Source organism: Culex quinquefasciatus, chromosome 3, assembly GCF_015732765.1.
Source record: "Culex quinquefasciatus strain JHB chromosome 3, VPISU_Cqui_1.0_pri_paternal, whole genome shotgun sequence".
In the NCBI taxonomy this organism is placed as follows: Eukaryota; Metazoa; Arthropoda; class Insecta; order Diptera; family Culicidae; genus Culex; species Culex quinquefasciatus.
In genome coordinates this window covers 124,878,195-126,031,627 of record NC_051863.1, presented here as the reverse complement: position 1 = coordinate 126,031,627, position 1,153,433 = coordinate 124,878,195, and the positions used below count along the sequence as shown (strand labels likewise).

Genomic DNA, 1,153,433 nt, shown 5'->3' with positions numbered 1-1,153,433 from the left:
GGCGAAAAATGACCACCCCTGGTCACAACATAATTATGTCACTGACATTGGAATGTATTACCTGCATAACTATTGATTATAAAATTTGTACTATTAAGACAATGCAAATACCGTAAACCGGGGTGACTTTGATAGGATTTCAATTTGTTTTTGGAATATTTAGCAACATAAGATTTTTCTCAAGATTGATATTTTTAAAACATGTACTGGGGTAGGTCACACTAAGTCCATGCACTATTTTGGATAAAAAGTTTTTTCAATAGTGTTTCGAAACATAGTTATGTTAAAAATTCTTAGTTTAAATTCCGGGGTGACTTTGATAGTCATAGTTTTTCTTGTTTAAATCATGTTTAAGATGTTCAAACTTTATTTGTACGTTAAATGTCCATCACTGAAGAAGATGATACAGTTTTTAAGAAACAAATCAATGTTTATATTTAGTTAACTATGTTTATAACCTTTTTAACAAAAAACATATAAATTTAAGGTAAAATTGTTGGAAAGTCGGAATTTTGCCTGAAATTTGTTAAAGCTAGTTTTGTTTATAAAATTATCGATTTATATTGCATTTTATACTGAATTCGAAGCACGAATCACAAGTTTTCACATTTTACATGAAATTTGTTCAACTTAAATTGGCTATAAATTTGGAGATTTTTTTTAGTTGTGTTTCAAAAACACATGTTATTAATTATTTACAAATTTATTTAATCTTCTCCTTGTGGAAAATTGTCCAAAGAATTCGAAAATGCATTCTGTTTTCTGATTTAAAATCATGTTCATTGAAAAAATCATGACACTTTGAGAAGTTTAAAAATAATGACTTTTATCAACATTTTCTTAACTATAGTTAACTAACTTTTAGATTTTTTCAAAATTTTATGAAAAGTTCTTTTTGAGGTTCTTTGAACACTTCTCTTCCATGGTCAGAATTATTCTAAACAATTCCGTACGTATTTTAATTGTGCTCATCATTTTGCGGAAAAATCGCAAAGTACCCCGTTTTACGGTACTTACCTTCCAACTTGAAATCTTACTTATCAAGGGCTGTGATATTACTTTCTCTGGTGTCAACTCGCTACATGTATTGAATCTTGTCATATCTTTATTTCCACATCCTACACCATAATTTTCCCCTCTGTTTTTGCTCTCTTGTGATCACAACAAGTTGTCACACATGTCATACTGGTCTGGTCTTTGGTCTTTCCAGTGGATCACACGAATCGTGCACATCTGTTTCCGCTCGTACGCAATTTGTGTGCTTCCTTCTTGAAAAATTACAGACACGGGCAGTCAAATCTTTTGGTCAACATTTGAAAACGGTCCAAGAGGATTTCTGTGAGCCATTTAAAGGCAGAATAAGTTTCAAGATTTTAATATATCAGAAAATTACATGACGATACAGGACATATTGAAACCTACCATAATTTTTTTCAAGTAAATGAACCATTTTCAAATGTTAATTTCAAAGCTTCCTAGCTCACTTCGAAAACTTTGCGCAAAAAGTTTCAAGAGTACAACTTTGTGCCCTCTCACACCTGCTGCTCGTTTGCTACAACGAAGGCTTCAATGACGCAACGGTGTCGTGTCCTCTGCCAATTTTTAGCACTCTGTGACAACTCTTATCATCCTTCTGACATCTTGCTGTCCTGCGATGTTGGAGCCCTTAATTTGGTGTGCTTCATTCGCCGCTCGGGGTTGGAAAGATTGTTCACTTTGTACGTTCATAAACTTTATTATCATTACAACAGTGTTTATTTCCTTTGCTGAAACTTTGTATTCACATTGGGTTTTGTTTGGATTTGCTTTTTTCTGTTTGTTTTATAAATATATTTGAGTTTTAGCAATTGAATTGTTCTGTACAAATGAAATTCCTGCATCTAAAATTCGTTTTGTTCAGTTTATATAGTCCTGCTGCAAAATGAAGCATTTTACATCATAGTTAAGGTTCGAACGAAAACTTATCGCACTATTGTATCAACCGAAATCGAAGCACAATTATGTACAAAACATTGAAAACTTTAACAATGAGCTATATAAAAAGTATTTTTCGGTATAAAACTTTATCAGACAGTAACAACTATGCGCCTAAAATTATTGGGAGACTATTTTTCAAATAGCGCTCTAATTTTTGTAACATTTGTTCGCTGCTCCACTTTCATGTTTTTTGTTTAATTTTGAATTATACATTTCTTTTATATTTTTCATGTTTCGTTTGATTTTTGCATCCATTCACTATCGTTAACATTTATTAAACAAATCTTATAGTTAATATATATCATTTAATTACGTTTGATTGGAATGCATTACTTAGTTTACACTTTCATTAGTCTCTAAATTTCTTTGCTTGCCATTTAGAACAGTGCAGTTTGACTAAATGTATTTATTTAATCCTAACTCTTAAATTTTCATCTATCAAATCATTCGAGGCATTATAAGGCAATGTAGAGGACCATTTTTTTTCTCGTCGGTATATCGAATGTTTAGCAAACTGTCTGACAATGTAGCGTAATCGAAAATAACTTGCGTTTTACAAAATAACCCTACTAACGATGCGTTTGCTGCGCTTATTGAATAATTACTTCGAATAGTTTTCACTCTTGTTTGCTTGCTTTTTGTCTAGTTTTATATGAACGATAATGCTCAACAGTCACTTAAACTCATTAACTGCCCGAAGCGCTACTAAATACTGGTAATTTATTTAACTTTTTTCACCACATCAATAACACTCACCTCCCATGTCCAGATCACAAAAATGAAGACGGATTACAGTTTGCTCCTCGCTGGCGAATCGTTGTAAAAGCGCTTTTGCCACTTCTAGCTGACTTGGTTTAATTTATGCGTTCTAAACGTTTGCAAAGAATGCACGACGAATTCAACTTTCAGCTTGTCTGGTCTTTCGGGGTATATTCAGTAGCATTTTAAAACTGAAATAATATTTTGGAAAATGGCAGAAATTTCCCATGATTATCTGGAAAAATGGTGCATATTGAAACGCCGAAGCTTGTGTCAAGTTTATTTGAACGAATAATTATCGCCGTTAAAAATTGTCGAATTTTATAATATATAGTTATAAAGTTGATATTTATTTCAAAATAGAAGTGATGAACTTTCAAAAAGTACTTCAATGAGTAATGTTTTCAGGAACTTTTCTGTTTTTGTTTTTGCATTTCTTACTAAGGAATAAACAGTGGTCCAGATCACAAAATTAACTGGAAAATAAATTTTCCGAAAAATGGTCAAATTTTGGAGCTTTGGTGTCTTGAGAAGAGTTGTTGCAAATGAAAAGGGGCAGCTTTTGGTTTTCTTGAAAACTATGGTGGCTTATGCTTAGGGTGATTTTGAAAGCCTAACTTTTCAGGAATATTTTTTGGATTTTTTTGTCTTGTAGAAAGTTGTTGGGCTTGGTAATCCAAGCAACTTTGTAGAAGACATTAACATTGTATCTCGCAATCTACGCCTTCTACGATCAAACCTAGTGAAAGTATCTGAGCAAACCTTTAATAAATAGTTTTGAATCGTCAGAACTGAGCCAAAATGTCAAAAATTTTGGTCATATTTTAGGTTTCTTTGTAAAATTATTATATAAACCAAAATATGACCAAAAATAGACACTTTGGTTCAATGTTTGAGGACAAAATTACATGAAAAACCTTTATTTGAACAATTTTTGAATTTCGTAAGGGTGATTCCATACACTTTTCCCTTGAAAATTAGGCATTTTTAAATCAAGATAGATCAAGCTAGATCTCCTCTTTAAAATTAAATCTGGCGCTCAAAATTTGGCTTGCGTTTTTTGAGATATTTGAGTTTTAAATCGTTTTTACCTTAAATAATCTTGGCACTTAAGTTTAAATTAATTTGTCAAAAAAAGTTTGTTAGAGTTCAAAAAGTTACGTTCGGGCACTTTTCGCTAAAACTTAACCCTGAATTGCTACGTTCTAAAAATGGATTTTTGAAGGTTTGCTCAGATGTTTTCAGTAAATTTGATCGTAGTAGGCGTAGATTGCGAGATACAATTTTGGTGTCTTCTACGAAGTTTTCTAGAAGACAAAAAAAAATCTCAAAAATATTCCTGAAGGAAAGATTTTTAAAATCACCCAAATCGTGAACCACCCTGAGTCTTGTCGTTGCTCTCTGCGAGGCAAGGCCTGCGCTGATCCTTGTTTTGCCTGATGGGATTGGAAGTTTAAAGATAGTTTGAGGACCCATCTGGTTCTTGTTTTATGTTTAGGCGGGGCCAGACAATGCCCAATGACCACGGAATTGGGCCGCTATGATCTCTGCCATTCTGAACCCAAGCTCTAAAACTTCAACATTTATGGGGAAATTCAGTTTCCACTTAATTTTGCGGTCTGGAATCTTCGTATTCAGAATATTTCATCGAGAAAAATGCATCGGAAAAATCTCCTAAAATTCATGGAGAATTGTTTTCTCTATGTCATAGCCCAGACCATAGCCGAGATACTGAACAATTTTGACCTCGATTGGAATTTTTGATATTTTTTCAATAAATCTTGGATTTCGGATGTAGTTAAGCAGCAAGGCTAGATTGAAATTCCTCCCAAAAATTTTGAAATTGGTTTTGTTTTGAGCCTTAATCTATAGAAACATAATTTTCTAATTAAATTATTTTTTCGCAATTGAGTGTAGCTCAATTTCACCAGAGTTCTAGCAGCAACTAACTGTTGGAATGTTGTTTCCCCTTGCAGATGGCGATGTTATCTTTTATTTGGTGTCAGACTTGTGCCATAGCTGATGCTTGCCTTTGAGTGGGTGGAGGATGCCCTGAAAGAACAACCACTTTTCAGAGGGGGTGGGGCAGGGAAATCAGGGGTGGTTCCGAGAATTGGAGAAGATGAAAAGATTGCTTGTTTCGAGTTAATTTAACGCGCTGCGAAATTGTCGAATTGGGGCTGTGGGATTCGAATGATGTGGTAAATGTTGATTTCATGGATTTGTAGACACTGCGGAGGCTGTTATGTAAGCTTGACTTGTTTGTCTTTTTGGAAAAAGAAAGCTAGTTTTGAGCAAAGGAGGAATCGTTAATAGTTCAAAGTAAATCAACATGGCATAAAAATGGCTTGAAAATTATATGTAACATGAGTTGCTTTCAGCTTTTCATTAAAATGAATATCATCCTATGAAAAATAGCATGAGAAACAATGGTTTGATGCTAAATTTTACATTTTCGAACGTTCTTCTTATTTCAATCAGATCTGATATAAGTGATTGCTACTCATGTAGTAAACTGAACTCCATGAGAATCATTTAACACTTTTATAAGCCGATGCACTTAAAACCCCACATCCTGCAATTAACTCAGCATCAATCCCGCTCAAAACTAATGGTGCAGAACAAATTTAGCCCGCAACCATTTGCTCTTGACAAACGGATTTCAATTCCCCGTCGCAAACATGTTTTCCCCACCAGCAGTGCAGTTCGATTCCATTCGGGGGAAAACACTTTTCCACCGATGGCATCTGGCGCGCAATCCTCCCAGCGGAACTAACTTTGTTAATCGGTTTCCGGTTCCCCACAGACGGCGCTGGCTGGGACAAGGCACGCAAGGGGAACTATTTTCCGTGTCGATTGAATTTAATTAGGCTCTCTGTTGGCGTGTGATGATTGCCAATCGGAATACACAATGATAAAGTTCACTTGAATTTTGAGAATCTTTCACAAAAATCTTTTGTTCTAATTTAAAAAAAAAACATCTTCAAAACTAAGACTGGAAATTATTTTCGTCGATTAGTAAAAAAATGTCTGATTCCAAATGGGACAGCTAAGTGTTTTAATTGGGAGTTCTATTGATGGAAAACAAATAAAAAATTGGTACAAATCGTCCCATACAAAGTAAGTCGTAAGACACTAGATTAATCATGAACTTCAATGGGAAGCAAAAATGCATATTAGGGTAGAGTAGTCATCAATGAGACACGGGGAACAATGATAAAATGGCTCTCACAAGTCGTAGTTTCAACCAATCTGGCTCATATTTGGGGGAAAGGTGTGTCTACTGGATACACGTCTGCCATTATAGTGGCTTTGGTTACGGACGCTTCCTTGAAAAGTTATTCATAAATGTTTGATTCTGGGATGTAAAAGTAAATTATGGACAAAAATTACTTTTTCGCTCGTAGGCTGCCATTAACACCAAAACTAATATTTCTTCAAATTTCTTTCGACGTTCCATAGGGATTGAGTTGGGCTACAATGTCCTTCCATTAGGTTAGACCAGAATTTAGAATATACCCAGTATACAGGACTGTCTCATTGTTCCCCACTCATTGCAGCTCATGGGTAACAATGAGACACTTTGATTTTTCTTCATTAAACTTTTCAAAATCGATGGAAATCTTTCAAAACATGAATTAAAAGTGATTTTTGGCATATTTATTGAGTTTTAACTTCATTTAACCAAAAATACAAAGTTATTTGGTATAAATATACGGATTTTACAAAATTTAAATACTTTTCAGTATAACTTTTGTAAATTAAAGTTTCATGTTGGCAAAATTGCTCTAAAATGTTCAAGGCAAGTTACCTGCAATGGAACAATACAAAAACATGATGTTTTACTAGAAAAATCTTGATATTCGTAGTGTGTCTCATTGTTCCCCAGCTGTCTCATTGTTCCTGCCAAGTGCGTCTACAATGAGACAGTTGAATAACTCTGGCTGTAGATGTCGGATCGATCTCATATTTTGGTCAATGTTAGAACACATTAAAAGAAAGAAAATGCAACAAAAAGCTCATTAAAACATGTTGATGAAAAAATGAGAAAAATCTTTGAAAGTTGAAAACCAAAAGTGTCTCATTGATGACTACCCTACCCTATGCTCGAATAATTTTGATTTTTTTTTCTCAATTTGACAAATCTGCATTGAATTTTTGTTCACAATATTTGCCAAAATACTATCTTCTCGAGCGTTAAATTAGTTAAATACTTATAAAATATTGTATTGAAGTTTGTTAAATGAAATGTCGTACTTTCGTATACTTTATTCACATCTGGCTCCATATTCACTCGACCACGTTGTCACTCACGTTTCACGGCTGATCCCGCTGAAATTAGAATTTGCATATGCTCCGTTTACTATGCTCGTTGATGTAGCTTTTCCCCATACCACCATGGAGAGGTGCGTACCTTTAGCACCATCGCAACTTGCATCAACTTTCCAATCTACACTCACACTGGTGACCGCAACCTTGGCCTGGCATACTGAATGGGAAAGCTCACACCATCGTGCAATAAAGTTTTATTGTGAAGCCGCAGTTTTCCACTATGTTTCCACCAGCGTAGGTCGTTCTCATCCAAGCTAATGTGGGATTCGCTTGTGGAGACTTAATCCTCTGGCACTCTGCGCCCGATGGTGAAAACTCTCAATTCCAACTCAATGTTGATTCCAGTGCAAGAGAAAACTTCATTTCAAATGCCATCAGGAATTTGAGAGTACACTGCACTTTGATGTGGCACATGTGGGGCATACTCGTTGTGCAATGTTATGTGTAAAAGGGAGTGAATAAATGTGGTTTTAGAAATTGAAATGTTTCGAGAACAGTTGTACTGATTATCACGTAATATTTCATGTAGTTCAGACTCGATTTTCTGGAGCCTATGTTGTCCAGAAATTGTATGTACAAGGAGTATACCGCACTTATTCTTCATATAAACTTTAGAGAGAACCCATTCCACCCTGTCTAAATATTTTTGAAAAGTTCATAGTGTATGTGTCCCTGGGGATCCCAAAGTTCATGCTTTCTCTTGAAATGAGCATTGCAGAAATATTGCCAGTCGATGTTATCTGAAAATGTATCGAGATCTTCAATGAATCTTTAGATAATTGAATCATGAAAAAAATCGATTTCAGGAACCCCAAATTAGTAAATTTTAGTGGATGATTGCCTTTTAAATTATCAAATAGATAAAATCATAAGATTTTTTAGGGATCAAGTTGTACAGTTTTGATTTGTTCGACAATTTTTTATTTCGTTAATTTTCTATTACAATCTCACTTTTATTTGAACGGAAATAGCACCACCGGTTTAAAATTGTAGAAAACCTTGTATGTATCTGTGTTTTTCTTTCTTTCATATAACTTCACCCTCGAGTCTTATGGATCATTGTTGAAGAATGTTGCTCATGTATGCTGTATGCTCAACATAACTATCATTTGAATCTCTTTCATGTAGGATTTTCTTGTCAAATGCCAACACATCAAAGCAAGGCTGTATATCAAAGGTACTCGTCATCTTGCTTTGCATTAGTGTGAGTGCATGAATCCGTGCCACTAAAACCAAAACAATAACAAAAGAACAAAGGACCGTGCCAGGAAAACCAAAACATAAACAATGTCAATGTCAGTGGAGTGAGAGAGTCAGAGATAGCGATTTTGACAACCGCACTACTACACACTCAATCGCGAGTACCTTAGGTAGAAAGCCATGACATCAAAGTATGTTTACATGACAGCTGCGGGTTTGTTTTCATCAGATCTGCTTTCTCTTTCTAGCAAAAGTTTTTTTGTCATGTGACTTGTAGATGGGGTTTAAAGGCCTACCGCCCGATGACAGCTAACATGTTGACAAGACAGCTAGAGCTCGAACTTTGTTTGTATCCGGAAACTATTGTTGAGTTAAATTATTATCAAACAGGTGGTTATGTTACAGACATACCCAGTATGAAAAAGAAAATAGTTAGTTAATAAAAATACAAAAAAGGCCGCCTAACCGATTATGTCGAAATGTTGATACTTATAGGGAGAGTGGGGAGACTTGATCCCCCTTTTTTGTATCGACCATAACTTTGTCAATTTCTCACAAAACTTTGAACTTTTTGCATCAATTAAAAGCTTAAACATTTAATTGTGTTTGAATGATAAGGGTATTTCATCAGATGAATTCTTCGAATCATGCCAAGTGTCTAAAAAAATAAACCGGCATTTTCAAAATGTTAGGGGTATCTTGATCCCCTTTCAACATTTTAAAGAAATTTAAAGCAAAATGTTTCTTATTCATCCAAACTATTATTTATTCATAAGTTCCAGCAATTTCACATAAAACCTGTATGTTTGTGTTCAAAATATAACAAGTTTAGTATGTAAAATATTTAAAACCTTAAGGGTGCACAGCAACCAAAGAAGTTGTTGTCTTCTTATTCCAAAATTGCCAAACTTACGAACCTAATCTTGCAACAATTTGATTGTCAAAAAAGTCAAATTTTGTTGTAAATTGATTTGTACAGAGTACATTAGGGGATAAAAAAATGATATCGATAGTTCCTGTAGTTTGGAAGATACTAAAATATCAGTAACAAAATTATTGGTGCAAAAGCTCTGGTTTATGTGCACCGTTAAAATAATCTTTTTTAGACCAAAACTGAGCATGTTTTCAAAAACTGGTATTTTTTGTTTACATAATATTTGAAAAATGGTTCAAACTGTATGTTTTGTACATTGTACAACTATACTAAAGGAAACTATGTACGAAAACCCAGCCCAAAGGCTCCCTAAACGTACTTTTTTAAACAATTGATTGTAAAAAAATATGACGATAAATTTAACGTCAAATGCTTATGGGGTTTGGAGTTGATTAGTTTATCAAACAATTCGAGTATAAAAAAATATTTTTTTTTTGCATAAATTTTGAGTGTTTTCTATGCATTTCAAAACAAAGAAAAAAGATCTCTTGAAGGTTTTTGCAGCACTTTTTAGAAAAGTGAGTGTAACTCAATCTAAACATTTTTTTCTCTGTTTTCTCACAATGAGTTTTAGTTAATTGCGAATAACTTTCTAGAACAAAGCTAATTTTTTTAACCCCCATGATGATGAGATACAGGCTTGGGATCAAGTGTCTCCGGGGATCAAGTCTCCCCACTCTCCCCTACCCGGTATCATCGGCACTTGCAATTTAAAAATTACTCAGTTGTTTATCAGTCCTGCAACCTCTGCCTCTTGATGGGAATTTCATCTAAAAATTTACAAAAAACACATTTTCAACGTATTTTGCATCTTTAAGTATTTAAAAGAAGAAATAACACATGGGTAATTCTCCACCAACTCACACGAAATCGGGAAAAGTTGCCCCGACCCCTCTTCGATTTGCGCGAAACTTTGTCCTAAGGGGTAACTTTTGTCTCTGATCACGAATCCGAAATCCATTTTTTGATATCTCGTGACGGAGGAACGGTACGACCCCTTCCATTTTTGAACACGTGGAAATAGAGGTGTTTTTCAATAATTTGCAGCCTGAATTGGTGAGATAGAAAATTGGTGTCAAAGAGATTTTTATGTAAAATTAGACGCCCGATTTGATGGTGTGCTCAGAATTCCGAAAAAAACGTATTTTTTTATCGAAAAAAGCGCTCAAAAAGTTTTGAAAACACTGCCATTTTCCGTTACTCGACTGTAAAAAAATTTGGAACATGTCATTTTAAGGGAAATTTAATGTACTTTTCGATTATACATTGACCTAGAAGGGTCGTTTTTTCATCTTAAAAAAATATTTCAAAATTTCGTGTTTTTTTCTAACTTTGCATGGTTATTAAAAAATAGTAGTTTATGCAACAAGTTGCAAAAATAGGATTTTTTCAGCACGAGTTGTACATTTATCCAACGAGGTTCACCGAGTTGGATAAATACAAAGAGTGCTGAAAAATCAAGTTTTGCAACGAGTTCCATACAACATTTTTTGCAATTCCGAAAAACACCCATTGAGTGAAATTTTAAGTAAAATTTTAATGTATTTTGTCAATAAATCGTTTAAATCTAAAAAATGTTAAAAGTGTTGCTTTTCGAAACAAGTGCTTAAAAGTAGAACTTTTCAGCATTTATTGTGAAAAGTGTTGCTATTTGATTCTGTTATTTTTGGTACAGAAAAGCAGACTTTTTCGTCGTTCAAGAATGACAGGAAAAGTAAGTAGTTTCACGACGGAATTGCAAAAAGTTACTTTTTGCTTTTCTCTCTGTTACGTCGTCCGTGTCCATGAACGACCATGATCAAAGACGACCAACTTTTTCAAAACTTTTTTTCGTTAAGGTGAAGCCGTTGATCATTTTCGAAGAAAATTGATCATCACTATGAAATATTCTGTATTAAATTCAATTTAACGAATTCCAGCACCAAAAGGAATTAGCATGTGCCGGTTGTTGCCTTCTTGAAGCCACTGAAGGAATTTTTGATCTAAATCAATTGTGCTTCAAAATTTATATAATTTTGTGGCACTTTCATAGACGTCCTAGTTGGCAATCATTGATTAATGATAATTTTCATAACTTTACTAGGAATGGGATAATCGTTACCAAACGGAATCAGCATGTGTGGCACTATTCTAAACAACTTGTTGAATTTTTTTTGTCAAAATATTGAAAACGACGCAAATTTATATCTTTGAACGAAATATCATGACAATGATGGAAGTCTTCACGTTAAATTGCGATAACACATGATGTTTATAAGCAAACCCCTTATGTTTATATATCATTTTTTTTGTAATTGTCTGCTCTACAACTTTGTAGAACATTGTTATTTTCTAAAAAATAACCCTACAAAGTTAGAAAAAACACGAAGTTTTAAAATGAATATTTTTTTCTTGTTTTGAACCAAAAACTATGTGATCAGGCTGAATGAACAATATTTCAAAAAATCGATGGGATTTTTTTTACAGAAAAAATAAATTTTAAGTGGCTATATCTTGAAAAGGTTCCCTATGTAAAAAAAAACTGTACATTGTTTTTGGATTGCAAATTCAATTTTACATTAAAAACTGATCTCAAACATTTTATTGACAAAAATTTCTTTTTTTTTTCAACACACACATTCTTTCAAAGAATCATAACTTGGTGGCTTCACATTTCTCTAAGGCTCAAAAGTTGCAGTTTTTGTCTCGTAAAACAAACAAAAAAAAAATACGAATTTGGGAAATGATTTTTTGTGAAAACAGTTATACCCAAATCAATCGGAAAATTTCTTAAAAAGTTACAGACTTACAGATTACATTTTTGTATGAACAGTAGCCAAAATTGTATCGAGACTTGTATGGGTGAACCAATGCACGGATAGCAAATCCGGCAACTCTGTTATGTCGAATTTGTAAACGTTGATTTTTTTTCAAAATCGGCAACATTTGTGTCGATTTCGATGTAAATGTTTTCAAAATAGACAACATTTTTCCCAAAATAGACACAAATGTTGACGGTTTTGGAAACATATCAATGTTGTCAAATTCGAAAACACAGAGTTACAGGGTTTGCTAACATGATTTCTATCCGTGTGCAATGACACAAAATGGCTTATTTGGTCATAGGAAGGGCCCCATACAATGTTTAAGCTAAATTAAAAAATACAAAAAATAAAAATTGTAGGAATCGGTCGATTTCGTAGATAATTGCGCAATAGAGAACGCCTAGACCAAGTTGTTGAGCAAATAATTCAATTCAGGACCTCGATTCTTCTTTCCTCGATACCGATAACCTGTCAACGTCACGTTCGCAACTCGTTTGAAATCAGAAGATTACAGAATCATGATTCTACGAAATTTCCACCATATTGCACCAGTTGATGGAATTGCAGTCTTTCTGACTCAACTCATCACATTTCCCGAGCACGAAAATCGCATCCCGTCATCGACGACGCCGACGGAAGCGGAAATAATTGGAGCGGATGAATGTGTGGGAAACCGATTAAAAGCTTTTCACATTAGCATTTCGCTTGCCCTTCTGTGTGCATGCTTTCAACACAATGGGCTCTCCGAAAGCTTCGACAGATGTTATCTCTCTCTGCGTGGGGTGGTGGAGTGGGGATCCCTTCAACTGCCTCATTGGCATTTGGCCATAGAAAGAGTTCCATCAGTCCTTATTTAGCTTGCTGTAGGGGAGATTGGGGATAGAAACGGTGTATAGTTTCTGCGAATTCCTTCATCCCTTTTTCATTGGACTGCTATTAGTTCCACCAACGGACCAGAAGTTGCTCGGTTAGGGCTAATCACTAGAGAGCCTATATGGAGAGGCGAAATGTCACTCTCAGGGTTCCAATCGAACTGTCAAATTGGGGTTCCAATCGAGCAACAAGACTATGCAAGAACAAGGTTGGAATCAATTTAAAATAATTTTGGCCAAAAAAACGAGATTTTTAGCAATCACAAGCATTGTAAAACTGTTATTTATAATAATCTGGTAGTTTTTGTTATGTTTGTGCTTGTTCGGTACAAGAAACGAGCCAGCACCAAAGAAAACCCACAAGTTTTCCAACCTTAAATTTGAATGACTTTGGGAGTTTGAAATTTCTCTCGGAACATTTCATTTCCCTATGTAGGTCCCTACTAATCACACCAACACCAACACGGGTGCTCATGTTCACTCCAGTAATCAGGGAGTTATTCCACTAGAATAGACTTTGCCATTGCCTGGTTCGATTGCTTCCTGGAGGCGTATAAAAGGATACGGGCGGCTCTGGAAAAGAGTGGAGCCAATTGCATTAAAGGATCAGGACCAGGCCGGGGGAGTCTGCCTGTGTGTAGTGTATGTTGCTAATGGATGTGAAACAACCGGAAAATGATTGGAATACAGCTCTTGTGTTTTTGCAAGAAGTTTTTCACAAATGAAAATGAGGATAAGTTTAGAGATTAGATGAATTAAATCCTACCTGTTGAATCACCATTCTTGAAGCAATACATTTTCTTAATTCCAATCATGTCAAGCATTAGTGTAGCACTTTACGATCAATAAACCAATTTTTCTTCAACATTGAAGAGCGCATTCCAGTGAAATGATTACCATTTTACGACTCTGTACTCTTCATCCTCCTTCACCATCAAGAGAAAAAACGACGATGTTTCCACCACAAAAAAGAGTCAAAATGAAGCAAAATGCTCATAAAACTGTCATTTTTCTATCGTGCTATCTTGTCGCACCCGCCATTTCGACGATCCGAGAAAAACGCGTTTCAATGTTTGACCTTGAATAAACGAAAACGAAATCACGCAATGTAAACAATAACAAACGCGTTTTGTTTGGCTGACCATTATGTGCATTGTCCCGAAGTTTGGTTGAAGTTGTTTGCCGGAGTCCCGAGTTATAATTACAAATGTTTACGGAAGTCTAACTTGTACGTGCGTCAAACGCGTTCTGACCTGAAATCTCTTCGGCCAATTGTCGCACCTACTTAAATTTCCAGTGAGTGACAAGATAACACGATAAGATTGAAAAAAAATCTCAGGATTGAAATCGAATTTTGGGGATTTGTGAAGGTCAAAAGGTATTGTGAACTGCACAAAAAAGCGTTCTTAACTCAATTTGGCCCAAAATGCTCGTACGACAAGTTAGCACGCCGGCGACGATTTGCTATGCTGGGTGGGTTGCATTTTTCCGACTTGCCTTTTTAATATTCAACAGATTTGGGTTTTTTTTTCGAAGTTACGCGCCATTAAAAATTGAAAACTTTTCCCACCTCCCTACATTTCGTTATGGACCTGGCGGGGGCCTTATCGGTGTGAAACATGACAGCACCACAGATGGTTTATCGATACATAAATCAGTAGTGTGTGGAAAGGGGAGGATTTTCATGTGGGAGTTCATGGGCAGATTTTATAATTCACAATGGTGAACTGGTGCGCAATTCGGGAAAAAAAGGTTCTGGGGCTTTGTTTGACATTCTGATTATTTCATGGCAGGGGGTTTGACCCGTTTGTCCGGATATTTAGAGAACCTTCTGGGAAGGTCAGGAGCTTGTTTGTAAAAACCCACAAACTTGATTTGATATGATTGAAAAAGGGTCTGAAAATTGAGGTGGAACAACCTTTACGAAATATTTCCACCAAACAAAGCATTCTATAAATTCCATTCAGTTGTTCTAGAATAACTTAAACTTGAAATGAACCGTCAGTGTGGTTCAATCGTAATTATCTTTGAACACTAGTTGCAAAACTCGACTTTTTCAGCACTCTTCGTATTTATCTAACTCGGCTCGTACTAAAAAAAAAAAATATTTTAGGTCCTGAAATAACAACAGTAAATGGTCATTAGCCAACTTTTACTCGTGTCCTCACAGCTGGGTAGCAAGAATCACTATTGCTACAAATTCCCAACCAAAACCAAGCCCCGTCGGTCGGCACGGTCGTGCAATTTATTGCTTCCACAATCTTGTTACTTTTCCACACTAAGCCCTGCTACTCCCTCCCCCTCCTCACTTAAATGTATATTAAGTACCTGCAGCAACAAAAAAGTTGAACCTATCGCCGCCGAACTAATAAAGTTACAAACTATTGCAGCACACCTGCTACCGGTGTGCAAGTTTTGCGTTCAAATCCTCCTAGCCGGCGAACTCAAGTCGACGAATCCTTTGCACACCCACTCCAAAAGCTTTTCCGACGACCTACATTCGGTTCAATGCTTTCGAAATTGATTCGGTCTGCAGGTTGGTTGTACAAACGAATGTTAATAAAATGTTATGTTTGTACCACGGCGAGCAGCGTTAATCGAATTCAATTTAATTTTGTGGATTGTTGTTTCACAATTTCCAAAAAAGCCGGGTGTGGCGGTGGTGGTGGTTATAATCCCATGTTTTCATAAGCTTTCAAGAGGGGGAAAGGGGTTTGAAAAAACAAACCATCCAGATCCTAGCGGGGAATGCATTTCCAGCTTCCAGAAGCAAATTATGAAAACAATAACAAGCTCCACGGTTCGGCAATGACTGCGGTTGGGTTTGCTTATTCGCCAATGGCACCGGGGGAAATATATTGAATTACCAATTAAAATTAACACTGGCTCGCCCGACCAAAGTCAAATTGAAAACAACCATCCCGGAGGGTGGCGTAACGATCCGGGTGGTACGGGCGATACTGTAATTAAGAGCCACAAATGCAATGTTGCTTAATTGGGCGAAAGTCGTTGGGGCTCGATTAGATCTAAATTGTAACACCCATTACGTATGAGCACTTATATGCTGATGTCAGGAGACAAATATGCAATACATTTAACTGTAAAAAAAACTGTAATTACAGTATTAATATAAAGCAATCCCTGGAGTCTGTGGTTGTCTCTATCTCAATATTTCTTTAACTATCGTTAAGTTATTTCTTAAATTATTTCAATCGACATATAGCTGGGTATCTGCAGAAAATTATTTTAAAATAGTCGTTATTTTGCATCGGTCTTAGAAAACTGATGTTTCCCTCGATGGTCCCTTTGATATTGACAACCAGAGAGTCGACTGGAATTCAAACTATCAAAACCTTATGCTTTACAAATAAATCGATCATTTTTTAGGCACTCAGAAGTGTCAATGTGTTAATTAATGTTCGACTATTTGCGATTAAAAGCTCAAAAATTCCGACAGATGGCGCAAAGCATCGAAGAATGACGATTCAAATTTTCGCTGTTCGCAAATTTAAAATTGAATTTATAGCTCTTAGAACAACTTTTGAGAAAAAATTCAAGTAGTACGAGTGTAAACTTTTTGCCCTCTATAAATTACCGCAATAAAAAAAAATTGGAAAAAAATTATTTTGAAAAATTAATATTGTTCAAAATGATAGAGCATCAAAAGTTAACATAGCATCAGCTCAAATTTTTGCTCAAAAGTTGTTTTGAACGCTGGAATTTAACAAAACAGAATTCGCATACATAACCTCAAAGGGCGGAAATTTCAATCGACATTCTTCGCTCTGTTCTGCTACTCAACTCTAGGTGTCGCATGTCGTTTGGCTCTTGAACGGCAATAGAAAACCTTGTTTGATGACGTTTTTCAAAACTACTTAAGAAATAGTTTTTAAGTTACTTCAAGTTTCCTTTCGTACACAGTTGAAAAATTGTCTGTCTGTCATGTATGTCTTATAGAAATTGTCAAAAATAATTAAAAATAATTTTTTTCTACATTTTTATTTTGAAAACCGCTGTAACTTCACAAGTATTGGACTTAGGATAATAGTCAATATGGAGACTTTTAAGAAAAAAATGTCTGTAGAATCGATTCCCGTATTCGATTTTTGAACATTTTGACGTTTAGAGCACCTTTCAAAAAAACAGTTTCAGTAAATGATTTTTGTATTTTTTAAGGTGAGTTGCTCCATCCTGCATTTTTTGCAGTCTTTTTGTAACATCTTAGGTTATTTTCACAAATATTTTGAACGAAAAAAATCGTGGGCTCACCTTCAAACTTGACCTTTTAACTTAAAAATCGTAAAATGTCATAAAAGTTTCGTCAAATTTCGTACAAGTTTGTCTTTGACCAATTTTTGATAAGATGCAACGGCTTCTAGATAAAGCATTATTTAAAATATGAAATACAAAAACAATTAAAAAACTTAAGCCCTTCTCAAATGCAAAGCGTAGGATTACATGTCTACATAGTTTCATTCAAATCGGAGTGGGTCCGGTACAACCGATTCCCTATTTGACATGGAATTGTTCTGAATTTATTTCGCTTTGTTTACATACATTTTTCGACATGTAACGTTACACCTGGAAGCGTAGTACTGAAATCGATGTTCCGTCAAATAATTCAGATGATGATTTATGCCTTCCTCACCTCAATGAGAAAAGGCTATAAAATCACTCGAAAAATGAACTTCTTTATTCGACCTCGTAGACCCGCCTTCACGTATACCTATCGACTCAGAATCAAATTCTGAACAAATGTCTGTGCGTGTGTCTGGATGTGAGTCCGTGCACCGAAAAATATGCACACGATTATCTCCGGACTGGCTTAACCGATTTGGACCGTTTTGGTCTCATTCGATCCGTCTTAGGGTCCCACAAGACCCTAGTTAATATTATGAAGTTTAGTGAAGTACTTCAAAAGTTATGCTAAAAAAACGATTTTAGCTAAACTTCTGAAGATTGTAAAAAGGGTGGTTTTTGTAAGAAACCCCGTCATGCTACATATTGTTAGAAAGGTATTTGAAAGACCTTTCTACTGCATTCAAAAGATTTATGAGCACTTAAGTGTTATTTATACACTTTTTTGAGGCCGGATCTCAAATATTTTGATGAAAAAGCTGTCCGGATCTATCATGCGATCCATCGTTGGATAAGTAATAAAAAGAACTTTCCAATAAGCCCAAGAGATTGAGGATCTGACAACCCTATCAAAAGTTATAAGTACTTTAGTGTTTTATATACACTTTTTTTAGGCCGGATCTCAGATATTTTGATAAAAATAAGTGTAATTTTTGCATTCAAAAGTTATGAGCACTTAAGTGTTATTTATACACTTTTTTGAGGCCGGATCTCAAATATTTTGATGAAAAATCTGTCCGGATCTATCATGCGATCCATCGTTGGATAAGTAATAAAAAGACCTTTCCAATAAGCCCAAGAGATTGAGGATCTGACAACCCTATCAAAAGTTATAAGTACTTTAGTGTTTTATATACACTTTTTTTAGGCCGGATCTCAGATATTTTGATAAAAATAAGTGTTATTTTTACACTTTTTTGAGGCTGTGTAGGGTATTCATGTTTTATGTTTTATGAATGCAAGGAAGGCACCAACCACCTAAAGGTGGATTAAGTAACGTTTTTATGTTTCATTTTACCAACCTTTCGAGTGCAAGAGAGGAAAACACTGTCCGTTTTTTCTCTTGATGATCGTCAACAGATTTTCTTAAAGAAGTACCCATTCCCAGATGTAATATTACAATGATTTTTTTTTACTGTGTTACCAGCGATGGAAGAATCTTCATCAAAAGAAAAAAAATGACGCTCATCAAGAGAAAAAATAGGAAGGGAACATGGCTTTACTGTCTCGCGAACCAAAAAAAAAAACAAATCAAACATCATCTGAATTTTTCGGCGAAACACCGGTTTCACTACTACACTTGCAGCTACAACGTTACTATTCGAAAAATAACCTGTCACTTTTCGTAGTTGAACAATATTTGTAAACAAAACGAAATGAATGGATTTGAAAGGTGCTAACAATGAGATTCATAAAAACTCTTTTTATTGATTTTCTTCAAGAAGTTTGCGAGCGATTTTCTTTTGTCTGTTTCGCCTCCTCTCTCATTCAATTTTGAAGTTTGTGTACTGAAAAAATTGGACTTGTAATTACATAGTCAAAAATCATGGTAATATTACCTACATCTGGGAATGAATACATATTTTGTGTCAGAAACAATGTGGAATTTTACCTCTAAAAGTGTGCAAATTTACCAGTTTTTCGTTGTAAAGCCACTTTTTCAGAAAAAGGAGCGGCCGTGGCTGACTGGTTACGGTGTTCGCTTTGTAAGCGAATGGTTCTGGGTTCGATTCCCATCTGCTCCCAACGAGAATGTTAAGAACATAGAAATCTGAAATGATAAATATGAACGAAAAATCAAAGTCGCTCGAGACGGGGTTCGATCCTCCGTCCTTTGGATTGGTAAGCAAAAATGCTAACCACTAGGCCATGACGACTTGGTGAGCGTAGACTGAAATTAGGAATACTGTTACAGAGAGCGAGTTGTGGCGCTATAACCACGGCAAATAGTGTCCGGGGCATTCGTAGAAATACAATGTCCCATCCCAGAGGGTCCCGGAGTACCAAACCTTCTTAGCATAGGGGGATGGCGTCGCTATTTTTAGACCACGTTTTCCACTTTTTCTCATCGAAACCGACTACTTTATCGACTTTATTTTGCTGGGCAAGATAGGACGCCGTCTATTTTTAGACGATGACTCAGCACTTTTCCACTCTTGCGCTTAAAAAAACCAGATGGCAGCACGATGTAACGCCACGTCCCTATGGTGCTCCCAACGAATACAACCAAATCTCGGAGCGTATGGTGGTGTGTCCCCACGCTTCTTCCTCCACTGTCGATTCAGAATTGTATTGTTGTTCGAACACTCCGTGCTCAAACTCAACCCAATTACGAGTCATCTCTGCGATACGGCTTTACGCAGTAGGCCTGGCCGCTTTAACGCTTGTGATGTTTCAATGCATTCTAATGCAATGGCGCACTACAAATGTTAATAAATTACAAGAAGAGTGCTAGGCGTCATCTAACCTAAGGCACTCTCCAGGATCCCTTCGAAAGATTGGATGCGCTAGGGTCTGATTAGATTAGATTAGATTAGATTAGTAAAGCCACTTTTTCAGACAAAATTTAGATAATGTTACATCATTAAGAAATCATAGTATAACTCCCAATTTAACAACCTTCAAATTACAAAACATATTGCTATTTAAAGAGAAATTTACTGCACTTTTTGAATCTGAAATATTTTTTCATTTAGAACATATATAAATATTAGTGGTTGGCATGTATTCTCAGTTATCTGAATTTTACGAAAAAGTATGTTTCAAAAAGTATTTAATGGTTTTGATCAATTTGACCAGTTTTTCGAAGTTTTGATTCCTAACATAAATCTTGCGCAAAAATTACATCCGAAGCGGAGTAACAATAACAGAATTATTGGTAATATTTATTAAGTTTGGGGAATTTTACAGATTTTGTGTCAGAAAAAAGAGAAAAATTTCATTTTTAAACGTGTAATTTTACATATTACTCATCAACTTTGATGATTTTTTTTTCTTAAATAATGTAGTATACAACCATTCCAATATTGAACTTTTTTAACTGTGTAGCAATAAACTATATAACACATTATAGGTGTACCGGGACTTGTGGTGTAGGGGTAAGCGTGGTTGGCTCTCACCCAGCCGGCCTGGGTTCAATCCCAGAAGGTCCCGGTGGCATTTTTCGAGACGAGATTTGTCTGATCATGCCTGCCGTCGGACGGAGAAGTACATGTTGGCCCCGGTTTTACCTAGAGGTTAGGTCCATAGCTCAGTCAAGGCGTAGGATTCGTCTCCCTGGGTCCTGTCTCGGTCGAGTCGCTGGTAAGCAGTTCCAAGTATCCAAAGGTCGTCAGTTCGAATCCCGGGGTGGATGGAAGCTAAGGTGGAAAGGGATGTTTGCAATTGCCTCAACAATCAAGCAATTCTGTAGAGTGAATAATTTGATTTGATTTGACATTATAGGTGTACAAATGATATTTAAAATTTATTAGGATTGGTTAAACGAAATGTTGCACCAAATCTACTTTAAATAAAGCTGTTGCTGTTAGCAAAATTGTATAAACACAAAATGGTGAAATTAAACTCTGACCAAATCCTCAATCCAAACCACAGCACGAGTTGAAAGCTCAAATTGTTCATGCAAGAGCAAACATTGTGGACACTTTAACCTCACCTTTCGAAGGGACCTTTTCTGCATTTTCAAAAAAAGCTTGATGCCATTTCCCGACTCACCATCACTTCGCCCGTTCCCCTTCTAGGGTGTCCGGGGGTACGATGGTGTCGACTGGTTGGGCTGACAAAACGGAAAATATGCAGATTGCAGATATCTCATTGAATTAAAGCGATTTTGATTGAGTGCCAAGAACAACTGGTTTTCAATTTCGTCTCAACTGCACTCAACTACCACCCCGCAGGCCATTTCTCACAACAGCTGGGAAAAATGTGGCCAGAAAAAAAGCAGCAGCTCCGTTCATCCTTTTCATTGGCAAGCAAACAATACCCGTGCAACTTTTCGAGACGCTCGTTACTCGTTTGCATATTGCACATTTTCAACTGCCACACACTCTGGGACTCTGGTTTGTGCGATGCGATGCGCCAGGACTGGGACCCATGCAGCTCAGGGAGAATCCTTGCCCGGAATAAAGGTCAAGGTGGAGTGCCTCTTCACCACCTGATAGCTAGATTCAGGGTAACATAAACTTGGAGATCGTGTACTTTTACTAAAGTTTCTATGAAATTATTATTTACACTTTTTTTGATAAGCTAATAAATTAAATATTCAAATTAATTAAAAAATCGTGCAAAATTGCATATTTTAAACATGTTCTACGAAATAACACTTAAATTGCTATCTATGTTTTACAGCAACTATTCACCAGTGTAAACTAGCAGCACTGCACGAGAACTAATTCAATTGTTTGAACAATCAAGTCCCCTGTGTTCGCTGTGCATGCTGTTGTCCTTACACGTGGGAAGGTGACACGTGTTTGCTGTCGGTTTTGTTTGAACAAAAATGTATAAAACATAACACGGAAACGCACTGGTGCACGATGACGACGTGATGATTAACACGTTATGGACATGACAGCAAGAGAAAAATAATAAAAAATCTGCACTTTGTTTGAGCGACGTCGTTACAATCTGGCCCACGTTGCATGACTTGAGTTAATTGCTTAATTTGATTTCTGATGTTCAGTCTAAAAATAGCAGTGATGGACAGACGTTCTTCTCGAGGCATAATCAATTTATCATTTTAACGAACTTGCTCTCACACTTTTGAGGATGTCCTCAATGACGTCAGAATGAAAATTACATTGGCACCATTGTAGAGTTCATAAATGAATCAAATGAATCAAATGAATCAAATGAATCAAATGAATCAAATGAATCAAATGAATCAAATGAATCAAATGAATCAAATGAATCAAATGAATCAAATGAATCAAATGAATCAAATGAATCAAATGAATCAAATGAATCAAATGAATCAAATGAATCAAATGAATCAAATGAATCAAATGAATCAAATGAATCAAATGAATCAAATGAATCAAATGAATCAAATGAATCAAATGAATCAAATGAATCAAATGAATCAAATGAATCAAATGAATCAAATGAATCAAATGAATCAAATGAATCAAATGAATCAAATGAATCAAATGAATCAAATGAATCAAATGAATCAAATGAATCAAATGAATCAAATGAATCAAATGAATCAAATGAATCAAATGAATCAAATGAATCAAATGAATCAAATGAATCAAATGAATCAAATGAATCAAATGAATCAAATGAATCAAATGAATCAAATGAATCAAATGAATCAAATGAATCAAATGAATCAAATGAATCAAATGAATCAAATGAATCAAATGAATCAAATGAATCAAATGAATCAAATGAATCAAATGAATCAAATGAATCAAATGAATCAAATGAATCAAATGAATCAAATGAATCAAATGAATCAAATGAATCAAATGAATCAAATGAATCAAATGAATCAAATGAATCAAATGAATCAAATGAATCAAATGAATCAAATGAATCAAATGAATCAAATGAATCAAATGAATCAAATGAATCAAATGAATCAAATGAATCAAATGAATCAAATGAATCAAATGAATCAAATGAATCAAATGAATCAAATGAATCAAATGAATCAAATGAATCAAATGAATCAAATGAATCAAATGAATCAAATGAATCAAATGAATCAAATGAATCAAATGAATCAAATGAATCAAATGAATCAAATGAATCAAATGAATCAAATGAATCAAATGAATCACAAATCATGTGGAAAATTACATCGTTGCCATTATACTTTCTTTGCTGAAACAAAAACTGTCAGAATCACACACAACACGACACATTCATTTTCACAAGTTGGTACCTCACGGCGGGCCACTTTTCCGTCGATTTTCACCTTTTCCTCTTTTTTTGTTTTAGTTGTTTTCACGGCGAGACTATTTTTAGCACAACCCGGAGTCGGATTTACATTTATTCCGGTGATTTTCTTTTCCTTTTCTCGGGTGGGTGGCAAATTAATCGCTAACTGTGGGGGAGGGGTGGCAAATTTGTTTTAATGCTCTAGGACCCTCTGAAAGTTGAATTCGCGTTTCTTCGATGCTTTTGACGGCGTTGTTTGAATTTATTGTGTGTTGAATAAAAAAACGAATAACCAAACTGTCGAAAGCGTGGCGATAATAATAATCTTTGCCATGGTTCACTTTCTTCTTTTTTATGAGTTTTGTTTTTGTAATGTTGTTTTTTTCATGTTTTGCCATGGTGCGATGAATTGGATTTTTCTTAACTTTTTCACTTATAAATTACAGTGTGTTTTTCGTACGGCTAGTTCTAGTTTCGTTACAGTATAGTTAGGTATAAAAAACTCCCTCTCTCATACATTTCACAATCCTCTTCTCAGTTCTAACCGCTTAGTCTAATATCGCTAAATATTGATTACTAACTACTTCTGACCACTCTTCCACACTTGGTTCAATCTTAGAAAAACTTTGGGGGAGTTTGAAAACGGTGTCCAATTGCTTTCTCACGGTGGCAGGTGGCTAAACCCCAGGGGTGTCCGGGGGTTCGTCCGACCTCTGGGGATAGGTTATGGTAATGTGTTATAACTAACCTTCTTGTCATGCGATTTTACTGTTCTCTCTTTCTCTCTCTCTCGCTTGAAGTTTGCTGTCGAAAGATGCGTGCGTGTGTCAGGACAGGATTTAGCTCTTGCTGAGCTTTTCCCCGTTAACCTATGGTACTTTCGTTCTGTTCGTAGTGCTATTTTCTTAGAAAATAGATTGGGCTTAAAATTTGTCTAAAATATTCAATTGGAGTGCGTTTCGTTTACTTCGGGCTTTGAGTTGTCGATTGAATCCATTGCAGTTGGAGATTTTCATGTTAACTCAGTTTTTCTTTGGATGTGTTAGGAAAATCCCACTATTAAGTTTCATAAAACAACGGATTATCTTTGAAATGAATGTGTTTTTGATGACAACAAATTTTGTATTTTCAGCTGTAAGATAAATTTCACTTGGTTAGAGTCTTCACGTTTTTTTCTATAATTAATTTTTGATTGAAAAAATTGTTTGAATTTTATTATGATTTTTAATAAAAAAAATCAGTGTAATTAATTTCTGAAGCGTAACACACTTATTTAAATTTAAAAATATTATTATTATTACTTCCCGAACAAAAATCGATCTTGAAAATATGTTCTGATTGGTGTACTTTTTGTGTTCAATATAACTAATGTTATACGAACAGCTTTAAAAATGAAAAGTGAAATTTTGTTATATAATTAAAATATAACGAATAACATTTGGCTAATTGGCTGGATTTTCTAAACTGTGGGTTGTAGATTTTAAAATGTTGGGAATAAGTTATTGGAAATATCGAAAAATGTCCCATCATTTCCTGATTTTCTTAACAAATATTTGCAATTGATTTATGTGCTAAAAGCAACTGCAATTATTTGCTTTTATTGGTATATGTTTTCAATCCATTTTTAAAAAAATAAACTATAGAACAGGAAAAAATCATGAAAAAATCAGATTTCTATAAAATAAATTCACGTTAACATTTTTTCTTCTTGTTTTGTAAAACATGCATTTGTCTGGCTTTTTACGCTTAAAATATGATAGAATTAATAAATTTAACTTTTTAATAATCAAACCTCACTTCTAGATGGGCATCGATAGAAAAAATATGAAATTTTGCATTTTGAAAAAAAAAAACATGTCAAATTTTTTTAGATTATCTTGATGATGATTTTACTTGTTGAATGTAATTTTCCAAAAGTTTAAAAAAAATGTATTTTTCTTAATTCAACTTTGGCTGAACAAGACTAAGGCATATAGAAATAACTAAATTGCAGCAATCATTTGAAATATAACATTTTGAAAAAATTGTAGAAAAGATCGGGAAATTTTTCATTTTTTGTCGTTCGAAAAATTCTTCAATACATTGGAAATGTTAATTTTTTTGTCATTCGAAAAGTTCTTCATTACATTGGAAATGTTAAAGTTTTTGAAACAATTTTTAAATTTTCTGAACAAAATCATGCACAATAATCCCAAACTTCTTGTTAAATGTTTATTAAATTATTTCAGTAGAGAAAAGACGGAAAGGTAAAAAGCAAATAGATTGCGGCCATATTTTTTCGATATATTGCATTCTTTAAAACATCTGTTTGGCCCTCCCCCCTCAAAATTACTTAAAAAATCAGGGGGCGAAAACAAAATTTTAATCTTTATTGAAAAAAGAGTAAAATCGATTGTTAACTACTCAGAATAGGCAGTCGATTTATGAAATTACGCCTGTTAATGCCTTTTAAAATAATAAATTATTTTTTTAATATTTGGAACTTAATACCGGTAAAAGACGTTGGAAAAAATATATTTTCTAGAACTTATTGATATATTTTGCATAACCTCGACCACGACCAGAGCCGAGGGACAAAAACATTGTATAACATTTGTAGCAGCCTTAATTTCAAGAGCATACAAAAGAGGTCTCTAATAGTCACTTAAATTTAATTCAAATTTATGAAGTAATACGAAAATGTATGCAAATTATTCTGATATTCTTTTCTGTCTAATCGCAAACACTGAAAGAACATAACATATATTTTCTTCTGATACAGACTTTTAAGCTTTTGCAAGAGCTGAAATTATTTTCTGGTTAATGTTTTGAAATTGTCTTTTTAAGCTTATTAAAATGACGGTTGCAATTATCACTTCAAATTTTGCTTGCTCTAATATGTTCTTAACCGTTTTCAATTTACCTCGAAGACCAACAAATAGGTGATTTTCCTGACACATTCCGTATGCCCGCAAATTCTCACACTTCAATTTCGCTTGCATAATTTCGACTTAACTAAATCGCCTGAAGTGCTAATAATACCCTCTCGTCAAACGCTTTGTGCCACACAATTAGTAAACAATTAGTTTCCATCGGTACGGTAATTTCGGTTGATTTCTTATGTATTTTTTTTATGTTCTGTTACTTTTACGTTTTCACAACTGGAAGCAGTCTAATGAGTTTTAACGTGATTATAAATATTAATGCTTGCTGGTTTTTCTTATTGGTATGGTGTGTGTCGATTGTAGCTTTCCAAAATGTTATTCACGTTTTTATTAGCTATAGCTGCCTAATGCTAGTTCTTCTTTTGCTTTTTGGATTTTGAAAGATGTGAACTAAAACAAAAAAAAAAAACTGTGGAAAGACACGGTTACTTCTAAGCGAGGCTGTTTTCATTAGTTATATAGGTTTGCACGAGTATACAGCTTCTTCACTGTAGAAAGAGTTTTTTGTTCGAATGGTTTTACAGGGATGTTGTATAGCTGGTAAAAGGGTTCAAGCTCATGTGTTTTATTTTTCTCCTAGAGAACATCAACAGTAACATCACGAACAAAAACTGAAAAACAGACAGGACAGAGTGCGCAGCTCTACAACATCTGTACACGTGGCTTGTTGGTTAATAGTTTCTTTAAAAACGATGAAATCCATGGGGTTAGTCTGTGGCTTAGGAAGTATCTTATATGTTACATAATGGAACACCGTTTCTTATTTACTCAGTGGGAAGCACTCAGATTCTCCAGGTCCTTGCTGGAGGGTGGCCGCGACAGGTGCGGGTCGGCGTCGGTGGCCACGATCGGGGGCAGCACGTTCTGCCGGAACTCGCCCATCACGTTCCCCGCCGGGTAGTAGTACGACACCACGAACAGTTTGCCCGTTTTGGAGATGGACTTGCTAACGCCAAAGTACCGGCTCGCCCGCCAAACCATCTGGGAAAAGTGGCCCGTGTTGACGTTGGTGTGCAACAGGTGCGGCTCCTTGAAGTAGTCGTACCGCCGGTTGGTGCTGTACCAGTACGTGGCCACCTCTTGCCCTGTGGTGTTTGAACCCCCGGAAGAGGCCAATCGGCAATCATTTAGTTATCATCGAAATATCGTTAGTTAGGGGGACTTTGATCATTGTTTGTAATACCGATGATTCATAACCTAAATTACAACTTCAATTCAGACTTCTAGAACAACCCGTAGTTTCATTCTACCAAAAGTCAGGCCAAATTTACTAACCATCCGGTTATTTTAAGTATTAAAATTGTTCTCAGTGCGAATGACAAACCAATCGGTATTTAAAAAAAAACTTTACCAAATTGTTTGAGATTTCATTTTGAATGTCAATGTCAAAAATCTGAAAACTACTAACTTTGGTAATATCACAACCGATTTCGGTAAAATCCCAACCGATTTCGGTATAATCACAACTGACGTGGATTTCAGAGTTATTTAATGTTCTGTCAGGAGCACAACTTTCTTAATAGTTCGTAGATCGTGATCATAGTCCCCCTGGTTTTCCAGAAAAACTTACCGGACAAATCCGTCAGCAGCGAGTTGGCCGGACAGCAGAATATGTTCTGCCCGTAGTTGGAGCCGATTTGGTAGTACAGCTCGTTGGTGTTGGCCAGGTGGTTCGCCCACTGGTTTGCCATCTCGCACAGTTCCGCCGAAATGGACAGCGCCGGCGCCCCGTGCCTCATCCGGTACTCGTTGTGCCAGCACATGCACTCGAAGATAAAGTCCTTGTCCATCACGATCTTCACCTTGGGCGAGCCCTCACCGCCATCCTCCGTACCGACCGTAGTGATTCCGGTGCCGCCGTTCTTCTGGCGGTCCTTCCGGTCCAGGGTGGTCGAACTGGCTGGTTTGGGGAGTAGCGGGCGTTGGTCAAGCTGGTCCTGCGTTTGACCGGTGTCGTTGATGCTGATGTCGTCCAGGTTCGGCGCCGGTATGTTCCGGCGGCCGTTCTTGTTCAGGTCACAGGCGGCGACTCGCTTGCGCAGGTTGGCCATCACGATGGCTTCCTCCCTAGGGGGAAACAAGGGGGAAACAAAATGTTTGAAGTTAGACACGCAATGTAAACAATAACAAACACTATTGTTTGGCTGACATGGTTCAAACTGCAGTTAGTTATGTACAACTATACTAAAGGAAACTATGTACGAAAACCCAGCCCAATTATTTAATCTTGAGGCTGATTCCAGTGACTGTAAAAAATGCAGGGATCAAGCATAGACCTGGGTGCGGAATAGTTGTCCGCAAAGCGGCCTCAATTTAGAACTGTCAAAGCGGAACCAATTTACTGTTTGAAAAATGATGCCAAGAATTGGCAAGTATTGTAATCGATCTATAATTTATTTTGTCAGGAATAAAAAAGTGGAGGGCGTCGAGCTTTTGGGTCAGTATTAAGAAAAGGGATGAAATCGAGATTGTCTTAATTCGTTGCTAACATTTCCATAAGCGCTATGTCTCAGTCAAAACCTATGTTTACAAATTGTTTAAGACGAATTATCAGTAACTGTGAATGGCACCTGCCAAATAATATTGAATAATCTTACTCCTGTATTATCACTGCGCTTCAAAGATATATAATCTCGTAATTTCCATCCCGTTGCTCTTCTGATTCACAAAATTCCCCCACTTCTGACGCAATATTGCATCACGTTGAAAACAAAGAAGGACTCTTTTAACCGCCCATCGTTTAGTCTACGAACAAAAAAGCACGAAGAACTTAATTTTTCAGCGAAAACTTTAATATCATCAGATCCAAAATGTTTCAAAACGAGTCACTTCAGCAGCAAAAAATATGTCACGCTTGAGCTTGAACAAAGCCTTCTACTTTGTTTATGTTTACAGCTGTAGTGCAGTTGTATTAGTGAGGGGCAGTGGGGATCATTCTGAAATCACGTTACGCATTCTGTCTTTTCAGCACCCAGGCATAGACTAATAAAAGACTACACAGTAGGCTCTGAACCATGACTCAACCTTTTTATGACCCCTCGGCACGGCCGGTTCACTGTCAAAAATGACAGATCGAAATGTCATCAACTGGCAGCTCTGACGTTGACATGACATTTCACGCAATGTTATTGTTTTTGTTTTGTTTTGAATTAAACGGAAAATGTTCCAGATGCGGACGGTAATTACTAGAGTGAACCATCGTTCGGGGGGGATCCTGAGGGTGGTCGAATTTCTAGCGATTCCGTTTGTCTACTGAAAGATAGACACGCCTACGCCTGAAGGTCATTCCGGGATTCGAACGGCAACATGGGCCTCACCATCGAGGGCAAGAAGTGACTCCCGATCGAGATCATTTCGGGCTGTCAATCGTCATCCTCCCAGAAAACGACCACGTGAACACCGTCGGGTTTACCAAGCAAAGCGGCGTATCTAGTCGTGGCCCGCCTCCGGTTGATACTGCCGGGGCAAGACTGACCTTCTTCAAGCCGGGATCTTCATCCAGAAAGGCAAGAAAGTCCTTGCAGACGCCATCTGGGCCTCGACGTACTGAATCTACTTCAAAAACCTCAACAGGCCCAAGATCTTTGCCCCGAAGTGCCATTCCGAACCCGGGGGCATGAGCTCGAACCAGCAACTTGGAACTGGCAACGAGGAAGACGAACAACGCAACTTGTCAGCAAGCAGGTGCAGGGCATGCGCATCCTTAAAGTTACTAGCGGAGGTCAGCACAGTTTGTCCCATGTAGAGGGAGACTTAGAGGAAGCCACCCCGTCACGGAACCGAAACCCGCCGCCGCCGCTAAGTCCAAGAATGTAGAATGAGAATAAATTTTACTACAAAGAAAACAAATACGCGGATACTTTTTATCATGTACTTCAAATTTTATTTTCAATTGTTGGTTACAAATATTTTCAACTTGATCTAAAAATTCACTTCTTCTTGACCAACTCCTCGCCCTTCTGGATGTTTTTCTTCAGCTCCTGAATGGCCTTCTTGAGCAGCTCCTTCTCGTTGGCGTTCACCTTGGGCAGACCAAGGTTCTTCTCGAGACCGTTCTTGCCCAGCAGCAGCGGCGTGGAGAAGTAAGTGGCCTTGGTAATATCCGAGCGGAAAAGACCGGAATGTTGACCTCTTGTGGGTCGACTCCGGCACGGTCAATGTCCAGCATGGAAATGGCCAACACGCGCTTTGGGTCCAAAACTGCAGCCTTGGGCAGAGTGTCGCAGGCAATCGGGACCGTTGAGTTAACCGGATTCGAGATGAGGGCACGCATTGGCACATCCGGCGGCGAGGCCGCGGGCGATCAAGGTGTTCGTGTTGAATAGATTTGGCTCGCTAAACAATAATCCCTGCACTGCTGATTAACTTATTGCAAAGCAAAACAACACAAACAAGATGCGCGCGTAAATCAGCACAAAACGAAATTGAAAAAGCCAGCGCTGCCAGGTCGATCTGTCATACGAGGGGCGAGCCGATATGGGGTTCAACGTTGTACCCGCGGTTCACAGCTTATGAGTCATACTTTTTGGAAAATTTTGTTCGGAGTGAGTAGTCTTTAATTAGTCTATGGATCAAGTCTCCCTAAACGCACTTTTTTAAACAATTGATTGTAAAAATAGTATGACGATAAATTTAACGTCAAATGCGTAAGGGGTTTGAAGTTGAAATGTTTATCAAACAATTCATATATTAAAATATTTTTTTGAATAATTTTTGAGTGTTTTCTATACTTATCAAAAAAAGAAAAAAGATCTCTTGGAAGTTTTTTGCAGCACTTTTTAGAAAAATGTATGTAACTCAATGTCAACATTTTTTTTTCTTCGTTTTCTAAAATGAGTTTTAGTCAATTTCGCACAACTTTCTAGAACAAAGCTAATTGTTTTACCCACATGCTGACGAGATACAGTCTTGGGATCAAGTGTCCCCGGGGATCAAGTCTCCCCACTCTCCCCTACGTGTGACAAACGCGAAAATCCTTTTGGCCAGTTGTCGTACTTACAGCACTTATCAGGGCGTGTCAAGATAGCACAATCAGACCGAAACTGCTTTCATGTGATAAGTGACAACAATGCACGGAGTTTTTCAGTTGTAGTTGAATATCTCAGAATTGAGGGAGCGGCCGTGGCTGACTGCTTACGGTGTTCGCTTTGTAAGCGAATGGTTCTGGGTTCGATTCCCATCTGCTCTCAACGAGAAAGTTAAGAACACATAAATTTTAAATGATGAATATGAACGAAAAATCAAAATCGCTCGAGGCGGGGTTCGATCCTCCGTCATTTGGATTGGTAAGCAAAAATGCTAACCACAAGGGCATGACGACTTGGTAAGCTTAGACTGGAATTAGGAATACTGTTACAGAGAGCGAGTTGTGGCGCTATAACCACGGCAAATAGTGTTCGGGGCATTCGTAGAAATACAATGTCCCATCCCAGAGGGTCCCGGAGTACCAAACCTTCTTAGCATGGTGCTCCCAACGAATACAACCAAATCTCGGAGCGTATGGTGGTGTGTCCCCACGCTTTTTCCTCCCCTGTCTATTCAGAATTGTGTTGTTGTTCGAACACTCCGTGCTCAAACTCAATCCAATTACGAGTCATCTCTGCGATACGGGGTTCAATTCCCGGCTCGGACCAACACAACTGGTGATCTTTTCCCTTCTGGAAGGTAGTGTATCGTCACAAACTGGACCTTATCACGACACCTTAGGGAGGCGACCTATGGAATGTTAACATTAATCTTAACATGTTAACATTAAGTTGAGAATGAAACTGCCACTGAATCCGCTTTGTAAATGCCGGCCCCGATACTCTTCAAGGGTGTTCCCCTCAGGAACTGGGAAAGATTTACTTTTTACTTCTGCGATACGGCTTTACGCAGTAGGCCTGGCCGTATTAACGCTTGTGATGTTTCAATGCATTTCAATGCAATGGCGCACTACAAATGTTAATAAATGACAAGAAGAGTGCTAGGCGTAATCTAACCTAAGGCACTCTCCAGGATCCCTTCGAAAGATTGGCTGCGCTAGGGTCTGATTAGATTAGATTAGATTAGATGTAGTTGAACATCTCAGAATTGAAATATTAACTCAAGTTGTCTCAACATTGACGTGTGACAAGATAGCACAATCACGACGACATGACGAAGTCATGTACCACCGCGACAGTTATTGTCATTTCAATCTACAACTTTTCAAATCAAACCAAAATCTTATCAGCTCAAAGTTTTCATTTGTGCAAGTCAATATCGCCAGCCTTTTCCCCACCCAAAACGCGATGATTACAATCTCAATTGACCTTCATCATCCCGAACGTCATCTCATCACCATCAAAATCATACCAAGATGATAATGCTTTGCGTTTTGCTGCCTCCATTTCCCTCGCCGGCGAAAACTGAAGCCAAAACTTAGAAAAGATGGCTTGGCCACCCTGTCGACGGGAAACATGGATCCCCCCCCCCCCCGAGCGGGATGGCATCATCCGGGCAACCAATTTGCTGGCATTTTCCCTCAAAACTTTTCTTATTCTCGGCGGAAGATCTTCCGCCGACCAACCGTGAAGTGTCCCTTTTTAATATTCTCTACACTTGTTTGTTGGTAAATATTTTGGAAGGTTTTTGAAAGTGTTCCCAGCTTGTTATTTTTTGCGCGTTATAAAAGATAATGGCATTGTGTTTATATTTTCACGGTTGAATTAGGTCTACCTTCCATTTGATGCGAACGGTTAACGAGGTTGGATCGCAAAGTTGTTAGTTTATTTAGGTTTCAACAATTTACCGGCGAAAATTGGTGGTCAGAAAATTTGCTGCCAGCGTTAATTGAATTTGGAAAAAATGTTGGCCTTTTCTTTGTCCATACATCATGGCTGTAGGACAACTTTGGGGACCATAATTTATTTTTATGGTTCGCCACGAAAAAGTTGCTCCAATCCACGCAGATCGGATTTACACGTGGTCAGGAGCGATGGCAGCAGTGTAGATTCCTTAAAGGTCCAGGTCGGTGGCACACTTGAGCGCAGCAGAGTCCAAGGGCAGCGAGATTTATGGCATCTGCAGGACCATAAAGCAAGGGAGCATTATATTTCACTTCAACAGGCAGATATGCTAGGATCGACGAGGTAGAATTTGAAATCGGATAGACGACGGAATGGCACGCAATGGCGCGTTGACAATCTTTACAAAGATTGCTAAAAAAAGTCAAGAGATCCAAGTGAAGTAAGTCAAATCGTCTGGAAAGATTGACCATCACACTGACAGCGAAGGCAAACTATTGAGAATAAAATTAATTCTGTTTTTAACGCTGCAATGTAAGCTGACAAAAATCATACCGTATACACCGAGATTCGAACCCGATTGAAGTGATGAGTCTGTTGAGTAATTCTCTTCGTTTTTGCAAATCGACTTTTATTTTTTTTAATTGGGTAGTTTCTTTTCCATGCATTCTTGTACCAAAAATCCATTTTGCTTTGTTAGTTTTCTCATACAAGGCCCCATACGATTTGTCGGGCTGGTCAAACAAAATAAGCATGTGATATTTCGAAAAACTTTATTTTGAGATTTGATTTTCTGATCGATTTGGACTATTCGGCAAAATTTTAAATTATGATTTAGACCAAGGATGCCAGATATACAGATTTATCTGTGTTTCAAAGACATTTGAGCTTGTGCCAGACATTTTTTTGAGGAGTACAGACTTTTTAAAAACTTCATCAAATTAACATGTTGTAAAAATACCAACCGAAACTTATTTCGTTAGTCTTCAAATGCTTAAAAACTCAATTTCAGATGGATTTCCATCTAATCTAGTCTAATCTAATTTTATCTAATCAGACCTTAGCGCAGCCAATCTTTCGAAGGGATCCTGGAGAGTGCCTTAGGTTAGATTACGCCTAGCACTCTTCTTGTCATTTATTAACATTTGTAGTGCGCCATTGCATCGGGATGCATTGAAACATCATAAGTGTTAAAGCGGCCAGGCCTACTGCGTAAAGTCTTATCGCAGAGACATGATTCGTTTGAAGTGGGTTGAGTTTGAGCACAGAGTGTTCGTACAACAACACAATTCTGAATCGGCAGGGGAGGAAGAAGCGTGGGGACACACCACCATACGCTCCGAGATTTGGTTGTATTCGTTGGGAGCACCATGCTAAGAAGGTTTGGTACTCCCTGGTAATTCCCTGGACACTATAGCACCACAACTCGCTCTTTGTGACAGTAGTCCTAATTCCAGTCGAGGCTCACCAAGTCGTCATGACCCAGTGGTTAGCAATTTTGCTTACCAATTCCAAATGTTGCGTTACGTAATAAAAGAACGCTCCCTAGAATTCTTATACCAAAAAAATCGCATGCGGAAAAAATCCCGATCTTTTTATTTGACTAGTAATGTAAAGCAAAAATGCTAACCACTGGGCCATGACGACTTGGTGAGCCTCGACTGGAATTAGGACTACTGTCACAAAGAGCGAGTTGTGGCGTTATAGTGTCCAGGGAATTTCTATAAATAGGGGAGAGTGGGGAGACTTGATCCCCGGGGACACTTGATCCCAAGCCTGTATCTCGTCAGCATGTGGGTAAAACAATTAGCTTTGTTCTAGAAAGTTGTGCGAAATTGACTAAAACTCATTGTAGAAAACAAAGAAAAATAATAAAAAATGTTGAGATAGAGTTACACACATTTTTCTAAAAAGTGCTCCAAAAAACTTCCAAGAGATCTTTTTTCTTTGTTTTGATAAGTATAGAAAACACTCAAAAATTATTTAAAAAATATTTTTAATACATGAATTGTTTGATAAACATATCAACTCTAAAACCCTTACGCATTTGACGTTAAATTTATCGTCATACTATTTTTACAATCAATTGTTTAAAAAAGTGCGTTTAGGGAGACTTGATCCCTGCATTTTTACAGTCACTGGAATCAGCCTCAAGATTAAATAATTGGGCTGGGTTATCGTACATAGTTTCCTTTAGTATAGTTGTACATAACTTTCTGCAGTTTGAACCATTTTTCAAAAGTTTTGTAAACAAAAATTAGCAGCTTTTGTAAACATGCTCAATTTTGGTCTAAAAAAGAAAATTTTAAGTTTTTAAATATTTTGCATGCTATACGTGTTATATTTTGAACACAAACGTACAGGTTTAATGTGAAATTGCTGTAACTCATAGTTGAAAGGGGGATCAAATTACCCCCAACATTTCGAAAATGCCGGTTTGAAATATTTTTTTAAAACGCTTGCAATGATTCGAAGAGTTTATCTGATGAAATACCCTTATCAGCCAAACATAGTTGAATGTTTAAGCTTTCATTTCATGCAAAAAGATCGTAGTTTTGTGAGAAATTGACAGAGTTATGTGCGATACAAAAAAGGGGATCAAGTCTCCCCACTCTCCCCTACGTATTTCGATCAATCAACTGTGGCCTTGTGAACAAACTGTCAAGCAAGATCTAAAGTCTGTCAGGAAAGGACTGCGTTATCAGATTCTTGGGACAATTTTATTTACTTGGTTACAAGTTAAAGTGTTATTAGAACAGAAATCAAAAATATCTTTCGATTTATAAGCATTTACATTAGGATTTTTTTTCTAATCAAATTTGCAGACATTTTGAGTCGTGCTACAACGTTGGTTTTGGTGACAACAAAAATTATATTTTTATGAAAATATCAATCTCATAAATTTCTATCAAACCTGGACCTTTACACGGAGGAAAAAGAGTTTCCAAAATCGTGAACAAGCGTTCGTTTTCAAAAACGTACCATGGAATTTGAACACTTTGTTCGCGGTTCCGATTTTCATGAACGCTTGTTCACGATTTTGGGAACTCTTTTTTCTCCGTGTAGGTTTACATCAACCCAAATTTTACATAGTTTTTTCAAAGGCCAATAAACTTAGTTATAGAAACAATTCAAGCAAAAATAAATTCTTACGTCAGTGAATGCTTACATTAGGAACGAGCAGGATAGATTCTTTGTTTACACTTCGGCTTTGGCCGCTTTGGCTCATTTACAACACAGCAAAATTGTTTTGTTTTTTTTTGTGTTGAATTTGAGGTTATTAATCATCAACATTTATTAAGTTCTATGTATGATTGAACATGTTTTCTTAGGGACCACGTGGACACTTTTTCGAAGTCTCAAACCCTTCAGTGGACAAAATAAATCTGTTTTGTATGGATCGTGGACATTCGCTCATACAAATTATACAAACAACAATCAATGTGGCTACTGATTATTGAACTGAATTTCGGTAAACCTTGTGCAGAATTCTTGTCATTGATACCAAAATTTGGTAAATATTCAAAACATTCGAAAACCGGTAAAAAAATATCAGATTTTGGCAAAGTTGTTTTTTTATTATCGTTTTTTTCGGTGATACGGAACGAGTTTACCAACGTTTCGGTTAAATTTCAATTTGCCGATGAAATTGGTTGTTTTTGAAGATTTTTTAGTACCGATTTCGGAAAAATCTAATTGTGTACAAATGATCAAATCAGCGTATTTATTTAAATTTTTTAGCTTCTAGGCAGAAATTTGTAAGAAACAAAATAACTATCAAAGTCACCCCGGTTGTTTAAATAACAAATTTATACAAAACTATTTGTCAAGACACTATTGAAAAAAACCTCTTTGAAAACACATACATAGACATTGTGTGACCCAACTCAGTACATGCATTTGGAATACAAATCAGAGAAGAGGAAAGTCTTACTGGTTGAGTAATATTAAAAAAATAATTTGAAATTTTATCAATGTTACCACGGTTTACGGTAGTTCAAAACTTTGTAGACTTTAGATCGGTAGAATCTGTCAAAATTGTCAATTTTTGTGTAATAAATTTTACTCTTTTTAAATTAGTAAAATTTGATTTCTTCATGCCTCCTCAATAGGCTGTCCCAAAAAAAATGAAAAGTTGTCAAATCTTCGGTGCTCACCCCTAGAATGATAGATTAGGATGTCAGGAACAATGTTTTCATACAACAAAAAAATCCCAAAAATGGTTTACAACTCGCGCGCGGGGCTTGAATGAAAAAAGTGCATTTTTCGAGTATTTTTCAGAAATGCGCGTAACAATCATTCTAAAGTCATTTAAATTTGGTCGCCTTGGGCTTCAAGTTTTAGTTTAATGTCCCCTGAACAAATTCCTGTACAGACATAGTCCATAAAAGCTTGTGTTTGGGCATAGCAGGGTGTTTTAGAGAGAAAAATTTGTATTTTTTAGCCAAAGAATTTCAAAAATCACTCCCCAAAACGAGAGAAAAAAAATTTGCAGCCAAAACTAATGCATTCAGCTTATAGGAAATTTTACGGAGATCATTTTGCTTTTTAACATTCAATTTATGTCCACCCAAAGCCGAGATATGTGCATTTTAGTGAACAAAAAGTGACGAATTTTCAAAATTCTTGGTATATAACCGTTTTCAGCATAAAACATTGGCTACTATGATTACAAACGAGAAGGCACATATTTTGGATATACTCATTTTGTTTGCTCAAAAACGATATTTGTTAATAACATTTCATGAAAAAACATGAGATTTTCTCACAATGTAACGTAAACGACATATTTATAAGTACTGCTCTGTGCTCTTCTCGATATGAACAAATAAAGCTCTGATGGGTAACTTTTTTTGAAAAAGTAAGTTTTTTAATAAATGCATTTGTTTCATTCGAATGTACATAAATAAAAAAATCACGTTCACAGCTTGGAGATATGAACTTTATTAAAATTAATTTTGATTTATGATTATTTGTCGTTTACGTCACATCCCTAGTAACATTTTTAAACTTACAGGTTTTATCAGGGATCTGGAAACCCTCATACGGCCTAAATAGGCTTTTATGACCTACTTAAAACCTAAAATGTTACTAGGGATTGTGAGAAAATCTCATGTTTTTCATGAAATGTTATTAACAAATATCGTTTTTGAGCGAACAAAATGAGTATATCCAAAATATGTGCCTTCTCGTTTGTAATCATAGTAGCCAATGTTTTATGCTGAAAACGGTTATATACCAAGAATTTTGAAAATTCGTCACTTTTTGTTCACTAAAATGCACATATCTCGGCTTTGGGTGGACATAAATTGAATGTTAAAAAAAGCAAAATGATCTCCGTAAAATTTCCTATAAGCTGAATGCATTAGTTTTGGCTGCAATTTTTTTTGGCTCGTTTTGGGGAGTGATTTCGGGTGAGCACCGAAGATTTGACAACTTTTCATTTTTTTGGGACGGCCTACTCCTCAAGTTTCATACCAAATCATACCAAATAAATGGGGTCTTCATAGTGTTTTTCTGTGAAGCAGATGATAAGTTTCGAACAAACAACCTCAATTGGCTTGTGTTATAGCACCAGCAAATCTTGATCAGTAACAGAGAAGCAGACTGTTTTTTTTTATTCCAAGATGAATCAACCCAGTATTTTGTTCAATTCAATCGAATTAGAAGAGTAATTAGTAAAAGTGTAAGATATTCATTCCTGTTTTGAGCCCGACACAAGTTCTTTCAGTAAAGCCACCGTCCTGCGAGCCTACCTGGAAAACCTATAATTATCGTTAATTGTTCAATTAAAATCGCACTGTTAGAATCTCTAATAGCAGAACGCGACCAGTCCTAGTCGGGGTGAAATTGAGTGGGTATAATTCCTGTACCGTCTAGTGCCCACCCCACTCCACACCACTCCACCCACTGACCTTTCCGCCCCCTGTAGTCAGTCTCTAATTTATCGTGAAAAATTGGACGGCATATTTCGTTCGCAACTGGCCTCCGGTACAGTTCAGTGGCCAGGGTGTGTGTCGGGCTCCTCCAGCTGATAAGCACTCTTGGAATAGGGCTCCAAACTTCCCCCTTAATGAGAGCATATCACGCAAGCAGCCCAGAGTTAATCAAACCTAGTGACCTTCCTAGGTTTCACCAATGCTCTCAATGCTTTTGGGAGTTTCCCCTCCCCCGAGGGATGACTTGCTCGTTCCGTCGTCTATCACACTTGGGATACGCGGAAGCAGCGCTGATAAAACGGTAGATGGATTGGATCCGTCGTTTTTGGGACACGTCTGGCGCAACATTCGAGAAGGGCGCAGTCGGATGGAATCTTCTGGAAATGTGTGAATTCACCATTTTCACTGGGCCTTCTAGACATCGAGTCGAGCACGTGTGCAGGAAGGGATGTGTTGAACATCAAAGCATGATGGAATCCACTTTCTATGCGTCACTAAGGATGAACAAGACTAGTAGGAGGTTACTTCTAAGGACCTCAATCAGTGATGGTTTGTTCACATGAAGGAGATTTGATTAACTTGGTATGTGTTTTGTTGAGTAGAGGGAGGAGACACATCTCAGGTTGATGTAAATAAGGAACATCACAATGATATGTTGTTTTTTTTTTTTTCAACGGGATTATTTTAAGAAAATACTGAGCAAATATTCAATAAAGATAACATGTTTTCCTAAGACTTGAAAATAGTAACAGTATCTAAAAAAAAAAAACGTTTTTGTTGGCATCTTGAACTCAATAATTTCATGGCTGAATTTTTGCTCTATTTAATTGATTGAGAGGTCACCGCCACCGTCTGAACCAAAACCACAAACCACCTCAAGCAAAACTCGATGACGTCAACCGAGGCCTTACTTTCCCCAAATGAGGCTTTGTTTATAGGCTCATTTTTGTGAGCTCAAGGAAAAGTGCTCCTCGTCCTGGGTGTTATTCTTTGCCTTTCGAAAAAAATAAACGGGATGGCACACGTGGCCACATTTTGGGAGCTGGAGAGTGCCTACCGAGGCCACACTTTGACTGCACCAGCCTGGGCCATCATTTGTATTCATGAGGGAAATTGTTTACATAGGATCACAATCGAGAAACGTGCCTGCGAATGGCTATAGATTTTCATAGGAAATATATTCGGAGTTGGGAGGAGGGCGATATCAGAAGAAAGTTCTGGAAAGTGCCAGCTGAAGAGCGACGACATGTCAAACAACATCGAAAATCAATGGCCATCAGCCAGCGGTGGCTAGACACTTTGATTAATATAGCTATTGATTGGTTCTGGGCCAGGAAAGCCTTTTAGACCTTGTAAGGAACTCTAGACATATTTTCATTCCTCTGAGACTGATCAGCCATTTCCGCTTTCAGCTTTAGTAAACAGTGGATAAGAACAGTGCAAGAATTCTTTTGAGATTTGATGGAGAAGCAATAACTCAACTCAACTCAACTCAACTCAACTCAACTCAACTCAACTCAACTCAACTCAACTCAACTCAACTCAACTCAACTCAACTCAACTCAACTCAACTCAACTCAACTCAACTCAACTCAACTCAACTCAACTCAACTCAACTCAACTCAACTCAACTCAACTCAACTCAACTCAACTCAACTCAACTCAACTCAACTCAACTCAACTCAACTCAACTCAACTCAACTCAACTCAACTCAACTCAACTCAACTCAACTCAACTCAACTCAAATCAACTCAACTCAACTCAACTCAACTCAACTCAACTCAACTCAACTCAACTCAACTCAACTCAACTCAACTCAACTCAACTCAACTCAACTCAACTCAACTCAACTCAACTCAACTCAACTCAACTCAACTCAACTCAACTCAACTCAACTCAACTCAACTCAACTCAACTCAACTCAACTCAACTCAACTCAACTCAACTCAACTCAACTCAACTCAACTCAACTCAACTCAACTCAACTCAACTCAACTCAAGATTTTTTGTGACTTCAATTCAATTCATATCAACTGGATGTTTTCGATCAAACATTTTAACGTGTTTTCTTCATGAAAAGAAAACATGCTTTGCATGCTGATGTTTTTCTCAAACGCATCTCCCATTCATTCAAAACAAAAACAAAAAACTTATTCTCGTGCACGTCATTCAAAGCTTGAAATGCACGCTGGCAATCATCACACAGGCCGCTTAAACGCTTTTCCCCCTTTTAGAAAACGCATCCATTGAGCCCCGAACTCGTGTCGAAACTAGTTTCCGTTGAAACGGTGCCAAATTTGTTAGAAAAGAAAATAATTAAACATTTTCCATCGGCACTTTCGTGCAAGTTGGGGAGTACTTTTGCCGCGGTTTCATGACGCTGGGGGAAAAAGTTTATAATTGAACATTTTCTTTTCAAAACACTTAGAGAACTTAGTGTGTGCAGAAATACTCGCTGCAGGAAATTCCACTTTAAAGGACAAGCACACACATACACACATTCCTTAGTGTTTCTTTGACCAACATTTTAGTGACACCGACTAAAAGCGTAGTTTCGCTGCTGAGAGAGTGACAAAAACGATAAATTGTTTTTAACTAGCTTTTCCAATTCAATACTGAGATGCCAAATAGTGTGGTTTCATTTTCCGGGAATAAAAGTTTTCTGAGTGCTGAGTGCATCATGGTGATCAGTGTCACTTTTAGTGTGTTTTTTTGGTTTGCAAGATTTTTTTTGTTCAATTGTTTTCCAAGGAATTGCAATCTTAGTTTCAAGGATTTCGCTTTAACTTAAAATGTTGATTTTTTTTCACGGGTCTTGATGCTTGATTCAATGAGTACAGAACACTCACTTGTTTTTTGTTTAATCTAAAAATGTCTGTAAATTATTTAAATAATGCCAATTAAAACATTGCAAATGTCAAAATATTCATGAAAAATTTTATTGCGTAAGGCTTGAATAAATCAAAATTTACAAAACGATGATTTCAATGGGTAAAACAAAACTTAAAATATGAATAGAAAATCTTTCATGTCAACGCAATACTACATGCATTGTCCATGGAGTCAAATTCAAAGTTCAGTTTAATACGATTTTTACAATGAAAACAACCGGTCAATCATCAAATTATAAAGAACTGTTTTGATATCGCTACCAAAAAAAATGTTTTTACCTGAACCGTGGAAATCAACCAAAGATTTTGCACCATATTTGTGTATTTGTACACTGTCATAATTCTATTACTTACACAAACTTATAACTACAACTTTTTATGATGCCATAAGGGTTTCTTTTGTTGGACAAAAAATCATTCAAAAATGTACAAATAGGAAATCGCCATAAAAGACTGAAATCAAGAAGTTAACGGTGCACATCAATCAGAGCTTTTGCATTCAAATTTTTGTTACATTGTTTCGTTATATTTTTGCTTCATCCCCTAAGTTACTATTTCTTTAAGGATTTACAACAAAATTTGTCAATTTTTATAATCAAATTATTGTACGATTGAGTCCGAGTCAACAATTTTGGAATAAGAAGACAACAACTCCTTTGGTTGCTGTGTACCCTTAACGTGATTCAGTTTAAAAACAAATGTGCACCCTTAAATCAATCTTTTATGTTGTCTAAAAATGGCACATTGAGTGCTCGAATCACATTTATTTCAACCCAAACTGCAAGAAAATGGAAAAATTATATCTCGATTCGATTTCTTCCTCCGTCCATCTCGATATCCTTGTAAGTGCACAGAGCGCAATCGGTCAACAGATTGCGATACCCAGAAAAAAGAAGAAGTTTCCTTCAAACAGAGACTGAACACGAAAAATTGAACTGCGAAAATAAAGAAAAAAAGGTCGTCACAAAGAGTATTCTTCTGAGAAGAAGGATGCTGTCCTCCTTTTCTCTACGCTTCGATTTTCTTAGAATCACTTGGAAAACATTTCTCTGAGGAATTTATGTTACATGTTGCATTCGGAAAGTGGGTGGCAAGACCTCTCGGACGGGTGAATCTGATGGCAAATAACCGCACACACACACACACACACACACACAAACACACGGTTGATCAATCGGACGATTTGGTCGTTTCACATTTTCCAGTGGGCACTGGTGGGTGTTGGGAGGGAAAGCACTCTGGAGAGTAATGAGGTTATGTTTATTTATTTGTGCTTAATTCATCTTTCATACAGTTCCAGCACTGCCGCCTCCGATCGAATGTTGATGCTCTCGACAAATGGAATGAAGTCATTGCGATTCGAATTGGAAATTTTTGCAAGCTAGCTAGAAAGGGAGATGCACGACGATAAATTGCGAATTTGGATGGATTTTTATGAACATCATTTTCCATACGGTAACGAGCTCAAAGTGCTTTGGAGGTTGAGTATGTAGTACATTGTTGGTGCTTTTGCTTGCAAAGTAGTTTTATCTTGGTTTGGAGTTTTTTTTATTTTTTGTTCTACTTGATTTGTTTTGCTATTTGTTCTCCTTATTGCTCAGGGATGGGATAATCGCAAAAAAAAAATCTTTTTCTCTTGCAAACTTTCTTTACCCACGAAACAGAGATGAGTTGAAACAGGCAAGAGAAAATTGATCTCGAACTTTTCGGGGGAAATCAATCAATTGACTTGTACGAGAGCAAATGACCTATAAAGATAAAGTTTCCCTAATAAAATCAACAAAAAAAAAAATACAACAATCAGTTACCGATTTTTGTGAATATCATTGTGGGCAAAATTCAAATTAATTTATTTCGCTTAGTTTACAAATATTGTGCATCTACGAATAGTGACATTTAATTTTCGGACGTGTTACGTTACACCTAGACTTAGTGTAGTAGTGAAATCGATGATTAATCAAGATGATTTTTTTTGAGAGGAGAGCCACAGGAAGGTGCTGAACGCGCCCGAGCGGTTCAGGCTTTCAGGATTTTTTTGTGATAATCTTCTGGCATAGTTAAAACAGTTCAGTAAACTTCACATCTTTGTATATTACCTTTTCAAAGATAACATTTTTTTGTGGTTTTCCAACACTCTTCACATTTTTGCGGTAACACTCTCAACTTTTACGCGCACGATCACATCACATTGCATTAAGACCTTCGTCGAGCCAATTCTCTACGTTGAAGCCAGACTTGTCCTCCAGACCTCTGCGCCGAGCCATGCCAGACCCGAACTCTGCTACGGCCTTGGTTGACACCTCACGGCGGCTAAGTCCCGGCGGCTAATTCCCGGCGGACTGCGGCCTCCACCGCTAAGTCCGGCTGGACTGGGGCCTCTGCTACTGGTGGCTGCTGGCGGGTCCGGCTGGTCTGGGGCGTCTTCTGGAACTGGAACTGGACTGGAGTTGAGCTGGCTGGAACTGACTGGAACTAGAACCCGAACTAACTGCCCTCCTCAAGAATTTTTGGGTTTTTATAGTCAGTTCCCCCAGTGGCAGTGCGTGGCCGAATGGTTACGCTGTCCGCTTTGTAAGCGGATGATTCTGGGTTCGATTCCCATCTGCTGCAACCTTCCATCGGATGAGGAAGTAAAATGTCGGTCCCGGCCTTGGTTGTTAGTTCCTTGGAGTAAAAGAGGTTTGGGTGCTCTCTCCATTCAAGCCTTCGGACTCCTAGGTTCGAGCAGAAACTTGCAATAGAGACCACAAAAGACCCGGGGGTCGTTAATGTGGATGGTTTGATTTTTGATTTTTTGAGTCAGTCCCCGAAAACTCTACTAAGTTTTGTTCTGCTAAAAGTGGTCCGTTTCGATGAATAGCATCGATGAACCTCATGAATTAAATTATGCAGACCTCTGCAATTCTTCATGACTTTCCGTATGGTGTCGTGAGTACACCTCAAAATCGGAAGTCATGGGTTGGAACCATTGTCGTGAAACTTTAAATTATGTTATTGGAATATCAAAATTATTGTCCTCAAACATTCTCAAAAATGTAGGTCAATAGTGAGAAGGTCGAATTCTCCATTGAACAAACATGCCAAAGAATTTGGTTAAGCCACACCCTCAATTTCCCCTGTGGAATAACATCGCACATTCATAATTGAAAGCTTAACCATTTTGTTGATTGCCTAACAATTGGCGAAATTTAATAAAGGGCTTTTCAGGTGAGGATGACTCATGATCCACACCTGTACATAAGCTTAATTATTTGTCGCGCAACGCGAGTCGACGGGTAAAATTATTCATGCTTGCGTAAGCGCGCATGGTCAGAACTGTGGTGAGGTTCGAAAAATGGACAAATTCAATGATTTAAATTTGAGGTCGCTGCAGTGCTGAGTCCTATCCCTCGCCTAGACCAGACCAAAATCCACGATAAAGCTGTCAGACCAAATCTGTCAGACCAAGACTGTCAGACCAAAGAGCAAAAAGTAAACAATCTTGGTCTTCGACGTAGGTGCACACAAATCAAGAAAAGAAAATTTGAAAAAGAATTTTATTTTTTTAATTCAATGACTGGTTTTGGACTGCAAAATTGAATGTACGTCAGAAAATGATTAAACCGTGCGGCGACCTGTACACCGACAAGGAAATTAGCAGTTAAAAGCTTTATTCTTCCACTTTAATTTTTGATCGCGTTTTCGATTTACACCTGAACAATCTTGAAATTATTTAGGGGAACGGCATCTAATTCCAGCGTGCCTCTAATGTTGGCAGGTCAGAACTTTGACATTCAATTAAAGCTAATTAAAAGCGTTTTCAACTGAAATCGAGTGATACATAGCTCAATGAAAAGCGAGCAAGCAAGTTTCTATCGAAAGTTTTGCAAAATTAGTTGTTTAAATAGTGAAAATCAGCAAATTGGATGGAATTAGGAGCGAGTGCTTAACCTGCCAAACATACGAGAATTTCCCCTATACGGATTTGTGATTCCTCTCTTTCCATCATTCCCTTGGAGAGCCATGCCGATTTCCGATTTTCGCTCTTGATGTGCGTCAAAAGCTGAAGCAGCTGGTTGGCAAATACTCATGAAGATTTGAAGTTTTTTTTTGCAGAGATTTATACGATAAATCTCCCAACATAATGTTTGGTTTAGTAAAACATTTATTTTTTATTTGATGATTTGACATCAAAAATAATTAAAAAAGAGTCTGCTTCAGTCAAATCGGAGTAGGCTTCGTATGGGAGATGTTGGTTTAGTTGAATGCGATAGATTTGGACTTTTTAAAAGAGCTGGAGTCGTAGTCAAACATCTTTTGAAGTCAGACTCGTTAAAACGTTCAATGATGATCTTCCGATTCAAGTTCACGTGAACGTGGCTCTGAACCTACTTACTCTAGTAAGTCCAACCGAGTCAGTTTAAGTAATCCCTGTTGGCAATAAATCGTATCACGGTGAAAACTTTCCAGCCCGTATACATCAAGTTAAGTCCCTTTATGGCAACGGGTCGTTCGTCATCTTGAAACGAGAGCCCATCTATAGGTTTACGTAATCAAAACTTTGGCAGCCTCTTTTGCTCTGGAAAGGACACCGGTGAGGATATTGCCCAAATGAAAAATTACCACCGATTAACGTCCACCAGGGAGCAGACTGTTTACGGGGAAACTTTTTTCTTTTTGTTTTGAAAACAAATTTTCGATTTTTAGGTATCATTTTTAGGATGCAAAACCATCAAGTTAACATTTCATAACTCTTAATTATTAATTTTATATAACATTTTTCGTGATTTGCAAATTGACCGTCCTAAACGCCCTTCATCATCTTCGTCATCGTGAATTGAAATTTTGAATAAATTCCACCCATCTTCGTCGTCGCACTCAAATCATGAGCATGGCGGCACTTTCATTCAACTTTTCCCGCATATTTAGGAACAAAACTTGGCATCGATTTGATCTTGCCGAAAGCTCCCTGCCCTCCCCCTCATTCGCCACACTGGATGGGAAAACTTTTATGCTAGCTAGAAAGCTGCAAAGTCAAATACGCTGGCTCATCGAGCGACGCTAATTCTCGTACGAAAAGTTTTGCTGGACGGTGGTGGTTTTGATGGAAGTAAATTTTAAGTGATACAAACTTATTGAGATGTTTGAAATGATTGAAATTTGAACATTATTTACGAAGTAAAAATAATTTTCAAGATTATCTCATTTGCCAACATACATCATTGTTCTTTTTTTCTCTTTATCCAGAAACGTTCAGTTAAGTTAGATCCTTAACTTTGAGAAACGTCACATTCACGCTCCATTTGCTGATGTTTTGACTTGAAGAAGGACGTGAAAAACGAGCGTGGCATTTGGGCCCAATCCAATTCATTAATTTTACAGTTTTTTTCACTCCCAATATCAACAAAAAATAACAAACCCCTCTCTTGGGAGGTCAGTGAAAAACTAACATGTCAGAGCACACAGACCGGCATGAACCCAAAAACACACACATACACACATACATACGTTGCCAAGAGCAATTCAGGCTCGTCGAAGTAAAAAATAATTTGAAAAGGATATCGCTCTTAGTGGGGGAAAAAGTTGGGAAAACGAGATAAGGAAGGGGTTTCTCCATTTATCTTGCTCTGATTCAGTCATGAGAAACTGAGTGTTGCTTTTGGTCATTATTTTATTTTAGACGTTAAGGTTTCAGGTTCAGGATATTATTTGGTAGTCAGGCATTACCCAAGTAACATTTTTTTTCCAGGAGTTCTATAAGAGCTCTTCAAGATAGCTACAGCATAGCAGTTTGGACCGCGGTAGGATAAAATTCTCTTCAAAACTTCTTCAGGAGTTTGGAAGAGTACTTGAAGTGAGTTTTATCCTACTGCGGTCCAAACTGCTATGCTGTAGATATCTTGAAGAGCTCTTGTAGAACTCCTGGAAAAAAATGTTACTTGGGTAGTATCGAATATGAGAACCATTAGTTTTTTTTCACTTAAAAGTGAATTTTCTGTCAATAAAAAAATCGTGGGTGCGCATGGTTTTTTGAGTTGATTTCATTTCATTTAGTCCTGAAATAAACAATTTTGGAAGTGTTTTTTTCTTTTTATTCTTTTAATTAAAATTGCGTTGCGCACATTCAATCAAGTACATGCAACCTGGTAAGATTTATACCGATTACTGTCGCGCAAGGTCCTTGTTCTTGAAGTCAATGTAACGCAAACAAACCATTCATTCTGCAATTTTCTGCATGCGACCACGTGCAATGATCCACTCTTCAGAATCTCGCCGTGCGTTGAACACCGCTGTTCGTTCGTTCGCAGAATCTGGCCCGGATTTCAAGAAGGGAATAATTTATGTGCTGATTCACTTGCTGCACCGCACAAGAAGCAAACAAGTCAGAGCCCTGTCAGGACTGCTCTACTATATTCTGGGTGTGCAGAGTGTGCGACAGCCGATGATTATAATCGCACTCATAAATTTTGCTGCTTCGGTCATATTTCTAGCTTCCGAGAATTTCTGAAGCTGCTGTTTGATGCTCTCCTTGGCAGAACTCCAGCCAGCCATCTCCCTTTGTTGACTTTCGTTGACGACGGCGATGTACCCCAAGTTCATGGTGTGACACGTGTGAACGTCCTACCTGGCTGCCAGTCCTTTTAATCAAGTACCTACCGTTGTATGTGCGATGCCCTGATTTGACACCAGACAAGGTCTTAAGAGTAAGAATAATGCCTCCTAAGACGTTGAAAGCACCTCGATATGCCAAAGTCAAGTCCCAGAGGAAGAGACCCTTCATTTTAGACTCGAGATGGTCCTTCAAGATGGAACTTTTTAATTAAAGTTTTATCCCGTTCGAACCATTCGCAGCTCGTAATGGACTCTGCTGCTGCTTAGTTGGTTGGATCATTTTGCACTTACTTCTAGCCAGCATGAAAAAACGCGAACGAGTGAAAACATAAAGGAATGCTACTTTTTGCTGCCTTACAACATCGTTCACGTTTCTTACATCATACTCACCATCTTCCTTCCAACATAGATTCGGTTCAATGAAACGTTACGAGCATGCTCCCTTTTTTTTAGAATTGCTTTTCAATGCTCTTTAATGGTTGCGATGTAATAGAACAAGCTCTCGTTCTATGGGAGATAAATTCGACCATCCAAATGGTTTATTCATTAGCTTCAACGGAGCGGGGAGTTTATGCTGCTCGAATGCGATCTAATATTTATCAGCAAGAGCCATTTACAAAGTGGTCCCCAGCTGATGATGGAATCGATGCCGTCCGCTGTACTACTTTTACACCTCTCTTAGCGAAGGGTCAAAGGGTATTAAAAGTTGGTTTTGCTGAACTTCATCCTGATACGAATCCCTTTTTAAAAACGTTACTTAATCCACCTTTAGGTGGGTGGTGCCTTACTCTTATTTTTAGAGCGACCCCCCAAAAAAAAAGTTGTGTTTAAAAAATCAAACCACCTATAGATTTTTTATCAAGAATATACAGACTCCGCCTTTGAAGAAAATGGCACCCCTCTTCGCTTATCGTGGCCATCAGACCGAGCCTTTTAAACGACTACATGAAACTGTACTACTTTCAATACCAAGCTGAAGGACCTGAAAGTGAACCGAGTGGACCACATCCGGACAAAATTTGTTCAGCCAAAGTCGAAAAAACCGAGTGCATATTTTCGATCAACATTCTCACAAACGCACACACATTTGTTCAGAATTTCAGTCGATAAGTATAAATGAAGGTGGGTTTAGGAGGTCAAATTAAAAAGTTCATTTTCCGAGTGATTTTATAGCCTCTCTTCAGTGAATATATTACTCTCCGAAAACAGAAATATAACAAATTTACTATAAGACACATTCCTAATTCCAAACATTTATAACAGACAAAAAAAGAAAAAAAAATATATCAAAGAGCAATTCCAGCTCAAATCAGGATTTTTTCTGGTACTTTTGTACCCGACCCTCTCCGATTTCAATGAAACTTTGTAGACATGTTATCCTAGGCCTATATAAGTCATTTTTGTGTATATGGAGCCAATAGTACTCGAGAATAACATTTGAGAAGGGCGTAAGGTATTTAAATATTTGAGTATTTTGCAATTTAAAAATTACTGTATCTCGAAGCCGTTGCATCGTATCAAAAAGTGGTCAAAGACAAACTTGTAGGAAATTGGACGGGCTTTCTGATAAAAATACACTGAAACAAAATTACACGCCACTTTTATGTCATTTTTCAATTTTCAAGTTTAATAGTTAAATTTGAAGGTGGTTTTTTTTCGCTCAAAATTTTTGAGGAAATACCCTAAGATGTTACCAAAAGACTGACGAAAAATGCAGGATGGTATGTCTCTCCTAAAAAAATACCAAAATCATTTACTAAAACTTTTTTTTTGAAAAGTGGTCTAAACGTCAAAATTTTTAAAAACCGGTAGTGGGAATCGATTCCCCAGATAATTTTACATAAAAGTCTCGATATTGACCATTGTCCTATGTCCAATCCTTGGGAAGATACAGCAGTTTTAAAAATAAAAATGTTGAAAAAACGCGATTTTTGGTGGTTTTTTGGCATTTTCTATATGACAGACTTGGTTTTTCAGTCTCGTAAATATTTTTAACGGAAAGCTCGTCCAATTTCCCATAAGTTTGCCTTTGACAGCTTTTTGATTTATATCGTTTTTATATTTACGTAATCAAATTTACTATCCAGGTTTCTACCACACTGAAAAAAATATTCTATTTTCAGTTATAAGCAATGTAATTAAACTTATATCCTGTAAGCCCTTCAATCCAATTGAAATGCTGTCAAAGGCAAACTTATGGGAAATTGGACGAGCTTTCCGTTAAAAATATTTACGAGACTGAAAAACCAAGTCTGTCATATAGAAATTGTCAAAAACCACCAAAAATCCCGTTTTTTCAATATTTTTATTTTTAAAACCGCTGTATCTTCCCAAGGATTAGACATAGGACAATGGTCAATACGGAGACTTTTATGTAAAATTATCTGGGGAATCGATTCCCACTACCGGTATTTAAAAATTTTGATGTTTAGACCACTTTTCAAAAAAACAGTTTTAGTAAATGATTTTTGTATTTTTTTAGGAGAGACATACCATCCTGCATTTTTCGTCAGTCTTTTAGTAAGATTTTAGACTATTTTCTCAAAAATTTTGAACGAAAAAAAATCGTGACATCACCTTCAAATTTAAGTTTTTGACTTAAAAATCAAAAAATCTCATAGATATGGCGTGTATTTTTGTTCAGTGTATTTTTTTCAGAAAGCCCGTCCAATTTCCTACAAGTTTGTCTATGACCCCTTTTTGATACAACGCAACGGCTTCGAGATACAGTAATTTTTAAATTACAGAATACAAAAATATTTAAATACCTTACGCCCTTCTCAAATGTTATTTTCGAGTACTATTTGCTCCATATGCACAAAAATGGCTTATATAGGCCTAGGATAACATGTCTACAAAGTTTCATTGAAATCGGAGAGGGTCGGGTACAAAAGTACCAGAAAAAATCCTGATTTGAGCTGGAATTGCTCCAAAGTAGAAATTTTTAGGTAAATGAAACTATAGGTTAATACATCCAAAACTGAATGCATAATAGAGGATAAAGATAACTCGGGCTAGTGATTTTTCGTGATTTCGCGGAAGCTGCGTAATCCGCGAAATCTGCCTTGGACCGTGAAATTTGACCGATCCCGTAAAATGCCGTGAAAACAGGAAAATTCAAAGAAAATTCATGTAAGTAATTTAAAAATTATTTTTATGTTTTCCAAATTTAATTCATGAGTTTTAATACGGTAATGAGCAAGTATTTTTTTTTTGAGATTTTCGAAAATTCAGATGCCTTTTCAATAATTTTATTGCTTAAGATTGCTTAAATATGTTCGATATACACCCTGAACTGGACATCGGCATACGAGAGGATAACGAGCACGATTCGGTAGTAAAATGGTATAGTGTGCGGACTGAGAGGATAAATCCCGGAATAACCGAGAGTATTTACTCATGGGTTCATCTTCAAAAAAAAGTTCATCTATCAAAAAAAGTACCGGTACCGAGACTCGAACCCAAGACCTTCGGCATATTGAACCGTGTCTTTGCCGTATGGGCCACCATGGTTCGGTAATTAAGTGGCGGTCATTTGTCCATATAAGCCACTCAATAGGATGAACTGTTCCAATGAACGAATGAACACGCGAGAGGACTATACTCTCGCAAAATAGCACTTTCCTCACGTTTCTTTTCGTGAGGACTATCCCCTCGTTCTTTAACTTTGGGTGTATAGTAGTAGCAAAACACTGGTTTAGGTAGGTTATACTCTATAGATTTAAGTATAAAAAATATATATAATTATTTAGTTTATATATGACAGACCGATTTGTTTCACTTTAATTTCAAAAAAAAAATCTTCGTATGTTTCAGTATTGTTGAAATTTAGACTGTATTGTCAATCAGGACAATGCATATTAAATTTGTAGTTTTATGCCAATTATCTTAATTTTTTTGCCTGATACAATTAGGAGGGAAAATATACCTTTTCTTAACATATAAATGATTAAATTGACTATAAATCATTTAGAATACATTGCATATAAGGTTAATTTTTACGTTTATAATCAAACTTTAGGCATTTAATAAATTCACACTTTTGAGACCACAGATTGGAAAAGACGTCAAACCATGAGGAAGAAATAATGTCCTTAAACTTATTAAAAAGTTGCCAATTTTTGACAGTATCATTATTGTTATGTTTAAAGGGTATTGGGATGCCATTTGTTTTTATAAATTATGCTTAAAATACGCTATTTTTTATGTACCTTCCCCCTTGGACATCAACCAGGACCGACAAACAAAAACTTTAAATTATTTTTTTTACCATTTTTAGTTTTTTTTCAGTTTAGTTTAGTTTTTTTTACAGCCAGTGCATAAAACTCATTTTTTTCTTTTACAACAGTTTAAAGGGTGCAGTAAAGTTAGGATGTTTTGTGAAGGAGCTATCACACAATGGCAAACAAACAAACTCGCACTTTTTCGCGTTTGACAGTTTGTTAAATTCACAAGCATACAAAATGTATGCATGCTGACGTTTCTGCAAACAAATGTTTGCGAACAAAAAACGAAGACAAACTGTCAAAATATTCGAGTTTGTTTGACTTTACCATTTCGGTCACCATGGTTCGACGGGCATTTTCCATATAAGCCACTCAATGGGATGAACTGTTTCAATAAACGAATGAACACCATTTGTTCAATACAATTTCAATTTGGTAAGACTAAAAAAACAAATATTAAAAGAGATATTAATAATACTTGTTGTTGGTTTTAATTTGTGAAGCAATTATTTTGTGGAAAAATATGTACTGCTGGAGATAACAAAGGAGCGGTCGTGGCTGAATGGTCACGATGTTCGCTTTATAAGCGAATGGTTCTGGGTTCGATACCCATCTGCTCCCAACGAGAAAGTTCTGGACTCATTGAATTTGGAATTAATGAAAAACTTCAAGCTCACGGTGGGGTTCGATCCCCTGTCCTTAGGATTGGTAAGCAAAATGCTTTCCACTTAACCGTGGAGCATTGGTAGCTTGAGGAGGAATCAGACTCTGGTATAGTTGAATCCAAGAATCGGACTTAGAATCGCATTGAATGCAAGTTGAACATCAGAACTCAAACAAGATTGCATGCAAGATTTGCAAGCGCAGTTGAAATTGAATCTAAAAATACCTCGCTATAAATAGCCTGGGCGACTGATAGAATTCATCCAATAAGAGATGAGAAGAATTGAAAGCATTCCCATTAGAAATGAGAACACATAAAGAATTCGAACAACAATGCCAAAGGTCGTTACCACTCGCCTAGGGTGGCTCCTCAGACCATTCACCTTCCCAAAAACCGTCAAACTCCAAGCGAAACTTACTTGAGGATACCGTGGAGATTTTCCCTTAATACTCTTAAAAAAGTGGAGCATCAACACTTCCCGTCTTCCAATTCCCTTTCCTTGTCCCTGGTGCGCGGTGGAGATGGGAGCGACCGGCAATAGACAAATCCAGCGAAAGCTCAACGCTGCTTTTTGATGGTGAGAGATTTGACAGCTCCCATACTAAATGTCTCGATTTTCATACTTTTTGTTAATTATCTTTTAAAATAAAATACTTAACATATGAATTTTTGGTGCTTGCTGAATCGAATGGTGTACTTATCTCGATTGCAAATTTGTTGAGCAGTTTTCATTTTAATAATATTCTAGACACATTTTGTGCACCTAATCAATCAATACTTTTATCATAAATAATCATTTTATTGCTTAAAATTGAGTTTTCCTGAGCTCCCATATTCAAATACATGGAAGCTGTCATTTCTAACACCATTGGCCACCTAGCGGCCATTTCACACTGGATTCATCTATGGACGGCTGCCATGGTGGTGAGAATCTGGTTCAGGTGGAATGGAGCATTTCCATTCGAGCAGTTTTTGCTTTTTTCTACCATGTATTTCTTATGGAGCGAACTGTCAAAAACTGCTCGACTGCGGGTGCTCCATTGGTTCTATTCCCAATTATCGATTCCTAGGCAACTTGGGCTTAGACAATCATCACATCACATGGCGAAAATCCAGTCTGCAATCCGCTAAAATCACCGTCTCCTAGCGAAGCGAAATATGTACTGCTGGAGATAACCAAAGTTTGTTTACAAATTATATAAAAAAAAGTGTTCCGAATTTGTCGATTTCAAGAATCTTAGTCGTAAGCATTCAATTTCACTTGCAACAGGCACGAATGGCGAAATAAAAAAGTAACTTTTGCAAAACTTTGTTTCCGTGAAACCGCGATAACTCATGATGGTTAAAAACACACTCTTTATGTTTAATTATCAACAATTTTGTAATTGTCTACTCTGAAACTTGATAGAACATTACCACACTCTAAAAAATAGCCTTGTAATTTAGAAGAAAAAACACAAAATTTTAATATGAAAATTTTTGTTCCAAGCGAAAAAATTACCCTCCTGGGATAATGTAGACGAAAAGTACATTAAATGTTCCAATTTTTGTACAGTTGAGTAATGGAAAATGGCAGTGTTTTGAAAACTTTTGCAGTATTTTTAAACGTTTTATTTCGGAATGAACGCCATCAAATCGGACGTTCAATTTAACGTAGAAGTCCCTCTGACACCAAATTTCCATCCCAACACCTTCTCAGGCTACAAATTACACAGTCCAACAAGATTTTGTCTCTGAGACGAGTATATGTGTTCCTAGTAGAATTTTGCCTGCTGAATCCGAATCCGGGTCCAGAATTGCTCCAAATGGTCCCAATTTTGAGATACACCCGTTTGAAATGTTAGTTTAGGCCAAAATAAGCTACTTTGTAGATTATTTTACAAAAGAACTATTGAATAAACAACTAAACCAATACATGTATCTTATAGTTCACGTTTTCCCCTTTCTGAAACACTCCTGGTTTTTAGAATTTGATTGTTTCTACGCATATTTATAGCCATTTTAAAATTATATTTTCAGTTGGTTCTCATTAAAGTTTTTCCAACTTGCATGCAAGTCAAATTATGCTGGGATATCAATAATTAATAATAATTATTAGAAAACATGACTTTTATTTGCATGCTTAAAAATTAAAGGGGTGGTATTGCCCCTCCGTCACGAGATATCAAAAAATTACCTCGGATTCGTGATCAGGGACAAAAGTTTTCCCTTAGGACAATGTTTTACGCAAATCGAAGAGGGGTCGGAGCATCTTTTCCCGATTTCGTTGGAGTTGGTATAGAATTACCCAATCTTTTTCAACTGGTGAATCTATTTTATTTAAATTGATGAGATTTACTACAATGATCGTACTTTAAAATATGACGTTATATGACAAAATATATAATAATTAACAGAAAAAAAAACAAAAATTATAAATAAATTAATTTGTGGCGTGAATAACTACTCCAAACTGTGAATTTTGACAATCAATGAATTATTTGAAAGAGTTGATTTTGCGTTTAAAAGCTCAAAACATCAAGTTACATGATACCAACACAAAACACCACTTTTCAAAGTCATTCCCAAGGTCAGTTGCCCCAAGCAAACTCCATTTTCATCCCACCCTCTACCTCGTGAAACACTGACTGGGTGCCATGCTGCTTGCGAGTGTTGCGAGCTACTGTGTGCCACCAGGGAATGAAACATTTATCAATCTATCCAATGTTCCGCGATATCCAGACGCGCGAAGCTAACATTTCGCCCTGGGGGAGAGTCGTATTCTATCACCACCGCAGCAGAACTTGGTGGGGAGGTTCACGTCGCTTGAAATTAGGTCAAGACCATCAGGGAAGAAAGGCAAGCCTGATAAAGTGGGAGCTCGTTGCTCGGTCCGACACGTATAGCGAAACATTGAGAAGGAATACGAAGCATTCGCTGATGATGGTTTGTAGTTTTATAGTGAGATAGAGTTTTGTTTTGAATTGATGAGTAAAAGTTATTATATTTTGTCATAAAGACCAACCATTTTATTCTGTACGGAGCGAGAATGAAAATATTTATTGATCATTGCGTCAAGAAAGCATTCAACCATCAAAATGTATGTACGTTAACTTGAGTGGCGGGAACTTTTTACATTTTATGTTTCAGGTAGCCACAACCACGATGAGACGAAGCTTTTTATGTTTCTTTATCGTGAACCCGTGGAGCTGATTCTGTACCCCCAAGTTCAACCTTGTCGGCGGCGACGGTGCCGAGCCAGGTCCGGTCCCGTGTTTTCCTGGAAGAGTAACTTTTTCGTCTCACTTTGGAGGGGAAACCCTTCATGTGTGTGCTGCACGACCGAGCACAGCATCCTGTCGAGGGTGGAAGGTGTTTTTTTCCGGGGTTTTCCGAGTAACACAAGGAAGCACATAAAAACATAGCCTCACACAAATATACACTAGGGTGTAATATGGTTGTATGGAAAAAAATAAAGTTGTCCAAATTTAGCGAGCACAGCAATTTTTCAGTTCCTATTGGGGTCCTAAACAACTCCCCAAAGTTTGGGAACGATTGGTTTAGTCCTCACTTTGCGCAAAGCGATTCAATTTTCCATATAAATTTGTATGGGAAAAACCATTTTTTTGGATTTCGATATTTATAAAATCCACGTTTCACGCTGTACTAAAACCGGATTCATATTCGGATGCTCTGGAAGGTGCTCTACAACTTTCCCGAAGAGAGTATGGTGCTAACTTGCTCCTAAAAAAAGATACAGCGTGTTCAAAACTCGTCTAAAACGTGTTTTTTGCTCGAAAATCACGTTTTAGACGAGTTTTGAGGACGCTGTATCTTCTTTCAGGGACATGCTAGCACCATACTCTTTCGGGAAAGTTGTAGAGCACCTTTCAGAGCATCCGAATATGAATCCGGATTTAGTACAGCTTGAAACGTGGATTTTATAAATATCAAAATTCAAAAAAATGGTATTTCCCATACAAATTTATATGGAAAATTGAATCGCTTTGCGCAAAGTGAGGACTAAACCAATCATGCCCAAACTTTGGGGAGTTGTTTAGGACCCCAAAAGGAGCTGGAAAAGTGCTGTGCTGGAAAATCGATTTTGATATTACACCCTAATATACACACACACGGCTTCCAGTGCAGCGTGTGGGTGGTTTGTTGATGACCCATAAAATAAGGAAGGAATAAGGGGGGTTTTCTGCTACTATTTTTACGGGTTCTGGCAGTGACTTTTTACAAAGAAAAAATGCTGCGAACGCGATCCACGGTCAAGGATGACTGATTTTCCTACGACACAGATGGCGGGAGGGGGATCGTTTGGTTTTGGTTATGTGCGGGTGCCTGACGAAGTGGAAAAGTTGCTGCTGCTGGGGTTGGTTCGAGGGATGGTTTTGGTTCGTTTTCTGGTGGATAAAACTTGTTTTAGTGGTTTATATTTGCGGGAAATTTAATTTTCCCAAAAAGCCAATTTGCTGACCACTCTTGAAAGTTTATCTACAGAACCGAACCGGGCTGATATGAAAAGATTATAGATGGTCATCGTGTTATCTTAGGTAAAACAAAAATGATAAAATGTTTATAATGTGCTATATTTTCAAGGCTTTTATAAATTTTTGACAAGGGATCATCCATACACCACGTGGACACACACTTTAGTACAATTGTCCACGCTCCATACAAACAAGTTTTATTATTTCATAGTGTCCACGTGGTTGGTGTGTGGTCCCCAAGCAGTATTGTGAAACAATTTGTTTTAATTTAATGTTTCAATCTGTTATTTTATGTTTCCCAAAAATGTTGGGACTTGTCATTATATACTAAGTTTAATGAACCTTTCAAATTTGCAACAACCCACAAAGGTAATTTTTTCGATTAGAACAAAATTTTACATTTAAAAATTTCGGGTTTCTTCTAACTTTCCAGGGTTATTTTTCAGAGTTTAACAGTGGTCTGTTGTAGAGCAGACAATTACTAAGATTTTGATGTATAAACATAAAAGGTTTTCTTGTACCCATCACAAATTATCTAGTTTTTACGAAAAAAAAGTTTTAAAGAAGTTGATATTTTTTTGCTTTGTTTTGTCGTTAGTATCTGTTGCGGGTGACCTAGAATGGCCATGGTCAACAACGACCATCTTTTTACTAGCAAATTTTTTAAGCAATGATATTTTTTTTGTTATTGTCTGTTTTACAATTTTGTTGAACATTTTTACACTCTAAACAAAATAACCCTGCAAAATTACAAAAAAAAACTAACTTAATCCACCTATGTGGTTGATGCCTTCCTCACTTTTTACCAACACTGGGTAGTATGAGTGGTTTGGACACATATTTCAGCTATTTTTTTTAGGTCCAGAAAAATAAGTACACAGATATAACTTAAATTGTCATAACTTGAGACAGGGTTGCCAGATTTCCAATTATGTGGACTCGTTGGAAAGATCTCTCGATTACCTAACCAACGATGAGTCGGATGATGGATCAGGATATCGTTTACATGCATTTAAGTGAGATCCGACTTCAAAAAGTACATAAATATCACTTAAGTGGCCATAACTCGAGGCAGGGTTGCCAGATTTTCAATTATGTAGACTCGTTGGAAAGGTCTCTTGATTACCTAACCAACGATGGGTCGGATGATGGTTCCGGACATCGTTTACATACATTTCAGTGAGATCCGGCTTCAAAAAAGTACATAAATATCACTTAATTGGTCATAACTCGAGGCAGGGTTGCCAGATCTTCAATTTTGTGGACTCGTTGGAAAGATCTCTCGATTACCTAACCAACGATAGGTCGGATGATGGATTCGGACATCGTTTACATGCATTTAAGTGAGATCCGGCTTCAAAAAAGTACATAAATATCACTTAAGTGGTCATATCTCGAGACAGGGTTGCCAGATCTTCAATGTTTTGGACTCTTTGGAAAGGTCTCTTGATAACCTAACCAATGATGGGTCGGATGATGGATCCGGACATCGTTTACATGAATTAAAGTGAGATCCGGCTTCAAAAAAGTACATAAATATCACTTAGGTGGTCATAACTCGAGACAGGGTTGCCAGATTTTCAATTATGTAGACTCGTTGGAAAGGTCTCTTGATTACCTAACCAACGATGGGTCGGATGATGGTTCCGGACATCGTTTACATACATTTCAGTGAGATCCGGCTTCAAAAAAGTACATAAATATCACTTAATTGGTCATAACTCGAGGCAGGGTTGCCAGATCTTCAATTTTGTGGACTCGTTGGAAAGATCTCTCGATTACCTAACCAACGATAGGTCGGATGATGGATTCGGACATCGTTTACATGCATTTAAGTGAGATCCGGCTTCAAAAAAGTACATAAATATCACTTAAGTGGTCATATCTCGAGACAGGGTTGCCAGATCTTCAATGTTTTGGACTCTTTGGAAAGGTCTCTTGATAACCTAACCAATGATGGGTCGGATGATGGATCCGGACATCGTTTACATGAATTAAAGTGAGATCCGGCTTCAAAAAAGTACATAAATATCACTTAGGTGGTCATAACTCGAGACAGGGTTGCCAGATTTTCAATTATGTGGACTCATTGGAAAGGTCTCTCGATTACCTACCAACGATGGGTCGGATGATGGATCCGGACATCGTTTACATGCATTTAAGTGAGATCCGGCTTCAAAAAAGTACATAAATATCACTTAAGTGGTCATAACTCGAGACAGGGTTGCCAGATTTTCAATTATGTAGACTCGTTGGAAAGGTCTCTTGATTACCTAACCAACGATGGGTCGGATGATGGTTCCGGACATCGTTTACATACATTTCAGTGAGATCCGGCTTCAAAAAAGTACATAAATATCACTTAATTGGTCATAACTCGAGGCAGGGTTGCCAGATCTTCAATTTTGTGGACTCGTTGGAAAGATCTCTCGATTACCTAACCAACGATAGGTCGGATGATGGATTCGGACATCGTTTACATGCATTTAAGTGAGATCCGGCTTCAAAAAAGTACATAAATATCACTTAAGTGGTCATATCTCGAGACAGGGTTGCCAGATCTTCAATGTTTTGGACTCTTTGGAAAGGTCTCTTGATAACCTAACCAATGATGGGTCGGATGATGGATCCGGACATCGTTTACATGAATTAAAGTGAGATCCGGCTTCAAAAAAGTACATAAATATCACTTAGGTGGTCATAACTCGAGACAGGGTTGCCAGATTTTCAATTATGTAGACTCGTTGGAAAGGTCTCTTGATTACCTAACCAACGATGGGTCGGATGATGGATCCGGACATCGTTTACATGCATTTAAGTGAGATCCGGCTTCAAAAAAGTACATAAATATCACTTAAGTGGTCATAACTCGAGACAGGGTTGCCAAATCTACAATTATGTGGACTCGTTGGAAAGGTCTCTTGATTGCCTAATCAACGATGGGTCGGATGATGGATCCGGACATCGTTTACATACATTTAAGTGAGATCCGGCTTCAAAAAAGTACATAAATATCACTTAAGTGGTCATAACTCGAGACAGGGTTGCCAGATTTTCAATTATGTAGACTCGTTGGAAAGGTCTCTTGATTACCTAACCAACGATGGGTCGGATGATGGATCCGGACATCGTTTACATGCATTTAAGTGAGATCCGGCTTCAAAAAAGTACATAAATATCACTTAAGTGGTCATAACTCGAGACAGGGTTGCCAGATTTTTAATTATGTGGACTCGTTGGAAAGGTCTCTTGATTACCTAACCAACGATGGGTCGGATGATGGATCCGGACATCGTTTACATGCATTTAAGTGAGATCCGGCTTCAAAAAAGTACATAAATATCACTTAAGTGGTCATAACTCGAGACAGGGTTGCCAGATTTTCAATAATGTAAACTCGTTGGAAAGGTCTCTTGATAACCTAACCAATGATGGGTCGGATGATGGATCCGGACATCGTTTACATGCATTAAAGTGAGATCCGGCTTCAAAAAAGTACATAAATATCACATAAGTGGTCATAACTCGAGACAGGATTGCCAGATTTTCAATTATGTGAACTTGTTGGAAAGGTCTTTCGATTACCTAATCAACGATGGGTCGGATGATGGATCCGGACATCGTTTACATGCATTTAAGTGAGATCCGGCTTCAAAAAAGTACATAAATATCACTTAAGTGGTCATAACTCGAGACAGGGTTGCCAGATTTTCAATTATGTGAACTCGTTGGAAAGGTCTCTTGATAACCTAACCAATGATGGGTCGGATGATGGATCCGGACATCGTTTACATGCATTAAAGTGAGATCCGGCTTCAAAAAGGTACATAAATATCACTTAAGTGGTCATAACTCGAGACAGGGTTGCCAGATTTTTAATTATGTGGACTCGTTGGAAAGGTCTCTTGATTACCTAACCAACGATGGGTCGGATGATGGATCCGGACATCGTTTACATGCATTTAAGTGAGATCCGGCTTCAAAAAAGTACATAAATATCACTTAAGTGGTCATAACTCGAGACAGGGTTGCCAGATTTTCAATTATGTGAACTCGTTGGAAAGGTCTCTTGATAACCTAACCAATGATGGGTCGGATGATGGATCCGGACATCGTTTACATGCATTAAAGTGAGATCCGGCTTCAAAAAGGTACATAAATATCACTTAAGTGGTCATAACTCGAGACAGGGTTGCCAGATTTTTAATTATGTGGACTCGTTGGAAAGGTCTCTTGATTACCTAACCAACGATGGGTCGGATGATGGATCCGGACATCGTTTACATGCATTTAAGTGAGATCCGGCTTCAAAAAAGTACATAAATATCACTTAAGTGGTCATAACTCGAGACAGGGTTGCCAGATTTTCAATTATGTAAACTCGTTGGAAAGGTCTCTTGATAACCTAACCAATGATGGGTCGGATGATGGATCCGGACATCGTTTACATGCATTAAAGTGAGATCTGGCTTCAAAAAAGTACATAAATATCACATAAGTGGTCATAACTCGAGACAGGGTTGCCAGATTTTCAATTATGTGAACTTGTTGGAAAGGTCTTTCGATTACCTAACCAATGATGGGTCAGATGATGGATCCGGACTTCGTTTATATGCATTTAAGTGAGATCCGGATATATGTGAAAACACATTTTTATACATAACTTTTGAACTACTTATCGAAACTTCAAACAATTCAATAGCGATGTATGGGACCCTAAACCAAGTCGAATGCAACTGGTTCGATCAAAATCGGTTCAGCCAGTGCTGAGAAAACTTGGCAAGATTTTTGAACACATACATACATACACACACAAACACACACATATACACACACACAGACATTTGTTCAGTTTTCGATTCTGAGTCGATATGTATATATGAAGGTGGGTCTTCGAGCTTTTAATAAAAAGTTCATTTTTAGAGCAGGATTATAGCCTTACCTCAGTGAGGAAGGCAAAAAACACGAATTTCCCAAAAAATTACGTGTCCCAAAAAAAAAATCAGGCGAGTTACGAAAAATGGCAGAACTTTTAAACTATTTTTGTATTTTTAATGCTTAAACAAAAGTTTTTTTTCGGAATTCACAGTACGCCATCAAATCGTGCGTTCAATTTTACAAAAAAATGTTTTTAAATTTCCAAACCATCATAATTTCAGGCTGCAAATTATTAATAAACATGACTTTTTCGACTGTTCGAAATTCGCCCTACTGTCACGAGATATCGAAAAATGTTGCTCGGATTCGTGATCAGGGACAAAAATTACTCCTTAGGACAAAGTTTCACGAATATCGAAAAGGGGTCGAGGAAACTGCTGAGCCATATAGCATTAAAAATTAATAAATTTTGATGTGACTATAGTATATGAGCCATTCCATGTCTCCGATATCAATTAAACTTTGGAGACATGTTATCCTAGGCATATATAAGCCATTGTTGTGTATTTGGAGCCAGTTACACTTGATAATGACATTTGAGAAGGGCGTAAGTGTTTTAAATATTTTTGTATTTCGTAATTTAAATATTGCTGTATCTTGAAGCCGTTGCATCGTATCAAAAAGTGGTCAAAGACACACTTGTAGGAAATTTGATAGGCATTTCGAAAAAAAAAAACACTGAAAGAAAAAAAACTCCTTTTTTATGAGATTTTTAAATTTTTAAGTTTTAAAGTCAAATTTGAAGGTGTTCCCACGATTTTTTTTTCGTTAAATTTTTTTGTGAAAATAGCCTAAAATGTTACAAAAAGACTCACAAAAAGTGCAGGATGGAGCAACTCACCTAAAAAAATACAAAATTCATTTACTTAAACCTTTTTTTCAAAAGTGCTCTAAACATCATAATTTTCAAAAACCGAATACGAGAGTCGATTCTCTAGACAATTTTACATAAAAGTCTCAATATTGACATTTGTCCTAAGTCCAATACTTGTTAAGTTACTGTGGTTTTGAAAATAAATATGTTGAAAAAATAGGGTTTTTGATGGTTTTTGGCAATTTATATATGACAGACTTGATTTTTCAGTCTCGGAATATTTTTACCGGAAAGCTCGTCCAATTTCCCATAAGATTGTCTTTGATCACATTTCAATTGGATGTATGGGCTTACAGATATAAGCTAATTTACTATCCAGGTTACTATACTGTACTGAAAAAATATTATGTTTACAGTTATGAACAATGTAATTAGCATATATCTGTAAGCCCATACATCCAATCAAAGTGTGGTGAAAGACAAACTTATGGGAAATTGAACGAGCTTTCTGGTAAAAATATTTTCGAGACTGAAAAATCTAGTCTGTCCTATAGAAATTGCCAAAAACCATTAAAAAACATATTTTTACTACATTTTGATTTTTAAAACCGCTGTAACTTCACAAGGATTGGACTTAGGACAATGGTCAATATGGAGACTTTTATGTAAAATTATCTGGAAAATCGACTCTCGTATTTGGTTTTTGAAAATTATGATGTTTAGAGCACTTTTGAAAAAAACAGTTTCAGTAAATGATTTTTGTATTTTTTTGGTGAGTTGCTCCATCCTGCATTTTTCGTGAATCTTTTTGTAACATCTTAGGCTATTTTCACAAAAATTTTGAACGAAAAAAACCTTGTGGGCTCATCTTCAAATTTGACTTTTAAACATTAAAATTAAAATATCTCGTAAAAGTGGAGTGTTTTATTCTTTCAGTGTATTTTTTCAGAAAGCCCGTCAAATTTCCTACAAGTTTGTCTTTGACTGAATTGAAAATCTGCTTATTTACTTTGCAAAAAAAAAGCTTGGATTGCGATATAAAATATTGGTGTCTACAAAAAAAGTCCTCAAATTTTCATACCCAACAACATTTTGAAGAGGAAAAAAATCAGAAAGTATTTTTTAAAAGCTAGGTTTGCTTAAACACTATAATCAAGATCTATCCTTATTGATAATCAAGTTAAAAGTTGTGTTTTCTTATTTCACATAACTCTTCAAAAGCTTCAAACCTTCAATATTTTTCGGAAAATCCAATTTCCACTTAGTTTAGCGCTTACAAGATCAAGTCCAGGTGAGTTCAAATCAGAAAAAAATCTCATATGTTTTTTTTACTTTACTTAAAACCAATGCGATCAATTATAGGATTCTCAAATGTTTGATTCACTCCTATTTCAATCCAAATTGCTGTTTCTCACTATTAAATCAAATTAGTTTGCATTAATGGCTTGCTTCTTCCTTCTGATCTGTTTATAACTCGATTTTAGTTAAAACACCCTTTCAGAGCCCATTCAATAGTTTTCACCCTCTTCTCGTTTAAAAAAAAAACTTGTTTTGAAATCAAAATCTCAACATTCTCCAGGAAACCCACCAAAAAGCTTTCATGTTTCCCTTCTTACCTTCTCCGGTTCGGCGGCGGCTTCACTGCCTGGCCCGGAATCGCCTCGATCGGTGTGATGCTAAACTCGGGCGTGCTGAACTGTATCTTCTTGACGGGGACCTTTGCCCCGCTGTTGTTGTTGCTGTTGTTTCCGCTGCTGATTATCCCCGTGATTCCGTTTCCGTTTGGATCGTTGTTGGCGGTGCCGGAGCTGCTTCCAGCTTGACCACCCCCGCCACTGTTGTTGTTCATTTTGTTGATTGACGATAGCTCAAACTCGTTGGAAGAAAGCTTCTTCTGTAAGGCCATTTTTGCTAGATTTCGTTTTCTTCGATTTTCTGCTTTAACTTGGTAACAATCACTTAGAACTAATATTAGACTGCATTTATTTATATTTTTCTAAAACACATTTTCACTGCAAATTTTCTCAAAGTTTTACTTCATAACATTGTTTGTTTTTTCCTCTAAATTTTATTCACTAACACACGTTGATGTAATCCGCTGGGATTTGGGCTTTGGATTGTCTAGCGAGAAACGCCGCCGCCGGGTGTACAAAACATGAAAGACAGAACGTCGGCATCGGTGGAAAACACTCTGCAGTCGTCTTCCTTCGGCCATAAAGATAAGGATCTTCCGGAGCAACAGCTAGGGAAATGGAAAAGTCGAAGTCGTTTAGCAAGCGTCGATGGACGGGAAACACATTTGGCTTTTCCTTCTTCCAAAATGTGTGTATGTTACCGTTGTGCTGTCCTGCCACGTGAAGGTTTGAAAATTATATTTTTTTTAATAGCTTTGGTTGAGGTCAATAAAAAAATGACTTTTTAAATTAATTTGGATCAATATTCTGCTTTTTCCAAAAAAGTTGTTTATTTAGTTGCGTTTTCATAAAAGCACCACCAAAACTTAGTTATGCCTCATTATCTAAATCATTTCCTCAAACAATCTTTAAACCGCAAATCCTGGAGATTAAACCAGCTTTGGAATAATCTTTATCATTAGATTGAAAGTTATGTAAGAAATAAAGTAATAATTAAATAAACGATTTTTTGGAGGAATCAATCAATTTGCAAATCGATTTTTTTTTATTTTTGAAGCATCATTATTTTACAAATACAAAATTGATTTAGATTTATTTGAAGTCCACTAAAGCCAACTAAATTGTCATTTATCTATCATAAAAACCTGAAACCTAGATGTATGAATTTCTATTTTAATGGTATTATCAGTTAATCTATGTTAACCTCTCAAATTGTTGGTTAGAACGTGTAGAACAATGTTTTTGTAGGCCTGGATGAAGAAATTTTCTTCTTCTTTTCTTCTTCTTCCCTCTCTCCCATATGTCTTCCAAACATTTCCCACACCCCTGGCTACGGGCCTGTAGCTATCCCAATTTTACTGAGATATTAGAAATTTTGCTCCATTACGAAGCACATTCTAAATAACAGATTCACCAACAGTACACCTAGTAAAGGAAGTGAAAGAATATTGTGTTTGTTTGCATGGTTTTAACCATAATTCGAATATTTAAAAAAAAAGTTTAGGTAAACTTCAATAAAACATAAAACTTTACAATATGCCTAACCAATATACTAATTTACTCAATTTATTTCAAACCAATTTGAACAAACTTTTGTAACAAAAAAAATCATTCGGTTTTTATTTTCGTCACTTTATATTCCATTTTCTTCAACTTGCGTTATTTAAATAAATTTTAAAGAGTTTGTAAAATAAAATAGGTGAAAAGGCATTGCGATGTCTTTCATTGACATTCTTTTTAGAATGTTGTTTATAAAAAAATAAGTTCATGTGTTATGAACTGCCTTAAACTACAGATTTTTGACAATTTTCAAGCTCTTGCCACTGGAAATTAACAATCAATTATTTGCATTCTTAGTTGACAAAATAATTTCAAATTTCTTGGCAATTCACGGCACTTTTCTAATTTTGGCTTCTTTGAAATTGCGTAAAAATACTAGCCAAAGCTAGTAACTCTTGCTGAGCGATATTCCATATGGCCCCATACTATAACAAAATTGATTTACTGCTTGTTTGTTTTGTAAGGAATTAAAAAAAAAACAATTATTAATAATCAATTTTGAACTAAGGCAAACCTGGAAAAAGCATCCTTTTGAAATCAAATTGATAACTTTGGCTAAATAAAAAAAGCAGGTAATTAAAAAAAAGTTGCTATTGTCATCGATGAAATTCTGCACAAATCCGTGTTTTATGGAAAAATCCGTACAAAAATCCAACATTTAGTGTCGAAAATGAAATTGAAAATGTTATTTTTAAGTTTTTAAGTGTATAAATCACAAGAACTATTAAAACAGTAATTGGGATTAAAATGTAATATATTTTCGTTTGAATAAGTTTATATATTTATTTCATTAAATTTTCATAAAATTTAAACAAAAACGATTTCGTGGATGAATAAGTCAACACAGCAAAAAATCCGATGTAAAATCGCATGCAAAAGCATGCACATCACCTTCGTCAAAAAAGACTTTTAATATTACACACTGCATGTACATTTTCCCTACACAAAAAAAAATTGCAACCGACGGGAATCAAACCCAGCACCAACTTAAGGACAGGCGCCTTAGCCCGCTCGGCCGTCAGACCGATGAAGAATGGAAAGGATAAACGCATATTGACGTTTCGGTCAAGTAGGTTTCCCATAGTGATTGGCTACATATTTCAGGGTGTTATATAGGGACGTGGCGTTACATCGTGCTGCCACCTGGTTTTTTTAAGCGCAAGAGTGGAAAAGTGCTGAGTCATCGTCTAAAAATAGACGGCGTCCTATCTCGCCCAGCAAAATGAAGTCGATAAAGTAGTCGGTTTCGATGAGAAAAAGGTCTGGAAAATGTGGTCTAAAAATAGCGACGCCATCCCCCTATTACATAGAATTTCATAAAATAAAGCAAAATTAATTTTAAACCCAGGTCTTTTACACGCAGTTGGATTACTACTTTATTTGCTGTGAAGGATTGAGCGCTGTGACGATAACATTAACAGTTTCAAAGATTTTTTTTTAGTTTTTTTATCATTGCAAAAATTGGAACTCGATAAGTCAGTGATGGTTTCCATGTTTTATTTATTTTTAACAGTTTACTTGAAGGACTGTCCAAAGCCACGGGTAAATGCTTCTCAAGTTTAAAACTTTTTCATCTTTTGTTTTGTTGTAATTACATAATAGTAGTTTATGCAACAAGTTGCAAAAAGAGGATTTTTTCAGCACGAGTCGTACATTTATCCAACGAGGTTCACCGAGTTGGATAAATACGAAGAGTGCTGAAAAAATCAAGTTTTGCTACGAGTTCCATACAGCATTTTTTTAAATTCCAAAAAACACACGCTGAGTGAAATTTTATGTCAAATTTTCATGTATTTTGTCAATAAATCGTTTAAATCAAAAAAAAATGTTGAAAAGTGTTACTTTTCGAAACATGTGCTGAAAAGATCAACTTTTCAGCACCCATTTGAGTGCTGAAAAGTAGAACTTATCAGCATTTATTTTGAAAAGTGTTGCTATTTGATTCTGTTATTTTTGGTACAGAAAAATAGGCTATTTTGTCGTTTAAGAATGACAGGAAAAGTAAGTAGTTTCACGACGGAATTGCAAAAAAAAACAATTGTTTAATCATATTTGATAAATAATAGGAATCAAACAATATTATTTTTGTCAAAAATCAAATAATTATTTTTTTTTATAATTTTTTAAATTTAATTATGGAAAATGCATTTCACCAATGCCCCATTCAGTAAAACACAGAACTCTTTTCGAAATTTTGCTGTATTTGTGATTCCCTACATGGATTCAAAAAATATAAAATAATGTTCGGACCCGAATGACTCTTGAGTCACTTAGGTCCTTAAACGCAAATAAATAAATTTCAAAATAATGTAACATTTTTCGAAACATTTTTTGCCTGAAAATTTACTTCCGTTGAAAATGTTTTGTTTTAAAATGTTTCAACTTATATTTCCGATTTCAATCTAGTTACTGGTTGATATCGATTTGATTTAAAAATATGTTTGCAACAAATCAGACTGATTATAGTTTTTTTTAAATCAAATATGCTTTTTCATTCCAAACGACCTTGAACAATTTTAACTTATTGGTTTGTACACTCTATCATTGAAATTTGTCTCAAAACACTTCGGTAACTCCTGTGGCAAGTTAGCACAATCACAACACCTCATCCACTGTTTAAGCTTATTCTTTCTTTTCTGCCAACATAAGGATCTATCCCCAGATTGAGCCGACTTTTCTTCTTCGGGAGGAGCTTTTTGTTTTGTGAACCGTATCCTTCGCGAGCGAAATCATCACTGAAGCAGCACCACCAAAGGAAGCAGTGGCTTCCTTCCTTCCTTCCTTCCTTTCAGAGTGGTGCCAAAAATTGAATCCCTTCCAGCACTCTCGGCAGGGGCAAAACAAATATCCACACACACACTGGCATTGCTGTTTGAGGATTCTGCAGCTGGGTTTGAGGACCAAAATCGTTGGGATTTTGCTGGTAACTCTTGTTATTCACTCAAAAGTCATTATGAATTGACAATTTTTCTCTAAAAACTCACTCAATATCCACTAAAAACCCAAAAACACTTCTTCAAAATTTTCCCAAAAAAGCTCCCCGGGAGCGACCCCACAAATACCGACCGTCCACGGGAAAATCCTGTTCACAACTCAGAGTTGTCCTGCTGCGGCGAGCGCTCGCCACCAACCAAAACAGGTGTGAGTTTCCCTGAGTTACGGACCAGAAATTTCCCGTGAGAGCACACACTCTAGGAGAATGAGTTCCCGCGGCGGATGAGGTGCCAGGGCGCATGTACAAACAAACCCGTCAAGTGGTGATCCCCGCTGATATCTGCGTGGTTGGGTTGAGGGTGGCCAAGTGGGTGGTTTGTTTACATTTTGTTCAACGCGGCGCGGCGCGCAAAGCGTCGGTCGGAAAAGTGAGGTTATGTTTGAGCGGTTGGTTGGTGAATGGGTGGTGGAGGTCAAGGGGTTGTGATACTGACAGCTATTATCATGATTTACATGATGTTAGCTTTCGCTCTCTTTTTTAAGCGTGTAGTAACATAACAGATGTTTGTATGGTCAAGACTGGGCTTGGGCTTGGTATGTTGACGACGAGGGAGATTGATGGCTGAATGGGTCATGTCCCCAGCCAGGGAAAGTGATGTTAGGTCATCCATTTTTTATCAGGTCCACTTAGGGTTTGTGTGCACTAGGTAATTGATTACCGGCCATTCACTAGAAGGAAAGAGCAGTATATTGACTGAAGCGGGAGCTAATCGGGAAATATTTGGGAATCAAAACTAAAGATTTAGTAGTGGAGTAGTTCTCTAGATTTTCACAAATTATATTGCGATTTTTAAATTTGTTTATTTTTTATTTGGATGAAACTTTGCCCATGGGCACGAAATCGGGAAAAGTTGCCCAGACCCCTCTTTGATTTGCCTGAAACTTTGTCCTAAGGGGAAACTTTTGTCCCTGATCAAGAAGCCGAGGTCCGTTTTTTAATATCTTGTGACGGAGGGGCGGTACGATCTCTTTCATTTTTGAACATGCGAAAAAAGAGGTGTTTTCAATAATTTGCAGTCTAAAACGGTAATTAGATAGAAATTAGGAGTCAAAGGGATTTTTTGTTGAATTTTCGCTCGATTTGATGGCGTGGACCTCAGATTCGATCAGGGACCAAAATTACCCCTTGAAACAAAGGTTCACACAAATCGAAGAAGGGTCAAAGCAACTGCTGTGTGAGTTGGCGGAGAATGACCCAATTCTAAGGGCAATTCTTATAATTCCTGTAGAAACCAGATTGACATTATTTTTTAATGCAAAATTAAATTTGCAATCGAAAAGTATTTTACAGATTTTTTGATAAAGGGCTCCGTTTTCAAGATGTAGCCACCGAAAGTTTAATTTTAGCGAAATATTTGCAGTTTTTCAATTTTTAAAAATAGTGACCATGAGTGATCATTTCTAAAAATATATTTTGAGGAGTTCAGAAAATTTGGTATAAAAATGTCTAAGAGACATTGAAGATTGGACCTCGGGTTGCTGAGATAGAGCCGCTTTAAGAAAAAGAAACACGAAAATTGAAGTTTTCTTAATCTCACCAAAATAACCCACCATTTTCTAATGACTTTATCTCAGCAACAAATGGTCCGATTTTCAATGTTAATACATGAAACATTCGTGAAATTTTCCGATCTTTTCGAAAAAAAAATTCAATACTAACATTTTAAAAGGGCCAAATATTGAATATTACGCCCATTCAAAATGCTAGCCTTGATTTTTAAAAATTCAAAATATTTTTTTCGAAAAGATCGGAAAATTTCACGAATGTTTCATGTATTAACATTGAAAATCGGACCATTTGTTGCTGAGATAAAGTCATTAGAAAATGGTGGGTTATTTTGGTGAGATTAAGAAAACTTCAATTTTCGTGTTTCTTTTTCTTAAAGCGGCTTTATCGCAGCAACCCGAGGTCCAATCTTCAATGTCTCTTAGACAATTTTAGAGCAAATTTTCTGAACTCCTCAAAAAAAAATATTTTTAGAAATGGTCACTTACACACTCAGTTTTTTATGCCGAACTTCGGCAGAATTCTGCCGAAAACAGAACAACTGAGCGCTCGGCAGAGAGTTCGGCAGAAAATTCATCTGCCGAAGTCTCAGCAAAAGTAATTTTGACAGTCAGTTTGTTTATGCCGAAAATCTCGGCATTCCTGGAAACGAATTTAACCGATAATCTCGGCATTTTTCATAACAAAATCAAATCGAGATTCTCGCAATTAATTAAAAGCTGAAAAACATTATTTAACATATTTTAAAATGTTATGCATGCGTGATTCATATTTATTGGTCGTTTTAAGTATAATCTGATACAATCTGATATAATCTGAAACAATCAGAACCAAAATTAATCCTAAATTCCTTCCAAGCGCCATCGTCATGCATTTCCTTGGTAAGCTGCAAATGAAAGACCCTTTAGAATTATGCTTTCACTAACCGATTTTATTAAAAATATTTACCTAGCTTTCAAGTAGAAATCCTGTCAAAATTCAAGGAGCAATCCAGATTTAACCAAAGAACCAGAACTTAGCTTAGCGAGCACTTCTCATATCGAAAACAAATATGGCTACCTCAACATTTAACCGAACAGCTCGGCACCTTTTGCGAATTTGACAGTTGAATTGCCGAACTCGGTAGGTTTTGGACATGCCGAGATATTCGTTAAATTTTACTGACGAACTTCGGCATTTTGCTTAGATCTGCCGAACTATCGGTTAAATTTAACCGAGAATATTGGGACCACGAATTTTCTACCGAGATTTCGGCAGAATATTACCTTGCCGAGCACGGTCGGCAGATATTTCTGCCGAAGTCGAAAATCGATTCTGAGTGTTTCATTTTTTTTAAATTGAAAAACTTCAAATATTTCGCTAAAATCAAACTTTCGGTGGCTATATCTTGAAAACGGTGCCCTTTATCAAAAAATCTGTACAGTACTTTTCGTTTGCAAATTCAATTTTGCTTAAAAAAATAATGTCAAACTTGTTTTTGCATGAAACTTCGATTTTTTCCAAAAATCACTGTTTTTTCAAAAATTCATAACTCGGCGGCAGATTTTTTGACCATGTTTCTATATGGCTTAAAAGTTGCGGATTTTTGTCCCCTAAAACATTTATAAAAATCTCGAAAATAAAAAAATACGTACTTTGAGAAATTGATTTTTAGAAAAAAAAGTTGATTGAAAAATCTGCAATTTTTTTTCCGTGTACCTATTTTTTTCTCAAAAGTCCTCAACAATACCTACAACTTTGACGAAGACACCAATTTGATCAGAAAATTCACTCAAAAGTTACAGCTGTTTGAATATTTACATACCATTTCTGTATGGACAGCAGCCAAAATTGTATGGAGACTTGTATGGGTGAACCAATGTCGCAAAATAGCTGATTTGGTCATAGGCAAGGCCCCCACAAAGTTTAAGTCAAATAATAAAATACAAAAAATAAAAATGGTCGAAATCGGCAGATTTCGTATAGAGTTGCTCATGTGTCTTTCCTTTTGTTGACTTGTGTAATCACTCCCATTTAAGGGTTTTATTTAACCAGTAATCGCCCCTTTATTTCAAACAATAAACTATTCCAATCTATTATACTCTGTGTGATACCATCACGCCGATAACGCTCAATTGCCTCGCCATTGTATTTCTCACCGTTCCATTCTTGGCCCGGGGTGGCATCCTACTCATTGTCCAACTCGATTCACTCAAAAATGCACTCACCACACTCAGCCCACACTGGTTGCGTGTGCTGGGGGCACTCATTTCCCACACTTTCATTCACCACCGCTTCGCGGTCGTCACTCAGCAGTGCTCTCACGCCAAAAGTAGCCAACCTCCGACCGGATCTCCCGGTGTTTTCCCTTTTGGTCGCTTATGTAATTCCAAGTATCATTGCTGGGAAATGCACATTTTCGCACCTTCTGGAAGCTTTTCCAACCACTTTACTTCAGCGCTGCGGGGTAACTCACGAGTGTTAAGGGCTTTTATTGAGGAAAAAAAAGCCCTAAAAAGATACACAAAACATTCGCGTTCGCCTCCACTTGTTTACGAGCTTTTAAGCTGTCGTGCAAACTCTGGGAGGTGGTACACTTTCGAGAAGTCGACCACGTGGGATGAGCGTTCGCCATAGTTGATTGCTTTCAAGGCACACGCACACACGAACGTCCGCAAGGGCACGTGCACCGAAAAAGGGCTTTCGTTTCATTCAGAATTTTAGAGGTGCGTGTTGAAATTGAACGCACGTGTTCTATACGCTATGCGGTGGGTCGTAAAAATAGAGGTCACCTGGTTTGGACAAAAATAGTAATTAAATTGCAAGTGCAATATTTTGAGATAAATCAATTTTCACGATTTCGCAAACATTGCGAAATACATTTTAAAACACTTTTTGCACTCAATTGTTGAGACTATGGCTTGTTATTTAAATTAATTTATTTTTAGAAGTTTATTACATGTGAGATTAAATGAATAGTATTTTTGATCATCAAAGAACATGTCAGATTTTTGCTTAGTCTTATTTAATTTTTACGATATTTGTTTGTTTGGGTGGAAGTCGATATGGAATTCAATAAAATAAAAAGATAAAATTTATCCAAATAAGCGAAAACTTTTCAGCTGAGCAATTCTCTCAGATTTCGGTCATTCGATTTTTTTTTGTATTTTTTAATCCAGCTGGAAAGAAACTTTTTTGAAAATGGTCGCAGTTTTCCATTTTTTAAACTAGTGGGTTTTTTGGGGGAGACTTAGAAAACATCAATTTTCCTCTTTTAAAACCTTTGCATGGCAATAACTCAGCAACTAAAGGTCGTATCAACAAAGTTCAAAAAAGCAAAATATAGAGAATTTTCTCAGCTTTTCAAAAATATTGTTTTCAGTGGTTGGGCAAACATGTGCACCAATTTTTAAAAATGCAAAATTATTTTCAAAAATGTTACCTTAAAAATGGCTTTAACTTGAAAACGGTTTCAAAATTTCACTAAAGTACTTTTTGATTGCAAATTTGATTTTACATCGAATAAAGAAGTTGAAAAAATTTTGCGACCAATATTTCGTTTTTTTTTAAATAATACTGATACAAAAATTCATAACTCGGTCAAAGTTTTTTTGCACAACTTGGAAATTTCTAAAAAGTTGGCATTTTATGTTCTCTTAAACTTATCAGAAAAAATGAAAAAATAGTGTTTTTTTTGCAAATAAAGTTTTTGTGACAAAAAAGTAAATTAAAAAATCTTTTTTTACCGTGTATCATTTTTTTTCGTTTAGTCTATATCCATACCAACAACTTTACCGAAGACACCAAATCGATCAAAAAATTCCTTCAAAAGATACAGATTTTTAAATTTTCATACATTATTTTTGTATGGACAGCCGCCAAATTTGTATGGAAAATTATATGGACAAACTAGATGCAAAATGCCTTCTTTGGGCATACGAAAGGCACCAAAAAAGTTTCAGCCGAATTAAAAAATACAAAAAATAAAATTAAAAAAAAAAAAGATTGATTTCGTAGAGAACTGCTCAGCTATATTAGTTGTATTAAAAAAAAACATTAAAGATGGAACATTCGTTTTTTTTTGTGTGGAAATTCCGGATGTATCTCAGGGTTTTAATTTATTAATTTTATGAAACATATTAAGACTACATGGATAGTTGCTAAATTTGTGAAAGACAAGGAGAGGTGCATGCCCATTTTGTATGTCTGTCTGGAGCTCTGTAACGCATTACACGGAATATTCGTAATGAAATGGAGAGGTTTTCGTAACGTACATAATCATTTTATGACCGCCTCACGGTGTATTTTTTAGAACAAACAAATGATAAAAAATTCGGTATGTCTGATATTTGGCACCGTGAAAGAAGGGCTCTTTCCCGACATTTTGCGGGGTATACCGAAATATTTCGTCGGGGGTCTAGTGCAACTTTTTTTTTTTTGAAGATTCTTTTCGATTTTATGGGATATTTGTTCAAAAAAGTCACAGAAAATCGGTGCATTCATGTTGATATCACTCAAACTTCTTATGAATAAGCCTTACTCTAACTCTAACCAACTTTATTTGACCAATATTTGACCTCCAATAATAAAAAAAAATCGAACCAAATTTATCAGATTTCTAGCTTTCTTTGAAATAACCACAAAATCCAAGCTGGAAACTCCGATACTACCGAAAGTAAATCTTTTCTTTGTACAATTTGTCATTAAATAACAGCAAAATATTGCCCGGATACAAATTTGAGCATTAAACAATGCAAAACATAGATTGTTTATTTAATAAGCTGTTTATTACCCAATAGGATCCGAAAATTATTTTTTCAATCCTCTGCCACATAACGCCATTACATTTTAAAACATTTTCGAATCAATCACATTGTGGAGAACAGTCTTCTGAACAAGTTCCATGAAAAAGTATCAGTATTGATTCAATATAAGCAGAGATATGCCCAATTTCCTGAAATAAATAGTGCCTTTCTCCAAAATTTCTTAATTTAATTACCTTTCACACGATGGGCACAGCCTACTGAGTTTTGTAATGAATGCTATAGAATAATTTTCATGAATTTCGTCAAAACTTTTTAATTTTTTATGTTTTAATAACATATTATCATCATAAAAAATATCTTAGTAGGCAGTGCGCATCATGTGAAAGGTAATTAAATCAAGAAAATTTTGGAGAATGGCACTATTTATTTCAGGAAATCCAGGTTTTTAAGCGAAGATGGCGTTCGAATGTTGAACGTCCGATATGTCAAAATCGCGCAGTAGCACCAACATTAGACAAAAAATGTGGCTGTCATGCCATGGGACACTTTTTTCGCAATGTTGGTACCACTGCGCGATTTTGACATTTTGGGCGTTCATCATTCGAACGCCATTTTCGCTTAAAAAGCTGGATTGGGCATATCTCTGCTTATATTGAACCAATACTGATACTTTTTTATGGAACTTGTTCAGAAAACTATTTTCTACAATGTGATTGATTCTAAAATGTTTAAAAATGTAATGGTGTTATGTGGCAGAAGATTGAAAAAATGATTTTCGGATCCTATTTTTAACAGCTTATTAAATAAATAATCTATGTTTTGCATTGTTTAATGCTCAAATTTGTATCCGGGCAATATTTTGCTGTTATTTAATGACAAATTGTACAAAGAAAAGATTTACTTTCGATAGTATCGGGGTTTCCAGCTTGGATTTTGTGGTAATTTCAAAGAAAGCTAGAAATCTGGTAAATTTGGTTCGATTTTTTTATTATTGGAGGTCAAATATTGGTCAAATATAGTTGGTTAGAGTCTAAGGCTTATTCATAAGAAGTTTGAGTGATATCAACATGAATGCACCGATTTTCTGTGACTTTCTTGAACAAATATCCCATAAAATCGGAAAATAATATTCAAAAAAAAAAAAAAAAGTTGCACTAGACCCCCCGAAGAAATATTTCGGTATACCCCGCAAAATGTCGGGAAAGAGCCCTTCTTTCACGGTGCCAAATATCAGACATACCGAATTTTTTATCTTTGAGGTCTCGAAAAAATACACCGTGGCCTGATAAATAACTTCATGGTTATCTTTTCACGGTTTAGAGGGTGTCGATCCTATAATTACAAATTCCTAAAATTATATTATCTGGAAAAAAATCCGTGCTAAACATATTAAAGACATCAAAACACAGTAAAAATTGTCATTGCAAGTGCAAGTTGCTGCGAGATTAAAAAATATGTTTACAGAAAGCGTCTTCATTTCATTGCTAGTAACTCTAAACCAGGGGTGACCAAAGTATGGCCCGCGGGCCAAACGTGGCCCGCAAAGTGATTTTTTGTGGCCCGCGGACCAATTTTGAATGATCATGTAAAATGGCCCATTAATTGAAAATAAACCGTAATTGTATACTTCTCAAAATCAAGGGTTATTTTTAACTTATGTTTTTTTTTTAAATTTTATATTATTGTTAATTTTCATGAATCTTTCTAATTTAAAACAATTTCACACGTTACAATATGAATAAAATTAGTAAATATCAAAATTTTCAATAAATTTTTTTGGAAATGTATATGACATGTTTAAATTTGACTGAAGTAAAAAAAAATGTAATCATGGTTAAAAAATAAGTATTACATATTAATTAAGCAGTCTTAATGACCCTTTTTATGGACTGAGCCATTAACTTATTTAGCACTAAGAAATCTTCCATCTCGGGGTTTGAACTACTGACAGTTGGATAACGAATCTGATTGACTACCATCTCATTCAGGCAGACTAAATGTTAAAATCAGAGGAATAAGACTGTTGCAAATATTTTTCAAAGCCTTTTTCAATCCAACTCTTCCCCGGCTAGAAAAATCAGAGACAAAAATATTTTTTCAGGCAAACTTACAAATTTCAATTGAAAATAATGTGCAATCAGCTGAAATCAATTTAAAATTCATACCTCTGCGTTCAATTTGAGCATGTTCGGGTTTACTCAAAAATATCTAGAAATCTAGAGCGAAAGAAAATTCGCTTAAATTTTTATTTTCGTCCAATCTTACACTTTTTGAAAATAATACATTTTCTATTTTTTTTTTCATTGCAAAGTTGTTTAGGTATTTGAAAAATACAAAAAAGCAATAAAACTGATGGAAAACTGTCTTTTATTTTTTAAATAACGAAAATCTAGAATTTTTTTTGAAAAGGTCCTTTAAGCTATTGTGTTTCATATGTTTATAAGACCTAATCAAAAAAAAGTCTGGAAATGTTCAAAAAGTAACAGCAAATTCTCAAAACTTCAATTAATAGATGTAGTTTTTTGCCTTTTAAATTAAAATGAAGTTATTTATTTTTTTAAATTACCTTTTTTATACATTTGGCCCGCAAGCTCATTTGAGCATCAAATTTGGCCCGGCATCCAAAAACTTTGAGCACCCCTGCTCTAAACGCTTTAGAGGAAACCGCAATATCAACCGAAATTGTGTAGGTAAGAGGTTAGAATGTTTAATTTTAGAAATATTGTTTCGTTGCTTTGGATGCTATAAGATTTGTTGATTACTGAAATTTTAGTCAATATGTCCAGCTGAAATCCATTATCTATTACTTAAAAGAAAGAAATTCATCACTGAATGAAAACGTTTAATGAGTAGAATACTATGAAAGTAAATCTGCTCATTAAAACAGAGTCGATTAAGATTTTCTATAGATTATGAAGTCAATAAAAAAATTAACGACAACGAGTGCGATATGTGAACAAAGGTTGATAGTGATATCACTATATTCGTTCTTCGTAGTCCGAACAAATCCTCGATAATCACTGCTCTGGCCATTTCCTTAATTGAACCGTTCATAGAACTACGCTACGCTCAGCAGCAACCGGAGTCGGAGCCGGAAATCTCCCATTTCTCAACCTCCTACGGTGATATAAATTTGTTATGTTCTGTCCGATGTTTTCCCTCACTCTGCCAGTGGGGTCCCTCGCTCGGTAGGAATCTTCTCCTAGTATCTCGCGACGATGACGGTGATGACATTTTATGGTTCTCCAATATAGTGCCGATGACGTGGTCCCAGTGGGGAAAGCCCTAACTCATGCTGGATCCATTCAAAGGTGATTCTAGACTACTCTGAAAAGTTTTTTTTGTTTGTTATTGCTAGTTTAGTTTGCAGTATTCCTCAGCATGTTAATTGGTTATGTGAAATTTCTACTTTAAATACAATCACCCAATTTCCCCTTTTCACATCAGAGAAATTAAAGCAATAACACACAAAAAAAGTTCTTCCGACGTTAGTCGCCAAGAATGGAAGAGAGTCGCGGAGACAATGGGACAATAACCGTAAAACTAAATTTGTGGATCCCACCGGGGGTTTAAGCTCTATCTAGCAGCATCCAACGTAGTAGAACCCAAAACAAATGGTTAGTACAGCCTCGGCGCAAGGAATCAATATCCCAAATTGCCAGTCGACTCCCTCGAAGAAAAAAAAAAACACACTTCGATATGATCGAAAAAATCCGATTGGGTGGCGGAAAAGGGCGATAAATATTCGCCGAATGTCCGCTCCCAACTTTTGTCTGTTTTTCCTGCTGCTGTTCAAAATATGTGACTACTTGTTTGTGCGGACAGTTTTGCTTCAATAAAGTGATTAGACCTTTTCATGGTGAATAACATTCTGTAGTTGGAGCTGTTTGAAAAGTGATTTATGTCCCTTCTTAGGCATGCAGCAGACGTCACGTTTTCCGGCTGTCGCAGAGAAAATTTGACGGAAAAAATGAACCCATAAGAAATCGGGTCCATACTTTGGCGGAGTTTTCTCTACTGTTGGAGGGTCACATGTAAGGAAAGTGGAAGGGCTGAAATGGGCTTGATTCTTGATTTATGATAGAATTGCGTTATAGTTTTTTTGTGTGTCAAAATGTCAGTTATGTTTCGGATGTCTATTGTTTATTCGTCAAGCTTATGTTGGCTACTTACAATTTTCTTACATACTAGATATTATTTCTATTGTACAGATATGATCATAAAAACTAACTTAATTCACCTAAGTGGTTGGAGCCTTCCTCCCCGGGCAGACGGTAATAACAAAAATCATGACATTTCAATAACATTTTTTGTTAAAATAACAGAAACTGTTATTGAATATTCTTGTAAATAATTTTTGGAAGAAAAAATAATAACAGTTTCTGTTATTTTAACAAAAAATGTTATTGGGATGGTATTCAATTGGAAATGTGGAATAAGATAACAATAACAGTTTAAGTTATGTTTTTCCATTTAATTCCATAATAACAGGAACCGTTATTGGTTTGATATTCCATTTGAAATATGAAATAAGATGATAATAACAGTTTAAGTTATGTTTCTCTGTTTAATTGCATAATAACAGGAACTGTTATTGGTTTGATATTCCATTGGAAATGAGAAATAAGACGATAATAACAATTTTAGTTATTTTTTTCATATTCGACCGTAACAAAAATATTACATTTTGTTTTTGTAACAAAATAATTACTGAATCTGTTTAATAGATAAAATAATTAAGAAGCATCAGATTGAATTCTAGATTAAATTTTCAAAAGGTCCTATCTGCATAGGAAACCCATGACTCATAGGTTGTTTTGAAAATTTACTCTAGAATTAAATTAATGTAAAATTAAAATCATATTTTTTTGATATTCCTGGACTTTGCCAATTTGTTTAGTCCGCCTAGTTTAGCCAAATATTTTCGAATTATTTGGAGATTCCATTTTCAACCATTAGGTGCATTGAACATGATTTGCCCATGATTCACAAGTATTCTGTACAAAAACGTCCGTGCATTCTAAACCCTGTACACTGAAACCCCGTTGGTTTGACACCAATTGTTGTTAAAAGAAAGGGTCACTTTTTAGTCTGTCCCCCATTTTACATAAGCTTACACTTACTGCCAAACATTTGGTTTGAGTTCCGTGTTAAAAAGTGACAGTTCGTTACTGTTAACAGTGGCAAATTTAGTTTGACTTTGTCAAACCAACGCTGTAAATACTAAAAAGTGTCAAACGAAAAAGTGACCAACCACCGAGGGTACTCCCAGTTTTGAGGCAAGACAGTGGAAAAAAAAACGAACGAGTTTGAACACAAATAAAATTAAACAAAAGTTTATTACACTTAACTTGAGTTTGTTTGATTTGTCACAATACTTCAATAAAATATTAATTGGACTAAATTGAAAACTCGGAAATGAAGAAAATCGATTGTGCACGGAGAACTGCAGCGAACATAAATATAATTAAAGAAAAAAAGTATTGGTTTTGAAATTTTCTTTATTTATTTTCTTTATTCATAAAAAAACTGATATTTTCTTATATTATAAATTAAGGTATTTATGTTTTTTTCCTAAACCGACCGGTAATTGCCAGTGTGCATAACAAGTTTGGGCACTTTTTCCGAATTCGGTTCATCCGCCATAGTGGCCATAAGTTTCTGCAAGTTCACTGGTAATTTCCAAGGGAATGATGGAAAGAGAGGAATAACAAATCCGTATAAATAATTTCAAGATTGTTCAGGTGTAAACCGAAAACGCGATCAAAAATTAAATTAGAAGAATAAGTCTTTTAACTGCTTATTTAATTGTCGGTGTACAGGCCGCCGCACGGTTTAATCATTTTCTGACGTACATTCAATTTTGCAGTCCAAAACCAGTCACTGAAATGAAAAAATAAAATTGTTTTTCAAATTTTCTTTTCTTGATTTGTGTGCACCTACGTTGAAGACCAAGATTGTTTACTTTTTGCTCTTTGGTGTGACAGTCTTGGTCTGACAGATTTGGTCTGACAGCTTTATCATGGATTTTGGTCTGGTCTAGGCGTGGGATAGGAAACAGCACCTTCCTGGTAATTTCCCCCTAACTTGTCCATGTTTCAGCGGTGTATGCACTTCGGAAGGAATCGGTCAAGGAAAATTTCAAATGGGCAGCAGCGGCAGCGAAAGCAAGCCAGAGAGGGTGAAGAAAAGCCCCAAGAAATCGCTCCCTCTCATTTGTTCTGCTGTTCGTAAAGCTGTTTCTTGACCCCTTTCCTTCCGATCTGCGTACTAGCCCTTCGAAAGGACGTCATCCGGATTCTGCGGACAGTCACTATCTTGCTCCCCGACCAGTGTTGACACCTTCACAATTTTCTCCCGGATCGCGTTCCAGATTCTTGCAATCTTGGGTGGATTCCTAAACCGTGGATTCTGTCCTTGCTGTTGGCCACTTTCAAGTCGGTGATAGTTGCTCTCGGTGCTTGGACGGCTGCAGAAGAGAAATGCAGAGTTGTGAAATTAACCTTACTTTTAAATTTTATTACTTACCCATTTTCATAACTTGAGTGTAATGCCCATCGAACTGTCAATTCTTCACCCTTCAGATTGCTCGAAAACTGCCCAAGGCCCAAGGATTGACCACATCCGACAAAAATAGTTTCTGGTAGTCCTAATTTGTTCAGCATCAGCGTGTTCACGTCGATCTCTGACAGTCAGTCTGGACATTGGCCCGCGTCTCGGTGCTGGTAGGGTAACCGTATCAATCACGACCATCGTGTCCTCTCCGGGTCGACTTGTTTGAACAAGACACGTACACCAACACCATCAGCCTAGTCCGTGAACGCCAAAATCCGACCCATCGCGATTCCAATCTCACTCGCGATACGCGCTATACGGTTCATCGCAAACCACCGCGATCTTTGGCCACTGATGCTGATGGGAACTCTCGAGCAGTTAGCGATTTGGGCTGAGATCGTTCTTGCGGTCCGCCCCGAGGCCGTGATTTTCGCCAGCTGCTGGAACAGGCTGCACGAGCTGCGCAGAATCGAGGTAATCGCTAAACCAAGCTTAATCCGGCGGTACAACGTTGGTTCTGACGCGAGCACTTGTCGTTGCGGTACTTTTTTGCCGGACGAAATTGTTTGCCGTAGTAGGTCCAGCCGGCACGGAATCGTCTACCTTTCGTTGTTTACATCAGGACAGTGACAGTTGTGGTCGCGGGTGCCCGCTGAGAAATGTAACGCCCCGGTCGGCCTTCATCAGCTCCAGTTTTTCAACCTTCAGGCTTATCGGAGCGTTTTATTTCTCAGAGGGTGGAATAGTGGGACTGAGTAACGGGATCTTTCAAAATCGAAGTGACGCATTCGCAAATGACGTTGCGTTTTATGTTTCTTGCCGTTCTGTGATACTTGCATGCAAGTATTTCTAGCAAAACAATGTAAATGGGTCATTGTTTGGTCATTGCCGAAGTGTAATAGAGTCAATCCTGCTCATTCCTTATGTAAACATCAACTTACTTGAGCAGGATAGACTCTTTGTTTACACTTCGACATTGGCCCATTTACATTGTTTTGCTTGGTTTTTGGATTGATTGTTTCGCCCTTATTCACCCAATTAGCATAATTTCTACACTAAACCTCATTTAAATCTAGTCAAAGAAAAAAAAAAAAAACATAGTTCGAGTTTTAAAACAAGTTTGTAAAATAATTCCAATCAAAATAAAGAGAATCCAAAACTAAATAACTAATAAAATCATTTCAACACAATACTAACAATAACAAACTAAACACAATTTAAAAATATTTTTATTTTGACTAAACTTTGCGCAAACGTTATTTGTGAACGCCCCCTGAAACGTCAACAGCTGAGCGCAGTAGGCATTTGTTTTTGTCTAGTTTGCGTCGTCGCGGCAGACGTCCGGGAGTGAGGAGCACCGTTATGTGTTTTGTTTATTGTTCGTGGGTGTTATTTGTTGTGTTAATTTTGTTCTACCAATGCAATCGCAGAAGGTGGTCTTTTTGGCATTCCGGATTCTGATCCAAATGGAGCCACAGCAGGAAGGTGGTAAGAACCGTGGCAAAAGAAAGCCACAAGACAGTCAACAGCAGCAACAACACCATGAACCTGGTAGCGGCGGAGACCACTCCGGAGGTCCACAGCAGTAACAAGTGGTCAGCAGCAGCAGCATCCTCTACAAGTTCAAGGTCAACAGCAAGGACAAGTAAGAGTTTTTTTGTTTACCTTATTGTTTGCCTTAAATAAACTTACAAAAAATATTTTTATCTTCCAGGCAAATACAGCAGCAACAAATCCAGTCCAAACCACCATCGGAACCGGCTTCTGAATCCGGCGGGTCTCAACAGTGTGGGGATTTTCTCCAGAACATGCAACAGCAGCAGCAGCAGCAACAGGTGTCATAACCTGCTCCTGCACCGGTTCAAGCTGAGCCCCTGAAACAAGCTCAGGGCCAACAGCAGAAGGGAGGTAGTGGCAGTGGAATTTATAAGTAAGTAAATGTTTTCTAAATGTACTGCAACTTACTGTGCAATGATTGAAACTTTATTTTCTGACAGACAAAAATAACAGCATAAAAAACAGGAGCAGCAAGAGTTGGAAAAAACCGCACAGCAACCTCAGCAACCACTGGCAGCTGCCCACTTCCGTTCACCGTTCCCCATCCACCGTCAGGCCTCAGGCAGGCATCTGCCGACCCATGGCCTAATCCGTGGCGTCGAATAGGATCTGTCCGGCAGGAAGATCGACAAGGGAAGCGAAAAATTTGCTGCTGGTAGGTGAATTTCTTGGGCTGCTGGAGTTGAGTGTAAGTTGTTGATGGACCAAATGTGCGATTTGACGGCTGCCTAAATCATCCGGAACAGGACCACAACTCGTCAAACTACTTCGCGTCCAGAACCTTTCTACAGATAGTCCGCGATCAAGGCAACCAAATAACTGGAGAAAGCGCTGAATCCGCGAATGCTGTTCCAGAAAAGTAAGTCTTTTCAAAAGGGTAATCAATGAAAAATTCATAATTATTTTTGTTTTTTTTTTCAGAGATGCGATCATCGAAATGACGAAAGTTTCCCACCGATTGTTATCTGAATTTTTCTGTTGAGATGAATATCACCAGAACGACTACCGTCAGATAAGTGCCTTATTTGTATTTCTTTTAATAGAATGAGACACTTTGTGATATTTATATTTATTTTTAGGTTGAAATTCAACTATAACCAACAAGTGCAGCAAAAAAAACAGCCCAAAGGAAATAAGATGTTTGCCAGAGTAATGTGATACGAAGAGACGTAGTGATTTACGTAGTATTTTTTATTCGGAAACATTTTTCAGATAAGGTTGGATCTAATGGTACGTTCGTTTGCAGAGTCAGTGCGGAACTGAGTGCCGCACTCGTCGGTGCCAGTTTTGGTTTATTAGAGGAGAAAATCAACTCGCGACTAAATTTTTAGGCTAGGAATGTGATAAAATAATAACACTTTTTGTTATGCAATCAATCCTTATAAATAACAGTTTTTGTTATTTGGGTGCTCCCCATCTATTGCTCAGAATAACTAACCTTGTTATTCTATTGTTCTGGATTCTATGTTATTAGTATGTTATTGCAATAACAGAACAATAACAATTTGAGTTATTTTTCGAACAAATCTTTGTTATGGAAATTTGTTATTTTAACAACTAATCCGATCAACCCAATAACGGATTTTGATCTTCTCACAATATCAAAAACTGACCTTCCCAAGTTATTTCCGTCTGCTCGGGTCACTCTTTAACAACAATTGGTGATTCGATGGGTTTGGGCACAAATTTCATCCAGTTTTTCTTAAAATCCACAAAAAATACACAAATATCACTTAAGTGGTCATAACACAGGGTTACCAGATCTTTGATGTTTTGGACTCGTTGGAAAGGTTTTATGATTGCCTAACCAACAGTGGGTTGGATTATGGATCCGGATATAGTTTTAATACATTTAAGTGAGATTCGGCCTATATAAAGTATATAAATATCACATTAGTGGTCATAACTCGAGACAGGGTTACCAGATCTTCAATGCTTTGGACTCGTTGGAAAGGTCTTGCAATTACCTAACCAACGGTGGGTTGGGTGATGGATCCGGATATAGTTTTAAAACATGTAAGTGACATCCGGCCTCACAAAGTACATAAATATCACCTAAGTGGTCATAACTCGAGACAGGGTAGCCAGATCTTCAATTTTTTGGATTTGTTGGAAAGGTCTTGTGATTACCTATCCAACGATGTATAACATGACGATATTTGAATCGATTTCCGGTCACTTATCCAACATCCGGATAAATACAAAACCACATTTTTATACATAACTTTGAACTACACATCGAAACTTTCTAAATCAATAGGTACGTATGGGACCTTAAACCAAATCGAATGCAACTGGTTTGACCAAAATCGGTTCAGCCAGTGCTGAGAAAACTCAGTGAGAATTTTGGTCACATATATACACACACACATACACACACAGACATTTGTTCAGTTTTCGATTCTGAGTCGATAGGTATACATGAAGGTGGGTCCACGAGCTTTCTATTAAAAGTTCATTTTTAGAGCAGGATTATAGCCTTACCTCAGTGAGGAAGGCAAAATGATGACATTTGCATGACCCAATCTCACCCCCAGAGCCAATGTCAACCCTAATGACGGTATTTTTTCCATATATTCTTGTTGAGCACTGTAAACAAAAGAATCAACGCTACTCGCAAATAAAAAAAACGCAAATTCATTTTTGTGAGTGGCAGACAATAAATTAATGTCCATGACAAAATTTGTCATAATTGTAAAGTGTTTTAAGGGAAATGAAACAAATAATCTTCATCTCTTATTTTTCGCTGAAATTGGTAAAATTTTGATGAACTCAGAAACTTAATTTTCAGTAAATAATTTACTTAATTCATTGAATTGTCACATTGAAAGATGATTTATTGAAATTTCAGCATAAGAATTGTCTCTTTGTTTTGTGGAAAATTTAGTTATTTTATTTGCTCAGTTCGACAGATAGGGGAAATCTACCCTTTCCAATCAAACACCTATCTTCGTCATATGGAGAGTTTGATGCTCGATTAAAGCTCCAAAAATACTATTTGGGCTATAAACTTACCGGCAACAGCACCGCCTCGAGTAAGCATGCAAATGTATGCCACTTACTGGCCAAAAAGATCACATTTAATGCACTTTTGATCATAATTTGTATTTTGCGAGACCACTTCTCATCATTTTGTTGGCACACACAGTGACACACACGAGAATCCCTCAAACGCTTAATGAATATCGCCAAAATCAACTTTTCACTTTCGCTTACTTTTTCACGGCGCTTAAGATATGAAATTGCTACCAACTACCGGCAACATGTTCTTTTGATCATTAGTAAGGCACCCTTGGGAATTTTTTTTTGTTAAATGCTTGGTAAAGAAATAGAATAACTTTTAGTGAAAGTGAAAATAAACAGAAATGTTCACAAAAACTTGCTCTACTCGTTGGTGTACTTGGTTTTAGTAAAATTCAAGGGAGACTCTAGATTATCCAGCATCATTCAAACACGACCGCTTATTAGGATTAAAATGGGTAGATTTCCCCTAGTTGCTGGTTTTATAGCTAATGAGGTTTTGCAGCGCGACTGTGATTCAAATGTAGGTGGCGCCAAAATGAAGTTACTTACCCAAAATCGTATTCCTTTCTGCTGGATTGAAGAACAAAATCGCTTATTTCTCATGATTCGCTGCATCAATCATAATGAAACTTGTTGCAAAAGACGAGAAAAATTGTTTGCTTTAAAATAATGAACATCAATTTTTGGGCTCGCAAAAATTTGTGAACTTTTTCTTCAAAAAACATGTTTTGGAACACGAAAAAATGAGTTTCCCCGTATATATCAATGAAATATGAAATCAAATGTGTTATCGTATATTCCACAGTTTTTATTGATTTTTGACAGACTTTCTTGCCAAAAAGTCGAAATTACTATCTTTTTCTAAATTTATAGTTTTCTCATAGAAAAATCAAACAAATATTGGAAAGTTGTACACCAAATTTTTGGAAATATTTTTTCTCATCCGAATCCGGCATAAGTTTTATAAACTTATGAATTGTGAATTATGATTGATTATGAAAGAAAAAACACATTTTTCAAAAATCATAGGTTTACGCTATTTGTTCATAGGTGGCGACATGCGTCTTTTAGCATCGCTACAAATTCTCTATCTGGTTACGTTATGTAGATTTGTAATTCGTAACACAAACCCGGGTGCGGATTTATTAAATGCAATTCGAACTTGATTTAATTTATTATCTCAGCCATTCAACGTCAAACAGGAAGTCTCCAAATCAAAAGTGCTCCGATTTGGCTCAAATTTGAAGTGGAGGTTCTTTGGCCCAAATAATTAGACCCGTATTTTTTTGTTTGGCGATTAGTATGGTTCTATCCGAAATGGGGTGGCCCAAAAATTGCGTTTTTGTCGATTTTCGCAAAAACCACATTTAAAAAAAAATCATATCTCCGGAACGGCTGAACCAATTTTGGAGCGCCACAATTCAAAAGAAAGGTTATTAGTTGGGCTTTTAACGAAAAATATGTTGAGGTCCAAAAAAACTAGCTGAATATTTGAAAAGGTCCTATGAAAATTTCATTTGCCGATTTCAAGGTCTCGGGACCAAAGAGCCTATGTCTGAAAATATTTTTCCCTGATTCCTTGTAATATTTTACATAATATAACAAAAAATTGCGAATATCCATTAACACGTTTCGGAGATAAGATTTTTTGAACATAAAAACTGGGTTTTTCGACGCGCCGCGCGGAAAAACTGAAAAATGACGAAATCGCGTAAAAATCTACTTTTTTCACTAAAACTGTGATAACTTGAAAATTTCAGCGATGACCTATTCATGTTAGGGTACCAAAAGTTGCGTCTTTCAATTATGAAAATTTTGGTACCTAAACATGTATAGGTCATCGCTGTAATTTTTGAGTTATCACAGTTTTAGTGAAAAAAGTAGATTTGTACCCGTTTTCGTCATTTTTCAGTTTTTGCGCGCGGCGCGTCGAAAACCCCAGTTTTTATGTTCAAAAAATCATATCTCCGAAACGTGTTAATGGATATTCGCAATTTTTTGATATGTTAATGTAAAATATTACAAGGAATTAGGAAAAAATATTTTCAGACATGGGCTCTTTAGTCCCGAGACCTTGAAATCGGCAAATGAAATTTTCTTAGGACCTTTTCAAATATTTAGCTGGTTTTTTTGGACCTCAACATATTTTTCCGGAGATATGATTTTTTGAAAAATGTGGTTTTTGCGAAAATCGACGAAAAACGCTATTTTTTGGACCACCCTATTTCGGATGGAACTACCCTAATCACCAAACAAAAAATACGGGTCTAATTATTTGGGCCAAAGAACCTCAACTCCAAATTTGAGCCAAATCGGAGCACTTTTGATTTGGAGACTTCCTGTTTGACGTGGAATGGCTGATCTTGAATATTATTTTGACTGGAATGATGGACGCAAAAAAATTAAAGAGACATCTTTTTTATCGAATTCGTTGAAAGAAATTATTAAAAAAAAAATGCAGACTTTTACAGCCAATAAGAAAACTCATATTTCAGTTCCACTGATCCAATTCCATTCTTCATCTGCCGCGATTCCTAGCGCATAAAGCCACCATCAAAAAGGTTTAAACACGGAAGAGTGAGACACACTTTTATTGTGCCAGGACATTTATTCGAGATGAAATGGCTTTTGTACGAATCTTCTTTTTGCGCTGCTGGTTGAAGGAGGACATCTATCAAATTTTATGAGTCTTTCTTCTCAGGATAGTAGGGACGTTACCACATAGGGTAGGTCACGGGAAGACAGTTATGAATGACGCAACGGACAGATATCCGTGCTTCCTTTGGGGGAGGAAAGTCTCAATGGATAACGGGAGCTACCAGAATATTGTATTCCCATTCGGATTCTTATAGCTCTTTCGGCATGGTTCTGGGTGGAAGTTATTATGCCACGGTATTGACCTGTAACTGGTATACGATGGTCTTTCTCTCGGAAAGGTCATCGTGACAGACGAGTTTGCTGCGGGTTCTTTGTTTGAAATCGTTGACCAGGAAGTGCACAAAACGTGGTTCATTTTTATTTGCTAAACTAACTAACGCACAAAAAACGGGCGGGATAGCTTACAGAACTAACAAAGCAAGGAACAGAAGCAAATTAGTCCGGTGGTTTAACCAAGAAGTAAGCCAACCATTGAGCACAGTCCAGTCCAAGCAAACAAACCGAACAGAGCAAATATCACGAACAGGTCATGCGTAACACTCCTGCTGCTGGCTGGTGCTGATACTCATCACACAATGTTACGGCCAATGAGCCAAGTCATTGGTTTGGAGAAGATGGGGGTTAAATGGGCCAACCCTTTCTTTAAATCTTTCTAGTTTAATGAAACGAAAACGCTTAAAAATGTTTTACAAACTTTGAAGTTATTTTGGCCTTTTTTGCAAATTTTCTTATTTATGATTTACTTGGTTTCTAATATTGGTACCTTTCGATTTAAAGAAAGAAAAATTATATAGTCCATTTCACCACCAAATTCCCAATTGTAACTCGCCACCCTTTTGTTTCGGAATGTCAGAAAAACCAAACCAAAAGTCAGTTTCTTCTACGATTGTCCCCGTGGTCCGTTGTGGAGTAGGTCTGGACCAAGTTGTTCTTCCAAATACAGGACAAAACATTGTTGCCCAACTGGTAGAACCGAGGGTACGCGATAAGCATAAACCTTTCAACTTCACAACATTCGTCGAGGGCAGCTTTCTGTTGGTTTGCAAAAGCAGACTGCAAATATTTGTCCTGCTTACTTACTAGTCGGAACGCCTGAGACTTGGGTGCTTCTAAAGGCGGTACTCGAGAACGGTTCTTGTCATCGTAGGAAGAGAGGACGTTATCAAATAAACTGACACGTTTGGTGGCTTGGCTGCGTGTCGACCGTTTGAGTTTGCTGGTCGTGAGATCGTTAAAAGTAAACTCAGTATTGAAATGAAATTTTCGATTTTATTGTAAATAAGACGAATTTGAAGCTGCACATTTTTTTTAATTTGCGTCTTAAGATATATTATAAATTATCATCAAATTGTCAAATTAAACATAATTTGCTGAAGTAAATGTATGTTGATTCCAATTTTTATCACTGCTTTCTTAAAATTTACTCTTTTTTTTAAACATTGAGTGCACAAACCTCTGCAGAGGCTTCTCGTGAAGACCAGTGGACCAATCTTGTGGACGCACGAAATTGGAGAACATCACCACGGTCCAATTTGCCCTGGGATGGAACGACAATGAAATAGGAACGCAAATTAGAGCTTGGCGACGACGGCGACGACAACGTTTCGCAGGACCGTTAGTGTAGGTACTATTAGGTGAAGCATTTTCAGAATAAATTGCTGCCATGGTGAAAGCTGCATCGAAGATGAATTATGGGGTCCCATTTTTCATGTGCTTGATGTAATAGGTTTTATATTACAGTTGGAATAGATTTGATTGTGAATGAATGGTTTTTTTATTCACGGGTGGAATTCTTCAATTAAAATTGATTTTTTGTTTCATAGTATAAATAGAGTTATGCGCTTACACACTGCTAATCGTGTTAATAATATGTTCTTGCTCTTCTTCGAATTTAATTATTGTATTTCTTCAGCAAAATAATAAACTCAAGAATAACACCTTTCTTAGTTTGAACATAGACCTCATCGAACCAAATCTAAATCGATCCATAAATTATGATCCTTAAAACATGCCATCATTCCAATAATCATTATTCTTCTGAGTTCTTCATCTCAAGTAGTAATTTTCACATTAAAAAAAACAGCTCCCAAATGTGTGAGTCCTCATCCCAAAAAAACCTGTCAAACCCGCTACACACTCCAAAAAAAAAAACTCACTTCCATAAAACAAACACTTCACAGGACTGGCGAGCAACACAGCCACTAGAAAGTAGCATTATGTTTGTGCCTCTCATAAAACCAAAACGCTCCTCGGTGGCACGACTTAGGTCCTCTTTAACGCCTCTCAAATACCCCTCCCCCTCCCCATCCCAATAAACAAGAAAAAAAGCAGCAGCATTTTCACGAGCAAAAGTAGCGGTACTTTCGCGCCTCTAATGAGCGATAACGGGTGGCTAGTGAAAATAATGACGAGCCACTCATGTTGCATGCGTTTATAGTCGAAAGGAATGTTCCTTCTTACCCGGCCAGACGGTAATAACAGAATAACTGGTCTGATATTGGTTGAAATAAAAAAAAAATGGGAATAACATTTTTTGTTATGGAAGAATACCGCCAATTGTTATTGTGATGATCGGATTAGTTGTTAAAATAACAAAAAAATAATAACAGAGATTTGTTCGAAGAATAACTAAAAATGTTATTGATCTGTTATTACAATAACAATCCAATAACAAAAAAATCATAACGACAAATAACAAATCTTGTTATAAATATCGAAATATGTTATTGACCTAGTATTTTCAAAAATCAAAAAATGTTATTCCCAAGTTATTTGTGCTTAGAGGATATTTCAGAATTTCCAAGATTGACCACACCATTTAGAAAATGTGAAAATACTAAATTGCAATGCTTTATTAATTAGGTAAATAGAACATTAACGTTCTTAATCTGCAAATGTGTCATTCCCCTGCCGGAAAAAGTTGCTCTGAACCTTTCAATTTCTGTGAGACTTTGCCCATTACTCAACTTTCAAAAATTGAAAGATGCGTAATTTTATGGGAAATATAAGGTACTTTTCGAATCTGCAATAACACAGGGAGTTCAGTTTTCATTTAATACTTATTTTTTTGTCATTTTAAAATTATGTGTTTTTGTCACTTTGCAGGGTTAATTTTTAGAGTGTATCAATGTTTAAATAGTTGAAGAGAAGACTAAAACTAAAATTTTAATGCATATACATTATGGTGGTCCAAATCCGGGCTTCCAAAGCTTGACCCCAAAATATGTTGTCTTTTTTACAGTTTTTCCAAATTTAGTGAAGATTCAAGACTTCAAGCGATTAGAGGAAGGGCTACCGTGGTAAGAATAAGCTCAAATTTGGAATAAAGCCAGGTGATGGGCCAATCTTTGATTTCAGGGGGTAGCCTTGACGAAGCCTGAATGTTAGTCTTGATTTGAAAATTTTGAAAACATTGTTTTTGAAAAGATCGGAAAATTTCACGAATGTTTCATATTATAACATTGAAAATTGGACCATTAGTTGCTGAGATACCGACGTTAGAAAATGGTGGACTGTTTGGGTGAGACTTAGAAAACATAATTTTTTTCAACCATGGCAATATCTCAGCAACTAAAGGTCGTATCAACAAAGTTCAAAAAAGCAAAACATACAGAATTTTCTAAGCTTTTCAAAAATATTTTTTCGATAGCTAGCAAACATGTGCACTAAATTTAAAAAATGAAATACTGCGACTATTTTCAAAAAAGTTACCTAAAAATGGCTATAACTTGAAAACGGTGCATTCTATGTTACTTTTTGATTCCAAATTTTATTTTACATCGAAAATTGATTTAAAAATTTTTGGCGACCAATATTTCGATTTTTTGAAAAAAAAAACAATATTTATTACAAAAATCATAACAAGTTATAGTAACAAAAAGTTAAATAAAAAATCATCATCATTTTTTTAGTGTAGTCCTTATCCATACCTACAACTTTGCCGAAGACACCAAATCGATCAAAAAGATACAGATTTTTGAATTTTCATACACCATTTTTGTATGGAAAATTATATGGACAAATAAATGGCTTCTTTGGGCATACCGAAAGCACCATAAAAGTTTCAGCCAGATTGAAAAAAAAAATCAAAGATCGATTTCTTAGAGAACTGCTCAAATAGGCCTGTGCTTTTTTGTTTATAAGCTTAAATATCACGTGTAATGTAAATACTGTTCCTTGAGGTATGTTAGACATCAAAGTCAAGTGTGCCCAAAACCGATTGACATAAACCCATCGAGGGTGAAAGTTGTCTGGGAAAATCAGTTACTGTATACTAGGGTGGCTTGAAGTTGTATGGGAAAATTTTAAAATGAACTGATTTGATCAGAACAGGCATTTTCCGGGCCCATTTTGGCCCCCAAACAACCTCCCAAAATTTGGGTGTGATTGGATTTGACCAGGCTCTCCGCCAAGCGATTCAAATTTGTATGGAAATTTGTATGGGAAAACCCTCTTTTTTATATTTTGATTTTCATAATTTTCATTTTTCACTCAATTTAAAAACTAACACCGTAAAAGTATAGACCTGAATGTCCTCTAAAGCTTTCCCGAAGAAAGTATGGTCCTATCTTGCTTCTGGAAAATGATACAGAGTTTTTAAAAGAGGCATTTCAGAATAAGTGCTGAAAATTATATTTCTTGCCAACACTGCCAGTACTTCGGTAGATATTTAAAAATCTTATTTTTTAACGTAATAAGGAAGCAACCTAGCAAAATTCTGTCTGAGGAAAAGTTGTTGCATATGAATGTGGCTTTTATTTAAAATTATTGACATGCAGGGTAACACACCAACAGGGGGTCAACCAAGCCCTAACTTATACTGGTGATCTTTTAAAGCGTTGGTGTCTTAGAAAAAGTTGTTAAGCTATTTATTCCAAGAAATTTTGACATGGTTGGAAGTCAGGGTGGCACATCTACAGGGTGTGATTTTGTTATTTTGTTTATTATTCACTCTACAGCATTGCCTTGGCGTTCTCAATTGCGAGATTCCTACTCGAAACTAGGCGTCCGAAGGCTAGATTGTTGAGGCAATTGCAAACCTCTTTTTACACCTGAGTTTCCTTCCACCCCGGAATCCGAACTGACGACCTTTGGATTGTGAGTCCAACTGCCTACCAGCAACTCCACTGAGGCAGCTCCTAGGGAGACGACTCCTACACCTGGACAGAGCTAACGACCTAACCTCTAGGTTAGACCAAGGCCAACATTTAATTCCCCGTCCGACGGAAGGTGTGGTCAGACAAATCTCGTCTCGAAAAATGCCACCGGGACCGTCTGGGATCGAAACCAGGCTGACTGGGTAAGAGGTAATCACGCTTACCCCTACACAAGGGTTCCCGGCACAAAATGGGAACGTAAATTTATAAAATTCTGTACATATCTTGAGATGAGATTTTCTGATTGATTTGGTGTCTCCAACAATGTTTTAGATTATAATTAGGACATATCTCACTAAAAGTTGGATTATCATAATACGTTTTTTTTTTTATTTTCAAAATTTGTTGAAGGGACTCAAAATCTGATTCTAGCAGAGATATATTTTTTTAAAGTATTTAAAGAGCGATGAAAAAAAGTTTAAAGGCTTAATAAATGCATCGATAAGTACTTTACCGATTGTTTTTGATAAGGTTCACTGTTTTGTAGTTATAGAGTGGATATTTAGTAGAGTGGAAATTTGGTAAAGCCACCTATGAAAAAATATGTTTGAAAATGTGAAAAAATTTCCTACGATTTTATCTCAGAGACTTTGAAAATCAGATACGGCACTTGTTCGGAAACTGGGCTGAGAACGTAGTTCAGTCACCGAATGCTGCTCGCTAACTGGGCTGAACGAGTAATAGCGTGGGGAGCACCGATGTATTATATTTTCCTGATGAAATATAAAATAGTAGTTTATGCAACAAGTTGCAAAAAGAGGATTTTTTCATCACGAGTCGTACATTTATCTAACGAGGTTCACCGAGTTAGATAAATACGACGAGTGATGAAAAATCAAGTTTTGCAACGAGTTCCATACAAAGTTTTTTGCAATTCCGAAAAACACCCTTTGGACAGAATTAAAGGACAAATGTCCATGCATTGAGTCAATGAATCGTTCAAATCAAAAAAAATGTTGAAAAGTATAACTTTTCCTAACAAGTGCTGAAAAGTTCAACTTTTCAGCATCCATTTCAGTGCTGAAAAGTAGAACTTTTCAGCATTTGTTTTGAAAAGGGTTACTATTCGATTCTGTTATTTTTGGTACAGAAAAGTAGGCTGTTTCGTCCAGAGTTCGGAAAACCACTCACACTCACAAATCGAGTAGGCTTCCTCACAGCAAACACTCTCGTTACTCACTGTGAGTGTGAGGGCTGAGTAAAATGAGGGCGTGAGTAGGCCGTTTCCAACAGTTTGTTATTTATAGAATCAATGAACATATCAATCCAAAATCAATCGTCTTTATCAATCGGTTGTATATTCGAGGTAGCGTTAATGTCTATAAATCCGAAGGTTTTGTGTTGGTATTAATTAGGCATAAACTTTTTTTTTGTTGTCTGTCTGGAATATTTTTTTAATTGCTGAAAAGGAAACCTTGGATTGTCGAAGTCCAACGGCTGGCGGATGGGCAATTATTTTCATAATTTTAAGATGGGCGACCGGTCGAAATCTGTTGTGGATTGACCTACCGCGGGATGAATCGGAGGCCGCAGACGGGGGCAGCTTCTGCGGGTGGATGTTGGCAGCCATACCAAAAGAAGATGGCCGTGTTGTTGTAGGTAATGGTCACTCCTTTCGACAGTTATGCAACTGTGGCCATTCCCGGTCGCTGTCAGTTCTACCAATATGTCTTGCCTAAGAACCAGGACACGCCAGTGGAGCCTCAGCGGATGTCAGTGGCCCTAGCCTAAAGCTGTCCAAAGCACTAGATCGGCTTTTTTAAATTAACAGTGAACCTCCAAGCCAAAGCCACCGGCGGCTACTGCAACTTCTTCGGGATGTCCCGATTCTACACATTTATACAACTGTCGACGACTGGGAGTGGCCACTTACCTCAGCAACACGGCCATCCACTGCTGGTAAAGCTTTTAAAGTCCACCCGCAGATGCATTCCTAGTCTATACAACCTCTGACCTATCCGTCGGTAAGACAAAACTCGCTGAAAAAAAAAAACAGATAAAAATCAGGATTTGAACCACTGTGATAAAAAAAAACTTCTAATTGATAGCACTGCGCCTCTACCGTCAGGACTACTTTTCCGCTGTTGAGTTAGCAAGAAATTCACCAATGTAGAGTTTGACATCTCGAAATTTGTTTTCGAAAATAGCCCTCATGAGCCCTCATAGCCCTCTTTGTGAGTAAATTTGCAAAGCCCTCACACTCACCGAGAGTGTTGAGTAATTTACTCGCAGGTAACTAAGTTTTTCCTCATGGTTGAGTAACCCGTGAGTGAGTTTCCGAACTCTGGTTTCGTCGTTCTAGAATGACAGGAAAAGTATGTAGTTTCACCACGGAATTGCAAAAATTAAATTTTCTTAATTTAATTTACAATGATTACATTTCATATTTCTTTGAATGTGATTTAAATTAAATAAAAGTTTGAAAAAAGTTTTCTTCTTTATTGAACAGGTTTTTGGCATCCATTAACCCCTCGGTCATTTCGATTTGTTTTGGTTTTTTGTCGTTTGTCTGCTTTTTAATTGGACTATGGCCCAGTTATCGAGCGCCCAGTTACAAAGCTCCAAAAAACTTTTTTTATATTTTACAATTAACAAAAAAACTGGCTGCTCCTCAACTAATTTGATAAGTTACCCACAAGGTTGGACCTAAGAAAATTTCAATGCAGCAATAACAAACTCAGATTCTTACAGAGACAGTGTTGTAATTACGAAATTTACATGATGCGATTATGTTCGTTCTTTGTTACACCGATGCTAATCTCCTCGTGTTGACTGTTGCATGGTTAAGTAGAATAACACTCTCTACACGGTCATTATGATCATTTCCCGCAATTACTGTGCATAAATTCCCCATCCCCACGTGAAGTTCCATTCTACCTCGTGCATTATTGTGCTTCTCCAACAGGGAAAGACATCACGATGCATTCTAGCGTCTTCATCGCTGCTGTTGTTGTCACCAGGGCTGCGGAGTCGGGTCATATTTCAAACGACTCCGACTCCGACTCCGACTCCGGCATTCTCAGACTAGCCGACTCCGACTCCGGCTCCGGCTTTCAACAAATGGTTGTCTCCGACTCCGACTCCGACTCCGCATATTTTTAAATGTTTCAAAAGTTAGTCAACTATTATTAGTTAATTATTTTTAAAACATTGATAAATAAGATTATTTAAATACTCTCTAAGCGTCATGTTTTTCTCAAGAAAAATAAGTTCGAATCACAAAACGAAAAAAAAGTTTCTAGGTTATAAGTTTTATACGTTACACAGCTAAAAAAGTAGTAATCCAGCTACGTGTAAAAGTGCTGGGTGTAAAATAAAAATTGAATTATTTTATGCAATTTTATGTAATTTTACAACCAGAAATATGTAGCCCATCAGTATGGGAAACCTACTTGACCGAAATGTTAAACTCATATAAGCGTTTTACTTACAGATTTACATCGGTCTGATGGCCGAGTGGGCTAAGGCGCCAGTCCTTACTGTTGGTGCTGGGTTTGAATCCCATCGGTCGCAACTTTTTTTTGTGTTTGCAAAAATTGTACATGCATTGTGTAATATTAAATGTTTATTTTGACGAAGGTGATGTGCATGCTTTTGCATGCGATTTCACCATCGGATTTTTTGCTGTGTATGGAAACGGAAATCGAAAAATATCTTCAGTTTTAGAGGCATTTTGAGAAGAACAGTTTTGTTAATAAATTTGTAATTATTTGCTTAACCTCAAATTTGCAAATGATGTATTCAAAGCTAATAAGTTTGAACATTAAATTGTTACTTTTGAATGAATAATTAAAAGAAACCTGGCCTTAATGATCTATTGAACACTAAAATTCAATTTGCTCTTTTTCAGGCTGACAATTATAAGAAGCACAGTGACAGGCGCCTTGTTTTTAAATGACAATTTTAAACGAAACTTTTTTTTTGTTTTATTACATGGACATCACGCCATGGCGGAAGGAGATTATTATTGCAAATCAATGTATCTGAACAATTTCTTCGTGGAAAGGACGCTTAAGAGGTCCTTTTCAAATATCTGTGACATAGAAAATATTTTACCCTGGAATTTTTTAATTAATTTTAATTTTAAAATGTTATATACTTTAAAAAGGAGGCGCACGATACTTCGTGAATCTTCACCTAAAACGAAGCTTTATGGATGATCTTGCGCCTCCATCAAAATTTATGAAAAAACTTAAAATATAATAAATACAAATATCCACAAGTAAAATATTTTCTAGGTCACAAGTATTCCATTTTTTAAAAGTACATTGATTTGCAATGATAATCCCCTTCCGTCATATTGGCGTGGGACAGTATGAGAAAATTCTTACGGGTTGATAATATTTTGATATCGTTTTTTTAATAATATTTGAAAAATAATTTAAAATCCTACATTTTCTTCTATACTTTTTTTTACTAGTAAATTTTTGTACTGAAGTCTTGAGATTTGTTCAGCGATAATTTGCAACGATATCAAAAAAGTTTACCTAAAATCAACATCAACATTCAATGATTATTTCAAAATTAGTTACAATTTCTTTTGATATTTTTTGTTAGTTTCAATTATTTTGAATGCAACACTTTGATTTTCTTGTACTCAGTTGTAAACAAAATGCGCATGTTGAGTTCCAAGTAAGAAATTGTTATTATCGTTGATAATTTGTTACAATAGTTAAACTGTCAGTGACTCGTTTTAGATTTCCAAAAACAGTAATTACTATTTTTAATCTTTTTACGTACCTCGTAATTTTTTTCCTAAAAATGATTTAACTTAAAACCTCCAAGACATTCGCTATGGGGGTAAAAGATGACTGTGTATGTTCTTTTTTCAGAAAGAACTGGATGAAATTTGGCCAAATTTGAATTGGAAGGGCACATAAATATAGGCAAAAGGAAGCAGTCAAGAATCAATTAGATATGTCTGACTACTTAACCAATATTTTTTATATATTTTTTTAATTATGATACTACATATTTGGGTAAGAGGTTATCATTTAGTGATTATAGTGAAATAACACAATTAGAGCTTTCCAATAACAATAAAAACCTTCAAAAACATAATGGCATCTAATAAATCTCTTTTAAAAAATGAAAAAATGGCGACGCATTGCATGCGACGTAAAAAATAATTAAAAACCTAAGAAGTTTTGTAAATCAAGCTGTTGTATAGTAAATACTGAACAATAAAAAAACATATTTTTTGTTGAATTTAAGATAACTCCGACTCCGACTCCGACTCCGGGTTATCAGAAATCTTCGGCTCCGACTCCGACTCCGACTCCAGTTCTTAAAATTTAGCCGACTCCGGCTCCGACTCCGACTCCAGCTGTTCGAGTTTTGACGACTCCGACTCCGACTCCGACTCCAGGTCCCCAAAAAGACCCGACTCCACCGACTCCGGCTCCGACTCCGACTCCGACTCCACAGCCCTGGTTGTCACTTATGCAAATCACGCTTGACTAAAGGGGAGCATTTTGCATTTCTGAACCACATTTGTTAGCATGCTCATCGGTCGGTCATGCAAGCGTGAAATGTCAACTTTTAAGTTTTGTTTTTTGAAGAATCCTTCTGAACCGTTTCAAGGACACTTCACGGCGTGGCATTAAGTTTTATGCTTTCCTGTCTGAGCTTCCTTATTGAGACAGATTATCCGTTGATGTGATTTATTAATTTTTAATTCACCTCAAATTGCACCATCACACTGTATAATTATGACTGCCAGTAGCAGAGCATTGACAGTGCAATAATTCACCGGGCAACAATGAGCAATGTTTGCACACAGGAATTGTATCGATAAAAGCATAAATCGAATCTCGAGTAAGGGAGTTTGGAGAAGCCAGCTTGGCTTGCGGAGCACCACAACAAATTGTTAAGGCTTCTTCTGCGGTGGTTTCAGCAAATTGCATGCTCTGTTCTTGCAGTGAAGAACAAATACTGAAAGTGTGATAAATATTCAACAGCACGAACAGAATTGCTTTCGGCGTCCTGCACAAAGGGGATTCGCTAGTCGATAATCGCTTTATGGGTGCACTTGTGGTTGTGTTTTCGTGGGTGTTCTGTGACTTTACACAGTGTAAAATAATAGTTATTGATTTTGTAATTAGTCAATAACCGCAGCAATGAATTGTTACCATAAATATTCTAGCTATGTACATAATATAATATCTTTGAAAAAAATGTTAATGGCCCAAAACAAATTTCAAGTTTTCGTCAATAGTTCTGGAATTTATTCTTTCAACTTAGGTTAGATTACATAGAGTTGAAGTTTCCACTGTGCAAAGCAAATCCTGAAACAACAACATCATGAAAATAGCATAAATCTCATCGTTCTGTCCATTCCCGACATCCAAACCGTCAATCCTATTAAACCCTTTTCCCTTCAGCATCAATTTAGTCCCAGAAAAAGCTGCCGATAAGCAAAGAGGTCGACCACACCGAATGGCTCATGATCCCAACGTAGAAAAACACACACCTCTTGGTCTATAACTGAACCTCCATCCCAAGCAACACACTTTGTCAGATAAACGTATTTCCTAACTGTTTGTATAACCGAACGGCCTCGTTACCACAACTTATTCTACAACTCCTGTGCATTGGAAAAAGCGCACTTTTTTCTGTTGTATAACTTGCCAGAATAAGATGCAAGTTATCAGAGTAAGTTGTACAATTGTATCTGACAACACTGTGCTAGCTAACAAGAGATTCAACAAAAAAAAGGGGGCGTGGTTAACGGCTGTGCTGTCAAATCAAAGCGCACACTGAAAAGGAAAGATAGATTGAAAACAGTTGTCTAACCGTTACCCAACTTACATGTAAACAAACAGTTCTTATCAGAATTTCAATCAACGACGAAGGCAATATGATTAGTATCTCTGACTATTTTGGTACGCTTGTTTCTGCCTGATTTATTTAGAAAAAAATTGAAATTGCATGAAAAAAAAAATAATATTTTCGCGCTCTCTAACTGTGATTCATGTGAAACCCTCTTCATGGCGAACTTTTAGATTTTCATTTTTTTTGATGAACTTCGTCTTTCCCAAGCTTCGATCCGATGACTTCGACGACACGACTTGTTGTTATCTCCAGGCAGGTGTAGGCGCGCTTCCACATCTCTCCACGAGGCTTCATAGTAAACAAGCTGGCCTAAACGTCAATAAGAAGGCTGCTGTCAGCTTTGTTATACTGCAGTGAGCTATACAACTTAACTCCAGAAAAGGTTGTCATTGGAAATAAAGTTATATAAGTTTGTTTCAAGTCAGTTTTTATAACTCCATCATGTAACTTTGTTATAACAAACAGTTTCAACTGTCATTTCGATTATCGTACCACGGAGTAACATTGAAAATTGGTGTGATTTTAATTTGTTTTTTTTTTCTCTATCATGAATTCCGTAAGCTGATATTTTTTGTAGCTTTTACCGGCGATATTTTTATAAATAATCGTTCAACAATTAAAATCATTGCAATCTTCGATAAATAAACATTATTGAAACTCTAAATACCTCACGTACAAATTTACACCACCTAACAACACGCAATGTCAAGTTGAATATGTTTGTTGAATATCAGTTATATAACCTGTTCTCCGATAACATTTGTGTAACAAAGCGAGAAAACCTAAGGTTATTTATAGAATGGTTGGCCACGCCCATTTTTCAGAAGATGCTGTCACATGACAATGTTAGATAAGCAGTGAAATAAACAGTGCAATATTATTCTTATTCAACAAACTGTTTTCGAGGAAAACAATGCAGATGAGGGAACAGCATCATGGCATATCAGCATTTTGACGTTTAATTACAGCTCATAAAAAGCGTTTTCGACTGAAATCAAGTGATAAATACCTCAAACGGAAGTGAGCAAGCAAGTTTCTATCGAAGGTGTTCCAAAATAAGTTGTTTAAACAGTGTAAATCAGCAAAATGGATGGAACCCTCCAAATAGGTGAGAATTTTTCCTATGTTGTGTTTTGTTGGAAAAGAGTGAAGTTGACTGTGTTTTAACACTTTTGTGGCACAAAACACGATAGTTACACAAGTCAGTTATACAAGCAGTGAAACAAACTGTTATTTAAGTTATGTTCAGATTTTTTCTCGTATGTTTATCAAAAACAATTGTCTAACTATTATTCAACAGTCGACAAGTTATGAGTGCTACTTGGGATGACTCCATGAGCTTGCGGGGACATGATGGTCGACCCGGAGCACGTGTCAGGTGTGGACGGGTTGACAGCATGGTTTATCTCTTCAAGGCTACTGAACACACGCACCGTCCGTCCGTCCGTCCAACCTGGTCTGGGGACTATGTATTTATCGGTTCAGAAGCATCACTCCAACCAGACAACATGATGCCTGCCGCCGTTGGAACCAGCCAGAGGTAGTCCGTAAAGTGCAAGGAACTAATGATATCCCATAAAAGATCGATATTATTCAATTCCCGCAGGTTGGCTACAGCTGGATGCATGCCGGTTGGGAATCGCGTCCTCAGGGATTGAATCTGTGCGAGCAAGAGGACCGTGCCAATGCATGCGATGGAATGGAAGACTATTAGTCGTGGTGTTCCAGGTGCCATCGACCAGGTGTTTACTGTCAGCGTCACTTAACATGTATGGGCTTGGAACGAATGCTTGCCGTTAGGGTGATAAGATGAGAATGATACTCCGAATTTCAAATCACAGCATTTTTCAAGCATTATTTTTCTCATTTTGTGGAAATTTTGTGAGTGCACTTCATTGGACCAAAGAAACTTTTGTGATTTTTTTCTGAATTGTCGAAAAAATTAAGATTTCGTATATGGTACCACCCTAACTTTCCTTCACCAAAGAGGTGTTTAAAGACACACAGAGGTGTTTCCTCTTTAGCTACAGAGTCACGAGCGAAATTCAGTTCTTCTTCGGGCTCGCGAGGGGAGTTACCGTCGCTAATCACACTCTGTTCAGCAGGAGTTCCAAGGAAGGACGGAAGAGCTCGGAGGAAGATTTACACGATCTCAAGGTCGGACTTTTGCCTTAGGAGGAAGGACGGAAGAAAGGAAGGAAGGATGCGTGCAAAGACGAAGAAGAACGATGATGGGAGGCAAAACTTCGAAATATCACTTGCTCTACTCGTTTTTCCAGAAGAGAAGTTCTAAAAATACTTCCAGTCCAGGTCCAGGTCCTATTGGCGTTCGTTGGGCGGTGGTATCCAGAAAACCCTGTTTGTTTTTGTAGGTTTGGTCACTGAGTCCCATCCCGCAGGAAGTGTTGCGGAGCAATGATCTGAGCAACTCAGGCTAATGGTTGACCTTTAAAAAGAACACACGCGCGTCGCGCTTTCAACGGGAACGGGTTCGCTGCTTCTGACCACACCCCGTGAAGCAGGAGGGAATCTCTGTCCTTCGTGTCGGACGGTGGGCCAAAAAGAAATTTTATATTAAAAAAAAATAGAAATATTTTTGAAAAAAATATTATGCATATTTAAAAAAGTAATCGCAAAAGTACTAATGAATATAATTCAATTTATACTAAAGTAAAATTTGCTTTATAAATTATTCAAACTAATTTTGAAACACCGTGACTGTTGGATTACGACCTCGATCAATCGTTCCAGTCCGGTCCGTCCCTGCTGGCAAGAATGAATTATAAATCATCACCACCTTCACCCTAACCCCCCAAAAATCCAGAAAGCTCACTTCCAACCCTTCTTCCAGACCACACTTGTAGTCATGCGAGAATGTCCCAAGCCGAGCTATAGATACAGACTGTAATAGCTTAATTGAAATCAGCTGCTGCCAACAAGTTGAAATGAAGAAACCCGGCAACCAACCACTGTTGCCCGATTAGTCATTGGTCTAATAGTTCGGTAAGTCGTGTCGTGTTTATTGTTTATTGTTTATTGTTTATTGTTTATTGTTTATTGTTTATTGTTTATTGTTTATTGTTTATTGTTTATTGTTTATTGTTTATTGTTTATTGTTTATTGTTTATTGTTTATTGTTTATTGTTTATTGTTTATTGTTTATTGTTTATTGTTTATTGTTTATTGTTTATTGTTTATTGTTTATTGTTTATTGTTTCCAGCAAAATCACCCTGAACACTTTTATGAAACTATTTTTTAAGGATCAATTGGTTGTGGTAAAGCAAGTTATGTGTTAATGATTCGAAAAGAATGTTCCTATCTCAGTTCAAGTTTCTTTCTTTCTTTCTTCAGTCGGCGTTCTTTTAGCGTGAAAATAAAGTTGCAGGCTGGAATGTTGTCCGATAACCATAAATTTTAAATTAGTTTGTCAACCTCTGAAGTTTGTTGTTATCGCTGAATCGAAAGAATATTGTGTGTGTTTCCCACACGTGCTGTTTTTTGGAGTTTTTTTTTTTCAGCAAAACATGGAATTTACGTGTGATTCAGAATGTTGTTGTTGTATTCTACATCTATTCTAGGAAGTGGTTGGATGCGCTCACAATGGAACCGGGTTGATTCATAGTTTGAATGATTTGAAGCCAATGCTTATCGGTTGTGTCGTCACGAAAGTGTTACGTTAAAGGTTAAATAAAGCCTTCTTTTAAAGGCCCAAAGGAGCAGCCGAAATCAGGAGCAGTTCTGGTGGCTAATAAGAACGTTATTTTTCGAACGTAATCAGCAAAATGCCGCTGAATATTCATGAGCAAGCTTCCGCTCTGGCTGTGCTCTTGGCAAACAAACAAGCAAATTAAACTTTTTTTTCTGGTAGGATTTTTATTCTCGGAATCGTTTGTTTGCCTACCCGTGTGGAATATACTTCCCAAGGTGACTGGGCCCAGCCTCGAGATGACATCTAGAATGAGAGCCAAAAAATATTTGTGAAATTTTGTATTTGCAAGAGAGAATCAAAATTACCATACGTCAGAAGGAAGTACACCCAGAGCAATTACTGTAAGAAATATTTAAACAATGTGGTCGTAAATCATTCTCCAAAACCTTGAGGAAGAACTCGTTTCTGGAGGAAAGTCAGCTCAATGTCAGCTTGAAGAAACCGTTACATTGAGCCAAATCTGGTTGACAAACCAGAAAACCACAGAAAGTGATCCTCTTAACATCACAGCGAAAAAAGGTGTCAATCTCTCAGAGAGTCAAAATTTGGACTCATGCTCGATGAGGATGATTAAAAGCGGGATTGATGAAGAACACTCTGGGTACAAAGCCCAGGATAGACCACTCCATATACACATATCAGCTGTTTTGGCAGCTCATAAATCATGCTGCCGTGAATAACCAACTTGTTGCCAACTGGCCGACTACTGTTGAAGGAAAATTCAGTCACTGAAAAATGGTGAAATTTTGCCAAAGATTTCATATCGGAATGAAATCGACATAAAAAAACAATTAAGTTGAAGGTAGGTATGACATTGTGGACACCATTTGTTTTGTATCAGAATTGTTGTCAGGATTTGTCATTTCGACGTCGTCGTGCTATCTTGTCGCATCCGCCATTTTGACGTTCCGAGAAAAACGCGTTTTAATGTTTGACCTTGAATATTCAAAAACGAGAGCTCGCAATGTAAACAATAACAAACACGTTTTGTTTGGCTCACCATTCTGTGCATTGTCCCAAAGTTTGGTTGAAGTTGGTTGCTGGAGTCCCGAGTTATAATTACAAATGTTTACGGTAGTCTAGCTTGTACGTGCGACAAACGCATCCTGACTTTCCTGGCCTGAAATCCCTTTGGCCTTTTGTCGCACTTACATCAATTTTCATGGAGTGACAAGATAGCACGACAAGATTGAAACTACTTTCATATGAAGAGTGACAAAAATGCACGGAGTTTTTTCGGTTTTTGTTGAATATCTCAGGATTGAAATCGAATTTTGGGGATCTGTGAAGGTCAAAAGGTGAGTCATTGTGAGCTGCACAAAATGGCGTTCTTAACTCAATTTGGCCCAAAATGCACGTACGACAAGTTAGCACGATGGCGACGATTTATCAAATCGCTGAAAGTTTTTCTGACGAGAAATGGCTTGATAACAATTAATTTCTGTCCATTCTACCGACATCAATCTGTCCTTTGAGTCACCCGCAAATACCAATCATCTTTAAATTAGCTTGTTTACAAACTCTCAGCCGAAGATCACTAAACCTGTTGATCTTCCGCTGCTAAACCAAACAACATCTTCGCATGATTCAATCGCGTCGTCTCCAAATTCCAGGCGACAGGTTACCAAACCTTGTCACGCTCCCGAAGCTAGAACCGCGACGTCCAAATTGGGATCTCCCGCACCATCATCATCATCATCATTATTACCATTCGTTATTATTCGGGAACAATCGTCGTAACTCTTGACTCTTTGGAAGGTTTGGGACTAAAATTGAAATCAGTTTCTAATTAAGGACTGGATTTTATATACATGACGAGGGGTGTTTTATTGAATACCGTTAAGAAGAATCGTTAAAAAAATCTTGATTTGTACTTCACAAATTCACCTCTTTCATTATGTCTTTATGATATCAAAGCTTATGAAATAATATAAATTGAAAAACAAAAATCACTGAAAGGCCGCTTTACAGAATCATGCATCTTTGATACTGTCAATTTCTGTAGAACGCTATTCGACGAAATGACCCAGCCTTGATGCTCCAATTAAGGTGTCCTCCACCGAAGCCTTGCTATATCCCCGCCTTGCGTCTTCTTCGAAGTCATCCCGATTTTTCCAAAAGTTCAGCTCTACTGTGCAGTTACTTCTCCTTCTGCGTCCTAAAGATCGTGCAGACCTGAGCGAACGTTTGGTTGTTGAGGTTTCTTCAAACGATGACAACGGCGGTGACGACGACGACCACGACCATGACCACGAAGAAGATGTCTATATAAAAAGCCGCGTCCCGGACGGGCCGCCCAGTTATTGTTTTTTGAACCGGCGACCGGCGTGGAGGTCGTCCCTGTGATTGTGAAAAAAAGTCAGGTTGCGCAGTTATTCGCGAGCGCACGCGTTTCGGGATCACCGCGCGCAAGGACGGAAGACCTTGAACCTGAGCAGCATCAACCTTTGAGAAGAGGAGGAAGTGATTGAAAAAAAAAGACAGTGGTTTGGAAAACGATTCCAGAGCTTTTTGGAGTTAATTGCAGAACAGACACGAAACGAACAGAACTGTGGAGGAGTGGTGATTGAATTTTAATTAAAAGTGAAATTGGGTATTTTATTTCCCTTTCTTCAACGAGCGTGAATCGTGACCAAGTGGGGGAGAACGCGTGAATAATGATCAAAATTATACTGATGTTGGCGGTAAGTGATACTGTTGGATCGATTATAGTAACGAGATTAACCTAATTAAGCTTAATTCTTCCAAACGACATTTAAATTTTCCAATTTTAAAACTTTCAAGTTATTAAAGTATTGCTTTTCAAACTAACATAAAATTAAGTGCTTGGGCAGCAGAGTAATTTTTTATAAATTTTTAAACTGTAAAAACTATTACTTTTATTATTTATGTTTTTACTTACCGTCAATGGGGTGACTAGGGGTCAACAAACGAAATAAAACTCGTAATGCCTTAATAACAAAAACAATTTAAGTAACATCGACAATCTTTCCCGGGCAGACGGTAATAACAAAATTCATGCCATTTCAATAACAAATACTGTTAAAATAACAGAAAATGTTATGGAATCTTCTTGAAAAATCCATTTTTGCATAAGTGTTTAATAACAGTTTATGTTATCATAACAAAATTTGTTATTGGTCTGCTTTTGATTGAAATCCAAAACAACTTTGGAATAACATTTTTTGTTATGGAAGAATACCTCGAACTGTTATTGAGTTGATCGGATTAGTTGTTAAAATAACAAAAAATAATAACAAAGATTTGTTCGAAGAATAACTAAAAATGTTATTAGTCTGTTATTACAATAACAATCCAATAACAAAAAAATCATAACGGGGAATAACAAATTTTGTTATAAATAACATGAAATGTTATTGGCCTAATATTTTCAAATAACAAAAAATGTTATTCCCACGTTATTTCCGTCTGCTCGGGTTCACCGTAGAAATGTTCTTAGAATGTTTACTTACATTTTCCCAAAATATGATGCAGTTTGATGAACTCTACCTTAAATGTCAACCTTTTGAAAATTGACCCAAACTTAAATTTAGGTACTTTCCGAGCAACACAAATATTAAAAAGTTGATTTTTTGTGAGGTAATTTTTGGCCAAAAACGTACCTCAACATTAGACAGCTGCCAATATGACAGGATTTGTTCTAGGAATGAAATTTATTCAGCTGAGTCATCTCAAGATGTCCCCTACATAACCTGAGAAATGGTAAAATCCGTAAAAAATCACTTTGACCCAATCTCAACCCCCAGACTGAAGGTGTTTATCATGTGTTTGTTTGTCTTAGTTTATTTTTGACAGAATTCTGGTATATTATTAAACCTCCAATAATTTCTCCAGAGCATTAAAACTTTGAACTCGAATATCTCGGAACTGACACAACTCTTCATGGTACTTCAAGTTGCAGGTGATCATGTAGAATGTAAGCTTACATCTCCCCAAATTTCATCAAATTTGGTTAAGCACAAGCAAAGTTACAGTGCGAAATATAATCAAAAAATGGGCAAATTTTAGGGAATTAAATAAGACCTGTTTTCGAAAGTCCGTATAAATTAATATGAAACAAAAAATGTTTTGCTATCTTTAAACCTTGGACAAGAAGCCCTGTGAATAACATTGCAAACATTAAATATTCAGGAGTACTTTTTTCTTAATTACCGAAAAGTCTTATTTTAATCAAAACAAAAGTTTATTAACGTTATGACAATTCAAAAACAAGACAAAACATTGTTATTTGACCAATTTACTATTTTCCTAATTTTTAATATTTAATGAAAATGGTTGTTTGTAAGTTTTGAAAGAGCCTATCAAAGAAATCTGAAAATGCAGAGATATTAGAATTTGTAAGTCTTGCTTCAAAAATATTGTCTTGCAGAAAAGAATAAGTAGTTTTAAACTAATTTCAAAGTATTTTCATGCAACTGAACCAATAGATTTGAAGAAAACTGATGGTGCTCTGGTGCACCACTTTAAATTCAACTTTATGCACCAATTCGATGTTTGTGGATCAAAGTAAAGTATTTACTGCATCATTGTACCAAAATTCAACAATTTACTATTTTTACGATAAGCAAACAGCTCTGGGCGTTAGAGGGTTAATAACTATTTCGAAACATTACTTTATCAAAGATTTTTTGCCCATTTTGGAATTTTGTGGTAAGATGGAATTTTATGTTCCTTAATACACATGAAAAAAATTACCAATATAAAAATCAATTTTTAAGTAACAAAACGATATTCAATAAAAAAAAACTTGTAAATAACGTAAATATGGTCAAACTAATTTACAATATTTTTTATTTGGCTCAAACTTTGTGGGGGCCTTCCCAATCACCATAGAAGCCATTTTGTGCCATTGGTTTACCCAATGGCACAATGCGCTCTTTAGATTGAATTTTGGCCCGAAACCTGGAACTCAAAGCCTGTTTTTTTAGTGCTCTTTTTCTGAAATACTTTGGCGATGTCTGTATCCACTCTTAAAAATTTGTGTCTTCCATCATTGGAAAACCACTCGAAAAACCCACAATTTTTATATTTCAGATTTGTAACCGTGGGGTCGGAGACGAACATTTTATTTTTCGATTCACAATTTTCGACCAGTAAATGTGGTCAAAGCCATTTGCAGAGGTGTTTTTTGGACTATTTTACAGATAACACTATCAAATTACAAGAATTCTGTTTCAAACAAAAAGTCAAAAATTTTAAGCTTTTCCAAAATTTATTTCCAAAGATATAGCCATATTAGTGTTTTTCGTCTTATTTTTACCCTTTTTTCCTATTAAATTGTAGGTTTTATACAGAATCAGAGACTGAACATCAAATTCAAAGTCCCGGCTCGTTCTCGCTCGAAAGATCGACAAGTCGTCAAGTCGAAGCATAAATGCCAGCACATTTACGCTTCCGCGTTTTACGCTGCGCCTGAAAGTGTGATCTATTATAATAGATCGACAAAGTGCAATATCGATACATATTTTTTAAGTTAATCATAGACTTACATTAAAGACTGAGTGCCCTTAAATTTTTGTAATAATGTCAATCTAATATGTTTTTTTAAATTAAATATATGTTTACACACAAGACGATGATTCTAGTCAGAAACTTCTGTACTGTACTGTTTTCGTGTAGTTTTTGCCACAGTTTATGTTGTCTAGTTTTCGCACTCTACGTTACATGTAAACACACACATATTTGTAAATAACAGAACACAAACAGGACGAAAAGGTCAGTGAACTTGTCCTGACCGTACATTTTCTTGTAGGAAAACCACCTCAGAACAGTCCCATTCCCTGACAGACCTCAGAGCAGGTCAGAACAGTTAATTTACTGCAAAATAGATCCAAGTTGACGCGAATAAAGTCTTTTTGTTGTAACCAGTTTTGTTATCTGTAATCTTAGTGTTTAAATTTGTATTTACCGGGAAAGAAAGTGCGACAGGATCAACAGACGTTCTTATGTGCGCAAACAATATAATTATCTTGCGACCCATAACGTGCCTCTGAAATTAAAAAAAATATGCATTCGAGGTTTAGCCAAAAAAGATTCGAAGCTTTAGGTCAAATTCTCACTGGGTATCATTATGTTTCTGATAAATCAATTGCACCAATATATTTTTCGGAGTTTCATCATTTTGTTAGAAAGGCTCTTTTTCACCTCTGGTGGTATTAAATCGGGAATTCGAATTCGCAATTGAAAAGTTTTTTCCATTTTTTTTTATAAGGTGCGCTGTTTTCAAAATATAGTCATTCAAAGTTAAATTTAATTCAAAAAATTACGGTTTTTTATATTTGAAAACAATGTTCATGATTGTTTATTCCTTAAAATATTTTTTTCAAATAGTTCAAAAAACATTGAAGATTGGACTTCTGGTTGCTGATATACAGCGGATAAAAGAAACGATCTTTTAAATATATTTCTTTTAACTGATTTCTAGATAAACCTCCATTCTCTAAAAGTCTTTTTGAACGTTGAAAATCCGATTTGTTTGTCAAAAGATATTCCACTTTAAAAACATTCATTGAACATCTTGGACCATGTATGTCACTCAAAAAAAACAGCCCAAATATGGTTGGATTTAAATTGGAATATCTTTTGACAGTCCAAACGGATTTACAAAGTTCATAAGAGGTTTTATAGGTAAGAGATTTCTCTACAAATCCGGCAGAACATTTTTTTTTAAATCGATCCGGATAAAAAATCCGTAAAAAATTCGAAAACAAAAACTTAAAAAACACAACTTTCACCGAAAGAATATTTTTCTCTCTACAGATTCTAATTCAGGCCGGTAATTTTTTTACTTATTTCCGATGGGGTATCTCGGTTTATAATATTTTGCTTCAGTCGCTCGTGTGAACCTTTTTAGAATTTATTTAAACAAGAAGTCGTGTATTAGGAAATTAAACTTCCTGTTTCAATCGCTAAATGTTATCTTAGGCATAATATTTTGATAAAAATTCATCTTTATAAGAGTTTCAGTCTTCAAGAACTTGTTCTACATCCTTCAACCTTCCCAAACGATCAGCTATTGCTGTCCCTGGCAGTAATCCGCTCTGCCCATAAATCACCCGGAAATTCCATATGACCGAGAAGTTTTACACCCCAGAAAGCCCCCTGTCACGAAGTGTCATCACTCACCGCGCGATTAGTTCGAGACGACGCTTCTAAGCACTTGAAACTTATTTAAAAATGCCTATCAATTCTAACGCTTGCGTCAGACATTTTGAACATTTATTTGCCGAACGATGATCGAACAATGCTGACAATAATCATAAAGTGGTGAGTTTTTTTCTCAAAGAAACAAGTTGACGATCATCCCGCCCGGTAGGTGACAATCCGAATAAATTAGCTGGATCTTTTTATGATCCGGGACTTGCTCGACTTGGTTCGGGATACGTTCCAGGATAAGTTATAAAAACTAGCTTGAGTTGATACTAGGAAGAAACAGGAAAGTTCGTTGAACGAATTTGAAAAGCTTTCGAGAAAATCTTAAAAAATCACGAAAATTGCTTGAATCCAAATTTAATCCCCTTTCAAAAGTGTATCAAGTGGCCGTGATCTTGGCCGCGCAGAAACCCAACCAAACCTGCTCGACTTCCACCTGAACCGGGCCGTAAATTTATGCCAAAAAGAAAGGTGATCTTAGCGACTACAACCCCATAATCCAAACTTGTTTGGCCTGCGACGTTCGGGGAAGATCTTCCCCTAAAAAAACTTGTTCGCTCGCCAAAGAGCATCGCTCATTTGCATAAACTTCAAATATCAGCGCAGGAATTTTTTTTTTGGGACTGAAAATTTATTTGCTTTGCTCGCGATTTTTTTTTGGCAGAACGAATCAGAATGATATTTTGAATTTCGCATTAGGGTTACGACTAAATCGTGGACGTTGAACTTTCGTGGCCAACGCTAAACTTGTTTTTTTTTTAATGAAAAATGCTAATCCTGATGTAATAATTTGCTTGAAACAGATGAAAGCGATTTGCTTTGCATAATTTGAAGATTGGAATGTGATTGAGGGTTTGATAAATTTAAGAACGAATCTGGTTTTTGAGAAACTGGTCTCTAGTTTATTTCTTGTACAGTTATATAAATTAGCATTAACTAGATTCGGCAGTTTCAAAACATCGCAAAAACTGGCTTCTCGAATTTCTGAATTTTAATTAGGAAGCATGACCCACTGCAATAGTCTCATGCATTCCGTGACTCAAATATCAAGAGCTCAATAAACTAGAACATCACCAGCTTTATCCGCACCATAAATCGTTCATCGGTCACGAATCCATAGTTTGCAAAAAAAAAAAAAAAAAAACTAAATCTTTAGTTGGCATTTCTTCCCGAACTGATTATCCCCGCTAGTACACTACTACGTACTCTCTGACTTTGCCAAACGCCGCTTGAATTTCAAGTGGTTTGCAAACATTCGGTCGATTAATGAATGGAATAAATTTACCCCATATTTGACGAGCCCTCCTGGTTGGACGTGGCGAGTCATCAACCCGTTCTCAACGTTGCAGAATAATAGACTTCATTAAAAGGTCCAAATTTCGGCAACTAATTAACCTGAAATTATTGACAAGTTTCGATAAACCAAACGAGATATTTGAGAAACATCAACAAATTCACCCCAAACCACCCTACAATCTTGAAAAAAAAAAAATACAAACGCCAGCCGTGGCTCACTCACTTTGCAATTTCGATTGCGTACGTGGTTGGAATTAACCATGAGTTATCTGTTTTTGTCCCGGGATTCTACGCGCCAGGGCTCGGGCGGCAGCCGGTTGAAATTAGATTAAAATTGAATGTGTTATTATTTCTGCTGGGGCTGGAATGATTGGATCCCCCCGGGAACACGGAATGCAAATGGCAGTAGGAATTGCGCCGGGAAATATTAAAATTTTAAATTGAGGGAAAGTGATTGATTGGGGCTACGTTTTGCAACAAAAACTGGAATAATTGTATGTATAAATTTATTACGGTGGAAGTAACGCAATTACTTTTACAAGATCTATTTTTTTTTTTAATATCAGTAATTGAGAAATTCTCTAAAAATCGGCCGATTTCGTGAATTTTCATTGTTTTTTTTTTTTATTATGGCTTAAACTTTTTGTGGCCTTCCCTATGACTAAAGAAGCTATTTTGTGTCATTGGTTTACCCAGACAAGGCTCCATACAATTTGGTAGCTGTCCATAAAAAATGGCTCGTAAATATTCGAAAAACCTTTAACTTTTGAAGATTTTCTGATCGGTTATACCTAGATATTGATGAAGACTATTTTTCGATTATTTAAATAACCTTTTTTAGCGAAGTTCAATTTCCCAAAATCCATATTTTTACAGAATAACCTCCTTTTATGAGCTGCGTTTCGTTTTTTTCTAATTTGTTGGTTTTTCTGGAACCATAAAACATTTTTGCAACCATTTAATACTGACAGTGTGATTGGGTCTAAGTGATTTTTAACGGATTTTTCCATTTCAATGAAACTAAATTCTGTTAAAAGGATTGTGTAGGGGACATCTTAAGATGACTTCGCTGAAAAAATCTCGTTCCTAGAACATATCTTGTTATTTTGGCAGCTGAGCAGTTCTCTCAGATTACGGTCATTTGATTTTTTTGTATTTTTTAATCAGACTGAAATTTTTTTGGTGTCTTCGGTGTCCCCAAAGAAGCCATTTTGCATCATTAGTTTGTCCATATAATTTTCCATACAAATTTGGCAGCTGTCCATACAAAAATTATGTATGAAAATTTTTAAAATCTGTATTTTTTGAAGGAATTTTTTGATCGATTTGGTGGCTTCGGCAAAGTTGTAGGTATGTATACGGACTACACTGATACACGGTAATTTTTTTGTGATTTTTTATTTAACTTTTTGTCTTTAGAACTTGATTTGCAAAAAAACACTATTTTTATTTTTTTTATATGCTTTAGAAGACATTCACCAAATGCCAACTTTTTAGAAATTTCCAGGTTGTGCAAAAAATCTTTGACCGAGTTATGAATTTTTTAATCAATACTGGTTTTTCAAAAAATGGAAATATTGGTCGCAAAAACTTTTCAATTTAATTTTTCGATGTAAAATCAAATTTGCAATCAAAGTACTTTAGTGAAATTTTGTTAAAAGACACCGTTTTCAAGTTATAGCCATGTTTAGGTGACTTTTTTGAATATTGTCGCAGTTTTTCATTTATGTGATATTTATGTACATTTTTAGTCCAGATCTAAAAAATAGATGAAATTTGTGTTCACCCATTGTTGGTAATAAGTGAGGAACGCTCCAACCACATAAGTGGATTAAATTAGTATTTGGTTTAGTTTTTTATAAGAAAACATAAATTTTTCCTGTTTACAAAGTTTCTATGCTTTTTAACAATTTTTTTTTTTTTAATACCGAATTTCACACTTCCTAGCAAGCAGCTGGAAACATTCACCTACCTGGAAGAGGTTAGGCTCGGTGGTTGTTGCTGGTGGATTTTTTTTCCAGCTCGCTTAACTGTACAAATCCTCAGTGAGCAATTTTGCTCTTTTAAGAGGATTTTTTCGTCTTTTTTTATTTTTTTGCGATTCTTTTTTTTAATTTTTTTTTTAAGAGTTAGAGACTGGTGTTAGTGAATACAATTGATGGTGATGGGTGGTGGGGTGTGGGTGGTAAGCATTTGGCGGTTTTCGGTGGGCGGTGGGTGGTGGGCGATTGGCGATGGGCGGTTGATGGCTGGCGGTGGGCGTTTGGCGGTTGGCGGTGGGCGGTTGGTGGTGGGCGGTTGGCGGTTGGCGGTCTCGGCGGGCGGTGGCGGCATCGGAAAACGAGAGTTAGAGCAGATAGGGTGGCATTAGAGGCGAACATCGTTGGCAGCAAGAAAGCAACTGACAGTGGATTTCAATAAACTACGGAGTCTTTGCTTGAAAGATTGCTTCGAAGTCACTAGTTTTAGGGGAACGGGCAGAAGGTTGTGCAGTTTATAGCCAATGTACGTGAAGCGATTTTTTCCAAGCTCTGTGTTGGGGCGTGTTAATCTAAGGTCTCCAGTAGAGCTGGTGGGGCGTCCACTATTGAGTGTTGGAAGCTCAAGGTTGTGGTGGGTCTCAGGATCGTTGATCATGTTGTGCGTCAGTGTTATGTTCTGAATGGCATGGAGTCCTCGGATAGGTAAGGCGGAGTGCCTCGGGTCTTCGTACAGCATTTGGGTGGAATACAGCCGGGGAAGGTTGAACACCACTTTCAAACAGCGGTTTTGTAGCGATTGCAGTTCCCGAATTCGAACCTGGCGCGCTGAACCCCATACCGCTGTAAGATACTGGAGTCTCGAGTGAACCATTGTGTAGTACAACTTCAGCAGCCAGGTTCGAGGCACGAACGACGACATTTTCCATAGAGCTCCGCAAATGGGTGCAATCTTTTGTTTCAGATGATCGATATGCAACTCCCAGTTCAGCTTACTGTCCAGTATTAGACCAAGGTACTTGTATACTGAAACCCTCTGGATCTCAACATCTTCTACAAGTACCGCAGGCAAGACAGGCACGTTCCTCCATGCAGAGTGGAAAATCATGTAGTTTGTTTTTCCCAGGTTTAGTGATAACAGGTTTGACTTGAAGTACTCAAGAAGGCACTGTAGATCAGCTTTTATGTCCTCAGCAATCCTTGTACTGTCAGCGTTCCCATACAGAAGAACCGTATCATCAGCAAACAAACGAATTTGTCCACGCCAGGACTTTATTACAATTTACTTTAAAAGTTGTTGTAAAACTGTAAAATTGTAAAATATTGGCTGCCATTTCATCCAGTTTGTTAAAAAAATCGATTTAACTGAATTCGAATCACGAATCAAAAGTTGCAACATCTCATAAGATATTTGTTGTACTGAAAATATCTTTAAATTTGAAGATTAATTTCTAATTGTGTTTGAAAAACCCTTTACGAATATTGAAATAATCCTTTTCATCATCATTGTTTTACTTATAGTTAACTAACTGTATAAAATTTTCAAAATAATATGAAAACTTCTTCTTGGAGTACTTTGAACACGCCTGTACCACAGTTTTTTATGATCCCAATGCTGATGTTTTTTTTTTTTTGATGTCTTTGTCAAATTCAAATCAAAATTAATGTTCAAACTTATTTTTGAAATGACATCATAATATAACATCTAGGAAGGGGTACATCTTATATGCCTGAAAAAATGTGTTTGATTTTACCTCTGAAAATGTGTAATTTTTCCGCTTTTCTGATGTAATGTCACTTTTTCAGTCTAAATTGGGGTTAAATTACATCATGAAAGAGGTAATATTCAACCATCCCAAAATTACACCTTCCTAATTTACACATATTTTTAATGCGACAATTTTGCAATAATCTAGTCAATTTACTTGGTTTAAACCGGAATATGACAAGATATGAAGTACTTCTCGGATTTATTTTGGAACAAACTGGCCACTTCACTGAGAAAACGTTACTTAATCCACGCTTAGGTGGTTGATGCCTTCCTCACATTTAGAGGGTAATGCTATCCAAAATAGATACTTAAGGGCGGACCTTTCAGTGTTCTATCAACTTGATTCATTATTTATACCATCAGATTGGGTAGTCAGATCTTCATAATTCAGGGCACTTATGTGCTTACAACTTTTGATAGGGTTGTCAGATCTTCAATCTTTTGAACTCGTTGGAAAGGTCTTTTGATCCATTGACAGGTCGCATGATACATCCGGACAACGTTTTCATCGAAATATATGAGATCCGATCTCTAAAAAGTGCACTTTTGAATTCGTTGGAAAGGTCTTTTAAATACCTTTCTAACAATGTATAGGTGGGAAAAGTTATCCTACAGATGGTTATCCTAGGAATAATTTATAGCGCTATGGCGGCCATCTTTATGGCATGCGGGATAACTTGTCATGGTTATCCCAGGAACAATTTTTAAGAGAGATTCCAAAAATTCAAAAAAACGAACAATTAACATTACCTGGACATGTTTCTTGGCAAAACTAACTGCCCTACATTCCTGGAGTATGAAAATTTGGATGTGAATGAAAAAAAAAATCCAGAAATATTTGAACTTCGAATATTTTAATTCAAATGTTCAATAAATTTGAAAATCCTTCTAGGATGGGACTCTGGCTCATTTCCGGGACATGTATTTTGGTAAAACTTGTTGCCCTACATTCCTTGAGCATAAAAATACAACTTGGCATGAGGCCATGTGGAGGAAAACAATTCCAGAAATATTTGAACTTTAAATATTTTAATTCAAATATTTAAAAAATTTAAAAATCCTTCTAGGATGGGACTCTGGCTCATTTCTGGGACATTTATTTAGGCAAAACTTGTTGCCCTATATTCCTGGAGCATAAACATAAAACTAAGAATGAGGCCATTTGGAAAAAAAAAATTCCAGAAATATTTGAACTTCAAATATTTTAAAACAAATGTTCAATAAATTTGAAAATCCTTCTAGGATGGGACTCTGGCTCATTTCCTGAACATGTATTTAGGTAAAACTTGTTGCCCCACATTCCTTGAGCATAAAAATACAACTTTGCGTGAGGCCATGTGGAGGAAAATAATTCCAGAAATATTTGAACTTCAAATATTTTAATTCACAAATTGAATAAATTTAAAAATCCTTCTGGGATAGAAGTAGAAGTATTTTCAAATTTATTGAATTGTTGAATTAAAATATTTGAAGTTCAAATATTGTTGAAATTGTTTTTCCCCTTATGGCCTCATGCCAAGTTGTATTTTTATGCTCAAGGAATGTAGGGCAACAAGTTTTACCAAATTACATGTCCTGGAAGTGACTCAGAGTTCCATCCTAGAAGGATTTTCAAATTTATTGAATATTTGAATTAAAATATTTGAAGTTAAACATTTTTTGGAATGTTTTCCTCCACATGGCCTCACGCCAAGTAGTATTTTTATGCTCAAGGAATGTAGGGCAACAAGTTTTACCAAAATACATGTCCAGGAAATGAGCCAGAGTCCCATCCTAGAAGGATTTTTAAATTTATTGAATATTTGAATTAAAATATTTGAAGTTCAAATATTTCTGGAATTTTTTTCCTCCACGTGGCCTCATGCCAAGTTGTATTTTTATGCTCAAGGAATGTGGGGCAACAAGTTTTACCAAATTACATGTCCTGGAAGTGACCCAGAGTTCCATCCTAGAAGGATTTTTAAATTTATTGAATTTTTGAATTAAAATATTTGAAGTTCAAAAATTTCTGTAATTTTTTCCCTCTACATGGCCTCATGCCAAGTTGTATTTTTATGCTCAAGGAATGTAGGGCAACAAGTTTTACCAAATTACATGTCCTGGAAGTGACCCAGAGTCCCATCCTAGAAGGATTTTCAAATTTATTGAACATTTGAATTAAAATATTCGAAGTTCAAATATTTCTGGATTTTTTTTTCATTCACATCCAAATTTTCATACTCCAGGAATGAAGGTTAGTAAGTTTTTCCAAGAAACATGTCCAGGTAATGTTAATTGTTCATTTTTTTGAATTTTTGGAATCTCTCTTAAAAATTGTTCCTGGGATAACCATGACAAGTTATCCCGCATGCCATAAAGATGGCCGCCATAGCGCTATAAATTATTCCTAGGATAACCATCTGTAGGATAACTTTTCCCACCTACAATGTATATTATATCTTACAAAAACCACCCTTTTTACAATCTTCCGGACTTTTGTTAGAATCGTTTTTTTAGCATAACTTTTGAAGTACTTTACTAAACTTTATAATTTTTAATAGCGACTAATGGAACCCAAGACGGATCGAATGAGACCAATAAGGTCCAAATCGGTTCAGGCAGTGCCGGGATAATCCAGTGCATTTTTTTTATCAACATCCCACCACACAAATAGACATTTGCTCAGAATGTGATTCAGAGTCGATAAGTATACATGAAGGTGAGTCTAGGAGGTCCAATTTAGAATTTCGTTTTTCGAGTGATTTTATAGCCTTTGCTCAGTAAGGTGAGGAAGGCAAAAAAGAGTTCCCAAAATCGTGAGCAATCGTTCATGAAAATGGGAACCACAAAGTATTCAAATCCCATGATACGTTTTTGAAAAACGTTGCATTGGATTTGAACACTTTGTTCGTGAACACTTTGGTCGCTTTCAGATTCCCCGTTAGAACACGTAATATATCGAGTTAGGATGATATCTTCAAAATCTGTAACTGGAATTCAGAGTGTTTATGGATGATTTCGTTATTCATTACCGCGTTCTTGAATGATGATGTCACAAAACCCATACCCTCTCGAGAATCTCTCCTTGACTTACCATGTAATCAGCTGTGTAACCCGAGCTATAAATTCGATGTTACTGGTGGTGATTTTTTCCCTTGGCCAGCTCCAGCATCAGCCGATGGCGTCTTCTGGCTGCCTTCGGCACCAGTCACCAACAAACCGACTTTGACCGGTTGCCAAAAAAGTGGCACAGGATGCAGGCTGCCAGGTCCAACTGGTCGTCGTCTGTGCACATTGTAGATTCATTACGGTTCAGTAGTGCAAAACTTTTGCACACGTCCCTCCGGGGAACACTTAGTTCCCCTCAGCCTGGTGGCGATGACTTTGAACGAGTCCCGTTGGCTGCGACTAGTGAAGCCATAAAAATGATGTACTAGCGGTTTTCCTGGACTTTCGTCACTTCCGGGAGGAAAATATTCCACCGGCGAGGAAATTTTTATTACAATTGATATTTTCCCCTGTGACATACACAATTCATTATTGCACACTTTGCACCAAATTCTCCACGCTTGCAAATAAAAACTGCACACCAAATATTTGCACACTTGAATTCCTACCCCTTCCCCCCCCCCCCCCCCCGCTCGCCTAGAGTGGTGCGTGTCTCGGCTGAGCTTTGCTGCTTTCGAACACTTGAGAACAGTTTCAAACTAGGGTGTGTGTCTTAGACAGTTTTTTTTCTGCTGTAGTTTGGTGCGCTTTTGTATAGAGCTTTCCACATGTTGCACGATTGTCTAAAAATCGCTGCAATCTGCAATAATGTCATATTCTTTTTAGTAGCATTTTATTCTGTGGTTCCTCGAAAAAAATAAAAATATATTTTTCTTGAAAAAAAATATGTTTATCATACACAATACACGACTAAACCACATGCAGTCCAATTTCTTCAGGAGCCCAGTTTAGTACCGCCTCACAGAACGCAGAACTTAATTGCTTTTAAATATCACCCATTCCTCTCATTACTCACCCGTCCGCACAGCAAACACCGCATCTAGATTGACACTAATAACGTGGTGTGACATGACTTAATATCACCTCAGGACCGCACTTCCCCCAACTCTTCATCACCTTCCAATAACCCACGGGACAATAAAAACCGGTCATTAATTGTTTCTTAACTGCTGGTCAGCAACGCCACCGCACGTGCCAGAAGAACCTACACAAGTTGTCAACGCCGGGTTCACTCGACTGGAACTAGCAAAAGATCAAACCAAGAACCGACACATGATACAGGATCAATCGGACGGAACGTCGCCACCGGTGTTGGAACAATGATTTGTTGGGGAGGGTAGTTATTGGACGGGAAGGAAATAAGTTGAACTGTAGAAAAGAGTGATTCTGTACATTATGAAAGTATTCAATACTTGTATGTATTTATTTAAATCAGTGATTATTTGAAATTTGGAGCAATTTATATCTCCCCATTAAACAGTAAAATGCATGTTCTAACAATCCGTTGATCTAAATCTCTGAACGTGTCATAAATCAGACTCAGAAAGATTACCAGGTGGACATATAGCGTGGTTGAGGTGCACCCGCGTTGATTGACACTTTTGGCACGCGTGTTGCATTTGCATCCACAGGCTGACTGACAACTGGCGAGATGTGGATCTCTGATCTGAGATTGCCCGTCAATCGAGTTTATGTTCAGTTCTGTTTTAGATGCATTCAAATGAAGTGGGTGTTGAATGTGTTATGGTTCAACACTAGAAACACTGAAAATGATTGGAGAAAACAACTTTGATGAGAGAACTGCATTCAGGTAAATTAAGCGAAATAGATTAAATCCACACAAAATCAAAATATCCAATTCCATTCCAGTGAGTCCAATTCTCGGATTCGTTTCTATTTTAGTTTTCTCTAAAACAAATTAAATATTTAATTGTTTTTCAGTAAAAAAACATTGAAATGGCTTGCAGATAAACAACTTCAAACATTATTGATGCTAGTTATTCGTAAATTGAACGAGAATCGACCAAAAAACGGCTTTATTTACAGTTAACGCTCAGGACCTACTGAAAACTTATCCATGAATTATACTTAAAAAACTGCAGATGAATGATTTAGTAATTCAAACATTTTAGTATGTTTCAAATTCTTTGACTTTTTTCATAATGATTCAAATTAAATGCATTTGCAACAAAGTTAGACAAAGTAAGTGTTATATCAATATTGATTGAAAATTGAAAAGTTTAAAAATTGAATTGTTTTAAAGAGTGAAGTAAATTTTTGGCTTGATACAAAAACTTTAATCGTTTTCAAATGTTTGGCTTGCTTTAATTTTTTCAAAAAGAAAATATTCAAAAGAGCAAAAAATTTGCAAAATTTTGAAGAGTGAATCAATATTTTCTATGGGATTAGTTGGGTAACACTGACAAAAACTCACTTTGCATCATTTTTGAACTTCTAGAGGTTATATTTAAGCAGCCAGCAATCTGATCAACTCTAACTCACACAGATAAATTTAAGCTTTGATCAAATTTTTGAAAAATGAAAAATACGTGTACTGGTAACCGACTGAAACTTTTTTGGTGCCTTCGGTATGCCCAAAGAAGCCATTTTGCATCATTAGTTTGTCCATATAATTTTCCATACAAATTTGGCAGCTAGCCATACAAAAATGATGTATGAAAATTCAAAGATCTGTATAATTCGAAGGAATGTTTTGATCGATTTGGTGTCTTCGGCAAAATTGTAGGTATGGATATGGACTACACTGAAAAAAATGATACGCGGTGAAAAAAAATTTGGTGATTTTTTATTTAACTTTTTGTCACTAAAACTTGATTTGCAAATAGAAACACAATTTTTGTTGTGCAAAAAATTTTTGACCGAGTTATGAATTTTCGAATCAACACTAATTTAAAAAAAATCGAAATATTGGTCGCAAAAATTTTTCAACTTAATTTTTCGATGTAAAATCAAATTTGCAATCAAAAAGTACCATAGTGAAATGTTCATAAAGTGCACCGTTTTCAAGATATAGCCATTTTTAGGTAACTTTTTTGAAAATAGTCGCAGTATTCCATTTTTTTAAATTAGTACACATGTTTGCACACTTTTGAAAAAAAAATATTATAGTTTTTGGAAAGATCGGAAAATTTCACGAATGTTTCATATTTTAACATTGTAAATCGGACCATTAGTATTTTCTGTGAAATGCCCCATTAATAATGAAATTTTAGCTGATTGGAAATGTTTCATTGACTTATCATAAAATTCATATGCATTTTATTTAAAGTTCATTAAATAATTTCCACAATGTTTTTAAAGCACAAGCGAAAACAAACTATTTTGAAAAAACGTAAATGGACATTGTAAGGCCTACCTCAGGTCATGAAAAAAATTTTTTTTTGAGGAATCTGTACCGTATCAATGTATTTTTATTTAAATTGTTTTAGTTTATAGTTTAGATGTTTTCTTTTTTTTTTTTTTTTTTTTTTGATCAGTAGTGCGGTGCCTGTGTGGACGCGCAGTCCTGTTTTTTCGTGTTATTTTCCGTCTCTTTTATGTCGCTGTTCGAGTGCATGGGGTGATTGGTCATTATAATTAAATAATGGCATCAGTGGTGCGGTGCCTGTGTGGACGCGCAGTCCTGTTTTTCGTGTTATTTTCCGTCTCTTTTATGTCGCTGTTCGAGTGCATGAGGTGATTGGTCATTATAATTAAATAATGGCATCAGTGATGCGGTGCCTGTGTGGACGCGCAGTCCTGTTTTTTCGTGTTATTTTCCGTCTCTTTTATGTCGCTGTTCGAGTGCATGGGGTGATTGGTCATTATAATTAAATAATGGCATCAGTGATGCGGTGCCTGTGTGGACGCGCAGTCCTGTTTTTTCGTGTTATTTTCCGTCTCTTTTATGTCGCTGTTCGAGTGCATGAGGTGATTGGTCATTATAATTAAATAATGGCATCAGTGGTGCGGTGCCTGTGTGGACGCGCAGTCCTGTTTTTTCGTGTTATTTTCCGTCTCTTTTATGTCGCTGTTCGAGTGCATGGGGTGATTGGTCATTATAATTAAATAATGGCATCAGTGGTGCGGTGCCTGTGTGGACGCGCAGTCCTGTTTTTTCGTGTTATTTTCCGTCTCTTTTATGTCACTGTTCGAGTCCATGAGGTGATTGGTCATTATAATTAAATAATGGCATCAGTGGTGCGGTGCCTGTGTGGACGCGCAGTCCTGTTTTTTCGTGTTATTTTCCGTCTCTTTTATGTCGCTGTTCAAGTGCATGGGGTGATTGGTCATTATAATAAAATAATGGCATCAGTGGTGCGGTGCCTGTGTGGACGCGCAGTCCTGTTTTTTCGTGTTATTTTCCGTCTCTTTTATGTCGCTGTTCGAGTGCATGGGGTGATTGGTCTTTATAATTAAATAATGGCATCAGTGATGCGGTGCCTGTGTGGACGCGCAGTCCTGTTTTTTCGTGTTATTTTCCGTCTCTTTTATGTCGCTGTTCGAGTGCATGGGGTGATTGGTCTTTATAATTAAATAATGGCATCAGTGATGCGGTGCCTGTGTGGACGCGCAGTCCTGTTTTTTCGTGTTATTTTCCGTCTCTTTTATGTCGCTGTTCGAGTGCATGGGGTGATTGGTCATTATAATTAAATAATGGCATCAGTGATGCGGTGCCTGTGTGGACGCGCAGTCCTGTTTTTTCGTGTTATTTTCCGTCTCTTTTATGTCGCTGTTCGAGTGCATGGGGTGATTGGTCATTATAATTAAATAATGGCATCAGTAGTGCGGTGCCTGTGTGGACGCGCAGTCCTGTTTTTTTTCGTGTTATTTTCCGTCTCTTTTGTGTCGCTATTTGTGTTCATGGGGTGATTGGATTTCTTCTTCTTCTTTTTTCATTTATTTTTTGTTCGCGCGTTCGTTGGCCGATGAATTTTATTTTTGTTCTCTTTATATAGTTTTCGATAGAAACGATCCGATTTTTTTAGACAAGCAAGTCGTATTGCTGGATTAAGTCCTTTCCATTTCATCGAGGATCGGAAGGCACGTCGACGGATATGTTTTAAGGCTTATGATATGAAATAATTTTAATGAATGAAGCCCTTCCTACATCACCGTTGATCGGAAGGCACGCCGACGGAGAATTTCTGGAGAATCGCGGTCGAATTAATACTATATTTAAATCCCTAGATAGGTATCGAAAAAAGTGCAGTGCTTCTTGGGACGCGCAGTCCTTTTTTTTCTCTCTTTTGTGTCGCTCTTTGTTTGCATGAGGTGATTGGGCATAATAATTGAATAATGCCATCAAAAGTGCGGTGCTTCGGTGGACGCGTAGTCCTGTTTTTTCGTGATAATTTTCGTCTCTTTTGTGTTGCTATTTGTGTGCATGGGGAGATTGGTTTTATGTGAGTAGGTTTTTTATGTTATTATTTTTTTTTTCTTTCTCTTTATTTCCTCAGTTTGATTTGCGATTCCTTTCCGTCGGGTCGTGTTTTTTTTTTCGCGATCGTCGTCGGTGTGTTTTTCGTTTTTTTTTCGTTTGCGTGTATGTGTGTAAAGGTGCGGCTGGCTCTGGTTGTCATCGATGACAATTGAGTCAGTCTGATTTGCGATGCCTTTCGGTCGGGTCGCAGGGTTTTTTCGCATTCGTCGTCGGTGTGCAATAACAACAAAACCTTATCATACCATTTCAGCTCGATAAACATCGTAACTCGTCGTTCGCTTCGTTAATCAGTACCCCACTAAACATGAATCATGTAAAACTCTTAAAAACATCTCAATTAAAAAGTCAGACTGCTAAATCCTTCATCATTTAATTACAAATAATTTTGGTTCTATCTTTCCACAGCCGGCTGTCTAAGATTAAACCATTTCAATTAAAAGTTAACAGCCGATAAACGGGAAATGTCTCATCCGCAGCATCCGATTGCTTGCCTTGAGAATGAAACATAATACCTTCAACAAACACTATGATTTTGGGTCGCATCATCATCTTCTATGATGAATCCTGACCAAACACCCTATCCTACTAACAAATTTTCAGGTTCCTGGCGCTTGTGGGGTGTAAGCACAGAGTAAATCAGCTGCCCTAGTAGCAACCTGCGCTAACTAACATTCCCGTCCCTTAAAATCGAGATCTACAAACTGACATGGCGGGCGCCGTTGGTGGCCAATGACTGTTACCTATTCGCAACTGATCTAGCTTTAGCAATCATGGTGTTTTATCTTTTCAGCGCATTCATACATGCTGTTGATAAGGGAATCACCACTAGATCGTCGAAGCATATAATCAGTAGTGCTGAAAGGATATTACGGTTCTGTTCAGCAACGGAGGGGCAACCATGGGTGATCTCTCATGCTCATGCTCATGCTCATAGTTTAGATGTTTTCTTTTTTGGCCTTCAACCTTCAAAAACTTTAGGAAAATTTATAGGAAATAAGGCTGGTACAAATATTTTTAAAAGTTTTTGTCACCCTCCCCCCTTCAAAATTGGCCCGAAAAATCAGGGGGCAAAAAATACTTTTACAATAAACTTCAAAATTTCAATGAAAATTCAAGTGCAACCAGTTGAAATCAAATTAAAATACATTCTTATGCGTTTAAAATCATTTTTAGCATGTTTGGGTTTATTAAGATTTTTTTTGAAAATTTTCGATGCCAAATCTTTTTTTTCGATACAATTTTTGTTTTTGAAAACTCGATACAATTTTGTGTTTTTGACAACTAATGATTGTAAAACAACTGAACTAGTGTAAAATGCATTTTAAAACACTTTTTTCATTTAAATGTGAAGACTATGGCTTGTTATTTAAATTTTTATATTTTTTTATTTTTTTGCCCCCCGCCCCCTTGACCTCGGCCAGGGCCGAGGGACAATTTTTTTTCAAATATTTGCATCGGCCTAATGCGAACTTCTCAAAAAAGTATATTTTTAGAAATTAACACGCTTGACCATGACTTCTACATCTAAAAATTTCGCTTTTCATAATAAAATAATCACTCTTGGGTGGATTTAACTTGAAAAAATTGCACGTTGTAAAAAATATCAAATAAATATTTCTATTGCAAATTTAAATGTAAATGAAATTATTGCTTAGGAAACTCATGAGGGTAGGTTGTTTTGAAAAGAGATTTTACTATTTTTAAATTTATAACTTGGGCAAAACTATTTTGACCACTCTTTGTCAAAGCATAAATGATGGCATTTCGTCGTCGTCGTGCTAACTTGTCGTACTTGCAATTCGGGCCAAATTGAGTAAAGAACGCCATTTTGTGCAGCTCACAATGCCTCACCTTTTGAGCTTCACAGATTCCCAAAATTCGATTTCAATCCTGAGATATTCAACAAAATCCGAAAAAAAACTCCGTGCATTGTTGTAACTTTAGATATGAAAGTAGTTTCAATCATGTCGTGCTATCTTGTCACTCACTGAAAATTGATATAAGTGCGACAACTGGCCAAAGGGATTTCAGGTCAGAACGCGTTTGACGCACGTACAAGTTAGACTACCGTAAACATTTGTAATTATAACTCGGGACTCCAGCAACCAACTTCAGCCCAACTTCAGGACAATGCACACAATGGTCACTGACAAAACAAAACGTGTTTGTTATTGTTTACACTGCGTGCTCTCATTTTTGTTTATTCAAGGTCAAACATTGAAACGCGTTTTTCTCGGAACGTCGAAATGGCGGGTGCGTCAAGATAGCGCGACAACGTCGATTTTTGGACATCTGAATAAATTTAAATATCTAAATTTGCATGGAAATTTGTATCGACGAATGAATGATAAAAATGACCATTTGGGATGTGAGATATGTGTATGGCAAGTTTGAGACAAAAAATAGGAATATTCAGAACTCCCCGCAGTCTTCAAACATCTTTAAATACATTTTCAATGTAAACATGTGTTAATTTTGTGTCACGAATATTTTCATAAGATTATTTTTAAATTCACAAAGAAAACATTCTGTCCAATGCTCTTTGAGGGATATTTAAAGTCCTGCCGTAATTATACTTTTCATTACTTGTTTTTGTTGCGCATTACATTCACCCTTTCCCGCCCAGAGCAAAATCGAGATTTTTTACGTTTTTCTACATTACTCGTAAGTGGATCAACCAAATTGGATGAAATTTCAATGGTTATAAGTTAGCATTCTATACAAATTAATGTAGGTTGAACCAGATCGAAAAATTGCATGGTTGAGGAGAAATTCACTTTGGCGACAAAAGTGAGTGGTGCTCTGGAGTAACCATGAGCGTTAGAGGGTCAAAAAGATCTTGGTTCCATTTTATAGAAAACAACAGTTTATCTCTGGACTCAAATTCGAGAATCCGCTTTTAATCACTTCATGCGCCTTTGACGCCAAGACTGAAATCGATTCCTGTTTCTTCCTAACACCTTGTCTACCCATTTGATTGACAGCCCACCTCAAAACAAATCTCATGGCATAAAATTTGGTTTAATATCCGTTTGTTTGGCTTCCTTTCGGCTTAGCTAATTGTCATAGCGAGTTAATACACTTCAGCTTATAAATTCCACAAACACGTCTGACCTCATTTTCACCATCCATCATTTTTTTTTCTTTTCAACTCCGCAGATTTCCGCCCCTTCGCTGCTTCTGGCCGGCCGAATTCAGCGGGTGAACCTGTCTCCCGAGGAAGCCCAGTCGTACATCACCCAGCAGAGTTTGGACCTGCGCTACGCCAAGAAACTGGGCGAGCATCCGCTGGGTTACTTCCGCAACATTGAGGATCCCGAGAAGGCGAAATTCTTCCACAATGGCCGACTGATTGATAAGCCGGAAGACTATGTCGAGGAGGTGTACGAGGCGAACCAGTTCCATGGACAGGTAAGGCAAATGGTCATGTAACAATTTCCTAATTGAAAATTGACCATGACTGTTTCCATTTTACAGGACGGTTTGGGCCGCGCCATGTTCGGCTACACCGACTACAACCAGGCCCGACTGGAGGCTCGTAATGCCAACGGTGAAGTGCGCGGCTCGTACCAGTACATCGACCCGTTCGGCGAGGAAGTCATTGTACAGTATTGGTCCGACGGGCTCGGCTTCCACCAGGTTGACAACCGTCCGGAGGTGCGGCTGGAACCGGTCACGGAAACGCCCGAAGTGCGCGAAGCTAGAATTGCTCACTTGAAGGCTTGGGAGGAGGCGGCTAACCTGGCACGGTCTGGAGGCCCCTCGGGAGTGAACTACAACAAGCCTGTCCAGAACACGGTTGATGACGAAGAGGATGAGGTCGTTGGGGCTCTGTCGAATCAGCACCAGAGTTTGGTCCGTTACCCAACGCTGCCCTACTCGGACCACATCGCTCCCGAAGGTGCCGCTTCCGACGATGCCGTTGTGGTTGAAGCAGTCCGTAGTCTGAAGAAGCGTCAAAACGATGAAGTTGGCTCCGCTGACCAACAGGACGATGAGCCCCAGTACGACCCGAAGGGTTTCTTCTACAGCTTCGAGTACCCAGTTTACACGATCTCGGAAACGGAAGCCGCCAAGAGTCGCACCCAGAAGTTCAAGCGTTCCAACCCGCCTGCCGAACTCCAGGTCGAAAGTGAACCCCTCGTCAAGACCGTCGCCGTCGAGGAGCCCAAACCGGTGGTAAAGAGCGTCGTTGAACCGGTCGTCGAAGCGGAACCGGTTGAGCAGCAGCAAACCGAGGACAACCGGGTGTCGCTGAAGGCCATCCAAACCGGCGAACAGCTGGTGGCCGCGGTTCACGACGTGCAGATCTCGCCCAAGCAGAAGCTCAACAGTGAGCAGTGAATGACAAGAGATTTTGATAGCTCCCAGTAATGAGAGCGCGTTTCAAGAGAAAAAAAAATACAGCAAAAGATCTCCCCAGAAGTGTGCAACAGGACGAAATCTTGAAAAATAAAACGAAGTGATGACAAATGTACAAGCGAAGCAAATTGTAAAAAAAATGACGAATAAATACTCAAAACGACGAACAATAAAGGCAAAAACTGTGAAAAAATAAACACTAATCGAGTGAACTTCATTACCATAATAAATCAAGCAGTTATGCGGGGTTTTCGAGGGATCAACACTCCACATGAGCTACTCGTGTGGTGGTCAGTCGGAAATTGAGTGGATTTTTGCATTCTCGAAAATTGGCGTTTGCTTTGTGCTTGAACAAACTGCAGCGGTGCAAATGGTTAGAAATGAATCATTTTGGCATTTGATCGATGACGTGCTGCTTGGGTTTGAGGTTTTGGTACGAGAGTCGTGATGAGGTGTCGGAATGGAAACGTCTGATGAAGTGTCTTTCAACTCAACAGTGTGTCAGTTTTGAATATCCAAAATGTTGTATGGGAAGTATGGAGAAGCAGTGACGTTGGCTGAACAGTAATTGATTTAGAATTTTGGACGACATTGATTCTGCTGCGAAATTTCCTAGAGCCGATGCAAATTTGTTTTTGTCGCTTGTCTCTGGTCATTTTTTTTAAATTTAAAACATACCAAGCAAGTTCTAGAAAACTGCCTCTCTCTGTTTGGTTTATTCTAGAGGCCTTATCAAGGTGCCCCGATTAGGATGAAATTAAATTGTTCACACTTTCTTAAAACTTGATGAAATCTAGTTTTCTTTATTACATTTTAATGTTTTTCAAAGCTCTTCAAAAACGAGCCATAATGATTCTGGATTGGTTTTACTTTTTTTCATAGCATTTATCAAAATACTGTTAAAAATCGTTTTTTCGTGACTGCCTTAAATACACTTTCTAAGGTCAGAAGTGGGAACTTCGTGGGCTGTATATCTGTGCCACACTCTTCGAAGGGAACTGAAAAATTTGGAACCAGCGCCAACGTAGCCAGATAATTCCTGAATTGCATAGTGTGTGGTTAAAAAATGTTCTCGTTAATGCTCTGTGATTTGCCAAAATCAGAGTTCCACCAGATTTATCAAAAATGGTCTTGGATATTATAATTGAAGTGTACCCAAGTAGCACACTTTGTTCTGGACCGTCCTGGAATCATTTGGATGACACACAGGGATGATTTGTCTGTGTACACTTACTGAGGTTGCGACTCAGTACTTGTACACAGCCAAATTAGAAGGTTAAAAAACCTGATCACACACGTACGCTTTCTCATATGGCCCTTTCGCTGACTTAGTTTCCGTCCTTTTCAATCTTCTTCTAAGACACTAGTCATCTATCCACCTATCAGTTTCATTTCTTTTTTCTAATTTGTGAGTTTGATTTCACCGAAAACTACCGATAAAGCCCGTAAACTAATAAAGTAGTTGTTCGGTAACTGAGCCTTGTGTAACAAGGCATTCGATAACTGGGTCGTTATTTTGCCTGCGGAGTAGGGGAAATATACCCATTCTAAGCCTAATAAGCGGTCGTGTTTGAATGATGCTGGATAATCTGGAGTGTTCCTTGAAATTTACTAAAACCAGGTAAAAAAATATTTCCCAAATGCATTCTAATCAGTCGAGTGCATTGGGCCACGCCCATTTTTCTATTTTCAGCTTAGTTCTTTTTTTCTTCCAGCGCTCTTTTGGGTCAGCTTAGTGCTGCCAAAATTGATGAAATATTAAGCAAACACTCACGAAAAGTAGCATTTATAGAGAAAATTTCCTGGCATCACTGGTTCACTCCAACAGGCTCTGTGGTGGTGTTGGTGGTCACCCATTGTTCTTTACTTGCCTTCGCTTCTCGCTCGGTTTTCTTCAGCCTTCGATTGGAGTGGGTCGTCAAAATGTTTACGTCGAAAGACTTGGCGCGTTTGATGTTTTATGGCGCTTGCTTATTATTTACATGTTTCGGGATTATTTTTCAAGTGAGTGACTATTTAATGTGCAAAAGAACATGTTGGCGATATTTGGAAGCAATTTTATATCTTAAGAGCGAGTCCATGAGCAAAGCATACCCATCTCGCATCGACCTCACCAATCTGCCTGAAATTTTCAGGGGTTGTTTGTACATATAAAACTATCAACTGCAAATCGGGACACAAAGTTTGAACGTTCAAAAACGTCAAAAATATTAAAAAGGCTATAACTTAGGCAAAATTCAATTTAATTTCAAAATTCAAAATGCGTCTGAAAGGACTTGAAAAATGCAAAAAAATGCAGGGTAGAACATCCCAATTGGTTAAATTTAAAATGAGTTATTGGCATTTTAGTGAAAAAATAGCATAATTTTCAAACTCAAATAAAAAAGTGTTCCATCCAGATATCAACTCGGTTCGACCTGCAGCTTGTAGAGGACATCTGGGATTACCATCTGAGACTGAAACATGGATTAAAATGTTTATTTTCATCCATTTTAACCCTTTAAAAAATGAAAGTTAAAAAAAATCTTGAATTCACATTTATTGAAAATCAAGTTCGTTTCCAAGGATACTAGATAACACCAGAAAAAGCAGCTTCTTATTTTTTTTTAACATTCATTTGTTAAAGGGTGAATGCATGAAAATAAACATTTTTATTCATGTTTCTATTGTGAAATTGTCTCAGGAACACGAATATGATAAAATTATCACCAGAAAATGGGATCTAAGGGGTCCCCCGAGCAAAAATTTTTCAACTAAAAAATTCACTAAAAGTAAAAGTGTCAATTTAACATGTTGCACTGTCTTACCCAAAGCGTTTTAGTCTCAGATGGTAGTCCCAGATGTCCCCTACAAGCTGCAGGTCGAACCGAGTTGATATCTGGATGGAACACTTTTTTATTTGAGTTTGAAAATTATGCTATTTTTCCACTTAAATGCCAATAACTCCCTTTAAATTTAAACAATTGGGAAGCTCTACCCTGCATTTTGTTGAATTTTTTAAGTCCTATAAGATGCATTTTGAATTTTGAAATTGAATTGAATTTTGTCTAAGTTATAGCCTTTTTAAGATTTTTGACGTTTTTGAACGTTCAAACTTTGTGTCCCGATTTGCCCCACTTCCCGTTGACCTAGAGAGCTCATATTTTGGCTAGATGCTAGTTATATATGTATAAACAACCCCTGAAAATTTCAGGCATATTTGTGAGGTCCAAACGACATCCCATACAAAGGGGTATGCCCTGTTCGTGGACTTGCTCTTAAGCGCTTTGACATCGTTAGCGCAAGTGAAAAGATATTGATGGCGACTTTCGTCAAGCAGTTAACCTCTCATCTTGCGTGTGGATGTATGTGCTACCAAAATTATGAGAAATGGTCTCGCAAAATAGAAATTTTGATCAAAAGTGCATTAAATTTGATCTTTTTGGCCAATAAATGGCATAAATTTGCGTGCTTACTTGAGGCGGGGCTTTTGCTGGTAAGTTTATAGCCTAAATAGATTTTTTTTCTATCTTTAATTGAGCATCAAACTTTCATATGACGAAGATAGGTGTTTGATTAGAAAGGGTATATTTCCCCTAGGCCAAGATTCAACGCGCTACAAACGATCCCAGTCAAGTCAGTCCAAATTCTGAAACGGAATCTAATTAGAATCGTATACAAATTCCCAGTGCTGTTAAACGTTATTTAACGTTAACGCGTCCGTTAATCGTTAAAATTAACGTGGACGCGAACGGAGCCTACGTTGATCTTAACTTTAACGTGAACGGAGCACGTTAATTAACGCGTTGATAAACGCGGTAATCCCCAACTTTGAGGGCCTGTATCTCCCAAACGGTAAAATCTAGCGGGTTACTTCCAGTTGCATTTTACAGGCATTAACTGTGACTATGAGTTCCCGGTGAGGTAATTTGTCCAAAGTTGCCACCGGTTCCGGCAACCCGGAACATCCGTCACTTCTTCCGGTGCAACCGGTAACCGTCCGTTCACGTTAAAGTTAAGATCAACGTAGGCTCCGTTCGCGTTCACGTTTAGGTTAACGTTTAACGATTCCGTTAAGTTAAACGTCGTTAATTTAAACGTTTAACAGCTCTGCAAATTCCGTTTCAAACGCAGCATCCGGTTCGAACACGGAACCGTTTGTTGCGTTTGAAACGGAATTTGTATACGATTCTAATTAGATTCCGTTTCAGAATTCGGATTGATTTGACTGGGACACTGCTGCGATACTGATTCGACACTATGGCTCAGATTCAGCTGGCAAAATTACATGAAAAAAAACAAACAAATATTTCCGAAATTCATTAGGGTGGTCCCATATGATTTTCCCTTGAAAATTAGACTTTTTCAAACGAAGATATCTCGAGTTTAAACAAAAACACCTCGGAGATTTTTTCAGCGTTTGTAGTGCTGGATCTTTTCATTCAAATGCATTTTTTTATGTTTTATTTGAGGGAAAAGTCCGATTGAGTGGAACACCTACCGATGAGTCCTTCTCTGATAGGCACAAATCCAATTACTTTTTTTATTATCAACAGATTTTACAATCCAAATGACATGGAGGATATTTACAATCAAACTTAAACTAACAAACTTAACTAGCACAACATTAAAAAAATAAATGAAAAAATAAATAAATAAATAAAACTAACTAAAAATAACCGGTCTAAACCTTTGTCAAAACACATATGCTTCCCTGAGAAAATTTAAAATATCTTGCTTCAGACGGGGACGAGACAAATGGAAATCGAAAAAGGGGTAGCAACTTTCAAAAACCCTGCAATACTAGAAACAGGTCCATTGAAGGCATAATTTATACGGGCTCCAGGTATAACGAGAAAAGAGTGTGAGCGAAGCTATCGACTTTTATCGAAACCAATAAAAAATATCATATTAATAGACTTCAGCAATTTATGTTGTCCCGATTCACCCAAGTTGAAGGTATGTTTAGTGATAATGATTTCGATAAAATTTAAGCCAAATATATTATATTTTAGTGGATTGCTTTGCTTTTTCATATTATATCTTAAGAAATTCATTTTATATTCAACCCTATGCACTATTCCGCTTTTCACCCTGCTATTGAAAGTGACAGTCTCTGCCGTGGTTGCACCTCCTGATTTAATCATACTCACACCTTACTTTTCAAAACAAGCCCCGACACTCTTCAAAAGAGTCACTTTCATAGTGTCACGCCGCCCGGCCCACTCATCTAGTGACAACAATGCCAACTATGGCCGTGTCATATAACACCGCCGGTGACGGTGTAAATAAAACGCTTTAAAAAAAATGCAAGCTGAAAATTTAAGCATTATCTCACGCATAATTCGAGCCGCTCGACATAATTCATTGACCATTACTGCACACCACCCACCACCTTTTCCACCACCACACTGAAAGCAAAAGGTGCGGCATACGAAAATGATGCACGAGAAGTGATGATGCCTCTCTCACAGCATAATGTGAAAATTGCCTGAGCTTTAGTGTTTTCGTTTAATTTCGATGGCAACACTGTTGCAATTTCTAATCCAAATTATGTGTATTTTTGAGGTCAGGAAAAGAATTAAGGTTATTTTGGAATTTCTTCAGCCTAAATTCAAAAAAGTTTAAATTTCAGCAAAAAAAAAACAAAGTTTTTTACAGTGATTGAAAATTTACTCCAAATAAAAATAGCAGCCGGAAATATTTTCGCACACATTGCTCTCGATCTCTTCACATTTGACCGTTTGTCCACTCACGACTGAATATTTTGGCGGGAAAATGGAGTAACACACGTTACGGTGGTAGTGGAAGTGATGGCAAATAATGACCCCCCGCTGAATGAAGCTGGTCAAGCTCATGGGCGCCAGCAGAAAAGCCCAACTGGCAAGCGGCAATCGGTTACCGTGGTTGTGGCCAAATTTGCGCGCGCGCGTTAGTCATTTGCTGGGATCGGTTTGTGTTACGTCAAGGAATTTGGCGAAAAAAACCCGAGCCGAGTGAGATGACAATATTGATACCAAGAGTTTTTTTTAAAGAGGTCCAATAAGCTATTGTTTTTTTTTTTATATTTTTATAGGTCCTGTTTGTTTTTAAACTCTAGATATGGTATTTGAATTAAGATGTGGGTTCTCGGTCGGTTCTCTGCCAACTCACGCATAATTGGAAAAAGTTGTCTTTTGTTAAAATCGTTTTTCAGCATAACTTTTGAAGTACTTAACTAAACTTTATAATTTTCAATAGCAACTTATGGGACACTCAGACGGATCGAAAAAGACCAAAACAGACAAAATCGGTAATCCAGTGCAAATTTTTTTGATCAACTCCCATCACACACACAGACATTTGCTCAGAATTTGATTCTGAGTCGACATAAGGGGGGTTCAGGGGTCAAATTAAGAATTCATTTTTCGAGTGATTTTATGGCTTTTCCTCAGTGAGGTGAGGAAGGCAAAAAATGGTTTCAATATTATGCAATCATTAGTTTTCCAAAATTTAATTCAATTCCAAAATTCTTACGAATGACAATATTTTTGCAATGCCTTAACGTGAAGGAAAATGCATTTTAAAATGTTTCAGTATATTGCATCTCTATTTTTATTGAAAATTCGAAGTTTTGCCTTCCTTACTTTACTGAGGAAAGGTTATAAAACCACTCTAAATATGAACTTCTCAACATTCCAACGCCCAAGGCTCCAAAAAAGTTGGAACGGTAACTTCAACTCGCTGGTTCTCGGGCATAACTAAACCAATCAAGATGATTCTTCTTTCCAGTGATTTGATAGGATGTCTAGATGATTTTTGAACTTTGCAGAACTTAATTTAATCAAATCTGTAATTTTTGCAATCAAAAACATCGTTCCAACTTTTTTTCGCGTGTAAAAAAAAATCGCCGGAAATTCCTACTCCTTTGTATGGGACGTTGTTTGGACCACACCAATCTGCCTGAAATTTTCAGGGGTTGTTTGTACATATAACACTATCATTTGGCCAACATATGAGCACTCTACTGCCCATGTTCGCATAAATGTCCCATATGCAAAAACAGCAAGCTGAGAAAAACGCATTTGAAGTTTGTCCCATACATAAGACTACGTGTAAGGTTTTCGCGAAAAAACTGGATTTCCTCCTGATTTCTAGAACAAAGTACTGGATGTTATAAGCTCTTTTGAAAGAACATACGATTTTGAACCAAACAGCATCAATAACTCGAAATTGATGAAAATGCATATGGGACATTTATGCGATCAGGGGCAGTCTAGGTCAGCGAGAAATGGGTCAAATCGGAACACAAAGTTTGAAAGTTAAAAAAACATCAAAAATTAGAAAAAGGCTCTAGCTAAGGCAAAATTCAATTATTTTTAAAATTCAAAATGCGTTAGAAAGGCCTTAAAAATGCAAAAAAAATGCATCCCAATTGGTTAAATACACCCAAACGGCGTACGCATGATTGTGATGCATGGCGGCTTGAAAGTATATCAGAATCTGCATGAAAACTGTCCTCATGCATTTTTTGCGATGTAGGGGTATGACATTTTTGCCCGTTACCGACAATTATCGACATTACCGACGGCTTTTTGGTTGTATTGCACAAAAAAAACCTTGTTGATCCGACACGCTACCACCGTGCCATGGACGCTTGATGATTAGTGAAAGAAAGAGCACCAACATATTCTTCTCTTTAAAAAGTTGCTCGGGGACGCACCAGCATTATATGTGTTGGTGAGAACTGCAGATCGTTGATATGTTTACACGCGGGCAAAAATGAACTATGAGCTTGGTGCAAAAAATGTTATAAATTGTAACATTTTCTGCAGCAAATCCACTATTGCAGAATTTGATATATACTATTCCTTTGGGTAGATAAATTGAGCTTTTGGCATTTTAGTGAAAAAGCACAATTATCAAACATAAAACAGTGTTCCATGTAGATATCAACTCGATTCAACCTGGGTAAGGCAGTTTATTACAGAAAATAGAAACTTTTTCTTTCAGTTCATTTTTTGGTTGTAAATTTCTGCTCAAGGGACCCCTTAGATCCCATTTTGTGGCGACAATTTTATCAAATTCGTGTTCCTGAGTCATTTCACATTAGAAACATGCATAAAAAGGTTTATTTTCATCCATTTGAACTTTTTAAAAATTAAAGTAAATAAAAATAAAAAGCTGTTTTTTCTGGTGACATCTAGCATCCTCGGAAACGTACTTGATTTTCAATAAATGTGATTCGAAGATTTTTTTTACTTTTATTGAAACTCTTTTTCATGAAAGTTACCCGATGAAATTTTCTCAAATTAGAGATTTCTAATAGCATTAGAGTAGTAGAGATATCTAATAGTATTTACTCGGGAGAACAACTTTGTAAAACATTGCAAAACGCTAGAGATCAATCTCTGAAAGATAAAGGCAAATTTTAAGAGCACAATATATTTTTTTCCATACCCCAACAAATATCTTGTATCTTTCTGGGATTAATTTTTAGCATTTTGTAATGTTCTACAAAGTTGTTCCCCAGATCAAAACCTATAAGAAACACAAGAATAGGACAAATTGGCATGGTTTTGGGAAACATTCTCTTAGGCCAGGTAAAATGTTAAAATTCTCCATAGTAAATTTTAAGGAGTTCAAAACTAACTTCATGCTAACTTACGGTGATATCCCTTCGGTGATTTATACGTATAAAGCTGTGTTTAACTGGCCAGAATTAGAATCTGTATAAATTATCTTATAGGTGGATCGATTTAAAAAAATGTTTGTTACAACAGAGTTGTGACTACAATTTCACATTTTTAACCGATTTCAAAGTTTGTAAATCCGTTTTGATTGTCAAAAGAAATTCTTCTCTAAGACATCTATTTTTTCATGCAAACTTCCAGTGACCGAGCCACGTTGCCCAGTGATAACGCTTTCGCCTTGTAAGCGGTGGATCGGGGTTCAAATCCCGGCTCGGACCAACACAACTGGTGATCTTTTCCCTTTTGGATTCGATTGCTTAGAAAGGGAAGGTATCGTCACAAACTGGAACTTATCAAGACACTTTAGGAAGACAACCTATGGAATGTTAACATTAACCTTAACATGTTAACATTAAGATGATTAATATCTGTCACTGAGACCGCTTTGTAAATGCCGGCCCCAATACTCTTCACGAGTGTTCCTCTCACAACCAAAGGAAAAATATATATCAAAATGTGCAACAGTGGATTTGCTGCAAAAAATGTTACATTTTATAACATTTTTTGCAGCAAGCGATCTGCAGTTATCACCAACACATATAATGCTAGCGCGTCCCCGAGAAGAGAAGAATATGTTGGTGCTCTGTCCCTCACAATTCATCAAGCGTCCATGGCGCGGTGGTAGCGTGTCGGATCAACAACTAAGAAGTTAATGGTTCAATCCTCGTTCTGATAAAAAAAATTGCAATACAATCAATCAGCTTTCGGTAATGTCGATAATTGTCGGTAACGGGAAAAAAAATGTCAAACCCCTTTATCGCAACAAATGCATGAGGACAGATTTCATGCAGATTGTGATATAATTTCATGCCGCCATGCATCACAATCATGCGACCGCCGTTTTGGTGTCGATTGTAGATCATTGATTTTGAATAATTTCAGTACTCTCTACCATTCGAGTCATGTACCCATCGCGTTATTTGTTTTAATTACACTCGGCGGTGAGGAGGGAAAAAATTGCCACCAAATTTCATCCCTCCTCTCCAAAACCGTTGCGTTGCAACTCGTTCATCTCGTTTGACGACGCGGGGCAGGGTTGATCGCCGGCTCGTTCGGCGTTACTTCACCCACCCCAAAATTTTCGGCAGAGTAGCCGGGTCCAGCCGCGGAAGCTGATGACCACCTCCACCTTCTCCGGGGGCTATAAAGTATTGTTCCGTGCCGTGTATCTGGTTTAGTCGACGCCGAGTCGGTTGGCGAAGGTTTTCCGAAGAAGAAGAGTGATTTATTTTTTGTGGAAAGTGAGTTGTGACCTGCAAGATGAGGAGGTTCCAGGTGACGATTGGGGTTTGCCTGCTGGTGCTGGTGACCTGCATTTGGCCAGGAGATGGGGCCCCGGTCAACGGGATCTGGAGCGGAATGGCCAGCCGAGGGACGGCCGATCGCGGCTTCAGCGTGTACGATGTGTACGACGTGCAGAAGCAGATCGGTAGCATCGGGGACGACCTGAAGAAGATCATCACGAATCTGGTCGGAGCTACCCAGGTCGTGTACTGGAAGTACCCGAAGAGTCGGTACTCTTTCAAGAAGGCGAAACCTCCGGTTCAGCATCACAATGGGAAACGGAAGAAGAAGGCCCTCCACGAGGACTACGACGACTTTATCGCGATTGACACGTGGGGATTCTTCCGGTGAAAAGTTCTTGAAACGATAAGAAAATGCCAAACCCTTAAGTTATTTATTTATTAACCTAGTTGTTATGAAAATTCAAATGTAACGCCAACAGTATTCATGATAAATAGCGAAAGTGCTAGAAGAAATTAAAAGGAAAATCGCCTAACGTTAGGCAACACGTGGTTCACGCGTGTAACGCGTACACTCAAACGGCGATTTACGACGCCGATTATCGCAAATTAGCCCCAAAAGTGACCAAAAAGAAAGACCTCACACAGCCGTCGCTTAAGAAATTAAGTAGTTTTTTTTCCAATGGAGTGATAACGTGAAAACGCTCTGTGATTGTGTGCAGGAGGAAGTATTTCGCGAGGTTATAGAAAAAAGAAGAAAAAGAAGAAGCTGATTGCAATCGAAGCCGTTATTAGCGAAAATAAAAGCGCGTCTATTAAATAAAATGGCTGGCTTTTGTTATTCGAACACCTCACAAACACCTTTTTTTAGTGCAAATCTCCGCACCCCTCTCGTAGACGGGTCTTTCGTGGTCAGGTGATCAAGGCGTAACTTGGAACGGTGGATTTGTTTTTGGGTGGTTTTACGCGGTTTTGGGAGGTGGAAAAACAATTGCGCGAGGCGCGCTATTTGAGCGCGTAAATTTTTAATGATAATTGACACAGCCTCGCAGAAGACACAGCGGAAGACAAATTTGCAAAGTTACGTGCAATTGTATGTAACGCAGTGTTACGTGGAGTTTGTTTCGAGAAGATCTTGAGTTGATTGAATAGTGATATTGGATTTTTTTTCGCTAAGAAGTATATGTTTGAATGCATCAAAAATTAAGTAGGATAGGTATTAACATTTCAATCAAAACAGTTTTGTAAATGAATCGTTGTAGAATTAAAGTAACGTTATTCGACAGTGTTTAACTACAGTGAACACATTTAAAAGAAATAAACAAAAGCTTATCAACAATAGTCTGTGTGCTCAAAGCTTTAAAAACTGGCTTTTATAACTAAAATTATTTTTGGTTCCAGTTATGACACAAACAAGTTATAAAAATAGTAATGAAAACTTCACATGTAACATTAATGAGTTTTGATTAGAGTAAGTCACTAAGCTTAGTGTGCTAAATATTTTTGTATCTCTAGCAGCGTTGCCATATGTACAGATATTTTTGGCACAGACCAAACACTCAAACTAATTATTTGTACATTTAAAATACACTAGAGTAGTTTTTGTAAACTGCACTAAAAAGATAAACATTTTTTGCATCTTTTCACTTGTTTAGTTTTTGATAAAAATGTTTTTCTTTAAAGTTATACTTGATTGAGTGTTTGGTCTGTGCCAAAAATATCTGTACGTGTGGCAAGCCTGATCTCTAGATCTTTTGAAACAAGGATTAATATAGAGTATGTGTAAAGTAAATGTGAAGTCGATTAAGCTTATATTCATAGCAATTTCCTAAAGCAATTCATTTTAAATTATTATTTTAACGAAGTCACAATTAGTCTAATAAAAATATTATATTTTTGAACTTTTAAGACAACAAATTTTAAGGAATGAAATTTGATTTTTTTTTTCTTTTTATTAATACAGTAACACAAAAATGCAAACATTTAACTCCCTTGTAATGTTCGCACTTTTATATTAACTTTCACATTAGTATCTAGGTTACAACATAACATAGTATGTCGACAGAAAAAAAGGAGACATTACCAAAATTATAAAAAATATATTAATTTTGAAAAGGTTGGGGATATTAATTAAAATACAACCAAAGTTGACCCCAAAATTATGCAAATGTAACATCCTGTAACAAAACTGTTAAATTTCAATAAAACACTCATTGAAATGAAAAATTAATCAAATGCCTTTGACAGCATTTCAATTGGATGTAAGGGCTTACAGATATAAGCTTAATTACATTGCTTATAACTGAAAATAGAATATTTTTTTCAGTATGGTAGAAACCAGGATAGTAAATTTGATTACGTAAATATAAAAACGACATAAATCAAAAAGCTGTCGAAGGCAAACTTATGAGAAATTGGACGAGCTTTCCGGTAAAAATATTTACGAGACTTATAAAGACTTATAAAGTTTTTGCTTTTTTTTTGAATTTAGTAATATTTTGATTCGCTGTAATACAAATTTTACTGCTATCTATTTGAAAGGTATGGTTTCAAAATAAATAAATAAATAAATAAATAGAAGAATCATGCTTTGTTTTATTCAAAATGGAATGAAAAGTATTTTTTATTTTTGAAATCACCTTTGAAAAACATTTAATTTTTTTCTGAGTCCAGTTTAAGTTTAACAATATTTGTTTATTTGGGTGGATAATTCCCGTGAAAGTAAAAAAAAACTACTTTTTGTTATCATTTCTCATTTAGAATAAAAATTTCTATTTTGGTACAATTATATTAATTTTGCAAATTGATTTTAAAATTAGTGTTTGAAAAGTGAGATGAAAACTTTAAAAATATGTTTAATGGGCTAAATGTCGCAGAAAGTTCAATTTATTTCAGTAATTTTGGGTGGAAAAGATTGTTAAGTCTTGTTTTGATATGAAATTTAATAAATTATAAAATGATATAATAGAAGCAAATCAGCGAAAACTTTTTAGCTTTTTTTAGTGGAATATTAAAAAGCAGTTCAGTAAATATACACATGCCCTACATTTTGTTTCAAATAATACATAGAGCTCATCCTTTTTTGAAAATTAGGACAATTCTCGGGTGAGTTTTCAAAAAACCGTAAGAGCCAAAGTGACCTCCGACACTAATTTTCGTTTTTTTGCAACTATATTTCTTTTGTTTTTAGTTTAAGGCTCTTGAAGGCACATCTACACGTCAGATGAACAATCTAAAGCATTTTTGAAATTGGTTTAACGTCATGATTCGAAATCCGGACACTTAGTACCATATTATTTTTGTTATAGCTGGCAAAAAATCATGTAATAAGTTGGAAATGTAGAAATACCATCAGGATTTAGTATAAACAGTCAGTTTTAAGAGAATGCATACAAAATATGTCTTTTCTAACAATTTTTCATCAGAATTTGAAAATTAAAATGACTTGTTGTGCTTCGAATCCTGGACACTGTTAAAAGCTGATTCGAAATCCGGACACTTTTGCTTCGAATTCCGGACACTCGTTTTTGCTTATGAATCGCACAAATTTGGACTGAAATGTTAGTGAATGGCATTCTTTAGGTCTCAAATAAGCTGTTAACATCGAAACAATCGATAGTTTATATAAAAATGGCTAGAATTTAAGACAATCAAAAACATAAATTTCTGCTTTGCCTTCCCGGTGCTTCGGACGCCTATGAAATATTTCCGTTGAAATGTTTCACATTTTTGGTAAACTTATAATTTTAATTTATTTAATTGTTTTGGCATTAACTACAGCGTTCAAACAAACTGTAAATGATAGTTGACGTTATAATTCATCAAATAACATAGTTTGGACATTCACAATGTAAACTTATATCCAAACAATTGATAAAACAAGTTGAAGTGTCCGGGTTTCGAAGCGTCCGGGAATTCGAATCATGACGTTATCGTAATTAGGTCGAATACCGATGCAAAAAGGGCTTTGTATACTAATGGTTCTTACGCCTTTTTGAAAATTCATCCGAGAATTTTTTGTTGGTGTCACGTTTAAGTTTCGTAAAGTTTTTTGAAGAATAATATATAATGAAGCATAAAAAGTCGTCCCGAGCAGACGGTAATAACTTTGGAATAACATTTTTTGATATTTGAAAATACTAGGCCAATAACATTTTATGTTATTTATAACAAGTTTTGTTATTCGCCGTTATGATTTTTTTGTTATTGGAATGTTATTGTAATAACAGACTTATAACATTTTTAGTTATTCTTCGAACAAAACTTTGTTATTAATTTTTGTTATTTTAACAACTAATCCGATCATCCCAATAACATTTGGAGTTATTCTTTCATAACAAAAAATGTTATTCCCAAGTTGTGTTTGCTTTCAATCAATATCAGACCAATAACAAACTTTGTTATGATAACACAAACTGTTATTAAACTCTTATGCAAAAATGATTTTTTCAAGAAAAATCCATAACACTTTTTGTTATTTTAACAGAATTTGTGATTGAAATGGCATGAATTTTGTTATTACCGTCTGCCCGGGGTTTCAGTGATTTAAACGTAGGATTTTCAGAGCCATGTTAACAAAGTTGCGTGAAATTTTGGGTTTTGAAATTGAGGTCCCCGTGAAATTTGCAATTTTCGAGCATGAAAAATCACTAAGCCTTATAATAATCAAAATAATAAATTATGAGTCTTATTTTAGAATGCTTTTTGAAAATTGAAATTTGCTTTAATTTGGTCGAGATTTTTTTAGATCGAAGGGGATTAGGTTATAGAAAGTTAACGATTTGGACGATTTGGACTCCAACTCCTCAAGATTTCTCGAATTCGATGACCATTACGACCAGAAACGCGATTAAATCGCACCTTGTTATGCAAATTTTGCACTAATTTTCAGTCAATTTAAAGCGAGCTCCAAATGGAAAGAAAACAAATGTAACTCCAGGTAATGAGGAATCATCGCGAACGGAAAGGTAAAAGTGTGATGAGCATAACTTTTATTACTCTATTATGGTCTTTTATTTCCGCACTGAATTGTTCGCGGCGCGTGTTAGTCGGTGGACTGTGTGTAACACATCCAGAGGAGAGGCAGATTAGTCGCTAATTTGGTTTATTTTACTCCGGGGCTAATGGCAAACAAATGGTATGTATAACGGGTGTGAAATTAAGTTGTCTTCTATTGGGAGCAGTGGGTACGCCCATCGAGGAGGGTAGATCTGGTTCAGGTCTGAATGAGTAAGTGCTTCTGATTGGTAGTTTGCGATAAACGGGAAATATCTTCGTTAGAGGAGAATTGATTTTGATCTGTTTGTGTGAATTATGGGGTGATTTTTTATCACTCTTTAAATGATTAATTTCGAGGAACAATTAAAAGTGCTATGTTGTATATGAATCTAGGTAAAAGTGCCCAGAATATGAGACTTTTTTCTTAAAACCTAGCTCCATATGCTCCAACTCTTTTTTTTTTCCCTGGTATTCGGTGGAAATGTAAGCGGCTGTGGACGGCTGCCCTGATGCTAAAAATCTGCTTCAAGTGAAATTGGTTTGAATCTTAATAATCAATTTGTAGTTAAACTTTTATTAATAATCATCATATATACATGGCGAAATCCAGACTGCAATCCACAAAAATCGTCGTCTCGAAGCACAAAGAAGCGAAATGAAATAACTGAAGTTGTGTTTAGGATGCTAGGCTACATATTTTAAATTAATTATCAGTTAAGTACTTTTTTCATTCATCTGGATTATTTTTAATTAAAATCAAATAGTCAAATTTTTTCAATAACCATCTCAAAGTTGGAACTCTACCCATTTATTTATAACAAAAACAATGGATTTACAACAAAAGCACATTTTCCAAAATTATATTTTTCCAAACATATTTAATAAGCGGTGCACCTTTACATGAACAAGTTTGTAATTCATGTTCCGGATCGGAGTTATTTATAAGTGAGTTTTGAATAACCGATCATTTTCCATCCACCAACAATGTTGTTCGTTTACAACTTACAAGAATCCACTACGCGATCCGTTCGAACTTTTGTTTCGTCGGCGGAACGAAACTTGTTTTCGCACATTGCGCGGTACAAGTTCCGCGTGCCTGACCACCCTCACCAAGGAGGGGTCCCATTCGTTGACCCTCTCCGAAAACACCCAATCAACACCAAAACAGGTGAAAGAGGTGCTCTATCCAGTAAGACGATTGCAATTAGCTGGTGGTCGTGCAATTTAAGCTATGAGTACTTTTTAATTACCCCGTTAAAGCACAATAAAATGAGTTCGCATACCTAAGGCTAGTATTTCTCCTCCACCCACGCGTGTTTTGCGATAAGTCAGCTCGTGGCGGCAGACATCAACCCCCCTTGATGGAGTCAGTTTACATTTTTTTCGGGAGATTTTTGGGCGGCATCTCCAAATTGCAGCTCATTGTGCAGTACGGTCACACGGGTTTACAATCACAGATGAGATCAGCCGCATAATTGCACGAGGGGTCTTTTAATGCATCAAAAATCTTCATTTTTAACTATAACAAGCTGTAGGTTCGTCGCTGATCTCGCGGAAGCCACTCATTGAAGTCTCTCAGTTTAATATCACAAAACTCCCTCAAATTCTTGCCATTCGTGGACCCCCGGTAAGATATGCCTGATTCGGTCATTTTCACCGACCCTTGCTCGCTGTACGACACTGCAGGGTAATAAAATTGAGCAGCCCAAGAAAAAAAGGCGGTGGGAATTATTATTTAAATATAAAAAAAAACTTTCTTCCGGTTTGGCGTGATGGTGACGATGACGAGGTCTGGCACGAGCCCAGCCGAAATAATGCCGCGGGAATATGAATTTGCATTTTTGTTTAAGAGCAGCTCCGGTCCAATATATTTGTCCAATTCGCACTCGGAAAGGGTAAACCCGGGCAGACGGTAATAACAAAATTAATAATATTTCAATAACAAATCCTGTTAAAATAACAAAAAGTGTTATTATTTTATCCTGAAGTTCAACTTCAAGAAGAAAAAATAATAACAGTTTCTGATAAAATAACAAAATTTGGTATTGAATTGATATTATATTGAAAATGTTTAATAACACGCTGAGAAGAGGAAATGTTATACATTTCAAAAACTCTTCTAATAACAAAATTTGGTATTCGTTCGGTATACTGACTTAGAAATAAAATTACCATAAATCGCACAAATGGAAAAGTTTCTAAGTGTCCATAACACAATCTGTTATTATTTTTTCTTTTGTTAAATATGTTTGAATCTTTGGGATGATTTTGTCTAATTTCGTCGGGGTCATTATTTTGGCCATGAAATGGGGTCCTTAAGCTAAAATTATTCTGAAAAGTTGAAATTTTGAAAGTTGATTTTTTAAATTATTTGATATACCCCCTAGAGGACTTTCTTTAAAATTGGCTAGAACTATGGGATAATTTTGACCAATTTCGTTGGGGTCATTATTTTGGCCATGAAATGGGGTCCTTAAGCTAAAATTATTCTAAAAAGTTGAAATTTTGAAAATTGATTTTTTTTAATTATTTGATATACCCCCTAAGGGACTTTGCTAAAATTGGCTAGAACTATGGGATAATTTTGACCAATTTCGTCGGGGTCATTATTTTGGCCATGAAATGGGATCCTTAAGCTAAAATTATTCTAAAAAGTTGAAATTTTGAAAGTTGATTTTTTTTAATTATTTGATATACCCCCTAAGGGACTTTGCTAAAATTGGCTAAAACTATGGGATAATTTTGACCAATTTCGTCGGGGTCATTATTTTGGCCATGAAATGGGGTCCTTAAGCTAAAATTATTCTGAAAAGTTGACATTTTGAAAGTTGATTTTTTAAATTATTTGATATAACCCCTAAGGGACTTTGCTAAAATTGGCCAGAACTATGGGATAATTTTGACCAATTTTGTCGGGGTCATTATTTTGGCCATGAAATGGGGTCCTTAAACTAAAATTATTCTAAAAAGTTGAAATTTTGAAAATTGATTTTTTTTAATTATTTGATATACCCCCTAAGGGACTTTGCTAAAATTGGCTAGAACTATGGGATAATTTTGACCAATTTCGTCGGGGTCATTATTTTGGCCATGAAATGGGATCCTTAAGCTAAAATTATTCTAAAAAGTTGAAATTTTGAAAGTTGATTTTTTTTAATTATTTGATATACCCCCTAAGGGACTTTGCTAAAATTGGCTAGAACTATGGGATAATTTTGACCAATTTTGTCGGGGTCATTATTTTGGCCATGAAATGGCGTCCTTAGGCTAAAATTATTCTAAAAAGTTGAAATTTTGAAAGTTGATTTTTTTTAATTATTTGATATACCCCCTAAGGGACTTTGCTAAAATTGGCTAGAACTATGGGATAATTTTGACCAATTTCGTCGGGGTCATTATTTTGGCCATGTAATGGGGTCCTTAAGCTAAAATTATTCTGAAAAGTTGAAATTTTGAAAGTTGATTTTTTTTAATTATTTGATATACCCCCTAGAGGACTTTCTTTAAAATTGGCTAGAACTATGGGATAATTTTGACCAATTTCGTTGGGGTCATTATTTTGGCCATGAAATGGGGTCCTTAAGCTAAAATTATTCTAAAAAGTTGAAATTTTGAAAATTTATTTTTTTTAATTATTTGATATACCCCCTAGAGGACTTTCTTTAAAATTGGCTAGAACTATGGGATAATTTTGACCAATTTCGTCGGGGTCATTATTTTGGCCATGAAATGGGGTCCTTAATCTAAAATTATTCTAAAAAGTTGAAATTTTGAAAGTTGATTTTTTTTAATTATTTGATACACCCCCTAAGGGACTTTGCTAAAATTGGCTAGAACTATGGGATAATTTTGACCAATTTCGTCGGGGTCATTATTTTGGCCATGAAATGGGGTCCTTAAGCTAAAATTATTCTGAAAAGTTGAAATTATGAAAGTTGATTTTTTTTAATTATTTGATATACCCCCTAAGGGACTTTGCGAAAATTGGCTAGAACTATGAAATAATTTTGACCAATTTTATCGGGGTCATTTATTTCACCATGAAATGGGATTCCAATTTAAAATTAATCCGATAAAATTAACTTTTGAGAGTTCATTTTTTTTAATTTTATTTTATTCCCTAACGGAATTGATTTATTTAATGAGAATTTTTGATGTGTGAATAAAAAAAAACTGTTATTATTTTCACAGAGCCAGGAAGTCGGAGCTGACGTTGGAGTTCGAGCTGGAGTGAGACCTCGGAGACTGCATCGGATTCAGCAAATTTTCAGCAACTTTTACTTGGAGTCGGAATCCGTGAAGTCGGGTATTTGTGGAGAGCTGAAGTCGGCGTTGACGTCATATCCTGCATCCAGAGTCAGAGTTGTCTTCAAAGTATGGATTCAAAGTCGCTTGGAGGTATCCGATTCTGCAGCCCTGACTAGTACAGAGGAGTTATGGCAACTGCAGGTTTATTTGCAAATTACAAATAAACCAAAACAATAACTTTTTTTGTTATGGAGACATACCAGTTCAATAACATTTTTTGTTATTATGCTGCTCCACCTCTCCGCACAAAATAACAAATCTTGTTATTCCTTCATGATTCCTTCTGTGTTATTGGTTTGTTATTGCAATAACAACATAATAACAGTTTAAGTTATTCTTCGAACAAATCTTTGTTATTGATTTTTGTTATTTTAACAACTAATCCAATCATCCCAATAACATATTTCGATCTTCTCACAATATCAAAAACTGACCTTCCCAAGTTATTTCCGTCTGCTCGGGAAGCGTAAATTTAATGAGAAGAAAGCGCGCTTCGCGAAAATTTATCTTTTCTGGCGTTAAAATATTGCAGTGTAATGTGTCTTATTGGTGCAGGAAACCTACTTTGTGGGGCAATTAATCATTCAGAACTAAGTTCTGTTGAACGCTTTTCAAAATTACTCTACTTTGTCCTTTTTTTCTTATCTATTAAATTGTGTTTCAAAAATGGATGTTTGAATGAAAAAAAAAAGTGTGCTCGACTATTTAACCCTCTTGTACAAAAAAGTATTGTACAATTGAATCGTGAAAATCATGTATTTTATCAAGTGCGTACCTGTCAATTACAGACTCTACAGTTAATTTGTATTGCTTTTCAACTCAGTGGCTGCTCAATCTCCCGCGAAACCTGAGGACAAGAAGATTTCAAATCGAACGATTTTTTTTCCAAAATCGACCCAATAAAAAACAATATAAAAACTAACCTAATCAACCTATGCGGTTGATGCCTTCCTCACTTTTCACCAAAAATGGGTAATATGAGTGATTTGGACACACATTTCAGCTATTTTTAGTTCCAGAAAAAAACACAGATATAACTTATGTGGAAATAACTCGAGACATGGTTGCCAGATCTTCAATGTTTTGGACTCATTGGAAAGGCCTTTCAATTACCTAACCAACGATGGGTCGGATGATGGATCCGGACATCGTTTACGTGCATATAATTGAGATCCAGATATTTGCGAAAACACGTTTTTATACATAACTTTTGAACTACTTATCGAAACTTCAAACAATTCAATAGCGATGTATGGGACCTTAAACCAAGTCGAATGCAACTACAGTATGTAAAAAAAGTATTTACACCCCTTGGGCACTATGCACATTTTGTGATGAAACATGTAAAAAAATAAAAGTTTGACAGGAACCTAGTACTACGTTTTGTTCAGAAACTCATGCCAAACATTTTGCTACAAAAAGCTCATGAAAAGATGATTTCTATAAAAAGTTATATAACAAATACTATTAAGAAAGTTAAAAAGGTGCAAAAAAAGTTTGTACACCTTTCGAAAAATTAACATAAATAATGTTATTTGTTGACAAATCACCATAAATCCAGTCTCCCAACTTCAAATAGGCATCCTTGACTGATTAAAAAAATAATTTGGATTGAATATAAAGTTTACTAACTACTTAGTATAAAAGTTTATAAAACTCTGGAAATTCTATATAAAACTTATCTAAACTTAATTTTGCAAACTTGTAATTCAACTAAATGTCAATATATTACCATATAATTGCTAAATAAACATTTTGGAGTGGGTATAACACCGTTTTGGGGGTATTTGTATCGATAGAATAGATTTTTCGTTGGAATTTCGTACCAACCCGGAATTACGTCGTAGGAAAATCCGCCGGCATCCGAACCGGTCCACGATTCACAGGTCAACTTATGTGAAATCGGAAAGGGCATAAAATTTCCGATCTTTTGATACCCATACATCTAGGTTTTCTTTAAAACCTACGTTTTTAAATACCTGGGCAAAAAGTAAGTTTGATCCACGAGAACAAAAATTCCGAAATTCCATACATTTTTGCCAGGTTGCTCAAACGAAACCATAACAACGTTTTTGCTTAGGTATTTAAAAACGTGGGTTTTATAGAAAACCTAGATGTATGAGTATCAAAAGATCGGAAATTTTATGCCCTTTCTGATGCCACATAGGTTGACTTGTGAATTGGGGACCGGTTCAGATGCCGGCGGATTTTCCGACGACGTAATTCCAGGTTGGTACGAAATTCCAACGAAAAATCTATTCTATCGATACAAATACCCCCAAAACGGTTTTATACCCACTCCAAAATGTTTATTTAGCAATTATATGGTAATATATTGACATTTAGTTGAATTAAAAGTTTGCAAAATTAAGTTTAGATAAGTTTATATAGAATTTCCAGAGTTATATAAACTTTTATACTAAGTAGTTAGTAAACATTATATTCAATCCAAATTCTTCTTTTAATCAGTCAAGGATGCCTATTTGGAGTTGAGAGACTGGATTTATGGTGATTTGTCAACAAATAAAATTATTTATGTTAATTTTTCGAAAGGTGTACAAACTTTTTTTGCACCTTTTTTATTTTCGTAATAGTATTTGTTATAAAACTTTTTATAGAAATCATCTTTTCATGAGCATTTTGTAGCAAAATGTTTGGCATTAGTTTCTGAACAAAACGTAGTACTAGGTTCCTGTCAAACTTTTATTTTTTTACATGTTTCATCACAAAATGTGCATAGTGCCCAAGGGGTGTAAATACTTTTTTTACATACTGTAGTTCGATCAAAATCGGTTCAGCCAGTGCTGAGAAAACTCTGTGAGAATTTTGGTCACATACATACATACACACATACACACACACACACACACACACACACACACACACACACACACACACACACACACACACACACACACACACACACACACACACACACACACACACACACACACACACATACACACATACACACACACACACACACATACATTTGTTCAGTTTTCGGTTCTGAGTCGATATGTATACATGAAGGTGGGTCTAGGAGCTTTTAATAAAAAGTTCATTTTTAGAGCAGGATTATAGCCTTACCTCAGTGAGGAAGGCAAAAATATATTTAGCAGGGGTGACATTGGGCCCTGTATGAGATTGAACCATAAAAAATCACATAGACCTTGAAATAATTGGCAAATCAATAATTTTATCAAATTATTGGTTCTATTTATGGTGCCAAATATGTGCTATGTTTAAAGTTCTATTTATGAGCAATTCTCTGAGATTTCAGTCAGTCATTTTTTTTGTATTATTTAATCCAGCTGACACTTTTTTGATGCCTTCGATATGCCCAAAGAAGCCATTTTGCATCATTAGTTTGTCCATATAATTTTCCATACAAATTTGGCAGCTGTCCATACAAAAGTGATTGGTGAAAATTCAAAAATCTGCATCTTTTGAAGGAATTTTTTGATCGATTTGGTGTCTTCGGCAAAGTTGTAGGTAAGGATATAGACTACACTGAAAAAAAAATGATTCACGGTAAAAAATTTGGTGATTTTTAATTATACTTTTTATCACTAAAACTTGATTTGCAAAAAAGATTATTTTTGAGTTTTTTTATTTTTTGATATGTTTTTGAGAACATCAAATGCCAACTTCTCAGAAATTTCCAGAATGGACAAAAAATCTTTGACCGAGTTATGATTTTTTGAATCAATACAGATTTTTTTTTCAAAAAATCGAAATATTGGTTGCAAAAATTTCTCAACTTCATTTTTCGATGTAATGTCGAATTTGCAATCAAAAAGTACTTTAGTGAATTTTTGATGAATTTCATCGTTGTCAAGTTATAGCCATTTTTATGCATTTTTTTTCAAAATAGTCGCAGTTATTGATTTTTGAAAAATAGTGCCCATGTTTGCCTACTTTTGAAAAATATATTTTTGAAAAGCTGAGAAAATTCTCTATATTTTGCTTGTTCGGACTTTGTTGATACGACCCTTAGTTGCAAAGATATTGCCATGCAAAGGGTTAAAAACAAGAAAATTGATATTTTCTAAGTCTCACCCAAACAACCCACCATTTTCTTAAGTCAATATCTCAGCAACAGTATGGACAGCTGTCAAATTTGTACGGAAAAGTATATGGACAAACTAATGATGCAAACCGAAGGCACTAAAAGAGTTTCAACCAGATTGAAAATATACAAAAAAATAAAATTACATATAGTGCATATAGGCAGTTGAGATGACAAAAAACATGATTTCAGCACGATCCTTGTGTTTTACTTTTATGAAGTTGCACTGATTTTATGTTGAATGAGAAATTGAACAATCAGAATGAGAAATTGAACAATTTTTTGTTTGATTTGAAGAAATGGTTTTAAATATTTTACAATTGTTTTATGTCTTAAAATTCCAGAAATATAATATTTTACAGGAATTAGAAAAAGAAACAAGAAACTGACGGCTGGCTTTTATAATTCACTATAACTTTTTAAACATTGAAACATTTTAAAGGTTTATACCAACTCCTTCTCAGATAATGAAATCCTAACAAAATTCAAAAAAATGTCCGGCTCTAAAAGTGGCACTTGTCTCAAAAACTTAACCCTGAATTGTTAAGTTCAAAAAACTGATTTTGGATGGTTTGCTCAAATGCTTTATCTAAATGTGGTCGTAAAAGGCGCTGATTTTGAAAAAAAATTTGGCATCCTCGACAATATGCTTGGATTGGCAAGTTGAACAACTTTCTAGAAGACGAAAAAATCCTATAATAAATATTCCTGTAAAGTTTTACAGTCCAGACTTGATTATCCGAAGCCCGGATTATCCGATGTTCGTTTATCAGAAGTTTCAATTATGCGAAGTTTTAATTCTCCGAAGGTTTGAATTGATTTCGGTTATTCGAATCACGAACAAAAAATTTGTTTGGATGTTCTTTTTTTATTTTTTTGTTTTTAACAAAAGTTTTTTTTTAGTTTGAGCAAGTGTGACTTTGCATGTTATATGTTTAGGAAAAGCGTGGAAAAGGGGTGGAGAGGGGGGGGGGGCGGGTAAATTTTGGCTGATTTTTGCGTGACGTCAAAATAAAGACAGTGAAAAAAAATTATCGTGATTTGATTATCCGAAGATTTGATTACCCGAAGTGAAATTTTTCGGAGGCCTTCGGATAATCGAGTCTAGACTGTAATTCCAAAATCATCCTAATCGGATATCACTGTCATTTTTAACCAAACTAAAAGTTTCCCCTTTTTATTTGCAACAACTCTTCTGAAAACACAAAAGCTTCAAAACCTTCCATTTTTCGGAAATCCTTTCCTACTTAAATTTGCGATCTGGACCACTGTGCACTGGTGTACCAGCACAAAATTGTGGTTTTTTAATCATGAAAAATGCTTAAAAATTGCAAGTAAAATATCTCTTGCAATGTCTATTAATTGTAACGGACCATTCTTAATTTCAAATTCAAAAAAGATAGTATTGACGTAGTTTGTGGATGCCCGCCAATATTCATTTAAGTCTTAGGAAGACAAACGCTTTGGAAATTTTGTATGGTTTTATTACATCAAAAACCAATACAATTTAAATTTAACTTTTTTACATTAAAAAAAATCTGATTAATTTAATAATTTTTTTGACGCATATTTACAAAAAGCTAAGTGAGCATACTTTTCATCATGATTTACAAAACTCGATTCCGCAGAATTAATTTTCAATTAACGTATTGGCACAACCTACTTCTCGGCCTAATCACCCTCTGGGTACTCGAGGTCCGTCCATTCGAGAGACCTCAATAGCCATTCACGGCCATTAAATCAACACTCGGGGCTCGGTCGGCATGCTTGAGCTAATATTAGTTTTTTAGGGGGTTCCACTTGCTGCTGCTCAACCGGTGGTCTCATCAATCAACGCAAGCAGCTTAAGTAAGTGAATATGTTGGTCAATCTCCGATAGGTGGTAAAATTTAAGTGGTCATCGTGCGACATCACCTGGGAATCGTTAAAGAGCGAAAAAGAGAAAGAAGTTTACATAGCCTCAAAAAGTAGCTGAATGAATTCGTTTTAAGGCACTATAGCAGCCCTTGATGAGCCGCGAGCGGGCATTTTTATGGCTTGCTGGAGAAAACTACCGAAGAAATGTGCGCGCGGGTAATCGATCTTTTGCCGCAATTTTGGCCGATCGTGAAATGGCGCCGGCCATAACTCGGCCAAATTGGCCAAAACAAAACGAAAACCGTGTGATTTGATTGTAATTCCGTTCCGGGGCCTTATGTCACCACCGCCACAGATACTTAGGGATTGATTGACGCTGAATTGGGTGATATAATGCTGCGCATGTGTTAAGCCATTCTTTATTTTGTGAAACAATACAACTGCTCGAAAGTATGGGAAGAATCTGCACTGCATTGAAATTGATATTCGTTCCCCAAAAATAAAAATGACACAACTTATTATCTCCTCACTGAACCTGCAAATCAGACTTCATTACTCAATAAAATGGACTCAAAATAAACGCCGTGAAAAAATATTACTACAGTGGATTGTTCCCATCATTCGGTGATCGACTTTTTTTTCTGGGTGACGCAAACTAAGTCAGTGAGATTCCGCTTTTGCAACATTTTTTTTTCTCGTGCAAAAGTTAACTGTCAACAATAAAACAAACATTTTGGTAACTTTTCTTAAGTTTATTTTTTTACCTTTTTCTTGAATAAAGCTTTGTAAATTAGTTTTTCATTCAAGCCTCCGTACGGTTTTGGGGACTGTATGTAAATGAATCATTTACATATTTAAAATATTTAGTTTTTATTAGAGAGCCTGGATCTTATTAGAGAACGGACATCTCAAACCAAAAGTACCAATCGAAGCACGAGAACTGTCAAACGGAGGTACCTGAGTCGGGCGGAGAAGAATACACCTAGTTGTTAGTGTCAGCCACTTGCGAACTGTCAGTGAGAGCCGCCTTCATTTTTTGTTACTGTTCTTATTTGGTTGGAGCAGTATTGTATTTGATGGAAAATAAATTTGAAAAAGTATTTTAATTTGTAAATGTATTTTTGGACTGAGACCGTTCATTAAATGCAAAAGAGGCCAAAAATATGTAATAAACGTTCATTTATTTTTTGCATTTTTTTTATTAAAATTCTGTTTAAAATGTGTTTTCATGAGATATATTTCCTTATGACCATAATCAAACAATGTTATGTCATACATACATGTGCTTAAACTAAGACTTATTAAGTTGGTAGTAGTAGTAGTCAATGTGTTAAAATATATAAATCGTTCAGTAGAACCCGAGCTTTGAGGGAAGTGACGCAAATTCTCTGGGCAAAAATGAGAACAAAGAGGGGAACACGGCGAGCTGGAGGTTAACACGGATAGATAGGAAGCGGAACCGTTTTCGTAAGCCACCGTTTTTTTTTTCAAAAAATCACTCTGCAAAACCGGCATCTTGGAAGAATGATTACGTCACAACAAATTCGCTTAACTTCCTCCACAGCTCGGGTTTTGAATTTTATTGCAACCAGAATGGAAAAGATGGAAAACAAAGTTCGACAGTGTGTGAGTCTATAAACCCACTCGGGAAATCGCCCGCCGGGAGAATCGGTGCGGACTCACATCCGATCCGTCCGAGCGTCACACGAGTAAAGAGGACGGGAGCTGGACCTGCTTGGTCAGCTGTCACCGCACCGTTCGTGTGGCTGCGTCCATGCGCTGTCAGTGCATGGCTGCGTCAAGCCCGTCGAACGAGGAGCCTATTCGACTCGATTCAATGGATACATCGCAATAGGGTGTATCACTCCACACATCTCTTCTCTTCTCCATAAAAAAAAATATTGTTGAAACAATTGAACTATGAAATAAATGCCACGACTACATAACGGCATTCCTATGCAATCTGCAAAAGTTTTCATTAAATCCAAAAAACCAAATCCCCAGTAACCTTCGGATCCATTGCCAACATTGATGAAAGAAAAAAAGATACGTTAGAATGTCTAACAAGCATATCACTTAATGCATCGAACTAAACTGCAGCCCACTGTTAGTCCATCTCAGCTTTGACTAAATCACCATTTGAAATTAGCTAATTTTCTTTTTCTAAGTAATGATTGTTATTTTCGTGATTTTCTGTCTATCTCTCTCTCTCTCTCTCTCTCTCTCTCTCTCTCTCTATCTCTATCTATCTATCTATCTATATATATCTATATATCTCTCTTTCTATCTATCTCTATTTCTATCTATCTCTCTTTCTATCTATCTCTATTTCTATCTATCTCTCTTTCTGTCTATCTCTATTTCTATCTATCTCTCTTTCTATCTATCTCTCTTTCTATCTATCTCTATCTCTCTTTTTCTATCTTGGTTTCTGTAAACCATTCTGGCATATAACCTACTTTATCGTTATAAAGTTTCGGAGTTGCTTACATTACACTACCAAATGATTCAAGTTTTATTTTCCACTCTCTTTAATGCCCTACATTCTGGCAAACACAGCACTACATACAGAAATTCCTAAAATCCTTAAAACTTTTCAATATTTCTTGCATCTTTTTTATTAACTTAAATTTACCTTAAACAAATCATTATGCATCATCATCTGTGCACAGCTTTGTCACAAGATTCACTACGAGAGCATTCGTGACTATATTTTAATTATTTCCCAAAGCAATCTCTGTAACCTACACCTACACCTCTGGCCTTTTGCCCGTTTCAAACTTTTCATCCACAGAGAGTCAGTCTGAACCACCATTTTCTAAACTACGGCTAGACAGACTGACCTAATACATCTAGCGATTTCAGTATCGCAAATCGCAGCATTTGAAGCGAACGCGACCTTCCAGGTTATCTACCACGGCGGGCCAATCTGACCCACCGTGACAAAATGTTCCACCAATCGCGGCCTTCCAGGCTATTTTCCACGGGAGGCCCATTTGACCTCCGTGCCCATCGCGATTCATTTTTTCTTGGAACAATCGCGGCCTTCCAGGCTATTTACCACGGCGGGCCAATCTGACCCACCGTGCCCAACGCGACAAAATGTTCCTCCAATCGCGGCCTTCCAGGCTATTTCCCACGGCAGGCCCATTTGACCTCCGTGCCCAACGCGACACTTTTTTCTTGGAACAATCGCGGCCTTCCAGGCTATTTACCACGGCGGGCCAATCTGACCCACCGTGCCCAACGCGACAAAATGTTACTCCAATCGCGGCCTTCCAGGCTATTTCCCACGGCAGGCCCATTTGACCTCCGTGCCCAACGCGACTCTTTTTTTTTTTGGAACAATCGCGGCCTTCCAGGCTATTTACCACGGCGGGCCAATCTGACCCACCGTGCCCAACGCGACAAAATGTTCCTCCAATCGCGGCCTTCCAGGCTATTTCCCACGGCAGGCCCATTTGTCCTCCGTGCCCAACGCGACTCTTTTTTTCTTGGAACAATCGCGGCCTTCCAGGCTATTTACCACGGCGGGCCAATCTGACCCACCGTGCCCAACGCGACAAAATGTTCCTCCAATCGCGGCCTTCCAGGCTATTTCCCACGGCAGGCCCATTTGACCTCCATGCCCAACGCGACTCTTTTTTCCTTGGAACAATCGCGGCCTTCCAGGCTATTTACCACGGCGGGCCAATCTGACCCACCGTGCCCAACGCGACAAAATTTTCCTCCAATCGCGGCCTTCCAGGCTATTTCCCACGGCAGACCTCCGTGCCCAACGCGACACTTTTTTCTTGGAACAATCGCGGCCTTCCAGGCTATTTACCACGGCGGGCCAATCTGACCCACCGTGCCCAACGCGACAAAATGTTCCTCCAATCGCGGCCTTCCAGGCTATTTCCCACGGCAGGCCCATTTGACCTCCGTGCCCAACGCGACTCTTTTTTTTCTTGGAACAATCGCGGCCTTCCAGGCTATTTACCATGGCGGGCCAATCTGACCCACCGTGCCCAACGCGACAAAGTGTTCCTCCAATCGCGGCCTTCCAGGCTATTTCCCACGGCAGGCCCATTTGACCTCCGTGCCCAACGCGACTCTTTTTTCCTTGGAACAATCGCGGCCTTCCAGGCTATTTACCACGGCGGGCCAATCTGACCCACCGTGCCCAACGCGACAAAGTGTTCCTCCAATCGCGGCCTTCCAGGCTATTTCCCACGGCAGGCCCATTTGACCTCCGTGCCCAACGCGACTCTTTTTTCTTGGAACAATTGCGGCCTTCCAGGCTATTTACCATGGCGGGCCAATCTGACCCACCGTGCCCAAAGCGACAAAATGTTCCTCCAATCGCGGCCTTCCAGGCTATTTCCCACGGCAGGCCCATTTGACCTCCGTGCCCAACGCGACACTTTTTTCTTGGAACAATCGCGGCCTTCCAGGCTATTTACCACGGCGGGCCAATCTGACCCACCGTGCCCAACGCGACAAAGTGTTCCTCCAATCGCGGCCTTCCAGGCTATTTCCCACGGCAGGCCCATTTGACCTCCGTGCCCAACGCGACTCTTTTTTCCTTGGAACAATCGCGGCCTTCCAGGCTATTTACCACGGCGGGCCAATCTGACCCACCGTGCCCAACGCGACAAAATGTTCCTTCAATCGCGGCCTTCCAGGCTATTTCCCACGGCAGGCCCATTTGACCTCCGTGCCCAACGCGATTCAATCATATTCCTTTCTGTCAAACTCGGTTTCACTTTACTCACCTCACCGAGCACTCACACGCTCGCGCCTTTGCTGAGTCCCTTTCCTCACTTCAATACTTCCTCCAAAAGAAAAGTCTCTTTTTTTCCAATCACCAGCACCAAAACAAACAAACAAATCTGCACCAAAAAAAAAAAAACACGTCGGCAGGCGATTTCCCGACGGTTCTTAGAAGTTGAAAATAAAATTCCAACTCCGTCACGGTCGCCAATGTGTGAGTCTATAAACCCACTCGGGAAATCGCCCGCCGGGAGAATCGGTGCGGACTCACATCCGATCCGTCCGAGCGTCACACGAGTAAAGAGGACGGGAGCTGGACCTGCTTGGTCAGCTGTCACCGCACCGTTCGTGTGGCTGCGTCCATGCGCTGTCAGTGCATGGCTGCGTCAAGCCCGTCGAACGAGGAGCCTATTCGACTCGATTCAATGGATACATCGCAATAGGGTGTATCACTCCACACAGACAGTACCGGCGTTCATACCGACGTAGTTCCTCCGCTGTCGGGCGCGGTTCCGGATTAAAAACAGAAGAATCGCTCTCAAGAAGCAGGAAGCAGCAAAGAAAATACTAACCCCCCCCCCCCCTCCCCCCACGCCTGTGGAGTCACGAAGGAACAAGGCAAGGCGATACTCTACGTAATGATTCGAAATCCGGACACTTAGTACCATATGATTTTTGTAATAGCTGGCAAAAAATCATGTAATAAGTTGGAAATGTAGAAATATCATCAGGATATAGTATGAACAGTCAGTTTTAAGAGAATGCATGCAAAATATGTCTTTTCTAGCAATTTTTCATCAGAATTTGAAAATTAAAATGACTTGTTGTGCTTCGAATCCCGGACACTGTTAAAAGCTGTTTCGAAATCCGGACACTTTTGCTTCGAATTCCGGACACTCGATTTTGCTTATGAATTGCACAAATTTGGACTGAAATGTTAGTGAATGGGATTCTTTAGGTCTCAAATAAGCTGTTAACATCAAAACAATCGATAGTTTATATAAAAATTTGCTAGAATTTAAGGAAATCAAAAACATAAATTTCTACTTTGCCTTCTCGGTGCTTCGGACGCCTATGAAATATTTCCGTTGAAATGTTTCGCATTTTTGATAAACTTATATTTTTATTTTATTTAATTTGTTGGGCATTAACTATAGCGTTCAAACAAACTTTAAATGAAAGTTGATGTTAGAATTCGTCAAATAACACAGTTTTGACATTCATAATGCGAACTTATATCAAAATAATTGATAAAACAGGTTGAAGTGTCCGGGTTTCGAAGCGTCCGGGAATTCGAATCATGACGTTACTCTACAGTTCGGCTGAGCTGAGAAGGATCTTCAACGAGTTCAGCATCCAGTTGAAACTCAGCAAGACCCACTCAGATCAATTAAAAGGGATCGGTTTCATGTTGCTGTCATTTGTTTGAAAAAATATTATCATTATTTTTAATGTAACTTTCATAATTCCCGATCCAAACCTGGTCTCAGCACGGAAGAGGACCTTAAAAAAATATGTTATGAATGAAAAAAAAAATGTCAGAGAAAGTTGCATCACCTGAGTCATGCACGATCTTGAGCACTGTTTTGAAATGTGCTGCAAGAAAATTTGAATTGTCAAGAAAGGCAGATGGCGACTGACTGGAAATTTATATGGGAAGAGAAATTATCTTGCACAAAAAAACAAAAACAACAACAAGAATATTAATAAGAATAAGAAGTCCTCTTCGCTTCTCCCTCCCAGGGAGGTACCAATCGAGCGTAAGACAAAGGATTTTGCTCGATTGGTACCTCCGTTTGACAGTTCTCGTGCTTCGATTGGTACTTTTGGTTTGAGATGTCCGTTCTCTAATAAGATCCAGGCTCTCTAGTTTTTATAGGTGTATACAATTTGTATGGTAAACATCCCAAGAAACTCAAAGAGTTTTTGTAGAATTCTTAAGAAAATTCAAATGGATTAGTGCGCTGACCACGGGGACGCGCTGTCTTGTTTTTGCATGCTCATTTTCATTTCTTTTGTGTCGCTGTTTGTGTGCATGGGGTGATTGGTTATTATAATTGAATAATGACATCATAAGTGCAGTGCTTCTGGGGACGCGCAGTCCTATTTTTTTCGCGATAATTTTCGTCGTAAATGATCGTAAAAATTTATTCCAACTGGCAGTTTTAGTATTAACTCATCAAACTATCGATTTTATGAAGAATAAAACGTCATTTATTTACTTTTTTTGAAATTTGCTCGCGTTATCTAAATTGTAAAAACAGTAAAAATATACTGATAAGTCCAGCCCATAGCATAGCGCGTTCGATAAAAAAAAACTTTTTAAATGATCAATTATCTATCTTTCCGCAGCCGGCTGCCTAAGATTTAAAAATTTCAACCGATAAACAAAATGCTCATGGTCACATCACTGCCACTCGTGAATGTTGACCTCATACCCATCTACTAACCCCCTCAAAACCAGGGCTGTGGAGTCGGAGTCGGAGTCATGGCCGGAGTCGGTGGAGTCGGGTCTTTTCGGGGACCTGGAGTTGGAGTCGGAGTCGGAGTCGTCAAAACTCGAATAGCTGGAGTCGGAGTCGGAGTCGGAGTCGGCTAAATTTTATGAGCTGGAGTCGGAGTCGTAAATTTCTGATAGACCCGGAGTCGGAGCTGGAGTCAGAGTTATCAATATATTTTATATAATTTATGAACTTATTTATTGTTCAATATTTGTCATTATTCAGGTTTATTACCAATTTTTTTAATTTATTTATTGAATCGCGTGCACTGCGTTGCAATTTTTTTTAATCAATTTATTTTTTGGATCAAGATAATTATCAGATGTCATGTTGTTTTCGGAGCATTTTTATTGTGATTGGAAAGCTCTTATTGTGTTATTTCACTAAGATCACAGCATGATAATCTGTTAATCCTCTCTTGGCAATGTTTGTATACACTAAACTATAGTTTCATAACTCATACAATAGTAAACAATTGTGGCTGTGTAATCAAAAAATTAAAACATATTTAAGTAAATTTTTACTGTCTCTTTTTGCTTGTATTTAAAAAAAACAAAGTTGACTTTTTAGCTGTCAGCCACCATTGCTAGTACCAACCACTAGTGTCTTCCTTTTATCTACAAGGACTTCTCCGCCCTGGGCTCCTAGGTGTATGAAAGTATGGCACGGAGCGACGGCGCCGAATACCCATATTTACACAAAGAATTTTAGAGCGCCCGCCGCGGGATTCGAACCGGCGACCTCTGGATTGTGAGTCCAGTGCGCGGTCCGATTGATCCACACGGGTGGGTATTTACAGTATTTACAGTATTTAAAAAAAGTATTTACACCCCTTGGGCACTATGCACGGATAGAAATCCTGTCCGAAAAACCGAAAACTAATTGTTTTAAAATCGACAACATCGATTGTTTTCGATTTCGTTTACAATGTTTTCAAATATGAAAACATTTTCTTCGATTTCGAAAACTTTTGTTTTCGAAAGCGAAACTTTTTCCGTCACCCTTTTTGGGGAGCGTAACATCTGTCAAAACGCAGCCTAAATCAAAACTTCAACCCGAGGTTGATGACAGTTTGTTTGTTCAAAGTTTTGTTTTTAATGTTTGCGAGAAAAAAATCGTGACTGGTGGCCCGAAAGTAGCAGGTTCCGTTCCGAGGATGGTGGCCAAGTGGAAGACGTGTAGGTCGTCTGTGCTGTCCAGCTGTAGCTGCAGGTTTCGGAAGTGCTAAAATCACATGGCCGAGAGAAGTGAGCGAGGTCGAACCGCACCGCCAGCATCGATCCTGACGTGCAAGAGTGAAGGAAAGGACGAGCAGAGTGTCAGTTCCGGAGTGGGAATAGGGACCATTGCCCACGGACAAGCCCGAGAAGACGGACTGCGGAATAATCGCCGGAACCAAGAAGCAACATCGAGAGTTACGAAACTAGCGACGGGGACGAAACTGACGCTTTTGCCCTCCTCCTCCTCCTCCTCCTCCTCCTCCTCCTCCTCCTCCTCCTCCTCCTCCTCCTCCTCCTCCTCCTCCTCCTCCTCCTCCTCCTCCTCCTCCTCCTCCTCCTCCTCCTCCTCCTCCTCCTCCTCATCCTCTTCCTCCTCCTCCTCCTCCTCCTCCTCCTCCTCCTCCTCCTCCTCCTCCTCCTCCTCCTCCTCCTCCTCCTCCTCCTCCTCATCTTCCTCCTCCTCCTCCTCCTCCTCCTCCTCCTCCTCCTCCTCCTCCTCCTCCTCCTCCTCCTCCTCCTCATCCTCATCCTGCTGTAGGGGCCACTTTCACTGCATGACGAGTTGAAGAAAGTAGTCAACACTAGGCTAGCCACGCATCTGATGCAGGTACGTCCTTCGAAAGCTTGGTAAAATTATAATGAAAAAATCTCCTATTCGTAATCGACCGACCTAATTGACCTTCATTCCGCAACAGGCAGCGACGCCAACATCTTCACCAGATCTGCAGCCACTTCGAATTGAACCACGGCAATGAGGAAAGCGACCCGGTCAACGGTTCCACGACGAGACGAGACGCATCTACCGAACTCGAGCTCCGTCGGTATCCTGGAGGAGATCTCAGGCAAGCCCTTCCATTCACACACACAGCCCATCCACACACACACACTTTGTTACACCCTACTAACAATCTTCAATTCTGCATCAAAAATTATAATTCTAAAATTCCAAAATTCTAAAATTCTAAATTTCTAACATTCTAAAATTCCAAAATTCTAAAATTCTAAATTTCTAACATTCTAAAATTCTAAAATTCTAAAATTCTAAAATTCTAAAATTCTAAAATTCTAAAATTCTAAAATTCTAAAATTCTAAAATTCTAAAATTCTAAAATTCTAAAATTCTAAAATTCTAAAATTCTAAAATTCTAAAATTCTAAAATTTAAAATTCTAAAATTCTAAAATTCTAAAATTCTAAAATTCTAAAATTTAAAATTCTAAAATTTAAAATTCTAAAATTTAAAATTCTAAAATTCTAAAATTTAAAATTTAAAATTTAAAATTCTAAAATTCTAAAATTCTAAAATTCTAAAATTTAAAATTCTAAAATTTAAAATTCTAAAATTCTAAAATTCTAAAATTCTAAAACTCTAAATTCTAAAATTCTAAAATTCTAAAATTCTAAAATTCTAAAATTCTAAAATTCTAAAATTCTAAAATTCTAAAATTTCTAAAATTCTAAAATTTAAAATTTAAAATTCTAAAATTTAAAATTCTAAAATTCTAAAATTCTAAAATTCTAAAATTCTAAAATTCTAAAATTTAAAATTCTAAAATTCTAAAATTCTAAAATTCTAAAATTCTAAATTTAAAATTTAAAATTTAAAATTCTAAAATTCTAAAATTCTAAAATTCTAAAATTCTAAAATTCTAAAATTTAAAATTCTAAAATTCTAAAATTCTAAAATTCTAAAATTTAAAATTTAAAATTCTAAAATTCTAAAATTCTAAAATTTAAAATTCTAAAATTCTAAAATTCTAAAATTCTAAAATTCTAAAATTTAAAATTCTAAAATTCTAAAATTCTAAAATTTAAAATTTAAAATTCTAAAATTCTAAAATTCTAAAATTCTAAAATTCTAAAATTCTAAAATTCTAAAATTTAAAATTCTAAAATTCTAAAATTCTAAAATTCTAAAATTCTAAAATTCTAAAATTCTAAAATTCTAAAATTCTAAAATTCTAAAATTCTAAAATTCTAAAATTTAAAATTCTAAAATTCTAAAATTCTAAAATTCTAAAATTTAAAATTCTAAAATTCTAAAATTCTAAAATTCTAAAATTCTAAAATTTAAAATTTAAAATTCTAAAATTCTAAAATTCTAAAATTCTAAAATTCTAAAATTTAAAATTCTAAAATTCTAAAATTCTAAAATTCTAAAATTTAAAATTCTAAAATTCTAAAATTCTAAAATTCTAAAATTCAAAAATTCTAAAATTCTAAAATTCTAAAATTCTAAAATTCTAAAATTCTAAAATTCTAAAATTCTATAATTCTAAAATTCTAAAATTCTAAAATTCAAAAATTCAAAAATTCTAAAATTCTAAAATTCCAAAATTTCAAAATTTCAAAATTCCAAAGTTTTAAAATTTTAAAATTCAAAACTTCAAGAATTCAAAAATTCTAAAATTCCTGCATTTTTAAATTCCTAAATTCCTAAATTCCTTAATTACTTAATTTCTAAATTCCTGAATTCTGAAATTCCCGAATTCCCAAATTTACAAATTCACTTATTCACCGATTCCCAAATTCTTAAATTCCTAAATTCCCAAATTCAAAAAAATCCCAAATTCACACATTCCCAAATTAACAAATTCTTAAATTCCCAAATTAACAAATTCACTAATTCCCAAATTCTTAAATTCCCAAATTCACAAATTCCCAAATTCCGTAATTTTCAAATTCCAAAATTCCCAAATTCTTAAATTCCCAAATTAATAAATTCTTCAATTTTCAAATTCCCAAATTAACAAATTCTTCAATTCCCTAATTAACAAATTCACTAATTCCCAAATTCTCCAATTTACAAATTCCCAAATTCTTAAATTCCTAAATTCCTAAATTCCTTAATTCCCAAATCCCCAAATTCCCAAATTCACAAATTCTTATATTCCCAATTTTCTAAATTCCTAAATTCTCAAATTCCTAAATTTCTAGATTCCTAAATTCCTAAATTCCTAAATTCCTATATTCTTAAATTCCTAAATTCCTAAATTCCTTTATTCCTAAATTCCTAAATTCCCAAGTTCCTAAATTCCCAAATTCTCAAATTCCCAATTTCCAAAATTCCCAAATTCCCAAATTCTTAAATTCCCAAATTCCCAAATTCCTAAATTCCCAAATTCCCGAATTCCCAAATTCCTAAATTCCCAAATTCTCAAATTCCCCAATTCCCAAATTCCCTAATTCTTCAATTCCCAAATTCCCAAAATCTTAAATTCTCAAATCCCTAAATTCCTTAATTCCTAAATTCCCAAATTCCTAAATTCTCAAATTTCTAGATTCCAAAATTTCCAAATTCCCAAAATCCCAAATTCACAAATTCTTACATTCCCAAATTTCTAAATTCCTAAATTCTCAAATTCCTAAATTCCTAAATTCCTAAATTCCTAAATTCCTAAATTCCTAAATTCCTAAATTCCTAAATTCCTAAATTCCTAAATTCCTAAATTCCTAAATTCCTAAATTCCAAAATTCCAACATTCCTAAATTCCTAAATTCCTAAATTCCTAAATTCCCAAATTCCTGAATTCCTGAATTCCTAAATACCTAAATTCCTAAATTCATAAATTCCTTAATTCCTAAATTCCTAAATTCCTAAATTCCTAAATTCCAAAATTCCAAAATTCCAAAATTCCCAAGTTCCTAAATTCCCAAATTCTCAAATTCCCAATTTCCAAAATTCACAAATTCCCAAATTCTTAAATTCCCAAATTCCCAAATTCCTAAATTCCTATATTCCCAAATTCCCGAATTCCCAAATTCCTAAATTCCCAAATTCTCAAATTCCCAAATTCCCTAATTCTTCAATTCGCAAATTCCCAAATCCCCTAATTCTTCATTTCCCAAATTCCCAAATTCCTAAATTCTTAAATTTTCAATTCCCTAAATTCCTAAATTCTCAAATTCCTTAATTCCCAAATCCCCAAATTCACAAATTCTTAAATTCCCAAATTTCCAAATCCCTTAATTCTTCAATTCCCTAATTCCCAAATTCCTAAATTCTTAAATTCTCAAATCCTCAAATTCCTTAATTCCTAAATTCCCAAATTCCTAAATTCTCAGATTCCTAAATTCCCAAATATCCGAATTTCCAAAATCCCAAATTCCCCAATTCCCAAATTCACAAATTCCCAAATTCCTAAAATCCCAAATTCCCATATTCCCAAATTCCCAAATTCCCAAATTTCCATATTCCCAAATTCTCAAATTCCCAAAATCCCAAATTCCCATATTCCCAAATTCCCAAATTCCTAAATTCTCAAATTCCTAAATTCCTAAATTCCCATATTCCCAAATTCCTAAATTCCTAAATTTCTTGTATTCCCATATTCCAAACACACACACACACACACACACACACACACACACACACACACACACACACACACACACACACACACACACACACACACACACACACACACACACACACACACACACACACACACACACACGCACACACAAATAGTAGTTTTTTAATTAATGATGTATTTTTTGCCTCAATAAATAAAAAAAAGAATCAACTGTTTTACTGAACCAAAAGAAATATCCAACGGTCAATTCAAAAACCAAATCCAACGGTCAATTCAAAAACCGAATAAATCGTTCGGGATGGCTGCGTGCTTTCTGTTTTGCCAGGCGTCACCAACCGTGACGACTCAAAATCAACAACATTTTTCTCGATTTTGATGCAAATGTTACCGGACGACTGATCGACAACATTCTGAAACGAATTTCAGAACGAATTGAGAACAATGTTGTCGATTTCCCGGACAGGATTTCTATCCGTGTGCACATTTTGTGATGAAACATGTAAACAATTTGAAATTTTACAGGAACCTTATACTACGTTTTGTTCAGAAACTCATGCCAGCAAAAAAGTTTGTTCACCTTTCAAAAAATTAACATAAATAAAGTTATTTGTTGAAAAATCACCATAAATCCAGTCTCCCTACTCCAAATAGGCATCCTTGACTGATTAAAAAAATAATTGGGATTGAATATAAAATTTACTGACTACACGGAGAAAAAAGAGTTCCCAGAATCGTGAACAAGCGTTCATGAAAATGAGAACCTCGAACAAAGTGTTCAAATCCCATGGTACGATTTTGAAAAACGTACCATGAAATTTGAACACTTTGTTCGTGGTTCCCATTTTCATGAACGCTTGTGCACGATTTTGGGAACTCTTTTTTCTCCGTGTACTTAGTATAAAAGTTTATATAAAATCTGGAAATTCTATATAAAACTTATCTAAACTTAATTTTTCAAACTTTTAATTCAACTAAATGTAAACATATTACCATAGAATTGCTAAGATTTTAAGTAGATCCTTTTTTTAAGGAACATTTTTTGCTTCAACTTTTTTACAGAATATTGTCATAAATCTGAAAAGAAAACAGTTAGAGTCCCACTTGTTGCATTAGGTCTTGTAGAAATGTTATGCAAAGTTAACAAGATTTTTAACAAGTTTTTTTGCTTTTTGAAGAAACTATTGAAACAATCAGATCAGTTTAGGTCTTGTTAACTTTGCATAACTTTTCTACAGGACTTAATAATACAAAAAGTGGAACTTTAACTGTTTTCTATTCAGAATTATTACAATTTCAGTAAAAAATCGATGCAGACTGACATTTTAAAATGGCCAAACATTGAATATTACGCCCATTTAAAATGCTAGTCTTGATTTAAAATTTTTTCGAAAAGATCGGAAAATTTCACGAATGTTTCATACATTAACATTGAGAATCAGACCATTAGTTGCTGAGATATCGTCATTAGAAAATGGTGGGTTTTGTTTGGGGAGATTAAGAAAACTTCAATTTTTGTGTTTCTTTTTCTTAAAGCGGCTCTATCTCAGCAACTCGAGGTTCAATCTTCAATGTCTCTTAGACAATTTTATAGCAAATTTTCTGAACCTTTCAAAAAAATTTTTTTTAGAAATGGTCACTCATGGTTACTATTTTTAAAAATCGAAAAACAGCAAATATTTCGCTAAAATCAAACTTTTGGTGGCTATATCTTGAAAACGGAGCCGTTTATCAAAAAATCTGTAGAGTACTTTTCGATTGCAAATTCAATTTTGCATTAAAAAATAATGTCAAATTTGTTTTTGCATGAAACTTAGATTTTTTTCCAAAAATCACTATTTTTTCAAAAAATCATAACTCGGCGGCAGATTTTTGGACCATGTTTCTCTATGGCTCAAAAGTTGCGGATTTTTGTCCCTTGCAATTTTTTCCGTGTACCTATTTTTTTCTCAAAAGTCCTCAATAATACCTACAATTTTGCCGAAGACACCAAATTGATCAGAAAATTCACTCAAAAGTTACTGTTGTTTGAATATTTACATACCATTTTTGTATGGACAGCAGCCAAAATTGTATGGAGACTTGTATGGGTGAACCTAGATGTAAAATAGCTTATTTGGTCATAGGGAAGGCTCCCACAAAGTTTGAGCCAAATAAAAAAATACAAAAAATAAAAATGGTCGAAATCGGCCGGTTTCGTAGAGAGTACAATTAAAAATTAGTTAGCTAGCATAAATTTTAAAAAATGAAAGTAAATTTAAAATAATTAAATAAAAAGTTCAAATTTTACAAACAACACATTTTTTTTACAAAATTGTTGTGCTGAAAATGCGTTTAAATCTGAAGATATTTATGATTTTTGTTTTTATAACGCTGAAAACATGTAACATAGAACAACGAACACTTAACAATCAAGCTTAGTATGGTTCCATACTTTTGTATAAATAATTTCGGTTTACAGTATTCGCGCAAGTGTGAACTGAAATGTGAGTGATGTGATTAATTAAAAATTTTATAATATTTTAAATAAAGATTAGGTGTCGGAGTCGGAGTCGGAGCTGGATTCAACAATTTGTGGAAAGCTGAAGTCGGAGTCGGCTAGAGTTGAAAGGCCGGAGTCGGAGTTGGAGCCGGAGTCATCAATTTGTGGAAAATCGGGGCCGGAGTCGGAGTCGCTTGAAATATGACCCGACTCCGCAGCCCTGGTTCCAATGAACGAATGGACACGCGAGAGGACTATACTCTCGCAAAATAGCACTTTCCTCACGTTTCTTTTCGTGAGGACTATCCCCTCGTTCTTTAACTTTGGGTGAAATAAGTTTCCGTTCATGGTTATCGCCATCGACTACGTATGGTACGTATTAGGATTGATACTTAATAAATCAAAAAAAGCAACATAAATACAAAACAATCTGCTAAACTTATAGATAGAATGACCCTGCAAAATAACACAAAATTTATTGATATATTGAAGATTCAAAGAGTACATTATATTTCCCAAAAATTGACGGCCCAATTTTTTATAATAACTTTCTAAAAATTGGGCCGTCAACGAAAACTGGCAGAATATTTAATCTACTTTACTGCTCTAGAAGACATCTGCTGCAGCAGAAGGTTGACTAAGGTAGAACCATCCTGAACTTCGGTAGCATTCATAGAACCCAATTGTAAATCAGCTGAAACCAGTGTAATATTCATTGGTTAAAACTGACACAAATACGTTAAAAAGTATTGAAGACTTTTATCAACAGTGGAACGTAAACTACTTATCTACTTTTAAACTTTTTCATGCAATTCCTTGCAGTGATTCTTTGCCTTCTGCTGACTTTGCAAATAAAACTCATACATTTTTTTAGAACAGTTTGTACCATAAACCATTTGCTATTTGGTTCAAGCTTGACACAAAGAGGTCTGATTTTCATAGTCACTTCTATATCTCTTGGAAAAGGAGTATTGACAAGGTACTGATGGTTTCAAATTCACCCGCTTTGTGAATTGTATAAAGTTCCACCGATTTTCAGGCGTATCATCGTTCATTGAGTAAAATTATCAGATTCATTGATAAATAATATTTTGGCTTTATTTTCACTTACACTTACAATAAATAAGTTAAACAAGTATGCTAACTAGATCTTACGATCATATTCAGTCTATTTATGTACAACAATGCTAAGCAACTCACATTCTTCGCACTTCTCAGTCAAGTTCGCGCATCATATTAACCACTTCCATTTTTCCTCTTCTCTGTTCACTAATCTTCACTCAAAACCACCCTTCATCCATGGCAATCATCTCCCACTGGGCCGACAGGTCAATCTTCTTCCGCTTCTTCTTCGTTGTTGGCGTCCGCTTCCGATTCTTAATTTTGGTCTTGCGATGCATCGCCGGATGCCGCACGGGGTCATCGACCTCCACGGACACGGTCTTGACCGGTGACTTGTACTCCTCATCATCCGGAGCCAGCGGGACAGCCTGAAGTGCCGGAGAGGGAGTGAGCGGGGCCGGTGGGTCTTTGGCACCGACGATCTCCGTGGAACTTCCGAGGCCGAAGATCGACTGGAAACGACCCCAGATGAACCGGAACGACGAGAGGATCCCGTTGATCACGTCCGGAACGTTGATTTCGAGCGGGAAGAACACGCGGGGTTGTTGTTGGTGATGCTGGTGTTGCTGAAGGGTTGATGGGTACTGGATTCTTCGGGATGCCCGAGGATCAGGGCCTGGGGCTAATTGGTATTGGTAAGTTGGTACTACGGCGTTCAGCAACGCTAGGGTTGTGATCCCTAGGACGAAACACTTGCCGGTCATGATTCATTTGTGAGAAGATGTCTCGAAGAATGCGTTCTTAGCTGTTGTATCTCGTTGTTCATTAATCTTCTACCCTATTATTGCCCAATTATAGTTGCAGGTTTCACGTCGTAATCGGTCAGGAGATCATCACTGTGCACTGAACTGGTTAGCAGCTTCGTCACCGCACCACATATCGTTTGTCAAATTATGTAACTTTCAGCGGTTGACCGCGTCTGCGCAACAATCTTTTTAAACCAAAACAAAATTCCGGTTTTTTGGACAGTTTCGTTTTTTCCGCGTCGCGAGGCACCTGTTTTCGTAAAGATCTGGAGTCGGAGTCGGTTGGTGGTCGTGTGCCCGGCTTTTGCGTCCGAGCTTTTGAACGTGCGAATCGGAACTAAATTGAGATGACGAAAGTGGCCAACGCCGTACGGAGAGTGGTCGAGTGGTCGGAGTGTAACGGCAGTAGTTGTAGAGCAGCTCCGGAGACCTGGGAGTTGAATGGCTTGTTGGGAGAGAGCCTCCTGCAAGAAGTGAGGCAAGGCCGCATGGTCGGAGGGTAGTGCAAATTTTCCGCTCCGGCTGACCATACTGCATACGATCGACCAGCTGTTCGCTACCGGTAATCTGCATTTATTTTTTTGCTATCATTTCTATTCACGATCAACGGCACACAGGGGTGGAACATTGATTGGGTAGAGGAATTGAACGAGAGCAGCACAGCATAATCGATGCAAAAATCAGAGAAGTACTCACCCACAAATTATGCTGCGATGTGCTCGATTGAAATGTGGTATCAAATTTAACAAGAGTTGTCATGGCATGTAAATATACGCTTTTCGTAACAATTCATGACAATTGTTGCTTAAAAATAGTCGATTATTTGAAGGTAAGTCTCGGCTGAAACTCGGTTGACATTATTTTTAATCAAAGGTATTTATTTTTTCCAAGAATTTGGAACGGGCCCTTTTGGCATTTTTTTATTTTATGCCACAAAAAATACTTTCCAAAAATCAACTTTCCTTGCTGGTTTCTTGGAAGTTTTCATATTTTTGGCAGGTGCATGAAACTTTATTCAAACCAGGGCTACGAAGTTGAATTAACTTTTCAGCGACTCCGACGCTGACTCGGAACCCGTCTTCTAAAAATTTAGCGGTTTTCAAAAGTGTCTTCACGCAAAAGGGATCCATCGTGCCATCCATCGATCCAAGTTTGCTAAAACTAGTGAAAAAAGACGCCTGCAGAAAAATTACTTGAAATCGCTAAATTTTTCCGCTGGTTTGGCAACCGGTCAGAATGGACCGAACCGGTTAAAAAAAAACTACTGGTTTCATAAGAATTTTCGTTCTTTTGGGATCAGGTTCGCTAGAGTCAGCATTTTGTTTTTTCGCTGGGTCAGAAAGAGCTGCAGGTCTCCAAAATCCACCAGGAGATTTCTCGGCTGGTTTTTTTTGTCCCGAAAGAGATGGGTTTGCTGTCTTCGCAACTGTTTGTACGACTCCTTCTTCCCACGGGTGTTGTGCAGCAGCCACTTGTCCCGCGCTGCTTTCTTCTTGTCCCAAATCGCCTGACATTCCTCGTCGAACCAGCCGTTCCGTCGAACTCGGTCCACGTACTCGATGGCGCTCGATGCAGCTGCGTTGATGGCTGGTTCCATATGACTCCAGCAGGCCTCCAGAGGGGCTTCGGCGAGCTCACCCTCGTCAGGCAACGCAGCTTCGAGTTCCCGCGCGTACTGGGTAACGACCTCATGGTCCTTGAGTCGCTCCAGGTTATACCTCTGCGGGCGACGGTACCGGATCTTGTTGACCTCGGACAGGCGTTGGCGCAGCTTTGCCACCACCAGGTAGTGGTCCGAGTCGATGTCCGCACCACGGTAGGTTCTGACGTCGATTATGTCCGAGAAGTGCCGACCATCGATGAGAAAATGGTCGATTTGCGTCTCCGTGTTGTTTGGTGATCTCCAGGTGTACTTGTATAGGGGGGTGTGCTGGAAGAAGGTACTACGTATGGCCATGTTTCGTGAGGTAGCGAAATCATTGAGTCGTAGGCCGTTCTCGTTCGTCTGCTGGTGGGCGCTGAACCTCCCATTAACCGGTCTAAACTCTTCCTCCTGGCCAACTTGAGCGTTCAAGTCACCGATGACAATCTTGACGTCGTGTTTTGGACACTTCCTGTACTCGCGGTCAAGAAGCTCGTAGAAAGCGTCCTTGTCATCGGCGTCGCTTCCCATGTGCGGGCTGTGCACGTTGATGATGCTCAGCAGGAATGCCAGGTACACAGATTTGTCTGTTCTGAAGTTGTGTCCAGACATTTTGTGATGCACAGACAAACACAGACTTTTGAAATCTGACAAAGATAAAAACAGATTTTCCAAAAACGGAGCAAAAATTCGAATTTTGACAGTTAGGATGGTTTTGACAACACTCCCCCCCCCCTTAACCCAATCTTACTACTAATAATATCGGTCTAATTTTATAATTTAAAGCTTGAAAATCATAACAAAAAATCTCGGGATCCCGGGATTCAAAAAATATTTTCTCGTTTCCCGGGAAATTCCAACACCCCAAAATTGGACGTCCTATCTTTGTGTTACCTTATCTCAGAATAAATTGTTCAAAATGCAAAAATAAAATAATTTATTCGCTTCAAACTAACCGGTATTACTATTTTGAGCACATCATCCCTAGCTCATTCAGCACTAAGTTGCTGGAGGGAACTTTCAGGCAAGAGTCTACCATCTGAAACTCGAGCTTTTGAAGTTGCATGCAAGATGAGTTGCACAGTTCCATTCAAGTCTTCGCTGTCTGTCGGTGAGCAGGTGCCCTTAGGTGGGTTATGAAATTATGAATGAAAAGCTTTCACACCCTTCCTCGCCGCTTGTTGGTCGAGCTCTGTTTATTTTTCATGAAGGTCGTTTGAATTAGAAGTCGATGGTGAAGTATGTACTGTTGAGGTGATGTATTCTTGGGAAGTACAGTGGACTCTCTCGTTGTCGATATTTAAGGGACCATCGTGAGCGGTATCAAATTATAGAACGAAAATCAAAGCATGCTTTTTGAAGGTACTGAACAATTTATTGACAGATGGAGTAATATTGATACCGAGAAGATCGACAGTCAGAGAGTCCAGTGTATTACTGGTTTGAATTAGTTTTTATTTCTGGAAACCGAATTATCTTTTTTTGCGATTCAACCAATATTACCTAATTTAATTTACCACTACTGGTTCTCCCAATCCATCATCGTCCACGCCAATTACGGTAATTTAGCGTATCATTCTATTTTCGTCGTTTTAAACTGTTTGCTCAATCTCCAGCCAATTCCTTATTTTTTCGGTTGAGTATCATTCACACGCGCGTTTCGTTGCACAAATTTTGCCCAATCATGGTCTGTCCAGATCGGATGTTCTGCTGGAATAATCTTAAAAAAAAGCTCATGAAAAAATATCATATTGGGAAAACAATTTAACTTGCTCTGGGCAACACAATTGATTCACTTGAAGAACGTTCCAGCAGTTGATGGGATTGAAATTCAATTTTTGCCACAGACAAGAAAATGCATGATTTTTTTAGGTAAAGTATTAGTGAAATCCCTTTTTTTTCTTTCTTGAGAGTCCAACATTGCAACTTTTTCATTCAGATCCGTCATCATGACGTTATGTGACATGAATGACATAAATGTGATCAAATTAAAATTTCAGTCAACTTTCCCGTCGATTTCTCCGCAAAGCCCACACAAAATCCCACAAAATTCGCAAAATCTTACCAGCCATCTCCAGCCAGGCTGTCACCCGGCTTTTCGACGTCCTACGCCCAGCTAAAATTTGGTCCAGAAACTGGAAAAACTGGCTTTTCTGTTAACACCCGCAAAATTCTAATTCGCGAAACACAACTCTTTTTCGGTCAACTTTTCGTCGTGATGTTGCCAGGCTGAACCAGGAAACTCGTTTTGCACATCTGTTTGACTTCTTTCACTTGAAATCGATGGCGAGAGAGGTTGACAATTTGGGAGGCTTGTGTTTGAGTATCATCTTCAAACATCTATAGTGGGAGATATTGAATTCGATTTCTTCTTTTTGAATGGGATTCCCACACTGTGGTTGGTGTTAAATTTAAGTTAATTTACATCGATTTGTGATTTTTAACGAGTGCGTCATCAACCCTTTAGTTCGCTAACCCTTTGAGTACTAAATTGTAATTTAATTGTGAATTTTTGAAAAAAGTTAAGGCCGATGCAAATATTTAAAAAAGTTTTTGTCCCTCGGCCCTGGTCGAGGTCAAGGGGGGGGGCAAAAAAATAAAAAAATATAAAAATTTAAATAACAAGCCATAGTCTTCACATTTAAATGTAAAAAGTGTTTTAGAATACATTTTACACTAGTTCAGTTGTTTTGCAATCTCTAGTTTTCAAAAAATCTAAGATCTGACAAAAATAAAAATTGTATCGAAAAAAAAAGATTTTGCATCGAAAATTTTCAAAAAAATTTAAGATTTTTTAACAAACCCAAACATGCTGAAAATGATTTTAAACGCAGAAGAATGTATTTTAATTTGATTTCAGCTGGTTGCACTTGAATTTTCATTGAAATTTTGAAGTTTATTGTAAAAATATTTTTTTTGCCCCCTGATTTTTCGGGCCAATTTTGAAGGGGGGGGGGGGGTGACAAAAACTTTTAAAAATATTTGTACCAGCCTAAACTGGTAATTAAAAAATCATAAGTTATACAAATGTGTTCAAATTCAACTAAGTATATAACAAATGCGTTTTTAGTCACTTTCAGATAAAATTTAATCCAACCCATAACGTGAGTCCGGGTTCACAGTCTTGTCGTCATAAGCAGTTTCTAAAGACTCTACCACGCCCAAACCCCAATCGCTACGAGGCAGGTATTGCATAACAAATCAGCAAATTACCGTCCTAAATTTAAATTCTATCACGCATAAGCCCTGCGAGCCCTCGAAAGCAACGTGATTTAAATTCTATTTTTCTTTTTCTTTACAGACAGCATTCTTTTTGAAAAAAAAGAAGAACAGGTTTTTTGTTTGTTAGACGTTCAGAAGATTTCAAAGTTTTCGCAGCATTTTTATTGTTTTGTCTCATTTGCTATGCAAAATAGCTAGATTTTTAGAAACCGTTTCAGAACTGACCACCTGGCGAGTTTTGTGCTTCAAGTGTCTCGAAAATCCATTTGGACTGCTTTTGAGGAATATTTCACCTTGGTTGAGAAGTTCTAGCCTGAAGCGCATCTTCTCGGCTGCTGCGCAGATTTTTATGTCCAAATATAGAACTTCCTAAAAACTGGTTTGACCGACTATTGTAGTTTGCAGCACCTGCAATTTGGAACGGTTTGAAGGCTTGTTTTGAAAGGTGTTATCATTGATAGAGAAGAAGATTTCTATCTTCAGCATGATAAAGAATATTTGAAACAGGTTAGCAATTAGGTTTTTTTTCAGTATAACTGCGTTTCAAGAATCCATTTTGCAATTTTAAGTATCGATAAACATTTAATGTTTGTTTTTATTATTGATTCGTTTGCAATGTTTAAACTGGTTTTTCAACCCCTTCCCTTCAAAGAGTTAGGCAGCAAAAATTCTACTTTCAATAAAACATGCTTGAATAAACTATTGAATTATTTTGAATTTGAATTGAACTGAAAATATTTTAATAAAAATGTAATGTAATGTAATAATTTTTTATTAAAAATTTGACTCTCCTAGATTTTAAAAATCCACATAAGGCATCATTTAGATAAATCAATAATCAATAATGAATTGCTATCGGTGTTTAAGGCGATTGATAATATCATAACTATTATTGATTGCGATCTCACGCATTTTTTAACGAGAGATTAGAGATGGATTTATGATACATTTTTAGGTAGATTATATTTGAAGTTTTTGTAATTGAAAAACCTTTCCAACGAGCCCACAACATTAAAGATCTGGCATCCCTGTCTCGAGATATGACCACTTAAGTGATATATTTGTACTTTTTTTAAGCCGGATCTCACTTAAATGTATGTAAACAATGTTCGGATCCATCATCCGACCCACCGTTGGTTATGTAATCAATAGAACTTTCCAATGAGTCCAAAACATTGAAGAACTGGCAATCCTGTATCGAGTTATTACCACTTAAGGGGTTACATACATGTAAATTGTCAAAAATGACAGTGGTTGGTATAAGTACACATTTATTTTGTTTGTAAAATCTTTTTGCAGGGCATTTGAATATACATTTTGATCTATAAACAATATAAATATGAAGACATTTAAATGTACCATTGCCGAGATATAGCTATTTTAAGTTAGCAGTTTCAAAAAACGGGTGCCACGATATCTCAACACTGCTTTGACAAAATCGGCTCAAAATTTTGGTGAAGACTCGTTAAACCAGTCCTGTGTGCATGATGAAGGCTGATTTTCAAAAAGTTTATTTTTGAAATAAGATAAATTTTTTTTTGTATTTTTCATATAAAAAAATCGACTTTTTTTTATTTTTGTATTTTTTTCAAAAAGCAAAATTTCAAAATTGGACTTCGTCATGCACACGGGATATGTCTTGGGAGTCTTCACCACAAATTTCAGCCAATTTGGTCCATCTCATCTCGAGATATCGTGGCACCCGTAAAACAACTTGGTGTTTAGAGAAAAACATTCACAAAGTTTGACAGTTCGCTTTGCGCATGGCAAAATTGCGAACTTAAATCGTCTCTTACTCAGTTCACTCACGAAATATCTTCATGAAACTCTCAGGAGTGATTGAAAGTCATCTTTTTAGTGGATTTAGTGAATTTACTGTAATTTGAAATTTTGTGATTTTCTACATGTATGTAACCCCTTAAGTTATATTTGTGTACTTATTTTTCTGGATCTAAAAATATAGCTGAAGTATGTGTACAAACAACTTATATTACCCATTGTTGGTAAAAAATGAGGAAGGCATTAAGTTAGTTAGTTAAGTTAGTTTTTATAATTATGAATCGAAAATGTTTATGGAGTCGATGCGGTTGTATCCATCCGGAAGCTGTCTTTATTTATTGTTTTCGTTTGAAAACCTGGTTTAGTGAAAATCTTCTCTGTTTGTTGGATCAGCTTCGCTAGAATTAGTGATGTTTTACGCTGGACCATGAAGTGCTACAGGATTCAAAAAATCAGCAAGGGAATTTATCTGCGACTTCGCAGAATGACACTCTCACCGCAGTTCTTCGACACCCGTAAAAAAGAAAAATCTTTTCTAACCGATCGAATAGCGACAATTTTCCAGTAAAAAAAATGTCTACTTATTATAAAATAGCTCATTTACCAGTAAAAACTTTGTAGTTGTAAACAAAGTGGGATCATTCGAAAATCACGTTACGCATTCTCTCTTTTCAGCACCCAGATACAGAGTACTGCAAAGAGATTTTTATTTTTCGCTAAAATGTTTCTTTTCGTCAAATCTTTTTTTGCTCCCCCTTCCCCTCTTCGACTCCGGCCAGAGCCGAGGGACGAAAATATTTGCATCAGCCTTATTATTTTTTGAATGAAAGCATCCAATGGAAATCACAATAATTTAAATTGCATAATCTTGGCAATCTATGTGTCATTGTTGATTTAAATTAAAATGTCTGAAATATTGCAATTTTTCTAATTCTACAACTATACTCATCTTAATTGTTTTACTTTACACTAAAAAACATTAATTGTAATTATATTTTAAATCAATTATATAATCGTTTTTAATGTTGTGAAAAACTATCATTTTCGGCCGAATAATTTTTTTACTACAAATTTGCTAAATAGATGCTTGGTAGATGCTCGTTATAAGAACATGGAAAGTCATCCCAATAACTCATCAATTTCAGCAAAAAAAAACATCATATTTTGTATTTATGTTGACCTGAGTTATATTTATATATATTTTTCAAACATGAGTAATTTGATTGAACATAATGTCTGGATTGTCCTTGCAACACTTCTTTGCTTAGAAGTGAGGAAAGCATCAACCATACGTTAGAAAAATTAAGAAGCATTAAAAAAATAGTTAAAAATAACATAAAATATATTATGAAGTACCGTTGAAAAATAATAGCCAGGTTGTTTATGTTGAATAAAAATATGAAAAAAATAAATAAAAAAGTTTCAGACAAAAGTTTATTTTTTTAAAAGAGATTTAAACAGAATGCGTTTTCAACTTGAACCATGGAATAAATAGCTTAATCAGGAATTATTACACAATTTTGGCAAACAATGATTTTAGAATATATAGCAGCTGAATAGATTATGGATTGAATTCTTAACCTGCAATTTGTTCATGTTATGTACATTTTCATTTTACATTTTAAACGATAGGAAAATGAAATAGTATAGTCCCTCGTCAGTTTTGATAGAAATATATAAAGTCTTTCATGTTAACAACTTTTTTTGTTAACTGAATATTTGGATCTATAAAATTGGTAATTTCACATTTTTTCACTGTTATTTTAATTGTGTAGATTTAACTTCCAAAATGATGGCAATACAATAAAACACAAATCATCCGGCATGATTTTATCTCAAGCGTTTTTTATTGGCGTCACTCAAGTTCTTTGCATCACAGTATCGTCTCATGCAAAAAACAGATCTCACACAATCCTTTGTCTTAAACTTTGTTCAAAACTGTGGAGTTTGTACCACTAAAATTAACACTTTAAATAAATCGTTTCTTCCATCCCTCTTCCTCGTCGTGGTTCAAATCAGTCCATCTCTTTTTCTCTCTCGCACTTTATGCCATCACTTTACTCGTTGTCCTTTTGCAGCTCCCGGATGCTGACCAGATCGCTGTCCGAGTTGGAACGTCCAGACTCCTTGGGAGGCAAGTACTGAGATGAGGCCAAACTGTCACTATTGCTGCTACTGCTGCTGCTACTTCCAGCGGTGGACGCCGCATGGGTGGAAGATCCGGACGAGAAGCTGCCGTTAAATTCGAACGTCTTCTCGTGCTGGACCAGCGGGGCCATCTTCATCGGGATCGGCGGCTGGGTGATGACTTCGACGTCCACGTTGACGTCTTTGTTGCAGTCCTTGTTCGATTTCGCCGGGGCGGCGTTCGAGTTGATCGTGATGGTTTTCGTGAAGTACGGCTGGGCGTTGTAGTTGTAGTTGTAGCTTTGCGTCTTGGCGGACATGAACGAGTTCCAGAGGCTGTTCTTGAAGTCCATCTTTTGGCGCACCAGCCTCGACAGGATGTCCACAAAGTTGGGCCCGTCGTACTGCTTGTTGACGCTGATGTTGATGAACTTGCCCCATGGCTTGGCTTCGAGCGAGCAGACGCAAAGGGCCACCAGGACACACGCAAGTACGGTCTTCATGATGTTCCCTTGGTAGGAAGTAGAACTAAGCAAACAAAAATCGATCGCGGCACGATCGACGTTCAAAACACTTCTAAGCCGGACTAGCAACCGAACGCGAATGATGAGACTTTGCCGAACTTTCAGCAACTTGGCCGGGCCACGCAAGTCAATATTGAACCTCTGGGACGGACGAGCGGAAAAGATTAGAGACTCTCACACAACTCGTTTGGAATAGTAAATAAAAACGTTGGTCGGTTGGCGATTTGGCGATCGGCAGCGCGGCCTGGTGACCGGGAAGAGGATCTTCACTGCTGACCGCAAGAGAAGAGCCAACCAACGGCAGTCAAGGAGCGCTAATGAATATGCAACATAAGCGGCACAGACAAGTGGATGTAAATTGTGTGCTGAATTCAAACCGATTCTTATCAACCTAACGGTCAATTTTTTGTCATGCTTTGTTACAACTGAGCTCGTTTAAATCGTTTTGAAGGTTTTGAACGACAGAATTAAATTTCAGGAATTTTCAATAACAATAGCTCAAATTACTGGTAAAAATGCAACACCTTCATTCCTCTATTTGGATTGACTTTTGACATGTTGTTTGTATTATCAACGAAGAAGCTCGTCAACTTAATCACCAATATCTATTTGTCAATAGTTTATAAAAAATAATTTGGCAGATGTCATATTAGGTAATTGAATGATCATTTTTTATATGTTCTATTTATTTGATTTTAGCAAAAGTTTTCCTTGCCATTGTCTGTGATGATCAACCGATGGATTAGACTGCCTTTCCTTTCCCCCAAACTTACTGCAGAAACCACCTCCTGGGGACCACAGCTGAAGAAGTCTCAAGCACGGATGACGGCAAACCCGCGTCAAAAGTCGCGTGGTTGCATCCACTGTGTCGTCTTCCGCGTTTTATGTTCCATCTCAAAAATACCCCTTCATGTGCATAGAGAGTGGATGAGCAGCTAGGGCTAAATCATTATTTTTCTTCAAAAAGAGAGCCACACAAGAGACGTTTAAAAAAACCTGTGGTAATTTGTGCGATTAGTTCAAAGCCAAAATTACCGAGATTGACGAAGTTCGGTAAGAGCCCGTGCAAAAGTGAGAGGTTCGTGGACCAAACGGGCCAATCTGGTTGGTCATGTGCTTTGAAGATGGATTTTTTTTGCTGGTTTGCGTCAAATGTGGATCAGAACGACAGCAAACACGTTTAAACTTTATTTGCATTTGCGTCAAACGGTTAGAATTAAAGGTCAGCGTATGAGATATCGTGGGATTCTTGTGAAGCTTGTGTTTTCTTAAATCTTACGGAGATGTTTGCATATAAAATATCACAACCTAATGTGATTTTTGTGGAACTAACCCATCAAGATTGCTGAATTGATGTAAAATTAGGAATATAATCTGGAAACAATGTTCATTTTACAATCCGTAGATTTTTGTTGTCAATTTTAGTTAAGCTTGTAAATAAAAACTACTCATTCTTTCGAAACCTACTCTGGAGGATGTTTTTTATTATATATATTTATTGTATATATGGATCCTTCATTTTTTTCATCATTTCTAAACCCAAAGTTAAAGATCAAGCGAATAGTTCTCCCATAGAGAAACGAGAGGAAAGCACTATTTGGCGAGAGTATAGACCTCTCGTGTTCATTCGTTCATTGAAACAATTCATCCAATTGAGTTGTTTATATCGACAAATGCGCACTATCCGAGGTTTAACTGTATTAATTTTTCGTGTTACAGATTCTCTGGGCCATTTTGGTCGAGCTTTGGATTATAAACTTTGTCACGCTGACTAAAGCTTTTAACGCTGGGACAAAAAAGCCTTTATTTATGCAACCAACAAATATGAATGAACACTTAACAGGCCAATCTTCCAAAAATTTGGTGTTCTATAAATTGCTTATTTGGAGGAGGCAAAAAAACATAATTTGCAATATTTGTTGTAGAGTAGAGTGGGCAAAGGTGCGCACTGCGCACCTAATTTTTGATTCGTTTTAAATGCCAAATGGTACCCTTGTCCTTGCCTTCAAAACATAGAATTTACATCAAATCGCTTACATCTCGAGAACCAGGCAATTGCTCTGAAAAATGAAGTGCGCACCTTTGCCCCGTATGTGAGACTATAAACCTCTTTCAAAACTCAAAAGGACTTCCGCAAAAGGTTGTTACGGCCTATTTATGAAACCTTCATAGGAGGTCAAGGCTGTTCAACTGAATCTTAACAAGCTCCTCAAAACCCTAATAAAACCTTAGTTAAAACCTAGAGGAGTTATGGAAAAATGACATTTCATTCGTCTTTAAACGTCTTATGCGAAACAAGTTTTATTCTGGCAAAAAATAGATCTTTGTCTTGTCAAATGATAAAATGAAGATGATTTGCAAAACTGGCCACGATGGAATAAATTATATTGAAGGTTTTTAAATTAATTTGCGAGCTTATTATTCGCATTAGACGACCCAATTTCAGATGCGGTGGAATTTTATCGATGAATATGAGGAAAAAAGAGCCGAAAAAATTATCGGTGAACCTCGTTGGATAAATGTACGACTCGTGCTGAAAAAATCCTCTTTTTGCAACTTGTTGCATAAACTACTATTAAACTTCAATGGTCATGGTGAATAAAACCTTAAAATGTTAATCAAATTTAGGGTAGAGTAGTCATCAATGAGACACGGGGAACAATGATAAAATGGTTCTCACAAGTCGTAGTTTCAACCAATCAGGCTCATATTTGGGAGAAATGTGTATCTATTGGATACACGTCTGCTATCCTAGTGGCTTTGGTTATGGACGCTCCCTTGAAAAGTTATTCATAAATGTTTGATTCTGGGGTGTAAAAGTAAATTATGGACAAAAAATACTTTTGCGCTCGTAGGCTGCCATTTACACCAAAACTAATATTTCTTCAAATTTCTTTTCTTTCGACGTTCCATAGGGATTGAGTTGGGCTACAATGTCCTTTCATTAGGTTTGACCAAAATTTAGAATATACCCAGAATCCAGAGCTGTCTCATTGTTCCCCACTCATTATAGCCCCATTTTTCTTCATTAAACATTTCAAAATCTATGTAAATCTTTCAAAACATGAATGGAAAGTGATTTTTGGCATATTTATAGAGTTTTAACTTCATTTAACCAAACATACAATTTTATTTGGTATAAATATATGGATTTTACAAAATTTAAATACTTTTTAGCATAACTTTTGTTAATTAAAGTTTCATGTTGACAAAATTGCTTTAAAATGTTCAAGGCAAGTCACCTGTAATGTAACAATACAAAAATATGATGTTTTACTAGCAAAGTATTGATTTTCGTAGAGTGCCTCATTGTTCCCCAGCTGTCTCATTGTTCCTGCCAAGTGCGTCTACAATGAGACAGTTGAATAACTCTGGCTGTAGATGTCGGATCGATCTCATATTTTGGTCAATGTTAGAACACACTAAAAGAAAGATAATACAACAAAAAGCTCATTAAAACATGCTGAAGAAAAAATTAGAAAAATCGTTGAAAGTTGAAAACCAAAAGTGTCTCATTGATGACTACCCTACCCTACTGCTTTTTCTATTTTTTCTTCCAAGATGGCGGTTAATCACATTCAATCTCACCACGCATTTAGCGCCATATTTATGCATTGCTATTTGGCCGCGTTAAATGTTTTTTAGGAGCTTATGGTTTTAAGTAAGCTTTTTGCATGCCTAATGGCACTTGACAGCTACAACACCCTTGGTTTTAAAGAAGCGACCAATAAAACCGATTAGCATGACATGGCCATCGGATTTTCAAGACTCTGTTGAAACTTTACTAAAACTTTATTGAAAGAATTTTGGATTTTATTGGCACCAGGTTTTATGTCCGAGGCATAAAACTGTCTTTAATCTTGTAAATCAGGCCATGCTTATTGGTTGCTGTTAGCGAAGGAACAACCATCATCAAAAGAAAATCATTGGACGATCATCAAGAGAAAAAAATCCGAAGGGAGCATGGCTCTCCTCTCTCGCACACGAAAGATTGGTAAAAGGAATCTAAAAAATAATCATCTTGATTATTCGGCGGAACATTTTGTTCCCTACTACACTTGCAAGTGTAACGTCACAAGTCAAAAAATTTCCTGTCATTTTTTGTAGATGGGCAAACAAAGCGAAATAAATAATTTTAAGTGGTACAAACAAGGAAATTCACAAAAAATCATCAACAGATTGATTTTCTTGAATAAGTTCGGGAGTGATTTTCTTTTGCGTGATTTGCCTCCTCTCTCTTTCGCCTCCGAATATGATTTTTTTTTCGATTATTCCATCCCTGGTTGCTGTAAATGCCATCATAATACTTATAAGCAATTAAGATGCTTCCATAAAACCTCAATGGTGACCAGCTGGTTTAAAAATGGTACTTGGGCGTGCATTGTTTTCACTTTTTATATGGAAGAAGTTTCAATCTTGTCGTGCTATCATGACACAACCTGAAAATTGATGGAAGTGCGACAATTGACCAAAGGAATTTCACGACAGAACGCGTTTGAAACACGTACTTGCCCGACATACTGTAAGCATTTTTTACAGGGGGGCGACATCTATATCTCACTACAGGCAGCTCGCCCGTAGCCAACACAAGCTGTCAACTTCGGCACCAGAACAAAAGGTAAATGTCAACTTCGGCTCCAGCACAAAAGAACAGCTGTTCGCTACGGAATCAAAATAAAGCAACTGCGCACTGTAAAAAAAGTACAAAAACTGCAGGCATAAAATGGAAATAAAGTAATTATTGTTTTTATATAAAATTTCAACGCAAAGTACGTTTAAAAGTGAGTGTATGTTTGTGAGGTGATTTTTATCAATTTATTTGCAAAATAAACTACTAAAGTAGGGATTATTAAGCACACATCGGGCCGATGACCTCATTTAAAGTTGTACTTTTATCACATGAAACGTTTAACTTTACTACTGTGTAAACTGTGACTTTTACTACAGTAATTCTTATAACAAAAATTGAATTATTAAAAAAAGAAATATTTTTGTTTTCATTGTGCGCAATTTGAGCGCGTTATCAATCTCAATCACCCATGATGGTGGCCTTTAGCATCCCCCTGATTTTTTATTATAATTCGGGACTCCGGCAACCAAGAGTTCAATTTGTTGGGTGGTGACGCGCGGTCAATTATGTGGCATTGTGTGTGAAAAGAAAAGAATTTTATTTCGTGTTTCATCCTGATTGGCTTGCTCAAGCTCTTCCTACATCATAGTTGATCAGGAGGCACGACGTCGTGTGAATTGTTGCATTAAAATAAGTTTAAGTATTACTGCAAATGACTGTAAAAAAGTACTTCCTATATCATCAATGTCGTCTGGGTAATCAAGCGGTATCAACAAGTATATAGCGAAAAACTATGTGCTTGATGAGTCTGCAACTTCAACTATCGGACTAACATTCCTCCCTTTTGTTGAACTGCAGGCTTCTTGGGAGGGCGCCGGTATTGACTAATAAAGTCGGGGTCTTCAGGGGTTAAACAGTGAACGGATGGTTGGCTCCCACTGATCATTTTTGATTCATTGTTTAACTTCAGCTGATCTGTCAATAACTGAGTAGCAGCTCATTGGCAGTCAACCATGCTCATGCTCATGCTAATTCGGGACTCCGGCAACCAAAATCAACAAAACTTTGTGACAATGCAAAGAATGGTCAACAAAACAAAACGTGTTTGTTATTGTTTACATTGCGTCAAAATTTAAAATCATATATAAATTGTATAAAATGAATGCAGAAATTTTAGAAAGCTTGTGCTAACTGAAACAACAAAATCTGTTGAATTGATCAAACATATTAAAATAGAGGTAAAACACTTTTAAAACAGCTTACTAAATTCACCCCATGCGTCCCGATTCACCCAGGGTAGGATATTGATCTTACAGAATTCAGTATTGTGAGTTTGAATTAATTTTAAATCCAATTAAAATTCAATCTCATTCACTGTGCAAAATATTCGTGGTCAAGGTTATGCAACTGTGCAAGCTCCAGGACCGGTTCCGCATCATTTCCATTTCAGCCCCAGCACGAATGCAGGTCAACAGCTGCAGCATCACCGTCCACCACAGGCGAATGCACTTTTTCGCATCATGAAAGACTCTCGCAAAAGAGGACTCCGAAAAAAAGGAACCAGTTTTTCGGTTTTGGAAGGTGTTTGACATTCACTTCTCGACCGGCTTGTTTTCGGGCAAGATGCAACTTTGAGTCACTTCTTCCGTGCACTTGGAGGTAACCAGTGATGGCGACTTTTTCGCGATTGTTTTGTTGGATCTTCATTTTGATTGTGGCCAGCCAGGTTGCCCCGTCGGAGCAGAAGCGCAAACCGGATCGAAACAACTACGTGCTGGAGATCTCGGAAGCCGGCGAAGTCAAGCAGATTCCGGTGATTCAACCTGCACTGGACGCCATCTCCGGGCTGTGGACATCCCTGGCAGGGTCGGATCGTCCCGCAAAACCCGTTCCGGCGGTGAAGCCCACCAAGGTTGTGGTGGCCACGGTAAGGCCGTCCAAGGGCAAACATAAGTCAACGCCGGTGACGACCGTCGGAACAACGAGGATCGTCCCACCGCAAAGTACGCCAAGGAAGGTAGCGTCGGCTGTGAGGAGCAGCTCGGTTGTCAACGTGGTGACCGTCACGCCGAAGATGATTTCGGTGACGGAGGCTCCAATTACGACGACGACGACGACCACGGCAGTTCCATCGACTACGCAGACTACGACGACCACCAGCACTGGAAGGGCACTGGAGGATGGATCAGTTAAGCAGGCTATCCCGATTGAGTTCTTCCTGAGATTACAGCAGTTGCTACTTAAGATAAGGCAGTACAACAAAGAGATCGCTATTCCGGTGTTTGCCTTAAACTAGTATTTAAGGCAGCATAAATAAAATCTCTGTCTTATTGTGCTTCGTATCTTTTAAAAGTATACTAAATCTTCATTTTTTAAATCTAAAATTACACAATTGTTAAATAAAGTTGAACAGAAGGTTGGATACTTTCAATTTATTTTTTTATTGGCACATATTGTAAGTTTTACTATGGTTTATTTAAACTTTATTAGAATTAATAACTTTTCGATTTGTGTACAACCTGTCACAAAAGGGGCCTTAAGTAATACAATACAATTTATGCATAAAATAGAATATCGTCTTTGTCGTGCTAACTTGTCACGCGTCGCTCTTTGACGTTCCGAGTAAAACACGTTCAAATGATTGACCATTATAAAAAAATAAAAATTAAACACGCAATGTAAACAATAACCCCGTTTTTTTTGGTTGACTATTCTGTGCATTGTCTCGAAGTTTGGTTAAATTTGGTTGCCGGAGTCCCGAGTTGTAACAAAAAATGTTTACAGTAGTCGGGCAAGTACGTGTGTCAAACGCGTTCTGTCCTGAAATCTCTTTGGCCATTTGTCGTACTTACAGCAATTTTTAGGATTTGTCAAGATAACACGATAAGATTTAAACTTCGGAATTAAAATTTAAGAAATCTGCAAAGGTCAAAGGGTGATGCATTGAGAGTTTCAAAACATGGCGTTCATAATTAAATTTGGCATAAAATGCAAGTGCTACAAGAATGCACGAGAGGGTCGTTCTGCACAAGATCAACTCAAAGGGAAGTAAGAAGTTTGAGGTCCCCAAAAGCTCCAAAACTTTGTACGGAGAATCAGTGCTATTCGCTACTCCCATATATTGCATACAATTTTTAGTTGTATGCAAGAGCGACGAATCGTGCTTATTTTCCATACAAACTTCTGAGAAAAACCATTCGACCATTCGGTCTAATTATTTGAAAACAATCAAATTGCACGTGTTACTGGGGATCCAAAACTTCATGCTTCCCCTCAATTTGAGCATAAGCCTGTGCAGGATCAACTCGAATCGTTTTGAACCCTTCGACATAGTTGAAGGAAAATTATTTTCCTACTAGAATATCACACTTGGACCATTTTGGGCGAGACCTGCGCCACCTTGCAGAAAAACAATGAAATGATGTTTTTCTGCATACAGGCTTAAAATTGACGTCAAAGAGTATCCCTAACCTCGATTTTTTTTTTATTGTCATCCTAGGGTATTTTAACCATTAGTGGACCCCCTAGTAGAGCCTAAGCACATTTTTCACAAATTTTCAATATTTTAAGCACTTTTTCATAACCCTTTGTACAAAACAATTAAAACTGAAGTCTTTTGAACAATTTTGACTATTTGTTTCATCAGTTATTTGTTTTTGAGCAGAAAAATAGCCAATTGAAAAAAAAGTTTTTTTTTGCCTGTTGTGGACCCCTTTTTCCTATAGTGGACCCGGGTCCATAATCCGATTGTGGACCCGGGTCCATCATAGGCAAACTGTTATTTTTATACCAAATTTAACCGATATTTGATATTTTGATGCATGGTGTAGGTCTAATGATTGATATAATGAATAAAAGATGGATTTTGCTAACTTTTCATCATAAACAAATATTTTTTGTTAACAAATTTGGCATTAAACAACAAAAAACCAAACAGACATTTAAACACATTTATTTCCGAAAAAGATCAGAGAAAACGTCTCAAAAACCACTGTAAACATAAAAATAATTTAAAAAAAAGTAATCTTGATGCAAATTTTTCCATATTAATTACATAATTGGTTGACCGAAACTAAACAATAGAATTGTTTACAGTTGCTGATAAAACCACGCATGTTTATTGGAAAAAAATGTTTTGTTATTAATTTATTATTATAAAATATCATTTCAAACTGCAATTATGGTGCTTCAGTTAAGTACAATTAACTATAGTTTTGATTAATTATAAATTCTTACGGCTTCAGCATTATTGGTACTTTTAACATGAAAACCCCAAGTAACAAACGATTTGCCTAATACTCTTCACAAGTTTTATTAAAGCTTTGGAAAATGTTACCAAGTTTCATAACAACTTTGAATTATCCTATCAAGTTCTATCCTCGCTTTTCTTTCAAGATATCTTGAAAACTTTTCTAGTAGGTTTTCAAGACTGTCGAAACAGTTTTATTTATTAGTTTAAATAAGATTTTCAAGCATTCTTTTAGTGACTCAAATAAAACCATCTTAAAACCAATTGTGCTAGTAGTTGCATGTTCCAAAACCGTAGGACTTTAGCTGTCAAAAGCAACATTTCAATCATGGAGCAGCAGCAGCAGCGCAGTTGCAGGAGACATTTTGTGTGAATTTACAGATTATGAAATAAAAATTCCGTTACCATTATTGTTGCTATCTCTGTGAAAACCATTTAAAGCGAAAAGTGATTTGTTTGCGGTTAAAATTATTCAAGGAGCAGTCGAACCATGCCGTCCCTAGTTTGTGATTTTTTCTGAGGATTGAAGAAAATCAGTGTTGTGCAATGTCTATGCTGATTCGAAATCCATCATTGGATGAAAACTAACGAGGCAGCAAATGTGTTTTTTTTTAAATTATTAACTTGACTAGCGTTCAAATTAACTATTTCAACTTCCAAAACGGCATTTTCTTGTCCAAGAATAAGTTGATTTGTTCAAGAATGTTTTAAATTCACAACGGCTTCCTGAAGATAAGATTAAAACTCTTCAGTTTTAGAAATGGCTTAATTAAAACCATGAATATTTTGTTGCATGTATTGCTACGCTCAGTTTGTTCAGTGCAGTTTAGAGGTTAGGTGATCGATTAATAAGAGAATAAAAAGTGTTATTTGTGATTATTTTTTCTGTGGCGGATGAAGCCTATGACAAACGTTGTAAATGTGTATGTGAAATAAAGAAAAAGTGACGAAAACCATGATCATGTTCATGATAAAGTGAAATATAGAATATGTGACGAAATAAAGCCAAACCAAATAATTGACACTTTCGAATACGTTTTGTCATGTAGTATGTTTTTCCGAAGTATTGTTAATGTTATATGAATAAAAAACAGAGCTATTATTGTGTTTATTTATTTAGAGAGAAAATTATGATCAAATCTACAGCAACAATCAAAAAGGGCGCATGCAAATTTGGAACAATTATTATTAAAGTTCTTAGACAACAGGTAACTAAAAAAAAAAGCTGGAGAGGATTGCTGTTGTTTGAGTGTCCGAGTAATGTGAACCTGAAAATTAGCTACACAGTCGAAATTTTTGTCCACCCTTTTCCCGTGTTGGTCCAGAAATTTTCACTACCCGGATCTATTTTCCACCATCGATACAAGCATGCGCTACGGCCAGTGCAACGTGTGATTTAGCCTTGGTTAAAGCAATATCAAGTCTTTCACAAGTCCTACAGTTCTTCAGAAGTCCCCACCAAGAGCATGCTTAGAATAATTACATTTAACATGGTTTTAATCAAGAAAAGAATGGTTTAACGATTTTCGCCATATTGAGAGGCAAGAAATTGGGCAAAAAATCGCAGCCATGTTGAATATTTGAGAGATATCAGAAATTAAACGTATTTTGGCATGAAAATCTTGTAGGTTATTTAAAGATTCAACAAGGCGGCATCTTGAAAAATTATTCGATCATTTTTAATGGCATGAACTTTTTGGATATGTTCACTAAATTATGCATGTTTTATTTTTCAATATAGCATTTTCCTTGTAAATTTTTGTCTTGTATAATTTTCTAATACTTGTTTATCAAGTAGGGTACACCATAAGACAGAATGGTTTTGATGATAATATTTTGAATTCAATAAGATCTAGTTAAGGCACGTTTGGTTTTCTTCAAGAGCTGTTCCATTTATATCTTGATTTATTTCAGTCGCTAAGAAGTCTTCCAGGATACTCCAAAACCATTTATCATTTACACAAGATTTATTTAATTCAGCAAGAGTCTTTGAAGACATTGCTAAAACTTATCTGCTAGATTATATCGTTTTAAAACATCCTTGAAAATTGATCTTCATAACCTCCTAAAATAGTCCACTTTGCACTTAACTCAGCTCTCGTGTTTAATACAGCATGTAGGACTAAAATGTTTTATAACCATTTTTGGCCAACGACTCTTAATAATCTCTTCTAGATCGTTTTAAAACTTAAATTGTTACTTGGGATATGTATAGTATACTCATAATTGGAAAAATATGCGTTTAGGTTGATAACAACAAGCATTTATTGTATGTTTTAGAGAAACTTTTGCTTGAATACACATTTTTCATCATTTTTGAAGGTTTAATTAACAGGGGTCCACTTTTGGAAAAGTTTGGATTTTCGTTGTCCTATATTGGACCCCCATAATTTTTGCTAGAAAATTGCATTTCTTCGCATTATTTGAGTAAATATCCTTAAACTTACATTACTTCGACTTGCTGAAGTTAAATAATCAGTCAAAAAATGATTGAATGGTTAATTCAATCATAAAATATAAATGCAGTTTTGTTGTGAAAATGCTAGTGGCCATGGCTGATTTCAGATGTCGAACTCAAAACACTTATTTTGGTGAAAAGGACAATTCAATATCAGTCAACATTGCTTTAAAAGATGCTGAACATGCCAAATAAAAGATTTGTTGACAACAACACTCTTGAAATTGTGATTTTATTGAATTTTCCATTAAAAACCCTTCAGAGGGTCCACTATAGAAAAGGGGTCCACTAAAGGATAACGTACCCTAATGCACATTCATTTTTGTCAACTTTAGTAGGTCAGTGTAATTTGCAATGAATCAACTGTGGTCTCCTTTGAACGAGCTTTCAAGAAGGAGTTTTTCGGCTAAGAAGTATTTTTTTCAAAATTCATTTTAAAGTCTTCTTTTTATTTATAGCTTGTACGAAATATGCATGTGTTTTAAATCCCATGTGACTGAGCCACGTAGCCTAGTGGTAACGCTTCCGCCTTGTAAGCGGTAGATCGGGGTTCAAATCCCGGCTCGGACCAACACAACTGGTGATCTTTTCCCTTCTGGATTCGATTGCTTAGTAAAGGGAAGATGGTGTATCGTCACAAACTGGACCTTATCAACACACCTTAGGGAGACAACCTATGGAATGTTAACATTAACCTTAACATGTTAACATTAAGTTGAATAATGAACTGTCACTGAATCCGCTTTGTAAATGCCGGCCCCGATACTCTTCAAGGGTGTTCCCCTCAGGAACTGGGAAAGATTTACTTACTTTTAAATCCCATGTACCTAATACAGAGAAACCTCTTTTTACGCGGTTCGCTACGTTTTTTCTAATTTGTCGATTTCTCTGGAACGACGCCACAATTTTGCAATCTTTTAAATGCGATTTGTGGGTTTTGTTCAGATCTACAAAAAGCTTTTTGAAGCTTGCAAAAATGTTGTATGGTGTTAGAAAAATCGAGAAATCGTAAAAAGAGTTTTCTCTGTAGTAAATTTAAATTAATTTTTATTTATGATCAATAGTCTTTCAAATTTCGAAACTTAAAAATTTGATCTCAATAAAACTGCAAAATACTTATTGTAGTTATAGAGTACTTTTTCAAGAGGGTCTATGAGCCATGGGTTTCCAATATGTTGATAGGAAAAGGTTATCTTGAATTGTCCATTATGTCACCCATTTTGAACTTATAAAGGTGCCAAAGAGGAAGATTCCAATTTTGATCAGCATTATATTGAAAAGATTCAACATTTGAAAAATATTTCAAAACAATAACTACAAATACAGCTTTTGAAAATTAAAAACGAGAATTATTTTTCAAGAATAATTTCTTATTATCTGAATTTATTTTCCAAAAAAACTTTTGAATATTTAGCTGTTAATGATGAACTGATTTTTTGCCTAGAAAATCTTGACTTGATTGATTTTTGTTAATTTTGAAATTGAAATAAATCAAAGATTGACATTTTAGGAAAATATCACGTTTGTGGAGGTGTTATTTTTAAATTTGTTTTCAAAAATTACTGAAAACATTAATAGCGTTTTGTTTCCCATACAGAGCAAAAATGAATAGCTGTTGCTTTAAATATTACTCAATGTTCTAATAGGTTGTTGGTTAGAATTGAGACCATTTTGACAACTCTGATATTGATAAAATATGATATATTTGCCTACTTGTTGCATAGCTGAAGGATTTTAATTCGTTATCTGATTTAGAAAATTAACAAAAAAATTTAAAAAAAATTTCATGAAACACTATCCTGTGCTGAGATTTGAAACATAATAAATAATTAATACCACCCATACACATTTTTAAGAAACACTATTTGGCTCCTTTTAAATGTTTTTGATTAATTTTAATAATTTTCTATTAAATTCACTTTTGTTTAGTGATATTTTCGGCTTTGTGATAAATTTCAATAATAAAAACTCAAACCAATTCACACCATTTATTCATTTAAAGAGATGTTCAAAGTTTTTATTTCATCAAAAATTTAGCCATTTGTTTCGTTCCAAAAACAGCAAACAATTACGTCTGCACCTGCTGCTGGTTCAGCTGGTACTGCACTACCTTCTGGGTGGGATCGTCGTACGCCGCAACGCTGGGCACGTCCGGGCTGGCTAGCTGTTCCGTGTCCACCGTTGTGGGGATGGTTCCTTCGAGGGAGCGGCTTCCGCGCTTGTATCGGAAGGGATTTTCCTGGTACGAGCGGTAGTATCCGGACTCCGGTGGTGGTGGAGTGGTTCCGGTTGGGTTGATGGTTGGTCGCGTTGGTCGAGTCGGACGAGTTGGACGAGTTGGCTTGGGACGATGCGGACCGTAGTGCAGGTTGTAGTTGACCTGGCTGTGTGCAATTATGAGCTGCTCATCGACCTTGTCGTTCATTTTCACGATCAAGTCGTGGATTTCGATGAATTTGGACGCGATGTTCTTCACGTAGATCTCCAGCCTCTCGCGGGCAGCTTTAATTCGCAGCTGCTGCTCCCGGTAGTACTCCTCGTTCTCTGGCCCTCCCAAGCCATCATCACCATCAACCCAATCATCATCGTCCTCGTCTTCGTCAGCATCGTCGTCGCCACCGTTCGGAGGACCGTTGTCAACTCCACCGGACTGGATCTGGGCGCGGATCTTCAGCAGCGCCTTCCGGATGTCCTTCTGGGATTGCAGCATGCTCTTCACGATTCGGCGCTTGTCCTCCGGGCTGAGCTGGCCGGCCACTTGGGCATCGCAAAAGGAGCTGATGAGCATCAGGGCTCCCAGCAAGAGCAGAAAGCCTTTTACGTTTAACATTGTCACTAAAAAGGAATCAAAATGTTTTGTTATTTTGATTATCGGTACTCCTAGAATATGTTGATTTTTTTTTCTTTCCAATGCATTTTGATTGTTAAAGTTCATATTCAACAAGACATTGAAAACTGTTGCTGGCTAATTGTGGAGTGATTTTATTAGCTAGAATTCTAGCATGTTATTAAAATTTCAGGTTTGACATTATTTTTAAACCTACAAGTTTATGCTTGCAATTTTGAAATTAAATTAAGATATAAAACAATGATAACTGCTATTTTAAATCCGGCAGAAAAATGTTTTTTTTCTTTTATGAACTTTTGAAGTTGTGCTTAAACATAAATAATTGCATAAGCCTTGAAATTCGAAAATATTGTTCGATCATATAAAGAGACCACTGCTAAGAAACTGCGTCCTAAACCATCACTTACCTCCTTTCAACACAAGTGTTTACCCTTTCCTTCCAGAACAGAGAACCAGTAATGACGCGCTGCCGGTTGGGATGGTTCTGTTTTATACATTACATTTCAAAATCGGTGGGACCCGGCGCAACTTTTGGGAAAGGAAGCCAGTAATGCCTTTCACCGAAATTATGGTTGGGTTGGGTCGAATTGTTTTTTTTTGGTCAGATGGTTTTCGTTTTTCCTTTTCTTCGAAAGGGGAAATTGATCGAAGAGATGTAGAGAAGCAGTGATACCTTTATTACATATTTATTCAAAAACTAAATAGTGTTTGTTCCATAATGACTTAATTTTTGAAATAAAAAAAATCATATATTTGCAGTGCCAAAAATTTTGGAATTGGATATCGGTAAATTAGAAATCTAGAGTTTTTTTTAATAGGTCCTGAGCAATTCCAGCTCAAATCAGGAATTTTTCTGGTACTTTTGTACCCTCTCCGATTTCAATGAAACTTTTTAGACATGTTATCCTAGGCCTATATAAGCCATTTTTGTGCATATGGAGCCAATTGTACTCGAAAATGACATTTGAGAAGGGCGTAAGTAATTTAAATATTTTTGTATTTTGTAATTTAAAAATTACTGTAACTCAAAGCCGTTTTACTGAAAGAAAAATGCACGCCACTTCCATGAGATTTTTCAATTTTTAAGTTGAAAAGTCAAATTTGAAGGTGATGTCACGATTTTTTTTCGTTCAAAATTTTTGTGAAAATAGCCTAAAATGTGTCAAAAGACTCCCGAAAAATGCAGGATGGAATGTCTCTCCTAAAAAAATACAAAAATCATTTTCTAAAACTGTTTTTTGAAAAGTGGTCTAAACGTAAAATTTTTCAAAAACCGATAATGGGAATCAATTCTTCAGACAATTTTACATAAAAGTCTCCATATTGACCATTGTCCTTTGTCCAATCCTTGTGAAGATGCAGCGGTTTTAAAATTAAAAATGTTGAAAAAATATGTTTTTGATGGTTTATTGCAATTCCTTAATGACAGACTTGATTTTTCAGTCTCGGAAATATTTTTACTGGAAAGCTCGTCCAATTTACCATAAGTTTGCCTTTAACAGCTTTTTAATTTGACTTGTTTTAATATTTACTTTAGCTCATTTACTATCCAATTTTCTACAACACTGAAAAAAATATAATATTCTCAGTTATGAGCAATGTAATTAAGGTCATATCTGTAAGCCCATATATCCAATTGAAATCCTGCCAAAGACAAACTTATGGGAAATCGGACAAGCTTTCCGGTAAAAATATTTTCGAGACTGAAAAATCAAGTCTGTCATTAAAGAATTGCAAAAAACCATCAAAAAACCTTTTTTTTCAACATTATTTTATTTTTAAAACCTCAAGGATTGGAAATAGGACAATGGTCAATATGGAGACTTTTATGTAAAATTGTCTGAAGAATTGATTCCCATTATCAGTTTTTGAAAACTTTTACGTTAAGACCATTTTCTTTTGTATTTTTTAGGAGAGACATACTATCCTGCATTTTTCTGGAGTCATTTTGACACATTTTAGGTTATTTTCACAAAAATTTTGAACGAAAAAAAATCGTGACATCACTTTAAAATTTGACTATTAAACTTAAAAATTGAAAAATCTCATGGAAGTAGCGTGTATTTTTCTTTCTGTGTATTTTTTCGGAAAGCTCGTCCAATTTCCTTCAAGTTTGGCTTTGAGTTACAGTTATTTTTAAATTACAAAATACAAAAATATTTAAATACCTTACGCCCTTCTCAAATGTAATTTTCGAGTACAATTGGTTCCATATACACAAAAATGGCTTATATAGGCCTAGGATAACATGTCTAAAAAGTTTCATTGATATCGGAGAGGGTCGGGTACAGAAGTACCAGAAAAATTCCTGATTAGAGCTGGAATTGCTCTCCTATAAACTTATGAAACACAATAGTTTATTGGAACTTTTTTTTTAAAAAAAGAAGTAGTAGAGTAATTTTTAGCATCTTAGATTTGTCTAAAACTTTGTGAGTACTTTTCCAATGACCTGAGCAGACATGCATCGGCACGAAACGCTCTTCTTAACATCACTCTGCTTGTTCTAAATGGCATTTTCGTTTAAAATAATGTTATGTTTGTTACCGTTGTAAACGACTTGTTTTTAGCATGATCAGTGTTGCAAAAGAGTGATAGAAAAGCTATCAATAGATTATCTCTGCACCAAAAATATCCGAGAGTATAGCGGCCGTCACTATAGCTTGTGAGATCTCTTCTTATGTCTCGTGATTCCCAGCGATGCCATTCTCTCTCTATCACTCCTTCCCTTTTCCTCGACTATGCGCTCTCACCGCTGAGTCTCTCAATCTCTCCGAAAACTGCAATGAGAGAACGCGAGATGGCGATTAGGAGCCGACCACGCATGACGCCCCTTCAAACTGCGTTTGCAAAATTGGTTTTGTGGCGGCTTTTGTGGTTAAACGCTGTTGCGGTAGGATGTTCGTGGAAGCGAGAATGAGAGAGAAAAGGAAAATGTCAATCGCGAGTGGGTAAACACGAAAACGTATTTTAACAACCCTGAGCATGATTAATGTGTAGAAAACATTGGTTCATTGAAAATCCCGATTTTAGATATATTTTTATGAGATCTCGAGATGAACTTGCTGATATGTTTGTTAGATGCGATTTTATTGACACTCAGAAAACATAAAATGTATATTTTTTTCTATTAGAGGCTTTGAGTCAGTAAAAGCAAGTTCAACGTTTTTTAAACCTCTTTCATCAAAAATTATTATTTTTTGAATATTTTCATTTTTCTCGAGCAAGTTTAAGCATTTTTTAGCATCTTTTGTTCTACGAAAAACTTTCTTTTCTTGTCTAATTTAAGTATTTAATTTGAATTTATCTTGTTTAGTTTATGTATGTTTCTGATAGTATTTGGCTTATTTTATCACATTCTTTTAATACCTTTTGCCTTTTTAGTTTTTTCAAGTTTGAACAGATTTTTTTTTTCAATATTTTGCTTGTTTTTACTTTTTTTGGGACACTACAAACATTACTGCATAATTAATTTTACAATAAATATAGAAAAAAGTTAGTGAAAAACACAGTAAAACTTGATCCCAGAACAAAATTACACTTTTGAAAACATTGGCAATGTCGCATAAAACAAGTTAAACTTCCATCCCTAAATTTTTTTATAACTTCAAATTTTGCACCAGGAGTTTTGTCACAGACATTTCATTATCTTCAAAACTACGGAAACTATCGATGTATTTAATGGTTCATCCCTTAAAGAACTGTTAGCAACGTTATTTATAACAAAGTTTGACTCTTTTTACAATCAGATTGTTGGGTTGGGTACGTAAGTTTGATAATTTTGTAATATGATAACAACAATTTCCTTGGTTGCTGTGCAACCTTAAAAGATCATAATTGTTTGAAGAATTGATTTTTGGCTAATTTTCAGATCAAAGCCCTTTTGGAGGCGGGATTGGATTGTAGAGGGTTAAAGCTAAGCTATAGAAATTAAACTGGTTTTGTCAGTTGCATAAATATGTCTTAACGATGATCTAAAAAATGACGATATTGCCCAATGAATTTTGAACAACTTCTGTAAATCGATCATAGGATAGAAAATCCGTTCTCAAGCTGCAGAAGATTTGAGCAGAAAATTCACTGATTGGACACTCAATAATATTAAAACTGAATGGAATTATTGAAACAAATAAATTAAGATTTGTATGGACGAACCAATTATACCACATTGCATGTTTGGTTATTGAGAGACTTTACAAAAAATATCAGTAAAATCAAGATAAAAACTAACTTAATCCACCTACCAACCACCAACCACCTTCCTCACTCTTTTCCAACAATGGGTGATATGTGATATGATGGGTTTGGACACAAATTTCGTCTAATTTCAATAAGTTCCGGAATACAAAAAAAACAGACATATCACTCAAGGCCTCATAAGTTGCATCATAAGTGGTCAGAACTCGAGATAGGGTTGCCAGGTCTTCAATGTTTTAGACTCGGCTTTTCAATTACCTTACCAACGATGGGTCGAATGATGGATCCAGATATTGTTTACATACATTTAAGTGAGATCCGGCTACAAAAAAAGTGCATAAATATCACTTAAGTGGTCAGAACTCGAGACAGGGTTGCCAGATTATCAATGTTTTAGGCTCGTTGGAAAAGTCTTTTGACAACCTAACCAACGATTGGTCGGATGATGGATCCGGACATTGTTTACATACATTTAAGTGAGATCCGGCTACAAAAAAAGTGCATAAATATCACTTAAGTGGTCAGAACTCGAGACAGGGTTGCCAGATCTCCAATGTTTTAGGCTCGTTGGAAAGGTCTTTTGACTACCTAACCAACGATGGGTCGGATGATGGACCCGGACATTGTTTACATACATTTAAGTGAGATCCGGCTACAAAAAAGTGCATAAATATCACTTAAGTGGTCAGAACTCGAGACAGGGTTGCCAGATTATCAATATTTTAGGCTCGTTGGAAAAGTCTTTTGACTACCTAACCAACGATGGGTCGGATGATGGATCCGGACATTGTTTACATACATTTAAGTGAGATCCGGCTACAAAAAAAGTGCATAAATATCACTTAAGTGGTCAGAACTCGAGACAGGGTTGCCAGATTATCAATGTTTTAGGCTCGTTGGAAAAGTCTTTTGACAACCTAACCAACGATGGGTCGGATGATGGATCCGGACATTGTTTACATACATTTAAGTGAGATCCGGCTACAAAAAAATGAATAAATATCACTTAAGTGGTCAGAACTCGAGACAGGGTTGCCAGATTATCATTGTTTTAGGCTCGTTGGAAAAGTCTTTTGACTACCTAACCAACGATGGGTCGGATGATGGACCCGGACATTGTTTACATACATTTAAGTGAGATCCGGCTACAAAAAAATGAATAAATATCACTTAAGTGGTCAGAACTCCAGACAAGGTTGCCAGATCTTCAATATTTTAGACTCCTTGAAAAGGTTTTTCGATTACCCAACCAACGATGGGTCAGATGATGGATCCGGACATTGTTTACATACATTTAAGTGAGATCCGGCTACAAAAAAAGTGCATAAATATCACTTAAGTGGTCAGAACTCGAGACAGGGTTGCCAGATCTCCAATGTTTTAGGCTCGTTGGAAAGGTCTTTTGACTACCTAACCAACGATGGGTCGGATGATGGACCCGGACATTGTTTACATACATTTAAGTGAGATCCGGCTACCAAAAAAGTGCATAAATATCACTTAAGTGGTCAGAACTCGAGACAAGGTTGCCAGATCTTCAATATTTTAGACTCCTTGAAAAGGTCTTTTGATTACCCAACCAACGATGGGTCGGATGATGGATCCGGACATTGTTTACATACATTCAAGTGAGATCCGGCTACAAAAAAATTGCATAAATATCACTTAAGTGGTCAGAACTCGAGACAGGGTTGCCAGATTATCAATGTTTTAGGCTCGTTGGAAAAGTCTTTTGACAACCTAACCAACGATTGGTCGGATGATGGATCCGGACATTGTTTACATACATTTAAGTGAGATCCGGCTACAAAAAAAGTGCATAAATATCACTTAAGTGGTCAGAACTCGAGACAGGGTTGCCAGATCTCCAATGTTTTAGGCTCGTTGGAAAGGTCTTTTGACTACCTAACCAACGATGGGTCGGATGATGGACCCGGACATTGTTTACATACATTTAAGTGAGATCCGGCTACAAAAAAGTGCATAAATATCACTTAAGTGGTCAGAACTCGAGACAGGGTTGCCAGATTATCAATATTTTAGGCTCGTTGGAAAAGTCTTTTGACTACCTAACCAACGATGGGTCGGATGATGGATCCGGACATTGTTTACATACATTTAAGTGAGATCCGGCTACAAAAAAAGTGCATAAATATCACTTAAGTGGTCAGAACTCGAGACAGGGTTGCCAGATTATCAATGTTTTAGGCTCGTTAGAAAAGTCTTTTGACAACCTAACCAACGATGGGTCGGATGATGGATCCGGACATTGTTTACATACATTTAAGTGAGATCCGGCTACAAAAAAATGAATAAATATCACTTAAGTGGTCAGAACTCGAGACAGGGTTGCCAGATCTCCAATGTTTTAGGCTCGTTGGAAAGGTCTTTTGACTACCTAACCAACGATGGGTTGGATGATGGACCCGGACATTGTTTACATACATTTAAGTGAGATCCGGCTACAAAAAAGTGCATAAATATCACTTAAGTGGTCAGAACTCGAGACAGGGTTGCCAGATTATCATTGTTTTAGGCTCGTTGGAAAAGTCTTTTGACTACCTAACCAACGATGGGTCGGATGATGGACCCGGACATTGTTTACATACATTTAAGTGAGATCCGGCTACAAAAAAATGAATAAATATCACTTAAGTGGTCAGAACTCGAGACAGGGTTGCCAGATTATCATTGTTTTAGGCTCGTTGGAAAAGTCTTTTGACTACCTAACCAACGATGGGTCGGATGATGGACCCGGACATTGTTTACATACATTTAAGTGAGATCCGGCTACAAAAAAATGAATAAATATCACTTAAGTGGTCAGAACTCCAGACAAGGTTGCCAGATCTTCAATATTTTAGACTCCTTGAAAAGGTTTTTCGATTACCCAACCAACGATGGGTCAGATGATGGATCCGGACATTGTTTACATACATTTAAGTGAGATCCGGCTACAAAAAAAGTGCATAAATATCACTTAAGTGGTCAGAACTCGAGACAGGGTTGCCAGATCTCCAATGTTTTAGGCTCGTTGGAAAGGTCTTTTGACTACCTAACCAACGATGGGTCGGATGATGGATCCGGACATTGTTTACATACATTCAAGTGAGATCCGGCTACTAAAAAATTGCATAAATATCACTTAAGTGGTCAGAACTCGAGACAGGGTTGTCAGATTATCAATGTTGTAGACTCGTTGGAAAGGTCTTTTGACTACCTAACCAACGATGGGTCGGATGATGGACCCGGACATTGTTTACATACATTTAAGTGAGATCCGGCTACAAAAAAGTGCATAAATATCACTTAAGTGGTCAGAACTCGAGACAGGGTTGCCAGATTATCATTGTTTTAGGCTCGTTGGAAAAGTCTTTTGACTACCTAACCAACGATGGGTCGGATGATGGACCCGGACATTGTTTACATACATTTAAGTGAGATCCGGCTACAAAAAAATGAATAAATATCACTTAAGTGGTCAGAACTCCAGACAAGGTTGCCAGATCTTCAATATTTTAGACTCCTTGAAAAGGTTTTTCGATTACCCAACCAACGATGGGTCAGATGATGGATCCGGACATTGTTTACATACATTTAAGTGAGATCCGGCTACAAAAAAAGTGCATAAATATCACTTAAGTGGTCAGAACTCGAGACAGGGTTGCCAGATCTCCAATGTTTTAGGCTCGTTGGAAAGGTCTTTTGACTACCTAACCAACGATGGGTCGGATGATGGATCCGGACATTGTTTACATACATTTAAGTGAGATCCGGCTACCAAAAAAGTGCATAAATATCACTTAAGTGGTCAGAACTCGAGACAAGGTTGCCAGATCTTCAATATTTTAGACTCCTTGAAAAGGTCTTTTGATTACCCAACCAACGATGGGTCGGATGATGGATCCGGACATTGTTTACATACATTTAAGTGAGATCCGGCTACAAAAAAATTGCATAAATATCACTTAAGTGGTCAGAACTCGAGACAGGGTTGTCAGATTATCAATGTTGTAGACTCGTTGGAAAGGTCTTTCGATTACCTTACCAACGATGGGTCGGATGATGGATCCGGACATTGTTTACATACATTTAAGTGAGTTCCAGCTACAAAAAAGTACATAAATGTCACTTAAGTGGTCAGAACTCGAGACAGGGTTGCCAGATTATCAATGTTTTATACTCGTTGGAAAGGTCTTCTGATTACCTAACCAACTATGGGTTGGATAATGGATTCGGACATTGTGTACATACATTTAAGCGAGATCCGGCTACAAAAATAGTGCATAAATATCACTTAAGTGGTCAGAACTCGAGACAGGGTTGCCAGATTACCAATGTTGTAGACTCGTTGGAAAGGTCTTTCGATTACCTAACCAACGATGGGTCGGATGATGGATTTGGACATTGTTTACATACATTTAAGTGAGATCCGGCTACAAAAAATTACATAAATATCACTTAAGTGGTTATAACTCGAGACAGGGTTGCCAGATTATCAATGTTGTAGACTCGTTGGAAAGGTCTTTCGATTACCTAACCAACGATGGGTCGGATGATGGATCTGGACATTGTTTACATACATTTAAGTGAGATCCGGCTACAAAAAATTACATAAATACAGTCGACTCTCTGGCTGTCGATCTTCACGATATCAATATTGCTCCATGTACCGATGAATTCTTCAGTCCCTTCAAACTGCATACTTCGATTGTCCTTATTCCTCGATATTTTCCCTTGCTTGAAGGATCTCTTCCTCGACGGTCCGTTGGATTCTATTTGCTCTAAAAATCTATTCCGGTTGTCAATAATTTCATTTTCTCATGGCTTGCATAGACATTTTTCTTTGAAAAACGAAGCTTTGAAGGTTGTTTGACATTTCTTTGTTTTTGTTTGCTGGACGTTGCCATGATTCTCTCCCATAGCTGGTTAGCAAGAAAAAAACAATTTCAATCGAGTCTTCATTTTGCATCGTTCTGTAAAGTGATGCTTCTCTTCCTCGACGGTCCCTTGGATATTGACAACCAGAGAGTCGACTGTATCACTTAAGTGGTTATAACTCGAGACAGGGTTGCCAGATTATCAATTTTTTGGACTCTTTGGAAAGGTCTTTCAATTACCTAACTAACGATGTATAGCATGATGATTTTTTTTTCAGTTTACTGCCATTTATTCACCTTCTGAAAATATGCGAAAACACATTTTTATACATAACTTTTGAACTACTTATCGAAACTTCAAACAATTCAATAGCACGGTATGGGACCCTAAACCAAGTCGAATGCGACTGGTTTGGTCAAAATCGGTTCAGCCAGTGCTGAGAAAACTGCGTGACATTATTGGTCACATACACACACACATACACACACACATACACACTAGCGTGGTTCACGTTTCTATGAAAAAGACAAAAGTTGTTATTTTTTCTTGCATCAACCGGAATTTCGTTCTTTTATGTCCCCAGAAGCACTCCTGAAAATTTGAGCCCATTTGGTAAGGTCTAGGAGCTCCAGTTTTAATTTGAAATTTATATGGGATTTTGATTTATTTTCCATGGGAAACTATCTTTTTTTACTTTGTATTAGGAATTTTTTTTTATAAATCGATGAAATGACTTGATTCTTATAGTAGGAGATAGGTTTTGAACTGGGGAACAACTTTGTAGAACATACCAACATGCTAGGAAGTGACCCTTTAAAGATACAGATACTTTTAGATGGTGGCTTTTGAAGGGGCTTTACTGTGTGGGGTGAAATGGGCTAGCTGGCGTAAGTTCAAGATATCTTTGGTTTTTAATCGATGGTGCTTTGACTTTTTCTAGTCATATTTACAAAGTTATTTTTAGAACATTTATTTATAGACAAGCATGGGCTACGGTTTTGGCCAGCAGTGAGTTTTCAACGATAGCAAAATCTTTTCCTTGGACAATCTGGCCACCGTTGTTGTTCCAGGTTATCAAATAGATGATGAGACAGTTCGGACACCGGCACTGTTCCGGGTTGGCGGTTTGCTGTTTGTTTCGAGAAGTTTGAAAAGATGGGAGGACGGAGAGGGGCTGGTCACGCTGCTTTGCGTCCGCCCGACGCGTAGGATATTGTTGCGCGTACGGTGTTGGCACGCACTCCGCTCTGCGTCCACGTGATGCGCCCGATTTTCGAGCACCCAGGTTGTTGTTCCAGGTTTTCAAATGGATTATGAGATAGTTCGGACACCGGCATTGTTCCGGGTTGGCGGTTGGCGGGTTATCAAAGACTGTTCTTGTTAGGGGATCTGTTTATTTGTTGTTTTGATCAAAAAAGTGTCCACGTGTTTTATAAATGGTCACATTCTAGGATAGTTGAAACTTCACTTAAGTTGGCCATTATGTTTGAATTCTTGTTCATTGCATCCTAATATTTCGATGACCATGTTTTGAGGGACGATATGGCCAAGTCTGTTTGTTTTCGTTGCACAGCAACCTAAATAATTTAATTAAGCAACTCGGAACTGTTACCGTCATCATTCCTCAAAGTTTTTCCAATCAGAGAAGATGGTGAAGACACGGAACGAGTCGTCCGTATTTCTCGTCGGTACGTTGGAACCTGATTCCTTGGTCCGGCAGACCAAGCTACCGACTATCAGGGAAGTAATGAAGAGGTTATTATTTTTGCTGAGCGGATTAAATTCGATAATTTATGCGGTCAATCAAACGGCCACTGAATTGGTGCAAGTATGGAAAAAAACTACAATTAAGCACCAACTGAAACAGAACGTGGAGCGAACTGTCCGCAAGCTTTATTTCGAACTCAAAAAGGCTCAAAAGGAAAAGAAAAATAACTCAAAAAGAAAGCAGGTGTGGAACTCAAAAATTGACGATCTTTTGGACATTTCACAAAGAAAAATTGAGATTTCTGACCCGGAAGCAGCGCAATTCCTAGAGGATCAAAGAACGAAACGGTTGTTCTCATTATCTGCATTGAACAAACCAGTGATTGTAGTTGAACCTGAACATCTAGAAGAAGACAAAAATGAAGAATCTGCAGGTACTTTTGCGCTATTTTTGCTAAATATTTTTTTATATCAGTTTAACTTTTTTAAAGATGCTGAAAGCGATTACGAACCTCCATCAAAGAAAAAACCAAAACATCAAACTACAGATAGTGAAGAGACTAATTTGCAAATTATCACAAATGATGTAGTAGAAGCATTGGATCGAGCCAAAATTTCAGACAGACAAGCCTTTAAGATCATGATGCCGGTGTTGAAGGCAGTCGGTCAAGATGCGTCCAGTGTGGCTATATCACGAAGCACAATTAGCCGGAAGCGTAAACAAGCTCGTCAGGAAATCGCGAAAAAACCAATGATTGTTCACTTTGATGGGAAGATGTTGGACAAACCGAACGGCTCCGGGAAAGAAGAGCGACTGCCAACATTAGTATCTTTTGACGGCAACGAGAAACTACTGGGAGCGCCAGCTCTCAAAAAAGGCACAGGTAATTGTAAAAGGCTACTTTTTTTTTTTTTTTTTTTTTTTGATTTTGCTTTATTATCTAAATTTTGAGTTACAAAATAAATAAAGATGCCAAGAAAGCCTTCTGTTCACTTCTTCTTCTGCAACTTTGCTTGTTCTTCAGTGACTCGTACTGATCGTGGAACCTTTGTCTTCTCCGGGGATGAATCGGAACCTTTCTCGTTTTGTTTCTTTGCGTCTTTGACCATGGATCGGAGACGTTTTTGAAATCGATCTTCCCTGAACTGTCAAATCCAGAGAGTCATCAATTTCCTTGGGTACCGGTGCGTCGGGAATTTCGGGACTTGAGCTGAAGGGCAGCTCCTCCAATGAACCTCCGTCCTCGATTGTGGGCTCTTTGGTATCCCTTGCACAACCGGGGGATTGCACATCAGCTGGGACTGGGGTTACCACGGGTTCGACGGCTGTCTGATTTTGCTGAATGGCTGGGAACTGATTTTTGTCCGAGAATTGCATCGCTTCTGCATAAGTGCTAGGTCGACCGCCTGCCGATTTCCGTTTTGGACAATCAACCTTGATATGCTCGGCACTGCCACATGAGTAGCATTTGTTGATTATTCCATCATAAAACACCCTCAGCTGAAAGTGCTGTACGTGGAGCTGGCACGGAATCTCTTTCGAGATCTCCATGTGCACCCCACGCACACCGTTCAGGATTGGGTATCCTGTGTCAGGACCGTACCGCTCACGCACTGTCTGATGAATCCTTCCGTATTTTTCCAGCACGTTGACCACGTGCTTATTGTCCATCTCAACTGGCAGTCCGAACAATCGAACATACCGGAAGTTGCCTCGGCCCGTTGAGAAAGAGACTTGAACCGTTTCGCCACTGTCATACAAAAATGCCTCGCTGGATGGACATTCCAGCAATGCAGCCGTCATGAGCTCCTCTGTTTTAAATTTTACATAGACACAGTGCTCGCGGGGTGCCCGGAACATGGCCACTAATGATTCTGCGAGCCATCGACGCTTCTGGAGGAAGCCGAAGATTTCACTGTCCGTTGGCATTTTTGAAGTTGCTGTAAACTGCAATTTAATGCAGTTTGTGTGTACACTGGATGAGTCCATTGTGTGTGATCACTCAAGGCCACACAAAACAAAGCACTTGTGAGCAATAGAAATCTGGATCTTTTTGACGAGAGCAGACACAAAACACGTCTACCACCGAAGACTTGAGAAGGCGAACTGTGCTTTCTGATTCTTTTTTTCATATCATTCATGTAAATATCAGGCGAAGAAGCATCGAAAACAGTGTATGGTTTGCTGCGTAAATGGAATTGCGAAAAACTCATTCAAGGGTTGTGTTTCGATACAACAAGTGTCAACACTGGACGATCAAATGGTAATTCTATCTTATTTAATTTTTTTTAAGTTAAATAACCATCCACAACGGTTAGGTGCATGCGCTTATCTCGAAAAAATGTTAGGGCGAGAGCTGATTTGGCTCGCATGTCGGCACCATGTGTTGGAGTTGCTGCTCTCAAAGGCATTCTGCATATGTTTTGGACCCACTACCTCGCCGGAAACTAACCTTTTCAAAGTGTTCAGGGAAAAATGGTCATTATTCAAGAAAAAATCTCCAAAACCGCTCCGAATCAAAAAACAACTCGAAACATTCCGAGATTCCACGTTGAAAACACTCCAGGCTGTTCGTGAATGACCTAGGAACGACTACCGCGAATTATTTGATTTGACTTTGCTTGTCCTGGGCAGCAAACCGGAAACCTTCTCTTGGAAAGCACCGGGAGCCGTTCACCACGCACGTTGGATGAGTAAGCTTATCTACGCTACGAAAATATTTCTTCTTCGAGGAGAAGGAAAACTGATTGATTTATCCAAAGAAGATGAGAAAAAACTGGAGCGGTTTGTACAATTTGGTACCCTTCTGTATACGCAAGCGTGGGCAGAGGCTCCGTTGGCAACGGAGGCTGCATTGAACGATTTGATGCTGTGGACAAAACTTAAATCCTACCGTAAAACTGATTCCGAGCTAAGCGACGCCGTATGTACAGTTTTAAGTCGTCACTTGTGGTATTTATCTGAAGATCTCGTAGGAATGGCACTCTTCTCTGCAAAGGTAATGTAAATTTTATTTTTTTTCTACTTGTTATTAATATTCCGTATATGCTAGCTATCTGACCTTGAAAAAGAAGACATCGTTAGGGCCATAAAAGAAAACCCCGAAAGCGAAGAAAGATCCGTTACCGGCTGCAAAAGTACCTTGAACACCATAAACCCTACTTTGGCAGACTTTGCAACACAGCGATCCCTGAAATTTTTTGGCAAGATGAAGATTGAAGCGTCATTTTTGGAGTATCCGGCAGCGACATGGCCTCAAAATGAGCAGTACCGAGAAGGCGAGAAGCGTGTCAAACTATTGAAGATAGTCAACGATTTGGCCGAGCGAGGAGTAAAATTATGCGAGGAGTATTGCAAAATTCTGACGAAAAACGACGAAGAAAGGGAATTTATATTGCAAGTAGTAGAAAAAAACCGCAAGGCCATAGGGACAGATTGTACCAAAACGCAACTTCAGCTTACTTTGAAGAGTTAAAGATCTCAGACATTTGTTGTTTTGTTATTTAATGCTGTGTTGCGTTTGAGATGATTTTGAGCCTAAAATTTAGTTTTTGCTGTTATTGTTAAGTCCATGATAAACTAGTTTAAGAACGAACACGTGTGGAACATCGTTCGATTGCGTCTCGGATTCTTAAGCAGCATGTGAACGACGCAACGATGACTTCCCAGAAGACGACCGCTCACTCCGGATCGGTAAGAGTTAGTTCCACTATAGCTGCCAAAGTGTATATGCATCACATTACCCGCAGATATCACAGCTCTCTGAGCCGGACCGACCATTAGCGCTCTGTAGAGGTGGACCAGGTGAAGAGCACGAGGCCAAACAGAAAAAATCAGCACGTCGCAAATCCCGACGACATCCAACGAGTACTTCGGGAAGGTCAAAGCGGAGAACAACGAGAACCTCGCCCTGTATGAAGCGCCGAGAACGACGTTTCTGAACACAGCTGTTAAAATGAGTTATTGCGTTGATTGTTTTAATTATTTGTTATAAAAAAACTGAAATACACAAACAATCGAAACAGTGTTGTTTACTTTAGGTTCTGTCCCGAAATGCAATTCCCAATCTGAAACTAACCCCTGATTAAATCGACTCCCAAACTATATCCTTCAATCCCGACCAATTTCGTAAGCGTGACCAGCCCCTCCCCGTCCTCCCATCTTTTCAAACTTCTTAACTGATCGACAGACAATCGTGTCGATCCCCTAACAAGAACAGTCTTTGATAACCCGCCAACCGCCAACCCGGAACAATGCCGGTGTCGAAACAAACAGCAAACCGCCAACCCGGAACAGTGCCGGTGTCCGAACTGTCTCATCATCTATTTGATAACCTGGAACAACAACGGTGGCCAGATTGTCCAAGGAAAAGATTTTGCTATCGTTGAAAACTCACTGCTGGCCAAAACCGTAGCCCATGCTTGTCTATAAATAAATGTTCTAAAAATAACTTTGTAAATATGACTAGAAAAAGTCAAAGCACCATCGATTAAAAACCAAAGATATCTTGAACTTACGCCAGCTAGCCCATTTCACCCCACACAGTAAAGCCCCTTCAAAAGCCACCATCTAAAAGTATCTGTATCTTTAAAGGGTCACTTCCTAGCATGTTGGTATGTTCTACAAAGTTGTTCCCCAGTTCAAAACCTATCTCCTACTATAAGAATCAAGTCATTTCATCGATTTATAAAAAAAAATCCTAATACAAAGTAAAAAAAGATAGTTTCCCATGGAAAATAAATCAAAATCCCATATAAATTTCAAATTAAAACTGGAGCTCCTAGACCTTACCAAATGGGCTCAAATTTTCAGGAGTGCTTCTGGGGACATAAAAGAACGAAATTCCGGTTGATGCAAGAAAAAATAACAACTTTTGTCTTTTTCATAGAAACGTGAACCACGCTAATACACACACACATACACACAGACATTTGTTCAGTTTTCAATTCTGAGTCGATATGTATACATCAAGGTGGGTTTTCGAGCTTAAAATAAAAAAGTTCAATTTTGGAGCAGGATTATAGCCTTACCTCGGTGAGGAAGGCAAAAATGTGTGTAAGAATGGCCCTACAAGAGAATTTCATCAAGTTGGATTGATATCTGGTAACAATGAAGTTAAGAAATGAAATTTCATCCGTTTTTTATTTACTATAGTTTAAGAAAAAAATATGTGTCTAATTTGAAACTGCTTACATAGATTCATTTCAATGTTCAACAACATGGGCGCAAAATTATTTCACTAGGTTCTGGATTTCCCGGTAGCGATGGACCACTACCTCCTGACTTCCGAATTTCCTCCTCAACTTTCCGTTTGATTTGTTCAATCAACGCCGCGATTTCAACAAAGCTAACAGCGATTTCATTCACACGTTTGGCCATTTTCCTCCTAACATGCTGTATTTCCCACTGCTCCTCCCGGTGGTATTCTGCGCTTTCCTCGCTGGAACCATCTTCACCCCCGCCTGTGAGGGGTCGTCCATCGTTGATGATTTGTTGACGAATCCTCAGCAGGGCCTTTCGGATGTCCTTTTGAGATTTAAGCAAATGCTTGATGATTTGATGCTTTTTCTTGGGATCCAGTTGATTTTCTTCAGCATTTGAAAAGTTGACGAGCAGCACCACACCGAAGAAGACGAGCAGCAGTTTGGAAGAGATCATTATTGAACATCTGTAAAAATTGAAGGACTTGAGAATAATCAGGTTAAGGATTTATTAATGATAATGATTTCATAACAATATTCACCAGAAACCCAATGATTAACCGTTGCAAGCTTTAGAACTTACATAAGCGTGTCTCTCTTCCTCAAGCTAAAAAACCCAACTCTTAGTTGCCTGTGAAAATTCTTGGATTTTATACCTTTCATCTTCACACATTGCTAGCAAGTAATAACTTGGCTTTCACCACAAAAAAACCTAAATGATTAAAGAACAAATAATGCGAGGGAATGTTGCTAATTTTAGAGAACTGATATCAAAATAAAATTGCAGCATGGTTAAAATCAGCGTTGCAAAATTATTATTATTGTTCGGAAAAGTCTTGAAACAAGCAGTAACATTTTATAATCTGTTGAATGAAGTCCTTAAAATATAACAATAAGAAGATATTTTCTTGTGAATATATAATGTGTCAATATTGAAAAAAATAATGATGTCAGAATTACTTGCTAAAATCCTAAATTACCGTTAGTAGAGGTGAATTCGGGTCTGGGAGGTGAGATTGAGTGATTTTAATTTATGTAAATTAGTTTGACCTATTTTCAATCCCTTAGACCCGACGGCAACCCCACAGACGGTATTATAAAAAAATACTGAAAAGTATCAAAAATATATCGGGGAGTAAACAATCACAAGGGCATTGTCATCAACCAGAAAAGAGACCAAAATATGAAGAGTTTGTAGGTGTATTATTCAAAACTTTCGATTTTTTTTTATCTTTTTAAAACAGTTTTGTTATCTTAATGTATAAAGTATAGTTTTATCATTTAATTGAGCAGTTTCAAAATGATTCTCCTCAGTGAACCACTTCTTCGGCAGCACCAAAAGCTTCCCAGGCTCTACTTGTGCGGTAGTTGTTCCGGGAGGGCCTTTTCCTACGGCGACCATCGTTTTGCAGGACATTTGCCGGCATTGGAGGATGCGTTGGTAACCACTGGTCTATTGGAGGAACTGTAGGTGGCATTCCCGTAGTAGACATGGGTGGATCTGGACCTCCGTTTTGCATTTCATCACTTTCTTCGGAAGATGGCTTTGGTTTTGGACGACGATCTGGTCGGTAGTGCAGATTGAAGCTCACATCGCGTTTACCCATGTTCACGATTTCTTCGTCAACTTTGCGTTCGATTTTCGCAATCAACTCGTGAATTTCTTCAAAATCCTCCGCGATTTCCCTCACGTGTTTGTTAATTCTTTCACGAGCTTCGCGAATTTCCCTCTGCCTTTCTCGGTAGCTTTCCTGACTATCTTCGCTGGATTCCTCGTATTTTTCCTCGTTACTGTCCTGTTCGCCTTCGGGAGCTTGCCCGTCGTTGATAATCTGCTGACGAATCCTTAGCAAAGCTCTGTGAATGTCCTTTTGAGACTTGAGCAACCTCTTGATGATCTTGTACCGTTCCTTCGGGTCAAGTTGCCCATCTTCACCTCGAGTGTAGCTAACGAGCAAAAGTGCTCCAAACAGCAGGAGCAATGCTTTTGTACCAATCATTGTTTAAATCTGAAAATCAATCAATATTGTTGAAAATAACAAAATTAAAACAAAAAATCTCAAAACTCACCCGGTGACGTCTTCGCTCGACTGCAACGAGAACAACACTAACGAATTGGCAAGAAGTTCTTGATGTATTTAAAATCAACTTTCACCGGTTCTGCTCCGGAAATGGCACGCCCAGTTTGCCAATGGTTTGGGAGTAGAACCTGAGATGAAAAGAGACAAAAGTCTGAAAACCGGGAAAAAATGTCACCTCCAAACATGGGTTTGGAAATGGTTCCACCATTCCAAGTGATTTTTTTTTATCACGGAAATGAGATCATTAAGTTCAAGTTTTTTGGAAGTTCATAGATTTTTCATAAATTTTTAGATTTAATTTATTTTGACGGATTAAATTGGGCTTCCAGAAACTATAGAGAATTGTGAAAACAGTTTTAATACGAATTTCAGTATTGTTTGAGTAGGGGAACAGCATCTCACTCCATCGTGCCTATAATGTTGTCATTTCAGCACCTTGACGTTCAATTACAGCTCAAAAAATAATTTTCAACTGAAATCGACTGTTAAGTCGCTCAATAGGAAGTTAGCGAGCAAGTTTCTAACAACAGTTTCACAAAATAAGTTGTTTAACATTCCAACGCCCAAGGCTCCAAAAAAGTTTGAACGGTAACTTCAACTCGCTGGATTTCGGGCATAACTCAACCAATCAAGTTGATTCTTATTTTCAGTGATTTGTTAGGATGTCTAGATGATTCTAGAACTTTGAAGAACTTAATTTGATTAAATATGTAATTTTTGCGATCAAAAACATCGTTCCAACTTTTTTTTTCGAGTGTAAAAAAAATTCGCCAAAAATTTCGCGGAGGCAGTCTTTTTGGTCGCAGAAATAACAGATTTGTTCAAATCAAGTTCTGCAAAATTTTGGGATCATCTAGACATTCTTACAAATCCCTGGAAACAAGAATCGTCCCGATTGGTTGAGTTATGCCCGAGAGTTAAAGTTACCGTTCCAACTTTTTTGGGAGGCTTGGGCGTCCGTGTAAGTTGGACATGCGTTGGGCGTTCCAGTGTTAACCTGCCAAACATACTGTTAAATAGCTGGCCTGATTCACTTCAAATGACATAACCCGGGCAGACGGTAATAACAAAATTTATGCAATTTCAATAAAAATTACTGTTAAAATAATAGAAAGTGGTATGGAATCTTCTTGAAAAATCCATTTTTGCATAAGACTTTAATAACAGTTCATGTTATCATAACGAAATTTGTTATTGGTCTGATATTGGTTGAAAGTCAAAACAACTTTGGAATAACATTTTTTGTTATGGAAGAATACCTTCAACTGCTATTGGGATGATCGGATTAGTTGTTAAATTAACAAAAAAAATAACAAAGATTTGTTCGAAGAATAACTAAAAATGTTATAAGTCTGTTATTACAATAACAATCGAATAACAAAAAAATCATAACGAATAACATAAAATGTTATTGATCTAGTATTTTCAAATATCAAAAATGTTATTCTAAAGTTATCACCGTCTGCTCGGGAAATGTGAGGCATTGTGAGCTGCACAAAATGGTGTTCTCAACTCATTTTGAACGTGTGACAAGATAGCTTATCAACGACGATATGTGTGAGACTATAGAACTGATTTTCATAAATTGTGGTAGATTTTTTTATTATCCATGATCTGTCTAAAATTGATTACGGTCAATGAATTTAGTTATTAATTAGTGGCTATGATCTATTGGTGGTCATGTACTTGCAAGTTTTAGTAAGTCGAAATTTCATATAGCGCAAAAAATTCAAGTCTCATTTTTTTTATTTAAGCAATACTCTAAATTAGTCATGGTCAGCAGAACATCGCTATCGAGAGACACGCCACAGAACGAAGACTTTTTTTTACCGGTGAAAGGCACATCTCTTCATTCTTTCTCCCTGTTCCTCGAATACGCCGTATAAAACGCACATAACCTTGATCGCGTCGTTTTACTGTTGCTCTGGACATCACTCTGTAACGAAGGGTTAGTATAGGCTCCCGATGACTTGACTTCTGACTTGACTCACGCTCTCTCCTCTCTTGTAGAACAATGAACGGCAGGACATTTCTCGCTCTCGGTGGCATGCTGCTGGTGATCGGCACCGCCGTTGCCCAAACCACCAACGGCCCGGTAGAGGACATCAACCGGCTGGACAAAGCCCGCCAGGAAATGATCATCAACAAGCTGATCCAGGCCCAGGAGCAGATCCAGCGGGCGCTCAAGCGAATGCTGAAGGACTCGGTTCCGGTCAACGGTCAACCACTGCCCGGAGATGGGTCTTACGGAAGCGATGAAGCGGACGGAAGTGACGAATCCGACGAGGAGCACAAGTGGCAGGAGATGAAGCGCAAGAAGATTGCCGAGTCGCGTGCCCGCGTTGAGATGTACGTCAAGGGCATTGCGTCCAACTTCCTGGATATGGCTGACTACATCGAGAAGATCGACGGCAAGGTCGAGGAACAGCTGAACTCGCAGCATGGCAATGTCAACTACAACCTGTACTACAACAAGAAGCCCAAGCCGCACCACCATCACAGCAGCGAGGAATCCGAGGAGAAGTTCAACTACCGGAAGCGCCCGTCGCGACGAGGAGGCCGGCAGTTGGCCGTTGAGGAGGAGCCCGTGGTTGAGGAGCAGCAGGAGGAAGAGGTTAAGACCATTGACGGAGAGGAAGTGGTGCAAACTTTGCCCGTCAAAGGAACTGAATAAACTTACTGGGATTTTTTTTTAATTGAAGGCATTTTCTTGGATGTAAATGAAGGTTCGGAGCAAGTTTTTAAAATTTGGGGATTTGAAAATAAATTGTTTTAAATATTTGATCATTCTGGTTTTAATATAGAGAAAAAAAAAAAACGGCAGAAAAAAGATGGTTACAAATTTATATTATAATGTGGTCCTCATTCTTCACGATTTCGATTAAGCTCAGGTGAAAATAGTTCCGTCAAACTTCATTGGCCTGCTTTTTTATATGGTTACAAATTTATATTATTATTCAAAGGGAACGACTTGTATCTCCATCGAGCCCCTAATATGACCATATCAGTACTTTAACGTTCAGTTCAAGCTTCTGAAAAGCGTTCTAAGATGAAATCGGGTAATCGATAGGTTATCAATAGAATGTTAGCAAGCAAATGCGCGATTGCATGGCGGCTAGAGACCATAAATAGGGAGACTAGCCTAAGTTTGCTAAATCGATCTGGCAACGTATGTTTTGAGCTTGGCAACACTGCTGGACGTAATGGCTTAATGCTCGATTGGATACGTCAAACTTGTGTCTGATTGGGTACATCAAATTCACTTCGACCAGTCTCCCTATTTAGGATCTCTACTGGCGGCACCAGAGCACTATGGGGTATTTCCATATAAGCGAGCGGCCAAAAATATGTTTTTGCTTTTTTGTGTTGTTTGTACTAAGTATAATGAAAACAAATGAATTTTGATATTCTTCCAAAAAAAAAGTTTAATTTTCGATTTTTTCATATATTTGAGGCCACATGCATTAAAGTGGTGAATTTTAATATTCTTGCTCTGTCTATTTGATGCACGGAATGGCGGTTTATGCTATGTTAAAGTTTCTGATTTACGTTCAATCTCCCTCCCCTTTTTCTTGAGTTAAAATCCACCTCTTTTTGAAATTAATTTAAAATATTTTTTTTCCAGAAAACGAGATTTTTAACAAGCATAAGCATTGAAAACCTATTTTTATAATAATTTAATAGTTTAAGTCATGTTTGTGCTTGTTCGTTTCAAGAAACATGCCAGTACCAAAGAAAAACTACAAGTTTTTCAACCGTTAATTTGAATGACTTTGGATGTTTGAAATTTCTCCCAGAACATTTCATTTCGCTATATAGGTAAATACTAGTTGGGGGCTCGGGCCCTCTATTCGACGAAATTTTGTTCTAGATATGTCCGGGGGTCATTCACAAATGCCGTGATCAAAAATAGTGTCTTATTATACTTTTATATTTGATCTCTCATAGTAAATTAATAATAATTCAAAATGACACAACTAGTTTTGATTTTCGAGTTCAACATTTGTTTTTAATTTATGTTTATTCGGTCAAATGTAGGAGGTCCTACATTTACAAAAGGGAAAAAGGATACCTTAAAAGGGACCATTCATAAACCACGTGGACACTTTTGTGTAAATCTCAAACCCTCCCTTTTATGGACAATTGTCCATACAAAAAAAAAAAAATTTATATGGAGCGTGGACAATAGATGAAGTTACAGAGTCATTTTCTGAATTTTGTTCTGAATCCTCTGAAGTTTTTTCTTCCAGGATATTATTTCATTCAGATCCGTAATGAAAACGACATCTGATGAAAATTCTTGATCAACAATATTCTGAAATTCTAATTCTGAAAGTGTCCAAAAAGGGATGGAATAAGGTTTAATATGTTCGCGAACTTTACATTTCGCAGGAGAGTGAATCTGTGGTATCGAGTTCAACTGAATTCTGACAAAAACAGAGCAACTTATCGTTCAGCAGAAATAAAGACGATCATCTGCAAAACGACTTATGATATTCCTAGATTTCATTTTTTTCTGCCGAGAACAATTTGATTGAGTATGACATTTCGATCATTGAAAAAAAATAAATGTTGAATTCTAGATTACATTTTTAAAAGGTTCTATCTAAATAAGAAACGCATGACTCATAGGCTGTTTTGAAAATTTACTCTAGAATTATTGTATGGCTTTATCTCAGAAATTAATTATTAATTGTAGAAGCTCACTACTCAGTCTATACTTATTAATGAATCAACTTTAACATGACAAAATGTTAAAAAAATGTATACTTCATAAACGTGATTGAGTAACGTTCCCCAGAATGAATCGTTCCCTAGAATGTACCGTTTCCTCGAAATGTCTAAAATTGCATCAAGTAAATTTTGTTTTCAATACCATCCAAACACATTTATCCAAAGTTTAGATTATTTGATGTTAAGTTAGCTTTCAAAGGAATTTTGGTAATTAAATATTTTTTCTTTTTTTTTATCATCAAATCAACGCAATATTATCCGAATCGGATTTTTTGCAAGTACTTTGGAAAATCAAGTTTGTACTGTACATGTAACGTGTACCTTAGCGTGGTTCGCGAATATGTGATCAATTCCAAGCGAATATATAACAAATTTCTAAGACGAGAAAATTTAAACGGGTTGCAGAAAACTTGAAATTCAATACTAACTTCATATCAAAATGAAGCAACTAAACCTTAACCAAATTAGTTCAAATTTTCAGGCTAGCTTTTGGGATGCGTCTGAAACTAACCAGTTTTGCCTTTTTCCTTTTTGTCCTGAGCTAGGGTTCTTCAACCATTTTTTTTTAATTGGACCGTTACAAGCCAGAAACGGTTATCTCACTTTCCGTTCTCGTTCAAAGATCCCTTCACACCAATTTCCTGGATCCATTCTTTTTTGCAAATTGCTTAAACTACTTTCAAATATTCGAATGGTTTGCCCCAAATCACCTTTTTTGGCAGCCCTAACGAACTTTTTCTTTGTTTCGCTGTCAAGTTCATCCTGCCGAGATAACAATCACCTGCACAGGAAAAGTTCAAACACCCCAGAAAAACAGCATTTCTCCCGAAAAAAAGAGAAAGGCTGTTCTTTTGGGACATCCGCCGAAAATGGCCAGGAAACCTTGACAGTGGCGGCAGCAGCCATTGAACCGCAAAGTCACGAACTACTTTCCAATCCGTTCCGGGCTGGTTCGAGGGACCGGCCCAGAAAATCTACCTTTTACCACCCAATTATCTTTTGTTGTTCTGATTCTACCTGGAAGCGATAAACGCAAAAAATGCGCTTTTTCAATTTGGTGTCATTTTACGATTTTTTTTAACGCAAATTGACGGGATGTTTAAACTGCGCTGAGATTATGGCTGTTTTGTTTGGTATGGCAAACGGAAAGTATAATATTTATTGGCAAATTATGCAGTCAAATTACCTTAAAGCTTCTTGTAATGAAATAATCGGTCATTGATTTTATGTTCTGTTTTGAACGATAAAAGGTAAATGAGCCGCTTTAGCAAAAAGAGCAATAAGTTATAAAAGACGAAACGATTCAGACACATTTTCAGGCAGACAATGAAAATGTATTTTACAGAATAGAGCAAATCGCTATGAAATCGGCCGTTTTCGACATTTTTTTTTGTATTTTTTTAATTTGGCTCAAATTTTGTGGGGACATTCCATATGATCAAAGAAGCTATGGTTCACCCATACTGTCCATACAAAAATGGTTCGTAAATATTTAAACAGCTATAACATTTGAGTGAATTTTCTGATCAATTTGGTGTATTTGGCGAAGTTGTAGGTATTGTTGAGGAGGAACACTTATTTTATTTTTACAAAAACTCAACTTCCCAAAATACATATTTTTTTATTTTCAAGATTTTTTTTATATGTTTTAGGGGGCAAAAACCGCAACTATTGAGCAATGGAGAAACATGGTCAAAAAATTTGAAAGTTTTACGATTTTTACGAAATATTTGCAGTTTTATAACCAGTGACCATGAGTGACCGTTTCTAAAAAATATTTTTTAAAAAGTTCAGAAAAACGTGGGTTTTATAGAAAACCTAGATGTTTGGGTATCAAAAGATCGGAAATTTTATGCCCTTTCCGATGGCACATAGGTTGACTTGTGAATTTTGGACCGGTTCAGATGCCGGCGGATTTTCCGACGACGTAATTCCGGGTTGGTACGAAACGAAACCGAAAAACAATTCTAGCGATACAAACGGTGTTATACGCACACCAAAATGTTTATTTAGCAATTCTTTGATAATATATTGACATTTAGTTGAATTAAAAGTTTGCAAAATTAAGTTTAGATAAGTTTTATACAGAATTTCCAGAGTTATATAAACTTTTATACTAAGAAGTTAGTAAACTGGAACTGGAGACTGGATTTATTGTGATTTTTCAACAAATAACATTATTTATGTTAATTTTTTGAAAGGTGTACAAACTTTTTTTGTACCTTTTTTATTTTCGTAATAGTATTTGTTATAGAACTTTTTATAGAAATCATCTTTTCATGAGCTTTTTGTAGCAAAATGTCTGGCATGAGTTTCTGAACAAAACGTAGTAACTAGGTTTCTGTCAACATTAAATTGTTTAGATGTTTCATCACAATATGTACATAGTGCCCAAGGGGTGTAAATACTTTTTTTTACATACTGTACGTACCGTTTTTGTATGGACAGCTGCCAAAATTGTAAAGAGACTTGTATGGGTGAACCAATGACACAAAATAGTTTTTGGTCATAGGAAAGGCCCCACCAAGTTTGAGCCAAATCAAAAAATACAAATATAATCCATTTCCGGTTTTGGTAGAGAAATGCTCAATACTTTGTTTCATTAATTCATGAATTTAATCAAGAGTTCCATGAACTTTTTTCAGAATATACAAACTTTTTTTTTGTCTCAAATAAATAGCTATGCTTCCTTCATGAATATTTGTTTTCCTTAGGTTCAATATTTTTGCCGATCTTAGTTCTACACTTGTCTAAGGCTTCAAAGTGCGCCGAATGAATAAAAATGCTAAAATACAGAGTTTTTTTTAATGATCTTTAATCTCTTGGATTCCTAATGCTTATACTACCGATGATTGTATAAATGACCTACAGCAAGCTGAGAAAAAAAATCAACAATTTTATCTGTTACTTAAGTAATGATACTGTGTTACAAATTTGTTGAAGCCGGATCTTACAAAAATGTATGTGACTTAGTCCTGATCCATCATCAGACCTATCACATTTCTTACTTGTCTAAAAGTTCGAAAATCTGGCAACCCTGTTTAAAGTAATGACCACTTAAATGATATCAGTGTGCCTTTTCACTCCAAATCGAAAAAAATATACATAAAATTTGTGTCTAAACCTATCAAATCTCCTATTGTTGGTAAAGAGTGAAGAAAGCTCCAAGGCGGATTAAGCTGGTTTTATTTATTATAAGTAGGCATAGTGATTTTTCACGCTCGAAAATGGCAAATTTCACGGGGACCTCAATTTCAAAACACCAAATTTCACGCAAATTTCGCGGAACTTGAAAGATGTTAAAATAACTCTGAAAATCCTATGTTTAAATCACAGAAACTATTTTTCATGCTTCATTATATATTATTCTTCAATAAACTAAAAAAATCTTCACTAAATTTGAATGCGACACAAACAAAAAAATCTCCCAATTTTCAAAAAAATAATCCTCTTGGTTTATGGATGGGCTCTATATATATTTTAAAACAAAATTTAGGGCACGCGACATTTAGCCCATTAGGGGTTACATACATGTAAATCGTCAAAAATGTTATAGGTTGGTATGAGCACACATTTAAACTTTTTTAAATCTTTTTGCAGGACATTAAAATATACATTTTCATCTATTAACAAAATAAATATGAAAACATTTGGGTGTACCATTGCCGAGATATAGCAATTTCAAGTTAGCAGTTTCAAAAAACAGGTGTCACGATACACTGCTTTGACCAAATTAGCTCAAAATGTTGGTGAAGAATCGTTAAACCAGTCCTGTGTGCATGACGAAGGGCGATTTTCAAAAACTTAATTTTAAAAAAAGATAAACATATTTTTATGTTTTTCATATAAAAAATCGTCAGTTTTTGATTTTTGTATTTTTTTTAAAAAAGCTAAATTTCCAAATCGGGCTGCACACGGGATATGTCTTGGGAGTCTTCACCCCAAATTTCAGCCAATTTGGTCCATCCCATCTCGAGATATCGTGGCACCCGTAAATCAACTCGGTGTTTAGAGCAAAACGTTCACAAAGTTGGACAGTTCGCTTTGCGCATGGCAAAATAGTGAACTTAAATCGTCTCTTACTCAGTTCAGTCACGAAATATCTTCATGAAACTTTCAGGAGTGATTGAAAATCATCTTTTTAGTGAATTCAGTGAACTTTCTGTAATATGAAATTTTATTATTTTATACACGGTTTAAGCTCACTTTTCAAAAACTTAATTTAAAATCAATTAAAAAAATTAATATAATTTTTAACAAAATTTAAAATGTTATTTTAAATGAGAAAAGAAAACAAAAAAGTAGTATTTTTTTAACTTTCACTGGAATTATCCACCCAAATAAACACATATTGTTAAAATTAAGCAGGCCCAAAAAAAAAATTGCATGTTTTAAAAATGTGATTCCAAAAATAAAAAATACTCTTCATTTTATTTTGAATAAAACAAAGCTTGATTCTTTTAATTTCTTTTAAAACTATACCTTTCAAATAAAATAGCAGTAAAATGTTTAATACAGCGAATGAAAATAATACTAGATTTAGCTTCTAAAAAAATCTAAAACCTGTATGTATCTTCAAATGGTTTATATAAACTTGACATAAATATATATTCAAGCTTTTTAACTGAAAACTAATAAAATTTAATTGAAAAATCTTTTTGGATGACATATTTACTAAAGTTGTTATTTAAAAAAATATTTGTGTAAATTGATAAATTTCACGAATTTCTCGCCGTCCACGAAATCGTCAAAAATAACTAACCGTATATTAGTAATTAAACCAGGGAATTCACTCGCTCAATTCTACAGTAATTCATAATATAATTTTTATTAATTATTAAGTTTGATAAATTATTTTGAGAAAAATCGTTACATTTTCACACAAACATAAAATTTTACGGGATTTCGCGGAAAATGCAATTTCGCGGATTTCACGCTGTCCGCGAAATAATGAAATTTCACTAACCCTTATTATAAGCTTTCATTTCCATTGATTAAAATTTCTATACTACGTATAAGTTACTTCGTTAAGTTATTGTAGCTAGGCCATATTGCTCACTTATACAGTCCAGACTCGATGATCAGAATGTTTGTTTGTATCCTGAGATATTGAAATAATAAACCCTTGTTTTGTTTATTTTTTTATTTTCTTGCTTTCATCCAATTGAAATGTGATTAAAGACAAACTTATGGAAAATTGGACGAGCTTTCCGGTAAAAATATTTTCGGGACTGTAAAATCAAGTCTGTCAAATAGAAATTGCAAAAAAAAACCACCAAAAAACCTATTTTTCTCGACATTTTAGTTTTTTTAACCGCTGTATCTTACCAATGTTTGGACATAGGGCAATGGTCAATATGGAGACTTTTATTTAAAATAATCTGGCAAATCGATTCCAATTATAGGTTTTTAAAAGTTTTTACGTTTAGACCACTTTTCAAAAAAAAAACAGTTGTAGTAAATGGTTTTTGTATTTTTTTAGGAGAGACATACCATCCTGCATTTTTCGTGCGTTTTTATGTGACATCTTAGGCTATTTCCTCAAAAAATTGAACGAAAGAAAATCGTGACATCACCTTAAAATTTGACTTTTAAAAACCAATATATCTCATAGAAGTGGCGTGTATTTTTATTTCAATGTATTTTTTCAGAAAGCGCGTTCAATTTCCTACAAGTTTGTCTTTGACCATTTTTTGATACGATGCAACGGATTCGAGACACAATAATTTTTAAATTGCAAAATACAAAAATATTTAAATAACTTACGTCTTTCTTAAATGATATTTTCGAGTACAATTGACTCTATATACACAAAAAAGGGTTATATAGGCCTAGGATAACATGTCTACAAAGTTTCATTAAAATTGGAGAGGGTTGGGTACAAAAGTATTAGAAAAAATCCTGATTTGAGCTGAAATTGCTCTAATGCATTATCTCAATATTTCATAACCGCCAATTCGGCCGCCATCTTGAATTTAAAAATTGCGAATCTGAAGATTCGATTATCCGGAGTAAAATTCCAAGGCCTTAGGATATTCGAGGCTGGACTGAATTAAAAAAAAATCTTCAAAAACATTTTGCTTATTGACATGATCGTGCTATCTTGGCGCAAGTGTCTTTATGTCGTTTCAAGATAAAGTGTTTTATATTTTTTTTTTTGTAATAAATTTGTAATTTGTTCAATTACTGGGTACGGCAATTTGCTAGTTAATCAAAATTAGAACACGTTTTGTAAACAAAAAAAAAACTTTTTGTTTTGCTGATAACACATGAAAAAAGTGAAAAATGAAGAGGTTAAACTTGAAAGTATTATATTACATCTTTTTTATGTAACTAACTAAATAGCATGATCTGATCTGCACTACATTTCATATGAAGAGAGTCAACATTGCACGAAGTCTTAAGGTTTTCGTTTGAAATTTCAGTATAATTCATGTGCGGCAAGATACGGCCATCAAAATATATATCCTCTTTCCTTCACTGTTATCATCTCACACTCACACCTCTCTTTATTCACTCCTATAGGATGGCCTATCAAATCATTCGATGTATTCGTCCGTGGTTGAGGAAGAATTCCAGAAGTGAATGTATTCTCCACCAAAAGAGGAGAAAAAAGTACGACCCACGGTGAAAGACGATATAAAACTCAAGAACCAGCTTGTCACCACATTTAAAGCCTTTCCATACCTGTAATCGAACACATCTGACCGGTTGCGTCCAAACTTTCAACCATGAGCTCTCGTTTTGCCCTGTCCGTGCTGCTGGTGGCCACCCTTTCCGGGCTGTGCCTGGCCGGTTCCATCGAGGATGAGTTCTACCGCAGCATCCGGTCGCCGTCGATTGCCGGCCTGGACGATGAGGACGTAGAGGTTCGTCATAATGGCCCCGAACCACCACGTGACTCGTACCGCAATGTCGTCCGGGACATTGAGAACTACCTGAAGGTGCTGAGCGACAATGCCGACGGAATTGAGCAGAGCCTGAAGGATCTGAACGAGAAGGTCAAAAAGCTGGACATGCGCGGCCAGGAGCAGTACAACATGTACTACGCCAAGAAGTTGCTGGCGGAGCAGCGGGCCGCCATCGAGGCCCTGCAGGCAGGAGTCCAAGTTGGTAACACCAAGTCGTACGCCGATCTGCTGAAGCAAACCGATGAGTACGTGCGACCCCAGCAGCAGACCTCGGGAAGCAGCAGCTACCGGAAGAAGGATCAGCAACGCAGTGAGAGCCCGTTGGTCCACAGTGACGCGTACCAGGCGCTGCAGAGTCTCAAGAAGCTATAAGGAAATTCAAATTTGATTAAGGCTTGATACGAAAATAATACCTTCTTTGGAATGATAGATTCGATTACGATGTAAATGTGGTCAAATAAACTGTGTTTTGGATTTTACTTTTCTTGGAGCTGTGTTTTAATTGCGTTTTGAATTTTTAAGGTGGTAGATGGTGTCATTCACTTTTGGGGCAATGAATGTCATTGATGGTTCTGAATTCAGGGGAAATAGTGAATTGAAATGGAAAACTAATCACTCTCTGTAAAATGCGTCTAAAAACAACACGAAGATAACCATTTTTCATTGAAACATTCTGAATCAAGATTTAATTTTTTTTTTTTCTAAATGGCCGCCAAATGGCCGATCGGAAATGATGCCTTTCAGAGCCTTAATAACCAGAGCTAACAAACCTAATGTCCACATTCATTCGATTGATCTAGAATTTTGAGTTTATTTCAACTGTGTTATTTTCTAATGATTTATATCTGGTAAGATTTACTGCCTGTCTGTGATGAACCAATCAGATTGCGCACTGAACAAACATTGCAGCGGTCACCGGTGCTAATCCCGTGGCTTTGTCTTCACCTGTGCCGTACTTTCGAACTCTAAGCAGATTGGATTGTAGAGTCCTTAAACAAAAAAGAAAAATATCTAGTCTTAGAAACTAGCGACCAGACCTTTTTATAAGCCGCTAGTTTTGTAGTGTTCCTAAAAGCTATAGTCGACTATCTAAAACAATCTGATTGTCAGTTCGAGCCCTGGGGTGGATTGTTTCTTGGAGTAAAAAGAAGTGCCTCTCCTCATTCAAGTCGTCGGACTCCTAGGTTCAAGTAGAACTTAAAGTTAAAGTTAATGTTAATGTTTTTTTTGTAAAAATATTGCAAAGCAATAAGAGACTATAATAAACTAAATAAAATATCTTTTATCATTGCAAATTTTGAAACACTGATTCTCCTACTCCTTTTATTTTATTTATTTTTTAAACGTTTTGACTGTTATGACCTGAATTACGGAGTACCCACCCCACCCCCCCTAACAATTTTTCAAATGTTTGGAATGATGATTGATTTTCCTACATGAAAATTTTCGAAAGCGTGTACAGTCGTGCCTCGGTTTTTGCACTCGGTTTTGATTCGTTCAGCTGCCTCGGTAAAGCAGGTTCCAGTGCTTAACTGAAGCACAGAGCTTATGGGATTTTGGCTTTATGTGAGACAATGGCTTTATTCGTATGAAAAATAATGCAAACATCAGAATATTATAGTGTTTTGGAATCGGGAAGATGTCAGCCATCCATTGAAATTATTATTTCATGAAAATTTTCTCAAAAATACGTATTTTTCCTGTATTTTGAAAATGAAATGTTTCTCGAAAAAATACACAAAATTATTGTTATTGCAATATGGGTATCAAATGATTGGAATATTTTCATACATTTCGAATTTAAAATATTTTTTTTGAAAACACTCAAAATTTTTACAAAAGTACGTATTTTCGAAAAAAATACTCAAAATTTCAGTTTTTAAAATATGGGTATCAAACGATTGGGATTTTTTAAAAATTTCGAATGTACTAACAACATTTTTTGAAAACACTCAAAATTTTCACAAAACTACGTATTATTGAAAAATTTCAGTGTTTACAATATGGGTATCAAACGATCTGGACTTTTTATACATTTCGAATGTAATAAAAGCTTTTTTTAAAATATTCAAAATTTTCTCAAAACTACGAATTTTTGAAAAAATACCCCAATTTTCAGTTTTTTGCAATATGGGTATCAAACGATCGGAATTTTTTCATGCATTTCGAATGTGATAACAACATATTTTGAAAACACTCGAAATTTTCACAAAATTACGATTTTTCACAAAATTTTGATTGATGTTATTTTATTCAAAATTACGAATTTGAATAAAATAACAATATTTTTTGGAAATGCTAAAAAAATGAGTTTTTTTTTAAAATACGTAGTATAGTGAAAATTTTGCGTATTTTCTCAAATTTGCGTTATAAATTTTAAAATTTGTTAACAAATCCCGATCATTCAAAACTTTATTATAAAAACTCTTTGAGTAGATTTTTGAAAATACGTAGTTTTGTGATTTTTTTTAGTATTTGTTATTACATTCGAAATGTATGAAAAAAACATGTTCGTTTGATACCCATATTGTAACAACTGAAATTTTGAGTATATTTCCGAAAAAACGTAGGTTTGTAAAAATTTTGAGTGTTTGCAAAATATGTTGTTGTTACATTCGAAATGTATGAAAAAATCCCAATCGCTTGATACCCATACTGTAAAAAAAACTGAAATTTGGAGTATTTTTTCGAAAATACGTAGTTTTGTAAAATTTTTGAGTATTTCCAAAATATGTTGTTATAACATTCGAAATATATGAAAAAATACTGATCGTTTTATACCAATATTGTAAAAACTGAAATTGCGAGTATTTTTTCAAAAATACGTCGTTTTTTGAAAATTTTGAGTATTTTCAAAAAATGTTGTTATTAGATTCGAAATGTATAAAAAATCCCAATCGTTTGATAACCATATTGCAAAAACTGAAATTTTGAGTATTTTTTTCATAAATATGTAGTTTTGTAAAAAAATTCAGAAATGTATGAAAAAAATCTGATTATTTTGCACCCATATTGCAATAACAATATACTTTTTTTGGTTTCTTTAGAGAAAAAAATGCATTTTAAAAATACGTATTTTTGTAAAATCGTACAATAAATAAAAATATGATCGAAGGATTTTTTGTGCTGAGAAGTATTTATTTTATCAAAGTATTTGGACAGTGAGTTAATTGATAAGTACTTCACAATCATAAAATTTATTTTAAACTTGCTTTGCATCCAGTTTAAGAGATTGTGATTCAGATTAACATAAAGTTGGTATGAAAAAAAAAAACAATCAGAAATTGTGTTTTTCACTACAAATATCTTTTCTAGAACATATCATACTGGTTTAAGCTCCTAAACAGAATATAGGGAAGCTTTTTTGTTTTTCCTGAAAATTATAACTTCCCTCTACGAAGCAGAATTTTTACTTTAGGCTGTTATTTCTTGAATTCTATTGGACGTTTTTAACTTATGCTTATTCCAATGATACCAATTCAATTTATATACAGTTTGATCATGATTATCAAAAAAGTAAACAATCTCAATTTTCGATATGGCGGGAAAGAGTTATTTTATCATCTAATCTAATCTAATCTAATCTAATCTAACCCTAGCGCAGCCAGTCTTTCGAGGGCATCCTGGAAAATGCCTTAGGTTGATTAACGCCTAGCAACCTCTTGTCATTATTAAAATTTGCAGTGCCCCATTGCAATAGATTGCATTGAAACATCACAAAACGTTAAAGCGGCCAGGCCAACTGCGTAAAGTTTACCGCAAAGATGATTCGTTGAAGTAGATTGAGTTTGAGCACGAATGTTCAAACAACAATACATTTCTGAATCTACAGAGGAGGAAGAAACGTGGGGATCCCCCGCTCACGTTCCTGTTTGTTTGGGCAATTAATCGTTGGGAGCACCATGCTAAGAAGTTTTGGTGCTCCGGGACCCTCTGGGATGGGACATTGTATTTCCACAAATGCCCTGGACACTATTTGCCGTGGTTATAGCGCCACAACTCGCTTTACGGGAAAGAGTTATTTTATCAAAAATAAAATAACACAAATTAATTTTTAAAGAACTAACTTAAAATGTATTTGATAATTTTCATTAGGAAAGATCTATTTTCAATTTTGAGTGCTAGAGAAATTAAAATTATCAGATTATTAAGTTGTTTATGTTTTTTCTGTGTATCTTCAAAAATTAGCTCTAATTAGTAAGGTAAATGTATTCTTTCGCAAGAATTTCAGGAATTCCCGAGACATTTGTTGATTTGCACTCTAATTTTGATATTTAAGATTTTGATATTATCATTTATTTTTTACTACTTAAAGCATCCGAAGATATTGTTGAAAAACCGTTTTTTTTCAGTTAGCGCTTTTGCTGTTTTATTCTGTCATAATAAAATCCAATCAACCTTCAATCATATAAGAGAAAACATCAATCAATCCAACTGAAGGTGATTGGAACCTCTTATTTATAAAGTAATTTAAATGAAAAAAAATTTCCTGATAAAAAAAAACTGCAAACTTTTTGTCAAGAAGATGCAGACACCGCATTTGAGGGTAATGCCATCCATCCACACGGCTTTTTTTGTGGCAGCCATTTGAGGTTATGTTGAAAATCATCCGAGAAAATCAAGTGTATATTTTTATCAACGTCCTCACGCACATTTGCTCAAAATTTTATTGTGAGTCAATGACTTCGTTTTCAGTGAGGAAGGCAAAAATGGATTTCCATAGTTTTTAATGTTAGCTTTTAATGTAATTTTACATGTAATTCCATATTATTTTTAATATTATGTTTAATATTATGGAATTGAAACTGAAAAACATTGATTTATAATTTCGTCCTAATTTTATTCACTAGCGTAATCACTGTGTCAAAAACTCAGTTCCAGTATATCTGGTACATAGAAAAAAAAGTTATGGAAGGTTTTTGGCTCTTATTCGAGTAATTTTGCCTTAAAAATGCGTAAATATCGTAACCTGATGAAAATTCACTAGTTTTTTCACCATTCTCTGTTGAATATTACCATAACTTTTTTCTGTTTAGTTTTGAATCTAATTGATTTATTCAATCAATTGCTTATTTTTAACCAAATTATACAAATTTAAAATTTTGTACCCTCCAGGAAATATTGAAAAGAAGTGAAAGTCATTGATCGATGCATAACGTCTGATCGATATAAAAAGCTGGTTCCAATAAATTTACCTATCATCCTTTGTCTCAAAATGGCTCTGGAACGCCCACTTGCACTATTAACCAGACAAGCATTGGCACTGCACTTGGTTAGCACGCGTGCTATTTTTACGGATAGCACTGCGTTTTTGATCATAGCACTCGCCCTCGCACTCTAACTAAACTGGTAACTAAGTTGATTTTTCCATTTGTTGACAAGAAAACAACGGTCACCAACATTAAAATAGTGATGCGAGTAATTTCAATCATTTACATCGGAAAGTTTGGTGTATTGCAAGCGTGCAAGGCTTCGATGTGAAAGGTTCATGGTTCTATTCTCTCTGAAGTGTTTTTTTTTTCTTTAGTTTATTACACGATTTTATTTTTTCTTTTAGATTGTCGTGGAGAAAAGACCAGAGAATCAAGAAAACGGATCAAAGATTGTCCACAATTCTTAGCGCTGTCGGTTCAAATAAAAAGTTCAAAGTGAGATAAAATACCGTTTATGGGCTCATCCCAGCCTTCAGAAGTCAATGGCCTAGAAGAAAATTAAGCGAAAAGGGCCCTCCAAGACCTGTGGATCGTTTTACAAGGTAGTTGCGCAGATAGTTTCAATTGTCCTGGCGCCAACGACAAGTAAAAAAACTAATTAATTTCTTTGGCGTGCTATTTGGGAGTGCTAATTAATAGCACTAGCACTGTGCAACGCGTAGCATGCGTTGAACTTGGTGCATGTGCTAAATTTGAAGTTCCAGTGCAGAGCGTGCCAATGCACGTCTGCTATTAACACTGGCTGTACTCATCAGCGTCAGCGTCCAAATCACTTCCGGTGCATTAATTCAAGAGTCGGTCCAGATACAAGTTCGCGAACGCACAGCATCCCCCCAGAATCCTCTGGGTCGCAGCAACTCCAAAGATGTCCCGACGTTGCAGCGCTTGAACCTGCGTCCACTGATCATCTCCAACCGGTCCCGGGTGGTCCAGCAGTACATCCGGAGTCACCTGGTGGACAGGGCAACAGGGCGTTTCAACGTGGACCTGATTCGGGAGCTGCTAAACGAGCAACGGGCTGTTATTAGGGGTGGAATGCGCGATTAGTATGTGGATTTTTGGAGATTTTTTATTAGTTTTATGTTTAATTATTGCTGTCACGGGTGATGATGAAAAATTTGCCTTCATAGATCGAGAAACGCTGCATCAAGTGTCGAGCCATATAATTAAAAAAGAAGCAATTTCCGCCTCGTCATTCGTTCAAGAAGAAATTATACAAAAGTTTGACACGCAGGCGGAACAAATTCGACAAAAGTATATTGGGAATTGGGAGCAGAATTAAGGGATAAGGTCAAAAGTGCACAGAAAAAACAAGTGGAGCACATTCACCAATCTGTAGGGGAGCTAAGGAAGCGGTTAAATAAAAATTAATGTTATTACGTCAAATTACTACTTGCCACCATGAAGGCGTTCGAAGGCAATACAATTATTTCCTCATTATGAACAAAACAAAAAACAATTCTCTGGAAACAAGTGAAGCGAGGAATTTCAGTTTATTTTGTTTGAAATAAACCAAATTAAATAAAAATATAACGTATTTAAAATGTAGAAAGCTTTCTGTTGAAGAAATGTTTTGCCTTCCTCACCTCACTGAGGCAAGGCTATAAAATCACTCGAAAAATGAACTTCTTAAATACGACTCCTAGATATACCTTCACGTATACCTATCGACTCAGAATCAAATTCTGAACAAATGTCTGTGGGGATGTGTGTAGACATGATTTTTTTTCCACACGATTATCTCAAAACTGGCTGAACCGATTTTGGCCGGATCCGTCTTATTCTGTTCGTTTTGAGGTCCCCTAAGACCCTATTAAATTTTATTCTATTTAGTTAAGTATTTAAAAAGTTATGCCAAGAATTTTTTTTTGTAGATACAAAAAAGGGTGATTTTTTGCCTAACCTCAAAAGGTCGGGTCTTTTTGTTTACGTGCGAGAGTCGCGCCAGATGCGAAACGCCTGGTTGCCACATTGCTTCAAATGAGAGTCTGCATGTTTTCTGGAAAAGTCTGTATCAGGTATATATTTTTTTTTCATAAACTTATTTTCATTATTACTTTGTAAATGTGAGGAATGCACCACCCACCTAATGGTGGATTTGGAATCGTTTTTAATATATATTCAAAATCGAGGTTGCCAGGTCAAAATTTAAAAAAATCGGGCCAATTGCCGATAACAAATCTGCAAAGCTATTGCAAGCAAAAAACGCAAAAATTATGGATGCAGAAGGGGTGAAAGGTAACAATAAAGATTGAAAAAAAATTGTCAATTTGTGTTGTTAAAAATGGCATAGCCCCTACTTTTAAACTATACTTTTTAAAATATAAAAACAAAATCTTTCCAAATATAACCAACACAAAGAAATGTGTGTTTCGACCTGGCAAATGAGCATCTCAGTGGAAAATGAAAATTGTAAAATTTTTATAGGGATAAATATTTCATTATCAGGTCAATACTGATTTTAAATAAGGGCAAAAATAACAATCACCAAAAATCAAAAACGTCGGTAAGACTAATTGTACAATAGATTTAAAAAAAATTAAGATTTTTTATAAGATTTAATTGTTCGGTTTTCATCAAGTGGGAAATTTTGAAAATAAAAAAAATCATATCGAACCCGGGCAGACGGTAATAACAGAATTCATGCCATTTCAATAACAAATACTGTTAAAATAACAGAAAGTGTTATGGAATCTTCTTGAAAAACCAATTTTAGCATAAGAGTTTAATAACAGTTTATGTTATCATAACAAAATTTGTTATTGGTCTGATATTGGTTGAAATCCAAAACAACTTGGAAATAACATTTTTTGTTATGGAAGAATACTGCCAATTGTTGTTGTGATGATCAGATTAGTTGTTAAAATAACAAAAAATAATAACAGAGATTTGTTCGAAAAATAATCAAAAATGTTATTGGTCTGTTATTACAATAACAATCCAATAACAAAAAAATCATAACGACGAATAACAAATCTTGTTATAAATAACAAAATATGTTATTGACCTAGTATTTTCAAATATCAAAAAATGTTATTCCCAAGTAATTTCCGTCTGCTCGGGAACTCAGACTGAAAAATAAACTTTAAAAAAATAAACAATATTTGAGTAGTTTTTTCTTTAATTATTTGGCAGTAGCCTAAATATAATCAATATAAATTAAGCATGAATTTCACTGAAAATTCTCCTAAGAACCGTTATAAACCATTAATCCTTAAATGTTGGAGGTTTTTCGAAAGTTGCCAGTGCTGTGATATTATTCGTTAGATAAGATTTTCAAAATAGAATAAAAACCAAATATTTACTTTTATTAATGGTTCGTGTTTCAAAAATAATTGTTTGAAAACAATGCTCAATGTTATTTGTTAGTTTGAAAAAAATATATTTTTGTTTAGCTGATTTCGAGTTAGCTTAACTCAATATTTTAATAAACAAAAACATGAATACACTTCAAGTATTTCAGTATTTAAAAATATTTTTTTCAATTTACTCAGGTTAATCAAATTGATCTACAAATCCAACAGTGGAATTAGATTTTAGTTTTCTCTCAAACTTTTAAAAATTCACCTCAGTTTACGATGCATTGGAAAAACATTAAGTTTGTTGAAATTCCTGGGGATTCCTTGGCCTAAATAATAAGACCCGTATTTTTTTGTTTGGCCATTAGGGTGACCTACATCGTGCTAGGGTTGTTTAAAAAATGGCAATTTTCGTATTTTTTCGCAAAAACCACCGTTTTAAAAAAAATAATATCTCCGCGTCATTTCAACCGATTTTAGCTGTCTTAGACGCAAAAGAAAGGTAGTTTAGCTTTTTGAGAAAAATAGTAAAAAATTTGGCTTTACATTTGAAAACATAAAATGGCGTTTTGACTGTGTCTAGACCAAAGAGCCTATGTCTGAAAATATTTTTATCAGATTCGTCGGAAAATTTCACATATGGGTAATTCTCAACCAACTCACAAAAAATCGGAAAAAGTTGCCCCGACCCCTCTTCGATTTTTGTGAAACTTTGTTCTTAGGGGTAATTTTGGTCCCTGATCAAGAATCCAAGGTCCATTTTTCGATATCTCGTGACGGTGGGGCGGTACGACCCCTTTCATTTATCTGGTTGTTATTAAGACACGTTTTTCAGTGATTTATAGCTCGCAACCGTGAAGAGATAGAAATTTGGTGTCAAAAGGGACTTTTGTGTAAAATTAAACGCCCGATTTGATGGCGTACTCAAAATTCTGAAAAAAAAGTATTTTTCATCAAAAAAAGTTAAAAAATAGTTTTAAAATCGCTGCCATTTCCCGTTACTCAACTGTCAAAAATCGTGAGACGTCATTTAATGGGAAATTAAATGTACTTTTCGAATCTGAAATAACCCAGAAGGGTAATTTTTTTCATTTAGAACAAAATTTTTCATTTTAAAATTACGTGATTTTTCTAACTTTGCAGGGTTATAATTTAGAGCATAACAATATTCTACAAAATTCTAGATTCTACAAAATTGTAGAACAGACAAAAACCAAAATTTTGATGCATAGACATAAGGGGTTTGCATGTATTCTTCACGAGTTATCAGAATTTTACAAAAAAAGTTTTTTGAAAAAGTTATGATTTTGACCATTTTTGACCAGTTTTTCAAATTTGTAACCCAAAAGACTCAATTGTGTGCTTTTGAAAATATTTTTTCGGAAAGTTCAGCTAACTTTGCATAAGAATGACCCCTTGGACGATTTTTGTGGCTTGTGCACTGCTTGTATGTGGGGATTTTTCGAAAAAAAAAAACAAACCGGATTCACTCACTCATTACAAAAATATTTTTTTGAAAAAAAATCTGATTCTCGCAATGCACGAGTCACAACAATCGTCCAAGGGGTCATTCTTATTCAAAATAAGCTGAGCTTTCGGAAAAAATACTTTCCAAACCTATACATGTTTGAATACAAAAAATTGCGTCTTGTGGTTTTTGCGAAAAATGAAAAAAATGCAATTTTTCGAACCACCCTAGCACGATGTCAAACGGAATTGCTGCATTTAGAGTTACGTGTTATTATTTTTTTAGAAGTTTACTGTTAAATCATACAAAGAAAATATAATTGTGGTAAAAGTTGTTTCTCTTGAGAACTCTTCCTCTGCAGTTAATTTTTCAAAAGTAACAATCCCGCAAACTCATCCGTGTCGAAATGAAACACATTTCGGGTCACGCCCGGAGGGGTTATCGAATATCCCGTTGAAACCACGTTCCCGGTTACTTTCCCAGACTTTCCACAGGAGCACACAAAGCAAAAGATGCCACTCTCCTGTTGTTCTGCCCAGGGTGAAAGGCCGCCTTTCACCGAAATTCTTAGCTCCCAAAAATGTGCCCTCGTGTGAACCCGATGCCCGGCCTGCACTTATCACATCATGAAACAAATGACTCTTTCGATCATTCAAAATTAAGGAGAGCTCCTTTGAAAATAATAATTAACCATCAAGTTGCAGGTTGCGCTCCAATTAGCATAACCGGCAGGACAATTCCGGGCAGGACAACTTTCCCCCAAAAGGGTCCCATGAAAAGGAATCGTCAAAATGTGTCCCCACTAACGGGAATAAAATATGAAAGGAAATTGGATTTGGCGATTCAGAAAACCTACAGCAAGTGCATCGAAACGATTCCTTTTCTTCAATCAAAAGTCCGTCTCGGAACGAAATCGGAGATTGGTATCATTTATCGCTTAGCATTTCACTGATGTCTCTTATTTTCGTCGGAACGATTATCACATTATTTGCGGAATCTTTTTCATTGCTTCGCGGCACAGCTTGCCTGTGGCTTCTTGTATGGAAAGTAACGATCGTTTTGAACTTGAAGTGCGGAATCCGTTATTTCGAGTCCAACTGGTTTCATTAAGTAAGAGGCGCGTGCTGCTGGGCAGTGGATTGTTCGATTATTTTTGTGAGATAATTATCTCAAGTGCTGAAGCTTTTAACTTATTTACGCTTCAAAAATAACATAAATTGGGGATACATATCTTTTTACTGCTTTAATTCAATTAGCTGAAAAGTCTAAAGAAATATATTTTTTTCTTTCTATCTTGATCCATTTTCGAGCACCACATTATCGATAAATGTTTTTTTTAAGAAGATTGTCATTGGAAGCGACTAAGGACCATAATTACATAATTTCTAAGTTAAATTTTCAATTCATGATGAGAAACTAATTCTTTTGACCATATAAAAATTAAAGGCTGGTTTTGGAATTTTTGATTTATGTGTTATCACCCAATCTTTCGCGATTCTTTCTTTAAAACAGAAAGTATCCAAATCCATAGTGCTCCAGCGTAAAATTTGTCAAGAAAGTTTCTTGGCCTAAATAAAAAGACCTGTATTTTTTGTATGGCGATTAGGGTGCCCTAACGGAAAAGGTTGTTCTAAAAAATGACTTTTTTCACCAATTTTCGCAAAAACCACATATTATTCGAACGGCCGAATCAATCCAGTAGCGCCTGAATTCAAAAGAAAGGTAATTAGATGAGCTTATCAGAAAAACAATATATTGTAGTTCGAAAAAGCTAGCCGACTATTCGAAAAGGTTCTATGAAAAATTCATTTACTGATTTGAAGGTATCGAGACCAAAGAGCTCATATTTGAAAATATTTTCCAAGATTCCTGGTAATGTTTTACATAACATATCCAAAAATTGCGAACATCCATTGACAAGATTCGGAGATATGATTTTTCGAACATAAAAACTGGGGTTTTCTACGCGCTAAATTTGAGAAAAATAGGAAAAATAGGAGCACGTTTGATTTGGATACTGCCTGTTTGACGCGGAATCGCCGTATGGACGTTTTGTATTGTTGGAGGTAAAGTTTTGGAAACATTTATTTACAAGCTGCACGATCTGTTTTGGAGTTCGATACATATCTTGACGGCATAAAAGTTCCAGCCAAAATGTTAAATTCAAATAATATTTCCAATCGCAACAAAAAAAAAAATTTTTTTTCAGCATTCCTTGTATTTATCCAACTGAGCAACTCTCTACGACCATTTCTACGATTTCGACCATTTTTATTTTTTGTATTTTTTGATTTGACTCAAACTTTGTGGGGGCCTTCCCTATGACCAAATATGCTATTTTGTGTCATTGGTTCACCCATACAAGTCTCCATACAATTTTGGCAGCTGTCCATACAAAAATGGTATGTAAATATTCAAACAGCTGTAACTTTTGAGTGAATTTTCTGATCAATTTGGTGTCTTCGGCAAAGTTGTAGGTATTGTTGAGGACTTTTGAGAAAAAAATAGGTACACGGAAAAAAAAATTTGAGGATTTTTTTATCAACTTTTTTTTCACTAAAACTCAATTTCCCAAAATACGTACTTTTTGATTTTCGAGATTTTTTTATATGTTTTAGGGGACAAAAATTCACAACTTTTGAGCCATAGAGAAACATGGTCAAAAAATCTGCCGCCGAGTTATGAATTTTTGAAAAAATAGTGATTTTTGGAAAAAAATCGAAGTTTCATGCAAAAACAAGTTTGACATTTTTTTTTAATGCAAAATTGAATTTACAATCGAAAAGTACTCTACATATTTTTTGGTAAAGGGCTCCGTTTTCAAGATATAGCCACCGAAAGTTTGATTTTAGCGAAATATTTACAGTTTTTCAATTTTTAAAAACAGTGACCATGAGTGACCATTTCTAAAAATATTTTTTTAAAATAGTTCAGAAAATTTGCTATAAAATTGTCTAAGAGACATTGAAGATTGGACCTTTGGTTGCTGAGATAAAGCGGCTTAAAGAAAAAGAAACACGAAAATTGAAGCTTTCTAAGTCTCACCCAAACAGCCCACCATTTTCTAATGACGATATCTCAACAACTAATGGTCCGATTTTCAATGTTAATATATGAAACATTCGTGAAATTTTCCGATCTTTTCGAAAAAAATATTATTTAAATCAAGACTAGCATTTTAAATGGGCGTAATATTCAATGTTTGGCCCTTTTAAAATGTTAGTCTTGATTTTAAAATTTTCAAAATATTTTTTTCAAAGAGATCGGAAAATTTCACGATTGTTTCATGTATTAACATTGAAAATCGGACCATTAATTGCTGAGATATCGTCATTAGAAAATGGTGGGCTGTTTGGGTTAGACTTAGAAAAATTCAATTTTCGTGTTTCGTGTGTTGTTTAGCTGCCAAAATTGTATGGAGACTTGTATGGGTGAACCAATGACACAAAATAGCATATTTGGGTATAGGGAAGGCCCCCACAAAGTTTGAGCCAAATCAAAAAATACAAATAAAATCCATTTCCGGTTTTGGTAGAGAATTGCTCAACTGATACAGCAAAAAAACATCCTTTTGCAACTTTTTCCATAAAATGCTATAAATGACCATTTTTTTGACGATAGATTTTTTTTTGGATTTTACAAAAAAGTTTTATGCATTTATTATTTTTTAAATATTATGAAAATTATTTATCTTACTAAGGTTTTTATTTTATTTTGTTTATTCAGTAATCCGATCATAATATTAACATAATAACATCTAAAAAATCATAACTTTCGATTGTGTTGCCAGATCTGCAGTCTTAAGGATTAATAAAAAAGGACTTTCAACTGTTTTTTTCAATGGGTAATTCTCTACCAACTCACACAAAATCGGAAAGAGTTGCCTGTTCCCTCTTCGATTTGCGTGAAACTTTGTCTTAAGGAGTAACTTTTGTCCCTGATCACAAATCCGAGGTCCGTTGTTTAATATTTATATAAAATTGGACGCCCAATTTGATGGCGTACTCGAAATTTCGGATAAACGCATTTTAAATCGAGAAAAACACTGAAACTGTTTAAGTAAACTGCCCCCCCCCTTCCTCGACTTCAGAGCCGACGATCAAAAACTTTGAAAAATATTTGCAACGGCCTTAGCTAAATTGAAATAATACATTTATCGACCAATCCAGGATTCATTTTAGGACGATGAAAAAGACAGGGAGAAAAAGTTCTGTTAAAATGCAGTCGATTTTCGAAATTGCTTTTTAAACATAAGCTTTTTCCAATCACTGAAATTGATTCCATTATCGTTTATGATATTAAAGTTATTAAAACCTGTTGAAAGTTGCCCATAACCTGAAAAGAAGGAAAAATTGCTTGTTTTTATTATCTGATTATTATCTGCATTTATCTCCAATTTCTTATGGTCATTACAATTATCTAGAGAGGCCGCAAAAATACAAGTTTTCAACCTTTCAATGGCAAACCCGTTATATTGAATAAAGTTATTTCGTTACACATTTTTTTCGATATCGCCCCACAGTGCAGTACGCAGTGTCAAGTTCAAAGTGAAAGGAAGCCTCTCCCCTGGAAAGATTCTGGCAATCACCTTTGTGTTTTTGGTTCGCAATTGTTTTATTTTTAAGGACTTTGTTACATTCTAAATTGTAGGACATTCACCCCTTTCTCGGATGGGTAATTGATACGCCGTCCTTTTACTTGTCAAAAATGTATAAAATTTCCATTTATTATGGCGGAATTTTTTTTTTTACGAACCCAATAAATCAAACGCACGTGGAAACCACCCAAGGGAAAGGTTAAATTTCGGTTCTTTCCCTTCCAAATTGAGGCGTAAAACAAAACCTTAATTTGGGTTCGGAATTCTGGGCAAGTGCCAAAAATAAAATAAAAGTCTGCGCAGGTTGATGTACAACATTCGATATCGGTGGGTCGCACTTTTACCGCGTTCTTTTATCACGTGGTCCATACTACACCCGTGAGAACACGAAAATTACCCGTTTCTTTTGGGTGCTAATTATGCGCGCTCACCTCCAGCATCAGGTCCAAATTGACGTTGATGATAAAGAAGGCCATAATTAGGCTCTCATTAGTGCACTAACCAGTGTGTGTTTATGGAGTGACCACAAGAGAAAGGTGCGGCGTCTTGATTATTTGATCAATTATGCGTTTATCAACTTCCAATTAAGAACATGTCATTTTTGAAGGGACCATTCTGGGGGCGAGAAAATGTTTTTGCAATGTAGCGGTAAATCATGCACTGCATGACGATCCGTTGGTGAAAGGTGATCCGATGTCAAACATGCAGATGACATTTTGCTGGTTGAATAAATATGATTTTTAAATATGATATGATTTTCAAATATGATTTTTGGCTATAAAATCACTCGAAAAATGAACTTCCCAATTAGACCTCCTAGACCCCGTAGGACTTAACCATGTCAATTATTTTTGCTGGATGATGCCTTGAAGTTTGGCACCATTTCCGGCATTGTTCTGTAAAATGGTTTTTGTTTTATTGACCAAAACCCCAAAAAGGGGGGCCGAGGTACTCCAATGGAATCCGGAATATCTCCGGTAAAAGTGGACCATATTTGTCCCTCATCTGACAGTTAAAAATATAGACAAATCTGGATCTTTTGCAACCGGAAGCATCCAAATTGGTCAATTTTACAAAAAGTTATGAGATTTCTAAGAAAAAACGTTACTTAATCCACCCTGGTGGTTGGTGCCTTCCTCTCATTCAAAGGGTAATGCTATCCAAAATAGACACGCTCGTGGGAAGGTCTTTAAATTACCTATCCAAAGATAGGTCGCATGATATATTTGGAATACGTTTTCATCTAAATATCTGAGAACTAGCCTCCAAAAAGTGTATAAATAACTCTTAAGTGCTTATAACTTTTGATAGGGTTGTCAGATCTTCAATGTTTTGGACGCGTTGGAAAGGTCTTTTGATTACCTGTTCAACGACGGGTTGCATGATAGATCCGGACAACGTTTTCATCGTGATATCTGAGATCCGGCTTCCAAAAAGTGCATAAATGACACTTAATTGCTAATAACTTTTGATAGGGTTGTCAGATCTTCAATGTATTGGTCGCGTTGGAAAGGTCTTTTAAATACCTTTCTAAAAATGTATAACATGCTGGGGTTTCTTACAAAAACCACCCTTTTTACAATCTTCCGGACTTTAGTCAAAATCGTTTTTTTTAAGCATAACTTTTGAAGTACTTTACTAAACTTCATAATTTTCAATAGGGACTTATGGGACCCCAAGACGAATCGAATGAGACCAAAACGGTCCAAATCGGTTAAGTCAGTGCTGAGATAATCGAGTGCATATTTTTTGGTGCACAGACCCACATCCCTACACACACACACACACACAAACACACAGAAATTTGCTCAGAATTCGATTCTGAGTCGATAGGTATACATGAAGGTGGGTCTAGGAGGTCTAATTGAGAAGTTCAGTTTTCGAGTGATTTTATAGCCTTTCCTCAGTAAAGTGAGGAAGGAAAAAAATAGGGGTCAAATGACTTCCCGAGCATTTGAGTCACGGCCCAATATTTCGAAAATGCAATATTTCTCAAAAAATACTCAAAATTATTGTTATTGCAATATGGGTATCAAATGATTGGGATTTTTTATACATTTCAAATATAGTATCATTTATTTGAGCCGGGACCGTGGTGTAGGGGTAAGCGCGGTTGCCTCTCACCCAGTCGGCTTGGGTTCGATCCCAGACGGTCTCGGTGGAATTTTTCGACGAGATTTGTCTGACCACGCCTTCCGTCGGAGGGGGAAGAAAATGTTGACCCCGGTCTAACCTAAAGGTCGATAGCTCAGTCCAGGTGTAGAAGTCGTCTCCCTGGGTTCTGCCTCGGTGGAGTCGCTAGTAGGCAGTTGGACTCACAATCCAAAGGTCGACAGTTCGAATTCCGGGGTGGAGGGAAGCAAAGGTGTAAAAAGAGATTTGCAATTGCCTCAACAATCAAGCCTTCGGACACCAAGTTTCGAGTAGGAATCTCGCAAACGAGAACGCCAAGGCAATGCTGTAGAGCGAATAATTTGATTTAATTTTTATTTGAAAATACTGAAAAATCTTACGAATCTACATATTTACGAAAAAAAAAAATAAAAATTTCAGTTTTTTACAATATGGATATCCCAACTGAAATTTTGAGTATTTATTTCAAAATACGTAGTTTTGTGAAAATTTTGAGTATTTTCAAAAAACATGTTGTTATTACATTCCAAATGTATGAAAAAGTCCCGATCGTTCATTGTTTTAACTTCTGTCAAAATTGTGTCACCCGCGTCCAAATAGCAACTTTCTTCTGATTCCGTTTTGTGTGGATGTTCGAACACAAATCCAAGTTCACGCTGAGTTTCACACTTGGGTTTGCACTCTGGTGACAACAATTGTTTGGTAAGCATGGTTTTCTTGGTTTAAGTTGATTTTTTTAAACATTAAAAAAATTTAATTTCATGAATTTTAATAGAATAACTAATCATTGGCTGTAAAAGCTCGTGTTTTGCTTAAACCTTTTGTCTAAGACAAATGTTTAAACACGGGTTCAAACAGTTGATCACGGTGTGTTTTTTAGAACAAACTAATGATGAAAAATCGATATGTCTGATATTTGGCACCGTGAAAGAAAGGCTTTTCCCGACATTTTGCGGGGTATACCGAAATATTCCGTCGGGGGATATAGAGCATTTTTTATGAAGATTATTTTTCGATTTTATGCACCCAACCGGAGGTCGCATGATTTTGATGCATGGCAGCATGAAAGTATATCAGAATCTGCATGAAAACTGTCCTCATGCATTTTTTTGCGATATAGGGGTATAACATTTTTGCCCGTTACCGACAATTATCGACATTACCGACGGCAGATTGATTGTATTGCAGAAAAAAAAACCTTAACAGAACGAGGATTGAACCATCAACTTCTAGGTTACTGATCCGACACGCTACCACCGCGCCATGGACGCTTGATGAACGGTGAGGGACAGAGCGCGAACATAATGTTCTCTCTAGATTGTTGCTCGGGGACGCGCCAGCATTCTATGTGTTGGTGAGAACTGCAGATCGCTGACGTGTTTACACGCGGGCAAAAATGATCTATGGGCTTGCTGCAAAAAATGTAATAAAATATAACATTTTCTGCAGCAAATTCACTGTTGCAGATTTTGAGATATATTTTTCGTTTGGGTGTGGGAATTTGTTCTAAAAAGTCACAGAAAATCGGTGCATTCATGTAAATATTACTCAATTTTCTTATGAATATGCCTTGGGGACTTTAATCAACGATATTTGACCAATATTTTACCTCCAATAAAAAAATCGAACCAGATTTACCAGATTTCTAGCATTCTTTGAAATTACCCCAAAATCCAAGCTGGAAACCTCGATACGACCGAAAATAAATCTTTTCTTTGTACAATTTGTCATGAAAATAAAGCAACACATTGCCCAGATACAAATATGAGCATTAAACAATGCAAAACATAGATTATTTATTTAATAAGCTCTTTATTACCCAATAGGTTCCGAAGATCATTTCTTCAATCCTCTGCCACATTACACCATTACATTTTAGAATCAATCACATTGTAGACCCCCCGACAAAATCTTTTGGTATACCCCGCAAAATGTCGGGAAGGAGCCCTTCTGTCACGGTGCCAAATATCAGACATACTGATTTTTTTTATCTTCGAGGTCTCGAAAAAATACACCGTGGTTTGATGAACCCGACGAACCCTGTTTCAAACAGAACAGTATTTAACCCTCTACAACCTAACCCCGCCTCTAGACGGGCTTCAATCTAAAAAATCGCCAAAAATCCATTTTCCAACCGAATTTTGATCTTTAAAAAGCATTGGAAAGAAGAACTCTTAAAATTTTAGAAAATTTCAGGGTTGGGAGTTAAACTTGTTTTATGTGACTTAGCCAGTGTTTTTAAAAATGTCATTTTTTTAGGGGTCAACTTTGGCTGTGTTTTTTACTAACATTTCCTATACTTTCAGTAAAAAGAAGTATGCAGTAATTTTTGTAGTGTCCCAGACTATGCCTCTACGCATTTTTTCGCAATTTAAATGATGATGGTGCCATTCAATAGCAGAAAATGTGAAAAACATGCAAAAAATTGAAAAATGACTGTAAAAACGTGAAAAAATTAGATTGGCAAAATGTAATTAAAGTAGATGATAGAATAGGCCAAATACTACCAAAAACAAACATAAACTAAACAAGATAAATGCAAATTAAAATACTAAAAATAAAACAACAAAAACATAAAACAAGAGAAGTAATGTTTTTCGTAGAACAAAAGTTGCTCAAAATGACCTCCTGAACACGGGAAAAATAAATATTTTCGAAAAAAAAATTTGGGCAGTAGAGGGTTAAGGTCAAACACGAATGAAGGTTCAAAAGCAAACCGAGTTTGCCAGCGAACTCGTCACCAGGGTTCGATTTCAATGACTGTTCGATAACCACATTGCAAAAAACTGAAATTTTGAATATTATTCCGAAAATACGTAGTTTTGTGAAAATTTTGAGTATTTTCAAAAAATGTTGTTACTACATTTGTAATGTAAGAAAAATCTCAATTATTTCACACCAATATTGCAAAAAACTGAAATTTGGAGAATTTTTCGATAATACGTAGTTTTGGGAAAACTTCCAGTATTTTCAAAAAAAATGTATGACATTCGAAATTTATGACAATACACGCTCATTTGATAGCCATATTGCAAAACAAACATATTAAGGTGTTTTTAGAGTGAAAAATTGCATTTTCGAATTACAGGAAAAATAAGTATTTTTGTGTAATTTTCATGTAACTATAAATACAATGGATAGCTGCCACTATCCCGATTCCAAAACACTATATTTTTTTGATGTTTGCATGATTATAATCGCAGAAAAATTCAGGTGAAATGGTTTTCAGTTAAATAGGCTTCTATATTCATTAAAATGTTATATTTTGCATGTAATATTTTAAAAAGGTCCTAGATTTGATGATTTGATTTGAATTTAATTTTAAAAAATTTCAGAAAGATTCGAACTAGTTCACAAAATCCAACCTGCTGTTTAGAATTATTGGACATTTTTCCGTTATGACTAAATTTTGAACTTATTTTTTTTCCTTTGTTTATTTTTTATAATATTAAATCATTAAACTCGTAGAACTTCTAAGGTTTCATACAGTCATCCCACGTATTCGGAACGGTTTCCAGATCGGCCAATGTTCAAAAAATCATAGCAAATCGATAATTGAACTTAATGATTCGCTTTTACCTTCATTTGAAAGCTTTTCTTGCGATCTTTCGAATGCTGTATCGAGCATCTGCAAATTTTAACTTTTAAATGAAGTTTTTGAAGAATTACTTTGACCCTTGAAATCCACAATTTCGGAACGCTTTTTAGGCGTCATCCATAAAGTATGTCACGCTAAAATCGGCCAAAATTAACCCCCCCTCCCCCCTATGTCACACTTTGTCACGCTGGCTCTGACCCCCCTTAGAAAGTACGTCACGTTTTGTCGGACCCCCCCCCCCCCTCCGCACTATCTTGTTTTTTGTACAATTTAACACAGTAAAAAAATCATGGTAATATTACATCTGGGAAGGGGTATATCTTTTATGTCAGAAAAAGGGTGTAATTTTACCTCTGAAAATGAGTAATTTTACCACTTTTCTGGTGTAATGACACTTTTTGAGTCTAAATTGAGGTAAATTTACATCAATAAATCTGTAAAATTCAACTTTCAGAAATCACAGCTTCGAAATTTACACATTTTTTTACTGTGTGGCATGATTTATAAAAAGGATGATTTTGAAATTCGGAATTCATTCGAAAATGTTTTTAATTTTTACAGGTTGCGTTTGGATTTTTTAAATTTTGTTCAATGTTGTAGTGATGAAAATCACCATCACAGTTTTTTGAAGCATAGTAATCTATCATCAAAAACTCTGTTTCATAAAGCCTTGAATCGTGTTTCATTTATGAGTAAAAGTTATCAAACAATCAATTTTTAAAGCTATATTCAAAAAAAAGTTCAATATTAAATAAATAGTCTAGCGTGACGTCACAGTCTCACGTACCCCCCCTCTCCCCCTTGTCACACTTTGTCACACTTGCGACAACCCCCCCTCCCCCCCTAGAGCGTGACGTACTTTATGGATGACGCCTTACTTACGAATGTAAACAAACTTTGGATCTCTTTAGGCGTACAGGCACAATAACATCCCACAATTATGAAACAGACCATTTGGAGGCAGTGTTTTGCTGCTGTGGACAAAATAGTCTTGGAATGAAGTTTTTGTTCAAAAAGTACTACTTTTACTAGTGAAATAGCAAGATAATGTCCAAATGAAGGTTCTAAAAATAGTAGGGTCGACAGAAAAGCTACTTCTGGCATGCTATTGACAAATTATCATAAAAGTGTTCCGAATTTGTGGGTGTTCCGAATATGTGGGATGACTGTACATCTTTCTGAAAATGAGAAAACGTTTATTTTATACTTGCCAAATCCTTATAATTATTGTGGGTATTCAAATTGAAATTTGATTTCCCATTTCTTGATAAAAATAAATTTTGTTTATAATTTTTCTTTGCAAAAGAAAACTTGTTCATCCATTTTCTAGAGAACCTAACATGAAAACTCCCTAGTGGGCTGGATTTCACAATAATTTCAAAACCAACCCGTGGGCCGCTTAAAAGACCACGGTGGGCCGCATGTGGCCCGCAGACTTCGGTTTGGTTACCACTGAACTAAAATATACGTCTACTGATTCAAAAGTGATTTTAAATAATTGGTTTTTAAAACATATTTAATTGTTTTTTGCCTGTAAGAAACCAAAAGAGTAAAAAACAAGTTAAACAATTTGAAACTATTTATTAAAAAAAAAAATACCAGATTAAAAAAGTTTCATGGTATGTGACAGCTGTAGGTAGATATAAGTGAAGTAGAATTAAAGCTATAAAACTTGCGAGAGTATGCACATCGACTGAGGTAGGAAGAGTCTGAAGAAATTTGTTGTAACACCTAAACCTATAATAAATAATTTAATTTAACCCTAACCTTCCCCTCCCCCTTTCAATCCCTTCGATGATCCTTCACCCACTGATCAAACATCGCCTCCACTTCACCTGAGGTGTAAAGTTTCTCCGCGTTCTTAAGCGCGTACTTGTCATAGTACGACTGCTTAACCTTGTTGATCTTATAGTCTAACCGTTGTTCCAGATCGTGCAGCGAGCCGATTCGCTTGTTCAGCGCGGATGCCGCAACCAGTGGCCGGACTCCTTTGGGCCTTTGGGGAGTCTGATCGTACCAGGAGGGACGCCCGGTGGGGTCGCTCGAATGTCCGAGGTACGAGTTGGACTCCACCGCGGGTTGCTGGCTTGCGGTGTACTTGGGGTACTGGACGTAGTTGAAGTAGTAGTACTTGTTACCCACCACGCTGGACTCGGAGTTGGTTGGAAGTTGCTTGCTTGCGGTGGGGATAGTCGGAAACTGGCAGTTGCAGTTGCACGTGGTGGGGGCAGCAGGGGTTGTTTGAACTGCTTTTGAGGCGAACAGAGATGTTGATTTGTCGGTGTCAGGAGGGGATGCTGAAAAAAAGATTATATAAGACTAGTTCATCCAACCTAAACCAAACCCAATCTATACCTTGGGGTGCCTTGCAGGTCACGTTGGCGCAAATACCCAGCGGGTCACTGCTGACTGAGTCCAACTTTGCCGTCGTTTCCTTGTGTTTGACCAGCAGCGATTGGTACGCCTTGGACAGGATGAGAGCCTGTCGGCGCAGAACGGCAACCTCCTCGTTAATCCGCCCCACCAGATAGTCAAACTCGTTGCGGCTAATGTCCGCGGACATGTTCATAACGGGGTAGCTCTGGCGACCCGTCTCCTTTTGGCGCGAATCTTCCAGCAGGGCAAAGTGCAGCTTCAGTAGAGCTTCCTCGACCTTCTGGGGATCCTGCTCCTCGAGCGCCGCGAACCGCGTTTGGTCCTGGTCCACCGGTCGGACGTCGTGTGCCAAGGTGAGTGGGAGGACCACTGCCAACAGGGACCAGCTGGCCAAGAAGTTGCTCACCGTACCCTGGAGGTGATAAATCATTGTCATTCTTGAAGAAATTATGGGTTCTAGTCTAGCACAAACCATAGTTCTAAATGCTCGTAGGACCGGAAATTTAGCACGTTTTTCTTCCTCCAGGGATCCGCTGAAACTGTACACGAGGCGTCTGGACAATTTGACAGTACGTTAGTCAAGACGAGTGAAAGTATGGGCCATGGCGAGAAGGAAAGGCAAGTATTTTGGCGATCGACGAGAATGCCTTGAGCCAACGCGATGCGTCCCAATCGTGACTTTTGTGAGCATAAATTGACAATGTTTTTGTAAGGTTGGAAATGCTAAGAAATCTGTGGAAAAAAGTGCTATTAAACAAACAAGAGTACAGTAAACCTCTGCAATCCAACCTCGTCAAGTTTCTTAAATAACTTGCCTCAAAATTATATTGAAATATATAAATGTATGGAGCATTCACGACTCACAGACACAGGATTATTTGGTTTGCATAATTGATAATGAACATGATCTTTATGAAAATATAACTAAATTGAAGGAAAAAACATTAGGGTCCAATACAAATTTAACTTTTTAACTCCACAAATTTCAAAACTTCCAAAAGGTCCAGACATCTCTTCAAAATTTCTGATTGGCTGGTAGCTGGGTAATGAATAGAGAGAATGCGTAACGTGATCCCACTTTGTTTACATCTACAAAGTAGAAGGCTGTTCAAGCACAAGCATGACTTTTTCATACTGGTAAATTAGCTGTTTTATTATCAGTAGTATGTGTGTCTAGATTTTGACAGTTTTTGCTGGAAAATTTTGTGTTTTTAAGTTTCGAACTTAAATTAGTATCGGAGGTCACGGTGGCTCTTACGGCCTTTTTGAAAACTCACCCGAGACATGGACTTAGCACAGTTCGACGCGCTCGTCGATTTTGTTCGGGAAAAAATCGTCGACAATCGACGAAGACCATGTAAATAGTGCACACGAGCTGTCAAATGACGTCACGTCACGGTGTAAACCTAATACTCTCTACTTTTAGCGAACAGTAAATTGGTTCCACTTTGACAGTTCAAAATTGAGGCCTTTTTGCAAACCACTATTCAGTAGAGAACCTGGAGCTTATTAGAGAACGGCCATCTCGAACCAAAAGTACCAATCGAAGTACGAGAACTGGCAAACGGAGGTACCAATTGAGCAAAAGACAAAGGATTCTCTACTATTCAGCACCCAAGCTGGTAGTAACCATGCATTTAAGGGTGCACAGCAACGAAGGAAGTTGTTGTCTTCTTATTCCAAAATAAACAAACTTACGGAACCAATCCTGCAACAACGAAATTGTAAAATTAGCAAAACTTTGTTGTAAATGACTTTGTGGACAGTACTTTAGAGGATGAATCAAAAACTATTTTGATAGTACCCGTAGTTTAGAAGAAACTAAAATGTCTGTAGCAAAAATCTGGGTGCTAAAGACCTGGTTGATGTGCACCGTCAAATGTTGTTTTTATATCCTCATTTCATGGTGTGCTGATTCAGACATGAATAGTTTTTATACGAACGAGAAAAGGTGGAGTTTTACCAATGTTGATGAATTGATACATAACCTCAAAAGTTATGAAAACGCATATGGGACATTTATACAAACACGAGCCTGAAAGGATTTCAAAATTTGTTTATTTTTGATTAACCCATGTTTTTGTTACATTTTTTTTAAATTGTGAGCAATTCTCTGAGATTTCGGTCATTCGATTTTTTTTGTATTTTTTAATCCGGCTGAAACTTTTTTGGTGCCTTCGGTATGCCCAAAGAAGCCATTTTGCATCATTAGTTTGTCCATATAATTTTCCATACAAATTTGGCAGCTGTCCATACAAAAATGATATGTGAAAATTCAAAATTCTATATCTTTTGATGGAATTTTCTGATCGATTTGGTGTCTTCGGCAAAGTTGTAGGTATGGATATAGACTACACTGAAAAAAAATGATACACGGTAAAAAAAATTTTGGTGATTTTTATTTTCTCTTTTTGTCACTAAAACTTGATTTGCAAAAAAACACTAATTTTAATTTTTTTATTTTTTGATGTGTTTTAGAGGACATAAAATGCTAACTTTTCAGAAATTTCCAGAATGGGCAAAAAATCTATGACCGAGTTATGATTTTTTAAATCAATACAGATTTTTTCAAAAAAATCGAAATATTGGTCGCAAAAATTTTTCAACTTCATTTTTCGATGTAAAATGGAATTTGCAATCAAAAAGTACTTTTGTGAATTTTTGATAAAGTGCCCCTTTTTCAAGTTATAGCCATTTTTAGGTAACTTTTTTGAAAATAGTCGCAGTTTTTCATTTTGTATAATTGGTGCCCATGTTTGCTTACCTTTGAAAAAAATATTTTTGAAAAGCTGAGAGAATTCTCTATATTTTGCTTTTTCGGACTTTGTTGATACGACCCATAGTTGCTGAGATATTGCCTTGCAAAGGTTTAAAAACAAGAAAATTGATGTTTTCTAAGTCTCACCCAAACAATCCACCATTTTCTAATGTCGATATCTCAGCAACTATAGATCCGATTTACAATGTTAAAATATGAAACACTCGTGAAATTTTCCGATCTCTTCGAAAAAAATACTTTTCAAAATTTAAAATCAAGACTAACATTTCAAATGGGTGTAATATTGAATGTTTGGCCCGTTTGAAATGTTGGTCTTGATTTTAAATTTTTGATCAATAATGCATCAATAACTTAAAAACGATGGAAAAGCATATGGGACATTTATGCGATCAGGGGCAGTATAATTCTTTACCAATAGACCTTTTTTCACATTTTGCAATTAAATTTGGAATCAATAACAATTTCAAATGGTGTAGTTTGGAATATTAGGCTATTTGGAAACATCAGCATTTATTTAAAAAAAGAAAAAGCAAAAATAAATCTGAGATCAGCAAATTTAACTAATTTTCAATTTTTTTATCTTTAAAATCGAATCATTAGTTGCTGACTTATTGGTTTATAAAATATTAGGCAGGGACTTAGTAGCTAAAATTTTCCTTTTGCTTTTTCTTTCTATTTCAATTTCTTTATCTCAGTAATCAAAGGTCCAATTGTTACATTTTTATGAAATTATCTGAATTTTTCGAAAAAAAAATTCGATGTAGCTATTATTGACACTTTTTTTAATTGAAAAACTGGCAATTGACAATATCTTGAAAGAAATGTTTTCAAAATTTATGTATAATACTAATTGATTGAAAATTTAAATTTACAATTAAAACTAATGCTAAAAAATTTGAAATAGAATAGAGTTTTCCAAAAAAAAAAACATCATTTAACGCGCTTACGCTTCTTTAATTCATACGATTTATCAACAGATTTAAACTTGTGTAAGCTTCAAATAATTATTTAAAAAGAAAACGCAAGAATGGGATTATGACGTGAACATTGTAGCTATTTCCTCAACTTAAATCGCCAATCGGACACACCGTTTGTAACGCATCTCCAAATTGAAAGTTCGGTAGTACAGAACCGTGGCAGCCCCAGAAAAGATTGTTGTTCATTCACTTTGAATGTATAAAGCAACCGTATGACTTGATCAAACGTTTCATTCCTTTCCAGCCCATTCGCCAAGTCTGTAGCCACTCCTTCGTCAGAAAGTTGTTGGACCTCATCGTGAAAGGTAGGTCGGTGCTCACACTCATGCTATAAAGCATCAAGGATCTCACTTGAGCTGATACTTTCTTCCTCCAACCTTCCAGCATCATGACATCGCGAATCTTCCTGTTTGGACTGCTGGTCGCTTCCGGCCTTGTCCTGGCCGTGGCATCCTTCGACATGACCAAGTCGGTGCTTCCTCTGCTCCAGCCTGGATCCGCCCGGCAGCAACGGGACGTTATCCTGTCGGACGCCGACGAGGACTTTGATTTTTTCCAATCGCTGAAACCCCGGTCCGAGGGCCAAGGCAAGTCCAACAGCATCTCGTCCTCGTTGGAAAAGTACGGATACCGGCAAACGAGCGTCGACGTTAGTCCCGAGGCCGACAAGATCCGTCGTTTGCTGCTGAAGCTGCAGATCCGGAGCGATCAGTTCTTGGACATTGCCCAGCGGACCGGATACTCGGCGGTGGAACTGTTGATCGCTTTCAGCAAGCTGGTGCAAAACTCCAACAATAAATTTGTCATTGGGGCACAGTAAAAAAACCATCGAATAAAGGACTTGTAATTGTTGATCAATTATGTGATTTATACTTTTCGCTCGAAAGAAATGCCAATATCAAATTCTCGCAAAACCATGCTCTTAACAGTAATTCTGGACATGAAAAAAGGGTGTTGGAAACCCTTCAATTTTTATGAAATTTTACTAAGACACGATTTTCAATGATTTTAAGCTCTAAAACTTGAAGGGATAGAAATTCGATATCATAAGAGCAAAAAATGTTACTTATCTCAGAGCATTGAAAACATAACTTCACCATTTTTTTATATGTCATGTAGACATAGGCTCTTTGGTCCCGAGATCTTCAAAACAGCATTTTAAGTTTTCATATGACGTTTTCAAATGTTAAGCTAGATTTTTGGAACTTTTTGCTATTTTTCACAAATAGCCAAACTTTTGCACCTAAGATAGCTAAAATCGGATGAAATGGCGCGGCGACATGATTTTTTGAAAGTGGTTTTTGCGAAAAACGACGAAAATTGTAATTTTTCAGACCACCCTAACAAGGCGTAGGTCACCCTAATAGCCAAAAAAAAATACGGGTCTAATTATTTCGCCCAAGGAACCCCCAGAAAAATTTTGAGCTCCATCGGAGAACTTTTTTTCGAATCATGCTGATTTCGTGGGGAATTGCTGTAAAATTAAATCACTTATTTTAAAATTATATGATTTTTATATCTTTTCAGGTTTTCTTTTAAGAGTGTATCAATGTTCTTTATTGCTTTGCAAACATGAATCCGTCATAAGTTATTAGAATTCTTAAAAAAGTATTTTCAAAGTAAAGATTTTGGCGGAAACGAGTTATAAGACTGTATAAAAGTTGCTTCTCTTGCAATGTTTGAATAACACGATTTTCTTTACTTTCATAAAACATTCAAATCAATATTTCGTCGGCTCAATTTCTTGCCCAATTAATCTCAAAGAGTGAGATTTTGAAAAGAAATGTTCTACGATCTGAGATGATCCTGATTAATTATGAGCGAGGTGTTGACAAAGATCAGCTTGCACACTAAAAAGTAAATAAAAAATCTGTAAAAATGTCAACTCTTGAACAAAGTTGGGCAGCGAATAGTTTCGTTAACAAGAATCTAAATTTAAGACATTTTAAAAGCTGATTTCGGTGTTGAACACAAACAGTTCAATCCTAATAGACGGTGTGATATTGCTATTAGTTAAAATGCCATAATTTTCATTCAATCAATTTATTTCATAACCGTCTCAAATCATTACTTTCAAACCAGCTTTTGAAAAGCAGCCTGAACCTCGGGCATCATGCTCAGCACAATTCGCAGATCCTTCTGCTCCAGACTCTTCCGCAGCAGCTCGGACACCGGCGTGGTTCTCGTTCCGTTGACCGGCACACTGCGCAACAGGATCGGATTTCCGTTGAAGTCGATCCACTTACGGTAGTAGATGTCCATGCCACTGTTGTACGGCTGCAACGCGTTGACCTTCCGGATCAGCTGCTTGAGCAGCATGTTGGCCTTCCGGTACACCGAGATGCGCAGATCGAACCACTTCAGGATGGCCTCGACCCGTTCGACAAAGTTTTCCGGCAGAGGGTTTGCGGTTTGGGCCGAGGTCACGGTAACGGTGGCCACCATCAGGACCAGCAGAGTCGTTGCCAGCTTCATGTTGGATGTCGGTTGATTGGATACTGCTCAGGTTGAACGGAGGACTTGAACTGACCAAAACGAGACAGGAACAGCGCTTTAGATACATCTGTTGAGGCACAGTCGGGCGGGGAAACGAGTGGTCGATACTTTCACCGAAGGACTGTTTGGATTCTCGCTGGTAAGGTAAGTTGGCCGATAAGAGACCTAAATGTTGCTAAAAAAAATTAAGTTTTGACAAAAATCGAAACATTATCTCTTATAGTTTATTTTATAAAGCAAAATCAATGCCTTGAATTAATAAATTTCTTTTTTATTGCTCCAACTTTATAAGACATGATTTAAAACTCATTCTTGTCACTCATTTGAACGATTCAGCAATTCTGATTTCAATTTCTTTAACAGCATGAAATCCCGTTAAATTAAACTCTTTTTAACCCTTTACAACCCAACCCCGCCTATAGTATGCAGGATTTTTGTAGTGTCCCAGACTATGCCTCTACGATTTTTTTTACGATTAAAATGATAATGGTGCCATTTTAAAGCAGAAAATGTGTAACTGTAAAAACATGACAAAATTAGAAAGGCAAAATGTAATGATAGGAGGTGGTAGATTAGGCCAAATACTACCAAAAAAAAAAAAATAAACTAAACAAAATATTTGCAAATTAAAATATGTACTACAAATGAAACAAGAGAAGTAAAGTTTTTCGTAGAACAAAAGTTGCTCAAAATGACCTCCTGAACACGGGAAAAATAAAATCTTTTGAAAAAAAAGTTTGGGCAGTAGAGGGTTCATAAGAAATTTAGCATTCAAGCTCAGTGAATTTTCAAGTTGAAAATGTTCATTATTCACGGAGCAGGTGGTGGGGGGGAATTTCACGAGGCTATATAAAAAAAACTGAGATATTCCAGAAAAGAATCTTCAACTTTCTTTTGGAATTTTAACTTTAACCCTCTACTGTCTATTTTTTTAGAAATTTCTTTTTTTTTCGCGGTTAGGAGGTCATTTTGAGTAACTTTTGATCTACGAAAAACTTTACTTCTCTTCTAGTTTTATTTTTAGTATTTTTTTTATCTCGTTTAGTTTAAAAATGTAATAATAAGAGGTGGTAGAATAGGCCAAATACTACCAAAATCAAAGGTAGTATTTGGCCTATTCTACCACCCCTATTATTACATTTTTCTTTTTGTTTTTAAAGTCAATTTTTTATTTTTTTTTTTGTTTTTCATATTTTTTGCTCTAGAATGGCACCATTTTCATTTGAAATTGTGAAAAATACGTAGTCTGAGACAATACAATAATTATTGCAAAGTCAAAGTTGACCCAAGAAAAACGGCATTTTCAAAAACAGCAAAGTAAAATAAAACTAGGCACTTTTCCAACCTTAGAACAATCTTAAATTTAAAGAGTTCTTCTTTCCAATGCTTTTTAAAAGTCAAAAATTTGTTGAAAAAATATTTTTGACGAATTTAAAGATCGAAACCCACCTAGAGGCAAATGATTTCAAACGAACACAATCTTGCTGAACGTGACAAAAAATGCAGGAAAATGCATTTTTCAGTCTTTGCATTACTATTGTACTTCTACTTATATGCTAATTAAATAAATCATTTTTTTACAGTATGTAAAAAAAGTATTTACACCCCTTGGGCACTATGCACATTTTTTGATGAAACATGTAAAAAATTTAAAGTTTCACAGGAATCTAGTACTACGTTTTGTTCACAAACTCATGTCAAACATTTTGCTACAAAAAGCTCATGAAAAGATGTTTTCTATAAAAAGTTATATAACAAATACTATTACGAAAATAAAAAAGGTGCAAGAAAAGTTTGTACACCTTTCGAAAAATTAACATAAATAATGTTATTTGTTCACAAATCACCATAAATCCAGTCTCCCAACTCCAAATAGGCATCCTTGACTGATTAAAAAAATAATTTGGATTGAATATAAAGTTTACTAACTACTTAGTATAAAAGTTTATATTATTCTGGAAATTCTATATAAAACTTATCTAAACTTAATTTTGCAAACTTTTAATTCAACTAATGTCAATATATTACCATAGCATTGCTAAATAAACATTTTGGAGTGGGTAGAACACCGTTTTGGGGGTATTAGTATCGATAGAATAGATTTTTCGTTGGAATTTCATACCAACCCGGAATTACGTCGTAGGAAAATCCGCCGGCATCCGAACCGGTATACGATTCACAAGTCAACCTATGTGGAATCGGAAAGGGCATACAATTTCTGATCTTTTGATACCCAAACATCTAGGTTTTCTTTAAAACCTACGTTTTTAAATACCTGGGCAAAAAGTAAGTTTGATCCACGAGAACAAAAATTACGAAATTCCATACATTTTTGGCAGGTTGCTCAAACGAAACCATAACAACGTTTTTGCTTAGGTATTTAAAAACGTGGGTTTTATAGAAAACCTGGATGTATGGGTATCAAAAGATCGGAAATTTTATGCACTTTCTGATGCCACATAGGTTGACTTGTGAATTGCGGACCGGTTCAGATGCCGGCGGATTTTCCGACGACGTAATTCCGGGTTGGTACGAAATTCCAACGAAAAATCTATTCTATCGATACAAATACCCCCAAAACGGTGTTATACCCACTCAAAAATGTTTATTTAGCAATTCTATGGTAATATATTGACATTAGTTGAATTAAAACTTTGCAAAATTAAGTTTAGATAAGTTTTATATACAATTTCCAGAGTTATATAAACTTTTATACTAAGTAGTTAGTAAACATTATATTCAATACAAATTATTTTTTTAATCAGTCAAGGATGCCTATTTGGAGTTGGGAGACTGGATTTATGGTGATTTGTCAACAAATAACATTATTTATGTTAATTTTTCGAAAGGTGTACAAACTTTTCTTGCACCTTTTTTATTTTCGTAATAGTATTTGTTATATAACTTGTTATAGAAATCATCTTTTCATGAGCTTTTTGTAGCAAAATGTCTGACATGAGTTTCTGAACAAAACGTAGTACTAGGTTTCTGTCAACATAAACTTGTTTAGATGTTTCATCACAATATGTGCATAATGCCCAAGGGGTGTAAATACATTTTTTACATACTGTATATTATATTTTACTTCATTTAGGTGTTCAAAGCATTCATTTGAGCTTCTTCCAAAGATAAGAGTTTAAATCAAGATTTCTTAAATTAAACTTTCAATTCAAAACTTATAAAATTCACACATAAAACTTCTGTGGATAAAATATTTGTAATTTTTATACGCTGATGTCCAAAAAGCCATGAATTTCACGGAATTTTGCGGAAATTGTGGAATATCAAGAACTTCACGCTGTCTGCGAAATCGTGAAAATTCACTAACCCTAGTAATGATGTTTAAAGAATGTTGTGATACTTTTTGTTAAAACATTTCTAGAATCAGTCAAAAAACTTGAAATTTCGCTTTGAAGATTGAAATAAAATAAAGTATAAACAGTTCGTTCTGTTATGTTAGCAAGAGATTTTCAAAGTAATTGTTAACTTTTTTCAAGTTTTGTGAAATTTTGTGTTTTGAAAATAATATGAAATTTGGAGGAATTTTGATTTACAATCAATCAAAAACATATTTATATACATGTGCATTAGGGCGCCAACAACAGAAAAACGACCTCAGGAATATCCCCTGATTCGATTCCTTATTCAAAAATAAGTAAATGTGAACATTTTGAGCGAAATTGGTTGAGGTTTTAGGGTCAAATTTGGTAGGTGGGTCTCGTGGCGCAGGGGTAGCGGCTTCGGCTGCCGATCCCGATGATGCTATGAGACGCGGGTTCGATTCCCGCCTTATCCACTGAGCTTCTATCGGATGGTGAAGTAAAACGTCGGTCCCGGTTTCTCCTGTCTCGTCAGAGGCGCTGGAGCAGAAATCCCACGTTAGAGGAAGGCCATGCCCCGGGGGGCGTAGTGCCAATAGTTTCGTTTGGTAGTCTGTGGATATTCTCTTATGATTTATGAGTAGTTTGCATCATACACCCACTAATGGTAAATATACCCTAGATGTTTTTGATTCCCCAAAACATTGGTAAAAAAGTTTGGGTGGTGAAAACCGGTGACTTTGTAGTGAGAAAATTTAGAGTAAAGAAAGACAGCAACAGATTTTTTTTCCAATTTAAAGCATTATCATTTAACATTGAACTTCTTCGTGGCTTATTTTTTTAAATCCTAAGTCAATAACATTTTTTTATACTATGGCGAAATTTTAAATTAGCAGTTCATCCCGCTCACAATTAACGTAAAAAATTGCAAGAGTGAGCAAGATTCCATGATTATGCAATTTTGAAATGGAAATCAATCTGGAATATACACTGTATAAAATGTGATACAGGGCCAGATAATGACACGTTCTCAAGGAATAAAACATCAAACCACGTGAGTTTGTGTAAAGAAAAAATCGGTCTTTATTTATCATTCCATGCGTCCGGCCCTTTTACGGCTGATCGTTGATCTGGTTCTTGAGGATGTCGTAGTAGGTGAACTTGATGTGCTTGTCGTACCCGGACGAGAGCCGGGCCTTGTCGATGAAGAGCGACCGGAAGACGGACTTGCGGGGCAGTTCACTCTCGAGGGCATGGATGACGGCTTCGCAGTACTGCAGGAACGACTCGGACGACTGGCCCAGCTCGGGCAGGCTGTCGTAGATGCTGCGGAGTTGGGCCGTCTGTTGCTGACCCGGGTGGTACAGGGTTTGGGCGGCTCCAGCGATGGTCACGGTCACGGCCAGGACCAGGCAGCACACAGTCAGGGCGGATGGGCTGGACTTCATTCTGTTCGGCTAAAGGAGCAACGACAAGGAGTGATCGACGTTGGGTTGAGTTTGGTGAGTGAATGAAATGAAAGTGTGCTGGGGGGTTGTTTATATATTTTGGGGGTTTATATACATGTGGAATGTATTGGAAAGCATTTAAGGTGGGAAGAGAAGGTTAAACATTACAATACAAAAATGATTTTAAAAAATAGTTGTTGTTGTTGTTTTTTTTTTTTTTTTTTTTTTTTTTTTTTTTTTTTTGGCATGATAAAATTTAATTTCAGCTTCGTTATAGAACAAAAACTTTAAATTATTTGGTAAATTTTTCGAAACAAAAGTTAAGAGCATGGAGAACATATTCTAGGCAGATGATCAGCAGAAATTCATTCATAATTTATAGATTTGCTGTATAAACCGTGCTGTTCCTACTTCGATTCTTCTTTGGATGGCTACAGCTCAGCAACATTTTAATACCAAACCAAACCTACGAAGTATAATAATTTATTTGTACTGCATGTTCTTTTAATATTAAAAATATTATTACTTTAATGAAGATCAGTAAGTAAATAACCCTGATGATTTAAAACGATATGAAGATTCAAGTGGTTCAAGTGGTGGTTGAGAGTTACAGCTAATGAATGTACATTAGGGTGCCCAAAAGAAATGACCCCCTACTCCACAACCCATTGATACTCGAGCCAGAAGTTGGCGAAAAAAATATTTTTCATACAAAAATGTCATTTTTTAATCGCTTAAAACATTTCAGGAACGAGTTTAACAGCTTTGGCATGTTCTACAAAGTTATAGATCATTTAATTTACAATAAGAATCCCTCTTTTCAAAACATTTAAATGAAAATAGAATGCCCTGCAGACAAAACCGCAAGCAAATTGGGTTTTTTATACAATTTTACGATTTTTCCCATAAAAAATTCAACTTCGAGTATCAATGGGTAAATAATGACCGTTTTTGCTCATATTTGACCCAGAGTACTAAAATAGCTCAAGGAACAATAATCAGCTAGTGAGGGCATATTCTGGGCTCGTAGACGTATCATTAATTTTATTATCTCCTTATTTTTGTTTGAACTTTTAAACAAATTAACCCCATTTAAATAATTTGTAAATTCTCAAAACCCAAAACAAACAAAAAAGTAATTTAAACTAGCATTGCATTTGTACAATAGATCAAAACTACTTACATTTAAAATAATCTGCCTCTCGAGAAATACAAAACGTCACTTGGAATCGGATGACTAAAACACACTGATGCGCATCCAGTTTTCCCTCCCAATTTCACTAAAAATTTGGCCCACTCACACAGCTGTTCCAGCCTGCACCAGCGAACCTTTCACTCGTTGCACACACATCAAAACCACCTACCAAAAAGTGGTCGGCCTCAGTACACTATCAACCACCTTCGGAGGTTTGCTTTCCAGAGTCACAATACATCACCGTATTCTTCTTGTTCTACCCTCGGAAATGTCCCTTCACACAGCTGCATTCTTGGGAGCGCTGGTGCTCTTGGTGATCGTAACCTTCACCGGAGCAGACCAGTCCCGGCAAAGCTACGACTCTCTGGAACTGGAAGTGAACGACCGGATGCGGATGGTTGCCGAAACTTTTCACCGATTCTCGCCTGTTTTTTACGTGAACACGTACCTTTATGACCTGCGGAACCTGCTATCCGATGTGAGGCCTCGCTATGGACCGGTGGTATTGCGTTACAACGAGCAAATTTCGTGTCAGGTTACGGGAAACTGCTAGGAGATAATTATGAAATATAATAAAATTGCAACTGTCACAAATTTTCTTATCCACTCCATCTTAAATCCGAAATAGTTGTCCAAATACCTCCCTATTTGCCTCTAAGTATTGGTTTGGACTCAAAAATTTTCAGAACATTTATTATTATTATTGTTATTAAATCAACAAGCAAAATTTCTGCAAAGGCTCAAATCGAGGGGAAACATGTACTTTGGGGTCCCCCGAAACAAATGCATACCAAGATTATTAACGATAAGATTATCGAGGTTCAATAGCGACAACGACAGTTTCATCGTTATCATTATTCCGTAAATTATATCGGCGATAATTTTATCGTCGATAACTTATATTTAATATATTTCCTAAATTGACTAAAACCAATCAAATCGTGTTGATTTTTTTTAGCTTCCTCTTAGTTAATATTTTTTGATAATATGGTAAGTATCATAGTAAAAGTACGAAAAATAATCACAAAATACCGTATTTTTTTAAAGTACAATTTTATGTCTTATTTGCAATATGGCTATCAACACGAACAGACGGTAATAACTAAATCCATGCCATTTCAATAACAAATACTGTTAAAATAACAAAAGGTGTTATGAATTCTTCTTGAAAAATCAATTTTTGCATAAGAGTTTATGTTATCATAACAAAATTTGTTAATGGTCTGATATTGATTGACAGCCAAAACAACTTTGGAATAACATTTTTTTGTTATGGAAGAATACCTCCAACTGTTATTGGGATGATCGGATTAGTTGTTAAAATAACAAAAAATAATAACAAAGATTTGTTCAAAGAATAACTAAAAAAATATTAATCTGTTATTACAATAACAATCCAATAACAAACAAATCATAACGACGAATAACAAATCTTGTTATAAATAACATAAAATGTTATTGGCCTAGTATTTTCAAATATCAAAAAATGTTATTTCCAAGTTATTTCCGTCTGCTCGGGTAAACGATTCGAAATTTAGCATGCATTTTCACCGTTTTAGAGTTTTTTTTAATGAAATACTTGAATTTTCACAAAATACCGAAGAAACTTATAATGTAAATTTTAATTTCTCGAGGAGACTTAAAATGTAAATTATAAACATTGAAAATTTTCGAAAAATACGGTATTTTGTAAAAAAATGAGAATTAAATTTAAAAAACTCTGAAAAAGTAAAAATGCATTCAAAATTTCGAATCGTTACATGCCCATATTGCGAATTGTAAAAATGTATTATGGGTCATTCCAGGTAAACTGAGTACACTTTTGGACTCAACCTTCACCGATTTGAACCAAACTTGGAGGGAACGTTTATCTATCGATAGTTAACAGAAATTCCAAGTTTGGTGCTGATTGGACTATCCCTCTGGGTAATTCTCTACCAACTCACACGAAATCGGGAAAAGTTGCCCCGACCCCTCCTCGATTTGCGTGAAACTTTGTCCTAAGGGGTAACTTTTGTCCCTGATCACGAATTCGAGGTCCGTTTTTTGATATCTCGTGACGGAGGGCGGTACCCCTTCCATTTTGAACATGCGAAAAAGAGGTGTTTTTCAATAATTTGCAGCCTGAAACGGTGATGAGATAGAAATTTGGTGTCAAAGGGACTTTTATGTAAAATTAGACGCCTGATTTGATGGCGTACTCAGAATTCCGAAAAACGTATTTTTCATCGAAAAAACACTAAAAAGTTTTAAAAATTCTCCCATTTTCCGTTACTCGACTGTAAAATTTTTGGAACATGTCATTTTATGGGAAATTTAATGTTCTTTTCGAATCTACATTGTCCCAGAAGGGTCATTTTTCATTTAGAACAAAATTTTTATTTTAAAATTTCGTGTTTTTCTAACTTTGCAGGGTTGTTTTTAGAGTGTAACAATGTTGTACAAAGTTGTAGAGCAGACAATTACAAAATTTTGATATATAGACATAAGGGGTTTGCTTATAAACATCACAAGTTATCGCGATTTTACGAAAAAAGTTTTGAAAAAGTTACTTTTGCGTTTCTCTTTGTTTCGTCGTCCGTGTCTGTCGCGGGTGACCATGAACGGCCATGATCGATGACGACCAACTTTTTAAAACTTTTTTCGTAAAATCGTGATAACTTGTGATGTTTATAAGCAAACCCCTTATGTATATATATCAAAAATTTTGTAATTGTCTGCTCTACAACTTTGTAGAACATTGTTACACTCTAAAAATAACCCTGCAAAGTTAGAAAAACACGAAATTTTAAAATGAAAAATTTTGTTCTAAATGAAAAATGACCCTTCTGGGACAATGTAGATTCGAAAAGTACATTAAATTTCCCATAAAATGACATGTTCCAAATTTTTACAGTCGAGTAACGGAAAATGGGAGAATTTTTAAAACTTTTTTAGTGTTTTTTCGATGAAAATACGTTTTTCGAATTCTGAGTACGCCATCAAATCGGGCGTCTAATTTTACATAAAAGTCCCTTTGACACCAAATTTCTATCTCATCACCGTTTCAGGCTGCAAATTATTGAAAAACACCTCTTTTTCGCATGTTCAAAATGGAAGGGGTCGTACCGCCCCTCCGTCACGAGATATCAAAAAACGGACCTCGGATTCGTGATCAGGGACAAAAGTTACCCCTTAGGACAAAGTTTCACGCAAATCGAAGAGGGGTCGGGGCAACTGCTGTGTGAGTTGGCGGAGAATTACCCCTCTATTTTTGGCACCGCCCTCTTTTTTGGCGATTTTCTAAAAAACTTTTTTTTTCTTTTAATCATAACTTTGCAACTATTTGAGCAAAAGACTTTCTACAGGTTGCATTTTATAGAAAATTGTTCAAGGAATTCGATAAAAATAAAATGTTTACCCTCACATGCCCACTAATATTATATTTTAACGTTTTAAGTATAAAAATTCAGTTTTGAGCAATTGATTATATTTTTTTTTATCGCCATCGTGTTCCCCGGACAATTTTACATAATAGTTATTATAGACTTCAAACTAAAATGAACTATTGGCGAGATACAGCGATTTTAATGAAAAAATTTTGATTTTGCACTGCACTCTGTCCTATGAATTCAAATCCGAAATAAGTTTCTCACATATAAAAACCGAATTATGAGAGATTCATTCCTTTTTGTTGAAAAGTACACCATGAACTTCCGAGTGCTGCGCAAAATCAAACTTTTTTCAGTAAAATCGCTGTATCTCGTCAATAGTTCATTTTAGTTTGAAGTCTACATTGATTATTATGTAAAATTGTCCGGGGAACGCGATGGTGATAAAATAAAACAAATAAAAATATAAGCAATTGGTCAAAACTGAATTTTTATACTTAAAACGTTAAAATATAATATTTGTGGGCATTTAAGGGTTAACATTTTATTTTTATTGAATTTCTTGGACAATTTTCTATAAAATGCAACCTGTAGAAAGTCTTTTGCTCAAATAGTTGCAAAGTCATGATAAAAAGAAAAAAAATAGAAAATCGCCAAAAAAGAGGGTGGTGCCGAAAATAGAGGGATGGTCCAATCAGCACCAAACTTGGGATTTCTGTTAACTATCGATAGATAAACGTTCCCTCCAAGTTTGGTCCGAAACGGTGAAGGTCGAGTCCAAAAGTGTACTTAGTTGACCTGGAATGATAAAAATAAACCGAAGCTGCATTTAATTTAAATTAAAATTGATTTTTTCAAAATAAATCTCATGACACTTCTTTTTATAGAGCAATTCTCTACAAAACCGGCCGATTTCGACCATTTTTATTTTTTGTATTTTTTGATTTGGCTCAAACTTTGTGGGGGCCTTCCCTATGACCAAAGAAGCCATTTTGCATCATTAGTTTGTCCATATAAATTTCCATACAAATTTGGCAGCTGTTCATACAAAATGGTATGTATATATTCGAAAATCTGTAACTTTTGAAGGAATTTTTGATCAATTTGGTGTCTTCGGCAAAGTTGTAGGTATTGTTAAGGACTATTTAGAAAAAATAGGTACACGGAAAAAAATTTCCCGATTTTTTATTAACTTTTTTCACAAAAACTCAAATTCCCAAAATACGTATTTTTTGATTTTCGAGATTTTTTGATATGTTTTAGGGGACAAAAATCCGCAACTTTTGAGCTATAAAGAAACATGGTCAAAAAATCTGCCGCCGAGTTATGATTTTTTGAAAAACTGGTGATTTTTGGAAAAAATCGAAATTTCATACATAAAATTTTTTTGACCTCATTTTTTTATGCAAAATTGAATTTGCAATCGAAAATTACTTTACAGATTTTTCGATAAAGGGCTCCGTTTTCAAGATATAGCCACCGAAAGTTTGATTTCAGTGAAATATTTGCAGTTTTTCAATTTTTAAAAATAGTGACCATGACTGACCATTTCTAAAAATATTTTTTTTGAAAAGTTCAGAAAATTTGCTATAAAATTGTCTAAGAGACATTGAAGATTGGACCTCTGGTTGCTGAGATACAGCGGCTTAAAGAAAAAGAAACACGAAAACTGAAGTTTTCTAAGTCTCACCCAAACAGCCCACCATTTTCTAATGACGATATCTCAGCAATTAATGGTCCGATTTTCAATGTTAATACATGAAACATTCGTGAAATTTTCCGATCTTTTCGAAAAAAATATTTTAAAAAAAATTAAATCAAGACTAACATTTTAAAAGGGCCAAACATTGAATATTATGTCCATTAAAAATGCTAGTATTGATTTAATTTTTTTCAAAATATTTTTTTCGAAAAGATCGGAAAATTTCACGAATGTTCACTATTTTTAAAAATTGAAAAACTGCAAATATTTCGCTGAAATCAAACTTTCGGTGGCTATATCTTGAAAACGGGGCCCTTTATCGAAAAATCTGTAAAGTAATTTTCAATTGCAAATTCAATTTTGCATAAAAAAATGAGGTCAAAAAAATTTTATGTATGAAATTTCGATTTTTCTAAAAATCACCAGTTTTTCAAAAATCATAACTCGGCGGCAGATTTTTGACCATGTTTCTTTATAGCTCAAAAGTTGCGGATTTTTGTCCCTAAAACATATCAAAAATCTCGAAAATCAAAAATACGTATTTTGGGAATTTGAGTTTTGTGAAAAAAGTTAATAAAAAATCTGGAAATTTTTTTCCGTGTACCTATTTTTTTCTAAATAGTCCTTAACAATACCTACAACTTTGCCGAAGACACCAAATTGATCAAAAAATTCCTTCAAAAGTTACAGATTTTCGAATATATACATACCATTTTTGTATGAACAGCTGCCAAATTTGTATGGAAATTTATATGGACAAACTAATGATGCAAAATGGCTTCTTTGGTCATAGGGAAGGCCCCCACAAAGTTTGAGCCAAATCAAAAAATACAAATAAAATCCATTTCCGGTTTTGGTAGAGAATTGCTCTATAGCGAAAGTGTAAGGCTGTCAAAAATAATTAATGTTACCTTGAAACATTTTCATGAGGTTTTGATGACCACTTCATCTTTAAATTGAGATTTGTTTATGCATTGTGTATTAGAGTGTAACAAAAATGAATTTTTGGCGGACATTTAGGGTTTTGTTCCGGTTGGCATGCTGAGCCAAAATCCCAAATATGAGCTTGATTGGAGGTAACAAGAGCTGGCGTTTTGCATTTGAACTTTAAATGGGATTTGACCCATAAAAAATATGTTTTCAAAAATGTCAGTTTATGAGACACTTTGGCCACTGAAGCGTTTATTTACAACAACACTGGTGTTTAGGCCAGATCTTTGTGCATCTTTTGGTATATATATAACATTGAAATTTGAAGCACCCTGGAGCTCGGTACAGACCTTCAAAGATTGGATTTTTTTTTTCGAAAAATCATAAACGCTTCTGTGGCTAAAATGCCTTGAGTTGTCATTTTTGATAAAAATCTTTTTTTACGGTTTAAATCCCATTTAAAATTTAAATGCGCCAGCTCTTGTTACGTCCAATCAAGCTCATATTGGGGATTTGGACTCAGTATGTCCACCGGAACAAACCCATGAATGCCCGCCATAAAGTCATTTTTGTTACATCCCATTGTGTATATTCTTTTTTTACTGCCCATAGCAACTTCTTATTTCATCTCATGTAAACTAATGTAATTCAACCTAAGGAACCATTCATAAACCACGTGGACACTTTTTTGGTAATCTCGAACCCCCTCCTCGTGGACAATTGTCCATACAAAAAAATTTTTGTATGGAGCATGGACTGGACAATCGCCATACCCCCTAAAGTGTCCACGTGGTTGATGGATGGTCCCTAACCTTAGCGCAGTCATCCTTTCGAAAACATCCTGAAAAATGCCGGGATTAATACTTCAAACATCCTTCTTTTCTAAACGGCTAGGTCAACTACGTGAAGTTAACCGAAAATATGATTCTTTGCATTGGGTTAAGTTTGAGCATGGACTTTCAAACAACAAAACAGTTCTGAATCGACAGGAGAGGAGAACCGCGAGGATCCCTCTCTTCTGCAACATCAAATGTTAAGGATAAAATTGAGCTTTTTTAAACAGGTGTTGCCTTCACAATTCACTCAACCTCTCGTTACATAAGATTTTTTTTATTTTTTTCATTAGAACAAATTTCTTTTTTATAAAAAAATATTCGGTCCGTCAAAACTTATGAAATCTCAAAAATGGCTCATGGAACAAGAAAGTTGGGAAATCACTTGTACGAGGTTTGGGATATTTATTTATTTATTTATTTATTATTTTTGTTTTATTCTAAATTAGGACCATCTACGTTGGTAAGCTAAGGGATACCGGTAAGCATAAGACTCTCAAGTATGATTTTCCCATCCCATTCACTTACATACCCATTCACGTTCCGGGCCGATCAGCAGCCGCTTCGTTCTCGGAGAGTGCCATTCTCGGGACTTTCACCGGCCACAAAACCGATCCACGCCGGCCAAAGAAAGTCCAGTGTATTTTCATCGCTCATACGCTTGAGACGAAAATTTGACCACCAATTCCCTCGACCATGTTCCGCACCGTAACTCTCTGTCTGGCAGCACTGCTTGTCGTGGCGCTGGCGACGTCGGCCGAGGCAGCCCAACTGACGACGAGACAATCACCGGACGAGGCCCTGAACCAGATGGCGCACGATGTGATGCAAGATGTGGCGAAAAAGTTTCACATTGCTTCCGGAATTATCGAACTGAACAGATACCTCGGTGACCTGGCGAACCTGCTGTCGGACGTGCGACCCAAGTACGGACCCATGGTGCTGCGTTACAACGAGCAGCTGCCGTCTGGAATTGTGCTACCACCAGCCTAAAAAATTTGGTGATTGATTTTGGTTTGTGTTTGGAATAAAGAGTTTGATTTAAAGATGGAACAGTTGATTTATGATCATATCACAAATATCATGAAATAGGATTATCGGATCAAGTTGATGTCTTTGGAAAAGTTGATTATTATATAAGGTAATATTTTAAAAAAATACTTAGCTAAAAAAACATGCTAATATTACATCTGGGAAGGAGTACATTTTTTAAGTCAGAAAAATGTATAATTTTACCTCTGAAAATGTGTAAGGATAATTCTACGCCAACTCAGACAGCAGTTGCCCCTACCCCTTTTTGTCCTAAGAATAACTTTTATCCTTGATCACGAATTTCAAAAAGTACATTAAATTTCCCTTAACTTATTTTCTTACAAATTTCTTTACAGTTGCGTAACGAAAAATGGCAGAGTTTTTGAAACTATTTTTTTATGAAAAATAAGTATTTTGCATAAAGTTCCTTCGACATCAAATTTCTATTTCATCTCATCTCATATATCTCATCGAAGAGGGGTAGAGGCAACTATTCCCGATTTCTTGTGAGTTGGTAAACAATAACCCGAATTGAATTGACCAACTTTTCGATTTCTTTTTAAATACATTTTTTTAAAGATTCCTATCTCTGGTACCAGATTTTGCATTATCATGCAGTTCCATAGTTCCATTTGAAAAAAATGAAAAATAAGGATTTTTGGATTCCAACTTTGAGCAAAAAAAAACAAATCCCGAGCAGACGGAAATAACGTGGGAATAACATTTTTTGTTATTTAAAAATATTAGGCCAATAACATTTCATGTTATTTATAACAAAATTTGTTATTCCCCGTTATGATTTTTTTGTTATAGGATTGTTATTGTAATAACAGACTAATAACATTTTTAGTTATTCTTCGAACAAATCTATGTTATTATTTTTTGTTATTTCAACAACTAATCCGATCATCTCAATAACAGTTCGAGGTATTCTTCCATAACAAAAAATGTTATTGCAAAGTTGTTTTGGATTTCAATCAAAAGCAGACCAATAACAAATTTTGCTATGATAACATAAACTGTTATTAAACACTTATGCAAAAATGGATTTTTCAAGAAGATTCCATAACACTTTCTGTTATTTTAACAGTATTTGTTATTGAAATGGCATGAATTTTGTTATTACCGTCTGCCCGGGTAAAGAAATGAGTAATAGAGTGTAACGAATTATTCCTAAACAGTTCTTATTATAATCTACAGCTTTGGGGCCATCCATGAATCAGGTGGGATGTATTGGGGTAATTCTCTACCAACTCACACGAAATCGGGAAAAAATGCCCCGACCCCTCTTCGATTGGCGTGAAACTTTGTCCTAAGGGGTAACTTTTGTCCCTGATCACGAATCTGAGGTCCGTTTTTTGATATCTCGTTAAAGAGGAGCGGTAATACCCCTTCTATTTTTGAACATGCGAAAAAAGATGTGTTTTTCAATAATTTGCAGCCTGAAACGGTGATGAGATAGAAATTTGGTGTCAATGAGACTTTTATGTAAAATTAGACGCCCGATTTGATGGCGTACTAAGAATTCCTAAAAAACGTATTTTTCATCGAAAAAAATACTAAAAAAGTTTTAAAAATTCTCCCATTTTCCGTTACTCGACTGTAAAACATTTTAGAACATGTCATTTTATGGGAAATTTAATGTACTTTTCGAATCTACATTGACCCAGAAGGGTCATTTTTTCACTTAGAACAAAATTTTTCATTTTAAAATTTCGTGTTTTTTTTCTAACTATGCAGGATTATTTTTTAGAGTGTAACAATGTTCTACAAAGTTGTAGAGCAGACAATTTCAAAAAAAATGGTGTAGAGACACGAGTTATCGTGATTTTACGAAAAAAAGTTTTGAAAAAGTTACTTTTTGCGTTTCCCTTTGTTTCGTCGTCCGTGTCTGTCGCGGGTGACCATGAACGGCCATATGATCGATGACGACTAACTTTTTCAAAACTTTTTTTCGTAAAATCACGATAACTTGTGATGTTTATAAGCAAACTATATATCATTTTTTTTGTAATTGTCTGTTCTACAACTTTGTAGAACATTGTTACACTCTAAAAAATAACCCTGCAAAGTTAGAAAAAACACGAAATTTTAAAATGAAAAATTTTGTTCTAAATGAAAAAATGACCCTCCTGAGTCAATGTGGATTCGAAAAGTACATTAAATTTCCCATAAAATGACATGTTCCAAAAATTTTTAAAGTCGAGTAACGGAAAATGGGAGAATTTTTAAATCTTTTTTAGTGTTTTTTTCGATGAAAAATACGTTTTTTTGGAATTCTGAGTACGTCATCAAATCGGGCGTCTAATTTTACATAAAAGTCTCTTTGACACCAAATTTCTATCTCATCACCGTTTCAGGCTGCAAATTATTGAAAAACACCCCTTTTTTGCATGTTCAAAAATGGAAGGGGTCGTTCCGCCTCTCCGTCACGAGATATAAAAAAACGGACCTCGGATTCGTGATCAGGGACAAAAGTTATCCCTTAGGACAAAGTTTCACGCAAATCGAAGAGGGTCGGGGCAACTGCTGTGTGAGTTGGCGGAGAATTACCCATGGACAACAATTCATCCAAATAAAAGTGTACAAATTAAAAAATGACAAAATAGTTTGCGAATCTGGTAACAATCTTCAATAAGGAACGCTTCATGTCTCAAGATAAAATGGAAAGCAAGGCCATCTTAACTCTACGGCTCGATATTTGAAGGAGAAGTAAGCAATCTGTCGAGTTCAGAATATGTTTTCAGTTGAACAGGATTTTTATAAGAACTTGCGTCCCAAAAATACACACACTACAATTCGAGTTTTAGAAAGCAATTTCAAGAAAAAAAACAGTATCTTACGAAGTCCTGCATGCAATAAATATCGAAGTCCTGCATGCACTGAATAGGTCGATAGCAAGCAATCTGTCGAGTTCACTTTTTTTTTTCAAGTTGAACAGAAGTTATCCAAGAACTGACGTCCCATATCACCTTAATATTTGTTAATGGAGTACCCAATGTGATTGGTAGTCAAACAATTTAAATCCATCAGGACGAAAAGAAATGTGATACTTTGAATTAAGAAATATTGAAACAACTGCCTTCAACTTTCAACCAATATCTAAACCTTTATTTTTGTCACGCCTTAGTTCTTCATCTGTTTCAGATTGCTCATCAGTGACTTCACGGTGTCCACAATGTCGATGGCCATCTTGGGCTGGGGCAGCGTAAAGTTGAGGTTTCGGGCGACCTGTTCGTTCTGGGCCGGATCCCGCGACAGGATCGACTTCAGATGATCACCGTCATAGAACACTCCGATGCTGCCGTAGAAGGCCGGGAACTGCTTGAGAAGGGCGTTCTGGCGCTCGAGTCGGTACTTGACCACCTGGTACTGCTTGATCAGATTGTTGATCACGTGGGTGTAGTACCGGACGACGATGTCCGCGGCCACCGGGTACCACGCCACCGGCGAGTTTATGTCAATCGACTCGACGAAGGTCTGGGACTGGGCCTTGGCATGGGGAACCAGGGCGATGGCCAGGACGGCGAAGAACGACAGAACAAGCTTCATGTTGACGCGTTGATGGTCAGATGGGAACTCCTGACTGAACTGGGCTGGACCAGAATAGATAAACGATTTGGAAGTTTGGTAGTTTTGGGTGAAAGGCGATTGACTTTCACGAATGGCTGTTTTTCGGGAGGAGGAGTTTTCGGCATGAATGAAAGTTCAAGGAAAATGGCGAAAAATTGGATTTTAATTGGCTGAAATAGTGTTAGTTGTGAGTGTAAGGATTCAGTTGTAATATCCGACGTAGTTGGTGTGAGTTCCCGCGACCATGTCCTTCATGATTCCGACGTTTTCTACCGACAGGACTTGGATGTCGTTGTATAGGGCAGCCAGCTCGGCACTGGCATCGACAAATTGCTGCAAACTGTTGAGCGAGCTATCCCACATGGGCTGGAACACGTTGTAACTGGTGATTGGATCAAACCCTGCTCGAACGGTGTTCGACTGCAGCAGGTCGGCATCGGTGAAGTTCAGTGTCGACAGCATTTTGACAAGGTTCGGAATCTGACGATGGATGTTGCTATGTGGTAGTGGTTCCCGAACTTGTTCGGCTCCCGAGGGAACCTGCCCAGCTTCACCTTCCTCGTTGGTCGCCTCTACGACCGCGGGGGTCTGCCGAACGCCCCGTATCCTTGGCACCAGAATCGAGTCAACGTCGTCTTCGTCCACGCTCACCTCCGCCAGATCGTCCAGGGATTCCTCCAACTTGCGGGCCTGCGCCGGGGAAAGGTACTTGCTGGGCGTGTCCGGCGCTCGAACCAGCCGAGGTTGTCCCAAAAACGAACCTTTCACCAGGTCACCGACGGCCAGCGAAAGCACCACCAACACCAACACCGCTTGGAATTCACCCCTGATGATCTTGAACTGCATCTTGCCTTTACTTTGAACGCACGTGTAGCGAAACTTAGCGTACGAATTGGACCTCGCAACCGACCGAACCTGAATGAGTTCTGAGTGATGCTATTGCTGCCTTTTAACTGTGAAAGTGAGGATTTTGAGGGTCCGAGGGGAGGAGAGTTGGTGGAAATTTTCCGGAAAAGTTTGAAAAGTACGTAAATTTGGTTAAAAACTATATTTGAACAGTGTAATTTTTTCTAAGTATACAAATTAACTTTGAAAGATTACACTTATTTATGATAAATATTTCACTGAAAAACGGAGATTGTCAAACATATTAATAAACATAATTTACTGAAGAACTTTACTGAACTTTATAATCTTCAATTGTGACTTATGGTACCACAAGCCTAAGTGAATGCCCTCATCCCTGCCAAAGCGGGAATGCAAACGCTGAGATAGTCGAGTGCAAATGTTCACTTCATATAACCGCATCCCTACATACACAATCATCAACAGAAAAAACACATACACACACATTTTCTCATTTTCACAGTCAACTTGTAATACTTAAAAATTAATACTTTGTTTCAATTACAAACCTTTAAAAACTACCCAAATATGACCAAATATAATTTCCTGGGAAAAAGTACTTCAATTCTAAAATCACTCGTTCAAGTTTGGTGTTAACCCTTTGAAGCCTGATGGGTTATATATGACCCAAAAATCAAAATTTCCCAAATAAATTTAGGTTGAAATATTATCTAATTCACAAATACTTTCTTTTGCAAGATTGGAATGACAAACAATATTAAAATAAAAACTCAAAAATATTGACGCATACACTTTTTTACAAGCAAAATAATGACCAGCATCAATCATCAATTCCCCGAGAATTCACAATCTAAATATTTAGCACAGTCTTAAAACTCGATTAAGTATAAAAGAGATGTGCTTGTTTCGAGGGAAATTGACAAAAGACTGTGCAATTTATTGTTATTGTAACAGTTCTGTGTTCTACGTTACTAGAGCGTCCAATTTACCGTTAAAAAATTTCCCGTTAAAAAATATTTCCCGTTTCCCGGGAAATTTATAAATTTCCCGGGAATTCCCGAAATTCAAGCGGAAGTTTTCTCAATATTTTTGGATCCATTTTTTAAAAAAATGCTCTAGAAAATGGAGAAACTAAATTTAATATCATGATTTATTTATGAAAATATTGGTTTCTGAAGCAACTGGAAATAGACCTAGCATAATGAAAATAAACAATACGAATAGTTTACGTTTTTGATTACCATGATTAAATTAGATGAAAATTGAATTGGTATCAATAAATATTTCAAATAGGTTTTTGCAAGAAGAATTACTTCAATTCGTTCAAAAAATTTCTATTATATAGCACTGGTGCAACAATGGGTGTTAGAAGGTTTAACCTGAAAAAATAAAATCGAAGAGTTGTAGTGGGATGATGACAATTTTTGGGTTTTCTTTTAAACCGCCTTGAGTCAGGAGTATTAAAAAACACCCAAAAGCCAAAAACTGGAAATTTGGTTTATTGGACCTTTTCAAAAGAACTTCAGATATTTTCTAATAATTTATATTTTTCGTAAGCTTCCTAAGCATTTCGTGAAATGTTCAAATCTTTTGCATGTTTACTGTTTGTGTTTTTTTTTGAACATTTGTTCGGATTATTTGAATTTTAATACAATTTATTATTTTATTATGTTCCATCTCACAGAAAAAAAAACAATTCTCGTAATCGTGAAGAACCATGAAAGAATTTATTCATGAGTATGGTGCATTCGCACTATAAACGTGAATATACTCCTTCGTGGTTCACGCAGTCGTGAATTTAATTCACGATTTTGATAATTGATTTTTTCCGTGCTGTTAAAATTTCTGTTTATATTTTCGTATTGTTGTTTATTTTTTCTTACCGTAAATTGGAGTGCCATTGATTGCCTGGAGTTGATAAATTTTCCAGCGCCCGCCGTACTTACTGCTTATAGGTGATAAGCACCGTCATCACGGGTGACATTGGGTCTAGAGGGTGAGATTGGGTCATACAAAAATGCTGTAATTCGTATGACCCAATGACACCCCTGATGACGGTATTTTGAATGATAAGGCGTCAGGTTCAAGCTTATTTCAGATCTTGGGCCCATGATTGCTGCTATTTGAATCACTCAATGTTACTCCAATATACGGTACGACGAATTTCAACATCAAAGACTTGTATTGTAACATTCTTACAATAAAATTAATGTCAAACAAAATGTTGCTTTTTCATGACAGAAACGTATTGTTATATTAATATTTGATAAACTATAGGAATTTTCTTTCATTAAACGCATCTTAAAAAAGAACAAAAGTTGTAGCCATTTCATCAACATCTTTTTTCTACATTTTATTCATCGCTTACATCCGTTTGACATAGTTCAGTTGGTACTCCTGGGGCAGCAGCTCGCTAATGTAGAAGAACGAATCCAGCTGATCGAAGAGCAGATAGTTGGGCGGGTTGTAGATCAACACGGACAGCACGTTGGCGCAGAGGTACAGGACGTTCATCAGGGCTGCCGGATCCTTGGCGGCCTTGGCTGCTGCAATGGCCGCCGCCAGCCGGGTCGCCGGGTTGTCCGCGAGGTCGGACGCCGCCCGCATCCCTTTGATGCCGTTCAACGTTGGCAGGGCTTTGCTGGGCTCACTTTGGGCGCCGGACACCAGGGCCAAAACGACGGCCACGGTAAGGCAAACGGCCAGACAGAATCGTGAAGTGGTCATTTTGGGGGGCGATGCTGAAAGAGGTTTCTGAAATAAAGTTTGCAGGTGAGTAAATTAGTACGCAAAGTTTTGGACCAACTTGCTCCTACCCGGTGTTGTTCACAGCTCAATGTTAAATGATAGTTCTGGGATTGAAGCAAGGCGGTTTGATAGGTTCGTTTTCGAGGATCGGACAAGGCCAAGGTTGTCGGAGCCACTCCCCACCATAATTTTTGAGTCGACCAATCGGCATCGTTGTCGTATTTTAACTTCCAAAATTCAAAGTGAAAGGGATGGCCTATCGATTTTGGAGAAAGCATCGTCAAATTTACTTCCAGAGCTCCGGCCATCATTGCTTATTTAGTCACCATTCTCAACTGAAAGAGGACGAATCTGCTGCGAATCTCCCTCTTGACCACAAAACAAAATGAATCTGTTCCACCTAGCCGTTCTGCTGGTCGCCATTGTGGCAAGTGCAAGTGCCAACCCAAAGCTGCGAGCGTCCGTGGCTTATCATATTCCAGGACACGGCGATAGTCACGAAAGTAGCCATGAGGTTATCGGCGATGAGGTGAACCTACCGCAGTGGTACGACGATGTCCGGTTCAACCTGGCCCTGGATCGGCTCTCGCAGGCTGCCTCGAATCTGATCATCGCCTATCCGCTGGCGTCCGTCAACGACTACATGGGCCAGGTCGTCAACGACGTGTACTCCAACTTTGACCTGTTCGGATTCGGACCCTCGCAGGCGTACATCCGGGAGGCAGAACACCACCTGAAGGGACACCAGGCCCAGTACCATCGCTATGAGCATTTGTAAATGAATTTGGCTTGTTTTGAAAAAAATGGAAATAAAAATGTTTAGTTGTGATACTTGCTGTATTTATTAAGATGAGAAGGCAAAGTAATTTAAAAACATAAAGGATGTACCGACTACAGTCAATTTTCGGGTACCAAATTGCTATGAATTAGGAAATCAATGAACTTATAATATTGTTCTGATTCTTACCGAAACCAGACAAAAATATGATTGTATATAATATAGTTTCATGTGGGCCTTGTGGCGCGGTGGTTAACGGCTTCGGCTGCCGATCCCCAAGTTGCTATGGGGCGCGGGTTCCCACTTTATCCTCCTGGCCTTCTATCGAATGGGGAAGTAAAATGTCGGTTGTATATGTTGTATATGAATGTGACTTTTATTTAAAATTATTGACATGCAAGGTGACACACCTAAAGGGTGTCAACCGAGCCCTTTATTCTACTGGTGGCCTTTTAAAGCGTTGGTGTCTTAGGAAAAGTTGTTAAGCTACTTATTCCAAGAAATTTTGACATGGTTGCAAGACAGGGTGGCACATCTACAGGGTGTCAACCCACTTCTAGCTTCTATTTGAGACCTTTTTGATCACTGTAAAGTGGGCGCAAATTAGGCCTGCCACGCAAAAGAAGGCTGAGCAAAATTTCGTAAAAAGTCGGTTTTTCACATTAAATTTCCTGGGTCATTTTCATTTTTTTTATATTCCCACTAAGAATTTTTTCAAAATCGTTGAAATTTCTCTAAGTCGGGATAACCTTTTACTTTGAAAAAAAGAGTCAATCGACAGATTATTGAATTTTGGTAAATTTCAATGCAATTTCATTTTAACAATACAACACTATTTTCAATCTTGTTATTTTTCAGAAGCTTCAAGAACTTCAGGCACAAGCCGTTCATCAATGACAAATGTATTCGATGTGGTGAAGAATATCACTAAGAACAGCATGGAATCATCAGGTGAGTAGATTTGGCTGTTGCATATGGATCATTTCCGATTTTTGACTAACTGCAACTGCTGCACTAAAAAATGGCATGAAAATACCAAATTTTGGTATTACTTGTGCAAATACCAGCGATCAAAAGATGTTTAAATACCATAAAATCATACCAAAATCATGTATGTGAAAGACCACAGAAATACCAAAATATGATTTTCCAAGGGCGCGGGAATACCTCAAATTAAAACCATGGCAATACCAAGTTTTGGTATTCAAGCAATGTTCAAAAATCTAAAAGACCTCAACTTGGTATTAAAATGGTTTTATTTTGAGGTATTATTTTACCCTTGAAATAACATGGCTTGGTATTGTTGTGCCCTTACACATACAAGATTTTGGTATGATTTCATGGTGTTTTACCATCTATTACTGGGCAACCAAGGGCACATTTTGGTCCCTGTTATTTGCCCATGTAATACCAAAATTTGGTATTCCCGTGTTATTTACCCCTGCTCGGGTTTGTCAAATAAAAAATCAACCAATCAATCAAGCACATTCATAAAAAACGTTACTTAATCCACCTTTAGGTGGTTGTGATTATAACTTGAGATAAGGTTGTCATATTTTCCATCTTTTTGACTCTTTGGAAAGGTCTTTTGATTACCCATTCAACGATAGGTCACATGGTAGATCCGGACAACGTAATCATCAAAATTTCTGAGATCCACCCTAAAAAAAGTGTAGAAATAACACCTAAGTGCTTACATTTGATAGAGTTGCCAGATCTTCAATGTTTTGGACTCATTGGAAAGGCCTTTTAAATACCTTTCGAAAACTGTATTTACTACAGGACAGGATTTCTTACAAAAAAAAAACGTTACTTAATCCACCTTTAGGTGGATGGTGCCTTCCTCTCATTTATAGTGATTCCAACCCCCCTAAAGTGTCCACATGTTTATGGATCTCCCCTAATAAAAATAAGTGATGAGTAGAAAAACAGACTACATACAGACTTTTTGTCAAGATTATACAGGCACGGACTTTGAGGAAAATGGCATTCCTCTACACGGCTTTTTCGTGGCGATCAGACCCGACCAGTTGAGGTTATGTGAATTCAGACCATGTTTTAAACTGCTTGTAATTTAAGATAGGTAAGTCAGAACTTGAAAATTCTTACTCCACCTAAAAGGTCTTCTCATATGCTTTTTAAAACGATATAACATGTTAGGGTTTCATAAAAAACGCCCTTTTTACCATAATTTTAATTTCATATGAAACAGTTTTTTTAACATAACTTTTTAAATACATGATAAAACTGCATGAATTTTAATAGCAACTTAGGGAACGTTAAGACTTCTCGATTAAACCATCCCGGTCAAAGTCGGTTGAGCCTGTGACGAGATATTCCAGTGACATTGATTTGGTACATATGTCTACATACAGCCAAACACACAGAAATTTGTTCAGCTAGTGATTCTGAGTCGATATTTACAAGTGAAGGTAGGTCTAGGAGGTCTAATTAAAAAGTTCATTTTCCGAGTGATTTTATAGCCTTTTCTCAGTAAGGTGAGGAAGGCAAAAACACCATTTAACAATCTTCCGAAATTTTGTGAAAATCGTTTTTTAGCATAAATTTTGAAGCACTTAACTAAATATTTATTTTATTATGGGACCCCATTACGGATTGAATGAGACCAAAACAGACAAAATCGGTTGAAACATCTCACCACACACACGCACACACACAGTCATTTGCTCAGAATTTGATTCTGAGTCGATATGTTTACGTGAAGGTGGGTCTACAAGGTCAAGTTACGAAGTGAAGAAGGCAAAAGTGTGGCAAGATAGCACAATTGCGAAGTAAAGATTTCTCACATAAATCATCGCTTCCTTTCTCTTGACGCCCGAGTAGTACTTTCATTCTTGAGCATAATATCCTTTTTCTAGAAAATTGGAACAAAAGTGAACGGACGCGGCAACTTGATATCTGAAAACAAGAAAGCTTGATCACCAACGAAATCGTCTTGTCAGCTTGCTATTGAGGTTAGGCGCATTTTTTGTGAAAAACATCGGCATTTGAAAGCTTCGTTGACCTAGATGCTTGTTGACCTTTTACATCAGACGACATTGGGAATTTCTTTTTAATTTTTTCAAAGGAATGAAACAAACAGCAGATGCTTTCACAATTTAAAATATTTTTTTTTTTAATTTTTTTTTGTCTTTTTGAACACATTTTTGTGTGATGAAATGGATGATGATTGTTAGAGTGAACATAATACCCAGTGCAATAAATCTTTTAAAAATGTAGATGAAATTTTTAAGATTCAAACTGGGTATGACATTCAGGAAACATGATGATAAATGATGCGTGATGAACTTAACCTATAGTGAACCGATAAATTAATTCTAACAATTTCATCTAATCAACCGAATGCGCACTACACGAGTAGAGATTTTGAATCCAAAACGAAAAACTAATCACCTTTTGTGATAAACTTCCACTCTCTTTGAGGTGGGATCGTCAGTCCGACCTGGACCTTTTGGGGATGGACTGCCACCAATTGAGCAATCAACCCCCTGAAAGGACCAAGTTTGCGTTACGTATACGAAAATATCCTTCATTTCTAAGAAACTCTAGTAATGGGAAGGTTGCCCATTGCTCTCTTTTCAGTACAGGCAACCTTGTCCAATAAGCTTTTGCTACCAGCACCATCGTTGAGATTTTCGCAGCTCATGTCTAACCTTTTCCTTAACTAATCATCTAATTGGTCCGTTCCGAGGGTCGTGATCGGGTGTCGCGCGAGGAATTACTCCGTCTTCTTGTCCTCGTCTTCGTCATCTCCGAAGAAGTTACCGGCGACCGAGGTGGCGGACGGATTGGCCAGGGCAAGTCCGTTTTTACCAGCGATAGCCGTTCCGGTAGGTGCGGAAGCGGCCAGTCCACCACGTCCGGCCAGGGCGATTCCGGTTGGCTTGACGGCGGCGACCGACGGATCATCCGACTGCCGGGCAGATCCGACTTCCTCCTTGTCCTCCTTGTTCTCGTCCGTATCGACCTGCTGGGGAAGGTTCTGCTCGCTGGGTTCATCCGACTGGGAACGTCCCTCGGCAAGCTGGGGCAAATCCTGCTGCTCCGGAAGCTGTTCATCGTCCAGCGATCGACCCCAGGTTCGGTCAATGGTCTGGCCCTTGTCCGGGTGAGACTCGAGCAGATCGTTCTTCAGCTGGGCTGGGACGAGAGCGGGAACCGGAGCGATCGGGGCGTTCGAAGTGACGATTTGGGGCTGGAATCGAAGCTGACCGTCTTCGGCTTGGATGTCCGAGTTGGCACGGGCGTGGATGGCTTGCAGGGGCTGCAGGCTGAAGATAGGGTTCAGCGGATTCTGCAGGGCGTCAAAGTTTCCGTAGAACTGAGGACTTCCGCTGAGGATGTAGTACTGTTGACGCTTGGCTTCTGCTGCCTTGAGTGGCAGATTCTCAGCGTCGGCTGGGGCCAGGAACATCTGCTGATTCTTCATCATGGATGACGATTCCATAGGAGCTGCTTCTTCAGCGGGCGCGGCCGGAGCTTCCGTAGCCGATTCGGCAGGTTTCTCCGTCGAGGGGAAGAAGTTGATGAATCCCTGCCACCAGGGCGTCTCTTCCTCCTTTAGGTGCAGCAGCTGGACCGGTTTGTTCTGGATGTGGCTGCCCAGCGGAACCGACGGGTAGTAGTAGATCAGCTGCTGCTGCTTGGGCTCCAGCTTAAGGTGCTGAATCGGTTGGATCAGGTGCGGCTGGATCTTGACGGTGGCCGGCTGGGGCTGCAACAGGTAGTACTGAGCCGGCTGGATAAAGGTGGTTGTGGTTGGGGCCGATTGGCTCCCGGCGAAAGCTGCTAGCAGCAAGGTCATCGACACGAGTCTTCCCATCTAAACGGCAAAAGAGAAGGGAAAGTAATTAAATGCAAATTCCAACCAAGTTAAACGTGATAAGCTAAGGGTTCTACAGAACGTTGATCTTTCCAGTTCAGATGAAACCAGTCATTGCTGCAAATCATGCAACGCAGTGGAACGCAAAAACAGATGAGAAACCAGTTTACCAGCCAGCTGGTAATGAGTAAGGTCAAGAATCTACCTCCAGTTGGAAATGTGTACAAGAAAGGTAATGCGATCTTTGCGGTTTGATGCTTGGGGAAAGAACGTTAACCTTTTGGTGATATTTTGCTCATAAATCAGGAGTATTTAGCACAAATCAGACATTATTTCATAAAAATTTCAACTTTAGGAAATAAATCATGTCAAATTTTGTTGAAATTCACAATGATCATACTAACTTGAAAAGTTAACAAGTAAATTCAAACACAACAAATCAAATCTGAAAGTAAAAATTCAATCATCATAAATGCCACATCAACAGCATTTTCATCATGAACATTCTAACTTTAGTCCAAACTGTCGTCTCCTTTTGTGCCACACCAGCTCATCCCAACTGTCCAAATCCTGCAAATTGGCACCGGGCCAGTCAACTTTCCGGACGCCACTGCCGACTGGCCGGCTGGCTAAAATTCGTCGAAACCTCATCAGGTTTCATCATCCGTAGTCTGCATTCGGGCTGAAATTCCATTCCCGGGGTTTTCCACCGTCGGATGACCGAAGCAACGCACGAAATGATTTAAACAACACGCCACTTTTTTGTGTGTGCTGAGCTTTTATTTTCGCCGCAAAAGTTTGACTGCTCGGAAAGTTTCACACTGAATGATTTGACAATTTGAATTCATTGAATATCTTAAAAACTTCAGTTTACTTTATGATTTTTAAACCTAGGATTACTTCTACTTAAATTTTAATCAAATAACTTTCCGTGTCCCCTACCCGTGGTAGTGCTGCTGCTGCTGCCGGCGGCGGCTAGCGGTGACCGTGGAGCCATGCCAGCCAAGTTCAAAGTCGAAAACTTTTAATCCAACCTGGCAAGGCCAAAAGCAGCAACGCAACAGCATCAAGGCCCTGCAGCCAAGCGCCTGCAATGCTACTAACCGTACGAACGCTGGACCCGAGCCAATAATGAAGCCCACCACCGAGGCAGCGCATCAGCCATTGGAAAAAAAAACCGGCCGGGGAGAATAAAAGTTGTGACCTCGAAAAATTTCACGAAGCTTCGGGATGCGTACTAGTGGCCGGGAAGCCCAGGATTGGAAAGTTTGATTTGGGGGGAAAAGCTCGTCTAAATTTTTCAATAATTCCTGAAATAAAGGGAAACAAAATAGGGGAACGGCGTGTAATTTCATCGAGCACCTAAATTTACTCCAATAAATATAAAAAAAAATAAAAAGTGAGCAAGCAATATTTCATCACATGTTTAAAAAAAAAATATGGAAATAGGACCAAACCCTGGACCTGCCAAATAAATGTCAATTTCCATTGAACACCTATTTTTAAAAAAAATAGCTTTGATTAAGAATATGTTTAAACTAAGGCTTTTTTTGATCGAAAATACATAAATAAACGTGATTGCAGTGGGTAATATTTTAATTTAGAAAAAATATCTCTTTTTCAAAATATGTGCTTTTTTATTTTTAAATCGTTACTTTTGGGAGTGAAACAATGTTCTAGAAATTTGTTGAGCAAAAGAACAGTTTTGATAAATAAACATTATGGGTTTGCGATAATTCATCATAAATAATCAGAATTCTTCGACTTCTTTTTAAAGACCATTTTGGTTTAGACCTGTTTTGACCGGGTTTTCAAAGTTTTAAAGCCTAAAACTCAATCGTGTGCTTTCGCAACTTTTTTTACATGTCAAAGAAGGAATAAATATCGTAAAATTTGGAAAATATGCCGCATTTCGCACACAAGACTTGAAATACGAGATATACTCATTTTTATCACACTTTGGACCTATTCTCGTAGAAATTGGCCGATAAAGAGTATATTTCTCACAACTTTTCAGAGTTTTCATGTAAAATAAATTTTCATTTGTCAAATTTATTCTAAACAATAGATACCGTGACTTCGATAGGATTGACTTTGATTGGATTTTAATTTGTTTTTGGAATATTTTCCAATAGGTAAAGTATTCCTCAAGATTATTATTGTTAATACATGTACTGGGGTAGGCCACACAAAGTCCATGCACTATTTTGGAAAAAAATCAATAGTGTTTAAAAAAATATTTAAGTTAAAATCTCTAAGTTTAAATTTCGGGGTGACTATGACAGTCATAGTTTTCTTCTTTAAATTATATTTTAGTTTTTCAAACTACATTTGTACGTTAAGTGTACCATCACTAAAGTAGCTGATATAGTTTTTAAGAAGAAAAAACAATGTTTATATTTAGTTAACAAAGTTTATAAGCAGGCAAGGTCGAAACTTTGCCTGAATGTTGTTAAAGCTAGTTTTGTTTATAAAATTATCAATTTATATTGCATTTTATACTGAATACGAAGCACGAATCACAAGTTTTCCCATTTTACATGAAATTTGTTCAACTGAAATTGCCTATAAATTGGGAGATTTTTTTTTTTTTTGAAACACATATTTATTTCTTATTTACAATCTTATTAAACCTTCTCCTAGTGGAAAATTATTCAAAGAATCCGAAAATGCCTTCCGTTTCCCGATTCAAAATCATGTTCTCAATCGTATGCTTGAGAAAATGATAACACTTTAAGAAGTTTAAAATAATGACTTTCATAAAAATTTTCTTAACTATAGTTAACAAGCTATTTAAACTTATCAAAACTTTATAAAAAGTTCTTCTTGAGGTACTTTGAACACTCCTCTACCACGGTTAGTATTATCCTAAACCAGTTTTTCTCAACCGGTGAGGATTTCCCCCCTGGGGAGGTATTTGGTCATTCTTGGGGGAAATGAGGATGCAATATAAATTCTATGTTTTTGAACGTATTTGCTTAAAACATATTTTTAGTTTGATTTTTGAATTTCTCGTAAAATGTGTGATTTTTCTTAAATATTTTTTATCTTCCTTTGGTTTCTTCTTTAAAAATATTTAAGATTTAAGTGGCACAAAATAAAAATTTATAATTTCGTTTAATTTCCTTATTATTAAAAAAAATAAACAGGTCATGAATATTCTTGTTCTATTTTTCAAAAATAAGCTGTATAAAATGTTTGTGATACAGAATCCATTGACAATCGATCAAACATGAGCAAGGCTTTAGTTTATTTCAAATAATTCCCTTTTTTATATTTTAAATCAGGTTTTGCATTCCATTCCACAAAACCAAATTTTGAAAAATTGCTAAAACAAATTGTTAAGAATTTATTCTTTTATTGCCAAAGATTCTTTATTGTAACGAACAATTAAATCATTACACATAAGTTATCATAATTTTTTTGAATTGTCAATGAATAAAAAAATGAAATCATCATGATTTTTGTGAATTGATAATAAATTAAAAACTGAAGATAGGAATTCAGATTTTGACATTGTTCTTAGGGTGGAATTGGTCGAAAAAGGTTGAGAACCACTGTTCTAAACCATTCCGTACGTATTTTAATTGTACTCTTCATTTTGCGGAAAAATCGCAAACCCATCCAAGTAACCCCGGCTATCAAAGTCAACTCGATTTACGGTACTTCAAATCCACGGAATCAGTTTTGATTAAAAGGAATGAAATTGATATTTCCAGATGGTTTAGAAAATATCGGAAACAAGACCAAGTCAAATTGACAAAGCAACATAATAAATAAGTATTTTTTCCTATCTTTTTGAAAGATCGATTTTTTAATTATTTGTTGGGCCTATTTCCAGAACTTTGATTTGTTAATGTTAAAAGCTGAAATCATAAAAAAGTTACTGATTTAATTTAAGGGGTTACATACAAACAAAATCACAAAATTTCATATTTTAGAAAATTCACTTAATTCACTAAAAAGATGATTTTCAATCACTCCTGAAAGTTTCATGGACATATTTCGTGACTGAACTGAGTAAAAGACGATTTAAGTTCACAATTTTGCCATGCGCAAAGCGAACTGTCAAACTTTGTGAATGTTTTTCTCTAAACACCAAGTTGTTTTACGGGTGCCACGATATCTCGAGATTGGCTGAAATTTGGGGTGAAGACTCTCAAGATATATCCCGTGTGCATGACGAAGCCCGATTTTGAAATTTTGCTTTTTAAAAAATTAAAAAAATCAAAAACTGACGATTTTTTGTTATGAAAAGCATAAAATTATTTTTATCTTAATTAAGTTTTTGAAAATCGGTCTTCATCATGCACACAGGACCGGTTCAACGAGTCTTCACCAAAATTTTGAGCCAATTTGGTCAAAGCAGTATTGAGATATCGTGGCACTCGTTTTTTGAAACTGCTAACTTAAAATATCTCTATCTCGTCAATGGTACATCCAAATGTCTTCATATTTATTAAGTTAATAAATAAAAATGTATATGGTAATTCCCTGCAAGAAGATTTTAAAAAAAGTTTAAATATGTGCTCATACCAATCTCTGACATTTTTGACGATTTACATGTATGTAACCCCTTAACAAAACAAAATTTACCCTGAAGAGAAATGAATCAAAATATAAATTTTTATTCAGCATCCCTGCAATATCGGAAAAAACGGAACGAATGATGAATGTGGACCCTATTTTCATCAGATTTTCAAAGATCCGGTTTCAATTCAATGTTAATGGTTTGTTTTGAAAAAAAAAGTAAATCTTTCCCAGTTCCTGAGGGGAACACGCTTGAAGAGTATCGGGGCCGGCATTTACAAAGCGGATTCAGTGGCAGTTTCATTCTCAACTTAATGTTAACATGTTAAGGTTAATGTTAACATTCCATAGGTTGCCTCCCTAAGGTGTCGTGATAAGGTCCAGTTTGTGACGATACAATACCTTCCCTTTACTAAGCAATCGATTCCAGAAGAGAAAAGATCACCAGTTGTATTGGTCCGAGCCGGGATTTGAACCCCGATCTACCGCTTACGAGGCGGAAGCGTTACCGCTGGGGTACGTGGCTCGGTTTGTTGTTTTGAAGGTCTTTTAAAAATCATTGTAACGATGTGATGAAATTGGACATCACTATCATGAAAAAATGTTGTAACATACATTATTAACCAATACAGTTGTTTTGAAAGTAATTTTCAAACTTTCAAAGCTCAAAAGAAAAAAAAAATCGAGAGAAAAACTTTTTGCGGTGTTGTTGCGTAGTTCCGATTAATTATTTTGCAAATATTGTGTAAGACGCTGCTACATTTAATGCAATTTATCTGCTTATTATTCATGCAAAGCGGCCAAGGAAAAGTATCAATTTTAAGAAAATCCTTGATAAATTTCACACATTTTCACCAACTTTTCGTGCAATCTATTTGCTTCAACTATCTCCACTCACTTACCTTGTTAGCACTCTTTCTCAGCGTTCCACTTTTAAAATTCCACCGCGCGACTAGATCCGGAGTCTATCCGACACTGACTGGAAGTAGCTACGCCGGCCAAGCCCTTTATAAGCCTTTCCTGCTAGCTCAACCAGCCCGCGTTCTAGCCGGACCGGACCCGTCTAGCTATCAGGTCCTGCGTGAGCCACCTCCGCAAAAAAAAGACGAGGCGCATCGCATCGTGCCATCCCACTCTTGCACTCTTGGGCAACTCTATTACGCGGGTATAGAACAACAACTGCTCAAGTTTTGCAGTGTTACGGTAGGTCGTAAACACTGCTGTGCCGAACGGTGGAAAAGCGAACGAAGAAATGCAACGGGTTGAGACCAAAACAAAATACAAAACTTGAAGAAGAGATGGAAAAAGAGAAAAAACTGCACATAGGAAGAATGTTGCATCAACCATCCCATCAACAACAACAACAACTTCTGGAACCAGTTGTTGTTGCTGCCTATTTTGCTAACCCCTTTTCCAGACCTTTTAAAGGGTTATCTCTCGTAGGCCTTCTGCGCATGGGTTCCAAAAGAAAGCAATAAAACATTTCATCTTAGCTCCAGCATCCCACCTACAGCGGATGATGGTTCACATGGAATTGCACACACGAACCCTGGTAGACTTGCTGGATGGACAAGATTTATGACATCTTAGGTGGTTTTCCCACTCCGCACTAGCCTCGAACATCATCATCCCGAGAATATTCATGCTGATTTTGACATTGATTAGAAGACGTGGTGATGGTTTCCATGAGATTTTTTTTTCTTTTTTCAATCAAAGCAATTTAAATGGACCAAAGACGACATGTATACAATCAGTCTATCCTACTCAACTCAGTTAATGTCTACACTAAAAACGAGCAGGATAGAATGTTTGGTAAGACTTCAACATTGGCCTATTAACACCTGGACACCCAAGCTCGAGAGATAGGGGGACTTTCCATATAAATTCCCCCTTATATCGAGCTTGGTAATTTAGGTGTGAGGTGTGATTTATTTGTCCTTCCTCAGTGAGGTAAGGCTATAATCCTGCTCAAAAAATGATCGTTTGAAAAAAACAGCTCGTAGACCTATATTCATGTATACCTATCGACTCAGAATCGAAAACTGAACAAATGTCTGTGTGTGTGTGTGTGTGTGTATGTGTGTATGTGTCCGAAATTCTTGCCAAGTTTTCTCAGCATTGGCTGAACCGATTTTGATCCAACCGGTTGCATTCGACTTGGTTTAGGGTCTCATACATCGCTATTGAATTGTTTGAAGTTTTGATAAGCAGTTCAAAAGTTATATATAAAAATGTGTTTTCACATATATCCGGATCTCACTTATATGCATAAAAACTTTGTCCGGATCCATTATCTAACCCATCGTTGGATAGGTAATCAAAATACCTTTCCAATGAGTCCAAAACATTGAAGATCTGACAACCCTGTCTCGAGATATGACCACTTAAGAGTCATTTATGTACTTTTTGGAAGCCGGATCTCACTTCAACGTATGTAAACTATGTCCGGATCCACCATCCGACCCATCGTTGGTTAGGTTATCGAAAAAAATTTCAACGAGTCCAAATCATATGGCAACTTAAGTGATATTTATGTACATTTTTATTCCGGATCTAAAAAATAGATGAAATTTTTGTCCAACCTCATCAAATCACCCATTGTTGGTAATGAGTGAGGAAGGCTCCAACAACATAGGTGGATCGTTGACCATTTTGATATCTTTATACAAATATCCATAAACATTTGAGAGCTACCGACAATACCATGCATAAATTCCCCAAGAAAACAGCATGATTCGAAGAAAATAATTAGACACGTATTTTTTTTTGTGTTTGGCCATTAGAGTGACCAAAGCCGTGTAAGGGTGGCCTAAAAAATGGCAATTTTCGTCGATTTAAGCAAAAAAAATCATTATTCAAAAAATCATAACTCCGCGTCATTACAACCAATTTTACCTGTTTTGGACGCAAATAAAAGGTTGTTAGTTAGTTTCAAAAATCTAGCCTGACATATGAAATGGTCGTATGAAAAGTTAAAATACTGTTTTGAATGTATCGGGACCAAAAAGCCTATGTCCAATAGGGTGTAATATCAAAATCGATTTTCCAGCACAGCACTTTTCCAGTTCCTTTTGGGGTCCTAAACAACTCCCCAAAGTTTGGGCATGATTGGTTTAGTCCTCACTTTGCGCAAAGCGATTCAATTTTCCATATAAATTTGTATGGGAAAAACCATTTTTTTGAATTTTGATATTTATAAAATCCACGTTTCAAGCTGTACTAAATCCGGATTCATATTCGGATGCTCTGAAAGGTGCTCTACAACTTTCCCGAAAAGAGTATGGTGCTAGCATGTCCCTGAAAGGAGATACAGCGTCCTCAAAACTCGTCTAAAACGTGATTTTCGAGCAAAAAACACGTTTTAGACGAGTTTTGAACACGCTGTATCTTTTTTTAGGAGCAAGTTAGCACCATACTCTCTTCGGGAAAATTGTAGAGCACCTTCCAGAGCATCCGAATATGAATCCGGTTTTAGTACAGCGTGAAACGTGGATTTTATAAATATCGAAATCCAAAAAAATGGGTTTTCCCATACAAATTTATATGGAAAATTGAATCGCTTTGCGCAAAGTGAGGACTAAACCAATCGTTCCCAAACTTTGGGGAGTTGTTTAGGACCCCAAAAGGAACTGAAAAATTGCTGTGCTCGCTAAATTTGGACAACTTTATTTTTTTTCCATACAACCATATTACACCCTAATGTCCAAACATATTTTTATCAGATTCCTCGGAAAATTTTACAAAACATATCAAAAAATGGAAAAGTTCTAATAACAGGATTCCGAGATACGAGAACTGGTTTCATTGACACGCCGCGTGCAAAAACGGGAAAATGAGGAAAACGGTAAAAAACAACTTTTTCACTAAAACTGCGATAACTGTAAAATCTCAGCGATGACCTGTATCTGATATTGCGCAAATTTTGGAACCCAAAATGTAAAATTATATAAGGCTGTTGCGAATATTTTTCAAAGTTTATTCGATCAGGGACAAAACAAAACAAAATTTTAATGGAATGGGGACCATCCATAAACCACGTGGACACTTTTAGGAAATCTCGAATGTTAGTTAATCCAAGTAAGTATGGGTTTATTTTTGCACAATAATTTATCTCATGTGAATCATTAAAAAGCTCCGTGCTTACATCGGATAAAATCTTAATGAACCATTCTTTTTTTGAGAATCATCAATTATAAAATACATAGAAATGCGTACACATGACGACATAAAAAATAGAGATGAAGTAAAATATCAAAAAAACAATATATATATATATATAAAATATATAAAAGAAGATAATTATTATCTTGATAGTTTAGTTGCAATATGACTGCTCAATAAACTGGTAGGTTCAACACAAAATATTTTTTTCAGTAATCGGAGTTCGTTGAATAAATTGAATAAAATGCAGTGAAAGTGTGTTGCCAAAAGTAGTTGTTAAATTAATGCAGCTTGGTAAGTAGCATTATTGATATTTCTTCTTTCCTCATTATAATTACATTTATATAAGCTTAAAACTTGGTGATAATTATGCTCAGTATCTTTTTTTAAAGAATTCATGAGAAATTTGTAATGACCGATTCTTTCGTGACGGGACAACGTTTGTACGCATATGTTTTCAGTTTTTTGCTGATAACTTCAAAATCTGTGAGAAAAGGTTCCAATATTTATACAAATTTGGAAAGTACATTAAATTTCCAATAAGATTCACTCCAGCAAACATTTAAAAACACAAAGTTTGAGTCAAGAGAGTTACAAATGTAGCGTGACGGGACAACATCGTACAATTGGATCATTTTGATTTTCATACACAAAAGTGAAGAACTCTGCTCTCCTAGTAAGTTTTTGGAAAAACCCTTTTTTACAGTTGTTTCTAAAATGAAAAACGAAGATTTTGCTTACTGGATCACCCAATTTCGTCAAATTTTGTTGATTTGACAGGTACTTCTTTTCGTGACGGGACAACGCAGATATTTTGCAAAAGAGGGTTTTGCTCGCGTTGTCCCGTCACGAAATGAAGCAATTGTGAAAATCTCTACTGACTAGTCAACTTTAACTAATTTGGGGTCGCTGAGCTTGAATATGACTTCTAGAATACTCCAAAGTATTCAGGGAATGTGCAATCCAAAATGGCGGCCAATATAGCGGTGCTAGAATATTCGATATTTTATAAAGAAATGTAACCGGCAATGAACAGGTCTAATTTAACAAAGGGTTGCTGAACTCGAATATGAGCTCTAGAATATTCCAAAATACTCAGGGATGTGCAATCCAAGATGGCGGCCAATATGGCGAAGCTAGAAAATTTGATTTTTTTTTCAGATGTGTAACAGGCAATCAATGGGTCAAATTCAACTAATTTGGGGTCGCTGAACTTGAATATGTGCCATAGAATACTCCCAAGTAACATTTTTTTCCAGGAGTTCTACAAGAGCTCTTCAAGATAGCTACAGCATAGCAGTTTGGACCGCGGTAGGATAAAATTCTCTTCAAAACTTCTTCAGGAGTTTGGAAGAGTACTTGAAGAGAGTTTTATCCTACCGCGGTCCAAACTGCTATGCTGTAGCTTTCTTGAAGAGCTCTTGTAGAACTCCTGGAAAAAGTGTTACTTGGGCTCTAAAGTACTCAGGGAATGTGCAATCCAAGATAGCGGCCAATATGGTGAAGCTAGAAAATTTGATTTTTTTTTGTTCAGGGTTGTAACAGGAAATCAACGAGTCAAATTTAACTAACTTGGAGTCGCTGAACTCGAATATGAGCCATATAATACTCCAAAGTACTCAGGGAATGTGCAATCCAAGATGGCGAAGCTAGAAAATTGAATTGCATTCCCTGAGTACTTATTTATTTAGTTGTCGCCGTATTTGGCATTATGCCGCACAGACTGTTCTAAGGACTTTAGAATACTCTAAGGATTATATTCGAGTTCAGCATCCCCAAATTAATTAAATTTGACCTGTTGACTGCCTGTTACATTTCTGTATAAAAATTTCCAATATTCTAGGTTCACCATCTTGGCCGCCATCTTGGATTGCACATTCTCTGAGTACTTTGGAGTATTATATGGCTCATATTCGAGTTCAGCGACCCCAGATTAGTTAAATTTGACTAGTTTATTGAACTTAAAAATCTTTTTATGGTGTTTTTTTCCATTCTGCCGCCATATTAGACGCCATCTTGAATATCTCGCTTCCCTTTGAGACTCAGGAAAATCAACAGGCAAATTTGGATTCTGGAGGGTCGATTTAGTCTAGATCGATCAAAAACTGGCCTGTTACACGATTTGCTTCTAGACACGAGAAATGAGCATCTTTTTTTGAATTCGTGCCTTGACCAAAAAATTTGCGTGACGGGACAACGCAAACTTGCGTCAGCCGTAACTCTGGATCCTTTTGGCCAATTTTCGATTTCTAATAAGCATTTTAAAGGGTTTTTTGAGTACGAAGAGAATCCAAAATATGATGCAAAACCGATTTCACGAACTATTGCAAATTAAACTATTGTCATTTTTCGTGACGGGACAACGCTTCCATATATCCCCTTTTCAAATGTCCTGTATAATTTTATACCTACAGAATCTGCTTCTGTCAATAAGAGGGCTTATAAAAGAGTCATTTTACTATAAAATACCGTTTATATTGATTAAATATCTGCATTCCTTCCATTAATTTGAACTATTATTTAAAACAGTTTGGAAAATTAAAAATTCCCAGCGTTTATACATTTTACAACATCTGCTCACATATATGTTTAGAATAGGAACTTTGGTGTGGAAATATGTTTTTTGTGTGGTTCAAATAGTGGGAAAACATGGAAAATTATCAGCACCATCCAAAGTTCAACTTGAAAAAATTACTGCTTGGTAAACAAGTGCTAAGAATCGGTCTAATATGCTTCTTTATTATTTTTTTTTAAATTAATGCAACGTAATTTTTTAAAACATAAGTGAAACTTTACATGTTTTATAACAACAGTTAAAAAAAAGTTTTGTTTTGATGCTTTTTAACAGTAATTTAACAACTTGATGCAAAAAAACAAATGAGTACAAAACGTTAAATTTTTAGGCAGAATAAATGTGAAAATTAAAACACTCAGCATTAGTTTGTGAGGCATTTTTACAAAATTAACTGCAAATTCAATAAAAATATTGCTAACAATAGCTAATTATTGACTACATGTAGGAATCATTTTCTGTATTCAAGTAAGACACTATATAAAATATAGCTAGTAATTCGACCCAGCCTATATCGTTAGATAATTAAAGAAAATATATATCAACGCTTTTATAAATTATGTCTAACTAGGAAATGTTTTGTTATAAACCACTAATTATTTGCTGCATGCAAAAATATTTCGGTTGATACAACAAAAAAAAAGGATGAAAAAAAGTTGAAAAATATGTCCCAGCCAGTTTTTAACTGAATATTCCACAATATTTCAGCTGAGAACAAGAAATTTTTAGTTAATTTTCTGAAAAAATATTCTAGCAGTCGACTGCTAGATTTTTTTCAGCCATTTAACCAACGAAATTGGCAATTCCAGCTATTTTTTTTAGTTAATTTTAGTTACTGGTGGACAGCAATCTCGAGTTAACAAAATCAACAATCGATTGTTGAAAAAAGCTGCGTAAAAAAATAACCCATAATTTTAGTTAAATTAACCAAGATTTTCTTAGATTTGTCCCGGCCGGTCTCTCCGTGTATGGCAATATCAAAAAGCTGATAAGCAGGAATTAAATGTGATTATAAAATATATTTGATGCTGTAACCTATCTTTACAAATTTACAACAAAATAATCAAAAGAGAATTAGAATTAAAAAAAAACCATTGCACCGTTAACCATAGTCGACGAACCACTTTTAAAAGCGTTTGCCATTTTTTAAAGCAAAATTCTAAATCTCCTCTCAATTTTCAATACTCGTGCCGCTCCAATCAACATAATTTATGTCGTTTTATTTCTCGCCGCCGCCATCGCGGCCAACCGGAATGGTCATTTCTAACATTACCGCCACAAAGAGATGGTCACGACGAGCCGGCTTGGGCCGGGCTGAACCCCTCTTCCCGTGGGACGCGCCATGGTGACGGGACCGGTTTGGCAAGAATTGCTGGCCTAGCCGTTGCGGTTCGCTGCCCAGATGGGAAAGAAAGAGCTGCAGCAGCAGCGGTTTTTTTTTGCAATTGCATCCCAAGCTGGACCATAACCTCACTCTACGACGTGCACTGTGAAAATCTTGTTCAAAATCTTTAAAATTATAATCTATGATGAGTTTATTTTTTTTTTTTGGGCTAGGTATCAAACTAAAATTTTAACATGAAACATATTGAACATTTTTTCTTGTGTTGCAGTCTAGGAACGGAATCTTCGGACCTACTAAACCGGTTCCGCTGGAAGAAGCCCACCGAACGTCCAAGTCCTGCCCGGGGTCCGGCTTTTGATATTGAAATTCTCGAAGAGTGTCGTTCGAAATGCAGTTGTCGTCGCTCAGCAGAACCACCTTTAGCATCAGGAATGGGGTATTGTGAAATTGCACGCAACCAATCAATATCGATTCCACGGCGGTGGCGGCCAGCACTCGATAAATGGCCGCACTGAACTTGAACGTTGAAAACACCCCGAAGAGAGGCCCTTTGCGATCCATACAAATGAGACTCATCGCCGTGGTCAGCTGGCCTGGTTGAGAAGGAGTACCGAAGAACCAAAAGCCGTCGTCACTCTGTTATGCACTTCAGTACAGTACGTGTTCGGTAACTAGGCCGGGAACATAGCCCAGCTACCAAATCTTCTCTGGTGTGCTTTCTTGCGCCAACGACCATTTGGTTAATAGTCTATCATTCAAAGTTTTGAAAATATTTTGATAATTATTAAAATCGATTAATGGTTGTTGACACACGATAGCACACAGTCGACGAAATGCAGATTTCTAACTAAGCTGAATAATGACGGGGATCATAGCAATAAAGGAGGATAAGTGATGAGTAGGAATTTTGCATTAGAGACCTTCAAGACAAAGTACAAAATTTTATTTTATCAAAATGTAATAATTTAAGTTTCTGAATGCTTTTCTTTCGAAACCATCTGTCATTCAAAGGTATATTTGCGCATTTTCCTTCAAGCCCTTCAGCGCACAGTTATTGAACTAGTACTGTTTATGCAAAATCAAAACCACATGTACGAGACGTGCTAGGTTATGTTTATGCAGGACGTACCTCAGCTAGGATTGGGTTTAGGGTTGATCGTCAGTTGAGGATAATGAGTTTTGGGTAAATTTTATACATGCACATTTGAGAAACAAGAAGCAATGTGTCATTGTTGAAATGAGATTATTAAAGATTTGATTAGATTTGATTGAATTGAGTAAAATTAAATAAGATCAGAAAAGATTTCATTAAATTTGATTTGATTTGATTTGATTTGATTTGATTTGATTTGATTTGATTTGATTTGATTTGATTTGATTTGATTTGATTTGATTTGATTTGATTTGATTTGATTTGATTTGATTTGATTTGATTTGATTTGATTTGATTTGATTTGATTTGATTTGATTTGATTTGATTTGATTTGATTTGATTTGATTTGATTTGATTTGATTTGATTTGATTTGATTTGATTTGATTTGATTTGATTTGATTTGATTTGATTTGATTTGATTTGATTTGATTTGATTTGATTTGATTTGATTTGATTTGATTTGATTTGATTTGATTTGATTTGATTTGATTTGATTTGATTTGATTTGATTTGATTTGATTTGATTTGATTTGATTTGATTTGATTTGATTTGATTTGATTTGATTTGATTTGATTTGATTTGATTTGATTTGATTTGATTTGATTTGATTTGATTTGATTTGATTTGATTTGATTTGATTTGATTTGATTTGATTTGATTTGATTTGATTTGATTTGATTTGATTTGATTTGATTTGATTTGATTTGATTTGATTTGATTTGATTTGATTTGATTTGATTTGATTTGATTTGATTTGATTTGAATTGATTTGATTTGATTTGATTTGATTTGATTTGATTTGATTTGATTTGATTTGATTTGATTTGATTTGATTTGATTTGATTTGATTTGATTTGATTTGATTTGATTTGATTTGATTTGATTTGATTTGATTTGATTTGATTTGATTTGATTTGATTTGATTTGATTTGATTTGATTTGATTTGATTTGATTTGATTTGATTTGATTTGATTTGATTTGATTTGATTTGATTTGATTTGATTTGATTTGATTTGATTTGATTTGATTTGATTTGATTTGATTTGATTTGATTTGATTTGATTTGATTTGATTTGATTTGATTTGATTTGATTTGATTTGATTTGATTTGATTTGATTTGATTTGATTTGATTTGATTTGATTTGATTTGATTTGATTTGATTTGATTTGATTTGATTTGATTTGATTTGATTTGATTTGATTTGATTTGATTTGATTTGATTTGATTTGATTTGATTTGATTTGATTTGATTTGATTTGATTTGATTTGATTTGATTTGATTTGATTTGATTTGATTTGATTTGATTTGATTTGATTTGATTTGATTTGATTTGATTTGATTTGATTTGATTTGATTTGATTTGATTTGATTTGATTTGATTTGATTTGATTTGATTTGATTTGATTTGATTTGATTTGATTTGATTTGATTTGATTTGATTTGATTTGATTTGATTTGATTTGATTTGATTTGATTTGATTTGATTTGATTTGATTTGATTTGATTTGATTTGATTTGATTTGATTTGATTTGATTTGATTTGATTTGATTTGATTTGATTTGATTTGATTTGATTTGATTTGATTTGATTTGATTTGATTTGATTTGATTTGATTTGATTTGATTTGATTTGATTTGATTTGATTTGATTTGATTTGATTTGATTTGATTTGATTTGATTTGATTTGATTTGATTTGATTTGATTTGATTTGATTTGATTTGATTTGATTTGATTTGATTTGATTTGATTTGATTTGATTTGATTTGATTTGATTTGATTTGATTTGATTTGATTTGATTTGATTTGATTTGATTTGATTTGATTTGATTTGATTTGATTTGATTTGATTTGATTTGATTTGATTTGATTTGATTTGATTTGATTTGATTTGATTTGATTTGATTTGATTTGATTTGATTTGATTTGATTTGATTTGATTTGATTTGATTTGATTTGATTTGATTTGATTTGATTTGATTTGATTTGATTTGATTTGATTTGATTTGATTTGATTTGATTTGATTTGATTTGATTTGATTTGATTTGATTTGATTTGATTTGATTTGATTTGATTTGATTTGATTTGATTTGATTTGATTTGATTTGATTTGATTTGATTTGATTTGATTTGATTTGATTTGATTTGATTTGATTTGATTTGATTTGATTTGATTTGATTTGATTTGATTTGATTTGATTTGATTTGATTTGATTTGATTTGATTTGATTTGATTTGATTTGATTTGATTTGATTTGATTTGATTTGATTTGATTTGATTTGATTTGATTTGATTTGATTTGATTTGATTTGATTTGATTTGATTTGATTTGATTTGATTTGATTTGATTTGATTTGATTTGATTTGATTTGATTTGATTTGATTTGATTTGATTTGATTTGATTTGATTTGATTTGATTTGATTTGATTTGATTTGATTTGATTTGATTTGATTTGATTTGATTTGATTTGATTTGATTTGATTTGATTTGATTTGATTTGATTTGATTTGATTTGATTTGATTTGATTTGATTTGATTTGATTTGATTTGATTTGATTTGATTTGATTTGATTTGATTTGATTTGATTTGATTTGATTTGATTTGATTTGATTTGATTTGATTTGATTTGATTTGATTTGATTTGATTTGATTTGATTTGATTTGATTTGATTTGATTTGATTTGATTTGATTTGATTTGATTTGATTTGATTTGATTTGATTTGATTTGATTTGATTTGATTTGATTTGATTTGATTTGATTTGATTTGATTTGATTTGATTTGATTTGATTTGATTTGATTTGATTTGATTTGATTTGATTTGATTTGATTTGATTTGATTTGATTTGATTTGATTTGATTTGATTTGATTTGATTTGATTTGATTTGATTTGATTTGATTTGATTTGATTTGATTTGATTTGATTTGATTTGATTTGATTTGATTTGATTTGATTTGATTTGATTTGATTTGATTTGATTTGATTTGATTTGATTTGATTTGATTTGATTTGATTTGATTTGATTTGATTTGATTTGATTTGATTTGATTTGATTTGATTTGATTTGATTTGATTTGATTTGATTTGATTTGATTTGATTTGATTTGATTTGATTTGATTTGATTTGATTTGATTTGATTTGATTTGATTTGATTTGATTTGATTTGATTTGATTTGATTTGATTTGATTTGATTTGATTTGATTTGATTTGATTTGATTTGATTTGATTTGATTTGATTTGATTTGATTTGATTTGATTTGATTTGATTTGATTTGATTTGATTTGATTTGATTTGATTTGATTTGATTTGATTTGATTTGATTTGATTTGATTTGATTTGATTTGATTTGATTTGATTTGATTTGATTTGATTTGATTTGATTTGATTTGATTTGATTTGATTTGATTTGATTTGATTTGATTTGATTTGATTTGATTTGATTTGATTTGATTTGATTTGATTTGATTTGATTTGATTTGATTTGATTTGATTTGATTTGATTTGATTTGATTTGATTTGATTTGATTTGATTTGATTTGATTTGATTTGATTTGATTTGATTTGATTTGATTTGATTTGATTTGATTTGATTTGATTTGATTTGATTTGATTTGATTTGATTTGATTTGATTTGATTTGATTTGATTTGATTTGATTTGATTTGATTTGATTTGATTTGATTTGATTTGATTTGATTTAGTTGTTGATCTTCCGATTTGATTTGATTTGATTTGATTTGATTTGATTTGATTTGATTTGATTTGATTTGATTTGATTTGATTTGATTTGATTTGATTTGATTTGATTTGATTTGATTTGATTTGATTTGATTTGATTTGATTTGATTTGATTTGATTTGATTTGATTTGATTTGATTTGATTTGATTTGATTTGATTTGATTTGATTTGATTTGATTTGATTTGATTTGATTTGATTTGATTTGATTTGATTTGATTTGATTTGATTTGATTTGATTTGATTTGATTTGATTTGATTTGATTTTGATTTGATTTGATTTGATTTGATTTGATTTGATTTGATTTGATTTGATTTGATTTGATTTGATTTGATTTGATTTGATTTGATTTGATTTGATTTGATTTGATTTGATTTGATTTGATTTGATTTGATTTGATTTGATTTGATTTGATTTGATTTGATTTGATTTGATTTGATTTGATTTGATTTGATTTGATTTGATTTGATTTGATTTGATTTGATTTGATTTGATTTGATTTGATTTGATTTGATTTGATTTGATTTGATTTGATTTGATTTGATTTGATTTGATTTGATTTGATTTGATTTGATTTGATTTGATTTGATTTGATTTGATTTGATTTGATTTGATTTGATTTGATTTGATTTGATTTGATTTGATTTGATTTGATTTGATTTGATTTGATTTGATTTGATTTGATTTGATTTGATTTGATTTGATTTGATTTGATTTGATTTGATTTGATTTGATTTGATTTGATTTGATTTGATTTGATTTGATTTGATTTGATTTGATTTGATTTGATTTGATTTGATTTGATTTGATTTGATTTGATTTGATTTGATTTGATTTGATTTGATTTGATTTGATTTGATTTGATTTGATTTGATTTGATTTGATTTGGTTTGATTTGATTTGATTTGATTTGATTTGATTTGATTTGATTTGATTTGATTTGATTTGATTTGATTTGATTTGATTTGATTTGATTTGATTTGATTTGATTTGATTTGATTTGATTTGATTTGATTTGATTTGATTTGATTTGATTTGATTTGATTTGATTTGATTTGATTTGATTTGATTTGATTTGATTTGATTTGATTTGATTTGATTTGATTTGATTTGATTTGATTTGATTTGATTTGATTTGATTTGATTTGATTTGATTTGATTTGATTTGATTTGATTTGATTTGATTTGATTTGATTTGATTTGATTTGATTTGATTTGATTTGATTTGATTTGATTTGATTTGATTTGATTTGATTTGATTTGATTTGATTTGATTTGATTTGATTTGATTTGATTTGATTTGATTTGATTTGATTTGATTTGATTTGATTTGATTTGATTTGATTTGATTTGATTTGATTTGATTTGATTTGATTTGATTTGATTTGATTTGATTTGATTTGATTTGATTTGATTTGATTTGATTTGATTTGATTTGATTTGATTTGATTTCAATTAATAAGATTACTTAACTAATATAAATATGATCGTTTCCTTTGTATTCCAGTTGAATGCTCTTAAATATGCAGAGAAATTTTGAACTTTCTTGATTTTTTTTCCACCTGATTTTTCGGACCGACTTTGAAGGGGGAGGGGTTACTAGTCAATTGATATACGTAGAACTTTAAAAAACAAAATAGCTTTTGTACTGCTTGAAATTTGAAATTAAGGTTATTATTATTTTTTATCTTTCAAATTAAAACCGTTAACATCACTTTATTCGAATTGGTTAAATGCTTCCAAACATTATAGAAATTGAGTCATAACTCTAAAGTTATGCATCTCTTGACTATCAAGAAAGCCTTCAATTAGCCCATTTGGCTACATTAAATTTACGGTCTCCGCAGAAGACCAGCCCCATTAAAATCAAATAAAAAGAAATCAATAAAAACTACGTCGGACTTCCACACTGAAGATGTCTTCATTTAGTTTGGCCAATAAATTGGCACACCCCAGAACGGACTCCTCGCGGTGGTGGTTGAGAATGCAACGCATGCAAAATTCTTGGCCAGGACACATAAAAATAATAATAAAATCATTTATTGCCCTTCTAGCAAATGACCATCAACACCGCAATATGTGGGTGTGGATGGGAGGCGCAGGTACTGTGGCCACAATCGGACGTACTCAATCTTTGTCCCCTTCTCCTAGCAGCTTTTTTAATGCTGAAGAAATTGTAGAACAGCTCTGCTAGCGAGAAATGACCAAGAATAACATTCGCAACTAGAAGCAGTATACGATTGCATATCATGATGAGCTATGATACTGCAAAGCCGGTTCTTTCCGAGTGCAACATAACACGTTCCGACGAAGCTTTGTGTGGGAAAAAAGTTCCACCACCTTTGGACAAGCCATGGCTCAATAACCTTTTTGTTGAGGTTGGGCCCGCGACTCTGCTCTAGTTGCAGAAGCTATTTTTACTGTGGTTTTTACTTGTTTCAAAAATATTATTCTTATTTAATACAGGTTCTAATGAATCTTAAGGGTACACAGCAACCAACGAAGTTGTTGTCTTCTTATTCCAAAATTGTCAAACTTACGGACGCAATCCTGCAACAATCTGATTGTAAAAATAAATAAACTTTGTTGTAAATTGTTTTGTCAACAGCACTTTAAGGGAATCAAAAATTATATCGATGGTTCCCGTAGTTTTGGAGATACTAAAATGTCTTTAACAAAAATCTTGGTGCAAAAGCTCTGCTTGATGTGTACCGTTAAGATACTTAAAACGGAGCACTGTGTTCCGTAACCTTCAGCGTTTCTATCCCATTCACAAATTCACTCAATTCCAAGAATCTACTTAATTTCACACCTTTCACTTCGCCTTTCTTTTTGTTTCCATTTTTCACTTTTTTCACACCCGTGCTCACCGGAAAACAATAAGATTCCTGATTAGTTTTATGCAATGCTTACCGAAATACGTACCATCAGCACTTCCAGTTTTGATATTGTTTTATAACCTCCTAACACTGATGATGCCGATGCAGTTTATGGTGTGCTTTCCCCTTTTCGCACCGGATGCCACCATAAATTTTACGACCTCTTTGGTCTCCGGCCCAGATTGGTGGGGTTCTGTTTTGCCAAGAAGGATTCGTTTAGTTCCTTACTGCGCTGCAAGGACACGGTCAAGGCGATATACTGTGAATGTGGCCATTTGTTTTCTCGGTATACATTTAATTACTTTCACTAGGTTGGGATAAGGTTCTGGAGAAGGGTGCTGTTTTAAACCTTCTTTGAAACAAAATGCATCGTCGTTTGCTCATTCTTGAACTGAGTTCAAAACCATTTAAAGTTCAGAGAGTGAATGCTTGAAACTAATACGCCTGAAAGTAGGCTTCAGTGGCAAACCTTTTCCTGGTCTGGAAGTTTTCTGCAAATAAGAACTCAGAGCTTCCTTCTATCTCAACCGATTCAACTCAATATTAGTGCACAGCTTTAACAGTATTGCCAAACATAAATTTTATAAAAAATATCCTATCAAAAATCCACTTTAAACAATCTTTTGGACTTTAGCCAAAATCTGTTGGGATAACAGAAATAAGATAACTTAAGATGATTCCGTAACATTTTTACAGAAAATTTACAATTTTATATATTGGCAGGATATTCTATAAATATCAATTCTGTCACTTGGAGCGTTCTCAGGTGGCCCAAATCTATCATACCTTGACGAAACTTAAAAGCGTTTATTGCCATCAACTTCAACAATGTCGAGTGATGTTATCAATTATAATTACACATGTGTAATTATAATTGATAACATCACTCGACATGTATGAGTCATTATTTGTCAACTCACACGAATAGGGAAAAGTTGCCCCGACCTCTTTTTGGGTGAACCTTTGTCCTAAGGGGTGATTTTGTTCCATGATCACGAATCCGAGCTCCATTTTTCGATATATCGTGAGGGGCGAAACAACTAATTTTATTTTTGAACATTCGAAAATAGACTTGTTTTCAATAATTTGCACCCTGAAATGGTGATGGTTTAGAAATTTGGTGTCAAAAGTGATTTTATGTAAAATTGGACATCCCAATTGATGGCGTCCCAAAACTCGTAACTCGAAAAAAATGTATTTTTATCGAAAAAAAACTAACGAAATTTTCGCCCTCTACTGCCCAAATTTGCTTTTAAATTTTCCCTTGTTCAGAATGGCGGCATCTTGAGCAACTTTAGTTCTGAGCTGTTCTCTCAGATTTCGGTGATTCGATTTTTTTTTTTGTATTTTTTAATCCGACTGAAACTTTTTTGGTGCCTTCGGTATGCCCAAAGAAGCCATTTTGCATCATTAGTTTGTTCATATAATTTTCCATACAAATTTGGCAGCTGGCCAATGATGTATGAAAATTCAAAAATCTGTATCTTTTGAAGGAATTTTTTGATCGATTTGGTGTCTTCGGCAAAGTTGTAGGTATGGATATGGACTACACTGAAAAAAATGATAAGCGATGAAAAAAAATTTGGTGATTTTTTATTTAACTTTTTGTCACTAAAACTTGATTTGCAAAAAAACACTATTTTTATTTTATTTTTTTTTTTTTTTTTTGATATGTTTTAGAGGACATCAAATGCCAATTTTTCAGAAATTTCCAGTTTGTGCAAAAAATCTTTGAGCGATTTATGAATTTTTGAATCAATACTGATTTTTTCAAAAAATCGAAAAAATGGTCGCAAAAAATTTTCAACTTCATTTTTCGATGTAGAATCAAATTTGCAATCAAAATGTAATCTAGTGAAATTTTGATAAAGTGCACCGTTTTCAAGTTAAATCCATTTTTAGGTGACTTTTTTGAAAATAGTCACAGTTTTTCATTTTTTTTAAATAAGTGCACATGTTTGTCCACTTTTGAAAAAAATATTTTTGAAAAGCTGAGAAATTTTTCTTTATTTTGCATTTTTAAACTTTGTTGATACGACCCTTAGTTGCTGAGATATTGCCATGCAAAGGTTTAAAAACAGGAAAATTGATGTTTTCTAAGTCCCACCCAAACAACACACCATTTTCTAATGTCGATATCTCAGCAACTAATGGTCCGATTTTCAATGTTAAACTGTGAAACATTCGTGAAATTTTTCAATCTTTTCGAAAAAAATATTTTTAATTATATTTTTCAATTTTTAAACCAAGACTAACATTTTAAAAGGGCGTAATATTGAAAGTTTGGTCCTTTTGAAAAGTTAGTCTTGGTTTAAAAAAATTGTAAAATTTTTTTTTCGAAAAGATCGAAAAATTTCACGAATGTTTCATGTCTTAACATTGTAAATCAGATTAATAGTTGCTGAGATATCGTCATTAGATTATGATGGATTGTTGGTGTGAGACTTAGAAAACATCAATTTTCCTGTTTTTTAACCTTTGCATGGCAATATCTCAGCAACTATGGGTTGTATCATAGATTATTAATTACCTAGATGTCTCACTTCGGGATTTTTCCATACATACAGTTGGCGACACCCCTTTAGCGCTCCGAGCGCCACCACAGTCGAGTTACAGGTACTAAAATGTTTGGAAAAATCTAAGCATCCTGTGCACTTGCCTTGATGAAAGTTTGTTTTGTTTTTGACAAAGTGTCAGTGGTTTTTTCGTCTTAGAACAATCTGTTTTTGTAATTATATCTTTTCAATCACGAAACATGGAGTATTCACCCTCTAGGCGTACGACGATCTTGACGACGATTCCTAGCAGGAAGATTCCGAGCAAAGAATCAAAACACGATCTTAAGGAGGTGACACACCTGAAGAATTTCGTGGACAGTGTCCGCTCGATTGCGAACTCGCATTGGACTGTGCTGCTCCAATATGGTCCCCACCACCTGGTAGGAAACGTCTCGTTTGGTGGCACCGACGGTGACCAAGCTAAACAACAATCCGCCCTACGCGAAAACGTTCGTTTGGTGAAGGTAGTTTACAAACAGCATCGCTAGGCTTATTATGTGAGGAAGATACATTTAACTTTCTTTCAGATAAAAAATGCCAAAAACTTCAGCAAGGTCATGTCTTAAAGCTGGCACATCAAGAAAACAATCAGCTTTGATATTATGAATCGTACGAATCGGAATGAGATCGTCCGCCACCGTCTCCTACACAACAAGGCAAACCAGTTGAAACTCAGAAATCATACGGATCCTCAAAATGGAAAATATAAATAGCTTGGTTTTATAATTCATGTTTTGCCTTCCTCACTGAGGTAAGGCTATAATCCTGCTCTAAAAATGAACTTCGTATAAAAACGTCGTAGACCCACCTTCATGTATACATATCGACTCAGAATCGAAAACTGAACAAATGTCTGTGTGTATGTGTGTGTGTATGTGTGTGTGTATGTGTGTGTATGTGTGTGTGTATGTATGTATGTGACCAACAAACTAGCTCATGTTTCTCGGCACTGGCTGAACCGATTTGACCCGAACTTGTTGCATTCGACTTGGTTTAGGGTCCCATAGATCGAGTTTTATACAGATTGAAGTTTCGATAAGTAGTTCAAAAGTTATGTATAAAAATGTGTTTTCACATATATTTGGATCTCACTTAACTGTATGTAAACTATGTCCGGGTCCATCATCCGACCCATCGTTGGTTAGGTTATCAAAAGACCTTTCCAACGAGTGCAAACATTGAAGATCTGGCAACCCTGTCTCGAGATATGGCCACTTAAGTGATATTGATGTACTTTTTTGAAGCCGGATCTCACTTAAATGTATGTAAACTATGTCCGGATCCACCATCCGACCTATTGTTGGTTAGGTGATCAAAATACCTTTCTAATGAGTCCAAAACACTGAAGATCTGGCAACCCTGTCTCGAGATATGGCCTCTTAAGTGATATTGATGTACTTTTTTGAAGCCGGATCTCACTTAAATGTATGTAAACTATGTCCGAATCCACCATCCGACCTATTGTTGGTTAGGTTATCAAAAGACCTTTTCAACGAGTCCAAAACATTGAAGATCTGGCAACCCTGTCTCGAGATATGGCCCCGTAAGTGATATTGATATACTTTTTTGAAGTCGGATCTCACTTAAATGTATGTAAACTATGTCCGGATCCACCATCCGACCTATTGTTGGTTAGGTTATCAAAATACCTTTTCAACGAGTCCAAAACATTGAAGATCTGGCAACCCTGTCTCGAGATATGGCCCCGTAAGTGATGTTGATGTACTTTTTTGAAGCCGGATTTCACTTAAATGTATGTAAACTATGTCCGGGTCCATCATCCGACCCATCGTTGGTTAGGTTATCAAAATACCTTTCCAACGAGTCCAAAACATTGAAGATCTGGCAACCCTGTATCGACATATGGCCACTTAAGTGATATTGATATACTTTTTTGAAGCCGGATCTCACTTAAATGTATGTAAACTATGTCCGGATCCATCATCCAACCCATCGTTGATTAGGTTATCAAAAGAACTTTCCAACGAGTGCAAAACATTGAAGATCTGGCAACCCTGTCTCGAGATATGGCCACTTAAGTGATATTGATGTACTTTTTTGAAGCCGGATCTCACTTAACTGTATGTAAACTATGTCCGGGTCCATCATCCGACCCATCGTTGGTTAGGTTATCAAAAGACCTTTCCAACGAGTGCAAAACATTGAAGATCTGGCAACCCTGTCTAGAGATATGGCCACTTAAGTGATATTGATGTACTTTTTTGAAGCCGGATCTCACTTAAATGTATGTAAACTATGTCCGGATCCACCATCCGACCTATTGTTGGTTAGGTGATCAAAATACCTTTCTAATGAGTCTAAAACACTGAAGATCTGGCAACCCTGTCTCGAGATATGGCCTCTTAAGTGATATTGATGTACTTTTTGAAGCCGGATCTCACTTAAATGTATGTAAACTATGTCCGGATCCACCATCCGACCTATTGTTGGTTTGGTTATCAAAAGACCTTTCCAACGAGTGCAAAACATTGAAGATCTGGCTACCCTGTCTCGAGATATGGCCCCGTAAGTGATATTGATGTACTTTTTTGAAGCCGGATCTCACTTAAATGTATGTAAACTATGTCCGGATCCACCATACGACCTATTGTTGGTTAGGTTATCAAAATACCTTTCCAACGAGTCCACAACATTGAAGATCTGGCAACCCTATCTCGAGATATGGCCCCGTAAGTGATATTGATGTACTTTTTTGAAGCCGGATCTCACTTAAATGTATGTAAACTATGTCCGGATCCACCATTCGACCTATTGTTGGTTAGGTTATCAAAATACCTTTCCAACGAGTCCAAAACATTGAAGATCTGGCAACCCTGTCTCGAGATATGGCCCCGTAAGTGATATTGATGTACTTTTTTGAAGCCGGATCTCACTTAAATGTATGTAAACTATGTCCGGATCCATCATCCAACCCATCGTTGATTAGGTTATCAAAAGACCTTTCCAACGAGTGCAAAACATTGAAGATCTGGCAACCCTGTCTCGAGATATGGCCACTTAAGTGATATTGATGTACTTTTTTGAAGCCGGATCTCACTTAACTGTATGTAAACTATGTCCGGGTCCATCATCCGACCCATCGTTGGTTAGGTTATCAAAAGACCTTTCCAACGAGGGCAAAACATTGAAGATCTGGCAACCCTGTCTAAAGATATGGCCACTTAAGTGATATTGATGTACTTTTTTGAAGCCGGATCTCACTTAAATGTATGTAAACTATGTCCGGATCCACCATCCGACCTATTGTTGGTTAGGTGATCAAAATACCTTTCTAATGAGTCTAAAACACTGAAGATCTGGCAACCCTGTTTCGAGATATGGCCACTTAAGTGATATCGATGTACTTTTTGGAAGCCGGATCTAAAAAATAGATGAAACTTGTGTACAGCCATTGTTGTGAGGAAGGCTCCAACCACATAGGTGGATTAAGTTAGTTTTTCCATGTGATTTTGCCCACTGAATCCGAATCTGCCCTCAGAATTGAGCTTAAGTGTCAAAAAATCGATTTTTGGTCATATTTAGGGTTTAAATGATAATTTTACCTAGCCATGTTAACAAATAAAAAATCACCCTGATCGTGAACCACCCTAATTTTTAATCAAACCAAAAGTTGCCCCTTTCCATTTGCAACAACTCTTCTGAGGACACCAAAGCTTTAAAACTTAACCATTTTTCGGAAAATCCATTTGCCACTTAATTTTGCGATCGGACCACTGTGCAATGTTGCCAAATTTCGAGTAGGTTGTCAAAAAGTTCATGTTTTGAATACAGAATACTAAATTTTTCCATAATTCGTTTTGCCTTTCTCACCTCAATGAGTAAAGGCTATAAAATCACTCGATAAATGAACTTCTTGATTAGAACACGTAGACCCACCTTCACGTATACCTATCGACTCGGAATCAAATTCTGAAAAAATGTCTGTGCATGTGTATGTCTGTAAGTCCGTGCACCGAAAAATCTGCACACGATTATCTCCGGGCTGGCTGAACCGATTTGGACCGTTTTGGTCACATTCGATCCGTCTTTGGGTCCCACAAGACCCTAGTTAATATTATGAAGTTTAGAAAAGTATTTCAAAAGTTTTGCTAAAAAAACGATTTTAGATAAACTTCGAAAGATTGTATAAAGGGTGGTTTTTGTAAGAAAACCCTTCATGCTATACATTTAGAAATATATTTGAAAGGCCTTTCCAACGAGCCCAAAACGTTGAAGATCGGATAACCCTATCAAAAGTTCTAAGTACTTTAGTGTTTTTAATTCACTTTTTTTGAGGCCGGATCTCAGTTATTTTGAACAACATACACTTTTCTGAAGCTGTATAGTGTATTCACTTCATGAATGTGAGGAAGGCACCAACCACCTAAAGGTGGATTAAGTAACGTTTTTATTATAAACGCTGGTAAAGCCGAGGGTAAAGCAAAATAATAAGATTTGTAAGAGAAATTGTTTCATATTGCTCTGCTGCATAACGTGGTTCTTGGGGCGTAAAGCCTTGACAAAGACTGCCGTAGAGTACCGTCCAAGTGACGCGCACACGTTCCTGCGTTAGCGCGTTGCGTCTCCACGTCTCCACAACGCACACACTGTCCGTCTCGCGTTCGTACACTGCATTTTCACGCCTTCCTGATGCGTTCTCACGACGACCACTGATCGAGCAACCTGTACGAGGATCGAGTTGTGTTCCGACGACCGCTTCTCCGCACCAAAAATGGTATACAAATCGCCCCGCGCTGACTGCAAGGCACGTCCAACTCCGCTGGCGGTGTTCGGTTATGTGTTCCATGGCGCCGTGCCCGTAGCGCCGCGATGGACCGATTCCCAGTCTAGGAAGGGAGGGGTTTAGAGATTATCACGGTAGATGAATCTCTCACACTTACAGGTGTCTCGGTATTAGATTTACGGCGTGCTGAGTTCTCCTGATATTCTTGTCCTCCACGTGGTGCTCTTGGTTCAAGTCTCTGCTGGTGAGCTCGCCGGGAAGGACTTCAGCTGGCAAACGGCGTACTCTCGAGCTGACCCCTGACTACGGCACTGTCCCGGGCATTACCAAACTACCCTTGTTGGAGTACACCGTTGAGGACAAGGCAACGAGCGAGCAAACTCTCGAAATTGACGTTACAATGTCAACAACGTTTCGAAATAGCAGGCAGGTTGCTATGATATTATAAAACCCTGAACTAAAAGTGGGGAGAAAAAAAAGTTCCCTTCGGAAATATCCAAAATTAGTACCTGTGAATTGCCACCAGGTGCAATTTTGGCGTGGTGGTAGTGTCGCCAGCCTCAACAGGGGAGTGGCGTATCTATATATATTTAGTCTATGGTTGTATCAACAAAGTTCAATGAAGCAAAATATAGAGAATTTTTTCAGCTTTTCAAAAATATTTTTTTCAATAGTGGGCAAACATGTGCACTAATTAAAAAAAAAAACTTCGACTATTTTCAAAAAAGTCACCAATAATGGATTAAACTTGAAAACGGTGCACTTTATCAAAATTTCACTAGATTACATTTTGATTGCAAATTTGATTTTACATCGAAAAATGAAGTTGAAAATTTTTTGCGACCAATTTTTCGATTTTTTGAAAAAATCAGTATTGATTCAAAAATTCATAAATGTCCTCTAAAACATACAAAAAAAAACGGGTTTTTTATGCAAATCAAGTTTTAGTAACAAAAAGTTAAATAAAAAATAACCAAAATTATTTTTATCTTTTATCATCTTTTTTCAGTGCAGTCCATATCCATACCTACAGCTTTGCCGAAGACACGAAATCGAACAAAAAAATCCTTCAAAAGATACAGATTTTTGAATTTTCATACATCATTGACCAGCTGCCAAATTTGTATGGAAAATTATATGGACAAACTAATGATGCAAAATGGCTTCTTTGGGCATACCGAAGGCACCAAAAAAAGTTTCAGTCGGATTAAAAAATACAAAAAAAAAATCGAATGACCGAAATCTGAGAGAACTGCACGTGAAATGTTTCGCATTTTTGGTAATTTTATAATTTAATTTTATTTAATTGTTTTGACATTACATACAGCGTTCAAACAAGCTTGAAATGAAAGTTGATGTTAGAATTCATCAAATAACACAATTTTGACATTCATAATGTGAACTTATATCCAAACTACTGATAAAACAGGATGAGGTTTCCGGGTTTCGAAGCGTCCGGGAATTCGAATCATGACGTTATGTACTCTGCTCAAGATGTTCTCCTTATCCACATCATTTGTCAAAGTCGGAGTTTTTGTTGGATTCGGTGGAGTCAGTTCTTTCTGAAAGGCAGTTGGAGTAACTTTATCTCAGAATCCGTAGTTCGAATCCTTAAATTCGGCAGACTTATAAAATATTAAAAATTCAGATGAAGCTCGGAATTTTTTTAACGTTCAATTGTGGATATGATACTGCATTGATCGTTACTTCCCCGAACCCGGTCAGGCGGGTATGCCCGTTGCCCAGATCCACGCGCGCGCGTTTCTGGGCGTTCGGGGAAGTGACCATTCGGGGAAATGGTTTTTAGGAGAAGTCGCCATTCGGGGATGTGACCGTTCGGGGAAATGGATTGTTCGGGGAAGTGATTTTCGGGTAAATTACATTTCGGGAAAGTGTATTTTTGGAGATGCGGCATTCGGGGAAATGTCTTTTCGGGACTGTGGGTTTCGAGGAAATGTCATAGATTCATAAATAAAAGATATGAAAATGAAAAAAAATACCATATTTTCATTTGAAAACTGTGTAATTCGTTGAAAAGTCTAGCCACATCCGAAAACAGATGGATATTTCTAAATTCGACCTCAAAATGGTCCGGGTTCAGCACACCAGCTTTCATATGCACTTGGAATAATCAATATCGAAAAAAGGGGATCCGAGAATTACGCAACACATTTTTTTGCGAAATTTTACCACACACGGACATCACTCGAACTCCACGGAATTTATTTTCTCAAATTTCGAGGGTTGGAGATAGACGAGTTCTGTCACGGTGAATCAATAGAGCGTCGAACATTGATGAAAAGTGATTTTTTTACGATTTTTCCGAATAATATTTACGATGATGAAAATGATGTCCAGCCATTAAGTAAAACCTAGGGGAGTGTGGGGTAATTTGGACACCCTAAGGAAATTGCTCTGCCACGGGCTGTATGGATATTTTAAAGGAATGTGGATGACACCAGAGGATCTGGGTGCTGAAAAGACAGAATGCGTAACGTGATTTCCGAATGATCCCAACTGCTCCTCACTAATACAACTGAACTACAGCTTTAAACATAAACAAAGTAGAAGGCTTAGTTCAAGCTCAAGCGTGACATATTTTTTGCTGTTGAAGTGACTCATTTTGAAACATTTTGGATCTGATGATACTTATTAATGTTTTCGCTGAAAAAATAAATTCTTCGTGCTTTTTTTTTGTAGACTAAACGATGGGAGTCCTTCTTTGTTTTTAACGTGATGAAATATTGCGTCAGAAGTGGGGGAATTTCGTGAATCAGAAGAGCAACCGGATGGAAGTTACAAGATTATGTATCTTTGAAGCGCAGTGATAATACAGGAGTAGGGGAAATATACCCATTTTAATCACTCTAAGCCGTTCGACCAATTCTCATCACTTTGCCGTTTTCCGCTATTAAATCAACATTTACAGATATTTCAACAATGGAGAGTTGCTTGCTCACTTTAATTCGAGCTATTTATAACTTTAGAACAGTCAAAAACACTTTTTGAAAGCCGTAATTCATGAACAAAGTGCTGATAGGCCGATAATAGAAATAGGCTGAAAAAGGGTATAATTCCCCTAAGACGTTATTTGGCAGGCACCATTCACAGTTACTGATAATTTGTCTTAAATAATTTGTAAACATAGGTTTTGAGTGAGACATAGCGCTTATGGAAATGTTAGCAACGAATTAAAACAATCTCGATTTCATCCCTTTTCTTAAGACTGACTCAAAAGCTCGACGCCCTCGACTTTTTTATTCCTGACAAAATAAATAATAGATCGATTACAATACTTGCCAATTCATGGCATCATTTTCCAAACAGTAAATTGGTTCCACTTTGACAGTTCTAAATTGAGGCCGCTTTGCGGACAACTATTCTGCACCCAGCAGAGGATAATAGAGACCATATTTGATGGAAAAATGTCATTCATTTCGATAAATTTTGATGAAAAACCCATTTTTACCGCAAAAATTAAAAGGTGTCCAAATTACCCCCACATTTTTGTGTGGGGGTAATATGAACACCCCTATGGGGTAATTTGGACATGCCTTGTGGGGTAATTTGGACATGCCTTGTGGGGTAATATGGACATATCTTGTGGGGTAATATGGACACCTTTTGTGGGGTAATTTGGACACATGTTGAAGAATAAGTTTAACATTTGATTTTTTGAACATGTTTTTGTAATTGTTTTATATTTTGATGTGTTTATTTTGCTCATAATATTTCATCAAAGGTTTAAATAATGATTTTGTGATAAAACTATAATTCAATAGGAAGATAACAAATTGTTCAGTGTTGTATACATAATTCACTAATTAATTCTGAAATGATTTAAACATTGATTCTGGATTAGGCACAAGTATAGTTTTTAGTGATTAAGGTATTGTTTAGATTTATATAAATCAATCTTTATATAAAACTGATTAACCTGAAACCATCATTTTTTTTTTAATTTTACATGTAGCCCTTTAAATTTTAATATTTTTGTAAACCAGCATAGAAATTAGAAATGTCACAGAAATTGACTAAAAGCAAAATGTGCAGTAATCATATTTCATTCATTTGAATATTGCAATAAATTTATCTAAATTAAAATAAGGGGTTTTGTGAAAGTTCTGATTGCTCACATTCCTTTTTGAGTGTTTTGACATTTTAAATCCCTCTAAATCCCTTTAAGAACTCAACCAACCATGAAAGTTATTTTTTACCTGACAGGTAGACTTTCAGGTATGTCTAAATTACCCCACAAGCCATGTCCAAATTACCCCCATAGCATGTTCTATCATAAATTGCAATTTTGATGATAAAATTGATAAAATGCACAATTTTATACGTACATATCTCAGACATCGTCCAAGCAACCCCTTAAACAAAAAATCCACTTTTTGCCATATAACCTCTGCAAAACCTTATTTCCCAACCTCAAATATTAGAACTTAAGGCAGTGCCAACCGGCCTTTGGAAACTTTCACATACTATACCAAAACTACTTAACCTATTCCAACTTTTTTGATTTGTCCATACTCCTAGGCCATTACTAGTACTAGCCTTATCACTTAAATTGCCGTTTTCACTTTATATCCGAAGAAAACGTGATTTTTTAAGGGGTGTCCGAATTACCCCCACTGTCCATATTACCACAAACTCCCCTATACCTTTCTTTAGAAAGAAAAGCAATAACGGAATCGACGTAACACCTTGTATTGTGGACCTCTACATTCTTGCGGTTTCGTCAACGGATCCATAGGCGTGTATCGTTCTTTTGCGATAAGACTCCGCCTCCCGGGTTAGGAGAAGGTATTGCATGGGGACAGGGAACCGAGCGTCGAAACCGGCGACCTCTGGATTGTGAGTCCAGTGGGTGGTCCGATTGATCCACACAGGCAGACATGGCAGATAAGCTGAAAAGATTATGCATTATAATTGCAAATGATTTTTTTTTATATATTTCTTTCCATTTTGCATTGGATTTGATACCAAACTGCTTAGGCAATGTCATACATTTGTTGATCTTTTCTAATTTTTACAAATCCGCTATAAATATTAGTATAATGTTCAAGTTGTTGAAAAGAGTAAATTCCACTATCGTTGAATACAATGAACAAATCCTAGGGATTATCCGACCCGACGTCAATAAATTTTCTCGTAAGCCATAAACATGCTAAATGAGATTGACAACACTGCTTCTACATGTTTAATCCAATATTCTGTCAGCAGAGTGTGTATGCTATCAACACCGGTTGAGTAGACTCATAAATTAAGCAGCAGCAGCAGCAGCAGCATCGCCAGCAAAAAGTCAACTAGTATGTCCTGGTGATAATCCTTTCGCCTGTTTCTCTACTTGCTGTCGTAAATCTGGCAAAACGCTCAGTCGCCAAAGATAGAACTGAGAAATTCTTTGGAAAATGAACTTTTGTTTAATTTATCATGACAAACAAGTGATCGAGTAGTGCGATGCCAATGCTCATCACACAGTGTGGAGTAGCACGAACAATAACAAAAGAGGTGAAAACCTGCTCAATTACATAACATCCAATAATATTGATATTTGTAATAGTGGCAGCTGCCCCACTTTTGTCACGGCAACAAGACAAGAGGTATTGGATCTCACGTTTTGTAGTGAATTCATTTCTGAAAGAGTTAGGAACTGGAAGGTATCCAATGAAATATCACTTTCCGACCACAAACAAATTGAGTTCGAATATAACGAAGGAGAAATGATAGTGGAAAATTATAGGAATCCCAAGAAAACTAACTGGGACACTTTCAAAATTCTTAAAAATAACTACAACTTAAATTGTGAGGATGACATTCGTACTGTAGAACAGTTAGAAAAAGCCTCATCTGATATAATTAACGCAGTTACTAATTGTTACACAGCTAGTTGCCCAGTCCAACAAAGATCCTCAAATCGGGAGGTATCATGGTGGAATGACAACCTATCAGTGTTACGGAAAGTATCTCGGAGATTCTTTAACTTGGCAAAAAAAACTGGGAAATGGGACTCTTATCTAAGAGCTCTCACTAAATACAATATGGAAATTAAACGATCTAAACGCAGTGACTGGAGACGTTCTTGTGAAAAAAATGAGAACTCCTCAGTCGTTGCAAGATTACAAAAAGCTCTTTCTAAAGACCATTCAAACGGTCTAGGAAATCTAAAAAAGACGGATGGTAGTTTTACCAAAAATTCGACAGAAACATTGGATTTAATGATGAAATCTCATTTTCCTGGTTCAACTAAGGTAACTAGTGGTACAAATCAGGCAGAGGACGAAAGACCAGCAAAAGATTGGTCTGTACTCGTCCACAATCAAGCCTGTGAAATATTTACTCGTTCCAAAGTTGACTGGGCAGTGAGCTCTTTCAAACCATTTAAATCTGCAGGCAGAGATGGATTTTCCTGCACTTCTTCAGCAGGCTAAACATATTATCAATACACGACTAACTGAAATATTTCGAGCCAGTATCACTCTTGGCTATATCCCAAAAGCCTGGAGAGAGGTACGGGTCATATTTGTTCGAAAGCTGGAAAAGGGACAAACAAATACAAAAGCCTTTCGACCAATAAGTCTTTCTTCAATTTTATTGAAAACTATGGAAAAAATATTAGATGACTTCGTCAAAGAAAATTTTTTGAAAAATAATCCCCTAAATAAAGGACAATTTGCATACCAAAGCGGAAAGTCAACCATAACCGCATTAAATTGCTTAGTTTCAAAAATTGAAAAATCCTTCAAAGCCAAAGAATTGGCTCTGGCTGCTTTTCTGGATATTGAAGGAGCTTTTGATAACGCATCTCATAGCTCTATGCGCTCTGCTATGGAGGCGAAGGGCTTTGATTTATGTATTATCAACTGGATTGAGGAAATGTTAATTAATAGGGAGATATCAGCTGACCTTGGAGGAGAGAGACTAATAATCAGACCTCGCAGGGGGTGTCCACAAGGTGGAGTCCTATCACCTCTGCTCTGGTCATTAGTAGTCGATGATCTCCTGAAAAAGTTAGCGAGTCTCGGTTTCGAATTAGTGAGTTATGCAGACGATATCTGCATCATAGTTCGTGGAAAAAATGGAAATTTTATTTCAAGCCGAATGCAATCAGCGTTGAACTTTATTTCAAAATGGTGTAAAAATGAAGGACTAGGTATCAATCCTTCTAAAACAGTAATTTTGCCTTTCACAAGACAAAGGACAATAATAGTCCCTAAAGTTGTCATTCGTGGGGTATCAATAGATTTTTCAAATGAAGTTAAATACCTGGGAGTTATCTTAGATAGGAAATTAAATTGGAATGCTCATTTAAATAATATATTAAACAAAGGAATTAACGCTTTATATGTGTGTAAAAGAACCTTTGGAAAAAAGTGAGGTCTACGCCCAAAAATGATTCACTTATGTGTATAGTTAGACCAAGAATTTCATATGCCTCACTTGTGTGGTGGCCAAAAATAAAGGAAAAAAATGCTCAAAATAAATTAGCTAAACTGCAAAGATTAGCCACTATCTCAATAACAGGTGCTATGAATAGCACTTCATCTGCAGCATTAAACTCTTTGCTAAATTTACTTCCTCTTCACAAATTCATTGAGTTGGAGGCATTTAAAAGTGCCCTGTTAATGAATCGATCCACAAAGATTCAGGAAAAAGATTTTACGGGCCACCTAGAGGTCCTTAAAAACTTTAATCTGAATCCTGCGTTAAACTCAATAGTAGACTGGATGCCGACCAAGGCTAACTATAACATTCCGTTCACAGTGGACGCTAAAAGTCGCTACGAATGGGATAATGGTGGGCCTAATCTTCGTCCAGGATCGATTGAATTTTACACGGATGGTTCAAAAATGAATAATAACACGGGAGCTGGGGTTTTTGGCCCGGGAATTAAGAAATTTATTCCTATGGGACATTACCCTACAGTTTTCCAAGCTGAAGTATATGCAATAGTTGAGTGTGCATATATTTGTCTCAAAAGGAACTACAGATTCACAAACATTTATATTTTTTCTGATAGTTTAGCAGCATTGAATGCCCTCAAAGGGTATACCTGCCAATCAAGATTAGTTTGGGAAGGAATAAATTTACTTAAGAAATTATCCCAAAAGAACGTAGTAAATCTCTACTGGGTTCCTGGGCATTGTGGAATTTTAGGGAATGAAATAGCGGATAGTTTGGCTAGGAAAGGATCGGAGACACATTTTATAGGCCCGGAGCCCTTCTTTGGTGTTCCTGACTGTTCTATGAAAATGGAGCTTAAACGTTGGGAATTGTCAAATGTGAAATCTATATGGAATACTACTGATACCTCTAGACAGGCTAAAAAAAATTCATCTTCCCGAATGAGAAATCAACTCGGGAATTACTGAAATTAGATAAAAAGAATTTAAGGGTGATCACTGGTCTATTGACCGGCCACTGCCCTTGTAAATACCACCTATTTAATATGGGGAAAACTGCAGATTCTATTTGTCAATTTTGTCAGATGGAAACAGAAACATCAGAGCACTTGTTATGCAATTGCGGTGCCTTGATTCAAAGCAGAATTATATTTTTTTGGGAAAGGGGTCTTACAGCCCTTCAACTTTATTAGGTTCCGTCCCAGTAGGGTAATAGACTTCATCAAAAAAGTCGACCCTAACTGGGACAAAATGCAGTAAACAGGAGCTGCCCCTCACCGTTCCATGGTGATGGGTTAACCTGATTTGCTATAAAAAATGGGTCACACCACAATATTCCTATAATTGGTCGCAGGTATTAAGGCTCTACAAAAAAAAAAAAGTGCGGTGCCTGTGTGGACGCGTAGTCCTGTTTTTTCGTGATATTTTCCGTCTCTTTTGTGTCGTTGTTCGGGTGCATGGGGTGATTGGTCATTTTAATTAAATAAAAGCATCATTAGTGTGGTGCTTTTCGGGACGCGCAGTTCTGTTTTTTTTATCTTCTTATTTTTTCATTGTTGTTTTTTCACTCGCGTTCGTTGGCCGATGAGTTTTTTTGTGTTGTTCTCTTTTTATAGTTTTTTTTTTATAAAAGCGTACCTATTTTTTGAGACTAGCAAGTCGTATTGCTGGATTAAGCCCTTTCTATATCATCGATGATTGGAAGGCCCGCCGTCGAATATTTTTTAAGGCTTATGATATAAAATCATTTCAATAAATGAAGCCCTTCCTACGTCACCGTTGATCGGAAGGCACGCCGACGGAGAATTTCTGGAGAATCGCGGTCGAATTAATACTATATTTATATCCCTAGATGGCTATCTTTCCGCAGCCGGCTGCCTAAGATTTTTAAAATTTCAACCGATAAACAAATTGCTCATGGTCGCATCACCTACCACAGTGAATCCTGACCTGATACCCATCTTACTAACCCCTCAAAACTCATGTGATACTTTGTCGGAGACGCAGCTGATTTAGCGGTCCCATCACTCAAGTATCGGCTAACATTCCCATCCACTTCCCTGTGTCTTACCTCTGGTCGTGGCCGGCGTCGGTATTGATCAGCATGATAGGGACCTTTGAAAATTGCGAAGGGGTGATGATTGGTTCCTACTTTTCATCTGTGGTCCACGGAGCAATGTTTGGGGGTCCTGGTCAATAACGAAGTAGCACACAGAAAAAAATAATGTAAATTTTGAAGCTATAATTTTGGAAGGTTGAATATTACCTCTTTTATGATGTAAAAAACGAAACTATTGGCACTACGCCCCCCGGGGCATGGCCTTCCTCTAACGTGGGATTTCTGCTCCAGCGCCTCTGACGAGACAGGAGAAACCGGGACCGACGTTTTACTTCACCATCCGATAGAAGCTCAGTGGATAAGGCGGGAATCGAACCCGCGTCTCATAGCATCATCGGGATCGGCAGCCGAAGCCGCTACCCCTGCGCCACGAGACTCATGTAATGTTACCTCAATTTAGACTGAAAAAGTGACATTACAACAGAAAAGTGGTAAAATTACACATTTCCAGAGGTAAAATTACACCTTTTTTCTGACATAAAAGATGTACCCCTTCCCAGATGTAATATTACCATGATTTTGTTTTCTGTGCAGCTACGGGTAGACACCAATGCTATGCTATTTATCATGACAAACAAGTGATCTAGTTGTATTATAAAATGATTATAATATTGATAAGACCAAAAACATTTGTTAACCAATCAATAACTAGAATTGATATAATAAATCTTACTTTCCAAAGAATCCGTCACCAGGAATGATTGTGATGGATGTGAGGAATAAAACTGATTGCAAATTAATAGCTTCCATAAATGTTAATGATGCCCCATTCCAAAAAGGAGGCGACACCCCAGCAGGGGTTTTAATTCTGCTGCAGTAACTAAGAAAGAACTAGAACCGTCACCATGCTTCAGTGTATAGTGGAACGAATGTTAATGTGAATGTGATACCATTGCTTTTGGCGGCAGTCGTAAATCATTTGTTTTACGGTGACGATGGTATTAAGATTGACTTATCTTACGAGGTATTTTTGGCTGTGATGTCATTGAAGTCCTTCTCAATGCTTATTTAATATTTTAGTTTTTTCTTTCAATCTAATCAGTCAAAAAATGCCATTATTTTCCGAACAGTTTTATTTATTTTTATTTGTCATTTTCTTTTCCTTTTCGACCTTACTAGCTAAAAACGCTATTTTCTCTCATTTGTTTTCGCTTCTTCTTTCGACTCATGCGTAAGCTTTACTAATTTTTATTTCTGCTTTCTTCCAATTCTTTGTTTTGAATTTTCTCGCTGGGAAAGCTACCTAAATCTATTTGTATCGAATTGTGCCGCCCCTAGCCCCTTCTCTATCCACTAACCTCACCTCACTCACCCGGACTAACCTTCACAAGTGACGTCGCTCCCTTCCCTAAATCTAGGCCTTAAATGTTACGGGCGGGTCTCGTAGATCTTCGCCAATGCCGTGCTGCTCGCTGGACTACGCGGCCGCGCCTGCTTCCCGGGAAGGCGATCCATCGTCAGTTCGTTTTTTTTCTGCATCTGGGACGATCTACAAAAGTCATCCTTCCAAGTATGTTTTACGTTGAGTTAAGTTGAGTAATTATTTGTACGGGATCACTTCGATGGCATGCCAGAGGATGTTCTATAGGGAGGTCGTTCTTGGGACTTCATCGGGGGAAGGCTCGCACAGTTTTTAAGTCTTTTTGTTGATTTTTGAGTTTTGTTTGTCGATCCTTACGAAACTAGTTCCCATTCGAGCTGATGCTTAGCACGTAGGGTTGGGCGCCCCCGCCGGGAGGCGTCACGAGCAGACTAATAGTAGAAAAATCTGTATGGCGATGGGGTTGAGTAGGATGGATAATTGTAATAGCTTGGGTAGGCAGAGGCCGCGGCGGCCGCAGTTGGAGCAGCGGTGCTGGCCGGAGTGGCGATGGCAGCTGAGTAGTAAGTTCGCTGAGGGTAGTCATACTGGGGCTGAAAGGCATGGGTGACGGCACTGGCCAGGTATGGGTTGTACTGGGGCTGAAAGGCAGCAAACTGTTGCTGCTGCTGCTGTTGCTGGTAGGCTGCGGCCATCAGGGCCAGCTGGCTCTGGTAGCTCGGATAGGTCTGGTAAGCGGACTGGTACGCGGACGGGTACGACTGGTACGGATTCCAGCTGTAGTAGGTCGGAACGTAGCTCGGGGTGTACGCCGGCGTGTACTGCGCAGGGCTGCTCATGTAATCGCTCACGTACGGATACGACTGGGGCAAGACGCTCTGAGCCTGTTGACCGTACCCTCCAAATCCAAGCTGCTGCTGCTGACTAGCCGCGATCACCTGCTGCTGAGCCTGCTGCTGCTTGGCCTTCAACCTCAAGCTGGCCAAAAACTTCTCCGTGTCAAAGTTGGGCGCCAACGTTCCGCTCATCTGCCCAATTGCCTGCTGCCGAGCGTCGTCAATTTCGGCCTCAATTTCATTCTGGGAGACGCGAGCCTCCTGAAATCCCGGTCCAACCAACAGTCCCATCGGGATTTCCTGATCCGCCGCCACCAGTCCATACTTTCCCTTGGTGACAAGCTTCTTGTTCACGGTGATGGGCAGACCCAGCGATCCAATCTCGGACGGTTTGATGCCAGCAATGGCGGTGGCCACGGGACGAGCAACGGCCAGACCACCGTCTCCGACGACAGCAGTGGCAACGGGTTTCGAAGACGCAACGCCGCCCTCGCCGGCGATGGCAAGACCTGTGGAATAAAAACAAGGGATTAGGTTGTTTGTATGTGTTTAATTTGGCCTGGGATGGTTTGTTGGCAGTACTTTTGAAGTACACAGTAGAAGATTGTGTAAATTTGAAAGGTGTAATTTTGAAAAGTTGAATGATGCCTCTTTCCTGTTGTTGACTGAAAATGTAACATTACACCAGAATAGTGGTAAAATTACACATTTTTAGGTAAAATTAAACATTTTTTTGTGATAAAAAATGTACCCATTTCTAGATGTAATATTATTGTATTTGACTCAATTTCAAATTTTCAAAAGGTTGGCATAAACCGTAGAGCTATTTGCAGAGACATTCTTTCTGTGAGGTAAAACTGACAGTTTTTTTTATTGCAAAAAAAACTTTGATGAGTTTTACATTAACCAACAGTTTGTAAGCTTGTTGTATACAGGTTAAATCCAGTTTCTTGAAAGCATACATAAAGCAAAATAAGAAACTGAAACTGAATAAAATATGGCAAAGTATTTGAATTATTTAAAGATTTCTCAAATCAGTTAAGTATAAAAAATTGCATATTTCAAGAACAAATTTTTCCATTTCCAACATTGCCTTCGAAAAATGTAGGGCAAATTCTAAAAAAAATATAGGTATATCGGTAAAGTACACAGTAAAAAATTGTGTACTTTTGAAAGGTGTAATTTAAGAAGGTTGAATGATGTAATTTTACCTCAATTTAGACTGGAAAAGCGACATTACAACAGAAGAGTGGTAAAATTACACAATTTCCGAGGTAAAATAACACATTTTTTCTGACTTAAAAGATGAACCCCTTCCCACATGTAATATTACCATGATTTTTTTCAGTGTATAACTTACGTATAATTATTTTTCTACAACAAGATTACTTCCTGAGAATAGTCCCTGAAGCACGATAGAATGATAATTATACACATCTAATAAACAATATATTATGAATATTGCTCGATTTTTTTTTAGGTAGAAATCAAATAAATTTCATTAGAAAATTCATTGAAGTAAACCAAAATATAACATGGGTAATTCTCCGCCAACTCACACAGCAGTTATCCCGACCCCTCTTCGATTTGCGTGAAACTTTGTCCTAAAGGGTAACTTTTGTCCCTGATCACGAAACCGAGGTCCGTTTTTTGATATCTCGTGACGGAGGGGCGGTACGTCCCCTTCCATTTTTGAACATGTGAAAAAGAGGTGTTTTTCAATAATTTGCAGCCTGAAACGGTGATGAGATAGAAATTTGGTGTCAAAGGGACTTTTATGTAAAATTAGACGCCCGATTTGATGGCGTACTCAGAATTCCGAATAAACGTATTTTTCATCGAAAAAAACACTAAAAAATTTGAAAATTCTCCCATTTTCCGTTACTCGACTGTAAAAAATTTTGGAACATGTCATTTTATGGGAAATTTAATGTTTTTTTCGAATCTACATTGACCCAGAAGGGTAATTTTTTCATTTAGAACAAAAATTTTCATTTTAAAATTTCGTGTTTTTTCTAACTTTGCAGGGTTATTTTTTAGAGTGTAACAATGTTCTACAAAGTTGTAGAACAGACAATTTCAAAAATTTTGATATATAGACATAAGGGGTTTGCTTATAAACATCACGAGTTATCGCGATTTTACGAAAAAAAGTTTTGAAAAAGTTGGTCGTCATCGATCATGGCCATTCATGGTCACCCGCGACAGACACGGACGGCGAAACAAAGAGAAACGCAAAAAGTAACTTTTTCAAAACTTTTTTTTCGTAAAATCGCGATAACTCGTGATGTTTATGAGCAAACCCCTTATGTCTGTATATCAAAATTTTTGTAATTGTCTGTTCTACAACTTTGTACAACATTGTTACACTCTAAAAAATAACCCTGCAAAGTTAGAAAAAACACGAAATTTTAAAATGAAAAATTTTGTGCTAAATGAAAAAATGACACTTCTGGGACAACGTAGATTCGAAAAGTACATTAAATTTCCCATAAAATTACATGTTCCAAAATTTTTTACAGTCGAGTAACGGAAAATGGGAGAATTTTTAAAACTTTTTTAGTGTTTTTTTTCGATGTAAAATACGTTTATTCGGAATTCTGAGTACGCCATCAAATCGGGCGTCTAATTTTACATAAAGTTCCCTTTGACACCAAATTTCTATCCCATCACCGTTTCAGGCTGCAAATTGTTGAAAAACACCTCTTTTTTCGCATGTTCAAAAATGGAAGGGGTCGTACCGCCCCTCCGTCATGAGATATCAAAAAACGGACCTCGGTTTCGTGATCAGGGACAAAAGTTACCCTTTAGGACAAGGTTTCACGCAAATCGAAGAGGGGTCGGGGCAACTTTTCCCGATTTCGTGTGAGTTGATAGAGAATTACCCACATCTATCACCATAAGGAAATAAAACTAAGCTTAAGTTTTGTTGATTTTAAAAAAATGTTATACTGTAACAAATTTATGTGTCAAATATTGCTAAAAAACAAGTATTTTAGTTGAAAAAAATGAATCGCCAGAATTATTTTATTTATATTTAACTGCCAAATTATACCATTTCATTTTTACACTTTTTGAACTCAAAATTACAAAACATCTTATTATTGCACATGAAACTGTGACTGATTTCATTTCACTAATATTTTTTATCATAGGATTTGTAAACAAGCAATCTGTCCATTCTTTTATTGAAAACATTGACTGCCGAAAGCAGGATGTCAGGTTACAAATCTACATTGAATCATTGTTTTTTTTTTCAAATTTCTTATAAAAGCCGGGGTAGAGCGAGGCTACTGAATAAAAAAACGTGGTTATGAAATAAAAAATGTCTTATATTACACTGAAAATTTGCAAACTTATCACATTTCCATTGTAACTTTTCCAATCTAATTTAAATTTTCTTTAAAACGAATTGTTCAAAACAAAAAATAAATAATTAAAAGTTTGATTTAAGATAAGCACTAGGGTGGGTACGTTTTTCAAAAAGTTCTCGGATCAAGTTTTAGTATGGCTCCCCTTGTAGGGCATGCCCATAGGGACTTTCATGCCAAATATCAGCTCATTTGATTGTAAACTGGCTGCGCGCATCAGGGTTAAAGTTTACATGGGAATTCCTATGGGAAAATTGGAACTTTTTGTTCAAGCGCTCCTACAGGTCTGGGAAAATAACGCGCCAACTTCTGGTATGGTCAGGCCTATGGGGAATGGTCTGGAGAACAATTTCCCGAAGAGATCATATGGATTCGTTGTCCCTAGACCTGGCGCATCGGCAAACAATCCGATGTCTCCGGAATCAACGGTTTTTCCTGAAAAAGCATCAAATTTTCCTTAGCATGCTATGAAAGCTTGATGCACACCGCGACGCTATAGTCAGGTAGCTACCACGTGGGTGAAAAACGGCTGGAATATTCAATTGCAAACTTTCTTTTAACTAGAAAATGATCATTGCGAGCAATCCTGATATTATTCAGTCGAATTCTGAATCTTTGCATAGCAAATTTGTATTTTTTTGCAAATTTTTCATCCACGTGGTAGCTGCCTGACGTATGGCGTCGCGGTGTTCATTAAGTTTTCATAGCATGCTAAGGAAAATTTGATGCTTTTTCAGGAAAACTTGATTCCGGAGACATCGGATTGTTTCTGCGCCAGGTCTAGGGACAACGAATCCATTTGCTCTCTTCGGTAAATTGTTCTCCAGACCATTCCCATAGGCCTGACCATATGGCGCGTGATTTTCTCAGACCTGTAGGAGCGCTTGAACAAAGTTCCAATTTCCCATAAATTCCCATGTAAACAACCTGCGCTTTACAACCAAATGAGCTGATATTTGGCATGAAAGTCCCTATGGGCATGCCCTACAAGGGGAACCATAATAAAACTTGATCCGAGAACTTTTTGAAAAACGTACCCACCCTAATAAGCACACTTTTCTAAAAACTGTTTAGAAAAATTTCCAAACGTTATTTTCTTTTCTATTATTTTTTTTTCAGACCCTACAAAAAGTCTTTACTGGAATGTTCGTTCATAGATTTATAAGACTAAATTTCATTGACATGTTATAAATATTCACAAAACTGTAAAGATTTAATGATAAGTGTTTAAGCCTTATAAAAAATCAAGCATAGTAAAAAAATCATTTTCAGTAATAATTTTACAAAATGCCGATGAAGATAAATTTATCCCAAATACTTGTTCTTTTGTTTTTGAAAAGCTTGACCAAATTTTTTGCATCCAAATCCATGTTACAGCCATCCCACATATTCGGAACGGTTTCCAGATCGACCAATGTTCAAAAAATCATAGCAAATCGATAATTGAACTTAATGATTCGCTTTTACCTTCATTTGAAAGCTTTTCTTGCGATCTTTCGAATGCTGTATCGAACATCTGCAAATTTTAACTTTTATATGAAGTTTTTCAAGAATAACTTTGACCCTTGAAATCCACAAATTCGGAACACTTTTTTCTTACGAATGTTAACAAACTTTGGATCCTTCCAGAAGTACATATTTATTACCAAATAATGACTTCACACACTGAAACCAATGAAACTCAAGCTTAGTGATGTTTTATACATGGTTTGATAACTTTTTTTGTGAAAATATAAGTTAAATTCAGGTGTTCCACAATTGTGGGAGGTACAATAACATCCCACAATTATGAAACAGGCCATTTGGAGGCAATGTTTTGCTGCTCTGGACAAAATAGTCTTGGAATGAAGTTTTTTGTTCAAAAAGTACTACTTTCACTAGTGAAATAGCAAGATAATGTCCAAATGAAGGTTCTAAAAATAGTAAGGTCGACAGTAAAGCTACTTCTGGCATGCTATTGACAAATTATCATAAAAGTGTTCCGAATTTGTGGGTGTTCCGAATATGTGGGATGACTGTAGTTGATTGTTAAGCTTCCAAATCATGCCAAATTCTAAGCTTCAAGATACCTCAATTGAGAGGTATCTGTGGGATACAAAAGATTAAAAAAAATGTTTCTTAAGTGCTATTAACTTTAAAATGCCTTTTTCCTGGTTCTTAGCCCTTTTGAGCAATATTTTTTTATTTGAAAGCCATGGCAAAGCACAAAAGACAGTTACTTAACACAAAATTTACTAAATTCTGCACAAAACCCCCAGAAAAAAATGATTTTAAAAAAATTGTTTTACGCCTTTTTGAATTGTTGAAGTTTGTGAAGAAAACCCTTTTCAAAAATAAATTTTATTCAACTAACTTGATGAGAAGTATCCAAAGATACGGCCATTTTACTATAGATGTATTAGTTATATATTCAAAAATATCAACATTATAGAAACGCAATGAAATTCCACGAAACCTTACACATTTTTGTATTACAGGTAAGGTGAGAACCTTCCTTCAAGAGAATGTCGTTCACTTTTGATAGTAATTATCAATAAATCAATAGGAAATTTCAAAATTGTGAAAATTTAGCATAAATTGGACGCATTCAACATAAAAATATTATTTTTGAAGACATATCGTCGCTGTCGTGCATTTTGGTCCAAATTGAATTAAGAACGCCATTTTGTACAGCTCACAATGCCTATCTTTGACCTTCACAGATCCCCAAAACTCGATTTTAAACACGAGATATTTAATAAAAACCGAAAAAACTGAATATGAATAGAAGTTTCAATCTTGTCGTGTTATTTTGACACAGCCTGAAAATTGATGTACGTGCGACAATTGGCCATAGGGATTTCAGGTCAGAAAACGTATGACACAGGTACGAGCTCGACTACCGTAAACATTTGTATTTATAAATAACTCGGGACCTTGGAAAACAAAATCAACCAAACTTCAGGACGATGCACAGAATGATCAACCACACAAAACGTGTTTGTTATTGTTTACATTGAGTGCTCTCGTTTTTGTTATTCAAGGTCAAACATTGTAACGCGTTTTTCTCGGAACGTCAAAAAGCGATGTGCGACAGGTTAACACGACAGCTTCGATATGTTGATCTCTTGTATACGGAGTTGGACAGTGCTTTAGTTACTCACCAACTGGCTTAGCTTCCGCAATCGAAGCCTCCTTTTCGGGCGAGTTCACCTGTACACTGTCGTCAGCCTGGGCCGAAACGCTGTCCTCCTCGCCGACATTTTCCTCCTCTTCCTTCTTCTTGTGGTGGGCGGTCGTGGGCTGCGGCTTTTCCTCCTCCTTGCCCTTGAATCCCGGGAACGAGGTGACCTTGTAGCTCGTGGTCTTCTTCTTCTGGGCATCCGATTGGGCGTTCTGCTGGTCGTATTCGGCTAAAATTTGAAGTTTGGGGTAAGTATTTAGATGTTCTAAGGGGGGATAGGGGTGTTATTACAGTTGAACAAAAACTTGATCGCATCGTGATCATCGTCCTGCTGCTGGATGTGGGCCAACTTCTGCGCCGCCACGCCCAGCTTCTCCAGGTTGTCGGCGTACACCTTCTTCTGGTCCGGCGACAGTTTTCCCGTCTTCTTGACCTGGTCCTGCAGCGTCACAAGCGAAGCGGCCGCCTTCTGGATGTTGAGCAGGTAGTCCCCGAAGGACTGATCGGCCGCCCGGATCTCGTCGTCCTCCGCCAGGATCTCCTCGTTGTTCTTCAGCTCGTCTACGATCTGGTGAACTTTTAGTTCCATATCTTCTTCGTCTTCACCGCGCAGTATTTTGCTCACCACTGTTCCGTCCGAGTTTTTGCGGATCTCGAGGATCTGGCCGCGGGCACCCCCGTAGAACGGCAGCTTCAGGACGTCCGCCGCGGAGCGATGTTCGGGCCTGCGGAGAGATTGGGGGGAGGGGCGGGTTTGGTGGAGAAAATGGGGAAGAGAAAGAGAGAAACGAGGGCGTCAACACTGAGACCAAATCGGACGAGGTCAAGTTTTGGGTGGGTGGGTTTTTGACGGGGGTCTTAATTACCTAGTAGTAGTTCAAGAGCACGCGGCTTGGAAGGTGGTTTCCAGGACGGGCAGGAAAGGTGGTGAGGCGGGAGATAGTGCAGGAAAGGTGGTTGAAGAAGTAGGTGTACACAGCTGGATGCGGTCGTGCATCCCAATAAGGCTTAGAGGAGAGGTGCAGCGAACTTCAAGCAAACGCATGGTATATTGGTATATTTACAGTGAACGAAAGCGTGAAGACCTAGGAAAACTGTAATGTTGCGTGCCGGTCACGTCTGCGCAAGCAGGTCAACCTGTCAATGCAAGACCTTGATCAAGATGGGGGAGGTGGACGTGCGCTAAGAAAACCAACTGTTTTACACTATTTACAACCAAATATTGGTGTCTTTTATTGTTCGGAACCGCTTCTATGTATGTGTGCAATGCATGAATGTGTGAAGTCTTTTTGTTCTTACGAATAATTAATTTACATAGTCTACAATAAGATCGGCTTGGGCGTGCGCCCTCCCGTTGGCGCCCACGATCGCCACCGACTGCGGTCGGAAGAGGATCTTAGTTGAACTACCGTGCTTGAGAATGGCGTGCGACACCGGAGTCGAGATCGCCGTTCCACCGTTGCCGGAGATGGCCTTTGAGTTGGGCTCCAGAATGAGCGAAGCTTCGTCGCGGTTATCGGTCGTTGGGACGCCGTAGAAGGGATAACTCGCGGTTCCCGTTGGAAGCACGGGGGATCGTGCGATCGGTTGATCGGCGGCCGTTGAACCCGAAGCCGTCACCAGGACGGGTTGCTCGGGTAGAGTCGCTTGGAACTGGGACGCATCTTGCTGAATTAATGGAGCAAACTGTTGAGGTTGATATTGAACCGCTTGAACTGGTTGAACTGGTTGGATCGCTTGAACTGGTTGAATCGCTTGCAACTGAAGCGGTACAAGCTGAACCTCTACTGGAGTCTGTAAGCGAGCTGATTGCTGCTGTGCAGCTTGACGTTGAGGAGCTGCCGGTCTTGGTCTCGCTGGAGTCTTTGGCAGCTGCACGAGCTTCGCTGGCTTCACCATGCCCGGTGTTACGTTCCGCAGCTTCGTAACTTGCATCTTTTGCACTTTGAACTGCTTGTTCGGTTGCTGAACCGCTTGTACGTACGGTGCACTCATGACGCGCTTCGGTTTCTTCTGCTTCCGTCCCTGGGTCAGCGAGGCGGGACGTCCCCGTGCGTCGGTCAGCTTGATCGGTGTAACCGTAATCGGTGGTTGTGGTGACGGATTCACCGCGCCGCCGTAGGTTTTCGGAATCCGTGCGAACGGATGCGGTGCGAACGCTTCCGCTGGAATGAGCTGAAACGAGCCTTCACCGGCGCCGTAGGGGAAGAACGTAGCTGCCGTTGCTGGCGGTGGGTAGTTCAGGTTCACGTTGGAACCCGGTGCAAGCAGGTAGGGTGAGGGAAACTGTGACGCTGCCTGTTGTGGCTGGAAGGGGAAGAAGCTTAACGAGGCAAGGGAGTGGGGAGAGAGAGAGCAGGGGAAAGAAAAGAACATTCGATTACTTAGCTGGATCGCGGAGCTGAAGTTGGCGGGGGTTAGAAGCGGTTACCGGCTGTACTTGCTGTTAGGAACTAGGATGAAGATTAGAGGTTACGAGTGCGGGTTGCAACCACCACGGCATGCACGGTCTTAGCGCTACAAGTGAAACAGGTTTGTTTTTTTTTGTGGGTATTACTCGATAGTTTTATTTTAAAAGTAATCCTAAAGTACAATACTATTACGGTCAAGTCGAATAAATGCGAAATCTTGGCAGAGATCCGGATGTCGGACATGTAGTGACGATCTCCAGTGATGGCAAGTGTCTCGTATGAAATTTGTACACAAGATATTTACAGCATGGCCACTTAAACTCCTCTCAAACACGGCTCAATTCCGATAGTACACCACGGGACCGTTCGCCACCAGGACGGCATCGAGTGGCAGGCTTCTCTTGGTAGCATTGATCGTCTTGCCCAGGTCTACGGACTCCGGAACGGCGTAGATTTTTGCACCCGGTCCGGCAATCGTCAAGCTCCTCGGATGGGTGATGGCCGTCCCGTTGGGACCGACAATTGCCGTGCCTCCGCTTCCGGCCGTGGCAATACCTCCCGGTCCGGCGATCGCAATACCTCCCTGGCGCACTCGCAGACGCTGAATCACGATGCCGCCGTTGCCGGGGTCGGTTTGACGGTTGAATAGCCCGAATGGACCTTTCTCCTGTTCAAGCTCCGCTTGAGGAGCGGTAGCATCCGATGTTTCCGAGAAGTCTAGTTGTTGCAGTTCTTTAATGTCTGACGGTTCCAGCGTGGTGGTCGGAGTGCTCGAAGGAATGAACCGGTTGGTGAAGTTCTGGAAGGTAGCCGTTATGTTGAAGCTACGACTAGTGCCGCGGACACCTTTGTTTAGCATCATCACCTCTAAATCAGCCTGCTCGTCACTGTTCTCCTCGCTGGAATCAGTCAATTTGCTGTTCATAAACTTATCATTCGCAAACTTTTCCGTGACGGGCAATACCTGCTGCTTCTCGTCCTCATCGTCATCCAAATCGTAATCAACAGCGTCCAGCACCTCCTCCAGCAGGTCCTCATCCACCTTATCCTCCTCCACAACTTCGGCCATGTCCTCTACCATACCTTTCCCCTTCTTCACCTTCCTCTCCTCATCCTCCATGGCCTTTCCCCTGCTCCTGAAACCCTGCAGCGATCCAAAGTTGACCGTGCTCGGAATGTACCGCACCTCGCTGGACCGCCCGTCAGCCGACGGAACAGCGATCGGCAGCACGAAGATCTTCGGACTCAATTCCTTGCTCCGCTTAATCTCCAGCACCTCCCCGGACTGAAACGCCCTCGGACCATCCACCATCGGAACCCTCAAGTACGGTGCCGGATAGTAGTAGACCTGTGCCCTGAACGGATCCACCGTAGACACCAACCGTTCACCCGTGAACTGCTTGAACATCGGAACCGGTGCCGCGGGACTCATGGTCGTGGTGCGAAAATTCAACGGCTGGTAGACCGGCCGGGGATAAAAGTACCCTTCGTTGAAGTTGGACGTCCGCGGAAAGGCCACCTCCTGCTTCTTCCGGTAGCCCATGGCGATGTTGATGCGTTCGATTTCGCGCAGGATGCGTTGCGTTTCCTCGATCGAGCCGCGCTGCTCGATGAAGGGGGGATCGACGAGGGCGCGGGGTTGCGCAAAGAGGCGCCGCATCAGCTGGGGTTCGACTCTGGAACGAGGGGAAAGAAGAAGAAAAAGGGGAGGGGGGCTCAGTGCGATGGGAAATGATTGATGAGATGTTTGTGTGAAAATGAGAAGAGAATGTTTGTCGAGAAATACATAAAAATATTAAACTATATGGAAAGACATTTTGAGCAGTTGAAAGATGTTTTTGCAGATTTATCTGTTCTATTTATTATTATGTTGAGAATATTGACAAATCAAGATATTTAAAAATATTAAAAGATGGATAATCGCTAGGGTTTCTTTGAAACATTCATAAATTTAGCGGAATCTAGGTGAAAATTTTAAAATGTCCTGTGATAACTTATTTGCTTATTTGAATGTCATAACACTTTTATGGTATCACTTGTGGGATTTAAGCCCATTAAACCCACCATATTAAGCCCTGCAATAAAAGGAAAAATGGAAAATTAAACCACCTTAACACTTAATTGCTCAGGTAGTTATTTTACCCCAATTTTTATAACTTATAACTTTTGGTAAAATTGGCCAAATTGATTGCTCCCAGCTGCAATAAATCCAGATTTTGCTGAATTTTCAACTTTTATAAGAAGGGAAAAAATGGTCCAATTTAATCGAAGATATTCCGGATTCTGTTGGGGTACCTCGGCCCTCCTGTCTAGGTTTTTGATCAATATAACAAAAACTTTTTTTATAAATCAATGCCAGGGATGAGACAAACCATGAAAACATCATCCTAATACATCATCATGCAAAAATAATTGGCATGGTTAAGTCCTACGATTCACCGGAGCCGGTTCCCACCACCAATCGACATCAGCTCAGTGCACCGTTTTTGGTGAAACCGGAACCATTTCAATTATTTTTGAAGGACGATGTATTAAATAATGCTTTCAATTTTTGCATCAATTGCGGCATTTTTCCGTGGATTTTTTTTTATTATATTCATTAAAAACTAACTTAATCCACCTGTGTGGCTGGTGGGTTTGGACATAAATTTCATTTGAATTATTTTAGATCTGGAATAAAAAGTACACAGATATTTCATAAGTAGTTATTACCTGAGACAGGGTTGTCAGATCTTAAAATTTGTGGACTCGTTTTAAAGGTCTTTCATTTACCTAACCAACGATGGGCCAGATGATGGATCTGGACATAGTTTACATACATTTAAGTGAGATCCGGCATCAAAAAATTACATAAATATTACTTATGTAGTCATAACTAGACACTGGTTTGCCAAATCTTCAATGTTTTAGACTCGTTGGAAAGGTCTTTCAATTGGCTATCCAACAATGTGTAACATTATGATATTTGAATCAATTTCTTACCAGTTATCTATCATCCAAATACATGACGAAATACATTTTTATGCAAAACTTTTTAAATACTTATCGAAACTTCAATTTGTATAAAACTCAATCTATGGGACCCTAAACCAATTCAAATGCAACCGGTTTGGATTAAATTGGTTCAGCCAGTGCCGAGAAACATGAGCTAGTCTGTTGGTCACATACATACATACATACACACACACAGACATTTGTTCAGTTTTCGATTCTGAGTCGATATGTATTTATGAAGGTGGATCTTCGAGCATTTAATAAAATGTTCATTTTTCGAGCTAGATTATAGCCTTACCTCAGTGAGGAAGGCAAAATCCACATAGGAGGGCCGAGGTACTTCAACGGAATCCGGAATATCTCCGGTTAAATTGAACCATATTTTCCCCGCTGTTGACACTGTTTAAACATTAAACACTGTGTGAATACCCCTTTGGCATAATACAAAATATGACCAATCTCTCAAAACAAAAATTTTGCCACACAAAGTTCACGAACAATTGTCTCTTAAAAAAGTTATATCACATGATTTGATTACAAAGTTTTCTTACAACTTATTATTGAAGTTTGAACAACTTCCAAAATTTTAATAAAACATCTGCATTTTTAACTTTTTATTCATCCATGTTAAACAAAATATCCTAAAATCACAAACATTTAAGAGCAGTTCGAAATTCTTACAGCATTTAAATTAATTATTTATTTAAATGTTGAATTTATGAATGAAATACAATAAAAACTGATTAAATATTACACATTTTATATAACTTCAAATCAATTCAACCTCATGAACATTGGAGTTTTAAAGCAAAACATATTTTGCTACCTGATTTTTTGAATATATTTTGAAGAGAAACTTTGAAAGTTGGAATAAAATTCGCAAGGGTTTTAAAATAGCTTCGTTCACAATGTCAATAGATCGCTGCCTCTGTGCTCTCTTGTGCTAACTAGATAGGAAACCCTGCAAGCTTAGTGCAAGAGAGCACAGAGGCATCGAGATATAGAAACATAAATATATAGTTGTTGGTAATCTGTATATTTGAAACAAAATATGAACTAATTAAAGTATAATAATACTAATTTTTGGTTAGGAAACTCAAATGTTCTTAATTTGCAAACATAACTTTTCATTTTTTATATAAAGAAAGGTTTATTCGTTAAAAAAACTTTTCAGCAGAAATCATTTTTACATGAATATGTTCATGTTGTTTGTGGTAAAGTTCAGCATGAAATTTTGAAACTAGGTAAAAGTTGTTGCTGTTCTTTAATTTTTTTATGTTTCAGCAGATTTTATGTAATGTATGTTAACTTTTTAATAGACTGTAGTTTTTGCTTGATTTATTGATTTATAATTGATGTGATTAAGAAATACTTGTTTATAGATAATGACAAAAAGTAATTTGTTCCAAAATTATATTTTTCCGGTCGATTGGACACATGACTTAAAAAAGGTTAGTATAAGTTCATCAAGTTTCATGAAAATTAAGAACTTTATGAACATGAAGCAAATGTCGAACACCTCACGTAGTTGAGAAATAAATTAATTACATTTCGTTATTTGTGTGCTATCTTATGACAACGACCATTCAGTACTTTTCGAGAAAATTGATTTTTTTATGAAATTATTTTGAGTTGGGACTTGGTTAAAACCAATTCGGCAATTTATAAAGGTATGGACATGGTTAATATTTTCAAAACAAGGAATGACGGCGTCAACCCTTTTGAAAAAATCGGTTCCTATACTATCGCTAAACAAACGCTCTAAGTCAACTAATTTGAAAACACCAGTTAAAAGAAGCGCAGAATTCCCATACAATCTAAAATAAACTCAAATCGATTGATTAACCGACTCAATCTGTATATTTTCAAAAACAAAAATTGGAACTGCTTTTGAAAAATGTGTATCAATAAATATTTGTTAAAAATATGACAACATTTCCGCATTTTCCATCAATTTGTTTATGTCACAAGTGTGTTTTGCGATTTCCGGGAAACGGAAGTGAATTGTAAAAAATGGATAAAGCATCTTGTAGTACAACAAAACGTCATCATCAACTCATTTTCGACCAAAATGGTCGATGTCGCAATATAGCACACAACAGATGATATGTCAATAACTGAACATACCTCATTATACTGTTCGGAATAAAAAGTTTCATTAAAAACAGGAAAAAAGATAAATCCGCATAAAATCACCTTTATTCAAATTAAACCATATATAACCAAGTTCAAACAAACGATGAGCTTCTGCTTTCGTAGTCCAAAAACGTATCTAAAGAAATTGATTTGGTCAGTCAGCACACGGTGCACCATTGCAAAGAATCGATCGACTTTTGACACAACAACACATAGAATTAATAAAACAAATTTTGTTAAGCACAGCAACTAAAGCAAGCAGCTCATCATTGGTATTAAACTTGTAGTAGAACGCTATTTACAGAGATAGGGTAAGAGCAAGCAGGGAACATTAATCGAGATTAAAAACGTACCTGTATTTACGCTACACGATATCGTTATTTGTGTGTTTTCTTCGCAATTTATGCCTCATTTCAGCAAATTTACTGTTACATAGAAAGCACATCACAAACAAGGCACATTCACTTGGTGAGAGAGAGGGAAAAGTTAGAACAACAAAAAAAGATGCATCGACTAAAACGAACATAAATCGAAACACAAACACACGCAAGCGATTCTCGATCGGATTCTTCTCACACATAATTCTTCCTTTAGAACAAAAACAACAGAAAAAAGCACAGGAAAGCCCGCCAGTTAAGGGTCCAGCGCGCAGATGAAAAGCTCCCCCCCTCGAGTGGACCCTTAACTGTCGTGAGCACGCGATCGTAATTTCGTTTTTTCTTTTCTTTTTCATGTTGCACCGCAGCTGCTGCCGTCGTCATCGTTCGTGTGGTCGCGTCGTTTCGTCGTCACGAGTTTTGCAGAGTCATCGTGTGTTTGTGAACCCGCGAGATCTGATCTTCGTCAGTTTTTTCTTCCCTTTTGCAGAAGCTTCCCGCAGGAAGCTGCGAAAGTGGTGATTTGTGGAAACCCGAGCAGAAAAAAAAGTAATCGTGGGTAGAACACACCTTGTTATTAGAAGACGCGTTACAAAATATGTTCTTAATTTGTGTTCCTCTTTTGTCTCGGTTGTTTTTCTCATTGAATTAATGAGTAGAACTTTGTTAACCGAGAGTTGCCTCTGAAGAAATTATTTCCACCTTGCTTGTTATTATTATTCTGTTTTGGGCTTTTGTTCCTCTATTTACTGCATCCACAATTCTAAGCTTTTCCATCAGCATTTAATTTTGCTCCCTAAATCTGAAGCTCTCTTATACACAAGAGTGAAACTATATTCACATCTCTTCTCTTATTTTATGTAAATATAGTAGACTCTCTCGTTTTCGATATTGAAGGGACCGTCGAGAGAGGGAGTTATCATATTATAGAACGAAAAATCAAAGCTATCTTCCTGAATGGACTGAAAATTTTATTGACAGCTTGAGTAATCAGTTTTTTTACATTTATTTGTTTGACATGTCGAAGATTAATGCTTACTAAAATTATTGAAGCAATAAAATTTTAAATCTCCGAATATTTTTTTATCAATAAAAAGCCTAAATCCATCCAAAATCTCAAAATATTTACAATTTTTTATGAAAACTATTAAAGTATACATTTTTTTTTGTTGGACAATGTGATGTTAAAAAAATAAAGATCCATACAGCTAACAACTTTGGGCACTGCTAAACTGAATTGTGAAATTGCAATTCATAAGTAGTTATTCCCATTATTCTGTTCTTTTCACAGGCCTAAAAAAACTATGTAAAGAACTAATGAAATCATCTTTAGCTAAATCTACCTATGCAGTTGGTGTCTTTCTCACTCGTTACCAAAAATGGGTCACATTAATGATCTGGACTAAAAATTTTGAATCTAATTTATTACCTCTTTGAATAAAAAGTTCAGGGCAAATTTGGTTTTTGTATGGAATTATGGGATCCATCCAAAAACCACGTAAATACTTTTGTTTTAAATCTCAGGCTCTACTTAGGGTAGATAGATATTCCAAGTTGCATTGTAAAATCAATATGTTTTACGAACTCGATCTATCTAAACCTAAAATGTTATTTGGGAGTTCAGATATACTAACTGTTAGACTCGTTGGGGGAATGCTCTCTCTATCAATCTCTAACAAACGATGATTAATTCGGATATAGTTTTCATATAGGTAATCAAGATCCTGTTTCAAAAAATACATAAATATCACTTAGGTGGTTCAACATTTCAAAAGAGTAAACAAAATTAAATCCCTTTTGATATATAAATCATGATTTTGAAACTCTGAACAAAAACAAACATTGATTTTTTTAAACATTAAAATTTGAATTAAAAGTATTCAAGCTCTTTATCATCGATTAAAAATTTTTAGTTACTTGGATAATACTAAGAATTATGGTTTTTTTTCAGAAAAATTACAGCAAATCCAGCCATTTGAAAACATTTTTGCAGAGATGAACAAATATAGATAAGGATACTAATTTTTATAATGAAAAAAATAAAATACAAATTGTTACCTAAAACTTTTTGTAACTTGAAAAAAGTGAATATTCTCGAAATTTCAAGAGTTATTTTCGATTGAAAATTCAATTAAGATATAAATAATACATAATACATTTTTAAAAATATCAAGTGTTTTTTTTTCGTAAATAAAAAAATACATAAGGCCGCTGCAAATTATTGGCTCTGACAAAAAAAGAGATTAAAAATAAAAATAACGGGCCATAGTTTCAACATTTGAATGCAAAAAGTGTTTTATCAGATTAAAAAAATTATCAGCTTTGATGAAAGTTTCATTGCTTTTTTTTAAATTCTAGAGTGTACCTAACTTTTGCCAAAATAGAGTTTTTGTAAGGTAAATGAAAAAATATTTTTTTTTCTGTGTACTATAACTGTGTAAAATAACTATACATCAATTGGATCAGAAATTCCAATCTCAGGACATGGAAATTTATATTCATAGCAAATGTTGTGCGAATATCTCCCATGTTTGTGATACATGATGCAAAATGGATTAATTAGATCATGATTCATTCAAATAAAAAATACAAAATTCAAAATCGGAAAAAAATGCGAACAGCCAAATTAATTCGTTGAAAATTGTGTTCAAAAAAGCATAGAAGTATTTACAAAAAGTTTAGTATTCAAGAAAAATATTTTTGAAATCTGGTAGATATCTCAGCAACTAATGGTCCGATTTTCAATGTTATAACATGAAACATTTGTGAAATTTTCCGATCTTTTTGAAAAAAATATTTTATTTTATTTTTAAATCAAGACTAATATTTTATATGGGCCAAACATTGAATTTTACGCCCATTTAAAATGCTTGTCTTGATTAAAAAAATATAAAAATATCAAAAAAAAAATTTCGAAAAGATCGGAAAATTTTACGAATGTTTCATGTATTAACATTGAAGATCGGATCATTAGTTGCTGAGATATCGTCATTAGAAAATGATGGGTTGTTTTGGTGTGATTTACAAAACTTCAATTTTCGTGTTTCTTTTTCTTAAAGCGGCTCTATCTCAGTCACCCGAGGTCCAATCTTTAATGTCTCTTAGACAATTTTATAGCAAACTTTCTGAACTTTTCAAAAAAAATATTTTTAGAAATGGTCACTCATAGTGACTATTTTTAAAAATCGAAAAACTGCAAATATTTCGCTAAAATCAAACTTTCGGTGGCTATATCTTGAAAACGGAGCCCTTTATCAAAAAATCTATAAAGTTTTTCCGATTGCAAATTCAATTATGCATTAAAAAATAATGTCAAATTTGTTTTTGCATGAAACTTCGATTTTTTCCAAAAATCACTATTTTTTTCAAAAATTCTTAACTTGGCGGCAGATTTTTTGACCATGTTTCTCTATGGCTCAAAAGTTGCGGATTCTTGTCTCCTAAAACATATCAAAAAATCTCGAAAATGAAAAAATACATTTTTTGGGAAATTGAGTTTAAGTGAAAAAAAAAGTTGATTAAAAAATCTATAAAAAAAATCTATCTAAAATATGTTTTTCCGTGTACCTATTTTTTTCTCAATCAACAATGCCTACAACTTTGCAGAAGACACCAAATTGATCAGAAAATTCACTCAAAAGTTGCAGTTGTTTGAATATTTACATACAATTTTTGTATAGACAGCAGCCAAAATTGTATGGAGACTTGTATGGGTGAACCAATGACGCAAAATAGCTTATTTGGTCATAGGGAAGGCCCCCACAAAATTTGAGCCAAATCAAAAAATACAAATAAAATCCATTTCCGGTTTTGGTAGAGAATTGCTCACTTAGCTTTCTGGGATTCCTATCTAGTTAGTACAAGAGAGCAAAGAGTCATCGAAATGTTGCACACATATTTAAACATTTTTATTTTTTAATGATTCGTTGTCTGAAATATGCATTTTTATTCACTTTGTACTTTGAAACATTTCTTTATTTAAAATTGTTAACATAATTGGGTACGTTAGACGCGCTTGACATTTTGATAGTATTTATGTATTAGGATAAGCATAACAAGAAACGTGTGCACGTGCAAAGCATAGGTTACCGCACCCTCAAAACAAGCAATATGGAATGGGGTATGGGAATGAAATGAAATGAATACTAGGTACATGAAAGTGAGTTGATGAAAGTAACATCTAGGTCATGACAAAAACAACAACAGCGAAAACAAACAGGAAACGAGCCAAACTCTGATAAGGAAATCGGGGACGCTGAACACATCTGGGGTTCGACGGAAAGACGACTCGGTCTGTTAAACGATTTACACACCACAAACATTACACAACACTGAATGCTCCCATTCGAACCCGAACCCGTCAACGGATCATTTAGGAACAACTCTTGTATGTTGGGTTATTCATCGTTATTAGCTGTCGAAGAGGTGGCGAATCAAACACTTACTGCACTGCCTGGGGACGACATTGTATGCTGAGCACAAGCGTCGATAGAATACACGTCTGAAATTTGAAAAAAGAGAAATAAAGGTTAATAAAGGATTCAACAGTCTCGGCTAAGCTTTATCGATATTTGGCACAATTTTAAAATGAAAAGAACAAAAAAGCGCGCGAAATCAATTCAATTTGAAAATTATTCGAAACACCTCGCTGAATAATTCAGACCGCCAGCCCAGACAAAGAACTTCAACGCGGCAAGTGACGAACCCGAAAATTTTGAGCTGTCCGATTGAGCTGTCAAGAACCGTTTTGCCGGGCGTGCGTCTGGTCGCATACGAATTAATAACATTATTTCTGCTCAAAACGTGGTGTGAGAGAAATGTATTTGCATATCAACGTAATAATGGGTTGCGTGCGCGATTAGTGCGCGAATAGAGAGCGTCCAAGAGCGGGTCTAGACTTTGAGCGTGGTCTAGAATGAGGCAGGGATTTTTTAAATAAAGAAGAATAATCTAGGCCGATAACTGTTTTATATTAATACGATCATGGTGGTGGATGGTTTTGTCGTTGCTATTAGTATCTGCGATTTAAGATATGAGATGTCCCAGTTTCTTTTAATGAGTTGATAAATTCTGAATTAGATAATAAAATGTTAAATATTAACAGCAATCCTCCATCCCTTTAATAAACATAAGCAAATTCACATAAAACTCCATTTATTCCATCATCATCCAAATCACACTTTTCAAGCAACGATCAACTTCTGGTTGATGGCATGACCGACCAGCGGGGCCACATGGACCGATCCGGGGTTGGCAGCGACATACTTGGCCGCCGGAATAGCAGCTCCCAGGTAGTTGTTGTATCCGTAGCCGTAGGACGACGCCAGCGGAAGTCCCCACGGGCTGACCTTGGCAACGTTAGCCTGAACGACGGTCTTTCCACCGAGTCCGTACCAGTTGTTGATGTAGCCGTTTGAGTAGGTCGCTGGCCAAGCCGCAGCCGAGGACCACTGGTTGACACCGTACGGGTAGCTGTTCAAACCGCTCCAGGTGTTCAGGCCATTCCAGGAGTTGAGGCCATTCCATGTGTTCAGGCCGTTCCAGCCGTTCCATGAGTCTGCGCCATAGGTGGACACTGGCCATGCCGACGGGACATATCCAGCTTGGGCGGCAACGGCCAAGGTGGCAACGAACAGAGCGATGAAGGCCTAATCAGAGATTTTTTTTAGATTTGTACGAGAATTGTTAAAGTTCGACTTACGTTCATTGTTTTACGGATGATTGAGTCCTGGACAAACTCGAATGCTAACTGTTGAAGAACTGTTGGTGAACTGTACTTGACGGTATCTCTAGAATAGATTTTATACCTTATGTCGGTTCAAGTGACAAACATTCACTCACTATTCAGCTTTTCTAAAACCAGCCATCCGTAAATATAAGTTTAAGTTCATTTGATCAAGTTATTCTTCTTAAGGAAGTGATTGTCTTTAATTTGAAATTATTGCAAAGTTGACCTTCAGATAAAAACGTATAAAATTGGATATCTGGTCCCCAAACTGTATAGTTAAGCCAAAGCTCTTCTGCAGTTATAGCTACTCGAGTTTGTCCAGAAGTCAACCATCCGTGAAACCATGAACGTGAGTTAACCTAGGATTTGTCTCCTACAAATCTTCTAACCCAATTCAATTTGTCTAATCAGGCCTTCATCGCTCTGTTCGTTGCCACTTTGGCCGTTGTCGCCCAAGCTGGATATGTCCCGTCGGCGTGGCCTGCAGTGTCCACCTACGGCGTAGACTCGTGGAACGGCTGGAACGGACTCAACTCCTGGAACGGTCTCAACTCCTGGAATGGCCTGAACACCTGGAATGGTCTGAACAGCTACCCGTACGGAGTCAACCAGTGGTCTTCGGCGGTTTGGCCAGCGACCTACTCCAACGGCTACACCAACAACTGGTACGGACTCGGTGGAAAGACCGTTGTCCAGGCCAACGTTGCCAAGGTCAACCCGTGGGGACATCCGCTGGCGTCGTCCTACGGCTACGGATACAACAACTACCTGGGAGCAGCCATTCCGGCGGCCAAGTACGTTGCGGCCAACCCCGGATCGGTCCATGTGGCTCCGCTGGTTGGACATGCCATCAACCAGAAGCTGATCGTTGCTTGAAAAGTGTGATTTGGATGATGATGAAATAAACGGAACTGTGATTAATTTAAAAACGTTCAGATATCTTAGTTACTTTTAAAACATCAGATTACAGAAAAAACTCCATCAATTTCAAGCAATCACAAAGAAACTTAAATCAATCAATCAACTTCAGCAGGACTTCACACGACTTGTGATGGCAGTACACACAGTGATGACAAGATTACCGTAAAAGGTTCTTGTCCCCCCGATAGCCATTGGAATGTATTCCCCGCACGGTAGCATAACCCCGCAAGGACAACTTTTTCAAAGTCATTTAGAATCAATTATTCCAAGAGCGCGCGCGTAATCTTGGTGCGATCCGCGTCCCGCTGGGAGTTCGATTAAAGCATCGAACATGAGAACGTCCCAAGAAGATGAAAGAAAACGCACACACACACACAGGAAATGATCGGTCAATTTCTTTCAATAACAGTACCAATTTTGACGTGCGCAAGATGGGGCGTAAGAAAATCAAGAATTGACGAACACGCATGGGCGGTGTTCTATTTCTAAACCCGATTCTGGAGCATACAGAACGTTAGCAGCTTCAGACGAACGCGCAAAAGTGTTTTCGTTACTCTCCCGGGAAGAGAATAATGAATGAAAAATCTGAGCAATTTCAAAAAGCCATGAAATTATCAAATCGAACTTATTGTTAAGCCCCACAAAGTGATATTGAAAATCATCCTAGTCTGGAGAATAAGTAGGATAAAAGCGAACGGTTCCATTCGGCATCATCCCTCAGGAAAGAATTATTCTGGAGTTTGTTTTGATCAGGTCCAATCAACAAATATTTGTACTTAGTTTTTTGGGTGTTTTCAAAACAACCAAGGGTATTTATAAACACCCAAAAAGCCAGAAATCTTAATTTGTTTTATTGGACCTTTAAATAAATTCCAGGATTGTTTATCATTTTGACTAGAGAGTACAATTTTGCGTACCAGATATTTTTAATCTTGTGTTTTGAAATAAAAAGTGAATTGATATAACGTAAGCCACGGTGACATTGATAGGATTTCAATTTATTTTTGGAGTATTTTCCAACTGGTAAGGTTTTTCTCAAGACTTTTATTTGTATTGGGGTAGGACACACAAGGTCCATGCACTATTTAAAAAAAAGTTTTTTCAATAGTGTTTAAACAAATAGTTTTAGAGGGTGACGATCGAAAATTCCTGGGAAAAATTTCTCTGATATCTGATGCTGATATCTCAGCAACTAGTAGTCCGATTTACAATGTTAAAATATGAAACATTCGTGAAATTTTCCGATATTTTCAAAAACAATATTTTCATTTGTTTTAAAATCAAAATATTGTTTTCGAAAAGATCGAAAAATTTCACGAATGTTTCATGTTCTTACATTGTAAATCGGACCATTAGTTGCTGAAATATCGACGTTAGAAAATGGTGGATTGTTTGGGTGAGACTTACAAAACATTAATTTTCCTGCTTTTTAAGCCTTTGCATGGAAATATCTCAGCAACTATGGGTCGTATCAACTGAGTTCAAAAAGCAAAATATAGAGAATTTTCTCAGCCTTTCAAAAATATTTTTTTCAAAAGTTGCGCAAACATGGGCACTTATTTTAAAAAATGGAAAACTGTGACTATTTTCAAAAAAGTTACCATTGCAAATTTGATTTTATTTTTTTTTAAATCAGTAAAACGAAGTTGACTTTATAGCTGTCAGCCACCATTGCTGGTACCAACCACTAGTGTCTTCCTTTTTATCTACAAGGACTTCGCCGCCCTGGGCTCCTAATTGTATGAAAGTATGGCACGGAGCGACGGCGCCGAATACCCATATTTTCACAAAGAATTTTAGAGCGCCCGCCGCGGGATTCGAACCGGCGACCTCTGGATTGTAAGTCCAGTGCGCGGTCCGATTGATCCACACGGGCGGGAAATCAGTATTGATTCAAAAATTTAGAACTTGGTTAAATATTTTTTGCACAACCTGGAAATTTCTGAGAAGTTGGCATTTTATGTCTCCTAAAAAATTTGTTTTTTTTTTTGCAAATCAAGTTTTAGTGTCAAAAAGTTAAATTAAAAATCATCAAGTTTTTTTATCGTGTGTAATTTTTTTCAATGTTGTCCTTATCCATACCTACAACTTTGCCGAAGACACCAAATCGATCAAAAAATTCCTTCAAAAGATACAGATTTTTGAATTTTCATATATCATTTTTGTATGGGCAGCTGCCAAATTTATATGGAAAATTATATGAACGAACTAATGATGCAAAATGGCTTCTTTGGGCATACCGAAGGCACCAAAAAAATTTCATTCGGATTAAAAAATACAAAAATTAAAATTCAAAGCAAAAGATCGATTTCGTAGAGAACTGCAAAGAATCAGAAAATGAATTCCGTTTTCCGATTCAAATTCATTTCATGAAGAAAATCATGAAACCTTGAGAATATTAAAATGATACTTTTCATCAAGATTTCCATAATCATGGTATAGGGAAAATTCTGGTATGTTTGGCAGGTTAAGCACTCGCTCCTAACTTCATCCAATTTACTGATTTTCACAATTTAAACAATCTATTTTGCAAAACTTTTAATAGAAATTTGCTTGCTCACTTCTTATTGAACTATTTATTACTCGATTTTAGTTGAAAACGCCTTCAATAAGCTGAATTGAATGTAAAAGTGCTGATATGGCAACACTAGAGGCACGCTGGATTTAGATGCTGTTCCCCTACTAACATTTAAAACTTTTTAAAATTTTATGAAAACTTCATCTACAAGTACTTTGAACACTTCTTTACCACGGTCAGTATGATTCAATACCATTCCGAGTATGATTCAATACCATTCCGTACGTATTTAATTAGTACTCTTCATTTTACCGAAAAATCTCAAACCTATCAAAGTTACCCCGGCTAAAATCATCCCGGTTTATGGTAAAAGTTTTAACAATTATATTTCAAAGGCTGTGCCTCTTTTTTTATTTTTTTTTCAATTGAAGAGTTTAAAAGTAAATATCACGTTTTAATCTAATCTAATCTAATCGAACACAAGCGCAGCCAGTCCGAAGAAAGCATCCTGGAAGAACTTTTGGTTAGATTACGCCCCAAGTCCTTTCTTGTCAATATTAATGATTGCATTACATCCGAGTAACCCGGAACATGTATTGCAAAAATTAAAGCGGCCAGGCCTACTGCGTTGCATTAACCGCAGAGACAGATTCTGAGAACGGATCACATTTCACAGAATCAACAGGGGAGGAAGGATGCGTGGACATACCGTACCAAACGCTCCGAACATAGACTAATAAAAGACTACACAGTGGGATCTGAACCATGACTCAACCTTTTTATGACCCCTCGGCATGGCCGGTTCACTGTCAAAAATGACAGATCAAAATGTCAGAAACTGGCTACACTGGTGATTTTCTGACGTTTCTTTTTTTCTTTTTGTTTTGATTCTTGAATCTTCACAAACACATACATTCGTTTTATGGGAGGGTAATTTAGCCATCCAAGTAGAATCAGAGAACCGGAACGACCGACAACTTAGCCACCGTCCGGTATGGTCCGGGTTATGGCCATGAAGTTTTCTTCACAATTTACATTTAATTTCCGTTCATTTTCACCTCAAGTCACTGATGGAACGATTGGCCACTTACGCATCGGTTTCGGATTGATCAGCAGTTGCCGGATCATGTCATGTAACGTCTACTAGGTCATCCAACCACCGGAAGCAAAAGGAATCAAGTCGAGACTGACCGCGATGGCGGTAAGCGTGATAACGGTGATAACTACCGGTACCTACCGGACATGTCAGTTAAATCGAACATAATTGAACCGATAGGTGCCGGGGTTAATTATACAGACGCAAACCCTATCCGACTCGGACAGATCTAGACAGGCTGGCGGAATAAGCGCCGAAAAGGGCCAATTGCGAGGAATCTGGCGAAATAAATCAGCGCATACCCGGAGGTGAACGAAATAAAACGAAAGAATGACCCCCGGCGATTCCGATCAAGAAATTTTTCTTAATCGTCTCCAAAGCCATCAACATCTAGACGAGCGAGTTGGTCTTCGACAAGTCACGACTAAATATTACCGGAGGTGGAAACCTCGAATCGCGTGCGAGATATCCTCCTTCCGTTTCTCTTCGCTAATCCATCGCCCGCGCAGCCCAGAACAGCATCAGGACCATCGGCACGGCCAATCTGTCCAGGTCGGGAAGCGATGACGGCCAGCAGACGTCTAGCGTTGAACTACTACTCCTGGACGGAATCGATCTTGTTAGTCTTCTGACGCTTGGCGTACTTCTTAAGCAGATGCTTGCTGTCCTTTTGGCTAACACATCCTCCTAGCTGGCCTTCAGGTCACGTTTCTTGTCCTGCGGCTGCAGGTAGTGGTTCTCGTACCACTGATGAAACGGCTCGGCATCGATCACGACGTGCCTAGCGTGCATCCCTCCGAAGCCCAGGCAAAGTTGCTGGCGTCCAGACGGTGCGCACAGACCTTCCTGTTTCCACAGCGGTTTGCACAAAATGGATCTTGGATTTGGCGGCCGGACGTACCAACCTGTACTTCCTTTTCTTGCGGACGGTGGCCTTTTGCCCGCCTCTTGTGATAGCTATTTTACACTTGATTTTTGTGGATGATAACAGCCTGACGAAATGGTGAACAATTGTTTTTGAAACAACACAAATGTCCATCAAGAATCTTTTCTCACTCTTTCACTCCAGCGACGTAACTTTCTTTATGTTGGGCACTTCCGTTGCACCCTGCCGCGAACCTGACTGACTGACACAGTCATGTCTCCTGGTGCACTCCAACTCCAACAACCTGCACCGGTTTCAAAACGATTGCTTGAAGGCGTGATAAGTAAAAGTAAATCTTTCCCAGTTCCTGAGGGGAACACCCTTGAAGAGTATTGGGGCCGGCATTTACAAAGCGGATTCAGTGGCAGTTTCATTCTCAACTTAATGTTAACATGTTAGGGTTAATGATAACATTCCATAGGTCGCCTCCCTAAGGTGTCGTGATAAGGTCCAGTTTGTGACGATACACTACCTTCCCTTTACTAAGCAATCGATTCCAGAAGGGAAAAGATCACCAGTTGTGTTGGTCCGAGCCGGGATTTGAACCCCGATCTACCGCTTACGAGGCGGAAGCGTTACCACTGGGCTACGTGGCTCGGTCTTGAAGGCGTGATGCTGATAATTAATTTTACGAAATTATAAGCAGAAGTTGGCAAAAAAAAAATTCCACCCGTTAACAGATTTGCCAAAATAAAAACATAAACAAACTCGTTTTGCGCGCGCAAATCAGCGCAAAGCAAAATCGAAAATAACAGTGCGGCCAAGAAAATCTGTCATACGGGGGGCGAGCCGATGCGGTACAACGTGGGTTCACGCGGTTCACAGCTTATAAGTCATATTTTTTTGAAAAAAATGTTCTGAGTGTTTAGTCTTTAATTAGTCTATGCTCCGAATGAGTTGTGGTTGGGTGTGTAAGTGTAAATTTGGCAAGTAATTATTATTATTTTAGGAGGGGAAGAAAGAGGAGGGGGGGGGGGTGGAATTTCGATTAAGGACATGGAGGATGGGGTGGGGTAGGAAGGATGTTTCATTTGATAAATAGAATATAATATGAATTATCCAGCAAAAAAACGTATGGAAAGATCTCACCAAGGGTCTCCAAAGCATTCGACAAACCGAATATACATCGAATACGATGCTGTTGCTTCACTAGAACATCATCGATTCCGGGCATCCACGGGTTGTGAACAACTTCTGGCCTTGCCGAAACGGCTGGAACTAAACGGAAATCCAATCCGTTACGCCACACAAAAAAAAAATCACACAGAGCTTCACTTTTGTCTTCAGCATGTAGATTCACTAACAGCACAAACAAATCCAAGAAAAAAAAAAACATCAGAAACTTTCTTGGAATTTGCCAATGAAAAATAACTCAAAACCGAAGAAAAACGTCAAATTTTCGGCACCCTAAAAAAAAGTAAATATCACGTTTTAAATTGAAAACATATCATAGCACGCAGTCCGGAAATTGTGAAAAATTCATTAACCCATAGCATTATAGTTATGCTTCTGTTGCAAATTTGCAAAATATGCAATCATGATTTTTTATTTCATCATGTCTCACTTTTTTTCGAACTGTTATCCCAAAAATCAAAATTGACACAAGTGACACGTCTGCTGTAAAAAGAAAGGACGCGTCATAAGATAGCACACAAGCGACAGTTTGTTAAAAGCTGAATAAGCCTTGATTGATTAAAGTTACATAAATAAACTGTATACAGTGCGTTCCAAATAGTTTACAACCGATTTTTTGCTAAATAAAATGTTTTCACCTCATGATTTTTGGAAGAAAATTTTAAAGGGGGGCGGCTTTTAACAAAAGATTGATTTGGCCTTACATAACAAAAACTTTGGAAAAAAAATATTTAGAAACACGTTACGTTTAAAATTTATCAAAAATTGGCAGATAAAAATGAGTTCTACAAACATTCAACTTTGAACACTAAACTTATTGATCTATGCCATCATTAACTAAAATTTATTTCATTTCATAAGGAAGCATACACTTCAAGGTTTCCAGTATCGCGAGAAACTTTAATTTTTACATTTTTTAAAAAGAGGGAATCTGGGAACCTTCTAGTGTATGCTTCCCTACGAGTTTAGAGTTGTATTATTGTGATAAAAATAATCTACTAAGCTACATACTATCGAAAAAAGTTAAACAAAAACTTCAAAATAACGCTTGGAACAACTGAAAGATATTTGTAATGTTTTTGCTCTTGCAAATAATAACTGTAAACAAAGTATGGAAATTCCACACAGACCAAAATAACCTCCCCAAAATGAGGCAAAATATTTTATCCGATTACGCAATCGATGCCCATTCTCGCTGGAACGAACTCGATTTCGTTTGAATGAAAGGAGAAAAAACAACATAAAAATGGAAAATTGCTTCTCTTGCGGCGGAAAATAAACTTCCCCGGGCACACACAAATAATTCATGGAACAGCCACAAATTGACGAGTTTGAGAGGCAAGAAGAAGAAAATAAAAACTTTGACAGAACAAACAAACGGGAAAAGGAAGGCAAACGCGATTATGAGCCGGTGATAATGAGGTGGGTAAAATTGGGAGGAGATGCGAGCAAAAGGAAAAACTTCACTTTCGATTAACTTTCGAACTCGACCGGCGCGGGAGCAAGAATGATGAGCGGTGATTATGGGAAGAGAATGTTGTGGCCGAAGCTTTGGCCTTTCGTTCACACAATTAGTGGAACCGATTAGGAATTTTCGGTGGGGTTTTCGCTCTCTGTGGAAATTAAATGGAATTATGGAAAGTAAGCATTTTATATCTGCTAGGAGGAACTTTTGAGACGAGTCATGTATAGTAAAAGCCTCTCGTTAGCGAAACTGAGACTCTTTGGGTTCATAAAGAATTCTTTGGAATACTTTTGCAATATTCTGGGTCCTCAACAGTTTTTTAGAGTACAGATCATGGAAACTAACGATTCTGTTTGTATTTTTTTATGAATCAAAATCCAACTTAATCCACCAAGCGCAAGTAACTTAGGTGATTGATTTCACGAGTCTTTAAAACCTCATTCATCATATTGATCAATCTTCTCAGAATCGCATAATCATGCCTTATTTGTCCAGCTCACTATCCCAGAACTTCATCAGCCAATTTATCCCAAGTAAGTGCGGTAAAATATAATCACTCAACCAACCGGCAGACTCCATGCCTTCGCGTATCAAGCCACGAGGATAACCTCCAGCACGGAACAGCAGCAATTACATACTTTTCAACGCGTGATCTTATCTTATCTCTTGGCTAGAGACAAAATTAACGATACTGCCGCTTCAAGCTCATTATGTTGAGCAAAAAACGGCTTTTGCATGAAGATGTCAACGACTTGCAAATGTCTTCACCGCGTATTATGCGCCACGAGTCTTATCGCTACCTTTTATGAGCTTGCTCTCATTTGAGGCATGCTTCCAGGCAGCACAGACTGATGGCGCGTACTTTAAGGGGAAACAGGTTACGTACATACATTAGTCGAACATGGTTGATACATTTTATGAGTCGCCAGATTTACATGCTACTTATCGAATGATGATAGAATTTCCGGTTTATCTGGGGAACACCTTCAATAAAATCTAACAAAAAGTCGAAGTTTATCGACCTTTGAAAATTTTGATTCAAATTACAACTTAAACCACAAGTTTTGCAACCCGGAGCGGCCGTGGCTGACTGGTTACGGTGTTCGCTTTGTAAGCGAATGGTTCTGGGTTCGATGCCCATCTGCTCCCAACGAGAAAGTTAAGAACACATGAATTTAAAATGATGAATATGAACGAAAAATCAAAGTCGCTCGAGGCGGGGTTCGATCCCCCGTCCTTTGGATTGGTAAGCAAAAATGCTAACCACTAGGCCATGACGACTTGGTGAGCGTGGACTGGAATTAGGAATACTGTTACAGAGAGCGAGTTGTGGCGCTTTAACCACGGCAAATAGTGTCCAGGGCATTCGTGGAAAAACAATGTCCCATCCCAGAGGGTCCCGGAGTACCAAACCTTCTTAGCATGGTGCTCCCAACGAATACAACCAAATCTCGGAGCGTATGGTGGTGTGTCTCCACGCTTCTTCCTCCCCTGTCGATTCAGAATTGTGTTGTTGTTCGAACACTCAGTGCTCAAACTCAACCCAATTACGAGTCATCTCTGCGATACGGCTTTACGCAGTAGGCCTGGCCGCTTTAACGCTTGTGATGTTTCAATGCATTTCAATGCAATGGCGCACTACAAATGTTAATAAATGACAAGAAGAGTGCTAGGCGTCATCTAACCTAAGGCACTCTCCAGGATCCCTTCGAAAGATTGGCTGCGCTAGGGTCTGATTAGATTAGATTAGATTAGATTAGATTAAACCACAAGTTTTGCAACCCAGAACCAAACTTGAAACTGACCGTGTCGAATCACCCATCTTGCACACTTTTGCTGAAAAGATTAAAACCATCCTTCCTTGGCCAAATCTGCGGGAGTGTGATACTATCCACAGTTGGAGGAATCTGCCACTTTCTTCATGCAGCAAACGTTTTGCGCTGCGTCCAGGTAAGTGTCATCGTAAATCTTGGCTCACCTCTTGGAACAGAGGCGTTAAAACCGTTGGTTGTAGCTTTAGCGATATGGCTGGGGACTTCCCGGTTCCAAACAAGGGCATCGGGCGTTGGACAAGCAAAAGCGTGCGGAGTTCTGAGGCATAACGATGTAAAAGAGGTTCGCTTAAAAGGATTCTCAGCTGATTTGGTCATAAATTGGGTTGAAATGTTTCCATAACAGAAGAATACAAAAAAAGTACATTCAGTGAGTAACTTCAAATAACTTTCCTGTGAAACATATTTCAGTGAATGCGTTTGAATGCGTTTAAGACATTGAATTTTCTGCTGTGTTTTCACATTAAAATTTTCAGACCTTATTTTAAACTTAATGTTGCAGAAAAGAATCTTTATGATATAAAGATTTAAAAAAACTTAAATGCCAATCGCTTGAAAATTTTCCCAATCTTTCCCCTTAGAAGGGACGATGTTGAGTCAAATGAAACTAAAATTATGCTCTAATACAAAAATTTGGTAAAAACAAGTCATCCAACAGTTTTCTTGTTCGAGGGAATCGTATTGATTTGCTGTAAATTTCAAAAACTGAGGTACTTTTCGAGCAATTCCAACAAAAATATTAAAAAGTTGATTTTTTGAGAGGTCATTTTTGACAAAAAACGTCTTGGCCGGAATCCTTAAAAGCAGTTTCAAATTCCCGGATACAACCAGAGAAGCTGCCACACTAATGTTTCGGTTTCGTGGACGTCATTTCAAGGAAAAATTCAAGGATTCAAGTGCTGAAGTTCGCCTGTGGATCAAACGTCGGGTGTTAGGAATCAACGCTTGACGATTGATCGGGAGCTTGACTTGAAGATTGTGTTGGAATTCGGTGAGCTCGTTCCTTTTGTAATACAAATATTCTATCATTTACACTGACATACTCTCATTTCAATTAAGACAACCACGCCAATATAAATAAATACGCGGTAGGGTACTACCCTGGTCGTTCGCTGTGAGTGTTCGATTGCCGGCACTCTGTTGAAAGTTCGGCTATGGGTAGTATGCTTATTAATTTTGCGACATCTCATACCCTTAATGTCGTGACGGTTGAACAAGGGCGTCTGTGTGATGTGTCCCTACACCTGTTACAAATTTCTGTTGGGGGGTTGGGAAATTTCTTTTGATATAAGCACTGGTATTTGTAACAACAAAATTCGTACAAAAAAACATATACACGTGGGTGTACAGATTACTGAACATAAGATGACGATTTGTTTGGTCAAGCGTACACCTGTAAACTGGACCAAGCCGCCGGCGGGTATGAGAATTATTCATTCATTCATTCAGGTCATTTTTGGCAAAAAACGTACTACAACGTGAGACAGCTGCAAAAATGACAGGATTTGTTCTAGCAAAAAGATTTTTCATCTGACTCATATCATCCCCTACACAACCCTTTTGACAGATTTTAGTTTCATTGAGATGAACCTGAGAAATGTTAAAATCCAAAAAATCATTTTGACCCAATCTCACCTCCCAGACTCAATGTTACACCCATTTCCAGAATCAAATTCTTTACATCGCTATCTTCTAGTCTTCAAACCTTCAAATCCTTAAATTTTCAGGTTTTCAAATCCTCAATTTTAAAATTTTTTCGATCGGCAAATCTATAAACCATCACAGATTTGAATCTTCAAATCATCACCATGATCGCCAATTTATCTAATCTGCAGATTTTCAACTCTTCTAAAATCTCATCTATAAATCTTAAAATCTTCAAATCTTTACATCTTTGAATCTTCCCAACTTCAGATCTATAAATTTTCAAATCTTCAAATCTTCAAGTCTTCAAATCTTCAAATCTTCTAATCTTCAAATCTTCAAATCTTCAAATCTTCAAATCTTCAAATCTTCAAATCTTCAAATCTTCAAATCTTCAAATCTTCAAATCTTCAAATCTTCAAATTTTCAAATCTTCAAATCTTCAAATCTTCAAATCTTCAAATCTTCAAATCTTCAAATCTTCAAATCTTCAAATCTTCAAATCTTCAAATCTTCAAATCTTCAAATCTTCAAATCTTCAAATCTTCAAATCTTCAAATCTTCAAATCTTCAAATCTTCAAATCTTCAAATCTTCAAATCTTCAAATCTTCAAATCTTTAAATCTTCAAATCTTTAAATCTTCAAATCTTCAAATCTTCAAATCTTCAAATCTTCAAATCTCCAATTCTTCAAATCTTCAAATCTTCAAATCTTCAAATCTTCAAATCTTCAAATCTTCAAATCTTCAAATCTTCAAATCTTCAAATCTTCAAATCTTCAAATCTTCAAATCTTCAAATCTTCAAATCTTCAAATCTTCAAATCTTCAAATCTTCAAATCTTCAAGACTTCAAATCTTCCTCAAATTTGCAAATTTATAGATCTTTAAATTTTCAGATCATTTTACCGATTTATCAATTCTGCAGATCTTCATACTTCAAAAAATCAAATTTACAATTCTAAAACAATATATTTTATGCAATAAATAGTTCATGCTGGGAATTCATTTATTCCTGGGATAAAAATCTGGGAAATGGTCTATTGTGGCTAATGAATTTCTTATGAATGGGATAGCACAATGAGAATTCGTACAAGAATTTCTTTTTCAAATATTTGTTGCGAAATGACAGGTTTTGTAAATGTTATGAGGGGTTTCGATTGGTCACGCTTTAGACATATTTTTGAAATATTTTTTTTAATATGAAGCAACCTTAACATTTTATATGGTCAGAAATAAGATTTTCAAATGAAAATGTTGAATTAAAAATATAGAAAAAACCAATTTATAACATTGAAAATCAAACGCATATTTTCTGAATACGACGCAATTTATCGATGTATAAAAAATGTTACATTTCTGTTTGTTTAACTTTCAGATGTAGCTTCACAGCAAAAATTGACTGGACCAATCTTTTATGGTTTAAAATTAAATTTGTAGAGATTTTTCTGATTATTTGAAAAAAATGGGCAGTCAAGCTTGGCAATAAATTCTACAGAAAAAAAATGTCACGTTTTTAATTGAAAATTAATTTTAAGAAGCTAAAACTTCAAAACTGTGCACGATATCAACTTTTATTTACAGTAATATTTTATCGCAAATTTATTTTTACAACTCTAAATAAAATATTTAGTGATACATGTCAAATTCTGTTTTGACCAAAAATTACTGTAAATTAAATTTGATTCCAAAGTTTTTAAAAGTGTAGATATTTTGAAAACATTATTAAATAAATAGTTTAAGTGAATTTAAATTTTTTCTAGGAGATTCTAATCAATATCTCAAATTTGATCTGCAAATTCGTATTCAAGACACAGATTTTTTTATGTTATATTTTATATTCTTTTTGTCTCAGTTTCATAAATTAAAAAAAAAAAAAAACAAAAAATGCGAAAAATTACTCATATTATGGGAGAATTCTCGGATTAGTTTTCAAAAAGCCGTAAGAGCCATTGGTAAATAAAGTCCTTTTTGCATCGGTATTCGACCTACTTACGAAAAACCAATATCAAAAATGCTCGAGATTGTTCATCTACACGTCCTTCAAGTGCCCTATACTTGAAATAAATGAAATTTTGTTTCATTTTCGAGAAAAACGAAAATGAGTGTCAATGGTCACAGTGGCTCTTACGGCTTTTTGAAAACTCACACGAGAATTGCTCTACATGTAAAAATCTATTTTATAGCATGGATAAAACTTTTTTGCATGAGGAGCGGCCGTGGCTGACTGGTTACGGTGTTCGCTTTCTAAGCGAATGGTCCTGGGTTCGATTCCCATCTGCTCCCAACGAAAAAATATAGGAAATATTAATCTTGAAACACTGAACATGAACGAAAAATCAAAGTCGCCCGAGTCGGGGTTCGAACCCCCGTCCTTTGGATTGGTAAGCAAAAATGCTAACCACAAGGCCATCACGGCTTGGTGAACGACGCCTGGAATTAGGAATACTATCTATCAAACTATATACGCGCTGGGTCCTTGTCCATTTGACAAGGGTTCGGAAGTTCTAAATAACGTTTGAACCCGATTGGTGCAAACGTTCTTCAGGGCGGGGCTTGTCGATAAAAGCTGAGGGACCTCGCGCTCGGCTAGCCAGCGTAGAAATGGGTCACCAAAGCTCGGCAGAGCTAACACCTTCCAAATGCCTATGCGAGTTATTTGTATGTATAGAATGAAGATCTAAAAAAAAATACATGGAAACAACTCAATTTGTAAGAAGCGACCGCGTGGTCCCGTTTGGTTGGTTGCACACACACACACACACACATGGATAAAACTTTTTTGCATTTGTAGTAATATTATGATATTGTTTTATAGGGAAAATCTAGACATTTGTCCAGAAACAGTCCAGATAAGGTAATTAGAAGTTCTCGCTAAAAAAATACTTAAAATGATGAATCGAATCACGCTCATGATATAATATAATAAAATGAGTTTTTTGTTTATGATTCGAATATTTGAAAAAATACTATATTTAATTTCATTAATTTCTATCAATATCTATCAGTTCTAAGATATCATCAATCGGATATTTTTAGCCAAAGTAAATTATTTTTAAGTGAACAAATAAAGCAACCGAGCAAATGCACAATTTAATTTGTGAATTCCCACCCGTAATTTTCACCAGTTCTCTACCAGGTCCATCAAAACGGAAAAGGTCAATAAACAGAGCACTGCTACAAACCCCTCCGTCGTCCAATGACCCTTAAGAAGGGGGGCCGAAATGGAAGATAAATTTTGCATCACTTCTCAGGTTTGTTAGTTTGTCTTTTCGCTGGGGAACAGTTCTCTGCTAAATCAGTAAGTTGTTTATATTTGCTAGATCTTTAAAACCCAAAAAGATTTTCTAATATTTTTTGCAGTTTCCTTGAATGTTTGTCTTGAAGTAATCCTCTTTTTTCTTAATGTTAAATTTCCTGAGATTTCCGCCACGGTACAGGTAGCCATTTTCAAGCTCACACCACCGGACACAACTTCAATCGTTCAAATTTACACCGCTCGGAACAAATGTAGGCCTCAACGACTTCTTCAATAAACCCGCACTTTAAATTACAAACAACACTGACCACGGCGCGGCATAGGTTTGTCATTTCGCGCGGCGCACTTCTAATTGGCACAAAAGTGGCCACTTTCAACCTGGCCGGCCCTCTTGGTCGACCCCGTTACCATCAGCGGAGGCCATTTACGATGACCGTCAAACGAGTCCCGTCTGGGTCGCTCGGTACGTGCCAAGCCACAACAAAAAAAAGTGGAAAATTTTTACGACTTTCGGGTTGAGCGATTGAACGCATTAATTTTAATTTATTGTAGTACTTAACGACTTTTGCGAGCAACTCATATCGGTGTGGAATGCTCGCCTGGAAACGCCCCGCTCATTTCGGGTGGAGTATTTGAAGAACCAACCATTCTTTAAAGGAGGTTGTTCCAGGGGGAATTCCGAGCACGTGGCTGGAGTGACATTTGTTGGTTTTGTACTCGGCTCGAAAAAAAAAAACAAATCAGCATTAAGTGATGAGTTTTATCGTTCCCGGAAATCAGCGTAGTTGGTGGATTCAGTGATGAATTTCAATTGAGAAATTGGGACACTTTTGAGGTAGAAATGACATAGTCTACTTATTTTATAGCTGCTGGTTTGATGTCAGTCATAGGTTGTAGAATAGTTCAAGGTGATTCTTACCTGAAAGAGAAAAGAAAAACAAAAGTTTGTAGTACACTGAGACAAAAGCAAAACTTAAATGGCATTTTGCCTTCCTCACTGAGGTAAGGCTATAATCCTGCTTTAAAAATGAACTTTGTATAAAAACATCGTAGACCCACCTTCATGTATACATATCGACTCAGAATCGAAAACTGAACAAATGTCTGTGTGTATGTTTGTGTGTATGTGTGTGTGTATGTGTGTGTGTATGTGTGTGTGTATGTGTGTGTGTATGTATGTATGTGACCAACAAACTAGCTCATGTTTCTAGGCACTGGCTGAACCGATTTGACCCGAACATGTTGCATTCGACTTGGTTTAGGGTCCCATAGATCGAGTTTTATACAGATTGAATTTTTGATAAGTAGTTCAAAAGTTATGTATAAAAATGTGTTTTCACATATATCCGGATCTCACTTAAATGTATGTAAACTATGTCCGGGTCCATCATCCGACCCATCGTTGGTTAGGTTATCAAAAGATCTTTCCAACGAGCCTAAAACATTGAATATCTGGCAACCCTGTCTCGAGTTATGACAACTTAAGTGATATTTATGTACTTTTTGGATGCCGGATCTCACTTAAATGTATGTAAACTAAGTCTGTGTCCATCATACGACCCATTGTTGATTAGGTTATCAAAAGACCTTTCCAACGAGTCCAAAACATTGAAGATCTGGCAACCCTGTCTCGAGATATGTCCACTTAAGTGATATTGATGTACTTTTTGGAAGCCGGATCTCACTTAAATGTATGTAAACTAAGTCCGGATCCACCATCCGACCCATCGTTGGTTAGGTTATTAAAAGACCTTTCCAACGAGTCCATAACATTGAAAATCTGGCAACCCTGTCTCGAGATATGTCCACTTAAGTGATATTTATGTACTTTTTGGATGCCGGATCTCACTTAAATGTATGTAAACTAAGTCCGGGTCCATCATACGATCCATCGTTGGTTAGGTTATCAGAAGACCTTTCCAACGACTCCAAAACATTAAAGATCTGGCAACCCTGTCTCGAGATATGTCCACTTAAGTGATATTGATGTACTTTTTGGATGCCGGATCTCACTTAAATGTATGTAAACTATGTCTGAATCTACCATCCAACCCATCGTTGGTTAGGTTATTAAAAGAGCTTACCAACGAGTCCAAAACATTGATGATCTGGCAACCCTGTCTTGAGGTATGGCCACTTAAGTGATATTTATGTACTTTTTTTAACGGATCTAAAAAATAGATGAAATTTTTGTACAATTTCATCACATCAGCCATTGTTGGTAATAAGTGAGGAAGGCTCCAACCACATAGGTGGATTAAGTTAGTTTTTAAACTAGATAATACACAAAATCACACAATTTTTATCAAAATTGTTAAAAACTAAGCTAAAATTTCATTTTGCTATTCAACCAGAGCATCCAATTTCCCGGACTAATTTTGTAACCCCGAAAACAACAAATTTCCCGAGAAAATCCTGTAAATTTCAAAATTTAGTTTTTTTAATTGAAAATTAATCTTAAATTCAATGAAAATTATTCTGGTCCTGGTTATGATCGACAACATTTTTAATCAATGTGTTCGGACAGAGAGTCAAATGAATCCATGTTCCACAACCAGAAAATTGCTTTTTAATTTAAAAAATCAAACATATTCAATCGGTGAATCGGTGCGTTTTCAAAATTTTAAGGTTTGGTACAGATTTTTTACTGACCTGGCCTTATAGGTCGATCGACCTTGAAAAAATATTTGTTTCAACTGATTTGAAGAAGAATCTCTTACCTTTAAACCCCTTTTTGAACTTTGAAAATCCGTTTTGATTGTCAACAGATATTTCACTTTAAAGACTTCCATTTTTATGCACACTTCGTTTGACCTTGAACCTCGCGTTAAAATTGGAATATCTTTAGATAATCAAAACATTTTTTCATATTAACCCTCCTACACCCTTGGTAGATCAAGTGCTCCATAAAAGTGCTCAAATATTAAACAAATGAGTACAAAGTACACAGAAAAAAAAATGATGGTAATATTCATCAGGAAATGGTGACAGATTTTGTGGCTAAAAAAATGATGAATTTTACCCCAGAAAATGATGAATTTTCATCGTTTTTTTATGGATATTCATCAGGTTCACATTTTTACACATTTTTTATGTAATATTACTCAAAAAAGAGGTAATATTCAACCTACCAAATTTTCAACATTCCAAAATTTTACTTTTTTTTTTCTGTGTAAAACATGATCACGAACTGTACTTAAGCAACCAATATACAAATAGTGCATGGGGAAGTGTTTCATATTGCTTGCAATAAGTTTCGATAATCGACAACACCTCGTCACTTTTGTGCATGAGTCCTGTTGCAAACAGATATGTGTTCAAAAAGTATTTAATAACTTGAAAATTTAGCATTTGAAAGAGTCTTAAATTTTAACAAAGTTCAAGCTTGTTTGGGTTTACAAATCGGGACTGATCTTGACCAAAATAAGACTGGGACTTCCTTGGCCAAAATAATTAGACTCGTATTTTTTCCCCATTAGGATGACGGACTTAATTGATGCCAGTCCATAAGAATCTTTAATCACGACTTTTCTTATGTGAAAAATTCCGAGGAATCGATTGATGATGGTGAGAATCCGCGGAAATTTGTATAAAGCCTATTTAAGGCCAATTTATCATTTGTTGCTGTTTTTATTAGTTTTAAATATGTTGCTGAAATGTTCAATGCTTTGACATAACATTTGCTTCTCTTTTCTCTACTTCATCGAAATTAGTTTTAGGTACATTTTGCGGGTTCTCACAACCACCAATCGATTCTCATCAGAATTTATCACATAAGAAAGAGTTATATAGCAAGTATTGAACCTTTCAGCAAAATATTTAAAACTAGTAAGAAAAAAGGGAAAAATCGGATAAATCGATCTTTATCACAAGGTTTCACTAGTATCAATCGTTTTCTCAAAAGTTGTCACTTTAGAAAAAGTTATGTCAAAATATTGAATATTTCAGCAACATATTCAAAACTCATAAAAACAGCAAAAATATTCCATTTCCAATCGATTCCTCGAAATTTTTCACATAAGAAAAGTCTTGATTTAAAGTTCTAATTGATCGACATTAATTAGGTCCGTTTTTTGTCTCGATTTTCCCTCTGTGCGCCGTGTAAGGATGGTAAAAAAATAGTAATTTTCGAAGATTTTCGAATAACCACAATTGTGGAAAAAAATTACTGCATAGATGATTATATAGGGTTTTGAAGAAAAAAAGTTTGAAGTTTCAAAAATCAAGCCTCATATTTAAAACGATCACATGTCGTAAGACGCGTATAACCAAAGAGCATGTATTTAAAATATTTTGGTGGAGTATCAATTTTATGAAAATAAAAACTGAGATTTTCACTAAAACAGCGAAAACTTTAAAATTAGCGATGAGTTACATTTTTGTGTTCTACCTTTTTTGTAATTCAAATGCACAACTTTTGTTCGAACCGTGCTGTTTACGTAAAGAATTAATATATTGTTTTAAAATATCCAGGATTAAAACACACAAACAAAAGCCTTAGTTTAGATATTTCAAACATTTCCATATTGAATTATACTCTATCCTACAAAAATAACCCAAAAATCCTTAAACCTCAAAATTAAAATTTAAACAAATAAAAGGAAATCAACTTGAAACAATGTAAAAAACAAAACAAACTACGCTGAAAAAAGAAGAAAATTTCAGCAACCATAAAAAAATATGTCCTCGCTTAAATTTTTAAGTTATAGCAGTTAAGGGTATTTTAACCATTAGTGGACCCCCTAGTAGAGCCGAAGCACATTTTTCACAAATTTTCAATATTTTAAGCACTTTTTTATAACCCTTTGTTCAAAACAATTAAATCTGAAGTCTTTTGAATAATTTTGACTATTTGTTTCATCAGTTTATGGTTTTTGAGCTGAAAAATAGCCATTTGAAAAAAGTTTTTTTTTGCCTGTTACGGACCCCCTTTTCCTATAGTGGACCCGGGTCCATAATCCGATTGTGGACCCGGGTTTACTATAGGCAAACTGTTATTTTTATACCAAATTTTATCGATATTTGATGTTTGATGCATGATGTAGGTCTAATGATAGGTATAATGAACAAAAGATGGATTTTGCTCACTTTTCATCATGTTTTGTTAACAAATTTGGCTTTTAACAAAAAAAAACCTAACAGACATTCAAACACATTTATTTCGGAAAAAGATCAGAAAAAAACGTTTCAAAAACCACTGTAAACTTGAAAATAATTTTAAAAAAGTAATTTTGATGCACATTTTTCCATATTAATAACATAAATGGTTTTTTTTTTTTTAATTTCAATATTTTACTTTGAATTAACCTAAAATTCAATGAAGTTCGAAGAATAACTTCCGGAAGTGACCAGTTATAACGATTGCAATGGAAGTGTACGGAGGCAAAGTTGCTGACAAGTGAAAACAGCAGTCTTCGACGCCGGGAGTTTGCTTATCGGGGAATTGATCCTGAGGTCACGCGTCCCGTTTTATTCAAGAATCTCCTGCCCAAGGCGCTAACGATCCTGCTGTTTTTGGCATGTTTCCGGAAGTTCAGCAGAAAACAGTTTTCTTAAGACTGAAGCTTGAAGTTTTCGATGCGATAGAAATGAAGAATAATCTGGATATTTTGTACTTGGTGAGATCTTTCCATTTTTATCATTTTTATTTATTTATTCTTTCATATTTGTATTTTTTGAATAACCTACGCACTACTTCATTCGTCGGTGAAGTATCCCATCAATCCTTTTCCCCTTCCAAATCCGGATATCTTGGAGGTCGTCTAAGTTCTTAGGCATCTCTATAGGGTATCCAATCATCAAATCCCTCCCCCACTTCCCCCGTTGATCGTGAGGAGTCGACCAAAAGGAAAAATGAATGGTAATGTGTCATTCGGCACATTCCTGACGCATTTATTTTCCTTATCGGCGCCAACCTAGCTTTTGCGAGCTTTTTGCTCGGCTAGAGTACGGTCAACCAAGCTAAGCTAAGCTAAGCTAAGCTAAAAAGATCAGAGAAAACGTTTCAAAAACCATTTTTAAAAAATAAAACTAAAAAATAATTTAAAAAAGTAATTTTGATGCAATTTTTTCCATATTGAATAATATGATTAATTAGACTTCTGGGCACCCATGGCCCAACGAATTACATAAATGGTTGACCGAACTTAAACAATAGATTTGTTTACAGTTGCTGATAAAACCACGCATGTTTATTTAATAAAAATGTTTGGTTATTGATTAATTATTATAAAATATCATTTCAAACTGCAATTATGATGGTACAGTTAACTATAGTTTTGATTAATTATAAATTCTTATGGCGTCAGCTTTTTTTGGTACTTTTCACATGAAAACAGCTATATTTATACTCATAATTGAAAAAAATATGCGTTTAGGTTGATAACAACAAGCATTTATTGTTTGTTTAAGAGAAACTTTTGCTTGATTACACAGTTTTCTTCATTTTTGAAGGTAAAATTAACAGGGGTCCACTTTTGGAAAAGTTTGAATTTTCGTTGTCCTATATTGGACCTTCCTAATTTTTGCTCGAAAATGAGCATTTCTTCGCTTTATTTTAGTAAAGTTCCTTAAACTGACATTATTTTGACTTGCTGAAGTTAAATAATCAGTCAAAAATGATTGGATAGTTAATTCAATCATAAAATATAAATGCAGTTTTGTTGTGAAAACGCTAGTGACCATGGTTGATTTCAGATGTCGAACACAACTTTCCTTGAAATCCCTATTATAACCTCTAAAATTGGTTTCAACAAAGGTTGGACAAGCCTGGTTTATGCAACAATTGGCTTGAAAAATGAATTGATTTTTATTATATTTTTGTCTTGTCTTGGTCTTTAACTTAAACGTAAGTTTTTCCTTATATCTTGGGTTGGTTGAGTGGGTTAAGTTAGTTTTTATTTTTATTAGACTTGGATTCATTAAAAAATAAATAAAAATAAAATTATTTGTATATTACCGGAAATTATTCCAGGATTATGACATATTCTGACACCATTTCAACCCCTTTTCTAGATATTTGTAAACTTAATAGACGTACACGCTTGAACCATTAACTTTGCTCGGTCATCAAGTCTTGATCTACAAAACGAAACCAGCCGAGAACTGGAATCTCTCCAACGATCAGGCGGTCAGCCTCTAAGTACCGATAAGATTCCCGGGTGCCATTCCTCCGAGCGTCTGGAGAAGGGCAAAGATTTCACGCTCATTAGCGATACAAGTTTGCTGAATTTAGTCGATAAGGACTGGCGATGCATCGTTTAGGAACTGGTTTCTGTGGCAGCGTGGTCAGGCACCAGGAAGAAAAATGATCGGCCTTACTTGGGGGCCTCTTATGAGAATAGTAAAAAAGATGTGTCTTTTCCCGCGGGAAACAGCGGTATTTGTAATGATAAAAAAGTGCTCATTATCGGCTCAAAGGCACGAGGTTGTAACGGTTGTGTAGAACATGATTTTAATATGTAGGAAAAAGAGGTGATTAACACAGTTTAGGCATTTGATGTCAGCTGGCAAATTATCTCTTTATTAATATTTTTCTCGTTCCGTTTCATTTGATTGCTAACCTGATTTCTCTTATGGACGTCACCATATTTCATAAAAAATAAGTGCTTTCAAATGACTTAACCTCCAAATGATCGCCAAGCATGAATTCTCTAACGGATTTGACGATTGTCACTAAATTGGTCATCCCTGCATTTCAACAGAGTTTGGTTTGGGTGAAGCTGTAGGTTACGGGTCACTACCAAATCTTGCAACAATTAACGTAAAGGCTGTACAACAAATGTCGATTGGAACAAAAGTTCTACATTTGAATAAAAAGACATTTTAAAAGGTTTGTCAACAAAGATTGCATCAAACTGCATGCAAAATTGTTGTTTACTTTTCTGCTGACTCAGGTTCTTATAAGCTTTGTTTTACTTCACCAGGCTTAAACCAAGCCCACGAAAGTTGTTCCAGTTCGTACAAGTCGTGGGCCGCTGAAAAAGTATCTCAGAAGATAAACCTCAACCTCAACCAACTCCACATCGTGTACCAACAATCTCCCCAGCAAGAAGGCGTTATACGTGCGCAGTGCAAAATCCAAAAACTCACTGTCAAGGGCAACTCGTGGTCGCTCAGGTGAGTGAACCACACGCGATGAGAAATGCAACCCGAGCTATCCTCCCCTCAGTGGAGGTGGCAAGGGTCATTAATTGGAGCAAATAGCGCACACCAGCCAGGTTCAGAAGCGATTAATTTGGACACTAATGAGAAGGGAAGCAGTCTCATTAATCGATCCATTATCGCTGGTCGCTGGTGTTCAATTATGGGCTCGAGCAAATATGTTGCTCTGGTGGGATTTGGGATTGCACTACGTGGCTGAAGAGGCTCTAGGAAACGAAAGTAGATCGTGATGGGACGTGAGAAAATTGCATGTCGCGAGGGGACTGGTAATTAAAATTGTGAAGCACACGAACGTGATAATATTGGTGGGATCCGATGGGTAAGGTGAGTCAAATCAAGAGCGACGATTTTATTTTATTATTTAAAACTAAAAACAAACAGTTGATCAATTTTCAATCAAACATTACACAACTAATTTAAGATTTTGTCTTACGGTCTGTAGTGAAATAGAGCACGGTGTGTTTCGTAGAAAAAAACTTAAGATGTCGGTATGTCTGATTTTTGGCACCGACATTTTTTTGAAGGTTATTTATAATTCGATTTCATCTGACATTTGCTCAGAAAACTCGCTGAAAATTGGTGCACTTAAGTTGATATCTTATAAACATGCCATAGGCGACTCAAACTAACATATTTAACCAATATTTGAACTCAAATACAAAGCTGCTGATCCAAATTTTGCAGATGTATAGCTTTCTTTGAAATAAGCCTTAAATCAAAACTTTTTGGATCAATCACATTGAAAAAACAGTTTTTTGAACAAGTTTCGTAAAATAAAAAGTGATTTTCTCCAAAATTTCTTGATTTAATTCTCTTTCACAAGATGAACACTGCTTACTCAGATTATCAGCATTTGAACAAATTATAAGTAAAGTAGTTGTTCGGTAACTGGGCGATGTTTAAATGGACTGCTTTTTAACTGGGCGCTCGATAACTGGGCTGTAGCTCACTTATAAATCAAACAAACGTCAAAAACAAAAACAAACCAATACAATGTTTTTAAGTCACAATTTAAAGAAACTTTCAAAATTGGCTCTGAGCTTAAATAAAGGTAACTATTATTTTTATATTTAATGAGAAAATATAAATTTGATGGTCCCCTCGGAATTTTCCGTTCAGCCCAGTTAGCGTGCAGTATTCCGTAACTGGGCTACGTTCTCAGCTCTGATACCGAACAAGTACTGCAATTATAGGTTAGTTCTCAAAAGACTCTAAGAGCCACGGTGACCTCCGACATTGATTTTCAGTTTTTTTTCTAAATTGAAAAAAATATTTCGTTTATTTTTAGCATACGGCAGTGGTTCTCACCATTTTTCAATCCATTCTCCCCTTGACTAATTTACAAGAACTTCATTCTCCTCATTAAATGCACTAATTTTGCAAAAAAATTGAAAAAAAACAAAGAGTTACTTTTATTACAAAACTTTGTTTTATATTTCATCAAATGCTCATATTCAAGCAAAACCCCACAAAGTGTAATAGTTAGTTAATATTTGTTTAATAATCTTTTTCTAGCCTAGAATATTTTTTTAAGAAAAGGTTCAATAAACCAAAAATGTCATTCTATTCTACTTTTTAAGTGTTTTTGAATAACCCGGTGGCGGTTTAAAAAAACACCCAAAAAGCAAATAAATGAAAATTTTGTTTGTTGAAACTTTTAAAAAGAACTGTTCCTGTACGTAGCTCATGCAAATACTCGTAATATGGTTTTAACGCTCAAAGGCATCAATCAATTTTATTCTATTTCAGTGTTTGAGAAAACTCAAAAATTGATAAAATCATTATTTTTGAGAAAGGTTGATAATATTCAAAAAGTTTAAAAATAACCATTTTTTATAGATATTTGAAATTATATAAAAAATCTGTACTCTTATGAATTCGTTTTCTGCACAATTCGACAAAACTTCCGATTTCTGATTTTTTTAGTTTTACTAGCAACTTGAAAAATTGAATCCAAGAAAACACAAGTTGCTGTTTGTACTTAACAAAGAAATTCACATCGTTTCTTATTGTAAGCAAGAAAGTACCATATAAGAATTTCGGTAATCTAAACACCAGCTTACACTGAAAAAAACCAATTCTCGAAATCGAGAACCACGAAGGAATATATTCACGTTTATAGTGCAAATGCACCATACTCATGAATAAATTCCTTCGTGGTTCACCATTACGAGAGTTGATTTTTTTCTGTGTAGGGCATTTGAAGAACATGTAGATGAACGATTTTAATCATTTGTGAAATTGGTGTTTCGTAAATAGATCGAATACTGATGCAAAAGTGCTTTGTTGAGCAGTTCAACGTGAATAAATATTATAATTAAGCTTGAGTAAGGGATCCCCACATAATAATTGTTTGAACATTTACGCTCCAATTCAAAACATTTCATCATTTCATAATGGTGGTGAACTGTACGCAGTAGGCCTGGCCATCATCAGTCAGGATGTTTTCATAAGATAGGATGCTAGAGTTTTAAAAACCAAATAAGATTAGATGAACAAATCTCGACTTGGATTCCAAATGAACGTAAGAGCCCACGGCGTATTTTCTGGGCAACCTTAAGGAGAAAAAATAGTCATCGTTACTTTCAAAAGTGTCTTATAGGAAATTTTCTCAGCTTTCCAATGCTTCTAAGAGCGAAATGTTTCATCGGGAAATTTCTGAGATAGCTCAATTTTAATTGATATGTTTTAAAATCCCTAATCATTCATTGGAAACTTTTTAATAACAGTCCAGGAAACTTGTCAAATAATGTGTTTCATGTGTCATTAACTCATCAAAATGTGCAAAGATAAGACAATAAACAACTTTGTAGAAGGTTGTAAACCGCTAAACATTTTGAAAATGAAGTTTTAACCGATTTTTAAATATATGGGATTTATTCAGAAATTAAAATCACAGAACCGCATTAAAATATCATTTTCACAAGAACAAATAGATTATTACATAATTGTTGTGTACAAATAACACCGGTCTGCTCTGATTCATTTTACAAGATTTTTATGAATAAATATCATATTTCCTTAATCAAACATTAACCAGTTGCATAGATACAAAACAAGTTTAATACTCGAAATTTAACTGCAAACTACTGTTGCAGGCTTTAGGAGAAATACTTTTCATTACACTAAAACCCCTGATTACGCTCAGGCGTTACGCTTTTTGTTAGGTTGATTTCTCGAAAACAGTGTAATGTTTCTACAATCTTTTGAAATCAATTTGTAGATCTGCACAAGACGTATGAATTGCTTTAAAAAGATTGCAAAAATGTTGCGTCGTTTCAGAGAAATCGACGAAATACAAAGCGTAACACCTGAGCGTAATCGGGGGTTTTAGTGTAGTATGAAATGATTGTATTAGTTTTTTGTATTAAATGATCAAGGAATTACCAATATTTTAGATGTTTATAAGACTCTCATCTAAAATCACATCTTAAAAAAAATATTTCTTGATTTTTGTTCAAATAGTTTCGAAAAGGTTTTTGTTTGATTTTTTTTTGTTAATAATATTAAAAAAAAAGTTTGTGACAGTGATTTCAGCATTCTGAATTGGAAGACTCGAGTTTTATTGCTACATTGTGATGTTTTAAGTGCATTTTCAACAGAAAATATTTTATAAAATTTTATCATTATTTTATACTCATAAAAATATGACTTTTGAAGCTTGCAACAGTAATATGTAGTACATTTTCGATCATATCATATCATATTTGTATTTATGTTCCTGGTTAATGTTTGCTTAAGAAAATAACAAATTTATTCATTAAAATTTAATAATTCCATCAACAATCACAAACCTGCCAAAATTTCGGTTGAAAAAGGTAAATCAGAGCAGACACCTGATATTTGTACACCAAAAATTTAATGATCTAATTATTCTTGCAAAAAATATATTTTTACTTTGTTTTATGATTTCAATTTCTGAATAAATATCATATATTCAAAAACTCAGACAAAACATAATTTTCAAAATGTTTAGCAGTTTGCAAACTTCTACAAAGTTGTTTATTGTCTTATCTTTGCACATTTTGATGAGTTAATGACACATGAAACACATTATTTGACAAGTTTCCTGGACTGTTATTAAAAAGTTTCCAATGAATGATTAGGGATTTTAAAACATATTAATTAAAATTGAGCTATCTCAGAAATTTCCCGATGAAACATTTCGCTCTTAGAAGCATTGGAAAGCTGAGAAAATTTCCTATAAAACACATTTGAAAGTAGCGATGACTATTTTTTCCTGAAAAGTTTGTTCTAGAAAACACGCCGTGAGCCATTACACAGTGGTCCAGATCGCAAAATTATGTGAAAATTTTCGAAGAGGAGTTGTTGCAAATGGAAAAATACAACTTTTTGTTTGGTTGAAAATTAGGGTGGCTCATGATTAGAGTGATTTTAAAACTCAAACATTTCTAGAATATTTTTGAGATTTTTATCGTCTTGTAAAAAGTTGTTGAGTTTGCCAATCCAAGCATCTTTGTCCAATATACAAACATTTTATCTCGCAATCTACGTCTTCTACTGCTTTGGTCGTGGATTGCGAGATAACATTTTGGTGTCTTGGACAAGGTTGCTTGGATTAGCAAGCTCAACAACTTTTACAAGACAAAACAAATCCCAAAAATATTCTCGAAATGTCCAATTTTCAAAATCACCCTAATCGTGAACCACCCTAATTTTCAACCAAACAAAAAGTTGCATTTTTCCACTGAAATTCGGTTTATTGGACTTTTTCAAAAAAAACTCCAGATTTCAAAAACAAACTATAGAAGTGGCACCCCTGAGAAAGTTGACATCGTCAATAACAATCATCCTCGTAACTGTTCCAACTTAAGTAAACAATTATGGACACACAAGTGTCAACAACTGCTCGACAGGCCGTTAGATCACGTACTGCGCTTGTGCGAATGCTTCAGATGCTGGCAAATTATTTCATCCTCATTAGAGATCCTCCAAGTGTCCAACGCATTCCCAAGGTGGTTCCAAGATGCAGCGCGGCGTCGTCGTCTTGACCAGCAGGAATTCAACACCGTAAGACCGGACTGTCTCGATATCATCTCGACCAGACCAGCTGATGATTGACCGTTTTGCTAACATGCGGTGGCTTGAAACCCGGTTAATTGAATCCCGGTGGCCGGTTCCCGAGGCCACCGCCGGCAACGGGTTATCGATTTGCCACTGGATCATACCTTCCCTCTGTTTTCCAATCATCCTCAATTAGTCGGGACGTCCAGCGATTGCTATCTGGGGGAATCTTGGGCAAACCAGAAGCTATAATGAGCCTCCAGAGAATCTCTCGAGGGACTTTCGTATCTCACGCGAAGAATGAAGTTATCAACGGTCTCCAAGAACGACTGCAGTCTGCTGAGTTCATTTTCTTGTATTAACCGGAACAAGCAGGTCCGTTGACCCACGCCTCGTCAGCTTTGACGGACATCGTCAAGAGGTGTTCAACTTTACACCGCACTTACGTTGTGCGCTGAGAAAAAGCGCGTCAAAAGTTATGGTTATGTCTTACTTAAAATTCCGCTAGATTTAAAACGAACAATCTGTTCTACACCAAGCCCGTCGGTCCAGTTAACTTCCCGGGGAAGATTTATGTGGGCCACCAACTGGCTCGGCCGGCCTGCAAAATTCTTCCTGCCCTTCTGAGCCGGCAAACCAGAACGTCGGAAAGCGATCATTTAATGCGGTTGAAAAGTGCTTGCGAACCCACTTTTCGCTAGATGTTACACATTTGCTGCTTTCGCTAATCACGACACATGCTCTCTCGCAAGCTGATAAGTAACGGAACGGACCATTCAGCGAATGGTGAGTGCTCGCGAACAACAGTTGCAATTAAAAAAATAGGTGCGTAAGAATTAGGCTGGCTCGAGGTTCAGTGGGAATTTTTTGCAAAAGTATTTAGATGCGCCAAAACAAAGGTTTATTTGATTCCAATTGGGTCCAAAAAATCATTAGTAGGTATTAAATAAATACAGAATATCCTATTTATTTTTAGCCAAAATAAAAATAATTTTGATTAAAATCTTTTGGGGTTGGAGAAAATCTATTCAATACAAAAATCTGTATTATGAGAAGGGGTTTGTGGTAGATTTGGTACTGTCGACATAAAAAAATATATTTTTTGAAAAAAAATCTTGTGGCGTTCGTTTTTTAACTTTTGTGCTAGAAGAAGAAGGAGCTTTTGAATTTTAAATGGTTGTGCCATCTCAAAGGTTAGTCAACGCTTAGTAAGATTCATATAAAACATACAAATTTAAATAAACGTAGATTTCTTATAACCAGCAGTTGCCTTGCACCAAATTTGCCTCCAAATGGCCAAATTTGAAATTTCCTATCCGCATTGTTGTTGAATTAACAATTTATTCCAGATCTCCATCAGAATACCAACTAAACATTAGAACATAAACCGAAAACACGAGTCCATTCCCAAAGCACTCATGTCCCCAACTTGTAGCACACCTGTCTTTCGGCATGCTCGCAATAAAATTTCAATAATGTCGCAATTGCGCTTCTTTAAACAGGAAATTCCAGCTCGATCCCCGAAAGCGAACCAAGTCGCGTCTCGCCAGTTGTGCCATAATCTTAATTGGGCGATCGTGATTGGAATTGGTGCAAAAAAAAAGAAGTGATCCGCAATTTTGTCGTCCGCTGGCGTGCCCAGAGTTGGCAAATTTCGTTTGAAATTTAATGGTCACTACCACCCATCGGCCATGGTCAACTTTTACGAAATGGATTTCCTCTCTTTGTAGGCTCGCAAAGGTGACTGACCCGTGGCTGGATGGGTGGGCGGTTTTGCGGATGAACCGAAACATGTGTGGCAGATTGGGCAACAAGAAAAAAAAGAGTCACAGGTCAACTAACCGGAGATGACCCTTCTTCCCGTCGATGTGAACTCAATTGGGGAGCAAAATGTTCTTGGCGGTGATCGGCGACCATCGTTTTTTTCCAGAAGAAAGATGGGCTAATGAAGATAATTTAGATTGGCTAATTGATGCTCAATTGGTGTAGTCATCGTAAATTTTAATTACAAGAGGTTAGGATGTTTTATAAGGTTTATGTTAACAGAATGCATTTGAACAAGATTTAATAAAGAGTTTTGTTATTATATGATTACTCATTTTAGATTTTACGTGCTATGAATAAAATAATAAAATATTTGTATATTCTCTAAGTTATATGATTTTTACAAAAAGCTTTGGATTGATCAAAGCACTCATTTTGAAACGCATAAACGCATTCTGTTTTTATTATTATATACTTTTAGGATAAGATGGATAATCTGGCATCGGAGGCAATGTTTTTCGGAAATACTCAAAATTATTATTATTGCAATATGGGTATCAAACGATCAGGGTAAGTCCAATTATTTCGACAGCAATATTTTTTTTAAATGCTCAAAATTTTCACAAAACATCATTTTGCGAAAAAAAAAATACTAAAACTTTCAGTTTTCCACAATACGGGTACCAAATGATCGTGATTTTATTATTTATTTCGAAAGCTTTTTTTTGAAAATGGAAAATGGAGTTTGCTGAAAACTACAAATTATCAAACAAAAACTCAAAATTCATTTTTTTCAATTTTGATATCATTTGATAGGTATTTTTTCATACAATTCGAAAACAATAACACATTTTTTTAATACTCAATTTTTTTACAGAACTAGTTTTTCTTTTCCAAAAAAAATCAAAATTTCAATTTTTTACTATACGGTTATCAAATGATCGGAATTTTGTCATAGATTTTGAAAGTAATCACACAAATTATTAAAAAGACACAGAACTACGTATTTGCAATAACACATTATTTTTAAAATACAAAAAAAAAATCACAGAACTACGTTTTTTCGAAAAAACAATTTCATAATTTCTGTTTTTTTATATTATTGGTATCAACTAATCGGTTATTTTTAACTTTTCGAAAGTAATATTACAAAAATTGAAAAATACTCTAAATTTACACAGAACTAATTTTTTTTCTCAAAAAAAAAACAATAATTTCAGTTTGTTACAATATGGTTGTCAAATCATCGGAATTTTTCATAGATTTCGAAAGTAATAACACATTTTTTCTAAAAGACTCATTATTTTCACAAAACTACTTGTTTGCGAAAACATACTACAACTTGATTGGATTTATTTAACATTTTGATAGAAAACACATTTTTTTAAAATGCTCAAAATTTCCACAGAACATTGATTTAAAAATAATAACACAAATTATTAAAAAGACTCAAAATTATTACAGAACTTCGTATTTGTGAAAAAAAAAAACCTACAAATTTCAGTTTTTTTACAATATTGTTACCAATTAGTTGGAATTTTTTGATACATCTCAAAAGTAATAACGCATTATTTTTAAAATACTGAAAAAAATCACAGAACTACGTTTTTTTCGAAAAAAAATCTTAGTTCTTCACAATACGGGTATCAAATAATCGGGATTTTTCATACATTTCGAAAGTAACAACACACATTTTTGAAATACTCAAAATTTTCACAATCCTACCCTTTTTCGAAAAAACAACTAAATTGTTTGGTTTTTCGCAATATGGGTATCACATGGTCTGTAAATTTTTATTTATTTTGGTAGAACTGTTTATGTTTAAAAAAACTCATAACATTCATAAAACTACGTAGTGTGAACAAATACTGAAAATAGATAAAAGATATCTTTGTAAATTCATATTGTAAAAAAAAACTAAAATTTTGAGTATATTTTTTTAGAAATTACATGTTTTTTTTTTTCATAATAATTTTCATTACACTGGCTGTCGATTTTCTCGATACCAAAATTGCTCCAGCTGTCAATACATTTTTCAGTCCCTTCAAATAGATTGCTTTGAGTTTTCATTATATAATTTGGTAACTCCCGCTCTCGACGATCCCTTCAATATCGACAAAGAAAGAGTCCACTTTACATTCTAAATGTATGAAAAAATCCCGAATTTCATGAACGGGTGTTCACGATTTTGGGAACTCTTTTTTCTCCGTGTATAAACTTCTACACATCGGTTTTGCATCCCCCATATGCAATGCTTAACCGAGGCATGACTGTAATCAACATCTTTTTTTTAATTTCATACTTTTAACATCAAATTCAAGTTCTGCAACCTGTTTGGGACAAATTTGAATAGTTGATTGCCTATTAATTAACATAAAGCATTTTTTTATATTTCATCACCGCCATTTTGGTCGCCATCCTTAATTTAAATATTATAAATCACAAGAGTAATTTATAGGTCATACTTAAGCTCAGCAAACAATAATAAAACAACAAAACATTTTTTTTTTGTGATTCGATTAATCGAGTCTGGACTGTATTCCAAAACAAACGTGAAATCCTTTTTTTTTAAAAAAAAAAAAACTTAGTTTAAAGCAAAGGACCGATGCCATATGAAGAGATTATCCCAAAAGATTAAACAAGCTCATACTTTGAACAGCCATAATTTGTTTCAAAGTTCGTAAAAAACGAGCATTTCCTCCCAAATTTCAAAATCATCCTTCCCCAAATTGTCCACAAATTGCTCGCCGCCCGAAACTAACGACGGTAATTAACCTGCGTGGAACATTTCACCCTTCATTGACCAGGCCCAAAATTCAGCTTGCAGGGTTCAAAAACCTTCCGGAAATGAACGTTGCTACTCTCTCATCGGCGTTTCGAAGAGACCGAAACCATACCGAAATCCATGGTAATAGCAGCAGCTCCGGGGCATCCGATATGCAGTTAATCCCTCCAATTATCGGTAGTTATTTCATTGCTGAGATCGGGTGTTTAATTCGCGGGCCGGTTGCGCGTACATCGCACAGTTAATTACCCCCCGAGAAAAGCTCATGCAGCCGAACAACACGGTAAACGTTTTTTTATTGTTGTTTAAGGAGGTAAGTTTTTGCCAGCACGGCCAAAAATTGTTCCATTTAGCCTTAGTTTGCACCAATGGCCAGAATTTGTACGCGTGTTTGTACATCACTTATCAACTGACACACAAACAGCGAAAGAATAAAATAATTTGTTAATTACGGTTTTCAAACAGTTTTGATTCCTTTTTGGAGAAATGAGATAGAAAGAAAGAGAGTGATGAATGTCCGAAAAAAGCTCATCAGCTGAAGCGTGCTTTCTTTGCTTGGTGTGACCTAAAAGCGCTTATTTTTACCACTTGCTTGATTAGGTTTAGGCAATGCAACATACACACCGTGTAACTTTTTTTTAAAGGTTTGGTTCAGAAACGGTTTTGAAATATTGTCTCTTGTAAGAGAAAAAAAAAATAAAGTGTATTGTATATCTTTAAAAAAGAATCTCAAAAACCGAACAAAAAATAAATAAATTGTTTTACATTGCATTGCTCATAACAATAAGGTGGCTCGATATGCAGAACAGCCATTTTCTGATCGCTAGGCTCCACAAATACCTCTACAATTTCAGTGCAATCAAATCATATCATACAAAAATTTTGGAACATGTCATTTTAAGGGAAATTTAATGTGCTTTTCGAATCTACATTGACCTTTAAGGGTCATCTTTTCATTTAGAACAATTTTTTTCATTTAAAAATTTCGTGTTTTTTCTAACTTTGCAGGGTTTTTTTAGAGTGTAAGAATGTTCTACAAAGTACAGACTATTACAACAAAATTTATATATAAACATAAGGGGTTTGCTAATAAACATCACGAGTTGTCGCTATTTCACGAAAAAAAGTTTTGAAAAAGTTGGTCGTCGTCGATCATGGCCATTCATCGTCACCCGCGACAGACACGGACGACAAAACAAAAAGAAACACAAAAAGGTTTTTTTTTTCAAAACTTTTTTTTTGTAAAACTCGTGAAGTTTACAAGCAAACCCCTTATGTATGTGTATCAAAATTATTGTAGTTGTCTGCTCTACAACTTTGTACAACATTTTTACACTCTAAAAAATAACCCTGCAAAGTTAGAAAAAACACAAAATTTTAAAATGAAAAATTTTGTTCTAAATGAAAAAATGACCCTTCTGGAACAATGTAGATTCGAAAAGTACATTAAATTTCTCTTAAAATGACATGTTCCAAAAAAATTTACAATCAAGTAAAGGAAAATGGGAGAATTTTTTAAACTTTTTTAGTGTTTTTTTCGGAATTCTGAGTACGCCATAAAATCGGGCGTCTAATTTTACACCAAATTTCTATCTCCACACCGTTTCAGGCTGCAAATTTCTGAAAAACACCTCTTTTTTCGCACGTTCAAAAATGGAAGGGGTCGTACCGCCCCTCCCGTCATGAGGTTTCAAAAAACGGACCTCGGATTCGTGATCAGGGACAAAAGTTACCCCTTATGACAAAGTTTCACGCAAATCAAAGAGGGGTCTGGGCAACTTTTCCCGATTTCGTGTGAGTTGGTAGAGAATTACCCATATATTTTGACTATTTTTTCTCATACAAACTTCAAGCGGTTAGAGGAAGGGGTTCCCGTGATCAGAATGAGCTCAAATTTGGAATTTAGCCTAGTGCTAGGATATTCTTTCATTTCAGGGGGTTGCAACACGGAAGCTCAGAATTAGACCACCCTAATACCTAAGGCTACCAACTGTACGGATGTTTTCCTTACCATACGGATTTATGAACCTCTTCGCGAATTTTTACCAGGCCGGAATTTTTGTAGGGAATTTTACGCATAATACGGGTTTGTACGGAATTTTAACAACTTATTAATCATTGAATTGCTTTTTTGATTTGGTCGAAGCTTTTGATAACTAGAAATTTGTATTTTTCTGTGAGTTTGATTTAAAAAGGAAGAGTTTTCCGGGGTTTCCTCAATTCAAACTTGATTATCAATAGTTCTAGAGTTTTTGAACTATTGTTTTTCATATGGGTCATTCCATCTGAAGCGGAACAGCATTTGAAAATAACCCTCTCCGATCCTGCTCAAATTTGGCAGGGCTGTTGATACTATCAAAACATGCAAGAATCCCGAATTTCATCCAAATCGGACCACCCCCTCCAATTTTGTACCTCCCCATAAAATCGACTTTTTGGCGATTTTTGACCAAACCTCCTAGTTTCAAACGACGATAACTCAGGAACCACAAATCTTAGAGGGTCGGTCTTAGACTCAATTTTGAAGAAAATTGGACGTAGAATCCATTTCCGTGATCAAAATTTTGATTAATTTATGTTTTCTACCTGTATTGCGCAATTCAAAACTTTAAACGGTCGTATCTCAAAACACCCCAACTATTTTTTTTTATTTGACCTCACCATTGTGTTCCTTGGCCAATTTTACATAAGAATCACCAATCGACAAAAATGAATATGTTTCGTTCCAGAGATATCGAATTTTAAAGTTTTGTGTTTTCGAGATTACCTACATCAGCTTCATTCGCCGCATCTGCTAGAAACACACAGGCGGGATTATCAATAATTGCTACCTGGTATTTTATTGAAATAATATTTCATCATAAATAATCTTTATCAAATTGGGCAAAAATTAACTGTATAACACTGTAGGAAACTGGAGTTTAACCGAGAAAATTTATCTGCTCAAAAAATTAATGAAGTGAATTTCTGTGTTAACCCACAGGACAGAGCAATTACGACACACAGTAAAGGGCAGAATTGCATTCCGACGGAGCGAGCAGGAAAATGCAATTAATCTTGTTAGTAACACTGAACAATAAGTGCACGATACATTATTGAGTAAAATATGAATCAAAATGAATAAAATTTGTTGATACGTTGTACTCTTGTGAAGGACGATCACAAGGAGTAGGAAAAGGATTTCTGGAAAGTATAAAACTTAAAAATGTAAGAAAATCACAAAGTTTGATCTGCGAATTTAGTTGCGATGATTTTGTGGGTCTCGTGGCGCAGGGGTAGCGGCTTCGGCTGCCGATCCCGATGATGCTATGAGACGCGGGTTCGATTCCCGCCTTATCCACTGAGCTTCTATCGGATGGTGAAGTAAAACGTCGGTCCCGGTTTCTCCTGTCTCGTCAGAGGCGCTGGAGCAGAAATCCCACGTTAGAGGAAGGCCATGCCCCGGGGGGCGTAGTGCCAATAGTTTCGTTTTCGATTTTGACACCGTCCGAACAACAGTGTTTTTTTTTCTTCTATCATTCTTGGATTCTTGGAACACAATACGGCTGCTGGCCTCACGTATAAGGATTTTTTTTTAATTAAATGTACCTTGACCAAAATCATCTTTTAATCAAATGAAGCTGGTTCACAATATAAAAATTGACTTAATATGATCAATCTTTTAAACCATGAATCAGATTTGCCAAATCAAAGTGTCAATAATAAACCAAAAAAACTAAAAATAAAAATAAAGCAGGTTTTGAGGTTTTTGCTGAATGGCACTATTTTGCTACTGCCCATGATAAAGGCCCTAGTCATGGCCTCGGAGGTACTCTAAAACGGTTAGCAACACGTAAAAAACGGTGCATAAAAAATATCCCAATAAATATTTCTTTCACAAAAATAGATTGATCTAGGTAGGGGAACAGCACCTAATTCCAGCGTTCCTCTAATGTTGCCATATCAGAGCTTTGGCATTCAATTACAGCTGATTAAAAGCGTTTTAAACTGAAATCGAGTGATAAATAACTCAATAAGAAGTGAACAAGCAAGTTTCTATCAAAAGTTTTGCAAAATTTGTTGTTTAAATAGTGAAAATGAGCAAATTGGACGAAACAAGGAGCGAGGACTTAACCTGTCAAACATACGAGAATTTTCCCTATTAGCCATTTGCACAAATATTTGCGTAAAATTATAAAAATAAAAATTTTAAAAAAGCCACTTGAATAAAAATAAAAATATAAATTAAATTAATCATCTCCCAGAACACCAGGTAGCAGTTATTGATAAGCCCGCCTGTGTGCTTCTAGCAGATGCGGCGAATGAAGCTGATGTCGGTAATCTCGAAAACACAAAACTTTAAAATTCGATATCTCTGGAACGAAACATATTCATTTTTGTCGATAGGTGATTCTTATGTAAAATTGGTCGGGGAACACAATGGTGAGGTCAAATAAAAAAAATAAGTTGGGGTGTTTTGAGATACGGCCGTTTAAAGTTTTCAATTGCGCAATACAGGTAGAAAAAATAAATTATTCAACATTTTGATCACGGAAATGGATTCTACGTCCAATTTTCTTCAAAATTGAGTCTAAGACCGACCATCTAAGATTTGTGGTTCCTGAGCTATCGCCGTTTGAAACTAGGAGGTTTGGTCAAAAATCGCCAAAAAGTGGAATTTTTGGGGAGGTACAAAAATGGAGGAGGTGGTCCGATTTGGATGAAATTCGGGATTCTTGTATGTTTCGATAGTATCAACAGCCCTGCCAAATTTGAGCAGGATCGGAGAGGGTAATTTTCAAATTTGGACTTTTTCGTGCACAGTTGAGATGGAATGACCCATATGTTAATAGGACCTTTTTTAAAAAAAACTCTAGAATTGTTCTTTTAAAATTCCTTACTAAATATATTTATCCATTTCAAAAGCTTTCTAAAACTTGTGAAAACATTTGAACATTTGAAATAATCAATCTAGAGTTTTTTTTAATAAAGGTCCTTTAAACTGTTGTGCTTCACATGTTATAAAACCTTTTCAATAAAAAAAAAACTCTGGAAAAGTGTTCGTGAAAACACTAGGAACGATATTATTCGTAAAAGCAATCTTGACATTTCGTAAACTTTTAAACGTTTAACAAAAAAATGAAGAACATATTGATTTGATTCAAATCACGGTTTATTTTATGAACACTCCCTCTGAGAATATTGGCTCGAGTCTCGACTCGATTCAGGCTCGATCTCGAGCCAGATCGACGAGGCTTGAGCCAAAATTCTCAGTGGGCTTTTAAACGTGCAAGTCATAAGCACTCTGATAGCATTTTGTGAAATTTGTTAGCTGTAAAAACGACACAGTTTTACATTTTAATTCTCAAATTTATTTAATTTAATTTATCTAAATAATTCAATACTAATTTGTGTTATACCATGGTGTCATATCGACAAAGTGTACGGATTTTTGCTTAGCAAGATTTGGTAGCCTTACTAATACCCAAGTAGTCCCGCCCGTGTGGATCAATTGGACTGGACTCACAATCCAGAGGTTGCTGGTTCGAATCCCGTGGCGGGCGCTTTAAAATTCTATGTCGTCTTCTGTGTGCTATCTTGTGACATAGAACATTTCGGTTGAAAATGAGATAATTATAGCTTTGAAAATATTTATCATCACGCTTTAAAAATCGATTTTCTCGAATGGTGATTCTCCGCCAACTCACACAGCAGTTGCCCCTACCCCTCTTCGATTTGCGTGAAACTTTGTCCTTAGGGGTAACTTTTGTCGCTGATCACGAATCCGAGGTCCGTTTTTTGATATCTCGTGACGGAGGGGCGGTACGACCCCTTCCATTTTTGAACATGCGAAAAAAGAGGTGTTTTTCAATAATTTGCAGCCTGAAACGGTGATGAGATAGAAATTTGGTGTCAAAGAGACTTTTATGTAAAATTATACGCCCGATTTGATGGCGTACTCAGAATTCCGGAAAAACGTATTTTTCATCGAAAAAAAACACTAAAAAAGTTTTAAAAATTCTCCCATTTTCCGTTACTCGACTGTGAATTTTTTGGGAACATGTCATTTTATGGAAAATTTAATGTACTTTTCAAATCTACATTGACCCAGAAGGGTCCTTTTTTCATTTAGAACAAAATTTTTCATTTTAAAATTTCGTGTTTTTTCTAACATTGCAGGGTTATTTTTTTCGTGATGTTTATTAGCAAACCCCTTATGTCTATATATTAAAAATTTTGTAATTGTCTGCTCTACAACTTTGTAGAACATTGTTATACTCTAAAAAATAACCCTGCAAAGTTAGAAAAAACACGAAATTTTAAAATGAAAAATTTTGTTCTAAATGAAAAAATGAACCAATGTAGATTCGAAAAGTACATTAATCTACCCATAAAATGACATGTTTCAATTTTTTTACAGTCAAGTAACGGAAAATGGGAGAATTTTTTAAACTTTTTTATTGTTTTTTTTTTCGATGAAAAATACGTTTTTCCGGAATTCTGAGTACGCCATCAAATCGGGCGTCTAATTTTACATAAAAGTCCCTTTGACACCAAATTTCTATCTCATCACCGTTTCAGGCTACAAATTATTGAAAAACACCTCTTTTTTCGCATGTTCAAAAATGGAAGGGGTCGTACCGCCCTCCGTCACGAGATATCAAAAAACGGACCATGGATTCGTGATCAGGGACAACAGTTACCTCTTAGGACAAAGTTTCACGCAAATCGAGGAGGGGTCGGGGCAACTTTTCCCGATTTCGTGTGAGTTGGTAGAGAATTACCCAGATCTAAATGGCCGTTGTCACAAGATAGGACAAAACATCTTCATATGAACAAGAAAATAGAAAACTATTTTTTGATGGTGTCACTCAACATTTTCATTTATTTATTTTTTGTTTTTTTTTTTTTTTTTGCTCTTTTGACTATAAAAAAATGTGTATTTTTTACAGTGCCATCTTCAAGAAAAGCATTAACTAGAAGTACACACGTGACTCGTTTGCTTTCTTCCAGTGTAAAACGTTCTCCGTATAAATCGCCATTCACAGGTTCAAGAGAAAAGGGGTGGCGGGGCGAACCGTTTAACAAGCCAAAATTTCCCCCTCCAATAAAAGGCCTTGTGTATGCAATTAAGCAGCCGTGCAGTCGGCGGACAAGAGGTTAAGAATGGGTTTCGATTTAACATGCGCGCCTCACCTCCACCACCTTCTTTTGAATGATTGATTTTGGACAGGTTCGCCCGTGGAGCGGAAGTTGGTTAACTAAAGAGCTTTCGACTTTTTCGGTAATCCGGTTTGGAAACGGTTTGATTTGGGGCTACCCCCTTCATTTTAATTTGGGGTCTTTCAGTGCGGAGAAATGGGCATGAAGCTAGGCGATGTAAAGTGCATTTTAAAGGGCCTTTGAGAAGAGATTTAAACGGTCTAATCTTAATTGGCGTGCTTCCCAGCCAATTTAACGGAGGTAGAGGAGCCTGACTAATGGTTTAATTCGAAAAGCTACTCAAAATTTTGAAAATAGAATTCAACTTTCTTCGATGAGAAAAGTTCACTACAGAACTTTGAAAGAATTCATATTTACTTTTTACCCAAAATCAAAAATTATGTTGAAATGTTTATTCTATTGAAGGTATTTAAAAAAAATATATACTCATGTTGACAGACACCACTCTTCGAACCAGTCTTCTTTGAATTAGGACGCTTACCTGAAAAAAAAATAAAAAATGATTGTTAGTTATTAAACTTATTATTTGTTCTTTTGCTGACTAAATGTTAAAATCTCTGGATTTTATAAAAACAAATCTGCTCTTGTAATTTTTAGACCCAGAGAACCTGTAACTTTTGATAAACGATCCGCAAACTCCATTACCATAAACATGGTCTTAAATTATGCCAAGTTTAATATCATTTCAGCATAAATAAGAAGCAAAGAAAGCCGACGATGTGTTGCATGCCAGGCAGATATAAACAGCGCAGAATCAGCCATATTTCACTTGGAAAACACAGCCACGACACGAAAGTGTATACATTTCTCCAAGAACTGGAACCCAGCGGAGCGAGAGAATCGATTTGCACATCGCATTTTACGGGTTTAGTAAATAAATCCGACAAGCGATAAAATCGAACATTTTTCCAGATCTGTTTCTGGGATTCTGGAATTTTTAATACATTTTGATTTGACCTTTTGTGGTTATTTTAAACTCGATATTTAACAACTTATCAATTTTCTTTAAAGATTATTTCGAATAAATCAAAAATGCTGAAACAGGTTCCAACAGAGTCTCAGCTGATATTCCTTCTTGTTTCAATTCTTCGAATCTTAACAGTTCTGGTTTATCTTCGCAATCGACACGCAGCAGTTGTTGGTGAAGTTTCGAAAACAACAATCTCTTTGTACGCGATAATAAAGTAAAATATGGGCCTGGCCGTTGCACAGGTTGTTGGTGGTCTGAATGACATTTCCTGAAGAGACACCCCCTGAAGAGTACCCGACTACAGCCAGGTTCAGTAACACTTGCCGATGTCGAGCAAATCTGCAATTTTGCAAGTTTCAACTTGAGTCATGGAAAGTACATACATCCGTTTTTGGAATGCTTCAAGGTTCGCGAGTGGCAGCGGCCTTGAATGAGGACACTTGCTCGCTGCTGGACAGTGGGCAAGATTGCATCAAATGTGGTATAATTATTACTTTTATACATAATTTATTTTTTCAGAGCAAAAGAACATAGCTTTGCTATTTCAAAGAATTTAATTTAATAAATAATAATTCAATTAATTCAGTAGAACCACTGTCCCAAAGACAACCGGTCCCGCTGCACCACAGTGCATACAGTCCGGTAAATTTATCACGTCGTAAAAAAGTAGATCATTATGACTCGCGGTAGATAATAACTGGGCTGGGCTGGGCTGGCTTGTCCTTGCCCCACCCCATCGTCTTCCAGGCGGCGCCTGCAGAAGGCCACGCACTAATGAGTTCATCCTAGGAGAAACAATCTCCGCGTGATTTCGGACTAGCTTCCCGGTCGGGAAATGCATCGAATTTACGTAATTATTGGTCGCAAGAATACAGGAAACAAAATGGTAAGATTTACTTACAAATGAGGATTTTTGAAATTAAGAATATAAAGCAAATTGATGGAACATCTGTGGTGTCAACGGTGATGGTTAAGGTGAAGCGAAATCAACTAGTCACTGGTCAAGGTAGTGTAGTGACAGTCATTGTGTTGTAATTACTGTAATAATTGAAGCGTAAAACCAACCTGCAAATTAATATGTACTCGTCAGCTAAGATATTATTTGTTCACATGAAGAAAAAGTTAAAACTTAAAAAACACTACCGCGTAATGGACCACACATGAATGTATGTAGTATTTCTACATTCAATTATTGACGGAAGTCTCCTAACTTACTTGCTTCTTATCAAATATATATAACTTTACTATAGTTTTTACAAAGCTTAAATAATATTTAATAAATATGCATCAAGTCCATATTTTTGTAAATGCAGAATGATGTGTACGCAATTTTGATTAGGACACAATTTTCACTTTGAATGACAGGTGTCCTTATATGTGAAAAACAACCCATAAAATAAAAACATTTCAAAAATCTTTCTTGTCAAATCTACCCAATCGTCTATGGGTAATTCTCTATCAACTCATCCGAAATCGGGAAAAGTTGCCCCGACACTTCGATTTGCGTGAAACTTTGTCCTTGAAGGTAACTTTTGTTCCTTGATTACGAATCTGAAATCTGTTTTTTGATATCTCGTGACGATTGGGCGGTATGACCCCTTTCGTTTTTGAACATGCGAAAAAGAGTCGTTTTTCAATAATTTGCAGCCTGAAACGGTGATGAGATAGAAATTTGGTGTCAAAGGGACTTTTATGTATAATTGTACGCCCGATTTGATGGCTTACTCAAAATTCCAAAAAAAAATTATTTTTCATCGAAAAATACACTTCAAAAAAAATCAAATTATTCGCTCTACAGAATTGCCTTGGCATTCTCGCTTACGAGATTCCTACTCGAAACTAGGTGTCCAGAGGTTTGATTGTTGAGGCAATTGCAAACCTCTTTTAACACCTTAGTTTCCATCCACCCCGGGATTCGAACTGACGACCTTTGGATTGTAAGTCCAACTGCCTACCAGTGACTCCACCGAGACAGGACCCAGGGACGACTCCTACACCTGGACTGAGCTAACGACCTAACCTTTAAGTTAGTCCGGGGCCAACATTTACTTCCCGTCCGACGGAAGGCGTGATCAGACAAATCTCGTCTCGAAAAATGCCACCGGGACCGTCTGGGATCAAACCCAGGCCGACTGGGTGAGAGGCAATCACGCTTACCCCTACACCACGGTTCCCGAAAAATACACTTATAATGTTTAAATAACACTGCCATTTTTCGTTACTTCCGTCAATTTCAGGGAAATATAATAAACTTTTCGAGTCTACATTGACCCAGAAGTGTTATTTTTTATTTAGAACAATTTTTTGCATTTTAAAATTTCGTCTTCAGTAGAATTGTGTTGTGACTTCAAAGCAATTTGAATAAATTTGTTTAGTTATGGATTCCAATTAACTCGTTCATCAAGAACCTGGAACTGGATTTGTTTGAAGTGTTTTTCTGGGGTTTTATGAGATAAATGGATATGAAATCCATCATTTTGAAATTTGATTTCCCTTCATGTTCTAGATACCGTGCAATAGAATGTGAAAAAGTTAGAACTTTGAGAAGAACCATGTGAAGTAGCGTGGTTCACGGATATATGAAAAAGACAAAAGTGTTCAATTTCGTTTGCATCAACCGGAATTTCAAAGTTCTATGACCCCAGAAGCTAGCCTGAAAATTTGAGCTCATTTGGTTATGGTTTAGTTGCTCCAGTTTTGATATGAAGTTAGAATGGAATTTCAATAAATTTAATTGATTTATTTTTCACTTTTTAACTCTTCTTCTAGAAAGTTTTCCTCAACCCGATAAAACTTTATCATGTAAGAGTTTTCTTATAGGTTTTGATTCGGGGAACAACTTTGTAGAACATCGCAAAGCGCTAGGAAATGATCCCGAAAAGATACAGATTAATTTTTTTAGCATATTTTGAAATTTTGCCGAAAAAAGTAAACTCTAAAAAACATCCTGTATCTTTCCAGGATCAATTCTTAGCACTTTGAGATGTTCTACAAAGTTGTTCCCCGGATCAAAACCTATAAGAAACCTATGAATAGGAAAATTTGATAGGGTTTTGGGAAATTTTCTATAAGAACATGTAAAAAGTTACAATTCTCCATATTAAATTAAATCAAGTTCCATACTAACTTCAGATCAAAACTGGAGCAACTAAACCTTAACCAAATGAGCTCAAATTTTCAGGCTAGCTTCTGGGGTCATAGAACTTTGAAATTCCGGTTGATGCAAACGAAATAGAACACTTTTGTCTTTTTCATATATCCATGAACCACCCTAATGTGAAGGTCCTGATTTTTCTTTAAAAAAAATAATAGCGCGTAGCTCTGCTCCCTTCCCTTTTTTAATTCAAAATGAAGTGCATTAGGGGTCTCAAATTTCATAATTCCACGTGCCTGGTCTTATTCCTTTCAGGTCGTAGTTTCCGAATATTTTTTTATACTTTCCTTGTAATTTTCACAACCAACATTGATAAAGATCCAGTTCAATATATTATTTTGAAATCCGAGTCTTAAGCTATAAGTTTCTTTTTTTTAAGTTACTGTGTCTTAGAAACGAAAAGACTAGTCTTCGATAATTGTTATAAAAAATAAGGACTAATTAGGCCGTTGCAAATATTTTTTGAAGTTTATGTCCCTCGACTCTGGTCGAGAAAGTCACGGGGGTGGGGGGAGGGGGGAATAAAATATAAAAATTGAAATAACAGGCTATGGTCTTAACATTTGAATGAAAAAAGTGTTTTAAAATGCATTTTACACCTGCCCAGTTGTTTTGTAATCATTTGTTTTAAAAGTATCTAATTATTGAAGAGTTTTTTTTCACCGAAATCGATCTCAGACATGCTAAATATGATCTCATTTTAAGGAAAATTTAATTTACTTTTAGAATCTACATTGACCCAGAAAGGTTATTTTTTCATTTAAAACAAAAATTTTCATTTTAAAATTTCGTGTTTTTTCTAACTTTGCAGGGCTATTTTTTAGAGTGTAACAGTGTTCTACTGTTCTACAAAGTTGTAGAGCAGACAATTAGAAAAATTTTGATATATAAACAAAAGGGGTTTGCTTATAAACATCACGAGTTATCGCGATTTTACCAAAAAAAAATATTGAAAAACGGCCATGAACGACCATGATCGATGACGACCAACTTTTTCAAAACTTTTTTTCGTAAAATCGCGATAACTCGTGATGTTTATTAGCAAACCCCTTTTGTCTATATATCAAAATTTTTGTAATTTTCTGCTCTACAACTTTGTAGAACAGTAGAACACTGTTGCACTCTAAAAAATAACCCTGCAAAGATAGAAAAAACACGAAATTTTAAAATGAAAAAAATTGTTCTAAATGAAAAAATGGCCCTTCTGGGTCAATATAGATTTGAAAAGTACATTAAATTTCCCATAAAATGACGTGTTCCAACATTTTTTACAATCGAGTAACGGAAATGGGAGAATTTTTAAAACTTTTTTAGTGTTTTTTTCGATGAAAAATACGTTTTTTTCAAAAGGGCACTTTTATCGATTTCGTATGATTTGAAAGAGATTTCGTGTGATTTGAAAGAGATTTATTTTATGTCTTTCTGATCCCATTTTAAAGTATTGATGCATCAGTGCTATTTTATGCAAACTAGATAGGAAACTGTCCCGCCCGTGTGGATCAATCGGACCGCACGCTGGACTCACAATCCAGAGGTTGCTGGTTCGAATCCCCCGGCGGGCGCTCTAAAATTCTAAGTGTAAATATGGGTATCTGGCGCCGTCGCTCCGTGCCGTACTCAAACACTTAGGAGCCCAGGGTGGCGAAGTCCTTGTAGTTAAAAGGACGGCACTAGTTGGTACTAGCAATAGTGGCCGACGAGCTATAAAGTCAACTTCATTTCGATAGGAAACTAGCAAGCTTAGGACAAGAGAGCACAGAGTAATCGATACCTAATCATTTCAAAAATTCAAAAATTCCGAATTTGGGAAAAAAAATTAACAGTTAAACAAATAACTAAATGAAGGATAAATTTGTTTGAGACAGCTCCGCAAAAAAACTTTTTCTTTCGCATAAAAAAAATCGTATTTATTTATTTTGGAAACCATTAGAATCCAAGCAACTTCATTTAATGTCCGTTTCGTAAAATGAACCCATGAAGGCACTTAATGATCTATCTATAATAACTTAACTAAGCCAATTTACGTAGTATAGGAACTGAAATAAATATAATTCTTAATCGATTGTATGTCCAATTCCAATCAACCAAGAAAATAATCGACTTTCTATAAGAGCTGAAACCGGTAGAACATTTTATAAGATTCCACTCTCTGGCTGTCATTCATCTCGATATCAATATAGTTGCGTTTGTCAATACATTTTTCGGTACCTTCAAAAGCATGCTTTGATTTTTTCGTTCTCTATTTTGATACCTCCCACTCTCGCCGGTCCATTTAATTTCGACACACAGAGAGTCCACTGTAACTGTTTAGTAAACTCTGTAATTCGCATGGCTTTCGTTAACTACAGTGAAAGTCTTGGACAAAAAAAACTTTTAACTACTGTGTTATTATGCAAACCGATAGCCTGAACTTAACCAGACACATTTTAAATACAGTCGTGCCTCGGTTTTGCACCGCATATGGGGGATGCAAAACCGAGGCGTGCATAACCGAGGCACAGAGCTTATGGGATTTTGGCTATATGGGAGACATTGGCTTTAATCGTACGAAAAATCATGCAAACATCAAAAAGTTATAGTGTTTTGGAATCGAGATGATGTCAGCTATCCATTAAAATTATTATTTCATGAAAGTTTTCACAAAAGTACGTATTTTTCCTGTATTTCAAAAATGCATATTTTTTTCTCTAAAGAAACCAAAAATATATTGTTATTGCAATATGGGTATCAAATGTTCAGGTTTTTTCATACATTTTGAATGTAATAATAACATTTTTTAAAAATACTCAAAATTTTCACAAAACTACGTTTTTTTTTCGAAAAAATACTCAAAATTTAAATTTTTACTATATGGGTATCAAACGATCGGGATTTTTTCAAACATTTCGAATGTAATAACAACATTTTTTGAAAATACTCATTTTTCCTGTATTTTTTGAAAATTACGTATTTTTCCTGTATTTCAAAAATGCATATTTTTTTCTCTAAAGAAACCAAAAATATATTGTTATTGCAATATGGGTATCAAATGTTCAGGTTTTTTCATACATTTTGAATGTAATAATAACATTTTTTAAAAATACTCAAAATTTTCACAAAACTACGTTTTTTTTCGAAAAAATACTCAAAATTTAAATTTTTACTATATGGGTATCAAACGATCGGGATTTTTTCAAACATTTCGAATGTAATAACAACATTTTTTGAAAATACTCAAAATTTTCACAAAACTACGTATTTTCGAAAAAATACTCAAAATTTCAATTTTTACAGTATGGGTATCAAACGATCGGGATTTTTCATACATTCCGTATGTAATAACAACATTTTTGAAAAATACTCCAAATTTTCACAAAACTACGTATTTTTTGAAAAAAATACTCAAAATTTCAATTTTTACAATATGGGTATCAAATGATCGGGATTTTTTCATTTCGAATGTAATAACAACATTTTAAGAAAATACTCCAAATAAGCACAAAACTACGTATTTTTGAAAAATACTCAAAATTTCCGTTTTTACAATGTGGGTATCAAACGATCGGGATTTTTTCATACATTTCGAATGTTCCGACAAATTGTTTAGAAAATACTCAAAATTTTCACAAAACTACGTTTTTTCGAAAAAAATACTCAAAATTTCCTTTTTTACAATATGGGTATCAAACGATCGGGATTTTTTCAAACATTTCGAATGTAATAACAACATTTTTTGAAAATACTAAAAATTTTCACAAAACTACGTAATTTCGAAAAAATACTCAAAATTTCAATTTTTACAATATGGGTATCAAACGATCGGGATTTTTCATACATTTCGTATGTAATAACAACATTTTTGAAAAATACTCCAAATTTTCACAAAACTACGTATTTTTGAAAAAAAAAATACTCAAAATTTCAATTTTTACAATATGGGTATCAAACGATCGGGATTTTTTCATTTCGAATGTAATAACAACATTTTAAGAAAATACTCCAAATAAGCACAAAACTACGTATTTTTGAAAAATACTCAAAATTTCCGTTTTTACAATATGGGTATCAAACGATCGGGATTTTTTCATACATTTCGAATGTTCCGACAAATTGTTTAGAAAATACTCAAAATTTTCACAAAACTACGTTTTTTTCGAAAAAATACTCAAAATTTCCTTTTTTACAATATGGGTATCAAACGATCGGGATTTTTTCAAACATTTCGAATGTAATAACAACATTTTTTGAAAATACTCAAAATTTTCACAAAACTACGTATTTTCGAATAAATACTCAAAATTTAAATTTTTACAATATGGGTATCAAACGATCGGGATTTTTTCAAACATTTCGAATGTAATAAAAACATTTTTTGAAAATACTCAAAATTTTCACAAAACTACGTATTTTCGAAAAAAATACTCAAAATTTCAATTTTTACAGTATGGGTATCAAACGATCGGGATTTTTCATACATTCCGTATGTAATAACAACATTTTTGAAAAATACTCCAAATTTTCACAAAACTACGTATTTTCGAAAAAAAATACTCAAAATTTCAATTTTTACAATATGGGTATCAAACGATCGGGATTTTTTCATTTCGAATGTAATAACAACATTTTAAGAAAATACTCCAAATAAGCACAAAACTACGTATTTTTGAAAAAATACTCAAAATTTCCGTTTTTACAATGTGGGTACCAAACGATCGGGATTTTTTCATACATTTCGAATGTTCTAACAACATGTTTAGAAAATACTCAAAATTTTCACAAAACTACGTTTTTTCGAAAAAAAATACTCAAAATTTCCTTTTTTACAATATGGGTATCAAGCGATCGGGATTTTCATACATTTCGAATGTAACAACAATATTTTTTGAAAATACTCCAAATTTTCACAAAACTACGTATTATCGAAAAAAATACTGAAAATTTCCGTTTTCACAATATGGGTATCAAACGATCGAGATTTTTTCATGCATTTCGAATGTAATAACAATATTTTTTGAAAATACCCAAAATTTTCACAAAACTACGTATTTTCGAAAAAAATACTCAAAATTTCAATTTTTACAATGTGGGTATCAAACGATCGGGAGTATTTTGAGTATTTTTTTCTAAAATACGTAGTTTTGTGAAAATTTTGAGTATTTTCAAAAAATATTGTTATTACATTCGAAATAAATGAAAAAATCCCGATCTTTTGATACCCATATTGTAAAAATTGAAATTTTGAGTATTTTTTTTCGAAAATACGTAGTTTTGTGAAAATTTGGAGTATTTTCAAAAAATATTGTTATAACATTCGAAATGTATGAAAAAATTCCGATCGTTTGATACCCACATTGTAAAAACGGAAATTTGGAGTATTTTTTTTTCGAAAATACGTAGTTTTGTAAAAATTTTGAGTTTTTTAAAAAAAATGTTGTTATTACAATTGAAATGTATGGCAAAAGACCGATCGTTTGATACCCATATTGTAAAAATTGAAATTTTGAGTATTTTTTTTCGAAAAAAACGTAGTTTTGTGAAAATTTTGAGTATTTTCTAAAAATGTTATTATTACATCCAAAATGTATGAAAAAACCTGATCATTTGATACTCATATTACAACAACAATATATTGTTGGTTTCTTTAGAGAAAAAATATGCATTTTCGAAATACAGGAAAAATAAGTATTTTTGTGAAAACTCTCATGAAATAATAATTTTAATGGATAACTGACATCATCCCGATTTCAAAACACTATAGTTTTTTGATGATTGCATGATTTTTCGTACGATTAAAGCCAATGTCTCCCATATAGCCAAAATCCCATAAGCTCTGTGCTTTAGTTAAGCACTGGGTCGTGCTTAACCGAGGCAGCTGAACGGTGCAAAACCGGGACAGTGCAAAACCGAGGCGTGCAAAACCGAGGCATGACTGTAGAATAAAACATGCCAACTCGCTGGTTAAAAATGCACACCACTCGAGTTCATGCAACTCTAGTCAAAAATTCTTCATAAATAATAATAAGTGTGTTTGCCAGTCATTCTTCTGCACACTAAAACAAAGAAAAAAAAAATATGAAGAATTTAGCAGCATTTTTCGGCTGAGAAAGTCGGAACTGGCAATTGCAGCAAAAAAACACACACTCACACAAATACACTCACAATCGCAAACGATGGTTATCTTCACCACATTTGAGCTGAGAGTGAGTGTGAAAGAGAGCCACTACAAAATAACACTTTGCTGCAAATGCGCTTTCCCTCCCACTCACCCCCTTTGAAAGAAGAAGAAGAGGAAGTCAAAAAGAGTTGAAAAGCTCATATCGCCTGCATCAAGTTCAAGTCCAAGAGAACTCCAACAAATTTAGTCGGCCTTTCATCTTTTAGCAGCTAATTTGAGCAGATTTGCATAATTTTCTCGAACTCTTGGACGCGCGCGATAAGATCGCTCAAGTTAAGTTGAGTTGCTCACAGAGCGTGACTTTTTTTCTGTGAGAACTTCGCTTCTTCACTTGAAAGCGCTCTAATTTAGTAGAGCAGTAGAAATTTGAGACGTGCGCGCGGGGGTGGTGAGTCCGGTTTTGGAATGCCAACTCGAGACAACTCAAAGTGAAGAGTTAGAAAAAAAATGAAGAAGTTCAACAACCGGCGTGCGCCCACGTCGAGCGATAAGAATGATTAAGAACAGTTCGTTTTTTTTCCTTCAAAAAAGTGGAAGAAACGAGTAAACGAGAGTCAGACTTAACACACACATGGCTCGAGCTCTTTATGGTGGCGGCACACTGTCTGATGATATATATGTGCTATAATTAATGTTCTATATGATTAGGAAGGGGAAAAAAGTTAAAGCTTAACAAGTTAGCAACGAAGAACACTTAGAGAGGAAAGCAGTTTAAAATGTATTATTAGAGTAACCGTTATTGGCAATAAAAATACCTTAAATCGGTTTAGACTTTTTTCTGCAAAAGGTTAACTGCTATTTGAAAGTTCTTGAAGCTTTCAAAACAGTAAAACACAGTTATTCAACCCCTTTAAAAATACGCTCTTTTCAATTCCGTCGTGAAACTACTTACTTTTCCTGTCATTCTTGAACGACGAAATAGCCTACTTTTCTGTACCAAAAATAACAGAATCGAATAGCAACACTTTTCAGCACTTGTTACGAAAAGTAACACTTTTCAACATTTTTTTTTATTTAAACGATTTATTGACAAAATACATGCAAATTTGACATAAAACTTCACTCAGTGTGTGTTTTTTGGAATTGCAAAAAATGTTGTATGGAACTCGTTGCAAAACTCGATTTTTTCAGCACTCTTCGTATTTATCCAACTCGGTGAACCTCGTTGGATAAATGTACGACTCGTGCTGAAAAAATCCTCTTTTTGCAACTTGTTGCATAAACTACTATTTTGCAATTCTACTGTGAAACTACCAACTTTTCCTGTCCTTCGGAAGAGATGAAACGGCTTTCTTTTTCATACAGAAAAAAAACTGGTTTTAAGAACTGAAAGTTGAACTTTTCAGCACTGTTTTGAATTGCAGCAAATCTTGTCATTAGAGCACTCAATAAAGCTTTCTCATCTGATAAAAGTGAAAAATACTACAAAAGGAAATGAGCAGAGGGATGATATGACTTGTGTCAATTTCACGAAAAAAAACTATATTCTTGGACATGATTTTTATTAACATCCCTTGTGTTTTAATTTGAAATAATTGTGTTATCTAATTTATTTATACTTCTAACTGTTTTGATGGAAAAATGCAGAAATTCAAAATTGTTAATATTCGAAATTGGTTGATTATGAGATTTGCTAACTTTTTAAACAGGAAAGCAATTCCATTCCAAATCGAATAAAAAGTTATCCGTTCGAGCTAAATTAGATTCTGGGGGTTCCTTGGCCGGAATAAATAAATAGACCCGTATTTTTGTTTGTACTATGGTGGTCCAAAAAACGGCAATTTTCGTCAATTTACGCAAAAACCTAATTTTTCAAAAAATCATAGCTAAAGGCCGTTTCAAACAATTTTACCAAATGATAGGTGCTCAATTTGGCTTTCAGTCTAAAAAATCTAGCCTAACGTCGTTTAGACCTCACTAATCGGCCTTACATTTTTAGGGGTTGTTTGGACATATAAAACTAGCATGTAAGTTTATGTTTCAAAGGATCAAAACAAACTTTTTATGCGTGTTTCTATTAAGAAATTGACTTAGAAACACGAATTTGATAAAATTATCACCAGAAAATGGAATCTGAGGGGTCCTCTGAACAAAAATTTACACCCAAAACATTTACCGAAAGAAAAAGTGTATATTTGATATGTTAAACTGCCTTACCCAAAGCGTTCTCAGTCTCATCGAAATGATATCTGGATGGAACACTTTTTTATTTGTGTTTGATATTTTTGCATTTTTTTTTTCACTATAATACCAATAACTTTCCTTAGATTTTACCTAGGTACTATGGTCATGGCCAAGTCCTGCCAAGACGGGGATACTAATGCATACATACATACATTCATAACTCTCTTTAGATTTTACCAATTGGGAAACTTCACCCTTCATTTGACTGTATTTTTAAGTCCTTGTAGATGCAGTTTGAGTTTTGACATTTAATTAAATAATTCTTTACACCCAGAATTGGGCATCGGCATACGAGAGGATAAAGAGCCCGGTTCGGTAGTAAAATGGTACTGTGTGCGGACGGAGAGGATAAATCCCGAAATTACCGAGAGTACTTTACTCATGAGTTCATTTTCCAAAAAAGTACATCTATCAAAAAAAAAGCACCGGCACCGAGACTCGAACCCAAGACCTTCGGCACTCGTGATGGTTACAAGCAAACCCCTTATCTTTGTGTGTGTGTGTGTGCAACCAACCAAACGGGACCACGCGGACGCTTCTTACAAATTGAGTTGTTTTCATGTATTTTTAAGATCTACATTCTATTCATGCAAATAACTCGCATAGGCGTTTGGAAGGTGTTAGCTCTGCCGAGCTTCGGTGATCCATTTCTACGCTGGCTAGCCGAGCGCGAGGTACTTCAGCTTTGTCGACAAGCCCCGCCCTGAAGAACGTTTGCACCAATCGGATTCAAACGTTATTTAGAACTTCCGAACCCTTGTCAAATGGACAAGGACCCAGCGCGTATATAGTTTGATGGTGGTAACAGTATTCCTAATTTCAGTCATAGCTGACCAAGTCGCGATGGCCTATTGGTTAGCATTTTTGCTTAAAAATCCAAAGGACGGGGGATCGAACCCCGACTCGAGCGCGGCTTTGATTTTTCGTTCATGTTCAGAGTTTCAAGATTAATATTTCCTATACCATTCGCCTACAAAGTGAACACCGTAACCAGTCAGCCACGGCCGCTCCTTAAGCAAACCCCTTCTGTTTGTATATCAAAATTTTTGTAATTGTCTGTTCTACAACTTTGTACAACATTGTTCCACTCTAAAAAATAACACTAGAAAATTAGAAAAACACGACGTTCAAAAATGAAAATTTTTGTTCAAAATGAAAAAATGACCCTTCTGAGACCGGCTCCGTAACTAAATGGTTGCGGCTTCTGCCTCGAAAGTAGAAGGTTCAGGGATCAAATCCCGGTCGGTTCCCTTGAAATTTGGAATCAGGAATTGAACTTTGAATACGAACAAAAAACCTTTAAGAATCAGGTGGGACTCGAACTCACACCTTTGGATTGATGGTATGGGACGCTAACCAGTCGGCCATCATGGACTACTAACACCGTCTTAAAACAGCCCAGGGCCATCTCATATACTCATGAACTGGACGAAGGAGTCGTGGATTGCCTGACCCGAGTCATCTGCATTACCAATCTATGTCCGTACAATTTCAGAAGAAATTGTTAGCCAGAGAAAGGAATTCGCTTTTAAGGTTCTCGAGATATGGTTACTAACCGAACCATCTCAGTTGAAATAAACTGTGGTCATGGCTAAGTCCTGCCAAGACAGGGGTTCAAATACATACATACATACATACAAAATGAAAAAATGACCCTTCTGGGTTATTGTAGATTCGAAAAACACATTAAATCCCCTCAAAATGCCATGTTCTAAAAAAATTTACAGTCTAGTAACGGGAAATAGCAGAGTTTTCAAAACGTTTTTAGTGTTTTTTTCGATGAAAACTACGTTTTTTTCGGAATTTTGAGTATACCATTAAATCGGGCGTCGTACATTAAAAATTTCTTTGACACCAAATTTCTATCTTATCACCGTTTCAAGCTGCAAATTATTGAAAAACATGTCTTTTTTCGCATGTTCATAACTGGAAGAGGTCGTACCCCCCTCTTGATCAGGGACAAAAGTTACCCCTTAGGACAAAGTTTCACGCAAATCGAAGAGGGGTCGGGACAACTGCTGTGTGAGTTGGCGGAGAATTACCAAAATAGAGTTTTCAAATTAAACTTCAATGGGAAAATTCAACTTTTGTCAACAGTAACCACAAGTTAAGTGTGTTTTCACTTCTTTTAAGAAGAAAATTTTCATTTTTTGTCAGTAATTACCTATCACAATAAAGCAAAATCATAACACTTTAAAACTAATCACTTTTTTGAAATAAATAGTACATTTCGTAATAAATCAACTATTCTGGGGGATGACCATGTGGGGAATGGATCATTCTGGGGAATGGGATAGAACCGTCTTGTATAGCATAAAATTAATGAACAATTTAGCAATGTTTAAAATGAACTTTTCACAAATATCAAAACTGCGCAGTTCTTATTCGTAAAAGTGTCAACTTCCAAGCTGTATTAAATCTTTACAAAGTTCCATTAATCGCAACTTAAAATTCCATTTCTTTTGACATGGTCAGCAAACATCACGTTTTTGAGATCATCATTAATTCAAGTATGATGTACAATTTTTGTCACTTTCCGTAATCCCAGGTGCAACAACCCCTGTTCATCACGCTACTCCGACCATCAGAAGTACGTTCTCCACTCTGTTGACAGTACGCCTTGTTTGTGCGAAAATTAACGGTTCGTGCTCTGCCCAGCAAGCAAGTTTGTTCGCAGAATGTTGCTGTTCTGGCAGAATTTCCATACCCCTGCTGTTGCGAAGCTAATTTTTCCATTAGCCACCGCCGTTAGTTCACACTTTTACTAGAACAAACGCGGCTGACGTCCGACAAATGAGCAATAAATATTCATCAAATTGATTGATAAAATTGGTCCACGATCTGGGCGCAATTAAGGGCGCCAGACCTGGCGATGGCGACGGCGATCCAGTTCCAGAAGTCCAACCGACCGTATCTAGGAGGAGGAGGATCATGTTTCTAGTGATGAGCGTGCCTCCCTTTGTGTGTAGATCTAAAAACGGGTTAATACAATTTAAACCAACCCATAATTATCATTTAATTAATGCACACACCGACTGGATGCGCCAGCTGATCGCAATCGAGCCGAGTTAATTTCTGCCGCCACTTTCCAATCGACTCGAGCTTCCTAGGAACAGACATCTAAAACCCGGCGATGTAAATCAACTGCAACGGGATGACCATCAGTCAGCCCATCAATCTTAGCAGGAGATTTGCCCTAACGTAATTCAAAGCGATGCCATCGCGGTAGTGTGCCCCTGATGACACTTATCCCCCAGGCTTGAGGACTTCACGGCCCATCAATACTCTCCGACGGCTGTTGCTCAGCTGGTGCGGTTTAGCCGCCCAGCTGGTTCAAGTACGTCCTCTTAACGCAGAGAGGTTCCCGGTGGAGAAAGCTACAACATTTGAAGAGTCCGGGGCTTTCAGTCTGGAGGATGCATTGATTTAATTATGACTCAATTACCTGGGGGGCATCATGGGTGAACTTCCCCCTCCTTTCTTCCCCTCTGTTAAATGCTTAAGAAACCGAAGGAATAGAGTAGGTTACAAACCAGCTGACGTGGATGAAATGCGTTGAGTTGTGCAAATAACCGTTAGAATTGGTTGAAGACGCGTGACGCGTCAAGCTGGGTGACAACCCCAGCTGAGCTGGCTGAGTAGTTTGAACCTTGATCTGGGGTGCGGAGAATTGTGCAGCGGGATATTAATTTTGACATATTTCGGCTTTGTCGAAAAAAAAAACAAAATCCATTAATGTTCCTATTATTTATCACGCATCAACTAGGGCGATTCACATCCAAAGAACTACTTTTCCAGTTAATGCTCCCTAAGCGATAAATTTTATGAATCGCTAATTAACCTTTCAGCACGCACGACTCTGCTACATCTTGCAACTAGCCCTAATTAATGGTTAAACTTCCTCATTCCAAACTCCTTAACCGAGAAATCCATTAATAAAGTAAGTCGTTACCGCAAGAAGACAGCCGGCGACGGTCTGACACACAACCGGCGGCGGCTGCAGCAGGGGTGAGAGATGTGTCAAGTTACGTTCTCATCGCCTCATCGCCGGGACTCTAATCACGCAAACCGCAGCAACCTCGGGAACGGAATCCTCCGAGACCAAGGAAGCCCATCATCAGCGTGCCAAGAACCGTGCAGTGAAAATTCGCACTTTGGCGCAGCACAAGTTCGCAGCTTGGGACCGGTAATCATTCCGGTAAGCTCTCGGATTTCTCGGCCACTTTCTTCTCAGGCATAACTCCACGCTGGAGAGTGGTTGAGTGTGATGCCTTATGACAGTCACGCCACCTTTCCTTTTGTGCGATCAAATATTGATAATGACTTCTTTCTTTGCTTCCGTAGCTCTGCGCACGTAGCGGCCCCACCAATCTCAACGCAATGACTCGATGTGAACTTGAACTTTTCCATTTCCAAGTCCACTTTAAACTGTTTCTCGATTACGTCTAATTTTGCCTCTTGCCATCTTCTTGCTCTTATCCGATGCTTTCCAATATGCGAGTACAATTTTACCCTCGACTTTGCAATAACCACATTTCTCAGCTGAAGAAGCAAAATCAAACTCACGACCTCCAGGGGAAAAGAAAGACCATTATCAATCACCCCCAGAGTCTCCGCTTTGTGGTGATTGAGTATTTGATTAAATCAATCTTTTACGCAGAACGCGCGCGGAATGATTTGCTACTGTGGGTCAAGAATAGATCTGAACAACGAGCATCAGTGATGAGCAGGCGGAGATAACGCGGAAAAGTAATCGAAAGATTTCATCAGCAAGCGACGAACCCCCCCTGCGATTTTGGTTGGGTGGTCACCAGAATGATAGAGAGAAAATTACTTTCCTTACGAAAGCATTTTATTTAGTGCTAAATGTTGGAGACCGAAAACAGAGAATTTAGATTCTGATGATTTTAGGAAAACAAACCCCAACTTTGGATTTTTCAGTCTTATCAAATATTAGACTAGATTTTTTTTTTTTAAAGATCTAGAAATTTCACAAATCTTGCGTTTTTTTTTACATTGAAAAACTGACGAATGATTGTCGAGCTATCTGGAAACTGGAATAACCTAATTTTATTTAACAAAAAAAAGCAAGGCTGTTTCTCAGCAACTAGAGGTAATAGACCCTATCTATTGCAACTCTTTTATCGGTCTATCAGCACTTTAATTTTAAATACAGCTTACATTAAGTGCTTTTGACTGTTAAAAAAAACAAACAGCTCAAATAAAATGAAGCAAGAAAATCTTCGTTGATGATTTTTCATAAAAATTGTGTTTTGATAGCAGAAAACTGCAAGAATGATGAGAATTTCTCGGAAAGCTCAGTGTGACAAAAATGGGTATAATTCCCCTAATTCCGATATAAAAAAAAACTCAAAATTTAAATTTATACAGAATTTTCTTAGCATAAAGATTTTTTTATGGAAAGTTAACATTGATCTTAACATGTTAACATTTGTGGAGTTAAAACTGCCACTGAATCCGCTTGGTAAATGCTGGCTCCGATACTCTTCAAGGGTGTTCCCATCAGGAACAGGGAAAGATTTACTTTACTTCACTTCAATCTTAACAAGGATACACGAAATTAGTTTTGTAGTTGTGCTTTGAATTTTAAATGCACCGCAATTTCTAATCCAATGTGCAAATAAATTTGTTTTTTTCTTTATATGACATCTTTAGGAAAAATCTTTTAAAATGCAAAAAAAGCGACAAAAACTCAAATTATATAAAATTTATAAAAATCATATATTACATTTAAATTATTTAAAATGATTAAGAAGCATAGATTTAATTTTTCTTTTAAATAAAAAAACAAATTATTTTTGATTAATTTAAAGTGACTTATAGTCCGATTAGGTACATGGAAATAAGAGCAATGAATTTGCAAAACAATTTACTCATTGTATTTTTCTGTTCCTGTTTTAACCGGAATCAATCGAGTAAATTACAAAAATATACAAAAAATCTTATTTAAATAAATTTGTAATAAAATATATATTCATCTATTTCCACAACCAAATTTGAATTTCCAGAACAAAATTTGTTTTTTTTATTTCTAATTCTCAGGATTCGGGAATTCCCGATTTTGGAAAATCCCGGGAATTTCCGAGATAAACGCACCAATTTTGAAGTTTTTTGAAAAAACAAAATTTGCCCTCTGATTTTCAAGGTTAGAGCGACATAAAAATATTTGCAACGGCCTATGCGCCATGAAAAATATCAATGTTTTATTCTGTTCTTAAGCTAATTTTTTTTTTATTCCGGTAGTATTCAATCATGTGAAAGGTAATCAATTCCAGAAATTTAAGAGAATGTCACTTTTTATTTTACGAATTTGGACATATTTCTGCCTATATTGAACCAGATCTTTTTTGGGAACTTGTTCAGAAAACTGTTTTCTGTAATTTAATTGATTCGAAAATGTTTTAAAATGCCATGGTGTAATATGACAGAAGATTGATAAAAATAGGGAGCCTATTGAGTAATAAACAGCTTTTTAATGAAATAATCTATGTTTTGCATTAATTACTCCTCAAATTTGTATTCGGGCAACATGTTGCTGTATTTTTATTAAAAATTATGCAAAGAAAAGATTTTTATTCGGTTGTCTTGAAAGCTAGAAATGTGGCAAATTTGATTCGGAAACTTTTTTTTTGGCGGTCAAATATTGGTAAAATATGTTAGTTAGAGTCCATCAATACATTCATCGATTTTCAGCGAATTTTCTGAAGAAATGTTCAATAAAATCGATAAAAAAATCTTTAAAAAAAAGTTGCTTCAGACTTTCCCGACGAAATATTACAGACTGATGCACCGAAATTTTTGTTACACATATTTTTGTTTTTTTTTTTTTTTAACTGTCGCTATAATTTTTATTAATCCTCAGTTGCATGAACTACAGAAGAATATAAAATAATGTTAGTATTTTATTATAAAAAAAATGTTTCAGAATTGGGTCCGTAAATCTATCATCAAAGCCATCTGTGTCTGTGGTATCAATTAAGACAAAGATTGCAGTTTCATCGATTGCAATGATAGAAACTCTTAAATTTTCTAGAAAAGTATTACTTATTCCAATCTGTTTCAATTTGTCAGTATTTTCAGTAGTCTTATGAGCATTTCAACTTCTGCCTTAAACACCACAAGAAAGTTCATTTATAGATGCCAATCACTGCCCCCCAGTGGTCGACAAAAAGCTTCTTAATGATTTCAATAAAAACACTTCCCATTGTCTTCTTAACCTAGATGCCCTATTCGATACATCAAAAGCATCAGTTCCAGCCACGAGACCTCTCTTACGAGAGCCATCCCAAGCCAACATCCCCCGGGAGCCAGAAAAACCTGCTACCGAACCCTTCATTTCCGCACTTGAATATGCCCAAATTGGTGCTACCGCGGCCGTCATCGTCTCCTCGGGTTAAGAGTGTATCAATAATAGATACCAGGAAGAGAAGTGTTGTAGGGGGGGGGGGGAGATCTAGCACCCGCCATGACCGATTGCCAACAGCAAACATCATTTCAAGCAGAGACACATTGATCACAGTAAAAAAAAACAACAACATTAAAATTTTAAATAAACATTGTCAATTTGGTACTTGAGAAAGAGTTTCATGCAAATAAACATTAAATTATCAATGTACACAAGAATTGAATAAATTTCTATTAAAACCAAAGAATAATTATTCACACTTTTCATTGTGCCTAACAAATCACAAACGCTAAAGAAAAAGGTCTCAAATGTGTGCCACCGTGTTGGTCGGCCATGTGGCCATTACTTCGAACTCGACCCCAACACTCACTATAGCTTCCCAAGCCGACAACTTGGAATCGAACGAGTGATAGAGAGAGAAACCACTCAAACAGCAGCAAGTTCAAGGTGGCACTGCAACAGCAGACGGGAGCCTCCCCGCGCCGACTACCAACTGCCACTAGCTAGTGATAGTGTGTCGTGCACTCACGCTGGTGGAAGTGTGTCGGATCGGGTCTTGGGGTCATTTCGTTGATTTTTTTTTCTTCTTGTGGAAATGAGTTGTTTCTATTGATTTGGGTTGTTTTACGTGAGTGGTGATAGTTGGGAGTAGCAAATTTAGTAATTTTGCTAAAATTAAGCACTTTACTATAATAACAACAAACTCATCGAAACTTCCAGGTCTCGACAATTCGTCTGTTATGTGCTACACCCTTACCAAAAATCATGATTTTTTGAGTTCCATATCCCACTTTTCATACGATTTTTTCAGTTCAACCCATATAGCCATTTTTATGGTTGTAGTACCTGAACTCAAAAAATCGTATGAAAAGTGGGATTTGGAACTCAAAAAATCATGATTTTTGGTAAGGGTGTATGTTGTGATAACGACCGTACTACACGGAGAAAAAAGAGCTCCTAAAATCGTGAACAAGCGTTCATAAAAATGGGAACCACGAACAAAGTGTTCAAATTTCATGGTACGTTTTTCAAAATCGTACCATGGGATTCGAACACTTTATTCGAGGTTCCCATTTTCATGAACGCTTGTTCACGATGTTAGGAACTCTTTTTTTCTCCGTGTAACCATAGTACATTTCGAGAAAATAGTTTTTTAACGTTTGTCAAACCTTTTGAAGTTATCGATTGAAATACTATCGCTAAACAAATGCTTCAAGTTTCAACTAATTTGGTTACTCCAGTTAAAAGATACAGTAAATAATGTAAACAAAAATCAGTAAAGCGCGTTTCACAAGTTTGTCTGGATAATACAGAATGTATTACGTGTCACAAGCAGTGATACTAAGTCAAAATTTGACAAATCTGTCAAAGTATTGCAAATTGACTAAAATTTTGTAAAAATCTGGCAGACGAAAATCAAACAATCATTAATGGTTAGGGGTAGGGAGAAAATGAATTAATCCATAAGTTTGTAAAATTCAGAAGGTGTAATTTATTGTATGGCCTTTTTTCACACACACCTTAATTTAAATTTTTCAATAAATTCGTTAACTTTTATTGAAAAGTTGTACAAAATGGACACAAAGTGAAAAAACTTGCAAAATCTCTCAATATCTTTCACAGAGATGGGTGAATCTTTATTCTGGCTGACACTTGAAAAATCTTATATTCCCAGATTTATCTGGAAATCTGGTAACCCTGGTCACAAGTGTGCACAGAGTTCCTATTCAAACTTAAATAAGCTTAAATCAATAGTTCAACCGACTTAATTAGCATACTTCAAATCAAAACATTGATCCTTTCACTGTAACTTGGATTTTGCCCGCACTATTCTCTCGTACTTTTGACAACAAAAACTCGAAAACCCAGGCAACCAGTTGTTGTTTATTAACATTTCCAATCGCATTTTCAACCAAATTGAACTTTCGCACTTTCAAATTGCGATTGACAGCCAAAAAACAAGCGGCTCGCTTTGATCATTTTTCAGAAGATTTTGAATTTTCCAAGCCAGTTTGACAAGTCGGAATAGTGCGATCGATAGCAATAATTTAGTGCGAAGTCCAAGTTAGTGGGAATTGCGCAATATAAACTGCTTTTTTATTATTATTTTCCAACAATTCGATGCCTGTGTGCTCTTTTGTAATAAGCTTGCTGGGATTCCTACCTAGGAGCAAATCCAGCCCAAAACAAGAATTTTCTAGGTGCTTTATTCTTGACCGTCTCCGATTTCAATGAAACTTTGTAGACATGTTATCCTACGCTTATGTAAGCCATTTAGTGTATATGGTGCCAGTTTCACTCGATAATGACCTTTGAGAAGGGCGAAATGTTTTCAATATTGTTGTAATTCGTAATTAAATATTTCTGTATCAGAAAAGACTCACGAAAAATTCGGAGCAACTCACCTAAAAAACTACAAAAAAAAAACATTTACTGAAACTGTTTTTTTTTTTAAGTGCTCTAAACGTCAAAATTATCAAAAACAGAATACGAGAATCGATTCTCCAGATAATTTTACATAAAAGTCTCCATATTGACCACTGTCCTCAGTCCAATCCTTGTGAAGTTACAGCGGGTTTAAAAATAAAAATGTTGAAAAAATTGTTTTTTGATGGTTTTTTACCATTTCTATATGACAGACTTGATTTTTCAGTCTCGCAAACATTTTTACCGAAAAGCTCGTCCGATTTCCCTTAAGATTGTCTTTGACCACATTTCAATTGGAAGGATGGGCTCACAGATATAAGCTAATTGCATTACTCATAACTGAAAACTTAATATTTTTTTCAGTGTAGTTCAATGGATGGTAGAATCCTGGATAGTAAATTAGCTTAAATCATCAACAAACCGAGTTATTTCAAAGTCATTCTTATGGGAAATTGGACGAACTTTCTGGTAAAATATTTACGAAACTGAAAAATCAAGTCTTTCGTATAGAAATTGTAAAAAATCATCAAAAAACATTTTTTTCAACATTTTTATTTTTAAATCCGATGTATCTTCACTACGATTGCACATAGGACAATGGTCAATGTGGTGATTTTTATGTAAAATTGTCTAGCGAATCGATTCCCGTATTCGACTCTTGAAAATTTTGACGTATAGAGCACTTTAAAAAAACAGTTTCAGTAAATGATTTTTGTATTTTTTTAGGTGAGTTGCATCATCCTTCATTTTTCGTGAGTCTTTTTATGACATCTCAGGTTATTTTCACAATAATTTTGAACGAAAAAAATCGTGGGCTCACCTTCAAATATAACTTTTTAACTTGGAAATCAGAAAATCTCATGAAAGTGGCGTATTTTTTCTTTAAGTGTATTTTTTCGGAAAGCCCTTCCAATTTCCTACAAGTTTGTCTTTGGCCACTTTTTGATACGATGCGATGGCTTCGAGATACATAAATATTTAAATTAGGAAATACAAAAATATTTAAAACACTTGAGCAGTTCTCTAGGATTTCGGTCATTCGATTTTTTTTGTATTTTTTAATCCGACTGAAACTTTTTTGGTGCCTTCGGTATGCCCAAAGAAGCCATTTTGCATCATTAGTTTGTCCATATAATTTTCCATACAAATTTGGCAGCTGTCCATACAAAAATGATGTATGAAAATTCAAAAATCTGTATCTTTTGAAGGAATTTTTGATCGATTTGGTGTCTTCGGCAAAGTTGTAGGTATGGATACGGACTACACTAGAAAAAATAATACACGGTAAAAAAATTTGGTGATTTTTTATTTAACTTTTGTCACTAAAACTTGATTTACAAAAAACACTATTTTTAATTTTTTATTTTTGATATGTTTTAGAGGACATAAAATGCCAACTTTTCAGAAATTTCCAGGTTGTGCAAAATCATTGACCGAGTTATGAATTTTTTAATCAATACTGATTTTTCAAAAATCGAAATTTTGGTCGTAAAATTTTTCAACTTCATTTTCGATGTAAAATTAAATTTGCAATCAAAAAGTACTTTAGTGAAATTTTGATAAAGTGCACCGTTTTCAAGTTATAGCCATATTTAAGTGACTTTTTGAAAATAGTCGCAGTTTTCATTTTTAAATTAGTGCACATGTTTGCCCAGTTTTGAAAAAATATTTTTGAAAAGCTGAGAAAATTCTCTATATTTTGCTTATTCGGACTTTGTTGATACGACCTTTAGTTGCTGAGATATTGCAATGCAAAGGTTTAAAAACAGGAAAATTGATGATTTCTAAGTCTCACCCAAACAACCCACCATTTTCTATCGTCAATATCTTAGCAACTAATGGTCCGATTTTCAATGTTAATATATGAAACATTTGTGAAATTTTCCGATCTTTTCGAAAAAAATATTTTCAAAATTTTCAAATCAAGACTAACATTTCAAAAAGGCCAATCATTCAATATTACGCCCTTTTAAAATGTTAGTCTTGATTTGAAAATTTTGAAAATATTTTTTTCGAAAAGATCGGAAAATTTCACAATTGTTTCATATATTAACATTGAAAATCGGACCATTAGTTGCTGAGATATTGACGATAGAAAATGGTGGGTTGTTTGGGTGAAACTTAGAAAACATCAATTTTCCTGTTTTTAAACCTTTGCATTGCAATATCTCAGCAACTAAAGGTCGTATCAACAAAGTCCGAATAAGCAAAATATAGAGAATTTTCTCAGCTTTTCAAAAATATTTTTTCAAAACTGGGCAAACATGTGCACTAATTTTAAAAATAAAAACTGCGTCACTTAAATATGGCTATAACTTGAAAACGGTGCACTTTATCAAAATTTCACTAAAGTACTTTTGATTGCAAATTTAATTTTACATCGAAAAATGAAGTTGTTACGACCAAAATTTCGATTTTTGAAAAATCAGTATTGATTAAAAATTCATAACTCGGTCAATGATTTTGCACAACCTGAAATTTCTGAAAAGTTGGCATTTTATGTCCTCTAAAACATATCAAAAAAAAAAAATTAAAAATAGTGTTTTTTTGTAAATCAAGTTTTAGTGATAAAAGTTAAATAAAAATCACCAAATTTTTTTACCGTGTATTATTTTTTCCAGTGTAGTCCGTATCCATACCTACAACTTTGCCGAAGACACCAAATCGATCAAAAATTCCTTCACAGATTTTGAATTTTCATACATCATTTTGTATGGACAGCTGCCAAATTTGTATGGAAAATTATATGGACAAACTAATGATGCAAAATGGCTTCTTTGGGCATACCGAAGGCACTAAAAAAGTTTCAGTCGGATTAAAAAATACAAAAATTAAAATTGAAGAAATAAGACCGATTTCGTAGAGAATTGCTCACTTACGCCCTTCTCAAATGTCATTATCGAGTGAAACTGTCTTCATATACACAAAAATGGCTTACTTAAGCGTAGGATAACATGTCTACTAAGTTTCATTGAAATTGGAGAATGGAGCATGGAATTGCTCCTAGGTCCAAATTTATTTATAAAAGTGCATTTAGTTTCTAAACCATAACCATTTTAGGCTGCAAATTATTGAAAAACACGTCTTATATTATATTTCATCACGAGATATAAAAAAATAGACCTTGGATTCGTGATTTGGAACAAAAGTTACCTCTTAGGACAAAGTTTCGCGCAAATCAAACAGGGGTCGAAGCAACTTTTGTGTGAATTGGTGCGAATTACCCAAAATTTAATGTATTCCAAAGAATTTACACTCGATTTTGCAAGATTTTTCCTGGTTTTTTTTTGTGAAAATTTTGAAGTCGGGAGCTAAAACTTCAAATGATATTTGCATTGACTAACAATTTTTGCTTTCTTAATTTTTTTATTTGCGTTTTATTCAAACAATTTAAAACAATGTTTTATTTGTTTAATTTGATTCATTGGATCCAACTCGAACAAATTTTGGTGAAATGACCCCTGCTGAAAAGGCGAAAGCTTGTTTTGCATTGCATTTTTTCTTTTCACATACACTCGTGAAACACTTTTACCCGCTGTTTTCTTGTCTTATTTTGCCCGGGATGAAGTTTCAGTCGATATTCTTCTGTTTCTTTTATCTCTTCGCCACGCAAGCTTGTGTTCTTCCTCTTTCTCTCTCAGATGGAAGTGTAATTACAATTTAGCATATCTTCAGCGTGTACAACTACGCCAAGCGAGGGGGAATGGGAATCAACCTAACTGTAAACAAACCGTGCGCGCACATACACGTTGTGTGTACAAAAGCTTCTTTGCACACACACTCGCACAGAGCTGTCAATAGTGAGGTGAGGTGAGGTGAGCATAATCAGACGTATAGGTACATCAAGATGGGCATTATGCTGGCTGGTTTGTCCAGGAGCATCCCCACCTACCACGAGTCGGTTGATGGATATGCACTATGATGACGAAGGTGCTCGCGCAGTTGTGGCATAAAGGGACGGATGGTCCATTTGCAAACTCATGTTGGCAGGAAAAGGGCTCAACAACAGGTTCCCCTCCACGTATAATACGCAATTATTGAGGACAAATTACAATTGAATTATGGGCCGGGCTCGGGCATTGTTTGGATTGTTGGCCCGTGAGTTGGCGAAGGAATGTAGGCCTGGTTGGGCTGGAAGTGCATTACTGCGGAGAAGGTCAGGACTTTTGAGGTTAAATATGCTAGTCATATTGATAGGAGGCATATTTTATCTCTTATCTCTGTGTCTATAATTCACACTTAACGTTCATAGCTCATCTCATCTCATTACTTCTGAACCGGTAAAAAATCGAAAAAAATAAATTTAACAAAAAAACAGTCATCAATTTTAATTAAAAGGAAGATTTTTTTTTCAATTAGACCATTTTTTATATTATACTTACATAAAAATTAAAATGTCAACTTTCTTGAAAGAAAAACGAGAGTTGCGTCAAAATAAATTAAAATGTAAAAATTAAATATGATGTAGAATAAATAGCGATTTTTTTTTAAGTTCAACTATAAATATGCCATTTTAAAAATAACATTTATATTTGCAACCTGATAACACAATGGCATTAAATAAAAACTTAAAAAAGCAACTGCAGCAACATAAAAAAAAGCTCTAATGAAAGTTAGGAAATGATTGAAAGTAATGTAATGATTTCTCCAAAAAAATGTCTTGATACTGGTTGAAAGCTTAAAAATGATAATTAAAAATGATAATATAAATTTTGCAATTAACATTGGTACAACATTGCCAGATTAGGAAAAATTTTCAGAAAAAAAAACATTTGAAGCTCACTAAATTACAGTAAACCGGGGTGACATTGAGAGCCGGAGTAACATTGATAGGTTGAAGATTTTTACAAAATTAAAAAAAATAAACAGAATATTGAGCTTGGTAGAGAAGTGTTCAATTAACCTCTAGAAGCAGATTTCAACACATTTAGAAAAGTTTCAAAAGTTAGTTAAAAAAATTATAAATAGGACTATTTAAATGCAATAAAAGTATCATGTTTTACTCATCGTGAATGAGTTCGAATCGTAAAACGCACTGCATTATCGGATTCTATGGACAATTTTACAGCTAACACAGCTAAAATGAGTTTTTTAGTTACAAGTTTCAAAAGATGTTAAGATATAATTCAAAGATATTTTTAAATTCTAAAGCATTTTCAGAAGAGTTAACTTCTAATGAATTTTGATCAAATATCAAGTTTTTTACTTACTTAAGGGGTTTGTTTAAAATCATAAATTTTTATATAACAGAATATTTATTAGATCTCTTAAAAACATAATTTTCAATCAATCCTAAAAGTTTCGTGAAAATATTATTAAGAAAGAAACTATTTATTCTCAAAATTTAGCCATGCGCAAAGGGAACTGTCAAACAAAATTTTGAACCGATTTGGTCACAGCAGTAGTGAGATATATGAAATTTCTAACTTCAAAAATCTATATCTTGGCAATGATACAAATAAATGCCTTCAAATTAAATTAAAAGAAGATTTACATCTAAAGATGTCTTAGTAATGATCAATTTGTCGTAATTGATTAAATTTTTTCACTTTAAAGATATTTTTTTAGAGAAATACAGTGACTATCAAATTGCTGATTTTTGTAAAAACAATTTTCGAAGAAAGTATTTTTAAGCACTTTTGAAATATATATTATTTTTTTTGAAAATAAAAAACGTACAGGGACAAAGTGTGACTCAGCCATCTTGAAAATTATAATCATGAGAAAAGTCTAACCGGTTAAACAATATTTGAAAAATAAGTATCAATGTCGCCGAGGTTTACAGTACTTGCACTCGTATTAAATTACAAAATTCAACGTGAAAAATCGCAAAGCTTTAACTGAAAATTCGCTTTTATCATAAATTTTCAAATTAATTTTCTTGTTTTTTTGTTGTATTCAAAAATCAAATACTTGATAAAATATGTTTTGAGTGATAAAATACATTAAAGACACACTTTTGATAAAAAATATAACACACATTATTTTAAATTCTGTATTCAATGCGCATCTTGCTCAGAAGCTTCCGTGGAATATTGAACTAAGAAATCATTTCCAAATATAGATAGAAAATATCCAATCAATGTTTGCTAACATCCAAGCTTGAAAATATACAATTAAAATAGATTTTTGTTTTTAATTTGAGCGTGTACCAAACTTAAAAAAATGATAAAAAAGAATTCTTTATAGAGATAACAATAACCTGTAAAAAAGTTTAAACCTTTCTTTGATAAGAGTATTGTTTCTCATGGAAATAAAGAAAAACGGCAAGTTAACATTCATAAATAAAAAAACTAATGTAGGTATAATTGTTAGATTCGTGCTGAAAAAACATCATTTTACAACTTGTTGCATAAACGACTTTTTTTATTCGATGTGGAAGTTCAATGCTTGTCCCGTTCTGCAAATACGGTGTGATTGTCTTTTTAATGCTTTCAAAAAAATTTGCGATGGTATCGATGGTCACCAAGCGACAATATTTTAAAATTTTGTTGAGTAAGTGTTACAAATAAGATGCCAAATGTGTCAAATCGTGATGTTGAGGAATAATTGTATTTACAGTCAACTCTCTGGTTGTCAATATCCAAGGGACCGTCGAGGAAGAGAATCATCAGTTTACAGAACTATGCAAAATGAAGACTCGATTGAAAATATGTTTTTCTTGGTACCCAGCTATGGGAGAGAATCATGGCAACGTCCAGCAAACAAAAACAAACTAATGTCAAACACCCTTCAAAGCTTCGTTTCGCCAAGAAAAATGTCTATGCAAGCCATGAGAAAGTAAAATTATTGACAACCGGAAGAGATTTTTAAAGCAAACAGAATCCAAGGGACCGTCGAGGAAGAGATCCTTGAAGAAAGAGAAAATATCGAGGAATAAAGCCAATCAAAGTATGCAGTTTGAAGGGACTGAAGAATTCTGGAGTTTTTTTTTTTGAAAAGGACCAATAAACCAAATTTTCAGTTTTTGATTTTTGGGTGTTTTTCAATACCCCTGACTCAAGGCGGTTCTAAAAACACCCAAAAAGCAAAAACTGGAAATTTGGTTTATTGGACCTTTTCAAAAAAAACTCCAGAATTCATCGATAGATGGAGCAATATTGATATCGAGAAGATCTACAGCCAGAGAGTCGACTGTATTTGTAAAGATTTAATTATGAGCAACAGATTTTTTTTCGGTTTATCGAATTGAATCAAATTGAATTTCCTACAAAAGATATAAAATCACTTTATCACTAAAGATCGACTTTTAATGTCTTCTTTTGATATTAAATCTTAAAAATTGTCTTTGTTTTCTCACAAACTTCAACTCTACTCACCACTAAAATTAACTTCATCTCCACTGCCATTTCTCGTCGATGTCGCGCCGTTGAACTTGAACTTGACCTCTCCGCTTCTGCCTTGCTTCCAGATGATCACAATTGCCGTCTCAGCAGCAACTAATCAGAACGATCTTTGCTTTCCAAAATCACTCACACAAGGTCTCACACAAGTCGCTTCTTCGGGAGCTTCAATATGCTTAAACTCTCACTTTGTCTCAAGAACACCAAACTCTTTACGACCGCCTCGTGCCACAATACACTTCTCCAAAGTCTCCACAACTGTAACACTCTGGAACTGTACTGAAAAGCTGTCGTCGATGGCTTCCTGCGCCGCTTCTGTGTGTTCTGGATGTTCTGCTGCTTCTTCACAGAACCAATTACACAAAATAAAACCAGTGAAGAACCCACGAATGCACACTCTGGTTCCAAATCGGGGAGGTTCGTCGTTCCCTGCTCAACTGCTGAAATCGGACTGTGCGTTCGGACGGCCAAACAATCTGGTTTTAACATCCACAGCAGACCCCAACCCGTGGCCAGCGATGAACCTCCCCGCGCAAGAGGTCTCAGGGGGAGCATCGCAAGCGACGTTACAAGCGCGGTGTGGCGTCGCGCTACAAACGTGCGATGAACTCGGCGAAGATGTTGCATCGCGGGAGGTGTTCACTCCGGTGGTTCGTTGGTCGCAACTTTGTCAAGTTCAAGGTAAGCGATCGAGCGGGAGAAAGAGAAGAGAGCTCTCGGCGGATCGTGGAGTGATGCAAGGTGGAACTGGTGAGAAGAAGAGTTTGGAGTGACAGTTAACGGCAACATGGTGACGAATGGTAAATAAAAAAATATATTTAAATTGTTACAACATTTAATTGAAATACCTCTTTAATGGTACATTATACTCTCAATTCAGTTTAAAATGTGAAATGGAAACAAGGAAAAGAAGTAAAATTACAAAAAAATCTGACATAAAAGATGTACTCATTCCCAGATTTAATTCTACCATGATTTTTTTTTTACTGTTTCCTAAATTAGGTTTTCTTCGCTTTTTCAATAATAATAATTATTATTATATCTCTTACTTACAGTTACTGCTAAAGAGGAAACCGAGAGAAAAGAGAGTTACACTCTTGCTCACTGTCTTCCCCGAGATCGCCACCATGCCCAACCGGCAGGAACTACAATTTTTAAGTGTAGCAACCCACCATGGTGTTCCAATCGGCAGGTTTCGTTTGTAATGATACATCCGAGCAGTCCGTGACTTTATCTGTTGAATCTTTCTTTTTTTCCTGCCTGCCTACTTTGTTTAGTGGATCGTGAACACTACTGGCCATGAAGAACGCGCGGAAAAGTCACTATATGGTTAAATGTTGAAACTTGTGAGTGTGTGTCCAGGTTCGGTCCGAGCCGACTGATGATTGCTCTAACGGGAGAATCGGCGGCGAGGTTTAGAACATCCCGCAAGGGATTTTAGACGCTTGAGACCGAGAAAAGGGAGGATTATAATGTTTGCGAAAGGTGCTAGGAACGGTTATTAAGGTGGTAATTACAGTCCGGGAAATTTGCGTAGTAGGCGTACGCATTTGGGGGGAACTGGAATATGGGATTTTTGGGAGGTTCAGCAACATGATGATCGTTTAATTAAGATAGCGGAGGAAGAGATGGATTTAAAAGGTTGCAACTCACTTTGTTCTAGCCGTGCTTTTTGTTTGTGTGAGGAGTTATTAGTGGATTAGGAGGTTATTAGGTTATTTGTTGCATAACTTGGATGGCTAGTGAAAGATAAAATTGAGAATATACATTTGCCGTCATTTAATTTGAAAAGCAACCCATCTACGAAATACCAATCATCTCAACTGTAATTTTATTGTTTGCCATTTCCGGATTCTGGAGTCGGAGAGTTGAAGTATTTTTGGAAAGCTGAAGTCGAGGCAGAGTTCAAATTGCTTCAAAAGATACCCTTGGAGTAGCCTACATAAAAAAAAATAAATCGAGTCTACCCATTGATAATTTAATGTCTAATGTAGATTTAAATTTGATATGTTTTGCAAACAATCCATGCATGAAAATGTATTTCATAAATTTAAAAATCGATTCGAATCGGAAAGCGCGTAAAATTTAATGTTTGGCCCTTTTGAAATGTGTTTTTCAATTTTCTAAAAGATCGGAAAATTTCGCAAATGTTTCATATTTTAACATTGAAAATCAGACCACTAGTTGCTAAAATATCAACATTAAAAAATGGAAGGTTGTTTAGGTGAGACTTAGAAAACTTTATTTTTCCTGTTCTTTTTCTTGAAACCGCTGTATCCCAAAGGTCGAATCTTCAATGTCTCTTAGACAATTTTAAAGCAATTTTTTCTGAACTTTTCGAAAAAAATATTTTCAGTAATTGCCACTCATGGTAACTATTTTTAAAAATCGTAAAACTGCAAATATTTCGCTGAAATCCAACTTTCGGTGGCTATATTTTGAAAGGGGGCCCCAAAAAATGTTAAGTACTTTTTGATTAAAAATTCAATTTAACATTCAAAAATTGTTTGACATGTGGCGTCGCGGTGTTCATCAAGCATCATAGCATGCTAAGGAAAATTTGATGTTTTTCTTGCGAAAACCGTTGGTTCCGAAAACCCCGGATGTATTGCCGTTGAGCTCGATGGGGGTTGACCGAACCGACCTGGTCTCTTAGGGAAAGTTGTTCTCCAGACGATTCCGCTCATTTCTGGCCATCCTAGAAGTTTCTACATGTTTTACCTAAGCCTGTAGGAGCGAATGAACGAAAATTCAAAATTTCCCATAGTAAATCCCATGTAAACTTGAACTCGCTTGAGACAAGTCAGTTTTCAACCAAAAGAGCTGAAATTTGGCGTGAGAGTCCCTATGGGTATGCCCTACAAGTAGAGCGTCCAATTTCCCGTCCCGGGAAAAAAATTCCCGGGAATTCCCGGGATTTCCCGGAAAAAAATATTTCCCGTTTCCCGGGAAATTTGTAAATTCCCGAAATACAAGCAGAAGTATACATTTTCCTACCTTTTTGGCACCAATGTTTTGAAATTATAGAAAAAATAATAATTGGAGAACCTGATTTGATTTTATTTATTTCCATCTACTGTGCATATTGACTAATTAGCTTGTCTGTAAATTTCATGTCAAGGTTTAATTCAGATAATATTTATTTCTGAAGCATTCACCACTAGGAATATTGTTTGCTTATATTTTGGACAACAAAATTTACGCTGTTATGGAATGAATATAAACTATTTTATTTTTGACAACCTTTTTTAAGGTTTTTTTTCTGTAATATCATTTGAAAATAAGATATTTACATCTTCCGGCCAAGATCAACATTAAGATTTGTTTAACTTTTTTTTTACCTTGAACATGTTGGATGGAAATTGAACTGATATAATTAAATTTAAAAAAAAGATTTGTGTGAAAAGAATTTGTTTCTAAGTATTCGAGAAATTACAGATTGAAGTTATAAATGTATGAAGCACGTGAGCTACCAAGTGCATAAGAGGGTTATATATGAAAAAATAACGTTGAATTTCAACCACTTTTAAATACTCATACTCAATACTGTCTGCCTGTGTGGATCAATCGGACCGCGCACTGGACTCACAGAGGTCGCCGGTTCGAATCCCGGGGCGGACGCAAAAAATTCTAAGTGTAAATATAGGTATTCGGTGCCCTCTCCCCGTGCCCATACCTTCACACTTAGGAGACCCGGGAGGCGGAGTCTTGTCGCAAAAAGAACGATACACGCCTGTGGATCCGTTGACGAAACCGCAAGGTTTAAGAGGGCCACATTATAAGGTGTTACGTCGATTCCGTTTTTTAAATATTCAAAAAAATATTAATCTAATTGATTTATTAGGCTGAATAACATATAACTAAAATCATATCATAAAACCATGAAAAACCATTAAAAAACAACTTCGTATAAAATTTTCAAGTTAAAAAATAGTGTTTCAAGTTAAAAAGCGCTAGAAATTAGGTTTTTAAGGTAAATTCAATGATTATTTATTTATTCACAAGTTGACTTTTTTTGTTTTTTTTTATGGTCACTGAGACAAATTTAAAAGCAATTTTATGGTTGTTTAACATAGATTTTCACTGTCCAAACACTTTGATTTAAAAAAATCCTTCTCAACAAAACTGCTAATAATATTTTTTTTTCATTTGGGACGATTTGAAAGATTTAAAAATTAGAAAGTTTATATATTTTCTCAAAGTTGCATGATTTTTTACAAGCAGTCAAGCCATTAATTGATCCTCACACTCATTTTGACCATTAAAGTTGCTGTTCTATACAATTTCGTTGCAAAAGATTAATCAGAAAAAGGATTAAGAAAATTTTCGTTAAATTTTGAATTTCCCGGGAATTCCCGGGATTTCCCGGGAAATTTGTTGAAAATTTCCCGTTTCCCGGGAATTTTGTAACCCCGGGAAATTGGACGCTCTACCTACAAGGGGAATCACTTGATCTGAGAACTTTTCCAAATCCGTACCCAACCTATTACACAGCTAAAAAGAGCCCTCCTGCACAACGTTCCCGCATAATTCGAATCAATTAGCAATTCCATACTCCAATCTACTCAAGTTCAGCCCCTCTCTCTTTCTAAAGCCAGAACCGTTCCCTAAAGTAAATCAAAAAAGCAATCCCACCAAATTAATGGAAGCTGTCAGGCCAAACGTAAACACACCCTTCACTCCTCCACCCCCTCTGGTACATACTCTCTCCTCAGTTATGTCTTTACTCCAAGTGCTAAGCACCGTCCATTTATTACGCAATTATTTACCTGACGAATTAATTCGGCAGGTTTTCACGTTAGATGCACCGCAAGACGCCTTCAAACAATAAATATGTATTCAGTACGGTCTAGGGAATCGGCGGCCACCAAATAAAGTCATTTTCTTTCTCCAACCTCGCGGATGGGTAGGAGGAGGCGCCCGAAAAAAGCCGAATTTCACGATTCCCGATCTACAGCTGGGGGTGTCCAGGTTGCGTCGTCTTCCTCTATCGAATCTACCCAGAACATTCAAACTGACCATCTCTAGCCCCAATTCTCAATGCTTTCACGCGCTTTTAATCGGTTCTTCTCGGGTCTTCTCTGTGTGAACCTCTTAAAATTTGATCGAACCGCGCGGCTTAACCTTTGCCCGCCGTAGAACCCACGATCCGCGTTCTTTGTGATATGCATGAAAGATCCAAGCCGGCAAAGCCAATCAGATTCAGCATTTTTTAATAATTTTCCTCCCCATGTTCATTCATTAACCTCGCGCACAGCGTCGAAACAGTGGATTATAATCTCCGAAGAAGTAGGAATATCGAAAGAGAAGTTACAGAAAGGTTCCCAATATCGGCCCGGTATCCTCCCTCTTCTGTCACAAATCGAGGTCAGCCTCGCGAACAAGACCAACAACACTCCACAACGTTCTCGCCCATCATCAGTGTGTTGCATGACCGAGATCGTCACGTAGCGATGGTTATCAAGCGTGCAACGCAACACGTCTCGGAGCATTGTTGCGCGACGACCACCTGCTGCTGCTGCTGCAGCGATACATTGTTGCAACGATCGCGGCACGTGACGAAGAAAGTGTGGAGTCGAGAGAGGAGCAAATCCAGCGATGGGTTCTTCGGAGGAGAAGTGCAATGTTGAAGTTAGTACTACGAAGAGACGAATATTGGTCCGTCGAATTGGTTTGTTTTCTAACTTAGTTGTGCGATAGAGATTGCTTTTGGAAGCAATACGAAAAGAAAATAAACACTTGAAATCATTAAAAATATGTCATCCTTCTTTTGATAAATTTTTCAAATTCGGTACAGTGGACTCTCTGGCTGTCGATCTTCTCGATATCAATATTGCTCCAGCTGTCAATAAATTTTTCAGTCCCTTCAAATAGATTGCTTTGATTTTTCATTCTATAATTTGATAACCCCCGCTCTCGACGGTCCCTTCAATATCGACAACGAGAGAGTCCACTGTATAAAAAAAAATATTTGCAATTCTGTTGAGAATGTACTTACTTTTTCTGTATTTTTTTAATTTTTTATCGTTAAAAATAACAGTGCAGAAAGTACTTTTTTGCAATTGAGCAATTGCATGCCAAATAGGGAATCGGTTGTACTGGACCCTCTCGGATTTCAATGAAACTTTGTAGACATGTTATCCTACGCTTATGTAAGCCATTTTTGTGTATATGGAGCCAGTTTCACTCGATAATGACATTTGAGAAGGGCGTAAGTGTTTTTCTCATAAAAGGGGCGTGTTTTTATCTTTCAGTGGATTTTTTTTTCGGAAAGCCCACCAAATTTCCTGCAAGTTTGTCTTTGACAACTTTTTGATACGACATTGGGTCTGGGGTGAGTTTGGTCATACAAAAATGCAGAAATTTGTTTGACCCAATCTCTGTGGAGTCGGAGTCGGAGTCGGAGCCGGAGTCGGTGGAGTCGGGTCTTTTTGGGGACCTGGAGTCGAAGTCGGAGTCGGAGTCGAAGTCGGAGTCGGAGTCGAAGTCGTCAAAACTCGAACAGCTGGAGTCGGAGTCGGAGCCGGAGTCGGCTAAATTTTAAGAGCTGGAGTCGGAGTCGGAGTCAGAGCTGAAGATTTCTGATAACCCGGAGTCGGAGTCGGAGCCGGAGATATCTTAAATTCAACAAAATATATGTTTTTTTTATTGTTCAGTATTTCCTATATAACAGCTTAATTTACAAAACAACTTATATTTTTAATTGATTTATCAGATGCCATTATGTTTTTAAAGCTTTTTATTGTGATTGAAAAGCTCTAATTGTGTTATTACACTATAATCACTAAAAGATAACCTCTTACCCAAGTATGTAGTATCATAATTCAAAAAATAATTAAAAAATATTGGTTATGTAGTCAGACTATATTTATGTGCCCTTTTAATTCAAATTTGACCAAATTTCATCCAGTTATTTCTGAAAAAAAAGTACACACAAAGTCATCTTTTACCCTGATAGCGAATGTCTTAGAGATTTTCAGTTAAATCTTTTTTTAGAAAAAAAATACGAGGTACATAAAAAGATTACAAAAAGTAATCACTGTTTTTGCAGATCGAAAAAGAGTCACTGGCAGTTTAACTTTTGTAACAAATAATCAACAATAATAACAATCTCTTACTGTGAACTCGACATGCGCATTTTGTTTATAACTGAGTACAAGAAAATCAAAGTGTTGCATTTAAAATAATTGAAACTAACAAAAAATGTCAAAAGAAGTTGCAACAAATTTGAAATAATCATTGATTGTTGATGTTGATTTTAGGTAAACTATTTTGATATCGTTGCAAATTATCGTTGAACAAATCTCAAGAATTCAGTACAAAAATGAACTAATAAAAAAATGTATAGAACAAAATATAGGATTTAAATTTATTTTTCAAATACTATAGATAAAAAAAAAACATAATCAAAATATTATCAACTGATACGATTTTTTTCATACTGTATATCCCACGCCAACATGACGGAAGGTGATAATCATTGCAAATCAATGTACCTTAAAAAATGAAATATTTGTGATCTAGAAAATATTTTACTTGTGGATATTTGTTTTTTTATTATATTTTAGGTTTTTTCATATATTTTGATGGAGGCGCAAGATCATCCATAAAGCTTCGTTTTAGGTGAAGATTCACGAAGTATCATGCGCCTCCTTTTTAAAGTATATAAAATTTTAAAATTGAAATAAATTAAAAATTTCCAGGTTAAAATATTTTCCATGTCACAGAAATTTGAAAAGGACATCTTAAGCGTCCTTTCCACGAAAAAATTGTTTAGATACATTGATTTGCAATGATAATCTCCTTCAGCCATGGCGTGGCTGAAAAAAAAACAAAAAAATGTTTCGTTTAAAATTTTCATTTAAAAAACAAGGTGCCTGTCACTGTGCTTCTTACAAATGTCCGCCTGAAAGTGAGCAAATTGAATTTTAATGTTCAATAGATCATTAAGGCCAGATTTCTTTTCGTTATTCATTCAAATAGAACAATTTTATATTCAAATTTATTAGCTTTGAAATTTTTTTTTCAAATTTGAGGTTAAGCAAATAAATCCAAATTTACTTACAAAACGGTTTTTCTCAAAATGTCTCTAAAACAGAGATATTTTTTTTATTTCTGTTTCCATAACGTAAAAAACTTGTAACCTAGAAACTTTTTTCCGTTTATTTACTTTACTTTACTTTTACTTAACTTATTTTTCTTGAGAAAAACATGACGCTTAGAGAGTATTTAAATAATCCTATTTATCAATGATTTAAAAATTATTAACTAATAATGGTTAACTAACTTTTGAAACATTTAAAAATATGTGGAGTCGGAGTCGGAGCCAACCATTTGTTGAAAGCTGGTGTCGGAGTCGGAGTCGGCTAGAGTTGGTAGGCCGGAGTCGGAGTCGGAGCCAACCATTTGTTCAAAGACGGAGCCGGAGTCGGAGTCGAGATCAGCTAATCTGAGAAAGCCGGAGTCGGAGTCGGAGTCGGAGTCGTTTGAAATATGAACCGACTCCGCAGCCCTGTTTAAAAATTTGAACGGTGAATTTACTAAACACATGAATGTTTGACATAAAATTCCATTCAAAAAGTGTTTTTCGGAATTGCAAATAATGTTGTAAGCAACTCGTTGCAAAACTTGATTTTCTTAGCACTCGTCGTATTTTTCCAACCCGGTAAACCACGTTGGATAAATGTTCGACTCGTGCTGAAAAAGTCTTCTTTTTGCAACTTGTTGCATAATCAACTATTTTGACTTCTCGTTGATAATGTACGACACGTGCTGACAAAATTTCTTTTTGCATTTTTTTTTTGTTTAACCATAGTCCGTTGCAAATATTTTTCATAGTTTATGTCGCCAACCCCCCCTCCTCTTTAAGATTGGCCCAAAAAATTAGGGGGCAAAACTATATTTTTTTTAAACTTTCAAATTTCAATGGAAATAGAAGGCTAATCAACTGCAAACAATCTTAAATGCCCTATTCTGCATTGATAATCATATTTAGCATGTTTGGGCTTGTTTAAATATATTTTGAATTTTTATGATATTCCAGGGTATAGGATCGCAGAATTCGAATTTGGTATTAAGATAGAAATTAAAAAAAAAAATCGGTAAATATGATTCGATTATCTGAAATTACATACAAAACCTTCGGATAATCGAAACTTCGGATAGTCGAGGCTTCGGGTAATCGAGTATGGAATGTACCTACTTCCTATTTTTGATGCTGGATAGCAATTATATGCTATTGCTGTATTTTTCTAATTTTACTTTTTTTATATAGAATTAATCATTCACTTATTTGGGACACAGTGGTATCCTGACTCCTGAAGAGATAGCCTAAATCAACCTATAAAAAAATCTCATGCTCCGAAGAAGATAACCTTAATCCTAGCTGGTCGGTTGATCTACATCACCTGGGAACAATTGCTCTCATTCAACTCCAACAAAAACAATCTCAAAGGCCTCCGCGGTTCGGCATCCATTGAACCTCTCATTGAAAACAATCGATGCAGATATTCCAACCGACAGGTCGATAAAAACACTTTCATCCCAAAATTGGAAAGTATCCCATATATTCGCACCTGATTTCCCTTTATTTTGCATGCCTCATCCCTGGCAACGAACTTTTTTTTTCGGCAAGTAATTAATCATTGCAAGCGGTTCGGCTCACCTCTTCAAAATGAGGGTGTCGAAACGATGACCACCGGAGACTACCTTGATATGGCCTGGGCCGTAAACATCCTCGTCATCTTCATCCACTTCCATAATCCGCGCAGCTCGGACCTCGGTTGGACCCGGCTTTCCGCGGAACACGGATCATGGCTCGTGCGAGACCTTAACGAAAAAAAAGAAAGAGGAAAAAAAGCTTTTAGGGGCAATTAAATCCCTGACCAACTGGCGCAAACTTCCCGCTGGGAACACTGGAACACCCTCCTCCTCCTTCCAGTTGTAAGTCCCATCGCGAAGGTGAGTCCCGCGGGTTTGCAGAAGTGAATTTTTAATTTCATGCAACAATTTAATGACGATAATCGATTAGAGCGCCGTTTCCCTGTTTGGCGAGCGATCGAGCTTGACCCGCGCGTTGAACCCGTCTCGCGGAGTATGTTTACAAGTTACGTTTCAAGCGGTATATTCCGGGTAGATCAGACTCTTGTTTGCAAACTAGGGGTGAGCAAACTTCGCAATGATTCTAGAATCAGTTACGGCAGAGAGTGTTGAACCAACTGTCAACGCTCACTCACCAATCGCGATGACTTTCTGTTCCGAAAATTGCTCCAATTTCCAGCCGCACTGAACCAGATGTTTGCAAAATTTCCCTGGATGGCCTCATCGAAACCTCGCGCCGTAATAGGCCGTCCTGGGCCATCATTATCGCGTGAACGCACATTAATGCGCGCCTGAATGGGGGTCGTCCGCCGGTCGAAATCGAATCAAAAAGTACTCCGACGACCGACGGGCACTGATGGTGCTGATGGACGTGTTTTGCCTGCGGAATGCAGGCAGCTCTCACCTGTTGGTGTTGTTCCGCCGCAAACTCTAATCGGCCCGCGCCCCAAAAGAGGTTATTGGCAAATTTTGGAGCTTTAAGGCTTAGAGCAAATCAGTGTGCTACAACAGTGAAACACTTACTTAAACCGAATTACCCTAATTAGCCCGATAAAGAGGGGGGAAATTGGCTCTCGCTTAAAATTAGGTTAAAACCGAGCGCGAAAAGTATGCATTGTTTTAGTAAACCTCCACCCGACTAATGGGTGTTGGGGTGCGCCCTCGGAAATTGGAGAAGTCTGCGAAAACCTTGGCGCAGCTCTTCTGCATAACCTTCGCTCATAGACAAATGGATATTTGTGAATTTGAGACATATCTTGAGCTTTTTTTTTTTTTTGAAAAGGTCCAACTAACCAAATTTTCAGTTTTTTTTTCTTTTTGAGTGTTTTTCAGTACGCCTGACTCAGGGGGGTCTCAAAAACACCCAAAAAGCAAAAACTGGAAATTTGGTGCATTGGACCTTTTCAACAAAAATAACTCCAGTTATGTACAGTGTAAATGTACTCTAGAAAGTGTACTTTCAGATGCTTTTAAGAGCGAGGTCAAACTCCACCACCTGTTTAAGTTATTCACATTTCAAAATGGCGTCTTTTTCGTCGTATTTTGACTATAACTTTGGTTCAACAGGTCCGATTTTCGTTTTCTTGGAAGATACATGTGTGTTTTGATAAGCTCTACAAATGTTTAGAAGACATCAACTCGCTACGACATAAGCCTGAGTTAATAAATTCAAAAACTCAAAAGCACCTAAACTTAAATTACAAAAATGGCTCTCAAAACTTCCCGTTTCAAGATAGAGCTTTGTGCTCTTCAGCAAAATTGCTCAAAATGATGTTCCCTACAACTTTTTTGAAGATACCAACGCGCTATCTCGTCATCCTGCCGAAATATAAAATCTGAACCACCCTAAAATTTGGACCACCCTTTTGACCCTGATTATTTGTCTCGAAGACACCAATGCTCTAAATCTTAACGTTTGGCCGCTATCAATTTTGTCACGCTAGATTTCGGTTTCGGACCACTGTGCATTGGTGTCTACCAGTAGCTGCTACTTCGTTATTGACCAGGACCCCCAAACATTGCTCCGTGGACCACAGATGAAAAGTAGGAACCAATCATCACCCCTTCGCAATTTTCAAAGGTCCCTATCGTGCTGATCAATACCGACGCCGGCCACGACCAGAGGTAAGACACGGGGAAGTCGATGGGAATGATAGCCGATACTTGAGTGATGGGAACGCTAAATCAGCTGCGTCTCCGACAAAGTATCACATGAGTTTTGAGGGGTTAGTAAGATGGGTATGAGGTTAGGATTCACTGTGGAAAGTGATGCGACCATGAGCAATTTGTTTATCGGTTGAAATTTTAAAAATCTTAGGCAGCCGGCTGCGGAAAGATACCTATCTAGGGATTTAAATATAGTATTAATTCGACCGCGATTCTCCAGAAATTCTCCGTCGGCGTGCCTTCCGATCAACGGTGATGTAGGAAGGGCTTCATTCATTAAAACTATTTTATATCATAAGCCTTAAAACATATTCGTCGACGTGCCTTCCGATCCTCGATTATATAGAAAGGACTTAATCCAGCAATACGACTTGCTTGTCTCAAAAAACCAAAAATCGGATCGTTTCTATTGAAAACTATATAAAGAGAACAAAAATAAAATTCATCGGCCAACGAACGCACGAACTAAAAATAAATGAAAAAAGAAGAAGAAGAAATCCACCCCATGTACACAAATGCGACACAAAAGAGACGGAAAATAACACGAAAAAACAGGACTGAGCGTCCCCACAAGCACCGCACTACTGATGTCATTGTTTAATTATAATGACTAGGGTTAGTGAAATTTCACGATTTCGCGGACAGCGTAAAATCCACGAAATTTGGATTTTTCCGCGAAATCCCGTGAAATTTTATGTTTGTGTGAAAATGTAACGATTCTCTCAAAACAATTTATCAAACTTAAAAAGGAATAAAAATAATCTTATGAACTCGTGTAGAATTAAGCGAGTGAATACTCTGGTTGAATTACTAATATAGGGTTAATGATTTTTGACGATTTCGTGGACGGCATGAAATTCGAGAAATTAATCAATTATCTCAAATCATAACAAGTTAATAAATATTTCATCCAAAAAGACTATTTAATTAAATTTTATTAGTTTTCAATTAAAAAGCTTGAATATATATGTATGTCAAGTTGATATGAACCATTTGAAGAAATATTCAGAGTTTTGAGGTTTTTAGAAACTAACTAAATTTAGTAATATTTTCAATCGCTGTATCAAACATTTCACTACTATTTAATTTGAAAGGTATAGTTTCGAAAGAAATTAAAAGAATCAAGCTTTGTTTTATTCAAAATAAAACGAAGAGTATTGTTTATCTTAGGAATCACATTTTAAAAACATATAATTTTTTTGGGCGCATTTAATTTTAACTAGAAAGTTAAAAATGCTACTTTTTTTGTTTTCTTTTGTAAAAACTTATATTATTTTTGCAAATTGGTTTTAAATTTAGTTTTAGAAAAGTGAGCTAAAACCCTTAAAATATGTTTAATAGAGTGTAACAAAAATGACTTTTTGGCGGGCATTCAAGGGTTTGTTCCGGTGGGCATACTAAGCCCAAATCCAAAATATGAGCTTGATTGGACGTAACAGGAGCTGGCGCTCCGCCCTTCAATTTTAAATGGGATTTAACCCGTAAAAAAAGATTTTTTCAAAAATGTCACTTTTTGAGGCATTTTGGCCACCAATGCGTTTATCAAAAACATCACTGGCGTGTAGGCCAGATCCTTGCGCATCTTTTGGTATATATAACATTGACATTTGGAGCACCCTGGAGCTCGATACAGGCCTTCAAAGTTTGGCATTTTTTCGAAAAATTGGTCCCGGCAAAAAAGATATGCGTCGCGCCTTGCGACGCCCTAGACGCCATTTGATTTTGCCGGGGCCGATTTTTCGAAAAAATGACAAACTTTGAAGGCCTGTACCGAGCTCCAGGGTGCTCCAAATGTCAATGTTATATATACCAAAAGATGCGCAATGATCTGGCCTACACGCCAGTGATGTTTTTGATAAACGCATTGGTGGCCAAAATGCCTCAAAAAGTGACATTTTTGAAAAAATCTTTTTTTACGGGTTAAATCCCATTTAAAATTGAAGGGCGGAGCGCCAGCTCCTGTTACGTCCAATCAAGCTCATATTTTGGATTTGAGCTTAGTATGCCCACCGGAACAAACCCTTGAATGCCCGCCAAAAAGTCATTTTTGTTACATCCTAATGTTTAATGGCCTAAATGTCGCAGAAAATTCAATTTATTTTACTCATTTGACAAGATTGTTAAATCTTGCTTTGATATGAAATTGAATTAAATGAAAAATGATATAACAGAAAACATTATAGCTTTATTAGTCGAATATTATAAGAGCAGTTCAGTTAATGAGAATACAAAGCAAAGCAATCCACTTTAACGACCCCGGGTCTTTTGTGGTCTCTGTTGCAAGTTTCTGCTCATTTCTAGGCGTCCGAAGGTTATATGTGGTGAGTCACCCAAAACCTCTTTTACGAAAATGGACCGTCGTTTTACTTCCCCATCCTATAGAAGGCGTGATCAGGCAAATCTCGTCTCGAAAAATGCCACCGTCTGGGATTGAACCCAGGCCATACTGGGATTTAGAGGCTACCACGCTAACCACTAAACCACCGGACCCGGACGCATGCCCTACATTTTGTTTCAAAATATATATAGAGCCCATCCATAAACCAGGAGGATTTTTTTTTTGCGTCGCATTCAAATTTAGTGAAGATTTTTTTTGTTTATTGAAGAATAATATATAATGAAGCATAAATAGTAGTTTCTGTGAATTTAACATTGGATTTTCAAAGTTATTTTAATATTTTTCAAGATCCGCGAAATTTGCGTGAAATTTGGTGTTTTGAAATTGAGGTCCCCGTGAAATTTGCAATTTTAGAGCGTGAAAAATCACTAAGCCTAATAATGACCAATCACCCCATGCACTCGAACAGCGACACAAAAGAGATGGAAAATAACACGAAAAAACAGGACTGCGCGTCCCCACAAGCACCGCACTACTGATAAAAAAAACGGCTTATATCCACTTTTATCAAAAACGCAACACATTTTCTGAAACTTGAATTACCCTAAAATAATGTTTAGATTTGGCTGCCGATGCGAAAAACCAAACGGCTAATATGCTACTCTTAAGGGAAATTGCATTGTCGGAGATTTGGTGACAAACACTAAAACGCGGTTTTCTCGAAATGTTCAATTTGGCAGTATAATCGAATTTTCAATTATGGGCAGAGAGGAGCTGAGTAATCCCGGAATAACTCAATTGCTTGCTCATAATCATAAAAAAAGAAAAGACGTGACACAAGATAGCACAAACGCAACGATAAGTTACTATCCTAGCACCGTGCTGGAAATTCTTTGCATAAAAATAAATATTCTGATTGGAGTAAAACAAAATTAAAACCATCCGCTTATCAACCCTATTGCAAGATTACTACTCGAAATTAGGCGTCCGAAATCTTGAATGGGAAGAATATTTGCCGACCAGCGACTCTACCAAAGCTGATTTATCGAAATTAGTTTTTTAATTGTTCATGTTATAATTTGATCATTTTCTTTGGTTTTATTTCTCAATCCCAATCAGTAACTAGAATTATGAATTTCTAAAATTTCTCCGGGATTACTGAACTATTCGCTCAAAATCAGAAGTACTCCAGATTAGTGACTAGTCTGACATGATGCGTAATCTAATCACAAGTTCTTCAACGATGTTTTTTCAAACTTGCTGTGCTTAAAGCTTAAGATTTAATTAATTTAGAAAATGGGTATTAAATAAAGCAAAATTTGAAAAATCTGAGTATTTTTCTGTATTTTAATTTATGGGAATATTTTTTCATAAAAATGTAAATGCAATGCGCAATGTACGGACTCAACCAATCGCTCCAAAATTATGAGGATTTGTTTTTGGGCTCAAAATTCAATCAAAAAAACTTGCGCTAAACACTAAACATGACTTCTTTACAAAAATATGTTTTTTGGTTGGTTATAAATTAAAATCGACGTACTTCATTAAGGGGTTACATACATGTAGAAAATCTCAATATTTCATAATTCCGAATATTTATTAAATCCTTTAAAAAGAATGAATTCCAATCACTCCTGAAAGTTTCATGAAGATATGTCATGATTTAAGTGAGTAGAAGACAATTAAAGTTTAAACTTTTGCCATGCGCAAAGCGGACTGTCAAACTTTGTGAGCGTTTTTCTCGGAACACCGAGTTGATTTACGGGTGCCACGATATCTCGAGATGGGATAGACCAAATTGGCTGAAATTTGGGGTGATGACTCTCAAGACATATTCCGTGTGCATGACGAAGCCCGAATTTGAAATTTTGTTTAAAAAAATAAAAAAATCAAAAACTGATTTTTACATGAAAAACAAAAAAATATTTTTATCTTTTTTTTAAATAAACTTTTTTTAAATCACCCTTCGTCATGCACACGAAACCGGTTTAATGAGGCTTCACCAAAATTTTTAGCCGATTTGGTCAAAGCAGTGTTGAGATATCATGGCACCCGTTTTTTAGGAACTACTAACTTCAAATTGTATCTCGGCAAATATACAACCAAATGTGTTGAAATTTATTTTATTGATAGATGAAAATGTATATTTTAATGCCCTGGAAATAGATTTAAAACAAGTTTAAGCGTGTGCTCAAACCAACCTCTGAATTTTTTGCCGATTTACATGTATGTAACCCCTTAATAGGGTCCTAAAGTTCTTTGTATTTTTTTTTGTGTACAACGTTAAAAAAACATTATTAAAAACCATTTTTGATCATTTTTTTATGCAAACAAATTACTTGACTAGACAACATTTTCTTGATAGATCCGTCACGACGTTCTAGCAGGATTCTAGCAAAACCAGTTCTGCTAGAATATTTCGTGACTGGGTAAAAAGGACCCTTGCTGTCAAGAAGGGCCGCGAAGTTATTTTTTAACGGTACACATCAACCATAGCTTTTGCACCCAGATTTATATAACAGATATTTTAGCATCTTCAAAACTACGGGAACTATTTACATAGATTTTTATTTATCCCATAAATTACTGTCTTCCTAGTTATTTAAAACAAAGTTTGACTATTTTTACAATCAGATTCTTGCAGGATTGGGTCCGTAAGTTTGACAATTTTGGAATAAGAAGACAACAACTTCCTTGGTTGCTGTGCACTCTTAATTGATTTAAAAAATCATTTTTAATACATTGTAGTCGTACAGTGTGAGTGATCAGAAATAGTTCTCTGGAATGAATTTTTTATCTATGCATGTTCAAATTAACACCCTTTAGGACATTTGGGACTTTGAGACGTTTTTCTAGCCTATTATGAAAGTACACATTAGGGTGGTCCAAATCTAGGCTTACTAGGGGCATTTGAAGATTTTTCCTTTTGTATAGGAGGGCTTTAAGGGTTTTGAGGGCTTAGAGGGAGGGGTTCCCGTGGTCAGCATGAGCTCAAATTTGGAATTTAGCCTACACTCAAAACTGGGCAGCCCTCGTCCGAGAGAATAATGGCCTCGAGCCTAGAGAATAGTGGAACCATTAACGGACACAGAGAACACAGAAAACATTCGTCAAAACAAAAAATGTCACAAGTGTCATCTTCAGGAATCGAACCAGAGACCATTGACGGACCCACTCAATGACTTAACTGCTTGGGCCACCACAGCTTGGTGACCAAGAAGTGGTCAGAATTCGATGTATGACACATGTTGGAGGTTTATTTTTTCAATTAAAGCAGTATACGCACTTCGGAAGGAACCGGGCAAGAAAAAATCAAATGGGCAGCAGCGGCAGCGCAAGCAAGTCAGAGAGGGTGAAGAAAAGCCCCAAGAAATCGCTCCCTCTCCTTTGTTCTGCTGTTTCTTGACCCCTTTCCTTCCGATCTGCATTCTAGCCTTAACGAATGAACACATTTGTTTTGTTTGTGTAAGTTGGTAGTATTATTGATTCGATTTTTGCAATCAATTTTTAACGAAACGATTCTCTCGACTCTCAATCAATCTTTGATTTCAAGGGTAGCCCCGAGTAAGCCCGGATTTGGACCGCCCTAGTAAACATATTTGAATTCTCAAAAAGTAAAAAAATATTCTTAAGGAATTTGCCTTCCCTGACATTGTGTTGTATTAATTTCCAAGTCTCGCCTCCGTTTATCTCTGCTACCTTCACACGTGCACAAAAAAGCGGTGTGGTATCAATCAGTTACATCAATTGGGTAAACCAATTACGTCGTTTTCCGCGCCGTCTGTGGCCTTTCGAGAGGGCTCTCACTGGTTGATGGGGCGAGGGCTTCCCAAAAATTACCCGCACGATATGCGCCATGGCCTAGGCCAAGTGATGACCCTCTTCGACCAACGACCAGCCGCCGTGGAATGGCCAAGTTCAAGAGTGTTGCTGCATTTTTGAAAGGTCGTTCAGTTAGTAGGGCGCAGACGGAGAATGTTTTGGGCATTGTTGGGGGGCTTTTCCACGCCACCAGGTCATCTTTGATTAGGTCTTCACACACGCGATTGCCAAACTTGCTCGGGGCCAGGGCTCGTAAAAAAAGGGGCAACAGTAGATAAATTGGCGCTAGATTAGTGGGAGAAAGCATGAAGCGATTTGGCAGACGCGTCTTATGCTGCTTTTCTTGTTGATCTAGCCGTTGGGAGAAATAATTTGAGGAAGACGCATCTTTATTTCATCGGAAGTTCGAAAGTGATTCACCTGAGCTATCGATGTCATCAAATGTCAGCATTCTAAAATTTTGATAAAAACAATTGAAGAATACATAGTACAAAACAAATCGAAAAATATACCTAATTCGTTTAATCGAATCTTATTTAACATTCAAATCAATTTTTTACTGATCTTTTCTGAAAGAATATTCGAATAGCGGTAAATGCTAATACTCAATATTTCAAACTGAATTTTATTCTTGACCTAATCCAGATTATGACCATAACTCATGGCGACACCACAGATAAATGATGCCAAACAACCATATGGAAAGAAATACCCATGATAGAATCGATTCATCTCCATATGCGGAATCAATTTCACAGTTCTGTCCCCATGAGAAAAGGTGACAAATGCTGGCCTACGCAGAATCGTAACCAAAGAACGAGGTGGGAAGTCTGGTTTTACTGCATTCCCCCATGCGTTATCGGACCAGACCAACCGATACCGGTCCCCCTCGCAAGACGACCAGCGCAAAGATTATGCTAAAGTGAAGTGGCGTCTCTTCTGGTTGGCAAAAATTCCAGCTTGGAGCAAATGTATTAATTCAAATTTTATGACCCCCTCTCGAGCACCGTAAACCGTGCCTTTGGCGACAACTGTGACGGAGTCTGGGGATTCGCGCGCGGAGATGACCTGGATTCTGTGCGATCCTGGTGATGATTCGCTGGTAAGCTGTTCTAATAGTGGCCGGTTTGGGATGTGTGTCTACGGAATACAAAAAAAAATCTAATTTTCATCCATCACTGTCACCTCCAGAAAACGATTAAGAATGTTTGCGATTTTAATGGGAAATAGAATAGATTTACAGTTTTGAAAACCGGTTTTTTAATCATTCGAACTAAGTGGGCAATTAAGTATGTGATGATTGGTGTGTAACGTATGAGCCATAAAATGCGAAAAATGTGTTTTCATATCTAGCCTGTTTCCTAAGGAACAAATGAGATAAAGTTTTGTTTTTTTATTATTGGGTAATTCTCTACCAACTCACACGAAATCGGGAAAAGTTGCCCCGACCCCTCTTCGATTTGCGTGAAACTTTGTCCTTAGGGGAAACTTTTGTCCCTAATCAAGAGTCCGATGTCCGTTTTTTGATATCCCGTGACGGAGGGGCGGTACGACCTCTTCCAGTTATGAACATGCGAAAAAATACATGTTTTTCAATAATTGGCAGCCTGAAACGGTGATGAGATAGAAATTTGGTGTCAAAGAGGTTTTTAATGTACAATTGGACGCCCGATTTAATGGCGTACTCAGAATTCCGAAAAAAACGTATTCTTCATCGAAAAAAACACTAAAAAAGTTTTAAAAATTCTCCCATTTTCCGTTACTCGACAGTAAAAAATTTTGGAACATGTGAATTTATGGGAAATTTAATTTACTTTTCGAATCTACATTGACCCAGAAAGGTCATTTTTTCATTTAGAACAAAATTTTTCATTTTAAAATTTCGTGTTTTTTCTAACTTTGCAGGGTTATTTTTTAGAGTGTAATAATGTTCTACAAAGTTGTAGAGAAGACAATTACAAAAATTTTGATATGGAGACATAAGGGGTTTGCTTATAAACATCACGAGTTATCGCGATTTTACGAAAAAAAGTTTTGAAAAAGTTACTTTTTGCGTTTCTCTTTGTTTCGTCGTCCGTGCCTGTCGCGGGTGACCATGAACGACCATGATCAACGACGACCAACTTTTTCAAAACTTTTTTTTCGTAAAATCGCGATAACTCGTGATGTTTATAAGCAAACCCCTTATGTCTATATATCAAAATTTTTGTAATTGTCTGCTCTACAATTTTGTAGAACATTGTTACACTCTAAAAAATAACTCTGCAAAGTTAGAAAAAACACGAAATTTTAAAATGAAAAATTTTGTTCTGAATGAAAAAATGACCCTTTTGGGACAATGTAGATTCGAAAAGCACATTAAATTTCCCATAAAATGACATGTTCCAGAAATTTTTACAGTCGAGTAACGGAAAATGGGAGAATTTTTTAAAACTTTTTTAGTGTTTTTTTCGATGAAAAATACGTTTATTCGGAATTCTGAGTACGCCATCAAATCGGGCGTCTTATTTTACATAAAAGTCCCTTTGACACCAAATTTCTATCTCATCACCGTTTCAGGCTGCAAATTATTGAAAACACCTCTTTTTCGCATGTTCAAAATTGAAGGGGTCGTACCGCCCCTCCGTCACGAGATATCAAAAAAACGGACCTCGGATTCGTGATCAGGGACAAAAGTTACCCCTTAGGACAAAGTTTCACGCAAATCGAAGAGGGGTCGGGGCAACTGCTGTGTGAGTTGGCGGAGAATTACCCTATTATTATTATTATTTTTATTTGGTTCTTTCGAAACCTTTAAAATTCTGTAATAATTTTAATTATGAGTATTTTTTTTGTAATTTAATTGTAATTTTATTTGGCAACGATATCCTGTTAGTCAGACTTTTTATCAGGGCAAGGAGGTGAACAAACCGAAAATTTAATTGTAATTCTCCACCAACTCACACGAAATCGGAAAAAAGTTGTTCTGACCCTTCTTCGATTTGCGTGAAACTTTGTCCTAATAAGTAACTTTTGTCCCTGATCACAAATCCGAGCTAGATTTTCCGATATCTCATGAGGGAGGAGCGCTAGGACCCCTTCCATTTTGAGCATTCGAAAAAAGACGTTGAAAAGACGTGAAATTGAATACTTTGGTGACGGTTTGGAAATTTTGTGTCAAATAATCAAAAAATCTTCCATGTTCCATTATTTAACTGTACAAAAATTTGTCACATGTAAATGTTCCATATTCAAAAACATTTTGCTGAGCAAAATGCAAGGCAAGTTTGTCCCAAGCAAAAGACTCCCGCTCCATGTTAAGTTTCTGCGACTTTATTTTTTGTTTTTTCTTTAGGAAGACATACCATCCAGCATTTTTGTGAGGCTTTTTACAACAACTCAGGCTATTTCACACAAAAATTGATCGTGAAAATTAAAACATCACCATCAAATATTGCTTACAAATCCAAAAATCTCATAGAAGTGGTGTGTGTTTTTCCTATTTGTATTTGTATATTTTAGAAAGCCCGTCTGATTTCCTACAACCCTAGTAACATTTTTAAACTTACAGGTTTTATCATGGTTCTGAAATCCCTCATACGGCCTAAACGGGCTTTTATGGCCTTCTTAAAACCTAAAATGTTACTTGGGAAGTTTGTCTTTGACCACTTTTTGATACGATGCATCGGACACGAGTCACGAGCAACGGTCAATATTTAAATAACGTTAAGGAAGAGTTATTTTATTACGAAACCCAAAATGTTTGATTATTACTCCCCTCACAACCGTTTCTTCGTAGCAAATCGTAACAGAGAAGTGATCCCCTATCCCCCTGTAACGAGTAACGCAAGGTCTATTTTTCAATTTAGTTGAGTACTTAAAATTTGCGTTACGTTACTGGAATTTCATCACTCCCCCTCCCCCAATTTTCGAAACATTTCGCAACAGATGCCAACATCACCTTCTTCCCTAACTGCGGTACATAATAAAAGAACGCTCACATAAAAAAATAAGCCAATCTCAAATATCATTCTCAAATACAACTGGCTCCAAAAACATCTTCTTTAAATCGCTAATAACTCGTCAGAGTTAACTCGGATCGTTTTGCGATCTTGGGCAAAGTTTTCAGTCATAAAATTTTACATAAGAAACTCCCACTTGGCAATGATTCGACACATTTAACGACAAAGGCTTCAAAGAAAGAATCCAGGTTAAAATCAAGCATAAATAGCAAAGAAACAATATTGGGATGCATTTGACAGTTAATATTTTATTTTTAATGAAGTTCGAATCTAAATTCTCTATCGCAATGGAATAACAGCAATTTTTTCAAATTGCTGAAAAATTAGAGATTATTACCTGAATGCACGGAGAGACTGTGCCCTGAAATTTTAGCAATTAAAATGGTTGATTTTACTTTCGTAAATTTTAACAAAAACGTACTTGTCACTGCCAATTTTCAGTTAAATTAACCAAAATTCAGTATAAATTTAAAAACCTGTTTGTTGAAAATGCTAAAGGCAAAAAACTAACAGATTTCCCGAACTCGAATGAACGTGCTCGACTGTTAGCTTTGGTTTAGGAAAATCAAAAATTTTGTTGGTTGAATATAATTAACAATTGGTTAAATATTTATAAGACGAACTTGGGTTTGTTTACGTCTGTCATTTGAAGTCAGGATTCGAACGAGAGCGATCGATTAGATTAGTTTGTGTTGTTAATTATGAAGTGAGAGGATGTGAAAGGTGAAAATTACACTATTTAGCTAATGTTTAAGTGGCAAATCAAAGTGTTGCAACTGGGGAGGTGGAATTGGTGAGTAAGTTTGTTGATGACTTCTTTGCAGGTGATAAACTATGTAGAGCAAGAGGACGACCTACGCCATGAGGACCTCTAATGTGAGTGAGTTGAACACGTTATTGTTTGAATGTTTGAAGGAAAGAGAGGACAGATGAAGGGAGATGCGGGCCAATTCTTCACGGATAGAGCAGCCCGGGCAAATTTAACAAAATGTTGGTTAATCTAAGTAAGTATGGGTTTATTTTTGTACAATAATTTATCTAATGTGATTATCATTAGAAAACTGAATCATTAGCTTCACGCTTACGACGGATAAAATGATAAAATTATAAAATACATAGAAATGCGTACACATGGCAACATGAAAAATAGAGATGAAGTAAAATATCAAAAAAAAAATATATAAAATATATAAAAGAAGATTATTATTACCTTGAAAGTTTTGTTGCAAAACGACTACTCAATAAACTGGTAAGTTAAACTCAAAATATTTTTTTTCAGGAATCGGAGTACGTTGAATAAATTGAATCAAATGCAGTGAAAGTGTGTTACCAAAAGTAGTTGTTAAATTAATGCAGCTTGGTAAGTAGCATTATTGATATTTCTTCTTTCCTCATTATAATTACATTTATTTACGTTCCTTTTTTTCAATTTATAGCCGAAATTTGGAATTTTGTATTAAATAACTAATAAATTTCATATGTCTATTTGCAGCAAAAGGTTCGCTTTGGTGAAAATTCTGTGTCCCACCACAACAAAAATAACTAAGCCCGAGACCGTTGTAGATGATGATGACTTATCGGATGATTTCACAATGATGGTAAGTGAACACAACACTTAATTTTATACAACATAAAAAATTTGCTTAAAACTTGGTGAAAATTATGCTTGGTTTCTTTTTTAAGGAATTCGCAAGAAATTAGTAATATGCTTTTTTATCATTTTTTTAGATTAATGCAACGTAATTTTTAAAAACTTATGTAAAACTTTACATGCTGCTTTTTAACATTAATACAAAACTCAGGATTTATTTGTGAGGCATTATTACAAAATTTACTGCAAATTCAGTAAAAACTTGCTAACAACAGCTAATTATTGACTACATGTACGAATATTTTTCTGTATTCAAGTAAGACATTAGATGAAATATAGCTAGAAACTCGGCACAGCCTATATCGTTAGGTTATTAAAGGAAATATATATCAACACTTACATAAATTATGTCTAATTAAAAAATATTTTGTTATGAACCACTAATAATTTGCTGCATGCAAAAATATTTCGGATGATACAACGAAAAAAAATTGTTAAAAAATAGTTGAAAAATATGTCCCAGCCACTTTTTAACAGAATATTCCACAATATTTCAGCTGAAAAATATAAATTTTTAGTAAATTTTCTGAAAAAATATTTTAGCAGTCGACTGCTAGAATTTTTTTCAGCCATTTAACCAACAAAATTGGCAATTCCAACTATTTTTTTAGTTAATTTTAGCAACTGGTGTTCAGCAATTTCGGGATAACAAAATCAACAATCGATTGTTGAAAAAAGCTGTGTAAAAAATTTACCCATACTTTTAGTTAAATTAACCAAGATTTTCTTAGATTTGTCCCCGGCCGGTCTCTCCGTGTGGTTGTCCGAAATCTGTAGATTTCTCGAGAAATGTACGATGTACGATTTCTGCAAACACTCAGCTGCAAAAAGGCACAAGTATAAAAACTTGTTTTCTCATTTTTTGTCATTTTATTTAGCAATTTTAATGAATAAAATAAATAATTATTAAATTTAGCCTGAGAACGATGCCGACTTCATACAGTCAAATTTCACTGCAAGTAACATAAAATCATCAATAAAATTTCATAAAAAATATTTAAAAAAAAATCTTAGCAATATTCATTCCAAACACTCCACCACCCCTCTTCAACCGTCTGCGAGGCGGTAGCTTCACAAGGTTAAATCGCGGAACAATGAAGCTTTGGGTTCGTCTGGGTGGTGTGTACTGCTTCATTATCATCTCTGAGAGGTTGGCAGCATATTGTCTGCAAGTGTTTATGTTTTTGTGCGATTTGTTTACGCCAAGCAAGAAACCACGAATGTGAGTGTTTTGGGAAGTAGTTCAAGACACCTTTTTGGCACCTTTTGCCTTCCTCACTGAGGTAAGGCTATAATCCTGCTCTAAAAATGAACTTTGTATAAAAACGTCGTAGACCCACCTTCATGTATACATATCGACTCAGAATCGAAAACTGAACAAATGTCTGTGTGTATGTGTGTGTGTATGTGTGTGTGTATGTGTGTGTGTATGTATGTATGTGACCAACAAACTAGCTCATGTTTCTCGGCACTGGCTGAACCGATTTGACCCGAACCTGTTGCATTCGACTTGGTTTAGGGTCCCATAGATCGAGTTTTATACAGATTGAAGTTTCGATAAGTAGTTCAAAAGTTATGTATAAAAATGTGTTTTCACATATATCCGGATCTCACTTAAATGTATGTAAACTATGTCCGGGTCCATCATCCGACCCATCGTTGGTTAGGTTTTCAAAAGATCTTTCCAACGAGCCTAAAAAATTGAAGATCTGGCAACCCTGTCTCGAGTTATGACCACTTAAATGATATTTATGTACTTTTTGAAGCCGGATCTCACTTAAATGTAAGTAAACTATGTCCAGATCCATCATCCTACCCATCGTTGGTTAGGCAATTGAAAGGCCTTTCCAAAGAGTCCAAAACATTGAAGATCTGGCAACCCAGTCTCGAGTTATGGCCACTTAAGTGATATTGATGTACTTTTTGGATGCCGGATCTCACTTAAAAGTATGTAAACTATGTCCGGATCCACCATCCGACCCATCGTTGGTTAGGCAACTGAAAGGCCTTTCCAAAGAGTCCAAAACATTGAAGATCTGGCAACCCTGTCTCGAGTTATGACCACTTAAGTGATATTTATGTACTTTTTGGAAGCTGGATCTCACTTAAATTTATGTAAACTATGTCCGGATCCACTATCCGACACATCGTTGGTTAGGCAACTGAAAGGCCTTTCCAAAGAGTCCAAAACATTGAAGATCTGGCAACCCTGTCTCGAGTTATGACCACTTAAGTGATATTTATGCACTTTTTGGAAGCCAGACCTCGCTTAAAAGTATGTAAACTATGTCCGGATCAACCATCTGACCCATCGTTGGTTAGGCAACTAAAAGGCCTTTCCAAAGAGTCCAAAACATTGAAGATCTGGCAACCCTGTCTCGAGTTATGACCACTTAAGTGATATTTATGTACTTTTTGGAAGCCGGATCTAACTTAAATTTATGTAAACTATGTCCGGATCCACCATCCGACCCATCGCTGGTTAGGCAACTGAAAGGCCTTTCCAAAGAGTCCAAAACATTGAAGATCTGGCAACCCTGTCTCGAGTTATGACCACTTAAGTGATATTTATGTACTTTTTGGAAGCCAGATCTCACTTAAAAGTATGTAAACTATGTCCGGATCAACCATCCGACCCATCGTTGGTTAGGCAACTGAAAGGCCTTTCCAAAGAGTCCAAAACATTGGAGATCTGGCAACCCCGTCTCGAGTTATGACCACTTAAGTGATATTTATGTACTTTTTGGAAGCCGGATCTAACTTAAATTTATTTAAACTATGTCCGGATCCACCATCCGACCCATCGTTGGTTAGGCAACTGAAAGGCTTTTCCAAAGAGTCCAAAACATTGAAGATCTGGCAACCCTTTCTCGAGGTATGGCCACTTAAGTGATATTTAAGTACTTTTTTATGCCGGATCTAAAAAATATATTAAATTTTTGTACAATTCTATCATATCAGCCATTGTTGGCAATAAGTGAGGAAGGCTCCAACCACATAGGTGGATTAAGTTAGTTTTTTTCACTTCAACAGGTGAACTTAGGAAAGTGGTCAAATGAGGCTAAAAGGGAGAGTTTTATTTTAATTAATAGTATATTAGTAGAATAAATTCTTTCGTAAAGAAGTTAATATCAAATATCAAGTGATACAAATTGGCGTAGCAAATGCAAGGTTATTGACGTCCTAATGACTTCATTCGAACCGGATTTAAACCCGGCACGGAAAAGTAACAGTTAGAAGAATACTTAAAATACTACGCATTCCCATCGGAAGTCAATGATGGGTACTCAAAACTATCGCACAAACCAAGTGCAAAACTCGCTCAGCGGTGTAATTGGTCTGCGTACTTAAATCATTCCTGAACGACTGCAGTGGCGGTGGCGTCGCTTTACGACTTTACAGCCCATCTAATTTCCTATGCATCAGCACTAAAAATGTACACGTTTTGTTCCTGCAGCAGTGCAGTCAAGGGGAAAAATTAATACCCCTCGTCGGATGCAGTTTTTGCCGGTGACTAGGAGCTCCTCCCTTTCCAGAATGCTGGTTATTTACTTGAGAAAGATTTTAAAATGGGTAAAATTTTCTAAAATTTTCAACTACAACATTTTAAATTTGATTTAAACAAAAAATGAAATGATTATTACTACCCTACTCCTTTTTCAAAATATATTCAAGTGTTGCTCCATTTTAAGATGCTTGTACCAATCAATTGCAATTGCAAATTCAAATATCAGGTGTGCATTTATGTATTTATGCTGAATGAAACAAACCAGAAGCGGCACAAATAAAGGAGCAGTGCAGGAAAAAAATACCTGTTCAAACGGGAGCTTGAAACGCATACCTCTTAAACGTGTCTTCTAAACCTGGCAGCAGAAAGACACGCATTGCGTTAGTTATTGCCTGAATGAACAGTCGACCGTTTGAACTGGATCCGAGATAACGTAAAATGGCTATAAACTTTAGGCATTACAACAAAAATTGACAGGTTATCTATTTTCAGTTGAGTCATGCGATTTAAGGCTCAAAATTTAAATTATACGTGATGTTATACATGTTTTCGCAATATGATTGAATGTTGCCAAACTAAGGAAAAACTTAACAATCAATCTGCATTTTGTTCAATGTTTAACAATCGCTCGTAATCATGTTTTAAACCACTTGTTTTAATCACAAGCGAGTTTCGAACAACATTTTCATCAAGTTTACTGAGAACTGGCTTTGCAAAAGTACATAAATATCACTGAAGTGGTCATAACTTGAAACATGGTTGCCAAATCTTCAAGTATTCAGACTCGTTGCTAAGGCTTTAGGCAGATTCCTAGGATACGAAAAATTTTACAGTAATAATCACTTGTAGCATAATTAGAACCATTTAGTTTATCAATTAGATTTATACCTTTTCAGCAAAATTCTATATAAATTTTACGACTTGATCCGATTCAATCGCCTGGATGATCTTGCTAAACAGTTGCAATAAAATGGTGATCCACCAGAGTCTAAGCCAGCGCTATTAAAGTGTCAAGTTGGCGGTGCTCCACTATCTTCGTTCCGCTGGAGCATGGAGATGCCTTCTCCCGGTTCCACTGGGGGTGTAGTAAAATGTAATTATGATAATTTTATTATTATCAGATTCAAAATGGCCATTAGACTGCATCCACTTTTTCTCACTACAGCGCCGAAGACCATCCACCGGAAATGACCGCACGTTCTAATGGCAGGGCGAGGGCTTTCCTTTTAATATCTCTTCTAAACACATATTTGAAGTGCTGTTGAACCATCTTTGCCACCTTCATTTGCACTCGCCTCTAGCTGGGAGTGCTGCTTGCTAAGACCTATCACCATCTATCATTCTTGAGATCGAACAACCAATTAAGTTTGTGGAAAGTGGAGTTGCAATAATCTAGCCTGAAATTAAAACAATAACAATAAAAAAAGAATTTTTAAAAGGAAAATCAAGCTTGACCATTTGACCCCTCCTCTCCCTATTCAAAGCCCAGCACACTGATAGCCGCCCTCCCGGAGATGAACGGTTTCCGCGCGGTTAAGTCCGTTGATAGCATGGTGTTAACACGCCCCCTCCAAAGGTGAAGATTATTGTAGAGACGTTTACCACCCGCCCTATCACACAAACACCTATTTTCCAGGCCGCTATCCTCGGCGCGATCGCGCTTAAAGTGTTCCAAATATCAATTTAGATGCCCACGGTTGAGCCGCTATATCGTAAGGTGAGAGTGCGTCTCTCCCCCTTCCTGTACACCACTTGTGAGGTTGAGGTGTTACATTTTATAATGTGTTTCCCCCGTACGTACGGCTTAATCTTTTGGTTTTGGACAAGGTGAGAACCGATCGCACGTGCGTTTCGGAACAAATTGAGTTAAGAACGCAATTTTGCCTCACCTTTTGACCTTCACAGATCCCCAAATTCGATTTCAATCCTGAGATATTCAATAAAAACCGGAAAACTCCGTGTATTGTTGTCACTCTTCACATGACAGAAGTCTCAAACTTGTCATGCTATTTTGACACACCCTAAAAAATGCGGCAAGTGCGACAACTGGCAAAATAGATTACAGGTCAGAACGCGTTTGACACACGTACATGCCCGACTACCGTAAACTCAACCAAACTTCGGGATAATGAACAGAATGGTCAATCAAACAAAGCGTGTTTGTTATTGTTTAAATTGCGTGTTCTATTTTTGGTTTATTCAAGGTCAAACATTAAAACGCCTTTTTACTCAGAACGCCAAAAAGTGATGTGCGCCAAAATAGCACGACAACGTTGAAATGCTTATGAAAAAATGACAAAAATCTTTAAAAGTTAAAGTCTTATTGGTGACTACACTTCCCTATAAAATGCTTGCATATCCATGATACTATTTTTAGTTAAGCCAAATCGATCGTATTGTAGCTGGTATGGATAGTAAGAAAAAAACACTTTAATATCGACAAGCACCGTGATCTAGAACAAAACTGCTTCAGCTCAACTCTGCTTTGTCATTCAACCGGGCCATCTCCATACTTGCCAAAATTAAAAACTCATCAACTAACTGGACTTTTCTATTCCACTCCACTCCACTCCGCTGACTCCTTCTCAGCTTGCACCCCGGAACGGTCACAGCATCCGTACGGAAAAGGTCAAATTGGCTGAGCAAACCCCGACACGATTTACACAAACAACGGCAGAGCGCTTTGAGATGTTTAGCCATCCCCGAAAGTAGCCAAAATGATGCGAAAAAAGGCGTGTGTATTCGGTGAAATTAGGCAAAATAATTCCGCTGCCAAACATCTGCATTATTCCGTTAATGAGCATTGAGCTGTGTTCCTCCTGGGAGAGTGAAGAACGAAACGTTTGCAATTAGCGAGTCCATTGGCCAGGGAGCAGATTTTGGCCAGCAAAGGGCCCGGGGAAAGCACGCTCTCTGATATGAACTCATTATTCGAAATGGGCCAATTGCGAAATTCCTGGCCCGGGCATTCAGAAGTTCAGAACTCAACAAACCACATCAGCTTCGGCGAGCATTCAAGTAAAAGGCAAATTGCTCAAGAATACCGTAATCTGAATTGAAGGCAAACGTACAGAATGTGATGGACGATGGTTAATCGATGGGCTTCTGCTTTTATGTGATGTAATATTTTCGAAAGCCACACGCAGAAAACAGAAAGATTTGCACGATTACGAGCCATTATGACTCAATAAAATGCAAATTGATTCTTTTTCACCTCCTACAAAAAAATATACCATTCATGGCAAATTATATCCTTGGATATCGCAAGACGTGAAAGTTCCTCGACAATGATTTTACAGATAATCTCCAGCTGCTATTCTTACTGCTACAATTCTAACTTTTATTCATCGCTCCTTTCCACCCCAACTCTCACTAATTGTAGCCCTCTCCTGAATGACGCGATGGTGGTACGGATCATCTGATGCGATCAAGATTTTCGCAAACGTTTGTCAGCTAACCTGCCCGCGCTCTTAGGGTCAGAAGAACGTGAGAACACCGGTGCTATCGTTTAGAAGCAAAGTCCGACGCGATCAGTGATGATTTGCAAAAAGTTTCAATTTCTGCTTTCTCCAGTTCAGAGATACGGAAGATATGTTAGCTGTTATGTTCTGTTGTCACAAAAATCATCGTAATCGGCAAAAAAACGTTTTTTTATTGTGCTACAAAATAACAAACGAGTCAAACAAATAAAAATGTATTCTAGTCCTCCACCAAATGAAAAGGCAATCGTGGCAAGAGATCATGACTCTGAAGACCTATTGAAAAAGTCACTAGAATGTCCGTTCTCTTATAGGGACCATCCATAAACCACTTGGACACTTTGCGGGGGGAGGGGGTATGGCGATTGTCCACGATCCATACAAAAAAGTTTTTTTTGTATGGACAATTGTCCACGAAGGGGGGGGGGGTAAAAGATTCCCAAAAAAAAGTATCCACGTGGTTTATGGATGGTCTCATACAAGGCAGCTTCAATGGTCCTGGTTTTTTTGGTAATTTTTGCCATTGCCATGTCCGTTTTTTTATATCTCGTGACGGCGGTGCGGTACGACCCCTTCAATTTTTGAACATTCGAAAAAAGAGGTGTTTTTTAATCATTTGCATCTAGATCGTCCAATTTTTCGGAGTTATAAATTTCCCGGTAAACGGAAAATTTTCAAATCCCGGGAAATTTTAAATTTATTGAAAATTGTTCTGATCTTGGTTAATATTTTGCAACAAAATTATATAGGACAGCGAAACGGGAAATTTGTAACAAATTTCCCGGGAAATCCCGGGAATTCCGGGAAAATTTAAAATTTATGGCAATTATTTAGGTCAATATAAGTGTGAGGACCAGTTAATGCCTCGACTGCTTGTATAAAAACACAATTTTGTTATAAGCTGTCTATAGATATATATCAATTCGTACAAAAAATCAATACATAATCATAAGTATTTTTTGTTAAGAAATATCACTCCAATCACAGTGTTTGAGCTATAAGTTAAATTTACAATAAGTTAAATGAAACCATGCTCCAATTAACAGTTTAAGAGAATATGATAAAGAATAATACTGACGCATGATGTTCAAAAGAAAGAAAAAATCATGCAGAAAATATGTAATTCTTGGCAATTTGTTTTCCAGAACAAATTTCACTGGTTTGAGTTTATGAATAAAAACTAACTTAATCCACCTATGTGGTTGGAGCCTTCCTCACTTATTCCCAACAATGGCTGATATGATGGAATTGTACAAAAATTTCATCTATTTTTAAGATCCGGAATAAAAAAGTACATCAATATCACTTAAGTGGATATATCTCGAGACAGGGTTGCCAGATCTTCAATGTTTTAGGCTCTTTGGAAAGATCTCCTGATAACCTAACCAACGATGGGTCGGATGGTGGATCCGGACATAGTTTACATACATTTAAGTGAGATCCGGCTTCCAAAAAGTACATCAATATCACTTAAGTGGTCAAATCTCGAGACAGGGTTGCCAGATCTTCAATGTTTTAGGCTCGTTGGAAAGGTCTTCTGATAACCTAATCAACGATGGGTCGGATGATGGACCCGGACATAGTTTACATACATTTAAGTGAGATCCAAATATATGTGAAAACACATTTTTATACATAACTTTTGAACTACTTATCGAAACTTCAATCTGTATAAAACTCGATCTATGGGACTCTAAACCAAGTCGAATGCAACAGGTTCGGGTCAAATCGGTTCAGCCACCCAGTCAAATCAATTCGAATCCTGAAACGGAATCTAATTAGAATCGTATACAAATTCCGTTTCAAACGCAACAACCGGTTCGAACACGGAACCGGTTGTTGCGTTTGAAACGGAATTTGTATACGATTCTAATTAGATTCCGTTTCAGAATTCGGATTGATTTGACTGGGCAGTGCCGAGAAACATGAGCTAGTTTGTTGGTCACATACATACATACACACACACATACACACAGACATTTGTTCAGTTTTCGATTCTGAGTCGATATGTATGCATGAAGGTGGGTCTACGACGTTTTTATGCAAAGTTCATTATTAGAGCAGGATTATAGCCTTACCTCAGTGAGGAAGGCAAAATATAAGCATTGAATTTACCTTGAAGATCTGGTTTTTGCATTTTTGAGCACTTTTATATAATACGAAGTAGCTTTTTATGGCTATTTAGTAATTCAGGTTAATAAATGGCGTAAATAAATGTTAAAAATAATTTTCAGAGCAATAAAAGTAGTTTAGAGATTTTTTCATATTCACGTTTCATATTTTCATCCAATTTGGTTATGGTCAGGGTTGCGAATGAGCGAGCGCTCACGGAAGGAGTGCTCGCTCCAGCTGGAGCGTGAGTTTTTATCAGGTAGCTCGTGCTCGCTCACGCTCACCGGAGCGTTTTGCGCTCACGTGAGCTGGTGAGCCAAAGTAGGTAGTTGTTTTTCCCTGTTGAAGCATCTGCCTGCTTGAAACGAAGTTTCTAGAACTATCTCAGCACAGGCAGCAAAAACAAACAAGAAAGTAGTCAAACAAACAAAAGTAAGCAATGAAATGGGTTAAGTCGGAGAACCGAATTATACGTTCTATTTTAAATTAAAAATTAGCCAAGGGGCAGAATGATTCACTCTTGAGTGAGCTAACAAAGAGCTAACTCATTCTTAATGTAAACATTCATTGACGTGAAGAGATGCACTGATATGTACAAAAAATTGAATTAATTGACAAATTATGTTTATTTTAAGTTTTTTGAATCCGACCTCAAGCGGTTTTAAAAACACTAAAAAAAGTAAAAAAATAAAATTCGTGTTAAAACCAGCAGTAAGCATTATTAAAGTTGTAATAATCCCTCATATTCGGAACATTTTAGAGAATGTCCATATTCAAAAAATCATTTATTGAATCTGTAATTGAATATTTTCAGAGGCGTGGTAGCGGAAGTGTTAAACATAATTTACTTGAGAGAAGAGCCTCCCTTTATGTGGTAAAACAAAACAATGACAATTTATATTATTTAATTCAAATGGGTTATTTCAAACATTAGCAATTTGGAAGTTTTTTTTGTAAAAAAGGAACTGTTTCAACAATTTTACCCTATTTTCTAGTATGAGAAAGAGAAAGATTAACTTTATAAAAAATGATCAGCCGTTTCCAAGCACTGAACGATTTATTAAACGGAATGACGTTTTTTAATTGTTGCTCATTCTGACCCGCACGCTGGAAAGGTAGTCAACAAACTGTTTAGGACCATAAAACAGTTTAATGTTATATTTTAATCAACCAAGCACATAACATTGAATCAAACTTACCACAGCATAAATCTTCTTGAATTAATTCATTGTTTTGTTAGTTTTTATAAGGTTTTCAGTCATTTTTGTTTACGCGCTCACACCTTTCCCCTGGCAATTGTCTCTGCTTGCCTTAACTATTATTAAGGTAAGGCCGATTAATTCGAAAATATTTACATTTTCAACTCTGACTGTAGGTCTCCAATGATTTGACCCTTGCGAATCCAATTTACTATTCAAAAACATAGTTAATTAAAATAAGCTATTCCAATTAATATATAAAAAGTTCCTAAGTGATGTTTTCCCTGACATGCTGCGCCTTAAGCAAAAAAATAAACTAGTATTGAAAAACAAAAACTTTCTCAAAAACGAAAAACGATTCAATTCGCGATGCTTCCAAAGTGAGCGCTCCGTGAGCGAAAAATGAGCGCGAGCGCGAGCGTGGGGCAAACGCGAGCTGAAAAAATCGGAGCAAACGTGAGCGCGGGCAAACGTGAGCTAGCTCGCGCAGCGCTCCTCCTCACGCATGAGCGAAAAGTGAGCGCTCACGAGCGTGTGAGCGCGTGAGGATCGCAACACTGGTTATGGTACACAAAACGTAAAATAAACTCAATTTTGATTTTGGCGGAAAGGGGTTTCTAATATTCAATTCTTTTTTTTCAAAAACAATTTTTTTTTGTTTAAAAATTACTAGTAGTTTATTTTCATTACATAATCTCGTAACTATTGTTGCTCAAAAAATAAAGAAGATCTATTCCCAGTTGTGAATGCTTCACAAATTAATATTATCTGAAATAAACCTTGACATGACATTTTAAACAAACTGTATGTGTGTGCTTATTTCCCGGGACGGGAAATTGGACGCATTAATCCATACTCCACAACCATAAAATTTCTTTTAAATTTGCCTCTGTGACCAGTTTGATAGGGTATGGTTTGACACATTAAAATGAGATGAAAAAAATCAAGCAGAAATTAGGTTTTTATAACAAATAACTTTCCTTAAACAAGTCATATTGGTTTAAGTTCTTGAACTAAATTGTTAAGCTTTTTGTTTTTTTTTCTAACTATTTTTTTGTAATTGTCTGCTTTACAACTTTGTAATGTAAAACATCGTTACAATATCAAAAATAACCCTGCATAGTAATTTTAAAATGAAAAAAAAAATGGCCTTAATATAATAATGACCCTTCTGGGTTAATGCAGATTCGAAAAGTACATTAAATTTTCCATGAAATGACAAATTATTTACAGTTGAATAACGAAAAATAGCGAATCGGGCGTCCAAGTCCCGTTGACACCAAAATTCCATCCCATCACCTTTTCAGGCTGCAAATTAATGAAAAAGAGTCGAGGGACATGAACTTCCAAAAATATTTGCAACGGCCTACAGGAGGTTTATCAAAAAACACGTTTGTCCAAAAGGTTACGTGTTAATTTTTCGCGAAAAAGCTGGAATTCTTCCTGATTTCTAGAGCAAAGATCTGGATGTTGCAAGTTTTTTTTGAAAAAGCACACGATTTTGAACCAAACTGCATCAATAACTCAAAAATGATGGAAATGCATGTGTGACATTAATGCGATCAGGGGCAGTATAGAAATCATGAAAATTATCACTCACATAAATCACACAGGTGGTCTTTCCCATAACTTTCGCTCCAAAATTGATTAAAAATGGAAATCTGATGCAATGTTTGTTTAATTAGGCCCACACATATGCATGCATTAGATTCGTAAATTGCTACCTTAATTGCCATCAGCCTTCACCAGTTTATTGAAAACAGTGGCACAAGAAAATTTCCCCCAAAAAAAAGGTATCATTTCTCCTCCCAAAACAAAAAAAAACTCGATTCCCCAAATTTTGCCATCCAAATTTCCCTTTCTTCTCTGTGTTTCTTTTTGTATGTTATTACTCATATTTCAACTGTTACGATACACTTTTTTTCCATTGGGGCGTTTTGTGTACTGGCCCGCTGGCTTTCGGGGATTCCTCAATTAAAGATGGGGCTTGATTTAATTGCTTAATTAATGAGCAGGCAAGCAGATAATTGTTCACCCTGGTCGATTCACACCATGTTATTAGGCAAAATTTGGGAATCTGGACCCTCTGCATCTAGGCCTTGCCTGCTTGGTGGCAACTATCATCATCTCATCTCACTCGCGCGCTTTTAAGGCCCCAAACTCTCGGACGGGGGCCCAATCTCGGATCGGAAGACATGATCTGGACATTCAGCGGGCCGCAGCTGAGGGCTGCAATTTCGGGGCTGGTCCGCGCCCGGCTAATGGTAACAACATCGATTTAGTGTCTTAAGTGCCGGCGCGCGGTCTTAAAACCGTCAATTTGATTTTTTTTTTTCGAAAAATGGGAGTGCCACAAAATCATATCAAGATGGGGCCAAAAATTGGGTTCGATTTGATGCCACCGGCCACACTAGGAATTGTGAGTATTATTGCATTGCTGCGCAGCGCTGATGAGGGCAGAGGAATGGGGAAATTACCGTAAATAGATGCAGAACAAACAGCAAACAGCTGCGGCCCCACAATTTATTTTTAAACTAGAGGTGTGCAGTAAGTACAAACATCAATCGCATGTACGGATGCAGTGGCAAATATTTGCGATTGGCACCATTTCATTTCTCCTGCTCATATGGTAGAAGTTTTTTGCCGAGCAAAAATTCACTGCCAAGGTAAGGTGTGGTGCAAGTCATTCAACCTGATTGCGAAATGATTTGCGTCATCGATGATCTGTAATCCGCGGGCAGAGCCGTTGTAAGGAACCTAACTGCCTTAAGAAAATAAGTAGATATTTTATTATTTCAAAATATGAAGAGCAATTCCAGCTCTAATCAGAAATTTTTCTGGTACTTTTGTACCCGACCCTCTCCGATTTCAATGAAACTTTGTAGACATGTTATCCTAGGCCTATATAAGCCATTTTTGTGTATATGGAGCCAATAGTACTCGTAAATAACATTTGAGGAGGGCGTAAGGTATTTAAATATTTTTGTATTTTGTAATTTAAAAATTACTGTATCTCGAAGCCGTTGCGTCGTATCAAAAAGTGGTCAAAGACAAACTTATAGGAAATTGGACGAGCTTTCTGCAAAAAAATACAATGAAACAAAAATACACGCCACATCTATGAGATTTTTTGGTTTTTAAGTCTAAAACTTAAATTTAAAGGTGATGTCACGATTATTTTTCGTTCAAAATTTTTGAGGAAATAGTCTAAAATGTTACCAAGAGACTGACGAAAAATGCAGGATGGTATGGCTCTCCTAAAAAATACAAAAATCATTTACTTAAACTGTTTTTTGAAAAGTGGTCTAAACGTCAAAATTTTAAAAAACCAGTAGTGGGATCGATTTTCCAGACAATTTTAAATAAATGTCTCCATATTGACCATTGTCATATGTCCAATCCGTGGGAAGATACAGCGGTTTTAAAAATAAAAATGTTGAAAAAACGGTTTTTTTTTGTGGTTTTTGACAATTTCTATATGACAGACTTGGTTTTTCAGTCTCGTAAATATTTTTACCGGAAAGCTCGTCCAATTTCCCATAAGTTTGTCTTTGACAGCTTTCTCATTTCTATCGTTTATATATTTACGTAAGCAAATTTACTATCCTAGTTTCTACCACACTGAAAAAAATATTCTATTTTCAGTAATTAGCAATGCAATTAAGCTTATATCTGTAAGCCCTTACATCCAATTGAAATGCTGAAAAACCAAGTCTGTCATATAGAAATTGCCAAAAACCACAAAAAAACCCGTTTTCCAACATTTTTATTTTTAAAACCGCTGTATCTTCCCACGTATTGGTCATAAAACAATGGTCAATATGGAGACTTTTATGTAAAATTGTCTGGAGAATCGATTCCCACTACTGGTTTTTAAAAATTTTGACGTTTAGACCACTTTTCAGAAAAACAGTTTTGGTAAATGATTTTTGTATTTTATTAGGAGAGACATACCATCCTGCATTTTTCGTCAGTCTTTTGGTAACATTTTAGGCTATTTTCTCAAAAATTTTGAACGAAAAAAAATATGACATTACCTTTAAATTTAAGTTTTAGACTTAAAAACCAAAAAATCTTATAGATGTGGCGTGTATTTTTGTTTCATTGTATTTTTTTTTTTTTTTTCAGGAAGCTCGTCAAATTTCCTACAAGTTTGTCTTTGACCACTTTTTGATACGACGCAACGGCTTCGAGATACAGTAATATTTAAATACCTAACGCCCTCCTCAAATGCTATTTTCGAGTACTATTGGCTCCATATACACAAAAATGGCTTATATAGGCCTAGGATAACATGTCAACAAAGTTTCATTGAAATCAGAGAGGGTCGGGTACAAAAGTACCAGAAAAATTCCTGATTTGAGCTGGAATTGCTCTGAAGTGTTTAAGAAACTAAAATGTCTGTTAAATTTTTGTATTTTTTTTTTTTTGTTGGTTAATACCAACTCACACGAAATCGGGAAAAGTTGGCCCGACCCATCTTCGATTTGCGTGAAACTTTGTCCTTAGGGGTAACTTTTGTCTCTGATCACGAATTCGAGGTCCGTTCTTTGATATCTTGTGACGGAGGGGCGATACGATCCCTTAAATTTTTGAACATGCCAAAAAAGAGATGTTTTCCAATATTTAGCAGCCTGAAACGGTGATAAGATAGAAATTTGGTGTCAAAGGGTCATTATGTAAAATTGGACGCCCGATTTGATGGCGTACTCCAAATTAAAAAAAATCATATTTTCATCGAAAAAAACACTAAAAAAGTTTTAAAAATTCTCTCATTTTCCATTACTCGACTTAAAATTTTTTTTGGAACATGTCATTTTAAGGGAAATTAAATGTACTTTTCGAATCTACATTGACCCAGAAGGGTCATTTTTTCATTTAGAACAAAAATTTTCGTTTTGAAATTTCTTGTTTTTTGTAACTTTGCAGGGTTATTTTTTAGGGTGTAACAATGTTCTATAAAGTTATAAAGCAGACAATTACAAAAAAAATGATATATGAACAAAAAGGGGTTTGCATATAATCGTCACGGGTTATCGCGATTTTACGCCATCAAATCGAGCGTACAATTTTACATAAAAGTACATTTGACACCAAGTTTCTATTTCATCACCGTTTCAGGCTGCAAATTATTGAAAAACACCTCTTTTTTTCGCATGTTCAAAAATGGAAGTATCGTATCGCCCCTCCGTCACGAGATATCAAAGAACGGACCTCGGATTCGTGATCAGGGACAAAAGTTAACCCTTAGGACAAAGTTTCACGCAAATCGAAGAGGGGTCGGGCGAACTGCTGTGTGAGTTGGCGGAGGATTACCCTTATATTATATTTTTGAAGTACTGTTCGTAAAATTTCAATCAAAATCAAATTATTCGCTCTACAGCATTGCCTTGGCGTTCACGATTGCGAGATTCCTACTCAAACTAGGTGTCCGAAGGCTTGATTGTTGAGGCAATTGCAAACTTCTTTTTACACCAAAGCTTCCATCCACCCCGGGATTTGAACTGACGACCTTTGGATTGTAATTCCAGCTGCCTACAAGCGACTCCACCGAGGCAAAAAAAAATCTGTCCAATGAAAATGTAATGTATATGAGCTCTACGATATCGATCTTTTTTATAAATTTTTGTATTTTTTAATCCGGCTGAAACTTGTACGTAATATTGAGTGTTTGGCCCTTTTGAAATGTTAGTCAGTTCACGAATGATTCATATTTCAACATTGTGAATCGGACCATTAGTTGCTGAGATACCGACGTTAGAAAATGGTGGGTTGTTTGGATGAGACTTAGAAAACATAAATATTCCTGTTTTTAACCTTTGCATGGCAATATCTCAACATCTAAGGGTCGTATCAACAAAGTTCAAAAATGCAAAATATAGAAAAAAAAATTAAGCTTTTCAAACATATTTTTTCAAAAGTGGGCAAACATGTGCCCTAGTTTAAAAAATGAAAAACCGCGACTATTTTCAAAAAATTAAATAACCTAAAAATGACTATAACTTGAAAACGGTGCACTTTATCAAAATTTCACTAGTACTTTTTGATTTCAAATTTGATTTTCCATCGAAAAATGAAGTTGAACATTTTTTACGAGCAATATTTCGATTTAAAAAAAAACTGTATGGATTCAAAAATGCATAACTCGGTCAAAGATTTTTTACACAACCTGGAAATTTCAGAAAAGTTGGCATTAAATGTCTCCTAAAACATATAAAAAATTAAAAATAGTGTTATTTTGCAAATCAAGTTAAAATGACAAAAAATTAAATTAAAAATCACAAATTTTTTAACCTACAACTTTGCCGAAGACACCAAATCGATCAAAAAATTCCTTCAAAAGATACAGATTTTTGAATTTTCACATATCATTTTTGTATGGACAGCTGCCAAATTTTTTTGGAAAATTATATGGACAAACTAATGATGTAAAATAGCTTCATTGGGCATACTGAAGGCACCAAAAAAGTTTCAGTCTGATTAAAAAATACAAAAAAATCGAATGACCGAAATCTGACAGAATTGCTCATATAAATCTTTAAAAAACTTACTGTATTTTGAGCATGAGCATGAGCATGGTTGACTGCCAATGAGCTGCTACTCCGTTATTGACAGATCAGCTGAAGTTGAACAATGAATCAAAAATGATCAGTGGGAGCCAACCATCCGTTCACTGTTTAACCCCTGAAGACCCTTTATTAGTCAAGACCGGCGCCCTCCCAAGAAGCCCGCAGTTCAACGAAAGGGAGGAATGTTAGTCCGATAGTTGAAGTTGCATACTCATCAAGCACATAGTTTTTCGCTATATACTTGTTGATACCGCTTGAGACCGTTGAATCCACAGCATCTCCTTCAAGCATCACGTGAATAATTTTTTTTGGGTTAGTAGGATAAGGTATTGGCACATGTTTGCACTAACAGACCCGTCGGCGTGCATTCCGAGCAACGATGCTCTGGGAAGGTCATTCTGGTTAACACACAAAATCACTCACACACAGTTATTTTGCTCCACTATTCACTCAACGATCCAAATTGTCAGTGCGTCTTTCGTTCATTATATAGAATTGGCTTTTTCACCGCAAAAAAAATAGAACCTTATTCGAAAAAATTAAACACAATCCACCCGATGCCATGCCTTCCGATCAACGATGATATAGGAAGGGCTTTGAAAATCACAAAAGAAATCACTTTTCACTCCGAATATTTTTTACGACCACGCGCTCCCTTTGTCAATTATGCACTCAAAAACTTACTGTATTTTACAAAAAAACGAATGGAATGAAGAATAAGCTACTCTTTAAACACTATTTTTAAAGCATTTGCAAGATTTTTACTTCATTTGTTTGAAATTAAGCTAAAAACTTTTCAAAGTTAGAATCAACTCAATAAAACATTCTGACTTTCGAAATAAGACTTCAAATCATCGTTGTAATGAATGTTTCATTAAATGTACCAGCCATTTTATTGTCCATGTGTTCATGAATTGAAGCTGAACTTTTTAACCCAAAGAAAACGAGCACAACAACATGGCACAACATTGTGTTTGGGTTTTTACAGGATTTTACTCAATTTTAACTTTAATTTTATTTTCGGACATTTGTAAACAAAAGTGAAATTTGTGAAAGCATAACATTTTAAGTGTTTCATAATTTTCCAAACAAATTTATTCATATGATTGTAACATAATTTTAAAATAGTTTTCCACATTATACTTTTACACCTCCACTCAGACGCCGCTGCTCCACAGTTACTTAAGGGATCCGTCGTAATTCCTCCGATGGACAGCATCATCCACGAACTACTGTTAGCTCGTGCGTTCAAGTTTTACTGCAGCCTCCTGCCAACCCTGAATTCAAGCCGATTACACTGGCGCAGCATTACCGCACACATTCTGTCGATCAAGAAAGGCAGGGAGAAGGAATCACAAAGGTGGGTGGTGATGGGTGGGACCTCCTGTCGAGTCAGGCAACAATTCGCGCAAAGTCGTGCAACACGCCGCGCCGGCTTTCGCTGCGTCAACTTGTTGCGAATGTTTTTTTTTTCATTTTCTATGTTGCCACTTGTTCACTCGACTACCGTTTTGTCATGCTGATGTTGTTGTTGTTTGTGTTGCTACCGATTAGGTGCGTTGTTTGTTTATTGTGTTGTAGTTTTTTTATGTGTCACTCGCCGTTATGCAAACTGAAATGGCGCGCGCCGGCGCTTCTTCTTCTTGTTGCTATTTCTTACCTGAGTTTGATTGCTATTCTTCTTCGACAGGTGGTGACACCTTCGGTATGTGTTTCGTGTTGCAGTACTGTTAACAAGTCAAGTGTCTGTTTGAAACGCTCTACTCCACATAAGTCGCCAATCAATCGGCTGACAACACCGGGACTCAACTGGTCTGGTTGACGATGACACACATTTCAACATATTGTCGCGGTTTATGCTGAATAAAGTGTGTGCAAAGTTCATTTCACCGAATTCGGTCAATTGTAAATTGATCAATTGTTGGCTGATTGGAAGAACAAGTTTGGCAACAGCTGATTTGTTGCCGTGTGTAGTAGGTTAACCGCAACACCTCGCGGTGCCGTTACGAAGGTGTCAGATTGCCCACAAGAATCATTTCAGATGATTTATTTTTTATATTCATGGTGTGTATTCGAATTTTAACAACCATTGCATTGTAAGTCCAATTCTCGCACCGAAAAAACATAATTTAATTTTTGTTTTGCTTTGCTTTTTTCAGATCATCAGGCTACCACATATCACCTATGCTTATGCTTATGCTTATCATCAGGCTACCACATAAAAACATGTCCTGCTTAGTTTACAATATTTAGAAATATTTTTGGAATTTTGGAGATTTAAAAACATGTTGATGTTTTTTTCGATGAAAAAAAAATTTTGAGTACGCCATCAAATCGGGTGCCGAACCAAGGGTTTCAAGAAGAGTTTATTACTTTCCAGTTTGCCAATTAATCGTCTAAAATGATGACATAATGAAATAAATCGTCTAAAATGATGACATAATGAAATGACCGGCTCCGTGGCTTATTGGTTGCGGCCTCTGCCTGTAAAGCAGAAGGAAGGTTCAGGGATCAAATCCCGGTCGGTTCCCTTGAAATTTGGAATTAGGAATTGAACTTTGAATATGAACAAAAAACCTTTAAGAATCAGGTGGAATTCGAACTCACACCCTTTGGATTGATGGTCTGGGTACACAGCAAAAAATCCGATGGTAAAATCGCATGCAAAAGCATGCACATCACCTTCGTCAAAATAAACATTTAATATTAGAGCAATTCTCTACGAAATCGGTCTTTTTTCTTCAATTTTAATTTTTGTATTTTTTAATCCGGCTGAAACTTTTTTGGTGCCTTCGGTATGCCCAAAGAAGCCATTTTGCATCATTAGTTTGTCCATATAATTTTCCATACAAATTCGGCAGCTGTCCATACAAAAATGATTTATGAAAATTCAAAAATCTGTATCTTTTGAAGGAATTTTTGATCGATTTGGTGTCTTCGGCAAAGTTGTAGGTATGGATACGGACTACACTGGAAAAATAATACACGGTAAAAAAATTTGGTGATTTTTTATTTAACTTTATCACTAAAACTTGATTTACAAAAACACTATTTTTAATTTTTTTATTTTTGATATGTTTTAGAAGACATAAAATGCCAACTTTTCAGAAATTTCAGGTTGTGCAAAAAATCACTGACCGAGTTATGAATTTTTTAATCAATACTGATTTTTTCAAAAAATCGAAATTTTAGTCGTAAAAATTTTTCAACTTCATTTTTCGATGTAAAATCAAATTTGCAATCAAAAAGTACTTTACTAAAATTTTGATAAAGTGCACCGTTTTAAAGTTATAGCCATATTTAAGTGACTTTTTGAAAATAGTCGCAGTTTTTCATTTTTTTTAAATTAGTGCACATGTTTGCCCAGTTTTGAAAAAAATATTTTTGAAAAGCTGAGAAAATTCTCTATATTTTGCTTATTCGGACTATGTTGATACGACCTTTAGTTGCTGAGATATTGCAATGCAAAGGTTTAAAAACAGGAAAATTGATGTTTTCTAAGTTTCACCCAAACAACCCACCATTTTCTATCGTCAATATCTCAGCAACTAATGGTCCGATTTTCAATGTTAATATATGAAACAATTGTGAAATTTTGCGATCTTTTCGAAAAAATATTTTTGGAATTTTCAAATCAAGACAAACATTTTAAAAGGGCGTAATATTGAATGTTTGGCCTTTGTGAAATGTTAGTCTTGATTTGAAAATTCCAAAATATTTTTTCGAAGAGATCGGAAAATTTCACAAATGTTTCATATATTAACATTGAAAATCGGACCATTAGTTGCTGAGATATTGACGATAGAAAATGGTGGGTTGTTTGGGTGAAACTTAGAAAACATCAATTTTCCTGTTTTTAAACCTTTGCATTGCAATATCTCAGCAACTAAAGGTCGTATCAACAAAGTCCAAATAAGCAAAATATAGAGAATTTTCTCAGCTTTTCAAAATATTTTTTCAAAACTGGGCAAACATGTGCACTAATTTAAAAATGAAAACTGCGACTATTTTCAAAAAGTCACTTAAATATGGCTATAACTTGAAAACGGTGCACTTTATCAAAATTTCAGTAAAGTACTTTTGATTGCAAATTTGATTTTACATCGAAAAATGAAGTTGAAAAATTTTTACGACCAAAATTTCGATTTTTGAAAAATCAGTATTGATTAAAAATTCATAACTCGGTCAGTGATTTTTGCACAACCTGAAATTTCTGAAAAGTTGGCATTTTATGCCTTCTAAAACATATCAAAAATAAAAAAATTAAAAATAGTGTTTTTGTAAATCAAGTTTTAGTGATAAAAGTTAAATAAAAAATCACCAAATTTTTTTACCGTGTATTATTTTTTCCAGTGTAGTCCGTATCCATACCTACAACTTTGCCGAAGACACCAAATCGATCAAAAATTCCTTCAAAAGATACAGATTTTTGAATTTTCATACATCATTTTTGTATGGACAGCTGCCGAATTTGTATGGAAAATTATATGGACAAACTAATGATGCAAAATGGCTTCTTTGGGCATACCGAAGGCACCAAAAAAGTTTCAGTCGGATTAAAAAATACAAAAAAAATCGAATGACCGAAATCCTAGAGAACTGCTCATTACACACAGCATGTACAATTTTTGCAAACACAAAAAAAAGTTGCAACCGACGGGATTCAAACCCAGCACCAACAGTAAGGACTGGCGCCTTAGCCCACTCGGCCATCAGACCGATGAAAAACTGTAAGAATAAACGCATATATGAGCTTGACATTTCGGTAAAGTAGGTTTCCCATACTGATGGGCTACATATTTCTGGGTGTAAAATTACATAAAATTGCATAAAATAATGCAATTTTTATTTTACACCCAGCTTTTTTACACGTAGCTGGATTACTACTTTTTTAGCTGTGTAGCGTAGCTTTAAAACAAATTGCAGGCTTTTTATTTTTCTTTACATTTTAAATTTTTTTTAATTTTTTTAAATCTAAAATTCGTTAATTTAATATGATTTTTCAGCCAAACATAAACTATGAAAAATAAAAATATTTGCAGTGGCTCTTCATGGAAACTGTGAAATTCATTAAAATAACATCAAATTTTTTTGAGCATTAACATTTGACATTATTTTGTTTTGTTTTTTTTTTCTCAGGCATATTAAAAAAATCCGTTACCAAAAATACGGATAATCTGAAATGTGACATTTACATTGAATTTAATTTCTGCATCTGAATGTTGGTCGATTCTGATTTTACTGAGTTTGATTTTTCATATTGAAACATTTGCCTCAGAAATATCTGGATTTTTTTCAGGAAAATAGCTTAGCGCTTAAAAAAAGATATTAAAGAACTGTCAATTCCTACAGATTATAAAAAATATACACATTTTATAATCTTTTTTAGTGTTTTTTTCGATGAAAAATACGATTTTTTTCGGAATTCTGAGTACGCCATCAAATCGGCCGTCTAATTTTACATAAAAGTCCCTTTGACTGCAAATTATAGAAAAACACCTCTTTTTTCGCATGTTCAAAAATGGAAGGGGTCGTACCACACCTTCGTCACGAGATATCAAAGAACGGACCTCGGATTCGTGATCAGGGACAAAAGTTACCCCTTAGGACAAAGTTTCACGCAAATCGAAGAGGGGTCGGGGCAATTGCTGTGTGAGTTGGCGGAGAATTACCCAGCTTTATTTTAATTGATCTTTAAATGGCTATCATTTGAAAATTTTGCTTTGATCAATGATAATTAAGTACATTTTGGTTTAAAATATTTTTGATCTACATGATCAAATAGGTCATTCTCCGCCAACTCACTCAGCAGTTGCCCCGACCCCACTTCGATTTGCGTGAAACTTTGCTCTAAGGGGTTATTTTGGTCCCTGATCACGAATCCGAGGTCCATTTTTCGATATCTCGTGACAGTGGGGCGGTACGACCCCTTGGATTATTCTGGTTTTTTATTGAGACACTTTTTTCAGTGATTTGTAGCTCGCAACCGTGAAGAGATAGAAATTTGGTGTCAGAGGGAAAAGAATCGTGAGCAAAGTGCTATTTTGCGAGAGTATAGTCCTCTTGCGTGTTCATTCGTTTTTTGGAACAGTTCATCCTATTGAGTGGCTTATATGGACAAATGACCGCCACTTAGTCACCGAACCATGGTGGCCCATACGGCAATGGCACGGTTCAATATGCCGAAAGTCTTGGGTTCGAGTCTCGGTACCGGTACTTTTTTTTATAGATGAACTTTTTTTGAAGATGAACTCATGAGTAAAGTACTCTCGGTAATTTCGGAATTTATCCTCTCAGTCCGCACACAGTACCATTTTACTACCGAATCGTGCTCTTTATCCTTTAGTATGCCGATGTCCAGTTCTGGGTGTATGTATATCCCAAAAGTAAAAATTTGTACCATAGCTAGACCAATTGTCCAACCAAACTTTCATGCCTCTCACAAGCACGCAGTAGTTCTGTGTAAGCATCCAATTCACACTTCCTACAAGTAAAGTGCCTCAATCTTTGCCACAATGGTGAAAGTTCGCCAGTGTCCACGTGCCAAGCCAGCAGCTGCCGGGATGGTCTACATGCGTTAGAGTCGCCCAAGACGTCGTCGTCACCACAGTCGCGCGACGACCTACAGGATGTAATTTCTCAAGTCGAGAGCCGTCTGCGGCTCGGTGGGTGACCTATCCCAGGAAATGCGTGGGCCAACACTTGGGGACCCGGTCTGGTCTCTGGAACACATATGTTTAAGGGGTCCCCACTAATTTTCCGTTTGTTTGTTGTTCTTTTGTGATTGACCGTAACCAGCAATTTACAGTGATCCACTCGGGAAGGGGTTTTTGGTTAAGGTTGCATTTGGGGTCACCTCTAACCTACATTTTGATAACCTATTTTCACACTAGCCGATAATTTGGACCTCGCCGGAACCGGCGTTGGTCTAGACTCTGGACTGTGCGTTTGGAAATGCTAATGGGTTAAGAGGGAAGCAACTTTTCATTGCTTTCGGACATAATGAAGTGAGGGTTGATTAAATTTTTGACAAGTGATTTAGTGGTTTGCCTGTAGAAGACTCAGGCTATGTGGTTTTTTATACAGTGAAACTGTTAACCATACCCAATTGTAACAAACAAATTTTGGGAAATGGGTCAGCTTTTTCAAAAGGTCCCGTTTTATTGCAACAGAACTTTTCGTCAAACCAAGATCTTCCAAAAAACAACTGGATCACCGTGCCGCTGCAGGCCAAATGCATGCCCTAAATAATTTTCAATTAAACTCCGTTCCCATCACCCCAGAATAGTTGATTAATCTGTAGCATCATCCACACGCATCTTGATCGTAGGCGATCGCGTTCCGTTCCAATCAACCGAAGAAAGCAAACCTTCCCAACGGTCCCCAATTCCGGGGCTGCTGCTGAACAGACTCAATTGCGCCGCCATAAATCAAGAGGAATTATTCCCGCCGAAAATGTGCACTGCAAAAAAACAACAACGAAGAGTTCAAAATAAATTGCAACCCAGCTGCAAACGCGATCCCTCATTTATCAATCTGACCAGATCTGACTTGAAACTCTCTGAAGAATCCCCTTAGAAATCACGGAGGTGACGATCAGGATAGGTGGGTAAGGTCATACGGCGTCTGCCAATCATGGATTGGCAAAAAAAAAACTAACCAAAATCAAGACCGTGAAATAAATACATCAACTTGCCGCCGACGCCGACGCCGCCGGGGTTCGTCGTCTGCTCAAGTCTTTTCCCGCACAAATCCCCAAGTGAAAGCGTTACCATCCCAGCGATCATTCCGGGTTTTGTTGTGGTCATCGCTCTCCGAGAAAACCGAGAAAGTACCGGGAACAAACTGCCGAAAAACGGCTAATAACAGTCATCATGGCGCGGTGCTAAATGACAATGGAAATGTTAATGGAAAAGCCTTAACTTTGCCGAGCGATGGAGGCAGGCCTTCTAATGATGCGCTAAATGGTCACAGAGAGCCGACGACAACAACCCCCGCATCAGAGAGTGTCGCGTCGTTTAGCCGATTACAGAGAGTGTCATTGTGATGGAACTGGGCGCCAATTTCTGGACAAGCTACCTTGAATGATCGTACGATGACTTTGAGTGATTTTGGAATGGGCATTGTTGGAGGTTTGAGGGAAAATGAGAAATCACTTTCGGTTGCTACAACACCCAGAAATCAACAAGTTTTCATCAAACTTTTTCAATTCGTACAGTTATTAACCTTTTTTTGATGTTCTTGAAACACGTATCAGAGGTTGATTGTTCGATTGTTATGAACCTTGTAGAATAGGGGTGCTCAAAGTTTTTGAATCACGTAAGCTTGTGGGCCATTTTAGAAAAAAAAATTAAAAAGAATCAATTTATAAAACTAAAAAACACCCATCGGTGGAAGTTTTTTTGAAATTTCAGGTATTTTTGAACATTTTCGTCTTTTAATTATTACAAAACAAAAAAAGCAGTTTTGTATACTTTTGCTTTTAAAAAAAAGTTTAATACCAACACAGATATTATTCATCCCCCTTTCATTACAACTTTCGTGCTTCAACAATCGTGATTTCACAAATACAATGAATGTTAAAAAGTAGTAAACAAAAATTGAAATTACAGGTTAAGGTTTCAAAATTTGCATGAAAAAAGTCTGTCCAGTAGTTTTCCAACCATAAGTTTCCAAAATTTCTAAGTATTGATGAAAATTTTATTTTTGCGAGAAAAAAGAGCTTTCGTTGTGATGTACATTGAAATTCCATAGATGTTCAAAATATTTTAAATCGAGCCCAAACATGCTGAATATGATTACATTACTCGACAAAACAAAACTTGTGTCAAGGGATTAACGATATCTCATCCGTTCCTGAGAGAAAAGGCATCCCCGAATCCGATGCAATCGACAGAATTTGATTTTATGTCCACGCGGACTGACGAGAAGTTGGTACTTTTTTTAAAATAAAAAATCGAACATTTAAAAAAAAAAACCATGCGTCTCCTCCCAATTATATGAGCCATCTACAAGAATATGGAAGCGCCTGGTGCATAGCCATTTCCTTTAAGCACAACGGAAACAACCAATACAAATGTATAAAAAAGTTGTCAAGTTCTCGAGGGGTCCACAGCTAGCATTTTTTGTACGATTATAAAAAATAAATATTAAAAGTTTAAAATTAATTTATTTAAAAAACATTTTTTTTGATTTATTTGTTTACTGAAATTTTATGTATCTCAAAGGTCTATGGGTACTTCGGGATGTCCATGGTCATCCAAGGACTGCCTGGAGTTAAGATCTACGAGTCTACCGCCGTAGCAAGCAAGAGGTCGTCGGATGTTGACCCCGAATCTTGTGTGTATAGCATCAGTGCATATGATAGACTATTATATGAATGTATTGGGATGTTCATGGTCATCCGAGGACTCCCTGAAGTTAAGATCTACGAGTCTACCGCCGTAACAAGCAAGAGGTCGTCGGATTTTGACCCGGAATCTTGTGTGTATAGCATCAGTGCATATGGTAGACTACTGTATGAATGTGTTGTGATGTTCATGGTCACCCAAGGACTCCCTGGAGTTAAGATCTACGAGTCTACCGCCGTAACAAGCAAGAGGTCGTCGGATTTTGACCCTGGATCATGTGCTTCATTCATTGACATTCATATAGTAGTCTACCATATGCACTGATGCTATACACACAAGATTCGGGGTCAAAATCCGACGACCTCTTGCTTGTTACGACGGTAGACTCATAGATCTTAAAACCAGGGAGTCCTCGGATGACCATTAAGATCTTCAAGTCTACCACCGTAGCAAGCAAGAGGTCGTCGGATTTTGACCCTGGATCATGTGCTTCATTCATTGACATTCATATAGTAGTCTACCATATCCACTGATGCTATACGCACATGATCCGGGGTCAAAATCCGACGACCTCTTGCTTGTTACGGCGGTAGACTCGTAGATCTTAACTCCAGGGAGTCCTCGGATGACCATGAACATCACAACACATTCATACAGTAGTCTACCATATCCACTGATGCTAAACACACAAGATTCGGGGTCAAAATCCGACGACCTCTTGCTTGTTACGGCGGTAGACTCGTAGATCTTAACTCCAAGGAGTCCTTGGATGACCATGAACATCCCAACACATTCATATAGTAGTCTACCATATGCACTGATGCTATACGCACATGATCCGGGGTCAAAATCCGACGACCTCTTGCTTGCTACGGCGGTAGACTTGTAGATCTTAACTCCAGAGAGTCCTCGGATGACCATGAACATCCCAATACATTCATATAATAGTCTATCATATGCACTGATGCTATACACACAAGATTCGGGGTCAACATCCGACGACCTCTTGCTTGCTACGGCGGTAGACTCGTAGATCTTAACTCCAGGCAGTCCTTGGATGACCATGGACATCCCGAAGTACCCATAGACCTTTGAGATCCATAAAATTTTAGTAAACAAATAAATCAAAAAATATGTTTTTTAAATAAATTAATTTTAAACTTTTAATATTTATTTTTATAATCGTACAAAAATGCTAGCTGTGGACCCTCGAGAACTTGACAACTTTTTTTATACATTTGTATTGGTTGTTTCCGTTGTGCTTAAAGGAAATGGCTATGCACCAGGCGCTTCCATATTCTTGTAGATGGCTCATATAATTGGGAGGAGACGCATGGTTTTTTTTAAAATTGTTCGATTTTTTATGTTAAAAAAAGTACCAACTTCTCGTCAGTCCGCGTGGACATAAAACCAAATTCTGTCGATTGCATCGGATTCGGGGATGCCTTTTCTCTCAGGAACGGATGAGATATCGTTAATCCCTTGACACAAGTTTTGTTTTGTCGAGTAGTGTTATCAATGCAGAATAGGTCATTTTACATTGTTTTCAGTTGATTAGATTTCTATTTCCATTGACATTTTTTTTTTTTTTTTTTTTTTTTTTTGAAAGAAATATTTTTTGCCCCCTGATTTTTCGGACCAATTTTAAAGGTGACATCAACTTTGAAAAATATTTACAATGGCCTTAACAAAAACTAAAAAGGTTTACAAAAAATGCAGAAACTTAACCCTAACTTAAGGAATTATAGAATCACTTACAGATGCGTCATAGGGCCATTTTACATGATCATTCAAAATGGGTCCGCGTTTGTATATAAAACGTTTTACGTAATATATAAAATGTTTTATTCAACTCGTTGCAAAACTTTTTTCATAAACCACTACAAATATACTTTAAAACAAGGCTGTAAAGTTGGAGTCGGAGTCGGAGCCGGAGTCGGTGGAGTCGGGTCTTTTTGGGGACCTGGAGTCGGAGTCATCAAAACTCGAATAGCTGGAGTCGGCTAAATTTTATGAGTCGAAAAATTCTGATCAACCCGGAGTCGGAGCCGGAATCGAAGTTATCTAAAATATAACAAAATTTATGAATCAATGTTTGTCATAACGCAGGTCAGTTCACAAAACCTTTATATAATTAACATTTATTTTTTGAATCGCGAATTGATTCAAGCGAATTATCAGATGCCAATATGGTTTTGAAGCGTTTTTATTTTGGTTTGATAGCTTCAATTGTGTTTATTTCACATTGATCACTAAATGATAACCGGTTAATCCTCTCTTACCCATATTTGTAGTGTCATAACTCATAAAAAAGTAAACAATTGTGGTTATGTAGTCAAAGTTACAAAAATATTAAATTGATTCATGACTGCCTCTTTTTGCCTCTATTTATGTATTCTTTCATTATTCATTATTAAATCTATTGATTACCTTAGTCTTTACCATGTCTCTGTAGGTCTGCTGTCGATTAAGATAGCTATGTTTCTTTTTTATGTTTTACATGAAAAAAAATGTTTTGCTAATTTATAAACTTTTAATGTAATGAGTGTAAATTTGAGGTTAATTAAGTATTATTCGAACAACAAAATCCAAATTTACTTGGAATTTTTTTCTTCTGAAAATATGTTTAAATCTGAAGGTCAATTTGAATGTGTTTCAATTACTTGTAACATAGAAACATATAACGACAAATAATAAAATAATGCAATCCATTTTGCAGTTAGAACTTACGCCGTGTTAGGGTGGTCCGAAAAATTGCCATTTTCGTCGATTTTCACAAAATCCACTTTTTAAAAATAAAATCATAACTTTGCTCCATTTCAACCCATTTTTGCTGTCTTGGGTGCAAATAAGAGATGATAAGTTTGCCGGGACCGTGGTGTAGGGGTAAACGTGATTGCCTCTCACCCAGTCGGCCTGGGTTCGATCCCAGACGGTCCCGGAGGCATTTTTCGAGACGAGATTTGTATGATCACGCCTTCCGTCGGAAGGGAAGTAAATGTTGGCCCCGGACTAACCTAAAGGGTTAGGTCGATAGTCGTCTCCCTGGATCCTGCCTCGGTGGAGTCGCTGGTAGGCAGTTGGACCAACAATCCAAAGGTCGTCAGTTCGGATCCCGGGGTGGATAGAAGCTAAGTGTAAAAAGAGGTTTGCAATTGCCTCAACAATCAAGCCTTCCTACACCTAGTTTCGAGTAGGAATCTCGCAATCGAGAACGCCAAAGCAATGCTGTAGAGTGAATAATTTGATTATTTTTTTTTTTTTTGAAGTTTGACTTCCAAGAAAACATAATGTAGAGTTTCAAAAAACTAGCCTAACATTTGAAAAAGTCTTATGAAAACATCAAATGCCATTTTGACGATGTTCGGACCAAAAAGTCTATATCTGAAAATATTTTTAACGGATTCCTCGGACAATTTTACATAACATATAAAAAATTGGGCGAGGTTCATTTAAAAGATTTAGAGATATGATTTTTTGAAAATAAAATCCGGGTTTTTCGACGCGCCGCGCGCGAAAACGGGAAATTGACGAAATCGGCAAAAATCTACTTTGTTCACTAAAACTGTGATAACTCGAAAATTTCAGCGATGCCCTATACATGTTTGGGTATACCAAAATGTAATTGAAATACGCAACTTTTGGTACCCTGACAGTGACAGAGAAAAAACTTCGTACCTTAGTTGTTGATCGCGATTTTTGGGTTCACAACTGAACCATTTACCAATGTAAAATATCATAAAAATAAAAACACATCTCATCGCATCCCTGCGGCGTGAAATTCTATACCGGGACTTACAATCCTCCGAAAAGGTCACAACTCAATTTTCCAAATGAAACAACTTTCATGCACGATTCCACCAAATCACGATTATACGTGGGAGGCGTCAAATGAACACGTCCATCGAGTCCACAACACCTCCCGGGGTGAGAGCGTAACGAAAAATTTAAGTTCTTAAGTTTAAGTCATGAACCCAGGCATTGGAAAGCACACTTTCCAATTAGCGTCCCAACCAGGCCAACTTTAACTGTGCCCCAAAGAAGGATTGCTGGCGTGCCTAACACCTTGGGCAAAACTGAAGGTATTAAAATATTTCCAAATTGTTCTGGCTGTGGTCACCGGGTCAATCAGCCGCCAGCCAAGTCTGGATCATCATCAACGACAGCAGTGGTGCGCCGATGGCCCCACGTAAAAAAGGGGTTAAACTTATTGCCAAAAGATTTGCCAAACTTGGTTCCCAGTGGCCATCACTCACCTCTGGACGAGGTCCCCTGTGAGAGTGGGTCAGTTGGGAATTAAGTCATTGCCACACCGGAGCAGCGCTGGAGAGCGTGTAATTTACGACCCCCCGTGGAGTGGGGAACTCTATGATGATGGCCGCTGGCTCCCCCTCGGGGAGGCCACCATCTTCAGCGTCGAGCAAAGTTGTCGATTTCTGGAGCGATTGATTTTTTAATTTTGCTGCTCAATACCTGCAGTTTTGTTTCGTTGGTGTTTTGCTTTCTTGCCACTTTTGTGGTTTTGTGATTAGGAAAACTTGAGAATCAGAAATTATGGCATTCTGGCATAACTGTCATGAGAAATACCTTATATCAACTAAAAATTTTAACATAATATCATAATGTATCAATGTGCAACAATAACTTTAAGTAAAAATGATAAAAAAAATGTTCAAATACATGCAAAATCACACATGAGTCAATAAACCACAATGGCGACGATTTGCTCCCTGACTCTGGAGTCGATGCGTTGCGTTCCCAGCCAGGCATGCATCCTAAAAAAAATCTACATTGTTTTCCCGAGGAAAATGGGAATAATTGCAATCAAATTTTCTAATTCGGACCCCCTCGGTGGTGGCGGCAAAACTTGGCGGCTTTCGGACGCGTGGCGCTCTGGGAAAGCGGCTCGAATTGATTGGGAAAAGAGTGCAAAGAGCGTGTTTTCAATTGTTGTGAGCGTGTGTTTTTTTCGGGAAGAAAATATCGCATCGTTTATTCAATTAATGAAGTTTAGAGGAGATCACTTGAGCCGCCTGATGAAGCAGAAAGCTTTTCGATGGCATCGGTTCACTGAAAATACAGAAACAATAATCATTCTAATCGGTAGCTTGTTGCTGTCGGATCAGATCAAAGCTTATTGATCTGTAGAAAATGTTTAAGTAGTCATGTTTCAATCAACGTCAACTTTAGCTAAATGCAAAATTATGATCAGATAACGAACCGACTGATTGATTCCGAATAATAAACATTAGTCAGTAGAAATAAAACTGTTTGACTACATCCGTTCTAAAGGCTTATACTGTATTAAATCTTAACCCTTGTCAGCAAAAGAATACTAAACTACTAAGGCTGGTACAAATATTTTTAAAAGTTTTTGTCACCCCCCTTCAAAATTGGCCCGAAAAATCAGGGGGCAAAAAAAATATTTTTAAAATAAACTTCAAAATTTCAATGAAAATTCAAGTGCAACCAGCTGAAATTAAATTAAAATACATTCTTCTGCGTTTTAAATCATTTTTAGCATGTTTGGGTTTTTTAAAAAATCTTAAGATTTTTTGAAAATTTTCGATGCAAAATCTTTTTTTTCGATACAATGTTTGTTTCTGTCAGATCTTAGATTTTTTGAAAACTAATGATTGCAAAACAACTGAACTAGTGTAAAATGCATTTCAAAACACTTTTTTTCATTTAAATGTGAAGACTATGGCTTGTTATTTAAATTTTTATATTTTTTTATTTTTTTGCCCCCCCCCCCTTGACCTCGGCCAGGGCCGAGGGACAAAAACTTTTTTAAATATTTGCATCGGCCTAAAAAACTAAAGACAAAAAGACAAAAAGACAAAAAGACAAAAAGACAAAAAGACAAAAAGACAAAAAGACAAAAAGACAAAAAGACAAAAAGACAAAAAGACAAAAAGACAAAAAGACAAAAAGACAAAAAGACAAAAAGACAAAAAGACAAAAAGACAAAAAGACAAAAAGACAAAAAGACAAAAAGACAAAAAGACAAAAAGACAAAAAGACAAAAAGACAAAAAGACAAAAAGACAAAAAGACAAAAAGACAAAAAGACAAAAAGACAAAAAGACAAAAAGACAAAAAGACAAAAGACAAAAAGACAAAAAGACAAAAAGACAAAAAGACAAAAAGACAAAAAGACAAAAAGACAAAAAGACAAAAAGACAAAAGACAAAAAGACAAAAAGACAAAAAGACAAAAAGACAAAAAGACAAAAAGACAAAAAGACAAAAAGACAAAAAGACAAAAAGACAAAAAGACAAAAAGACAAAAAGACAAAAAGACAAAAAGACAAAAAGACAAAAAGACAAAAAGACAAAAAGACAAAAAGACAAAAAGACAAAAATACAAAAAGACAAAAAGACAAAAAGACAAAAAGACAAAAAGACAAAAAGACAAAAAGACAAAAAGACAAAAAGACAAAAAGACATAAAGACATAAAGACAAAAAGACAAAAAGACAAAAAGACATAAAGACATAAAGACATAAAGACAAAAAGACAAAAAGACAAAAAGACATAAAGACATAAAGACATACAGACATACAGACATACAGACATACAGACATACAGACATACAGACATACAGACATACAGACATACAGACATACAGACATAAAGACATACAGACATAAAGACATAAAGACATAAAGACATAAAGACATAAAGACATAAAGACATAAAGACATAAAGACATAAAGACATAAAGACATAAAGACATAAAGACATAAAGACATAAAGACATAAAGACATAAAGACATAAAGACATAAAGACATAAAGACATAAAGACATAAAGACATAAAGACATAAAGACATAAAGACATAAAGACATAAAGACATAAAGACATAAAGACATAAAGACATAAAGACATAAAGACATAAAGACATAAAGACATAAAGACATAAAGACATAAAGACATAAAGACATAAAGACATAAAGACATAAAGACATAAAGACATAAAGACATAAAGACATAAAGACATAAAGACATAAAGACATAAAGACATAAAGACATAAAGACATAAAGACATAAAGACATAAAGACATAAAGACATAAAGACATAAAGACATAAAGACATAAAGACATAAAGACATAAAGACATAAAGACATAAAGACATAAAGACATAAAGACATAAAGACATAAAGACATAAAGACATAAAGACAAAAGAAAGTATTCACAAAATTTCAGCATAATAAAACATTACTGAAAGACAGACCCAGAACCAAAAACTGGAGAATTGCTGATTTTTTTATTTCATTTTTGTTGAGTTAATCTACTTATTTCCAAAATATTAAGAAATTTTGAAAATTATTTTAAAATTATTATTTTTCAACCATGATTTTTCATAAAGTTTACACAAGTCTTCTGTTAATTTAATCGTCAAAAACACAAAATTTAAGAGGCCACCTGAGAGTTAACAACCTTGTCTACTAAAACAAAAATGCTCTTTTAAGGACCGTATAATTACCTTACAAGCCGCCTAATCAGTACCCAAAGCTGACCACGCACATTAATAACAAACTTGAGGCGGTGCTTTCAGGTGCAATATCTAGTTCAAGGGAGAGCAGTTGGTCTGACATTGCCAGTGCAAGTGACATTCAAATTTTGATACTCATCGAAAGCACTATCGAAGGGTTCATTTGTGTAACGGTACTTATAATGATTTGACGATTCATTTCAGCTTCAACCTGAATTAAAAAGAAGTTTTTGTATTCAATTTATGTTTTTCCTTGGTTTTTGACGTGATATATTTGTTTTAGTAATGAACTAGATCTAGTCAAAGTTGCACCGAGTGATGCAAATATTTTTTTCCGATGCATCATGTTCACGGTTTGATTTCGTTACAGATTGCTGAAAAGTTCATTAGCCCAGCTATATCCAGCTAATCAGCACGTTTCCAGGTTCCGGTTTGGTTTTAGAAATTCCAAAATTCTTTCCTACCTGTTAGTCACAACCTTAACTGATTTATATCGCTTTTAGAAGAGGCACCAGCAGACTCATTAATTTTAAGCTGGTTTGGCCTACATGGTTTCCAGCGCGGTGGTGCTTGATTAAGATGCCCGTGCGAATTGTTATCGTGACACCCTCCGGGCGATAAAATCTACTCTCATCGCAGAACTGAATAGAGGAGAACCTCCCAAATTGGACGGAACGAATCGACTCTCGACTTGACTTTTTAATTGCATAACTGTTTTGAGCAACCCGCCTGCACTGTTTGCACAGTGGGTCTAATTGTTGCAATTTTGGTTTGGGCTACGCCCTTTTCACATAAAGATTCATTTAGTCATAAAGTTTAATTATCTAGTACCTCCGCCAGATGTCCAAACTCAAACTATGCATTTGATTGTATATTAGGATGTAACAAAAATGACTTTTTGGCGGGCATTCAGGGGTTTGTTCCGGTGGGCATACTGAGCCTAAATCCCAAATATGAGCTTGATTGGACGTAACAGGAGCTGGCGCTCCGCCCTTCAATTTTAAATGGGATTTAACCCGTAAAAAAAGATTTTTTCAAAAATGTCACTTTTTGAGGCATTTTGGCAACCAATGCGTTTACCAAAAACATCACTGGCGTGTAGGCCAGATCCTTGCGCATCTTTTGGTATATATAACATTGAAGTTTGGAGCATCCTGGAGCTCGGTACAGACCTTCAAAGTTTGGCATTTTTTTGAAAAATCGGCCCCGGCAAAAAAGATATGCGTCGCACCTCGCGACGCTCGAGACGCCATTGTTTTTGCTGGGACCGATTTTTCGAAAAAATGCCAAACTTTGAAGGTCTGTACCGAGCTCCAGGATGCTTCAAACTTCAATGTTATATATACCAAAAGATGCGCAAGGAGCTGGCCTACACGCCAGTGATGTTTTTGGTAAACGCATTGGTGGCCAAAATGCCTCAAAAAGTGACATTTTTGAAAAAATCTTTTTTTACGGGTTAAATCCCATTTAAAATTGAAGGGCGGAGCGCCAGCTCCTGTTACGTCCAATCAAGCTCATATTTGGGATTTAGGCTCAGTATGCCCACCGGAACAAACCCCTGAATGCCCGCCAAAAAGTCATTTTTGTTACATCCTATTGTATATTCAAGAGACAAAATTAGCGGAAATGTTACCCAAATTTAAGTCAACTTAAGTCTTACTGTGCAACTGTGGGGCATCTTTTTACGTTCGTGAGCATAATTTTCACCTCTTTATTCTAAATTTCGTGGTTCAATTCAGTCTGACCTGCATGTCAGCCGTACATGTAGTATTGAGGTCAGGTCAGATCCCGGTTACAACAACAATGTTTTATGCTGTGAAGAATATGTAGGTGAAAAAGTCTTCGTCGAGACATTGTAGAACACCTCCCTCCTAAACCCGAATCTTGCTAACAAGATCTCTTAACCGGGGCTATCGCTGAAAATTACTTCCACCAGATGGTTTCTTTTAATGACCAACCAATTCTTACGACGTTGTTCCCTAGTTAACCCGCTCCGATGAGCTCGAGGTTTTCAGATAAAAGAAAATCCACTGAAGAATCGTGAAGCAGAGGGGAGTTCACCTGTTCGCGGTCGTCCAAGATTAATTGGTCCACCAAATTAGCCCAAACTCAACCACCAAACCTCCGCGGATGAATGGTGCGGTTGATCCAAAAAGTAGTGTATAACAATATCTAAAGCCCAAGCCAAAAAAATCCAGCGAGGAAGCGGAAAAGATACTTTAACAAAACCACACATCGTTGGCAAATTGGGTTACTCGGCTCATTTGCTAGCCAAGTCAGCAGATCTTATCGCGCGCGCGCAAAACTCGCCGGGAACGTGTTGGATTTTGGCCGATTGAATGTTTGCCATTCCCCGGAAACTATCGGCGGAGACATATCGCAAATTACAATATCCGATGGCGCTGGCGATGAGCTCGTAAATATTTTGGGTATCCGCCTGATTGGAGACCGGGAAGAGCAACGGTGGATCTTGGACAGAAGTTTTAGGTCAAATCAGTGCACCATAAGAGTGAGTCGATCCCACGGTAATGAAATCGCCATATCAACCTTTTAACGAGCAGTGCTTTTCCTTTATTAATTTAATTGCTTTTTTGAAATTTTACCTATTTTACCATGTACTTTGATCACTAGAAGGATTTAAATTTTGGAATCAGCTGTAAAATTACATAAATCCCACGAAAATTAGTTCAATCTACCTGCGAAAAAGAATTGGAACACATTCGAAACTATGATTATTTTTTAAATTTCCCTAGACAATAATTGGGCTCCAATCACAAACCCACGTGGACACTTTAGGAGGAAGGGAGCTAATATTTTAAAACGTCAAAAATTCAATATTAGGGCAATGTTAGAGTTAATTGCAATATTTTAAAAGTATTTTTTTACGGAATCAGATTATTCCACAAATATTTTATTTATTTTGACATTTAAAAAAGAATCATTAGTTTCGGAGATATTGGTACTAGATAATAAAAGGGTAATTCTCTACCAACTCACACGAAATCGGGAAAAGTTGCCCCGACCCCTCTTCGATTTGCGTGAAACTTTGTCCTAAGGGGTAACTTTTGTCCCTGATCACGAATCCGAGGTCCGTTTTTTGATATCTCGTGACGGAGGGCGGTACGACCCCTTCCATTTTTGAACATGCGAAAAAGAGGTGTTTTTCAATAATTTGCAGCCTGAAACGGTGATGAGATAGAAATTTGGTGTCAAAGGGACTTTTATGTAAAATTAGACGCCCGATTTGATGGCGTACTCAGAATTCGAAAAACGTATTTTCATCGAAAAAACACTAAAAAGTTTTAAAATCCTCCCATTTTCCGTTACTCGACTGTAAAAAATTTTGGAACATGTCATTTTATGGGAAATTTAATGTACTTTTCGAATCTTCATTGTCCCAGAAGGGTCATTTTTTCATTTAGAACAATATTTTTCATTTTAAAATTTCGTGTTTTTTCTAACTTTGCAGGGTTATTTTTTAGAGTGTTTAATGTTCTACAAAGTTGTAGAGCAGACAATTACAAAAATTTTGATATATAGACATAAGGGGTTTGCTTATAAACATCACAAGTTATCGCGATTTTACGAAAAAAGTTTTGAAAAAGTTACTTTTGCGTTTCTCTTTGTTTCGTCGTCCGTGTCTGTCGCGGGTGACCATGAACGGCCATGATCGATGACGACCAACTTTTTCAAAACTTTTTTTCGTAAAATCGCGATAACTCGTGATTTTTATAAGCAAACCCCTTATGTCTATATATCAAAATTTTTGTAATTGTCTGCTCTACAACTTTGTAGAACATTGTTACACTCTAAAAATAACCCTGCAAAGTTAGAAAAACACGAAATTTTAAAATGAAAAATTTTGTTCTAAATGAAAAATGACCCTTCTGGGACAATGTAGATTCGAAAAGTACATTAAATTTCCCATAAAATGACATGTTCCAAAATTTTTACAGTCGAGTAACGGAAAATGGGAGGATTTTAAAACTTTTTAGTGTTTTTTCGATGAAAAATACGTTTTTCGAATTCTGAGTACGCCATCAAATCGGGCGTCTAATTTTACATAAAAGTCCCTTTGACACCAAATTTCTATCTCATCACCGTTTTAGGCTGCAAATTATTGAAAAACACCTCTTTTTTCGCATGTTCAAAAATGGAAGGGGTCGTACCGCCCCTCCGTCACGAGATATCAAAAAACGGACCTCGGATTCGTGATCAGGGACAAAAGTTACCCCTTAGGACAAAGTTTCACGCAAATCGAAGAGGGTTCGGGGCAACTGCTGTGTGAGTTGGCGGAGAATTACCCAAAAGACTGTTTGAATGAGCCTTTGAAAACTTAAATTTTCATGTTTCTTTTATTTCACATTTTAATTTTTCGAATGCAATATTTTCTGCAATGGAATATCATAAACACTTGAAAGTCAAATTAACAAAACAAATATCTGTAAAAAACTTTTTGATAACTTTGATGTTTCATTTAAAACTTTAGAGTAAAATTTCTATTTTTCAAAAAAAACTTTGTTCAAAAGTGACTATTTTTGCATGGATTTTGGGATTTTTTTTTTGTTAAAACATTTTTTTTATTATTATCACTTACAGATTTCCCAACATTTACGTACCATTTGTTTTGCCATTAAATGTATGCAAACGATGTCCGGATCCATCACCCAACCCATCGTTGGTTAGGTAATCGAGAGACCTTTCCAACGAGTCGACAACATTGGAGATCTGGCAACCCTGTCTAGAGTTATGACCACTTAAGTGATATTTATGTACTTTTTTTAAACCGGATCTCAATTAAATGTATGCAAACGATGTCTGGATCTATCACTCAACCCATAGTTGGTTAGGTAATCGAGAGACCTTTCCAACGAGCTCACAAAATTGAAGATCTGGCAACCCTGTCTAGAGTTATGACCACTTAAGTGATATTTATGTACTTTTTTGAAGCCGGATCTCAATTAAATGTATGCAAACGATATCCGGATCCATCATCCGACCCATCGTTGGTTAGGTAAATCGAAAACCCTTTCCAACGAGTCTACATTGCTAATCTAGCAACCCTGTCTCGAGTTATGACCACTTAAGTTATATCTGTGTACTTATTTTTCTTGGTCTAAAAAAATAGCTGAAATATGTGTCCAAACCACTCATATTACCCATTGCACAGTGGGCGAAATGGAACCCAAAATCGGTCTTAATTGAACGCGGCTGGTTCCCTGGTATGAAAAATAATGTTTCTTATGTAAAAAAATCCGGGGAATCGATTGGTGATGGTTTCATCCACCGCACGAAACGGCAAAGGGTCCATTTTGCCCCAATTCCACATTTTTTTACATTTTTTTCTTAAAAATCAGTCTGTATTTAGAGCGGAGGCTTAATGCGGCCACCCAAAATGCACTTAACTTATGTGAAAATGTCCCAGGAATCCAGTAAAAATAACCACTTGCACCGTCCATTTAACCCCAATTCCACTATAAAAGCATTTTTGGCCATTTTCAAATGTTAGTTCAGATTTTAAAAATCTTAAAATATTTTTATCGTAAAAATCAGACAGTTGTACATTAGAGTGACGATTTTTATCAACATAAATGTATCAAACTATCAAGTGCAAATCGTCATTCTTATGTAAAATTGTCTGATCTTTACGATGAAAATATTTTCAGATTTTTAAAATCTTACCTTACATTTGAGGTTAAATGGACCCTAGATGATTTTTGAAAAAAAGAACTCTGTAACAATACAATACTTTTTTTAGTAAAATTTAGAAAAAATCTAGAAAATTTGGTAAATTGTATTTTGCAAACGGATTTTTTTTTACAGGAAATACCGGAATTTATTTTACCGGGACGGGAATTTGGACGCTCTAATACGATCATAAAAGAGTACTTCCGTGGTGGATTCAACGAGGGACCAAGCTCAACCAGTGCAACACCACAAACAAACGAATGCAGAAAAACCAGAACGAGTTGAACTTATAGTTCTTTTACACCTAGTTTTTTTTTTAAATTTAGGTTAAATATCAAATTTATTCTTTATTTTACGATAGTTTGCTAAGAAATTAACTCAAAAACAGTTTGTAAGATTTATACCCAAAAACTAACTTAATCCACCTGTGTGGTTGATGCCTTCCTCACTTTTTACCAACAATGGGTAATATGAGTGGTTTGGACACATTTTTCAGCTATTTTTTTAGGTCCAGAAAAATAAGTACACAGATATAACTAAAGTTGTCATAACTCGAGACAGGGTTGCCAGATTTTCTATTATGTGGACTCGTTTGAAAGGTCTCTTGATTACCTAACCAACGATGGAACGGATGATGGATCCGGACATCGTTTACATACATTTAAGTGAGATCCGGCTTCAAAAAAGCACATTAATATCACTTAAGTGGTCATAACTTGAGACGGGGTTGCCAGATCTTCGATGTTGTGGACTCGTTGGAAAGGTCTCTTGATTATCTTATCAACGATGGGTTGGATGATGGATCCGGACATCGTTTACATGCATTTAAGTTAGACCCGGCTTCAAAAAAGTACATAAATATCACTTAAGTGGTCATAACTCGCGACAGGGTTGCCAGATCTTCGATGTTGAGGACTCGTTGGAAAGGTCTCTTGATTACCTAACCAACGATGGGTCGGATGATGGTTCCGGACATCGTTAACATACATTTAAGTGAGATCCGGCTTTAAAAAAGTACATAAATATCACTTAAGTGGTCATAACTCGAGACAGGGTTGCCAGATCTTCAATGTTGTGGACTCGTTGGAAAGGTCTCTCGATTACCTAACCAACGATGGGTCGGATGATGGATCCGGACACCGTTTACATGCATATAATTGAGATCCGGATATATGTGAAAACACATTTTTATACATAACTTTTGAACTACTTATCGAAACTTCAAACAATTCAATAGCGATGTATGGGACCCTAAACCAAGTCGAATGCAACTGGTTCGATCAAAATCGGTTCAGCCAGTGCTGAGAAAACTTGGCAAGATTTTTGAACACATACATACATACACACACACACACATACACACACACAGACATTTGTTCAGTTTTCGATTCTGAGTCGATATGTATATATGAAGGTGGGTCTTCGAGCTTTTAATAAAAAGTTCATTTTTAGAGCAGGATTATAGCCTTACCTCAGTGAGGAAGGCAAAACTAACTTAATCCACCTATGTGGTTGGAGCCTTCCTCGCAACAATGGCTGTACACAAGTTTCATCTATTTTTTAGATCCGGCTTCCAAAAAGTACATCGATATCACTTAAGTGGCCATATCTCGAGACAGGGTTGCCAGATCTTCAATGTTTTGGGCTCGTCTTTTGATAAGTTAACCAACAATAGGTCGGATGGTGGATCCGGACATAGTTTACATACATTTAAGTGAGATCCGGCTTCAAAAAAGTACATCAATATCACTTAAGTGGCCATATCTCGAGACAGGGTTGCCAGATCTTCAATGTTTTGGACTCATTGGAAAGGTATTTTGATAACCTAGCCAACGATGGGTCGGATGGTGGATCCGGACATAGTTTACATACATTTAAGTGAGATCTGGCTTCAAAAAAAATACATCAATATCACTTAAGTGGCCATATCTCGAGACAGGGTTGCCAGATCTTCAATGTTTTGGACTCATTGGAAAGGTATTTTGATAAGTTAACCAACAATAGGTCGTATGGTGGATCCGGACATAGTTTACAGACATTTAAGTGAGATCCGGCTTCAAAAAAGTACATCAATATCACTTAAGGGGCCATATCTCGAGACAAGGTTGCCAGATCTTCAATGTTTTAGACTCGTTGGAAAGGTCTTTTGATAATCTAACCAACGATGGGTCGGATGATGGACCCGGGCATAGTTTACATACATTTAAGTGAGATCCGGCTTCAAAAAAGTATATCAATATCACTTAAGTGGCCATATCTCGAGACAGGGTTGCCAGATCTTCAATGTTTTGGACTCGTTGGAAAGGTCTTTTGATAACCTAACCAACGATGGGTCGGATGATGGACCCGGATATAGTTTACATACAGTTAAGTGAGATCCAAATATATGTGAAAACACATTTTTATACATAACTTTTGAACTACTTATCGAAACTTCAATCTGTATAAAACTCGATCTATGGGACCCTAAACCAAGTCGAATGCAACAAGTTCGGGTCAAATCGGTTCAGCCAGTGCCGAGAAACATGAGCTAGTTTGTTGGTCACATACATACATACACACACACACACACACACACACACACACACACACACACACACACACACACACACACACACACACACACACACACACACACACACACACACATACACACACATACACACACACATACACACACACATACACACAGACATTTGTTCAGTTTTCGATTCTGAGTCGATATGTATACATGAAGGCTGGTCTACGACGTTTTTATACGAAGTTCATTTTTAGAGCAGGATTATAGCCTTACCTCAGTGAGGAAGGCAAAAATCAGTTTCATTCAAATCTTTAGTATACAACTAAATTATATCAGGATTGCTCGAAATGTTCATTTTATAGTTAAAAGAAGGTTTGCAATTGAATATTCCAGCCATTTCTAACCCACGTGGTAACTACCTGACATATGGCGTTGCGGTGTTTATCAAACTTTCGTAGCATGCTAAATTACGAAATTACGTCAGGGAGCAGCTCCACCACAACACAAATGGCACCTGCAACAACAACATCACAAAAATAACAAAAAAGCGTGTGCGAAATAATAAAACTGCACAGCACAGCGAGGAGAGCTGCAAAGTCAAGATAATAAAAATTACGGCAAAATAGGCTCACAGAAACTGAAACAAATCGCGATTAGATTGTGGAAAGAAAGACGGGAAAGGAGAGAACGAGCAGCTCACATTACACGTTTCAATTAGTAATTTCAAATTTATGGCACGGCCGGCTTTTTGGCCCCTTTGATAATATCGCACAGTTTTTATGTAACGATTTGCGAAAACAAACAAAAACTTAATCATAACCGAAAAGCTAATAAGGTTATTGAGCATGAACTTTCACGGAAATGAGTGTAAATATTCGATAATTTCAGCAGCTTATAAATCAATAAATTTAAACTTTTTTTCAAACGTGTCTATTTCAAAGTTTGGATGTTAAAGCGTTTACATCCAATATCCCCAAGAGCGTATCTTCTGCCAAAGTCGGAATCGCGCAGTTCAAGACTATAAACAAAAATCGATTGCAATTTAATTAATATATTTGAGCCATTGATTTTGATTTTTTGATTTGAGCCATTGTCTTGCGTTTGTCACAAAGTAGTTAAAAATATAATTTACTGTTGTCCCTGTGGTTGATCCTGGGATTGTTGTCCTCCCTGTCCTCCTTGTTCTCCTTGAGGCTGACCTCCTTGCTGGCCTTGTCCGGGTTGTCCCTGACCGGGTTGTCCCTGTCCAGGCTGCCCTTGTCCAGGTTGTCCCTGACCGGGTTGTCCCTGACCGGGTTGTCCCTGACCGGGTTGTCCCTGACCGGGTTGTCCCTGACCGGGTTGTCCCTGACCGGGTTGTCCCTGACCGGGTTGTCCCTGACTGGGTTGTCCCTGTCCGGGTTGTCCCTGTCCAGGCTGTCCCTGTCCGGGTTGACCTTGTCCGGGCTGTCCTTGTCCAGGTTGTCCCTGTCCGGGTTGACCTTGACCTTGTTGTCCCTGTCCAGGACGTCCCTGTCCGGGTTGACCTTGCCCGCCCTGGCCTTGTTGTCCATGGTGTCCATGGTGATGATGGGGAGTGGCCATAGCCAGAGCCACAAGGGCAACCATCACGGTAACGACGAGCAGTTTCATCTTCCTTTTTTTAGTTGGATTTGGTTGATTTCACTTTGTTCAACACAACTTGATGTTTAATACCAGATGATGAAACGGGAACCCTTTTTATACGCTGAGAAAATAGAGCTTAAATATTTGAATGTAATTAGAGATGGCACTTGTGCCAAGTAGTTACATATTCTACGAAATGAATATCAAACATTCACTTATCATTCGTGGCAGAAAATTTGCGCACTTGTCTGCGAAAACAGTTGTTAGTCAATAACGGCGCCCACCATGTCAGCTTGTAGATCTCAGGAAAATTTGGACTCGGACGATGTTTTTGATCGCAAAAATTACAGATTTGATCAAATTGAACTCTGCAAAGTTCTGGGATCATCTAGACATCCTAACAAATCGCTGGAAAAAAAAGAATCATCATGATTTGATGAGTTATGCCTTTGGTTATGTCCGAGAACCAGCGAGTTGAAGTTACCGTTCCAAGTTTTTTGGAGCCTTGGGCGTTGGAATGTTAATTGAAATGTTGATTTTATGGTTGATTCCAAATTTCTAATCAATTATGATCAAGCTTAGATTTTTATATCAGCTTAACCCTAGGCTTAACCTCAAATGTATATTCAGTTTATTAAAAGTAAGTAAATGTTGTTAAACAATTATTTAATTATAAATTTTGCTAATGAAACATTAAAAGACACCTTCAGACAGAAACTTGTGAGAATATCAATGACTATCAATCAAAGCCACTAGGTTTTAATTTAACAATTTCAAAACAAAAGTGTTTTTGAAGCACTATTGGATTCTTTTTGGGAAAACGTGTCCACAGTATGTGTTCTTTAAATGTAAATCTTGTCGAACGGGTTGAATAATATTTAGAAAAAAAATGTGCTGCAAATGATATTTTAAGTAATGTTATTTAATTTAACAACCCTTAAGAAGAAAAAAAAATGACATAGAAATCATATAAAAACATTTACAAAACCCAAGAAAATCAATTAGGCAAAATATCACCTTCAGGTCCAAAGTCACCCCTCCTAACGATACATAGTATGAAACTAAAAAATAACCTACATTTTAACAAATGGCTTCAAAATCAGCTGTTTGTTGCTAGGCGGTTCCCGAACGGTGCTCATTCACTGTCATAATTTTGAAGCAGGTCATCTCTCCACAACCGGCTGTTGAAGTTCTTGTTTTTTGTCTTAAACATTTTCCAAACAGTACTCTGTTACCTTGCGGTCTTAAGCCAATTCTGACAAACTCCACACAGTCCTTAACTTCCCCTGGACAGAAGAGAGTAAGAAATCAGTCGCTACTGCACGGTGTTCTTTAATGCAATTTTATAAAAGAAAAATGATTTTTCAATTCCAAAAAATTTCAGACAAAAAAAACTTATGTCTCTGCTGTTATTATCACTACGAATAAAACTTTTAAAAAATCCGCTTTCCAATACGCCGCGGTAACACTAACCACCGCAAAACATGACCGGACCACATCATATCATCGTCCCGCGACGCCGCGGGAGGCACACTTATCGGGTTTCGTGGCCATGCCACCCGAACAGACGGTAATAACTAAATTCATGCCATTTCAATAACATATACTGTTAAAATAACAGAAATTGTTATGGAATATTCTTTCAAAATCCATTTTTGCATAAGAGTTCAATAACAGTTTATGTTATCATAACAAAATTTGTTATTTGTCTGATAACATTTTTTGTTATGGAAGAATACCTCTAATTGTTATTGGGATGATCGGATTAGTTGTTAAAATAACAAAAAATAATAACAAAAATTTGTTCGAAGAATAACTATAAATGTTATAAGTCTGTTATTACAATAACAATCCAATAACAAAAAAATCATAACGGCGAATAACAAATCTTGTTATTAATAACGTAAAATGTTATTGGCCTAGTATTTTCCAATATCAAAAAATGTTATTCCCGCGTTATTTCCGTCTGCTCGGGCATGCCATGTGTGTGTGGTGAATAAACTTCCTTCTCCCTCGGCGTGGTCCCTCAGTGACCATCAAGCTGCCACCGAGAGGGGGGGGGTCAATTTGGGGTCACGGAACCGTTAGGGTGCGGTTTCAATTGCGTTATGGCACCTTGATTAAATTGATCTCCACGGAGGGGAGGATTAATTTGAAGGTCATCGAAGAACTAATTTGAATTAGCATGTAGAAGTCTGTTCCTCGAGATAGTTCAAATTATGCCACATTCTCCAGCTAGAAAAGCGATAAACATTTGCTGAAGATTAGCATAGGGTAGAGTAGTCATCAATGAGACACGGGGAACAATGATAAAATGGCTCTCACAAGTCGTAGTTTCAACCAATCAGGCTCATATTTGGGGGAAAGGTGTGTCTACTGGATACACGTCTGCCATTATAGTGGCTTTGGTTATGGACGCTTCCTTGAAAAGTTATTCATAAATGTTTGATTCTGGGACGTAAAAGTAAATTATGGACAAAAATTACTTTTTCGCTCGTAGGCTGCCATTTACACCAAAACTAATATTTCTTCAAATTTCTTTCGACGTTCCATAGGGATTGAGTTGGGCTACAATGTCCTTTCATTAGGTTTGGCCAAAATTTAGAATATACCCAGTATCCAGGACTGTCTCATTGTTCCCCACTCATTTCAGCTCATGGGTAGCAATGAGACACTTTGATTTTTCTTCATTAAACTTTTCAAAATCTATGGAAATCTTTCAAAACATGAATTAAAAGTGATTTTTGGCATATTTATAGAGTTGTAACTTCATTTAACCAAAATTACAAAGTTATTTGGTATAAATATACGAATTTTACAAAATTTAAATACTTTTTAGGATAATTTTTGTTAATTAAAGTTTCATGTTGGCAAAATTTCTCTAAAATGTTCAAGGCAAGTTAACTGCAATGGAACAATACAAAAACATGATGTTTTACTAGAAAAATCTTGATTTTCGTAGTGTGTCTCATTGTTCCCCAGCTGTCTCATTGTTCCTGCCAAGTGCGTCTACAATGAGGCAGTTGAATAACTCTGGCTGTAGATGTCGGATCGATCTCATATTTTGGTCAATGTTAGAACACATTAAAAGAAAGAAAATGCAACAAAAAGCTCATTAAAACATGCTGATGAAAAAATGAGAAAAATCTTTGAAAGTTGAAAACCAAAAGTGTCTCATTGATGACTACCCTACCCTACACACTGCAATATATCGCAAAACGAAACACATTTGGCAAATGTTTCACGAGTAAAATTGAAGCGTAGTTTTCAAAAACAAACATCGACTTGGCTATATAAGTGTTGGCGAACTAAGAACTCAATAAAGTCAAAATGAAGACAACGGTCGTTTTATCTTTAGCCTTAATCAGTCTTGTTCTGGCATTTCCAGCGCAAGACTCCGGAGAAGCGGACTCGTCCGTCGACAAAAGAATCCGTCAACCCACAGAACCATGCTGGCCGTTCTGGTTTGGACTGGGACCCGCGATTCCCCCTGTCTGGTTCCGATGGCAGAACTCTTCGGACTTCCGCCCGCACATTACGAGGCCCAGGATCTGCAGTTGGCCCGTGATCCAAAACGGAACAATTCGTGCTCCGCTGAATGAAACGGTGTTGTACTGAGAACTTATGTCGAATTAAATCACGAATAAAAAATACATCTTTAATAACGGTGCCCACAATATGAGACTTTTTTCAAAACCTTGCTCCACAAGCTGAATATTGTTCGTTGAGCTATTTTAGGACTCTGGGCCAAATATGAGCAACTTCTTTCAACATTTACCCATTGATACTCGAGGGTAAAAAAAACTTAGCCGGGACCCGTGGTTTAAGGGTAAGCGTGATTGCCTCTCACCCAGTCGGCCTGGGTTCGATCCCAGAAGGTCCCGGTGGCATTTTTCGAGACGAGATTTGTCTGATCACGCCTTCCGTCGGATGGGGAAGTAAATGTTGGCCCCGGTCGTCAGTGCAAATTTCGGGGTGGATGGAAGCTTAGGTGTAAAAAGAGGTTTGAAATTGCCTCAACAATCACGCCTTCGGACACCTAGTTTCGAATAGGAATCTCGCAATCGAGAACGCCAAGGCAATGCTAAGCAACTCTCTACGAAATCCGCCGATTTCGACCATTTAAAAAAAACTCAGTTTCCCAAAATGCGTATTTTTTTATTTTCGAGATATATATTTTTAGGGGACAAAAAATCCGCAACTTTTGAGCCATATAGAAACATGGTCAAAAAATCTGCCGCCGAGTTATGAATTTTTGAAAAACAAGTGATTTTTGGAAAAAATCGAGGTTTCATGCAAAAACAAGTTTGACATTATTTTTTAATGCAAAATTGAATATGCAATCGAAAAGTACTTTACAGATTTTTTGATAAAGGGCTCCGTTTTCAAGATATAGCCACCGAAAGTTTGATTTTAGCGAAATATTTGCAGTTTTTAAATTTTTAGAAAAAGTGACCATGAGTGACCATTTCTAAAAATATATTTTTTGAGAAGTTCCGAAAATTTGCTATATAATTGTCTAAGACATTGAAAATTGGACCTCGGGTTGCTGAGATAGAGCCGCTTTAAAGGTAAGAACAAGATTGTCCGTCAGACCTGGACGCAAACGCAAAATTTTGCGCCTGTAATCATGGCCTGCCAGTCATCGATCATTGAACAAAGCAACCCCTTTAGATTGTTCGACTGACAGTTGATAGAAAAATCTTACTGGCACAGCGTTCTGCGTTCACCACTGCGTCGAACGGACAATCTTGTTCTTAGCTTAAGAAAAAGAAACGCGAAAATTGAAGTTTTCTTAATCTCAGCAAAATAACCCACCATTTTCTAATGACGATATCTCAGCAGCTAATGACCGATTATCAATGTTAAAATATGAAACATTCGTTAAATTGTCCGATCTTTTCGAAAAAAAATATTTTGAAGATTTAAATCAAGACTAACATTTTGAAAGGGCCAAACATTGAATATTACGCCCATTTAAAATGCTAGTCTTGATTTAAAAAATTTCAGAATATTTTTTTCGAAAAGATCAGAAAATTTCACGAATTTTTCATGTTTTAACATTGACAATTGGACCATTCGTTGCTGAGATATCGTCATTAGAAAATGGTCTGTTATTTTGGTGAGATTGAGAAAACTTCAATTTTCGTGTTTCTTTTTCTTAAAGCGGCTCTATCTCAGCAACCCGAGGTCCAATCTTCAATATCTCTTAGACAATTATATAGCAAATTTTTTGAACCTTTAAAAAAAAATATTTTTAGAAGCGGTCACTCATGGTCCCTATTTTTTTAAAAATTGAAAAACTGCAAATATTTCGCTAAAATCAAACTTCCGGTGGCTATATCTTGAAACGGAGCCCTTTATCAAAAAATCTGTAAAATACTTTTCGGTTGCAAATTCAATTTTGCATTAAAAGATAATGTCAAACTTATTTTTGCATGAAACATCGATTTTTTCCAAAAATCACTATTTTTTCAAAAATTCATAACTCGGCGGCAGATTTTTTGACCATGTTTCTCTATGGCTCAAATGTTGCGGATTTCTGTCCCCTAAAACATATCAAAAAATCTCGAAAATCATAAAATACATATTTTGGGAAATATAGTTTTAGTGAAAAATAAGTTGATTAAAAAATCTGCAATTTTTTTCCGTGTACCTATTTTTTTCTCAAAAGTCCTCAACAATACTTACAACTTTGCCGAAGACACCAAATTGATCAGAAAATTCACTCAAAAGTTACAGCTGTTTGAATATTTACATACCATTTTTGTATGGACAGCAGCCAAAATTGTATGGAGACTTGTATGGATGAACCAATCACACAAAATAGTTTGTTTGGTCATAGGGAAGGGCCCCACAATGTTTGAGCCAAATAAAAAATACAAATAAAATCCATTTCCGGTTTTGGTAGAGAATTGCTCTGCTGTAGAGCGAACAAAATTCAAAACTTGTTTTCGTAAACTCGCGATAACTCGTGATGTTTACAAGCAAACCCCTTATTTTTATATACCAAAACTTTTGTAATTGTCTGCTCTATATTTTTTTAAAACATCATTACACTCTAGAAAATAACCCTTCAATGTTAGAAAAAACACGAAATTTCAAAATGAAAAATGTTGTTCTAAATGAAAAAATGACCCTTCTGGGTCAATATAGATTCGAAAATTACATTAAATTTCCCTTAAAATGACATGAGTACGCCATCAAATCGGGTGTCTAATTTTACATAAAAGTCCCTTTGACACCAAATTTCTATCTCATCGCCGTTTCAGGCTGCAAATTATTGTAAAACACCTCTTTTTTCGCATGTCAAAAAATTGAAGGGGTCGTACCGCCCCTCCGCCACGAGATATCAAAAACGAATCTGAGGTCCATAGATTCGTGATTTTTTCACGTGTTACGTAATATTTGAATGGACTCTTTCGGTTTGCTGCCTGCTTCATACATTTATAAATAAAATTCAGGCATCATTCTTTCTCAATAAAATTCCATTGAACATTATCACTTCTTATGGGATTTTCATTCAATTGGAAAGGGTAGATTTAATCATTAAAATCGTTATTATATCTCTGTTATTGGATTTACTTGTAATAATTTTTGATTGCAAACTTAGTTATTTTTGCGAACAAATCTCTGTTATTATTTTGTGTTTTTATTACAGCTAATCTGGGTGTTTTAGTCATAAGTCCTAACCTCCTGATTGTTGTGTTCTGATGAAACTAAATTTAGAGTGTAACACAAATACACACACACACACACACACACACGAGAAATACCAGACACGCCTTGGGAAAATGAGAACTGTCATGACATGAAAGCAGGGAAGATAAAGATACACGCGGTTGTAATTTGAAGATTAAATTCGACTTTAATTTAACACAACACTGACAATAACAGAACTTGAACTTATCCAGTTATTTCCACCTGCTCGGAATAACTAGAAAGGTAATTTTCTGTCATCAAGCAAAAATAATAAAACTGGTTATTTTGCGCAATTCAACATGTTATGTGTATTTTTTCAAATAGTGTAACTTTTTTCTGAGAAGTCCTAGGCAAAATTTAGAGCTGTGCCGAAGGTCTTTTGATCACAAAATCCGTTCTCAAGATACAGGCAGCCAAATTGTATAGAAACATTTAAGGATGAACTAATGATACAAAATGTCTTCATTGGTCATAGAAAAGGTACACACAAAGTTCCATCCAATCGTTGTCCGAAGTGTCAGGGAATTACTCGTATAAAATGTACCAAACAATGCTGAAAATGGATAATAAATAAAAGACACGTTAAATCAGCAAACAGTGTAAATTGTGACTAGCGTTACATAACACGCTAATTCAATGGTTCGTCAGATGACATAAAGCCACTCTGTTCCACTTTGCAGTGGGTCGTGTCACCCAAATCGAACATATTATTTCGGAAGGGAATGGCCGCACACTCCAATATGTACGCATTTTCCATTTCAATAAGTGCGTAAAGGCAATTCAATCCTAAGTATCACCCGCGAAATGACTTAAACTCGCGTGACGTCTCGTACATAATTTTATTGCCTTTTCGTTACGGGTGTATTATAATTGCACCTTAACCGATAAGGTCCAACCGTTCGTCAAAATTTGCAATACCCAAAAATCGCCCGTTATGCGCCAAGCTTAAAGAAATAAAAATCGAAACGTGCCGAAAAGCGAAAACATGCTGCCATTTGGAATGTGAATTGATTCGATAATGCATTAAATATAATATGTGCAGCAGAAGAAGGAATAAAAACACGCACACCCACCATCACCATATAACGCGAATAGTCAGTTCAAGAAGCCAACGCCAAGTGATTGAGTGGAAAACGGAGGCTTTAAATTGATTAATGACTTTCGCACCCCCGGTTGAAGCTATAAATTGTATGTATATGGAAAAAAAGCAGCCCGCCGCAAGACATATGGTGCTGATATGATGCTGCTGATGGTGATGCTGCTGATTAATTGAAAATTTGGCTATGCTGAGTGGCGAACCGCGTGTGCCGAACTTTCAGCAACTTTTGAGTTAAACGCGAAAGTTAAAATCAATTTCGCGAGAGCCTAATGAATAACTTTCGATTGAAGTGAAGAGTTCTTGGAAAATTGATGATGGGAAAACCAGCAGAAACATAGCTTGAACGTAAATTTTAATTCTGAAATAAATCCAAATCGGATCCAAAAGTATCCTAAAATGTTGAGGTTAAAGTTAAAGCATTCCAAAAATGTTTGCTAATATTTAGCACAAAACGACACCATCTGCGTTAAATAAAGCAAAAATTTGACATCAAGTGATTAATCATGCAAAAGCGTGAGCCTTCTCCCTTAACCATGATGAGGGAATCACTTTAATTGATTAGAAGCGGGTTTAATTTTAAGAATCAGTCAGGCAACGGCATGATTGATGATATTAATCTTGGCTTTCTAGTAGGTAAAGTCCTGTCATGTGGTTTAATTCTGAACAAAATTAGAACTTTGGAAACAGGTTCTTTGAAACAAAAGAATGGTGTCAAAAAACGTGATAGAATTTAATATGAAATCGACGTCGTCGTGCTATCTTGTCGCACCCGCCATTTCGAAGTTCCGAGAAAAACGCGTTTTAATGTTTGACCTTGAATATTCAAAAACGAGAGCACGCAATGTAAACAATAACAAACACGTTTTGTTTGGCTGACCATTCTGTGCATTGTCCCGAAGTTTGGTTGAAGTTGATTGCTGGAGTCCCGAGTTATAATTAAAAATGTTTACGATAGTCTAGCTTGTACGTGCGACAAACGCATCCTGACTTTCCTGGCCTGAAATCCCTTTGGCCTTTTGTCGCACTTACATCAATTTTCATGGAGTGACAAGATAGCATGACAAGATTGAAACTAGTTTCATATGTAAAGTGACAAAAATGCACGGAGTTTTTTCGGTTTTGTTGAATATCTCAGGATTGAAATCGAATTTTGGGGATCTGTGAAGGTCAAGTAGAGGGTGACGATTCTCGAGATATCCAATTTCCCGGGAATCGAGAGTTGAATTTGGCAATTTCCCGGGAATACCCGGGACCCGGGATTTTTTTGACTATGCCAATAGTGCCAATAATTTTAAAAGGAAAGGTCATAAATTTGTTTCTTTTCAATAAATTCAGTTGCAATTAATTTACACTTATTCAAAGAAATGTTAATTTAAGAAGCCTCATTATTTTAACCCTTTCAAGCCTGATGGTTCATATATGACCCAAAAATGAAAATTTTCAAAACTAGCCTATAATTTTCGTATGGTCTTAAGAATCATTTTCCCATCATTAGATTAAAAAATAGTTTTTAGAAAATTCAGGCTCGAAAGGGTTAAGGAACTAGATCAACCTTTAGAATTTTTCTTAGAATCTGTAAATACAAGATCGTTTTTTGAGCTTTTGGGGACTCAAAATTGTAGTTTAAAATTTTACGAATCTTATTTCGCACAGAGTGATTTTTCAAAAGTTGCACAAGCTTGTTGCATGAACTTGTTATTAGATTTTCGTAAAGTTAATAAATAGTAAATATATAATTTCCCAGTATCGAGATTATTGCAATATGATACATTACGACTCAAAACAACTATATGAACTTTTTTTTTTTTTTTCTTTTTAAGGTAAACTGATTGAAGAAATATTCACATTTATCAGGAAATGCGAATGCTCTCAAATATCGGACCTTAACAAAGATTAAGACAATCTTTACAGAATGCTAGAGTTTTTTCTTCTAAAATATAATCTAATATTGAGGTTGAAGAGAAACACAAAATGACTTAATAAGGATATGGAAATAGAACTTATTGAAAAGGGCGTTCCCTCTTAAAAATAACAAATAAAAATAATTTAACAAAAAAACTTTATACAACAAAATTTCACTTCGAATAAATGAAACTTCAGATAATCGAATCTCGACAAAAAAAATTTTCGCTGTCTTATTTTTGATTTTTGAGCTTTAAACTACTCCATACTACTGTAAGATTATTAGGAAATTTTTAAATTTAAGATTTAAATTTGACTAAAGTGTTGTTGTAGAACTCGAATTTGATGTTGAAATACGAAAAAAAAATTTTTTTTTTCGTGATTCGATTATCCGAAGTCCCACACAAACCTTCGGATAATCGAAACTTCGGATAATCGAGTCTGGACTGTATTTCATTTCTGAGATGTAACTGCTACTTTAAGGTAAATTTTGGGCTCCACATTTTTTGGGCTTCTCTCAATTATGGTAATTGGAATTTTCGACAAGTTAAAATTTACACTTTCTGAAAAACAAGATTAGAGAAGCATAGGTTTATTCGAACTTGAACATTGAACATCCAATGTTCTAAACCATTTCGAATTTTTAAATGTTTTTCTGATTAGTTTATAACATTTTGCTTCGATATTTATAAGTAGAAAATTTCCCGGGACTCTAGACCAAATTATCCGGGAATCGAGAGGTCCAAAAATTGTCGATTTCCCGGGAAATTTTTCCCGGGAATTCCCGCTCGTCACCCTCTAGTCAAAAGGTGAGGCATTGTGAGCTGCACAAAATGGCGTTCTTAACTCAATTTGGCCCAAAATGCACGTACGACAAGTTAGCACGATGGCGACGAAATGTTGACATTTAATAAAATGTATACACTTTTTTTTAAATTAATAGTAATCATTTAATTAAACTGCAACAAATTAAAACATTGACTGGAAACTTGAAAAAAATGACTCCAACTGGAGAAATGAAAATAAACGAGCCAAGATCTTTTTTTCAAATCCAATTGCCTAAAAATAACAATATAATGATTTTGTATGAATATTATGAATTAAACACGAATAACTTTTCTAGACAGTCTTTTAAACTCTCCCCTACCAATAATCCATTTGTACAAACATATTCATAGGCACAGCCTTTTATGTCAGTATCTGTTTTTATTTATTTATTTATTGCACCATCATCTGTAGAGAATCGAGACACAGGGAGTGAATTTTTTTTTTCATAAAATTATTTTTATTAGGTCCTTTTTGGTGCTGGGACCTGGTTAGGACCGAGTCGGCTTTTGTAATTACATTTGACTTAATAATTACAGAGGATCTTGTGTGTAAATGTTAGTGGGAGGGGAGCCGATTACCCGCGGCCTACTCGGGGTTAGTAGGGAAGGGATTGATGTTAAAGACAAGGCATGGGAAGGGAAGGGGGATTGTGTAGGGGTCTTGGTTGGCTCTGCTGGCCTTCGCGTTTTGTCCTCAGCCGCAACTCGGTGTCCAGCTGCTGGGGCGATCTTGCTTCCGGTGCAACCAGAAACGACGGCTTTGTGTGAAGGCGAGTTATACTAACTGAATGAAAACAAACTGAAGGAAAACTAACTGAAGAAAAACTAAATGGATATTTTGGAATCTAAGAGGAACTGATAGATCGGATAGAGAACATCAAGGTCTAGTTGAGATAACGCGTCTCGCATCGGGATTTCTGGTGGTCTTCCTCGGGCCCTGAGGGTATCTTTCAACTTAATTCTGTGAACATGGTGATCTGGACACGCCCATACGAGATGGTCGATGTCCTGATAACCCTGCCCACAGTCGCAATGGTTCGTATCACTCATGTTGATACGGAAAAGATGAGCCTTGGAAGGGAGTGAATTTAGCGAGCTGTTTTGGGACCATCCATAACCACGTGGACATTTTTAATAAATCTCATTATTAAAATAAATATTTGCCGATATCTCAGCAACTACAGGCCCGATTTTCAATGTTGAAACATGAAACATTTGTAAAAAATTTTGATCTTTTCGAAAAAATTGTCGAAAAAATATTTTTGAATCAAGACTAACACTTCAAAAGGGCCAAACATTCAATATAACGCCCTTTTTTAAATGTTAGTCTTGATTTTAAAAAATTTAAAATATTTTTTTCAAAAAGATCGAAATAATTTACAAATGCTTCATGTTTTAACATTGAAAATCGGGCCTGTAATTGCTGAGATATCGGCAAAATTTTTGCTAAAAACAAACTTTCGGTGGCTTTATCTTGCAAACGGAGCCCTTCATCAAAAAATCTGTAAACTTCTTTTCGATTGTAAATTCAATTTTACTTTAAAAAATTATGTAAAATTTTGTTTTGCATGTAATTTTTTTTTTCAAAAATCACTATTTTTTCAAAAATCACTATTTTTTCAAAAACTCATAACTCGATTTTTTTATTTTTTTTCTATGGCTCAAAAGTTGCGGATTTTTGTCCCCTCAAACATATAAAAAAATCTCGAAATCAAAAATTGTTTTTTTTTTAAATTGAGTTTTTGTGAAAAAAAAAGTTATTAAAAAAATCAGCAAATTTTTTTCCGTGTACATATTTTTTTCTCAAGAGTCCTCAATACCTACAACTTTGCCGAAGACACCAAATCAGAAAATTCAATCAAAAGTTTTTTTTTATTCATATCTTATTTTTATTAGGTCCTTTTGGATGCTGTGATCAGGTTGGGACCGAGGATCGGTAAATAACTAATATATAACAACAAACAACTCCTTAAACTCCATACTTTGAAATCATGTCACTGACGAGTGTTACTTGGTCCAAGCGGGTCTTGCAGGTCTTGAACCTACCGATGTACTCGGAGAAAATGCCCCACAGCTCAGCCGAATTGTAGAGCACCTCCCCGGCTTCCTCCTCTGTTGCTCCACCGTCTCAGGAGCCACCTTGGTTGCTTTCTGCGGCTCGAGGTCGATCCTTCGGTTTTCCGTCCGAAACTGCGCCCGGCAGCGGAGGGAACTCCGCCGGCGTGAACGCCGGAACTGCTGGACTCTGCTTCTCCGCCTTCCTTGCCGGCGGTTTCGGTTTCGATGCCTGCTGGCGCCTTCGGATGAAGTCCGCACGCTTGAGGCAACTGCGGTCCGTATATACGGAGTTTCGTCCACGGTGGATTTTTCCTTCCGCTTGATGATATGCACCTCCAGCGCGTCCAGCTTGAGATCCCTCTTCAGCAGGTTTCAGTTCATCAGGCAAACCACGAAGAACCACCCGATAATTTCGTTCGCTCCGTCGTTCGTGGGTGGCCCCCACAAAGTTTGAGCCAAATCAAAAAATACAAATAAAATTCATAACCGGTTTGGATAGAGAATTGTTCTGATCAAAAATCGTTATTTTGATATTTTGGCCCAATTCTGATGATAGATTCTGATTCAGAGGGCATTTACAACAACCCGTTTGAATCAAACCTCCAGAACAAAACAAGTGTTCAGAAAATCCATTATCCACTTAATTTTGCGATCTGGACCATTGTGCACTGGTCACAATGCAATGAATCAGAAGACTTGACTGGCTATTATTTGTACTAAGGTAGTTTGCAATACTGTATATTTATTTCTAGAACTTGCAGCATGCCAACTACCATGTTTCTTCAAGTGCAACTCTCCGTCAATATCAAGACACTTTTCTATAAATGCAGATGTATCGTTTTCCTAGTCAGTATTATATTAGTAGCAGAATCAGTTCAAAGATATCGGAAGCAATTTGATGAAGCTCTTCATCATCGTTACTGTACTGGTCGCCCTGATGGCGCTTGCTTTGGCCGGACCCCATCCGGACCGTCGTCATGGACCAATGCCGGAATCCCAAGACGAGGGCCCAGCCCCACCGGATCCAAGTGGACCACCTGACACCGTAACGGCGCAAGGGTTTGCGGGAAGATAGGTAAAAAAACAGTTCAATTCAGTTGAAGAACATTTCAAATGGTGACGATGAATAAAGATTAAATTTATAACGCAGTTTTTTGTCTTTACTTAAAAAAGATTTTTCTTCTGATAGATAGCTCAAAATGATTAATTTGATTCAAATTTGATTCTCTTCATCATAAACCTGAAAAAGGCAACATTTATGGACGACTCCAAACTATTAAAAAAAACATTTAACGAACATCGTTCCACAATCTTTCAATCACGTGTTGTCTAGCTCGAAAGTCCGATGTGTTCCAGATTTCGCTAAACACTCCATTACATAACCTATCGCGTCCTGCTGTGAACAACTGTCCGAGAGATGGCTAGTTTTATTTTCCTGTTCCCAAATTAGAGAGACCCCCTACACGTGGTCCGTTCTACCAAGTCAGCTGGATTGGGTTTGCTATTGCCAAAAACCCAGATTTAGATCATATCTCACTCATATGGAGTGATTCTGGGCGTCTTCCAAGAAGTTGTCGGACTAGTTTCCGACGAAAATTGGTGGCCAATTCGCGCGCTTCCCATCTATGGTTGAGCAAAACTGGGCGGACGATTGATGAGCGTGTTGGCAAAAACTGATGGATCTTTTCGATCGGAAGACTTCATCAGCTGGATTTGGTGGCAATTTTGGGGAATTAAGATGTTGAAAGTTAGCGTGATAATTGTTGCAATTTTGGTGAATTATCGTAAGGTAGAATACATCTTAGCATTTTAAAAGGAAATTTATCTCATATTTGATTTGAAATTGACGGAAATCATTTGAAAAATTGAAGCTGATCGTTCTGAGCATGAGCATGAGCATGGTTGACTGCCAATGAGCTGCTACTCCGTTATTGACAGATCAGCTGAAGTTAAACAATGAATCAAATATGATCAGTGGGAGCCAACCATCCGTTCACCGTTTAACCTCTGAAGATCCCTACTTTATTAGTCAATACCGGCGCCCTCTCAAGAAGCCTGCAGTTCAACGAAAGGGAGGAATGTTAGTCCGATAGTTGAAGTTGCAGACTCATCAAGCATACAGTTTTTCGCTATATAGGGGAAATTCTCGTATCTTTGGCAGGTTAAGCTCTCGCTCCTAACTCCATCCAATTTGCTGATTTTCACTATTTAAACAACTCATTTTGCAAAACTTTTGGTAGAAACTTGCTTGCTCACTTCTTATTGAGCTATTTATTACTCGATTTCAGTTGAAAACGCTTTTATTTAGCTTTAATTGCATGTCAAAGTTCTGACCTGCCAACATTAGAGGCACGCTGGAATTAGATGCTGTTCCCCTACCTGTTGATACCGCTTGAGACCGTTGAATCCACAGCATCTCCTTCAAGCATCACGTGATTAATATTTATTTTGGGTTAGTAGGATAAGGTATTGGCTTTTCGATGCCTCTGGAGCTACGACGCTATGGGGAGGACTTTCATAACAGACCCGTCGGCGAGCCTTCCGAGCAACGATGCTATGGGAAGGTCTTTCTGGTTAGCACACAAACAAACAGTTATTTTGCTCCACTATTAACTCGACGATCAAAATTGTCAGTGCGTCTTTCGATCATTATATAAAAATGACTTTTTCACCGCAAAAAAATAAACCTTATTCGAAAAATTTAAACACAATCCACCCGACGCCGTGCCTTCCGATCAAGATGATATAGGAAGGGCTTTGAAAATCACTAAACAATAAATTAAGACACACACAATCCAAGACACACAAAAAAAATCACTTTTCACTCCGAATATTTTTTACACATACGAACAGCGACACAAAAGCACACACAAAAATTAACCTGAATAATCACGACTTCGCGTCCCCACTTCCAGCGCACCAATAAAAAATGTAGGAGGTCCTACATGTACAAAAGGGAAAAGGGATACCTTAAAACTAACTTATAAACTATATAAAGAGCGGATCAATGCAGCTGAAGACTGCAATGATTTTTGTCGAAATGCATCAATTATCTTATTGGACATAACATCCAAAGTGTCAGGGAGGAAGTTTCAGAATCATTTTCAGAATTTTGTTCAGAATCCTCTGAAGTTTTTTCTTCCTGGTTAAGCAACAGCTTGTCCAGATCGGCACAGCATAAAGCATGGCAGGTTTGAAAATTTGTTTATAAATTAACAGTTTATTCTTGAGACAAAGTTCAGAATTCCTGTTTATAAGTGGATACAAACATTTAATATATTTGTTACATTTAACCTGGATACTTTCAATGTGATCCTTGTAAGTATGGTTTTTGTCAAAAGCAAGTCCAAGATATTTCACTTGATCCTCCCACTTTAAATTTACCTCATTCATCTATATAATGTGATGACTTTTTGATTTAAGAAAATCAGCCCTTGGTTTGTGAGGGAAAATAATAAGTTGAGTTTTTGCAGCATTTGGAGTAATTTTCCATTCTTTCAAATAAGAATTGAAAATATCCAAGCTTTTTTGTAATCTTTTTGTGATGACACGAAGGCTTCTACCTTTGGCGGAGATGCTTGTATCATCAGCAAAGAGTGATTTCTGACATCCTGGGGGCAAATCAGGCAAGTCAGAAATAAAAATATTGTATAAAATTGGACCCAAAATGCTTCCTTCAGGGACGCCGGCACGTACAGGTAGTTGATCAGATTTGCTGTTCTGATAACATACCTGCAGAGTACGATCCGTCAAATAATTTTGAATAATTTTCATGAACTTTTCAATTTCGCAATCAAACCTTTATGCCAAACACTAAAAAAAATCAAATTATTCGCTCTACAGCATTGCCTTGGCGTTCTCGATTGCGAGATTCCTACTCGAAAACTAGGTGTCCGAAGGCTTGATTGTTGAGGCAATTGCAAACCTCTTTTTACACCTAAGCTTCCATCCACCCCGGGATTCGAACTGACGACCTTTGGATTGTGAGTCCAACTGCCTACCAGCGAATCCAGCGAGACAGGACCCAGGGAGACGACTCCTACACCTGGACTGAGCTAACGACCTAACCTTTTGGTTAGTCCGGGGCCAACATTTACTTCCCGTCCGACGGAAGGCGTGATCAGACAAATCTCGTCTCGAAAAATGCCACCGAGACCGTCTGGGATCGAACCCAGGCCGACTGGGTGAGAGGCAATCACGCTTACCCCTACACCACGGTTCCCGGCCAAACACTGTCAAATGCTTTTTCTATGTCTAGAAGAGCAGCGCTAGTAGAATAGCCCTCAGATTTGTTGCTTCGAATTAAATTTGAAACTCTCAACAACTGATGAGTAGTTGAATGCCCAAGGCGAAATCCAAACTGCTCATCAGCGAAAATTGAATTTTCAGTAATGTGCGTCATCATTCTATTAAGAATTATTCTTTCGAATAATTTACTAATAAATGAAAGCAAACTAATGGGCCGATAGCTTGAGGCTTCAGCAGGATTTTTATCCGGTTTCAAAATCGGAACTACTTTGGCATTTTTCCAACTACTGGGAAAATATGCCAAATCAAAACATTTGTTGCAAATTTTTACCAAGCTACTTAAAGTTGCTTCAGGTAATTTTTTAATTAAAATGTAAAAAATGCCATCCTCACCAGGGGCTTTCATATTTTTAAATTTTTTGATAATAGATTTTATTTCATTCAGATCCGTATCAAATACTTCATCTGTTGTAAATTCTTGTTCAACAATATTCTGAAATTCTATTGAAGCTGATCGTTCTATATAAAAAGTCAATGCTATAATTTTTGAATTTTCGATTCATCATTTTTCATATTTTTTACAATTATTTTACCAATTTTAAATTTAATAATTCAAACCATCAAACCATAATTCTGTTCTTCTGTTCTTCTGTTCATCTGTTCTTCTGTTCTTCTGCTCTTCTGTTCTTCTGTTCTTCTGTTCTTCTGTTCTTCTGTTCTTCTGTTCTTCTGTTCTTCTGTTCTTCTGTTCTTCTGTTCTTCTGTTCTACTGTTTTACTGTTCTTTAATTACTTTATTCATTTGTTTGTCTTTTCAGGATTAATTTCTCAATGCTCTCCATTTTTTTTTTTGAGAAATTGGTCTCTTAAAAATCTGAATTAATCTTGGTTTAAATAAAAATATAACAACCAAACTCAAATGCCAAATTTAACTATTTATTTGCTCAAACCGGTCAATTCCTGTATTCCGTTGTAACTCATCCTCGAATCGAAACGATTCAATTTCCGGATGTTGAGTTCGAGCTACTTCCGTCAGTAGAGTTAGAGCTGGAAGAGCCCGAAGACGAGGAGTTCGATGAGCCAGCATTGCTGGTAGAGTTTGACCCTGAACCACTTCCGGCAATGGCGTCCTTGATGGCAGCAGTGATCAGCTCTCTCAGATGGTTCCAGATCTCCGTGGCGTTAATCGGTTGCGGTGGTGGTGGTGATGGTGGTCCTCCATGTCCTGGCTGGTGATGACCGGGACCATGCGGTCCCCAACGGATGCCTTCGACCATAACGAGTACGGCCACGATGGCGAAGATGATGGTAACGGCGAAAAGTTTCATTCTGTTGATTTCCTCAAGTGGACTGCACTGGGTAGAAGGTGATAATTGTAGGCAAATGGGAACCTTTTATAGGTCTGGAAGTTACACCGTAACCTAATGAAATGAGTAATTTTTTAAACATTTGGGTCAATGTTTTTCCAGACTTTTACGCAAATAAGATCTGCTCGATGGAAATTGAAAATATATATTCAAATTATTCTGAATTCGAACAGCGCATCGCGTCGTTCCAATGACAATAACTGAATATACAGATGAGTAAAACTTATACACTACTGTTCAAATGATTATGACTTTAGACGATCCCTTCCACCTCACTCAAAAATTAATTGAGTGGCGAGCACTCTGGAGTGTCTACTTTCAAATGGTTTTCAAAGAACATTGCTAGAGTTTTTCTTCGAATAGGTCCTATAAACATATGAAACACAATAGCTTAAAAAAAACTCTAGATTGCCAGACATTAGCATTTTGAAGATATTGTCGTGTTTCGAAGAAAAAAAAACAATTTTGATCGACGGTCATTTCAGCAAAATCCATCCACAACAGACAAAAAATGCAGTGGTTTGAATTTTTCAAAGACCTTCAAAACGGTGTTATATCCAATCCAAAATGTTTATTTAGGATTTCACTGGTAATATATTGATATTTAGATAAATTGAAAATTTTCAAAATCAAGTTCAGAAAAGTTTGATATAGAATTTCCTGAGTCATAAAAATTTTTATTCTATAAAGTTTGTAAACTTTATATTCAGTCCAAATTTTTTTTTTTAATCAGTCAAGGATGCCTATTTGGAATTGTGAAACTGGATTTATGGTGATTTGTCTACAAATAACTGTATTCATGTAAATTTTTCGAAAGGTGTACACACTTTTATGCATCTTTTTTTTAATTTTTGCAATAGTATTTGTTATAAAACTTTTTTATAGGAATCATCTTTTCATAACTTTTTGTAGCAAAATAATCGGCATGTGTTTCGAAACAAAATGTAGTACTAGGATTCTGTCAAACTTTAAATTGTCTGCATGTTTCATCACAAAATGTGCACAGTGCTCAAATCGTACTTTTTTACATACTGTACATATGAAACTAGCATCTGGCCAAAATATGAGCACTCTCGGTCAACGAGAAGTGGGGAAAATCGGGACAAAAAGTTTTATGGTTCAAAAACGTAAAAAAAAAATTATATTTTCCAAGTGGATGAAAATAAACATTTTTATGCATGTTTCTATTGTGAAATTTACTCAGGAACACGATTTTGGTAAAATTATCACCAGAAAATGGGTGGTCTAAATCATGTGTTTAAGGGGTTACATAGATGTAGAAAATCACAAAATTTCATTTTACAGAAAATTAACTAAATTCACTAAAAAGGTGAAGATATTTCGTAACTGAATTGAGTAAGAGACGATTTTAGATCACAATTTTGCCATGCGCAAAACGAACTGTCAAACTTTGTGAACGTTTTTCCCTAAACACCGAGTTGATTTACGGGTGCCACGATATCTTGAGATGAGATGGACCAAATTGGCTGAAATCAGGGGTGATGACTCCCAAGAAATATCCCGTGTGCATAAATCAAAAACTTGCGATTTTTTATATGAAAAATATAAAAATATTTTTATCTTTTTTTAGAATTGAGTTTTTGAAAATCGCCTTTCGTCATGCGCATGGGAAAAGCTTGACGAGTCTTCATCAAAATTTTGAGTCGTTTTGGTTAAAGCAGTGTTGAAATATTGTGGCACCCACTTTTTGAAATTGCTTACTCAAAATAGATGCCAGAAGAGAGTGATGAAAAAGTTGATGTTTTCAGTGGCGATGTTATAAACTCTGTAACATTTTAAATAGTGGACGAATCTTTTCGCAATCTTGCACAAAGCTGTTCCCTGGAACACGGACTATGGGCTCATAAGATTTTTGAAAAATGTAAAAATCGTTTAGGGGCTCAAAACTGGCAAAAATCCAAAACGCACAGATTTTACGGGTTAAGAGCGAGTCCACGAGCAAAGCATACCCATCTCGCATCGACCTCACCAATCTGCCTGAAATTTTCAGGGGTTGTTTGTACATATAAAACTAGCATCTGGCCAAAATATGAGCACTCTAGGTCATTCGGAAGTGGGGCAAATCGTGACACTATGTTTGAAGGTTCAAAAACTTCAAAAATCTTAATAAGGCTATAACTTAGGCAAAATTCATTTTTTTTTCAAAATTCAAAATGCATCTGAAAGGGCATAAAAAATGCAACAAAATGCAGGGAGAAACATCCCAGTTGGTTAAATCTAAAGGGAGTTATTGGCATTTTAGTGAACAAATAGCATAATTTTCAAACTCAAATAAAAATGTGTTTCATCCAGATATCAACTCGGTTCGACCTGCAGCTTGTAGGAGACATCTGGGACTACCATATGAGACTGAGAACGCTTTGGGTAAGGCAGTTTAACATATTAACTAGACAATTTTACGTTTAGTGAATTTTTTGTTTGTAAATTTTTGCTCGGGAGACCCCTTTGATCTCATTTTCTGGTGATAATTTTATCATAATCGTGTTCCTGAGACAATTTCACAATAGAAACATGCATAAAAATGTATATTTTCATCCATTTTAGCCCTTTAAAAAATGAAAGTTAAAAAAAACTTTGATTCACATTTATTGAAAATCAAGTTCGTTTCCATGAATACTAGATGACACCAGAAAATGCAGCTTCCTAACTTTTTTCTAACTTTCAATTTTTAAAGGGCTCAAATGGATGAAAAAAAAATTTATGCATATTTCTATTGTGAAATTGTCTCAGGAACACGAATATGAAAAAAATATCACCATAAAATGGGATCTAAGGGGTCCCCCGAGCAAAAATTTACAATAAAAAAATTCACTAAAAGTAGAAGTGTCTATTTAATATGTTTAACTGCCTTACCCAAAGCGTTCTCAGTCTCAGATGGTAGTCTCAAATGCCCCCTACAAGCTACAGGTCGAACCGAGTTGATATATGGATGGAACACTTTTTTATTTGAGTTTGAAAATTATGCTATTGTTTCACTAAAATGCCAATAACTCCCTTTAGATTTTACCAATTAGGATGCTTCTTCCTGCATTTTGTTGCATTTTTATGCCCTTTCAGATGCATTTTGAATTTTGAAAACAAATTGAATTTTGCCTAAGTTATAGCCTTAATAAGATTTTTGACGATTTTGAACCTTCAAACTTTGTGTCCCGATTTGCCCCACTTCCCGTTGACCTAGAGTGCTCATATTTTGGCCAGATGCTAGTTTTATATGTACAAACAACCCCTGAAAATTTCAGACAGATTGGTGAGGTGCAAACGACGCGTCATACAAAGGGTTATGCCCTGTTCGTGGACTCGCTCTTAAATCCCATTTAAAATTCAAAGTCAAAGCGCCAGGTTCTGTCGCAACCACTCAAGCTCATATTTGGGATTCAGGCTCAGTACATCTAGGGTATTGTGCCCAAAAATGCCCGCAAAATTGACCCGTTTTGTTAGATCCTAATACATATATAAATATGCAGCAAAATTGTATATAATGCTAAACAACTTTTCTCAAAAAAATCTTTAAAAGTGATTGAAAAATGTTTATTCAAAAAGATTTTAAAAGCTCAAGTTTTATTTTATACTCGTTTTCTTCCGAGTATCCTCCTTTTTTCCGCCTTTTCCAATGTGTGGATTCGAGACTTATTTGTGACTCCCTCAGACCACCTCAGAATGAACAATTCCCCAGAAATGTTTTTGTAATTGTTTTCCAAATAGAAGATATTTTGTTATGAAAATAAATGATTAAACTCGTAGAGACTTTCTCATCTTTTTGTTATATCAATTTTTTTTATTAAGATGATGGATAAATATCTCAAAATCAAATCAAACCATCCACATTAACGACCCCCGGGTCTTTTGTGGTCTCTATTGCAAGTTTCTGCTCGAACCTCGGAGTCCGAAGGCTTGAATGGAGAGAGCACCCAAACCTCTTTTACTCCAAGGAACCTTCCACCCCAGTGTTTGAACTGACGACCTTTGGATTGCGAGTCTAACCGCCGCCAGCGATTCCACCGGAGTAGGCTTGGTTTGGTGTGTTGTTTGTACTTATGGCATGGAGACAACTCCTACACCTGGAATGACTTAACGGCCTAACAACCAAGGCCGGGACCGACGTTTTACTTCCTCATCCGATGGAAGGTTGGAGCAGATGGGAATCGAACCCAGAATCATCCGCTTACAAAACGGACAGCGTAACCATTCCGCCACGCACTGCCATGATAAATATCTATGTAGGGCATATATAACGAAAAAAAAAACCCTTTGTATACCGTCAGATGGTGCCTTTATATAAGTTGCAAAGTTAACCCTCCTTTGTATCTTTGTATCTTGTCATAAAATCTTCAAATCTCTAAAATGTTATTAAAATATTGTATAAATATATTGTATACTTGAATGTAAACTAGAAAGAAACAAGAAACAAGAAACAAGAAACAAGAAACAAGAAACAAGAAACAAGAAACAAGAAACAAGAAACAAGAAACAAGAAACAAGAAACAAGAAACAAGAAACAAGAAACAAGAAACAAGAAACAAGAAACAAGAAACAAGAAACAAGAAACAAGAAACAAGAAACAAGAAACAAGAAACAAGAAACAAGAAACAAGAAACAAGAAACAAGAAACAAGAAACAAGAAACAAGAAACAAGAAACAAGAAACAAGAAACAAGAAACAAGAAACAAGAAACAAGAAACAAGAAACAAGAAACAAGAAACAAGAAACAAGAAACAAGAAACAAGAAACAAGAAACATCAAAATTATCTAAAGATTCGCTTTATCGATCATTTCGATGTAGAAATGATGTCTCTAAGACATAAGTTTTCGCGATAAGTTTTTCCTTGCATGGTTGATATAGCCATATTTGAACCGCACTACTGTGTATACACAACATTATATAAACCTCATCCACAATACAAAATTATGTAAATCATAGAAATAACAAGGTCGTCTAACAAAAGCAACTGCAAATTACATCATGCAGCAGTCTCTTTCGAACCTTGTCGCTAAACTTGAGACATGCAATCGTCCATAGCTCGATTAAGTTCCTTCCTACTTTTGCTCCTCCTCTTCAGCACATCCAACACCCAAATCATCGATTCTGGTCTATCGCGGATCGTCAACGGATATTACTACCCGCAACAGCCACCCATCATCGTGAACTGTCCCCCAACCGTGGTGATCGTGAATCCTCCTACAGCCGCACCCACAACGCCGACGACCACCACGCTGGGACCAATCCGTTTTCCAAGTTCGAAAAAGTAAGATGCGCCTAAAGGTAGACTTCCTCGAATAGAGTGGGATATGATCTTTCGAAATAAAGTAAGTGATGGTTTAAACTCTTAGTTGTCGCTTTTTATTAGTTTTGCTTAATTTCTTTCAAGATTGTTTCATATAGTCTAACTAAAATGCGTGTCCTTTCAGGTTAGTTTGTCTTTGTTTCTCTTTTGTTAGTTTGTGTTAGTTAGTTCTGTTGAAGCGTTCAAAAGTCTAAATAACCAATGTAAAGTGGCGTTTAGGATAGGTGTATAGTATTATTTTCATTTTTCTTTGTTAAATAGTTGTTCTTTTCTGTTGCAAACAGGAAGCGAAGGGTTAGTTTGAAAATGGTTTATTGAGTCCATGCAAATAAACTATTTGAGATTGTATGTTTTTCTCTAACGATAGAAGTTACGTTTTGTTTGGGAGAAGCTTATATTCTATTTCTGTTTTGAGAACACTATAGAAAAGATTTCGGTTACAAGGAATATTCAATGTTTGTGCTTTTGGTGGCATGTTCGATTTAGTAACAACTAGTTTTTTAACCTTAGCTACATCTCTTTTGGTATGAGTTTAAATATAGAGGTATGAAAATAGAGCTGAATTTCAAAAAACCTAGTTCTTAAACGTTAGTAACATTCACACTTGCTTTACGGATCACGGATGATGTTCCTGTTGTCTTACCAATTTATTTTTTTGTTAATTTTGTTTAGCATATTCCATCGACATCGCTATATAGATGAAAAATTTAAAATTTAATCCTCAATCAGGAATAGCTTTGACCTATTATTTTTGAATGTATGTATATTTTATAATTTTATATGTTCATATCTGTTAACACATTCTAGACTCTAACTATTGCTAGAGATCCAAAGCGCTTTGAGATTCATTTCGTGCAGTTGTAGTTTGTTTGTTCTTTTGTGTCTGTATCTTTTCATTTGTTTTATGTTGACTCAACGTTGCAATGAGTTAACAGAGAAATAAAAAGTTCTATTAACTTGTTTTTCAATATTTTTTTTTCGTCAAGGAAACTTTACCATGATTTTGATTTGAACAAATTTGTATTCAAGTGTTTTTGTTTGTTAGGCCGATGATTTAATTTTGTCTTGCATTTTTATTCCCAATTCTTATAAATTTACATCAAAATTAAATAAAAAAATCAAGAGAAAAAATAAATACAAATGCTTGTGCTACGAAAAAACATTCTCTAAATCTTAAAAAAAATATAAGTTGGATCAATGTTTAGCAAAATAATAAAATATAACAAAAAATAAAACCAAGTTTCGATTATAAGCTATTTTGTCCCTCGGCTTAAAAAATAAACTGATCTAAAAATTGAAAAATTACTGACTTAAAAATTAAAAAACTAAAACTGTTACAAATTGAATTTTACTTTGCTGCAAAAAAATGCTAAGAGTTAACGAACTAGTGCGTTTCAAAATATTCAAGAAATCAAATCAATTTTTAATCGATTCGCTCTACAATATTGCTCTACTACGAGTTTTCTTCGCGAAGCTAGGTGTCCGAAGACTTGGTTGTTGAGACAATTGCAAACCTCTTTTTACACCCAAGCTCCCATCCACCCCGTGATTCGAACAATTACTTCCCCATCCTATGGAAGGCGTGATCAGATAAATAATGTGGTTAGTTAGCTATCTTTGCAGATGGACAAGTTCTGAATAGGATAATTTGTGGAAATTTTCCAATTCAGAATTATAGAAAATATGATTAAAGTCCAGACTCGATTATCCGAAGCCTCGATTATCCTAAGTTTAGAAACGGTCACTCATGGTCACTATTTTTAAAAATTGAAAAACTGCAAATATTTCGCTAAAATCAAACTTTCGGTGGCTATATCTTAAGAACGGAGCCCTTTATCAAAAAATCTGTAAAGTATTTTTCGATTGCAAATTCAATTTTGCATTAAAAAAATAATGTCAAACTTAATTTTGCATAAAACTTCGATTTTTTCCAAAAAAATCAAATAATCACTATTTTTTCAAAAAATCATAACTCGGCGGCAGATTTTTTGACCATGTTTCTCTATGGCTCAAAAGTTGCGGATTTTTGTCCCCTAAAACAACGTATTTTGGGAAATTGAGTTTTAGTGAAAAAAAAAAGTTGATTAAAAAATTTGCAATTTTTTTCCGTGTACCTATTTTTTCTCAAAAGTCCTCAACAATACCTACAACTTTGCCCAAGACACCAAATTGATCAGAAAATTCACTCAAAAGTTACAGCTGTTTGAATATTTACATACAATTTTTGTATGGACAGCAGCCAAAATTGTATGAAGACTTGTATGGATGAACCAATCACACAAAATAGGTTATTTGGTCATAGGGAAGGCCCCCACAAAGTTTGAGCCAAATAAAAAAATACAAATAAAATCCATTTCCGGTTTTGGTAGAGAATTGCTCCACTGTCATATTGGCCGCCATTTTGGATTTAAAAAAAGTTAATCACTTTAGCGTAGTTTAGGGGTCATACTTAAGCTCGACAATTAAAAATAAGAAAGCGAAAAAAAATAATTTTTTTTTTCGTGATTCGATTTCGATTTTGTGCATTTTTCGAAAATACTTAGTTTTGTGAAAATTTAGCATTTTTTCAAAAATACGTAATTATGTGAAAATTTAAGTATTTTCAAAAATTTCTCTTAGAACATTCGAAATGTATGAAAATTTTTCAATTATTTGATACCCATATTTTAAAAAAACTAGAATTTTGAGTATTTTTTTTCAAAAATACGTAGCTTTGTGATTTTTTTTAGTATTAAAAAAACTATTTTTGAAATGTATGAAAAATCCCGATCATTTGATACTCATATTGCAACAACAATAATTTTGAGTATTTTTTCGAGAAACGTTGCATTTTCAAAATACAGGAAAATACGTATTTTTGTGAAAATTTTCACGTAATTATAAGTGCAATCGATAGCTGACATCATTCCGATTCCAAAACACTATAATTTTATGATGTTAGTATTATGTTCTGTGCTTAACCGAGGCAGCTGAACGAATCATTGGATTGAGAAGGTAAAGAGTTCAACTACTCTGGACAAGCATCATATCAGTCAAAACAATGCTTATTGGCCAAAGCCAAAATGTGAGAAAACATCCTTAGACGTGAGCAGGGCGGACAGTAACCTTCGGTTTTGGCCCATTTACATTGTTTTGCTCGATAGCTTTGATTTCGACCACTTCAATTTGTTTGGTAGGAGAAAGTGGGGCAAGTGTAATAAGTTAAGGAAATGCTCGTTATAACCCATAAAAAACGTTAAAAAATCTGGGGGATTTTTTATAATCATCTCATTCCAGGTCTTGACTGAGACTTTGATAGAACAAGTTTTTAAAAAATCCTATTTTTAATGTAAAAATTGATTTTAAATTTTTTGATTTTCCGTACGTTCTACTCAACTAGTGGGGCAAGACGAACAACCCTTTGGGGCAAGAGGAACAATGCATGAAACAACATGTTAATTTGCTAACAATTGAACTGTTATCACTTACCTAGATACATCAGATTAGAATGAATTTGAAACGTTTCATTCATTTTTAAATTAAAAAATAAATAATATTTTAATAAAAATTTGATCGTTTTTACGAAAAAAAAATTACTTAGATGATGGATAGTAAATTTTCATGTTATCACTACATTGTGTATGGACATTTTTTTAACAATTGTTTATCAGTTTTTAAGTACTTTCATGTATTTATTTCACAATAAAATATGTTGTTGCAGAAATTCGTATTTTTTTCCAAATCCATATGGTACACTTGCCCCACCTGAACATGATTTTTTAAAAGCTCTCAACAAAAATAACCAAAAGTTAAATCATACTTTATAATAGGTCATTGGTAGGAGCACTACTGATCTAGGAAAAATAGCAATTTGATAAAATGATCCTTAAAACGAACCCTAAGCCTTATTTTGTACTTTCCAAATATTATAAGGAAACAAAGGTTTTGTAAAAAAACTTCATTAAATCTTATGCCCCGTGGCGTTTACGTCGTTTTGGCGGTTATGTGGTAGTAGAATCAGCAAATTGCATTGCTAGCAACAATTCCTCATACTGGAAATAATTAAAATTGTAAAAATTACTGCCGTACGAGCGATTGTTTTTTTCTTGCCCCACCTTCCCCTAAATATTCTGCGAAGCGAAATAACAGTAACAAATTGCGAAACCAGCATAACAGGTAAGGAAAAGAAAACAACAAAAAGGTGGAGACAACGAACGCGTCAAACCAAAGAGTAATATGCAGTGTTGCGAAATAATAACAATAAAAATGTTTTGCGAATAATCAATTATATTTCATGAGTTTTTGCAGTATGTTTCTTTTAACTTGTAGTATTTTTCATCACTTGAATTCGTTTCCTATATCTGGTAATGATTTTTTTAACTTTCATTTCCTCTGTCCTCTCTCATAGATCGTGTGTGTTTGTAATTGTTTGAAGTTTAGTTTTGCATAACTCAACAGGAGACATTTTCCATCCCTAATCTGCGCTCGCTTCATTTTGTGCCGTTTACAGAACCAAATAATCACTTCTTGTGTTTTCTTTTTTTTTCGTTTCACACACCTTAAAAAAGTGTTAATCCTAACACCACGTTTCAGTACTTTTCGTTTCCTTGCCCTTCTTCTTTTCACGATTCCACCGAGTTTGGTTCAGTCTAACACACTTGCACTCCTCGACCCCGGAAGGAACCTGCCCTACCGCCGACCATCACGCCGATAAATGCAGACCCAAAGCCTACACGAATGCCACCTGTTGCCGCACTTTCTGTCTGTGTTCGGGAGGGGAAAAATTAGAAAATTTGCTAATACATCTAACGCGCGCGCAAACTTTCCACTGCTTTCTTTTCATCACATGAAAACACACGTTTAAAGATAAAAATAAATAGTTTTTACTTAAAAAGAAACTATGCTTGGGGTTGTGTGTGTGTGTCTGTTTCATTTTTCTATCGTCTAACTAGCGTTGCTGTACTGTTGTTTTTTTTCTCGGTTTTTGTTCAATTTTAACGATTATCTTTACATTTAGAGAGACGTGAACGGTTCGTTTCTTTTTTAAGATCAATGGAATCGCGAAAGGATGTCTCAAAGTTAAGATTTCGGGATGACGAGCCAATAAAAGGAGGAAGAAAAAACTCTGCTCATTTTTTGTGTAGTTTCATTTTCTATAAAAAAAAAAGATTATATTTTTTTCAATTTGTTGCTACTATTAAAAACTAAAGCACGGAACGGGAAATAAGTTAAAGTGCGATATGTACATTAGAGAATTACAAAAATAAACCTAACAAGGAAGTAATATTAGTAAGGAGGGGTAAAACGGGAAAAAAGCTCGTTCCGGAACGGCGCAAGAACCCGCAGTCATCAACCCCCGTTCGAGGCGTCCACACACTTGCCTCTCTCCCCCTGGTGACGGGTTCCTGTAAGTGCCTGCCTGCCCCGAAATCCCCATCCCCCTCCTCGGGAAGAAGACGAAGAAGAAGAAGCGTTGTTTGTGAATAAATAGTGTGCTGCTGCTCTCGCTCGAAAGGATGACGGCTGCTGCTGCTGCTTTTGAGAACTGGATTTTGCTGGTTTCGTCGACGGGGTTGTGCGAGCGCCAGCAAATCACGTCATGTTGACGCCCAGGGCGCGACTCGAGTACTCGTACACGACGTAGCTGATCGACACAGCCGGCAGCACCTTGATAAAGTTGGGCGTGATGCCCCGGTAGAGACCGAGCGGGCCCTCCGTTTGCAGTATCCGCTTGAACACGTTCGTCATGTTCGGCTGGATGGCGACGGAACCGTCCGCCTGGGGACCGATGGTGACCGCTGGAATGGGAGACAAAAGAAGGGGAATCGTTAGAATTGTTTGTCAACAGGTATAGGTAATTCCTAAATTTGTATTGCAATTTTCTAATCGAAACTACGAAACAATTGTGTTTGGCCGGCAGCGAAATTATGAAAAAGTATAATTTATTTTAGACTTGGACTACTGTGCCGTAGAAATTATTAATTAAAATTTTCTGACCCTATTTTTTTAATTTTTAGAGTTTTAAAACATTTGATTTTTTTGTTTTTTTTTAATTTATGTATTTATTTATTTTTAAATTGTAATACATTATTAATTATCTGAATTTTATAATTTATTTATTTTTGTATACTTTAAATCATTAAATTTTTCATTCGCTAGTTTGATTTTCAATATTGCTTGTTTAAAAATATTGTTTTTTATTGTTTTTTCTCAAAGTACATATGTTTTCAAAAAAAGAATTCTGCAGATTATTTTTTAATTTAACGAAGCTTTTCCATTATCTTTTATTTATTTATTTTTTCAAATCAAATACTATTTAAAAGTTTTTAAAATTCTATGAATTCAAAAAATTTCTGGAATTTCAGGATTTTTAGAATTTCAAGAATTTGAAGATTTTTTAGGATCTAATTTTTTTTTTAGAATTTTCAGATTTTTTAAATTATAAAAAGGTTTCAAAAAATTAGAATTTTTGAAATTTTGAGAAATTTAAGAATTTTCATAATTTTTTTATTCAAATTATCAATTTTCTTTATAATTTCTAGATCTTATTTTATTTTTTTTTAATTTTTAGAATATTTAAAATTACTGGATTTTTTGAATTTTTTAGAATATTTAAAAGATTTAGATTTTCAAGAATTATTGAATGTCTTAAGTTTCTATTTTTTTTTAATTTCAGATTTTTTTTCTTTTTTTCATCTGTTTGATTTCTCGATTTTTTTAGGTTTCTTAAATTTCTTAAATTGCTTAAATTCCTTAAATTTCTCAAACTTCTTAAATTTCTAAAATTTCTTAAATTTCTTAAATTTTTAAAATTTCTTAAATTCCTTCAATTCTGTTTGATTTCTCGATTTTTTTAGGTTTCTTAAATTTCTTAAATTTTTTAAATTGCTTAAATTCCTTAAATTTCTCAAACTTCTTAAATTTCTAAAATTTCTAAAATTTCTAAAATTTCTAAAATTTCTAAAATTTCTAAAATTTCTAAAATTTCTAAAATTTCTAAAATTTCTAAAATTTCTAAAATTTCTAAAATTTCTAAAATTTCTAAAATTTCTAAAATTTCTAAAATTTCTAAAATTTCTAAAATTTTTAAAATTTCTAAAATTTCTAAAATTTCTAAAATTTCTAAAATTTCTAAAATTTCTAAAATTTCTAAAATTTCTAAAATTTCTAAAATTTCTAAAATTTCTTAAATTTCTAAAATTTCTAAAATTTCTAAAATTTCTAAAATTTTTAAAATTTTTAAAATTTCTAAAATTTCCAAAATTTTTAAAATTTCTGAAATTTTTAAAATTTCTGAAATTTCTGAAATTTCTAAAATTTCTTAAATTTTTTAAATTTCTTAAATTTCTTAAATTTTTTAAATTTTTTAAATTTCTTAAATTTCTTAAATTTCTTAAATTTCTTAAATTTCTTAAATTTCTTAAATTTCTTAAATTTCTTAAATTTCTTAAATTTCTTAAATTTCTTAAATTTCTTAAATTTCTTAAATTTCTTAAATTTCTTAAATTTCTTAAATTTCTTAAATTTCTCAAATTTCTCAAATTTCTTAAATTTCTTAAATTTCTTAAATTTCTTAAATTTCTTAAATTTCTTAAATTTCTTAAATTTCTTAAATTTCTTAAATTTCTTAAATTTCTTAAATTTCTTAAATTTCTTAAATTTCTTAAATTTCTTAAATTTCTTAAATTTCTTAAATTTCTTAAATTTCTTAAATTTCTTAAATTTCTTAAATTTCTTAAATTTCTTAAATTTCTTAAATTTCTTAAATTTCTTAAATTTCTTAAATTTCTTAAATTTCTTAAATTTCTTAAATTTCTTAAATTTCTTAAATTTCTTAAATTTCTTAAATTTCTTAAATTTCTTAAATTTCTTAAATTTCTTAAATTTCTTAAATTTCTTAAATTTCTTAAATTTCTTAAATTTCTTAAATTTCTTAAATTTCTTAAATTTCTTGAATTTCTTAAATTTCTTAAATTTCTTAAATTTCTTAAATTTCTTAAATTTCTTAAATTTCTTAAATTTCTTAAATTTCTTAAATTTCTTAAATTTCTTAAATTTCTTAAATTTCTTAAATTTCTTAAATTTCTTAAATTTCTTAAATTTCTTAAATTTCTTAAATTTCTTAAATTTCTTAAAATTCTTAAATTTCTTAAATTTCTTAAATTTCTTAAATTTCTTAAATTTCTTAAATTTCTTAAATTTCTTAAATTTCTTAAATTTCTTAAATTTCTTAAGTTTTTTTAAATTTCTTAAATTTCTTAAATTTCTCATATTTCTTAAATTTCTTAAATTTCTTAAATTTCTTAAATTTCTTAAATTTCTTAAATTTCTTAAATTTCTTAAATTTCTTAAATTTCTTAAATTTCTTAAATTTCTTAAATTTCTTAAGTTTTTTTAAATTTCTTAAATTTCTTAAATTTCTTAAATTTCTTAAATTTCTTAAATTTCTTAAATTTCTTAAATTTCTTAAATTTCTTAAATTTCTTAAATTTCTTAAATTTCTTAAATTTCTTAAATTTCTTAAATTTTTTAAATTTCTTAAATTTCTTAAATTTTTTAAATTTCTTCAATCTCTTAAATTTCTCATATTTTCTTAAATTTCTTAAATTTCTTAAATTTTCTAAAATTCCTAAAATTTCTAAAATTTCTTAATTTTTTTCGAGTTCTGTAAATATTATTTTCTTGAATCTTTTGAAATTTTTGATGTTTTGAAATTTAAAAACTTTTTTTTTATAAAAAAAATGTTGTTGTTTTTTTGTATTGTACAGTCATCCCACATATTCGGAACACCCACAAATTCGGAACACTTTTATGATAACTTTTCTATAGCATGCCAAAAGTAGCTTTTCTGTCGACCTTACTATTTTTAGAACCTTTATTTGGACATTATCTTGCTATTTCACTAGTAAAAGTAGTACTTTTTGAACAAAAAACTTCATTCCAAGACTATTTTGTCCAGAGCATCAAAACACTGCCTCCAAATTGCCTGTTTCACAATTGTGGGATGTTATTGTGCCTCCCACTATTGTGGAACACCTGAATTTAACTGATATTTTCACAAAAAAAGTTATCAAACCATGTATAAAACATCACTAAGCTTGAGTTTCATTGGTTTCAGTGTGAGAAGTCATTATTTGGTAATAAATATGTACACCTTGAGAGATCCAAAGTTTGTTTACATTCGTAAGAAAAAAGTGTTCCGAATTTGTGGATTTCAAGGGTCAAAGTAATTCTTCAAAAACTTCATATAAAAGTTAAAATTTGCAGATGTTCAATACAGCTATCGTAAGATCGCAAGAAAGGCTTTCAAATGAAGGTAAAAGCGAATCATTAAGTTCAATTATCGATTTGCTATGATTTTTTGAACATTGGCCGATCTGGAAACCGTTCCGAATATGTGGGATGACTGTATTTTTATCTATTTTTTTATTTTAAAAATTTTCGAATCGATGTATTTTTTGAATCATTTGGTATTTTAAAATCTGAGTCTATTTATATTTCACACTTCTGTTTATTTTTATATCTATTTGAATTTAAAAAATCCCTATTTCTGTTTGAACTTAAACTTCTAATTCCCATTGTTTTTTTTATTTACAATTAATTTTTTTAATTTATGTTTTATTTTTTAAAGTTTTTCGTTCATTTTGTAACTTTTTCAATATTCCGATTTTTTGTTCTTTGTGTCTTAAAATTTTTCCATTTATTTATTTATTTATTTAATGTTTGGTATTTTTAAACCTTAAAGCCTTTTAATGTTGTATTTATTATTTTTCTTTCAGTTTTTTGGATTAATTTACAGGAACATACTATTTTGTTTGGTTTCTTGAATCTGTTTTTGTGAATTATGAAAATTTCACAAATTTTATCAATTTTAGAGTTATGGATTTTTTAAATTATCTGGGTTGGACTTATTTACTCGTTTCAATAAAATTACAATTACAATTACAATTAATCTGGTCAAACACGATTAATGTAGAGGAAAAGGGATAAATTGCTCTCTTGCTTACTGTCTAACCCTAAAGGCAAAGTTCTAGAGAATTTTGAATAGTATTGAATTTTGAAATCATCTCAGAAAAGTTTTTACAAATTCAAAAAAAAAAATCAAAAATCAAATTATTCGCTCTACAGCATTGCCTTGGCGTTCTCGATTGCGAGATTCCTACTCGAAACTAAGTGTCCGAAGTCTTGATTGTTGAGGCAATTGCAAACCTCTTTTTACACCTTAGCTTCCATCCACCCCGGGATTCAAACTGACGACCTTTGGATTGTGTCTACCAGCGACTCCACCGAGGCAGGACCCAGGGAGACGACCCCTACACCTGGACTGAGCTAACGACCTAACCCTTTAGGTTAGACCGGGGCCAACATTTACTTCCCCATCCGACGGAAGGCGTGGTCAGACAAATCTCGTCTCGAAAAATGCCACCGGGACCGTCTGGGATCGAACCCAAGCCGACTGGGTGAGAGGCAACCACGCTTACCCCTACACCACGGTCCCGAATTTGAAAAAAAACCGAGCCTAATTTTTAGCCAAAGAAAAATAGCAATAACAAATATTTCTAAAAATAAAAAAATATTTGGTTCTGTTATTTGAAAACATACATTAAAAATAAGCTGAAGTCGTAAGACCAAAGAAAAATCATATAATTTATTGCACGCAAGTTGAACGCAATCTGCTCGCAGTGCCGCCTAGCCGTGAAGTGGCGAACTTTCCCGTAACCGTAAAATCAACCAATAATAACCAAATTCAAATACCAACCTTGTGCCTGCAGCCGCGTCCGCACCAGCGCCAACGGGTACGAGCACACCTGCCCAAGGGTGCTGGAGGCGCTACCGCACGCCAGCAGCAGCCAGAAGCTCGGCTGTTCCGTCTCGTGGTGGCTGAGGTACTTCTTCTTCAGCGTCTCGTACACGGCCAGGTCGATACCGGCGTACGGTATGATGCCGAGCATGTTTGGAATGTAGCCACGGTAGAACGAGCGGAGACCCTCGCGGCGGTAGATCTTGGTCGCCGCGTCCAGTATACTACTGTATTGTCCGGTTTTCCTTAACGCTAGTCGGGTTTTTAATACTTCTAGGGGGTAGATGGCGGTCTGGGAGACGCCGCCGGCGCACGCACCCGCCACGAACCGCTCGTAGATCGTGAGCTGGCGCTTGTCCGAGCCCCGGATAAGTCGCTTGACCTGTTCGTACGCGGCGAACTTGATAGCGGACTCGGGCGCAATCTTGAGCACGTTGATAAAGTTGCCGCGCCAGAGGCTCCGCACGCCGCCCTCCTTCAGCATGTACTGCAGGCAGTCTGAGATTCGCTGTTTGCTGGCTTGAACCTGCGGAAGGTAGATCCACGGATTAGTTACTAAACTCTCACTTCAACAGATTGTGTAAGCGATTTTCTTACCTGCAGGAACACTTTGAGCCGATCGAGGGGGGCGGTGCAGGTGCGGGACACGGCGCCGGCAAAGCCACCGGCCGCCAGATGGCGCCACCACATGCCGCTCTGCATCTCGCTCTGGGTAAAGTCATCAGGTACGTTCAGATCCTCACCGATGTCCAGGTACTGAAAGTGGATAAAGTATTTCAAAATATAGTCACAGTTGGTGCCGGTGGCCACGTCGAACGGGTTCTCCCCGTCGTCGCGGGCCATTGTTTTTGGGGGGGAAAGTTGTGCTTTTTGACAGGGGCGGGCAAACGAAACGTAAACAAACAACAAATGGGAAGGGGTTTGGTGGGGAAGTTGCAGGGAGGAGACGCGCCTACTGCGATCTAAATGCCGAGGGGTGAGTCACTAGCGAAATTTTACTACACAAGACGATTTCTGACCGTCCGTCACATTGTTGCTACAAAACGGCGCGTTGCAGACGCGCAAACTGACGCAAATGATACGTCTTATTGCACGCCGCTATCTAACCAGTTCAAACCGACTTCCTTGAGTCGGAATCTAGGTCCTTAATTAAAAAGACCAACAGTTACAAAAGAGCAAGAGACGCTCGTGTTCGTTGTGTTGGTTCCGTGTGACGTCACGAAGCGCGTGGTGCGCTCTCTCTCACGATCACTCGCTCAAAACGTGAACTGAGCAGGCGAGCGATTGCGCGCGATCAAGGTTCAGGCGAAAAATGTCGGGGCTTGACTGACATTAGAACGAGTTCTGTTTAGCGTTGCCTTGAGCTTCTGTTGAGATGAAGCTGGAGGAACTTTCAAATTTTGGCGATTTTGCGCGACGATCATGAGGAGAGGTCATGATCGCGAGAGCTTCTTTGTTGATGAATTGAGTTTCAGTTTTGTTTGGTATTGACAGATGCATGAAGAGATTTGTATACATTTTTTCGACTCCCCCGCAAACGTCAAAGCATTGTTTTTTGTAACATAACCAAACTTGTTGGCACCCTCCGCAAACGTCAAATCAGTACAAAGTTGCCGCCGGATCATTTTCCGATTCTCTTCTAGAAAAGTTCGGCAAAATATTTGAACGATTTGAGGTTTGTGGAGGGAGCCGAAAAATGTCAACAAATCACTTGGTGAATTGAAATTGACATTTGCTGAGGAAGTATTACCCTGATCAAAATTTTCAAGAGGTTTTAATCTGGCAGTGTAAACAAAATAACTAGTTTTTTTTTTTTTAAGTCCAATAAACCAAATTTTCAGTTTTTACTTTTTGAGTGTTTTTTAATACCCCTGACTCGAGGCGATTTAAAAAAAAAAAACCCCAAAAAGCAAAAACTGGAAATTTGGTTTATTGGACCTTTTCAAAAAAAACTCCAGATAAGTTTCATGATTTTTTTATTGTTGTTTTCTAGTTGGTACTGATATTGATTCGAAATATCCTACGTATAACTCCAACAGCTTCGAAACTTGCTCTGACCCCCAACCGAATGCGCTAAGACGCGGAACTTCTTCGTTCTGCGTTGACGACTTAAGAAAGGATTTGCACACCTCAGTCGGGAAGTCGAGATAAGTTGGGGTGCACTGCACCCGTCTAAGGTCAACGCAGAATTCCGCCATATCCATCTTCCGAATATTTGACAGATGAATGCTCTCGAACGCAACAAAGGGCAGTAAAATCCTGATAACGACGACTCACCCGAGGCGATCAGACGGAACCATCGTGTTCGGAGTTGTGTTGACGATCGCGATCGCTCCGATTAGATTGATCAAAATATTTACTGTTACTGCCAAGTGAATATTCTGTAAACAGCGAGCACGTTGAACGCCACGCGAACGCTTCCAGCATTTTGACAGCTGCCTCACCTTTGGCGTTGCACGCCTTCCCCGTAAAAAATTTGACAGTTCTCGACCTGACGAAAAACCCTACAAAATCGGGTAATCAAAATCAACCAACCAGTTGCCGATTTAGTCGGGATGCGTCAGGAGTAAGATTTTTAGTTGCTCTACGAATAGACCGACTAAATTGGGTTGAGTCAGATTTCCTTTTTTTCACAGACTAAATCGGTAAAAAATCGGTTGTTTTTATAACCGATTTCGTCGGCCGATTTCGACAACCGATTTTCCATCAGACGCTTATGTAAAGATTACAAAGAAGTCTGTTGCCCGGTCAGCCGATTCGTTGGCCAACGAATCGGCCGAAACCACCCGACTAGACCCGACTAAGTTATGCGAATTGTCGGATTTTTTTTTACGGGGTTGATCCGTCAAAACGTTGCGGAAAGATGTGCCAACTGTCAAACGCATGTGACTTGCGGTGACGTTTCGTCGTCGTGAATTTTACCGCAGGCTTGCTAATTTGCGAAACCTTGAACCGAACCAGTTCGGAGCGTCCGAAAAAGGTGTCAATTCGATTGTCCGCGCCGTGCTAATCGAGATCAAACAGCGCACGGATGCGACACATCGTGACAAGTAATCAGGAAATGCTTGCGTCGGTCCCTTATCTTATCGCAGCGAGACTTAAAAAAGGCTTCGTCAGCGTCGAATTCTTGGAAATTTCGAGAGCTTACGTCGCCCCAGTTGCGCCGGGAAGATTTGTGGCGACCTTTTTCCGGAGTTCACGCAAAAAAAAACCCGTCGAAAACTCAAACTTCGCTTATCGCCCAGGTCAAATAGCTACCATGAGAAGCGCGCACGAAACCGACTGTTTCCAAGTGAGGCATTTCGGAACAGCATAGTTCGAACCAGTTTGGCGGACACGATAAGCCGTAATCACCGCGCTTGAACTTTCGAGGGCGTGCTGGAGGTGTGTTCACGGCGTGCCACCCACTTGACTCACGTCTGGCCACACTTTGCGACAACTGTCAAAAAAAGCGCTCGAAAAAGTGAGGTTATGTAACGACAAAACGAACACATTTGACAGTCACCTTTAGCACCACTTCCACGTAGAAATCACTGTCCAGACAATCCATGGTGAAAATAGCACCCGCCGCCGCAATCGATAAATCTTCCTCGCGAGCTCGTAACTGCAGTTATGCATTCAATGTGGCACCGGGCCAAAAGAGCAGACGTAACCAGGGTCTGGCAGCACTGCCAGCACGACAAATCACTCACAACCAGCCCGGTGCACCGGCAATTCACGACTGTAGTGCCAGCTGTGTGAACCGTTGCCGAAGTTCGGCTTTTGTATATCCTCTTCTCTCCTGGTGTACTATATCTAGAGCTAGACGCCAGCTCTAACTACCTTTACATTGCTATAGCTATCGTCATCGTTGAGCTATGCTACCGCCGCACAGGCGTCGCTTCCCGTTGCCGCGGGAACGAAATGCCAACAAAGTCGGAAAAAAGGTTCTTGGACGAGCGCAACCGTGAAGGTCAGCCCCAATGTTTACTAAAAATAATTTGGTATTCGTTACACCAGCTGTCAAAAAAAACGCTCTAAACGATATTTACAAGCCATTAAAAACTGCTTAATGAACTAAACACGCCAACTACGATTGTGTCACCCGGGGTGCCTACCTTCCGGGCGCGCGTGCACCACTCAACTGTCAATAAACGATCGCTAATCGACTAATGGCGTCCGAGCTGTTGTTTGTCACGGAATTTAGGACAAAAGGAGGACGGAAAACGTGTCCGGACGTCCTTGGTGGAGCGCCATTCCTGGGAGCTGGAGAGGTAGCGGAAGCCGTTGATGGTAAACAAACATTGCTTTCCGGAGTGGCACTTGGACACGAGCTGCCGTCGCGGAACAAGTGGAGCTTAATTAAGAGTGGGCATCGCCACGGCAGTTTGAAAAGTAAAGTGACAGTAATGAAGCACAGAAAGAGTTTTTTAATTAAAAGCTCGGTGGAAAATCCCATTTGCAGAGGGTGAAGCAGATACAACTGCAATCGGTGCATCCTGCAGCAGGATTAGATGTGGGGGAAAGGATAATGGAAAAATACTCGATGGAAATTTTCCTATGCTGGAAGATGGAAGCGAAAAGTTGGCAGCACTGCGGGGGAAAGGAGCACTTTTAATTGAATTCAAATGTAATACTTCAATTTAATCAAATTAGTCTGTACAAATTGATGAACGGTTCTATGGAATATTGACTCAATTAGAAGTAAACAAAGAACTGTCATCACAACTTGCAATAGGACGTGAAAATGCAAACTATTAACCAAATGTTTCAACAAATAGTGTACATTTTTTTCAGTGTATGTCCCCGATGTTTATGTTTACCAATTTTGACAAGTTTCAAGCGCTAGAATCCAAACAAGTCAGAGAAAAATGTGCGAAGCTTAAATTTTTTTGTTTTGATTACAAACAACGGATTAACAAAGAGTAATTGTAAAAAATAAGTGAGTATAAACATTCTAAATCAACCTAGTTTTGAAGAAATGTTGCAAAATTTGTTTGAAGAGCTGTAAAAAACAGATAAGCCTGCACTTGAAGTTGATTGTTCAGACAACCTTCCGGAAGTCGTGCTAGCAAGACTCCCTTCCAACAAAGGGTGAAGGTTCCTCTACCGGTTCGCCTCAAAACAAACTTAAGTCAACCGCTCCAATTATAAAACCTGTCGATCAATCACAGTCAATCGAGCGGAAGTTCCGCAACACAACGACTAAGCAAATGCGTTCCAACTTATTCCAACAAACTAAGCCTGACATCATAGAGTGACTCACGCGAGTCATGGACTTAAGTGGGAACCCCAACCTCTTCAAGTGGAGTCAAGCGGACTTCCCCACCCGAAGATCCTCAGTATTTACCTTCGAGAGCAACTCCCGGATGATCAAGACCATGTCTTCCAGCACATCGCCACTGACGTGGACGGCCGCAGCGGCACCACCCTGTTCCAGTGCCATTGTGGGATCAATTTTGGCGGGTTTTTCGCTGCACTACAAGCACTGCAGTACAGAAAATCCGTCTATGTCGACCTTCGCGATCAGCTGGATTCAGCTTCTTCAGTCTTCAGAACTATCACACCACCACACTGAAGCGAAACTCCACGTGGTTTATAAGACCTTGCACGGTCCGGAACGCACACCAGCAGCGTTTAACTACAGCTGTTTTAACTCGAAGCTTCCCAGGTCGCTTCGCTTAGCAACAGAGTCGCGCTTTTTTTCAAACACCTCTTTTATTTATTACTTCTTTCCACTTTAGAGCGCACGCACACACTTGTAGCTTGCGTGTTGGTGTAGTGGAGCCGATTATTTCGGGTGGAGAGTGCTGCCAACGCACACTCTCTACTCCACACTTTAACTTTCAATGCACTAGGAGCATACAATTATATCACTTCTTCCCACGAGGAAGACATCATTCCTAACAGCCTTTTTTCCCTATTTGTCACAATTTGTTACTTTCAATGCACTTTTGGAAATTTTATTATTTAAAAAAAAACTGCAGGCACTAAATCACTCTCTCTCTCTCTCTCTTCAATCTAGAGCAGGATTCGATTTCTTTGTGTTGCTCCCTTTTTTCTGTGTTGCGTGTTCCTAGTGAAAAACACGTCCAGTCTGGCCGAGTGCCAATAGTAGACTGACTAGCAACGGCCACTTCTACTTATTGCTTATACAAAATCGAGCTCGGGACCAATTTCTTCCTCCGACGGAAAGGCAGCCGAAGTGGGAACCGAAGCGAGCCCCTGTGTGTTCGTGGGCCGCGTTACGTAAAAGCACGTGAACGATTCGTTTCAGTGTGCAAAGGGGATTAATGTGTGGTAAACACACCCGTTTGCATATGTATGCGAGAGAGTTTTGAGGTGGTGTTGGTGTGGGCAGTGACGGTTGCATGTTTTTGAAAGTTTTCCATTATGAAAATCTGGAGTTTTTTTGAAAAGGTCCAATAAACCAAATTTCCATGTCTTTGCTTTCTGCGTGTTTTTAATTTGGTTTATTGGACCTCCAGAAATATAAAATAAAAAAAATTGACAAAATTGTGAAACGATCAGACAATATCAACAAAATCATTAAACATATTTTTATTTTCTAAAAAAAAATACATTGCTTTAAAAAAATCGTTTGCAATTTATTCATAATGGTTAACAATCGATTTTTCATGTTTAGGCAATGAAAATTTAATTTAATTTTTAGCAGTCATTTTCCTGCCCTGATTATTAAAAAAAAATAAGGGAAAGGGGGAAAAATTCAAATAAAATTTGCATTAGCCTTATCATGTATTACCATGTTAATTTTTTGTCATTTAAAACAAAATTCAACAAAACTTGTTTAATTCTGGGGCTGTGGTTTTTGAGTCACTAAATTTTCTACTACACCCAAAGGAAAAATATATCTCAAAATCTGCAACAGTGGATTTGCTGCAAAAAATGTTATATTTTATAACAGTTTTTGCAGCAAGCTCATAGCTCATTTTTGCCCGCGTCGTAAACATGTCAGCGATGTGCAGTTCTCACCAACACATGTAAAGCTGGCGCGTTTCCGAGCAACACTTGAGAGAGCAGAATGTGTTGGTGCTCCCTCCCTCTCAATTCATCAAGCGTTCATGGCGCAGTGGTAGCGTGTCGGACCAACAACTAAGAACTTGATGGTTCAATCCTCGTTCTGTTAAGATTTTTTTTTGCAATACAGTCAATCAGCCGTCGGTAATGTCGATAATTGTCGGTAACGGGCAAAAATGTCATACCCCTATATCGCAAAAAATGCATGAGGACAGATTTCATGCAGATTCTGATATACTTTCATGCCGCCATGCATCACAATCATGCGACCGCCGTTTGGGTGTACACTGCTCAATTTGAGCGATAGAAACTTTTAGAAAAAATGTTTCCACTATTAATCAAAAAAATCTGTTAAATTTGAAAACATTTTTTACGTAAAAAACTCTTTTTAAAAATGTTATTTGTGCGGCCCAAACTCGATTATCCAAAGCTTTTTTTCGTGTTAAAAATTTATAATCACTTTAGCTCGACAATCAAAAATAATACAGGGGAAAAATTATTGTGATGCGATTATTTAAGGTGAAATTTTCCAAGGCCTTCGGTTAATCGAGTCTGGACTATACACGATTACCATGGAACATACTTTTTTCTCAACTGTTTTGAGATAAATGTTAAATTCCGAACCGTTTATATATTAGGACAAACAGATTCTTCGATTGGAATCAAAATATTTTTAAATACAGTGCAGACTCGATAATCCGAAGCCTCGGATTTTTCTTGTTGTAAACATCAAATTCGAGTTCTGCGACCCCATTAAGTCAAATTTTAATAGTTGATTGCCTATTAAATAATAAAAGGCATTTCAATATTTCGTCACTGCCATATTTCCAATCCTCATTTATATTCCTATAAATGGTCGCAGTGGTTTCAAGGTTCTACAAAAAAAACATGCTATTTAATTGATTTTAATAGAAAAATCTGTTTTGTATCTGTACAATTAGGCCGTTTCAAATATTTTTTAAAGTTTATGTCGCCCTCCCCCCCTTCAAAATTGGTCTGAAAAATCATGGACAAAAAAATATTTTTCCAAAAAACTTCTACTTTTCCATGAAAATTGAAGTCTAATCAACTGAAAACAATCTAAAATGCATTTTTCTGCATTGATAATCATATTTAGCATGTTTGGGGTTGTTTAAAAATGTTTTGGATTTTTATGAAATTTCAATGTACAGCACCCCAATAATTTTATTTTTCGCAAAAAAAAAAAATCCTAAATACTTAGATATTTCGAAAACTAATGATTGCAAAACAACTGGGCAGATGTAAAATGCATTTTTAAACACTTTTTTCATTCAAATGTCAATACCGTGGCTTGTAATTTTAATTTTTATATTTTTTAATTTTTATTTATATATATGAATACAACAACTTCCTTGGTTACTGTGCAACCTTAAGGAAAAACATATTTTGATAAATTCATTGATGTTTTGTAAATAGCATAACTGTAATAAATGATAAAGCATTTTGTGAAAATTTCCAAGTTTGAGTATGAAATTTAAATTTTTAATTTTAGTCAAATCAAATTTCACAAAAATAGGACTGCAAAACTTTAATAAGTGAGAAAATGAACAATACGAAAAAATAGGGCAACCCTGAAACAGAAGAGCAAAATAGACATTTATAAAACAGTACACTCATTTCTTTCTTAAGTAAACAAAAATTTTCTGAATTCCGAGATGAACTATAATTTTCAGTTCAATTTAACCGAAATCCTTAGCAAAAGTGCGTAAAGCAGTAGACATTTTTTAAGAAATCGTGTTTTTAAGCTTATAGCATCCGAACTAGAGCGTCCAATTTCCCGTCTCGGGAAAAAAATCCCGGGAATTCCGGGGATTTCCCGAAAAAAATATATCCCGTTTCCCGGGAAATTTGTTACCCCGGGAAATTGGACGCTCTAATCCCAATATTTGTAAATGGTTGTGATAAGACTCAGCAAATATCACGAAACTTTCATGCACCACTGTAGTGCCGGTGCGAGCTGATGCTGCTGAGCAATTCCCTGCCCAAGTGACAATTTCCCGAACATTCTGGAGCGTTCTGGATACAAGTGCACAGAAAATTTGAACCATTTTAAATTACTTAAATTCACATAAGACGCGTTTTAAATTCTAAAGGTGATCAAATGTTAGACTTTTAAAATAATTTTAAAATTGCACAGCTCAATGGATCATGATAAGAAAGATTAAATGTTAACCTTCATCCCGAAAATTGGGCTCAAATTTGTTAGCAGTGAAAACAGACCATCCCCAAACTGCGTCTGATTAGCGTACTCCACCATCGTGAAAATGTCACACAGAGAATATAGAGAATACACCCGCAAAGTGGCCGATTAACCGATTTAAATCGCTTCAAATTGGTTCGGAGGGGTTCGCGGAGAGAGGCAATCACGCTAATCGCCGTCTATTAGTGTAATGTTCACTCACTTACACAAGTCGACGATGATCGTGACAAACGCAAATGATCTTCGACCGACTGCGACACGCGTCGTGCTAACGCAATTGGGTCCTAAAATGAAGCTTAGATTGCTGATATTATTGTTTACAGCGATAAAGCTTATTTTTCTGAGTACAATGACCCATTGCACGACCACAAAGAGTTAAAAATGGATTTTTGAATCAATTTTGAAAAATTAACCCCGCGGTCCTTCTTGACAGAAAAGCTCCTACTTGACAGCTCTTTCCAAGGGGACCATAGTTAATCCATCGAAAAAATGTTGTCTTGACAAAAAAAAATTTTGCGTTAAAATGAAAAAAAGTGATCAGAAATGGTTTTTAATCGTGTTTTTTACCGTTGTACATAAAAAATTAGATAGGGCTTTAGTACCCAATTGCCATAGATCAATGCTTTGCGGTGAGGATCGATGACGTAGTTAGGAGTGATTAGCGGTAATCAGTTGAAGTTAACTGTGTGGTAGGATGTGTGATTTTTGGAGAACTGTGGGGAATTTGCGAGGTTCGAATGAAAGAAACTGACTTCCATCTCTCTTTGGTTCTGCATAAAACCAATAATTTAAACTAAATATTGAAAATCCAGGGGAAAACTATCTGTACAGTAAATCAAGTATGATTAACAAACCCATGACTGAGACAGAGTGAAAGCGCCATAGCTCTAAGCCCATGCACGCGAAGCACATGTTTGAGCACGAGTGTTTTGGTGTAACTCACTGTGTTACGGAAATTAGCAGCTAGGGAATCTAGCAGAGACTGGAAATCTTTGGACTGAAAAAACACGGTCTGTACAAAAATTAAACAAGTAGAACTTTTCAGCACTCAAATGTATGGTATAATGAGTTTTTTGCAATTCCGTCGTGAAACTATTTACTTTTCCTGTCATTCTTGAACGACGAAATAGCCTACTTTTCTGTACCAAAAATAACAGAATCGAATAGCAACACTTTTCAAAATAAATGCTGAAAAGTTCTACTTTTCAGCACTCAAATGGGTGCTGAAAAGTTGAACTTTTTAGCACTTGTTTCGAAAAGTAACACTTTTCAATATTTTTTTGATTTAAACGATTTATTGACAAAATACATAAAAATTTCACTCAGTGTGTGTTTTTTGGAATTGCAAAAAATGATGTATGGAACTCGTTGCAAAACTTGATTTTTTCAGCACTCTTCGTATTTATCCAACTCGGTGAACCTCGTTGGATAAATGTACGACTCGTGCTGGAAAAATCCTCTTTTTACAACTTGTTGCATAAACTACTATTTCAGCACTGTAATTTTTGGCAATGATATTTAGGCCACTTTACACAATACTTTGACAGGTCGTTAAGCTCAACTCACCCAAATATCCCTTACAGAGTAAATCAAGCATTGCAAAACCGTCTGGAACTTGGGAAAAATAATTGAATCAATGCCGCCACCGACTGTAAAAAAGGAACGCGTAATTTCCATTAGAAATTTCCTTCGAACACTGCTAGGACTTCCCTGGCCGGCTGTCCCCTGTTGTCCCATAAACGCGCCCACTTGTTGTAATCTTATTTGAAGTGGGAAGTCTCCATCCTTGTTACATGATGTCTGGAGCGTGCAAGTGCATGCGGCGAGATTTCGCTAATTCTCCAGACAAAATTTACAATGTTTGCTCTTCCAAAACGAGTTGAAACCACTTTCCCACATTTGGAACTGACGTCAATCCCGTGATGGGATTCTTAAGATGATAACCGAATGACGCCCATTTCTGTAACATGATAAGATATCAGCACGAGAAAGTAGCACCAAAGTTGACAATGTGACGGTTGTTTGCAAAGTATTTCGAGCAGGATGCAATCGTGCAGGTGACATCTGTTTTAATTGCAAACGCTGAACAAGATTGCGCCCAAATTAAATTCGGAACAAATCGAGAACATTCGTCAAACTCAAGACAACGGGGTAAAATGCTTCAAATTCAACAGTGTTGGTTGCTGAGCCAAATAAAGGAACATTTACGATGCTGAGATTAACGGGGGATTTGAAATGGTGCCAACTTTTGATGCGAATTTTGCCAACACTCAAATTAACCACGACAATTAGTGGAGGCAGCACTTGACGACGACGCGACGTGATGATTTACCAAACACGGACTAAAAATTAACAAATGTATGATGACGGGGGCACCGAGGGTAACATTTTTGCACAATTTCATGTGTGAAAATGCCAAGGGTAACGCGCAGTACATGACAAGTTTCACTGAACTTTGTGATAATTGCATCACGAGGGCTTTACATCCAGAGGTTTTTTTTAATATGAGTAAATATCTATAATTTTGCAAATTTATTAGAATTTGTTTATTGGAATTTTTTTTATGGATGAAACTTTGTCCATGAAATTAGCATCCATCAATAATAAAACGAGTCAAATTGAAAAGCTGTCAAAGACAAAGTTATGGAAAATTTGACGAGCTTTCTAGTAACTTTGTTTTTGCCATACTGAAAAAATCAGTCAGTCATATAGAAATTGCGAAAAATCACCCAAAAATGGTCAAAACCCTTGTATTATCAATATTTTTATTTTTAACCCCGCTGTATCTTCACAAGGTTTGGACTTAAAACAGTGGTCAATATAGAAACTTTTATGTAAAATTGTCTGGAGAATCGATTCCCACAATCGGTTTTTTTTTGAAAATGTTGACGTTTAGACCACTTTGAAAAAAAAAAAAACTTTTAATAAATGACCATCCATCCTGCATTATTGTGAGGTTATTTGCTACATCTTAGGCTTTAAATTTTGAACGAAAAAAGAAAATCGTGACATTACCTTCAAATTTGACTTTAAAAAAATGTGATAGAGGCTGCGTGTTTTTTTTCTGTCGGTATACTTCTTTCAGAAAGCCCGTTCAATTTCCTAAAGCTTTTCTCTGACCACTTTTTTATACGATGCAACGGTTTCGAGCTACAGGAATATTTAAGTAACGATATACAAAATTATTTGAATAACATACGCCCTTCTGTGCATGTGGAATTGCTCGTCACAAAACAAAAAAAATGAAAAAAAAAAAACAGTTTCATTCTCTGGTAGGGGGCATAAAATTCTTTCTTTTCAGAAAATTCCAAAATGGGCTAATAATTTTTGATCAAGGAATGATTTTTGGGTAATTCTCTACCAACTCACACGAAATCGGGAAAAGTTGCCCCGGACCCTCTTCGATTTGCGTGAAACTTTGTCCTAAGGGGTAACTTTTGTCCCTGATCATGAATCCGAGGTCCGTTTTTTGATATATCGTGACGGAGGGGCGGTACGACCCCTTCCATTTTTGAACATGCGAAAAAAGAGGTGTTTTTCAACAATTTGCAGCCTGAAACGGCAATGAGATTGAAATTTGGTGTCAAAGAGACTTTTATGTAAAATTAGACGCCCGATTTGATGGCGTACTCAGAATTCCGAAAAAACGTATTTTTCATCGAAAAAAACACTAAAAAAGTTTTAAAAATTCTCCCATTTTCCGTTACTCGACTGTAAAAAATTTTGGAACATGTCATTTTATGGGAAATTTAATGTACTTTTCGAATCTACATTGTCCCAGAAGGGTCATTTTTTCATTTAGAAAAAAAAATCATTTTAAAATTTCGTGTTTTTTCTACTTTGCAGGGTTATTTTTTAGAGTGTAACAATGTTCTACAAAGTTGTAGAGCAGACAATCACAAAAATTTTGATGTATAGACATAAGGGGTTTGCTTATAAACATCACGAGTTATCGCGATTTTACGAAAAAACGTTTTGAAAAAGTTGGTCGTCATCGATCATGGCCATTCATGGTCACCCGCGACAGACACGGACGACGAAACAAAGAGAAACGCAAAAAATAACTTTTTCAAAACTTTTTTTCGTAAAATCGCGATAACTCGTGATGTTTATAAGCAAACCCTTTATGTCTATGTATCAAAATTTTTGTAATTGTCTGCTCTACAACTTTGTAGAACATTGTTACACTCTGAAAAAAAAACCCTGCAAAGATAGAAAAAACACGAAATTTTAAAATGAAAAATTTTGTTCTAAATGAAAAAATGACCCTTCTGGGTCAATGTAGATTCGAAAAGTACATTAAATTTCCCATAAAATGACATGTTCCAAAATTTTTTAAGTCGAGTAACGGAAAATGGGAGATTTTTAAAAACTTTTTTAGTGTTTTTTTTCGATGAAAAATACGTTTTTTCGGAATTCTGAGTACGCCATCAAATCGGGCGTCTAATTTTACATAAAAGTCCTTTTGACACCAAATTTCTATCTCATCACCGTTTCAGGCTGCAAATTATTGAAAAACACCTATTTTTTCGCATGTTCAAAAATGGAAGGGGTCGTACCGCCCCTCCGTCACGAGATATCAAAAAACGGACCTCGGATTCGTGATCAGGGACAAATGATACCCCTTAGGACAAAGTTTCACGCAAATCGAAAAGGGGTCGGGGCAACTGCTGTCTGAGTTGGCGGAGAATTACCCTTTTTGAAAAAAAATATATTTCAAAAATGATCGTCAAAAAAGGGCTTTTTTCAGCTTTATTTTTTTACGTAAAAACGAATTTGCTATCAAAAAGTATTTAATGAAACGTTGATAAGATGGAATGTTTTTTTAAAGATTTTTTAAAGATAAGAAAATTTACTTTATCTCCGTTATCAAATTGGCACCAAACTAAAGTCTAGCGCTTTTGATTCCCTAAATCGTATAAAAATTCAAATTCAAAATACGTATTTAATAAAATTGATTTCGAGCAATAATGATTACAATAAAAAAATCCCATATTTTTATTTTCTGTTGCTTATTTTTTCCTGAAAGATCCTAATCATAACCTACAACTTTGCCCAAGACATCAATTGGATCAGAAAATGAGGATTATTTCTAACAACATCACACTTCGGCAAAGTTGCAGGTTACATACCTACAACTTTGCCAAAGTGTGATGTTGTTAGAAATAATCCTCATTTTCTGATCCTACAACTTTGCCGAAGTGTGATGTTGTTAGAAATAATCCTCATTTTCTGATCCAATTGATGTCTTGGGCGAAGTTATAGGACTACACTGAAAAAAATAAAACACGGTAAAAAAATGTGATTTTTGATTAAATTTTTTTGTCACTAAAACTTGATTTCCAAAAAACACTATTTTTTATTATGTTTTAGGGATCATTAGATGCTGAGATATCAATATTAGAAAATGGTGGGTTGTTTGGATAAGAATAAGAAAACATCAATTTTAATGTTTTTAAACCATGGCAATATCTCAACAACTGAAGGTCGTATCAACAAAGTTCAAAAAAGCAAAACATAGAAAATTCTCTCAGCTTTTCAATTATTTTTTTTACTTTTTTTTGCACAACCTTGAAATTTCCGAAAAGTTTGCATTTTAAGGGAACATTATCAAAAAACAAAATAAAAATAAAAATAGTGTTTTTTTTTTGCAAATCAAGTTTCAGAGACAAAAAGTTAAATTCAAATTCACCAATTTTTTTACCGTGTATCATTTTTAGTGTAGTCCTTATCTTTACCTACAACTTTGCCCAAGACATCAAATCGATCAAAACATTACTTCAAAAGATATTATATGGACAACCCGAGCAGACGGAAATAACTTGGGAATAACGTTTTTTATAATTGAAAATACTAGGCCAATAACATTTCATGTTATTTATAACAAGATTTGTTATTCGCCGTAATGATTTTTTTGCTATTGGATTGTTATCGTAATAACTGACTAATAACATTTTTAGTTGTTCTTCGAACAAATCCTCGTTATTATTTTTGTTATTTTAACAACTAATCCGATCATCCCATTAACAGTTGTAGGTATTCTCCCATAACAAAAAATATTATTCCAAAGTTGTTTTGGCTTTCAATCAATATCAGACTAAAAACGAATTTTGTTATGATACCATAAACTGTTATTCAACTCACAACACTTTCTATTATTTTAACATAATTTGTTACCTTCTGTTCGGGAAACTAATGATGCAAAATAGCTTCTTTGGGCATATCGAAGGCACTAAAAAGGTTCCCGCCGGATTAAAAAAAAATGGAATGACCGAAATCTCAAAGAATTGCTCATGTTAATTAGCAAGTCAACTTTAAAGTTGATTCAACGGCCTTTCCGGGGGTAAGACAAGCATTTTTGCTCGAAGTAAAAACAAATCAAATCCGGGTACTACCCTCATTTTCCAGAACTTTAGTTTTGACTAATAAAACTTAAAACAAAACACTGGAAAGTCACTCAAGCGCACTGCATGTTGATAAACATTTATTGGTAAATACTTTAAGGGACCATCCATAAACAACGTGGACACTTTAGGGGGGGGGGGTATGGCGATTGTCCACGCTCCATACAAAAAGGTTTTTTTTTGTATGGACAATTGTCCACGAGGGGGGGGGGGTTGAGATTTCCAAAAATGTGTCCACGTGGTTTGTGGATGGTCCCTAATCAATAATTCACAATCAAAATGAGTCTCATGATGACGCTTGCTAATTAATCTGTGTACGCCACTCGAGTTCGGCATGGCCTGCTGAAAAACGAGGAAAAAGTAAGCTTCGGTGACGTCTTTGATAGCAGGGGCAAACTAGACTCACTCGCGCGAACGCGCGTCAAGGTTTGTTTTTATTTTTGTTTATTCTCCCGAGTAGAAGAATTTTATAGAAGAAAATATTAACCCTCCGGTTAGCCGGTGTGCTTCCTGATAAGTAGCCCGATTTGCGTTGGCAAATCTGTTTCTTTTTCTTTCGACGTGCCCCTTTGGAATCAACAAGATTAGCCCCTCACGGATTTGGACTTTGGCTCGGAGCATGTTGCTCTAATTTTGAACTTTTGTGCTATAAAAAAAGTCGCGAGCCAGCTGTCAAGCTTTTATAGCAACCGCCATAATGGCACTTCGTTGTAATCGTGCTATCTTGTTCTACGTACGAAATTCTGACATTTAAAAGTAAGATTGTGACGTTTGTCTATTTGACAGCTAAATATCAAAACAACTATGACGTGTGACAATTTGGTCTGTATTCGTCGTAAATTTGCGACAAGATCGCACAACATTGACAACCTGTTGAGGTGGCAACGATCGAGCGAAGGAATCCGAGCCCGTTTCGTAATGACATAATTGAACTTGCTCCCTCTGGTTGGATACAATCGATCTATAATTAGTACCGCAAGTAGTGCTAATAGCGATATTTGCTACTATATTTAACTTACTGCGACTAACTGCGACGAATGACGGACGTCTCATTCGTAACGCCCCTTTCAGAAAGAAAGGGGGCAAATTCCGTTTGGCGCGAACTTTGAATATCTCGCCGCACGTGCCACACGTGGCAAAAATGTTTACTCAAGTTTAACCGGACGTCACTCTTCAGACTAATTAACCTACACGAGTCACGAGATGTGAGTAACAAGAGTGTGTGTTTTCGAGAAAGAACGTGTGTTTTGCTCGGCTTTTTTGTGCAAAATTTCATTCAGAAGCAATCACATGGGGTTCTGTTTTAACTTCCAATCTATAAATATCCGGCTGAAAAAACAGAGCAAATTTCGCTCACGCGTCACCGCTAGAAGTGGACTTGAGAGTTGTTGATACCGAATTGACCGGGTAATTTGTGCGTAATTTCAGGACCAGAAGATAACAAGTCGTTGACGATGCCAACAAATGGATGTTTGTGCCCATCCTGACCTCGGGCTACTCGCGAGAAGTGAGAAGCTCCTGCAATGCAACAAACATCTTTGACGCATTTAGAGTTAAGAATGGGAGTTGGTGAATGGCGTTGTAGAATTTTTAAAGATTGAATTTTATGAATGATCAAGATCAAGATATCTCTACCACAAAATGCTTCAAATTGATCAGCTAGAATATGCGAACTTTGTACTTTGCTATCACTTAGCTGAGCTTCTCTCATGGCGTGCATTGGTATAGTTTCACGAGGGAATCAACGTGACCAACGGTTATCAATCTTTCCCGTCTCTCTCTTCAAGTGACAACAAAAATTGTGCAACTTACGATGACAGTCGGAACGGTGATTTGTAGAGCTAAACGGTTGGTGAATCTAATTGTTCAAAATAAACGGTGTAATTAGATTTAATAGCTTCAAATCGGAAAGAGTTGATTGCTGTTTTTCTTCTTTTTTTCATTCATACAAAATTTTATACCAAAGTAAATATCGGTGTAATGACATGAATTTGCAACAACAACAAATAGCATAAACATATTTTAGCAAAAAAAAACCAGTCAAAAGACTGTCACAACTAAACTTCGAAATCAATGTAATCTCTTACAAGTGATACGATAGCACAACGGCGACGAGATAATAAACCGGTCGTTAACCGTAGAACTGATCTAATCGCTTGTCCAGTATTTATCTGGATACTCCATATTCAGACGAAGATTAATATGTAATTGAAACTGAGCTGGATGTGCTTGATTACGAAAAGTGAATAATTTTGTTAAATAACGTTGTTACAAGAGACACATATGGTGACGTCAATTTATAGTTAGACTCTTTTCCCAAATACTATTTCATGTGTTCAATAAAGCTTTTTTAAACTAGATGTATTGATTTTCGCGAGATACTTAAACTTGTATAAGGATCATTCCAGGTCAACTGAGTACACTTTTGGACTCGACTCTCATCGATTTGGACCAAACTTGGAGGGAACGTTCATCTATCGATAGTTATCAGAAATCCCAAGTTTGGTGCTGATTGGACCATCCCACTATTTTACTGAAAAAAAAAATAAACTACGCAGCACTCGGAAGTACGTGGTGTACTTTACAAAAACAGGGATGAATCCCGTATATTTCGGTTTTTATATGTGAGAAACATATTTCGGGTTTGAATTCATAGGACAGAGTGCAGCGCAAAATCAAACTTTTATCAGTAAAATCGCTGTATTTCGCCAATAGTTTATTTTAGTTTGAGGTCTACATTGATTATTATGTAAAATTGTTCGGGGAACACAATGGTGATAAAATAAAACAAATAAAAGTATAAGGAAATGGTCAAAACTGAATTTTAATACTTAAAACGTTAAAATATAATATTAGTAGGCATTTAATGGTTAAAATTTTATTTTTATCGGATTCCTTGGACAATTTTCTATAAAATGCAACCTATAGAAAGTATTTTGCTCAAATAGTTGCAAAGTTATGACTAAAAGAAAAAAAAGTATTTAAAAAAAGAGGGCTGTGCCAAAACTACAGGGATGGTCCAATCAGCACCAAACTTTGGATTTCTGTTAACTATCAATAGATGAACGTTCCCTCCATGTTTGGTCCAAATCGGTGAAGGTCGAGTCCTAAAGTGTAGGGTAGAGTAGTCATCAATGAGACACTTTTGGTTTTCAACTTTCAACGATTTTTCTATTTTTTTCATCAGCATGTTTTAATAAGCTTTTTGTTGCATTTTCTTTCTTTTAATGTGTTCTAGCATTGACCAAAATATGAGATCAATCCGAACTCTATAGCCAGAGTTATTCAACTGTCTCATTGTAGACGCACTTGGCAGGAACAATGAGACAGGTGGGGAACAATGAGACACTCTACGAAAATCAATACTTTTCTAGCAAAACATCATGTTTTTGTATTGTTCCATTGCAGGTGATTTGCCTTGAACATTTTAAAGCAATTTTGCCAACTTGAAACTTTAATTAACAAAAGTTATACTAAAAAGTATTAAAATTTTGTAAAATCCCTATATTTATACCAAATAACTTTATATGTTTGGTTAAATGAAGTTGAAACTCTATAAATATGCCAAAAATCACTTTCAATGCATGTTTTGAAAGATTTCCATAAATTTTGAAAAGTTTAATGAAGAAAAATCGAAGTGTCTCATTGTTACCCATGGGCTGAAATGAGTGGGGAACAATGAGACAGCCCTGGATTCTGGGTATATTCTAAATTTTGTCCAAACCTAATGAAAGGACATTGTAGCCCAACTTAATCCCTATAGAACGTCGAAAAAAATTTTAAGAAATATTAGTTTTGGTGTAAATGGTAGCCTACGAGCGAAAAAGTTTTTTTTGTCCATAATTTACTTTTACACCCCAGAATCAAACATTTATGAATATCTTTTCAAGGGAGCGTCCATAATCAAAGCCACTTTTATGGCAGACGTATATCCAGTAGATACACCTTTCCCCCAAATATGAGCCTGATTGGTTGAAACCACGACTTTTGAGAGCCATTTTATCATTGTTCCCCGTGTCTCATTGATGACTACTCTACCCTACTCAGTTGACCTGGAATGACCCATAATTGATTGTAAACTATTTCAAATACATTTTATAACGTTTGTTTTTGTATCTATAATCAAAAAAAGCACTTTTTGTGGCCCTGTTGGTTATCACATCAAATCAAATCAAATCAAATCAATAATCAATAAAAGCACTTATAGACTATTTTCAAATTTTTTATTTTGAGATCAAAGGTTGGAAAAAGAAGTAAATTTTGATAAAAATGTATGTTCGTAAATTCATTGAAATTTTGCAAATTTTCTGTAGAGGCATAACTCTCGAATTTTATCAAAGATCCAATAAACAACATTTTCACTTTTTGCTTTTTGCGTGTTTTTAAAAACCCCAAGCTTACAAAAAACCCTAATTTACAACTTCAACACTTCGAACTAACGTGAAATTTTCCGAGGATTCCGAATATGACAAAATTGAGCCGCTATGGGAGCCTACAGGGCAAAAACTAACGTTGTAAAAAGATTGTTATAGAAAAATCGAAAAACTATGAGAAAAACTGCGATTGGCCAAAAAGTTATTATCGTAGGCTTATAGTCCATGAAATTCCCTAACTTTTGACCTATGGGAGTATGGGAAATGGGGGCTGTTGCAAAAAGATATTAAAGTTCCATTTCTAACAGTAATTTGCAAAAGCTATGAGAAAAAGTCAAACCAATCCTGGATGTCCATATATGGCTCATTTTGAAGTGCTTCAAAAGACCTTTTGAATGCATCTAAGAGAGTTGGAAATGATGAAGTTTTACTGAAATGCGAGCAATTTTAAGATTGTTTTTTACATCAAATTTAAATGCCCGTTTTACCCCACTTCCCTTTGTCGTAGAGGGCTCATATTTGGCATGAGTTCATCTCATGTATAGACAAACAAACGCTGAATGTTTCATCCAAATCGGAGCACCTCGATACGACCTGTTACAGATTGGTGAAAAACTCGCTCTTAAACATGTTGAAAATAATAATAAACACAAAAGAATGCATTTTAACTTTTTCAGTAGATTGCACTGTAAATTTCGTCAAAAAATATAATTTTTTTGAAAAAATTTTTTTTTGCCCCCCGATTTTTCGGACCAATTTTGAAGTATATTTGCAATGGTCTTACTACTTATTGAAAAGTAGTCTTCATTAAAAACTTTAAAAATGAATTTCCATTTTTTCATATTGCTCATATTCTCCAGCATTATTTTGTCTGGTGAACGGACGTAATAACGATTTCTTTAACCTTATTTTGTTTAGTATCAGTTTAAAAATTGAAAAATATGGATCTGCAACAAAACAAAATATTTAAGTAAAATGTTGATTGGATATTAAAGCCTTATTCTTTGCTAAAATTATAGCAGTTTTTAAATAACAAGTTGGGACATTCATCTGGTGGAAAAAGTTTTTGTTCTCTTTCTTGGCCGATGTTTAGGAAATAATAAACTTAAAATCTTTGAAAAAGCTTAAAAACAAAATTTTGATTATTTAGTTAAGATCAAGTTTTGTGTAAAAATGATTTCTTCTGAAATCCAAAATTCTTGTAATAATTTAAAATTAAAAGATTTGTTTTAAAATTGTAAATCAATAATCAAAAAGAGTTGAAAAAATGTGTAATGCTGAATAAAAGATTCAATGTAAGGACCATCCATAAACCACGTGGACATTTTTTTGGAAATATCGAACGCCCCCTCCCCCTCGTAGACAATTGTCCATACAAAAATCTTTTTGTATGGAGCGGACAATCGCCATACCGCCCCCCTCCCCTCCCTAAACTGTTCACGTGGTTTATGGATTGTCCCGCAGTTAAGTTTGCATTTAATTTGAGAAAAAATAATTTTTTATAAATATAATTTTTCCAAAATTTCAAAAAATCTTTGAACCAATTGCTTGTACAATGAACATATTAATGTGCGCAGGAAATTGTAATAGACAAAATAAGTGCAGAATGTAGAATTTTGAACGTTGAATTTCTTTATTGTTTTTTTAAAACAAAATAAAGCCCGAACCACTTCGCTGGAAAATAGCTAAATCGAACATTTACATCAACAAATTCTCTAAAATTTTCAAAAAATCGACACTTCAATAACATGACAACTTTAACTTCAGAGCAATTCTCTGAGATTTCGGTCATTCGATTTTTTTTTTTGTATTTTTTGATCCGGCTGAAACTTTTTTGGTGCCTTCGATATGCCCAAAGAAGCCATTTTGCATCATTAGTTTGTCCATATAATTTTTTCCATACAAATTTGGCAGCTGTCCATACAAAAATGATATGTGAAAATTCAAAAATCTGTATCTTTTGAAGGAATTTTTTGATCGTCTTGGGCAAAGTTGTAGGTATGGATATGGACTACACTGAAAAAAATGATACACGGTAAAAAAAAATGTGGTGATTTTTTATTTAACTTTTTGCCACTAAAATTTGATTTGCAAAAAAACACTATTTTTATTTTTTTTAATGTTTTAGAGGACATAAAATGCCAACTTTTCAGAAATTTCCAGAATGGGCAAAAAATCTTTGACCGAGTTATGACTTTTTGAATCAATACAGATTTTTTCAAAAAAACGAAATATTGGTCGCAAAATTTTTCAACTTCATTTTTCGATGTAAAATCGAATTTGCAATCAAAAAGTACTTCAGTAAATTTTTGATAATGTGCACCGTTTCCAAGTTATAACCATTTTTAGGTAACTTTTTTGAAAATAGTCGCAGTTTTTCATTTTTAAAAAATAGTGCCCATGTTTGCCCACTATTGAAAAAAATAATTTTGAAAAGCTGAGAAATTTCTCTATATTTTGCTTTTTCGGACTTTGTTGATACGACCCATAGTTGCTGAGATATTGCCATGCAAAGGTTAAAAAACAGGAAAATTGATGTTTTCTAAGTCTCACCCAAACAACCCACCATTTTCTAATGTCGATATCTCAGCAACTATAGGTCCGATTTACAATGTTAAAACATGAAACATTCGTAAAATTTTCCGATCTTTTCGAAAAAATATTTTCAAAAATTTAAAATCAAGTCTAACATTTCAATCGGGCCAAACATTCAATATTACGCCCCTGTGCAAATTAACTATTTTTTTAGGGTCATGTTTGGTTGTGTTTTTTGCTAACATTTCCTATATTTTATGTAAAAAGAAATATGCAGTAATTTTTGTGGTGTCCCAGACTATAACTCTTACAATTTAAATGAAAATATTGCCATTCTAGAGCAGAAAATTTGAAAAACAAGCAAAAAATGAAAAAAGTGACTGTAAAAATATGAATTACGGGCTGTTATCGGTATTTTTCGGTAATTCCAACACAATTTAAGGTGATTGAAACAATTTGGGTAAATAAACAAACAGTCCCAATACTGAGCATATGAAAAAAATAGAAAGGCAAAATGTAATGATAGAAGGTGGTAGAACAGTCTAAATACTACCAAAAACAAAGATAAACGCAAATTAAAATGCAAAAAATAAAACAAGAAAAACATAAAACATTTTTTTCGTAGAACAAAAGTTGCCCAAAATGACCTCCTGAACACGGGGAAAATACAAATTTTCGAAAAAAAATTGGGCAGTAGAGGGTTAAGTCACATTTGGCACTGATAAGTAATTTTTAGTAAGTTTTAAATTGAGTGTTCATCAAAGTAATCAATTGAATTTACAAAATCTCATCTAAAATAAGAAAAAGTAGGTATGGTATAATCACGATTCGAAAAGCATATTAAACATACAAAAAAATCAACCAGCTCAAGCGATGTCTCCCAACCGCGTTTGCCATTCCAATAATGTTCCAATTAGGGTACAATTACCATCGCTACGATAAAAATGATCCAGATGTGTTGTACCCACTTTCAACCCCCAACGTGTGAGATGCGATGTGATCCAAACAACATAAACACGCACAGTCACATGATGTTTACATGCTGTGGGTTTTGAGCTTAAAATTGTAAACATTTTTATCGGCTTTTTTTATTTCTAAACAAAATATTTAAAATTCATGATTTTTTGATTAGATGTATTCTGCATACAGTTTTCTTTCTTATTCAGGATGTTCGCCTGACCATAACCTCAAATTTTCAAATTAAAATTCTTTGTCCGGCAAGCAAAAATTCTTCACAGCAATAAAAAACCATTCCCCTCAAACAAAAAAAAACCCTCTTTCAGTGAGTGACATTTAAAAATAGCATTTCATTTCTCACAAGCTGCTGCAGCAGTTGTCGAGTTGGCTTCCGACAGTTTGGCGACTTCGAGGACCGATTTTGCTCAGCTGTCTATACAGGATAGAATGGATTCCGGCTCGAAACGTAAGCGTCGTGTTGATCAAGGTGCCTCGCCGGAATCGAGTTTCCAGTTCGAACCGGTTTCACCGATTTAGCCGCCGCTAGTGGATATTACCTCGCCGATTGTGTGTTGTTCTATATATGGGGGGTAAAGTGTGCGACTTCAAAGTCCACCGAGCTTGTGAATGCAGGTCCAATGCACTTGTACCGCGTACTAAAGGCGACTCGGTAGTTTCAATTTGTGCTCATGATCTCTACTTGGCCGCTGTCTTGACTGTGGACAGAAATTTTCCATGAACTTAATCGAAACTGGTTTCAACCAGATGGGAGAAGCGAATCCTTCGTCGAGTACAAAGACCACCCCTCTTAATTCGCAAAAAAAAAGTCATAATTTCTTCTCTGGATGGTTCTTTCCTCTCGAATTTCGGACGTCATCAATTTGACTGATAAGTCAAATTCTTAAAAATAAAGAAAATCTTTTGGAGCAACAAACAAGACTGTCGTCAGTTGGCAACATGTCAATGTCGCGCCGCGCGTAATTATTTCTTTGTACGAATGTATAACAGGGGCGCGCATTGGGCCAATCGTCGCCTGGTGTGGCACGAACGAGCCTCCAACGTCGTGGTTTTAAATATTAAATATACCTTCGCGGTAGTCGTGGTAAACAACCAACACCAGCATGTGGTGCACTAATCGTATTGAGTGAGGGGTGACGACTAAGTTTAATTTTTTTTTCTATTTCTTACGACAAATAAAAACTGAACAAAAAAGGACAGAAAAAATATGACAAAAATCTACTGATTTACAATTTTAAAATAAATTAAAAAATAACTTTATACATCGATTTTTCAATGATTTGAGATTTCAAAAAAGTGTCCACGTGGTTTATGAATGGTCCCCAATATTTTCATAATAATTCGATTTTAGCCTTTTTGGCATGTAAGTCAAGATTTTAAAAAATCTAATATTTCGTTTTTCAAGAGGCTGAGCAAATTTTCAAGCGTTTCATTTTTCAACATTAAAAAGCGGATCAATAGTTTCCAAGATATTATCGTTTGTTAATGAGGTGCCAATGGGTAACGCTTAGAAAAACTCATTTTTTCGTAATTTTCAAACTTTGCAAGACCAAATCTCAACAACCAAAGGTAGAGAAATTTTTCTGCTTTTCAAGAATATTTTTAAGAGAAATCCTAACCTATATAAGCTTTAATTCGAAAACGATGCATTTTTAATAAAAAAATCACAACATTTCATTTTGATTAGATTTTTACATTATACAAATGCATTGGAATGGTCACAATGCACAGTGGTCCGAAACCGAAATCTGGCGTGACAAAATTGATAGCGGCCACACGTTAAGATTTAGAGCTTTGGTGTAGAGCGTCCAATTTCCAGTCCCGGGAAAAAAATTCCCGGGAATTCCCGGGATTTCCCAAAAAAAAATATTTCCCTTTCCCGGGAAATTTGTAAATTTCCCGGGAATTCCCGAAATTCAAGCGGAAATATACATTTTCTTAAATTTGTGAAACTGTTTTTTTTTGAAAATGCTCTGAAAAAAAAAATGAGCAAACTCAACATGATTTTGTTCAATTTAATGTATTGTTTGGTTTATATATAATTAATCAGATTATCAGAAATTATGTTATCAGAATAATTTTTGGAAATATTTATTTTTGAAGCAACTGGGAATAGATCTTGCTTTATAAGTATTAAATTATAACAATTAGGTAAGCTTAACAGATTGATGTTATTTTATCAAAACAAATTTAAATTGAGATATTTTACGTTTGTGTTTACCATGATCAAATGAGATGAAAATCTAATTTGTGCAAAAAGAATTAATTCATTTGGTTAAATACCTAGTACTGAAGAAATTACAATTTGAAGTAAAAGAATTATGGAGCACTGGTGCAACTACAGGTCGTCGCCATCGTGCTAACTTGTCGTACGTGCATTTTGGGCCAAATTGAGTTAAGAACGCCATTTTGTGCAGCTCACAATGCCTCACCTTTTGACCTTCACAGATCCCCAAAATTCGATTTCAATCCTGAGATATTCAACAAAAACCGAAAAAACTCCGTGCATTTTTGTCACTTTACATATGAAAGTAGTTTCAATCTTGTCGTGCTATCTTGTCACTCCATGGAAGTTGATGTAAGTGCGACAAAAGACCAAAGGGATTTCGGACCAGGAAAGTCAGGATGCGTTTGTCGCACGTACAAGCTAGACTACCGTAAACATTTGTAATTAAAACTCGGGACTCAAGCAACCAACATTAACCAAACTTTGGGACAATGCACAGAATGGTGAGCCAAACAAAACCCGATTGTTATTGTTTACATTGCGTGCTCTCGTTTTTGAATATTCAAGGTCAAACATTAAAACGCGTATTTCTCGAAACGTCAAAATGGCGGTTGCGACAAGATAGCACGACGACGTCGAGGTGTTAGAGGGTTAAATGTGAAAAAATTGAAGACTTTTTGTGGAATGATGTTAATTCATCGTATAATTTAAAAAGAAAGAAAAAGATAATTTCTGCATGTTTTTTTTCTCAATTCAATAAAATGATCACAGTGGCAAATTTAAAATTTCTCACCAAAAAATACCAAAATACATTTTCTTGTAGTTGAATGATTTTTTACATGCAGTCAAGCTGTTAATTGATTTTCACACTTTTTTAAACCATTGATGTTGATGTCCTATACAATTCTGTTGCATAATATTAATCAAAACCAAGATCATAACAATTTTTACTAAATTTAAAATTTCCCGGGTATTCCCGGGATTTCCCGGGAAATTGACTGAAAATTTCCCGTTTCCCGGGAAATTTGTAACTCCGGGAAATTGGACGCTCTACTTTGGTGTCTTCGGGACAAATGATCAGGGTCGATAGGGGCATTTTTTGGTATGTTGGACATTAGGGTGGTTCAGAATTTTTATTTTGGCGGGATGACGAGATAGCGCTTTGGTGTCTTCAGAAAAGTTGCAGGGAACACCATTCTGAGTAACTTTGCTGAAGGGCACAAAGCTCTATCTTCAAACGGGAAGTTCCTAGAGCCATTTTTGTAATTTAGGTTGAGGTGTTTATGAAAAAAAGAGTTTTTTGAATTTATCAACTCAGGCTTATGTCGTAGCGAGTTGGTGTCTTCCAGACATTTGAAGAGCTTATAAAAACACACATATATCTATCAAGAGAGCGAAAATCGGATTCAAACGAAAGTTATAGCCAAAATACGACGAAAAAGACGCCATTTTGAAATGTGAATAACTCAAAAAGGTGGTAGAGTTTGACCTCGCTCTTAGAAGCATCTGAAAGTACACATTCTAGAGTACATTTGCTGAAAATATCTCGGAGGTCTTTTTTGTTTAACTCATTTAATCTTAATTTGAAAATGAGCATTTTTAAATCGTTTTTTGCCCATAGCTTCTGATAGAATAGGCCAAAATTCGTTTTTCAAGAACAAAAATGTTCATTTTGACAATCTCTACAATTGTCTAAAAGGGCCCAAAAATGTACAAATTGATCTAGAGGTTGTAAAAGAAGATACAAGTTTTTACTGAAATATTTCAGGAATCAACAAAATTATTAAATTTATTCCTGAAATATTTCAGTAAAAACTTGTTTCTTCTTTTACAACCACTAGATTAATTTGTAAATTTTTGGGCCCTTCTAGACAATTGTAGAGCTTGTCAAAATGAATATTTTTGTTCATGGAAATCGAATTTTGGTCAATTCTATCGAAAGTTATGGGCAAAAAACGATTTAAAAATGCTCATTTTCAAATTGAGATTAAATGAGTTAAACAAAAAAGACCTCCGAGATATTTTCAGCAAATGTACTCTAGAATGTGTACTTTCAGATGCTTCTAAGAGCGAGGTCAAACTCCACCACCTTTTCGAGTTATTCACATTTCAAAATGGTGTATTTTTCGTCGTATTTTGGCTATAACTTTCGTTTTAAAGGTCCGATTATCGCTCTCTTGGAAGATAAATCTGTTAATTATTATTAATTATTGATAATTATTATTATAAATTAATAAAAACTATTTTTTCATAAACACCTCAACCTAAATTACCAAAATGGTTCTAGAAACTTCCCTTTTGAAGATAGAGCTTTGTGCCCTTGAGCAAAGTTGCTCAGAATGGTGTTCCCTACAATTTTTCTGAAGACACCAAAGCGCTACCTCGTCATCCCGCCAAAATAAAAATTCTGAACCACCCTAAAATTTGGACCACCCTAATGTCCAACATACCAAAAAAATACCCCTATTGACCCTGATCATTTGTCCCGAAGACACCAAAGCTCTAAATCTTAACGTGTGGCCACTATCAATTTTGTCCCGCTAGATTTCGGTTTCGGACCACTGTGCAATGGTGGCTTAGAGTGTATCCCAGACCTTTTACCTTCAAAAATCCGTTCAAACCCAAGCGAAACTTATTTGTTGTTTCAAGGAGATTTTCTCTTATCCCCTTAAAAAAAGTGGAACATCCAAAATTCCCGTCTTGCAAATCCCCCTAGTGACTTTTTAGCATAGAAATCTTTTGTTTCAAAACATCTAGCAAAAGCCATAATTCTTTTTAATTCAAGATTTTATATCCCAGCTTTTTCGGGTAAATTTTTGATACTTTCAAAAAACCACATTTTTCAAAAATGTATAACTTGGCGAAAAACAAAATGATCGTTTGCACTAGAAACCATATCAAAACTTAAAAAAAAAAACAAATGTGGTAAAGTTAGTCACAATCGAGTTTTTACGAGAAAAGTATTTTCCGTGTATGTACCTATTTTATCAAAGAGGACCTGTTTTACCAACTGTGCCGAAATCACCAAGTCAATCAAAAACCGCATCTCAAGATAAATTTGTATTGCGACTTGTATGGGACCATCCATAAACTACGTAGAAACTTTTTTGAAATCTTTTCTGAATTGGAATGTTTTTTTTTTTTCAAAGGGATCGTAAAATTTAATTTAAACTTCACAAATAAATCCTTGAAATGCAAAAATGTAAATTTTTCGTCATTCACTAAGGGCCCTGAGGTTTTGAACGAACGAATATAAAACGAAGAATATAAAGTTTGTTAACAGTCTAAACCCAGTGCCTGCAATTCCCGTGGCAACTTATATGTTATTTCAATAAGAATGTAACAGAATAATCATGCTTCGGGTTCAGACTGTTGAAACTATTTTTGAAAAGAAATAGTAACATAGAATATTTGAGAATTTACCAATATTTCAAGAAAGTTCCAGTCTTAATACAAAACATTGATTAATAAACAAAATCGATAGTTAAATCCATTTTCAAGACACCATTCTTCAAATAAGGATTTCTTCTAGAATTAACGAAACAATATTTTTGAAGTACACAGAAAAAAAAATGATGGTAATATTCATCAAGAAATGGTCACAGATTTTGTGTAGAAAAAAGTGTAACATTATTGGTAAATATTCATCAGTTTCTGGTGAATTCATCAGGTTCACATTTTTACACACTTTTTAAGTAAATTTAATCATTAATTATTTTTTGGAACACGGTTCTGGATTGCCAGGCCTGAAAGGACTAAAGACTTTCAAAACATAGATAGGTAAAGCCTCTGTGTGTCAATAATGCAGGGACTATCGAGGAAAGGAGGTTTTAGATCGCAATAATGCTGTATGGTTATTAAAGAGGCTGAATAATCCATCGATGTAGGAAGGAATATCGAGTATTCAGTGATCTACTACCAGAGAGTCGACTGTATTTCAAATCTGGCATCCCTGTATGATGTTATGGACAGTTAATTTCTTGGAAAAAAAAAACATTTTTGTAGATCATTGCAAACAGATTCACGTTAAAGATATAATATTTGATGATCTTGCAACATTTTCATATGATAAATGAATTCTAATGTACTTTTTTTAAAACAAAGTATGGGCCACGATCTTCCTTTGTACATAGGGCCTTTTGAAAATGTAAGCGAGAATTATTTGAAATATAGAAAGCAGACACCCAGGCTAGCACATAAAAGTCTTTGTAATGGTGCACAACGTCGATTTTGTGCTCAGCTGTTCATCATGCCATGTCCTTGCGTTCTGTAAGGTCAAAAATTTCTATAACTGTCTACACGTTATCAACTCCTGAATTGCCAAATTCAAGCCCTGGAAAGTAGAACACAAATGAAATATATGGATTACGATTCCGCCGAGTCATCCACACCGACTTCGTTGAATCGCTCCGAAGCAAGCCAAACAGCAAGCCCGCCCCATCAACGGAGAGCTAAATCGGTAAACAACACCACTTGGTAGCTGTTACTAAGTGACGACCAGCAAAACACATTGTCGTAGTCGGCTACAGCTTCGCTGCTGACGAATGCACGACCGATGATCAGACTCGAACTTTGTTTACCAACAGTATCAACCCTCCTGCTCAGACACCAACTATTGCAAGGTACAGAAGAAACGGGGCAAAAACTGGGGGTCAAAGTTTGCATTCCCCGCGTGCCTTGACCCCGATTTCCGGACGGTGCCAAAATTGCTGAAGGCTTGCTGGGGAACTTGACGTTGTCAGGACGGTAAATACACTTTGTACGCTGCTCTAGAATCTACGTCAAGTGATGAGTTTGAACTTCGTTCTAGATAATGACACACCTACACTAGTGGCAACGTCGAGATCTAGGTGGCACGTTGGTTCTGACGACTGTTTGATGGAATGGTAAACTTTGATCTAAGTGGGCGACGCTAGTGCAGACTAATTTTGCGAGTTTGTATCAAATTCAATATTGCTTGAATCAACTTTAAACTACACCTATAGGATTTATCCTACTCAAAACTTCTAAAACATAATTGTGCGGAAAAACAAGCTGTTAAAACGCAGATAGTGCATGGTACGGATTAAGTGTTTGTTTATCCTGTTTTGTTTATGCACCTTATCTAATCAAACGATACAAATATTTTCGTCTGCTACACGATGACTAACTTATTGGTCATTTATTGATAGTAGAGACTATGTTTAGTGGTATTTGTAGATACACAAATATACCGTCTGAAGGGGTGACATTGGGTCTGGGAAGTGTGGATTAGGTCATACAAATTTGCAGAATCTCATCCGGTCTTTGAACTTGTTTTCGCTTGAGAAATCTATGCACTAATGTCAAGAATGAAAGAGGCTTTCTGGAACAAAACATTCGTCAAAAGAGCATTAACGATAACAGCGCATTGTGATCCACCCCTACCTATACAAAGTACAAAACAACACTTCACGCGTTCTAGCATATATTTTTACTAGAAATCATCCCCGCAAAAATCATGCACACAACGGCGATTAATTTATATATCATTCTTCAAACATTCAATTCGAAAAACAACCTCCTCTAATAAAAATACACTCAAGTCAAGTAGCAGGATAGGGGAAAAAGAAACCACAACTAATCTAATGCTTCAAATCAGAGCAAATCATTAGCCACCCATTAATTTCTATTCTAAACGAAAACTGCTCTACAAAAATGGGATACGAGTAATCCACCTAGCATTCCTGTAACCAAGGACTCCCCATTCGGAGTCCGGGTGCACTCTCTACCACAACATCAAGATACCGGCGAGAATAGTGCAAGAGAGATAGAGATAGTGAAGATGTGCCACCCTCCCCCCCTCTCGTTTCAAATCGTTACAGCTGATGGCGAATGATTTGGTACAAAGGATTCGGTTACGGAAGCAGGTCAGATAGTGGCGATAGAGAGACAGACAGGGAGGTAATTGATTAGGCGTATAAAATGACAATTGAGAAGATAGCGCTGATGGGTGGGATGCTTTAAGATAGTACAAGGCTTTGCCGCTTGCAGGATGAGCGGGTGGAACGAATTTGATGGAGGTGCAAAAGCTTGATTTTTGCAGCTAGCTGCTACTTTAAATTAATTTTATATTTCCGGTGCGGATTTACATGGGCCGGCAAGCAGTGGAAACTTTTTCAACAATCTGCGAGCAACAGTACTTTCAACATTAGTGTGACTATTCTTGGAAAACTATTCTCTAGGAGGGCGATTCTTGCATTTCACATTTCGATCGATTTATCAGAATAGACTTTCATCAGGCTGGAAATTAATTTTCGAAAACGTTCAAAACATACCTACTTATTTGTACTTGATACCATGTTGATGACAACATCCTATATCTCGCATTTAAACATTCCATAAATCTTAATACAACACAGGTCACCTTTAAAAAATCATCAAACAATTGAGGACTTTAATATTGTCAGCACACTCTGTTACGGTGGTAGACCCCTGACATTTTGAAGGATCCAAAATATTTCAAAAGTGTTTGCCAAACAGCTGTGGAGACTTCACTTAATATAAATTACCTTAAATTTTATTCAAATTTGTATGAAGGAAACTCAAATAATAACTTTGCTGAGAACGTTTATGTCTGGGAATGTTTATGTTTTGAGCATTGTATGAATTTTTCAAGCCGAGCTGGGCCTCAAAAGATTCATGAACACTGAACAGCTTTCAAGATCTTACAAATACCTCCAATAATAGATGGATGTGGATGTATGATTAAAATATTTGGCATAATAGTAACTCTAGATTTTAGATACAAAGAAAAAAACGGAACAGATAAGAGAAGAATAGTATTTGCCAAATATCTTTGGCTTTATATTTCGAATGCCATCTTTTAGAAAATCTTATTTAAATGTTCAAATGAGACCGAAATGCAGGGTTGACTGGTTGCCAGATAAATCTGATAAATTTAAGATTTTTTAAGTGCTCCAGAGTTCGGCATTTTTTTTCAGGGTTTTATACCATTTTGATTCAATTCAGGAAAATTTAGGATATGTTTTGAAAGGTATAACATTTTTATTTTGCAAGTAAGGCTGCAGCAAATATTTTTTAAAGTTGAAGTTTTAAAGTTGACTCTGACCAAAGTCGAGAGGGCGGGTAAAAATGTTTTGCAATCATATTTAAGTTTCCAAAATTTTGCGAGATTTTTTTTGCGGTGCTTTCATAAAAGTTCGTTTGACTTTTGATTTTCCGGACCAATTTTGTAGGGGGTGAGAGGCGACATAACTTTGAAAAATATTTGCAACGGCCTGAAGCCACTTAAAATTACAAGAATAAATTCAAGTTGACGAATTATAATTTTTTAACAAAATTGTCTCTAGCTACCCCTCCTCCATCAGTTAAAGTTGCATTTTTGCTTGCCAGTTTTTTTTTAATTTTGAGCTGGCAACCCTGCCAACATGCCAACATGAAAAATAATTATGAATTTATTGTAAAAGGAAAACTTTTTAAAAAAATGAGATATCTATTATTTTTTTCTATCAAATATATTTTAAGTCACTTAAATTCTGAAATAATAAACTGCTGAGCAGGGTTGCACAGATTGCCAGATAAATCTGAGATAGCCACATTTTTCATGTGTTTGCTGCCGTTCTACGCATAATTGTCCCATGTCAGTTTTGGACGATTTTGACTTTATAACATTTTTAAGTTTAGTCTGATGTGTACTTTAAGAAAAACACATAAAATCTGGTACTTTGTTCGGAAATTCATCAAAAACAACACCAAGTCTGTTTGTCCCATCGTTGAACTTCTACGCATAATTGTCCCACCAAGAATTTTCTTACACGGAATCATTAGTTTTACTAAGCATTATGTCTTGTTTACCTGTTGTATAGCAAGAGAATCACAAATAAGGGCGATAAACTGCTAACTGGGGCGATTAGGGACACATAGGGCGAATAGGAACCCACGGGACAATTATGCGTAGAAACACAGAAATCGGTCGAAAAATTTCAATCGTGTTTTTCTCATTTGCACTTTTTTGAACATGGGACAATTATGCGTAGAACGGCAGTTTGCCAGGATAAAAATGAATCATTATCTGTGCCAGATTTGACAGTTTTTTTTTTTTGCATTTCTAGAGTGTTTTTTATTTATTTATTTATTTATTTATTTATTTTTTCGAGGGGTATTGATATTTGATTTTTTTTTGACTCAAGGCGGTTTCAAAAACACCCAAAAGGCAAAAAATGTAAATGTTGTTTGCAGGACCTTAAAAAAATCCATATTTTCTCCCAATTTCGAGCAACTATTTGAATAAAATTAAAGATTTTAATCAAAACTGAAAAATAAAACAAAATTTTAAAAATGATTAATCCAACTCAATTCTGCAATTTTCAAAAATAATTAATATAATCCCTATTTATAATGTAAGATGTAAGACGAGAGTCTGCCAGTTTTTTTCTGATTTTGATCGGTACCTGTCTTAGTAAGGCCGTTGTAAATATTTTTTGAAGTTTATGTTCATGGGGGGTGGCTTTTTAGGACAAATTTTGAAGGTGAGGACGACATAAACTTTGAAAAATATTTGCAACGGCCTAATAATTTATGTAAAAAAAATCAAATACTGAAAATCATAACAAATTTATTATAATTGGATTTTATTACGATAAATATGTAGTGCGAAATTCTACTGATCGTTTTGGCGTTGGTATTTTAAGTATTTTTGATATTGTTTGATATTTTTGATATTTGGTATTTTTGGCATTTCTGGTATTTTTTGGTAGTTTTGGTGTTGTTTTTGATATTTTGGATATTTTAGGAATTTTTGTAGTATTTAATATTTTTGTAATTTTTAATAAATTTTAAAATTTGTAAAATTTTAAAAATTTGTAAAAATTTTGAAACTTTTATTTTTTATAATTTTTAAAATCTTTGAAATTTTTGAAATTTATGAAGCTTATGAAATTTATTGTATTTTAGGTTTTTTTTTGTTTATTTGGTATTTTGTGGTGTTTTATGATATTTTCGATAATTTTTGATTTTTAGAAATTTTCGTTATTTTTGGTATTTTAGAAATTTTAGGTATCTTAGGTTTTTTTTTGATATTTTTTGAATTATTTTGGCAGTTTGGTATTTTTGGTATTTTTAGTATTTTGTGGTGTTTTTTGGTATGTTTGATTTTTTTTTAGTATTTTGCAGTGTTTTTTTGGGATTTTGGAATTTTTGAAATTTTCGACATTTTTTTATTTTTTGGGTTTTGAAGTACTTTTGGTATTATTGATATTTTTGGTAGCCTGGTATTTTTGATATTTTTGGTTTTTTTTTTTGTTATTTTGGTTATTTTGGTTATTTTTGTTATTTTTTTTTATTTCTGTTATTTCTGTTTATTTCTGTTTTTTTTTTTTGTTATTTTTGTTATTTTTATTATTTTTGTTATTTTTGTTATTTTTGTTATTTTTGTTATTTTTGTTATTTTTGTTATTTTTGTTATTTTTGTTATTTTTGTTATTTTTGTTATTTTTGTTATTTTTGTTATTTTTGTTATTTTTGTTATTTTTGTTATTTTTGTTATTTTTGGTATTTTTGGTATTTTTGTTATTTTTGGCATTTCTGGTATTTGTGGTATTTGTGGTATTTTAGGTATTTGTGGAATTTTTGGTATTTTTGGTATTTTTGGTATTTTTGGTGTTTTGGTATTTTTGATATTTTTGATATTTTTTGTTATTTTATGCTTTTTTTTTGTATTTGTGGTATTTTGGGTATTTAAGCTTTTTTTTTGTATTTGTGGTATTTTTGGTATTTTTGCCATTTTTGGTATTTTTGGTATTTTTTGAATTTTTGTATGTTTGCTGAATTAGTATGTTGGCCATTCACTGCAATGAACTTAACGAACTTATCCACTGTTTTGCCTTCCAATCTACGATGATATTGGAAGAACTTAGTGAAACAATTCCATTGGCTAAATTTATCGAGCTTGGCTTTGACTTAGTGTAAATAAAACTAAATGAGAGAATTTATGATAAAGTCTATTCTGATAAACTCTCAAAACTTATAAATTTTTAAGATCACCTTCCCGTGAAATGGTTTTCCGAAAAATAATACATTCTCAGACCAGCGCGACTTCCGACATCGGTCGTCGCTTACGTCCACAAAATCAAAAACATAAACCAAAAACACAAGAAAACGGCGGTGGCGGTCGCGAGCGGGCGAACGAAAGAAGAAGTAGAAGAAGTTAGAAGAAAGTCTGAATTCCACTGTACCTTACCATCCACCAGCAGATGTGTGTTGTGGTGGTGCCCCCTGTGCTGGTGCACCCCGGCCGCAATGGAGGAAGCGGAAGATCCCGAGTCCCCGCCGCCACCAAAAAGACTCGGGTTCAAGATCAGCTCGGTAACGTGCTCGATCGCTTGCTCGAGATCGAACAAACTGAGCAGGGACAGTTCCTGGGAGTCTAGGTCTAGGTCCAGGTCGTCGTTTGTTTCGACCAGTGGGCCCAGAAGCGGTTCGTTGATGGTCGTGGTTCGAGTCTTGGCGGCGGCGGCGGTGTTAGTCGGGGTTGTGGTTTGACTGACCACCGTGGGGGCACTTTCGATGTTAGTTGTTGGAGGGAATGTTTGACTTGATGGAGGTTCAATGGGAGACAGGGATTTTGGGGGCACCTCCCGGCCAATCATCGCCAGATACGCTTGATTGTATCTTAGATTCTTCAGAAAATTTCCGCGGGGGCGAGGAAGAAACAGAAACGAAGAACACGGGGTCAAGGAGTTAGAATGAACTATTTCTTTTCCGGGTGGGAATTCGGTGAGAGTCTTAGCGTTTTGACGAGCATAAAATTTACTTACGGTTGAATGCCTCCAGTACTTGACGAGCTCGTGGATGTCCGCGGACGGTGCCAGCAGCAGAAAGTCTCGCCACTCGTCGTAGCTGATGTTCAAGCTGCCGTCCTTGTCCATCCTTAAAAAGAGAGCAAACTTTAATTAAATCTTCAAAACAATTTCCAAGAAGTCCGCCCGCACCTTTTAAGTAGCTTGGCCGCCTCAACCCGGTCCATGTCGATGCCGAGCTCCTTGAACGCCTCGATCATCTCTTCCAGGTCCACCTTGCCGTCCCGGTTCTTGTCCAGGTGGGTGAACTGCAGCCGCAGGTTCTTCTCGTGCTCGCGCACGTAGTGGATGAACTCCGCCAGCCCGACATCGCCGCTCTGCGTCTGGTCCGACTGCTTCAGGAACCTCTGAAAGAACAGCGAATGTTCCTGTTTGTTTGTTGTTTGAGGTTTTCGAATTTTCGACCACGTAACACCGGGTTGGAGGACGAGACGATGATGATGATGATGGCGATGATGTTGGTATGAAGCATCGGGTTTAGCATTTTTTTTTGTAATTGCAATGCAATAGGCGTAATGGTAGTTGTGGATTATGAATGATGATCAAATGATAAAAAAGAGAAAAGAGAAAAAATTATAATTAAAGGTGTGTTAGCGACAAATACAAAAAGTAAGACAAAACAAACAAAACATGAAACACTAAGCTAAACTACAAAACTAAAAACATAAAATTCTTAAGAATAATGTAAAAATAGCTAGCGGTTGGAAAGGATTGTGCTGCCATCTTCATGTGAGTTGAGATTGCCAACTTGCTTGCAATGTTGTATGCAACGTTTGAGTTGGACATAGATAGGGTAATTGAATCAAATTTAGGCAAATGTTGGTAGTATTTTTTCAACTTATTTTTCAGAGTTTTTTTTTTCATTTGTTACCGAAATTTACAATTCAAATTATTGGCAGGAAATTGACTAAAATAGTCAGAAAATTTACTAAGACTGTCGATTGGAGCGTATTCAGAGAGCCCAAATCTATCATACCTTTACCCGTTAAAAATTTCGAGTTGTGTTATTAGAAGACCCAAAAAAAGAGGCATCGACCCTCTATATTTTGATGTGATTGATTTTGAACTTAGCCTTATTTTTTCTTGATTCATTTATTTATTTCCCCAAAATTGTTATAGATTATTTCTTGTTTCCATTCACCCCACAACCCCCTACAAACAAGTTTCATCACTCAACAGGTCTTCTGGTGACACCATCAACGTCGTATCGTGTCGGACGATTTGGTTGTAACCGAATTAGCGTGCGCTTGTTCTACTACGATGCTCAGGAGAAGAAATCGGTCCCGGGTCGCTCTTCGTGACCATCAGGCGATCTTGTCAAACCTAACCGGGTGAGACGAACGTGAACTTGGCAGAGAATTTTGCACACTTTCGCTAATGAAGCATTCACACAGCTGGTGAAAGCGTCGTTTAATAATAGTCTTCTGCTGTTTATTGTTTAGAATCTACCAAGTTAAATGTGAGACAATTTCAAGGAATTTACTTCCTAGTAACAAATCGTTCGAGTAATTAGTCAAAACCGTGAAACCTTTCAAGCCAATTCGCGGAAATTTCCTGCCACATGTTGTGGGGTTCATCGATTCCCGATGGATCAAGAGGCTACCGCGGCAGCTTTATCCAGCTCAAAAACAACTGAACCCACACACGTGCTAACATTATAGAACACCATTGACCGTTTGCGAATTGACTGTTTGGATTAGAAGACCAACACGTAGGACGTAGGAGAACACACAATCCCGACACCACCACCGCCAGGAGCTCACATTATTTTGATGTCGCGGAAGATTTACTGTGGCTGAGTGGTGGGTGTGCATTAGGGTGGTTCAACTTTTTAGAATGTTACTTTTGCGCTGATTTTTTTTTTCAATGAATTTGAAAAATCTTAGTTTTGAAATCTTTGAAAATATGAAGAAAAAAAATCAGGTTAATTTTATAATTAATGGAGCCAACAAGATGTTTTATTTTGGTCATAACTTAGTAGATCATCGTAAATTGATTTGAGCAGTTAAAAAAATGTTTTCGTTTCGTTTTCGTTTTACGGAGCAAGGTGGGGGACGCGGCCTCAAGTCAGTCCAAGTCCGGTTTCTTGTGGAAAAAAGGGTAGTGGCCGAACTAGTATTGCATACAAAATGAACACCACCGGAAGATATAGGGGATCGGGAGGGGGAAGGTGAAAGAAAATTAGTGTAGGTGTGAGTTGTAAGAACTTGGATGACTTGAGCAGTTACGTTAATCTAACTTTAAAACTGAATAAAGGAAATCTGAAATTATGATTCAAAGTAAAAAGGCCCGAAAGAAATTAATTTATGAGTTAATTAAATAAGAAAATGTAACTAATCGGAGATTGCTACAAAGGAAACCTATAATGTATTTCAAATTTAAAGGAAATAAAAAAATACTGGAAAACAAAAGATGAAAACTAACTTGTCTAGGGAATATAAATCTTGAGGCCTTTTTACTGGGCCCGTCTTGTCACGTCCGTCAGTAGTCTTGTCGTACATTACAATTAGAAGCAGATCTGCCAATAAAATAGTACACTTTGACCAATTTAACTAATAATTTATGCCCAATTATTCATTTCAGGAAAACTAACTAACTTGAATCAACAACCTCAACTAAACTGTCTGAAAGTAACTTAAATCTCAAATCCCCAAAAATTTTATTGCAAAGCCAAACATTCCTTTATCTTGTTTTTAAACCTGACTTGCCGCTTCCAAAAACAAAAAAAAACTTAAATGAACAGTTCATAATTTACAAGGTGAATACTCTTCGTTAAGAAGAATATTTCGTGCCTTCCATTTCATTAGGGCACAGAAGCTCTGCAAACAAGAGTGTATACCTATCATACCTAATATAAACTGTCATTTGAGTGAAAGAGATGAACTCCTGTTCACAAATCTAATGTGTCCGTTTCAAATGTTAGGCTCCATTCGATCGTCAAAACTCCAGTAAATCCTCGATTCGCAGCAATGGTCGATACAACCATAATCCGAGAACCGTTAGTTCAACAGATTAACGAATTTTGTCCGATATCATTCCATTATTGATTGATCGAGACTCTATGGATGTTTTGACAATTCCGAATGGTTAGTAAATCACTTAAATTGAAATCAGAGATTCTGATAGCATCACTTAACTCGCCTAGAACTGTCGGCCTGGAATTATTAAACAATCTAAAGTTACAAAAAAATACTAGCTATTCTGAGTGCCTTGCAAAAAACTTATTTATTAAAATACCAGATCCCAACGTAACACCCACATTAAGATAAGAAAAAATCACGCTCATTTAATATAATCCCACAATGCCTAGAAGAGCCCTCTCTTACTGTTGTGCGTAAGCGTTGCTTTGCTTTATGAGTTTCTACCTAAGCTAACGATGTGTCAAAAAGATTTAAACCTGTTCCTACCAGATTTTACAAACAAGAATATTGAGATGCAAATAAAAAAATCAATATCTTGCAGTTTAACATAGTATAAAAGTTGATTTCTATCAACACAAGTATATAAATATAAAATAAATGTGTGATATATATCAACATCGGAAACCATCTTTGCAAATAGCCCTGAAACGACGGCAACGTGTGGCTCCATCTCCAGGGATTTGAGCAGTTAAAAAAATGTGTATCAAAACAAACCATTAACAGCATTTTAATTACCTAAAGTAAGTTAAAAAGGCAATTCTCGAGTTTTTCGCATCTTTTTATTCCAGATTATTTTTAAATAGAACTTTGGTTCTTCCATATTTTTTTATTATTCCATAGATTTTCTTTTTAAGACATTCGTAAATCTTTATCTTGAGAAGAGATTTTCTGAACGATTTGGGGTCTTTGGCCAGATTTTAGGTATAAGGACTATTCAGAAAAAAAGGGTTCATGGATTTTTGTCATGCCGATTTTTAACCCTCTCCCGCCCATGGTTACTCCAGAGCACCAAAACTTTGAACTCAAATATCTCGGAACTGACACAACTTTTCATGGTGCTTTAAGTTGCAGGTGTTCATGTAGAATGTAGGGGAGAGTGGGGAGACTTAATCCCCGGGGACACTTGATCCCAAGCCTGTATCTCGTCAGCATGTGGGTAAAACAATTAGCTTTGTTCTAGAAAGTTGTGCGAAATTAACTAAAACTCATTGTAGAATACAAAGAAAAAAATTAAAAATTGTTTAAATTCAGTTACACACATTTTTCTAAAACGAGCTGCAAAAAACTTCTAAGAGATCTTTTTTTCTTTGTATTGATATGTATAGGAAACACTCAAAAATTATTCAAAAAAATATTTTTTATACATGAATTGTTTGATAACTCCAAAACCCTTACGAATTTGATGTTAAATTTATCGTCATACTATTTTTACAATCAATTGTTTGAAAAAAGTGCGTTTAGGGAGACTTGATCCCTGCATTTTTAAAGTCACTGGAATCAGCCTCAAGATTAATCAATTGAGCTGGGTTTTCATACATAGTTTCCTTTAGTATAGTTGTACATAACTTACTGCAGTTTGAACCATTTTTCAAAAGTTTCGTAAACAAAAATTTCCAGCTTTTGTAAACATGCTTAATTTTGGTCTAAAAAATAATATTTTAAGTTTTTAAATATTTAACATAATAAACTTGTTATATTTTGAACACAAACTTACAGGTTTTATGTGAAATTACTGTAACTTATAGAAAATTAAAAGTTTGGATGAATAAGAAACATTTTGCTTAAGATTTCTTCAAAATGTTGAAAGGGGGATCAAGTTACCCCTAACATTTTTAAAATGCCGGTTTAAAATATTTTTTTAAAACATTTGGCATGATTCGAAGAGTTCATCTGATGAAATATCCTTATTAGCCAAACATAGATGAATGTTTAAGCTTTCAATTCATGCACAAAGTTTATAGTTTTGTGAGAAATTGACAGAGTTATGTGCGATACAAAAAAAGGGGATCAAGTCTCCCCACTCTCCCCTATACTAACATCTCCCCAAATTTTGTTAAGCACAAGCAAAGTTATAGTGTGAAATGTAAACAAAAATGGGCAAATTTTAGGGAAATAAATAAGACCTGTTTTCGAAAGCCCGTATTAATAACCAAACATAAAATTTTATGAAACAAAAAATGTTTTGCTATCATTTGAACCTTGGACAAGAACCCCTGTGAATAACATTGTGAGTTTGGACCGGTTTTAAGTGTTTTTCAACTTTTTCATTTGGTGCATCAGAGCACCACCTAGGCATATGAGCAACTAAATATTCAGGAGCACTTTTTTCTAAATTACAGAAAAAGCTTATTTTTATCAAAACAAAAGTTTATAAACGTTTTGACTATTCATTAACAAGGCAAATCATTTTTATTAGACCAATAGTTTTATTATTTTCTTCATTTTTCATGAAAATGGTTGTTTGTGGGTTTTGAATGAGCCAATCAAAGAAACCTTAAAATGCAGGTAAAAAAAATAAAAATACAAAAATATTTGTAGGTCAAAGTAAAGTAATTCCTGCATTATTGTACCAAAATTAAGCCATTTACTATTTTTACGATAAGCAAACAGCTCTGGGCGTTAGAGGGTTAAATTTATTATATTTTTCAAAAAAAAAACAATTTCTTAAAATACGTATGTTTTGAGGGACAAACCACCACCGCTTTTGAGCCATTTTACTTCTATTTTTAAAGTAAAATTAAACCGTTTCAAGATATAGCCAACTAACCCTGTCAGGCCTGAATTTTGAAAAAAAAATTCTTGGGTTAACCCTCTACAACCCTACCCGGCCTCTATACGGGCTCTAGAAAATCGCCAAAAATCAATTTTTCACCCAATTTTTGATCTTTAAAAAGCATTGAAAAGAAGAACTCTTAAAATTTCAGAAAATTTCAGGGTTGGAAGTTTGACATGTTTTATATTACTTTGTCAATGTTTTTAAAAATGAAATTTTTAGGGGTCAACTTTGGCTTTTTGTTTTGCTACCGTTTCCTATATTTGAAGTAAAAACGTTACATAATCCACCTTAAGGGGTTACATACATGTAAGAAATCATAAAATTTCATAATTCAGAAAATTTATTGAATCCTCTGGAAAGATAATTTTCAATCACTCCTGAAAGTTTCATGAAGATATTTCATGAATAAACTGAGTTAGAGGCGATTTTAACTCAAAATTTTGCCATGCGCAAAGCGGAATGTCAAACTTTGTTTGCGTTTTTCTCTAAACACCGAGTTGATTTACGGGTGCCACGATATCTCGAGATGCGATGGACCAAATTGGCTGAAATTTGAGGTGAAGACTCTTCAGACATATCCCGTGTGCATGACGAAGCCGGATTCTGAAATTTTACTTTAAAAAAAAATACAAAAATCAAAAACTAACGATTTTTTATATGAAAAACATAAAAATATTTTTATCTTTTTTTTTAATAAACTTTTTAAAAATCGGCCTTCGTCATGCACACAGGACCGGTTTAACGAGTCTTCACCAAAATTTTGAGCCGATTTGGTCAAGGCAGTGTTGAGATATCGTAGCACCCTTTTTTTGAAACTGCTAACTTCAACTAGCTATATCTCGGCAATGATACACCCAAATGTCTTCAAATTTGTTTTGATAATAGATGAAAATGTATATTTTAATGCAATGAAAACAGATTGAAAATAAAATTAAGTGTGTGCTCACACCAACCTCTGACTTTTTTGTTGATGTACATGTATGGTGGTTGGTGCCTTCCTCACATCCATACAGTGAATACACTACACAGCCTCACAAACATGTATAAATAAACCTTTATTTTATCAAAATATCTGAGATCCGACCTCGAAAAAGTGCATTAAAAACACTAAAGTAATTATAACTATTGACTGGATTGTCAGATTTTCAATCTTTTGGACTCTTTGGAAAGATCTCTTGGTAGATCCGGACGTTTTCATCAAAATATGTGAGATCCGGCCTCTAAAAAGTGTATAAATAACACCTAAGTAGTTATAACTTTTGATAGTGTAATCAGATCTTTAACGTTTTGGGCTCGTTGGAAAGGTCTTTTGAATACCTTTCTAAAAATGTATAGCATTTTCTTAAAAAACTACCCTTTTTACAATCTTCCGAAATTTAGCTAAGATCGTTTTGAGCATGAGCATGAGAGACCACCCATGGTTGTCCTTCTCCGTTGCTGAACAGGACCGTTAAATGCTATCAGCACAACCAATCATACACTTCAACGATCTAGTGGTGTTTCCCTTATCAACAGCATGCATGAATGCGCCGAAAAGATAAAACACCAAGGTCGCTGAAACACGAATGTGTGCAAATAGGTAACAGTCATTGGCCACCAACGGCGCCCGCCATGTCAGTTTGTAGATCTCGAGGGAACGGGACGGGAATGTTAGTTAGCACAGGCTGCTACCAAGGGTGGGTTCTATACGATATCCACACCCCCGCGTGTGCCGGAAAACTACTTCTACTTGGGATTTTGTTAGTAGGGAAGGGTAATGGTCAGGATTCATCATAGCAGATGATGATGTGACCCAAATAATCGTATATTGTTATTAGTTTATATATTATTCTCAAGGCAAGCAATCGGATGCTGCTGTTGAGACAATTCCCGTTTATTTGATATGGAGTTATATAAATGGTATATATCTTAGGCAGCCGGCTGTGGAAAGATAAAACCAATGTTATGTTTAATTATTCAGAAAGATATTAAACTCCGCGTAACACTGGTAACACGAGTTGATGCTAAATGATTTACGTATATGAATGATTTATCAGGCCATACTTAAAACATTAGGTGGGAATTTGTATAATCACAGGGAGGAGTGTCTTGAAACCTCAAACGACTTATCTCAACAAACATTACCGGATGGACCTTCTCTTACACCGATAAACACGCAAATACTCAAACTAACGACCGATCAGGACGACCGAGAAAAGTATACGAACGAGATCGCGACGTACATCAAGCAGCAAAAACTTGATTGTATTTGAAATAGAAATAAGGATAACGATTGGAATTTTCTCACCAGAAATAAGTCCATTACGATGGTTAAGATGATCGGTACAACACACCCGCGACGACTACAACAATGTCAAAATGGCGAAGTTTAGCTAAGATCGTTTTTTAGCATAACTTTTGAAGTACTTTCCTAAACTTCATAATATTAACTAGGGTCTTGTGGGACCCCAAGACGGATCGAATGAGACAAAAAGGGTCAAAATCGGTACAGCCAGTCCGGAGATAATCGTGTGCATATTTTTCGGTGCACGGACTTACAGACATACACACGCACAGACATTTGTTCAGAATTTGATTCTGAGTCGATAGGTATTCGTGGAGGTGGGTCTACGAGGTCGAATAAAGAAGTTCATTTTTTTCGAGTGATTTTATAGCCTTTCCTCATTGAGGTGAGGAAGGCAAAATGAAGTATGCATTTTTTTAGTGTCTCAGACTATGCCTGTACGCATTTGTTTACAATGTTAAAGAAAATGGTGCCATTCTTGAGCAGAAAATGTGAAAAAGTAACTGTAAAAACATGAAAAAAATAGAAAGGCAAAATGAAATGATTGAAGGTGGTAGAATAGGCCAAATGCTTCCAAAAACATAGATAAACTAGCTCAAAATGACCTCCCGAACACGGGAAAAATAAAAAAAAAAAACAAACAAAAAAATGGGCAGTAGAGGGTTAATGATGGGGAAATGAACCTTATAACCTTACGAAAATTATAGGCTTGTTTTGCAAATTGTTATTTTTGGGTCAAAAGTTGATTGGTCAAGCTTGAAGGGTTAAAGCGAAATTTTATCTGAAAAATTCCTATTTTTCGATTATTTTTTTTTAAGTGTCTAAGATAGACCTCTAGTTGCTGAAAACAGAGCCAGTCTTGATTTCAAAATTTTAAAAAATATTTTTTTCGATTTGAAAATTTCACAAGTGTTTCATTTTTTAACATTATTAATTGGACCATAGGTTGCTGAGATATTGGCATTAGAAAATGTGGGAATGGATGAAACATGAAAAAATTTCAATTTTCCTGTTTTTTTTCTTTTATTCGCTGTATTTCAGCAACCTGAGTTCCAATGTTCAATGTCTCTTATACAATTTAGAGCAAATTTTCTGAACATTTTCAGAAATGGTCACTCATGGTTAGAATCAAATTTTTACATAAAAAATGAGAAGAAAAAATGTTATGCAACAAAAATCTCTCTGACTCAAAAGTTGTCTCCTAAAACATAAAAAAAAAACAAAAATTAAACATACGGATTATTTGGAAATGACAAAAATTGGAGAAAGAACCAATGATTGTGTCGTTGGTCATAGGGACCCCGAAATTTGAACCAAACAAAAAAAATAAATAAAATTATTGGTGGAGTTTTGGTGAAGAATTGCTCCTTTTCTTAACCCTCTACTGTCTTATTTTCGAAATTAATTTTTCTTTTTCCGTGTTTTGATCAACTTTTGTTCTACGAAAACCTTTGCTTGTTTTTTTTCTTAATTCATTAGTAACATTTTATTGTTAATTTATTCTGTTAATTTTTAGTTATTAGTAGTAGATTTGTAGTATCAATAAATTTGGGATAGTTGGTGTTTTCCTTTTTTTCTAATTTTTTTGTTTAGAACATTTATTTTAATCATTGAATCGAATTGTTGAGCTTTTAAATTTGTCATAAATGAATGCTTTAAAAACGCGGTCAAGATCCCAATTTTAATTAAACATTGATTTTTTTTTATAAAATTGAAAAAAATGTCAAACAATTTTTTTTTGAATTCCAGAATTCTACATCTCAATACATTTGGTAGAGTGAAAATTTGTTTACAATTGGATTTTTGACGAAATTTTAGGTCGAAATCCGCGAGGCAGGGTTGGGCCAAAAAGTGCTAACTTATTCGAATATTTTCATGTTAATACTTATCAACTCCAAAATTTGAATGAAGAAGATCAATGCAAACTTTGACAATTAGAAAAAAAAAATCCTTAAAAAAGGACCACCCTACTGCGGAGGAGGTGCGCCCGCGGCGTGCCATTTATTTATAGTCTCCCAAGTCGTTGAGCTGGTGCTGGTGTTGGTTGGCTCTATAACTTTCTGCCACGACAGGCGTTTCATTTGGCATTTTTGTGTAAACAAAGAAAAAAGAAAGTGAGAGTAGTTCTGGGAACATGATCACCACCACAGCCGGTGGTCTTTTGCAAAAATCAGCATGTTTCTAATCAGTTCCAGACGGGTTTTGAATAAGTGGCGAAATTTGAGGATTTTTTTTTTTGTATTTTTATTTCCAATTTTTTTTTTTTGGTTTTTGGTGTTGGTGTTGTTGGCTTGTACACTACTAATATGCGGTTTCATTGAACTTTTTGTTGACAGTGTCTTGCGAACCTTCGTGGGGAACGGACACTAGAGCTGCGGTATTTTTTACTACCTAAGCTCAGAGTTATTTCAAAACAAAATTCACAGCCTTTTTAAAGACTACCTGAGTTATTTTCCAAAATTCTAAACAGTCTTTTCAAGACTAACCCCGCCTGAAATTTTGTTGTATTTTACAAACGAAGCCATCTTTTTAAGAGAACTTTGCTTGCAAAATGCGTCAAAACAAAGGTAAACGCAAATCTTCTGAAGATTTGGTCGTTACGTCGGTGAAGCGTTTGAACGCTAAACCGGCTAACGGAAACAGAAAAAGAAAACAGCCTCTTCTGAGGTCTGATTCTGATTCTGAATGTGAGGTCAATCCTCCAATTCCATTGACAAACAGTTTCGGTGTTTTATCCGAAACTGATGACAAGGAACCTTCTCCTCGTACTGAGCCTTCTGCCGTCGAGAAACGAGTAAAGGCTCCGCCAATTGTTGTGACTTCCGTCTCCGATTTGGCCAGCTTTCGAACGCAACTGAAGAATTGCAAGGAAACTTGCAATTTGAAAGTTTCGTTCCAGCTTGGTCGAAGAGGAGAATGTCGCTTGTTGACGGAATCTTTACAAGATCACCAAACTTTTGTTGGTTATTTGAAAAACCACAAACACAATTTCTACACGTATGAGACCAAGAATGCTCGGCCATTCAAGGCGGTCCTGAAAGGTCTCTCCAACGACTTGTCGGTGGATGAGATCAAAAACGAACTTAAGGTGTTGCTTGGCTTTGCCCCATCCCAAGTAATACCGATGAAGAAAAAATCAAACGGGAATATTTCTCGCTTTGGTTTGACTTCACAATTTTATCTGATTCATTTCAACAGAAATGAAATCAACAATTTGAAACTTTTGGACAAAGTTCAGTTTTTGTTCCATGTACGGGTAAAGTGGGAGCATTTTAAGAAACATGGCGGTAATGGCCAGAATCTGACCCAGTGCCGGCGTTGCCAGGCATTCGGTCACGGTACTGATCATTGCGCCATGGTTCCAAAATGCATGGTTTGCGGGGATTCTTCTCACGACAAGGACAATTGTCCCGTGAAAGAAGTCACCCAATTTAAATGTGCAAATTGTGGTGGAAATCACAAATCAAATTTCTGGGATTGCCCCATCAGAAAAAGGTTTTGGATTCTCGTGCTAAGCATCAGCCGAAATCCAAACCGAAATTTTCTCAAAGTCAGGTTGTACCTGCATCTTTAAATCAAACGTTCGTGCTGTCTCACTCGAACAATGCTAGAAATACCCCTACCGTGGAAAAGTTAGGTAACAACAATGGCATTTCTTATGCTAACGTCGTTTCGGGTTCATCCACGAATTTTAAATCCTCTACCAATCTTTCTGAAATTGGGCAGGTACCTCAAATCTCATTTGAAAATGTTTCTGCTGGCAACGCTTTGGGATCTTCTGATCTCGGCGATGTTACGTTTGAAAAATGACTTTTTGCAAAACTCACTGTTTGGTTTGATTCAAACAATGAGTAATGCTACATCCATGATGGAAGCAATCCAGATTGGATTAAAATTTGCGAATGATGTTGTTCTTACCCTGAAGTTTAATCATGGATCTAAGTAATTCCATCAATATTATGAATTTTAATGCTCGCTCTTTAAAAGCGAAAGAAAATGAATTTTTCAACTTTTACGAGTTCATAACGTGCATGTTGCTGTTATAACCGAAACATTTTTAAAAACTGGCACTTATTTGAAAAGTGATCCAGATTATAAAGTTATAACTAATAACCGAATGAATCGAAATGGCGGTGGAGTTGCAATAGTTATCCACCGTAGTATGACTTATAGCACGTTACGTGACTTTAAGTTAAAAGTTATTGAAAGTTTGGGCATTGAACTTGAAACTTCTTTTGGGAAAATTATGATTGCAGCTGCATATTTGCCATTCCAATGCACTGGGGAAAATAAAAAATATTTCAAAGGGGATTTGAATAAACTTACTCGGCATAGATCTCGATTTTTGATCATCGGTGATTTTAATGCCAAACACCAATCTTGGAATAATTCTAAAGTAAATTCCAATGGTAAAATTCTGTTCAGAGATTGCACTTCTGGTCTTTATTCGGTTTTATACCCGAATGGGCCAACTTGCTTTTCTTCTGTTAGAAATCCATCAACAATTGATTTGGTTTTGACAAATCAAAGTCAGTATTGTGGTCCTTTAGTGACTCATGCTGATTTTGATTCTGATCACCTTCCAGTAACTTTTTCACTTTCTCATGAAGCAGTTACCAGACCCAATAGTTCTGTGTTTAATTACCACAAAGCTAATTGGGACAGGTATCAGCATCATATTGAGAATAATTTAAATCATGATTTTGTTTTAGAAACCAAAGCTGATATTGATTCAGCCTTGGAATCTTTAACTAATGCAATTTTGGATGCTAGGAATATTGCTATTCCAAAAGTCCAAGTCAAATTTGATTCTCCCATTATTGATGACGATCTTCAGCTTCTGATTCGTCTGAAAATGTTCGCCGAAGACAGTATCAACGTTCTCGTGATCCTGCACTGAAGCGAATTCAAAAGATTTGCAAAAGGTTATTGACCACAGATTCACTCTCCTGCGAAATGAAAAGTTCGCAAGAGATGTCGAACAAATTAAACCTTATTCCAAACCATTTTGGAAACTTTCAAAGGTTCTTAAGAAAGCTCAAAAACCAACCCCTTCTTTAAAAGATGGTGATAATATTCTATTAACTAATGGGGAAAAAGCTCAAAAACTTGCTCAGCAGTTTGAGAGTGCTCATAATTTCAACTTGAATGTTTTGAGTCCTATTGAAGATCAAATTTCAATAGAATTTCAGAATATTGTTGAACAAGAATTTTCATCAGATGAAGTTTTTAATACGGATCTGAATGAAATAAAATCTATTATCAAAAATTTAAAAATATGAAAGCCCCTGGTGAGGATGGCATTTTTACATTTTAATTAAAAATTACCAGAAGCAACTTTAAGTAGCTTGGTCAAAATTTTCAACAAATGTTTTGATTTGGCATATTTTCCCAGTAGTTGGAAAAATGCCAAAGTAATCCGATTTTGAAACCGGATAAAAATCCTGCTGAAGCCTCAAGCTATCGGCCCATTAGTTTGCTTTCATCTATTAGTAAATTATTCGAAAGAATAATTCTTAATAGAATGATGACGCACATTAATGAAAATTCAATTTTCGCTGATGAGCAGTTTGGATTTCGCCTTGGGCATTCAACTACTCATCAGTTGTTGAGAGTTTCAAATTTAATTCGAAGCAACAAATCTGAGGGCTATTCTACTGGCGCTGCTCTTCTAGACATAGAAAAAGCATTTGACAGTGTTTGGCATAAAGGTTTGATTGCGAAATTGAAAAGGTTTAATTTTCCGATTTATATCGTGAAAATTATTCAAAATTATTTGACGGATCGTACTCTGCAGGTATGTTATCAGAATAGCAAATCTGATCAACTACCTGTACGTGCTGGCGTCCCTCAAGGAAGCATTTTGGGTCCAATTTTATACAATATTTTTACTTCTGACTTGCCTGATTTGCCCCCAGGATGTCAGAAATCACTTTTTGCTGATGACACAAGCATCTCTGCCAAAGGCAGAAGCCTTCGTGTCATCACAAGAAGATTACAAAAAAGCTTGGATATTTTCAATTCTTATTTGAAAGAATGGAAAATTACTCCAAATGCTGCAAAAACTCAACTTATTATTTTCCCTCACAAACCAAGGGCTGATTTTCTTAAACCAAAAAGTCATCACATTATAAAGATGAATGAGGTAAATTTAAAGTGGGAGGATCAAGTGAAATATCTTGGACTTGGTTTTGACAAAAACCTTACTTACAAGGATCACATTGAAAGTATCCAGGTTAAATGTAACAAATATATTAAATGTTTGTATCCACTTATAAACAGGAATTCTAGACTTTGTCTCAAGAATAAACTGTTAATTTATAAACAAATTTTCAGACCTGCCATGCTTTATGCTGTGCCGATCTGGACAAGCTGTTGCTTAACCAGGAAGAAAAAACTTCAGAGGATTCAGAACAAAATTCTGAAAATGATTCTGAAACTTCCTCCCTGGTTCAGCACCAGTGAACTTCATCAATTAGCCGAAGTTGACACTTTGGATGTTATGTCCAATAAGATAATTGATGCATTTCGACAAAAATCATTGCAGTCTTCAGCTGCATTGATCCGCTCTTTATATAGTTTATAAGTTAGTTTTAAGGTATCCCTTTTCCTTTTGTACATGTAGGACCTCCTACATTTGAAATCACTGAATAGCGAAAGCTACAATATTTCATGAATAAATGAAAGTTGCTAGTATTTAAAATTGAGGTGAAAAGTCATCGTTTGTGATTGGACACTCAATAATATTTTAACTGAATGAATGTACATGGAAAAGAAATTTGAATAAATATAAATTAAAAAAAAAAATGAACTTTTTGATAATTTCTATTTATTTTTTATAATTTTAAAAATTTCAGAAAGAATGCATCGAAAATGCTTGGTGGCAAGTGGTGTCGTCTGTCTGATCGTCAGACATGTCGGTATTTTGCGCTGTCGCGTGTCCTCTAATTTTACCAGACAGGAAGATTGCACACCAGCTTTGCTCAGACCCGTTGCCCTGCACTCCGATTGAGCAATTTCGGTGATTCAAAAAGACACGGGGTTCGTCCTTAAAAAAAACTACACCAATTTCTACCAAAAATTACAAAGGACTATTTGGTCAAATTGCGCAGAGATTAAATGACAAGATTCTTCGAAAATTACACATTTTCGAGCATCATCAAAGGACTGACCACGAGGCCAATCAGCAGCGGTTGGCAGCCTCCCAACGACGTCTTGGCAGTAAATAACATTCCTAATAATGATACTAACGAAAAGGAAAAGTTTCGCAAATGACACTTGATTTATCGTCACTTTTCTGCTTGACCTGATTTATCTGCTCAGTGAGAAAAAAAAAAGTAAAGACGAATCCATAGCACGGAAATCCGCAAAAGCTTTCGCGACTAAACCGGTTCTGGAAGTTGCTGACCTTAAAGAGCCGGGCTTATCAATACTTAGCGTGTTAAGTGCTGATTCCGGTCGGCGGTCGGCGTTTGCTCGCCAGACTGTCCTCCTCTTATCAGCCGTGACGTGTGTGTGATTAAACGCTATGTTTACGTGGTCGGATTTGCACGAGTGAGAATCGCTCAAGTACTCACTCGTGGAGAGGTGTGAAAGTTCCGTTGCAGTTTCGATTTACTTTCCCTCAACCGATTAAACATTCTCCTTGTGTTGCATCACTGAATCGATGAACTTGAAACGTTGCTTTCTTCCGCGACACAACCCTCACTTCGCAATCATGATTGCAGCTGTGAACCAGTTTTCCCCCCACCTGTAGTTTCGCTTGAAGAAGCAGACTGCATGGCAACTGAACAGCATCGAACAGACTGGTTCCACACCTTTAAGGTCACATCCTTTAACCCGTGTTCGTGACCAGCAATAAATGGGGCGACACGGATCGGTTTTCTTCTTCTATTCTACTACTAGGTGTAGACTTCCAAGGGGGTGTGTTCCTCTGCAATTTAGCCTATATCTGTGTAACACAGTTATAGCAGACTGCCGCGGTGGCGGTGGCTGTTGCAGGCATCAGGTTCGAGTGCGCATACGTGGACCTCCGCCTGATGTAGTGGCAAAACTCGTCCTTGACCGAGGCCGCACGGGCTGTAGAGTATACAAGTGGAATCATGACGGTATAACCGCGTTATCGCATAATAATCGTGTCATAAGAGCATTACAGTAAGATGATGACGAGATTCGAACCGATCATTGCTACTGCTTGGATGGACGCTTGGGATCCAAGTATCGTAAAATTCATTACTGATTACGTTTCAAACGTAACGAATCCAACTTAATCAACTGGATTAGTCATCGTCTGATTCTCGTTTGATGGTCGTGATCACTAAAGCGAATTGATGACGACGACGAGATATTATGGCCGGATGATGTCATAATGTCGTGGCAATTGGGACGCAACGCAGCTTTGCGACAGATTGACTGGTTGGAAAATGCACAATCTATACAATCAGCCATTCCAGCTCAAATCAGGAATTTTTCTGGTACTTTTGTACCCGACCCTCTCCGATTTCAATGAAACTTTGTATACATTTTATCCTAGGCCTATATAAGCCATTTTTGTGTATATGGAGCCAATAGTACTCGAAAACAACATTTGAGAAGGGCGTAAGGTATTTAAATATTTTTGTATTTTGTAATTTAAAAACTAACTTAATCCACCTACGTGGTTGGAGCCTTCCTCACTTATTTCCAACAATGGCTGATGTGATAGGATTGTACAAACATTTCATCTATTTTTTAGATCCGGAATAAAAAAGTACATAAATATCACTTAAGTGGCCATACCTCGAGACAGAGTTGCCAGATCATCAATGTTTTGGACTTGTTAAAAAGGTCTTTTAATAATTTAACCAACGATGGGTTGGATGGTGGATCCGGACATAGTTTACATACATTTAAGTGAGATCCGGCTTCAAAAAAGTACATCAATATCACTTAAGTGTACATATCTCGAGACAGGGTTGCCAGATTTTCAATGTTTTGGATTCGTTGGAAAGATCTTTTGAAAACCTAACCAAGGATGGGTCAGATGGTGGATCCGAACCTAGTTTACATACATTTAAGTAAGATCCGGCTTCAAAAAAGTGCATCAATATCACATAAGTGGGCATATCTCGAGACAGGGTTGCCAGATCTTCAATGTTTTGGACTCGTTGGAAAGGTCTTTTAATAATTTAACCAACGATGGGTTGGATGGTGGATCCGGACATAGTTTACATACATTTAAGTGAGATCCGGATATATGTGAAAACACATTTTCATACATAACTTTTGAACTACTTATAGAAACTTCAATCTGTATAGAACTCGATCTATGGGACCCTAAACCAAGTCGAATGCAGCAGGTTCGGGTCAAATCGGTTAAGCCAGTGCCGAGAAACATGAGCTAGTTTGTTGGTCACATACATACATAAACACACACAGACATTTGTTCAGTTTTCGATTCTGAGTGTATACATGAAGGTGGGTCTACGACGTTTTTATGCAAAGTTCATTTTTAGGGCAGAATTATAGCCTTACCTCAGTGAGGAAGGCAAAATTATTGTATCTCGAAGCGTCGTATCAAAAAGTGGTCAAAGACAAACTTTTAGGAAATTGGACGGGCTTTCTGAAAAAAATACACTGAAACAAAAATACACGCCACTTCTATGAGATTTTTTAATTTTTCTGTCTAAATCTTAAATTTAAAGGTGATGTCACAATTTTTTTTTCGTTCAAATTTTTTGAGAAAATAGCCTAAAAAGTTACCAAAAGACTGAAGAAAAATGCAGGAAGGTATGTTTCTCTTAAAAAAATACAAAAATCATTTACTAAAACTGTTTTTTTTTTTTTAAAGTGGCCTAAACGTCAAAATTTAAAAAAAAAACCGGTAGTGGGAATCGATTCTCCAGACAATTTTACATAAAAGTCTCCATATTGACCATTGACCTATGTCCAATCCTTGGGAAGATACAGCGGTTTCAAAAATGAAAATGTTGAAAAAACGGGGTTTTGGTGGTTTTTGGCAATTTCTATATGACAGACTTGGTTTTTCAGTCTCGCAAATATTTTTACCGAAAAGCTCGTCCAATTTTCCATAAGTTTGCTTTTGACAGCATTTCAATTGGAGCTTACAGATATTTTTTTCAGTGTGGTATACCAGGATATAGGATATAGAAACCAGGATAGTAAATTTGATTACGTATATATAAAAACGACATAAATCAAAAAGCTGTCAAGGGCAAACTTATGGGAAATTGAACGAGCTTTCCGGTAAACATATTTACGAGACTGAAAAACCAAGTATGTCGTATAGAAATTGCAAAAAACTACAAAAAAAACAGTTTTTTCAACATTTTCAATTTTAAAACCGCTGTATCTTCACAAGGATTGGACATAGGACAATGGTCAATATGGAGACTTTTATGTAAAATTGTCTGGAGAATCGATCCCCACTACTGGTTTTTAAAAAAATTGACGTTTAGACCACTTTGCAAAAAAACAGTTTTAGTAAATGATTTTTGTATTTTTTTTTTTTTTGGAGAGACATACCATCCTGTATTTTTCGTCAGTCTTTTGGTAACATCTAAGGCTATTTTCTCAAAAATTTTGAACGAAAAAAAATCGTGACATCACCTTTAAATTTAAGATTTAGACATAAAAATTAAAATATCTCATAGAAGTGGCGTGTATTTTTGTTTCAGTGTATTTTTTTTCAGAAAGCCCGTCCAATTTCCTAAAAGTGTGTCTTTGACCACTTTTTTATACGACACAACGGCTTCGAAATACAGTAATTTTTAGATTACAAAATACAAAAATATTTAAATAACTTACGCCCTTCTCAAATGTTATTTTCGAGTACTATTGGCTCCATATACCCAAAAATGGCTTTTATAGGCCTAGGATAACATGTCTACAAAGTTTCATTGAAATCGGAGAGGGTCGGGTACAAAAGTACCAGAAAAATTCCTGATTTGAGCTGGAATTGCTCTATAGCGACATTCATGTTAAATTGTCTGGAAAATTCATTCCAACTCAGAGAATCACAGTTTAAAAAAAAACTAACTTAGGGGAAATAAACCCATTTTAAGCCTAATAAGCGGTCGTGTTTGAATGATGCTGCATAATCTGGAGTGTTCCTTGAAATTTACTAAAACCAAGTACACCAACGAGTAGAGAAACTTTTTGTGAACATTTCTGTTTATTTTCACTTTTATTAAAAGTTATGCTTTTTCTTTAACAAGCATTTAAAAAAAATATTTCCCAAATGCATTCTAATCAGTCGAGTGCATTGGGCCACGCCCATTTTTCTATTTTCAGCTTAGTTCCTTTTTTTTCTTCCAGCGCTCTTTTGGGTCTGCTTCGTGCTGCCAAAATTGATGAAATTTTTTAATTTTTTTTTCTCGAAAAGTAGCATTTATAGAGAAAATTTCCTGGCATCACTGGCTCACTCCAACAGGCGCTGCACCAGCATGTTGGTGGCGTTGGTGGCCACCCTTTGTACTTAATTTGCCTTCGCTTCTCGCTCGGTTTTCTTCAGCCTTCGATTGGAATGGGTAGTCAAAATCGAAACGTCAAAAGACTTAGCGCGTTTGTTTTTTGGATGGTGCTTGCTAATTATTTACATTTTTCGGGATTATTTTTCAAGTGAGTGACTAAAGAATGTGCAAATGATTTTTCTCCTCAACTCAAACATGCCTCAAGTGATTCTAAACGCAGGGAAACGCATTTTAAATTAATTTCAGCTGATTGTACTTAAATTACCACAGAAATTTTGACAAAAACCTTCTATAAAATTTGAACCAGCCTTAGAGTGCAACAAAAATGACTTTTTGGCGGGCATTCAGGGGTTTGTTCCGTTGGGCATAAAGGCCCCAAATCCCAAATAATTCGGTAATTCGATTTTTTTTTTTGTATTTTTTAATCCGACTGAAACTTTTTTGGTGCCTTCGGTATGCCCAAAGAAGCCATTTTGCATTAGTTTGCCCATATAATTTTCCATACAAATTTGGCAGCTGTCCATACAAAAACGATGTATGAAAATTCAAAAATCTATATCTTTTGAAGGAATTTTTTGATCGATTTGGTGTCTTCGGCAAAGTTGTAGGTGTGGATAAGGACTACACTGAAAAAAATGAAACACGGTAAAAAAAATTTGGTGATTTTTTGTTTAACTTTTTGTCACTAAAACTTGATTTTTAAAAAAAACTATGTTTTTTTCTTTTTTTATATATGTTTTAGAGGGCATCAAATGCCAGAAATTTCCAGGTTGTGCAAAAAATCTTTGACCGAGTTATGATTTTTTTAATCAATATTGAGTTTTTCAAAAAATTAAAATATTGGTCGCAATTTTTTTTTAACTTTTTTGATTTAGAATTCGATTTAGAAAAAAATTTGCAATCAAAAAGTACTTTAGTGAAATTTTGATAAAGTTCACCTTTTTCAAGTTAAAGTCATTTTTAAAACAGACGAAGTTTTTCCTATTACCTATTTTTAAAACAGTCGAAGTTTTTCATTTTTTTAAATCAGTGCACATGTTTGCCCACTTTATAAAACATGTTTGAAAAGATGAGATAATTCTCTATATTTTGCTTTTTTGAACTTTGTTGATACGACCTTTAGTTGCTGAGATATTGCTATGCAAGTGTTTAAAAACAAGAAAATTGATGTTTTCTAAGTCTCACCCAAACAACCCACCATTTTCTTATGTCAATATCTCAGCAACTAATGGTCCGATTTACAATCGACGTCGTCGTGCTATCTTGTCGCACCCGCCATTTTGACGTTCCGAGAAAAACGCGTTTTAATGTTTGACCTTGAATATTCAAAAACGAGAGCACGCAATGTAAACAATAACACACACGTTTTGTTTGGCTCACCATTCTGTGCATTGTCCCAAAGTTTGGTTGAAGTTGGTTGCTGGAGTCCCGAGTTATAATTACAAATGTTTACGGTAGTCTAGCTTGTACGTGCGACAAACGCATCCTGACTTTCCTGGCCTGAAATCCCTTTGGCCTTTTGTCGCACTTACATCAATTTTCATGGAGTGACAAGATAGCACGACAAGATTGAAACTACTTTCATATGTAAAGTGACAAAAATGCACGGAGTTTTTTCGGTTTTTGTTGAATATCTCAGGATTGAAATCGAATTTTGGGGATCTGTGAAGGTCAAAAGGTGAGGCATTGTGAGCTACACAAAATGGCGTTCTTAACTCAATTTGGCCCAAAATGCACGTACGACAAGTTAGCACGATGGCGACGCAATGATAAAATATGAAACATTCGTGAAATTCCGATTCCGGCCTTATCGAAAAAAATATTTACAAATTTTTTAAACCATGACTAATATTTTAAAAGGGCGTAATATGTATATATATATATATATATATATATATATATATATATATATATATATATATATATATATATATATATATATATATATATATATATATATATATATATATATATATATATATATATATATATATATATATATATATATATATATATATATATATATATATATATACAGCAGTTCCATATGAAAGTTAAAGAAAAAAAAAGTGCTTCGATTTGGCTCAAATTTTTCTGGGGTTCCTTGGCCAAAATAATTAGACCCGTATTTTTGTTTGGTCATTAGGGTGGCCTACGTCGTGTTAGGGTCCGAAAAATGGCCATTTCGTCGATTTTCAAAAACCACTTTTTCAAAAATCATAACTTCGCTCCATTTCAACCGATTTTAGCTGTCTAGGCGCAAATGAAAGATGATAAGTTGGACTTTCAGAAAAATAATGTGGAGTTTCAAAATCTAGCCTAACATTTGAAAAGTCTTATGAAAACATCAAATGCCGTTTTGACGGTGTCTGGACCAAAGAGCCTATATCTGAAAATATTTTTAACGGATTCCTCGGACAATTTTACATAACATATCAAAATTGGGCGACAGGATTCAGAGATATGATTTTTGAAAATAAAATCCGACGCGCGCGCGCGAAAACGAGAAATTGGCGAAATCGGCAAAAAATCAACTTTTTTCGCTAAAACTGCGATAACTAGAAAATTTCAGCGATGACCTATAGATGTTAGGGTACCAAAATTTTCGCAATTGAAATACGCAACTTTTGGTACCCTAACATTTATAGGTCATCGCTGAAATTTTCGAGTTATCGCAGTTTTAGTGAAAAAAGTTGATTTTTTGCCGATTTCGTCAATCTCCCGTTTTCGCGCGCGGCGCGTCGAAAAACCCGGATTTTATTTTCAAAAAATCATATCTCTGAATCCTGTTAATGAACCTCGCCCAATTTTTGATATGTTATGTAAAATTGTCCGAGGAATCCGTTAAAAATATTTTCAGATATAGGCTCTTTGGTCCAGACACCGTCAAAACGGCATTTGATGTTTTCATTAGACTTTTTCAAATGTTAGGCTAGATTTTTGAAACTCCACATTATTTTTTCTTGGAAGTCCAACTTATCATCTTTCATTTGCACCCTAGACAGCTAAAATCGGTTGGAATGGAGCGAAGTTATGATTTTTGAAAAAGTGGTTTTGTGAAATCGACGAAAATGGCCATTTTCGACCACCCTAACACGACGTAGGCCACCCTAATGGCCAAACAAAAATACGGGTCTAATTATTTTGGCCAAGGAACCCCAGAAAAATTTTGAGCCAAATCGAAGCACTTTTATTTTTTTCTTTAACTTTCATATGGAACTGCTGTATATATATATATATATATATATATATATATATATATATATATATATATATATATATATATATATATATATATATATATATATATATATATATATATATATATATATATATATTTGTATTTTTGATTTATTGTACAATTTGAGCTTATAAAATTATACGGGTCATTCCAGGTCAACTAAGTACACTTTAGGACTTGACCTTCATCGATTTGGACCAAACTTGGAGGAAACATTCACATACCGATAGTTATCAGAAATCCAAAGTTTGGAGCTGATTGGACCATCCCTCTATTTTTGGCACCGCCCTCTTTTTTGACGATTTTCTAAAAGACTTTTTTTCTTTTAATCTTAACTTTGCAACTTTTTGAGCAAATGACTTTCTACAGGTTGAATTTTATAGAAAATTGTCCAAGGAATTCGATAAAAATAAAATTTTAACCCTTAAATGCAACCTAATATTATATCTTAACGTTTTAAGTATTAAAATTAAGTTTTGACCAATTCCTTATATTTTTATTTGTTTTATTTTATCACCATCGTGTTCCCCGGAAAATTTTACATAATAATCAATATAAAACTCAAACTAAAATGAACAATTGGCGAGAAGCAGCGATTTTACTGAAAAAAATTCGATTTTGTGCGGCACTCTGTCCTATGAATTCAAATCCGAAATAAGTTTTTCACATATAAAAACCGGGTGTACCCCATTTGGCATAATGGACATTTGGCATAACGGGTTTTCAAGATGGACGTTTGGCATAGGGGACGTTTGGCATAATTGGTCCAAGACATCAGGGACGTTTGGCATAATGGACATTTGGCATAATGGACGTTTGGCATAATTCGTTCAAAACCCATCAAGGACGTTTGGCATAATGGACGTTTGGCATAATTTTTGCTAGCTTTTTTTTTGTTCAATAAGTATTTATTTTTTGTAAAGAATAATAATTTATAAGTTTTTTTTCTTTTTTCTAAGCAGATAACTTTACTTTAAAAATGATGTTTGTTTTCAAGATCTAGTTTTTCTAGTATCTTTGTCATTTTCTCCCAATAGATGTATTTTTTTTCCTTTTTTTTCTTAATAAATTTTTAAAATGCCATTTTTCATAAATATAAAATGCATTTTTTTCATAAATATATAATATTGAGATTTGTCTTCATTTGAAATATTTTGCACCTAATTTTTTGTATTCAATTATTCCTTCTTTTATTTTAAATTCAACCTAACAAAGTGATGTAAGTTTTGCCAGTCTTTGAAATTTAGCAATAAAAAATTTATACTGTTTACCCTTTCCCCTCCTTTTTCAAATTCAACCTAAAGAATGTATGTACATTTTGCTCTTATTTAAAGAAATGCATTTAAATTTTTTAAAGCAATTTGCTCTTCTTTTATTTTAAAGCTAAAATAAGGTAAAATCTCTCAAAAAATGTGCAGTTTGTTTTTTTTTCAAAATTTTGCAATCATTGTTTTTATGCATTTTTTTCTTCTTAAATATTCATCCTTAATAAGGGATGTACATTTTTTCTTTCTTTAAATATTTGACAAATGAGTTATGAAATTTTCCCTTCTTTTATTTTAAATTCAACTTTTAGAAGGGAAAATCTCTAAAAACAATACTTTTCGAATATTTGACAATAAACTTCGATTATGATTTTTTTTATAAAATTTATATTTATTTATATAAAATTCAACTTATGGAAGAAAAGTAAATTTAAAGATTCACATTTTGACACTCTTTAAATGTTTGACTATCGCAATATTTTTATGTTTTTCACCTACCTCTCTTAAAAATAACATTTAATCAGCATTTTTTTAGGCAGTTGTCCCTTCTTTAAGATTAGTATTGAATAAATAAAAGTAGGGAAAATTCCATAAACAACTTTATTGCAAAAATTAAACCAACAGAGAAAAAATGTGCAGAAATTATATAAATGTTTAAAGACAACATCTATAAGAGAATTTCCCTTCTTCAAGTTAAATATAAAAAATGATGGGAAAATTGAATAAAAAAAACTTATTTGCAAAATATTTAAAGAAAAGCAACATCGACATCCATTCACCCAAAATACAGGATCGAGAGTATAATCGTCGGTATAATTCCATCAAAATTTATAGAGAGCTTAATACTAAACTCGATAGAATAATGGTACCAACTCACACCTACAAAACAATTAATTTAATTAATTAATTGAAACAGTAAATCTGCAACAAGAGTCATACATCGAAATCTGACTACTCTTGTGTCACCAAGCTGCTGTGGCCAAGGCAGTTTAGTCATTGAGTTAGTCTATTTTTAGTCTCTGGTTCAGTTCCCGTAGAGAACACTTTTCGTTTTGAAGGATGAACTTTTTCTTGAAAATGGACTCGAGGGCATAATTCTCTCGGTCATGTAGAACTGTGTTCTCTGTGTCAGTGAATCTTTCCGCTAGTCTCGTGTCGGATGAGTGCTGCCCAGTTCTGGGGTTTCTTTAGATTAAATTCGAAAAAGAAGGGAAAAATGTGAATTTATTTAGAAATTTCCTTCTTCAAGTAAAATTTTGATCAAAAGAAGGGAAAATTGCATTATAAAAGCTCAATTGTCGAAGATTTGAAGAGGTTTTTCTCATCATGAATTTCATATAAAAGAAGGGAAAATTTCATTTAAAAAATTACTCCTAATTATATTGAAAGGGGAAAAATCTTAAGCTAACAAGAGATATGTTAATTATTTAATAAAAATATCAAAATTTCATTGAAAAGATTTATTGTGAATTATTCAAAATGGAAAGAATTTACTATTGGGGAAAAATATAGAGATACCTAATTTTTTATAGAAAAAAATGATAATCTCTTAAAGTAATATAAAAAAGGTAAATAATATACATTTTCATTCGTGAAAATGACAAATAATTAACAAAAAAAAAACAAGCTAGTAATAATCATGCCAAACGTCAATTATGCCAAACGTCCATTATGCCAAACGTCCATTATGCCAAACGTCCTTGATGGTTTTTGAACTAATTATGCCAAACGTCCATTATGCCAAATGTCCATTATGCCAAACGTCCCTGATGTCTTGGACCAATTATGCCAAACGTCCATTATGCCAAACGTCCATCTTGAAAACCCGTTATGCCAAATGTCCATTATGCCATATGGGGTACACCCATAAAAACCGAACTATGCAGGATTCCACACTTTTCGTTGAAGATTACACCATGTGCCTCTGAGTGCTGCGCAAAATCAATTGTTCATTTTAGTTTGAGGTTCATATTGATAATTATGTAAAATTGTCCGGAGAACACGATGGTGATAAAATAAAAAAAAAAATAAAATATAATGAATTGGTCCAAAAACGAATTTTTAAACTTAAAACGTTAAAATAGATTATTAGGGGGCATTTAAGTGCATTTAAGTGAAAGTCTTTTTTCAAATAGTTGCAAAGCTATGATTAAAAGAAAAAAAAAGTTTTTTAAGAAAATCGTCAAAAAAGAGGGCGGTGCCAAAAACGGAGGAATGGTCCAATTAGCTCCAAACTTGGGATTTCTGATAACTATCGATAGATGAACGTTCCCTTCAATTTTGGTCTAAATCAGTGAATCGGTATTCAAAAAATTGCAACCTGAAATGGTAATGATTTGGAAATTTGGTTTCAAAGGGTTTTTTTTAATGTTAATTATATTAAAGATTTCTGCGAAACTGAAATTAAATTTTATCAATTTCTAGTCTTTCCCTGTTCTACATTTATTTTCGTTTGTTCGAACGTTTGAACGAACGTTCAGCTCGTAGCGAATCTCTCAATCTCGTGCAAAAGATAACTCATCAAACCAGCCCGGTCCCGTCAGACAGCACAGCACAATCCTTTCCATTTCTTCCCATTCCCACCCCTCTGAAAAGCAACACAGCTGAGCGCAAATTAAAGCAAAATAAAATCCGCAAATCTAACGGGAAATTCGCACCGTGGCCAACACCACCCAAACGGAACGAAGCACCGAAAACTTAAAACCACAATAAAAATCAAACTCAAACTCAACCGATGACCTCCTTTTCAGGGGGGGATCGGTTTAACCCATCTCGTTATGGGGTCCCTCTCTCTCTTTCTCTTTACCTCCGCGTACTGGTGCGACAGGCCAAACTCCCGCAGGGCCTCCGAAAGGTCGTGAATGTCGATGCGGCCGTTGCCATCGCGGTCGAGCTTGTTGAAGATCTTCTCCAGCCGCTCCTCGTCCACCGCCGGAAGCTCGGACAGATAGTGCACATGGGGGTACGGTTCCGCCGTCGAACTGGCCACCGTGGCCGAAACAGGGGAGGGAGAAGCTGCTGAGGAGGAGACACCAGAGGAGCTCCCCTTCACGTTGACCATTGTACGGGGGTCGACGACGGGGGCTTGATCCCGGATCTTCCGAAGCTGCTTTCTCTAACACAAGTTCTTGCTTCTTCTTCGAATTCGACGGAACTGGCCGTGCTGAGTCACCAACTTGGCCCCTCAGACGAGGATTGTCTCACGTTTTTTCGTCGCGCACACACAAAGCCAAAAAAAAGGAGTGAAGAATTTTCTGCACACTTTCGAGAACTTTCAACTTAAAACCCTAATCCTTCCGAAACGGACCACTTCCACCTCACTTCATCACTTGGCACCGTAGAACCGCAAAATTTCCCCAAATTCCTTCGAATTGCCACGCGAGTCGATAAAACGAGAAGCAAATTTTCACTAGCAAAAAAACGCAGGCGTTTTTTTCTTTTCTTCCTCCACCTCACCACGGAACGCGAAACGCACGAACGGCGACGACGACGGAACTTTCGACGGCGACCGCGGACAAGAAACTACTGGCGAAAAAGTGGCCCCGCGAGCAAGCGTCGTCGTCGTTTTGGGAGTCAAACTGTCACTGTGACATTTGTGAAGGGATTGCGAATGAAGGCAGAATGAGTCAGAAGGCTGACCGTACAGTGAACGCTCGATTGTTTGAGTCAGTGATGCATAAAAAAAATCACACATTGGTCACCGACCGTGGTCGTTGCTCTAAAATCTCCTTATCTATTCTGACCGAGGGGTAGCACACTTCCGCCTTTACTATGCGATACAGTACCTTTTTTCAAACCATTAAGCGTTCGTATAAGCCTTTCCTCCGAGCTTTCCACTTTGTTTTTCCTTTTTATACCTTAACGCGCGTTAGCTAGCCTTTTCGGTTACCTTTTCTTACAATCACTTGTCAAACTGGTCGACTTCAAGGCAGCTGGATTGATCCCGGTCGGTGGCCAAACGGCAAATGGCCGAACAGCAAGTGGATAAACAGCAAATGGACAATTGACAACGTTCGCGCGACGGTAAATGATTATATAACACAAAAATTTGCATAAAAACTATTTTTTTCTGACAGGAAAAAATGTGTCAACTTCGGTAACCAAGTTGACGTTACGGACCAAGTAACGTACCGGTTGCACTGCCATTCACGTCGACAAAGAATTTTCCTCACACGTCGGTGATAGTTTCAGGATTACAGGTGGAAGGTTTCGACAAAAAATTTATAAATATTATTTTTTTAGGAAAATTTCTGGAAGAAGGCGGAAGCTCAATTAAAGTGCCCCGTGCCCACACATCTAAAGAAAGTGATGAAAAGAACAGGGTACTTAAACTGTGCCTTGGAGGATCTGAATGAAAGCCACATAAGGACGATCGAGGAAGACATCAGATGCCTCCCCGAATTAATGGACCTTCGACCTGGAAACCCAAAGATTGCGAAATTTTGTGGCGAATATGTAGAGAAATGTGTAAACTTTAAGATAATGGCAGATGAAAAGGCCTTGCTGCTCGAATTGTTGGAAGTCGTCAAAACAAAAGGATGGGGATTCGATTCTGACTGTATTCCTGTTTTTTAGTAGTTGGCGGTAGTGTGTAAAATATGTTTTTTGCAAAAAAAAATTTCAGAAGGTTTATCTTTTCAGCACTAGTATCAATAAGTAAAATATTTATTATTATTTAATTTTTAAGGTGAGTCTAGGTCTCATTCGATCCATCTTGGGGTCCCATAAGTCGCTAATAAAAATTGTAAAGTTTAGTCAGTTCAGTTAAGTACTTCACAAGTTATGCTAAAAATACAATTTTGACTAAAGTTCGGAAGATTGTAAAAAGGGTGGTTTTTGTAAGAAAACCCGTCTTGTTATACAGTTTTAGAAAGGCATTTAAAAGACCTTTCTAACGAGTCTAAAACATTGAAGGTCTGACAACCCTATCAAAAGTTTTAAGCACTTAAGTATTTTTAACACACTTTTTTGAGGCCGGATCTCACATATTTCAGTGAACACGTTGTCCGGATCTATCATGCAATCCGATGTTAGATTAGTAATCAAAAGACTTTTCCAACGCGTCTAAAAGATTGAAGATCTGATAACCTTATCAAAAGTTATGAGCACTTAAGGCGTCATCCATAAAGTATGTCACGTTCTAGGGGGGAGGGGGGATCTGAGCATGTGTGACATTGCGTGTTATAAGTATAGGAAAAGCGTGACAAAGGGGGGGGGGGTAAATTTTTGGCTGATTTTAGCGTGACGTACTTTATGGATGAAGCCTAAGTGTTTATTACAAACTTTTTTTGTAGTCGGATCTCAGATATTGTGATGAAAATGATGTTCTGATCAATCATGCAACCCATCGTTAGATGAGTAATCAAAAGACCTTTCCAATGAGTACAATAGGTTCAAAATCTGACAACCTTATCAAAAGTATATTAATTTGTAATTTGTTGTTGTTAATGTGAGGAAGCTCGATCAAATCCCATACTGCGCGTTTTGTTTTTGTTGATCTTCTTTTTCGAATCGCCCGGCATTGTTGCCAGGTGTAGTGAATGAGTGTGGCAGAGAAGAGAGAGATAAATAAATCGGGTGAAAGTCACGACACCATATTGCACCAAAAGTGCAGAAAATCGCTGTCAACAATGTTTTTGGCATATTCTGAATTGCCGCGCGGCATGTACAGTCATCCCACATATTCGGAACCTCGTTCGGAACGGTTTCCAGATCGACCAATGTTCAAAAAATCATAGAAAATCGATAATTGAACTTAATGATTCGCTTTAACCTTCATTTGAAAGCTTTTCTTGCGATCTTTTGAATGCTGTATCGAACATATGCAAATTTTAACTTTTATATAAAGTTTTTGAAGAATTACTTTGACCTTTGAAATCCACAAATTCGGAACACTTTTTTCTTACGAATGTAAACAAACTTTGGATCTCTCCAGGAGTACATATTTATTACCAAATAATGACTTCACACACTGAAACCAATGAAACTCAAGCTTAGTGATGTTTTATACATGGTTTGATAACTTTTTTTTTGTGAAAATATCAGTTAAATTCAGGTGTTCCACAATTGTGGGAGGCACAATAACATCCCACAATTATGAAACAGGCCATTTGGAGGCAGTGTTTTGCTGCTCTGGACAAAAAAGTCTTGGAATGAAGTTTCTTGTTCAAAAAGTATTACTTTTACTAGTGAAATAGCAAGATAATGTCCAAATGAAGGTTCTAAAAATAGTAGGGTCGGCATGCTATTGACAAATTATCATAAAAGTGTTCCGAATTTGTGGGTGTTCCGAATATGTGGGATGACTGTACCTTTGAAAGAAACGGAAAAAAAAACTTAAGTTAAGATCGATAATTCGGCAATAAACTGTGCAAAAGAAAAGCATCCTCCCTAAAAAAGCACTCAGCTAGCAAAATCTAAACGTAGAAATATGTACCTTCTCTGCAAAGCCTTATGAATTGATCTCAGTTGAAAGGTTTTCCAAATCTCTGAATTGCGAATGTAATACCCTGGAACAGAACTGCTAAATTCTTATAAAAACACAAATTGAATTGAAAACATCCTTTTTTGGGGGAAAAGGGTAGAGGCTTCGGTAGAGGTCTCGACGGAAACTTTTGGTACGTTCGTTTGAAGGCTAGTTCCACACTGAGTACCGCACTCAGAGCTGTCACAGTGTTTCTTTGAAGAAACTCGCGCTAATTTCGCACGAGTTTCGCCGCCATCTTGGAACTGAACTCTAGTGCCGCACTCGATATTTTATCAGTTTCATGCGAGTTCCATGCAAACTGACAAATGACGTTCGATTGGACCAAAACTGGCACCCACGAGTGCGGCACTCACGGCCGCACCGGCTCTTCAAACGAACGTTTACGATTTGTTGAAAAGTGTTTGCAGACTTTTCTCCCACTGAGAATTTTGGCTCGAGCCTCGACTCAATTCAGGCTCGATCTCGAGCCAGATCGACTCGAGGCTCGAGCCAAAATTCTCAGTGGGCTTGTTCAATTCAACTGCGGTAAATCGGGACTCCAATCAGAATAGAGACAGCAGTTTTAGTGCAATTAATAGCTTGAAATTCGAAAAACAATGACCTATTTTGTTGATCCGTGTCTGTTCTCTCCCAAATTTTATCTTGACTAATTTTGATTTTGTTCAAATCCTTTTAAGGGAAAAATTTCATACCTATTTTCCCACCGTGCTCACTGTTGTCACAACCTGTTCGGAACACTTTCAGAACCCCTTCTGCTTGCGAGAAAAACGTCAGGACAACCTTTCGCAAATAACAACCCTGAGCCTTACTTTGACAGCAATTTGTTTACCTCCTGCACGAAAAATAATCCGAGTGCATTCGATCCACGAACGCAGTTCTTGTGTTTTGCCGAGTTTTATCCTCAAAATGATTTTTATTTAAGTTTTTAAGTGCTATTCCCACTTCGCTTTGAAGTGGACAGTTTCGATAGTGAATAAAATAACCAACAATGACGACACCGACGAGTCGAACGAGCAGTGAAGTTGTTTACATTGGAAACAGTGGCGGCGGAACTAAACCGGAATTGGGCGGCGGTAACCGGCGCAATACTTCCAGTCCCGATGAGGACCGCAAGGAGGTCAAAATTCTGTTCTTTGACCTGACCTATTACAATACGACGACCCAGTTCCTGCTTTGCTGCGCCGGAGTTTTCGTGCTCTATTTGCTTTATGGGTACATGCAGGAGCTGATTTTTACGCTGGACGGATTCAAACCTTACGGATGGTTTCTAACGCTAGTCCAGTTTGCGTACTACACTGGATTCGGATACATTGAGCGATCGGTAGAAAGCGTCAAAGTCCCGCGATGCATTCCGATGAAGACGTACATCCTGCTGGCGTTCTTGACCCTTGGAACGATGGGACTGTCCAACTCCAGCCTCGGGTACCTCAACTACCCGACCCAGGTCATCTTCAAGTGCTGCAAGCTGGTACCGGTGCTCATCGGCAGCATCCTCATCCAGGGCAAGAAGCACGGTCCGTTGGATTTCTTCGCTGCGATTGCGATGTGCGTCGGGTTGACGCTGTTTACGCTGGCCGATTCGCAGGTTTCGCCGGCGTTCAATCCGTTCGGGGTGCTGCTCATTTCGTTGGCGCTGCTGTGCGATGCAGCCATTGGGAACGTGCAGGAAAAGGCGATGCGCGAGCACAAAGCGCCGAACAACGAGGTGGTCATCTATTCGTACGGCATTGGATTTGTGTATTTGAGTGTGATTATGCTGCTCACCGGGAACCTGTTTGACGGATTTGCGTTCTGTTTGAAGGTAAGATTTCAGAATGATTCAAAAACTAACTACTAAATCAAAAAAAAAAATTGAAATGATAATATTTAGAATTATTTCGAATACTCATGATTGAAGACAAAACAACATAGATAATTTTGTTTTTGAACCTCTTAAATAAAAAAAAAAATAAAAAAAATTCTATTAGGCTGGTACAAATTTTATTTAAAGTTTTGGTTTCGGAAAATCATGAAGTTTGACATTCATCTTGTCCGTTTTACTGAACCAAAGTCACCAATTCTTCCCCCGGGGAACCTGGAACCGGTCACAGTAGGTCACAATTAATTGTTTTACTAATTGGAGACTAAAAGTAAGCTGCTCTGTTGAAATCATGGCGTTTGGAATGCAACAAGCCATAATTGTTAGACCTTCCTGGTCAATCATCAACCGGGTTTCCGGAACACGGTTCATGTGGCCAATTTTGTACTTTATACGTCATATCTTGTCAAGATCGAAATTTTTCGTTGATATTTGGCCAAACGCGATTTTTTTTTTTAAATTGTCGGAATAAAAGTTCCGGTGATAATCCATATCTCGGTTCCCCGTGGTCTACCCAGGATGAAACCACCTCCAATCGATTCCCTGGACTTTTTTACATAAGGAAAGTCTTGGCAGGACTTGGGGAACCAGTCGCGTTCCGAAATGTAGATGTAATCGTCTTTTTAACGATTAGGGGAAATATGCCCATTTTAATCACTCTAAGCCGTTCGACCAATTATCATCACTTTTGCTGTTTTCCGCTATTAAATGAATATTTTCAGATGTATCAACAATGGAGAATTGCTTGCTCACTTTTGTTTGAGCTATTTATTACTTTAGAACAGTCAAAAACACTTTATTAAAGCTGTAATTCATGATCAAAGTGCTCATAGGCCGATAATAGAAATAGGCTGAGAAAGGGTATAGTTCCCCTATTTCCCGCTGTGCAATAATGCAAAATCCAGACTAAATTTTCAAAACAAGTTATGAGCCATTGGTTTCCTATGCAAATAGGACCGTGGGCTTTGGTAATGAAAGCTAGTCTTAAAGTCTTTGCGCTTAGGGACGATAAGATTGGTTTTCCCAGGTCCAGTGGGTCGTCATGTTCTCTTAAGAACAAAACGACCTCTTTGAAGAAAAGCGCTCACGCGGACCGGATCACCACATGATGGAAAGTGCTTTTACTCTGTAGTACTAGCGCAAGTACTCACACGATAAGCTACGATGCGCGACGAAATGTTATTGTTGTCATTTTTATGTTAGTCTTTTTTTTCGGAAGATACTGCTGTCCTTTTTGTTCTGTTCTTTTCGAACCAGTTCCAGAGTCAAAAATCAACGCGAACATGAACAACAAAAGAAAGCAGCTTACACCACAAGGAAGGAAGACGAACACTACAAGGAAGGAAGACGAACACTACAAGGACACAAACTACAGCGTCCGCGTGATGCTCCGGATGCGGCTGTAAGCGATTGAAACTTCAACTTGGGGATCGCCAAGGCATGTAGGCCATCAAGCAATTGCAGCTCCCTCAAAAAGTGCTTTTTTCCAGTGAGCGGTAAGATGGGTATTACCCATCATCAGGTATGTATCAGGTGTGCTCACTGGTTGTCAATCTTTCTATGCATTCCTCCTAGAAGATTTATTTAGTTCTTTAATTTTCATATTTCGATGCTTTCTTTTTTTTCCATTTCTCTTTATCCCAACTTTTCTCTATTTTGACGGTCCTTATGATTTTATTTTATCTTTATTTTTGTTGATATGATCTCAAAATGACGATCATGCTTTGCTTAGATTTTCTAATCGAATCGGCTTTTGGATTCTTATTTTATCTGTCTCGATGGTCCCTTTGTTATTGAAAACCAGAGAGTCGACTCTTTATATTTTTCTTAACTATAATTATTATTAACTTTACAGGTTATAATATATACAGTAATTTCCATTTGAAATAAAAAAAGTTTTGCTGGCATTTTCCCTTAAAATTAATTTTGCGTTTATTGCTTTGTTGGAACAGTCAAGTTGTCAATCAGTAAAAGTCCGTTAGCGTATGGAAAATGTACTCCGTTTGCACGTGCTACTAGGTCCTGGTTTTGAGAGTTTTAACAGTTTTACTTTTAAAGGTTAGAACCTTCAAAACTAGTTTTGGGGGGCTCTTGCAGACGGTGTTTTTATGACACTGTGGAGAGCGGCGATAGAGAACGAAATATCAAATTAGAATATTTACAACAATGCACACTCTCACATAAACAATCTCATTATAACCTGCCCAATCATGTCCTCTCTCCCCGCTCCCCATGGGGTGTAAGTGGCACTTCACAGGCTAACACATTCATTACCTTTCCTTGACACAACCGGACTTGGACTGACTTGATCCTATCTGTCCCACCTCGCTCCGCAAAAAAATAGGACCTCTTGAACATTTAATCTAGAAATGTCTTCTTTGGTCATAGAAAAGTTACTCACAAAGTTGCAGCTCAATAAAAAAAATAAAAAATGTCAAAATAAATCTTATTCTTGGGAGAATAGTTCTCAAAAAAAAAAAAAAAAAAATCAAACCATCCACTTTAACGACCTCCAGGTCTTCTGTGGTCTCTATTGAAAGATTCTGCTCAAACTTAAGAGCCCAAAGATGAATGGAGAGATCACCCGAACCTCTTTTTACTCCAAGGAACCGTCCACCTCAGGGTTCGAACTGACGACCTTTGGATTGCGAGTCCAACCGCCGCCAGCGATTGCACCGGAGCAGGCTTGGTTTTGGTTACCCCATTTAGCATAATAGACGTTTGTCATAATTATTACCACCTTTTTTGTTTTATTATTATTTCTCATCTTCATTAATAAACTTTATTTATAATATTACATTTAGAAATCATGATTTTTTTTAAATCAAGTATCTATGTACCTATATTTACTCTAAAAGTAAATTGTAAATATTAAAAAAATGCAATTGAGTATTTTAAAGCAATTTGCCCTTCTTTTATTTAAAAACATAAAAGAGGCAAAATCTCTCAAAAGATGTACTCTTTGCCCTTCTTTCTATATTTTTCAAATAATGTTGTAAACAAATAAAATGTTGCTATATATGTATTTTAAAAGCAAAAAAAAGACCTTTGTTATATATATATATATTTTTATTTTAAATAAATGTATGACTAATTACTTTGAAAAGCATTCAAATAAGGGGGAAAATACATATATTGGGAGAGAGCTACTTAATTTCTTGAGAAAAAATCATCTTTGAGTATCTCTAATCTAAAATTATCGGTTAAAAAAAAGAATACCTACAAAATTAAATTATGATTCTTAAAAAAAACTTTTTAAGCCAAACAAAAATAATTATGCCCAATGGGGTACATTCATTAGAAGAGAAACAAAAGGAACGAAAAAAGTAATTAAACGAAAAAAAAGTATCAAAGTGACAAACACAGGAAAAGAAACAACACCACATCAAAACTGATCCAACGCGTTTGGTACGGTATGTCCACGCATCCTTCCTCCCCAGTAGATTCTGTGAAATGTGATCCGTTCTTAGAATTCTCTCTGCGGTAAACACAACGTAGTAGAGCTGGCCGCTTTAATTTTTGTATTCCATTTTCGGGTGCTCTCGGATGTACTACTATTATAAATATTAACAAAAAAGGGCTTGGGGCGTTTTCTAATCACAAGACAAGTTTTCTAATCACGGACTGGCTACGTTTGCAGGGTTGTTATGGGAAAGTCGAAAAAAAATCCGCGCCAAATCCGCGCCGACCTGAAATCCGAAACCGCGCAAAATCCACGCCATATAAAAAAATATCACGACCAACATTTAATTTTTTTTATATTTTAATGAAGAAAAACTAATTCAGAAAGTATTTGATTAAAAAAAACTCGTTTTAAGTTTAAAGGCTCCAAAAAAAAAAATCCTCAAGAGACGGTCAAGGCAAGGGTCATGAAAAAGAAACCTTCAAAATAGAAAATACAATATTTAAAAACCTAAAAATTTAACTTCAAAAATATAACCTCAAAATTAAATCAAAATCTAAAATTATAATATGATAAAATTTTAAATTTTGAAAGTCTAAATATTCAAAATCTAAGAATTTTTATACAGTTTTTAATCCAAAATCCTGATCCAATTTCACTCCGAAAGAAATTTAATTTCCGATATTTAAAATAATGTCTTCTCATAATTTCAAAATCTCTTACATAAAATAGGACTCCAAAAATTGCGGAATTCAAGAATGTAAGAACTAAGAATTTAAAAATAAAAACATTTAAGAATTTACGAATTTAAGAATTTTAGAAGTTTAGAATTTTAGAATTTTAGAATTTTAGAATTTTAGAATTTTAGAATTTTAGAATTTTAGAATTTTAGAATTTTAGAATTTTAGAATTTTAGAATTTTAGAATTTTAGAATTTTAGAATTTTAGAATTTTAGAATTTTAGAATTTTAGAATTTTAGAATTTTAGAATTTTAGAATTTTAGAATTTTAGAATTTTAGAATTTTAGAATTTTAGAATTTTAGAATTTTAGAATTTTAGAATTTTAGAATTTTAGAATTTTAGAATTTTAGAATTTTAGAATTTTAGAATTTTAGAATTTTAGAATTTTAGAATTTTAGAATTTTAGAATTTTAGAATTTTAGAATTTTAGAATTTTAGAATTTTAGAATTTTAGAATTTTAGAATTTTAGAATTTTAGAATTTTAGAATTTTAGAATTTTAGAATTTTAGAATTTTAGAATTTTAGAATTTTAGAATTTTAGAATTTTAGAATTTTAGAATTTTAGAATTTTAGAATTTTAGAATTTTAGAATTTTAGAATTTTAGAATTTTAGAATTTTAGAATTTTAGAATTTTAGAATTTTAGAATTTTAGAATTTTAGAATTTTAGAATTTTAGAATTTTAGAATTTTTTTAGAATTTTAGAATTTTAGAATTTTAGAATTTTAGAATTTTAGAATTTTAGAATTTTAGAGTTTTAGAATTTTAGAATTTTAGAATTTTAGAATTTTAGAATTTTAGAATTTTAGAATTTTAGAATTTTAGAATTTTAGAATTTTAGAATTTTAGAATTTTAGAATTTTAGAATTTTAGAATTTTAGAATTTTAGAATTTTAGAATTTTAGAATTTTAGAATTTTAGAATTTTAGAATTTTAGAATTTTAGAATTTTAGAATTTTAGAATTTTAGAATTTTAGAATTTTAGAATTTTAGAATTTTAGAATTTTAGAATTTTAGAATTTTAGAATTTTAGAATTTTAATTTTAGAATTTTAGAATTTTAGAATTTTAGAATTTTAGAATTTTAGAATTTTAGAATTTTAGAATTTTAGAATTTTAGAATTTTAGAATTTTAGAATTTTAGAATTTTAGAATTTTAGAATTTTAGAATTTTAGAATTTTAGAATTTTAGAATTTTAGAATTTTAGAATTTTAGAATTTTAGAATTTTAGAATTTTAGAATTTTAGAATTTTAGAATTTTAGAATTTTAGAATTTTAGAATTTTAGAATTTTAGAATTTTAGAATTTTAGAATTTTAAATTTTAAATTTTAGAATTTTAGAATTTTAGAATTTTAGAATTTTAGAATTTTAGAATTTTAGAATTTTAGAATTTTAGAATTTTAGAATTTTAGAATTTTAGAATTTTAGAATTTTAGAATTTTAGAATTTTAGAATTTTAGAATTTTAGAATTTTAGAATTTTAGAGTTTTAGAATTTTAGAATTTTAGAATTTTAGAATTTTAGAATTTTAGAATTTTAGAATTTTAGAATTTTAGAATTTTAGAAGTTTGAAATTTAAGAATTAAAGAATTTAGGATTTTAGAATTTGAGAATTTTAGAATTTATAAGCTTAAGGATACTAAAATCATTTTAGATTTGAAAAAAAAAATCTATGTTATTTTGAATTTGATATTTTTAAGTTTTTAAATTTTGACTTTTTAATTTTGATTTTTTTTTAATCTTCAAATTTTTGATTACCCAAATTTTTGGTATTTTGAATTTCAGATTGCTTAAATTTTGAATTTCGAAATTTCAGATTTTTTTAATTACTCAAAAGAAATTAAATATCCAGAGCCGGAGATGTAAAGAAATGACAAGAAACATATAAAAAATTATTTCTACACAGTCTTTATCTTCATTTTTCGACGTTTCGTACTAAGAAAATTCAAACAAACATTTTCAAAATTGCCATCCGCGCGAAATCCGCGCCTGAGCAAAATTAGCCAGCAAATCAGCGCCAGATCCGCGCTATCCGCGCAAACGCGCCATCCGCGCGATCCGCGCCGTCCGTAACAACCCTGCGTTTGTTTTAGATTAGATTAGAAAATGACAAAAAAAAAGAAAAATGTTAAAAGATTTTAAAAGAAATAAAAGTAGTTGAAACCGGATTAAGAGCATCAAAACTATGAGTTGAGAAACAGTAAAATTTTTAAAACAAAGCAAGAACAGTCATAAAAAGCAAACAAAACAAGGAATCAATAGTCGAGCACGGTTTTGACATGTACAACATAAAAAACACAAATAAACATTTTTAAATTCCCCCAAAAACAATTCCCTCTCATTTCCAGCACCCCGTCGAAACGTTCGGCTACGCCTTCCTGTTCAGCCTGTCCGGCTATCTGGGCATCCAGATCGTCCTGACGCTGGTCCGCACGTGCGGCGCTCCCCTTGCGGCGACCGTCACCACCGCCCGGAAGGCGGTCACGATCGCGCTGTCGTTCGTGTTCTTCAGCAAACCGTTTACGATCAAGTGAGTCATTTTTTGTTTTGTTGGGTTAAAATTTGATTCGTAACGTGATTCTCTTCTAGCTATTTGTGGTCCGGACTGATTGTGGTGCTTGGGATTTACCTCAACGTTTACAGCAAGCGAAGCAAGCTCACCTTCGCCGACATCCGGCGAATTTGTGGACGGCTGATCCAGAGGGTGGTGCCCTCGCGGGGAGGCGCCTCCTCATCCAGTACCAAAAAGTTACTGCTAGAAGTTTAAGTTGCTTTAAGAGCATGACGATACTTAAGTGTAAGTAAATTATTTAGACGATTAAAATTACGCAACCAACCTAAGAAACATGAATTTCGGAATCTGTTTTAATCTAAATATCACAATCCAACAAAAACGCTACGCAAGTTCGATATTTTGTCAAAGTTTTCCTTTTTTATTGTTTTTTTTTTGTTTATCATACAACAAACCACTAAACATAGAATTGTTTTTTTTCTTCACCACGTGTGTATGTCATTTTGCTTGTTTTTTTTTGTTCTGTTTTATTCTTGTCTTATACGAATAGCTTACGATTACACCACTTCATCATCGTCCTTCTTTTCCCGTGTTGTTTGCGTGTCGATTTCTTTCAGTGTTTGACTCTTTAACACGCGCTCTCGTAACGTTACACTGTCAGATGTGTGTGTGACTGTTTTGTTTGTGTGTGTGATTTCATTTTCTTACACGCTAAAAAAAGGTTGTTCGCAACTCTTCAAAATGCGGCTTCCGTCACAAATTCTCACTGTTTTATTCGCTCTTTTTTTCTGTGTGTGTGTATGTTTTGTTTTGGTGTAAGTCTGTTTGATTGCCAAAGGCCTGCACACACACGCGCACGCGCTTTAAAAGGGGACTGTTATTGTTTTTCTTCTTTTTCTTGTTGGTTGTGGCTCTTGTTGTTGTTGATGACGTGGTTGTGGTTGTATATAAAACGCTTTTGTTTGTTTGTTTGTTTAGCAGATTTCAGCTTGTAAAAATTGGGGAGTTCCGTCGCAAAGTTCGCCTCTAGCAGGAGAAGTATAGTTAAAAATTTGATTTACTTGTGTTTTTTTTGTCAATATTTTGTGTTGTGTATGGATGCGATTGTTTTTTGTTTGTTTATTTTTTTCAAGGGGATGTTAAAACCGTTTTATTTTTGTTTTGTTTGTTTGTTTTTCATTTCGTTATGAGAGTAACTGACTAACGTGCTGGCAGCACTGCACTGTATATCAATGTGTGTGTGTGTGTTTTGTCTGCGTGAAAGTGTGTGGTATTTTTTTTTGTTTTGTTTTATTGGCAATTGTCTTCTTTACTGGACAGAAACGATTTACTTGGTTTGCTTTTTGTTTGCATTCATTCACTAGTTTTTTTGTTTGTTCTAACGTGTTTTAATGTTCGCTTCGCTTTGCTTTCAAATTCTTTTTGTTTGGTTAAAGATATAGAATAGAGAGTAAAAAGTGTGTGTGTGACATCCTGTTTGTTGTTTACCTTTTTCTTTCTTTTATTTCGCTGATAAAGTTGCTTGCTTACTTTTCTTTTATTTGCTGTGATTCCTCCTCCGCTTGCCTTTCAAAGTGAACCGAATAATGAAGGTAATAGGTAGAGTACTCTAATTAATAAGTTCAGTAAATTAATTTATATATAAATATAAATAGTCATAAAATTGTTTTTTTTTGTTTACTTCAGTTGCTTCGGTTACTTATCATTAATCATTAATTTAATATTTTAATGCATTATATAGCGTGTGTGTGTGTTTTCTATAATATATGTACTTCATACAGTTTTCCTCGCAGCGTGCTGCTTTCGTAGTGGTGAAGTGGTGTGTCTGTGTGAGTGTGTGGTGCTGCTAACGTGCTACTGCCGCGTGAGTGCTTTGCTTTGCTTTCTAAACCATCTTTGTTTTGTTGTATACTGATGTGTCCGGAAACGAATGAAACACGTGTAGTACAAAACGTAAGAGCGAATATATTTCGTACTGGTTTGCGTGGTTGTTGAAACCGAACTTAATTTTCTCCACCACCCACAGGCGCAGCCTACTGCGATGGGCGCTCGATGGTGGGGATGGAACATCTCCCCCCTTATTTCATCCAGAAGTTGGAAAATCTTCCTGGAAGCTTGATTGCGCGTTGTCCTCGTCCTCCACCAGCTGGCGCGCCTTGAGGTGCTTCAGGTACCGGATGTCCTTGTCCTCCAGAAGCTCGTTCCGCCGGGAGAGCGGCAGGTGCCGGTGGTTCTACAGCTGCGTCCTCGAACTCTGCTTCGGATGAACCGGATTGCTCCTGATCGTCAGATTCTTCAGAGTCGTCGTCCGAGAATTCCGGATCGCTGTCGTCAACTGGAACAGGAACTGGCACTGGAATTGCAGGCACTGGTGCTGCTACCGCATCGGCCAATCCAAAACCGTCGAAAAATATCGAGAGCGGCGTCGGCTCTGGCGAGGCTGTGGTCTCGGAAACTCGTGTCTTCAACTGGTTTGCGTGCGAACGGATCAAGCGTCGGCGGTCGTCGAGGAATATGTTGTAGTTGACTCTGCCGATCTTCTCGATCACGGTACCAGCCTCCCACTGCCAGGAGTTGGCACGATGGACCTGCGCGAAGACGGCATCGCCGTGCTTGAAAATCCGTTGGATCGCGCCGTGCTTTTTGTTAAAAGCGTCGTTCTGCTTCTCCGCCCTAGCGCTGGTGCTTGGCGAATTATCCTTGGTCGGTTGAAGGAGAGCAGAAATGGTCCGGAATGGCCGGCCGAACATCACTTCCGCCGGAGACTTGCCATCGAGATCGCTGGTTGGGGTCGAGCGGTACACTTGCAAAAGCGTCTGCAGTGCTTCCTCCAGGGTTTCTCCCCCCGAGCGAATTTTGCGAAGGCTCCTCTTCAGCGTGTCCACAAATCGTTCCGCCGATCCGTTTGATTGTGGGTGGAACGGAGCGGTTCGAAGGTGGCGAATTCCCAGCTTGATGCAGAACTCCTTGAACTCGTGGCCAGTGAACTGGGTTCCGTTGTCGGAAACAATAACCTCCGGAATACCGAACGTAGCGAATGACTGGGTCAGCAGCTTGATGGTCGTCTTCGCTGTCATCGTTCGAGTTGCGTACACTTCGGGCCATTTGGTGAATGGGTCGACCACCACCAGGAAGAACACGCCATCCACGGGACCGGCGTAGTCGATGTGGATCCGGGACCACGGCTTGCTTGGAGTTGGCCACGATTCTAAGCACGTTTTGGTGGGTGCTTTTCCAGCGATGGAGCAAGGGTTGCATCGTTTAACGAAATCCTCTATTTCGTTGTCTAGTCCGGGCCAGTAGACGAAACTGCGCGCAATCGCCTTCATGCGGACCATTCCAGGATGTCCACGGTGGAACTGTCGCAAAATCTGGGAACGGAACTGGTTCGGAACCACCACTCGGTCGTGGAACATCACGCAGCCGTCGACAAGACTGAGCGATTCCCGTCGGCGGAAGTAGGGAAGAACCTCAGAGTTGGTGACCGATCCTGCGCTGCTTGGCCATCCGTCGCGGATGTACTTGACCACGGCCTGGAGTGTGGCGTTCGTCGCAGTGGCTTTTTGGAGAGCTGCGAAAGAGACCGGCACTTTGTCGATCGTGTCTGCGATGACGCTTACCAGGTCCTCTTCGAGCGTGAGTGCTGCCACGACGTACTCCTCTTCCGGTTGGATGGTACGGTCGATGAGCCGAGACAACATGTCGGCACAACCGAAGTCGCTCGTGGACACATGCTGGATCTCGAAATCGTAGTTCAGCATTGTGAGTGCCCAGCGTTGGAGGCGATTCGCGGTGTGCAGTGGAATTCCCTTCTTCGAGCCGAAGATGGACAGGAGCGGCTTGTGGTCAGTTTGCAGTGTGAAGGGTCGTCCCAGCAGGTACTTGTGGAACTTCGTTACCGCATATACTAACGCGAGCGCTTCCTTTTCAGGTTGTCCGTAGTTGCGCTCAGCGGGTGTGAGCGACCTTGACGCGTGTTGAACTGCCTTGAGTGAGCCATCAGGGAACTGGTGGAGTATGACGGCCCCGATGCCGGTGCTCGACGCGTCCGCGGCTACGATGATCGGCAGCTTCGGATCGTAGTGAGTTAGTAGCAGGCTTGACTGGAGCACCTCCTTGAACTTCTCGAACGCCTGCTGGCACTCGGATGTCCAACGCCACTTGGTGTCCTTCTTGAGCAGCTGGTCCATTGGGCGGCGTAGCTCGTGAAGGTTGCGCACGAATCTTCCGTAGAAGTTCACCGCGCCCAGGAACGATCGCAGTTCGGACACGTTGGTTGGTGCTGGAATGGCGGCAATCGTCCTCAGCTTCTCGGGATCGGGGCGGATGCCTCGACTGTCCACGATGTGTCCCAGATACCGAATTTGCAGCTGGAAGAAACTGCATTTCTCGGCCTTGACGTGGAACCCGTACTCCTTGAGACGTTGGAGCAACTGCTTGAGTGAAGATGCGTGCGATTTCCGGTCTGGTCCGAACACGATGACGTCGTCCATGAAGGTGCGGACGCCAGGTATGCCCGCAATCATTCCGTCCAGGAGGCTTTGGTAAGCTCCCGGCGCTGACTTCACCCCCGGAGTGAGGCGATTGTACTGGAACAGACCTCGATGCGTATTGATGGTGAGGAGCTTCTTGGAGTCGTCATCAACTTCGAGCTGAAGGTACGCATCGGAGAGGTCGATGATGCTGAAGATGGAACTGCCAGACAGCTGCGCAAAATTTCCTCCGGTGTTGGCAGCGGGTAGTGGTTGGCTTCCAATGCTTCGTTCAGACCAGTTGAGAAATCCGCACAGATGCGAACTCGTCCGTTCGGCTTGCGCACAGCGACGATCGGAGCGGCCCACTCCGAGAATTCAACAGGTGTGATGATTCCCAGAGATTGGAGGCGGTTGAGCTCGTCGTCGACCAGGGAAATGGTGTTGAACGGAACTGGTCTTTTGGGACAAAATACGGGCTTGGCGTTAGGTTTGAGATAAAGCTTTACCTTCGTCTTGGTGCAGTGTCCCAGGGAATCGTCGAAAACGGCCGCGTGGTTGGCTCGAAGCTCTTGAAGCTGCTCCTCCACCGACTTGACCTCGACGACGTTGCAAATGGAATCGATCGGCACGGACCACAACTCAAAGAGCTCGATCCACTCGATTCCCAGAAGGTTGAGTCCAGGCGATGACGTCACGAAGCATCTGCTGCGCTCTGTTCTGCCGTTGAGAGTGACGTCACACACGAACTCGCCGACAAGCCCGAGCGGCTGGCCGGACGCGTTGATTGCTTGAATGGAGGATGGCTGCAAACATGGCTGTCCTAGCTTGCGCCACGTTGCCTTGGCAACCACCGTTATGTCGCTGGCTGTGTCGAGCTGCAGTTGCGTAGCAACGCCGTTGATGGTGATCGGCAAGTACTTACGCCTGCTGCGATTGGCAGCCACGTGGTTGACGAAAATTCCTCGCGACTTGGCTTTCTGCTGCTTCTTCGCCTGCTTTTTCTTCTCCTCCACGGAATGATCCGGCTTGGAAGAGCTGCTGGAAGGCTTGGAAACGCAGCTGCAATAACCTTCCTTGTGGCCAACTCGGTTGCATGCCTTGCACAAATGCTCCGAAAACGGACAGTCCCGGACAAAGTGCATTTGGCCGCATTGCCAGCAGGGGGTTCGGGGTAACTTGCCTTCGGTTTTCGCCGGACGCTGCTGCTGGGGACCGCTTCGCTTCTCCTGGACCGCGTGGACTGCTGGTTTTGAGCTTGATGGCCGCTCGACCAGCGTCGTGTCCGCCTTGAGATTGACGAGGCGCTGAAACTCGTCGATCAGGGTTTGGAGCGTCACAGGGTTTTCGGCGGTCTCCGCTTCGATCCGGGAAAGGAGTCTTGCCCGAACATCGGCGTATCGAGGTGACTTAAGACCGCAGATGAAGATGAGGCATTTGAATTGGTCAATCTTCACCTTTTGGAACTCAAAGTCCTCACACGCCCGGTTCACCTTACCTCCGTAGGTGATGATATCCTCCGCCTCCGACTTGGCCAGCTGGAGACACTGGTAGCGTTTGTGGAAGATGGAGGTGTGGGAGCCGAAAATTTTCCGTAGCGTGGCCACGGTGTCGTCGAACTTGACGGCACTTGGAAGCTTGGGCAGGATGTAGTTACAATAGCGGCTGTGTGCGGTGGTGTCCAACTTCCGGAGCAAAGTCGCACTTTCGCCTCCTCCTTCAGCTTGGACGCGTCCTCCTTGAACATGTCCTCGTAACGCCGGAACCACTTGTCGAAAGTGACACCGTTCTCTTCGTCGAAAGAAAACTCGCTGATGTTGGTGGCCAGCGACTCCAGGATCTGCTCGAGTTATCTGGTGCTGCCGCCGGTGCCGCCATCTTCTGCAGCAATTCCGTAATCTTGAGGATCGCCTGTTGTAGTTCCGCCATGCTTCCGGTTTTTCCTCGTCGCCAAATTGATGTGTCCGGAAACGAATGAAACACGTGTAGTACAAAACGTAAGAGCGAATATATTTCGTACTGGTTTGCGTGGTTGTTGAAACCGAACTTAATTTTCTCCACCACCCACAGGCGCAGCCTACTGCGATGGGCGCTCGATGGTGGGGATGGAACATATACAATCACTAAAACGATTAGACACAATTGTGTGCAACTTTTTGTGGGTCTTTCTTTGACAGCACGAACTACACAATAAAAGGAATTATTACCAAAAAATGAAAATAGCAAGAAAAAAAAATGGCAGTTTTTGTAGATTAAAGAATCTTTCTTCATGTGTTTTTAAGAGTTGTATGAACAGTATTAGAAAAAAAGAAATGATTTTTTATGAGCAAGCATTTGTATAGAAAACTAGACTTAATAGATGACACTAGAAACTATATTACAAAAGAACTGATGCTTCTCTAGAAAATGACGACTAGCGATACCTTTTCCCTTTCATCTTATCAATGCTTTTGATTCGTTAAAGATCACAAAAAATGTTTATAAAAATACATTTTAAAGGGAAGTTGAAGAAATTTTCAAATGTTATTTGAGAAATAAATAAATCAATCAGGGTTTGGAAATATTTTTTAATGCAAGAAAATTAAATCTGTCAAACTGACAGAAGAAAATTACGGAATTTTCATCAAACCAAATGACGGTAAATCATCTGACAATTTGACGAATATCAATTGAATGAGAATTTGGTGAGAATTCTCTGAACTAAATATTAGAACATTTCCCGAGTAAAATTCACCGGAGCTTTTTCTGCAAGGTTGTTCAGCATGCCAAACTGAATTGAAAGAAACATTCAGAAAGAAAGTATTTTAAAAAATAAATAAAATGCATTTAAAAGCGTTTTCTACCTAGTTTGGCATGCTTAAAAATACGGAGAAATTTGCCCGGAAATTGTCAAATTTTCGAAATTCTCCATTAGGCTGTGAACATGGCAGCTGCGTATTTGTTTGCATCAGATCTGCTATCTCTTTCTAACAAATAAACAACTCTTCAAAACATAGTAGGCCGCTAAAATGCTAACATTTTGAGTTATCACCAAAAAGTGCTTTTTTGGACCATTTTTGCAAAAAATGGCGTATATCTCGAATAGATTAAGAGCTACAAATGTGGCGCCTTCGACAACCTTTCATGGGATTTTCTCCTCTACAACTTTGCCGAAGACACCAAAGCCCTAAAACGTCATTGAACAAAGTTAGTTTTTGGTTGACACCCTGGAAGGTCGGCACCCTGTATGTCAATAACTTCAAAAGATAGCCCTTATCAAGTACAACAGCTATTCGGAAGACACCATTTGGCTAGGACGTCAAAAAAAGGAGTTATCAATTTATTCCACTTCATTTTGCCATTCCGAACACTGTGCACTTTGACGAGGAGTTCGTCATTTTTCAGCTGAATAATTTTTTTTTTCAATGGTCCTTGAAAGCCTTTTGAGTTATTTTTACTTTAATTTCGTCAAACCAAAACTACTCAGGAGTATGTTTTGATTTTGCCTCACTCTGTTTTGGGTTGACGGAAACATCATCTTTTGGGTGAATTTCACTCAAATCACTAGTAAAATATTTTTTTAAAGAAATCTAAGTAACCATTGCAGTTTGCAAGCAGTGATATAACCAAACTTTTACGGCATAGAGGAGAAAAGCAACTCGCGACAAAATTTTGAGGCTAGGAATTTTGACAGGTATGATTTTCATAAAGTATTCGCCTCCTTTTCTCTCCCACAGAAAACCTGGGAACGAGGTAGCTGTCAAACTAGGCCAAAATGTTAAAGTCACTCACAAAATGAACTTTGAGTGATTTGAGTTCATTTCTGACGTCACGATTTTCTCCTCTATAGTGAGCAAACGTCAAATCAGTTCATATTTGCTGCCGGATCTAATTTGTAAAAAACTTGTTCGGCAACTGGTTGTTGTTTAACTACAGTGAAACCTCTTTTTGCGCGATGCGTTACGTTTTTCTAATTTGTCGATTTCTCTGGAACAACGCAACATTTTTGCAATCTTTAAAAGTAATTTGTAGGTTTTGTTCAGATCTACAAAACGCTTTTAAAAGTTTGCAAAATTATTGTATGGTTTAAGAGAAATCTACGCAAGAAAAGGCGTAACGCTACCGCGTAAAAAAAGGTTTCTCTGTATTCTTCTTTTTAGCTGCAAAAAACGTCAAGCGTCTAAAAACAATAATATACCAAAATGATCAAGGGGTCAGTGGATGCAGAAATCATTTTTTTTTTTTACAGAGAAACCTCTTTTTACGCGGTGCGTTACGTTTTTCTAATTTGTCGATTGTTGTGGAACGACGCAACAATTTTGCAATCTTTTAAAAGCAATTCATAGGTTTTGTTCAGATCTACAAAACGCTTTTAGAAGCTTGCGAAAATATTGTATGGTTTTAGAGAAATCGACGAAATAAAAAGCGTAACGCCACCGCGTACAAAGAGGTTTCTCTGTACTTCGGATAATTGAATCACGAAACAACAAGTTTTTTTGTCTTATTTTTGATTTTCGCCCCAAAACTACTCTAAAGTGATTAAGAAATTTTAAATCCAAGATGGCGGCCAAAATTGCGGTGATGAAATATTGAGAAAAGGCATTTACAGAGAGACCTCTTTTTACGCGGTGGCGTTACGCTTTTTGTTTCGTCGATTTCTCTTAAACCATACATTATTTTTGCAAGCTTCAAAAAGCGTTTTATAGTTCTGAACAAAGCCTACAAATTGCTTTTAAAAGATTGCGAAAATGTTGTGTCGTTTCAGAGAAATCGACAAATTCGAAAAACGTAACGCATCGCGTAAAAAGAGGTTTTTCTGTACTAATTTCATAGGCAATCAACACTTCAAATTTGACTTAAATAGGAAAACAACATTTGTTCCGAAAAAAAATCTTCGGATTATCGAGTGCTGGACTGTATAACCCAAGGTTTAAAAAATACTAATTTAGTAAAGAGAAACAATCGGAAAAATAGTAAAAATAACCTAAAATTAAATTCGATTGGTTGATTCATGAAGATTTTGAGTTATTTCGAAGTATAGTATTTGTTCGGTAACTGGGCTGAGAACGTAGCCCAGTCACCGAACGCTGCGCGTTAACTAAGCTGAACGAAAAATTACGAGGGGACCACCGACGCATAATATTTTCCTGATGAAAGATAAAAGTAAATGTTACTCAAATTCATTAACAATACTTACTATTCATATTTCTTTAATTGTGACTTGAAATTAAACAAATGTTTGAAAAAAAAAAGTTTTTGTAATTATTGAAAATGATTTTTGCATCCACAAACCCCTCGGTCATTTCGGTTTGTTTTGGGTTTTTTGACGTTTGTCTGCTTTTTAAATGGGCTACGGCCCAGTTATCGAACGCCTGGTTAAAAAGCAGCCCAGTTACCAAACAACTACTGTAGTTTAACAAAAACTAGGAAAAATCTGACCAAAAAACTAGTTGCGATTGAAAAGTTATGTTTATATTGTTCGACTTGTTTGTGATAAATCCATGTTTATAGAATTCAACAAAATGCCAACATTAAAATTTAGCCATTCTCCAAAATTTATCTTGAAAAGAATGTTTTAAAATGCTCAAAACTCAAAAGCACTAATAAAATGTCAAATGGAAAAGAACCCTCCTTCCGCTTCCCGCAAAGATGCTGATGACCTAAACCTAATGATTTTGTATAGCTTTGGTATGAGAAAGGGTTTGATAGAGAGAAAATTCAAAGAATCAAATAACGCAACATCACTCTAAATCTCGATCACATTCACACTCACGATCACTTCTCTACACACTACTTCCTTCTAGCTGCTGCTGGATGAAATCAAAAACGCCACAATATGCAGAGCAACTTGCAAAGCTTGATTTGTTTTTCTTTTCGAAGGAGCGTCTCTTACCTTTAACGCTCGTTATTTTATTATTATTCCGCGTTCACGATACTCTTAACGCACAATTACGCGATTACTTGCAACGTAATGTTTTATGACTGTGTAAAAGTGTGTTTGTGTGTCTGTTTGTCTGTGTGTGATTAACCTGACTAATTGCTACTGCTGCTGCTGCTACGAAAACTACGCGCTACTACTAGTATAATAGGACCCACCCGAAGGACGAAAAAGAGAGTTCTCTCTATAGTTTCGTTCTAGCCTGGTTGCTGCTGCTGCTGCTGCTGCTGCCGTTTAGTCTTGCACCTCTCGATAGGGCACCTCCGAGGTGACGGTAAAGTTCTGGAAGTAATGGTTCAAGAACTCGAACGTCGGACGCTTCTCCGGTATCGCGTCCCAGCACTTGAGCATCAGCGCGTAGATGTCGTCCGGCAGGTGATGGTTCGTTGGCTTTGGCATTCGGTAGCCCCGTTCGATCTGTTCGATCACCTCGCGGCTGTGCATTCCCGGGTACGGCACCTGACCGTACGTGAACAGCTCCATCAGCAGGATGCCGTACGACCACACGTCCGACTTGATCGAGAACTTGCCGTACACGATGGCCTCCGGGGCGGTCCACTTGACCGGGAAGCGCGAACCCTGCTTCGGGCAGTACTCGTCGTCCGCTATCACCCGCGCCAGCCCGAAATCACAGATCTTCGCCACGTTGTTCTCCCCAATCAGCACGTTCCGCGCGGCCAAATCCCGGTGGATCAGCTGCTTCAGCTCCAGGTACTCCATCCCCGAGGCCACCTGCGCCGCAATGTAAATCAGATCCTCAAACTGCAAAAACTGCCCGTCCCCCGTCCTCAGATAATCCAGCAAGCTCCCCTTCGACATGTACTCCTGCACGATGTAAATCGGCTCCTCCTTCGAGCAAACCGCATACAGCGCCACCAACCGGCTGTGGCGGAACTTTTTCATAATGGCAGCCTCCTGCAGGAACGCCGCCGTCGACATGGTGCCCTCGCGGAGCGTTTTGACCGCCACCTCGATGTTGTTGCGCCACTTGCCGTAGTACACCTCGCCAAAGTTGCCGTGGCCAAGTTTGCGGATCAGCTGGATCTCGTTGCGGTTGATCTCCCACTTGTCGCGCAGCTCGGGGCCCAGGTCCCACACCTGCGGCTGTGGCTTCGGGCACGGGCTGGACAGCACGTGGCACAGGCCGAGCGCGTTTTCTGGGGAAGGGGAAAAACATGGATTAGTTATTAAAATTTCGAAATTGAACTATTACGAAAGGATTTACATTTAGAAGCCTCAAGCAGAGCTTGAAAAGTCATTGACACAAATTGCTGATATTTGAAAGAGCGCGGTCATTTGGATGCGACCGCCGGTTGATATACACGAAGTTGACCCGAGAGAAGGCTGAGCCGGGCGACACGATGACACGTGCTCTTTCTCTTTTTTTCCACCTCCTTCTTGCTTGTGTGGGTAAGTGTGGTGACAGCAATCATTTGAATGCAGTCATGGGCCAAGTGATTGAAAATTCCGAAATTTCGGTACAATTCAAACGAATGAGCTCTGCTCAAATGAAGGTGCTGAGTGTCAAATGACTGTGTGAGCGAGAGTAGGGTATCAAAGTCAGACGGACTTAGCGAAAATAAATGATGAGCTCAGTCAAATGTCAAAACGAAATTTCGATTGTACTGAAGCCCTGTACTCAAGAAAAAATTGCTGCTCTACGAAATCGGTCTTTTTTCATTAATTTTAATTTTTATATTATTTAATCCGACTGAAACTTTTTTGGTGCCTTCGGTATGCCCAAAGAAGCCATTTTGCATCATTAGTTTGTCCATATAATTTTTCATACAAATTTGGCAGCTGTCCATACAAAAATGATGTATGAAAATTCAAAAAACTGTATCTTTTGAAGGAATATTTTGATCGATTTGGTGTCTTCGGCAAAGTTGTAGGTATGAATATGGACTACACTGAAAAGGATTTTTAAATCAAGACTTACATTTCAAAAGGGCCAAATATTCAATATTACGCCTTTTTAAAATATTAGTCTTGGTTTAAAAATTTTGAAAATATTTTTTTCGAAAAGATCGGAAAATTTCACGAATGTTTCATATTTTAACGTTGTAAATCGGATATCGACATGATAAAACGGTGGGTTGTTTGGATGAGACTAAGAAAACATCAATTTTCCTGTTTTTAAACACTTGCATGGCAATATCTCAGCAACTTAGGGTCGTATCAACAATGTTCCAAAAAGCAAAATATAGATAATTTTCTCAGCTTTTCAAAATTTTTTTTTCAAAAGTGGGCAAACATGCGCACTGATTTAAAAAAATGAAAAACTGCGGCTTTAACTTGAAAACGGTGCACTTTATCAAAATTTCACTAAGGTACTTTTTGATTGCAAATTTGATTTTACATCGAAAAATGAAGTTGAAATTTTTTTTCTGTATTAATTTAAAAAATCATAACTCGGTCAAAGATTTTTTGCCCATTCTGGAAATTTCTGAAATGTTGGTATTTGATGTCGTCTAAAACATATCAGAAAATAAAAAAAAAATAGTGGTTTTTTGCAAATCAAGTTTTAGTGACAAAAAGATAAATAAAAATTATCAAAAAAATTTATGCCGTGTATCATTTTTTTCAGTGTAGTCCCTATCCATACCTACAACTTTGCCGAAGACAATTTTTCCTTCAAAGATACAGATTTTTGAATTTTCATACATCATTTTTTATGTATAGACAGCTGCCAAATTTGTATGAAAAATTATATGGACAAACTAATGATGCAAAATTGCTTTTTTGGGCATACCGAAGGCACCAAAAAAGTTTCAGTCGGATTAAAAAATACAAAAAAAAAAATCGAACGACCGAAATCTGAGAGAATTTCTCAATAGTCAAACCAAATATGAAAAGCATTAAGCCGATCACTTGACATGAATAGGAAATGTAATCATTTATATAAAAATGTTCAATATAGATAATTTAATCAAAAATAAAAAGCACAGAGGCATCGGTTTGTTGGAGATGCTTCGTAAGCATTACTGTACACCAGGGGTGACCAAAGTATGGCCCGCGGGCCAAACCTGGCTCGCGAGGTGATTTTTTGTGGCTCGCGGACCCATTTTGAATGATCATGTAAAATGGCCCGTCGACCACTTGTAAAGTGATTTTATACTTTTTCAAAATTAAGGTTTATTTTAAACTTGTACTAATCTTTTTTATATTTTTGTAAATAAAAAAACTAATGGTTTATCAATATTTTGATTCCTATTTTAGGACACAAATATTTAATTCAAAAATTTAAATATTCACAATTTCACACGTTTCAATGTGAGTAACTTGCAAATATCATCAAAACTCTCATCAAACATTTTTGGAAATTATTATAAAACTTTCAAATTTGATTTAGGTAGAAATATGTAATAATTCCAAAAATATAAGTAGGTATTCTATATAAATTTGAAAGTCATAGTAACTTTTTTATCAACTGACCTTCAAACTTACTTAACACTTAGAAACCTTCCTTCGGGATTCGAACTCATTACAGTTCAACGAATCTGATTGACTACCATCTGATTGAGGCAGACAAAATGTTGAAATCGGAGGATCAAGACTGTTGCAAAAAATATTACAAAGCATTTGTCGACTATCCTTCCCCTCCCGCATTATTAAAAAAAAAAGCTTTAAAAACCAGGAGCAAACATATTTTTATAAAACTTCAAAAAATCAATAGAAATTTAAGTACAATAATTTGAATTTAAATTAATTAATTTAAAAACATAATTTGATTTTTTCAATAACAAATTTTGTAAATTTGGCCCGCAAGCTCATTTGAGCTTAAAATTTGGCCCGGCCTCCAAAAACTTTGAGCACCCCTGCTGTACACCCACAGTAGAGCAGCGCAATTCGAAAGAATAAAGATCACGTCCTGGTAGTTTAAACAGCCGGGAGTGTTATTCTCATGGGATTATTTTCAAAAAAAGTTTACCTAAATCGAGAATCGAACCCATGACCATTGACATATCACATCCGCGGCTATATATTACGGTCATTTTCCGATATATGTCACTCTATGGAATGAACTGTTTCAGTGAACGAATGAACACAAATTCGTGGTGGTTCACGTGTGAGTGATTTATTCTATCTTTTCATTTTTGTAGAATAATCCTCTCGGCTTTCTATTGTGGGTGTATGGATTGCTATCAAAATAAAAAAAAGGCTCTAGATAATCAAATCTGTAACGTTCAAAAAGCAAGAGAAGATAAATATTGCGACACGTTGGAGTAGCGACGTTGAAAAATCTAATTCAACGACTCTTTTCGGTAAAACAATGATAATTTGTAGGGGGAGAGGGGGTTATATGCACCCCTTAAGGGAAAACTATGATTATTCAGCCATTACAGCATTACAGTGGGAGAATTTTGTTCGATATTCTAAACCAACTATTGTTCTTTGTCATCCATGTGAAAAAAGTCTTAAAAAACCTCATTATTGTTCGAAAATATAAAATTTCTAAAAACATTTCTGATTCATTTCAAACAACCATGCGGGGCAATAGAGGATTTGCAGCAAAGCTAAAAGACACATGTCGCCACCTATGAACAAATAGCATAAACCTATGTTTTCCGAAAAAATGTGTTTTTACCTTCAAAATCAACATATTTATTGAACTTTTGTCGAATTCGGATGAGAAAAATTATTTCCAACAATTTGGTGTACAACTTTCCAATATTTGTTTGATTGTTCTATGAGAAAATTGTAAATTAAGTAAAATATAGTAATTTGAACTATTTGGCAACAAAGTCTGTCAAAAATCAATAAAAATTGTTCAATATACGTTAAAACATCTGTTATCAACTATACAACTGTTTATTTCATTGATATATACGGGGAAACTAATTTTTTCGTGTTCCAAAACATGTTTTTTTTTAAGAAAAAGGTCACACATTTTTGCGCGCCCAAAAAATGATGTTCATTATTTTAAAGCAAAAAAATTTTCTCGTCATTTGCAACCAGTTTCATTAAGATTGGTGCAGGGAAACATGAGAAATAAACGATTTTGTTCTTCAATCCAGCAGAGAGGAATACGATTTTTGACAAGTAACCTCATTTTGGCGCCACCTACATTTGAAACACAGGCGCGCTGCAAAACCTTAAAATGCAAGAAAGTCTGTCAAAAATCAATAGAGCTTTATGACGTTTCGCGTACACACACTAGCGCACCATTTGATTTTGCTGGCCGGACAAAATTTAACCTGAATCTTTTTCGTGTACGTACACGCAATACATGCGCACGTAGATAACTCTATTGAGGTTTTGCAGCGCGCCTGTGTTTCAAATGTAGGTGGCGCCAAAATGAGGTTACTTGCCAAGCATCGTATTCCTTTCTGCTGGATTGAAGAACAAATTCCCTTATTTCTCATGATTCCCTGCATCAATCTTAATGAAACTGGTTGCAAAAGACGAGAAAAAAAAAATTGCTTTAGAATAATGAACATCAATTTTTGGGCGGGCAAAAATTTGTGACCTTTTTCTTTAAAAAACATGTTTTGGAACACGGAAAATTAGTTTCCTCGTATATATCAATGAAATAAACAGTTATGTAGTTGAAAACAGATGTGTTAACGTATATTCAACAATTTTTATTGATTTTTGACAGACTTTCTTGCCAAATAGTCCAAATTACTATCTTTTTCTAAATTTACAGTTTTCTCATAGAAAAATCAAACAAATATTGGAAAGTTGTACACCAAATTGCTGGAAATAATTTTTCTCATCCGAAACCGGCATAAGTTTCATGAAAATGTTGATTATGAAGGAAAAAACACATTTTTTCGAAAAATCATAGGTTTACGCTATTTGTTTATAGGTGGCGGCATGTGTCTTTTAGCTTTGCTGCAAATTCTCTATGCTTTTTGTAGAAAATTTAATTAAAAATACATTTTTTGATGTTTTTGGACTCATCTATCAACAGAATAATGAAGATTATGGCAAAAACTATTTGCCTCAAAATATAATATCAATAAATGCTTTTTATATTGTCCAAAAATCATATTGAAAGTTCAATGAAAATTAGATGAAAACACAACATTATAATGTTTTTCAAATAACTTAAGCTGATTTTATACTACAAAGCTCAAATTTTTCCAGCATGGTTTAGCAATAATAAGCTTTCAATTTCTATGATTTTTTCCCGAACAATTCTTCCAAATACCAAGAAACGCAGGGGGTGCATATATATATATATATATATATTACCCCCTCTCCCCCTAATTTGATTGTTTATTTGTGACGAGAGCCTGTTAGTTTACAACTCTATAGTTTTTTTTAAAAGTTCCTATAGCTAGTGTGTTCCATATGTTTATAGGACCTTTTCAAACAAATACTGTAGAGCTTTTTATTAGGTTTTAATTGAAGTTCCATATTCAGAATAAAAATGTGACTTTCTGAATTTAACAAAAAAAAAAGTTACTTAATCCACCTTTAGGTGGTTGGTGCCTTCCTCTCATTTATAGAGTGATTTCAATCCCCTAAAGTGTCCACATGGTTTATGGATCTCCCCTAACGTGATCGCAGCACCTAAGAGATCCTAATAAAAATATGTGACGAGTAAAAAAAAAACAGACTTCCTAAAGACTTTTTGTCATGATTATACAGACACCGCCTTTCAGGAAAATGGCATCCCTCTACAAGGCTTTTTACGTGGCGATCAGACGGGACCATTTGAGGTTATGTCAATTCAGACCATTTTTTAAAAAGCTTATAATTTAAGATAGGTATGTCAGATCTTGAAAATTCTTACTCCAACTAAAAGGTCTTCTCATATGCTTTCTAAAAATATATAACATGTGAGGGTTTCATGAAAAAACCACCCTTTTTACCATAATTTTAATTTAATATGAAACAGTTTTTTTAACATAACTTTTTAAATACATGATAAAACTGCATGAATTTAAATAGCAAATTAGGGGACGTTAAGACGGATCGATTAAAACCATTCCGGCCAAAATCGGTTGAGCCTTTGACAAGATATTCCAGTGACATTGATTTGGTACACATGTCTACATACAGCTAAACACACAGAGTGATTTTATAGCCTTTCCTCAGTAAAGTGAGGAAGGCAAAAACACGTTAAAAATACTCACTGGAGTACGCCATGACGAGCGCGGGCAGCGACGGGAAGGTTTGGTTCGTTGCGATGTAGTAACCCCCGTTGTCCAGAGGCTTGATTTTGTAGTGCTTCACGTGGTAGCCCCGGACCTCCTCCCAGTCCTTCACGGACAGCGAAAAGCCGTTCGGGTTGTGCTCGGACGGTCGCACCAGGAACGTGCCCCGCGGATTCTCCGTCGCGAGCAGCAGCTTGTCCGCCTCCTTCCGCGAGACATTCTCGAAGAACCAGCTGGAAAAAGAAGGGGGTTTCGTTAGAATCGGATTCTTACAAGGAATTTAGGAAAAAGAACTCACTCCTCGCTCATGACGCTGCGGTCCTCGGCGACAAAGTTCCACGGGATGAGGCCCTCCTGGCGGGTTTTCAGGTGCACCACGCGCCACCAGTCCGACTCGGTGTCGTCCAGCACCTCCATCCGGTCGCCCTTGACGAAGCTGACGTCGGTTTCCTCGCGGGCGTTGTAGTTGTACAGGGCGACCACTATCCGCCTGGCGCCGAGACCACCCAGCGGGACTGTCCATAGCAGGAAAGAGAGGAAAGAAGAAGAAAATCAATACATTTAATAAAACCACGGTGGTGCGTTTGGGTTTTTGTTGTTTGCGAAATAAAAGGACGACTCTTGGCACCAGAAACGATTTATGGATTAAATTAAATGGACTGGAAAGGATTGGGGGTTTATCCGACTGTCTTGTGGTTTAGTCAGTAAGTGAAAAGAATACAATCTACAAGTGGATTAAGGTAGGAGGTAGGATATTTGTAGGTAATTATTAATCTCTATAACTTATAACTTTTAAAATTTAATATCTCTTCATTTTGTTCTAAAAATATGTTAAATTTTACATCAGTTTTTGTTGAATAACACATTTTTACACATTCAGGGTTGTTACGGAAGGCGCGGATCGCGCGGATGGCGCGTTTTGCGCGGATAGCGCGGATCTGGCGCGGATTTGCTGGCTAATTTTGCTCAGGCGCGGATTTCGCGCGGATGGCAATTTTGAAAATGTTTGTTTGTATTTTCTTAGTACGAAACGTCGAAAAATTATTTTTTATATGTTTCTTGTCATTTGTTAACATCTCCGGCTCTGAATATTTATTTTCTTTTGAGTTTTGAGTAATGATTTTTAACCTTATTTATTTTTAATTTTACGCTGGATTCATTCAATTTTTGATTTTGTAAATCAAATATTACAAACTTTTCCCTAAGATATAGACATTAGAATGTGTAACAAAAACTATTATTGGGGCTTGTTCTGGTGGGCGCCAAATATGAGCTTGATTGGACGTAACAGAAGCTGGCCTCCATTTTCGAATTTTGGAATGGATTTTAATCGGTAGAAATATTTTTTTTCTAAATTTAAACATTCTTGGCGAAAATAAAAAGATCAGAACATTCCAAATTCAAAGCTTCAGAAATTCAAAAATTCGAAAAAAAAATTTTAAATAGTTTTTATAATAACAAAAAAAAAAATCAAAATACATATTAATTTTTTTTTCAAAATTTCTAAAATCGTAATTTAAAAAATCTGAAATTTCGAAATTCAAAATTTTAGCAATCTGAAATTCAAAATACAAAAAATGGGTAATCAAAAATTTGAAGATTAAAAAAAATCAAAATTAAAAAATCAAAATTAAAAAGTCAAAATTTAAAAACTAAAAAAATATCAAATTCAAAACAATATAGGAAAAAAATTCTCAAATCTTAAATGATTTTAGTATCCTTAAGCTTATAAATTCTAAAATTCTTAAATCCCAAATTCTTAAATTCTTAAATTCTTAAATTCTTAAATTCTTAAATTCTTAAATTCTTAAATTCTTAAATTCTTAAATTCTTAAATTCTTAAATTCTTAAATTCTTAAATTCTTAAATTCTTAAATTCTTAAATTCTTAAATTCTTAAATTCTTAAATTCTTAAATTCTTAAATTCTTAAATTCTTAAATTCTTAAATTCTTAAATTCTTAAATTCTTAAATTCTTAAATTCTTAAATTCTTAAATTCTTAAATTCTTAAATTCTTAAATTCTTAAATTCTTAAATTCTTAAATTCTTAAATTCTTAAATTCTTAAACTCTTAAATTCTTAAATTCTTAAATTTTTTTATTTTTAAATTCTTAAATGTTTTTATTTTTAAATTCTTAGTTCTTAAATTCTTGAATTCTTGGATTCCACAATTTTTGAAGTCCTATTTTATGTAAGAGATTTTGAAATTATGAGAAGACATTATTTTAAATATCAGAAATTAAATTTCTTTCGGAGTGAAATTTTAGCGTGGATTTTGAATTACAAACTGTTTAATAAATCTGAGATTTTGAATATTTAGACTTTCGAAAATTAAAATTTTATCATATTATAATTTTAGATTTTGATTTAATTTTGAAGTAAAAATTTTGAAGTTAAATTTTTAGGTTTTTAAATTTTGTATTTTATATTTTGAAGATTTTTTTTCATGACCCTTGCCTTGACCGTCTCTTAAGGATTTTTATTTTAATGGATTTATTGCTTTTATTCTTTTGGAGCCTTTAACCATAAAACGAGTTTTTTTTATCAAATACTTTCTTAATTAGTTTTTCTTCATTAAAAAATAAAATTTCTTAAATGTTGGGCGCTATTTTTTTATATGGCGAGGATTTTGCGCGGTTTCGGATTTTAGGTCGGCGCGGATTTGGCGCGGATTTTTTTTCGACTCTCCCGTAACAACCCTAAAAAAAATACTCAAAAAGAGGTAGTAATCAATCAACCAAATTTTCAACCTTCCAAAACTCAACTTTTTTTTGCTGTGTGTTTACTGAAAAGATTGTTAAAAATTCCCAGAAATATTCAGGTTAATCAAACATGCATTTTTGGTAACCCCATTCCAGATCCCAAAGAACTAAAGATTGCACAATTATAACGCGTTTTTCCATGTAAGCGAGCAGCACATTTAGTGATAAGAGTTTAACACGCTCCACGTGCACCCATGATTGACGGTTTGTGATGGGGCAGAAATGCAAACAAACTATTCCATATCGGAGACAGGGAAAGCTTTTGTGATGCTTCCGCGATGGGAGCAGCAGCTGTTTGTGTGTAAAAGTGCGTGATGGTATCAGCTGGTTATCAGCTTAAAGGATTTATGGTACGATGTACCACAGTTTTTTTTATGGGAATGTTTGAAAATTTCAAGAATATTCTGCAAATCAAAAAAATGCGACTGATAAAATAAATGAAAGGAAGTCAATGCAAATCAAAACACAAAACCATTTTGTGCTTCTCCATATGAAAATCCTGATTTAACTTCAGTTTTCCACATACAAAAATCAGAAAGGAAAAAATATTTAACCATTTTTGATTTTTTGGTATTTCTAAAGAATATTCTTAGCGAGTTCTTTTTTCAGAAATTGGGTACTAAAGCCCTATGTCAATTTTTATGTACAACGGTAAAAAACATGATTAAAATCCATTTCTGATCACTTTTTTTCATTAAATGCAAAAAATATTGACAAGACAACATTTTTTCGATTGATCAACTATGGTCCCCTTGGAACGAGCTGTCAAGTAGGAACTTTTCTGTCAAGAAGGACCGTGACGTTAATTTTTCCAAATTGATTTAAAAATCCATTTTAAACTCTTTGTGGTCGTACAAAGGATCATTGTACTCAGAAAAATAAGCTTTATCGCTGTAAACAATAATATCAGCAATCTAAGCTTCATTTTAGGACCAAATTGTCATGCATGGCACTATTATACACAATCATAAATACTTTACTTCATAAAATGAGGTTAGGAGCTTCTTGAGTACATTTCCATTTTTTCTCCAAAAAATTTTGGTATCTCAGAAATGAAAAGACAATCCTAGAATTTTTGTTAGACGATTTTATAGGAAATTTTCTGAACTTTTTGAAAATATTTTTTTCAGATATGGACACTCATGGACACTATTTATAAAAATCGAAAAACTGAAATTATTTAGTTGAAATAAAACTAAGAAGCCTAATACCGAAAACAGGACCCTTTACATAAATTTCTGTAAAATACTTTTACAATGTGTTGACAACAAATTTTTTGATCGATGTGGTTTCTTCGGCAAAGTTGTAGGTGAGCTGGAAATGGATTCTGTTTATAATTTTTGAATTGGTTCAAACTTTTTGGGGGCTTTTCTAATGACTAAATAAGCCTTTTTGTGTCATTGGCTCATGCAAAAATGGTAGGTAAATATTCTAAAATCTGTAGCTTTGAAGGAATTTTCTTATCGGTTTGGTGTCTTGGGTAAAGTTATAGGTTTGATGAGGACTAAAAAAAATGTACACGGAAAAATATAAGTTTTAGGGAACGAGCAACCGCAACTTTTGAGCCATAGAAAAGTATGGTCAAAAATGTTTACATAGAGTAGAGATTTTTTGAAAAAAAAAAAAAAAAATGTTCTTTAAAAATAACACGTTTGATTGAAAATTTATTTTTGACTTCAGTTTTGAATGTAAATTCCTAATTGCAATCGAAAAGTACTCAAGAGATTTTTTGAAAAAGTCCACCGTTTTCAAGATAAAGCCACTTAAAGTTTAATTTCAAATAAAAAAATGGATGTCTTGGTTCGACTAGTGCAATAGCTAAAAATATCAGAATTTTCAAAAATAGATATTTTGCGCAATTTTTTTTGTTTGAATAGTCCAATAAAAAAATGGGTAATTTTGGGCCGTTGCAAATATTTTTCAATGTTTATGTCGCCCCCCCTCCCCCCCCCCCCTTCAAAATCGGTCCGAAAAATTAGGGGGCAAAAAAATATTTTTTTAAAAAACTCTAAAATTTTAAAAGAAATAGAAGTCTACACTGAAATAAAAAAAAGTACCAAATTCCTAAATTCTAGAAATTTTGCCTCCTTTCCTTATCAAGTAATCCAAAAACCCCGATTACTAAATAAGGAAAAGTGACAAAATTCCTAGAATTTAGGAATTTGGTACTTTTTTTTATTGCAGTGTAACCAACTGAAAACAATTAAAAATACATTTTCCTGCATTCAAAATCATATTTAGCATGTGTGGGATCAATTTTTGTGAAAGTCCAATGTACAGCACCGCAAAAAGTTTTTTTTCGGCGAAAAAAAATCTTTTCAATACTTGCATATTTTGAACACTAATGATTGCAAAACAACTGGGCAGGTGTAAAATGCATTTTAAAATACTTTTTTCATTCAAATTTTGAGACCATGGCTTGTAATTTCAATTTTTGCAAATTTCACGGGGACCTCAATTTCAAAACACCAAATTTCACGCAAATTTCGCGGAACGATAAAAATGTTAAAATAACTCTGAAAATCTTATGTTTAAATCACAGAAACTACTTTTTATGCTTCAATATATATTATTCTTCAATAAACTAAAAAAATCTTTATTAAATTTGAAGGTGACACAAAAGAATCTGCTAATTTTCAATAAAGATTTTATATTTTGAAATAAAATCTAGGGCATTCGTATTTTCATTTATTGAACTGCTTTTTTGAATATTTGACTAATAAAATTAAAAAGTTTTCGCTGACTTGCTTTATTTAATTGAATTTCAAATCAAAGCAAGATTTAACAATCTTGTCCAGCAAAAAATGAGTAACAGCCACTTTTCCTAAAAAAAATTCTGATATTCTTTTTTAATAAATCAATATTAACTTAAGCCCCCGCCAAATAAAAATATGCGATTTCCGAATTGCTAAACACATTGTTAAAACATAATCAGAACGTAAATAAACATAAAGAGTTCTGTGAGTAAAATAACAATCAAAGTGGTATGAAAACCGAGGAAAAAGTATGACTGAACATGTAAGCTATTTAAATTGCAGCGATTTAAACACGCAAATAACATTGCAAAATGGTGTAGCTCCAAAACATCACTGTTTACACGAAATTTGATTTCAGATTCGGATTGGCACTTTTTTTCTCACTAAAACTTAAATATCTCGGCTCTGGAGTGTCGAAATCGCATTTTCTCAGAGGGAAAAATGTTCGCCATGAAATTTCCTACAAGCTGCATGTATTGGTTTTTCTGGGAAAAATAGGCTACCCTAAATTAAATGAACATTTCTGAAAAAGTTTCGGAAAAATGCGATTTTCTCGACACAAATCCGCCTGGGAGAGTCCAAAAACTTAAGTTTTGGTACAATATTGATAGTGCATCTTAATCTATGGACAAAAACCTATCGTTTGAAGATAATAAACACCTGATCGAAACAGTTTTTGTATTGATTCCAAGTGATTTTAGAAAATTTGTTCAAAAAAGTGACTTTTTTCAGTAAATCGACTAGGGGGTGCGAGAAAGTATTTTATTATTTTTTCTTGTCTAAGAAAACATTGTTCCTAACATCATAATCTATCATTTAAGAAGTGAGCACCTGAAATTCCTCGACATGACCTCAAAATGGGACAGGCTAGTATTCATTCGTTTAATTCTACAGTAGTTCATAAGATTATGTTTATTCCTATTTGAACTTGATAAATCATTTTGAGAAAAATCGTTACAGTTTCACACAAACATAAAATTTCACGGGATTTCGCGGAAAAAGCCAAATTTCACGGATTTCACGCTGTCCGCGAAATCGTGAAATTTCACTAACCCTAATTATGAGCATCGTTGTTTTACTTGTTTCAATATTTAAATAAGTTTTGAAAAGTTTTTTTTGTTATGTCCTGGACTTTCCCAGGACTATGAAAAATACTAAAACAACATAAACGACAAGAAATGATTGGAAGTTCCAACTTAGCTTAAATATAAATCTTTTATAAAAGAAAGGTGGACCAACAATAGGGTGACAAAAAAAGATAATTATGGAATATCTTAAGAGATATCCCTTGGCTCGATTCTTTAGGTTAAAAATAAGAAACTGTGTCAATTTTGAGCCACATCGGTTAAGAGATAAGGGTCCCTTTTTATCGTTGAAGTTTGCATTGGAAAACTCGAAAAAATGTATGGAAAAATGTAAAAAATTCAAAATTCCACCAAAAGGTGGCGTTAAATGTTCAGAATTATTGTCAAGTGTGAGATTTTTAAGTAAAATTTTATGACAAACAATTTTGTCCAAGACCGCAAAACGATCTGAGTTAACCCTGACGAGTTAAAAACGATTTAAAGAAGACGTTTTTGTAAGAAAAGTTTTTCTTTCACCAACTTAAACGATAAAAAGCTACGCTTAACCCATAACCGATTTCGCTAAAAATCTTCAAAGTTACTTATTTTTGCCTGAGGAATCAAATCAGGGTGTATCCCTGATGTCATTTTTTTTAAATTGTCACCTTAACCAACAACGAAAATGAAATACTCACGCTGCGTCGTCCTCGGCCTGATGATGTCCACGCCGCCCTTGGGCAGCCCCTTGATCAGCTGTCCCCGGTTCGGGTCGGGGGTGTACCGCGAATCGAGCGATCCGCCGCCACCGTTGGTGTGCTTGTTCGGTCCGCCCGACATGTTCGAGCTGAACGACGATTCGCCCTTTTTGTACCCGCCCGGGTAACTCAGGGCCAGCTCCTGATCCTGCCGCTTGCTGCAGCATTTGTTGCCCATTTTTGAGATTTGTTGGGTTTTTTGTTTTGTTTTGTGCTAAATGATGCTAAATGAGCTTTCGAGTTTTGTTGTTGTTGTTGTCCTATTGGTTGATGTTGTCTAAAGTGTTTCTTTTTTGGTATCGATTACAGAGCGATATTGTTCGTAGGTGTTTCGTAAGGTGTTTTTTTTTTGTTCGTTATTTGGACACCAGGCACGCTGTGGGTTTTTTCTTAGTTACGTTGGGGATCGGATATGTGCGTTCCGTTCCTAACTTTGCTACGTTTTTGTTGTGTTTTTGTTCTCTCTACCGAGGGATACGATCTACGACGTTCAGCTAGTTCTTCTTCCAGACTATCTTGGCACGAATTAAATGCAGTTGTTGCTTGTTTGCTGTTGTTGCTGTTGTTGTTCTAGTCTTCGTCGATGAGATGCTGTGTGATGACTGTGAAATGTGATTGGACGCGTCGTTCTTATCAGCCTCGTTACATCCTTAAAATTTACTCTCAATCTTGGATAACTGCACCAACTCTTGAAACTTTTTTCATTACTCGGTGAAACCCTTTGCTGCTAGTTCCGACCTGCTCTACTGACTGCTGCAGAACTCCAGAAGTGTCATCACCGTCAACTCTTGCTGCTGCTGCTGTTGTTGTCCTCCTCGCTGGCAGCCAAAACGCAAATCTATTCTCAAGAGGTCGCTTTTAACTGCCATTTTTTCTGGTCGCTGCCTGGTTGATTCCAAGTACAAGAAGAAGAGATGCAGTGCCGTGGAAGGATGCAGCGTTCTGGAAATGAAAGCAACGAGAAAAAAAGGAAAAGTTGAGTGAAAAGTTCTTTTTGCGCGATGCCGCGGCGTTCGACGTTCATTCATATTCATTTATTATCGAGCAACATTTGTTATTTGCAAATGGGAAATCGGGTTTGGTGGGGGGAAAAGGATGGGCGGGAAAGCCGGCAAAATGGATGGAAAAGTGTAATATAAATTGTTCTCGGAATTGTTTTTTGTTTGCTGTTGGGGGAGGCATACCGGTATTTTATATACCTTCATATCCTTTTTGATTGGAATATCAAACGAGGTGAGCGGTAGCTTGGAAGCAATGAGTTTTAAAGGGAAATGTTTAAATATGTAAAGTTTTGCTGAATGCACCAATATTTTTGAGGTTAAAGCAAATCAATTTGATGCAATTTATTTTTTCTTTTTTTTTAATAAAAGAACTTACACTCGAACTGTACAAATTTTCCGTTCTGAAGGTTTTGCAAACGGATTAAAGTGGGTATTTATGTAAAAAATAAAATCCTTCAGAGCCTTTTTGAACAATTTTTAATCATTATAATGTGACTTAGAAAAATGCATGCATAGTTTGGCCGGATTTATACCGGTCCTTTCGATTAAGTGCGTCCATCCCGGGAATTCCAGGGACAAAATTCCCGGGATTTTTCCAAAACCGGGAATTCCCGAATCCCGGGATTTTTCATATTTTGTTCAGGTAATTCCTAAAATTGAAAAAAAAAACAAATTTTGCTATGCAAATTTAGATTTAGTTGAGGAAATAGATGAACAGTTGATTAATTAGTAATCAATTGGGGTTTTAATGCATTAAAATTTGTTTTCGGCATATATCAGCATTAATTTAACTTATTTAGGAAAATTGTTAAAATTTTAGCTTCAAGATCCGCAAAATGCCTAATCCTTAAAATATTGTCTTCTTAATTTTATTTATTTTTGGAAAGACTTGGTATATTATGATATCAAACATAAAAAATATCATATTTAATTATTTTTTATCAAACACCGGCATCTATAGTAAATCGGGACAAAAGTAACGAATTAAGACAGCTGTTCAGGCCAAGTGTTTTGATTTTGTTCATTAATTTTGGTTAAAACAGGAACAGAACAAAAGAATCATTTTATTTATTCTCGTTTCTTGTTTTTTATAGACAGTTTCAAAAATATTGCTAAAGCTGTCATGCCATATCAAAAAATCAATAAAAGAGATAAAAGAGAGTTTCTAATTAATACTTAATTAATTTGTATCACAATGGTTTGAATATTGTGGTTTATTTGAAATCCAAAGCACAACAATGAATAAAAAAACAATCAATTTTTAATTTTATTTAAACTATCTAAATTGCTGTTCATGCAGGCCAAGGATTGATACCTAAGAGCATGCAATGGCACTGACCTTGTTGCGTGCTCTTCGGTAGACGTCTACGTAAGGAACATCCTGGAAGGAGCGTAACTAACTACATCCGTAGTTCTGTTAGATCATCCGAATTATCTTGATCAGAACAGTATAGCTCTGGTTCCTTGCAAGTGTCCTATTTTCTTACCTCCACGTTGGTTTGGTTTTCATGATGACCTAGCTGGTGGCCTGTGGAAACGGCTCGTAAACCTTTGACCCCCGCGGGTCAGACTCGAGACGGCTAGAAGAAAGGGGCGCGACAATGTGGGAAAGGGAAGTAATTTGTGATTGTAGACGGTATTGTTTTGATTCGCAGTATGTTGAGTCTACTGCTGTGGATGTACCTGAAACATCGCACAACGGGGTTTCTCTTCTTTCCGTTTTTATCAACCATTAGAGAGCCTGGAGCTTATTAGAGAACGGACGTCTCGAACCTGAAGTGCCAATCGAGGCACGAGAGCTGTCAAGCGGAGGTACCTGTCGAGCAAAATCCTTTGTCTTTTGCTCGATTGGTACCTCCGTTTGACGGTTCTCGTGCTTCGATTGGTGCTGGTTTGAGATGTCCGTTCTCTAATAAGCTCCAGGCTCTCTATCTACCATCTATATTCTGTTTGAAACAAAACTGATTCTCTAACACGCCTTCTGTTTATTATCGTTAATTTGTTTTCGATTTCATTTTCTTGATTCTCTTATTCCTCCACGCTTTTCCACTCAATTTACTAATTGATGCTGCTGTAACAAACAGTCTGTTTTCCCAAAATTTGGCAGAGATGTCAATTTTGTTTATCTTTATTTATCTATTTGAATAATTTTTCATCTGCCCTTTAAATTGCCCTTATACAATCTAAGCTTGTTTGTTGCCTATATTTATTAACTGTTGTTAATTTCTTTATCTACTTCATACATACTTACTATCTTTCTTTTACTATTGATTCCTCAAATAGTAAATTTCTTTCACTGTCCATTGTTTTCAATCTTCACCCTTTTCTTTCACCCAAGAGAGGTTCAAGCCCTTACTCAATTTTTGGAATGATCAAAGAATTATCACAAAAATTACTATTGTACTTTTGAAAAACTTTTATAATATGCTTAGGACCAAAAATTGTAACAAAACACCGCGACAAAAGAAATAGCAACATATAAACACAACTCAACACTAGGAAAGATTTCAGGAGAAAACAAAACACAGTAAAATAACAACTAGTTTTTGAATTCAAACTAAAAATAAAACAGTTTTTGTTTTAATGAAAGTTGATAGGCACACTTAAAATGGCAAGGCGCTTATATTTACATCAAACCCTACGTAATGTACCACCCCGGCCGAGTTAAAATGCGTAACCGGAAAAGAAGGTGTGCATGCCTAGCACGAACACTCAAAGCGTGTTCTAGCGTGTTGCTCGTACTGACTCGGAGCAAGGGTGAGATGTAGGTGTAAGGGCAGTGCGTGTTCGTCGGGAACCTGGTGCATAAGATCGGTCAAGGCCCGTTCTTACACTGAAAATTGCGAATTGCGAATTGCGAACTATCTAAATTGCTGTTCATGTTTAAATTGAAGAGTAGTTGTTGTTGTTAATTCATTTATTTCTGGCAGCTTTAACCTTCTTGGTCATTCGCTGTCCTAGGTTGAAATGTAGATTGTCAACAATTACTAGTATTGAGGTCATTCTATGATTTTAAGCTTGAAAACATAACAACTATAATAAAAACATAGATTTTTCTCGGGATCCTGGAATTCCTGGGATTCCCGGGATTCAAAAAAAAATTTCCTGTTTCCCGGGAATTTCAAAACCCGGGAAAATTGGACGCCCTAATTCGGTTAAATTTAGGGTTTCATTGGTTCATATGAAAAACACAGTTAAAAGTATACAGTTCGTGAAAAAAGTTTGTGTAGTGATGGAACATGCGAAAATTGAAAGTTTGACAAAAACCTAGTACATTGGATCTGGGGGTGAGATTGTGTTAAACAAATTTCTGCATTTTTATGACCAAATTTCCTTGACTAATTTAGTAAAGAATTAGTATTGTTCCATCCAGAAAATCATTTTCGCTTGCGAACCTCCTTCATCCGCAAAAGAGAGAGGAGGCAAAATACGCAAAAGAAAGCTCCTTATGACATAAAATTCCCTACCTTTCGATAACAAAATATCTAGGTTTTCTTTTTTGAATTTTTCAAAGATGTTTTCGGAGACTGCTGGTTTAGGGGATATATTTTTTTTTTGATTTGTTTTTTTAATACATCGAAAATCTGGACAAAAATAAAGATAAAAAATATTTTTTAAGCAGAATCGAATTAGCAATCGAAAAGTATTTTACTTCTATTTTTGTTAAAATGTGCCGTTCACAAGCTATAGCCACTTTTGATTAAATATTTTCGAATTCTTTTGTTTTTTTTTTTCATTTTTAAATACATAATTCTTTAAAAAAACACCTCCGAAAAAAACAAAGGCTAAGAAAATTTCCTTTAATTTGGGACATGAAAAAATTGAAACACTTGCGAAATTTTATGATCCTTTCAATAACAAATATTTTTAAAAAATATGTTTTGGTCTAAAATATGAAATTAGGAATGAATTTATTTCCAAGCCCTTTTAAAAAGCTTGATTCAAATTTAAAAATAAATATTTCAAGTGAAAATTGAATATTTAATCAATTTAAACACCACAAAAGAAGAAAAATAAACCCCCTACAACCCGACCACGAGCTTCGATCTAAAAATTCGTCAAAAATTAATTTTGCATCTACTTTATGATCTTCAAAAAGCATTGGAAAGAAGAACTCTTAACACTTTAGAAATATTGTGGGTTGGAAGTTTGGAAGCTGGAAGTTTTTATATGTGATTTTGCCAATGTTTTTAAGACATTTTTTAGGAGTCAACTCTGCCCGAGCAGACGGAAATAACTTGGGAATAACATTCTTTGTTATTTGAAAATACTTGGCCAATAACATTTTATGTTATTTATAACAAGATTTGTTATTCGCCGTTATGATTTTTTTGTTATTGGATTGTTATTGTAATAACAGACTAATAACATTTTACGTTATTCTTCGAACAAATCATTGTTATTATTTTTTGTTATTTTAACAACTAATCCGATCATCCCAATAACAATTGGAGGTATTCTTCCATAACAAAAAATGTTATTCCCAAGTTTTTCTGGCTTTCAATCAATATCAGACCGATAACAAATTGTGTTATGATAACATAAACTGTTATTGAACTCTTATGCAAAAATGGATTTTTCAAGAATATTCCATAACATTTTCTGTTATTTTAACAGTATTTGTTATTGAAATGGCATGAATTTAGTTATTACCGTCTGATCGGGTGGCGTTGTTATTTACGCTTACCCGAGCAGGCGAAAATAACGTGGGAATAACATTTAATGATATTTGAACATACTAGGCCAATAACATGTTATGTTGTTTATAACAAGATTTGTTATTCATCGTTATGATTTTTTTTATTGTATTGTAATAACAGACTAATAACACTTTTAGTTATTCTTCGAACAAATCTTTGTTATCTAATCCGATTATCCCAATAACAGTTGGAGGTATTTTTCCATAACAAAAAAATGTTATTCCAAAGTTGTTGTGGCTTTCAACCATTATCAGCCAATAACACATTTTGTTATGATGAAATAAAGTGTTATTAAACTCTCTCTCTGTGTGCATGTGTGTGGTCAAATCCAATACCTGCTGGCCGGTAGCGAAATTATGGGAAAGTATAGTTTGTATCAGACTTGGGTTGAGCTGATACAGCTTTTCTCAGTCCCGGGTATTAGGTGGTGACAGCCCTCGCGCTGCTTCCAATGACCCATTTCAGAATGGCAGAGATCCTAGCGGCCCAATTCCAAGGTCATTGGGCATTGTCTGGCCCCGCCTAAACATAGTACAAGAACCAGACGGATCCTCGACCTATCTTTAAACTTCCAATCCCATCATGCAAAACAGGGATCAGCGCGTTTTTAATAATTGTTGAAATGTAGACAAAATGTGAAAATTTCAGTTTGGATAGATCTCAACAAGTTTCTGGTTTCTGGTAGTCCTAAGCACCCGGAAGTTTTCCACTATTTTGGTCAATAAAGTGATTCCATAACATTTTCTGTTATTTTAACAGTATTTATTATTGAAATGCTATGGATTTTGTTATTACCGTATGCCCGGGTCGTAAAATCATGACAAATTTTTAAATCGACGATGTGAAAAAATGATCTTATAAAACATTTTTTTAACGTGACTGCCAGCCAGGGTTACCCCTTCCCGAGCAGATGAAATAACTGGGGGGTAACAATTTTTGATATTTAAAAATACTAGGCCAATAACATTTTATGTTATTTATAACAAAAAAAATCAAGCCATCCACATTAACGACCCCCGGGTCTTTTGTGGTCTCTATTGCAAGTTTCTGCTCGAACCTAGGAGTCCGAAGGCTTGAATGGGGAGAGCACCCAAACCTCTTTCTACTCCAAGGAACCTTCCACTCCAGTGTTTGAACTAACGAACTTTGGATTGCGAGTCCAACCGCCACCAGCGATTCCACCGGAGCAGGCTTGGTTTGGTGTGTTGTTTGTACTTATGGCATGGAGACGACTCCTACACCTGGAATGACTTAACGGCCTAACAACCAAGGCCGGGACCGACATTTTACTTCCTCATCCGATGGAAGGTTGGAGCAGATGGGAATCGAACCCAGAATCATCCGCTTACAAAGCGAACAGCGTAACCATTCGGCCACGCACTGCCACTGACACTGTTATTTATAACAAGATTTGTTATTCATCGTTATGATTTTTTTGTTTTTGGATTGTTATTGTAATAACAGACTAATAACACTTTCAGTTATTCTTCGAACAAATCTTTGTTATTATTTTTTGTTATTTTAACAGTAATCTGTTATTCCAAAGTTGTTTCGGCTTTCAACCAATATCAAACCAATAACAAATGTTGTTAAGATAACATAAATTGTTATTAAACTCTTATGCATAAATGGTTATTCAAGAAGATTTCATAACACTATCTATTATTAATAGATAATATAACAGCACTTGTTATTAAAATGGCATGAATTTTGTTATTACCATCTGCCCGGGTTTAATTATAATTAGTGTGCTCTTTATTCCTTGGTCAAAATTGAGCTGTTAGTTGTTCCTGTAAGATAATTTAAACGCGTTACTTCGGATTTAGTTCAAATGAGTGAATTGGCAATATTTCAATAACACAACTCAGAAGTTAAACTCACACATGCGTCACTTTTACGTCACCGAATGTGGTTTTTCGTGCAAATTTGCAAACCACAGTTTACCGTACCGTTTTTTTTTTCTCCAGGTTTCACACCAAACAAAACATTCCATTTGGTTCATGTATTTTTCTCTGTGGTCAGCCAATGTTGTTTTTGCGCCAGGCTTCAGTGAACATCCGCGATGAAAAAAAAAAAGAAAAACCGGTGGTCGAATTGTTTACGCGGAAATTTTCCGTTCTCAGCCCCGATGTAATTAAACTTGAAAATCTCATCGCTCGTCATAACTTGTTTTGTTTCAGTCGTCATCTTTACCAAATTTAGTGACTGGGTGCTCTCTCTTTTTTTTCGTTAGATTTGTTCTGACGATTTTCATTTTATTGTCTTGCCCCACCGCAGGGGGTTCGAGTTTTCTTTTTTCGAGGGGAATGAGTATCAACAATATTTAATTAAAACTGTCCAGCGGTGTAGAACGTATCCATTAGGGGGGAAATTTCGCCTTTCCAGGCAGAAGAATTCATCAAGCCGTTCTGCGGGTTCTTATGCTAATGGATTCGGTTATGACTGGGGTTTTTCTAAGTTAAATTGGGGTAAAGTTACCAAATAAAGTGTCGTCGCGTTGACAATTTGCCCGCCTGCACTCTATGCTTCATAGTAGGCACGGAGTAGTTCTGATTAGGAAGCGAAATGTGTTGGCCATATGTTTGGACTTTTTATTGGTAGGAATCCCCCGTTGGGTTAGGCCTTGCCTGAGATGCAATAAAATGTTTTGAGTGGTTGGTTTGTGATGCTTTTGCCGGGCAGTAATTGCATCAGCAATGGTTTGATTTCAGAGGTTAGGAAAAGGTAGTATAATTGTGGATTCTAATATAAGTCTGAAAGCAGTTGAAAGCTTTTTTTTATAGGTAATTGAGAGAAAATTGATGCAAATCAAAACAAGGCTTTAAACTTGTACATTGTGATTTTATAAGCGAAATCAGCTTAACCTGATTTCGCTAATAAACCAGCTGTCAAAATGAACAACATTTTATCGAAATTGTCTACCGTTGTTCGATGAACAATGTCGGTATTCGGTATATTTTTACAGAATTCGGTAATTTTCAACTTACCGAACTGATCAGTTGTTCAAAATTCGGTAAACTCTACCGAATTCGGTAATAATTAACCACGCATTTCAAAGCTAAAATTCCATCTCAAAAATCCCAGAATAAATATGACATAAAATTTGTCAGGTCTCCTCCTCCCTTTCCCCACCGCCAACCGTAAACACTCAACACTCGAAACTAGACAAATCTCGTTCAAATAGAAAATGTAAACAAACCATAATGCTAATTATCACAAAGCAAACATCATATTTCGTCATCTGCGATGATCTCCCCTACTGGATGTTTTGGAGGCGGTTTGTGTTTGGTACAACTCAGTTATATCAAAGCTGGGAGTCTGGGATGGGGGAACGCAAAGACATGCAACCAAAGTCATCATCATTGGGAGCCACAAACTCAAACAGAAAGTCTTTCCCGAGCAGACGGAAATAACGTGGGAATAACATTTTTTGATATTTGCAAATACTAGGCCAATAACATTTTATGTTATTTATAACAAGATTTGTAACTCGTCGTTATATTTTTTTGGTATTGGATTGTTATTGTAATAACAGACTAATAACATTTTTAGTTATTCTTCGAACAAATCTTTGTTATTATTTTAAGTTATTTTAACAACTAATCCGATCATCCCAATAACAGTTGGAGGTATTCTTTTATAACAAAAAATGTTATTTCAAAGTTGTTATGGCTGTCAACCAATATCAGACCGAAAACCAATTTTGTTATGATAACAAAAACTGTTATTAAACCCTTATGCAAAAATGGATTTTTCAAGATGATTCCATAACACTTTTTGTTATTTTAACAATATTTGTTATTGAAATGGATGAATTTTGTTATTACCGTCTGCTCGGGTTACGACGACGAGGACAAATTCAAACTTTGCGGGTCGTAATTGTATTTTTGACAAGTTTTTTCTTTTAGTTTATGCTCAATTATTGAGTAACAACCTTCCGAAAAGTCTTAATTTGTCGGCGTAAAAGGAAAATGCTGATAATATGGGAAAAATGCTGATAATATGGGAAACGCATCACCGCTAATGGAATCTTAAGGTGTGGCTTACAGTAAAAACTTGGTGGTTTGACAACTTCACAAACACTACTAAACGTCTGATAATTTTGACAGGTTCTCACACCTAATCAAATTTAATCAAACGAACGTGAAGCAAATTAAGAAATGTCACACTACCGGGGGATTACTGCACTTACGAGTTAAGGAAGTTGGAATTTGGAAGGAATATTTCGTGAAGGCGACCGCGTCATGAGAGGGTGGTTTCATTAAAATTATTATTCCAACCGGAGCGTGTCTAGCCGTGAAATTGCCACCTTTCCGCTACCGAAGTCGCGGTTGATTTATGTCACAACTCTAGTAATAAGTGGTTATAACAAAAGTTTGGGCGATTTGGTGTTTCGGAGACGGTACATATAACATTCACATAACAAAGAAAAAAAACAGAACGGAAAAAAACATATTTTGAAGTTATTTCGTACAAAATGTTTTCATACAATCATATCCAAATTCACACTAAAAAATTATGATTATTACAGATAACGTAATTCAAAATCTAATGTAAAATTAATGGACGTAATCGAAAACCAGTTGTAAAATTCTGTTTGATTTGCTACAAAGCTGCAAATTTTCAACCAAAACATGAAAATGAAAATTTAATCAGGTTTCGTTTAAATTTCATCGATGCTTGACTTGATTTTACGTCTAGTTTGATGCACATAACTGGAGCGTGTTGTAAGACCTAATTTTACATCTAACCAAACCCAATTTTAAGTTGATTTTACTACACTCTCTTGACGGTGCAACTGATGTGTCAGTTGTCAGCCATCTTGTTGTTTTGCAAAGCAGAAAAAAATCCTAAGACAGATTCCTCTGAAAATACGAGGATTTCTCAACAAAAACAACTAAGGTGAGTGAAAGAAAGCCTCAAAAGTAAAATTTAACTACCGCAGTTTAATAATAAAGATTGTTTATTTTTCCAGCTACGTATTTTGCAACAAAGTTTCCCCGAAGGAGAAATCAAAACTGATGGTTGCTCGTGCTACGGAACTGGTCCAGGAATCCTTTTCACCCGCATCAGCAATCAAACTAACCAACGCCCGCAACGGAATGGTGGAATCTATGCCGCCAGAAGGCCACACAGCAGGAAGAAAAAGCAAACGACGTCTGCGGCGACCTATGCGCTGACAAATTGTGGCTATTTTAGATTGTGTTCCCGCTGCCACTGCTTAGATTGAACTGCAGCTGCAGGATAACCCCGGCGGAAACAGCCGCAAGTGACATCTAGAACTCAGATGATGTCAGCGGATGTCCAACCTCCAAGCTAACCGGCTCCGGCGACGGAAACGGAACGGAATATAAGACCAACAAACACACAAAGAAGAAAACCCCAACCGTACGAAGTTCCGTGCGTGTTTCGGATTTTCCGGGTCTCAAACCGATAGCAAAAGTGCACGTTTTGTCAAGTGTTACAACATAATTATGCTAAATAAAGTGAAAGTAAAAGACAAAAAAGAATAAAAACGAACAAAGCTGTATTAATTTCTAACCTAAAAATCACAATTTCCCCCAGCCAAAATTACATCAATTTGAAAATTACATCAACGTATATTCGAATCTTGTAAAATTCAATGTCCAAAAATTGCCCAGATAGGTTCATGTAATTTTCAAATCTGATGTAATATTGCATAAGAAATGACGCTCCAGTTATGTGCATCAATTTAACAGAATATTACACGATTATTTTTTGGTGTGTTCAAGCCAAAAATTAAAGCAGAAGACTCAAGATTAAATTACAAGTAAAGGCTACCCCGCCACGAAAAATCAGTCCATCAAAGTATCTCCTTCCACTTTGGGGTAGACTGGCATGAAATGGGAATCGTAAGAGATGACTTCGCGGAGCTGCTGCCATCATCTGTGGTAGTCCCCCTCGAGGTGGAGTTGTCATAACAACCAGCGGTAATCGGCGGTACGATGGCGTAAAATTGGTTCCCGGAAATTTGAGGGGAGGGTGGGACAAGGCCCAGTCGTAATTCAATAATTAAATTGGTCGTTGATTTTGAGGAAACTTTGGAAACGACATCGAAGCTTTTTAAAGTACGTGAAGATGAGCAATCTCAAGCATTTCCAAAAAAGAATTGCTGTAAATTAGATAAACCTAAATCACTTTGTTTACAAATGTGGTGTGCTTTTGATTCATCTTTGCCAGTGCTTTTTGTTTATATCAGTAAGTTGACCCAAAAATTAAGTGGCTGGAATAATTAGACCCTTTTTTTTTGTTTGTCCATTAGGGTGTCCTACGCCAAAAATGATAGTCCACAAAATTGGCAATTTCGATGTTTTTGGCAAAAAAAAAAAACACATTTTTCAAAAAAAAAAAAAATGCATGTAATTCCGCGCAATTTCAATCGATTTTAGATCTCTTGGACTAAAATGACAGTTGATTCATTAGGCTCTAAGAGAAAAATAGTTTTAAGTCTAATGTATGTTAAAGAACGTTTAAAAACTAAAAATGCTGTTTTTGGTGATATGTATTACAGTTCAGAATCGATTATCCGAAGGCCACTAAAAAATTTCACTTCGGATAATCGAATTACGGAAATATTTTTTTTTGCTGTCTTGTTTTGATTGTTAAGCAGGAATATGACCCAAACATGCTCGTAAGTGATTTCCAATTTTTGAATCCAAGATGGCGCCCAAAATGGCGGGGTTGAAATACTGAAAAAGTGTATTAGGTATGCTAAAAGGCAATCAACAACACAAATTTGACTAAAATGGGGTCACAGAACTCGAATTTAATGTTTGAAATAGAAAATATTTTTTTTTGTTTTGTTGATTCGAATTAGAGGTGGGCAAAAAAAAAGCCAGCCGCTCAAAGAGCCAATTCATTAAAAAGGCTCACAAAAAAAGAACAGCGGTTCTTTTTTAAGCTCCGGTCTTTTGAAAGAACCGTTCCGAGATGGAATAATTTTTAAACTTGTTTTAAATATAAATGATTGAATCTACAACAAATTGTAGTGTTAAATTATTTTTTGAAAATTGAAAATACAATTTCAATTATTTCAATGGTAATCAAAAAATGATCCCAACATTGTCCCTTGGTGTACTTTTTCGAGTACTTTAGGATAATAAAAACGACAAGTTAAAGTGGGGCTATTTCTCGACATATTCAGAGCTGTTTCGTCATACATATTTCATTGGGGTGTCTATAGCAACTTTCTCATAAATATATATTTAAAGATTCTCAATAGCATTGAAGACAATATTTGAAAACAAATTAATAGTTTTCAAGCGCATATTTTAAGTTTCCTATTTTTTTGAAATTTCAAAAGTAAATGATTTGATGATGATTGTACTGATCGTACATTAAAGTATAACCCGAATACAAATTTGAGCATTTTAAATTGCTAACCTTGTAAATTATTACCTAAATCTACTAAATAGCTTAGAGATTTCGGAAATAAATTAAATCCACTTGCTCGAATAAATTTATGGACTTTATCGTTCAGATCAGAATGAAGAAAAGTGTTAGCAGAATATTGTCTCTAAATAAAATATCAGCATGATTTCAATTTTGGGAGAGATAAACGCAATTTTACATTAATAGGATTTTCTCCAAAATAATAAAATTAAGATTGGATGCCATTCAATTATTTGAACGTTTCGGTTCGAGTAGAAATGTTGACATAGAGGCCTTCAGTTTTCAAGGGCATCTTCTCGTACTTAGTTTTTTGTTTTCAAATAATTTCTATAATTCCAATGTTAAATAGCTTACAGAATATCCTTTTCATCCATATTTTGAAAAAGAGCGAAAGATCCGTTCAAAAGAGCGGCTCTTTTGAATGAGCGAACGAAAATGAGCGACTCCTTAAAAAGAGCGGTTTTGCCCACCTCTGATTCGAATACTCAAGTCCCATACAAACTTTCGGATAATCGAACTTTCCATAATCGAAACATCGGATAATCGAGGCTTCGGATAATCGAGTCTGGACTGCATGTAAAATTTTCCAAATAATCCAATAGAAATATAAAAAAACGGATGACATTCTTAACTCAATTTGGACCAAAAGCGACGATCGACAAGATAACACGATCAATGTTTTTGTGAATTAAAGAAACATTTTTTTTAACAAAACGACTTTTTTTAAGAAAATTTATGTGCATTTTGATAATTTGGCTATAGGAATTTCCAAAAATGTTAACGAGGACATTGCAAAAAAAACATACTTCTATGTATTTCAATAGTTTGAAATTGAAGAGAACGTTTTTTTTTAAAATCCCTAATCTGGCACTTTCTTTGAAACTTTATAACATGAAATTATAAATGTGAATTTCTTTCAACTTATTTTTCTTAGATTTCATGTAAATGTATTTAAAGATATAGCTGGCAAACACTGAAAATTTCATTGTTTAATTTTTGTGAATTTTCATATTGGAGCAGTTCTCTAGGATTTCGGTCATTCGATTTTTTTTTTGTATTTTTTTAATCCGACTGAAACTTTTTTGGTGGCTTCGGTATGCCCAAAGAAGCCATTTTGCATCATTAGTTTGTCCATATAATTTTCCATACAAATTTGGCAGCTGTCCATACAAAAATGATATGTGAAAATTCAAAAATCTGTATCTTTTGAAAGAAATTTTTGATCGATTTGGTGTCTTCGGCAAAGTTGTAGGTATGGATATGGACTACACTGGAAAAAAATGATACACGGTAAAAAAAATTGGTGATTTTTTTATTTAACTTTTTATCACTAAAACTTGATTTACAAAAAACACTATTTTTAATTTTTTTTATTTTTTGATATGTTTTAGAGGACATAAAATGCCAACTTTTCAGAAATTTTCAGGTTGTGCAAAAAATCTTTGAACGAGTTATGAATTTTTTAATCAATACTATTTTTTTCAAAAAATCGAAAATTGGTCACAAAAATTTTTCAACTTCATTTTTCGATGTAAAATCAAATTTGCAATCGAAAAGTACATTAGTAAAATTTTGATAAAGTGCACCGTTTTCAAGATAAATCCATATTTAGGTGACTTTTTTGAAAATAGTCGCAGTTTTTCATTTTTTAAAATTAGTGCACATGTTTGCTCACCTTTGAAAAAAATATTTTTAAAAAGCTGAGAAAATTCTCTATATTTTGCTTCTTCGGACTTTGTTGATACGATCTTTAGTTGCTGAGATATTGCAATGCTAAGGTTTAAAAACAGGAAAATTGATGTTTTTTAAGTCTCACCCAAACAGCCCACCATTTTTCAATGTCGATATCTCAGCAACTAATGGTCCGATTTTCAATGTTAATATATGAAACATTTGTAAAATTTTCCGATCTTTTCGAAAACAATATTTTCAAAATTTTCAATTCAAGACTAACATTTTACAAGGGCGTAATATTGAATGTTTGGCCCTTTTGAAATGTTAGTCTTGATTTGAAATTTTTGAAAATATTGTTGTATTTCACAAATGTTTCATATATTAACATTGAAAATCGGACCATTAGTTGCTGAGATATCGACATTAGAAAATTGTGGGTTGTTTGGGTGAGACTTAGAAAACATCAATTTTCCTGTTTTTAAACCTTTGCATTGCAATATCTCAGCAACTAAAGGTCGTATCAACAAAGTCCGAAGAAGCAAAATATAGAGAATTTTCTCAGCTTTTCAAAAATATTTTTTCCAAAAGTGCACTAATTAAAAAAAATGAAAAACTGCGACTATTTTCAAAAAAGTCACCTAAATATGGATTTAACTTGAAAACGGTGCACTATATCAAAATTTTACTAATGTACTTTTCGATTGCAAATTTGATTTTACATCGAAAAATGAAGTTGAAAAAATTTTGCGACCAATATTTCGATTTTTTGAAAAAATCAGTATTGATTTTTTTTTTTTTTTTAATTTATATTTATTCAAATTTCTTTTCCATGTACATTCATTCAGTTAAAATATTATTGAGTGTCCAATCACAAACGATGACTTTTCACCTCAATTTTAAATACTAGCAACATTCATTTATTCATGAAATATTGTAGCTTTCGCTATTCAGTGATTTCAAATGTAGGAGGTCCTACATGTACAAAAGGGAAAAGGGATACCTTAAAACTAACTTATAAACTATATAAAGAGCGGATCAATGCAGCTGAAGACTGCAATGATTTTTGTCGAAATGCATCAATTATCTTATTGGACATAATATCCAAAGTGTCAACTTCGGCTAATTGATGAAGTTCACTGGTGCTGAACCAGGGAGGAAGTTTCAGAATCATTTTCAGAATTTTGTTCTGAATCCTCTGAAGTTTTTTCTTCCTGGTTAAGCAACAGCTTGTCCAGATCGGCACAGCATAAAGCATGGCAGGTCTGAAAATTTGTTTATAAATTAACAGTTTATTCTTGAGACAAAGTCTAGAATTCCTGTTTATAAGTGGATACAAACATTTAATATATTTGTTACATTTAACCTGGATACTTTCAATGTGATCCTTGTAAGTAAGGTTTTGTCAAAACCAAGTCCAAGATATTTCACTTGATCCTCCCACTTTAAATTTACCTCATTCATCTTTATAATGTGATGACTTTTGGTTTAAGAAAATCAGCCCTTGGTTTGTGAGGGAAAATAATAAGTTGAGTTTTGCAGCATTTGGAGTAATTTTCCATTCTTTCAAATAAGAATTGAAAATATCCAAGCTTTTTGTAATCTTCTTGTGATGACACGAAGGCTTCTGCCTTTGGCGGAGATGCTTGTGTCATCAGCAAAAAGTGATTTCTGACATCCTGGGGGCAAATCAGGCAAGTCAGAAGTAAAAATATTGTATAAAATTGGACCCAAAATGCTTCCTTGAGGGACGCCAGCACGTACAGGTAGTTGATCAGATTTGCTATTCTGATAACATACCTGCAGAGTACGATCCGTCAAATAATTTTGAATAATTTTCACGATATAAATCGGAAAATTAAACCTTTTCAATTTCGCAATCAAACCTTTATGCCAAACACTGTCAAATGCTTTTTCTATGTCTAGAAGAGCAGCGCCAGTAGAATAGCCCTCAGATTTGTTGCTTCGAATTAAATTTGAAACTCTCAACAACTGATGAGTAGTTGAATGCCCAAGGCGAAATCCAAACTGCTCATCAGCGAAAATTGAATTTTCATTAATGTGCGTCATCATTCTATTAAGAATTATTCTTTCGAATAATTTACTAATAGATGAAAGCAAACTAATGGGCCGATAGCTTGAGGCTTCAGCAGGATTTTTATCCGGTTTCAAAATCGGAATTACTTTGGCATTTTTCCAACTACTGGGAAAATATGCCAAATCAAAACATTTGTTGAAAATTTTGACCAAGCTACTTAAAGTTGCTTCTGGTAATTTTTAATTAAAATGTAAAAATGCCATCCTCACCAGGGGCTTTCATATTTTTAAATTTTTGATAATAGATTTTATTTCATTCAGATCCGTATTAAAAACTTCATCTGATGAAAATTCTTGTTCAACAATATTCTGAAATTCTATTGAAATTTGATTTTCAATAGGACTCAAAACATTCAAGTTGAAATTATGAGCACTCTCAAACTGCTGAGCAAGTATTTGAGCTTTTTCCCCATTAGTTAATAGAATATTATCACCATCTTTTAAAGAAGGGATGGGTTTTTGAGGTTTCTTAAGAACCTTTGAAAGTTTCCAAAAAGGTTTGGAATAAGGTTTAATTTGTTCGACATCTCTTGCGAACTTTTCATTTCGCAGGAGAGTGAATCTGTGGTCAATAACCTTTTGCAAATCTTTTGAATTCGCTTCAGTGCAGGATCACGAGAACGTTGATACTGTCTTCGGCGAACATTTTCAGACGAATCAGAAGCTGAAGATCGTCATCAATAATGGGAGAATCAAATTTGACTTGGACTTTAGGAATAGCAATATTCCTAGCATCCAAAATTGCATTAGTTAAAGATTCCAAGGCTGAATCAATATCAGCTTTGGTTTCTAAAACAAAATCATGATTTAAATTATTCTCAATATGATGCTGATACCTGTCCCAATTAGCTTTGTGGTAATTAAACACAGAACTATTGGGTCTGGTAACTGCTTCATGAGAAAGTGAAAAAGTTACTGGAAGATGATCAGAATCAAAATCAGCATGAGTCACTAAAGGACCACAATACTGACTTTGATTTGTCAAAACCAAATCAATTGTTGATGGATTTCTAACAGAAGAAAAGCAAGTTGGCCCATTCGGGTATAAAACCGAATAAAGACCAGAAGTGCAATCTCTGAACAGAATTTTACCATTGGAATTTACTTTTGAATTATTCCAAGATTGGTGTTTGGCATTAAAATCACCGATAATCAAAAATCGAGATCTATGCCGAGTAAGTTTATTCAAATCCCCTTTGAAATAATTTTTATTTTCCCCAGTGCATTGGAATGGCAAATATGCAGCTGCAATCATAATTTTCCCAAAAGAAGTTTCAAGTTCAATGCCCAAACTTTCAATAACTTTTAACTTAAAGTCACGTAACGTGCTATAAGTCATACTACGGTGGATAACTATTGCAACTCCACCGCCATTTCGATTCATTCGGTTATTAGTTATAACTTTATAATCTGGATCACTTTTCAAATAAGTGCCAGTTTTTAAAAATGTTTCGGTTATAACAGCAACATGCACGTTATGAACTCGTAAAAGTTGAAAAATTCATTTTCTTTCGCTTTTAAAGAGCGAGCATTAAAATTCATAATATTGATGGAATTACTTAGATCCATGATTAAACTTCAGGGTAAGAACAACATCATTCGCAAATTTTAATCCAATCTGGATTGCTTCCATCATGGATGTAGCATTACTCATTGTTTGAATCAAACCAAACAGTGAGTTTTGCAAAAAGTCATTTTTCAAACGTAACATCGCCGAGATCAGAAGATCCCAAAGCGTTGCCAGCAGAAACATTTTCAAATGAGATTTGAGGTACCTGCCCAATTTCAGAAAGATTGGTAGAGGATTTAAAATTCGTGGATGAACCCGAAACGACGTTAGCATAAGAAATGCCATTGTTGTTACCTAACTTTTCCACGGTAGGGGTATTTCTAGAATTGTTCGAGTGAGACAGCACGAACGTTTGATTTAAAGATGCAGGTACAACCTGACTTTGAGAAAATTTCGGTTTGGATTTCGGCTGATGCTTAGCACGAGAATCCAAAACCTTTTTCTGATGGGGCAATCCCAAAATTTGATTTGTGATTTCCACCACAATTTGCACATTTAAATTGGGTGACTTCTTTCACGGGACAATTGTCCTTGTCGTGAGAAGAATCCCCGCAAACCATGCATTTTGGAACCATGGCGCAATGATCAGTACCGTGACCGAATGCCTGGCAACGCCGGCACTGGGTCAGATTCTGGCCATTACCGCCATGTTTCTTAAAATGCTCCCACTTTACCCGTACATGGAACAAAAACTGTACTTTGTCCAAAAGTTTCAAATTGTTGATTTCATTTCTGTTGAAATGAATCAGATAAAATTGTGAAGTCAAACCAAAGCGAAAAATATTCCCGTTTGATTTTTTCTTCATTGGTATTACTTGGGATGGGGCAAAGCCAAGCAACACCTTAAGTTCGTTTTTGATCTCATCCACCGACAAGTCGTTGGAGAGACCTTTCAAGACCGCCTTGAATGGGCGAGCATTCTTGGTCTCATACGTGTAGAAATTGTGTTTGTGGTTTTCAAATAACCAACAAAAGTTTGGTGATCTTGTAAAGATTCCGTCAACAAGCGACATTCTCCTCTTCGACCAAGCTGGAACGAAACCTTCAAATTGCAAGTTTCCTTGCAATTCTTCAGTTGCGTTCGAAAGCTGGCCAAATCGGAGACGGAAGTCACAACAATTGGCGGAGCCTTTACTCGTTTCTCGACGGCAGAAGGCTCAGTACGAGGAGATGGTTCCTTGTCATCAGTTTCGGATAAAACACCGAAACTGTTTGTCAATGGAATTGGAGGATTGACCTCACATTCAGAATCAGAATCAGACCTCAGAAGAGGCTGTTTTCTTTTTCTGTTTCCGTTAGCCGGTTTAGCGTTCAAACGCTTCACCGACGTAACGACCAAATCTTCAGAAGATTTGCGTTTACCTTTGTTTTGACGCATTTTGCAAGCAAAGTTCTCTTAAAAGATGGCTTCGTTTGTAAAATACAACAAAATTTCAGGTGGGGTTAGTCTTGAAAAGACTGTTTAGAATTTTGGAAAATAACTCAGGTAGTCTTTAAAAAGACTGTGAATTTTGTTTTGAAATAACTCTGAGCTTAGGTAGTAAAAAATACCGCAGCTCTAGTGTCCGTTCACCACGAAGGTTCGCAAGACACTGAAATCAGTATTGATTAAAAAATTCATAACTCGCCCAAACATTTTTTGCACAACCTGAAAATTTCTGAAAAGTTGGCATTTTATGTCCTCTAAAACATATCAAAAAATAAAAAAAATTAAAAATAGTGTTTTTATGCAAATCAAGTTTTAGTGATAAAAAGTTAAATAAAAAAATCACCAAATTTGTTTTTACCGTGTATCATTTTTTTTCCAGTGTAGTCCATATCCATACCTACAACTTTGCCGAAGACACCAAATCGATCAAAAAATTCCTTTAAAAGATACAGATTTTTGAATTTTCACATATCATTTTTGTATGGACAGCTGCCAAAATTATATGGACAAACTAATGATGCAAAATGGCTTCTTTGGGCATACCGAAGCCACCAAAAAAGTTTCAGTCGGATTAAAAAATACAAAAATTAAAATTGAAGAAAAAAGACCGATTTCGTAGAGAATTGCTCATTGTTTAAAACATGATTCTTTTTTCCTAAATATTTTTGGTTTCGGTTCACAAGATGAGCTGTATTTATTTATTTATTTTTGTAAGTTTTAGGATTTTTAAGCAGACATTTTAGGTTTAAATTAAATTTGAATCTAAGCAAAATATGAACAAAATATTTGTGAGGATTTGCAGGGTTTAGAAGATTTGTTGAGAACATTATTTGTTTACATTTTTATTGATTTTGTAATCCTTTCATGCATTTTATAATGTTACCTTGAAATAATTTATTTAAAAACATATTTTTTTGCTAGTTTTGATTTCTTTTACACAACAAAAAGATAATTGACTTCTTATATGCTTTTGTTTTTTTTAAATGATTGTTTAATTTCTAGAAATTTTGCAGGATTCCGAATTAAATATTAAACAAGTGTAGTTTAACTGAATGGGTCTGATGAAGAGAATGAAAAAAGTGTGAAAAAACTATTAAGGATAACTGTAACTTGCATTTTTTACAGAAAATAATGCCAATGGTTGATACCAATCAGTTGAAAATTGAAGGAAGCAATGAGGTTTATTAAAATCATCCAAGGGGAAAAAATATCGAAAAATGCCATTGATATATTTACTGAAGATGTTGTGTCCCTCTTTCAAATAAACGTCAAAATCCGAATTTTTAATCCAACTTGAACTAAAACTTACATTGGAATTTAGGCTAGAAAAAATTAAATCCATTTTGAGTTTTTGTCACCCCCCCCCCCTTCACAGTTGGCCTGAAAAATCAGAGGGTAAAAAAGTAGTTTTCCAAAAAAAACTTCAAATTTTCAATGGAAATTTAAGTGCAATCAGCCGACATCACTTTAAAATGTATTCCCCTGCATGTATTTTTTTGCTCAAATTTTAGTTTACATCAAATCTTACATTTTTTGAAAACTTATGATAGCAAAACAACTGAACTAGTGTAAAATGCATTTGAAAAAAACTTTTTGCATTAAAATGTTGAGACTATGGCTTGTTATTTCAATTTTTATATTTTTTTATTTTTTTTGCCCCTCCCCCCCTCGACTCCGACCAGTGCCGTGGGACAAAAACTTTGAAACATATTTGCATCGGCCTAATCATATTTCAAAAATAACCCAACAAATTTAGGATCAGTTCATAACTTTTTTTTCTGATTTCGATTGCACAAATGTGGTTCTGAAAAAGTGCTGTGGAAAATAATACACAAAAATAAGTCTTATCACACCATCAAACCAAGAATTTTCTTTAAATATAGAAGATTCAAAATTGGTAGAAAATTTGCTTTTTTTGTCGAATTTTAAGATCGAATTCCGTTCAAAGTTGAGGTTGAGTTGTGAAATCAGAAAATCTTAATTTTAATTTAATTAATTTGAGTATTTGAGCAAAATGCTTAACTTTCAAAATAATTTAATCTAGACTGTTTTTCTTAAAATGAAACCTAAATCGTTCTAAAGAAATACTCTCAAGAAAGCATTCCCGACGAAAAAAGTATCGGCATTATCTGGCTTTAATAGGCTTATCCCGTCGTTTTAACGACTATTACCGCGAACAAAAGAAAAGCTTGCCTTTGAGAAAAGGCAAAAAAAAGAAAACCCAAAGAATTACAGGCAGGAATCCCATTCACTTCCAAGCTTTCTCTTTTTGCTTTACGATAACGATGATGACATTCGGGTATCGTGAGTGTGTGTGTGTGTTTGCGTTTGCTATCCGTGGTGAAGAATTTTTGCGCCAGACCGGAAGGGGAAATGACATACAGAACTGTTTCTTACAGCTAGTCGCCTAGAAATAGACGTTCCACTTAGTTTACACATACATAAAGAGCGAATGGATGAAGAAAAAACTAGCGCAAAAACAGAGCCGGAAAATGCTCATCACTTTAATCCTGTCCCCTTCCTTCAGGGAAGGAGGAGCAAATATTTATCGATGTACGCAATTTAGCAGCCTTCCTCTATCGGTTTGGGAAAGGTAAGTGGCATCTGGGGACACCACCCGAAAGCTATTTTTGGGATTGACGAAGGTAGGTTCCCAGGTGAGTTTCACAGGTGTGTTGGAACTAAATTTTCCTGAATGGTGTTTGAGTGTATTTTATTGCAAGCTTTAATTTCTGTGATTTTCATGCAGAAGCAGTATAAATCTCATTAGTCAAGGTCGGTTTGCATTTCAAATATAATATCGTAATAATTCATCGACAATGGAATGGTGAAACTATTTTCTCGTTAGATTAATCCCGAACAATGCACCCATAGTCGATTGTGCACAAATATTAAATATGATTTGTATGCAAAGCGGTATGCAAGCAATCGTCTAACAATTAAGGGTTATCACAGAGTTGACCAGCAGCCACGAGCAATCAATAATTTCAATAATAATACGAATGGGCAGGTGGATGGATGGGGGAGGCAAATAATCGGTTTAAAAATTAGGGTAATTTCACAAAATTTAAACAGACTGTAATTTTAATTTATGTAAAACTTCTAAAAAAATAAACTTAAAATAATCAATTCTGAACAACTCAAACTAAACGTGCCTTCACCTTAAAGTTCCACCAACAATCGAGAGTGCACATTAATGTTTTATTGCGGTGGCATCCGCGTACTGATGCACATTTCTATCGGGACTAAATCCTGCAATAAAATGCAGATTCAACTGACTGCAAGTGCATGATTCTGCTCTCGCTGGAAATGGAACCAAAACCGACATACGTGATATTCTAGCCCATCCCCCAGTTGGAATAAGCTTGGCAAGAGGGGTAACGACTTTATTGACTTTTTATAATTTGTAGATAAAACTTTGTGGTGTGTTTTTATGGTCAATTGCTTTCACGTTAATGTAGAGAGGAAGGCAGAACGTTTGATGTGTGTAGTTTACATTCAACTTTTACCGATTTAGTGCATCGTTTGAATGTTATTTGTGAATAATGAGATAAAACTTATTTCTTTTTGCAAGCTTAAAATTGTTGAAAACTAATCAAAAACAAATTCTGAGTTTTATTAAGTCGAAAATAATTTCCTAGTACAGGCTTGCTCAGTGGGATCTAATCTTTTTTGAAGCGAAACAATTTTATACTGACAAAATCTTTTGAAAATATGTGTACTGGACTTATAGATTGGGCTGGGACCCGTGGTGTATGGGTAAGCGTGGTTGCCTCTCACCCAGTCGGCCTGGGTTCGATCCCAGAAGGTCCCGGTGGCATTGTTCGAGGCGAAATTTGTCTGATCACGGCTTCCGTCGGACGGGGAAGTAAATGTTGGCCCGGCTTAACCTAGAGGTTAGGTCGTTAGCTAAGTCCAGGTGTAGGAGTCGTCTACCTGCGTCCTGCCTCGGTGGAGTCGCTGTTGGGCAGTTGGACTAGCAATCCAAAGGTCGTCAGTTCGAATCCCGGGGTGGTTTGCGATTGCCAAAACATTCAAGCCTTCGGACACCTAGTTTCGAGTAGGAATCTCGCAATCGAGAACACCAAGACAATGCTGTAGAGCGAATAATTTGATTTTTAATTCTTAAATCTTCAAATAAACGTTATGAAATGCATTCCTCATTGATTGTAAAATCGATTTTATAAATCTTTGTAATAATTCATATAGTAATTCAATTTGTTTGCCTAAAGCCCTATCCTGATAAATACCAAAATGATAATGTATCGGATATCGGATCATTTGGATCAATCATATGTTTCATCGACCTTTCTAGGGCATCGCAAAGATTTTAAAGATCAAAAAGTAAAGATTAATTGAAGTTAAATTTAGAAATCATTTCATGTCCGACGTAACATTGATATTTTAGGAAAATAAAACTATCTCAATGTGAGAGAGGATTCAACCACCTTAAGGTGTATTAAGTCAATTTTTTTTTATGAAATTTTGTGATTTTTTCTCTATATTAAGCAAGTTATTAAAACTATGGATTTGTGATCAAAGACTAGTAGTTCTCCGAACTACTGCTTTTTTCGATTTTGTGTTAGTTGACTTAGAATAACCCATGAATAAATATTTGACATAAACTTTAAATAATATATTATGAAATTACTTAGGGGAGTTTGGGGAGACTCGATCCCCGGGGACACTTGATCCCAAGCCTGTATCTCGTCAGCATGTGGGTAAAACAATTAGCTTTGTTCTAGAAAGTTGTGCGGAATTGACTAAAATTCATTGTAGAAAACAAAGAAAAAAATTAAAAAATGTTTAGATTGAGTTACACACATATTTCTAAAAAGTGCTGCAAAAAACTTCCAAGAGATCTTTTTTCTTTGTTTTGATAAGTATTGAAAATACTCAAAAATGATTCAAAAATATATTTTTTATACATTTAACAATCAATTGTTTAAAAAAGTGTGTTTAGGGAGACTTGATCCCTGCATTTTTAAAGTCACTGGAATCAGCCTCAAGATCAAATAATTGGGCTGGGTTTTCGTACATAGTTTCCTTTAGTATAGTTGTGCATAACTTACTGCAGTTTGAAACATTTTTCAAAAGTTTTGTAAATAAAAATTACCAGATTTTGTAAACATGCTCAATTTTGGACTAAAAAAGAATATTTTATGTTTTTGAATATTTTGCATGCTAAACTTGTTATATTTTGAACACAAACGTACAGGTTTAATGTGAAATTGCTATAACTTATAGAAAATTAAAAGTTTGGATGAATAAGAAACATTGTGCTTAAGATTTCTTCAAAATGTTGAAAGGGGGATCAAATTACCCCCAACATTTTGAAAATGACGGTTTAAAATATTTTTTGAAAACGCTTGGCATGATTCGAAGAGTTTATCTGGTGAAATACCCTTATCAGCCAAATATAGTTGAATGTTTAAGCTTTCAATTCATGCAAAAAGTTCATAGTTTTGTGAGAAATTGATAGAGTTATGTGCGATACAAAAAAAGGGGATCAAGTCTCCCCACTCTCCCCTACTTCTTGAATGATGGAATGGCCTACTTTTCATTGAAAAATAATAATAAAAACATAAAATAACGGGCTGGAAAATACTTTTGATGTTCGAAAGTTCGTTTTTGATTTTGGCAAGTTCCCCACACCGAAACCAACCCCACGGAGAAGACGTCCTGCCGAGTAGCAGCCCAGTTTGCGTACATTTTTTTTCGAAAACATCAATTTTCATGTTTTTAATCCTTTGCGTGGCAATAACTCAGCAACTTAGGGTCGTATCAACAAAGTTCAAAAAAGCAAAATATAGAGAATTTTCTCAGCTCTTCAAAAATATTTTTTTTAAAAGTGGGCAAACATGTGCACTAATTAAAAAAAATGAAAAACTGCGTCTATTTTCAGAAAAGTCACCTGAAAATAGATTTAACTTGAAAATGGTGCACTTTATCACAATTTCAGTATAGTACTTTTTGATTGCAAATTTGATTTTACATCGAAAAATGAAGTTGAAAAATTTTTGCGACCAATATTTCGATTTTTTGAAAAAATCAGTATTGATTCAAAAATTCATAACTCGGTCAATGATTTTTTGCATAACCTGAAAATTTCTGAAAAGTTGGTATTTGATGACTCCTAAAACATATCAGAAAATGAAAAAAAATTAAAAATAGTGTTTTTTTGCAAATCAAGTTTTAGTGACAAAAAGTCAAATAAAATATCACCATTTTTTTACCGTGTATCATTTTTTTCCAGTGCAGTCTGTATCCATACCTACAACTTTGCCGAAGACACCAAATCGATCAAAAAATTCCTTCAAAAGATACAGATTTTTGAATTTTAATAAATCATTTTTGTATGGACAGCATACCGAAGGCACCAAAAAAGTTTCAGTTGGATTAAAAAATACAAACAAAATCGAATGACCGAAATCTCAGAGAACTGCTCATTTACAGATCCCCAAATTCGATTTCAATTCTGAGATATTCAACAAAACCCTAAAAAAACTCCGTGGATTGTTGTTACTCTTAGTATGAACGAAGTTTCAATTTAGTTGTGCTATCTTGTTGTGCTATCTTGACACACCCTGAATATTGTTGTTAGTGCGACAACTAGCCAAAGGGATTTCAGGTCAGAACGCGTTTGACACTCGTACAATGCGCGTGCTCTAGTTTTTGTATTTTAAGGGTCAAACATTGTAAGCGTTTTTCTCGGAACGTCAAAAAGCGACGTGCGACAAGTTAGCACGATAGCGTCGATTTTCTCTTAACAAACCTTACTTTCTACCATAATGGATTTTATATCAGACTTTTGCAACAATACTCAAAGTTTCATAAGACTTTGTATCCTTTTCCAAACATAGAATCACTAGTGACTCAATATTGACCACAAATACACTTCTCGTCAGTAATCCTTTAACATTCCCAGTCCAAGTTCGCCAGCAACTTTGGCCCCTTCCGATAATGAAGCCGTCAGTTCCAATCCGAAGAACTGGTCCCATTCGTTCGTTGCACAGTTTCACGATACCTATACCTGACCGGCTTCTTTGCCGCTGAACCGGCTATAAAATAGCACAACCATACTGAACTCACTCAACGAGCAAATCTTGAACTAATGATGCCAAACCAAATGGAACCTGTTCCCGTTCGTGCTGCTGCAAAGACACAACACACAGCTGCGGCTTGGCAGAGGTTTCCTCCTGCCCTATATTCCGGGGCTCCGGAGTAGGTTCCCCCAGGGACGACTGCACGACACGACTCAACTTGGGAGGAGCACGAGAAGATGGTTTGCAATTTAGATTTCGAACGCACAACTCCTCCTCGTAAAGCACGGTGAAAAAGTTTGAAGATTTTGCCAAATGATTTTTTAACAAATTTATAGGAAAATTTGAGACAAATTTGGCAAAATTTCAGAGTTAATAAACCTTTTAAATTTGTCTGTGAAGCACAAAAACCGACCACTCTAATTGATTCCTGCCCAAGGTTGCGCAGAGTACAACTTTGTGTTGTGCCAATTTGTTGCACTCTTCGCTATGGCGTGGCTAATGTTTATGTGCCGATGAGTCGTTATCATTACAGTCTCGCTGTTTTCTGCCGTTCCCCAGTTGAGAGGACCATTTTAGGCAAAGGAAATCCACTCAGAGTTGTTGCGGTAAGCCGATTCGAGTGTGTACGACGCGTTATCTGGGCTAATTAGGAAGATTTAATCCAACTGCAATGTTGCACGGGACAGCGGGGAGGAAATCTTGCTATGCATCAAGCTGATTTGTGCTGGTTTAAATGGCATCTATTTTGTATATTTTTCAGAAAAAAATCTCTTAAATGAGTCCTTCCTATAGCTTCACTGCTCGGAAGGCACACCGTTAAGTTAATTTGTTGAGTAAGTTCCTAGTGATTTACTTTTCTATATCAACCCTAATTTAACATTTTCTTTTCAAATTTATTATATATTTTTTGTTTCTCTCTTGTATGATGCCTACGCGGAATAAAGTTCGCACATAAACATGGAGCGCGTGCGGCTTGAAAATATAACTTGAATGAAACCACTCATATGGAAATGAGAAACGAGATGAAGAGGCTCATTACAGAAAATGCTCACGTGAATGGCAAATGTGAAGTGCATACTGATGTTCTCTTAGGGAGATGAATACGAAGGAAGCTAATCCGAAACCTTTTTTTACTTTTTTTTTATTTATACTTAATATTTTAGTCTTGAATTGGCACTTTTTGAACAAACAAATGCAATAAACTCAGAATGAGGGCGCGAGTTCCCAGTAGTTCCCGAAAGGACAAGTTAATTCGGTTTGCGTGTGGTGAAACACACGCGTATCTGTCCCCGATGAGTCCTTCCAGAAAATTCGTTTACTGTTATTTTGGACCAGATGAGCAAGAAGATACGAGGAGAAAGAAAGGGAAGCAGTGTGAAAAGGTCACAATCACCCAAGAAAACATCCCCGTTGCGTGACATGACAGCATGCATCCGGATCCGGTTGACCACGCAGATTCACGCGAGTTTTGTAAGGTTAAAAAAAAAAATCCGATACGGATGCTCCCACGCGTTAATGATGATGGACGCTACGGTAGCCATTAGACACTGGGCCGTTGGAATGTAATTTTTGACAAATCATTCCCCGAAATGGATTTCTGGAGCTCAGCTGATCCATCGCGCGTTCTAGGGGGGCGATGCAGATCATCTATCACAATCGGAATCATGCAGGGCGTGTGGGCCGGAAAGAGCTGTCAAATCCATCAATCATTCCAGGAATCCTAGCTTCCGGTGAAAAACGGGAACAGGCTGGATTTTGGGAACATAGTATGCTAAGTTTAAGGGAATCCTTTGATTTGATCGCAAGAATTGGATTTTACAACCGATTAACGGGAAATTTCTCATCCGCAGCATCCGATTGCTTGCCTTGAGAATAATATATAATACCGTTCAACAAATACTATGATTTTGGGTCGCATCATCATCCTCTATGATGAATCCTGACCAAACACCCTATCCTACTAACAAATTTTCAGGTTCCTGGCGCTTGTGGGGTGTAAGCACAGAGTAAATCAGCTGCCCTAGTAGCAACCTGCGCTAACTAACATTCCCGTTCCTTAAAATCGAGATCTACAAACTGACATGGCGGGCGCCGTTGGTGGCCAATGACTTTTACCTATTCGCAACTGATCTAGTTTTGGCAATCATGGTGTTTTATCTTTTCGGCGAATTCATAATGCTGTTGATAAGGGAAACACTACTTGATAGTCGAAGCCTATGATCAGTAGTGCTGAAAGGATATTACGGTTCTGTTCAGCAACGGAGAAGGCTCGCAAGAATTGGATTTAAAAGGTAAATATGACAGTTTCTGAATTTTCATTTCGCAGAATGAATCTCCACCAAATGAGTTTCAGTAACAAAAACAAATTGCTTAATTTTCTTTTAAATGAAGACTAACATATAAAAAGTGCGTAGTAAAGAATGTTTGGCCCTTCTGAAATGTTAGTCTTGATAAAAAAATGAAAATATTGTTTTCGTAAAGATCTGAAAATTTCACGAATGTTTCATATTTCAAAATTGAAAATCGGGCCATTAGTTGCTGAGATATCAACGTTAGAAAATGGTGGGTTGTTTGGATGAGACTTTGAAAAAATAAATTTTCCTGTTTTTAAGACTTATCACTAAGGGTCGTATCAACAAAGTTCGAAGAAGCAAAATTAAGAGAATTTTCTCAGCTTATCAAAAAAAAAACTTTTTTTTCAAAGGTGGGCAGACATGGGCACTAATTTCAAAAAATAAATAACTGAGACTATTTTCAAAAAAGATACCTAAAAATGGCTACACCCAACTGGCAGTCGCATGATTGTGATGCATGGCGGCATGAAAGTATATCAGAATCTGCATGAAATCTGTCCTCATGCATTTTTTGCGATATAGGAGTATGACATTTTTGCCCGTTACCGACAATTATCGACATTACCGACGGCTTTTTGGTTGTATTTCACAAAAAAAAAACACTTAGCAGAACGAGGATTGAACCACCAACTTCTTGGTTATTGATCCGACACGCTACCACCGCGCCATGGACGCTTGATGAAAAGTGAGTGAAAGAGCACCAACATATGCTTCTCTTTGGAGTGTTGCTCGGGGACGGGCCAACTTTATATGTGTTGGTAAGAACTGCAGATCGCTGAAATTTGTACACGCGAGCAAAACTAATCTACGGGCTTGCTGCAAAAAATGTTATAAAATATGACATTTTCTGCAGCAAATCCAATGTTGCAGATTTTGAGATATATTTTTCCTTTGGGTGTATAACTTGAAAATGGTTCACTTTATCAAAATTTCACTGAAGTTCTTTTTGATTGCAAGTTCGATTTTACATCGAAAACAAAATTGAAAATTTTTTGCGACCAGTATTTCGATTTTTTTAAAAAAATCAGTACTGATGCAAAAATTCGGTCAAAGATTTTTTGCCCATTCTGGAAATTTCTGAAAAGTTGTCATTTGATGTCCCCTGAAACATATCAGAAAATGAAAAACAATTAAAAATAGTGTTTTTTTTTGCAAATCAAGTTTTGAGTGAAATACATACTTACTTACATACTTACAACTTTGCCGAAGACTCCAAATCGATCAAAAATTTCCTTCAAAAGATACAGATTTTTGAATTTTCGCATATCATTTTTGTATGGACAGCTGCCAAATTTGTATGGAAAATTATATGGACAAACTAATGATGCAAAATGGCTTCTTTGGGCATACCGAAGGCACCAAAAAAGTTTCAGCCGAATTAAAAAATACAAAAAAAAAAAAAAAAACAAATGACCGAGATCTCACAAATTGCTCAGCTGTCAAAATAACAGGATTTGTTCGAGGAACGAGATTTTTTCAGCGAAGTCATCTTAAGATGTCCCCTACACAACCCTTTTTACAAATTTAGTTTCATTGAGAAGAACCTGAGCAATGGTAAAATCCGTAAAAAATCTCTTTGATCTAATGTCACCCCCAGCCCCAATGTCTCCCCCACTGACGGTATATCATTTTTTTTATTATCTGCTCTACAACTTTGTAGAACATCGTTGCACTCTAAAAAATAACCCTACAAAGTTATAAAAAAACACGAAATTTTTAAATGATAAATTTTGTTCGAAATGAAAAATGACCCTTCTAGGTCAATTTAGATTCTGAATTCTGAGTACGCCATCAAATTTGGCGTCCAATTTTGCATAAAAGTCCCTTTGACACCAAATTTCTATCTCATCACCGTTTCAGGCTGCAAATTATTGAAAAACACCTCTTTTTCGCATGTGCAAAAATGGAAGGGATCGTACCGCCCCTCCGTCACGAGATATCAAAAAACGGACCTCAGATTCGTGATCAGGGACAAATGGTACCCCTTAGGACAAAGTTTCAAGCAAATCGAAGAGGGGTCGGGGCAACTGCTGTGTGAGTTGGCGGAGAATTACCCATATAACGAAACGAGCAAGAAAGAGGGAGAGATTGAGAGAGCAACTAAGAGCGAGAGAGCTTGAATACCGAGCTCGCTTTCATTCGTTTCAACTTCGTGTGCGTTTAGTGACGGTTGCTTAGAAATGACGATCATGAATGTAGCTTGTCTATACTCTTTTCTCAAATCATAAGGAAGCATAAACAAGAGATTTCTCTCCAGAATATGTTTTTTTTTCCTAAATTCAATTGAATAAAAAAACTATGTAATTGTACAATTTTAAGTCATCAAAACCAATGCTCGTCCAACTTTTTGCAAAAGCTTTTGAATTATTTTAAAATATGGGAAAATTCTTATAATTAGCATTCTAAGAAAATTAATAGTAATAATTTTCAGAATTATTGCTAACCAATCAAATATAGACACTTCACCTTAATTCAACTGCGCACTTTTCCCCAGTATAACGCTCTAGTTCAGTGCATGTTCCGGATGATTGGCAACAAAACCTATCATCATCATCATCGTTCCCTCCTATAGTGGGAAAGTGTGATTGCTGTCGGTTAGTTGTCTGGATTCTCCCCCACTGAAACCTCCAAGCCCCCGTCTGGTCCAGAGCCTGTGAGTGCTAATGTTCACCCTAATCGATTGATGTGATGGATAGGCATGTGCCAATACTACACACTCCATCTCTTTCTCTCTCTGATAACCATATTTAGGTTGAAGGGTCTTCCCACGCATTCCGGCCGTGTTTGCGTGGGTGATTACACCTTGTGGCTCAGCTACAAAATATTTAGATATCGACGAACGGGGAAAACGTGTCGCACGACACACGTGCCGGACGAAATGATTACATTCGAAATAAAAGTGAGATTTATAGCACGCGGAAATGGCTTGTGGGCTCCAATGCGTGGACGCAACGTGTATCATTTTTTTTCGCATTTTCAACTCCTGAGAGGTCGAAAGCAAAAAAATATTGGTAGGTAGTAAAAATCAATTTCAACGCGTCTCGAACAGCCGGTCATAAACAAACAATGAACCTTTTTGTCGTTGATTCCTGAAATATTGATGTTGCAGTCCGTCACATCGCGTTGACAGCGGCAAATTGCGACGCCTCACGAGAGGTTTGAAACACGAAGGTCACATTACGCTACATATGCTTCAATCACACTTCTGGGCGCGGGGAATCAACATATGGCTTGACACCGCGCGGTGTCACAGCAAGGACCAAACCGATTATTTTCTCTGGCAGACACGCGAAGAATCATTCAGGGACGTTCTAGGGATAAACGATACAATGTTTTCAATCACAAACATTCATGTATTACAAGCGAACTTTAAGCAACGATCAGCTTCTGGTTGATGGCATGTCCGACCAGCGGAGCCACATGGACCGATCCGGGGTTGGCCGCGACGTACTTAGCTGCCGGAATCGCTGCTCCCAGGTAGTTGTTGTATCCGTAGCCGTAGGACGACGCCAGCGGAAGTCCCCACGGGCTGACCTTGGCAACGTTAGCCTGAACGACGGTCTTGCCACCGAGTCCGTACCAGTTGTTGGTGTAGCCGTTGGAGTAGGTCGCTGGCCACGCCGCCGAAGACCACTGGTTGACTCCGTACGGGTAGCTGTTCAGACCGCTCCAGGAGTTCAGGCCATTCCAGGAGTTCAGACCGTTCCAGGAGTTCAGACCGTTCTAGGAGTTCAGACCGTTCCAGGAGTTGAGTCCGTTCCAGCCGTTCCACGAGTCCACGCCGTAGGTGGACACTGCAGGCCACGCCGACGGAACATATCCAGCTTGGGCGGCAACGGCCAAAGTGGCAACGAACAGAGCGATGAAGACCTACGGAAGTAATTGTTTATCATCGATTCGTTGGACAAGACTTGCTGGTGAACTTACCTTCATGGTTTCACGGATGGTTGAGTCTTGGACGAACCTGATTTACTGAAGAGCTGTTGATGAACTATATAAAACAATGGTTTTGGACCTCAATTTATACCATATTTTTTGAAGGTGACAAATTTCATTTGCACTTCAAGACAATCACTTCACAAAAGCTTAACAAAATTAAGTATGTGTTGAACGTTACGGTTGAAAGATTTTCGAGGATACCCAAGTTAAGTTATTAAATTTAAGGAAAAGATAGTGTAGATGTGAAGTTGAACTCATGTTGACCGTCGACGCAAAATCGTATAAAATCGCTCGTCCGAATTCTTGTCAGTATAGTTCATCAACAGTTCTTACAAAGACAACTTGTCCAGGACTCAACCAGTCATCAAAAATGAAGGTAAGATATCAAACAAATCTAGTCCGAATCGCATAGCAAACCAAACCCCTTCTTCCGTAGGCCTTCATCGCTCTGTTCGTTGCAACTTTGGCCGTTGCCGCCCAAGCTGGATATGTCCCGTCGGCGTGGCCTGCAGTGTCCACCTACGGCGTGGACTCGTGGAACGGCTGGAACGGACTCAACTCCTGGAACGGTCTCAACTCCTGGAATGGTCTGATCAGCTACCCGTACGGAGTCAACCAGTGGTCCTCGGCGGCGGCGTGGCCAGCGACCTACTCCAACGGCTACACCAACAACTGGTACGGACTCGGTGGCAAGACCATTGTCCAGGCCAACGTTGCCAAGGTCAGCCCGTGGGGACTTCCGCTGGCGTCGTCGTACGGCTACGGATACAACAACTACCTGGGAGCAGCGATTCCGGCGGCCAAGTACGTCGCTGCCAACCCCGGATCGGTCCATGTGGCCCCGCTGGTCGGACATGCCATCAACCAGAAGCTGATCGTGGCTTGAGATTGACTGTGTAATTGGATTGTGATTGAATAAAGAAAATTTGGTGTGTTTTCATTTTCAGTTGAATTTGTTTATGTTTCTTTTGAATTATGAATGATCTACACTGAAAAAAATAAAAGTACCAAATTCCTAAATTCTAGGAATTTTGGCTCCTTTCCTTATTAAGTAATCCAAAAAACCCGATTACTAAACTGCCCATAATTGAAAATTCGGCTATTATGCCAAATCAAGTATTCCGAGAAAAACGCGTTTTAGTGTTTGTCACAAAATCTCCGTCAAGGCAATTTCCCATAAGAGTGGCATATTAGCCGTTTGGTTTTTCGCATCGGCAGCCGGATGTAAACACTATTTCAGTGAAATTCATGTTCCAGGAGATGTGTTGGAACATCCTCTACCTCTACATGCTGATATCTCGTTTTTGCCAAAAGTGGATATTAGCCGTTTTTTCAATGGTGGGCAGTAAATAAGGAAAAGAGGCAAAATTCCTAGAATAAAGGAATTTGGTACTATTTTTTTATTTCAGTGTATGAACCACGTGGACACTTTTTTTATGTTTGAGCCCAGCTCTCTTTTAGACAGATACAAAAAAAAGTGTTAGATTAATGCTTTTGTTTCTGGCCTTAGTTTTATTTAATCTTAATGTTCTATGAAATAAATATCTGTTAAAAATCATAAGCTTTATGCAATATTTTCCCATCGGAAATTGTACCTATTTAAAACAAATTGTTACACATTTTCTTTACAGTGTGTTGAATATCTTAAAAAAATTGCAGACTTTTTACTGTTTAAACAACGTAATATTATCAAATTTAAAAAAAAAAATATTGTCATTTTTTTAATTGTCTGGAAGTTTTAAAATAGTTTATTTATGTTGAAAAAAAAATCAAATCAAATTAATAGCTCAACATTACAAACTTGGCCTTTTGCTTTGCGAGATTCCCACTCAAAAAAATCCATAAAACATTGCCATAATTCTATATACAAAAATGACACTCAAACTTATTCAAATCACGTTTCTAAAATTTTTTTTTGAGAGATGTGAAATAGACGTTCCAGAAATTATGGCAACACTACATCGGGAAATGATGAAAGATTTCTGGATTTTTTTTTAAATGTCCAATAAACCAAATTTCCAGTTTTTGCTTTTTGGGTGTTTTGAAACTGTCTTGAGTCAGGGGTATTAAAAATACCCAAAAAGCAAAAAATAAAAATTTGGTTTATTGGACCTTTAAAAAAAAAAACTCCAGATTTGGTTAAAGAGCATTGTTTAATATTTCCTCTAAAATGTGTAATTTTACATATTTTTACGTGTTATTTCTCATATTCCATATTTTTTTTCACATCAATTGCGGTAAAATTACATCGTAAAGGAAAAATTGGGCAACTTTTATAAATTTAACTTTTTTGACTGTGTTTGCTAGTCAATTTACGTAGCGTTTGTCTTTAATTTTGATAAAAATTGCTTTCCTAATCATTGAAGTTCTACTAATGCTGTCATCAAATATTTGCCATTTAAAAAGATAAATCGCCTTTTCTGATTTGTAATTTGAACTAGAAACCAATAATAAGTCAATTTGCCCAATTAATACTGCCCAATTTTTTCGATTTTTTTTATTTATCCATGTTCAGGAGGTCCTTTTGTCATTTTCAGAGAGCAACTTCTACGAATAGTTTAACTTCTCTTGTTTTGTGTTTTTCTTGTTCATTTTTTAGTATTTTAATTTAAATTTATCTTGTTTAGTTCATGTTTGTTTTTGGTAGTATACGGACTATCCAACCACCTCTTATCATTACATTTTGCCTATCTAATTTTTTTCATGTTTTTACAGTCACTTTTTCAATTTTGCATTCCTCACTTTTTTTTGCTTAAAGTATAGAAAATGTTAGTGAAAAACACAGCCAAACCTGACCCTTAAAAAAATAACATTTTGGAAAACATGGGCAAAGTCACATAAAACAAGTAAAACTTCCAACCCATAAAATTTCCAAAATGTCCAAAATGACAAATACATTGAAACATATTTGCAACGGCCTGAATATGAAAAAAAAATGAAATTTGGAAGGTTCAAAATTTGTTTGGTTGAGTGATTTAACTTACACTTTACGCTTTTTGAGTAATTTTACTTAAATTAATATGATAAAAAACAACTTATGTGATTTGAGAAAAACTGTATTTTTAAGTTAACTTCAAACAAATTTGACTTAGAAATAAAAAAAAGTGCATTTTTTAACAAATCTGTTCCCTCAAACCAATCAGCTCCCCAGAACGCCTCTGTCGCCTCGGCAGACAATATTGAATCGGTTCTCACCAGCAGTGTCCAACCCATTCGGGCCACAAACGCTCTTTGTACATTCGTTATGAACCCGCGTGAGCCCTCCGTTATCATTAGTTCTAATCTTCAGAACAGTTTTCTTTTCCTTTTTTCGCGTGGGAAAAAAAATATTTTCAAGGTATGTGTTTTCCTCCCCCGTTTGACCCAGTGGGGAAATTAAAGTTACGTCATTTTTAACCTTTCACCTCTACTACAGTTCAGTGTGCTCTACGCGGCAACCATATTGGCGTTCCCGGTCAAGGTCAGGGAGGGAGGGGTTGATTTGATCTAAAATGAGAAGCACAATAAAAAAATACAGTGAAAAATATAACGATATTTTTTTCCTAGCATGAAGCATGAGCATGAGTTTTCACTGAAGTTTCCTATATTTTTTAAAGGTGCTTTACTCTAAAGTGCTTCTTTAAATTTACAATCAAAGGAAAAGCTCTTATGCAAATTAGACTGCCAAAGCTTATGGAAATTCGTTTTCAAGACGATAAAATCCTGCTACACTCTTACTTGAATCATTCAGATTGCTTTTAAAATTCAACCTTTCCAGGGAACACAATGTTGAATCAGTTTGTAAAGTTTAACGATTGTAGCGCAACAAGTCCTGTAATCCTCGGGTTGTGGAAAGATTAAATGCCCACCCAGGCCCCAAAATAAAATACACAAAATCGCCCAAATAACTTTCCCAAGTAGCACTCATAACTTGTCGACTGTTGAATAATAGTTAGACAGCTGTTTTGGATCAACATACGAGAAAAAATGTCAACGTTAGTTACATATCAGTTTGTTTCACTACTTGTATAACTGACTTATGTAACTCATGAGACGTGTGCCATACAAGTGTTAAAACACAGTCAACTTTACTCTTTTCCAACTTTTACACACAACATAGGGAATATGCACTCGCTCCTAACTCCATCCAATTTGCTGATTTTCACTATTAAAACAATTTATTTTGGAACACTTTTGATAGAAACTTACTTGCTCACTTCCTATTAAGCTATTTATCACTTTATTTCACTCGAAAACACTTTTTATGAGCTGTAATTGAACGTCCAAGTGCTGATATGCCAAGATGCTGTTCCCTCAATGTTTGACTCGAAAACAGTTTGTTGAATAAAAACAATATTGCACTGTTTGTTTCACTGCTTATCCAACATTGTCATGTGACGGCATCTTCTGCAAAATGGACGTGGCCAACCATTCTATAAATAACTTTAGGTTTTCTCGCTTTGTTGCACAAATGTTATCGGAGAATAGATTATATAACTGATGCTCAACATACATATTCAACTTGACATTGCGTGTTGTAAGGTGGTGTAAATTTGTACATGAGGAATTTAGAGTTTCAATAATGTTTATTCATTGAAGATTACAATAGTTTTGATTGTTGACCGATTCATTTGTGAACATATCGCTGGTAAAAGCTACAAAAATTATCAGCTTATAGAGTTTATGATAGAGAAAACGACAAATCAAAATCAAACCGATTTTCAATATTACTCCGTGGTACGGTAATCGAAATGACAGTTGAAACGGTTTGTTATAACAAAGTTATACAATGGAGTTATAAAATCTGCCTTGAAACAAACTTATATAACTTCAATTCCAATAACAGCCTTCGTTCTTTAGCTAACAAAACAGACAGCAACCTTCTTATTGACGATTAGGTCAGCTTATTTACTATGAAGCCCCGTGGAGCAATGCGGAAGAGCGCCTGGACCTGCCGTGGAGATAACAACAAGTCGTCGAAGTCGTCGGATCGAATCTTGGGAAAGAGGAAGTTCATCAAAAAAGGAAAATCTAAAAGTTCGCCATGCAGAAATTTCACCCCAATCACATGCGCGCCATGATTATTTTTTCTTTTTTTATTTTAATTCAATTTCGAATTATTTTAAATAAATCTTGCAGAAACAAGCGTAATTTTTTCATTAGCTTCGTCGTTGATTGAAATTCTAATAGGAAACGTTTGTTTACATGTAAGTTAGTCGACGGTTAGACAGCTGTTTTCTATCTAACTTTCCTTTCCAGTGTGCGCTTTGATTTGACAGCACAGCCGTAAACCACGCCCCCTTTTTTCGTTGAATCTCTTGTTAGATAGCACAGTGTTGTCAAATACATTTGTACAACTTACTCTGATAACTTTCTTTTCTGGCAAGTTATACAACAAAAAAAGTGCGCTTTTTCCAGTTCACAGAAGTTGTAGAACAAGTTGTGATAACGAGGCAAATTGGTTATACAACCAGTTAGGAAATACGTTTATCTGACAAAGTGTGTTGCTTGGGTTCCTAATCCCATCAGGTTCGCTCAATTGCGTCTTGTCGGCCTCCACGATGGCGCATCGGACTCAACAGGAATGGAAGATTTAATTTCCGCCGACGTCATCTTCGGAAAAAGCGTCCTCCCCATAAAAAGGCGCCATCGCACGCCGTGATAAATATTTATTCTTGCGTCCCCCACCCTCTTCAGCGTTAATTAGCCCATCATCATTCTGTGGAGCTTGTCGTTAAAAGTTTTGTGGGATAAGCAAGGTGGGGAAGGGGAGGGATTGGACCACCCATCACCACCTGGTCAACGTCCCACACTTGGTTGGTGGGGACAAAAAAAAACGAAGAGTCTCATCACACTTTCTTGGTACACTATACATCGGAGGTGCGACGGTGCAATATGGATGTGCCACCTGGGCGGATGGAAAGGTGCCAACTGCCGTTGCAAGTGATGATAACGAGTTGACCATCCCCCTTCCTTCTTCTCCTCTCTTGACTGGAAAAAGGTTGGGGGAGGAAAATCGTCGGAAAATAAAATTGAACAAATCCGGAGTTTTTTTTTTGAAAAGGTCCAATAAACCAAATTTTCAGTTTTTGCTTTTTGGGTGTTTTTAAAACCGCCTTGAGTCAGGGGTATTAAAAAACACCAAAAAAGAAAAAACTGAAAATTTGGTTTATTGGACCTTTTTAATTAAAAACTCCAGAAATCAACAGTTCGGAGCAAATTTCTTAAACCAGGATAATAAAAAAAAAATCTCATTTCGAAATTCCAAAATTACTATTTCTAGCTCTTGAACAGTGCAACATTGGATTTGTGTTTCTAGAAATCATTTGCAGCCAAATTCATGTTTTTATTATTAAATAATTGATGGCAGGATAACTGTTATCACGTTTCAAGTTTTTTTATGATAAACTTAGGCTGGCACATTTTTTTTTTTAATTTTTTGTAAGTATTGTAATGAATATATTTTTTCGAAAAACTTCTAAATTTTAACAGAAATTTAAGTGCACTCAGCTGTAATAGATTTAAAATGCATTTCCCTGCGTTTAAAATCATTTTTAGCACGTGTGGGTTGATTTAAAATTCCTTTGAATTTTTGAAAATTTTCGATGTTTAGTATCACAAAAAGTTTTTTTTTCGCTATTTTTTTTGTTTTCGTCAAACGAAAAATGAACTTAAATATTAAGACCCATAATTTCTTAATATTTGGCAATAATGTTTAATTACTAAATTGAGAAAAACAAAAGCAATTAAACATTTTTGCTTGAACTAATGGTAATTAGGTGGGGCAAAAACATTTAAAAAATATAAAAATCTAAATAATGAGCGGAGAGTCTGCTTGTCTGTGAAACGAGAAAAAACCGCGTTCGATCGGTCTGCGATTTTAAACGTTTTTCGGTGTGTTTTTTACAGCTTTCAAAGTATCCGCTGGCGTGTAGTAGTCAAAAAAGGCACCAAGATTAGTAATTCAGTGAAGTTCAGTGCAAATAATAGCATTTTTGCAATAATTTTATTATTTAAATTTGTGAATTTCTTCTTCATATTTGTTGTTGTTTTGCTTTGGTTTGCGCAGCCCGCCACTCTTTCAAACGTCAGCGGGGCTCTCACGGAACTCACATTTCCCCGTCAAATATGAGCGCCTGACAGTTTCGATACAGTGTTGCGGAATGAATTGTTTTTTTTTTTACGCGATGTTTTGTTTTGTGAAAATGTTTCGGTCAAAATTTATTATATTAATCAAAGAGTTATTTGAACTTTTGTGAGCTTGTATCGTGTTAAAGAGTGAACAAACATAAGAGCTCGTCGGTCTTTTCGGGGGTTTTCGTAAATCCCGATTTCCTGTTGAAGATAAAACCGCAGGATCGTGTTCATGGCTGCTAAGGAAAATCTTCACAAGACGCTCGCCAGGATATGTGTCGGATCGGCATGAGGAACATCAAGCTGTCCGTGATTGAGGACCCGCAGCTGGACGTCCGGACCCCTGCGACTGAAAAACGTTTGGATGTTTTGAAGCAACCGATAAAAGGGGCTACCGGAGGTTCCAGAAACTTGGTGAGATCTATCCAAACTGAAACTGTGACATTTTGCCTACTTATTAACCATTAAATACGCGCTGATCTCATGTTTGCTCTATGAGATTGGAAGTCTAAAGATAGGTCGAGGACTCTTCTGGTTCTTGGTCTATGTTTGGGCGGGGCCAGACAATGCCCAATGACCTCGGAATTGGACCGCAAGGAGCTCTGTCATTCTGAAACGGGTCATTGGAAGCAGCGCGAGGGCTAACACCACCTAATGTCCGGGACTGCGATAAGCTGTATCAGCATAAATCAAGACTGATACAAATTATACTTTCCCATAATTTTGTAGCCGGCCTACAGATATTGGATTGGTTGAACACACACACCACACACATAAAAATCTAAATAATGAGCCATAGTCCAGGGGTGACCAAAGTATGGCCCGCGGGCCAAACGTGATCCGTGAGCTGATTTTTGTGGCCCGCGAATCCATTTTGAATAATCATGTAAAATGGCCCGTTGATCAATTGTAAAGTGATGTTGAGCTTTTTAAAAGTTAAGGTGAATTTTAAACTTTTTTATGATAATATATTTTTTTATTTTTTTGTTGATAAAAAACTAATGATTTATAAAAATATTGATCCACACAGTTTCAATGTGAGTTAAACTAGTATTCGTCAATGTGAGTAAAAAGATATTCGTCAAAACTGTTTGATGAATGTTTTGAAAATTCGACTTTCAGAATTAAGGCAGACAAAACGTTGAAATCGGAGGAATAAGGCTGTTGCAAGTTTTTAACAAAGTTTTTTTCGACAACCCTCCCTTCTCCCCATTATTAAAAATTATCTCGAAAAATTATGGGCAAACATCGTTTTGCCTTCCTCACTGAGGTAAGGCTATAATTCTGCTCGAAAAATGAACTTTTGAAATACAGCTCGTAGACCTATATTCATGTGTACCTATCGACTCAGAATCGAAAACTGAACAAATGTCTGTGTGTGTGTGTGTGTGTGTGTGTGTGTGTGTGTGTGTGTGTGTGTGTGTGTGTGTGTGTGTGTGTGTGTGTGTGTGTGTGTGTGTGTGTGTGTGTGTGTGTGTGTGTGTGTGTGTGTGTGTGTGTGTGTGTGTGTGTGTATGTGTTCAAAATTCTTGCCAAGTTTTCTCAGCACTGGCTGGACCGATTTTGATCAAACCGGTTGCATTCGACTTGGTTTAGGGTCCCATACATCGCTATTGAATTGTTTGAAGTTCTCACTTATATGCATGAAAACTATGTCCGGATCCATCATCCAACCCATCGTTGGTTAGATAATCAAAAGACTTTTCCAACGAGTTCAAAACATTGAAGATTTGGCAACCCTGTCTCGAGTTACGAAAACTTAAGTGATATTTATGTACTTTTTTGAAGCCGAATCTCACTTAAATGTATGTAAACAATGTCCGGATCCATCATCCGACCCATCGTTGGTTAGGTAATTGAGAGACCTTTCCAACGAGTCGAAAACATTGAAGATCTGGCAACCCTGTCTCGAGATATGTCCTCTTAAGTGATATTGATGCACTTTTTTGAAGCCGGATCCCACTTAAATGTATGTAAACAATGTCCGGATCCATCATCCGACCCATCGTTGGTTAGGTAATCAAAAAACCTTTCCAACGAATCCAAAACATTGAAGATCTGGCAACCCTGTCTCGAGATATGTCCTCTTAAGTGATATTGATGCCCTTTTTTAAGCCGGATCTTACTTAAATGTATGTAAACTATGTCCGGATTCACCATCCGACCCATCGTTGGTTAGGTAATCAAAAAACCTTTCCAACGAGTCCAAAACATTGAAGATCTGGCAACCCTTTCTTGAGATATGGTCACATAAGTGATATTGATGCTCTTTTTGGAAGCCGGATCTCACTTAAATGTATGTAAACTGTGTCCGGATCCATCATCCAACCCATCGTTGGTTAGGTAATTGAGAGACCTTTCCAACGAGTCGAAAACATTGAAGATCTGGCAACCTTGTCTCGAGTTATGATTACTTAAGTTGTATGTGTGTACGTTTTTTTCTGGATTCAAAAAAATAGCTGTGTCCAAACCACTCATATTACCCATTGTTGGTAAAAAGTGAGGAAGGCATCAACCACATAGGTGGATTAAGTTAGTTTTTTTCAAAAAACTTATAAAAACTAAGGAGATTTTAGTGCAATCAGCTAATCAATTAAAAATGAATTCCTCTACGTTTGAAATCATTTTGGGCATGTTCTGGTTTATTCAAAAATAATTTGAATTTTAGAGAAGAAGAAGGTCTTACATTTATTGAAAATAATGATTGCAACCCAACTTTACGGGTTCAACACATTTTTTACATTCTTTTAAGATGTTGAAATTATGGCTCTCAACGATTTTTTATTAGTCACACTTGATTTAAAGATAACATTACGCCGTTTCATGAATTATGCAGGTTACATGTCGGCCATTTTTGAACTGTAAAAAAACTTTTAAATTACATTGAAAACATAAAGTATTAAAAAGTACATTTAGCTGAAAACTTTTTTCAAAAACTCTAAACAATAAAAACAACAATACCTATAGAAAACTGCTATTTTGTGTTTCTTTTGATTTTTATTAACGAAGATGATAAAGAATAACAGAAGTTTTGGCTTGAGCTGATACATGTATTTTCTACACTTTTAAATTACAATAACGTAATTTATTTTTATAAACATCTTATTTAACAATTTGGCCTGGTCCCCAAAAACATTGAGCACCCCTGCCATAGTCTCAACATTTGAATGAAAAAAGTGTGTTTTAAAATGCTTTTTACATTCGGGCAGTCGTTTTGCAATCATTATTTTTTAAAAATGTAACATTTGATGAACACAAAAATTTTAGCGAAAACATTCATCGAAAACATTCAAAAATCCCTTTGGCCAGTTGTCGCACTTACATCAATTTTCGGGAAATGTCAAGATAGCACGACAAGATTGAAACTTCTTTGATATGCAAAGTGACAAAAATGCACGAAGTTTTTTCGGTTTTTATTGAATATCTCAGGATTGAAATCGAATTTTAGGGATTTGTGAAGGCCAAAATGTGGAGCATTGTGAGCTGTACAAAATGGCGTTCTTAACTCAATTTTGCCCAAAATGCAAGTGCGACAAGTTAGTACGATAGCGACGAAAAGATCTTTTTGTTTTTGTAGATGAAGAATAGTTTAAAGCAAAACGAAATTAATTGGTAAATAATTACTTTAGAGGTAACAGAGATATTCACGAAGATTCATGTTATTTTGGATGTTCGCAAGAGATTTTATTGTCACGTTTCATAAAATAAAATTCAAGAGTAATAATAAAAAACCAACAATTAAATGAAATTAAACATTTTTAACTAAATTGTACAGATTGACCCACCGCGTCCTTCAAATTGACACAAGAGCTAACGACGATGTAGCTAATTAAAATCTCGACTGCAGAAAGGAAAGCAACAGCACAATTTCCCAAGGGATATTTTAAAATTGTACGCTTCACCATTTGTATTCATTAAACGAACCATGGATGAATTAGCACTCGTGAAAACGTTTCTACCAGCCCAGCGCTGTTAACAGAGCTTGAGCAATGGCATCATCCCCCCCAGCCTAGTCCAGTTCCTTTCGATCCTGCCCCGAAAAGACCTCAACAATAGCACTTAATACCAGTGCCAGTCCGTCAGAGGGAGGCAAAATCGATACCATTCCGCCTGGATGTGGGCAGCACAACACAAGGCGGAAGCTGGCAAAAAAACAGTATCCATCTGAATAATTAAATTAGGTGCGAAATGATATTCTCTCGCCACTTTCCGGGAAAAAGTTGGATGTGTTTTTCTGTTGTTGTAAGTTTGGAATCGATTCGTGCCGGCCGCGGGGAAATTGTAGCCGAAGCTGAAGTTTCGTAGGTGGAAAAGATGAAGAAAAGCTATCTGGTTGTTTCCATTTCCATTATTTATTCCGGCGGGGAGCGTCATGATTTTGTGATTTCGGATTTCTTGAGGGCAAACTTTAATCTTGGTTAGGTGTGAGAGAGTGGTGTTTGTTGAATTGATGTCTTTACTTACTGTAACGCAAAGAAGAAATGGGTCATTACCTAGAAAGAAAATATAAAGGAGTTGTTAATAATGGAGAAGATTTACTTCCAAGTCCAGATTTTTTGAATAAAAATTCGTTCAAATTGGATGCATTTTATCAATTTAGATAAAATTTTCTCTAAGAACTGATTAAATTAGTTTTTTTTTAAAAAAGCACAAGCTTTACATGATGTTGAAGTAGAGCATTAGTCCTCCATACCCGGAAATGGTTTTTATTTATATATTTTGATTTGGCTCAAACTTTGTGGGGGCCTTCCTTATAACTAAATAAGTATATTTGTGTCATTGATTCACCCATAAAGTCTCCATACAATTGTGGTACCTGTTCATACAAAAATGGTAGGTAAATATTCGAAAATCTGTAACATTTCAAGGAATTTTTTGGTTGATTTGGTGTCTTCAACAAATGATGAGAACTATTTTGAAAAAAAAAAATAAGTACACGGAAAATAAATTTGATAATTTTTTAATTTTTTTTTCAAAAAAATTTAATTTCCCATAATTCGTATTTTTGATATATTTTTATATGTTTTAGGGGACAAAACCCCGCATCTTTATGGACCAAAATTTTGCCGACGAGTTTTTTTAATAGTGATTTTTGTAAAAAAAAATGAAATCCTATTCTATAAATTTTATTACCTTATTTTTTATGTAATATCGAATTTGCAATCGAAAAATTAATTAATATTTTTCACAAAAATTTAATTTCCCGAAATCCGTATATTTTTATTTATTTTTAAAATATTTCACAAATGTTTTGATTAAGTGCACCGTTTTCAAATTATACCCATTCAAATGTAAATTTTGTCTAGAGCGTCCAATTTCCCGGGAATTCCAGGGAAATTTTGAATTTATTGAAAATTATTTCTGATCAATATTACGCAAACAATTGCAATGGACAGTGACTTTAACGGTTAAAATAAATGTGAAGATCAACTAACTGCTTGACTGCATGTAAAAAAATCATACAGCTACAAGAAAATGATTTTTTTTGTCAAACTTCAATAAATCAAGTACAGTAAATCAAAAAAATAAGGGGAGCCGCAGCCGTGCGAGTAAGGCGTTTGAATTACAGTGAGCTTATATACCAGTGTTGCAAATGAGTGATAAAAAAGCTATCAATAGATTATCTCTGCACCAAAAATATCCGAAAGTATAGCGGCCGTCACTGTAGCTTGTGAGATCTCTTCTTGTATCTCGTGATTCCCAGCGATGTCATTCTCTCTCTATCACTCCTCCCCTTTTCCTCGACTATGCGCTCTCACCGCTGAGTCTCTCAATCTCTCCGAAAACTGCAATGAGAGAACGTGAGATGGCGATTAGGAGCCGATCACGCATGACGTCCTGTTAAACTGCGTTTGCGAAATTGGTTTTGTGGCGGCTTTTGTGGTTAAACGCTGTTGCGGTAGCATGATCGTGGAAGCGGGAATGAGAGAGAAAAGGAAAATGTCAATCGCGAGTGGGTAAACACGAAAACGTGTTCGGCTATGTTCGGCGCTGAGAGTTTCAATGAAGAGAGAAGAGCAGTTGTATTTGAGGCATGAATATTCAGGCGAGATAATTGTAGTTGCTGAGAGCTGATACTTTGATATTTTAACAACCCTGTTATATACCAATACAATATTGCTCTAGTTCTAGCGATGCACACGAAGGACGCATGAAAAGTGGTCGACTAGAGTTAGGGGAAAGTGGGGCAAGTGTAACAAGCTAAGGAAATGCTCGTTATAACCCATCAAAAACGTTAAAAATCTGTCGGATTTTTCATAATCATCTTATTCCAGGTTTTGACTAAGACTTTGATAGAAAAAGTTTTGAAAAAATCCTGTTTTTTAATGTCAAAAATTGATTTAAAAATTTTGATTTTCCGTACGTTCTTCTCAACTAGTGGGGCAAGACGAACAACCCGTTGGGGCAAGAGGAACAATTCATGTAACAACATGTCAATTTGCTAACAAGTATATACAGTAGATACATCAGATTAGAATGTATTTGAAACGTTTCTTTCATTTTTAGATTAAATAATAATATTTTACTAAAAAAATGATCGTTTTTACGAAAAAAAATATTACTCAGATGAAAAAAAGGAAATTTTAAAATTATCACTTTATTTTACATGGACAATTTTTTTAACAATTGTTTATCAGTTTTTAAGTATTTTTATGTATTTTTTTCCCAATAAAATATGTTGTTGCAGCAATTCGTAATTTTTTCCATACTAAAAATCCATATGGTACACTTGCCCCACCTGAACAAGATTTTTTTAAAAACTCTCAACAAAAATAACTAAATGTTAAATCATACTTTATAAAAGGTGCAAGTCATTGGTAGAGACACTACTGATCTAGGAAAAATGGCATTTTAATAAAATGAACCTTAAAACGAGCCCCAAGCCTTATTTTGTACTTTCCAAATATTATAAGAAAACAAAGGTTTAGAGAAAAACTTAATTAAATCTTACGCCCCGTGGCGTGTACGTCGTTTTGGCGGATATGTGGAAGTAGAATCAGTTAATTGCAGTGCAAATAATCAAAATTGTAAAAATTACGGCCTTTCGAGCGATTGTTCCTCTTGCCCCATATGGTCGTCTTGCCCCACCTTCCCCTACGGCTTTTCGGTAGGTCGACACAATAGATCTAAGTACTGGTCGAGGTGGTAGATTACTCAGACAGAAAAAAATCAAAAAAATATCTCAGGTATTTTTTAATGAGAAGTATTTTTTATCAAGTGAATAAAATGAATCCATACTCAAAAATTGCAATTCTTTTAAATTTGTTTGAGAGCGTGTGGTTTTACCACTTTTCATTATGCAAGATATTTTTCCAGTTGCTTCAGAAATTAATATCATCAGAAGTGAATGTTGATATCAAACTTTCTGATAATCCGATAGTAAAATCGCATGCAAAAGCATTCGTCAAAAAAGACACTTTATATTACACACTGCATGTACAATTTTCGTAATATTACATAGAATTTCATAAAATAATGCAAAATTTATTTTACATCCAGGCCATTTACACGCAGCTGGATTACTACTTTTTTAGCTGTGTATATGAACTTAACAATGATTATAATTGAACAAAATAATGATAAGTTTTTTCATTACATATTTTTTCCGAGTATTTTCAAAATATTGGTACCAAAAAAATAAGAAATTGTATGCTTCCGCTTGAATTTCAGGAATTCCAGGGAATTTTCTAATTTCCGGGAAACAAAAAATATTTTTTTTTCTGGAAATCCCGAGAAATTTTTTTCCCGGGACGGGAAATTGGTCGCTCTTATTTTTTACTAAAGATTCCGGTTGTTTTTTTTGTTTTTTTTTCAAATAGTGTCCATAATTTTCCATCCCTGAACTTATTTTTTTTGAAAAGTTCAGAAAATTTGCTATTAAATTGGCTAAGAGGCATTGCATATTGGACTCTCTCGTTAAATTTTCCGATCTTTTCAAAAGCAATGTTTTCAAAAAAAATATCAAGACTATCAGTTGAAAAGGGCGTAATATTGAATGTTTGGCTTCTAAAATATTTGAAAATATTCTTTTCGAAGGATCGGAAAATGTCACGAACGTTTCATTTTTTCACATTGAAAATTGGACCATTAGTTGCTGAGATATCAAAATAAGAAGATGTAGGTTGTCTTGGTGAGAATTAAAAAACTTCAATTTTTCTGGTCCAATCTTCAATGTCTCTTAGACAATTTTATAGCAAATCTTCTGAACATTTCAAAAACAATATTTTCAGGAATGGACAATCATGGAAACTATTTAAAAAAATAAAAAAAACCGGAATTTACGGACAAAATTCAACTTTGAATGGTTTTATTTTGAAAATGGTGCTGAATCGAAATAATTGTAAAGTACTTTTCGATTGCAAACTCGATGTTACATTAAAAAAATGAGATCGAAAAATTTCATTTTCTTTTTTACAAATATCACTTAAAAAAAATCATAACTCGTCGGAAAAATTTTGGTTCATACTTCTGAATTGCTTAAAAGATGCGGGGTTTTGTCACTAAAAAAACGGATTTGTAAATTTGTTTTTTTGTGAATAAAGCTAATTAAAAATTTACCAAATTTGTTTTCCGTGTACCTATTTTTTTAAATAGTCCTAAACAATACCTACACAGCAAAAAATTGTGTAAATTTGGAAGGTGTAATTATAGAAGGTTTAATATTACCTCTTTTTGATGTAATTTTACCTCAATTGAGACTAAAAAGTGACATTACACCAGAATAGTGGTAAAATTACACATTTTCAGAGGTAAAATTACATATCAATTCTGACATAAAAGATGTACCCCTTTCTAGATGTAATATTACCATGTTTTTTTTCTGTGTACATCTTTGCCGAAGACACCAAACTAATCAAAAAAATCCATGAAAAGTCACAGATTTTCGAATATTTCCGTACCATTTTTGTATGAACAGCTGCCAACGCTGTATGGAGATTTGTTTGGGTAAACCAATGTCACAAAATGGCTTCTTTGGTGATAAGGAGGGCTCCACAAAGTTCGAGCCAAAAAAAAAAATGGTCGAAATCAGCCGATTTTGTACACAGAAAAAAAAAATCATGGTAATATTACATCTGGGAAGGGGTACATCTTTTAAGTCAGAAAAAAGTGTAATTTTACATCTGGGTAATTCTCTACCAACTCACACGAAATCGGGAAAAGTTGCCCTGACCCCTTTTCGATTTGCGTGAAACCTTGTCCTAAGGGGTAACTTTTGTCCCTGATCACGATTCCAAGGTCCGTTTTTTGATATCTCGTGACGGAGGGGCGGTACGACCCCTTCCATTTTTGAACATGCGAAAAAAAGGTGTTTTTCAATAATTTGCAGCCTGAAACGGTGATGAGATAGAAATTTGGTGTCAAAGGGACTTTTATGTAAAATTAGACGCCCGATTTGATGGCGTACTCAGAATTCCGAAAAAAACGTATTTTTCATCGAAAAAACACTAAAAAAGTTTTAAAAATTCTCCCATTTTCCGTTACTCGACTGTAAATTTTTTTGGAACATGTCATTTTATGGGAAATTTAATGTACTTTTCGAATCTACATTGACCCAGAAGGGTAATTTTTTCATTTAGAACAAAATTTTTCATTTTAAAATTTCGTGTTTTTTCTAACTTTGCAGGGTTATTTTTTATAATGTAACAATGTTCTACAAAATTGTAGAGCAGACAATTACAAAAATTTTGATATATAGACATATGGGGTTTGCTTATAAACACGAGTTATCGCAATTTTACGAAAAAAAAGTTTTGAAAATGGGTGCTGAAAATTTTTACTTTTCAGCACTTGTATCGAAATATAATACTTTTCGATATTGTTTTGATTTGAACGGTAAATTGACTAGACGCTCGAACATTTGAATTCAAATTTCATTCAAAGGTGTTTTCGGAATTGCAAAATTTTGTATGTAATCAAATTCAGGTTTTCCATGGAAATCAGAACTAATAGCCGATACCTATTCTACGATTGCTTTCAAATTATCTCGTATCTCTCAGAGTTGTATAGTTATCCGGTATAGCACTTTATTCACGTTTTAACGATGACACCATCGCAAGATCTGATTACGACTATGGTCGCTTGTTCTCCTCGATAAGGACACCCTACCTGATGCGATGTCTGCAATAATTGCTAGACAAACAGCACTCTCTGCCTACCTGCTGCTTTTCAGCTTTGAGACGGTTGACCTTCTCTTCGAGGGTGCCCGAAAAAAAAACCGGTCGATACCGGAGACTAGGACTTTATTTCAAATCGTGTTCAACCAGCAGGTACGAGCCATAAAGAACTTGGAAAGAAAACTTACCCTGTTCAACTAACTAGTTGCTCGATAATTGCTAAGTGGAACCGACTCCAAAGACCCCGGTACGAAGTGGAAATTAAGGTGACGACTGCCAGCGTTTAAGGGGCGGCCACATCATCGATACGGAGAATTTTCTTGCTCATTGCTCAAGAATCGAAGACTGTGGCCAACGACCGGAAATGATGGCAAGAATATTCAAAACCGAGCTCTGCTCTGCCAGGGGGCCAGGAAATTGAGATTCCGTTCGAGAAGGTCCCGTCCAAGGTCGTCGGTGGCGGAACGGCACCACGCCAGGGAGGCGGGTCAGATGTTTTAATTTGATTAGGATTTAATTTCGTTCCAATTAGTGCGATGTGCACGCAAGTGCTTTGGTGGTGGCTGCTCGGGGAAGGCAAAAGTGCGTCCAAAATTGGAAAAGTTTCCTCTCGACTGGTGGGATGTGGTAGGGAAATTTCCGGCAGAACGCCGTTCAATGCCTTGGCTTGGGGGGCTCGAGGATAATGATATTGCCGGTAAGTGTTTGTTCAGACGCGCTAAGGTTGTGCATGTGATCCTCTTATTGTGTGAAAAAGCATGCAAATATTTGTGCCGGCTCATGCTCTCTAATGATTACTTTATCCTTTCATGCAGGGTTTCCTCGCAAGCAGGGTTGAATATTTTGCCCGCGGGGGTCTCTGTTGGCAACTCATACACACATACGATGTTATCACTTTGCTTTTTAAAATATTAAAACCACCGAAAAATCTTATCCTTAGAGATGTCTAAGCGAAACCTCTTGTGATGTCTTTGGTGTATACAATATAAAGAAAGGATGTTGATAGTATTCACAGAAAATGGAAAGCCTCAAGATATTAGGATGTACGAGATAGTGCTTGTGGCAAAATGTTTCAGAGAGGGCTCAAAATTTGATGGTGAACCACACCACAACAGATAAGCTAACTGGGTTGGAGTATAGATCTGCCCAAAAGTGCTGTGCGATGTGGTTCTCCAAAATCATAATTCAGAAGATTATTTCTATGAAGTTTGTCTTAATATTTAAAAACCACTTGAAAATAGAATCTTGTATTGATAGGATATTACGGTCCTATTCAGCAACGGAGAAGGACAACCATGGGTGGTCTCTCATGCTCATAAAACCACTTGAAAATAGAATCAATTTTTAAAAGTGCTGAAAAAACTAGTTTTGCAACGCGCTGCATGCAAGTTTTTTATGGGAAAAATTTAACTTTTCAGTCCTTGTATCGAAATGTATTAGAGGAAAGTGGGGAAAGAGGAAAACTTTTCGTGTGTGTATGGATCTGTTACTTTTGGTAGAGAAAAGTAGGCCGTTTCATCGTTCGAGAATGACAGGAGAAGTAAGTAGCTTCTTGACGAAATTGCAAAAAAAATTGCATAAGAAATTTAAAAATGTCTGGGAAAGTTAAAAAATAAAATTCTGTTTTCGAACTAGAGTAAGTTTTTAAAACATATAAAAAATACTGCCGTACAAAATAAAATTGACTTGAATTTTTTTTTAAATTAACTTTGCACAGAAATTCAATAATTGTAGGGTATTGAAAAGAATTACAATTAGAGAATTTAAAATAAAACAAATGTTTCAATTTGAACAACTCTCTACGAAATCGGCCGATTTCAACCATTTTTTTTTGTATTTTTTTATTTGACTTAAACTTTGTGGGGGCCTTCCCTATGACCAAATAAGCTATTTTGCTTCATTGGTTCACCCATACAAGTCTCCATACAATTTTGGCAGCTGTCCATACAAAAATGGTATGTAAATATTCAAACAGCTGAAACTTTTGAGCGAATTTTCTGATCAATGTGGTGTCTTCGGAAAAGTTGTAGGTATTGTTGAGGACTTTTGAGAAAAAAATAGGTACACGGAAAAAATTTTGCAGATTTTTTTATCAATTTTTATTTCACTAAAACTCTATTTCCCAAAATACGTATTTTTTATTTTCGAGATTTATGGATATGTTTTATTGGACAAAAATCCGCAACTTTTGAGCCAAACATGGTCAAAAAATCTGCCGCCAAGTTATGAATTTTTGAAAAAATAGTGATTTTTTTGAAAAAAAATCGAAGTTTCATGCAAAAACAAGTTTGACATTATTTTTTAATGCAAAATTGAATTTGAAATCAAAAATAACTCTACAGATTTTTTGATAAAGGGCTCCGTTTTTAAGATATAGCCACCGAAAGTTTGATTTAAGCGAAATATTTGCAGTTTTTCAATTTTTAAAAATAGTGACCATATGTGAACATTTCTAACAATATTTTTTTTTAAAAGTTCAGAAAATTTGCTATAAAATTGTCTAAGAGACATTGAAGATTGGACCTCTGGTTGCTGAGACACAGCGGCTTAAAGAAAAAGAAACACGAAAATTGAAGTTTTCTCAATCTCACCAAAATAACCCACCATTTTCTAATGACGATATCTCAGCAACTAATGGTCCGATTATAAATGTTAAAACATGAAACATTCGTGAAATTTCCCGATCTTTTCGAAAAAAATATCTTGATTTTTTTTAAAATCAAGACTAACATTTAAAAAGGGCCAAATATTGAATATTACGCTTTTGATTTTTTGATTAAAAAATCTGCAATTTTTTTTCCGTGTACCTATTTTTTTCTCAAAAGTCCTCAATCATTTTTTCCAATGTATTACTTATATATACCTACAACTTTGCCGAAGACACCAAATTGATCAGAAAATTCACTCAAAAGTTACAGCTGTTTGAATATTTACATACCATTTTTGTATGGACAGCAGCCAAAATTGTAGTGGAGACTTGTATGGATGAACCAATCACACAAAATAGTTTATTTGGTCATAGGGAAGGTCCTCACAAAGTTTGATCCAAATCAAAAAATACAAATAAAATCCATTTCCGGTTTTGGTAGAGAATTGCTCATTTATATTATTTGCTAGTATGAATTTTAGCATCCAAAATTCAGGTTAAATTCACTTTTCAATGAGCAATTTCTGAGATTTCGGTCATTCCCTTTTTTGTATTTTTCAATCCGGCTGAAACTTGTATGGTGCCTTCGGTATGCCCAACGAAGCCATTTTGCATCTTTAGTTTGTCCGTACAATTTTCCATACAAATTTGACAGCTGCCCATACAAAAATTATATATGAAAATTCAAAAATCTGTATCTTTTGAAGGAATTTTTTGATCAATTTGGTGTTTTCGGCAAAGTTGTAGGTATAGATATGTAGTACACTGAAAAAAATGATACAGGGTAATATAATTTGGTGATTTTTAATTTCACTTTTTTTTGTGTGTCACTCAAACTAGATTTTCAAAAAACCGCTTTTTTATCTGTTTTGTTTAAGGGGACATAAAATGCCAACTTTTCAGAAATTTCTAGAACGGACAAAAAAAACTTTGTCCGAGTTATAAATTTATGAATCGACACTTATTAAAAAAAAACTTTGCCCAAAACAGCAAATCGATCAAAAAATTCCTTCAATATTGAATTTTCATACATCATTTTTGTATGGACAGCTGCCAAATTTGTATGGAAAAATATATGGACAAACTATTGATGCAAAATGGCTTCTTTGCGCATGCCACATACAAAAAAAAAACTCAGCCAGATTAAAAAATACAAAAATTAAAATGTTAAAAAAATACCGATTTCGTAGAGAACTGCTCAACAAAAATAAAAAAAACTCGGTAGTATATTTTGTGCCACCCATTTATATGGTTTAAATTACCATTAGATTTTGGTGATGAGGATATTTTTCGAAATCATCGCGAAACTTATCCAACTCAGTAATTATAAAACTAAAATTGATTGAAAAAAATTATGATATTTTAAAATGTGTTAGTTTTCATGTCAGAATTACAACTTTCAAAATTAATACTGGTTTTGCCCATTTGGGGAAAAACAAAGCTGCGGAAACATGTAAAATATTTAATCATGCGAGAAAATAAACAATTTAATTTAAAATATATTAAAAAAAACTAATTCATAAGACATTTGCAATATCAAAACATCTCTATCAATTGAGATTTGGTTATATGAGAGAACAAATTTTACACTTGAGTTTCAAAAGCAAAATTATCCAACCTAATTGAAATAAAATCAAGTAAATTTTGCAGAATAAATTTTAAAAATGGATTTATAACATCGACCTTCAAAATGAAACTTGAAATATTATCAAATCGGTGCACAATAAATTGCTGTACAAAAAAATAAATAAAATTTGTTAGAAATAATCTAATAATTTGACTATCTTACTGCTGGTCTTCGAAATTTCGAACCAAAACGATCCTTAGTATTTCGGTGGCAAACAAAATCAATAAATCGTCTTTTCTCCTTCTTGTCAAAACATCACGAATAGATTTGATACATTTTACATATCAACTTTATTGTGCAAACTCTTCCGTTGCCATGCTAAATTATTCAAGTTGCAGTAACCTAAACGATTTTTTTTACCAAATACACGCACACAAAAAACACTCATTTCTTTGATCTTCCATATTGCATGATATTGAAAGCCCGATAAGAACCCTTCAACTCACGCGGAGCGAAAAGCTGTCTTCTACGAAGAAGGCGTTCACCTTCAACGAAATTTGTCCCGGAGCAGAAAACACTTTCGTTTGCGTGCGCCACAAACATTACATCAAAGACATTTCAAAATTCACCTTCCTCATCAATTCGGCGATTAACCCTTGAATATCAATATTTAAAATGCATTAAATTTTTTTTGTTAAGAGTCAAATTTAGCGAATATTTTTTTTATGCTGAGAATCTTTGAAAATAAACATGTTATATAAATTTAAATTGAGGGTTAATTTCGCCAAACCACGCCACCAAAACGGGCTGCACCAGGTGAAGAGTGCTTTCGCTTTCACCGAAACTCTGTCAAGGCGTGGGATGCAGAAAGAGGTGCCCTTTCGATTTATTTTTTATTTTTGGCAAGGTGTGTCATTAAAACGTTTAATGATACAACACTCTTTATCAAACCTGGCAAGAGTGAAGGGTAGTAATTTATGTCTGGAGTTAAAATTTTAACATTATTTCAATCCAATTTAATTTAAATATTTTTTCTTTCACAAACTAAAAACAGATGGTCTGAAAAGAACACAAACCTTAACTCACGATTTCGATTATTGGAAAGAAAGATGATGTGTGCTTCTCAAATCGTGAAGCGTGACTCCCATGACTTGTATAACTAAAGTCTCACCTGTAAGTAGAAAGAGAATAAACATAATTAAAATTAATTTTCCGGTAGGTAAACGTGAGCAAGATAAATTTGAAATTTTCGGTTTTTTCTTTAATTCAATACACTATTGCATTCAAACTAAGCTAACACACTAGCTATAAAAATAAAATTAATTTGACGAAAGGAACTTGTTGAGAGCTTAATCGGTTTATCGGAAAATGTTTCACTGAATGGAAACATTCATTCTACGATGACATATTACATATTCTGCAAGCGTAAATTTTGAACGAAGCACTCACACGCCCAACATCACCCACCGCTGTAAGTGTTATTCGTGAAGCCCAGAACAGGAAGTGTCGCTAATGAATCGCATTATGCAGTTTGCTTTTCTAATCAGTCGGCTATCAACGCTGAAAGCGTGACGTTTTTTGGGATGGTCAATTTTTGGTTCCAATTTTTTTTTAAATAGTTTGTAAATATAATCAATAAAAAAAGGACTGAAGAAAATAAAAAAAAAATGCTTTAATTGAAAGAAAAAAAAACTGGAAAGTCAAATTACAACTAGTTACCATAATGCACGACAAACAAAAATAAAATGCGCAAGGGCCAATCTAGAAGACTTTTTAAACAAATAATGTTCGATATAGATCAACCCCACAATGGCAATACGCAGATGAGCAAAATTCACGTTCTGACAGTTGTACTTTTGCTGTTGCATGCTTCTCCATACTAGCGTGGCTCACGGATATATGAAAAAGACAAAAGTGTTCAATTTCGAACGCCTCGACCGGAATTTTGTAGCATTATAGCCCCAGAAGCTAGCCTGAAATGTTGAGCACATTTGGTTAACCCTCTAACGCCCATGGTTGCACCAGAGCACTACTAATCTTTCACTTCAAATTGAAGTGATTTTTAAGTGTTATTTAAGATGTTTACTGCTTCCAATTAAAAAAAAATCAAATCAAATTATTCGCTCTACAGCATTGCCTTGGCGTTCTCGATTGCAAGATTCCTACTCGAAACTAGGTGTCCGAAGGCTTGATTGTTGAGGCAATTGCAAACCTCTTTTTTCGGTTTTTGGTTTTTGTTTCGCTACAAGATTTGAATTTTCAATATTTCATAATTTAAGGATTTGAATGTACCAAAAAGTTTACAAAATTTCTATGAATTTCATAAGAAACATTCATAAAAATTAACCCAGTTTTTAAGTAGAAGTCCAATTTCCTTCACAAATTGTAGATGAGTACACAGAAAAAAAATATGTGAATTTACTCGACACGGAAAAAATGAATCACATGTAAACTCAGTTGATGTAAACTTGAGATTCGACGTAAACGGTTGAATCACACGTAAAATCATGTTTTTACGTATAATTTGTTGCAAATTAACATCAAATTGCATTAAAATTTAAATGTTTAATGACGTGCAAAAGTGTTACATCATAAATGATGTAACATTCGGAAATATTTTTTTGTGTGTAGCTGCACGATTTGAAAAAGTTGATTTCGAGTTGTGTACCGCTTCACGTTCGATGACCTTTAAGAAATTCTGAGATTTTCTACATGCATGTTTCCACTTAACTTATTTTTATATACTTTAAGAAGCCGAATCTCATTAAATGTAATGGAGTCCGAATCCATCATGTTCATCATGTTTCGGTGGTTAGGTAATCGAAAAATCTCTAATGAGTCATAAAGGAAAAAGATCTGGTCACCATATTTCAAGACAAAGTCACTTTTGCGATATTTAAGTACTTTTTTGAAAATAATTGTCAAAATGTCAACTCGGGCAGACGGTAATAACAAAATTAATAATATTTCAATACAAATCCTGTTAAAATAACAAAAAGTGTTATTATTTTATCCTGAAGTTTAACTTCAAGAAGAAAAAATAATAACAGTTTCTGATAAAATAACAAAATTTGGTATTGAAGTGATATTATATTGAAAATGTTTAATAACACGCTAATAAGAGGAAATGTTATACATTTCAAAAACTCTCATAATAACAAAATTTGTTATTCGTTCGGTATACTGACTTAGAAATAAAATTACCATAAATCGCACAAATGGAAAAGTTTCTAAGTGTCCATAACACAATCTGTTATTTTTTTTTTCTTTTGTTAAATATGTTTAAAACTATGGGATAATTTTGACCAATTTCGTCAGGGTCATTATTTTGGCCATGAACTGGGGTCCTAAAGCTAAAATTATTCTAAAAAGTTGAAATTTTGAAAGTTGAATTTTTTAATTATTTGATATACCCCCTAAGGGACTTTGCTAAAATTGGCTAGAACTTTGGGATAATTTTGACCAATTTCGGCCGGATCATTATTTTGGCCATGAAATGGGGTCCTTAAGCTAAAATTATTCTAAAAAGTTGAAATTTTGAAAGTTGATTTTTTTAATTAGGTATTTGATATACCCCTTAAGGGTCTTTGCTGAAATTGGCTAGAACTATGGGATAATATTGACCAATTTTGTCAGGGTCATTATTTTGGCCATGGAATGGGGTCCTTAAGCTAAAATTATTCTAAAAAGTTGAAATTTTGAAAGTTGATTTTTTTTTTAATTATTTGATATACCGCCTAAGGGACTTTGCTAAAATTGGCTAGAACTATGGGATAATTTTGACCAATTTCGGTCGGATCATTATTTTGGCCATGAAATGGCCTATGGCTATGGCTAATGGCTAAAATTATTCTGAAAAGTTGAAATTTTGAAAGTTGATTTTTTTAAATATTTGATATACCCCCTAAAGGACTTTGTTTAAAATGGTTAGAACTATGGGATAATTTTTGTGATCGCACACTTGCTGACACATGGCACGAGAAAATGATCATCTAATTCAGTTACAGTTTTTTTTTATTATTATTATTATTTATTTTTTGTTGTACTTTTGATCCTCGGTCCTAACCTGGTCGCAGCACCTAAAAGGACCTAATAAAAATAAGTTGTGAAGAAAAAAAAACTATGGGATAATTTTGACCAATTTCGTCAGGGTCATTATTTTGGCCATGAAATGGGGTCCTTAAGCTAAAATTATTCTAAAAAGTTGAAATTTTGAAAGTTGATTTTTTTAATTATTTGATATACCCCCTAAGGGACTTTGCTAAAATTGGCTAGAACTATGGAATAATTTTGATCAATTTCATCGGGGTCATTTATGTCACCATGAAATGGAGTTTCAAGCTAAAATTAATCCGATAAAATTAACTTTTGAGAGTTATTTTTTCATTTAATTTTGTTATATTCCCTAACGTAATTGATTTATTTATTGAGAATTTTTGAAGTGTGAATAACAAAAACTGTTATTATTTTCACAGAGCCAGGAAGTCGGAGCTGACGTTGAAGTTCGAGCTGGAGTGAGACCTCGGAGACTGCATCGGATTCAGCAAATCTTCAGCAACTTTTACTTGGAGTCGGAATCTGTGAAGTCGGGTATTTTTGGAGAGCTGAAGTCGTCGTTGACGTCATATCCTGCATCCAGAGTTGGAGTTGTCTCTAAAGTATGGATTCAAAGTCGCTTGGAGGTACCCGACTCTGCTGCCCTGACTAGTACAGAGGAGTTATGGCAACTGCAGGTTTATTTGCAAATTACAAATAAACCAAAACAATAACTTTTTTTGTTATGGAGACATACAAGTTCAATAACATTTTTTGTTATTATGCTGCTCCACCTCTCCGCACAAAATAACAAGTCTTGTTATTCCTTCATGATTCCTTCTGTGTTATTGGTTTGTTATTGCAATAACAACATAATAACAGTTTAAGTTATTCTTCGAACAAATCTTTGTTATTGATTTTTGTTAACCGAATAACATATTTCGATCTTTTCACAATATCAAAAACTGACCTTCCCAAGTTATTTCCGTCTGCTCGGGAAGAAAGATCCACTTTTGGTTAGAAATGGGGAAAACCCAAACCACACTGATAGATTAGGTGAATTTTTAGAATATCTTTCATGATTGACATTCTGTCAACTTGACTTGATGAACCATTTATCTCCATTAAAACTTAAAAGGGTGTATTGATCTACATTCCTAAAAACAGTATTACTGTATCATCTCAAAAGCCAAAATTCATCAATAAACAAACTAAACGCTGAACCGCTCGAAATTCGATACAGCCAAACGACACTCTAGAAGAGCCGTCTTTGCTGTCCTGAAGACCTCCACCGAAAAAAATCACGACGTTCCGCGTCTATTTTCAGCCCAACTACATCGCGGCGCAGCACGTGAATAGAATCCGAAATCCAAGCGACGACCACAGAAGAGTCACTTTGGCCAGCGGTCGGTTCCTGTAAGAACAAGAACAAGACCACATGGCTCATCGATTCGTTCGTTCCGTCCCCGGCCCGTCAGTCATGCTAATTTACAGTCTGTTTAGGCTGGAGCGGAGGGCGAAGAAGAGTAAGAACAAACCGAAAAAAAACTTCCGAAAGCGATGAAAAACATAAACATTCACTCAACTGCGACTCCACGGTTTCGGTTGATTGACGCGGCCGCGCGTCCACGATATGTCCACGCCATGGCACAGGAAGTTTGGGAGGAATTACATGATGGTCGGTGTGGTACTTCTTTCAAGAATCGTGACTGAGGGACACTGCTCTGGAAGTTTGCTGAAATCGAGTATTCTGTTGGAAGCGTTTCCGGTGTGCGGCAAGTGGATTTTTGTTTTAAATTTATATGATTTTTTGAAGAATTATTTTTAATAAATCATGAATGGGAAATTATTCGCCTTCCACATCTACTAATGTTCGTACACTCACATGACATGATTTTAATTACATCGAAAAAGCGGTTCAACTTACGTTAAACTTGTCTCCAAGTTCGTGCTCAACGATGATTCCCGGATTGGTGTGTCATCATTTGCTACACAGCGCGGCGTGAAAAGTGCTGATTTCGACAGATTTCCATTGTAAACGACGACGACGACGACGACTCCGGTGAAGCTGACACAACGTCAACGACGAAGATGATGATGCTGATGGAGATAACCTTCACGCCCCGGAATGGAGAGAGACCCTCCAGGGAAAGGTTGCGCTACCACAAAGAGTACACCGAACCTCCCCACGAGAAGGATTCACACTTCCTTTGTTTATCCGGTTTATACACGGCTCCGGGGCGAGGGCCATCCTGCAAGTCGTCGCTGTCGTGGTCGCTTGTCTTAATTGTCTTAATCACCAAATGTTTCGTCGATGTGCCATCTCAGCTGCAGTGTCATTGAATGAGCTTCAAAAATCGTTCATTTCAAACACAATAAAACCACGAAGAATATATGAGATTTGCCATAGTAGACAACAAGAGCATCGGACCACCTGTTCCTAGCACCATCGTCGCCGTCGTCGGTGCTCCAGGAAGGAAATGACGGCGGGATAAATCAGCACCATACAGCACAACAAAACTGCAGCGCAGCGCTAAAATGGCATCCAGCAGGGAATTCTTTATGTGTTTGATGTTAAATGAGTCGAATCCTGCCGGGAAACGGCAACCCTTTTGTTGACTTCTACGTCGTGCACGCGATGTGGCGACGGTGGCATTACCTCGTACATCTAATGAGTTTCATAGCACAAGGACACAGTCCTTAAAGTTCTTAAAGCGATCAGAAATTGAACATCACTGTTAGTAGATGTTCCTGATGGAGCGATTTGTCTTTCCCCTTCCTTGGTGCGTTGCGTGACTGCGTGCCCATCATTAGTCACTCTTGCTGATAAGCGGATAGCTTTGTACACAAGGACTTACCGTGCTGATGATGGTCAACGAAAATAATCTGCGTCATCAAGGGATAGGAGAAAGGAATTCCAACTTCTAGGAATGATAACGAATAGCTTACACGGGGGGTGGTATTGACATTGATTAAGGTTTCAGGAATGTTCAAATTATGCTGTTACTGGAAACAGTATAAAGGCATTTGGTTTGATTTGTGTTTAAAAATGATACGTGAGCCATCTGTACGTACAGCCATGTACAGGAAATATCTTTAATGGATTCCTCGGACAAATTTACATAACATATCTAAAAAATTGGCGAGGTTGATTAACAGAATTTCTAGATATGATTTTTTGTAAGAAAAATCTGGGGTTTTTGACGTGCTGCGCGCAAAAACAAGAAAATGTCGAAAACGGGAAAAACCAACTTTTTCCACTAAAACTGTGAAAATTTCAACGAAGTCCTATACATTTTTGGGTATGTACCAAAAGTTGCGTATTTCAATGCCGAGTAATTCGCCAACTTATCATTTTTCCTTTGCGCCCAAGACAGCTAAAATCAGTTAAAATGGAGCGAAGTTATGATTACAAAAATCTGGTTTTTGTGAAAATCGACGAAAATGGCCATTTTTTGGATCACCCTAACACGGCGAAGGTCACCCTAATGGCCAAACAAAAAAATAAGGGTCTAATTATTTCGACCAGGGATCCTCCAGTCCAATTCTGAGTAAAATCGAAGAACTAGTAGTTATAAGTAGTACTTCCATCCCGGAAATTCCCGGGACAAAAATCCCGGGATTTTTCCAAAACCGGGAATTTCCGAATCCCGGATTTTTTAAATAATTTGTCCCGGGAGTTCCCAAAATTGAAAACAAATCTAATTTTGGTCTGGAAATTCAGATATGGTGGTGGAAATAGATCTACAGTTGAATACTTAGTAATCGCATTTTAATTTGTATTTGGCATATATCAGCAATAATTTGACATATTAGGGAAATTTTTTAAAATTTTAGTTTGCAGATCCGCAAAATGCTTTTCGTTTTAAATTTTTTCTATTACAATTTTATTTATTTAAAAAAAGACTCAGTATTATATACACGTATATTTATGACTTCAAACTTGAAAAAAGAATTATATTTAAACAAATATTGAGTTTTTCATCAAAAAACGGCATTTGGACAAAGTCACGAATTAAGGCAGCTGAGCAGTTCTCAACGGAATAGGTCTTTTTCTCTAATTTTATTTTCTTGTATTTTTTAATCCAGCTGAAACTTTTTCGGTGCCTTCGGTATGCCCAATGAAGCCATTTTGCATCATCAGTTTGTTCATATAATTTTCTATGCAAATTTGGCAGCTGTCCTTAAAAAAATATATGTGAAAATTCAAAAATCTGTATCTTTTGAAGGAATTTCCGATCGATGGTGTCTTCGGCAAAGTTGTAGGTTTGATGGACTACAGGTATGGACTACACTGAAAAAAATGATACACGGTAAAAAAAAATCTGAAAAGTTGGCCTGATGTCCTCTAAAATATATCAAAAATTAAAAAAAATAAAAATAGTGTTTTTTGCAAATCAAGTTGTAGTGACAAAAAGTTAAATAAAAAAACACCAATTTTTTTTACCATGTATGATTTTTTTTCAGTATAGTCCATATCCATACCTACAACTTTGCCGAAGACACCAAATCGATCAAAAAATTCCGTCAAAAGATACAGATTTTTGAATTTTCTCATATCATTTTTGTCTGGACAGCTGCCAAATTTGTATGGAAAATTATATGGAAAAACTAATGATGCAAAATGGCTTCTTTGGGCATACCAAAGGCACCAAAAAAGTTTCTGCCGGATAAAAAAAAAACAAAAAAAAATCGAATGACCGAAATCTCGGAGAATTGCTCAGCTGTTTAAGCTATTTTTTAATAATTTTCTGATTGATTTCGGGTACAACAGGAACAGAACAAAACAATAAGTACCGTAAACCGGGGTGACTTTGATAGGATTTCAATTTGTTTTTAGAATATTTTCCAACAAGTAAGGTTTTTCTCAAGATTATTATTTTTAAAACATGTACTGGGGTAGGCCACACAAAGTCCATGCACTATTTCGGAAAAAGTTGTTTCAATAATGTTTAGAAAAATAGTTACGTTAAAAATTCTTGGTTTTAATTCCGGGGTGACTTTGATAGTCATAGTTTTTCTTGTTAAAATCATATTTAAGATGTTCAAACTTTATTTGTACGCTAAATGTACCATCACTAAAGTAGCTGATATAGTTTTTAAGAAAAACAATCAATGTTTATATTTAGTTAACTAAGTGTATAAGCTATTTAGCAAAATACATATAAATTTTAGGTAAATTTTTTAAAAAGTCGGAATTTTGCCTAAAGTTTGTTAAAACTAGTTTTGATTATAAAATTATCGATTTATATTGCATTTTATACTGAATTCAAGGCACGAATCACAAGTTTTCACATTTTACATGAAATTTGTTCAACTGAAATTGCCTATAAATTTGGAGATTATTTTTAATTGTGTTTCAAAAACACATATTACTTATTATATGCAAACTATTTTAACCTTCTCCTAGTGGAAAATTGTCCAAAGAATCCGAAAATGCATTCTGTTTTCCGATTAAAAAATATGTTCATTGAGAAAATCATGACACTTTGAGAAGTTTAAAATAATGACTTTCATCAACATTTTCTTAACTACAGTTAACTAACTTTTCAAGCTTGTCAAAATTTTATGAAAAGTTCTTCTTGAGGTACTTTGAACACTTCTCTACCACGGTCAGTATGTTTCTAAACCATTCCTTACGTAATTTAACCTTCCTACGGTATTGGGGTCTTTTTCGGCCTTTTTGAAAATTAAATTTGCCATAACTTTTGCTATATACATGCTAAAGCCTTGAAATTTTCTGACATTAAATTTATAGTATAAATACACATTTCACAAAACAAACAAACCTTGGACGACCCCTAGGGGAGCGTCCATAAAAAAAGTTACTTTAAAGGTATTGGGGTCCTTTTCGACCCCAAACTTTAAAAAAATGTCAAAAATCCAGTTTTTGACCGATTCCGGTTCTTTTGGTCACAAATGAAAGCTTAAAACGTCCCCTTTCTGAAACCGACCTGGAAACCCGGATTTGGTCACTGTGGCCACCGGGAATCTGCTACAACCGAAAAATGGCCTTTTTGAGACCCCAACTTTGACGACCTGTATCTCCGGCAAATGTCAACCAATCAGGATGCTCTGGGTTGCATTGGACAGGTATTGACCTGTACTTTGACCACAAATATTAATATCAGGGCGAGGTGACCTACCGGTTCCGGAAATCCGGAACATCCGTTTTACTGTTTTTCACATATATGTGATACCAATACTCTCATGATAGTTGAAATTGATCCATAAAACTTACTAAAAACACAATACACGATTGCCAGAACCACTCTGGAGTGTTGGTGGCCACTTCCGGGTAACCTGGAACCGGTTCCCGGGTACCCGATGAACGGCCAACTTGACTTTTTTGGTGAAAACCCATCATGTTGCACATCAAACTCCATGAAATTGAAAGATATGTCCATTTTTGGTAATACCGTTGTTCGCTGAGCCATCCTGGCCAATCTGGAACCGGTTACCGGTGACCCCTTGGGGACACTTCCGGAATATGAGAGAAACCCTATCATCCGACATATCAAACTTCATGGAATTGAAAGGTATGTCAATCTACGGTCATGCCGTTGTTCACTGACCCATTCTGGCCAATCTGGAGCCGGTTACGGTTGAAATTGAAAGATATGTCCATTTTTGGTAATACCGTTGTTCGCTGAGCCATCCTGGCCAATCTGGAACCGGTTACCGGTGACCCCTTGGGGACACTTCCGGAATATGAGAGAAACCCTATCATCCGACATATCAAACTTCATGGAATTGAAGGGTATGTCAATCTACGGTCATGCCGTTGTTCACTGACCCATTCTGGCCAATCTGGAGCCGGTTACCGGTGGCCCCTCGAGGACACTTCCGGAATATGAGAGAAACCCTATCATCCGACATATCAAACTTCATGAAATTGAAAGATATGTCAATCTACGGTCATGCCGTTGTTCCCTGATCCATTCTTGCCATTCTGGAACTGGTTCCCGGTGGACCCTTGGGGACATTCCCGGAATATGACAGAAACCCTATCATCCGACATATCAAACTTCATGAAATTGAAAGATATGTCAATCTACGATCATGCCGTTGTTCCTTGATCCATTCTGGCCATTCTGGAACTGGTTCCCGGTGGCCCCTTGGGGACATTCCCGGAATATGAGAGAAACCCTATCATCCGACATATCAAACTTCATAAAATTGAAAGGTATGTCAATCTACGGTAATGCCGATGATCACCGCCCATTCGGCCATCATGGAACCGGTTACCGGTGGCTCCTTGGGGACACTTCCAGAATATGAGACAAACCCTATCATCCGACATATCAAACTTCATGAAAATAAAAGATATGTCAATCTACGGTCATGCCATTGATCGCTTATCCATTCTGGCAATTCTAGAACTGGTTCTCGGTGGCCCCTTGGGGACATTCCTGGAATATGAGAGAAACCCTATCATCCGACATATCAAGCTTCATGAAATTGAAAGATATGTCAATCTACGGTTATGCTATTGTTAGCTGACCCATCCTGGCCAATTTGGAACCGGTTACCAGTGGCCCCTTGGGGACACTTCTGGAATATGAAAGTAACCCTACCATCAGACATATCAAACTTCATGAAATTGAAAACTACGTCAACCTACGGTCATGCAATTGTTCGCTGACCTTTGGTTGACATATCCATGAATTTCATGAAGTTTGATTCGTCGGATAGTAGGGTTTCTCTCATTTTCCGGAAGTGTCACCAAGGGGCCACCGGGAACCTGTTCCAGAATTGCCAGAATGCATAAGCGAAAACTGGCATGACCGTTTATTGACACATTTTCCAATTTCATGAAGTGTTATATATGTCGGATGATGGGGTTTCTCTCATATTCCGAGAGTGTCCCCAAGGGGCTACCGGTAACCAGTTCCAGAATGGCCAGAATGGGTCAGCGAACAACGGCATGACCGTAACTTGACATATCTATCAATGTCATAAAGTTTGATATGTCGGATAATAGGATTTCTCTCATATTCCGGGATTGTCCCCAAGGGGCCACCGGGAACCATTTCCAAAATGGATTAGCGAACAACGGCATGACCGTAACATGACATATCTAACAATTTCATGAAGTTTGATATGTCGGATGATAGGGTTTATCTCATATTCCGGAAGTGTTCCAAGGGGCCACCGGTAACCGGTTCCAGATTGGCCGGAATGGATCAGCGAGCAACGGCATGACCGTAGATTGACATATCTTTCAATTTCATGAAGTTTGATATGTCGGATGATACGGTTTCTCTCATATTCCGGAAATGTCCCCAAGGGACCACTGGTAACCGGCTCCAGATTGGCCAGGATGGGTCAGTGAACAACGGCATGACCGTAGATTGACATATCTTTCAATTTTATGAAGTTTGATATGTCGGATGATAGGGTTTCTCTCATATTCCGGGAATGTCCCCAAGGGGCCACCGGGAACCAGTTCCAGAATGGCCAGAATGGATCAAGGAACAACGGCATGATCGTAGATTGACATATCTTTCAATTTCATGAAGTTTGATATGTCGGATGATAGGGTTTCTCTCATATTCCGGAAGTGTCCCCAAGGGGCCACCGGGAACCGGTTCCAGATTGGCCAGAATGGATCAGCGAGCAACGGCATGACCGTAGATTGACATATCTTTCAATTTCATGAAGTTTGATATGTCGGATGATAGGGTTTCTCTCATATTCCGGGAATGTCCCCAAGGGGCCACCGGGAACCAGTTCCAGAATGGCCAGAATGGATCAGGGAACAACGGTATTACCAAAAATGGACATATCTTTCAATTTCATGAAGTTTGATATGCAACATGATGGGTTTTCACCAAAAAAGTCAAGTTGGCAGTTCATCGGGTACCCGGGAACCGGTTCCAGGTTACCTGGAAGTGGCCACTAACACTCCAGAGTGGTTCTGGCAATCGTGTATTGTGTTTTTGACCATTTTTTTAAGTTTGGGGTCGAAAAGGACCCCAATACCTTATGTGTGATTTTTTTTTAATACCAAGGGAAGGTTAATTGTACTCTTCATTTTGCGGAAAAATCCCAAACCTATCAAAGTCACCCCGGCTATCAAAGTCACCCCGTTTTAGGGTACACCGATTTCCAAATTTATTGCTCTAAAATCTCTTGTACCTATTCAGACTGGAGTCCCGATTATCCCGAGTTGGCGGTAGTGACTTAAAGATAATTTTTGGAATATGTTCAAAATATAAAACATAATAATTTAAACTTATCCAAACTAAAAAAAACTTGAACTTACTTGTAAAATAAAAATCTTGTTGTTTAAGACAGTTTCAATAAAACTGTTTAAGCTTTTGTAGTCATGTTATATGAATAAATAAATAAATAAATAAGAGAAATATTAAAAACTGTGATTCATTTAAATTCCTCAGCACATCAAAGAACATTTTTGAATGTGTTTTAAACTATCTAAAGACTGCTGTCCTTGTTCAGATTGAAGTGTAGCTTATCACTAATTAACAGTTTTGAGCTAATTCTATGAACAATCTATGAAGAACATAACAAATATAATGAAAACATAGTTTTTAGGAAACCAAATTATCATGATTTGCAATATTGGTCTCAAACGATGTGAAATTTTGTATATACTTGACTTTTATGGGAAATTGGACGAGCCTTCCGGTAAAATATTTACGAGTCTGAAAAATCAAGTCTGTCATATAGGAATTGTCAAAACCAGAGGCGACTCGTCCACCTGTGCAACCTGTTCATTGAACAGGTAGCCGATTTCATGCGGATATTTTTTTTTATTTAAGAGGCAGTATTTGTAGATTCTGCTCGGTTTGTTCTAGAGGTCGTATCGAGGTGCTCCGATTTGGATGAAACTTTCAGCGTTTGTTTGTCTATGCATGAGATGAACTCATGCCAAATATGAGCCCTCTACGACAAAGGGAAGTGGGGTAAAACTGGCATTGAAGTTTGAGGTCCAAAACACATGAAAAATCTTAAAATTGCTCGCATTTCCGTAAAACTTCATCAATTCCAACTCTCTAAGATGCATTCAAATGGTCTTTCGAAGCCCTTCAAAATGTGCTATAGACATCCAGGATTGGTTTTACTTTTTCTCATAGCTTTTGCAAATTACTGTTAAAAATTGATTTTTTTAAAACCTTAATATCTTTTTGCAACAGCCTCCAACACCCATACTCCTATAGGTCAAAAGATAGGTAATTTCATGAACTATAAGCTTACGGTATTAACTTTTTGGCCAATCGCAGTTTTTCTCATAGTTTTACGATTTTTCTATAACAAACATTTTACAACGTTAGTTTTTGCCCTGTAGGCCAAGAAGACGGCACTTTTTGGTCTCAATTTTGTCATATTCGGAATCCTCGGTCAATTTCACGTAAGTTAGAAGTATTGGAGTTGTTATTTTGATTTGATAAATAATTAAATAAAACATTTTTGAAAAAAGAAATAGATCTTATTTACCCTATGATCAATACGTCAAATGCTGTATCAAGTAGGCGAAAACTTGTTTACCCCTAATCCGACAAAATTCTAAATATTTTTTTAATTAATTCTAAATGCCATTTTTTTTTCAATCAAATTCAAAATTCCAACACCACAATCTAATGTAAAATTTTCTGAGGATTCCGAATATGTCAAAATTGAGACCAAAAAGTGTCGCTATGGAGGCCTACAGAGCAAAAACTAACGTTGTAAAATGTTTGTTCTAGAAAAATCAAAAAACTATGAGAAAAACTGCGATTGGCCAAAAAGTTAATACCGTAAGCTTATAGTCCATGAAATTCCCTAACTTTTGACCTATAGGAGTATGGGTGTTGGAGGCTGTTGGAAAAAGATATTAAGGTTTTAAAAAAATCCTTTTTTGACAGTAATTTGCTAAAGCTATGAGAAAAAGTCAAACCAATCCTAGATGTCTATAGCACATTTTGAAGGGCTTCAAAAGACCTTTCGAATGCATCTAAGAGAGTTGGAATTGATGAAGTTTTACGGAAATGCGAGCAATTTTAAGATTTTTCATGTGTTTTGGACCTCAAACTTCAATGCCCGTTTTACCCCACTTCCCTTTGTCGTAGAGGGCTCATATTTGGCATGAGTTCATCTCATGCATAGACAAACAAACGCTGAAAGTTTCATCCAAATCGGAGCACCTCGATACGACCTGTTTCACATCGGTGAAAAACTCGCTCTTAAGTACCGCGGTGCTTTTGCAACCAGCAACATACAATTACAATTTTTGTTTGAATATACGTTAACAAAATCAACGCCCTATGTTCAGCAGCGCTGCATGCACCGAAAAAGCTTTGGCCCGCCACCCTTTACTCTTTACCTCTCTTTACAACCCACCAATACTAAGCGAGCCAGCCTAGCGGGCCACGCGCAAATGCTCGTCGCGTTCAACACCGACCCTCTGAACGTCGGGGAAAAAATTTCCATACAGAAAAAAATCAACACATGTAAAGAGCTTCCTATTCATACGCAGCGGCATTATCGATGTGTTGGTAAATCTGGTTCAATCTGAGAGCGTGAACTGACAGCATTTTTGGGAGAGAGCGAAATGCCACCCCCAGGCCCCAGCTGACTTAGCTCGTTCAGCTCTCCAGGGAGCAGCGTGCAAAAGGTAAACAAGCCAGCGCGTTGACAGCACGTTGAGAGCATGAATAAATGAGAGAGCGCGAGAGCACCACAGATACATATTGCTCTATATTTGGCGCACTTTTAGGCATCAGGCTGTTTTGCGCAGACTGGTAATGGCTTGTTTTAAAACTGGAATGTTCAACTGCGCGCGTTGAACCTATTCGATCTTCTTGGTTACTAGTGGATTATTGCTCTACTGGAAAGTGATGTAATGTTAAGTGATAGTGTGATTGATAGATGGAATTGAAACAATTGAAACAAAAAAGTACTGTGCTTTTTCCAGAATCGGGACACATGAGAAGAATTATGACAGTAGATTCAACCATGATCGTTATTTTATTTTTCGAATGGTTCTATTTAAAGCGGATGCAGTCCTAAAAAAGTTTAAGATGCCATTAAATGCTCCAAAAACGACTGTGTTTATTCAGACTGCAGTCCCGGTTCACGCTAGTTGAATATATTATTGTTTTTAACATCAAAAGCCCTTCAATTCAATTCTCTAAAAATTTGACAAATGATCAAAAGGTATTTTTTAACATCCTGATGAATAGTTTTAAAATTCAGTATAATATTCAATAACTTTCCTTGAATTTTGATAAGGATGGCAGAGCGATTGCTCTATTTTTCCACATTCCCCACGCTAATGATTAAGTCTTAAAAATACATTTTAACGAGATAAAAAAAAGTCTTAATCATAATTTTAATTAATTATTTGCATAAACAGAACATTATAATAGTATAAAAATAATAAAACGTAAAAATAAATGCCATTGGAAAGAAAAAAGCTTAAATTTTTTTTTAACATTGAACAGGTACTTCATTCGGGCACGAGTCGCCTCTGAGTCAAAACCACCGTAAAACCAATTTTTTCAACATTTTTATTTTTGAAATCGCTGTATCTACACAAGAATTGGACATAGGACAATCTAAAATTATCTGGGGAATCGATCCCACTACCGGTTTTTTTTTAAATATCGTCGTTTAGACCACTTTTCAAAAAAAAAAAAACAGTTTTAGTAAATGATTTTTGTATTGTTTTTGGGAAAGACATACCATCCAGATTTTTTTGTGAATCTTTTTGTAACATCTTAGGCTATTTTCTCAAAAAAATTGAACCAAAAAAAAAATCGTGGCAGCACCTTAAAATTTAACTTTTATACTTAAAATTGAAAATTCTCATAGAAGTGGCAAGTAGTTTTCTTTCAGTGTATTTTTTTCAGAAAACTCTTACGCCTTTCTCAAATGTCGAGTACAATTGGCTCCACGTACACAAAAATGGCTTATATTGGCTTAGGATAACTTGTCTACAAAGTTTCATTGAAATCGGAGAGGGCCGGGTACAAAAGTACAAAAAAAAACCTGGAAAAAAGCTGTAGTTGCTCTATGAACATTTGAGTTTTTTTATGCTACACGTTTGTTTGTAAAAAATATAGTACTTTATATTCCAAAAAGCTAAAAATGCACTAAAACATTGTGCCTAAAAAATAATAAAATACGTATATTGTGAAAATTTAAGTTTTCTTAAAAAAAAACTCTTCTTAAGTGAACATGTAAAAACAATTTGACACTGTTAGTCTTAGATATCAATATTTCAAATTAATTTGAAATCGACTGTAACAATTGAAAACTTTTAAAATAAGTATTTTAGACCTCAAAGAGCATTTGTTAGGTAAGTTGTCAACATTATGTAAATATTTGTATGGACAAACGTACGATGCAAAGTTGATTCAGTGTTCATGAAAATGTGCCATCAAAGTTTCAGCCAGAAAAAATATTCTGAATTGAGTTTTGCTTTTAGGAAGAAAAATTGCAAAAAACACTGTCTCAAAGATTCATAGAAATGCTCCAAACATACAAATAAATGCAACTTTGGTTAAAATTTGTCTAGATGAACAAAGAATCCCAAGCCCCTTTCCATTTGGAGCACGAAATGGTAATTCAATTTTTGCCAGAACTCGAATTCGGGATTCGAGAACTCACCTTTTCCATCATCGCTGCGCGAGGATATGTTCGGAGGAACTGTTTGCATTTGAACTATATACTAGCTCCACCAAGCCCGGCGGTAGCGGGTGGCGTAAACGGATCTCCAATTTGAGTGAAAGGATACAGACTCTTGAACACGGACACCTCGGAAAATGGGAGCCATAGTCTAGAGAGTAAGGGATATTTTTGGCGTAAAATTCAAATCGTTAAGCGAATTTAGTCTTTTCCAAATGTTACTTCACATTCACAAGATGGATCTACCAGCAGGGGAAAAATGCCAGCTAGAAAGAAAAATCTTCTCGTCATCCTTCGGTTCGTTGCCACGGCTGCAGACTCCCATCCTGGGCAGAAGCATCCTGAGGAATGTATGTTACCATTTTGTTTCGATGTTTTTCCTTATCCTTCTTATATCCGAGGAGCCAGGACATGCAGGGAAAAGCTATGATATGAATGTAAGACAAACCATGCGTGTTAGGATATGTGTGGGGGTGGCAGAGGGTGGGTGCCTTGGAAAATATATTGCAAATAAACGAAAACGACGCAAAAGAATGTCATGCCATAGTTCAGATAACAACAAGAACAACAACTAAAGGACCATCTACCCTCGTCGTGTGTTCGTAAGGAAAGAATAGAGAATGCTGGATGGTACAGCATGGTGGCTTAGTATGGAGATCAAGTTATACGTTGCTCGTAACTCTTTTCTTTTTCGATTAACGAAATTTACACAGCATATTGAGACGTCATATGTCATTCGATCTGGATTCCTGTAGAAGGAGAAGTTTTACTTGCAAAGTAAGAATTAAATCCCATTCAAGTTTGAACAAGATTTTAAACCTGAAATTGGCAGCATTGGCGTCATGCTTTCAAAAAACCTTTACCAAAGAAAATCCTTACAACCCTTTTTTCGCAACCTCGTTAGACCCCGGAAATCCTCCTTAGTTCAAGATAATCACCACTTGGGGTCTGCCCTACTTTCGTCTCTTTCGCAAAAAGAGAGAGAAAAAAACCCTCGCCAAGAATCACTTGGAATCATTTTACTTTGATCGCTCCCGCATCAAAAACCCTCGCAACAAGAGCAGATTTCACCCCGGCTTTTTACGACTGTTGGTTGGTTAAAGTGCGGAAAGCTCAAAAGTACTTTCCGGCCCACCCCAAAGTGGAGGAATATGTGTGCAGTGCAGCTGTATGAAAGTGAGAACTGAAGCACTAAATGTGGCATGTGGCGCAAGAGAGAGCACGAGGGGGTTTGGAATAGTTTTTCGCCGAGCAGCACTTTTCCTGCCTTCTTGGCGCACTTTATTTATTTCTCGCGGGAAATGCGCACTTTGCGCGTAGAAGAGTGCTAAGGGTTTTGGTGAGTTATGGCCCGCAAAAAAAAGAAGAAAGATGATTTAATTATGTGCGAGGGTGGATTTAAACTATGCCATTTTTAACTTGTCTGCGGATGAGCACTTTAGAAGCCTAATAATATAATATCATAATATACACAGCAATCTTTTTAGTCAAAATTGAGGTAAAATTTACACATTTTTTCTGACATAAAATATGTACCGCTTCCCGGATTTAATAATACCATTTTTCAATATTTCCATCAATTCGTATTGGGTGATTCTTCGCCAACTCACACAGCAGTTGCCCCGACCCCTCTTCGATTTGCTTGAAACTTTGTCCTAAGGGGTAACTTTTGACCCTGATCACGAATCCGAGGTCCGTTTTTTGATATCTCGTGACGGAGGGGCGGTACGACCCCTTCCATGTTTGAACATGCGAAAAAAGAATTTCAATAATTTGCAGCCTGAAACGGTGATGAGATAGAAATTTGGTGTCAAAAGGACTTTATGTAAAATTAGACGCCCGATTTGATGGCGTACTCAGAATTCCGAAAAAACGTATTTTTCATTGAAAAAAACACTAAAAAAGTTTTAAAAATTCTCCCATTTTCCGTTACTTGACTGAAAAAATTTTTGGAACATGTCATTTTATGGGAAATTTAATGTAGGGGGAGAGGGGGTAATATGCACCCCCTAAGGGAAAACTGTGATTTCTCAACCATTAGAGCATTACTGTGGAAGAATTTTGTTCGATGTTCTAAAACAACTATTATTCTTCGTCATCCATGTGAAGAAAGTCTTAAAAAACCTCAAAATTGTTCGAAAATATCAAATTTCTAAAAACATTTTTGATTCATTTCAAACAACCAAGCGGGGCATTATGCACCGCAACAATGGGGCAAAATGCACTACAACAACGGGGCAAAATGCACCACAACATGGGGCAAAATGCACCGGGTAAAAGCAGTTTTCCCTAGTCACCACTAGATGACACCGCTGTTTTTACAAAGGAGCTTCACAGCGGTGCATTTTGCCCCGACCACGCCTTTTGCAAAAATTTTAATTAAAATGCATTTTTTGATGTTTTTGGACTCATCTATCTACATAATAGTGAAGATTATGGCAAATACGATATACCTTAATACTTACAATAACAATAAATGCTTTCTATATTGTCCAAAAATTATAATGAAAGTTCAATGAAAATAAGATGATAAAACAACATTTTAAAGTTTTCCAAATAGCTTAAGCTGTTTTTAAACTACGATGCTCAAATTTTTCCAGCATGGTTTAGCAATGTTAAGCTTCCAATTTCTATGAGTTTTTCCCCAGAAAATTCTTTCAAATACCGAGAAACGCAGAGGGTGCATTTTGCCCCGGGGGTGCATATTACCCCCTCTCCCCCTACTTTTCGAATCTACATTGACCCAGAAGGGTCATTTTTTATTTAGAACAAAATTTTTCATTTTAAAATTTCGTGTTTTTTTCTGACTTTGCAGGGTTATTTTTTAGAGTGTAACAATGTTGTACAAAGTTGTAGAGCAGACAATTAAAAAAATTTAATATACAGACATAAAGGGTTTGCTTATAAACATCACGAGTTATTGCAATTTTACGAAAAAAATGCGAATGTTCAAAAATGGAAGGGGTTGTACCGCCCCTCCGTCACGAGATATCAAAAAGCGGACCTCGGATTCGTGATCAGGGACAAAAGTTAGTATGGAGATCAAGTTTTACGTTGCTCGTAACTCTTTTCTTTTTCGATTAACGAAATTTACACAGCATATTGAGACGTCATATGTCATTCGACAAAGTTTCACGCAAATCGAAGAGGGGTCGAGGCAACTTTTCCCGATTTCGTGTGAGTTGGTAGAGAATTACCCTAGGGACCATCCACAAACCACGTGGACAATTTTTTGGGAATCTTTTACCCCCCCCCCCCTCCTCGTGGACAATTGTCCATACAAAAAAAACTTTTTTTTATGGATCGTGGACAATCGCCATACCCCCCCCCCCTAAAGTGTCCACGTGGTTTATGGATGGTCCCCTATTCGATTCTCTTATAATTAAATTCAAAGATTTTCTAAATCATATTATCTCAAATTTCATGAATCTCTGAGAATGCAATATTTTCAAACATATTAAAAACAAAAAAAAACTGATATAAAGTAAGAATAGCTTTCCCGAGGTAAAACAAAACTTGAAAATGCTTGGTTTCTATGAGATTCGCATTGATTCTCAAAAGCACAAAGAGGTTTTTGAACATGTTAAACTTCCACATTGTTTAGTTTTTGCATATTATATTCTTATACATAGTAGTTTAGGCAACAAGTTGCAATGTTATTTGTCGTCAAAAAAGCGTCAAACTCCAAAACAGTATCGAAAAGCATAACATTTCGATATAAGCGCTGAAAAGAATTTTTAAGTTTTGTTATTTTCGTCGATGAAACGAATGTCGTTTTGTGATTCGTGAATGACAGGAAAAGTATGTAATTTCACAACGAAATTTCAAGAAGACAGTTTAAGAGTCTCTAAAAATATAGAATGATTTTTTTGGTGGGAGATTTCAAAGATTCCACAGATTTCAGAACTTCTGCGCTCCATAAACAATATAACTTTAAAAGATTCTTTTAAAACAAGATTTTTAAGTTTTTTAGGAATCCAAAAATTTTTTTTTGGAGATTCCAAAGATTTAGAAACTTCCAAAACTTCAACGGTCCAAATAGGAAATAGTAATTTTGATAGTTTTAGCCGCTTAAGGATTCGATCGAATTTTCATGCAATTCGCATATTTTCACTATTAACAATAATAATCTGGGTGCAGAATAGTTGTCCGCAAAGCGGCCTCAATTTAGAACTGTCAAAGCGGAACCAATTTACTGTTTGGAAAATTATGCCATGAATTGGCAAGTATTGTAATCGATCTATAATTTATTTTGTCAGGAATAAAAAAGTCGAGGGCGTCGAGCTTTTGAGTCAGTCTTAAGAAAAGGGATGAAATCGAGATTGTCTTAATTCGTTGCTAACATTTCCATGAGCGCTATGTCTCACTCAAAACCTATCTTTACAAATTGTTTAAGACGAATTATCAGTAACTGTGAATGGCACCTGCCAAATAACATTGAATAATCTTACTCCTGTATTATCACTGCGCTTCAAAGATACATAATCTCGTAACTTCCATCCGATTGCTCTTCTGATTCACAAAATTTCCCCAATTCTGACGCAATATTTCATCACGTTGAAACAAAGAAGTACTCTTTTAACCGCCCATCGTTTAGTCTACAAAAAAGCACGAAGAACTTAATTTTTCAGCAAAAAACTTTATAATGTTAAAATGTTTCAAAACGAGTCACTTCAACAGCAAAAAATATGTTACGCTTGAGCTTGAACAAAGCCTTCTACTTTGTTTATGTTTACAGTGAGGAGCAGTGGGGATCATTCGGAAATCATGTTACGCATTCTGTCTTTTCAGCACCCAGATAATAATTATTAATATTTAGCAAATGTTTTGAGGGAAACGTGCTTACGAACTATCCGTTAAACAATTTATTACTTCGACACTGTCGTACTATCTTGTCGCACGACAATTTTTGACGTTCGGAGACCTTGAATAAACACAAAGTGGAGCGCGCAAGGCAAACAATAACAAACACGTTTTGTTTGGTTGACCGTTCTGTGAATTGTCCCGAAGTTTGGCTGTTTTTTTTTTTGCTGGAGTCCCGAGTTATAATTACAAATGTTTACGGTAGTTTAATTTGTACGTGCGTCAAATGCGTTCTGACATGAAAACCTTTTGGCCAGTTGTCGCACATCAATTTTCAGGCTGTGTCAAGATAGCACGACAAGATTGAAACTTCTTTCATGCGAAAAATGATAAAAATGTACGGTGTTTTTTCGGCTTTATTGAATACCTTAGGATTGAAATCGAATATTGGGGATAACACGAAAACGACTACTTGATGTCTGGTGAAATGGGTACTTAAAGATTTTCATAAGTTCTTGGAGCATTTTAGAGCCAATTCAGGAACTAAGCGACAATCAAAGTGAATGTAAAGCTAGTTCTGAGGTATTCTGATTGATTGTCAACCCTCTTTTACCCATGTCTTGGAAATTGAAATAACTTTTGTTTTGCAAAAAAAAAAACTTTACTTTTCTTGTTTTATATTTTTCTTATATTTTACTATTTTTAAATTGAATATATTTTGTTTAGTGTTTGTTTGTTTTTGATAATTTGAAGACTTTTCTTAATTGCTGTTTGAAAAAAATATTTTTGTAGTCTCCTCTTTTTTCTTATTTGTTGAATTAAATTTAAAACATTTGCTTTCAAGACACAACAAAGTTCGTCAATATATAATCTACACTTAAAAAAAAAAATGCAAAATACTTTATTTGACTTAAAATAAAATTAATCGAAAAATCGACAAAAGTGACCCCTAAAAAATAATATTTTTAAAAACATTGGCAAAATCACATAGAGCAAATCAAATCACCATACCAAGTTTGTTTAAAATTTAAGGGTTGTTCTTTCCAATTCTTTTTAAAAATAAACAAAAAAATGAAAATAGTTCATTTATCATATCCCAAAAATAGATAATGATGGGGTCGTTTTCCCGTCAGAAAAGCCAGCAATTGCTGCAATTTCCGACAGAAGGAGAACCAAAACCACAGCTCAAATGTGTAATGAGTAGTCAGCTCTTGTGGGTTTGAAGAACCGATTTTCCCGACATTCCAGCTGGAGCTTGTTAGACGTTTCTATGTGTGGTGAATGAAATGCAAGGGGAAGAACTATAAACAGCGCACTGGAGAAAGCGTGAAAATTGGGCACATCAGGCGATAATCTCCTCGACGATCCGGGTTCGATTCCCACGTGCACCGAAAAAGTTCGGCGTGCTCGGCGGTTTCTTCTCGTAATGAAGAATTATTACCGATTCCGAAACTCGCGGTGCTCTATTTGAAAGCCAGGGGAAGTTCGGTCGGATTCTCAAGTGTGTCAGCGAAAATTGCGGCAAACTTTACGTCAGAACAAAGTTTTCTGGCTTTTTGATTGACGATTTAATCTCCGCTCCGTCATTTAAACCGGAGTATTTTTTTCAGAAGTTTTCGGAAGGGACCATCCCCCTTTCTCGTTGAAGTGGGAACTCCGGATGGTGGTCCGAGTCGGCTGTAGCAGCGGAACAAGAGAGATGCAACACAAGATTTTATAAATAGCCGTATGATTAATTTTAACGACGGTGGCAATTAATATGATCCAACTGACGGCGGCTAAACTGTTTGAAGGCGTTTAGGCGGCGGCGGCGGTGGCGTGGAGAAAGAGTTAATCGTTTACAAATCTGGCCATGGAGGAAAATGGTGTGCAATTACAGCAGCAGATTTAGCAGGGGGGGGTTAGGTCATTACGACGACGTTCCGGGACGGTCAAAAAGGAGGGCGGTTGTTGCTAAAGAGGATCAAAGTGAATAAAAAACGATTCAGCAATAAAACCTTGTTAAAGATGGATGATTTTAAAGAGTTTAAAAAACGATTCATCAATACTTTTAGTTCGATATTTATTTTACAAAATTGAATTAAGCCTTGAACAAAACAAACTATTTTTTTGGCACCGCCCTCTTTATGACGATTTTTAAAAAAACTTTTTTTTTCTTCTAATCATAACTTTGCAACTATTTGAGCAAAAGACTTTCTACAGGTTGCATTTTATAGAAAATTGTCCAAGGAATTCGATAAAAATAAAAAAATTACCCTTAAATACCCTCTTATATTGTATTTTAACGTTTTAAGTATTAAAAATCAGTTTTGACCAATTCCTTATGTTTTTATTTGTTTTATTTTATCACCATCGTGTTCCCCAGACAATTTTACATAATAATCAATGTAGACCTCAAACTAAAATGAACTATTGGCGAGATACAGCAATTTTACTGAAAAAAGTTTGATTTTGCGCTGCACTCTGACCTATGAATTTAAATCCGAAATAAGTTTCTCACATATAAAAACCGAACTATGCGGGATTCATCCCTTTTTGTTGAAAAGTACACCATGTACTTCCAAGTGCTGCGCAGAATCATACTTTTTCAGTAAAATCGCTGTATCTCGCCAATAGTTCATTTTAGTTTGAGGTCTATATTGATTATTATGTAAAATTGTCCGGGGAAAACGATGGTGATAAAATAAATCAAATAAAAATATAAGGAACAGGTCAAAATTGAATTTTAATGCTTAATACGTTAAAATATAATATTTGTGAGCATTTAAGGGTTAAAATTTTATTTTTATCGAATTTCTTGGACAATTTTCTTTAAAATGCAACCTGTAGAAAGTCTTTTGCTCAAGTATTAGCAAAGTTATGATTAAAAAAAAAAGTTTTTTAGAAAATCCAAACCAAACTTGGGATAGATGAACGTTCCCTCCAAGTTTGGTCCAAATCGGTGAAGGTCGAGTCCAAAAGTGTTCTCAGTTGAGATGGAATGACCCATATTTTATATTTAAATTAAAGTCCAATTAAAATATAAATAAAAAGAAAAGAGTTCAAAGTATAGTATAGTCAAAGTAGAGTATTCAAAGATATTGTTGTTCGCTAATATGAACAGCTTAGGCCAGGCCTGCCCAACGTCCGGCCCGCGGGCCGGATCCGGCCCGTGAAGCCATTTCATCCGGCCCGCGACGGCTTTTCAAAAATGTTCTATGACCGGCCCTGTTCATGGACTGTTCATGAAATATTCAATAAATAAACTGAGTGTTTAAATTAAAAAATAAGCATGAGATTAAATATTCACGCAAGCAAAAATTTCACGAGAAAAATTTTGGTTTTTTATTTGTTTTTTTTTTTTTGCTATAAAATGTTACTAATTCAACGTATTATTTGGATTTTGCCTTTGTATTTTCAAAGATTTTTGTTTCAAAATCTAACATTCTTCATGTTTGAATTTAATTCTTATCATTTCTATATTGATGACTTCAGAATTAATCAATTAACTGAAAAATGGCTTAAAAAAATAAAATTATCCATTTCGTGAGAATGTGAAATAAAACTGAAGTTTTTCTTTTTTTAGGAACTTGATTAAAATTGAGTTTAAAATTCAAATATCGTTTTTTTCAGAACATCTTTTCAGTGATAAACTCGTGTTTGAAAAAAAAAAAAGCTTTTTAAAAGCAAATTATTAAGACCGAAGAAAAAATAGCTGCAAATATTTTTAATATATTGAAATGTTAAAATGAGTCAATAAATCTGGGAGCATAAAATATATGACACGTTCGTCAGTATATTTTTCATAAACTTCGATAGTTTAAAGAAGTTCAATGAACTAAACATGAAAACTACTCAATATATATTTTTCTACACGTTTTAAAATTTGTTTGTTTAAAATCTTTTAAAATGTTTTATAAAATATATTTCAATAAAGGTGAACAACAACGCAAAAACTTTTTTTTGTTTCATTACGTTTGGATCCAAATTATTTGGATCCAAATTTCGTTTGGATAGTTTTTGTCAAGCCTCATTGATTTCTTTTATACATGGTTGTGTTGGCAATCAAGCTTTCAAAAAAAAACTTGCAACGACCAGTTACATTTGAATGTTTTTGCATTTTTTTTTACTCATTTTTAAATTAATTATATCAAGGTATTGAATAGCAATCTACAAAACCAATAACAATAAATGAAAAAAAAAACTAAATGAAAATAAAAGAAATGAACACATTTTTCAATGTTTTGATTCTTATTTTCAACACTAGTTTATTCATTTGATTACATGAAAAGAACCTATAAGAATAATTTTATGAAAAAAGTTTACTTTTTCAATTTTTTATCAAACATTGGTTCCGGCCCGTCACTGCTTCAGAAAAATCAGATCTGGCCCGCAGGGCCAAAAGGTTGGGCACCCCTGGCTTAGGCGGACGACCATCCAATTTAGAGCAAAAAAAACTAACCCAGCTGGTTTAACTTTAAGCCACCCTCGATTAGTGGGGTGTGATCGGTGTTTGATGTGATAAACTGTGTAAACAATCCATCCCATTCACCATCGTTTGGACGCACCAAACAAAAAAACAATAGTTTTATAACAGCTCAACCGAGCGGACTAATAGTGCTGGTTTGGGTCTCAACAGTCGCCGCCGACCGAACGTGGTGTTGGTGGCCATTAAACTGGTCGATTTATTGGACAACACGACCGCCTTCGACCCGAAACCCTTTCACATTTTTCCTCTCTTCTTTCAAAACAACGTAAAGTGCAGATCTGTGTGTGTTTGTGTTTGGTGATCATTTCAGCTGGTTCGATAGCGAAAGGAAACAGATTTCTCAACGATAATCGGTTTTCTCACCGAACACATTCACAAAAATGCTCCGGCATGCGATGGGTATAAATTTAGTTCTTATCTGCTGATTTACGACCTATTTTTCGAACAGTGGAAAAAGGAACACTATACTTGTGTGTCTTGTGATACGTGTGTGACACACAGCATGGGGGGCTTCGGGTGTCGACTACTACTTCCCGGGCTTGAAATCACTAGCAGCTAAACGCAGGCAAAAAGGGCAGTCACTAGGTTGGGCGAATGTAAATATTTACGTTTTGATTGGAACGAGCGTCAATTCGATCGATGTTTGAAGAATCTTAACGCCTTATGCAATGCAATTAAAGTTGACCGAGGAAGTGAGTATAGAGGAGAAAAGCAACTCGCGACAAAATTTTGAGGCTAGGAATTTTGACAGGTATGATTTTCATAAAGTATTCGCCTCCTTTTCTCTCCCACCGAAAACCTTTGAGTGATTTGAGTTCATTTCTGACGTCACGATTTTTTCCTCTATAGAGGAGAAAATCGTGACGTCAGAAATGAACTCAAATCACTCAAAGTTCATTTTGTGAGTGACTTAAACATTTTGGCCTAGTTTGACAGCTACCTCGTTCCCAGGTTTTCTGTGGGAGAGAAAAGGAGGCGAATACTTTATGATAATCATACCTGTCAAAATTCCTAGCCTCAAAATTTTGTCGCGAGTTGCTTTTCTCCTCTCCTGCCATCGTAGGCAGTCATTGAAAAGCCGTCAAATTTGGTGAATCGGGATTGCAGTCTGAATAGGGACAGCAGTTTTTCAATTCAAAATATCCAAAATATAGCGCAAAAAACTGGCTAAAACAGATGTTCCACTTCGCCCCTCGTGAAGTTACATGTAAAACTAACCTAAAATAGGCATTAGGAAACATGTTTGATCATTAACCGTTATTTATATTGAAAAATAAATAAATCATCATTGAGCAAGTGCATACTTAGATTTTTTGTTCCTTTTGCGATTTGTGCCCTTTTTCGCCCACTTTACAGTGATCAAAAAGGAATTAAATAGAAACGAGAAATGGGTTGACAACCTGTAGATGTGCCACCCTGTCTTCCAACCATGTCAAAATTTCTTGGAATAAGTAGCTTAACAACTTTTCCTAAGACACCAACGCTTTAAAAGGTCACCAGTAGAATATAGGGCTTGGTTGACACCCTGTAGGTGTGTCACCCTGCATGTCAATAATTTTAAATAAAAGCCAAATTCATGTACAATAACTTTTCCTAAGTTACCATTTTGCTAGGTTGCGTCCTTATTACGTTAAAAAAATAAGATTTCGAAATATCTACCGAAGTACCGTAAACCGGGGTGACTTTGATAGGATTTCAAATTGTTTTTAGAATATTTTCCAACAGGTAAGGGTTTTCTCAAGATTATTATTTTTAAAACATGTACTGGGGTAGGCCACACAAAGTCCATGCACTATTTTGTAAAAAAAAATTTTTTCAGTAGTGTTTAGAAAAATAGTTACGTTAAAAATTCTTAGTTTTAATTCCGGGGTGACTTTGATAGTCATAGTTTTTCTTGCTAAAATCATATTTAAGATGTTCCAACTTTATTTTTACGTTAAATGTACCATCACTAAAGTAGCTGATATAGTTTGTAAGAAAAAAATCAATGTTTATGTTAAATTAACTAAGTTTATAAGCTTTTTAACAAAATACATATAAATTTTGAGGTAAAATTGTTAAAAAGTCGGAATTTTGCCTGAAATTTGTTAAAACTAGTTTTGTTTATAAAATTATTGATTAATATTGCATTTTATACTGAATTCGAAGCACGAATCACAAGTTTAAACATTTTACATTAAATTTGTTCAACTGAAAATGCCTATAAATTTGAAAAAAAATTTAACTGTGTTTCAAAAACACATATTATTTATTATTTACAAACTTATTTAATCTTCTCCTAGTGGAAAATTGTCCAAAGAATCCGAAAATGCATTCCATTTTCCGATTCAAAATCATGTTCATTGAGAAAATCATGACACTTTGAGAAGTTTAAAATAATGACTTCCATTAACATTTTCTTAACTATAGTTAACTAACTTTTTAAACTCTTCAAAATTTTATGAAAACTTCTTCTTGAGGAACTTTGAACACTTCTCTACCACGGTCAGTATGTTTCTGAACCATTCCTTACGTTTTTTAATTGTACTCTTCATTTTGCGGAAAAATCGCTAACCTATCAAAGTCACCCCGGCTATCAAAGTCACCCCGTTTTACGGTACTGGAAAGAAATATAATTTTCAGCACTTATTTTGAAATGCATTTTTTTAAAAACTCTGTAGCTTTTTTTCAGAAGCAAGATAGAACCATTCTTTCTTCGTCAAAGTTTTAGAGAATTTTCAGGGCTATACTTCTACGGTTTTAATTTTAAAATTGAGTGAAAAATGAAAATGATAAAAATTAAAATGTAAAAAAGAGGGTTTTCCCATACAAATTTGAATCGCTTTGCGGAAAGCCGGGTCAAAACCAATCGCTCCCAAATTTTGGGGGGTTGTTTGGGGGGAAAATGCCTGTTCTGAAAAATCGATCATGTCGAACCACCCTAGTGATTACTATTTGTAATCTTGTATTTTTTTTCAACATATTCGATTTTTAAAGCTATAGAGATTTCTTTGATCCTCTTCTCTTTAATCTATTTTACTTTCATTAAATTCCAGGGCAAAACAAGATTAAACAGTCTTTTCTAACCAAAATGTTTAACATAACTTAAATTTTATCGACATTAAAAAAAGCAATAAAAATATTCTTAAAGGTTTGTTCTCCATTACAATACAATAAAAGGCCTAAGGTCGTTGCAAATATTGTTCAATGTTTATGTCAAGCCCACCTCCCCTCCTTCAAAGTTGGCCCCAAAAAATCAGGGGGAAAAAATATTTTTCCGAAAAACTTAAAATTTTCAATAAAAAAATAGAAGTTTAATCAGCTGAAACCCAGTTAAAATGCTCTTTCCTGCGTTTATAATCAGATTTAGCATGTTTAAATTCCTTTAAAAATATTTTGAATATTTATGAGATACTATACAGTTCCCGACAAGTTTTTTTTTTCGCGAAAAATTAAACTTCCGTCAATACATCGATATTTTGAGAACTATGGATTGGGAAACAACTGGACGCATGTAAATTGCATTTTAAAACAGTTTTTTTCTCGAAAACTTAAAACCTTTGCCTGTAATTTCAATATTTAAATATTTATATTTTTTAATTTTTTTTTGCCAGGGTCGAGGGACATAAACTTCTAAAATATGTTTGCAACGGCATAAGTTTGTTCTAGAAAACAAAAATTGCTATTTTTCGATCAAACAAAATCTGAGTAATCTTTTATAACTTATCGCAACAAATTAGTTAATGATGCATTTGCACTATAAACGTGAATAGGGGATGGTGGGGCAAGACGACCATATGGGGCAAGAGGAACAATCGCTCGTACGGCCGTAATTTTTACAATTTTGATTATTTCCAGTATGAGGAATTGTTGCTAGCAATGCAATTGGCTGATTCTACTACCACATATCCGCCAAAACGACGTAAACGCCACGGGGCATGAGATTTAATGAAGTTTTTTCAAATCCTTTGTTTTCTTATAATATTTGGATAGTTCAAAATAAGGCTTTGGGTTCGTTTGAAGGCTCATTTTATCAAAATGCTATTTTTCCTAGATCAGTAGTGTCCCTACCAATGATTGGCACCTATTATAGAGTATGATTTAACTTTTGGTTATTTTTGTTGAGAGCTTTTAAAAAATCTTGTAAAAAGATCTTGTTGGCAAGTGTACCATAGGAATTTTTAGTATGGAAAAAAATACGAATTGCTGCATCAACATATTTTATTGGGAAATAAATACATAAAAGTACTTAAAAATTGATAAACGATTTAAAAAAAAATGTCCATACAAAATATAGTGATATTATGAAAATTTCCTTTTTTTTTCTTAGTAATAAATTTTCTTCGTAAAAACGATCAAATTTTGAGTAAAATATTATTATTGAATCTAAAAATGAAAGAAACGTTTCAAATACATTCTAATCTGATGTATCTAAGTGATAACAGTTCAATTGTTAACAGATTAACATGTTGTTTCATGCATTGTTCCTCTTGCCCCAACGGGTTGTTCGTCTTGCCTCACTAGTTGAGAAGAACGTACGGAAAATGAAATTTTTTGAAAACAACTTTTTACATTAAAAAACAGGATTTTTTAAAAACTTGTTCTGTCAAAGTCTCAGTCAAGACCTGGAATAAGATGATTATAAAAAAATCCGACAGATTTTTTAACGTTTTTGATGGGTTATAACGAGCATTTTCTTAGCTTGTTATACTTGCCCCACTTTCCCCTATATATTACTTCGTGGTTCTCAACATCACGAACAAAATTCAAGTTTTAAAGGATTGACTTTTTTCAGTGTACCCCTATAAAAAAAAACCCTCAAAATCTGAGAATGTAGTTGAACAAAAGTTTTTGAAAATCTTTCAAATTTATGTTTTAGAAAAAAATGGTTCAGATCATGGCATACAAGGGACCATCCACAAACCACGTGGACACTTTTTTGTAAATCCCAACCCTCCCCAAACTCTGAAAAAATATCTATTATATTTATCTATTTCCTAAAATTATTAATTTTTGAAAATATGTTATTTTTAAGGAAAACATAAATAGCAAAAAAACCATTAAAATCTCATACAAAAGCATGCACATTAGGGTGACAATAAAAAATCGATCTCAGGGATACCCCCTGATTCCTTAGGAAAAATCGGTAACTGTGAAAATTTTGAGCGAAATCGACAAAGGTTTTAGGGTCGCTGTTGATAGTTAAAGTTGGTGAAAAAAAACGTTTAATGACCGATTCTTAGCGAAGCTACACCAAAATGTCACATTTTTCAATTTTCAATATGATTTTTAATATGAAATAGTAGTTTATGCAACAAATTGCAAAAAGAGGATTTTTTCAGCACGAGTCGTACATTTATCCAACGAGGTTCACCGAGTTGGATAAATACGAAGAGTGCTGAAAAAATCAAGTTTTGCAACGAGTTCCATACAACATTTTTTGCAATTCCGAAAAACACCCATTGAGTGAAATTTTAAGTCAAATTTTCATGTATTTTGTCAATAAATCGTTTAAATCAAAAAAATGTTGAAAAGTGTTACTTTTCGAAACAAGTGCTGAAAAGTTCAACTTTTCAGCACCCATTTCAGTGCTGAAAAGTAGAACTTTTCAGCATTTATTTTGAAAAGTGTTGCTATTCGATTCTGTTATTTTTGGTACAGAAAAGTAGGCTATTTCGTCGTTCAAGAATGACAGGAAAAGTAAGTAGTTTCACGACGGGATTGCAAAAAAAAATCATTTTTATTATGATTCAATAATTGCAATGTGCTTTAAATGCGTTTTCTTACCTGAAATGCCAAAAATATTGACCAAATAAGGTCTGCAAGTCATTGAATGGGAGAGGAGTTTTTTCATAAATCTGCTCCTTTCGTTGTCCCGTCACGAAAAGAAATGGCTGGCAAAAACTCAAATCTCAACCAAATCTTTCAGTTCAAGGAACAAAAGATTCGTTTTTCAATTTGTGATAATGTGTAGAAGAGCAAAAGTTTTAAAAAATCAATCTGGCAAAACTGTGTCGATTTTTTTGGTGTGCCTTTTAAAATTCCAGTTTTACGATGTTGTCCCGTCACGCTACATTTTTATTTCAGGGGAAGCACAGGTACTATATGGTTCATTCTGCATGATATTTCTTTGTAGGAAAATCAATTATCTTTTCAAATATGTAATCAGGGCTGTGGAGTCGAAGTCGGAGTCGGAGCCGGAGTCGGTGGAGTCGGGTCTTTTTGGGGACCTGGAGTCGGAGTCGGAGTCGTCAAAACTCGAACAGCTGGAGTCGGAGTCGGAGCCGGAGTCGGCTAAATTTTAAAAGCTGGAGTCGGAGTCGGAGTCGGAGCCGAAGATTTCTGATAACCCGGAGTCGGAGTCGGAGTCGGAGCCGGAGTTATCTTAAATTTAACAAAAAATAAGTTTTTTTTAAATGTTCAGTATTACCTATAGAACAGCTTAATTTACAAAACATCTTATATTTTTAATTGATTTTTCAGATCAGTTTTTGAAACTTTTTATTGTGATTGAAAAGCTCTAATTGTGTTATTGCACTATAATCACTAAATGATAACCTCTTACCCAAGTATGTAGTATCATAATTTAAAAAATAATAAAAAATATTGGTTATGTAGTCAGACATATCTAATTGATTCTTGAATGCTTCCTTTTGCCTATATTTATGTGTATTTTCAATTCAAATTTGACCAAATTTCATCCAGTTATTTCTGAAAAAAGTACACACAGTCATCTTTTACCCCAATAGCATATGTCTAGGAAGTTTTAAGTTAAATCATTTTTTAGGAAAAAATTACGAGGTACATAAAAAGATTATAAATAGTAATCACTGTTTTCGCTAATCGAAAAAAGTCACTGACAGTTTAACTTTTGTAACAAATAATCAACGATAATAACAATCTCTTACTTGGAACTCAACATGCGCATTTTGTTTATAACTGAGTACAAGAAAATCAAAGTGTTGCATTTGAAATAATTGAAACTAACAAAAAATATCAAAACAAGTTGCAACAAATTTTTAAATAAACATTGATTGTTGATGTTGATGTTGATTTTAGGTGAACTATTTTGATATCGTTGCAAATTATCGTTGAACAAATCTCAAGAATTCAGTACAAAAATGAACTAATAAAAAAATGTGTAGAACAAAATATAGGATTTTGATTTTTTCAAATATTATTAAAAAAAACAAAATCAAAATATTATCAACTGGTACGAATTTTCTCATATTGTTTGTCTCACGCCAATATGACGGAAGGTGATAATCATTGCATATCAATGTACCTTAAAAAATGAAATATTTGTGACTTAGAAAATATTTTACTTGTGGATATTTGTTTTTTATTATATTTTAAGTTTTTTCTTATATTTTGATGGAGGCGCAAGATCATTCGTAAAGCTTCGTTTTAGGTGAAGATTTACGAAGTATCGTGCGCCTCCTTTTTAAAGTATATAAAATTTTAAAATTAAAATAAATTAAAAATTTCCAGGGTTAAATATTTTCCATGTCACAGATATTTGAAAAGGACATCTTAAGCGTCCTTTCCACGAAGAAATTGTTTAGATACATTGATTTGCAATAATAATCTCCTTCAGCCATGGCGTGATGTCCATGTACGTCTTAAAAAAACAAAAAAAATGTTTCGTTTAAAATTGTCATTTAAAAACATGGTGCCTGTCATTGTACTTCTTACAAATGTCAGCCTGAATGTGAGCAAATTGAATTTTAATGTTCAATAGATCAATAAGGCCAGGTTTCTTTTAGTTATTCATTCAAAAACAACAATTTAATATTTAAATTTATTAGCCTTGAAAGAAATATTTTCAAATTTGAGGTTAAGCAAATAAATCCAAATTTACTTACAAAACTTCTTCTCAAAATGATGTTTTTTGATTTCTGTTTCCATAACGTATAAAACTTGTATTCTAGAAACATGTTTCCGTTTATTTTCTTTACTTTACTTTTACTTAACTTATTATTCTTGAGAAAAACATGACGCTTAGAGAGTATTTAAATAATCCTTTGATCAATGTTTTAAAAATAATTATCTAATAATAGTTAACTAACTTTTGAAACTTTTAAAAATATGTGGAGTCGGAGTCGGAGTCGGAGCCAACCATTTGTTGAAAGCTGGAGTCGGAGTCGGAGTCGGAGGCGGCTAGAGTTGGTAGGCCGGAGTCGGAGTCGGAGTCGGAGCCAACCATTTGTTGAAAGCCGGAGCCGGAGTCGGAGTCGGAGTCGGCTAATCTGAGAAAGCCGGAGTCGGAGTCGGAGTCGGAGTCGTTTGAAATATGACCCGACTCCGCAGCCCTGTATGTAATAACATTGGGGGGTTTCTTCTTTTATTTTGCCACTACAGCCAAAACGCTGAAAAAAACTTGGAATTTTTTTGAAAAGGAGCCGAAGAATCGGTCTAATACAAAAACGTCTTCATCAAATCGCTAATAACTCGTTACGGACACATTTATCGCCACCTTTTGGTGAATTTTTGATAGTTTTGCCTTTTCCCTCACTTTTTTGCTTTTTCCCTGCTTTTTTACAAGCTTCCATCCACCCCGGGATTCTAACTGACGAGTTTTGGATTGTGAGTTCAAGTGCCTACCAGCGACTCCATCGAGGCAGGACCCAGAGAGACGACTCCTACACCTGGACTGATCTAACGACCTAACCTCTAACCTCGAGTTTTGGTAATGTTTTGCTTAACATTTAATTTAGCATAACATGAATCAGGGGTGCCCAACCTAACCATTCTAAAAAAAAAGTTTTTTTTTTCAATCGAACGGTTCTTGAAGACCGAAACTTTTGTTGAAAATTAATTACTCATAAATTTCCAGCTATAATTAAATATTGATTTTAAGCTTGATTGTGCAGTCTAAATATTTAAATCATAATTTATTAAAAAAACGTTACTTAATCCACCCTTAGGTGGTTGGCGCCTTCCTCACATTTAAAGGGTGCAATCCAAAATGCAAAAAGTGCGTAAATAACACTTAAGTGCTTATAACTTTTGATAGGGTTGTCAAATCTTCAATGTTTTGGACGCGTTAGAAAGATCTTTTGAAAACCTATCCAACGATAGGTCGCATGAGAGATCCGGACAGCATTTTCATCAAAATATCTGAGATCCGGCCTCGAAAAAGTGCTTAAATAACACTTAAGTGCTAATAACTTTTGATAAGATGGTCAGATCTTCAATGTCTTGGACGCGTTGGAAAGGTCTTTTAAATACCTTTCTGAAAATGTATAGCATGACGGGTTTTCTTACAAAAACCACCCTTTTTACAATCTCCCGGACTTTTGCTAAAATCGTTTTTTTAGCATAACTTTTGAAGTACTTAACTAAACTGCATAATTTTTAATAGCGACTTATGCGACATCAAGACGGATAGAATGACGCCAAAACGGACAAAATCGGTTCAGCCAAAGTCGAGATAATCGAGTGACAATTTTTTGATCAACATCCCACCACACACACAGACATTTGCTCAAAATTTGATTCTGAGTCGATAGGTATACATGAAGGTGGGTCTAGGAGGTCTAATTGAGAAGTTCATTTTTCGAGTGATTTTATAGCCTTTCCTCAGTAACGTGAGGAAGGCAAAACACACAACTTCTCTTAAAAAATAATAGTTTTGAACGTGAATTTTTCTTCGTTAGATGAAATTCTGTATCATCTAGTCAATGCATGCAGCAAACATAACGGGCCACGTGCCGATGTTCGATGCAATGTCACCAAACAGCGCACCTCAGCGACAGAAAGCCGTTTGAAAATTAAGGGGTTACACAATCTTAAAATGTTTTTTTTTAATCAGTTTGTATGTAAACAGAATAATACATATCTACGAGAAAACAAAGAATAAAAAGATAAAAAAAAACATAAAGTGTTATGTGATCCCTTAAAACGCACTTCTTCCACCCCGCTGCACAAAAAAACTGTGTGCAATGTCATTCGAGGTGAAAGTATACCCGCAAATACCCGGGCATTACCGGGATGTGCCATATTTGGAGCCACATGAAGTCCACCCCCCTCGGGAGTCAGCATTTCGACGTCGTTATGCTATCTTGTCGCATGCGCCATTTCGACGTTCCGAGAAAAACGCGTTTTAATGTTTGACCTTGAATAAACAAAAAGCACGCAATGTAAACAATAACAAACACGTTTTGTTTGGCTGACCATTCTGTGCATTGTCCCGAAGTTTGGTTGAAGTTGGTTGCTGGAGTCCCGAGTTATAATTACAAATGTTTAGGGTAGTCGGGCATGTACGAGTGTCAAACTCGTTCTGACCTAAAATCCCTTTGTCCAGTTGTCGCACTAACATCAATATTCAGGGAATGAAAAGATACCACGACAAGATTGAAACTACTTTTATATGTAAAATGACAAAAATGCACGGAGTTTTTTCGGATTTCGTTGAATACCTCAGGATTGAAATCGAATTTTGGGGATCTGTGAAGGTCAAACGGTAAGGCACTGTGAGCTGCACAAAATGGCGTTCTTAACTCAATTTGGTCCAAAATGCGCGTATGACAAGTTAGCACGACGGCGTCGATTCCTGCCGTAATCAGCCGGGGTGGCCACAACCATCACCGTAGTAAAATATGCAAATCGTGCAAATTCCAAGCGGCGCGATGAACAACGATGTTTTGTAATGGGAGAATGCTGCACAACAACTCGGAGAGATGTTTTGCAAGGATTTTTAGAAGTTTAACAATATTATGTTATTAAACTAAAAAAATAAAAATAAAAATAATGAGATTAATATTATTCCTTTTAGGTGGATTACGCTCAACGAAAGCTGCTTAAATTGCCCACCATCAGATGAAAAGGAGCTTGTGGCAGCACGTGCGCGCACTTTTTTTGCATAAACTGTTGGTGTTCTAATTTCTGTGTTTTCCTTTTGAGTGTGATTGCAACAACTCGGGTGCGAGTTTGAGGTAAAGTGGGGGTGGGAAGAAAGCGCTTTGCTTTGGCCGATGGCGTTTTAAAGTAAACCTGTCGGGAAAGTCGTCCATGGTCAACCAGTTCCTTTTCTAAGCGGGGGCTCAAGGTGACCTATTTTGAATGCGAAAAGTAGGTTGATGCAACCTTAGAACTGTGTGTTGATGATTTTCTTCAATATTAAGGAAAACAAACTCAGTATAACAAAAAAATCAAGATGACAAAATTCAACAAATTCCTAAATCAATATTAATACATCTGGTCGCTCAAACGATTTACGACACAATTCAAATAATTGTTTTCTTATCATTTTTCAGGCACAAAGTACACAACTTGAACATCTGTCACTCTATTCCCCCTCTAAATCGATAGACCAAGTATTCAAAACTCCAGAAATGGCAAATTTAAGCATTTCACCCCTCATTCAACATTTGCGAAATTTGCACTGGTCTTATGTGACGACTTGACAAACCCCTAAAAATGGGCTTGATGCCCTTAAGCAGCATATTTTCAAACTTTTGCATCCCCTTAATTATCCCTCACTCATCAACAAAGTCTGTCATGTTGGGATTTGAAAGCCCTTCTCTCAGTATCTCAGTATCAGGTACAACTTCATTATCCTCGGGATCTTCCCCTGCTCGCAAGAAGAAGCTCAATTAAGGATTATAAAGCGGTGCTATATTAAATAATTTAGCCCTAATTTTGCCCAGGTAAACGATACCCGGCAGCCACGGAAGGGTTGCTCTACCTCCGCGTGGCGGGTCAAAGGATCCTCGTATAATACCTTTCACTTAGTGCAAGTAACGATCCGGTTCCGCATCCCTGGGCAATCTGGTGCTACTCATGCAGGATGACCATTTGACACCTCTTTCTCCCTAGCTGGTATGACAATATTGTTGTGTCTAGTGTCACAGGTTGGCACAGGCTGCAAGGCAAACAAACGCGTCTACACACATATAGATGTCACTGCGAACCTTCGTTCAAGCGGAACATTGAGTTTTCTGTCCGTGGAGCATGAAGGCCAGCCGAGGAGAAAACTCGATTCGTCTTGCGGAGTTTAGTCTTGGGCTCGGGAAGAGATAGCACAACACACAGATACACACACACACACGCGAAACGAAATCTACTCATGCTCGGTTTACAGCTATTTTGCTCTGCCATTAGTTCAGCCCTCTGGTCGGAGAAAAGCGAGGGAGTGTGGGGTGAAATAGGTGATTTTTGACAGTTCAAAATTCGCTTTATGCATATTTTAATAAAAAAAACCTATGATTTTATGTAACAAGACTAGGATGTCAATATCTGCAGCATTTCTTTCCTGTTGGTGTAGAAATTTTTACCATCCTAACAATAAAAAAACCCGTTTTACCCTAAATATCCCCAACCGTCTCACGTAACGCAGCCTGAAAGCCCAGGCGAATGAAGCGGTTAAATGGAGGCAAATTAATATGTATAACTTTGCGTGAACCAATATAAAGCGCATTCGGAGATCGGCCACCGCGAAACAAAACTGTGTCAATACTACACACTGCCCTGCATGCACTAGGTATAGGTACTCGGAAGTTGCTTTCGACGACGACAACGACAAGACTTTAGTCGGCCGTATAGAGCTGACTACTGAGTTGTAGTGAAAGTTTGTTCCTTTGGGCTAGAAACACTTAAATTTGTGTTTTGTTTTATGTAGTAAAGTAAGCTTATTTTTTCTCTACGATGTATTCTGGGTTGAAAACGAATAAGAAGTTTGTCATTTCAACAAAATACCAAATTAAGTTATATAATTATTTTTCAGAAAATCTGAGAAATATGATAAAGAGTACATCTTGATTTGAAAATCATGCTATTGAGAATCCAATAATCCTGATGTAACTGTAACTCTTAACAAGAACGACGCGTTACTTGAGAATCAAAAGGGTCGTACACAAAACTTAGATCAAATTTAGGTAGAAAATTGAGTTTATTTGTGTTATCTTATCACAAATCCATGGCGAATCAAGATACACCAGTCTTACAAATAAGCCAAATAGTGTTACCTGCAAAGAAATAAGAAAATATTAGATTAATTAAAGTAAATTAGTAGTGAAAGAAATATTTTTAACTAAATATTCTATACTTGTTTCTATTAAAACTGTTTATGTGCTTCAAATACAACAACGCTGGCTGGCAGCGAAATTAAAGGAAAGTATAAATGTATGAGACTGAGCCACGTCGCCTAGTGGTAACACTTCCACTTTATAAGCGGTAGATCGGGGTACAAATCTCGGCTCGGACCAACACAACTGATGTTTTTTTCCCTTCTGGGTTTGATTGCTTAATAAAGGGCCAGTGTATCAAAATCAAAATCAAACCATCCACATTAACGACCCCCGGGTCTTTTGTGGTCTCTATTGCAAGTTTCTGCTCGAACCTAGGAGTCCGAAGGCTTGAATGGGGAGAGCACCCAAACCTCTTTCTACTCCAAGGAACCTTCCACCCCAGTGTTTGAACTGACGACCTTTGGATTGCAAGTCCAATCGCCGCCAACGATTCCACCGGAGTAGGCTTGGTTTGGTGTGTTGTTTGTACTTATGGCATGGAGACGACTCCTACACCTGGAATGACTTAACGGCCTAACAACCGAGGCCGGGACCGACATTTTACTTCCTCATCCGATGGAAGGTTGCAGCAGATGGGAATCGAACCCAGAATCATCCGCTTACAAAGCGGACAGCGTAACCATTCGGCCACGCACTGCCAGTGTATCATACCAGCTAACCTGGTATGATCATTTCCTTATTCTAAATTTCAACGGGACCGGATTTCCCTGAACCTTGTGAGGCAAATGCCAGGCCTATTTGGCCACCGAGACGATTATCGGGTGTACTTTATAAAAAATCTATGATTTGTTTTTAAATTTCGAAAAAACGAAATTTTCTTAACAGATTTTTAATAGAACTAGACCCAAATATATCCAACCATTTATTATTTACAACTTTACCTTACAATATCCCCCTGAAACAACTCCAAAACAAAAACAATAAAATGTTATTTAACGTGGTGACTTCCATCATTGCCATGATTTTTCGTTCAAAGATATAAATGTTGCGTCGCTAGGAGCGGCCGTGGCTGACTGGTTACGGTGTTCGCTTTGTAAGCGAATGGTCCTGGGTTCGATTCCCATCTGCTCCCAACGAGAAAGTATAGGAAATATAAATCTTGAAACTCTGAACATGTACGAAAAATCAAAGTCGGGGTTCGATCCCCCGTCCTTTGGATTGGTAAGCAAAAATGCTAATCACTAGGCCATCGCGACTTGGTGAGCTATGACTGGAATTAGGAATACTGTTACCACCATCATCTATATACGCGCTGGGTCCTTGTCCATTTGACAAGGGTTCGGAAGTTCTAAATAACGTTTGAATCCGATTGGTCCAAACGTTCTTCAGGGCGGGGCTTGTCGACACAAAGCTGAAGTACCTCGCGCTCGGCTAGCCAGCGTAGAAATGGGTCACCGAAGCTCGGCAGAGCTAACACCTTCCAAATGCCTATGCGAGTTATTTGCATGTATAGAATGAGAGCTAAAAAAAATACATGGAAACAACTCAATTTGTAAGAAGCGACCGCGTGGTCCCGTTTGGTTGGTTGCACACACACACACACACACAAAGATATAAATGTTGCGTCGCTTTCAATATTATACAAAAATCCTTCTACAAGTTGTTAAGAATAGTGTCCTACACATGCTGATACTTTTTGGTATCGATTATCCCATTCCTTGTTAAGTTATGGTCATTAATCAACGATTGCCAACTAGGATGTCAATGATTGTACCACAAAATTACATAAATTTTGAAACGCAATTGACTTAGATCAAAAATTCCTTTAGTAGCTTCAAGAAGGCAACAATCGGCATATCGATGTCGTCGTGCTATCTTGTCGCACCCGCCATGTCGACGTTCCGAGAAAAATGAGTTTTAATGTTTGACCTTGAATAAACAAAAACGAAAGCACGCAAAGTGAACAATAACAAACACGCTTTGTTTGGCTGACCATTTGGCGCATTGTCCCGCATTGTTTGGTTGAAGTTGGTTGCTGGAGTCCCGAATTATAATTACAAATCCAAAGTTTTTTTTGAAAAGGTCCAATAAACCAAATTTTTAATTTTTGTTTTTGGGTGTTTTTGAATACCCCTTGACTCAAGGCGGTTCTAGAAACACCCAAAAATTTGGTTTATATGACCTTTTCAACAAAAAAAAAAACTCTACAAATGTTTACGGTAGTCTAACTTGTACGTGCGTCAAACGCGTTCTGACCTAAAATCCCTTTGTCCAGTTGTCGCACTAACATCAATTTTCAGGGAGTGACAAGTTAAGACTACAAGATTGAAACTACTTTCACATGAAAATTGACAAAAATGCACGGAGTTTTTCGGGTTTCGTTGAATATCTCAGGATTGAAATCGAATTTTGAGGATCTGTGATGGTCAAAAGGTGAGGCATTGTGAGCTGCACAGAATGGCGTTCTTAACTCAATTTGACCCAACATGCACGTACGACAAGTTAGCACGACGGCGATGATATGCTGATTCATTTTGGTGCACAAATTCGTCAAATGAATTAAATACAGAGAATTTTAGAGTGATGAACAATTTTCTTCGAAAATGATCAACGGCTTCACCTTAACAGATCTTATGAGCGAATGCCAAAAAATAGGACTATAACAACTCAAGTTACGGCACAAGCAATCATAACCAAATCTAAATAATATTTTTCAATGTTTATGTTTATGTTTGTTATAGTATTTAGAAATTTTGGAAATCAATGATTGCAAAACAACTGGACATGTGTATAATGCATTTTAAAACACTTTTTTCATTCAAATGTTGACACCGTGGTCTGTAATTTAAATTTTCAGCTCTTTTATTTTTTTTATTTTGTTGCCCCCGCCACCCCCCCTCCTCCCCCTCAACTTTGATCAGAGTCGAGGGACATAAACTTAAAAAAATATTTGCAACGGCCTAATTGTGGAAAATTTATGACCGATTTTCCGTACCCTTATTTGTTATTACCATGGGAAAAAATTGAACAATTTTGTCAAAATGTGATCTTCTCACTAAAACTTAAAGAGTTTGAATGGTAATTTTTAAATTATTGTCATATCTCAAGGAAATCATTAATTTGTTCAAAAATTTCCTAAATTCTTTGCTATATTTTTATTTAGGTAAATATGGCTTGAACTATGGGAAAACTTTGACCAATTTTATCAAAGAATTTTGGCCATAAAGTATGTTCTTTAAATCAAAACTTAAAAAAAGAATTGGAGCAATTAAAAATAGGTACACGGAAAAAAAATTGCAGATTTTTTAATCAACTTTTTTTCACTAAAACTCAATTTCCCAAAATACGTATTTTTTGATTTTCGAGATCTTTTGATATGTTTTAGGGGACAAAAATCCGCAACTTTTGAGCCATAGAGAAACATGGTCAAAAAATCTGCCGCCGAGTTGAAATTTTTGAAAAAATTGTGATTTTTGGAAAAAAGTCGAAGTTTCATGCAAAAACAAGTTTGACATTATTTTTTAATGCAAAATTGAATTTGCAATCGAAAAGTACTTTACAGATTTTTTTATAAAGGGCTCCATTCTTAAGATATAGCTACCGAAAGTTTGATTTTAGCGAAATATTTGCAGTTTTTAAATTTTTAAAAATAGTGACCATTTCTAAAAATATTTTTTTTGAAAAGTTCAGAAAATTTGCTATAAAATTGTCTAAGAGACATTGAAGATTGGACCTCGGGTTGCTGAAATGGAGCCGCTTTAAGAAAAAGAAACACATATTGACATATTGATTTTTTTAAATCTAGACTAACATTTTAAAAGGGCCAAACATTGAATATTACGCCCATTTAAAATGCTAGTCTCGATTTCAAAATTTTCAAAATATTTTTTTCGAAGAGATCGGAAATGTATCTCTTTCATAAAAGCATATAACATCCATTACTTTGTTCTAGAAATCAGGAGGAAGTCCAGTTTTTTTTTAAGAAAACTTAACACGAAGCCTTATGTATGGGACAAACTTCAAATGCGTTTTTCACAGCTTGCTGTTTTTGCATATGGGACATTAATGCGAACATGGGCAGTATAGTTATTTACCCATGCTCATAGAAAGTTCAAAAGAAACATAAAAAATTGATAACATTCAAAAGAAACATTTGATTTAATGAATTTAGGTAAACAATTAAAAATACTAACCAGAAAAAAACTCCAGACTCATCAATTTGACAAAATGGAACAAAATCATGACCGAGATCTCGATAATATTAGGCTCTATTTTAATATCAGTTTTTCATCAACTTTGTTTTAAGTCAGATGTTACTTCTTGTTTGATATACAAAAATAATAATAAAAAAATTATGTCATGTCAATTGCATCCAATATTTATTATGAATTTGAATGTCTTAAATAACCGCTTCATTCTCAAATAGAAATAGCGAAAGGAACCTTGAATTTAATGTAAATTTCTTTGGAAGAATTGAGTAAATTTAAATTGAAAATTGTATGAAACATTTAAATAATTTTCAAGATTTAGAAAATAATTTTCAATTGCTTGGGATTCCCGATTTTACCGACACTTTGAAAAAAATCAAAATTGCCGACTTTTTTTATTTCCTGACTTTTTGACAAAAAAAAATACAAATCCACGATTTTTGAGATTTTTGGCGAATTTCCGACTTTTCACGATTTTCCGATTTGAATGGCCACCATGATAATTGCTTTCCACATAAAACTATTTGTATATATTTTGAGTCGATGTGCACACCTGAAGCTTATTTAAGTAGTTCAAATTGTAAGTGATTTTTTTAAACAATTTAACAATTTAATTTTTCTACAGTGATGAAAGCAAAATAGATTTTAAGTAAAATCTCTAAATTCATTACACTTTAATTACGCAAACGCACATCGATAAGAGATGTCAACAAGCCAAATTCAAGAATTTGTGTGGTCAAGGAAATTTTTGGCCTTTGGAAGTCGATAAAGCTTAACGAAATCGACGTAAAATGGTTCTGAGCTTGTTTTGAATGAAATATTCCGATAAACTTTGTCTTTCATCAATATTGCCGAATAAAAGATTGGTAGCTGAGCAACTTTAGGGAACTATTTTCTTTTAGTATAATTGTTAAAAAAGGCGATTTTTGCACAGATTGCAGGAATGTAATTCAACATAATTAAATGTCACCGAGTTAACCAGAGAATGTCACATTCATTTCAATCGAAAAGTCCCCACCCGCAGCCATTGTTACACAATTAACGTCAAACCACAATCCGAAAATGAAAAGTACGCAAATAAAGGTTTGACGCTGTCACGCCGTTGAGTTCAGGGGTTCGTGAGAGGGCAGCGCGGGTTAAGTACTCCTCTTCTCATTGGCGGATTTCCCCGAGGGAAAACACATTCGGACCGTCGGCCACTGGAGAAGTATAAATAATCGAAACCATAATGCAAACACTCCCCACCTCCCCGCACACAAAGAGAGAAGCAGAGAGCAATGTGTATTCCAAAGGGAAAACAATAGAGCCAATGGTGTTAATTGATACCATTACTCTTGGTCGGGTAACCCTTGACCCACTGGGGATGAGTTAATGTTTTAACCATATTTGTGTTTGTTTTCACTTTTGAGAGGTTACTTTTTCAAACTGAATCAATAACACCACTCTTCACTGTAGTTAAGTCATGCTTTGTTCGCAACACAATGACAATGTGGTGATGAATGAAAATGAAATGATGAAAAATATCCTGCAAAATTCATTCAGTGTATATTTATTTTTTTTTTGTGATGTGACCACTTCGACACAAACACAGTGTTTTTTTCCGCTACCACCATTCTGGATGGGTGATGTTGAACAAGGAACAATAAAACTTTGTGTGGGAATTGAAACATACTGCGAATATTGAGGAACGATCCACCTACAGCCAAACGAAATTTGCCTGACAGTCAATGTCTAAATGACATTCGTAACAAAGAGTGTCAAACTTTCTGTCAAACAGATGCTCAACACAAAGAGAGAAGGAGAAAGAATGAGAGATGACTTTTACGTTTTCCTCTCCGGAATGATCAAGCCATGGTAGCATAGAGGTTAAGGAAAATCCTATCAATCAAAGAGTAACGTTTCAATTCTTGGTGAAGGGCTTGATTTTTTTTACGAAGGTTTATTTTTTATTTTAATTATAAAAATCAAGTCAAATTTTATCACTTTTCTCACGCTTTTCGAAGCAACAACGGCGAAACGGGAAAACTCACCACAGTCCACAAAAGAGTGAGGGGAATGGCTTGGCACTGGTGAGGTGGAAAAATGCAATTGTCCTCCCGGGATGGAATGGGTGGCACGGCGATTTTATTAAGTGCTGTTATTTTTCCAATAAATTTACATTAAATAAATTGAATTGAAGTTCGAACAGCGCAATGCTGCCGGTTTTTTTTGTTGGTAAAATACAGCACTTTAAATTGAACAGTTGTTGTAAGTTTTTTGCTGAAATCACACGATTGACCTAGCAAAAACTTCGACGACTGTGGTTCGGATACCACAGTAAAAGTTTGAAAAAAGTGTTGCATAAATTTAATGTTATAAAAAAACAAGTGACTGTAGAAGTCAAACATTTTATTAAATCAAAACAAATGTTTTTTTTTAATTCTATAAATTTTATCGATTTTTCACAGTTTCGGCAAGTTTGCACAGCCATTCAAGTGACGCCGGTGGCCGTGTGGGCTGGCTGGCTGGGCTGAGCTCTGTCTGACCCTTTCCATGGCGACGAATGCGTGTCGCCGCCGGTAGTAAAAATGTCCAGCTTCCTACTCTAGGAGACACACGACTCAGCTATTTTCCGAGAGGCGGCAGTCTAGTCATGGTTTGTTAGCTGGAATCACACATCACTCGTGGAAGTACGCTGGAAATGTTTTGAAAAGGTTAATTTATGTAATTTTAGGATTTTTTACTGGTTTGACTTCGGTTGACTTTGACTAGATTCATTTAGACTTGAATTGACTTGGGGTTCGAGTAGACTTTAATCGGTTGTAGCAGAGACTTATCATTATCACTCGACTTGCCAAAACTAGATTGGAAATTTTCCGATCTTTTGGAAAAAAAATATTTTTGGAATTTTCAAATCAAGACAAACATTTTAAAAGGGCGTAATATTGAATGTTTGGCCTTTGTGAAATGTTAGTCTTGATTTGAAAATTCCAAAAATATTTTTTTCGAAGAGATCGGAAAATTTCACAAATGTTTCATATATTAACATTGAAAATCGGACCATTAGTTGCTGAGATATTGACGATAGAAAATGGTGGGTTGTTTGGGTGAAACTTAGAAAACATCAATTTTCCTGTTTTTAAACCTTTGCATTGCAATATCTCAGCAACTAAAGGTCGTATCAACAAAGTCCAAATAAGCAAAATATAGAGAATTTTCTCAGCTTTTCAAAAATATTTTTTTCAAAACTGGGCAAACATGTGCACTAATTTAAAAAAATGAAAAACTGTGACTATTTTCAAAAAAGTCACTTAAATATGGCTATAACTTGAAAACGGTGCACTTTATCAAAATTTCAGTAAAGTACTTTTTGATTGCAAATTTGATTTTACATCGAAAAATGAAGTTGAAAAATTTTTACGACCAAAATTTCGATTTTTTGAAAAAATCAGTATTGATTAAAAAATTCATAACTCGGTCAGTGATTTTTTGCACAACCTGGAAATTTCTGAAAAGTTGGCATTTTATGCCTTCTAAAACATATCAAAAAATAAAAAAAATTAAAAATAGTGTTTTTTTGTAAATCAAATTTTAGTGATAAAAAGTTAAATAAAAAAATCACCAAATTTTTTTTACCGTGTATTTGTTTTGTTTTCCAGTGTAGTCCGTATCCATACCTACAACTTTGCCGAAGACACCAAATCGATCAAAAAATTCCTTCAAAAGATACTGATTTTTGAATTTTCATACATCATTTTTGTATGGACAGCTGCCGAATTTGTATGGAAAATTATATGGACAAACTAATGATGCAAAATGGCTTCTTTGGGCATACCGAAGGCACCAAAAAAGTTTCAGTCGGATTAAAAAATACAAAAAAAATCGAATGACCGAAATCCTAGAGAACTGCTCACATGCATAATTTACAGAACTTCTATACACTTTTTACGAAGAACCCGCAGTATAATTGAGCAATTGACTACATCGCCCTGCCCTTTCGAAGAATTCCACTTAGCTGAACCTCCTCCAATCTGACCTGCACACAGTCGGCTCAAGCCACGCTTGGGTATGGACGTTGCGCATAATTTATATCGCATTAACCTCGTCAGAGAGATAAATATTTCACGTTCCGGCGACGGCACTCGACGACGAGGAGGTTCCCCAGCTGATGTGCACTATCCGATTCTCTACATCTCCAACAACTGCTGACCTATAAGTCGAGTCTGCTCGGAAGGCCTTCGGCCGATCGCCGTCGTCGTGAGTAGATTTTATCATCACATTGTCGACATGCTTTTCTGTATACGGAAAATTACTTCCAGCTATAGATACAGGGTGAAACGTGTGGGGACAGATAACAACAGAACAGAGGAGCAAGAAAAAAATCTAATTATGTCCTATAATTGTAGCTAATGCGATTAATTCGTTTGTTCGCGTCTGGAGCTGGCAGGCAGGCAGGGTGGCCAGGTTGAGGTCCCATTGTATGATCCCACAAGGGAGAGAGCTTTCTTCTGCTGGGTTTGTGACGGTGCCGTTTTGAAAGCGCTTTGTCCCATTTGATGTATTACCGGAGTTCTTCAACAGGATTAATCTTCTCAGGAATTACGATGAGAGTTATGAGTTATGAAGAATAATTCGGTACTCAATTACAACCAATGCTATCAAAAACATCTATGGGACCGCAAACTAAAGCATTCAACCAAGTCGAGCAAAACTGCACAAACAACTTCAACTTCGTGCAACAATGTTGACGTGATCCATTAGCAATTATTTTCGCATCTTGGCAAACAATAAATTATTCATAACGGCAACTCAACCGTGGGTTTTGATTCGTCATGATTTCTTCCTTCGGCACGATCGTACTCCTTTTCCAGCACCGTACCATGCCGCGGCAATGTCCGGCATTCCCAAATTTGACACATATTGCGTCAGGGTCTTTCAATTAATCCACCCAACCATATCGATACTGACGCGGTTACATGGTTAAAAATAACCGGGTGTCGTTGCAAAATCGATGCATTTCTCCGAGGAATTCCGCGAACCACTTTGAATCCAGATCGAACTCCCCGGCGAGAATCGAAATCGAGAGTACAACGAACGTTCCGCAATTAGATTTTGCTTCAATTATTCCCAATTATAGCGGGGTTCGCACACGCTGCTGCAACCCCGGACTAATGCATATGCAAATCCATGGTGAAACTTCGTACTGCAGTCAGATTTGTGTGGGCTGATGTCCCAGAAGTGCACTGGCACGTACACTAGGAGAGCATCTCGCACATTTTGCTCCATGAGTTACGTCCTCGTCGTCCTGGTCAGGTTGAGCTGCACAGGTTGCATTTGGTGTAATGTAGGGTTGTCCTTAATTTAAGACACAATCTTTTAAAAAAGATTATTATGCATGCATTGAATAACAAACAGAAAATAATAGAATCAAAAGCGATTCAATGACCCGCAAGAAAAAAAAAACAACTTCCACTGGAATAACAAACTGTCCAAACTTGCCCGGTGCCAAATTTGTGTCCCCACCTAGAAGATATTTAACCGTCACAACCGTCATTTTCACCTTTCCCTGCCCCTCTTCAAATCAACAAAAACACTTTTCCGGAAGACAACTGCAAAAAAAAAACCTCCACCACCGGAATATGACGCATGCGCCCGTTTCACCTCGCCACTTCAGTTTCTCGTTCCGCTCCATCGGACGGACCACTTTGACTCCGCCAGGCCAAAAACCGAGCCAGATTTGGTCATTTGCCTCCACCACACCGAAAATGACCAAGCTTTGTCCACTTTGGCCAGGTCAACAACGGGGGGTTAGGGTGGTTTCAACAGAGATTTTCTATAAAAATATCAAACATTAAGATAAACGCAAACTTCATTACACCTCCACGTCTTTTTTATTAGTCATACGGCAGAACGTTGTTTTGTTTTATAGCTAACAATTGATTTTTAGATTTTTTTAATGATTTTTTTTTAATTTTTTGAATCTGTTGATTTTTTTTTTTAATTTTGTAAATTTTTGGATCTGTTGTTTTTTTTTTAATTTTGTAAATTTTTGGAATTTTAATTTTTTTTTTTACCATATTTTTTTATTTTTGTTAAGCTTTTTGAATTTTGAGATTTTTTTAATTTTTTTTTTCAAATGTCAGAAACATTAAATTTTTTTAGATTTTAGCATTTTTTATTTGTTAATCTTTTGAGATATTTAGATTTCAAAGAATTTTCAGTATTTTTGATATTTATTGATTTTTTGAAATTTTTTATTTGAATTTGTGAAATTCGTATTTTTTGGAATTATTGGAACATTCCAAATTTTTATATTTCTTTGAATTTTTGGAATTTCTAAAATTGTAAAAATCTATAAAAAAAAAATTTTTTTTGATTTTTTAAAATTTTGAAAACATTTGATTTTTTTTTTGAGTTTATGAATGTTTAGATTTTATGTTTTTTTTTTCTTATTTTTGGACTTATTTAAATCTTTTGAATTTGAATTTTTTTGATTGATAAATTTTTGTAATTTCTAAAATGTTGTTTTTTTACTTTTAGATTTTTTTAACGCTATGCATTTTTTTTAATTTTTGAAGTAAAAACTTTTACAGTTGGATTTTTTTTATTTTTTCAAGTATTTTAGGGACGTTTTGATTTTTTTGGCATACTTCGTTTGTTTTTTTATTTTTAGTACTTTAAAATTTTTGGGATTTTTTTAGTTGTTTTGATTTTTTTGAATTTGTAAAATTTGTAGAATATTTGGAATATTTTAGATTGTTGTGAATTTTTGGAATTTGTTGAATAATTATTGTAGAAATCTATCATTTTTTTTATTTATAACTATATATTTTTTTACTTATTAGATTTTTTTGTAATTTAGCACTTAATGGAATTTTTGAAATCTTTTTTTTTAATTCTTGTATTTTTTTGAATTTTTAATTCTTTTAATTTTTTTGAAATTTTTGTAATTTGTAATTAAATTTTTGATTTTTTTTTGAAATTTTTAGATATTTTTATGCAAAACTTTTTTGATTTTTTGGATTTTTTATGATTTTTTGGACTTTTGGAGTTTTAAAAATTTTAATATTTTTTGCTATGAAATTTTTCGGATTATTAAAATTTTTGTTTTTTCTTTTATTTTTAGATATTTTAAAATATTCGAGTTTTTGATTTTTTAAATAGTAGAAACTTTTGAATTTATTTGAAATTTTAGTTTTTTTTTTATTTTCAGGAAATATTGATTTTTTTAAATATATTTTTTTTATTTAACGTGTTTTTTTTTAATTTAAAGAATTTTTGGAATTTGTGAAATTTGTGGATATTTTGGATTTTGTTGAATTTTTAGATTTTTCGAATTGGAATTTGTAGAAGAATTGTATTGGAAATCTACGAAATTTTTATTTTTGATTTTTAGGAATTTTTGGAACTGTTTGATTTTTTTTACTTATTTATTTCTTCTGTATTTTTTGGAATTTTTAGACTTATGGAAATTTGTATATATTCTAAAAAATTTTGAATTCTTGTTATTGTTTTAATTTTTGGATCTATTGGATTTTTTGTTATTTGTAGAATTGTGAAAATCTATGAAATTTTCAGTATTTTTGATATTTATTGATTTTTTGAATTTTTTTATTTGAATTTGTGAAATTCGTATTTTTTTTTGAATGATTGGAACATTCCAAATTTTTATATTTCTTTGAATTTTTGGAATTTCAAAAAAAAAGAAATTTTGAAAACTTTTGATTTTTTTTTTTTGAGTTTATGAGTTTGTAAATTTTGGTAATTTTGAAAATGTTCGTTTTTATTATTTTCAGATTTTTTTAATTTTTGAAGTAGAAACTTTTACATTTGGATTTTTTTTTTTTATTTTTTCTGGTATTTTAGGGACGTTTTGAATTTTTCGGCATACATTTTTCGGGATTTTTTGAATTGTTTTGATTTTTTTGAATTTGTAAAATTTGTAGAATATTTGGAATATTTTAGATTGTTGTGAATTTTCGGAATTTGTTGAATAATTATTGTAGAAATCTATATTTTTTTTTTATTTGGAATTTTTTTTTAACTATTAGATTTTTTTTTTGTAAATTTGGACTTATCGGAATTTTTGAATTCTTTTTTTTAATTCTCGTAATTTTTTGAATTTTTGTTTCTTATGATTTTTTTGAATTTTTTGTAATTTGTAATTAGTAATTTGTAATTTGAACCGTGGTGTAGGGGTAAGCGTGATTGCCTCTCACCCAGTCGGCCTGGGTTCGATCCCAGAAGGTCCCGGTGGCATTTTTCGTCGGACGGGAAGTAAAAGTTGGCCCCGGACTAACCAAAAGGTTAGGTCGTTAGCTCAGTCCAGGTGTAGGAGTCGTCTCCCTGGGTCCTGCCTCGGTGGAGTCGCTGGTAGGCAGTTGGACTAACAATCCAAAGGTCGTCAGTTCGAATCCCGGGGTGGATGGAAGCTAAGGTGTAAAAAAAGGTTTGCAATTGCCTCAACAATCAAACCTTCGGACACCTAGTTTCGAGTAGGAATCTCGCAATCGAGAACGCCAAGGCAATGCTGTAGAGCGAATAATTTGATTTGATTTTGAATTAAATTTTTGGCTTTGAAATTTTTTGGATTATTTAAATTTTTGTTTTTTTTTTTTTTAGATTTTTCAAAATATTCGAGTTTTTGATTTTTTAAATAGAAGAAACTTTTAAATTTGTTTGATTTTTTTAATTTTTTTTTATTTTCAGGATTTTTTTAAAATTTAAAGTGTTTTTGGATTTTTTTTTATTTTAAGAATTTTTGGAATTTGTGAAATTTGTGGATTTTGCTGAATTTTTAGATTTTTTCGAATAGGAATTTGTAGAAGAATTATTGTTGAAATCTAGGAAACTTTTTTTTTGATTTTTAGGAATTTTTGAACTGTTAGTTTTTTTTAAACTTATTTATTTCTTCTGTATTTTTTTGAATTTTTAGACTTATGGAAATTTGGAAAAAATCTATTTTTTTTTTGGAATTCTTGTTATTTTTTTAATTTTTGGATCTCTTGGAATTTTTGTTATTTGTAAAATTGTGAAAATCTATGAAATTTTCAAAAAAAATTATGTTTGTAAAATTTTTGAATCTTTTTTGTTTTTTTTTTCGACTTAGGCCGATGCAAATATTTTTCAAAGTTAATGTCGCCCCATGTCAGTAAGTTTGAACTCCTTTGAAAACATTTTAAATGTTTTTTTTTGCGAAAAAAAAATCTGTCAATACCTCGATATTTTCAAAACTAATGATTGGAAAGTATCTGTACGCCTGCAAAATGCATTTTAAAACACTTTTTTCATCCAAATGTTGAAACCTTGTAATTTCAATTTTAGGGGGGCCCTCGACGAGGAACATAAACTTCAAAAAATATTTGCAACGGCCTTATTAGAGTTTTTAAAAATTAAAAAAAAATTAAAATTCATAATTTTTTGGAATTTCAGAAAATATTTAATTAAAAAAAAATATTGAGCTTAAAAATTTCTTGGTATTTTGATTTTTTCAAATTTTAAAGAATTTTTCGTTTATTTTTATTTTTTGGAATTGTAAAATTCTTTTAGATTTTTTGGGAATTTAAGGAATTTTTGGTATTTTAAGAATTTTAGAATTGATTGATCTTGAGTTTAGAATTGGCTAGTCTAAAATCCTCGAAAAAATGCCACATCATTTGTGGATATTGAATCTATGTTAAGGATAAAAACCTAAAAAAACAACCACCCTGACCCCACAAAAAAAGCCTCGTTGAAAGCGAAATTCTCCGGTTTTCGCATGTTTACCGGAGGTTGCAGCAGCTCCGAGACATAAAAACAACAACTTCGGACACACACACATGGAGGCCGCGCTGCGTCACTGCTTTCATGCAAGAGGCCCTTCAGCTTGAATGGAAAGAGAGGCTCGACCTAGCCTGGCCTGGTCCAGGGGCGGCGGACACTTTCCAAGCGGAGAGTTGTGGCGCTTTCGGTGAAATGGATACGTCTGTACGGTTCATTTGCCGGTTGGAGTGGCCTATTTTGGGGGTAGTTTTTTGAAAGGGCGTAGTGGCACAATATTTAAAAATAAAACATCACATTTTTGCTCGATAAAAGTTGTCCAAAAACAAAGATACAAATTTCCCCAAAAAATCCAGGATGAAGGGACTTCATCAAACTCAGAAATCATACAACCGATGGAGAAACTTTTTAACCAGTGTGGGGATTACCCTTTGCGGACTCTGCTCTGCCACTGGCTCTGCTGCAATGACCCTTGGGGGGAACCGCCGTCGTCGTCGTCGTCCATGGTTTTGTTGGGCTTTCGGAAGGGAATTACGATAGCCATCGAAGGGATTAGGTTTCCCTGGCCGGAGTTTGTGTGTGCTTTATGAAATATAATGTATGTTTGTGGATTACGGTAACCGAGTCCACACGTTGGTTTTGTTGATTTTTGGCTTTTGGAGCTGTGATTTTGAGGGGGTGTTAAAAGGGGTGAATGGACAGAAAATTTGATCGCCTTTTGATTACTTTTTGATTTGAGTTGCAATAGCAAATATTTGTGTACACTAAATTTCTTTTTTTTTGTTTTCTAACAATAGTGAAGTAATATTTATATATTACAAGATGCTCATTAAATAAGGAGATGGAAGATTTGTTCTTTCAATTTATGAATGTCTACCCGTCGATGTGCCACCCGAGCAGCGATGTTGTGGAATGGGCTTATTAAATTTAGCTAAAATAATTTTCTTTTAAAATACAGGTAAATTAAGAGTAAACCATAAATTATTATCCAAAACATATCAGAACAAACCTTTTGCCTTGTTCGCAAACGGGTTTACCGGTGTGACGGCATCAAAAACGTCAATCGTCTTTATTTAATTACAATGCTCTAACAAAATTGCCTCGCCATGGTCACCGCCTTCCCGGTATCGGAGTGACCCCGCTCCGGCCGGGTCATTCCTCGCCAACTGAAGGTAAAAGGGATGTTTGGGGTAAATAACAGGACCGAGAGTTGAAGTCGGAACTCCAAACTGACACCAGTCTCCCCTACTGTTTGTGTGGGGTGAGGCAGGTTGAGTGACACTTTCCGAGTGATTGTGGGCTATACATTTCACTTTCCAGCAGAGCAAAGTGCCATGGCCTTTGGCCGTGTTCAAACGATGATGATGATGATGGCGATGCTGATGGTCAACAATTCGACAATGGTTCTTCTCGCGCGCCAACGCGCGTCATGTTGCGGGTCGTTGATTAATCGATTTGTAAATGGAATTAAAAGTTTCTCCCCTGTGCAGGTTCAATGGTGGGGAGAGTCCAATGTGTGTGACAACGGCAATTAGTTGGACGGTGGGATTTGAAATGTGCATTCCGACACCGGTTCTGCAGCGTGTGTGTTAATTAAAAGGTGAAATGTTTCGAGTGGGGTTCAACCGTGTTGCCTGATCTGATCCGCCCACGTATCCATCACACGAAAAATGTTTGATTGATTGTTCCGATGATGGGTTATCTGGAACGAATGAATGCTCTCATCAATATGTTTTCTAAGTTTGATCAGTTGAGGACACTATGAAATTTTGTAATAATGAACTCAAATGTCGAGAACAAGATAACGCAACCAAATTTATATTTATTTTGGAAATATTCATCCGTAAATAACCTAACTCAGCGATAAACGACACGTGATAACGAAATGCACAAATCTTCCAACAAAGAACTGCAAACCATGCCATTGTTAGCCTTGACTTGTGTGCCAGTTAGTGCTCCCAACAGCAAAGTCAGTGAGATAATATTAATCTTTCCATTCTGGGTGTAATTGGAGTACCAACACAATCAAACTCCCCGGTGTGTGTCGGTGTCTGTTCTACATAAATATCACAGCCCTGGCAAAAAGGCACTCAAACATTATTTCAGTGGAAAAATAAAATCCGTAACACCAAGGAGCCACATTAGGGCAAGGTTGAAGATCTGAATAAGCGTATGAACACACATCCTGCCTGCCCTTTTGACGTACGTTTGTGAATGTGGGTGTGTGTGTTCAATGACAGAAGAAAAGGCATTATCCTTGAATAAAGAGAGAGAGAACGAGTCATTCTCGGGGGCAAAATGCACTTCATTCTTGCCATGTTGAATGTTGACAAAGAAGAGATGCTGCACACATCGGCGTCATCGTATGCAAATGTAAGCGCAAAGGGGTTGAGAGCTTTCGGTGATAACAACAGTGCTAGAGGTGAATGGAGCTTTTCTTTTTTAGGTTTGAAGAACTAGGAGGACTGCAATTTTGCATACCATTGGTGAAAATTGGTTGACTGGAATATTGAGAGAAGATTCTTGCTCTAATTTTTAATATGAGTAGTTCTCTCGATTTTCGCAAATTATATAGTGATTTTATTATTTGTATTTTTTTATTTGGTTGGAACTTTGGCCACATCAAGGTAGTTAACGAAAAAATTAACGATAAATACTATTTTTCCGAAAATAGTCATATTTTCATAATTTACAATATTGGTATCAAACAATGCAAAAATTTGCATGCGAGCTATTCCACCTCAAATCATGATTTTTTCTGGGACTTTTGTACCAGACCCTCTCCGATTTGAATGAAACTTTGTAGACATGTTATCCTAGGCCTACATAAGCCATTTTTGTGTATATGGAGCCAATAGTACACAAAAAAAATACATTTAAGAAGAGCGTAAGGTATTTAAAAAAAATTATTTTTCAATTTAAAAATTACTGTAACTCGAAGCCGTTGCGTCGTATCAAAAAGTGGTCAAAGACAAACTTGTAGGAAATTGGACGGGCTTTCTGAGAAAAATACACAGAAACAAAAATACACGCCACTTCTATGAGATTTTTTGATTTTTAAGTCTAAAACTTAAATTTAAAGGTGATGTCACGGGCAAAATATCAAAATGTTACCAAAAAACTGACGAAAAATGCAGGATGGTATATCTCTTCCAAAAAAATACAAAAATCATTTACTAAAACTGTTTTTTTTAAAGTGGTCTTAACGTCGAAATTTTGAAAAATCAGCAGTGGGAATCGATTCCCCAGACAATTTTACATAAAAGTCTCCATATTGACCATTGTCCTATGTCCAATCCTTGGGAAGATATAGCGTTTTTTTTTGGTTTTTCAGTCTCGTAAATATTTTTACCGGAAAGCTCGTCCAATTTCCCATAAGTTTTATTTTTTAAATTACTCACATTTTCACAAAATACCGTATTTTTTTAAAGAACTTACACAGTAAAAAAAACCTTGGTAATATTACATCTGGGAAGGGGTACATAGTGCGTTCATCCCGGAAATTCCCGGGATTTTTCCAAAACCGGAAATTCCCGAATTCCGGGATATTTTATAATTTGTCCCGTGACACTTATTTTTTTTTTTAATATTTTTGTTAGCAGATCCGCAAAATGCCTAGCGCTTTAAATATTTCCTGTTCTATGTATAATATGTTCGTATATTGATGATTTTAAATTTGAAAAAAATACGTTTTATCAAACAATGTAAATGTAACGAATTAAGACAGCAATTTAAGCTTATTTTTGCATAGTGTTTAGAATGACTTCGGTTGAAAAAGAAACAGAACAAACAATGAGTACACCGATTTACAAATATATTGTTCAAAAATCTACTATACCTGTTCAGACTGTAGTCTCGATTTTCACCATAGTTAGCGGTAGTAAATTGTAGATAATTTGTAAAATATATTTTATATTAAACATCGATTTCAAAAATTTGCTTCTGACTTTTTGCTTTTGATTTTTAATTGACTGGTATCACAACAAAGAACAAAAAAAAAGTTTTTTGAAAAATTATTTAAAAAATTGTTGTCTTTGTTTAGATTGAAGAATAGATTATCACCAATTAATGTTGTTGAGCTAATTCTATGATTTTAGCTTGAAAAACATAACAAATATGATGAAAACATAGTTTATGACTGATTAAAAAAAATCAAAAATATTTTTCCCGTTTCTCAGGAAATTCAAAACCCGGGAAAATTGGACGCCCAAGGGGTACATCTTTTAAATTAAAAAACTGTTATTTTACCTCTGAAAATGTGTAATTTTACCACTTTTCTGGTGTAATGCATGTAGATAGAATGTAGATTATCATTATTTTCATTATGGGTTTGAGATCAAATGAGGGGAAATTTTGTATGCTTTTTCACATTATTTGATTGTCTTATTTTTATTAGATCAAATTTCCGAAAAACGCCGTGTTTTTTTCGAAAATACTCAAATTTTCATAATTTGCAATATGGTCATCGATATTAATCAAAGCGTAATTTTGTAAGGATTTTTACTACGATATTTTTTGTATCAATTGAAGCGAAACTGTGGATTTTACAAAAATAAAATAAATAAAGGCAATATGCAAAATTTCGCTTCGTTTGGCGTAAATGCATATAATACTGCAAATTAAAAAAAATAGTTTCGCAAAAAATACGGTATTAAAGTATACTGTATTTAAGTACTTAACGCTGCTATCCATATTGCAAATATAAAAAACTTTTAGTATTTCAGAAAAATACTGTATTCAGTGAAAATTTCAGTATTTTACGAACAAAAACTCTAGTAAATTAAATATACATTCAAAATTTGCTTCCCTCGATATCCAAATCAAATTATTCGCTCTACAGCATTGCTTTGGCGTTCTCGATTACGAGATTCCTACTCGACACTAGGTGTCCGAAAGGCTTGATTGTTGAGGCAATTGCAAACCTCTTTTTACACCTTAGCATCCATCCACCCCGGGATTCGAACTGACGACCTTTGGATTGTTAGTCCAGCTGCCTACCAGCGACTCCACCGAGGCAGGACCCAGGGAGACGACTCCTACACCTGAATTGAGCTATCGACCTAACCCTCTAGGTTAGACCGGGGCCAACATTTACTTCCCCGTCCGACGGAAGGCGTGGTCAGACAAAAAATCTCGCCTCGAAAAATGCCACCGGGACCTTCTGGGATCGAACCCAGCCCGACTGGGTGAGAGGCAACCACGCTTACCCCTACACCACGGTCCCTCGAAATGATCAAATAATGAATAATTGAATATATTGTGAAAATTTGAGTATTTTCTCAAAACACAGTATTTTGTGAAAATTTTAGTGTTTTACAAAAAAAAAAACTCTGAAAAGGCTGGAAAAAATTATTTCAAGTTTTTGTTAGTTCCGCTTCATTTGATATTCATATTGCAAATTTGTAAAATTGTAATGCTTTGTTAAAAAGACGTTATTCTGTGAAAAATTTTGATATTTTTTATACCATTTGATATACAATATTATCAAAGAAAATATTCTCAGTGAAAGCATTGAAAATTTTACATGATATGGTGGGATTAAGTCAATTTTAGATTTTTTTTAAAATGAGTTATCGTCTGTTATCGTTCAAAAGACGATCGCCGATAGAATTATCGAAATAGCTTTTGGACTTGGGAATAATTGAGATTAATTTTGGGCTTTGGGCTTTTGATACGAGGGGGGTCTGAAAATCGTAATATTTGCGTTACGTAATAAAACAACGCTCCCTTATCAATTAACCTTCAATATTCCTCTAATTGGTCGCATTGGTATCAAGGCTCATGAAAAAAAATCAATTCCAATTATAAATTATTTTTAATTTTGGAAATCTATTGTGTTTGAGTCAGGTGTTTGAATAGGTTTTCGTTTTGAAAATGACGTAAAGGATAAAACATTAAAAACATTCATAAAAACCAAATCGAATTTACTATCAAAAGGTACAAATTTTGAATTGAGTTTTCCTTTTTGTATTGTTGAAGGACTACCGACCAAGGTCACATCGGCCTCTTACAAATTTGTCAGAGGATTTGGCCTGTCATGTTTGGTTGTAGTGCTGCAAATGAATGTTAGAAGCTTATCATTGAATTGCAGTGGAGTTTGGTTTAATCGTGTTACAAATTGTACAAAACCATTCAATTAAATTACAACGATTCAACCAAATTCTCTCGCTCTTGATGCCATCAACATAAACTAACTAAAAAATCATAAACAGGCCTGTCGACAATGAACGCCATATAAACCGGGGTTACAAATCCTTCCGTGGTTTCACCATCCACGACACGAAATGTGTGTAACTCCTCGGGATGAACCCTACATCAATATGGGCCATGTGTCTTTTGTGATGGATTTGCCGGGGTGAAATATGGAGCAAACGTGATGATACTTTGTGGTAACATCCAGCCAGTGGGATAATCTGTGTCGGTGTGTTTGGAGTGCGCGGTACGTTTGGGAAATTTAATGTTTTGTGTACCTATTTGGGGTGACTTCTAATGGAATTCTCGTGAATAGTTGGTACAAGGAAACCTCGATAGTTTGACAATTACTCCGTTAATTTGACAAGGTCTTTTTAAAAACGCTACCAAATCACAACCATAATCACTCGGTAGCGACACCAAATCACCGTTTGACTACCTGGTACTTTCACGGGTATAAAAGTATCATAACCTCACTCACTTGACACTTTCAGCCTGTATACATAACACCTTCCTGAAAAGGCAAAGGCCCGTGGCTCGTGTCGTCACCTTAACCACAAAAATGTACAAAACAAACAAGCAGACGCACCCCTTCGGTGTAACCGGAGAAGACCCCACGACGGCTTTGTTGGTATTACGGTGAATTACGATACCTCATTTGGTGCGACGTTGACCACCCCGTATCACACCTCTCTCGACTTGGTAAACATTGCGTGGCTTTAGCCCGAGGCCATCCAACGAAAGTGAATCTTCAACTCCCGCGATAAGACCACCAAGTTGACCCTGGTGGCTCAATTTATGGATGTCTCGCGACCTTTCCAGCACGAGTTGTGCACCCTCTACAAAATCCCAGAACTGACGTAATGCCCAGGCATCACTGTCAATCGTAGAAGAAAAGTGCGAAAACATCCATCAACCCCAACGCGCTGTCAATGGCTTAGAAGTGATTGCCCCCCCCCCCCATTCCCCGGAAGGTGTTCGAGATGATGTTTACAACGCGCGATGGTTTCCGTAGCTGCTGGCTGCGGCTTCAGAGCAAATGTAGTTCGCCAACATACCAAGCTTGCGGCAATCGATAAAGTACTTGCGTTTATCGCGTTGATTGCTGAGCGCTTCCACAAAACCTACTCGCATCCTCCTGGGGTGGTGGCGGTGATGGACGCCATGTCGATGCGGATGTAACGTTTCACCGCCGCGCACTTCATGGCGTAATTAGAGCGAATATCGTTGAGCATTCGTGGTCTATAGGTGAATACGACGAAGAGAGTTCCGTAACGAGGAGTAAATTTGGTTTGGGATGTGAATGTTGAGGTTCTCGCAGTTTTGGACTACACCCAAACGGAAGATCTCTACCAGCCGATGAGAGTGGCTAAGCGTTACACTGATTGACAGCAGTTCTTACACTCAAAAAAAGCAAAGCAATCCACTTTAACGACCCCCAGGTCTTTTGTGTTCTCTGTTTCAAATTTCTGCTCATTTCTAGGCGTCCAAAGGTTATGTGTGGAGAGTCACCCAAAACCTCTTTTACGCAAACTGACTGACATTCAGAAAAATCTCGTCTCGAAAAATGCCACCTGGTCCGTCTGGGATTGAACCCAGGCCTTACTGGGGTGAGAGGCTACCACACTAACCACTACACCACCATCCTTTATGACACTCGATAAAATTGAAATGCTCACTCTGGGACGGGACGGCTGGATAGAGTCTTCTTTTTGAGTGTTTACGTTTGTATTCTTCTTCTGTTTTTTGCAAGGAAATTTATGTTCGAATACAAATATCAAGCAATCTGTGATTCAGATAGCTTGACAATCCAAATTTTCTTGATGATGTTTTTCAACTCAGTGCTCAAGCATGCGGATGACTTTTTCTTTGGTTGAAATGTTGTTTAGTTTTTCCTCGCAGATTTTTTTTATTTGGCTGTTAAAATATGCGGTTGGACGTGGGTGGAGAATCCTGAGTTTATGTTCCATCGTTTTACGGTGGATCCGTTCATAAGAAGCTGCCGGATACAAATCACTAGAAATGGTTGGCAAGTCAAAGATGACTCGAGGTCACGCTCGAGGTAAATGATACGATACGATCACGACGAGTCAAACAATTTTCACTCGAGTTTTCACATCTTGAATTTTTAATGGGTTTTTTATATGAAAGATTTTTAATTTTCATTTGGATTTGAAAAATGCAATATGATTTTAATGCGTTAAATGCGTTTCTTAGATCTGCTCCTGTCGTTGTCCCGTTCCGCAAAGAAAGTAAATAAATCATTCCCAGTTCCCTAAAGAGGAGCACACTTGAAGAGTATCAGGGCCGGCATTTACAAAGCGAATTCAACGGCAATTTTTACTCAAGTTAACATTCGCACGTCCTAAGGTGTCAGAATCGAAAGAAATGACTGGCAAAAACTCAAATTTGTACCAATTCATTCACTTCAAAGAGCAAAAAGTTTGTTTTTCAATTTGAAAAAGTCAGTTGCAAAGTAACCGCCGACCTTACAAGTCGCATTCTCAACGCCAGTCCGCAGTTTGTGTGCGCGTCGCCGCTTTTTTTAAAATGTGCACCGTAGACAAAAACAGTGTGGTTCTGGATTTTTGTCAACTCCAAAACCAACCAAGCCCAAAGCTTGTAAAAAAATCTCTCGCAGACCTTCAAGTAAACCAAGAAAACTTGCGAGCATTGCAATTATGCAATAGAAGAAAAATAGCCGTGTTGCAGTTCGCCGACTCAGCAATGGCCTCGTCCATCATCGACAAACCTCTGGTATATCAGGGTTGCAAAATCCCGATTTACCTAGACAACAACACTACGGAAGTTCGTGTGCTTGACCTACCTCTAGGCATAAGCAATGATGACGTAGTCAAAGTGATGAGTAAATACGGCGAAGTTTTGACCATCACCAACGACCGCTGGATTAACTTCTTCCCAGGGATCCCAAATGGAGTTCGGACCCTGCGAATGTTGCTGAAACAGCCAACGCCGAAATCAATCACTATAAACAATGCTGCTGCAGCAGTGACGATTATGTGTGTGTGTGTGTGTGCAACCAACCAAACGGGACCACGCGGTCGCTTCTTACAAATTGAGTTGTTTCCATGTATTTTTTTTTTAGATCTACATTCTATACATGCAAATAACTCGCATAGGCATTTGGAAGGTGTTAGCTTTGCCGAGCTTCGGTGACCCATTTCTACGCTGGCTAGCCGAGCGCGAGGTACTTCAGCTTTATCGACAAGCCCCGCCCTGAAGAACGTTTGGACCAATCGGATTCAAACGTTATTTAGAACTTCCGAACCCTTGTCAAATGGACAAGGACCCAGCGCGTATATAGTTGATAGTAACAGTATTCCTAATTCCAGGCATAGCTCACCAAGTAGCGAAGGCATAGTGGTTAGCATTTTTGCTTACCAATCCAAAGGACCAACCCCAGCTCGAGCGACTTTGATTTTTCGTTCATGTTCAGAGTTTCAAGATTTATATTTCCTATACTTTCTCGTTGGGAGCAGATGGGATTGGAACCCAGGACCATTCTAATCTAATCTAATCTAATCAGACCCTAGCGCAGCCAATCTTTCGAAGGGATCCTGGAGAGTGCCTTAGGTTAGATGACGCCTAGCACTCTTCTTGTCATTTATTAACATTTGTAGTGCGCCATTGCACCGGAATGCATTGAAACATCACAAGCGTTAAAGCGGCCAGGCCTACTGCGTAAAGCCGTATCGCAGAGAGGACTCGTAATTGGGTTGAGTTTGAGCACGGAGTGTTCGAACAACAACACAATTCTGAATCGACAGGGGAGGAAGAAGCGTGGGGACACACCACCATACGCTCCGAGATTTTGGTTGTATTCGTTGAGAGCACCATGCTAAGAAGGTTTGGTACTCCGGGACCCTCTGGGATGGGACATTGTATTTCCACGAATGCCCTGGACACTATTTGCCATGGTTATAGCGCCACAACTCGCTCGATTCGAACCCAGGACCATTCGCTTACAAAGCAAACACCGTGACCAGTCAGCCACGGCCGCTCCTAATGCTGCTGCAGCAGTGACGATTATAGGCAAAAAATCGCTTTGCAAACTCAAAGCAAAAAACAAAAAATGTGTGGATTCGAGAAAAAAGGTGAACCAAAAAAGCAGTAGACAACCGATTGAACCCGAACCAAACAGCAGCAGTAAAAGCAACAACAGTAAACCAGAACAAAATGCAATGGAAACAAGTGAAAATGAGGACGAAGACAACGATGGATTCGAGACCGTGCTTTCTAAGCACACCCGCCGCCGAAAGCGCTTACAGGCATATTTGGACGCGGAAGACGAACTAACCAAAAAACGAAGAGAGATGGCTGCAGAAGAAACAGATGAAGAAGATGAAGATGTCATAAAAGCAAAATATTGTAAGAAAAAGTGCTGTGAGATAACTTCTAAATCCCTGGAAGAAGAGGACGAAGATAAACTTGAAGAACTTGATAATTCACTCTTTAAATATTCCGCTAAATATTTGAAACATAGACAGAAATCGTTAGACAAAAGGCACGGTAATAATTATTGAAGTGATTTTAAACTCTGTAATCTTTCCTCTTTCACTATCCACCTTGAAGAGATGAATGCACAATGGTGTAAAGTCTCTATAATAATAATTTAAAAAAAAAAAAATTGAAAAAGTGCGAAAAAATAAAATAGGCTAAACTGTGGCCATTATTTTTGTTTGCTTTTTAAATCCAGTTCTACGATGTTGTTTCTTCACGCGCACACATTAATTTCACGGGAAGCTCAGGTTTAATATTGTTCAATCTAGATGACAAAAAAAAAAAACGCGCAAAAAATAACAATAGTTTTAAATGGGCAAAAGAATCGTCAGTTCATGAAATGTATTGTTTTTTAAAATGAAAATGCTGAAAAGTCAACATTCGGTGTACGATAGAAATAAATGCCTTTCAATTGAAAATATTTTAATCAATTTATTAATGCAATTAACAATTATTTGTGAAATTGATTTAAAAAAGTTTTTTTTTGTCAATTCAAATTACAATACTTCTCATTTTCTCCTCATAAGAAAGGACTGGTTTAGGTTGACAGAAGCGGCCATGTTGAAGTGGTTTAGTTTGACAATAGGTTTTTTTCTCTTTGTTTATCTCATCCCAGTGCTCACTAATACAGCTTCATAATGAGTCGGTGAGATAAAGAAAGAGAGACAAAGATGGATCCAAAATTGACCAATTCAAAAAAGCTGGTTTCAATTTGACGAAACAACAAATTTATTGGTTAAATTAGCTCCATTTTCAGTAAAATTTACCAATTTCAAATAGGTAAAATAACAAGCCCTGATTGCTAATTTGCTAATGGGACCATCCATAAACCACGTGGACACCTTTGGGGAGGGGAGGGGGGAGGCGATTGTCCACGCTCCATACAAAAAGATTTTATTTGTATGGGGGTAAGATTTTAAAGGCAGCATTGTCTTTATTTTTGACAGATCATCTGCAGAGGCAATATCTCAGCAACCAGCAGTCAAATTGATGAAGTAAAGAAAATTTGTTTGGTAAATTTACTAAGCTTTTGGAAAATATTGTCTTCACAAAGTATTTTTATTGCAAAAACAACTGTTTTTTTTCTCAAAAACGCGAAAAAAGTGCGTTTTCAGAAAAAAAATGCACAAGTTAATTTTGAAATGCAATTTTGATTTTGGATCTACAAATCGACGTCGTCGTGCTATCTTGTCGCACCCGCCATTTCGACGTTCCGAGAAAAACGCGTTTTAATGTTTGACCTTGAATATTCAAAAACGAGAGCACGCAATGTAAACAATAACAAACACGTTTTGTTTGGCTCACCATTCTGTGCATTGTCCCAAAGTTTGGTTGAATTTGTTTGCTGGAGTCCCAAGTTATAATTACAAATGTTTACGGTAGTCTAGCTTGTACGTGCGACAAACGCATCCTAACTTTCCTGGCCTGAAATCCCTTTGGCCTTTTGTCGCACTTACATCAATTTTCATGGAGTGACAAGATAGCACGACAAGATTGAAACTACTTTCATATGTAAAGTGACAAAAATGCACGGAGTTTTTTCGGTTTTTGTTAAATATCTCAGGATTGAAATCGAATTTTGGGGATCTGTGAAGGTCACAAGGTGAGGCATTGTGAGCTGCACAAAATGGCGTTCTTAACTCAATTTGGCCCAAAATGCACGTACGACAAGTTAGCACGATGGCGACGAAATGATATTCGAATGATATTTGACATTTTTTTTCCGAAAATCACATTTTTAAAAATTCAAAACTCCGGAAAAAGCATTTGCTTTTTTCAGCGTGCACAGGGCGGGCAACATGATAACAAAATTGATTTTCCAGCACAGCAATTTTCAGTTCATTTTGGGTTCCTAAACTCGTCTTAAACGAGATTTCGAGCAAAAAACACGTTTTCAACGAGTTTATTACGAGTATTTATTTTAAGTTGTTGCATTAATTTTAATATCAGAAAATTGATTTAATTCAACCAAGAATCGTTAAAATAAAATCAAATGTTGGCTTCTTCAGAAAAATTTCAGATCTGGCAATAAAATTTTATCTTGAAGTACTAAGGAATTGAATTTTAAAAACAGACAATTTGGATTACATTTATCGATTGTTGCAGATAGACCCAAATTAAAACATAATAATTCAAACCAATCATGTGCTTAGAATCGTTTTAGCAAAAAATATAAATAAATAAAAATGTTATGGTGTGTTTATTTTACCCCAATACAAAAATGTGTGGTTAATTTTACACCGTTACATTTTTGGAATAAAAACGTATTTTGATCCAAATTTATCGAAATGAATGAAATTTTTACATCGAATATGCCTTATTATATTCTTTCAAAATGTCTCTGTAGCCTGTGGTGACAGAGCAATTTCCTTGGGGTGTCCAAATTAGTATTTTAAAATTACCCCAAAATCCTCTGAATTTCGAAAAAAATAGAGTTCAATTTTCAGCGACAATTTTGTTTTGTATTATTGTATTATTGTATTTTTGTATTTTTGTATTTTTGTATTTTTGTATTTTTGTATTTTTGTATTTTTGTATTTTTGTATTTTTGTATTTTTGTATTTTTGTATTTTTGTATTTTTGTATTTTTGTATTTTTGTATTTTTGTATTTTTGTATTTTTGTATTTTTGTATTTTTGTATTTTTGTATTTTGTATTTTTGTATTTTGTATTTTTGTATTTTTGTATTTTGTATTTTGTATTTTTGTATTTTGTATTTTTGTATTTTTGTATTTTGTATTTTTGTATTTTTGTATTTTTGTATTTTTGTATTTTGTATTTTTGTATTTTTGTATTTTTGTATTTTTGTATTTTTGTATTTTTGTATTTTTGTATTTTTGTATTTTTGTATTTTGTATTTTTGTATTTTGTATTTTGTATTTTTGTATTTTGTATTTTGTATTTTTGTATTTTTGTATTTTTGTATTTTGTATTTTGTATTTTTGTATTTTTGTATTTTGTATTTTTGTATTTTTGTATTTTGTATTTTTGTATTTTTGTATTTTTGTATTTTGTATTTTGTATTTTTGTATTTTTGTATTTTGTATTTTTGTATTTTGTATTTTTGTATTTTGTATTTTTGTATTTTTGTATTTTTGTATTTTTGTATTTTTGTATTTTGTATTTTGTATTTTTGTATTTTTGTATTTTTGTATTTTGTATTTTTGTATTTTGTATTTTTGTATTTTTGTATTTTTGTATTTTTGTATTTTTGTATTTTTGTATTTTTGTATTTTTGTATTTTTGTATTTTTGTATTTTTGTATTTTTGTATTTTTGTATTTTTGTATTTTTGTATTTTTGTATTTTTGTATTTTTGTGTTTTTGTATTTTTGTATTTTTGTATTTTTGTATTTTTGTATTTTTGTATTTTTGTATTTTTGTATTTTTGTATTTTTGTATTTTTGTATTTTTGTATTTTTGTATTTTTGTATTTTTGTATTTTTGTATTTTTGTATTTTTGTATTTTTGTATTTTTGTATTTTCGTATTTTTGTATTTTTTGTATTTTTGTATTTTTGTAGATTCGCAAGCAACGATGAATAATTTTGAAATTATCTTATTTAATGGTCGATAAACTAGCTGGACTAACCACAAAACTAGCAAAAATACCTTGAAATCTATCTAGAATAGACAAAAGATTTACTGAAAACAAGCGGCTTTCAACAATCACAGCTGGTAAATGTAGTAAATTCTTCTTATATTTTGCTACACTTATTAGTTTTAGGAACTTTTAAATCTAAATTTTGTGGAGGGCTGAAGTCGGAGTCGCTGAATCGCCAGAAGCCAGAGCCAGAGTCGGAGTCGCTAAATTCTCAGAAACTACCAGGCAAGAGTTCACATTGCTCGTGGTTACGGTATCAACCATCAGTGACAATCCCCAGACCGCAGATGTCGTTAGCTCAATGCTGCGCTTTCGTTAAATGGGCCGTGAACTCACTCACTACTCTTCTGAAGTGAAAAGTGGTGATGAATGGCCTCGTCTCGTCACTCTCGAACGTCTCTAAACTCCCCGAAAACCAGAGCAATTATAAATCATCTCATCACTGCCGGCGTGCTTCAATAACGTTTGCTTCGAGCACACTTCAAAAGGTTTTCTATTCGGACACCAATTTTCGATACTCGGACTTTTGGCAAACATTTCACAGTTTTTTTTCGGTTGGTAAATCCCGAGCTACGCATACAACACGTGTCCAGGATTCGTTCGACATGCATGCGGTTGATGCCTAGAACGAGCTCGTTTGGGAACATCACGGCACCACTTTTGCCTACCCCTGATTAGATAACAAGCCCCGGCCCCGTGCATTCATCAATGTGGCTGACAAACAATAAAAGTGGTAGACGAGTATCAACAACATTTTCCAAACGGGTTTTCGGCGGAACCGTTGACTTTCTAGCTGGGCTATAGGGAAGAGTGGCTTATTGGCATCAAAAGCTTTGAACCACATTTGGTAATGTTTGATGAACAATCAATTTCTGTGGTTTTCCGAACTCATTTAAAAGAATAAATCGACCAAAGTCCAGCTCCTTGTCAAGTTCAACAAAACTGAGTGTTGATTGCTGTTACCGACGTTGGTCGTTCCCAAGTCCGGTAATCTCCGATTTGTCCGCATCTCATGTCAGTCTCCATCAATCATCCAGCCAGCATCCACAGTTTGCTTACAGTCCTCGCTCTATCTCTTTGAACGGCGATAATTCCTCGGGGCTTTGTACTTTCATGAAGCACACCGTAATCCGACGATTTGCTGGACGACTCAACTCGCTGCTCCCCGCCGAACCCATCAAGCGTCACTAATCCCAAATTACTTGACAATACCGAGGGGAACAGAAGCGCAACTCGTCCTTTCTTCTCCTCCGCAGCAAGTATCGATCCCGTCTCGATGGGTCTTCTTCTGCGGGTACATAGTTCGCCGTCGTCCCTCAAATTATCTCCTATTGATGTCAACTCACCTGGAAGCAGAGAAAGGAAAACAAAGAACAAAGTCAGTTTGTTATTGAATTTGATCAATTTCGGGAAAATCCGTCCCTCCTTCGCGGAAAGTCTGGGCGCTCGAAAGGCAAACAATAGATTTTCCCCAAGCTTGAGCACGACTTTGTCATCGTCGTCCCTGACGACGTTTCGCGAAAGCTCAGTTGATCCAATTTTGGACCTCCTGCCTTGCAAAAAGTCAAACGAAGTTAAATTTCAGCAAAAATAACCCAAAATTAAGACATTTCTGAATCATCGTGCAAGACTGCCGGACCGCAAAAAAAAGGATGCTCGCAGCCAAAAAGTGTGTGCGTTATTCGTCGCGGGGTTTTCCCGGAAAACCAACGACCAACAAAGAGACAGTGGAGACGTTCGCAGAAGAGGGCGACGACGATGAGCTTTTCCAGGAAGCTGGCGAGGAAGATTACGGCCAACTTGGACTGTTCCGGGTGCCGATGAGTCAGACGCCAACGCAGCGCGCGGCTGAGGAATTAATTCGCTGAATTTGCTGGCGTTTGTGACTGTCGTTGGTGGAAAATTCTGAGCAAATTTATGCACGGCGAAATAAGGACTTGGAAAGATGGGGGTGTGCCGAACCTGACTCTGGGTTGTCAGCGAAATAAAAGGATATTAGTTTATTGGAAGGAAGGATGAAGTGGTGTTTACACATAAGCTGGTTCCCCATAAAGTTAGGCTGGTAAGGATTCTAGAGGGTATTCCTCGAAGCACTTGGAAAATTTATACCTAGATTTAAATCTTGTTACTTACGAAAAGATTGAGAATACAACTAGCCGAACAATGTTATCAGTGTAAAGCATTCCTACTGAAAATTATTATTGAAAAAGAACTCGGTTCTTTTTTGTATAAGGCCTCGAAATCGAGTTAAAAAAAATCGAAATCAGTATTTTAAAATGTAATTTACAGTCATCCCACATATTCGGACCAGTTTACAGATCGCCTAATGTCCAAAAATAATTTTAAAAAGTCGATATTTGAACAAAATGATTTGCTTTTACCTTCATGTGAAAGCCTTTCTTGTGATCTTCCGATTGATGTATCGACCGACTGCATTGTTTACGTTTTATATCAAGTTTTTAAAGAAATACATTGACACTTAAAATCCACAACTTCGGAACAATTTTTTCCTGCGGATGTAAATAATGAATTCAAACACTGGAACCAACGAAACTCAAGCTTAGAATGGTCTGATAACTATTATTTGAAAATACCTGTTAATTACACGTGTGCCATTATGCATTATGGAACAGGCAACTTAGAGACATAACTAGGGTTAGTGAATTTTCACGATTTCGCGGGCAGCGTGAAATTCGTAAAATTTGAAGATTTCCGTGAAATCCCGTGAATTTTATCAATTTTCTCAAATCAATTCTTTGAAATAATAACATTTTAAATTTGTTTCAAATAGAAAATTTACTAAGACTTTTATGAAAATTTTATTAGATTTCAATTGAAAAGCGTGATATGAACCAATTGAAAATTGTTAGTAGAACATACATTAACATTAAATTGTTATATCAATTATTGAGAATTGAATGCTGTGAATACTTAAATGTTGTTATCAAAAATCAGTTAAATTAAAACACATATTTCTGGAATCATCAAGTTATCACAAAGATAGTTTATTAGTTTTTCATGGAAATAACTAAATTTAGAAAGATTTACATTCGCATAACAATTTCATACCTTTTTTATTTAAAAGGAATGTGTGTGTGTGTGTGTGTGGTCTCGTGGCGCAGGGGTAGCGGCTTCGGCTGCCGATCCCGATGATGCTATGAGACGCGGGTTCGATTCCCGCCTTATCCACTGAGCTTCTATCGGATGGTGAAGTAAAACGTCGGTCCCGGTTTCTCCTGTCTCGTCAGAGGCGCTGGAACAGAAATCCCACGTTAGAGGAAGGCCATGCCTCGGGGGGCGTAGTGCCAATAGTTTTTTCGTGTGTGTGTGTGTGTGTGTGTGTGTGTGTGTGCAACCAACCAAACGGGACCACGCGGTCGCTTCTTACAAATTGAGTTGTTTCCATGTATTTTTAGCTCTCATTCTATACATGCAAATAACTCGCATAGGCATTTGGAAGGTGTTAGCTCTGCCGAGCTTCGGTGACCCATTTCTACGCTGGCTAGCCGAGCGCGAGGTACTTCAGCTTTGTCGACAAGCCCCGCCCTGAAGAACGTTTGGACCAATCGGATTCAAACGTTATTTAGAACTTCCGAACCCTTGTCAAATGGACAAGGACCCAGCGCGTATAAAGTTGATGGTGGTAACAGTATTCCTAATTCCAGTCATAGCTCACCAAGTCGCGATGGCCTAGTGGTTAGCATTTTTGCTTACCAATCCAAAGGACGGGGGATCGACCCGACTCGAGCGACTTTGATTTTTCGTACATGTTCAGAGTTTCAAGATTTATATTTCCTATACTTTCTCGTTGGGAGCAGATGGGAATCGAACCCAGGACCATTCGCTTACAAAGCGAACACCGTAACCAGTCAGCCACGGCCGCTCCATTACCTTTTTTATTTAAAAGGAATATCCCGAAAAAAAAATCAAGCTTGATTTATTCAAGAGTTTTTTGGTCTTTAATCTAATCTAATCTAATCTAACCCTAGCGCAGCCAGTCTTTCGAGGGCATCCTGGAAAATGCCTTAGGTTGATTAACGCCTAGCATCCTCTTGTCATTATTAACAATTGCAGTGCCCCAATGCAATAAATTGCTTTGAAACATCACAAACGTTAAAGCGGCCAGGCCAACTGCGTAAAGTTAACCGCAAAGATGATTCGTTGAAGTGGATTGAGTTTGAGCACGAATGTTCAAACAACAATACATTCCTGAATCTACAGGGGAGGAAGAAACGTGGGGATCCCCCGCTCACGTTCCTATTTTTTCTAGCAATAAATCATTGGGAGCACCATGCTAAGAAGTTTTGGTGCTCCGGGACCCTCTGGGATGGGACATCGTATTTCCACAAATGCCCTGGACACTATTTGCCGTGGTTATGCGCCACAACTCGCTCATTATTCAAGAGTTTTTTGATCTTTAACTCCTAAAACTCCCAAGCTCGAGAAAAAGGGTGAATTTTCTCGAGCTTGGTAGTTTAGATGAGTCACATTTCAGTCACATTCAATGAACATTTTATTTTTTTTCTGAGTCCTGTTTAATTGTCACGAAATTTGATTGTTGTGTGGATAAATCCCGTGGAAGTAAAAAAAAAACACTTTTTTGTTCTGATATTGAATAATATTTTGTATACTTCGTTATAGATTAAATTCTTTTTGCCTATTGATTTTTATTTTTAGTTTTTTGAATAGTCAGGTGAAAACCACTGTATAATATTTTTACTGGGCCCATCCATAAACCACGTTGAAACTTTTTTTTGAAAATTACAAATAGGTTTTGTTTGCGTCACGTTCAAATTTAGTGAAGACTTTTTTAAGTTTATTAAAAATAATATATTATGAAGCATAAAAGTAGTTTCTATAACTTTAACCTAAGATTTTCTGAATTATTTAAGCAGTTATCACGTTCCGCGAAATTTCCGTGAAATTTGGTGTTTTGCAAGTAAGGTCCCCGTGAAATTTTCTATTTATTCGCGTGAAAAATCACTAAGCCTAGACATAACATAGTCTTGAAATGCGATTTTTTGTTAAAAAAAAACTATTTTTACTAGTGAAATAGCAAGAGAATGTAAAAAAATAGTCCTAAAAATCAGGGCTGCGGAGTCGGGTCATATCCGTAGTAACAGTTCAAAAGGGCAAATCTAAGTTTGTTAACAAGGAGTAGAGGGTGACGAGCGGGAATTCCCGGGAATAATTTCCCGGGAAATCGATCATTTTTTGACCTCTCGATTCCCGGGAAATTTGGTCGAGACTCCCGGGAAATTTTATTCTTTTAAATATGAAAGCCAAATCATATAAACTAATCAGAAAAACATTTGAAAAATTGAAATTGTTCAGAACATTGAGTGTTCAATGATCGATATTCAAGTTCGAATAAACCAATGCTTCTATAATCTTCTTACTCAGAAAGTGTAATTTTTAACTTGTCAAAAATTCCAATAACTATAATTGAGTGTAGTCAAAAGTTACTTTAAAGCATACTTAGCAGGTACACCCCATGAATGAAAAACTCATTTTTTTTTATTTAATTTCTATTTAATATTTCTAAGAGGGAAAAGCCTTTTCAAGATAAGTTTTTTTTTCGTTTTTTTTTCAATTTCCATGACATCTCTCGAGCATAACAATCCTTACAATTTTGTTTTTTTTTTTTTTAATTCTAAGTAACTTAATTTCGCTGTATCAAGGTAATTTCCTTTTTGAATTCAATAGTAGTTTTGGGTTTTGCATCAACCTTTGTAAAGATCAGATCCGCCAATTGTTAACATTATGGTTTTCCGGATTACTGTTAATTTTCCTTCATTTAATATTTTCCAGGTTAATATTTTTTATTTAATATTTACAGGTGACCCAAGAAGGAAAAACAATTTTAAATTGTTGTTTTGAGTCGTTATATTGCAAAAATAAAGATACTGGGAAATTATATATTAGCTAATTTTAAATTTTTAAAAATCTAATAACAAGTCCATGCAAAAAGCTTCAGAATTTAGAAAAAAAAATTAAAATGTAGAACTATAAAACGAGGCTAATTAAATTAACGTTTCAATGAATAAGTTTGAATTAATTGTAACTGAATTGGTTGAAAAGCAACAAATTTATTACATTTCTGTTAAAATGTAATAAATTTGTTGCTTTTCAACCAATTCAGTTACAATTAATTCAAACTTATTCATTGAAAATATTGGCACTATTGCATAGTTGCAAAAAACTCCCGGGTCCCGGGAATTCCCGGGAAAAAGCAAAATACAACTCTCGATTCCCGGGAAATTGAAAATCTCGAGAATCGTCACCCTCTAACAAGGAGTCTATCCCTTTTGCTTAAGTGACAGTTCACGTGAAGCAAGAGGGGGATAGACTGCTTGTTATAAACGCAGATTCGCCCTATTGAACTGTTACTACGGATACGACTACGACACCGGCTTTCTGCGTTAAGCCGAATCCGACTCCGGCTTTCTGAGTTAAGCCGACTCCGACTCCGGCTCCGGCTTTCCACAAATTGTTGACTCCGGCTCTGACTCCGACTCCAGCCTACCAACTCTAGCCGACTCCGACTCCAGCTTTCTAAAATTTGTTGACTCCGGCTCCGACTCCGACTCCGACACCTAATCTGTATTTTAAATATTATAAAAAACGCATTTTCAGCACAACAATTTTCTGAGTAAATTTGAATTTTGTTGTTTGAAAAATTTGAACATTTTATTTAACTACTTTAAATTTACATTCTTTTTTTTAAGTGTATAAGCTAGCTACACTTATTTTCAATTGTTTTTTTTTCAGCAAGTTTTCATTTACTAAAAATTTCAGTAGTGCAGATTTCAGTAAATTTAACTGAATTCAGTAATGAGAAATTGGTGTATTGGTATTGGTATCCAGTCCAGTACACACTTACAAATCATGCTATTAAACTATCATTTCTGATAGTTTAAAGTAAATCGAAGTGGGGTCGAGGCAAATTTTACCAATTTCCGATCACCCAAAGAATATCTCAAAAGGTAGTTTATTAAAAAAATCAAATGAAGCAAGAATGTAACCTATAATTGACAGTATCCGCTCCACTCCATAAGGTCAAGAGCAAAAGAGTTCCGAACCACAGCCCTTAAACTTGACCAGCATCGAAAGTGAACGCTCCATGGTGGGGACGTCCTTCGGCCACGGCCACCACATTCGCCACTGAATTACTCAGAACGACAATGTACTGTGAATGAGTTCTAGAAGAAGAAGAAAAAAAGATCATCACAATTGCTCACGCAACGTTCTCCCTGGGTTCGTTCTACGCCATCATTATATCCCTTTCGGAATCCTTGGGCGGCCAAAAGGGAAAAAAATGGTTGAAACGGAAAATAGAGAAACAAAAAAAAAAGAAAACTCACACAGATGGAATTCCCCGGTTTCGCCCTCGTGAGCATTTCGAGGCCGGTCGTCGTCGAGATAAGGGGTTCAAGAGCAAGACCCTGCGGGGGCTGCTTTGTGAACCTGGCAGCTGGCAGTCCTTCAACCGGCAAACAAACGCACACAAGCAAGCGGACGTGGTGTGTGGGCTCCGTTTTGTAGCCACCGAAAACGAAAGTGCTGCTGAAGGAGCAATACACTCTCAGGTTCTGCCGAATGCCGAAATGTTTCCATTTCCATCAGCCGGGAGCAGCCAGCAAGTTTATCTTCTGGGAAATATATATTTTTGCTGGTTTCGTAATCATGCGATTGTGCTCAAGATTTAAGGGGCCGGTTGAGGTCTACCATCGTCCTTATGAACACGCACGCAAAAGATACGCTTACCAAAAGGACGAGTCGAATTGATATTCAGATTTTTTTCAATCGAAAATAATGGTTATCTCGTTCTTTTTATTACTTTATGGGTAATTCTCCGCCAACTCACACAGCAGTTGCCCCGACCCCTCTTCGATTTGCGTGAAACTTTGTCCTAAGGGGTAACTTTTGTCCCTGATCACGAATCCGAGGTCCGTTTTTTTGATATCTCGTGACGGAGGGGCGGTTTTAAAAATTCTATAGGTATACCATTTTCCGTCACTCGACTGTAAAAAAAAATTGAAACATGTCATTTAATGGGAAATTTAATGTACTTTTCGAATCTACATTGACCCAGAAGGGTCATTTTTTTCATTTAGAACAAAATTTTTCATTTTAAAATTTCGTGTTTTTTCTAACTTTGCAGGGTTATTTTTTAGAGTGTAACAATGTTCTACAAAGTTGTAAAGCAGACAATTACAAAAATTTTAATATGTAGACATAAGGGGTTTGCTAATAAACATCACGAGTTATTGCGATTTTACGAAAAAAAGTTTTGAATAAGTTGGTCGTCGTTGATCATGGCCGTTCATGGTCACCCGCGACAGACATGGACGACGAAACAAAGAGAATCGCAAAAAAGTTACTTTTAAAGTTTGTTTTTAGATTCGAAAAGTACATTAAATTTCCCATAAAATGACAAGTTCAAAAAAAATTTACAGTCAAGTAACAGAAAATGGGAGAATTTTTAAAACATTTTTAGTGTTTTTTTTCGATGAAAAATACGTTTTTTCGGAAATCTGAGTACGCCATCAAATCGGGCGTATAATTTTACATAAAAGTCCCTTTGACACCAATGTTCTATCTCATCACCGTTTTAGGCTGCAAATTATTGAAAAACACCTCTTTCTTTGCATGTTCATAAATGGAAGGGGTCGTACCGCCCCTCCGTCACGAGATATCAAAAAACGGACCTCGGATTCGTGATCAGGGACAAAAGTTACCCCTTAGGACAAAGTTTCACGCAAATTGAAGAGGGGTCGGAACAACTTTTCCCGATTTCGTGTGAGTTGGTAGAGAATTACCCTATTATTTTCGAATAATAAAAAAATGCTCAATTTTCAAGATTATGTAGTTCATTCAATCGGTAAAATTCTCAAAAATTAAAACATATTTGATTTTTTTTTTATGGCCGATTTTTTTTAGACTACCTAACCAAGTACAAATTATTCCTCTTAGTAAGATGTCAGACAAAATCTCCAGCTATTTAGCTTAGTTCAGTTATAATCTTTAGAAATTATAAAATTTAAAAAAAGGACACCAATTCCCTCGTGGATCGCAGTATGGTGATCACTACATTTATCAAATCAAAAGTTTTATCAGATCAAACTTTGTTGATTCTATTTTTTTTCAACATTGCGATTTATAACCAGCCTTTAGCAAAATTTAAAATAAGGCGTGGAATTTTGTTTTGAATTGTTATGTTATTGTTTTTTTCGTTTTTCACCATTTTTTTTATTAAGTTTAGCCAACAAGATTGAGTCGAATATGGTACACTAGAAATTTTAAAATGTATCATTAAGATCATTTTTCATGAACATTGGTTATATTTTTCAAATAACATTATTGAAGCTATGAAACGAATCTAACAAATATTGAATAACAAATTGACAAAAAATCTTGCAAAATTTTCAATAATGATATTTGAAATTGTCAAAAATACTCAATTTCAAATCAAGACATGATTAGGTCCTTTATACCAGGGCTGCGGAGTCGGGTCATATTTCAAACGACTCCGACTCCGACTCCGGCTTTCTCAGATTAGCTGACTCCGACTCCGACTCCGGCTCCGGCTTTGAACAAATGTTTGGCTCCGACTCCGACTCCGACTCCGGCCTACCAACTCTAGCCGACTCCGACTCCGACTCCGACTCCGACTCCAGCTTTTAACAAATGTTTGGCTCCGACTCCGACTCCACATGTTTTTAAATGTTTCAAAAATTAGTTAACTATTATTAGTTAATTATTTTTAAAAAATTGATAAATTGGATTATTTAAATACTCTCTAAGCGTCATGTTTTTCTCAAGAAAAATAAGTTAAGTAAAAGTAAAGTAAAGTAAAGTAAATAAACGGAAAAAAGTTTCTAGGTCACAAGTTTTATACGTTATGGAAACAGAAATCAAAAAACATCTTCAGTTTTAGAGGCATTTTGAGAAGAACAGTTTTGTAAGTAAATTTGGATTTTCTTGCTTAACCTCAAATTTGAAATTATTTTGTTCAAGGCTAATTAATTTAAATATTAAATTGTTATTTTTGAATGAATAACTAAAAGAAATCTGGTGATCTATTGAACATTAAAATTCAATTTGCTTACTTTCAGGCTGACATTTGTAAGAAGCACAGCGACAGGCACCTTGTTTTTTAAATGACAATTTCAAACGAAACTTTTTTTGTTTTTTTTTTAAGACGTACATGGACATCACGCCATGGCTGAAGGAGATTATTATTGCAAATCAATGTATCTAAACAATTTCTTCGTGGAAAGGGTGCTTAAGATGTCCTTTTCAAATATCTGTGACATGGAAAATATTTTAACCAGGAAATTTTTATTTTATTTTAATTTTAAAATTTTATATACTTTAAAAAGGAGGTGCACGATACTTCGTAAATATTCACCTAAAACGAAGCTTTATGGATGATCTTGCGCCTCCATCAAAATATATGAAAAAACTTAAAATATAATATAAAACAAATATCCACAAGTAAAATATTTTCTAGGTCACAAATATTTCATTTTTATAAGGTACATTGATTTGCAATAATTATCACCTTCCGTCATATTGGCGTAAGACATACAGTATGAGAAAATTCGTACCAGTTGATAATATTTTGATTCTGTGTTTTTTATTTATAATATTTGAAAAATAAATTAAAATCCTATATTTTGTTCTATACATTTTTTTATTAGTTCATTTTTGTACTGAATTCTTGAGATTTGTTCAACGATAATTTGCAACGATATCAAAATAGTTTACCTAAAATCAACATTAACATCAACAATCAATGATTATTTCAAATTTGTTGCCGCTTCTTTTCACATTTTTTGTTAGTTTAAATTATGTTAAATGCAACACTTTCTTGTACTCAGTTATAAACAAAATGCGAATGTTGAGTTCCAAGTAAGAGATTGTTATTATCGTTGATTATTCGTTACAAAAGTTAAACCGTCAGTGACTCTTTTTCGATCTGCAAAAACAGTGATTACTATTTATAATATTTTTATGTATCTCGTAATTTTAGCTTAAAAATGATTTAACTTAAAACCTCTAAGACATTTGCTATCGGAGTAAAAGATGACTTTGTGTGTAATTTTTACAGAAACAACTGGATGAAATTTGGTCAAATTTGAATTGAAAGGGAACATAAATATAGACTACATAACCAATATTTTTTTTATTATTTTTTGAATTATGATACTACATACTTGGGTAAGAGGTTATCATTTAGTGATTATAGAGTAATAACACAATTAGAGCTTTTCAATCACAATAAAAAGCTTCAAATACATAATGGCATCTGATAAATCAATTAAAAATATAAGTTGTTTCGTAAATTAAGCTGTTATATAGGAAATACTGAACAATAAAAAAACATATTTTTTGTTAAATTTAAGATAACTCCGGCTCCGACTCCGACTCCGGGTTATCAGAAATCTTCGGCTCCGACTCCGACTCCGACTCCAGCTCATAAAATTTAGCCGACTCCGGCTCCGACTCCGACTCCAGCTGTTCGAGTTTTGACGACTCCGACTCCGACTCCAGGTCCCCAAAAAGACCCGACTCCACCGACTCCGGCTCCGACTCCGACTCCGACTCCACAGCCCTGCTTTATACGAATTAAATTAAACAAAAAAAATGGATTGAATAAAAAAAAATCATCGCTTTTGTAAATCCGCGAAAACCGCTCCATCGCTGACTAAATCCGCGAAAATCGCGAAAGTGTAACCACCCTGCATTTTTGGAGTCAGCAGACAGACAGCAGAAGCTTCAGTTTAGTTAAGCGATGAGAGTTTTTTTGGACACACTCCGTTCCGTAGCCAGCGTGGAAGAAATGTGGGAGAGAGGGAAGAAAAAAAGAAGAAGATTTTTTTCTTTCAGCCATTGTGTTTCAAAATGTGGTATCCTAACTTAGAATTCATGGTGTCGATCCAAATCCCAAAATAAAATTCCCTGACTTTTCCCTGACCTCTCCAGACCACCATTTTTTTTAATTTTCTATTTTTTACTATTATATTGTTTGGAGCGTTTTTATGGTTTCATGCATTTTCTTTTTTGAATATAGGAAATTTAAAATATTGAAAAAATTCTATGACTTTTTTATTTTATTTTTTAAACGATGCAAAAACTCAAAAACTTTTTTTTATTTTGTCAATCATTTTTTTCTAATCGAACATCCAAAATGAGCAACCATAAAATTGTCCTATGTTTTTTTATCTGGGCATCTTAAATGCTGCCCTTTACCAAAAAATCTAAAGTGTTTTTTTTTTTTAATGGGTCCTATAAACATATAAAACACAATAGCTTACAGGACCTTTAAAAAACTCTTAAAATAATTAATAACAACAACTGTTGCAAGTTTCAAATTGCGATTAGTTAGTTTCACTTAATTTCCTAAAGAAAATTCAAAGTTAAAAGTTTTCAAAAAAACAATTGAAAATTTAAATTAAAGTAAGAAGTCATGTTTAATTTTAAAATTGTTGCCTTTTGCGGAATTTTCAAACGAATTAGGCCGACGCCATTTTTGATTGCGTTTTTATAAAAAAAAAACTAAAGGTTTTGGGGACAAAAACTTGAAAAAAAAAGTAATTTTATAGAACCTTAAGAAAGATTAAAACAATACTGAAAAACTAAGAAAAATATACAATTAAATGTAAATTATTCAAGTACATATTTACGGTTTTAAAAAAGATCTAAGTATTTTTCAACAATGATTGTATTTAAAGTTATCGGTTTTCTGGATATTTGAAGAGAACATCTTCTTATATAATTTTACAAAAAAAAATATGTTTGCCATAAAATTAAAAAAATGGTTTCCACCTTGACCAGAGCCTACAGACGATCATTAACATTTGTTTTCATTTTATAAAAATAAAAACAAAATACAACCTGCTCGAGCATTTCAAATAGTCATAATTTATCAAACTTAGATATTTGGGTTTTTTAGAATAGATTCCAAATTTAAGCTCGATCTGACCACGGAAACTCCTACCTGTAACCCCTTGAATGTTGTTTGGGGAAAATATGTGAAATGTAGTTGTACAGTCCCTATGAAATCTCGGATGCTGGAAACAATATTTTATAAATTCTTGAACTCTCAAATTCCTTTATTCAGAATAACAATTCTGAATAAACGAAGAAATCGAAAAAAAATCCGCGCCATCCCAAAACCCAATCCGCGCAAAATCCGCGTCATTTTAAGAAAAAATAATTTTGCGACAAGCATACAAAAGAGTTTCACAATAAATTAAATTTTGTAATCTCAGAACGCAGAATCTTGAAACGCTGAAAATGTATTTTTCTAGGATTAGGTAAACTAGAAGAAAAAGCCAAAACAAACATTTTCATTTTCAACATTTAGAAATTTAGATCTAAAAACTGAATGAAACCTAAATAAAAAAAAATAAAAATTGTAATAAATTCTCGATCTTGAGGTTTTAAATTTAAGATACAGTTCATACTCGATGATCTTACCAAAGCGTCACTAAGAAAAATCGAAGCGAATTTTGCGAATCTTCTTCTCAAAATTTTTCTAACCGAAAAAAAACTCCAAAAACACTTCAAATTTTATCAGGTTTTCTTCAATCTAAGATGGTAACAAAAATGGTAGCATTCAAGAACCGAGGAATTGAATAATTTAAGAATTTAAGAATTTAAGAATTTAAGAATTTAAGAATTTAAGAATTTAAGAATTTAAGAATTTAAGAATTTAAGAATTTAAGAATTTAAGAATTTAAGAAGTTAATTTTTTTTTGCATTCTTAATTGTTTTTTTTTAGGTTTTTAATTTCTGAATATTGATATCTTTGATTTTTGTTTTCAGATTTTTTTAATTTTAATTTAAAAATTTCCGATCTTTTAATTTCTTTTTTTAATATGAATTTATTTGTTTTGGTTTTTAAATACTATTTTTCCTTATTTCTGAATAATCCAGTTTTGAATGTTGGAGCTCTAATTTTTGAATGTTTTGATTTTTTATTTTTCTTCAAGAATGTTCAAATTAAAAAAAAATATTTCTTAGATAAACAGGTAAACAAGGCAAAATACTTCGTAAAATTCATGATTTCGTGATGGAAAATACTTGGTGGGACAATTATGCGTAGAAGTTCAACGATGGGACAAACAGACTTGGTGTTGTTTTCAATGATTTTTTGAACAAAATACTAGATTTCATGCGTTTTTCTGTAAGTATACGTAAAACTAAACCAAAAAATGATAAAAGGTCAAAATCGTCCAAAAATGACATGGGACAATTATGCGTAGAACGGCAGAATACTAAGGTGAAATTTTGGAAAATTTTCAAATTTCACATTTTTTTAGAATTTTAGAATAAGAATTTAAAAAATAAGGAAATCAACAATTCCAAAATATCAGAATTTCAAATTTAAAAAAAAATAGAACCTGCTTTAGAATTTTAGATTGTTTTTAAATTTTAAATTATTCGAATTTTTTAACATTTCATTTTTTGAATCATTCAATTTTTCTGACAAAATATATGATTTTCTCTATGGTCCCTATATGCTAAGCAAACGACCAATGTTAGAACAAATCTCTGAGGATGGTGGGGCAACTGCCTCATATTGTTCCACCCTGTGAACGGAAACCCAAATCAAAACCAAATTATTTGATTTTTAAACCTAAACATATTGCAAACAAGCTACGCGCTTTTCATCGTGACCCTTTTCTTAAGCATTTTTATATGGAGTTCTGCGTTCCTTCCGGGCTGACCAATATAAAAAATTAAATATTATCAATGTGGCAAAGTTTGGCCTGGAAGACATTCAAATACATCATCAAGGGCGAATTTTCAAAAAGAAATGAAATTTTAGAGTAATTTTTTTAAGTTCATCAAAATTCCCTGACCCAGCTTAAAATTCCCTGACTTTCCCTGACTTTTCCAGGTCAAATAAAATTCCCTGACAATTCCAGGTTTTCCCTGACTTTTCCAGAAATCGACACCATGTTAGAATATTTTCCACAATTCAAGTCATTTCTTTAGAGGATATATACAAAAAATTAAAATTAAATTTTTAGTTTTCAGTGAAAGCATTCGCTATGAGACATCATTTAAGCGCAAAATTAATTACCTTTTCAAAATTGTTAAAAAAAAATAATAGTTTAAGAGAAATTTTATAAAACACTATAATACCAAAAGAATACCAAAATGTGATGTCCGATCATTGACAATCTCTGCAATTTTATGATAGCAAATTTTGCTCTTGCATAATCCTTAAGACAAATTTTAAAGGGTCCAGGAATACCAAAATTTGGCATTGATATCAGAGAAAGGTCTTATTACGCATTTTCTTTGTTATTTACCCATGCTCGGGTCTTTGTGGGGCTGTATCTCAGAAACTAGTTATCTGATTTTCAAAGATCCAGAGAGAAAATTATGCAAAATTTCTCAACATGAAATACTTTTCGATTGCAAATTTGATGTAGATTTAGGAATGTATTTTGTTATACATAAAGTTATACCACCAAACATCTACTTTATAATTGTACGCCAAACTCAACAGAAATTTCCAGACATACAACAATAAATGCACTCCAAAACATAACTCAATTTTTATGCCGATGCAGTAATAAACAATAACCGCACTAAGAGTGACTTCAACGCCTTGTAGTCCACCTACGCGTTGTTGCCGAACAATCCCATTAATCTTTAATGATTACATATATCCAGTAGAGTCGATGTCCCTATATTGGACTTCACAACACAAGTATTTTTCCTTAAGTCCAACCCCTATGCACTGCCCTTACGTGTCTCCCACTGTGCTCACCGATCGTCGCCGGTTTGGGAGTTGACTTTTTCACGCCTCACAGAAGCGTGACGTGCGGTGACCTTAAGGCTTTGCGGCCCAAACGACACTACATGACTGCTGCTCCGGCTGGTGCAATGAATAATGCACAATATTTGCATTCTGCTGGCATCTTCCAGTAGTGCGACTGTTCTTTGTCGTCTGTATGGTATATGGAACCTGTACGGTACACGGAGAAAAAAGAGTTCCTAAAATCGTGAACAAGCGTTCATGAAAATGAGAACCACGAACAAAGTGTTCAAATTCCATGGTACGTTTTTCGAAATCGTACCATGAGATTTGAACACTTTGTTCGTGGTTCCTATTTTCATGAACGCTTGTTCACGATTTTGGGAACTCTTTTTTCTCCGTGTATAGACCGAGCGGATGCAATTCATGGAACTGCTAATACATTTTAATTACTAGTACGAGGAATGCTCATCCTGCAAATTTGCGCGATTTTGCTTTTTTCATTAGAAGCTCCGAACAATCCGCACTCAAGCATGATGATTTAATTATCTTTCAGACTGGCTGGTTCCTCGAATCTCCTAAGACGAGATTCCCATATAGCTCATCTTCGGGAAGTCTTAAAAAATCGATTCAAAACAAAAACGTAAGAAATTAGCATCTCTGAAACCTCTGATCCCCAGGCGCACGGAGTTCACGAGCGGTGGCGGCGGCTTGGGTCAATTTAATTTCCGATGTTTTGAGGTTTCTTGCCCCAAAAGTCCATTAGTGAGTGCACCACACCACAGCATCATGGTAGAAAAAATATTAAGCAGACCTTTGGGAGAGAAAAAAACATATTTAGCTAATTAACCTCACGGAAGAACTCTCGGAAGGAAGAACTCAAAGTGGCGAATCATCGAATAATTCAACTTGTTTTAAAAATATATTCCTAAGGCCCCTTAAAAAAGCGTTTTGAGCTTTTGAAATGTTAGTATTGAGTCTCAGTGCTGTATTCAATCAACGACAGACATTCTCAAATTTGAGAATCAAAAAGCTTTGCACTAGGAAGTGTTTTTAGAATGATTGATGTTCCGAGCGAATCTTTGTCGGGGTGATAATGGTTCTTCAAGTGGCGAAAAGGTCATCATCGGCGATGACCCTCAACCAAAGTTAGACGAGAAATGGGACAAGACTTCGGCAAAGCGCCTTTTCTGATTCTCAAAAAGTACCCAAAAAATACTTTCTACCGGAAATACCACCACCAATCTTGGACCAAGGGGTTGGAAACTCTTAGAGCTATACTTATTATGTTAACCAGTATATCAAAATATATGTTAGTATACTAATTATTTCCTTTACATACCGCCAGTATACTTACCAATATACTGAGAGTATCTTAATATACTAACAGTTTATTGCTTTTCGGTTAGTATACTAACAAGTATACTGGAATATCCTTAGTATACTCAGTATTCCTAAGTAATATTAGAGTTTCCAGCCCCTTGTCTTGGACCAGTACAGTCTATAATTTTCAACGAATGTCGTGTAGGCAGCTGAAACCAGCCCCCAGCTGTCGAGTTCAACCTCCTTCCAGCTTCAGTCCGGCAAACATGTGCGTGCAGCAGCTCAATACGAATCTTAACGGCGCAGATGTTGCCGGGGTGGGAAGAAATGGAGCGCAGACACGATCGATGCATGAATCGTTTTGTGCGTTGGTTTGTGCAAGAAGTGCAAGATGCATGCATGCATGTACTTTCACGCTGCGGTGGGATGAATGAAAAGCACATAATTTTTGGGAGGTTTGCTTTTGGTGCAATGACTGCAGGACATGTGGCTCGAGGTGAATCATAAATTTGTCTCAGTACAGCTGATGACATCAAATTCGATATTTTTTCTTTATTTTTAATTTTTGTATTTTTTAATCCGACTGAAACTTTGTTAGTGCCTTTGTTATGCCCAATGAAGCCATTTTACATCATTAGTCCGTTCATATAATTTTCCATACAAATTTGACAGCTGTCCATACAAAAATGATATGTAAAAATTCAAAAATCTTTATCTTTTGAAGGATTTTTTTTTGATCTTTTTGATCAAAAACTATGTATTCAAATTTTAAAATCAAAGCTTACATTTTAAAAAGGCCAAATATTGAATGTTTAACCCTTTTGAAAATAATGTTTTCGAAAAGATCGGAAAATTTCACGAATTTTTCATATTTTAACATTGTAAATCGGACTGTTAGTTGCTGAGATATCGACAATAAAAAATGGTGGGTTTTTTAGGTGAGACTTTGACTTAGAAAACATCAATTTTCCTGTTTTTAAACCTTTGCATTGCAATATCTCAGCAACTAAAGGTCGTATCAACAAAGTCCGAAAAAGCAAAATATAGAGAATTTTCTCAGCTTTAAAAAAATATTTTTTCCAATAGTGTGCAAACATGTAAAAAAAACGAAACTATTGGCACTACGCCCCCCGGGGCATGGCCTTCCTCTAACGTGGGATTTCTGCTCCAGCGCCTCTGACGAGACAGGAGAAACCGGGACCGACGTTTTACTTCACCATCCGATAGAAGCTCAGTGGATAAGGCGGGAATCGAACCCGCGTCTCATAGCATCATCGGGATCGGCAGCCGAAGCCGCTACCCCTGCGCCACGAGACCCCCATGTGCAAACATGTGCACTATTTAAAAAAATGAAAAACTGCGACTATTTTCAAAAAAGTTACCTGAAAATGGCTATAACTTGAAAACGGTGCACTTTATCAAAATTTCACCTAAGTACTTTTTGATTGCAAATTTGATTTTACATCGAAAAATGAAGTTGAAATTTGTTTGCGACCAATATTTCGATTTTTTGAAAAAATCAGTATTGATGAAAAAATTTATAACTCGGTCAAAGATTTTTTGCACAACCTGGAAATTTCTGAAAAGTTGGCATTTTATGTCCTCTAAAACATATCAAAAAATAAAAAAAAATTAAAAATAGTGTTTTTTTGCAAATCAAGTTTTAGTGATAAAAAGTTAAATAAAAAAATCACCAAATTTTTTTTACAGTGTATCATTTTTTTCAGTGCAGTCCATATCCATACCTACAACTTTGCCGAAGACACCAAATCGATCAAAAAATTCCTTCAAAAGATACAGATTTTTGAATTTTCATACATCATTTTTGTATGGCCAGCTGCGAAATTTGTATGGAAAATTATATGGACTAACTAATGATGCAAAATGGCTTCTTTGGGCATACCGAAAGCACCAAAAAAGTTTTAGCCGGATTAAAAAATACAAAAAAAAATCGAATGCCCGAGATCTCAGAGAATTGCTGAAATAATGAATGGGATAAGATTTTTTAAATGAAAACATTCCAAAATTTAATAACCTGCTTTCAAGATTTATTATATATGTTTATTAAAATTACATATTCAATTTTCCCTCTGAAAAATTTGTCTGTTTTTCAATGCCTTAAAATATCAATATATTTTTGGGATACCATCTTGAATTCATATTGTGTATCGTCAGTGTCATCCCCTCGGATCAAAAAACGATAAATTTCCCCCTTAAAAATTCCCAAAAAACAGGGTGCAAAAAAATGTGTAGCTAAAAAATGTATTTAAAACAAGTTGTAGATCGATGTGTGTGTGTGTATGTGTGCAACCAATCAAACGGGACCACGCGGTCGCTTCTTACAAATTGAGTTGTTTCCATGTATTTTTGGATCTACATTCTATACATGCAAATAACTCGCATAGGCATTTGGAAAGTGTTAGCTCTGCCGAACTTCGGTGACCTATTTCTACGCTGGCTAGCCGAGCGCGAGGTACTTCAGCTTTATCGACAAGCCCCGCCCTGAAGAACGTTTGGACAAGGACCCATCGCGTATATAGTTGATAGTAACAATATTCCTAATTCCAGTCACAGCTCACCGAGTCGCGAAGGCATAGTGGTTAGCATTTTTGCTTACCAATCCAAAGGACAGGGGATCGAACCCCGACTCGAACGACTTTGATTTTTCGTTCATGTTCAGAGTTTCAAGATTTATATTTCCTATACTTTCTCGTTGGGAGCTGATGGGAATCGAACCCAGGACCATTCGCTTACAAAGCGAACACCGTGACCAGTAAGCCACGGCCGCTCCAACACTATTCAAAATACATTGTAAGGAAACTTGTCGAATGCTGTGTTTTATGTGCAGTTACTCGTCAAAATTTGCAAAATAAAATGAGAAACAATTTGGTAGAAGGTTGCAAATGGCTAAATACAGTATGTAAAAAAAGTATTTACACCCCTCGGGCACTATGCACATTTTGTGATGAAACATGTAAACAATTTAATGTTGACTTAAACCTAGTACTACGTTTTGTTCAGAAACTCATGCCGAACATTTTGCTGGAAAAAGCTCATGAAAAGATGTTTTCTTTAAAAAGTTATATAACAAATACTATAACAAAAATAAAAAAGGTGCAAAAAAAGTTTGTACACCTTTCGAAAAATTAACATAAATAAATTTATTTGTTGACAAATCACCATAAATCCAGTCTCCCAACTCCAAATAGGCATCCTTAACTGATTAAAATAATAGTTTGGATTGAATATAAAGTTTACTAATTACTTAGTATAAAAGTTTAGATAACTCTGGAAATTCTATATAAAACTAATCTAAACTTAATTTTGCAAACTTTCAATTTAACTAAATGTCAATATATTACCATAGAATTGCTAAATAATCATTCTGGAGTGGGTATAACACCGTTTTGGGGATCTTTGTATCGCTACAATAGATTTTTCGTTGGAATTTCGTACCAACCCGGAATTACGTCGTCGGAAAATCCGCCGGCATCCGAACCGGTCCACAATTCACAAGTTAACCTATGTGGCATCGAAAAGGGCATAAAATTTCCGATCTTTTGATACCCAGACATCTAGGTTTTCTATAAAACCCACGTTTTTAAATACCTGAGCAAAAAGTAAGTTTGATCCAAGAGAACAAAAATTACGAAATTCCATACATTTTTGGCAGATTGCTCAAACGAAACCATAACAACGTTTTTGCCTAGGTATTTAAAAACGTGGGTTTTATTGAAAACCTAGATGTCTGGGTATCAAAAGATCGGAAATTTTATGCCCTTTTCGATGCCACATAGGTTAACTTGTGAATTGTGGACCGGTTCGGATGCCGGCGGATTTTCCGACGACGTAATTCCGGGTTGGTACGAAATTCCAACGAAAAATCTATTCTAGCGATACAAAGACCCCAAAACGGTGTTATACCCACTCCAGAATGTTTATTTAGCAATTCTATGGTAATATATTGACATTTAGCTAAATTGAAAGTTTGCAAAATTAAGTTTAGATAAGTTTTATATAGAATTTCCAGAGTTATATAACCTTTTATACTAAGTAATTAGTAAACTTTATATTCAATCCAAACTATTATTTTAATCAGTTAAGGATGCCTATTTGGAGTTGGGAGACTGGATTTATGGTGATTTGTCATCAAACAACTTTATTTATGTTAATTTTTTGAAAAGTGTACAAACTTTTTTTGCACCTTTTTTATTTTTGTTATAGTATTTGTTATATAACTTTTTATAGAAAACATCTTTTCATGAGCTTTTTGCAGCAAAATGTTTGGCATGAGTTTCTGAACAAAACGTAGTACTAGGTTTAAGTCAACATTAAATTGTTTACATGTTTCATCACAAAATGTGCATAGTGCCCGAGGGGTGTAAATACTTTTTTTACATACTGTACCTAAAACAATGTTTCGATTGTCTTTTTAATCATTTGGCAGGTTTTAGATTGTTAATGGTACAAAGAAAAAATCTGATGGTAAAATCGCATGCAAAAGCATGCACATCACCTTCGTCAAAATAAACACTTAATATTACACACTGCATGTTCAATTTTTGCAAACACAAAAAAAAAGTTGCAACCGACTGGATTAAAACCCAGCACCAACAGTACGGACTGGCGCCTTAGCCCACTCGGCCATCGAACCGATGAAAAGCTGTAAGGATAAACGCATTTATGAACTTGACATTTCGGTCAAGTAGGTTTCCCGTACTGATGGGCTACATATTTCAGGGTGTTCACATAAAATTGCATAAAATAATGCAATTTTTTCGGAATTCTGAGTACGCCATCAAGTCGGGCGTCTAATTTTACATAAAAGTCCCTTTGAAACCAAATTTCTATCTCTTCACCGTTTCAGGCTGCAAATTATTGAAAAACACCTCTTTGTTCGCATGTTCAAAAATGGAAGGGGTCGTACCGCCCCTCCGTCACGAGATATCAAAAAACGGACCTCGGATTTGTGATCAGGGACAAAAGTTACCCCTTAGGACAAAGTTTCACGCAAATCGAAGAGGGGTCGGGGCAACTTTTCCAGATTTCGTGTGAGTTGGTAGAGAATTACCCTCATATAAAACATAAAATATTAAAACATTTAAGATGTTTCGTGATTTGCAAACTTCTAGAAAGCTTTTTTCTTTTAAAAGGGTTCTTTTTAGCATCCAGTAAGTAAATGGTATCGAAAGGTAATTCTTTTCGATACTGTTTTGAAGTTTAACACCTATCTTTACATCATACTACATTCACTTAAAATCGATTAGTTAAAAAAAAAGGCTCAAAAATTTTATTTTGAGACATCCACTATCATAAAACCATGAGCGTCAATTCATAGTTAAAATGTTTATATTTCAAAAGTATACTTGAGCTCAGCTTGGGTTTTGGAATAATTTCTATAAAAAATAGAAAACTAAAGAATATTTAAAAAATGTGTTTGTCTTTAAATAATAGACAAAGATTAATGCATAGTATAGAAAAAGTGAATCCAAAACAAAAAATCATAAAATGACTTTTTAGCTATATTAAGTTTGACCAAAAAGAATAGTTTTTTTTTTTTTGTTTCTGACTGTTTTATTCCGATCTAAAATTTTTGAATTTGCCATCAGATTTATTTTGCGTAATTTATTTTCAGTCCAATCAGATAAACTTTAAATCTGCAATATTAAATGAGTTGCAATAAAAATCGTGAAAATAAAGCTCTTACGTGAACTCGTCCGACCACGTGCCTGCGTGTGCCGGTTTAAGGAGAAAGTGACGGAAACAAACGACGGCCATAATTGAACGAATTGCCCTCTTTCGCGAGAAAAAAGTAACTGCACAAAACCAGAACTAAGGATCCCCTCGGGCAATAAGAAGTGACAAAAAATTAGGGGAAAAAAATGTCAGCACCAGGAAACGGGGCCGGAACAAGAGATAAGAACTGGCTCACCGTTCATCCCTTTTTAAGGCCAAGACAACTAAGGTGCAGGGTAAAATGGACCCTTGGACGAAAGTCCGCTGGTGTGCGTTCAATGGCAAGTGCTCCCGGCGAGTATGTCAAGTGGATTCCCCGCCAGCAGCAGCACTTGTCCTTTCGTGTGAAAGCCCACTCGAAAGAAATAGGTACACTTCTGGTGGTTGGAAGGGGGATCCTGGAGGACACTGCGACACTGCAGACGGGACAAGAAAATCACAAAGAAAATTTTAAAAAAAATCGAAATTTAGGTCTTTTAAAAAAATCTATGGGTTCAAATAGTTGGTCAATAAAATAATTTCCAAATTCGTAATCTTTTTTTAACTGTGTAATCATGAAAGTAACAAAAGAAGAAGGACTCGACAAATCTTGGGGTTTCCTTTCTTTTTTCAGTTTACGCCTCACGTGTCTTTCACGTGGAGTAGAAGGGAGTCCTTAAGCCTACCACTTCAACTTTTTGCCCACTCTTCTTTCAGACAGAAATATCACTTGCGAGAAAAACCTATATCAAAAAGTGTGTGTGTGTGCGCAATTTTTGATTAAGTCAATAGTTTTGGCACTTTGATACACGCAAAAGGGATTAAATTCTTGAAGTATGTCATCCTTTTTCAACTACATCGCCACTCTTAGCAATTTTACGTTAAAACAAAAGAAACCCCCCTCAGAAGTTTGCAGACGTTCTGGAACCAGCCAAAAATGACCAAACCACCCAGCGAAAATCTGCTAAAATCAGCGAAAAAGTTGGGCGAGAGCAGGGGGAGAAAATAAATTCGCAACAGCCAATTAAAAAAATGAAAAATTATCATTTTACAGCTTACGGCGCTTCGGTTGGAGAGTTTTACGCAATCTCGGCGCTTTGTGCTTCTTCAAGCACTAAGACTGGCTGGCCGGGCGACGGCATAAAACAGACAGACTCTCCGGGCGAAGATTGAGGCTGATTTATGGACAAAGCGCGAAAAAAAAAAGCTTTAGACTGTACGACTTGAGTGATGGGGCCGAGGGTTACGTGTAACAGTTGGAACGTCGAAAGTTGGCGAAAAGTTCTTCTTATTTGTGATGGGCTAGACTTTTATGCTTTTGACGCAATAATATTAGAAATCTTTTCTAATAAACCGTTACACTAAAATGTAAAGTACCTTTAAAATAAATAACATTTCACAAACAGGGTTTTAGGTTTCTGATTGATTTGTATGATTTTATATATTTTATTTATTTTCGAAAGTAAGTAAAAAATACCTTCTTAAAAATCAGTATTTCAATTTTCTCTCTATTTTTTTTTAAATTTTGATAAAGTTGCCCTTGTTTAGGAGGTAGTTTTGAACGACAATTCTGGAGTTTTTTTTTTTTTTGTTGAAAAGGTCCAATAAACCAAATTTTCAGTTTTTGCTTTTTGGGTGTTTTTTAATACCCTTGACTCGAGGCGGTTTCAAAAACACCCAAAAAGCAAAAAATTGAAATTTGGTTTATTGGACCTTTTCAAAAAAAAAAAACTCCAGATTTGTTCTACGAAAAATTCAAATCTTTTTGTTTTATGATTTTCATGTTTCATTAATGTTTTGATATTTGCATTTTTCTTGTTTAGTTTATGTTTGTTTCTGATAGTATGTGGCTAATACAACCACAAAAAAAGAAAACAAAAAAAAAACCTTTTCCACGGAAAAAATCCAATATGCTAATTCGGTAACTCTGTGTTGTCGAATTCGAAAATATGAAAATGTTTCCAAAATCGTCATTTTGGACATTTTCTTTTGTTTTCAAAAATGTGTACCTTTTGAAGAAATTTTTTGATTTGAGATGGATTTTTGGCTTGCAGTCGTTGAAAGCAGCTCAAACAATTATTTGTGTAATTTATCCAACGTTTCGATTTTTATTAAATCATCTTTTTTTTTATCGATATGGTGTCTTGGGCAAAATTGTAGGTATGGATAAGGTAAAAATGGTACAGAGTAAAATTTGTTTGGTGATTTTTGATTTTACTTTTTGTCACTAAAACTTGGTTTGCAAAAAAACAAGAAAGTTACCTAAGCTATACATTGAATACGGTTAACTTTATGAAAATTTCACTAAAGTACTTTTTGCTTGCAAATACTATTAAAAAACCGATACTTCGATTTTTTGAAAAAATCAGTATTGTTTAAAAAAAATAATAACTCGGTCAATGATTTTTGCCCGTTCTGGAAATTTTTGAAAAGTTGGCATTTGAAAAAAAGTTGTGGCTTATCAAGTTTTAGTGACAAAAAGTGAAATTAAAAATCACCAAATGAATATCAGTTTTTTCAGTGTAGTCCTAATCCATATTATCCATCAACTTTGCCGAAGACCCCAAATTTCCTTTAAAAGACACAGATTTTTAAATTTTTATAAGGCCGTTGCAAATATTTTTTGAAGTTTATGTCCCTCGTTTATGTCTCTGACCGGGTGCCAAAAATAAAAAAAAATACAAATTGAAAAAAACAAGTCTTGGTCTAAACATTTGAATAAAAAATTGTTCTAAAGTGCATTTATGATTAGTAGGCTTAGTGATTTTTCACGCTTGAAAATTGCAAATTTTACGGGGACCTCAATTTCAAAACACCAAATTACACGCAAATTTCGCGGAACGTGGAAAAAGTCAAAATAACTCTGATAATCTTATGTTTGAATCACAAAAACTATATTTCATGCTTCATTATATGTTATTCTTCCATAAACTAAAAAAAACTTCAATAAATTTGAACGTGACAAAATAAAAATTCTCTTAATTTTCAAAAAAGTTTCAACCTGGTTTATGGATTAGCTCTATATATTTTTTGAAACAAAATCTAGGGCATGCGTATTCTCATTTACTGAACTGCTTAACTGCTAAAAAGTTTTTGCTTATTTGCTTCTGTTTTATCATTTTACATTTTTTTAAAATTTTATATCAAACCAAGATTTAAAAATATTGTCCAGTCATAAAGAGTAAAATAATTTTAATTTTCAGCGACATTTAGCACATAAAAAATAATTTTTAAAGTTTTCATCTCACTTATCAAAAATTAAATTTTAAGTCAAAAGGCCAAAATAATGTGATTTGCAACGAAGTCCAAATTGTTATTCCAAATAGGAACAGAAAACATAAAATGTAGTATTTTTTAACTCCACCCAAATAAGCAAATATCGTTAAAATTAAACAGGACTCAGAACAAAAATCTGAAATGTTTTTAAAAGTTTTTAAAAAATACTCTTCATTTTAATTTTTTTTTTCGTTTCAAAAAAATAGCAGTAAAATTTGTATTGCAGCGAAGATATTAATAAATTTAGTTAGTTTCTAAAAGAAACTGAAAAAACTGAACAATTCTTTAGATGATACATAGCATGCTTTTCAAGTGAAATCTAATTAAATTTACTTGAATATGTCTTTATGGATTTTATAATTATGTTGTTATTAAAAAAAAAATGATTTGAGGAAATTGATAAATTTCACGAATTTCACGCCGTCAACAAAATCGTCAAAAATCATAAACCCTATATAAGTAATTAAACCAGGGTATTCACTCGCGTAATTCAACAGTAGTTCATAAGATTATTTTCATTCTTATTTGAGTTTGATAAATTATTATAAGAAATATCGTTACAGTTTCACAAAACATAAAATTTCACGGGATTTACGGAAAAAGCCAAATTTCGCGGATTTCACGCTGTCCGCGAAATCGTGAAATTTCACTAACCCTAATAATTAGTTTTCAAAATATCCTAGTATCGAAGAGATTTTTTTTTAGACGATTTTTTTTGCGGTGCTGTATATTGGAATTCCACAAAAATTGAAAATATTTTTGATCGATCCCAGACATGCTTAATATGATTTTAAACGCAGGGAAATGCATTTCTATTTGTTTTCAGTTGGTTAGACTATATTTCCTTAAAAATTTTAAAGTTTTTTGAAAAAAAAAACAATTGCCCAATAATTTTTTGAACCGATTTTGAAGAGGAGGGAGGGGGCGACATAAACTTTTAAAAATATTTGCAACGGCCTAAATCGTTTTTGTATGAACAGCTGCCAAATTTGTCTGGAAAATTATATGGACAAACTAATGAGGGAAAATTGCTTCTTTGGGCATACCGAAGGCACCAAAAAAGTTTTTGAGATTACATACAAAAATGATGAAATTTTTATGACTCAATCTCACCCCTGATGACGGTATGTACTTATCGAAACCTAATCAAAATCAATAGGTACCTATGAGACCCTAATCCAAATCGAATGCCAAAATCATTTAAAAAAAAGTGGTAATTGAACACGTGGACACTTTTTTGCAATTTTCGTGCGCATGTAAAAGAAGCAAACTCAATAAATTCGCATATCTAGAAATCCAACCCAAATCCACCACATTTCAGTAAGATAAAAGAGACAATTAAAACTAAACCCAACAAGGGTCTTCGGCTCGGTTGTTACAATCAAATTATGTTCCTCCGACTCCACAGTCGGTAAACTTCGGGTTCCGCATGGCTCTTCGCTGGACGAAAGAAAAAAAAACACAAACCAACGGTAAACAAGAAAAGAAACGCTCTCACAAAACTCCAAAATTGAGTCACAAACAAAAACAACAACAGCTGGATGACGACAGCGGTTGGAAGACAAAACGTAAGAAGTCAGATGAGATAGCTGACGCATAGACTGGTTTTCAAGATGACTGTAAAGAAAACATTAAAATGTCATGAATATCGCTCTATGAAGGTACGTAAAACGCACAGGAAGAAGACTCCCTCGAGCAGGCATTGCTCCACAAGAGAACGAGAAATGAGTCAAAATGAAACCGAAACGCACTCTCTCCCATGAAAATGAAGAAGAAAAGGTCCAAAAGTCTAGCTTGAGTCACTTGGCGACGACGCGTGGGTCTCGAGCAGTAAAAAAAGGGAAAGAAAGAAGACAAACCAAAATAAAGTAACTTTTAAAATGACAGTCGGTCGGTGGAGAGCAGGAGCAAGAGGAGACAAACGACATGGAAATTTGATTTGGTAATCACGTTGATGAGGCCTGCTTGTTATGAGGCTGTTGTTTTTGTTTGTGTTTTTGGTTGAAGGGATGAAATATCACCATGTGATAACATTTGGCTAGAGAACAGATTGTCGTTGTTATTACTAGTTTATTAAATCGTAGGTTTATCAATTTTTCATTTGTAAAATCTAAATAAAATATTTTTACAATGGACTACATTTTATTTTCTGTAAAATTTGATGAAATACAAAAAAGAAAATAGAAAAATATTTTGTAAAAAAAATCCACTTCAAAACTTAAAGGGAATAACTAGTTCATTCTGGAGGCCATTCATTCTAACACTCTGTCTGCAACAAATTTCAAGCAGAAACAAAAATCCGCACTTAAAGTGGCATCCCCTGACCGGAATCCGGGAGGGCGAACGAGGTCGTATAATGAATCCTCGCCCAACCGTGAAGGGGGCGAAGGATCTGTTATAAATCGAGTACTTTAGTCGCTGGCGGTGCAAAAAGTGAGCTTTTCTTTTTTCACTTCGTCCTTCAAAAGCTTTCTCCCTCATACTTGTATGTGTGCCGGGTTCGATGTAAGTGTGCGCTGTCCGTCTGTCTACCGATGGACTAACTGCTGGAAATGATATACCTCGACCAAAGCCAAAGGAAAGCTAGAAGACTGCTGCAACGTTAGGGAAAGGACTTTTTAGTAACTTTTTTCCCACCTCCTTTCCAAAGCCATGAGATTGCGCTCCATAACTGGTGAATGAGGTGAAGTAACGTTTTAAGGGGGAGCAGTACACTACTGAGCGAACATGATGTTAAGGGGAAGGTGTGGAACATCCTTGATTAGTTCGTTCCCCCAGGTGAGGTTGTTCCTCCACAGCGCTGCAAGTGCAGTGTGTGCAAAGGGCTGTGAAAAACGAGATTGTCTAATATTAGAACCAAGAGATATGGCACGATACGGTCTGTGGTGGGGCAGGTTTTTGCTTTCTGAGTTACAGTTATGATCGCGAGAAGAAGCTTTTTTTAAGGTAATCATCGATAATATTTTTTGTTCTTCCTAAATATATTTTTTTTTTCTTTGCAGTGCAAAGCAATCCACTTTAAAGGCAGGGTAATATTTGCCACCGACTTTAAAGAATATTTCTTTGCAAAAGTCATTGACATCAAAATAAACCTGTAAATAGTTGTCAAATTTTGCTTTAATATCAGGATTTCTATTATCAAATTTCCGTTTTTTTTTTTCTTAAAGACCAAAAGGAATTTTCCCGTAAAGTAAAATTAATATTTTTTTATCTGTCTTGAGTTTCAACAAACTATTTAAGTGCATACATTTGGTACAGGTATTTTGATTTTTTCTTCATTTCACAAGACATTTAACTTTCAAAATGTTGCGGCACATATAAACTCAAAATCAATAAAAACCATGTTTTTTTTTGAGAATTATAAAAGTTATTCCTGAAAAGCCGGGACTGGATACAAGGACGTATTGAAAAACATTTTCAATTCAAATAATTAAACTTCAAAATATTAAACATAAACATGTCAAATTTCTGTAGAAAAAAAAAAACAAAAATCACGTAAAAAGTTCAAAAAGGTATTTCTGGAGTTTTTGTTGTTGAAAAAAAGGTCCTATGACCGATTCTTAGCGAAGCTACACCAAAATGTTACATTTTTCAATTTTCAATGTGATTTTTAATGTGAAAAAAGTCATTTTTATTATGATGCAATAATTGCAATGTGCTTTAAATGCGTTTTTTACCTTAAAAGCCAAGAATATTGACCAAATGTGGTCTGCAAGCCATTGAACGGGAGAGGAGTTTTTTCTTAAATCTGCTCCTTTTGTTGTCCCGTCACGAAAAGAAATGGCTGGCAAAAACTCAAATTTCAACCAATTCTTTCAGTTCAAGGAGCAAAAGATTCTTTTTTTTTAGTTTGTGATAATGTGTAGAAGAGCAAAAGTTTTTAAAAAGCAAACTGGCAAAACTGTATCGATTTTTGTAGTGTGCCTTTTAAAAGTCCAGTTTTACGATGTTGTCCCGTCACGCTACATTTTTATTTCAGGAGAAGCACAGGTACTATATGGTTAATTCTGCATGATATTTCTTTTTAGGAAAATCAATAATCTTTCCAAATATATTATAACATTGGGGGGTTTCTTCTTTTATTTTGCCACTACAGCCAAAACACTGAAATTTTTTTTGAATTTTTTTGAAAAGGAGCCGAAGAATCGGTCCTATAAACAAATGTTTTATATTTATCTTTTTTGGGGATTTTTTAATACCCCTGACTCAAGGCGATTATAAAAACACCCAAAAAGAAAAAAAGAAAAAAATATTTATAGGATCTTTCAAAAAATCTAGATTCTTCTGTGAATACTTTATCTTTGATCAAAATTGCCATTTTGCATCATTAGTTCGGGCATATTAACCAACATACAAATTTGGCAAAAAAAAACTACAAAAATATTTAAATAAATATTTGGAATCTTTGGCAAAATTGTAGATGTTCGAGTAAAGTAAAGGAATTTAGAAAAAAAGCAGTCTAAAAAAAATATTTTTATTTTTATTGTTCACTTGTAAACAAAATTGCGCAAAATAATATTTTTGGTTGATTTTCATTACTAAAAATGTCATCTTTTAAGTTATAATAAAAGATGGTAAAGTTTGTTTTATCAGCGCTGCAATTTTTTACATATTTTTTTATTCTTTTTTTATAGATTTTTTCAGCTGGAGCTTTTGCAATTCTTATTTAAAAAAAAAGTTTAATATTAAGTAAACCATTGCTTTTAGAAAATGACAGAAAAAATAATATAAATTTACAAAAAGATAACAAAGGTTTACCTTTGTTAATTTATTATATTGCGCAACACGTTTTGTTTTGTTTAGAGGAAAAAGCCCGTTTGAGTGGATCGCCTACCGATGGGTCCTTCTCAAATAGGCACAAAACCTCTTTTTTATTGTCAACAGATTTACAGTCTAAATGACATAGGCTTTTTACATAATTACTTAAACTAACCTAACGTTTCTGCGAAATATCTTAACACATTGCAAAAACAAATTTAAAGCAAATTGCCTTATATAATAAAAATAAAATAAAAATTAGAGAAAACTGTTTTTTTTTAACTTGGGCCATTGCCAATATTTTTTGAAGTTTATGTTCCTCGGCTCTGACCAAAGTCGAGGGGGAAGGCAAAAAAAAACATGGTTTCAACATTTGAATAAAAAAATGTTTTAAAATGCATTATACACCTGTCCAGTTGCATTGCTATCATAAGTTTCCAAAAAATGTAATTATTGACAAAAGTTTTATTTTTGTCAAAAAAAAGTTTTTGCGGTGCTGTACAAAGGAATTTCATAAAAAAATAAATATATTTTAAACGAGCCCGTGCATGCTTAAAATGATTATCAATTCAGAAAAAATGAATTTTAAAATGTTTTCGGTTTTAATTAGGGCGTCCAATTTTCCCGGGTTTGGAATTTCCCGGGAAATGGGAAAAATATTTTTGAAATCCCGAGAATTCCCGGAATCCCGGGAAATTTTTGAAGCAGTCATAAAATGTATGTTTTCATAATATTTGATATGTTTTCAAGCTCAATAATAATAATTGGTGACAATCTACACTTCAATCTAAACAAGGACAACAGTTTTTAAATAACTTAAGAGAAATTAAAATTGTTTTTTTTTTATTTAAAAAAAGTTCAAATTTAAATTTTCAATGCCATTCAAATTAATTAGTGTTTTATAAATAAATTTCTTCTATATATTTTAATATATGCCAGAAAAAGAAAGAAAAGCTAGACAAATTTCTTTGAAAATATCTACAAAAACGAGAAGCGACAACAAAACAAGAGTTTTTTTTTTTAAAAAAAAAGGTCCAATAAGCTATTGTCCTTCATATTTAAAAAAAAACAGACGATGCAAAATTTTAGATAACTTTTGAATGTTTTATTTTATATAAAACATATTTTAATAATTCTCTTTAAGTTACTACCGCCAACTAGGGAAAATCAGGAATACAGACTGAAAATGTACAGGAGATTTCAGAGCAATACATTTGGAAATCGGTGTACAATTTTTTTTCTGTTCCTGTTTTAACCGAAGTTATTCAAAACACGATGCATTTTTTTTTTCTTAAATAGCTGTCTTATTTCGTTACTTGCCCCAAAATCCGGAGTTTGATGAAAAATAATTTAAGATGAGAATTTTCAATTTAAATATCATAAATATAAATATGATAAATAGTCTTCAAAAAATACGTAAAATTAAATAGAAAATATTTAAAGCGCCAGGCATTTTGCGGATCTATGACTAAATTTTAATCAATTTTCCCTTATCAGTCAAATTAAAGCTGATATATGCCAAATACAAATTTTAATGCTTTAAAGTTCGTATCGATTACTATGTATTTTACTGTTCATCTATTTCTACAACAAAATTTGAATTTTCAGACCAAAATTTGATTTTTTTTTTTCAATTTTGGGAATTCCCGGGACAAATTATTAAAATTCCCGGGATTCGGGAATTCCCGGTTTTGGAAAATCCCCGGGAATTCTCAGGATGGACGTACTAGTTTTAAGACTTCAATTTTAATTGAAATTTTGAAGTTTTTTTTAGGGAAACCCAACATCTTATATAAATTGTAATTTGAACATAAGCAATCTAAACATATTACACAATGTCAAACCGAATCGCCGAATTATTTTTTTTGTTTTATTCTTAGGACAGTAGCCTTGCAGAGAAAATTTGTTTATTCAATTGAGTGAAGTTTGTCAAATTTTATCTTATATTATAACGTTTTCCTGGTTTATCAGTCAAATTTCCGATTTATCACGGATTTCTTCCGATCGAATCAAATTCTTTACTTTTCCCCGAGGTATTTCTCCAAATTTTACCACTTTCTAAGTTTTAGCTGCCTCTATAATCAGTTGTTAGACAATATTAGAAAACATTTGAGTAGAGAACCAACACGCCTCAAAAGTTACAATCAAAACTGCTTCTAACATAGCAAGGGAGAAGAAAAAACACCTCCACAAAACATCACACAAACACAGTCACACCGAGCGTGAACCGGTATTCGACAACAAAGTCCCGGCGCGCACGTGAATCCGACGACCGACCCAAAGTCTGAGGCATCGGGCGATAACTCAAAGATGACGACGACGACGACTGTATTTTGAAGTTTCCTGCTTTTTGTGATGACGAGCTATACCATCGCGCATCGTGCACACAAACACAAAAACAACCTCTCACACAAACAAGTAGAAGAATGAAAAACGCATATCGTTGTTGTTGTTGTCGGAGGAGGAGGATTCGGAGTGGAAGCGAAAGGGGAAGCAAGAGTGGAGGGACCAAATGCACGCATGTCTTTTCACCTTCGCACGAATTGCCTCACTCCACGCTCCTCCGCACACACCCTTTCTGGTGGAAGTTTATTGAAAATAGGTTTATAAATACTTGCAAAAAAGTTCTATAAAAATAACAAAACAATTGCCTAATTTGTTGTAATATATGACGATATATGACAATTACAACAATTTTTATTTATTTATTTTTTTGAGTTTTACTTTATCTAATGAACTGATCAACCCTAAAAAATCTAACAAAAAATGTTTTGAAACATCTTCAAATTCAAATGTGTCAGCAGAACACAACCCCAACAAAATGCTCTCCCGCACTAAAGCATACAAAACTAGAACAGGAAAAATAGCTCATCGCGACTAAATTTACACGATCCGGCCGGTTTTTTTCATTGCTGGCGGCGGTGAAACAACAGAAAAACATAGTGCAAAGGAGACAAAAGGGCCCAGGAAAATCGAAAGAAGCAAGACACAGAAAAAAAACTGTTGGTAGGATGAAAAATTACAGCTGGTCGCAGCCGCGGGTCCCTCAACCGCGCAACAAAAGTTACTCTATGTTTGATCACGTGGGGAATATGCGGAGTGAGAGGGGTTTTATCTTCAGCTGGATCGTTGTAAAATGGAAGAGTTTAGTTATGGATCAAACGTCATTAGAAGGTAGGTATTGGCGTATTGTTCTGTGGAACAGTTCTTATAATATTGATCAAAACCCCACATCGGGCCTAAACGGATCCGGAATACCTATCTCCGTTAAAATAAGACCATAATTTACTCTCTTCTGAGAAAAAAAATATAAAATTTATAGTATTATTATAGTTTAGTAAATGATTCCCATTGGAACATTTATATTTAATATAAATGTTCCGATGGGAATCATTTTCTAAACCCCACGGAGCTGGGCAATATGGTTATCCAGTTTTGTGATTTTCGATAACGACCATGAAGGTTGTTTTTTGACCGAACTGCTCATAATACAAAATTAAAAGGTTTGTCCTAAACTGACTTTTGAGTATTTATTTATTATCAAACAATGATCTTTGTTATGCTGGTCATGTCTGTAACATAGCCACCTGCACCAAGCAGGTATTAGACTATGACAAACAAACTCGCACTTTTTGACAGTTTTCTTGATTAGTTGTTTGCGTCACCTCAACCTGCAAACTTGTTTAGTTGTTTGCGAGTTTGGCAAACTATAAAACACGAAAAAGTAGGAGTTTGTTTGTTTGTTTGTTAACCTTGCTACACAAATACGAGTTCTGGTAGAAAACTTAACATTTTTTTTCATAATTTGTCATGCCATTAGCATCAATTATAAATCTTTGACTGATTAAACTCTAAACATATACAATTACCTTCCAGGAATTTTATCATGATGTTTATCATGATAAAATTCCTGGAAGGTAAGTGAATATGTTTAGAGTTTAATCAGTCAAAGATTTATAATTGATACTAATGGCATGACAATATCCATTAATTTTGATAGTCCGCCAAATACGTCACGGAAGTAAAATTGTGGAACCAACATCAATGTGACACTTTTCAATTACACCTGTCACTTTTCGCTACCACAATTGCAAACATGCAAATATCAGGCTCATCCAACAATAGACCATTAGCTCCTGTAGCTAGCTCATTCGTTACCATTTCCCCCCACTTTCCCTCTCACTTTGTTCAAGTTCCAATTTTAAAATCCACCCACAACCACCCCCAACCGGAAACAACCAAACAAAAAAAAACACACAAAACTATATGACGACGATGGCCAGAGAGTTCAACAAACCTTTATTATTCTGCTCCTGTTTTGGGTAGGACGAAATTTTGCAATTTTTGCTCGCTGCGACTACTCTTCTTCCGTGTACATAATCCAAGTTGGCTCAGAGCAACATAAAACGCCGCCGACTATGATGTCGCCATCCGCCACCAACAACAACAACGACGACGACGGCTACCGCTGCCGGTGTTTGGCTGTGTTTGTGTGTCTTTTCACACGAATCCTGGCCTGCTGCCACAACTTCTGCTGCTGGTATCCTTTCTTGTGCCTGTGGCCAGAACACCAATACTAGCAGGCTCCGAGCAGGAAAGTCGGTGAATAATCCTAATTAATCCCAACTTTTGCTCATAAATCTTCACTTTTGTTTGCACTATTTTACTCTTTCTTTTGGCTGCAACACACTTTTATTCTTTTTACACACATTCACTTTTTTTTGCTTGTTGCTTTCTTTTAATCTCTTCTTATTAATTTATTGTAACGGTTCACTTGTTTTATTATCTTCATTCAATACTTCTTGCTATGGCAGCTACTGAAATGATTTTTAATTTATTTATTTAATTTATATTGTTTCTCAATTTTTAAATTAGTTTTTATTAGATTCTTTTCAATCCTTACAAAATTGCCCCTATTAGTATTCTATTGCCATCCTCACCGTGTGTGCGTGCGTTCGCTCACGCACATATCGATAGTCGAGGAAATGCCCCGCCAAGGGATCGGAAAATGAAAACTTTTCGTTTTTCCAACCCCAAAAACATTCGCGCACTCCCACCCACCCCCTCGTGGCCTACACCGCCGCCTGGCACGCACACAAATGAACACGTGTGCGCGAAACACCCCCTAGCAACACACGCACACACCCAGCAATAAAAAAAAGGATATTCGGCAAAATTTGGTAGTGTGAAATTTTCATGAATAAATTTTGGGGTTATTTCGAGGAAAATTAAATAATAACATTTACAGTTTTAATTTACTTTTTTGCGTTTCAAATTAAGATTTGAAATCTGTTAAAAAACTAGAATAAAAATTAAAAAAAAAAAATACTATTCTCTTTTACACAATTTTATTTTTCCAGTAATGTTGCCCTCTCTTTTCCGCCGCCATCGCACACTTGAACGTAGTGTCGTACACAAAAGGGGGCTCGTTTCCACAAAGGATCCACTTTTGTGTGCTTTCTACTCTTTTTTTATTCACCTTAAAACCCGCTTCTAATCATCAAATTCACCCCAACATAATGTATTCACCTTAATCCGATGCCTCGCAATAAACAAAACTCGAAAAATTAATCCACACACTCGCAAAAAAAAACTTCACAGTTCTTTCATTTTTCTCTACATGAGTTTGATTGCAGCCACCACACACTGAGAAATAAAAAAACAAAATCCGTCCCCCACAAAAATCCAACAACCCGAACGCTCTCTCGCGGCACGACACGCAACGAAACACGACACGGCCGATGTGCACTCGAACACGCTCTTCTCTCGACTGAACCAAACCAAACCAGAACGCGGAGTTGTGTGTAGAGAGTGCGGCTTTCCCACTGTCTGTCTGCCTTGGTGGTGGTGGTGGTTATGTTGGGTTTTGGGAGAGAGAGTTTGGAGTACCTGTGTGAGTGTTATGTTGGTTCTTTTTATGTTTATCAATATGGCGAGATGTGCAGTGGCAAGGATGCCACATGTGCAGGTGTGAAAATGTGTATAACTTTATTGATTTGGAACAGGTAAAAAGAGAGAATTAACTTGAATGAACTGAAAATTTGGAAATAAACATCAACTGCATTTTAAATAAAAATATTGTTTCGTTTATAAGAACCTTCATTGATCATTCATGCCAACAAAACAAGTTTCATCATCAAAGGTGAACGTAACTGGCAGCACTAGCCATTAACTCATGGAAAAGAGCGAAAGAGAGTTTTAATTGAGAAAAATGGAACTTTGTTTACGTACGAAACACCTACACAGTCATGTTCATTCATGCTGGGCATACCTCAGTAACGGTACAACAGTTCAGCATAACTTTGTGTGCCTCATTGACCAAATTAAGTATTTGCAAATCAGAAATCTCGGGTTAGTTTGTGAAAGGTCCAAAACAACTATTGTAAACAAAATAATATCCGTAGTAGAGGTGGGCAAAAAAAGAGCTAGCCGCTCAAAGAGCCGGGTCATTAAAGAGTGAACCAACTACAAACAAAGAACCGCGGTTCTATTTAAACTCCGGCCTTTTGAAAGAACCCGGCCAAGATGGAATAATTTTTAAACTTAATATAAACTGGGGGCTGAATAGTGGTTCGCAAAACTGTCAAAGTGGATCCAATTTACTGTTCGCCAAAATAGATAGTATTGTTATCGATCATTAAAAATTGTTTTTTTTTTTTTGCATGAATGAAAAATGTGTGGCTCAAGAAAGAAATCAAGAAATCTTAAGAAAGTTGAAGGTAAGACCGTTATTTTTATAATTAAAAATGAAGTTGTTTATGGAGTCGATGCGGCTGTATCCACCCAGAAGCTGTCTTTATTGTTTAATTCCGTTTGAAAACTTGGTTTAGTGAAAATCTTCTCTGTTTGTTGGATCATCTTCACTAGAATTGGGTCCTAAAATGAAGCTTAGATTGCTGATATTATTGTTTACAGCGATAAAGCTTATTTTTCTGAGTACAATGACCCTTTGTACGAGCACAAAGAGTTTAAAATGGATTTTTAAATCAATTTTGAAAAATTAACCTCGCGGTCCTTCTTGACAGAAAAGCTCCTATATACTTGACAGCTCGTCCCAAGGGGACCATAGTTGATCCATCGAAAAAATGTTGTCTTGTCAAAAAAAATTTTTGCATTTAAATGAAAAAAGTGATCAGAAATGGTTTTTAATCGTGTTTTTTACCGTTATATATAAAAATTGACATAGGACTTTAGTACCCAATTGGCGATGTTTTTTCGCTGGATCAGAAAGAGTTGCAGGATTCCAAAATCAGCCAGGGAATTTATCTGCGACGTCGCAGAATGACCAGCTCGCCGCAGTTCTTTGTCACCCATAAAAAAGGAAAATCTCTTCTAACCGGTCGAAGTGCGACTATGCAGGCCAAGGGTGCATGATACTGATGATACTCGTCGGTTGACAACACCCAGGCGAGGAACATCCCGGAAGGAGCCCAACTACATCCGTAGTGCTGTTTGGACAAAACAGCATGGCTCTGGTTCCTTGCAAGTGTCCTATTTTCTTACCTCCACGTTGGCTTGGTTTAGTCATCATGATGACAAGATGTAACCTAGCTGGTGGCCTGTGGAAACGACTCGTAAACCTTTGACCAGCGAGGGTCAGAGTAGAGGCAGCTAAAAGAAAGGGGCGCGTCAATGTGGGAAAGGGAAGTAATTTGTGATTGTAGACGGTATTGTTTTGATTCGCAGTATGTTGAGTCAACTGCTGTGGATGTACCTGAAACATCGCACAACGGGGTTTCGCTTCTCTTCATTCTCAGCTACCACCTATCTTCTGTTTATTTTGTTTCACTGATTTGCTAACGCGGCTTCTGTTTACTATCCTCCATTTGATTTCGATTTTACTTATTTGATTCTCTTATTTCTCAACGCTTTTTCACTCTATTTTACCAATTGATGCTGCTGTAACAAACTGTCTTCTTTCCCTTAATTTGGCAGCGATGTGAATTTTGTGCCTTTCTTTATTTATCTATTTGAATAGTTTCTCATCTTCCCTGTAAGTTGCCCTCAATAAATCTAAGCTTGTTTGTTACCTCTATTTATTAACTATTGTTAATTTCTTTATCTACTTCATAAATTACTATCTTTCTTTTATTATTGATTCTTTACATAGTATATTTCCTTCACTGTCCATTGTTTTGAAACTTCACCTTTTTCTTAAGCAAGTGAGGTTCGAGCCCTTACTCAATTCATGGAATGATTAAAGGATTAACACAAATATTACTATTGTACTTTTGAAAAACTTTTTTAAAATGCTTAGGACCAAAATATTGTAACAAAACACCGCGACAGAAGAAATAGCAACATATTAACACGACTCAACAATAGGGAAGATTTCAGGAGAAAACAATACACAGTCAATAACAATTAGCTTTTTAATTCAATCTAAAAATATGACAGTTTTTGCTTTAATGAAAGTTGTTAGGCACACTTTAAACGGTTAGGCGCTTATACTTACATCAAACCCTACGTAATGTACCACCCCCGGCCGAGTTAAAATGCGTAACCGGCAAAGAAGGTGTGCATGCCTGGCACGAACACTCAAAGCGTGTTCTAGCGTGCTGCTCGTACTGACTCACTTAAAAATTGCGAATTGCGAATTGCGAATAACCGGTCGAAGTGCGACTATTTTCCAGCAAAAATGTCAAAAACTGGACAAAATAAAACACATATTACTGATTATTAAAACAGTTCATTTACCAGTAAGAAAAAAGTCATGCTTGTGCTTAAACAGCCCCTCCTACTTAGTAGATGTAAACAAAGTGGGATAATTTGAGCGAGTTGTGGCGCTATAACCACGGCAAATAGTGTCCAGGGCATTTGTGGAAATACCCATCCCCGAGGGTCCCGGAGCACCAAAACTTTTTAGCATGGTGCTCCCAACGATTAATTGCCTAAACAAACAGGAACGTGAGCGAGGGATCCCCACGTTTCTTCCTCCCCTGTAGATTCAGAAATGTATTGTTGTTTGAACACTCGTGCTCAAACTCTTTGCAATTCAACGAATCATCTTTGCGGTTAACTTTACGCAGTTGGCCTGGCCGCTTTAACGTTTGTAATGTTTCAAAGCAATTTGTTGCATTGGGGCACTGCAATTGTTAATAATGACAAGAGGATGCTAGGCGTTAATCAACCTAAGGCATTTTCCAGGATGCCCTCGAAAGGCTGGCTGCGCTATGGTTGGATTAGATTAGTTAGATTAGAGTAAACAAAGTGGGATAATTCGAAAATCACGTTATGCATTCTCTTTATTCATCACCCAGGTTATAAATATAATTTATTGAATTTCCAACAAATTGTAGTGTTAGATTTGTTTTTGAAAACTGAAAAAAAAACAATTTCAAATAAAATAATAATCCCAACATTGCCATTTTTCAAGAAGGGCTCTTTCCCGATTTCCCGACATTCAATATATTCTTGTACTAAGCTTGCTATGATTCCTATCTATTTAGCTCAGGGGAGTCCACAGCTTTTTGAATGGCGAGCTAAATTTTAAATTCAAATAAGCTTGTGGGCCAAATGCTTAACATTTTTTTCTAGATGAAATTACTGTATTTCAGTTTAATAGACAAAAAATACATTTGTCATTTGAAGTTCTATGAAATTTTTTGTTATTTTTTATCATTTTCATAAAAAAAGTTCTCTGACTGCTGAGCCAAAAAACAAACTAATTTAAAAAAAAAAACAAAAAAAGACAGTTCTCTAACAGTTTTGTTGATTTTATTGATATTGCTATTTGCAAGAACTGTATTCAATTTAATGCACTTGTGTTTTGATTGATTTTTTTTATATTTTGAAAACGGTGACATAAACTCTCAAAAATTTATGAAACGGCATAATTTAATCATTAAATCTAGATTAAATTTTCAAAACAACCTATCCCTCAAGGGTTTCCTATGCAGATAGGGCCTTTAATCGAGAAATAAAAAGTAACTGATACAAAAATGTTACGAAATTATTTTCCAACAATTATTTTTACGATTTCAATAAATTTTGGTCTGTTTTGACAGTTTTCAGCTTTAGCTTTTTATTTGAGCAATTTATAAATCTTTTCTGAAAATGACCAATGGAAATTTTTACGAAATTTACTATTTTTTCTCACATTCAAACGTGTGAAATTGTTCAATTTAAAAGATTTTTGAACAAAATATTTGTGTTGTATAATGGGGATCATATGGAGACATCTTTAGTTTTAAATTAAAGAAAAAGATTATAATGAAATAGATTTTATGGACTGCGCTAGGTTTTTTAACCAAACATTCCCTAGATTTGAAGATTTTAAACAAACAATTCAGTATCTGAAATATTCATAGTTGTAAGGAAAATCAAAATTTCTAAACAAACACAAAAGAAACAAAGTTGTAACATGCACTCTCGGAAAATAATGAAAAAAGGAAATTATTTTTCAACAAAATTAAGAAACTTTTCATTGTACTGATAGTACATTTTATTATTACCCGAATACAAAATTAGAGCATTTTGAATTGCTTAACTTGTAAGTTATCACCAAAAATCTACTAAATAGTTTAGAGCATTAGTTTTTTTACAGAAACAAATACAATTTTAAAATTAATTAATAGCAATTTCTCCGAAATCCCAGATTAAAGTTTGGATGCCATTCAATTATTCGAAGTTCGAGTAGAAATGTTGACATAGAGACCGCCAAGACCTATATGGTTTTCAAGGGCATCTTCTCGTTTTCAGTTTTTTTTTTCAAATATTTTTTATAATTCCAATGTGAAATAGCTTTAAAAATTGCACCATTCTTAAATAATATCCTTTACATCCATATGTTGAAAGGAGCAAAAATGCTGTTGAAAAGAGCGGATCTTTTTAATAAGCGATCGAAGATGAGCGGCTCCTTAAAAAAGAGCGGATTTGCCCACCTCTAATCCGTAGAAACGGTAGAAACAGTGCAATACTGTCGTGATCGGGGACTTTCTTTTATAATAAAAACACAGATATTTTGCAATTAACAAATAACACGTCTTATTCCACACAATCTTCATTTTCATTGACAATCTTCATTTTCACTTCCGCCGGTCGAACGCATTTCGCTCGTTGCTCTCTCTTGCAGCTCGCTAGCATGCTCTCGCACTAATTAAACAACTTTTTTGTCAAACTTTATTTAGAAACATGCTTGCTCACTTCCTATTTTGCTATTAATTACTCGATTTCAGTTTAAAACGCTTTTAATGAGCTGTAATTGAACGTCAAAGTGCTGATATGGCAACATTAGAGGCACGCTGGAATTAGATGCTGTTCCCCTACTTCTATCTAAATCAACGATGATCTTGCTCCAACAGTAGTTTTTTTTTGTGTGTACTTAATAAGTACAGATTTGTCAACCTACTATGCATACTTTCACACAAACAGGTACAGCTAATACGGCAACCCTGTATGCTTTTGCTTCTCTCAACCTCTCTCCTCTCTCGCCCAGCAACTCCTTATGCCCGTTGCCGAAGCCAGAATGCCACCCCACCAATCAAAACAGCATCGACCGTCGGCCCGCTCGGAGGTGTTTGTGTTTGGCTCCTGTTGGGTGCTTTTTTTCTGTGTGTGCTGCCGCGACGCCGCCACCGTCGTTTGTCCTGCTGATCGCGCGCGCCGCCTACTGCGAGGGAGTGTGTGTGTGTGTGGGCAGGCAGGCAGCAAAAGAGGCTGCATAAATAAACGCATTTCGCGCTCGCAAGCATAAACAAAAAGTGCATTCGGTCAGTGTTTGTGTTTTTGTTTGAAACCGCCGGAAAGCCGCCGCCAGAAAATGCAATCTCACAGCAAGAAGCGCGTTTGCTACTACTACGACAGTGAGTACTTTTATTAGTGAATGATGCTGAATAATGCTTAATTTCTCAAGATTTTTTTGCACCTTGTTTTGAGCAATTTCTTATGCAAGTATTATCAAATCACATTAAATGAGCATAAGAACGAATGCAATCAATAATTTACCAAAAAATCCCATCAAAAACGCTTCCAAAATCATTTTGAAAATTTACGGGCACTGTCGTCTAGCCGACACTTTTAAGATGGCGACCGTACAATCAACACACGAGGCGCTCTCCGTCCGTCCGAGGAGAGTTAATGTGAGAGAGAAGTGGGGTAGGTTTGGAACAGGAGAGAGGGAGAAAAGTACGGTCGCACGAAACTGGCGGATTTTTTCCACCCGTAGGGAAGGGATGCCAGTTAGGTAATTGAAGAAACTTACCAAACAGAAAATCTAGAGTTTTTTTGAAAAGGTCTAATAAACCAAATTTCCAGTTTTTGCTTTTTGGGTGTTTTTGAAACCGCCTTGAGTCAGGGGTATCAAAAAACACCCAAAAAGCAAAAACTGAAAATTTGGTTTATTGGACCTTTTTTAAAAAAAAACTCCAGAAATTAAAATTTCGTCAGATTTGGCAAAATATTTAAAATTTGTTTCAGAAAAACATACCTTCATATTAGTACAGTACAGTACAAAATATTAGTTAAGTGATATTTTTCTGTCTCTCGAGATATAGACTCTTTTCAGATGACTGAATGTTTACATTTCTGGAGCAACATTTAAAAGGGGGCGGTAGAACATTTTCCTTTAAAATGTTTTTCCAGATTAGTTGTGCCAAAAACTTATAAAAAACAGCAACAGAAAAAAACTGTTGCAAATGTTTTTCAAAATATGTAACGACTTCTCCTGCTGTTCTACGCATAATTCTAGATTGAATTTTCAATTTTTTTCTATTTCTTTAAAAATGTTAAAGTTTTTTTTAAAAATAAATCAATCTTCTGTCCCCTGATTTTTCGGAATGATTTTGTGGGCAACATAAAATTTGAAAACTTATGCTTAGAACAGCAGTTCTCCTACCTAAAAAAATCGTAAAACAAAACTTTTTTTGTTAAAAAAAAAACTTCAACGCTTTAACGCAAATACAGTATTTTTAGATAAGTAAGCGTTGATTGACAGGGCGTTTGATAACCAGATTGCAATGCAGTCTAAAAGCAGGCAATTAAAAAAAATCAAACAAAAAATTACTCTACCAAACTGACCAAACTGATCGAGGGTTTACTGCAGGCCTGCCCAACCGTTTTGGCTCAATTTTCACATTTTTGATCGTCAAAAACACAATTGCTATTTTTTTCATGGTTTATTCGACGGAATCAGTGCTGTGGTTTTGACGAACAAAAAAGTGAAAATTGAGCCCAAAAAGGATGGACAGGCCTGGTTTACTGGATGCATGATTTAAGATCCAGTAGTAACAGAAATCTTTTCAAGTTTTAATGAATTCTAATTTTTCAGCAAACCCAAATTTAAAGAGTAAGGTGTTAAAATGATAGTTGATGGATGTGATAAGTTTCGAATAAGATTTTTTTTGAAATAGTTAAGTAAAAGTTAAATTAACTTGGATTCTTTTGAGAAACAAATGTACTGTTTTAAATTTTGCACCACTATTTCCTGTCAAAATCGCAGAAAAGGGCATCATAATCACCTCCGAAAAACCCGGAACAGGAAATTTTGTGGTGGCTCGAAATTGATGAAAATCTTTTTATAATACAACAACATCTTTAAATCGCTAATAACTTAGCAAGGTTAGCTCAGAGCGTTTTGCAGTCTTTGACAAAGTTGTTTGTCTTACACTTGACAATGAACCGACACATTTAACGCCCCTTTTAGCAAATTTAAGACATTTTTACTTTTCCTCATATTTTTTTTGCAAATTTTACCGTACAAACCTCTACAATCAAAAGTGACCCTTAACCCTTAACCGATTTGGCTCAAAATTGGCATAATTACTTACTTTTACCTAGATAATTGAACCAAGGGTTTTTATTAGAATTTAGTAGTTCTGTTCAAGAATGTTACATTTGCAATTCAGAGATTTGAAAAACCTTTCAACTGAGATCAATTCATAAGCCTTTGCAGGGAGGGTACATATTTCTACGTTTAGATTTTGCTAGCTGAGCGCTCTTTTAGAGAAAATAAATTTTGAGAAAAAACCAGTGTTGGTATTATCGCGCTCTCGCGAGAAAAATTTCTCTCTCTCGAGTTCTCGCCGCGAGTCTCGAGCTGCCGAGAGAAACTCACCGATTGCCCGTGCTCTCCTCCGCTCGCGAACGGGCTTTCTCGCGAGCCAGAATTGCCCGTTCGCGAGAAGTTGAACGAACAAAAAACAACACAGCGATTGAAGTTACACCTTTATACCATCGCCTGGTCCGTATTCATAAGCCTGATAAACAAATTGCTAGCTTGGGACGAACGGATAGCCAGAGGCGCTCGCGAGCGCTCGCGTTGAGAGCGAGAACGCGAACGAAAATGCGAGCGCGAGCGAGAAGAGAAAAGTACTACAAGTTCTCTCCCTCGTTCGCGAGCGAGAAATGCTTTCCTTCTTCTCGCTCGAATTCCAACACTGGAAAAAACCCTAGATCTGACATTTCAAAAATTTCACTATCAGGGTTTTTTTTGAAAAAAGATCCTGTTAGCCATTGTGTTTCATATGTTTATAAAACCTATTAATAAAAACTCTGGTTTTTTTTGTCTCCGCATACTTTTTTTTCCACCCTAAATCTGGCACCACTGTCCGTGTACCGTACTTGCTCGCGGCCGCACGAACACCACCAGCGTACGGGTGGCCCAGTGCAGTTGCCGCTAGACAACAGTGCCCGTAAAAGTTCCAATTTGTGCTGGAACCCGCTTTATTCGATTCACCGCTCTTTCTTCTACGCGCTTAAGCGCCTCGTTCATTGATTAAGCCGCGCACGCGGATGAATGGCGCGCAGATGAAGCATTATTTTATGGATTTTGTTTTCTTTTTCTTCAGGCGACATCGGCAACTATTACTATGGCCAGGGACATCCGATGAAGCCGCACCGGATACGTATGACGCACAACCTGCTGCTCAACTATGGGCTGTACCGGAAGATGGAGATATATGTAAGAGGAATTAACAAAGGGTTGGAGCATTGAAATTTATTTGCTTTACTTATAACAGAGACCACACAAGGCAACTGCCGATGAAATGACCAAATTCCACTCCGACGACTACATCCGGTTCCTGCGGTCAATCCGCCCAGACAACATGTCCGAGTATAACAAACAGATGCAGCGATGTGAGTTCCTTAAAAATGACTTCTTCCATTGAATACCTAAATTAAAATCCTTCTCTCCCCTTCTAGTCAACGTCGGCGAGGATTGTCCGGTGTTTGACGGGTTGTACGAGTTCTGCCAGCTGTCCGCCGGGGGTTCCGTGGCGGCCGCCGTCAAGCTGAACAAGCAAGCGTCCGAGATCTGCATCAACTGGGGCGGAGGGCTGCATCACGCCAAAAAGTCCGAAGCCTCCGGCTTCTGCTACGTGAACGACATCGTGCTGGGCATCCTGGAACTGCTCAAGTATCACCAGCGCGTGCTGTACATCGATATCGACGTGCACCACGGCGACGGGGTGGAGGAGGCGTTCTACACGACGGACCGCGTCATGACCGTGAGCTTCCACAAGTACGGCGAGTACTTCCCGGGAACGGGAGATCTGCGCGATATTGGTGCCGGCAGGGGAAAGTACTACGCGGTGAACATTCCGCTGCGCGACGGAATGGACGACGAGTCGTACGAGTCGATCTTTGTGCCGATTATTTCGAAGGTGAGTGGCGGATTTTAATCAGTGATAGCCCAAGTTTATTTGACACAGTCCAGTATCCAAAGTTTCGATAATACGAAGGTATTTATGGAAATTCGGATAATGAAAACATGAAATTGTTATATCCCTAATGTGTCCAAATGATTCATACTAAATTACAAAATGCATTTTTTACTGTTATTGATATGACTGCTGGTTGCTGGGAAACAACCTCTTAAAGTTTAAATTTACAAGGGTTTTCATCAAAGCCGTTCGACTGGCAAATAATTTTGTATTAAAAACCAGCCCTAATGAATAATGATATGTTTAACTCCCCCACTTTCTAACAGTGCATAAGTGGAACACACGCGAATTTTGATCGCGCAGCGAAATTTTTTCAAACCACGCGGAAAACCGTCGATTCCTACGGATATGAAGTCCACTTTGTTCCCCAACATAGGTCTAACTCGATGAAGGCGGTGGCAGCTGAAGCAGCGCGTTACGTCAGTGCTGCCACACGGGATGCAGCGGACATGAGTCACCTGTTTAACATCACGGTGAACCAGTACGGGCGCGATGGCCGGGGTAGACGTGATGGGAAGAGAGGCTCCGCGTTACGCTGCCCGAGTTTCCCGGCACCAGCTAAAGTCCAAGGACAAAGAATGGTTTGGGTGCACATAGGCCCGCCGCAGTCACTGCCATCAAATGTACAGGTTGAAGTCTTTGACGAGGGAAACACCGTGTATTATGGTGAACCGGCATTGCAGGAAGGTGAACCCGAGGAGGGTGAAATTATTATATGATTCATCGTAATTTGAACACAATACGAATTGCTGAGAAAAAGTGAACTATGTCTTAAAAACCTCTACATGCGATGTAGATCGCTAATTTACTATGTCGCGTTAACGTGTTGCACGTTTAGGCACTTGAAGTTCTCGTCCGTGTTTGGGAAGTGATCTGCAACGTATGATAGAGGGACACTTAGCAACGAGTTTGGGCAATATGGGTACCAATTTCATGGTTATTGATACTGGACATGGCCATATGCATTTCGACAGTGGCCACAACCTGGGGTGGCCGGTGCCTTTAAGGAAGTTGTCAGTGAGGGCAATTCAATGGTTCTGCGTTCGTTCTCATTTTTCAAAATGCACTGAATTTCGTGTCATCACTTTTTCGTGCCGTTCTCTCCAATGTTTGGAATGCGTTCTGTGAACCGCCTGTAGCCAATTTCTTATCTATTTTTCTAAATAAAGTTTTTTCAGGAGTTTCCTAGGAAGACTATGGAGATTGAAAAGATAAGGACCAAAGACAAAAAAGCATCTGAATGCACCTCCAACTAAAATATAGATGAAACTTCATTGTCACCGTGATTAAAAAAACTTTTCCATGCTTTTCAAGTTCAGGAAAAAAGGTTACTAGATTACTAAACCTAATTGTTACCACTGAGCTAGCAGGGCTGACATTTAACGAGATGATTAGAAGCAATGAAGTCTAGCTAGTCTGCTGAGGTCTCATCAAAGGAAAATGTTAAAGTTCTGAATTGGGTTCTCCGTTCGTTTCAAAAAGCCTACTGAACGAACGTTCCTTAAAGACGGGCATTCGTTCTCAGAGCTGTCATTTTTCTTGTTGCTGTGTGAACTTGAACGAACGGAGAACCCGTTCAAAACATCAATTTAGGTAATAGTTATGGGTATCAAACATCATGATTTTTGATAATGGACATGAAAAATGACTTTTTGACAGAATTTGCCACAACCTGTAGAGGGCGATGCCTTCACGAATGTTCCGATGCGGGGACAAATGCCGAACCTTAGAAGTTTGAGTAATACGGATATCAAACTTCTTGGTTATTATACAAAAATTGTAGATTATATGCAATTTTGGCGCAGCACTAAGCAGACACAAAAGAGCGTAGGAAGTAAAAAAAACTAAGCTGAAAATAGGAAAATGGGCGTGACCCAATGCATTCGTTTGATTAGAATACATTTTGAAAATATTTTTTTCAAATGCTTGTAAAAGGAATAGAATAATTTTTAGTAAAAGTGAAAATACACAGAAATGTTCACAAATAGTTATTCTACTCGTTGGTGTACTTGGTTTTAGTAAATTTCAAGGAAAACTCCAGATTATCCAGCATCATTCAAACACGACCGCTTATTAGGCTTGAAATGGGTTTATTTCCCCCAAATCTATTCAACGACCCGAAACAGTTTGCTTCCTAAAAAAAATATCAAAATCCGTTGGATCTTTCGGACTCACCCTTCTTCGAAAGCCCAGAGAAAGATTGCAATCAGCGTCGCCTCAGCCAGGTGTAATTCACAGATTATTCCGTCGCGTTCAACTAGTTTCGATTTGACTCCTGTTTGTTCTGTGACCTTCAGCACCGAATTCCGGCTGGTTGAGATGTTTCTTTCCTGCTTTTGAACGGATACCAAAACTGTGAAAGATCTTTAGACTATCGTAATTTCAATTCAGGACTAGACTAGGTATCTGTTTTTACGAAATCTATACAACTCAAAGTATAACTATGGTCAGAGCGATCAGAATGAACTGTCTACTACAAGATAACTGGACGTTACTGGACAGGTTAACCTGGGGCTCGGGATGAACTTCCCGTAATATCTGCATTATTGGTAGAAAACGTTTCAATACATGCACCTTCGATGGGTTCGATTCCCATCTGCTCCAACCTTCCATCGGATGAGGAAGTAAAATGTCGGTCCCGGCCTAGGTTGTTAGGCCGTCCAGGTAAGGGAGTCGTCTCCATGCCATAAGTACAAACAACACACCAAACCAAGCCTACTCCGGTGAAATCGCTGGCGGCGGTTGGACTCGCAATCCAAAGGTCGTCAGTTAAAACACTGGGGTGGAAGGTTCCTTGGAGTAGAAAGAGGTTTGGGTGCTCTCCCCATTCAAGCCTTCGGACTCCTAGGTTCGAGCCGAAACTTGCAATAGAGACCACAAAAGACCCGGGGATCGTTAATGTGGATGGTTTTTTACATGCACCTAAATTGAATCAGTATTATTGACTCCAAATACTTTGCTAACACCAACCTTTTATCCCTTCAATCTCTTCCAGGTCATGGAAACGTTCCAACCGTCGGCGGTGGTGCTCCAGTGCGGTGCCGACTCCCTGACCGGCGACCGGCTCGGCTGCTTCAACCTGACCGTCAAGGGCCACGGCAAGTGCGTCGAGTTTGTGAAAAAGTACAACCTGCCGTTCCTGATGGTGGGCGGCGGCGGCTACACGATCCGCAACGTGTCCCGCTGCTGGACGTACGAGACGTCGGTGGCGCTGGGCTGCGAGATCGCGAACGAGCTGCCGTACAACGACTACTTCGAGTACTTTGGGCCGGACTTTAAGCTGCACATCAGCCCGAGCAACATGAGCAACCAGAACACGACGGAGTATCTGGAGAAGATCAAGAACAGGCTGTTCGAGAATCTGCGGATGTTGCCGCACGCGCCGGGCGTGCAGGTTCAGGCCATCCCGGAGGACGCCGTGAACGACGAGAGCGAGGACGAGGACAAGGTCGACAAGGACGAACGGCTGCCGCAGACGGACAAGGACAAGCGGATAGTGCCGGACAACGAGTTTTCCGACTCGGAGGACGAGGGCGAGGGCGGCCGACGGGACAACCGCTCGTACAAGGGTGGCGCTCGGAAGCGACCGCGGCTGGAGAAGGAACCGAAAGCGGAGGAAGCCAAGGACGAGCTCGAAGTGAAAGGTTAGCTTGCGAGAACCGATCGTTTAAACTTGTAGCTTGTTGAAAGAATAAAACTGTTTGATGCTCACGCTTTTGTTTTTCATTTTCCCGTAGCCGAAACGACGGCGGACAAAGAGGAGACCACCAGCACCAAAGCGGGCGAAGACTCGAAGAAGGAAACCACTGCCACTGTTGCATGATCGGCGTTGGCCGCGTACCGGAAGTAGCCACCACCGCAGCAGCAGTGAGTGTGCCACGCTCTCCAGACGCAGTAGCAGCAGCAGCACCTTTTTTTTAGGCGGAAACGACAACATAACTTGAGCAAAGTTAAGGCGCATAGTTTTATCTAAAAATCAACAAAAAAAAACGTAATTTACTGAACAGAGAGTAAGTCTTAAAAGGAGTTTCCGAAATCGGAACGCGATGTCAATGAAAGCACACAAAAAAAAAAAACAAAAACAAACAAACAAACTCTTAGACATACTTTGCTGGAGTAAAATCGATTTATTCCTGATAGTTAGGATTCAAATTACCCCTCTACGAGAGTAAGCGAATATTTATGATTTTTACTAGCAGTTAAACTCAACCCTAAAAACGATCTTATTTTGAAACCAGACAATTTTTTAAGCATTCAAAACAGTTGAACCAACCAGCAAATGACAAACAGCAGAAGCAGCGGAATTATTAAAACAAAAATAAACTTGATCTCAGGAACGTAAAGCCACACACGTTTTAAATTCAAACACTTTTGTTTTGTTTCTTCCTGCTCCAGGCACGGCTCCGTTTAAATTCTCTTTCCCTTTTCAAAAAAAACCCCTCCCAGTCTTCGAACAACAAATTTGGATTCCTTTATTGAAAATGAGGTCCGCGAAACGTATCAATCAGAATTGGAAAACGTAAAATATGCTTGTTTAGCAACACTAAATAAATAAACTAAACTACCTAAGGAAGCGGAATGGATTCGATAACTGAAAAAAAGTAAAATAAAACCAGATGAAACGATTAAGTATTGTAAGTAAGTGCGAGAGATCGGACAATTAAACTTTATTAAAACTATACTGTGTATCGTTTTACCAAGCTTCGAAAATACGAAGGAGTTCTAACTTACAAAGCAAATTGCATTTCTGCATTTGCACTTCTTCAAGAGCATGGGGTAAGTATTTCATTACATATTATGCTATTCATTTAGGTTCGTGGACATTTTATTTAAAAACTATTTGAATTTGTATTTGAAAATATATGTCAATTGTTCATTCCTTGAAGTCGATTATGTCAACTGTCCATACTGATCTGATCAGTGCTATGTCTTTAACAAAGTAACATTTCTTATTAGAACAAAACTTGGACGGTGTTGTTTTGACAAATTAACTGACATGTTTCAGTATGGATATAATAAAACGTGAAACGCGAACGGCTCTTTTGCTGCAAGACTTCGATCATGCAACAACTGTGTTTATTTTCTCCGCAAGACTTTCGTTCTAACGTAGGGGGACAGCATCTAATTCCAGCGTGCCTCTAATGTTGGCAGGTCAGAACTTTGACATTCAAAGCGATTTCAACAGAAATCGAGTGATAAATAGCTCAATAAGAAGTGAGCAAGCAAGTTTCTATCAAATGTTTTGCAAAATTAGTTCGTTAGTTTAGAATCTGGATGAAAATTTGGGAGGTTGTAGAGCTCGAAAAATGCAATTGTTGAGATAAATAAAAGATATGAAATTGAAAAAATTGGACCATATTTTCATTTGGAAACTGTGTATTTTCTGGAAAAGTCTGGCCGCATCCGAAAACAGATGGATAATTCGAAATTTGCGCGGCAACTCGCCCAGGTTCAGCACACTAGCTTTCATCTGCATTTAGGAGAATCGAAATCGGATTTATGGGAGCTGAGAACGGCGCGACACAAAATTTTGCAAAATTTTACCACATACGAACATCACTCGACCTCCACGGAATTTATTTTCTCAAAATTCGAGGGTTCGAGATAGACGAGTTCTATCAAGGTGAATCGATAGAGCGTCGAAAATCGATGCAGTGTGATTTTTTAGCGATTTTTCGGTTTAAAATTCATGCTGAATCGACATATTTACGAAGCTGGAAATGACGTCCTGGCTTAAAGTAAAACCTATACCTTTCTTTAGTAAGAAAGGCAAAACGTATTTTTCATCGAAAAAAACACTAAAAAAGTTTTAAAAATTCTCCCATGTTCCGTTACTCGACTGTAAAAATTTTTGGAACATGTCATTTTATGGGAAATTTATTGTACTATTCGAATCTACATTGACCCAGCTGGGTCATTTTTTCATTTAGAACAAAATTTTTCATTTTAAAATTTCGTGTTTTTTCTAACTTTGCTGGGTTATTTTTTAGAGTGCAACAATGTGTACTTTTCAGCACTGTTTGAAGTGCTATTTAAATTTTGTGAAATCCATATATTCATAGCAGATAACATTATATTTTTGGTTAAATAGAGTTAAAACTCAATAAATATGCCACAAATCACTTTAAATTCATGTCTTTGAAAATTTTAATGAAAAAAAAAAATGGTGTTAATGGCAGCATCCGAGCGAAAAAGTAATTTTTGTCCATAATTTACTTTTACACCCCAGAATCAAGCATTTATGAATAACTTTTCAAGGGAGCATCCCTAACCAAAGCCACTTTTAAGGCAGACTGGTATCGTGTATTATGACAAACAACTTTGTTCGAGACCACAAAACGGTCCTGACGAGTTATTGATGATCTCTGGAGTTTTTTTTTGAAAAGGACCAATAAACCAAATTTCCAGTTTTTGCTTTTTAGGTGTTTTTCGATACCCCTGACTAAAGGCGGTTTCAAAAACACCCAAAAAGCAAAAACTGGAAATTTTGTTTATTGGTCCTTTTCAAAAAAAAAACTCCAGATCTGAAGAAGACGTTTTTGTATGAAAACACTTTTTTACCAACAGTCAAAATTTTCTCAGTTACTGATTTTTGCATAAGGAATCAAATCAGGAGGTATCCATGATGTCGATTTTTTAAATTGTTACCCTAATGCCGAGCCATCCTAACGAAGACGCATGGTGTTTCTTTTCAATGACTTTGAATTGAGAGAATCATGGAGGCGCATGGTATTTCTTTCTAATAATTCGCTAGTCCGTCTCAATTTCAAAAAAATAATTTATTCACGTTCTAACGCCTCCTCCTGCTCCTACCAGCCTCCTTCTAATCAAGCGACATCAACGAGTCCAGGCTGGACACGCTGCCGTCCCTACTGGAGGCCTGCGAGTTCCTATTGTTCCACCGCGGTCCGCCAAGGTAGCTAATCGGGTTGGCAAACTGGCGCCGGTCCGCGTCCAAAAACACCGGCTGGGGCCTGCGCCACTTGACCTTGGGGAGTTGGGTGGTGGAATCGACTACATCGACTTCAACTACGTCCGGCGGTGGTTCGTCCACCTCTACGATTGTTTGATCTGCAATGTTAGGCTGATATGTATAGTAGGGTGGTCCATTCGCCGAGGACGGATTCGTCGAACCGGAAGTGGTGGCGGCAGCAACAGCTTCTACGGAGGCCAGGCGATCTAATGCGTCCTAAACGGGTGTGGTGAGGGTGGGTGTACGTGGTTTTGGGTGGATTATTTTTAGAGTGTGTGTGTTTGAGGGGAAAGGAGTGTGAATTTAGAACGTGTACGGCACTACGGGAAGAACTTCAGGGCTTGTGAGGTAGTACAACAACTTCCAAAAACCAATTTAATGAATTTTGTTTTTCATCGAATTCCATTCCTCAGAATAAATCATTCCAACTGATTTCCAATGATGTTCCTTCCTTTGTCATAATATGATAAAGGAGAATGGGCAAATTTGTATGGGAGCTGGTCCAAGGATGTACACGAACGGGACCAACTTTTTTCGAAAGATCTCGCCGAGACATGAAAAAAAGTCTTCTGGACCAACTCTCTAAACCCCGGGGTTCAAAAGTTACAAGTTGTTGAAGTTTGAGCATTTTGGGTTAAAATGTACAAAAAATCGTATTTTGCTATTTCTAAAATCATTTATAAAATCTCTGTTTCATTATGGATTTTGATTTTCTTGACTTCATTCGACGCGTATCAGCAAAAACTATGAGTTCTGATATGTCTTAGCATGATTGAAACATGATTTCTCTTGTTTTTATCCGTTTGAACCGTTTGTGCAAGAGGCATCCCATTGAAACAAGTTGAAACTTCAAGGTTTTGAAACCGGATCCGACCCAGACTGTTTCAGTGAGTATGGAAGGCTTCAGTGCAATGTTGTAACAACTTATTGGGATGGTCTGAGTCATCCGAGAACTCCTTGGAGTTGAGACCGGTGAGTCTACCGCCGTAACAAGCAAGATGTCGGCGGTTTTGACAATGGATCATACCCGCATGGCTTCAGTGAGTATGGTAGACTACTATGCTGATGTGTTGGAGTGTCCTGGGTTCTCCTATGACTCCCTGAAGTTAAGATTTGTGGGTCTACTACCGTAATAATCCAAATGTCGACCGGTTTTGACAACGGAACATACCCGCATAGCTTCAGTGAGTGTGGTAGACTACTTTGCTTATCTGTTAGGATGTCTTGGGTCATCCAAGGACTCCCTGGAGTTATGATCTGTGGAGCTACAGCCGTAACAAGCAAGAGGTCGACGATTTTTGACCCCGGAACATACACGCATAGCTTCAGACAGTATGGTAGACTGCTTTTTTGATGTGTTGGGATGTCTTTGGTCATCCTAGGACTCCCTGGAGTTTAGATATTTGGGTCACTGTAACAAGAAAAAGGTCGATGATTTTTAACCGCGCATCATAACCGCAAAGATTCAGTAAGTATGGCAGACTGTATTGCTGTTAGGTTGGGGTGTTCTGGACCATTCCAGGGAGTCCTTTAACAGCCGTAGACCTACAGATCATAACTCCAGGAAGTCCTTGGATGACCCAAGACATCCTAACAGATAAGCAAAGTAGTCTACCACACTCACTGAAGCTATGCGGGTATGTTCCGTTGTCAAAACCGGTCGACATTTGGATTATTACGGTAGTAGACCCACAAATCTTAACTTCAGGGAGTCATAGGAGAACCCAGGACACTCCAACACATCAGCATAGTAGTCTACCATACTCACTGAAGCCATGCGGGTATGATCCATTGTCAAAAACCGCCGACATCTTGCTTGTTACGGCGGTAGACTCACCGGTCTTAACTCCAAGGAGTTCTCGGATGACTCAGACCATCCCAATAAGTTGTTACAACATTGCACTGAAGCCTTCCATACTCACTGAAACAGTCTGGGTCGGATCCGGTTTCAAAACCTTGAAGTTTCAACTTGTTTCAATGGGATGCCTCTTGCACAAACGGTTCAAACGGATAAAAACAAGAGAAATCATGTTTCAATCATGCTAAGACATATCAGAACTCATAGTTTTTGCTGATACGCGTCGAATGAAGTCAAGAAAATCAAAATCCATAATGAAACAGAGATTTTATAAATGATTTTAGAAATAGCAAAAATACGATTTTTTGTACATTTTAACCCAAAATTCTCAAACTTCAACAACTTGTAACTTTTGAACCCCGGGGTTTAGAGAGTTGGTCCAGAAGACTTTTTTTCATGTCTCGGTGAGATCTTTCGAAAAAAGTTGGTCCCGTTCGTGTACATCCTTGGACCAAATTTGCCCATTCTCCTTTATATACTTTTGAGCGTTTAGTTAAGTGATTGTAGATAGGGCACAAAAACAAATCTATAAACACTAGTGCAACCTATCATTTGAAAGGTGTTCTTAAGAATTGCATTGATGATTTAGCAAACGTTGAAGAGGCTAGGCCTACTGTGCAAAGTTAACTGCCAAGATGATTCGGTGCACTAGGCTGAGAAAGATATTTTTTGAGTTTTTCAGTGTATGCCAAAAACTCACTCTTTCCAAAAATGATCTTTTCTGAGGAATGGAATTCTGTAATTCTACCAAACATTTTATTTTTGGAAAACTTGGCACTCACTTGTCACCGGCATCGAGCTGAGGTTTTGTTGTTAGTCACATTTGACGCAAAATGAAACACGCACGTGGTGGATGTTGTTTACAAATCTTCTTTATTTGATGTTTTGTTTTGGTTTTTTCCTAATCCTGGGGCTTTGTATTCATAACGTAACTAAAAACTAAAAGTAAAGCACAAACACAGATGAGCATCAACCACCCCGATGTCTTCATAAAACCATTTTATGACCACGTGCGAAGGCACGTACGTGCCGCCTACTCGGATGGAACTACAAAGAGATCACAGCAACACACAAATACGCACACACACACACAACAACCTTACCCAAACATTTACAAATATCTCACTACCACCAGCAAAGCATGTTAGAAATGAGCTTCTACGCCGGTGATTCGGGCGTTTCGTCGATTTTGTACGGCAGCTGGTTCACGCTGGCCATGGCCGGTGGCGGAGGTCCCCAGGACACCTGACGGGCTCCCCGTGGCCGGAGACCGTTGGTCAGGGGTGTGGACGTGGCCAGCGGAAGGGGCGTGGATGGGACGGTTGCCGGATCGTGATTGTTCAGTTGAGTCGGCGAGTCGGCAAACAGAACCAGTTTCGGGGGCTTGCGGGTGCTGGGTTTGGCCGTAGCCGATTCCTTCACCTGTGTTTGCGGATGATTGTGAACCCGTGAGCGATGATGAGCTTGAACGGTGTTGGACGATACGGGTCCAACGGATACTGACCATGCACGTGCTGGATGGCCCACCGCGGGTGGGTATCAATACTGATTAGTTGGTTTTTTATTTGAATAAATAGGTTAAAATACAGATGACTAATAGTTTCAGAGCTGTTACGAATGTTGCAATGTGCGGTGAAAAAATTATGAATATTTGTAATTTTTTTTATCGCTCGGAAAATCATCACCAAAATTAATCACAATGTGTAGAGCACTGAGCCGTATTGTTAAACTTACAATTTTGATTGTTTTTTTGGAAACATTTTTTTCGCATAAATCAAATGACACATGCCAGGAAGATATTTGGCAAACACATAACATGAAACTTAATCTTAAATGCGATTTTAATGTTGATAGGACGATTATTTAGGAAATTGTTTGATCTTTTCGAACAAAAATATTTCAGAGATGGTGGGATAGGGGAAATTTTCGTATGTTTGGCAGGATAAGCGCTCGCCCCAAATTCCGTCCAATTTGCTGATTTTCACTATTTAAAAAAATTGCTTAGGGTAGAGTAGTCATCAATGAGACACGGGGAAAAATGATAAAATGGCTCTCACAAGTCGTAGTTTCAACCAATCAGGCTCATATTTGGGGGAAAGGTGTGTCTACGGGATACACGTCTGCCATATTAGTGGCTTTGGTTATGGACGCTCCCTTGAAAAGTAATTCATAAATGTTTGATTATCGGGTGTAAAAGTAAATTATGGACAAAAAATACTTTTTCGCTCGTAGGCTGCCATTTACACTAAAACTAATATTTCTTCAAATTTCTTTCGACGTTCCATAGGGATTAAGTTGGGCTACAATGTCCTTTCATTAGATTTGACCAAAATTTAGAATATACCCAGAATCCAGGGCTGTCTCATTGTGCCCCACTCATGTTAGCCCATGGGTAACAATGAGACACTTTGATTTTTCTTCATTTAACATTTCAAAATCCATGTAAATCTTTCAAAACATGAATTGAATGTGATTTTTGGCATATTTATAGAGTTTTAACTTCATTTAACCAGACATACAAAGTTATTTGGTGTAAATATATGGATTTTACAAAATTTAAATACTTTGTAGTATAACTTTTGTTAATTAAAGTTTCATGTTGACAAAATTGCTCTAAAATGTTCAAGGCAAGTCACCTGTAATGGAACAATACAAAAACATGATGTTTTACTAGAAAAGTATTGATTTTCGTAGAGTGTCTCATTGTTCCCCAGCTGTCTCATTGTTCCTGCCAAGTGCGTCTACAATGAGACAGTTGAATAACTCTGGCTGTAGATGTCGGATCGATCTCATATTTTGGTCAATGTTTGAACACACTAAAAGAAATAAAATGCAACAAAAAGCTCATTAAAACATGATGATGAAAAAATTAGAAAAATCGTTGAATGTTGAAAACCAAAAGTGTCTCATTGATGACTACCCTACCCTACTCATTTCCTATTCAGCTAATAAGGTTCTGGAAGGCATCATTCCCGATCGGCCATGTTTGTTTCAGAAAACATTCAAATCTTGATTCAGAATGTTTCAATCAAAAAATTGTTTTCTTTGTGTTGTTTGTTGAAGCATTTTACATATAGTGATTATTTTTTCACTTCAATTTACTATTTCTGGACCCGGAATTCAGAACCATCTACCACCTTAATCACTCACTTTCAGTTGAAAACGCATTTTATGAGCTGTAATTAGTCATTGAAATCAAACCTTGGTGACGAGTTTGCAGGCAAACTCGGTTTTCTTTTGAACCTTCAATTGTGTTTGACCTTGAACACTGCTCTGATTGAAAAAGGGTTCGTCGAACAATTGTTTGAACTCGTGTTTAAACATTTGTCTTAAACAAAAGGTTTAAGCAAAACAAGAACTTTTATTGCCGATAATTAGTTATTTTATTAAAATTCATGTAATTTTAGCCGAGAAAACCGTGCTAAAAAAACAATTGTTGTCAACAGAGTTCAAACTCAGCGCGAAGTTGGGTTTGTGTTCGAACATCAACACAAAACGGAATCAGAAAAAAGTTGCTGTTTGGACGCGGGTGACAAAATTCTGACAGAAGTTCAAACATTGAACGGTTCAGCCAATGACTGGCTGTAATTGAACGTCAAAGAGCTGATATGGCAACATTAGTGACATGATTTAATTAGATGCTGTATCCCCTATAAAATCAAAAATTGTACTTTTTAATTTTTTTTGTAAAATTTGGAAAAAAATTACAAAAAATGACAGCAATTTTTTAAGTAAGATTTTTTTTTTCCAAAAATAACTGTTTGAATTAATAGCTTGGGCAAACCTATTTTTATCACGTGATATAGCTCAAAAGATGGCATTTTTCATCCTCAACATTATCTGAAATATTGAAAATTTGAATTTTAAAATTGAAAAGGTGCAGTGGTAGTGTCACAAGCTTAAACAAAATGACGAAGAACTAACAAATAGTTTAAATTTAAAATCTGTTCTTTTTTTTTAGATATTTAAATAATTTCATATTTTTTTGTATGTCCACTAGAAACCATCCATTAATCACGTGGATATTTTTAAAATCTCAGACCTCCCCCTCCTGCCGCGTCGACAATTTCCATATAAAACAAATCTTTTTTGTGTGGACCGTGGACGATCGCTGAACCTCTCCCCCCAAAAGTTGCCACGTGGTTTATGGTAGTCCCATAGGGTGACAAAACATTATTTTGGTGAGACCTCCATTCCTTTTGTATCAAATCAAACTTTTTTTCAGTAAAATCGCTGTATCTCGCCAATAGTTCATTTTAGTTTGAGGTTTACCTTGATTATTATATTAAATTGTCCGAGGAACGCGATGGTCATAAAATAAAACAAATAATAATAAAAGGAATTGAATAAAACATTCAAATATAATATTAGGGAGCATTTGAGGGTTAAAATTTAATTTTTTTCAAGATCCTTGGACAATTTTCTATAAAATGCAACCTGTAGAAAGTCTTTTGCGCAAATAGTTTCAAAGCTATGATTAAAAAAAAAAGCTTTTTAAAAAATCGTCAAAAAAGAGGGCGGTGCCAAAAAAAGAGGGATCATCAATCAGCACCAAACTTGGGATTTTTGTTTACAATCGATAGGTGAACATTCACTCCAAGTTAGGTCCAAATCGGTGAAGGTCGAATCCAAAAGTGTACTCAGTTGACCTGAAATGACCCATAGTTATTTAACGACTTTCGGTAACAACTCTGTTAATCGTAGTGATCTCTAATCTCATAAGATCTAATATCGAATAGAAGTATTAGTAAGTACGTTATAAGGTTAAACGAAAAAATACTTAAGTATCAAGGTTATCGATGCTCGATAACGATGACGATAATTCTATCGTTATCGTTATCCTTATTTCGATAATTCTATCGGCGATAATCTAATCACCGATAAGAATGTATGGACTTTAACTCATTTTAAAAATCTTTCCAAAATCGACTTGATTCAAACAAATCATTTCAAATTATCAATTCTTTCAAAAAGAATATGTTTTTTTCCAAATATACTAAGTTTCAAAGAATAAATACTCAAAATTGTTCACAAAATACCGTATTTTTCGAAAGTACTCAACAATCAAGCCTTCGAACACTTAGTTTCGAGTAGTAATCTCGTAATCGAGAACGCCAAGGCAATGCTGTAGAGGAAATAATTTGATATTTTCAAATTTTCAAAATTTGAAATACAGGTTTTAAATAAAGCGAAATTTTATTAAAAAAATTCACTTCATCAGAGTTTTTTTTTGAAACATACTAAAAATATCAAACTACTTTTTTTTAAATACTCAAATTTTCTTAATTTACAATATGGGTAACGAAACGACATTTTTTATGCATTTTTACATTATTAAAGGTAATTATAAAAAAAAACAAAATTTTCACAAAATACCGTATTTTTACAAAAGTATGCAAAATTTCATGATTTGCAATATGGGTATAAAACGAAGCGAAATTTGACGTGCATTTTCAATATATTAGAGTTTTTTTATAAGAAACACTAAAAATCACAAAACACTGTATTTTCGAAAATACTCAAAATTTCAAAATTCGCAAGGGAAGCTATTTTTTTATAAATCACTTAAATTTACTTAAAATAGCGTAAGTTTTTGAAATTACTATTTTTGCCTTCCTCACCTTACTGAGGAAAGGCTATAAAATCACTCGAAAACTGAACTTCTCAATTAGACCTCCTAGACCCACCTTCATGTATACCTATCCACTCAGAATCGAATTCTGAGCAAATGTCTGTGTGTGTGTGTAGGGATGTGGGTCTGTGCACCAAAAAATATGCACTCGATTAGGCCGATGCAAATATTTAAAAAAGTTTTTGTCCCTCGGCCCTGGCCAAGATCAAGGGGGGGGGGGGGGCAAAAAATAAAAAAAATATAAAAATTTAAATAACAAGCCATAGTCTTCACGTTTCAATGAAAAAAGTGTATTAAAATGCATTTTACACTAGTTCAGTTGTTTTGCAATCATTAGTTTTCAAAAAATCTAAGATCTGACAAAAACAAAAATTGTATCGAAAAAAAAGATTTTGCATCGAAAATTTTCAAAAAATCTTAAGATTTTTTAACAAACCCAAACATGCTAAAAATGATTTTAAACGCAGGAGAATGTATTTTAATTTGATTTCAGCTGGTTGCACTTGAATTTTCATTGAAATTTTGAAGTTTATTGTAAAATATTTTTTGCCCCTGATTTTTCGGGCCAATTTTGAAGGGGGTGACAAAAACTTTTGAAAATATTTGTACCAGCCTTATCTCAGCACTGGCTTAACCGATTTGGACCGTTTTGGTCTCATTCGATTCGTTTTGGGGTCCCATAAGTCCCTATTGAAAATTATGAAGTTTAGTAAAGTACTTCAAAAGTTATGCTAAAAAAAACGATTTTGACTAAAGTCCGGAAGATTGTAAAAAGGGTGGTTTTTGTAAGAAACCCCAGCATGTTATACATTTTTAAAAAGGTATTTAAAAGACCTTTCCAACGCGACCAATACATTGAAGATCTGACAACCCTATCAAAAGTTATTAGCAATTATGTGTTATTTATGCACTTTTTGGAAGCCAGATCTCAGATATCACGATGAAAACGTTGTCCGGATCTATCATGCAACCCGTCGTTGAACAGGTAATCAAAAGACCTTTCCAACGCGTCCTAAACATTGAAGATCTGACAACCCTATCAAAAGTTATAAGCACTTAAGAGTTATTTATATACTTTTTGGAGGCTAGTTCTCAGATATTTAGATGAAAACGTATTCCAAATATATCATGCGACCTATCTTTGGATAGGTAATTTAAAGACCTTCCCACAGGCGTGTCTATTTTGGATAGCATTACCCTTTGAATGAGAGGAAAGCACCAACCACCTAAGGGTGGATTAAGTAACGTTTTTTTCTATAGTATGCATTATTCATGGGTATCAAACAAATGTTATATGAAGCATTTAAATTTGTAATGTACGTTTGAAGCATGCACAATTTAATTTCTTGATTGCAAATTTGGAAAATTTGAGTATTTGAAAAAATACGGTCCTTTGTGAAAATTTTAAAATTTTCAAAAAAAATGGAATGAATGAAAAAGTATACACAATTTCGCTTCGTTTCGTTTTTCCATATTGCAAATTATGAACATTTGAGTACTTTCTAAGAATACGGTATTTTGTGAACAATTTGGAGTATTTATTCTTTGAAACTTACTACATATTCAAAAAATATATTCTTAGTGATTGCATTGATAATGTAGCATGATTTTAGAAAGATTTTAAAAATAAATTGTCGTCCATCATCGGCGATAAGATTATCGCTGATAGAATTATCGAAATAACGATAACGATAATTTATCGTCCTGACGATAACGATAACCAGTATCGTTATCGCTAGACGATTAAATTATCGACAATAATTTTATCGATTAACAACTTTTTTTAAGTACCGTAAACTGGGGTCAATCGGGACACATGGGGCAAACAAACTCAGACCAACAAAATGTGTACATCCATTTCCAAATTTAAAAGCTTATAGTGCTCTAAAAACTGCTGTTCCTATTCAGACTGTAGTCCCGATTCGCCCCAGATTACGGTATGTAAAATGCTTTTATGATGAATGTACGAAATGTGGTTTAGTTGCATAGTTCAAGCGTAAACAGATAGGAAACAGAACCAAAAAGACAAGACAACAGAAAAACACAGAGCAGTGGAATGTTTGACTAGAGGCAGAATGGAGTTGCGTGCGGCTATACATCGAACTCGTCGCGATTTAGTTGCAAGTCGCCAAGATCCAGCTTGTTTAGTGTGACCTCGCTGATCGAGCTGAACGGTGCGAGGCTTCGCAGGGTCATGCTTACCGGCTGATCTCCGAGCTCGGCATCACTGTCCGAGTGGTCGTCCGAGTGATGGCCGGAGGTTCCGTTGGTGGTGCCACCGCCGTTGGCCATCGTTGTGTCCGGTCCACCGTTCGTGTCGGGGGAATTTGGAACTAGCGCGTCGGTCTCCTCAGCGTTCAGCGATTCCCACTGCGGTTCGTGGTCCATCAGTTGACTGTCTGTTAATCAGAAGGTCATCATTTATGTATTTGAGATTTTTGGATTAGCCGATGTAGACGAACCTCGAATTCCACTGAGCAGTTGTAGCTGACTTTCACTAGGAACCAGCTCCGGACTCTTCTGGACGGTGTCCCCGTTGGCCGGAGGAGTTGCATTACCATTCTTCAAAATACCAACCAACGGCTTCGTTGAACCGTTTTCCTTTTTCTCGTCAAGAGCAACCGCCTTGTAGTTGAATCCCTTGGTTGCGTTGGCGGCGTTCGCCGACTCAAAGTGCATCTTGGCCGCTTGCTCCTTCGACAGGATGATATCTTCGTCGGTTTGCCGCTCCAGCCGCTTCTTGTACTCCCGATCGGAGCGGTACACCTCGATCAGGCAGCACACCACGATAATTACAAAGACCGACGTGAGCGCGATGAACACGACCTGCGTTTTGTCCTCCTCCTTGGACTGGTTCACGTTGATGGCTTCGTACGGAACTCGGACCGGGGCGTCTACGACCCAGGTTTTGTCGATACTCTAGCGAAAAGTAATCAAAAGTCATTACAAATTGCAATTAACGAAATCAAGATCACCCACCGAAGTCATGTTCATGTGCATTGGTTCGTTGAACGCGGTCAGCTTCGGCATCACGTCGAACTGTTTGCACTGGGCCGACCGGACGCCCTGCGAGTTGATCACGTGGATCATCTCCGCCTCGGCCTTCGTGAACAGCATGTACTCCTCCAGTGGTTTCATCGTGTCGTTGTTCACCTGGATGAAGATGTCTGCGGATGGGACGGAATATGAAATCGCAAGCCAATTACGTTTCTGGAGTTTTTTTTAAAAGGTCCAATAAACCAAATTTTCAGTTTTTACTTTTTGGGTGTTTTTGGGAGACATTGGCTTTAATCGTATGAAAAATCATGCAAACATCAATAAATGAAAGTGTTTTGGAATCGGGATGATGTCAGCTATCCATTAAAATTATAACTTTATGAAAATTTTCCCAAAAATACTTATTTTTCTAAAATTTTGAAAATGCATTTTTTTTCTAAAGAAACCAAAAATATATTAATATTGCAATATGGGTATCAATTGATCAGTTTTTTCAAACATTTCGAATATTTAATAATTTTTTTTTGAAAACACTCAAAATTTGCACAAAACTACGTATTTTTGAAAAAAAATGCTCAAAATTTCAGTTTTTACAATATGGCTATCTAACGATCAGGATTTTTTCATACATTTCGGATGTAATAACAACATTTTGATGCCGGTGGATTTTCCGACGACGCAAATCCGGGTTGGTACAAAATTTCCACAAAAAATCTATTCTATCGATACAAAGATCCCCAAAACGGCGTTATACCCATTCCAAAATGTTTATTTAGCAAATCTATGGTAATATTAATACTTAGTTCAATTAAAAGTTTTTAAAATTAGGTTTTGATAAGTTTTATATAGAATTTCCAGAGTTATATAAACTTTTATACTAAGTAGTTAGTAAACTTTATATTCAATCCCAATTATCTTTTTAATCAGTCAAGGATGTCTATTTTTAGTTGGAAGACTGGATTTATGGTGATTTGTCAACAAATAACATTATTTATGGTAATTTTCCGAAAGGTATACAAACTTTTTTTGCACCTTTTTTATTTTCGTAGTAGTATTTGTTATATAACTTTTTATAGAAATCATCTTTTCATGAGTTTTTTGTAGCAAAATGTTTGGCATGAGTTTCTGAACAAAACGTAGTACTAGGTTCCTGTCAAAATTTAAATTTTTTACATGTTTCATCACAAAATGTGCATAGTGCTCAAGGGGTGTAATTACTTTTTTTACGAACTGTAAATTGTTAAACTGGAAATTTGTTTTCCGTGTACCTTTTTTCCGAAAAGTCCTAATCAAAACCTATAACTTTGCCGAAGATTGATCTGAAAATTCTTTCTAAAGATACAGAAATTCACACATCTACCAACCAACACCAAAAATTGTGAGTTTGTATGGAAAAACTAATGATACAAAATTGAGCAATTCTCTACGAAATCGGTCTTTTTTCTTCAATTTTAATTTTTGTATTTTTTAATCCGGCTGAAACTTTTTTGGTGCCTTCGGTATGCCCAAAGAAGCCATTTTGCATCATTAGTTTGTCCATATAATTTTCCATACAAATTCGGCAGCTGTCCATACAAAAATGATGTATGAAAATTCAAAAATCTGTATCTTTTGAAGGAATTTTTGATCGATTTGGTGTCTTCGGCAAAGTTGTAGGTATGGATACGGACTACACTGGAAAAAATAATACACGGTAAAAAAATTTGGTGATTTTTTATTTAACTTTTATCACTAAAACTTGATTTACAAAAAACACTATTTTTAATTTTTTTATTTTTTGATATGTTTTAGAAGACATAAAATGCCAACTTTTCAGAAATTTCCAGGTTGTGCAAAAATCACTGACCGAGTTATGATTTTTAAATCAATACTGATTTTTCAAAAATCGAAATTTTGGTCGTAAAATTTTTCAACTTCATTTTTCGATGTAAAATCAAATTTGCAATCAAAAGTACTTTACTAAAATTTTGATAAAGTGCACCGTTTTCAAGTTATAGCCATATTTAAGTGACTTTTTGAAAATAGTCGCAGTTTTCATTTTTAAATTAGTGCACATGTTTGCCCAGTTTTGAAAAAATATTTTTGAAAAGCTGAGAAAATTCTCTATATTTTGCTTATTCGGACTATGTTGATACGACCTTTAGTTGCTGAGATATTGCAATGCAAAGGTTTAAAAACAGGAAAATTGATGTTTTCTAAGTTTCACCCAAACAACCCACCATTTTCTATCGTCAATATCTCAGCAACTAATGGTCCGATTTTCAATGTTAATAAATGAAACAATTGTGAAATTTTCCGATCTTTTCGAAAAAAATATTTTTGGAATTTTCAAATCAAGACAAACATTTTAAAAGGGCGTAATATTGAATGTTTGGCCTTTGTGAAATGTTAGTCTTGATTTGAAAATTCCAAAAATATTTTTTTCGAAGAGATCGGAAAATTTCACAAATGTTTCATATATTAACATTGAAAATCGGACCATTAGTTGCTGAGATATTGACGATAGAAAATGGTGGGTTGTTTGGGTGAAACTTAGAAAATATCAATTTTCCTGTTTTTAAACCTTTGCATTGCAATATCTCAGCAACTAAAGGTCGTATCAACAAAGTCCAAATAAGCAAAATATAGAGAATTTTCTCAGCTTTTCAAAATATTTTTTCAAAACTGGGCAAACATGTGCACTAAAAAAATGAAAACTGCGACTATTTTCAAAAAGTCACTTAAATATGGCTATAACTTGAAAACGGTGCACTTTATCAAAATTTCAGTAAAGTACTTTTTGATTGCAAATTTGATTTTACATCGAAAATGAAGTTGACGACCAAAATTTCGATTTTTGAAAAATCAGTATTAAAAAATCATAACTCGGTCAGTGATTTTTGCACAACCTGAAATTTCTGAAAAGTTGGCATTTTATGCCTTCTAAAACATATCAAAAAAAAAAAATTAAAAATAGTGTTTTTGTAAATCAAGTTTTAGTGATAAAAGTTAAATAAAAAATCACCAAATTTTACCGTGTATTATTTTTCCAGTGTAGTCCGTATCAATACCTACAACTTTGCCGAAGACACCAAATCGATCAAAAATTTCTTCAAAAGATACAGATTTTTGAATTTTCATACATCATTTTTGTATGGACAGCTGCCGAATTTGTATGGAAAATTATATGGACAAACTAATGATGCAAAATGGCTTCTTTGGGCATACCGAAGGCACCAAAAAAGTTTCAGTCGGATTAAAAAATACAAAAAAAATCGAATGACCGAAATCCTAGAGAACTGCTCAATTGTTTCTTTGACATAATGAGTGTATGAACAAATTTTCATTCAAATAAAAAAAAACGTTACTCCACCTCAGTGATTGGTGCCTTCCTAAAATCAATTGAAGACGCTTTCTGCTTGTATTCAAATGCGCCTCAATACATGCAAACAAAATGCTATAAAAGCTTGGGCTAACGAGCCCGATTCCATAAAGCGTAGTGCTGCCTCAGCCGGATCTTTTGCAATGTTTACCCTTTTTTGCATCCGTCAAAATTATATTTTTGCACAATAGCTCATAACTTTTGATAGCGTTGTCAGATCTTCAATCTTTTGGGCTCGTTGGAAAGGTTTTTTGATTACCTATCTAACGATGGGTCGTAACATAGATCCGGACAACTTTTTCATCAAAATTTTGGAGATCCGGCCTCAAAAAAGTGTATAAAAAACACTTAGGTGACCATAACTTTTGATAGGGTGGTCAGATCTTCAATATTTTGGTCGCGTTGGAAAGGTCTTTCAAATACCTTTCTAAAAATGTATAACATGACGGGGTTCCTCACAAAAACCACCCTTTTTACAATCTTTCGGACTTTAGTCAAAATCGTTTTTTAAGCATAACTTTTGAAGTACTTAACTAAACATCACCATTTATAGATAGTGACTTAGGGGACCCCAAGATGGATCGAATGAGGTCAAAACGGACAAAATCGGTTTAGCCAGTCCCGAGATAATCAAGTGCAATTATTTTGATCAACATCCAACCACCCGCACATACATTTGCTCAGAATTTGATTCTGAGTCGATATGTATACATGAAGGTGGGTCTAGGAGCGCAAATTAAGAAGTTCGTTTTCGAGTGATTTTAAAGCCTTTCCTCATTGAGGTGAGGAAGGCAAAAAATACAAATTTTGAAATCGCGCAATAATTTGCGAAAATCTAGAATATCACTCATATACCAAAAATGTCATACTAACGGACCTAATTCTTCTACAATTTGATTGTTATAGTTATGTATTTATGTATTATTGTTTCAAAACATTTAAACTCCCTTTTTGAGCGTTCTTTTATTACGTAACGCAGTTGGGGGAAGGGGAAGGAGGGGGATGAAGGACGTGTTACGCTCCTAACAAAAAAAAAATAAATTTATTTGAAAATTTTGTTATGAGGGTGGAGGAGATAAAAAAATTCCAAATGTTCGCGTTACTTTATAAAAGGACGCTCCCTTAATTAATAATCCAACGATAAATCACTAGATGGATCCGGACTTCATTTCAATCACAATAGTTTTAATCAGGCTTTAAAATGTAAACAAGTAACCAGGGGCGCCGACTCTGGGGGGGCACGGTACTTTTGCCCCCTAAAATTTGGCTGGGGGGGCAGCCCATACATTGTGCCCCCCCAGAAATTTTGGAAGAAAAATATTCTTATATCAAATATATAAAAAAGGAAATAATTGAAAATAATATCTAAAACATAAATGGAATATTGTTTGTACACACGGATAGAATTCTTGTAAGTTTTGAAAGAAATCGTTTACAATTTTCTGGATTTAGATGCTTTTTTTCTAAATCGACAACGTTTTATCTATACCAATGTGCTCTCTAGGAAAATCAGTAAGCTTAGAACAAGAGCACAGAGGCATCGGTGAATGATTTGAGAGATGTCGTCAACATAGATTTTACGGATTTGCTCATAAGATTTCTATCTGTGCATGTTGTTCCAAAAACAAAACCAAGGTACTTTTCCCATAGCACTTCATCTACAATCAAACTTACGCAAACTCTTGCGAAAACAATCATCAAGTTTTCAAACGCAACATTCTAAAATTCTAAAATTCTAAGGTTCTATAATTATAAAATTCTTAAATTCTTAAATTCTTAAATTCTTAAATTCTTAAATTCTTAAATTCTTAAATTCTTAAATTCTTAAATTCTTAAATTCTTAAATTCTTAAATTCTTAAATTCTTAAATTCTTAAATTCTTAAATTCTGAAATTCTTAAATTCTTAAATTCTTAAATTCTTAAATTCTTAAATTCTTAAATTCTTAAATTCTTAAATTCTTAAATTCTTAAATTCTAAAATTCTTAAATTCTTAAATTCTTAAATTCTTAAATTCTTAAATTCTTAAATTCTTAAATTCTTAAATTCTTAAATTCTTAAATTCTTAAATTCTTAAATTCTTAAATTCTTAAATTCTTAAATTCTTAAATTCTTAAATTAAATTTAAATTCTTAAATTCTTAAATTCTTAAATTCTTAAATTCTTAAATTCTTAATTCTTAAATTCTTAAATTCTTAAATTCTTAAATTCTTAAATTCTTAAATTCTTAAATTCTTAAATTCTTAAATTCTTAAATTCTTAAATTCTTAAATTCTTAAATTCTTAAATTCTTAAATTCTTAAATTCTTAATTCTTAAATTCTTAAATTCTTAAATTCTTAAATTCTTAAATTCTTAAATTCTTAAATTCTTAAATTCTTAAATTCTTAAATTCTTAAATTCTTAAATTCTTAAATTCTTAATTCTTAAATTCTTAAATTCTTAAATTCTTAAATTCTTAAATTCTTAAATTCTTAAATTCTTAAATTCTTAAATTCTTAAATTTAAATTCTTAAATTCTTAAATTCTTAAATTCTTAAATTCTTAAATTCTTAAATTCTTAAATTCTTAAATTCTTAAATTCTTAAATTCTTAAATTCTTAAATTCTTAAATTCTTAAATTCTTAAATTCTTAAATTCTTAAATTCTTAAATTCTTAAATTCTTAAATTCTTAAATTCTTAAATTCTTAAATTCTTAAATTCTTAAATTCTTAAATTCTTAAATTCTTAAATTCTTAAATTCTTAAATTCTTAAATTCTTAAATTCTTAAATTCTTAAATTCTTAAATTCTTAAATTCTTAAATTCTTAAATTCTTAAATTCTTAAATTCTTAAATTCTTAAATTCTTAAATTCTTAAATTCTTAAATTCTTAAATTCTTAAATTCTTAAATTCTTAAATTCTTAAATTCTTAAATTCTTAAATTCTTAAATTCTTAAATTCTTAAATTCTTAAATTCTTAAATTCTTAAATTCTTAAATTCTTAAATTCTTAAATTCTTAAATTCTTAAATTTAAATTCTTAAATTCTTAAATTCTTAAATTCTTAAATTCTTAAATTCTTAAATTCTTAAATTCTTAAATTTAAATTCTTAAATTCTTAAATTCTTAAATTCTTAAATTCTTAAATTCTTAAATTCTTAAATTCTTAAATTCTTAAATTCTTAAATTCTTAAATTCTTAAATTCTTAAATTCTTAAATTCTTAAATTCTTAAATTCTTAAATTCTTAAATTCTTAAATTCTTAAATTCTTAAATTCTTAAATTCTTAAATTCTTAAATTCTTAAATTCTTAAATTCTTAAATTCTTAAATTCTTAAATTCTTAAATTCTTAAATTCTTAAATTCTTAAATTCTTAAATTCTTAAATTCTTAAATTCTTAAATTCTTAAATTCTTAAATTCTTAAATTCTTAAATTCTTAAATTCTTAAATTCTTAAATTCTTAAATTCTTAAATTCTTAAATTCTTAAATTCTTAAATTCTTAAATTCTTAAATTCTTAAATTCTTAAATTCTTAAATTCTTAAATTCTTAAATTCTTAAATTCTTAAATTCTTAAATTCTTAAATTCTTAAATTCTTAAATTCTTAAATTCTTAAATTCTTAAATTCTTAAATTCTTAAATTCTTAAATTCTTAAATTCTTAAATTCTTAAATTCTTAAATTCTTAAATTCTTAAATTCTTAAATTCTTAAATTCTTAAATTCTTAAATTCTTAAATTCTTAAATTCTTAAATTCTTAAATTCTTAAATTCTTAAATTCTTAAATTCTTAGATTCTTAAATCCAAAAATTCTAAAATTCTAAAATTCTAAAATTCTAAAATTCTAAAATTCTAAAATTCTAAAATTCTAAAATTCTAAAATTCTAAAATTCTAAAATTCTAAAATTCTAAAATTCTAAAATTCTAAAATTCTAAAATTCTAAAATTCTAAAATTCTAAAATTCTAAAATTCTAAAATTCTAAAATTCTAAAATTCTAAAATTCTAAAATTCTAAAATTCTTAAATTCTAAAATTCTAAAATTCTAAAATTCTAAAATTCTAAAATTCGAAAATTCTAAAATTCTAAAATTCTAAAATTCTAAAATTCTAAAATTCTAAAATTCTTAAATACTTAAATTTAAAAAAAAATTATTGTCAAAAGCATTATTTTTAAATTTTCGATTTATTTAAACATTGAATTTTATTGTTATTTCTAAATTACTGATTGTTTAAATTTCTGATTTCCTGCTTTTGATTTCTTAACATTTTCAAGCCATGAGTTTATTTAACCCTAGAATTTTTATTGAATTTTGTGTTTTTTTTTCTAAATTGCAGATTTGAAAAATGTATGTTTTTTTAAATGTGTATTTTTTTTATTTCTGAAGATCTAAATTTTGGCTTTTTACTTTTATTTTTATTTTTAGAGTATTTGTATTGTTGAATTTCTAAATATCTGATTATTTTTATTATTGACTGTTACTTCTAGAAAATAAGTGACACTATGCCTATGAGAAGGAATTCGCCTTTCAAACATATAAAAAAATCCCCCTAATTAACATTCTCAATCATGTTTTAATAAATTATTATTTTCTAAAAAAAAATAATTCCGGATGAAAAAAAAATCGTATCACATCGTAATAAAATTATCAAAATTCGTGATATACAAGAAACATTAACATCTAATCGCCACTCTTACTTATCGATTTCGGAAAACAACCGTGCCCCCCCAACATTTTGGACTAGTCGGCGCCCCTGCAAGTAACACAAAAGTGCGCATAACTTTTGAGAGGGGTTTAAAATTTTTTAAACATTATGACAAATAAGATTCTGAACATTATAACCTGCCAAAATTTAAATAAATATTTCCTGTCGCAATTCATCTGTTCTGTTATATGGACAAAAATACATATTTTTTTATGTTTGTCAAATTTTCAGTGATTCATCTTCGGCGACGATTCGTAATTGCAAACATAATTAAATGCAAAGGTTTCCACCTAATCATGCCTCCCAAATGACATGCCCCGCTGGCATTTGATTAAATTTCCCCCAACTTACTCGACAAGCACCCGTCGTAGCTCTTGTACACGGCGAAGCGCGGATCCGTCGTGTTGACCCCACCGACCTGGACGTGGTTCGCCCCGGGGTCCTGCACCTGGACGAGCGCTTTCGACTGCGTCTGTTTGATTGGAATCTCCACGCGGTCAACGAGCAGTGAGCTGTCGTCTCCGTTCCGCGAGTAGTAGATCGAATGCCGAGCGTCGTCCATAAAGTTCTGCTCGATACGGGCCTCGTAGGTGGCGCCCTCGCGGTCCTCCTCGATGTGCAGATGGTTGTCCTGGGTGATGGCCACCATCAGGTAGTAGCTGCGGTCGTTCTTCGACTGGAGCAGCAACATGACCCGGTTCGCCCGGCGCATGTCGTTGCTCGAGAAGGCCAGTTGGAGGCGCACCCGGTCAACCCGTTCCGCCAGGACCATCTTCCGCTGCAGGGTCGCCTCGCCGCTGAAGCTGGCACCCTTCTCCTCCGAGCAGAACTCACCGAGGAAGCTGGTGTGTTCGCAGTTGCAGGTGCTCTCCTGTTTGACAAAGTTTTCCGTGCAGATGCCACCATTCTTGCACGGTTCCGCGTCGCACTTCATCTGGCAGTCGTCCAGCACGCCGTTTGTCACTGTTGTTTGTTGAGTGGGAGAAAGTGGCGAAATTAAAACGTTTTATCTCTTGAATAATAGAGTTCACGAGATGGGAACTTTTTATGAGCTTTGGTCAAATTGCTTAAATGCAATCCAACTCACCGTGGGCGTTGTTCTGCAGCGACATGTTCTTGAGCGAAATCAGGTGGTCGCCAATCTTGAGTCCTCGGATGCACCCAATGTAGCCCTGCAGCTCTTCGACGTCCGGGTTGGGGCGGAGCAGGTTCGCCGGGTCGTACCCACCGATGTTGAACTGGAAGTATTCGGTGGGCCGGGCTGGCGGTCGGTGCGGGGACAGGACCTCTGGTGGAGTGAGAAGCATACAAGTAGAAGAAGGTTGGAAAGAATTTCATTAGCACATTGCAGCGAATTGTTGCAAAAGAATTGCATTTGAATGGAGACGCATGGTGTTTAACAAACCAAATCACTCACCCATCTCCGGATTGGTCCACGGTTTGTTCGAGTACTCATCGAGCAGCAGGAAGCCCCGCTCAATCGTTACGTTCCGCTCGTTCACGTACAGCGTCGTGTTCGTTTCCGTCCGTACGATGGCGACCTGGATGCTACGGCCGGCATGCAACGCCGGGTGTTCCAGCGTCAGGTTGACGATGTCGCTGCCGTGGTTGTACAGATACACCACCTGGTTGGCGTTCGTCAGGTACAGATGGATGAAGTTGTTGTGGTGATCGTTGGCGTACAGCACGAACGCGTGCTTGTCGTAGGTGCGCAGATTTATGAGCAGCGAAGAATTTAATATGCCCAGAAGCTTCTCCCGCTCGACGCGTTCCTCCTCGGTGTCGCTGATGTAGTTACGCTTCAGGTAGGACTCGCGCGCGATGAACGTCAGCGCGTCCTCGTTGACATCTGCACAGAAAGAAAAAATGTTAATTCGGTAAAAAAAGTCTTTTAAACCTCACTTCATCTTGACGATAAAATTAAAGAGGTAATTCTACGAGATCAATTTTTCAACTCAGGAAACATTTCCAACTGTGCGCCAATTGCCAAGAAACACAAGACAAATGACAATCATTAAAGGAGTGCGCTCCGCGGAAGAAAGTTCAATTGATTGCGATTCACGGCAAGGGCGGACCAAAGTTGAGCACAAACAATGGGCTCCAGGATTAAGATTAATTGAGCGTAGCGAAACGTGCGCGCCCGTGCCGTGTCCAGTTAATGCTGATTACGATAAAACTGAATGCTGTTGGATAACTTGCGTGCTGGTGCACAGTAATTTTGATTGCTCTTTTGTGAGAAAAGTGGAACTTATCAAGGGACATTACCTAAATTGTAACAGCGAGTGGATTTTTCTTCCTTGATTTTTGTAAAATTTATTTTCGTAGTAAAATTTAAAGAAGATCGGTCATTCCAGCTTAGAGGGTGACGAGACCTCTCGTTTCCCGGGACCTCTCGTTTCCCGGGAAATTTGGTCGAGAGTCCCGGGAAATTGTATACTTATACAGCAATTCCCCACGAAAACAGCATGGAAAAAAACAAAAGTGCTCGGATCGGGCTCAATTTTTTTTTGGGGGTTCCCTGGCCGAAATAATTAGACCCGTATTTTTTTGTTTGGCCATTAGGGTGACCTACGCCGTGTTAGGGTGGTCTGAAAAATGGCCATTTTCGTCGATTTTCGCAAAAACCACTTTTTTCGAAAAATCATAACTCCTCGCCATTTTAACCGATTTCAATTGTCTTATACGCAAATGAAAGGTGATAAGTTGGTCTTTCAAAGAAAAATAATAAGAAGTTTCAAAAATCTAGCCTAACATATGAAAAGGGCGTATGAAACTTTAAAATGTCGTTTTGACAGTGTATTTTTTATCGGATTCTTCGGACATTTTTACATAACATACTAAAAAATGGGAGGAGTTCATTAACAGGATTCCGAGATATGATTTTTTGAAAATAAAATCCGTGTTTTTTGACGTGCCGCGCGCAAAAACCGGAGAATGACGAAATTGGCAAAAAATCAACTTTTTTCACTAAAACTGCGATAACTTTAAAATTTCAGCGATGACCTATAGATGTCTGGATACCAAAATTTGCGTCTTTTAATTTTTTTTCCATGCACTTTTGTTTTTTTCCATGCTGTTTTCGTGGGGAATTGCTGTATAAATATCGAAGCAAAACATTATACAATAATTAGAAAACATTCGAAAAATTTGAATTGGTTTAAAACATTGGATGTTAACTTGTCGAATGTTCCAATTACTTAAATTGAGAGAAGCCCAAAAAATGTAAACCCGAAAATTTTTCTTAAAGCATACTTAGCAGTTACATCATCATAAAGCCTTTTTATTATTATTTGTAATAGAAAAAAAAAACCCTTTTCTAAAAGTTCAGTTTCCATATCCTCTCTCGAGCATAGCAATTTCATTTTTGATGTCAATAAGTCATGTGATGTTTCGCATCAACCTCTATATAGAATATATTTTGGAAGAGAAATCTCTGGCAATTTGTAAAGATGGCCCTTTGTAAAGGTCCGCCAATCGGGATTTCCTGATAAATGTAAATATTTCTTCAATGAATATTTTCAGTTGACCTTAAAAATGAAAAAAAAAATCAATTTCAATTGTTGTTTTGAGTTGTTATGTAACATTTTGCTAAAATCCTGATACTGGGAAATAATATATTTGCTTTTTTTTTACTTCACAAAAATCTAATAACAAGTTCATGCAACAAGCTAGCGCAAATTTTGAAAAATCACTCTATGTGAATTAAGACTCGTAAACATTTTAAACTACAATTTTAAGTCCCAAAAAGCTCAAAAAACGATCTTTTATTTGCAGATTAGAAAAAAATCTAAAGGTTGAAATAGTTCCTTGAAATAATGAGACTACTTAAATAAACGTTTCTTTTAATAAGTATGAATGAATTGTAACTGAATTCATTGTAAAGAAAGAAATTTATGACCTTTCCCTTTTAAATTGTTAGCACTATTGGCACACTCAAAAAAACCTCCCGGGTTCCGGGAATTCCCGGGAAATGGCCAAATTCAACCCTCGATTCCCGGGAAATTCAAAATCTCGAGAATCGTCACCCTCTATTCCAGCTTATACGTATCAGTACATGTAATCGGTGAAGATTTTTCAAGAAATTTACAAAAAGGTGTAACATAAGGGTGGTGTAAAAAATGAAGATCTAATTAGATTGTACCAACAGCACCTCATAGTTAACACTCAATCAGATTTCCATTTGTTTTTTTTTTGAATATGATTGAAGCAGAATAATGTATTTTTTTGTGGAGACGCATGGTTATTAATTAATAATAAATTATGCGCCTCCTTTGAAAACATATTTCAAGTCCTGATTCAATAAGGCTGTTGCCGATATTTTTTAAGAGGCAGTATTTGTAGATTCTGCTCGGTTTGTTCTAGAGGTCGTATCGAGGTGCTCCGATTTGGATGAAACTTTCAGGGTTTGTTTGTCTATACATGAGATGAACTTATGCCAAATATGAGCCCCCTACGACAAAGGGAAGTGGGGTAAAACGGGCATTGAAGTTTGAGGTCCAAAAAACATGAAAAATCTTAAAATTGCTCGCATTTCCGTAAAACTTCATCAATTCCAACTCTCTTAGATGCATTCGAATGGTCTTTCGAAGCCCTTCAAAATGTGCTATAGACATCCAGGATTGGTTTGACTTTTTCTCATAGCTTTTGCAAATTACAGTTAAAAATTGATTTTTTTAAAACCTTAATAACTTTTGGCAACAGCCTCCAACACCCATACTCCCATAGGTCAAAAGTTAGGGAATTTCATGGACTATAAGCCTACGGTATTAACTTTTTGGCCAATCGCAGTTTTTCTCATAGTTTTACGATTTTTCTGAAACACAAATTTTACAACGTTAGTTTTTGCCCTGTAGGCCAAGAAGACGGCACTTATTGGTCTCAATTTTGTCATATTCGGAATCCTCGGACAATTTCATGTAAGTTAGAAGTATTGGAGTTGTAATATTGATTTAAAATATAATTAAATAAAACATTTTTGAAAAAAAGAAATAGATCTTATTTACCATATGATCAATACTTCAAATGCTGTATCAAGTAGGCGAAAACTTATTTTACCCCTAATCCGACAAAATTCTAAATAATATTTTTAATAATTCTAAATGGCATTTTTTCCAATCAAATTCAAAATTCCAACACCTCAATCTAATGTAAAATTTTCTGAGGATTCCGAATATGACAAAATTGAGACCAAAAAGTGCCGTCTTCTTGGCCTACAGGGCAAAAACTAACGTTGTAAAATGTGTGTTCTAGAAAAATCGTAAAACTATGAGAAAAATTGCGATTGGCCAAAAAGTTAATACCGTACACCCAGAACTGCGTATCGGCATACGAGAGGATAAAGAGCACGATTCGGTAGTAAAATGGTACTGTGTGCGGACGGAGAGGATAAATCCCGAAATTAACGAGAGTACTTTACTCATGGGCTCATTTCCCAAAAAAGTTCATCTTTCAAAAAAAAAATTACCGGTACCGAGATTCGAACCCAAGACCTTCGGCTAATTGAACCGTGCCTTTGCCGTATAGGCCACCATGGTTCGGTGACTAAGTGGTGGTCATTTTTCCATATAAGCCACTCAATAGGATGAACTCGTCAATGAACGAATGAACACGCGAGAGGTCTTTACTCAAGCAAAATAGTACTTTCCTCACGTTTCTTTTCGGGAGGACTTTCCCCTCGTTCTTTAACTTTGGGTGTAGGCTTATAGTCCATGAAATTCCCTAACTTTTGACCTATGGGAGTATGGGTGTTGGAGGCTGTTGCCAAAAGCTATAAGGGTTTTTAAAAAATCAATTTTAAACAGTAATTTGCAAAAGCTATGCGAAAAAGTCAAACCAATCCTGGATGTCTATAACACATTTTGAAGGGCTTCGAAAGACCATTCGAATGCATCTAAGAGTGTTGGAATTGATGAAGTTTTACGGAAATGCGAGCAATTTTAAGATTTTTCATGTTTTTTGGACCTCAAACTTCAATGCCCGTTTTACCCCACTTCCCTTTGTCGTAGAGAGCTCATATTTGGCATGAGTTCATCTCATGTATAGACAAACAAACCCTGAAAGTTTCATCCAAATCGGAGCACCTCGATACGACCTGTTTCACATTGGTGAAAAACTCGCTCTTAAGTTTTTGTACTTCGACTCTGACCAAAGTCGAGAAGGGGGCAAACAAAAATTGAAATTACAAGCCATGATTGCAACATTTTAATTCAAAAAAAGGGTTTAAGGTGTGTGTTTAAGGTGTAATTAGAAAACATTCGAAAAATTTGAATTGGTTTAAAACATTGGATGTTAACTTGTCGAATGTTCCAATTACTTAAATTGAGAGAAGCCCAAAAAATGAGAACAGAACACTGATGAAGTCTGCAAGTAGTAGACGAAATACGTATCTGTCAAGATATTAAAAAAATATATAGCGGAATTAAAAGGAACGACTCGTCTCTTTGTATTCACAGTAATGCATTCTGCTAAAACGCTCAACCAAACCACAATATAAATTCCTAATATTTTTTAACGACCCTTATCACTCTATATTTACATAAGGTAGGACAATTTATTTCAAATTGTTTTCAGTTAACTTTTGAGAAAGGCACTATTTATTTCAGGAAATTGGGCGTAGGTATATCTGCTTATATTGAACCAAAACTGATACTTTTTTATGGAACTTGTTCAGAAAACTGTTCTCTAGTGATTGTGATTGATTTGAAAATATTTTAAAATGTAATAGTGTGATGTGGCAATAATCTATGTATTGCACTGTTTAATGCTCAAATTTGTATCCGGGCAATGTGTTGCTGTAATTTCATGACAAATTGTACTAAGAAAAAATTTACTTTTGGTCGTATCGGGGTGTGTGTGTGTGTGTGTGTGTGCAACCAACCAAACGGGACCACGCGGTCGCTTCTTACAAATTGAGTTGTTTCCATGTACTTTTAGATCTACATTCTATACATGCAAATAACTCGCATAGGCATTTGGAAGGTGTTAGCTCTGCCGAGCTTCGGTGACCCAGTTCTACGCTGGCTAGCCGAGCGCGAGGTACTTCAGCTTTATCGACAAGCCCCGCCCTGAAGAACGTTTGGACCAATCGGATACAAACGTTATTAAGAACTTCCGAACCCTTGTCAAATGGACAAGGACCTAGCGCGTATATAGTCGATAGTAACAGTATTCCTAATTCCAGTCATAGCTCACTAAGTCGCGATGGCCTAGTGGTTAGCATTTTTGCTTACCAATTCAAAGGACGGGGGATCGAACCCCGACTCGAGCGACTTTGATTTTTCGTTCATGTTCAGAGTTTCAAGATTTATATTTCCTATACTTTCTTGTTGGGAGCAGATGGGAATCGAACCCAGGACCATTCGCTTACAAAGCAAACACCGTAACCAGTCAGCCACGGCCGCTCCTACTTTCGGTCGTATCGGGGTTTCCGCAAAATGTCGGGAAAGAGCCCTTCTTTCACGGTGCCAAATATCAGATACACCGTGAAGGGAAAATACGTTACTCACTCGTTTCACAGTGCTGTCCCAGATGGGCCCACCGGTTCTTGCACACGCACTCAAACGTACTCCACAGCTCCCGGCAGTACGCGCCATTCTTGCATGGATTCGGCACACACGACGGTTTGCAGTCCTTGATGATCTCGGATAGGTGCACCGACATGAAGCTGTAAATGTCCAGAATCTCCCCGTTGACGACCAACCCGCGGAAGCACCCAATCAGGCCCTGCTTGACGGTGTACTTTTTGGAGATTTCACTGGAAAGAGCGACATTTGTTTCACAATTGAAGTTTTGATCATGTTAGGTTTTTCTCACGTGGGTGCCCCTCCAATAAACATGCTGCCCTCGAACGGCCCGAACTCCTCCTCCGGCTGCAGGTCCACCATCCGCGTGTCGGTGTTGATCATGAAGCGCACGTGGTGTTCGTTGTAATCGATCCAGATCTTGTGCCACTCACCACCGTTCAGTTTGCGGTTGGTGTCGATTACGAGGGTTTTGGGCGTGCCCGTGTTGAGGGTAAAGTTGAACGTCAGCTGGTAGTCCCCGGTCAGGGCCACCATGAAGGACGGGTAGTTGGAGCGGATCGGGGGTTGGAACAGGAGGATCGCCTTTTCGCCGGTGGTCCGGAACGAGAACGCGATGTCGCCTTTGCGCCAGCCGGGCACCTCGATGAAGGACTGAGACGTGGTGAAGGTGACGACGTACTTTTGAGTGTCTGAAAGGCAGAGGGTAAATTTGGAGACAGGACATGGACGATGAGGACTTACTAGTTTCAACACACTCCAGCGGACCCAGCGTAATACGACCCTGCGATTCCTCGTCCAACATTTCCTTCTGTTGCAGGAAGTACATCTGAGTGATACCGAGGTTTGGAGGTTCCTTGAAGTAACCCTCGTCCGATACCCATCGATTCACATTAGCATCACAGCTGCAGCTATGCTTGGATCCTTCGCAGCTATCCTTCAACGCACAGGGACAGGTTCCTCTATTAAATGATTCTAGTTAGAATGTTTTGCAGAAGACTTACGTGATCTCAACATCCGCCGTTACCTCTTAACCTCCCCTAGCGAGTCCACGGTATTGTTGTTGCTTGAAGACTTGAACCACGTTGCAGAGTGCAGTTCCAGCGGAGCCTTGATGCAGTCGTACTTGATGTACTGTGTGCAGTACAGAGAGTGCGAAATGAGTTCCTGCAGCATCGCTGCGCTAAACTCCCGATACTGAATGTGGAAGCTAAAGTCCTCATCCTTGTACGAACGAACATCCACCTGCGATGGCAGATTGTGTTCCACTATCGTCTTCGTGGCATTGGCCAAACTCTGGAAGTCACACTTGACCCGCGCCGGTGGAAACACCCCATTACCATCAATATCAATCGAGTAGACGTCCGACTTGGAGTACCCCAGCAATGCCAACTCCTCGCAAGTCTTCCTGAACTTGGTAAAGTGACAGTTCTTCCCCACATACCCAGTGTCCTTGCACTCACACTGAATCCCGTCGTCCTTCACCGAGCACTTCCCACCGTGCTCACAAGTATTCGGTTTCTTACAAGGATCCACGTACTTGCAGTTATCCAACGACACATCCCCAACAACTCGCTCACTCTTGACCAAAAATCTCGGTTCGATCTCAACCCCGTTGATCTTCAAGTCCCGCAAGCATCCGACCAACCCGGAAGCCGCCGCCTTCAAGCTACTTCCGATGATCAGCTTATCGCCGACGTTGAACGACAGTCCGTACAGCTGGGTCACCTCGTGCCGGAAGTCCACCACGAACTTGATCTCGTTGTGCTCGTACGTCAGGTGGATCGCGTGCCACGACGTCGGGTTGTCGATCCGGATGTACGTGCTGTGGGTGATGTTGCTCGTGACGTCCGGGCACAGCTCGAAGCTGAGTCGGTCCGTGGCGAGGCGGATCTGTGGGGGAATCGAACATTGTTGATGTTGAAATGAAGACAAATTAACAAATGTAATATTTGAGGTCCTATAAAAATTATCTTCATATACAGCATGTTTTGAACTAAAGTTCTCCGATCGAGCTAAAAAAATTGCGGGTTTTTTTTTAATGTGTTTTTTTGCAAGTTTTTTTGCGAAAATCGATGAAAATTTCCATTTTTTTGGACCACCATAACAAGCAAAGGTCACCCTAATGGCCGAACAAAAAAAAATATGGGTCTAATTTTCGTTATTAAAAGACGCAACTTTTGATACTAAAACATGTTTAAGTCATCGCTTAAATTTTGAAGTTTGAATGAAAAAAGTTGTTTTTTCCGTTTTCGTCACCATACCGTTTTTATGCGCGGGCGTCAGTTTTTATTTTCAAAATGTTATGTTTCCAAATCCTGTTAATGAAACTCCATAATTTTACATTTGTTACGGAAAATTGTCAGAGGAATCCGATAAAAATATTTTCAGACATAGGCTCTTTGATCCAGAGAACTTCAAAACCGCATTTCAAGTTTTCATACGATCTTCAAATGTTTGGCTAGATTTTTGAAACTTTAAATTATTTTTCCTAAAAAGCCTATCTAATCTTTTTTTCATTTGGCAGCTAAAGTCGGTTGAAATGGCACGAAGTTATGATTTTTTTTCAATATTATGCGTATTCCCGAAAAAAACACGCGGTAAACCAGCCTCGAAACGACGCGCCGCACTTTCGGCAAATGCGCGATGTCAAATATCATACTGCGGGTTTTGTTTTTGTTGATCTTCTTTGAACCGCTTGCCATTGTTGCCGGGTATGTTTTTTATTGCACTAAAAGTGCAGACAATCGCTTGCAACAATGTCTATGGCACATTCTGAAATGCCGCGAGGCATGTTACTTTGAAAGAAACGGACAATAATGTGGTTTTGCGAAAATCGACGAAAAATCATTTTTTCGGACCATCCTAACTAGAGCGTCCCATTTTCCCGGGGTTACAAAATTCCCGGGAAACGGGAAATTTTCAACAAATTTCCCGGGAAATCCCGGGAATTCCCGGGAAATTTGAAATTTATCAAAAATTATTCTAATCCTGTTTCTGATTGATCTTTTGCAACAAAATTGTATAGAACAGCAGCTTCAATGGTCAAAATGAGTGTGAGGATCAATTAATGGCTTGACTGCTTGTAAAAAATCATGCAACTTTGAGAAAATATATAAACTTTCTAATTTTTAAATCTTTCAAATCGTCCCAGATGAAAAAAAAATAGTATTAGTATTTTTGTTGAGAAGGATTTTTTTAATCAAAGTGTTTGGACTGTGAAAATATATGCTCCACAATCATAAAATATTTTTTTCCGGGAAATCCCGGGAATTCCCGGGAATTTTTTTCCCGGGACGGGAAATTGGACGCTCTAATCCTAACACGACGTCCCAGTCACGACGTTCTAGCAGGATTCTACCCGGTCACGAGATTTTCTGGCAGAAATGGTTCTGCTAGAATCCTGCTAGAATGATTCTAGCAGGCCTGTCATAATTTTGTTAGAAATGTATTAGAATATTCTAGCAGGGCGATATCTGTAAGAATTCTGCTAGAACTTTACTGGAATGTTCTGACAGAACATTGTTTCGCCATCCGGTTGGTGGCGAACAAGATTTTCGCCAAAACCGCATGTTTTCCAACGATCTTTCTTTTTTTCTAAGACTTGACAAGAGGAAAGCTGTATCGCGAATATGGTAAGTCGGAGCATACAAAATAAAAAAAAAATGAAAAAGTGACATGATTCTGTTTCGGCGAGCCGTACAAATCTTCATAGGGCTCAACAGAATGTTTCCGTTAAATCTTATGTGCTTTTCTTTGTTTCCGCAGATATCTTCAAAGATGACTGAAATTCGTGAATTCTCCAATGAACATGGATATTAGGGTGGGTACGGATTTTGAAAAGTTCTCAGATCAAGTTCTGGTGTGGTTCCCCTTGTAGGGCATACCCAAAGGGACTCTCACACCAAATTTCAGCTCATTTGGTTGAAAACTGGCTTGTCTCAAGCGGGTTCAAGTTTACATGGAAATTACTATGGGAAATTTTGAATTTTCGTTCATTCGCTCCTACAGGCCTAGGGAAAACATATAGCAACTTCTAGGATGACCAGAAATGAGCGGAATCGTCTGGAGAACAACTTTCTCTAAGAGACCAGGTCGATTCGTTCAACCCCCATCGAGCTCAACGGCAAAACATCCGGGGTTTTCGGAACCAACGGTTTTCCCCAGAAAAGCATCAAATTTTCCTTAGCATGCTATGAATGTTTGATGAACACCGCGACGCCACATGTCAAACAGCTACCACGTGGACTAGCATCGCCTATAAAAAATTACTTTTTATTACTTTTTGAACCATAGAATTATCATTCATGGTGATCAGGATACTATTCAGCTGTATTCTGAACCTCCAAATAAGAAAAAAAACTGTTGAGGTGCAAATTTTACAATCACGTGTTAGCTGTTTGGCATGTGGCGTCGCGGTTTTCATCAAACATTCATAGCATGCTAAGGAAAATTTGATGCTTTTCTGGGGAAAACCGTTGGTTCCGAAAATCCCTGATGTTTTGCCGTTGAGCTCGATGGGGGTTGAACGAATCGACCTGGTCTCTTAGGAAAAGTTGTTCTTCAGACGATTCCGCTCATTTCTGGCCATCTTAGAAGTTTCTTCATGTTTTCCCCAGGCCTGTAGGAGCGAATGAACGAAAATTCAAAATTTCCCAAAGTAATTTCCATGTAAACTTGAACCCGCTTGAGACAAGCCAGTTTTCAACCAAATGAGCTGAAATTTGGCGTGAGAGTCCCTTTGGGTATGCCCTACAAGGGGAACCACACCAGAACTTGATCTGAGAACTTTTCAAAATCCGTACCCACCCTAATGGATATACACAGAAATGCCTTGATTATGTCGTAAGCTCGGCATCGCATGCGTGCATCGATTCCCCGGATGATGAATGGCCACGCACTCGGAACGCTCGAAACCGACGGAAGCCAGTAGTGAATATTTATCCAAAGAAGACTCATCGCATCGCATCTGATTTTCTCTGTGTAATTATTTTGTAAAGCGATAATAAAAATTTTGTTGATTAAATTAAGTAACTAAAAATTTATTAACTTTTTTCCCGGATCATTATTAATTAATTCTAGCAAAATTCTAGCAGGATTCTAGCAATTTTTTTTCCAACTCGTTCTAGCGAAATTCTTACAGAATTCTAGCAGGAGGCCTGTCAGAACAGTTCTAGCAAAATTCTAGCTGAATTCTAACAGAACCGGTTAATTTCGCCAGCTCCTGCTAGAACCGGTTATTGCATTTGAGCTAGAATTCTTTGAGAATTCTAGCAAAATTCTGGCAGGATGATGGCATAGTTCTTGTAAGAATATTTTCGCTCTGCTAGATTTCTGTAAGAATCCTTTGAGAACGCCGTGACTGGGTAGCAGAGTTCTTACAGAGCTGGATATTCTTACAGCATTCTAGCAAAAATGTTCCACCGTTCTAGCCGGATTCTGGCAGAATCAGCTCTGCTAGAAAATTTCGTGACTGGGGTAGGCCATCCTAAGGGCCAAACAAAAAAAAAATTCGCACGGAATTTTGTAATTAGTTTGTTTTAATTTTCGATTGTTGTTATTATTCTAATTTAGGATAGTGTAAATATTGTTAAATAAAAAAAAATAGATGCAAAATCAAGTTTGCAGTCAGCAATGACTTTAAACATTTTTTAAAAGTGCACCGTATATTCTCAAAAAGTCAGGAAAAAAACTTTAAATTTGTGAAAATAGAGTTTTTTTTGAATGAAGCCTAAATTACTCATAATTTCCTAACTCGTGATATCTTGGAAACAATATGTCTGATTTTCTATGTTAAAAAATTAAACTTATGATAATGTTTTTGCCTTAAATTTTTGTGCCGTTAAATCAAGCCAAATTTTTTAAGTTTTTAAGCTCTTTTCAACTGTTAAAATTGGTTTTAAAATTTTAAAAGTATTTTTATTGAAAAAAGGTTTGAAAAAAACAAATCGCGTTTTTACAATGCGGGCTGATTTGTTGATACTAAGAAAAACTATTTTTTCACAAAATTTAAACTTCAAAAGGCTGTTATTCCTGTCCGCATAAATGTCAAATATGCATTTTCATCAATTTTGAGTTAATGATGCAGGTTGGTTCAAAATCGTGTGCTCTTTCCGAACAGCCTACAACATCCTGTACTTTGTTCTACAAATTCGGAGAAATTTCAGTTTTTTTCGTGAAAAGTTAACACGTAGCCTTATGTATGAGACAAACTACTTTTGCGTTTTTCTCAGCTTGCTGTTTTTGCATATGGGACATTTATGCGAACATGGGCAGAGCAGTCCTATCAACGATATTAAAAAAGAAAATTGTAGGAAATTTTGCAAAGTGCTTTTTCATCAAGAAATGGTTTGCATTAAAAAAATCCTGGAGTTTTTTTAAAGGACCACAAATAATGTAATTTTTGTTTCTAGGACCTTTTAATAAAAACTTTAGGTTTCTAGCAGCATACAATGTAATTGGGTATATGTCGATGTGTAAACAAAGAGTCTGTCCTGCTTGTTCCTAATGTTAATATCAACTGATGTGAGCAGAATAGACTATTTGTTTATATTTTGACATTGGCTCATTTACATTTGCTTTGCTTGTTTTTTTTCGAAATTAATCTTGAAATGACTTAAACATGAAAACAGATAGCTTTTTCAAAACATGTGTAAAAGTAATTTTCGGCTGAAATTTGATTTTGTTTCTGAAATATATCTTTTGTAATTTTGTTTGATGATATTTTCAACTTTTTTCTCCAAAGATCACAACTATGCAAAAAATCATATCTTTGGTAGCAGGTTTAGAACCATATTATACTCTAGCGCAAATTATACATTTTTTGTTCTCAAAAACATAACAAAATTTGTGATAATAAACTTCTGAACTGGGTTCGACCCCAGATTTTTTTTTGGCATTTTTCGAAACGAGATTTGTCTGATCACGCCTTCCGTCGGACGGAGAACGCCAAGGCAATGCTGTAGAGCGAATAATTTGATTTTGATTTGATTTTGAAACTTCTGAAACTTTTAGTAACAAAAGTTAATAAGATTATTTCTCAAGATACAAATTTTCAAATTGTATTGCAAAATTGTATGGAGCCTTAGGGTGTTGGTGTTTTTTAAATGTATGTGTATGTGTGTGCATTAGTCTAACATAATCTATCAATTTAAAGTCATGGAAATCCATCAGAAATTGCGTTTTTAAGCATCTGAAAACTAACGAATTAAGTTTTGGTTGATATTTTTGCAAAATATTAAATAAATGAAGTTTTTTTTTAAATCTGTGCATCTCAAAAAAAAGTCTGGCGCAAGCTCAAATGTCTGTGAAACACAGAAAAATCTGTGCATCTGGCACCCTTGGAGCCTTGTATGGAAAAACCAATGTTTCAAAGTTGCTTTATTTACCAAAGTATGGATTCCATACTATGGAAAATGTTTTGTCCAAATAAAAAAAAATCTCAAAAAAACCATTAAGCAGCCGCAAAACCAATTTTTCTCTGTTCCATAATATCCTTTCGAGTTATTTCATTGCGGTTCCTGAGAGAACAGAGGAATCTTTAATTAAAGAGCGCGTTAACGAGAAAAGGAGGAGGAATGGAAAGAGAAACCTCTCTAACATTTTGGTGCAAAAATCATCAAACGATAGTTTTTTCTATCACTCACTTACAAAACAGTGAAATATTTTTTATTTGGAATAGAAAATAAATTACATTAAGGACATGTACGGAACACAATCACGTTTGAGATGGCAAACTGTTTCAAAACAGAGCATCCTTAGTTCCAAATATTCTCATTCTCAGAGCTGGTTATAACATTACAAAAACATGATAAAAGCATTTCCGCACATCCTCGTCACACAGTTGAAAGTTGATTTTATGATGACATTAAAACGAGGAAAGAGTTTCGGCGTGTGAAAGTTTGTGTGTGGACCAGGAAGAGGAGCGTTAGGTTTGGGCAATTTTATGTTCACAGCGATGATTGAAAGATTTGAGACACAGTTGGAGAAGTTTTCTGTGGCTCAAATCATACAGTGAGCAATGTTTTCAGACGAGCAAATTTTTACACGTCCTATATTGGATTGACTTGGCAAAAATATAGTTGCTGAAACTTTCCTCTTCGACCTCCCACTAGTTTACATGAAGATAAACGAGTGTATGTGGAGGACACAATGGATTAGTTTTTCGGAAGGCTTCCTTCTCTTCATGGTTTACCATATTTTGTGGAATTCCCTGCTGGCGTTGCTCGTAGTAAAATATGTAGCATTTCCATTTCAGTGAAAAAGCAAGAGTCACAGGAAAGTACGAGACGGAACATATTGATGGTTTACCCCGAAAAATCTGAGCACGTTTTTGAATGTTTTTATGGTCACGCACGTGGGGATGAATGTGGCTTCCTTTTGGAAAAATAACAAATTTTATTCGAATCAAACGCTGTCCTACCTCCCAGAATCCGAGTCCCTCGCTGGTTTTGACCTCACTGTACGCCAGCACCGCCGTAGCCTTGCTGCTCTTGAAGTCGAACTTCAGGTCCAGCGTGTGGACGTTGCTCATGGGCCACCAGATGTGGGACTTGGCGTACGAGAACGTGATTGGGATGACGTTCACCTCGGCCTCGGTGAACTCCTCCTCCAGGACGCCAATGTAGTGCACCTTCGGGTTGCCCTTCTTCAGCTCGAACAGCACCGAAATGTCGTTGTAGAAGACGTACTTGAGCGAGCCGACAAAGTTGTTGTTCGAGGCCAGTCCCTTTCGCTTGGACAGATTTGGGCCACCTCCGAAGTAAATCTCCGGATCGAACAGCAGATTGTGCACCTCCCCTGGGATCTCCATTATCTTCAAGTGGTCGTCCAGAATGGCCGTAACCTGGTTCCGGTCGTGGAAGATGGTCAGGTTGTGCCAGTAGTGCTTGGTCAGGTCCTGCCCGAGGACGGCCGTCATGACGCCGTCGCCAAAGTCCATCTCGATGTAGGCCGAGTGGTTCTTGACCGACGCCGCAATGTACTGCGGCTTGAGCGATTCGCCGCTGGCGTAGAACAGCGCCGAGTCGTCGTAGTTCGTCTTGAACATCATGCTGATCCGGGTGACGGACGAGTGGATGCGGTCCTTCCAGTCGTAGATTCGGTACGACACGTAGCTGGAGCCACGCAGCGTCAATACTGTTGCGGCTGAAATTTTTAATATTTTTGTTATTTTCTGAACCGCCTAATCGAGCATCACTACTCACTGTAGATATCGCAGTGCTCGCCCTCGTATTTGGTCCCAAAACAGTCGCACGAGATGTCGTAGTAGTGGTTGATGCAGCGCGACCCCTTGAAGCACAGGTTCTGCCGCGTGTGGCACATGTTCCGGCAGCCCTCCTTGACGTTCTCGTGCTTGGTCGCAATCAGCGGCGTAATGGGCAACAGGTCGGACGCGGCCTTGCCCGAGCTCAGCACCACGTTCCGGATGCACCCGACAAAGGACTCGATGATGTACTTGACCCCGTGCAGCTTCTCCTCCGAGCTGAGACCTAGACAGGAAAAAAGTGGGTTAAAAAGTGTGAAATTTATTGTTTGTGTGTGTGTGTTTGAAACTAAAGGTCCGCCCTTAAATTAGACCCATATTTCTTCCATAGATTGACGGCGGGCTTCCCCAAAATGAATGTTCTACTTTAGAGTTGGCTTATCTGGGTAATTAATTTTCGCCATTTTCCTGAGCCCAACGAACATCCCTTTTTCGTTGTAACACACACAGGCAAAAGATACCATCAGCTGAGCTTCGTTGAAAGACATGGACCACGTTCCGGAAAACTTTCCCACACTCAAATTTTGCTCCATCGTAGAACTGGAGGACATTCATTTTAATGTAGTCTGGTAGCAGATGTGACTATTTTCAAAATATTCAAGAAACGGTTTAAAAAAATTAAGTTAAATGTTCTACACGTCATTCTACTAAAAATCATGACTTTAAAAGTTCCAGAACCTTGATCAAATTTATTCTTTGACCACCCCAGCCCTCTGTCTCTATAACATATGCCCTAAAATTACTTCAATTTCTCGTGCTAATCTTCGAAGCAGAGACAACCCGTCACCTCCGGCAACGACCCACAAGGATTTTATCACTTGCTTATCGTTAGTGTGTGACATGTCCTCTGGAACTTCCGTCTTATCGTTCATCTCAAGTAGGTATATCATCCTGACGGACGACGCTTCTCAAAAGTCTGAGAAATGTGTCACCTTTTGGGTGTTATATAGAGTCCAAGTCGAACAGCCGACGGATTTCCCATGAAAGACCAGAGAGCCATATAGCCCGTTTCCTTCGGAGAAGCTATACTGTTTGCCTCTTAATTAAGAGCTTATTTGTTTTAAAACGAGTCTGCCTCGCCTCGACTTCTGTGAAGGGAGGACGCTTTCTTCTAGGAGGAGAAAGGACTCAATACTTGCAGCAGCAACAGTCTAGATAAATTAAATGTGATTAGATGAATATAGTCCAGGGGTGGAGAAACGTCGACGACTCTATCAAACTATACCAAGGCAATGTGCTTGGAAGCAGAGCTTTGTGTCCTGAGAGCTAAAATTGATTGCTGTAAAAGATGGCGCCGTAATGGCTCAGCCGATGAGTTAACTAGTACGTGCGATGTACATTTGGAAGGTAAACAAAAGGCTTACGTGGGATCTGGCGAGGATTACACCCCCCGACAAACCCGACAACCTTGCTCTGGGTCAGGTGTTGTTGTTGCTTTGTGATTAAGGATGTTCCATTCGGATGAGCGGGTACTAATCAAAATGGGAGCTTGATTGAATTCTGTGTTCAAGAAGGCTTGTTCAAAAGGCCTGTGTATGTGTATGAGTGGGTCCTAATTGGATATCTCTTGCTAGACAGCAGAGGTGAAATTGAATAGTTGATAATAAATTGTAGGCAATTCGAGGTAATGGTAATTGAAAGGGTGTTGATCACCACACAACATAAATTATTTTGTGATAAAATTTTCATCAATTGTGACTGTTGAAAACATGTTTGGAAGTTTATGTCGCCGCCCCTCTGCCCTTCAAAATACACATAAAAAACGACGGCAAAAAAAATATTTCAAAAAACTTTTTTTTTAGGTTAGGTTTTGGCTTTCGGTCTGTTTGGGGAATCAAAACACTTGTATGTTCTCTTCATCCGACGTTTCGACCCGTTTTGGGCCTTTTTCAAGGAATCTAGGGGTAGATTTATTGGGTAAGGCACAAAAACATAAAAAAATGTACACTTATGCTAGGCTTACCGAAATGGGAGTGTTTGTCGTTAGGGGATGCTCCGTCAAGCACAGAACTGTCTGGTAGCGGGGTAATCTGTAGTTTCAGAAAACAAATAAATATTTCTAAATCTACAAATATTTTTCTCTCCGTGCACTCACGTTTCAGCGAAACTGGCCGCTATCCGGTATTCGCTCGTCATACGGGTTCGTTTCAACACGAAACGCGAGAATTTTTGGGGCACGGATAAATTCGACACACTTTCTACCATTGGCGCGCAAACTATGGCAATAAAACTCATTCTAGTGTGTGAGTGTGTTAAGGTGTTGGCATTATGTGTTAGTGTGTGTGTTGTCCCTACTGTTATTGTTTTTATTTATTTTGTTTTGGTTTTTCTTCCTTGTGTATATGTTCTTAATCTCGTTCAAAATCCCGGCATATGCAGCATGCAGATTATCCGTGTCTGTCCGCTTGTTGACAGTATGTTGTGTGTTTTTAATGTGGCAACTCTCCAGGATCGGTAGATTGGCCCCTTCATTGACCGATCTACAATTCGTACGGAGTCGATCCCGAACGAGTGGTCCATAGCTGCTACGTGACTCGTCAACGCCGACTTCTCTTTGCCCAGCTGATCTCTGCGTCTGTGTTTGTGTATCCCTTCGCTTTCAGTTCTTGTAGTTGTTTTACATTTGATTTGTGTCCAGACATTCTTGTTTTCAGTTTTGTTGTTGTAATCCCAATATAGCAGGCATCACAATCGTTGCATGGTATAGCGTACACAACGTTGGATTGTTCTTGTATTGGTGTTTTGTCTTTCACCAGTGGTAGGAGGGAAGCTACTGTTTTTGTGTTTTTGATGGCTATTTGTATGTTTGGGTATTCCTTGTGAAGTGTTTTTGTTATTTTCTGGGTGAGACCATAAATATTGGTGAGCGAGTAGGCCAATCTACCGATCCTGGAGAGTTGCCACATTAAAAACACACAACATACTGTCAACAAGCGGACAGACACGGATAATCTGCATGCTGCATATGCCGGGATTTTGAACGAGATTAAGAACATATACACAAGGAAGAAAAACCAAAACAAAATAAATAAAAACAATAACAGTAGGGACAACACACACACTAACACATAATGCCAACACCTTAACACACTCACACACTAGAATGAGTTTTATTGCCATAGTTTGCGCGCCAATGGTAGAAAGTGTGTCGAATTTATCCGTGCCCCAAAAATTCTCGCGTTTCGTGTTGAAACGAACCCGTATGACGAGCGAATACCGGATAGCGGCCAGTTTCGCTGAAACGTGAGTGCACGGAGAGAAAAATATTTGTAGATTTAGAAATATTTATTTGTTTTCTGAAACTACAGATTACCCCGCTACCAGACAGTTCTGTGCTTGACGGAGCATCCCCTAACGACAAACACTCCCATTTCGGTAAGCCTAGCATAAGTGTACATTTTTATGTTTTTGTGCCTTACCCAATAAATCTACCCCTAGATTCCTTGAAAAAGGCCCAAAACGGGTCGAAACGTCGGATGAAGAGAACATACAAGTGTTTTGATTCCCAAACAGACCGAAAGCCAAAACCTAACCTAAAAAAATTTATTGATACGGTCGAATAAACAGCAGTATTTCAAAAAACTTAAAAACATAAAACAAGTTTATTCAACTCGAAGCAATTCGAAATGTTTTTTTCTTTCGAAGATATTCAACTGGACTCACTTTAACTGTATTTGTTTTTTTTTGTAACATACCTATGTACAGTATCGCAAAAAGTTTTAATTTCGAAAAAAAAAACCTTCAAAATTAAGATGATTAATATGAAAACAAATAATTGCAATGCAAAACAAATTATATAATAAATAAATAATCTAGCTATTATATCAACTCTTGAATAAAAAAAATGTTTCTAAAATACATTTTAAATGTAGTTAAAACATTCAAATGCATGTAAAACGGACTTCAAATTTTTTTTTCAAGTTCAACATTCTAGGGAATAATTTATTTTTTATATGTGAGCAATTCTCTACGAAATCGGTATTTTTGCCTTTCTTACTAAAGAAAGGTATAGGGTTTGCTTTTGGCTCCGACGCCAAATCAAGCTTCGTTCCCAAATCATTTCTCGAGAAATATTCATTCGAAAAATCTGCAAAAAATCATGGACGATCGATTTTCGAGTTGAGCTTCACATGCAGACGCGAGCAATGCTGGCGCGTGATGCTGGCGCGTTTATAGTTTTGATACTAGATTACCCCTTTTAGTGCAAGTTGCTTTATCGATTGCTCGTTCATCACACATCGCCTATCATTATTTTCTATGCTAAGCTTCAGTGAACGCAAACTTGACGCAAGCAGCTATCTGTTCTGAAGCCTCATGCTCATTCTTTTGCCTTTCTTTTTTGTTTTGCTCATTCTCTGATCGAACTCTGAGCGAACGAATTTCTGGGAAACGTCTAAGCTTCCCATGTGCCAGTGACAACGCACATCGCGGGTTTGGTTTTCTAGCTTCTGTACTAGCCTTTTTGTGTATTAGTATTTTTGTTCATCGTACCAGCGCACCAAGGTGGTTTATTCGGTACGTTTGCGTTTGTCGTAGTGAAGTCCCACCGAGCGCTCAGTCGTTGTATGCTTCCCAATCCCGAAAACGCCTAAATGCTTGCTTATTGAAAGCTCACAATTTTGCCTAACGCCTAAATGACAGTTTAGTGAATTACAGTAGGCGTTTCAAAGCTTTCAAGAACATTTATGCGGCTTTACCGTTACATCGTTGTTTACAACACGGCAAATTCTCGGGTGTTGAAACACTTTCTGCCAGTCATTTTGTAACCACTTTAACGCATTGGAGCAAGACGGAATTATTTTGTTTTCTCGTTAATTTTTAATATTTTGAAAAGTGCAAAAAACACTCAGAGAATACGAACAATTTAGCGATATGCAGAAAACATTACGAACATCGCAAATTGTGAGCTAATTCTCTGCCTCAAAAATAATTTGTTCTGATTTTAAAAATCGAAAATGCTTGTGTGCGAGCACAGCTTACAACCGGCCATGGCAAATGGGGCAAAAACCAGCGCTTTATAAGTTATGTGAAAAAATAAGGTTGAGTTTAGAATTGTATTATGAATGGACGCTGATCTCTGCGTCTGTGTTTGTGTATCCCTTCGCTTTCAGTTCTTGTAGTTGTTTTACATTTGATTTGTGTCCAGACATTCTTGTTTTCAGTTTTGTTGTTGTAATCCCAATATAGCAGGCATCACAATCGTTGCATGGTATAGCGTACACAACGTTGGATTGTTCTTGTATTGGTGTTTTGTCTTTCACCAGTGGTAGGAGGGAAGCTACTGTTTTTGTGTTTTTGATGGCTATTTGTATGTTTGGGTATTCCTTGTGAAGTGTTTTTGTTATTTTCTGGGTGAGACCATAAATATTGGTGAGCGAGTAGGCCAATCTACCGATCCTGGAGAGTTGCCACATTAAAAACACACAACATACTGTCAACAAGCGGACAGACACGGATAATCTGCATGCTGCATATGCCGGGATTTTGAACGAGATTAAGAACATATACACAAGGAAGAAAAACCAAAACAAAATAAATAAAAACAATAACAGTAGGGACAACACACACACTAACACATAATGCCAACACCTTAACACACTCACACACTAGAATGAGTTTTATTGCCATAGTTTGCGCGCCAATGGTAGAAAGTGTGTCGAATTTATCCGTGCCCCAAAAATTCTCGCGTTTCGTGTTGAAACGAACCCGTATGACGAGCGAATACCGGATAGCGGCCAGTTTCGCTGAAACGTGAGTGCACGGAGAGAAAAATATTTGTAGATTTAGAAATATTTATTTGTTTTCTGAAACTACAGATTACCCCGCTACCAGACAGTTCTGTGCTTGACGGAGCATCCCCTAACGACAAACACTCCCATTTCGGTAAGCCTAGCATAAGTGTACATTTTTTATGTTTTTGTGCCTTACCCAATAAATCTACCCCTAGATTCCTTGAAAAAGGCCCAAAACGGGTCGAAACGTCGGATGAAGAGAACATACAAGTGTTTTGATTCCCCAAACAGACCGAAAGCCAAAACCTAACCTAAAAAAATTTATTGATACGGTCGAATAAACAGCAGTATTTCAAAAAACTTAAAAACATAAAACAAGTTTATTCAACTCGAAGCAATTCGAAATGTTTTTTTCTTTCGAAGATATTCAACTGGACTCACTTTAACTGTATTTGTTTTTTTTGTAACATACCTATGTACAGTATCGCAAAAAGTTTTAATTTCGAAAAAAAAAAACCTTCAAAATTAAGATGATTAATATGAAAACAAATAATTGCAATGCAAAACAAATTAGATAATAAATAAATAATCTAGCTATTATATCAACTCTTGAATAAAAAAAATGTTTCTAAAATACATTTTAAATGTAGTTAAAACATTCAAATGCATGTAAAACGGACTTCAAATTTTTTTTTCAAGTTCAACATTCTAGGGAATAATTTATTTTTTATATGTGAGCAATTCTCTACGAAATCGGTATTTTTGCCTTTCTTACTAAAGAAAGGTATAGGGTTTGCTTTTGGCTCCGACGCCAAATCAAGCTTCGTTCCCAAATCATTTCTCGAGAAATATTCATTCGAAAAATCTGCAAAAAATCATGGACGATCGATTTTCGAGTTGAGCTTCACATGCAGACGCGAGCAATGCTGGCGCGTGATGCTGGCGCGTTTATAGTTTTGATACTAGATTACCCCCTTTTAGTGCAAGTTGCTTTATCGATTGCTCGTTCATCACACATCGCCTATCATTATTTTCTATGCTAAGCTTCAGTGAACGCAAACTTGACGCAAGCAGCTATCTGTTCTGAAGCCTCATGCTCATTCTTTTGCCTTTCTTTTTTGTTTTGCTCATTCTCTGATCGAACTCTGAGCGAACGAATTTCTGGGAAACGTCTAAGCTTCCCATGTGCCAGTGACAACGCACATCGCGGGTTTGGTTTTCTAGCTTCTGTACTAGCCTTTTTGTGTATTAGTATTTTTGTTCATCGTACCAGCGCACCAAGGTGGTTTATTCGGTACGTTTGCGTTTGTCGTAGTGAAGTCCCACCGAGCGCTCAGTCGTTGTATGCTTCCCAATCCCGAAAACGCCTAAATGCTTGCTTATTGAAAGCTCACAATTTTGCCTAACGCCTAAATGACAGTTTAGTGAATTACAGTAGGCGTTTCAAAGCTTTCAAGAACATTTATGCGGCTTTACCGTTACATCGTTGTTTACAACACGGCAAATTCTCGGGTGTTGAAACACTTTCTGCCAGTCATTTTGTAACCACTTTAACGCATTGGAGCAAGACGGAATTATTTTGTTTTCTCGTTAATTTTTAATATTTTGAAAAGTGCAAAAAAACACTCAGAGAATACGAACAATTTAGCGATATGCAGAAAACATTACGAACATCGCAAATTGTGAGCTAATTCTCTGCCTCAAAAATAATTTGTTCTGATTTTAAAAATCGAAAATGCTTGTGTGCGAGCACAGCTTACAACCGGCCATGGCAAATGGGGCAAAAACCAGCGCTTTATAAGTTATGTGAAAAAATAAGGTTGAGTTTAGAATTGTATTATGAATGGACCATTCTTTATTTTGCTATTTCTTTGAAAAAAAATCAACTGCCGTTAACTTCCTTTTGTAAGAAAGGCTCTATCTCACCCTAGGTGGGATTAAATCGGGTTTTTTATTAATATTAATTTTAATATTACCATTTTTTTTCCTTGTATCATTTTTTTCAGTGTAGTCCTTATCCATACCTACAACTTTGCCGAAGACACCAAATCGATCGAAAAATCCCTTCAAAAGGTACCGATTTTTGAATTTTCATACATCGTTTTTGTATGGAACGCTTTCAAATTTGTATGGAAAATTATATGGACAAACTAATGATGCATACAAAAAAAAATCGAATGATCGAAATCTGAGAGAACTGCTCTACTGCCTTCATCCGTTGATGCTGGTTGGTTTTCCCTTTTTTTTAATTTTGTGATATGTTTTAAAGTACATCAAATGCCAACTTTCCAGAAATTTCCAGGTTGTGCAAAAAATCATTGAGTGAGTTTTGAATTCTTGTATCAATACTGATTTTTTCCAAAAAATCGAAATATTGGTCGCACAAATTTTTCAACCTCATTTTTCCATGTAAAATCAAATTTGCAATCAAAAAGTACATAAATGAAATTTTGATAAAGTGCACCGTTTTCAAGTTAAGACCATTTTTATGATTTTTTTTTGAAAAAAGTCGCAGTTTTTCATTTTTTGGAATTAGTGTACATGTTTGCCCACTTTTGAAAAAAATATTTTTGAAAAGCTAAGAAAATTCTCTATATTTTGCTTTTTTGAACTTTGTTGAAACAACCCTCAGTTCAAGGGTTTCCAAAAGCGTTTATTACTTGCCAGTCTGCCAATTAATTACTCAAAATACTGGTCCAAATTAATTAATTACATTAATTACTTTTTTTACTTGCTGAAACTTGGCAAGTCGAATGCCATTGAAATATTGTTGTTTAAAGTTGTTTGAGAAAAGGCCCCCAGATTTTCGAGCCAAATATAAACTTTGAAAAATATTTGCAGCGGCTCTTTATGAAAAATTCGAAATTCTTCAAAATAACGTTATGTTTTAAAATGTTTTTCGAACATTGGTTTGACATTATTTCGTTTGTTTTTTTTCTCAAGTATATTAAAAAAATCCGTTACCAAAAATACGGATAATGTGTAATTTATCATTTACATTGGATTTAATTTCACCATCTGATTAGTCAATTCTAATTTCACTGAGTTTGATTGTTAACAATGAAACATTTGTCTCAAAAATATTTGGAAATGTTTCAAGCAAATAGTTCAGCACTTAAAAAAGAGATATTACAGGACTGTCAACTGCTGTAGTTGGCTGAAAAATATATATTAAAAAAACTTATTTTAATTTTAATTGATTTTTAAATGGCTTTCACTTGAAAACTTTGCTTTTATCAATGATAATTAAGTAAATTTTGGTTTTAAATATTTGATCCACATAAACTTCCAATAATTTTGACTGTCTATTAGAAGGAAAAGACATAGAAAAAAAAAACCAATTCTAATGTAGTTCTTGCCAAAAAAAAATCATATTTCTCGACTATTTTTTTATTGAGCCCTATAAACATATGAAAGACAATAACTTATAGGTCCTTTAAAGAAAAAACTCTGGATTTTTACAATTATTTATTAAAAATAAATAGATTTCGGATTGATGGAACATTTTTCACTGGGTAATATATCACGGCGTTGCCTTTTGTTGTTAATCAGCTTCGCTAAACAACATGTTGAAAATAAATTTTAGGAGAGAACTATGGCGAATAAGGCCTTCTACATACAGAACCAGTCTTTTTTCAATATTTGTGTGACACTCTGATTTGAAATGAAAAAGAAATACTGTTCTAATAGATTATATCAAAAAATCAAAAAGTTTCGTTGAAGAAGTACAATATAAAAAAGATTACTTTAATTACTCAAAAATACTTCAATTACTAAATAATTACTTTAAATTACGCTAATAACCATGAATTACTAAGTAATTAATGAATTACTCAATTACCAGCTTAAAATCAAAGTAATTATTAATTACTTGCTAGCCTGAGGCCTTGCTGGAAACCCTTGCCTCAGTTGCTGAGATATTGCCATGCAAAGGTTTAAAAACATAAAAATTGATGTTTTTTAAGTCTTACCCAAACAACCCACCAATTTCTAATGTCGATATCTCAGCAACTAATGGTCACAAAAGTTTTGAGCGAAAAAAAATCGTGGGCTCCCCCTCAAATTTGACTTTTAAACTTAAAAATCAGAAAATCTCCTAAAAGTGGCGTGTTTGCCCGTCAAATTTCCTACGAGTTTATCTTTGACCACTTTTTGATACGATGCAACGGCCTCGAGATACAGAAATATTTAAAACACTTACGCCCTTCTCAAATGTCATTATCGAGTAAAACTGCCTCCATATACACAAAAATGGCTTATATAAGCGTAGGATAACATGTCTACAAAGTTTCATTGAAATCGGAGAGGGTCCGGTACAACCGATTCCCTATTTGGCATGAAATTGCTCTAGAATGGAGTTGCAGAACTCATTTTAAGTTGAAAGTAAGAAAATTTAAATAGTGGGATTATGTTTTGTTCGTGTTTCGATTGTCCAAAGTTCCCTTCAACCCTTCGGATAATCGTACTTCGGATTATCGAAACTTCGGATAATCGAGGCTTCGGATAATAGAGTCAGTAAAATAAAAGTCACTTTCTCCAAAATTGCTGAATTTAGTTTCCTTTCACATGATTGCCACCGTTTATTCCGATATGATTATAATGTTTCAAATTTTGACAAAATTCAGTTTTTCTAAGAAACAGCAATCCTTCATAAATTCTACAAAAATAAAAAATAAAAATTTAACCAGTAGCTTCGTTTTGGAACATTGAAGATAGAACTAATAGCTTCCGAGAAATCGTCATTTGAAAAATGACGACTAAAACAAAATTTGCGAAATTTTCAGAATTTTTGAAAATATCCTTATTTTTAAACTGCACTTTTTTTAAATTTTAACCCGGATATGCTTATATCTAGAAAATGAAAAAAAAAATCATGACCAAAGTTACCCTTTAATTATTATATATCTTTCAAAAAATCAAAAGTCAGGTACCAGATATTTTACCCACTTTATTTCAAGTGCAAAAGGTGCCTTTTTACTAACCTGAAACTTTGCAAAGTTGACCAAATCGATCAGAGGTTATCTGAAATGTTATTAAATCCTGTTGCTTACATAAAAAATCTAATCTAATCTAAAATCTAATTTTGCCAAAAAATTAACATAATTCGTCTTCTCCGACGACTCATTTTGTTACGCCTACTCAAAAAACTTTATCCGAAAACACAATGACTCCATTAATTTGGACCTGAAATCTAGTTTGAAAAGTGCACAAAAGGCACGGACCCCGAGAACACAACTTTTCCCATAATGCTAATTCGTTGCACCAACTACTAAACTATAACGATTCTCGAGAAAAACTTGAACCCTGCTGCAAAACGTGGCACTGACAGACTTTCCCACCCTTCTCACCCCGTGGTTGGGAAATTTTTATTAAGTTCTTCTCGGGGAAAATCCGCTCATTCGACCAGGATTCTTCTGCTCCTCCTGGAACAGGGTAATAAAAATCACAGGTTCGCTCAACTCTTTTATTCTCTTTCCCAGTGAAATGCTTTCTTCCTTGCAGCTTTTGTTCGCGGAAGTCCCTTCTTTGCCAAGAAATTAAATTTACACCCATTAGCATCTGGTGCAAACGAAATAAATTTGTTTCCGCTGGCTTGCGACCGGAAACAGAAGGTGAGTTAAAAGTTCATTTTTTTTTTTGTTTGGGTTGCAGTAGCAGCAGCAGCCGATGGCAGATTGGATAAAGTTTAAGTTCATTAATTAAATCCCCCCGCCCTCGATTCCGAATGAGTGTTTCCGAGTCCAAGCTGGGATCATATTTACCGGTGTCAACTCCGGAAGCCCACTTTGGGTCAAGCTAGACTCGAGTTTGCTGTTTGCCAAGGACCACGTCGAAAGCGTTCGCTCCCATTTCGTTGGAAATTAATCCGACAGTTTTATGACAAAAATGCCGTTATTTTCTTCGGAAGAGGATGATGCCGGCGCCGGATTATCTTCTAGAGCTTAGCAATGATAGGCTCTTCTTAGCTGCTAGAAAACGGAAGCGCTTCCAACCGTGACGAACATAATAAGCTCCTCGAGTTCTGCCGTCGACAACTGTTTGCGAAACGAGAATTTGGATATTAAATTTTGCCAGAGATAGAGAGCTTTTGCGAATTTCCCCTCGCAACTTTTGGGAATTGTGCTTCTTTCGGTAGTCTATAAATTTAAAAGGTCACCGAGAGGTAGTTGTTTTTCTTTTTTAAAAATTTCTAATAAGCAGTTCTACACTCATACAAACCTCACTACTGTAAACATTTGTAACTCGAAACTTCGGCAAACTAACTCGAATTTCGGGACAATGCACAGAATGGTCAACCAAACAAAACGTGTTTGTTATCGATCTTCACAGATTTGAAACAAACTTGGAGGGAACGCATCTCTATCGAAAGTTAACAGAAAACCTCAAATTTGGTGCTGATTAAACCATCCCTTTTTTCAACTATTAGAACAACAGATTTTTTTCTACGTTTTATTTTATTGTTGTATGTCCAAGAGACTCGCCAAAAATAAAATTTTAACAGCCCTCTAGGGTGACAATTTTTTTTTGGAAAATCGCAAGAGATATCCCTGGCTTGATTCTTAAGGTAAACATAATTAACTGTGCCAGTTTTGAACCAAAGCTGTTAAGGGTTAAGGGTCGCTTTTTGTCGGTGAAGTTTGTATTGGAAAATTCGAAAAAATGTATAAAGAAAAGCAAAAAGGTGGCATTAAACGTATTGGATCATTTTCAAGTGTGAGATTGTAAAATTATATGATAAACAAGTTTGTCGAAGACCGTAAAACGAGTCGGTCAAACCTGACGAGTTATTAATGATTTAAAGAAGTCGTTTTTGTATGAAAATATTATGTTTCATCAACTTCAACGACAAAAAGCGACCCTTAACCGATTTCGCTCAATATTTTCACAGTTGCTTACAGGGTTACCAGGTCAAAGTTTGAAAAATCTGGCAAAGTATCTATTAAAAATCTGGAAAAATCTGGCAGACGAAAATCTAACTAATCTGAATGCTAAAAAAGAGGGAGTATATAAATTAATTCAAAAAAGGTTAGAGTTCAGATGGTTTAACTGATTAAGTGGCCTCAAAAATGTTGAATTTGTATTTTATTTAAGAATTACACATGCTATTCTCAATTATATTCGTTCATTTAAATCAAAAGATTGCTCAAAATGGGCATAAAGTGAAAAATCTGGCAAAATCTGTCAATATCTGGCACAAAGAAGGGTGAATCTTTATTCTGGCAGACACTTGAAAAATCTGCCATTCCCAGATTTATCTGGCAACCCTGATTACTTATTTTTGCCTAAGGAATCGAACCAGGGGGTTTCCCTGATGTCGATTTATTTTTTTGTCACCCTAGTGCCTTCATTTTTTTTGTAAAAGTATAAATTCTAAAACATGGTTTTGACCAATTTCCCATTTTGTTTTTATTTTATTTTGTCACCATCACGTTCCACGGACAATTTTACTTAAGAATTATTGAAAGTCCTAAACTGCCGTTCTACGCATAATTGTCCCATGTCAGTTTTTGACGATTTTGAGTTTATGTCATTTTTAAGTTTAGTCTGATGTGTACTTTAAGAAAAACACATAAAATCTGCTACTTTGTTCGGAAACTCATCAAAAACAAAACCAAGTCTGTTTGTCCCATCGTTGAACTTCTACGCATAATTGTCCCACCAAGTATTTTCTTACACGGAATCATTAGTTTTACTAATCATTATGCCTTGTTTGCCTGTTGTATAGCAAGAGGATCACAAATAAGGGTGATAAACTGCTAACTGGGGCGATTAGGGACACATAGGGCGAATAGGAACCCACGGGACAATTATGCGTAGAAACACAGAAATCGGTCGAAAAATTTCAATCGCGTTTTTCTCAGTTGCACTTTTTTGAACATGGGACAATTATGCGTAGAACGGCAGTAAACTAAAACAAGTAATTGCCGAGAAACAGCTCTCTTAAACAATTGATATTTTTTTCAAATCTGCCAACATTTAAAGCCTTTTCAAGAAAATAATCAGGCCCCAAAAAAAAAAAAATCTCTCCGCATTTTTTAATTTATGATAGTTTGTAAGGGGCATATATTTTGATATGAAATCAATAAAATTCAATCTAGTAGGATGTGTAATTCCTTGCATGATTTTTAATAAGTTGAGCAGTAAATGCTTTCTAACTGCGAATTGATGCTTCATATCAGGCTCGGTTGGCTAAATCCGATTGAGATTACTTTAAATGTTTTTTTTAATGAAATAGAAGATGATATATTACCTATACTGCCGTTCTACGCATAATTGTCCCATGTCATTTTTGGACGATTCTGACTTTTTATCATTTTTAAGTTTAGTTTTACGTATACTATCAGAAAAACACATAACATTTAATACTTAGTTAAGAAAATCATTGAAAACAACACCAAGTCTGTTTGTCCCATCGTTGAACTTCTACGCATAATTGTCCCACCAAATATTTTCTATCACGAAAGCATGAGTTTTGCGAAGCATTTCATCGTGTTCACCTTTTTACCTGCAAGAGGATAACAAATAAGGGTGATTAAATGTTAACTGGGGTGATTATGGACATATAGCGTGATTAGGGACCCACGGGACAATTATGCGTAGAAAGACAGAAATCGGTCGAAATATTTCAATCGCGTTTTTCTCAGTTGCCTTTTTTTGAACATGGGACAATTATGCGTAGAACGGCAGTATACCAATGCCCCATTTGTTCCGTGTTCAGGAAATTATTTTGAGCGATCATCTTTTATCACTTAAATTTGACTTATATTGTAACAAATTGCGTATTAGGGAGCAATTTTCTGAGATATCGGTCATTCGACTTTTATATATTTTTTTATTCCGGCTGAAACTTTTTTGGTGCATTCGGTATGCCCAAAAAATCCATTTTTTAGTTTGTTCATATAATGTTCCATACAAATTTGGCAGGAGTCCATATTTGTTCATTTTTAATTTCACTTTTTGCCACTAAAACTTGATTTGCAAAAAAAAAGCTTTTTTAAATTTTGTGTTATGTTTCAAGGGACATTGCGAACTTTTCAGAAATTTCCAGAATGTGCAAAAAATCTTTGACCGGAGTTATGATTTTTTGAATCAATACTGATTTATTTTTCAAAAAATGGAAATATTGGTCGCAAAAAAAATCAAGTTCATTTTTCGATGTAAAATCGAATTTGCAACTAAAAAATACTGTTGTGAAATTTGGAATAAAGTGCACCGTTTTCAAGCTTTACCATTTTTAGGTAACTTTTAAGAAAATATTCGCAGTTATTCTTTTTTTTAAATAAGTGCTTATGATTGTTCACTTATGAAACATATATTTTGAGAAACTGAGGAAATTCTCTATATTTTTCTTTTTCGAAATTTGTTGATACTACCCTTAGTTGCTGAGATATTGCCATGCAAAGGTTTAAAAACTAACTTAATCCACCTATGTGGTTGTTGCCTTCCTCACTTTTTACCAACATTTGGTGATATGATGGGTTTGGACACAAATTCTATCTATCTTCTATATATATACAAAATTTCGACGGTTTTGTTCGAACGCGAATCAATTCAACACGGAACGTCCGATCGAGGTGCTCTTTGATGCATTGGGTTCGTATGGTAAGTTCGTGAGTGCCAACAAGTTACAACCGATTCCGGAAAATTTGCAGATTGTATGGGAAAGGTTAAACTTAAGTTTTGGTCACAGGAGGCTGAATAAGCAAAAAAGTCAATAACGTCAACAAACGAAAAAAGGCAGAACGAACTTTGTCAGGTAAGGCTTGTTTCTCAATAAAAAATACAAAAATGTCACTTAAGCGGTCATAACGTGAGACTGAGCGTTGTCAGATCTTCAATGTTTTGGACTCATTAGAAAGGCTTTTGATTACCTAACCAACGATCGGTCGGAAGATGGATCCGGACATAGTTTACATGCATTTAAGTGAGATCCGGCATCAAAAAAGTACATAAATATCACTTAAGTGGTCATAACTTGAGACAGGGTTGCCAGATCTTCAATGTACTGGACTCATTGGAAAGGTCTTTTGATAACCTATTCAACGATGGGTTGGATGATGGATCCTGACATAGTTTACATACATTTAAGTGAGATCCGGCTTCAAAAAGTACATAAATACCACTTAAGTGGTCATAACTCGAGACAGGGTTGCCAGATCTCCAATGTTTTGGACTCATAGGCAAGAAAACCGTGACGTAGCAAATGAACTCAAAGAACTCAGTATTCATTTCGTGAGTGCCTTTTGAGTGGTTTGACAGGTGTCAAATCGGGACTTAGCATTTTTTGAATTTGAATTTGCTTCCGATTGCGCGAAACGTCATAACTTGAGTTTTTTTTTTCGTATCAGTGCCCGTGTGCTTGTCCGTGCTTCTGGCCGTGTTCGTGTACGTGTACCTGACCACGTAGAAGCCTGTTCCTGCTCGTTCCCGTGGCCTTGCTCAAGGCCGTGTCCTTGTCCGGACTCCTGCCGGTGTTCGTGCCCGTGCTTCTGGCCGTTTTCGTGTCCCTGGCCGTGTAGGTGCCTGTTCCTGGCCATTCCCGTGGCCATGACCTTGCCGTGTTTTTGGTCGTATTTGTGTCCATGCAAAACGGAACAACCGGAACAAAATTATAATTTTAAATGCTAAGTCCCGGAACTGACACCTGTCAAAAAAGTTCATTCGGTTGTTTACCTTTGAGGTTAAGTTCCGAGCTTTTCTCCTTTATTGGAAAGGTCTTTTGATTACATATCCAACGATGGGTTGGATGATGGATCCGGACATAGTTTACATACATTTAAGTGAGATCCGGCTTCAAAAAAGTACATAAATACCACTTAAGTGGTCATAACTCGAGACAGGGTTGCCAGATATCTAATGTTTTGGACTCATTGGAAAGGTCTTTTGATAACCTAACCAACGATGGGTCGAATGAGTGGTCTGGATATATTACTCTTCTCATTGAAAAGTGCCAGCGACAAAATTGGGCGAAAAGTTCATCGCCCGGAGATCGCGAGTTGGCGCGAGCGAATGAACACCGCGAAAAAAGATTCGGGGGTGCATTGGGGATAAATGATTATTTCGTCATTCGGTTTAATTAGAAAATAATTATTTTTTTCGTAAATATCGCTACTTTGATGCGATGTAATTATTTTTACAGTAAATTAGGCATTGTTACATCAAATTTGACCTTTCAAACGCACTAGAATGGCCAAATTTTAAAACAACAATGTTTGCCAATTTGACCGTTTTACCCCCAATTCCCCTTGTAGAACAAAAGAAAAGTTCATCCGCGGTCTGTCAGCAGCGCGCTGTTTTGTTTGCTAGATCAATATTTGGAAATGTCGAACGTTGAAGGAAATCGCTAAAAAAATGGAAATTAACCGATTTCAAATGTTTTGGCCGCAAATGAAAGGTATGGGTGGCTAATTTTTGATTCCGATCTGTAAAACTAGTTCTGGCGAGGGTTCTGGGCACTGCGGCAATCGATTTTACCAGCGGGCTGCTTCCGGTTGCATTTGATTTGCGGAGAAGGTTTTTCAATCCACCAGGGGCTTATTCGTGGGGCAACACTTTCGGTAATCCGGAACTTCTGGTAAGTTTAATATTTCGTCGCCATCGTGCTAACTTGTCGTACGTGCATTTTGGGCCAAATTGAGTTAAGAACGCCATTTTGTGCAGCTCACAATGCCTCACCTTTTGACCTTCACAGATCCCCAAAATTCGATTTCAATCCTGAGATATTCAACAAAAACCGAAAAAACTCCGTGCATTTTTGTCACTTTACATATGAAAGTAGTTTCAATCTTGTCGTGCTATCTTGTCACTCTATGTGCGACAAAAGGCCAAAGGGATTTCAGGCCAGGAAAGTCAGGATGCGTTTGTCACACGTACAAGCTAGACTACCGTAAACATTTGTAATTACACTCAAACCCCGATGGTTTGACACCAACTGTTGTCAAACGAACGGGGTCACCCCTCTTACACGGAGTTCACACACACTACTAAACGTTTGTTTTGATAGTGTGCGTGAGCGCCATGTAAAAAGTGACAGTTCGTCACTTTTTAGTTTGACTTTGACCAACCAACGGGGTACAAACAAACAAGGGTGCGACAAGATAGCACGACGACGTCGATTTGCAGTGTTTAGCATGAAAAACAAACTTAGACTAATCTTTCAAATGTGTGCCTGATCAACGGAGGTCTATATGGGTGAATTAACCATCGGTATAGCTTCAGGTAGCTTCAGTGAACCACGATAGATACTCTTCGCCATGTTGGATTATTATGAGTCCTCCAGGAACTCCCGGGAGTTATGGCCGGATGATCTACCTGATCAACGGGGGTCAATATGGGTGTTTTAATCATTGTAGCTATGATCTTTCTTAAGACTAAAAAAAGTTTTTAATTCAAACTTGGTCATAACATAAAACTTTGCCAATGGTTGGTAATCAGAAAAACTTATCTCAAGATACAGATTTGCGAAAACATTCACAGCACTTGTGTATAGACATACACCATTTTGCATGAAAAATATGAAGCAATAGTGCACAATAACTTTTTTGGTCAAAATAAATAATTCAATGGACAAGGTTTCATACAAATCATAAAATGCAATCCAAAGCAATTTGCAATAACAAAAGGAATTAAATACTTTGTTGAATACAAAATAACGCCTCATTTTTCTGTTTGTATGTTGTTGTGCAGTTTTGGTTTCAAATATTTCGTTTGATATGTTTCAATTGGGTCCTAAAGTGAAGCTTAAATTTGTGATATTAATGTTCACAACGATAAAGCTTATATATCTGAGTACAATGACACTTTGTACGACCGAGAAAGATTTAAAATCGATTTTTAAATAAATTTGAAAAAAAATCGCGGTACTTCTTGACAAAAAGGTCCTACCTCACAGCTACGCGGACCTTAGCGGATTCATCGAAAAAATGTTGTCCTGTCCTTTTTTTGCATTTAAATGATCGATAATCGACGATAATCGAGTGACAATTTTTTGATCAACATCCCACCACACACACAGACATTTGCTCAGAATTTGATTCTGAGTAGATAGGTATACATGAAGGTGGGTCTAGGAGGTCTAATTGAGAAGTTCATTTTTCGAGTGATTTTATAGCCTTTCCTCAGTAACGTGAGGAAGGCAAAAAGTGATCAGAGATGGTTTTTAATATGTTTTTTACCGTTGAACATAACAATTGACTTAGGGCTTTAGGGCCCTATTGTCCGCCATTACGGGGTTTGTTTACCGGTACCCCCTGAGATCATGTGTATTCAACGATTCGCGGGGGGGTAGGGGGGGGGGCTCAAAAAGAGCGCGCATTTGAAAGATTAGTCAAAGTTTGTTTTTCATGCTAAACACTGCAAATATTAAACTTACCAGAAGTTCTAGATAACCGAAACTGTTGCCCCCGAATAAGACCCTGGTGGATTGAAAAACCTTCTCCGCAAATTAAATGCAACCGGAAGCAACCCGCTGGTAAAATCGATTGCCGCAGTGCCCAGAACCCTCGCCAGAACTAGTTTTACAGATCGGAATAAAAAATAAGCCACCCTTACCTTTCATTTGCGGCCAAAACATTTGAAATCGGTTAATTTCCATTTTTTGAGCGATATCCTTCAACGTTCGACATTTCCAAATATTGATCTAGCAAACAAAACAGCGCGCTGCTGACAGACCGCGGATGAACTTTTCTTTTGTTCTACAAGGGGAATTGGGGGTAAAACGGTCAAATTGGCAAACATTGTTGTTTTAAAATTTGGCCATTCTAGTGCGTTTGAAAGGTCAAATTTGATGTAACAATGCCTAATTTACTTTAAAAAATAATTACATCGCATCAAAGTAGCGATATTTACGAAAAAAATAATTATTTTCTAATTAAACCGAATGACGAAATAATCATTTAACCCCAATGCACCCCCGAATCTTTTTTCGCGGTGTTCATTCGCTCGCGCCAACTCGCGATCTCCGGGCGATGAACTTTTCGCCCAATTTTGTCGCTGGTACTTTTCAATGAGAAGAGTAATAGTTTACATGCATTTATGTGAGATCCGATTCGCAACTCTGACACTTTTTTATACGTAACTTTTGAACTACTTATCGGATCTTCAAACAATTCAATAGTGCAGTATGGGGCACCAAACCGGATCGAATGCAACTTATTTGACTCAAATCGGATCAGCCAGTGCCGAGAAAACTTGGCAAGAATTTTGAGCACCAAGGGGAATACGCACACACTAAAACACACACACAGACATTTGTTCAGTTTTCGATTCTGAGTCGATAGGTATACATGAATATAGGTCTACGAGCTGTTTTTCAAAAGTTCATTTTTCGAGCAGGATTATAGCCTTACCTCAGTGAGGAAGGCAAAACAGGAAAATTGATGTTTTCTAAGTCTCACCCAAAAATCCCACCATTTTCTAATGTCGATATCTCAGCAACGATTGGTTCGATTTACAAAGTTTAAACATAAAAAAAAGTGAAATTCTCTGATCACTTCGAAAATAATATTTTATTTTTTTAATCAAGACTAACATTTTCAGCTGGATAAAAAATACAAAAATTAAAATTTAAAATAATACCTTTGTCGCAGAGAATTGTTTGTGACAATAAAAAAATACTGTGATCATATTTTTACTAAAAAATTGGAAACGTGACTAAAAACATAGCCAAAGTTAACCTCTAAAAAAAGATATTTCTTAAAACATTGGTATTATTACAATATAATTTTTGTAGAATGTTCAACCAAATATAGATCAGACAATTACAAAAATTTTGAAGTATAAACATTAGGGGTTTGCATGTTATCAATACAAAATTGTTAACAGTTGTGTAAGGAAAAGTGACAGAGGTTTTATAATTGCCTACACTTAAAAAAATGAGTTCGCGTAAACGTGAACAGAGTTCATGCCACCGGGAACCAGGAAGAAAACTGTTCAACTTTTATAGTGCATGGTGCAATGAGAGTGAACAGTTTTCTTCCTGGTTCCCGTTGGCATGAACTCTGTTCACGTTTACGCGAACTCATTTTTTGATGTACTTTTGTATTTTCTTGATGAATTTTTTTTTTCGGAGTTTTGAGTAGGCCTCTGCGTGATACAACATTTCCAAATCATCACCGTTGATTGGAATTCAATGTTCAAAAATGAAAGGAGTCTTGAAAAATCTAGAGTTATTTTAAAAGGTTCAATTAACATAAAACTAAACCTCAAAACAAAGTTTCACGTAAATCGAAGAGGGGTCGGGGCAACTGCTGTGTGACCCATATTTGTTTATGTCAAGTCATATTTTTTCACAGATTGATGAAATAGATAAAGCTATCCAGCTTTATTCTATTCAACCATAATATTCAAAGCATAATTTCAACTCCCGACCTTTAACACCATAAATTTTAAAACCTTCCCTCAATGTTCCACACAACTCTTCAATTTACATCGATCTCCACCGAAGTGGCAAATGCAGTTTCGTTCCGGGTTAACAGTCAGACGCTGTCGCCGGAGTCTATTGCACATCCGTCCGCTGCTCCTTCAACCCGCTATACCTCCCCACGGGAGCTCTAAAATTAACTCAGATTTCCTTGTTGGCACGGCATCTGACGGGTCGTTCTCAATATGGAACCGGCTCCGGACTCATAAATCGTCGCATACACACTGGACCGGAAATTGCCCTCAGTGCAAACTCTCCGGGCAGCGCCAACACGGAGGAGCACTTCTCCAACGGAGGACGAATTGCTTTATGAATTTCCATCAATATCGTAAATCTTCCGGTGTCTGACCCAATTTAACTGCAAATGTCTGGTGAAGTCTGAGCAGCAGCCGCTTTACAGCGTTTCTTGCAAGACCAGTTGGTAAAGAAGACCTTTGGAACCGGTGTGGGACAGATTTCACGGAACTGACGTTTCCTGACATGGCCAGCCAGCCAGTCAATTTTCGATAGCATAAAGCGTTGACAAAATATACCCGGGAGAGGGCTTCGGGATTGATGGGACACATGCACACGTTCGGTTTCATAACCTCGGCGTTTATGGGACAGTTTACCAAGCCAGCATCTTGGAAGAGAAGGGGACATTCTCCCGTGAGGAAAGCCGGAAGCGGATGTGTTGGTGTGGTCTTGGAAAATAGGTTACCGAAAGGTGACGACGTTTTTGGAATGGGGATGGTCGGAATGGAAATTTATAAAATCTGCTGAAATCAATCCAGCTCGAATTCGATCATCCCTAGGTCCAACCCAACTAAAAAGACGTTCTCGGCCACCCTACATGATAAGCGTTTTAGAATCCCATGCCCTGCGCTTCTTGGTTCGTCGTACTTCCGGGACTATAAAGTAGCGTGTACGACATTGTCAAAATGACGGTTCAATCCCGGCAGACGATAGAGCAGCAGGGAAGATTCCTCCTTCGAGCAGTGCAAACTGTAACCACCATAGTTGACCGTCCATCACTCTGATGCAGAATGAAGACGTCGTCGACGGGACCCAACGACAACAACAATGACGACGTTGATGATAGTAATAAATTGTAAACATGCACCCAACCGTCCAACCTTAAGGCCACACCACAGAAGGGGTTGAGCGTTTTTGGGCGGGGAAAAATTCCCTCCGGAAATTCCTGTGGGATCCGGGCATGATGGACACTGGACATGTAGGTATGAAGAAGCAGGCAGCACTTACCACCGACCAGCACGACCGACATCAGATTGATCGAGACGCCGTAGTTGGTTTCGTGATTGAGTCCCTTCAGGTACACTTCCTCCTTGTGATTATCGACACGAGCTATCAGCCGGGCGCCGTGGACGTCGATGCGGACCTGGTTTTTGGGAAAGTCGGGATAGAAGAAGAAGAAGAGGCAGCAGGTTATGCCATCATCAGACTATGAGTAGACTGTTCAGTGTGGTAAAGGGGGAAGATTACCAAATTGGTTTAGGGGGTTTTGTCGTTATCTACTTGCATAACGGGACACAATTGCTGGCTTCCGAGGGTTTAAAGGGCAGGCTTTGTTGGGTGATTTGGCTTGAGCATGGTTGCAGATTATGAGGCTATTGCTGAAGGATTACTTGAAATTTTTCGAGTCTTTAAAATTTTCATAGTTTTTATTTCAAGTGTAATTCAGAATGGGGTTTATGAAAAAAAAGTGCCAAAAAGTTAATCATTAGAGTGCTGAAAAGTTCAACTTTTCACGGCTGACCTTTTCATATTTTGTATTTCATCTTGTGTGTGTGCTATCTTGGGACAGCGACCATTTTGATCGAAAATTAGTTAATTATGACGTTTTGTTATACTTAACAATTCCTGCAAAATTCCATTGCTAGTAAATGCGGATTTTTTTTTTAAATTAGTTAAAACTTGGGGAATTTGTTTGCAACTTGACTCCATCATACATTTTTGAAACAAGATCCATCAAACTTGAAAAACTCATTATCTTGAAAAGTAATAAATGCTGGTTGTCATAAAATAGCACACAACAGACGATTTGTTGAATTGGCTCGAACTCTGTGGGATCCTTTCCTTTGACCAAAGAAGCTTATTTTTTATTGTTGGTTCGCCTTTACAAATCTTCATACAATTTCGGCAGATGTCCATTAGGGTGTCCAGAAAAAAATGACCCCCTGCTCCACAAGCGAAAAACGTTTTTTTTTGGGTTATTTTAAGCATCTGTGCAAATTTTGAGCGAAATTGGTTGAGATTAACCCACGATACCCGAGCCTAAAGTTAGTAAAAAAATGTTTTTCGTACAAAAATTACTTCTGAAATCGCTAATAACTTTTCAGGATCGAATTTTACAGAATTGGTATGTGATGTTATTTTTGTTATGGCCTATCTACAATCACTTAGCTTAGAAAATTTCACTTAGCTTAGGAATTTGAATCAATGGAAATAAAGCCGAGCTTCTACAATGGAAAAGTAATCAAATTAGAAACTGACGTATGGTTTGAACAATTTCAAAATCTACGGTAAGTTGACGTTTCAATATCAAAGGTAAACATACAACTGCATAGCAACGTATATCAGCCCAGCAAAATTTCTAAGTTGATTGTGGATGACGGCCGTAAGTTGCGTACTTTCCTAAGTAACTACTTTACTTAGATGTTCTAAGCTAAGTGATTGTAGATAGGCCATTAGCCCATGACTAAATAATAGCTGTTAAAATACGTACTAAGGAGGATTGTTTCTCGTCCAGTGTAGTTTTAGTCAAAATGTAAACTGTCGTTAGTGTCGTTTGTCTGTGAATAATTTAGATTAAGTTACTTGTTTATGTACTCAATCATGTGTTAATCACTGTTTCTGATTGGTATTCATCCGGGTAATCTGGATAAAACCAACGGTCAATTTGGACAGTGGAACCCGAGCTTGTTTACGCAGTACTTTTCGTGTTTTACTTTCCCTTTTCGTATAAAGCTCGTATTGGTAACCACCACTTTCTTGGTAGCGACAATTATTGACGCGAGAAAATAAGCGTTGTTTCGAATTTTCCCGCCAAGACCGAAAAGCCGAAAACCTAACCTAGAATTGGTATGTTCTACAAAGTTGTAGAGCATTGAATTTTCAATGAGAATCTCACTTTTTTTTATGGAAGAAGCGCACCATGCAGACCAAGCCGTTAGAAAATTGGGTTTTCCATACATTTTTTTTTTCTATTTTTCCCATACAAATTTTACTTTTGAGTATCAATGGGTAAATGCTGACCGATTTTGCTCATATTTAGCCCAGATTCCTAAAATAGCTCAAGGAACAAAATTCAGCTTGTGGAGCGAGGTTTTGAGAAAAAGTCCCATATTCTGGGCACACTAATGTCCATTCAAAAGTGAAACGGAAATTTTAAAAATCGGTATCTTTTGATGGAATTGTAATCCCAAATCAATTTATGGTTTCAATATAAATGTATTTTTACAATCCTTTAGGGAGCGGCTGTGGCTGACTGGTTACGGTGTTCGCTTTGTAAGCGAATGGATCTGGGTTCGATGCCCATCTGCTCCCACCGAGAAAGTTAAGAACACATAAAATTTGAAATTGAACGAAAAATCATAGTCGCTCTAGGCGGGGATCGAACCCCCGTCCTATGGATTGGTAAGCAAAAATGCTAACCACTAGGCCATGACGACTTGGTGAGCTTGGACTGGAATTAGGAATACTATTACAGAGAGCGGGTTGTGGCGCTATAACCACGGCAAATAGTGTCCAGGGCATTCGTGGAAATACAATGTCCCATCCCAGAGGGTCCCGGAGTACCAAACCTTCTTAGCATGGTGCTCCCAACAAATACAACCAAAATCTCGGAGCGTATGGTGGTGTGTCCCCACGCTTCTTCCTCCCCTGTCGATTCAGAATTGTGTTGTTGTTCGAACACTCAGTGCTCAAACTCAACCCAATTACGAGTTATCTCTGCGATACGGCTTTACGCAGTAGACCTGGCCGCTTTAACGCTTGTGTTGTTTCAATGCATTCCGATGCAATGGCGCACTACAAATGTTAATAAATGACAAGAAGAGTGCTAGGCGTCATCTAACCTAAGGCACTCTCCAGGATCCCTTCGAAAGATTGGCTGCGCTAGGGTCTGATTAGATTAGATTAGATTAGAAATGTATTTTTACAATCCTTTAAATATTTTTTTTGTAAATATGTAGCTGACAATCATTAAATTTTGTTTTTGACTCCAAAATTCGGACAATTAGTTGCTGATGTTTTCTAAGTGTCATCCAATCAGACTTCATTTTTCAAAAGACGATATCTCAAAAAATATTCATCAGATTTTCAATGTTCAAAAATAAAACTATTGCAAAATTTTCCGATCCCTTCAAAAATGTAAATTTAAAAACTTTCCTCATATTTATGAAGGTCAAACAATTCATATTTCGATAATTTTTAAACTTAAACTAAGCATATTCTCAAAACGTTTTGATTTTATTAGTGATAATGAGTTGAAAAACAGAATGTATTTTCAGATTTTTTGGAAAATTTTCCACTGGGAAAAAACAACATTATTTTCTAAATAATAATTTACGTAAGATTTTTAAACACAATTTGAAAAAATGTGTAAATTTATATGCATTTTGAGTAGAACAAAATTCATTAGAAATTCATTATATCAATTTTAACTAAAATTTTAAGTAAACTAAGAAATTACAAATTGTTTTTTGAAACCACTGCAGACACCTTAGTTATGGTTGAAATTTGAACACTTAAATTCGATTTTTATGAGAAAAAACTATGACTATCAAAGTCATCCTGGAATTCAAAATAAGAATTTCCAATGCATTTTTTTGTTTAAGTACTGTTGAAAAAAAATATTCTTAAAAAATAGTCATTGGACTTTGTTAGCCTTGTGTGAAACTTGCTGATTTCGTTAATAAAATGTGTGTTTTTATTTTAATTGCATTTTTTTCTCTTAAATGAAAAACTTTTATTCATTTTTTAAATATCATGTTTTTCGGAACACTTTTGTGGTAATTTGTCAATGGGATGCAAAATGCAACTTTTTTGTCGTCCCTGCTATTTTTAGGACCTTTATTTGGACATTCTCTTGCTATTTCACTAGTAAAAATAGTACTTTTTGAACAAAAAACCTAATTTCAAGACAATTTTATCCAGAGCAGCAAAACACAGCCTCCAAATTGCCTGTTCCATAATTGTGGGATGTTATTGTGCCTCTCAGAATTGTGGAACACCTGAATTTAATTGATATTTTCACAAAAAAGTTATCAGACAATGTTTAAAACATCACTAAGCTTGATTTTTATTGGTTTCAGAGTGTGACGAATTTTTTTCGTAAAAAATATGTACTCCTGGAGATAAAAAAAGTTTGTTTACATTCGTAAGAAAAAAGTGTTCCGAATTTGTGGATTTCAAGAGTCAATGTTTTAAAAACTTGATATAAAACGTAAAAATGTACAGCCGGGCTTTACATCAATCGAAAGATCACAAGCTTTCACATGCAGGTAAAAGCAAATCATTATGTTAAATTATCGATTTGCTATGTTTTTTTGAACATTGGTCGATCTGTAAACTGTTCCGAATATGAGAGATGACTGTATGTGAATAAAAAAAAATGTACGAATTTCTCGTAGTCCGCATAATCGTGAAAATTCACTAACTTCACTAACTAGTCATAGGAAAAGCCCCGACTAAGTTTGCCCCAATCAAAAAAGTACAAATAAAATTCATTGCTGGAATTCAGGGAGATTTGCTCAAAATAAAAGCAAATCGACACTATCGTGCTTACTTGTCGCACGTCACTTTTTGCCGTTCCGAGAAAAACACGTTTCAATGTTTGACCTTGAATAAACAAAAACGAGAGCAAGCCATGTAAACAATAACAATCACTTTTTGTTTGGCTGACCATTCTGTGCATTGTGCTGAATTTTGGTTGAATTTGGTTGCTGGTGTCTTGAGTTATAATTAAATATGTGTGCGATAGTTGAGCTCGCACTTGTGACAAACGTGTTCTGATCTGAAATCCCTTTAACCAGTTGTCACACTTACATTAATTTTCAGGCTGTGTCAAGATTGCACGACAAGATTGAAACTTTTTTCATATGAAAAGTTACAAAGCACGGAGTTTTTCGGTTTTTATTGAATATCTTAGGATTGAAATCGAATTTTGGGGATCTTTAAACATTACACAGCAAAAAAAAAAAAAATGTAAATTTGGAAGGTGTAATTTTAGAAGGTTGAATATTACCTCCTTATGATGTAATTTTACCTTAATTTAGACTGAAAATGTGACATTACACCAGAATAGTGGTAAAGTTACACATTTTCGGTGGTAAAATTACACATTTTTTATGACATAAAAGAGGTACGCCTTTCTAAATGTAATATTACCATGATTTTTTTCTGTGTTCCTACATTTAAAGTTTCAAAATCATAATTAAAGAGGAATTATTTTTTTTCGTATACAATTTTTTGGATAAAAAAAAATTGGAAATTAAATTAAGGGTGCAAATGTTCTGGTCTTTTGTTATACATTCATTTAAGTTTGATATTTATCTTAAAAAGCTAATTTTATCCACCTACAGGTGAGATACAGTCTTGCTAGCAAGATGAAATAATAAGAGAGATGATCATTTTAGATAAAAAAAACTGTACAAACAGTCGATAAATATATTCGAGAAGAATTGATTGTAAAAAAATTTTAATGTTAAATCTATTCGATATATTATTTTTGTTGCTTTCAATTTTCAAACCAAAAGTTTCTACATTTAATACAACTTTAAAGCTCGTTTCGGAGATTTGACATTGACAGAGCCACGCCATCACAGCAGTGCACCAGATCATCAAGTCAAAGCCAAACAAACACCCCAAGAACTGTGTACGAAAGCAATTATTATGAACTGACAGAGTGTCGTCCATTCGCTTTGGTCAACAGTCCAAATCCCGGGCAACTGCTGAATACTCACCATGACACTGTGCCACTCGTCTCGGTTGAGGCCCTCGCCGACGGTCACACTGGTCGAGTGATTCCCGAACACGTGCACCACCTTCAGCTGACCCTTCTCGACGATGACGTACAGCGCGTACGGATCGAGCTTGATGCCGGCCGGGGTCTTGACGTTGTGGTACACCAGCAGTCCGTGCGGCAGACGGGTCCGGAATTGGAATGATATTTCACGGCATAATCTGGAAAATTTAATTAAACAAAATTTATGAGATTTCTTGGCGGTGACGGTGCTTTTGTTGATGCGACCGTCGGGACACGGCGAGTACATGGTGTACTCTGGTGTTCTGGGAGCTTTTGGCTTCGGGGAGCTTTTATGGGTGCACATAGTAGTTTGGTTGATTGAAGTGGGTACCTGCTTTATATCATGCTTCAGTCAATAAGTTATAGAAATTCATTGACATAGCCTTATATTATTAACTGTTGAAATATGGTTTTGTTTTTCTTAGCCTTACGTATGCATCTCGCGTCGAAATATATTGAGGGCTTTAAGGATACCATACCAAGTACTTACAAAACTAATAATCTAAATTCTCCAAATTCAAACTTCATCGCATCCTGTATGCTCCAGAAACCCTTCAGGCTGGCTTGTCTAAAATTAATATGCTTTTGTAGTTTCAACATGGAACAATAGCCACTTAAGTATCAACATTAGCTATTCATAATCGCTTTTCCAAAGCGCCTCGAATAATATTGACCGCCGGCACAAAATTAGTGATGAACGCGGAGTTAACACAACACACACACTCGCGCGCACCGGATTTGCATCGCAAATGTGCGTTTAATTGACTTAGCTCCCTACATTATGCAACCCGCTATACACAGTCCGACATCAGCACCATCTAGCTGAGGTCAGTCGACTAAACGTAAATTTACCTTAGCTGAAACGTTTGGATGGTGTCGCCGTCCATCTGGATGAACGTGTTGTTCTTGGCAAACATGAACGTTTTCTCGTAGCCCGTTTCCTTGAACGTGAGCTCGGACCCCCGCAGCTCGTCCGGCACCGGTGACACCGTGCTGACCGACGAGAACTGCTGCGTGATGCTCTCCTGGGGTGGGGTCGTGCTCGGCGAGGGGCTGGACGTGAGCGTCAGCTGTGGCGCCGGGGGTTGGGTTTCTGGATGGGAGAGAAAGATAAGGATTAGAGTGAAGTTATAATGTACTGGTGCTGTTGGTGGACTAGCTTAGATGGTAGATCAAACAGCATTGTTACAAAGCTACATTTACGCAGGAGGGTGAGACGCAAAGATGGACTTTTGGGAATTTGGTGGATAAAAACCACGTTTTTATATAAAAAAAAATTCTTTTTGCATAGCAGATCACTTAATCTTGAATAATTTTTCAGCCTGAACTAGTGTAGTGATGATATGAAAATTTGATGTCAAAGAGACTTTTATGTCAAATGCCCGATTGAATGGCTAACTGAAAATTCCGAAAAAAAGGATTATTCATCGAAAAAAAAAAAATAATACAAAAATAGTTCCTCTGGATTTTTTCTTAATAAACTGCAAAAAATAGGACATGCCATTACAAGAGAACGCTGGTAACCATAGCGAGGTGCCCAACCTTTTGGCCCTGCGGGTCAGATCTGAGGAATTCTCTACGAAATTGGACTTTTTTATTCAATTTAAATTTTTGTGTTTTTTAATCCGACTGAAACTTTTTTGGTGCCTTCGGTATGCCCAAAGAATTTGCATTTTGCATTAGCCGGGACCGTGGTGTAGGGGTAAGCGTGATTGCCTCTCACCCAGTCGGCCTGGGTTCGATCCCAGACGGTCTCGGTGGCATTTTTCGAGACGAGATTTGTCTGATCACGCCTTCCGTCGGAAGGGAAGTAAATGTTGGTCCCGGACTAACCTAAAAAAGGTTAGGTCGTTAGCTCAGTCCAGGTGTAAGAGTCGTCTCCCTGGGTCCTGCCTCGGTGGAGTCGCTGGTAGGCAGTTGGACTAACAATCCAAAGGTCGTCAGTTCGAATCCCGGGGTGGATGGAAGCTAAGGTGTAAAAAGAGGTTTGCAATTGCCTCAACAATCAAGCCTTCGAACACCTAGTTTCGAGTAGGAATCTCGCAATCGAGAACGCCAAGGCAATGCTGTAGAGCGAATAATTTGATTTTGATTTTTGCCTTCCTCACCTCACTGAGGCAAGGCTATAAAATCACTCAAAAATTGAACTTTTTAAATAAGCCTACCAGATATACCTTTACGTATACATATCGACTCAGAATCAAATTCTGAGCAAATGTCTGTGCGTGTGGATGGACGTAGAATTTTTTTTCTCACTCACTTTTTTCGGAACTGGCTCGACCGATTTTGTCCGGATCTATGTTTTTGGATTTGCCTTCAGGTTCTTTAAGTCTTTTTTAAATTTCATTCGGCTTGGTGCAGTACTTTAAAAGATATGTTCGAAAAACTGTTTTGGTTGATACTAAAAAGGGTCATTATTTACATAATTTGAAAGCTCCGTGGATAGCTGTCGGAACTTTACGCTCAGTGCACGCACACAAAAACTGCAGTGCTTTCAAATGGTTCATTAAATTTATCATACCTAGATGGCAGCACTCAGATGTATAGTGTCTTTACTAAGTAAGCGTTAGCCAAAGCTTTCGTAGTGTGTGGTTGCAAGGCTTTTAGGAGGAAGGCAGCAACCACCTTCCGGTGCATTAAGTAACGTTTTTATCATTAGTTTGTCCATATAATTTTCCATACAAATGTCGCAGCTGTCCATACAAAAATGATGTATGAAAATTCAAAAATCTGTATCTTTTGAAGGAATTTTTTGATCGATTTGGTGTCTTCGGCAAAGTTGTAGGTATGGATCCGGACTACACTGGAAAAAAATGATACACGGTAAAAAAAATTTGGTGATTTTTTTATTTAACTTTTTATCGCTAACACTTGATTTGCAAAAAACACTATTTTTAATTTTTTTTATTTTTTGATATGTTTTAGAGGACATAAAATGCCAACTTTTTCAGAAATTTCCAAGTTGTGCAAAAAATCATTGACCGAGTTATGAATTTTTTAAACAATACTGATTTTTTCAAAAAATCGAAATATTGGTCGCAAAATTTTTTCAACTTCATTTTTCGAAGTAAAATCAAATTTTCAATCAAAAAGTCTCGGATTAGTTTTCAAAAAGCCGTAAGAGCCATTGGCAAACAAAGTCCTTTTTGCATCGGTATTCGACCTACTTACGAAAAACCAATATAAAAAATGTTTGAGATTGTTCATCTACACGTCCTTCAAGTGCCCCAAACTAAAGATAAATGAAATTTCGTTTAATTTTGGAGAAAAACGAAAACTAGTGTCGGAGGTCACGGTGGCTCTTACGGCTTTTTGAAAACTCACCCGAGAAGTAATCTAGAGAAATTTTGATAAAGTGCACCGTTTTTAAGTTAAATCCATATTTAGGTGACTTTTTTGAAAATAGTCGCAGTTTTTCATTTTTTTAAATTAGTGCACATGTTTGCACACTTTTGGAAAAAATATTTTTAAAAAGCTGAGAAAATTCTCTATATTTTGCTTCTTCGGACTTTGTTGATACCAGGGCCGTGGAGTCGGAGTCGGAGTCGGAGCCGGAGTCGGTGGAGTCGGGTCTTTTTGGGGACCTGGAGTCGGAGTCGGAGTCGGAGTCGTCAAAACTCGAACAGCTGGAGTCGGAGTCGGAGCCGGAGTCGGCTAAATTTTATGAGCTGGAGTCGGAGTCGGAGTCGGAGTCGGAGCCGAAGATTTCTGATAACCCGGAGTCGGAGTCGGAGCCGGAGTTATCTTAAATTCAACAAAAAATATGTTTTTTTTTTTCAGTGTCTAAATATATATATATATATATATATATACACAATTTCGACGGTTTTGTTTGAACGCGAATCAGTTCAATACGGAGCGTCGGATCGAGGTGTTTTTTGTTGCGTTGGGTTCGTATAAGCCCAAGGAAGGTTCTTACGCTAACTAATTGACACTTTGGCCACTCTGGAACCGATTCCGGAGCATCGGCAAATTGTACGGAGAAAGTTACGTAAAATCATATTTTGATCAGGAGGCTGAATAAGCAAAAATCAAAAAACGTCAACAAATGAAAAATGGGCAGAACGAAGTTTGTCGGGTAAGGCTTGTTTGCTATAAAACAGCTTAATTTACAAAAAATCTTATATTTTTAATTGTTTTCAAGACGCATGCGCTGCGTTGCCATTTTTAATTATTTTTTAGATCTATAATCTCTAAATGATAGCCTCTTACCCAAGTATGTATTTTCATTACAACAAAATAAAATTAAAAACATTCTTGGTTTTGTTGTCAGATATATCAAATTGATTCTTGACTGCTTCGTTTTGCCTATATTTATGTACCTTTTCAATTCAAATTTGACCAAATATAATCCTGTTCTTTCTGAAAAGTACGTACACAGTCATCTTATACCTTGGTAGAAAATGTCTTGGAAGTTTCAAGTAAATCAATTTTCAGGAAAAAAGATACGAGGTACATAAAGAGATTAAAAATTCTAATCACTGGTTTTGGTATTCGGAATAAAAGTTATTGGCAGTGTAACTCTTCCAACAAATAATTAACGATTATAGCAATTTATTACTTGGAACTCAACATGGGCATTTTGTTTATAACTAAGTAAAATAAATAAATAAATAAATAAATAGCTTCGTTGCGCTTAAAATTTTTGAAACTAAAAAAAAATATCAAAAAAAAAGTTGCAACTAATTTTGAAATGATCTTTGAATATGTTAAATATATCGATTATCTTAATGTTTATTATTTCTCTACTAAAATCTGATAATTTTGATCCTAAGGCAAACTATTTTGATATTGCTTCAAATTATCGTTGAACAAATCTCAAGATTTCAGGATAGGACAGGATTTCAAGATAAAATAAATGTATGGAAATTCAATTTATATTTCAAATATTATTAAAAAACATAAAAAATCTTAATATTATTCAACCGCAAGAATTTTCTCATACTGTTTGTCCCATGCAAAAATGACAGAAGGTAATTATCATTGCAACTAAATGTACCTAACAAATTTCTTCTTGGAAAGATAAAAGGATCCTTTTGAAATATCCGTGACCTAGAAAATATTTTACCTTTGGATTTTTGTTTTTCATCCAACTCAATGTTTTTTCATACACTTTGATGGAGGCGCACGACCATTCATAAAGCTTTGTTATGGGTGAAGATTCAAGTATCGCGTGCCTCCTTTAAAATATATAGAAAATTTTAAAATTAAAATAAATTTAAAATTCCTAAGTAAATTTTTTTTTAGATCACGGATATTTGAAAAGCACCCCTTAAGCGTCCTTAACAAGAAGATTTTTTTAGATACATTGATTTGTAAAAATAATCTTTTTCAGCTATGGCGTGATGTCTTAAAAAATCAATGTAGCCACGGGATTGAAACTCGTCTGAAAAACCTGTATCATATTCTCAATCATAACGGTGGCGCCGCGTGGTGGTAGCTGCCCTGTTTATTACACTGTGAAATTATCCATGGCTAATCAAAGGAACCAAAAGGTGACAACAGAAATGTGCGCCCAAAAGGGGTGCTGCAAAAAAACTTTTTATTAAAAAAATCCTAACAAATCAGCAACGAATTATAAGTTTGATAGTCGAACTACACTTAAAAGTTGGTTTTGTTATTTGTTTTTGCAAAACCGCATATTTTTTTAACAAAAGTGCCAACAATATTCGTAACTACCTTTTGCCTCTTGGTGGTGCTTTGTGTTAGTATGTGTGTGGTCGATATTTGCGGAGGTGCACGCAGAACACAGAACAGTGTGAACTAGCGAAAATGCCTCTCTTTCTTCTGATACAAGTCGCTATACTGAAATTGCTTGAAGATTCATACCCGTGATGTAGCTTTAAAAAATAGTTTCATTTAAAATTGTTATTTAAAAAACTAGGTGACTTTTATAGTCACTGTGCTTCTGATAAATGCCAGCCTAAAAGAGAGCTCTAAAGTACTTTTTGATTGCAAATTTGATTTCACATTGAAAAATGAAGTTGAAAAAATTTTGCGACCAATATTTCGATTTTTTGAAAAAAATAAGTATTGATTAAAAAATTCATAACTCGGTCAATGATTTTTTGCACAACCTGGAAATTTCTGAAAAGTTGGCATTTTATGTCCTCTGAAACATATCAAAAAATAAAAAAAATGAAAAATAGTGTTTTTTTGCAAATCAAGTTTTAGTGATAAAAAGTTAAATAAAACAAATCACCATTTTTTTTTACCGTGTATCATTTTTTTTCCTGTGTAGTCCTTATCCATACATACAACTTTGCCGAAGACACCAAATCGATCAAAAAAATTCCTTCAAAAAATACAGATTTTTGAATTTTCATACATCATTTTTGTATGGACAGCTGCGAAATTTGTATGGAAAATTATATGGACAAACTAATGATGCAAAATTGCTTCTTTGGGCATAACGAAGGCACCAAAAAAGTTTCAGTCGGATTAAAAAATACAAAAAAAATCGAATTACCGAAATCCTAGCGAACTGCTCAATAATGAAATTATAATTTCAGTCTTAAAAAAATGAAAGATGGAAAAAGTTCAAAAGTCTACTAAAATGAATGTAAGAAGCTCAGTGCTTCATCTATTGCATTCCAGCTTTAACCACGTCCATGAGCTCTGACTCCCACTCCCACGTACATATAGAAAATTGCGTCAGGTGCAGGCCCGAATGTACTCACGTGTCTCATTAGTGCACTGTTGCATGCACTGCTCGTACGTTTCAAAATTGTTCTGCAGATTGCCCCCGCAGCCACCCCAGATGAAGACGGTGCAGTTGTTGATCGTCTGGTCGTACCGGTACCGGTCCCCGAAGCCCTGGCACGGTCCCGGCAGGCCCGGCCCGGTGCATTTCTCCGTTTTGTTCTTCGGCTCTGTGGGATGGATTCGAGGGAGAGGGATGGAACGAAGTTTTATTTATAGGAAACTCTGCTTAGAAATCAAATGAAGGTTATAAAAAAATGAGTAATACTGAAAACTTCATACGGTACACTATTCCATCCTTGGCCGGTTCCAGGTTGGTCGGGATGGCCGATGCCTCTGGGAGGAGCAGGCACAGGCACTCGGTGATGCAGACGACGGCAACGATGGCTTTGTAGATGATGGCCCCGGCATGGTTATGGTGCATTATTCGCCACGGTGGAGGAGGTTCCTGGAAGGAAAATGAAAAACAAATCATATCTTTATTTAATAGCAAAACTCATAGACAAATATGACAAAATCCAGCAATCACAATTCAGAAGGAAAAGTCCTTATTTACCCAAATTTCAATCAACTGTGCCATAACATTTAATCTTCGACACGCCGGAAACGACCTTTCCAACAAACAACAACTGTGTGACATTGGCCTCTCCAGAACGTCTGCCAATCGTCAGAGTCCGAGTACAGTTCCTCCGCCCCCCCCCCCCTCGAGAAATCCGATTCACGGTACGTGTTACAACACCATTTCAACCAGGCTTGCTGTCGGTATCTCCGGCGGACAGCTTCTGGCTGTCAATGCACAGAGTTGTTCTCGAAGTGCCTCACTCCACGCCGCTGACGCGACACCTGTTCCACAGTTTGGTCACGTCGTCGACTGCTTTTAGATTAACTTTATCGAAATCTAAAAGCTGAAATTTTCCGGCTCGTATCGCGCTCGGTTCTTACTGTCTGTTTCACACGATGTTCTGGGGGGGAAATAAGGAAGAACCTTGAAGAAAAACACAGACCGTCGGACCCCAGCAAATAAATCAATTATAATTCCTTCGAATTCCGGTGTCGAAATATTTCTTCCCATAAGAGTCCAACATAGAGCCAGAATTCGATCCGGGCACAGATTTATTGCTTCTGACTCTTTGACCGTGTCTCGCCAAAGCTCGCTTCGCCCACCTCCCCTCGCAGCAGACAATTTTCCTGAAAGTCGTGTGCTGCTGCTGAGCCTACCCCATATATACCACTTGGTGTTAGTCGGTTGTTGTTTGTGTTACCAATGACCGGTGATTAAAAATCGTTTTTTGGTGTGTTATAAAAGTTTGTTTTGGTGAAAACTGTGTTTAAATGTTGTGGAAGATCCTGCGTGCATCGTAGAACACGGAGTGCATCATCAACAACAGTCAGCAGTCGTCAATTATCGAGTTGGATTCTCCTTTCGCACTGAAGATAAGTACCGCAGTTATTTGTTTTATTGGTATTGTTTTGTTTGTGTTGTCGGGCACGATCAGCCCGTTGCGTTGCCTCGATGGAGGTAGACGACGACAACGAACACACGCAGCCTTGTGCTCAGTGTGCGAAGCCTTTCGCTGATGATGAAGAATCTGTTGAGTGTTTTGGTAGTTGCAGGCTGCAAATACACAAAAATTGTTTGCCCGGTGCGTCACCCGAACACATAGAAATGCTACGCATGATGCCTAATGCTGTGTTTGTGTGCAATTCGTGTTTAGCACTGCATGAATGTGAAGATGGGTTCTTCCAAAAATCGTTTGATGAAATTCTCTGTAAACTCAACGAGTTCGCGGTTGTTTTAGAATTGGCAAAAAATTTCGATAGTCGGGTAAAGAAAATTGTGCGTGATGAGTTGGTGAAAAGTGATGCTCCTGTTAGCGTTCCTGGAAAAAAAGATGTGACTAACAGTGAACCCCGTTGGAATCTACGTTCAGCATCTCGTAAGCGGAAACTGGAAGCTGAAAATCAAAACGGAAGCAATGGTGATGAGACTCCCAAGTCAATTCCATCATTTGCGGAAGTTCTAAATAGTAAGCGAGCCAAGAAAGATGACAACGTTAAAACGGTGCCAGCTGAGAGGTTGAAGGTTAAACCGAATCCAGTGGTCGTCATTCAGCCGAGGAAGGAGTTGATATTGGAGAAAAACTGCGAAAAAGGAATTAAAACAGAAAGTTAACCCAAAGAATTTGAATGTCAACCGTGTCATTGAAGGAAAGGATGGAGCAGTTATTGTTGTTGTGAAAGATGACGAATCATCACAAAAGTTGAAGGAAAGTGTTGAAAAGGAAATGGGTGACCAGTTTGAGGTTAATGTTCGTGACAGTATGAAACCCACTGTGAAAATCATCAACATCAGTGAGGAGTTTAATGAAGACGAACTGAAGGCTACGCTTATTGAAGACAATGACGTTTTCCATGACTTGAAACATGTTAAGCTCCGTAAGTTTTACAGAAATGAAAAAAGAAGTTATGCACAGTTTACAGCCTTAGTAGAGTTAGATGCGACGACCTTTTTTAAAGTGATGGAGTTGGAAAAAATCTTTGTTGGATGGGATCGCTGCAGGGTTTTTGACGGACTTGAGGTTCCAAGATGTTTCAAATGCTGTAAGTATAACCATAAAATTGCAGAGTGCAAAGCAGAGGTAGACACATGCCCCAAATGTTGCGGGAATCATCGAGGGAAGGACTGTAAGTCAACTGTAGAGAAATGTGCTAACTGTGAAAGAGATCGTGTTGAGGGGAATCTGGACGTTGAAACGGATCATGCTGTATGGAGTACCAACTGCCCAGTTTATCAAAGGTTTATTAAACGTCTTAATAAGCGGATTGATTACACTGCATAGCAACCAGACAAGCCACATGATGTATTGTATTTGAATATTGCGGGACTTCCAACGCATTTCGATGAGCTTCAGTTGTTAATTCAAAATCAAAAACCAAAGCTTGTAATTTTGACGGAGACGCATTTGACCGCTAGTCACGATCTTGCCCGGTTTGCAGTACCTCGTTTTGAAATGGTGAATTGTTTTTCTAAATCTCTTCATACCGGTGGAGTCTCGATGTACATCGACGATCGTTTGACTCATGAAATTGTATCGAATAAAACCGTTGGGGCAAACTGGTTTTTGTCGGTTGATATAAGCAACAGTAGTTTCAATGGAATTTTTGGCGGTGTTTATCACTCTCCAAGCAGCAGTGATAGGGACTTCGTTGAATGTTTCGAAAGTTGGCTGCAAGAAGTGGTTGTGGAGGACAAAACGAATGTAATTGCAGGAGATTTCAATATTCGTTGGGGGCAAGGTCCGTACTCTCTCGAGCTTAGAAATGCAACGGATGTAGCTGGATTAAAACAAAAAATAACAGAATATACTCGTAGCCACGGTGGAAGTAGATCGATAATTGATCTGGTGTTTTCTAATATAGATGAATGCGATGCCAGTGTTGTTGAGGAATTCAAAATTAGTGACCACGAAACAATCGGTGTGTGCGTCCCGGGTGCACTAGTTGTCAGTTTGCCAGATAACAAAAAGACGTTTGTGTCATGGAAGAAATATTCCAAATCTCGTTTACAAGCCTTGTTAAGAAGTGATGTCACCCTGCAAACTCAAGAAGTATCAGTGGACGCAAAAGCGAAAGTTTACAGCTCCTCGTTGGTGAAAGCAGTATCTGAATTGACGGAAGAACGAGTTGTGAGAGCGACTAGAAGCAACGCATGGTTTGGATCAAGTTTACAGATGCTGAAACAGCAGAGAGATGATGCATACAAGACGTACAAGCGGACAAGCAGTGAGGAATGCTGGCAACGGTATAAGATCCTGCGGAACCTTTACGTCAAAGAGCTACGTAATGCAAAAACGGCTCTGTAAGGCAAGAAATCGACCGGTGTAGTGGAGACTCTAAAAGGCTGTGGAAATGTTTAAAGTCGCTGATAACTCCAGGAGGCATGAAGAAATCATCAATTGTTTTTGAAGGTGATGAAGGTGGTTCCTGCTCTGATGAAATGACGGCAAGAAAGGTTAATAAGTTTTTTGTAAAAAGTGTTGAGGAAATCCACAAGTCAATACCAGCGCCTCAGTTACCAGAAGTTTCAAGTTTGCCTCCTCAAAATCTATTTGATTCATTCCAGCCAATCACGATGGAGAAGTTGATTGAGATAGTTGCGTCGCTAAAAAAATGCTCTGGTACTGAAAATATCACCAAACAAGTGCTGTTAGACTCATTGGGCATTGTTGGTGGTAAACTGTTGGAGATTGTTAATGTTTCGCTACAACAAGGTGTTTTCCCGAAGGAATGGAAAAATCTACTGTCATACCGATTCCAAAAGTTGCAAAATCGACAAAACCAGAAGATCATCGACCGATAAACATGCTGCCATTGTATGAAAAAGTGTTGGAAACTGTCGTGAAAGAACAGTTATTGGATTTCATAAACCGTGAAGAGATCTTGTTGACCGAACAGTCTGGTTTTCGTAAAAGCATTCCTGTGAATCAGCGTTGAACCTGTTGCTGCTTAAGTGGAAACAAGCTATTGAGAATAAAAGGACGATTCTTGCTGTTTTCGTAGACCTCAAGAGAGCGTTTGAGACAATCGATCGCCGTAAGCTCGTTGAAGTTTTACGACGCTATGGAATAGCAGGGAATGTACTCAAATGGTTTAGCAGTTACTTGGAAGAACGAACGCAAGTTACTTTGTTTAATGGTGTACTATCTCCGGAAGTTGCAGTTGACCTGGGTGTTCCACAGGGCAGTGTTTTGGGACCGTTGTTGTTTATATTGTATATGAACGATATCAAAAAAGCGTTACAAAGATCTGAAGTGAACCTGTTTGCTGACGATACTGTAATTTACGTCACTGGATGCTGTCGCGAAGAATGCTGTGAAATCCTGAATGCTGAGCTGAATGTGTTTGCTGACTGGTTAAAAAGGAAGAAGCTCAAGTTGAACGTGTCGAAAACCAAGTGTATGCTGATAACTAACCAACGGAGGGACGACACTGACGGAACAGTTTACATAGATGGCGAAGTAGTCGAAAGGGTTGATGTGATTAAATATCTGGGTGTTATGTTAGACAACAAGTTGAACTTTGATGAGCACATCAACTATACGATTAGGAAAGCCGCTAGGAAACTGGGTATCATGTACAGGTTGAACAAGTACCTTTCTTTTGATAACAAGTTGATGATCTATAACACACTTATTGCTCCCCATTTCGACTACTGTGCCTCTATTTTGTTTACCGCAACACAGCAACAACAGAAACGTATGCAACTTCTTCAGAACAAGGTGATGCGTTTGATATTAGGATGTGAAAGACTAACACCAAGAAGTTTTATGCTTGACTGCCTACGATGGATGTCAGTTAGACAACGTGTAGAATACAATACTTTAGTTTTTATTTTTAGACTGACAGAAGGAATGGCTCCACAATACTTGACGGATACAATAGTTTATGGAAGTGATGTTCATCAACATTTTACTAGACAGGCGAGAGAAATTAGGTTGCACAACTTCAAAATGACGTCTACGCAGAATTCACTTTTTTACAAAGGATATCGTTTGTTTAATATGTTACCTGAAGCAACAAGAAACTCGTACAATCTACGTGATTTTAAAAAGTTTTGTAAATCTTTTGTAAGGCAAAGACCACTGTTGTAAGTGACTGCAGAACATTGACTGAGGGTGGCTGTGACAGAGAGTGTATGGTTTAATTGTTTGTATGTTTGGATTATTGGTTTGTTTGTTTGCTCTCTTAATCGGTGCACGTCTCAGTGAGTATATCAGACATGCGTGTGGAATTAATTTACCAGTACCCAATGTTTAAAGCAACCTGACAAGTGTTGAGGATGGAAAAAGAGAGACAAGGATGGGCATACACGGAAGTTGAGTAAGATGATAGGATTGTCTCCAAAATTATCGAAAGATATCTGCTCATAATCCTTCCATACTACAAAAGATGTGTATGGGTAAGAGGTGGGCCATCCAGAAAAAAACCCCCACACTATCTCGCCCGAAAGACAGCTCAGACAGGCCACGTACCGCACCACACCCTCTGGCAAGACAATTCGAATTGGCTCTTGTCTTGTTGTTGCTCGGGCCCCCTCACGTACTCCGAGGAAAAACATGGCACTTGTGTTGTGGATTTATTGCAATAGAAACGAAATCGAATGGGGCAAAAAGCGGCTTTTCATGGGCAGGACTGGTGAGAAAAACATGGTATGGAGTGGCCCATTTGTGGGAATTTCGGCGAAAAGAAAGCTTATACCCATCTTCACCGGCGAGGTAATGGATGTTTTGGGGAATCGAGACTTGCGGGGCGGAGATGGTAATGTAAACGACTTTTTCGGTGTGGGCACTGGCTCTGTGACCTCTGAGGAAAACGGAAATCGGATTTCGATGGGGAGGATCACGGATTACGGACGTTTAGCCGATTGGTGTCACTTGGGATAGTAAACTATTTCCAAGGGACTTAAAATATTAATATAATTCTGTATCAACTTCTAAGAAGTTTTGGCACGACATTTTTTAATGAATCCTTAGAAGATGAAAAATAAAAACCAATTTCAATTAATAGAATATTAGCTACTTTAATATTCAAGTAACCTATTAAAACTAACAGACCAAATTCTGCCCCCTAACAAAATATTAGGCTTGGTTGGAGAAATCAGAAAATTCTGTCCAGACTTGATTATCTGTAGCAATTATCCAAAGGTTTCTATGGGACTTTGAATAATCAAATTATGAATAAAATGTGTTTATCATATTTGTCATCTGCGACTCTATTTTATTCAAATTTGAATAGTGTAATTCGCAATTTTCAGTGTAAGAACGGGCCTTGACCGATCTTATGCACTAGTTTCCCGACGAACACGCACTGCCCTTACACCTACATCTCACCCTTGCACTGAGTCAGTACGAGCAGCACGCTAGAACACGCTTTGAGTGTTCGTGCCAGGCATGCACACCTTCTTTTCCGGTTACGCATTTTAACTCGGCTGGGGGTGGTACATTAAGTAGGGTTTGATGTAAGTATAAGCGCCTAACCATTTATAGTGTGCCTATCAACATTCATTAAAGCAAAAACTGTTTTATTTTCAATTGATAGAAAAGAGTTGAAAAGCTTTGAGAGATAAGAGAATCAAAAGTTAGTAAAATTAAAATCAAATGTTGGATATTAAATAGAAGAATCAGTGGAGAATTGGGAATCAGAAGAGCAAAATAAAAATAGGAGATAGGTGGTAGCTGAGAATGAAGAGAACAGAAACCCCGTTGTGCGATGTTTCAGGTACATCCACAGCAGTTGACTCAACATACTGCGAATCAAAACAATACCGTCTACAATCACAAATTACTTCCCTTTCCCACATTGTCGCGCTCCTTTCTTTTAGCCGTCTCGACTCTGACCCGCGGTGGTCAAAGGTTTACGATCCGTTTCCACAGGCCACCAGCTAGGTCATCATGAAAACCAAGCCAACGTGGAGGTAAGAAAATAGGACACTCGCAAGGAACTAGAGCTATACTGTTCTGATCAAGATAATGCAGATGATCTAACAGAACTACGGATGTAGTTAGTTACGCTCCTTCCAGGATGTTCCTTACGTGGACGTCAACCGAAGAGCACGCAACAAGGTCAGTGCCATTGCATGCTCTTAGGTATCAATCCTTGGCCTGCAATTTGAATAGTGTAATTCCTGTTAAATTCCATAATGCTTTTTTAGATATTTCAACACCGCCATTTTGATTTAGTTGAGAGATCATACTAAGGGTCGAGAATAAAAAATTAAACAACAAAAAATATGTTTTTCTTGTGATTCGATTATCCAAACATTTGCTTGTATTTTCCAAGGTTACGGAATAATGGAGTCTGGAGTGTAAATTGGTGCAACTATAAAAAACTGCAAAAGTTTCATACAATCAGCAATAGGTACTTTGTTGCTTAGGGTGTATGGCGATTGTCCACGATCCATACAAACAAGTTTTTTTTTGTATGGACAATTGTCCACGAGGGGGAGGGGGGTAACAAATTCTCAAAAAAGAGTCCACGTGGGTCATGGATGGTCCCTTACATACAATTCAGGAAAACACTTGTGTACAGAATTTTTCAGTTAAAAGCAAAAGGTTTTCCGACTCTAGTTTAGCGTTCGTTAGATTGGTCAACTCAAAAACCAAACAATTATATAGTAGTATTTCATATTAAGCAAGTGCTGAAAAATTGAACTTTTCCGCACTCATATTTGCACTGTTATCCTTTGTGATGATTAGTGAGCAACAGGAAAAGTTAGTATTTTCAAAAAGAAAATGTACGAAATTTTATTATAAATGTTCGTTATCTAAAATATTATTTTATATTCATATTTATCAATTTATTTTGTCCAAATAAGACATTTTGCGAAATCGTAGTGACTCTACTACATTTTTGTGAAGAATTACTTGATTTTTTTTGCATAAACTTGCTATTGTTATTATTACGGTAACACATTAGAAACCCATAGGGCCCCATAGGGCCGTCCATACACCTCGTTGATACTTGGGAGAAGGGGATGGCAGATTGTCCACGCACCATTCAAACAAGTTTATTTTGTCCAAAATTATAAATTCCCAAAAAGTGTCCTCGTGAGGTTTATAGACCAATCGAGGACCAAAATTAGGGTTTACAATTTTAATTTGAAGTTATTGTCTCCTCTACTTCAAAACTTTATTTTAAAGGATAGGTGGCAAAAATCATTGGTACAGGTATTTTTAAGGAAATAACTTGCACAGAAGATTGAAAAATATTTAGAATACATCATTTGATATTTATATTTTCATTTACAATCAAATATGGAGTTTTTTTTTAAAAAGGTCCAATAAACCAAAATTTCAGTTTTTACTTTTTGAGTGTTTTTTATACACCTCACCCAAAAAGCAAAAACAGAAAATTTGGTTTATTGGACCTTTTCAAAAAACTTCAGAAATGGTCCTTTCCAGGTTTTGCCTTCCTCACCTTACTGAGGAAAGGCTATAAAATCACTCGAAAAATGAACTTCTTAATTTGACCTCGTAGACCCACCTTCACGTATACCTATCGACTCAGAATCAAATTCTGAGCAAATGTCTGTGTGTGTGTGTGTGTGTGTGTGTGTGTGTAGGGATGTGGGTCTGTGCACCAAAAAATATGCACTCGATTATCTCAGCACTGGCTTAACCGATTTGGACCGTTTTGGTCTCATTCGATTCGTCTTGGGGTCCCATAAGTCCCTATTGAAAATTATGAAGTTTAGTAAAGTACTTCAAAAGTTATGCTAAAAAAACGATTTTGGCGTATGTCCGGAAGATTGTAAAAAGGGTGGTTTTTGTAAGAAACCCTGTCATGTTATACATTTTCAGAAAGGTATTAAAAAGACCTTTCCAATGAGCCTAAAACATCAAAGATCTGACAATCCTATTAAAAGTTATTAGCACTTAAGTGTTATTTATACACTTTTTGGAGGCCGGATCTCAGATATTTCAATGACAATGATGTCCGGGTCCATCATGCGACCCATCGTTAGTTAGATAATCGAAAGACCTTTCAAATGAGCCTAAAACATCAAGGATCTGACAATCCTATCAAAAGTTATTGGCACTTAAGTGTTATTTATACACTTTTTGGAGGCCGGATCTCAGATATTTCAGTAAAATGATGTCCGGGTCTATCATGCGACCCATCGTTAGTTAGATAATCGAAAGACCTTTCAAATGAGCCTAAAACATCAAGGATCTGACAATCCTATCAAAAGTTATTAGCACTTAAGTGTTATTTATACACTTTTTGGAGGCCGGATCTCAGATATTTCAATGACAATGTTGTCCGGGTCCATCATGCGACCCATCGTTAGTTAGATAATCGAAAGACCTTTCAAATGAGCCTAAAACATCAAGGATCTGACAAACCTATCAAAAGTTATTGACACTTAAGTGTTATTTATACACTTTTGGAGGCCGGATCTCAGATATTTCAGTAAAAATGATGTCCGGGTCCATCATGCGACCCATCGTTAGTTAGATAATCGAAAGACCTTTCAAATGAGCCTAAAACATCAAGGATCTGACAATCCTATCAAAAGTTATTGGCACTTAAGTGTTATTTATACACTTTTTGGAGGCCGGATCTCAGATATTTCAGTAAAAATGATGTCCGGGTCTATCATGCGACCCATCGTTAGTTAGATAATCGAAAGACCTTTCAAATGAGCCTGAAACATCAAGGATCTGACAATCCTATCAAAAGTTATTAGCACTTAAGTGTTATTTATACACTTTTTGGAGGCCGGATCTCAGATATTTCAATGACAATGATGTCCGGGTCCATCATGCGACCCATCGTTAGTTAGATAATCGAAAGACCTTTCAAATGAGCCTAAAACATCAAGGATCTGGCAAACCTATCAAAAGTTATTGACACTTAAGTGTTATTTATACACTTTTTGGAGGCCGGATCTCAGATATTTCAGTAAAAATGATGTCCGGGTCCATCATGCGACCCATCGTTAGTTAGATAAGCGAAAGACCTTTCAAATGAGCCTAAAACATCAAGGATCTGACAATCCTATCAAAAGTTATTGGCACTTAAGTGTTATTTATACACTTTTTGGAGGCCGGATCTCAGATATTTCAGTAAAAATGATGTCCGGGTCTATCATGCGACCCATCGTTAGTTAGATAATCAAAAGACCTTTCAAATGAGCCTAAAACATCAAGGATCTGACAACCCTATTAAAAGTTATTGGCACTTAAGTGTTATTTATACACTTTTTAGAGGTTTGATTTCAGATATTGTGATAAAAATATTGTCTGAATCTTCCAAGCGAACTATCGTTGGATAGGTTTTTTTTATCAGACCTTGCCGATGAGCCAGAAATATTGATGGTCTGCGAACCATATCAAAAGAAATGAGTAATAAAGTTGATTTGTTAAACATGTTAAGGGGGAATGTTGCTATTTTTACTGAATGTATTGACTTTATGAATATGAGGAAGGCACCAACCACCTAAAGGTGGATTAAGTAACGTTTTTTTTTTAAATTTAGTTCTTTGGGACCACAAATCGGAAAGATCGTTTTTAAAATTATGCTTGTATTGCATTTTTCTTATATTTTTGCAGTTTATTTTAGATTTTCTTAGCTTGAGATCGACCAAAACACTTCACAACAGGACGCCAATAGATTCCGACCGGATATCTAATCTTATTTAATCTAACACAAACGCAGCCAGTCCGATGAAAGTATGCTGATATGTCTCAAGATTAGATTATGCCTCAAGCTCTTTTCTTGTCAATATTAATCAATATTAATAATTATAGTAAATCCGAGAAAAAATGAAAATGTAATAAAAAATTAAGGCAGCCAGCCCTACTGCATTGTGTTTACCGCAGAGAGAATTCAATGAACGAATCACATTTTAGAGAATCTAGTTCTTTTTTCAAATCTGATGTTTATATTTTGATCTCTTCTTGGCTGTTGATTTTTTTTTCATAAACCGATAAAAACACATAAAAGTACTGCAATCATTAAAAATGACAAGAAGGAACTTGAGGCGTTATCTAACCACAAGTTCTTCCCGGATGCTTTCTTCGGACTGGCTGCGCTTGTGTTCGATTAGATTAGATTAAACCGATAAAAATACATTTTTTAGACCAGCGATGGAATAATCATCATTAGGGTTAGTGAAATTTCACGATTTCGCGGACAGCGTGAAATCCGTGAAATTTTGCCTTTCCCGCGAAATCCCGTGAAATTTTATGTTTGTGTAAAACTGTAACTATTTTTCTCAAAATGATTTATGAAACTAGAATAAGAATAAAAATAATCTTATAAAATACTGTAGAAATAAGCGAGTGAATACCCTGGTTTAATTACTAACATAGGATTAATGATTTTTGACGATTTCGAAGACGGCGTAACGTGAAATCTATCAATTTTCTCAAATATTTTTTTTTTCAAAATAACAACATAATAAATATTTTACCCATACAGACTACTTAAGTAAATTTTATTAGTTTACAATTGAAATGCTTGATATGAACCATTTGAAGAATTGTTTATTTTTTTTAGAAACTTATTAAGTTTGGTAATTTGTAATTTATTGGAAACAGATTAAGGAAGGACGTTGTGGTGGTTCCTTTAGGTTAGTTTAGTCATATTTTCTTTGGCTGTAACAAAAATTTTACTGCATTTTATTTGAAAGGTATAGTTAAGAAGTTCTTAGTTCGAAGAAATTAAAAGAAACAAGCATTGTTTTATTCAAATTAAAATGAAGGGCATTTTTTGCTTTGAAATCAACTTTAAAAAAATTTTTTTGATTTTTTTTTCAATTCAATTCGGATTTCTTGGTGAATAATCAAGATAAAATCAGTTCTTTTGCAATTCTTAACAGAGATTTGGAGTTCCTTTCAGCTGTGTGTTGCATCATAATCCATTTTGGAACAACTTCTATAACTAAAGCACTAACAAGAGCAAGTAAAATAAATTAAAAATTGTGGTTTGGTTGAGCGTTTTAGCAGAATGCATTACTGTGAATACAAAGAGACGAGTTGTTCCTTTTAATTCCGCTATATATTTTTAATATCTTGACAGATACGTATTTCGTCTACTACTTGCAGACTTCATCAGTGTTCTGTTCTCGACTCGAGTCGAGACCTTCATTCAAATACCGCCACGGGTTCTGCTGTCCCCAGACCACACACACGATTCGTTGCGTTTTAATTTGATTTTGTTTATTGTTCTCTCGGGGACGACACTCCTTACCACACCACAAGTGAACCATTTTCATCGTCGTCGTCGTCGTTGCAGTTCAGCACATTTTCCAGCCCAGATTGTGGATCACACCCAACCCTCGTAATGAGGGAGATACTTTAGGGGAGGTTGGTCAAAATTTATATTTGAATGTTTGTAGTTGTTGTAATCATTTTTTTTGGCGACGAAATCATGATATAAGTCAAGTCTTCGACACTCTCCCCTAACCGGTAATACCACTGGGAACTGGGGGCGTGTGTGCGGTGGCATAGCCCCTATGCCGGTGATAGTCGGGTCTCCCGTAATGGTCAGTGAGTCAACAAATTGGATGCCCGCCACCGTGTTGCCGTCGAAATGTCCAGTCCAGAGCGATATGTGGGCCATCCCTTTGCGGATCGCGTGAGTCCACTACTGAACTGATATTTGCGGTGTGACACACACGTTGGTGGCTTGTACGGAACGTTAAATTAAGCTCAATTAAGCAAGGTCAGTGACGTGGAGACGCATGATAGGTCGAAGTTGTCTGATCAGATGAGCTCAACTGCTGGTTTGATCTGGCATTTTGCCCTATCTAATCGCATCATTTTGGGATGATTTATTCTTATTTCTTTATTTAAAATTGTTTCTTTTTCTTTTATCAGATATGTTTATTTTCCCATATTCGAGTGATTTTCTCTCAATGTAAACTGTTTTTGTGTGTTTCCATACTTTTAGAGATACTTTTCTTTATTTGCATGTTGTATTAGTTAGTTTTTTTTTACAGTTTTTATCATTGTTTTGCATAAATTTAAGTTCACTTTCAGGGAAAATAAGAACTTCACGCCAAGTAAATTGAACCCGGAGAACTTGTTCAGCGAGCTGTGAGCTCTACTTTATTACCGCGATTGTCGCCGATTTATGTCACGGGGTGGCGCGTGGAACTCACTTGTGGGTGGGTGGGGGTTGATAAGAGGGAAAATAAAAAGTGAAGTAATTTTCACGCGGTGGTGTTCATACACACGGCTACACTCAAACAAGGTGAACTACGTACGTAACGCCCAGAGCAGCTTCTGGTTGGCGGCGGTGAAGCTTTTCCCGCGCCAAGTGTGAGCTAATTTATTTGCCCGGTAAATTATTAATGATACGGCAAGTGTGCGAGTAAATATTGGATTAGAGCTGGGATTACGAAAAGATGACGCGGTGAGAAGGTGTCGGTGTGGTTGTTGTAAACACTGTAAACATTTGTAATTATAACTTTGGACTCCGGCGTCCAAATTCAGCCAAATTTTGGAACAAATGCTCAGAATGGTCAGCCAGAAAAAATCGTGTTATTTGTTTTTTATATTGCGTGCTCTTATTTTTGTTTATTTAAGGTCAAACATTAAGACGCGTTTTTGCCTTCCTCATCTCACTGAGGCAAGGCTATAAAATCACTCAAAAATTGAACTTTTTAAATAAGCCTCCCAGATATACCTTTACGTATACATATCGACTCAGAATCAAATTCTGAGCAAATGTCTGTGCGTGTGGATGGACGTAGAATTTTTTTTCTCACTCACTTTTCTCGGAACTGGCTCGACCGATTTTGTCCGGATCTATGTTTTTGGATTTGCCTTCAGGTTCTTTAAGTCTTTTTAAATTTCATCCGGCTTGGTGCAGTACTTTAAAAGATATGTTCGAAAAACTGTTTCGGTTGATACTAAAAGGGTCATTATTTACATAATTTGAAAGCTCCGGCGGATAGCTGTCGGAACTTTACGCTCAGTGCACGCACACAAACACTGCAGTGCTTTCAAATGGTTCATTAAATTTATCATACCTAGATGGCAGCACTCAGATGTATAGTGTCTTTACTAAGTAAGCGTTAGCCAAAGCTTTCGTAGTTTGTGGTTGCAAGGCTTTTAGGAGGAAGGCAGCAACCACCTTCCGGTGGATTAAGTAACGTTTTTCTCGGAATGTCAAAAAGCTTGCACTTCAACATGAGAAATGTTTCACAGCTTAATTTTATCAGTTTATTAACGCACCCATATTTCCATCCAAATTTCCCTCCAATTGCGAATTGGTTTGCTTTCGCACTTATTTTCACAAACACGTCACTAATAATACTTATTCTGTAGTGTGTACCATGCCTACCAACGCCACTAGCAGCAGGGTATGCAAATTTGCGTTCCAATCCAACCATATCGAAGTGAAACACACCACCACCATCATCGTCATCAGTGATAATGTGTATTGTCACCATCACTACCTATCCGGGAGGGGGAGTGGGCCATGTTTTGTCAGAACAACCGACCGACAACGGATCTGAGCTGGAACCACATATTTGACAACAACAACGCTTTCACAGGTTTGGACCCGGGACCGGGGACAAGTGGACCAGGCAGGCAGTCACCGTAATAATGTTGTCTAGTGAAATTTGTTTGCCTTTGCTCTGCTGTGTGTGTGTGTGCGTCAAGTGTGTAGTACATGATGTCGATAGAATCACTCTCCTGCCGGCATCATCCTTCTACACGGGGCAGCTTCCAATCTCCAAAAAAGGTCACTGGTGTGCTATATTGTAGCATGATGACTTAAAATATACGAGATTTATATTACTAACCCATTATTTTTTTCTATTTCAACTTGAGAACTCAATGTTATTAGATAGTGCAATATTGACTAAAAAAAACAAATCTCAATCAAACCATCCACTTTAACGATCCTCGAGTCTTTTGTAGTCTCATTTGCAAGTTTCTGCAATATTGACTAACGTGTATCAAAAATGAATTTTCAGAGAGTTGTTCCGCTCCAAATTCCAATATGAGAATCATTGGACTAAACAGGAGCTATATTTGTTACAGCCTAATCTTGACACACCCTGCAAGTGTGACAACTTGCCAAAGAAAGTTTCAGTCTGAGGCCGTTTTGTCACTCTAGTATGCACGATAACTGTTTACATTTTTTATTGTAACTCGGGGTCCCGGCAACCAAATTTTATCAAATTTCGGGAAAGAGATTTTCTCGGATCGTCATAAAGCGATATTTAACTAGATAGCAAGATCACGTTGTTATGCTGTTCCGATCAAAACGTCGTTCTTGTGCTATCTTGTCGCATTTTGAGCAAAATGCAGTTTTGAAAACCATTTCGTGCAGCTAACAATGCCTCATTGTTTACCTTGACAGATGCCTAAAATTCATTTCCATTCCTGAGATATTCAACCGAAACCGTGAACACCACCGTGTAACGTCGTCACTCTACAAAAAAGTAGTTGCGATCTGATCGTGGTATCCTGTCACACCCTGCAGGTGCGACAACTTGCTGAAAGGAAATTTAGTCAAATGATGTGTCACCCTTGCATGTTAGTATACTGTTTACACTTTTAATTCTAACTTTGGACTCTGGCAACCAAATTCAATCAGTCAGGACAAAATGGTCACCCAAACGCAACGTGTTTGTTATTGTTTACATTGCGTGCTCTTTTATTATTATTCATTAACACGATTTTTTCTCGGAACTTCAAAAATCTACATACGACAAGATCGCATGAGCACGTTGTGATTTGCTTTTTGTGTCGTCTGTTGTGTGCTATCTTGTGAAAGCGACCATTGAGTACTTTTCGAGAAAATCTTTTTGTTAAGTTACATGTTAAATATATTCACAAATAATATGAAGTCAAACTGTTTTATGCACTCGTTTTTCATACTATTTTTCATAAAAAAACGTTTCAAATTTCAATTTGTTTTGTTAAAAGATACAATAAATATTGTAAACAAAAATCATGAAAGCACGTGTCACAAGTGACCGATTCTTAGTGGGCTCAACCAAAATGTCACTTTTTTCAATTTTCAATGTGTATTTTTGAATGCAAATTTTTATTTTTATTATGATTTTAAAAACGTTTTCGTACCTCAAACGCCAAAAATATCGACCAAATAAGGTCTGCAAACCATTGCACAGTGATCCAGATCGCAAAATTAAGTGAAAATGGATTTTTCAAAAAATGGTGCCGGTTTGGAGCTTTGGTGTCTTCAAAAGAGTTGTTGCAAATGGAAAGGGGCAACTTTTGGTTTGGTTAAAAATTAGGGTGGTTCACGATTAGGGTGATTTTGAAAATCTAACTTTACAGGAATATTTTTGGGAATTTTTTCGTCTTGTAAAAAGTTGTTGGGATGGCCAATTCAAGCAACTTTGTCGAAGACACTAAAATTTTATCTCGTAATCTACGCCTTCTATGACCAAATTTATAGAAAGCATCGGAGCAAATCTTCAAAAATAACTTTTAGAGAAAAGTGATATTCGGAGCACTTTTAGAGCTCTAAAAACGAGCATTTTCATTTTTTTACATGAGCAGTTCTCTAGGATTTCTGTCATTTGATTTTTTTTTGTATTTTTTAATCCGACTGAAACTTTTTTGGTGCCTTCGGTATGCCCAAAGAAGCCATTTTGCATCATTAGTTTGTCCATATAATTTTCCATACAAATTTCGCAGCTGTCCATATAAAAAAGATGTATGAAAATTCAAAAATCTGTATCTTTTGAAGGAATTTTTGGATCGATTTGGTGTCTTCGGCAAAGTTGTAGGTATGGATATGGACTACACTGAAAAAAAAATGCTACACGGTAAAAAAATTTTTGGTGATTTTTTATTTAACTTTTTGTCACTAAAACTTGATTTGCAAAAAAACACTATTTGTAATTTTTTTTATTTTTTGATATGTTTTAGAGGACATAAAATGCCAACTTTTCAGAAATTTCCAGGTTGTGCAAAAATCATTGACCGAGTTATGAATTTTTTAATCAATACCTATTTTTTAAAAAAATCGAAATATTGGTTGCAAAATTTTTTCAACTTCTTTTTTCGATGTTAAATCAAATTTGCAATCAAAAAGCACTTTAATAAAATTTTGATAAAGTGCACCGTTTTCAAGTAATAGCCATTTTTAGGTAATTTTTTTGAAAATAGTCGCAGTTTTTCATTTTTTTAAATTAGTGCACATGTTTGCACACTTTTGAAAAAACATATTTTTGAAAAGCTGAGAAAATTCTCTATATTTTGCTTTTTCGGACTTTGCTGATACGACCTTTAGTTGCTGAGATATTGCAATGCAAAGGTTTAAAAACAGGAAAATTGATGTTTTCTAAGTCTCACCCAAACAGCCCACCATTTTTTAATGTCGATATCTCAGCAACTAATGGTTCGATTTTCAATGTTAATATATTAAACATTTGTGAAATTTTCCGATTTTTTAGAAAAAAATATCTTCAAAATTTTCAAATCAAGACTAACATTTCAAAAGGGCCAAACATTCAATATTACGCCCTTTGGATTACACATTCCCTGTGTACTTTGGAGTATTTTTGAGGTCATATTTGAGTTCAGCGACCCCAAATTAGTATAATTTGCTTCTTGATACCAACAATAAGCACCTTTTTTGAATTCGTGTCTTGACTATAGTGTAAAACACACATGCTGGCAGCACGGCACAGCAACGGAGAGTTTTCGTCGCATTCGCCGCTCGCGCGGAGAGCGACACTAAGGTAAACAAAAAAAGCGAAAAAACCGTCCCGCCGGCCTGACCTCAAGCCTTTAGTCCAATTGACATGTCAAAAACTGAAAATGTTCGTTTTTTTGAGCTCTGAAAGTGCTCCGAATATCACTTTTCTCTAAAAGTTAACCCTGAATTGCCACGTTCAAAAAACGGATTTTTGAAGGTTTGCTCAGATGCTTTCTATTTATTTGGTCATAGAAGGCGTAGATTACGAGATAAAATGTTGGTGTCTTGGACAAAGTTGCTTGAATTGGCCATCCCAGCAACTTTATACAGTACGAAAAAATTCCCAAAAATATTCCTATAAAGTTAGATTTTCAAAATCACCCTAATCGTGAACCACTCTAATTTTCAACCAAACCAAAAGTTGCCCCTTTCCATTTGCAACAACTCTTCTCAAGACACCAAAGCTCCAAAACGTCACCATTTTTCGGAAAATCCATTTTCCTCTTAATTTTGCGATCTGGACCACTGTGTATTGAATGGGAGAGGAGTTTTTGCCTTCCTCACTGAGGTAAGGCTATAATCCTGCTCTGAAAATGAACTTTTTATTAAAAGCTCCTAGATCCACCTTCATGTATACATATCGACTCAGAATCGAAAACTGAACAAATGTCTGTGTGTGTTTATGTGTGTATGTATGTGTGTGTGTATGTGTGTGTGTATGTGTGTGTATGTATGTATGTGACCAAAATTCTCACTGAGTTTTCTCAGCACTGGCTGAACCGATTTTGATCGAACCAGTTGCATTCGACTTGGTTTAGGGTCCCATACATCGCTATTGAATTGTTTGAAGTTTCTATAAGTAGTTCAACAGTTATGTTTAAAAATGTGTTTTCACAAATATCCGGATCTCAATTATATGCATGTAAACGATGTCCGGATCCATCATCCGACCCATCGTTGGTTAGGTAATTGAAAGGCCTTTCCAATGAGTCCAAAAAATTGAAGATCTGGCAACCCTGTCTCCCCCCACTTTTTTGAAGCCGGATCTCACATAAATGTATGTAAACTATGTCCGAATCCATCATCCAACCCATCGTTGGTTAGGTAATTGAATGGCCTTTCAAATGAGTCCAAAACATTGAAGATCTGGCAACCCTGTCTCGAGTTATGACCACTTAAGTGATATTTATGTACAATTTTGAAGCCGGATCTCACTTAAATGTACGTAAACTATGTCCGGATCCATCATCCGACCAATCGTTGGTTAGGCAATTGAAAGGCCTTTCCAAAAAGTCCAAAACATTGAAGATCTAGCAACCCTGTCTCGAGTTAAGACCACTTAAGTGATATTTATGTACTTTTTTGAAGCCGGATCTCACTTAAATGTATGTAAACTATGTTCGGATCCATCATCCGACCCATCGTTGGTTAGGTTATCAGAAGACCTTTCCAACGAGCCTAAAACATTGAAGATCTGGCAACCCTGTCTCGAGTTATGACCACTTAAGTGATATTGATGTACAATTTTGAAGCCGGATCTCACTTAAATGTATGTAAACTATGTCCGGATCCATCATCCGACCCATCGTTGGTTAGGCAATTGAAAGGCCTTTCCAAAGTGTCAAAAAATTTGAAGATCTAGCAACCCTGTCTCGAGTTATTAGCACATAAGTTGTATCTGTGTTTTTTTTCTGGATCAAAAAAAAGCTGAAATGTGTGTCCAAACCACTCATATTACCCATTTTTGGTAATAAGTGAGGAAGGCATCAACCACATAGGTGGATTAGGTTAGTTTTTTTTTCATAAAACTGTTCCTTTCGTTATCCCGAGTATCGTGCAAGCAGTGGTGACGGGAAGGTGAATTTTTGTGGTGTTCTCTTTGTGCTATGTTCGTGTTCATGTTCGAGTCATACATGCAGTGGCCAGGAAGATGGTTTTATTGTTGTGTTCATTTTGTAATGTATTTGTATTAAAATCTAGCATGGCTTTTTGTGGTGATGGTATGGTTTTGGTGGTGGTGGTGGTGGTGGTGTTAAAAAAAACAAACGTTCAATTTACTAACATTGAGTCCAAAACCTCCCTACAAACATCTATACCACTAGGTGACGTAGAGATCTCTGCGCATTCTAGATAGATGTTTACTAACATACCTTCCAATCCCCGAGGTTAGCAAGGTACCGGCCAGGAGCCCCTTATCTTACTGGATAGTATTACACGCTCATCTAAAGAGGAAAACATGGTATCTCCCGTGTTGGAATATTGTAACCGGATGAGAGTCTAGTGCTATCATACGTTTAATTACAGTTAAACAGCAAGATAAGCGTTGTGCAGCCATCCGGAATTGTGCGACCTTTATTGCTAATGCTATTGCTAATGCTTATGCTAACTGTTCCTTTCGTTATCCTGTCACGCAAAGAAATGACTGGCAAAAATTCAAATTTCAACCAATTCTTTCAGTTCAAGCAACAAAAGATTCGTTTTACAATTTGTGATAATGTGTTGAAGAGCAAAAGTTAAAATTATCAAACTGGGAAAACTGCCACCATTGAAAAAACGGCTAATATCCACTTTTGGCAAAAACGAGATATTTGCACCAGGTGGTAGAGGATGTTCCAACGCATCTCCTGGAACTTGAATTTTACTGAAATAGTGTTTAGACTTGTCTGCCGATGCGAAAAACCAAACGGCTAATATGCCACTCTTATGGGAAATTGCCTTGACGGAGATTTTGAGACAAACTCTAAAACGCGTTTTCGGAATACTTGATTTGGCATAATAGCCGAATTTTCAAATATGGGCAGTTTAGTGTGTCTTTTAAAAGTCCAGTTTTACGATGTTGTCCCACCACGCTACATTTCCATTCCAGGGGAAACACAGGTACAATATTGTTGATTTGACATAACATTTCTATGTAGGAAAATCAATTATTTTTCCAAACATATTTAAAAACATTGGCGAGTTTCTTAACGCTAAAAAAACTTGATATTTTTTAAAGGAGCCGGTCAAGTGTGCCTTGAAAGGAAAAATGTACTACATGTCACAGAAATGCACAGAATTCCCATACTAACTAAAATAATCATAATTCAATAGTTTAACCGACTTAACCATAATATCTTTTTCAAAAACAAGAGATGGCAAATGAAGCAATACTTTAAAAATGTGTATCAAATTAATTGTGTGAAAAAAAAAACATGGCACGATTTTTTTATGAGAAAGAGGTCTATGTAACAAATTGTTCACTACTTCCACATATTGCATGCATTCCTTTTGGTTTTATGCAAGAGCGATTAACTGTCCATCTAAATATTTTTAAAAAAATCAAAGTGCCCGTGTTTCTGAAAACCCACATACCTACTTCCCCTCGAGTTGAGCAATTTTTGTAGGTCAGTGTTATCAATTCTCTGCCTAATGTTTAAGCAACATTTTTCGACTAAAATCAGAAATAGTTTATCAGACTTTTATTGGAAAAATCAAAATTGCGAATTCGCCAATATTGAACGACCCCCTCGCTTTGCTGTTGGTTGATCCTTAGCGCTCCTGGAACCTAAACTAACAAAAACGGGTACACGTATCCTTGGCAGCAGTAGCACGCTCTGTATGACCACCCGACGCCGTCGGTACCATGATTAATTCCGGGATGTATCGCAGATTGGGATCAATTTTGCAGTCTGTCATTCAGGGAGCCCCAAACCGACACTATTTATAACGGCCAGCGATGGTACAGGTCAGGGCTCTCGGATCGGGTTTGTTTGCTCCGCTGTTCATACTTGTCCAAATTACGGACGAATGAACATTTGAACAGTGATTGGATGTGATTAATATTGAGTGCCAGTTGGGACGGGGTGCGTATCCGAGAACGATGATAGTGGAGAGTCTCTAGGTAAATTTGGATACTCGATGGTTGTAATAATTGGCAAATATTGCAGTGAGATGGATATGACGTGTTCCATCACTGTTTGGCACGTTGCAATTACTGTTAAAAAACGAAGATAGCATTCTGATGTTGTATGAAAATTGGAAAACATTGAAGTCTAATAATTTTCGACACAATTTTTTGAGCACGTTGTATAATATCAAATGTTTTAGTGGAACAACTTCATTTTGAAATACAAAGATGAAAGTTATAACGTCTCAAACAAGACATTAGCCGTGTTTAACATTTTATGTCACAAAGCTAGTATTAATGACAACTCAAGTAAAAAAACGTTAAATAATCCACCATAAGGTGCCTTCCTAACATTCATGTTGTATTTTAGGTTGTATTTACAAATTAATTTATGATTTTTTTAATTTTTTAATTTTTTCATTTATTTTTTTTTTAAATTATTGTTTTTACCATAACTGAAATTTTCAGTTCTCCTTTTACCAACTCTCCAAAGTAAAGGAGAAAAGGGGGGCTGTAATTGAATTTAAAATTGCTGATATGCCAACATTAGGTGCACGATGGAATTGCATGCTGTCCCCCTAGTCTTAGTAAACAATGTCTTATGAGTTGTATATTTCAGTAAAAAGTTCGTGTAAATCTATGTCGAGACAATATGATGTATTCAGCAACATAATTAATACAGACTTTTTTCAGAAGAGTCGCAGACACTGCTTAAGCAATGTGGCAACCGGGCGATACGCATGCTGCGCGACTCTTGCGCGTAAGCAAAAAGACCCGGGCTTTGAGGTTATGCAAAAATCACCCTTTTTTGCAGCTACAAAAATAACTTTTTCATGGAATAACTTTAAAAGTACTTCACTAAACAGAATAAAATTTAATAGGGTCTAAGGGGACCCCAAAACGAACAGAATAAGGCGGATCCGGCCAAAATCGGTTCAGCCCGTTCTGAGATAATCGTGTGGAAAAAAATCATGTCTACACACATCCCCACAGACATTTGTTCAGAATTCGATAGGTATACGTGAAGGTATGTCTAGGAGGTGTAGCCTCAGTGAGGTGAGGAAGGCAAAACAGTAAAAATATCACAATTCAACGTCAAATCCTACATAAACCCGCAAAACACTCCGGAAATCGCTCATAGAATCATACAAGCTTCTTCACGTGTATGAACATGCCGTTAATACGTCTATATCGGCGGAGGCTCATAAGGCTGGATTTTCATGGATCATGCAACGACATCGTAAGCACGAGCATCGAAATTTTTACGATGCTCTTGGATGGCGTTATGACTTAGCTATGACTCAAACCTAAATAACGGGCAGACCGCCATTTTTCCCGCAAGCGTTTCAAGAAGGAACGGTAGAAAATGGGAGAGAAACGCTTGGGAAACGTCAACACAAAGCAACACGTGCACGGAAAAACCAAAGATAAAAATTTTAGACAAATGCAGGAGAACTTTTAATTTAGAACCATTCAAAATTTATTTCCGGATAGAACAAAATAATATTAATATTAACAATGTTTGGCAGCATTTAGAAGAGCACAACAAAAAAATTCAGAAATTCAGAAATTCAGAAATTCAGAAATGCAGAAATTCAGAAATTCAGAAATTCAGAAATTCAGACATTCAGAAATTCAGAAATTCAGAAATTCAGAAATTCAGAAATTCAGAAATTCAGACATTCAGAAATTCAGAAATTCAGAAATTCAGAAATTCAGAAATTCAGAAATTCAGAAATTCAGAAATTCAGAAATTCAGAAATCCTGAAATACTGAAATACTGAAATTCTAAAATTCTGAATTTCTTAAATTATGAAATTAAGAAATTCTGAAAATATGAAATTAAGAAATTTAGAAATTGAGAAATTCTGAAATTCTTTCTTAATTTCGGAATTTCTTAATTTCTGAATTTCTGAATTTCTGAATTTCTGAATTTCTGAATTTCTGAATTTCTGAATTTCTGAATTTCTGAATTTCTGAATTTCTGAATTTCTGAATTTCTGAATTTCTGAATTTCTGAATTTCTGAATTTCTGAATTTCTGAATTTCTGAATTTCTGAATTTCTTAATTTTTTAATTTCTTAATTTCTTAATTTCTTAATTTTTTAATTTCTTAATTTCTTAATTTCTTAATTTCTTAATTTCTTAATTTCTTAATTTCTTAATTTCTTAATTTCTTAATTTCTTAATTTCTTAATTTCTTAATTTCTTAATTTCTTAATTTCTTAATTTCTTAATTTCTTAATTTCTTAATTTCTTAATTTCTTAATTTCTTAATTTCTTAATTTCTTAATTTCTTAATTTCTTAATTTCTTAATTTCTTAATTTCTTAATTTCTTAATTTCTTAATTTCTTAATTTCTTAATTTCTTAATTTCTTAATTTCTTAATTTCTTAATTTCTTAATTTCTTAATTTCTTAATTTCTTAATTTCTTAATTTCTTAATTTCTTTATTTCTTTATTTCTTTATTTCTTTATTTCTTTATTTCTTTATTTCTTTATTTCTTTATTTCTTTATTTCTTTATTTCTTTATTTCTTTATTTCTTTAATTTTTTATTTCTTTATTTCTTTATTTCTTTATTTCTTTATTTCTTTATTTCTTTATTTCTTTATTTCTTATTTCTTTATTTCTTTATTTCTTTATTTCTTTATTTCTTTATTTCTTTATTTCTTTATTTTTTTATTTCTTTATTTCTTTATTTCTTTATTTCTTTATTTCATTATTTCTTTATTTCTTTATTTCTTTATTTCTTTTTTTCTTTATTTCTTTATTTCTTTATTTCTTTATTTCTTTATTTCTTTATTTCTTTATTTCTTTATTTCTTTATTTCTTTATTTTTTTATTTCTTTATTTCTTTATTTCTTTATTTCTTTATTTCTTTATTTCTTTATTTCTTTATTTCTTTATTTCTTTATTTCTTTATTTCTTTATTTCTTTATTTCTTTATTTCTTTATTTCTTTATTTCTTTATTTCTTTATTTCTTTATTTCTTTATTTTTTATTTCTTTATTTCTTTATTTCTTTATTTCTTTATTTCTTTATTTCTTTATTTCTTTATTTCTTTATTTCTTTATTTCTTTATTTCTTTATTTCTTTATTTCTTTATTTCTTTATTTCTTTATTTCTTTATTTCTTTTTTATTTCTTTATTTCTTTATTTCTTTATTTCTTTATTACTTTATTTCTTTATTTCTTTATTTCTTTATTTCTTTATATATCTTTATTTCTTTATTTCTTTATTTCTTTATTTCTTTATTTCTTTATTTCTTTATTTCTTTATTTCTTTATTTCTTTATTTCTTTATTTCTTTATTTCTTTATTTCTTTATTTCTTTATTTCTTTATTTCTTTATTTCTTTATTTCTTTATTTCTTTATTTCTTTATTTCTTTATTTCTTTATTTCTTTATTTCTTTATTTCTTTATTTCTTTATTTCTTTATTTCTTTATTTCTTTATTTCTTTATTTCTTTATTTCTTTATTTCTTTATTTCTTTATTTCTTTATTTCTTTATTTCTTCATTTCTTTATTTTTTTATTTCTTTATTTCTTTATTTCTTTATTTCTTTATTTCTTTATTTCTTTATTACTTTATTTCTTTATTTCTTTTTTTTTCTTTACTTGCTTTTCTTCTTAATTTCTCCCTCTCTTCTAACCTTAAGCCAGAACTATGATGCAATTATCAAATATTTATTCCATAAAAATAAATATGAAAAAAAATCTAATTTTTTCCATGTTTTCAACTTTCCGTGCATGGTAAACCGTACACACTTTGATCTAGCGTACTGTTTAAAAATGTTCTATGTTTATGGGAAACACTCGTATGATAGGTGGCAATCAACATTTTCCTTGAATGACATACATTTCATGCTGTGAAATAAAATCAAAATTCTTTCTTGTTATTTGAAAACGTAAAACCCCACTTAAAAATAAATTGAGGTAGCCTATCGCCTCTTTTCAAAACTTTGTCGACATCAACATCAGCCGATTCCATTGTTGCCATTTTGGCATCGGAAAAATCTCATGTGTTTGCCACAAAACGCTTGAAACGCTTGCCTGCTTGAAATATTCACGGAAATATTTCACAGCGTTATTTGGTTTGTGTCCATGGTGTCGGGGCAGCAATGTGGCTGACAGGACAGGCATCGAACTACGATGCACTGACATTTTAGCAAAGCATGGTAGTGACTATGCTTTCGATGTCGGTCATCTTACGATGCTCGTGCATCGAAAATCAAAAGTCGGAAAATCACATTTTCGGAGCTTTCCGGAAATTAGTATTTGTTTTTATTGTTCGTACTGCCATGAACAATCAATCTAAACTATTTTACCACTTAACTTGGTCGAAAAATATGAGTTTTCGACCAAATTTGACCACGAGCATCGAAAGCCGCTTTCGATGTCGGTCATCGAAAAATCCATGAAAATCCACCCTAATTGTCATCGCGCGTGGCAGATGTAAGTGACAGTCACCTTCTGTAACACACACGCCGTCTGACCGTGCGTGGGTTGAGCAAACGTGGATTTATGCACGAGTTGAAACAATTCCACAAATAAATGTTCCAGTCTGGAAGATGTGTGTTATTGATCGTTATTCCGAAACTTTAAAAGAACTGTAAAAAATCTTATTTTAATCCTAAATCCACTTTTAACCCTATCGCTTAAGAAGGTGTGTGACTAGCATACAATAACTACGGGAGCAAATCGTGGGTGAGTTTGTGTGTGTGTGTGTGTGTGTGCCAATGCCATTTATTCTGCGTGGTGTATGTTGTGGGAGGAAACAGTTGAGATTGCGCTTGCCACCTTTCATCGTTGGCGTTGTCGTCGCTGCTCTAGTTGTTATTGCCATTTGTCTTCACCTGCATGCTTCCAGAAAATCTCCGCAACTTTCCACATCTTCTATGAGGGGATTGCAGAAGCTGGTGGGCGTGTTTGTCAGTCAGGGGTGTGTTTGATGGGCTTGAGCTAGGTAGATGCGCATTTGGCTGAGGGCGCCTACAGTGCATACATGATTTTTAGGGCGCTGACAGTCACTAACTGGTATGTGAGGCGCTTATAGTGGAAACGTATTTTTAAACTTTCAAAATAAAACAAAATCCTAAAGTACCTAAACATACACATGGTTCTTGATGGTTAAACAAAGCGTAGATTAAATTAAAAATAAAATATGGTAAATTTACCTATTTTAACAAAGTAGTACTTATATAACGTAAGTTTAATTTTGGGGATTAAAGATTACTATTTTTGCATAAATTTTATTTTTTGGTACGATTTCTGCTGATATTTTTTTTTCTGTGATTTTGAATCAATATTATTAGAAATTAAAAAAAGTCTTGTCGCAAAAAGAACGATACACGCCTGTGAACCCGTTGCCGAAACTGCAAGGTTACGTCGATTCCGCATTATCAGAAATAAAAGTTATTTTATGTTTTTGATTTTTTTTTTGCATTCAAAAATGTACGCACCTTCCCGCAAATTTATTTTAGGAAAATTTCAAAAATTCTTTAACGGTTAGTAGGTAATTCGCTTGGCTAAACACTTGCTAGAAAGTGTCAAAGATTTCAAGAACCTATAGGTTTGAAAACATTATTTAGTAAACAAACAGTGACTTTTGCCCGTAACTTACACAAACTTAATTTTTGAAAATTCATAAAATTGACTCTAAACCTAGTCGTAAACCCTTTCTTTGTCCCGTCGTACTCGATAGTGAAAATGCCCATCCCCCAACGTGGACAAATAAAAATGTTAACATAAAAAGATAACTCTATCTACACATAATTAAATTTGATCCATTTTGGAATTGATAACAAAAACTGTCTCTCGCGTATTCAATCCAGAAGTCAGAATTATATATTAACAGGGTATCCAGATCCACGGTAAGTTTCGGAGAACAAATCTAAGATAAAAGTGAATATTTTTTATCGATTTTAATGTATATATCTATGGAAAAATCACATGAAATTGATAGAAACACGTACATTCATATTTATCAAATTTGTCATGAACATGCCTTGAATGACTTGAACGGGACCATCCATAAACCACGTGGTCACTTTAGGAGGGTATGGTGATTGTCCTCGATCCATACAAAAAAGTTTTTTTTTTGTATGGACAATTGTCCACAAGAGGGGGGGGAGGGTGGTGGAGGTAACAGATTCCCAAAAAAGTGTCCACGTGGTTTATGGATGGTCCCAACTTGAAAATAACATATAAAAAAATCCTTATTCAGTTATCCGAAAAACACAATTACTTAGGAGGCAGAATTCCTAAAATAAAGGAATTTCGTCCTTTTTTTATTTCAGTGTATGGCTTTTGAACTTTATCTTTGCAATCAAATCGGAGAAAACAGATTGACTAGCTCTCAATAACATAATCTGATGCGATTTAGTATTACCTAAAGCGTCCAATTTCCCAGGGTTACAAAATTCCCGGGAAACGGTAAATTTTAAATTTATCCAAAATTGTTCTTATATTGGTTCTGGTTAATGTTCTTCAACAAAATTGTATAAAATAGCAACTTAAATGATCAAATTAAGTGCGAGGGTCAAATAATGCCTTAACTGCTTGAAAAACATTTTCAATAAAATATATTGATATTGTAAATTTATAGACTATTTCTAAATTTACTAGTATTTTTTTTGCAGTGATATTTTGTCCAATCACAGTCTTTTGACGGCGAGTAAAATGAATCCATGCTTCAAAACCATAACATTGCTATTGAATATGGCTCTGTGAACAGTTTGAGAGAATATGATAAAGAATAATATTGAGACGACGTTAAAATGAAATACAAAATAATGCAGAAAATATGGATTTGTTGGCAAATCGTTTTTCTTGAACAAATCTTACTTCTTTGAGCTCATGAATAAATAGATAAGCATTGAATTCACCTTAAAAATCAGCTTTTTCACCTAAAATATCATTTTCATAAAATCACTTTCTACATAATACGAAGTAGTTTTTTTTTATGATTCAGCTTAATAAATGATTTCGTCTAAAAGAATTTTCATAGCAATAAAAGTAGTTCAGTTCATATTAAACCTCTTACGCCCTTGTTAGCTCAAGTTTTTTTCTTGATATTAAACTGTTAACACTTTTAACAAATTTACCAATTTTTTTGAATAACCCTCTCTGAGACATCAATTGATATTTTTTCAATTTTCATCCAATTTGGCCATGGTAAACAAAACCGTAAAAATATAATTTGATCTTGGCAGAACAGGATACCTAAGTTTTAAATGATATAACAACCAGAATTATAATAGTTAATTTTCATTTCATAATATCGTAATTTTTGTTGCTCAACGAATAAACAAGATCCCAGTTGTGAAAGCTTCAGAAACTAATATTTTTTGAAATATTTATACTTTGATATGAAATTTTCAGGCGAACTGAATGGTTATAAGAAAAATAAATTGAAATGAATAAAATAAAATTGAGTTTTTCATTACTATTTTTTTGAAAATTTAAAAAAATGTGCCAAAAAGTTGAGAAAATTATGAAACTATATTATGCGCAATTATCGTTACTTTTAACGGCATTGCTTTATTGAGACAAGAAATTGATATCAAAATTTTATTTAATATCTTTAAAAAAATAAATATGAGCATTCAAAATGTCTCAGTTAACGCTTCCTATTGTGTAACTAAGCGAAATTCGCATATTTCAGCTAGTAACGAACAAATAATGATATTTTATTATGAGAACTTTTTCCGAAAATTGTTCTTAGAGATCTAATTGATAAAATCTAGATTATACAAAGTGGAATCAAATTAGATAATTTAGAAGAATATGTGCAATTTGCATAGATTATGTATATGTATTAGGATGTAACAAAAATTACATTTTGGCGGGCATTCAGAGGTTTGTTCCGGTGGTCATAATGAGCTCAAATCCCAAATATGAGGTTGATTGGATGTAACAGGAGCTGGCGCTTTGCATTTGAATTTTAAATGGGATTTAACCCGTAAAAAGATTTTTTTTCAAAAATGTAACTTTTTAAGGCACTTTGGCCACTGAAGCGCTTATTTTCAACATCACTGGCGTGTAGGCCCGATTCTTGCACATCTTTTGGTATATATAACATTGATATTTGGAGCACCCCGGAGCTCGGTACAGACCTTCAAAGTTTGGCATTTTTTCGAAAAATCGATCCCAGCATAATCAAATGGTGTCTCGGACGCCGCGAGATGCGACGTAAATCTTTTTTACGATTCAGTAGCCAAAGTGCTTAAAAATATAATAAGCATATTGTTTCAATCAATTTTCAGTGACTTTCCAAAGAAAATCTGATAAGATCGTTATAAAATTCTTAGATTCTTAGAAGAAGTTGCACTTGGGGCTAAATATTATATTTCAATTTACCCCTCAAAATTTCGGGAAATAGACTTTCTTACAAGGTGCAAAATATCAGACCTACCTTATTTATCTAGGAGAACTCTAAATAATCACACCGTGTACATTGTACACTGTATGACTTAATTAAAATCAAACTATGTTTCATTTCCCATATTGATTCTCGATCTATAAAGTAAACGAAATCACTTAGTAAGGTCCTCTACTAGAATAAAGTTGCCACATAGAGCGATTTGTTCTGAGTCCCTATCACTTCGAAAAAAGCCTTAACCAGAAGCGAAGATCTCTTTCATCAAAAAATAAAACAGCAATTAAAAAATAATATTAATGGTACTGATTTCAAAAGTATTCTTTTTCAAAGCTTCGGGGTAAATGTTCCGAAAAACTCTACCCGTCAAAAATCATCCTCTGTTAGAGGATAAAAGAGTAAGTCAGCCTACACAAGTCATCTGTTGGAAACATGTTAACAAAGCGATGCATAAGGTTTGCATGCCCTGTGAGGCTGTTGCTGCGAAGTGGTTGTTCAAGAATGCTACACCGTTAAATATTGTAAGCACAGAGATAAAGGATGAATTGCACGTATTTACAATATGAAAGATGATAGTGTTCTCATAAACATTGATGATCGTGCCAAAAAAAAATAAAACGCATTACGCAAATGAATGACGAATTAGATTTTGCGCACTACCAAACAAATAAAAAATAAAACAATGCGATTGTGCTTTTAAAACGAGCTCCAACATTTTTACCAATTCGGAGTATCGATTCACCTGAAGGGTAGGCTTATTCCTTCAATATGAAAAAGTCATTTGAAATCATTGGTCCAAATTTGATACATTTTGGTGAGCGAGTTGGCTTCTCTCGCTCTTGGGGAAACATATAGTTGCGTGAGCACAACAACCAAAAATCATTTAGTTAAATAAAAAAAAACTTATGCATCGCAAGAGTGACAAAGCTAAATTTAAATAAAACAAACAACAAACCATCGCGCAGCGATCGCGCATCGACTTAACGATGTGCGACAGACTGCGACAGCACTACCTTGAAACACTGAAATGTTTGGTTGACTTTCCAGAAAGGGTGCATATGACTTGAAAAAAAGAAAAGGGCACTTCAAAATTGAGCCAAGAAATTGGTGAAACTTGGTGCAAGCCCTTTTATGGTCAAAAATATCGTTTAACTTGAATATTTTTCCTTAAAAAATAAATAAATTTAAGCAAACAGCTAAGTAGATGTCATCTACTCAAATCTACCCATAAGCACACCCCTGTTCAATTTTTTTTTTCAGCCATAAGAGCGCCTCCAGTCAAATTTTATATTGAGAATTTCAATACATTTTTTTAAGTCGTAGGGGCGCCTCCAGTCAAATTTTCATATTGAGAATTTCAATACATTTTTTTAAGTCGTAGGGGCGCCTCCAGTCAAATTTTCATATTGAGAATTTCAATACATTTTTTTAAGTCGTAGGGGCGCCTCCAGTCAAATTTTCATATTGAGAATTTCAATACATTTTTTTAAGTCGTAGGGGCGCCTCCAGTCACATTTTCATATTGAGAATTTTAATACAATTTTTTAAATCCTAGGGGCGCCTTCAGACAAACTTAATTTAAAAAATATCGCTCCTCGACTTGGCGACTTTGCGACAGACTGCGACAGCACTACCTTGAAACACTGAAATGTTTGGTTGACTTTCCAGAAAGGGTGCATATGACTTGAAAAAAAGAAAAGGGCACTTCAAAATTGAGCCAAGAAATTGGTGAAACTTGGTGCAAGCCCTTTATGGTCAAAAATATCGTTTAACTTGAATATTTTTCCTTAAAAATAAATAAATTTAAGCAAACAGCTAAGTAGATGTCATCTACTCAAATCTACCCATAAGCACACCCCTGTTCAATTTTTTTCAGCCATAAGAGCGCCTCCAGTCAAATTTTATATTGAGAATTTCAATACATTTTTAAGTCGTAGGGGCGCCTCCAGTCAAATTTTCATATTGAGAATTTCAATACATTTTTAAGTCGTAGGGGCGCCTCCAGTCAAATTTTCATATTGAGAATTTCAATACATTTTTTAAGTCGTAGGGCGCCTCCAGTCAAATTTTCATATTGAGAATTTCAATACATTTTTAAGTCGTAGGGCGCCTCCAGTCACATTTTCATATTGAGAATTTTAATACAATTTTTTAAATCCTAGGGGCGCCTTCAGACAAACTTAATTTAAAAATATCGCTCCTCGACTTGGCGACTTTGCGACAGACTGCGACAGCACTACCTTGAAACACTGAAATGTTTGGTTGACTTTCCAGAAAGTGCATATGACTTGAAAAAAGAAAAGGGCACTTCAAAATTGAGCCAAGAAATTGGTGAAACTTGGTGCAAGCCCTTTTATGGTCAAAAATATCGTTTAACTTGAATATTTTTCCTTAAAAAATAAATAAATTTAAGCAAACAGCTAAGTAGATGTCATCTACTCAAATCTACCCATAAGCACACCCCTGTTCAATTTTTTTTTTCAGCCATAAGAGCGCCTCCAGTCAAATTTTATATTGAGAATTTCAATACATTTTTTTAAGTCGTAGGGGCGCCTCCAGTCAAATTTTCATATTGAGAATTTCAATACATTTTTTTAAGTCGTAGGGGCGCCTCCAGTCAAATTTTCATATTGAGAATTTCAATACATTTTTTTAAGTCGTAGGGGCGCCTCCAGTCAAATTTTCATATTGAGAATTTCAATACATTTTTTTAAGTCGTAGGGGCGCCTCCAGTCACATTTTCATATTGAGAATTTTAATACAATTTTTTAAATCCTAGGGCGCCTTCAGACAAACTTAATTTAAAAATATCGCTCCTCGACTTGGCGACTTTGCGACAGACTGCGACAGCACTACCTTGAAACACTGAAATGTTTGGTTGACTTTCCAGAAAGGTGCATATGACTTGAAAAAAGAAAAGGGCGCTTCAAAATTGAGCCAAGAAATTGGTGAATCTTGGTGCAAGCCCTTTTATGGTCAAAAATATCGTTTAACTTGAATATTTTTCCTTAAAAAATAAATAAATTTAAGCAAACAGCTAAGTAGATGTCATCTACTCAAATCTACCCATAAGCACACCCCTGTTCAATTTTTTTTTTCAGCCATAAGAGCGCCTCCAGTCAAATTTTATATTGAGAATTTCAATACATTTTTTTAAGTCGTAGGGGCGCCTCCAGTCAAATTTTCATATTGAGAATTTCAATACATTTTTAAGTCGTAGGGGCGCCTCCAGTCAAATTTTCATATTGAGAATTTCAATACATTTTTAAGTCGTAGGGCGCCTCCAGTCAAATTTTCATATTGAGAATTTCAATACATTTTTAAGTCGTAGGGGCGCCTCCAGTCACATTTTCATATTGAGAATTTTAATACAATTTTTAAATCCTAGGGGCGCCTTCAGACAAACTTAATTTAAAAATATCGCTCCTCGACTTGGCGACTTTGCGACAGACTGCGACAGCACTACCTTGAAACACTGAAATGTTTGGTTGACTTTCCAGAAAGGGTGCATATGACTTGAAAAAAAGAAAAGGGCACTTCAAAATTGAGCCAAGAAATTGGTGAAACTTGGTGCAAGCCCTTTATGGTCAAAAATATCGTTTAACTTGAATATTTTTCCTTAAAAAATAAATAAATTTAAGCAAACAGCTAAGTAGATGTCATCTACTCAAATCTACCCATAAGCACACCCCTGTTCAATTTTTTTTTTCAGCCATAAGAGCGCCTCCAGTCAAATTTTATATTGAGAATTTCAATACATTTTTTTAAGTCGTAGGGGCGCCTCCAGTCAAATTTTCATATTGAGAATTTCAATACATTTTTTTAAGTCGTAGGGGCGCCTCCAGTCAAATTTTCATATTGAGAATTTCAATACATTTTTTTAAGTCGTAGGGGCGCCTCCAGTCAAATTTTCATATTGAGAATTTCAATACATTTTTTTAAGTCGTAGGGGCGCCTCCAGTCACATTTTCATATTGAGAATTTTAATACAATTTTTTAAATCCTAGGGGCGCCTTCAGACAAACTTAATTTAAAAATATCGCTCCTCGACTTGGCGACTTTGCGACAGACTGCGACAGCACTACCTTGAAACACTGAAATGTTTGGTTGACTTTCCAGAAAGGGTGCATATGACTTGAAAAAGAAAAGGGCACTTCAAAATTGAGCCAAGAAATTGGTGAAACTTGGTGCAAGCCCTTTTATGGTCAAAAATATCGTTTAACTTGAATATTTTTCCTTAAAAAATAAATAAATTTAAGTAAACAGCTAAGTAGATGTCATCTACTCAAATCTACCCATAAGCACACCCCTGTTCAATTTTTTTTTTCAGCCATAAGAGCGCCTCCAGTCAAATTTTCATATTGAGAATTTCAATACATTTTTTTAAGTCGTAGGGGCGCCTCCAGTCAAATTTTCATATTGAGAATTTCAATACATTTTTTTAAGTCGTAGGGGCGCCTCCAGTCAAATTTTCATATTGAGAATTTCAATACATTTTTTTAAGTCGTAGGGGCGCCTCCAGTCAAATTTTCATATTGAGAATTTCAATACATTTTTTTAAGTCGTAGGGGCGCCTCCAGTCACATTTTCATATTGAGAATTTTAATACAATTTTTTAAATCCTAGGGGCGCCTTCAGACAAACTTAATTTAAAAAATATCGCTCCTCGACTTGGCGACTTTGCGACAGACTGCGACAGCACTACCTTGAAACACTGAAATGTTTGGTTGACTTTCCAGAAAGGGTGCATATGACTTGAAAAAAAGAAAAGGGCACTTCAAAATTGAGCCAAGAAATTGGTGAAACTTGGTGCAAGCCCTTTATGGTCAAAAATATCGTTTAACTTGAATATTTTTCCTTAAAAATAAATAAATTTAAGCAAACAGCTAAGTAGATGTCATCTACTCAAATCTACCCATAAGCACACCCCTGTTCAATTTTTTTCAGCCATAAGAGCGCCTCCAGTCAAATTTTATATTGAGAATTTCAATACATTTTTTAAGTCGTAGGGGCGCCTCCAGTCAAATTTTCATATTGAGAATTTCAATACATTTTTAAGTCGTAGGGGCGCCTCCAGTCAAATTTTCATATTGAGAATTTCAATACATTTTTTTAAGTCGTAGGGGCGCCTCCAGTCAAATTTTCATATTGAGAATTTCAATACATTTTTTTAAGTCGTAGGGGCGCCTCCAGTCACATTTTCATATTGAGAATTTTAATACAATTTTTTAAATCCTAGGGGCGCCTTCAGACAAACTTAATTTAAAAAATATCGCTCCTCGACTTGGCGACTTTGCGACAGACTGCGACAGCACTACCTTGAAACACTGAAATGTTTGGTTGACTTTCCAGAAAGGGTGCATATGACTTGAAAAAAAGAAAAGGGCACTTCAAAATTGAGCCAAGAAATTGGTGAAACTTGGTGCAAGCCCTTTTATGGTCAAAAATATCGTTTAACTTGAATATTTTTCCTTAAAAAATAAATAAATTTAAGTAAACAGCTAAGTAGATGTCATCTACTCAAATCTACCCATAAGCACACCCCTGTTCAATTTTTTTTTTCAGCCATAAGAGCGCCTCCAGTCAAATTTTATATTGAGAATTTCAATACATTTTTTTAAGTCGTAGGGGCGCCTCCAGTCAAATTTTCATATTGAGAATTTCAATACATTTTTTTAAGTCGTAGGGGCGCCTCCAGTCAAATTTTCATATTGAGAATTTCAATACATTTTTTTAAGTCGTAGGGGCGCCTCCAGTCAAATTTTCATATTGAGAATTTCAATACATTTTTTTAAGTCGTAGGGGCGCCTCCAGTCACATTTTCATATTGAGAATTTTAATACAATTTTTTAAATCCTAGGGGCGCCTTCAGACAAACTTAATTTAAAAAATATCGCTCCTCGACTTGGCGACTTTGCGACAGACTGCGACAGCACTACCTTGAAACACTGAAATGTTTGGTTGACTTTCCAGAAAGGGTGCATATGACTTGAAAAAAAGAAAAGGGCACATCAAAATTGAGCCAAGAAATTGGTGAAACTTGGTGCAAGCCCTTTTATGGTCAAAAATATCGTTTAACTTGAATATTTTTCCTTAAAAAATAAATAAATTTAAGCAAACAGCTAAGTAGATGTCATCTACTCAAATCTACCCATAAGCACACCCCTGTTCAATTTTTTTTTTCAGCCATAAGAGCGCCTCCAGTCAAATTTTATATTGAGAATTTCAATACATTTTTTTAAGTCGTAGGGGCGCCTCCAGTCAAATTTTCATATTGAGAATTTCAATACATTTTTTTAAGTCGTAGGGGCGCCTCCAGTCAAATTTTCATATTGAGAATTTCAATACATTTTTTTAAGTCGTAGGGGCGCCTCCAGTCAAATTTTCATATTGAGAATTTCAATACATTTTTTTAAGTCGTAGGGGCGCCTCCAGTCACATTTTCATATTGAGAATTTTAATACAATTTTTAAATCCTAGGGCGCCTTCAGACAAACTTAATTTAAAAATATCGCTCCTCGACTTGGCGACTTTGCGACAGACTGCGACAGCACTACCTTGAAACACTGAAATGTTTGGTTGACTTTCCAGAAAGGGTGCATATGACTTGAAAAAAAGAAAAGGGCACTTCAAAATTGAGCCAAGAAATTGGTGAAACTTGGTGCAAGCCCTTTTATGGTCAAAAATATCGTTTAACTTGAATATTTTTCCTTAAAAAATAAATAAATTTAAGCAAACAGCTAAGTAGATGTCATCTACTCAAATCTACCCATAAGCACACCCCTGTTCAATTTTTTTTTTCAGCCATAAGAGCGCCTCCAGTCAAATTTTATATTGAGAATTTCAATACATTTTTTTAAGTCGTAGGGGCGCCTCCAGTCAAATTTTCATATTGAGAATTTCAATACATTTTTTTAAGTCGTAGGGGCGCCTCCAGTCAAATTTTCATATTGAGAATTTCAATACATTTTTAAGTCGTAGGGGCGCCTCCAGTCAAATTTTCATATTGAGAATTTCAATACATTTTTAAGTCGTAGGGGCGCCTCCAGTCACATTTTCATATTGAGAATTTTAATACAATTTTTTAAATCCTAGGGCGCCTTCAGACAAACTTAATTTAAAAAATATCGCTCCTCGACTTGGCGACTTTGCGACAGACTGCGACAGCACTACCTTGAAACACTGAAATGTTTGGTTGACTTTCCAGAAAGGGTGCATATGACTTGAAAAAAAGAAAAGGGCACTTCAAAATTGAGCCAAGAAATTGGTGAAACTTGGTGCAAGCCCTTTTATGGTCAAAAATATCGTTTAACTTGAATATTTTTCCTTAAAAAATAAATAAATTTAAGCAAACAGCTAAGTAGATGTCATCTACTCAAATCTACCCATAAGCACACCCCTGTTCAATTTTTTTTTTCAGCCATAAGAGCGCCTCCAGTCAAATTTTATATTGAGAATTTCAATACATTTTTTAAGTCGTAGGGGCGCCTCCAGTCAAATTTTCATATTGAGAATTTCAATACATTTTTAAGTCGTAGGGCGCCTCCAGTCAAATTTTCATATTGAGAATTTCAATACATTTTTAAGTCGTAGGGGCGCCTCCAGTCACATTTTCATATTGAGAATTTTAATACAATTTTTTAAATCCTAGGGCGCCTTCAGACAAACTTAATTTAAAAATATCGCTCCTCGACTTGGCGACTTTGCGACAGACTGCGACAGCACTACCTTGAAACACTGAAATGTTTGGTTGACTTTCCAGAAAGGGTGCATATGACTTGAAAAAAAGAAAAGGGCACTTCAAAATTGAGCCAAGAAATTGGTGAAACTTGGTGCAAGCCCTTTTATGGTCAAAAATATCGTTTAACTTGAATATTTTTCCTTAAAAAATAAATAAATTTAAGCAAACAGCTAAGTAGATGTCATCTACTCAAATCTACCCATAAGCACACCCCTGTTCAATTTTTTTTTTCAGCCATAAGAGCGCCTCCAGTCAAATTTTATATTGAGAATTTCAATACATTTTTTTAAGTCGTAGGGGCGCCTCCAGTCAAATTTTCATATTGAGAATTTCAATACATTTTTTTAAGTCGTAGGGGCGCCTCCAGTCAAATTTTCATATTGAGAATTTCAATACATTTTTTTAAGTCGTAGGGGCGCCTCCAGTCAAATTTTCATATTGAGAATTTCAATACATTTTTTTAAGTCGTAGGGGCGCCTCCAGTCACATTTTCATATTGAGAATTTTAATACAATTTTTTAAATCCTAGGGCGCCTTCAGACAAACTTAATTTAAAAATATCGCTCCTCGACTTGGCGACTTTGCGACAGACTGCGACAGCACTACCTTGAAACACTGAAATGTTTGGTTGACTTTCCAGAAAGGGTGCATATGACTTGAAAAAGAAAAGGGCACTTCAAAATTGAGCCAAGAAATTGGTGAAACTTGGTGCAAGCCCTTTTATGGTCAAAAATATCGTTTAACTTGAATATTTTTCCTTAAAAAATAAATAAATTTAAGCAAACAGCTAAGTAGATGTCATCTACTCAAATCTACCCATAAGCACACCCCTGTTCAATTTTTTTTTTCAGCCATAAGAGCGCCTCCAGTCAAATTTTATATTGAGAATTTCAATACATTTTTTTAAGTCGTAGGGGCGCCTCCAGTCAAATTTTCATATTGAGAATTTCAATACATTTTTTTAAGTCGTAGGGGCGCCTCCAGTCAAATTTTCATATTGAGAATTTCAATACATTTTTTTAAGTCGTAGGGGCGCCTCCAGTCAAATTTTCATATTGAGAATTTCAATACATTTTTTTAAGTCGTAGGGGCGCCTCCAGTCACATTTTCATATTGAGAATTTTAATACAATTTTTTAAATCCTAGGGGCGCCTTCAGACAAACTTAATTTAAAAATATCGCTCCTCGACTTGGCGACTTTGCGACAGACTGCGACAGCACTACCTTGAAACACTGAAATGTTTGGTTGACTTTCCAGAAAGGGTGCATATGACTTGAAAAAGAAAAGGGCACTTCAAAATTGAGCCAAGAAATTGGTGAAACTTGGTGCAAGCCCTTTTATGGTCAAAAATATCGTTTAACTTGAATATTTTTCCTTAAAAAATAAATAAATTTAAGCAAACAGCTAAGTAGATGTCATCTACTCAAATCTACCCATAAGCACACCCCTGTTCAATTTTTTTTTTCAGCCATAAGAGCGCCTCCAGTCAAATTTTATATTGAGAATTTCAATACATTTTTTAAGTCGTAGGGCGCCTCCAGTCAAATTTTCATATTGAGAATTTCAATACATTTTTAAGTCGTAGGGCGCCTCCAGTCAAATTTTCATATTGAGAATTTCAATACATTTTTAAGTCGTAGGGGCGCCTCCAGTCAAATTTTCATATTGAGAATTTCAATACATTTTTAAGTCGTAGGGGCGCCTCCAGTCAAATTTTCATATTGAGAATTTCAATACATTTTTAAGTCGTAGGGGCGCCTCCAGTCAAATTTTCATATTGAGAATTTCAATACATTTTTAAGTCGTAGGGGCGCCTCCAGTCACATTTTCATATTGAGAATTTTAATACAATTTTTTAAATCCTAGGGCGCCTTCAGACAAACTTAATTTAAAAATATCGCTCCTCGACTTGGCGACTTTGCGACAGACTGCGACAGCACTACCTTGAAACACTGAAATGTTTGGTTGACTTTCCAGAAAGGGTGCATATGACTTGAAAAAAAGAAAAGGGCACTTCAAAATTGAGCCAAGAAATTGGTGAAACTTGGTGCAAGCCCTTTTATGGTCAAAAATATCGTTTAACTTGAATATTTTTCCTTAAAAAATAAATAAATTTAAGCAAACAGCTAAGTAGATGTCATCTACTCAAATCTACCCATAAGCACACCCCTGTTCAATTTTTTTTTTCAGCCATAAGAGCGCCTCCAGTCAAATTTTATATTGAGAATTTCAATACATTTTTTAAGTCGTAGGGGCGCCTCCAGTCAAATTTTCATATTGAGAATTTCAATACATTTTTAAGTCGTAGGGGCGCCTCCAGTCAAATTTTCATATTGAGAATTTCAATACATTTTTAAGTCGTAGGGGCGCCTCCAGTCAAATTTTCATATTGAGAATTTCAATACATTTTTAAGTCGTAGGGCGCCTCCAGTCACATTTTCATATTGAGAATTTTAATACAATTTTTTAAATCCTAGGGCGCCTTCAGACAAACTTAATTTAAAAATATCGCTCCTCGACTTGGCGACTTTGCGACAGACTGCGACAGCACTACCTTGAAACACTGAAATGTTTGGTTGACTTTCCAGAAAGGGTGCATATGACTTGAAAAAAAGAAAAGGGCACTTCAAAATTGAGCCAAGAAATTGGTGAAACTTGGTGCAAGCCCTTTTATGGTCAAAAATATCGTTTAACTTGAATATTTTTCCTTAAAAAATAAATAAATTTAAGCAAACAGCTAAGTAGATGTCATCTACTCAAATCTACCCATAAGCACACCCCTGTTCAATTTTTTTTTTCAGCCATAAGAGCGCCTCCAGTCAAATTTTATATTGAGAATTTCAATACATTTTTTAAGTCGTAGGGCGCCTCCAGTCAAATTTTCATATTGAGAATTTCAATACATTTTTAAGTCGTAGGGGCGCCTCCAGTCAAATTTTCATATTGAGAATTTCAATACATTTTTTTAAGTCGTAGGGGCGCCTCCAGTCAAATTTTCATATTGAGAATTTCAATACATTTTTTTAAGTCGTAGGGGCGCCTCCAGTCACATTTTCATATTGAGAATTTTAATACAATTTTTTAAATCCTAGGGGCGCCTTCAGACAAACTTAATTTAAAAAATATCGCTCCTCGACTTGGCGACTTTGCGACAGACTGCGACAGCACTACCTTGAAACACTGAAATGTTTGGTTGACTTTCCAGAAAGGGTGCATATGACTTGAAAAAAAGAAAAGGGCACTTCAAAATTGAGCCAAGAAATTGGTGAAACTTGGTGCAAGCCCTTTTATGGTCAAAAATATCGTTTAACTTGAATATTTTTCCTTAAAAAATAAATAAATTTAAGCAAACAGCTAAGTAGATGTCATCTACTCAAATCTACCCATAAGCACACCCCTGTTCAATTTTTTTTTTCAGCCATAAGAGCGCCTCCAGTCAAATTTTATATTGAGAATTTCAATACATTTTTTAAGTCGTAGGGCGCCTCCAGTCAAATTTTCATATTGAGAATTTCAATACATTTTTAAGTCGTAGGGGCGCCTCCAGTCAAATTTTCATATTGAGAATTTCAATACATTTTTAAGTCGTAGGGGCGCCTCCAGTCACATTTTCATATTGAGAATTTTAATACAATTTTTTAAATCCTAGGGGCGCCTTCAGACAAACTTAATTTAAAAAATATCGCTCCTCGACTTGGCGACTTTGCGACAGACTGCGACAGCACTACCTTGAAACACTGAAATGTTTGGTTGACTTTCCAGAAAGGGTGCATATGACTTGAAAAAAAGAAAAGGGCACTTCAAAATTGAGCCAAGAAATTGGTGAAACTTGGTGCAAGCCCTTTTATGGTCAAAAATATCGTTTAACTTGAATATTTTTCCTTAAAAAATAAATAAATTTAAGCAAACAGCTAAGTAGATGTCATCTACTCAAATCTACCCATAAGCACACCCCTGTTCAATTTTTTTTTTCAGCCATAAGAGCGCCTCCAGTCAAATTTTATATTGAGAATTTCAATACATTTTTTTAAGTCGTAGGGGCGCCTCCAGTCAAATTTTCATATTGAGAATTTCAATACATTTTTTTAAGTCGTAGGGGCGCCTCCAGTCAAATTTTCATATTGAGAATTTCAATACATTTTTTTAAGTCGTAGGGGCGCCTCCAGTCAAATTTTCATATTGAGAATTTCAATACATTTTTTTAAGTCGTAGGGGCGCCTCCAGTCACATTTTCATATTGAGAATTTTAATACAATTTTTTAAATCCTAGGGCGCCTTCAGACAAACTTAATTTAAAAATATCGCTCCTCGACTTGGCGACTTTGCGACAGACTGCGACAGCACTACCTTGAAACACTGAAATGTTTGGTTGACTTTCCAGAAAGGGTGCATATGACTTGAAAAAAAGAAAAGGGCACTTCAAAATTGAGCCAAGAAATTGGTGAAACTTGGTGCAAGCCCTTTTATGGTCAAAAATATCGTTTAACTTGAATATTTTTCCTTAAAAAATAAATAAATTTAAGCAAACAGCTAAGTAGATGTCATCTACTCAAATCTACCCATAAGCACACCCCTGTTCAATTTTTTTTTTCAGCCATAAGAGCGCCTCCAGTCAAATTTTATATTGAGAATTTCAATACATTTTTTTAAGTCGTAGGGGCGCCTCCAGTCAAATTTCCATATTGAGAATTTCAATACATTTTTTTAAGTCGTAGGGGCGCCTCCAGTCAAATTTTCATATTGAGAATTTCAATACATTTTTTTAAGTCGTAGGGGCACCTCCAGTCAAATTTTCATATTGAGAATTTCAATACATTTTTTTAAGTCGTAGGGGCGCCTCCAGTCACATTTTCATATTGAGAATTTTAATACAATTTTTTAAATCCTAGGGGCGCCTTCAGACAAACTTAATTTAAAAAATATCGCTCCTCGACTTGGCGACTTTGCGACAGACTGCGACAGCACTACCTTGAAACACTGAAATGTTTGGTTGACTTTCCAGAAAGGGTGCATATGACTTGAAAAAAAGAAAAGGGCACTTCAAAATTGAGCCAAGAAATTGGTGAAACTTGGTGCAAGCCCTTTTATGGTCAAAAATATCGTTTAACTTGAATATTTTTCCTTAAAAAATAAATAAATTTAAGCAAACAGCTAAGTAGATGTCATCTACTCAAATCTACCCATAAGCACACCCCTGTTCAATTTTTTTTTTCAGCCATAAGAGCGCCTCCAGTCAAATTTTATATTGAGAATTTCAATACATTTTTTTAAGTCGTAGGGGCGCCTCCAGTCAAATTTTCATATTGAGAATTTCAATACATTTTTTTAAGTCGTAGGGGCGCCTCCAGTCAAATTTTCATATTGAGAATTTCAATACATTTTTTTAAGTCGTAGGGCGCCTCCAGTCAAATTTTCATATTGAGAATTTCAATACATTTTTTTAAGTCGTAGGGGCACCTCCAGTCAAATTTTCATATTGAGAATTTCAATACATTTTTTTAAGTCGTAGGGGCGCCTCCAGTCACTTTTTCATATTGAGAATTTTAATACAATTTTTTAAATCCTAGGGGCGCCTTCAGACAAACTTAATTTAAAAAATATCGCTCCTCGACTTGGCGACTTTGCGACAGACTGCGACAGCACTACCTTGAAACACTGAAATGTTTGGTTGACTTTCCAGAAAGGGTGCATATGACTTGAAAAAAAGAAAAGGGCACTTCAAAATTGAGCCAAGAAATTGGTGAAACTTGGTGCAAGCCCTTTTATGGTCAAAAATATCGTTTAACTTGAATATTTTTCCTTAAAAAATAAATAAATTTAAGCAAACAGCTAAGTAGATGTCATCTACTCAAATCTACCCATAAGCACACCCCTGTTCAATTTTTTTTTTCAGCCATAAGAGCGCCTCCAGTCAAATTTTATATTGAGAATTTCAATACATTTTTTAAGTCGTAGGGGCGCCTCCAGTCAAATTTTCATATTGAGAATTTCAATACATTTTTAAGTCGTAGGGGCGCCTCCAGTCAAATTTTCATATTGAGAATTTCAATACATTTTTAAGTCGTAGGGCGCCTCCAGTCAAATTTTCATATTGAGAATTTCAATACATTTTTTTAAGTCGTAGGGGCGCCTCCAGTCACATTTTCATATTGAGAATTTTAATACAATTTTTTAAATCCTAGGGGCGCCTTCAGACAAACTTAATTTAAAAAATATCGCTCCTCGACTTGGCGACTTTGCGACAGACTGCGACAGCACTACCTTGAAACACTGAAATGTTTGGTTGACTTTCCAGAAAGGGTGCATATGACTTGAAAAAGAAAAGGGCACTTCAAAATTGAGCCAAGAAATTGGTGAAACTTGGTGCAAGCCCTTTTATGGTCAAAAATATCGTTTAACTTGAATATTTTTCCTTAAAAAATAAATAAATTTAAGCAAACAGCTAAGTAGATGTCATCTACTCAAATCTACCCATAAGCACACCCCTGTTCAATTTTTTTTTTCAGCCATAAGAGCGCCTCCAGTCAAATTTTATATTGAGAATTTCAATACATTTTTTAAGTCGTAGGGCGCCTCCAGTCAAATTTTCATATTGAGAATTTCAATACATTTTTTAAGTCGTAGGGCGCCTCCAGTCAAATTTTCATATTGAGAATTTCAATACATTTTTTTAAGTCGTAGGGGCGCCTCCAGTCAAATTTTCATATTGAGAATTTCAATACATTTTTTTAAGTCGTAGGGGCGCCTCCAGTCACATTTTCATATTGAGAATTTTAATACAATTTTTTAAATCCTAGGGGCGCCTTCAGACAAACTTAATTTAAAAAATATCGCTCCTCGACTTGGCGACTTTGCGACAGACTGCGACAGCACTACCTTGAAACACTGAAATGTTTGGTTGACTTTCCAGAAAGGGTGCATATGACTTGAAAAAAAGAAAAGGGCACTTCAAAATTGAGCCAAGAAATTGGTGAAACTTGGTGCAAGCCCTTTTATGGTCAAAAATATCGTTTAACTTGAATATTTTTCCTTAAAAAATAAATAAATTTAAGCAAACAGCTAAGTAGATGTCATCTACTCAAATCTACCCATAAGCACACCCCTGTTGTCAGTGATGAGAAAATGACTAAAAACAAAACTAAAGAAAACCAAGTCTTTCACACCTCTGTCCATGTGTTTGTGTATGTGTGCCCACTCGCAGGATTTATTGACTTGGCAATATGTGTGTCGCACGTCCCTTCCTTAGTATCAGCGTCAACGACAAACGCGCTCAAGCCAGCAGCTTAAGCCCCTTTCAGTACATATTTGCTACGCCCCCACACACACCGCACTGAATGAACCTTATTTGTGGCGCAGAAGCTGGTTGATTTTCTGGGTTCCAGCCAGGAGCCGAGACCGCCACCACCGGGCTTCAGCCAGGAGCCAAGACCAACCCAAGAACCAGCAGTTGAGGAAAATGGTAATGATCTTTACACCTCAACCGAACTCCTCAATATTTTCAAACAGATGTCCGCTGCACTGCGTGGATGCAAAACCAAGACCCAGCAGATTGAAGTGCTGACCTCGTTCGTCATCCAGTATGGATCGTAGGTCCCTCAAGCTGCTGAATTGGAACGCTTGCTCCATTAGGAGGAAGAACTTAGAGCTGGTGGATTTTCTTCGCGAGAAGGAGATCGACGTAGCTGCCATCACGGAAACTCATCTGAAGCCCGGTGAAAAAGTTTATCTGCAAAACTACAAGATCGCGACGCAGCTCGATAGGACCACCTCTGGAGGAGGAGGTGTGCTTGTCGCTGTTCATCGTGATCTCAAGCCACGACGGCTGCCACACTTCAAGCTGGACATCATCGAGGCCGTTGGGGTGGAAATTCCCACTTCGGTTGGCCCAGTACTCTTCATTGCTGCATACTGCCAACGTCAGGTGAATTCCAGAGATGGTTCAGCAGCAAAACTGAAGGGCGATATCCAGAAGCTGACACGGCGGAGCGCAAAGTACATCATTGCTGGTGACCTCAACGCGAAGCATGAAGTTTGGGGCAACAGCAGGAGGAATCGGAACGGAGTGATTCTGCACAACGATCTGCAAAACGGATACTACAACGTTGTGAGTCCGGATCGTCCAACGAGGGTGGCTCGGTCTGGGAATCACTCAATCATCGATTTCTTCATTACCAATATGGCTGAGAACGTGGCTCATCCTGAGGTGTTTGAAGAGTTGAGTTCTGATCACTATCCGGTGGTTGTGGAGGTTGGAGCTTCCGTTACTCCGCAGCGGCAACCAACCCGGAAAGATTACCACAACGTTGACTGGCAGCAGTTTCAGCAAGTGGTAGACAGCAACATCGACTATGATCAACACCCGGAAACTTCTGCTGATATTGATCGTTCGCTGGAGGTGATCCAGCAGGCTATCAACCAAGCAGAGGCTGCCAACGTTCGGGAGGTTCCTGTTAATTTTAAGGTAACTGATATTGACGTAGATACTAAACACTTGATTAGACTTAGGAATGTTTATAGGAGACAATATCAACGGACTGGGGACTATGACAAAAGATTTCAGTGAACAATTTGAACAAAATCATACAAGACCGACTTGACAATATCAGAAATCAAGAATTTTCAAAACATGTAAGCCAGCTTGGGAATTATTCAAAACCATTTTGGAAACTTTCAAAAGTTCTTAAAAACAAACCAAAGCCTATTCCTCCTCTTATTGTTGAGGATTCTCCTTTGATTACATCCGAGGAAAAGGCAAATGCACTTGGGCTTCATTTTGTTAGTTCACATAATCTTGGCGCTTCCATGACCAGCCGTAAAGAAACATCAGTTGCCAATAGTATTTCAACAATCAATGACTCTACCTTTGAATTTCCTGCAGATTCCCATGTTTCTGGTGAGGAAGTCAAAGTTGCAGTTAAACAAATGAAAAATATGAAAGCTCCAGGCTTTGATAACATTTTAATCTAGTGTTGAAAAAACAGAGTGATCAGTTCTTTCAACATCTAGCCAATATTTTCAATAAATGTTTGCAACTTGGTTACTTCCCTACCAATTGGAAACTGGGCAAAGTCATACCAATTTTGAAGCCTCAAAAAGATCCAACATCGCCAACAAGTTATCGTCCCATTAGTCTTTTGAGTAGTCTGTCCAAACTCTTTGAGAAAGTCATCTATTCAAGGCTTTTGGATTTTACCAACGATAATAATATAATTTTGAATGAGCAGTTTGGCTTCCGAAAGGGACATAATACTGCTCATCAGCTTACGAGAGTAACTAAAATCATCAAGCAGAACAAGCTTGAGTCTAAATCAACTGCTATGGCTTTGTTGGATGTTGAGAAGGCTTTTGACAATGTTTGGCATGATGGTTTGATACATAAACTGTATTTATACGGTTTTCCAATGTATCTTATCAAAATTATCCAGCACTATCTTTCGGAGAGATCGTTCAGGGTTTTTCTGAATGGGATTGCTTCTGGATTATTCAACATTGATGCTGGGGTTCCCCAAGGAAGTATTCTTGGCCCACTTCTGTACAATATTTTTACATCTGATTTGCCTACTCTTCCTGGTAATGGTGTGTTGTCACTTTTTGCTGATGACACTGCCGTTATTTATAAGGGTAAAATAACCAGATATTTAGTCGGCCGTCTTCAGAAGGGTCTTGACGTTCTTTCCGAATACTTTGGCGACTGGAAAATTCGCATTAATGCAGCCAAAACTCAAACCATCATTTTTCCACTTTCCAAATCGGCCCGATTTGTCCCAAAGGATGATGTTTTGATTAAAATGAATGATGTTTCGATACCCTGGTCAAAGGAAGTTGTCTATTTAGGTCTCATACTTGACTCGAAACTATTGTTTCGGCAGCATGTAGATAAAATATTGAACAAGTGCAGCATTCTCATCAGGTGTTTGTATCCTTTAATTAACAGAAAATCAAAGTTATCTTTGAAAAATAAGCTAGCAGTTTACAAACAAATAATTTACCCCGTTATTGAGTATGCAGTACCTGTTTGGGAGTGTTGCGCTAGAACTCATAAATTGAAGCTCCAGCGTGTCCAAAACAAGGTACTCAAAATGGTTTTGAATGTTCCTGGCTGGACAAGATCAAGTGAGGTTCATGAATTAGCAGAAGTAAAAATGTTGGATCAGAAGATTCAAGAAAAATGTTTGAAATTCAGGGAAAAATGTGCTATATCTGAATACCCCTTGATCCAAGGATTGGTTTAGTTTATGGTTAGATTAAGTTAGTTTTAGGTTAGGTTATGTTTTCTAAAATTTTTTTTCTTCATTGTACCTAGTGTTACAAAAATGATAAATCATATACTTTTAAAGTTAAGAAAATGAACAGTGTTTAAATCACGAAAAGCAAACTAAAGCTGAAGAGCCACAGCTGACCACTTATTATGTAAACCAAATGTAATTATTATAAGAAAGATTCAATAAAGTATATTTAATTCAAAAAAAAAAAAAAAAAAATGGTTGATTTTCTACCCTTCTGAGCGCTGTGAAAGTAGAGTAGGTATTTGCTCGACTGATTTACTTTCCTGTTTTCACACACTAAGCAAGCACACGCCACGTCACGAATCGAACGAGCTTTCGCGCGAAGAAAGCTGCTCAAGGGGAATGGGAGTGTAGTGCTTTCTAAAGCACCCTGCGGCTCCATTCAGGCAAGCTGTGGCATACAGTTGTTGACTACCTGGAGAAAGCGACCAAGTCAACAAACGACAATGTTGTATTGCAAAGCAGCAAGTGTAAATTGTTGGTTGTGGTTATGTAAGCAAAAAAGAGAAGGAAGTGCTGAAAGGCTTGAACTGGGCTTGAAGGTGTTCTTGAGAAGAATTGAATTGCAGGTATACTGTTTGTAAAGGATTTTTTTTTCGAAAATTCCTTATTTTTTAATTTAAATTGACTATAGCTTGAGAATGTGGTTTTCTAGGTTGATCAAGATACGCTAAACTAGATGGCAAATTGTTCAGTAATAGTAGTTTATGCAACAAGTTGCAAAAATAGGATTTTTTCAGCACGAGTCGTACATTTATCCAACGAGGTTCACCAAGTTGGATAAATACGAAAAGTGCTGAAAAATCAAGTTTTGCAACGAGTTCCATATAACATTTTTTGCAATTCCGAAAACACCCAATGAGTGAAATTTTAAGTAAAATTTTCATGTATTTTGTCAATAAATCGTTTAGATCTAAAAAATGTTGAAAAGTGTTGCTTTTCAAAACCAGTGCTGAAATGTTCAACTTTTCAGCACCTATTTCAGTGCTGAAAAGTAGAACTTTTCAGCATTTTTTGTGAAAAGTGTTGCTATTCGATTCTGTTATTTTTGGTACAGAAAAGTAGGCTTTTTCGTCGTTCAAGAATGACAGGAAAAGTAAGTAGTTTCACGACGGAATTGCAAAAAAGGTTTTTTCGGTTGCTTGTTGGCCCTTAAACAACTCTTCAAAATTTCAAAAAAGATTTTTTTGCATGAAAATTGTCCACGGCGGGGACCATGAACGGCCATCATCAATGACGACCAACTTTTCAACACTTTTTTTTCGTAGAATGGCGATAACTCGTGATGTTTATATGCAAACCCCTTATGTTTATAGATCATTTTTTTTGTTATTGTCTGCCCTACAACTTTGTAGAACATCATGCACTATAAAAAAAGTTCTGCAAAGTTAGAAAAAACACGAAATCTAAAAATGAAAAATTTTGCTATAAATAAAAAATGACCATTTTGGGAAGATTCGAAAAGTACATTAAACTTTTCTTAAAATTACATGTTCCAAAAATGTTACAGTTGAGTAAAGGAAAATGGTAAAGGTTTTTAAAATTTTTTCAGTGTTTTTTCGATGAAAAATATGTTTTTTTTTTTACACCATCAAATCGGGCGTCCAATTTTACATAAAAGTCCCTTTGACACCAAATTTTCATCTCATCACTGTTTCAGACTGGAAATTATTGAAAAACACCTCTTTTTTCACATGTTCAAAAACAAAAAGAGGTCGTACCGCCCCTCCGTCACGAGATATTAAAAAACGGACCTCGGATTCGTGATCAGGGACAAAAGTTACCCCTTAGGACAGAGTTTCACGCAAATCGAAGAGGGGTCGGGGCATTTTTGAAGCTGTAACGAAACGCGCAAGTGCTGATATGCCAATATTAGGTGCTAAAATGAAATACATGCACAGAAAAAAAAATCTTGGTAATATTACACCTGGGAAGGGGTACATATTTTATGTCAGAAAAAATGTGTAATTTTACCTCTGAAAATGTGTAATTTTACCACTATTCTGGTGTAATGTCGCTTTTTCAGTCGAAATTCGTCGCCTTCGTGCTAACTTGTCGTACGTGCATTTTGGACCAAATTGAGTCTAGAACGCCATTTTGTGCAGCCTCGCATTTTGACCTCCACAGATCCCCAAAATTCGATTTCAATCCTGAGAAATTCAATAAAAATCAAAAAAGCTCCATGGATTTTTGTCACTTTTCATATGAAAGAAGTTTCAATCTTGTTGTGCTATCTTGTCACTCCCTGAAAATTTAGGGAAGTGTGACAATTGGCCAAAGGGATTTCAGGTCAGGCTGCGTTTGACGCACGTACAAGTGAGACTACCGTAAACATTTGTAATTATAACTCGGGACTCCGGCAACCAAATACAACCAAATTTAGGGGCAATGCACAGAATGGTCAGCCAAACAAAACGTGTTTGTTATTGTTTACATTGCGTGCTCCCGTTTTTGTTTATTCAAGGGTCAAACATTAAAACGCGTTTTTCTCGGAACGTCGAAATGGCTGGTGCGACATGATAGCACGACAGCGTCGAATTGAGGTAAAATTACATCATAAAAGAGGTAACATTTTCTGAATTCACGCAATTTTTTGCTGTGTACTGTTTTATTATGGTTAACCTTACGTGAAGTTATTTCACAAAGACGGGTTTGGAAGAATTTTCATTCTAATTTATGTGTTGAACGGCCCGAGCGGTTTAGGGCTTTCAGGATTTTTGTGATATTTACTTGTAGAGTCAAAACAGATCAGTAAACATCACTTATCTGTATATTACACTTTTTGAAGATTACATTTTTGCGGTAACACTTTCAACTTTTACGCGCACGATCACATCACTCAACTTTTTGTTGCTAATTTCATTAAGACTTTCGTCGAGCCAATTCTCTACGTTGAAGCCAGACTTGTCCTCCAGACCTCTTCGCCGAGCCATGCCAGACCCGAACTCTGCTACGTCCCTGGTTGACTCCACGGCGGCTAAGTCCCGGCGGACTCTTCCCAGCGGCTAAGTCCCGGCGGACTCTTCACAGCGGCTAAGTCCCGGCGGACTCTTCACAGCGGCTAAGTCCCGGCGGACTCTTCACAGCGGCTAAGTCCCGGCGGACTGCGCCCTCCACCGCTAAGTCCGGCTGGACTGGGGCCTCTGCTACTGGTGGCTGCTGGCGGGTCCGGCTGGTCTGGGGCTTCTTCAGGATCTGGAACTGGACTGGGCTTGAACTGGCTGGAACTGACTGGAACTAACTGCAACTAATTGCCCTCCTCAAGAATTTTGGGGTTTTTATAGTCAGTCCCCGAAAACTCTACTAAATTTTGTTCTACTAAAAGTGGTCCGTTTCGATGAGAAGCATCGATGAACCTCATGAATTAAATTATGCAGACCTCTGCAATTCTTCATGACTTTCCATATGGTGTAGTGAGTACACCTCAAAATCGGAAGTCATGGGTTCGAACCATTGTCGTGAAACTTTAAATTATGTTATTGGAATATCAAAATTATGTTCCTAAAACATTCTCAAAAATGTTGGTCAATAATGAGAAGGTCGAATTCTCCATTGAACGAACATGCCAATGAATTTGGTTAAGCCACACCTCAATTTCCCTATGGAATAACATCGCACATTCATAATTGAAAGCTTAACCATTTTTGTGATTGCCTAATAATTGGCGAAAATTAATAAAGGGCTTTTCAGGTGAGGATGACTCATGATCCACACCTGTACATAAGCTTAATTATTTGTCGCGCAGCGCGAGTCGACGGGTAAAATTATTTATGCTTGCGTAAGCGCGCATGGTCAGAACTGTGGTGAGGTTCGAAAAATGGACAAATTTAATGATTTAAATTTGAGGTCGCTGCATTCCCCCACACTTACCAGCTAGATGTTTGTATTCTTGAAAAGCATTAAAAACATCTATCGAAAGTTATTTGTAGGTTGGAAGAATATTCCCAAAGTTAATAATTTAAATTGTGAAAATTACTTTGCAAAAATCATAAAAATATTTAAATGGCTGGCTATAAAAATTGATTAAAAAATTGGTTCGGTTAATCTCCCCCACACTTATCAGCTAGATGATCGTCTGAAAGAAATGATCATCTATGGAAAGAATGTTGTCGGGTGTAGTGATCGCGCGGTTTACAATTTGTTCTTCTTGTGCTTTCTTGTAAATTGTTTTATAATTATAATTGCTCTTTTAATTTTTCTACTGTAAAATTATTTTCATTACTCTTTTGATCTTCTGTCCTGTTAAATTACCTGAATTACCGTTTTGAACTTCTCTATTAAAAATATTTTCGTTGAAACTGATTTAAATAAACTTGCATTTGAAATTAATTTTCATTATCAATCCTAAAAAAATCATTGCATTTTTCCCACTGTAAGCAAAATTTGTTGTTGTTGTAGAACTGTGTTGATCGGCTGGTTGTTATCGTTGTCGTCTTCCATCAAAATCGTCTTTATCGTGAGGCTATTCATTCCACAGTGACTTGGTCAATTGATCAGTTTTCGAGGCTGAGGTGTTGAATTTCGTCGATTAGTGCAATTGTCGTTTCCATCATGAATTATGCTTCATAACCCAGCTGTGAGTTGACTATGGTCAGTTTTGAGGGTGCATTGAATTCTTACTTGCCGAGTATTGCAGAATTGTTCGTATATCCAGTATTTTTGTCCAAAATTGACTTTTCCAGTTGCTTTGCATCTTTGACAATCTCAAATTATTGACATCGGTTGATGTAATTCTTTTATCAAATGTTTAGGACATGTTGTTAGTCCAAAATTGTCTTTTCGTGTTATTTGCAACTTTTGCTTTTGTAAATTAATGACATCGAATGATGTTATCATTTGTTTATCATGATCTTCTCCTTTTCAATAGTTTCAGACGTGCAGTATGATCTCAACTTGCATTTTTTTGTTCCATAATTGATGTTTCGCATTTCAATCATCTTTACTTCGCTTAATTCCACATTTCGATTTAGTAATTTGTTTTACGTGAATGTTTCGTTACTAAACTTGCGTTTTAATTCGACTTGATCCTCATTGATATGACCTTTTACAACAACATCAACACCGTTACCTATTCAACTTCCCGCATGACTTTGCCACTCACCATCTTGCCATCACAAACTTCTGCATACGAACGCGTAGAACTTCTCAGCATACGAACGCGTCGATCATCCTTGTGTCTCTGCCATACTTCAGTTTTTTAGTTTTGTTTCTCCCACACAAATTTCTTACTTGTTCTCTTCGCATGAATATCATTTAATTTATGTGCAAAATTGAATTTAAAATTTACTTACAATTTTATAAATCTTGTTGATATTTTTATATGAAATCAGTTCTATTATTTTCAATACTAAAAAAATCAGTTCTAATTGACTATTATTTTTATACTTGAATAAAAAATTACTCTATAAAGTTTTTAATTGATCTATACATCCTATCATCTTGTCATTGCAATACTGCGCATGTTAGAATATCCTTTCTGTTATATCAACTTTTTATGAAACTTGTCTGTCACTTTGTGTTTTCAAATTTGTCAAATCCATTCAATCAATTTGTTTATTTGAGCAATTCGCAATAAAATGCTGAATCATTATGATTTTTTTATCCCTCTGAATTTTATCAGTTTAAAGGTGTTTTTCCCTTGAAGCATTTTTTTTATCCCTTGAAAATCCCTTGAAGCATTATTTATCCCTTGATTTTCCCTTGAAGCATTATTTATCCATTCCTTTAATAATCATTTGACTATCCCCGTAAAGTGCAAATGTTTTGAAATGTTTTTAACATATTGAATCCCCCCATGGATTACAACTGTTTTGAAGCTTTATTCGACAAAAAAACTCTCCCCATAGAGTACAATTGTCTACTTTTTAATCCCTTTGGCGTTGCTTTATCAGTTTATGTATCCCTAGATCGGAACTTTTACCGTCCTTTCCGATTCCCCACGATATACTCACAAATTTTACCTTTCCTTGAGCTGTAGTTCATATTCGTCCTTGTTGAAATTGTTGTCTTCTTGATCGTCTTCCAATGGTTTCCTGTAAATCCTTCGTATTAGCGTATAAAAATCTGAAAATATATTCTTAATCCATTGTTAAGTAAATTATAAAACACAAGTTTACATTCAACATTCATTCTGGTTGGCCTTCCCTTGTCCAATTATTCTCACACACACTCTTACTTGCATACATGTTGTTTTGAAACATTTAATAATCACACCATCTTCATTTGCTTGTCGTTGAAATTTCGTTATTGTTCAGTCCGTTTGATTTGTTTTTATTTGTAGTTAAAAATTGCGTCATTGTTTTTCTAATACCCTGTTAACCCATTTTAGCTCAATCAAGTATGTTCCCAAAATTGCAACCCAACAGCTTCTTAATTGTTTTAACGTGTTTCATTACTGCTTCGTTATTATTTTTATATTTGATCATAATCGCTTCACGAGTTTTTTAAAAAAAATGTATTAGCTCAGTACTGGTATTTTTCTTAATCTGTTTCTTGTTTAAACCCCATCAATTCAATCATTTATAAAAATTATCTTTCATCCCCAATTCATAACATTCTTGTTTGCGCATTTTTCTGATAATAATCATTTATATTTTGTTTAACTCAACATTAATTCATTTATCATATCAAATCAATCATATATTCTTTTTTTTCATGTTTATTTTTCTATATAAAAAAAAATCGGTATTTGTAACACATTTGTTTTGATTCATTTAGTTCTCTTGATAACAATCGTTTTTTTTTTCTAATTCATCAATCATATCAATTCAATAAGTTTTATATTATTATTATTTTTTTGTTCAATATACATAAATAATCCCGTGTGTTAAAAATAAATATTTTCCTTCATTGTAGTCTTTTGATATTAATCGTTTATGATACTATGTCATTCATTGCATAAATCGCTTATTTATTTTTTTAATTGTACTGTAATAGTCATTTCAAAATATTTTTCTTGTATTAGAGCATTTGATTTTAAATTATGTTAAATGTATGTTAATACGGGTACATTGTGAACTATCATTTAGTGTTATGTTAATCATTATATTTTCTTAGTCTATTATTATGTACATCTTCAAATTTGTTTCCATTTTTAATAGTGGTCGTTTGATCGCTGTTAAATTTAACGATATCATAAGGGCCTCGCCACTTATTTTGTAACTTTTGACCAATTCCTGTCTGTACCATTTGTACCAAAACTCTATCTCCCCACATTGGTACCCAATCATTTGTCTTTTTGTCATAAATTTCCTTTCTTTTTCTTTTGACAATATTAAGTTGTTTCTAGCAGTTTCATGAGCATCCTTGAATATATTTTTCATTGAACAAATATAGTCGTCATAATTTAAATCTGAATCATTGATTTTATAAATTGTGCTTGGTATAGTAGCTTTTCTTCCATACAAAAGTTCATAGGAGAATATCCAGTTGATGAATTTTCTGTAGTGTTGTATTCAAACATAAAATATGGTATTAATTCATCCCAACATTGTGGATCTTTGCCAATAAAATTTCGTAAATAAACTTTCAACTCTCTATTTGATCTCTCTACTAAATTAGCTTGAGGATGATATGCACTTGTAACAATCTTTTTAATGTGTAATATTTTGCATGTGTGTTGCAATAATTTGCTTACAAAGTTTGTACCTCGATCGGTTACAACTTCTTTAGGAGCACCAAATTTACAAACAAAGTTTTCGACAAAAGTTCTAGCAACTGTAGTACTTTCTTGGTTTTCCATGGGAGCTACAATCAAAAATCTTGTTAAATCATCTTGTATCACAAGTCCACAATTGTTTCCATTATTAGAAATTGGTAACATAACCACATCCATATAAATTTTATCAAAGGGTTCATACGATGTTGTCGTAATTTTCATTGGCATCTTATTTGCTGGCCATATTTTATTCTTTTGACAAGAATCACATTGCTTTACATAATTCAAAACATCTCTTCGCATATTTTCCCATGTAAATAGAGGACTCATTCTTTTTATCATTCGTTTACCTCCGACGTGACCACCCAACGGTGCGTCGTGAAAATCGTTAAGCACTTGATCTCTGTCTTCTGGCTTTACATAAATTCGTTCATTTTCTGTTGCATATAGTGTAAATGACTTTGAAAGTTTCATTGCAAAAATCGTAATAAGTTTAGTTCCAACTCTGTTTTAAATATTCTATGAGAAATAATTTGTATAACTGATGCATCTTTAGCAAAATCAGGATAATCTTTAAAGCTTTCAAATAAACCATCGAAAAATTCTTCATTCTTAACTGCTGAACGATATGTTCCATTCAAAATTAAACCCCAAATTTTCTTTTGCGGGAATACAAATATATTTTCTTTGGTGTAATCCTTAATACCATGTGGAAGGTCAATGTATTTACTCAATTCTTTGTGTACCGTAACACTGTTTAATATCATAAATGTAGCTTCGGCTTGTTCAAATGGTATAATATTTTTAGAAAATTTTAAAACGTTAAAATCGATATCTGTATCTTGGAAATCCTTGTAGGTAAATGTTTTATCGTTGCTATCATCGTCATTATCTAAATTTATGTCAATTTGTTGAAGTCCATTCATATTATTATTCCAATTAGTATTGTTTCTAGATGAATTCTGTCTGTTTGGAGTATTTGTTGAGTTTTGATTATCTGAAATATTTTGTCTATTTTGTTTTGCTTGTTGACGAGTTGTAATTGCTACTAATTTTGATGCTTGTTTATCATCTGCATGATCTTCATCATTATTTAAACGTGAGAGAAAATCCGCAACCACATTTTCCTTTCCTTGCTTGTAACGAATTTCACATCCAATGCCTTGGATTTTCAAACAAAGCTTTGTCAAAGTTGGTGATGTTTCCTTCAAATGCCATAGAGCTACCAATGGTCTATGATCTGTGTAAACGATAAAATCTTGGTTATAAATAAAATGTTTGAAGTGGTCTACTGCCCAAACAATAGCTAGTAGTTCTTTCTCGATAGTAAAATAATTTCTTTCAGCCCCGATAAGCGCACGACTTGCGTAAGCGATGGGGTGATCATTTGATTTCTCATTAGTAAGAACTGCCCCGATAGCATAATCGCTAGCATCAGTTGTCAAAACAAATTTGTCATTGTAGTTTGGTCTAACTAAAACTGGTTCTGAAATTAAATAGTTTTTTAATTCTTCAAAAGCATTTTCGCATTCTTCTGTCCAAATAAATTTCACATTTTTCTTTAATAATGCATTAAGTGGCTTACGTTTATCTGCAATGTTTGGAATAAATTTTCCATAAAAATTAACAGTTCCCAAAAATGATCTCACATTTTTAATCGTCTGCGGCCTTTTCATGTTTTTGATTGTATCTATATTTTCACTAGTTGGTCGAATACCTTCTTCATTAATAATATGACCCAAATATCTGACTTCTTTGCGTAAAATTTTACATTTTGATGGTTCAACTTTTAAATTATGTTCATGCAATGCATTCAAAACTTTATATAAATTTTCATTGTGTTCTTCGATAGTTCTACCGAATATAATAATATCATCCAAATATACAAACGCATTAACTGGTTGTATTTCATAAATAAGTGTGAATGTAAACTTTTGGAATGTTGCTGGACTATTTTTCAGTCCCATTGGCATTCTTAAAAATTCATAATGTCCTAGAAATGTTGAAAAAGCGGTTTTCGCAGCATCCTTCGGGTTAATTGGGATTTGATAAAATCCTGATTTCAAGTCAATGGTTGAGAAATATCGAGCTTCTCCAATACTGTCCAAAATTTCGCTAATAAGCGGTATAGGATACACAAATGGTTTAGTAATTGTATTTAGGTCTCGAAAATCCACTACAATTCTGTAGCGTTTGTTGCCTTCGGCGTCTAAGTCTTTCTTTGGGATGCATAATACCGGTGCATTCCACGGACTTTTACTTGGGCGTATTATCCCTAATTTTAGCATTTCTTCCACTTGCTCTTCAACGTGTTTCTTGGTGGCTTCAGGAAATCTATATTGTCTTTTGTTAATTGGAATTTCAGTTGTTGTCTCAATATCATGCATGGTTAAATTGGTATAAGTCAACTCGTCACCCTCTAAATAAAATATTTCATTAAAATCATGTAAAATATTATTAATTTCTTGATTGATATCACCTTTCAAGTGGTCTGTTTTAACCAATTCATAAATTTTTCTCATTCTTTCGTTGCCTGTAAGTTTCTCATGCTTCATGTTTTCAATCACATCATAATCCCGATCATTTTCTAAATTCATCTCTTTTGGGTAATCTTGGTTATCATCATCAATTTCAATTTGATCGTCATAATACTCTTCAATGCACGGTTGGATTCTGCCATTGTAGCGATTGTCATTATCATAATTATTTCCATTATTTTCATCATAATTTGTATTAAAATTTTCATAACTATTTGCTTCAATACCTGCCATATTTACTTTGTTTATATTTTCAATGTCATTGATTCTATATAAATTGGTCATTTCATGATTATTATATTGCATATTATTTGTATCAGGCGTTCGTAAAACTATGTTGTCGAAACTTTGACTAATATATAAGGTGTATTTCTTTAGAAAATGTGCTCCAAGAATTGCATCATCAGCGAAATGCTTCAAAATGTAGAACTTTTCCTCGTATTTTGAATTTCCTATAATTAAAATCATATTTACAGATCCAACTGTATCTTCTGCTATTCCATGAACTCCTCTAATGGAAATTCTATCGTTGAAATCAATGTTAGTTAAACGCATATTACTAACCACATCCCATCTTACAAAATTGTTACATGATGCGGAGTCAATTATAAATTTGTGAAATTTTGTTGGCCTTGCCAAGGTAGCAATATTTGCATAAAATATTGAATCATTATTGAAATTGATTTTTAATGTTTCATGTGGTGGAATGTATTCGTTAAATTGCATTTTAAAATTATTTGGAATTTGATTTTTATTGCGTCGACTATTTGTATAAGTTCGTTTAAAAGTGTTCTTTGCAGTATTCGTTTTATAACATTCATAAAATTTGTTAGCTTGATAATTATTTCTTTGATAAAAATTTGTATTTTTATTGTATCTGAAATTTCTGTTTTTCTGTCAAAATTAAGGTTTGAATTTTCAGTACTAGCAAGTAACCTTTGTTCGAGAGTTCTTAAAGACTCTCTGTCAATTCGTTCATTTTCTAAAAATTCTAGCAAATTTTCCAACTTCATATGACGGTTATTAGTGGCAATTGCTTTGATTTCATTATTTATAATTCCAACTATAAAGTGGCTTTTTAAGCAGTAAGCTGTAAATGAATTTTCGTTGTAACTTTGATCAATTTTTATGATTTCGTATTTTATGTCAAGAACTCTTCCTGCATATGATTTAAATGATTCATCCCGTCCTTGTTTCAGAGTTTCAATTTGTTCAATTATACTACCAAAAGTAGTTTTGATACCAAACTCTCTAATTAAGTTTGCCTTGGTTTCTTCCCAAGTGCTTGCATAAATTCGGTTAATACGTGCTGCTGCTTTAAATTTTAGTTTCATAAAAACAATATTTAAAAATTTACTCTGATCTTCGCCTTCAGGAATTTGATCAGCATAATAATCTATTAATATTACAAATTGCTCCAGTGAGTCTAATGACCCATCAAATTCTGGAATAAGCTGGATTAAATCCGTCATCTCCAAATTCGCCATCTTTAACGGTGCACATCAACAAGAGCTTTTGCACCAAGATTTTTGTTACAGATATTTTAGTATTTTCGAAACTAAAGTACTGTCTACTAAGTGATTTACAACAAAATTTGCCTGTTTTTACAATCAGATTTGTGCAGGATTGGGTCCGTAAGTTTGTCAATTTTGGCATAAGAAGACAACAACTTCCTTGGTTGCTGTGCACCCTTTTAAGCGTGTTTTTAACTATTTACATCAAATTTCGGTATAACTTTTGTTTACTCACCCTAAACTGCCAGATTTCCATGGTCGTCTTCTTGGGTGTTCGATGCGGCTGAATTTCGTCTCCAGTTGATCCAGATGATCTCGTCATTGTTGAATCCCTAGTGTTGTCCATCGTTGGCCGGTTTTGAAATTTTCGATGCTTCTGCCATTGGTCGAGCCCGTTTTGATTCCATCTCGTACTGCTGCACATTTGCTTCCATCTTAGAACTCCTCACATAACATTTTCTTCAATTTAACGTTTTTTTTTGACACTATTTTAACTGTTTGTTACTTCGCGAAATCATTTTGTTCATTAATTTTCACACATAGTCACATTTTCAACTCTCGGTTTTGTCCAATCATAATGGCGCGTCCAAACACACACAGCGTTGCTTTCCGCTAGTCACCACCTGAACGGCCCGAGCGGTTTAGGGCTTTCAGGATTTTTGTGATATTTACTTGTAGAGTCAAAACAGATCAGTAAACATCACTTATCTGTATATTACACTTTTTGAAGATTACATTTTTGCGGTAACACTTTCAACTTTTACGCGCACGATCACATCACTCAACTTTTTGTTGCTAATTTCATTAAGACTTTCGTCGAGCCAATTCTCTACGTTGAAGCCAGACTTGTCCTCCAGACCTCTTCGCCGAGCCATGCCAGACCCGAACTCTGCTACGTCCCTGGTTGACTCCACGGCGGCTAAGTCCCGGCGGACTCTTCCCAGCGGCTAAGTCCCGGCGGACTCTTCACAGCGGCTAAGTCCCGGCGGACTCTTCACAGCGGCTAAGTCCCGGCGGACTCTTCACAGCGGCTAAGTCCCGGCGGACTGCGCCCTCCACCGCTAAGTCCGGCTGGACTGGGGCCTCTGCTACTGGTGGCTGCTGGCGGGTCCGGCTGGTCTGGGGCTTCTTCAGGATCTGGAACTGGACTGGGCTTGAACTGGCTGGAACTGACTGGAACTAACTGCAACTAATTGCCCTCCTCAAGAATTTTGGGGTTTTTATAGTCAGTCCCCGAAAACTCTACTAAATTTTGTTCTACTAAAAGTGGTCCGTTTCGATGAGAAGCATCGATGAACCTCATGAATTAAATTATGCAGACCTCTGCAATTCTTCATGACTTTCCATATGGTGTAGTGAGTACACCTCAAAATCGGAAGTCATGGGTTCGAACCATTGTCGTGAAACTTTAAATTATGTTATTGGAATATCAAAATTATGTTCCTAAAACATTCTCAAAAATGTTGGTCAATAATGAGAAGGTCGAATTCTCCATTGAACGAACATGCCAATGAATTTGGTTAAGCCACACCCTCAATTTCCCCTATGGAATAACATCGCACATTCATAATTGAAAGCTTAACCATTTTTGTGATTGCCTAATAATTGGCGAAAATTAATAAAGGGCTTTTCAGGTGAGGATGACTCATGATCCACACCTGTACATAAGCTTAATTATTTGTCGCGCAGCGCGAGTCGACGGGTAAAATTATTTATGCTTGCGTAAGCGCGCATGGTCAGAACTGTGGTGAGGTTCGAAAAATGGACAAATTTAATGATTTAAATTTGAGGTCGCTGCAGTGTTCAGTTTTGCAGTTTTTTTTTTCTCAATTTTAATTCATGTTTTTCAATGCGTTTTCTAGGTTGAAAAGCTTATGCTTTCTGATTAAATGTCATATTATTTATATTTTAAGTGAATCATCCAGATATTTTATTTTCCTATCAATGTTTTCCATTCTAATCATAGGAACGCTAAGCTAGCGTAAAGTTCTCATTCAATCACCTGAAAAAGTACAACTCGCCCGAAGATATCGTTAAAAGTTTCCCCTTTCTCATTCAGTTGCAGAAAATTGGTTTTGTGGTCTGAACAAAAAAAACCAAAACTTTTCCATTCTGAAGGGGATGAGCCCTGTCGACAGCACAATACGAGAGAACCCACTCGTGCTAAAAACACAACAATTATCGTCTCTAAAGCGTAAACAATTGCGAATAATTTTGTGGCTGCACCGAGTTGACTCGAGCCAACCCCCCCCTCAGGAGGAAAATCCTCCCAAGGTGGGATGAAAAACTGAGCTGAACCGAGAAAAACGAGGGAGTTTCCCTGACTCGACCAAAACCGAAAAAAAAACAACAAACAACTTAAGCCCTCTGTTGATACACTTGAATGGATGGGAAAGACGATCGGACCGAAGGACTAAATGGAAACTTTCAAGTTTGGACCATCCCCCTCCCCACATCGCAAATTTCACCTGAAAGCTAAATAAGAAAACACTCCACCAGGTACTTGCTTCCGTTTCTTTCTTCATAGTGTGTGTTTTGTTGAGGAAAAGACACTCTGCCGGGGAAATGAGTGAGTTTTTTTTTCAGAAAAACAGCTCGAGCTACCCATTGAGTGTTGCTTAAGGTGACTTCTGGAGCCTTTGGCGGTGAGAAGGGTGCGCTTGATGAGTGAATCGAGGTTCAGAAAAAAAGACAGAAAATAAGTGGAGAAGGAGGTTGGGATATTGAAAATGGTGAGCGACAAGTGGGTCATCAAGAAGGTGAGGAAATTGTTTTAACCCGGTAAAGCCTGTTGAAGAGGAAATAATCGTTTAAGATTTGGAAACTTGTGGGGGTGTTTTTTTTTTGCGAAAATCGGGTAAAACAATTGGTTTATTGGTTGGAAAGAGTTTTTAGATTTAATTTTCAAGAAAAACAACAAGTATTGTTTGTTGCAACATCCTTTATTGTAAAGTTTATTTCGAGTCAGTTTCAATTACTTTTGGACACAAGTCAATAAATATTTCATGTTTTCAAAACATTAAGCTAATTATATTCTTAGCATGTGTTTTTATAATCTCAATATAAGCTGAAGGCCTTTGATTTTTTTCGAATGGCTTATTTTTTCAGGCATATGTTATATCAAGTTTTGGCTTTTCCTTCTTTAGGATTCTCTTAGGAAGGCATATTTTGTCGCTAAATTTTGGCTAGATATTGAAAGTTCACAAAAAAAAATCAGTTTTGTTTCAATTGAAGCAGAGAAATGCCAAATTTCTTAAAATAAATAGAAACATTCTCCAAACTTTCTGAAATCAATTCTTTTTCACTCACTTTTTTATTGGTGAAATATTTGTGAAAGTAAAGTTTATCAAGGCATATTTGAAAGAAATTTGATGGATATTAGGGTAACAAGGGACATCAGGGATACCCTCTGGCTCGATTCTTTAGGCAATAATAAATAACTTTGCCAATTTTGAGTCAAATCGGTTAAGGCTAACTTATCAGGATCAACTCGGAACTTCTTGCACCTTTCAACAAAGTTGTAGGGAATTGATTTTATTATTAGAATCTCTCACTTGAACAAATTTAGGCAAGACGTTGCGCTGCTGCCACAATCTTGAAGCGATGTTTTTCCTTATACATTTTCGCGATTTTCCCCATTTAAACTTTAACGATCAAAAGTGACCCCTAAACCTGTTTCTTTTTTCAAATAATTTAACACAAGGGTTCAAAAAAATCCAAAAATTGTTAATGATGATATGCTTACTGAAAAAAGACTTCTTTACAGGAGTTTTTGAAACTTTTGTCTAATATAGTTTAATGCAGCAATTCTTTACCAAAACCGGGAATGGATTTTATTTGTATTTTTTGATTTGGCTCAAACTTTGTGGGGGCCTTCCCTATGACCAAAGAAGCTATTTTGTGTCATTGGTTCACCCATACAAGCCTCCATACAATTTTGGCTGCTGTCCATACAAAAATGATTTGTAAATATTCAAACAGCTGTAACTTTTGAGTGAATTTTCTGATCAATTTGATGTCTTCGGCAAAGTTGTAGGTATTGTTGAGGACTTTTGAGAAAAAAATAGGTACTCGGAAAAAGATTGGTGATTTTTTAATCAACTTTTTTTTCACTAAAACTCAATTTCCCAAAATATGTATTTTTTGATTTTCGAGATTTTTTGATATGTTTTAGGGGACAAAAATCCGCAACTTTTGAGCCATAGAGAAACATGGTCAAAAAATCTGCCACCGAGTTATGAAATTATCGAAATTTCATGCAAAAACAAATTTGACGTTATAAGTAGAACAAAAGTTCTGCATAAAAATGTGTTTTCACATATATCCGGATCTCACTTAAATGTATGTAAACTATGTCCGGATCCACCATTTGATCCAACGTTGATTAGGTTATCAAAAAACCTTTCCAACGAGTCTAAAACATTGAAGATCTGGCAACCCTGTCTCGAGATATGACCCCTTAAAAGATATTGATGTACTTTTTGGAAGCCGGATCTCACTTAAATGTATGTTTACTATGTCCAGATCCACTATCCGACCTTTCGTTGGTTAGTTCATCAAATGACCTTTCCAACGAGTTCAAAACATTGAAGATCTGGCAACCCTGTCTCAAGATATGGCCACTTGAGTGATATTTATATACTTGTTTATTCCGGATCTTAAAAAAAAGATGAAATTTGTGTACAGCCATTTTTGGTAATGAGTAAGGAAGGCTCCAACCACATTGGTGGATTAAGTTGGTTTTTTAATGCAAAATTAAATTTTCAATCGAAAACCACTTTACAGATTTTTTGATAAATGGCTCCGTTTTTAAGATGTAGCCACCGAAAGTTTGATTTTAGCGAAATATTTGCAGTTATTCGATTTTTAAAAATAGTGACCATGAGGGACCATTTCTAAACATATTTTTTTTTTGAAAAGTTCAGAAAGTTTGCTTTAAAATTGTCTACAAGACATTGAAGATTGGACCTCAGGAAAATTGAAGTTTTCTAAGTCTCACCAAAACAACTCACCATTTTCTAGTGTCGATATCTCAGCAACTAATCGTCCGATTTTTTATAAACATTCATGAAATTTTCCGATCTTTTCGAAAAAATATTTTGAATTTTTTAAAATCAAGACTAACATTTTCAAAGGGCCAAACATTGAATGTTACGCCCATTTTAAAATGCTAGTCTTGATTTAAAAATTTTCAAAATATTTATTTCGAAAAGATCGGAAAATTTCACGAATGTTTCATGTTTTAACATTGAAAATCGGACCATTAGTCCATACAAAAAAAAAAACTGTCAAAGGTAAACTTATGGGAAATGGGACGAGCTTTCCGGTAAAAATATCTATGAGACAGAAAAACCATGTCTGTCTTATAAAAAATGCCAAAAAACCTATTTTTTCAACATTTTTATTTTTAAAACCGCTGCACAGTGGGCGAAATGGAACTCAAAATCGGACTTAATTGAACGCGGCTGATTCCCTGGTATGAAAAATAGTGTTTCTTATGTAAAAAATCCGGGGAATCGATTGGTGATGGTTTCATTCACCGCACAAAACGGCAAAGGGTCCATTTTGCCCAAATACCCCATTTTTAACATTTTTTTTAGAAAATCGGTCTGTATTTAGAGCGGAGGCTTAATTCGGCCATCCAAAATGCACTTAACTTATGTGAAAATGTCCCAGGAATCCAGTAAAAATAACCACTTGCTCCGCAAAAATCATCTATGGTCCATTTAACCCCAATTTCGCTATAAAAGCATTTTAGGCCGTTTTCAAATGTTAGGTCAGATTTTAAAAATCTGAAAATATTTTTATCGTAAAGATCAAACAATTTTACATAAGAATGACGATTTGCACTTGATTGTTTGACACATTTATGTTGATGTAGAAATTAAACTAAATAAAAAGTTGAAGAATCAGTTTTGGGCCAATTTTCTCAAACGCAGAATAAACTGCCTTTTTTTTGATTTTTGTATTTTTTTAGGAGAGACATACCATCCTGCATTTTTCGTAAGTCTTTTTGTAACATTTTAGGCTATTTCCTCAAAAATTTTGGGCGAAAAAAAATCGTGACATCACCTTAGAGATTGACTTTTAAACTTAAAAATTCAAAAATCTCATGAAAGTGATGTGTATTTTTATATCCATTGATTTATTTTTCAAAAAAAACCGTCCTATTTCCTACAAGTTTGTTTTTGACCACTTTTTGATACGATGCAACGGCTTCGAGATACAGTATTTTTTAAATTGCAAAATACAAAAGTATTTAAATACCTTACGCCCTTCTCAAATGTTATTTTCGAGTACTATTGGCTCCATATACACAAAAATGGCTAATATAGGCCTAGTATAACATGTCTACAAAGTTTCATTGAAATCGGAGAGAGTCGGGTACAAAAGTACCAGAAAAAATTCTGATTTGAGCTCAGCACAAAAACATTAATTTGATAGTTTATCGAAAACTCGTTATAAATTTTGCGAAAAAATACATATTTACAAAATAATTTGTTTTCGTCTATGGGTCATTCCACCTGAAGTGTGCAAGAAAAAATGCAAATTTGAAAATTACCATCTCCGATTCTGCTCAAATTTGGCAGAGCTGTTGAGACTATGAAAACATGCAAAAATCCCGAATTTCATCCAAATCGGACCACCCCCTCCATTTTTGTACCCTCCCAAAAAATCGACTTTTTGGCGATTTTTGAGCAAAACCCCTATCTTCAAACGACGATAACTCAGGAACCGCAAATCATAGAGGGTCGGTCTTAGATTCAATTTTGAAGGAAATTGGACGTAGAATCCATTTCCGTGGTCAAAATTTAGATTAAAATATGTTTTCTACCTGTATTGCGCAATTGAAAACTTTAAATGGTCGTATCTCAAAACAGCCCTATTTATTTTTTTAAATTTGACCTCACCATCGTATTCCCCGGCCAATTTTACATAAGAATCACTTATCGACAGAAAGGAATATGTTTCGTTCCAGAGATATCGAATTTTAAAGTTTTGAGTATTTGTGATTACCTAAATTAGCTACTCTCGCTGCATATGCTAGAAGCACTCGGGCGCGTTGATCAATAACTGCTACCTGTTTATTTATTGAAATAAGATTTCATCCTAAATAATCATTAGTTAATTAGTAGGAAACAGCTGTATAATCTTAAATTTAAAAAAAAGTATACGGTGCATTTATGTGCTAGCCCACAGGACAGAGCAAGAATTACACGCAATACAGGGCAGAATGGAATTCACACAGAGCTAGCAGGAAATTGCAATTGATCTTGTAAGTAACACTTCTTAAGAAAAAGTGTACGATACATTATCGTGTTAAAAATTATGAATTAACATGAATTAAACTCTCGTGAAGCATGATTAAGGAGGAGGATTTCTGGAAAAAAAGAAAGGCTTCATCCATAAAGTACGTCACGCTAAAATCAGCCAAAATTTACCCCCTCCCCCTTTGTCACACTTTTCCTATACTTAAAACACTCAATGTCACACTTGCTCAGACCCTCCCTCCCCCCCTAGAGCGTGACATACTTTATGGATGACGCCAAAGTATTAAACTGAAAAACTGAAAATCACAATAGTAGTTTATGCAACAAGTTGCAAAAAGAGGATTTTTTCAGCACGAGTCGTACATTTATCACCGAGTTGGATAACTACGAAGAGTGCTGAAAAAATCAAGTTTTGCAACGAGTTCCATACAACATTTTTTGCAATTCCAAAAAACACACACTGAGTGAAATTTTAAGTCAAATTTTCAAGTATTTTGTCAATAACCCATTTGAGTGCTGAAAAGTAGAACTTTTCAGCATTTATTTTGAAAAGTGTTGCTATTCGATTCTGTTATTTTTGGTACAGAAAAGTAGGCTTTTTCGTCGTTCAAGAATGACAGGAAAAGTAAGTAGTTTCACGACGGAATTGCAAAAAGATTAATTTGATTTATGATCTGATTAAGATCAAATTTTTTAGTTTCTTGTTTTTGATTTTTTTTTGTTTGTTCATTTCGAAATCTTGGAAGACGATGCAGCTGTGTCCACATGTATCAGAAAAATATGTTTTTGTTTTTGAAATTAAATGTATCAGAATTGAAAAAAATTATCAATTATTCAGATGAAACTGGCTCACAATATAAAAAATCGGTTTTATATGATCAATCTTTCAAACCGTATGGCAGATTTTGAAGTTTTTGCTGAATGGCACTATTTCGCTACCGCACATGGCAACCCATGAGAATTATTTCATCTACTACAGCCAGCTCTACATTTATCTTGCTTTAAATAAAAGAAGAAATTAGGAATTAGGAAAAATATGAAATTATATTATTTTCATATTTTTCCTAATGATATGAAAATGATAAAATTATATTGTAAAAACGCTGTAGCATTTGCAAATAAATATTAAAAGTTCAAAATTTACTTAATATGGTTCAAAGACACTGAGATCAGCAAAAACAATGCATTTAAAATTACCCAATAAATAATTCTTAAACAAAAAAAGATTGTTCAAGGGATTAATTATCTCAAAATCTTATAAAAAAAAAATAATTCATCATACAGAACAGCAGGTAGTAATTATTGATCAACGCGCCCAAGTGCTTCTAGCAGATGCGGCGAGTGTAGCTAATTTAGGTAATCTCAAATACTCAAAACTTTAAAATTCGATATCTCTGGAACGAAACATATTCCTTTCTGTCGATAAGTGATTCTTATGTAAAATTGGCCGGGGAATACGATGGTGAGGTCAAATTTAAAAAATAAATAGGGCTGTTTTGAGATACGGCCATTTTAAGTTTTCAATTGCGCAATACAGGTAGAAAACAAATTTTGACCACGGAAATGGATTCTACGTCCAATTTCCTTCAAAATTGAGTCTAAGACCGACCCTCTAAGATTTGCGGTTCCTGAGTTATCGTCGTTTGAAGATAGGGGTTTTGCTCAAAAATCGCCAAAAAGTCGATTTTTTGGGAGGGTACAAAAATGGAGGGGGTGGTCCGATTTGGATGAAATTCGGGATTTTTGCATGTTTTGATAGTCTCAACAGCTCTGCCAAATTCGAGCAGAATCGGAGATGGTAATTTTCAAGTGCTGTTCCGCTTCGGGTGGAATGACCCCTATATAGAAAATTTTAAGGAATAAATATTAATGCAGCAAAAAAAAAAACGAATTGCTCCTGTACAGAATTCAGAATTTTCTATTTAATTTGGCAAATTTACAGTTGACTGATTTAATATATTATCACAGATTCAGTTTGAAGATTCTTGGAAAAAATAACTATAGCTGAGTTATCAACAATATTTGCAAAACCATAGTTTGTATTGACCAAGATCAGCTTACCATTTTTATAATTTGTGTTTTTTTCTGATTGAATATTTATTTAAATTAAAGTCAAATCAATTTATATAGTTAGGTCGTTTCAGATACATTTCAATTCGTCAATCATGCATGATTGGAAGCAGGATTGCATCTTAGCCACCATCGTGTGCATCGAATTTATCGCCCATTATTCAATCGATTCCGTACCTCTGCCCAAGTTATGCCAGCTTGTGTAATTTCCCTAATTAACCACCACATCCCGTAATCATCTCATGACTGAAGCAGCAGCACTCACGTCGATGCAATGCAATTTGCATCATTCTAACCCGATCTGATCGCAATCGCAATCTGATGGGTATCGTTTACCGCATTCAATTTATAATAACCTATCGGGGAAACGGAATTAGAACCGGGGGATCCCTCTTGCTGACCACAGAACTTGGCATCTGAATGTGCAATCATGTGGGCGGTGCGTGATGGGGCAAGGCCCAGATTGACCACCGAAATGGGTCCGCTGATAAAAGGATTTACTGCCAGCATTCCGCGGTGGGTGCCCTCCCCCTACTAATTGTGCATAATTACTTACACGCACACGCACGGTTTTGCTATGCATGCTTGCCGTGTCGGACTTAGTGCTAAATATAGATGGTTACACGGATAAAAAATACATGATATTAAATTTGCATTAAAATTAACCTAAAAATTTCTGATAGAGATTTAATCCAAGTTTCTGTTGACTTGATCTCGACAAATCAAGTTCTCACTTAGGTTCCGATTCTGTAATCGACGAAAATTGTATTTTTAATCGATGAGTAAATGGATAGGTGGGTTATGAAGCCAAATAAAGTTCAAATTTCATGTTATCTTCAATGAAAAAAAGCATAACCTCAATATTTTTCATCCTTTCCATACAAAACCCATGAATTTCCACAGCGCGTAAAAGTCAGCAGTGATTACAGTGTGTTCAATCTGCTCTCCCCTGGCAGAGAGTCAGTGTTGCCAGCAAAGTGGTGTAATCTAAGCCGATTTATTGCGCACGCCACACTGGGCACGGTATTTGAGTAAAATGCATCTCTCCCCGGATTCGAATGACGATGAGGGAGGGGAAGGTTACGCGGGTGCAAATGCACACGTGGTTCGACTGGCACAACTGGCGCTCACGTGAATAGAGGTTTAAATATTTCAACGGATATTTATGGAATTGAATTAATCGACGCAGCAGTACCGGCAGCTGCCCGGTTAAGCGAGAGTAGCGTGCAGGATTCGAACCGCCCACATATGGCGGGGTTGTTTCAGTAACGGATATTTAGTAATCCTGGCAAGTAGTGGAAAGATTTGCGCGCTGATTTGAATCGTGGAAATTGGAGTGTAATTTAGATTAATTGAGCATTCCGCATGTGGTCATGTGGAAATGAATGATTTCCTAGCACACTCACGTAATGTGGCAGGTTGAAATGCTGGTGCTGATGATTGCAGAAATTGGAGGAATATATTTCACTCAACTTGTAAGGAATTCGAGCGTATTTATTGTTAAGAAAATAGTATGTTGCATGAAAGTAGATGCAAATCAGAATGTTATTAAAGAGTAACATACATTTAAATCGGCAAAAATGTCAGATTTTGGTTCGAGCACACACACCTCGAAAAAATCGTGTAATTTTCTGTCGATTCAATGCACATAACTGGAGCGTCAAATAAGACGTAAGATTGTGTCTGAAGTGAATATTACACGAACGACACAATCAACTGAGGTCGTGTAAAATTACATTTAACGTAATTCTTGTGGGAAAATATTCTTATTAGAATTTGTTGATTCTTACGACATGAAAAAAACAGGTTAATAATTGAATTTATCGATGTTTTTATTGAACTTAGCCATAATTATATTTCACTCATCACAATAATTGAATCATTCAACACTTTGAGTCACAACACTTTTGGTTTTCACTGAAATCCCCGCAAGGTCATGTGTGGTTCCGTCTCCAAATTTCCGACGATTCCCCGGAGATCCGCTTCCAATCACTTCCAATCTCTTGTACCATTTTTTGTCCTCACCGGGCTGAGTTCATCATAACAGGTCTTGAGAACCCGGCTAACCTGATCCGGTCTCCATCAGCATCATGGTTCACTTCGGCCTGGCCAAAGCGCACATTCCGGAACGAATTCCGACGAAAGGATGAGCAGCATCTGTGAAATAATTGAACTGCTAATAATAAGTTTGAAAAAACACACAAGCCATGCTCTGCAGTTACATTTACCTTTGTTATTGCAAAATAGATGTCCTCGACGGATGATGGGTGTTGGTTCCGACAAATTTAAGTCGATTTCTTAGGAAGACTGAGCCTCAGCTGCAGCCGCAGCGAAAAATTTGATTCACGCAACATGGCTGACATTTGTCAAACTGTCAAACAAGATGAGTCATCGCGTCGCGAAATTAAGTTTCATTTCACTTAAAATTACATCAAAAGATACGCTCCAGTCATGTGCATCAAACGAAACGTAAAATTCAGTCAAAAGTGTTTTGTTTATTATTTCATGTGATGTAATATTCTAGTTTTGTGTGAACGGTTAAAATTTGAAGTGTTGTGTGATAATAAACAGAATTTTACATCGTATTTTGGATTACAAGCATTGTTTTTAAATGATGTTTGAGATTACGTCATGTGTAAAATTCAGATTTTTTTAGTGTGCACACTTAAACTTTTTTCCAAATCTATTTTTAGTGCATTAAAATATAAATACATTTTCATCTATTGAGCAATTCTCTGAGATTTCGACATTCGATTTTTTTGTATTTTTTAATCCAGCTGAAACTTTTTTGGTGCCTTCAGTATGCCCAAAGAAGCCATTTTACATCATTAGTTTGTCCATATAAATTTCCATACAAATTTGGCAGCTGTCCATACAAAAATGATATATGAAAATTCAAAAATCTGTATCTTTGGAAGGATGATGATCGATTTGGTGTCTTCGGCAAAGTTGTAAGTGACCGATTCTTAGCAAAGCTACACCAAAATGTCACTTTTTTAATTTTCAATGTGATTTTTTATATGAAAAATTTCATTTTAATTATGATCTAATAATTGCAATGTGCTTTAAATGCGCTTTCTTATCTGAAATGCCAAAAATATTGACCAAATAAGGTCTGCAAGTCATTGAATGGGAGAGGAGTTTTTTCATAAATCTGCTCCGTTCGTTGTCCCGTCACGAAAAGAAATGGCTGGCAAAAACTCAAATCTCAACCAAATCATTCAGTTCAAGCAGCAAATGATTCGTTTATAAATTTGTGATAAAGTGTAGAAGAGCAAAAGTTTTATAAAATCAATCTGGCAATAAAACGGTGTCGATTTTTTTGGTGTGCCTTTTAAAATCCCAGTTTTACGATGTTGTCCCGTCACGCTACATTTTCATTTCAGGAGAAGCACAGGTATAATATTGTTCATTATGCATGTCATTTCTATGATGGAAAATCATTTATCTTTTCAAATATGTATTAACATTGGGGGGTTTCTTCTTTAATTGTACCACTACAGCCAAAACGCTGAAAAAAACTAGGGAATTTTTTGAAAAGGAGCCGAATAATCGGTCAGGTATGGATAAGGACTACACTGAAAAAAAAATTATACACGGTAAAACAAATTTTGGTGATTTTTAAATTAACTTTTTGTCACTTAAACTTTATTTGCAAAAAAACACTATTTTAATTTTTTTTTAATTTTTTGATATTTCAGAAATTTCCAGGTTGTGCAAAAAATCTTTGACCGAGTTATAAATTTTCGAATCAATACTAATTTTTTTAAAAAATCTAAATATTGGTCGCAAATTTTTTTCAAAAAATCAGATTTGCAATCAAAAAGTACTTAAGTGAAATTTTCATAAAGTGCACCGTTTTCAAGTTATAGCCATTTTTAGGTAATTTTTTTAAATAGTCGCCGTTTTCCATTTTTTTTTGAATTAGTGCACATGTTTGCCCACTTCTGAAAAAAAATTTGAATGGCTGAGAAAATTATCTTTATTTTGCTCTTTTGAACTTTGTTGATACGACTCTTAGTTGCCATGCAAAGGTTTAAAAAGCAGGAAAATTGATATTTTCCAAGTCTCACCCAAACAATCCACCATTTTTTAACGTCGATATCTCAGCAACTAATGGTCCGATTTTCAATGTTAAAATATGAAACATTCGTGAAATTTTCCGATCTTTTCGAAAAAAAATATTTTTTAAAACGGCGTAATATTGAATGTTTAACCCTTTTGAAATGTAAGCCTTGATATGAAAATTATAAAAATATTGTTTTCGCATAGATCGGAAAATTTCACGGTTGTTTCATATATTAACATTGAAAATCGGACCATTAGTTGCTGAGATATCGACGATAGAAAATTGTGGGTTTCTTGGGTGACAAAAAGTTAAATTAAAAATCACCAAACTTAAAAAACATCAATTTTCCTGCTTTTTAAACCTTTGCATGGCATTATTTCAGCAACTTAGGGTCCTATCAACAAAGTTCAAAATCGCAAAATATAGAGAATTTTCTCAGCTTTTCATTTTTTTTAAAGTGGGCAAACATGGGCACTAATTTAAAATAATGAAAAACTGCGACAATTTTCAAAAAAGTTACTTAAAAATGGCTTTAACTTGAAAACGGTGCACTATATTAAAATTTTATTGAAGTACTTTTTGATTGCAAATTCGATTTTACATCGAAAAATGAAGTTGAAAAATTTTTGCGACCAATATTTCGAACTCGGTCAAAGATTTTTTGCACAACCTGGAAATTTCTGAAAAGTTGGCATTTTATGTCCTCTAAAACATATAAAAAAAATAAATAAAAATAGTGTTTTTTGGCATATCAAGTTTAAGTGAGAAAAGTTAAATAAAAAATCACCAAATTTTTTTTACCGTGTATCATTTTTTTCCATTGTAGTCCGTATTCATACCTGCAACTTTGCCGAAGACACCAAATCGATCATAAAATCCTTCAAAAGATACAGATTTTTGAATTTTCATACATCACTTTTGTATGACCAGCTGCCAAATTTGTATGGAAAATTATATGGACAAACTAACGATGTAAAATGGCTTCTTTGGGCATACCGAAGGCACCAAAAAAGTTTCATTCGGTTTAAAAAAATACAAAAATAAAAATTCTAAAAAAAGACTCATGTCTTGCGAGTCTTCAACCGAAATTTCTGCCAATTTGGTCCATCCCATCTTGAGTAGCGTGGTTCACGTTTCTATGAAAAAGACAAAAGTTGTTATTTTGTCTTGCATCAACCGGAATTTCGTTCTTTTATGTCCCCAGAAGCACTCCTGAAAATTTGAGCCCATTTGGTAAGGTCTAGGAGCTCCAGTTTTAATTTGAAATTTATATGGGATTTTGATTTATTTTCCATGGGAAACTATCTTTTTTTACATTGTATTAGGATTTTTTTATAAATCGATGAAATGACTTGATTCTTATAGTAGGAGATAGGTTTTGAACTGGGAACAACTTTGTAGAACATACCAACATGCTAGGAAGTGACCCTTTAAAGATACAGATACTTTTAGATGGTGGCTGGCCCCTTCAAAAGCCACCATCTAAAAGTATCTGTATCTTTAAAGGGTCACTTCCTAGCATGTTGGTATGTTCTACAAAGTTGTTCCCCAGTTCAAAACCTATCTCCTACTATAAGAATCAAGTCGTTTCATCGATTTATAAAAAAAAAATCCTAATACAATGTAAAAAAAGATAGTTTCCCATGGAAAATAAATCAAAATCCCATATAAATTTCAAATTAAAACTGGAGCTCCTAGACCTTACCAAATGGGCTCAAATTTTCAGGAGTGCTTCTGGGGACATAAAAGAACGAAATTCCGGTTGATGCAAGACAAAATAACAACTTTTGTCTTTTTCATAGAAACGTGAACCACGCTAATCTTGAGGCATCGTGACACTTGTAATTCAACTTGGTGTTTAGAGAAAAACGCTCACAAAGTTTGACAGTTCCCTTTGCGCATGGCAAAATTTTGAGCTTAAATCGTTTCTTACTTCGCTTAATCATGAAATTTCTTCATGAAACGTTCAGGAGTGATTGAAATTTATCTTTTAGATTGATTTAATAAATTTTCTGTAATATGAAATTTTGTGATTTGTTGAACCTATAACTATAATATAGAATCAAAAAAAAATTGTGATTTTCTACATGTATTTCCTACATTATATCAGATACTGACAAAAACATTTTCCGTTGCTTAATTGTAAAATAAGTTTGGAGCATGTCATTTAATGGGAAATTTAAAAAAACACACAGAAAAAATCTCAATTTAGACTGAAAAAGCGACATTACAACAGAAAAGTGGTGAAATTACACATTTTCAGAGGTAAAATTACACATTTTTCTGACATTAAAGAAAAATGATGTAATATTACCATGATTTTATTTTTTGTGTACTTTTTGATTTTTTAAGTAACCCAGAAGGTTATTTTTTTTTCATTTAGAACAACATATTTCATTTTAAAATAATGTGTTTTCATTTTTTAGAGTGTAATAATGTTCTACAAATTTGAAAAGCATCGATTCTCAGGAAATTTCACATAAGATAAGTCTTGGCAGGATTTGGGGAAACATTTTACATTACTAGTCTAGTTTAAGAATTAATTAGAACCGTTTTTGTCAAAAATCAAACCATTACAAAAAAAAATCCAATCTGCATCAGCAAAAGCTATGCACATACCAAGTCAACCCTCAAACGACTAACGCCCACTGGTTCCGGACTGGTAAACGAGACAATTTTCCACTTTGCCACCCAAACTTCTTCTTCTGTAACGGAAAAACCAAACGAAAGGCCCCAAAACTACATGCAATCAACGTGTGGTTGGTTCTTTTGAGGGGGCGTGAAAACACAGCAAAAGGACTATTTTCCACACTCTGAAGAACAAAATGGGAAACCATCGAGATTTCCCATCAAACGGAGGGAGACAATCCTGGGCAAAAGGCTTTTCACTTTATTCCGGGTGGTTTTCGCTTTCCCCCGAGCGCTTTCCTTTTGTGGTTTTGCAGCAAATCTCATGTGTGATTTTCGTCTTTTGAACGTCATTGCTGTTTCTCTCTCTCTCAAACGAACTGTGAATCTTTCATTTCGAGGCAAGGAAGGATGCAGCTTGGAATTTGAAAGTTCACATTCCACAAAACTCCCACGCCGGAAAATTCTCCATCTGCAGTTAAATTATTCAGAGTGGTTTTTTCTTCATTTCATGAAAAAGAGAAAAAAAAATAAAAACTATTCCGCACGTTTGCCCCAAACGAATGGTTTCATTTAATTAAACTTCAATTGGAATCAGCCCGGAACGGGATCCTGGTCTGAGAGCTACAATTGTCCTGCGCTGCTGGGTTGGAAAAGTCACAACCACGAGGTGACAATCGAATTGGGCCATCTCGTGCGGTGTGGAGTCTGGGGAACATTTCACAGGGTGAAAAACAACCAGCAAAGTGACGCTTGACCTGTGTTGGCACAAACGATGTCAAGATTAAAACAATTCCCTTTGTGGAACTGGGGTCTCCGCAGAGGAAGTGACTTTGTGCGATGTCCCGATGGGAAGCATGGTTTTGGTATCGGTGGGTTGGAAAAGGACAATCGTTTTTTTTGTGTCTGGGAAATTGGCATGTTATCTCGATTTCATTGTTGTGTAATGGTTTGATTGCACTGAATCGGTGGAATCTTGGTCCTCTCTTATTGACATTTGGGGGATGTTTGTAATAGTTTTATTTGTTCTGAGAGTCCGTCGTAATTTTTTTTTCAAGCTTTAAAATCGGCCTTAAAGCTTACTGGGAAAAAACAATAAATTGCATGAAAAACAAACTTTTTTTTAAACTTCATCTTCCCGGTACGAGAATCGAACTCACGACCTCTGGATTCGAAACCCATCACGCCGCTAGTCGAAACCCATCCCCTACCAGTCAGTATTCCCAGTGAGTAGATTTACTCATTTAAGGGATCTGACTTTGCCGAGCCAGACAGGAAGCGAACCCACCGCCTTCCGCTTACAAGGCGAAATCCGTAACCTCACGGCCACGGTAGCTCGGCTAAATTTCGAATGAGGTAACTCTCTACCAACTCACAAGCCTTCGGACTCCTAGGTTCGAGCAGAAACTTGCAACAGAAACCACAAAAGACCGGGGGGTCGTTAAATTGGATGGTTTGATTTGATTTTTGATTGGGACTTTTATGTAAAATTGAAAACCCAATTTGATGAAGTTCTCAGGATTCCGAAAAAACGTATTATTCATCAAAAATACCAGATAATATCAACATTTCTGCCATTTTTCGTTACTCAACTGTAAAAACATTCATTCATATCATTTTATGGGAACTTTAATGTACTTTTTGCAATTCCGTCGTGAAACTACTTACTTTTCCTGTCATTCTTGAACGACGAAATAGCCTACTTTTCTGTACCAAAAATAACAGAATCTAATAGCAACACTTTTCGAAATAAATGCTGAAAAGTTCTACTTTTCAGCACTCAAATGGGTGCTGAAAAGTTGAACTTTTCAGCACTTGTTTTGAAAAGTAACACTTTTCAACATTTTTTTTTGATTTAAACGATTTATTGACAAAATACATGAAAATTTGACATAAAATTTCACTCAGTGTGTTTTTTGGAATTGCAAAAAATGTTGTATGGAACTCGCTGCAAAACTTGATTTTTTCAGCACTCTTCGTATTTATCCAACTCGGTGAACCTCGTTGGATAAATGTACGACTCGTGCTGAAAAAATCCTCTTTTTGCAACTTGTTGCATAAACTACTATTTTGCAATTCCGCTGTGAAACTGTCAACTTTTCCTGTCCTTCTGAAGAAATGAAACGGCCTACTTTTTCCAACCAAAAATAACAGAATCGAATAGCAACACTTTTCAAAATAAATGCTGAAAAGTTCTACTTTTCAGCACTGAAATGAGTGCTGAAAAGTTGAACTTTTCAGCACTTGTTTCGAAAAGTAAAACTTTTCAACATTTTTTTATCTAAACGATTTATTGGAAAAATACATGAAAATTTTACTTAAAATTTCACTCAATGGGTGTTTTTCGGAATTGCAAAAAATATTGTATGGAACTCGTTGCAAAACTTGATTTTTTCAACACTCGTCGTATTTATCCAACTCGGTGAACCTCGTTGGATAAATGTACGACTCGTGCTGAAAAAATCTTCTTTTTGCAACTTGTTGCATAAACTACTATTTCGAATCTACAATACCGCAGAATAGTAGTTTATGCAACAAGTCGCAAAAAGAGGATTTTTTCAGCACGAGTCGTACATTTATCCAACGAGGTTCACCGAGTTGGATAAATACGACGAGTGCTGAAAAAATCAAGTTTTGCAACGAGTTCCATACAACATTTTTTGCAATTTCGAAAAACACCCATTGAGTGAAATTTTAAGTCGAATTTTCATGTATTTTTTCAATAAATCGTTTAAATTAAAAAAATGTTGAAAAGTGTTACTTTTCGAAACAAGTGCTGAAAAGTTCAACTTTTTAGCACCCATTTCTGTGCTGAAAAGTAGAACTTTTCAGCACCCATTTCTGTGCTGAAAAGTAGAACTTTTCAGCATTTATTTAGAAAAGTGTTGCTATTCGATTCTGTTATTTTTGGTACAGAAAAGTAGGCTATTTCGTCGTCAAGAATGACAGGAAAAGTAAGTAGTTTCATGACGGAATTGCAAAAAGGTATTTTTCATTGATATTTCTTGATATTTCTTAGATTGAATTTGAAAAGACGAATATTTGGATTTTTGATAAGTTTAAGTTAAGTTTAAGGGATTTGAGAAAGCATAATTTTAGAAAAAGATGAAATATTGCTAAAAAAAATCAAATAAATATAAAACGTCAAATTAATTTTTGCAATCGAAAAAAAACTTGCTTCAATTTTTCGGATAAACTTCACTGTTTTCAAGTTATTGGTATTGTAAGGATTTTTTTTCCCAAAAGTGTTGATTTTTTTTTCCTGTTTTAAATGCCAAAATTAGCGTTTTAGCCCTTTCAAAGAGGTACTTTCGATTTTAAAATTTAGAAAATATTTTCAAAGAAAATGAACAAAAAATCAAAATAGTTTAATTTTTTAACATTGAAAATTGAACCAATAGTTTTCGGAATATAGCGCGAGTTTAAAAATTAGAGCTTATTAGATGACACTCAGCAAAACTCATTTGTAATTTTTATGAAAAGTGTAGAATTTTCCCAGCACTGCGAAAATATTTTTTTCTTAGATCATTTTCTTAATGAAGAATTTTTAAATAATAAATATTTTTTTCGTAAATCATACCTTGAAATACCTTTTATTTTACTTTTATTTTATTTTACTATATATTTTTTCAAATAATGATTTTACGAAAAAAAATCGAAATTTCAAACACATAATTTGTTTGACCCACACAGAAAAAAAATCATGGTAAAATTTTATCTTTTTTTATGTCAGAAAAAAGGTGTAATTTTACCTCTGGAAATTTGTAATTTTATCTTTTTTCGTGTGTAATGTCACTTTTTCAGTCTAAATTGAGGTAAAATTACATCTTAAAAGAGGTAATATTCAACCATCCAAAATTACAGCTTCAAAATTTACATTATTTTTTACTGTGCATTTTTTTTAATGTTAAATTTCATTTTCAATCGAAATGCTCTTCACAGATTTTTTGGTAAAGGTCCCCGTTTTCAAGAAATAACCACTGAAACTTTGATTCCAGCGAAATATTTGCAGTTTCGCTATCCTTTAAAAAGTTACCATGAGTGATCATTTCCGAAAAATAAATTTTAGAAAAAAAAACAAAACAAACAAAAAAATTGAAATTTTCTAAGTCGCATTGAAATAACCATCCAACCGAAATACCGTTAATTTATTATCTGTTGATAACAATCATTTTGATCGAAAACGAGTAAATGGTGACGTTTTGTAACACAAATCACACACACAAAATTGCCTGCATGGAGACACATTCATTAACGCTTGTTCGCAATTTTGAGAAATTATTTTTCTCCATGTAAATTGATGAAACAATACAGTTTTGTCATTGGAATAATGACAAAACTTCAGGGAGTGTGCAATTTTACTATAATCAAATTTTTATAACAAATATTGTTGAACCCGATTCGGCTTTTAAAGAATGTTTACATTAGGATTTTGGGTCGATCAAACTTGAACCTAGAACAACTTGGAAAATAATCAGTTTTTTACAATTTAAACTCTTTTCCTCAGTAAGAAAGACAAACAAAGTTGAAGTAAAGCTCCTCAATTGAAATTTATTCCTTCATGCTTTAAAACCCCAGCAAAATCTTACAAATATCCCACCCAACTCCTACACTCCCACAAATCGCCCACCTGTCGAGTCGACTCACCTTAGGGTGCCGTTGACCGGCGTCGTTTGTTTGTCCGTAACTACTCTCTCTCTCTCTCTTCCCTTCAGGAGCACTTTTTTCTCGTTCCAGCTGAGTTGAGTTCTGCTGCCTCAACCCCTCCTGGTACTTTTGTGGTGATTTTCCTTTATAACCGGCCACCGGCAACTTGTTTGAGCTACTATACTAGTGTGTAGTATGGCTTGTCAAAACGATTTTTCTTCTCAACGACCTCCCACTGACGCTGTGTGTGAGTGTGATTCTTCCTCGGAAGGGGGAAGTTATGACCGGAAGTAATCCTTTGACAAGATGTGGCAGATTACTCTCCCACAAACGACGACGAGTACGATGCTTGGGCAAACACTTGTTCACAGCCACACGTGGAAGTGGATTTTGCTCTCATTCAATTTTTTTTTTCTTTTATCTTTTTTATGACCACTGAACTACTTTTTTCCTCTGTTTGTTTTTCGTTTTCCTTTTTTTTATTTCTTTTCTTTTTGCGATCTGACACTTTTGTCAGTGGCACACTTCCCTCACCTTATCGTACCACTTTTATCTTTCCATTAATATTTTCTGCCTTATCAACCAACTCAAACCACTTTCAGACAGTGATATTCGTACACTTCTTCTCACTCACAAAACTCACACAAGCAAACAATTTCAATTGTCAGCACTTAAGACCTTTGCAGCTTCTTGCCGGGTTGGATCTTATGCATCACTACCAACACCACAATGCACACTTGTTCGGATATAATATCTTCTGCGTTGTGTCTCCGTCGTCGAGCTATTCAATTCTATGAAATTTCAACGACTGCTTCTTTTTCTCCTCTCACTGGTAGTGGTGTTTTCTCCGCACAATAAAGCACACACAATTGAATGATGAGAACAATTTTCAATTTGAACTCATCAACGGTCAACGGGCGCACACACTGGTAATCCGTTCCTCTCGAAGAACCTTTGGCCTTTGTGCGCACCTTCTTAGCCAGAACGTTGACGAACTGATGACCGCGGAGAGTTTTGCTGAGATCACGTCGCTGCTGGTTTGATGTGAACGAACGGGTTCTGCGCTGGAAAGTACCGGAAAAGACACGAACGTCAGTCTCTTTAGTTGGAATACAGACAGTTATAATAACCATGCGGGATTGCTGAATCTGTGTGCTTTTCAACTGTGCACTGTAGGAAATGGTGGCTAATCAGTTGACTGTGACGATTTCTGAAAGATTTATCAATGAAATAAGAAGTTGCCATCATTGTTGACCCAAGTGGAGATTTTTCAACTGTTTTGCCTTTCTCACCTGATGTAAGGCTATAATTCTGCTCTAAAATGAACTTTTTATTAAAAGCTCGAAAACCCACCTTCAGGTACATATACATCGACACAGAATCAAAAACTTAACAAATGTCTGTGTGTATGTGGGCATGTATGTATGTTCCAAAAATTGTCACTCGATTTTCTCAGCACTCGCTTAACTGGATTTGGTCAAACATTCGACTCGGGTTGGGGTCCCATACGATGTTATTGAATTTTATGAATTTTTGATAAGTAGTTCAAAGGTTGTGTGTAACAATTTGTTTTATCATATATCTAAATCTCACATAAATGTATGTAAACTATGTCCGGATCCATCATCCGACCCACCATTGGATAAATAATCGAAAAACCTTTCAAACGAGTCCAAAACATTGAAGATCCGGCAACCCTGTCTCAAGTAATGACCACTTGAGTGATATCTGGGTACTTTTTTATTCCGGACCTAAAAAAGCAGATGACATTTGTGTCCAAACCCGTCATATCAATTTTTGTTGGTAAAAAGTGAGGAAGGAACCAACCACAAAGGTAAATTAAGTTGGTTTATGAAACTAGGATGAGATTTTTTTTACCTTATACATTAGTTGTGAAATCGGTTATGAAACACAGTAATTTTGTGTCAAGAAATTTTTCATCAGGAACTGGTAAAATTTTCAATATTATCTGTTAAATTTTACCTTTTTACGCATGATTGTAGGTTAAATTGCTCAATATTCAGATAATATTCAACCAAACAAATTTTCAACCATTCAAAATTAACGGTGCACATCAACCAGAGCTATTGCACCCAGATTTTGGTTACAGACATTTTAGGATCTTCAAAAATACGGGTACTATCAGAATTTATTGAGCATGAGCATGAGCATGAGCATGGTTGACTGCCAATGAGCTGCTACTCCGTTATTGACAGATCAGCTGAAGTTAAACAATGAATCAAAAATGATCAGTGGGAGCCAACCATCCGTTCACTGTTTAACCCCTGAAGACCCCGACTTTATTAGTCAATACCGGCGCCCTCCCAAGAAGCCTGCAGTTCAACGAAAGGGAGGAATGTTAGTCCGATAGTTGAAGTTGCAGACTCATCAAGCACATAGTTTTTCGCTATATACTTGTTGATACCGCTTGAGACCGTTGAATCCACAGCATCTCCTTCAAGCATCACGTGATTAATTTTTTTTGGGTTAGTGGGATAAGGTATTGGCTTTTCGATGCCTCCCGAGCTACGACGCTATGGAGAGGACTTTCATAACAGACCCGTCGGCGAGCCTTCCGAGCAACGATGCTATGGGAAGGTCTTTCTGGTTAACACACAAAATCACTCACACACAGTTATTTTGCTCCACTATTAACTCAACGATACAAATTGTCAGTGCGTATTTCGTTCATTATATAGAATTGGCCTTTTCACCGCAAACAAAAAATTAAACCTTATTCGAAAAATTTAAACACAATCCACCCGACGCCGTGCCTTCCGATCAACGATGATATAGGAAGGGCTTTGAAAATCACAAAAGAAATCACTTTTCACTCCGCATATTTTTTACGACCACGCGCTCCCTTTGCCAATTATGCACTCTGCACTCGAACAGCTATTTTAACAGCTTTTCTATGGCAATAGTGGCAATAATTCAAAAGGAATTGTAATTATATTGCTTTTAAATCAACTAAGTTACATTCAATTCATACTTATTCCATAAAACTTCAGTATCCTCTTTATCTGAGGAACTATATCTACCTTTTGATTTTTTTCTGAATCTGCAAATATAAGATCGATTCTTCCGCTTTTTAGGACTCAAAATTGTAGTTTAAAATGTTAACGAATCTTTATTCGCACTGAGTGATTTTTCAAAAGTTTCACAAGCTTGTTGCATGAACTTCTTATTAGATGTTTGTGAAGTAAAACAATAGCTAATATATAATTTCCCAGTATCGGGATATTTGAAATATGATAAACAACGACTAAAAACAACAATGTGAACTTTTTTTTTCTTTTTATGGTCAACTGTAAATATTCATTGAAGAAATATTTACAGTTATCAGGAAAATCCGAATGTTCACAATTGGTGGACCTTAACTATACAAAGATTGACAGAGTGTTTTTATCCAAAATATAATTGAATATTAAAGTTGACGTGAATCACAAAACAACTTATCGGCATCAAAAAAGAATTAACCTTGGTACAGCAAAATCAACTTAGGTTCTTCGAATTAAAAAAAACATATGGGGATTGCAAGATAGGATATCAAAATTGAACTTATTTTGAAAAAGCTTTTCCCTCTTAGAAACAATAAATAAAAACAATTCAAAACAATTTTTGATTTCATTTCTGGGAGTAACTGCTAAGTATGCTTCAAGAAAAATGTTGGGGTCCAATTTTTTTGGCTTCTCTCAATTATAGTTATTGAAATTTTTGATAGGTTAAATTTTAAACATTCTGAATAAAAAGATCAGAGAAGCAATGGTTTATTCAAACCTTGTACATCGAACATTGAATTTCCAATGTTCTAAGCAATTTAGAATTTGTCAAATAATTTTCTGATTAGTTTATATAATTTTGCTTGAATATTTATAAGTATAAAATTTCCCGGGAGTCTCGACCGAATTTCCCGGGAATCGAGAGGTCCAAAAATGGTCGATTTCCCGGGAAATTTTTCCCGGGAATTCCCGCTCGTCACCCTCTAGATGAAACATATTGAATAAAAATATGTTGCCCAAGAATTGACGATTGGATGTAATTGTTGATGCTGAACTTGTTTAAGGGGTTACACATACATGTGAATCGGCTAAAATAATAGAGGTTGGTTTAAGCACTCACTTAATTTTTTTTAAAATATACATATTTATCTATTATCAAAACAATTTTGATGACATTTGGTTGTATCTTTGCCGAGATATAGCTATTTGAAGTTAGCAGTTTCAAAAAGGGACCATCCACAAACCACGTGAACACTTTTTTGGAAATCTCAACCACCCCCCCCCCCCCCCTGGGAGGTGGACAATCTTTTTTTCTTTTTTGTATGGAGCGTGGACAATCGTCCCTAAGGTGTCCACGTGGTTTATGGATGGTCCCAAAACGGGAAACAAGATATCTCAACACTGCCTTGACCAAATCGGCTCCAAATTTTTTAAAAAACAAAATTTAAAAATCGGGCTTCGTCATGCACACGGAATATGTCTTCAGAGTCTTCACCCAAAATTTCAGCCAATTTGGTGCATCCCATTTCAAGATATCGTGGCACCCGTAAATAAACTCAGTGTTTAGAGAAAAGCGCTCACAAAGTTTGACAGTGAGCTATGCGCATGGCAAAATTTTGAACTCAAATCGTCTCTTACTTAGTTAAATCATGAAATAACTTCATGAAACTTTCAGGAGTGATTGAAAATCATGTTTTTGGTGGATTTACTCAATGTTCTGTAACATGAAATTTTGTGATTTTCTACATGTATGTAACTCCTTAAGAGGATAAGGCAAATTCTCCACGGTATACTCAGAAATGCAGTATCTTGAAAATGTTTTGATTTTTGCAACCTCCTACTATTTTTCCAAATAGCCAAACTCATTATCTTTCTTTTGCGTTTAAGACAGCTTAAATCGGATGAAATTGGGCGGAGATATGATTTTTGGAAAAAAGTTTTTTTTTTTTGAATCACCTAAGTACGATTTAGGTCACTCTAATGGCCAAACAAAAGAATACAAGTGTAATTATTTTGGCTAAGGTACCCCCAGAAAAATTTTGAGTCCGATCGGAAAACTTTTTTTTCGGTATGAGCAATTCTCTACGAAATCGGTCTTTTTTCTTCAATTTTAATTTTTGTATTTTTTAATCCGACTGAAACTTTTTTGGTGGCTTCGGTATGCCCAAAGAAGCCATTTTGCATCATTAGTTTGTCCATATAATTTTCCATACAAATTTGGCAGCTGTCCATACAAAAATGATATGTGAAAATTCAAAAATCTGTATCTTTTGAAGGAATTTTTTGATCGATTTGGTGTCTTCGGCAAAGTTGTAGGTATGGATATGGACTACACTGGAAAAAAATGATGCACGGTAAAAAAAAATCAATATTACGCCCTTGTAAAATGTTAGTCTTGAATTGAAAATTTTGAAAATATTGTTTTCGAAAAGATCGGAAAATTTTACAAATGTTTCATATTTTAACATTGAAAATCGGACCATTAGTTGCTGAGATATCGACATTGAAAAATGGTGGGCTGTTTGGGTGAGACTTAAAAAACATCAATTTTCCTGTTTTTAAACCTTAGCATTGCAATATCTCAGCAACTAAAGATCGTATCAACAAAGTCCGAAGAAGCAAAATATAGAGAATTTTCTCAGCTTTTCAAAAATATTTTTTCCAAAAGTGTGCAAACATGTGCACTAATTTAAAAAAATGAAAAACTGCGACTATTTTCAAAAAAGTCACCTAAATATGGATTTATCTTGAAAACGGTGCACTTTATCAAAATTTTACTTAAGTACTTTTCGATTGCAAATTTGATTTTACATCGAAAAATGAAGTTGAAAAATTTTTGCGACCAATTTTCGATTTTTTGAAAAAATCATTATTGATTAAAAAATTCATAACTCGTTCAAAGAGTTTTTGCACAACCTGAAAATTTCTGAAAAGTTGGCATTTTATGTCCTCTAAAACATATCAAAAAATAAAAAAAATTAAAAATAGTGTTTTTTTGCAAATCAAGTTTTAGTGATAAAAAGTTAAATAAAAAAATCACCAATTTTTTTTACCGTGTATCATTTTTTTTCCAGTGTAGTCCATATCCAAACCTACAACTTTGCCGAAGACACCAAATCGATCAAAAAATTCCTTCAAAAGATACAGATTTTTGAATTTTCACATATCATTTTTGTATGGACAGCTGCCAAATTTGTACGGAAAATTATATGGACAAACTAATGATGCAAAATGGCTTCTTTGGGCATACCGAAGCCACCAAAAAAGTTTCAGTCGGTTTAAAAAATACAAAAAAAATCGAATGACCGAAATCCTAGAGAACTGCTCGTATAGGCTCTTTTCAAATGGAATTGCTTTTAAGTGCGGTCCAAATCTGGGTACCGTGTACCTCTGCTGCCCTATGAATTAAAAATTGGTTGGGCTCGATCTGACCACGGGAAAAACTACCCTGAGCCCTTGAACTTGGTATGGAAAAAATCCTCAAAATGTATTTGAAGAGAAATGCAATTTTATTTCACTTTAATCCGAGGTGACCACTCAAATTCCATTTTCTGATTCAGATTCAGATTCACGAAGATTTTTTTTTTTAATCTTCATCATCCCGGTACGAGAATCGAACTCACGACCTTTGGATTGGAAATCCAGCACGCCGTTAGTCGAAACCCATCCCCTACCGGTCAGTATTCCCAGTGAGCAGATTTACTCTTTGAAGGGATCTGACTTTGCCGAGCCAGACAGGAATCGAACCCATCACCTTCCGCTTACAAAGCGAAACCCGTAACCTCACGGCCACGGAAGCTCAGCAAAAGATTTGAGTGAAGTTAAGTTAAAAATTGTTCAAAATATTCGATAGGTATTCAAAGTAGAGGAAGACATGTTTTTCAAACAGGTATGCTTGAGATTCCCGACTTTTCCCGTTTTTTTTGTAAAAAAATCACAAATTCTTGACTTTTTTCCGATTTTTTACGGATTTTGGCGGCCTTGAGATTTTGATTATTATAGGGTTCAATAATTGTACGATCACAACCAATTCTCAGGCGTAGAAACTTTACTTTATTTGAATTAAATTGTTAGCCGTATTATAAGCATCTGAAATTATCAATTTTTGAGCAATCAGGAGGATGTGCAACACCCTAATGCTGGGGTATTTCAAAGTATGGACCTATTTTGACTGATTGTGGCCGTCAAAAATAAAACGTTTAATTTTGAATGGTGTAGAAGCATTTGTTTGACGTTACAATTTGTTCTGATCTTATCTGAGCTAGATCACTCAGAGAAATTTCAATGAATTTGGAGCAATAATTGTTAACAATGTCAAAAAACACCTAAAATTTCATAAAACTTTTATTGATAAATGCTTGAATGGTTTTTTTTTAAATCATGTTTGAGTGTGAGTGAATTTATTCAATCATACTTGAGTGCTAATTAACATCGCTTGCAACTACTTCTCTGCTACTGCTGCTGGTGCCCGGTGCTGCATTTTCAGTGTTCCTTTTTGATGAAGAATCCTCAGGGCAAGTATCGAACCCAAGATCACTCTAAATGTCAAGCCCGGTGCGCGCTTCTGCTTCTTTCCATTAGAGATTATGTTGGATGAGCAGGTCAAAACGTCAATAAGAAGTCTGCGGTCATCTAGGTTTAACCAAGTTCACTTACAGTTTGCCGAAACTTCTTTTGAACATAAGCTGTTTCTATTTTTAGAAATATCTGAACTTGTTTCGACAACATGTTCTTGCTCGGTTTTTAAAACACGAACGCGAACTACACATAAACAACTCGTTTACGTGAAATCTCAGCAGAAGCCAAAGATCAAATCTATTATGATATTATCATGTTTAGCAAACTGAAATGGAACATCATGTCTGCAAATGTCATTTTGCTTTTCGAGATCTACAAGCATGTTTCATTTAAGTCAGAATAAACTTCAAAATGAACGATTTGTATTCCGTTGCTAGATTTGGCATTTGTGTTATACAATCATGTTGAACAATGGTTTTTTGATCAAAATGAGAAAAAATGACCAAATTTTTGCAGCAATTGTTCGACAAAAAAATTAAAAGCGATGTTGCTACTTGGGAAATATTTTTCACATTTGACCCGCAACTTGTGAGTCGTTGAAGGTGAAGGTTTGTTTTGTTGTTTTTGAATATTGAAATTGTGCTATGGTACACACAGCACATTTTTTATGTTGAAGAAACAACTGTTTCAGAATGCCGAATGTTAGATTATTTTTTATTTTTTTGGTTTTCAATTTTTTTGGTTTTTGGTAATGTTTGAAAATTTAAAATTATGCAGTAAACTGTTGAGCAAAATAATACCAGGCCCACTTTATAAGAGCTCGTTTTGATGAGATCCTTGTGTTTCGCCTAGCAAATTTTCAACAAAAAAAAGTTCGATTGTAAATTTGTTGACTTTTAATTTTCCACTGCTCGGAAGTAAACCGATTACGATCTTGGCTTCCAACACAAGAACTGGTTAAATATTGACTTTCCTTGACGTCCTTGGAGGCCCAAAATTCGATAAAATTCAACAAAACGCAAACTTTATTACTGAAGCATATTGCGGCTCTTTAGAGCAAACGCGCTTATCTAAAGATAAACTCTTCGTCGTCGTGTGGCTTCCTTTTTTGTACTTTATTACGACCTTCTGCTGCCACGCGTGCGGGGGTGGCGAGATAATTGGAAAACGTCTATATTCTTGTCTGACTTTGTCTTAGATAAGAAACTGGCGGGCTTTTATCTGATTGCACTTCGGCGCTGTTTGCGGAGGTTTTTGACACTTTGGAATTTTTCAGTTTTTGACGTTTTACAATAATTTAAGTTTTTCAACCACTGTATGTTCAGTAGTCATCCTCCCAAGTTCAACCTTGAGTCAAAATTAGCTCTCCACAGACGGAAACTCATAATTAACTGTCTCAGTGTCAGCCTCGTTGAATTTATAATTTCTCGACCATCCCCGACCACCACGCGTCCCCATATCAGATGCCCTCATCGCGCCGCCCAGGTCATTCATCTAAGTGCATCTTACTCATCAATTAACTAAGTTCCGCCCGAGATGACTCTGTCAAGATGAGCAAGTGCGCCGCAAGTTTTGCTTTGTTCTTTATTTTTTTAATTTGAAGAAAAAACAGTTTAACTTCCAACGGCAGCCATTTTGTTTTTCCCCCTTAAGACACTTACTTTCACAAAACTTGAGCCAAACTTGAAGACTGGTCTGGTCCAGATCTTCCTTCAAACTAGACTTTTCACCCGCGACGATCACGATTTTGGTCACGACGATCTGGAGACCCTGGCGGACAGCTTCTGACTGATCTGGGCCGGTTCGGATCTGCTTCGCGAACGGCGACACTTATCTGGAGAGATGAGTTCGAGATGTGGTCGCTAATTTAATCAGACGACTCGTGGTGATTGTCGTGGTGGTGGTGGAGAAGACAGAGTCGCTTGGACCATCTCTGGGCCACTTGATTCACTTTACTCCTCGTTGACTTACGTTTGTGACAATATGCAATGAACTTCGGAGGAGAGAGTAGATCGATTGAGCGATGACTTAGGAGGGGAAATTTGCGAATAAGTTACTTATTTCTATTTCAAAAATCACTAAATTGTATCTTTTATAACATTGAAAACTCAAAGGGTTCTAGAATTTGTTCTATTTTATATTCAAGAAACAACAAGAACAATATTGCCATCAAAAAAATATAAAATATCAGTTTTTTCTTGAAAATTTTAAATTTTTTGGTCCAGTCTATTTTTTTTGTCTGAAGAAGACGCATGGTCCTCTGAACTTTCATTCTCTCTGACGGTTTAAAATTTTGCTCGGAGATGAATATCTGGTTCAAACTGAAATCTCAAGCTCAAGTCAAAGGCCACACTCATACTTTTCCATGAACACACACACACACAGTCTACACAGGTCAACGTGCAGTGCTCCTCTCTTGGCCAGTGTCATTTATCCGTTTGATTAATATGCACAATTACGGCTCGTTAAGAAAATCACTTATCCAATGATTCGGCGAGAGAGAAACCGGCAAGCCAGCAGCTGTTTCAAGGAGCATAAGTTGAACTTTACATTTTTTTGAAGCTAAAATTCACTTTTGATTCCAGGGAGGAAAAAATTGCTAACGAACGTGAGTTAGATGTTTTGAGGCAAAGTTGCTCGGCCGGCAATTAGCGTGTACCTTCAAAACAGAGCGAATCTTGCGTAAGACTCGCTTCTTCAATTGACGCCTTTCGTTATCACCTAGCCGTTAGAAGAGTGGTATCGGCGACGGCCCGTTGTCGACAGATTGGTGTTTACTTAATATAGAAGCTGAGGCTGACGGCACTTGGCAGAAAATCGAGTTCCATTTTCGTGCCTTTGATGAAACACGTGATATATTTTGCAGGTTGATGACCAACGTCCAACAGAGTTGCGTGAGGGGGTAACGGCGATAACAACATCGACTGATAAGGTTATGCAATTGAAATTTTTCATAATTTGACCAAGTATTTTATGAGGCCTGCTTTGAAGTATGATTAAGTAGGTTTTTAACACCGATTCTAAGATATCAAGCAAAAAGCTACATGTAAATGGACCAAATATTCAAGGGTTTTTTGACAATTTTTTTAAATCTCTTTTCACTGCATCAAATATGTATTTTCAACTGCTAAAAAACAAATTTGTAGACATTTGGTCTTCCCATTTTTGAGGTATAACTATTTAAAGTTGGCAGTTTAAAAAACGGGTGCCACGATATCTTATCACTGTTTTGACCAAATCGGCTCAAATTATTGTGCATGACGAAGGCCAATTTTCGATACGTTGCTACAAAAATCATACAAAAAATCAACAGTTTCATTTTTTTAAACAAAATTTAAAAATGAAGCTTGTAAACAAATTTCAAAAGTCGTAATTGACACGACCACTCAGTTGTGGAATCCAAAAAAAAAAATGCAGCCACAGCATAAAAATGTCAAACCAACTTAGTTAAGAGCGAGTTTTTTTTGCCATTGTGAAACAGGTCGTATCTATTTGCTTCGATTCGGATGAAACTTTCAGTGTGTTTTTTTTTGTCTATACACGATATGAACTCATGCCAAAATTGAGTCCTCTTAGGCAAAGGGATGTGGGGTGTCAAAAGTTTTCACAAAATACGTATTTTCCTGCGTAAAAGAGGTTTTGGGTGACTCACATCACATAACCTTCGGACGCCTAGAAATGAGCAGAAACTTGCAACAGAGCCCACAAAATACCCGGGGGTCGTTAAAGTGGATTTTTCCTGTATTTTGAAAATGCAAAAAGCAAAGCAATCCACTTTAACAACCCCCGGGTCTTTTGTGGGCTCTGTTGCAAGTTTCTGCTCATTTCTTGGCGTCCGTAGGTTATGTGTGGTGAGTCACCCTAAACCTCTTTTACGCAAATGGACCGACGTTTTACTTCCCCATCCGATAGAGGACCAGGAGGATAAAGCGGGAATCGAACCCGCGCCCCATAGCAACATAGGGATCGGCAGCCGAAGCCGCTAACCACCGCGCCACGAAGCCCTCGAAAATGCAATGTTTCTCAAAAAATTAATAAGGATGCTCAGCAACGAAAGAAGTTGTTGGCTTCTTATTCCAAAATGGGTTTCAAATGATCGGGATTTTTTTCATTTATTTTGAAAGTGATGACACATATTTGTGAAAATACTCAAAATTTTCACAAAACTACGCATTTTAGAAAAAATACTCAAAATTTCAATTTCTTACGGTATAGGTTCCAAATGATTGGAATTTTTTCATACATTTCGAACGATAAAACTGTTTTTTTGAAAATTGTATAAATTTTCACAAAACTGCGTATGTTCGAAAAAAAAATCAAGTTTTTGTGAAATGGGTATCAAATGATCAGGATTTTTCCACTCATTTCATAAGTAATAAAACTTTTTTTTATTACGTTCGAAATTTTTACAGAACTACGTATTAAAAAAAATAGTTTTTTGTATACAAAAATCCGATTTGATGATACCCATATAATAACAACTGAAATTTTAGTATTTTTCAAAAGTACGTAGTTCTGTGAATTTTTTTAGTATTTACAAAAACATTCTATCGTAATGTATGATTAATTGCAATCATTTTATATCCATTGAAATAAAAAACAAAATATAAGTATTTTTCAAAAATACGTAGTTTTGTAAAACAATTGAGTAATTTACAAAAAATACTATTACTATCTAAATGTATGAAAAAATCTCGATTATTTGAAACCCGTATTGCAAACAAACTAAAATTTTTATTTGTTTCGATAATACGTAGTTTTGAGAAAATTTTACTATTTCACAAAAAAATATTATTACTATCTAAATGTAAGAAAAAAATTACGATCATTTGATAACCACCATATTGTAAGAAACTGAAATTTTGAGTATTTTTTCGAAAATACGTAGTTATGTGAAAATTTGAATATTCAAAAAGTGTGTCATAGCATTTGAATGTATGAAAAAATCCCGATCATTTGATGCTAATATTGTAAACAACTGAAATTTTTGTATTGTTTCCAAAAATGCGTAGTTTTGGGAAAATTTCAAGTATTTAAAAAAATGTGTGATAAAATTGAAGAAATGTTTGAAAAAATTCCGATCATTTCTAATGTCCAAAAATGGAAGTAGCGTAACGAGAAACCGAATGATGAAGCTTGGATTCATGATCAGGGACAAAAATTTCCTCTTAGAACAAAGTTTCACGAATATCAAAGAGGGGTCGGGGCAACTGCAATGTGAGTTGGCCGAGAATAACCCATTTGGAAACAAAGGTGGTATTATTTTAATTGGATTTGTGTACTACAGGCCTGTGGTGTGAAGATGGTCAAAATTGGTTATTCTCGTTTGGGGAAATATTGCCAAATATTTGTAAAGTATTTTTAAATAAAAAAAAATTCGAAAAGTACATTAAATTTCCCATAATATGATATGTTTAAAAAAAAAAAATTACAGTCGAGTAACGGAAAATGTGAGAATTTTTAAAACATTTTTAGTGTTTTTTCGATGAAAAATACGTTTTATCGAAATTCTGAGTACGCCATCAAATCGGGCGTCTTATTAATCTAATCTAATCTAATCAGACCCTAGCGCAGCCAATCTTTCGAAGGGATCCTGGAGAGTGCCTTAGGTTAGATGACGCCTAGCACTCTTCTTGTCATTTATTAACATTTGTAGTGCACCATTGCATCGGAATGCATTGAAACATCACAAGCGTTAAAGCGGCCAGGCCTACTGCGTAAAGCCGTATCGCAGAGATGACTCGTAATTGGGTTGAGTTTGAGCACAGAGTGTTCGAACAACAACACAATTCTGAATCGACAGGGAGGAAGAAGCGTGGGGACACACCACCATACGCTCCGAGATTTTGATTGTATTCGTTGGGAGCACCATGCTAAGAAGGTTTGGTACTCCGGGACCCTCTGGGATGGGACATTGTATTTCCACGAATGCCCTGGACACTATTTGCCGTGGTTATAGCGCCACAACTCGCTCTCTGTAACAGTATTCCTAATTCCAGTCCACGCTCACCAAGTCGTCATGGCCTAGTGGTTAGCATTTTTGCTTACCAATCCAAAGGACGGAGGATCGAACCCCGCCTCGAGCGACTTTGATTTTTCGTTCATATTCATCATTTCAAATTTATGTGTTCTTAACATTCTTGTTGGGAGCAGATGGGAATCGAACCCAGAACCATTCGCTTACAAAGCGAACACCGTAACCAGTCAGCCACGGCCGCTCCTTCCATCAAATCGGGCGTCTTATTATACACAAAAGTCCCTTTGACACCAAATTTCTATCTCATCATCGTTTCAGGCTGCAATTTATTGAGAAAACCTCTTTTTTCGCATGTTCAAAAATGGAAGGGGTCGTACCGCCCCTCCGTCACGAGATATAAAAAAACGGACCTCGGATTCATGTTCAGGGACAAAAGTTACCCTTTAGGACAAAGTATCACGCAAATCGAAGAGGGTTATTATGACCGATTTTTGCGTGACATACTTTATGGATAACACTTTACTTTTATATTAAAGGGAGCGGTCGAGGCTGAATGGTTACGATGTTCGCTTTATAAGCGAATGGTTCTGGGTTCGATACCCATCTGCTCCCAACGAGAAAGTTCTGGATTCATTAAATTTGGAATTAATGAAAAAAACTTCAAGCTCACGGCGGGGTTCGATCCCCTGTCCTTAGGATTGGTAAGCAAAATGCTTTCCACTTAACCGTGGAGCATTGGTAGCTTGAGGAGGAATCAGACTGGTATAGTTGAATCCAAGAATCGGACTTAGAATCGCATTGAATGCAAGTTGAACATCAGAACTCAAACAAGATTGCATGCAAGATTTGCAAGCGCAGTTGAAATTGAATCTAAAAATACCTCGCTATAAATAGCCTGGACGACTGATAGAATTCATCCAATAAGAGATGAGTAGAATTGAAAGCATTCCTCCCATTAGAAATGAGAACACACGAAGAATTCGAACAACAATGCAAACGGTCGTTACCACTCGCCTAGGGTGGCTCCTCAGACCATTCACCTTCCCAAAAACCGTCCAACTCCAAGCGAAACTTACTTGAGGATACCGTGGAGATTTTCCCTTAATACTCTTAAAAAAGTGGAGCATCAACACTTCCCGTCTTCCAATTCCCTTTCCTTGTCCCTGGTGCGCGGTGGAGATGGGAGCGGCCGGCAATGGACGGCTGCCATGGTGGTGAGAATCTGGTTCAGGTGGAATTGGTTCTATTCCCAATTATCGATTCCTAGGCAACTTGGGCTTAGACAATCATCACATCACATGGCGAAAATCCAGTCTGCAATCCGCTAAAATCACCGTCTCCTAGCGAAGCGAAGCGAACACCTTACTTTTATATTAAATTTATTAAGTTGGGTTTTTTAAGTACTCCTTATAAGGGAGGAATCAAAAACAGAAAAAAACAGATGTGAAAAGTTGGTTTATTGACCTTTTATGAATGAGAACAATAAAATTTATACCACAAATATAAAAATAAATTAACCTGCCCAAACCAAGAACGACCAAATTGAATATAAATCACTGTCGTCGACAACATAATCTTCGCTGGTGACAAGTTGTGTACAAACTTTGCTACAAACTTGATTGTTTCAGCAGCTGATGTGATTGCTCTTTTTCCTGAGACGAGTTTGTCTGAGGTAAATTTTCTAGATGAAGCATTATTCTGGTGCGACCATTTTCGTCGGTTGAGATTGACATGGGAAATTTGCAATTTTCTGATGGATGAATCTAAGATAGCGCACTTCTTGGAAAGACTCGGCTCAAATAAGCAGCAGGCAAAAAAAAGGTGCATCTCAATTACAACTTTGCCTCCGAAGCTTCACTTTCTGGTAGCAACAGTACCGTTCAGCCAGTGCTTTTGCTTCTGCCTGGATGCACTCGGGGAGCTTTCGGGAGGGAGGAAAAACAAGCATCCTCTTCTCCCGTTGAAGCCGAGCTTTCCGCTCGATGAAGCAGAATGCGATAATGCTTTACTCGTGTTTCAATTCTGGGGAAAATTGGTCCTGGACGAGACTGAAAAAGCGACACAAAACATTTTACCGAAGCAAATGTGCATCGATGACAGCGGGAAAACGGTGGGAAATTGGGAAATTAAGTGCATGGGAGGAGAGGGGAAAACCTTTCAAGTGATTGTGTCATTTTGTTTTTCGATGGTAACTTTTGTTAAGACAGAGGTCATTACAATTTAATCGGGCTTTCCGGTTACGGATTTGATAAATGAAACATAAAAATTGGTTTAACCTACTTTTGCATCATAAGTCAAATATTTACAAGTAAATTCACAAGAACAAAATTTTTTGCTCAGTGACATTCAAGTGCGTCCATGTGCACTCGTACTCGGCTGCAATCCATTCATAATCTGCCGCCTCAACACATAAACGGTGCAATCTGCAATACACCAATTGAAATAAATTGCCCAATTATTGGTCTACAGCCCCAGCAGCTGCATATAATAAGTCCAAATAAGTATCATCAACATTGTGGTGGTGTGTGTGTCGCTGTTGTGATATTGAGGCATTTCTGCACAAGTAAGATGAGAGAAGTTTGTAGGCTGGATCAAGCGATCTAACTTTAAAGTTATCATTTTTGTATTTTTTTTATTTTCAAAGTTGGAAATAACTGTTTATATTTTACAAATCATTTCCTTCATCAAAGAGGTTATTGACACTTGTGCAAAAGTCCCCAAAAAAACATCACGTTTCTTCTATCTTATCTCAGGTGTCAAACTTTAATAGTACCACTATTCCTCAGCTCAATTCAAGATTCAAACCTAGGACATAGACGTTAGTCGCGAGGCAAAGCTCCGACTTGACCTTGTCCCAGCAATTATATCATCTGCTAGGCGTCTTATCAGGCCGGAACGCGCCACACTTCGTTCGAGCTGTTTGATTGTTTGCTATCAACAGCAGCAGCCGTAGCCCTTTTGCTGACAAAATTGAGGTGAATGTCTTTTTTTCGGAGGGTTTTTGGGCGACCTTCCGTTGTGAGTGACATTGAAAAAATATGGAGATATGACAAAAATGGTGATTTATCGTTGCGGAAGTCAAAAAATGTACTTTATAGTAATTTTAAAAGCATATGTGACTTGATTTCTTGATTGTTAAATAGCTTATTTTTATTTGTCAATAATTGATACAATAATAGTTTTCGTATTTTTATTTTTAATTTTTCATTTAAAACCAACATTAATCATCATCCGTTTGTCTATTTCAATCTTCATACAGTTGTTACTGTGAAGTAAAGCAAATGCAAATTTAATTTCAAGTTTTTTGCCTTTTACAATCGATTGTAAGCTGTTAAGAATACATTGTCTAACGTTGATTTTATATTTTTGACTGAGGCACAGCCGAATTACAAAATCTTTTTACCAAATTTGCACAAGCCTTATTTTCAATACTTTAAGCCAAATATTTAAATCTATCAATGTTCTGATTGAAATCATTTTTGGAAATTATTTTTTTGATGTTATAATACCATTTTTGCATTGTTTTGATTTATAAAATAATTGATGAAGCTCACCATAGTCAAGAATAGTCGCTCTGTCACTTTTAAGGTTATTTTTAGAAAAAAAAAATGGCGTCACTATTTTTTTGAGTACTCCTTTTTAATCGTATGGATAAGTAAATTTCCCATGTTTAACAAAAAAATCAGCTATGTTATTGAAATATCTTGGATTGCTTAATCTCATCTAGTCAAGATCAATAATGATATTTCAAAACAGTCTAAATTTGATTGGAAAGATTGAAAAAAATCCCAAATATACAATTTTTTGACATTAAAAATCAGAACAAAAGTTCCAAGATATCGTAAGTTATAAAATCGAGGATATTTGGAAAACACTCGAAAATTATTTTTTTTTCAATTTCAATACATTGCATATCTCTATTTCAACAATTTGTAAGATTTCCATAATCCAAAAATGAAAATTTAAGAGATTTTCTCAGCTGTTTTGATTTGTTTTCCAAAAATGGACATAATACCAAAACGATTATTAATTATTATTTTTATTCTTCAAGCGGCTATTACTTGTAAATTGTGCATTTTAAAAAAATGTTATCAATTTTTTAATGCCACGCACTTAGCTTTTTAAACAAATTTCTTGTATAATCTTTGAAAAAAAAAATATTTTCAATATTGTTGTAAATCACGTTTTTTCACATATTCATAACTCGGCAAAAAAATGATTGTCCATACTTCTCTGTTGCTCGAAAGTTGCCTTTGTGGTTACCCACAACATATTGATAATGATTTTTTTTTGTTTTTTTTTTTAATGAAATATTTTGTCAAAATTTTTCTTCTCAGTACCTACAACAATGCTGCACGCAACATATCAAGGGGTGGCATTGATAGGTTGAAGTTTTTTCTGCAAATTGAATAGTTGAGGAGGGGTCTAAAATTTAAAAAAGTGTCCACGTGGAGTATGGATTACCTCTTCCTAGGTTGCAAGTTTCAAGTGTTGTTTAAACTGTAATCAAAAATATCTTCAGATTTATAGGAATTTCCAGTGAAACAATTTGTTATGATTTTTTGAAACCATGCTGTACAACTGGTTTTAATGGCAACAAAAGTTGATATTTTTATAAAAAATCAAATTTTGAATGTTGATCAAACGGGATGGCTTTGATAGATTTAAGATTTTTCCGCAAAATGAATAGTCCAAATTAAAAACGTACGGAATGGTATGGAATCATACTGAACGTGGTAGAGAAGTATTCAAAATACATCAAGAAGAACTTTGCATAAAATTGTAAAGGTGAAAAAGTTAGTTAAGGTAAGAAAATGTTGATGAATAGCGTCATTTTAATCTTCTCAAAGTGAATTTCTCAACGAACATGATTTTGAATCGAAAAATGGAATGCACTTTCGGATTCTTTGGAAGTGCAAGTTTGTAAAATATAAATATTTTATGCTTTGAAACATAATTTAAAAAAACTGCAGATTAACAGGCATTTTTTATGATCAAACTTCATGTAAAATGTGAAAACTTTTGATTCGTACTTCGATTTCCGTTGAAAATGCATTATTAATCGTTAATTTTGTAAACAAAACTACTTTTAACGAATTTCATGCATAATTCAAACTTTATAACAATTTGACCTAAAAAATAAATGTATTTTGATAAAAAGCTTATAAACTTAGTTACCTAAAAATAATCATTGATTTTTTCCTTGAAAACTATATTAGAAACCATAACGGTGGTACATTTGACGTAAACATAAAATTTGAACACCTTAAATTTGATTTTAACAAGAAAAACTATGACTTCCAAAGTCACCCCGGATTCCAACTAAGAATTTTGAACGTATCTATTTAAAAAAACACTTTTTAAAAAACCTACCATGTACATGTTTAAAAATATGAATCATAAGATAAATCATACCGGTTCAAAAATATTTGAAAGTTAATTTAAAATGCTAGCGGTTTACGATACTCTTTTTTCAGTTGCCGGAGATGTATGAAGACTTCTATGGTCAAACCAATAATTAAAAAAAAACTTCTTTTGTCATGGGGAAACCTTCCAGAAAGTTCCAGCCAAATTAAAAAAAAAAACATAAAAATTTAAAAAAATCGCCCGACTTCTTAGGTAACTGATCAAATGTCAAATCAATATTTCACGAACAAAAAGAAAACCCCCAAGCGATAGTGGTGTCTTATATTGAAAAAAAGGAGCTCAAAGAGAAAATTCAACTGCAAGTTTTCACTAGCACAACGCACAAATAGCAAAAGTTTTGAAATAAAAAAAACCTAATTACTGCAACTAGTTAAACATCAATATTTAAAAAAGGTCCTGCATCGACTCTCTAAGGCGTATGGAATCCGCTTGAGCTAGATCAGAAAATGTTAATTTCAATTCTTTACTTTTTTGTGTAAAATGACGCATATTAATTTACTCATTTACTCATGATTTCATAGTTTTAAAATATTTTTTGATATTTTATAAATCAAATCATCAAAATAAAGAAAGTTTTGTTTGATTGTGTTTGTTAAAGTTATAGCTCAAATCAGCAATAGCTGCTTGCTTAGGCAACAAAACACATATTTTTTAATTTATCATGCTAATTCTTCAAGCCGAATGAGCTAGCTGAACTTGCCTCGGCAAGCACGGCGCGTTGGCGAAGTGGTGTACGCGCTCGCACGGTATGCGAAAGAGCGGGGTTCGATTCCCCGGCGCGCCAGATGTGCGGTAGCTTTTTCCTCGCACTGTTAATTTCTGTACTCATTCGGCTTGAAGAATTAGCATGATAAATTAAGAAATCGCGTTGCCCTTTGCTTAGGGTAAAACAAAAAATCTTAACCTTAGGTAAAACACATATCATTTCTTGTGTTACACATAATGGATTCAGAAATGTTTTAGCTGTGATAAAACTGATGAGTTTATTTCATTTTTCATTTTGCAGTGTCTCCCAGTTCCTGGATTTCCAGAAGAGTGCAATTTATATCGCTTGATTTTCAATGTTTTATTGAGTATCTTCTCCTGAAGCCTTAATTTCCGCCCGAAACCATTCCCATCAAACGATGGGAGAGCTTCCAGTTGATCCATCAATTTGAATTTGCTCCACTTGAATAATTTCACCAATCTGACAGGCGAAGAAACGAGCGAAAAAAAAACAGTCCAAAAGCCTTTCACCACCAAACCAAACTCAACGCTGTAAAAAAAATCGAGCAAAATCCTTTTTCGCGGAAAAGCCATTAGTTCTGAGCTAGTTTTCTTCTGGCAGACCGCATTTTCATTCGCGGCCACCAAATGTAAATTTTGGACCACCCCTCGATTCTGGCCCATTTTACCCAGCACGATAGGCCCTTTTAGGCCACTTTTGGCACAGCTTGGCGCTGGGGGTGGTGTCATTTGCGCTCGTTTTTCTTCATCACTTAAGTTTTACATATTGGAATTTTAAATATTCAACCATTAGATCGCAATTTGCAGTTGACACACTATCACTCACTCCCGGCTTTCGTCTTTTTTCACCTTTTGGGGTAATTTGACACTTTTTCAATGTGTTTTTTCACTTTTGTGTATTTTTTTAAATTTTAACTCACACACTGACCCATTATAGAACCTTATATCAGGTTTTGAAGATGATTGCCAAACTACCCCACAACCCTCAACGAAATCACCGGAAGGCTTTGAGTTCGCTCCTCAATTCTCTAAGTTGTGGCCACCATTTTCGAATTGCACTTACGAGAGTGCACCGTTTGAAATAGCGTTTTTTGCCGGTCAAAAGCCGACCCTCCTCCCTTGGAAAAAGGAATATTTATTAACGCTTTTTCGTTGAAGCATTTCCACAGGATTCGTGATTTTTTTTTCTCCAGCGATTGCGACATCGAAAAGCTCACTTCAGTGGAATCGTGGTTCAAGCTTTGCTCCACGTTGAATTGAAGCCGGAGCCGTTTTTCATCGGGCGGCGAAGAAAGATCGACTCTGCTAATGGATTTTTCTGATGAGCATAAATCTTCAATGAGTGCGCGCTGAGAAGTGGGTGGGATTGGAAGATTTTTGCTGCCCTTTTTTTAAATGGCATGAAATAGCAATGTTGAACCAAGGTATTGGTCCATTTCGCATGAAACAGATTTGATTTGGTTTGATTTGAACTAACATGTGCCGAATTTTTTTTTTCAATACTAACAACACAAATATAAATTGAATTAACTTACTTTTTTTAAAAATTGACTGAAAAATTGATAAAGAAACAATCCTTATTTTTCGTACTCTCTTTGAAATTTAAAACCAGTTACGTCACATCACCCAAATCAGCACGCCAAATTGCATTCACTTGCACGACACGATAGCACTGAACGCTAATCTGCGTGCGCACTAGCCTGTCCCATTTTGAGGTCATGTCGAGGAATTTCAGGTGCTCACTTCTTAAATGATAGATTATGATGTTAGGAACAATGTTTTCTTAGACAAGAAAAAATAATAAAATACTTTCTCGCACCCCCTAGTCGATTTACTGAAAAAAGTCACTTTTTTGAACAAATTTTCTAAAATCGCTTGGAATCAATACAAAAACTGTTTCGATCAGGTGTGTATTATCTTCAAACGATAGGTTTTTGTCCATAGATTAAGATGCACTATCAATATTGGACCAAAATTTAAGTTTTGGACTTTCCCAGGCGGATTTGTGTCGAAAAAATCGCATTTTTCGAAACTTTTTCAGAAATGTTCATTTAATTTAGGGTAGCATATTTTCCCAGTAAAACCAATACATGCAGCTTGTAGGAAATTTCATGGCGAACATTTTTCCCTCTGAGAAAATGCAATTTCGACACTCCAGAGCCGAGATATTTGAGTTTTAGTGAGGAAAAAGTGCCAATTTTCAAAATTTCTCAGAATTCAGAAGCAAGGCCTACTAATTACACGATGTAGCAAGCATATGTCTCAAAGGTCAGGGTATGCTTTTTATAGTAATTTTGGCCGCTGAATCCGAATCTGAAATCAAATTTCGTGTAAACAGTGATGTTTTGGAGCTACACCCTTTTGGAATGCTATTTGCGTGTTTAAGAGGCAGTTTTTGTAAATGCTCGGTTTGTTCTAGAGGTCGTATCGAGGTGCTCCGATTTGGATGAAACTTTCAGCGTTTGTTTGTCTATACATGAGATGAACTCATGCCAAATATGAGCCCTCTACAACAAAGGGAAGTGGGGTAAAACGGGCATTGAAGTTTGAATTTTCCGAGGATTTCGAATATGACAAAAGGGAGACTAAAAAGTGCCGCTATGGATGCCTACAGGACAATAACTAACGTTGTAAAATGTTTATTATAGAAAAATCGAAAAACTATGCGAAAAACTGCGATTGGCCAAAAAGTTATTACCGTAGGCTTATACTGCCGTTCTACGCATAATTGTCCCATGTCAGTTTTGGACGATTTTGACTTTATGACATTTTTGAGTTTAGTTTGATGTGTACTTTAAGAAAAACACATAAAATCTGGTACTTTGTTCGCAAACTCATTAAAAACAACACCAAGTCTGTTTGTCCCATTGTTAAAGTTCTACGCATAATTGTCCCACCAAGTATTTTCTTACACGGAATCATAAGTTTTACTAAGCATTATGTCTTGTTTACCTGGTGTATAGCAAGAGAATCACAAATAAGGATGATAAACTGCTAACTGGGGTGATTAGGGACACATAGGGCGAATAGGAAACCACGGGACAATTATGCGTAGAAACACAGAAATCGGTCGAAAAATTTCAATCGCGTTTTTCTCAGTTGCACTTTTTTGAACATGGGACAATTATGCGTAGAACGGCAGTATAGTCCATGAAATTCCCTAACTTGGTGTTGCTGGCTGTTGCAAAAAGATATTGAGGTTTAAAAAACCATTTTTTACAGTAATTTGCAAAAGCTATGAGAAAAAGTCAAACCAATCCTGGATGTCTATGGCTCATTTTGAAGTGCTTCAAAAGACCTTTCGAATGCATCTAAGAGAGTTGGAATTGATGAAGTTTTACGGAAATGCGAGCAATTTTAAGATTTTTTATGTTTTTTTCGACCTCAAACTTCAAAGCCCGTTTTACCCCACTTCCCTTTGTTGTAGAGGGCTCATATTTGGCATGAGTTCATCTCATGTATAGACAAACAAACGCTGAAAGTTTCATCCAAATCGGAGCACCTCGATACGACCTCTAGAACAAACCGAGCATTTACAAAAACTGCCTCTTAAACACGCAAATAGCATTCCAAAAGGGTGTAGCTCCAAAACATCACTGTTTACACGAAATTTGATTTCAGATTCGGATTCAGCGGCCAAAATTACTATAAAAAAGCATACCCTGACCTTTGAGACATATGCTTGCTACATCGTGTAATTAGTAGGCCTTGCTTCTGAATTCTGAGAAATTTTGAAAATTGGCACTTTTTCCTCACTAAAACTCAAATATCTCGGCTCTGGAGTGTCGAAATTGCATTTTCTCAGAGGGAAAAATGTTCGCCATGAAATTTCCTACAAGCTGCATGTATTGGTTTTACTGGGAAAAATATGCTACCCTAAATTAAATGAACATTTCTGAAAAAGTTTCGAAAAATGCGATTTTTTCGACACAAATCCGCCTGGGAAAGTCCAAAACTTAAATTTTGGTCCAATATTGATAGTGCATCTTAATCTATGGACAAAAACCTATCGTTTGAAGATAATACACACCTGATCGAAACAGTTTTTGTATTGATTCCAAGCGATTTTAGAAAATTTGTTCAAAAAAGTGACTTTTTTCAGTAAATCGACTAGGGGGTGCGAGAAAGTATTTTATTATTTTTTCTTGTCTAAGAAAACATTGTTCCTAACATCATAATCTATCATTTAAGAAGTGAGCACCTGAAATTCCTCGACATGACCTCAAAATGGGACAGGCTAGTGCGCACTCCTGTTGATAAGCAGATCAAATCAGCGACAATCTGCTCAACACACTAAGCCTTAATCCACACTAGAACAGCTCAGCTCACCACAAAGCCACTGTGCACTTTCACTGCCCGCGGAAAGGATTTACTTTGCGGAACGACTTCTTTACACCACGACGGTCAGAACGCGACTGCTGAGGCGCATGTGATAAGACACACAGCTGAGCCGGTTGCGCGCACACGCTTTTCCACTTGTCGGGGGGAGCCGGCTTTTTGTTACAGTCAGAATCGGTGAAGTATGGTTGGATTTTTGGTAAAAAAATTGTCTGAACTTTATTTTTATAATGAATTTCATTATTAAGTTAAATCTACAAAATAATTACACTTAGAATTTATGTTTCCATCCTAGCGGCAGACAAACCACAGATAAACAAAGAGTTAAATTCTGGAGTTTTTATGAAAAGGTCCAATAAACCAAATTTTCAGTGTTTGCTTTTTGGGTGTTTTTCAATACCCCTGACTCAAGGCGGTTTTAAAAACACCCAAAATGCAAAAACTGGAAATTTGGTTTGGAGTTTTTCAAAAAAAAAAAAAAAACTCCAGAATTATTCGAGCAATTCCATCTCAAATCAGGAATTTTTCTGGTACTTTTGTACCCGACCCTCCCCGATTTCAATGAAACTTTGTAGACACGTTATCCTAGGCATATATAAGCCATTTTTGTGTATATGGAGCCAATTGTACTCGAAAATGACATTTGAGAAGGGCGTAAGTAATTAAGATATTTTTGTATTCTGTAATTTAAAAACTAACTTAATCCACCAATGTGGTTGTTGCCTTCCTCACTTTTTACCAACATTTGGTGATATTATGGGTTTGGGCACAAATGACATCTATTTCTCAATAAAAAAATACACAAATGTCACAAATGTAAGATGATTTACTATCCAGATCTCTACCACACTGAAAAAAATATTCTGTTTTCCTTTATAAGTAATGTAATTAAGCTTATATTTGTAAACCCATATATCCAATTGAAAATCTGTCAAAGGCAAACTTATGGGAAATTGGACGAGCTTTCCGGTAAAAATATTTTCGAGACTGAAAAATCAAGTCTGTCATATAGAAAATGCCAAAAACCACCAAAAAAGCTGTTTTTTCAACATTTTTATTTTTAAAACCGCTGTAACTTCGCAAGGGTTGGACTTAGGACAATGGTGAATATGGAGACTTTTATGTAAAATTGTCTGGAAAATCGATTCCCACTATCGTTTTTCGAAAATTTTGACGTTTAGACCACTTTTCAAAAAAACAGTTTTAGTAAATGATTTTTGTATTTTTTTAGGAGAGACATACCATCCTGCATTTTTCGTGAGTCTTTTTGTAACATTTTAGGCTATTTCCTCAAAAATTTTGAACGAAAAAAAATCGTGACTTCACCTTAAAATTTAACTTTTAAGCATAAAAATTTTAAAATCCCATAGAAGTGGCGTGTATTAAAATACACGCCACTTCTTTGGGATTTTTTTAGTGTATTTTTTCAGAAAGCCCGTCTAATTTCCTACAAATTTGTCTTTGGCCACTTTTTGGTACGATGAAACGGCTTCGAGATACAGTCATTTTTAAATTACAGAATACAAAAATATCTTAATTACTCACGCCCTTCTCAAATGTCATTTTCGAGTACAATTGGCTCCATATACACAAAAATGGCTTGTATAGGCCTAGGGTAACATTGCCTACAAAGTTTCATTGAAATCGGAGAGGGTCAGGTACAAAAGTACCAGAAAAATTCCTGATTAGAGATGGAATTGCTCCAAAACCAAAACCGAAACCAAAACCGTATTGTTTGCGATGAAAAGTAGGACGTTTCGTCACTCGAGATTTAATCCAACAGACAAATCGTGGAAGAGATTTTTGAATCATCATTAGGTTGCTCTTGCTACACAAGCGGAAAACGGTTTATTTGGTTACTTTCAGCATCTTTGCCAATTTTGAGTGAAATTGGGTTAAGAAGAGCTGTTCACTACGGAATCGGTCTTTTTTGTTTAATTTTTTTTCTTTAATTTTAATTTTTTGGTGCCTTCGGTATGCGCAAAGAAGCCATATTGCATCATTTGTTCGTTCATATAATTTTCCATACAAATTTGGCAGCTGTCTATACAAAAATGATTTGTGAAAATTCATAAATCTGTATCTTTTGAAGGAATATTTGATCGATTTGGTGCCTTCAGCAAATTTGTAGGATAAAAAAATGGTGATTTTTAATTTCACTTTTTGTCACTAAAACTTGATTTGTAAAAAACACTATTTTTATTTTATTTTTCATTTTTTTATATGTTTTAGAGGACATCAAATGCCAACTTTTCAGAAATTTCCAGAATGGGCAAAATTTTTGACCGAGTTATGATATTTGAATCAATACAGTTTTTTTTTCAAAAAATTGAAATATTGGTCGCAATTTTTTTTCAATTTCATTTTTCGATGTCAAATCGAATTTGCAATCAAAAAGTACTAAAGTGAATTTTTGATAAAGTGCACCGTTTTCAAGTTATAGCCATTTTTAGGTAACTTTTTTGAAAATAGTCGCAGTTTATTATTTATTTAAATAAGTGCCCATATTTGCCAACTTTTGAAATCGGAATCGGAAAATTTCACGAAAGTTTCAGGTTTTAACATTGTAAATCTGACCATTAGTTGCTGAGATATCGACATTAGAAAACGGTGGGTTGTTTGGGCGAGACTTAGAAAACATCAATTTTCTTGTTTCTAACTCTTTGCATGGCAATATCTCAGCAACTAAGGGTCGTATCAACAAAGTCCGAAAAAGCAAAATATAGAGAGTTTTCTCAACTTTTCAAAATATTTTTTTCAAAAGTGGGCAAACATGGGTACTGTTTCAAAAAAATCAAAAACTGCGACTATTTTGAAAAAAGTTACATTAAATGGCTATAACTTGAAAACGGTGCACTTTATCAAAATTTCACTAAAGTACTTTATGATTACAAATTTGATTTTGCATCGAAAACTGAAGTTGAATAATTTTTGCGACCAATATTTCGATTTTTTTTTAAATCCGAATTGATTCAAAAAATCATAACTCGGTCAAAGATTTTTTGCCCATTCTGGAAATTTCTGAAAAGTTGGCATTTGATGTCCTCTAAAACATATAATAAAAAGTGTTTTTTTTTGAAAATCATGTTTTAGTGACAAAAATTGAAATTAAAAATCACCAAAAAATTTTTTACCGTGTATCATTTTTTTTCAGTGTAGTGTATATCCATACCTACAACTTTGCCGAAGACACCAAATCGATCAAAAAATTCCTTCAAAAGATACAGATTTTTGAATTGTCACATTTCATTTTTGTATAGACAGCTGCCAAATTTGTATGGAAAATTATATGAACGAACTAATGATGCAAAATGGCTTCTTTGGGCATACCGAAGGCACCAAAAAATATTCAGCCGGATTAACATTCCAACGCCCAAAGCTTCAAAAAAGTTGGAACGGTAACTTCAACTCGCTGGTTCTCGGGCATAACTCAACCAATCAAGATGATTCTTCTTTCCAGTGATTTGTTAGGATGTCTACACCCAGAACTGGGCATCGGCATATGAGAGGATAAAGAGCACGATTCGGTAGTAAAATGGTACTGTGCGCGGACTGAGAGGATAAATCCCGAAATTACCGAGAACACTTTACTCATGGGTTCATCTTCAAAAAAAGTTCATCCATCAAAAAAAAAAAGAACCGGTACCGAGACTCGAACCCAAGACCTTCGGCATATTGAACCGTGCCTTTGCCGTATAGGCCACCATGGTTCGGTAACTAAGTGGCGGTCATTTGTCCATATAAGCCACTCAATAGGATGAACTGTTCCAATGAACGAATGAACACGCGAGAGGACTATACTCTCGAAAAATAGCACTTTCCTCACGTTTCTTTTCGTGAGGACTATCCCCTCGTTCTTTAACTTTGGGTGTAGATGATTCTAGAACTTTGCAGAACTTAATTTGATCAAATCTCTAATTTTTGCGACCAAAAACATCGTTCCAACTTTTTTTTTCGCGTGTAAAAAAAAAATTCGCCGAAAATTCCGTGGAAGCAGTTTTTTTTTTAAAAAAAGGTGGAACGATGTTTTCGATCGCAAAAATTAGATATTTGATCAAATTAAGTTCTGCAAAGTTCTAGAATTATCTAGACATCCTAACAAATCACTGGAAAGAAAAATTGTCCCGATTGGTTGAGTTATGCCCTAGAACCAGCGAGTTGAAGTTACCGTTCCACCTTTTTTTGGAGGCTTGGGCGTCCGTGTAAGTTGGTCATGCGTTGGGCGTTCCAGTGTTAAAAAATACAAAAAAAAAAACGAATGACCGAAATCTCAGAGAATTGCTCAGAAGTGGTTTGATAGAAGAGTCTCAAAATGATAAAAAATGTTTTTCATAAAAAAATGATTTTTTTTTGAACATATTCAGGATTATGTTCTGCAGTTTTGGTATGTTCCACAAAGTAGTAGAACATTAAATTTGCAAATTTGGGAATAATTGGATGTTAATAATAAAATCGTACATTTTTTCGGTTTTCCCATACAAACATCACCTTTGAGTATAAATTGGTAAATGTTGACCGATTTGCTCTTAGTCCTTAAGTAGCTCAAGGAATAATATTCAGCTTGTGGAGCCAGGTTTTGAAAAACTCTCATGTTCTGGGCACTCTAATCAAAATAGAACATCGAGAATAGAAAAGCATCGAAGTATGCAGTTTTTATTCATCTTTTTTTTCATTTTTTTATTCACCTGTAAAGTCCAAAAAAGTAGCAATAATATTAATTGTGATTACGGGCTTTAATTGATATTTTTCGGTTTGATTTGTTTACGTTTCGGCCTACTCGTTTTTTTCGGCCATCCTCAATCCTCAGAATTGTAAAATTTTTATTACAAAAAACACATAAACATTACAATCTTCGTCAAAATTTAACACAAAAGACCACTTACACAAATCTACGTCTGTTATTAATCACCGAAAAATATCAATCAAAACCCGTAATCACAAAAAATAACGGTGATCGAAAATCGTCAAAATAATATTAATTAGAAAAAGAGAACAACCTTCCTGGTTATTGCGTGTGAAATCTTAAGAGGCAGTTTTTGTAGATTTTGCTCGGTTTGTTCTAGAGGTCGTATCGAAGTGCTCCGTTTTGTCTATAGTTTATATTCGTCGGCGTCTGTTTGTCTATACATGAGATGAACTCAAATCTGAGCCCTCTACGACAAATGAAAGTAGGGTAAAACGGGCTATGAAGTTTGAGGTCCAAAAATTTTTTAAAAAAATCTTAAAATTGCTCGCATTTGCGTAAAACTTCATCCATACCCATTCTCTTAGGTGCATTCGAAAGGTCTTATGAAGTTCTTCAAAATGTGCCATAAACATGTTGGAGGCTCCCGGAGGCAATCGAGAACGCCAAGGCAATGCTGTAGAACGATTTTTTTTATATAGGATTTAATAAAAGTATTTACAAACAACCTAGCTTCAAAGTGGCAAGTGTGTAATGGTGACAAGTTTCATTCTAAGCCACTGGAACATCGCTGATAATGAACAAACCTTATCAGTTCGGTACTCCATGTGTAAGTGTTTGGATGAATTAAAACAAACACCGCCGTAGATTGTAAAGATTGTGTTTGCAATTCAGTTGAGCCGGAGGAATTCTAGCCAATTACGTCAAGTAGCTGAAGCCACCTGAAGATTTATTTAGGAAAATAAACTTTTTAAATTGATTTTGAGTAGGTCACGTCAAATCTGCCATCGGCACACTTTGCGCTGATTTATGTCACCATAAATCCCTGCAAAAAATGAGTTGTTCCTTCAATTATGCCACACTGTGTGTGCTAAATTTATTGTTTACCTGTTTGCGAGAGCGCAATCCATCATCATTTTCCAGAACAGGCAGAGGACATGGGTGTGATTTTTCCGATGCTCGTGCCAGTTTCGCCATCCATCAGGGACACCAATCACGGCACCCGGTGTGAGTGCTGCTAATTGTTGATGTTGTTTGCATCAACATCAGCAGGAGATGCATGCAGGGAGGTACTAATTGGAGTTCAGGAGGTTGGGAATTGACATGTAACATGGTGTGAATTACATGTGGAAAACCACATGCTGGGGGATTGCGGTTTGAGCTGATGTTTGTTCTGATTTTTGTGGTGCTTGGAAAGGGAGATTTGCTGGAAATGATAACACTGATTTAAATCACAGATCAATGCTTTATTTAACCAAATTGAACCAATACTTTTTTAAGCAACGATCAGCTTCTGGTTGATGGCATGTCCGACCAGCGGAGCCACATGGACCGATCCGGGGTTGGCAGCGACATACTTGGCTGCCGGAATCGCAGCTCCCAGGTAGTTGTTGTATCCGTAGCCGTACGACGACGCCAGCGGAAGTCCCCACGGGTTGACCTTGGCAACATTAGCCTGGACGATGGTCTTTCCACCGAGTCCGTACCAGTTGTTGGTGTAGTCGTTGGAGTAGGTCGCTGGCCAAGCCGCCGCCGAAGACCACTGGTTGACTCCGTACGGGTAGCTGTTCAGACCGCTCCAGGAGTTGAGGCCGTTCCAGGAGTTGAGGTTGTTCCAGGAGTTGAAACCGTTCCAGCCGTTCCACGAGTCCACGCCGTAGGTGGACACTGCAGGCCACGCCGACGGGACATATCCAGCTTGGGCAGCAACGGCCAAAGTGGCAACGAACAGAGCGATGAAGGCCTACGGAAGAAGTTGTATGTTTTGGTATGCAAATCTGGCTAGACTTGGTAGTGAACTTACCTTCATGGTTTAACAACTGATTGAGTACTAGACAAGTTGTCTTTGTAAGAACTATTGATGAACTATACTGACAAGAATTCGGACAAGCGATTTTATACGATTTTGAGTCGTCGACATAGGATTTAACTTTATATCTTAACTTTTGTTTCCTTATAACTTGATTTTAGATTCCTCGTGAATCATCCAACCGTAACGTTCATTACATATTTAATTGGGTTAAACTTTTTGAAGTGATTGTATTGCAGTGCAAATGAAATTTGTCATCTTCAACCAATTTGGTATAAATTGACGTCCGAAGCCTTCTTTTGGTATAGTTCATCAACAGCTTCAACAAATCAGGTTCGTCAAAGACTCAACCATCCGTGAAACCATGAAGGTATGTTCACCAACAAGTCTCGTCCAACGAATCGATGATAAACAACTACTTCCGTAGGCCTTCATCGCTCTGTTTGTTGCCACTTTGGCCGTTGCCGCCCAAGCTGGATATGTCCCATCGGCGTGGCCTGCAGTGTCCGCCTACGGTGTTGACTCGTGGAACAGCTGGAACGGTCTCAACTCCTGGAACGGCTTGAACTCCTGGAACGGTTTGAACAGCTACCCGTATGGAGTCAACCAGTGGTCCTCGGCGGCGGCTTGGCCAGCGACCTACTCCAACGGCTACACCAACAACTGGTACGGACTCGGTGTAAAGACCGTCGTCCAGGCTAACGTTGCCAAGGTCAACCCGTGGGGACTTCCGCTGGCTTCGTCATACGGCTACGGATACAACAACTACCTGGGAGCTGCGATTCCGGCGGCCAAGTATGTCGCTGCCAACCCCGGATCGGTCCATGTGGCCCCGCTGGTCGGACATGCCATCAACCAGAAGCTGATTGTTGCTTAAGAAGTTTTGGTTTACTATGGTGAAATAAAGCATTTGATTTGAAATTTGAATCAGCGTTCTTGTTTCAAGTTTTTCCACTGTAATTGAAATCACTCCCAAAATTGCAAAATGTTGTTTTACTTCAAAAGACGATGCACAGCGCAACAAACTTCACATATTTTAACAATTGATTTTGCATCACACAATAATTTTGTAAAGTTTGACTAAGCCAAAAATTCAATTTAAAGATTTTTACAAATCTGAAGTTTTTTTTTTAAAGGTCCAATAAACCAAATTTCCAGTTTTTGCTTTTGGGGTGTTTAAGAAACCGCCTTGAGTCAGGGGTATTAAAAAACACTTTAAAAAAGCAAAAACTAAAAATTTGGTTTGCTGAACCTATTCAAAAAAAAAAAAAAACTCCAGAAATAAATGGTACATGTCTTTAGTTTTTTTTTGTAATTCATTTGTAAGAGTTCATCTATTTCTTCAAGCTATTCAGTGCCTTTAAGCCGTTCAAGATTCATAGTTTTTGACGTAATGAGATGAGATAATCAATGCATTTCGTAAAAAAAATGTTTTGTAGTTCATAAGTTAGATACATATTTAGATATAACCATCAAGTATAATTCATAAGGCAAATGGCCAGTAAATAAAAATATTTAACAAAAAATAAATAGGAACATAGAAGCAATCAAATAACTCTAAGAAATTAAAAAATGGTTAGAAAAAAACTTTGACAAAAATATGAAAAACTTTATTCTGGCATCACAGTTTCACCCACCGCCAAACCGCCCACCAAAAATGATACTAACGTCATGATTCGAATTCCCGGACGCTTCGAAACCCGGACACTCTATCTTGTTTTATCAATTATTTGGATATAAGTTCGTATTATGAATGTCAAAACTGTGTTATTTGATGAATTCCAACATCAACTTTCATTTTAAGTTTGTTTGAACGCTGTAGTAAATGCCAAAACAATTAAATACAATAAAATTAAAAGATTACCAAAAATGCGAAACATTTCACTTGAAACATTTCATAGGCGTAAGAAGCACCGGAAAGCAAAGCAGAAATTTTGGTTTCGATTTCCTTAAATTCTAGCAAATTTTTATATAAACTATCGATTGTTTTGATGTTAACAGCTTATTTGAGACCTAAAGAATACCATTCACTAATATTTCAGTCCAAATTTGTGCGATTCATAAGTAAAATCGAGTGTCCGGAATTCGAAGCAAAAGTGTCCGGATTTCGAATCAGCTTTTATCAGTGTCCGGGATTCGGAGCACAACAAGTCATTTTAATTTGCAAATTCTGATGAAAAATTATTAGAAAATACATATTTTGCATGAATTTTCTTGAAACTGACTGTTTATACTACATCCTGATGATATTTCTACATTTCCAACTTATTACATGATTTTTTGCCAGCTATAACTTAAATGATATGCTACTAAGTGTCCGGATTTCGAATCATGACGTTATTTATTCATTTCACCCTTCAAGTAGGCAACCCACCAAACACCGCGGTATTTCACTGCCACCTCCACCCACCTGGCAGAAATATTCATCATAAATTTTACGATTCAACCAAAATTCTTCACACTTTATTATGCAAATTTCGCTGCTGCTTCGCCATCAGAATTCACCTTCTTTAGCTCGGCAGCAGCAGCAGCCACTAAATCATGCTAATCTGGTGGTGGTGAGGGAGGTTTTTCTTTTCCAAGGAATTGGCGAATACGGTGAAGAATCTTTCGACGTCATCGTCGTGAACAGCTCTCGCTCTTGATTCGAAAGTGTTGCGGGTGTGAAAATTCTACGAGGAAGCCGGCATAAAATTAGATTAAAAAGCACCTTTTCATTGGATATTGTGGTGAGGACTTTTGAGATATTTCGCGAAACACCTTCGCTGTGGTGAGCGAGGTGTGTCTTTTTAAGGGGAAGAACCAAGTCTTTCTGGTAAGTATAAATCAAATCTTGGCGGAATCCTAAAGTCGGTAAAATAGTAGCACATTTTTTGCGACATATTTCAGTGCGACCCACTTTGGAGGGTGACGATGAAAATGCTTGCCTTATGAATTTCAGAGTGTCACAAGAGCTAGTGGAAACGTGAAAAACCAACAATTGTGCAAGTTAGACTTGTGTGGTGGCGACCTTTTTCGACGAAAATCTTTTCTTTCACCTTACGGTATGCAACACCTAAGGAATGTTTGCAGATTTGGCTTGTTCATAAATTCTGATGATAAAATCATCAACTTTTCAAATTCAATATAATGTCACATGTAAAAAAAACATCGATTTTGTCTAACCCCATTCTACGTCACCTACGGATGACCCCACGGGCAACTGTAGACGAGTTGAACCGGTTCGAGAGCGTTAACGAGTCTACCTTTGGGCGGATATTGTGTTTTCTTGCTGCTGAAAGGTACGCGCCGCCTGCTTAGGTTGGTCGTCTGGAACTTTACTCGAACTTTACCCACAAGAAGTCGACCAATATTGTATAATGGCAAACAATGTTTCGTTTTTTTTGCGCTGGATATTGCACGGTTACTCGTGTGGGGAATGTAATTTTGGGTGCTTTTCTTATAGTTTATGGGGTGTCGTACGAGGTGGCTTTGGCAGGGAGTTTTGAAGTGCAAAAACTTGTAATAAAGAGTTGAATGTTCAATGCTTGTCAGATTCAGTGAAGTTTGTGAACTTGTTTTAAAATTTAGAATCAATATAGAAAAGACAGTTCAGTTTTGATATCTTAAAAACTTATTCTTAACAGTTCTATTTAACTTCAAACAAAGATGATTGGAACATTTTCTATCGCAAAATGTTAAAGTGTAAAATGTAGGGGAGAGTGGGGAGACTTGATCCCCGGGGACACTTGATCCCAAGCCTGTATCTCGTCAGCATGTGGGTAAAACAATTAGCTTTGTTCTAGAAAGTTGTGCTAAATTGACTAAAACTCATTGTAGAAAACAAAGAAAAAAAATTTAAAAAATTTTAGATTGAGTTACACACATTTTTCTTAACAGTGCTGCAAAAAACTTCCAATAGATCTTTTTTCTTTGTTTTGATAAGTATAGAAAGCACTCAAAAATTGTTCAAAAAAATATGTTTATACATGAATTGTTTGATAAACATATTACCCCCAACATTTTGAAAATGCCGGTTAAAAATATTTGTTTAAAACGCTTGGCATGATTCGAAGAGTTTTTTTGATGAATTACCCTTATCAGCCAAACATAGTTGAATGTTTAAGCTTTCAATTCACGCAAAAAGATCATAGTTTTGTAAGAAATTGACAGAATTATGTGCGATACAAAAAAAGGGGATCAAGTCTCCCCACTCTCCCCTACACTTAACCAATAAAGAAAGTATGTTTTAAAGAAGTTGCTGTTGTATATCTCATTTAGTAACTTAACCAAAAATGGGACATTCGTAATTATTTTTATTTATGGCTTCATTTTTTATGTTGAAACAGCATGGAATTCTCTGATCCATGACTTAAGACATTCTTCATTTCAGCAATGGTAATTTTGTGCATTCAATATTATTGGGTTCAAAAATAAATTAAATGAATATCTAACTCTTTACTTAAGAGGTCCTAAAGACTTTATTGCAAATTATGTGTGCCACATGACTCAACCATACAGTCTGAAAATATGTTAAAGGTAATGTTTTCAATAGAGTACATTTTCATTATTCACAAAAATAGTGTTCATGAAATCCGCACTTTATTTCTATAATAATAAAATAGTGAAATGTTTTTAAAATATTTTATTTAAAAAGAAGCGATAGATATGTTTACATTGAACTCTATTGAATAAAAACCCTCGGGAATATAAATTTAACTAATCTTTCTATACACTTTTGTTCGGACTTACGCCGTTGAGGCGTTCGAAATTAAACACTTTTGTCTTTTTAATATACAGTTAAGACTCGATTATCCGAGGTTGCCATTATCCGAAGGTTTGTATGGGACTTCGGATAATCGAATCACGGACGAAAAAAACATATTTTTATTTAATTACTTTTAACATCAAACTCGAGTTCTGCAACCCGATTTTAGTCAAATTTGAATGGTTGATTGTCTATAACATTAAAAAATGCATTTTTTCAATATGTCAAAAATACCATTTCGGCCGCCATCTTGAATTTAAAAATTCTAAATCAACTTAGAGTAGCATACTAAAGTTCAAAAATCAAAAATAAGACAGCGGTAAAAAATTTCGTGATTCGATTATCCGAAGTTTCGAATGGTGTTTTGTCCTATAATTCTATTCAAAGGGAGTTTTTTAGAATTGCAAAAAAAAGTTGTACGGAACTCGTTGAAAAACTCGTAGTACGTCTCGTGCTGAAAAAATCCTCGTTTTGCAACTTGTTGTATATACTACTAACTATTAATTGAAGTAGGAATCTAATGAACTGAGAACAATTCGAAATGAGCAACTCTCTACGAAATCGGCCGATTTCGACCATTTTTATTTTTTGTATTTTTTTATTTGACTCAAACTTTGTGGGGGTCTTCCCTATGACCAAATATGCTATTTTGTGTCATTGGTTCACCCATACAAGTCTCCATACAATTTTGGCAGCTGTCCATACAAAAATGGTATGTAAATATACAAACAGCTGTAACTTTTGAGTGAATTTTCTGATCAATTTGGTGTCTTTGGCAAAGTTGTAGGTATTGTTGAGGACTTTTGAGAAAAAAATAGGTACACGGAAAAAAAATTTGAGAATTTTTTTATCAACTATTTTTTCACTAAAACTCAATTTCCCAAAATATGTATTTTTTGATTTTCGAGATTTTTTGATATGTTTTAGGGGACAAAAATCCGCAACTTTCGAGCCATAGAGAAACATGGTCAAAAAATCTGCCGCCGAGTTATGATTTTTTGAAAAAATAGTGATTTTTGAAAAAATCGAAGTTTCATGCAAAAACAAGTTTGACATTATTTTTTAATGCAAAATTGAATTTACAATCGAAAAGTACTTTACATATTTTTTGATAAAGGGCTCCGTTTTCTAGATATAGCCACCGAAAGTTTGATTTTAGCGAAATATTTGCAGTTTTTCAATTTAAAAAAAAAAGACCATGAGTGACCATTTCTAAAAGTATATTTTTTGAAAAGTTCAGAAAATTTGCTATAAAATTGTCTAAGAGACATTGAAGATTGGACCTTTGGTTGCTGAGATACAGCGGCTTAAAGAAAAAGAAAAACGAAAATTGAAGTTTTCTAAGTCTCACCCAAACAGCCCACCATTTTCTAATGACGATATCTCAACAACTAATGGTCCGATTTTCAATGTTAATTTATGAAACATTCGTGAAATTTTCCGATCTTTTCGAAAAAATATTATGAAAATTTTTAAATCAAGACTTGCATTTTAAATGGGCGTAATATTCAATGTTTGACCCTTTTAAAATTTGGTAGAGAATTGCTCAAATGCATTTTCCTGCTTTTATAATCATAACGCCATGATTCGAATTCCCGGACGCTTCGAAACCCGGACACCCCATCTTGTTTTATCAATTATTTGGATATAAGTTCGCACAATTATTGTTAAAACTGTTTTATCTGGAGAATTTTAACATCAACTTTCATTCAAAATATGTTTGGACGCTGTAGCCAATATCGAAACAATGAAATTAAATAAAACTATATGTTTACAAAAACAGTGAAACGTTTCGCTGAAATATTTCATAGGCGTTTCAAGCATCGAGAAGGCAAAGCAGAAATTTTTGGTTCTGATTTCTTCAAATCCTATCATTTTTTTTTTACAAAATATCGATTGTATTGATGTTAACAGTCTATTTGAGACCTAAAGAATGCCATTAATTGAAATTTCAGTCTAAATTTGTGCGATTCTTAAGCAAAATGGAGTGTCCAGAATTCGAATCAAAAGAGTCCGGATTTCGAATCAGCTTCTTTCAGTGTTCGGGATTCGAAGTACAACAAGCCAATTTAATTTCAAATTTCTGATGAAAAATTGTTAGAAAAGACTTATTTTTCATGCATTCTCTTAAAACTGTTGATATTTCTACTTTTTCAACGTATTACATGATTTTTTGCCAGCTATAACAAAAATGATGTGCCTATAAGTGTCCGGATATCGAATGATGACGTTAATTAGCATGTATGGGATTTTTTAAAAGTGACTGAAATTTTTGTAAATTTCGGATGAACAGAGTAGCTAAAAGTTTTTTTTTCGAGAATAAAAAATCATCGATGCTCACATTTAGAAAACAAATGATTGAAAAACAACTAGATAGGTGCAAAATGGTTTATCGCTACGTTTAATAACCAATCACAGTCAATTTCTGGAAATTCTATCAAAATTTTAGGCAACAATCAACTTCTGGTTGATGGCATGTCCGACCAGTGGGGCCACATGGACCGATCCGGGGTTGGCAGCGACATACTTGGCGGACGGAATCGCCGCTCCCAGGTAGTTGTTGTATCCGTAGCCGTACGACGACGCCAGCGGAAGTCCCCACGGGTTGACCTTGGCAACATTAGCCTGGACGACGGTCTTTCCACCGAGTCCGTACCAGTTGTTGGTGTAGCCGTTGGAGTAGGTCGCTGGCCATGCCGCCGCCGAGGACCACTGGTTGACTCCGTACGGGTAGCTGTTCAGACCGCTCCAGGAGTTGAGGCCATTCCAGGAGTTGAGGCTGTTCCAGGAGTTGAGACCGTTCCAGCCGTTCCACGAGTTCACGCCGTAGGTGGACACTGCAGGCCACGCCGACGGGACATATCCAGCTTGGGCGGCAACGGCCAAAGTGACAACGAACAGAGCGATGAAGGCCTACGGAAGTAGTTGTTTATCATCGATTCGTTGGACGAGACTTGTTGGTGAACTTACCTTCATGGTTTCACGGATGGTTGAGTCTTGCACGAACCTGATTTGTTGAAGCTGTTGATGAACTATACCAAAAGAAGGCTTTGGACGTCAATTTATACCAAATTGGTTGAAGGTGACACATTTCATTTGCACTGCAACACAATCACTTCAAAAAGTTTAACCCAATTAAATTTGTAATGAACGTTACGGTTGGACGATTTACGAGGAATCTAAAATCAAGTTATAAGGAAACAATAGTTAAGATATAAAGTTGAATCCTATGTCGTCGACTCAAAATCGTATAAAATCGCTTGTCCTCATTCTTGTCAGTATAGTTCATCAACAGTTCTTACAAAGACAACTTGTCTAGTACTCAATTAGTTGTTAAACCATGAAGGTAACTTCACTACCAAGTCTAGCCGGATTTGCATACCAAAACATACAACTTCTTCCGTAGGCCTTCATCGCTCTGTTCGTTGCCACTTTGGCCGTTGCTGCCCAAGCTGGATATGTCCCGTCGGCGTGGCCTGCAGTGTCCACCTACGGCGTGGACTCGTGGAACGGCTGGAACGGTCTCAACTCCTGGAACGGCCTGAACTCTTGGAATGGCCTCAACTCCTGGAGCGGTCTGAACAGCTACCCGTACGGAGTCAACCAGTGGTCCTCGGCGGCGGCATGGCCAGCGACCTACTCCAACGGCTACACCAACAACTGGTACGGACTCGGTGGAAAGACCGTCGTCCAGGCTAATGTTGCCAAGGTCAACCCGTGGGGACTTCCGCTGGCTTCGTCGTACGGCTACGGATACAATAACTACCTGGGAGCGGCGATTCCGTCCGCCAAGTACGTCGCTGCCAACCCCGGATCGGTCCATGTGGCCCCGCTGGTCGGACATGCCATCAACCAGAAGCTGATCGTTGCCTGAAATTTTGATAAAATTTCCCGAAATTGACTGTGATCTGTTGTTTACGCAATAAACTACTCAAACCACTCTCTCAGCGTCTAGTCATTTCTGGCTTTTGCCCTGTCAATACACACGCGGGGCGAAGTTTTGATGCATCTGACCTTTTGCCTTCATTTCCCGCTCACGTATACTCTCATCGCGGTACCTCCTCATCACTCTGTCCATGTACTGTCGCCGGAGATAGAGGTGAGACCTGCGAGGAGGGGCCAATCTGCCAACCTCGAGCGATTTGATTTCTACCTTGTGTAGAAGAATTTGTCAGCGTCGTGCTTGCTTGACTCACTGGGGTATCGGACTATGGTTTTCAATCTATGTTTCAGTTTTTTGTTTATGTTAAAAATTTACTACATGTTGAATATGTCAAGATAGCACAACCGCTAAGAATTGTAGCTGTACGTTTATTTACTCCGCACCACGTGGAGATTCCCTACCCATGGCAGCACTTCAAAGTTTAATAAAGATTCGGTTTCGTTGCCCTTCTCTTCTCACTGCGAGTCCGGAGTAAACTTCTTGCTGGTTTCGTCGTGTAGCCATAACTTCATGCGGAGACCTCTTATGATGCACAACATTCACTATTTATTGTGTTCTGGCGGTTTCGTATTATTACGCCCACCCGGCCAAGATCGGGGTTTCAATTCCATGCTCTACACACAGGAGGGTCTGTTTGTTTGTTCGTTGGGCGACATTCATACCTTAACCCGGGGCAGAATGCGTGGTCGTCATCGTGCCGAGAAGTGCACATTGTGCATTCATGAATGCCTTAGCTTGGCTAGCTCAGAGTCGGTATGATTGCTCTCTGGACTGGTCGGATTTTTATGGTTCTTTAATTAAAGTTCGGCTTTGGGGAGGCTTTGTTGTGCTGGGCTTTAGTCAGGGGTAGAATGGGATCGAAGTAATTGTTTTGTTTGGTTAATGAATAATTTACAGTTCTCATAAAAGCAAGTTGGCCTTTTTCATATTGGTTATGTGTAACATTATGCCCTACTCAACGACCATTGGTTTTGAAAATTTACAAAAATCTAAGAGAGGTCGATTTTTTTTTTTCTCCAATTGTTATGTGAATTGACAAATTTTGATCTAAATAATAATTTTATTTGTAAAAAAACCTTGACTACTGAAAAATAATACACTGACCATCAAGGTCGCTAAAAGACTTGACAAAAAAGCTTTTCGTGTTGATAAATCATTCATTTGAGGATATATTTTTTTTTCTAAAGTTTTCCATCAAAATTAAACTCTCTCTCAGCAATTTCAAACATACATGCAATTTTAGCGCAAAAAACTGCACAAAAAGCGGAAAACCATAAAACTTTTGCTCGACCTTGCCCGAAAATAAACACACACCAAACAGATAGCCGCCACCACCAGCAGAGTTGGCAAACATGATGCATTTGATGCTCAGTCCACTCACTAGTCCACGGCAGGGTTCACCCAACTGACCAAGCCGAAGTGAACCAAAGTGTACCGGTCGTTTATTTAAAATATTTTAATTAAACCATCCAAATGTTTGCAAACATCAGACGCGCGCGTGTGCAAAAAAAGTATTTTCACCTGCAGCGCAAAATTCATGCCAAAACAGCCACCCACCAAACTCGCCGCATTGCCAACTCGTGAAAAAATCAGCTCTCCATTCCTCACTAGATTTTAGTAGTTTTTCCGCGTTTTTCACAGGTGGGTTGAATTAGTTGCAAACGGGGGGAACCTTCAAAAAATAAAAAATAAATGAGTGAGAATGCCATTTGGAAAGAGGTGAGAGGAGGTTTGGGGCTGAAAGGAAGCATATGCGACTACTTTTACGATTTATGATTGATCCTAAAGGTGACGTTAGGGTGATGTTTGTTGTCTAAGCTGAATTAAAAAATCACAAAAAGAAGTAGAAGTTATTAAGTAACTGCCATTAAATGCTTAAAGTACTTATTATTTTATTCAGAATAGGTAAGAGATCGCCCAATGTTAAAAAACAACTAAAATCGATAGTTCGATATAGTGATTCGAATTTACCTTTCTTTTTTATTTTTTTAATGCTTTTTTTAAGTTTTTGAAGAAAAGCATTTTCCATTGAACTCCATAAGCTCGTAACATTTTTCTTGCGGATATAAACAAACTTTGGATCTTTCCAGGATTACATATTTTTCACAAAATAATGAATTCACCCGTTGAAACTTATGAAACATTAGCTTACGATGATGTCATGCTTTTATGAATTGCGTAATATTTCAATAAAAAATAAAAGTTTTGTAAAACTATCCGATCTTTTCCACACAAATTCTATTGAAATTTTAGATTGAAATTTTTTTAAATGTCTAAACAAGAAAATGATTTCACTGTTTAGACCAAACTATTAACCAAAGCAGTAAAACTTGATCCTAAAAAGTTACTAGCGATTTTAAAAAAATTGTATGAATTTTTTTTTCGACAATTTCAGGCTCGGGTATCAAACGGCGTTTAGTCATCCCACATATTCGGAACGGTTTCCAGATCGGCCAATGTTCAAAAAATCATAGCAAATCGAATTGAGCGAATTGAAAGCTTTTCTTGCGATCTTTCGAATGCTGTATCGAACATCTGCAAATTTTAACTTTTATATGAAGTTTTTGAAGAATTGACCCTTAAAATCCACAAATTCGGAACACTTTTTTCTTACGAATGTTAACAAACTTTGGATCTCTCCAGGAGTACATATTTTTTTACAAAAAAAATACTTCACACTCTGAAGCCAATGAAACTCAAGCTTAGTGAAAGTTATCAATTTTTTGTGAAAATATCAGTTAAATTCAGGTGTTCCAAAATTGTGGGAGGCACAATAACATCCCACAAGTATGAAACAGGCCGTTTGGAGGTAGTGTTTTGCTGCTCTGGACAAAATAGTCTTGGAATGAAGTTTTTTGTTCAAAAAGTACTACTTTTACTAGTGAAATATCAAGATAATGTCCAAATGAATGTTCTAAAAATAGTAAGGTCGACAGAAAAGCTACTTTTGGCATGCTATTGACAAATTATCATAAGACTCTATAAGATAAGAGTGTTCCGAATTTGTTGGTGTTCCGAATATGTGGGATGACTGTACTCGAAATTCTGAAAAAAATGTTTTTTGCATCGAAAAATAAACTGAAAAAGGTTTAAAAACTGCTATTTTCTAATACTCATCTGTAATTTTTTTTGGAACATGTCATTTTATGGAAAATCAAATGTACTTTTCGAATCTACGTTAACTCAGAAGTGTAAATTTTTCATTAAGAACTTTTTTTTTCATTTTTAAACGTCGTTTTTTTCGTTGCATTGTTATTTTTGAGAGTGTAATAATGTTCTACAAAATTGTAGAGCAGACAATTACAAAAAAAAAAAAAACATAAACATAAGAGGTTTGCTCGTAATCAACTCGAGTTATCGCGATTATACGAAAATAAGTTTTGAAAAAGTTGACAGACATGAACAACGAAGCAAAGAGAAACGCAAAAAGTAACTTTTTCAAAACTTTGTAGAACTGCCACGGTGTTTTTTGTAAAACAAATCGGCGGAGCCGATCATTAGAAAGGGGATTAAATCAAGAAATTTTGGAGAAAGTCACTATCTGTTTTAGGAAATTGGGCATACCTCTGCTAATATTGAACCTGATATTTTTTATGGAATCTGTTCAGATAACTGTTCTCTACAATGTGAATGATTCTAAAATGTTTTTATATGTTATGGTGTAATGTGGCAGAGGATTGAAAAAATATTTTGCGGAGCCTATTGGGTAATAAACAGCTTATTAATTAAATGATCCATGTTTTGCATTATTTGCATATTTTCGGTCGTATCGCACGGATAGAAATCCTGTCCGGGAAATCGACAACATTGTTCTCGATTCGTTCTGAAATTCGTTTCAGAATGTTGTCGATCAGTCGTCCGGTAACATTTGCAACAAAATCGAGAACAATGTTGTCGATTTTGAGTGGTTACGGTTGGTGACGCCTGGTTCAAAACAAAACGCACGCAGCCATCCCGAACGGTTTAATCGGTTTTTGAATTGACCGTTGGTTTTGGTTTTTGAATTGACCGTTGGATATTTCTTTGGTTCAGTAAAACAGTTGATTCGTTTTTTTTTATTTATTGAGGCAAATAATACATAATTAATTTAATAACTAATCTGTGTGTGTGTGTGTGTGTGTGTGTGTGTGTGTGTGTGTGTGTGTGTAAGAATTTTGGAATTTGGGAATTTGGGAATTTGGGTATTTGGGATTTTGGGAATCTGGGAATTTGAGAATTTGGGATTTTGGGAATCTGGGAATTTGAGAATTTGGGAATTTAGGGAATTTTAGAATATAGGAATTTGGGAATTTGAGAATTTAGGAATTTGGAAATTGGAGAATTTAAGAACTTGGGAATTTAAGAATTTGGGGATTGAGGAATTTGGGAATTTAGGAATTTGAGAATTTAGGAATCAAGGAATTTGGGAATTTGAGAGTTTGGGAATTTGGGAATTTAAGAATTTGTGAATTGGGGAATTTGTGATTTTGGGAATATGGAAATTTGGGAATTGGGGAATGTGTGATTTTGGGAATCTGGGAATTTAAGAATTTGGGAATTTGAGAATTTGGGAATTTAAGAATTTGGGAATTTGGGAATTTGGGAATTCAGGAATTTAGGAATTTAGGAAATTATGAATTTGGGATTTTGGGAATTTAAGAATTGGGGAATTTAGGAATTTAGGAATTTATGAATATGGAAATTTGAGAATCTGGGAATTTAGGAATTCAGGAATTTGGGAATTTGGGAATTTAAGGATTTGGGAATTTGGGAAATTAAGAATTTGAGAATTGAGGAATTTGTGAATTTGGGAATTTAGGAATTTAGGAATTTAGGAATTTAGGAATTTAGGAATTTAGGAATTTAGAAATTTAGGAATTTAGGAAATTGGGAATTTGGGAATTTGGGAATTTGGGAATTTGGAAATTTGGGAATTTGGGAATTCAGGAATTTGAGAATTGAGGAATTTAGGAATTTGGGAATTTAAGAATTTGGGAATTTGGGAATTTGAAATTTGGGGATTTAGGAATTTGGGAATTTAGGAATTTAGGAATTTAAGAATTTAGGAATTTGGGAACTTAGGAATTAAGGAATTTAGGAACTTAGGAATTTAGGAATTTAGGAATTCAGGAATTTAGGAATTTAGGAATTTAGGAATTTAGGAATTTAGGAATTTAGGAATTTAGCAATTAAGGAATTTAGAAATTTAGGAATTTAGGAATTTAGGAATTTAGGAATTTAGGAATTTAGGAATTTAGGAATTTAGGAATTTAGGAATTTAGGAATTAAGGAATTGAGGAATTTAGGAATTTAGGAATTTGGGAATTTAGGAATTTAGGAATTTAGGAATTTAGGAATTAAGGAATTTAGGAATTTAGAAATTTAGGAATTTAGGAATTTATGAATTAGGAATTTGGGAATTTAGGAATTTAGGAATTAAGGAATTTAGGAATTTAGGAATTTAGGAATTTAGGAATTTAGGAACTTAGGAATTTAGGAATTTAGGAATTTAGAAATTTAGGAATTTAGGAATTTAGGAATTTAGCAATTTAGGAATTTAGGAATTTAGGAATTTAGGAATTTAGGAATTAAGGAATTTAGGAACTTAGGAATTTAGGAATTTAGGAATTCAGGAATTTAGGAATTTAGGAATTTAGGAATTTAGGAATTTAGGAATTTAGGAATTTAGGAATTTAGGAATATAGGAATTTAGGAATTTAGCAATTAAGGAATTTAGAAATTTAGGAATTTAGGAATTTAGGAATTTAGGAATTTAGAAATTTAGGAATTTAGGAATTTAGGAATTTAGGAATTTAGGAATTTAGGAATTGAGGAATTTAGGAATTTAGGAATTTGGGAATTTAGGAATTTAGGAATTTAGGAATTTAGAAATTTAGGAATTTAGGAATTTAGGAATTTAGCAATTTAGGAATTTAGGAATTTAGGAATTTAGGAATTTAGGAATTTAGGAATTAAGGAATTTAGGAATTTAGGAATTAAGGAATTTAGGAATTAGGAATTTGGGAATTTAGGAATTTAGGAATTAAGGAATTAAGGAATTTAGGAATTTGGGAACTTAGGAACTTAGGAATTTAGGAATTTAGAAATTTAGGAATTTAGGAATTTAGGAATTTAGGAATTTATGAATTAGGAATTTGGGAATTTAGGAATTTAGGAATAAAGGAATAAAGGAATTTAGGAATTTAGGAATTTAGGAATTGAGAAATAAAGGAATTTTGAAATTTTTGAATCATTGAAGTTTTGAATTGTTAAATTATTAAATTTCTAATTTTTTTAATTTTGGAGTTTTTGAAATTTTGAATTCTTGAATTTAAGTTTTTTTTTAAGAATTTGGGAATTTGAGAATTTAGGAATTTGGGAATTTGGGAATTTAAGAATTTGGGAATTTGGGAAATTAAGAATTTGAGAATTGAGGAATTTGTGAATTTGGGAATTTAGGAATTTAGGAATTTAGCAATTTAGGAATTTAGGAATTTGGGAATTAAAGAATTAGGGAATTAAGGAATTTGAAATTTTGGGAATTTGAGAATTACGGACTTTGGGAATTTTGGAATTTGAGAATTTTAGAATTTTAGAATTTTAGAATTTTAGAATTTTAGAATTTTAGAATTTTCGAATTTTCGAATTTTCGAATTTTCGAATTTTCGAACTTTCGAATTTTAGAATTTTAGAATTTTAGAATTTTAGAATTTTAGAATTTTAGAATTTTAGAATTTTAGAATTTTAGAATTTTAGAATTTTAGAATTTTAGAATTTTAAATTTTAAATTTTAAATTTTAAATTTTAGAATTTTAGAATTTTAAATTTTAGAATTTTAGAATTTTAGAATTTTAGAATTTTAAATTTTAGAATTTTAGAATTTTAAATTTTAGAATTTTAAATTTTAGAATTTTAAATTTTAGAATTTTAAATTTTAAATTTTAGAATTTTAGAATTTTAAATTTTAAATTTTAGAATTTTAGAATTTTAAATTTTAGAATTTTAGAATTTTAAATTTTAAATTTTAAATTTTAAATTTTAGAATTTTAGAATTTTAAATTTTAGAATTTTAAATTTTAAATTTTAAATTTTAGAATTTTAAATTTTAGAATTTTAGAATTTTAGAATTTTAAATTTTAGAATTTTAGAATTTAGAATTTTAGAATTTTAAATTTTAGAATTTTAAATTTTAGAATTTTAAATTTTAAATTTTAAATTTTAAATTTTAAATTTTAGAATTTTAAATTTTAGAATTTTAGAATTTTAAATTTTAAATTTTAAATTTTAGAATTTTAAATTTTAGAATTTTAGAATTTTAAATTTTAGAATTTTAAATTTTAGAATTTTAGAATTTTAGAATTTTAGAATTTTAAATTTTAAATTTTAGAATTTTAAATTTTAGAATTTTAAATTTTAGAATTTTAAATTTTAAATTTTAAATTTTAGAATTTTAGAATTTTAAATTTTAAATTTTAAATTTTAGAATTTTAGAATTTTAGAATTTTAAATTTTAAATTTTAGAATTTTAGAATTTAAATTTTAGAATTTTAAATTTTAGAATTTTAAATTTTAAATTTTAAATTTTAGAATTTTAGAATTTTAGAATTTTAGAATTTTAAATTTTAGAATTTTAGAATTTTAAATTTTAGAATTTTAAATTCTAGAATTTTAAATTTTAAATTTTAAATTTTAAATTTTAGAATTTTAGAATTTTAGAATTTTAAATTTTAGAATTTTAGAATTTTAGAATTTTAAATTTTAGAATTTTAGAATTTTAGAATTTAGAATTTTAAATTTTAGAATTTTAGAATTTTAGAATTTTAAATTTTAGAATTTTAAATTTTAAATTTTAGAATTTTAGAATTTTAAAATTTTAAATTTTAAATTTTAGAATTTTAGAATTTTAGAATTTTAAATTTTAAATTTTAGAATTTTAAATTTTAGAATTTTAGAATTTTAGAATTTTAAATTTTAGAATTTTAGAATTTTAGAATTTTAAATTTTAGAATTTTAAATTTTAGAATTTTAGAATTTTAAATTTTAGAATTTTAGAATTTTAGAATTTTAGAATTTTAGAATTTTAGAATTTTAGAATTTTAGAATTTTAGAATTTTAAATTTTAGAATTTTAGAATTTTAAATTTTAAATTTTAGAATTTTAGAATTTTAAATTTTAGAATTTTAGAATTTTAGAATTTTAAATTTTAGAATTTTAGAATTTTAGAATTTTAGAATTTTAGAATTTTAGAATTTTAGAATTTTAGAATTTTAGAATTTTAGAATTTTAGAATTTTAGAATTTTAGAATTTTAGAATTTTAGAATTTTAGAATTTTTGAATTTTTGAATTTTTGAATTTTAGAATCATAGAATTTTAGAACTTAATACTACTATTACAATTTTGAAATTTTAGACTATTACAATTTGAACATTTTAGACTTTGAGAATTTTTAGAATATTCAAATTTTAGAATTTCAATCTTTAAATTTTACAAAATTTTATTGTTTAAAGATTAAAGAACTTTAGAATTATAGAATTTTAGATTTTAGTGTTTCAGTGTTTTTGAATTTTAGAAATTTTAAATTTCAAAATTTAAAGTTTTCGAATTTAAAAATTTAATAATTCAAAGTTTTAAAATTTCATATTTTTTGAACTTCAAAATGTTAAAATTTTTAAATTTTAGGATCTTTGAATTTTAGAATTTAAGAAATTCTCAATTTGGAAGTATAAAAATTAAGAAATTTTGAAATTAAGAAATTGAGATGTTGAAAAATTTAGAATTTTCGAAATTTTTGATTAATTTAAATAAAAAAATATAGAATTTAAAAATTTCTGAACATTGGAATCATAGAATTTTAGAATCTCATTTATATAAATATAGAATTGAAGAATTGAGGAAGAATAAATTTTGAGAATTTCTGTGTTTTGGAAATTTAGAATTTTAGAAATCTAGAAATGTAGAAATTAAGAAGAGTCTTGAATTTTTGAATTAAGTTTATTAAAATTTGAAAAGTATTGAGTTTTGGAATTTTAAAATTTAAGAATGAAAATTTTTGGAATTTAAGAATTTTATTATTTTGTAATTTAATAATTTTAAAATTACAGAAGATTAGAATCTTAGAATTTTAGAATTTGGAATTAAATAATTTAAAATTTCAGAATTTGGAATTTTAGAATTTAATAAATTTGAAATTTCTGAATTATAGAATATAAGAGTTTTAGAATTTAATAGTTAAACAATTTCAGAATTTTTGAATCTATTTTTAATTTTTGAATTGTAGAATGTTAGAAATGAAATTTTAGAATTTAATAAATCTGTAATTTCAGAATATTAAATAAAATTTTAAATTTTAAAATTCATTTAGAAATGTGTGTGTGTGTGAATTTCAAATATAGCTTAAGAATCCTAGAATTTTAGAATTTAAGGTCTTGAGAGTTTTAAAAATTTAGAAATTCAGATTTTTAGAATTTTTGAAATAAGAATTGTAGAATTGAAGATTGTGAGATTACAGTTTTGTGGTGGTAGAGTGTAATGTAGTGTGTGAGTGTGGGTATTCAGCGCCTTCTGCACGACCGAAGCTTGACCGCGATCGGCTCCAGGATGCCAACGGAGCTCGAGTTCGGTTGATGCGACTTGTCCCGGGCCGCCTTTCTTGTCGTCGTGGTTCAATTTGAGGTGGCTGCAGATCTGAAAGTGGACGGCGTCGCAGCCTGTGGAGGGAGGAAGGCCGATTAGATCGATCGATTACGAGTTTTGGGGAGAATTCTTACCAAGTTCCTGGTATCAAGGTTGATGATTTACTCCCGCTTGAGAACATATTCTTCCTCGGTGGCCCTGAAGGAGAAGGAGGAGGAGGAGGAGGAGGAGGAGGAGGAGGAGGAGGAGGAGGAGGAGGAGGAGGAGGAAATAACAAAGTCGTTCCGGTACCGGGCTTAAAAGTGCTTTTGGAAGTGGCGAAATCATCTGTCCGGGAGAAGTCAAATGCGATCCGCACCGTTGTTTCTGACAAAAGTGCTCGGAAGGATCAGTACAGGTTCAGTTCTGGAATGAAAGACGGAACCGTTGCCAACAACCAACATCTTCCCCGGCGGCCGTGGAGCAGGATGAGGAGGAGGTTCCGGCGATGGACCGCTTTCCATCTACTCGAGGGTGGTCGTTGGCAACGGCTCCGTCTTTCATTTCAGAACTATACCTGTACTGGTCCTTTCGATCACTTGTCAGGCGGCGGTGCGGATCGACTTTGATTTTCGTGGACAGGTGATTTCACCACCTCCGAAAGCACTTTAATCTCGTCCCGGTTGACCGGAACGATTTTGTTGGCGGTCTTTGCAGCTGGACTCTTGGGCAGCAATTGTTGCTGCCGAACTACACTTAATTTGGCACCCTCCGGAACCTGTTTTCGGGACACCGGCAACTTTTTTTTTCTCCCGAATCACAAACAAACTGTCACGACGTTTGGGTTGACGTTTGGGTTGACGTTTTGATTTAGGCTGCGTTATGACAGTTGTTACGCTCCGTAAAATGGTGACGGAAAAAGTTGCGTTTTCGAAAACAAAAGTTGCGCTTTCGAAAACAAAAGTTTTCGAAATCGAGGAGAATGTTTTCATTTTTGAAAACATTGTAAACGAAAATGAAAACAATCGATGTTATCGATTTTAAAACAATTTGTTTACGAATTTTCGGACAGGATTTCTATCCGTGCGGGTTACCAGCTTGGATCTTGGGGTAATTTCAAATAAAGTTAGAAATTCTGGTAAATTTGGCTCGATTTTTTAGTGGAAGTCAAATATACTTGGTTAGAACGGCGTGTTTTCTGGGCAACCTTAAGGAGAAAAAATAGACATCACTACTTTCAAAAGTGTCTTATAGGAAATTTTCTCAGCTTTCCAATGCTTCTAATAGCGAAATGTTTCATCGGGAAATTTATGAGATATCTCTATTTTAAGTTTTTTTCTTTTAAAATCCTTGATCATTTATTGGAAATTTTTAAATAACAGTCCAGGAAACTTGTCAAATGATGTGTTTCATGTGTATTTTACTGACCAAAATGTGCAAAATAAGACAAGACACAACTTTATAGAAGGTTGCAAACCGCTAAACATTTTGAAAATTAAGTTTTAACCGAATTTTTGAATATGTGAGATTTATTCAAATAATAAAATAATAAAACCGTATTGAACTATTATTTTTACAAGAACAAATAGATTATTACATCATTGTTGTGTACAAATAACACCGATCTGCTCTGATTCAGCTTGGAATTAGCTGATACAACCGAAATTTCTACTGGTTTGAGATTGATAGGGTATTACAAGATTTTTAAGAATAAATATCATATTTCCTTAATCAAACACTAACTAGTCGCATGGATACAAAACATGTTTTATACTCGAAATTATACTGCAAATTACTGTAGCTAGCTTTAGGAGAAATACTTTTCATTAGTATGAAATGATTGTTTCAGTTTTTTGTGTTAAATGATCAAGGAATTAGCAATATTTTAGAAGTTTATAAGACTCTCATCTTCAATCTCATCTTAAAAAAATATATGTGTCTTGATTTTTGTTCAAATAGTTTGGAAATAAAGTTTCTGTAAGATTTTTTTTTTTGTAAAATACTATGTGATTTTTGTTCAAACAAAAATAAATGTTTCTGACGGTGTTTTCAGAATTCTGAATTGAAAGACTCGAGTTTTATTGCTTCTTTTAAGTGCATTTTCTACAGAAAACATTTTATAAAATTTTATCTTTATTTTATACTCATGAAAATATGACTTTTGAAGCTTGCTACAGTAATATGTAGTACATTTTCGATTTCAAATCATATTTGTATTTATGTTCCTGGTAAATTTTTGCTTAAGAAAATATCAAATTTATTCATTAAAATTCAATAATACCATTAACAACCACAAACCTGCCAAAGTTTCGGTTGAACAAGATGAATCAGAGTAGACACGTGATATTTGTACACAAAAAATATGTAATTATCAAATAATTCTTGTAAAAAATACATTTTACACTGTTTTGTGATTTTAATTTCTGAATAAATCCCATATATTCAAAAACATAGACAAAACATAATTTTCAAAATGTTTAGCGGTTTGCAACCATCTACAAAGTTGTTTCTTGTCTTACTCATCAAAATGTGCAAACATTTTGATGAGTAAATGACTCATGAAACACATTATTTGATAAGTTTTCTGAACTGTTAGTATAAAGTTTACAATAAATAATAAAGGAATTTAAAACCAAAAAACTTAAAATAAAGATATCTCAGAAATTTCCCGATGAAACTTTTCGCTTTAAGAAGCATTGGAAAGCTGAGAAAATTTCCTTTTAGACACATTTGAAAGTGGCGATGACTATTTTTTCCTGATAAGGTTGTTCTAGAAAACACGCCGTGGGTTAGAGTTTGCAAAATATATTCATAAGAAATTTTAGTGATATCAACATGAATGCACCAATTTTCAGTAACTTTTTTGAACAGATATACCATAAAATCGAAAAAAAAAAATCTTCAAAAAAACGTTGCTCTGGACCCCCCAACGAAATATTTCGGTAGACCCCGCATAATGTAGGGAAAGAGCCCTTCTTTCACGGTGCTAAATATCAGATGTACTGAAATTTTTTATTATTAAGGTCTCGAAAAAATACACCGTGTCGATATTTTCAATTTACCGGGAATCGAGAGTTGCGTTTTGCCATTTCCCGGGAATTCTCGGGACCCGGGATTTTTTTAAAGTAGCCAATAGTTTCAACAACTTGAAAAGATTATTTAAAAAACAACGTTTATTTTTGGTGAATTCAGATACAATTAATTCGTACTTATCCAATAAAACCTTATTATTTTGAGGAACTTTTTCTTCATTTCGATTTTTTCCCTCAATCTACAAATACAAAATCCTTGAGCCTTTTTGGGACTCGACATTGCAGTTTAAAATGTTTACGAATCTTCATTCGCACTGAGTGATTTTTCAAAAGTTGCACAAACTTGTTGTTGAACTTGTTATTAGATTTTTTGAAATGAAAAAAATAACTAACATATAATTTTCCATTTATGCAATATGGCATATTTGCAATATGATAAATAACGACACAAAACAAAAACTTTAAGTTGATTTTTTCCTGCTTAAGGGGTTACATACATGTAAATCGGCAAAAATGTCAGAGGTTGGTTTGAGCACAAACTTAAACTTTTTTTTTTAAATCTGTTTTACATTACTGTTTTACATTAAAATATACATTTTCAACTATTAACAAAATAAATTTGAAGACATTTGGTTGTATCTTCGCCGAGATACAGCTATATGAAGTAAGCATTTTCAAAAAAAACGGGTGCCACGATATCTCAAAACTGCATTGACCAAATCGGCTCAAAATTTTGGTGAAGACTCGTTAAACCGGTCCTGTGTGCATGACAAAGGCCGATTTTCAAAAAGTTTATTTTTAAAAAGGATACAAATATTTTTATGTTTTTCATATTAAAAATCGAAAGTTTTCGATTTTGTATTTTTTTAAAATGCAAGATTTCAAAATTGTGCTTCGTCATGCACACGGGATATGCCTTGCGAGTCTTCACCCCAAATTTCAGCCAGTTTGGTCCATCCCATCTCGAGATATCGTGGCACCCGTAAATCAACTCTGTGTTCAGAGAAAAACGCTCGCAAAGTTTGACAATTCGCTTTGCGCATGGCAAAATTTTCAGCTTAAATCGTCTGTAACTTACTTAAATCATAAAATATTTTCATGAAACTTTCAGAAGTGATTGAAAATCATCTTTTAAGGTGATTTAATAAATTTTCTGAAATATGAAATTTTGTGATTTTTCACATGTATGTAACCCCTTAAGGTCAACTGTAAATGTTCACAATTAGCGGACACTAACTTTACAAAGAATGCCTCATCAAAATAGGAAATTACCTCGATACAACGAAATTGACTTACTTATAATTAAAAAAAATAAGATTATGAGTTTTGCTATGATTGAGAGGGGATATGGAAATTGAACTTATCTTGAAAAGGTTTTCCCTCTTAGAAATAATAAATATTTCATTCCTAGTGTGTAACTGCTAAGAATGTTTCATGGTTAATTTTATGGTACATTTTTTTGGTTACTCTCAATTAAAGTTATTGAAATTTTTGAAAAGTCAAAATTTACACTATTAGAATAAGAAGATTATAGAAGCGTTGGTTTATTCAATCGAACATTGAACATCCAATGTTCTAAACAATTTCAATTTTCCAAATGTTTTTTTTTAATTTTTGCTCGATATTTATAAGAATAAAATTTCCCGGGAGTCTCGACCAATTTTCCCGGGAATCGAGAGAATCAAAAATGGCCGATTTCCCGGGAATTCCCGCTCGTCACCTTTAGCTGCCAATGAAAATGTCACAAATCGATTCCTCGCAATTTTTTCATAAAATAACATGCTTTAAAACTGTAGGTGACTACAGTTATTCAAGATATTATTGAAAAACACATAAATAAGGGGTAAATGGGGCAAAATGGGCCCTTGCCGTCATTAGCCGCTATCGAGAGTGTCACCAATCGATTTCTTGTGATTTTTTACATAAATAAGATACTTTAGAAGTGCGGCAAACTACGGCAGTTGAAGATATTCGATAAAAACACTCTAAAAAAAGTAAAAAAAATGAGGTAAAATGGACCACTTCCCGTCATTTGCCGCCTTTCGATTCCTCGTAATTTTTTACACTGTGGGTCGGGGTAACTTTTCCAGATTTTGTGTGGGTTGGTAGAGAATTAACCATATTTTATATTTAAATCCATCAAATATGCTAGCATCACCCTAACCGAACCGCTCCTGCGATGCTGAAGTATGTTGCCTCGATGGGGTGGTGTTGAGTGAGCTCCGCACACTGCTGGATGGGGTGGTCGATCAAAACACGGGGAATGGCAGAGTACCATCCCGTTCAAGTGTGTTTGCGAGTGTGTGTTAGTGTATGTTAGAGTGTATTTTCCGATGTTGCCTGGCGCTTCGTTGCAGTTTGCTAATTTGAAACATAAATAAAATAACTTGTATGTTTGAGTGTGTGTGTGTGCTGATCGTGGATGTAGCGAGAGCATTTAAGCGCAGCAACATAAATTGGTCTAATCTGAAGAGGGTTGGGTGGAAAAGGGGGTGGTTTGTGGGGGAGTAGCAGGAAAGGTTGTTGTTGGTGAATGGCGGCGGTTGAGCGCGAAAAGTTCAACAACTATCGTGTAACAATTTTGCTCTTCGTGATTGGAAGTGGAAGAGCACGCGAAACAAATATGGGTGGAATGAAAAACGATCCATCGTGTGCACGCATGGTGAGAGAAAATTGATAAAGTTGTGGTTAAAAATAAATACTTTAATTGGTTTGTATGGAATGTTTACACAATATTTTGAAATTTTCTGTTTAATCATGATGATTTATAATATTTAAAAACTCTTATAGTGCCGAGCTAGTAAACGATTTTTCATTCCACTTGCTTAAACCACTAAACTCCTTCACCTTTTATTATGTTGGTGTATTTTTATTGCTACTTGGTCTAACCGGAGGCAACATTCGTGAATGGCATCGTACACCCTCATTTTTTTTCGATTCTCCTACCATGATGCCAGTTGGGTACAAATCTAGAAGAATATGAGAAATATTATGTTTAGCAATTTTATAACAAAATGCAGTAGTTTTCAAGTGTTTTTATTTATTTTCGTGAAAACAGTTAAAAAGAAATTTTAAACGCAAGATGTTCAAAGTCCAGAAAGATGCCTGAGATAACATGAATTGAAAACAGATCATGTCTTTGGTAAATGGTGAACAAAGCTCCTACTTAACATTCTCTCCCAATCGTTACGAAAAGCTTCAACTGCTACAGAGTGAGCCGACAATCAGGAACCGTTTATACACTCTGCAGCCTCTCACAAAATATGAAATAGTTTAGAAACGGCACAATTGTTGCTTTGGGTGTTAACGTAATTATGTAAAAAGTATTGAATTTGATGATATTTTCGAAAGTTTACATTTCCAAACAGTTAGTCTGACATAAACTGATGACACAATTATCATAAAATTTATTTGAAAAAAAAAAAACATTCTATAAAAATCAAGTTTGTTCATCATTCAAGCTTATTTTATGTACGAAACGGTGCCCAATCAAAAATCTGAAGACCAAAATATGTTGCAACGTTCGCGGCCACACTCTGCGCCTCTTCACGAAAAAGAAAAGCTTTATAGCAGGAAGACGAGCTCGTCGACCTTTATGTGGCTGTGTGACGCGCGAGTTATGATGGCTGATGTGCAATGAGATGTGCGTGTGGGATTGGGTTGCATTTTTGTTTATGTTTTGATGGGTGCGTGTGCTTTTGGACAGTCCATCACCTTGGCTTGATGCTCATGCTGACTGAGAAAGCCGAGATGAGTTTGGCCCACCAAGTGTGATTTGACAGGAAATGAGCGTTTGAAAGGGTAATACTTTAAGGTCAATTTCTCACGAGACAGAAATAGTTTTTGAAGTTGACCAGCTAGTTTTGACAAAATATTTAGTATTGGAAAAATAGACTCAAACAATTTGTATTGCCGTAGACCGGGCTGACATTGATAGAAATTCAATTTATTTTTGAAATATTTTTCAACTGGTAAGGTTTTTATCAAGATTATTATTTTCAAAACAAGTACTGGGGTAGGCCACACAAGGTTCATGCACATTTTGTAAGTTTTTTTATGCAAAGGTGTTTATAAAAACTAATTACGTTATAAATTCTTAGTTATTTAGGGGTTTCTTTCATAGTCATAGTTTTAGTTGTTTAAATCAGATTTAAGGTATGCAAACTTTATATTTACTTCAAATGTACCATCACTGAGGTTTCTAATAAAGTTTTCAAGAAAGAAAAAATGATTATATTTAGTTAACTAAGTTTATAAGCTTTTTAACAAATTTCAAATTAATTTTAGGTAAAATTGTTAAAAATTCCGACTTTTGACTAAAATTCTTTAAAACTAGTTTTGTTTAAAATATTTTAGATTATTCTTGCATTTCAAACTGATTTTGAAGCACGATTCAAATTTGTTCTACTGAAATGGCGTGTAAATCTTGTTTTTTTATATGTTCTAAAAACACAAATATATTATTAACAAACTTATTTTATTTTCTCCAAATGGAAAATTGTCAAAAGAATCCGAAAATGCATTCCGTTTTCAATGCTATTCATCAACATTTTCTGAATTATTTTTAAGGCCGTTGCAAATACTTTTCAAAGTTTATGTCGTCCCCCCCCTTCAAAGTCGGCCTGATTAATTAGGGGGCAAACACATTTTTTTAAACTTCAAGATTTTAATAAAAATTAAAGTTCAATCAACCGAAAACCACTTAAAATGCATTTTTCTGCGTTTATAATCATATTTAGCATGATTAATACATCGATATTTTGAAAACTAATGACAGGAAAGCAACTGGACACGTGTAAAATGCATTTTAAAACACTTTTTTCATCCAAATGTTGAAACCTAGGCTTGTAATCACAATTTTTATTTTTATTTTTTTTGCCCCCCCCCCCCCTCCCCTCGACTTTAGTCAGAGCCGAGGGAAATAAACTTCAAAAAAAAAATAATTGCAACTGCCTAGCTAACTTTTTGAACTTTTCAAAATTTTATGAAAAGTCCTTTTTGAGGTACTTTGAACACTTCTCTACCACGGTCAGTATGATTCCATTCCATTTCGTACGTATTTAATTTGTATTCTTCATTGTGCCGAAAAATCTCAAACCAATCAAAGAAACCTTGTTTTTATGGTACAGTCCAGACTCAATTATCCAAAGCCTCGATTATCCGAAGTTTTAATTATCCAAAGTTCGATTATCCGACTTCGGATAATCGAACCAGGAACCAAAAAAAAATTTTTTTTTCGTTTTTTTCTTTTTCGTGTTTTAAACATCAAATTCGAGTTTTGCGACCCCATTTCAGTCAAATTTGAATAGTTGAAGTGAATTTTATTATTTGATAAAAATAATAAAATTCACTTTTCAATATTTCGTCACCGCCATATTGGCCGCAATCTTGGATTAAAAAATGTAAATCACAAAAAATAAGACAGCGAAAAAGAAATATTTTTTTTGGTGATTCGATTATCCGAAGTTTTGATTATCCGAAGTGAAATTTTTCCAAGGCCTTCGGAGAATCGAGTCTGGACTGTATCTCAAAAATCAAAAAAGCAAATAAAAAAAAAAACAAAAAGGTTGCATGCTTACAAACATTTAAACAATTTTATTTTGAAATACGCTTGTCAAAATGCGCGTGTGAATTTTCGAAAATGTGTTTCTTGAAAAGGAATTTCCTGAACAATTTAATGATTTCAGCAAATTGGCCAAGATCCTATTTTAAATCATTAAAAATTCTCGGCAACTTCACGATAATCAAAAATCTGTTTAAAATTAAGAAATATTTGTGCTCAGGAAAATTATTGAAAAAGTCAAGATACCACATACAACCTGTTGACACAAAATATTATTGCATAAAAAGCCAATTTCTGAGCTCAATTTTGTGAAAGTTTACAGAATTATTTTCTGCGAAATTTGAGATTCAACTATTTAAATTTTACTCAGATTTAATAAACGTATTTGCTAAAATAATGCCAAAACGAAGCACATCTTAGCAATATATTGACCAAGAGTTTAAGCCAAATTCCATTTATAGCCGTTTTTAACATTCTTATCGATATGAAATTTACAATACATTGCAAAATGCTGTAAAACTGTTTCAGCGAAATGTCATCATATTTTTTTTTATAATTTTCATCGTTATTTCTATGAATTTAACAGAGATTCAAACATAAAATTGCTCAAACTGCTTTATGTGCTGTGCTGTGCTATTGTCATTTCAACTATTTTTGCCATCCCCTCCTTTTTCGTCCTCTTCCCCTCCTGGTCAGAGTTGAGGGACCAAATCAAAAAATATTTGTAACGGCCTTAAGATCCAAAATTGAATTTTCCAAAAATTTTGATCTGGTGCATCGTTTTAAAGTTGTAGACATTTAAACATATTTTTTTTTGACAAAATGTTAAGTTTTTTTGAGAATTTAAAGTACTTTATGAATTAAAAAATTCATTTGCAATCAATATTTTGGAGAACTTTGTTGATCGAATTGTTAATTTTTGAGAAACCTCTTAAAGCTTGAAATTTGTAAAAAATAGTTTAACTACACACCCAGAACTGGACATCGGCATACTAGAGGATAAAAAGCACGATTCGGTAGTAAAATGGTACTGTGTGCGGACTGAGAGGATGGATCCCGAAATTAACGAGAGTACTTTACTCATGGGTTCATCGTCAAAAAAAGTTCATCTATAAAAAAAAAAAAAAGTACCGGTACCGAGACTCGAACCCAAGACCTTCGGCATATTGAACCGTGCCTTTGACGTATGGGCCACCATGGTTCGGTGACTAAGTGGCGGTCATATGTCCATATAAGCACCTCAATAGGATGAACTGTTCCAATAAACGAATGAACACGCGAGAGGACTATACTCTCACAAAATAGCACTTTCCTCACGTTTCTTCTCGTCAGGACTATCCCCTCGTTCTTTAACTTTGGGTGCAATTGTTTCGTAAAGATAAATTAAAATTTTTAGTGAAAAATAATAAAAACACAGATTTTGATTCTCGTTTTCTAGTTTGATGATTTCAACAACATTCAAGACAAATTTGGGTTAAATCGTTGATAAATCTGCTGTTCTAGCTTGATTTGTCTAGCAGATCTGTGTGTCATAGTTTTACTATCACTGCAATTAGACTCGTTATAATTTTGAAACATGGCTCAGTTTGAATTTTATTTCAAACAATTCAGCTACTTCATTGTGCAAATGTATTTAGTAGATTTAAATTCCATCCAAGGGTTTTCACTCCCAACTAATTGGCTCGAATTATCCACCCCTTTTACACTCAGCTTAACTTTTTTTTGTTTTAAATACACTTCCACTCAGCTCACATAAACCCTGGGCTCTAATCTGTCAGATGCTTTAAATAATTGCTCTGTTTAGGCGATTTAATTGAATGCTTCTAAATTATTCATGCTTAACGGTGGTCCGCGAGAGAAATGGGCAGCGCCCGTCATAAATAATTTCAACTGACCAAAACAAAAGAAGAAGGGGGGGGAGGCGGAAATGCACACGTCGAGGTCGTGGCGCATCTATCTTAATAATAGTTTAAATGTTTTAATGGTTCTGGGGAGGAGCTGGCGTCCCTTAATCATAAACGCGTCTGTTTGAACTAATAATCCCGCAAGATGATCCCGGTTTGGAGGTTGTTCCCAGCTTTGGAGGTTATGTTTGGAAATTTACACCTTGAAGAGTGGATCCCGAGCAGATAGAAATAAACATTATCAACTATTAAAAGATAAAATTTTTAAATTAGCAAATAATCTTTAAAAACAAACAATAATTATTCTTACATATTTTGTCAAAGCTATTACTTTTGGATTAATCCGATTTAAAATATATCTCAATAAAATATTCAACCGCATTTACCTCAAAATTCCCAACCGCTCGGGAACTCTCACTCTGACGTGGTGACCGGAATCCACGAGCAGTCCGCTGGTGTTGGTGCCGCCGTTGTCGGCCAGCGTTGAAGGGGACATTCATCATCGCTGAAGAAACCACGCGGGAGGAACGAACGGGGCAAAAATATGCAACGAAAGCATAGTCTCTTCCTAAGCTGAGAAAACGCAACTCTATTTGCTCGTTTCCGACCTGTCTTCTTGCGCAGCTCCCCGAAACTCTCTTCTTTGGGTCTGCCGACAACAACTCGTGACGCGGAGCGAGGTTCCCCACGAAGTTGTGGCGAATCGATGAAAGTGGGACCCCCGCCTGAGCGGGAGAGATGGAGACTTCTACCGAGCGGAGAGATCGTTGGAGGTTCGTCTCTTGTTTAACCCTTCTGAGAGCACGTTGAAGTCTCTCTCTCTTGGTTTGTGGTAGATCGCCCGATCTCGGCCTGCCAACGCGAGATGGTTTCCTTCTGTGGTTTCAAGACTTAAGCCAGCAAGCCCCCCTGGAAACCTGAATAATGTTTTGTTATTGTTGTTATGCATTATACGGGGCGCTATCGGGCTGCTGCTGTGGCTGTTGGTCCGGGAACATACGTCAGCGGCTCTGCATGGTTCCTACAATCAAAAGTAGGGTGGATCTATAATGGTTGTAAAATTTTGATTGTTTTACTTTCCATTATTAAATTTTAATCACTTTTGTAATGCTATTTTTGTCTTTTTTGTCTTTTTGTCTTTTTGTCTTTTTGTCTTTTTGTCTTTTTGTCTTTTTGTCTTTTTGTCTTTTTGTCTTTTTGTCTTTTTGTCTTTTTGTCTTTTTGTCTTTTTGTCTTTTTGTCTTTTTGTCTTTTGTCTTTTTGTCTTTTTGTCTTTTTGTCTTTTTGTCTTTTTGTCTTTTTGTCTTTTTGTCTTTTTGTCTTTTTGTCTTTTTGTCTTTTTGTCTTTTTGTCTTTTTGTCTTTTTGTCTTTTTGTCTTTTTGTCTTTTTGTCTTTTTGTCTTTTTGTCTTTTTGTCTTTTTGTCTTTTTGTCTTTTTGTCTTTTTGTCTTTTTGTCTTTTTGTCTTTTTGTCTTTTTGTCTTTTTGTCTTTTTGTCTTTTTGTCTTTTTGTCTTTTTGTCTTTTTGTCTTTTTGTCTTTTTGTCTTTTTGTCTTTTTGTCTTTTTGTCTTTTTGTCTTTTTGTCTTTTTGTCTTTTTGTCTTTTTGTCTTTTTGTCTTTTTGTCTTTTTGTCTTTTTGTCTTTTTGTCTTTTTGTCTTTTTGTCTTTTTGTCTTTTTGTCTTTTTGTCTTTTTGTCTTTTTGTCTTTTTGTCTTTTTGTCTTTTTGTCTTTTTGTCTTTTTGTCTTTTTGTCTTTTTGTCTTTTTGTCTTTTTGTCTTTTTGTCTTTTTGTCTTTTTGTCTTTTTGTCTTTTTGTCTTTTGTTAGTTTGTTAGTTTGTTAGTTTGTTAGTTTGTTAGTTTGTTAGTTTGTTAGTTTGTTAGTTTGTTAGTTTGTTAGTTTGTTAGTTTGTTAGTTTGTTAGTTTGTTAGTTTGTTAGTTTGTTAGTTTGTTAGTTTGTTAGTTTGTTAGTTTGTTAGTTTGTTAGTTTGTTAGTTTGTTAGTTTGTTAGTTTGTTAGTTTGTTAGTTTGTTAGTTTGTTAGTTTGTTAGTTTGTTAGTTTGTTAGTTTGTTAGTTTGTTAGTTTGTTAGTTTGTTAGTTTGTTAGTTTGTTAGTTTGTTAGTTTGTTAGTTTGTTAGTTTGTTAGTTTGTTAGTTTGTTAGTTTGTTAGTTTGTTAGTTTGTTAGTTTGTTAGTTTGTTAGTTTGTTAGTTTGTTAGTTTGTTAGTTTGTTAGTTTGTTAGTTTGTTAGTTTGTTAGTTTGTTAGTTTGTTAGTTTGTTAGTTTGTTAGTTTGTTAGTTTGTTAGTTTGTTAGTTTGTTAGTTTGTTAGTTTGTTAGTTTGTTAGTTTGTTAGTTTGTTAGTTTGTTAGTTTCTTAGTTTGTAAGTTTCTTGGTTTGTTGTTTTATAATCCTACAAATCTTTGCATTAGTTTGTTATTTGTACTCGAGAAATAAAAAGTTTAATGATATTTTGTTTAAAAAGTAAAGAAAATTTCAACCGGTTAATCGAGCACATTTGTGATCTTACAGCTAAGGGCGACGTCGTTTTTTTTATTAATGTTCTATACAATTTTTCAAAAAATTCCCTCACATGCATCCTACCTTCCAAAGCCCCCCATTCCTCACTCACCCTCCCTAACCCCACGATCACGCGATCACACGATCAACACACGATCATTACCTACCTTCTCACCACGTCTCCCCAGTTCAAGAAACACAGAGAGAGAGAGCTTGACTCACTTGCCTTACCCCCCAACTCCATCCCCCAACCGGGAGGTTCCTCGCCTGCACTCCAAGTCACTTGCACAACTTTCGAAGCCTCCGGTGAGCGCAGAGAACCCGCAGAGCACGAGAGAGAGCGAAAGATCACCGCCGATCTTCGGGGGCGCCTCCACTTCGAAGCCTTTCACCACCATTCGTTCGTTGGCCGTCGCCGTGGTCAGATCTTACGTCGGTTCGCCGTCGATCGCGCGTTTGTGTTGGTGTGCAGTCGTGATCGCGTCCCAAACATCCGGACTAGAAGCAATACGGACGGGAAGCGGGGGGAACCCTCAACTGTGCGGTCGTTCGTGTGTGCGTGAAGAAAACCCGAAAGAGACCTCAACGCTAGAGTTCACCACCGGGTTCGTCGCTTGTTCGCCGGGTTCGCGGCGTTCAAGTTCCCGTTCAGTTTTTTTTTGTCATCGTCGTTTCTTTTGGAAATTTCTTTTCGCCTTCGGCGGAGTGCTTTCGAGTGTGACTTTTACCTCGACTTTGTGGTGTTCTTCTTGGTGTTGGTCGTCGTCGGCGGCGGTGTGTTGCTTTAGCGATGTTTACGCTTCAGTGAGCTTCTTTTCGAGGGGGTTCTGCAATTAGCATAGATTTTCGGGAGCCCGTGTACGGAGTGTGAATTTTGGATGAAGGTGAAACCTCTCCCCACTTGGGATTCAGGTAGTGTGATCGTGAAGGCAGTTCTAGTTTAAGCTATCGAGTTCAAGCTCGTGTAATTCGAGCTGAAAGTGGAATTCTAACGGTTCTCCGGTGTCGTTCGAAGAGACACCCTTGCGGGGAGTCCAACCAATATCCGGCGCAAATCGGCGGAACTGCAGCTAACGGACCAACCTCCGACGGTGGGTTGACATAACCTAGTTCCCGATTCCGGCACTAATCCGAACGCGAGGGGGGCCAAGTGTTGGGCTTTGCGAAGCAAATGAGAGAAAAACCAACCAGGTTAAGTGGCGGCGAAATCACGGATTAAGGCAAAACCGGAATTTGGAGCGGAAAATTCTACCCTTCGCGGCAACACCAACAGTAACGAACCACTTTGAAGAAGAGAGGAAAAGTTAAGAGCAAACAACAACAAAGTGAAAGAGAGGGAAAACACGAAATTGGAAAAGTGCAGTGTGACCAAGTGGGAAAACGAAGTGAAAAAAGTTTGAATAAATTGTTGGAAAGTTTCTTGAGGGAAAAAAAAGCTGGGCATAGTGAATTTTCGTGCTGACCAAAAAAATAAGGAATTTGAAGAAAAGAAAACAACAAGTGATTACACTTTAACAAGTGAGGAGCAATAAAGTTTCTGAATGCGAGAAAAAAAAATTCAAGTGAATCAACAACAAAAAGGGCAATAAACAGAGTGAGAGTGCCATCCAGTGCGAGTTTGTGTGTCACCCCTGTGAAGCCTTCAGAGTGTGTTTTGGATTAAACTTACTTACAAGGAACAACTTCGTAATCGTCTGGTTGGTGTCACTTTTGGGAAACTCACCAAACAATAATAAAACAAGAAGAACCAACCGTCAACCGACCAAACGGAATACAAACGACCAACAAAAACAACAACAGCAAAAAAAATAAAAGGTAAGTGAAATTGTACATGCAATCGGACTGTGACACCTCGAAACTAAGAGGAGGAAATGAAGAACGCCGAGTTTAACAACATTGCTTAAGGTGCTAGTTAGCACCTTGTTGCATGAGCAATGGTGGAAGCTTTAGGGCAGGGGTTAACCCTTGGGTGGTTATGATTGTACCTTGTTTTAAGATGTTTGTTGATTATATCTTATAGTAACACGAAACATCTTGACGATCTGTATTCCAGATTTGGATAATTTTTAAAATAATGTGTTCGTTTAGCTCAACCTTTTACCGGAAAATTTATTTTTTCGAAAATTGTTTAGTTTACCTTATTCTGGAAGTATTTTTGAAAACATTTTTAGCTCTGCACAAAACTATACTGCTGCCGTTTTACAAATACTTATCTTTATACACTTTAATATTTCAATTAAAACAATGTTAATAGAGGGCCTCGTGGCGCGGTGGTTAGCGGCTTCGGCTGCCGATTCCTAAGTTTCTATGGGGCGCGGGTTCGATTCCCGCCTTATCCTCCTGGCCTTCTATCGGATGGGGAAGTAAAATGTCGGTCCATTTGCGTAAAAAGAGGTTTTAAGTGACTCACCACACATAACTTTCGGACGCCTAGAAATGAGCAGAAACTTGCAATAGAGACCACAAAAGACCCGGGGGTCGTTAAAGTGGATTGCTTGGCAATTTTTTTTTAAATAGACGAATGTGAAAATGTAAACAATCTGTCTATCCAGTTTATATTAATTGTAAGCATTGGATAGATTGCTTGTCTAAAATCTATATTGGCCCATTCACAATGTTTTGTTTGGTTTTATTATGCATTTCTATCTTGTTCATGTTTTGTTATAATTGGAAGTTTATTTGAATTTATTTGAAAAAAGATTTTTGGCGTATCGAAGTTGAAGTAATAATTTAAAAAAAGCTTTAAGAAATGATTCAATCGAGTTTTTGATAGCATGCATTAAAATTTTGGCATTTTGTAAAAAAATGCATTCAAGTGTGATTTGAACTTGATCATGGTTTTTAATAAATTCTTATATTATTTTACTACCATTACTACCGTAAGCGGAATCATGGACTACCTTTCATCATCTGGTTAATCTAAAGTTGGTAACAGAGTTTTCGGGTACTTGATTGATCTAGTTAGTGAACTGAAGGAAATGTGTCTAATGAATCTTTGAAATAGGTTAAATTCAAGTGAGTTTTAGGAAGATAATTCAGTTTTATCAATTTTCATCATCAGTGCGTTTCAAAAGCATCCACAATTTTAAGAAAATTTATTTTTCTTTCCTGATATAATCATTTTCATAAATAATTAAAATAATAAATATAAATAATTTCATAAATAATTATATGCTTACTCTTATTACGAAAGACCTGTTTATTGTGTTTTTCCTAATAAATATAAAAATTAACTAAAATCGCCTTTTTTATTTAAGTATTTAATTAATTATTAAAAATTCTTTCAAATTACAAATGTGTTTAACTATATTTCACGAAAATAAATGAATTCAACTAGCATGTGAAACAAAAAGTACATTCTCACAAAATTGTAAAAAAATCTTTTTGAAAGTTTGCAAAAATCTTCTTTTTTCTAACGTGCAGAATTTATCACTTGGACAGTATAAAAAAGGGACAAATGTTTTTATTTTTTAGTACCCGAGCAGACGGAAATAACTTGGGAATAACATTTTTTGATATTTGAAAATACTAGGCCAATAACATTTTTTGTTATTTATAACAGGATTTGTTATTCGTTTTTTTGTTATTGGATTGTTATTATAATAACAGATTAATAACATTTTTAGTTATTCTTCGAACAAATCTTTGTTATTATTTTTTGTTATTTTAACAACTAATCCGATCATCCCAATAACAGTTGGAGTTATTCTTCCATAACACAAAATGTTATTCCCAAGTTGTTTTGGCTTTCAACCAATATCAGACCATTAACAAATTTTGTTATGATAACATAAACTGTTATTCAACCCTTATGCAAAAATGGATTTTTCAAGAAGATTCCATAACACTTTCTGTTATTTTAACAGTATTTGTTATTGAAATGGCATGAGTTTTGTTATTACTGTCTGCCCGCCAGAGTTATTCAACTGTCTCATTGTAGGCGCACTTGGCAGGAACAATGAGACAGGTGGGGAACAATGAGACACACTGTAAAAATCAAAACTTTTCGAGCTAAACATCATGTTTTTGTGTTGTATCATTGCAGGTGACTTGGCTTGAACATTTTAAAGCAATTTTGCCAACTTGAAACTTTAATTAACAAAAGTTATACTAAAAAGTATCTAAATTTTGTAAAATCCATATATTCATACCAAATAACTTTATATTTTTGGTTAAATGAAGTTTAAACTCAATAAATATGCCAAAAATCACTTTAAATTCATGTTTTGAAAAATTTCCAAAGATTTTGAAAAGTTTAATGAAGAAAAATCAAAGTGTCTCATTGTTACCCATGGGCTGAAATGATTGGGGAACAATGAGACAGCCCTGGATTCTGGTTATATTCTTAATTTTGATCAAAACTGATGAAAGGACATTGTAGCCCAACTCATTCCCTATGAATAGTCGAAAGAAATCTGAAGAAAAAATAGTTTTTGTGTTTATGGCAGCCTATGAGCGAAAATGTAATTTTTGTCCATAATTTACTTTTACACCCCCGAATCAAACATTTATGAATAACTTTGTAAGGGAGCGTCCATAACCAAAGCCACTATTATGGCAGACGTGTATCAAGTAGACACACCTTTCCCCCAAATATGAGCCTGATTGGTTGAAACTACAACTTGTGAGAGCCATTTTATCATTGTTCCCCGTGTCTCATTGATGACTACTCTACCCTAAAACAAATTGAAGCTACTCTGGACATTTGATCATCTTTTATTAAAGTTCCAGTTTTGATTTGACATTTGTGTAGGATTTTGAACTAGTTACAGAAGCACTTTTTACATCCTGCTTGGGAAAAATCGTTAAACTCAACCAAATCATGTGATTTTAAGATAGATAATTGGTTTTAATCCAGAGAACAACTTTATAGAATATAGCAAAGCGCTACGAATCGATCCTGTAAAGATATTGGCAGATTTTGTTCGAATGTTTTTTGAATTCATAATGTTTTCCAATAATATTGCAAAACGATTTTACAAATAACGTTCCTTAAATACAGTTCTTTGTTAATTTATGGGATATTGAAATTTTGAAATTTCCGTGACATTCCGTAAAATTTGAAATTAAGCATAAATCTAGCTAGTAAATTTTATTAAAAAAAAAATGAAATTACAAGCCTAGGTATCAACATTTGCATGGAAAAAGTATTTTAAAATGCATTTTACACACGTCCAGTTGTTTTTCAATCAAAAGTTTTCAATAAATCGAGGTATTGACTAGAGGTGGGCAAAAACAGAGTGAACTGCTCAATGATCCGGTTCGCTGAAAAGAGCGAACGAACTGTGGCTCACATAAAACTAACTGCGGTTCTTTTATAAACTCCGGTGTTTTGAAGGAACCGTTTCAAGATGGCATGATTTTTGTTATAAATATAATTAATTAAATTTACAAAAAAATGTAGTTTGTGTTTGTTTTTGAGAAGTGTAAAGGCAATTTAAATTATTTTGATGTTTATAAAAATTAATCTCAAAAGTAAATGATTTTCTAAAGAAAATGATAAAACTTTTCATTGTAGAACTGATTGTACATTATAGTATTACTGGAATACAAATTTGACCACATCAAATTGCATAATTTGTAAAATATTACCAAAAATCTCCTGAATAGCTTAGAGATTTTGTCCGATTAAACTTAAGCATTTATAGACTTTATCGATTCTATCAGAATGTAGAAAAAAGTTCACATAATATTTTCTCTAAATTTAATATCAGCATTAGTTCAATTCTCGCAGAAATAAACGCAATTTTTCCAGCATATTAGATTTATGTTTGGATGCCATTCAATTAATCGAAAGTTTAGGTTCGAGTAGAAATCTTGACATAGAGAACACCAAAACCTATGGTTTTCAAGCGCATCTTCTCGTTTTCAGTTTGATTTTTTTTTATTAAATAATTTATAAAAGTCCAATGTGAAATAACTTAAAAAAAAAATCACACGATTCGTTAAAAAACCTTTTGAAATATTTAATAAAACAATAAAAATTGTAACTTATAAAAGAATCAGTAATCAAATTATGATAAAAGTGACTCCAAATTCTAATCTCAATAGGAAGCATAAAAAAGAAGGTCCCCAGATAAACCTATAATTTTATTGATTACCGTAATCTGGGGCGAATCTGGACTTCAGTTTGAATAGGGACAGCAGTGTTCAGAGCACTTAAAGCTTTTAAATTTGGAAATGGATGTACACATTTTGTTGGTCTGAATCTGTTTTAACCGAAACCAACCAGAACAATCGTCGAACTATCGTGGCACTCGTTAATTAACTCGGTGTTAAGAGAAAAAAGCACACAAAGTTTGACAGGTCGTTTTGCGCACGGAAAAATGTTGAGCCTCAATCGTCTCTTACTCAGTTAAGTCAGGAAATATCTTATTTAGACATAATTTTTGTGCGGACAGCATGCATGGATGAACCAAAAATGCGCAAATTGGTTTCTTTGGCCATAGAAAAGGCCCCTTGTTATGACATCATAATAAGCTTAACAATAATAAAAAGGAGAATTAAAACAAAAACGACAAGCTGAGAGTTAAAACTAAAAATAATGTGACAATTCCAATGGCCCAACCATGCATGTCCTCATTTCTCCACCCTCCCCTCAAGGGTTAACCACGTAACACTGTCCCCCTCCCCCACCCCCAGCGCAATTGCTCACGTGGGTCGTTTAGAAGAATGTGCCACCATCGTGGCGCGGTTTGTTTGGTGGCAGAGCCGGGGACCGGTTGGTGTTTACCTTTGGAAAGTCGTCGTCGTCGGCGGTGCGGCATTCGGTTCGTTCTTTCTGTAAGGAACCGCCACCACACGCAACTCTGTACTGCAATTAGAGAGCTGAACTAGTGTGTGTGCTTAGTTTGGGCCTAAGGAGTTTGGTTTGGCGGTTTAATTGGTGGAATTTCAAGTGCCCTGCCTAGTAAGTGGCCGCCAGTGAGGTGGTGTGTGCTTTTTTTTTTGGGATGGTTTTGGGGTGTTGGGAAATGGTTGGTTATGAGAAGAATTAGTGCGAAAAAGTGATGAAATTTTGCACTCACGTTGATCAGACTTTTTAAGCGTTTTTTTTTAAAGATGCAAGCAAACCTTCTACTTTCAAGCTCAAATCAATTCTAATAATACACAAAAACTTGCACTGTCATTCGACCAACTTCTGGCACTGGAAACCAATCGACTGCTGATTTGCACCGAAAACTCCGCACGAAGCATATCTCGGAAGCACGTGACCAATGTGCTCTCCGTTTCCGAATTCAGTTCAGTTCAATTTAGTTCAAGATTGCAGCATCATAACTATACGGAGCCTAAGGTCAGCAGATTTGATTGCAGCTAATAAAATTTGCGCTCTCTGGCACCACCGTCGCTCCAATTTCCAAGGTTTCCCCTCTAACCCTTGGCTCTTCAAAATTTTAAAATAAATAAATACTAATTTGTAAGAACTGATACATTTTTTCAAATAATATTTTAGGTATAAATTAAGAGTATTTTTGGGGGCACCAAAAATCACAAGTTTTGGACCAAACCTGTCAAGGTACGCACCCCAACTCTGTGTAAGACAGGAAGTGAACCGAAGCCAGTAAAAAAATAAATAAATTCCAAGCCTTCCAAGCGTTAATGCAACCCCGGGCTGCAATCTACAAAACGAAATCATACAGTTTAGAGTTATCATCATCAATCTCCGAAGGGGGCGGCTAGCCTCGTCCGACCCTCAAATTCCGTGTCCGTATTACGTGTGGCCCCACCACACGAAATCGAACTTTTGCTCTCTGATTCAATAAACAATTCGGAACACGATATTGAAAAAGTTTTCACTTTGTGCACCCCGGGAAAGGCCAGGAAGAAAGGGTCTTCAAAGCTGGCATGCACCGCCAAATCACTGGATGATAAAAGCCTGATGTTCGGGGAACTTTTCAACAATCGGGAAATTGTTTCCCTGCGACGAGGACTTCCTGAGTGGGAAGGTTGGGTTGTTGTTGGAAAATGTTGGGTCTAAAACTTTGGGAATCGGCAAGACGGATTGGGTTGGTATTTGGCTACATCAGGGTGACCTTTGTACGTTAGAGGTATTTCTTAAGGGTGAAAATTCTTGCCCTTTTTGCGTCTTGAAGAAGTGATTGTTGGAAGAGCTGAACGGTCAATTTTCTTATCTAAAACGTGTATCAAATGATCAACTTTTTCCAATTCCAAGAATTACAAAGTGCCTGGTTAGTATTCTTCCACCCATCACTCTCAAGACTTCCCAAGTTTTGTTCCAACTTATCCCTGGCTGTAACTTAAGGCCCTAGTTCCTCTCCAAGTCCAACCCCAGCGTTCCCCCTCCACTTGTTTGACCTGATATGTAACAGGAACCGGTTTGCTAAAAGTTTAATTGAAAGTCATATTTTCCTAATGCATTTATTGGACTTGGCCAATGTGTTTTTCCGCCTGCGATCCCCCACTCGGGGCCAGTTTCCACAGCTGGAAAGCTTCCCATTTACGGAACATGTGGGTTTCTGTGCTAACTCTTTTCGGGAGAGAAAGAGAAAACTTTTTCTCCCTTGCCTCAACAGCAGCGGGGGGCTCGTCGATTTCCCCCCGGAGTAGAAGAGCCGTTGGCCATTCCGGGACCGGTTACGGCAGGAAAAGTAGCAACGGAGAGTTCCCTCTGGAAATTGTTTGCCTTCCCGGGCAGACGGTAATAACAAAATTAATAATGTGTTAATAACAAATCCTGTTAAAATAACAAATTCAGAACTTCAACTTCAAGAAGAAAAAATAAAAATAGTTCCTGATAAAATAACAAGATTTGGTATTGAAGTGATATTATATTGCAAATGTTTAATAACACGCTAATAAGAGGAAATGATAAACATTTCAAAAACTCTCCTAATAACAAAATTTGTTATTCGTTCGGTATTCTGACTTAGAAATAAAATTACCATAAATCGCACAAATGGAAAAGATTTAAGTGTCCATAACACAATCTGTTATTATTTTATGTGTTGTTAAATATGTTTAGATCTTTGGGATCATTTTGTCCAATTTCGTCAGGGTCATTATTTTGACCATGGAATGGGGTCCTTAAGCTAAAGTTATTCTAAAAAGTAGAAATTTTGATAGTTGATTTATTTTTAATTATTTGATATACCCCCTAAAGGACTTTGTTTAAAATGGTTAGAACTATGGGATAATTTTGACCATTTTCGTCGGAGTCACTATTTTGATTATTAAATGGGGTCCTTAAGCTAACATTATTCTAAAAAGTTGAAATTTTGATAGTTGACTTTTTTTTAAATTATTTGATATAGCCCCTAAAGGACTTTGTTTAAAATGGTTAGAACTATGGGATAATTTTGACCATTTTCGTCGGAGTCATTATTTTGACTATGAAATGGGGTCCTTAAGTTTTTTTTATTAATTTTTTTTCATATTCCCTAAGGGAATTGATTTATTTATTGAGAATTTTTGAAATGTGAATAACAAAAACTGTTATTATTTTCACAGAGCCAGGAAGTCGGTGCTGATGTTGAAGTTCGAGCTGGAGTGAGACCTCGGAGACGGCATCGGATTCAGCTAATTTTCAGCAACTTTTACTTGGAGTCGGAATCTGTGAAGTCGGGTATTTTTGGAGAGCTGAAGTCGGTGTTGACGTCATATCCTGCATCCAGAGTCGGAGCTGTCTTCGAAGTATGGATTCAAAGTCGCTTAAAGGTACCCGACTCTGCAGCCCTGACTAGTACCCGAGCAGACGGTAATAACAAAATTCATGTCATTTCAATAACAAAAATTGTTAAAATTGCAAAAAGTGTAATAGAATCTTCTTGAAAAATCCATTTTTGCATAAAGGTTTAATAACATTTTATGTTATCATAACAAAATTTGTTATTGGTCTGATATTTGTTGACAGCCTGGAATAATTTTTTTGTTATGGAAGAATACCTCCAACTGTTATTAGGATGATCGGATTAGTTGATAAAATAACAAAAAATAATAACAAATATTTGTTCGAAGAATAACTAAAAATGTTATAAGTCTGTTATTACAATAACAATCCAATAACAAAAAAATTATAACTACGAATAACAAATCTTGTTATAAATAACATAAAATGTTATTGGGTTAGTATTTTCAAATATCAAAAAATGTTATTCCCACGTTATTTCCGTCTGCTCGGGTACAAAGGAGTTATGGCAACCCGAACAGATGGCAATAACTAAATTTATGCAATTTCAATAACAAATACTGTTAAAATAACAGGAAGTGTTATGGAATATTCTTAAAAAATCATTTTTCGTAATAGTTCAATAACAGTTTATGTTATCATAACAAAATTTGTTATCGGTCTGATATTGATTGAAAGCCAGAACAACATGGGAATAACATTTTTTGTTATCGAAGAATACCTCCAACTGTTATTGGGATGATCGGATTAGTTGTTAAAATAACAAAAAATAATAAAAAAGATTTGTTCGAAAAATAACGTAAAATGTTTTTAGTCTGTTATAACAATAACAATCCAATAACAAAAAATCATAACGGCGAATAACAAATCTTGTTATAAATAACATAGAATGTTATTGGCCTAGTATTTTCAAATATCAAAAAATGTTATTCCCAAGTTATTTCTGTCTGCTCGGGAACTGCAGGTTTTTTTTTACAAATTGCAAATAAACCAAAACAATATTTTTTTATATATGGAGACATACCAGTTCAATAACATTTTTTGTTATTATGCTGCTGCACCTCTCCGCACAAAATAAAAAAATCTTGTTATTCCTTCATGATTCCTTCCGTGTTATTGGTTTGTTGTTGCAATAACAACATTATAACAGTTTAAGTTATTCTTCGTCCAAATCTTTGTTATTGATTTTTGTTATTTTAACAACTAATCCGATCATCCCAAAAACATATTTCGATCTTCTCACAATATCAAAAACTGACCTTCCCAAGTTATTTCCGTCTGCTCGGGATTGCCGTAATTCGGTTGAAGAAAATGCACGCACATATTCATTTGCCTCAAGTTGGACGTGGGCTTGTTGAGGGATTGAAGAACAAGTTGAGAGTTTCCTTCTTGGATTTACTTGAAAAAGTGCACGTTTTGATGAGCTTGTTCATTTTTTGGGCAGTCCAATTTGGAGATGGACTTGAGAAAAACTAAAACTCAAAAAGAGTTTCAATTCTACATGCTTTTGCGAAAAAAATAAAAGATTAAAATCTGTCTTAAGCTGGTATTAGACTACCGCAAAAAACATGCATATGAACTCGCACTTTTTCATTTTTGACAGTTTGCCAAACTCGCAAACTTGTTTGCGGCAAACTCGCCAAACTGTCAAAAAGTGCGAGTTCGTTTGTTTTGTTTGTCACAGTCTTATACCAGCTTTACAATGATGCTTGTGCCAAATCAACGAAACGTTACCAAAACTCAATCACAGAAGTGGGGAAATCGTAAGCGAAAATTGTAATCCTACTTACTAAACAAGTGTCTTTATTCATCGCCCCCGTCCAATACCAAACTGCCAGCAACTGTCAGCAAAATGCAAAACCCACCCACCGTCGCCCTGAGTAATGGAACTCAATTTCTAGGAGAGGGCACTTTCCAAACTCGATCAATCCGCACCAGAAGCACAACCTCCCACACAGGCTCCACACTGCATAAAGTTAGCAAGTCCTGGTTCAATTTTAGCCAATCCACTTTTCCTTGCTCGGCCAACCAGCGGAAGCGGAGAGTGAAATGATTAAACATTGATGGAGCTTGGAGGAAAAGTTGCACTAAGCCGATCGGCGCAAAGATCTGGGGCAGATTTGCGTCCCGAAAGTACCGAGCGGAGGAAGTGACTCTAGAGCTTGAAACAGTTATTAGAGAGGGAATAAAAAAGCGATCTAGTACAACGCGGGTATTAATGAACCTGCCAGGGCGCTAGCAGTCTTCGGGGAGTCAGGTACGGCGTAGTGAAAGTGTGCAGCTCTTAATAGTAAGGCATCAGCTGCGCCACGTGCTAAGCGGATCAATTTGCGCGTGATTTGGGGGTTTGACAAGACACACTGAGTTCGTGTGACAATGGTTAAAGAGACTTTCACTGTGGGTAAATGACACTTCGGTGTAGGAGGTGTTTGGGGACATTAGCCTACATTACTTACATTGAAATAAGGGTAAGTTGAGTATGCCGGTCTTTTGTGTATCTCCTGCATAGCCATTTTGGCTCCGAGATTTTTGATGTGGGTGAAACTTTGACCATTGATTTGTTATGTCTAGGCCTAGTAATTCAGGATTTCCAGTTTCTCGGTAAATTTGTATCCCGGGAATTCCAGAAGTTCAAGTGGAAGTATACAGTTTGTAAACTTGTTGGTACTAATGCTTTGATTTTTTTAAAGTAAAAATATGAAAGAATGACGAAATTTGATTCAACTCAAATTACTACTGTAATTGAACGAGTCCACCCTTCTGAAAATTTCATCGCAAGGTTGGCTTGAAGAATGAACTTTCTTCTTCCTTCCTCTCTCCTATGTTTCTTCCTTTCTCCCTTGGCAACGAGTCCACACTATCAGTTTAATTTGGAAGGTAAATTTGCATAGCTGAAACCAGTGAGACTTGTTCTTTGAATGTTATTTGCTATGAAAAATATCATTACATTCCATTTCAATCGCATTCATCTCAAACTGGTCACTGAAAGGTGTTAAAGCAATTTTATGGTTGTGGGGCGTTGATTAAATTTACACATTGGTCTAACCATTTTTTTTTGTTTGTTAGTTCAAGCAGGGATGCCCAATGTTTTTGAATTGTGGGTTAAATTTAAAGCTCACTAGAGCTTGCGGGTCAAATGTGAAAAGATGTTTATTTGAAAAAAAATTACGTTATTTAATTATTTTTAGCAGAAAAATACATCTCTCATTGGAAGTTTATAGAAATGTCAGATATTTTTTGGACATTGCAAAGACATTTTTAACATTCAAATATTAGTAAACAAAAAATCAATTGTCTCAACTTTATTATAAATCAAGAAAATAAAAAATAAAACTTTTCATTACAACCTCAACAAACTTGGAAATCAGGTTCCTCGATATTATTGTAAGAAGTTCATAAACCATGGTCTGCTGAAGGTCGAGTGGATGTTGAACGTTTTGTGGCTGAAAATAATCTTAGTTTCACAAATTTATAAAAGGGTATTTAGTTGAATTCAATTGAATTTTATTAAAAACCATTTTTTTAAGTAGAGCAATTCCATGCCAAAAAGGGAATTGGTTGTACCCGTCTTTCTCCGAGATCAATGCAACTTTGTGGACATGTAAGGCTACCAACTATACGGATTATTTCTTATCCTACGGATTTTCGACCCTCTTCGCGGATTCCAACAGGCCAGAATTTTTGTCCGGATTTTTATACATTTTTCTTTAATTGAATTGCTTGTTTCATTTGTCAATTTGACATTTTTATTCAAAGTCAATCATTGTTCTTTTCAAACTCCTTACAAAACATGTTTATCCAATCCCCATCTATAAGCAATTTCGAAGGTTATTTGTAACTTTTTTCCTTCCCTTGCTCAATTTGTCATCACGTGTGCCAGTAAACTCTTACACCGTTTGCATTAGTCAGCTGTTGAAAGGTACCCCATATTTCTGCTTAGGTTAATTACTGCACTGATGGTTTTGCCAAAACAATCCAATGAATGAAATGTAATGAAAAATATTTATCCAATAAAAGATTAAAAGGCTTTCTAAATCTTGTGAAAACCTGTGAACATTTGAATTTCAAATGTTTTCGTGAACACACTGAGAAAAATATTATTCGTAAAAACAAGCTTGACCTTTCGTTAACTTTTAAAGGTTTAACAAACAATGGAAGACAAAAAAGATTTGTTTCAGCAAATCACGGTTTATTTTTGTGAATATTTTTAAACGTCCAAGTCATAAGCACTCTGATACCGTTGTGAAATTTGTAAGCTGTGAATTTACAAAATTTTATATTGTTAATTAATAAATTCCAAATTTGTCTAAATAATTCCTCGACAGTAAATTAATATGTCATGCAATGCAAATGAAGAGGACAATAAAACTGAAGCTAGTATTCAGAGTTCAACGCATCAACAGATGGTGAAGGAGGAGATGGAAGTGCAAGGAAGTGTTGTTATAAGCCTCACTAAAAATGCAGGATGGAGCAATACAAACACCATTTATTAAAACTGATTTTTTGAGAAGTGTTCTTAACGTCAAATTAAATTTGAACTTATTTCCCAAAACGTTCATTGAAAATTAAATGAAATTAACTCTATTCATTCACTTTCAAACTTCACAAGTTGAGGGCTTCGTGGTGCGGTGGTTAGCGGTTTCGGCTGCCGATTTCTTAGTTGCTATGGGGCGTGGGTTCGATTCCCGCCTTATACTCTTCGGCTTCTATCGGATGGAGAAGTAAAACGTCGGTCCAGTGGATTGTTTTGCTTTTTAGTTGTTCCAATGAGATTTTTAATCTTTTAACAAACTATTTGTTTCGTATAATTAGAATTGAGTCTAAGACCGACCTTCTAAGATATGTGGTTCCTGAGCTATCGTCGTTTGAAACTAGGAGGTTTGGTCAAAAATCGCCAAAAAGTCGATTTTTTGGCGAGGTACAAAAATGGAGAGGGTGGTCCGATTTGGATGAAATTCGGGATTCTTGCATGTTTTGACAGTATCAACAGCTTAATTTTTGTTGAATCAACGCTAAACGTCATAGCATCTTTTTCAAAACAACAAAAGACTTTTGTGGAATCGATGAAATCAAGGTTTGTTTCAATCGGCGTTGATTATATTCAACAAAAATTTTGTTGATTCAAACCTCGTACAGGCTGATTCTACTAAATTTTTTTCTGCGTGAAACTATAGATAAATCCTTAGATAACTGCTAACAAAAACTAAAAAGTTGAAAAAATAAGCTAAAATTTATTTTTTAAGAATAATAAAATCTTTTAATAATCATTAAGAGATTTGATTACTCTTAAAAAATAAACTAAAAGGCCCAAGGTCTTTTTAATATGACTATTCAAAATGGGTCTGCTGGCCACAAAAACACCTTGCGGCCCACATTTAGCCCACAGGCCATACTTTGGTTGCACTGAGTTGAAGATTTATTTAAAATAACTTAAAAAAAACTGTTAAATGCATTGCACAACACTACACTTATTTTTAAATCATCAGTTTTCACAACTTTTCAATAAATGATTATTTTTTGGCGAAAAAGTAACTTTTTGCACTGCTATAATTTGGAATTTCACATAAACATATAATTTAATTTAATATTTTTAAAAAAGTTTATGCCGTTGTAAATAATTTTTAAAGTTTATGTCCCACGACTCAGACCAAAGTCGAGGGGAAGGCAAATCAGTGAAAAAGTTAATAATAATATTTAATGAATGGATTAAATTGAATATCCTCGCAAAAAAATTGTGCGTCAAAACGCAGATATTTTGGAAATTAATGATTACAAAACAAAAAAAAAAAGAGGTGTATAGTTTATTTGTTATGCAATCATTAATTTCCAAAATATCTGCGTTTTGACAGTTAGTTTTTAAACTGCAGAAAAAATCGTTTTAAATTGTTTTCAGTTTTTGCAGGTCTATTTCCATTGAATTTTTGAAGATTTTTGAAATATAATTTCATGAAATTCTCTGCATCTTTTTCTTTGATGTTGTTCATAAAAAGCCTTTAAAGGAATGAATATTAGAGTAAAAAAAAGTTTGCCTTAGTGCTTTGCATTAAGTCCTCATTTTTAAATAAATATACTCTGATTTGTATACTATTAATCCGATTTTCAATGATCGCAAATTAAAAACTAACTTAATCCACCTATGTGGTTGGAGCCTTCCTCACAACAATGGATGTACACAAGTTTCATCTATTTTTTAGATCCGGCTTCCAAAAAGTACATCGATATCACTTAAGTGGCCATATCTCGAGACAGGGTTGCCAGATATTCAATGTTTTAGACTCGTTGGAAAGGTCTTTTGATAACCTAACCAACGTTGGGTTGGATGATGGACCCGGACATAGTTTACATACATTTAAGTGAGATCCGGCTTCAAAAAAGTACATCAATATCACTTAAGGGGCCATATCTCGAGACAGGGTTGCCAGATCTTCAATGTTTTGGACTCGTTGGAAAGGTCTTTTGATAACCTAACCAACGATGAGTCGGATGGTGGATCCGGACATAGTTTACTTACATTTAATTGAGATTCGGCTTCAAAAAAGTACATCAATATTACTTAAGGGGCCATATCTTGAGACAGGGTTGCCAGATCTTCAATGTTTTGGATTCCTTGGAAAGGTCTTTTGATAACCTAACCAACGTTGGGTTGGATGATGGACCCGGACATAGTTTACATACAGTTAAGTGAGATCCAAATATATGTGAAAACACAATTTATACATAACTTTTGAACTACTTATCGAAACTTCAATCTGTATAAAACTCGATCTATGGGACCCTAAACCAAGTCGAATGCAACGAGTTCGGGTCAAATCGGTTCAGCCAGTGCCGAGAAACATAAGCTAGTTTGTTGGTCACATACATACATACACACACACATACACACACACATACACACAGACATTAGTTCAGTTTTCGATTCTGAGTCGATATGTATACATGAAGGTGGGTCTACGACGTTTTTATACGAAGTTCATTTTTAGAGCAGGATTATAGCCTTACCTCAGTGAGGAAGGCAAAAAAACGAAGTTGACTTTATAGCTGTCGGCCACCATTGCTAGTACCAACCACTAGTGTCTTCCTTTTATCTACAAGGACTTCGCCGCCCTGGGCTCCTAAGTGTATGAAAGTATGGCACGGAGCGCCAAATACCCATATTTACACAAAGAATTTTTGAGCGCCCGCCGCGGGATTCGAACCGGCGACCTCTGGATTGTGAGTCCAGTGCGCGGTCCGATTGATCCACACGGGTGGGCATCGCAAATTAAACCTTCGTGAAATTTTCTTACATCATATGTTTCAGATTTTTTTTTATTTCGATTAGAAAATGCCTTCTCAAGATTGAGGTTACTGCACTTTTGTATGAACAGCTTCCAAATTTGTATGGGAAAACGAACGATGCAGAATGGCTTATTAGGCAAAGTTTCATACAAATCGGCATGAAGCCAAATTTGTCTAACTGAGGTTCGACTCTTAATTACGCATATCGTGTTCACACTGCACAGTGGTCCAGATCGCAAAATTAAGTGGAAAATGGATTTTTTTAAAAAATGGTGGAGTTTTGGAGCTTTGGTGTCTTGACAAGAGTTGTTGCAAGTGTAAAGGGGCAACTTTTGGTTTGGTTGAAAATTGATGTGATTCACAATTGCGGTGATTTTGGAAATCTATCTTTTCAGGAATATTTTTAGTTTTTTTTTTGTCTTCTGGAAAGTTGTTATGCTTGCCAATTCAAGCAACTTTATAGAAGACAACAAATTTTTATCTCGTAATCTACGCCTTCTACGACCAAATTTACAGAAAGCATCTGAGCAAACCTTCAAAAATAAGTTTTTTGAACGTGGCAATTCAGGATTAAATTTTAGAGAAAAGTATTATTCGAGGCACTTTTAGAGCATTAAAAACAAACATTTTTTATTTTTTTACAAGTCAATTTGGACTTCAGGGTCAAAAGTTTCAGCCATGTTAAGGTAAAAAAGATGTAAATTTAAAATAAATTTTAAGCGCCAGGTTGCATTTGAAGGAGGAGATCTAGCACTAAAAACGTTGAAAAATCTGAGGGGTGTTTTTCTTTAAATTCGAGATATCTTCATTTGAAAAAGTTTAATTTTCAAGGGAAAACCATATTAGACCACCCGAACGAAATTCGAAAATTGTCCAAATATATGTTTTTCGATGCAATTTTGCCTACTGAATCTGAATCTGCGCTCAGAATTGAGACAAATAGTAAAAAAAAACGGTTTTTGGTCATATTTTGAGTTTAAGTGATTACTTTACATCAAAACCGAAAAAAAAAATCAAATTTTCGACACTTCCCAGGATGCAAATTTAGTAGGACCGAGGTCACATAGGATGTCTCCGGACATCCTGTTGCAGAGCCTCATAAAATGTTGTTATAGGATTTGGCTACTCAAGTTAGCGTGTATCGCACAATGCACCAGCCCACCCTGGCGCGAAGAAATCTCGGCACGCCGTTGGTCATTGCCTCACATTGCCACATTCTCCTGCCGCGGCCAAGTGGCCAGCTACTTTCTTAGCCATGCCACCACCACGGTATGGGGCTGGCATGGCTTAAGGTGCCGCCGCCGCGTGTGCGAGTGGGAAAGCAATAAATAAGCAAAAAGAAAGCTCGTTTTTTTAGCTTCTTTACTCACCGGTCGGACGACGTCCAAACTTGCCCGCCAGCCGCACCTGATTTGCTGGCTATGGGTAACTTGCATAGGGGGATTGTCCCAGCGAGGGGTCCCTAATAATTGCGGGTCTCTTTTTTTCCTAATAGGTGCGTGATGCCAGGTGAGGAGAGGAGATGTGAGAAATTGAGGACATTGGTGGGTACTTTGGAGGGGGGAAAAGTGACAGTTTGACGGAATGCAACAAGTCTAGAAGTGTTCATAAGATCTAAGCTACAAAAAAGGCCAAATATCTCAACGCTATTCATGGCATCACAACCTTAAACCCTCAAACTACAACACTCAACGTTTACCCTGCGAAAGTTCATGTTTGAAGTGCTAAAAATACGCGTCAACGAGCTTGGCCAGGTCAGGTATTGCAGTGCTATCTCGCCACCACGTCGGCATCTGCCGCGATATCCGGATCCGGATAGTGTTCCGAGAGTCTATTTGCAAACATCAACCCCCGAAAATCGCGCCAACTCCTCGGTGTCGATGGTCACCGAAAAAGCAGTCCGTATCTAACACTGGTCACGTTTTTGGTTTCGGGATTGTGGCTAATACCGGGTCGCGTTGAGTGGTGAGTCCCCGTTCCGATTCAGGATGTTTTTGTTTGCTTAGCTGGACATGGCGTGGCCTCGCAGCGTTTGGTGTCCAGGGCCCTTTTGGCATGCTGGTGGCACGTGGTTTCGGGAAATGGTGCCGCAGCTCAAACAGTCCGTTGAGTTGGATGTTGCACTGGTGACACGCAGTCAATAGAAGTTTTTGAGGGGGGATGAGTAGCTGAGTTCGAGCTTCAATGAAATTTATTTCAAAACTATTTTTTGTTTTTGAAATCTGTCACCACGATTACGGCAGTCTTCGCGACTATCGATATAGTTGAGCAAAGTTCAGCCAGACGAAAACACTCTCCAACGACAGGCAAGTGAGCCAATCCAGCTCAATCTTTTCTGTTCCATAAGATCAGAGGGAAAAGGTACACGCGCTTGGCTAAAAACTGGATCGGCGCTGGAAGTAAAAGTTGTCCCGGACTGCCGAGGTTGGGCACTGCCTCCACGGCACGACCTGGACGACGTATGCTCGCTGGGATATGTGTCAGCGACGGTGGAATAGTTGATTTTGTCTTACGCTTTTAGCTGTTTTTCAGTGACTTTGCGGATACGAACTTGGAGTTGACTTTCGGATAAGTTGGGGGCGTAAATTGGAATTATTCGCTCGACGACAAGTTAGATTAGAGAAATTTAAGTGCAGTTGGTATTGAGTGTCCGGAACTCATCCGGTTACTAAACTATGGAATTTGTGATTTGGTTCCATTGAAATCGCCAAGTTCAGCGAGATCCGTTCAAGATCTTCCACCAGTTTCCCAACCCCTTCTCTTGAAAGGTATCATACCCCTTATGCAACCAGAAAAGGCTGCATCAACCTCCTCTATACGGGAGAGCGAGACTCCGTTAACGAGCTAACCACGTCTGGTATCCAAACGCGTCAGATGCCGGGACCTCGACCGCGGTGAAAGACCCAACGCTGGATCGTTGCAAGTGCGCTTAGAGATCGAGTACACACAGCACCGGACCAGAGACTTCAATTTCAAGGAATGTGGCACAGATTACCGTTTTCGTGTAGGCCGTCGACTCTGGCGAATGGAAAGTGCTGCAGCCAGATCGTCGCCGGGGTGCCATCTTGACGCATCTTTTCAGAATCACAAAATTCTCCTTAAAATTTTAACATTTTAAATTTAGCCCAGAAACGTCCAGCAAAACTCGTTTCAAACGTCACACAAATGTTCACTCGTACAAGATACCACTACGGTGACCCGGCCCTAGCTCATGGACTGGAATGACAACGATCCAAGACAAGGCGACATTTAGAGAGCCTTATCAGAGCACGAGATGTGACAAGTGAAAAGAGTTTTTCACACTCGCTTGCACTTTGAAGAAACATAAAAAAATAATTCGATCCGTGATTAAATGAAAGTTCAGAGATTTTGTCAACGGAATGATCTTGACATCGCGCCGAGTGGAATCCACGTTGAGACGTGCAAACAAACGGCTCGTCCGAGATAGTGTCAATAAAACTTTGCAGGTCGAGTAAATTATCACCTCTGGGATGGGCTCTAATGCCGTGTTGCTCCACTTTCCGCACGGCTAGCTCACCGCTGCTGGCTTTGAAGCTGACGCAAACTTTTGTAATAGCCAGGGCAATACTTTGGTCATTTCCGTGCAGAACATTGGTGGTTTTGTTTTTGTTTGAGTTTTTGGTGGTGACCCACGGTTCTGTTTGTTTATCTGGATAAAGGTGCTTTCAACAAATTTACCATCGGAATCTTAGAAAATAACAACAACGTCAACAATTAGTAATCCAATAAATTGTGTTTTTTGACAGCATCATGTTACAAATAATAACTATGCCATTTACTCAAATATTGAAATAGTTTGAATGGTAATACCATAAACTGATAATTTAAAAAAAATACCTTCTTCACATTAGAATAATTTCATAAAAAAGTTGTCCATATTCACAAACTGTTCAATTATCTCACCCTAATTCAGATTTATTCTCTGGTTTATTTTAATTGTAGGATGCAGGATAAACTTACCTTAATCACCAACAACATTTGCACAATTGAGCAGTTCTCTAGGATTTCGGTCATTCGATTTTTTTTGTATTTTTTAATCCGACTGAAACTTTTTTGGTGCCTTCGGTATGCCCAAAGAAGCCATTTTGCATCATTAGTTTGTCCATACAAATTTGGCAGCTGTCCATACAAAAATGATGTATGAAAATCTGTATCTTTTGAAGGAATTTTTTTATCGATTTGGTGTCGTCGGCAAAGTTGTAGGTATGGATACGGACTACACTGGAAAAAAATAATGCACGGTAAAAAAAAAATGGTATTTTTTTTTACTTTTTATCACGAAAACTCGATTTACAAAAAAACACTATTTTTAATTTTTTTTTATGTTTTGAGGAAATAAAATTTCAACTATTCAGAAATTTCCAGGTTGTGCAAAAAATCATTGACCGAGATTGAGATATTGCAATGCAAAGGTTTAAAAACAGGAAAATTTATGTTTTCTAAGTATCACCCAAACAGCCAACCATTTTTCAATGTCGATATTTCAGCAACTAATGGTCCGATTTTTATTGTTAAAATATAAAACAATTGTGAAATTTTCCGATGTTTTCGAAAACAATATTTTCAAAATTTTCAAATCAATACTAACATTTAAAAAAAGCGTAATATTGAATGTTTGGCTTTTTTGAAATGTTAGTCTTGGGTTGAAAATATTGTTTTCGAAAAGATCGGAAAATTTCACAAATGTTTCATATTTAAACATTAAAAATCGGACAATTAGTTGCTGAGATATCGACATTAAAAAATGGTGGGCTGTTTGAGTGAGACTTAGAAAACATAAATTTTCCTGTTTTAAAACCTTTGCATTGAAATATCTTTGCAACTAAAGGTCGTATCAACAAAAGCCAAAGAAGCAAAATATAGAGAATTTTCTCAGCTTTTCAAAATTATTTTTTTCAAGAGTGGGCAAACATGTGCACTAATTTTAAAAAATGAAAAACTGCGACTATTTTGAAAAAAGTTACATAAAAATGGCTACAACTTGAAAACGGTGCACTTAATCAAAATTTCACTTAAGTACTTTTTGGTTGCAAATTCAATTTTACATCGAATAATGAAGTTGACAAAATTTTTGGGACCAAAATTTCGATTTTTTGAAAAAATCAGTATTGATTAAAAAATTCATAACTCGGTCAATGATGTTTTTGCACAACCTGGAAATTTCTGAAAAGTTAGCATTTTATGTCCTCTAAAACATATCAAAACATAAAAAAAATAAAAATAGTTTTTTTTGCAAATCAAGTTTTAGTGATAAAAAGTTAAATAAAAAAATCACAAGAAATTTTTTACCGTGTATTATTTTTTTCCAGAGTAGTTCGTATCCATACCTACAACTTTGCCCAAGACACCAAATCGATCAAAAAATTCCTTCAAAAGATACAGATTTTTGAATTTTATACATCATTTTTGTATGGACAGCTGCCAAATTTGTATGGAAAATTATATGAACGAACTAATGATGCAAAATGGCTTTTTTGGGCATACCGAAGGCACCAAAAAAGTTTCAGTCGGATTAAAAAATACAAAAATTAAAATTGAAGAAAAAAGACCGATTTCGTAGAGAATTGCTCATTTTTAAATTAAAAAATCACTTTAAAGTTGTTTTTAAATCATATATCTGGTAACCCTGATAAAATTAGTATGTTTGGTGGAATTTTGTTTAATTTATTAAATTACATTAGACATTACATTTCAAGGTTATCCCAGAATGAAGATTCAATAAACCTAAAATTTTATTTAAATTTGACGAAATATCATTTGATTTATTTGTCAGTAACCAACAGTTTAAAAAAAAAGCTGGCAACACTGTCATTGAACATCTGTATGCTAGTGGAATTTGTGAACTTATTCAAGGCTCTTTAACTTTCGGCACCATCTTGTTTCAGGCTAGTACAAATTTTATTTGAAGTGTTTTCTTCCTTCCCCTCTCAATTTTTTTTATTTTTCAAAAAAGTTCTAATTTTAAACTGAAATTTATGTGCAATTGACTAAAATCAATTTAAAATGCATTCCCTGCGTTTAGAATAATGTTTAGCATGTTTGGGTTAGTTCAAAAATCTTTTGAATTTTAGTGAAATATTAATGTTTTCCTGCCCAAATTAGCCATTTAAGTGGATATAAAGCCAGTTGCACTCGAGAATGACATTTGAGAAGGGCGTGTATTTCGTAATTTAAATATAACTGAATCTCGAAGCCATTGGATCGTATCAAATAGTGGCCAACGACAAACTTGAAGGAAATTTGACGGGCTTTCTGAAAAAAATGCACTTAAAAAAAATACACGCAAGACCTTTGATTTTTTTGCGAATTTTATGTTTTAAAGTTTAAAGTGATGTCACAATTTGTATTCGTTTAAAAATTTTAAGAAAATAACCTAAAATGTTACAAAAAGACTCATGAAAAATGCAGGATGGTATGCCTTAGTAAAACTGTTTTTTGAAAAGTGGTCTAAACGTCAAAATTTTCAAAACCAGACAATTTTATATAAAATTCTCCATTTGACCATGGTTCTTAGGCCAATCCCTGTAAAGATACAGCGATTTTATAAATAAAATTGTTGAAAAAACAGGAAGTTTGTCCATTTTTGCGGTTTTTGGCCATTTCTTGTACAGAAGAAATAATCTAAATTTGGATGTTGTAATATTGGAAGGTTGAATATTACCTCTTTATAGTGTAACATTACCTCAATTTAGACTGAAAAGTGGCATCACACCAAAATAATGGTAAAATTACACATTTCAGAGGTAAAATTACACATTTTTTCTGACATAAAATATATTCTCATATTTTTTTTACTGGAAAGCTCGTGCCTTATATTATTTCACCAAAAATAACAGTACTGAAAAGAACTTTTCATCAAAGTTGAACTTTTCAGCACTTGTATGAGGGTCATTCCAGGTCAACTGGGTACACTTTTGTACTCGATCTTCACCGATTTGGACCAAACTTGGAAGGAACGTTCATCTATCGATAGTTAACATAAACCCCAAGTTTGGTGCTGATTAGACCATCCCTCTATTTTTGGCACCGCCCTCTTTTTTGACGAATTTCAAACAACTTATTTTCAAACAACACATTTTTAACTATGCTTTTCTATAGCTTAAAATTTGTGGTTTTTGTTTTCTAAACAAAGCAAAAAAAAAATGTGAAAAATAGTTTATAAAAAATATCGGAACAATTTTTTTCAGTGTACAATTTTTTTCTGAATAGTCCTCTCAATACCTTTAACTTTGTCTATGGCAAACCATACACCAAACATCTGTACATCGGCTTTTTCTTACCAATTGCAATAATTTTTAATTTGAGAGATAATATCTGCGCTAAAAACCAATAAATGGAAAGTAATAGTAAAACTTAACTATAAACAAAATTCTGAGAACAAATAAAATAAGCAAGGAACTGCCAAACTGTTATAAAAAAATAACAAATTATTCAAATAATATATAATTCTGAAAACATTAACCCAAAACTGCGCTTCTATAACGGTGAAAGGCACAAATCGTCGCCATCGTGCTAACTTGTCGTACGTGCATTTTGGGCCAAATTGAGTTAAGAACGCCATTTTGTGCAGCTCACAATGCCTCACCTTTTGACCTTCACAGATTCCCAAAATTCGATTTCAATCCTGAGATATTCAACAAAAACCGAAAAAACTCCGTGCATTTTTGTCACTTTACATATGAAAGTAGTTTAAATCTTGTCGTGCTATCTTGTCACTCCATGAAAATTGATGTAAGTGCGACAAAAGGCCAAAAGGATTTCAGGCCAGGAAAGTCAGGATGCGTTTGTCGCACGTACAAGCTAGACTACCGTAAACATTTGTAATTATAACTCGGGACTCCAGCAACCAACTTCAACCAAACTTTGGGACAATGCACAGAATGGTGAGCCAAATAAAACGTGTTTGTTATTGTTTACATTGCGTGCTCTCGTTTTTGAATATTCAAGGTCAAACATTAAAACGCGTTTTTCTCGGAACGTCAAAATGGCGGGTGCGACAAGATAGCACGACGACGTCGAAATGAAGCTGCGCCCGCCATTCATAATCTCACCCAAAATGATCAAATAAATCCATCACGTGAGACAGCATTTTGCTCTCTTTGGTCTGAATTCTGGCTGGCTGTGTGGACTGACACTATTTTGCCTGCTCTCGTCTGCTGAATCGACGGATTTACTCGAATGAGAACGTCGGCAGACTGGCGATGAAATCCGGTTTTTCATTTTTCTTGGTTTTTTTTTTTCTGAAATGCAAATTGAACCATACACATTCATCATGCATCATCTTGGGGCTTCTACTTGGCCGTTTTCTTTGGGATTTTATATTCACTTCTCCTTATAATCGCGTATGTGAGCGTGCGTGTGTGTTCGTTGATGCCGTCTATGAATGTTCAAAAACCAGATTCTATCATTTTCTTGAATTGGTGCTGCTGCAGCGTTCAGAAGCTATCCCCCAACCTCGTCTCCCTTTAATCTTTAACGAATGCAGCAATCATTTTTGGGGCCATCCTAAATATTTTCAGGAGTTTAATGAAGAAATATCATTTATCATTTATGTTTTTGAAAAAAAAACTTATGTCACAAATATAGGAAAAAAGAACAAGTCGCGTAATTTACGCACGACCCCTCAAAAAGTGGTAGGTGCGTTTGACAGCCACCACCGTCTGATGAGCTTGAGCAGGGAAGACCCCAAATAGGAGGGGAGAGGAATTTCTGCATTCGAACACTTTCAGACTGTTGGGGAACTTTCGTCGAAACGGCTTCATCCCCGTTCCTTTTCTCACACCGACAGCGTCCGGCACCCTCTTGAGCCCTGCCCCAAGAAGTTGGCTTTTGTGTGTCAGTGGTGTGCAAATGAGCAGTTCTAAGCTTTCCCCCTCGCTCCTGTTGGTAGCTGCTGCTGCTGTTCGGATTCGGACTGGTTTGGGGTCGCCTTTATCGGATGCACGCCATGTCTGCGAACCCTGCGATGACCTAGTTTGAGTGATGTTGGAATTGCATTGGAAATGAAATATTTAAAAATAGTTGATTTATCTATTGATGCAAAAATTACATTTTTTTAGTTAATTGGACGTACGAACATTTCTACAACTCTATATAAACATTGATTTGCTATTTTGATTTGATCAACAAAAAATTTCAAAAATTAATTGCTGAGCTTGTTTATTGAACTAAATCAGTTAAAATTGGAAAAAAACCATTTCAATTTGAATAGTCAAAAAGAATTTATTATTCCACTTATCACTTATCCTTGTACTACGTACGAGAAATTTAAATGAAAGATGTAGAAAAAATCAAGTATTTATAATGGTACAACCTTCAATTGAAATAAATCAGACATTGAAAACATTGTAAATTGTATAATTTAATGGTTTGGTTTGATAAATGAAAACATATAACAAATATAATTAAGAAAGAGATATGTGAAACAAAATATCCACAATCGCCTGATAATATCAGTGCAACAAGAAGTGATTTTAAATGCATGTCAAGATGAGTGTTTGTTTCAAAACAGTATCAAAAAGTGAGCGCTATGAAGAAATTTTCAAAAACAATAACTTTTAATAAAATTTGTACCAGCCTAATGATAAGACCAAACCAAACAGCATTACAAAATAAAAAATCACGCAATAATAAAGAAAAAAATAGTCAAAATAATTTATATATGTTTATGCAACCTTAATGTGGGTTTTTCCATTCTTTCAAACATGAACAGTTTGTCAAAAAGTTTTATGAGAAAGGATTGATTTTGAACGTATTTAAAAGAATTTAATATACTTTTAGTTAAGTTTATTCTCATTTCTTTACGCCCGTTTATCCATTCTTTTAAAATAATTTATTCTTGTTTCAGTAGATATTTTCTTTGTTTTTTATTTTTTTCCTATTCGAACAGTTCTCTAAAAAGTGTTATCATGAATAGTCTGAATTTGAACATGCCTCAAATATTTTGTTGTGTTTTTATTCTGTAGTATTTCTAGGACATTTTCCAGAATTTAGATATAGTATTTCAAGAGTTTTTCGTACATTTATCCAACGAGGTTCACCGAGGTGGATAAATAGGACAAATGCTGAAAAATCAAGTTTTTCAACGAGTTCCATACAATATTTTTTGCATTTCTGAAAAACACCCATTGAGTGAAATTATAAGTCAAATGTTCGTGTATTTTGTCAATAAATCATTTGAATATTTTTTTTGAAAAGTTTTACTTTTCAAAAGAAGTGCTGAAAAGTTCAACTTTTCAGCACCCATTTCAGTGATGAAAAGTAGAACTTGGATTTTAGTCTAAAACTGCACAAAAAGACACTAAATTTATATTAATTACAGCTTTTACTGTGTTATCTTCAAATTGAAGTTTTTTTTTTTGAGTAACTTGATTGAAATTGAGTTTTTGATAAATCACCAAGCAAAAAAAAAAACTTTTTTTTCTATCAGCTTTTCAGTCATAAAATTTTGTTTAAAAAAAGCTTATTAAAAGCCAATTATTCAAACTGAAAATAAAGATAGCAGCAAACATTTTTTTTAAATAATAAAGTTGCTCAAATTGAGAAACCAGGAAATAAAAAATATTTTTTTTAAGAAACTTTAAAAGTTTTAAGAAATATATTGTTGTGCACTTCAAATTTTTTTGAATGTTTAAAATTATTTCAAATATTCTGTATAATATCTGAGTAAAAGTGCATAACTATGCAAAAACTGTTGTTTTTTGTTATGAAGATTTTATCCAAATTTCGTTTCAATAAATTTTCATTCATTAGTTTAGGTATTAGTATCTTTGATTTTATTTAAATAAAAAGTTTTGTAAAATAAGTTAAGCTTTAAAAAAAATTGCATCAACCAAAGAAATTTGAACTTTTTTTGAACCTAATGTTATCTGGGTATTTAATAGCAATCGACAAAACAATAACAATACAAATAAAAACAAAATAAATGAAATTAACACATTTTCAACAGTTTTCTTAGTTTTCTTTCCGCAAATCAAGATAATTGCATCTTATTTGCAACACTGGTTCATTTATTTGTTAATTATAAAACAACCTTTTTTTTAAATAAAAAAATAGCTTGCTTTTTCAACCTTTATCAAACATTAGTTCCAGGCCACCACTGCTTCAGAAAAATCAAATCTGGACCAAAAGGTTGGGCACCTTTGGCTTATAGGGCCTCAAAAAAAAAACCTTAGATATTTTTGCTTCAGAATTCATTTTTTTGAGTATCACCATTCTTTCAAACTAGCCTATTTTTGAAGATATATTACACAAACAGTTCTTTAAAAAGATTTCATGAGAATATAAGTAAGAATTTTAACACAATTAATTTGTAATATGCTCGTGTGTGTTAGGAATATTATCGAGAAAAAAAATGATTCTAAACATGATTTTAAGCATCAAAATATAGAAATAATTTAAATTAAATTTTATCAAAAAAGTTTATGGATAAAAAAACAAGATTTCTATTCAAGCTTTGTTGAAAACACTGATTTGTAAAATATGTGATGCATCAAACATTTTTCCTGCTACTTTTATAAAATTTCATGTTAAAAATCTGGAAGAAACTTTATTACTTGAGTACTTAAATTTTTAAAGTGAAATTTTAAAATCTCAATGTGACAGACACACGACACCACACGACATCTTTGAAGTCTTCACCTAAAATTTTTACCAATTTTGTCCAAATCTGAAATGCCTACACAGTAAAAAAAAGTTGCATTCTGGAAAATTTTAAATTTGGCTGTTTGAGTAATTTTACCTAACAATTGTGAATTTCAACAGAAACTGAAGGAAATTTCACCAGTTTCTGATGTTCAATTGCACATTTTTTGATACAAAATCTGTCATAATTCTCAGATGTTATACAGTCCAGACCGATTATCCGAAGGTCTTCGCAGAATTCAACTTCAGATAATCGAATCACGAAAAAAATGATATTGATTGATGAGCTTAAGTAGGAGAAATATACCCTTTCTAATCAAACACCTATCTTCGTCACATGGAGAGTTTGATGCTCGATTTAAGCTCCAAAAATACTATTTAGGCAATAAACTTACCAGCAACAGCACCGCCTCGAGTAAGCACGCAAATTTATGCCATTTACTGGCCAAAAAGATCAAATTTAATGCACTTTTGTTCATAATTTCTATTTTGCGAGACCATCTCTCATCATTTTGGTGGCACAAACATCCACACGCAAGATGAGAGGTTAACTGCTTAACGAAGTCAATCAATATCTTTTCACTTGCGCTAACGATTTCAAAGCGCTTAAGATATAACATTGCTTTCAACTACCGGCAACATGTTCTTTTGACCATTACTTAGTCACTCACTTGAGAAATAATCCTGAAAAATGTAAATAATTAGCAAGCACCATCAAAAAAACAAACACGCTAAGTATTCTGACGTTTGAATTTTGAATACCCATTACAAACGAAGGCTGAAGAAAACCGAGCGATGAGCGAAGGCAAATAAAGAACAAAGGGTGGCCACCAACACCACCAACATGTTGGTGCAGCGCCTCTTGGAGTCAGGGATGCCACATGATTTTTTAAAATGTCTGTGAAAAAGTCTGTGTATGTCTGTGCCTTTGTTTTAAATTCAAATATACCAATTTACAGTCATAGAAATCCATCAAAAAATGTGTTTTTAAGCATTTGAAGACTAACGAAATAATTATCGATTGATATTTTTACAAAATAACAATTTAATGAAGTTTTCAAAAAGTCTGTGTACCTCAAAAAACGTCTGACACGAGCTCAAATGTCTGTAAAACACAGACAAATCTGTGTATCTGGCATCCCTGCTTGGAGTGAGCCAGTGATGCCAGGAAATTTTCTCTATAAATGCTACTTTTCGTGAGTGTTCGCTTAAAATTTCATCATTTTTGGCAGCACTAAGCAGACTCAAAAGAGCGCTGGAAGAAAAAAGAACTAAGCTGAAAATAGAAAAATGGGCGTGGCCCAATGCACTCGACTGATTAGAATGCATTTTTGAAATTTTTTTTTTAAATGCTTGTAGAAGGAATAGCATAACATTTAATAAAAGTGAAAATAAACAGAAATGTTCACAAAAAGTTGCTCTACTCGTTGGTGTACTTGGTTTTAGTGAATTTCAAGGAACAATCCAGATTATCCAGCATCATTCAAACACGACCGCTTATTAGGCTTAAAATGGGCATATTTCCCCTATGACTTTTAAGCTACTCTAAATTTATTTTGAATAAAAAAAAAGATGGCGGCTACAATAGCAATGATGAAATATAGAAAAATGCATTTTTTATTTTAATGACAATCAACCATTCAAATTTTATTTAAATGGGATGGTAGAGTTCTATTTTGATGTTAAAAGTAAGAAAATAGAAAAACGGTTTTTTTTTTATTTCGATTATCCGAAGTCCCATACAAACCTTCGGATAATCGAAACTTCGCATAATTGAGAGGTAGTTTTTTGCAGTTTTTAAATGTACATCTCAGACTCGATTATCGGAGGATTAAACAAAAAAATAGACAATCGAATCATAATTAAAAAATATTATCCTTTTTTCTTGTTTGCTTATTCTACACTTCAAATTTAAATTGGAAATCGAAAACATCAAATTTGAGATCAAAATTAGGCAACGAATAAAAATCGTGATTCCATTAGTCAAAGATTCAATATAATTTTTTAAATGTAATTTTGCGAAATGCAAAATTATTTAAACTTTAAACATTCCACTGAGGGTTTCCCCCTGCACATATCAGCAGAAATTGGCACATCCCTTAGCAGTCAACACAAGCACTGTGTTCGCCTCATATCTTGCCGGCGATATTCTGCTGACTCACAAACTTGGCACTTGAACGGAATAGTTCAAACGAAACCCTCCCTGGAATGGCTGGAAGATGGGAAGAAGACGACCGTTTTGAATAAATTATCGAATTTGAAAGCAGCAGCATTTGCAGAAGCTGCAGACATGGCAGCTGCCCCAGCCAATATCCAGCTCGATGGTGATGATTAGTTTATGCACACATGCTGGCTGGCTGGGTTGACTGCAGCAGCAGATATTCTAACTGTTCTTTGCAGTTGGTTTTTGTCGGTGGCAACAAACCCATATCCGAAAGCCACAGGTTTGCCTGTTACTCAACCGCAGCCTCCAACCTCGACGACGACAACGATATTGACTGGTTGAACTTTAAAGTTTGATATTTAATCTCAACCCCGAGTTGGCGAACGACGACCAGACCAGACGACTGAGCTGCATTTCAATAACCGTCTCGAAGCTGCTTTTCTGAATTTGTTTAGCTTCTGCCAATAAACTAGTCATTTTCCAGCTTCTCTCGCTGGCAATTTTCGACGAGAATATCAATTTGCGAAAATAAACAAGCTGTTTCGTCGGGGGGAAACCTGTTGAAGACTGGTTAGTGTGTGCAGTTGCTTGAACCAAGGAGAAACGGTCTGGCGGAATTTTTCGGGGGGTTGAATCGACTGGTTGAATCTGATTATTATGCATTCGCCAAAACACCCACACATCATAACCGTCCGGCGACGATCAAGACTTGGTGTTGCAATCAGCCAGAAGGAGGTCAACATTTTACGATTGGTTTCGATGATTGTCTTAATCAGACCTGTTTGGGGTTGGCTTTCTGGGTTAGTAGATTTTTGCACGAGTTAAATGTTTGAATTTAATATTTTTTTAGTTTTAATAAATATTTTTAATTTTTTTTACTGATTTTCTCTGTTAATTTTTATCAATCACTTAAATTAAGATTACTACAATCCAAGATTCTTGCCCAAGATGCACTTTTCCATCAACCCAAATTGCAACAATCTTTCTGGAATTAAAGTTCGTGCCTTTCTCTTCCGTGGGAAACATTAAACCGTGACCTCGTAACCATCATCCATCAAGCCAGACGAATCCTTAGTAGAACACTCGGAGCTGTGTCGTTTCGTCGGTGAATGATGCAAATCGGTTCGGTTCAGGAGAATATGAAAAATAGGGGAAAAGCTTATAATTTGGGCTCTTCCGTCAAAAGTATGCCAAAATTTTAAGCAAGTCCAAATTATGCTCTGCAACATTAAAGTCAGAAAGCCACCACCACTATGCTATTATCGTTATTGTTTTTGTATGCTTCTGGGGGCTCTTCCTTTATTATTACTCTTTTCTGATTTTTTATTATTTAAGCTTTTTTTTTTTGTTATCGTTGCCTGCACTTTTAATGCTCAGTGCCCTCCCTTTTTGTGCATTGCATTTTGCTCTTATTTAATTTCATCCCAAAGACCGCAAACCTCAAAAGCTCGTCTCTCCTTACCAGCTATTATATTTGCCTCTTCTTCTTCTTGAAAAGTTACGTTTTTTCGGGGTAACTTTTCAGTTATGCCCCACAAGTCTTCCCATTTTCTCGCACGTCTCACTATCTCTCTCACTCGTGAGTCTCTTATATCACATACATTTATTCATCATGTGCTCGTGAGGAGCGAACGTACGTGCATCATGCGTTGCATAAATTATTATTATAGCTTTTTTTCTTTCTTGTTTGTGGGTTTTCTTCTTCTTCAATTTTGTGTTTGCTCAGTTTGGTCTGCCAAGAGTCTCGACAGCCCGGTTCTGGCGCACTTCCTTCTTTGGGCACACTGACGTGACCGATGTGGAGTCAGCTTTTGTTTGTTTGTGAACTCGTACGATTTCGACACCATGAAGATATTCACAGAAAGGAACATAAGTTTGGGGAAATGCACTAAAAATGCAACAGAGTGCATTTTTGTTAGATGCAGTTTAATCTGTATAGAGTCTCCAGGTTTATGACCATGCATTCCTAGTGTTAAAAGAAGCATTTTTGCTTCATTATTTTTTTGTTGTTACATACAAGGTTCCATAGAATTTTACGGGCTGGTCATTCAAAATAAGCACAGAAATATTTGATAATCTATATTTTGTAAAGCATTTTGTGTCTTCGGCGAAGAAAACGTTAATGATTAGGACTTTTTAGAATAAATAGGCACAAGGGAAAATTCACGATTTTATGTAAATGGGATTTTTATGAATACTGAAAGTTGAATTACAATTTTTAAATGAGTTTAAGGTGAAGCCGTCAATCATTTTCTAATAAAATTGATCATCACTCTAAAAAGCATTAAGTTAAATTTAACGATTTTTTTTAAATAATAAAGTAAATCAGCATTTGCTGATTGTACCCTTCTTAGACCCTGATAGATTTTTTTGAACCGAACCAAATGTGTCTCGAAAGTTATATAATTTTGTTAAGCAATCCTTATTTTCTAGGAACACAAGGAAGAGGAACCTTCGTTACCAAAAAGTATCAACACGTGTAGAAGAAATTTTGCTAAAAATAATGACAGCGGTTTAAAATATATAACTAAAGAATAATCATGGCAATGATGGAAGTCCTCACTTAAAGTGATAAAAAAATGCAAAATCTGGTACTGGATTTTGAGGAAAAAAAACTAAAATTTAGTCTAACAAAATTTTAAATTTGCTTTATATTTTTTATTTTTAAGGTAAAATGTTTTGAAAAATGTTATTTTTTGCAAATTTTAAATACATTATGAAGAAAAAGCTCCCCAAAAATATTTTTCAAAATGTGAAAAAAATGTCAATAGGTTTAAATTTGTATTTGTTGATTGGACTGCTGGATGCTGAAATACAACCATTTTGAAGTTTTTATTTTATGAAAACCATGATATATGGTCATCTATTGAGTCCTAATTGTTTTATCTCATTGTCATCTATTGAGCCCTGCTTTTTTTTAATTTGCGATTAATTGGAGACTATTGAATCATAGATAAAACATAAAACTTCAATGACATTTTCTCATCTCTTCGTTTAAAATAATTACGAAATTTTGGAGCTAGGAAAAACTATTTGATAGGGTTCAATAAGTGTATTTGGTCATGTTTAAATTTTGACATTTGTTTCTATTTAGTTGTTAAATTCATTTTTTTTATATTTGTTCGACTCTGCAAAAAACACCGGATCCAAAGCGATCAGAAAATCTCTTCTCAAGATACAGATTTTCAAATGTGCTTATGTCCATTTTGTAAGACCGTAAAATGGTATGGTCAGATTGGCTTAAAAATTTCTTTAAAATTCTTGCGAGGTTCTAGAGAATTTCTCTGTATTATCATATGTTAGTTTTCTTGTAATTTTTAAACATTAAAAAAAATACGACGCATTTTAAACTTTTTTTCTTTTATCTTTTCAGGTATGTGAACTATAAGATGTAGTAAGGTAATTAAAACAAAAAATAAAAATAAATAAGAGTTCACTTTCATCGGCAAATTAACAGAAAAACGAATGCTTCAATAAAATATTTCTTAAAATTATGTACATTTCAATTTCTTAAAATTTACTGCATGAATATTCAAGTGTTGAGAAATTTTTGTTGAAGGTTTTTGTAAAGATTTTTTTAAATAATTTAAAACAAAAAAAAAACACCTTTCATTTTGTTTGAGGCGTAATGATTTTGGATTTTCTTTATATTATTAAATTTAATTTGTCTTTAAATTTCCAGTATCATTTTATTTATTTTTTTTAACTAAACATGTTTAATGGAAATTATTCTGAAAACTGATAATATGAATTGGTTATGTCCTTAAAAAACTCAATTGATTAAAAAAAAAATGAATAATTCACTGAATTTAAAATATTAACTATGTTTTTAGATGAAACAGCTTTTGTCACCCACTACACACAAACGAAGAAGCTAAGTTACTCATCTTCGCTTATGCACCAACACTCCCAACGTGAAACCGCCACTAGTGCGTTGATGGTGAGGCTACTGCCCCAAGAGAGTGAACAAAATTGCATCGAAATGGAAAATAGAAACATATCATTATTTGCCTTTACTTTTTCCTCTCCAAATTTTCACGCCAATGCAACGCGTTGTGTGTGTAAGTTTGCGTCTTTTCAAAAATTGAAGGAAAAACTTTATCTGTGAAGCTAATGCAGATTTGAAGCTTTAATTAGCAGTAATGATGGCAGCGCCACCGACAATTTTTTTTGCTGATTTTGTTGCCGTGTTTCAAATTCGTTTTCATATTGACAGAAGCAATTTGGCCAGTTTTGTCAACATTGAGCTTAGTTACCTTTAACATCATTTGTTAAATCTTTAAAGTTTAAAGTTTATAATCCAAATTCTTTTTGTTTATCTGGACTGGTTAAAATAAATAAAAATTGGTTTTATTATTTTGCCTTCAAAAATGACGTTTAAATATATTTTTGCAATTCCGTCGTGAAACTACTTACTTTTCCTGTCATTCTTGAACGACGAAATAGCCTACTTTTATGTACCAAAAATAACAGAATCGAATAGCAACACTTTTCAAAATAAATGCTGAAAAGTTCTACTTTTCAGCACTCAAATGGGTGCTGAAAAGTTGAACTTTTCAGCACTTGTTTCGAAAAGTAACACTTTTCCACATTTTTTTGATTTAAACGATTTATTGACAAAATACCAGAAAATTTGACAAAAAATTTCACTCAGTGTGTGTTTTTTGGAATTGCAAAAAATGTTGTATGGAACTCTTTGCAAAACTTGATTTTTTCAGCACTCTTCGTATTCATCCAACTCGGTGAACCTCGTTGGATAAATGTACGACTCGTGCTGAAAAAATCTTATTTTTGCAACTTGTTGCATAAACTACTATTATTAAACGTTTCGTTTTAAATGAATTTGAAATCAATTTTATGTACGTTTTATTAACATCAATGCTGATAAGCTGGTACGATAACACATTGATTGCAACTTTTTCAACCGTAATTGAGCCTTCACTGCAATCATCATCATCACAATTTTATATGCTCAAATCTAGGTGCAAAGTGGCTTTTGCTGCAATTTGAGCCGAAAAGCAGCAACAACAAAAGTATGTTAATAAGGCCACGATTTCGATTGTTTCTCTCTCGTCATTTGCCAATAATGCACACACACACACCGATGGTTTCCAAAGTGCACAACAGTTTGAAAATCTACCTCAGACAGACTGATAGTCAGATAGGTTACGTTATCGACAGACGAGACCTCACCTCACGTCGAAACGTCAGGTTTTTTTTTCGCTCTCGAAGAGCTTGTGCAAGACACCATCTCGTGCATGTGCCTTCTCGATTGATCTCGTTTTCATGAGAGTCGGCGATGGGCGGTGGTGGTGAAGAGGGAGGAAAAACATTCAATTGAAAACAGAAAGTGCTGCTGCTCTCTCAGACTTTGCCGCAATTTGGATTAGGAAAAAGCATCTTGTTGTAAGTTTGTAAGAAGGTGGTTTTCTGCTAGGGGTGTGGGCTAAAGATTTTTTTTCTGACCGTGCAGTTTTGCTGTTTTTGGTTACGTAAACAGAAGAAATTGATAGCTTCGTGAGAATCTAAGCGAGTTACCGACGGTGGGATAAGTTTGTTGAAAGGAACATGGCGATATTATTTCGCAAATTGTGAGAAATCAAGTTACGATCAAACCACCGAGATCGTGCTATCTTGTCACATGTTGGTTTAGGGCTAAATTGAGTTGTAAAGGACACTAGTTTGTACCTTACCATTTGACCTTCACAGATCCACAAAACGCGATTTCAATTTTAAGATTTCACCAAAAATGTGAAATCCCCATGCAACATTCTTATTCTTCATAAGGAAGTGGTTTCAATCTGATCGAGCTATCTTGTCACATCATTTAAAATAATCATATTTTTTTTAATTTGACTAAAACTTTCCTTTGAGAAAAGAAGCCACTTGAATCATTGGTTTCTCATACAAGTTTTCACAATATATTGGCAGCTATCCATGCGAAAACGACAAGTTTATATTCAGAAAACTTGAAAAGGAAACTTCTGATAGATTTAGTGTTTACGGCAAGTTGTAGCTGAGCAATTCTCTGAGATTTCGGTCATTCGATTTTTTCTGTATTTTTTAATCCGACTGAAACTTTTTTGGTGCCTTCGATATGCCTAAAGAAGCCATTTTGCATCATTAGTTTGTCCATATAATTTTTCATACAAATTTCGCAGCTGTCCATACAAAAATGATGCATGAAAATTCAAAAATCTGTATCTTTTGAAGGAATTTTTTGATCGATTTGGTGTCTACGGCAAAGTTGTAGGTATGAATATAGACTACACTAAAAAAAATGATACACGGTAAAAAATTTTTTGGTGATTTTTTATTTAACTTTTTGTCACTAAAACGTGATTTGCAAAAAACACTATTTTTATTTTTTTTTATTTTTTGATATGTTTTAGAGGACATTAAATCGACGTCGTCGTGCTATCTTGTCGCACCCGCCATTTTGACGTTCCGAGAAAAACGCGTTTTAATGTTTGACCTTTAATATTCAAAAACGAGAGCACGCAATGTAAACAATAACAAACACGTTTTGTTTGGCTGACCATTCTGTGCATTGTCCCAAAGTTTGGTTGAAGTTGGTTGCTGGAGTCCCGAGTTATAATAACAAATGTTTACGGTAGTCTAGCTTGTACGTGCGACAAACGCATCCTGACTTTCCTGGCCTGAAATCCCTTTGGCCTTTTATCGCACTTACATCAATTTTCATGGGGTGACAAGATAGCACGACAAGATTGAAACTACTTTCATATGTAAAGTGACAAAAATGCACGGAGTTTTTTCGGTTTTTGTTGAATATCTCAGGATTGAAATCGAATTTTGGAGATCTGTGAAGGTCAAAAGGTGAGGCATTGTGAGCTGCACAAAATGGCGTTCTTAACTCAATTTGGCCCAAAATGCACGTACGACAAGTTAGCACGATGGCGACGAAATGCTAACTTTTCAGAAATTTCCAGAATGGGCAAAAAATCTTTGACCGAGTTATGATTTTTTAATCAATACATTTTTTTCAAAAAATCGAAATATTGGTCGCAAAAATTTTTCAATTTATTTTTTTATGTAAAATTGAATTTGCAATCAAAAAGTACTTTACTGAAATTTTGATAAAAGGCACCGTTTTCAAGTTATAGCCATTTTTATGTAACTTTTTTCAAAATAGCCGCAGTTATTGATTTGTTTTAAAATAGTGCCCATGTTTGCCCATTTTTGAAAAGCTGAGAAAATTCTCTATATGTTGCTTTTTCGGAATTTGTTGATACGACCCTTAGTTGCTGAGATATTGCCATGCAAAGGTTTAAAAACAAGAAAATTGATGTTTTCTAAGTCTCACCCAAACAACCCACCAGTTTCTAATGTCGATATCTCAGCAACTAATGGTCCAATTTACAATGTTAAAATATGAAACATTCGTGAATTTTTCCGATCTTTTCGAAAAAAAAACTTTCAAAAATTTAAAATCAAGACTAACATATCAAAAGGGCGTAATATTGAATTATTGGTCTTTTTAAAATGTTAGCCTTGATTTAAATTTTTTGAAAATATTTTTTTCGAAAAGATCGGAAAATTTCACGAATTTGTCATATTTTAACATTGTAAATCGGACCATTGCTGAGATATCGACATTAGAAATTGGTGGGTTGTTTGGGTGAGACTTAGAAAACATCAATTTTCTTGTTTTTAAACCTTTGCATGGCAATATCTCAGCAACTAAGGGTCGTATCAACTAAGTCCAAAAAGGCAAAATATAGAGAATTTTCTCAGCTATTCAAAAATATTTTTTTCAAAAATGGGCAAACATGGGCACTTTTAAAAAAAATCAATAACTGCGACTATTTTGAAAAAAGTTACATAAAAATGGCTATAACTTGAAAACGGTGCCTTTTATCAAAATTTCAGTAAAGTACTTTTGGATTGCAAATTCAATTTTACATCAAAAAATAAAATTGAAAAATTTTTGCGTCCAATATTTCGATTTTTTGAAAAAAAATGTATTGATAAAAAAAATCATAACTCGGTAAAAGTTTTTTGCCCATTCTGGAAATTTCTGAAAAGTTAGCATTTGATGTCCTCTGAAACATATCAAAAAATAAAAAAAAATTAAAAATAGTGTTTTTTGCAAATCAAGTTTTAGTGACAATAAGTTAAATAAAAAATCACCAACATTTTTTTTACCGTGTATCATTTTTTTCAGTGTAGTCCATATCCAAACCTACAACTTTGCCCAAGACACCAAATCGATCAAAAAAATCCTTCAAAAGTTACAGATTTTTGAATTTTCACATATCATTTTTGTATGGACAGCTGCGAAATTTGTATGGAAACTTTTATGGACAAACTAATGATGCAAAATGGCTTCTTTGGGCAAACCGAAGGCACCAAAAAAGTTTCAGCCGGACTAAAAAAATCCAAAATTTAAAATTAAAGAAAAAAGACCGATTCCGTAGAGAACTGCTCAGCTCTTTCAGGAAAAATATTCATTATAAAATTTTTATCACCTTAAGGGCGCTCAGCAACTCTGTCTACTTATTCCATAATTGTCAAAGTTACGAATTCAAGCCTTCAACAATCTGATTTTACAAATAGTTTAACATTTTTGTAAATAACTGAATATGAATACAAAATTCATGTCGGTATATTGCGTAGTTTGAAGAAACTTAAATGTCTTTATCCGAAATCTTAGTGAAAAAGTTCGGATTGATGTGAAACGTTAAATGGAATACTTTCAGTCTCAGAGCACTAATAGAAATCTAGATTTAATCTAGAGAGAGGATAGGTAAACATGTTGAAGAAACCTCCCCTCACTCCCCCGCACGAATAAATGTTTGCTTTAATTTTTACGTTAACATCGAATTTGCAGTCACAAAGTAACAAAAATAAAGCTTTTGGCTCTCTTAAAATGCTTGTTCCGAATTTAGAACTTAAACAAATCGAAAAGTTTTCAAGAATTTTCGATTCATATTTTAAATTTAATTCAGACGAGTTTATGGGGAATTTGATCAGTTTTTTGAAAATGATATTTTAAAAAACTGGAGCGTATTCTAAAAATGATGTTTTTTTCTAAGAATCTTACTTAAAATATTTGTTTCCAGAATAGGCGGCCTGTATAAAAATGGCAAAATCGAGTTTACATTAAAAATTGAGATAATTAAAATTGGTGTAGAAACGATTTATTTCAAAATCTAATATCTATTTCTTCAATAACTTTTTACTCTGCGATTAAAATTATGACCCATACTTCTAGCAGCAAAAATAATCTAAAAAGCTATTTTATCCGTCATCAGAAGATAAAATGGAATGGCGTCATCCATAAAGTATGTCACGCTCTAGGGTGGGAGGGGGGTCTGAGAAAGTGCGACAGTGCGTGTTATAAGTATAGGGTAATCGTGACAAAGGGGGGAGGGGGGGGGGGTAAATTTTGGCTGATTTTAGCGTGACGTACTTTATGGATGAAGTCAATGCAACAAATTTTACAAAAAATAAGTTTATTGGTTTGTTTATTCTGATTTAAAATGAATTTCCTTGTTTCAGTTTCAATACTTTTCAAAAACAAAAAAAATGTTATAAGTTAAAGTAAAATTAACGTAAAAACTAACTTAATCCACCTATGTGGTTGTTGCCTTCCTCACTTTTTACCAACATTTGGTGATATGATGGGTTTGGACACAAATTCTATCTATCTTCTATATATATATACAGCAATTCCATTTGAAAAGAGCCTAAACCAAAAAAAAAGTTCTCCGATCGGGCTCAAAATTTTTCTGGGGGTTCCTTGGCCAAAATAATTAGACCCGTATTTTTTTGTTTGGCCATTAGGGTGACCTACATCGCGCTAGGGTGGTTCGAAAAATGACAATTTTCGTCATTTTCGCAAAAACCTCTTTTTCAAAAATCATATCTCAGCGCCATTTCATCCGATTTCAGCTGTCTTAGACGCAAAAGAAAGATGATGAGTTTGGCTATTTGGGAAAAATAGTAAGAAGTTTCAAAAATCAAGCTTAACATTTAAAAAAGTCGCATGAAAACTTAAAATGGCGTTTTGACCGTGTCTGGACCAAAGAGCCTATGTCTGAAAATATTTTTATCGGATTCCTTGGAAAATTTCACATAACATATCTAAAAATTGGCGATGTCGAACCGTACGTTTCGGAGATATGATTTTTTGAAAATAAAAACTGGGTTTTTCGACGAGCCACGCGCAAAAACGGGAAAATGACGAAATCGGCAAAAAATCAACTTTTTCCACTAAAACTGCGATAACTTTAAAATTTCAGCGATGACCTATAGATGTTTGGGTACCAAAATTTTCGTATTTGAAAGACGCAACTTTTGGTACCATAACATCTATAGGTCATCGCTGAAATTTTAAAGTTATCGCAGTTTTAGTGGAAAAAGTTGATTTTTTGCCGATTTCGTCATTTTCCCGTTTTTGCGCGTGGCTCGTCGAAAAACCCAGTTTTTATTTTCAAAAAATCATATCTCCGAAACGTACGGTTCGACATCGCCAATTTTAGATATGTTATGTGAAAAAGGAATCCGATAAAATATTTTCAGACATAGGCTCTTTGGTCCAGACACGGTCAAAACGCCATTTTAAGTTTTCATGCGACTTTTAAATGTTAAGCTAGATTTTTGAAACTTCTTACTATTTTTCCCAAATAGCCAAACTCATCATCTTTCTTTGCGTCTAAGACAGCTGAAATCGGATGAAATGGCGCTGAGATATGATTTTGAAAAGAGGTTTTTGCGAAAATGACGAAAATTGTCATTTTTCGAACCACCCTAGCGCGATGTAGGTCACCCTAATGGCCAAACAAAAAAATACGGGTCTAATTATTTTGGCCAAGGAACCCCCAGAAAAAATTTGAGCCTGATCGGAGAACTTTTTTTTCGGTTTAGGCTCTTTTGAAATGGAATTGCTGTATATACAAAATTTCGACGGTTTTGTTCCAACGCGAATCAATTCAACACGGAACGTCCGATCGAGGTGCTCTTCGTTGCGTTGGGTTCGTATGGTAAGTTCGTGAGTCCAAGGAAGGTTCATACGCCAAAAAGTTACAACTTTGGCCACTCTGGAACTGATTCCAGAAAATTTGCAGATTGTATGGGAAACGTTAAAATCGAATTTTGATCACAAGAGGCTGAAGCAAAAAAGTCGAAAACGTCAACAAACGAAAAAAGGCAGAACGAAAATTGTCAGGCAAGGCTTGTTTCTTAATAAAGAATACACAAATGTCACTTTTAAGCGGTCATAACTTGAGACTGAGCGTTGTCAGATCTTCAATGTTTTGGACTCTTTAGAAAGGTCTTTTGATTACCTAACCAACGGTTGATCAGAAGATGGATCCGGACATAGTTTACATGCATTTAAGTGAGATCCGGCATTAAAAAAGTACATAAATATCACTTAAGTGGTCATAACTTGAGACAGGGCTGCCAGATCTTCAATGTATTGAACTCATTGGAAAGGTCTTTCGATTACCTATCCAACGATGGATTGAATGATGGATCCGGATGTAGTTTACATACATTTAAGTGAGATCCGGCATTAAAAAAGTACATAAATATCACTTAAGTGGTCATAACTCGAGACAGGGTTGCCAGTTCTTCAATGTATTGGACTCATTCGAAAGGTCTTTCGATTACCTATCCAACGATGGGTTGAATGATGGATCCGGACATAGTTCACATACATTTAAGTGAGATCCGGCTTCAAAAAAGTACATAAATATCACTTAAGTGGTCATAACTCGAGACAGGGTTGCCAGATCATCAATGTATTGGACTCATTCGAAAGGTCTTTTGATTACCTATCCAACGATGGGTTGTATGATGGATCCGAACATAGTTTACATACATTTAAGTGAGATCCGGCTTCAAAAAAGTACATAAATATCACTTAAGTGGTCATAACTTCAGACAGGGTTGCCAGAACTTCAATGTTAAGGACTTGTTGGAAAGGTCTTTCGATAACCTAACCAACGACGGGTCGGGTGATGAGTCTGGACATAGTTTACATGCATTTATGTGAGATCCGATTCGCAACTCTGACACTTTTTTATACGTAACTTTTGAACTACTTATCGGATCTTCAAACAATTTAATAGTGCAGTATGGGGCACCAAACCGGATCGAATGCAACTTATTTGACTCAAATCGGATCAGCCAGTGCCGAGAAAACTTGGCAAGAAATTTGAGCACCAAGGGGAATACGCACACACATACACACACACACACAGACATTTGTTCAGTTTTCGATTCTGAGTCGATAGGTATACATGAATATAGGTCTACGAGCTGTTTTTCAAAAGTTCATTTTTCGAGCAGGATTATAGCCTTACCTCAGTGAGGAAGGCAAAATGGCATCATATATAAATTCAAAGTATTTCACATCATTTTGTGTTTTTTCTTGATTCAAATCCCTTTTGTTCAAATTAATTACTTTTAATTAAATTTACTTACAAACAGTACAAAAAGATGATTTTTAGTTAAATATAACAAATCAGCAGCAAAATCTTTTGTTTAAAGCCAGTGGATTTTTTCGATTTTTGCTACACAATTTTACACTCACTTAAAAAACCATGAATTATCTCAACAAATATTTTTCCTACCAGTTAACTGGTCAACTGTTTATTCAAATGGTTTTTACAAATCTGGAGATTAATATTTCCGTGAAAAACTTTATATTTGGTTAATGATCTAAATGATTCATAATTTTGATGATTTTCGGATTATTTAACGTTAATAACACTCACAGAAATAAGACACACAAAAAGCCTTATAAAAACTATTTTCTATAAGTATAAGGAATAAATATTCACAAAGTATAATTAATAAATATAGGCACAAAGACAACATTTATAGTTCTGAATAAAAAAGGACTATGAAGTTTTACCATTTTGTAGTTGTCTTTACACAGAAAAAAATCAATTCTCGTAATCGTGAATTAAGTTCACGAATGTGAGAACCTTGAAGGAATTTATTCATGAGTATGGTGCATTTGCACAATAAACGTGAATATATTCCTTCGTGGTTTTCGCATTCGTGAATTTCATTCACGATTTCTAGAATTGATTTTTTCCGCGTACCCGACTTTCAAATGAAAAAAAATATATGCATAGAAAATTCATTGAAGAACATTGTAATAACTGTAAAAGTCGTAATTTGAAAAGAAACATCCACATAATTTTACCTCTATTGGTGGAAACTAAAACCAACCACCTTGCACCAATCTAATTAAAACAAGACAGCTAATTGAATCAACTACACAACCAATCGCTGTACAAACGAGCAAATAATTCCCCCCACCGCATTCCATGTCCTGTCTGTTTGTCTGTGGGTAACAAACACAGCATTAAATCAACATTGTGTTGCTCGTGCGAGAGATCTCAATTGAATTGCTGCTCATTTTCACATCTGTCGATATGAAGACACGAACCGCACACAACATCCCCCCATTGAAAGCGAAAACAAGCGTTGTTTTGCTAGTTTGGTACAAGTCTCCGGTTTCAACTTGTTCGCCGGCTAGTTGGCGTCATTAAATAGTCTTTGGACACCGCAGGAAAAAAAAGTGACGGAGGGAGGGGGCGGGGGGGGGGGTTAGTTTTCGGCCAATCACCACCTCACCGCAACCTCCCCGCTTCCGCTTCCCACTTTTGTGATGAATGAAAATAAAAAGTGTATAAAAATGGCCAATTTCAAAACGCGAAACTAAAAGTGGAAAACTCTCACCAAACATGCACACACACACACGTGGGGATGAGTGTGTGTTCGTTAGTTTAAAATTATCCCATCAGGGGGGAGCTTTTTAGTCGAGGTGTGCGCGCGAACCTTCCTTGTGAATCTTCAATCCTCTGAATAGATAGAAGCTTTGGGAGGCAACCAAGTAGTGTGTGGTTAGTAGCTGCAAATAACTTGTTCAATCAGTGGCACCGCGCCACCATCACCGGGCTCATTTTTCATGCTTTCCACTTGAGTGGTACGCTAACTAATGACGGTGGGTTAGGTGGTGATTTTAAAAAGTCAAAAATGATCAAAAAATGAACTTTAAGTCACGACACAACAAGAAACAAGAAACAAGAAACAAGGAACAAGAAACAAGAAACAAGAAACAAGAAACAAGAAACAAGAAACAAGAAACAAGAAACAAGAAACAAGAAACAAGAAACAAGAAACAAGAAACAAGAAACAAGAAACAAGAAACAAGAAACAAGAAACAAGAAACAAGAAACAAGAAACAAGAAACAAGAAACAAGAAACAAGAAACAAGAAACAAGAAACAAGAAACAAGAAACAAGAAACAAGAAACAAGAAACAAGAAACAAGAAACAAGAAACAAGAAACAAGAAACAAGAAACAAGAAACAAGAAACAAGAAACAAGAAACAAGAAACAAGAAACAAGAAACAAGAAACAAGAAACAAGAAACAAGAAACAAGAAACAAGAAACAAGAAACAAGAAACAAGAAACAAGAAACAAGAAACAAGAAACAAGAAACAAGAAACAAGAAACAAGAAACAAGAAACAAGAAACAAGAAACAAGAAACAAGAAACAAGAAACAAGAAACAAGAAACAAGAAACAAGAAACAAGAAACAAGAAACAAGAAACAAGAAACAAGAAACAAGAAACAAGAAACAAGAAACAAGAAACAAGAAACAAGAAACAAGAAACAAGAAACAAGAAACAAGAAACAAGAAACAAGAAACAAGAAACAAGAAACAAGAAACAAGAAACAAGAAACAAGAAACAAGAAACAAGAAACAAGAAACAAGAAACAAGAAACAAGAAACAAGAAACAAGAAACAAGAAACAAGAAACAAGAAACAAGAAACAAGAAACAAGAAACAAGAAACAAGAAACAAGAAACAAGAAACAAGAAACAAGAAACAAGAAACAAGAAACAAGAAACAAGAAACAAGAAACAAGAAACAAGAAACAAGAAACAAGAAACAAGAAACAAGAAACAAGAAACAAGAAACAAGAAACAAGAAACAAGAAACAAGAAACAAGAAACAAGAAACAAGAAACAAGAAACAAGAAACAAGAAACAAGAAACAAGAAACAAGAAACAAGAAACAAGAAACAAGAAACAAGAAACAAGAAACAAGAAACAAGAAACAAGAAACAAGAAACAAGAAACAAGAAACAAGAAACAAGAAACAAGAAACAAGAAACAAGAAACAAGAAACACAAGAAACACAAGAAACACAAGAAACACAAGAAACACAAGAAACACAAGAAACACAAGAAACACAAGAAACACAAGAAACACAAGAAACACAAGAAACACAAGAAACACAAGAAACACAAGAAACACAAGAAACACAAGAAACACAAGAAACACAAGAAACACAAGAAACACAAGAAACACAAGAAACACAAGAAACACAAGAAACACAAGAAACACAAGAAACATAAGAAACAACTTAAATTTTGCTGCCTTTGTAATTTCATTTCAAATTTCATTCGACTCCCTTCAAAACCAATACTCAACACCAGTCAGAAATCGAAAATCCCAAATTTTCCACCCAATCCTACCAAAGAACGTCATTCATCTCGCCGAGGTGTCACTGCTACAGTCATTATTGCACATTTCGCCGGGCCGTCAAATTCGCACCTTGATGCTCATCTAACCAGACTTCCAAGTCAAACGGCCTCGGTGGATCACTATCGCACTTCAAAACGCACCGACGGATAGTTTCAAATTTTCCGCGTGGATTCGCGCAAAATCACCCCGACGACGACGACGACGACGACGTGGGGGATTGACTGCCAGAGTAATTTGACGAGTGCGATTCAGGTGTCGACAGGTCGTTACGGTTGTGCTAGCTTGTCACATTCGTCATATAAATTGATTTTTTTTAATTTCATCGATATTCAAAAAATACAACTCATAAAAGTGCTTGAAATTGTGTGACAACAGAGCACCACGGTGTCGACAGCCATGAAGTGGCCTAATACGTGCTATCAAGCCGGGACGCCACGCGCTGGTTGTCATCGAAATCGACAGCTAAGCTTCAAAGTGTATAGGCACCGCGATTTCTCGATTCAGGTCGAACGGTTTCGCTGAAATGAGCACCTGCTTTAACAGCTTGACCAGAGCTGGCGTAAAGTGGCCAGAATCGACATGTAGGACGCCGGTCGTTACTGTGACCACGATTGATTGGACAGTAGCGGGAGTACACGGAAAGAAATTTTGTAAATTAAATGACAAACATCTCTTAATGAATCTGAATGTTGAAGAATTGTTTCAAAAACAAATTACATAATTATTAAAATTGTAAGAACAGTTTAATTAAATAATTAAATAAATTGTCAAACAAATATTTTTCATTAGCATATTTCATCGAAACCATTCAAAAGATTTCTTTCAGTGCAAGGATCGAATACAAACCATGTTTTCAATAGACCTCGAAGGGAAAACTCAAATTCCTGCGTTCGGGAAAGGGGTTTTCGTTTCGATACTTGACCAGATCAAGCTGGTCCTGAATAGAGAGAGTGAGAGAGCGAATACACATTGTGGTACATGTTACACATTTTAATCACCTGGGCGCGCGGTGGCTATCGTCATCAGCATGTAACTAGGTTACCCCCCAGAGCAGTATGTACAATGTAGTTCGGACATCTTCCCTCGCACTAATGGAAGTGCAAACACGTGGACCCATTAGTTGATATTGAAGTTTTGGTTGCTTTGAAAAAGACTTTTTTCATTTAAAGCAATTTTGAACAGCTCAACAGCTGATTAAAAAAATCAAACGCAAGCGACAGTTTGATGAAGGTGTTAATTTTGAGTAAACATACCATTAGCTAACAAAGATGTCAAACGTGAATCTCCGCAAACACAACCTGGACACGATTGTCATGCAGTGTTATTTACTGAAAAGAATAATTTCATTCAAAAACAAAAAAAATACTTGTGTCGATTTGAACACTTTCATCCAAGCAACTGAAAATATTAAAAAAAAAAAAAAACTTTGAATTTCTGCTGCAGGTGTTCAGCATAGTTGAAAGTTCCCCTTGCATCTTTTCCTTCACTAACTTTGCTGCACAATCAACAAGTTCATTATCCCATTTACTCTGCAGGTATGATTTCCTGACGGTACGACAGTGTCACCGCCGCCATCATTGTTCCCACCGGGATCGTTCAAGTGCATCACATCCCACCAAGAGACACTTTTGATAATATCTTCTCCGCCTTTCAATTACACCTCAACTCCTCCCACCATCGCACAGTGGGCGAAATGGAACCCAAAATCGGACTTAATTGAACGCGGCTGGTTCCCTGTTATGAATAATAGTGTTTCTTATGTAAAAAAATCCGGGGAATCGATTGGTGATGGTTTCATCCACCGCACGAAACGGCAAAGGGTCCATTTTGCCCCAATTCCCCATTTTTTAACATTTTTTCTTGAAAATCGGTCTGTATTTAGAGCGGAGGCTTTATGCGGCCTTCAAAATGCACTTAACTTATGTGAAAATGTCCCAGGAATCCAGTAAAATAACCACTTGCACCGCAAAATCATCTAGGTCCATTTAACCCCAATTCCGCTATAAAAGCATTTTTGGCCGTTTTCAAATGTTAGGTCAGATTTTAAAAATCTGAAAATATTTTTATCGTAAAGATCAGACAATTTTACATAAGAATGATGATTTGCACTTGAAAGTTTGACACATTTATGTTGATATATAAATTAAACTAAATAAAAAGATTGAAGAATCAGTTTTGGGCCAATTTTCTCAAACGCAGAATAAACTGCCTTTTACATAATTTTTATTTTAATCAACATAAATGTGTCAAACTTTCAAGTGCAAATCATCATTCTTATGTAAAATTGTCTGATCTTTACGATAAAATATTTTCAGATTTTTAAAATCTGACCTAACATTTGAAAACGGCCAAAAATGCTTTTATAGCGGAATTGGGGTTAAATGGACCCTAGATGATTTTTGCGGTGCAAGTGGTTATTTTTACTGGATTCCTGGGACATTTTCACATAAGTTAAGTGCATTTTGAAGGCCGCATAAAGCCTCCGCTCTAAATACAGACCGATTTTCAAGAAAAAATGTTAAAAAATGGGGAATTGGGGCAAAATGGACCCTTTGCCGTTTCGTGCGGTGGATGAAACCATCACCAATCGATTCCCCGGATTTTTTTACATAAGAAACACTATTATTCATAACAGGGAACCAGCCGCGTTCAATTAAGTCCGATTTTGGGTTCCATTTCGCCCACTGTGCATCGTGTTGCAAGGAGAATCTTACTAGCGGATCCCCTTTCTCCTCTTCTCTCTTAAGAGGCTGGTGGCTGGCTGGCATCCATGTCATACCTTAATAACAGCATTATACCGTACCGTCATCTTCTCAAAGTTGTCTCTTTGGTCCTGCGTTTTTTTTTCAGTTTTTTGCGACGATGTAATGTGCTAAGCATGCAGCAAGTGCAAACGCTCTAGAGGAATATAGTTTTTACTTAAAATCTATTTAAAGGTGGTATTCGAGTTGAAAAATATTCAAAACTTGTGTAATCAAATTAGTTGCAACTTTTCTGTCGACCCTACTACTTTTAGAACTTTGTTCAGGACATTGTCTTGATATTTCATCAGTAAAATTAGTTCTTTTAAACAAAATACATAATTTCAAGACTCTTCCAGCAAGAACAGTAAAACACTGTCCCCAAATTGACTGTTCCATAATTCGTCGACGTCGTGCTTACTTGTCATACGAGCATTTTGGCCCAAATTGAGTTAAGAACGCCATTTTGTGCTGCTCACAATGCCTCAGCTTTGGACCTTTACAGATTCCCAAAATTCGATTTGAATCCTGAGATATTCAATAAAAACCAAAAAAGTTCCGTGCATTTTTGACACTTTCCATATGATAGAAGTTTCAATCTTGTCGTGCTATCTTGACACAACCTGGAAATTGATGACAATTTGCCAAAGGGATTTAAGGTCAGAACGCGTTTGACACAGCTTCACTTATATGTTCACTTATATTTAAACGTCGTCGGGCTGTCTTGTCGCACGCGCCATTTGGACGTTCCGAGAAAAACGCGTTTTAATTTTCGACCTTGAATAAACAAAAACGAAAGCACGCATTGTAAACAAAACCAAACACGTTTTATTTGGCTGATCATTATGTGCACTGTCTCGAAGTTTGGTTGAAATTGGTTGCTGGAGTCCCGAGTTATGAATGAAAATGTTTACGGTAGTTTAACTTGTACGTGCGTCAAACGCGTTCTGACCTGAAATCCCTTTGGCCAGTTGTCGCACTTTCATCAGATTGAAACTACTTTCATAATGAAAGTGACAAAAATGCACGTAGTTTTTTTTTCGAATTTCGTTGAATATCTCAGGATTTAAATCGAATTTTGGGGATCTGTGAAGGTCAAAAGATGGGGCATTTGGAGCTGCACAAAATAGCGTACTTAACTCAATTTGGCCCAAAATGCACGTACGACAAGTTAGCACGTTGGAGACGATTTTGGGACTTCGGCAACCAAAATCGACAAAACTTCAGGACAATGCGGGATGTGGGGGGCGTCGAATTGTGAGATGTTATTATCCATCCCACGATTATGAAAACCTGAAATTAACTGCAAATTTCACAGAAAAACTATCACACAATTAATAAAAGCATTATAAAGCTTGAGTTTAATTGGATTCAGCGCTTGACGTCATCCTTTTGTTAAAAAATATGCACTCCTGGAAAGAACCAAATTGTGTTAACATCTGTTAGAAACTAGTGTTCTGAATTTGTGGATTTCAAGGATCAAAGTTTTTCTTAAAAAACTTGCTTGAAAAAGTTAAAATTGGCGATCGGTTGATATATCAATCGAAAGATCACAAGAAAAGCTTTCAAACGAGAGTAAAAGCGAATAATTATTTGCCATTATGGATTTTCTATGATTTTTTTTAAATATTGGCTGTTCTTTGAACTGTACGGAATATTTAGGATGACTGTATTGATCTTTTTCAAAGCATATTTTTTCAAAAAAATCAATAAAATAAGTGGAAACATATCGAAATATTTGGGCAACTTTAGCACAAAAAATAGACATTGTCATTATTGCGCTATCTTGTCGCACATCTTGACGATTCCCGTTTAGCAAATAGCAAGAAAGTGCAATCACAGTGAAATATTTTTACAGTTTCTGAACAACTTGAAAAAATATCCTTGCCATCTCCATAAAGTACCTAACATTATTCTGAAAGCGATCCACCCCAAGGACATTCTTTAATTTAATTTTGAGCCCTCAAATGCCACTCTCGTGCCAAACCACGCTCTAAGGTCCCCCATCATATTGTCATTCCAGTGCACAGTGGTCCAGATCGCAAAATTAAGTGGAAAATGGATTTTCCGAAAAATGGTGACGTTTTGGAGCTTTGGTGTCTTCAGAAGAGTTGTTGCAAATGGAAAGGGGCAACTTTTGGTTTGGTTTAAAATTAGGGTGGTTCACGATTAGGGTGATTTTGAAAATCTAACTTTTCAGGAATATTTTGGGAATTTTATGTCTTCTAAAAGTTGTTGGGCTGGCCAATTCAAGCAACTTTGTCGAAGACACCAAAATTTTATCTCGTAATCTACGCCTTCTATGACCAAATTTATAGAAAGCATCTGAGCAAACCTTCAAAAATCAGTTTTTTGGACGTGGCAATTCAGGGTTAACTTTTAGAGAAAAGTGATATTGGGAGCACTTTTAGAGCTCTACAAAACGAACATTTTCATTTTTTGACATGTCAATTTGGACTTAAGGGTCAAAAGCTACAGCCATTTTAAGGTAAAAAAGATGCAAATTTAAAACTTAAATATCTCTAAATGGCGCAAGCCAAATTTTAAGCACTAGGTTGCATTTGAAAGAGGAGATCTAGCACTACAAACGCTGAAAAAATCTCAGGGGTGTTTTTCTTTAAACTTGAGATATCTTCATTTGAAAAGTCTAATTTTCAAGGAAAACCATATGGGACCACCTAACGAAATTCGAAAATTGTCCAAATATATGTTTTTCCATGTAATTTTGCCCGCTGAATCTGAATCTGCCCTCAGAATTGAGCCAAAATGTCAACAAATCGATTTTGGTCATATTTTGGGTTTCCATGTAAAATTATCATTTAAACCCAAAATATGACCAAAAATCGATTTGTTGACATTTTGGCTCAATTCTGAGGGCAGATTCAGATTCAGCGGGCAAAATTACATGGAAAACATATATTTGGACAATTTTCGAATTTCGTTAGGGTGGTCCCATATGGTTTTCCCTTGAAAATTAGACTTTTTCAAATGAAGATATCTCAAGTTTAAAGAAAAACACCCCTGAGATTTTTTCAGCGTTTGTAGTGCTAGATCTCCTCTTTCAAATGCAACCTAGTGCTTAAAATTTGGCTTGCGCCATTTCGAGATATTTAAGTTTTAAATTTGCATCTTTTTTACCTTAAAATGGCTGTAGCTTTTGACCCTTAAGTCCAAATTGACATGTCAAAAAATGAAAATGTTCGTTTTGTAGAGCTCTAAAAGTGCTCCCAATATCACTTTTCTCTAAAAGTTAACCCTGAATTGCCACGTCCAAAAAACTGATTTTTGAAGGTTTGCTCAGATGCTTTCTATAAATTTGGTCATAGAAGGCGTAGATTACGAGATAAAATTTTGGTGTCTTCGACAAAGTTGCTTGAATTGGCCAGCCCAACAACTTTTTAGAAGACATAAAAATTCCCAAAAATATTCCTGAAAAGTTAGATTTTCAAAATCACCCTAATCGTGAACCACCCTAATTTTAAACCAAACCAAAAGTTGCCCCTTTCCATTTGCAACAACTCTTCTGAAGACACCAAAGCTCCAAAACGTCACCATTTTTCGGAAAATCCATTTTCCACTTAATTTTGCGATCTGGACCACTGTGCAGTGCCATCACTTCCACCTCAAACCCATGCCCCTCCATCACCATCATTGTGCATCGTTTAGCCGACCTCCCTCCAGCAGCACGCAGTCTATGCAATCTCAACTGCAACCCCGATCTCATACAACACGTAACGCGAATGCATCATCATGATGCTGCACTCTCGAGCCATCACACAGCCTTCCGCAAACACTTGTCTCTTATCCCAAAAATGCGTTGCCATTGTGCTATCTTAGTTCATGTTGGTCTTTGAGATCAATGTGAGTCAAGCACAAATTGGTGCTAGTTTGCCACACTTCATACAAAATTGAATATTTAAAAAAGAACTTGTCACTGATGCATCTTGGCACTCGTCATGCAGTTTTATTGGTTGTTTTGAAACGTCAAAACTCTTCCTGAGACAACAGTGCACAATGCCACAAAAAGATAGAGAGAGTGCGCGTACGGCAAGCACGTCGTTATGCATTCATAATTGAGAGCAACGCGACATCATCTTCAACATCCGCAACATCACCTAGAGAGAGAGAGAGAGACGGCGGAAAGACAAGCCAAAGAGTACACTAAATTGTGATGTTGAAGCGTTACGACCTGGAGAGCCCGCGTGACAACGTCTTCCGGGATTCATTTGCATAAGCTCAGTTTTATGAGCGCATTAGGGGGCTGTGGTGGTGGAGAGCACTTGAGAAGGCTTGTGCGAATTAATTTTGAAAGGATTACAGGGCAGAACATTTTCCAACGCTAAAGTGACAACAAATCGTCCAAATTACCCTTGTAAAGTTTGCTACAAAAAGGCGTCATAAATCTAGCGGGTTTTGTCGTTATGTTTGAGGACAAATAAAAACAGTGTGCATGCCCTGGCGACAGATTTTGTCCTGGAGGTGAAGGGATGCAGGATGCAAACAATATTAGCTACATTTTTATCCTGGCACGGAGCACTTGAGCCTTGAAGCAAGCATGCCCTGTCAACCAGCCAAGGATCTAGAGGTGCTGTGAGCGCAAAACCAGAACGAGAATTTAAACAAAAACTTTTATTAAAATTGATTTATACATTATTTTTTCATTTAAAAATATTTCAGAAAAGTTAATCTCACACGGATTTTTGATTATTTAAAAAAAATAAGAAGCCTTTAAATAACACTTAAGAGCGAGTTTTTCACCAATGTGTAAAAGGTCGTATCGAGGTGCTCCAATTTGGATGAAACTTTCAGCATTTGTTTGTCTATACATGAGATGAACTCATGCCAAATATGAGCCCTCTACGACAAAGGGAAGTGGGGTAAAACGGGCATTGAAGTTTGAGGTTAAAAAAACATGAAAAATCTTAAAATTTCTCACATTTCCGTAAAACTTCATCAATTCCAACTTTCTTAGATGCATTTTAAAGGTCTTTTGAAGCACTTCAAAATGTGCCATAAACATCCAGGATTGGTTTGATTTTCTTTCATAGCTTTTGCAAATTACTGTTAAAAATTGATTTTTTTAAACCATAATATCTTTTTGCAACAGCCTCCAACACCCATACTCCCTTAGGTCAAAAGATAGGTAATTCCATGAACTATAAGCCTATGTCATTAACTTTTTGGCTAATCGCAGTTTTTCTCAAAGTTTTTTGATTTTTCTATAACAAACATTTTACAACATTGGTTTTTGCCCTGTAGGCCTCCATAGCGGCATTTTTTGTTCTCAATTTTGTCATATTCGGAATCCACGGACAATTTCACGTAAGATTAAATTATTGGAGTTGTAATTTTGATTGGAAAAATTTCCATTTTGAATGAATTAAAATATTTTTTAATAATTTGTTGGATTAGGGCTAAAACAGGTTTTCGCCTACTTGATACAGCATTTGACGTATTGATCAAAGGGTAAATAAGATCTTTTTCTTTTTTCAATTTTTTTTAATTTAATTATTTTTTAAATCAAAATTACAACTTCAATACTTCTAACTTACGTGAAATTGTTCGAGGATTCCGAATATGACAAAATTGAGAACAAAAAATGCCGCTATGGAGGCCTACAGGGCAAAAACTAACGTTGTAAAATGTTTGTTATAGAAAAATCAAAAAACTATGAGAAAAACTGCGATTGGCCAAAACATTAATAACATAGGCTTATAGTCCATGAAATTACCTATCTTTTGACCTATGGGAGTATGGGTGTTGGAGGCTGTTGCAAAAAGATATTAAGGTTTTCAAAAAATCCATTTTTAACAGTACCAATCCTGGATGTCTATGGCACGTTTTGAAATGCTTCAAAAGACCTGTCGAATGCATCAAAGAGAATTGGAATTGATGAAGTTTTATGGAAATGCGAGCAATTTTAAGATTTTTTATGTTTATTGGACCTCAAACTTCAATGCCCGTTTTACCCTACTCCCCTTTGTCGTAGCGGGCTCATATTTGGCATGAGTTCATCTCATGTATAGACAAACAAACGCTGAAAGTTTCATCCAAATCGGAGCACCTCGATACGACCTCTAGAACAAAGCGAGCAATATTTACAAATACTGCCTCTTGAAAAAATCAAATCTCTTAGAAATTGATGATTGAAATATTTTATTTTCGTAAATTTTGGTTAAGCTTAAACTTTATAGAGGGCTTAGCAATGAATCAAAGACCAATGTTGCATTATTGGTTTGTCTATACAAGAATCCATACAATTTTGGTAACATTCCATTAGAAAAATGCTATGTTTATAATCGAAAAACCATATCTAAAGAAAAAATACTTGTGCTAATTTAAAGACTTTGACAAAGTCGTAGGTAACATCGTAACCGTTCGGCCACGTCTGCCGTTGAACAAATTTAGTTTTTGTAAAAACTTAACTTTTATTGATTTTCTAATTTTTCTTCATGCGTTTTAGTGGTATAATTTGCCACCACCAATAGAATTATTTGAGTTCTCTCAAAATGTCACGTTTCTCTTAAATAATTGCAAAAAAAGTAAGGTTCTAAGTGTAAAGTTGTCCCAAGAATCCACAATTCGTTTTCCGATTGAAACTCATTCAAATTGAGAAAAAAGAGTAAGAGTATATGTTTAATTCAATTTATGGATGAAATGATAAATCTAAAGCAAAAAAGAGAAAATCAGGTTAACAAAATCATATTGCTAACAAGATATCAATTAGACCGTTGCAAATATTTTTCAAAGTTTTTGTTGACCTCAACCAAAATCCCCGAAAACATGTTATATTTTCATATTAAATACGCGCTGATCCCTGATTTGCCTGACGGGATTGGGAGTCTAAATATAGATCGATTTACCTTCAGATGCTTGCTTCTATGTTCAGGCGGGGCCGAACAATGCCCAGCGACCTCGGAATTGGACCGCATGGAGCTCTGTCATTCTGAAACGGGTCGTTGGAAGCAGCGCGAGGGCTATCACCCGGGACTGAGATAAGCTGTATCAGCATTCGGCATATACAAAGTCTGATACAAATTATACTTTCCCATAGTTTCGCTACTGGTTAGCGGGTATTGGATTGGACCACATACATACAGCAAAATTTGCTCAAAATTACCTTCTTAACACGGGAAAATTAAAAATACTCGAAAAAAAATTTGGACAGTAGAGGGTTATTTGGACAGTAGAGGGCATGACCATGAGCATGAGAGACCACCCATGGTTGTCCTTCTCCGTTGCTGAACCGTAATATCCTTTCAGCACTACTGATCATAGGCTTCGACTATCAAGTGGTATTTCCCTTATCAACAGCATGTATGAATGCGCTTGAAAGATAAAACACCATGATTTCCAAAACAAGATCAGTTGCGAATAGGTAACAGTCATTGGCCACCAACGGCGCCCACCATGTCAGTTTGTAGATCTCGATTTTTTAAGGGACGGGAACGTTAGTTACCGCAGGTTGCTACTAGGGCAGCTGATTTACTCTGTGCTTAACCCCACGAGCGCCAGGAACCTGAATACTTGTTAGTAGGATAGGGTGTTTGGTCAGGATTCATCATAGAAGATGATGATGCGACCCAAAATCATAGTGTTTGTTGAAAGGAATTATATTTTATTCTCAAGGCAAACAATCGGATGCTGCGGAAGAGACATTTCCCGTTTAAACTTGGACAGTAGAGGGTTAATGTTTGATAAACTCAATTTTGAATTTAAACCGATTTTAGCGTGACATACTTTATGGATGTACAACTTTGTCGCTCTTGTTATGAAATCTTTGAACTTTGATAACAATTACAATTTTAAAGGGGGATTGAAACTTTTGAAAATTTCCTAAAAAAATAGATCACTTTATTTATTAAATTAATAATATTATGCATCAATTCGTCGTTATCGTGCTATATAGTCGCACGTGTATTTTGGGCCAAATTAAGTTAAGAAAAACATTTTGTGCAGCTCTCAATGCCTCACTTTTCGACCTTCACAGATCTCCCAAATTCGATTTCAATCCTGATATATTCAATAAAACCGAAAAAAAACTCCGTGGATTGAAGTTTTCTATCTTGTCGTGACACGACCTGAAAAATGCTATAAGTGCGACAACTGGCAAAAGGGATTTGAGGTCAGAACGCGCGTTTGACACACGTACATGACTGGCTTTGGTAAACATGTGTAATCATAACTAGGGACTATGACAACCAAACTTCGGGATAATGCACAGAATGGTCAGTCAAAATCGTGTTTATTATTGTTGACATTACGTGCTTTTGTTTTTGTTTTTTCAAGGTCAAACATTGAAACGCGTTTCTCTCGGAACGCCAAAAAGCGATTGCTTTTAAAAATATTACTTTTAGTAAATACAATAACGGCAGATTCTAATATCCTTCTCAATCTTTTCAGGTAAATGTGAAACTGTGCCATTCAACAGATTTGGTATGTAGCAATATTTTTTGATTCACTACACACACTCCTGAAATTCCCAATACAGCAAAATATCTCGCCAAGTGTATCCCGGATTTAGCCCAGCAACACTTCTTGGGTCCTTCTTGGGGCCACCAACCCGGTTGACCTCGCACCACTCACTTACCACGTTGCACCAGGCCTACAAGTCACGACGAGTCGTTGGTGCTGAAAACTTTCGAAAATTTTCTGGACCACCTCGTGTCCGTGTGCTCATACTTTGGACTTGAAGTTGGACAGAATCTGGCACCTTTTCAGGCTGGGGGTGCCCCAGAATCTCGCCGGTATAGAACTTGTCAAAGACCTTGTAACCTTCGATACATTACCGCTGAGCTGCGCTCAGAACCTATCATGGTGAGGGTCTATGTCGTGACAAGACCTCTTTATCAGCGAGTTTCGCCGCCCCAACTCTGTACGAGACGTTCTCGACGTTGAACAGCTTGTCGTTCGCCGTGGATTGGGGTCACTTTGGTGGTAACAGTCATTGGTATAACAACTTAGTGCAAAAGTCCAAATGCTCCCCCTCCGTACGGTTCGATCTATGAGTGTGCACCTCAGCGAAGCATATCCCGTTGAGCAATTTGCGTTCGCCTCGGCAACACAGCCAAGTCAAAGTCGTTCAGAGTCGTTCAGAAGAAAAGGTGTTTTCAGCCACCACCGCTGAAACTTGGTTCGCAGAGGGGTAACAGAGAAAAAGGAGCACTTGAACGGTGAATGCGCTCCGGTTTTGCTTTTAGTTTCCCAGCAGCCACTTGTAACGTGTGTACCTGGGCTAAAGGTGGAACATGAAATTTATTCATGAAGTACAAGGTCCTTTTGGGTGGCAATGATGACGACGACGACGTTGACGTTCACTCTCGTTCTCGATTCGCAGCAGCAGCACTCTTGACCTGGGCGAAACGTCATGTGTGTGTGTGTGTGTGCTAAACTATGCCATGCACCTTGCTTACTTGGTAATAGGTTTTAGGTCAGAATGGTGTAATTTTAAATTTGCTTGGTTGGATTTAAGATGAAGCATTTTAAATTAGGAAACCTGAATCGAAATCTGTTTCAAACAGGCTTGATTTAGGAAAACATCAAATTACAAAAGAATTTCAAGCATTAGATTTTCTAGAATATCCTAGGAAAAATAAAATTGGACAAAGTTTTTGTATCCATGTCAAGAAATTTTACTCTTTTTGACAAAAATACTTCAGAAAATAATTGAATATGTAAATTCGACCTATGACTAGTTCTATTATTCTAAAAAAAATTCCTTCTTTTATCAGTAATGTTAAATATGTTTTACAAATGCCAAATAAATTGAAAAATTCGCATTAAAAATAAAATTGAATTATGGGTGTCATTTGGTATAATTCCATTTGACATATTGGACCTTTGGCATAATGCTCATTTTGCACGATGATTCAAATATTCAACAATAAATATTATTGGAATCGCTTGAAAGAAGACTTTCTAAATTTATTTTGAGGTGAAAAAAAGTAATTAATTTTCCTTCTTTATTGAGAGGAAAACTCTCTACAATAACTGACTATTTTTTTCCTTCTTTTAAGAAGGTCTCCTGACACAAGTTGAATTTCATCAACTCTAAGGAAGGGAAAACTGTAGTGATAACTGCTAACAAAAGATGAATTTTCACTTTAAAGTTTTTTTCCCTTTTTTCCAAAAAAGAAAAAAAAATCTTGACGGGTGATAACAAATTTAGGGAAAGGGAAATTTAAACTCGTGTCAGCAGTAATCACAATGCTATAAAGTTTTCCTTTTTTAAGGGAGTTTTTTAACCTTCTTTAAAGAAGGAAAAACTCTCTTGCCTTGTAATAACTGCTGACAGAAAAAAATCATAAATTAAAAACATTATAAAATTCTCAAAAAATGTTAAAATAAAAAAAAACATCAAGAAAAAAAAATAAAAATCAAAATGTAAGAGATAGTAAATTATTTAAATTTTAAAATTCCTCAATAAAAAAATAAAAAAATATTTTTTGCGGCTTTTGTAAATTTTAGAAATATTGAAAATTTAGGAAATTTGTGAACTACTGAATATTTTGTATTTTTTTTTAATTTAGAAATTTTTTGGAAATTTAATTCTTTTTGAAGTTTTGGATACTATGCAATTTTTAATACATTTGGGATTTTTGATAATTTAAATTTTCAAAAAATTTAAAATTCCGGAGGTTTTATTTATTTTTAATTTTAAAGGTAAAATTCAACTTGTGTCAGTCAGGAGAGTTTTACCTTCTTCAAAGAATGAAAACTTTCTAGAGGACGATCCACAAACCACGTGGAAACTTTTTGGAAATCTCAACCCCCTTAAGTGTCCCTAGCCATGTTATAGCTGCTGATACTAAAATTTCATAAATTATCTTTTAAATTCTCAAATAATGTAATGTAAAAGAAAAAAAAAACCAAGAAATAAAAAAATAGAAATTTTAAAATTTTAAAATTCTTCAATGAAAAACCCAAAAATTCTTATTTAGTTTTAGTTTTTTGTTTTATTTTAGAAATTTCTGAATTTTATTAAATTTTGGAAATTTTGAAAAAAAAACTTGAAAGTTTTTGAAATTTTTGGAAATTAAAAAAAATTTTGATGCATTTGGCATTTTTTGAAATTTTAAACAAGGGAAAACTCTCCCCCTCCTTTTTAAAGGTAAAATTCAGTTTGTGTCGGTCAGGAGAGTTTTCCTTTCTTTAAAGAAGGTGAATCTTTCTAGCCTTGTAATAACTGCTGCCACAAAAATTTCATCAATTTAAAACATTTAAAAAATTCTCAAATAATGTAAAAATAAAAAAATTAAACAAAAAACAACAAATTATTAAAATTTGAATATTCTTCAAAAATAATCACAATCATGATGTTTTTGAAAGTTTTTTGTAAATTTTGTTATTTTTCGGAAATTTTGAAAAGTTTGAGATGATTGGAAATTTTGGAAAGTTTGAACAAAATTTAAAATTTTGGATTTTTTTTTTGTAAAATTGCGACTTTTGGAAATTTTGAAAAATTGAAATACGGGAAAACTTTCCTCCTCATTTTTTAAGGTAAAATACAACTTGTGTCAGTCAGGAGAGTTTTCCCTTCTTTAAATGTGATACATCTTTCTAGCCTTGTTATAACTGCTGACACAAAAAAATCTCAAAACATATCAAAATTGAAAAAAAAATCGAAACATAGAAGAATTTGAGATGGTAAAATAAAAATTAAAGAGATGAGAAATTTTAAAAGTTTCTAAATTTAAAACAATCAAAAGTATTGTATTTTTAAGATTTTTGTAAAATATGTAAATTTTGTAAAAATTGTCAATTTTTGAAATTTTTAAGAAATTACGGAAATTAGAAAAATTTGGATTTTTTTTATTTTGCAAATAATAATAATCATCATGATAAATATTTCTGGGAACAGTACATTCTGGGGAACGTGACACAATCTCAAATTCAATATAAAAATATTGTACATATTAGCTGATGTGAAAAACATTATAAAGCAGAGTCGGATTTTCTTATCATTATTGATAATCTAAAATTGCAATACTCAGTTTTTCTACAAGGAACATCGATCTAAAATCTCTCAGGTTACTAAGCTTATCGTATCGAACAACTTCAGATTTGATGAATCCAATTTAAAAAAAATATTTTTTCTAGTTTTTTTGTTCATCAAACTTTTCTAAAGATCAATTATTTTAAAACAAGTGTTTTATTTTATCTTCAACTAGACCGATGTAATTGAAATTCTAAATAATCTCAAAACCCAAAACGACCTCTCACAATGTTCTAGGAAAGTTCATGGACGAACCAACGATTCGCTCCAAGAAAACAGGATTTTGCAAAGCTTCAAATTATCCTTCACTTGCTCTTTCGTCGGTGCACTTAGCACTTTGCAAGTCTCATATTTTTCATTCATTTTTCTCCTTCTTCTGATCTTACCCATTGCTCTAGGATTTGCACCTTTTCAACTCGCTGCCACCATTCTCTCTAGCTTATTTCACTTCATTCATCACAACCAAAGGTTGCCTCATAGATCTTTACTCGTGTTTTTTCTCATCTCTTGCTGCACTCTCCCCCCACCCACACAGTGATGTTTCTTCGGATTCGAACCATTGATTGCTACACTTCCTTTCATACCACATAAAGTAGCAAAAATGGCGTATGATTGCATGAAAGAAGCCTTCTATTGTTTGGGGCTTTGGTGCTTCTTCTTTTTCTTCGTTTCGCCGGCCCAAGATTGATTTATCTTGGCATCCACATCTCAATTCTGATTGGCGGCGTTGGTGCTGCGGGGGAGTTTTTCAGCTTACCTTGGAAGGCACATTTTTTTAGCTTCATTTTACGCAAAAACCATCATCTTCAGCGGTGCGTGTTTCTGTCTGCAGGTTGGCAGTTGGCACAGGTCCCATCCGGCAGCTCGGCTGGCTTAAAGTGCATTTGCTGGTGAAGCCAACGTCGACGGAGAAACATCTACACTTTCGATTTCACACAGGCTGGGAATGCTGAAAGAGAAAAAAAAAAATAAATGAGGAAAAAATATGAAGACGAATGGAATGAATCGAAAAATAGCTTTTTGTTTTTACCTTCGAGTGACCTATTTTATTTACTTTATTTTTATTCAAAACCATGTTCTTAAAAAAATCAAATTGTTCGCTTTACATTATGATCTATAAAAGCCAGATTACACATGAGGCAATTTGTAGATGTATTTTTGGACTAAAATTAAGTGCTCATTTAGTCCCCTTTATCTCACATTTAAAGCTCATATAGTTTCCATACTAATTGCCATACAAAGTTTGAAATACATGTCGTCACTTTCATTTTTTTTTTTCGTGCTAAAATTTAGAGCTCATTTAGTGCTATTTAGTGCCCTATTACTCAAATTTAGTGCCCTTATAGTGCCTTCACCCATTTTAAATATGTTTTCATGCTAAAATTGAGTGCTCATTTGGTGTAATTTAGTGCCCTATACCTCAGATTTAGTGCTTTTATGGTTTCCATACAAATTGCCTTACAAAGTTTGAAATACAAGCCAGCTTACACATGTCGTCATTTTGAATATTTTTTCATGCTAAAATTTGGTGCTCATTTAGTGCATTGGTTGGTTTCTTCCACTGTTTCATTTAAATATTTGTTTATCTAAGTTTAGTTTGATAAGTTTTTGTCACTCCTTCTTGCTCTTTAATCGGATCGAGAAATCAATGGGCAAAACATTTTTTTTTAGCATGACTGAGCTCGTTTAAAAATATGATGTTTTTCCAGAATTCAATAAGCAGTCAATGAAGAATACCGCAAAAAGTTTTTTTTATGGAGAAAAATCAATTTTCATCAGTATTTAGTTATTTAAAAAAACCAATGCACAATAGGGTGCCCAGGAAAAATTACAAGCCTAAAACGGTTTTTTGGGTTATTTTAAGCATCTGTGCAAATTTTGAGCGGAATTGGTTCAGATTAACTCATCGATACCCAAGCCTAAAGTTGATGAAAAATATGTTTTTCATACAAATTTTTTTTTAAACCGCTAATAACATTTCAGGAGCGTGTTTTTTTTAAGCTTTGGTATGTTCTACAAAGTTGTAGAGCATTAAATTTTCAATGGAAATCTCACTTTGGGAATATTTGGATGAAATTAGCGCACCCTGCAGACCAAACCGTAAGAAAAATGGGTTTTCCATACATTTTTTTCGATTTTTCCCATACAAACTTCACCTCCGAGTATCAATGGGTAAATGTTTACCGATTTTGCTCATATTTGGCCCAGAATCATAAAATAACTCAAGGAACAATAGTCATCTTGTGGAGCGAGGTTTTGAGAAAAAGTCCCATATTCCGGGCGCCCTAATGCACAGTGGTCCAGATCGTCAAATTAAGTGGAAAATGGATTTTCCGAAAAATTCTGTAGTTTTGGAGCTTTGGTTACTAACAACTAGGCGAATTTTGGTTTGATTGAAAATTAGGATGGTTCACGATTAGGATTATTTTGAAAATCTAATGACTTTTCAGGAATATTTTTATCTAACTGTTCAGTTTATTGTACGTAGCAATTCAGGGTTAATGTTTAGGAAAAAGTGATGTTCTGGGCACTGTTAGAACTTTATAAAACAAACATTTTTATTTTGGCAAGTCAATTTGGACTTAAGAGACGAAAGTTACAGCCATTTTATGGTACAAAAAAATGCAAATTTTAAACTTAAATATCTCGAAAAAGCGCTGGTCAATTTTCAAGCGCTAGGTTGCATTCAAAAAAGGAGATCTGGCACTGTAAACGCTGAAAAATTCCCGGGGATATTTTTCTTCAAACTCGAGATACACAGCAAAAAATCCGATGGTAAAATCGCATGCAAAAGCATGCACATCACCTTCGTCAAAATAAACAGTTAATATTACACACTGCATGTACAATTTTTGCAAACACAAAAAAAGTTGCAACAGACGGGATTTAAACCCAGCTCCAACAGTAAGGACTGGCGCCTTATACCACTCGGCCATCAGACCGATGAAGAATGGAAAGGATAAACACATATATGGTCTTGACATTTCGGTCAAGTTGGTTTCCCATACTGATGGGCTACATATTTCAGAGTGTAAAATCACATAAAATTGCATAAAATAATGCAATATTTATTTTACACCCAGGCCTTTTACACGCAGCTGGATTACTACTTTTTTAGCTGTGTATCTACATTTGAAAATGTCGAATTTCCAAGGGAAAATTGTATGGGACCACCCTAACGAATTTCGAAAATTGTCTAACCATATGTTTTTCCATGTAATTTTGCACACATAATCTGAATCTGCCTTCAGAATTGAGCCAATGTGTAAAAATACGATTTTTGGTCATATTTTAGATTTATATGTAAATTTTGGGTTTATATGACGATTTTACAAATTAATAAAAAATATGTAAAACTCGTGTTAAAAGTATTTTCATTTTTAAACATTTTCTACCATTTTAGGATAAATTCCATTCCACAGAAAACCTATTTCCAGAAAAAACCACTCTTTTTATAAGTGTAGCCAATTTAAAGGTTTGAAGTTTTGGAAATTTAATGATTTGAAGATTCGAAGATTTGAAGACTTGAAGATTTGAAGATTTGAAGATTGGAAGATTGGAAGATTGGAAGATTTGAAGATTGGAAGATTGGAAGATTTGAAGATTTGAAGATTTGAAGATTTGAAGATTTGAAGATTTGAAGATTTGAAGATTTGAAGATTTGAAGATTTGAAGATTTGAAGATTTGAAGATTTGAAGATTTGAAGATTTGAAGATTTGAAGATTTGAAGATTTGAAGATTTGAAGATTTGAAGATTTGAAGATTTGAAGATTTGAAGATTTGAAGATTTGAAGATTTGAAGATTTGAAGATTTGAAGATTTGAAGATTTGAAGATTTGAAGATTTGAAGATTTGAATTTGTCAAATGGCATTTTTTTATTACTGGGATTCAAAAATATTGAAGAGTTCAAAATAGCGTTGCAAATTTTGCAAGATTTGCTAAACTTTGTAGATATTTTGGTTTGAAAATATCAGATGAATTTCCAATTCCAAAACGTCATCTTCAAGGGTTAAGACACTATTTCCTTTCCACACCTGATGCCCACGTTTCCACCCTCTTGCCCCAAGTTATTGTATGCAAAGTAGAGCAGCTGAATGTGTTTTTTTGTTGCTCTTGGTTGGTTCGTTCCTTCCATCAGGTGGCATTGGCATGGCGAGCGAATGTTTGCCTTCTTGGCCCGAAGAAACTACGATAAGCCTTGCATCTCTCGAGTTATAGTTTTCAACTTGGTTCGTCGAAGCATCAGACAACAAGGGTAGGGAGAGAGGTAATGAGCTAGCACTTTGCCTTTTGCCATGGGGTTGAATGCATTACCTGAAGTTCTCTACGCCTGCTGCTGCTGATCCCGATGATATTGTAATGAGTGTTACATGCTTGCAAGCCCGGCCGAGGGAGGTTCTTGGTAAGAGGATCTACGGCCAGGTTGGTTGGCAAGCTTGAAAGGTTTCAATTTGCGCAAATGTTGTTTGCTGTTCTGTTGCCTACCGTGATGAAAGGGCACCGTTCTAGGACTAGTTTGATGTGAAAGTGGGTTGAAATGGGAGATTGCACTTTACACTCTACACTAAACTCTCAGAGCTTAGATAAAAGCTCGTGATTTTTGAATAATTTAAAAATGTTCAAAAATGTTTTATTTAATTTCATGTTCGAATGATGCATTGCAGTCATGAACCAGCACAATAATAAAATTTTACAAAAAAAAAAAACAATTGCACCATGATGTGCACCATCTGATGCTACTACAAATTACAACAACAACAAAAAACCTAACAATAACCGCAATGGGAAGCGCCATGACACAACAACACCAGCAAAATAAGCAAAAAAAAAAGATTGACCTAAACGTGACTCAAACTGCTCACACTGCGCGACTCTCCACCATTAGGGGGAGAGGGGGTAATATGCACCCCCGGGGCAAAATGCACCCCCTGCTTTTCTCGGTATTTGGAAGAATTTTCCGGGAAAAAAATCATGAAATTGGAAGCTTAACATTGTAAAACTATGCTGGAAAAGTTTGAGCATGGTAGGATAAAAACAGCCAAAGTTATTTGCATAAATTTATAATATTGTAATTTGATCTAATTTTTATTGAACTTTCAATATGATTTTTGGACAATATAAAAAGCATTTATTGATATTGTAAGTGTTGGGGTTTATAGTTTTTGCCATAATATTCATTATTCTGTAGAAAGATGAGTCCAAAAACATCAAAAAATGCATTTTTAATTAAATTTTCTACAAAAAGCGTGGTCGGGGCAAAATGCACCGCTTGGAAGCTCCTTTGTAAAAACAGCGGTGTCATCTAGTGGTGACTAGTGAAAACTGATTTTACCCGGTGCATTTTGCCCCATGTTGTGGTGCATTTTGCCCCGTTATTGTAGTGCATTTTGCCCCAATGTTGCGGTGCATATTGCCCCGCATGGCTGTTTGAAATGAATCAAAAATGTTTTGAAATTTGATATTTTCAAACAGTTTTGAGGTTTCTTAAGACTTTTTTCACATGGATGACGAAGAATAATAGTTGTTTTAGAACATCGAACAAAATTCTTCCACAGTAATGCTGTAATGGTTGAGAAATCACAGTTTTCCCTTAGGGGGTGCATATTACCCCCTCTCCCCCTATAATAAAAATAATTTTCCTTCCTCCCTGCGATAATTTCCGGTTTAGGAATCGTGTGAGTTGGTGTGCCTTTCTTCGCATTTTTCTTTCGTTCAATTTTGTTCACTTGTTATTGTCCCGCAGTGTTTTGTTGCCTATAGGCGAACGAATTTGTTTTCTGGCTGTTGACCATCGCTTTATAGCCCGAGGCAAACTTGAAATAAAAAAAAAAACAACTGCCTCATAGGTTTGCGCGGAGTGCAATTCTTGCTTTGATTGATTGATGGAACCTGCGCTAAAAGGAACTCACCGTTTGTGCCGCAAACTTGTGTTGCCATAAAAGAGTCGAATCGAAAACGGTTTGTTTTTGTCTTGTTACCAATTTGTTGCACTTGTGTTAACAAAGTGTAGTAGATTGGTTGAGTTGCTTTGCGTTAAATTGGTTAAGCCATTTCTAATAACACCGACCAACAAAATTTAAGGAGAATTGGTGCTGTTCGCTACTCCCATATATTGCAATTTTAATCAATTTTTGTAGGTCAGTGTAATGAAACAAGAAGAAAAGTTGGCAAACAACTATAAAAACTTTCAAGAGGATTACTCACGAAAAACTTCAAAGTGCACTCAACTTCTCCGAACATTCATTCAAACTTCCATTAATAATGCAAACATAATGCACACTTGAAAAAGAACATTCTCCAAGAATTGTTTGAGTTTGTTCAGCGTGCATAAACAATGACTCTCACACCACCTTACCGGAGACGTTCCGGCTGTGTAGTTGTCCTACATTACAATTACAGCCATAACATACACATAAAACACGCGCGGAGAAAGATCGCAGACGAGATCTGCAACGGTGGCTGGTGGGTCGGTGTCGACTGCACTTATCACTGATTATGCACTAGAGATGATTACCAGTGCATAAATGTTGAGAAAAGAATAAAAGAAGGATTGACAGGGGCGTCACAGGCCTAAAAAAAATATTTTGAAATTGTGTTGATAAATAATAATGGCGAAATGTTTAGATTTTTGGGTAATAAAATTATATCCAAAATATCATGAATTTAATATCTTTATTATATCAGGAAAGAAAACTCGAATAAATGAGCTCAACAACATTGAGAGCATGCTATCAAATCTATTTTATATGTTACAAATGAAATTTCAATTAAAACTGATCTACTAAATTTTATTTACGTTATGGAAAATTGGCATTGAATAATTTAAAAAAATCGTATAAGAAATTAAACTACAACTTAAGAAAACTCGTGACATAAGAAACTATTCGACTTATTTTCAATGTTTGAATCTACTATCATTTCGAATAACTTACCTAATTTTTTTAAATACCGTCAACTGGGGTGAATTGGGACTACACTCTGAATAGGGACAGTAATAATGAACATTTAAAAGCTTAAAATTTGGAAAAACGACTTACTATTTTTATTGTTATGTGTTATACAGATTTAAGATAAACATTTGTAAATTTTCCTACAATTGGTTTGAATGTGCTCAATTTGTGATTTTTATGTCCTGTAAATATTTTTTTCAAACTTTATTTTCAAAAAGATAAGCGTTTCAAAAATCGTCCAATGTAAAATGAGCTCGTAATTTCCGATAATTAAATTTACAGTCCATTTTTTTAAATTTACAGAACATTTTTTTTGTTGTCTTATTTTTTTATTGAGCTTATGTATGACCCCTAAACTACGCTAAAGTGACTTAGAATGTTTAAAGATGGCGGCCAATATGGCGGTGGTGAAATATATAAAATGTGCATTTTATTATTAAATAAGCAATCAACTATTCAAAGTTGACTAGAAATGGGGTCGCAGACTCGTATTCGATGATTAAAACAATAAAAAGTAAAAAAAGTTTTTGTTTCCCCTTCCCTTCAATATTCTCTCAAAAAATATGTTAGCAAAATATTGAATAATTCTTAAAATATAAATTCATCGATTTCACGCCAAACCAGCAGGATCCAGATAAAAAGTCCTACGATTCGGCTCAAAAATTTTGAATATTCATTAATTTGCCCATTTTACAGTGAGATTGAAAGAAAACTTTTCAAAAATCTCAAAAGTTTAATGGATTTTGGAAAAAATGTTGTTTTTATCATAAATAAGTTGATTTTTGTTGTAATATTTTGCTTAAAGAGAATGTTTTGGCATCCACTGTAAAAAGCAACGGCTTCGGCTGCCGATCCCGATGATGCTATGAGACGCGGGTTCGATTCCCGCCTTATCCACTGAGCTTCTATCGGATGGTGAAGTAAAACGTCGGTCCCGGTTTCTCCTGTCTCGTCAGAGGCGCTGGAGCAGAAATCCCACGTTAGAGGAAGGCCATGCCCCGGGGGGCGTAGTGCCAATAGTTTCGTTTCGTTTCGTAAAAAGCAACGAATAAAAATGAATTATGACTCAAAGCTTATCAAATACCGCCTGAAGTTGCCGTAAAAAATTACTTTTATGTAATTTATTTCACTTTTAATCAATGCCATTGCCAGTTCGAAATTTTTCCTCTTTATCAATTTTCAAAACATTCAAAACAATCCGTTAAATTTTTTTTACAGTTATAAAGAAAACACCTGCGCGAGGAACTTTTATAACACTAGATTCTTTTCAAACGCTTTCAGTTATTTCGCGATCTCTAATTTTAAACAAATCAATCCTTCCTGGTTCTTCAAGCATTCGATAGTGAAATAGTGTAGATACAGTTATTGAGCAATGACAAGGTCCTCTAATTTTCCGTCGCACACTTTAGTTAAAAACTACTACATTGTGGGTTGGTTGAGCGTGTTAACGTCGTCTCTTTGTATTTATAGTAGCTACTACATATTTCATCCATCATATCTTAAGTTTTAACTCTTTTAAATCGATTAAAATGTTGCTCGTAAAATCGTGACTGTAGATGCAAATTGTGTGATCACCATACATGCCAATTTCAATTTATTCCAATATTTAACGCTTCGTCGTTGTCGTTTGACAACTTGCATTTTGGTCCAAATTGACTAAACAATGCCATTTTTTGTAGCTCTCAATGCCTTACCTTTTGACTCAGATCGCCAAAATTTGTTTTCAATTCTGAGATATTAAATAAAATCCGAAAACATTCCGTGCATTGCTGTCACTTTTCATATGGAAGAAGTTTCAATCTTGTCGTGCTATCTTGACACATCCCGAAAAGTTGATTTAAGTGCGACAACTGGCCAAAGAGATTTTGGGTCAGAACGTGTTCGACACACGTACATGCCCAACTACCGTAAACATTTGTAGTTATAACTCGGGACACCGGCGATAAAACATAAACTTTTTGTTATTGGGTAATTCTCTACCAACTCACACGAAATCGGGAAAAGTTGCCCCGACCCCTCTTAGATTTGCGTGAAACTTTGTCCTAAGGGGTAACTTTTTTCCCTGATCACACTCCGAGGTCAGTTTTTTGATATCTCGTGACGGAGGGGCGGTACGACCCCTTCCATTTTTGAACATGGGTAATTCTCCGCCAACTCACACAGCAGTTGCCCCGACCCCTCTTCGATTTGCGTGAAACTTTGTCCTAAGGGGTAACTTTTGTCCCTGATCACGAAACCGAGGTCCGTTTTTTGATATCTCGTGACGGAGGGGCGGTACGACCCCTTCCATTTTTGAACATGCGAAAAAAGAGGTGTTTTTCAACAATTTGCAGCCTGAAACGGTGAAGAGGTAGAAATTTGGTGTCAAAGAGACTTTTGTGTAAAATTAGACGCCCGATTTGATGGCGTACTCAGAATTTCGAATAAACGTATTTTTCATCGAAAAAAAACACTAAAAAAGTTTTAAAAATTCTCCCATTTTCCGTTACTCGACTGTAAAAAAATTTGGAACACGTCATTTTATGGGAAATTTAATGTACTTTTCGAATCTACATTGTCCCAGAAGGGTCATTTTTTCATTTAGAACAAATTTTTTCATTCTAAAATTTCGTGTTTTTTCTAACTTTGCAGGGTTATTTTTTAGAGTGTAACAATGTTCTACAAAATTGTAGAGCAGACAATTACAAAAAAATTGATATATAGACATAAGGGGTTTGCTTATAAACATCACGAGTTATCGCGATTTTACGAAAAAAAGTTTTGAAAAGTTGGTCGTCATCGATCATGGCCATTCATGGTCACCCGCGACAGACACGGACGACGTAACAAAGAGAAACGCAAAATGTAACTTTTTCAAAACTTTTTTTTCGTAAAATCGCGACAACTCGTGATGTTTATAAGCAAACTCCTTATGTCTATATATCAAAATTTTTGTAATTGTCTGCTCTACAACTTTGTAGAACATTGTTACACTCTAAAAAATAACCCTGCAAAGTTAGAAAAAACATGAAATTTTAAAATGAAAATTTTTGTTCTAAATGAAAAAATGACCCTTCTGGGACAATGTAGATTCGAAAAGTACATTAAATTTCCCATAAAATGACGTGTTCCAAATTTTTTTACAGTCGAGTAACGGAAAATGGGAGAATTTTTAAAACTTTTTTAGTGTTTTTTTCGATGAAAAATACGTTTATTCGAAATTCTGAGTACGCCATCAAATCGGGCGTCTAATTTTACACATAAGTCCCTTTGACACCAAATTTCTACCTCTTCACCGTTTCAGGCTGCAAATTGTTGAAAAACACCTCTTTTTTCGCATGTTCAAAAATGGAAGGGGTCGTACCGCCCCTCCGTCACGAGATATCAAAAAACGGACCTCGGTTTCGTGATCAGGGCCAAAGTTACCCCTTAGGACAAAGTTTCACGCAAATCGAAGAGGGGTCGGGGCAACTTTTCCCGATTTCGTGTGAGTTGGTAGAGAATTACCCACATGCGAAAAAAGAGGTGTTTTTCAATAATTTGCAGCCTGAAACGGTAATGAGATAAAAATTTGGTGTCAAAGGGACTTTTATGTAAAATTAGACGCCCGATTTGATGGCGTACTCAGAATTCCGAAAAACCGTATTTTTCATTGAAAAAAACACTAAAAATGTTTTAAAAATTCTCCCATTTTCCGTTACTTGACTGTTAAAATTTTTGGAACATGTCATTTTATGGGAAATTTAATGTACTTTTCAAATCTACATTGACCCAGAAGTGTCATTTTTTCATTTAGAACAAATTTTTTCATTTTTAAATGTCGTGTTTTTTCTAACTTTGCAGGGTTATTTATTTTAGAGTGTAACAATGTTCTACAAAGTTGTAGAGCAGACAATTACAAAAATTTTGACAAATTTAATGTACTTTTCGAATCTACATTGACCCAGAAAGGTCATTTTTTCAATTAGAACATTTTTTTTTCATTTTAAAATTTTGTTTTTTTTTCTAACTTTGCAGGGTTATTTTTTAGAGTATAACAATATTCTACAAAGTTGTAGAGCAGACCATTACAAAAATTGTGATATATAGACATAAGGGGTTTGCTTATAAACATCACGAGTCATTGCGATTTGTCGAAAAAAAGTTTTGAAAAAGTTACTTTTTGCGTTTCTCTTTGTTTCGTCGTCCGTGTCTGTCGCGGGTGACCATGAACGGCCATGATCTATGACGATCAACTTTTTCATAACTTTTTTTTCGTAAAATCGCGATTACTCGTGATGTTACAAAGCAAACCCCGTATGTCTATACATCACAATTTTTGTAATGGTCTGCTCTACAACTTTGTAGAACATTGTTATACTCTAAAAAATAACCCTGCAAAGTTAGAAAAAAAAAAAAAAACAAAATTTTAAAATGAAAAAAAAAAAAATGATCTAAATGAAAAAATGACCCTTCTGGGTCAATGTAGATTCGAAAAGTACATTAAATTTCCCATAAAATGACATGTTCCAAAATTGTTTACAGTCGAGTAACGGAAAATGGGAGAATTTTGAAAACTTTTTTAGTGTTTTTTTCGATGAAAAATACGTTTTTTCGGAATTCTGAGTACGCCATCAAATCGGGCGTCTATTTTTACACAAAAGTCCCTTTGACACCAAATTTCTATCTCATCACCGTTTCAGGCTGCAAATTATTGAAAAACACCTCTTTTTTCGCATGTTCAAAAATGGAAGGGGTCGTACCGCCCCTCCGTCACGAGATATCAAAAAACGGACCTCGGATTCGTGATCAGGGACAAAAGTTACTCCTTAGGACAAAGTTTCACGCAAATCGAAGAGGGGTCGGGGCAACTGCTGTGTGAGTTGGCGGAGAATTACCCTATTGTTTACATTTCGTCTTGAAAAAAATGACATTTTGTAAAATGAACTCCACAAACTACGCCACTGTCACCGCTGGAACCTACCGCAACACATACCATCGTTCTCCCCAAGGGAAAGACAAGGGTCGACAACCTCGTCTCGTTCCGTCCAAGTTCTACTAGCCACCAGCCGACTGATAGTGGCGAGGACAGGAAGACCCGACAAGGTTCCGTTACAAGCCGAGATACCGCACCAGAGCCCATCAAGACGATGTTCTATGGGTTGAGAATCCACGGCCGCTTCACTTCCAATTGTGATGACGACGGTGGGCCTTTTGTTTTCACACAGCAAACAAATAAAACACCGCCGTCCGTCCGTCCCCGTGCGTTTCGTGCGTGTTTGACTAGTTGAAGCTACTAGCTAAGTTGGCTTAACACAAGCATAATTTCACTCGACACATTCGCACATGTTGGAAGATGCTGCAAATGGGTCTGTTAGTTGTTGTTAGCGCTTTGAAGAAGACTCAATTCTGGTTAGACCGTGGAAGAGAAGGATAATTTCTATTTGATGCACGGAGAGAATCGTTAAATAATTTAGTAATAATGTCAATGTTTCCAAAATTAAGATTGTTGCCATTGCCAAGTGATTTAAAATTAACATTAATTTTTGACAACAAAAAAAATACAAAAAATAACCTTCTCTTAAATTCAGCATCATTTATTGATCGAACTAGTGACAACATTTCTTTCCGTGTTCAAAAGTCTATTCTGCACGCTCGGTAACGACGATGCTGGCCTAATTAATCACTTTTGAAATATCATCTCCTCTGTCCCAGAAATGAAAGAATCTTACTTCATCATTGGTAATACATGTGAAGACAGGTATTTTTCCGTAACAGTAAACCCCCGATAGTTTGACAGAAGTTGTCTATTAGGTGTAGTAGTTGATTTTTGGTTCAAAGTGCTGAACAATCAGAAGTAAACTGTAGTAATCTAGTTGATGTTAATTTCAAGATCTTGTTTAGCTTACCTAGTCCATCAAATACTTCATTTGTCTACAACAAGCTAAGCCCCCCTCCATCATTCATTCTAGTTTCTTGGTCCTAGGACATCCGTTGTCACTATCACTGTAATCCTATACCCGACCAACAGCCCATGTCAGCAGCTAACGGGTTGGTGTTGTTTACTCTTCGTTTTCAATTGTGCCGGGAGACTGTCAATAGCGCTTAAACGCCTTTCTTCGTCGGAGAATCTCCTCAACCCGAAGGCAACTGTCTGCCTGTCCGTCCGTCAACTTGGATCAAAACAACTGTCCGAGTGTGTGTGTTATTGTTGGTCGAAGAATAGATTCTCGGGTTTATCAACCGACTGCCAGTCGCACCAATTGTGCCACTGTGTGTGTGTGTGTGTGTGTGTGGTCTAATCGAGAAAACGATTCTAGGGGTATCATCTTGTTATTAGACTAAATGCTAGTCAAGCTGTCGGATTGTCACTGTTGTGCTAATTTGTCACTAAGTAATTTTAAGTTTCCGATATTAACGAAACAAAGACTAAGTAGTCACATATTATGGCAGGGATGCCAGTTTTCAATTTTTATGTCTAATGAATGAAATGATTCCTCATAACTATCAAAGCAGACCCAACTGGAACTAATTTTGATAAAGTTTTCAGAATAACTATTAGTTTCACTTCAGCTCCCATAACTTTAGTCAGGGTTGCCAGTTCAGCAAAACTCTTCCTAATTTGAAGAGTAGTTTAATTTGTCAAAATTGACTAAGCCCAACAAACAAATGTGACAAAAGCTCACCACCCCAACAAAAAGTGAAGCTTTTAACAAAACTGTAAACCATTACAGCAAAGCACCCCCAACTTGCCTGGGCCTCTGAACTGAACTTCAGCAGCAACAAAGCCTGTGACTCAGTCATCCATGGCAGGATGGCAGGATTTGTGTCTTGTGGCTCTGGCAGGATAATTGAAGGATTACCGGCTGTCGGGCTGAGCCGAGTGAGAGTGGTGGCATCAGTTGTTCAAGTTGTTTAGACACTGGATTGCCACGTGTTTCTCTATTGTGGAGTTGGAAGATGACTTTGGTCAAGTTTGGTGCTGAAAGTTGGATTAAGTCATAATTGATTGAAAGTGGCAGTACGAGGCCGAATGGTTACGCTGGCCGCTTTGTAAGCGGATGATTCTGGGTTCTATTCCCATCTGCTCCAACCTTCCATCGGATGAGGAAGTAAAACGTCGGTCCCGGCCTTGGTTGTTAAGCCGCTAACTCATTCCAAGTGTAGGAGTCGTCTCCATGCCATAAGTACAAACAACACACCAAACCAAGCCTACTCCGGTAGATTCGCTGGCGGCGGTTGGACTCGCAATTCAAAGGTCGTCAGTTCAAACACTGGGGTGGAAGGTTCCTTGGAGTAAAAAGAGGTTTGGATGCTCTCCCCATTCAAGCCTTCGGACTCCTAGGTTCGAGCAGAAACTTCAATAGAGACCACAAAAGACCCGGGGGTCGTTAACGTGGATGGTTTGATTTTTTTGATTTTGATTGAAAATTAATCTTAAAAAATTAACTACAAAAAATACATGAAAAGTGCATCGTCCCTACTTCAGTGGACACGATTGGTGGAAGCGAAAAAGCAGCACAAATAATGGATGCCCATTTTTCGAAATAATTTTCCATCATTTGCACTCCAAATGCCACCACCAGCGGGCTGGATCGTTTCGGCATCGTCAAACCAATGTTTTAAACAGCACAGCATAACGACCAGCAGGTTGAGATGTGGATGCTTGGTGAATTGCGATGAGTTCCACGATTTTTCCTCTCTCGTTTCCTAGACTTTGTTTGCCCTTCAGTGGTTCACGTGGAATTTTGTTGAAATTGTTTTCCCCTCGGAAATGGCAGCATTGATTGACACTCTTTTCCTCACCCTGAGTGGTTGGAAATGACAAATTGCAGAATTTTTGACATTTACAACACTTTTGCAACTGTTTCATCTAGTTTTATCGGAAGGAAGAAAATCATTTTGGGAAAAATCTTAAGTATTGGTCTTTTTTGGTCAGTCACAGTTTTCTTACGGTCCTGTTCCGGCTTTTTTCAACCCAACTGGTCGTAGGTCGTGACCACGGAACATGACTTAAGTGGAGCTCCAGGGGTGATAATAATAATGGTGTATCTTTATTATCTCTGCGATTTCCTTAATGAGGAATCTTAACAAATATTTATGTTTGCTGTAATAAAAAAAATGACAAATGCAAACATTTATGTATTTGGAAATTTAAATATAGTTTTCTAGAGCATTTTTTTGAGACTTCAGAAATGAATTTATCTGCATTTAAGTTTTGAAAGTATTGAAGATATCTTTATTTAAAAATCGTAAATTGATGATCAACCGTGGGCATGACATCTACAGGCAAAACAATTCTCAAAAATCTTGAATTTTGTTTTTGTAAATCGGTAACACTGCCAGATGAATTTTGACCAACTTTGTGCCATAGCTCAAGAGATGGCATTTTTGTCTAAAAAATATCAGAAAATGAAAATTTCCAAACATGTATTTTTTGTCAACTTGTGTGTGTGTGTGAAAAGTCCAATCACATCCGTTCTCAATCTATAGGTTTTTATGAGTACGGCTACGGTTGCCAACATTGTGTGGAGGCTTGTATGGACGAACTAATGACGCAAAATGACTTCTTCGGTCTTAGGAAAAGTATACAGAAAGTTTCATACAAATAAAAAAATATGCATAAACTAAATTTTCTTAAAAATTGCTTAATATTGTGGGAATCGCTCAACATGAAAGCTAACAAGACTCTTCAAGATAGCTACAGCATAGCAGTTTGAACCGCGGTAGGATAAAACTCTCTTCAAGTACTCTTCCAAACTCCTGAAGAAGTTTTGAAGAGAATTTTATCCTACCGTGGTCCAAACTGCTATGCTGTAGCTATCTTGAAGTGCTCTTGTAGAACTCCTGAGCATGAGCATGAGCATGAGCATGAGAGACCACCCATGGTTGTCCTTCTCCGTTGCTGAACAGGACCATAATATCCCATCAGCACAACCGGTCACACGCTTCAACGATCAAATGATGTTTCCCTTATCAACAGCATGCATGAATACGCTGAAAAGATAAAACATCACGATCATCAAAACTAGAGCCGGTGCGAATAGGAAACAGTCGTTGGCCACCAACGGCGCCCGCCATGTCAGTTTGTAGATCTCGAGGGAATGGGACGGGAATGTTAGTTAGCACAAGCTGCTACCAAGGGTGGGTTCTATACGATATCCACACCCCCGCGTGTGCCGGAAAACTACTTCTACTTGGGATTTTGTTAGTGGGTAAGGGTAATGGCCAGGATTCAACATAGAGGATGATGATGCGACCCAATAATCAATAAATTTTGTTTAATGGTGTGATGTATTATGCATTCTCAAGGCAATCAGTCGGAGTATGCGGATGAGACTTTTCCCGGTTATTTGGTGTTAAGTTTAGCATAAATGATTCAATCTTAGACAGCCGGCTGTGGAAAGATAAAACCAACTAAAATGCGAAAACGCGAAACCGCCCGGATCGAAATACACGCACAATCGGGGGGACAACAAAGACGGAAACGGCAACGAAAATCCTGCGCGAGGACCGCGACGCACACCGTTCAAATTCTCCAACTCAACTGTCAAATATCCCGAAATCGCCCGGATCGAAATACACACACAATCGGGGGGACAACAAAGACGGAAACGGCAACGAAAATCCTGCGCGAGGACCGCGACGCACACCGTTCAAATTCTCCAACTCAACTGTCAAACATCTCGAAATCGCCCGGATCGAAATACACACACAATCGGGGGGACAACAAAGACGGAAACGGCAACGAAAATCCTGCGCGAGGACCGCGACGCACACCGTTCAAATTCTCCAACTCAACTGTCAAACATCTCGAAATCGCCCGGATCGAAATACACACACAATCGGGGGGACAACAAAGACGGAAACGGCAACGAAAATCCTGCGCGAGGACCGCGACGCACACCGTTCAAATTCTCCAACTCAACTGTCAAACATCCCGAAATCGCCCGGATCGAAATACACACACAATCGGGGGGACAACAAAGACGGAAACGGCAACGAAAATCCTGCGCGAGGACCGCGACGCACACCGTTCAAATTCTCCAACTCAACTGTCAAACATCTCGAAATCGCCCGGATCGAAATACACACACAATCGGGGGGACAACAAAGACGGAAACGGCAACGAAAATCCTGCGCGAGGACCGCGACGCACACCGTTCAAATTCTCCAACTCAACTGTCAAACATCCCGAAATCGCCCGGATCGAAATACACGCACAATCGGGGGGACAACAAAGACGGAAACGGCAACGAAAATCCTGCGCGAGGACCGCGACGCACACCGTTCAAATTCTCCAACTCAACTGTCAAACATCTCGAAATCGCCCGGATCGAAATACACACACAATCGGGGGGACAACAAAGACGGAAACGGCAACGAAAATCCTGCGCGAGGACCGCGACGCACACCGTTCAAATTCTCCAACTCAACTGTCAAACATCCCGAAATCGCCCGGATCGAAATACACGCACAATCGGGGGGACAACAAAGACGGAAACGGCAACGAAAATCCTGCGCGAGGACCGCGACGCACACCGTTCAAATTCTCCAACTCAACTGTCAAACATCTCGAAATCGCCCGGATCGAAATACACACACAATCGGGGGGACAACAAAGACGGAAACGGCAACGAAAATCCTGCGCGAGGACCGCGACGCACACCGTTCAAATTCTCCAACTCAACTGTCAAACATCCCGAAATCGCCCGGATCGAAATACACACACAATCGGGGGGACAACAAAGACGGAAACGGCAACGAAAATCCTGCGCGAGGACCGCGACGCACACCGTTCAAATTCTAAAAAGCAACTGTCAAACATCCCGAAACCGCCCGGATCGAAACACACACACAATCGGGGGGACAACAAAGACGGAAACGGCAACGAAAATCCTGCGCGAGGACCGCGACGCACACCGTTCAAATTCTAAAAAGCAACTGTCAAACATCCCGAAACCGCCCGGATCGAAACACACACACAATCGGGGGGACAACAAAGACGGAAACGGCAACGAAAATCCTGCGCGAGGACCGCGACGCACACCGTTCAAATTCTCCAACTCAACTCGAAGTGCTCTTGTAGAACTCCTAGAAAAAATGTTACTGTAACCCCAAGTTCTTTCATGATTTTTTTTCAATGCTACATTTAATTTTTTTTAAATTGCCAGGGCCTAGTACCTATTTTGGGTCTACCAAACTTAATTCAACGAAATTGAGCATTTCACCAAATCTGGCAGGAATCTGCCACTTGATAATGCAGTCATTATCTTCATTTTGGATTTTACTTTTTCCTTCTAAATTAGAAATAAACCAATAAAAGTAGTACTCTTCACTTTTTTCTTGGCAAGTCGCTAATTGCCCATATGGGCGAAAATTTTCACCACTTTTGCTTACCCGTTGTTGACACTCAGCGCCCGGCTTTCATCGCTCAGCACACGAATGAGAGCCGTCCCCCGAATCTCCAACCACCGGCAAAATGTTTTTTTTTGTGGATTGCACAATCCCGTTGAAAAAACAATCACCAAACTGCCACCAAATCAATAATATAACTGATTAATAACTTCGTCCATTTCGGAGAGAATGGCTCTACACAGAAAAAAATAATCCGGTAAATTTACATCATTTATGATGTACCAAAAGTGCACGTCATTAATGATGCTAATTTACATCAAATTCATTTTAAATTTAAATGGCATCCGATGTAAACGAGCCAAGGCAAAAGATTTTGAACTCATGTACGTTTCCGATGAAAATGATGTAAATTTACGAAACCAACAATTTTTTTTAGCTCCGCTGAATTTGGAATCCGATGTAAATTTCAAACGCTTTTGCAATATTTGAGGATTTATTTTTTTATTTCTATTTGACTAGATTTGAGTATTTAGCACTAAATGAATGCCCAAAACTAACCAAACAGAGAAATTTGTGTTTGAAAATTTCATCAGAAACTAAATTCAACGGAGCAGTATAACATATATAGAAACGATGAAAACACAATCAATAGTATTCAAATGCTAAATGGACGAAAAAGAATCTTTTATCTGATTATCGGTGATTTTAGCAACACGGATTCTTCTTACCTTTCTTATCCTTACATCACTCTTGCTCATTCTACCGGGTGGGCGATGGGAGTCCTTCGCTGTCTGCACAGTTGTCCTGGGCATCCGTCTCGGCAAGTGTCCTGCTCCGTTCCGGGTTGATAGACAGATAACTAGCGATCTGACCGACTTCTTTCACAGGCTCATTTCATAGCAAAGAAGTATGTTTCGGTCATCATGCGGGTCCAGAGCAGCACTGGGTGGGGGATGTTTGGTGTATTATTGGAAGTTGCAATGCAATTGATCTCAGGAATGTTGAAATAGTTCACACACTGAAACAATAAGATTTTGTTAACTAAAACAACTAATTTAAGAAAAACGTAAAACCTTGGGATTGATTCGATTGAGGATTTTGGTTAGAATATCTCCGATACATACCTAGCAAAGTGGTCTCGTTGGCCACCACCGCGGTATATCCGCACTCCATCCCGTTCTTCCCGCCACCTGAAGTGTTCGCCGGGACCGTCGCCATTCATTCCCAGAGTTTCACCATTCACATCTAACCTTCATGCTGATGGTTGTAATTATCCTGGCCTTGTCCCGTCTACAATTGTAATACCGGTCCGCTTTTCCCCGGCAATCCCTAGGCGGATATTTGCTCTGCAAAAGAAACAATGTATGGTTTGTTCATTCATTATTGTTTAATATATTTTAATATATATTTACCTGATTTGCACTTTTCCCCCTAAATAATTTACGTTTTTTTTTGGTAATTCTAGCAAAACAATGCCAAAGGGCCGTTGTGGGTTTGTAAACAAAGAGTGTGTCCTGCTCACGCTAGAGGATTATTTATTGTTGTTCGTCGTTGAATCGCTTTATAAATGTTTATAAACAAAACTTGACGTTTTTCAACCGATTCGTCCGACGATTTCAATGACGTTGCTCGTTACTAGACCGGTGAAAGAGGTGCAGTTTTTTTTTGTCGGAGTTAGATTACCCAATTTAGGGTAATGTAAGAAGAAGTAAAAAATATATATCTAAAAAATTAATCTCAATTTCTTTGTCAGATTTGCCAAGCCAATTATAAAAAATAAAATTATTCATTCAAACCAACGAACAACTGCACATGGTTTCTAGGACCATCAAAGTATTTGTCTGACGAAATTAATACAACTCATAAGTTTTTTGAGCATAAAATTGCAGAAAAAGGTTCAGGAATGTTCAGTGTTTCAATTTTTTGATGCAGAAAGATTATTGGTAATAATTTTAATTTACATTTTAATGCAGCAAAATGAATTAAAAATAATATGCGAGATTGACTTACAAAGAAAAGGCTCAAGTAATTTGACGATTTTCTTAATCAATTCTTACCGACTTGACCAAATTTGATGAAATTTGAATGGGTTAGTAAACATGCTAATCAAATTTACGCATAAAGAATTGAATTAGTTCAATTCATTTAAATGTTAAAGAGAAAAAAGAAACCTTTTTATTACAAAAAAATGGCGGTGCTTTGGTGCTACTATGGACGTTAGAGGCAATCTAAACTCAATTTAAGGACCAAATTCTGCACATGAGGGTGAGGGTTTGAAATTTCCAATAAAATAAAGGAGAAGTTTGGGGATGGTCTCTTTTCAATATAGTCTCAAATCCCATGTTAATTTTTATGTATAACAAATAAAGATAGATAAAGACACGTGTCGAGTACTTCGGACAAAATACTTGCAACTATTTTTTATTCAAATCTAGAATAAAAAAAAAGCTATAAAATTTCCAAAGTTTTTATGACTTTTTGAATAAAACTCTGGAAATTAAATTTTCGACATTTTGTTGTTGTACAAAGTATCGTTGCGCTGACAAAAATGAGCTTCATTGTGGTATATAAAAGAGGCATCAAAATTATTTTAAGGATCCAATCGAACATTTTTCAGAACAGTACCCCATTTGATTTTTTAAAAGTTTCACATCAGCTTTGTTAGATAATAAATATAAATCTAGATATATATATTTTTTTTAAGTTCTATCGAGGTTTTTAAGCGAAGATGGTGTTCGAATGGTGAACGTCCGAAATGTCAAAATCGCGCAGCTACACCATCCTGGCAGCACTGGAAAGTGATGGACGTGTGAGTTAAATCCTGCTCCAAACAAATTCATTTTTTGAAGTAATTTCGCCATTAATTTACGTTCAAAACGGTGGAAACTGTTCTTTAACAACAGTGTTATTGCTGCAAAGTGAAGTGCACGAAGAATTTGCGGTGTTTGCAAGTTAAATCTAAAATTTAATTTTGTAAACAAAGTCGAACTGACAATATGGCGGCTTGCGCAAAGTGCAGTGTTTTGGTGGAGAACCAGGGGGGTATCGAGTGCAGTAAATGCCGCCAACATTTTCACCCGGCGTGCATTGGCCTGAAGCCGGAAGCTCTACCCCGGATCGCGGAAGATCTAAAGCAAGGAAAATACTGGCTCTGCCAAGTGTGCGTGGGGAAAATATCACTTTTCTCTGTGTACGCTCATCCGGAACTGAACCGTCTAAAGTTGGACATTGTCGCGGAGGTTCAGCTATCAGTCCAGCAAACCATCGCGGCCGTACAGCTCAAGGCCGACTCAACAGCTGAAGAACTTGGCGCCCTTAGGGCGAAGCACGAGATGAACTTTCTGGACCTGACTAAGCGAGTACAAGCTCTGGAACTTGATCAATCGTCCCACATCAGGAAACCAGCTTCAAGTTCGACGACGTTCATCGCCAGCTACGAAGGGACGAGGTGGTGATCCTGCGAGTGCCGTTCAAAGAAGGTGAAGAGCTGCGCAACCACTTCGCCAATATCCTGACGGCTCTGCACCTTCCTCGAGAAGAATTCGCGAACGTGATGTTGCGAAGGATCTCGCGCGCCGACGCACAAGGAGCAGGAAGGCCAAGAGTATCAGCCCCACCGATAGTTGTCGCTTTTGAAAGCAAGTTCAAGAGGAACGAGTTTATGAAGGCCTACTTCACAAAGAAGAATCTGTCGCTGAATGATCTTGGCTTTCCATCTGGTGAACGGGTGTACATCAACGAGAACCTGTCAGCTCAGAACCACGCAGCCTTTCAACAAGCCATGGCTTGGAAGAGGGAGAAGAAGATTCATTCGGTGAAGGTGTCGGATGGGATGGTATTCGTCCACACATCGAAGGAGTCGAAATCAATCCGGATCTTCCAAGGCACAGTAATTTGCAACCAGAAGGAACCACCGATGCTGTTCCCGAAGCCAGGAACCTTGGAGGGAGACAGCTCGGGATGATTCATCTGTTTCGTCGTAGTTTTCCGAGAGAGTTGTCATCGTCATCAGATCGCGTTGCCGTTCATCTGTTTTAGTTAAGTATTTTTATCTTTTTTTTTTTTTGCATTCCATTCAGTTTTTTCCGTTTTTATCATTAGCTTAAACTTCAAGTTATTTTAATTGATTATTCATCTGTTTTTGTTGCTCAAATTTGTTTTGAATTCTTGTTTAATTTATTTTTGTTTGGATTTAGATGATAGTAGATTTGCCCAGCAGTACAGGATTTTTTGTTGTTATTGTTATTTTGTTTGTTTAAGCAGTTTATCTGAAAACCAAAACAGCACTATTATCTTTTGTTTTGCCCTGATTGCTCTTTTCCTACGCGTGTTTTTCTCTACATAGATTTATATATTTTTATGACTAATACTGTGAACAACGTGCAAGAACTGCGATTTGAACCAATCAATGCAACTCTGAAAAATAATCTTTCGAAAGAAAATGGATTTAAAGTTGGTCATTTAAACACATGTTCTATAATCTGTCATCACGATGATGTTAAAAACATTTTCACTCGAACAGGATTTGACTGTATAGGTTTTACCGAAACATGGTTGAATTCTGATATAAAGGATGCTCTGATTAAATTCGACAATTTTGAAATTCTGAGACATGATCGTAATTCTACAACAAGAGTGAGAGGAGGAGGAGTAGCACTTTTGTACGCCCTGAATACAAAACTAAAATTATTAAAACATCCCCAAGAGATAGTATTGAATATATGTTTTGTGAATTAAAAGTAGGTCAGTTGCAAGTTGTGGTTGGTGTTATCTATAAACCCCCAACCTTGAATGATTTTAGTTTTTCTTTGAGGATCTTGGTAACATATCTTCAACTTATAATAATATTATTCTTATGGGTGATTTCAATATTAATATTCTTGTCTCAAATCCAATGTCAAACAACTTTACTCGTCTTATAAATAGTTTTCTCTCTCAATAGTCAACAAATCATTTCCAACTCATTTTCATAACACAGGTTCCTCATTGCTTGACTATTTCATATGTTCAGAAAATCTATCATCTACTCTATTCTCTCAAGTTTCTGTTCCAGCCGTGTCACACCATGATCTTATTTACACTGTTTTTAAATTACCTGTTTCTGTTGCGTCTTTAAAAACCATATCTTTCAGAAATTTTAATCGCATTGATAAGGAAGCCGTTAGAAATGATTTTCCAAACTTTAATTTTGATCAGCTTAATGGAATAGTGGATTGCGAAACTTTGGCTTCAAATTTTAATCATAAATTAATTCAACTAGTGAACAAGCATGCCCCTCTAAAAACGAAAACAATTCTACCAACAAGCTGCCCATGGTATTCTAGAGAAGCATATAATGCATGTGTAGATCGGGATTTAGCTTACCGTTTTTGGAAAAACAATAGAACTCTTGAAAACAAACTTATTTACAATCGTTTTCGAAATCGTGCTACAAATCTGATTAGAATTGCAAAAAAACAGTATTCTGCTAAATTATTTGATCCAACCTTGCCATCCAAAACAATTTGGAAAAACTTTAAAAGTCTTGGATTTAGGGACGACCCAGATAACCTTGACGATAAATTTAAACCTGAAGATGTCAATAACTGTTTTATCCAAAAAATTGAGAACTATCCAACTGGAAACAGACAACCTACTATTATTCCTGATATCGTTGAAGAAGACCAATTCAAATTCCGAGCTGTTACTGAAGATGAAGTCCATAAAGCTATACTTAGAATTAAATCTGATGCAATAGGGTATGATGAAATTCCACTTAAATTTGTTAAACTTTTTCATGATCTTTTGATTCCATACATTACGCTTTTATACAATAAAATCATTTCTACAAATACCTTTCCAACAATATATAAACTGGCTATAGTTAAACCGATACCTAAAATAAAAAATCCATCTAATCCTAACGATCTAAGACCTATTTCTATTTTGCCATCATTATCAAAAGGTTGTGAAATCTTGCTGAAGGATCAAATAGTTCAATATGTTACATTCAAAAAACTTATCACACCATTTCAATCTGGTTTTCGAGAACACCATAGTACATCCACCATTATTACAAAAGTTTGCCAGGATATAAATGCATCATTTGATTCTAACTATGTTACAGTACTTATCTTATTGGACTTCACTAAAGCCTTTGATTTGATTGACCACAGAATATTTATAGATAAACTTAAAGAACAATTTCAATTTTCTAGTGATGCTTGTGATCTTATGAAAAGCTACCTGAGTGACCGTTCGCAATTAGTTCAAATTAACGGAGTCCGATCTCAGTTTAGGTCTACAAAAAGAGGTGTACCGCAAGGTTCCGTTTTTGGTCCGTTGGCGTATACATTATCCTTTAACGATTTGCCTAGTTTTATAACTCATTGTAATAAACAATCTTTTGCCGATGATACACAGATTTACCTTTCTTGCCCAGTTGATCAGCTTCCTAACAAAATATCTCTAATAAACTCTGATTTATCTGCTATTTCTCGTTACTGTAAGGATAATGGACGTGTTTTAAATACTTCAAAAACAAAAGCAATAATTTTTTCCCGTCAGAATACAGTTCTTCCTCACTTACCTCCTATTCAAATCGACAATGAAAATGTAGAAATAGTTGATGAATGCTTGAACTTAGGTATTAAAATGAACAAACATCTTACATGGGAGGATCATGTATCTCTAATAAAGAAAAAGGTCTATTCAACTCTTCGAACTCTAAATTGCCATAGACACACATTATCAATTGACACTAAAATAAAGCTAGTACACACACTATTAATGCCTCATTTCATTTACGGCAATGTTATATTTTCTAAAATGAATGTTGACACTGAAAGACACCTACAAGTTTGCTTCAATAGTTGTATCCGTTTCATCTACAATTTAAGGAGATTCGATCATGTTTCACAATTTCAAAGGTCAATTTTTGATTTGTCTTTGAGCAAGTTCTATCAGTTTCAATTGTTGTTATTTTTATTCAAACTTATAAATTTCAAAGAGCCGCAATATCTTTTCGAAAGTTTAGTTTTCAGTCGTTCAAATCGCACAAATAATATTATAATACCAGTTCACCACACTAACTTTATGGGAAATTCATTCGCAGTTCGAGGCGCACGTTTGTGGAATGATTTGCCGCATAACTTAAAATCTATAACTTTATTTAGTGAATTCAAGCGTAGGTGTAAAGAGCATTTAAAAAATTCAATTTGAGTTTTGTTTTGGTTTTTGATTAAGCAATGCCTTGTATTACACACTCTTTTATAACTACATACACAGCTGATAATCAGTCTTAAATTTATTACTGAATTCTACTTAAACAAGTAATTTGTCGTATTAGCGACATTTTCATATCTTTAGCTTATTTCGTTTTAGTTTTTAATTTAGTTTTTAGTTTTAATGAAACATAAGGTCCTTATCATTTAAGTCAATGTATACAAAAAAGGTTTTACCTTCGGTATATTGTTGAAAAATAAAATACAAATACAAATACAAATACAAATACACCAACATTAGAAAAAAAAATGTGGCTGTCATGCCATGGCACACTTTTATCGTAATGTTGGTAGCACTGCGTGATTTTGACATTTCGGGCGTTCACCTTTCGAACGCCATTTTCGCTTAAAAACCTGGATAAGCTATTGTGTTTCATATGTCTATAAGACCTATTCAAAAAAAAACTCTTGAAATGCATTCTGAAATTGGGTTCTAAAATTAAGCTTAAATTTGTGAAATTATTTTTCACAGCGATCAAGCTTATTTTTCTGAGTACAATGACCCTTTGTACAACCGCAAAGGATTTAAAAATGATTTTTAAATCCAAAGTTTTTATTGTCCACTTTGGAAATCTTATATCAAAAATATTTTCAACTCCGACAGTTTTTTGCATGCACCTTCACAAGTTTACACCTTGGGCATTTGTCAACCTGGCGATGCACGGCGAACATTTGAGATGGACACTGTCAGTGTGTCAGTGTGATCAAATCGTGCTTCTCGCTCACACCACAAATCAACAACCATGTGAGTAAGTGAGAGAAACTGTTTTTTTGACATTGAACCTTTTTGAAATGCTCGTTGTGAACTTGACTACATCTGTCATCAGATTCAGATTTTGAATAAAATTTATTTAATAACACTGTCGAAAAAGTGGTCTCTCGAACATATGCGAAGTAGATTGCCGGGAGGTGTTGTCTTCCTGCGATGCCGTCGTCGGAAACGAGTAGCTGCGGGACAATTCAATGAATATGTCCCACCTGACGGAGGCAAACGAAAACATTGCCACGATGATACGCCCAGCCGGAGCGCTAAGCGATGCGCAGGAAGTCACAGGGAGTGGAGGTGAGATGCCGATGCGGACGTTCATGATCATCAACAATCAAAAGGCGGAACATATGGCATATTCTGGTTCACTCGCCGGAGGAGAAGAGACGTATTGGCTGTTCAGTATGATCGAGTTTCGCAACACAGCGATTTGGTAAGATTTTAAGCTGTAACTGCTAAAAAATGAGAAGATATTAAGAAGAGTGCCATCACCAAATTCTAGCAAAACAATGCCAAAGGGCCGTTGTGGGTTTGTAAACAAAGGGTGTGTCCTGCTCACGCTAGAGGATGTTTACATCTGGCATGAAAGGGATACAATCTTTGTTTACAAACCCACAACGGCCCTTTGGCATTGTTTTGCTAGAATTGTTCAAGTAGTGCAACAAAGATTTGCTGTTGTTGTTGCCCTGAAGCTTCACACGTCTGGGCATCCGGAAGGAGTACTGAATAGTTGCTGAAAGTAATCTTTTAGACTGTGGAGATGGAATTGGTTCAATATTTTTAACCTTTTTTTTACGAAATTAACTGAGCAGTTATTAGTTATTCTTAACATTTACTTACTTGCTTAACCTTTCAGAAGTCGCGTTCGACCTCCCTTACAAACGTCCTTACAAACGATGCTCAAAGTACACTAGCGCGAACGTCGAAAGGTTAACCAACCGAACTTTAGCTGATTGTTCTAGACAGATTTGTTTCCGGTAAAAAGTTCCGGTGGTGAATTCCACCTAAATTAGAGGATTTACCAAACGAAGTGTAAACAAACACGAAGTGTAAACAAACAGTCTATCCTTATCGGTCCTAATGTAAACATCAACTGACGTGAGCAAGATAGACAGTTTGTTTACACTAGCCATTGGCAGAATTACATTTCCTCCAATTAGTTGAACTCTGTTTTTGAATTCGTGGGTTTCCGGCTCTTTTAATGTCGACTTCGAGGAACCATGTTGAAATCTATATTAAAACAATCCCAAGTTGCACCCCAGCATCATAATTGATCACAAATTAACATCAAAAGTTTACATTTGTCTTCAAATACTCGCGCACCACCATCCGCAATCTTCAATAATATTGAACTGTCATTGACATGCACAAACCACAATTCAATTTTAATTTATGTATTTTTAACATTTACGTTAAGCTAAATTTACATGACATTACTACTTACATCACTTTCATGAATTCAAATTGGCCAGTTGTCATCAAAACAAAAACCATTTACATGACAAACACGCATTACGTCGAATCTCATTTTACATGAAGGTGCTTTAAATGCAATTTAACTCTTTAAATTGAGTTTCAAATTTACATTGAGCATATTTACATTGAAAACATCAATTCAGTGCCGCGTAAATTCACACTTTTTTTTCTGTGTATATTCAGACCATTTGACACTTCTACAAATTGTGACGGTGTGTGTGCGCTTTTCATAAGTTACAGTGTTTCTTGCATATTACGGGCTTGTTGTTTGGCTACGCAACAAATGTTTTATTATGTTTAAAACTCGTAAAGAATCATACAAATCATGTCAAAGCTAATTATGCATGTAATGCAAGTGAAATCAATTGTTCTAATGTTGATTTGTGGCTTAAAACATCACAATGATTGAGCATGTTTGTCGACCGAATTTTTGCGGCTGTACTGTACGAGCTGGGGCTGAACCGTACGTCAAAAAAGTTCGCCACGTGCTTCGAGATTTCAACCAATCAGAAGATAGGCCTAAAATGTGTACAAAGAAGGTCGTATTCTTGAAGCAATATTTTTTTAAAACCATAATATCTTTTTCCAACAGCCTCCAACACCCATACTCCCATAGGTCAAAAGATAGGCAATTTCATGGACTATAAGCCTATAGTACTAACTTTTTGGCCAATCGCAGTTTTTCTCATAGTTTTTCGATTTTTCTACAACCAACAATTTACAACGTTAGTTTTAACCCTGCTGGCCTCCATAGCGGCACGTTTTGGTTTCAATTTTGTCATATTCGGAATCCTCGGACAATTTCACGTATGTTAGAAGTATTGGAATTGTAATTTTGATTTAAAAAATAATTAAATAAAACATTTTTGAAAAAAGAAATAGATTTTATTTACCCTATGATCAATACGTCAAATGCTGTATCAAGTAGGCGAAAACCTGTTTTACCCCTAATCCAACAAATTGTTAAAAAATATTTTAATTCATTCTTAATGGCAATTTTTCCAATCAAATTTACAACTCCAATACCTCTAATTTACGTGAAATTGTCCGAGGATTCCGAATACGACAAAATTGAGACCAAAAAGTGCCGCTATGGAGGCCTACGGGGCAAAAACTAACGTTGTAAAATGTTTGTTGTAGAAAAATCGAAAAACTATGAGAAAAACTGCGATTGGCCAAAAAGTTAATGCCGTAGGCTTAAGAACCATGAAATTACCTACACCCAAAATTCTGAGTCGAGATAATCGTTCTCTCAAAATTTATTGAGGGCTCAGTGCCAAAATCGATAGAATAATGGTACCAACTCACACCATCATAACAAATGAGTTCATTCGTTAGTTGAATCAATAAATCTCCAACAAGTGTCATATATCGACTTCTGACTTCTCCTTGGTCACCATGCTGTGGTGGCCGAGGCAGCTAAGTCATTGGATTGGTTTGTCAAAGGTCTCTGGTTCGATTCTCGTTGTCGACACTTTTGGTTTTTTGTTTGACGGATGAACTTTTTTTGCAAATGAACCTCGAGAGAATAGTTCTATCGCCCATCTCGAGCTGTGTTCTCTGCGTCCGTGAATGGTACCACTATTCTCTCGACTCGAGACCATCATTCTCTCGGACTAACGCTGCCAGTTTTGGGTGTATCTTTTGACTTATGGGAGTATGGGTGTTGGAGGCTGTTGGAAAAAGACAATGCTGTTAAACGTTTAAATTAACGACGTTTAACTTAACGGAATCGTTAAAAGTTAACCTAAACGTGAACGCGAACGGAGCCTACGTTGATCTTAACGAGAACGTGAACGGAGCACGTTAATTAACGTCGTTAATCAACGCGTTAATCCTTCTGAGGCCCCGACTTTGAGGGCCTGTATCTCCCAAACGGTAACATCTAGCGGGTTACTTCCAGTTGCATTTTACGGGCATTAACAGTGACTATGAGTTCCCGGTGAGGTTATTTGTCCAAAGTTACCACCGGTTCCGGCAACCCGGAACATCCGTCAAGCATGTTTTTTAAGGCTTTTGTCATTCAATCGACATTTGAGCCAATGTTATGAAACGTTGTTTGTAGTACATAGGTACACTGACTACCTTGGGTCAGTTCAGGGCATCTGTGGCCAATCCGGAACCGATTCCATGGTACCACGCAAATGGTTCCGATGATTGTGATATTCAAAAGTCGACATGTTGCTTATCAAATTTAGTGAAATGAAACTCATTAATCAGCTATTATCATGCCGGTGTCCTTTGACCCGATCGGACCACTCCGGAACCGGTTACCGGAGACCGGAGGAAGTGTAGTGAGTATAGGAAAAGTCCTTTCATGCGACATATCAAACTTCATGAAATTGAAAATTATGTCTACTTAGATGCATGTCGATGCCTTATGATTCAATATGCAGATTTTTTATTTTATTCAGGAAATATACACTTACACTATTGTATTGGTTCCGGTTGACCAGCCTTTAAACTCCAGTGCGCTTTTGCAGTTTGTAGGCTACAAGATGGTACGCAGTTGTAGTCCCATTGCATTCCATCCAATAAGGCCAAGTAGCCAGCTGAATTGTACAGGTTTGACACTCTCATCTCGCCGGTTACCATGGAAACCCAATCAAAAAGCCAGTATTTGCTGTTTATTACGTCAATTGTCAAATTTGCCTGATTTTTAGTTCAAGGCCTCCTAGATTGCGTTACGGAACCACACTTACTCTGTGGTATAGCTAAAATATATTTATTAATAATATGAAATTCTTCATAAGGCGTCGGCATTTTATCTATGATGCAGGCGAAGCCAGAGGGGAGGGGGGAGGGAGAAGCACTGTGGCCTCCAATGGCCGATTCCGGAAGGATCAACCCTGATGACGTCAGTTTGGCCTTCATTGGTTATAATTTTCAATTTCATGATGTTTGATATGTCGCATGAAAGGACTTTTCCTATACTCACTACACTTCCTCCGGTCACCGGTAACCGGTTCCGGATTGGTCCGATCGGGTCAAAGGACACCGGCATGATAATAGCTGATTAATGAGTTTCATTTCACTAAATTTGATAAGCAACATGTCGACTTTTGAATATCACAATCATCGGAACCATTTGCGTGGTACCATGGAATCGGTTCCGGAGCGGCCACAGATGCCCTGAACTGACCCAAGGTAGTCAGTGTACCTATGTACTACAAACAACGTTTCATAACATTGGCTCAAATGTCGATTGAATGACAAAAGCCTTAAAAAACATGCTTGACGGATGTTCCGGGTTGCCGGAACCGGTGGTAACTTTGGACAAATAACCTCACCGGGAACTCATAGTCACTGTTAATGCCCGTAAAATGCAACTGGAAGTAACCCGCTAGATGTTACCGTTTGGGAGATACAGGCCCTCAAAGTCGGGGCCTCAGAAGGATTAACGCGTTGATTAACGACGTTAATTAACGTGCTCCGTTCACGTTCTCGTTAAGATCAACGTAGGCTCTGTTCGCGTTCTCGTTAATTTTAACGATTAACGGACGCGTTAACGTTAATTAACGTTTAACAGCACTGGAAAAAGATATTAAGGTTTTAAAAAAATCTATTTTTGACAGTAATTTGCAAAAGCTAAGAGAAAATTTCAAACCAATCCCGGATGTCTATGGCACATTTTGAAGTGCTTCAAAAGACCTTTCGAATGCATTTAAGAGAGTTGGAATTGATGAAGTTTTACGGAAATGCGAGCAATTTTAAGATTTTTTATGTTTTTTTGACCTCAAACTTAAGAGACCGTTTTATCCCACTTCCATTTGTCGTACAGGGTTCATATTTGACATAAGTTCATCTCATGCATAGATAAACAAGCGCTGAAAATTTCATCCAAATCGAAGCACCTCGATACGACCTGTTACACTTTGGTGAAAAACTCGCTCTTAAGTAAGAGCATTAGCATTAAAAAATCAACTTATTCATGTAATGAAAGCAAGGCTGCCTATAGCAGTCTTCAAGAATACATCAAATAAAAAGTGTGCTCGGCTTAGTAGGCCCAAAATAGGGACAAATACCCTATCTCAGCTTAAGGTGAAACTCTTGTGATAAAACAAATGATATTTGAACAATTTTTTAGTAAATATTTATACCTTAGATGATTAGAATTATTTGGAAGACACTTTAAGGGTGCACAGCAAACAAGGAAGTTATTGACATCTTATTCCAATATTGTCAAACTTACGGACCTGCAAAAATATGATTGTAAAAATAGTAAATTAGTTTAAATATTTTTGTGTTTTTGGCTGATTTTAGCGTGACGTACTTTATGGGTGAAGCCTAAGGATTGATTTCAAACTGAATTTAAAAAATGCCAAGAAGTGTGACGAAAACGTGACGTTGGCCATCACCAAGCGGAAGGAAGGCATTCGAAAAACATTGGAACGTCAGACATGTCAAGAGGCAAAGCAAGAAAAAAAAAACTATTTTGAATATTGTATAGTATCGTGACCAGCCAGTGGTGATTCTTCGCAATGGACAATAATCACCTCTAGCAGCCGCGTGCGGTCATTTAAATTAGCACCATCCGGTGGCTTCCAGCGGTCTGGAGCGACGATTTCCTGTGACACTGACGAGAATTGGGAGTCTTTGGAGCGTTTGGTGAAGAAGTATCCAAGTGGCTCTTCTACGAGGTTTGAAGAGCAGGACAGGCACGTTTTTGCAGTTAATTAAGTTTAAATTTGAAGATTTTAGAAAATTCTTCGACTTCATTTTTCTAACTTATGTCAAATTTCTAAGAAGACTTAAAAATGTCAGTGTTATAAAACAACGGCGAAATTCAGCAGTCTTTTTTGTCATTTTCGAAGTAACTGGAACAAAGTATTGCCAAATCTCCCGTAACAAAAACTCCAACATAAACACTGTTGAGTCACAAAAACCCTCCAAGGAAGTGACCCAACTGTTCACCCTCTCTGCCCAGCAGTCCAGCCAGTTAATCTCCGCCAAACCGTTTCGGCAGAGTTTCGCCAACTTTTGCTTACCACATCACGAAAAAAACAGACCCCGACAAAAAAACAAAGTGTAAAGTTTTTCTCCACTTTCCGCAAGCTAGATTTGAATCCAATTCAAATGAACCTACCCCCGCCCCCTCCCCCAACCACAGTTTGCTCGCGGAATGTTGAACGATTGTTTTACTTTTAAGTGCAAAAATCTCCCCCCCCGCTGGGGAATGGATTTCTGCCGGCCAGAGCTTTCAAGTGAAAAACAGATCAGTTTACAAGATAAACCCAAGAGGCAAAACAATTGAAAGTTATCGCCAAGTCGAGTTGCAAAGAGTTGGTTAGTTGTTTTTCCCGCTCCGTAACAGTACCAACAGTTGCTGCAACCTTTGCTTGGCGTTAGAAGAAACTGAAGGGAATTTTAAGCAAACAGCACGGAACAGTGAAAATTCTCGAGAAAATTGAAAACAAGAAACAAATAAAAAACAAAACAAACAAAAACAAAAAAACAAAAAGGCAAAAAAACAAAAAAGCAAAAAACGAAAATTCAATTTTTACAGTTTTTAGAGTTCTTAAAGTTTTTAACGTTTTTATGGTTTTTACAGTTTTTACATTTTTTACAGTTTTAACAGTTTTTACAGTTTTAACAATTTTAACAGTTTTAACAGTTTTAACAGTTTTAACAGTTTTAACAGTTTTAACAGTTTTAACAGTTTTAACAGTTTTAGCAGTTTTAACAGTTTTAAAAGTTTTAACAGTTTTAACAGTTTTAACAGTTTTTTACAGTTTTTTACAGTTTTTAACAGTTTTGCCTTCCTCACTGAGGTAAGGCTATAATCCTGCTCTAAAAATGAACTTTGTAAAAAAACGTCGTAGACCCACCTTCATGTATGCATATCGACTCAGAATCGAAAACTGAACAAATGTGTGTATGTGTGTGTGTATGTATGTATGTGACCAACAAACTAGCTAATGTTTCTCGGCACTGGCTGAACCGATTTGACCCGAACCTCCCAAGTAACATTTTTTTCCAGGAGTTCTACAAGAACTCTTCAAGATAGCTACAGCATAGCAGTTTGGACCGCGGTAGGATAAAACTCTCTTCAAGTACTCTTACAAACTCCTGAAGAAGTTTTGAAGAGAATTTTATCCTACCGCGGTCCAAACTGCTATGCTGTAGCTATCTTGAAGAGCTCTTGTAGAACTCCTGGAAAAAAATGTTACTTGGGCTGTTGCATTTGACTTGGTTTAGGGTCCCATAGATCGAGTTTTATACAGATTGAAGTTTCGATAAGTAGTTCAAAAGTTATGTTTAAAAATGTGTTTTCACATATATCCAGATCTCACATAAATGTATAAACTAAGTCCGGATTCACCATCCGACCCATCGTTGGTTAGGTTATCAAAAGACCTTTCCAACGAGTCCAAAACAATGAAGATCTGACAACCCTGTCTCGAGATATGGCCTCTTAAGTGATATTTATGTACTTTTTTATTACGGATCTTAAAAATAGATGAAATTTGTGTACAGCCATTGTTGGCAATGAGTGAGGAAGGCTCCAACCACATAGGTGGATTAAGTTAGTTTTTTAATAGTTATTACTGTTTTTACAGTTTTTACAGTTCTTACATTTTTTACAGTTTTTTCAGTTTTTACAACTTTTACAGATTTTACAGTTTTTTCAATTTTGCCGGTTTTTACAGTTTTTACAGTTTTTACAGTTTTTACAGTTTTTACAGTTTTTACAGTTTTTACAGTTTTTACAGTTTTTACAGTTTTTACAGTTTTTACAGTTTTTACAGTTTTTACAGTTTTTACAGTTTTTACAGTTTTTACAGTTTTTACAGTTTTACAATTTTACAGTTTTACAGTTTTACAGTTTTACAGTTTTACAGTTTTACAGTTTTACAGTTTTACAGTTTTACAGTTTTACAGTTTTACAGTTTTACAGTTTTACAGTTTTACAGTTTTACAGTTTTTACAGTTTTTACAGTTTTTACAGTTTTTACAGTTTTTACAGTTTTTACAGTTTTTACAGTTTTTACAGTTTTTACAGTTTTTACAGTTTTTACAATTTTTACAGTTTTTACAGTTTTTAAAGTTTTTACCGTTTTTACAGTTTTTACATTTTTTACAGTTTTTAAAATTGTTACAATTTTTACAATTTTTACAATTTTTACAAATTTTTACAATTTTTACAATTTTTACAATTTTTACAATTTTTACAATTTTTACAATTTTTACAATTTTTACAATTTTTACAAGTTTTACAATTTTTACAATTTTTACAATTTTTACAATTTTTACAATTTTTACAGTTTTTATAGTTTTTACAGTTTTTCAGTTTTTACAGTTTTTATAATTTTTACAGTTTTTACAGTTTTTACAGTTTTCACAGTTTTTACAGTTTTTACAGTTTTTACAGTTTTTACAGTTTTTACAGTTTTTACAGTTTTTAGAGTTTTAACAGTTTTTACAGTTTTTAAAGTTTTTACAGTTTTTACAGTGTATACAGTGTATACAGTTTTTACAGTTTTTACAGTTTTTACAGTTTTTACTTTTTTTACAGTTTTTACAGTTTTTACAGTTTTTACAGTTTTTACAGTTTTTACAGTTTTTACAGTTTTTACAGTTTTTACAGTTTTTACAGTTTTTACAGTTTTTACAGTTTTTACAGTTTTTACAGTTTTTACAGTTTTTACAGTTTTTACAGTTTTTACAGTTTTTACAGTTTTTACAGTTTTTACAGTTTTTACAGTTTTTACAGTTTTTACAGTTTTTACAGTTTTTACAGTTTTTACAGTTTTTACAGTTTTTACAGTTATTACAAATGACAATAACAAAAGCAATAATGTTAGCTGATATGAATTTCAGACCATATTAAATATTAATATATTTTTTATTTTACGGTGAGTTTTGCTGTAGTCCAATAAATTTATTCCTAGGGCAAAATTCAAACTTAGAGAAAGAAAAAAAAGTTGATTGCATAAAAGCTCCAAATTGATGATGTTGTTTTTTCACCACTGGTGACGACCTAAAGTGGCGGCGGAGGGAGACTGCCGCAGCGAAAGTGGATTTCTATGCTATTACCATTCATTCATCTTGATGCATCTGCGGACTGACTGCGGACTGCTTTCTGAGAAAATGGTCTGCGCTCGGACACAACAGCAAAAAATCACCGGAGAGGAGAGATTTCCGAGCGATATGGTCTCAGTCAGACATTCCAAACGGTGGACGTTTAACTTTGAAGCTGACGAAATTCGAGCGGTTTTTTTCTTTGACTGGACAACTTTATTCGAGATCAGCTGATTAGGGTAGACACGTAAACATCGTGGTTTGAGTCGGTTTCTGTTTCTGGATAATGGATGTTGTTAAACAGAACAAGTCTTTCAAACACTTATGCATCAATTTAAATTAAAGGTCGTAGATTCAATAGTTTTCACCTGAGTAGCGGCATTGCATGCAGGGTTGTCAGAAAAGAATTTGAAATAATCTTATCAAAATTCATGTAAAGCAAGTCTTACTGAAATTCGAACCAAAGTGAAATCGCTCCAACTTTACCAAAGCTCTGTAATTGGTGGCACCATTTTTAAAACATCTTTCAAGTCTGACAAAAGGCGCTGCCATCTCGGGGGCTCCCTCTCTGATTGTGTAGACCGATTCCGAGACAATTCATTTACGCATCCAACGACGACTTCTCAAAGGGAAATTACCGCTACTGCCCTGATATGGGGTTTGTAATTTCCATGCAATTACACGCCAAATTACAGTCACCCGCCAAGAAGTGCTGTGGAAAAAGAGACGCGTTCCAAACCTTGCAATTATTACAGTCTTTTTGTGTTTTTTCATGAGAAGTGCGTACTGTACTTGGCGCAACTTCAACGCACAGAAAAAAAAGTCTTTTAAACGGCAAATTGACGCTGGATTCTCGCCGGAGAAAATGGGGTCTCCTTTTAATTAGCGGCTTTCCACACTGCAAGAAACGCGAAACAGAAAAAAAGCCGCGAACAAAGTTTTATTGAAGTGTGCCAATAATGTGATGAGTAATGCTCTCGGAGAATCGTCGAAAAAAATGGAACCGTGTGGAGATTCTCAACATTATTTCACCCCACAATGAGTCAGAACGGAGGTTGGCGTAACTGGGCTGCGCTAATTGAGCTAATTTCCTGCTAATTTTGCTAATCATTTCTCGCGAGAAATGACGAATGTCGGTGAAGAGACTTGAACGGCTTCAAGGCGACGAACCTGCCGCTCCTTATGGCACGGGGGTCATCATAAAGGTGAAACTCCCAGCCAGCGTCAATAACTGAGCGGAGAGATGCACCTAATCAGCTGGAATGCCTACCGGGTGGGTCTCAAAATGGCAAATTACCCAATGTTGTCGCCCTTTCCGGAGGGGTCCGTGGGTTGTGATCCGTCGAAGCCGATGTTTATCAAAATTCGATTCAAATTGATTGAGATCTCTTGAGTTGTTTATTCGATGACGGAGGAAGAAGGCTTGAAAACCGGTTGCGGACCATGACTTGAGGGAAAAGAAAGCATTGCATCAGAGTGATTTGGATTGGTGGACCCCTCGACTCGATTTGGTTGACTCCCCAGATAATCTGCATTTGTTGGTACAATTTCCAGTTTGTGGAACAACAATCTTTCTCGATCCAGAATAACACCGAAAAAACATGTTGTTGTCCTGAAAACACCCAAAATAATTCTAATGAAAATGTAGCTTCAAATTTCATCGTACCAAACTAACTTTCCAGTCCAATTTGCTCTCTCCGGTGTTTATAGCTCTGTGATGTAAAACATTCGTTATGCCAAAAATGGTTCACCACACGTTTTTCCCCGCGAAAGAGGTACAAAACTATCTACAAACCGTCCTCACCGCGTAGTTCTGCCCGAGAAGCTTTCCATTACGCAAATTAGAGCAGTGCTGGTCAACTGCAGTTGGAACTCCTGAACCGTCGTGTGTGCACACCACGGGCAGTAATTAAATCAACAGCTCACCCTTTAAACCCAGGTTGGACCAAAACCCTTCTGCTCCAGCAGATATTTGGCGAACGCGGTCGAACTCTGTGGAAAAGCTGCCGGTTCGCGGTTCATGGTGGTTAACCTTAACCAGTGTTGCCAGATTCGAACTAATTTCGATTTTTCTTCGAAATTATTCAGGTTTATTCATTTGAAATATTTTTAACCAAAATTAATTAAAATAAACATAAAAAAGAATGTCTGGCACCACTGCGAACCCGCATGGATAGGTGCATTACTGTAATCTAATCGCCTCAAATCGTTTCACCACGCTCGCGCAGAAAACTTTCAACCTCCATGGCTTTGGTCAATGGTGGTGGCGGTCTGCGGCGGACCATCTTTCCATACCCCCGCCGACCGTCGTAATGAGATCAATAATGTGCCACCTCGTGGGACCTCAAAGCTCGGGCCGCAGCTTTGGCTATGCTTTTATGTCGGCTGGCGGGGTTCAAGCTTTGAAGGAAAAGTAGTTCACATGCATGCATTGTTTGAAAGTGCGACGACGGTGGCAGTGGTACCATTTGTGCAAGTTGGAGAGATCTGACTGAAATGCTGTACACTAACTTGGTTGGCGGATGGATGGGCCACGTGGTTTCAAAGAATGGATTTGAGTTGAAGACGATGCCACGTTGTTTTACAGTCCAGACTCGATTAAACGAAGCCTTCGCATAAATATAACTTCGGATAATCCATCCACGAAAAGAATGGTTCTAGAAAAAAACTTTTTATAACATTATAACATCGCGATGCTTCAATGCTTTTAAACAAAATATAGTAATGAGCATATTTATTGTGAAGAGTAAATCTGTGATTTCAGAATTTTGTGAATATTAATTTGATTTTTGTCGTTGTTTGGCATTAAAAATACGAATTATTTAAAAAAAATCGTGATGTGATAGAAAAAATCAAATTTAAAATCAAGTTTCTCAGTAGTTTTAATAAATAAATTAATAAAGAGCTCAAAAGTGACTTTTTGAACAGAAATACAAAATATAGAAATATACAAAAAAAAATTACAATGCATGCCTAATATTAAACAACTGATTTTACAAACTTTTATTTGATGTTTTTTTATTTAAAGCATATTTATTTTTAATCTCATCTTTACTGAAGCTCTCTTTATGCCAAAAATTTAATTCCTTTTTTTTCTTTTCAGGTAACCCAAACTAAAATCATTTCAAATATGGTAAGCCATTTCATTGTGAGAATAGTATAACAAGGAAGCTGTGATCAGTGAATTGTGATCTGTAAAGCAACACAAAATAATATCACTGTGTCCAAATCAATGTTAACTTAAAATAATAATACCCATTCGAGATTTAAACATATAATCGATTGGTATGGCCGTCTGGGTGAAATATGAATATTTAAGACGTTTAAATATATATTAATTATTAGTATCTATTTTACACGAAACTGATTTCAAATGTCAAGCCCAACATTTTAAATCTTGAAAAAAAGTATCACAAGGCGCATTATTGGAGTAATTATACTACCGAAAATTTGCAAATAAATTCATGAAGTTTTATTTTTTCCTTAAGTTTGAGTCTTTCCAATCGTTGTTCCGATATTCATTTTTTTTCCAAAAGGTATAAAAGTGCCCTCACGGTGTGTTTCCTAGAATAAAATTAAAATAAAAATTCGGCAAGTCTGATATTTGGCACCATGAAAGAATGGCTCTTTACCGACATTTGCGGGGTCCGGCGAATTATTTTGTCGGGGGTCTAGAGCAATTTTTTTTGAAGATTTTTTCGATTTTAAATGATTTTTCTTCAGAAAAATCGATGAAAATCGATGGGATCATGTTCATATCCATCAAATTTCTTATGTTTATGCCTCAAGAGACTCTAAATGACAATTCTGACCAATAGTTGGCCTTAAATAAAAAGTTTCTTAACCAAATTTACCAGATGTCTTGCTTTCTTTGAAATAACCCCAAAATCCAACCTGGGAACCTCAATACGACCGAATAAATATCTTTTTTTTTTGAACAATTTGTCATGAAAATATAGCAACAGACTGCATGGAAACAAATTTTAGCATAAAACACTGCTAAACTTAGAGTATTTCATTTAAAAGCTATTTATGATTCCAAAATTATTTTTTCAATCCTCTGCCATGTAACACTATGATATTTTAAAACATCTTCGAATCCATCACATTGTTGGGAATAGTTTTTTGAACAATTTCCATAAAAACGTATCAATTATGATTCAATATAAACCGAAATATACCAAATTTCATAAAATAAAAAGTGACTTTTTTCCAAAATATCTAGATTTGATTCCCATTCAAACGATGAACACTGCCCAGAAATGTATATTCTTTTAAAAACATGTTTTTGCTTTTCTTACTAAAGAAAGGTATAGGTTTTACTTTATGGCTGGACGTCATTTTCATCTTCGTAAATATTACGATTCAGCATGAATTTTCATCGGAAAAATCGTCAAAAAATCACACTGCATCGATTTTCGACGCTCTATCGATTAAACTTGACAGAACTCGTCTATCTCCAACCCTCGAATTTTGAGAAAATAAATTCCGTGGAATTCGAGTGACGTCCGTGTGTGGTAAAATTTTGCAAAATTTTGTGTCGCGTAGTCCTCGGCTCCCCTATTTTCGATTTTGATTGTTCCAAGTGCATTTGAAAGCTGGTGTGCTGAACAAGGGTCATTTTGAGTCCGAATTTCGAAATATCTATCTGTTTTCGGATGCGGCTAGAATTTTCAACAAAATACACAGTTTTCAAATGAAAATATGGTAAAAAATTTTCATTTTCATATCTTTTATTTCTCTCAAAAATTGCATTTTTCGAGCTCTACAACCTCCCAAATTTTCATCAAGATCCATAATTTGGTTCTGGAGTTAGAGCCGTTTGATTAACCTACCAAAAGAAAAAAAAAACCCTAAAAAAAGGTAAAAGCTCACCTGGTGACCTTCGCCAACACTTTTCATTTCCGCTTTTATCCGAAATTTCTTTCTTCATTCATAGTACAGACCATGAGTGAGCATCTGAAACATATTTGACATCTATCGGCAATCCGGATCAATTTTTAGAGCGATTTACTTTTTGCCTTTCTTACTAAAGAAAGGTATAGGTTTTACTTAATGGCTGGACGTTATTTTCATCTTTGTAAATATTAAGATTCAGCATGAATTTTCATCGGAAAAATCGTCAAAAAATCACACTGCATCGATTTTCGACGCCTCGTCGCCAAGTCGACAAGTTGTCAAGTTGAGCTTCGAATACTGGCGCGGAAATGCTGGCGCATATATTTTGTGGCTCGACTTATACTCGTTTTGTAGTAGCTTGTCTACCGATGTTTCCTACAACATGTAAGATATCGTAGCTTTTCGGTTTCTTTTGCCCTGTCCGTTTTTTTTTATAACTGTCCAATGTTTATGCAAAAACTTTTGTGACATAGTGCATTCATCCGGCTACAATCAATTTGTTTCCCGTGTGCTCCTTAAATCGTCTAAAAGTAGACTTCACTTTTTCGCGATTTCGTAAGTTTATTTAACAGGGTTCATTGGATTCCAATAGGAGCTTTCTAAGCTTTTCATCGTTTATATCGTTTTCAAAGTTTTCAATGCCGCGGTGTGCGTTGTCACTGACGCATGGGAAGCTTGCTATGCTCGCGTTTTTAATAAACTCTTGTTTGATTAAGAATATGTACGATTACAAATATTCTTTTGGTGAAAATTGCGTTTTTTATTTCTTTTGGAAAGCATATCATTTATAATACTTTGCTTTCATCATTAGACTTTCTTTTGTACTGACGTTATAAATAAACAAAGTCGTTGTTGTGAATTTAAAGAAGAAGTTCTACTATTGTTTTATTCTTTAGTAAGAAAGGCTCTATCTCACCCCAGGTGGGATTAAATCGGGTTTTTCTGTTACATTTCAGTTAGATAAAAAAAAACAATTGAAAGCAGTTCTTTGAAAACATTTATAAGAAAAAAACTAAGATTGAACATATTTTAATATGCCTTAAAATGTTGTATTTCTTGTTTCTCATTCTTCTAAAAAATCTTTGCTTGTTCTAAAATAATTCAATAAATTTTACAATACTGCCAACATTTACGTAATCCGTAGGTTTATCTATTTTTGCGACATGAACAGTTTTTTAAAAATATTTTATATGCAGCAATTCCCCACGAAAACAGTATGATTCGAAAAAAAGTTCTCCGATCGGGCTCAAATTTTTCTGGGGTTCCTTGGCCGAAATAATTAGACCCGTATTTTTATGTTTGGCCATTAGGATGACCTACGCCGTTTTAGGGTGGTCCGAAAAATTGGCATTTTTGTTGATTTTCGCAAAAACCACTTTTTTCAAAAAATCATAATCCTGCGCAATTTCAACCGATTTTAGCTGTCTTGAGTGCAAACAAAAGGGTATTAGATAGAATTTTAAGGAAAAATAGTTAAAAGTTTCAAATATCTAGCCTAACATTTGAAAAGGTCAAATGTAAACTTAAAATGCTCTCGGAACCAGCGATGGAATAATCATCATCAAAAGAAAATCTCTGGACGTTCATCAAGAGAAAAAATCCGAAAGGAGCATGGCTCTCCTCTCTCGCGCACGAAAGATCGGTAAAAGGAATCTAAAAAAATCATCATCTTGATTATTCGGTGGAATATCCTTTTCACTACTACACTTGCAAGTGTAACGTCACACGTCGAGAAATGTCCTGTCACATTTTGTAGATGGGCAATGTGTGTAAACAAAGTGAAATAAATATTATTAAGTGGTGCTGACAAGGAAATTCACAAAAAATATCAGCAGATTGATTTTCTTAGTGAATTTCGGGAGCGATTTTCTTTTGCGTGATTTGCCTCCTCTCTTTTTCGCGGGTGAAGAAAGTTCGCAAGCGAAATTGATTTTTTTGCGATTATTCCATCCCTGCTCGGAACCAAACAGCATATGTCAGAAAATATTTTTAGCAGATTCCTCGGAAAATTTTAATAACATATCAACAAATTGTTAAGTTATGATTTCAATATTCTGAGATACGATTTTTTGATAATAATAACTGGGTTTTTCGACGCACCGCGCGAAAATAAGGAAAATAACTAAAATAGAAAAAAATATGAGTATAAGTCTGAATTAAATAAATTGTAATCAAAAATGTTTTTAAGAATTTTATAAAATTTCAAATCCAGCGTAGGTGTAATTCGCATGTGAGTTTAAAAAAGTAAACTCTAAATGATTTCTTTTCATACTTTGAACAATATTAGCAACGGCCTAACAATAATAAAAATATAAATATATTTCAGCTTCAAACAAATCTTTGCATCTCAATTCGTCGACCCTATCGCTGTTCTTCAAATCTCTCGCTTGCACATAACAGTAAACTGCCCAATCAAATCGAAACGATCGACACTCAATTGAAGAATCCGCCGTCGTTGATTGGTTCTCATTCTTGGGCTTTCAGCCCTGCTAATCAGAATCTTAATTCCAGAATCGCACCGCCACCTGGCGAAGTTGAGAAGTTAGGTTGATGATCTTTTTAGGCGAAGAACGCGCAACCCCTCAGTGGGGGGTTTTTCCTCCTCTAACTGTTTCGTCATCTTCTCCCCACGACTTGAGAGCATAAAATAAAGACCATGTTAGAATTCATCACACCCCTCCCCTCCCACCACCCACCTTCCACAGAGAAGTAAGAGGGCTAACTTATAACTCAATTTCCATTGTTATTCAAATTCGCTACACTTCAATCTGGTGCTGCTGCTGCTGGCGAGGAAGACGTTGAGAAGCCGCTGGGGACCGTCGGACGTGGTCGTGGGGGTCTTTTTTGGTCATATTTATACAATTCTACGCGACCAAGATCTGCTCGTCATTTCTCATTCCACGCTGCTCCCTCGGTGGAAGCTTCACGTTTTGGCCGAAATGAGTTGCTGCTGGAAGCTCACCCTATTTTTCCTGTTTCTTTAATTTTGCCCGAAACGAGCTACCGACTGCTACTGGGTGAAGTATGATGAATGGAGGGGACTTTGATGGCGCATTTTAAGTGGTTTTGAAGGAACGGTGAGTCAAAAGTAGAACTTCTTCAATTTATAATTTATTTACGTACATTTAAAAAGTAAGTCTTTTTTCCTAAATAGCCGGAGACATACAAATTGATTTTTATTCTTAGGATTTTTAAAGGTTCAAGCCCAGGAAAAATGATATTTTTTAAATCTACCGCGTAACAAAAGCAACGTCCAACGAGTGAAATGAGCTTCTCCAGCGCTTCCACTCTAGGGGTTATTCGGAGTCCCTCCCCCAAAATGGACAATTTTTCCGACATGCTTCTCGTGGTTGGTTCGTCACTTCGCTAACAATACCCCGCTGACGACTCTTCCAGCACAATAAAAGAACTAGTTCTGGACAGGGGAAGCAACGATTAGCATAATCTGAGCGTGAAAACTGCAACTATTCAGAGCAGAGGAGAACAGTTATGTTAATTGCCAAGAGCTTCAATGTTCTTGACGAATGGGGCAAGATTACGCCACGGAGTGGTAACCGAGGTGTGATTATGCTGTAACGATGGAATGGGCTTGGGAAATTGATTGTGGTGGCGGTCGGGAAGATTTTTCCCCGTTTTCACACTACACCACCTCGGCGATGATGATGATGGTGTGGTTTCAAGGAGCATTGAATGGGCGTAACTAGTTTTTGTTTGACGTTCATGTACATTACCGTACGTACGTGGGAAAGAATGCTAATGAGGTGGAAGCTTTTATTTTGCGGAAAAGTAATGTGTCATATTTATAATGGAGCTTAAAAGCGTTTCTTCCTGTATCCGACTTTTCATATATTATTTTGTTTGGACAGCTGCCAAATTTGTATGTAAAATTATATGGACAAACTAATGATGCAAAATGGCTTCTTTGGGCATACCGATGGCACCAAAAAAGATTCGGATGGATTAAAAAATATAAAAGTTAAGAAAAAAGACCGATTTCGTAGAAAACTGCTCAGCTTATGTATTATATTTAAAGCTCTCAGGAGAAAAATAATATAAATTCTCTTGTAAGTACAACGATTGATCCGCTGATTGCTGAAATACAGCCTCCTGAATTTTAGAAATTTTGAAAAATGATCTTTTTTTCAGTGTCACCATATTAGTACTTATTTTTGACGTAGACTACGTCTTACCCGAAGTTACTCGGGTGCCATTCCAAAAAAACCGGCCCGAAGTCTCTGAAAAACTGCGTCATTCGTCAAACGCTTATAACTTCCTTCCCTCAAATTGAATCGGCACGATTTTGGTTCCATTTGATTCGAAAATTATTCAGCAATTTGCTATTAAATTTCCAATGCTGGAAAAATAGTTTAACTATTGAAACAATTCAATGTTTTAAAATGTTTTCAAAATGCTGAGATTTTGCAAGCATCTCCCATTCACAATCTAGCTAATTCTTAAAAATTATGCTATGGAAAACTCTAAGTCCTTATATCAAAACTTTACGTAGTCTACGTCATTCCGGTTATGTCTGTGACATAACTTCTTTGACTTTTTAATGATGTCTTTCAATTGTCTTTCACTAGGTGAAGAGTAGTGGTTCGCAAAGTGGCCTCAATTTAGAACTGTCAAAGCGGAACCAATTTACTGTTCGCAAAACGATACCAAGAAGTGGCAAGTATTGTAATCGATCTATAATTTATTTTGTCGATGGCATCGAGCTTTTGAGGTCATCGAAGTAAACAAATTTTAAGAATAGGGTAGAAATCGAGATTGGGTCAATTCGTCGCTAGCATTTCAATAAGCGCTATGTCTCACGCAAAACCTGCGTTTATTACGCTTTTTTTAAATATTCGCGGCGAATTACCAATAACTATGAATGGCACATGCCAAATAATATTGAATAATCTTACTCCAACATTATCACTGCGCTTCAACGATACACAATCTCGGAACTTCGATTCGGTTGTTCTTCTGATTCACAAAATTCCACCCACTTCTGACGCAATATTTCGTCACGTGGAAATCAAACCAGGCCTCTTTTGGCCATCCATCGATTAGTCTACGAACAAAAAAAGTGCGAAGCCCTTAATTTTCAACGAAAATTTAAACATGAAGAGATTAAAAAAATATTATGCTAAATCTGGATCCTTTCCACGCGACTGACGACGTCCACAGGATGGCGTAGATGGAGTTGACCGATAATTGGCTCCAACGACTGCTACCGAAGTTCTGGATGAGGTGCGCCACCTCAGTCAATCCCCTGCTGCTGCAGGTTGTCCCCTTGAGCTGTGATATTAGAAAAAGTAATGCCTCCTTTCCTTTAACTACCTTTAACTTTCCTTCTCTGTCCAATTCGTTCTCCTTAGTACCAGTAAACTCTCTCCCCGTTTTGAACAAATCAGCTGTTGGAAGGTAGTCCATATCTCAGCTCAGGATAACAACTAGGGGAGTGTGGGATAATTTGGACACCCCAAGGAAATTGCTCTGCCACGGGCTGTATGGATATTTAAAGGAATGTGGATGTCACCAGAGGATAATAGAGACCATATTTGATGGAAAAATGTAATTCATTTCGATAAATTTTGATGAAAACCCCATTTTTATCGCAAAAATTAAAAGGTGTTCAAATTACCCCCACATTTTTGTGTGAGGGTAATATGAACATCCCTATGGGGTAATTTGGACATGCCTTGTGGGGTAATTTGGACATGCCTTGTGGGGTAATATGGACATACCTTGTTGGGTTATATGGACACCTTATGTGGAGTAATTAGGACACATGTTGAAGAATAAGTTTAACATTTGATTTTTTGATCATGTTTTTTTTACACTTCAACCTGGTTTTGTAATTGCTTTATATTTGAAGTGTTTGTTTTGTTCACAATATTTCTTCAATGGTTTAAATAAATATTTTGTGATAGAACTGTAATATAATAGGAAGATAACGAATAGTTCAGTGTATTATACTTAATTTAATCATTGATTCTGAAATGATTTAAACATTGATTCTGGATTAGGTACAAGTATAGTTTTTAGTGATTAGGGTATCGTTTAGGTTTATATAAATCAATCTTTATATAGAACTAATTAACCTGAAACTATCCATTTTGCCTTCCTCACTGAGGTAAGGCTATAATCCTGCTCTAAAATTGAACTTTTTATTTAAAGCTCAAAAACCCACCTTGATGTATAAATATAGACACAGAATCGAAAACTGAACAAATGTATGTGTGTATGTGTGTGTGTATGTGACCAATAATGTCACGCAGTTTTCTCAGAACTGGCTGAACCGATTTTGACCAAACCAGTCGCATTCGACTTGGTTTAGGGTCCAATACGGTGCTATTGAATTGTTTGAAGTTTCGATAAGTAGTTCAAAAGTTATGTATAAAAATGTGTTTTCGCATATTTTCGGAAGTTGAATAAATGGCAGTAAACTGAACCAAACATCATCATGTTATAAATCGTTAGTTAGGTAATTAAAAGACCTTTCCAACGAGTCTAAATCATTGATAATCTGGCAACCCTGTCTCGAGTTATAACCTCTTAAGTGATAATTATGTACTTTTTTGTAGCCGGATCTCACTTAAATATTTGTAAACAATGTCCGGATCCATCATCCGACCAATCGTTGGTTAGGTAATCGAAAGACCTTTCCAACGAGTCCAAAACATTGACGATCTGGCAACCCTGTCTCGAGTTCTGACCACTTAAGTGATATTTGTGTACTTTTTTTGTAGCCGGATCTCACTTAAATGTATGTAAACTATGTCCGGATCCCCCATCCAATTCATTGTTGATAAGGTAATCAAAAGACCTTTCCAACGAGTTTAAAATATTGAAGATCTGGCAACCCTGTCTCAAGCTATGACCACTTAAGTGATATTAATGTACTTTTTTGTAGCCGGATCTCACTTAAATGTATGTAAACAATGTCCGAACCCATCATCCGACCCATCGTTGGTTAGGTAATCAAAAGACCTTTTCAACGAGTCTAAAACATTGACGATCTGGCAACTCTGTCTCGAGTTCTGACCACTTAAGTGATATTGATGTACTTTCTTGTAGCCGGATCTCACTTAAATGTATGTAAACAATGTCCGAATCCATCATCCGACCCATCGTTGGTAAGGTAATCGAAAGACCTTTCCAACGAGTCTTAAATATTGAAGATCTGGCAACCCTGTCTCAAGCTATGACCAATTAAGTGACATTAATGTACTTTTTTGTAGCCGGATCTCACTTAAATGTATGTAAACAATGTCCGAATCCATCATCCGACCCATCGTTGGTAAGGTAATCGAAAGACCTTTCCAACGAGTCCAAAACATTGACGATCTGGCAACCCACATAAGATGCCACTTATGAGCCCTTGAGTGATATGTGTGTTTTTTTTGTATTCCGGAACCTAACGAAATCAGACGAAATTTGTGTCCAAACCCATCATATCACATATCACCCATTGTTGGAAAAGAGTGAGGAAGGCACCAACCACATAGGTGGATTAAGTTAGTTTTTAAATTTTGCGTTCTGTAGCCCTTCAAATTTAAATATTATTGTTAACCAGCATAGAAATTAGAAATGTCAAATTAATTAAAAGCAATCAACATTAGAGTCTAGTTGAACGCCAAATGAGCAGTTATCAGATTTTCATCCATTCGAATATTGGAATAAATTTATCTAAATTAAAAAATAGGGGTTTCGTGAAAGTTCTCATTGCTCGTTTTGAGATTTTAAATCCCTCTAAATTTATCTAAATCACTTTACAAACTCAACCATTCATGAAAGTTACTTTTGTTTGCCTGTTAGGTAGACTTTCAAGTATGTCCAAATTACTCCACAAGCCATGTCCAAATTTACCCAATAGCATGTTCTATCATAAATTGCAATTTTTGATGATAAAAATGGATAAAATGCACAATTTTTAAACGTACATATCTCAGGCATCGTCCAAGCAACCCCCTTAAACAAGAATTGTACACTGTTTTGCCATTTATCTCCTGCCAAACCTTATTTTCCAACCCTCAAATATTACAACTTAAGGCAGTGCCAACCGGCCTTTGGAAACTTTTACATATTATACCAAAACTACTTAACCTATTCCAACTTTTTTGGTTTGTTCATACTCCTAGGCCATTACTAGTACTAGCCTTATAACTTAAATTGCTGTTTTCACTTTATATCCGAAGAAAACGTAATTTTTTAAGGGGTGTCCAAATTACCCCCACTGTCCATATTACCTCAAACTCCCCTACACCAATGTAATTGTTAAAGCAACCTAATATAATGAAATGAAATGAAAAAAAGAGATTAAAAAAATCAAAACAACTCATTTCAGCAGCAAAAAAAATGTCACGCTTGAGCTTGAACATAGCCTGCCACTTTGTTTATGTTTACAGCTGTAGTGCAGATGTATTAGTGGGGAGCATTCGAAAATCACGTTACGCATGCTGTCTTTTCAGCACCCAGGTCGTTCAATGTAAAAATTGAACCAAAGTGAAATTTTCTGCTCCCTCCAATAAAAATATTTTCATAAATTTAAGCAAAACGAATTAACCACAACATATGAACATTTTCATAATCTGGGGATGATATAAATAAAGTTACAAAATTCTTTTCTAGTAAGGAACAAAGTTTTGGAAGTTTTTTTCAGCTGCGTGATAAATCATAATCAATTTTGGAGTAATTTTTGCTGTTGACTACACAGAAAAAAAAATGATGGTAATATTCATCAGGAAATGGTGACAGATTTTGTGGCAAAAAAATGATTAATTTTACCCCAGAAAATGATGAATTTTCATCAGTTATTGATGAATATTCATCATGTTCACATTTTTACACATTTTTTATGTAATATTACTCAAAAATAGAGATAATATTCAACCTACCAAATTTTCAACATTCCTAAATTCAATTTTTTTTTTCTGTGTAAGGGAAAACTAAGGGTTAGCAAAAATATGAAAAACACACTAAAATGGAAAAATAATATGAAATATTATAATTGAAAAAAAAAAACAAGTAAAATACGTTGACATTTGAAATTGATATGATTTTGATTTTTTTGAAAATCAAACCAACAGTGCCAAGGTTTCTCTTCTAATTCGGTGACACTGATAAATGCTCATTTTGCTAAACGAAGACGCAGCCGATTTAGTGGCCTTCATCACCCAAGTATCGGACTAAAATTCCTATCCACTTCCCCGTGTCTTACCACTGGTCGTGGCCAGCGCTGTGATTGGCTAGCATGATAGGGACATTGCACATCAATGCTGTGCTATGTTAAATACTCGATTGGTTTAAATGTTTTGTTTTTAAATTATACAAATTATTAGGACATTAGTTTAAAATTCTTGCGGATAACACAGATAATAAATCGCGTTCCTAGAAAAGATCCAGTCATTTTGGTAGCTAGGTATCTATAGTTCAGTAACGTTTTTAAATCAATCTAAAGATATATTTTTTGAAATTGCTCGAAAAGCGCATAAATCATTAAAAATCTCCACTTCCAACATTGTAGCACGTCAATGCGATTCCCTCAAACAAGTAGATCTGTTGGACGACTTGTTATGACCCCTATATATATCTTTGCATTTGAACATCATTTTAGTTTCACTTGACCCGATGTCATACCCTGTAAGGTAGAGTTCATCAAATTCCACCTTATTTTGGTAAAATATAGATAAACTGCACAGTAAAAAAGTCATGGTTAAATTACATCTGGGAAAGTGTATATTTTTTATGTCAGAAAAAATGTGTAATGCCTCTGAAAACGTATAATTTTACCACTTTTCTGGTGTAATGACACTTTCTCAGTCTTAATTGAGGTAAAATTACATCATAAAAGAAGTAATATTCAACCTTCCAAAATTATCTGAATCTGGTGGCTTGAAGAAATATTATTCGAATTATATTGGAAATGGGATGTTTGTTTTAATCAATGTTTTTTTCTGCTTTTCCTGGAATTTAAAACTCTGCATGTAAAAACTCGAGAAAAAAATCCTTGCATATAGTACAAATTACAGTATATAGATCAATATTGTTGCTATTCGATTTTATTGTTCTTCAATTATGAACATCATCATGACAAGCCTATCTGAACAAAACAAACAGGAATGCTGAATTTTTCAATCGAGGTGAATAACTCAATTTCAACCTAAAGAGAGCTTGCAATTTCTGACAACATCACTTAATATAAACCCTTTCTTGCATAATCACCAAGTGGCCACCTGATTTAAAGTACCCTAACCACCCTCTACCTCCTTCCCACCCAGCCAGCACCCCTAAACCGCCCCATTGAGCATGCAGCGAGCCAAGAAATATGTTCACGCTACCATGCATCTCTCACTGTTCCAAAAGTGTTTGCCAAACCCAACCTCCCAACCAACGGACCGCAGCAGCAATTCGTCATATCAACGTCAAGGATTCGCTTCAATTGGTGCTGCTGCTGAAGAGCTGAAACTCAAGTTGCTGAGCAATGCACTCATATTGTTGAACGGTTGTGCTCTGTTGACAGAATTAGCATTTTGAAATTTAAAAATTTTAAATGTTCAAAGGTCGAAATAAAGTTAAGTCCCCTTAATCTTAATTGGGCATATTATTTGAAAACATTTTTTTTTTGTAATTATTCAAATGTGGAAACTCAACACTAATCCAGCAATATTCACACTTGGTTGGGAAAGCAGCAGCAGCAGCAGCAGTGGCAGAAGATAATTTACACCAAATCTCATCGCATTAAATCATTTTCACACAAATTACCGGCAGGGTAATTGAATTGCTCGTCCATCATCTGTCCGCGGTCTTTGCTCCTCTCCTTTGCAGTTTCATTATTGCATGCCGTTTTGCTTGATATGATTTTTGATATGCCATAAATTGCAGTGACTAACCGCCCGAATCCCACCACCCTGTTAGTGATTGTTTAAAGGTGTGATTTTCCGGGAGCTTTCGCCCCCCACCAGCTTTGTGAAGATTACGCCACCCTCAAAGGGGAAAAACGAGGAAAAGGTTAACCCAGTCAGACGTCTCATAATATGCAAATTTGTGTGAAACTGATTGGATCTCCTTGGGAGTGCATTGCATATCGTTTTTCATCGCGATTTTGCAATCGCAACACTTCACCGTTGTGGCAATGCTGCCGGAAAGGCTCTCTGTTACGATGGTGGAGTGAAAATGTCATTTGCATACCGGTGGAACAATGCCACATGTACGACGTGACCCCACGTGGAAGCAGACTTGAAGTGCTTTCACGGAAATTCCACGCTTTTTTGTTGTGGAAATGTTTTTTTTGTATAATTTTCTTTATTTTTTAGTGTTCTGATTTTTATTTAATGCTTTTTTTGTATTTGGGTAATTCTTCGCCAACTCACACAGCAGTTGCCCCCACCCCTCTTTGATTTGCGTGAAACTTTGTCCTAAGGGATAACTTTTGTCCCTGATCACGAATCCAAGGTACGTTTTTTGATATCTCGTGACGGAGGGGCGGTACGACCCCGTTCATTTTTGAACATGCGAAAAAAGAGGTGTTTTTCCATAATTTGCAGCCTGAAACGGAGATGAGATAGAAATTTGGTGTCAAACAGACTTTTATGTAAAATTAGACGCCCGATTTGATGGCGTACTCAGAATTCCGAAAAAAACGTATTTTTCATCGAAAAAAAAAATACTTTAAAAGTTTTAAAAATTCTTCCATTTTCCGTTACTTGACTATAAAATTTTTTGGAACGTGTCATTTTATGGGAAATTTAATGTACTTTTGAAATCAACACTGACCCAGAAGGGTCATTTTTTCATTTAGAACAAAATTTTTCATTTTAAAATTTCGTGTTTTTTCTAACTTTGCAGGGTTATTTTTTAGAGTGCAACAATGTTTTACAAAGTTGTAGAGCAGATAATTACAAAAAAAATGATATATAGACATAAGGGGTTTGCTCATAAACTTCACGAGTTATCGCTGCAAATTATGGAAAAACACCTCTTTTTTCGCATGTTCAAAAATGAACGGGGTCGTACCGCCCCTCCGTCACGAGATATCAAAAAACGGACCTTGGATTCGTGATCAGGGACAAAAGACGCAAATCGAAGAGGGGTCGGGGCAACTTTTCCCGATTTCGAGTGAGTTGGTAGAGATTGTAATTCCCAAATTAAATACATTGATGATTGAAAAATGTAACCATCAATTACAGATTTTTTCTTCAATGCTTTCAAAATCTTAGAAATAAGTTATTGCGAGAAAATCTTAGAATTAAATTTGTATTGGCTTTTATCGATAATGAGCAATTCCATGTCAAATAGGGAATCGGTTGTACCCGACCATCTCCGATTTCAATGAAACTTTGTAGACATGTTATCCTACGCTTATTTAAGCCATTTTTGTGTATATAGAGCCAGTTACACTCGATAATGACATTTGAGAAGGGCGTAAGTATTTTCAATACTCTTGTATTTCGTAATTTAAATATTGCTGTATCTCGAAGCCGTTGCATCGTATCAAAAAGTGGTCAAAGACAACCTTAAAGGAAATTTGACGGGCTTTCCGAAAAAATACACTGAAACAAAAAAACACTCAACTTTTATGAGATTTTTTGATTTTTCTGTTTAAAAGTCAAATTTGAAGGTAAACCCACGTTTTTTTTTCGTTCAAAATTTTTGTGAAAATAGCCTGAGATGTTACAAAAAGACTCACGAAAAATACAGGATGGAGCAACTCACCTAAAAAAATACAAAAATCATTTGCTGAAACTGTTTTTTTTAAAGTGCTCTAAACATCAAAATTTGCAAAACCCGATAATGGGAATCGATTCTCCAGACATTTTTAAATAATAGTCTTCATATTGACCATTGTCCTAAGTCCAATCCTTGTGAAGTTACAACGGTTTTAAAAATAAAAATGTAGAAAAAATAGGTTTTTTATGGTTTTTGGCAATTTCTTTGTGACAGACTTGATTTTTCAGTCTCGAAAATATGTTTACTGGAAAGCTCGTCCGATTCCCCATAAGTTTCTCTTTGACCACATTTCAATTGAATGTATGGGCTTACAGATATAGGGGAAAGTGGGGCAAGTGTAACAAGCTAAAGAAATGCTCGTTTAACCCATTAAAAACGTTAGAAAATCTGTCGGATTTTTTATTATCATCTTATTCCAGGTCTTGACTAAACTTTTGTAATAACAAGTTTTAAAAAAAATTTGAATTTGAAAATAGGCTCAAAATCACTTAAAAATGGTAATAACTTCTCAATAAAGGCTCAAAAAATTTTGCTGTCTTCGGCAAAGATGTGTAACTTTATGTCATAAACAACTCTTCAGAACATAGTAGGCCGCTAAAATGCTAACATTTTGAGTTATCACCAAAAAAGTGCTTTTTTGGATCATTTTTGCAAAAATGGCGTATATCTCGAGTAGATTAAGAGCTACAAATTTGGCGCTGACTTAAAAATCAAAAAATCTAATAAAAGTTGAGTGTTTTTTTGTTTATTTGTATTTTTTTTCGGAAAGCCCGTCAAATTTCCTATAAGGTTGTATTTGACCACTTTTTGATACGATGCAACGGCTTCGAGATACAGCAATATTTAAATTACGAAATACAAAAATATTGAAAACACTTACGCCCTTCTCAAATTTTATTATCGAGTGTAACTGGCTCCATATACACAAAAATTGCTTATATAAGCGTAGAATAACATGTCTACAAAGTTTCATTGAAATCGGAGGGGGTCGAGAAAAAAGTACCTAAAAACTCGTGTTTTGGACTGGAATTGCTCTAATTTGATCCATTTAGCCATCATAAATCGTAGGACTCACTTTTCAACTTTCCAACCATCAGCAAAAAATTAATCAAGTTCCACGGGAGCAAAGACCATTCCAATTAAAATTCACGAAGGGCACCCATGTGCAGCATAACCATCAATCATTTCATAAAAATTTAAAAATAACAATTTACAACCGACCAACTAACGATTGGCCACTTTCTACGCACTGCAGCTACTGCAACCCCTGGAGCGAAGTCTAAGTGTCCTCATTACCACGACTACGCGTACGTGAGCCAGCTTTGACTCCCAGGTCAAACCGCGCACTCGCGCTAAATTCACTATTATTCAAACGCATTATTATACCTGGAAAACAAATTAGTGCTAATAAAAATAAGCAATGAGCATGCCACGGTTCCAGGCCGCCAACGGCCCCAGAGGAGACTCGGGACCGGCACTAAATGTGACCCATTTCGAATTTATGCAGCGAAACCAGCTTCCAGCGTGTGCGTTGGACGGTTTCTGGGTGCTCTGGGATCTGGGATGTAGGTACCTTAAGTTGGGGTTAAATCATATTAATAGTTTTTTCACAATTTTTTCAGAATTTTCCTTCAATTTCAAACATTTGTTTTATTAGTTCAGATTAGATTGATGAGCTGCTGACAACTATAACTAGAAGGTCTACAATCCCTCAAATGTACGGTTTTCCAGCGAAAAATTTCTTCTCGAAAAAATGAAGCCAACCACACAATCAACAAGCTCACCACCGCATTCGCTCAGTCATGAAAGAAGCATCATCGCGCGAAAGTCAAGCCGCCGCCGCCGCCGATTGCCATTCAAACAGCTGGCCCAAGAAAACCGGCCAAGTCACTGAGTCCAGGCCGCGGGAGAAAAAGTGGGCTATCAAGGCGCGCAGAAAAACCGTTACCAAAGTTGTGCCATGTACAACTGAGGGATCTGGCAGAGAGGGAAAATAAAATTTTGAGCAACACGATCGTTTATCAAAATCATGCAATATCGTCGGAATTCTCACAGCTCATTGAGATGCCGCCAAAAAGAGGGGCTTTGATTTAGCAAACCAAAATAGATGAGGATGATGTGCGGAAAAAAAGTATCGAACTTTGAAGCAGCATTCCAATTGGGGGTAATGAATGGTTAAGGGGAGAGGTGCTTGAGAGAAAAGTGGAAATGTTTTGATTCGATAAGAAGTAGGGAGTTTTTTTTTAAGATAAGCAAATCAAGAAGGCACTTTTTTATACTATTTACTCTCTTTCAGTGGGATTTGCTTTCTGCCTAGCAAAAAAAAATGTGCAACGGAAAAGGTTATATTACCTAAACTCAGACTATAAAAGTGGAAAACACTCGAAAGTGGTGAATTTACACATTTACACATTGTGTTATTTTTTGATCTATTCGAATAAAATAAAATTCAATCAGAGGTCTTCAAGCTCGGTTCTTTCCTTTTTTCTACAACTAAAATATGTCTCGTTATCGACAAATTTGAAAACTTCTGTAAAAGTACTTTTACGATTTAAAAAGTTATTTTACCATTGAAAATAAAGTCAACAATTCTCGAAACTATTTTTTTTTTCAAAAAGATGGCTACACAGCTAAAAGCACTTATTCAAACTCGTGCAACATTTGCCAAAAGTTTTTAAAAATTTAAATTTTGCGATAGCACGATATTTTTTTAAATGTTAATATTGCGCGATCCATTTTCGGTGTAAAAGTCAAATTCAAAAATAAGATTGCGACTTTTTTCATAAGTAGTACCAGCAACACCTAATACTTTGCCCAAGAAACAACATCGATCAGAAAATCCGTTCTCATGATACAGATTCTTAAAATATTTCAATACAATATTTGTATGGACTGCTGCCAAAAGTGTATGGAGATTTGTAATGTCTTCTTTGGTCATAGAAAAATTACAAACAAAAAATCGTCCAACTCAAAATTACAAAAAAAAATCTTTGTTCACAGTCTCAAAGAATTGCTCGCTAGCATGTCTGTTACAACCAGCCGGACGATAAGATGACAGTTTTCGTGAGTTGCGTGTATTCACCGACAGATGGCCAGTGGGCCACGTCGGAGTCCGCACATTAAATACGCAACTCGAAATTTGCATGGGAATTTTTTTTTGTGACGGCTTTCGCGGCACGTTCACTTCACCTGTTCTAGACTGATTTTTGAACGCGGTGTATCTCTAAACATGTTTTTTTATGAAAATAATTCCAGACTGCTTATTTTGTTGTTTTAAACCGAAACAAGAAAAAAAACTATCATGAATGATATGGAATCATATTGACTGTGGTAGAGAAGTGTTCAAAGTACCTCAATAGGAACTTTTCATAAAATTTTGAAAAGTTTTAAAAATGAGGCAATTATAATTAAGAAAATGTTGATGAATAGCATCATTTTTATCTTTTTTAAGGTGTCATGATTTTCTCAATGAACATGATTTTGAATCGGAAAACGGAATGCATTTTCAGGTTCATTGGGTAATAAAAAATATGTGTTTTTGAAACATGTGTGAAAACTTTCGATTCATGCTTCGAATTGAGTTTAAAAACCAATATAAATCGATAATTTTATAAACCAAACTAGTTTTAAACAAATTTCTGGCAAAATTTTGACTGTGTAACAAATTTACCTATTTTTTATATATATTTTGTTAAAATGCTAATAAACTTAGTAAACTACATATAAACATTGAGCTCCTAAAAACTATATCAGCAACCTTCGTTATTGTTGTATTTTACGTTAAAATGAAGTTAGAACACCTTAAATTTTATTTTAAACTATGAAGAGAAATCAAAGTAAGAATTTTCAACGTATCTTTTTTCAAACACCGATAAATTTTTTTTTCAAAAATAGTTCATGGACTTTGTGTGGCCTACATGTTTTGAAAGTGATAATCTTGAGAAAACCTAAACAGTTGAAAAATATTCAAAAAATAAACTAAAATCCTGTCAATGTCACCCCGGTTTAGGGTAGCTGAAAAATACCGATTAAATTACGGATTATTACCTCGTTTTCAATGTCATTTTGTGTGGAATTGGTAAATAAATCGATTAAAAACCGTCAAATTCATATAAAGATATCTAAAATCAGACACCGAAAGACTCGAAGAAATTTTCAGAAAATTAAGTTGAAAATGTGTCTTTTCAGATGCTTTGTTTTGTATTGCTCCAAAATATGCCATATTGGAATAAATAATAATTTTCTGTCTTAGGCAAAACAATGTAATTTTATGTTAAAAACTAGCCCTTTAAAAAAACCAACACTTTGAGTTAGCATAAAAAAATTGTAGATTTCGACCATTTTATCTCTAGAAATTTTGCATCTTCAACCATTTTTCATGAAATTTCTCCTTTACAACTTTGCAGAAGACACCAAAGCTCTAAAACATCATCAAACAAAGGTAGATTTTGGTTAACACCCTGGATGGTCGTCACCCTTTATGTAAATAACTTCAAAAGATAGCTTTTATCAAGAACAACATATCAAAATTGAACATCTAGAAAAATCTGAAGAGATACAGCTGGCTCTATTCTTTAGGAAAATAAGTAACTGTAACAATTTTGAGCCAAATAGATCAATAACAAAGGATAAACAAAAATTTAAAAACTCCGCCAATAGGTGGCGTTAAATGAATCGTATTAATGACAAATATAAGATTCTTATGTAAAATTTTATGACAAACAACTTTGTCGAAGATTGCAAAACGATCCGAGTAAATCTTCACGAGCTAATAACGATTTGAAGAAAACATTTTTGTAAGGAAGGGTTTCGCTCAAAATTTTCACAGTTGCTTATTTTTGCCTAATAAATCGAATCAGAGGTTATCCATGACGTCCATTTTATTTATTGTCACCCTAGAAAGCATTAATTTTTCTTTTACACTTGACTTCCCAACCGGTAAGCTTGCTTTTTTTGCGAAATCTCAACGCTTATTTGCAATACTAATGATTTAAAAATATTACCATCATCAGGGGTGACATTGGGTCTGGGGTATGAGATTGGGTCATACCCATTCCCAATCGGTACTTGTCATATTCTAAATATGTTGATAATTTTACTCTAAATGTTGAGTTTGTGTTCAACTCATAACCGATAAAAACAATAACGAAAATTGTGAAAATTGAAAAGCATTAGAGCAGTGTTTCTCAACCGGTGAGGAATTCCCCTCTGGGGGATTTGGCCATTCTTGGGGGGGAATGGGGATGCAATAGAAATGTAATGCCTTTTAACAACGAGCTTGCAAAAATAATCCATGTCTAGAACATTCAACCAATCTATCGAATTGGAAAGAATATTAGAACTTTTAAAATAAAAGTCCTTTGGGTTTTTACAAAATAGAATAGTGTTTACACATTCAATTCAATTCAATTCGGTTTTATTGGTGAATAATCAAGATACAATGAGTTATTTTGAAGTGCATAACAGAGTTCCTTTCAGCTGTGTGTTGCATCATTATCCATTTTGGAACAATTATTTCTTTAACTAAGGCACTAGCAAGAGTAAGAAAAATTAAAAAAAAAAAAAACATACAGAAATATTTGTAAACACATTTTTTCATGTTTTTGTTCTATTTCTAAAAGATTGTTAATTTAGAAATTCTGAAAGTTTTTGCATTGCATTTTGAACAGTACATTTTACATTTTTTTGTGAGTACTCTCATCTTAATTTTTTTTTAAGTATTATGATTATTGTCAGTTATATATAGATTCATACACGAAAACAAACTCGGATTTTTTTCAAGGAAGCATTTGCATCTTAATCAAAAAGTTCAATCAGGAACAGTTGGTTTATGAAAAATATACAAATGTTGAAGATAACTGAACTGCACTTATCGCTTAAAATTGGAATATTTTTTCAAAATCATAAATATAACCAGTTAATTTAAGTTTGCTCAAATTATACTTTTTTTTATAAACTTTTCAAACGTTTCTTTCACATCCAGATTATTTTAACTATCTGTGAAAAAATCTCTCTGAATGAAAGTTTTATTAATTTTGGACTACATTGTGAAGTTTATTTCACAAACTGCATATTTATATGTTTTGCATGATTTTTTTTATTGGAACTTCAGTCTTATGATAACAATTTAATCTTAAATTATGAAATTTGTTCCAAATTTAAGGTGGGAATGGAGTTCATGAAAATTAGCCAAGGGGGGAATGAAACGAAAAAGGTTGAGAAACACTGCATTACAGCAATTCCAGCCCAAAACAGGAATTTTTTAGGTACTTATTTCTTGACCCTCTCCGATTTCAAAGAAACTTTGTAGACATGTTATCCTAGGCATATATAAGCCATTTTTGTGTATATGGAGCCAGTTACACTGGATAATGACATTTGAGAAGGGCGTGAGTGTTTTCAATATTTTTGTATTTCGTAATTTAAATATTTCTGTATCTCGAAGCCGTTGCATCGTATCAAAATGTGGTCAAAGACAAACTTGTAGGAAATTAATTTGACGGGCTTTCCGAAAAAAATACACTGAAAGAAAAATACACGCCACTTTTATGAGATTTTTTGATTTTTAAGTTTAAAAGTCAAATTTGAAGGTGAGCCCACGATTTTTTTTCGTTCAAAATTTGATTTTTCTTTTTTTTAGGTGAATTGGTCCATCCTGCATTTTTCGTGAGTTTTTTTGTAACATCTTAGGCTATTTTCACAAAAATTTTGAACGAAAAAAAATCGTGGGCTCTCCTTCAAATTTAACTTTTATACCTAAAAATCAAAAAATCTCATAAAAGTGGCGTGTATTTTTTCAGTGTATTTTTTTCGGAAAGTCCGTCAAATTTCCTACAAGTTTGTCTTTGACCACATTTTGATACGATGCAACGGCTTCGAGATACAGAAATATTTAAATTACGAAATACAAAAATATTGAAAACACTTACGCCCTTCTCAAATGTCATTATCCAGTGTAACTGGCTTATATATGTAAATGGCTTATATATGCCTAGGATAATATGTCTACAAAGTTTCATTGAAATCGGAGAGGGTCGGGTACAACCGATTCCCTATTTGAAATGGAATTGACCACGGTACATTGTGTATAATGAGTCATGTTTTCCAGAGCTAAAAGAAAGCACACAATCATAATTTATTGGAGAATGCAAAAATTGTGCATAGATATAAATTGATTTTATCATTAAAAAAACAAAAGCTCTTAAGGGATATTTTTAATATAAAACTTTTCTAAAATCAAGCAATTCAAAGAATTATTTAAAAAAAAACTCCAAAAGATGTTTTCTCTTAGAACATAAAAAACATTAAAAAGATCTCTGGAAAAATGCCCTATTTTTTTTCACCCCGAATCTTGAAGCAAATTCCATTACCCAGATTCCATCAGCTGATCCACTCTAATAACCAGTACAAACGCCACACCCGGACCAGCCATCATCTCCAACATGTGTGAATGAACGACGGCGAACACTTTTTGAAGGTACGCCGAGAGAACAGCTGAAACGCGTGTTTGTGTGTGTGTGTGAATTTGTAGCGGTTTCGGTTACAAAACGATGATGCTTCACAACAAACTACACACACACACACACACACACACACACACACACACACACACACACACACACACACACACTTTATCAAGCAAGTCGGCGTATTTTGGTTCGTCATCGCGAAACATTATTATGCAAAAACCCGGAGAAAAAGAAGAGGTAGAAGAAGTTTATGAAGAGCCAAGAAGAATAAGGTTGAATAACTTGCGCGGGAAGAAAATGTAGTGTGCTTCTGCTTTCGTAAGAGAATGGCGCGAAATGAGTTTGTGTATTTGGGTGTGTGTATGTGTACACAGGAAAATGAGTCTCTGTGAACATACACACATACACAAGAGCACTATTAGACCACGGTTTTGTTTTGCTGAATAGGTAACCGTTCGGAATGAGTGGTATTTAGACAAGCGCGGTGCGGTAATGTTCTCATAAGTTTGTAACATTGTTTCTTTTGTGATCTTTTTGCACAATGTTACTAGCAATCTACAGTGCCAGTTCAACGATGTAAACAAAATTGTTTGAATAATGTAATTCTACGTTTAAATACAGATTTGACTTAGGTTTGTTGATTGTATGTAATTTAACTTTATTAACTTGATACAGAAAATTTGAGTGCTCAATCACAAAACAATGTTATTCTGGTGAAAATCCATTCCTTGAACCACCATAACAAAATTAATGATCTGGGAATAGTTATGCTCAAAGTTCTTCATTGCCCAGAACCAAACGACTTCCTCGAAGCTACTCCAGTCCCTCAACGATCCACCGGATAGATTAGCCTCCCTTCTGGGGTAAGCTTCTTTTCGCTTCCAGTTGCTTGCAGCAAGAGGCAATAAGCGAACATCTTGAACGAAAGCCTTGGGGGAAGGAAGTGAGACCAACCGGAATGCAAATAAAAACAATGCTAAACTTATTTATGGACCTGCTCCGCCGAAAGCTTTGATATGGTTCTTTGCCTTCTGGTTCGGATACCTTCCCACAGGAAAAGCTCCCCATCTTCCTCACTCTACTTCTCTTTCGAAAAGCTATTTATCATCGATACAGCATGCGAACTCGAATTCCCGTCGAATACGTAATGCCTTCTGGCAACGATACGGTGTAGACAACCAACGACAATGATTCTTCGGTGTATCATCAAACTCTCTCGCCCCTCCCTGGAGGGCACTCGGAATCGGTAAGAGCCTATGGAAGGTTCCGGGGACTTATGCTTCCTTGGGGGAAGATTGGCAATTGTTGCATAGGAACTTTTTTTTTTGTTCAAACCCTACAGAAGATGTTGAGCTACGTCGAAACGTCGGTTTTGACAACCTAATTGAAGATTTTTGTTTGAAAATTAGAATAAAAAAAAAACAAAATTCCCAATTTACCCCAGACTCTATTATGCTATCAGATTTTGTAGCACTTTTATTGCTTTCTGATTTCGAAACCTACGACAACGAGCTGGAGAGGGTGGTAGCGAGAAGGGTTTCCGTTGGCTCCGCTATCAAAATAGTCAAATTTTTCGTTGGCTGCCCCAAAGGTGGTTTGTTTTTTTATTTGCTCCCCGTTGGATTGGCCGGGGATCGATCTGTTGCGCACGGTTTTGGGCCTTTCTGCAGTGTGATTGAGCGAAGGCAGGGTAATATTATTCAAATTGTAATCAGATTTGAAGTTTGAGGAGATTTGCCTAATTTGAGAGATGTTTTCTTGGTGATCCGCACTGATTGTTGATGTAAATAAGGAAGTTTTACAAATGATGAGGGGGGATTGTTACATGACATTATATAATTTGATTTTTTTTAATTTATGCCCTTCAAAAATAAAAGTAAATTATATGTTTTAACAAATCTGTACTTGAAAAGACAATACGATTTTAAATAGCAAACTAACAATATTTTATCAAGAGAAGAATTGAATAAAAAGACAAAAAGACAAAAAGACAAAAAGACAAAAAGACAAAAAGACAAAAAGACAAAAAGACAAAAAGACAAAAAGACAAAAAGACAAAAAGACAAAAAGACAAAAAGACAAAAAGACAAAAAGACAAAAAGACAAAAAGACAAAAAGACAAAAAGACAAAAAGACAAAAAGACAAAAAGACAAAAAGACAAAAAGACAAAAAGACAAAAAGACAAAAAGACAAAAAGACAAAAAGACAAAAAGACAAAAAGACAAAAAGACAAAAAGACAAAAAGACAAAAAGACAAAAAGACAAAAAGACAAAAAGACAAAAAGACAAAAAGACAAAAAGACAAAAAGACAAAAAGACAAAAAGACAAAAAGACAAAAAGACAAAAAGACAAAAACAAAAAAACAAAAAGACAAAAAGATAAAAAGACAAAAAGACAAAAAGACAAAAAGACAAAAAGACAAAAAGACAAAAAGACAAAAAGACAAAAAGACAAAAAGACAAAAAGACAAAAAGACAAAAAGACAAAAAGACAAAAAGACAAAAAGACAAAAAGACAAAAAGACAAAAAGACAAAAAGACAAAAAGACAAAAAGACAAAAAGACAAAAAGACAAAAAGACAAAAAGACAAAAAGACAAAAAGACAAAAAGACAAAAAGACAAAAAGACAAAAAGACAAAAAGACAAAAAGACAAAAAGACAAAAAGACAAAAAGACAAAAAGACAAAAAGACAAAAAGACAAAAAGACAAAAAGACAAAAAGACAAAAAGACAAAAAGACAAAAAGACAAAAAGACAAAAAGACAAAAAGACAAAAAGACAAAAAGACAAAAAGACAAAAAGACAAAAAGACAAAAAGACAAAAAGACAAAAAGACAAAAAGACAAAAAGACAAAAAGACAAAAAGACAAAAAGACAAAAAGACAAAAAGACAAAAAGACAAAAAGACAAAAAGACAAAAAGACAAAAAGACAAAAATACAAAAAGACAAAAAGACAAAAAGACAAAAAGACAAAAAGACAAAAAGACAAAAAGACAAAAAGACAAAAAGACAAAAAGACAAAAAGACAAAAAGACAAAAAGACAAAAAGACAAAAAGACAAAAAGACAAAAGACAAAAAGACAAAAAGACAAAAAGACAAAAAGACAAAAAGACAAAAAGACAAAAAGACAAAAAGACAAAAAGACAAAAAGACAAAAAGACAAAAAGACAAAAAGACAAAAAGACAAAAAGACAAAAAGACAAAAAGACAAAAAGACAAAAAGACAAAAAGACAAAAAGACAAAAAGACAAAAAGACAAAAAGACAAAAAGACAAAAAGACAAAAAGACAAAAAGACAAAAAGACAATAAGACAATAAGACAAAAAGACAAAAAGACAAAAAGACAAAAAAACGAGTAGTACTGAACACTTCACCATCACACCTACCTTCAATGTTCTTTACCTTTGAAGCCTTCGCTTTCAAGTAAGCCCTATAACTGTCGTATGTCCGTGCCACGAAAAGCCCGCATTTAAATCTTAATTACCCGGAAATTGCGTAAAAACAAAACACAACAAACGTCTCCTCCCAAACACAAACGACAACCCTGCAAAGCAACAACCCTTCATGAGCAAGACACAATAGGCCACATAACTTACGAGGTCTTTCCCAGCACCACCGCAAACACCAACACGAGACAACCAAAAACAACGCGATAAATGAGTCGCGATAAAGTGAAATAAATACGATGCCGGCTGTCATTATTTCGGGGCCGGCGCGCCATCCTCATATTCACCCTCACGATTCAAGGCAACAGAAAAAAAAAACTTTTCTGTTGTGGGGGGACAACATTATGATGAGCTTTTATGATGGCTTCCTGGCAGAGCTCTCTGCTTTTGTGTAGGCATGCGATGCAGGTGCTTTGCTTTAGTGTGTTGTTTATATGCTTTTATTTTGTTTTTATTTTCTGACAGCAGATTTTCCCACCAGAGGGCGATCTTCAAGGCAAGAAAAAGTAAAAGTACCACAAAACTATCGCACAGCTTAAGTTATTTTTTATGCTCCAAATATTTTCACTCTCGTTCGGTGTTGTGTGTGTGTTTGCAGGAAACAAGTAAGCAAAATGGGGGCCACAAAACAAAGATTGAAAGTGAGAGGAAATAAAAATGGTGCAGGAATTTGATTGCAACTAATTCTAAAAAAGTGTTATCTGTTGGTGATGTGAGAGCCATTTCCCACTGGTGTGGGAAATGGAGAAGAGCAAATGATTAGATAAATCGTGGGAGTAGGAACAATCGAAGAGAGAAAAAAAACGATACAAGCGAACAATTATGTGAATGCCATTGAGGCTGCCATGTACACGCAGTTAAACACTTGTTGAAGTATGTTTTGTGTAGTTTTAATTGAGCGTTTGCGTACATAAACATGGCTTAAGCCAGTGCAGATTGTTGGACACATTTTTGAAATTATTGCAACCTGTCAGGTAATGGGAGAAATTTGCATTAATTAGAGGAAGCAGGAACTTATTAAAGTGTTGTTTGCTTTTAGTTGAATGAAATGTATTTTTTTTTTGTGTGGCTCAGAAATCATTGTGCGAGCATCTTTGCTAAAGTTAAATGGGTGCACTTCGTATTTTTAACTGTCAGAGTTAAGTAAGTAAAGTTAAACTATAACAATTTGTTTTATGTTTTTCAAACAAAAGGATTTAAAGTTTTTGAAGCAAGACAATGAATAATGTACACAAATCTCGCAACAATACGAGAAAAGGATAACTCAAGCTCCGGTTATCTTTTTTCACAAAATTCGATGTGAGGTTTTTTGACCATCTTGAGGATTTTTTGATAGGGAAACTTTTGTGTAAATTTATTTTTCGTAAAAACTGATTTTTGCAAAATATGATTAATCAACCATTTAATTTTTTTCATGTTTTGCTTTGCATTTGCATATTTTTGTATATAAATTTAATAAATGGTTAAATAAAAAAAACAATATTTGGGATGTGTGCCAGGTTGATTTCTGTAGGAAGTTTACTTTCTACTTATCTTTTCGAACTATTAAAAAACTGCCCATTATTTTTAAAGTTTAAAGTTTACCAGCGTTGTTATTTTCTTGCTTATCAAAAGCTTGTGGAATTATTAACTGTCAGATGTTTCTTGAATAAACTTAGAGCGATGCTATTCGTGAAAGAGAAGGAGATGTTGAAATTTTGCAAAATTAATTTTACGAAATATTGAAGCAACATATGTTTGTTTAGCAAGAGTATAGGTAACCTTAGTTATGCTCAAAGTTTATGGCGTTGTTAATCCATTTATGAAATTTATCATAAAAATTCAGGTTCCCTTAAAAAAAAATTAAATGACCTTCAGAAAACTGCTTTTGTCTGGCTTAATCTAAAACCTACAAAAAATAAAAAAAGCGAAAATATATTAAAAAACATAAAAAAGCTAATGACAATAATTGTTGATAAAAATATTTAAAAAATGCAAATTCTTACAGACTATAATTAAAAAAAAGTTGTCCTTAAAAAAAACACATAGCTGCTCATTTGCAAATAATTCCACGTCAAATCAGCAGGATCCAGAACAAAAGTGCTCCGATTTGGCTAAAATGTGGCGAGAGAGTTCCTTGGCCAAAATATTTAGACCCGTGTTTGGTAATTAAGGCTGCCTATCTGAAATCGTTTATTGACGATTTACGTAAAACGGCTGAACCAATATGAGCTCGCGACGTTTCAAAAGAAAGGTGATTATTTGAGCTTTTATTGAAAAATAGTGAGACATTATAAAATCATAGCTGAGTACACTTGCTAATTTGGTCATGACTTAAATATATGCAAATTCTAACGGAATCTGATAAAACGAGATTCTCGTTCAAAAAATTTTCCTTAGAGTAATTCTCCGCCAATTCACACAGCAGTTGTCCTGACCCCTTCTCGATTTGCGTGAAACTTTATTCTAAGGGATAACTGTAATCCCTGATCTCGAATCCGAGGTCCGATTTTTTATATCTCGTGACGAAGGGGCGGTATGACCCCTTTTTTTCAATAATTTGTAGTCTGAAACGGTGATGAGATAGAAATTTGGTGCCAAAGGCACTTTTAAATAAAATTGGACGCACGATTTGATGGCGTACTCAATATTGAAAAAAAAAAACGTATTTTTCATAGAAAAAACACTTAAAAAGTTTCAAAAACTCTGAAATTGTCCGTTACTCAACTGTAATCAATTTTGGGACATGCCATTCTAAAGGAAATTTAATGTTTAAAGTTGAATCTACATTAATGTTGAAAAAACGTTTGCAAAGTGCAAATTCTAACAAACCACAATTAAAATAGAGTTTTCTTTGAAAAAAAAAAAAATTCACATGGCTCCTCATTTCCAGCGATTCCACGTCAAACCAGCAGGATCCAAAACAAAAGTGCTCCGATTGGGCTAAAATTTTGCATGGGATTCCTTAGCCAAAATATTTGGACCCATAATTTTATGTTTGATGGTTAAGGCCGCCTATCCGAATTAGGGCGGTACAAAAATTACGTTTTTTGACAATTTTCGTAGAAACAACAATTGAAAAAATCATGTTTCCGGATCGGCTGAAACAATTTCAAACAGTAGCCGACTCCATTACTCTTGATTGGGGACCATCCATAAACCACGTGGACATTTTAAGGGGGAGGGGGGTGATTGTCCACGATCCATACAAATTTTTTTTTTTTTTGCATAGACAATTGTCCACGAGGGGAGGGGGAAGGGTAACAGTGTCCACGTGGTTTATGGATGGTCCCTTAGTTTAAAAAAAATGAAAAAAATAAGTTTACTCACTCAACCTTAAAAAATAATTAGAAAGTTTACAATTTTAAGAATATAATAATAATTTACACCTCGAATTTTGATTATGAAAAAAAACTTTTTTTTATATAAAAAGTTGATTTGAGGATTTTGATGGTAATCCACAAAATATTTTGAAAACAGTCAAAAAAGGTATCGAATTTCAATATCTAGATAACCAAAAACTGCATTAAATTATTTAAGATATACCATTTTTTTAAAAGAATTGATAACTCAACCAATTCTCTCAAAACTAAAATGTGAAATTTTAGGCATTGGTTCACTTATACAATGTTGGTTTCAATTTTGGCAGATGTCCATACAAAAATGATACGTTTATATACCTGTGGCTTTTGGAAGATTTTTCTGATCCATTTGGTGTCTTCGGCAAAGCTGTAGGTATTGATGAGAACTTCAAAATGCTGGGCACACTTTTTTTCTGCTGATTTTTAAATAAATGTTATTGAATATTTGGTCCTCTTGAAAAATTTGTCTTGATTTCAAAATCTTCAAAAAAAAATGTTTTGAGGGGGTTACAAGCAACGATGCCAGATTATTTCATGGGAGATTTATATTTTCTTAAAAATAACCCTGTATTATATCTGTATTATGTAAAATTCGAAGCCATACTACACATTTTTAAAATTTTAACAGCAGATTTAAGCTTTTTAATCATATATAATTCAATTACTTAATTGTTGAAATTTTTAAATGCAATCAATTTAAAAAAAAATCTGTATACACAGATTTTTGTGATTTCAGGTATCGAAAAATCTATAAAATATAGATTTATCTGTATATCTGGCATGGCTGGTTACAAGTGTTTCAAAAAAAAAAATATACCATTAGTTGCTGAGATATTGGAATTTTAAAAAGGTGGTCTAGCGCTTTTTGATACTAGAGCTTTTTTTTGAATGTTTTAAATTTTAAACCATTATGTTTTATTGGGATCTCTTTTTTTTATTTTCAATAATGCTGGTACAAATATTTTTAAAAGTTTTTGTCACCCCCCCCCTCCCCCTTCAAAATTGGCCCGAAAAATCAGGGGGCAAAAAAAATATTTTTACAATAAACTTCAAAATTTTAATGAAAATTCAAGTGCAACTAGCTGAAATCAAATTAAAATACATTCTTCTGCGTTTAAAATCATTTTTAGCATGTTTGGGTTTATGAAAAAGTCTTAAGATTTTTTGAAAATTTTCGATGCAAAATCTTTTTTTTCGATACAATTTTTGTTTTTGTCAGATCTCAAATTTTTTGAAAACTAATGATTGCAAAACAACTGAACTAGTGTAAAATGCATTTTAAAACACTTTTTTCATTTAAATGTGAAGACTATGGCTTGTTATTTAAATTTTTATATTTTTTTTATTTTTTTGCCCTCCCCTTGACCTCGGCCAGGGCCGAGGGACAAAAACTTTTTTAAATATTTGCATCGGCCTAAGATTCAAGAAATTTTACATTTGGCGTTTGAATCAAAGATTGTTCAAGTTACAATACCGTCGTTGATCGATTCAACTACTATCCCAACCATTTTCCAGCAAGGTTTCCTTCATCCACGTGTCCTCTCACCATCGACATCGTCTGCTTTGTACAACTTTAACCTCACTTTTTTTTACTCTCGCTCTATCTTTCGAGACAAACGAACCGATTAACCGTTGTGTTTCAGCAGAAGCCACAGCAACAGCAGGTTGATAAGTATCGTTCAACGGCAGGAAGAGATAAAAATAAACTGCTTTCCTGGGCGGTTCCGTGCGGTGCTATGCTACGCCATTTACTAGTTTGAGCGGGCTTCTTGTAGCACACGATAGGGGCACTGCTAATGGGGCAGTTTGATTAGAATGATTGTTGGTTTATCGCGCGAAATCACATGTTCTGGCGATTGTGGAGTTGTGGTGGATGCAGGCAATTGTAGGTATGCTGAATCAATAATGTAATATTGTAGGGATTGCATTTTCTTGGGAGGACTGTTAAAAAGTTCTACTTTACTATTTACTCTCTTCAAATAAAAAAAAAAACAAGATTAAGTTTCAAGATCAGCTGATAACTTCCAGTAGCACTTCCTAGAGCACAACTCCCGTTTTTCTACATTTTTGCCGCCAACCTGTCACAGATTTCCCCGCGTCCTCGCGTGTTCCTACTAAACGACCATATCCGTTTCATGAACTTAGCCACAGCACTTAGCACTGCTGGCACTTTGTTCACCAGACCGCTAAACACTGCATTAGCGCAAATCTACACCACCTCCTCCCACGTCTCAGCGTCTAGCAGCATCCACCAAACTGAACCACCCTAGTTCCAGCGAGAGAGATAGAGAGGATCAGCAACTTCTCATTTCAGGCTGATTTATGCTAATGCCACCATTTTTGCACGCCACGTTTTGTGGCGAATAAATAAAATTTGTGCACCATTTTTGCAACGCGAATCGAGCGGTCCTTACCTGAAAATAGCTTGGAATATCTACAACAGAAATCGGGTTGCATTCGCGTTACCGTAATTTTGCTACACTTTGAATTGAGAGTTTTTCATCCCATTTGACATCAAATCATGGTAATCTCACACCACCTCACGGTAACCCTCGACGGTGGAGTTGATCGCCTCGTCGGCGTGCGAGCTTGGTGAACGGTTTCTGGTTCACCTTCGGTTGCAGTTCTTCTGGTGCAGCGCCGCAGCTCTCGACGCCCTCGTCGGCGTCGTCATATTTCAAGTTTTGCACGCGGGGAAAGGTTGGTTTTTAGCAAGCAGGGGGATAAAAAAACGTTGGACTGAACTTGAGGTTTGCATTTGGGTTGCACTTTTTTTTTCTCTGGCGAGCAAGACTTTGTTGATCGTACGGTGATGATTGTGCGTGGGAGATGTGGTTGTGGTTGGATTTTGAATAAATGAAACAAATAAGTTGAGCTATTCTCTACGTTTTTGCAAATTGGTTTTTCATAGATTTTTTTTTTTTTAATTTGGGTCCATTAATTCCATATTTCCAAATGCAAAATTGATTTTTCAATACAAGTGCTATGAAAACATTCGAGAATCCATATCTTGAGAAAGGGTTTTCTGATCAGGACATCTGAATATGGAAAGAACTCAAGTTTTTATCAGAGCTGAGCTTTAGGTTAGTCGAGTATAGTCGCTGACTAACAAGTTAAAAAATAAAATAAAACTATAAAATTTTAGCGATGACCTATATATGTTTGGGTATCAAAATTTATGGAAAGATGCAACATTTGGTACCAAAACATAAACAGGTCATCGCTGAAATTTTGAAGTTATCGCAGTTTTAGTGAAAAACTTTGGTTTTGCCCATTTCGTCATTTTTCTGTTTCTGTGCGTGGCGCGGAAAAACTCAGTTTTTATTTTGAAAAAAAAAAAAAAACATTAAACGGAAACGTGAAATTTTCCGAGGAATCCGATAAAAATATTTTCAGACATGTGCTCTTTGGTCCGAACACGGTCACAACGCCATTTAATGTTTTCATACGACTTTTTCAAATGTTAAGCTTGATTTTTGAAACTTCTTATTTTTTTCTCAAATAGCCAAACTAATTACCTTTGGGTAATTCTCTACCAACTCACACGAAATCGGGAAAAGTTGCCCTGACCCCTCTTCGATTTGCGTGAAACTTTGTCCTAAGGGTTACCCCTTTTGTCCCTGATCACGAACCCGCGGTCCGTTTTTTGATATCTCGTGACGGAGGGGCGGTACGACCCCTTCAATTTTTGAACATGCGAAAAAAGAGGTATTTTTCAATAATTTGCAGCCTGAAACGGTGATGAGATAGAAATTTGGTGTCAAACGGACTTTTATGTAAAAGAATTCTGAAAAAACGTATTTTTCATCGAAAAAACACTAAAAACGTTTTAAAAATATTCCCATTTTCCGTTACTTGACTGTAAAAATTTTTGGAACATGTCATTTTATGGGAAATTTAATGTACTTTTCGAATCTACATTGAACCAGAAGGTTCATTTTTTCATTTAGAACAAAATTTTTCATTTTAAAATTTCGTGTTTTTTCTAACTTTGCAGGGTTATTTTTTAGAGTGTAACAATGTTCTACAAAGTTGTAGAGCAGACAGTTACAAAAATTTTGATAGATAGACATAAGGGGTTTGCTTATAAACATCACGAGTTATCGCGATTTTACGAAAAAAAGTTTAAAAAAAGTTACTTTTTGCGTTTCCCGTTGTTTCGTCGTCCGTGTCTGTCGCGGGTGACCATGAACGGCCATGATCGATGACGACCAACTTTTTCAAAACTTTTTTTCGTAAAATCACGATAACTCGTGATGTTTATAAGCAAACCCCTCATGTCTATATACCAAATTTTTTTGTAATTGTCTGCTCTACAACTTTGTAGATTATTGTTACACTCTAAAAAATAACCCTGCAAAGTTAGAAAAAACACTAAATTTTAATATGAAAAATTAAAAAAAGACCCTTCTGGTTCAATGTAGATTTATAAAGCACATTAAATTTCCCATAAAATGACATGTTCCAAAATTTTTTACAGTCGAGTAACGGAAAATGGGAGAATTTTTAAAACGTTTTTAGTGTTTTTTTTTCGATGAAAAATAAGTTTTTTTCGGAATTCTGAGTACGCTATCAAATCGGGCGTCTAATTTTACATGAAAGTCCCTTTGACACCAAATTTCTATCTCATCACCGTTTCAGGCTGCAAATTATTGGAAATACCTCGTTTTTCGCATGTTCAAAAATTGAAGGGGTCGTACCGCTCCTCCGTCACGAGATATCAAAAAATGGACCTCGGATTCGTGATCAGGGACAAAAGTTACCCCATAGGACAAAGTTTCACGCAAATCGAAGAGGGGTCAGGGCAACTTTTCCCGATTTCGTGTGAGTTGGTAGAGAATTACCCAAATATTTTGTGAAAGAAAACCGTCCGAGCACAAAAAATTGCCGAAGAGCTCATACATTTATTGATATCTTAGTCAAAAAACATCTTAAAGTTCAAATGTTATTAAACGTGTCACCCATTCAGATCCTATTATTTAAATGATGACATCGAATTTAAATAGATTTGAGTCACTTGCTTCGCACAATTTCAAAATTTTGCTCAATTTTACTTTGTATTTTTTTCTAGAATGCGCTAAGGCCATTGCTTAAAATTGTTGTTCCCCTTTTTAAAATTTACCAAAATTCAGAAAAAAGTGAAGCCTGAGGAAAATAATATTTTCATAAGTTGAGAATAGAAATCATAAACTGATAATTGTTTTTTTTTAATAATAGGAAATTGATATTTTGCGAAATTTATATAGAAGCCTATCAAAATAAAAATTATAAAAATTGTGATACATTTGCTCTAAAATAAAAAAATATAAATATAAAATTTAGTCTATTTTCAATTTAGTGAAAATAAAAATAAGATCTAAATAATCAAAGAGTGGTTTGTTCTATTACTGTGAAACACTTATGCAATCTGCCAATCGAGAAAAAAATATGACCACTTAAGTGATATTTATGTACTTTCCTGAAGCCGGATCTCACTTATCTGTACGAAAACTATGTCCGGGATTATCATCCGACCTATCGTTGGTTAGGTAATCGAAAGTCGTTGCAACGAGTTCAAAAGATCGCAGATATGGCAACTCTGTCAATACTTTTTGAGCCTAGATCTTAATTGAACTTACTTGGTTCCACAACCTAAACTTTGTTTTCTGCGCACAAACAAACACAAAACTTAAAATCCAGATGAAAATTATACCTGGATTTTTCGTGTGGCCCTTATTTGATAAGCAGTGAGGAAGGTACCAACCACGTAGGTGGATTAAGTTAGTTTTTGGTTGAAAGATTTGAATTTCTCAATACCGCAGACTTTTTGCATACTATTGATTGATTTTTAAGTAAATTATGAATCTCGATTAAATTTTTAAATAAATTACAATACATCATTATTGATACATATTGATGTTTACTTGAGAAAGTTTTTTTTGTTGAAAAAATATCTCATAGATATTTGTTTATGTAATAGATATATGTTTTCAACCATGCGCAATCGATTCACCTAGAAATTTTATTTGAAAACTGACTTTAGAAAAAAATTGATCAGCCTTCTTTTGCGTGGTAGGTTTATTTTGCAATTTGTGCAATTTGTTTTGGGGGGTTGTTTCAGGGCCCAAATGGAACCGGGAAATTCCTGTTCTGATTGGATTGCTCCATTTTGAAATTTTCTCATACAACGTCAAGCCACCCTAATCAGCACTCTATAGAAGTCATGACTCAGTGATCTAAATAAATGTATAGAAATCTTCTTCTCTATCTGTCTCAACATTTACCGTTCTGCTTTTCGAAGATTACATTACAGCAATAAATCATCACTCATTAACGAGGCGAGCCATTTGCATAAAACATAAATCGATTACGACGCGCGCTCACGCGCCCATGACATTAAAGCCCATGCAAAACCTTATCAAACAGTCCCACCCGCCCCCTACCTTATTCTGAGCATACTACAAAGTTGTGTTTAAATCTCCAGCGAAATAAATCAAATTTATTGACCACATCCAAAGTGGGATCGAAAATTTCGCTCCACCTTGAGAAGGAACAACTTCCCGGGGCAAGTTTCAATTAACTCGGCCACCGCATCACCGTTTCCATCTTGGGCGCCGTCAACATCTCCCCAGTTGGAGTCAATTTGCACCTAAGTTGGGCTGCCGGCGCGATTTTGAATGCTTCCCTCTTTGAGTAATCGACAAGTTTGCTAATAAACCACACGCGGGAGCCGAGAGTTTCACACCTTCAGGAGGCGACTTGGGTTACGTTCTGTAAACGAAGTTCTGGACTGATAGGGTTTGCAATACGCGATAGTAACTCGATAGTTTACTCTTTACTCTTTACTCTTTACTCTTTACTCTTTACTCTTTACTCTTTACTCTTTACTCTTTACTCTTTACTCTTTACTCTTTACTCTTTACTCTTTACTCTTTACTCTTTACTCTTTACTCTTTACTCTTTACTCTTTACTCTTTACTCTTTACTCTTTACTCTTTACTCTTTACTCTTTACTCTTTACTCTTTACTCTTTACTCTTTACTCTTTACTCTTTACTCTTTACTCTTTACTCTTTACTCTTTACTCTTTACTCTTTACTCTTTACTCTTTACTCTTTACTCTTTACTCTTTACTCTTTACTCTTTACTCTTTACTCTTTACTCTTTATTCTAAATAAAAAACTTTCAAAAAATCAAGCAATTGATCCGGTTCTGGCATCCCTGTCCCCTCTACCTTTCGCCACATCAGCAAGAGTGCCCCCGGGGCGGCCTCTAATGCAGTTTTCGGAATCGGTTGCCCAAGTAGCCAGAACCACACTCACAACTTAGGAATTTAGGACGTGTTCCGTTTCGCGCAATCAGCAACATCGTGATCGGGCGAAACTTTCGGGAAACTTTGAACTTTGGCACTGTTGAAAATTTTATTCAAATTTACTTGAAATTCAACTTTTCAAACTCCAAACAGTGTTGCAAGTGTTCCTCCGTCAACAGCATCATCTTCATCATCATTTGCAGCGATAAAAAGGTGCAACTTTATCGTTATCGTTTTCTAGCTGAAGTTGCCAAGAAGATTCAACGATGACGGCGCGCGAGCGTTCGTTCCAACCCGTAGCAAAAGCTCATAAGACTAACTAAATTATAGTTGGTGGAACATTGATTTACGGTTAGTGTGGAGCGTTGCATTTTAGAGTCTCTCACCTGCCAGCGCACACGTTCCCCTGCAACGAATTCTGTTCCGTCTCCGTCTGGAGGGGCGGGAGGCACCACTTTGGGTAATAGTTTGAATTTACCTTCTGAATTGAAGTTGATTTTCGTGAGCTTTTGATGATGACTTGTATGAGAGGTAAACACGACGCAAACTGACTGGTGGTTGAACTCTGTCTTGGAGAGTTTGGTGAGCTGAAAACAATAATAAAGTTTTAAACTGGGTCAATCAAATAAAGTTGATTTGCGAAATTTCAGCGTTCGTGATTTTGTTGATCTAATTTGAAATAAAATCCATATACTTACTAGTATTGAAGTAAATCAACAGAGTTTCTTCCACATTTATTTTGAAATTCTAGCAAAACAATGTAATTGAGCCAATGTCGAAGTGTAATCAAAAATTCTATCCTGTAAGTTCCTAATGTAAACATGAACTGACTTGAGCAGGATAGACTCTTTGTTTACAATTCAATTCAAATCGGTAAAAATGTCAGAGGTTGGTATGAGCATACATTTTAACTTTTTTCAAATCTGTTTTAGGGCATTAAAATATACATTTTTATCTATTACAAAAAAGTACTTTCCAGTGCTATTTTTTTTGCCATAAAAATAGGCCGTTTCGTCATTTTAGAATATCAGACAAATTTACCTCTTTTTAAGTTTGTTGTGGTAGATAATTTTCTTTTTTTCTTTTTTATTTTGCAGGTAATATCGATAACGTCATTTCTATAATGTTGAGAGGAGACCAAAGGTAAACAACGTTTGAATTCGAACAATTCATATGCATCACCCTCACGCATTTTGATTTGAGACAGAACACTAGTTCAAAAAGTTGATATGTAAAAGCAAAACAAAAAGTTTTGATCAATCGCAAATAACCACTTTATCAAAAGAATTTTTAATCCAGTGATTTATTCTAACCCATGTTAAATTTACAGATTTTCCAATTGACTTCTGCCTTTTAATAATTATGCGTGTGGAAGTTGTTGCAAAAAGATATTAAGGCTTTAAAAATATTAATTTTTAACAGTAATTTGCAAAAACTATGAGAAAAAAGTCAAACCAAACTAAGATGTTTATAGCACATTTAAAAGTGCTTTAAAATACCTTTCGAATGCAACTAAGAGAATCAGAATTGATCAAGTGTTACGCAAATGGGAGCAATTTTAATATTTTTCATGTATTTTGGACCTCAAACTTCAATGCCCGTTTTTCCCCACTTCCCTTTGTCGTAGAGAGCTCATATTTGGCATTAGTTCATCTAATGTATAGACAAACAAACGTGGAAAGTTTCATCCAAATCGGAGCACCTCGATATGACCTTTTCACATTGGTGGAAAACTCGCTCTTAAATGTATTTTTTTTTGAAATAATTAAAAAATAATCCTTTGCCGCACTAAATCCTTCTGATAAATTTTTTGAAGCAAGCCGTTTTCTTTTATTTTGTCAATATTAAACACATAAAATACTGGCTGAGCTTTAGGTTTAGTAATTTTTCACGCCATAAAAGTGCAATTTTCCACGGGGGCCACCTTCCCAACAAAACAAAATTCACGGAACGAGAAAATGCTTTAATAACCTATATACAATTATGTTACGAAACCTGAAAGATTTTTATGCACTTTATTTTAAATTCTGCATCCCAGCTTATTGATTTTTCAAGCTGAAAAGTTTCAGTTTTCACTTGGATAGTCAAATTAAATCATCAAAGTTTTTGAGAATTTCACGGGACTAAGAAAAACAATAAATTGTTCCAGTAACTGGCTGATTTAAAAGATTCAATTATTTTTTTAAGCCCAAGTCAATAAATCTTGAATTGATAAATTTGAGTATTATAATTTTTACCAGTTGAATGCAACTGTTTAAAAAATACTAAATAACAATAAAGTCCTACAACCCAACCCCGCCTTTAGACGGGCTTCGATCTAAAAAAATCGCCAAAATCATATTTTCAACCAATTTTTGATCTTTTAAAAGCATTGGAAAGAAGAATTCCTAAAATTTTAGAAAATGTTAGGGTTGGCAGTTTTACTTGTTTTATGTTACTTTGCCAATGTTAGAAAAAATGTCGTTTTATAGGGGTCAACTTTTGCTGTGTTTTTTACTGTATTTTAAGTAAGGAGAAGTATCCAGTAATTTTTGTAGTTTCCCAGACTATGCCTCTACGCATTTTTTTTACAATTCAAATGATAATGGTGCCATTTTAAAACAGACAATGTGAAAAACAAACAAAAAACATTAAAAAGTTACTGTAAAAACATGAACTAATCAGATAGGAAAAATGTAATGATAAGAGGTGATCGAATAGGCCAAATACTTTTAAAAAACATACATAAACTAAACAAGATAAAAGCAAATTAAAATACTAAAAATAAAACAAAGAAATGACCTCCTGAACAAGGGAAAAATAAATAATTAAAAAAAAAAATTGGGCAGTAGAGGTTTAAAAACAAATTCCGAAGTGCTACGGGTATTGTCCATTACATAACAAAAAATGGAAAAGCTTAAACGTGCCAAAACGCATAAATAAACAAATAATTTGTTCCTATTATACGAAAACCAATATTCATATTTATTAATTTTGTAGCCCTCAATTTTGGACAATTTAGAAATGTGGAAGAAAAACCATTTCACAAAATTTGTATAAACCTAACTGCAATCTAGCTTTTCTCACTTTGGTATAATTTTGTCGCTTGTGTGCTTTCTTGTGACACGTCCTATATTTTTACAGCAGACGTGTCACAAGATAGCACCCAAGCGACGATCTGAAGATTCCGAAAATAAAATCTGTAGGTATAAAATATTTGTTTGTTATTAAGGCCGATGCAAATATTTAAAAAAGTTTTTGTCCCTCGGCCCTGGCCGAGGTCAAGGGGGGGGGGAGCAAAAAAAATAAAAAAATATAAAAATTTAAATAACAAGCCATAGTCTTCACATTTAAATGAAAAAAGTGTTTTAAAATGCATTTTACACTGGTTCAGTTATTTGCAATCATTAGTTTTCAAAAAATCTAAGATCTGACAAAAACAAAAATTGTATCGAAAAAAAAAAAAAGATTTTGCATCGAAAATTTTCAAAAAATCTTAAGATTTTTTAATAAAGCCAAACATGCTAAAAATGATTTTAAACGCAGAAGAATGTATTTTAATTTGATTTCAGCTGGTTGCACTTGAATTTTCATTGAAATTTTGAAGTTTATTGTAAAAATATTTTTTTTGCCCCCTGATTTTTCGGGCCAGTTTTGAAGAGGGGGGGGGGGAGGGGGGTGACAAAAACTTTTAAAAATATTTGTACCAGCCTAAAGAGAATCCTGGAATTTCACGAGATTTCGTGAATTTTTTTGGAATTTCACGAATTTCACAGTGTCGTGAAATTTACTTACTCTCTGATATTTTACAAAAATATTTATTTTTGGCTATTTTGACCCATTTTTTTTATTGCTTAATTTGCGGTCTAAGATTTATAACTGTTTTTCTTTAGTTTAAAACAAATTAAAACGTTTGAACTTTTATGTGACAGTAAAAAAAATTAAAAATGGTTCTTTAATAAAAAAAATGCTTCAGCCAAGACAAATTTCAGTAAGGTAAATTTGTGTCAAGCAATTTTTAGACTTTTTGCTCTATTAGCACCTCAAAATCTATTGAATAATAACAGTACTTGATATTAGCTCATAAGGCTATTGAATGTTATTTTCAAAACAAACAAAAAATGTTTGCGCCTTGAAAAGATTCTGTACGTCAAGGGGTGCCCTATGTTTAAAGAACCTTGAAAAATAGAGCTCCAGAGATTTTTTTTAAATTGTCATTTTTTTTCGCTTTTTGGATGTTTTTTAAACCGCCTTGAGTCAAGGGTATTCAAAAACACTCAATATGCAAAATATTTTTTACTGCAAAAATAACTCTAGAATTATTTAATTATGAGTATTTAAAATTGAGCTTAAAAATGCTACAACAATGATTTTTTTTCTCTTGCAAATCATATGTTTTCGAAAAATGTTTATGGCATCTAGAGCCAGACAGAAATCTATTAAACTTTCAATGTGCCAAATTAAAAAAAATGACCAATAAGATTGATTTCCCGTTTTTCTCAGGTATCTGATGCCGTGAAAATTGTTCACGTAATAAATTACATTTTTTGCTCAATTTATCGAGAAATTTGGATTTTTCTTCCATTTTTAAGATGAGACATAAAGCTACCATTTTAAGAGTAAAATTCTCACATCTTACGATGTAAATCTCAACCTTCCATTCTTATCACTCATGATTTCCTCAGTAGATCACGCAGACCATGCACGCAAATCAATCCCTCACCCTCGTCATTATCGGGTGCGGTCATGCACTACAAAAGCTGCCCCCTTCATTAGAACCATCAGATTACGGAGGTCCAACCGAACATCCCAAGGTGGAGTCTATTCGGGGTAGATTTTTCCGGCTCGCATCATGTGCATTTCTTATACTGAACCCTCGTCTGTACAAAGTTTCGTGTTTATCTCTCGATGCCCCACCCCCCACCTTAACATTAAGGGGTTCGATGTGCAACAGTGCAAAAACTCGTCGGCGAGGGAATTGAAAATTAAATAGATAAATAGGATCGGATCGGAGAGAAGCAGCGAGCAAATGCAACACGTCCCAAGGTAGAAACTCAGCAAGAGCCTTTCATCAAGATCGAAACTTCCGATGTGGTGGTGGTTTGTGGTTTAACATCACGTAACACGGGCGCGTAACGAACTTGGCCACGGGGCAACATGGCAAGCAGGATGGGTTCTACCAGGTAGTACCGAGAAATTGAATCGACACGACCACGGAATCTACTTCGGATCTCTTTCCCAGGTGCACCCAGGTTCCGGACCATGTGGCCCAATCTGAACCGAAGGCTAATGAAAGCACAGAGTTGGAGCTCTTACGCTTTTTCGAAGGGAACAGTATCAGATTTGCTTCGAAATTGACAAATGTTAACAAATTTGTATCCGTCGTCGTACTTTTCACGCCAAATGCATTTATTGAGGAAGCTCTCAAGCAACACTTCAAGTAGAATCAATTCCCATCTTTTGATAAAAAAACCCAAGCTGGAAAAGTACGTCCTTTGATTCCGGCTGGAAGGCTTCACACGTGCCTGCAGGAGCGTCCCAATCGAAGCTCTACGATCTCGTTCCGTCTTTACGGGATGCAACCAAATCCGGTGGTTGGAGCGAAGCAAAGTTCTAATTAAAAACTAAATTCAATCGACATGTGCAATGCACACCAGCCAACCGATGGAGGCTGATTACCGAATTACCGAATGGCGAGAAGGTGTTGATGCGGAAAATGTCATTTGTGGTTTTGTGGTGTGGATTCGTTTTGTGTTAGAGGTTGGGCTTGCGAAGGTTATAACACATGTCACTATTTATTTATTTGATTAAATTTTGAGCACAACAAATTGCCATAATTTTGCTATCTTGTCGCACGTTCATTTTCTGTCCTTTTCAATGCCGTAAAACGGGGTGACTTTGTTAAAAAGAGTGGGTAATTCTCCGCCAACTCACACAGCAGTTGCCCCGACCCCTCTTCGATTTGCGTGAAACTTTGTCCTAAGGGGTAACTTTTGTCCCTGATCACGAATCCGAGGTCCGTTTTTTGATATCTCGTGACGGAGGGGCGGTACGACCCCTTCCATTTTTGAACATGCGAAAAAAGAGGTGTTTTTCAATAATTTGCAGCCTGCAACGGTGATGAGATAGAAATTTGGTGTCAAAGGGACTTTTATGTAAAATTAGACGCCCGATTTAATGACGTACTCAGAATTCCGAAAAAAACGTATTTTTCATCGAAAAAAGCACTAAAAAAGTTTAAGAAATACTCCCATTTTCCGTTACTTGACGGTAAAAAATTTAGGAACATGTTATTTTATGGGAAATTTAATGTACTTTTCGAATCTACATTGACCCAGAAGGGTCATTTTTTCATTTAGAACAAAATTTTTCATCTTAAAATTTCGTGTTTTTTCTAACTTTGCAGGGTTATTTTTTAGAGTGTAACAATGTTCTACAAAGTTGTAGAACTTGCGTTTTTCTTCGTTTCGTCGTCCGTGTCTGTCGCGGGTGACTATGAACGGCCATGATCGATGACGACCAACTTTTTCAAAACTTTTTTTCGTAAAATCGCGATAACTCGTGATGTTTATAAGCAAACCCCTTATGTCTATATATCAAATTTTTTGTAATTGTCTGCTCTACAGCTTTGTAGAACATTGTTACACTCTAAAAAATAACCCTGCAAAGTTAGAAAAAACACGAAATTTTAAAATGAAAAATTTTATTCTAAATGAAAAAATGACCCTTCTGGGTCGATGTAGATTCGAAAAGTACATTAAATTTCCCATAAAGTAACATGTTCCAAAATTTTTTACAGTCGAGTAACGGAAAATGGGAGAATTTTTAAAACTTTTTTAGTGTTTTTTTCGATGAAAAAGAAGTGTTCAAAGTACCTCAAAAAGATCTTTTAATAAAATTTTGAAAATGTCAAAAAGGTAGTTAACTATAGCTAAGAAAATGTTGATGAAAGTCATTATCTAAAACTTGTCAAAGTGTCATGATTTTCTCAATGAACACGATTTTAAATCGGAAACTGGAATGCATTTTCGGATTCTTTGGACAATTTTAACAGGAGAAGGTTAAATAAGTTTGTAAATAATCAATAATATGTGTTTTCAAAACCCAATTTAATAAAAATCTCCAAATTTAAAGACAATTTCAGTTGAACAAATTTCGAATTTAGAGTCAAATGCAATATAAATCAATAATGTTATAAACAAAACTTGTTTTAACAAATTTCAGGCAAAATTCCAACTCTTTAACAATTTTACCTAAAATGTAAATGTATTTTGTTGAAAAGCTTATAATCTTAGATAACTAAATATAAACATTGATTTATTTCTTAAGAACTAAATCAGCTTCTTTAGTGATGGTACATTTAACCTACAAATAAAGTTTGAACATCTTCAATATGATTTTAACAAGAAAAACTATGACTATCAAAGTCACCCCGGAATTTAAACTAGGAATTTCTAACGTAACTATTTTTCTAAACGCTGTTGAATAAACTTTATTTCCGAAATAGTGCATGGACTTTGTGTGGCCTATCCCAGTACATGTTAAAAAAAAAATCTTGAGAAAATCCTTGCCTGTTGGAAAATATTCCAAAAAACAAATTGAAATCATATCAAAGTCTACGGTGCTGAAAAACTCGATATCAACTCGATATACAGCCAAATTTCGGAACAAATTTTGTTTCCTTATATTTAAACTGCATGCTCTATCTTTTATTCAATCTTCTCCAGCAAATTTTTTATGTAGTTCTCAATTTTGGTTTAACAAACCAATTTACTGAGCATTTAAACTTAGTGTTGGAGGTCACGGTGGCTCTTACAACTTTTTTGAAAACTAACCCGATATAAGAACTTTGTTCAACTCAAATGTTCAATTTGGTAAATTGTAAAGCAAACATTTTTAAGGTGATTTATTAAAAATAATGTTCAAAATTTGGCTAAAATTGCTGTTCTATTAGTGACAGTTATACTCTCCCTGGGTTTTTGGAAAGCATTTTTTTATTCATGTTTAATTGTTAAATCAATAAATCATTTTATATTTAAAAAAAACCCGATTTATTCCCATCTCAGGCGAGATAGAGCCATTCTTACTACAGAATATGACAATGGTAGAACTTCTTTCAGTTCAAAATAGCGTGAAACTTTGTTAATTAATAACGTCAGCGCAAAGAAAGTTAAATGATTTCAAAAATTCAATGATGAAAGCAAAGAGCAACTCTCTACAAAATCGGCCGATTTCGACCATTTTTATTTTTTGTATTTGGCTCAAACTTTGTGGGGACCTTTCCTATGACCAAAGAAGCTATTTTGTGTCATTGGTTCACCCATACAAGTCTCCATACAATTTTGAAAACTGAGCCCTTAATAAAAAAATCTGTAAAGTACTTTACGATTGGAAATTCAATTTTACATTAAAAATTACATCAAATAAGTTTTTGCATGAAATTTCGATTTTTTTCCAAAAATCATTATTTTTTCAAAAATTTATAACTCGGCGGCAGATTTTTTGACCATGTTTCTCTATAGCTCAAAAGTTGCGGGTTTTTGTCCCCTAAAACAAATGAAAAATCTCGGAAATCAAAAAATACATATTTTGAGAAATTGAGTTTTGAGTCAAAACACTTTTGATAATTTTTTTCCGTGTACCTATTTTTTCTCAATAGTCCTCAACAATACCTACAACTTTGCCGAAGACACCAAATTAATTAGAAAATTCACTCAAAAGTTACAAATGTTTGAATTTATACGTACTATTTTTGTATGGACAGCTGCCAAAATTGTATGGAGACTTGTATGGGTGAACCAATGTATTATAAATGATATGTTTTCCAAATAAAATTATAAACGTATACCAGGGGTGCTCAAAGTTTTTAAGTGGCGGGCAAAATTTGAAGCTCACATAAGCTTGCGGACCAAATGTTAAAAATAGAGTATTTTTTCAAAAATAAACAGCGCAATTGAAAAAAAGAATCTAAAACACATTTATTAGTTTAAGTTTTTTTTTTGACATTTAAGGTTTTTTTTAAACATATTCGTTATTAAATAATCAGAGTACAAAAAATATCCAGCAGTTTTATTTAAATGGTTCAATTAAAAAAAGTAAAAAGGCCTTAACCAACAGATTAGGTTGCACAATAACTTTGTAAAAATAACTCCACGGTTTGGATTAGGATGATGGAAGCATACAACTTTTCTGATACTTCAAAAACATTTGTTGTTGAACAAATTAAATGAAATGATGTTCTTTAATTTGTATTTTCACAAAAAATACAGTTCAATTTTTTACAAAGCGGTGATTTATTCGTGAAAAAATCGAGCCTTTTTTTTAAAATAAATTACTACTTCACTTATAAATAATTTCAAAGAGGTTTTTCAACAATTATTACTCCAAGTTCAAAAAAAAAAAAAATTATTAAATTTTGGTCAGCCTGAATCAGAGGATACGTAATTAAGTTTATATCTGTAAGCCCATTCGTCCAATTGAAATCATGAAATGGGAAAGCTTTCCGGTAAACATATTTACGAGACTGAAAAATCAAGTCTGTCATATAGAAATCTCCAAAAACCACCAAAAATCCAATTTTTTCAACATTTTTATTTTTAAAACCGCTATATCTTCACAAAGATTGGACTAAGGACAATGGTCAATATGGAGACTTATATGTAAAATTATCTGGGGAATCGATTCCTTTCATCAGGTTTTGAATATTTTGATGTTTAGGCCAATTAAAAAAAAAAAACAGTTTTAGTAGTAACTGGTTTATTTTTTTTAGGAGAGACAAACCATCCTGCATTTTTTGTGAGACTTTTTGTAAAATTTTAGGCTATTTTCACAAAAATTTTGAACAAAAAAAAATCGTGACATCACCATAAACTTTAGCTTTCAAACTTTTAAATTCAAAAATCTCATAAAAGTGGCGTGTATTTTTCTTTCAGTGCAGATTTTTTTCAGAAAGCCCGTCCAATTTCCTAAAAGTTTTTCTTTGACCACTTTTTGATACGATGCAACGGCTTTGAGATACAGCAATTTTTAAATTACAAAATACAAAAATATTTAAATAACTAATGCCCTTTTCAAATATTATTTTTGAATACAATTGGCTCCATATACACAAAAATGGCTTATATAGGCCTAGGATAACATTTTTAAAAAGTTTCATTGAAATCGGAAAGGGTCCGGTACAAAAGTACCAGAAAAATCCTGATTTGAACTGGAATTGCTTTAGTTAGAAAGGCAAAAGAACTGAAAATGTTTTAAAAAGAAAATATCGAAAATCTAGTAGCCCTACATCAAGATACGAGCAATAATGTGAAATAAACTTATTTTTGTGAAGCTGGATGTTATGAATTTAAGTGACAAAGATTTTTTAGGACCATCTAAGAGGACAATTCGGATAATTTCTATTTTTGAAGAACTGGAAATCCTGCCTCAAATTATGTTTACCTTAGTAAAAATTATTAACATGTTCCAGGCTGTTCAGAAAACAAATAAAATAACATTGAGGACTTTATTGAAAGTATTTTTTTTAATTCAGGAAAAAAAAAATAAAAAAATTCACTTAAAAAATTTAAAATGTTGGAAAAATGTTTTTCATCACCATGTTAATTAACATTTCTCAAATAATAACAACTAAACGATGCACGAATAGCAACACATTTGAAATTTTTTGAAATTAAATATGTCTTTATTGAACTCTCTTATAATAATTACATTTCATTTACATTCTAAGTGGTATGGCTAAATGCTCTTCATCTTTGTTGTATTTTTCGTTTTATTATTAACTGTTCACATTCATTCATTTATTTCAAATTGTTTTACATTTTTGCATTTAATCGAATACATTTGGGTAAAAAAAAGAAAAAATCACTTTAACAACTAATTCTAACTTAAAACTAAAATAAAAATTCTTTGAATTATTCAAAATCATTAGAACGAGTAAACTACGAACTGTATTTTAAGATGAATGCTCCTAGGGTTCTTACTTGTTCCTGGCGAGTTTTGCACGCACGCAGTGTTGTTGTCATCTCGATGAAAATGTTCAGAAGTTCTTGTGGTGAAAACAGGTCACTGCTGCCTTCATCCGTTGATGCTGGTTGGTTTCCTCGGTTGCTGACTGAAGCAAGGAGGTGTTGTATTCTCTGCAACTTTTGGCCGCTGATTCAACGGCAATGGCTGCAGATTTGGAGCCACTCGAACAGATCCCGCTCCTGGCGACGCCAAAGCAGGAAAATCCACATCCGTGAAAGTTGGTGGTGTTTTGCGACGATTTGGTTGGTGCCTCGTCGTCGCTTGCTGCCGAATTTTTACAAACTCAGCTCGTTTTGGGCAGCTTCTATTCTTAGTAGAATGATCGCCGCCGCAATTGAAGCATTTCGCTTCGATGTTCTCGTTGATTGTGTTGCAAGCTTGAGTTTTGTGCTCACCTCCGCAGGTTGCACAACGACTCTTGATGAAACAGTTCCTTCCACCATGTCCAAACTGCAAACAGTTCGAACACTGTGTCACGTCACGGTGCACTGGACGATAACGTTCCCAAGTCACGATGATGTTGAAAATTGCCCGAACTGCCTTCAGCTCAGACGGCGTTGTCGATCCTTTCTCGAGATGAACCAGGTACAGTTGATCACGATACTTGATGTCCTTGTTGTGTCTCGTCATCTTGTAGACTTCGATCACGTTCAACTTAAGAGTTTTGAGCTCTTCTTTCAGCACACTCACATCCATGTCATACAGGCCTCGGAGGACCTGTTTCATGGGGCGTTTACCTGGATCGTCATGGCTGTAGTATTCAATCTTTGTGTTGTTCAGGAAATCCCGAACGTAGTTGTAATCCTTTCTGGTAGGTAGCAGAATTTTGAGTCCATCACCACACAAGCGAATGGAAGCTCGTAAAGCACCAGATTTGATAAACCCGGTCAACCACTTTCGCACCGAATCCGATGACGATGTTTTCACAAAAATGGGTGGCAACTTTTCCCGTCGTTCAAATTCTTCCTTCTCGCTCACGTCCACAGGAAGGGTAGCGAACTGGTTTCCAGACGGATTTTGAGCGTCCTTGCTCAAACTGCCTGGCTTTGCAGGTAGCGCTTCGGCATTCTTTAGCTTTTTCAAATCTGCCGATCCTGCTGGTGAGGACCGCCTCTTTTTCTTGCCGTGAGGCATTTTTTGCACTTTTTAGCACTTTTCAGGAGCTAATATCGAGGAGTACCTCACTGTTTGGTGGTCCACAAGGGAATGTGAATAGCAACACATTTTATCTCAGCATGTAGCAAAACCATCTGACTGTCTTTCATCCCCACAACGAGACAGCTCTCTCTTGGATTACGTTCCAATTTCCTGGAACTGTTGGGGTATCGCCTCCGGGGACACGACGATCCGTGTCCAGCAGATACTCTGGGTTGGAAGGAAGCAACGGAAGCATTTCATTTTTAATTGGAATATTCTATCAGTTTCGATCATCGAACTGACAAGCTGCCCCCAGAAGGGGTGAAACATTTGTGCAGTTGCTCACTTCTTGTGTGTAGTCAACATTTCTTGAGTAGGGTAGCTGGTTGAAGCTTTGGAACCTTTATTGGTCATTAACGGCGCTGGCCATGTTGCAGTGTAGATCTTGAAATGATTGGGAAGGTCGTTTTTTGTTTGATGATAATCTTCCTAAATTACCTTCCCCAACTCTACCAGCTGCCGGCTTACTGTCGGATGTGGAGCGAATAATTGAATCGGATCTGGCCGATAATTCGATGAGGGAAATGGTCCGGACAGAATGGTTCCCTCCATGACTGTGTCCCACCCCCAAACCGCACATTTTGTCCAGCATTCAAATTGATTGAAAGTGATCCAGCTACCACCCCGACCTGACTGGCCCACAAAACTGCCAGTGCATCGTGTCAAGATCCGACTTCGTCGAGCTGAATTGGGATGGAAATTAAAAATCAATATTTTGCAGCTTGTTGTTGTTTATTTGTTGGGATGGATTTGCCGCCGTTGTGTGCATTAAGCTAGCAGATTGGTGTCGAATTTTGGATAAATTGGATTTTGGCACCACCAGGTTAGAGGTGGTTGATTTTGGAACTCAAATCGGATGGAATGTAATTGAGTGTGTATACCGACAACAGACAGCTCAATCACTTTTGGAGCATTGTTTGTTCGAAAGGCACTCAATCGGACAATATTGATGCATTGCCATCACTCTAATTGAGTAGCAGTGGATGCAATTTTGGAATTGGTTGTCAGTTTCTGAATCAGTATTGATTTTTGTGTAGTTATCACTGTTTAAAACCATTTTTGGAATGTATTTTTTTCATAAAATTTTAGCTTGAAGAAAACTTTGGAGTCTTCTTTTTTTCTGACTCGCATGGTTCATTTGCAAACAATCCCATACAACCTCAAACCCAAATTCTTAATATCTCAACAAATCCAAATGTAGGAGGGTGACATTCCAAACTGCACCTTTGAAGGTGAATCGTGACGTACCGCAGAATGTGAGCCATCGTAGAGTCCCAATTTCAGGGTGGGCCTCACGACCGCGAATCATGTGCTCTGCCCAACCACCTTCACCGTCATCGGTAGTAGTAGAGAAGTTGGCATTAGCTATGTAAACAGGCTAAACGTGAAGTTATTCTGGTATGATTTCGTTTCTTGGCCTGTTGCCATCACCTTTGTCATTGGGAGGTTAAGATTTTGTGCTGTCATGGTTCTTTTTGGTTTTGGTTAACAATCCAAACAACAATCAACAATCATCAATCAACATTCAACATTCAACATTCAACAATCAACAATCAACAATCAACAATCAACAATCAACAATCAACAATCAACAATCAACAATCAACAATCAACAATCAACAATCAACAATCAACAATCAACAATCAACAATCAACAATCAACAATCAACAATCAACAATCAACAATCAACAATCAACAATCAACAATCAACAATCAACAATCAACAATCAACAATCAACAATCAACAATCAACAATCAACAATCAACCATCAACAATCAACAATCAACAATCAACAATCAAAAAAATATTTTTGGAGTTGTTGTACACAGGTTTTTTTTTTCAATTTTTATTTTTAAATCCTTTTTTTGAAATCGTGTTCAGTAGTCATCAAATCGGCCGAACTTTGGATTTTCACCATGATTGAAGGAAAGTTCGATTCGTTAGAAGTCGCGTACACACACTTCATTAGCGTATCCGTCGCACGTTCCGTTGGGTGGACCCAAACCGCTTGGTCTGCCTGCCAAGTTTCGGGCACGTTCCAACGACGAACCTGGCTGCGAGAGAGCAAACAAACATGGGCACTGTGTGCACACTGGGTCAAAGCCGATCAGGTGGAGCGAAAATTTGCACTCGTCAACAAATCGACAAATCGGCTTAAGGTATCGGGCTGGGCTGTTTTTGCATGCAGTCGAGCGCAAACGGCGACGACGGAAGTTCGGAAATTGTTCCGAGCGTTCGAAAGTCGATGAAGGCGATTTCACCCTGTAAGGAGATTGCCACGTGATTCGCAAATAGACTTTCTGGGATCGGTGTTGTTGTGGCGGAGCGGGCATGCAGTGTGAATTTGGATGGGATTTTGCTGCAGGGCGAATTCTTGAAATTCTTGAAGAGTCATTTGTAGTCACGATTTTGTCAAATTGTTGAATTGTCAAGTTGTTGATTTATTGATTTGTTGATTTGTTGATTTGTTGATTTGTTGATTTGTTGATTTGTTGATTTGTTGATTTGTTGATTTGTTGATTTGTTGATTTGTTGATTTGTTGATTTGTTGATTTGTTGATTTGTTGATTTGTTGATTTGTTGATTTGTTGATTTGTTGATTTGTTGATTTGTTGATTTGTTGATTTGTTGATTTGTTGATTTGTTGATTTGTTGATTTGTTGATTTGTTGATTTGTTGATTTGTTGATTTGTTGATTTGTTGATTTGTTGATTTGTTGATTTGTTGATTTGTTGATTTGTTGATTTGTTGATTTGTTGATTTGTTGATTTGTTGATTTGTTGATTTGTTGATTTGTTGATTTGTTGATTTGTTGATTTGTTGATTTGTTAATTTGTTGATTTGTTGATTTGTTGATTTGTTGATTTGTTGATTTGTTGATTTGTTGATTTGTTGATTTGTTGATTTGTTGATTTGTTGATTTGTTGATTTGTTGATTTGTTGATTTGTTGATTTGTTGATTTGTTGATTTGTTGATTTGTTGATTTGTTGATTTGTTGATTTGTTGATTTGTTGATTTGTTGATTTGTTGATTTGTTGATTTGTTGATTTGTTGATTTGTTGATTTGTTGATTTGTTGATTTGTTAATTTGTTGTTTTGTTAATTTGTTGCTTTGTTGATTTGTTGATTTTTTTTGTTGTTGAGTTGTTAAAATGTTGAGTTTATAAGTTGTTGAGTTGTTGGAATGTTGATTTGTTGATTTTTTGTAGAGCAGTTGATTAGTTGAGTTGTTGTTCAGATTGAACTAGCAATCAACGATAAACACAACAAATCAACAAAAATCTAATGATCTAGCGACTGAAAATTCTTTTTCTTTTCGAATTCGCTGAAAAGCTACAGTTTATGGTCTTCTGTGGATGACACGGTCTTCAAAAACAGTTCATTTTTTTCCTGACCGCCAATGACACCACACAGCGTCAATCGACAAGGCTGAAAGCCTTTGAAATATCTCACCACACGAGACAGTGAACTCACCACGAGCTTGAAACCGATTATATTTTGGGGGTTGGCATGACCTA

General features: G+C 35.9%; 28 protein-coding genes across 46 annotated transcripts; 10 read left to right on the top strand and 18 right to left on the bottom strand.

The window, feature by feature from the left end:
• Positions 1-25,319: 25,319 nt before the first annotated feature.
• On the bottom strand, positions 25,320-69,909 carry LOC6039862. Of its 3 annotated transcripts, none has more exons than XM_038264996.1 (4): positions 69,808-69,909; positions 65,246-65,871; positions 27,894-28,390; positions 25,320-27,408 (listed from the first exon to the last, which is right to left on the bottom strand). In XM_038264996.1, exons 2-4 carry the CDS (start codon positions 65,533-65,535, stop codon positions 27,092-27,094), a joined length of 1,104 nt encoding a protein of 367 aa, XP_038120924.1. In that variant the 5' UTR covers positions 65,536-65,871; positions 69,808-69,909; the 3' UTR covers positions 25,320-27,091. The 3 variants fall into 3 exon arrangements, with proteins under 3 accessions (XP_038120924.1, XP_038120925.1, XP_038120926.1); XM_038264997.1 differs by having other exon boundaries at positions 69,890-69,909; XM_038264998.1 differs by lacking the exon at positions 69,808-69,909 and adding an exon at positions 69,428-69,607.
• Positions 69,910-82,282: 12,373 nt separating this feature from the next.
• On the bottom strand, positions 82,283-83,228 carry LOC119770323. Its single transcript, XM_038264988.1, has 2 exons — positions 82,598-83,228; positions 82,283-82,538 (listed from the first exon to the last, which is right to left on the bottom strand). Exons 1-2 carry the CDS (start codon positions 82,732-82,734, stop codon positions 82,340-82,342), a joined length of 336 nt encoding a protein of 111 aa, XP_038120916.1. The 5' UTR covers positions 82,735-83,228; the 3' UTR covers positions 82,283-82,339.
• Positions 83,229-107,840: 24,612 nt separating this feature from the next.
• LOC6053801 lies at positions 107,841-130,768 on the top strand. The gene is made up of 3 exons (XM_038264584.1): positions 107,841-108,247; positions 129,373-129,624; positions 129,691-130,768. The coding sequence occupies exons 1-3, from the start codon at positions 108,221-108,223 to the stop codon at positions 130,555-130,557; spliced, it is 1,146 nt and encodes a 381-aa protein (XP_038120512.1). The 5' UTR covers positions 107,841-108,220; the 3' UTR covers positions 130,558-130,768.
• Positions 130,769-195,447: 64,679 nt separating this feature from the next.
• On the bottom strand, positions 195,448-196,802 carry LOC6031284. Its single transcript, XM_038263440.1, has 2 exons — positions 196,730-196,802; positions 195,448-196,309 (listed from the first exon to the last, which is right to left on the bottom strand). The coding sequence occupies exon 2, from the start codon at positions 196,302-196,304 to the stop codon at positions 195,543-195,545; it is 762 nt and encodes a 253-aa protein (XP_038119368.1). The 5' UTR covers positions 196,305-196,309; positions 196,730-196,802; the 3' UTR covers positions 195,448-195,542.
• A 15,442-nt stretch (positions 196,803-212,244) lies between these two features.
• LOC119770142 lies at positions 212,245-212,925 on the bottom strand. The gene is made up of 2 exons (XM_038264515.1): positions 212,890-212,925; positions 212,245-212,773 (listed from the first exon to the last, which is right to left on the bottom strand). Exon 2 carries the CDS (start codon positions 212,761-212,763, stop codon positions 212,317-212,319), a length of 447 nt encoding a protein of 148 aa, XP_038120443.1. The 5' UTR covers positions 212,764-212,773; positions 212,890-212,925; the 3' UTR covers positions 212,245-212,316.
• Positions 212,926-213,508: 583 nt separating this feature from the next.
• Positions 213,509-214,416, bottom strand: LOC119769942. Its single transcript, XM_038263821.1, has 2 exons — positions 214,377-214,416; positions 213,509-214,315 (listed from the first exon to the last, which is right to left on the bottom strand). Exon 2 carries the CDS (start codon positions 214,304-214,306, stop codon positions 213,617-213,619), a length of 690 nt encoding a protein of 229 aa, XP_038119749.1. The 5' UTR covers positions 214,307-214,315; positions 214,377-214,416; the 3' UTR covers positions 213,509-213,616.
• Positions 214,417-216,274: 1,858 nt separating this feature from the next.
• On the top strand, positions 216,275-217,171 carry LOC6031170. The gene is made up of 2 exons (XM_001841959.2): positions 216,275-216,335; positions 216,398-217,171. The coding sequence occupies exon 2, from the start codon at positions 216,402-216,404 to the stop codon at positions 217,059-217,061; it is 660 nt and encodes a 219-aa protein (XP_001842011.2). The 5' UTR covers positions 216,275-216,335; positions 216,398-216,401; the 3' UTR covers positions 217,062-217,171.
• Positions 217,172-247,942: 30,771 nt separating this feature from the next.
• LOC6039867 lies at positions 247,943-249,429 on the bottom strand. The gene is made up of 3 exons (XM_001849317.2): positions 249,189-249,429; positions 248,696-249,128; positions 247,943-248,637 (listed from the first exon to the last, which is right to left on the bottom strand). The coding sequence occupies exons 1-3, from the start codon at positions 249,189-249,191 to the stop codon at positions 248,123-248,125; spliced, it is 951 nt and encodes a 316-aa protein (XP_001849369.2). The 5' UTR covers positions 249,192-249,429; the 3' UTR covers positions 247,943-248,122.
• A 3,251-nt stretch (positions 249,430-252,680) lies between these two features.
• LOC119770007 lies at positions 252,681-253,330 on the top strand. 2 transcript variants are annotated; one of them, XM_038264029.1, is made up of 2 exons: positions 252,681-252,777; positions 252,857-253,330. In XM_038264029.1, exon 2 carries the CDS (start codon positions 252,861-252,863, stop codon positions 253,290-253,292), a length of 432 nt encoding a protein of 143 aa, XP_038119957.1. In that variant the 5' UTR covers positions 252,681-252,777; positions 252,857-252,860; the 3' UTR covers positions 253,293-253,330. The 2 variants fall into 2 exon arrangements, with proteins under 2 accessions (XP_038119957.1, XP_038119958.1); XM_038264030.1 differs by having other exon boundaries at positions 252,681-252,781.
• Positions 253,331-259,347: 6,017 nt separating this feature from the next.
• On the bottom strand, positions 259,348-260,988 carry LOC119769804. Its single transcript, XM_038263464.1, has 2 exons — positions 260,920-260,988; positions 259,348-259,745 (listed from the first exon to the last, which is right to left on the bottom strand). The coding sequence occupies exon 2, from the start codon at positions 259,734-259,736 to the stop codon at positions 259,401-259,403; it is 336 nt and encodes a 111-aa protein (XP_038119392.1). The 5' UTR covers positions 259,737-259,745; positions 260,920-260,988; the 3' UTR covers positions 259,348-259,400.
• Positions 260,989-275,557: 14,569 nt separating this feature from the next.
• Positions 275,558-276,140, bottom strand: LOC6039870. The gene is made up of 2 exons (XM_038264021.1): positions 276,056-276,140; positions 275,558-275,993 (listed from the first exon to the last, which is right to left on the bottom strand). Exon 2 carries the CDS (start codon positions 275,964-275,966, stop codon positions 275,604-275,606), a length of 363 nt encoding a protein of 120 aa, XP_038119949.1. The 5' UTR covers positions 275,967-275,993; positions 276,056-276,140; the 3' UTR covers positions 275,558-275,603.
• A 3,732-nt stretch (positions 276,141-279,872) lies between these two features.
• Positions 279,873-287,114, bottom strand: LOC6039872. Its single transcript, XM_001849321.2, has 2 exons — positions 287,041-287,114; positions 279,873-281,608 (listed from the first exon to the last, which is right to left on the bottom strand). Exon 2 carries the CDS (start codon positions 281,606-281,608, stop codon positions 280,505-280,507), a length of 1,104 nt encoding a protein of 367 aa, XP_001849373.2. The 5' UTR covers positions 287,041-287,114; the 3' UTR covers positions 279,873-280,504.
• A 17,592-nt stretch (positions 287,115-304,706) lies between these two features.
• Positions 304,707-305,210, top strand: LOC119768610. Its single transcript, XM_038258753.1, has 2 exons — positions 304,707-305,022; positions 305,086-305,210. Exons 1-2 carry the CDS (start codon positions 304,756-304,758, stop codon positions 305,122-305,124), a joined length of 306 nt encoding a protein of 101 aa, XP_038114681.1. The 5' UTR covers positions 304,707-304,755; the 3' UTR covers positions 305,125-305,210.
• A 15,138-nt stretch (positions 305,211-320,348) lies between these two features.
• Positions 320,349-411,003, bottom strand: LOC6039875. The gene is made up of 8 exons (XM_038261157.1): positions 410,531-411,003; positions 339,882-339,937; positions 330,270-331,605; positions 328,833-329,825; positions 328,636-328,655; positions 327,810-328,243; positions 327,499-327,747; positions 320,349-321,493 (listed from the first exon to the last, which is right to left on the bottom strand). Exons 1-8 carry the CDS (start codon positions 410,558-410,560, stop codon positions 320,580-320,582), a joined length of 4,032 nt encoding a protein of 1,343 aa, XP_038117085.1. The 5' UTR covers positions 410,561-411,003; the 3' UTR covers positions 320,349-320,579.
• LOC119769747 lies at positions 340,574-341,195 on the bottom strand. Its single transcript, XM_038263277.1, has 2 exons — positions 341,138-341,195; positions 340,574-341,084 (listed from the first exon to the last, which is right to left on the bottom strand). The coding sequence occupies exons 1-2, from the start codon at positions 341,141-341,143 to the stop codon at positions 340,620-340,622; spliced, it is 471 nt and encodes a 156-aa protein (XP_038119205.1). The 5' UTR covers positions 341,144-341,195; the 3' UTR covers positions 340,574-340,619.
• LOC119769746 lies at positions 341,455-342,069 on the top strand. The gene is made up of 2 exons (XM_038263276.1): positions 341,455-341,513; positions 341,576-342,069. The coding sequence occupies exons 1-2, from the start codon at positions 341,508-341,510 to the stop codon at positions 342,038-342,040; spliced, it is 471 nt and encodes a 156-aa protein (XP_038119204.1). The 5' UTR covers positions 341,455-341,507; the 3' UTR covers positions 342,041-342,069.
• Positions 411,004-491,099: 80,096 nt separating the features above from the next.
• LOC6039878 lies at positions 491,100-491,397 on the top strand. The gene has a single exon (XM_001849326.2). It carries the CDS (start codon positions 491,147-491,149, stop codon positions 491,321-491,323), a length of 177 nt encoding a protein of 58 aa, XP_001849378.2. The 5' UTR covers positions 491,100-491,146; the 3' UTR covers positions 491,324-491,397.
• A 4,013-nt stretch (positions 491,398-495,410) lies between these two features.
• On the bottom strand, positions 495,411-495,865 carry LOC119769881 (bromodomain testis-specific protein-like). The gene has a single exon (XM_038263664.1). The coding sequence runs from the start codon at positions 495,821-495,823 to the stop codon at positions 495,494-495,496; it is 330 nt and encodes a 109-aa protein (XP_038119592.1). The 5' UTR covers positions 495,824-495,865; the 3' UTR covers positions 495,411-495,493.
• Positions 495,866-505,411: 9,546 nt separating this feature from the next.
• Positions 505,412-576,044, bottom strand: LOC6039880 (calcium-binding mitochondrial carrier protein SCaMC-2). 6 transcript variants are annotated; one of them, XM_038259222.1, is made up of 7 exons: positions 575,300-576,044; positions 548,668-548,903; positions 548,494-548,605; positions 547,912-548,355; positions 512,543-512,701; positions 511,904-512,471; positions 505,412-506,942 (listed from the first exon to the last, which is right to left on the bottom strand). In XM_038259222.1, exons 1-7 carry the CDS (start codon positions 575,552-575,554, stop codon positions 506,737-506,739), a joined length of 1,980 nt encoding a protein of 659 aa, XP_038115150.1. In that variant the 5' UTR covers positions 575,555-576,044; the 3' UTR covers positions 505,412-506,736. The 6 variants fall into 6 exon arrangements, with proteins under 6 accessions (XP_038115150.1, XP_038115151.1, XP_038115153.1 ...); XM_038259223.1 differs by having other exon boundaries at positions 548,668-548,882; XM_038259225.1 differs by lacking the exon at positions 547,912-548,355 and having other exon boundaries at positions 548,668-548,882; positions 575,300-576,040.
• A 3,750-nt stretch (positions 576,045-579,794) lies between these two features.
• On the top strand, positions 579,795-587,835 carry LOC6039882 (adenosine 3'-phospho 5'-phosphosulfate transporter 2). The gene is made up of 3 exons (XM_001849330.2): positions 579,795-580,781; positions 587,333-587,514; positions 587,574-587,835. The coding sequence occupies exons 1-3, from the start codon at positions 579,969-579,971 to the stop codon at positions 587,749-587,751; spliced, it is 1,173 nt and encodes a 390-aa protein (XP_001849382.1). The 5' UTR covers positions 579,795-579,968; the 3' UTR covers positions 587,752-587,835.
• Positions 587,836-588,006: 171 nt separating this feature from the next.
• On the bottom strand, positions 588,007-595,220 carry LOC119769599 (uncharacterized protein K02A2.6-like). The gene is given in 2 exon segments (XM_038262676.1): positions 588,007-592,213; positions 592,216-595,220. Coding segments are annotated over 2 exon segments (4,506 nt in total). The 5' UTR covers positions 594,083-595,220; the 3' UTR covers positions 588,007-589,574.
• Positions 595,221-597,484: 2,264 nt separating this feature from the next.
• On the bottom strand, positions 597,485-771,786 carry LOC6039883 (tyrosine-protein kinase Src64B). 4 transcript variants are annotated; one of them, XM_038260142.1, is made up of 6 exons: positions 771,478-771,786; positions 770,296-770,815; positions 612,272-613,273; positions 605,293-605,509; positions 604,974-605,227; positions 597,485-599,042 (listed from the first exon to the last, which is right to left on the bottom strand). In XM_038260142.1, the coding sequence occupies exons 3-6, from the start codon at positions 612,507-612,509 to the stop codon at positions 598,120-598,122; spliced, it is 1,632 nt and encodes a 543-aa protein (XP_038116070.1). In that variant the 5' UTR covers positions 612,510-613,273; positions 770,296-770,815; positions 771,478-771,786; the 3' UTR covers positions 597,485-598,119. The 4 variants fall into 4 exon arrangements, with proteins under 4 accessions (XP_038116070.1, XP_038116071.1, XP_038116073.1 ...); XM_038260143.1 differs by having other exon boundaries at positions 770,296-770,812; XM_038260145.1 differs by having other exon boundaries at positions 771,528-771,786.
• LOC6039884 lies at positions 645,824-646,503 on the top strand. Its single transcript, XM_001849332.2, has 2 exons — positions 645,824-645,927; positions 645,988-646,503. The coding sequence occupies exons 1-2, from the start codon at positions 645,922-645,924 to the stop codon at positions 646,435-646,437; spliced, it is 456 nt and encodes a 151-aa protein (XP_001849384.2). The 5' UTR covers positions 645,824-645,921; the 3' UTR covers positions 646,438-646,503.
• A 5,699-nt stretch (positions 771,787-777,485) lies between the features above and the next one.
• Positions 777,486-786,026, top strand: LOC6039110 (histone deacetylase HDAC1). Its single transcript, XM_001848723.2, has 6 exons — positions 777,486-777,802; positions 780,785-780,897; positions 780,956-781,073; positions 781,140-781,600; positions 784,656-785,304; positions 785,398-786,026. The coding sequence occupies exons 1-6, from the start codon at positions 777,760-777,762 to the stop codon at positions 785,481-785,483; spliced, it is 1,470 nt and encodes a 489-aa protein (XP_001848775.1). The 5' UTR covers positions 777,486-777,759; the 3' UTR covers positions 785,484-786,026.
• A 2,402-nt stretch (positions 786,027-788,428) lies between these two features.
• On the bottom strand, positions 788,429-963,785 carry LOC6039111 (contactin-associated protein-like 2). 6 transcript variants are annotated; one of them, XM_038263138.1, is made up of 21 exons: positions 963,700-963,785; positions 960,906-961,070; positions 939,721-940,784; positions 859,117-859,282; positions 858,813-859,004; positions 852,985-853,225; positions 852,071-852,290; positions 846,348-846,483; positions 823,894-824,178; positions 823,110-823,834; positions 815,715-816,580; positions 815,432-815,649; positions 814,980-815,379; positions 814,673-814,920; positions 808,585-809,016; positions 808,255-808,455; positions 807,519-808,130; positions 799,103-799,290; positions 798,586-799,042; positions 798,326-798,522; positions 791,339-791,913 (listed from the first exon to the last, which is right to left on the bottom strand). In XM_038263138.1, the coding sequence occupies exons 4-21, from the start codon at positions 859,256-859,258 to the stop codon at positions 791,650-791,652; spliced, it is 6,024 nt and encodes a 2,007-aa protein (XP_038119066.1). In that variant the 5' UTR covers positions 859,259-859,282; positions 939,721-940,784; positions 960,906-961,070; positions 963,700-963,785; the 3' UTR covers positions 791,339-791,649. The 6 variants fall into 6 exon arrangements, with proteins under 6 accessions (XP_038119069.1, XP_038119066.1, XP_038119067.1 ...); XM_038263139.1 differs by having other exon boundaries at positions 960,906-960,921; XM_038263141.1 differs by lacking the exons at positions 791,339-791,913; positions 960,906-961,070; positions 963,700-963,785 and adding exons at positions 788,429-788,731; positions 948,902-949,060.
• A 6,052-nt stretch (positions 963,786-969,837) lies between these two features.
• Positions 969,838-970,465, bottom strand: LOC119769766. Its single transcript, XM_038263339.1, has 2 exons — positions 970,416-970,465; positions 969,838-970,355 (listed from the first exon to the last, which is right to left on the bottom strand). Exons 1-2 carry the CDS (start codon positions 970,419-970,421, stop codon positions 969,888-969,890), a joined length of 474 nt encoding a protein of 157 aa, XP_038119267.1. The 5' UTR covers positions 970,422-970,465; the 3' UTR covers positions 969,838-969,887.
• Positions 970,466-970,755: 290 nt separating this feature from the next.
• LOC119769767 lies at positions 970,756-979,103 on the top strand. Of its 3 annotated transcripts, none has more exons than XM_038263343.1 (2): positions 970,756-970,791; positions 970,849-971,322. In XM_038263343.1, the coding sequence occupies exons 1-2, from the start codon at positions 970,786-970,788 to the stop codon at positions 971,296-971,298; spliced, it is 456 nt and encodes a 151-aa protein (XP_038119271.1). In that variant the 5' UTR covers positions 970,756-970,785; the 3' UTR covers positions 971,299-971,322. The 3 variants fall into 3 exon arrangements, with proteins under 3 accessions (XP_038119271.1, XP_038119269.1, XP_038119270.1); XM_038263341.1 differs by lacking the exon at positions 970,849-971,322 and adding an exon at positions 978,575-979,103 and having other exon boundaries at positions 970,765-970,791; XM_038263342.1 differs by lacking the exons at positions 970,756-970,791; positions 970,849-971,322 and adding exons at positions 978,455-978,514; positions 978,575-979,103.
• Positions 977,553-978,188, bottom strand: LOC119769765. The gene is made up of 2 exons (XM_038263338.1): positions 978,139-978,188; positions 977,553-978,081 (listed from the first exon to the last, which is right to left on the bottom strand). The coding sequence occupies exons 1-2, from the start codon at positions 978,142-978,144 to the stop codon at positions 977,614-977,616; spliced, it is 474 nt and encodes a 157-aa protein (XP_038119266.1). The 5' UTR covers positions 978,145-978,188; the 3' UTR covers positions 977,553-977,613.
• Positions 979,104-1,153,433: the final 174,330 nt, after the last annotated feature.

What these genes read in the sequence shown, in the direction of transcription:
- LOC6039862 (XM_038264996.1), bottom strand. Translation starts at nt 65,535, where the DNA reads ATGGCCTTACAGAAGAAGCTTTCTTCCAACGAGTTTGAGCTATCGTCA. An exon ending in CCGCCGCCGAACCGGAGAAG is followed by an intron (nt 28,391 to 65,245) that starts GTAAGAAGGGAA and finishes GTTTCCCCCTAG; the next exon opens with GGAGGAAGCCATCGTGATGG. An exon ending in GCTGCTGACGGATTTGTCCG is followed by an intron (nt 27,409 to 27,893) that starts GTAAGTTTTTCT and finishes CAAACACCACAG; the next exon opens with GGCAAGAGGTGGCCACGTAC.
- LOC119770323 (XM_038264988.1), bottom strand. Translation starts at nt 82,734, where the DNA reads ATGCTGAACAAATTAGGACTACCAGAAACTATTTTTGTCGGATGTGGT. An exon ending in CACTCAAGTTATGAAAATGG is followed by an intron (nt 82,539 to 82,597) that starts GTAAGTAATAAA and finishes TCTCTTCTGCAG; the next exon opens with CCGTCCAAGCACCGAGAGCA.
- LOC6053801 (XM_038264584.1), top strand. Translation starts at nt 108,221, where the DNA reads ATGATCAAAATTATACTGATGTTGGCG. An exon ending in AAATTATACTGATGTTGGCG is followed by an intron (nt 108,248 to 129,372) that starts GTAAGTGATACT and finishes TCAACTCCGCAG; the next exon opens with ATTTCCGCCCCTTCGCTGCT. An exon ending in CGAACCAGTTCCATGGACAG is followed by an intron (nt 129,625 to 129,690) that starts GTAAGGCAAATG and finishes TCCATTTTACAG; the next exon opens with GACGGTTTGGGCCGCGCCAT.
- LOC6031284 (XM_038263440.1), bottom strand. Translation starts at nt 196,304, where the DNA reads ATGTTAAACGTAAAAGGCTTTCTGCTCTTGCTGGGAGCCCTGATGCTC.
- LOC119770142 (XM_038264515.1), bottom strand. Translation starts at nt 212,763, where the DNA reads ATGATCTCTTCCAAACTGCTGCTCGTCTTCTTCGGTGTGGTGCTGCTC.
- LOC119769942 (XM_038263821.1), bottom strand. Translation starts at nt 214,306, where the DNA reads ATGATTGGTACAAAAGCATTGCTCCTGCTGTTTGGAGCACTTTTGCTC.
- LOC6031170 (XM_001841959.2), top strand. Translation starts at nt 216,402, where the DNA reads ATGAACGGCAGGACATTTCTCGCTCTCGGTGGCATGCTGCTGGTGATC.
- LOC6039867 (XM_001849317.2), bottom strand. An exon ending in GACCTGCAAGGCACCCCAAG is followed by an intron (nt 248,638 to 248,695) that starts GTATAGATTGGG and finishes TCTTTTTTTCAG; the next exon opens with CATCCCCTCCTGACACCGAC.
- LOC119770007 (XM_038264029.1), top strand. Translation starts at nt 252,861, where the DNA reads ATGACATCGCGAATCTTCCTGTTTGGACTGCTGGTCGCTTCCGGCCTT.
- LOC119769804 (XM_038263464.1), bottom strand. Translation starts at nt 259,736, where the DNA reads ATGAAGTCCAGCCCATCCGCCCTGACTGTGTGCTGCCTGGTCCTGGCC.
- LOC6039870 (XM_038264021.1), bottom strand. Translation starts at nt 275,966, where the DNA reads ATGACCACTTCACGATTCTGTCTGGCCGTTTGCCTTACCGTGGCCGTC.
- LOC6039872 (XM_001849321.2), bottom strand. Translation starts at nt 281,608, where the DNA reads ATGGGAAGACTCGTGTCGATGACCTTGCTGCTAGCAGCTTTCGCCGGG.
- LOC119768610 (XM_038258753.1), top strand. Translation starts at nt 304,756, where the DNA reads ATGGAGTATTCACCCTCTAGGCGTACGACGATCTTGACGACGATTCCT. An exon ending in AAAACGTTCGTTTGGTGAAG is followed by an intron (nt 305,023 to 305,085) that starts GTAGTTTACAAA and finishes ACTTTCTTTCAG; the next exon opens with ATAAAAAATGCCAAAAACTT.
- LOC6039875 (XM_038261157.1), bottom strand. Translation starts at nt 410,560, where the DNA reads ATGGCAGTGGAGATGAAGTTAATTTTAGTG. An exon ending in TGTCGTCCCCAGGCAGTGCA is followed by an intron (nt 331,606 to 339,881) that starts GTAAGTGTTTGA and finishes CCCTCGTTCCAG; the next exon opens with AGTCGAACCCCAGCTGATGC. An exon ending in CCGATCTTATTGTAGACTAT is followed by an intron (nt 328,656 to 328,832) that starts GTAAATTAATTA and finishes TTGCATTGACAG; the next exon opens with GTTGACCTGCTTGCGCAGAC.
- LOC6039878 (XM_001849326.2), top strand. Translation starts at nt 491,147, where the DNA reads ATGAAGCTCTTCATCATCGTTACTGTACTGGTCGCCCTGATGGCGCTT.
- LOC119769881 (XM_038263664.1), bottom strand. Translation starts at nt 495,823, where the DNA reads ATGAAACTTTTCGCCGTTACCATCATCTTCGCCATCGTGGCCGTACTC.
- LOC6039880 (XM_038259222.1), bottom strand. Translation starts at nt 575,554, where the DNA reads ATGGTCAACGTGAAGGGGAGCTCCTCTGGTGTCTCCTCCTCAGCAGCT. An exon ending in TGTCGCACCAGTACGCGGAG is followed by an intron (nt 548,904 to 575,299) that starts GTAAAGAGAAAG and finishes ACAAACAAACAG; the next exon opens with GAACATTCGCTGTTCTTTCA. An exon ending in ATCTGCTGGTGGATGGTAAG is followed by an intron (nt 512,702 to 547,911) that starts GTACAGTGGAAT and finishes ATCCACTTTCAG; the next exon opens with TACCTGGACATCGGTGAGGA.
- LOC6039882 (XM_001849330.2), top strand. Translation starts at nt 579,969, where the DNA reads ATGACGACACCGACGAGTCGAACGAGCAGTGAAGTTGTTTACATTGGA. An exon ending in GATTTGCGTTCTGTTTGAAG is followed by an intron (nt 580,782 to 587,332) that starts GTAAGATTTCAG and finishes TCTCATTTCCAG; the next exon opens with CACCCCGTCGAAACGTTCGG. An exon ending in AGCAAACCGTTTACGATCAA is followed by an intron (nt 587,515 to 587,573) that starts GTGAGTCATTTT and finishes ATTCTCTTCTAG; the next exon opens with CTATTTGTGGTCCGGACTGA.
- LOC6039883 (XM_038260142.1), bottom strand. Translation starts at nt 612,509, where the DNA reads ATGGGCAACAAATGCTGCAGCAAGCGGCAGGATCAGGAGCTGGCCCTG. An exon ending in CGCAGCGTCATGAGCGAGGA is followed by an intron (nt 605,228 to 605,292) that starts GTGAGTTCTTTT and finishes TTCTTTTTCCAG; the next exon opens with CTGGTTCTTCGAGAATGTCT. An exon ending in GCTCGTCATGGCGTACTCCA is followed by an intron (nt 599,043 to 604,973) that starts GTGAGTATTTTT and finishes CCCCTTCCCCAG; the next exon opens with AAAACGCGCTCGGCCTGTGC.
- LOC6039110 (XM_001848723.2), top strand. Translation starts at nt 777,760, where the DNA reads ATGCAATCTCACAGCAAGAAGCGCGTTTGCTACTACTACGACA. An exon ending in ACCGGAAGATGGAGATATAT is followed by an intron (nt 780,898 to 780,955) that starts GTAAGAGGAATT and finishes TACTTATAACAG; the next exon opens with AGACCACACAAGGCAACTGC. An exon ending in TTGTGCCGATTATTTCGAAG is followed by an intron (nt 781,601 to 784,655) that starts GTGAGTGGCGGA and finishes AATCTCTTCCAG; the next exon opens with GTCATGGAAACGTTCCAACC.
- LOC6039111 (XM_038263138.1), bottom strand. Translation starts at nt 859,258, where the DNA reads ATGCACCATAACCATGCCGGGGCCATCATCTACAAAGCCATCGTTGCC. An exon ending in ACAGTGCACTAATGAGACAC is followed by an intron (nt 853,226 to 858,812) that starts GTGAGTACATTC and finishes TCTCCCATCCAG; the next exon opens with AAACCCAACCCCCGGCGCCA. An exon ending in TTTATTGGAGGGGCACCCAC is followed by an intron (nt 814,921 to 814,979) that starts GTGAGAAAAACC and finishes CGCTCTTTCCAG; the next exon opens with TGAAATCTCCAAAAAGTACA.